The following is a 1118527-nucleotide window of genomic DNA, read 5'->3' as shown; positions in this document are numbered from 1 at the left end:
TGGGTTGCTGACCTGTTTGGTCTCTCTCATTCCCTGCCATAGTCAGCAGGCTGGCAAGGGAGGGGAGCAGGTGTGCTGGCACACGAGACAGGCTCAGGCTTACTGCTTGCAATGGTGGTGGCAGCGTAAACAGTTCACACCAGCATTTTATAAGCTAACCGGGTACTGGGGAGCTCAGCTTTGGGACCCTTCCTGCATGAGGAAGCCACCCAGAATATGACTCTAGCCATTTCAATTGAGTCACTGTTTTTAGAAATGTAAAAATTTTTTTAAAAATCCCACTAAAGTACATTTTCTATCATAAGCCTTGAAAATGTTCATATCCATAATCCAACATTTCTATTTCTAGAATTCATTCTAAAGAAACAATGAGAGATGTTGAAACAGATTTACAAGAATATTTACCCCAGTGTTATTTGCAATGGAAAGAAAAAATGAAAGCCATGTAACTGCAATAGTGGGAGATTAGCTAAATTTTGGAATACATAGCATAGTGTACATTAAAATAGTGGGAAATTATTTATGATATGTTGAGTGAAAGGAGCATTTATGAAACAGTATGTAAAGTATGATATCAATGCAAAAAAATGTGTGTATCTGGAAATACACTAAAAATTATGGGAGCTGTAATTTTTTCTTTGTGTTTTTCTACAGTTCTCAAATTTTCTGCAATAAACATGTATTCCTTTTCTAATTAGAAATAAACATCAATATTTTGTAATTGAAGTATAGTTGATTTACAATGTTGTGTTAATTTCTGCTATACAGCAAAGTGACTCAGTTTCACCTATATGTACATTCTTTTTTATATTATTTTCCATTATGGTTTATCCCAGGACACTGAATATAGTTCCCTATGCTATACAGTAGGATCTTGTCCATCCATTCTATATGTAATAGTTTGCATCTACTAACCCCAAACTCCCAGTCCATCCCTCCCCCACCCTAAATATACATTTGTTAGAAACTGAGGGTTTATCTCTAGTCTCATTTTAACGGCTTGGGTAATTCTTAAAAATATTTTTTTACTAGTAGAAGTGATAGAAAATTAATAACCAAAGAGTTTACTCAGGTAGTTGTTAACTTTCAGAGTACATTTTAAAGTCATTTTATTTAATAGGTTGTCTTTGCTTTGCCTGATTGCTTTAGTACACACAGCATACACATGGGAACCCCACTCAAGTGAGTTAGTCAGTGCTTTTGGTTTTCTCTTAGTATGAATAGAGTCCAGTAAGAATCAAGTAAACAGTTTCAGATTCCTTGCTATTAGCTCAAAATAATTCTGACTGCTTATCAAAATGAAGACTTATGTGTTAATTTTGTGAATGGTTTATTGGCAAGGTTACTGAATAAAAACCTTCATTTTAGACATGTGCTTTTTCAGAGAGTTCTATCATACTGCTAAATAAAATCCTTTTAAAAAGAGTTCAAATGGGGATGTGGACCTTTATAGATCTTTAGACCTTCTTTTGGGCAGCTGACTGATTGTTGATAGATGGTAGAATCATCTTACCAGTATTTTGCCCATGCTGAAAAAAAAAAGGCCCATGAAGCAAGAAAATTTATAGTATTTGATATGATGGCAAAAAAAAGTTGTCAAAATATACAAACAAAAACAAATCCATATACGTATAGCTGATTCACTTTGCTGTACAGCAGAAACTAACACAACATTGTAAAGCAATTATACTCCAATTTAAAAAAAAATCCAAAAAATTCCCATATGAGTGTTTCATCTAATGTGCCTTTCTTTAAAATAGAATTTAGCCTTAAGCAACTGAGCCTTATTTTCAGGGGATGAAATTAGAGTCCATCTCAATGACTTTTGCCTCCTTGCTGGAAGGCACTCTCTGGAAATAGCAAGCAGGGAATCAATGCTGAAAATAAGTAATTTCTTTTCAATATGGATATAGTGAAGTGTAAATTTGAGCTGCCTTCGATAACAGAGTGAGAAAGCCTGGTTTATGCCTAGGCTTTACAAGGGTCAGGGAAATTTGAGGGCCGAGGTGGGGGTCTGTCCATATAGGGCCCACAAGTATGCTCTGGACTATTCTCTATGGGCAATTTGTTTCCTTTAGCTCTCACTCCCAAATAAGCAGGATCTCAGCTTTAGGGCTAAAGAAATTATTTTTGAAATCTAAGACTAGTAGAGGAAATGGCTTCCTTTGATCCTCTGGATGTTATGACACCTATTTAAGAGCTTGCCTGGTTTTTATGATGTCAGCCCAGAAAAAAAAAAAAAGACCTCTGGAGGCTTTAGGGTATTCCCTTTTCTTTTTAATGAGCTGTGGATTTCAGGAGAGAGCTTCAGAAATGTTCTAGGCACTTTACTTTTTGCTCTGGACCTTAAAGATCCGATAAAATATGCAACAACCCCTTGAATACTTGAATTGAATTCAGTTTAACTTGATAAAGATTTATCAGGCTGTTACTGTGTACAAGATATCATGGTAGCAATGGCACAGATAGTAATAATAGCTAATATTTATTTAGTATTTTGTGCTTGGTACTGTTCTAAGCAGTTTCCATACGTAAACATTGTATTGAACAAGCAAAACTTAGGGGTTGTGATCAATAATTTTATTTTTTTCTTCCATCACTCCTTTCTTTTTGTTCAGTGGGACTAGTTCTTCTATGTTCCCAAGTGAAAACTTAGGCAAGCCCTATGACTTCTCTGGTTTCTCATAGGTCATATGCTTGGTGTCAATTTAGTAATAAGAATGTCCAGTGCTAAGTAAAAGTAAAACTCCTGATCTTGATTGAAAATTAAGGTATTTTTTCCTTTCGCGTGTGAATGAAAAATGTTGCCAGCCATATCAGTAAACAAAGAATGTTGCAGCCATCAAGCCGCGATAGCCACCCAGGACAGTGAGCCCTGGGGAGACTCAGGATGGGAAAGAACAGGATAGTGGCCCTAGATAGCTAAGGTGCATATCAAAGGAATGATGTCAATAGGCCCAGACTCTTGCATCTTCCCATACAAAGAAAAGTGCTAAATTCATTTAACTTGAGATATCTAATTTTCTTTAATTAACAGTAATTTTTTGATGTTCTGACTACCTGGTCTTTTTGCAAAACTCCTATATATCCTGGTTCCTCCCTTACCCCTTGGGAGCAGTCTTTTAGAGATATATGAGAGGCTGTTTCCCAGGCTTGAAGTCCTCAGAAAGTCCACCAAATAAAACACAATTCTTGACTTTCAGGTTGTGCATGTTTTTCAGTAGACAGTGCTTAGGGCCAATATGCTTCCTCTGTCAGAGACACAGCGTCCTGGCCATTAGCCATAGCTTTCCAGTTAGCTTGTTGAGCAGCAATGGATTTTATGAGTGTCTCTTGGGAAGAGCACACTGGGTTCATAACGGGACCGTAATGGATATCACAGGCGGATGAACAATTTAGGGGTAACATACCTGTCAGTCTGGAGGTGGCATGATCCATTACCTTATGACTTGGTCTTTCCATCCTTTTCTATCCATAAAACATACTCTTGTTCCATTTTTTAAGAATCATATAATCCACTTATTATCCTTAACATGTCTTCGATGTTACTAATATACTATCTTTTTAACCTCCATCCTATTCATTTTTCTTGTCTTCTATAACAGAATTGCATAGTCTTAAATAATATAATAAGCACATTACAGTCCTTCCAAAATTTAGGGATGCATATTCATCTGTCCAGGTGGTTTCTTCATGACTTGAGATGAAAGTAGGGAGGGCATTCTCCGTAGAGTGGGTGACATTCACAGAATAGCTATCTCCACAGAAGTCTTCTTTTAAAACTTCTCCTCAATCTCTACTTTTGTATCCCCACATGAACAGCTTAAGAGTTAAGAAACTGGTTTCCAGATGGCTACTTTAAGAAAAGATACAGGTTGCTCTAGTTCCTGTTTTAAAATATCAGATCTATTTTATCCAGGTGCCTCAGTCAAGACTTCCATTTTAGCATACTGATACACATGTATTATTCCATTGAACCCTCACACCGACCCTAGGAAGTTGGTATGTTCTTGTCTCCATTTTATATATGAGGAAATTGAGGCTTAGAGACATTTAGTAACTTGTTTACTCTTAACAAATGGTAGAACTGGGATCATAACCCAGGCGGTCTGGCTGCAGAGTCCCTGCCATTAAAGAGTCCCTTTCATTCTCCACAAGAAGGAGGGGGGTTGATGAAAGCACAAATGACTAATATAAGCTTGAGAAAGGTCAAGTGCCCTAAGAGAATGCATAATATAAGATTGAGGAAGGTCAAGTGCCCTAAGAGAATTGCATGCTAAGTGCCCATGGGGTGAGGAGGAGGGAGAGCACGCATTACCTGGAGGGAATCAGAAAAGGATTCCTGAGAAGTGATGGTTGAAGTATATCCTGTGAGGTAAAGAGTATTTTGACAGGAGCAGTAAGGAGCTAGAAATGAAATGAAGGATGTATGATGAGATTGCATCTGTCAATCCAGAAATCCTTTCACTTCAGCTGAATCTCCAAATGATCACATACCTTAAACCTAGTAAGACTTATGATGGAATTAACTTGAATTGGCTGATGTTTTTTTAAGCATGCTGTTTCCATAGTTTATCTTATGAAAGACAATTGTTTTGTCATTGACTCAGATTTGTTGTCTACCTGTTAAAACCCAGCTGGTAGACTCACATTAGAAATGTTCTAACTGGCATCAAGTTGCAGAGGATATTTCCTTGCCTCTTTTGAATGCTTTGTATACTGGCAACATATTATATCTTAAGTCATTTTTGTTCTTCAGAACCAAATGGATAGCTGCACTATACACTGACTAAACTCAAATAAACTTTTGGATTATTGTTCACCGTCATCTCCTATTACCAACAAGCCCTTGAAGCACAATACGGCAGGAGTGGCACACTTGGGTGGGAACTGTGGCAGACAGAGAGTACCTTTCCTCTCTAAAGGGGACAGAAAATTTTCAGCTCTAGCCACTTGTCACCATGTGGGATGGGGATCCATTGTAGCCAGAGCTTCTGATGATTTCAAGAGAAGCTTGAAATCTGGATGATTATCCAAAATGTCCCTGTTTTAAAATGTTAAAATATTAGTAACTAATTCATAGTTTTTAAAAAAACATGATACTGGGGGAGTTTCCTGTTGGCCTAGTGGTTAGGATTCCTGGCTTTCACTGCCGTGGCCTGGGTTCAGTCTCTGGTCAGGGAACTGAGATCTTGTAAGTCATGTGGCGTGGAGAGAAAAAAAAAACACAAAAAACACAAAATCAAACAAATAAACACACAAACAAAACAAACAAAAACCCCCATGATACTAGCCAAACAAAACATGTTTATGGGCCGAATACAGCCCAAGAGTCACCTGTTTGAAACCTTTGCTTACAACATACCCAGTAGAAATTGCTGAAATTCCTTACAGGCCCAGGCTTGAAGAAGGATACATTAAAAACAAAAACAAAAACAAAAACACCAACCCTTTCGATCCCTGGTCCGGGAACTAAGATCCTGCATGCCACACAGTGCGTCCAAAAAAAAAAAAAAAAAAAGAGAGAGAGAGAACAAACCTGTGGTTGCCTAGGGGAGGGTTGGGGAGGGATGGGTTGGGAGTTTGGGATTGGTAGATGCAAGCTATTATATATAGAATGGATAAACAACAAGGTCCTACTGTATAGCACAGGGAACTATATTCAATATCCTATGATAAACCACAATGGAAAAGAATATGAAAAAGAATGTATATATATGTATAACTGAATCACTTTGCTGTACAGTAGAGATTAACACAACTTTGTAAATCAACTATACTTCAATAAAATAAATAATTAAAATTTAAAAAATAATTAAAAAAAAAACACCAACCCTTTTGTTAGGGAAAATTTCAAACATTGAAAAGTAGACTAGTATAATGAACCCTTTTGTACCCTTTATGGAGTTTAGACAGTTAACAACTCATAGCTAGTCTTGTATCATCCATACTGCCCCCCACTTTCCCCCATTTCCACAGACTAGTTTGAAGCAAATCCTAGACACATATAGTTTCATCTATAAATATTTCAGTATGCATCTTTAAAAGACAAAATCTCTCTAAAAATATATAATCTTAAAGCTACTTTCTCATCAATAAAAATTAACAATAATTCCTTAGTATCATTAAGTGTCCAATGTTCAAAACTCCCCTCCTAATTGTCACAAAATATTTTTACAGCTTTTATTTTTCAAATCAAGATTGAAATATACTGCAGTTGGTTGATATGTCTTGATAAATCTCTTTTAATCTGTAGAGGAACACAACATTTTAATAAAAATAAAACTTTTGAATAAAGAAGAGAAAACCAACAAAATTTGTGTCCATGGGAGAGAAATCTACTGTTCTAGTGATGTGATGAATAATAATGTGATATATTTTCTGGTAACTAGGAAAGTACCAAATCATGTAAGTGAAGTACCTTCACCATCATCTTATTACCAGAGTACTTTAAAAAACGTAATTTTTTTTTTAGGTTAAAAAAATCATAAAAATAATACATTAGGAAAACATCAGCAGAAATGGTGGAGTAAGGATCTCCAAAAATTCTTTCCTCCAGAAAAGCAATAAGAATACTGACAAAAAATGTCAGAATCAACTTTTTCAAAACTGTGGAAATTAACCAAAAGCTTACAGCAATCTGGATAGTCTTTATTCAAAAATGGCTGAATATCAGTAAGAATAGCAATCCTTCTGGCATGTTAACTTGACCTATTCCCAGTCCCACCTCTCCAGTTCCGCAGTAGCCTTGAGAGCCAACAGCCTAGCAGAATGGTGTTGGAGTACGTTTAAAGCCTCAGTCACAGAAAACTGTCATTATTTGACCTGTCTGGAGGTTCCCTAGAAGACACCATTTGCAAGGCTAGCAGAACTCACAAAGTGTGGAAAAGATTTTTCCCAGGGGCATTTGTTGAAAACAATGAAAAGCAATTGATTAACTTTTTGACTGCCGAAGACAGGGAATAACAGTTGGGGCCAACAATAGGGTAACCAAAAAACTTAAAAGGAAAAACTTGGCAATGAGCCCATAGGTACTTTGAAAAGCTCTGACAAGTTTCTGGGAATCTAGAAGGCCAACTGTAGGGGTTAGGGTTCTGCACATGCCTAAGGCTGTTTGCGTGCTCAGGAAAGACCTTACAAGGCCCTAAGCTCTCAACCTTGAGAACCTGCACAAGCAGTGAGTGAAGAGTAAGAGAGAATTGCTAACTGCCTGAATGAACATTGAAGGTGTGCCCCAAGACATACAGGGTGCTTCAGCAAAGAGTCAGAAACGTATTGATTCCAGACATTTAAAGGAATCTTTGAGCTGACCACTAAGCTAACTGGGCAGAGACTTCAGGGGCTACAATGGCCTTTACAGAATTAGTTTAGAAAAGTCATTCAACAAACAATAAACAGCAACAATAACAAACTGGAGGAGGAAGAAGAATCTTATTTGTGGAATTTCAACATTATATTCTTTAAAATGTCCAATTTTCAACAAAAAATTATAGGACATACAAAGAAACAAGAAAGTATGACCCATAGGGGAAAAAAAAACAAAAGAAAGAAACTGATCCTGACAAAACCCAAATGTTACACTTACTAGACAAAGACTTTAATAAGCTATTTAAAATATGTTCAAAAAGCTAAAAGTAGCAATGTCAAAAGGACTAAAGGAAAGTATAATGTCTCAACAAACAGAAATATTAATAAAGACATAGAAATTATTTTTAAACAAGATAAAAACAAATCTAAAGGTGAAAATTATGGTCACTGAAATTAAAATTCACTAGAATGTGTGACTCAACAGCAGAGTTGAGCAGGCAGAAGAAAGAATCAATGATAGATTAGTTAAGATGATCCAATCTGAGGAACATAAAGAAAAGAGAATGAAGAACAGTGAACAGAGTTTCAGAGACCTGTGGAACACCATCAATCATACTAACTTATGCATAATGAGAGTTCTAGAAGGAGAGACGAGAGAGAAGCAGAAAGAACATTTGAAAAAAATAATGGCCCTTTAACACACCATTGTAAATCAACTATACATGAATAAAATAAAATTTTTAAAAATTAAAAAAAATAGGGCATCATCAGAAAATCTACAAACAACAAATGCTGGAGAGGGTGTGGAGAAAAGGGAACCCTCTTGCACTGTTGGTGGGAATGTAAATTGATACAGCCACTATGGAGAAAAGTATGGAGGTTCCTTAAAAAGCTAAAAATAGAATTACTATATGACCCAGCAATCCCACTACTGGGCATATACCCAGAGAAAAACATAATTCAAAAAGACACATGCACCCTAATGTTCATTGCAGCACTATTTACAATAGCCAGGTCATGGAAGCAACCTAAATGCCCATCAACTGACGAATGGATAAAGAAGATGTGGTACATATATACAATGGAATATTACTCAGCCATAAAAAGGAACGAAATTGGGTCATTTGTAGAAACGTGAATGGACCTAGAGACTGTCATACAGAGTGAAGTAAGTCAGAAAGCGAAAAACAAATATCGTGTATTAACGCATATATGTGGAATCTAGAAAAATGGTACAGATCAACCAGTTTGCAGGGCAGAAATAGAGACACAGATGTAGAGAACAAACATATGGACACCAAGGGGGGAAAGCAGGGATGGGGGTGGGGGTGGTGGTGGATGAATTGGGAGATTGGGATTGACATATATACACTAATACGTATAAAATAGGTAACTAATAAGAACCTGCTGTATAAAAATAAATAAAGGAAAATATATTTTTTTCAAAAACTTAAAAAAAAATACAGCTGTTCAAGGGAAAAAAATGGCCCCAAACTCCCTAAATTTGATGAAAAATATTAATCTATATATCCAAGAACTAAAATAACTTCAAGTAATATAAAATCAGAGAGATCCACACATAGATATATAATAATTAATCTGGGTGTCAAAATCCAAAGTGAAACAGAGAATCTTAAAACTAGCAAGAGATAAGTTACTTATGTATGAGGAATCCTCAATAAGATTAACACTTGGTTTCTCATTAGAAACCATGGGCGCAGAAGGTAATGGGAAGATATATTCAACATGCTGAAAGAAAAGGATTGTGAACCAAGAGTTGTATATACAGCAAAACTATATTTCGAAAATGAAGGAGAAATTAAGATAATATTTTTAGATAAACAAAACTGAATTTATTGCTATGAAATCTGCCTGACAAGAAATAACGAACATTGCCATTTAGACTGAAGAAGGAGAACCATAGAGAGTAACTCAAATCCATATAAAGAAATAAAGAGCTTGGTATATTAGTTCCTAGGGCTGCTGTAACAAATGACCACAAACTGGGTAGATTAAAACAATAGAAATTTATTCTCTCACATTCTGAAGGCTAGAAAGGCAGAATCTGGAAGACCTTCACTTCAGAGATCCTAGGGCAGAACAAGTCCTTGCCTCTTCTAGTTTCTGACAGTGTAAGGAAGCAAAACTTGCCACCCTAAAATATCTCTCTGGCATGCAGATTGCTTTGCACTGAAAAAAATCAATGTCTAAAAGACTCAGTAAGAAACTTTGGCCTTCCCCACAGCTGCCTAAAGAATGTAGATAGAGAGCCTGTCCCAGGAAGGGAGCTATCACCATAGATAACTAGTGTGAACTAGGTTTGTAAACAGGGAGGAGCCAGCAAAGTTAAAATTCCTCTCTGTGTCCCATTGTCTTTGCCTGTCCCAGCAAACATTTGTTTACCAAACATTTGCTTTTCCTTCTCCATGTCAATTGCCTTCCTCCCTTTTGAAATCCCAGACAGCGACCCCCAGTATCCTCTTTTGTCTTTAGCTGAGTATAGTATTTAAGGTGAGGGTTTCAGTCATTTTGGGAGTTAGTCAGTTTTCCTGGTTCTCTTTCAAGTATATATGTTATCAAGCATTTGATTTTCTCCTGTTAATTTGTCTCATGTCAATTTAATTCTTAGACCAGCCAGAGGAACCTAAAAGTGTAGAGGAAAATTTCTTCCTCCCTGACAGCTTGGCGTCACGATAATCTACATGCCAGAGAGACATTTTTGGGTAGCAAATTTTGCTCTCTTACAGTGGCTGCCCAGTGTTCTTGGGCTTGTAGCCATACCACTTCAATGTCTGCCTCTGTCTTCACATTGCCTTCTCCTCTTTGTCTTCTCTGTGTGTATCATATAAGGACACTTGTCATTAGATTTAGGGCCCACCTGGATAATCAAAGAGGATCACCTCTCCACAGTTTAATAAAGGTAACCACATAGGTAAATATAAAAGACAGTATAAATGTATTTTTGTTGGTAATGAAACAGGAGGGAAGGGGGCAGGGCACAACCTTTGAAAGAATGACATAGCCCAAGAACTTGACATAAACTGATTAGAATCAAATGGGTCCAAGATGGTGGACAAGTCAACTTCCACTAGACCTTGAGCTTCAGTATACACTCGCTGTAACACATAAGCAAGCTAAATGACAAACCCACAGGCACCAAGACAGTTCCAAGGCCAACCATAAGGATCAAAAAGTGGGCAGTGGCCCAGTTACTGGAAATCCCTGCCCCTTCCTAAAATAGCTGGAATACTCCTCCCACTCATTAGCCTATGAAATTACCCACCCCTATAAAAACTGACAATCCTATACCCTGGTGCCTTTCTCACCTTCGGAGATGGCCCACACTGTCTATGAAGTGTGCTTCTCTGTAAATAAATCCACTTCTTACCTATCACTTTGTCTCTCACTGAATTCTTTCTGTGATGAGACATCAAGAACCTAAGCTTCATTAAGTCCTGAAACCAGGTGTGTGATCTCAGTTGGAAGACGGTGGGTTTTGGCAGGGTTCGAGTCCTGGCTGCCTGGGTTCGAGTCCCAATCTGAGTTTTGGCTGGGTTCGAGTCCCAGCCATGGGGGTTCAAGTCCCAAGCAGGGTTAAGGCTGGGTTTGAGTCCCGGCACGTGGGTTTAAGTCCCAATCTGAGGTGCACAGTTTCAGCAACTCTTTTCTTTCTTTCCCCCCACTTATTTAAAAGACAACTGTATTAAGCAATAATTATAAAATCTGTATTGATGGGCAAATAATGAATAAAGATGTAATTTATATGATAATAGCAGCCCAAAGGAAGAGAGGAATGGATCTATATGAGAGCAAAGTTTTCATACACTACTGAAATTAAGATGGTATGAATTCAAACTAGATTGTTAAAAGTTAAGATGTTGATCATAATCCCCATGCCAACCAATTAGAAAATAACTCAAAATATCTGGTAAAAGAAGCAACAATGGAATTAAAATGGTATACCAGAAAGTATCTATTTAACACAAGAGAAGTTATTAATAGAGGAATAGGAAAAAAAAAAACAGGCATAAGACATAGAAAACAAATAATAGAAGTGTAAATCACATTAAGTGTAAATGGATTAAACACTCCAGTTCAAAGGCAAAGATTAGCAGAATGGGTTTTTAAAAAACTCATGATATATGCTATCTATAAAAGACATATTTAGATTTAAATATACAAATAAGTTGAAAGTAGAAGGATGAAAGAGATAAACCGTGCAAACAGTAACCAAAAGATAACTGGAGTGGCTATACTAATATTAGACACAACAGACTTTAAGACAAAATTTGTCACTAGAGAAAAAGGACATTTTATAATGATAACAGTGTCACTACAGCAAGAATATATAACGATTATAAGCATACATGCACCTGACAGAGTCCCAAAATATATTAAGCAAAAACTGGCAAAATGGAAGGAAGAAATAGACAATTCAACAATAATAGTAGGATACTTTAATATCCCAGTTTCAATACTGGCAAGAAGAACTGAACAATCTTCTTGAATTAGTAATAAAAAATATTCCTACAAATAAAAGCCTAGAACCAGGTGGCTTTTCTGGCGAATTCTACCAAACATTTAAAGAATTAATACCAATTCTTCATGACTCTTTCGTAAAACAGAAGAGGGAGAAACACTTCCCAGCTCATACTATGAGATCAGTACTATCCTGATACCAAAATCAGATAAAGGCATCAAAAGAAAAGTACAGACCAATATGCCTGAGGAATAGAGATTAAAAAATCCTCAGCAAATATATTAACAAACTGAACCAGCCACATATTAAAGGATTATACACTATGACAAATTGAAATTTATCCCAGGAATGCAAGTTTGGTTTAACATCTAAAATTAATGTAATACACCATATTAATGGAATAAAGGCAGAAACCATATGTCATCTTAATAGTTGCAGAATATGCATTTGACAAAATCTAAACCTTTCATGATAAAAAGTCAATAAACAAGGAATAGATGTGAACTCCCTCAACCTGATAAAGGGCTCTACAAAACAAAACAGCACAACCAAGATCACATTTAATGGGTGAAAGAATAAATGCTTTCCTCATAAGATCAGCAATAAGACAGAGATGTTCACTCTCACCATTTCTATTAACATTATATTAGAAGATCTAGCCAGGGCAATTAGGCAAGAAAAATAAGTAAAAGGCATTCTTATTGAAAAATAAGAAATAAAACTATCTTAATTTGCAAATGACCTGTTCTTGTATGTAGAAAATCCTAAGGAATACACACTCATGCACATGCATGTACACACACACACATACACACACACACTTAGAGATAATAAATGAGTTCAGCTAGATGGCAAGATTCAAGATTAATATATAAAAATCCACTGTATTTCTATACACTAGAAATGAATGATCCAAAAATGAAGTTATGAAAACAATTTCATTTATCATAGCATCAAAAATAATAAAATAGGAATAAACTTAACAAAAGAAGGGCAAGACTTGTACACTGACAACTCTAAAACATTGCTGGAAGAAATGAAAGGAAACCTAAATAAGTGTAAAGATATCTCGTTCATAGATAGTAAGACTAAATATTAAGATGACAATACTTCCCAAATTGATCTATACATTCAACAAAACCTCTATAAAAATCCCAAATGGTTTTTTATAGAAATTGATGATTTAATACCAAAATTCATATGGAAAGTCAAGGGACCCAAAATAGCCTTTATTCTAGAAAAAGAACAAAGTTGGAGGACTCACACTTCCTGATTTCAAAATTTATTACAAAGCAACAGTAATCAAGATAATGCAGGACTGGCATAAAGATAAACATAGAGATCAATGGAACAGAATTCAGAGTCCAAAAATAAACCCATGTATTTATGGTCAATTGATTTTGACAAGAGTGCCAAAACAATTCAATGCAGAGCAAGAATAGTCTTTCCAATAATGGTACTATATATTCACATGTGAAAGAATGTGTTGGACATATAACTTATACCATATATAAAAATTAACTCAAAATGAATCAAAGGTCTAAATATCTAAGAGCTAAAACTATAAACTCTTAGAAGAAAACATAGGTGTAAATCTTCGTGATTTTGGTTTTGGCAGTGATGTCTTTAGATATGACATCTCAGGAACAGGCAACCAAAGAAAAAACAGGTAAATTGGACTTCATTAAAATTAAAAGCTTTTGTGTATCAAAGGACACTATCAAGAAAATGAAAAGACAGAGAATGGGGAAATTTTTTATAACTCATATATCTGATAAGAGCATCCAGAATATATAAAGAACTCAACAATAAAAAGACAAATAACCCAATTTAAAAATGGGCAAATGATCTGACTAGGCACTTCTTCAAAGAAGATATAAAAATGGCCAATAAGCACATGAAAAGATGCTCAACATCATTTAATAATCAGGGAAATGCAAACCAAAACCACATGAAGTATCTCACATACTAGGTGAGTGATATCACACACTAGGATGACTATAATTAAAAAAAAAGAAAGATCGACAATAACAAGTGTTGATGAGGATGTGGAGAAATTGGAACATTTATCATTGCTGATGAGAATGTAGAATGGTGTAGCCACTCTGTAGAACACTTTCAGTTTCCCAAACAGTTAAACACAGATTAACCATATGACCCAGCAATTTCACTCCTAGGTATATACCCAAGAGAACTGAAAACCTATGTCCATACAAAAAATTGTGCATAAATGTGTATAGTGGCATTATTCATAATAACCAAAAAGGTAAAACAACTCAAATGTCCATCCACTAATGAATGGATACACAAAATGTGGTATATACATACAGTGGAATGAACACACTCAGATTTTGTTTATCTGAAAATGTCTTAGTTTCTCCCTCACTCTTGAAGAGCAGTTTTGCCAGATAATCCTGTATCTGAAGAATCCTGTCTTGGTTAACAGTTTTTCCTTCTAGCACTTTGAATATATGAGTCCACTGCCTTCTGGCCTCCAAATTTTCTTATGAGAAATCTGCTGATAATCTTTCTCAGGATTCCTTGTGCATGACAAGTCACTTCTCTTTTGCTGCTTTCCAAATTCTTTGTTTTTGCCTTTCAAACACTGGATTATGTTTCTTGGTGTGGTTCTCTTTAGTCACTCCAAGTAGTGTCCTACTTGGAGTTCTTTGAGCCTCTTAGATGCTTCTAGTCGTGTCTTTTATCAAGTTTGGGAGGCTTTTGGCCACTACAAAAACTTTCATGGCTCAGTTAATTAGTACCCTCCCCTTCTTCTCCCCTTCCCCCCACCCCTTTCCTTTTTGATGATCAGAAACTCCTTTATGACCAATTGCAGATGCACTGCAATTTTATCGCAAGTTTTTGTTTCTTTTGGTAGACTCAACATAAGTTTCATGGTTTAAGTGGCACCATGCATTTTCAGTGGCAATTAAAAGAACAAAATTTCTCTCTCATCTGGTCTCATTCAATTATCTTGGCAGAAAAAAATTTGGTGATTTATAGCCATATTTAACCGTAAAGCTCTACAGAATAAAGGTTCACAGGCCAATGCATTCAGATAATTTATGTTGTGTCTGAACAGCTGGAGATCTAAAGTGTTTTGTAGTCACTTGGAACCTGCTTGACTCCATGGGATCCAATCACTGTTTGGCAGATTCATTATTAAAGTCCTGAGAGAATCAAATTCAAATCAGGACATTTATTGTACATCTACTATATGTGAGGCACTATTATCTAGCTTGCAACTGTGATTTTGTTGAATCTAATTATGTTTATAAATAGATTCCAAAGGAAAATTTGGAATGTCTTATCATATTCCATTATATTACTAAAGATGAAATGCATTATATCACTAAATGCTATATGCATTATATCACAAAGATAGTTTTAGAACTTTAAATTACTTGTTATGGGTTTAATTGTGTAGCCCCCTCAAATCCACATGTTTAAGTCCTAACCCTAGTATCTCAGAATGTGACCTTATTTGGAGATAGGGTCTTTACAGAGGTAATCAAGTTAAAGTGAGTCATTAGGGTACCTTAATCAAATATGACTGGTGTCTTTATAAAAAGGGAAATTTGGGTACAGAGATACACATAGAAGGAAGATGACATGAAGAGACACAGGAAGAAGACAGCCATCTACAAGTCCAGGAGTAAGGCATGGGACAGATCCTTCTCTCACAGCCCTCAGAAGGAACCAACCCTGCTGACACCTCGAATTTGGATTTTTAGCTTCCAGAACTGTGAGATGATAAACTTCTATTGTTTAAGCCACCCAGTTCGTGATACTTTGTTATGGTGGCCCCAGCAAATGAATACATTACTTGTATGATTTTTTTTTGAAGACAACCAACTCTTTAAAAAAAACTATAGAAGGCTATAGAAATGCGAATATTTTGTGACTGTTTATGTTTTGTGATTTTTAAAGTTTGCAAGAATTTACAGATTATTTTTATGCATGCATTTTTTCTTAGTGGAGATCTAATTTCATGCAATGAGGAAATAAATAGTGCCCTGGTCTCATTTCTTCTCATTATTTAAAAAGAATCCTGTGATGTGATGCTGTCAGCTAAGTTTTCACTTTCATGTATCTTGCTCAAAGGGAAGCTCACTTTTGATGTTGTTCTCATCAAAGGTTTCAGAGGTTTCTGTACTTCATGCTTCTCGGCTGAATCACCTGCAACATAGCCAAGGTCTGTTTTCCTCACAGTGCCTTGCAGACTGATTTGTAGGTTGCTGAATGGAGCTAAATTGGAAACTGCCCTATTTGAAAGGAAATGGATGTCGTCAATCCTTCCAGAATATCAAAAGCTACAGGACAGATAGCCCACAAAATATAATGACTGCCTAGAAAACCACCTGGAGAAGGGCAACAAGTGTAATGTGCTGCATTTTAATCATCTGCTTGGCATATTGGCTATGGAATCATTTAGTTTTGAAAGCCTCATTCTACATTTCAGTGGCCTGTGTGGTAACTCGCATTGACAAAGAAAGAGAGGCCTCCCAGCCTTGAGGAATCCCTTTAGGACACTTTTTAAAAATTGTGGTCTACCTTTTACTAGATTCCTCAGAGCAGAACAGACAGACAGACAGCAGGCCTCAAGAAATTAACTGGTTCCAGCTGATTATATGACTCACCTGGTTGGCTATGGCAGTGAGCTTTCAAGTCTCCTGTATCCAGGCTCTTTGATGGAATTGGGCCTCCAAAATCTCTTGGTATATCTGAGTCTCCTGAATCCCTAAATTAATCCAGAGATATGTGTATTTGTGAGGATGGAGGTGGGTGGGTTTGTCAAATCCTTTCAAACGTATTGAGATGATTACCAAAGCTGTAGAGGAAACTTTATTGTGGGAGGACTTGTTGTTATGCAATGACTAAGACAACTAAGCCTTACATTGAAATGTCCACGATGAGGCCATGGATGTGAAAACCATTTCATAGTTAGTTGAACGACTGGAGGGATACAAATACAGGTTGACATCTTTTGGGAGGACATGGAACAGGAGTAGGAGGCAGTTAGGGGAACTTCCACATTTTATCTTACATGCTTCAATTTAGTTTGAGTTTTTTGAAAATGAGAATATTTGTATTATGTATTCATTTTATGAAGGAAGATAAAAATATAAATCTTGAACTAAACTGAAAGCAAAACCCAAAATACTTGGGTAATTAACACCAAATGTTTTGGATGCTTTTTTGGAAAATGGTAAGTGGGAGTGGACTGATTAACAGAAACATAATTTTCTTGTTTTCTCCTTCTTGCCTCTCATGTTACACTTTTTAAAATGCTGTCCCCACATTCCATAAAAAATAACAGTAGCCTGCATTTCCTGAGCATTTACCTAATGTGTTGGGCACTGTGTTAAGTGTATCACAAATGTCGTCACCTTCAATCCTTACCAGAATCCTAGGGATGAAAAAGGGTGAATGTTAGAGAGTTAACCATGTAGGTATCATCTACAGCTACTGCATCAAGTGCATTATTCTCAGGAATACATTGCAAATACCAAACTCCACAGAACATCATTTGGAGACACTGTCTTTTCATTGGATTTACTATCAATTTGATGAGTTGTTCAAACAGAAATAAATATAAGTCTTTTTCTCTTTGTCATCCTGTTGCCACTAGAAAATAAATTTCTGATGGTCACATTGTGATGTCTATCAATATATCTATAGAGATAGCTGATGTTCTGGAGTTTTAGCCTGAAGATCATATCCCAGGCTAGAAGAAACAAAATGTCAAGATGTATCCAGAAGTGGGCTTCCCTGGTGGCACAGTGGTTAAGAATCCACCTGCCAACGCAGGGGACACGGGTTCGAGCCCTGGTCCGGGAAGATCCCACATGCCACGGAGCAACTAAGCCCGTGTGCCACAACTACTGAGCCTGTGCTCTAGAGCCCGCGAGCCACAACAACTGAAGCCTGAGCGCCTAGAGCCTGTGCTCTGCAACAGGAGAAGCCACCTAATGAGAAGCCCACGCACCGCAACAAAGAGTAGCCCCTTCCTGCCACAACTACAGAAAAGCCCGCGCACAGCAACAAAGACCCAATGCAGCCAAAAATAAAAATAAATTTATTAAAAAAAAAAGTTGTATCCAGAAGTGAATTTACTAATATATGATATTCTGAAATAGACTGAGCTATCCCACAGTAGTAAATTCTTCAGATAACTGATATACAAGCATCAGAGCTTTTAATGACTTATTCGTTCTTTCTTTTTTCTTTGTTTCATAGCTGGTGTATTCTTTTTTTTTAATTTTTATTTGAGTATAGTTAATTTAGCTTGTGTTAGCTTCTGCTGCACAGCAAAGTGAATAAGTTACATATACATATATCCACTCCTTTCTATTTTTTTTAAAATTAATTAATTTATTTATTTTTGGCTGCGTTGGGTGTTCCTTGCTGCACGCAGGCTTTCTCTAGTTGCGGCCAGCGGGGGCTGCACTTCATTGCGGTGTGTGGGCTTCTCATTGTGGTGGCTTCTCTTGTTGCGGAGCAAGGGATCTAGGCACATGGGCTTCAGTAGTTGTGGCATGCGGGCTCTAGAGCACAGGCTCAGCAGTTGTGGTGCACAGGCTTAGTTGCTCCGCGGCATGTGGGATCTTCCTGGACCAGGGCTCGAACCCGTGTCCCCTGCATTGGCAGGCGGATTCTCAACCACTGAGTCACCAGGGAAGCCCCGGTTTTTCATACTCTTATTAGACTGAGAAAATTTCCTTCTATTCCCAATTTTCTGAAAGTTTCAAAAAAAATCATGAATTGGATTTTGCCAAGTGCTTTTTTCTACATATATTCAAATGATTGTATGGATTTTCTTCTTTATTATCTTAACGTTGTGAATTTACACTGATTAATTTTTTAATGGTAAGACAACTTTGCATCTTGAGAAGCCACCCTTGATCATGATGTATTATTCTATTCTATATTTTCTTATTCAAACGTGTCACATAATTCACAAGTCTCTTCTTCAGATTCTGAGGGCAGATTTTTCTCTTTTTATAACAAATTAAAAGGCTCAGTGGAGTAGTTTGGTCCTGGCAAAGTTTAGTGAGGAAGGTTGTTTTTTTTAAAAAAACAAAATACTATCCTGGAGTGCTTAAAGTCAGAACCTTAGCAAGGTGTGAGGGTGTGTGATATAATAAAAAATAACCATTTGATCTTAGTCCCCAATTCCTGTCACACAGCTCCTAAAGTCCTGGGAACCTCAGAAATGATGAGTGCCTTTTGTATGCTAATGAGATGGTTGGTGGCTGGGGGCTCCTAGGATGGACACATAACCACAGTGGAGGGGCCAGGGCATGACTAGAGGGTTGGAACCTTTCAGCCTTACTCCTTACTCACCTGACCTCTGGGCAGGTGAGAGGGGCTGGAGATGGAGTTGAGTCAATAATGGCCAATGATTTAATCAATCATGCCTCTGTAATGCAACCTTCATAAAACTCCCTAAACGGTACAGTTCCGCGAGCCTCTGGATTGGTGAACACATCCACGTGCCAGGAGGGTGACCCACCCCAATCCCAGGAGACAGAAGCTCCTGTGCTCCTGACCCTTCCGGACCTCATGCTATGTACCTCTTCATCTGGCCGTTAATTTGTATCCTTTATAATATCACTTATAATAGCCTGGTAATAGTAAGTAAAGTGATAGTAAGTAAAGTGCTTTCTTGAGTCCTATAAAGCATTCTGGTGAATCATTCAAGTGGGGGTCGTGAGAACCTCCTGAATGTATAGCTGGTCAGTCAGAAGTGTCAGCCTAGGTCTTGGAACTGGCATATGAAGTAGGGGGCAGTCCTGTGGACTGAGCCCTTAACCTGTGGAATCCGATGCTAACTCCAGGTAGAAGGTGTTAGGATTAAAGTGAATTATAGAAAAATAAATAAATAAACTGAATTATAGGACGCTTACCTGGTTTTAAAGAGTTGGAGAAGTGTTGGAAAAGACACCATGCATTTGGTGTGTAAAAAAACCCAAAAATTCAACCAAGTAAATTTGAAGAGCTAACTGGCTTGATTCACAAATCCCTGAATCAAGCAGCACCCTGTCCAGGAAATAGAAGGGTGGTCTGAGGGGGTTGTGCAAAACGGAAGATTTTTATAGGCAGAAGAAGGTTGGGGCAAGGAAGTTATTAGCAAAAGAAAAGAAAGGATTTTTTCAGGCCAGGTCACCTTATTTGGGGGAAATGCCTAGGGTCTATCAGGCAGATTACCTCACTGATGTTGACCAGAAAATCCCAGGCTGGCCGATTAAGATTACATTCCTGGGGAAGGTTAAAGCTGCAATTAGCTCGGGTATTAAACTTAAGTTTGGAATCGTGCACTTCAGCACAAGCGACCCCATTTTGGGCCTGTGGTTTTCCTCTTTATCAGGTGACAGAAGTATCGTGAGTAAAAATGGTTTGGAGGTGACAAAACCATTGCAAGCTCCTCCTTCCTTTCCTCTCCATCCCATCTCTCCCTTCCTAGGCTCTATCCTTCTCCCCACAGCTGCGTCTGCTCCACTTTCGTCAAGATCTAGATCCCAGCTAGTTGCTGTAACCATACAAGGAACTCTCAAGGTCATCTAGTTTGATCCAATATATAAATTCTCCTTCTCATACCTGTTACCGAACCAGGTCCCTTTGCCCAGCATGCAGCCAGCCAAAACGCTGAAACGCCGAGGTTTGCAGCCAAGCGAGGAGATGGGAGAACAAGCCTGGGGTCCATGTCCCTGAAGACAAGAGGGCTTGGGTACTTATGGATAAAGAGGCCGGGCGGTCTGAGGCATGGGGGGTGTGGGGAAAGGTGATTGGAGATAAGAAAAAGGTGAGGCAATCATCGTTCTACGCAGGCGTAACTAAGCTATAGGCTTCTTCCTGGGACGCGTGTTCAGAAAATGGTGGAGTCACGTGTTCTGAGGGTGGAGTTTTTAGCCTTCTGATGTCAAAAGGTCACCGAGTGGACACTTGCACATGCCCAGCTGGAGGGTCAGCAGTCTTACCCAGTCTTAACCAGCTTGAGCTCCAACTAGACACAGCTGACTCCAAATTCTTGGAAAACAAGTTGGGCAAACATCTGATTGTTTAGGTTCCGTGCTGCTGGGAGGACATGCAACTTTTTTTTGTAGCAACAATGAAAGCCAGGTGGATCAGTGAAGGAAGGTTACAGGTGTAATGGATCTAACTGGTGATTACCCATGGCTTCACTCCTTTAGTAAATAGTCAGCTGGTCCCATCTTTAATTTACCTTCCTTCTTCGGAATGTTAGCAAGGCTTAAACTACGACCCACGGCAGAGTTATTAGCTCTTAGTATGTGTTATTAAGGGCTGCAGAAGGTTTTCCAGCACCAAAGGAATGAGCTACAAAGTGATGGAGACCCAGGTATTGATACAGGTGAGGAAGGAAGCATTTGGGAGGCAGAGAAGTCTTTTCAGCTTCCCTAACATCAGACTAACTAGGCTGTCTCCTAGTCTGTCCAAAAGCACAGCCATGGGGCTACTTGCTTTAAGTGACATAGTTATTTCCAGTCTTTGAATGGCTTTCTTCAGGCTTCTCTCAGGCCTAAAACAAGAGTCATTTCTGTAGGAGAAGTGTTTTGGACAGCACAGTGTTTATTAACTTCTCACCTCTCTGCCTTATCAAGTCACAAAGGTTTTAAAAGGATATAAGGCTACACTTGTTATCAGCAATGGAGGAAACACGCAAGAGACTTTTAAGTTGGGCCCTGCCCACCCCAAGTTCTCTAACCTTCACGGAAATAGAGTCACTAAAAATACAATTTTTTTTCAGGCTCCTGCTTGGCCACTCCCCTTTCTCCCACTAGATGTCACCACACTACACAGTAATGAAGGGAAATGACATAAGTGATAGGCTTCTAGACTTTAAAGAAATGGTTAGCAGCAAATTGGGCCTAATTAGTTTATTTAATAAACTGTATCTTTAAGATATAAAAATCACATATAGTCAGCCAGAAAGTAAGTTACCTCGTTCATTCACTCTCTTAAAATGCTGTCAGTCCTGGAAACCCAAGCAGAGAGGAGCTTACAGTCACTCTATCGGTAAAAACCTGGCTGGATTAAATCAGCTGATGACCCTGCAAAGGCTGAGTGGATCTCACCCCTCAGGATATTAAATCTCTTTGTTGAGAGGTTGGATTACTGCTAGATCCCGTTATCACCCAAGCTGAGCTCCTACGGCTGCTGGGGATTAGACATGATCCTTCTCTATCCACAGCACTTTTACATCCTTCCTCCTCCCCGTGCCTCCTCTGTGGTCTCTCTTCTGTGAAGGCGGAAGATAAGATGCCACAGATAAGGGGGGAGTGAACGTGGCAGCCTCTGCAGCATTTCATTCCCAACACCCCAGCTGACAAGCTGTCCCACTGCTAGTATAAAGATTCTCCCTAGTCCCCAACCTCCAACAGCCTCTGCAGGCCAGGCCCGTGATTTTCAGCTTGATCTCAGATCTAATTTAGGATATCAGGATGCTCGGTGGAAAGCAAAGCCCAGCTAATTCGAGGTATCTCCCAGGATGAGTGATAAACACTTGCGAATGTATCTAAATCTAATGACACTTGGCTCCATGAGGCTGACCCCTTCCATCTCCCAGACAGGTCTCCCTGTGTACCACCACCTAACTTCCTATGGATAGTAATTTAACAACCAGGAATCAGGAAGCTGGTGGGTCAGTGATTACTCTGTGTTCTGTTCTTTGACCAAGACAAGTTGCCACTGACATCTGGCCTTCCTTTTGATGCAAGGTTTAAAGTTTCATTTCAGCTAGGTCATCTGAGATTGCTATTAAAATGTCCTGGGGGAAGATTGAGATTCAGCTGCAATCATTAACATCAAGCAGCATTTATAAACTGTGTCAAACTTAGCATGGAGGGGGGAGGTCTCAAATGTGTTTACCTGAAATAGAACACCTTCCCCTCCCCACTTCTCCTAAATGAAATAGGCAAAACCAGAGCCGCCATATACAGTTGTGCACAACTCTAGGGGGTGCCATTTGCGATGCTGTCTCTGTAACCGTAGGTGGTGCCTGGGCAGCACCCCAAAATATAAAGCAAATAAAATCAGTATTTTATTGATATAAAAAATTGTACATTCTACTTTTGAACCTTTATTTAAAAGCCAATCAGTGGGAAATACCCTTTCGATGAAAATTAAGGTCCTAAATTCTGAGTTGTGGTTGAAAGTTGCCCTCAGCGGCATCTCAGATCATGGAGAGAAGCAGTTGAAATCTCAGAAGCATTTTATTTTATTTTTTATTTTTTAACATCTGTATTGGAGTATAATTGCTTTACAATGGTGTGTCAGTTTCTGCTTTATAACAAAGTGCATCAGCTATACATATACATATATCCCCATATCTCCTCCCTCTTGCATCTCCCTCCCTCCGACCCTCCCTATCCCACCCCTCTAGGTGATCACAAAGCACCGAGCTGATCTCCCTGTGCTATGCGGCTGCTTCCCACTAGCTATCTATTTTACATTTGGTAGTGTATATATGTCCATGCCACTCTCTCACTTCGTCCCAGCTTACCCTTCCCCCTCCCCGTGTCCTCAAGTCCATTCTCTACGTCTGCGTCTTTATTCGTGTCCTGCCCCTAGGTTCTTCAGAACCATTTTTTTTTTTTTTTAGATTCCATATATATGTGTTGGCATATGGTATTTGTTTTTCTCTTTCTGACTTACTTCACTCTGTATGACAGTCTCTAGGTCCACCCACCTCACTACAAATAACTCAATTTCGTTTCTTTTTATGGCTGAGTAATATTCCATTGTATATATGTGCCACATCTTCTTTATCCATTCACTCAGAAGCATTTTAAATCAAACAGATCCAGACACTCATAAATAAGAGTGGCAGGAATCACAGATTTTGAAATTTGGGTAATCCCTGTGGAAGAGGAGAAGGGACTATCTATCAAATGGAGGTACTGTTTAACCCAGCAATTCCACTTCTAGGATGTTATCAGATGTACTTTCAAATATGAAAAATGATCTGTAGACAAGAGTTATTCATTGCTGCATTGTTGGTAACAGCAAAAAACTGGAAAAAACCTAAATGTCTGACAGAGGACAAATCACACAATGGAACACTTGGCAGCTTTCACAAGGAATAAGGAAACTCTCTCTGTATAGATGGAATGGTCTGCAGATATAGGGTCCCAGGAAAACAACAAGGTGCAGAAAAGCATGAATAATATGTTACCTTGAGGGAGTGAGTGTGTGTGTGTTTATTTATCTGCTTTTATGTGCATAAGAAATTTCTGGAGAAATACCCAAGAAACTAATATCACTGTTTGCCTCCAGGGCAAGATACTGACTACATGGGCAGGGATAGAGGGCACTTACTCGATATCTTTTGTACCTTCTGAATTTTGAACTACATGAATGTATTACCTAATCTAATAACAAGAAAAATAGTAATATTAATAATAGTCAGATTCCTACTCCCCCCCAACCCCCCCCAAAACATATGATAATCACTGTAGCAGTCTAAAATACAATATTCTCACAGCATAGCCTGACCCACTGCTAATTCACTTTGGTGGTGCAGCTTCACACCAGGATCAGCTCCACTACTGACAAGACAGCATAATTTAGTGCTGAGGTTTAAATCCTGCTTCTATTACTTATTAGTCATGTGACCTACGGCAGGTCTACTTAGCTTCTCTGTGCCTCAGCTCCCTTTTAAATAAGTGATGGTAAATCCTACCTTGAAGGGTTATTGAGAGGACTGGACGAGTTGGTATCTGTTGTGTTCAATGAAATGTTTAAAAAGAACACAGTAGAATAAAGAACCCCACTGTTCCTGGTATCCATTACCGAGGCGTGCAGGGGCCGCAATCGTGTAACTGATAAGAGGGAGCGTATAAGTGTAGCCCTTGACACATAGTAGATGCTTAATAAACATTAATTCCCTCCTCATTCGTACTTAATTGGGCTGCCAGGGGCTTTATAGACTCTTTCTGAGCAGGCTGAGCAGTAATTTCCTACTGGATGTATTTGTGATCTCTCCATTTTAGTCTGCAGATGGACCCTTTGAGCTGTGTTAGACTGGGTTAGGGTGCTTTTAAAATGAAAACAACTATTTGGTTGTATTATTTTCATGTCAGTTTCTTGGGCTTATCTAAGTAAACATTTCCATATTTTTTTTGCCTAAGTTTTATATGGATTAAATTGTTGCAGTGGAAACGTGCCTTGCTGTAAAATGCAAAATCTGTGGCTCTGACTTCAAGCATAAATTGAAGAAAGGTACAAGGCAATTATATGAATAAATCTTAGAAAAGCAGAAATAAAAACAAAAGTAAATAGCCAACATTTTTAGAATATTAGGGGCTGTGCCCAGCACTCTACAAGCTTTATCCTTAACCCTTTGAGTTAGTTATTATGATCAGTCCCAGTTTAGACTTGAGGAAACTGAGGCAACTTATTCAGGGTTACAAGGTAGTAAATGGCAGAGATAGGATTTAAACTCATCTGGATAATTTCAGTTTCCAAATTTTGTGCATATACCTCTTCTTCTGAGGCAAATCATCATGAAACTAAATTTGTAAGCCTTAAACAGAAACTGCTGATTTTAGGATGTAGTTTTCTAAGTAAGGAAGGGATCATCATCTGTTTGATTTCAATGAATTCTTGGGTCCTTGTGTGCTGTGTCTTTTATGTTCTTACAGTTACCGTGTGAGTTAGGGATTGTTCTCATCTTTCAGGCAAGGAAACCAAGACTCAGAGATGTTAGGTAACTTGTCCAAGACAGCATAGCAAGTGGAGGAGAAAGCATTTAAACTGAGGTCTGTCTACTTCCACAGCACTCAGACTTACAGTTCTGAAGAACTTCTAGTCATCTTCAGTCTTGTCTTGTTTTTCCTCAAACCCCCTGCTGGTGCACAGGTTCAAAGGAAATTCCATAGGAGGTCCTCGAAATTTGTCTCATGGAGTTGTTTCTCCTGGTCAAATACCTATGTGACTCAAAGTAAAAAACAAACTTTCACATTAAGATAAGTCTCTGTCTCTCTAGATCTAGATTCCATCTACCCTCTCTTTATCTAATGTAATATTTCTCATTAGAACATACATTTGTGACATGGTTCTTGTAACAATGCAATAGTTTCTGCAATTCTTTATAGTCTGAGTTGTCAGTGCCTTAAATTAGGTGGAACAGAATTCCTTTCAGACTATGAGTCTCTGACAGGGTTTGTTTGGATTCCCTTGACACAGCTGTTTACAGTCAGAGTTTCCATGTCTGAGAGCCCAGAACCTGAGGGGACCGACAAGTGGTAACGGGGAGACCCTCATGCAAAGAATGCTCTGGGGAGAAGTCCCTGAAGGGAGGGAGAAAGGCCAGAACGGTGGCTGGAGCCCTGGGTCCCCCACGGCGCTTTGCCATTGCCACCTCTGGGATTCCGTATCTGTAGAAGGAGGTCGGGTCAGGTGGTCTCCTAACTAGGTATGAAACCAGGAGCTGGATTATGACCTCTGGCAGAAGGTGGAGGTATTTCCCACATATGAGAATTGAGTGCTTATCATGTGCCAAACAATATGCTGAGCACAGTTGAGGGATGATTTGATATCATCCTCACAACAGCCCTGTGAGGAGAGGTTCTGCTAGCACCCTTATTTCACAGATGAAAAATCTGAGACTCTGAGAGCTTCACTCATTTTACCTGAGGTTCCATAGGCAGTAAGTGGCAGAGCAGGGATTCAAACCCAGGCCACCAGGCTCAGGAACTTGCCCCTTAACCACTTAGCTCTCCAGACCTGAAGCTAATAGAATTACCCCTCATTCTGCTGCCCAGAAAGAGCTCATTCTCTATGAAAATGTATTCACGTGCATATTGTACTCAAAACTGGATCCTACTGCATGTACTGCCTGGTAATTTCTTTTTCTCTTAGCAATACACTTGAAAGTTTATCTTCATTTTTAAGATAATCCCTCACTTCCCTCTTGCAGGGGTCTCCCTGTAGAGCCAGGCAGACTGAGGGGTGTGGTGCTAAGAAGAGCACACGAGCAGTGTGGAAGGAATGCACTGTTAAAGGAACGAGCCAGGGCCTTTAAATGACCCTCAAAACAGCCAGATCCTATTCAGCAAAGGGAAAAAAAAAAGAATTTTCTTGGCTGTGTTTTGTAGCTTCCATTACCTTAACTGTCATCAAGAACAGTGCTGAGTCAGGGCTTGAATGATCTTCTTCTCTGCTTGGGTTCTTGTCTTTGGCTTGCTGCCATTCTTTGTGTGCTACAAGGCATGAAGACAGGTCTCCACCTCATCCATCTCTCAAGAAAGGTGGTAGATATTATACATATTTTAATAGGGAGCAACATAGCGTGCGGGTTAGGAGGATGCATTCAATCCTGGCTCCAACCCCGTCGAGCCGTGTGTCCTTGAGCATGTGATTTAATTCAGAGCCTTGGTTTCTTCGTCTGCAAAGCACGGATTCTGAGACGGCCTCCCTCCTAGGGCTGTTGTCGGCTGGAATCTGATGGGCACGAGGATACTCTGCACGGTGCCGACACTCGGGGGGCAATTCCACTCTGTGCTCTTCACGGCCGCCTGGGATCATGTTGCTATTCCAAGGCTCTTGGTGAGGCTACCTGGGACCTCTCTGACTCACCACTTAGGTTCTGGGGAACTCTGGGTCTTGCTACCGACCAGGCTTGCTGCGGACAAGGGCATAGCTCTCCCTTTTTCAAATGTCCAGATCTGTCCTCCTCTTCACCGGGAATTTGGCCCAGAGGGAAGATGTGCAGGGTACCTTCTCAGGGATGCATTAGCGTTATGATTTTCTTTTCTTTTCTTTTTTTGGCTTCCCTTCTTTTCCACTTGCTCCTTCCTACCAAGCAGGGGGAATTATGATCTATCCTGGGGCAGGGGAGGGGGAGTTGTTGGACAGCAAATCTGTCTTCTACCACACTCTCTTGCAAATCTTTTAACTAATTTAAGGAGAGACTTTTAAAACCCAAAAGCCAAGCACTGATCCCTATGTTTGTTAAGTTCCCCTATTTCAGAACAGTATCCTGCTGTGGTAGCATGGCTTTATTTTATGGAGAAAGCTGAGCAACTCAATCTCTTTTGTTGCCTGGCTAATACCTGTACAGGTTGCTGTTTCAGGATTCTCGTGTGAGCACCACCAAGACACCACCAAGAGAAGCCTGTGAGCTTCTCAGTCTCTGGCACCCAGCACGGTGTCTGTCTGGTACACAGTAGGCGTTTCATACATGCCTATTGAATGACATCCTACCTTACCCAAGAGATATTCTGCTCCAAGTTGTTAAATGTGATTTTTAAGGTCCTCAATGGTAGTTTTCGTCCACAACAGAGTTTATTCATAAGTATGAATTTTTTTGACTTTTAAATTAGTCCTTGATTTATTAAAATTAAAAAATTTTAAAAGCCTTGCATTTCATAAGCTTTTAAGTTTAGATTACAAATCTTATTATGTTGTTGATAAGTCCAGCAAGCTCTAACAGTCACTTTTAAGGGGCCTTTGGTTAATGTTTTATCCCATTTACAAACTTGATTGAACTCCTTTTAAACTGCTTTTATAAATTTAATATATTCAATTTCCTTTTAAGTACTATAATAGTCTGACTTAACAACACCTTCCTGAATATTTAAGTAACTCCTGTAAATCTAATACATTAAACTTATAAATATGGTAAACCTTTAGTTCTATTACGTTATTCAGGTCTGTAATATACTTATTAAAATTTGAACTTAAAAATCACAAGTCTAAATCAAGTACATATCTAAAATTAGAATCACAAAGATGACTCCTTGCTTCATAAGGCCAATTCTCTTAAACATCAGAGAAGTATATAAAGTCCATAAATGCCAAAAATGCACTGACTCCTTAACCTGAAAATATTAATACTACACATTTGAGATTCTTAAATATTTCTATACTTATTTTAAAATCATCCTAGTGGTAAAAGATACTGATGCACCAAGAAAATAACTGTGTCATCCCAAACAACCTTCCTTTTCTTTTATTTTTCTCCTCTATACATTTGTTCCCCAACCAACCTGGCTACGTGTCAATGAAGGCCTTGCCATCAACTGCCTTGGAGATCTCGGCAAAAGCTATTGCCCTCATGGGGTTTCTGTTTCTCTAGCCATAAGAAAATGCAAGGGGTTGGGTTAGATGATCTCTAAGGTCTTAACTGTATAATTCTGGAATTCATATTTTTATGTTTATTCACAGTATGGTTTTCCATTTAGGCTAACAGGAATGGACAAAATTACTAAATCAGGGCATCTACTGCTCATGGAAAGCTACCATCTCAGAGAATGCCCACCATTGCACATACTATGTTTGCAATCTGCTCCTACTCAGGGTCACCCATTTGGTTGCATGGACCCTAATGATTTTTAGGCTTTTGACTTCAGAGCACAAGCAGTCAAGAAGTCACATCTGGGGCCATCTAGGAAGAGTTTTAAAACTAGAAGGATTCATTTGCAAAGTATATGTTCCAGTTTATTTTGAATATCATGCCCCTCATTGATGGCTCAGGTCATTGCTACTGCTTCTGAGTACAGTTTGGGGGCTTGAATTAGACATCCTTTTGTTTAAATCCCAGATCCACTCTTTAAAATCATGTGACTTTGCTGACCAATCTTATGCAAACAAACTTGATAATTTAAGATGAAATGAAAATATTCCTGGAAAGCTACAAATCACTGAAACTGATTGAAAAAGTAAAAAATCTAGATAGACCTTTAAGAAGTAAAGGAATAACACCAATACCGCACAAACTCTTCCAAAAAATAGAGGAGAATAAAGCATTCCCAACTCATCTGTGAAACCAGTATGACTCAGATGCTAAAGCCAGAAAAAGACATCATAAGAAAGGAAAACTAAAGACCAATACCCCACATGAACATAGATGTGAAAATCCTCAACAAAACATTAGCAAACCTATCCAAATCCAACAATTTATCTAAAAGATTATACACCATGATCAAATAAGATTTATCCCAGGAATGCAAGGTTGGTTTAACACCCAGAATCAACTAATATAAAACACCAAAAACAACATGATCGTCTCAATAGATACAGAAAAAGCATTTGCCAATATCCAACAACTCTTAACAAACTTTGAATAAAAAGGAACTCCCTCAGTCTGGTAAAGGGTGATATGAAAAGCCTACATTGAATATCATACCTAATGGTGAAAGACTAAATGCTTTTCTCCTAACATTAGGACCAAGGCAAGGATATCTGTTGTCACCTCTTTTATTCAACATTGTATGGGAGATTCTAGACAGTGAAATCAGGCAAGAAAAAGAAATAAAAGGCATAAAGACTAGAAAGGAAAAAGAAAAATTGTTTTTATTCACAGATGATATAATCCCTTATACAGAATATTCTAAGGCAGCGGTCCCCAAGCTTTTTGGCAGCAGGGATGAGTTTCGTGGAAGACAATTTTTCCACGGACCGGGGTGGGGTGGGGGGATGGTTCAGGCGGTAGTGCGAGTGATGGGGAGCCATGGGGAGCGGCAGATGAAGCTTCACTCCCTCACCCGCTGCTCACCTCCTGCTGTGCGGCCCGGTTCCTAACAGGCTGCAGACTGCTACAGGTCCGCGGCCCGGGGATTGGGGACCCCTGTTCTAAGGCATACACAACACACCCACCCACACACACACAGAACTGTTAGAACTAACATACAAGAGAATCTTCAAGATCATGAGTTAGGCAAAGATGCAAAAGAATCAAAATTCAAAACTTTGCATCTCAAAAGATACCATTAAGAAAATGAAAAGACAAGAAACAGACGGACAGATTTCCCCGGCGGTGCAGTGGTTAAGAATCTGCCTGCCAATGCAGGGGACACAGGTTCAAGCCCTGGTCCGGGAAGATCCCACATGCTGCAGAGCAACTAAGCCCGTGTGCCACAACTACTGAGCCTGCACTCTAGACCCTGCAAGCTACAACTACTGAGCCCGCGTGCCACAACTACTGAAGCCCGCGCACCTAGAGCCTGTGCTCTGCAACAAAGAGAAGCCATTGCGATGAGAAGTCTGCGCACCGCAACGAAGCATAGCCTCCGCTTGCGGCAACTGGAGAAACCCCACATGCAGCAACGAAGACCCAACGCAGCCAAAAATAAATAAATAAAATAAATACATTTCTAAAAAAAAAAAAGAAAAGAAACAGATTGGGGGAAAATATTTGTAAAACACACATCCAATCAAGGACTCATATTAAGAATTTACAAACATATAAGTACAACTGAATTATAAGATAAATAACCAAAACATGGGCAAAAGATATAAACAGACATTACACACACACACAAACAGGCTGAGAGGTACATGAAAAAATGCTCAACATTATTAGTCATTAGGGAAATGCAAATTAAAACCATAATAAGATACCATTTCATACTCACTAGAATGGCTATAAGACAGACAATAATAAATGTTGGTGAGAATTTGGAGAAATGGGAACTGCTGAGGGGAAAGTAAAATGGTGCAGTCATTTTGGAAACATTTTGGCAGTTTCTCAAAAAGATAAGCATAAATACTATATAATATGAAATTACATTCTTAGAGAGAAATGAAAGAAAATGAAAACATAAGTCTACCAAAAAATTTGTACACAAATGTTCATAACACTGTAATTCATAATAGCCCCAAACCAGAACAGCCTAAATATCCATCCACTGGTGAGTGGATAGACAAAATATGGTATATTTATACAATGGAGTACTATTCAATAATAAAAAAAGAATGAACTACTGACTCATGTTAATCATGAGTGAACCTCAGAAACATTATGCTAAGTGAAAGAAGCCGGACACAAGACACCACATATAGTGTGATTTCATTTATATGAAATGCTCAGGATATAGAGACAGAAAGTAGATTAGTGGTTGCCTGAAACTCATAATATGAACAGGGATTAACCTTAAATGGGCATGAGGAACCTTATTGGAGGGATGAAAATGTTCTGGAACTGACTTATGTTGATGGTTGTACTATTTGGTAAAGTTACTGAAAATTATTGAATCATACACTTGAATTGAGATGATTTTATGATATGTGAAATATACTTCAATAAAGTTGTTAAAGAAAATCATGTGACTTTGGGCAGGTGGCTAACTTCTCTATGCTTTAGCTTTTCATCTGTAATATGGGGATAATGAAAATATTTACTTTATAGGGTCATTGGACAGATCAAGAGAGAAAACAAATATATAATGTTTAAAGTTAGACTGCCTATCACATGATAAACACTCAATGAAATACTAGTTTCTATGATTATTTTGAAATATCAGAAAAAAGGTCTGAAGGAATAAGAGGTTTGTTTCATTTATAAATGATACTGATATATTAAAAACCACTTGAAAAGACATGAATGCTTATTAAATGTATATTACTAAGTCAAAGAAGCCAATTTGAAAAGGCTACATACCATATGCTTCCAAGTATATGACATTCTGGAAAAGGCAAAACTGTGGAGACAGTAAAAAGATCAGTGGTTGTCAGGGGTCGGGTGTAGGGTGTGGGGTAGGATGAATAGGTGGAGCCCAGAGGATCTTTAGGATAGTAAAAATACCCTGAATGATACCACAACAATGGACACGTCATTATACATTTGTCCAAACCCATAAAAACATAAAACACCAAGAGTGAACTATGGATCTTGGTTGATGTGTCAGTGTAGGTTCATCACTTGTAAAAAATGTACCACTTTGATGGGGATGTTGATAATGCAGGAGGCTATGTATGTGTGAAGGCAAGGTGTGTATATGGGAACTCTCTATACCTTCCTCTCAATTTTGCTGTGAACTTAAATTATTCTAAAAAAGCAAAGTCTTAATAATAATTTTTAAAACCCACTTATCTCTTTTTCAACCCTAAATTTTCTATCTGTAGCATGGAAAAACTGGTAGGAAAGGGGAAAATAACTTGTGGGAAACAAAAAATTGGGCTTAACAGGTCAAATAGGCAAAAAATTCATTTTAAGGGATAATAAAACTAGAAATATTTGTCATTTCTTTTTATGAAATTCCAACTTGGTAGAAGTGAAAGATTTTGTTAGCCAAAGAAAACTTCAATCAAGACCCAGTAAATGTTTTTCTTTTTTATTTAAGATGTTTAAGTATGTGAAACATTTTTACAGTTCCAAAGTCAAAATTACACTATAAAGTACATCAAGAAGTCTAGCTTCTATACTAATTTCCTCTACCCTGTTCCTTCTTCCCTCTATAGGTAATCTTTTTTTTGGGGGGGTGGGGTTTGCAATTAACTCTCAATTTTTTTTTTTAACTATAAAGAAATCCCCTTTCTTACCAAAAGATAACCACAATATAAACCTTCTCCCCCTGCTTCTTGTTTTCACTTAACAATATATCCTCACGATTATGCCATGTGGTAGACATTCCTCTGTTTCAGTGGCATAGTCTTCCATTGTGTAATGCACCATGGTTTACTCAGCCAGTTTCTTGGTGATGATCATTTAGATTGTTTTCAGTTTTTTACTATTATTCATAATGCTGCAATGCATAGCCTTGAAGTTGCTGTAAATTTAAGGTGCAAACTATGAACATTCCTTGGCATCTGAATGAGTTTGTCCTTCGGCAGACCAAGCTAGCTATGGCTTATATAACTGATCCAATACTGTTTGTGATGAAATTCCATTTGGACTACCTGTTAGTTTAAATCACTTTGAAATTATTTATTTTTCTAAGCTAAAATGTTTTGGAAACAAATCCTTGATAGAGATGCCATTTGTTATTGACCATCCTGTCAATATGTAAATCCAATATGTAAATATTGGATTGCTTCCTGCATACAACCAAATTCTTTGACTATCTTTAATTAGTATTTCTGGGACTTTCCATTTCATTGTATCAACTCATTTCATTGTATTAACATTTTCATTATTAAAGTGGGGAAAGCTGGGGTCTAAGAAATTTTATCAAGTCAAATGTCAGGTATCTGGAGTTTGATAGAGCCCTAGATATATTTCGCAAAGACTTTTTTTAAAAAATATTTATTTATTTGGTAGCGCCAAGTCTTAGTTGCAGCTCGCCAGCTCCCTAGTTGTGGCATGTGAATTCCCAGCTGAGGCATGTGTGTGGGATCTAGTTCCCTGACCAGGGATCGAACCCAGGCCCCCTGCATTGGGAGTGCAGAGTCCTAACCACTGTGCCACCAGGGAAGTCCCTGTAAAGACTTTTAAATGTCTTGAGTCTTTACAAACATTTCTATTTTTTAAAATAAATTTATTTATTTATTTATTTATTTATTTATCTTTTTATTTTTGGCTGTGTTGGGTCTTCATTGCTGCGAACGGAATTTCTCTAGCTGTGGTGAGTGGGGGCTACTCTCCGTTGTGATGCGTGGGCTTCTCACTGCGGTGGCTTCTCTTGTTGTGGAGAACAGGCTCTAGGTGCGTGGGCTTCAGTAGTTGTGCTGTGCAGGCTTCAGTAGTTGTAGTGCACGGGCTTAGTTGCTCTGCGGCATGTGGGATCTTCCCGGACCAGGGCTCAAACCCGTGTCCCCTGCATTGGCAGGCAGATTCTTAACCACTGTGCCACCAGGGAAATCCCCAAACATTTCTATTTTTAACTTTTATTGATTTTTTTTTTTATACAAGTCACCTGTATTCACTGGAGAAAAATTAGGAAGTTTAGACAAGCAGACGAACAAAGACTACCTAAAAACCCAAACCCCTATGATAACCAATATTAGCATTTGTCTTTCTAGAATTTTTCAAGGAACATAACAGCTTCTCTACCCCAACACACATGCTTATGTAATTTTCCATCCTTTGTCCTATATGTAGTTTAAAGGAAATCTCATCTTTTCTATTTATTAGGTTTTTTTCCTTTAACTTTGCTGTTTGCTTTGCGTACCATATAGATTTTATTTTTTCTGTTTCCCCATCATTGTTAGCTCTTTGTATTTCTCTCTATAGTGTTTACCTTGGAAATAGAAAATCAGGTTTTCTTTTTTTCTGGATAAATAAATTGAAAGCCCCCAATATTTGTTTCCCATGGTCTTCTAAGTCCTTGAACTGCCCTCTGTGTTTGCGCAAGGGCCATTCACTGATTACTAAAAGGAAGTAAGTATGTGAGACCCAGCGGAGACCTGTTCTTGGAGAGACTGGTTACACAGAAATGTAAGTCAAGCAGATTCTCCATGACCATTACTCTTCTATTCAAAAGATTCACTGGAAAAGAGTTATTCCTGCAGGTGCTTTCTGTGCTCATGATTGCCTATATCTTGTTCTAACTACTAAAACTGAATATCTAATTAAAACCTGAGAAGTTTTATTTACCAAAAATAATTCCCAATAATGAACTGAAGTTTAAATTTTTCTATATGGATGGATTTTGACATTTTGCACACTAGAGTTGTGTACCTAGGGCACAGGTGGGGCATTTTTCCCTGCCATGGGTCATTGGAATCAGGGACCACATGAAAGTATTTTAATTACTGTGTTTTATTACTTTTTTTAAAGGAAGAGATATATATGAACGATAAAACTACCTGATCATTTATTTAACAAGTGGGAACAGAAAACATTAAAAGTTAAATTTTTAAATATGTTTTTATGTCATTTTATAGTCAAACAGGATGGTAAAAACAATGGTGAGATATAAGTAGAGACAAGCAGAGAGTAGACCAGCAAAAGTGAAGAAGACAGATAAGAGGGGTAAAGGGTGGGGAGATGTAGACTAAATACCACTGCCCAAAGCAGGAGAGGAACACATGCAGCGAGAAAGAAGTTGGTTAAGAAAGTCATTTAGAGAGCAATTTCACAGTATCTATCAAATATTTACGTTCCTAACTCTTTAACCCAGCAGTAGTACTTCTGAGTATCTATATGACAGAAATATTCATGTAGGTATACAGGGATGTTTAGTGGAGCATGTTTATATCAGCAAAAAACTATGTACAATTTAAATGTTGGACAGTAAGAAAATGGTTAGATAGATAAAAGTACATTCATTCAGTGGAAATATAGGCAGTCATTGAAAAGAATAAGGTAGAGGGTATGTATACTGATGTGGAAAGATAGGCACATATGCAATAAAGTAAAAAAAGTATGTTGCCAAACATTATGTGTAGTACGATTCCAATTTTGTAAAAGCAAGAAGTGTGTATATATTATATGTGCATACCTCGAAAAATAGTCTAGGTTGATAAACTTAACTGTTGATAGTTTTGGATGGGAAAGTTTAAATTGTTACAATGGTATTTATTAGTCTTTGAGAAGATGAACATAAGAGAATAACTCATGTGTCTGAATGCATTGAGAAGAAATTTCACAACTGGGCTTGAGTTATTCTCTGAATTCTAGCAGGAGCCCAAACAAATTCAGTTTAGAGCTGAGCCAGGCCTGCAGCTCTTTCTCATTTCTAGTGTGCACCATTGAGTCCAGACCTATGTAATTCTGTTCTCAGATATTAATAGACAATTTTCATTACAATTGTGGGATTTTGGGGAAAGCCATTGAAGGAAAGGGGATTTTCTCATCTGTAATTTGGGGATAATAATAATCCTTGCCTTAAATAGTTATTTTGAGTGTTAACTGTAGTAATATATATAAAATGCCTAGCTCAGTGCCTGGTACATGGTCAGGATTCATAATGCAAGCCACTATTGTTATTAATATTTTGGAGAGGTTCAGGATCAAATTCCCATTTTTCTAGGCCTTCATTTTTTAAATTTATGATTCCTTGTAGCATTGAAAGCAATTTGAAATGTGGAATTGGAAGTAGACAAAATTACCTAAGATTTTATTCTAGGCCATCACAGCTTATGCTCTATGCCTGTATGATGAAGAATCTTTTGTTCATTTTGACTCCAATCTCATTACGAGTCAATTATCTGATAATTTGTATTAGTCATTAAGGCGGTCTCCAAAAAGTATCTGTTCATTTCCTGAGTGTAGACTTTTTAACTTTAATAATGTATATAATAACTTATATAATTTTGGACATTTTTATTATTTTTAAATGAAGCAACTTTCAACACATTACATTTATTCCAAGAGATGACATTAGGCTGTGTTCTTATCTGCTTTCTTGAGTAGATTTAATGTACTTCCACATTCTTAAAATGTATTTATAATAGCTTCATAATTACAAGTGATGCTTTTTAAATGTGTTGTCTTCTCAGAAAACAGTGACTCTGACTTGTAGTTTTTATGAATTTTGCTATTTCCTTAATGCTTCAACTTCACCCGCTCATAGGAAGAAAAAGATCAAGTTACACAAACAGCCAGTTCAGATGTAGATGTTAGGAAAGCCAGGCAGTGCTGACTCATGGTTACCATACATGGCGGGAAGGAGGCTGTTGTATTCCTGGTCATATTTATTTAATAATTTAATTTAATAATTGAGAAAACTATGTACTTAGAAAACAATCTGCCCTTTAGTGGAGACATGTAAATAAGACATTTGTATTTAAAAAAAATTTTTTTTATTTTTTAATTTTAATTAAAAAAAAAAATTTTGGCCACACCGTGCGGCACGCGGGATCTTAGTTCTCCGACTGGGGGTTGAAACCACGCCCCCTGCAGTGGAAGCTTGGAGTCTTAACCACTGGACCGCCAGGGAAGTCCCAAGACATTTGCATTTTTGAAACAATTATTTTTTTAATCAAAGGACCAAGGATTCCCTTAAGTGTAATAATAATTCAGTACCCTCTCTCTAATATGCATTATCACGGTTCGATGCCCGTAACAGGGTAATACGACACCATGTATGGTACAAGTGCTGTTCCTCATCTCCTCCAATCCCACTCTCACTCACTCTCTATCCCCTGCCCCCCAGTCCTTCCCCATCCCCCCACCACTGTGCCACACATCTGTGATGGGCATCACTAATCATTTAGCAAATGTTTTTCCATTGACCCTGCATGTGACCTCAGAATCCCTTGAAATACTGAGCCCCAGGTAATCACTTCCAGTTAACTACTACAAAGGAGGAAACCTATCAAAATTCCAAGGTTTAGCAAATATTGACAATATATCTAGTAGTTTAGGCAAGTCAGCTCCCAAAGCAGTTAGTTCAATTTTTTCAAAAGCCAGCCACATTATTTTTGGACATAATGTAAATAAAAATAGTTAATTTTTGGCAGAGATTTTTACTTTTCAAACCACTGTTTCAACACAATACTGGTAAAGTTTGCACAACTAACTCTATAACTACAGTGTGTAAGTAGCATTATCTGAAGAAAAGTTGATTGTGAAACAGCTGACACTTAGTTAGATTCTTATCAGCTAAGTGTGAATGTGTCCGAAACTTCTCCTGCTTTGAAACAGATTTCTCACTGACCTTCCTTCTTTGCTATCCTACCAGCATATAGTATAGATGTTGTTTTCTGCCCCATGAACATTCACCACCATATCCCTACATTGTGGCAGATGGAGAGATGTGTGGCCTGGCAATTTTTTGGAGATCTTCCCTGCCTATTCACTACTGCTGAGTAGTTTTATGACTTGGGTTCATTTAGTATGGAAGGGGAAATAAATCTGACCCTCATGCCATATACCAATCAGAGGCATAAAAAGACCTTTGATCAGTCTCTAACAGCACAGTCAAGGTAAACGGCACGTGGGAGCTGTGGAGGGTTTCTCCTTTCCCCCTATACTCTGTTGACATTAGACAGGATTTGCAACAACTGGCAACCCCCTAGACTGAACACCGAGGGATATAGGACCCCCTCTGTCTCCCCTTTGCTGTGCTTTTCTCAGTCTCCTTTGATACCTACAGAAACTGAGCTGGGGAGAAGCAGGGGTGAGACTCTGTCCTCCCAAGCACAGTCTCTAAGACGTTAGGCTATGGGGAAAAGGCATGAGAGAAAAACAGTGTGAAATCAACACATGAAATGGAGAGAAGATGTTCAAAAAATGGTTCCATTTTTTAATGGCATCTTCCATTTTGGTAAGGCTTGCTGCCTTACAACCAAGGCCCTGTCCCTGTCCCTGTTGGACCCCATCCTGGGCTTAGTCACCTTAGTCTTAGACCCTGGCTAGGCCTCAGATTGGCCTCTGTGTGTGAATGTTCCTGCCCTGCCCACTCGTGAACTTGGGACAAGCTGCCGGTGTGGCCCAGAAGTGTGCATGGATGCACTCAGTATGCTGTCTGTGTTCTTCTGCAAGAGCTGCCAGCTCTTTCTCTCTTGTTCATTGCCCTCTAAGGTGACCCGGCAGCCTGAGGCTTCAAGCCGGAACCACAATTTGGAGTTTTCAGGACAGCTCAATTCCTCAGGCAATAAATGTAATGTAATGACTAATTCATTATCTTTTATTTTGAAAATTAGACAAGTTTTTATTAAAGTAAATTCCTTACAACAGGACTTTTGATCTGAAGTGTCTCTTAAAGTTGTGTCTGGTAAATAATTAATGGCTCACTGCTCACACTAGTCAATAATTATTAATGCCTCATTTGCACGTGAAACTAATATTCCATATGGTTGGTCCTATCATTTAAGCTAAGCCAACAGGAGGAGGCATGTTGACTTGAGCAGAAGTCTGGGTTGCGATGGAATAAATGATTGGGTCGATATCCGTACTTTGATACTCTCATGGCCAGTGCCGGAGGCAGGCAACGAGGGCACATTTTTCATTGTTTGGTGACACTTTTGTAAAGACAGGCTTGTCCTGAATCCCAGGTGCCATGAAGATCATTCTATCATGCCACAAATATTTGTTAGATTCCTACAGTGTATACACAACCCTGCCCAGAGCACCTGTGTTTGGTGCTTCTAATGGTTGTTAGGATTGCAGGAAAGAAAACAAAAACTTTGAACTCTGCTTTAATATGGAATTGGTTTCCAGATCCCAAGCGCAGACTATTGTCAATGCTTTGAAACCCCCCGGTTGCTTGACATTTGTCACCATCTTTCTAACCAAGAGGTCTTTCCCCTGAACCTTTGGTTCATCATCAGTTATGGTTATTAATTATGATTAAGTTCATCATCAATATTCTATTAATAAGCAAAGAATATTTTCTTATATAATGGGAGTACCAAAGCTGATTTCTGTCAACGCAAGAATATAAAGATTAATATTTGTTCCTTACCATATTGTAGTGGACTTTCATAAATACATCAAGAGCAGAATCTGACTGCTTAGGGAGTGCATCACATAAACTCCAGCTTGGGTGTTATGCCGGTGATGTCCTTAAATGATGTTCCCTTCTTTTGGCGGTGGTATTTAAGGAGGATACTTCTATTTCATAGATAGGCCGTGTACCAATCAAGGTAGGCAATATTATGTTATTGTAAGGGAGAAGAAATAATTTTCCCTCCACTCTGGTGAGTTCTTGGCTTAGGCCCCTGTAATAAAAGACAAAGAGAAAAACAAACAGAAGTTTATAAATATGTACACCTCACGTATACATGGGAGATACCCAGGGAAAATGAGGCACTCTGAGGTGGCTTAGAATTCAGGATAAAATGCCATCTTAATAAGGAAAGGGGAGGAGGAATGTAGGACTATTAAGGGAGAGTAAATTATTTTTAGGAAAGTTGAATGGGCCCTTAGAAGAATAGATGGGAGGTATGACAGTTTGTGACAAAATTTGTCTGGGCGTAGTGTTGACTTCTAGTCTTCTCTCCTGTGATAAGAGTCAGTCTTCCCTGGCAGTGGATTTATGACAATTGAGTTTGTTTTGGAGGATTTGTCTTTAGGCAGATAAGGAGATATCAGAGAAACATTCCAGGATGTGTCAATCTTATGCCACGTCCATGCTGCTAACATGCTCTTTCGTGATCACTGTGTCAGGGAAACAGAGGACTGAAGAGTGGAGCAATGACCATTAAATGCTTCCACCAATAAAATGTAGCAGAGGAGATGTGTGCCACTTCCAGGCTCATGGAAGGACTGCAAGGAAGTCACCTGGCCATGTTCATCTTTAAGGAAGTAAGCTCACCCTTCCATGAGCTTGGAAGTAGAGGGTGTCTGAGCATTGATGAAAAGAACGTTTGCCTGTTGGCTGACTTCAGGCCATTAGAAAATCCAGAACTTTTGTCTTTCCTTTGACTAGTAAACTCGAAAAACAAATAAATGTCCCTGAATGAAATTTTCTTTAGTGTGAGGGTGATGAAATAAATGTGGGAAATGCTTCCAGATTACTGAAGTGACTGTGTCACAAAAATTAGAAGTAACTATTAGTAATCTATATATGTTGGTATCTTCAGAAATATGAACTTATTATACTCCTTAAGGGAGATCATATTTGCACTTCTTCTTAGAGGACTCATGTATTGTGGTTGGCAGAATGATGGTGCCCTAAAAATGGTCACGTCCTAATCCCTGGAACCTATGAATACGTTGTGTTACAGGGCAAGGAGGAGTTAAGGTTGAAGACAAAATCTAATCAGCTGACTTTAAGATAAAGAGATTATCCAGGATTACTTGGCTGGGCCCAAAATAATCACTAGCGTCCTTTAAAGTGGAAGAGAAAGGTGGAAGAGGAGGTCAGAACCAAGAGACGGCAGCACAGGAAGACTTGGGCTGATATTGCTAGCTCTGAAGATGGAGGAAGGGGACCATACGCCAAGACTGGGTAGGTTCTAGAAGCTGTAAAAGGCAAGGAAATGGATTCTCCCCTAGAGCCCCCAGAAGGAATGCAGCCCTGCTGACACCTTGATTTACCCTAATGAGACCCATTTCAGACTTCTCACCTCTAGAACTGTAAGATAATAAACTTGTGCTGTTTTAAGCCACTAAGTATAGGTAATGTGTTATAGCAACAGTAGGAAACTAACACATGTTCCATGCCTTCTCTAGAAGAAAGGTTAGGGCAGAACAAGTATTCAGAGGAGTGACTGATGGATGGCTTTGGAACAGGTGACGGCTAGGTTGATATGCTAGAGGATGACTTTGTGCATGATGCTTTATTTGGTTAAGAAAAAGAAGATTGGAATTATGGATAATGTGTACAACGAGACTACCTTGAATCTAGGGTGTAGTCAAGGTGAATAGCAAAGTTCCTCTTTTCCAAGGATTATTGTGCTTGCCATTAAAAAACCTGTTTTTGCATTAATGCATGACTCTACAGGCCCTCTATATAAACATATATATGTGAACATATACATACATATGAATATATATAGCATATATTTCGCTCCCTTGAAGAGACCCCCAAAGAACGTAAAATACAACAAAGTTGTAATTTAGAATAACTGGCAGCTGGAACACATACAGAGAGACAAGAATTTGGCTCAGAATAAAAAACTGTTGAAGACTGTTCAATGAATGGCCCGAAAGATTACCAATGGTAGACACCCAACTAGACAGGTTGTTAACAATCATTATCTTTTACTAGATCCCCGTAGATAAGCATCCTTTTCTATTTTGTTGGCTAAAATTCTGCACTGATCAGAATTAGAAGTACTCCTAAGCTCCTTTCTTTCTCTGCTAACCTATGCCACTTACCATTATTCTCCTCCCCACTTCCTCTCCTAATTACCAGGAGCCGTGTTCTACTAGAGAGTGTTATATTTCGGCCATTAGTAGCTGCTTTACAATAACGATGGCAAAAGATCGCTAATAGTTCTATTATTTATTTATTTCACTCCCACCTTGTTCTAAAAAGAATTTAAGGTGGGTTGCAAAAATGCATGCAATACAGCAAGATGAAACAAAGATTAGTATAGCGAAGAAATTAAGGCAAAAGGAAGATAAAGCTGGGAAGAATAAGAAACTGGGAGTACAAAATATGCTCCGTGAGGCTCTGAGCCCTTGCCAGGCGTGGACCCCAATTTTGGCCCTGGCTTTCTAGCAGTCAACTCAAAAGGGGGAAAACGATCAGTGACATGAGTCACAAGTCAGTTACTTGGTCAGAAGCAGCGCAATAATTCCTGGTATTTAGACAAGAGAGAAATGTCTCTCATAAGGCTCTGAAATGAGGACCTTTGTGGAATTCCCCACCGGGAAGAAACAACAAATTCCTCAGGGCTATGTCTTGGTACAGCCTTCAGTATCGGCCTGTGATGTCATCCCCCAGCAGAATTCATCACAAACTCTCTCCCGGGGCTTCCCTGGTGGCGCAGTGGTTGAGAGTCCGCCTGCCAATGCAGGGGACACGGGTTCGAGCCCTGGTCTGGGAGGATCCCACATGCCGCGGAGCAACTGGGCCCGTGAGCCACAACTACTGAGCCTGCGCGTCTGGAGCCTGTGCTCCGCAACAAGAGAGGCCGCGACAGTGAGAGGCCCGCGCACCGCGATGAAGAGTGGCCCCCGCTCGCCGCAACTAGAGAAAGCCCTCGCACAGAAACGAAGACCCAACACAGCCATAAATAAATAAATAAATAAAAATTTTTAAAAAAGAAAAAAAAAAAAAAGAGGAAAAACTCTCTCCCGGGGATCAAAGGGACGTATTCCAGGTACTCTATGCACTGCTGGTTTAACCACACAGATTAAGAGGGTCTAGAGGAAGAGGGTGAGCACCTTCCATAAACATTTCTTCTCAGCTGGACCCTGCTGGAGTTAAAAGTGTGTGTTCTTTCCTGTGCTTCAGTGAAAGGGTGAACAGCCAAAGCACTTGCAGAGAACTTCAAGGTTTGGGAAAGGGCTTCAGTCTCCCTTTTTTGTGTTTGGGAGATTTAAGAGGGGAACCCCTCAGGCCCAGCAGAGATACCAGGAGGAAGGAAGGGTGTGTGGCTATGTGTGACGTGTTACAAAGGATTGGAGGCGGAGTGGTGGTGGTGTTGGGTCTCAGGCTTCTCTGGGGTGTGACAGTCCTCTCCAGGAGCAGAAGCAGTTCAGCTCTGGGCCTTCCCTGGCGGTCCAGTGGTTAAGACTCCACGCTTCCACTGCCGGGGACATGGGTTCAATCCCTGGTCAGGGAACTAAGATCCCTCATACTGCATGGCTGAAAAAAAAAAGAAGCAGTTCAGCTCTTTATGCTGTTGCCTTCAAGGGTGCCTGGGTCCAGGAGTCACTGGGCAGAGCAAGCTCCCCTCCGTGTGCTGGGGACCCGTAGCCATCGGTGAGGATCTGTCTTCATCTCGGGCTCCCTCCCACATGCAGGCCTCCTCCGGAGCTCTGCGTGTTCATCTGGCACCCTGACATGTTGTAAACAAAGATCACTGATGCTGTCCCCCAGCAGCCCAGCACCTGCCTCTCAAAAACTCCTGAGGCCTCAGTGAGGTTTGGGAACCCCTCCAGGCTCCAGCAGTGGCCACTCACATTTTTCTAGCGGCATTGTCCTTGTACATTTTTGGCAGCAAGAGGAAATAATGAACATGTGTTCTTCCAAAAATACTCCAATTCATTCTTCACACTACAGTCCCCGTGATCTTTCTAAAACATAAATCTCATCATGTCACTTCCCTGATGAAAACCTGCGCATTCTTTCCATGCCCCTCAGGATAAAGCTGCAGGTTTGAGTACGGTCAGCCAGATTCTCAGTTATCTCTAGAGCCTCAACCCTCCCCATTTCTCCTCCTTTCCGCTTGTCACCACTGCTTCTCTACAGTTGTCCACACTTCCATCCTTTCGGCTGACTTACTCCTACTTCTATTTCAGGTGACAGCCCAGAAAATAATTCCTGCGGGGAGTGGTCCTGGAGGTGCCTCTGCTGGGTGCTCCAGCGGCATCCTTTGCCTTCTCCAACACAGCATTGTGTTAGGAAAATGCCAGCTGCAGAGACAAACCCCAACATTTCAGTGGCTTGATGCAATAGAATTTTATTTCTCCCTCATCGAACCATCCAATGCAGGTGCTCCTGGCTGTCAGGTGGTTCTCTCCAGGGTTATTCAAGGTGCCAAGCTCTTTCCATATTGTTGCTTTGCCATCTTCTAGGGCCTCTGAGTCTTCAGCATGCACCTGGGGCAGGAGAGCCGGGGGCTGGAAGGCACACATGCACTTTACTGCTTCGATGTGAGGGCGTCCCTTGTCCCTTCCACGCCGATCCCATTGGCATGAACATGGTGTCATGTCGTTGCCAGGGGCAGCTACTGTCCACTGACAGTGCTATAATATGGAAGGAAGAGCACAAATTTTGGTGGGCACACAGGCTCCTCAAGAGCCTTATTTTAATTGCCCGTGGCTCGACTAGACTCTGAACTCAGTGAGGGGAAAGAAGGTGACACTCACTGTTAGATCCCTTTGCCAGCACCGTCGCTGGCACTTTGGGGCAGAGAGTGACTGATAAGTGCTTGGCTGGAGGAGGGAGTGGGTCATGTAGACAAGTCCTCCTCTTGAATACCCTCCCCCATACTGTGAGCGCTGGGGAGAGAGAGCCAGCAGGCAGACAGGCGCTGCTTGCTGCTTCTGCCAGGCAAGCCCCTCTAAAAAGAGCCAGTTCCCTTCACAGAAAGGCATTCATTGTGAGCGGAGAGGTTCCGTAATCACAGGTGCCCGTCAAGGCATGAGCCTCCTCTTGGATGATGGGGCCTTCTGATTAAAGACTTGTTACTGGTACTTTACGGGGCAGAGAGAAAATGTGCTGCTGTTGCTGTTGCTGTGATGCTGGAATTGCAGCTCCGCAGCACATCTGGCACCTGCCTCTGAGTCCAAGGAGATGGGTGGCGAATGCTTTTTTTCTCCTCTTCTTTATAAGTCAGCTACATCTTTAAAGTGTCTCTTCACAAGCCATTTTTTTTGCATATGTTGTTATGAGCATATAATAGTAAGAAGGCAATCACCTATCATATTGTCTGGGTAGAAAAGAAGTAATCAATAGACATGATGTCTAATTGACTTATGAAATGGGAAAAATAGAATTCACTAATCTCAAGCAGTGAGATTTTTCTGTTTCTGAAAATCCTCAGGTAGGACAGTAGTGCCTCAACTTGTGAAACTGGGACCTTCTGCTCTACAATTTGAGGCCCAAATAGTGACCCAAGGTTATGTCACAAATGAAAACACTGGAGGGTCCTATCCCCACAGTCCCATATGGGGAGGAAGTCTGGTACTCCGCTCTGCAAGGTTCCCTTCTTCTAAGTCAAAAAGCCCAGGGCTGACTCAGTCCAAAGGGTTCAGTATTCATTGCCTTTGGTGTCGCTGCAGAAAGTCCACCGGTCTTGGTGATATAGTTCAGCACATGCTACCCCAAATCTGACACATTGGCATACTGAATATTTCAAGCAGGAAGGTCACTCCGACCTTCTCCCCCCTTGCCCTTCTTCCCTGAAATAGATCATAAAACCTTCCTGTGAGAGGTCCCCTCCCTATATCTGGAGGAAAGGAGCATCCTTATCTCTGAAGACAAAGGGATGCCAAAAAGAACCTGAACAAACAAGGCTTGCTAGGTTTCCCCCAGTTTACTGCACTTATACTCCTTAAGTTATCCTATTCCTGCATGACTGTCCACTTGCCATCAAACCTAGCATAAAAATACACAGGTCCAGCTGTTTTGGGGGGTTTTCATTTCACTGTGAAGGCTCCTGTGTAAAACTTACATTAGGTAAATATGTATGCTTTTCTCCTGTTAATCTGCCTTTGTCAGTTGACTTTTCAGGCCCAGCCAGGTACTCTAAAAGGATGGAGGGAAACTTTCTCTTCCCCAACACCGGGCAGCCCCCATCCAGTGCAGGAGGCATGGTGGAAGTCCAGCAGCATGTTGCTGTCTAGGGTCTTGCCAGTTTTCTCAGGGTTTGGGGGAACGAGAAAGCCTCCTTTCCCCCTTGTCAGTGGTCCTCTCAGCTGTGGGCACTGCAGGCCAAAGGGGCAGTAGGGAGCCAGGTTACAGCTCTCCAGTGAGATGGTCCTGTTCAGGGCAGTGGCGTCTCCATCTCCAGGACAGCCAGGGCAGAGCAGAATGGCCTCATTCGATGCCTCTCTGCTCATGGACGAAGAGCCAGCCCCCTGGACTTGGTTGTGTAGACCCCGAGGGTCAAGCTGGCAGGAATCGCACTGTCCCTCCCTAGCACTCAGTTTTGGCTACAGCCATTCCAGGCCTTAACAGGTGCCTGTGACTCTGAACCGCAGAGATGTTCTTGGTTCTTTTCCTCCAGGAAGGCCCAGGATATCTGACCCCTTCCAGGGACCAACCTTCTCCAAACAGTGAATTCCTATATCCCTTACCGCTAATAAAAATCACTAATATTTACGAGCACTTACTACGTGCAGGCATGGTTTTAAATCTTTTACACGGATTAGCTCATTTAATCTTCACACACACACACACACAAATTAAGTAGGCCTGAATTTCATCCTCATATTATGTAGAAGGAAATTAAGGCGCAAAGAAAGTAATTGCCCCAAATCAGGCAGTGTCCAGTTTGAACCCACACTCCACAGACCAGTTTCTTCATTTGCTCCCTGCTCCCTCATTTACACAACAAAAATCAAATTTTCTCAGAACAGAGATGGGCCCCAGGCCACTGGACTTTCCTGCTATTGTCACCAGCAAAGCTCACTGGGGTCCCCAGGAAAAATCAGATGGAATGTAGGTCATAATGTCTAACCTTTTGGGTTTAGTCTAGTTTCACTTGCCTACAGGGGGCTGTGTACAGAGGCCTTGCACCTAACACATCGGATTAGAGTTCCCAGCACAGAACCCATGCTCCCGACACCCCAAGTTGGCTTTACCATAGGCAGAAGAGCTGCGCAGGAAACCTCCATTCAACATGGCGTTGTCGTCAGCAGAGACGCTGCCCCTGGCGCTGAGATCTGGAGCCGCGAGCAACGCGCCTGCGCCCAACCTGTGAGAACGCTCGCTGCCCCCTTCCCCGCGACCAGACCCTGTAACGCAGCCCTGCCCACAGCTCGTTGGGCAGAGTGTGTGCTCTATAGTGGGAGCCAGCACCTGTCCATTCTTTTATCAAAGACTAAAACTTGACTTTGTGTCTGAACCAAACTCAGTCTCATTCTGTTGGTGCAAGCAATACCAGGCAGGAGGACCCTTCTTGGGGCCCGGACTTGAAAGAGTCAGAACATTAACATTATTAAAAATGTACACAATGAAGAAGTTTAAAAAATACAGAGTAAATCCCTCAACCCCCACTTAATCATCCCTCACCACAGGTGATGGCTTAGAACAGCTGGGTATGCGTCCTTCCAAAACTCCCAGCCTTTGAGAACATGCCCATGTGTTTCTACAAAACTGGAATCATTTCTACAAAGCAAAGAGTGGAATAGCTGGTGGTGTCTTTTGCAGAAAAGTATTTTGCAAGAAACTTCAATCTCTGGGCACTTGGCTGTGCTTATAATTCAGAGAGGTCTTCCTGACCACCTTAGTAAAAGTAGCACCAGTGATATAGACGGAATGCTTGTGTCCTTCCCAAATTCATATGTAGAAACCTAATCCCCAAGGTGATGGTATTAGGAGTTGAGGCCTTTGGGAGACAATTAGGTCACTAGGTATTAGGGTGGAGCCCTCATGAATGGGATTAGTGCCCTTTTAAAAGAGAACCCAGAGAGCTCTCTTACCTCTTCCACCATGGGAGGTTACAGTGAGAAGATGTATGAACCAGGACGCAGGTTCACATCAGACAGCGAATCCACTAGTGCTTTGATCTTAGACTTCCCAGCCTCCAGAACTGTGAAGAATAAATGTTTGTTGTATAAGCCACCCGGTCTCTAGAGTTCTGTGATAACAGCCTGAACAGAACCAGGCACAGTACACACACAGAACTAGATTCCCCATGAGCCCCTAAGTTTATTGCATACTAGAGAAAGAGTTGCTTTGCTTCATGTCTTGTGCTCTGTATGCTAGTGGAGTGAAGCATGTGCTCTCTTAGGCGCTGCATCAGACCAGGATACTGGAGCCATTCTCTTCCCTTTGCCCAGTCTTTCCATCTGAAGTAGGGCAGCGCCTTCTCCCTTGCATGTGGCCAGTCATGCTTTCTCCTGTGAGATGCTCCAGCCAGACCTAAAATGCTTGAAGCCTGGAGACTAAGACCTTCTGCTTTCTGGACTTTAAGACCCTAGGAAGAGTTACCCCAGCCTTGGTAGGCAGCTTTTTGGATTTCAGTTTTCCCTGGGAGGAGTAATGTGGGAGGTCCCGTGTGCTTTTGGAGCACATGGTGGCTGACAGTGTTCTTTTGCAGGCTTCCAGGTGTTCACTGCAGCCTCTGGAGAGAGGGAGGGAGGGAGGGGTCACTGTCAGGAGTGGCACACGCTTTGCTGAAGGTGACTCAATGAGGCGGGGCAGAGCTGGCACTAAGAGCCCTCAGACCCTGTACTGCCTCTCCCTCCTCACATCCATTCAACTGCCTCTTCTAAGTGGTACTTTTAAATGCAGATAAGGGCTTCCCTGGTGGCGCAGTGGTTAAGAATCCGCCTGCCAATACAGGGGACACGGGTTCGAGCCCTGGTTCAGGAAGATCCCACATGCCGCGGAGCAACTAAGCCTGTGTGCCACAACTACTGAGCCCACGTGCTACAACTACTGAAGCCCACACACCTAGAGCCCATGCTCTGCAACAAGAGAAGCCACTGCAGTGAGAAGCCCACACACCACAACAAAGAGTAGCCCCCGCTCGCCGCAACTAGAGAAAAACCATGTGCAGCAATGAAGACCCAATGCAGCCAAAAATAAATAAATAAAATAAATTAATAAATGCAGATAAGGATGCTCCCAAGAGAAAATTCCTCCTCTTAAAGTTTATTGTCCACCCCCCACCCCACCCCCACCCCCACCCCCATCCCCAATTAATGGTCATTCTGGCTCCTTAGACTGTAATATAATTGTGATCTGCTTGGTGGAAAAAGATTATTCTATTTAATTGTCAAATTTACAAAAGTATTAAATTAGGAATTGATTTTTAAAAAACTCACCAAAAGCTTTCTTTAAACAGAGAGGTACCTTGGAGGCATTTCACATTATTTGATTTACAAACACTTGATTGGCACACAAACTTTCATGGAAAATACACTGTGTAGAGAGGAAGGTAGACAAGTGTGATTTGCATGGGCACAACTTGTGTGCTGCTTCCAAACCTTGTACAGATCCTATGATTTGATCTATTGTACTCTATATGTTGTGATCACCTGTTTTCCTGTCTGTTATTGCCATTATAGCGTGAGTCCTTTGCTGGCAGGGAGCACATCTTAATCATCTGTGTATCTCCAATATACAGCAGGGTTGTTGACAGCTGAGTTCATGTCTTATTTTCTTTCTATCCTTGGCACCTGATTTGGGGACTGGCATTTGGGGACACTCAGAAAATATTTATTGAACTGAAATAGCTAAATACAAGTTTCCCTCTTTGGAAGTAGTATGGAATTTTGTACTTGTAAAATTCCTCTCATTAGTATAGCCCATTAAAACAATTATTTCATGTTCCTGGCCATAGGCTATCTGTAGGAACTCTGGCTTCCCACTGATGAATTCATTTATAGAATATCTATCATGTACCAGGCACTGAGCTAGTTCGTAGGGATACAGTGAGCAAGGCACATAGGGTTTCTGCCCCTGTGGAGCTTATGGTCAAGGGGACAAGGCAGAGGGATGAGAAATAACAACAGCATGGTAAGTCCTGGTAAGAGCAGAGGGCAGGAATGGAAGTGATGTTTGCACCAAGACCAGAAGGACAGGGGGGAGTTAGGTAGGCAGTGCAGAAGGGAAAGAGGACCTAGGTGCAAGGAATTGAAATTTGGCAGGGTCAGAGGCTAGAGAGGAAACCTCAGAGAGGGCAGAGACGGTGGGGAGGTTGGCCAGGGTGGGTTGGCAGAGGCTGCGTTACCTACATGCAAGACTTTGGAGTGGATACTGAGGAGGGGGAGGGGAAACATGAAAGGTGACTCTGGCTGCAGAATGGAGGATGAATCTGAGAGACCAATACTTGGATCAGTTTGGATTTTTAATGTCCAAGCGAGCATTTATTGTGGAGATAAATGAAGACCAACCAAATGAGAATAAGCAAAGGTTATTTACTCTGAGCTTGCTATACAAGGGAGTGAGCCACCATCACCTGCATTTTGGTAGAGCCTTGAAGGCAGGTAGAGGAGTGGGAAGGCTTTATAGCTCGGAAAAGGGGAAAGCTTGAGTTTCCTATTATCAACAGGGAGAACTACAGTATTTACAGTTGCAGGTATTTAAATTAGAGTTGCAAATAAGAGCAATCACTTTCATTAATGTGTATTAAACTCCCCTAAATATTTATTCCTAATTATATAATTAGTCAATTAATTGTAATGGTCTAAGACACACTGAAACAGAGCAGGACCCTACGGTCATGTTGCCCCCCATGTCCTCCGCCTGTCTTTTGTCTGTGGAAAAACTTTAGCCAAAGAATAAGTTTAATTAGAGAAGTGAGAAAATGCAAAAACAAAGAAAACAGTCCAACAAGATTAAATAATAATAGTTTAGTCATTAAGCATAATTCAGGACCTTTCGTTCCTCCTCAAGGGCTATAGATAATATTCTGACCCATATCCTGTGAGCTGTCTTGTAGATACTGAAACCCCGACCAGGTGGAAGAAGTCAACTACATGATGACCAGAATGTAGCCATGACATAAGCTGCCACAATTCCACGAATTGGCCTCAAAGAAATGGGAACAAACCGACCCTGGAACTGAAGACTAACTGTACCTAAAACAATTAAGATGACGCTGATCAGACCACCGATGACCAATTTCAAGATGACTGTCAGAGCTGACTGTGCTGTTTCTGCACGTAGCCCCTTCCCCCTCAGCCTGTAAAAGCTCTTGCCCACTGATTGTCAGTGGAGGGAGTCAGTCTTTGGACAGGCGTCTGCCCTGCGGCCCGCCGCACCCCTACTGGTTGCTGGCATCCTAGATGAAGCAAACTCTCCTTTCCACCCACCTGGCCTCTTTCTTGGCTTTTGAGCAGCAAGCAGCCGGACCCCACTTTCGGTTACAACATTATACTATATTTATAGATTTATTTAATATATCTGACTTCTTTAAAGCATTCCACATGTCTGACTGGGAGGACTTACACCTTTAAAAACTTTTTAAAAATCCCACATCTGAAATAAATCACATAGATTCAGCAACATGCCTTATTAACTGTTCCTTTTTTTTTTTTTTTTTTGGCTGTGCCCCGTGGCATGTGGGGTCTTACTTCCCCATCCAGGGATCAAACCTAAGCTCCCTGCAGTGGAAGCACAGAGTCTTAACCAGGGAAGACTGGACTGCCAGGGAAGTCCCAACTGCTCCATTTTTAAATAACAAATGTACACAGGTTGTCCTAAAGATCACAAAACTTAGTTCTCTAATGACCAGTATTAAATTTAGGCTAAGGTACTTATCTGTAAACCATCTCAGTTTGTAAAGTCACTTATGCAAGTAAGAAGAGCAGTTTTGCCACCTCAGGCAGGCCAAGGGTACTAGGTAAAAAAAAAAAATGAGGACCGCAATATTGTTCCTCACCAATCATATTTGAGACTGTGACCTGGGACCTGATACTACATCCTCCTGGATAATTCCACCCATGCCACTGGAAAACATGCCAGGCCCTTGGTTAGCATCAGTTTCTGTCTTCCATTGCTGGCAGATGCCTCCTGGCCATTCCTTGCACTGGGATTTATTGCAGCTCAGTGCATTCTATTTCCCTGGGGAGTCTTTCAGCATCGCTGATGATTTCCCTTAATTTCCTTCAACTCTTGTCACCACTTGATTGGATTAATGTCTTTACCATCCCATTGGATTCCTTATATATTTTGCTTGACAACCTCTCCAGGGACTCAGTTTAAGAGGCTGTCCTGGTGAGAGGCAGAGGGGGTGGTGGCCTGAATGTAGGGATGGAGAAGATTTCAGAGCTACTTAGAGCAGGAGACAGGTAAGATTTAATGACTGATTAGGTGTTGGGCAGAGGGTGTTGAGGGGAGAGGAAGGAGTCAGAGAGACTGCCCAGGTTTTTGGCTTGGACAAATCAGTAGAAATATGTTTTATAAAAAATCACTGACAGGTATAAAACATTAACTCCTTATGTGCGACAGATTTAGTCAGCCAAACATGGGTTGCTTTGTAAACAGGCAGATGCAGCATGCTAGGGGCAATGAGATGGGGCAAAGAGACCCAGGACTAGGAGTCAGGAAACAAGGTTCTTTTCCCAGCTCTGCTAATGACTTTCTAGTTGCCCGCTAGACAGAGCCTGTCTCTTCCCCAGGCCTCCCTTCTCTTGTAAATAAAAACATACACTAAAAGCCTGAGTCCTAGTAGCTCTAAAATACATAAATCTGCCAAATAAGATGGTTGGATTAGACAAAGGTTCACAAGTTTCTCTGATAATCTGATGAACACCAAGTACCCTCTCCCCAGGAAAATGCATGAAACATTTACATACCCTTTCATGGGACTCCTCCTTCCTTCCACCCCCTCCATACTCACAGATTAGATGGTCTCTGAAGCTCTTTCATGCTCTTAAATTCTCTAATTTTATGATTCTTCGAACAAAGACATGCCCTCTTTAGCATTTTAAATTACCTTATCTCTGCCAAAGAAACAAGGATAAAAATGATGCTGACTTTCTTAGTTGCTGTGTTCTTTCTTTTCCCTTTAAATTACCCGGGTCATCTTCCTTTTTTTTGGCCATGCTGTGAGGCATGTGGGATCTCAGTTCCCCGGCCAGGGATGGAACCTGTGCCCCCTGCATTGGAAGCGTGGAGTCTTATCCCCGGGGCCATCTTTTTAGAGTGGACTCCCTGGGGCAAAGGCTGTCTCAGTCTTTGTATTATAATGCAGTTGGATGCTTAACAATGCCTAATTATGATAATATGGATTATGCTATAATGTCACCTGTAAAACTTGAGAAGTTTAGGACACATTCATAATATTTAAAAAATTTGTACCAAATAGATGGACAACATTTAAGGGAACACATAGTGGAACTTGTGCTTTCATGTTACAACAGAGGGTTAATTAAACATCCCCAGGAATTTATCTCTAAGAAGTCACGTCTCACAGAATATATATATAAAATATATATAAATATAAAATATATATATAAAATATGTATATTCTATATATGTATTATGTGTAATATAGCAGTCTTGTATATATATACAACTATGTTATATTGTATGTAATATATATTTAATATATACATTATGTATATTCAAGAATTTTTTGAACCCTTAATGATAATAATAATCTTTAGGCCTAGGTAATCTTATTTGTTTTTTTATAAATTTATTTATTTTATTTTTGGCTGCATTGGGTCTTCGTTGCTGCGTGCAGGCTTTCTCTAGTTGCGGCGAGCAGGGGCTACTCTTCCTTGCGGTGCACGGGCTTCTCATTGCTGTGGCTTCTCTTGTTGTGGAGCGTGCGCTCTAGGTGCGCCGGTTTCAGTAGTTGTGGCATGAGGGCTTAGTTGCTCCGCGGCATGTGGTATCTTCCCATATCAGGGCTCGAACCCATGACCCCTGCATTAGCAGGCATATTCTTAACCACTGCGCCACCAGGGAAGTCCTCTAGGGGATCTTATTGACTATTGAAGTATATGCAGAATTGTTTGCCCTTGGACTACAGAGTTTTGGTTTTATAGAGTTATATAGGCATGTAGTTCAAAGAGACAAGTTCTTCAAGTCTGATTAAGAAAAAGAGTAGTCCCCAGTCTGCCTTGCACCCTTCTTCCCTTCCCCAGAGGAAACCACATTTACATTTTTTAACTGACTTAAAAAATTTTCCTTCCATATCTATGAATAACATGGTCGGGTTGCTCCTTGTTTATTTTTCTCTTTTTGGCTTTATCTATTGACTTCCCACTATGGAAGATGAGGATTTAACTCTTGCTTCTTCCCGTCCCTATAACACATGGTCACTTTCCATACTCCTAAGGTGATTTATCATAATTTTAGTTAAATCAATGTTCAGTGTTTACATACTATGACCCGATATACTATTCAGAGCTCACCATGTAGAAAACAATCACTTTTCTTTTCCTGCACAATTTTGTTTTCTCTCAATAACTGTCTTAAAAAATTTTTTTTTGCTTCAGTTTTCTGTGTATTTATTTCTGCTTCAACCCAGTAGTGCTTCTCAAGCTATCTGTGATGAAGGACTAGCTTTTTTTAAAAAAAAATTTCTAATCTGTTTCAGATAGATGCTTTTCTAAAATATAATAAAAATATATTTTTAGAACAGTTCATGGATAGCCCCAGGAAACCGATTGTATTTACTTCATGTGGCACTGTCAGATTGCCTGTTAATACATCTAAACATATTGAGTATTCTGTCAGTTTTGTCTTCTTGAAGAAGGCTCCTTGGCACTTTCTGAAATGCCACTATGAATTGGTTACCTTCTGTATACCAAGGTATACAGTTGTTTAAGGGGTCTGGATTCTCCTCCTTAAGCCTCAGGCTTCTCTTTGCCCTGCTTTTTTTCTGGTTCCCATGCCCGCCTCATTCTTGATTTACTCCCTTGTTTTTATGGAGCATATCCTGCAATAGCTTCCTGGAAAAAGGTGTTCAGAAAAGAAATTTTTTGAGATCCCAATGTCAAAAAATGAAAACGTTTTCGTGTCACTCTCTTGACTGCTTGTTTGGCTAAGTATAGAATTCTCGGTTGGAACTCATTTCTGTTCAGAAAGCTTTCCTGTTTTCCAGCTTCCAGTGTTGTTGTTAAGAAGTGAAAGACTATTCTGGTGCCAGACCCTTTCTATGGGACCTGTTTTTATTTCTGGAAACTTGTAAGATGTTTTACATGTTGTGGATTGACTTTCATTCATTAGACTGGGCACTTGCGAGCCCTTTCAGTTCTAGGAAATGTTCTTGAATGACTTCTTTTATTCTCCCTCCTTTTCTTCTCTGCTTTTTCTTTCTGGAAACATTATTTGGACATTGGATCTGCTAGACAGGTCTTGCAGGTGAGGATTCTCCGTGTAAATGGACTTGGTTCTCTGCTTTCCTCTCTGTTGACTTAGGAATCAGCATTCTCTCAGCTACTAAGTTACCTGCCTCCTTTCTCCTTCTCCAGATCCTGGTAGTAATTTTTTAATAGTAAATTTAGTAGGGTCTCAGGAGAGAGCAAAAGTAGGTGTGTTCAGCCTGCCATCTTTACCCAGTGTCTGGTGTCTGCTTTCTAAATACTGCTGTCTGCTTTCCATTGTGTTCTGGCTTCCAGCTCTCTCTTCCCTTCTGCCAAGTAACGTATTCGGTGAGGATGTAGTTGTTGGTTTCCAAAGACCTTGGTGCCAGCCCCACTGACATCATTTACCAGCCACGTGATCTTGGACAAATCACTTTTCCTCTCAGAAATTCAGTTTCTTCATCTGTCTAATGGAAGGAATAATAATACATATCCCAAGTGATTGTGGAGAGGTAGCACTCAGTACACAGGGCCGCCATTCCATAAATGGCACCTTGTGTTGCTGCTACTGCTTAGGCTTGACCCTGCCCGCTTCCTCCTCTCTCTCACAGTCTGTTAACTAGAAAGTTGAACTGCCATGGCTGCTAGGCTGAAGTAAGACTCCTAAGTGGGCTCTCCTAACGTTAAGGGGAAACGTTATTTCAGAGACTTGGTGGCGTCAGATTTGGCTGCCCAGAGATTCATCTACTGGTTTTAGCTATTCTCCCAGCTAAAAGAATCTCCCAGGATCCTCTCTCCCAAATGTAGATCTTATCACTGAATCTCTTGAGCCTTCATGATGCAGGCGTGGTCTTTGGACGATGTCCAGGTGTCCTCCTTCATGTCCCGCCACAGGGCCCCACTCACTTGTGGCTCCCAGACCCCACGCTCTTGCCTCCATCCTTGTCCCTCTAGTTCTGTTCTTTCAGCCCTGCAGACCCCAGAGCGAAGCCTGCTTTTCCTGCAGGAATCAGGTCAGTTTTCACCCTTTTCTGGAAGCTTTTCCTGACCTCCCCCACCCTGACCCCTGTCTCTCAGACCCCACTCTGGGTTAGTGTGCCTTATGTGCTTCATTATATCCTCTGGGTGCCCACCTCTGTCATAGCACTTGTGACTCCACTGTAGCTGGTTACTTATCTTTCTCATCTGCAGAACTGTAAGTGCTCTGGGGATAGAGGATGTGACATTCTTATTATCTTATTCTTAGCATCCAATATGGTGCCTGGCGCATCTTAAGTGTGTGCAATTTTTGAAGTAAAATAAAATTTTTGAGTGAATGAATGAAAAGATCTCAAATAGTAGTTTGGTTTGTGCATACTTAAAGAATGAAATCCTTGAGCCAAGGAACTGAAAAATGCAATTCTCTTTGCAAATCTTCATAGTTCAAAACCTTCCCCCAAATAACAATATTTACTTGGCTTTGCCCTACCAGTTTGAGTGGGGAAACTATGATTGAGGTGTTGTAAATGCTCTGATCCTCCTCTTCATGCTTGCCAGCTGCTCAAGGCATCAGCACAAGAGCAATCACTGTATTACAACTGTCCAAAGTACACACAGGCAGCTTTGTAACTTCTCTAATCAGCCCAGCAGTAATATGTCAGTCACATTTCTGGGTGCTCGTTGCCCTTCTTAAAATAAGAACTATCTGCATGGTGTTTCCAGCCAAATGAAGACAGGGCAAGCTTTACATGCCTAATGAAGGAACAGCTCAGAAGCTTAGGGAAAAAAAGGATTTCGGTCACATCAACATGCACGGCAGACATGTGAGGGCAGGGACTCCTGTTCATCTACCAATAGGTTCTGTCAGCCTCAGCTTTTATCCTGGTCACTCCTGAAGGAATCTGGATTAACATAACGAGGGTTCTCGTGAACCAGCTCATTATCATTTTACAAAACTTCAGGGCCGAATAAAACACCAGACTTTATGCTCAAGCAGTAGTACTGACAGACATTTATTTAATGAACTATTTTCTGCTTACAGATGGAGGTTGAAGTTGTATTCACGCGCTCTAAATGTCAGCCTGCCTCTTTAGACTTAGAGAAGGGAAGAAAAGACAAAACATGAAGTGCTGAACCCTGTTATCCCAAACTTGGGCATCCAGCTTCTCGGGATAGTTTCATTCCTCTCTTGGCCTCACTGATGGCGGAGTAGCCAAGACAGGGATTCTGTATACAGAGGAAGTTACTGAAGCAATTCACCAATCAGTGTCTGATTAGTGCTATAGTTTCAAATATAAATAAACAGCCCTCTAGATTTCAGGTGAGAACTGGACTCTTCAAAGATGGTTTCTCTCTGTGGCTGTAATGAGTGAATTGGACACTCTTGAATTGCAGTCAATTTTATATAGTAAGTATATTTTTCATCTCTCAATATGCAATCATGTTTTAACAACAGAAAGTGAAGACCCATCCATAGCAATCTTTTAGGAAAGTCAGAGGAAACTGACAAAGCAAGATCAAAGCTGCAAAACTGACATTGAGGAACAGTGATGGCATTAACAGCTTTATTACTATTAAATGGAATAAAAAGTCACTATACGCATATGAACGCAAAACAAAATTGATCACAAGAGTTAATCACCCTCATCAAGTCACATTTCTGTACCTCTGGGTACAAGTTATCTCTGCTCTTGGACACAGGCTGTTCATCCCTTCAAGGACAACAGACTCAGAGCTGGAAGCAGCCCTGGTTTTTGGTTGGGGCTGAGAGAGAGGAGAGAGAGGAGAATCCTTGACCACATGGATTCCATTTATGTTGCTGAAGACATCAGTGGTTCCACTGACTCCAATGAATTTGGACTCATAGATATATTAAAAAATAATCTCTGTATTTAAAGAGCTTTCATCTCACATGGGGAGATGTAACATGTCTTGTATTCCAGGTAAATTGGATTTAGTTGTTTAGTGCTTTGAGCCACATGTGGTCAAGGAGCTTTATTGAATAACTACATTGATTGATTCACAATCACTTGGCTGTAAGAAAGGCACAAGAGAGAGCTAATAATGGCCAGCCAAGTGTGTCCATCCCACTCATGGCCTCCCTGGATAGGAACCAGTGGACCAGGGATCTCCTCGAGGCATCTAAAGTCCCCAGACTTGATCTGATGTGGCTTTGCTTTTGCTCATCACCTGTAAATTGGACCTAAAGAGGCACTACATTTTACACATAAAAAGTACTGGCTGATTCTTCTGTTTCATAAAACTAAGGAAAACAGTAACTATTTATCCACTGCCCGTTCTGTCCAGGCACATGCTAGTCATTTTGCTCATTTGAAATCAAATCTTCACTTCCTCAAGATACATTTTATGATTCCCATTTTACAGATGAGGAAACTGAAGCTCAGAGAGTTGAAGTGACTTGCCCAAGATCTAGTAAGTTGTGCAGCTGTGGTTTAAACCCAGGTCTATCTGATTCAAAGGGCGTCTTCTTTCCACCCTGAATCAACAAAAGATTGTGTGTGAGTGATATATCAATATTTATCAATATATCTATATAAAGTTGGTACCATAATCTGTAACTGGAGGAAGTCTGGATTTCTAAAAAAAATTAAACATGAAATTACCATAAACCCAGCAATTCCAGTCCTATGTATATATTTAAATAATTGAAAACAAGAACTCAGATATTGGTATACTAATGTTCATTGTAGCATTATGCACAGTGGCCAAAAGGTGAAAACAACCCAAGTGCACATTAACAGATGAATGGATAAACAAAATGTGAGATGTCTCTATCTCTGTCTCTATCACAGATATCATTCAGCCATAAAAAGGAATGAAGTTCTGACATATGCTACTACATGGATGAACCTTGAAGACATTATGCTAAGTGAAAGAAGCCAGTCGCAGAAGGACAAATATTGTATGATTCCAGTTATATGAGGTACCCAGATAGACAAATATACAGAAACACAAAACTTACCGGGCCTGGGGAAAGAGGAATGTGGAGTTATTGGGTTATGGAGTTTCTGTTTTGAGTAATGAAAAAAATTTGGAAATAGTTGTGGTGGTTATACAACATTGTGAATATACTTCCCCCCTCTTTTTTAAAAAAAATTTTGTCTGCACCTGCAGCACGTGGAGTCTTAGTTCCCTGACCAGGGATCAAACCCCTGCCCCCTGCCTTGGAAGGCAGAGTCTTAACCACAGGGCCACTGGGGAAGTCCCTGTGAATATACTTAATGACACGAAATGTACACTTAAAAGTGGTTAAAATGGTAAACTTCATGTTATGTATATTTTACTATAATTTTTTAAAAAATTTATTTATTTATTTTTGGCTGCGTTGGGTCTTCGTTGCTGCGCGTGGGCTTTCTCTAGCTGTGGCGAGCTGGGGCTACTCTTCGTTGCGGTGCACGGGCTTCTCCTGTTGAGGAGCACGGACTCTAGGCACGTGGGTTTCAGTAGTTGTAGCACGCAGGCTCAGTAGTTGTGGCTCGCGGGCTTAGTTGCTCCACGGCATGTGGGATCTTCCCGGACCAGGGCTCAAACCTGTGTCCCCTGCACTGGCAGGCAGATTCTTAATCACTTCACCACCAGGGAAGCCCCTATTTCACTATAATTAAAAAAAAAGTTTGGCATGATGAAAAGAGTCAAGCCGATGTAGGTGTGAATCCCAGATCTGCCTCCTTCCGGTGTGAACAGGGAGAATGACTTAAAGTCTCTGAATCTCCATTTTCTCTTCTTAAAAGTGAAGGTGATACTGCCTAACTCACTAGGTAGGTAGGATGTAAGTCATCGCGCCTGTACTTAGCACCACGTGTAAGCACTCAATAGATGTGGCGGTAACAGTGTGGTAGGAAGTTATTCCTCTTGTTGGCTCTGAAGTGCCCCACCAGAAACTCAAACACACGAAGAATATTTCTCACCACACACACTGAGGGACAGTTAAATGATAACTGAGATTTTGTTCTTGTTTTGGAAGAACTTTTTTTCAACAGAATGCCAATGAAGAACCAGGTGTTTGAAGAACGTGTCTGTGTTAAGTTAAATGAGCCTTTTTTGGACGGCAGATGGGAACATAAAGCTGTTTGAAACCCCACGGGTCTTTTCTGGTTGATTTTCATACGACTGGAAAATTATTTGACCACAGGACAGAGGAGCTGCCCAAGTGTTCTTGCTACCAGTTCCTCGGCTACCATTTAAGGAAAAGAGGAAGTGTTTTAGAGCAAAAACACGTAACCCTTGAAAATAGGAGGCTTGCGCTGGCAGCCTCTGAGGAGGCCTTTAATTACGGCGTTGCTGAGGTGACGTGCCTGTTACAGGGCTCCAGGACAATTCCCTTCAGCTGAGTGTCCTTGTCTGTTGTGTCATGTATGGAGAAATTGAGTTCCATGGTGAGAGCAGTGGAAGAAACCTACCAAGTTGGAAAAGACCTACAGAAAGCATTTAAACACATCTGCTGGACTGTTTGATTTCTGTCTCCCATAAAGCGGATGACCAATCCTTGCTCCCCATACACATGAAATCTGCTTTCAGTGCACGTTAACATTTGCTAGAATAAGTTTATGCCAAATTCTTATGGATATTGACTGTAGCTCCCTAATAAAACAGAGCTATAGACCTGGAAACGTGTCCTTTGAACATTTGGAAGCAACTCTGCAGGCTCCTTTCTTTGCTTGAGACACATGTGGCCACTGAAAAATAATGGGCCTTTGTATTTAACTCTTCGTCTTTCAAGGCACTCTTTTGTGGAGTTGAATTTAATTTATTTAGTGGTTCCCTAATGATCTGCAAGACTGAACACACTTCCTAACAGTCAACCTTAGCTCCGTCCATGTCTCCTGTACATGGTTTCTGGTTGCCTGGAAGTAAATAGATTTTCATGTGGTACTTAGTGTCTCATCCAGGGCTGATGCCTAATACCTGCCCCTTTTATGAAATTAATTAGATACTTTGTATAGAAACACAGACTAATCACCACAGTCCAACTGCTCATAAATAACTATTGTTACATTTAGGCATATAACTCACCAGACTTTTCCATACATGAACATCAATTTTTATCTTTTACAAAAATGAGATTATACTGTACATGCTTTTAAAAACTCTGCTTTGTCAAATACCAATATATAGTGAACATCTATTCATATAGCGTTATTTTAAATGGCTGCTTAGCTTTCATCATGTGGATTCCATATATTTTATTTAACTAGACTTCAACAGTTGGATTTTTAGGTTACTAATTGTATGTATTAGGTAAAATTAGGTTCAGCTTTTTTACAGAAAACTCCAAAGAACCGTGGCTTAAATAAGATGGATGTTTATTTCTCCTTAATGTGAAATAACCCAGAGGTGGGCAGTCCAGGGCTGGTATAGCAGTCATCAAGGACTCAGGCTTCTTCTATATTTTTGCTCTATCATTTTTCTGGATATCTTCCATTCTTAGGGTCACTTGTTGGCCCAAAATGGCTGCAGAAGCTCTACACATCACATCAACGTTCTACACAGTGCACAACAAGGGCTTAATTTCCAAAATATACAAACAGCTCATACCACTCAACAACAAGAAAACAAACAACCCAATCAAAAAGTGGGCAGAAGAGCTAAATAGACATTTCTCCAAAGAAGACATACAGATGGCCAATAGGCACATGAAAAGATGTTCAACATCACTAATTATTAGAGAAATGCAAATCAAAACTACAATGAGGTACCACTTCACACCAGTCAGAATGACCATCATTAAAAAATCTACAAATAACAAATGCTGGAGAGGGTCTGGAGAAAAGGGAAGCCTCCTACACTGTTGGTGGGAATGTAAATATGTAAATTGGCACAGCCACTATGGAAAACAGTATGCAGGTTCCTTAAAAAACTAAAAATAGAGTTGCCATATGATCCAGCAATCCCATTCCTGGGCATATACTGAGACAAAACTATAATTCCAAAAGATACACACACCCCTATGTTCATAGCAGCACTATTTTCAATAGCCAAGACATGGAAACAACCTAATGTCCATCAAGAGATGAATGGATAAAGAAGATGTGCCATATATTTATATATATATATATATATATATATATATATATATATATAAAACTCAGGCATCAAAAAGAATGAAATAATGCCATTTGCAGCATTATCATACTAAGCTAAGTAAGTCAGAAAGAGAAAGACAAATACCATATGATATCATTTATATGTGGAATCTAAAATATGATACAAATCAACATATCTACAAAACAAAAACAGACTCACAGATATAGAGAAGAGACTTGCAGTTGTCAAGAGGGAGGTGGTGTAGGGGAGGGAAGGAATGGGAGTTTGGGATTAGCAGAGGCAAACTATTATATATAGGATGGATAAACAACAAGGTCCTACTGTATAGCGCAGGGAACTATATTCAATATCCTGGGACAAGACAAACCATAATGGAAAAGAATATGAAAAAGAATACATATATATGTATATATATAAAACTGAGTCACTGTTGTACAGAAGAAATTAACACAACATTGTAAATCAAATATACTTCAATAAAATTTAAAAAAACACCCCCCCCTCAAAAAAAATCCCCAAAGTTCTAGGTAATACAGAGGAGAAATGAAGAGTTCAAAAGGCTCCTCCCCAGCCAAATTAGCTGCCTTTAAATAGCCTCCCTGGAAGTCCTGTACAACACTTCTGCTATCTTGTAGTTGGCCATACTCAGCTGCAAGGGAGGCTTTGAAGGGGACTTAAAAGAGTTCTATTGCTAAGAAAAGGGGGAAGAATGGCTATTGGGTAGCAACTAGTGGTTTCTGCCACACCGATTTTTGCCCTTATAATCAATGCTGTCATGTATCTCTTCTAACTAAATACTTTTACACATCCATAATTGTTTCCTTAGAATTTATGTTGCAGAAATAATTGTGCCAGGTGAGCACATTTTAAAATATTATTACTATTTTTTGTTATTGCAAAGGAATGTATGTTTGTTAAAAAAAAATCCAAAATAGTAGAAATGTAAACTGTTTTAATACATATTGCCACTCTGAAATGTGCCAATCCACATTAATTAGCAGTGAACCAAGGGGGCAATTTCCCTATATTCTTATCAGTTCCCTCTGGCCCTGTTGTCTTATCAACTAATCTAATAAGTAAGAAATATATTAATTTGTACTTTGATTACTCACCAATTGCCTTTTGAGATCCTTTGCTTATTTTTCTAAAGGGGTGCTCATTAAAAATAACTTAAAAGGGCTCATATATTTAATAGTTACTTGATAATTACCATATGTTCTAATACTTTTTCAAGTTGTCACTTCCTTTTAAGTTGATTTACAGTGTTTTTGTCATGTAAAAAATTTTAAACTTTATACACTCAAATCTATCTTTTCCTTTAAGGCTTCCCCTTTGGCATAAGTGCTAACACTTAACAGAAATAAACTATTTTTTCTTTTCTCAAATTAACAATTTCCGTGTTGCATTCGGAATTAAAGTCTAAGTACTGAGAGCCAGCCATTAAAATAGGCAGTCAGTGAAGAAGTAACCTCCTTTCTTTTCTCCTGGCACAGAGCCTTGTGCCAATTACCTGAGGGGAAAAATCTGAGTATGAACATCAACAATAAAGCAGCATAGGTGAATCTCACCTGCAGTGGTTATGTTTCTGATGACTGAAATGTAAATGACATATTTGTTTCACTAGAATCCTATTTTTCCTTTTACTTACATTATGCCTAATCTTAGGGAAATATTTCACAAACTAGACACCTAACTATTAATTCAAATGGAGCCTCCCTGCGTCTGAGAAACTATGGAATTGTGGGAAGAACATGAGCCTTGAAGTCAAACAACCTGAGCTGAAATCCTACCAACATTTATTACTTACGGAATTTTAGGCAGGTTACGTGACCTGGAAGGGTCTCAGTGTATTGGGGCATTAAAAGGATTAGAGAAGATAATTAATGCGAAAGCACCTAGCACCATAACTAGTTCATGGTGATGAAGACCATCAACAGATGTTTCCCCAGTCTGCCAAGAAGCTGAAGACTTTAAGTGTATCCGTGCTTGATATTGTCCTTGGTACTAAGAATTCCTTTACAAGGCAAATAATCACCTTCTACTTTTTCTGTTTGGTGGTTCCTATTTTCAAATATTAGGGTAGCCGAAAAATAACAGGACCGCTCTGACCTTCTGTGCTCCTACCCTTCTACCTTGAACCCAGTCTTAGAATACCCTCCCTTCTTCCTTTGCCCTCAAATCTACTCCAGTTAATGGGAGGTTAGGGAGGGGTGGGGGAAATTGGTGAATAGGTGTTACCCAAGGCTGAAGAGCTAGCAGGTCAGTGAGCCAGCAATCAGCCCCACATCTGATTCCTTCTCTTGACTTTTAAGAATTCAAATTGTTCAGATCTCTTTTTTTTTTTTTTTTTTGAGAATTATGTTGTATTCGGAGGGAATTTTTAGGACTTCAACTCCGGGAGGCAGCATCTCAAGTAACCCTGAGAGAACTGCTCCAAGGAGGAGAGGTGTGGAGCTAGGATATATAGGAGTTCTGCAAAAAAGGGCAGATAGTCAGAACATCAAGTTTTTCAGATCTCTTAGACCGAGTGGGATCTTAATATCCTTGAGGAGGGGAGGGCCAGGGGCATTTGTTTATTCTCTGGCTGGACCTGAAGAAACTGAGGCCCAGAGAAAGAACAGACTTGTGTGAAATGCGCAGTCGGTGGTGGAGCTGAAACCAGGGCTGCAGCTTCCGCAGCTCCAGCCCGTGCCCTCCCTCCGAGTCCTTCGGTGCTGATGAGTGGACACGATGGGTCGCTCACAAGTTTGAGCGGCAGAGGTCAAGACATCATTAGTTGCAGCCTGGAAAAGAGCCATTTTGTATCCAAGGGGAATAATATGCCAGATGAATAGGAACATTAGTGATTTTCATTTGCTATGAGCTAACTTCTCTCGAGAAAGGTGAGTGGACTTTTTAAAGCCATATGCTGGCAGATTTCATTCTGTGCTATTTCTGAGGTCTTGGCAGCAGAGCTGACTCTCCATCCCAGATCTCTGAGAACTCCAAAGAATACAGTGCAGGGTGTTCCTGTGAATTCAGATTTTGAAGCATCAACAGAATCTGGGTGCCGTGGAGTGGAATGGGGATGCATGGTGAGCTGCTCAGGCCCCAAAGTCCACATCGGCTTCCAGCAGATGGGCTGATCGCCAGTCTGAGGACTCAGAAAAACCATTCATGGGCCTCTTACTGCCGAGATGGGTGAGGAGGGAGCGTGGAAGTGAGGTTTGCTGGGAGTGGGTGACCAACCATGTGCCAGCCAGATTCCCCCAGCTGTGGGGAATACTATTCATAAACATCAATTATCAATTACCCATCTGGGCCTGGCAGGTTCCATGAGTTTACAAGCAAAATACCCATAATAATTTCATAGCTGGAATTCACTGATCTGGAGCTTTTGTTTACTCTCCAGGAAGTTCATATAATGCGCATTTGTGTGATAAGTGGGTGGGTTGTGGTGCATGCTGGGAAAATAGTTTGACTCACACATTTATTAATAAATTTAGAATTGAAAAAAATTACTCTGGCACTAGCCAAATATGCTCTGGCTCCTTTATCCTCGTGGAATGCTTAAGCAGTTTAATTGGTTCAATTCATCCTGGCTCTAATACCACCCCTCACCTCCACCATCCCTAGCCCCTACCTGGGGACACATAGGGTAAAAAGCTCTTGGTAACAGTCCGGAGTTCATGTTCACTCTCTGTGTTGCAGAAAGGGACCTTGGGAACCACCTTCCCCTTGCATCCCTGTCTTCCACATTTTATCAAAGTGCCTGGCTTCACAGTGATGGTTGTTAACTGAGGAGCAGAAGTCCCAGGCTGGGCCTGTGGTTGGAATTCTGGTGGTTTAGGATGTGTCCGCTGAGTTAGGAGGGCAGGTGGCCAGCCTGTGTCGCTCTGCAAGAATGAATTTATATGGACAAGAGAGACTTGCTCAGAGAGGAAGTTGTATACCGGGGAAGAGATGGGAATGTGGCAGACGGAGAAGAGGATGTTGTATGTTTCATGCATGAGTTATCCCACAGGGACCCCAGACCTCATCTGAGCCCTTTGGAGAGGGCTGTAGGCACAAGCCGAACAGTAGTTTTCATCGGGATGGTGGCTCGTGGCAGCACAGCTGAGGCACTTCAGGGCCTAGGGGACTCAGGACAGCACAGAGCGGGACAGAGGAGTGCCTCAGAGAGTTGCTTTGATAGTGAAAACTTCAGTGAACCTGGCTTGGCCTTGGCACCCAGAGGGCTATCACCACTCAGGGTGGCCAGCAGCAATGATAGGGGTGAATCCAGCCCTCACTTGGCTTTGTAGGGAGCTGACATCAACTAGGGGCTCAAGCAGAACACCAAAGGGATGTCTGTGACTCAAGCAAGGTACCTCAGGTTCTCTCAGAAGTAACTAGATAGGACTTTGCGTGGGACAAGACCCAGTGAATTTGGGCGCTTAATGACTGGCACAGTGCCTGGGGAAGCTCAGGCTGTTTTGAATTCTCTTCCTTCATCAAGAAGAAGAGTAACCATTACATTTAGAATGGATAAACAGCAAGGTCCTAATGTATGGTGCAGGGAACTATATTGAATATCCTGTGATAAACCATAATGGAAAAGAATATAAGAAAAGAATGTATGTATGTGTATAACTGAGTCACTTTGTTGTGCAGCAGAAATTAACACGGCATTGTAAATCAACTATACTTCAATGAAAAAAATTAAACAAAAAAAAGGAGAAGAGTAACCAAGGATTATGGGGTACATGGCAATGATAACAGTCTTTGGTCTTGAGTCCCCATCCACTGTCCTTTCTGGAATCCAGCACCCACTCTGGAATTCTCTTCCAGTTGTCATTAAAGTGTTTCACCTGCCCCTTCAGGGCTGCTCCCTCTTTCTCACTGTCTTCCTTCTTCCTTATACACTGGCTGTTTCACCTAATTGTTCTTTCCCTTTGCACTGACTCCAGTTTCTCACAGCCGTGTTGGTGCTTCTGCCACTGTGGATCCTGATGCCAAACCCATCCCTGCCAAGGTAGGGAGCCCTCTCTCCATCAGAGCTGAACTTTGACTTGGCTCTTCAAAATAGTATCTTTTGCTCCCTAATGTTTTTATAGCCTCCCCATTCAATGAACTTAAGAACAAGTTACTGCCAAGCATGGCTGCAAGACGCGTGAATTACAAATTGTCTCATGGAAAAGTTCTCTGTCCACTCATAGTCAAAGAGGGTCATCTCACATGACACCATAAAACTCCTAGAAGAGAACATAGGCAAAACATTCTCTGACATAAATTGTAGCAATATTTTCTTAGGTCAGTCACCCAAGGCAATAGAAATAAAAGCAAAAATAAACAAATGGGACCTAATCAAACTTACAAACCTTTGCACAGCAGAGGAAACCATAAACAAAATGAAAAAACCTACAGACTGGGAGAAAATATCTGCAAACGATGCAACTGCCAAGGGCTTAATTTCTAAAATACACAAACGGCGCATACAACTCAATAACAAAAAAACAAACAACCCAATCAAAAAATGGGCAGAAGACCTAAATAGACATTTCTCCAAAGAAGACATACAGATGGCCAATAGGCACATGAAAAGATGCTCAACATCGCTAATTATTAGAGAAATGCAAATCAAAACTACAATGAGTTACTACCTCACACCAGCCATCATCAAAAAAATCTACAAATAATAAAAGCTGGAGAGGGTGTGGAGAAAAGGGAACCCTCCCACACTGTTGGTAGGAATGTACATTGGTGCAGCCACTATGGAAAACAGTATGGAGGTTCCTTAAAAAACTAAAAATAGAGTTGCTATATGATCCTGCAATCTCACTCCTGGGCAAATATCTGGACAAAACTCTAATTCAAAAAGATACATGCACCCCTATGTTCATAGCAGCACTATTTTCAAGAGCCAAGACGTGGAAACAACCTAAATGTCCATCAACAGATGAATGGATAAAGAAGATGTGGCATATATATATATATATATATATAATGGTATATTACTCAGACATAAAAAAGAATGAAATAATACCATTTTCAGCAACATGGATGGAACTTAGATTATCATAATAAGTGAAATGTCAGACAGAGAAAGACAAATACCATGTGATACCACATATGTGGAATCTAAAAAAATGATACAAACGAACTTATTTACAAAACAGAAACAGACTCACAGACTTAGAGAATGAATTTATGGTTACCAGGGGGGAAGGGTGGGGGGAAGGGATAGTTAGGGAGTTGGGGATTGACATGTACACACTGCTATATTTAAAATGGATAACCATATACTACTAAATGTAAAATAGATAGCTAGTGGGAAGCAGCCGCATAGCACAGGGAGATCAGCTCAGTGTTTTGTGACCACCTATAGGGGTGGGATAGGGAGGGGGGGAGGGAGACTCAAGAGGGAGGGGATATGGGGATATACGTATATGTATAGCTGATTCACTTTGTTATAAAGCAGAAACTAACACACCATTGTGAAGCAATAATACTCCAATAAGGATGTTTAAAAATATATATAAATAAATAAAATGGATAACCAACAAGGACCTATTGTCCTTGTTGGTTAGCACAGGGAACTCTGCTTAATATTATGTAACAACTAAATGGGAAAAGAATTTGGAAAAGAATAGATACATGTATATGTATAACTGAATCACTTTGCTGTACACCTGAAACTAACACAATATTGTTAATCAACTATATTCCAATATAAAGTAAAAAGTTAAAAAAAAAGAAAACAAATTTATGGTTACATAAAGGGAAAAGGGGTGGAGAAGAGATCAATTAGGAGTTTGGGATTAGCAGATACAAACTACTATATATAAAAGAGATGGACAATAAGATCCTACTGTAAAGCACAGGGAACTATATTCAGTATCTTACAGTAAAACATAATAGAAAAGAATATGAAAAAGAATATACATAGATAGATATAGATATATAAATAACTGAATCACTTTGTTGTACACCAGAAATGAACACAACATTGTAAGTCTATACTTCAGTAAAAAAACAACATCAAAGAGGGTCATCTCAAATATCCTCTGCTATAGGAGAATTCTCTTCTCCATACCCCTCTGCTCATCGATCATTTTCCACACATTTAAAAATTTTATTTTCCTCACTCTTCAGCATTTTCCCTTCTAGAATGGAATGCCATAAAACCATCTAATACTCTCTTTCAGAAGATTTTCTGTATGACATATCTGGCAGTTGCTTCTGTTTGTTTAAACTTAGAAAAATCAATGATTTCAAACTGCAAATTCAGTTAAAATTTACTTTGTGATAATGTTGTAGGATAATATTGCCAGAGTTTGGAAGCAGAAACAAATGAGGCAGGAAAACAAGATAATCAAGAGGATGATAGAACAGGATCTCTGATTAGTCAAGCACAATTACACGGAATAAATACAATATCAACTTTTGTGTAAAAATCACCCACAGAAGGGGAAAAAAAGGAGGGTGCTTTGTCATCTTTCCCTTTCGTTTCTATTTTTAAAGATATTTTCAAGTTCTCTGAACCGTATTAGTTGTTGCTGTTGTTGTTGTTTTTTAAATACAATTCTGACTTAGATGATTGATACTGCTTTAAACGCCTCTGGTATTCCCTCTTTGGAAGTGTTTCTTCTGAACCCCCATAGCTCTGTGTCAGGTCCACTCTTCGGTCATTCCTCATTTTCTACATGGTGTTATCGGTATTTGTATCCATGTCTTCACTCCCTTGTTTCACTGTAAATTTATTGAGAGTAGACCCATACTTGTATATGCGTTATTAACAGTGAATTTGCTGGTGGCATGAGTAGGTGGAGCTCTTATTTCAAGAATATGTTTTTAAAAATTTGAGTTATCAGGGGCTTCCCTGGTGGCGCAGTGGTTGAGAATCCGCCTGCCAATGCAGGGGACACGGGTTCGAGCCCTGGTCTGGGAAGATCCCACGTGTTGCGGAGCAACTACGCCCGTTAGCCACAACTACTGAGCCTGCACATCTGGAGCCTGTGCTCCGCAACAAGAGAGGCCGTGATAGTGAGAGGCCCGCGCACCGCGATGAAGAGTGGCCCCTGCTCGCCGCAACTAGAGAAAGCCCTCGCACAGAAACGAAGACCCAACACAGACATAAATAAATAAATAAATAAATAAATAAAATTAAAAAAAAATATTTGAGTTATCAAATACATTATAATGAGGATTTTTCACATGGAATGGATGTTTTGGTGACCCTGAGATGGAGAATATGTTTATATCTCTAATAATTTGTAAGCAGAAAGGGTGTTTCATCTGTAAACCATTTTTTTTTCTTTTTTTGGTTACTTGTATTTGTTTATGGTTCCCAGGGCACATATAAAATGGAAAGACACACACATATACGCATAAACCCTTGAAAGAAGTGGGGATCCCACGGTGCCCTTGTGGGAGGGGAACATATATTCCCAACACCAGCACGGAGTAGAAGTTTTGATGTTCTCAGAGGGTTGGGGATCGCAGCTCTCAAGGGATGAATTTGGTGCTAGGACCCTGCTGGTACTTAGAGGTACTTAGAGGGAGAAGGGAGGTCTGGCTGTGGCCCTGTTGATCAGTAAACCCTCCCAACTGCCCTTCTCCAAAGGAGAGCACAAGGGAATGCAGAGATGGTTCCTATTCCCTTTCTGTTCTTATTTATCTTTTGGTGTTTGATAAATTTGAATTTATCTGAGGACTCTTTACCTGGTTTTTAGCTTAACCCTTTGGAACTCAAGGATTCTCTGGAAATTTTATTGTGCATGTGACCTTACAGAAAGAATCTTGGATAATCCTTTGGCACTTCATGGAAGACCACTGCTAGAGAAGTAATGCTGAATTGGACTTGCATACTCTATTTTGTGAACTTCTTAGTTAGCATGTAGAGCAGAGGTCAGGTGCTCAGGGCCTGGAGCCAGAACAACTTTGGATTTGGGCTCTATCATGTACTAACTGTGCAGAGGCCAGTTTACCATGAAGCTGACAATTAAATTTCAGATTCGCTTCCTTCCTAGAGGGACCCTAGCCACGTGACCAACATAGTCAATCAGTTAAGACTACTGTCTCTTTCCACTCTGATTTCCTCTTGGTCTCTGTTTACCTTGTGCAGAGTGTCACTGGAATGCCCAAGGGCATCTTGGGGATCTGAGTAAGGGGAAGATGAGTGGAGAATATGCCATTTCAACTACAATTTGGAGAGTCATTTTGGAATGTGTCAATAAAATAAGTGAGAAATTACAGACTCCTGATTTGAATATAAGTGAATGGTACTTTTTTTGTGGCTATCTTTAAATTCACTAGAGAACTGAAAGAAAATTCATTTAAAGATAGAAACATGAAATAGAACTGACACAGATGAGCAATAAAATCAGTAGACACTGAGAAGCAAATTATAACAAAAATTTTCAGATTATATCCAATGCACTCAACAGAAAGAAAAAATGCATTCATTTAGCAAGAAAGAAATAATGAAGAAACACTTGTAGCTTTGATAATCCAATTAACAAAGGCGGGTGAATTATATGAGCACACTGGGAAAAGATTTAAATTACGTGCTAATCTGACTCAGAACAAAGATAACATGAAATTCGTAAGTCACTGTAGTGAAGATGTCTGTTGACAGCAAACAGGTTAATAAGTGTTGTCTAATGTGACGTTGATTCAAGATTAATCACTGACAAGAAAACTTGAAATGCCCTGAAGTCTTAGGGCTCAGATATGAAAGAAACTTGATAGAGCTTGTCCCCACCTTTGACAACCCTAAGGATTTATCTGCTATCATCTCTATTGAGTGGTGAAGCTGAAAGATATTTCCTTAACTAAAAATTTTGATCAACCACAATAAGGAAAGATAAATTATTTTTCTGTTTTCTTTATAGAAAAAAAATGCAGCCAAAAAATATCGGAAAAAAATATAATAGAGGTATGTCAGACAGATGATAAAAATTAGTTATTTTTCCAGATTTTATGATACTTGTAATACTTTTACATTTGTAATTTGTTGCATTTTCTTTCCTCATTCTAAATAAATATTTACTTACATACATAAATTTATATTTGGAGTTATGTATTCTTTTCCTTAAAGCAAGAATCCTCAAGTTTTATAAGTTTCGGGCTCCACAAAACTGGATCTACCCTAGAGCTAGGATGACCCTGAAGAGGTGAAGTGCATGTTCTGAGTCTCAGTTTCCTCACGACAGACTGGCGGTCGTACAGATTCCTGGTGAATAGGTCAAGAGGCTTAAATGAGATCATGAGGATGAAGTATTTAGCACAGAATCTGGGACACGGTAAACACTCCTATGAGTATCATCCATCCATTCATTCAGTAGATGTGTATGAAGTAGATGTGTATGACAAGGCACTGCGGATTCAGCAGGGAACAGGATGGAAAAAAGTCTCTGTTCTTAAGAAGCTTATATTCTAGTTTATTCTAATCATTATTGTTATTTACTATTCTCATTATTGGGTCTCTTTCTACTCCTACGCCTCCTAAAAGGGTTGCCAGCTCCTTACCTTTTCAAATGAAATGAATTAAAGTACAATTTGTTTTGAAAATTATGTGCCATCCTTTAGATATGTGGTTCCCCCCGTGATGGTGCAAAACCAGAGTTGGAAACTGATGACTTGATATCCATTCTAATCCTGAGGTGGGATGAGGTTGGCTTTTACAGCCTGCGACTTGGCATTCTGAGTGGTCAGTGATGGAGATGGCACAGCTCAGCGGAGCTCATCATAGTATCTTGAAAGAGGCCTGTCTAGAGGCTTTCACTCCTAACTTCCCTTGGAACCTCAGGGTAGAAGAGACCTCTTGGAACTAGGACACAGAGCTCACTCACTCCTTTCTGGAGCTACCTATTTTTGTAGGGTTTTTCTGGGGTAACTCATAATTTTGGAAATACTGTTTTCTTCACTAATAGCTTCCCAAAACACAGATTTCTAAAGCTGGCGAGGGGTCAGGAAAGGAGGCAGCACATGTTTCTGAGGACCAGAGGGTTGGCTCTCTACTTGTACTCTTTGAGTTCAGGCATCTGCTGAAATTTATTTATAGGTTTACAGAAAGGGTCTTGGTTATTCTAAAGCAGAAGTCCAGGGTACTGGCTTTGGTCCAGTTTTGGAAAGCTGAAATGTTTAACTCTTTTTGTTTTATTTTAGGAGTGTGCTACACTGGTGGAATCAATTGAGGAAGCAGTGATTTGTGAGCACAATGCTTTTTTTTTAATATGAATGACTTGGTTAGAGGTCTGATAGTATTTGGTCACTTAGTGGCAGCTACATTCAGTTATTAAGATTCCAGATCTAGAGAATCTACTTATTCTCTTCTTGCACTGTGAATCTGTTTTTGACACCCAAAATCCCACTAATAGTCCATGAGTTCTGGATGCCTCATTTTGAACAATCCCAGGTACAGACTGTGAGCTCCTTCAGGGCGGTAACCTCATCAGCTAAGTCCTAGGAATCAGGAGGGTATCTGGTACTTAGTAGGTGCTCAATAAATGTTTCTTGAATGAATGAATGATGAATGAAGGACAACATAAGTTAACAGCATTTCCAAAATGGAGGAGGCCTCCACTACCAAAATAAGTTCATACGGTATTCATTTAAGGCATGCTAAGGAAGACTCTGTTAAATAGGTTTACTTCAAAAGTAAATGTTGTGTTTTGAGAATCATCCAGTTCCTGTGTGGATACAGAATAAAGTGCTTTATAGCTGTAGATGCATTTCTGTAAATGGGAAACATTTAAATAGTGTTAAGGTAATTGAGCTGTTTGTTAAGAGTCAGGATAGGCCCATGACTTAGCCAATGGGATTTAAGTCAAAAAGCCTGGGATCTAAACCCTGCTGGGACACATACTGGTTCAGTGGTCTTGGCTAAGTTACCTAAGCTCTCTGAATATTCTCATCTATATAACGGGAATAATAATAATGGATTTTGCAGGGTTGTGAGGAAGATTGAATGAGATAATGCTTGGCACAAAGCAAGTGCTCAGTAAAAATTTCTCCTCCTCCTCTTCCTTCTCCTCTTTATCCTCCTTTGCCCCCTGCTAACTAACCTGGGCATTGCTGATGTCTCCTGCTCACTTTCTCAGCTGAACTCCCCTGGAAACAAGTTAGAATCCAGGGAAAGTTTCTGGAGGCCACTGTTCAGGCCCACCTGGCAGTAATTTTGCATCACCTTTGAATATTCAGAGAGGAAACAACGATTTCTATCCCTAGATTTTACGAAAGAGTCCAGCACTCACATTTTTGCTCATTTAGTTACTGACTATTCCCCACCTACACCTACCCTCTCCCTAAGTTGGATTTCACAAGTATTCCAAATCCTCTGGGATTGCTCTGAGCTCCCTTTTTTTTTTTTTTTTTTTGGTTGTGCCAGCCATTCCCCAACCAGGGATTGAACCCAGGTCACCAGTGGAAGTGTGGAGTCCTAACCACTGGGCCACCAGGGAATGCCCTCTGAGCTCCTTTTTCTTCTTGGAATGCAAGCCTACTTTTATTTTCCTTTTCAGAGATTTTACTGGGTGAGAAACTGGCACTGAAGGCCGTTTCCTAAGGGCTTGGGCCTTGAAGGTGACTGACTTTTTAAAAGCTATTAGTGACGTAGAGAAGCCAAGCAAAGCTCGTCCTTCTGGAGGGAGCCCACACACAGCTCTCTAAAGCAACCCTTTCTCCTAACTCCTCCATGACTACCCAAGGTCAAGCTCATCCGTGCCAGTGGCTGGATTTTGCTCATTTTGTATATTATTTATGTAACATGCGGGTTGTGAGGGAGTGTGGATGTAGATGATTCATAGGCACAAGCAGTTGGAAACAGATTGCAGAAGCCCAGCTCCGTTACTTGGGTGTCCCCCACGCCCCGCCCCCCAAGATGCTTCATATGCTCCTTCCTGCTATGCCCTGCAGTGCTGTTCCAGCTAAATGCAGTCCTAGGTCCCCCACATCCCTATAGAGGAGGGGCCCACGGACACGCCAGAGGCTCTAAACCTATAACAGATTCCGGAGACAAACCCACCTCCCAAAATGTAATTCTCATTAAAAAAAACCTAAACCATAAAATAGCATAAGGAATTCTGAAAAAATTATGATGACTACTTCAATGCTTATTTTTTGAAATATCAAGTTCTTAAAAAAAAAAGTTTCTCATTTTTGTGTTGCTGCCCTGATTTTCTAGGCTCTGCCTGGCACCTGTGCTTAGCTTGCCTAGTGGGCAGCCCGGTGCCTGGTGGGCATGCCATCCTCACATGGCTGAATTGCAGAGGAACCTCTTCTCCACTTTTTAAAAGTTTTGTCCCACCCAAGAGACCTGCCTTCAGGTGACATCCATCACTGTGTGATGCACTGGGCAGAGTACAGATTGTGAAGGTAGACAGGCTTGGGCAGGTGACTCATGAGTTCTATGTATTAGTTATCTACTGTGAAAATAATTCAATGGAACAAACCCCCCCAAAATCTCCGTGGCCTACAAAGCATTTATTGCTCATGATTCAGGGTGACCACCTAGGCAACTTTGTTGATCTTAATGAGCTTATTTACATATATGGGGGTTAGCTGACCACTAACCTAGGATGGCCTAGGCTGGGGTAATGGTGTCTCGACTCTGAGCCCCATGTCTCCCATCCTCGAGCATGCTAGCTTGCACCTGCTCTCTTGGCAATGGCAGACCAAGAGTGAGAATATCCCTAGTTTATGTTAATCTCATCCAAAAAGCACCCTCACAGAAACATCCAGAATAATGTTTGACCATATATCTGGGCACCAGGGCCCAGCCATGTTGACACGTAAAATTAACCATCACAGGTACCACAGGCATGGGTCTATAATTAATTATGAATTCAACAAATTCAATAAATATTTAATGAATGTTAAATACAGGGCTACTGTGTGCCTGGAACTATGTTTATCCATTGGAATACAGCAGTCAATAAGTCATTAACCCTGCCTTCAAAGAACTGACTATTTATTAAGTGTAATTAAGCAGGTAAGAAAACCAAGCACAGCAAATGCCATGAGTTAGCATTTGTGCAGTGTGGTTATATACTGAATGGAGGTTTTTGCATGTGCATTATCTCATTCAATCCCTGCAACAAACCTGGTAGGCAGGCATTGCTGTCTCTATTGTACAGATGAGGAAAATGAGGTTTGGAGAAATTACATGAGCTGTGTGGAGGTCACAAAGCTAGCAAGTGCAGAGCTCAAATTGAGTTCATCTCTGCCTGGTGCCCAAGCCCAGGCCACTGGTGGCTTCACCGTCTCATTTATGTCCTCGTCCTACGACTTGCCGCAGACGAGAGCACAGAGGGGGAGCGGGACAGTGTGAGCCTGAGGTCAGCCTGGAAGGTTGTTGGGGGGGAGCTCTGCTGCCCTCTGAGACACACGTGCCCTCTCATCCCTGCTGGCTGGTTGGCGTTGCCACTTCCGGAGCCTCTGGGATGTAGGTGGCAAACAGGCCACCAGCGTTATCCTGGAGTCTGCAAGTCCATCCTGGGAAAAAGCCCTCTCAGTATCCTCATCCTTTAAAGGAACAAATGAGCATGTGTCTGTGTGTAGGTAGAGGGATGGAAGATTTGAGCCCTTTCCAGGGAAGCCACCTCTCATCCATTCTGCTCAGGGACATGCTCTGGGTGAGCATGTGTACAGACATACATATGTAATATTTTCAGACTTTACTGCTCGCAGCAGGGGTGCAGATGGAACTATGCTAACGGACATTGGGGAAGCATGCTCCCCACACAGGGATTGCTCCTATGCATGTTTAGAGCAAGCTATCCGCTAAGGGGCTTCTCTCTCTAGCAATTAGCTCTGGGCTGTGCATGGCTATGCACACGTTAGCTGTTGGCCTGGTGCAGCTGGCCAAAAGCCTGACCTGGCCCACAGATGAAGAACCGGCGGAGGCGGGGGAGAAGGGGGCGCTTTATGTAAGTGGTTTTTAGACAGATGGAGGATTTATTTTAACTGCATAAGAAGCAGTCTTTCTTGAATAGAGATGTAGGTCCTTTTGCAAACCTGTGTTAGACAAAATTTGCTGCTGCTGCTGATACTTTCCTAAATGCCCCTCTATTTCCCTGATAATTGCTCATCAGTGTGTCAAGTTGCATCTGAGCCATTTGCTGCTTATACAGACGCTCAGCAATTCTCAGTATATCCCCCACTCACTGCAAGTTTACTCCAGTCCTACTAATGCCACCTGTAGAGCCTTGAGCCAGGTTGTAGCTGATCCAATGGCTTTGAGAATGGACAAGTGGATATTCACAACATGGGGCAGTGAGGAGACTGAACAAAGCAAGTTCAAGTTGTGCCCCATAGACGGTCCAGCTTCAGGGAAAACCCACTGATCTCCATATCTTTGCCCTGTTAGAGTTCACCCTTGAGAGAACCTCCAAGTTCTCCCAAAATAAGAACCCTCAAGACTTAGAGGAACCTGGCTTCCAGCATCTCCATCTTCAGAGCTCATGCTGGGAACCATCTTTAGTGGCCTTTCCCTTGGGAACCTGGAGGAAGGAGAGGCTGGCATCCTGGATATTCTTTGGGTTAAAGAATTCTGACTCTAACAAGGAAAACATCAGCTTGGATCATCTGGTTCCTATGCAGCTATAATCAAGATGAAATCACTTATGCCAGCTGTTAATTTTATCAGTGACAAGCGAGTAAAACCTGATCTCTCCAGCAGGAAGCAGCTTTTTTGAGCTCACAGCTCTGTAGGATGAGATTTTCACAAGAAAGCACAAAGAGGTTTGAGGTGTTACATGCGGAGATCCTTTGTCCTAACTAGTTACGTGCTGGGCGGAAGGAAGTTCACCCCAGGTGTGGGTTTGTGTAGGCACTGTGCCAATTTTGCTAATCTCTGTAAAGTCAGCACCCTTCACTGAGAGGCACACAATACGTGTTTGTTAGAAGGATGAGTATTGAGACCAGCCAGAATGGAGGCAGGCTCAACCAAAATAATCCTAACCAATTTGTAAACAGTACAGTGTGTGAAACCAATTTCTTGTGCAGGTTGCTGGGGACAACATGGCAGGGGACAAGAAGGGGCACAGAGCTTCTCAGCCTCTGTCACTGGCCCCCCTCCACACTGCCAGTCACAGAAATTCCAAGAATTTCTTCTCTGGCCTGTCCACTCTCTGCATCTTGGAACGTTTGCCTTACTCCAAAGGAGCACATTGTTTTTCATCTCTGTGGCTTTGCATGTGTTGTCGCTTCTACCTGGAGTGCTTTCCCCACTTGCCTGGTAGCCTCTCTCCAGAACAAACCTGCTTGGATTTCTGTGCTGGGGTTACTTGTGACCTTGGCAACTTGCCCAAATCATCTAATAATTTTCATCTGGAGAACAGGAATGATAATAATAGTACCCAAATCAGAGGACTGCTATAAGGATTGAATTGGTGAGTACACACAAAGTACCCAGAACAGAGCCCGGAACGTGGCACTTAGGACCCATCAGCCGCCATCTCTCTTGTGATTCCTTCCTCTTCTGCACCCCTGTCAGGGTTGTTTTCTTTTTTGTCTACCGGCACTAGTTTATTCTCTTCTCTTTCCCACTCAGCACCTTGGCTGGCCCACTTCCTTATTCAACAACTCTCAGGGGCTTGCCAATTCCCACCCAATTACATTCAAAGCTCCTTAGCAGAATTCAAGTCTTTCCATTTTCCAGGCCAGCGATTTTGACAAAATATTTCCCCACTCTTTCCTGATCCACACCTGATCTTTCTGCCTAAAGGTGCTCTGTCTTTGTCCCCAAGCAAGTTCTGTGCCCTCTCACCTCCTCGCTCTGGCTGGCCCTGTCCTTCCCCACCTCTGCTTGCCCAGACTTCAGCGCATGCGGAAGGAAGAGCAGCAGCTTGCATGCCAGGGTTGGCCTTCCTTGATCTTCAGGCTTCAGATACTCTGGGCTTGGTTCTGGAGGTCAGATCCTGCACTCACATTCAGAAAGGCAGTACATCCTCTGATCTATTCCGAGGTACATTTGTACGTTGTAGCCAACTGAAACCCATCAGCTTTCAAGCTTATAAAAGGTTAATGCTCTCTCCTCACCCAAAGTGCCCTGATTTGCTCGCCTCCTTGTGACATTTGTTTTATTACACTGAATTTGGTTACTTCAAGGGCCAGTATTGGTCATTCTGAGGGATTTTAATTCAGAAAATATGAAGCAGACCACTTGTGCTATAGACAGTCACTGCATCTTATTGTCCCTGAATACGTATGGCTTTTAAAATCGCCATTTAATGATTCATATATGGCAGAAAGTGCTTATCATATAATGTTAGGTGAAAGAAATCAGAATACAAAATTGCATTTACAATATGATTATAATTATGTATGAATCATGTGGGTTAGGACTAGAAGAGGCCGGAGGCAAATGACAATAGCTTGATTTGTTGGGATGATGGAATTAGAGACAACTTTTTCTTCTTTTTTTACTATTGTGAAAATGCTTTGCCATTATGCAAAATAAAAATATCAATTAGTAATGTTAATAGCCACCATTTCTAATATTATATTCACAACGTACTAATAAACACATGCTCAGTCTGAACTGCTGAGCTCTGTATTATCTCATTTAATCCTCCCCACACGTCTGTAAGGTGGGAATGTTTACCCCTGGTGCACGGGCAAGAGAGGAGGATTCTCTCCAAGTGGCACAGATGCTGAGGGGACAGCCGAGTGGCCTCCCGCACTGTGGCTCCTGTCACTTTAAACCTGTTCTCTTATCTACTGCTTCTTTCTTATCAAAACAAAACCAAACAACTTTTCATGAATCAATCATACAAGCTTATTATAGAACAATTAGAGAATACTAGAAAGAAAAAAACTTTTAAGATAAAAATTAGTCTGAATGACAAAACCTGGGAAATCCGTTGTCAATCTGTGGACATACCTTCCAGGTCATTTCCTTTCACGGCTGCCACTGTGATCCTCCTGCAAATGGCTCACTAGGACCTTTGGTATGTTTTCCCCATCTGGGAGGTAGAGAAGGAGGAGAAATATTTGTTCTTAAACCATAGTCTTTATTTATTTATTTTTTTGATGGCACTTTTTTATTGAAGTGTAGTTGATGTACAATATTATGTTACAGATGTACAGTATAGTGAGTCACAATTTTTAAAGGTTATACTCCGTTTATAGTTATTATAAAATATTGGCTATATTCCCCATGTTGTACAATATACCCTTGTAGCTTATTTTATACCTAATAATTTGTACCTCTTAATCTCTTATCCCGAGGTTGCCCCTTCCCCTTTCCCTCTCCCCACTGGTAACCACTAGTTAGTTCTTTATATCTATGAGTCTGCTTCTTTTTTGTTACATTAATATCTTGTTGTATTTTTTAGGTTCCACATATGAGTGATATCATACATATGTCTTTCTCTGTCTGACTTATTTCACTTAGCATAATGCCCTCCAAGTCCATCCATGTTGTTGCAAATGGAAAAATTTCATTCTTTTTTATGGCTGAGTAGTATTCGATTGTATATATATGTACCACATCTTCTTTATCCATTCATCCATTGATGGACATTTAGGTTGCTTCCATATCTTGGCAATTGCAAATAATGCTGCTATAAACATTGGGGTGCATGTCTTAAGCCTTAGCCTTGGGACTAGGGCCTAGAAAACTCATGAAACTACTGCTGAGGGGCAAAATTTCCTCTCTTGAAATCTAAGATGGGATTGACTGAAGAAATGGAGCTTGGATGGACTGAGTCTACCCCCATGACAGAATTAGGCAGGTGAAGAAAAATGCTATGCTCGCGTGACTGTTCTAACTCTCATACTTCCATGATCTGGGGAGTAGATAGATTTTAGGAACTCTTGCAAATCTTTAACTAAATTTTGATCTTTAAACAACTTATGCATATCTGGAATGAAGAATGGAGACCCCTTTATCCTAAAATCTCTGTAAAATTATAAAGCAATTAGATAGTGCCCAAAGCCTTATGGTTTTCCATTGTTAGTGCTATCAGAAGATAATCCAGAGTTTCCTAATATTTTCATTTGATTAAAATAGTTAGTCGCCAGCAACTCCTCAGCCTGGACAAATAGCTGGGAGGGCGCCGGCCACGCAGAGCCAGTAAATCAACCATTAACTCCCCGGCAAGGCCTGGCCAGGGGAGGGAGCGGCGGCCGGAGCCGAGTCCGCGGGGCTAGAGCGAGGCCCCCAGCCCGGGTTGGGAGCCGTCCACGCACCAGCGGACAGGGTGCGTGAAAGTGGGTCCCCCCGGGGCCTCCAGATCCCCTCCAGAAGCCTCCGCCTGCCGGGCCTTTCAAGCCCGCACCTCGCCTCGCCGGTCAGGTCGGGTTACCGTGCGGCCCCCGGGCAGGCTGGAACATTAACGAGCCGCCCCGGGCCTCGCGGCCTGCTCTCCCCAGGAGAGCCTGCCGCGCTTGGGCAAGCTCCTCGGATCCGGTCGGGCTCCTCCAGACACTGGCTTGCCAAACCAAACCGATGGCCCCCGTGTCGACTAGTCTCCCAGCGGCACCCTCCCCACGGAGCCCACCGTGGGGCGGCACGCAGGGGGTTAAAAGCTCCGGTTCGCCCTGGCTCCTCCGCGGCGCTGAGGAAACGCTGATCAAAGTGCTTACGGGGAAGGAAACGCACACGCACACTTGGGCCTGGGTCGAAGAAGAGCGACTTCGAGAGACGGCTCGGGAGCCGCCTGCCTCGACCCGCTTCCCACACTCCCGGGAACGCGATGGCGGCGGCGGCCCGCGCGATTCTCTCCGCGGAGCTCGGCGCGGCGGGGCCGGGAGGCCGGCGGGGAGGGGGATGGAACGAGGGGGCGGGAGGCGAAAAAAAAAAAAAGAAAATAGTTAATAACTTCCAGTTGAGGGTTTTAAAAAAAATAATAATTTATTAATTTAGCAATGATTTCAATCTTTGGCATTTAGTTCTATCGTACGGACAAAATTTATGAAGGATATGTGGGATAAAAATGCAGATGAGCTGATTTATCTTTTATTCAATTACTTATTTACTTATTAATTAACCTAGTAAATATTTATTGAAAAACAACTATAGGAAAATCCTTCCTCGTGCATTTGCTATAAAATTATAGTCAAGAGCATTGCCTATTTTACATATTAATGTTCTATGTATGAAATTCACATGAAAAGTTTCTTCTAGAATTAAGTTCCAGAAAAATACTTTAGTTCATTTGAGTTATACCAAGCTTTCTCTTTTCTGATAATAGCCATTTATCATTGTGTTTCCCATTTTGTCCTGGCTGCCAGGAAGTTCAGAGATACTCTCTTTTTTTTTTGGCTGCGTTGGGTCTTCGTTGCTGCCTGCGGGCTTTCTCTAGTTGCGCCGAGCGGGGGCTACTCTTTGTTGTGGTACGTGGGCTTCTTATTGTGGTGGCTTCTCTTGTGGAGCATGGGCTCTAGGCGCACAGGCTTCAGTAGTTTCAGCACGTGGGCTCAGTAGTTGTGGCCCATGGGCTCTAGAGTTCAGGCTCAGTAGTTGTGGCACATGGGCTTAGTTGCTCCGCGGCATGTGGGATCTTCCCAGACCAGGGATTGAACCCATGTCCCCTGCATTGGCAGGCGGATTCCTAACCACTGTGCCACAAGGGAAGTCCCCAGAGATACTCTTGATAATCAATCACAAGCATCATATTAACCTCATGGTTGGTATATTTATCCCTTTCTCCTTTTTATGGCCCTGATTTTCTGCTTTATTAACATTGTTATGTGTCTATTCCTTTGACAGGCCACCTCAGTTCTTGTAGACATCCTCATCAGATGCCTATCCGTTGGAACTAGATAGAGGTGATGGTTGCACAACCTTATGAAGGAACTAAATGCCACTTTAAAACGATTAATTTTGTTAGGTGAATTTTATCTCAACAAAAAAATTTTTTTCCTTAAGAAAAGCATATCAGTGACCAAATGACTTTGATGATGATAATGGTGATGGTGATGACTAGGCTCTATTTGAAAACAGAGTGTTTCCCATGGTGGCCAATGGGAACTGTGGGAAAGCCATCCAGGGAACCTGCCTCATTGCTTTAGAAGAGCAATCATTCACACTGGCATGTGTTCAAGGCAGTCACACAGCTGGCTTTGAGAACGAGAACTCTCTCCCCTATCTCCATCCCTTCTCCAGCCAAATTTTAAAAATTAAACAATGACAAAACAACTTTGTTACTTAAATATTACAAAACAGAAATGTTTCTTGTGGGAAAAATCACAAGATAAAAGCTTCCCATACTTCCAACAGCCAGATAGAATCACTGTTAACATTTTGTGTGTATCTTCTAGACTTCTATATTGATTCATTAATGCATACATTCAATTATCCATCTATCCATCTTTCCAAAGTGTGGCTCTCAGCACACCAGTTTCATGATTAAATAAGTTTTAGAAAATGGCTCACATTAGCACCTCCTCTTGGAAATTCATGATGCTCATTGGCATATTCAAAAATTTGAGGAATTTAGTAGCAAAGCTCATTTCACTGTGGTTAATCTAGAGTTCTTCCAATCTACTTGGGCATGGAATCCTTAATTTCTATAACTCAAGGAGCTAATGCAAGTTTTCATGGAAGACAAGAAAGCTGAGGAATACTGAGCTTAAGTCCTAGACCATATTTAATCTATATAGTTGTACTAGAGAGACTGCCTGAATTGATTCTATGGTGTAAATATCTCCCCATGTCAATTACACACTCCTAAACATAATTTTTAATGACTGCATAGAATTCTATTGAATGAAGGTCCCAAGGCTTTCAGAATCAATATCTTATTGCTGGGGGTTTGGATTTTTCCTATTTTTGTCTCTCCTAATGAGCCAACGTTATTATTGCTAACTAAGGCCCACCCCCTAAAACATCCCATCACATGAAGGTCAGTTTTCCTAAAGAGTAATATCTGCACAGATTCTCCATGAGTGTTTTTTAACCTCTTGTAAAAGACCTGTTACTCAGGAACACTCCAGAAAAAGAGAAAGGATAAAAGGATAAACAGAGTAGAAGGGTAGGAAGAAGGGATAGTTTTGCTGCTGAATTGGATTCTTAAAAATTAAAAAAAACGTTATTTTAGATTGTGTATCTGTGGCCAGAATTCTGACCTAGCTCCTGGCCACTCCAAGAGGAGCCTGGTGTTCTAGGACGGCTGAGCTTAAATTTTCTGCGGGTTATGGGTCAGGAGCCTCAGGCAAGGGTTAGGAAACTCATGGAATGTGGGAGCAATTTGTGAGTAGTGTGGAATCAACCCTTCTATGAGTATTTAACCTTATCCTTATTTTTTTTGGCCGCATTGTACGGTATGTGGGATCTTAGTTCCCTGATCTGGGATTGAACCTGTGCCCCACGGAGTCCTAACCACTGCACCACCAGGGGAGTCCCTTAACCTCATCCTTAAATTGTGGGATAAGCCTCACTGGTATATGGAGGGATTCAAGATGGTGCAGGAGACGAGTTTTAAGTGGGTTTCTATGAGCACAGATCACGTGATGAGAAAGACATTCCCTTTTCAATCCTTGTTCAGTCCTCCTCATGTTTTTTAAGGAGCCATTCTCAGTCTGATGCTGGGATACCCTCTAACTTCCCCTGTTGACAAGGAGAGAGACTTCAGGGTTGGATCAGGGTCAGAGCCTTGGCAGTGCCATTGTTTCATTTTCACTGTATTCATTTAAAAAAACTACCTGTTGTAGTTATCTCCTGGTTATGGCAAGAGATCCTTATAAGATTTCTTTAAAAATAAATGTCAGTAAAGAAAGCAGAAAAAGCAAGTAGATAGCAAAGAAAATTATAAGTAAACAGTGATACTCAGATATGGCAAAAAAATCATGACAAGTAACTGAAATTTGGGGAAAAAGTGAGTTAACCGAGGTCTCCTGGCCCCTGGCCAGTGTGAGCTCTTTTCAACTGTATCTTTGTATGATTATCATTCATTGACCCATTTTGGGTCTTCAGTCTGGCTTGCTTTCTTCCTTCTCATCTGCTTTCAACTGCCTGGAGGAGCCAGGAAAGACTTCACATGGTAGGGACATTTAGCTGGGTTTTAAAAGGTGTGAGCATTTGCCACATAATAGAGAGTGGGTATAGAGACGCCTCAAGGGGCCTGACTCTCCTCGTAGGTCACAGTCAGCTTTTCCTTTATTATAAGGGAAATTGCTTGTAATGGGAATAAATAACACTTGGGGCAGTAAATATAGAAGAATTCACTGAAAAACAGTTTGGCCAATAACAGCACTATCTGGGAACTGGAGAAATATTTCTCCTTTCCCCTTTGGTAGCTGGGAGAGCAAACAGCCTTAACAGAGACCAGCAAATAACAGTAATAAAAACTAAAGCCCACGCACAAGACTGAGGGGAGATGTGGGCTTTGAGCAGGGCAAGGGCTAGAAGTGGAGCAGAGCAAAGAAAGGCAGGTAGAAGCCTATGAGGCACAGGTGGGATCTTTTATATTAAGCAAGCAAAAGCTTACAGCAGGAACGAAGTCTGCCTTTATTTTTTTATGACAGAATCAATAGAATCTAATCAAGTTTTGAATGCAATCAGCGTAAGATGAGACATACCAAGTAGGTCCTAGTAGGCAGTAACTAAACATAATTGTGTCCAGAAGGGATTACCAGAGTGATGTTCCACATTTCTCTCCAAGCCCCTCGGGGAGGGAGACTGAAATTGAGAGAGGGTGACACGGTGTGGGTTCACGTCCCCAGAGTTTTGATGCCCTGTTTCATGTTGATTTTTTTCTTCTCTGTAGGAGCTCCTGTGAGACCAGGTTTTCAGCTGAGAAAGGAAATGAAAGAAAGCTGTTCTTCTGGCGGGCGGTAGTGAGGGTTGTCAAAGGTCACTTTCTAGGGCGCACAGACTCAGAAAAGAGAGGCTCGGCTGGAAAGCGCTGAGGACCGGGGGCTCCAAAGGTGGTGGGTGACGGTCAAGCGCCTTCGTAATCTTCATGCACACTCTGCCCAAGTCAACCCGAATACAAAAAACCCAAGCAAAACCAGAGTGCTTACCGTGCTGACGCAGCTTCAAGCTCCCCGGGTGGCCATGCTGGTGCAATCCACTTAAAGCAAGAGCGCGGCTCATCACGTGGGCGGCTCAGCCCCCAGCCAGGTGCCCCTCATAAGCACCTCCCCAGAGAGTGCTCCTGGAGCCAACACTGAAAGGTGATTGTGAGTTGAATTCAGTGATTCTACGAGGTACACGAGAAAAAGAAAAACCACGTTACTGACACAGGCTCTAACATCTTTCATTGTACAGGAGCTGGCTTACAATGATTGGGTGCCAGGCCCTGGGTAGACAGGGCTGGGTTGGAAGCCGATCCTTGCCCTTGAGGAGCCCTCTCCGTCTCAGTGGGTGACCCAGACACATAGTCAATAATGTAACCCCATCAAATTGGGCTGTGATGGGGACCCCAGCATTGGGGTGGGGGGAAGAGACGCAAAGGTAACCAGTGATCATGATTTTGACCTTGATTTTAACCCTTAAGAGTAGTCTAAAGCCACACAAGCCCCTGGGGCGGGGGTGGGGCGGTATCATTCCTCAGGCACATAGTCAGCGTTCAAGAAGCATTTGTGAACATTTGGAGGAAGGAATAAACGAGTGTCTCCGGTGAAGAAACTGGGCCTCAGAAAAGAAAGAACGTGCCTGAGGTCACACAGCTGATACACAGCAAAGCTGGAAATCAGACCTAGGAACCTCAACCTCTTTCTTTCACACACACACAGCATTTGCTGGATGGAGGAGTGGAAAGAGCTAGAAACCCAGACAGTCACAAGGAGAAAATGATAGGAACCAGCCAAGGTTGATTTTTTGAAGAGAGAGAATCAGCCCTTGCTTTTAGATGTCTGTTTCCTTCTCATTCCGACAAGATCACAGCAGCCAGAGAGCACGCTGCTAATCTGTAATCATATTTGTCTTTAAAAACAAAATTAAAAGAAGCTGTGTTGCTCACTCTTCACTCTCTGATACCTTAAAGGGTAGCTCTGCGGCTGTGACCTCAATGAGCCCTCTAAGAACATTCCCTTTTCAGCCCACCTGGTTTGGATATTTGATTTAGAAACAACTGATGAAGTCCATTTGCCATATGGGTAAGGGAACTTTTTTAAGTAGGTGTTCTGCATCCCTCCAGCTCCAGGAACTGTTGTCATAGCAACATTGCCCCCTTCAACTTGCAGAATGCACAGTCCATGGAACCAATGGCAATGTAGGTCACGAGTGAAAAGGGGTTTGGTGGCATCGCCTCGGTGCCCAGTTTGGCATAGCTGGGGGCTCAGAGTGTTCTCTACTAGGACTGACTGCAGAGGAGGGGGTGGGGGAAACAGGAGGTACAGAAACTGTGAGGGGAGGCTGGCAGGAGCTGGGCCCCTGCATGGAGATTCAGAATGTCCTAGAGCCCAGGGTGACCTGTCCGTGGTCACAGCTGAGGGAGGAGGCAGTGGAGCGTTGGCGGCTCATTGTCTCTGCTGCCTGGTGGGAATTGGAGCCCTTGCAGTTCAGAATCCCTTCCGAGTTGGTTCATGAAGGCCCACGTCAATTATCTATACAAAAAGTTTGCCTGCTGGAGACCTCAGTTTCGTATACAGCCTGGAAATGTATTCAAGGATACATTTTATATGCATCCTGCCTCTATCTATCTATCTATCCATCCACCCCCCTTTTGTCAAAAGGAAATTCAAAGAACTTTACTAGATATGGATATTTTATTGAATGAGAAATAAAATGTTCACAAACAAGGAGATGTCAAACCCGAAGATTGTAAGAAGCTCAGAGGCTCATTACAGTATGGTTTACAAAGTGAAAATGAGGATTGCTTAACCTTACAATGACTGGTTGTTTCAATGAGGTTTTCCAGATGGCAGGGGATTGGTTAAAAGTGATTATCTTATATCATTTTAGGAGGATGACAAGTTTTGTTTATGATTATCAGAGGCATTTACAGGAAATATGTGAAGTTTTTCTTTATGTTCATGAAATAAGCTAGAATAAGTTTTGCTTGACTGGTTTCATCTACTTGGGGGATCCTCAAGCCTGGTCTCCATTTTATGATCTTTTAACACCATCCATCCCTCCATCCACCCATCCATCTAATCTATCTATTGTTTGATATTAAGTTGTAGACATGATATAATGACCTTTTGCAGCTAAATACTGGAGTCTATTTCCTAAAAACAAGGTAATTCTCTTATATCACCATAGTATAGTTAACAAAATCAGGAAATTAACATTTACACATGATTATTGTCTATGTACAAATCTTATTCAGATTTTGTGCATTATCCCCATAATGTTCTTGGTAACAAAAGGACATTCTGTATCACATGTTGCATTCACTTGTCTTGTCTATACAATCTCATATAATCTGGAATAGTTCCTAGTCTTTCTTCCTTGACATTGATAGTTTTAAAGAGAGCAGATCAGTTATATTTTAAAAATCAGGTGTATCGAGGTATACTCTTCGTACAGTAAAATTCACCCTTTTTAGACGTACAATTCTCAGGCCAATGATCTTTTTTTTTTTAAATAAATTTATTTATTTATTTTTGGCTGCATTAGGTCTTCGTTGCTGTGCGTGGGCTTTCTATAGTTGCAGAGAGCGGGGGCTACTCTTCGTTGCGGTGCGCGGGCTTCTCATTGTGGTGACTTCTCTTGTTGCGGAGCACGGGCTCTAGGCGCCAGGCTTCAGTAGCTGCGGTGTGTGGGCTCAGTGGTTGTGGCTTGCAGGCTCTAGAAGGCTCTAGAAGGCTCTAGAAGGCAGGCTCAGAAGTTGTGGTGCACGGGCTTCGTTGCTCTATGGCATGTGGGATCTTCCCCGACCAGAGATCGAACCTGTGTCCTCTGCATTGGCAGGCACTGCACCACCAGGGAAGTCCCAGGCCAGTGATGTTATGGAATGGCCCTTACTTTGGATCTGTCTGATGTTTCCCCATGATTAGATTCAGACTCTGATCCTTTAGCAGAAATACCACAGAAGGAATGTTGCATTCTTCTCAGTGCATCATATCAGAAAAGCACATGGTATCAATTCCGCTCATTACTTGATGCTTTCGGAGACGGTGGAAATATTCTGTTACTCCCCAAACTTCCGCCCACTAATATTTTCATCAATGATGATTCTTTCCTGAAAGTTCTTAATATGGTGGTTGCCAAATGGTGATTTTCTAATTCCATCATGCCTTTTATATTTGTTTGTTGTCTTTCTTCTGTCAGGAGGACAACTTCTCCCCCAACTAATTAATCAATTAATTGGCTTATTATCAGCCCTTCCAGCTGGGCCGTATTTTGACATGTCCCCTATCACTTTTTGGGCTCTTCTTTACTTTCTGTCACAACAAGATGTTCCAAATTCCTTTTGTATTTCTGTGCCCCAGATCTGGAGTCCACTGTTTCTTCAAAGAAGGGTGCAGTTTCCTGAAGGTGCACGTTTCCTGAAATCATTTCATTCTTGAGACTCTTTCCAAATTCATGTGGTAGAACCAGAAAGTGGAGACTTTCTAAGTAAAATTTATTCAGGATACGTATCTGGCTCTTTTCCCTCCTTAATTGAATTTGAAGCAACTTACCAAAAAATTTCATACAACAAAATGTATGAACTAGCAATTTTCAAATGGAAAAGTAGTGACTAAGAGGAGGAAAACAGATGTGCTACCCACAAAAGTTGCTGGACTTGCCCAGAAAAACTTGGCATTCAACATTCTGGAAGCCAAATTGAAGGAGGAACTGCATGGGAAGAAGATGCCCAGAGCTCGCGGACACCTTCAGGGACTCTGTCCTGCTGACAAGGGCAGGTGTGGCAGCAAGGAGACGGGCTCACATTGCACTGTGGGAATAAAGAGGCTTTCTGGATGGCGTTCCAACCATGAAGATGTGGAATGAGCCACAGAGAGAAAGCAGCAGGGCCAGGATTTTTTTTTTTCTTGAAAGCATTTGAGGTATGTTCTAGCTTTTGGACCAGCACTCAGTGCAACCCCACAGTTAGAAGAGAACTGGTACTTAGGGTCCCATAATCACTCCTTCATTTCTCAGTCAGTGATGTTCTATTGAATATTTACTAAGAGATGTGCAGCTATCAAGCCCAGGGGAGGTAGAGACGACTAAGATTCCGACCCTTACCACTGGGTCCAATAGCAAAGGAGGCCTGTCCGTGAATAGTTGTATACCAGATTCAACACTAATTGTGCTCCGAGAGGTGCTATAGGAATTGAGAGGAAACTACAAGGCATTTCTTCCAGCCAGAGGAGTGTTTCACGAAGGAGCTGCTATGTTGTGAAAACATGGAACTTCAGATCTGCAAAAGGGTCTTGAAGGGAATCCTGGCCAGTGGCCCAATTAGATGCTTGAATCTCTTCTACCAGTGGACCTTGTGGGTGAATTGTCATTTGATAGAAGTAGGGGTCAAGTAAAAAACTGCCAATGAAGGGAGTTGTCCATGTGTGACCAGGCCTCCTATAGTTCCTTCACTTATTAATTCACTTGATGACTATTTATTGAGGCCCTATTACATTCTTGGCACTGGGGTAGATGCTGGGTGTACAGTGGTGAGCAAAAATGCACTCAATTTCTGCCCTCACAGTGCTTGAGATCTAATAGCAAAGACAGACATTAATCAGATTAATTAAAAAATACATATATTATTAAAAATTGCTCCAAGTGCTATACTGAAAGGTATCTAGCACTTCCAGAGCAGGAGATGGCTGTCTTGAGAAAATGACTGTTAAACCAGGTCACTAACGGGGCAGGACAAGGGCATCCCAGGCAGGAGAAATGGCGTGTATAAGCCTTGAAGGGATTAGAGAACATTTGAAGAGGGACAGACCCATGTGGCTGGAGGAGAGCAGGGGGGATGTGGGCAGCAAAGTATGAGGGACCGAGTGTGCAGGTCCATGGCAAGGGGTCTTCCAGAGGAAGGGGGGAGAGGTGTGGGAGTGAGGAGAGCCAGGCTGATTGGATCACAAAGCAGGGAGTAGAGGAGTGAGCCTAGAGCAACAGTTCTAAGAGATGAAGGAGGTAGGAGGTGAGCTGAGGACAGAATTATAAAATAATTGGCAAACAGGTAATAATAAAAAAATAGCATCTCCTATTAGTGAGTGCCCCATTTGACTAAGAGGAAACAAGTTTCTGAGACTTCAGTGATAGAAAACATGGTACAGGGAGGCAGGGTCTGTATCTATTAACACAGAGCTGAAAATAACCTAGGACTTAACGATTCCATTTCTCACTATCTACCCTATGGAAACACTCTCTCTTGCATGAGGAGATACATCCAAGGATGTTCACCGCAGCAATGATTGTAATCACAAAAGAACTGGAAACAACATAAATGACCATTGTTGTGGGAATGGGTAGATAATCTATAGTAAACCCTTACCATGCTATGCTGTGCAGAAATGGAAGAACAGAATAAATCTCTGTGTGCTACGTGGAAACTCTCCAAGACATACAACTAGGAGAAAGCACAAGGCAGGACATTAAGTCATTGGTGTACATGGAAAAAAATACTATTCCTCCACCCTTGTGAGTATATATATAGTTCTAAGTGCCCAGAAAAATGTATGGAAGGGTTCAGAGCAAACTGGAAACAGTGGTTACCTGAGGAGAATCCTAGGATTAGGGTTAGGACCCCTAGGTGGGGTCAGGGGGGATCTCAGCTTTATCTGTAATATTATAATTTTATTGTGGAAACTTTCAAACATATACAAAAATAGAAAACTATAATAAGCTCCCAAGTACCTGTCAACCACATATTCCCTCCTCCCGAATTACTTTAAAGCACACTCCAGACACTGTATTCCATTCATAAGTATTTCTAACAGATAAGAACCCTTTAAGAAAAACATAACCATAATACCGTGAACACACCTAAAAGTACTAGTAATGATTCCTTAGAATTTATCAAATACCCAACCAGTGTTCACATTTCCTTTTCTTGTTATTACAATTTGTTGTTCAAATCTGGACCGAAATGAGCCCCATACATTGCAATTGGTTGATATGTCTCTTACGTCTTTTTGTGTATTTTTGACAGCATATCTCCAGGATAGATAGCTAGAAGTGACTTTGTTGGGTCAAAGATCAAGGGCATGTGTAATTTTGCTACGGTTGTAGTCATTTACATTCCCACTGGCAATGGGTGAGGGTGGCCATTTCCCCCAGAGCCTCACCACCAGACTATTCTGTCAAACTTTTGGATTTTTGCCAATCTGATAGATGAGAAGTGGTATCTCATTGTACTTTTCATTTCTTTAAATTAGGTTTCAAAAGAAAATGAGCTCAGGGAGAATTCTAAGTCTGTAGAGGAAAGAAGCAGTTTGCATAGAAATAATACTATTGCCAACTACCATTCAGCACATATATTATTTTATTGTACTCAATCCTCCCAACCCTACAAGGAAGGTGGAGTCCAGAAACAGGAACCTACCAAATTCAGACTTCTAAGTGAGCATCCTTCTGTCAAATACCTTTTGATTACTGAAATATTGCTTTGCACAATTCACTGTGAGAACAGACTATCTCATTTTAGCCTTTCAACAAGACCCCAATGAGCAAGGATGTTCGCTCATATTCTAGCCACTCTCCAGAGGAGGAGACTGAGTGACAGGTCATCTCAGGGACTCTCCAAGGCTGTGGAAGAAGCCAGGACCAAGACTGCAGTTCCTTCAGGGAATGTTAGCCAGGATCCTCTACAAAATGGATTTTGGTCAAAGTTTGAACTTTAGGAAGAAATGTCCTCACTTGCTTCCCTTAGCACCCTGAGGGCTGGGACCCCAATTTCTCCATCTTCTGTCCTCTGCACTCCTCAGCACCAGGCTGGGATTGGGGGATACAGTGGGGATCGATGTGCAGGGCCCTCAAGGAGCTGAGAGAGGAAGAGAGGGAGGCATACAATTAGGTGACTAAAAAAGAAAGTCACAAACCAGCACACACGCATATTTACCCAGCACAGTTCAAAAACACTGGACTAGCCTCAGAAGAGGTGGGTTTGAGCTCTGGTGCTGTCACTTCATGGCTGGGTGGTTTGGGGCAAGTCACTTTCCCTCCTTAAGTCTCAGTCTCCCCCTCTGAAAAATGGGGCTGATGATCCTTTTGTCAGGGAGATGCTGTGAAGATAAAGTGAAATGCATATAGCAGGGCCAGATGACATGGTTAGGGCAGTGCCTCGCGCAGAGTATATGTTCAGGAAACGCTGATAGAATCTGATTCAGAAACTGGACAGCTACATGTAAAAGAATGAAATTAGAACACTCCCTAACACCATACACAAAAATAAACTCAAAATGGATTAAATACCTAAATGTAAGGCCAGACACTATCAAACTCTTAGAGGAAAACATAGGCAGAACACTCTATGACATACATCACAGCAAGATCCTTTTTGACCCACCTCCTAGAGAAATGGAAATAAAAACAAAAATAAACAAATGGGACCTAATGAAACTTAAAAGCTTTTGCACAGCAAAGGAAACCATAAACAAGATGAAAAGACAACCCTCAGAATGGGAGAAAATATTTGCAAATGAAGCAACTGACAAAGGATTAATCTCCAAAATTTACAAGCAGCTCATGCAGCTCAATATCAAAAAAACAAACAACCCAATCCAAAAATGGGCAGAAGACCTAAACAGACATTTCTCCAAAGAAGATATACAGATTGTCAACAAACACATGAAAGAATGCTCAACATCATTAATCATTAGAGAAATGCAAATCAAAACTACAATGAGGTATCACCTCACACCAGTCAGAATGGCCATCATCAAAAAATCTAGAAACAATAAATGCTGGAGAGGGTGTGGAGAAAAGGGAACCCTCTTGCACTGTTGGTGGGAATGTAAATTGATACAGCCACTATGGAGAACAGTATGGAGGTTCCTTAAAAAACTAAAAATAGAACTACCATACGACCCGGCAATCCCACTACTGGGCATATACCCTGAGAAAACCATAATTCAAAAAGAGTCATGTACCACAATGTTCATTGCAGCTCTATTTACAATAGCCAGGACATGGAAGCAACCTAAGTGTCCATCAACAGATGAATGGATGAAGAAGATGTGGCACATATATACAATGGAATATTACTCAGCCATAAAAAGAAATGAAATTGAGTTATTTGTAGTGAGGTGGATGGACCTAGAGTCTGTCATACAGAGTGAAGTAAGTCAGAAAGAGAAAAACAAATACCGTATGCTAACACATATATATGGAATCTAAAAAAAAAAAAAGGTTATGAGGAACCTAGGGGCAGGACAGGAATAAAGATGCAGACATAGAGAATGGACTTGAGGACACAGGGAGGGGGAAGGGTAAGCTGGGACGAAGTGAGAGAGTGGCATGGACATATATACACTACCAAATGTAAAATAGATAGCTAGTGGGAAGCAGCCGCATAGCACAGGGAGATCAGCTCGGTGCTTTGTGATCACCTAGAGGGGTGGGATAGGGAGGGTCGGAGGGAGGGAGATGCAAGAGGGAGGAGATATGGGGATATATGTATATGTATAGCTGATGCACTTTGTTATAAAGCAGAAACTAACACACCATTGTAAAGCAATTATACTCCAATAAAGATGTTAAAAAAGAAAAAAAAAAAAAAAAAAAGAATCTGATCCAGTATGCCTCAGGACTGCTAGAAGTGAGAGGATCTTGGAGGGCCAGCATTCATTCTTCTCATTATCCTTGGGAGTTGCGGGTGGTGAGGAGCACTGTGCCTTGCCCTGCTCTGATTAGGGGCAAGGCGTGCCCTGGAACCCAGCCTTCTGACACCTGGTTCAGGCCCTCACTGCCACACTGGACCACACCAGCCTTGGATCCTTCAAGCACATGTGTGTTCGCAGTTCACTCCCATTTCCTTTCCACTAGTGCTTAAGCCCCCAGCCCCACCACACGTACCTTTTAGAAAACGGAAGAAAGAGTTGCATCTGCGCCTTTGTCTTTGAAATAGGTTTTGAATCACTTGCTTTTCTTTACTGGGTGGATTTTTGGTGTTTTGTCCACCTCCCGCTTTCTATCAATTATGAGTGCCTGCAAAGATTCATTTCAGGGTTGTGAAGAGGGGAATCAGTTTAGCAGAAGATCCTCAACCCCTCCATGCACCTCCTGCCCCACAGAAACTCAAAAACAACAACGACCACCCTCCCTCCTTCCCCCAAATCTAAAGACATGGCCTCTTCCCTCTCCAAGGGCTCTGGGACAAAGAGCTGGAGAATTACTCTGGGCTCTGGCAGGACTTCAAATTCTTTTTTTTTCCCATTAGAAGCTCAATAATTCTCAAGATCCAAATTTAGAAGCTTGTATGGAGAGCCCCGAGAAATCAGTAGTAAGACAGCCAGGCTTTCTAACTTTTTTTTTACCCCAAGAAATCTAATAAAGCTATTGCACAGTCATTTACCAAGGTCAATTTTCAGCTTTTAATAGTTTTAATGAGCTGTTTAACTTGTGCTCATCCAAGCTTGCACACGTTTGGGAGCAGAGAGGAAAGGAAAGGAAGAAGGAAGGTGGGAAAGACGGGTTAGTCTTGCTAACATGGGGACAGGAAGGGGACCAGCTCAAGGGTTAGCGGGTTAGCGCCTCTACAGGACGTCCCAGGGATGCTAATGGAACCACTGTTGAACCTTCACAGTCAGATCTAAATAATTCAGGGACCTGAAAGTCAGCCTCTTCTATCTCCACGCAGGACCCATGAGCGCCCCCTAACCCTTGGCCATCTGCAGGGAGGTGGAGGAGGAAGCAGAGTGAGAGAGCGATCATAAAGGCAGTGGGAGAGATGAGAGAGAGGAGCCTCAAGTGTTTAATGAACATGTGAAGGGGCTGAGGAGGAGGAAGGAGAGAGAGAAGAAAAAGAGGGCGGAATTTCATAGGGAGGGGTGCTCCAAACACAGTCGGGGCCTGTGTATTAGGTGGTCTGATGCTAATAATCACAGTCATAACTGTGGTTCGGTAGCGACGCTCAGTACTGTTCATGCGCAGTTACCGTGTTCCAGGCTCGAGGCAAAGCAAGCTGTAGGTCTTCACTCCTTCAATGTTCACAACTACTTGGGGAGTAGGTTCTACTGTTGTTGCCTTGATACTGTTGAGGAAAGCGGAGGGTCATGGAGGAAAAGTCACTGGTCAAAGGTCATCCAGTTAGTAAGGCTGATTTGTATCCAGTTTGGCTCCAGAACCCAAGATTATACCCATGACTGTTAGTTTGTCCTGAGAGCAATATGAAAATTTCAGAAAAATCCAGATACCTATGTAAAGAAGAAGATAAAAATACGCCTAAGCCCACTTCACAGTCATAGTGACGAGAGCATTTTGGTGTTTGCGGCACGTACTGTTGGCTGTCCACCAAAACCCTTCTTTCTTTTTCCACAGGGATGGAATTATAGCCAGGCCTTGGCTGCTGAGCTGGACGGCCTTTCCCGGCCTCCCTGGCAGTTAGATGTGAACAGGTGATGTGGTTGTCATCGTGGAACGTGAGTGGAGCTGAAGTGGACCATCCACATGGCTGTGGTGACGATGGGGGCGAGTCCTCAGTGCTCTTTCTCCTTCCTGATGGCTGGAACCTGCCTGTGCAGCCACCCAGGGTCAACCAGTGCTTGTGATGACAGTGGCAGGAGGTGGGGGGCACATAATGCAAGGAGAGGTGCCCCACTCTTGCACCACCCAGCTTGACACTGTTGTATGAGAAAGAAATACAGCTCTTTGTTTTTCTGGTCACTGTGTTGTTGCACCTCTCTGTTACAGCAGCTTTCCCTGACTATTGCAGTATGCTTTCTTTTAACTTTCCTCCCTATGAATATGTGTATGGTCATTTTTTACACCCTGGCCCTCTGAGGTGTTTGTTCTTTTCCTCACATTTCATGGTCCTCTCTCAGGATCAGTGAGTCCAGACTCTCCATCTAATTCCACAACAATATTCATTAAAAAGGATGATCCAAATTCAAATCACCCATTCCCTACCTCTCCTGTGGTTGGAAAAGACCCTCTGTCTCAGACACTCAGTGGGGCAAAACCCAGTTCCCAGAGTATCATCAAATATGTCCAAGGTTTTTAAGACTGTAGGGTAATGCAATCTCTCTACTTTGTGTAAGCGTGAAAACTTATCCTTGTATCTTGTGCTATGACATGCAAAGCCCAAGCATCGTAGTTTCCTAATTTTGAGACTTTCATCAGTGCTATGTCTTAATTAGGGCCCAGGAGGTCTATTTTATAGATTAAGACACTGCGGGTCAGAGAGGATCTGGTTTTCTGGACTGCAGCCCTGGTTAAGGATGGACTTTGAGGGCCAGAACATGTACTCAGCTCTTTTGATTTCAAAACTAGAAAATTAAAAAAAAAAAATTGAAGGGACTTCCCTTATGGTCCAGTGGTAAAAAATCCACCTTCCAATTCTGGGTATGCGGGTTCGATCCCTGGTTGGGGTACTAAGATCCCACATGCTGCGGGGCAACTAAGCCCGCATGCCACAACTATTGAGCTCGCATGCCTCAACTAGAGAGGCTGCGTGCCACAAACTACAGAGCCCATGTGCCCTGGAGCCCACACGCCACAACTAGAGAAAACCCACACGCCACAACTAGAGAGAAACCTGAGCAGACCACACACAATAACGAAAAGATCCCGCATGCCTCAACAAAGATCCCGTGTGCCACAACTAAGACCTGACACAGCCAAAAAATAAAAGGAAAATAAATAAATAAATAAATATTTTAAAAATAAAAAATTGAAAAATAAAAATTGTCAAAATTAAAAAAAAATTTTTTTAAATTTTCTTACATTTTCAAAAGTAATTTGTGTTCTTTGTACACACTATTTCAACAGTGGTCAGAATAAGCCTTTTATAACATAAGTCATAAAAAGACAAATAACCCCATTTTTTAAATGGGCAATGATTTGAGTAAACATTTCTTCAAAGATATATAAGTGGCAAGTTAGCACTTGAAAAGATGCTTAGCAGGGACTTCCCTTGTGGTGCAGTGGTTAAGAATCCACCTGCCAATGCAGGGGACATGGGTTCTAGCCCAGGTCTGGGAAGATCCCACGTGCTGCAGAGCAGCTAAGCCTGTGCACCACAACTCCTGAGCCTGCGCTCTAGAGCCCGCAAGCCACAACTACTGAGCCCATGTGCCACGACTACCGAAGCCCGTGCGCCTAGAGCCCGGGCTCTGCAACAAGAGAAGCCACCGCAATGAGAAGCCCATGCACTGCAACAAAGAGTAGCCCCTGCTTGCTGCAACTAGAGAAAGCCCGTGCACAGCAATGAAGACCCAGTGCAGCCAAAATTAAATTAATAAATTAATTTTTAAAAATTCTCTTAAAAAAAAAAAGCAAGTACTCATACTTGCTACAACATGTATGAACCTTGGAAACACTATGCTAAATGAAAGAGGCTAGTCACAAAGGGCCACATATTGTATGATTCTAATTATATGGAATGTCCAGAATAAGCAAATCAAAAGAGACAGAAGAGATCAGTGATTGCCTATGGTTGGAGGAAGTGGGGGACTAGAGAGTGACTGCTAATGGGTCTGTGTTTTGGGGAGAAAGGTGCATGAAAATGTTCAGAAATTGGATAATGGCGATGGTTGCACAATCCTGTTAATATACTAAAAATCATTGAATTACATACTTTAAATGGGTGAATTATATTATATGTAAATTATATCTCAATAAAACCATCTAAAAATGCAAATTAAATTATGTCACTTCTTTTCTCTGACCCTCCTTAGCTTAAGACCCACATACATCCTCATGACCCATGTCGCCCTGCAAGGTCCCTAGTAACCTGGCCTTCAGTTTCTTTTCTGACTGTACCTGCACTGTGCCCAAGATGTGCCAGGAACACACCTGCCACAGGGCCTTTGCCCGGGCTGTTCCCTCACCTGGAGAAAACCCTTCCCCATGTGGCCTCCTGAAGAGCTCCCGTTTGTCTGTCGAATCACTTGTCCTGGAGGCTTTCTCTGGCCACTCTGTTTAGAATTACAATCCTGCCCCTCCTGGCACTCTTTACGTTTCTGCTTTATCTAACATACTATATAATTTATTATTTTATCAATATTATATTTATTGCCTGGCTCTCTCCACTAGAATGTAAGCTCTGTGAGATCCAGGATTTTATCTGTGTTAATCACTGCTGTAGCCCATCACCCAGAACAATGCCTGTCCCATAGCAGGTACTCAATAAATACTTGTTGAATAAATGACTGGGAATATATGGGGCAAACATTGCTGATTATTCCCAACTCCCTTCTTCCATACCCACCTCCTGTGACGGAGACTGAAGGACCTAGGTCTTCACTTTCCCAGTTTACCTTCAGCTGTGGGCGCCCAGAGGACCAGGCTGCCAGGGAGTTTCTAAGTAAAACATTTATTCCTCAATTAAAGGAAAGAGGCCTCTTAGGAGAGGAAACCAGGGTCTTGTCTGCATCTACCCTCAGCTTCTCACCTTTAAATGTTGATGTAAGGGCATCTTTCCAGAATTTTTTTTCTTTTCATTTACACACTTTTTATAAAATTAAGAATAGGATTATCCTCTCTACACACCATTTGAAAATCTGCTTTTTCCCACTTACTGTGTCATGGACATCTTGACTTGTGTGTCATTCTGTTCCCCAGAGGGGAGCTCACTTTATCTGTGTTTATTCATCCACTCATCTAGCACTTACTTAGTGAGCACCTACTATAATGAGAGTTGGGCAGCACAGATCAAAAACAATGGCATGTCTAGGTCCAGAGGGGCTGGGATGGAATGACGAAAGGCAGGACCTGCCGTCGAGAAAGGCCGGGATCTGACAGGGGGATGCTGCAGGAAGGGATGCAGGGCCCAGCCTCTTGAAGGAAGGTGGCTCATCAGTAACGGTTGGTCATGAGTCTGCAGAGGCACAGGGGCCCTTTCTGATCAGACTCTCACTGCTTTGATTGCAGACACACTCTAGATGTGCCTCCACCGGGAGCTGTCTTGCTGGAAACAATACATATACCTCCGAATCTGGGAGGAGCAAGCCATGGGGTGGTCTCATCCCTGTGCTCTTTGCATAACGCAAATGTAATTAATCATGTCTACAATGGTTTATAGTTCAGCACTTTTTTTCATTTTGAACAGTCTAATTAAATTCATTTAAACATTATAAGTAGCTATTTTAGAATTTTACTTTGTACCCCCCACTGGTGCAGTGCTGAAAACTCACAATCAATATGTCTCAAGGTAGCTACTGCTGTTTTCAAAATGAATCTTAAAAGCTATTCAAGTGAAAAGTATTATTGGGTTACTACAACTTAAATTAGCCATAGAAACAACTGGAGAACTGTTTCTTGTTCCTTTATCTTAAAAATGACTGTGCTTTAAACAATTAGGATGGGAAATGTCATGAGTTGAGCAAGAGCCACTTGGCAAGGTCTGTACCCAGGATGGGTGGGGATGTGGAGGTTGTGTGTGCTTCTAGGACATAGCTCTGCAGGCAAAGCTCTCTGCTGCCTGATTTGGAAAAGAAACCACATACATCTTCTCTGTCTCTCAGACAAAAGCCCACTTCCTGATATGTTGTGCAGAGCTCATTTTAATGGTGTAGTAATTAAGTTAGAAATACATGGTGCTTATCCCTTTTATGAATGCTCAACTCACCGAGTTTACAAATTCTCTGTGCAAGTCAGAGAAAAATTATTTAAAATGAGGATTAAGAAAAAACTCTATTAATGATGAAAGAAATGCAAAGGAAGGCAACAACAAGATGCCATTTTTCTCCCACCAAATTGTCAAAGATTTATATCAATGATTAATATTCTGGAGTTGGCAGTGGTGCTGGCAGAAGTTTGCACAGGTACAATCTTTGTGGGAATAATTTTAAGTTAGTAACAAGAATCTACATTTTGGATAACTTTTTGATTTTGAGGGCAGTCTTCATGTGAGTTTGAACTAGAAATCCTACCCCTCGGATTACATTTTAAGGCAGTACAGGGTTTAAGCAGATATGCAGATAAGAGGATTTCTATTCATACAGTCATTATTGTATACAGTCGGCCCTCCATATCCATGGATTCTGCATCTGCAGATTCAACCAAACCCAGATGGAAAATATATTTTTTTTAAATTCCAGAAAATTCCTAAGAGCAAAAGTCAGAGTTTAGGAAATGCAAAAGCAGTTATTCTGGTTATTTCTCCAGAATATATTTTTCTTTCCTCTGATTTTTTTCTTTTTTGTTTTTTCCCCTTCTCTTGTCCCCCACATTCTTGGTATTACAGATACCTGCTTTCATCTAGGAGTTTGCTTTACTTCAAATCTGCTTATTATGTCTAGAATAAAAAAATATATTATTAGAATAGCAGGCTATGTATCTTTGCTTTGTTTTGTAAATCACGACTGTGTTCTCTTGTTATGGAACAAACACCTGTGTTCTATAAAATGCAGTCTTTTTAGAGCAAAGCTCTTACATCTCTGGGACTTTTTTCAACTTGTGTTTTGTTGCACATGACCTAACAAGCTGCCATTGTAGGCCATCCAGAATGGAGAGACTGATAACTGTCATAATAATGACCATGGAATCTGTTGACCTCCCGTCACCATTCCTTCCTCAGCACTTTTAGTTCCTGTGGGGTGAATGAAGCCTTCTCCTCCTTCTGCTATATTAATATACCAGAAAAAGTTCAATCCAAATGGGTATCAAGTTGGTGTATTTTTGGAGACACTGGTATGTCTGTTATTATCAGACCAACTGCTAGTATTGTGTTGCATTTAGCCTCTGGTTGCTGTCTTATTCAGTGGATTGTTTTTAGAGCTTTGTGGGTGAGCACATTGATGGCATGCTGATCAGATTTCCAGGCTGCCATGGCTCTGTGATGAGAGCTAATAAAATGGGTGAAAGAATAATGAGCCAAAGCAATGTTGACAGTCTGGAAAGCAACCTGGACCATCACAGAGACCAATGTAAAGTCGAACTCTTGAGTACAAGTGACAACTTGCAGGAGGACAGCAGGTGAGGGACTCAGCCTAATCATCTGGGAAAGAGTCATGCGTTGTAGCAAACGGCAACCTCAAGGTGTGTGATGGCTGCCAAGAAAGTGAAATTGGACATGTTAGGATGGAGAGGGAACAGCTCTGTCCTGGGCAGCTGTCACCGGGGGCTCGTGTTGAGTTTTCTTCCCCACACTTGACAAACAGGGATCATATTGAGGAGACAAGTTAGGGTGGTAGGGCTGAGGTCGGGACTTGAAATGTTATAAGAATCTCCACGGAGGGAGCCTAGAGACCTGAGGCTCTGGTGAGCCATTATTGGTTGAAACATGTTCCTCTGCAACTTAGGGAAAGCTCAGCTAGCAGCGGTTAGGTGATAAAAACGTGATTATCTCACAGAACAAGACAACTGGAAGTTGTGGCTTAATGATAACCACCTGAGGGCCAGGCTCCTAGATTTATGTTTTGCGTCTCTGGCATGTTGGCTTCTTAGGTTTGTCGCCTTACGGTATCAAGATGATCACCATGACTCCAAGCGTCAGGCTTTACACAACCACGTTCAAGGCAAAGGAGAAGTGGGCAGAGGCAGAGCCAGGGAGCTCTTCTCAAACATCTCACCCTTCCATCAGGAAGCAAAAACTTTTCCAGAAGTTCCTTAGCAGGCTTCCCTTATATCTCATTGGCCAGATTGTGTCACGTTGCTGTCCCTTTGGCTCTTTAGTTTCAAAGACTAACTAGACCTGGGGCTGGGGAAGAGATATCTTTCTTCGAGCGTATTTCCGCCCATCTCATAGCCAAACAAAATAGGAATTCTTTTAGCTCAGAAGAAAGAGATGTGAGGAATGGCTGTTGGGTGGGCAACCAAGTGTATCTGCCACTGTTTATAGCTTCCTTTTCAAATTGGAGAAGGTATTTCTTCTTGGTATGCAGAAAATGGTTTATGAGTCTCCAAACACAAAAACTGGGCAAATGTTGTGTCAATTGGTAGAAGTTATAAGAAAGCCAATTTTTAGTTTTACTAGGGTCAAGATTTTCTGATAACTGTAGTTATCCAGAAATATTTAGAAGGTGCTGCTTCTATGGAGATATGAAGCAGAATTAGCATCTACCTGGTAGGGATGTGGTAAGGGGGATTCTTGTACCAGCTGCAGGTTGTGGAAGGTGGGGAGAGAGGGCGGGCATTTACACTGACCTGTGAGAGGGCAGGCATTTACAGAGAGCCTACGATTCTAGTAATTAGTTTTTCCCCTTTGAATGTTCATTAGATAATTATACTAATTGGAGATAATGTTTCTACTAAATGAGGTATAATTTCAAGTTGAAAGGTATTCTTTAGCATCATTTTGTGAGACAGAGTTTGCCTTGGACTTACATCTGTACTTGGTTTGTAACTGTTACTTTTACAAGGACAGAGCAAGGAAGGACACATTCCCTTTGAGTTAGGTTATGGATAACTTGCACCCTGGCCCACTAACTGGCATCGTAAGTACCAACTCCTGTGGTCCCACAAATATTGTTGGAGTTGCCACACTGAGGCAGAATATCAACCAGGCAGAGCCACCCTCTTACACCTTTGATATTTTATGCCTGAGAGAGAAGCAGCAACCTCATATGGATTAGGGTATCAAGGAGAAAAGGGTGAATCCAACCAACTAAAAGAACTTGCTAAATTTCTCTCCAAATGAGAGATTTCTAGTGGTTTCCAGTATTTGAGGCAAACACCATCTCTTGTCTAAAGAGATGACTGGTCATATAAATAGTGTGGGTCACCACCTCCTACCATGAAGAGAGACCACGTGGCCAAAGAGAGAGGCTGAGGCCTTGTCTGCTGTGGCCAGTCATGTTATCTGGCCCGGGTTCCACTTCCTCCAAGGCCCCTGGACGTTTCTTAACCTCCTATTCTGTGCCACAATCCAGAGTCCATCCTGTAACTCCTTCTCCATTTCATTTAAGCTGGTTTGCATGGGTTTTTGTTATTTATAAGAACCTGAGAGAGATCCGATGCTTAGAAAGGCCTAACAGAAAGCTCATATGAATTTTTAAAAGAATTTTTTTTCAAAATACAAAATTATAAATGTTCATTATAAAAAAAATATATATAGAGAGAAAAATCTATGTCTCCAAATGTGAAAATTCCAATATTTCTCCTTAGAGATAACTGCTCTCAATAGTTTAGAGGCGAGGGTATGACCAAGTACAAGCCAGCAAGTATTAACCTTTATTGGCTCTTACCGAACACAGATTGTTTTAACTCATTGAGTCATTTCCACAAAGCCATGGGGTAGGATTACTTCTACCCTCATTCTAAAGATGAGGAAACTTAGACACAGAGAGGTTATGTGGGAAGGCAGGATTTGAACCCAGGCAGTCAAGCTCCAGACCCTGGTCCCTTAATGAAGTTGTTGGGCAGGGACTCCTCTGAGGCTTGACTGGGATGGGATCCACTTCCAAGCTCACATGATTGTGGGCAGGTCCTGTGGGCTCTTGAACTGAGGGTCTCAGATCCTTACTGGTTGTTGGCCAGAGGCCACCCTTCAGTTCCTCACCATGTGGGCCTCACCGTAGGACAGTTCTCAACAAGGTAGCTGGCTTCATCAAAGTCAGCACAGGAGAGAGTCTGCCAGAAAGATGGAGATTACTATCTGATGTAACCTAAACATCTCACCACTCTTGTCATAGTCTGTTGGTTGGAAAAGTCCCCAAACTAGTCTACATCAAGGAGAGGGGATTACACAAGTGTGTGAATTCCAGGAGCCAGAGATCATTGAGGGTCATTCTTAGAGCCTGTCACATTACTCTTATTTTTAACTTTCACATTTTTGACAAACCACTGGTAATGGCTGGATTGGAGCAGTTGGCTTAGGGTAAGGCCAAGAAGGCACCTTGAATTGGAGGCAGCCAGGTTCACAGCTCAGGGCAGGGATGGTCTGATCCCCACTCCCTGTTGCAGGAGAAGGAGCTGGACCAGAGAGGGAAGGCTGGATCTGCTCAGCTCTTCTTGCTTCTCAGCTGCTGCTTTCTCACCTGGGGACAGGAAGCCCAGGGAAGGGCCTGAGAAATGCCATGAGCACCTGCCACACCCAGAAGCAGGCAACTCAAGGTCTAGGAGGCCTTGAGTTCTTCCTCACTTCCCTGCCCTCTAGAAAACATGGCACAAGGGATGGCCCTCCTGGGGAGGCGTGAGTCAGGGATGGAGAAAGAGATGGGAGGTGTTGGCTGCAGGTCTCTTCCACTCATGTGCATAGCGGAGGGAAGGGGGAGAGGTAAGGTTCTCCCTGACCTGTGTCTTACAGAGAATTGCTTTTGTCACTAGACATGCATTTGGACGTCTTCCTGGGCCAGAACACAGGGATCCAATTCATCCTTTTTTCTGGCTGCTTAGTATTCTACTGCGTGGATGGCCTGATAGAACTTGAGCTCTAGGTCTTTGGAGGCCATCCCATCTTTGTTTGAAGGGCATCATTTGTGGAGGACCTTCGGGGTGGGCCCGTTGGGCTGTGCTGTCGTGGAAGTGTGTGCTCTAAATATAAGCCTCCTCAAAATAGTCTTTCCGAGTTTGGTGTATGTATATCCCACAAGGATTCCAAATGAGGCCTCTGAGGCCTTCTGTTAACAAGGATGGCTCCCAGCTGTCTTTGTGGAGGTCCTGGGGCCACTGAAGGAAATGCAGCCAAGCCCCTGCTGCTCCTCGGAGGAAGGAGGAACTCTGCATTTGAAGAGGCAGGTGTGTGAAACCCTGGCTGACATCCCTGTATTAGCTCATCTCCTATCAAATGAAAGGAGGTGTTATTTCCTTTCAAACAGCCTCACCTTTTGCCCCCACACTTGCTTCTGTTTCATGTTCAGCCGGCTCTTTCTCTGTGCATGCTACAATTAGCGATGTCTGTTTGATGTGTGCCACACCAATAAGAGGCTGCAGATATTCTTTCATTTCCCCTTCGCTTTATTTAGTTCTAATAAATAACCTTTTCCCTCATCCTTTTTTCCCCTACAAAATCCAAAATCTTACGGTGTGATTTCTGTATACAGCTCAGTTCCCTTTCACGGCTGTCCTGTTTATTTCAAGAGGTTATAGTTTTAGCTTAATGATTAATAATAATAGCCGTTATTTACTGAGGTTTTTAGTGTGCACCAGGCCCTGTGCTCAATGCCCTGTAGGATAAAGTGCCTGGAAGCTTCATCACAGACAGCCCTATAAGATATTTTTGTCATCCTTGTTTTACAGAGGAGGAAACCCAGGCTGAGAGAGGGCCTCACTCAAGGTCACCTAGAAAGTGCCTGGATCTGAAGTCACCCCTGCTTAGAAATCCCAAACTCATGCAGAATTATTGCCCTAACTCCTCTGAAGGTTCACAATGGGTCCCGCTAAGAACAAGGTTATTCAACTTCTCAGGAGGACAAGGAGAAATTGGAGAGCCTCCAGGGAAGGTCCTGGAAAGTGATTAAGAGGATGAGAGTAAGACTGGTGAGAAGGCTCAGAGGAAAAAGAGTAATTTAATCTGGAGAAATAAATTCTAGAGGCTAAATTAATGGCATACCACTGATGTCTTCATGAGAATCAATTAAAATATTTTAAAAACAGGAACCAGTCTACTAGTTTTATTATGCAATATCGAAGGAAGGATTTAAACATTATTTTATTTAATGAACTCAACAAATATATAGTAAGCAGCTGCAATGGCCCAGATACAGAGGGAGTAGGACCAGCAAGGGCCTTCCTCTGGTAGGATTCACATTTTGGTGGCAGGGATGGGGACAGAGGGAAGAGGGACCAGCTGTGAACAAGGAAACCGTACACATACAGAATCATTCTAGTCAATGATAAATGCTGTGAAGACACCAGGATAGGAGAATGGGAAAGCCAGTGTCTTCAAATGGGCTTCTCTGAGGAGGGGACCTTTGAACTGAGAACTTTAAGCCATGTGAAGCTCAGGGAACAGAGCGGAGGTGGTGGAGAATGATGGACCATCCACTGGGAGATCATGTTGGAGCCTCATCACGCTGAGCCACGGGAAGCGGGGAAGCAGAGGAGTCACATGTGTGAAGGAGCCCTCCCTGGCAGATGGTAGGGAATGGATTGTACGAGGTCAGAGTGAGAGATGCTGTGGCAGCTCAGACCAGGATGGAGTTAGAGGAGGTGGAGAGAAGTGGACCTTTTGGATCCATCTTGCGTTGTTAGCACTGATAGGAAATCATGGTGGATGAGATATAGGGAGGGGGCAGAGGTAAGAGGGAGAGAAGACTCAAGCATGACCATCAGGTTTTTGGAAAGAAGAACAAACTATTAATTTTGTTGTCATTTTACTAGAAGAGAGACCTTTTGAAAGTATCTTGTTTGGGAGTTTTCAGCTGATACTCCTGGGCCATCAATTCTAGGTACCATTTTGTATCTCTGTGTATTTTCTAGGGAGAAGATCCACACCTCTCATCTGTTTCTTGGAGGGGTGAACCTGGCCCTCCCCACCTTCCAACAACAAAAAGGTTGAGTCTGACCCAGGCCAAGCTCTCCCCACCCCCACCTCATTTTGCAAGCAGGGAATCTGAAGCTCAACGTTGTTTGTACGAAATCACACCTCATCTGGTCCTTGGCAGAGTCCAAGGTCTCCTGACTCCTCAGCCAGGGTTTTCTCCACTGTATGGGCTGACCCCAGGCACAGGGGTGCAGAGGTTTGAACAAGCAATGGTTCTAACCCTCCCATCCTGGACCAACACAAGGTCCTTGCTATTTAGAGGTCAGTTCTCAGAATTGGCTGCCTCAGCTCCAGCCATGTCAGTGCCTTCCCTCTGGCCAGCCTAACAGAAATTTAAGGAGGTCTGTTTCTAAGAAACGCCCCCAATATTCAAGTGTCTATGAAATGCAAGTAAGATCCAGGTGTGATTGGAACATAAATTAGGCAGCAGTGAGGTATGTGCATCAGTCTATTTTGGGGTGCAAATCACTAAGGTTTTGGGCCCGTGGGAGGGTGTTAAGCTCCTGTAGGAAGTGTTCCCTAAATATTTTTTCAGTAAGTCCTGAATTATAGTCTATCAGATAGGATCTTGAACAGAAATCTCAGTCATAGTAATACTGCTACATACTTTTTAAAAGCAGGAGTTAAAGTATTAGAGTAACCAAGGTGAAATGGATTCATGTTTCTTCTCAGTTTTGACTTTCTGCAATTCAGGCACACTTTAGGGGTCAGTCTCTGAAGGTCAGCTAAAGGAAACAGAAGAGAAAAAAAGAAGTTCCAAAAAAAAAAAAAGACTTGTACTAGGAAGACAAAACCATGATGTTTCTAAAAGTGTGGATGGATAAAATGGAGACTTCCTCCGGGAGATTTTCAAATGAAATTTTAAAAATCTTTATAATGACCGTTTCTGTAACCTGGAGAGCAAATACACAAAATAATGAAAGTATTACAATTATAATGCTCCTTACCCAGAAGCTTAATGCAATGTGGTGAGAATTTAGACAGTGTCCACAGCCACGTTTCTTATGGAATCGTAACTACCTCAAGACCTTTGGTCGAGTTTTATGGTATGGTCAACTTTTAACCAAAACTGATAAGAATTTCTAGGACAGAGAAATGTCTTCTCAACTAAACTTACTCCACTAGAATATTTAGATGTACTTTTTGTGTTGAGGCAGGTAGTTTGTCTCAAAGAGGCCTCTGCTTAAAGGAGTATATGTTATTTGGGAAATGCTATCACGGTTAACCATGAATTACATGATCAAGCTGGTTGGCTGACGAGTCGTTTTGGCAAAGATCTGGGGGAATGGGACATACGACAAATAAATTTTGACAAGTTAAGGAAGGGAACAAAAATCCTGAGGTTGGGGGGCTGCCTGGGGTGGGGAAGCTCTGCAGTGAGGAACACCGGAGTGGCTATTTGGGGTACTGAAAACCAAGCTAGTCTCCAGGTCTGGCCCTACTGGGACTCGTCAAACTTTTTTTGCCAACAGCTTAGTTTCCTTTGAAAGTACATAGAAGCTTGAAGTTAGTTTTCTTTAAGCTTCAGGCATGATGTTTATGACCCAAGGAGTGTGAGTTAGGCTCTTACTGTTCAAATAGCGAAGTTTGGGTCTCCAGATAGGTGGCATTCTACGAGACAGGGGCTTGCATAGAACCTAGAATTCAGTCACCTCCGAAAATGGAGCCACTTCCTCCCAGGAAGTGATGTTATCCTCATTCGAGTCCTGGAGACGAGCTAGTCTATCTCCATTTCTGCACTTTTATCTTAGCTAGCCAAATTGTAGAACTGTGATCATTAAATCAGCAAAGCACATTCTGGGAGTAAAATGTTTACGACATGAAAGTAAATTCACCTCTAAAAATTTAGGGATAGTTTCTCTAGCTCTTAGAGTTTGTACAGTTTCCCTGGATGTATATTTAGTTTTAGTGCCCTACCCACAAAACTTTGGGAAAACACACTATACACTTGAAACCCTCAGATAATGCTTGTTGAGTATTCGTTTAGGCTGAACAAATGAGTAATGTGCTGCTCAGAGAGCTTAACTGCTTGTCCAAACTAGAAACAAATGAAACTAGGGTTTGAACTCAGGTCTATCTGGCTGTAAAACCAACCACATTTCTACTATCCCATGCTTGATAAGAGCAAACTTCAGTAAGTTGGTAGCTATGGTGGGGGCAGGACAGGAAGATGTTTCTGGCATCTGGGGAGGGAGGAATTCCTTCTCATTCTTTTTTTGTCTCAAAAACCTGTGGTTTACTACATCAGTTTTGAGTGATATGGGAAACGCCCTTTCTATCTCACTGCCCCCATCTGTCCGAGTAGATGGTAGAACCAGATTACCTGTCAGGACCCTGCTGGCCCTGACTTAATGTTTGTTGTACCAGAGGAGAGCCAGTGGGCCATTCTGGCTGTGTGTTAGATACGGGTTGGGTTTGCCTTTGTATCACAGATTGGCCAGGTGGCCACCAAATCTGCTTTCTCTTCTTAGGCACACAGCTGAATTGTATTTCCCAGCCCCCTTGCATCTGTGTGGGGTCATGTGACTAAGTTCTCACCAATGAATGCAAGGGCTGGTTGATGTGCCATTCTGAGGCCAAGGCAGCTGAGAGCAGTTATGCCTTGTCCAGCTCCCCTTTCCCCTTCCACAACAAGCTTGGAGATGATGTGATGTGGATAGCGGCATTCCCAAGATGGAAGAAGACTGGATTCCTGAGTCAGTGCTTGGTGGAGAGCTGCCAAGGGAGCTGCCCAACCAGGACATCTCTGCATTAGACTTTGTATGAGTGGAAAATACAACTTAATGTTAAGGCAAATACAACTTTAGATATCTTAATGTTAAGATATTTGGGATTGCTTGTCATAGCAGCTATTGTTAATCACTTTGACTAATACAGCCATCCAGTGTCCATTTCCCTTTCTGAAGGACATAGCATCATTTTCTGTCCATATGCTCCAGAGAATATGTAAGTAATAGAGGCCTGGTCAATCGGAGCATTGCATCCCCCTAGCCATAGTGATTGGTTTTAAAATGGGCATTTGAGCCAAGCAGAGTCTTTCTACTGGATCTGAAGCTATGATTAGAATGCAAGCTGCTGAGGGCTTCCACATGAGGAGAGAGTAGCCTTAGAAGAGAGCAGAGTCAAGAGACAAGGAGAGTGAGATTGGGGTGACCTACTGGCACTGCCTAAGACCCTGGGTTCAATCACACTTGATCTGCCCAAGGTTATTTCAGTTGCCTAAACCAATAAATTCGATCCCTCTTTTGATTAAGTTATCTTGAGTTGGGTTTTTTGGTCACTTGTGACCAAGAGTATTGACTTATACAGGCAGTAAAGATGAGGAGGGTCAATTTTCTACATTTTCTATGTCATCCATCTTTATCCACTCAATTTCAGAACAAGTGAATGAATGAATGGCCATAGAGGCTGGAGTCATGGGCAGAGTGAACTACGATTCAGCCAAAACACTAGGGCAGTTGGTAAAAGGTCTTAAAGTTACATCACTGAGTTGTTTTCTATATAACATTTGAAAATGGGATGTATTAGAGCAAATGATTATAACTTTAAGTTACATGATGCATATGTATTACAATACAGGATGTACAAATAAACGCAAAACCTGTAAATTATTTGATGGCTTTCTTTGACAATCAGCAGTGGCCTAGCTTGAATTCTTTCTGAATACTGAGGCTCGATTATCATTGCAGAGTGATTGTACCATTATAGTTAGGTTCGGTTTGGAAGCTTTAGTAATTGAGAGAAGAAAGAATGGTCTTTATAAGGCAGAAAATAATACATATATTTCAGTAAGTATTTTCAGTATTGAGTTTTCCTTGGTCCATTTCAAATTCATATGATCTGTGATAGTTCCTTACTCAGCCAAATTCAGAATGAATGAATGAATAGCAAAATTGCAAAATTTAGGGCTGAAAACTCAACTCAAATTGGTTACTAGGAGAGAGTAATAGCCCTACTAAACTGAGAAGTCCAGAAGACCAGATGTGAGGTCAGTACTGATCCAGATAGTAAGATGCAATCCTCCCGGGCCCACTTCTCCCAATTCCTCCAGTTTTTCTCACAGAGCAGCATCTGCAGGCTTCACTCAGCAGTCCTGGCAGGCCAGCTTTCTCTTGGGCAGCAGCAAGTTGGCTAGAGACCACCTCACCAAAAAAGATACATAGATGGCCAATAAGCAGAAAGAAAGATGCTCCACATCATATGTCATCAGGGAAACACAAATTAAAATAACAATGATAGGACTTCCCTGGTGGCGCAGCGGTTAAGAATCCACCTGCCAATGCAGGGGACACAGGTTTGAGCCCTGGTCCAGGAAGAATCCACATGCCACGGAGCAACTAAGCCCATGCGTCACAACTAATGAGCCTGCGCTAGAACCTGTGAGTCACAACTACTGAAGCCCGCGCGCCTAGAGCCCGTGTTCCGCAACAAGAGAAGCCACTGCAATGAGAAGCCCGCGCACTGCAATGAAGGGGAGCCCCCCCCACTCGCCGCAACTAGAGAAAAGCCTGCGTGCAGCAACGAAGACCCAACACAACCAAAAATAAATAAATAAATACATTTATTAAAAAACAAAACAAAACAAAACAATGATATACCACTACACACCTATTAGACTTGCCAAAATCTGGAACACTGACAACACCAAATGCTGCCCAGGATGCAGTAAAACTACTCTGTATGACACTGTAACAGTAGATATATGTCATTGTACATTTGTCCAAACCTATAGAATGTACACCACCAAGAGTGAACCCTCATGTCAACTGTGGACTTTGTGTGATGATGATGTATCAATGTGGGTTCACTGATTGTAATAAATGTACTACTCTGGTGTGGGATGTTGATGGCGAGGGCAACTGTGCATGTATGGGGCAATATGAGAAATCTGTTTCTTCCTCTCAGTTTTGCTGTGAATTGAAAACTGTTCTGAAAAAAAATAATCTTTTTTTAATAAATTTATTTATTTTACTTAGTTATTTTTGGTTGCGTTGGGTCTTTGTTGCTGCACGTGGGCTTTCTCTAGTTGTGATGAGCGGGGGCTACTCTTTGTTGCAGCGCACAGGCTTCTCATTGCAGTGGCTTCTCTTGCTGTGGAGCACTGGCTCTAGGTGCGCGGACTTCAGTAGTTGTGGCGTGCAGGCTCAGTAGTTGTGACGTATGGGCTTAGTTGCTCCGTGGCATGTGGGACCTTCCCAGCCCAGGGCTCGAACCTGTGTCCCCTGCATTGGCAGGCGGATTCTTAACCACTGCGCCACCAGGGAAGTCCTGAAAAAAATAATCTTAAAAAAAAGATAGCTACAGAGTTCCAGACTTTAACATCATTGCAATGTACTCTCAAGTCTGAGAGAGAGGGTCTCTTGGACCAGCTTTTGCAGAAGAAGAGAAATCTCTTCTTTGCTGGAAAGACTCAGAGATTCCTCCTCACGCCCTTGTGTTTCACTGGCTAAGTGCTGTCGGCAGAGGGTCAGGAGTACTTGTTGGCCTAAGCCAATCTGGGGTTTCAGCATCACCTAAATCACATGGCTGGGCAGGAAGGAGGATGGTTTCCCAGGAAGAGGGTGAATGAGTGATGGGTAGTAAATAACAGATGTTCTCTGTAAAGGGAAAGTTTATTTTCTTCCCTGAACCTGAATATCCTCATTTCTCAAAGTTCTGTAGCATTTCTCTGAAGAGCCATTTAATTTTGGTCCACTGAACTTGTCCCTAAGGGACACAGAGACTCCACAATAAATATTACTGAAAGAAAGACCATTGGTAAAAGTAACACTAGTTGTAATGGTAAGTCCCCATATTTCAGCACTGAACACATCAGAAGTTAGTTTTTGCTCCTCTAAAGGGGCTGGATTGGCAGGTGGTTTATCACACTCTGCTTTAGAGATCCAGGTTTCTTCTGTCTTGTGCCTCAGCCAAAGACCTAGAATTCTTCACTTCCAGATAATAGATGGGAAAAAGAGTGGAGCATTGCCTATAGGAGGTTTTTCTATATATCACTTCTCACATTCTGTTGGGCAGAACTCAGTTTCAAGGCTATGCCTTAACTGCGAAGGGAGACTGGGAAATGTAGTCGAGCAGAGTGTCCAGGAAAAAAAAAGCCATAAAAAATGAAAGGAAGGGGCTTCCCTGGTGGCGCAGTGGTTGAGAATCTGCCTGCTAGTGCAGGGGACACGGGTTCGAGCCCTGGTCTGGGAAGATCCCACATGCCGTGGAGCAACTAGGCCTGTGAGCCACAATTACTGAGCCTGCGCGTCTGGAGCCTGTGCTCCGCAACAAGAGAGGCCGCGATAGTGAGAGGCCCGCGCACCGCGATGAAGAGTGGCCCCTGCTTGTCACAACTAGAGAAAGCCCTCACACAGAAATGAAGACCCAACACAGCCAAAAATAAAAATAAATAAATAAATAAATAAAACTGATGTTAGAAAGAATAAAGCTTGATTGTTAAAAAAAAAATGGAAAGGAAGGAAGACAATGAAAGAAATTCCATTCACCTAGTGCATTTGCTGATAAAGAAAATCTTCATCTAAATTAAAATGTATTACTAAAACAATAGGTGAGGATAGCTGCAGATTACATGCTAACATTATTTAAAATTTGTTAAAAGTTGATCCAAAAATAGATAATAAGGACTTACTGTATAACAGGGAACTCTACTCAATACTCTGTAATGGCCTATGTGGGAAAAGAATCTAAAAAAGAGTGGATATATGTATATGTATAACTGATTCACTTTGCTGTACACCTGAAACTAACACATCGTAAATCAACTATACTGCAATAAAAATTTTAAAAATAAAAAAATATTAAAAAAATTAAAGTTGATCCATATGGAGTTGACCTGCATAAATTGCAATTTCACATAGTTCAACTTAATGACAATTCAACATGAAATCTAGGAAATGGTGACGTTGAAAACATATTGGGAGTAACTTCCATTGAGTATTCGGGGATCTTTATTTCTGAAACAACTTTTCTGAGGTATAATTTACACATGATAAAATGCTGGTAATTCAGGTGTATAGTTTGATGGGTTTTAACAACCTTATTACATTTTTTGATGAGGAAAGTGTCCAGGGAAGTAGGTCTATACTACCACTATACCAAGGAGAGTGTTGAGGGAATGTCTGGAAACTTCTGTAAAACAATTTCTCTTTCTTTGAGTTTATTAATAGTGAAGAAGGAATTTTGTCCAAAACCGTTAGATTAATGCTTCAGTTTGCTTAACTAGAACAGATGTGACTTTAGCCTGAGTAGCAAGAGTACTTCCAGGCTCCAGGATGAGCATAAGTACCACATTCCTGGTAAACCACATACACCATGGTTAAGAGCTTAGGCTTTGGCATCAAATAGATCTGGGGTTGAATTCTGGCTCTGCCATTTTCAATCCATGTTAACGTTGGGTATTCTGAGCCTCAGTTTTCTCTTCTGCAAAATGGGACTAATAACAGCACCTACTTGTTAGAGTTAGTATGAACATTAAAAGACATAATGCATGAAAGCTCTTAGTACAATGACCAGCACCTAGTAAGTGCTTAATTTCCATTAGCTGCTATTATTAGTTATTTATCGTCCATTAGCAAAATACCCATTCTTGGAGAATAACTGGTTTTATACACTATATGCCACTGAAAGGCCCCTGAAGAAATCATGCTCAACTTGACTTCTGCAGCCTTTTTTATTCACCGTCTCATTATTTTTTATAAGATATTTTGAATTCCCTGTGGAAGCAAGAACCATAGTAACAAGCTTTCAGCTTCATTTTGCTTCTGAGATGATCATTAATGGAGTTATTTTGATACTTTTTTTTTTTTTTTTTACGAGACAGCCTTAAGCTGTAACTACAAATGCTTTTTCAAAATTCCCTGATTTATTTTTCTGTTCAGCTGAACTTTTGTGTCTTTGTCTTTATATGTTTTTGATGAATGGATGATGTTGTCTTTAGATGTTCTCAACCATCCTGGGCACATTAAAATCCACCCGATGGCTTTCATCAAATGGAGCGCAAGGAGGGGAAATCCAAGAAGGGCTCTGTTTCCTGAGACACACGTGCACCTGCTAAGGGACTGGTGTTAGGGAAATTTACAAAGTCAGCCTCTGATTATAAAGATTCTTCCTTAAGGAGAAAGGAAAAAAAAAAAAAAAGCAAAAGAGAAACACACATTTACTTCAAAGAACTCCTGTCTGAGTGAAGGAAAAGTAGCCTCATTGCTTTGATCCTTTCACTGAGAGAAACAACATGAAAAGAAAAGAGAAAACAAGACTCAAAATATGGGCTTTTGTTGAGAGCATCATTAGGAGTGTTTATTGGCTGCAGCAAACACACATTGCAGCTCTGGAGCATTCAGTGAGGCCTCGCCAGCTTCCGCCTGGAAGGCCAGGCCGTTGATTCTGCGCCGCACTCTTTTTTCTAAGTGAGAGAGCAGGTCTCAAATCTTCTTGACCTCTGGTGAGTTCAGAATTTAGAAATAAACTTGGGTTTTTTTTTTTCAAGACTTTGGTTTGTTTACCTTTGGTAAACACTGTCTGATTCTTTTTTCCCCTTGAAAAGAAAAGCTCTTCAAAAAGCTGATGAAAAGCCTTTTTGCACATCGGCTTCTTCAAAACAACATTGTGATGAGTTAAGTGCAAACAAATCAGGATCAGATGAATTACATTTTCCCTTTAAAATACAGACTTGAAGAGATTTAAGGGGGTGGGGAAGTGTTTTGTAAAAGTGTTCTTCAGATCCAGAGTCCTGAGTGGCAGTCAATATGGACAGAATTTGCCTCTCTATGCTTCTAGGACAGTATTTCTCAACTGGTGTGCATGGCCTCAATTCCTTCTAGGTAAACCTTCAAATTTTGATGAATGTGTAAGGTTAATTTGTCCTGCAATGAGGAAATTCCCAACACAGTGACACTGAAGAGACAGAATAGGAAGCTGATTGCACAGCTACTGCTTGCTGCAAGGAGGTACCAGGTACAATTTAACAGGAAACTGGCACCAAAGGAAGACTGAGTAATTTGGGGACTGTGTGAGATTTTTGCTTCATGAGCATATAAGAGAGTGTGGTCAGGGCAAGACACAGCTCTCCTCAAAGAACCCTGCTGTAATTTCCATGAAGGTTGAAGCTCCAGGGTTCCTCTAGAACTGGGTGCCCATTGCCAGCATGGAGTTAGCCCAATGACAAATCATTAACGGTCACATGAAAGAAAGATTGAATAAACCAGTCATACAGCAGCCAAGGGTGATCACATTAGGCAGGGTCCTCCAGAGAAGCAGAACCAATAGGATATATATTTATATACAAAATATATATCCTATTATACATAATATTATAAAAGATTTATTATGATGAATTGGCTCTGGCAATTATGGAGGCAGAGAAGTCCCATCATCTGCCTTCTGCAAGGTGAAGACCCAGGAAAGCTGGTGGCATAATTCAGTGTGAGACTGAAGGCTTGAGAACCAGGGGAGCTGATGGCATAAGTTCCAGCTCAAGGGCAGGAGATTAGATGAGGTGCCTCATTTCAAGCAGTGAGGCAGAAAAAAAGGGTGTGTGGGGGGGGAAATTCCTCTTTCCTCTGCCTTTTTTTCTATTTAGGTCCTCAACAGGTTACATGATGCCCACCCACACTGGGGAGGGTGATCTACTTACTGAGTCAAATGCTAATCTCATCCAGAAACACCCTCACAGACACACTCAGGTATAGTGTTTAATCCAGACACTCCATGGCCAGTCAAGTTGAAACATAAAATTAACCATCACAGTGACCAAGAGACTAAGCTCTGTCAAGAGGCCTACTTTCAAATTAGGATAGAAAACCAAAAGGCTAAGAACCTTTGCTTTGAGCAAGATCAATCCCTGTCTTTTCTATGGTCTTCTCCTAAAATGTATGTATTTTCTTGCTTTACCTCCTCTCCTGGCCTGGAAGCTTGTTGAAGGCAGAGTACATGTCTAACTTGGGTTTTTCCTCCCCTAGAGTGACTGGTGCATGGCATGTGACACTAAATGATTCTGAACCCATGAAAGAATCTAGGCCATCATCATCTTCGTTACGTTCATCATCACCATTTTTTCTCCTTTATTGCTTTCATTTATGTCAAGATAGTGTCATTCCAATTTCTAAGTACAGTCATGGTGCATGATCCCATTGGAGGTACATGTTTGTGCTCTCCATCTGCTGTGGTTAGAATTTACAGAGTGGTCTGCATTGGCCCTTCTTTTCTTGCCACTCTTCAGTTCTTGCCAACAGCTCCGTTGGTGCTCCAGGCACATCTTCAGGCATGGGCAGCTTTAGATGTAGCTAGGTGACATGTCTCAGGAAACAAAAGCTAGTATTTATTAGTTAAGTCACTTAGCAAAAATAAATAATTCAAACAAAAGCCAATTTTTAAAAAAGGGACTAAACTTACATTGTATTTGGTTGGAATACTGTGCATTGACCCTGTTGTGGTCAATGTTTACAGTGCAGAAATGCCCCAATTGTTAAATGTCATATTCATCCCTTATCACTCTTAACATGGTAACAAAGAACTAATGGTGAAAGCAACCTTCCCATCCCACTGAGGTCAGGGCAAAGAAAGATATATTTTGTTGCAACAGGTCTTGCCTTTGAAAAGAGCCACAAATGCCTCTATTTCATCATTTCTGACTCTTTCCTGGTTTTCAAAGGTCTTAACTCTCTTCTTTCTCTTTGGCTTCTTCCATCAAAAGTATAAAGTAGAGGTTCATGTAGTCCTAGAGCTAGCCCTTTTGTCTTCAGATAACTCATTTGGGTAAACTTGGGTGAGTAAATTCAAATAACTCCTACTCAAAGGAAACTCCTACTCAAAGGAAGAGAGCTGCTTTGAGCCTGTTCTGAAATGAACAATGTTTGTGGCCTTTTTCTTTTAAATATTGAAAAATTATTTTTAAATTTAACTTTTAAACTTCTATTGTTTTTCTTTATGAAGACTTTTTTTTTCTTCTTTTTAGATTTGGAGTTTTCCATACTGTAGTCCTTTTTTTTTTTAATTTATTAATTTATTTTTGGCTGTGTTGGGTCTTTGTTTCTGTGTGAGGGCTTTCTCTAGTTGCGGAAAGCGGGGGCCACTCTTCATCGCGGTGCGCGGGCCTCTCACCATCGCAGCCTCTCTTGTTGCGGAGCACAGGCTCCAGACGCGCAGGCTCAGTAGTTGTGGCTCACGGGCCTAGTTGCTCCGCGGCATGTGGGATCTTCCCAGACCAGGGCTCGAACCCGTGTCCCCTGCATTGGCAGGCAGATTCTCAACCACTGCGCCACCAGGGAAGCCCCTACGGGGACTTTTAAAGGAAAAATGATCCGAGAACCACACTCTTAACACCACCAAAGTGTGGAGTTTTACCATTTGTATTATAATATTACCTAAATGTATATTGCAGAAAAATAGATATAAATTTATGTTTGTAGTTTTTATAAACAATAGAAGAAAAAACAAATTTACAGGTTAAAAACCAATCAATCAAGTGAATAAAACTCTAACAACATTAATGTGAAAGATGATATAGTTTTTCTGGAACTAAATCACTGCTCAAAACAAGATGCTGACCACCTTGGCTTTTTGGGAGCTTTTTTGGCACAAATGCAGCCCTTCAGTGTTATGTCCAACTTGGTTCTTTACTGCCTAGCCCTTGACAAAGTAGTACTATTGGGTACCAAGATAAATGTAACCACAAATGCAAATTTGGGCTTTGGCATTGCCTTGTATAGGTTGGCCATCCAGGTAATACAGAGTATGTTAGTATTAATATTTTTTATCATCAACCTGAAAACCCCAAATTAAAAACTCCCCTTTAGAAAGTTCATAGGTACCTATGAATTCATTCCAGTAACCCAGTAAATATAGGTGTAGAGTTAAACTATTTAACTCAAGCTTAGAATGAAAAGGTTTTGGTTATAACACAATGAACATTTTTAGGATGATTTTGTACTTGTATAAGGACTTCATTCAGCTTACTTATCATTTACCAAATGGGGAATGAGTGTTTCAACAGGAGCATAAAAGGTCTTTGAAGGAATTCAAGCTCTCTTTTCCTTTTTTTCCCTTCTATACAATTAGTATAGGCTTGGTTATGCTGCACTAACAAATAACCCCCAAAGGGCAGTGGCTTAACTTAACAAAATGCATTTCTCCAGTGCTGGTTGGAAGTGGGCCTCTGCTCATTGTTGGTCCCTTAGGGATTCAGGCTGATGGAGGTTTGACCTTGAAATGTGCTTCCACCATCTCCCTGGCTCGGGGATGTGGTGTAATGACTCATGCTTGGTTCTCTAAATTTCAACCTAGAAGTGACACAATTACTTGTATCCATAAACCATTGGCCACAAAGTTACATGGCCATCCTAACTTCAAAGAAGTAGTGTAGTCCTACCACGTGCTCACAGAGGGGAGAACTAGAATGTTTGTGGCCAACCCTAGGGTCCACTACCTCTTCCTTTATCATCTCTCACTCATTACAGAGGCAGGACCTGCAGGACGAGGTATTGCCTCTGATGTATCTGTTAGGCTGTCTGGCTTTGTTATCCAAAAATGCCGCTGCCATCTTAGAAAGTAAATAGTTAGTGTGAAAATAACAAGGTCTATTTATTACTTTTGAAAAAAAAAGAAGTACATAGTTGAGGAAAGGTTGAACAAAAATGCAAATTTTATATTTAAAGAGAATTAATAAACATGATACGATCTTCCCTCCTACAATAGAGCTTATCTCAAATGACTCTGGTAGTAGGAAGGTAAGCTTTGGAATTTGAATCCTGTAGTAGATACTGGTCAACAAACAGGGCTCCAAAATCCTTTGAGGTACATGGATCATTCAGGGGTGCTTGGTAATTATTAATTTTTTGGTAACTATAGTTATGGAGGGAAAGAAACCTCCATGAGTATTTAGTATTTTCAGTTTTGTATTTTATTTTTAAGTGGCAGTGGGGATAAAGGATAATTATGCATGTAGTTTGTATTTAAATAAGGCATGTGAGTGGAAATATTTAATTTTCCTCTCAGAAATCAGTTTCAATCGCAATGTTGAAATGTGCCATTAAGAGTACCTCATGCTATGATAATTAAATATTATGTTTTCCAAAGATGCTAAATGATATCTCCTGAGGGTCTCAAAATTTGCAAGTGTCTCTCTTTTATATAATGGAACTTTGAAATGAGCAAGCATAACTATTTTATAAATTGAGGATTTAAAATGAAAATTGGACATACTCATGCTCTCAAGATATTTTATTCTATTATAAGACCAATGATAAATCCTTAACTGTCTGGATACAGTACATAAAGACTAGAAATGTTTCTCTTTTCCAATATACTATGTTAGATATGCTACTTTTTAGTTTTATTTTGGCCATTATATTTTAAAAAATGAAATTAGCTTCTTTTGTGCTGGGTGATGTAAATTTAGGTGGAAAACGTTGTTCTACTGCCTTTGATGTCTAATTATAAAGAATATTCATTGCAGAAAAATCAGGAAGTACTGAAGAACATAAGAGCCCAGCCGAACAGAATTAAAAACCTAGTAGTAATCTCCCTACCTAGGAGCAAGCATTTAACATAGTATTTTTCTTACCAGTCTTTCCTTTAGTGTGTGTGTTTGTATGTGTATGTTTGTGCGCTCATAGGCGCTTAACTCTATTGGGATCATGTGTGAGGAGTTCTATTTTCTACGTTTTTCATTTAACATTAGAATATTTTGGGTGGTGGTGGTAGTGCAGAATGTATCAGGTTCTGTTCCAAAAACTTTTTCTCAGAATTATGCACTCTGCACCCAAATTTCAGGACACTGTTCTTCTTGGGATAAAGGCAACAATCCTTATGCACAAGGATGTATACAGCATGCTGCTTTTGGGAGGAAGCGTTAGAAAACCTGGCTGAAATTGGCTTGAACAACAAGAATATTTATTATCTTGCATTATAAGAAGTCTAGAGGTAATTCAGCCTTCAGTGTTGCTTGATTTAGCGACACAGCATGGTCAAGGACCAAGGTTCTTCCCATCTCTCCTCTTCGCTGTCCACCCAACTGGCTTTATCCCATGGCTGACAACAGCAATTAGGTCAACAGGCTTCCTGCTTTATGCCTAGAGGGAGAGAGAAAGGCCTCTTCCCCATCAAGGAATGAAATCCTGGGCTTCCCTGGTGGTGCAGTAGTTAAGAATCCGCCTGCCAATGCAGGGGACACGGGTTCGATCCCTGGTCTGGGAAGATCCCACATGCCGTGGAGCAACTAAGTCTGTGTGCTACAACTACTGAGCCTGTGAGCCACAACTACTGAAGCCTGCATGCCTAGAGCCCGTGCTCCGCAACAAGAGAAGCCACCACAATGAGAAGCCCACACACCGCAACGAAGAGTAGCCCCTGCTCACTGCAACTAGAGAAAGCCCACGTGCAGCAACAAAGACCTAACACAGCCAAAAATAAAAATTAATTAATTAATTTTTTAAAAAAGGAATGAAATCCCTCCCATCATTTGGGGGTCCAGTTAGTCCAGTTTAGGTTACCTGGTACCATTAGCAGTTGTCTCATGCAGGGCTTAAACCTGGGATAGGGAAGGATTGACTTAGATCTGCTGGAACCCATCCTTGGAGCTGAGGATGCATCATTTAAGCTGTATGGAGGAGGTCGAATACCTAAAGAAATTTGAATCCTACTGGGAAAGGTAGGATAGATGCTGGATAGGCATCTGAAATTGTTCAGTGAAAAGGCCCCTTATAATGTCTCCCTACCCTAGTCATGTTCTAGTCTTACTTTGCACTATGTTCTCCCACCTCTTTCTTGATTCCAGTTTCTAATGAGGTGGTCATCTTCTCTACCTCGGGGCCTTTGCACATGCTATTTCCTCTTCCTGGGCTGCTCTTCACTTCTCTTTTTTCTTAGTTAACTCCTACTCATTCTTCAAGGGTCAGCTCAGCGCTCACCCTGACTAGGTCAAACCCTTTATTCTTCTCCTTTCTAGCACTTGTTAGTGTTTAGTCTTTAGTGAATAGTGTGGTTTTTTTTTTTTTTTAGGCTAGTATTTATTTTTTCCCACTAACATTAGGCTCCCTCAGGGAAGAGGTGAATGTACCATTTTATTTCCTGGCCCTAACATAGTGCCTGAAATGTGTAAGGTGCTCAATATATAATTTCTAAATAAAAAATGAGCAACCGAAGCTAATTTTAAATAGAGGTTAGATGCCACTATATCAAGATGAAATTTAATGTTCAAAACACCAAGTAAGTGCTTATTCATTTTATTTTTTTAATTTTTTTAATTTTTGGCTGTGTTGGGTCTTCGTTTCTGTGCGAGGGCTTTCTCCAGCTGTGGCAAGCGGGGGTCACTCTTCATCGCGGTGCGCGGGCCTCTCACTATCGCGGCCTCTCTTGTTGCGGAGCACAGGCTCCAGACGCGCAGGCTCAGTAGTTGTGGCTCACGGGCCCAGTTGCTCCGCGGCATGTGGGATCCTCCCAGACCAGGGCTCGAACCCGTGTCCCCTGCATTGGCAGGCAGACTCTCAACCACTGCGCCACCAGGGAAGCCCTATTCATTTTTATTTCAAGTGTTTTCTTACAGAGTAACGGAGATAGTACAATAGGAGGTGTTCAGGATGTGGAGGCTGGGGGTTAGAGAGGATGTACCAACTGTTTGCAATACCAGGTGATTAAATGAAAACTTAACACATTATTGTGGCAGATCTCATGGGATTGCTTAGGACAAAAGATAGTGCCATATCCCCTTTTCCCTTGGTTACTTTGTCACCTGAGGAATCTCCTTTTTTCTATGAGAAAAGAGATAACCACAGATATATAGATTATGATAAGAAATAATACAGTCATGATATGCAGTTTCTTGTGGGTAGTATTTTTCTGTTTCATCTAATGAAAAAAATATAGGTGTTATGTTAAGAAATTAAAGAGTTTGTTTCAAACCTTTAATATTCATGAAGAATACTGTTTACTAGAATGCTAATAACTCACTAGGTTTCAAAGAATTAATATCAAACATCTATCAATAAAAATACTAACACAAATGGTCATAGAGGGAATATATAGAAGAAATCCATTTTGTACAGAAAAACCATTGGTTAGTATTTTCCTATATATTTAAACACTCTTTGTTTATATTATTTTAATGTCTGCCTACTCTCTCATGTCTGAACATATCATATCTAACCTTAAGTTAAGACATTTCATTTTCCCCCCATCTCTTGCTTTGTAAGTAATTCTCAGATGACCATCTCAGCATAAATCCACATTCCAGGTTATGTCCTCCAGACAGATCCTCAGAAATAGCATTACTGGGATCTCTCCTTTTAATGTCCAGCTTTGAAAGCCTTCTGTGAATTCAATGTTCTAAAAGTGAGTTGGCTTACCACCGGTCTGAAATCGGAGAAGAATAAGCAGGGGAGGTGAGGTGTCTAGCTCAGGACATTGCACTGATTCACTGGCGACATTCAATAAAGGAGGACGCTGCAATTATGCCTGGGTTGGGGACATTGGGATCTGCCCAGATATGCCAATTGTCAGAGAGATGGCTGTGTCCGAAAAAACAAGGAAATTTCCTACCCAGGCCCCAGTGTGTGAGAACCCTGAGGGAAACTCAGGTGAAGTCCATGTCAGCATCTTACCTTTAAATATTGGACTTGGAATGTGATCAATCAGCAAGCCACAAGGGAGGAAGTATAAATAAAACATGTCTCTTGCAAAGAGGGCAAAGCTGCAATTTGCCAAGTGCACTGTAATTGTTTCTGGTTAATTATCTCAGTGGTGAGCTGGGAGCACCAAAGGCACACATTCACATCCATATTGTGGATAAAAATAATGCCACTCCTTGGATGATCCTGATTTTGTTGTTGAGATGCGGACAATGCATTCCCATTTCCTTTGGATGGTAAGTGACGGATGGTGACCTCATACAGCTCCACTTTTTAGGTAGTCATTTTTTTTTTTTGGCTGCATTGGGTCTTCGTTGCTGTGCGCGGGCTTTCTCTAGTTGCGGCGAGCGGGGACTACTCTTTGTTGTGGTGCGCGGGCTTCTCATTGTGGTGGCTTCTCTTGTTGTGGAGCACGGGCTCTAGGTGCGCTTGCTTCAGTAGTTGTGGCTCACAGGCTCTAGAGCACAGGCTCTGTAGTTGCGGCGCATGGGCTTAGCTGCTCCGCGGCATGTGGGATCTTCCCAGACCAGGGCTCAAACCCGTGTCTACTGCATTGGCAGGCGAATTCTTAACCACTGCACCACCAGGGAAGTCAATTTTTATCATCACTGTAAGTACTTATAATAATTATGTTACTATAATTATTATATATTTAACATATAATAATTATATTGCTATAATCAATAATAAGTACTAATAATTACAATAATACTAAATGCAGTCACTGGACTAAGTACTTTACACATGCATTAGCTCACTGAATGCTCAAAACAACCCTAAGAGGGAAGATTTTTTTCCCTAATTTTCAGATTTGGCACCTGAAGCTTAGAGAGGTTCAGTGACTTGCTCAAGGTCACACAGCTCACACTGAATCCCACTTGTTATGCTGGGATCCAGAGAATTTTCTCTTAAAGACTGTAGCAGACACCTTGGTGCCCCACCTAGATCTCCTGGGACCCTTTTTACCATTCACTGCACCCATTCCCCAATTGCTGGAGGTGCTTTTGTTAATAGGGCACACCTGATGCCTTTTTGGGAGCATTTCCCTTCAGAGACAAGAGCCAATTTTCCTGGAAGTACCTGAAAATAACGGCTCCCACGTTGGACCAACCCATAGCTAATAACTAGCTGATGTAGAAGTATAAAAGCCCAGCAACCTTGTTTTGAGGTGGTTCAAGTTCTGTAATGCAGTTTGTGGTCTAGAGCTCTCCGCAGGATCAAGCTATGATTAGAGGTCACCTGAAACTACAGTCTTACTTAATTTCTTCTCCTTCCCTATCCTTCTTCCTTCCTTCCCATACAGGTTCTTTGGAGATCACTCCCTTAATAAATGCCTTTTACACAAACCCCTTCTCAGGCTCTGCTTCTAGGAAGCCTGACCAAAGACAGCCACTACACAAAGTTGGCTCCTGGTAAGTCTGCTGATTTGCTGAAGGCATCCTTCCCACTGAAGCAGTATCACCTTGTCTGTATGACCTTGGGTAAGTCCCTTACATCTCAGGGCCTCGTGTCCCTTCTCTGAAAGATGAGAGGAATAAATTGGATGGTCCCCAGAGCCTCTTCTAGTCCTGAGCACCACTGACGTTTCCACTTTCTAAAAATCCATTTGTCTGTAGATAGCTTTATGGCTGTGCCCGAAGAGGGACATTGGTTTGGCAGCTTGCGCCTGGTGGGAAGGCTCCCAGAGAGTGTGAACTTTTTTTTCCCACTGTCTCCATCTCCACCACAGGGGACTCCTGAAGAGACTGGAGCCTACTAGCTGCTTCTGTGTGTGACCCTATGGGCAGGAGTATCCAGTTCTGGAACGTCTGGAACGTCTTTAGGAAGAAATGGTATTCCTAAGTTAGGCAAGAAGGGTGGCATCCCCCAGGGCAGGCAAGTTACTGTTTGGGGTAGGGGTGCCGAGGGGGAATATTCCATGCTTGGAATTGTAAGATGAGCATAGGGAATAGATCATGGGATTTATCAAGATGCAGGTCACCAGTGACTTTGACAAGAGTAGATTCAATGCAATTCACCCTGACTGAAGTGAGTTAGAAAATAATAGGAGGTGAGGAAGTGGAATGAGGGGGACAGGCCACCCCTGGAAGGAGGAGGGCAGTGCACATGGTCCAGCTAACAAGGTTGGTGGACTAGATATAAGGATGACAGTGTCCCGCTCTTCCAAGTGTCCTTCTAAACAATCATAAGCTGCGAAGGAGAAAGGGTAGAAAATGGGATGATTTAAAGGAAAAGGAGAAGTTCTGAAAATGTTGTCTAGGGCTGGGAAGCAGATTTCCTAGTGAAACTGCCAGGCAGTGTGAAGATACAGAGTTATGTAGTAGCAGTGAGACCTGTTAACATGGAATATTTCCCTACAGCCAAATTCAGCTGCTCATGTGCAGAGTTGGGGTGGTTTGGATTTAGCTAGAGTTGGGGTTTTGCTAAAGTGATTTGATAAAAGTGATAGAGAGGTAGGAATCTGAGGACAGAGTGAAGGAATTAATGTAGTGATGGGCTGTGGTACCTAAGCAGAGAAGTAAATACAGAAAGGATATGATGAATAATAAAACAGCAAAAAGGTAAATGGACTTCAGCTTCTGGTGGGTTCAGAGAATGTGGGTATCACTGAGTAAGTGAGGTGGAAACACAGGAAGTGATGTTTAGCAAGTAGGATATTAGGATGTTCAGCAGCTGAGATGTTGAGGCAGTCCAGATATTGGAAATGACAAGGTCTAGGGTGTGTTGAGAGATGGTGTCTGAGGTGGGGTGGAGGAAAAGATCATTGGAAGGAAAGATCAAAGAACAGTGCTAGGGTGCTACATGATCATCTGTGTAGGTGCTGAAGTCGAAAAGAATGGTGAAAAGAGTAGAGGTAGAGACGAAGACAGTGAACAAGGTGCTAAAATCTTTAATGAAGAGTCATAATGGTCTAAACTAATTGTTTTAGTCAAACAATTCTAAAAAAAAAAAGTGTCTAAAAATGGAGGGAGAGGGTGGTCTGGGCACCACAGGAGTTGGGATTTTTGAGAGAGAAAGGAGAAGTGGTCTGGATGTGTCAATGAGGAGCAAAGAGGACACCTACCCCACCGTTGGGACATAAAGCAGTTTCCACCTGAGAGACTTTCAGGAAATCTGTGCTCTCAGTGACAGCCAGCTTTCAGAAGCAGGCAGTACTCAGAGATTCCTTAAGATCCCAGACCAGGCAGGACAGTCACCAGGAGAAGAGCAAGTGAACAGGGAGTCATGCCACAGGATTTCCACCAGGAGATCATTTGTCAGGCTGTTGTGAAAATGGAAGATTGGTGCTTGGCATCAATTCTGACCTCCTTCCAAAGTGCCGTCCTGTCCTGCAAAGGCTGAAACAGGGAAGATGGAATTTCCCAGACTCCTTTGCAGCTAGGTTTCCAGATGTGCTCCAACTTCAGCCAAACATATGTGCTCAGGAGGGAGTCAGGAGACAGAGATGAGACAGAGGCCATGTTTCTACAGCTTCTGCTGACACTAACAGTGATGGGGCTGTGGTTGGAGGTGCTGGGGGGGAAGCAGTGTATAGGGCACCCATTTGGTGGTGCAGATTGTAGCAGGCAGTGAGGTTGTGGAGTTGGCAGCAATAGTGGAGATTTCCTGACTTTGGTGGCTCTCTGACAATGGTAGTAATTGCATGGGTACAGGGCCAACAGTTGTAATAGAAGTTTCTGGATCAGACAGCTCTTCCTTGTCATAGAAGAGGCAGGAGTCTTTTGCGGGGTCCAATTCTGCCAGTCTAGAAAACTTAAGCTAGGGTCATTTTCTTCAAGTCTCTAATGATTCTGTAAGCCACATAATACTTTAAAATAAATTCTTTCTGCTTATATTTACTAGAGTATACTCTACGCTCTACAACCAAACCCTGATGGGTATATGGGCCTAAGTTACACAGTAGAAGTGAAGATGCCCTAAAAACATAAAGTACATAGTGCCCTCAATATAAACCACTGGTTCACTAGGGAATAAGAATGTACCCAGAGCAGCTCTTCTTAAGAACCTGCTCTGTGCAGGTCATCACCTCGAGTCTTCTTATAGCCCTGCAGAGCAGATGTGATCATCCCATTGTGTAAATGAGAGAATTACAGCACAGAGAAGCTGTTTCTTTTCTAAGGTTACACAACCGGGAGGCAGCAGAACCAGGTTTGCTAAACTGTCAGTACACCACGCTGCCTCACTGGGTAGGGACTGGACTGCTCTACCTCAGACACAAGGACCTGGCAAAGTTCTTAAGTACAGAAAAGTGATTTTTGTGCTAAGACATATCTCTGGGGATATTTTCCCTCTTAAAAACTTTAGTAAAGTTGGAGTAACTATTTTATGCAAGACTAGACACGCTTCTGTTTTGGCCATCATACTAACGGACAAAGATTCCTAAATGGTAAGGATTTGAAGCTGAGATAAGAAGGGCTGTTGGAATCCTGTGCTTCCAATGATAGGGAGAGAAAGAGAGGGTCATTGTAGCAAAAGAAAAAGGGCCTGGGAGCTGCCATCAAAGGTGATGAACTCGGTTATATGGAGGGGCGACGAGATGGATGCTCAAATTAGGACTTAAGTTCCAACCAGAAGACAAAGGAGTCCCGTGTTGAGCAAAGAAGTGAGAGATGGAAGGGGAAAAGGGCCAACCTCCCTAGAAGGTGCTCTGTGCAAGAGGCCACCATTCCAGCTCAGAACTGAGGAGAGTCCAGCAGTGTTGGGAGAAGGGCAGGAGAGAAGCCAACAGAGGAAGGAAGGTAGGAAAGTAAAATAATCAAGAAAGAAAGCATGCAAGATGTGGCCGAGCTTTAACTGGCTCCTCAGCTTTTTTCTGTCAGAGAGCGATGCGATTCTGACCTGCCTGGGGTGGCAGCACAGCCTCCTGCTCCCCAGCCATCCCTTGATCTGCCTGTCATCAACCTAATCTGAACACAGCCTCCAGGGCCCCGTGCCTTCCTTGAAGGTAGCACTTCCACGTCGTCCAGCTCTTGCTTTTCCATTTCTTGAGCTGTTAATACTGCAGGGGCTTGGACCCAGGCTAGGTTAGGCTGGACCAGCCGTGCAACGTTGGGAGGGTTACCCAGTCTCTCTGAACCTCGGTTTTCCCGTCAGTAAAATGAGAATGATAATCACGCTTGTTGTATAGCTTAAATGAGATAGTACATGAGAAAGGTCCAACCAAGCGCTTGGCACTCAGGAAGTTCTCAATAAATGCAAACTTTTGCTATCTTTATCTAGCCTCCTGTACTTTCTCTCTATACTTTTAGCTGGTATTGGGCTGCACCCTGTAGGCCTGCAAGCCCTGTACTTGCCCAGCTTCAAGACCAAAGAAAGAGCCCAGAGTCAGAGACATCAATGGTTTAGTGGATGGGGAGATCTTACATATCTGAAGCAAAGTCCTGCAGCGACACCCCACCATGTGCGGCAGACAGCGGGCAGGACAGGGTGGCAGTCTTTGCTCCTGGGGGGAGGGGGAGGTTAGCAGTTATAGGGGGAATTGATGTCAGGTTGGCTCCTCAGTTACCAGGGAAACCAGCAAAGGGGCACACCCCTCATGGGCCCTTTGATAAGCTATCTCAGTGGAGATGCTCTGATCTAAAGCTAGAACAATCACCAGCTGGGGCAGAGGCAAGTATGTAGGAAGGTCAGTCACATGAATAGGGTGTAGGTGAAGCAGGCACTGGAGGAACAGGGGAGGTACAGAGAGCAAGAGAACAGCCATCCTGAGTGGCCTGACCGTACACTTCACCCCTACATATCCTGCACGACCCTTAGAATCTTTGTTTGCCCCTCTTCTGCCATACCCCTGGGGTTAGGTACGTAGAGGGGCATAGCAACCAGAAACCACAAATACAGTATAGACAGCAGCAGCCAGAGAGCATCAAGAGACACCTGGTATGCTCAGAACAGTCATTCACCAGGATGTGGGCAAATTTTGGAGCCAAGCACTTACCAGGTCAATGGAGGGGGGAGTCAATGGCAGCAGCGTCCTGTCCAGTTATAAGGAAGGTAAGGCCATCCCCAGTTTTCACAAACCCAGAGCCCCTCCATGAGGAGGGGGAAGGCCCCAGCTCTAAAAGAAACATTCCAGTGGCCTAGCCAGGAGTCAGAAGTCACAGTACAGGTCTGCCACCCCATGTTACATTGAGTGCCATTAGTGGTGGACCCACTAGGTCTTTCCAAACAAAACCGAGTTAATCCCACTAGTTGGACTCATGTGCCCAAAAGTCAGCCTATTCCATTCCACACAGCATAGCCCAGGGGTGCTCATGGGCAGTCAGCTGTATAGCAATGTTTACCAACAGGGGTCCTTCTGATGTACTGGCATGTGGGACAGGAAGATGGTGAGAGTCTTTTTCCCCCACTGTCAGTCATCCCCACATGGTTGCATTAGTTAGGTCTATTTGTCATGGAAGCCTAGAGGAGGATGACAACGGCATCTCACTGTAGGCCCAGCAATTAGACTCATTTCACAGTGAGGCCATTGTTGCTTCCCACTCCTCAAATAGATTTCCTTCACTCAGGCTAGAGGTGAAATGTAAGACATCTAACAAGCACAACACAGGGAAGATCATGACCATTAAGCAAAATACAAGCAGTAGCCGCATTCTGAGATAACATCACCCCTGCCTGTGGTTTTTTGTCGGGTCTGCAATACAGTTCCATTAACTCAAGTTTTCAGTAATACAGGAATGTGTCTAAAATCACATCTACAATGGCCACCTAGTTTTACCTTGGATGTCTGAACCACAGCTACTCCATTTTGACTTTCAAATGCATTCCCCTCCTCAGTGGCCAAAGCAGATGTACAATGCATGTTCATTGGGCCACAAAACAGGTGACTCTGTCATATGGTTTAAATTAAACCATTTATAAGCCAGAATTACTTCCCCATACCTCCAAATGTGAAGATTTTTCCATCATTTCCCCTTTTGATTGCAAATCTTTCAATAGGCCAAACTATTTGTCCCTCAAAGCCAGGGTCCTGCCCTGGGTCTGGATTGTGTCCCTCCATGCTAAGCCTTCTTTATATTGGCCTAGTTATCTACATTGGGGGAAAACTGATCAGATAAGCTCAGAAGTATGTCAACAGGGAAATATTTTAGAGACTATATATTTTATCAATTATACTGAATTTTTACAAAAACGTTGTATCAGTACATGTGCTGTTAGCAATAGACTTAAAGCAAGTAGTGTTACAGATCATGAGTAGTTACACTCTGTGACTAGAGAATTTTCTTTTCCTCCTGAATATCAGGGCAAAAGTGTGGCCTACACAATAAATTTCATAAGCCTAGACCTCAATTAACAGGACTAGAATTTAATATCCACTGAAACATAATCTTTTTCTCTCTAAAGTTATCCTCATCTCTACCAAACACAGTCAAATCAAGACTAACTTGTCTGCAAAATAAGTCTGGTCAATTGGCCACATAGGCTTCTCCAAACTGGTTGTGGTGGAACTCCTCAGAAGGAATCTCAGACTGAATTTCCGAAAAGCCTCCCAAGGCCAGAAAACCATGCCAAAGGCCTGCCATCAAGCTCTGCCTCAGTAGATTTCTCTCTTCCAGAGGTCCCCAAAATATCGAGATTTCTGCACATGCCAGGAGACAGTCTTTCCCATTCATCTCACAAGGATGCTTGGAACCCAAGCGTCTCCAATTTCTGGAGGGACCAGGCAGCGAGAAAAGAAAAATATTTCAATTTTACCCACAGGTAAAGTTTACCAAATTGCTGTAAGTCATAACTAACTTAAGGGGAAGGGCTTCCCTATATCTGGAAAACAGAAACCAAAACACAAATCAAACCCAGTAATATTCCAGACAAAATCGATAAAAATTATAACCATATTCACCAGTTCACTCAGTAACCAATCCTTCTGTTAACTTTTTATGAAGTCATCAGATTTTCCATTAGGACTCTTTAATTTCCTACCCAGTTCAGCAGTATGATCTGAAATTTATCAGAGACCTGTATATGTCAAAAGTTCTTCCTATGAATCTTCTTGAAGATGAGGAACTTTTGCAAAAGCATCAGAGTACAACAATAACTGTCTATAAATGACAAAAGACTTAAACTGACATGTTAAACACCTGATTACAATGTAATCAATAAAGAAACTTGGTTACAATAACTAGAATTATGACTGATTATAATCTCAACCCTTAAAAACCTTAATCTCTGGCAAAAACCAAGAAGCAAGTAATTGTGCACTGTTTGTCACACCAGCATCTCCTGATTGGAAAACTTATGCTTTAGTCTTCCTCCCCTAAGAAGGCAAAGGTAGGTAAGCTTAGATCTGCCCAGCAATTAATGTTCCAATATTTTATCCTATTTGAAATGACCCAAATAGTCAGTTAATTCTCCTCATTTAACATAGTTTAGTTTCAAGTTACCAAAATCTGGAGAGACTATTTTAGATAGACATTCCCAAAATCTAATTATTCCTATAGAGTTTACCTAAAAGCTCTTACCTTACTTACATTTACTTAAAGTTCCATACTATCGAGTTATTTTCCTTGCTTACAAATTTGCAACAGATATAATGAGGTCTTATTTGATCTCTAGTAAACCTATGTACAATAGCAATATTATACTTAACACTGATGACTCTAAAGACATGTCTACATTAATCAAACCAACAAGCTTAAGCTAGCTTCAATACCAGATATCGATTCAGTACTGAATACTTTCTAGATCATGTGAACCTGAACTTCATTCTGGCCAGTTTCTTTTATATTTCTGAGAATTCACATAAGCAGGTAATTTCTTTTATGCCAATTAAACAGAGCTCATCCACAAACGAATCTTGGCAATGCCATTTGGAGGCAGAGACACCTCATAATTATAAGGTACACATAGACATATATATATCTATATAGACACAGAGACCTCACAGTTTTCCTGCTAGAGTTTAAAAGCCCTCTTTTTTTTTTTCTTCACTCTCAGGGATTAAAGATCCTGAGATCCCAGGTAGATCATTTATATCATATCTCAAAGGTACAGGAAGAGAAATACCAATTCCGTCCAGAAAGCTAACTTCCTCTCATGGCATATGCAAAAAACAGTTTAAGAACGTCAAAAGATTCCCATCTTGGCCATTTTCAGGAACTTTTTTCAGTTTCTAAATAGCAATTCATTTTAAACAAATAATAGTAATAGACAATAATACATATCATTCACTCGTATGCACATGCCTCCCTTTCAGAGGAACGTGAATCAACATTCAACTTAACTTTCACCGCAGCAGTCAGCTCAGCCTCTGTGGACTTTCTTAATATAAAAAGCAATGGTTCAATATCAAAAAATCAAACAACCCAATCAAAAAATGGGCAGAAGACCTAAGTAGCTTTTTCTCCAAAGAAGATGTACAGATGGCCAACAGGCACATGAAAAGATGCTCAAAATTGCTAATTATTAGAGAAATGCAAATCAAAACCACAATGAGGTACCACCTCACACTGGTCAGAATGGCCATCATCAAAAAGTCTACAAATAATAAATGCTGGAGAGGGTGTGGAGAAAAGGGAACCCTCCCACACTCTTGGTGTGAATGTAAATTGGTGCAGCCACTATGGAAAACAGTATGGAGGCTCCTTAAAAAACTAAAAATAGAGTTACCATATGATCCAGCAATCCCACTCCTGGGCGTATATCCAGAGAAAACTCTAATTCGGAAATATACATGCACCCCAATGTTCATAGCAGCTTTATTTACAATAGTCAAGACATGGAAGCACCCTAAATGTCCATTGATAGATAAATGGATAAAGAAGATGTGGTATAATACACAACTCAGCCATAAAAAGTGATGAAATAATGCCATTTGCAGCAACATGGATGGACCTTGAAATGATCATACTAAGTGAAGTAAGTCAAACAGAGAAAGACAAATATCATATGATATCACTTATATGTGGAATCTAATATATGATACAAACGAACTTATTTACAAAAGAGAAACAGACACACACAGAAAACAAACTCGTGGTTACCGAAGGGGAAAGGGGGTGGGGGAGGGATAAATTAGGAGTTTGGGATTGGCAGATAAAAACTACTATATATAAAATTGATAAACAACAAGGTCCTACTATATAGCACAGGGAACTATATTCAATATCTTATAATAACCTATAATGGAAAAGAATATGAAAAAGAATACATACGTGTGTGTGTGTGTATATATATATATATATATAACTGAATCACTTTGCTGTATACCTGAAACGTTTACAAATCAACTATATTTCAATTTGAAAAAATGTTTGAAAAATTCTGAAGAAAAGATGTGTTTAAGAATACTCTCAGATTTAAGAAAAAGGGAAAAATAGACAAGATATTAATAAAATTGTTGCATTTTTATTTTCTGCTTTAAAAAGAAAAAAAAAAAAAAAGCAATGGCCAGCCCACAGCTGCCTTATTGTCTAACTTCTTTTTTCCCATTGTAATTGTGGCCAGTATCTCCACAACAGCCTTAGGGGTGTCTATGAGTCCCCCGTACTCTTTTGGCGGTCCCCATTCATCAGGGTCAGCCACCCCAGGATTTCCCCGCCACCTTAGGGATCACCCTCGCAACGTTTGGGCCACACATGCTAGTGGATGGCCCCCATAACTTCCCCATCCTTATTTCCCAACATCTCTGTGCTCTCTTGGGAGTCTCCTCTGTCTCCTGGCTGCTCCGCCAACTGTTTGGCTGCACCAGGCAGGCCTACAAGCCCTGTAGTTGCCCAGCTTCAAGACGGAAGAAACAGCCCGGAATCGGTGACAGAGACATCAATGGTTTAATGGATGGGGGAGCTTACTTGTGTGAAGCAATGTCCTGGAGCGACACCCCACTGTGAGCGGTGGACGGCGGGCAGGACATGGCGGCAGTCTTCACTCTCGGGGAAAGGGGAGGTTACCAGTTAAAGGCAAAATTGATGTCAGGCTGGCTCATTGGTTGCCAGGGAAACCAGCAGAGGAGCACGCCCCCACGGGCCCATTTGATAAGCTATCATGGTGCAGGTGTTTTGATTTAAAGGTTAGGACAATCACCAGCTGAGGCAGGGGCAAGTATGTAGGAAGGTCAGTCCTATAAGTAGGGTGTAGGTGAAGCAGGGGATTTAAAGAGAGTAAGAGAACACCCATCTTGAGTGGCCTGACCATACAGCTGGTGAGATAGAAAATAATAAGACTTAAAGAATCTGGATTCCTACTTGGCTCTACCACCTACTGTGTGATTTGGGGAAGTCTCTAGACCCTCTGGGCCTCAGTTTTTCCATCTATGAAATGGTGGCACAGATGAAAAATTTCAAATGAATGAGATCTTTGACATAATCATATAATTTCTATTCTGGCAGAGATACTCTTGGAAAGTCAGAGCTAATTCTTCCCATCTTTGCGGGTTGAAGCAGTCTTTATCTTGGACTGTGCACTGATCCAGTGCTGTCACACAAACCATTCACTGAGGACTTCTTTACGCTAAATCCCCATCGCTAGGATAATCCGCATCTGACTCTTCCTTGAAATCTCTACAACTCAAATACAACTGCCTTTCCTCACCTGTTGGTGGGGTGCTAGGCTGGCTCATACTGCCTTGCCAGAGCTGATTTGTTACATTTTGGGGAATTCTATGAGTCACTTATTAAGCACAGCCATTATAAAACTTTAAATTATATGTACTTGCAATTAAATAAGCTATATTAAAAACAAAGATAATAAATACTCAAAACGCATCACTTCCTAGTTATACATTTTACCCATGGTCAAGCTCTTGAGGTTATTTGCATCTATTTTAGCTGTATACTGGTATGCACAGCTCTTCCCAACTCTATGTTCAGTGACTTCATGTTGGTAGCTTGAAATTAGGCATGGCGGGAGTATTTATACCTCGGAAATCAGCAGATGTTACAAATCAAGGCTTCCCCCCCTCCAAGAGCTGGTTGTTAAATATTTGACAGCACCCCACTGCCTTTAGGCACCGGGAGAAGACGGGCTTCCCCAAGATGCGTTATTGGCGAACGTGTAAGCCATACTCAGTTCCACCAGCAAGTCAGTGTGGCCTGCAGGCTGGAAGCTGTTCTGTATTTGTCACCCATTTACTAATATAATTTCCTCCCAGCAAAGGTTTCCCAGCCTGTCCCTAAGAGGCAGATACACTTGATTCACCCACAGGCCTATTATCATTACTGCATTCCTGTCTGACTCTTTACAATTTAATTAATATGGAACAGCCAAGATGCTCCTTTTCTCTCTCTCTCTCCTCGCTCGCCTGAGGCACTGTCTAAGCAAAAACTAGAGAAGTCCTCAGTGCTTGGGCCACTTGCGGCTAAGGGCAGATGGCATGCGGACAAACTGGGCTTCATGGGAAAACAACCCCACACTTCCTCTCACCCCTACCAAGAAGAGAGCGCTGAGACCCTGTCTCTGCCCTGCCAACCGTGAACTGGAGGGATGCCAGGCATTCCACCTGCTGGCCCCTCTACCCGGAGGGATAGGATGGAATTAGTTGCCATATCCTGGAGAATATTCATCAGCTGGCCTATTCCTATCTCCCATATCCATACCTGGGCTGCCAGAGTGGGTAGAGATAGCAAAGTGGGAGGCAGCTTTAAAATAAGACTCCAGTTATCATTGCAGACCAATATCTTCCCCGGAGCAGTGGACAGGGAAGCCTCTGAATGTTGCTGTGTGTCCCCTAACTGGCTGATGTGGACTGAGGAAAGGCACAGACATGGCTTGTAGTAAGGAGCTGGGAGTGGCGGGAGATATTTTTCTGGTGCATTGGGAAGAAATTAGCTTTCATATCTGAAATAAACCCACAGAAGCCAAGTGACTTTGAGGCTTGGGGGTACCATTGGCAAACAGAATGTGCAGTGGAGAAGTCCTGGCTCAAGTGGGAGGGGCCTCAGTGTGCAGACGAGGTCGAGGGGATGGGCTTTGGAGGCCAACATTTAGGTTTGGCGTCCTGGTCTGTCCTTACCATCTAAGCCTCCGTTTCATCATCTTAAATGGAGATAAGAATAATACATTTGCCACTTAGAGTTGTTTTGAGGATTAAATGGAGAATTTAAAAAGCTTAGCAGAGGGCCTGGCACCTTGCAAGGACTAGATAAATACTGGGGCTGGGGCCAGGGATGGGAGAAGGACATTTCACACTAAGATCTTTTGTACTGGTTCCATTTTTTAAGATTGTATGTTTATAGTACCTATTTTTTAAGGTGAAAAAAATAATGCTACATAAGCAGAGTTTTAATGGATTGGGAAAAGGATGAGAAAGGTCCACAAACCTCCCTCCTCTCTAAGTATCATTTTACCTCATCTGTAAAATGGGGTAATAATGGCACTGACATCACAAGGTGATGTGAGGGGATGAGGGCTCAGCCCCGTGCCTGGCATGTGGTTGTTGCTCTGTAAATGTGCATCCCCACCTCCCATTAGTGAAAAGCCTATGGCCTGAGACCCTGCACACAGCCTGCTCTTCCAGTCCCACGTCTGCCATCCTCATAGCCAGCACTGAGGGTGGTCTCTAAGGAAGAGAACCCCTGCAGCTAGTTCCGGCAGGAACCTCAGGGCTCAGTGCTGAGTCTGAGCCTCTTCTGCAGGATGGCTAAATTCCAGTGTCACCAGTGTTCCTGGAAGGTGGTCAGCAGGCAGGTTCCAGATGTGCTGCTGGCTTGTCCTGACTCTAGTTACCTGCAGGCAAGGATGCAGGATTTAGGAAGACAAAGGGAGCTCTGGCAGCTTTTTGTTTGGCAGGGATGAGAGGTTTGGTGGGAAAGTTAGGAGTCACAGACTAAAAGTGGGAGGGAAGATTGAACAGGTGAAAAGCTTTCCATTGCAAGTTATAGGAAACCCACCACAACCTGCCTGAGGTAACTGAAAAATCCAGGGGCACATCAGTTTCAGGCTCCCTTCGATCCAGGGGTTCAAACAATGTTACCATCTCTCAGTTCTGTTCTCCCTATTGGCTTCCTCTGAGACAAGCTGACTGCCCATGGCTCGGGGTCTGAACCCTGGTGGGTTCCAGCCCAGTGGGAAAGCAGAGCCCACTTCTCTCTCAGGCACCACTGAACTCCCACCACATCTCTCTGACTTGATCAGGTCCCAAGCCCACTCCTGAACCAACGATTCCTGCCAGGGGAATTTGATCAGAGACAGATTGAACTCTATGCAAAACACACGGGCTGCATGTGGGAGTGAGGTGAGTTCACCAGAAGGAGATTGAGGCACCGTTCACAGAGGAAGCATAAAGTGGCCAGGACACGGCGGCATCCACTACACTCGCCAGCTCGGAGAGTCCGGAGTTAATGGTGGGTCGTCCTGAATCAAGTCCCAGAGCCTCCTGAGCTTTCCCTCTGTGGGGCTCTTTGATCAGTGGCTTTGGCCTGCCTTCTAACTTCAGGGTCGACCCCAGCCCAGAAGCACCACCCTCCTCCACCAGGCCAAGGCAGCTGGGAAGCTCACCCAGCCTCCAGCCTTTCAGGAACGGTGTCCTCACTATCCGCCCTAATGTGTCAGTGGGAAGCTTGTGCCTGACTCCTGGGGGACATGTGAGATGACAGAGCTGCAGAGGTACACGGCTGCACGGTGGTCCTGGAAGACTGGACTCCCCCAGCCCCGCACACTGTGACTGGACCCCTGGATTGGACACAGGAGCAGAAGAGTCTCTGCCTCCACTGACCATATGCTGGCCTGGCCCTGAGCAGCAGCAGTGACCACGGTGACCGAAGACCAGAGGTCTTCCTGAATGTTCCAGACCCGACATGACCTGAACCTTCGAATAGCACTGGTGGGAGGAGAGGGGTGCTGGGAGGAGGACTCATCCTGAGGAGTGGGAAACTGGAGTGAGATTTAATTTGATTGAGAAAGATAAAGTAGCATGATATTTACTTCAGATTCAGCCTTCCCTGACCAGTATTGATCCAACCCCTCCATTATGCCCAGCACTGGGTCAGATGCTTTTACATAAAGGATCCTATGTAAGGGTCTTCCGTCCTTTACACTCCCTGCAGTTGGGGGTCTGTAAGGCTTATGTAGTTGAGGGCCTTGAACCCCTCTAGGCCTTGAGCTCCTTGGCGGCCCGGCCTCATGCCCTGCTGATCCCGGGGCCCACGCCAAGCATCCGTCCGTGTTCGTGGGATGAGCAAACAGGTGCAGTCTGTAACGCTGAGGTGGTGTCCAAGAGCATTTTTAAGCTGGTTTCCTTGCAGGGGAGAGTGCTCTGAAGTATTCCTCTCAATCTCCTGTCTGTGCAGAAATTAACAAAATGACTACATGCGCGCTCAGCTGTCGGGTCGGCACTTCCTCTTTGAGCAGAAACTCCTTTCATGTATAATCTGCCACAAAAGCCTTCCCTACTTTGTCCCCCACCACCATCTGAGACACGTTCCCCCACCATGGCTCTCTTGCCAATAACGCCGCCAAAGCTATAACTGAAAATCAAAGAACATTTTTAATGAAAAAAGTCCCTTTACACCCCTCTTGCTGCAAATCCACTGCAATAATTTTGAGACCGTTAGTGACATTTAAACCCTTCTAGATACTCCTATGCTAGAGGGAAGCTGTTCTTGTAACACAGTCTCAAATAGTAAAAAAATCTCTTTACATTTCACCTGTGACCTTTCCTTTCATAAAATGTCAACAATATATACAATAAATGTTTGAAATTTCCAAGACAGATTTTGGTGTCTGGGTAAGCCAGCATTCTTGTCATTAGTCACATTCATTATTCAGAAAGTATCTTTGGAGTATCTCTTTTATAAGGTTAATTTGCATATGCATGTCTCTTTTGTACTTCATGCTATCTGAGCATGGCACACACTCACTTTTCAAAAAAAAATATCCTTTCACGTTCTGGTACTATGAAGAGGGATTTCTTAAATTAAGCATCCTGACAAACTGATCTTCCTTGGTGAGGCAAAGAATGAGTGGCTGGCATTTGAAAAACAAGTTAGTTGGGAACAAAGCAAGGTTTGCTTCTGCATGGATGAGTAATAGATGCCCTTTGGCAATCTTGTTTGGAACCTACATCTAAGAATTTTTAAGCACGTATTAGTGCCAGAACTTTGTCTGCCTTATCTTATTTAATCCTCATAGCATCCCTGTAAACTAGGGGTTATCGTTCTGTTAAAAAAAAAAAAAGTCAGGCCCAAAATGGAGTCACTTGTGCTAAGCACCACAACAGCAAACCAAGACTTAACACCTAACCTAACTGAAGGTACATGCTCTCCCAGGAATGTAGTCTTAACCCTCAGTCTGGAATTTTCTGGTCAGCACTAATGAGGTAATCTGCCACATAGCCCCCTTCTGTCCCCCATAGGGTAGGTTCCCTAAGCCCAAAACAATCCACTCTTTTCCTCCTTCTACCTATAAAAGCTTTTCATTTTGTACAGCTCTTCTGAGTGTCTTTTTACTTGCTAGATGGGATGCTGCCCAATTCATGAATCACTCAATAAAGGCAATTAGATCTTTAAAATTTACTTGGTTGAAAGAATTTTTAACAGTTTCCATTTTACAGATAAGGAAAGTGAGGCTCAGAGAGATGGGTTAACTTGTCCACTTATGACTTGGGTCATAGATGGCAGGGCAGGGTCCTGTTCTCCGAGCTATCTAAATGCAAACCCCAGGCTGTCTCTCCTTGGTTGCTCTACAGTTCGCAGGGGAGATGGTGATTGATTGACATCAAGAGCCCGACCCAGTCCACCTGAATCAGAATTGGTGTGGGGGGCACACCCAGGCATCTGCAAAGCCCTCCTCATCCTGGGTGATCCCATGCGCTGCTGGGGTTGGTGGAGAATGACCACCCTGGGAGATGCAAACTCAAATCCAAGGGCAGCACCTGGCTAAAGCGAGGAGGCTTAGTTTGAAACAGTTCTATCTTCCCCGCATAGACTTGGGTATAGTTCTGCTGCTTAGGCAGGGAGAAAAAACAAAGATGTTAATGCTGAAAAGGGAATGGCTTGATTTGGGCTCAAGAAACAGGCAAGATGTGCTTTCTGCTGGGAGGGGAGGATTACATATTTTTTTGTTCCCCGAATTCCCCCTCCCTTCTTCTGGTAACAGTGCAGTGTTTGGGGGAGACAGCCACCCCCACCCCTCACTATGGTGCATGCAGACAGACACGTGACCCAGGCCTGGCAATCAAGACATGATATCCCCCAGCTCAGGGATTGGTCTAGGAAGGAAACATGACCCAAGCCAACCAGTCAAGTTCCATCACCTTATCTGGAGATTTTTGCCTGGGTTTCAAAAGAGATGCACTCTTTCTTTTTTCCTCTTAGACTTGAATCTGTGAGAGCCTGGAGCTGCTAGGAGCCATCTTGGTTTCACAAGGGAAGAGTTTATCTGAGAATGGAGCCAACAAGGAAAAGACAGGGCTGAGAAGTAGAGGGAGACCAAGTCTCTGAGCTTTGGACCCAGCAGAAGCTATGCTTAGAAACTTCATAGTTATAGGAGACAATAAATCCCCCTTTTTGCTTAAGATGATTTGGATTGCATTTTTTTGTCACTTACATCTGAGAAGAGTTCTAAGTGACCCAGGATATCAGACATCAGACTCGCATAAATCTAAATAAAGGAAATATGCTTTTCTGGTAGTAATTATATCTACTTGCATTCCATAAACATTTATTGAGCTTCTGCTATGTGCCATTTAATCTCCTACGTGCTGCAGGAGATTCAGAAGCAGCCCTCAAGGGACAGATGGCCTGATTGAAAGAGGATTTGAAGCAGAAGACAAGGGTAAAACAAGGTGGGCAGGGAAGATGCCCCAAGAGATGCAGATCATATGGTAGAGGGAACCAGGGGGGAATGCTCACAGTGAGGGAAGGCTTCTCTTCTAATCACGGGACTATATCTTCCCGTCTTCTGAATCCCAGATGCTCTGCTCAGCTCAGCTCCTGGCACAGGATGAGCACTCAGTAAATCCTTAAAGGATGAATGGCTTTGTGGAGGGTGTAGCACTGAGAAATAGGGTAGGTGAACCCTTGAGCCAGGCCTCAAGACAGAAAGGTGGGAAATCACAGACCCCTGCCCATAATTCATGCTGGCTGTATGGTCTGGTGGAAGAGGGAATGCTTTACTGTTTAAGAGCAGAGGTGCAAACTCCGTTCAAACTGCATGTTCAGCAGCCAACTGATTTCTATACTTTAGGTTGTATGGGAACTTCCTAGATTGGTCTTTGTCATTAGGTTTCTTGATAAATAGTTCTTTATAAAGAAATAAAATCATTATTGATTCTTTTCCTGATTATAATTTTTCTGTGCTTACAAAATTTATATGGGATACGTAAACATATAAAGAAGAAGCAAACTCTCATAATCCTACCACTAAGAAATAATCACCGCTAACACACGCGCACACACACACACACACACACACACACACACACACACACAGAACCATACTGATTTAACTCACCTTAACATTGTGTCTTATCTTTCCTTGCCAACAAATAGAGCTGTACATTATTGTTTTAATGGCTGCTGAGTATTCCGTTGCAGAGATGAACGAAAATTAATTGAACTAATTTTCTGTTATTGGATATTTAGGTTGATTTGAGTTTTACACTATTACAAAAACACTGAGTGAATGAACATCCTTATAGTTAAAATACTGCACATCTGAAATCATTTCCTTCGGGTAAATTCCTAGAAGTGGAATTGCTGGGTCCAAAGAAATGCATGCTTTTAAAGCTCTGTGACACACATTGCCAGTCTGACTTCTGGTATTTACCCCCAAAAGAGCCCAGCCCTCTGCCCCATCTCCAATACTGAGTGTCATCATTTTTCCTTCTCTTTTGCCCATCTGAAGGGCAGGGAGGTGTAGCCTTGGCAACAGTGTGGGGCAAAGGGCCATGTTCGTCTCTCCTGTCCTTTTGCATAAAGCTCCCTGACAAGGACACTTTTCTCCTGGACATGGGTCTGACCAGAACAGCAAGTTCTCTTGAGGAACCTGGCTCCTAGGATTAGAGAGGCCGGCAACCTCATTTTTCCAGTCTCAGATCCCAGGAGAATTACCTCCTTCTCCCCTTAGTCCCAAGCCAGTGCTCTTCTAACCACTTAGGATGCTGGGTTCCTGGCACAGCGTGGAGACAGAGGGAGTGTGAAAGGGTAGGTCCTGTTAGCAGACTGGAGAGAACTGGGCATTCCCATGTCTCTCAGTGGCAGCTCGGGCTTTCATCATACCACCGTCCAACCCGCCTTCAAAAGATCCAAGGAAATCAGGGATGATTACAGCATGAGTTTTGTTGGAAAAAAGCTTAGTTTATTCTTGCCACAATTACTATTTTCCCCTCTTTCTCCCCATGAAAATTTAATGCATCTTAACTGATGGGCACTCCCGCCACTGTACCACTTCAGGGGAAGCCAAATGATAACCAAGAAAAGACCCAGCCCCCTTAACCAGGAGCTGTGCTCCTGGGAGTCTCTGCAGACTGGATCCAGAACCAGTCTCCCTCCTTCATTTGACAACTAATTACTGAAGACCTGCTCTGAGGCACACTCTGGGCTAGCTCAGAGCTAGTTCAGGAAGATCATTGCTCATGGTCTTCGAAGGGATTTTTCTCTAACTCCTGAAGCTCAGTCAGACTGAAGCCCTATGGTGTAGTAAAAAAAAATCACAGGCTTTGGAGTCATGGGGACCTGGGCTCCATGCTTGTTTGAGTGCTGCTGACAGCCATCATTTCTCCTCTCCAAGCCTCAGTTTCCTCATCCATGAAATGGGGATAGTAATGAGCCCAACTTCGTAGAGCTGTGAGGATTCAGCAAGGGGATCCATACAAAGTGCTTAGCATAGAGCTGGAAGCATAGCAGGCACTCAATAAATCTTAGCTCCATTATGATTATCATCTGTAAAATGGAGAGAATGAGCCAATCATATAGGGCCATTATGAAGATGAAATTGAATAAGACTTGTTAAGTAGCTGGTACCTAGAAAGTTCTCATAACATAGTCTTAGGGTCATTTCTCTATATTAGAAATATCATTCTCAAGGGGTAAGAGATGTGTAGGGGCAGAAAGATTCAGGTCAAATGGAGCTGTTGAATTTTGAAACAGAAGTTGTAGGTTTTGACTTTTAAAGGCAGACTCCTCTTCTTGAAGGGTCTCCAGTAAATGTACAAAGGGGAGGAAATAATTGCTATTTGAAAAGATAAAATGTCTCTAGCTGCTTTTTGAATGATAGGGTAATAGTGGAATTCATCTGGAGAAAAAGAGAGGGAGAAAAGCTCTTGGGAGATGAGAGAAAAGGGACCAGTGACCCAAGGCCCAAAGAGACTACAATAAGTAAAAGACAGTCTTGGCCAGGGGACAGTGGGTGGATTTTTGGGAACTATCCATGCCTAGTGTTCAGCCCCTGCCCTGTGCTGTAATTACCTTCTGTTGACTCCAGATTTTATACGGGTCAGTTACACACAGAGCCTTGATTGGTGGAACTTGGGAAATGAAAGGGAGGTGGTTTTGCTCATGCTTGAGCAGAAGGGGCTGGAGATGTGAGCTCTAAGCAGGAACTCAAGAGCAAGAGGGGACAGGAACGTGTGTCCTTGAGCTATTGGGGAAGATTTTGGAAGTGTGAACAACAGTGCGATGACAATGTAAGCTGTCTTTGTAGGGTATTAAAGCCAAGGGTGACTGTCCCAGAAGGCTGAGGAACTCAAATAAACAAATTCAAATAAAACTTCAGGATGAGTTGCTTATTAAGTAGGTTTCCAGGAAGGTCTCCTGGAATCCAAAGTACTTGAAAACAAAACAAAACAAAATGCAACATATGCATGAGTGTCTGGAGAGTATGTCATGCCAATTTTTTTGAGAAGCCAAGGTTACTGGTGATTTCTGCTACAGTAGAGAGATGAGCTTTGACAGCTCAAAGCTGTGTGTACAGCAGCCTTGAACATGGTTTCCGAAGTGCTTTTCCAGTCCCAGAGGGACCAATTTGGCACTCGGGGCACACAACATTCTCCAAGTGCCACCTCAAGCCTTGGCATGGAAATCAAGGAAGAGGAGCTTAATGATGAATTACAACATTCCCTTTGGGTATAAATTACCTGTCACTTAAAGCCCAAACTAGGAAGTCCTCCTTATTTTGCCAGTTGGTTGTATAAATATACACTAGCCCTGCCCAGATTTGAGCCACCCTTGGAGTGAATGGATGTCTGTTTAAGAGGCAAGAGTATCCTGGATTTTTTCCCCTTTGTAATCTAGCTGGATGATTTCCTCCTTCTGTTTGGCACTGCAAGGAATTGTTAAATACATTATACAACAGAATGAGAAGAAGAAGGAAGAATATGGAAGGTAGAATCCATGACCTTCAAATCAGGAAGAGGAAAATGGGAGAAACAGGAGCAACATTTAGTTTGAAAGGAGGGAAGGAAATTAGAAAGGGGGATGACTAGGCATGAGGATTTGTGACAATAATGTAGAAATAGATGCCGTTTTATGAGAACCTACTATGTGCTAGCCCTGGGCTAGCAAGTATGGCAAGCAAAAGCAGACTTGGTCCCTGTTCTCATGGCTCTCACCCTCTGTGGTCTACAGCACTGGGGAAGAATCCCTGGCACAGGTCATGTCCAATAATAGGCTAGGACCTCTCCAGTGTCACCTGGCACCACTCTCTTCCTTATCCTTCCCCTTCAGTCATTCTGGAATCCTCTGTTTTTCCATCCCACCAGGCTCTCCTGTCTTCTGCTCCTCATACACGCTCTCCATGACTTGGAGTGCTCTTTGCCTGGCTCTCTCCATTTCAACTCAGTGGAGATTCTTCCTTCTTGGGGAAACTTTCCTGACCCCAGATTAGATTTGATTCTCCTGCTATATGTTCCCATATGCCCCTGGATGGTTTAATTAGTAACAATTGGCCTCAGGTCTGTTTGCCCCACTATTATGTGAGTCTATGAAGGCTAGGACTGAGTCTATTTTGGTTTTGGTGCTTAGCCCTGGGCTTGGCGCATGATGGATACTCCATAAAGAGGGGTAGGTGAGAGCTTTATTTCTCACAGCCTAGAAGGTATGGCTCTCAATTTAATTTTTAAACCTTAGGTTGTTGGTTCTTTTTTGTCCTGCTTCTATGACATCTAGGTATTTATTAGTACATTTAGTTTTTGCCCACATCATTAAGGCAAAAAAAAAAAAAAAAAAAGAGAGAGAGAAGTGCAGCTAAAGAAATAGGTGCATTTTCTTCTGACATAATAAGCAGGTCTTAAGAGAATGGAAATTTTTCTTCAAGGGGAAAACGGAATTGGTAAAGATGTTGCTCTAAATCTTGAACTTGGACAGACACTATTTTAAACTGTATAGTATTAATCTATGATAATGGCTTTTCTCATTTCTCACACATGAAAAGGAAATACATATTGTCATTGTGACTTAAGATTACAATGCTTTATGAAGGCTTTAAGCCCAAGGACACTGAAAAAGAGAAAAGTCTGCACCAGAAAATGTAAGCACGGAAATATGCTTTCTTGATGCTAAACCTTCTGTGATTCTGATATTAGTGTGGGCAGATGCATTTTTATGTAAAGTGCACACACGTGAGTGCCAGATTGCACTTAGATTTACTAGCCTGCAGGAAAACTGACAAGTGCCATACCCTCTACTGCCTAGTCGACTAAATGAAATACAGTCTTCTTTGACGTGGACTTCCAGAAGCTGCAACTGCCTGCAAGTGGTCTACAAAGGGTTAACACAGCCACAACCGAAAATGACAGTCACTCTGTATATAGCTGATTTTATTATCTTGAGTGGTGGCTAAAATTGCTGATAACCAGTGAGAATCGTATGGGGCATGAGAAGAGGTTCGAGAGCATTTGAAGAACCACAGACCAGGATTCAGCTTACAAAGGAGGGCACCTTGGGCAAGTCAATCATGCCCAAGCCTCACCTTCTTCTCTGTAAAATGGGTTTAATAACAACCCCTAGGCTTTAGGATGCCCAGCCAGACCTGGGCCTAGTAAATGCTCAACAGGAGGAAGCTGGTTTGCCTCTTCCTTCCGTTTGTGCCGGGTTTTGAGGGCCACAGGTCCCAGGCCTGCGGGCACAGTTATGAGCCAGACGGCCCAAGCCGGCCCTCTAGTTGAGTCTCAGTTTTAAAGACTATTAACAGGGTCAGAAGACTGTTTTCTTCCACTTCAGAGGTTTTGCTTATTAGAAGCAGGGCCCTGAGGGGATTCCTAGTGTCATTAGGAAATTCCATTACTGTCCTGGGTACAATGCAAAGAGACTTCTAGGGGTTAATTTTCCTTCAACTAAAGGCACTTAAGAGAACGTTGGGGCAGGGGTAAAGAAGACTACAACGAGAAAAACAAAGAAAAGAAAGGGGGAGAAAAGCAGTATGCCAGGCTGACTAGCTCTTACAAAAAAAAAAAAGCCGGATCCCCAGCGGCTTTGCCCGCTCGTGCCAGGGGGCTTAGAGATGAAGTGCGTCCACACCGCGGCTCCGAGTCCATCGGGGCGCGCGGGGGTTCCGGGATGGCCGGGTGTGCGCCGAGGGGTGTCCCGGCACAGCCTTTAGATGCCCCCTCGGGTGATCCCTCAGGGCTGCTCGAGCAGCGCTAGTTGACCTGCTGTTTTCTTTATTTCCTTGCTAATAGCTTTTCTTCCCCACACCATCTGGGACCCCAGGAGGAGCGTCCCGTTTCCTCCCTGCAGGGCACGTTCCGACTCTATCCGCCTCTTTCGCATTCGGCCCGAGACCTGGCTTCTAGGACCCGTCCCTACCGTCCCAACCCGCGGAGCAGCGGCTACCGTGTAGGCCGGCCGTAGGACCCCAGAGACGGGGTGCACAGGGCGCCCCCTGATGGCAGCAGCGAGTCTTCCTGGGAGCGCCCCTGGCCCCGCCCCTCGCCCCCGAGTCTGGGGCTCCCGCAGCGGGTGTGTGTGTGAAGTCCCCCAGCAGTTCCAGAAGATTTGAAGCACTATCCCTGGTTTTATTAGAAGGAAGCAGAGCTGTCAACATCCCATAAAGTGCAGAGACAGGCAGTAAGGCGACTTCCGCCAGCGTTGGACTATTCCTGCGTTCTCTGATGGATGGAACGCGTTCTTCCGGAGCACTTAATGGGCGACAGGCTCTGACCAGCTCCGCATTGCTGAGCTATCACTCTTTCTCGGCCATGGGAGTGTGATTTGCCTGTGTCCTCCCCACAGTCCTCCAGGCTGGGTGCATCACACCCTGGGATCAGAGCGAAATGGCTCAGGGAGGTCAGGAGTAGCTCCAGGCTTCCCCGGAGACCATTCCTCGGATTTTTGTCTCTGGGAATTCGCTTCCCTTACTCCCAGCAGGTTTGCATGGGGGTCACCGCGTCCTGACGAGAGGGTGGGGGGGGGGGGGGGACTCAGTTGATCTAAATCCATCAGTCATCCCACCCCTGGCCATGGGGATTGCATCAAGAAAGGAGTGTGAGCAGCACAGGCCAATCAGGGCCGGGTCCAGGGTAATGGCCGCACCGTCCGAGGAGAAAAGGTTCCTTTGACTCAAGGAGAGGTGATTAGGAAATATTGAGACTGGAGGCTGAGGGAAGTGGGGAGAAAGCCAGCCCTGGGTGACAGACTCAAGGCTTAATAATTTTATTTAAAGCTACACACTTTTTTAAACGAAGGGAAACTTAATATCCTTATCATAAATGACAAAATGGTATTGTTTGACATAAATGAGTATATTGAAAGTAAAGCCATATTATTAAATTCTGGTTTGATCCTGTTTCTTGCTACAGCTGTTGAGCCTAAGGCTCCTTCTCTCTTCCTTAAAATCAGATTCTAGCAAGTTATTAGGGAGATGTCAAATGAGCCTTTCTCCCGAAGTAACATGAAGAATTAAAAGACAATCAATTTAATAACATGTCCACCTTCCACTAAAATCACCTCACAGGCTGCCCTTGGTATGTTTCCCACATGTGAAGCAATGTTATCTGTACTCAGTAGAGGTGATAGAAACACATTAAACCTGAGAGGTTCTAGAAATATTGCTTTATGAAGGATCTATTCAAGATAAGAATTTTCCTACGTAAGGCTCAGAGACATTAAGTGACTTGTTCAAGGCCACAGAGCTAGTGCAGAAGCAGGAACAGAATCATGATCCTTAATGCTCTTTTCATTAAACTCTCTCCTCCTGGGAAAAAGAGAGACTCACTGGAATAACAATTGAGTGCCTGGCACTGTGCCTGATATTTAGGGGCATTCGATAAATATTTGAATATACAGTTACTGAGTTTTTTTATGTGCCTGGCAGTATTCTAAGTCTTAGTGCACAAAACAGATAGGCCTTGCCTTGCTGGAACTTAGAGTTTATTGGGAAAGTGATATTAATCAAATATTATATAAATATTAAAAGTAATAAAAATATACATATTTGACAATATTGTATACAATATAATTAGATAGATCTTTGTATATAATCTAAACTTATTTTTTTCATTCATTGAATCTTTAGTAATGTCTGCCAGATGCTAGACATAAATATAGCCCTACCATTAACTTTTTTAGGAAAGTGATTTAGCCCCTTTGTCATAGATTCCTCTTCTGTATATTATAAATTATCGACTAGCAGCCTATGCTAAACATTGTTCTTTATGGGGAAACTTTGTTCAAACCTGTATCTTATATATTTTTGGTGCTCAAAAGTAAAATAAGTAATTCTGTAAAATGGGAATGTGCATTTGCACAAAGACCAATTACACTTGCATTTTAGGTGAATGAACCCATAATCCCACCATGCCCATATGGTGGATATGGAAAACTAGACAAAAATGGGATGACTAACCTTCCTAGGATCTCTCAGCTGGTTGGCTGTGCAGGGGGCTTGGGTGGTCTCACTGTCAAGGGCTCTGCTCTGTCCCCTGGCTGGGGCAGGGGTAGGTGGAGAGAATAAAGGGTGACAGATAGGGAGATGTGCGGCCTAGGACAAATCACTTCTCTTTGGGTTTAGATTCTTTCATTCAAGGACAAGTCACTGAAGGACAGTTCATTCTTCTGAAGTGCAGTTGGCCAAAAGGGTCTGTGTGCAGGCGAAGAGCACACAATTCTTGAATGATGCTGAGTTCCCTGCGCTGCTGCTGGCTGGGCAAGGAATTAACCCTTCAGGACCTCTGCTTCTTCCTCTAACAATACTTGTCTCTACCCAACAGAGTTGTTCCCAGGACTTGGTGAAGTCATCCATAGGAAGCAGGCAGCCCAGTGGCCAGCACGATGCAGTAAGTGCTCAGTGGACATTAGCTATTACTATTGTTTTTCTAAAACTCATTTTCTCTTGAATAAAAGTAGACTTTTGTGCATGGTACTTTGGAGGCTGGAAGCATGGGTCCTTCAGAACACCCACCTGACAGGTGCAGAAGGACACAGCAGACTGTGCACTGCTGTTCTGTACTCTGCATAATTAAGCAACTGGTTGCTGTGTGGTGAAATCCTCTCAGGCTTTCCTTAGTTTTGGCCTTTTAATTGTGGATGATGATTGCATGGTGACTGTTGGGAAGAACTGAGCTCATTGAACCTGCTTTACTCTAGCTAAGGACTGCTGAAGATTTTGTATAAATCTCTCCAGGAGCTGGTAGGGCTTCAGCCCTTGGTTGGTTGCTCGGTCTTTCAGCATAAGAACTGTTATTGGCTGCCCCGCCAGACCCAGCTCCCTGGGGAGCTGTACTGGGTTGTTCCCCATCCCTAGTTGGGCCAGTCTAGCAGTTCAAGAGTCCAGCCTGGCTTCCATTGCCCCAGTCTATCAGTGTTCCCACTCAGGCGCACAGGGTAAAGGGTTGGCTCTGGAATGCAGAGCAAATTCCCTTGGCCTCCTGGGAAGAAGGCTGTGTGGATGGGGAGTGGGGGAGCTCTTGGTGAGAACATGCACCTTGCTGTGGGTGTAGTGTGGTTAGAACTTTCAAATACGTAAACATTTAGTATATGGACTTCCATTTGTACTCTTGGTTCACACCCATACATTTAGAGCCAGGCTGCCTACCACTGCCCCCTTATCCCCTGCCCCCAATAAAATCTATTAGGCCTCTTGAACTGCCAGGGGGGTACAATCTTAAGGTAGAAGAGACAAAGAGGTGGCATTTCCATTGTGCATCTAATGTGATCTCTACCATGGCCTCCCTCTACCCCAGCTCCTGGATTTATCACCATGGTACCAACTGCCTAGACAGTTGACTGGATTAGCATATATATTTTACATGGAGACCGTATCATCTGAAACAATTGTGAGTCACCTGCTAGGCTGAGCCCCGCATTTCAATATGAATGTGTCCATGGGAGAGATGCTCTGCCATGCATGAATTTATTAGTGCATCAGTTATCTATTGCTGTGTAATAAATTACTCCAAAATTAGTGACTTAAAAAAACAACACTTATTGTCTCATCTCATTGTTTCTGTAGGTCAAGAATCTGGGCACAGCTTAGGTCTCTCACAGGCTGCAATCAAAGTACTGGCTGGGGCTGTGGTCATCTTAAGGCTTGACTTCAGAAGGACCCACTTCCCAAACTCTCTCGCATGGTGGTTAAGAGGATTCAGTTTCTTGTGGGCTACCGGATGGAGTCTCAGTTCCTCCCTGACCATCAGCTGGAGGACATCCATAGTTTCTTGCTGTGTGGGCCTCTCCATAGGGCAGCTCAAAACAGCTTGTTTTATCGGAGTCTCAACTGAAAAAAATGCACAATCTAAAAGTCATTTCATTTGGCGGACAAAATTGAGAACTTAAGCCCAGAAGACAGCCTCTCAGATAGCTCTGAGGAACTGCCCTGAAGAGGTAAGGGAGGAGCCAGGATATAGGAGTTTTCAACAAAAAACAGGTAGTCAGAACATCAGAAGATTACTGTTAATTAAAGAAAACCAGACATCTCAAGTTAATGAATTTAGCACTTTTCTATGTATGGGAAGATGTCAGAGTCTGGGTTCATTGAATTCCTTTGATATGCACCTTAACTGTGTAGGGCCAGCATCCTGCTTTTATCCATCCTGAATCCCCTCAGGGTGCACTGTTGGGGGTGGCCACGGGGTGGGGGTGGGGGGCTGCTGGTTTGATGGCTGCAACATCCTTTGTTTACTGATATGGCAGGCAACATTCTTACTCCACAAGAGGGAGAGAGAAGTATGAGCAAAATAGAAGTTGTAGTCTTTTGCAAGCTAGCTGGTCTTGGCAGTGACATGCCATCACTTTTACCACATTCTATGCCTTAGAAGTAAGTCACTAGGTCCAGCCCATATCCAAGGGGAGGAGATTACATAAGAGTATGAATTCCAGAAAGCAGAGATCTCTGGAAACGATATGAGGAAACAATATGCTGCCCATCACAGTTAGTTCTTCTGTCCATTCACTCATTCACCCTAGAGCTTTCTAGGCACTGGGCATTGGCCTTCCTCATAACTAATAACACTAAACTAGTTAATCTCAGTTTCTCAGAACAAAATTTTATGTTACATGAGGAATTTTTAAGGATTAGAAATTCAGATTAGTATTATTGCCACTTTCACAACTTATAAATTCCCACTCTGAGGGACGTCACATTAATTAATTTTCATTTTCATGTATGTAGAAAATTCTCTTCCTGATTGAAAGCAAAAAATGTTTCTGATTCACTCTGTGAAGCTAAGACCTTTACTACAGGAATAAAAAACATAGCTATAAACATGACAGGTGAAGAAGGAGAGAAATCTTTAAATAAATAAGATGACGTAGGTTTATTCTCCTAACCAAATTACGGTTATTTCATTAACTCTTCAATCGAATTCTAAATCCTCATTCTATTTGCCGAAGTAAATTTGTTTAACATGAAGCCTTGACATCCTTTAAAATAATTATGCTTCTAAATGAAAGTTTAATTTTTAATCATTTGCTTTGCTAAAATAGAAGCAAATGAGAGGATAATATGACAATTTAAAGGATTTGCAATAGATCCCTTGGAGCTGGAAGAGACATGAATTTTTCCTGAGTGCTGCTGATTAGCAGAGGAATTTTAAATAATAGAACTACTTCCTCACAATGTTTGTTTCTGTGATGGAAGTAAAACCAGAGGGAATTAGAAGCCAGTAGAGGTGAGGGAGGTCCATGCTCCCTGATCGATCTCTGACCTTAATGGGCATTGCCTTCTCTTCACTATGGCAGGTCCTCCCCTCCAGTGGACCTCCACATTCAAGATTCAGGGCTCTGCAGTGCAAGTCCCATTATGAAAGAGAGCCAATCCCTAGCAAAACAGAACGAAAACCAATTTCATCTTAGGAGGAAAGAGGTAGGTGAGACTTGTGTATTTGCAAATAATGAAGTCTATACAATAGGTGTGGCAGGTTAGTTTGTTTTAACTTTTGGCTAAATGGCATGATTTGGGGTTTGTTTGCTTTTTAAATCACTGGCCAGCTGTTGAATAGAAGGCCTGCCCAGTTCAGGTTAGGAATGCAAATTCATTTAAGAGGTGTTTTTAACCAGAATTCCTAACAGATAAATGAAAAACAAACCATCTCTTAATAACTCTCTAGATGATGGGTCTTTTGTAACACAGTTTTGCAAAGAAACAAGTTTTTTTCTCTCTCTCCAGGAATTGTGAACTGTACTGATTCTCTTTACCTCCTCACATTCCTCATTGCTTCTCGTGGCAGAGGACACAATTTTCAATACCACATGTGCTTTTTTTTTTTTTTCCTTGAAATAAAATGAAAAAGGGATAGAAAGGAAATGTACTTGTATTTCCACGTTGTCGGGCTGCTTCAAGGCATTGAGCTCAGAGGTGAGGGCTCATTTTGCAATGGCCCTGACTTGTAATCTATATTTTCTTTGTTTGATTAACTGTCTCTGGTCCTTTTAAAACCAGTGAGAGTGCAGTGACATTCACGGTAGTCAGAGTCGTTAGGAGTTCATATATGATTTTTTTAAAAAGCTATCATTATTTATTGCACAAACAATCTTATAGCACTGTTCATATAAATCAAAATGAAAGAAAAAGCAAACCTATTCAAAATTTTTTTCATTTTCCAAGTTCCCCCCCAAATCCTGGTTATGCCCAGAAGTATTTTTCCACAGAGTTATAATAGTAGGATAGATAAGGCTTTGTATTTTACTTTTAAACTTAAGGTGTCATATACATTTTATACACATTTTATTTTACTCTTCACAATTAAAATGCTAATATCTGCATAATATTCCTTTGAATATCGTGAGACCACAATTCACCTAATCATTTTTCAATTCTGAACATTTAGATAAAATATACTATAATTTATAGATATTGCTACAAAGTGTATTTTTATTGCATAATTTAAAAAATTCTTTTGGATTATTTCCTTGGTATGAAGTCCCCAAAGTGAGGTCAAAGGGTATGAATATTTTTATCCTTTATAGTATAGTCCAAATTTGTGTTCTTAATGAGTTGTACTCATTTACACTGCAATTTTTGACCATATATCAGTTTTACCAGTTAGCACCGGGAATTCTCATTCAAATCTTTTCCTTCTTGAATGGGTGGAAAGTGGGTGCATTTTGATATCATTATATCATTCTTTGTCAATAGATACATGGAAGTCTTTGCTCTCTGGGGAAAGAAGCAACCCAAGGAAACATTATTTAGACAGCATAATTTAATTTTTCATGTTCCCTCGCTTTCTCTTGTCCAGTGTTAGCTGGGGTGTTGGAAGTAGAGGAGGCCACAGCTGGGACTGAAGTGGGTTTCAGTGTTGCTGTTCCCCAGTTACTTGGTGCCTGTAATTCCTGTGTGTCTGCTTATGCTCTTCATGTAGCCTGGAATGTTCTTTCCTTCTGTCCCCACTTTAATGACTGTGGTAAGAAGAATGCTAAAAAATGGCTCCCAAGATTCCACTGCTCTAATCCCTGGAACCCACTGATACAGTGAGATTTCACTCCCATGACTGTGCTTTGTTACCTGGCACCATTGACTTTGGCAGGCTATTAGGATGGGCCTGGTCTAATTACATGAGCTCTTTGAAAAGCAGAGAGTTTTCTCTTCTGTAGCAGAAGGGGAAGTCATAGATTTGCAGCACAAGGGGAGTTGGACACACCATTCCTGGCCTGAAGCTGGAGGAGGCCACATGCCAAGGAACACGGACAGCCTGTAGTTGCCAAGCATAGTCCCAGCTGAGAGCCAGCAAGGAAATGGGGACTTCAGACCTACAATGGCCAGGAACTGCATCTGGTCAACAACCGGAATGAGTGTGGAAGTGGATTCTTCCCTAGAGCTTCCAGATCGTAGCCCAGCTGGCCAACACTTGGATTTTGGCCTTGTGAGATCCTAAGCAGAGAACCCAGTTTAGCCCACCTGGACTTCTGACCTACAGAACTGTGGGATAAATGAGGGTGTTGTTTTACGCTGATAAATTAGTGGTGATTGTTATAGCAACAACAGAAAACTAGTACAGGGACATAGAAACAGGGTTGTCAGACAGACTAGAAATTACTTTTAACCAACTTGCTGGGCTTGTTGCTTAAAAGATTCAAATTTGTAAGAATTTCTGAATAAAACCTACGACAGCCTGAACTTGAAAGTACTCCTGTCCTCTTCTGCTGGTTGAGTCATTTGCTCTCAAACCTGCTGATGGCTAGCTGTGTTGGCTACTATAATTACATATTTATATATGTTTAAAAGCATTATGTCAATTGGGGATGTAAGAGAGTGAACATGAAGAGGGTCCACCTTTCTATGAAGATAGCATTGAATGCTTTGGAATGATAAACAGTAGTCACTAGGTCCTCCCCTGGCAGTCCAGTGGTTAAGATTCTGCACTCCCACTGCAGGGGGGTGCAGGTTCGATCCCTGGTCGGGCAACTAGGATGCCACATGGCTTGGCCAAAAGAAAACAAATAATAAAGTTAGATAAACAGTAGTCGCTAACAAATGCTATGGAATTAGGTGGATGAAGCAACTAGAAGCCCAGAAAAGAACTGTAAATGTCTAGAAGGTTTTTTCAATGAGCTTGCTCTGCAAGTATCTCTAAATTATTCCTCCATGGTAAAGAGTTTGGAGTTAGAAATTGTATGTAATGCATTAGGAGGACAACTTACATAAGAATGCTGACACGGTGCTGCCCTCGCAGGGTCACACCCTTGGCCCTGCATCAGGGAGGGGTGAATGAAGGCACCTGACTGTTTTCAGTTAAAATAAGACATTTCAGGCATTGGTCTTTATTTATATTTGATGATTCCTCTCATTAATTGATTTTTTTAAACTGACCAACTATCCAGTACTTCTGATTATGTCAGATAAGAGAAACTCTGCTGTAATATTACAATACATACACACGTGCACACACATGCACACATTGCAGGTTAAGTAAGTTACAAATCAAATCATGATGTATCATGATCACATTTTTGTAAAAAACACATATTCCTAGGGGGAAAAATGGGGATACCAATGATAGTTATATTTGAGTGGTAGAATTATGGGGCTTCTGCTTATGTGTATTTTCTACAATAAAAATATATTACTTATGAGGGCTTCCCTGGTGGCGCAGTGGTTGAGAGTCTGCCTGCCAGTGCAGGGGACACGGGTTCGAGCCCTGGTCTGGGAAGATCCTACATGCCACGGAGCAACTGGGCCCGTGAGCCACAATTACTGAGCCTGCGCGTCTGGAGCCTGTGCTCCGCAGCAAGAGAGGCCGCAATAGTGAGAGGCCCGCGCACCGTGATGAAGAGTGGCCCCCGCTTGCCACAACTAGAGAAAGCCCTCGCACAGAAACGAAGACACAACACAGCCATAAATAAATTAAAAAAAAAAAACAAAAAACAAAAACTTGACCTTTAAAAAAATATATTACTTATGAAATAAGGCAATAAAATAAAATAAAAATAATAAATAATAACTTGTAGCTAACCTTCAAAGTCAAGATCCAAAATATCCCCTCCCTGAAGTTTTTCTGGATTCATATGAAGCTTCATAAATCACTTATTTCTTTATGCTCCCATAGATCCTTACTTGTATATCTGGTTTCCCACTTAATTAGTTCTGATATTTAGCATGGTCAATTGTGCCTTTCCCTCTCCTTTGAGAGCAGGGACCATGACTTATGAATATCCATATTCCATAACACTAAGCACAGTTCCCTCCATTGAGGAGGTACTCATTAAATGAGTGAATGAATGAATTGTGTGCTGGTGTAGTCACAAATATATCAGAAACAAACAAACAAACAAAAAAGGCTCTCTCTCTTAGTGTCCTTTGGTAAGCAGTTTTAAAATCATACTCTGGCCTACATGATCCAGATCATCTGTTTTAGCATCTTATATAATCTGAAAGCAAAGGCCATATACCCAGGCCTCGAGCAGAAACTTTCTGGGCAAAATGAGAACAGTTTGATGAAAAACCCAGCACTGGTTGTTTAGGCAGCACACAGATGCTAGCCAGGCTCTGGAAGAATCCACCTATATAGGATGTTCCCTTGACTTTCACCTCCTGTCCGGCATCTAGACTACCCGTGAGAAAGGCCTCTGTGTGTGTAGGGGAACATTTGTCAAGCATTCTTGACTTTGCATCTCCTGCAAGCAGACCAACCTCTGTCCTGATTTTGTTAGTGTGATTACTGAAAATGGAGTAGTCTATTAAAAAGTAATGGTCGCCACCACCTGACAGATCTGCTTCTTGCAACATTTGTGTCATGGTGATGTATTGGCAGAATCTCCAAAGTGGAAAGGCATGTTTCCACAAATATGTTGTGTAAACATAAATTCACTTGCAAACATTACTCATTTTCCTTTTATTTTTTATTTGTTATCCTTTAATATTTGCCATTCACCTTTCAGCACACATGTGGCCCTCACTGGAAGGCTCTGATAAGCAACTCTGGGAAAGAGCCAGAGGAACCTTGGTGTTGTCTTATGCATGTTTATAGTTTTCCCTCTGCTGTTGAGCTGCTTGCAGGAGGGGAAGAGAAAAAAGAAAAAAACCTACAAGGCAGGACTGAGCAAACCTCATTGGGCTAGGAAAGCTCTGAGGGGGATCTCTTTTTACTAGAAAGGTAAGTCTGTGTAGTGATTTGAAAACTTCCTGCCATTGGGGAATTGGGGTAGGGGAGGTAGGAGAGATGAATAGGTAGAACACAGAGAATTTTTAGAGCAGTGAAAATACTCTGTATGACATTATAATGATGGATATACATCACTACGCTTTTGTTCAAACGCATAGAATATACACACCAAGCGTGAACCCTAAGGTAAACTATGGACTTTGGGTGATTATGATGTTTCAATGTAAACATCATTCTTGGTTAAAAAAAAAAAAAAAAAAAAAAAAAAGTATCATTCTAGTGAGTGATGTTGATAATGGAGGAGACTATGCATGTGTGGGTACAGGGGTTACAGGGGAAATCTCTGTACCTTCCTCTCAATTTTGTAGTAAAACTAAAACTGTTCTTAAAAGCAAAGTCTTTACAAAAAAAAGAAAAACACAAAAACAAACAAGCCCTCTGCCTTCACTTAATCTTTCACTGAAAAATTGAATGATTGTTTCTTTTGTTACCTCCCAACATCTAAAAGAACCAAATCGAGAAATGAATGATTTCTCCCACTAAGGCTGGACTCAGAAGCCTAGATAGCTAGCTGGACTATGATGTGTGTCCAGGGATTGGGACCAAAACACTCTTTCCCTTAAGGCCATTCCATTAAGGACTTTATAAAATGCATTTAGCTGGAGATGAGGTTTGTCTGCCTGGGAGAGGAGATTAGCAAGCTTGCCCAATAGGCCAACAAGCCTGGTGGACCCAGAGTCCTAAGAGAATGGGATGCCATTGGGAGAAGGGCCAAGGCTGGTTAGTTCAGAAGTATCAGGGACCTGGGCGTTTGAAAGGAAAGAGGGAACACACACAAGTGAGGACCCCTTCTCTATGTTTGTTGAGCCCTGTTTTCATTTAGTCCTGGGTCTATGGATGCCCATCTGTTGGTTTTGCCTTCCCGGGATCCATTCCATCTTCTGCTGATAGCTGCTCTCTGATTTTCCTTGTGGGAAGCTCTGTTCACCACTCTCAGATTTAGGTTTGGATGAAGTTGACTTCGCCTCTGACCTCAGGTCTGCTTGTGACCCAGACATGGCAAGGAAAGCAGTACACTCTTCCAGGCCAGTATAGAGATGGCTGCATGACCCAGTCAGCAGATGTTCAATTACTATATTTTGGATGAATTAAGAATTCTTCCTTCTATACATGGAGGACTTTCTTGGTTGAATCATGTAAAAATATCCCTAGCAACAACATTTCTTTCATTATGCTTAATATTTGTCTCTTTTGTTGTTCTTTTCAATATTAGAGAATTTGTAATGCAGTTGAATTAACACACACAATACTGTAGCAGCCTGGGGGGTTAAAGATAGTTAAACAGCTGGGAGAAGAATTCGTCGTCTAGCTTAATATTCAGAGAAATGTGAAGGCAGGGTACTTTTGGTGGTTGAGCATTCTAAGATAAATGAACCTTACAAGAAATGAGATTTGTAGACTGGTGTCCAATGGATTGCTTCAACCAAATCTGGTTAGCTGTAAACATCATTAGCTTAAAATGTTTTCTCTTACCCCTGTTGTCTGTGATAAGATGGGCCTCCTAAAAGGGAAAATGCTGTTCTTTTACATTTTCTCCCCTTCTGGGGGTGTTAAAGCTAGCTGAATTCAGGCTTCCTGCAAGCTACATTAAGCTTGTGTTCCTCCAGGCCAGAAGGGAAATTGTAATGTCTCTTCTGGCTTTAGAGGTTCCAATGGCAAGGCAGCTTTCTTCCTAAAATCAGAGTTTAATAAAAAAAAATAAGATCTAGATCAATCGACTTGTATGCTAGTTTTAAGGCATTTTTTTCTAATATTCCCTCTCCCACTTCCCTCCTCAAAGAGCACATTACGTTCTTGATGTCCAAGATCAAGATTTGCAAAATTTAGACGTTAAAATATGAATCTGATGTTGTGTTTAGAGATGACAATTTTTGCAACCAGTTCTTTGGTGGTTTTCTCAAATCTTTCTTTAAATTGCCAGAAAACACTTTTATGGAATAGCTGACCAAGTTTCTTTAAGCAATGACATTATTTTAACAAAGAAAATAGTGGTGGTGATGATGGAAACTGTTCTGGATTTAAAGAAGACTAGATTTTAGAAAAGAAATGGTTGGTTGGACCTTATGTGGATCCTAGTTCAAACAAATATCTGCAAAAATACATTTTGGGGATCAATAGGTGAAATTTGAATATGGTCTGAATATTTGGGACTTCCCTGGTGGTGCAGTAGTTAAGAATCCGCCTGCCAATGCAGGGGACACAGGTTCGAGCCCTGGTCCGGGAGGATCCCACATGCTGCGGAGCAACTAAGCCTGTGCACCACAACTACTGAGCCTGGACTCTAGAGCCCACGAACCACAACTACTGAGCCCACCACATGCCACAACTACTGAAGGCCGCGCGCCTAAAGCCTATGCTCCACAGCAGGAGAAACCACTGCAATGAGAGGCCTGTGCACTGCAGTGAAGAGTAGCCCCCGCTCGCCGCAGCTAGAGAAAGCCCGTGCGCAGCAGTTAGGACCCAGCGCAGCTAACGACAAATAAATAAATAAATAAGTTAAAAAAAATAAATATTAGATGATATAAGAAATTATAGTTAATTTTGTTAGATGTGAAAATGGTTTTGTGGTTATGTAGGATGTCTTTATTTTTTAGAAATGCTTGCTGAAGTATTTAGGGATGAAATGTCACAACGTCTAATTTATTTTTAAAAAGATGAAGCAAATATGGCAAAGATATTTGTTCAATCTAGGTTATGGTTATACAAGGCTCACTAATTAATTCTCTATTTTTTATGCATGTTTGAAATATAATACAAAGGCTTTTTTAAAGGACAAATAACTTGTCAGCAGATTCCTTTCCTACATCTATTTTAAGAAACCAATATGGGCACCATCCCTGATGGAAACTGTAGAAGAAAACTCCAAATATAAGATAGGTAGATTTAAATGAGTTTTAAAAAATATTCTCTGCTGTTGGAATATAAAATTATGCAGCATTTATAAGTAAAAGTTCATGAAGCTCTCTTAATTCATCTATATTCTGTGGGTAGGTGGGGATAAATGAATAATAAAAGCACTGCCTGTTGAAGGAAAAAAATTTCAACTCATAAATTGAGCTCCATGAAAATTATTTAAAGTACTTGTAAGTATAATAGGTTCACCAGAAATAGTTCTCATTTGCAAGATAACATTTCCTATAAATGAACAGAAAGTAATATATGGTCATTGTAAAAAACACAGATAATCCACAAGAAGAAAAAATCTCCAATAGTTTCACTGCCTGTTATTAATATTTTGATATATGTCTCTAGTATATTTTCCAAGCATAGGTATGTATCTATCTTCCATCCTTCCCTCCCATCCTTCCTCCTCTCTTGCTGATCTCTTTCTCACTCCTTCCCTCCCCTTTTCCAAACTACCATTAGACATGGAAGTAAAACCAGAGGAAAAGTGGCTACACCCAAGTGTGGAATCTACTTGTGATGAAAGCACTTCACTCCTAGAATAAAGCCATCTTTACTTTGGCAACTTACAGTATTTTTAAAATAAGTTTTTAAGAATTCTTGTATATAAGGGTGATTAGCCCTTTATCCGAGAGATGAGTTGCAAATACTTCCCTCTGCCAGTTGTCATTTTTCAGTGTTTCATAACTTTATTATTGCAATTGATCATATTTATGAAGATTTCATAAAGTTACAAATAGTTGTAATACAAAAAGGCAGTTATTACAATGCACGGTAGTCCATCAGCATCTCTTGATAACAACAGTATAATTGCTGGGCAACAATATTGCACAGAGAAATCTAATAACCATAAGTTTTTTTTTAAATTGAGGCATAATTTACAAACAATAAAATGCACAGATCTTAAGTGCTCAGTTTTATGAGTTTTGCCGATAGTATTCACCTGTGCAAACATCACCCAAAACAAAATGTGGATCATTTGTTTCAGCCCAGAAAGTGTCTTTGTGCCCTTTCTAGACAGTTACCCAGTGCCTCCCAGCTGGGCAAGCATTTTTTTTAACATCTTTATTGGAGTATAATTGCTTTACAATGGTGTGTTAGTTTCTGCTCTATAACAAAGTGAATCAGCTATACATGTACATATATCCCCATATCTCCTTCCTCTTCCATCTCCCTCCCACCCTCCCTATCCCACCCCTCTAGGTGGTCACAAAGCACCGAGCTGATCTCCCTGTGCTATGCGGGTGCTTCCCACTAGCTAGCTATTTTACATTTGGTAGTGTATGTCCATGCCACTCTCTCACTTTGTCCCAGCTTACCCTTCTCCCTCCCTGTGTCCTCAAGTCCATTCTCTACGCCTGTGTTTTTATTCCTGTCCTGCCCCTAGGTTCTTCAGAACCATTTTTTTTTTTTTAAGATTACATATATATGTGTTAGCATACGGTATTTGTTTTTCTCTTTCTGACTTACTTCACTCTGTATGACAGACTCTAGGTCCATCCACCTCACTACAAATAACTCAATTTCATTTCTTTTTATGGCTGAGTAATATTCCATTGTATATATGTGCCACATCTTCTTTATCCATTCATCTGTCGATGGACATTTAGGTTGCTTCCATGTCCTGGCTATTGTAAATAGAGCTGCAATGAACATTGTGGTACATGACTCTTTCTGAATTATGGTTTTCTCAGGGTATATGCCCAGTAGTGGGATTGCTGGGTCATATGGTAGTTCTATTTTTAGTTTTTTAAGGAACCTCCATACTGTTCTCCATAGTGGCTGTATCAATTTACATTCTCACCAACAGTGCAAGAGGGTTCCCTTTTCTCCACACCATCTCCAGCATTTATTGTTTGTAGATTTTTTGATGATGGCCATTCTGACTGGTGTGAGGTGATACCTCATTGTAGTTTTGATTTGCATTTCTCTAATGATTAGTGATGTTGAGCATCCTTTCATGTGTTTGTTGGCAATCTGTATATCTTCTTTGGAGAAATGTCTCTTTAGGTCTTCTGGGCAAGCATTTTCTGATTTGTCATGGTAGATTAATTTTTGTTTGTTTTTTCCATATTTTATTTTGGAATTATTATAGTATACACTTTTTTTGTATACTATACAAGCATAATGCTTTTGAGGTTCATTCATGTTGTTTGTTGCATGTATTAGTAATTCATTTTTAGTGCTGAGTAGCATTCCATTATATGAATAATCTATTTGTTTACTCACTGACCTGTTAATGGACACTTGGGTTGCTTTCAGTTTGGGGCTAGGAGCATTTGTGTATAATTTGTAGCCATGTGTTTTCATTTTTCTTGAGTAAATACCTAGGAATTTCTGGGTAACAGGAAAGGTCTATGTGTATAAAAAAAGGCCAAGTTTCCCAAAATGATTGTATTCTTTTATATTCCCTCCTATCAGTAATATATGAGAGTTCCAGTCGTTCCACAGCCTCATCAACACTTAGTATTAACTTGCCTTTAAATTTTAACGATTCTAGTGGGTGTGTAGTGGTATCTCGTTCTGGATTTAAATTTGCATTACCCTTTTGATAATGATGATGAGCATCATTTCAGGTGTTTTTTTTTTTTTTTTTTGCCGTCCACAAATCTTCATTTGTGAAGTGTCTGTTCAAATCTTTTGTCCATTTATAAATTGTGTATCTTCTTAATATTGAGTTGTAGAAATTCCTTGTATATTATAGATATGTCTTCTCTTCAATATTGTCTTTGCATTTTTTTAAGGTTTCTTTCAAAGAGCATGTGTTTCTAATTTTGATGAAGTCCAAGCTATCATTTTCTTCTTTTTTGGTTTAGTGTTTATTGTGAGCATAAAGTAATCTTTGACTACACCAGGGTAATAAATGTTTTTCTCTTATATTTTCTTCTAGAAGTTTTGTAGTTTTAGCTTTTAGGCTCATATCTATAATCCATTTGAGTTAATTTTTGTGTACAGTGGATGCAAGGGCTGAGGTTCATGTTTTTCCACATGGATTCCAATTGTACAAAACACTATTCTTTCCCCCATTGAATTAACTTGGAACCTTTGTTGAAAATCAATTGACCTTATAAGTATGGTCTGTGTCTGGGCTCACTATTCATTCTATTTATCTTTATGTCTATACCCACATCGATACAATATTGTCTTAATACTGTACCTTTATAAGTTTCAAAGTTGGTTTGTGTAAGTCTTCCAACTTTGTTTTTCTTTTTCAAGATCATTTTGTCTATTCTAGGTGCTTTTTATTTGCATTTTTAGAATCAGTGTTTCAACTTTCATAAAAATGTCTTCTGGGATTTTTATTGTGTCTATGTTGAATTAAGAGATCAGTTTTGGGAAAATGGACATCTTAATAATATTAATGGTTTAACTCTATTAAGCCTTCTTTAATTTCTCACAAGAATGTTTTGTCATTTTTGATATAAAAGTTTTACATATCTTTTCTTAGACTTGTTCCTATGTGCCTGTGTTATTTTTTAAATTTCATTTTGTTTGTTACTAATATATATAAATGCAGTTGATTTTTATATATTGACTTTGTGACCTTGCTACGTTTACTTATTAGTTTTAGTAGTTTTTATTTTTTAGTATGTTTTAAAAAATAGATTCTATGGGGTCTTTTATGTATACAACCATGTCATATGAAAATCATGAAAATTTTACTTCTTCCTTTCCAATATTTTTCTTTCCTTATTGCACTGTTAAAAATTACAGTACGATATTAAATAGAAGTGGTAAAAGTAGACCTCTTGCCGTATTTCAATTATAGGGGGAAAATGTAGCCCCCGCTACCTTTACAGGGGGAAAGAGTAGCCCCCGCTCACTGAAACTAGAGAAAGCCCACGTGCAGCAACGAAGACCCAGTGCAGCCAAAAATAAATAAATAAAATAAGTAAATTATAAATAAATAAATAAATGAGCTGAGGATCTAGAGTCCTCTTTTCCCAACAGGAAGTTATGCTCAGTGCTTACTGCCAACTCTAGTCCATTCTGAGAGAGAGAGAGAGACAGAGAACTATTGACAACGAGCACTTAAAACAGTGGCTAATCTCATTCACACTTACATCTGCCTTTGGAATATATGTGTTTAAATAGATCACGTACTAACCTAAATGATTTTTACGTATCTTATTTAAAAGTTAGTTTATTTTCCAAAGTGTAGCCTTATTGAATAGTGTGAGGGGTTACTGACTGGCACTGGAGAAGCTGACCTGCAATGAGATGCTGAGGGTGGATCTTCCAAAAACTGGCTTCAAATAGAGTGTTTACCATTTATATTTGAAACCTGATTATTTCATGCAAAATTTTGAATATTATATTTATATTTATTATAAAAGTAATATAGCACAAAATCTACTTTTTGATTATTGATATTCCTGGAGTTTACATACCTTTTGTCCCCCAGACACTGTCATGAAAACAAATGTTTTATTGTATGATAGGTATTTGCAGAACTGCAATTCAACATTTCAAAAAACAGTTGTCATCAGTGAAAACAACTCAATGAGGGGAAAGCCACAAATGCATGCACTATAAGGAGGTCAGGGACCACTATCCAGGCTACATTGCCATCTGGTCCTGCTGACGTGGTCATTTTCTCAACTCAGAAAACATGTATCGGTTCCTCCTGATTTGAAATCCACTCCAGCTCTGAGGAGTGACCTCCCTCCCCGACCTGTCCCCACTAGCCGCTCATTCATTACCACTGATGGACCTTCCTTTCCTACTGTATCATGATTTTGAAAAGAGGTGATAACACATACATCATATTTTTGGAACATCTGTGTTGTTCGGATGTTGCCTTGCTAATACCTCCAGACATACTCCACTTAACTGTCTGTACTCTCCAGCTCATACTTTTACTCTCCATGCTTTTTGCAAGGACTCAAACAATGCCAAAATGCTGAAAGTAAAAAGTGAAATGTTTCACTTCAACTTCCCAACCATTTCTTCTAGAGGTACCCAGCATTGATAGTTTAGCATGTGACTCTCTGGTTTGTTCCATGCTTACACACTCAGAAGATATACAGTATGATACAGCCATACCTATACTTACACCTATACCTATACCTATAGCTACATTTAAAAAAAAACAGAAATGGGTTTATACTACACATATTGTTCTACAACCTGTTGTTTTTTTCCAGTTAACACTTTCACTTGGCACGTGGGCATGTCAGTACACAGAAGTCACCTTATCCTTTTTTAATGGCTTTATGAAATTCCATTATGTGATAAACTGTGATTAATTTAACCAGTTCTCTTTGATGGACACTTAGAAATCTTGTTTTTAAGATTTTCCCAAAGAAATGAGTTCAATTCTGGAAAGACATTTTCTTACATCTCTAACCTCCAGAAGGCAGTCTGCCCTCTACGAAAACAGGCAACTTTAGATTCAGATAACTAGAAGGTGTGCTATGTGTGAACACTTTCTTCTCTTTCTCCACTTGGCTTGATGTTTTGAATGTAAAACAAAACCAGAATAGTAGGCTTGGCATATGTTGCAACTGTTCATTTAAGGGCTTCTCGTTTCACACGAGCATTCTTCTCTTGCCTGGAGAGTGGTTGCTGGGAAGCTGTGTCACCGTGTGTGTGAGTGTGGGTGTGAGGCCACTGTTCTCCAAGGACCAAGGTAGAGCTGGTTTAAAGGAATCTCCTCAACTGAGTGCCAGACCTGCCTTGCCCTAGGACTGATTGCTTTTTGCAGACCAGATAACTGCAATGTTATGATTACTCACAGGCACACATACGCACAGTCACAGACATGCACAAAACATCACATCTATATACTCACGTATACAATCACATACGCGTGCAGGCACTCACACAGTCACATACACAGACTCGCACACCTGCCCACACACACTCATACAGTCATATCGCGATATTCTGCACACATATACATACACATGTGTGGGTACGTGTATAATATACATATGTGTATATATATATATGGTCATAATGTATAATGTATATATGTGCAGAACGTCTCAATATGAGTGTATAATTATATATATATTTACAATATATATAATGTATACTCACATAGACACACAGAGAATCACGTATTCGATAAAAAGTTGTGGGGTAACGCAACACTGTAAATCAACTATACTTCAATTAAAAAATCACTGAATCTAGTGGGAAGCAGCCGCATAGCACAGGGAGATCAGCTCGGTGCTTTGTGACCATCTAGAGGGGTGGGATAAGGAGGGAGGGAGGGAGACGCAAGAGGGAAGAGATATGGGGATATATGTATATGTATAGCTGATTCACTTTGTTATACAGCAGAAACTAACACACCATTGTAAAGCAATTATACTCCAATAAAGATGTAAAAAAAAAAGTGAAAAAAAAATCACTGAATCATTTAAATCATTTAAATACACATTTACCCTGCTTTCCATGAAAAAAAGTTGTGGGGGTTCCCAGCGTGGGTTTGGGGGTGGACAGGGGAGGGCTGGGGGAGCACACAGCCTGGCACACTCAGTCCGCACGCCTGAGTAGTAGGGGGCCGGCCGCCTCTAACATCTCTAGGCTTGGATGAGCTGCTCCAGGGCCAGCTGCTCCTTCCGGTTCCTTCTTCTGGGATAGGCCTGTGCCACTCACCAAGGACAACCTTCTCAGAGGTGGGGACAGCTCTTAGATAGAGGGGACACATCTAGCCCACCCACATGCCCACATGTGGTGGGTAAAGTACCCACATGCCCACCCATTGCCTTTTCCTGTGTTGGGAATTCAAGAGCTCTTTTCAGTCCAGTGGAAGATTCAGAAATGTTTGAAAGGGTCATCTAGTTTGGTGCAATTCAGCTGAAGCTGCCTTAATGCCTGCTCCATGCAAGGAGGTTGGGCACAGTGAACCTGACCCTGTCTTCAGGGCTATCTTTTCCAAGGGCTGCATTTCAGACATCTCCAAAGACCAGAATATATCTTCTAAGAGTGGAACACTTCTGGCTCACAGTGGTCTCCTTGGCACAAGCCTGCACCCTGAACACCACTGAGGACCTGGAAATAATGTCACCATTGTACAATAAATAGAATTCTGAAGATGACAAGTAAATTTCTTTCCTCTGGTAGCTTAAAAAACAGCATTCAGGGCTTCCCTGGTGGCGCAGTGGTTGAGAATCTGAATGCTAATGCAGGGGACATGGGTTCGAGCCCTGGTCCGGGAAGATCCCACATGCCGCGGAGCAACTAAGCCCGCGTGCCACAACTACTGAGCCTGCGCTCTAGAGCCCAAGTGCCTAGAGTCCGTGCTCCGCAACAAGAGAAGCCACCGCAATGAGAAGCCCACACACTGCAACGAAGAGTAGCCCCTGCTCACCGCAACTAGAGAAAGTCCACGTGCAGCAACAAAGACCCAACGTAGCCAAAAAAAACCCCCAGCATTCAGTGAGCCATTCTCATCATGTTTTTAAACTTTTGAGAAGTCTTCCTTGTCTCTCTTTCTTTTCTTCTTCCAACCAGCATCCTCCCACAGAGATGTGACTGAGCATTTCTCCCCAGAAGAACAGTTTCCCTGATTCTCTCCTTCTTGGCAAATCTAGTGCCTATTAAAAGGCTCTGTCTTGTGTGAGATGGATGCTAGAGCCTGAGGAAGACGGAAACAGGCAGGAACTTGGGAGAAAGGAATTTCAAGCTGACACCTGTTCTAGCCATTTAGTTGATGTTTATCGACCCCCCCCCACCCAATATCAAAGGCCTTGCTGAAGTCATTATAGTCTCAATGATGAAGATGGGCACATCCCATCCAATGGGGGAGACACGGTGTAAACAAGTAAATCACTCTATCAGTAGTGATAACTGCTAGGAAGAAAACTGAAGCAAGATAAGAGCACAGAGGTGTATGAGTGTGTGAGTATGGGGGTATGTGTGTGGATGGGTGTGTGTGTATGTGTTTCTCCCTTACTGGGGTTTGGGGGTGGGTCAGGGAAGTTCTCCCCACGAAGGAAACATTTGAGCAGGGACCTGAATACGGTGAGAAACAGTCATCCAGACAGAGGGCACAGCATATGCAAAGGCCCAAATGTGGGAAGGAGCTCAGCGTTTGATGGGAACTCCAAGGAGACTGGCTGGAGCACAGTGAGCAAAGGGGAGAGAGATGGAAATGAGGCTGCGGCGGGGCGGGGGGCGGGAGTCAAGGGCCTTGGGTGCCTTGGTAAGGAGCCTGTATTTTAATTGGAAACAGAAACCCACTGGAGGATTTTGAGCAGGGGAATGACTATGGTCTGATTTTTGTCTTTGAAAAGATGGCTCTAGCTACCATAGGAAGAAAAAGGAATGTATTTGAGAGGGGCGAGGGGAAGGGATGTCTTTATGGAGGATGGGGTAGAGCAGTGTGGGCTGGGCAGTGTGGTGGGGATGGAGAGGTGGGTTCTGTGCGTGTGTGTGTATGTGTGTGCATGGTGATGGTGAAGCAGGAAGCTTTGGCACTCCAAGGCAAAGTGAGCCAGGGCAATAGCCCAGGTGTGGAAATCTTGCTGTATTTGCAGAATGGAAGCAGTAATGAACATTTGTTGAATTATTAGCTGCATCGTCCCATTGCACCCTCTTTATGTCTGTGTGATATCTGCTCTCTGGTCCTGTTGTTATCCATCTTTTGTGGTTGAAAAAGTGTGGCTCAGAAAGGTTGGGTAACTTGCCCAATTCTCACGGCTGATGTGAGGGTGAGCCATGACTTGAATGTATGTTTGTTTGAACCCAAAGTCCATAATGCCACCAGGCTTTACACTACATTTCATGTAAAAGAAACTGCATGCTTGCCCACAGTGGTTCATGGCCACCAGCATCAGAATTCTCTGAGGGGCTTATTAGAAACACAGATGCCCCTCCATCTCTTGACCCAACTTGAACCTACTGAATCAGAACCTCTGAGGGCTTGAGAACCACCTCTGTAGGGGATCTAGGACTCTAAGTGTCTTGCACATTTCATCCCAATGACCACTCCCTTCACTCCAGCTCTGGCCCCAGTGTCTGAACTGTTCCAAGAGCTATGAACATTTGCCTTCTTATTGTTTTGAATAAGTAATAGGTTAACAAGGCTCAAAAATCAAAATGATTTAAAATGATAGATATTGTGAAGTGTCACTCTGAATCCCATCCCCATCTACTTTGTTCCTCCTAATCTCCCAACAGGGAGTAACTATTAGTAGTTTTCTGTGTATCTTCCATTGTTTTCTTAAGCAAATAAAAATATGTAATCTTATTTTCCCCCTTTCTTACAGAAAGGCAATGTGGGGCTTCCCTGGTGGCGCAGTGGTTAAGAATCCTCCTGCCAATGCAGGGGACACAGGTTCTATCCCTGGTCCGGGAAGATCCCACATGCCATGGAGCAACTAAGCCCGTGCGCCACAACTACTGAGCCTGCGCTCTAGAGTCTGTGAGCCACAACTACTGAGCCCACGTGCCACAACTACTGAAGCCTGTGCGCCTAGAGCCCATGCTCCACAACAAGAGAAGTCACTGCAATGAGTGCACCGCAATGCAGAGTAGACCCCGCTCACTGCAACTAGAGAAAGCCTGTGCACAGCAATGAAGACCCAATGCAGCCAAAAATAAATAAATAAATAAATAAATAAATAAATAAATAAATAAAAAAGGCAACGTGCCATATACCCTGCTATGTACCGTGCTTTAAAAAAATTTAAAAAAAATATACTCTAGGAATCTTTTTTATTTTATTTTAATTAATTAATTTTATTTTTGGCTGCGTTGGGTCTTCCTTGCAGTGCACGGGCTTTCTCTAGTTGTGGCGAGTGGGGGCTACTCTTCGTTACGGTACATGGGCTTCTCATTGTGGTGGTTTCTCTTGTTGTGGAGCACGGGCTCTAGGCGCGCGGGCTTTAGAGCAGTGGCTCAGTAGTTGTGGCACACGGGCTTAGTTGCTCCGTGGCATGTGGGATCTTCCTGGACCAGGGATCGAACCCGTGTCCCCTGCATTGGCAGGCGGACTCTTAACCAGTGTGCCACCAGGGAAGTCCCTCTAGAGATCTTTTCACATCCATATATAGAAATCATCCTCATTTTTTAAATAGCTGCATAATATTCCATTGTGTGGATGCACCAGTTTCTTTAACCAATTATGTACTGATAGTCAGTTGGGTTGCTTCCGGTCTTCTGCTCTTAGAGATAATGCGGTAATGAATAACTGCACATGTACATCATTTAGCAACTGTAAGATAAATTTCCAGAAGAGGGATTGCTGGGTCAAAGGTTAAAGCATTTGTCATTTTGCTCCTTCAGGGTGAACCATTTTTTATCCCCACCAGCAACATCACAGCCTTTCACTGGTGTTTCTAATATAGAGCAATAGATATTCACCCCCCATTACCATTCTGATATGAAATTCTGAGACAATATAACCTACTCAAAGTCAGAATTAAAACCAAAAAATCAATATGATGCTTCATCTGGTAATCTCAAAGATAAATAAAAGTAATTTATAATAAAATAAGAAGCATTTCACTATGTGAAGTGCTTGTGTACTTGTGCCTGTAAGCAGACAAACTAGGAATGCCACACCCCCAAATGCAGACTGATACAGAGGTGCTCTGTTGGTGACTCAGGATCCATGAGCACAGCTGCAGTTGGAGAAGTGATTTTCCAAAATGGTAAAACACCAAACAAACAAGCAAACAAAACCTTTTGGTAAGGTTCTGAACAAAACAGAAGACAACTTTCTCTTTATTTACACTGTGGTTGCATTCCTGGAAAATTCAGTGTTTATTAAAACCATGCAAAAACTCCTTTGTACTTATGTATGAAATGGGTTTAAGTTCTAGGTTCAGGTGATTATAAGCAGATTTTTCTCCTACCTGAATGTCCAGTGGGTCCTTTGAAAGTCCAGTGGGACACAGGATGATTCTCCTTTGTGTGGGACTGTCCTCCTCCCATCCATGAAAAGCCAGTAGGATTCCAAGTCGTTGTGTCAAAGAGAGAAGTCCCAATGATTCATTTTGCCCCCAGGGGCAATGCCCTCTCCTGCTCTGAGAATGGCTGCTTTGGGGTCTCCTCTAGAACCCATTCCTTAGACCAGGACCAGGTGAGCATTTCTAAAACACTCACCTCTGTTTCATCATGTTTCACTTCTGCTCAAACCCCTCCAGCAGCTCATTGTTGTGGCAGAACAAGTGCAATATCCTCAGCTGATGGGACAGAGTCTGCAGGTCTGCCAATGAAATGTTCATTGGCTGGATTCAATGCTTCATTGAGAGCTGGGTGTTGAAATATGGGCTTTTGGGTGAAAATGGCAAGCAGGACCAGATGCCTGGGGCTGCACTTGGCAAATCGAAGGCTTTCTTGGTCCCTTGTCCTGATGTGGCTGTACGAACCCCCTGCTTTGGTTTGGAGACCCTCCTTTAAGTGGTTGGGTGTCTTTGGACAACTGGCTAAACCTTTCTGAGCCCCTTCTGTTAAAAAAGAGTATGGCACTAGAAAGCTGAGAGATCCCTTTCAGCACTGATTTTTGTGATTCTGGAAAGGATGATAGAGTTAGTAACCGATAGGACTTCAAATCTGTGACACTTTGAGCTCTGATTTTATTAATATCAGATAGTTAAAATATTTTTTATTTTTGAGAGAGTAGGAAGTGTTTAGTGGGATCTTTCTTAAATGTGTTGTGCATAATGCTCTGTTTAAGATGGTCCATGTATAAGTTATAAATGCTCAAGGTGCTGTGATTTTCTGGGGCTGATTCCCTGTGCCAGGGCTCCTCTCCTGGTTCCTCTCCAGTTGCCCCAAAATGCCTGTGATGTTCACCTGCATAAGGCTGGCAGAGAATAATGACTTCATCATAAAATGTCGTCATGATCTTGATGCCCAAGTGGTCCTCAATATAGTCCAGCAGTCAAGTGGTTGTTTATATATGACTAAGCTGTATTATTTTGCTGTGCCTCAATTTTCTCATCAGTTAATAGGCATAACAATAATATGGACATTACAGGTAATTTTTCTTCATGCATACTATAGTTGACCTCTTGTCAAAGTTTACAATTATGCATTTATCATTATGGCTTTTGGAGTAAAGCCTGTCTCCCTTGATAGTGTATAAACTCCTTGAGGGCAGGTGTCTGATTTGTTCACCAGTGTGTCTCCCGCACACCCTACGGTCCTGTCACAAAGACGCTCGACAGTTATTCACTGGATGAAGGAGGGAACGCATGAAGGCCATTATCATATAGATATTACATTGGTAGTGGATTGTAGGCTTACAGATAAGGACTAGTATGCTTTCACTCACTCACACACTTATTCATTCATTTAAAAAGAAGGCTCCTGGGGTCTGACAGGAAAATTATTTTTCTCCCAGCCCCCAATTTGAGCGGCAAAGCCATCCGGACCCTTTGCCCTGGGGTCAGGCCGCGCTTGTCTCCGTTTGGAACAGCTAGCTTCCATAGATGGAAGGTGTGCACAGAAGCGGAGAATTCATTATAACCGGTTAGTCATCCATGGAGATTGTAGATGCTGCCCGTGGGCGGGAAGCACCTGGCGCTTCCCGGGTGGGGCCTGTTTCCAGAGCTGCGCCCCGAGGTGGGAACACGACCCGCCCACTGGAGCCCGGGCTCTCCCCGCACTCAGCAAAATCACCAAGGGCCCCTGGGCGGTCCTTCTCCCAGCTCAGGCAACTCTGAGATCTAGCCCCACATCTGCTGGGGTAACTTTTTGCAGGGACGCAGGGCAGGAGAGCCGGCCTAGATTCTCGCCCGAAAGCACCAGAAGGAAACTGGAGCCCACCCTTGCTCTCTCCCCTGAAAGCTGAGGGCGTTGAGGCAGAAGGCTGGTGACGGGGAAGGTCCCAAAGCCCTTGTAGGGGAGTCATACAAACCAGGCGAACCCAGGCGGCGGACGCCCCGGGAGACCCCGCGGCATCAGGAGCGCGCGGCTTGCCGGGGGTCAGTCGAGTTGCGCTCGGCGGGTCAAGGATGACTCAGCCTTGCCCGGGTCGGTCTTTACTGCCGGTCGGCGCGAGGGCCCCACAAAGTTCCCAGGCACACCCAGACCTCTCGCAGAGGCCGGGGCTCCGAAGCCGGGTCCCGGGCTGAGGACGGCGGCGAGAGAGGCTGCGGCGAAGCCTGGTTCCCCGGACGCCTAGGGCTTCCCCGACTTCCTTCCTCCTCGCCCCCGCCTAGGCTAGCCGCTCGACCGCGCCTCCTGCCCAGCGGGTGGGGGTCCGAGTGGGGAGCGGGTGGGCCCCCGAGCCTCAGAGGACTCTCTTACTCCCGAAATCCAGGGAGTCCGCCAGTCAGGATAGACTTGGAGCAGCAGTGCTTCCCCTCCAGACCCCGCAACTCGCCGCAGTCGCGCGGACCCCGGGCCCTAGCGGGCCAGAGCGCGAGCTGCTCGGCAGCCCGGCCCGGGTTCAGGCGCGCCAGGGAGGCCCCGCTGCGGCCCGAAACCGGGAGCCCCGCGCTCGTGCGCCAGCGCCGCGCCGGCAGCGCCGCCCTCCGCGCCTTCCCTGGTCGGCGCTGCGGCCGGAGGAGCAGCCGCGGGCGGCCACGCAGAGCGCCCGCGCCAGACAGCCGAGCCCCACTCTCATCCCCACCGCACTCCGCCCCACCCGACCCAGTCCGCCGCCGCGAGCCCCGGCCCCTTCCTCAGACTTTGGCCCCTTCCCTGCACCCCTTGCCCTCCGGGAAACTGCGCGGCGGGGCCGGGGGTCGCGCCACCTCTGTCTCCGCAGGACCCGACCCGCCGCCGCCTGTTACCCGGCCGGGCCCTAGCCTCCCGCCTGCGCCCCGCCTCCCAACCAGCTCGGGGCTGGGGGTTGCGGGGTCCAGCCCGGGGTCAGCACGAGAGTGGCGCCCGCGGCGGCGGACTGCGGAGTTGTAAAGAACTCGGCGGCCGCAGTGGGCCGGGTGGGGCAGGGCGCGCTCAGCCGCGGCCAAGGACACTGGAGTTTGCAAGTCTCCGCCCGCGCGGCGCCTCCCGCCCTCCCGCCGCGGCCGGCCGGACTCCTTGAGCCGCCGAGGCGGGGCCGGGCGGCCGCCGCTGCGAAAGGCGCGTCTCCCTGCTTCCTCCCCCGCCTGTCTCCCTCTCCACCTCTCTCCCTTCCCTCCTCCTCTCCGCCCTCCCCGCCCCGCTCCTTTTTCTGCTCCCCAAGTGCGCCCGGCGCGCGAGAGGCAGGCGGGGCGGCGTGGAGCAGGCAACCCAGCGCGCTCGCCCACCGCCCGCTCGGCGCAGCTCCCCGCGGCCGCTCTCGTCGCCGCCGCCGGCGCGTCTGAGGGAGCCCAGCATGGCCGGGCCGGGCTCGCAGCGGCGCGCGTCCCGGGGGGCCTCGGCGCTCCTGACCGCCGCGCTTCTCTATGCCGCGCTGGGGGACGTGGTGCGCTCGGAGCAGCAGATCCCGCTCTCCGTGTAAGTACCAGGTCCTGCGCCGCCCGGGGAGGGTACCCTGCCGCCCGCGACTCTCTGTGCCCAAGTTTGGGCTCCTGCAGGTGCGGCCGGCAGGACCTGCCGCGGGCGTCGGCCTCGCCTTTAGCACCTGCCGGCGGGGACCCGCGTGGGGCGGCGAGACTGGGGTGGGATCCCCTCGCCCCCTCCCCGGGCTGCGAGTGAGACCTGGAGAGGCTCACCGCCGGCGACAGCACCAACTTTGAAGCCTGTTTACCGCATGCAACTTCCATGGGCCGTTTATTTACCCCTTCTTTGCTACCTTGCCATCTCACTTCTTTTTGGGGAGGGGGGGATGGGTGGATTTCTTTCGACTAATCTTTGCCAGGTGATGCTCAGTTTGGGTGGTCAAGTTCTCAGGCAATTATTCAAATAAAATTCAGTGATCTTTCCGGAGAGCCTGGGACACTTTGCGCGTTTTGAACTATGTGACCCCCCTCAGGCCCCCTCCCGCGCTGCGCTCTGCAGTTTGGTGCTGGCAGTTTCTACCAAGGCGCTTTTTCTGTCTTTTTTTTTTTTCTCCAATGTTATACCGCCTGGCTCCTTCAGCCACAGCCCCGTGTGTGCGTATGCGTGCGTGTTGACTGTGACACGGTGTTACATTTGTTCCTGTGCCCTTTCTCCCTGTAGGGTGAAGCTCTGGGCCTCTGCTTTTGGGGGAGAGATAAAATCTATTGCCGCTAAGTACTCCGGCTCCCAGCTTCTGCAGAAGGTAAGGTTTCTGTGGTGGCAGGAAGCGATGATTTTTCCAGCACAGAAAATGGAGGCAGATTTAGTTTTCCAAACAAACGTGAACCCCGAGCAGCATCAGTTATCAGAGGTGTCTCTGATCCTCCGTTTCTTGGCAATGTACTGTGCAGTGACTTCTCCCTACCAACCGGTTATTTTTAGATGACACTTGATTCTAAACACAAAGAAAAGCAGGATACTCACTGGCACTGTCCTGGCTGGGGCTCGGAAACTGAGTGTTTTTGCATGGCTCTCCTCTCAGTGTCGGTATTGCTGTTTCAGTGTGAGAGCAGATGCTCCTCTGGCCAAAAAACGCTAACTTCATCCAAGGGGCAGAATCAGTGCCTGTTATGATGTCTTTCACCTTGCCTGCGTTGGAGGCTGGGGTTCAGTATATCAGAGAAAGATGCTGCACTATTGTTTGTCATCCCCGCAGTTGTACAATCCCATTATTCCCCAATCATCTAGACTCAGGGCTGGGATGCATTACATCATTACAGATAAGGAGAATGAATGTGGTTATCTTTCCACTCAGCTGCACTGCTGGTAATAACCTATGAGAGTAGTCCACAAACTTAAGAAATTGGTCTGCATCCATATATTCTGGAGAGTAATGAGAATGCAGAATTGATTATTAGGCTTTTATCAGAAGCTGCATCAATTTTAATTCAAACAGGCAGCATTATGCTTAAAATTACATTGTGAGATATATGGTCTTTCGCCCTCCCCTCCAAGAAAAAAAAGGGAAAAAATGGGCTGGGGAGGAGAGATTAGAGGCGTTAAAAGAATTTCAAGTTAACAAATCAACAGGATTAATCCAAGAATTCTCTCAAAGATAGAAAATAAAATTGGCCTTTAGGGGATAATTCTCTGAAAATGGGTACAAAAAGCTTAAATTGTTAAGTTAACTTTTAAGTATTTTAAAATGTGCTTTTTGGGCCAATGTAACATATGTGTCATGCATGCTGCCTGGTAACCAAGTACGTATTTTATTTATGGCATTCTGCTTTAGAGAGTAGCGTTTTTGGGGACATCATATGAAACAGTTTGTCACATGAAATCCAAATATCGTAATGAAGCATCAGCCCACAATGGAATGACAGAGGTTAGCCTGGCTTAAAAATTGCCAATAGCCATATTCTCTGAAACCATGGAAAGATTGTTATCACAACTCTGTTATTTGGGGACGGAGTTCATTGAATTGTAGGCAGTTGATAAAAACTTGAGGTTATGATGTGCCTTTATGGTCAGTGATAATTTACATACCTGTGACCTGCCTCTCAGTTTTTAGGAGTTGCCTTTTTTGCTAGTGTTCTTTTAATCTGGACCAGTCTGTACTCAGCTTTGGCATTTTGCCTGTGTGTCAGATGTTTTATGTGAAGAGTTCTGGCCTATTGCATTGCCTGTGTATTTTGCTTATGCTTTTAAAGAAGAGAACATTTTGTATAACTTTAAAGAAATATTTTTCATCTGCACGTTGTAGTTTAGTTGTAACAACTCTGAAAGTAACCCTTGAGAGCCTGTGAACTTTTTTTTTGCCGAGGGGCTGTGCTTACATATCTCGTATCTCGCATTTTGTAGGAGCACGTGAAATATATTTCATCCTTCTCTCCGAAGTTAACACACAACACACACACACACACACACACACACTGCACAAAATCCCATCAACCATATTATTGGCTACTCTATAATAGCAAATTGGAAAAAGCTAAAATGCTTCTCTTACCTTATCAGCATCCGTTCTGATACTGTATTCACAAGCCTCGATTTGCTTTTGTCATGTTTGCAGCTTGACAATTGGGTAATTATTTCCAGCTGTTTGTGGCTTTGTTACCATTTCTTGCTGTTGCCTGGCATTTTGTAATCTGATGCATAGGGAAGGTGAGGTGTTGGTGGGCGTTAGGTTCTGGGGTGGGCATTTGCTCTTGCATTTGGATTGCAGTCACCTGGCCATGGAGTCCTGCGATACCCATGGCTTTGGCTTGCTAGGCAAGGACTTCCATGAATGATGGGGCAGGGCATGTTAGACAACTTGGGGAGGTACCTTTTGGCTGTCTTGGTCCATTGCCCCCAAATATGATTGTATTTTTATAATCAGCAAAGAAAATTGACTTCGAGAGCTCAGAGTATGAATGAGAAAGGATGTGAGGTGCTCAGAGTTGGGGGAGGCATAACATGATTTGGAAAAGCAAGGAGACAGTTGCCTTTCTCTTGCTTATTTTCAAGTTTCTGGCCATTTGCATGAGGAATTACTCCTCTGAGTCAAAACTCTATGCACCCTTCCATCACATCACTGCATCCTTGACAATTAAGATACTCTCGAAATGAGTTAGAAAACTTGGTTGATACATGCATTAACACTGTAGTAAGGGGACTCAATGGTGTTGCGTAAGAGTCTGTAATCATACTTTTAAGGCATGGACATTTAAACTTGATTTTCAGTTAAGTAAGGTATATTGTATACCACTGTACAAGTTTATGTACTCTATGTAGTTTTTCTAATTGACACTTTATTTTGTGAATTGATGCGGGATGTTCATTTTTAGAATGGGAGTTTAGTAATTTTTGCACTAAGGCAAACACTCTACAAAATAGTAATTGTTAATATAAGTTAAATAGTAATTGGCCACCAATTTTAAAGTGTTTGGAGACTGGGAAAACTGCCATTTTGGTAACAGGTTTTTATTAGGTAATATAATTCGAGGTAGCAGTATTATCACTGATTTCCTCAATGTAAATATAGCTATTTAACAATGTACCTCACTGCCATGGCTTTAGAAAGGAGAAGATTTCATCAGTTGTTTCTTTGTTTAATACCATGGCTTTCATTACTTTAGCTTATGATAATATATTTGGTATCCAGTGCCAGACTTTTCCTATTTTTTTTCTTTGCTGAGCACAGGAATAGCAATCTGTTCCTTATAAAGAGGATATTTTTGATTGTATAAAATGCTGTAGTCCACATTTTGGCAAAGTTTTGTGTTTCCAGTACAGAATGGAAGAACGTAGGACTTGTATATTGGAGTTGGAGTCGATCTTGAGAGGCTTTAGTTGTTATAGGACAGCGGGCCCCTGAAAGCGAAGCACTGGAGTGTGGCTTTCTGCCTGTGTCCTGCCTTCTTAGCTGGCAGATACTGCAGGGGTTTCCATTCACTTCAACTTTTAATTAACTTTCCTATTTGACATATTCATGCCAGTATTCAGCTGCCTCTATCTTGCTTCATTTTCCCCAAAGAATGCGCTTTGTGTGGCTTCTTTTGGGGAGGCATAGTTTCATTACCTCTCTATTTTGGGATTCAGTGAGAAGCATTCTAGTAGGTCCAGTAATCTAGGCTGTTAAACTCATGGGCTCCACACCCCTAACATTCACAATAAAAGGTATTAAACTGGCATGATTCTCATTTCATCCTTCTTAGGGAGAATTTGGTAGGAGCTGGGTTTGTCATTCTGTTTAGTTCTGCATTCAGGGAATGCATGTTCATGGGAATGAAGGGTTCCAATTATATTTTCCAGAATCGTGATGATAAATACACAGCGGAAATACAGGTACTGTGTGTCTCTGCCATTAATGCTAGAAAAGAATTGACATTTACTTTGGATGCCTCATGCAGCACTTATCAAACGTGCTCTCCTTGGAATGCATAACCAGGTTTTTGCGTTATCAACTATTTATTGAGAGAGCGGCTTTAATACATGAATGTGATGTCTCTTTCCACAGGACAGAGTCAGCAAAGTAAAAGGTTGGTTCTTTTAAGCCATTTTGATAATTATGACTTTTTATCAATGTGGAAATTGATAGTCTTTTAAATAATTAAATAGGAGTATTCATTTATCAGGAACTGGGTAGCAGTGCTGTGCTGCCTGTAGGAAGCCTGACACTCTATGGATTGCTTTTACTGGGGAGGCGCTACTAGGCTGAACATTTTTGTTGAATAAACACGGTTATTTGTCATCCCACGAGATTAGTGCATTCAACCTGTGCTGCCAGTGTTTTAATTCACGGCACCACTTCAATTACTGTACTTTTCCCTGGCAGATTATTTTTCAAAGTCTTGGAATCTCGGAAATGACAGTTTTCAATCTTTCTGGGCAGTTCATTGGTCTCATTAGCCCAGTCACCAGGACATCAGCAGAGCAAGATAAACCAGTTAGAATTCATTTCGTGCATCTTACCCACACATATATATCTTATTGCATTTGTACACTCATGCTTGGTCACTTGAGGACCAGATAAAGTTCTTTTTGTATGGCTTTGCTAAGTTTTTGTCTGAGCCTCTTTTGTTCATTTTTTTCTTTCCTTCTTTTTCTCAAAGTTTCTTTTCTGACAGAAATGTTTCTGCTTTGCTTTTTCTCTCATTAGGAACTGCTGCAGCCTGAGTTGCTCCGATTTACAAATGCTAGTCAAATTTAAGGGAGATGAAAACATAGGCATGGTTTTCTTGTTGGAGGCAAATTTCAGACTTTTAATTCCAATGTGGTTATTAATTTTGATCAATTACTCAAGTGATCTCAGGAGGGTTTTATTTTACTTTATCTTATATATTCTAATACCAGTGTGCATTTAGGCAAACACATGAGTACCAAACCACCTAATAATTATAAAGTCTGTCAGGCAAGGGCAAGCACAAATAACGTTTCTAGTTGTGATGAAGACATAGCCGTGTATCATGATGAACAAAAGTGAAAGAAATGTGAAACCATTACCCCAAGTACCTGTGGCCCTGCAAGATGTCCCATTGTCCTGCAGTTTGGATCACATATTTGTGGAAGTCAGGTTTGGGGTTTTAGGCTTTTCAGTCTTTGATCAATCCTCGCCTAGGTGTTTAGTGCTCCCACATACGTGGAGCAATAAATGACTTGGTATATTGGGCTTATCGAAAGAGGCGTACATTCTCACAAGGATCCTTTGTTTCCGGTCTGTCATTAATCCAGATCTGTCATTACAGATACCAACAACTAGGCTTTTTCTTTATCCAAATACACATCCTCTGTCGGAAGTGAGTGGCATTTATATTGGGGGTCCCCCCGTCTTTTGCAGTCACAGTGCGTGTTGAGACCCACAGTGTCTTCTAGACAGAGACTTTTCGCAGATTGCGTGTTCCCTGGGACACTCAGATCGGACTTAGAGGTTTGCTGTGGCTGAGACTGAGAAAAAAGGAAATAGATGTTATAAATGCCAGCCTATGAATTAGTATATGAGATTCTCCCTCCCCCGACCCTGACTCCTCTTTTAATGTAATTTTTATACAAGAGACATAATGGCCTATGCTTCATCTTCAGTGGCTGCAGTGATGCTTTTGTGTATCATGGAACAAGAGGAAAAGTTCCTCATGTCAGGCTCCTGGCAATATCGATAGAATCTTCATCAGCCCTCTTTGGTCCATTAAACAAAAGTGAGCTTCTCCTTCATGAGAAGAAAGTGATGCAGAGGAAGAGGAAGATGCTTGATTTTCCTGAGTATTTACTGACCAGCAAACTGAGGTGATCGTTCCTGAAGTGCACAGTCAGCCTCAGAGACCCCTCTCTGACACAGTCCAGCCTGGACCACAGCTCACCCTCAGCAGATGAGGCAGATCTGTACAGCTGATGTGTTTTAGGGGATTTCTCTTTGCATAGCCAGCATGTCTGCTTTTCAGAAGAAAGTTATTTTACAGGCACAACTTTGAAAAGGGTCCAGGATGTCTTCAATAAATGGTAAACATTTTAATTTCCATTTGCTTTGAACAACACTCATTGTGTGCTCATTCCAAGGCTGTTTAAATAAGGCATTACATTTTTAAGGTGTATTACGGTTGTATGTTGCAGAGCTTCTCGGTTACCCCAGATCAAGATTATGGAAATAAACAACTCAAGAGTCAAACTATTAATGGGCATTTCAAGGCCATATTGGGAAGGAGAGCATTATCTCTTGACAAGAAATAGATGGCTCTTTTGTCACTTTGTGCACTGCCAAGTATTTATCTTGGCACCCGATATTGGAAAACAATACTCTCCCAAGGTTAAAAGAGCTGTTATCCATGTAAACGATCTGGACAGACAAGTTGGGCAGAGCTGCAAATGGCTGTGGGTTCACAAACCAGACCTCTGGTTATCCATTTTAGGTGAAGCAACTGCCAGTCGGTATTTTGGGCTTGCACATGTCATTACCGTTATACTTATTAAGTTTGTGCCTGCATGCGTATGCCAGTAGAAATGAATGCTGCTCATCACAGAATGCACCAGGTGCTGCCTGCTAACGGGGAAGGTTGTTCTTGTCCTCTTGTGCTGCTAGCGAGAGTGGCTTAAGGGAGTGAACCAGGGTGCTAGGACAGAGCCAAATGACCCAGTCCACCAAGCTCGGTTTGTCCGGCTTCTGAGATTTTATAAGCAGCTGCAGCAGAGGGTCTGCTGAGACCAGGAGCAGCTACATAATTTGTGGGGCCCAGTGCGAAAGCAAAACGGGGACCCTTTGTTAAAAAATTCTGAAGAATTTCAAGATGATGATAGCAGAGCATCACAGGGAGCACGGGGCCCGTTGGGCCTGGGTGGAGTCCCCTGAAGGATGGGCCGTGCTCATTTCGGCTTTCTCTTTTCCCTGCTGGGTAGCTCATCCTCTCATTTTATTTTTTATTTAATTTTTATTTTTTTTTAACATCTTTATTGGAGTATAATTGCTTTCTCTCATTTTATTTCAATGTTCTGGCCACAGTCAGTTGGGGAGGCATCCTTTGCCCATCTTGCTTCATCATCATGATAACTGCAGAGCTTGGAACATTTTCAGAGACACATCTTGGGAGATGCAGTGTTGTTAAAGCAAAGAAAAAGGTCACTGGCCTAGGAGCCTAGGAGCCCTGGTGTTTGTCTTCTTATCTTTTCTGTAGGCATTTCCCGAATGGCCTTGGGCAAATGGTCTAATCTAATAGTAAAAACATGTAGCATTCACTCTGGAGTATCCAAGTTCCAGGTACCATGATAAGTACTTTACATATGTCATCCCACTGAATTCTCTGTACTACCTGATGAGTCAGGAACTACCATTCACCCCATTTTTCATATTTAGAAGTTGAGGATTACAGAAGTTAAGCAGCCTCCCCCAGGTGACCAACCTGGGCTTCTGGAGTCCGCTTGCCTGGTCCCTCATCTTTGTGTGACCTTTTTCCATCTCAGTTCTAGTTTGAAAACAATGTGAATAATACCTCTGTTTCCCTACCTCACGGGTGTTTGGGAGGATTAAATGAGATAACATCTGGGGAATTACTTCGGAAACAATCAAAGCCTGGGAAAACAGCTGAGAGGACAGGGTTTGGAGTCCGATGGACTTGGCATTGAGTCCCAGATCTGCGGCGTGACACTTCTGAACCTGCACCCTCCAGTGTGAGAGGAGACCAGTGCCTTCTACCTTACAGGCTGTGGTGAAGGTGAAATGAAATAAAATACGCAAAGCACTTAGCATAGTACCTGGCATGTAGAAGCTTCCTGCCATCGAGCTGTGGAGGTCATTATTGGTGGCGTGAGACAAAGACAAGCTCTTAAGGTAACCTTCACTGAGCATCTGTGGGGCTGGCTCCATAGACTTGAATGAGCGAGTGGGCCCGAGTGCTGGCACGTAGGAAGGTGGTCCCACCTGGCACCTGACAGGGAGGAGCCTGGGGAATCAGGTACTTCGGAGCAGGAGGAGGCTGCAGTGGACCCAGCCTCTGCCTAGACCTTCACTCTTCTCCTAGAGGTCAGCTCCCTTCCCCCAAGCGTCAGGGCGATGCCCACATGAGGAATCGGGGTTGAAGAACCTCCTCAGGGTCTTCCTGTTACCCCCTCCTTGGCTCACCCTGCTGTGCAGGTGGTGGGTCAGCTGAGGAAGGGCCGAGGGTCCCCAGTGCTCGGAGTGAGGCCTGAAGCCGCAGGAGAGACGGCGGACCCAGCGATCCCCTCACTGTGGGAGTGCGTCCAGAAGCCAGCCGCGGACACCTGGTGCTCTCCAGGCATTTCCTCCATGAGAATTCTTCCCTCTAGGTTTGGAGGACTCTAGACTTCTCCTAACAGCTTCCTGGGGGAGTGGTGCTGGAGACCAGACAGGGGATGAGGCACCTCACTGGCAGCGTGTCCTTTCCCCCAGTCAGGTGGCAGGGAGGTGCAGCAGCGCATGGGGACTGCCGTCAGCCACCAAGTCATGGGAGGCACTGAAGGGCATCCTGGGTTACGTGGCCCTTCCTGCTGGCCCCGCGCACCTCCTCTTCAGAGCTTCCTTGGCACAGCCTGTTGTTGTGTTTTGGCCTTTGAGCATCTGCAGTCCTCTGTGATCTCCTTAAAGATGTTGAATGAGTGACACGTGCCGCCCCTCTTTGTGTAGACATTGGTACTGACTCTGGGGGAGATGATGCTATTGTAGTTGCATAACTTTTAGCCATTGTTTATGCATAAACCATATAGTCAGCAGTGAAAGTCACTGAGACATCAGTTATGAAAGTCAATGTGCAAAAGCTTTGGTTGCTCCACTTGGGGCAAATAGTTAAGAAAATCACCGAAGAACCACTTGTACCTGGGACTGTTATGAAACTACAGGGTCTGCACTGGTGGCTTCTCAACATCCACCAAGATCATAACCAGCTCAGGTGAACAGACTGTTCACTGGGACTGGACAGGGAGGCAGTGGACTTGTGGGGGGAGTGATTAATGAGCCAAGCATTCTTCATATTAAAGTAGATAACGCAAGGCATCTGCTGTGGTCCTTAGTTGCACTGGGAGATGGCCCAGGTTATCTACCTCCTACAGGCGGGGCTTGCAGCTCAGGGAGGTGGTGCGCTTGCCACCTGGTAGGGCTGGACTCAGACTGGAGCGTTTTGACCCCCAAGCCTTTGACTTTTCTCTGCAGCGTGAGTCACCCGTGTGAGCTACTCCCACCTGAGCACCAGCTTCAGTCAGGACCTCAGCAGGATGAGAAGGGCCAGGTGGGTGGGGTGCTAGCACCATCTCTGGTTTCTTTCCCCCAGGTGTGCTGTCCTCAGGTGGGGTTTCAAGAGGTGTTCTCTTGGCAGCGAAGGCTTTGTGGGTGTTCGGCCCCTATGAGGCAGGGAAGGACTTCCCTCCCGCTCCAAGGGGGCTTGGAGCCATGATGGGACAGGAATGGTTCCTAAGGGAGAGTGGGCAGGTTGACTGGAGGAGCCCTGGCTGGCAGTGGAGAGGTGTGGGTGTCAGGTACCTTATACCTCTGCTCAGCCTGGAAGGCAGGGCTGCCAAGGAAGAGAACAACCTTGCGAAACTCCTGAGCAGGATTCAGTCTCGGCTTAGACAAGAGGACTCGGCTGATCTGCAAAAAGCAGGGAGCATTTCCCCTCACATTTTCCTCCGAAAGTCAAACGTGCTCTTCATCTGTTTGCTCAGGTCCCTAAGTTTGGCTCGTGAGGGTGTGCCTTTTACACTTGATGGTTTGATGCATTTTCTTGAGACTTTAGTGTTTTGCATTAAAATGGAATCAAAGGTATAATTGGCCCTTGGAATACCCCCAAGTCTAGAACCTCCCATGCTATAAACTTGACCCTGCATTTCCTCCTCCATAACTCTTGGCTCCCAGGAAAGAGCCTGTCTGTTTTAGAAGGATCTAGATTTCTATTACAGTGAGCCATGCACAGCTGAAAAGAGATGTTTAAAAAGAGCATGGGCTTTGGAGTTGAACTCCACTCTGCAAGTCACTAATTTTACCTACCTGGGCCGTGGTTTACTCATTCTATTAGTACAGAATGGACCTAATAATAAAAGCTCCTGTGTCATAGGGCTTTGGAGAGGGCTAAGTGAGAGAACACAGATGAAGTAGTTCAGAACAATACGTGGCACACGGGAAGCCTTAGTTCTCTGGCTACTCTCTTGTTTATAGTGTCTGCTTCATTATTAATGAAGAGCAAGAGAAACTCCTGGAATTTTAGTCACTTTGATCCCACAGTGAGTTCATAAGATTAAGGCAGTATATGTCACACACATTTAATGTGACAGAGGCACAATGGCAAACAGAAGCATTTATTATGTCCCCATGAAGGTATTTTTTTGTTTTTGCTTTCTTTCCCTAATTCTTCCCATCTTGTCCCTCGTACAGTACAGGTGGGGCAGTTGTGGGATTCACGTTTGTTCTTGCTATCATGCTGTACTGTAATTTGCAAAGCAAGGTGAGAGAAATACCAGGCAGGCGTTTGGCTCTTTGTACCTGCGCCATCTGAAATGCCTTTTCCATTGTGCCTTGTTGATACAGAGGCGGAAAAATAGTATAAAAAGAACAATAGGTGGGGGAAGCAGTAAATCCACTGGAGGTAGGTAGTCTTTGGCCACGAGTTATAACATATGGCTTTCCTCCTAGCCTCCTACCAGTTTCCATTATCAGTGAAATTTCTATTAGCACAATATGCTGCATCATGTACAAACAGCTCAACGAGCATAGCTTTTTGCCCCACTGACATAAATGGTGATCGTTTGGCTTCTGGGATGGTAAAGCTCAAGTTTGAATGTTCTTTCTTCTCGGTTTTGGCCTGGGCCCCTGTCAGAAAGCTATGCTTTTGAGGGCACACCTTGAGGGAATCACTGTCAGGCAACCAGTAAAAGGGGTGTGTGTGTGTGTGTGTGTGTGTGTGTGTGTGTGTGTGTGTGTGTGTGTGTGTGTGTGTTTTGATATACATGGACTGTTTCCCTTTGTTAAAAACTAGTAACTACTTTAAAATCCCAGGGTCTGTAGCCAAGTTCCAGTATTTCAGAACATCAGGAGTCATCTGGTCACCCTGAAGTAAGATGTAATCCTCCCAGGAAAGGGCTCACAGCTCACTAATCTTATTATTATTTTTTTAAAATTTATTTTTGGCTGCAATGGGTCTTCGTTGCTGTGCGCGGGCTTTCTCTAGTTGTGGCGAGCGGGGGCTACTCTTCATTGCGGTGCGCAGGCTTCTCATTGCGGTGGCTTCTCTTGTTGCAGAGCGCGGGCTCTAGGCGCGTGGGCTTCAGTAGTTGCAGCACGTGGGCTCAGTAGTTGTGGCTCGTGGGCTCTAGAGTGCAGGCTCAGTAGTTGTGGCGCACGGGCTTAGTTGCTCCGCAGCATGTGGGATCTTCCCAGACCAGGGCTCGAACCTGTGTCCCCTGCATTGGCAGGTGGATTCTTAACCACTGCGCCGCCAGGGAAGTCTGACAGCTCACTAAAATTTTGAAAAAAGCCAACAATACACATTTTCCAGAACAGGAGTTTCAGAATTATGGAACTATAGCTAAACTTCCTACTTAAACAGCAAGATTTTCAGTTTTTTGTCACGAAACAAATGCACAAATGCCCTATGAGTGATATGAAAAACATATAAACTGAGAAAGAAATTAGAGGATTATTGGTTTTTAAAATTTTACTTTAAAAGGAGGCAGTTGGTCTTGGGAAGGTAGAACTGTGTAGAGGTAAGAGTCTGGATCTGAGACAGGCCTCTCCAGGGTAGAATCCAGTGCTACTGCTGACTAGTTTCATGACCCTGACAAGTCAGTTGCTGAACCTCAGTGTTCTTATCTGTCAAATGGGCACAATGGTACTAACTTCTAGAGTGGAGTTGAGGGATGCAAATGAGAAGATACACACAGAATGCTTGGTAATAAGTGGCTCAGAGGAAGTGTTTAGAAAAGGTGGGCTGCTGCTGCTGTTGTGGTTGTTATTATTATTATTATTCCCCAGGAGCTCTCCCACATATCAGGGCAGGTTGGCTGCTGAAGACAGTAGTTTGTGCATGGGGGGAGAGAATATCAGGCCACCCGGAGGTCTTATTTACAGCCCTCCACTAGAGCCGCCCACCACTGAGCCCCAAAAGGTCTTCTTAGGAAGTAATCATAATAATGATGCAGGTACTTTGTTTGCATGTTGTGCCATGTGCTTTATTTGCATTGTTTCATTTAATTTCTCACAAACAATCCTGAGTTTGGTTCTGTCATCATCTCTATTTTAGAGATGCAGAAACAAAGACAGAGAATATATCTTGGCCCAAGGCTACTCAGCTCCAAGTGACAAAGGCAGGCTTGGAACCTGGGTCTTGTGAATCCTGTTCAGCTGCCTGGGCTGGGGTGGGGTCTGAGGAGGGACATTTGGTTATTCCCAGGACCAGCATGTTCCCCATGCTTTGATCTTAGCCTGCTGTTGGCTTATCAGGTTGGTTGGTGGAAACTTCTCTGCCCTTAATCCTTTCCCCAGTGGAATTCTTAGCTTTTGGTGCATTGTCATTTGCTTTCCTAATACAGAATTAAAAAGGAGCAAGAGCTGGAATGAGGGGGGGCGGGCCCTGTATGCCCTCTAGGTTTCTATAGTTTTCCCTTTTATTATAATAAAACGATGCTGCTTGTTTTTTGATTTCCTTTGAGGGTCAGCCAGGCCTCCCCTCATTAGGTCTGACTTTTAAGAAGCCTTTCTGAGAATCTCATTGAATTTGGCTAAATTTCCCTTTGTGTATTTCCCATCATGGTAATGGATGATTGTGTGAAAGAGCCAGCTTGGGCTCTGGGACCCTGGTACAAGACAGATCTGACTTTGAGATCCAGCTTGGCTCTAGTTAGTTTCACTTCCGGGCCTCAGGTTCCTTATCTGTGAAATGGGGTCATGGTGAGGATTAGCTTTGTCAACATGCGGTAACAGTCTTAGCACAGAACTGGATGTCTGGAAAGTGCCCAGTAAATTTTAGCTCCTCGTTTTTTGTTATCCCCACTCTTTGTCTGTCTTTCCTGGATATTTGTTGGTGCTTCCTTTTCCTTTTTTTCCCTCAGGACAGCCACAGTTTGTTTTTCTGCATGATTGACAGCTAGCTTGAAGGCTATAGCCCTTGGACCCACAGGGTCAGTTTTATTTTGCATGGTATGAGTCTGGCAGATCTGTCCGTGCCCAGGCCATTCTGGGGAAGTGTGATATCCTGAGGACGCTTATCTCTTTCAGTGGGGGTGGTGGGTGTGGAGAAGGAGGCAGGTGAGCCAGAGCTGAAATTCCCCGAGGGCAGGCTTGTTCTTTCTGATGGGAGAGGGTCCTCCTTTGGCATTTAGCACAGAGCTACCTTTGGGGTGGGCTTCAAGGGCTGTTTGTGGAATGCATGAATGTATGGATAAACAAAGGAGCCTTTTCCTGGTGTTCACACACTGGTGATGGGAATAACACTCTTGTGCACAGGCCAAAACTAGGTCCTTCACATTCCTTTCTCCCTCTACCCTCCAGTGCTGGGTTTTATGAGCCCCTATTATCAGGTATAGATGCTGCAAAACGTCGGGGCCGCCTTCCAGCTTCAGCAATCCAGCTCTGAAGCCCTGCGGGTGGGTCCTTTGCCCATAGCCTGCTTGGTGCCAGCAGGGACTGCCAGACATCCGAGCCAGCTGGTCCTCGTTTCTCCCAGCCCACGACCCCTCTCCTCGCCTTGGGGAGCATCCCAGCCCATCTCATCAACACCCTGAAAACACAGCCGAGTCTCCCCACTCCGAAGCCTCCGAGCCTGGCAGAGGGGTCCCAGCGCCTCCGCAGCGCCAAGCTGAGCAGCTGTGGCGGGAGCACCGCAGTGCCGGGCGGGCGTGCGAGGAGCACCAAGCGAGACTGATGGGGCCGCTGCAGCCGCCACCATCAACCTGGGGGCGGCAACTCGGCAAAGGCAATTAGGAAGCTGCTGCAGCTAATTCCGTGAAGCGCTCGAACACCACATTCCCAGTGACATTAGGGAGAAACGTGAATTTTAATTTCTATCCCTTTCATCTTCACATGGGGTCATTACCTGGCCTTCTCGGAAGTCCTGCTGGCATCAAGATGCTGCACGGTGTTTGCTGGGCATGATGTCACCTTCTCTGTGCAGCTTCCTTTGATTTTACACTTGTTTGTTTATTTATTTTGTACATCCCTGGGACTGGGTTTCTGAGTCTGTGCATTGCAGGGGTTTGGGAGCCGCGTCTTCGTCTGCTGCAGCGTCCACGGAGCAGCGATACCCATTCCTGGGCAACATTCCAGCTGCACCCTGCATCAGCTGTTTCCAGCACCTCCACACAGCAGGAAAACTTGTGAGAGGGCTTAAAGCAAGTTTGGGTGATTTGCATTTGTATCCTGCAAGTGCAATTGTCCTTTCTCTTCCCCCTGCCTGGCCCACGGATATGCTGAAAGCCTGCACCAAGCACAGCCCCTCTGAGATAAGGGGGAGCAGCTGGCTGGGAAGCGGGAACTAAATTATATGGATTTAATGGGGGGCAGTTGTGCCAAAAGATGTTTAGCTCCAGCCCCTCCCCTCCTCCCAGTATCAGACCCGACAGAGTATGGCATTTTGAGGTTTTTGGAGAGTCTCGAGTCTGGCTCCTCCCTGGCACGTTATTCTATGGAGGCCGTGAAGCTTCCTGCATGATTTTTGCTCTGTGGAGCACTCCGTGTCTTATCATATCCGGAATTTGCTGTGTGGTCCTACAGTCACCGGCATCTGGTGCCCACCTTCTACCTTCCTGCTGAGCCTGATGACTCACCTAGAAGGAAATGAGAAAATCTCTTATTTGGGGCAGATTTTGGGAACCAGCCCTTCCAGCTTGGGGGTGGGTGCTCGGGGTCTGATGGCATGCCCCAGGGGTCACAGGAATGGGCCATGCATGGAACACTGGCGTTTCCCCTCCTAGCCCCTGGCTTGTGCGTTGATCAGGGCACTGAGGCCACAGAGGGGAGGAAGCCTCCTCGTCCCTGAGCAGGCTTCTCCCAGGACAGAGGGAGGCAGCCTCTAGCCCCATGTCCCCCTCCCCCCTGCCCCATGCCTTTGAAACCTCCCCTGCTGCACTCCACAGGAAACCTTCTCTACTCTCCAGGCAAAAAGGCCTTTGCAACATTTCCTCCTATTAAATCACATTTAAGCCTGAATTTCACCTAGAGTAAATGTTCCCCCAATGTCTCTCTTTTTTAACAGCCAAAATATTTTGTCCCAGTGCGTTGTTGGGGAACATCCCCCCTAGGAACATGATCTACATTAGTGAAGTGAGTAGGAGACAGAACAATTAGTCAAGTGTTTATTCATTACTAATAAACCCATCTGAAAACAGGAGGCCTCAACTTTCTCCTTTTCCACAATAGAGTTTCCAAGGACCAAAAGCTTCTTTTTGGGGGAGAATATCACGGTTTAGGAAAACCTTTAGCTGTCCTAACAGACTTACAAGAAGAACACGTTGGCTTTTGACTAAATCTTGGAAATGTTTTCTTCCTTCCTTCCTTCCCTCACTTCCTTCCTTCCTGCTTCAGCAAACACTCGTTGAATACTCAATGAGGCGTGCAGAGCTGTGTTGGGTGCGAAAATCCCTTTGCTGCTGTGGCCACCTTTCGCATCCTCGCCCTGAATGCTTCAGTGACAGCACACTGCTCAGTCCCAAACACATCAGGCTGTGTCACGCCTCTGTGCCTCGGCCGAGGCCATTCTGGCTGTCTACACTGCTGACCCTGTTGCCCTTGTCTGGCTGCTGAGCCCTGACTCTAGAGGATGTCAGACTTCAGCATGCAGAAATATCACCTGGGGAACTGGCTAAGATGCATGATTCCAGGGACCCAGCCCAAGAGATTTGGACTCAGTAAGCTTGACCCAGGGCCCAGAAATCTGCATTCTAACAAATGTCTTAGGTAATTCTGATGTGCTCCAGGGACCATGCTTTGAGAAATGCTATTATATGCCACCTCTGGGAAGGCTGCTGGCTTCCCCTAAAGAGACCCAGTCATTCCCTCTCTTTCCTCCTGGGAAGAAATGTGCACATCTTCCCACCGTGGTTTGCTTCCATAACTGTGTGCGTGAAGTCTGTTCCATCATGGGCCAAGAGCGGTGGCTACTCAGCCTCTGAACCCAGCCTAAAGCTGGCACCGGTGCAGCCTTCCTCAGCGTGCGTGGCGTGACTGCAGATTTTCTCTGCAATAGAAATGGGGGCTTTGGAGCAAGTCAGGCATTTTATCTTTTAAGTCAGAAGGTACCCAGGAGCATGTCTGATTGTTGAAGCAGTTTATTTATAAATCACTGAGCAGAGTTGAAATGGCCATTCTCCAATTTGTAAGATGGAGAGAAATTTGTTGACCTGTCGCCAATGGTTTTTCTTATTACCAAATAGGTTACGGAGACCTGTGGTTACCAGCCCTTTAACAGAAAATTGTTTGGTGAACATCAATATGAAGGACGCCATCTGCTTCCCATAAAGGCTGCTCCTAATCTCCTGGTACAAGAATTGCTCCCCCAGGGGCCTGTTGGGCATAAAACTGAATTTTTTTAAGTCAGTGGCTTTCAAACTTTTTCGACCATGGTCCACAGTGAGGAATACATGGTTCCTGAATGAACCCATTCCACACAACTTCTCATGGGAAACACAAGTTTTATGAAACCACTTAGCTTTATTCCCTCCAATGCAATCTGGTCTATTTGATTCGACAGGACTCTGTCCTACTGTATTCTGTTCTATTCTATTCTATTCTATTTTATTCTATTCTATTCTATTCTATTCTATTCTATTCTATTCTATTCTATTCTATTCTATTCTATTCTATTCTATTCTATTCTACCCTAACCTAGTCTACCCTAACCTAACCTAACCTATTCTACTCTATTCATTTTAGAAAGCTGGCTGTGAACAATAAATTGATTTCACAACCTAATAAATGTGTTAAGAAAAAAAAAAAAAACAGTGCTCTAAATGTTACCAGGGTAAATTATTGGCTAGATTAATTTTATTCTGGAAGGTGTAGTGTTGATCTTTGAGATTAAAGTTGTGTTTTCTCCAATAAAAATGATAGATGGTGATAGTTAATGTCTTTCAGCCAGTTGCAATGCTAAGCTCTCTGTATAAATTTCATTTCACCTTCTCAATAACCCCATGTGTTAGGTGCTCTGATAGCCCCATTTTCTCCATGGGGACACTTAGGTTCAGGGAGGGGAAGTGACTTGCCCAAGGTCACAAAGCTAATACAAGTGGTGGCATTGATTCTTGAACTCAGGGGTGTCTGACCGTGACACCTGTATTCCTACCTGTGTTTGCATTTGCCTCTTCCTATTGCCAGCAGCCACCTTAATTGGTCCCAAGTGTTACCAATGGGCTGCTGTGTGGGAAACCCAGTTAGAGGCAATATGGGGGTGGCATGATGGGGGGCAACAGGGAGGAAATGTGAGGGAAAGGGAGGAGAGTGGGAGAGGGAAGTTTGGGAAGCACAGGTGAACAATGGTCTTCAAAACACCTGATATCTTACTTAGCACTTAGAGAATTTACAAAGAGTTTTTGCATCTGTGTTATATTGGCCTCCTCCTCTTAGAGCATCCATTGCACTGGTATTTGTCATTGTACCCGATGGTCAGTTATTTGTTTTCTCATCTCCTCTCTGACCAGGGGTCATTGTTCAGAGGCCAGGAATGATGCCTTGTCCTTCTTGGCATGCCTAGCACCTGGCCCAAGGAGATGGTGCTTGAGTGTTTGGTGAATGAGCAAGTGCATGAAGAGATCCTTTAACTTAATCCTCACAACTATCCCTGAGTAATTTTCCATCCTTGTATTGCATTTGAGGAGACTGGACCCAAGATCACAAAGCTAGTGCTGGAAGAGCCAGGTGGAAGACCCCCCAACAAATGCAGAAGTGCCTGTTATATTTGTATTTATCTATTTTTTGAAGATTAATTTGGTAATCCTACCTCCTCCCAAGAATTTATCTTCCTACTGTCTCAATCTGGGTTTGCTCACTGTGTTTCCTATTTTTTCCGGTTGTCTGGGTACGATGTGGCTGGACCAGAGGGTCACAAGGCTAGAGAGGTCGGGGCTCTGGCTGGGAGTCTGAGGTCCAAGTTCTAGCTCTGGCTCTGACACTGCTGAGCTCTCAGACCTGGGTCAGCTCACTGCTTCTCCCTGAGCCTGCACTCCATAGAGCTCCAAGGACCCTCGGTGCTGAGACTCAGCAGAGTTCCAAAGGATGGCAGAGCCTACATTTCTTCCCGTCGGCTCCACCATGAGATGGGTGGTACTCTTACCATTTTGCCAGTGTCCATCCATCCTACCGACATCTGTTGCCCTGCCTCTCTCCGAACCAGGCACCTGCTGGGGTAAATGGAGGTAGGGAGATACTGCTGCCCGTACCTCCAGGTGCTTAGATTCTCTTAGGGGCGGTGACTCACACCAGTGCGACTCTTCAGAAGACAAGGCAGACTTGGCCAAATGACCAGGAGAAGACAGAGTCACATCCATGTCGGGGGAGGCAGAAAAGACATCCCATCTTGGTAAATTCTCCTCCACATTTTTGCTAACGTTATTTCCTGGGAGTCTTTGTACCGTAGACTTGTTCTTAGACTTGTGTCAGGGAATGGAGTCATCTTTGAATGTAAAAGGCAAAAATAAAAGGGACTAAAATATTTGACATATGATGAAGTTCTGTGATATTTTAGTCAGTGAGTAAATTGATATTTATATAGCCTGGTATATTCATTTCCCCTGATCCACCCTCCCTTGAATGTTGACTTAATAACATGCCTGTCTAAATGACGTTAATTACTTTAAACTGCCAAATTAAAAAAAATAAGCCAGCGTTCATTCAACAAGTGTGCTGTGATCATTTCTGGCTGGAGCCAGGAAAGAAGAGCTGAAGTGTCTTGTGGGAGAGCAGGCTGAGACGTAACCTGACCAGCTCAGGAAAGGGACTTGTACATCCTGGGAACACCAGCTACTTGGGCCAGACATAAGCAGTGGAGCTTAGGGTTAAGTTTATGGCACTGGAAGCTGGCTGTGAGTTCGAATCCTGACTCCACCTATGACTAGTATATGGCCTTGAGAACTGCTTAGCTTCTTTTTTTTTTTTTTTAATTTTATTTATTTATTTTTGGCTGCGTTGGGTCTTTGTTGCTGCGCGCAGGCTTTCTCTAGTTGTGGCGAGCGGGGCTACTCTTCATTGTGGTGCGTGGGCTTCTCATTGTGGCGGCTTCTCTTGTTGCGGAGCACGGGCTCTAGGCACGCGGGCTTCAGTAGTTGTGGCTCACAGGCTCTAGAGCACAGGCTCAGTAGTTGTGGCTCACGGGCTTAGTTGCTCCGTGGCATGTGGGATCTTCCCAGACCAGGGCTCGAACCGGTATCCCCTGCATTGGCAGGCGGATTCTTAACCACTGCGCCACCAGGGAAGCCCTGCTTAGCTTCTTATTTTACATTTTCCTCTTCTTTAAGTGATCTCTGTCCCACTGGACTGTTGTGAAGATTACATTAGATCATGAATCTAAAATTTAGCTCAGGGTCTGGCAGTCAAAGGAATCCAATGAATGGCAGCTACCATTATTTTAATTCTTACCATCTTGGAGTCATGCACCCACTCGCTGAGGTCACTGGCATTGCCGGATCCAGAGGCCATCAGCTCCCCAGAGCAAGACCTTTGGCTTGTTCATGTCTCTATTTTTGGTTCCCACAATAGTCTTTATCAGTAAATATTTGTGAAGCAAATGAATGAGTGCGGGGAATGAACTTTACAGGCTGAAAAAACTGAGCCTCAGAGAGGCTGACCAGATCATAAAGGACAGAACAGAGATTCCCACCAGGTCTGCTTTGTCGTCAGCCATGACCATCAGCTACTGGGGGCTTGATGGCTCCTCTCTTTAGCGCTAGCTAAATTCCTGGGAGCAATACCATTCGTCCCCTGCGATCTGAAGGTGAAGTGTGTGTGTGTGGGTGTGTGTGCACACACGCACACTTTCCAGGATGGCATCCAAGAAGATAGGTCATATTAGATGTAGCCTCCTGGTTGTTTAGAAACTAATTGGTCAGTTTTCATTCCGGGGCAAAATAGCAGACTGGTAACCCTGCTCTCTTTTGGGAAAAACACCTTAAAAGCTCTTATGTTCTGAAATACTGCAAAGTCCCACTAGGATGTTGAAATAGTTCATATCCATCAGGGCCACATTTGAGGTGCCTTTTCTGGGTCTTGGTAAGGGAAAGCTTTTCCCTTTGAGCTCCATGTGTAGGTGTCATCTTTCTCTTGTATGTTGCAGTGGTGATTTTAAACCTCCCAGCTCACCCCCAAGCCCCTAAGATTCCCATTGCAATGGGCTACGAAGTTTCACTGTTTATCTTCTTTCTCAGATCCGTTTTGTGGGCAAGATTGCTAGGTTAAGAGAAGAAGAGAAGGAGAGACAGAGGGGCTGAAGTGTGAAGAGAAGTACTTGCTGTTCTTTTTAAGAAGTCCTTGAATTCAGCCCTTGAGTAGTGCAGTATAAGTTTGAGAGATGATGGCTGTTAATACTTTGCTTCTTGTGTAGCAGCATGTAGTCCAGGACGTCAAAATACATCAATAACACATTCCTTCTCCATTTCTCCATTTCATGTGTAGGGGGGTGGTACAGAACATCTCCAGAGAGAACATCCCTGCCTTGGACCGTGGCTGGTCCCTAGCAGGAGCAGGAGAAAATCTTAATTTGATGGTTTCTTCTGTTTATTCATTCATTCATCATTCATTCATTCATTCATTTATTCAACAAATGTTTTTACCCCTTGCTACTCTGTCCCAGGTATTGTGTTGGGCTTGGGGTAGAGGACAAGGGAAATAAGACACAGTCTGCCCCCTCGTGGAGATTACCATCTAGTGCAGGAATCAGGCATTACTCAAAGAATTAGTCTAATGTGTGCAAGTGTTCCTGCAGTGCTCTGGAAGCACACTGACAGCATGTGACCGGAGGACTTGCTCTGGTCCGTGTCAGAGGAGGCTTTGCTGAGGGGATGAGCTTCAGAAGAAACCTGAAGGGTGGCAGGAATTAATATGACAGAGAGATAGAAGAAGGGACCCTGGATCCTGGTCCAGCCTCAGCACCTTGCCTGGGCTCATGCTTCAGCGCCTTGCATGGGTTCTTGGTCCCAAAGGTCATTCCCTACTTTCTTCTCAACCTTTGCTTCTTCTTGCTCCCACTGCCCTAAACTCCTGCCCTTGTCCCTAGAGCTTCCTGTTGAGTTTTCAGTCTTCACGGCCTCCTTCTTTAATTTAACCAACAGCTGTTGAGCTCCTGCTCTGCCAGGGGCTCAGTCCTGGGCCCTCAATTGCTACTGCCTTTGGGAAACCTTTTCCAATCTCTACCTTTTTTCCCTTTTATACCTCCGTGTGGTTGTCAGAGTTGACCTTGGTTTCTGATTCCTGTCGTACCATCATTAGGATCTTCCCCTCCTCTCCACAAGCTGTTTGAAGCCCTCTGTCTTTATCATCTTTGTTTTCCTTGTGGCTCCCTTGGACAAAGCCTTGTGATGATGATGATGACGACGACATACAGATACGTGTTGAACGTTTACCAAGAGAGGGACAGATTCAAAACACCTAATACACGTTAACTCATTTAATGCTCACAGCAACCCTGAGAGCAAGTTACTCTATTATTATCCATATTTAACCAATGACAAAACCGAGGCACAGAGACTATTAATGACTTTCACAGAGTCACTTGGCTAGGAAGTGATAGAGTAGCTCAGGCATTTTGACTCCCGTGTCTCTCTCTGTAACCATTGCACCACACTTCCTTCCTAGCATGGCCCGCATTAGTCAAGTAATACATGTGAAATGGTGACAGGTACAATACGTCCCTCTCCCAGAGTGTGCACAAGTACAGCAACCCTGAGTGATGAAGGAGTAACTAGCTAACGCTGGTCCTCCAGGTGCCAGGAGAGGTGGGGTCATGACTAGATTTCTGTGCTTTAGAATTTGTTCCCATTACAGGAAGCAGGGAGCAAGGTTTATGTGCACATTGGTCATGCCAGTATCCCTACTAGGCTCTGAGCAGATTCTTTTTCCCTAATTGCTTTTCTTCCCAGGATTGAAGCAGTCCCTAGAACAGTCCAAGTTGTTGTGTGAATAACTTCCCCTCAACAGAAATGCCAGTTCATTATTACAGGTACAGGTTTTCTGTGTGAACACATGGGCTTCAAATGGTGCTAGAGACAAGAATGTCCTTGCACTGCAGTATTGAAATGTAGATGTTTGTATGACCACCTGGGAAGAAATAATAGCTGTGAGGAAAGTATAGCTTTTTAAATTACAAAGTGTTGTCTATAACACTTTAGAAAATTTTGGAAATATAGAGAAATAAAAAGCAAATGAAGACAAACTGCTATCCCATTATCCTGGCCTGATTATTGTTAATATTTTGGTGTATTTCTTCCTTTGAATATGTGTATGTATATATACACATATGTATATTTATCTTACATAAATGAGATCATATTGTACAAACTATTTTATAATGGCAAGACATCTCTGAGTGGATCCTGGCAGGGTAGGGATAATCCTTTTTCCTATGAAAAATACAATTCATCCTGTTCTTTGAAAAACTGGGAAGTGTTGAATGATATGATAAGAAAAAAATTACTCCTAGTCTTATGATGCAGGAATAACCACATCAAAATTTTGTAGCATTTCCTTTGGACTGCTTGAAATTGGAATCAGACAGTCGATATGAAGTTATTTTGTTTTTCCCCCAACTTTATCTCATGAACGTGTCCCCTTTTCATTTAGTATTCTTCAAAATGATTTGTTTTCTGGGTACAAAACATTTCACCACGTGGGTGTGGCGTAACTTCTGTCACCTTTCTCCCACTGTGGGACACGAAGGTTGAAGCCCAGGTTTTCCCCCGGTGTAAACAGTGCTTTGTTGAACATTCCTGTCTGTCTGTTCCATTCCTGATCATGCCCCTCAGGGACAGTCTTACAGGGGGAGTCCCAGTGCCAGAGGATGCAGGGCTTTGTGAGCACTCTTCTTTCTTGCTGCCATTGCTGCTGCTGTCTGTGTGCGTGAGTGCGTGTGTGCATGTGTGCACGTGAGGTGTGCTCATTTGCCCTCCTTGTTTCTCCCATAGCATCCAGCTCTGTTCCATGGCTCAGGCTTACCTGGGGGACCAAACAACATTGGTTGGACTAAACGGCCTTGACTTTTCCTTACATGTGCAAGACAATTGACGTGGAGCTCAAAACAAGATTCTGGGGTTAGGTGTACCTGGGTTCCAATCCAGGCTCTGCTGCTTACTGGATATGCGGACTGGAGCAAATCATCCAACTTCCCTGAGTTTCAATTGGCCAAGGGAAAAATAATATCCACTTACTGGGGTTGTTAGAAGTATTAAGTCACATGGTATATGTCAAGTGCTTAGTACAGAATTGAACACATAGTAAGGGCTCAATAATGGCAAATGTTATTGTTATTATTTTTACTATTAATTCCAGCTTTCATCCCTTAGGGCTATAGGAATTTGATTCATTTTTAAAACTACTACTGTCCATACCAATAGAGCTTTAAAATATTCTAGAGATCAATTGTGTGTGTGTGTTTTAGCTGCTCTCTGTGTAGTTTAGAGGGAGGTCTTAGGGTGTCAGACGTCTGTTTAAAAGAGTTTGAGGGGCTTCCCTGGTGGCGCAGTGGTTGAGAGTCTGCCTGCCGATGCAGGGGACATGGGTTCGAGCCCTGGTCTGGGAGGATCCCACGTGCCGCGGAGCGGCTGGGCCCGTGAGCCACAATTGCTGAGCCTGCGCGTCTGGAGCCTGCGCGTCTGGAGCCTGTGCTCCGCAGCGGGAGAGGCCGCGATGATGAGAGGCCCGCGCACCGCGATGAGGAGTGGTCCCCGCTTGCCACAGCTGGAGAAAGCCCTCACACAGAAACGAAGACCCAACACAGCCATAAATGAATAAATAAATAAATAAAAATTTAAAAAAAAAAAAAAAAAAAAAAAAAAGAGTTTGAGATTTTGGATTGGCTCCTACTCTAGAAGACTGGCTTTAAAAAGACAGACCAGGATCTGAGTGTTGGCTGGGGGAACACAAGCTGCCTCCTTAGTCTCCCCAGTGCAGTTGTTTTTGCAGTCAAATAAATTAAGGGTAACAGTAATAATAGGAATTACCAACGACTAATTATAAAATGGGGTGTGTTGCCAATTATGTGGTGGTACCTCAACCCCAGAGGAAATGGAGATATTTGCAGATACGACTTGTGCTGCATACAATTCCCAGGAGGCCAGGGGGTAGCATTTTGAAAATGACAGCGTCCAGGATGCGTGTACGTGGACTTCTGCAGCGTGGGTGCCAAACTAGACGCTGTTTACTGCTAGCTTGGAAAACTGGGTCTCTAGACACTGTTAAGAATTGTGTGTTTTCTTTTGGGGAAGTGTCCCCCTATCCATTTAATATCGCTAAAATGTATAAGAAAGAAGAGGAACAATTCCAGGTGCTTTCTGAGTGTGGGTGGTCCTAAACAGCAGACCCTCGTCCTGCCACTGAATGTCCCTGTGTCTCATGGGACTCTCCAGGAAAGAGACTGACGTAATAAAGCAGGAGAATGTCGGTGGGAAGAGAGACTAGACTTCTCTGTGAAGAGGAGGCGGGTGAGGCTGTGGGGAGAGGAAGAGTGGCTGGGTGTGGCCAGGTGATGATGGGGCCCCTTCACATTGTTCCTTTTCATGGTGAGCTCCGTGCACCACAGCGCCCTCCATGTATCCAGCAGGGCCCCAGGGAATGATAAACGATCCTGGAGTGTGGGGCCTATCTTTAGACAAGTCACTGAATCTCTCAGCCTTGTTACCTTGATCTCAGGGAATAAGATGCTGGTTGTACCTGCCTGGCAGGGGGTTGCTGCAAGGATGAAGCGACTCACAGTGGTGCTTTGTAAGATGCCCTGGGGGCTGAGACCTCAGTGGTGGTTGTGCAGATCTGCAGCCATGCTGTCTCTTAGGGACATGAGTGGCCCCACTGCCCTGGGGAGAGGCTCAGAGGTGGCCCCGGGCTCCCCAGAACATGCTCAGAGCCCTTGCCTTTCCTGCAAGCTGGACCTGGCAACACCCACTCTTCAGAGCGTGTGGCTAGTTTTCACGCCACTGCCGTGGATTAAGCAGCAGAAACCAGGAGAGCAGGAGACCGACTGTGTAAAGCCAAACTGGGCCCTTTCTCTTTGGATTCCTGCCCCCCGAGTCCCTTCCAGGTGACTGATGCCCTTTGCTGCCTGGATCAGCTTTTGACTTGTCTCTCTTCCCACTGATGTTCTGCTGCTCTGTTATGTAAATCTCTCCTCTGGAAGGAAATCTGGCTGAGACAGTTTATAGCCTGGCAGGGAGACTGTTCTCATTTCTCCAGCTGAGGACAAATTGAGGACCCCGTTGTCAGCTTGGTGGGAGCCCCTTTGGAGCCGACATGAAGCTGGAGCCCCATTTTCTCCACAGAGGAATTCTGGCTCAAGGCTCTCCTCCACCACCAGCAGGGGCTGCAGCTTGCGCCCCCATCCCTGGTCCCCTCTCCAGCACCCTGCATTTCAGAGGGGGCAGCATTCTCCATCAGAGGTAGCATTTATTGATCATTTTCTCTGGACAGGGCGGTGTGCTCTACCCTGAACTTACACTGTTTAATTTAATCCTCACCACTTCCCTCTGAGAGAGCTGTGCTCCTGTTTTGCTGGTCGTATAGATGGGGAAACCGAGGCACGAGCAGCTAAGTAACTTGATCGAGGTTCTACAGTCAGTAAGTAACTCTGGAGAGGTGGAGGCAAGAGGGTCATGTAATCGGCTTAACCTGGAGCGTGAGGATTGGAGGGAGACACAGGTAACAGCAAGGTAACAGCAAATGGTTTGGAGCCCATAACTGCTCACCACTGCGTAGAAGGACCCACACTCTTCTCACGGAATCCTCCCGAGGACCCCAGGGAGCAGGTGTGATAATCCCCATCATACAGACCAGGAGCTGTACTTAGGGAGGGCCGGCACAGGTCACACGGGGCGTGACCCACAGGAGGAGTTTGTACTCAGATCTGTCCAACTCCAAAGGCCGAACTTCAGCCCCTTGCTATTCTGTGTTGGGTCTGCAGGCGAGATGTTTCCCTGACCCTGAGGGCTCTGGACTCCCTACTCTGGCTCCAAAGGAAACACAGTCTGATTCATCTCGCTGTGAAAACTAAGCTCACAACTCAGAATATGTTTAAGAAAGAGTGTGGTAGGAGAACAGCCTCCAAAAAGCTGAGGGCCCAGCCTGAAACATGTGCTCTGTGCCCACTACCTCCCCTGCAAGGGCGGCGGCGGCCTTCTCGCTCCCCCGGAGGATGAAGACAGCAGGGTCCTGGCGTCTCCAAGCTCTCGGGCACAGTGTCTGGCTGTGCACCCAGGAGCCTGCCCGGGAGCCTTGGGACATCACCCCTTGAGCCTGGATGCCCCAGCAGAGGAGGCGAGGGCTTCCTTGGGGCCTGTCACCCTCTCATCTTCCTGGGTCCCCGCACTGCGCTGGCCACGTGGCTTGTTCACCCACGGCTGGAATCTTCTTCTCTGGGGGCTGGGGACACATTCCACCCACCAGTCTTTTTGAGCTGCCTGAGCCTCTGAATCTCTCAGGGGGCAAGCCCAGTGGATTCTCTCGGGGAATCAGTGTTGGGGCCCCCCCCCCCTCTGTCTTCAACCCGGCTGATGGGGCCCATGTTGCCTGCCTGTGATTGCAGCAGTTCGTCACAGGGTGGCAGCAAGAGTCAGACGCGAGGCTGCAGCTGGGCTCCGTTGTTGCCATGGACAGGGCCACTGGCCATGGGCTCCTCCTCGCTTTGGGGATTCACCGTCCCAGCCATGGCCCAACCATGGCCATGGATGAAGCTTGGCGTCACTCATGGCCTTTTCTTGCCTGCGTTGCAAGTTCAGCGAGGAATGAAAATTTCTCCTCTTTAGTGCATAATGCTAATAATATACTTTGATTTCTAGCTAGTTCTTTATGCATGCAGAACCCACACTTTTCCAGGAGAACCAGTGCATAGCTACCCAAAAAGATGAAAAATAAATGTCAGGGTAAGAGCTTGGGATGAGGGCGCAGCTGTGAATCCCCTCTGCATTGTTCACTGGCTCTGTCGCTTGGGCATGTGGCTTCACTCTTCAGGGGCACAGTGTTTCCATCTGTAAAATGGGGAAATGATAGCTTCAGCGTCATGAGGCTGTTGTGAGGAGCAAGGAACTCATGCATTTAAGGCAATCACCATAGTGTGTGGCACAGAGGAACCATTAGCTCCTCTGATTCTTTAAAAACCAGTATTTGGTGTAGAGAGCATTAGCAGGTGAAAGGCATCAGGGAAGCCCTTGCTTGGAGAATTTCCTGCTAGGTTCTGGTAAAAGAGAGACCAAAACAGACCCTTCCTTCTTTATCCTTCTCTGCTACTGTCGGTGGTGTTATATAGAAGAAAAGACAACAGACTTTGGAGCCAAACTGGGTCAGATCCTGACTCGTCCATACTCTGTGTGATCTTGGGCAAGTTACATAACCTCTCTGTGCCTCTGTTTCCTCATCTGTGAAGTGAAGATTATTGTAAGATTTCGGTGAGGATTACAGTGTTAAGACAGGTACCTCCTGGCACATGGTGAGCACTGTATTGATGTTTGCTTTTGTTGTCCTGCTTGACCGTCTGCTTGACTGAGGGCCAAGGTGAGCTTTTCCAAAGGTTTCACAGGAAGAGTTATGCTTAGACTGTTCTTATACGACTGACTTCTGTGATGCTTCACATATGCTCCTTGGGGTGACCCGGGGCTCTCAGCCTCAGATGTCTCCTCCATTCTCCCTGCCCCTCCGTGTGCTACGCACAGGGCTGGGATGCAGAGACCAAGCTAGGGGCTCACAGTGCCGCGGGACAGGTAGACACAGAACAAGACTTCAGAACAGTCAGAAACCCCTCCTAGTACAGACTGCAGCCCCAGAGAGAGAGCAGCCACTTGGTTCAATCTCCTGGGCTGCAGAGGACCTCAGAAAAGGAGGGGACGGTTGAAAATCAACCAGGACCTGGCGGCTGGAACAGGCTTGTCAAGTAGAGGTTGTTTCCCGGCCTGAAGTGCAGCCTGGCCACCACCATGCTGGGGGGGAGGGCAAGGAGTCTGCTGTGGTCTGAGCCCTGCGTACGGGTGCTCAGGAAGAGAAGGTGGAGCTGGTGAGGTGGGTAGGAGCCCAGGGACGGGTGGACTTGTTTCCATGCTAAGTAGGAGGCTTGAACCATGAGGGGAGTGGAGGATGAGGGCAGGATCGGACCAGTTTTGTGTTTTAGGACAACTCAAACACCAACCGGTATAGGTCACAGGAAGGGATGGGGATCCTGGGTGGAGCTAGGAAGTCTAGTGATGAAGGTTTTATACCAGGGCAGTGAGAACCGGGAGGATGGACACCTGGGAGATGTTTCAGAGGCAGAATCCAGGCCTGTCCCTAACATTTGTGGGTTCAGGGAAGGAGCAAAATTGAGGCCCCCAGCCTGTGGCCTGACTTCTTTCTCTCCCCTCCCACCCCGGCTCTAACTGGGACTGTGCAGGGTCTTGCACACACCTGTGGACAGTCCAGCCTGCACGTCTGTGCCACCTCCACACCCCCTTTCTGCACCCAGCCACCTCTAGGCTACCCTGGGCCTCGGCCTGCACACGCTGGCAGTGTTGTCTGCCCTCAGGGGGGACCACTGGGGAAGGGACCCACACAGGTCCCGGAAGCAGACTTGGGGCAGGCATTTGGGCAGGGAATTTCAGGATTCTAGGTGCTGGAGCAAAGTGTAGATGGGGAAGACTGTTGTTCGTGGGGTGGGGGTCATGTCCCCTTGTGCCTGTAGACCCTTTTCCCCTTTGGGAGGGACATGGCTGGAGGAAAGCCAGAGGGGGCCCTCTGATGCTTGGGGCCCAGGGCAGGGCCTTCAGTGATCAGATGGTTTCCAGAGTCAAGCAAGGGACATAAGAAGAGGACCAGTTTGTAGGGTGAGGGTGACAAATATGGTTCCAGATATGCCTAGTTTCAGGTGCCCACAGGATATCCTAGGGTACCTGCTCATGGTCTGGGGTTTACCACAAGTCCAGGTAAGGGGAAGATAGATTCGGTGCCTGGCTCTTGAATGGGTAATGCACTTCATATTATTTTAGTAACAGAGGGGCTCTCCTGAAGAAACTTCTGTCTGTCTGTTTGTCTGTCTGTCTTATGTGGAGACACATACAAACACATAAAGAATAGAAGCAGATTTGACCTTCCCTGGGAAAGTTCAGTTTTGAAGTGCTGCTTTCCTATGTGGAAAAAATAAGATTTTGGTTTGTTCCTGGGGAGAAAAAACAAAAACACAAAAGTCCCTAAAATTCCAGTGAGTTACGATGCAGCTTGCCTACTGGGAGCTGAATTTGTCATTTTCTAGTTTCCCCCTTTTAGTTTATACTTTAGGTGTTAAAGGTATAAGCTTTGGGAAGTGCTCTGAGGATTTTTTCTTTCTTATTCTTTAGGATTTTTTTTTTTTTTAATTATTTTTGGCTGCGTTGGGTCTTTGTTGCTGCGCGTGGGCTTTCTCTAGTTGTGGCGAGCGGGGGCTACTCTTCGTTGCGGTGCGCGGGCTTCTCAGGGCTTCTCATTGCGGTGGCTTCTCTTGTTGCGGAGCACGGGCTCTAGGTACGCGGGCTTCAGTAGTTGTGGCTCGCGGGCTCTAGAGGGCAGGCTCAGTAGTTGTGGCACACGGGCTTAGTTGCTCCGCGGCGTGTGGGATCTTCCCGGACCAGGGCTCAAACCAGTCTCTCCTGCATTGGCAGGCGGATTCTTAACCACTGCGCCACCAGGGAAGCCCTGCTCTGAGGATTTTAAAGGAAAAATATAATGAAAGTGAAAGACAGATGGGATGGTCTTATTCCAGGGGCAGGAGGAGAATGGGAAAGAATGAAAGCTAGGCATCCCTCCCCAGCCCCCTTCCCTCTCATGAGAACATGGGCAGGGTCTGGACAGGCCTGGGCATCCCATTCTGGCCTTGCTTCTGTAACACAGTGTGCCCATGGTGTATAAGCTGGGGGTGATTCTGGTGTCTCTGGGAGCCATTATGAGGGTTCATCAAATAATCTGGACATAGTAAATTCTCAATAAATGGTAACATCATTATTATTTCTATTATTATAGTTACTATAACTTAATGCTCTTATATGGTAGAGCTATTTCCCAGGGAGAGGCATGAGTCACCTATTAAAATAAAACCATTATAGAGGAATAAACAAAGTGATAATTATAATTCAGCCAGGATTGGGGAGTATTCTGAGAGGAGATAGCTCTTGAAGTAGCTGCAGAATTAGTACTTAATACATGATGGATAGATGGATAAATAGATGGAGAGAGGAAGAGATAGAGGGATGGGTGACTGGATGGATGAATGAATCATTTGGATGAGTGGATGGATGGATGGGTGAATGGATGGATGTAGGGATGAGTGAATGGATTGGATCAGTGGTTGGATGAATGGAGGGAGAGAGGAAGGAAGGGAGGGTTGGATAGAAGGATGGATGGTTGATTGGGTGAAGGACTAGATAGATGTTTGGGTAGATGGATGATTGGGTAGGTAGGTTGATGGATGGAGAAATGGGTGAATGGATGGGTGGTTGGGTGGATGAATGGATGGATTGTTGAATAGGTGATGAATGCATGGATGAATGGGTAAATGGAAGGATGGCTGTGGTTAATATTCCATACTTGAAGCAAATGATATTAAATGAAACATTCTCATCTCAGGAGAGTGGACATTGTTCTGAAGCTGAGTTTATACTAAATGCCACACCTGGGATGTTTTGGCCATTGAGCTGGTGCCTGTTTCTTTAAAAGCTGCATTTCTATTGACAGATCCTCTTATTTGGTAAAACTTTAAAATGGTGCTTATCCTTCCATCCACCCATCCATCCAATTGGTCATTTAACTAAAAAAAAAAAAATCCATGAGAGAGTTTGGCTTCTTTTCAAAACCTTCTCTGATTAAATGCATGTGAACCTAAGTCTCACACAGTCTAGCACATAGTAGGTGCCTCAAATATCTTTTAAAGAATAAATACCTGTTCTCAGAAGTTGGTCATTTGTCCACACTGTGGCCCAAGGAACTGTGGGATGGGAGATGGACAAACTGAGAAAGAAGGGAATCACTCAAGGTTCCAGAAAGTGGAGAGGCAAAGGCAAAATAAAACCTCAGAATGTAATTGTTCCATCTTTCCTTCTTAATTTTTAATAGTGTTTATAGAACAAAAACACATGGGTAAAATATTTTAAGGAGACATTTATGGATACTTTGAAGTGCAACCTGTGATTGATCTTTTTAATACCAGAAGAATTTTTATCTCAGTGTGAGAAAAAAATGTGGGGTTGTGGGACTCCATGCTTATTTATTGTGATCAGATTGCTGAGACAGCCCCTCCTGTTTTACACACTTGCTAGAGAAGCAAAGAGGTCCCCTGGGAAGGAGTTTTATCTAAATTGGACCCGTATAGGTGTTACTAGTGATGTAGCCAGAAATTGAGGGTTGTGGGAGAGCTTCATCACACTCAGTTTCCTAATGAGCTCATTGTATTGTGTAAATGGGCCACAGGTCCACTGTGACCCCAGTCTCCTTTTGGAGGAGAAGGTAGGCAAGTTCCTCTGTACTGAGTAACCATAGACTGTGCAGGGCAAGGGGTATCAGGTTAAAGTGACACATGGTAGCTCTGTGACCTTGGGCAGGTTAAGACACTGCTCTGGGCCTCAGTGTCCCCATTTGTAAAAAGAGGACATTGTTCTTTTGGGGAAGTTTGGGATCATATCTGTAAGCACTGGCCACTGACCACACTTGATAGAGCAACCAGTCAATGCCAGCAGCCTACCTGAATCCCTTAGTTCAAGACAGTGAAAGGAAATAGGAAAGGAGATATGCACATATATATATTTTGGAGTCAAAATAAATATACTTACTGAGAAATCAGTGGACTCTAGGTTTGTGGGGCTTGTGGAATAACTTAAATCTCATTTATCCAATCAACATTATTGAATATGTGCTGTTTGTCAGGCACTGTGCTCGTGTTATTGTTTGTGAACAATGAAGACAAACGCGGTCTCAAGGAATCTGGTTGGGGGTTGCTGGTTGGATAGATGCTAAATAAAGGAGTAGATATAATGACTAATGAAGAGAAAACTTAAAGGGGCTATAGTCCATCTTTTGAACTTTTTAACATGACCCACAGTAAGAAATATATTTACGTGGCAAAGTGGTGTGTCTGTGCATGTGTGTGTGTGTGTGTGTGTGTGTGTGTGTGTCAATTGTTTTTTCTTATGTGTGCATTGCACTGACCCTTTTTATTCTATTTATTTAAAAAATGGTAGTTCTAACCCACTAAATTAATGATATTACCTCTTACTACTGGGTTGCTACTTGCAGCCTGAAAAAGTTCTGTAGAACGATACTTAACTTTTTCTGTTGGGATCTGGCTGGTGCAAGTCCTCATGATAAAGTGAAATGTGATCTAACACCCTTTCAGAACTTCCATTTGGGGCAGCGCGGGCATTCAGCCAACGAAGAACTAGAGGCTAAGTAATGTGGTAGAAGACAATCAAATACTGAATTCTAGACCTAGTCACAGCTTTTTAGCTGCAAACTATGGGGATTTGTATTAGGATATGATTGGAAGGGCATATATATATATATATATATATTTAAATCTCCAGAATAGATGAACAAAATGGCTCTTTTAATCCAACTAGCTAATTTGAATGCTATTTCCCATACAAATCATTATTTTCTTTCATTCAAATTCAAACAATTTTACTAAGGATCTACTATGTACCATTTTTTAAAAAAAGACATAGCTAATACTTCTGTAGCATTTGTTGGGTACAAGGCACTAATCTAAGCACTTATGGGTAATAACTCATTTAATATTCTCAATAACCTGATTAGGGAGGTACTCTTATTATCCACATTTTACAAATAAGCACCAAAACCAGGGAGGTAAAGTAACTTGCCCAAGATCAAGCACTGGAGTCAGATTGGAATCCAGAGCTCTTGGGCTTAGGAACCTGTATTTTTAAACATTGTGCTATTTTGCTAGCGCATTGCAAATAGTATATTCTATGCCTCGAATGCCTCTTACTATTTCTTCCCCCAAATTATTATTGTTTTCCCAACTGCAACCAATATGCCTGTCTAATTTTTCTCTTCTAGAAAGTTGTCCCGAAGTCAGCCATCAACCTCCAAGCACCTCTGCTTTGATCCTCCCTCTGGTCTTGTTTACCCAGCCTCTTTTGTTATGTCTGGCCAAATGAGGCTTTGTCCAACATGATTTTGAGGTAATGCGGTATTATGTCGTACAGTCACATTTAAAAAAATCTATGATCTTGTTGCAGATGGACAGTCCAGTGCTGTCAACAAAAACACATGCCACTGTGGTTTCCCCTCCCTCTGTGAGGTCGATGCCGTGTTTCCTACATTTCAGTCATTTGGTTGTACTTTCATGGCTTTACTGTTTTTCTATAAACGGACTTATTTTTTTTAAAAAGCTTCAATACAATTATTTAAATGGAAATCTTGTATCGGTACTATAAATAAATCACAAACCATTATCACCTGCCACAGTGGAAGTAACTGCTAAGAAAACAAAACAGTTTTATTAAATTCTAGCTGGATAGTTTTGCCTTCTGAAGGCTCTTTGCTTGAAGTCTTAGAAAAAGACTTCGGGGAGGTGGTTTTATTGGTCAGGGCTGTGCTAGGCTATGTTGCACTAATAAATACACCTTGGAATCTCCTGGTTTCCTTCAACAAAGGGACTCGCACAGAGCCTGCTGAGGGAGGACAACATTCTGGGGCAGTGTCTGTCCTGAATCGCCACTCAGGGCTGCAGGCCACTTCCATCCTGGCTCCACCATCACATCACATGCCTGTAGCTTGCTGTGGAATTGGAAGAGAGGGTGAGGATGCACCCTGGCTCTATCTGCCTCGTCTTGGAAGGGACGCACATCACTTCTGCTCAACTCCATCAGCCAGAACCTGATCATGGCCTCAGTCTAGGGACAAGGGACATTGGGAGATAAAGAGGATCACGTTGGTTTTTTTTTTTTTCGCTGGGCCGTGCAGCTTGTTGGGATCTTATTAGTTCCCCAACCAGGGATTGAACCCGGGCCCTCAGCAGTGAAAGCGCGGAGTCCTAACCCCTGGATCACCAGGGAATTCCTGTGGGTATTTTGTTAAAGATAACCTTGAACACAGCATTGGGTTTCTTTTTTTTTTTTTCTTAACATGATCAAAAGAATGGAAAGCAAGCTGTAGAGAGGAGAACTCCCTCACGGTGTGGATGACCGCTATTTCAGGCGGGGCATCCAGTCTGCAGAAAAACCTGTGTTAGCAGGTGCCAGCACCAGAACCATGACTGTAGGGCAAGTGAGGAAGGTCATTCAGGAGCAGGGCTGCTTCCTGGAGCAAATCTTCAACCTGAACACATTTTGTTTGTTTTGGAAATTGATACCTTCCAGAACTTTTATTTACTGTAGTTTAAAAATACATGGAGTGTCACTTTTATTGTTACCCCACTAATCCTCTATTTTTCATGTGATCTTGCCAACTGAAGTTTTGCCAAACATAGTATTTTCTTTAGGAACATAATTGCTGGTATTAGCTTATACCTTGTTTTTTGAGGCTATGAAGCCTGATTTATACGCATCTGTTGTGCCTCGCCAACTCAAAGAAAGCTCCATGAATACAGGAAACTTTTCATTGCCCTCCATGCCTTGGGTTGGGTCCCAGAGGCAGAACCTGAGTTAGTGATCTGAGTGCATATTGTTTATTTATAAGATGAACCCAGGAAACACCAGCTGGGGAGTGGGGAAGTGAGAAAGGGTGCTCTGTTAAGCCAGTCACCACTGTGCAACTGGAGTGTAATTCACTGGGGGTTCCCACTCAAAGGGTGAGGGAGCTGGCACATTTATACACTGATGCACATCAGCCGTTGATTCAGGGCTGCTCCTGGGAGATGGTCAATCCTCAGAACTTCCTGCCCAGTTGGAAGTTGGGTGAATGTGGGTAAGGCATCAATTGCATCTGCTACACCCATGGTGCCTAATGGTCAGTCTCTTTGACTCCCTGGCAGCTAGACTCCAAGATGGCTCCTGTTCTTCATGTTCTTGTACGGTCCTCTCCTTCACTGAATCAGGGCTAGTCCTTCCTGGCAGAACTGATGATTCGTGACTTCCGAGGCTTGGTCTCTGCCCTGGTGTCTAGGATCCCTTGCTCTGGAGGAGCTAGTCACCGTGCCATGAGGGGCCCACATGGACAGAAGCTAAGGCCCTTGACCAGCAGGCAACACTGACTTGCTAGCTAGGAGGGTGAGCCACTTTAAAAATGGATCCTCTAACCTGGTCTCATCTTCAGGTGACACCATCCCCAGCTGAGATCTGACTGCAATCAGTTGTGAGACATCTTATAGGAACCGCTCAGCTGAGCCTTTCCCCAATTCCTGCCCCACAGAAACCATGAGAAATAAGAAATGACCATTAATGTTTTAAGCAACTAGGTTTTGGCGGTGACTTGTTATATAGCGATAGGTAACTAACACACTCACCAAAGTCTTTGAGTGCTTTGCGAGTCAGCAGAGGCCCCCAGCCCCTTTGTTGGAGTGATTTCCTCTTCAAGTGAGGGATGATGGATGTGTTGAACAAAGATGATGACTTGGGTGGGAACAGTAAGAAGAAAGAGGAGAAATTCTCCGTGCAAAGGCTCTTTTCAGTTAGCAACTTCCTTGTAATCATTACATTCAGAAGTTCTTTGAGGTGGGGAGAAGCAACATATAATTTTGAAAGGAGCTGTGCTATTTCAGAAGGAAATTGCCAGCCAGGGTGGGAGGCATACCAGCTCCATGGTGCTGCACCAAGACTGTCCCCTCTGCTGTGTTGTCTATAATCTCTGCTTCCTGCAGTCTGGCTACTTAGAGCTTTGTAATTCTTTGGCAGGGGGTGGGATGGTATCAGAAGACCCCTGGCTCGCTATTTCTGTGGGCTTTTATTTGGCTGTCTAGGGGGTTTATCTTCCAGTGGCAGCTATGAGGTCACCCTGGGTGCAGCTACAAAAATCCCCCTACCTGTTAATTTAGCTCCTTTTGTGAGCTATTTTATTTCAGATGCCTTCTGTGGAAATTTTGCTCCAGACCAACTTGAAAACGTTTTCAGTATCGATTCTGTCTTTGAACAATATAGTGGAGTTCACCGCTTGCCAGGAAAAAAGGAGCCCATCGCTAGCTTCTAGAGCAGTGTGTGCTTGGCCTCCTGCATCTGACCCCTCCCAAGCAGAATCATGTGGTGCGTCTTCTCTCCAGGATAAACTGACTTTTCCTTTTTACAAATCTTTTAAAATATATTTTTATACAATTTTAAAAGGTTACTTTCCATTTATAGTTATCACAAAATATTGGGCTCGATTCCCCGTGTTGTGCAATACATCCTTGAGCCTATCTTACACCCAGTAGTTTGTACCTCCCACTCTCCCACCCCTATCTTGCCCCTCCCTCCATCCCTCTCCCCACTGGTAACCAGTTCATTCTCTATATCTGTGAGTCTGCTTCTTTTTTATTATATTCACCAGTTTGTTTTATTTTTTAGATTCCACATATAAGTGATATCATATTTTTTTGTTTTTCTCTGTCTGACTTATTTCAGTTAGTATATGCCCTCCAAGTCCATCCATGTTGCTGCAAATGGCAAAATTTTGTTCTTTTTTATGGCTGAGTAGTATTCCATTATATATATATATATATATATATATATATATCTCACATCTTTTTTACCCATTCATCTTACATCAAATCTTGAATAACAAGAGTGTTGATGCAGAACTGGCTTCTCAGAATCGGATGGCCATGCTCAGTTTTCAAGGGTTGGTGGTGTTTTTTTCTGTCTTTCCTTTCGAGGATTTGACCTAGGTCCCACATGGTATCACCCACTGTGCTGCTTCTGTGTTGAGGTAGTAGAGACAGGGCAATTCTTCTTGGGGCAATGATTTTGATTTGTTCACCCAGCAAGCACTTCTGGAACTTGTGCTGCTTGGAGCTTTGGGTCAGACTCACTCATCTGCAGAAATGCAAAGGAAATTGGCTGTCTGGATCTTTCCCCCATGATGGTCGCTAGTGATGTTCACAGATATTTCCTTTGTCCTCCCTCAGGGTGCATGTTAAATCACACTTCCCACCCTGTTGAGGTGTGGTCATATAACTTGCTTTTGGCCGATGGAATATGAGTGAAGGTGATGTGTGTCACTTCTGGGAAGAAGCCTGTAAGAGTCGTGTATCTGATCACCCTGCATAGCAACTGCAGTGTTTCAGAGGGTAAAATCTCTGTCAATCTCTCCGTTTTAAATCATCCCTCTTAAGGAAACACTCTGCAAATTATAACAATTTGCCTTTGTCATTTATTTCCTATTGGAGTCCTGGTTGATTCAGTCATCATTAAACTAGTACATGATCAATCATGAAATTTTGGAAAATGGGGACCTAGAGAAAGAAGAGAAAAAATAATCCATAATTTTATATGCAAGTATTACTACTATTAACATGTTGTCATTTTTTTCTTCCAGACTTTTTTCTTGCTCAGTGCAGATTTTTTAACTTGATCTCAGTGATTTGGGATGTACAGTTTTATGTCCTTTATCATTCTTGGTGTTAATACACACTCTTAATAAGAGTCCGTTTTAATGACTGTAATAGGGGATGCAGTTTAAATAAAAAACTTTTAAACTTCAAAATCATAAAAAATTATATTCTGCATAGCCGTAATATATCCAGTAGTCAAGGAGGGAATCAGTAAAAAAAAAAAAAAGTTAACAAATTTCTCACTAGTACCTCCCATGTACCCGGCTTGTGCTGAATATGGAGGCAAATATGACAGAATTATCAAATTCTTATCGGCCTGGTGCTGATGAATGTTGATTCTATATTTAATATTCTTGGATTTGTTACCCATCAAGTTCTTTGCCTTCCTTGGCTAATGGAATCTACCTATTTTGAAAAACAACACACACAAAATTTGCTCTTTTTTCCAGGGGAGAACTCAAGCTTATACAATTTGGGGAGTACACTTTATGAAACAGAACACAAAATTATGAATAGAAAAGAAACCACAACACGTTATTTAATTTAAAAGTTGTGTCATTTATGTAACAAACATACCACAAGCATTGCAAAATCCAGAAAATAACATAAAGTTATCATTACTATTATTATTATTATTTTAATTGATAGCCTGACATGCTCCAAAATCTCCTTTTTTTCCCTACACTTTTTGGTTGAATATATATTGATCCACTCTTCATATGATGATGATTTTGTAATATCGTTTTCTGCGGAGAAAATAGAAAGATGCATTCTTTTTTGGCAGTGGTTCTGCCCCCCGGATGCCCAAGTAGAATAATCTGGGAACTATTAAGAATCCTGAAGCCCAGGATGCTCCTTAGACCAATTAAATCAGAATCGCTGGGACCCAGGCATTAGTCTTTTGTAAAAGCACTGGGTGAGAACCACAGCTCTGGAATGGATGATGGAAATTTGACTTTTATTACTGATGGTTTAGAAAACTTTCAGCTTCACTACTTGTTACTGGTATTGTCATATATATTTTTAGGCATGTCAAATTTGGGAAAACTCCTATGAAACTTCTTTCACTCATGAGCTGTGAGACTTTAGGGCATTTCAAATGTTCTGTGCAGTGACTAATCTTAAATGTCCTTTGAATTGAAGACACTCATTAACCAGTTTGTCATTGGTGTCCTCATTTTCCATGCATTTTAATGAGATTTATGCTGGTTTTCATTAAGATCAGTATTTCGTGTCTAAGGTGTAAGAAATTAAATGGCCTCAAGAAATGTGATTGGATGAGACCATTTTAGACGAAGGAAGCATGTGAGCAAAGGTGCGGTCCAGCAGGCAAGGCCAGTGTGGATGGAGGTCAGTGGCAGGTGGGGCAGCCGTGGTGGAGGTGACTGGAAAGGGACCCTGGGTACAGGTGGGAGAGTGCCACCTACCGGCAAGTGCTGGAGGGTAGACATCTGCTATTAAGGTAGAGGGAACAGTAAGGATATGAAACACAATATCATTCGGTGTTGGGATTATTCCCTTCAGAGGCACGCAAAACTTTGTGTGAATCCCAAATACTACTAATTACTGAACTAGCATTGACTATACAGGGAAATAAGACATACTCAGAGCCCTCTATACCCCAAGTGAATGGACCCCCCCCCACAATTCCTCTTCACTACATTCCCTACAAGCCCCCGGCCACACCATTGTCCCCCGATGGGGAGAGAAGTGTGACAGAGGGCATGCTGGAGTGAAGGAGACAGTGGTCTTAACCAATTGAGGTTAAAATATTTCACTTTTGTTAATTTGACAAAAGCATATGCATGTGAACACAATGCTGGGTCCCCTGGGAGGGGCCCTGAAGCTTGGGTCTCTTTTGCTTCACAGGTCATCAACCTCTGCTTTAGCACAGGAATTAGTAACTGAATGTCATGTGTGCTGGTCAAATTGAAGCTTAAGAGGGAATAAAAGAGCTACTGATGACAAAGTTTCAGCCCCAGGACCTCAAAAAACAGTTCAAGCTTTTGTGCCTTTCCTTCTGTTTTCATTATGAGAAATGACTGTTTGAGGCAGCAGCCTCCCAGCCTTTAGGATATCATGATATGAAAATCATCATTCTTAGGCTGCCATTCTGTTTCCATTGTGTACCTTGACAAGAGAGAGGCTCCTTTAGGAAATACAATAAAGGCTGAACCAAAGCCAGCCGGTGAGGGTTTCTGGGTCTCATCATTCCCTGAGTTTAAGACAGTGACGATTGCTCCTTGGGGAGTAGCCACTTGTGTTTTTATAGCTTCCCAGCCATGGGCAGATGTTCATTGGCTCATAATCTGGGTTCACCTTCATGGTCATGGCCATTTCTGAGGTGTATGGACCCCCAGGAATCCTGGAGGGGCTCACGTCACAGACAGTGCCCTTCCCCAGGACTTGTTGGAGACAAGGCAAAAGATGGATTTTAGCCTCAAATTAAAGACAAGGACACTGGGCCAGAGCCAGTTTTTCACTCAGGATATTTACTGAGTGCCTGCTCTGTGCTGGGTTTGGGTCATGTGCTGGGTGGTCATAGAGATGTTTTAGTCACTGTTGCTGAGTAACAAAACACCCCAGTGCTTCATGGTGAAGAACAACCATTTTGTCCTATTCATGGATTCTGGGGTCTGGGATTTGAACACAACAGGGTGACTTGTTTCTGCTAGGATGTCATCTAAGAAGACTTGGAACCTGGGCTGACCTGGCAGCTGGGAGTTGAAATTGTCTGGAGGCAGCTTCACTCATGTGTATATACTGGGAGCTCAGCTGAGCTATGGGCGGGAGCCCTCCATGTGGCCTCTCTGTATGGTCTCTGTGGCAGGATGGTTTGGACATCCTCCTAATGTGAGAGTTGAGTTCCAAGAGAACAAGGAAGAAGTGAATGGCACTTTGGGACCTAGTCTGAAAAGTCTTGACATCACTTGGTATCATTTCTGTCGCATTGGTTGAATCAGTTAAAGATCCACCCACATTCAAGATGAGGGAGTGGTAAGATGTTTAAAAGAACATGTAGGATGGGAAATGTTGTGGCCATCTTTGGAAAATACCGTCTGTCTCAGAGGGGCCCAGCTGCTGCCCCCATGGACCTTATAACCTAGTGGGTAAGGCAGTCAGGCGTTGAATTATTCAACAAGTATCTATTAAGTGCCTGCAGTGCGCCAGGTTCTGTTCTGAGCTGTGGGGATTCAGAGATAAATACGATGCATGTACTCTCTGACCACAGAGCTTACCTGCTGGTGGTAGAAACTGATGAGAATTAGTTAAAATTAGTATATAATATAATGTCATGTAGCGATAAGTGACATAAAACTTCAGAGGGTAAAGGGATAAGGAACAAGGGAAGGCGCTGTTTTAGACAAGGCTGTTAAAGAAGGCCTCCCTGATTAGGTACATTCCTGGCGGAGGGGAGAGCAAGTGCCAGGTCTGGAGGCAGAAATTTTGTTGGCATGTTCAGAAATGGTCAGAGGCTGGTTTGGCTGGAGCGGAACGAGTGAGGAGGAGAGTGAGGTTGGAGAAGCAGTAAAGGGTCAGATGGTGTAGGCTCCAGGCTGTGGTGATGAGTTTGGATTTGATACTAAGTGCAATGGGAGCTTATAATAGTCAGCTTTTGCTGGGTTATGCTGCAGTAACAGCCACATATCAGTGACCTACAACTGATTGTGATAAGTACTGTGAGGAAAAAATCTCAGGAAAGCCTTAAGGAATGGCTGCAGTCCACCTTTCAAACATGTAACCAAGACCCACATGGTTACTTGACCTTCATGGGTCGACTATGGCTCTGCTCCACATCCTCTGCATCCCAGGATCCAAGCTGAGGGAGTCCCCTTGCTCTGGGAGAGTGCTGTCCTGGTGGCAGAGGGAGAGAGCAATGGTGGAATCCACGACAGCTCCTAAAGCTCCTGCTTTGAAGTGGGCATGTCACTTCTCACATTTCACTGGCCAAAATAATCATACGGCCAAGTCTGATGTTAGTGGGGTAGGAGGGACAGTCCTCCCAGAGGAAGGGGTAGAACAGTTATAAACAAGAAACACACTCTACTTGAGAGTCACTGGAGGTTTTTGAGTGGGTAATGACATCTAGGTTGCTTTTTTAGGAAGATCCCCTGGAGAAGCAAGTGTAATACTGCCACTGAAATCAGACCTGGATAGGAGAGAGCTGTGGTAGTGTGGTCCCCAGAGTGATGGGTGGGCTGAGACTTGCAGGATGAGGAGGTGTCAATGCCTGTCTATATGCAGCATGACAGGCACGATGTCAGGTGCTGCAGGAGATGCTCAGCCCCTTCCTACACAGGCTGCATGATCTAGTTGAGGAAAAGACTAGTGAACACCCAATTTCAGTACCGTGTGGTTGATTCTTGGAGAGAGGTCAGCCCAGAGGGCTAGGGCAGCACCCAGTGGGGTGCCTAACCCAATCAGGAGGTCAGGGAGGAGACGACCCCTTGGTTGAGCCTCAGCATTAAGTTGGAGTTAGCCGGGTGAGGAGGAGATGCTGGGGAGACAGGAATAGGGTGCTCCTGGAAAAGGCACCAGGATGAACAAAGGCCCTCAGGTGAGAAAGATGGCTTCGTGCCACCTTTTCTGTGTATTAGGAGAATGAGCTGAGACCCAGGTGTCCCCTGCCTTTCCTGTGGGACCTGCCCTCCCTCCTCCTTTGTCCTTCCAGGAGTTCCCGTGTCTATATGGTAGGCATGCTGATTCCACACGCATTCAACCTGCAAGTCCCAACCTTAGGAATACTCCCTCCACTACCGAAGTTTGGAACAATCAGTTCCCTGTCATGACAAGGGATTCACGCACCAAGCAAGCAGTTGGAGCTCACCTGAGACTGGGCTTTCTGCCCACCTTCCCCTCCTCCTGCGGAATCGATTGGGATTACTTCTGTCATTCTGCTTTTTTTTTTTTTCTTTTTTCTTTTTTTTAAAAAATTAATTAATTAATTAATTATTTTTATTTATGGCTGTGTTGGGTCTTCGTTTCTGTGCGAGGACTTTCTCTAGTTGCGGCGAGCGGGGGCCACTCTTCATCGCAGTGCATGGGCCTCTCACTATCGCAGCCTCTCTTGTTGCGGAGCACAGGCTGTGGCTCACGGGCCCAGTTGCTCCACGGCATGTGGTATCCTCCCAGAGCAGGGCTCAAACCCGTGTCCCCTGCGTTGGCAGGCAGATTCTCAACCACTGCGCCACCAGGGAAGCCCTCATTCTGCTTTTTTGACTCCAAAGTTTCCTTTCAAATCCATGTATCTGGCCTTTCTGCAGACAGCTCCTAAGGGTTGGAAGGAACTTTTTCCTCTGGGATCAATTTTCCAGTCATTTGAAAGTTCTGGAAGGGGAGGTTTGGTAACCTTCTAGTCCTCGATGCATCTCCCGAAGGCCTTAGGGGGCGGGCACTTTGTGACGAGGGGAGGAGTGGTTTGGTATATCCTCAGTCTCTGCCTGTCATTCCTTTGTGTGGTGTACACGGTAGTGCCCAGCTCTGAGCAGGAGAGGCCTCTCAGTGAGGGCCATAGCCTGCCACTTCCAGGCTGTGTGGCCTCCAACAAGTTAGTTACCCTCTCTGAGACCTAGATTTCAATCAGGGTGCTTGTGCAGATTCCATGAAAGTGTGCAAAGCACTTAACCCAGGCCCGGGACCGTGGTGAAGCCTCAGTAAACAATACCCATCACCTCTGTTCCTGCTGCTTCCACCTTTCCTTACGGCAGAATAGAGAGAAGAAGCCAGAAAGCCCAGGTTTTAGTCCTGGCTCTGCCTCTTAACTAGCTGGGTGACCAAGTGCAGGATGCACCACTTCTCTGAATTTTATCTTTCTTTTCTGTTCAACAAGATGAATGAAGGAAATCGGTCTTTTTAAAAAGAAACTTCAATGGTGTTTGGGGAGGGATAGTTCCTTATCGTGTGGGACAGTTTCTGGTGTGTGTCCACAGTAAATGCCAAGTCCTTCCCATGAATGTCCCTGGGAGTCGGTGATGGTGCTGTCCCCGCTGGAGAATCACTGAACCAGCTTATCCTGAACTTGGATCCCGTCTGACGTCCTGTGGGGGGCGGAGGGAGGATCCAGTGGGGCGGTTAGACAAGGAACAGTTCGCTGGGTCCCTCTGCCCTGGGATTCTGAGATGGCTTCATTTCCTCTGATGCAGAAGCTTCTCGGCTCACCCTCCAGGGATGGTGGAGAGGTGGCCATGTGATCACCAAAAATACATTCGACCTCCAGTGGTGTAACTTGAAGTCTGTTACCCAGAAACAGGAACCACAAAGAGAGGTTGCCTTGAGCGCCCTAAGAGAGGATCCCAGGCACGCAGTGACTGCAGCCCGTCTCCTGAAATTCTTGTCTCCCTGTTTGCCAAGAACCATCCAGGTGGGCAGGGGCTTTGTTTAAACCCTTAAAATTGGCAGCGTGGATCCCTGTGGAGCTGGCTGCATTTCCTTTCAGACTGTCTCCACATTTCAGAGAGGAAGTCCAAGGCTGGAGATTTGACCCTGGTGGACTTGTCTTTTCCAGCTGGTGCTTTGTGGTCCTGAGGACCATTGGCAGCCTGAGTCCATCATGGCCCTTTGCCCATTTATTCTCCGGAGGTTGACAGCCCTAAATTATAATGCTCCTTGCTGAATACCATTAATCTTAAGCACGCAACTTACTGCAAGTTATTAGCTGCTCACCTTGAAATCCTGTGAATAGAGAAGAAAATTACCCTACTGTCCAAGAGCCCCTTATTAATTGAATATGTGGCAGAAGAATACAGTGCCATTAATTTAGAAATATGGGAGTTTGTCTCCCCCACCCCGTTTTATTTTTATTTTATCCCTGGATGTTCATCTAATTAAATTATTTTTTTTTAATTTTATTTATTTATTTATTTATATTTTTTTTATTTTTGGCTGTGTTGGGTCTTCGTTTCTGTGCGAGGGCTTTCTCTAGTTGCGGCGAGCGGGGGCCACTCTTCATTGCGGTGCGCGGGCCTCTCACTATCGCGGCCTCTCTTGTTGCGGAGCACAGGCTCCAGACGCGCAGGCTCAGTAGTTGTGGCTCATGGGCGTAGTTGCTTCGCGGCATGTGGGATCTTCCCAGATCAGGGCTCGAACCCGTGTCCCCTGCATTGGCAGGCAGATTCTCAACCGCTGCGCCACCAGGGAAGCCCCTAATTAAATTATTTAAATCTGGTAATTTGGCGGAAGACGTTCCCTTCTTCTCCTGTACCTTCACTTGTAAGCATCTTAGTTAACAAGATGTTTGTGATGCTTCTCACTCTGTGGTGCTCAGTTTATAGAAGATGAATTTTGAAGAGTTTGTTGCCTTTATCAGATAATTTTATGATGCTTTTGGAACATTTTTAATGAGTTTTTATGAGACTTTCTGTGACAATATTCTGTGCATCTCTTTAGCGCAGAGAGATGAAGATTGCTGACTTGGTGGTCTGAAAAATTCTGACATCTCTATTTACATTTGACTGATGATAGATTTTAGGTCATTTCTCCTATCAAAGATATCCTGATACAAGTTAACACTTTGGGGAAGATTTTAGGAGTTCTAATATTACCTGGATTGCAGTTTTCTTAAAGTTAAAAAAAAAAAAAAAAAAAGAAGTCTAGTGAGATTGTTTTGGGGAAAGGAATTGTGATACAGTCTTTGGGTCTTGGGGGGTGTTTCTCTCATTCCCTATGCATAGAATGAGAATTTCTACTGACACAGTGTGTGCCGGTTCCTGTTTTGCACTTAACTCCCTCTACCTTGTTTTCTTATTGAGTTATTCCATTGTCTCTTTGAGTTATCGGGACAGCTGTGTTCCCCTCTAGGTCATAAGCTCTCCATTGGGTGTTTAGATGTCTCCAAACGGGGCACATAGTTGGCACACAGTAGAATGTTTTCAGTAAAGGTTTGTCAAATGGAAAAATGTATGATTTCCTTAGCCCTGCAAAGGCACTGCTGTGCACCAGCCATCAGAGTGGACCTGATACCCTCCAGCTCTGATTATTCACCCCCAGCTTTCTGCTTTTCTCTCATTAAGACATAGCGTCTTCCAGTGGGTTCCTTACACCCCTGTACGATTTGTTGTTATACGCACCAGCACCTGTGGAAATGTGCAATGACAGCTTAAGCATGGGAGAGAGTGAGTTCAAGACGGTTGGCTCCAGTAGTCTTGGTGAGGTTAAGGAGGACCACGTTCAAATCTGTGGGTTTTTGATTAAGTGAGGACCAACTTTTAGAACTAGAGAGTGTGGGAGGCAGGGGATGGGGCCTTGAGCTCATCTTGTACACCACCTTCATCTGATGCGAGGGAATGGATGCCAGGTGTAGTTAAGATGGACAGGGCTGCCTGGTGGGAGACTGAGCTTCCTGCACTAGAGAGGCTCAGGCAGAGAAGCCCATTTGGTTGGGACTGTTGGGGGAGGCTTCACATCCTGGGGAGAGGCAGTATGGGGGAGCAGGGTTGGAGCAGAGGACCTTAAAGGGCTCCTTTTAGATTCTGAGCGGTTTGCTCAAATCTTGCCTAATTAATGGATGAGTGCCGGGTTTATACATTCTTCATTGCTTTCACTTTTTTCCCTCCCTAAATGGCAGTCTCTTTTTGTCTTCCTTTTTTCCTAGGACCCTCTTCTCCAGTTCTCTCTCTCTCTCCTCATTTTTGCCCTAAGCCCTTTCCTTCACTCCTTTCTTCTTTATTTTTTAATCTATGTTTCTCTTCCTTTCTCTCCTTTCCTTTATTTTGCTTGTTAGTGAGCCCTACAATAGAGCAAATGCAGGACTGCTGTATTTGACTCCTTATGATTGAAAAGAATAGACCGTGAGAAGTGGAAGAGTTAAAGCGAGTGGTGAAAATGAGGTCAGTGGGAGCCTCCTGCACAGAATCTGGGACACTGGAGGTTCTCCATAAATGCCTGTGGAATGAATGAGTTTGTAACTTTCATTCACTTGTGCTAGCCTTATTTCATATTTGCATAATGGTGAGTAAGTTTTGTTTTGTTAATTCATGCAAAAATATCCTTTGAATTTTCTCCCTGATTGAGGTGCTTATCTTTTAAAATGTAAAGATGAGCGAACAACCTAATAAGTCAGGATGATTTTGGGGTGGGAGTTGTTTGCAATTTTAAGTGGAGAGCCCAGGTTTGGAATGCAAGGATGCTCACCTCCCACGTTGCTGTGGGTACTTCCAAAGCTGCCTTAGGAAACCTGGCTTAATTCTGTTTACAATCCAGATGAGATTTCGGGCGTATTTGCCAAGATCTGCAGCCTTCTCAACACTCCTGTCCCTGTTACTGAGGCTGGCCCGGGAGCACCTGGCCCAGGCCTTACTTTAGAGCGTTATTGTTGACTCTCTGGAGTTCTCTTATGCAAATGAAAGCACGAATCGATGCAAATGAAAGCACGAATCGATGCAAATGAAAGGCGGAAGGAAGGCCCCTTCAGGTGGCCTGGCCCAGCGCTGCGAGAAGTCCAAAGGCTCAGGAGAGCACCCTCTGGGGCCTTACCTATTACACTTTACTCAGTGCCAGATAATCTGATGTAAGTACTGCAGCCCAAGGCTTCCATTCTGAGCGCTCACTGTCCTGCTAGGAGGTTCTTCTGTTCACTGGCCTGAAATTCCCTGCCAGTTTGGGTTTGCATTTCATCGTGCCCAAGACCGTGAGATTGAAATGGACGTTTAAGGATGACCAGGAATATGATCAGGAAAGGACTTCAAAACCAGCAGAGGGGGTGTCGCTTATTATAGGAAACTGGGAGCTGTCAGTGTGTTGTGGAAAGAGACACCCCGAGGGGGTCTCAAAAACATAAAACCGAAAAGCTGCAGAACAAAACAAACAAAAACACAGTTCTTCAAAATTCAGCCAGTGTGTCCAGGCTGAAAAATAATCGGTGTCCGAACCTGAACCTGTAAAGAAAATAGCAGTGCCCTCTGGGTGGCAAGGCCACACACACCCGCTCAAGGAAAGGGTATTAATTTTTAGCATATAGAACTTTTTCCTGGACTCCAGATGTTACTGAACCAGGTCCATTTGCAAGACTGAGAATAATGCCTCATGGTCCCTGGAAAGGGATAGGGAACCGAGTTACATTTTGTTGAGTGGGCAGTGTGTCTTTATTAATCCCAAAGTCCTAATTTATTCTTCCCCCGCTTTCCCCTTTGGTAACCATAAGTTTGTTTTCTATGTCTGTGAGTTTATTTCTGTTTTGTAAATATGTTTATTTGTATCATTTTTTAAGATTCCACATAAAAGTGATATCATATATTTGTCTTTCTTTGTCTGACTTGCTTCACTTAGTATGATAATCTTCTAGGTCCATCTGTGTTGCTGCAAATGGCATTATTTCATTCTTTTTTATGGCTGAGTAGTATTCCATTGTGTGTATATGTGTGTGTGTGTGTGTGTATATCTATATCTATATCTATATATATATAAATAATTTTCTTTATCCATTCATCTGTTAATGGACATTTAGGTGTTTCCATGTCTTGGCTATTGTAAATAGTGCTGCTATGAACATTGGGGTGCATGTGTCTTTTCGAATTAGAGTTTTCTCCAGAAATATGCCCAGGAGTGGGATTGCTGGGTCATATGGTAGTTCTATTTTTAGTTTTTTAAGGAACATCCATACTGTTTTCCATAGTGGCTGCACCAATTTACATTCCCACCAACAGTGCAAGAGGGTTCCCTTTTCTCCACACCTTCTCCAGCATTTATTATTTGTAGACTTTTTGATGATGGCCATTCTGACCAGTGTGAGGTGGAACCTCTTTGTGGTTTTGATTTGCATTTCTCTAATAATTAGTGATATTGAGCATGGAAATATTTCTTATATAAGACAATGAAGGAAGACCTCTGTCTGAGGAGGTGACATTTCAGCCAAGAAGTGAATGATGAGAATGAGCTTTTCAGATAAAGAGTCCGGGGAGAAGGTGGCCTGGGAATAAGCCAACTCAGCAACAGGCTTTGCCAATAGACCCAGTGAGAAGGGGACGAGGACAATTCATCGTTTAGGTAGAGGTTTCCTCATCAGGCCCATTAGAAGCAGAAGTTTGCCGATTCCTAGTACAAAATAGATAGAGTAAAATTCAAAGTACAATTAAAAATTAAACAATGTATGTGATAAACATTCCTTATTCAGATAAGTCTTAATGGCCAGCTTTTAGGACACTCTGAGGCGCAGTTTGGAATTTCAAAATATTGCTGTTGTGGACCTCTTCTGTATTGATAATTTTATCTGCGTAGAGTCAAGAAACATCCCTCCCTCCCTCCTTTCAGTTCAGCAATATTACCCAAAGGCAGATCAGTGAGTAAACCTTTCTTTATTGGAATCAACTTTTTCAGTAAAAGCTTTCTATGTGAAATCCAGCAAGTCTACGTTTTAAAGTTTCTATTTAAGAAAGCAAATTTTTGTCAAACTTGAACTCAGCTGGAAAGATGAGTAAATTTTATTTTTGCCATGTCAATAGACTTCAGTCTTTCTATAGGCTTTGTCAGATATTTTAAACGAAAATTACAGGTGGAGTAATTTTTATAAAAAAAGATCTTAGACTGAATAATAGGAGATCTTGTGTGTTGCTGGAAAGACTCTTCTACAGGTGATCTGACAGTGTGGTTGGGGGGAGGGGGCGGTGTGTGGACCAAAAGTTCCTAAAGGACCTTACAGTCTGGAACTTTGAGGCTTCTCTGTTATAGGCATGTTCGTGGAACAGTTTCATGAGCCTTTTTTTTTTTTAACTTTTTAGAGATTATAACCATTTCTTAGGAAAGTGATGTGATGAAGTTACTTGATGAGGGCTTTTCTGAATTCTGTAACTGTACTGTAACAAACACTTCGATGTTTCTCCTGAGATGTCAGTTTGTTTGCTGTGTGGAAATGATCTTTATGAGTTACTGTGAGAGGTGCCCAAGGAAGAGCTCTGGTGATTCTTAAACCGAAGGCTCTGAGGCTCTAGGGTACAATCTGGCAGGCCCTGAAATCTATTTGGTTGCAATTTCTTGGGGGTAGGGCTGACCCCTGGCGGTGGGACATTCATACCAAGATGCCTTCCAAGCCCTCAGAAGCCATTCTGACACATACATTGCTATCGGAGAGAAAGCACAGATTGTTTACAAATCTCCACATTCCAGACATGAAATGTTTTGTGTCCTAAACTATTGAGAAATGATCATCTAGCATAAAGGTTGATTAAAGAAATTCAGATATCTCTTGACATCTGAAGCACAAATGATTAGGGAAGGTGGGACTCAAATAGCTTGAAAACTTAACCCATGCAAGCCACCAGCCAGTTTGAGGAGAGCCATTTCTCTCCAGTTCAGAGTGCTTAGCTGGCACGGCCAAGGACAGTTGGCTGTTGAAGAAATGGCATGTAACTCCCATGGGGTGTCTTTCCATTGAACTTTGAAGTATTCTAGGCTGAAACCCTTGGTTCTATCTCTCCCTCTGCATCTATCTGTCTGCTCCTCCTTCTCTTTTTCTGTCCATCTCCCTCTCTTCTGCTTTTCTTGCCTGCTTTCTTCTCTAACATTCATTTCTGTCTGTCTTTAGTATCCTTCCTCCCTCAGCCAGAGTCCAAAGAAGATCACTCTCTGTCCTTCCTCTTCCCTGTATCCTCTCAATGGTCAACGAGAAAGCTCTCTCTCGCTTTCATGAATGGCCTCTTTTTCGAGAAAACACCATGGGTCCATCAAACATTCCCATTGCCCATGTGCCTTTGTACAGCAAAGTGATCCTGAAATTCTGCCTTCCGGTGTCTCTTTCCAGGCATCTGCTGCCTCCATTCTTCCCTTACAAACACAGCAATGCTGTTTACACTGGGCTGGCAGTGTAAGCCCACGCTGAAAGGTGTTCATTTGATCTGGCAAAAACACTTTACTCATATTGAGTCGATGCAGCCCTGAGAGAAACATAATCCATGAAATGAGGACCGTCTCAGAGGGCGAGAGCGGCCCGGAGAGAGACACGCTCCACACAGTGTGGACTGTCTCCGAAGGCTAGAGCGGCCCCGAGAGAAACGCGTTCCATAGAGTGTGGACTGTCCAGGGGGCGAGAGCGGCCCCAAGGGAGACACACTCCACAGAGTGTGGGCTGTCTCCGAAGGCTAGAGCGGCCCCGAGAGAAACGCGTTCCATAGAATGTGGACTGTCTCAGAGGGCGAGGGCGGCCCCAAGGGAGACACACTCCACAGAGTGTGGACGTCTCCGAAGGCTAGAGCGGCCCTGAGAGTTCCGTAGAGTGTGGACTGTCTCCAAAAGCTAGAGTGGCCCGGAGAGAGACAAGCTCCACAGAGTGTTGACGTCTCCGAAGGCTAGAGCGGCCCTAAGAGAGACACGCTGCACAGAGTGGGGACGTCTCCGAAGGCTGAAGCGGCCCCGAGAGAGACACGCTGCACAGAGTGGGGACGTCTCCGAAGGCTGAAGCGGCCCTGAGAGAGACACGTTACATAGAGTGTGGACTGTCTCAGAGGGCGAGAGTGGACCCGAGAGAGACATGCTTCGCAGAGTGTGGACGTCTCCAAAGGCTAGAGCGGCCCCGAGAGAAACACGCTCCACAGAGTGTGGACGTCTCTGAAGGCTAGAGCGGCCCCAAGAGAGACACGCTCCACAGAGTGTGGACGTCTCTGAGGGCTAGAGCGCCCCGAAAGAGAGAGAGAGAGAGAGAGAGAGAGAGAGAGAGAGACGCTCCACAGAGTGTGGACGTCTCCGAAGGCTGAAGCGGCCCTGAGAGGGAGAGAGAGAGGCGCTCCGCAGACTGTGGACGTCTCCGAAGGCTGAAGCGGCCCCGAGAGAGAGACGCTCTGCAGAGGGTGGACGTCTCCGAAGGCTAGAGCGGCCCTGAGAGAGACACGCTCCACCGAGAGTGGACGTCTCCGGAGGCTGAAGCGGCCCCGAGAGAGACACGCTCCGCAAAGTGTGGACGTCTCCGAAGGCGGAAGCGGCCCTGAGAGAAACACGTTACATAGAGTGTGGACTGTCTCAGAGGGCGAGAGTGGCCCTGAGAGAAACATGTTCCATAGAGTGTAGACCACCTCAGAAGGGGAGAGCGGCCTTGAGAGAAACACGTTTCTTAGACGGGGTGTGGACCGTCTCAGAGGGCGAGAGCGGCCTTGAGAGAGATATGCTCCACGGAAGACTGCGGACCATGTCCGAAGGTGAAAGAAGCCCCAAGGTGTGGGGGGTGGTTAGTTTTCATGGGCTGGGTAATTTTATAAGCTAATGAGTGGGGGGATTTTTCCAACTATTTTGGGCACGGGGCAGGGATTTCCTGGAATTGGGTCACTGCCCACTTTTTGGCCTTTTATGGTCGGCCGTGGAACTGGCCTGGCGCCCGTGGGTGTGTCATTGAGCTAATGTATTACTGTGAGCGTATAATGAGGCTTGAGGTCTACTGGAAGTGGCTCTCCTGCCATCTTGGGCCTAGTGGGTTCTAACCAGTTTATGTGGTACCCCTCAGGGGCTGTGTCATTCTTTTAAAGGTTGTGCCCTGCCCTCTTCCCTCCTATCTCAGAAAGTTGGTCTCACTGTCTGAATGGCCCTTTAAATGTCGGTTAAAGTGATGTAAACATACTTGGGCAAGGTTTTGGGTATCTAATGCTGACCAAGTGGAGAGGGTGGCTGCCAGCTCTCTATTTTGCATATGAAAACCTCATTTCTAGAATAAAAGTATGTAAATTAGGTTGAAACATGAAACTCCCCATATATGACCATTTTTGACCTATAAAAATGGCAATTTCATAGTAGTATTGAATGAATAGGAGGAGTGGGCCTTGTTTAAAAGGACTTTCCATTTTCTATTTTATTAGTTCATTTATTCAAGACACACCTATGGAGCATTTTGGTAGGTGCTGGGGTTACAAAGAGAAATCGAGTCCGTTCTCTGCCCTCTAGACAGGAAGACAGCACTCAGCCAACTCTAATACAAGTGTCAGGTGATCTAAGGAAAGTCAGTGTGCTGAGGGCACGGTGGGGTGACCGTTTGTCGTGGTTTGTCCCAGTTTTACCACTGAAAGTCCTGAGCAAACTGGGACCAGATTACTGTAGGGCACAGGTGGGGGGAGTCAGGAGTGGCAGTTATGGCTCTGTGGGAAAAAAAAGAAAAAAGAAAGAAACTCTGTGACTAAAGAAGTTTAGGACTGGAAATGAAGCCCACTCCTTACTCCTTCGAGAGGCAAGAAGCACATTAGAAAAATAAAGAATCTTGGAAGTCTCAGCAGATAAAGCTGTTTAATTTGTGCAACCAGGATTTTTCTAATTTATTTGACCTGGGAACTCTTTGCACTTAACATCCTGTGAACATCTTTGGGTTCGCCCCTCTTTGTCCTTTGGGGAAAAATTGCATCATTCTCTATCCTAAAATGCACATTATTACCTTATATTATTGGTCTTATCCATGATTCAGGCAATAATTAGTATCAAAATAGCCCTTCACAAGAAAATTTAATAACAATGCAACCTTGGGATTAAAAGTTTTTTCAGAAGCGTTGTTAATGTGCGGTGGAGGGTTGCGAGTACCACAGGGCTATTTTTTCTGGCTGATGTACGCAGAACCAGGCTGGCCGCTCACCTCTTTCTGCAAGTGCTTTTTTTTTTTTTTTTTGCATAGAAGGCTTAACCAAGTTGTTACGGAAACGGAAACGGTCTCCCCTGCCCGAGAACAGTGCCTTGGTAATAATTAGAGAGCATGGCTGAGTAAACTTCAGTGGTAACGATTAATCTTTGCAAAGCACAGGTAAGCCTAAAAGATTGAACAGGTGTTTTTTGGCCTTTGCACTTTCCAGCCCTAGAAAATTTTAATTTGGATAGAGCTGAACAGGCTCAGGCGTGGAGTCTTTCCTTACTTCAGAAGGGAAAGTCATCCTTTAATGTTATGGTAATTGGCTTTTTACATTTAAATGTTTTAAGACGTCTCTTAAGCCTACAGAGTTTCTGAGTGTGGTTTGTGACCCTCTTTGAGCTTGTTAAAATGCAGATTTCAGCCTCTCTACAGATCCCCTGAGACAGACTATCTTAGGCTTGTCTTGGAATTTGATTCTGTAACAAGCACCCCAGCTGAGTTTGATGTTTGCTCACTGGAGTTAGCTTTGCTCTAGGACAGGGCAAACTTTTTAAAGGGCCAGGTAGTAAATAGTTCAGGCTTTTTGACTCTATCATAGTGCGAAAGCAGCCATAAGCAATACGTAAAAAAATGGCCATGGCTATGTTCCAGCAGACTCTCTTTACAGACAGGCAGTGGTTGGATTTGCCTCTTGGGTTGTAATTTGCTGACCCCTGCCCTGGGATCTGCAAAGTGCTGCCCTTTTAATGGAATTCCAGCTTTCAATGGTGTTTGTGCTAAAAGTCACCCATGCTTCTAGTATCTCCTTCAGTCTGGCTTGAACATAGGCAAAAGGAGATTATGCCGTTGCTGGGAGTGGGGAGGGAGTGAGTTTTGAGTGCTTTAATGGTAAATGGTTCTCTTGACAACCATACTTGCTGACATGAGTTTTAAAGTGGGTTGGAATCTCCATCTTTGATTGTGGCTAAGGTGATTTCCTGGTTTGGGAGCTAGGACAGAACTGAATTGATGGACTTGAGACTGTTTTGAGGAAAAGCCTCAGGTTTTTCTTGAAGGAGGAGATGGAAGTTTGGTGGTGATGGGGGGTTGGTTTGAGAGGTGCCGTTTCCCCTCTTTTTTTCTGCCCCACTTGTTGTTTAGGCCCTTTTTGCAGAGTTCCTGCTCTGTCTGGCCTGGCCTTTGGAGTCAGGCAAACCCACCCCTATCCTCAGCGCTGGATTTGCCTCTATGCCCTGACTTCGTAGAACGTTGAACTCTTCTCTCAGAGTCCAAATAAGTTCAGCGACTTGAGTTTTTCTTGCCATTTTGAAATGCCACATTCTGTGTTACATTCTTTGTAGCTAATTTTTTTCATTGCTTTTAAAAGTCTTTTGAAGTGAAAAGGAGCCCAGTTTTCTAAGTGTTGGTACTAAGCATTAGAGAATTTATGCTTCCATGCTGTGTTGTGTTACACTGGGTGTGGGGTTCGATCGTCCTAACTGCGTACATCCCACCAGATCATGAGCTTTTCTGCTTCCCTTGTTCCAATATTCTGTTTTTCCAAATGGTTTGCTCAGTTTGAAATTTTCTTTTTATGTGTTTAAGGAAGAAATAGTTCCTCTGGACCACAGCCATGAATGCACCGACTAACGCTGCTTTCAGATGCTTTCCACATCCTTGAAGCTTTTCTTCTTTGTGTCACAGCAATTCCTTGCTATTATCTTATTTTCTGATTTCTTTTGAAGGGATAATGATGGTGGCCAATTTGTGCATTTTATAATGTTTTAATTTAGTTACGCTCATACTGCAGCTTATGTTGCAAACATAATGGCACATACACCTGAGCTGTTCTCTTTGATTCAGCCTTAAAATCTGTTTCCCACATGGTTCATGTCTGTATATTGTGGTATCATTAGCTTGTGTAGCTTTGCAATGTCATTGTCATCTCACTGTTATCAAATACAAGAACATTTTCTTTTCACATATTTATATCCACTTCCAAAACTACTTTGCATTTATCAAAAGGCAATTTAAAGCCTTCTCTTGTTAATTGTTGTTTATTTTTTAGAAGCCTTGGCTTTTATATATTTTTTAAATATGAAAACTTATGCTTTGCTTGTGTTGTATGTCATTTTCACTCTTGATTTTTCTTTTTTAATTTTTTCTTCCCAATGTATTTTTACCTTTCATCCAGAAAACATTTACCCAGTGCTTTCTGTGGACAACAAATGTCCTTCCACACATTTACATGGACTTTGCTTATTAACCTGCTCCATAGAGATTGTATTTTCTCCTTTGGTTGGAGGTGTTTTCAGGGACCATTTCGGGCAGCCTAGTGAGGGCTTAGCGGGTAGGAGTTAGCAGGGCCTGGATATCCAGAGCAGCCCAGACTCCCTGGCTGGGTGACCCAGAGCCTAAGGCCCCTTCTCTGCAACATGGGGATGATAGTACTTCCCTGGGACGGGGTTGTATCCCATGCATGTAAAATGTCTTGCATATGCCTGCAGGAGAGCCAGTCCCCAAACTCAGGAGCTGTTACCATGATAATCAGAAGGTGGATGAATCTGTTCTTTCTCCTCCACAGCGTGAATCCCTTCCCATCTACTTAAGAAGAAATACCATCTATCTGAATATGCCAGTTCCCATAAGCCCTATTTCCAACCTGAAATGCTGCGATTCGTTATATTTTTCGTCCTGCAAATTCAGGTTCTTTATCTGTGGCTGGCTATTTTGGGTATTGGACCCACAGTTATTTCACAAGAAGGATTTGGCAGGATGTCTTCAGTTTCACTCCTTGTAACAGAAATGGTAGGTGGAACAGTCAGTCACATTTCACAACCGGGTTGCTGCCCTGGTCACCTAGGAGGTGTTTTTTCAATCTTGTTGGACAGTGGAGGTTCCTTGTGCTTTTTTATGCAATAGTTAGCTTTGGAGAATTCTTGGTTTCAGAAAACAATCCTGTCCCTACACTTAATCCTTCTTGTTTTAAAGCTTCCATGAGTGTTTAGTTTTCAGGAAACATCTTTACTTAGTGAAAACCATTATCACATGGTGGTAATCCTATTATAGTAGTTGATGAAGGGCCTGAGACAAAGCTTGTTTGCCGGGTGTGGAATCTTCTACTTCAGGCTCTTGTGATTGCTGCCGAGACAATGTCATCTTAATTTCACCGGTTTCCTGTGTGGTTGGATTCTTGCTTCTTTGTCCCCAACATTTATCTGTAATCTCAAGAGAACGTTGCTGCTTTTGTAGCTCATGAGCAATGTACACTCAAATTTCAGCTCTGTGAAATTGGTGGAAAATTAGGTAAGGTGAACTTTTTTGAAAAAGGATTACCTTATTTAAAAATATTACCTTATTTCCACTGATCTGTCATCTGTTTCCATGGAAATAGAATTAGGAGATAGTTTCTGACGAGCATTTTCAGGGCTGGCTCCTGATTCCCACTCCAGTTTCCATAGAGATGGAAGCACGCTGGTGAAGACAAGGTAAAAAGGATTCCATAAAGTAGTGAGCTGCCATGTGGACTGTGGTCCAGACTCTGATCTGGAGGTTACCTTGTGGTCAGATTGGTTATGAACTCTCTGTGATGCTAGTACTTACTGGAAGCTCAGAGGATAATACTCAGAAAATGACGTTGGCCCTACGATGGGAGGCTCTCTTGTTTCCACACTTAACTTTGTCTTCTAGAACCATCTTCAGAGACAGCGTCAGCCCTCCTGGATACTTACCCCTGCCTCCTTCTTAGCATCGTCTCTAAAGCAGTTGAGACAATCAGGTATTGATTACCTGGCGATTTTGGTAGCCCTGGTCTCCCAAGGTGTGCAGGAAGAGAGAAGCCGGCTTTTGTCTGCCAGGAGTTCAGTCTCCCTGAGTCCATACACTGGCAGAAGCTTTCAGATTTTCTATCTGCTTTTAGTAAGCAGACACAGGAACAAAAAGGCAAGGTTGAGTGGCATTGTCACGAACCACGCTTTGCTGTTTCTGAGGGCTGTCTTGGTTATTTGCCTGGAAATTATGAAATTGGCTTTCTGCTTTTACTTAAATCCAATCAGTCTGACCAACTTTTACCGGAAAAGTTGGTCAGGAGCTGACCCATACCATTAACAGAAATAATCTGTCAAAAAAAAAAATGCTGTCTTTTGAAGAAAGCAGTTTTAAAATAAATGAGAATGAAATGGGATGTTTGAGTGGGTTTCTACGCTTTTGGATCCAGAGCTTTTGGTGCTGGGCTCTGGAAGGGCAGAGTGTGGGACTGAAAGGGTTGAGGCCACCTGGTGAGTGGTTGGTTTCCAGAATCTCCAGATTCCTCTGTTTGGAAGGTACTTTAGGTGCCGGTCTTGAAGCTTCATTGGAATAGCAAACATGTCTCTTTAACTTTAGCACCAGATTGCTTTGAGTTGGTGGCTGATGGTACCTGTAGAGGCTTGAAACTTTACCCTTAGAGGCTGTATGTAGCTCATCAAGAAGTCACTTGACCCTCCTCAGAGGTTCAGCACTTTTTTGATTTCAAAAGAATAAAAAAGGGAATGAGAAATAGCCACGGATTTACTGAGGATTCCACTGTTTGGTCCAAAGTGGGAATGTGACGACTTGCATCTTCTGCCAGCATCTCAGTAGTTGGGTGCGGATTACCGATGTGTAGCAAGATCTGAAAGCCAGGCCTTCAGGCGGCCTTGCTCCCTGGGGTAGCGCCTTTTAGGGGCATACTGCTGCTGCTCTTGGGGTACCTGCCCTCTGTTCTTCAACTCTGACCCAAGTTGCTCTTGACTCTTCAGGGTGCTTGGCTGAGCTGTCTGCATCTCCACACTTCCTGCCTGATGGTGGAGGCACCTCACCTTGGTGGAATTTTGCTGAGATCCTCCAAAATTCTTCAGCTGGGTGTGCAGGCTGGGCTCCTTTATGGCCCGGGCTATCTCTGTCTGTGCCTTGGATGTTCCTAACTTTAGTTTCTGAAAGATATTTTTCCCAGTTCTATGTTTTTACTCATGTTCTTTTTGCTTTTTTTTGTTAAGCCATAACTGGGAAAGGAAAAGGAAAATCTTCCAGAAATGAGTGTAACATGAAGAACAGCCTTAGTTTGACATAGTAACTGCATTTCTGAGACTCTCACCCAACCATGTGGGGAGGTGGATGGAGTTCATGAGATTCTGAGTTTACCAGGTGGGACCACACACAGCCCATTTGCTGCACACTGGCTTTGTGCCCAGTGGGACACCAAGTGACCTTGCTTAGTGGCCATGACCCTGAGTGGGCTTGAGGCAAAGATCTGTCCTGTGAGTGAATAGTGCAGTTACCATCTGCATTTCATAGACAGGGAAACTGAGGCTCATGACTGGTGTCAGCCCTGCGCTATAAACCTCAAAGCCCCACAGCCACTGAAATACTTGAACTCACTGCTGGCCTGGAGTCTCACCCGACTCTTACCTCAGTCCAAGGAGGCCTGGGCCACAGAACTGGGATTAGGAGCCAGGCCTTCTGAGCACCAGCTGCTGCTTCCTTTGTTAGTAGCTCTCTGTGTAGTTACTGTCTTGTCCTTGGAGGCCTAGTTTATGTGTTACTTCCTCTGTGCGTGCTTCCTCACAGAAGAACCATGTCTGCCCTCTTGCCTCAGTAGGCCTGGCTGCTCCCCTGCTGATGTTCTGGGATGTGCTTAGTCAGTGACCCAGAGCTGGGTGTATTACATGCACTAAGCCTGTACTGTGTGTCCAGCCTCCCAGCCTGGGAGGTCCTTGAGGGCAAGGGCTGCCTCTTCCACCCTAACATCCAGCAGGTGCTCAGTAGACGTTTGTGGAAAAAGGGTACCCTCTAGATATTAACTCTGGGTAGATTCTGTGAGCTAGCAGACCATCTGGTTGACCCCGTAGTGATGAATAATAAAGGCTTCCTAGGATCCTAGAGGATGTATAGCTGGAATCCGCTCTCTTCTCTGTGACCAGTGGATGGTTCTAACTTGAGTGGAAACAACAGAACAGCTGACGCTTACAATATTAACTTTTCACTTACTGTGTAAAAGGGTTTGATTGTAGGGTTGTTAATCAAGCTGTCAGGTAAAACATGATGGTCTTATTTATTATATATATAAGGAGGTACTTTATAAAGAAATTGAGACTTGGTGATGAATAGATATTGGACACCAATTACGTTGCTGCTATTAATCAAGACGTTCATATTTAGCAGTAACGGCTACCATGAGGGATTGTAAAAGTAAATAAACTTTCCCAAAGATGAATTATACCATTTGATGATTAACTTCCCATTAAGAACACTGGGTATTTACAATTAGACTTTTTAAAAAGTTAGTAATAACCCTGCATTTAAACAGTAGTTATGGTTAGGCATACCAACAGGAGACACTGCTAATTACTTTCAATTAATTCTAAATAAATTATTGGGTTTAAAATGTATGCTCCTATTAAAATCTGTCCTAATCTAGACCTCTATTAAATAAAGAATGCTTTATTTAATGATATCAGAGAGTCATGTCACTTGCTCCAGGGTCAACAGCTGTTGCGACAGGATTAGGATTTGAACCTATCACCTATACTTCAAAATGCTTTTCAAGTGTTTTGCTATGAATGGTCTCATTTACTATTTAGACAGTTCTTGTGAGCTGGGCCAAGTCCTGCATATGTTTTATTGAAGAGGAAAGGGGTTGTCTGTGGACACAAGTTTTGGAGTGGATTCCCTCTTCTGTCCCAGTGTTCTTGTGATAGGGGCCCCTCTTGGCATGATTGTGGGGGGAAATGCAACAGTGGATGTCCTGGGTGCAGAGTCTGGCACATACTACGCTAATATGTGGGCTATTTTTAAAATGGTATTTTTAGTGGTTTGAAGCAAATATCTAAATTTGGAAGCTGGTTTTGATACCTTAAATAATCTGGTGGGCTTGAAAGGTCGATAAATACACCCTTCTGGAAATGTGTTTCCAGGCAATAATATTCATCAAAGTTAAGCTTTATTTTGCCCCAAAGCTATAGTTATAAAGTAAGTTTAATGCAAATACTTGTGTTTTCTATGCCAAGACTGAGGACAAATGAGGGTGTTTTGGGTAAGCCACTTAGCAGTGCTACCTTTTCCATCACTCACCGAGGAGAACTCATCAGCAGAGTGGAAAAGTCTATTAGCTTTATATGAGATTTTGCTGGATTGCTATTTTTATTTGGAAAATCCACTTTTAGCTTTTTGTCTCACATGATAATGAGTTTTCTGATATTGTCACCCTTTATTAAAAGTCTATAGGAGAGGTGACAAACAGCTTTCTGCAGTGAGATGGTGTAATAAATAAAATCAGATTCTAGAAGTTTGCTTGTCATTGGCATAAACAAGAGCATCCCTTCTTATTGGACAGAGAGGAGGAGGATGTTGATGGTAACTTTGGAGAAATTTGATGCTGCCTTTGAAAATCCAGAGACTGAATTCTGAAATGAATGTTACTACCTTATTTGATTCAGAGTGGCTACGATTAGATAACTTTGACCATTAATTGTGGTTGGGTTTTACTGTGCTACAGCTGAGTGCTTTAGTCATACAGTGGATGATCATTGGGAAAGTGGGCCCTTGGCGATCACTTCCTCACTGTGGGTTTCTTTTGGGATGGCAGAATCTGCTTATCGTGGCACAGGACAGAAAATAAATCCTGGAAGCACCATATAGCTCAAATGACAATTTGAAAATAACAATCAGAGCAGTGACTAGAGGCTGAGACGCAAGATTCGGTTAACAAACAGAAGAACTCGTCTGTCAGGCATTGGATGGAAAGCGCATTTCTGAGTTTATTTCAAGCATATTATGACAACATTTCTTTAAATTACAATTCGTCTCCATTTAAAATGTATAATCTACATGTTCTCCTGGGAAATAATCAGAGACAAAGCTTGACTGTATTTTTCCCCTCCTGAAGTTGACCTTGTGTCCTCAAAGAACATTTTTCACACTGTGAAATGTAATTTACTTGACCCCAACAAAATTGGAATAAAACCCACTATAGGTACCAGTGAGCAAGAAAGTGAATTTGGGTTTGGGAGAATCAGGGATAAAAAAATGAAACTTTTTTTTTTTTGCTATTCAAAGAATAAATATACTGAAGGAGATGATGGCGTACCCCATAATTTCATGGTAGTTTGCACCCATTTCTGTTTCACAGTGCAGTGTGTGTTTGAGAGCGGTGGGTGGTTGTGGGGTTTATGGTGGGCCCACCCCCTGGTTTGGCTGAGAGGAGCCTGGAGCCTGGGAGGGAGAGGCAAACTGTTGAGAGTCACAGGGCTGGTTGAGGGCAGGGTGGGGTCTGCATCCTGGTCCGTGTACCTCAGGGGGCTATTTGCCAAGGTGCCCTTTGCCTCTCTAAAACTTTTCTTTCGTGAAGCCTGTAGATTTTTCTTTTTTATACCTCAGTGTACTGTTTTCTTAGTTTCTAGATTCATATTTGCTTAAGAGGAGCCACAAAATAAATAACTCTCCACCAGAGACTTGAGCAGTGACTGATGGGAGCACTTCTCTCATGTTGAACTCACTTCCTTTCAATTTAGGGAATGTGGAATTGCCTCGACTGCCACCTGCATTTTCCAGGGCATCTGTCCCTGTGCGTTTGTGATGGTCTTTTTAGATGAGACTCAGCTGTCAGAGGTCAAGTTCAAAGGCGGTATAGTTGTCATGAGAAGAAGAACATGTAGTTGTCAGTCTCTTTGAGTGCAGGAAACAAGTGCTCTTATGAAGCTGGGGAAATAAAACGATCAGAGATTTAGGCTGGTAGGGAAAAGCCAGGGCCTTAAAAGTTTCTGTCTGAACATTTGCTGCACACTTGACAAATCCTTGACATGTCAAATCCTTGTCGCTGCCTTGGTCTTCGCCGCGTCCCCAGGATATGATTGGCATTCGTGACCTATTTGAGTGAATACCATCCACTTCTGTGATTGTTGTTTGTGCTAAGGCCTTATGACCTCCCTTCTCTGATTTTAGAGGCATAGAAATGAGGTCTAAGAGCATGTGTCACTTGCCCAAGATCACCAGCCTGGAGTCCCTAAGTCTGGCTTCCATCCTAGGCTCTGCCCAGCACCGGCAATAGGAGCACAGGACATTTGAGCCCCCTGGTGCAGCATCCCCATCCCCCTTCCCCCCCTCCCCCGCCTCATCTTTCCTTTGCCCTCTTGGCTGATGAACCATCACATGTGGAAGCCCTTTATGATTTACACAGGTTATTATTATACCTGATCAACTTGAACTCACTTTGGGAGATGGGCTCCTTTCCTGACCGTGCTGCATGTTCTCATCTCTTCTTGGCTCACATTTCTATTTTTCCTTTGATTCAGAGTAGTGAATGTGGGCAAAATGAAGGTTTTCTATGGAACTGGGGTTCCGGAGTTTTCCAGAGCTAATAGCAGAAGGCTGCAGGGTTTGTCTCTGTCAGCAACATTCTGAGGCAAGAATCCCAACCATGACCGGTTCTGGTGAGGAGAATGACTTCTAAGTTACCGGTGATTGAGGCAGAGAAGCCCTAAATGGAGAGAACTCAGTGGCATTGTGTTATTACCCAAAGGGCCTGAGCAGAGGCCTGCATGCCTTTGGAAGCAGGAGGGGTTTGTCTGCACTTCCCATAGATTCTATTCATAAATGTTGGAATTCTTCTGATGACAGAACATTGATGGACCCATTGGTTTGGAAGGTGAAATCATGGAAAAACCTATTTCAGTACCACAAAGTTGGGATTCTTGTACTTTTCAGATTATAGTTCTAAATGGCTCAGAGTCCAGAGGTTTCCAAGCTCTGCTTTGTCCTAACCTTTTTAGGATACAAAAAGAAATACCTTAGCATTAAATGACTTTCTTGCAGAAGAGAGATTCCTCACAAAAAGAGTCTTTTGAACAAATAACTTTGGGAAACTCTGCTTTCTCAATTTTTACCCACCTTGGCAATTGTACATTTGCATATTAAAGGCTCTGAGAAGTCCTGAGAATGAAGCCTGTTTAATTTTACCAACCTTATTGGCATCTCCAAACCTTATTTAGCACGCCGAATTTTAATCTGCCTGAAGCACATTTCTAGAAATGGGGTTTTAGATACTTAGAGGTCAGTCACACAACATATAAAGGTTAAATTATATTTATTCATGAACAGTCTACAGATTCAAGGCCAAATCCTTTATACCAGGAATCAGTAAACTTTTTCTTTAAAAGGCTAGATAGTAGATATTTGGGGCTTTGCAGGCCATGAGGTCTCTGTTGCAACTACTGTACTCTGCCATTGTTGCGTGAAAGCAGAGGCGATACATAAACAAATGGACACAATTGTGTTCCAATAAAACTTTATTTATTGAAACAGATGGCAGGCTGGATTTGGCCTGTGGGTCGTAGTTTGCCCATCCTGTTTTAGATCCCTGGTCCCCAGATCACTCTGCTGCACATTCTGTGCTGTTGCCTCTGGCTGTAATGCATGTTTTGATTCAACAACTCCTGCTCAGACTCCCTAGAGGCCTTCTTGGACTCCTGGGACAGCTTGAGCACCTGCTCCTATGTCCTCCCATAGCTATTCTCCTCTATCATATCCCTAAGCAATGTGCTGTCATCAGTCACTTCCTTCCCTACCCCTAACCCCACTGTAAGCTCTGCGGGCAGAGACCTCATTACCACTGTGTATCTCCAGCTCTGATAATGAGGATGAACAGTGTACCAGACACACTGCAGGCACTCACTGGGAGCTTGTTGGATGAATATGGTGAATCGATACAGTGTTTTATCTTGTTTTGTTTGGATGAACTTTTAGAGTTAATAGTAAATACAGCAGGAGGAAATGCTCTTTCCAAATGAAAATTTCCAACACCCCCAAAGACGCAGATCATTTGAATGAATCTGGGGATGAATTCTACATCCTCCCAGAATATATGCTTCTCGGGTAAAGGAAGAAATGAGGCTACTGTGAACTGTGGTAAATTATGCATGTGGAACAGAAAAGCCGAGTGAAAAATGATAATTTAGGGGGCAATGGGGGAGTATTTGAAAGATCTGAAGGCGTATTTTTCTCCTTCTTTCTCCATGTATTAGAGATTAAATGATATAGACCTTTTTCTCTTTTCACCCAGGCCTGTAAAATATTTTTTTCTGGTAATTTCTCTTCATATTACATGACTGCTCTAATTACATCTCTAGTTTTAAGATAATAGAACTGCATTTTTAATGTGCTGTCTGCTCTATCTGGATTTATGATATCTCTTCTTCCTTATTCCTGAAAAAAATATAACTGAGTTAATACTAAAATAAAGAGGTGAATTAAAAGGGAATGACCCAGCCATTAAAAGAAACAAAATTGAGTTATTTGTAGTGAGGTGGATGGACCTAGAGTCTGTCATACGGAGTGAAGTAAGTCAGAAAGAGAAAAACAAATACCGTATGCTAACACATATATATGGAATCTAAAAAAAAATAAGTGGTTATGGAGAAGCTAGGGGCAGGACAGGAATAAAGACGTAGGCATAGAGAATGAACTTGAGGACACGGGGAGGGGGAAGGGTAAGCTGGGACGAAGTGAGAGAGTGCATGGACTTATATATACTACCAAATGTGAAATAGATAGCTAGTGGGAAGCAGCCGCATAGCACAGGGAGATCAGCTCGGTGCCTTGTGACCACCTAGAGGGGTGGGATAGGGAGGGTGGGAGGGAGACGGAAGAAGGAGGAGATATGGGGATGTATGTATATGTATAGCTGATTCACTTTGTTATAAAGCAGAAACTGACACACCATTGTAAAGCAATTATACTCCAATAAAGATGTTAAAAAAAAAAAGGGAATGAGACTTTAAAATCTCAGATCCAACCCAAATGCTCATTCAGCAGCTGGGCTCCTCATCTCTGAAGCCAAGAGAGCCCTGTTCTCACCTACCTTTCCTGATGGGAAGCCTCACTCATCTCCAGGGGTGGCCATGTTCCTGAACTGGCCTGATGAGGATGAAAAGAAAGGCTGGCCTGCTGTTTCCTAGGGACTGAAGAAGACCCTAGAAGAGGGTCTTTTCATCTAGAAGAGACATTGTGACCGTCCCAGAGTCCACTGTTGGGCATCCGAGAATCTCTCAGCAATTTATCCCCCTCTGCTGCTGTGCTGGAGACCACCGCAGGATGTCGTGACTTTCAGAGTCTTGTCAGGCAGAGTAGTCCTATCTCAGTGCCATTGCTGATGAGGGGAGTGACGTTGGGAGAGTCACTTGACATCTTGGCCTTCTCCGGATGACTCCATCTGTATCTGATCGATTGGCCTCCTGGGTTGTCTTCGATGTTAGCAAATAAAACTCCATGTACCCAGTTGAATATTAAATACCACCATGCCTGTTTCTCATTTTAATCTTATAGGAACTGGGTAGAAGGAAATGACAGAGATTTCAAAGCCTTAACAATTGAAATAACTGTATACCACATTAGTGTTCCTAATTTTATTAAAACACAGGTCCTTTCTTCTAGGAACTCATATCTAAATAAGGGAAGTGGACACACAAACCCAGAACTGCAGAGTTGGGGGATAACGGCATGTGTAAGGCACTGTGGGGGTGTGGAGGAAGGCATCACTGGTTGTCTGGAGTGGGCACTAGGCAGTCAGGAAGAGTTTCTCAGATGGGGTCATGATCGACTTAGGTGTTTAAGCATGACCTGCTGTTCACCATATAGAGGGGCAGGGTGCTGGGCATTCCTCATAAAGAGAGCAGAACTCCCTGATAATTCTCAGGTCCACAGATATAGCATCAGGGGAATAACAGGGGGTTGTGTTTTTCCAGCCAGCTGCTCAGAACATTTACAGCTGTGGAATATACGTACATGGAACTCATGATGTAGATTGCTAAACATGGGTCATGGTTGTGCTTTTTCCATCTTTTCCATTGCTACACTTGCTTTTATCAAGTATAAAAGATGAACCAAGATAAACTGTGAGTAGCAGGAGAAGCTGTGCAGGAATTACCCTGAACAGATGACGCCGCTGAGGAGAGCAGTGATGATTCAGCACCAAGGACAGTGACAAGCAGCCTGCCCAGCTCTGGGGCCTGGTAATTCCTCTGTTGATGATTCACTGGTGTTGGGTGTGGTAAGGAATGGCATTCTTTACAGAGAGTTTGTGTTCACTGTGCCCTTAGGACTGCACCCAAGCCGAGCTTGTCTGGCTGTCATAGGTTAGGCTATGTTACCCCTCTGTTGGAGGCCAAGTGTCTGAGTCCACATTCCCTTGGTACAGACCCCTTGGAGTTGGGATCAGATCTCGAGGGTCCTGCTCCTGAAACAAGTGGAAGGCCATGCTTGCTGTGTTTTCTGTCAGACAGTTGGCCCAAGGTTATAGTTTTGCTCTCAGTTCCTTTATGCATGAGGAATTTCCATGCCTTTCCCAGGTCATAGGTTTTCTAATAGACCCACAGATCCCACATTTCCAGAATGGCTCGTTTTTCTGTTTATCAGTAGAGTGACATTAGTGGTGATATAAGCTGCGAATTATGTAGCATAGGGAGCGTCACTCATTTAGAACTTGGCAGGCCACTCCAATATCATTTGTGGTGTTTGTCCCACAACAACTCAGGATAGTGGATTTGGCCTTTGACTGACTTTAACAAGTTGATAGAATTTTCTCCACCCCTCCCCCAATACTCCAGCCTCAGCCAGAAGTGAAGCTGAGGTGTCTGAGCCTCCAGCATGACTCTGCATATTTTATTGGGAGCAATAGCTAAAATAACCCCTTTACCTTTGGAAATGATGGCTCAACTTTGTTGAAGGAATTCTTGGGTTTTGTGATCTTAACACTGTGATCTTAACTCCTGATTTTTCCACTCCCACTTAGCCAGGTTGTTGACTGAGAAGCCTTTGTGTGTGGACTTGGCTTCCTGAAGACATGCAGTGGAGAGTCATATTTGTTTGTATAGTCATAGCTAGAAGGATTAAGAAGAGGCTTTCCATGGAACCGGCCCACTGATCATGTGTGTGGTTTCTCTGGTCTGAAAGGGCTGGTGTCTTTTAAAAAATTTTCATATGACTATTTCAAAACAAACTCACTAGAGTTAACTGTGCTCATGGACCTTTGTGGTTTGGCATAATCAGGGCCAGTGTCATGAGTGTGTGTCCTGTTCAGTCACACAGGGTTCTGCACTTAGAAGGCTCCGCATTTGGTTTCATGACCTGTTGCCACCCTCTTGAAATTCTTTATAATTTTTGAACAAAGGGCCCCACATTTTCATTTTGGACTCAGTTCCATAAATTATGTAGCTGGTCCTGGGCATATTCTAGTATGGAAAGAGAATAACAACTAGAGTACAAGGACCTTGTAGAGACTTGAGGAGTTCTAAGTCCATAGAGGGTAGAAGGGACTTTAATAAATGTTCTATTCATTAATAAAGGTCGCATAACTGCCCTCCATGGTAGATAGTTTTAGCATAAGGCCAGTGAGGGACAGAACCAAAGTCAAAGACAAAGGTAGTAAGTTGCCTTGTGTCTCTCCAAGCAGTCTTATCCCTTACTCCCCCAGCACCCAACCTGTCCTTTGTGACTGAGAGTCCAGGAGGCAATGAGGAGGGGTCTTAGCCCTGCTGGGTGGTGCTAGATTAATGTCCCAGTGAGATGGAGCAGCTGGCAGGCTGTGCCTCTGGGCGTAGGATTGGCGAGTTATAGGGATGTGGGTTTATTCTTGCCCAGCTTCAGGAGGAAGTTTTCTGGAGCGGTGAGAGTTTGAAGAGATCTGCTGGAAGGCCTTTCTCACCCCCTTGGGCATGGAGGAGAGGCAGGGTTAGCCAGAGGCCTGGTGCCAGTAGCTGGACCCCACAGGCAGGCCTGTCTGCCCTATCAGCTGATTCTAGGCCCTCTGCGCCTTCACCTTAGATGATTTAAAAAGGAACTTTTAATTCTTATGTCATTAAGGTAAATGAATACACATAATTTTCTCCTTTTTAGTCTTCACGTGTAACAGCCCATCCTCATAAATGCTTTCCCCATTATTCCTCGTTGGAATGTAGGGTTATGACAAAGTGTTAGCAGCGGGGAAGGGGAGGTACCCAGAAAGGGCAAATGTTTCTTAAAACCTCTTCCCTGAATAGAAGGCAAAGAGATAGTGGGAGAATACAGGGTTTAGGACCTACTGCTGACGGTTAAAAGACTATGTTCTAGGCGAGTGACACCTCTCCCTGCCCTGCCATCAGTGCATACACCACTTCCCCCTTGCTGAAATCTAGAGATTTAAAACCTCACATCCCTGTAACCTTTGATTTTTAGCTCCAGCTTAAATCTCTAAGCATGTCACTATCAGAGTTTCTGTCTAGAGAAACCTTTGAATGTGAACCTCAAAGCAATCCCCTGGCGTGCTTTCTCATCTTCTCTTTCACAATGATGACATTGGCAATAAGCCATTTTTCTTCCAGGGAAAGCAGATCTCTTTCTTCTGATTCACCTTGTAAGATTATATAGGATTTTAAGTACAATATTCTAGAAACATTTTCCAACCATCCTGTTGCAGTTGTAGAGCTGTTAAGGTGTTGTGGACAGAACACAGGTTTGGGACCTGTAGAGCTGGATTTGAATCCTGACTCTGCCACTCAGTCGTCATATGATCTTGGACAAAACACTTAACCTCCTTGCACCTCAGTTTTCTCATCCGTAAAATGGGAATCTCTGTCTAAAACACAAAGAAGAAACAACCCTCCAAGGACTGTCACTCGGACCCTAAGGGGGTAAATATCAGAGCCTGGCATGGTGTCTGGTGTGGTTGCTGCTTGATCAATGTTGGTGGAAGCTGAAGAAAACCTTCCCTTTGTTGAGTTGGATTTATTTTAATTAATCTGAGTGAACTTACTCAAAGACAGTTGTGAAGAACTCATATGGAGCCAAAACACATCTGCTCTGGGGAAATGGAGGATAATCCTGAGGCCTTAGATACAGCAGGCTTTTACATTCACTAAAAGAGAAGCAGAACTCAGGCAGCCTCAAGGAGCAGGGGCAGTGTCTGGGGACACACATGTAATCTTGAATATCTTTTTGTAATAGGAGATCACATCAGATTAATGATTTTAAAATGAGCATTTTTCTGCCTTCTGGCCGTATTTAATGTTCTAACGCCTTTAAAAATAATCATCAACAGCATCATCATCATAATACTACTCAGTTTAGTATTTTTGGTTTTATAACCATGCTGAGCAGTCTAAACTGTTAAACGGACTTTGTAATCTGGTATCCAGGGAGCTCCTTGGAAGGGGACAGGCAGTTTTTTGTCTGTGTTTCCACATTAAGCTGACCGAGCACTTGGAACTTGGTGACACGCTCTCTGCTTCTGGGGTGGGTGGGTAGGTGGCGTGTTCACCCCTTCTGTGGACAGTTTGCCTTGGAAGAGCTCAGCTTTGGTGTCAGGCAGAGCTGGGTTTGGGTGTCAGGGCCGTGTAGTTGGGGTAAGTTGTGTAACTTCTCTGGGCTTCCATTTTCTGATACTTGAGGATAATGGTGGATAGTGATACCTACCTCCATAGGGCTGAAGATTGAGAATGTATGAAGAGCACAGAGCCGGCAGGCGAGGAAGGGCTCCATGAATGTTAGTTGCTGCTGTTGCTGATGCTATTATACAGTAATATCTAATCCTCCGTTTCTGTCCTGAACTTAGAGGGTCCTAGGATGCATTGACATTGAGGGGTTTGTCTGGAGGAGGTTTGGATGTTTGGGATCTGCCAGCTGCCTTCTAGTGCATTCATGCTCTCCCTGCGAGTTTTCTTTAGAATGTCTTGTGCCATCTATAATGACAGAACCTGGGATGCAGTGTTTTTTTTGTATTCCCTGTCAGTCAGCAGTGCCAAGTGACTCAAGAGTGGGTGACCCTTTGTCCTTCCACTTCCAGAAAGTTCTTTTAAAGATTGCTTGGGGGTGGAGGGGAACACTTTTCTTTTTAACACAAATGATGTATTTTGACAAAAATATATCACCGTGGTGAGTTTATGCTAAAGGGGAAATGCTTGCTCTTACAAACAGTGCTTATTTTTCCTTCAGCAAACAGGGCATTGACACTTGAGTCCCTCATGCAACCTGTGGAGACAACTCCTGACTGAGGCAGGGCTGGTGTGATAGGTCCATTAATCTTTGGTAAACACATCGAAACCACAGCAATGCTCCAGCAGACTCCTGGGGCATTTAAAAACCAGAGACCTAAAGGAGGGTGCAGCAGCCCACAGAGAGCACATGCTTTTGATTGTCCGAACGTCAGGTCCCAGTGCTGCCATCACTGTGGGGTCTGGGGCAAATGATTCTTCTCCGAGTGTGTTTCTTCCCCAGTAAAGTCACACAAGAGACATGAGGCCACCTCAGCTCCGCACACGCTTGTCCCCACACTCAAGGGCTATGTGTGCATGTGTGTGTGTGCGTGTGTGCGCGCGTGTGTGCACACACTGTGCTAGCTATAGATTGTTCTCTGGGGACCATTGATGCTGCCCTCCAGGTAACTCAGTGGGAGAAAAGGTGTGACAACGGATGCACACTGACGGCTCTGCAGCTGGTGCAAGGGAAAGTGACTTTTAATTGAGCAGGTATTATGGAGCCTCAGAGAAACTCAGAGACTCAGAGAGTCCGTCATTATAGGAGAACCACGATGGGGAGGAGGGATCTAAGAATTATGGGTAGTGAAATAGTATGGTTGTAGCCCTGTTGGACTGGGTAGATTGTCCTTCAAATGTCCTTTCTCCTGTTACTGTGCTGAGGAGGCTATTTGTGATTCTAGTTAACATTTATTCTGCACGTGACCTTGGCAGGCACTGTGCTAAATGATTCATGTTTAATCCTCACAACAACCCTCTGAGGAAGGGGCTGTTATTATGGAATCCATTTTTCAGGTGAGGGCATGAGGCTTGGAGGGGTGAAGTGACACTCCCTGTTATGAGGTAAGTTGGGGAGGCTGGTTCCAGCCCAGGCGGTAGGACTTTGTGATCCTTGCCTTTGGCCTCGTGGCTAGAACTGTGGCTGTGGGACCAGTGAGGCTGCTCTGAATGAGTGTTGCACTGTCCACAATCACACATCTGAAAAAACAGCGAGGAGGGCTCTTGCGCACCTTCTTGCAAATTGCCTGTTGTAGGCAATGCCTTTTCCAAGGTCCAGTTTTTCTGGGATTAACTACAGCTTCTCCTCTGTCCCGGATGGTAGCATCAGATGACATAATGATAATAAACATCTGAACTCTAGTTTCTAGGTAAGAATTTTTCAAACATTGTCTCATTTGATCTATTAGACAGGTACTATGATTAGTCCCATTTTCCAGATGGGGAAACTGAGTCACTTGCCTGCCATCTTGGGACCAGCAGGTGGCCATCTAACCTGCACGGCCTGTCTTTAGAGCTCCTACCCATAAGCACTGGGCTGTGTGCTCTCGAGAGGGACCCCCCCAACCCCAACCTGGAAGATTTTGTTGCAGAAAGAATGTTCCTCAGGGCTGATTTTAGGGTGTGTTGTTGGGAGCACCAGCTCCATGGCCTGAGAGACCTGGGTTCAAATTTGTGTTCCCTCACTTACAGACCATGTGGCCATGGGCAAGTCATTGTTTTCCTGTGCCTTATTCCTTTTATGTAAGACAGGAGAAGAGTACCTCACTGGGATGTTGAGAGCTCAGGGTCTGCCCCATAGTCAGCTCACAGTATTTGGGAGCTAGCATTAAATTCACAATTGAGAAGCAAGGATGTGACGTGGGACCATCCCCCAGTTGCTGAACCCAGAAACCCACACCAGTTCTCCCTGCTGCCTCTTCCATTTCCCCATCTTTCTGACAGTTTTCCTGCAATATTCCTCCTGGCTGTCCTTCCTCTCCACTTGATTACCCCATGATCTCCTTTGAGAGGGCTGCCTCCTGCCTGGCCTCCCAGTCTCCGGCTGTGCCTCTTCAGATCCATTTCCCACATGGCCACCAGGTTGCTCTGCCAGCAAAGCACATCTGACCCGGTCACTTCCCTGCTAAAGAGTCCTGAGTGGTACCCGGTCACTTACAGTCAGCTCTTCTTGAATCCCACAGGGCATTAGAATCACTTGAGGAAGGCACCTAATATGCACATTCTGGGGTCCCATGCCCAAGAGGCCTAGTTCAGTGGGTCTAAGTTAGGCTCAGGAATATGCTGTCCGGCTGTTATGCCAGGCGATTCTGGCATGTGAGATCTGGACTGAAACACTGATCAGTGAGAATCAGTCCAAGTTCCTTTACCTGCCTCCTCAGTCTGGCTTATTTCTGCCGCTGTGTCTCTGCCAGGCTGCCCACTCTGTCCCCTGCCTCTGCTTCCCTTTTGACCTGGCTTCTGTGTTTTAAGATTTAGCTTTGAGAGGGACTGACATGAAGAAGCAACGGCAGAGATAATCATAATATCTAGTATTCACTGAAGGGTCATCATATGCTGGGGGAAGCTTTTACAAGTATTAAGCCTTTAACTCCTCATAGCCCTGTGAGGTCAATACTGATGTTGTCCCCACTTTGGTCGATGTGGAAAGTGAGGTGTGGGAAAGCGGATATAATTTGCTGTGGAGCCGGTGGCCAGTGAGCAGGGGAGGAGCCCAGGTCTTGGCGGGGTGTGTGGGTGGGAGGCACCTTCCCTTGGACTTTTGTGGCACTGGTTTGGGTTGTCCCAACATCACAGTGATTGGAGGAAACTGCTGGTACTCAGTGTGCAGGGCTCGGGAGTCGGACCTGCTTTACTGTGTAGGTTAGCAGCAGATATTTTGCTGGGCTTTCCTGCAGGTAAAAAACCTGACCGTAATGATTTGAGGCAAGAATCTAATCTAAACACACGGTTTTAAAAATTCCATGGTTTTAATAAACACTGGATTTTCCTGGAGCATGACCACTGTAAATCATCAAGAGTTATTCAGTATTTTAGAGGAGTCACATCACCAAGGGCAACGTTAATAGCCATTAAGACATAACCTGTGTGGGGACTTCCCTGGTGGCGCAGTGGTTAAGAATCTGCCTACCAGTGCAGGGGACACGTGTTCGATCCCTGGGCCAGGAAGATCCCACACGCCGCGAAGCAACTAAACCCGTGTGCCACAACTACTGAGCTTGTGCTCTAGAGCCCGCAAGCCACAACTACTGAGCCTGCGTGCCACAACTACTGAAGCCCACATGCCTAGAGCCTGTGCTCCGCAATAAGAGAAGCCACCACAATGAGAAGCCCACGCATTGCAATGAAGAGTAGCTCCTGGTCGCTGCAACTAGAGAAAGCCCGCACGCAGCAACGAAGACCCAAGGCAGCCAAAAATAAAATATAAATATTAAAAAAAAAAAAAAAAGACATACCTGTGTGTATTTGTATTTGTAGCTGTTGAATTTTCGGTGATTCTACATCAAGGTACGAGCGTCTGACTGTTTATGTTTTTAGTGTAGTTGTGCCTAAGTGTTTACCTACTGAAATACATATTACTTTATTATAAACCACCTGCCTTTGATTCTTTTTTATATTATAGGTCAGGCCTACTGATTTTTTTAGTGTTATATGTTGATATTATCTGAGTTTCATTTCAGAGTAATAAAGGAGACTTTGCAAAATGATTGCTTAAAAAGGAGTCTTTGGTCTCATCGATGAAGAACCACTGCTCTACAAAATCAAGCCTCTTAAGGGGTGGGAGGGCAGTGAGTTCTCAGGAGGGAAACCAAGTGGATGGATCTTCAAGGGAAAGTTGTTCAAAGGAAACTTGAGTCTGGAATGCCTTTGCTAGACCTCAGCTTGCCTCCTGCCCACACATCACAGCCCTCCCGGTTCTCTTTGAGATGTTAATTTGTTGCTAGGAAAATTATCTTGTCACTGACAAACGAAATCTGGAAGAATCAGCTCTTCTTATAAAGTGGTTCCTATGGTATCTGCAGGGCTTTGTCGGTTTGCAAGTTATGAATATTTATGTCTCAGGAAAAAAAATTCCTCATTTAAATTGCATTTTCAGTAATTTCCCACTTAATTTCCCACAGAAAATAATGACATTTCCAGCCTTTGCCTAGGTGAATGTCTTCAGAGACAGCAATTTTCGCACATGGACTCAAGGGGCATTGGAATTGACCTGATTCCAAACGCAGAGGCAGGCTTACTGCCCTGTGATTGCTTCCATATAAAATAACGTGTGTGCCCGATACATTATCGAATGAAGATAAAATGCCAGACATGATTATGGTAAATTAGACCTTTTGAATTATTTATGAGAGCCAGTGTAAACTGTGTTTCACTTTTCCCCTCTCATGTTTACATAAAAGCCATTATTGGACTTGTTAGTAAACAGTTTTAAAATTTATTATACAAAGGGCCAACTTTGAAAGGCAATTCTAGCCCAGGTTTCCTCATCTTTATCCATGAGCTCTTTAGGCAGAAAAGCAGATCTGTTCAAAATGTTATTGCACATGTGTCACATGGGCCTGAGCAAATTCCAGGAGAACCTGAACTTGGGGATGGCAGGAAATGTCTTCTCTTTGACCCCATGTCTGCTAGTCCTGGCCATGGTTATTTGAGCATCTACGGGAAGGAGCTGCCTTCTACAGTATGTCCTCATCCCTTCTCAGTTTTCAGGACAGTATGTAATGCCTAACTCCAGTGTGGATCCACCTTCAGCATTTTCTCCTGATCAGAACTTATCAGAGGTGTTTTTGTTTGTTGGTTGGTTTTTTGTTTTTTGTTACCATTTTTTTCCTCCCTCTGGTCTTACACTGATCTCTTGAGGGAAGCAAGGAGGTGAGCCCACAGATAAAATTCCTTCCTTGAGATGTGTGTGTTGCTTTTTCGTGGCAGATCATAATGATAACATCTTACACTTGTTTGCGATCTTGCATTTTAAAACTGCTTCTGTGTGTGAGCATCTTTGATCCGCAGGCTGCAGGGAGGAGTTGACGTGTGGGTGGGTACAGGCCCTGGAGGGAATGGGGCTGAACAGGAGTGGGTCACTGAGCCATCCTTTCCATATTCATTCTTCCATTTCTAGCCATATTCTTTGATGAGCCCTGTCTGCAATTCCTCCTTCCCCATTTCCTCATTATCTCCAACCTGGAGTTAAAAGTTTCTAGCCTTTGGGTGTTAGAGATGCACTTGGGAACCGCGTTTTCTCTGAGGAGAGAAATCTTGGGCTTGGGCTTTGATTAGTGAAGTGATGCTGTGTGTATCTTTGGACACACTCACGATGAAAGAACAGCTTGTGTGAAGTTCCAAGGAAAGAGAGATGTCAGAAGCTAAACTGATGCCTCTTTCTTATCAGACTTTTAATTTTTTAACCTAAAAGAGCTAAAAGGCTGGTTCTGTTCTTTACCTGTGCATAACAAAGAAGAGGGCGAACTACTGTCTTTGTATTTCTTTGTGTCTTTGTCTTTGTAATGTCTAAAAGAGCCTCCATCATAATAGGCTCCTTGTGGCTCTGCCAGTCTGATACCAGAGGTCTGATGCAGTGAACCCACCATTGCCGGAAAGGCCTGACTTCTGTGTGCCGGCTCAGCCTCTCCAAGGGCATTTTAATGTGTCTTGAACTCTTCACGTGAACCACCTAGGGCTAGCAGCCTGGTGTGAGGCCAGAGCCTTTGGCTTCCCGTGGCCCAGGGTATTTCTGTAAACCAGCTGGAAATTGCTGGCCAGGCTCCCTCCATAGAGTATTGATGGGCCAGATGCTCTGTGGGGCTCTATTTGCTAATTTATACGATTTGCCCACTTTTTATGCTTTAGTTCCAGTACATTTGGACAGTGAAATCAAACCGGCCCATTTCTAGCACAGTGAATCGCTTTGTTCTCCTGCTTTGGCACTGAGCCTCATGTGGAATTGTGTAAAAGGAAGACTCTCAGCTTGGGAGCCCAGTGGAATTCAGGGTTTCAGGCCCCGGCTGGTGACGGGCTCTGTGGGTTTACCCGGTAGCATCATCTGCAGCCCCAGGCTTGGTGAGGCCTCCCTGCATCTGGACCCTGAGTGCATAGGTGTGGTTGGCACAGGTCATTCACCAAAGCTTTTGTTCTTCAGCTGATTTTCCTGTGCTGAGTGATGGCTACTGCCATGAGCTTCTTTGTGCCTGGATCCTTACATTTGCTATGGAATAGAAAGCTATTGGCTTCATGAAATTTATTCCATTTCTTTTATTCCTGGTATCCTACTTTTCCCCCCTCTCTTCTTCCCTATTAAGCCCTTATTTCTTATCTTCTCCTTATTTTCCTTCCTCACCCTGTCCTTGACCCCCTCCTTCTTAGGCTAAGGATTATATTCCCTATTTTGATACACTCTTTTTTAAAAAAAACTTTAAAAAATGGACATCTTTAAACATATTCAAAGCACAGAATATTAAGATCATCCAGATTCTACAGTTACCAACTCTTGGCCAAAACTGGTTTCATCTGTACCTCCATTATTCTGCTCCACTGCCCCCTGGATTATTTTGAAGCAGTTCTTATGTATCATATCACCTTATCTCTCAGTATTTCACTGTGTGTCTCTAAGAGAAGGACTCTTTCTTGTTCTCGCTGTTCTTTAGATGAAAGAATCTTAAAGGAGAACATCACAGAAACTTGGTTACTCAGAGGCTGTTAACGGTCATTGACAGCAGCATTTCTCAAAGTGCAGTATACACGGTGATAGAGATGGCATGTAATAGTTAAGAAAATTATTACATATTTGTTTTCCTGAATATACTCTGTTTTATGGCAAGTGATACTGTTACTCCATTTATTATACTAACATTAATTAAGTGAATCAATTTTAAAATAAAAGTATTAGTATAGGAAAGTGGTCAGAAAACTAAGACTTGAGGGCCAAATCTGGCCCACTGCCTGTTTTTTGTAAATAAAGTCTTATTGGACCATGGCCTTTCTCATTTGTTTACATATTATTTATGGCTGCTTTGACAATGGCCGAATTGAGTAGTTGTGACAGATACTGTCTGGCCTACAAAGTTGAAAACATTTACTATCTGGCCCTTCATGGGAACATGTTTGCCGACCCACGGAATAGGAAGTATGTTGATGGAGCATATATCATGACCTTGGCGCATGAATGGCTAAAGTTTGGAAAATACCAGTCAGATCCAGCCTTGTGCTTTGTAGCTGATGGAGCTGAGACCCAGGGAGGGGAGGTTTGCCCTGGGCCACACAGGTGGGAGGAGGGAAATCCATCCTACAGCCAATTCTACTAGCTCCCATCCCTGAGCTTTTCCCTACCATAACACACTGCCCCAGGCCTTGTGCTAATGTCTGTAAGCATTTCACATTGGTTCCAGGCCTTACATTGGGCAGTTGTTCATTCCAGAGCAGAAATAATTTCTAGTTTTTAGTAATTTAGTACAAAATGCTTTGTATTAAGTTTCTGTTTCTGCGGCCCCTCAAACTATTAACTGACTAGGAGACAAATAATTTCAAAGACACAAGAAGGGTATTTTTGAAGTTGAGTAATTTACCACCAAATAAAATAGACTGAAGGTCTCCTAACGTAGAATTCTGGACTGACTTTACTCAGGGATATCAATTTCATCGCTAGCTTTAGTGGCAAATATCTAGCTGGGAGGAAAGCATCAAGGTAAAATAAAATGTAAAAGAGATCTGTAGCAGATACTTGTGATTTTCTCATTTCAGGGTTGATTCCTGCCATAATTATCAGAGTCAGGACAATTTGCAGGCACAAATGTTATTCTGTTTTGTATCATTCACTTACTTAGGGTTGACTATCCATGAGACTATATCGACCCATAGGCTTTCCTGATGTTTCCCATTTTCCTGCATTTTAGGCAAGGGTTTAAGAAAATAGGAAGGTTTTTTTAGTTGAGATTTTCAGATTTTGAGGTGAAAATATTGTTCTTTACCTATTTTTTTAAAAATTTATTTATTTAATTTGTTTATTTTTGGCTGCATTGGGTCTTCGTTGCTGCGCGCGGGCTTTCTCTAGTTGTGAGTGGGGGCTACTCTGTTGCGGTGCGCAGACTCCTCATTGCAGTGGCTTCTTTTGTTGCGGATCACGGGCTCTAGGTGTGTGGGCTCGGTAGTTGTGGCGCATGGGCTTAGTTGCACCGCGGCATGTGGCATCTTCCCGGACCAGGGTTCGAACCCGTGTCCCCTGCATTGGCAGGCTGATTCTTAATCACTGCGCCACCAGGGAAACCCTGTTCTTTACTTATAATTCAAAATTAGTATTATTATATTCTGTGGTATAGGCAACTTGCTAAAATGATTCTGTGGTTTACTTAGAACTTCTCTGTCCAGTTTGATAGCCATTGGGCCACATCTGGTTGTTGAATACTTGAAATATGGCTGGTATCACTGAAGATGCTGTGTTACTGTGAAATAAACACTGGGTTTTGAAAATATAGTACAAGAAAAAGAATGTAAAACATCTCATCATTTAAAAGTATTGAAAACATGTTGAAATGATAATATTTTGGATATATGGGTTAAGCCAACTATATTATTGAAGGTAATTTCACTTGTTTCTTTTTATGTTTTAACGTGGCTACCAGAACATTTAAAATTACACGTGTACTTATATGTTTATTTTGGAAAGTGCTGCATATTAGGATGAGAAAAAGGAAATTTTGAGCAATTAGAGCAATGATGGAGAAGCTTGATTTCTTTGATATTGGAGACTTGCTATAATGTTTGAAGCTACAGTAACAGAAGGAGTGAGCATTGGCTCAAGAATCATAGATTGATGGAACAAAACATCTAGCTTAGAGACCAACTCTAAGGTTTGTATTGAGTAAATGTAAAGGTGGCCTCAGATCTCTAGGGACATGTAAGATTATTTCATAAACAGTCTAGAACTCATTCACTATTTGGTAAAAGATTTGAGTTTGAGCCTTATGTTATATTATACCCCCCAAATAAATTCCAGGTAGATTAAGAAAATAAATGTAGGAAATGAAACTATTGAAAAGAATTAGAACATCATCTAGTCAAATGTGAATTTAATTTCAGAATGAAAGCAGTAGAAGAAATTGTAAAGGAAGCGATTGACAACAGAGAAATCAGGTTTTATTCCTTAAAGAAATCTGATAAAATTAAAAAGTTGAACAAGCCAGATGTAAAAAAAAAGGGAACTCTTCTAAACTTCTGATTCCCTGAAGATGCAGTGTTCAGAAGTTCACATTTAATGGACACTAGAGCTCTGTGAATTCAACTGGCCTTATCCCTGCCAGTTTTCTGTTCATTAATAGGATTGTCAGATTTAACAAATACAAATATGGAACATCCAGTTAAATTTGAATTTCAGATAAACAACAGATAATTTTTAGTATAATCATGCCCCAAACAATATTTGAAACTTACTTTTACTAAAATAAATTTGTTGTTTATCTGAATCCCAACCTCCAGTATGCAGAAGGAGAAGGAAGGAGTAGGAGTTAAGTAGTCACTTGGCTGGGCTTGGTGGAGAAGGAAACTGGGGTTCAACTGCCCTGCAAAAAGGATTTCAACCAATTGCCCCCTTTGAACCCTGCACCTCATCTCTGCCTCCCGGAATATGGGGCCCCTCTGTGTCCTAAGGCTTCCTCATGCTGCAGGCAGTTAACAGAGTGGAGGAATCCAACCCTAGGTCCCAGTTATGACACCTTCTTCATACCATCTTCTAAAATAAATGTATCTTGTTTCTATCATTAATAGAAAGGCAGCCTTAATCAGAACACATATTTTAATTATCCAGTTAATGGACAGATTCATTTTTGTTGAGAGAAAAATAATCTGTACACAGAGTTCTGATTCCTCAGTTCCTGGCAGGCAACCAGGAAGTTGGGGAAAATAGATGTAGGTAAGAAGACTGTATGTCCTAGGACAGTCCCAATTTATGCCTGATGTCTCAATAGTTATTAATAATTATTAATTGTCATTGTTAATAGCGTCCCTCTTCTCTCCCCAAACTTTACTCTCCAAAGGGTCTTTGTTCTGATAGGAAATTAGATGGTCTAGCTAGGCCTAGGGGAGGGTGGTTGTTATGTGCAGAGAGTGAGCACATAGGTAGGAGGTGGGAGAATTGTTCTTTGAAGAAAATGACTGGCTCTGGGGAAAACTGGCAGTGACACACATATAGAGGTTCTAGTCGGCTTTGTGAGCCCAGTCCTATAGGAACAGACACCCAAGGATAACCACACTTAAAGCAAGTCACTAACATGAAAGAGAGAAGCCAACTAATCAGAAAAAAGGAACCCCAGGGAAATGCAGAAATGGAAGACAAGAAAACATTTAAGAAACCTACAGTATCTTCAAAGATAAAAGAATATATTGAAGATGAAAAAAAACAAGAGTAGGAAGCTATAAAAGCTATAAAATATGGAAAAGAAGGAAAAAGTATCTGGAAATGAAAAGTCATAGCCAAAATAAAAAATTCAGTAGATGGTTTGGAAGATAAAATTAAAGACATTCCCCATAAGTAGACTAATAGCAAAGATATAGGATCAGGTTAGAGGAGAGAAAGCCAAGAGATTGATCTGGGTGGTCTGACATCTGACTAACTGCAGCCCCACAATGAAATGAATAGAAGAGAGGAAATCGTCAGAGATATAAAAGGCAGTTTTCCTGAACTGCAGACTGGAGTCTTAAGAAGGGAAACACTCACCTATCCTAGAGGGGGATGGCAATAGATGGGGAGCCCGTACCTTGGCACGTAGGAGTGAGGTTTGGAATACCAGGTACAAGACATTCCTAAAGCATTTAGAGAAAGAATGAGGAATCCAATTGGTGTCAAAGTTCTCAACAGTAATGGTGGCAGCCAGGAGACAATCTAGATGGAAATATAACTTCTGGTCTAGACTTTGGTACCCTGACAAACTCTCAGTCAAGAGCAAGGGTAGAGTAATGATGCTCAGAACTAACTGGAGCATGGGCTCCTCCTTTTTCTTCATCACCAAATGCAGGACACCCAGTGTAGGACACACAAAATCCAGTGTGGACCCCAGGAAAGTCCCAGCATGACAGCTGGTTCGGAGGCTCCATTTTGACTGGAGCAGGAGAAAGGAGGGAACCAGAGTGAGGTCTCCAGGAAAACGGAAATGGCACTGGTAGATCATCTGAGGTCATAGTAGTATAAACAGTCAGCAAATGAAAATATAGGGCAGCTCTTAACACTAGGTAAAACAATGCTCCACGAGAGAGGAAATGTGATAGTGGCATCCTTGGCTTAGCAGTGAACAGTGTGCTCATGGTCAGAGTTTACATCATTGACTGTTTTAAAAATTATGGTGACTCTACTGGGAAGATGGAGGGAGGGAGGGAAAACAGGGGATTGTGGTGAGAGCTAAGTCTTTGTTTGCCACAACAGGGCATCAACTGATAATGTCTAAAATTGATAATATGCCTATATTGCTACTTCTTGATATTTAGCAACACAGAGGAAAATGCCAGAGTAAAAAACTAAAAGAGTCGAAAGTAGTTGTTTCTGGGGCTGGAATGCGGCTGCAGTGGGGCAGAGAATGGGGCAGGAGACAGAAAGTGAGGTAAGGAGGATTGGGGTGGAGTATATCTTTTTTATTAAACAGGCAACATTGTAATGGTAGGGTTCCCAGATAAAATACAGGATGTTCAATTGAGTTTGAATTTCAGATAAACAATGAATGTTTTTAAAGAATAAGTATGCGCATTTAATATTTGGGATGGGCTTATTCTAAACATTTATTCATTGTTTATCGGAAATTCAAATGTATCTAGACAACCTGTATTCTTTGTTGCTTAATCAAGCAACCCTAGGTTATGTGTATGTATTACCTTGATAAAAATAAATAGAATCTATAATTATATATAGATTACAAAAGGTTCAAAGATGATGTATCTAACTTAGTTGTAGGTACCTCTAGGGTGTTTCGTTGAGAAAGGGGAGTGATCTCAATTTCTTCTTTGCATTTCCATATTTGAATTGTTTTACTGCAAGCATGTATTAATTTTGGGAGTAATGAAGGAGTCATAGAAACTCAAGACAATGACAATGCTGACTGGGGTGTACATGCCTTGAGGCATGTTCTGAGAGCTACAGGGCATGAGAAGGGGCGGCTCTGTGTATGCTGGGAGGTGAGGTCAAAGAGGTTTAAGCATGGGGAAAGTTTTAGCTCAGCTCAAGGTAAGGTCACCATGAGGAAGGTGAAAACTGTATCTGTATTGAGGCTGTGTTTGGAGGAGCATTAGAGACTTTATGACCTGTGAGGAAGGTCTCATTCCTACTGGCGTTTCCAAATTGTGATGGCTCTCCTCTCTCTCATTCTTATTCTCCTGAGGTATATTGATTGGCCTTGAAAACAAAATAGTGAAGCTCTGCCATTACCCAGCACAGAGAGAGTATAAAACTAATGCTGAGCTTTGCAGCAACCATGTTGGACGGCGCTACACTGGTTAGGTGTGGGGGTTTGGTTGATTCTGAAAAGCGAAGATCCATGTAGTAGCTGAATTAGGGCAGCTGAAACAAGTAACCCTGAAATTTCAGGACCTTAACATAAAACAAATTTATTTCTTATTCTTTACAGTCTGGTACAGTTCTCTTCCATGGGGTGACTGGGGGACCTGGGCTCCTCTCATCTGGAGGCTCCGCTGCTCCCTCAGTACTCAAAGAGCCCTTGGCAGGACTCATTCTGACAGCCACCTATGAGCAAAGAGTGACTGGATATAGGATAGGAGAGCATGTTTTAGGGGCCAGGCCAGATGTGATGTACATCACTTCTGCTTCCATTCACTGGCCAGAATCCTGTCATGTGACCCCAACGTCACTGCAAGAGAGGCTGGGAAATGTAATCTTCTTGAGTTCCCAGGAAGAAGAATGGGCTTAGGTGAGCCTGAAGGCAATGTCTGCCACAAAAGCTATTGTGTGCTGAACTCACTGTAAGGGTGTCAACATATTAAGCCATTCACATACATACACTGTCTCACAAATCCTGGGAAATGTGTTCTTAGGTCCTCATCTTCTTCACCAGGAAAGTGAAGTTCAGAGACATTGCCATTTGCCAAGGTCACTCAGCTGGCAAGTGGGAGAGTTGGGTTTGCCCATGATCTGGCACCACTGTATCCTGAATGGTCCTCTATTTGCATTTTAATCATTTATTTAAAAAGAAGGAGCATCATGAGCAAATTTAAGATCATGTTTAGAATCTCTCTTGGATCCATTCTTAAGTTCTTTTCCATATTGTGTTTGAGACTTAGAGCTATGCATTTCTCTCCCTTGCACAAACCCACTGCTAACCTTCCTGGATGAATGGAAATTGGTGTAAGATTCCACGCTCTGTGCACATTGTGCCATATGGGGAGTGGGCCAGGGACCATGGTCACTGGACACTGAGGAGAGTGCTGATGGCATGAGGGAAAGTGACAAATCTCTCCTGTCTGTAACTTCATCATGGGAGCCTTGAGATGGAGCTGCTTGACAGAAAGCATTTCCACAAGATTACTTTCGATTAGCTTCCCTGGGTGCATCTGTTCTCAGGACATGATCCATTATCTAGGAAAGGGATCTACAGCCCAGCTGGCCGAATGACTGCCTAGGTGTGAATGCTGCTTCTCATGTCCCCTGTCAGTCCAGTCCAGTGATTCACAGACCCTTTTGAAGTTGGGGTAACTTACTGTTACTGACTTGATTTGGTGATGCATTTCCTCTACTTTTTTCTAAAAAGTCTGAGAATTTAGTGTGTTCTGGATCTTTTTAATTGGTTGATCTTGTTTCCAACTGCCCTTCAACATGTTGGTCTGCTCCAGGGGCCACCTGGGGAGAGCTGGGTCCCCAGCAAGCCCACTTACTGGCTTGAGAAGGCTCCCATTGTGTGTGGGGTGTTGGGCTTTGAGTGGCCTCTTCCTGGGTCCTGGGTAGCTTGCAGTCCTGCCCAGGGACCTCGGTGCCACCTCCACCTCGCCCCAACTCTCTCCAGGTTGGGAGTATCTGGTCCTAGTCCCAGTGTGGCCTTGTGGGTGCCAGGCCCCTGTCACTCACCAGTGCCTCTTCTCTTGGCAATTGGAGTCCCTCCAGTGAGCTCACTGCTTCTTTCATTTTGGACAGGGGTATCCAGTTCTGGCCTCTACAGGTTTCCTTTCCTTGATTTAGAGCATCACTGTGTGGGTGGCAATGAAAAAAAGTTTTTTTTTTCTAATTATCCCAAGATTTGAACTAAGAGTTCACGCAAATTTTAGAGGATTTCAAGACATGCACTGAAATAATTGGAGACCCCTGAGGATGTAACAAAATAAGATTAGGACATAATTTTGGCCCTTGGAAGAGCCCTTTCATAATGTCAGTTGTCCATTATGCCTTGCCCTCCCGTCCCTTTGTTTGCACCTGGTGATCTTGCTGCAGACTAAAGCTCTGACTGGGGTTGTGACTCAAAGGATATGAGAGAACTTTCTACAGAACTTTTAGCTAATGAAAATAGAGGTCAAAAATAATTATTTCTGTATCCATTCTGTACTGAGTGAGGCTGAAAGGAGTTCACCCATTAAATTACATTTTCAGTGTTCTGTTCCAGTGTATGCTCCTTTACAACTTTATTTAAAGAAAGCATAATGTGAAAGGCTTTTAACTCTGATGGAAGAAAGACAGGAGCCTTAGTCAGTAATGGTAGAATCTCTCATCATCTGCTCTAAGAACAAAGATTTTTTAAAATTGGGACTCAAGCATTCTCTTGGATTATATTAATGGAACATAACCTTAATAGACCTCTCCAGAGGTTAATCTAAAGTGTATGTTAGTTCTCTCTAAGTATCTTTGATCTTAAACTTTTAAATTTTGCTGTGTTTTCTGTGCTCTTGCCTGTATCACTTCACTGAATATCTAAGCAGTTTGTTTAAAAAAATCAAAATCCCTTTAGAGATGAATGTCGCATGTATATCTCTTTTACTCTATGGGGATTTTTAATTACTGAATTTGAGATGTACTTAGGAAGTGTTTATTGAGCATCTACTATGCACCATGCACTTTCTAGGCCCTTAGATCCATCAGTCAACAGAAGAGGATCCACGCCCTGGTGGGGCTTATATTCTAGTGAGGGGAAGACAGACAATTAAGATAAACATAATAAATAAGAAAAACACAAAGTTTGTTAGCAGATGATATGGAGAAAAAAAGCAGAGAGGTAAGGAAGATTAGGAGTACCTGGGGATGTAGGGGTGGTGGAGATAGAAATGTACAATCCAGAGGTGGCACCTGTGGCCCATCTTGTCAGTCCTTGATTTTCTATCATGTAAAATTAGGATGTTGAGAACTGACTTCTAAGGTTTTTGAACAAGAGGTAGACTTTTTTTTTTATTGTCCTGTAAGCTTAACTAAACAGCTGCTGTTTCTTAGGTAATAAGACTGTCTAGTGTATTTCTTTGTAGGAAAATTAACAAATATACCTTAAAAATCTATACACTATGCAAAAATATATATCTCATGGTATAAGAAAGCTCCTATTGGCTTTACAAAAAAGATCTGTGTTTTTTATATGACATTATATGTCAACTTGGTAAGGGCATTTGACTTCCATAGACTCAGTTTCCTCCTCTGTCAGACATGGATTGGGTGTTGGAGGAGTAAATGGACATGAAAAGACTTTGTGAAATGCGGTTCATCCTGTCCTGGAGTGAGTCCATGTGGGATTCACAGTAATTCACATCAGCCTCTGGGGGAGGACTTAGTGTATCCTTCAGGTTCCTCTCTCCAGGGCCTTCTCCTGTCCATTGTTCCCATCATGTGCCCTCCTCCCAGGCCTGCCTGCCCCCTGAAGCATCTCCCATCCAGATTTGCCCTCTTGTCTCCACCCTGTGCCAAGGCTATGAGTCAGGCAGAGGAGGGAGGTAGTCAAGTCCACTAGTTCTTGATAGTGTGTAAATGACTGATAGGCTGCATCCTCAGAAAGGGGGCTCTGTACTAATGATTTAATGGAAGGATATGTTAATAGAATTAGGTAGATAACAATGGAGGGATCATTGAATACTATTTAATGTTTAAAATAGGCAACATATTTGTCTTAAGCATCATAAAAGGATTAAAAAAAACACAGAAAAAAATTTCTCTCTCACCTCTATTTTCCATTTGCCCAATTCCCACTCCCTACCCAAACAGGTAATAGCTGGTGTTAGCTTATCTGTCCTTCTAGATCTATGTTTATGCATATAAAAGTCACTCCAAATATATATTCTTGTTTCCCTCTTTTTTATATGTGATAGAATGTTATATATGTTTTTTTAATTGGCGTATAGTTGACTTACAATGTTGTGTTAGTTTCTGCTGTACAGCAAAGCGAGTCAGTTATACATATACATATATCCACTCTTTTTTAGGTTCTATTCTCATATAGGTCATTACAGAATATTGAATAGAGTTCCCTGTGCTATACAGTAGGTTCTTATTAGTTATCTATTTCATATACAGTAGTGTGTATATGTTAATCACAGTCTCCCAGTTTATCCCTCCCCCTACCCTTTCCCCCTTGGTAACCGTAAGTTTGTTTTCTACATCTGTGATTCAGCTTCTGTTTTGTAAATAGGTTCATTTGTACCAGCATGTTATATATGTTGCTACAAGCCCTGCTTTTTTCCATTTAAGAGTACATTTTAGAAGTCTTCCCATATTAGAGCACAAACACTTCCTTGATTCCCTTTACAGCTGCGCAGTAGGGAATTTTATGAATGGATCATTATAATTTTAACCAGTCCCTTTCAGAGACCATTCTTTTTGCTGTTCTTCCTGCATGCCATCATAAAAACCTTGCACAGACATCATTTCACATGTAGGCACCTTTCTTTGAGGATAAATCTCTAGAAGTGGAAATGTAGGGATAAAGGCTGTATGTGTTGGTAGTGTTGGTAGATGTTGCTAAATTAACCCTTAGAGTGGTTGTACCAATTTACACCCTCACCAGCCATGAATGGTAATCCTGTTTCCCCACAGTCTTGCCAGGATGGTGTGCTAGTGAACTTTTAGGCTTTTGCTCATCTGATAGATAAAAAGGGATGCAGTTTTGAGAAGGAGGGATTTCCTGAGTCCCCTTGTACCCCCTGGACTGCCAGCTCCTCTCTGTTCTGCATCCTCCCAGGAGAGCAGGTTATTAGCACCTGGGAACCTCACCCCTGGACAGCATCATAATCTGCTCTTTACTTCATGTATTCCCTATCTTTGTATGTAAAACTCAGACCCATTTATATTTTTTTCAAACCAAATACTTCCCTCCCCCTGTCTAGGTGTTCTTTTTTTTTAAATTTTTTTTTTTTTTTAATTTATTTATGGCTGTGTTGGGTCTTCGTTTCTGTGCGAGGGCTTTCTCTAGTTGTGGCAAGCGGGGGCCACTCCTCATCGCGGTGCGCGGGCCTCTCACTATCGCGGCCTCTCTTGTTGCGGAGCACAGGCTCCAGACGCGCAGGCTCAGTAATTGTGGCTCACGGGCCCAGTTGCTCCGCGGCATGTGGGATCTTCCCAGACCAGGGCCCGAACCCATGTCCCCTGCATTGGCAGGCAGACTCTCAACCACTGCGCCACCAGGGAAGCCCCTGTCTAGGTGTTCTTAAGTGCTGTCTTAGTTGACAACGACTCAGTTCTTTAGTTTTAATTTTCCGTCATTAGCTTCCTTACCACAGTAGATAGTCATCTATGAATTAATGCCTAATTAATGAAAGAGAACCTGTTATTTAAAGATACTTACAAATTGTTTTCTAAAAACTATATTTGGAAGATGTAAATGATTTCATCTTTTATATTTTGTTACATTTTAGGTTTTTAGGTATTAGATTTGTTTAAAAAAAAAAGTGGAAACTGAGGTATGCAATGAAGTAAAGGAACCATCGAAACCAAATGAATTTGTTTATCTAGGAAGGCTGCAGGGGATGCTATAGAAATCGTGACCCCATCCACCTCTGTCTTGCTAAGGCATACCCCAGACACCTTTGAGGCCTTACTTTTCAAGGCTCAGGGAATGAAAAAGAGCCTCACCAGTAGTCATGAGATAGGCGAGCTTCGAGTGTCTGTTCTGTACTCAGACAGGTGTGGAGGGAAGGGAGCTCTTAGCCTCTGGCTCGAGGCTTCAGTTTCTTCACCTGTGAAATGGGCATGATGATACTACCCTCCTCACAGGATATTCCACTCGGATTAATGAGATGGTGCGTGATGTAGTGCATACAGCGCCTGGGCTCTGGAGGCCCTCCACGACTCCTTATTACCCCTCCTTACATGCTGGCTCTTGTATTGTCATGGTTCCTCACAAACAGCCTTTAACCTGTGCACAGAATTGGGGCTCCCACTTTGATGATCCAAGGTCAGAATATCCACTGTCAGCTGTTCCTTGTGGAGGCCTGCAGATCACCTGCTTCGGTGGCCGGGACAAGGGCCCAGAGATAACAAATGCTTCCATAAACTGCTCCTGGTCACTGAAACTAGATAACATTTCCTTCCTTTAGCAAAATGTTCAGGTTATTTGCTTCCTGAAAACCTGATTTTTCACCCTTTTGAAAGGTTGTTCATGGGATAGTTTAAATAGAAATAATAAAACCTCTTTTCTTCTGGTCCTGTCTGGCTGTATTAATTAGTATATTGCTATTATGTTAATGCAGCTATTTACCACTGTGGGTTTGAGCCATTAAAGGCCCCCCTCCTGCCCCAAGCCATGTTGATAATACAGGAACAATTGCCACCTCAGTCTTTTTCCTGGGTCGTAGTTCATTCTTCTTCACTGGATGCCTCCATCAGAGTCTTCTTGAGGAAGATCACAGCACTCTGTCTCTCTTCTGTGGTCCTCGCCCAAAGGATGGTTCATTTCCTTGCACTACTCAGAGGATGGAGGCTGAATTAAGGAATTCCTTGTGACTGCTGCTAACTCTAAGGGGTGGCCTGCTGCCTTCAGGCTGCTGAATGCAGGGATTGGATGCGGAACCCCCAGACTTGTTTTACACCACAAACAGAGTCAATAGCAGATAGAGTCAAATAGCATGTTTTCCTCTAATAATGGGGACATGTGATAGTGGCAGAAGACATTAGGATAGAAGTAAAAATGGTATCAAATTGGGAGATTTATTTATCTTGCTGTCCACTTGGGTTGGGGGGTTTGGATAGGGATAGGAGGCAAAAGAAAGATTAAAGCTTTGATGCCTCTGGCCTTGAATCCCTCTCCAGCACCTGCTATTGATAGAGCTTTTTCAGTACAAGAGTCAGATAAACACCTCGTCCACCACCGGTGCAACACTGCCACGCTGGGGATGCTCAGAGTCTTGGCATTTCAAATGGAAGTACTGGGATGAAGGCATTTGCTGAGATCCCTTGGACCCTGGAGTTGAAACCTTGTTGGAATGGGGCCTTCATGATGACCCATAAAGACTCGAGATGCCTCTGGCGGGAATGAAACTGGCATTCATTAAGTCTCATATTCTCGTATTCCAGAAGACTCTGGCTGAGTTAATCAATTCGTTAGACCCATCACTCACCATGCCTCAAGCATCCAGTATTAACATCTTGTCTAGCAAGTATTTCCAAGTGCCACTGCACTAATATCTTCCAGGCCTTTCTTTTGATGATTAAACACCCAGAGGAGATCTAAAATTCACCTTTACATCACAGCAACTGAGAGAGACAAGTGGGAAGCCCTTCTTCCCTGGTCTCTAAGGGACCAAATCTGGAGCTGAGGGGCAGGGCTGGTCAGTGCCCATTGTGCTGCCACTAAAGGTGGGTTGGAGATGTGAATGGATTTACGTGCTGTGGCTGTGGTCACGGACGAGGCAGTGCTTCCATTTCAGGGCTTACATTGAACTACGCAAGATGCCTGCATTAGAGTTGAAAGGTATGGTTGGCATTCTTGTTCTAAATAGCTCACGGTTCTGTGGCCATGAAGCATCCTAGGGTGTGGAGAGGCTGACCCAGCAGAGTCAGGAAGAAGCAGCTCTCATGGATTCATGTCCCATGCCAGTGTCCGGAGGTGACAAGACCAGACCAAAATGGCAGCACTTGTGTTTTTGTGTTTCATAATACCTAAATATCAGAATCAATGACTGTGTGAGAAGTGGTCTCCATGGTTCTCATCATGCGATACTCAGGTGCTGACATCAAGGAGGGCTGGGGTGCAGGACCCAGATCCTCTGTCCTTTGGCTGGAGTCGTTCCAGCAAGTCTGATGGGAGCATGTCGTCCTGCATTAAACACAGTGCCCTGGAGGAGGGATCCTCAGATGTGATTTCTTGCCAAGGATCCGTCAGCTGAGACACAGCTGTGACCTCATCCTATCTATCCCCTCAGGTCCCCTCCCAGGCATGCTGTATCCTCCCCCTTAGCTGAGGTCAGCTCCTCAGAGCAGCCATGGAGCTCAGAGGCCTTGGGTTGATGGGACAGCAAAAGGTTCTGCCCCACCTTATCTCCCTTCAGATTTTCTTCCATCCATGTGAACTTGACCTTTTGATTTTAGAAGCTAAGATTTATCTTTGTTTGTTGGGTATGTTGTGCTTTGCCTGGGGGGACTTCCTCTTTTCCAAGTGAATAAAGCTGGTCAGGGTGAGAGGTGGGTCAACACATTCTTTTACTTTTCATCTGTCATTTGACCTTTCCCATATAATTTCCAATCTTGGTTCCACAGCCCAGTGCCTGTGGGTGTTAAATTTGTTTCTGCTGATCTCAGTCGACCAAAGAGAAAGAAGAATAATGCCAGGAGGTGTGCAGACATGTAAACATATTCCATTCAAGGACTGTGCTTTTTTATTCTGAGCTTGCGCTTCTTTTTTGATTTATTTATTTTATAAAATATTTATTTATTTATTTGGCTGTGCCGGGTCTTAGTTGCGGCACACGGGATCTTTGTTGCCGCCTGTGGGATCTTTAGTTGTGGCATGTGAACTCTTAGTTGAGGCATGAGGGATCTAGTTCCCTGACCAGGGATTGAACCCGTCCGCCTTCATTGGGAGCATGGAGTTTTATCCACTGGACCACCAGGGAAGTCCCTTCTTTTTTGATTTAAAATATCCTTTATGAAATGACCACGGTAATAGATGGTGGTGTATGTGTGTGTGTGTGTGTGTGCGTGTGTGCGCACATGTGGTTATTCCCTCTTTAATTTCCTTACTTTGTTAAATAAAAACCCGACAGTCTTGGGCCGGTCCCTCAAATTAGGTGGTCCTCTCCTTTTTTGGGTTATGGAGCCCTTTGGGAGATGCTCCCTCTGTTCCTAGGCTCCTACTTTGAGTTTCAGGGAGGTGAGGGTGTGGCACAATTTCAGAAGCCAACAGCCACCCTTTGCAGAAGATATTTTACAACTGATGAAGCAGAGGCTTTGAAAGATGGAATCTTTGTATTCCAAACTAATAGGCTTTTTAATATCATCTTCTTGCAATAATACATTTCTTCACAATTCAGTAATTTTGAAAAATCTATGTTATGGAGATGTTTAAATATTTCAAATATGTATACTTCATATAATAAAAAACAAAAGCTAATATTCATATAATTGTTGAAATATCCTTTAAAGTTTGCATGAACAGGTTGTTATCCAGGTTTTCTCCCAAGTGTGTGGGGGTGGGCTTGCAGCACCAAAGTGCTGGGCCTACAATTAAACTTCTGGATTACTATAAACATTTTAAACTAATTAGGTGAGGAAAAAGCATTTCAAAGAAAATATAATGGTTTCTTGCACTCCAGCTGGAAGACAGAACAATATAATTGTCTGGTTAGAAAATTTTTTTAACATCAGTGATTTAACGGACCACATTTGAAGGCAACCCAGGAAAATGCATTAACTATTTTGTGTTTGTCAAAAATAAGTCCAGGTGGAAGACACCAGTGCCCAGCAGGACTTAAAATCATCCTTGGTGCGAAATGGGGCAAGTGTTCATTTAGCTTTGGTTTTTCCGAGCACCTGCCCGGTGGGCTTTGAGGATGCTGTGGGAATAAGTCCAGCAAAGCTCCCTGCTTTCCTGGAGCTTCTGTTTGGTGGAGGGAGGTGAAGGAGAATGAAACAGAATGAGATTAGTGATTCCAGGAAGTGACAAGGCCAGGAAAAAGGGAAGGTGAGCCAGTGATGGTGTTGGGTTAGGTGATGGAGAAGGCCTTTCCAAGGAGGTCCCATCTGGGCAGGGAGTGGGAGGAGCCTGCCCTGCTGGGGAGTCAGAGGGGGCTGACTGGCTGAAGGGAGTGGGGCACAGGGGGAGGGTGGCCCTGGAGTTTGGAGGGAGGTGGGGTTTTATCTCTGGTGCTATGGGGAAGCAACCAGAGGGTTGTTCAGCGGGGCAGTGGCTAAGAGGGCTGGTGGGGTCTCAGGGCATAAAGAGCGTGGCTTCTGAGTGTCCCGCACCACCTCGTCCCCGCAGGGCAGGGTCCCTTCTCCTTGCTCTGTCTCAGCCGCCCCAGACAGTGCCCTGGGCTAGGGAGGTTGGTGATGGACCTGGAAGTAGATTGAATATTGGCCACCCCAAGAGACCAAGTGCTAATCCCTGGAATTTGTAAACATCACCTTGTTGAGGAAAAGGGTCTTTGCAAGAGTAGGGAAGGATTTCAAGATGAAGAGATTACCCTGGATTATTTGGGTGGGCCCTAAGTGCCATCACAAGTGTCCTTATCAAAGAGAGGCCAAGGGAGGTACAGACTCCCGGAGGAGAAGAGGAGGTGAAGACAGAGCCAAGGAACACAAAGGAATGCCAGTGGCCACCAGAAACTGGAAGAGGCAAGGAATGGATTCTTCCTGAGAGCCATCTTGATTTCAGACTTCTGGCCTCTTGAACTATGACAGAATGAATTTCTGTTGTTTAAAGCCACCAGTTTGTGGTAATTTGCTATGGCAGCCACAGGAAACTAGTACAGGCCCTAAGGAGAAAGGGAGGGATGGAGGGGTGTCAGTCCCTCTCTTCTTTGGACCTCCGAAACCCGCAGCATGGTGGGTGGTGATCGAAGGGGAAGAAGGGTGAGGGTGATGAGAGCCCACCCTCCCTCCCACTCTGTGAGACTGTCTGCTCACATCCCCTGTCTTTACACTACGACCAAGCTCAGTTTAGAGCAGGGGTTGTCCACTCTCATACGTCCAGCGGCCAGACTGTCTATACTTTGTGGATGAGGGTGGTGGCGGGGAAGCTTGGCAGCCTGGACTGGCACATGCCCGGGGCAGCAGCACAGCGCCTCAGCTGATGTTGCCCCATGGGATGTGTGCCAGTGGGGTCAGATGTCCTAGTTTCCCAGACAAACCTGAAAAAAATCTGAATTTAAAAAAAAAAAAACATGGAATTTTCTGATGTTGAAATCTGGCTCAAGCATTTTAGTCTGTAGGTCTGATTTGACTCTGGCGTGAGGTGCAGGGCTCTGTTTTGTAACCTTTGTCTTACAGTTTTTATTTGTCCCAGAGGTTAGCATTTTAACCTCCACCCTCATTTTTAAGGGTCTGATTTGGCTTTTAGTCTGTGTACATTGGTTTCTTATTGCTGCTATGACAAATGACCAAAAACCTAGTTTCTTAAGACAGTACATATTATTTTATGGTTCTAGAGTTCAGAGTTCCAAAATAGACTTTTTAGGGCTAAAATCAAGGTGTTTGCAGAGCTGTGTTCCTGCTGGAGGCTCTAGGGGAGAACCTGTTCCATGCCCTTTCCAGCTTCTGGAGGCCGTCCTTGGCTCATGGCTCCTGTCCATGGCGTGTTCCTACCTCTGCTTCTGTCATTGTATCTCCTTCTCTGACTGTCATCTCTTCTCTCCCTTATAAGGACCCTTGTGACTACCAGATAATACAGGATAATCTCTCCATCTCAAGATCCTTAACCACATCTGTAAAGTCTCTTTTTCCATGTAAGGTAAGGCATTCACAAGTCCTGGGGATTAGGACGTGGGCATCCTTGAGGGGCCATTACAGTGCCTTTCGTAGTCAGTCAGTAACAGTATTTACCTATAGATCTCCATGCCCTGCATGTAAGAAACCCCCCTGGCTGCCTTGTCTCTCTCACCCATTCTAGTTTGTGATAGAGCTGACTGATACCAGCTCTCAAGAGCCAGTATCTCTTCCTGGTTTCATGAGCAGTGACTTTACATAGGTAGCCTGCAATCGGTCAGGGTAGAGTTTACAAGATTACACCGTGGAAATCAGCAATTGCTACAATTCAGGGCTTCCTACCCTCCTCCCCCTATTCTTTTTGCCTATTTCATTTGGGCTGAGATGCCTGTTTTCTAGGACACCCTCTCCATTGTTCTATGGATTGTCATTGTACGTTTGGGGAGATGGATGTGGATGAATAGGAAGAATTATGGAGATCTTGGTACGGAGACCATTATTAACACCTGTTTAAACTTTATAGGTTTGAATAATAAACATGTGCCCTTTGGGTTTTCCTTCTTTCAAAGGAATCTGGGGTTTGTTTGTTTTTTTTTTCTCATTTCTAGCTGGCATTACAATTCTCCTTTTCTTGAACAAGGGAAATAATAAATAATTGTTGGCTTTAAACAGATGACCTCCTCCCTCCATAAGCACTTTGGGCTTATTTCCTGTGAATTCCACTGTTAGGGGACCATATGTATCCCTCCCAGCGTTTTGACATTTGATGGATGTGTGCAGTCCCACTGAAAGCTTGGTGATTATGTTCCTTGGTAATCCCCAGACCCTGGTAGAATACGGCACATCTTGAAGCATGCTGACGAGGTGGTGGCAATTAATTAAGGAATTTGCTTAATGAGATATCTTTACTTACTAACTGAAATATTCTCATAGAGTAAATATTCTAACAAATCCTCAAGACTGTTTTTGCACTTGGCATTTTATCATGTTAACTGTGTCTTTTGAATCTCTGAAATTGTGTTTGCTTATTCTCTTTTCTAATGGAATTTCAAGCAGCTTTTTGATCAAGAACTTCCATACAACGAGCTATCTAAACTATTAAAAAATTACAGTGTTCCCCTTTGATGTCCACATTTAGTTAATTGTTTCCTGGTGACTGCTATGAATGTTTCCTCCAACTTTGTTTTCAGTCAGCCTGCTCTGATAGGAATAGTATTTTCTTCACACAGATTGCAAGCGTGTTTTGGGACATAATTACTCTTATCAGTTAGGTTTTCAGTAAAGCCTCATTAATTAGGCATGTGATTATTGTCTAATATTCCCTTTATAGAGGAAGTTTTAAAATAAGTTTTGTAAAAATGAAGATTGACCAAAATATTGCTAAATTTACAAAAGCTCTGATACTCTTGTAGCCTAAAAAGAATGGCTAATGATTAGCTTAGAAAATCAAGCCATTCTCAGATGTGACAACTGGTTCCAAAAGGGCTCTTTCACTGGTTTGAGTCAATCCCATACACGCATTATTCAGGCTGGAGTTTTACATGGGGGCAAAGCAAAGCCAAACAATTCAGCTATTGCCCAGGACTCTTGGTTAACTCCCCTAGTCCCTTTCACCAATCTTGAGAGAAGTTGTTTTTCTGAACCAGAAGCTTGGATGAAGTGGAACTGACTTGAATGCTCTTGGTCCCACTTTGTTCCAGGAACTATTTGTGGGAGCTCTTTTATTTCAACTTAAAATTTCTGTGATCAGAGGATGTCATGTGAACCAGACCTAATTTCTACTTTGTAGCTCAGACACCAGGGACAAATAGTGGACTTTCAGAATTTCCATGGTGCAAAGAGACTTGGCTTATTCTCCTAACTTTATAGATTAGACAACTGAGACCTGTTCAAAAGTCTACATCTTGAGCCTTAATTGATCTTCAGTTTGGTTTCCTTAGCAGGTTGGAGTGGCAGAAACCTGGGTTCATAACCTAGCTCTGGCCCTTAACTGGGTGTGATCCTATGGAGAGATCTGACCTCTTTGAGTTTCGATTTCATCACCTGTACAATGGGAATAACATTTGCCTTACAGTGAGAATTAGACTTAATGTATATGAATCACCTAGCCCTGGATACCACTGAGTGTTGTTAAAACGATTGAACTAATATTTGTTGACTTTGACCAGACTCCTTGGTGGGAGCATGGGCCCTGTCTTTGAGGAGGTGGCCACAGTCTAGCAGTGATCTCTTTAGCAAGTTCATAGGGACTCTAGTCTTTTATTTCAAGTCCTTTTATTTCGAAGTCAGAACCCTGAGAACAAGGACCTGTGACCTATTTTACCTGCAACTTTATTCTGCCCCCATTATTGCTCTCAGTAGGTCCCTACCAATCTTTATTAAGATGTTCACTGTGTTGACCAGATAATATCCTCACTGTCTGAATTGAGAGATGACAGAATCACTTTCACAGATAAGGGACGGAGGTGCCACATTATTGCCTGTTTTCATGAGTGGAGTTTGGGTTTTCAGTTTGGGTTTTCGTGTATGGGTTTCAGACATGCCAAGAGTGTGTTGTTTTAGGTACATGTGCTCTGATTCTGTTCTCTCCACTGGGAGCTCATGTTTGTTTTCATGGAAGACCCTTAGATCTTTCTGGAGGCCAGGTGCACCTGCAGACTTGTATGTCAGGGACACCTCCAAGGTGTTGCTCCCACTGTGTCAGAGCTTCCTTTGTGTTGTCTTGAAGCATCAGGAATGAATCAGACATTTCTTAAACTAGCAACATTGCTGACATCCAGTCTGGGGAGACTTGATTCTGTCTTGTTTGGGGCTTTTGTTCTGTAACAGATGATTCTGTTTTATCTGATCTCTGTAAGGCCTGAAGGGCCAGTGATTTCTATTCAGGATTTGAAAATTAGTGATAAGTTAAGGAAGTTTGAAGCCTTCATGGAGTTTGCTAGATTCATTTCTGCTTTTTTCTTTCTTTGCTCTGTTTTGCTCACGTGGCATTTACCCAGTTATAAAAATTCCTATTTTCCCCCTGAGTATCAGTTGCCTTGGCAGGCTTTTCATGTAATGCACCAAATTTACTGTTCTGGGATCCATTTTCTTATATCTTATTCAGAGCACTTGTTTCAAGAGAGAGGGAAATTTTAATCTTTTGGATGGGTACAGATTACAGAGGCCTTGCTTCCCATGTCATTTTGATATAACTTCTTGTCATCTATTCTTTGCCACTTCAACTTACAATGCTTCTAAATAACCTGGGATAGAAGAAACATCAGTCATGACAAAGTATTATGCAAGTTGGAAACTTTGCCAAAGGTAAGTTTAATTTTAAGCAAAAGAGTTAAAAAATAAATAAGTAAAGTCAGGCCTACTCACAGTGTTGACTATAAGAATTTTTAATTGTTTTGCCTTGTGGTTTAAAGTATTTTCAACTTATTAGTGTTTGTAGTTTCTGGTTCTAAAAACAGACATGAATTTAAAAGATAGTATAGTTTTATTGTAGGGAAAATATGCCAGATTTCATTTTTTTTTCTCCATTCTTCTCAGTGGAGTATTTTCTGGCCTCTTTGGCATCACAAAAGTTGAAGATTCAAGAGTTTATAAAATTCTCCTTTTTGACTGCTATGGCCTGAATTATGTGTTCCCTGGAAATTCATATGTCAAAGCCCTAAACCCCAATGTGATAGATCTTTGGGAAGTAATTAGGTTTAGATGAGGTCATGAGGGTGGAGTCCTCGTGATGGGGTCTGTGCACTTATATAAAGAGACCAGCTTTGTGGTGTCTCTCTCCCCCTTTCTCTCTCTTCCCCCCCCACCCCCCTCTGCTGTGTGAGAATACAGCAAAAAAGTGCTGCCTGCAAACTAGAAAGAGGGCCCTTACCAGACACCGACTGTGTTGGCACTTTGATCTTGGACTCCCCAGCCTCCAGAACTGTCAGAAATAAATATCTGTTGTTTAAGCCACCCAGTTTATGCCAGATTTTATTATAGCAGCCCAAACTGACTGAGACTTACCATTCTCATATTCAAGAAAATGTTTCTCAAATCTCATAAGAATTACCTAAGCCAACACATGTTTAAATTAGTAAATTGTGAGGGTCATTAATTTCTGAAAAGGCATAATAATTTTTATAGATAATTCCAAAGAATATGTCCTATCATCTATGAATGAGCTCATCTTAGCTTGTAAATAGTCTCTGAGCCACAGTTAGACACAGGAGATTCTAGAGGCAAACTCTGCTGGACTCTGTGGGAGACGCTGCAAACGTTGAGCTTCATGAAACATGTTATACTTACAGCTCAAGAAATTCAATAAATTTGTATGAGAGATTATTCAGGCCACATGTCACTGCCACAGTCTTATAAAATTCCTTCTATCTTGCCAAAGAATCTAGATTTGACGTTTTTATTTCAACAGTATTTTATATAGCTAGATATAGATAATCTCTCTGCAAAAAGAATTATAAATGCTAATTTGTTCAATTGAGCTGTCAACATTTTCTCTGCTGCTTAATAGGACAAAATACATAAAGATTAATTAAATGATCTAAAATTTCCAAGCTTCTTTTTAATTGTGTAAATTGAATCTGTTGCCAAAAGACATCCAGCTCTGGTAAACATGATAGATGGTGATGGGGACACATGGTGACTTGGATAGACTCCATCTCTGGGTTCTGCCTGAGTGTGTTGGCCACAGGCTGTGGTTTACAAAAAATATCCATTCTTCCAACATATAAGCCAGGGCTTAGTGGTCAGTGGTTTTGCGTGGTGTCTTTAGGGTGCCACCACATTGAGATGACAGAGGGGAATGCTTAGTGGTTGGCGTTTTGGCTCTTTAGAAAATGGGTGGCTAAACTGTCGTAGCTTCCAAATATCTGGGTTTCTGTTTGTTGAAATCCAATGTTGTACCTTGGTTGGGTAGACAAAGTTCTTAAGCAGGAAGTAGAAAGCCTACCTTCTGGTCCTTACTCTGACGGCTAACCACATGGAACTATAGATCCACCATCTGTAAGATAGGGGCAATATTACTCGTCTCTACCTTGCAGGATAAATATAGGGAGCCCTTAGAAGTGATGATTGTCAAGGTTTGAAAAATCGAAAGCAGTATATTAGTTAATATGTTAGTTGATTCATCAAATACCCTGTAAGCATCTGCTGGAGAACAGGCCCTGTCCTGTCCTGGGCCAACCTTATGAGCAGGAGGCTTATATATTCATGTAACTAACATGTAGTCATGTTGTAAGAATGCTTTTAGATGCTGCCAAATAAAGTACCTGGCATGTGCTGGTGATTCCATAAAATTGGTTGAATGAATGAATGAATGGATAGTTTGCACAGGTGTTATAGTTAGTAGTACATGGTTTTGTCAAGGTCAAGATTATAGGTTTCACAGTTGTAGAGGCATATTTGCTGTATTCTATTCCACAGAGACAGGCAGCTGCCTAAAGTGAAGCAGCTGCGTGATGAATGGAAGGGATGGTCCTGAGGCAGGGTGGGAGGGGAGTTCATGAGAACTCAGGTAGTAGTGCCAAGGCTGTGCACTGGATGTGAACCCTTGCCCTTGGCGCACCTGGGGTTGCTTGTACCCACGTGGCATGACTTGGTGCAGACCCCAGCTTTTGGGTCCACTGCTTCGTTATCCAAACACAGGCATGTTTCACTGGAATGACCTCCTCTGTACTGTGGTGGGGGTGGCCTCCATTGTGCAGACACATGCGTGTGTGTGTATATACCAGATATACCAAGTGTGCTGTGTGTGTCTGTCTGACATGAAGAACTTAGCTATAGAGTCAAACAGTTCGACGGTTCCAATCCTGGGCCAGCCATTGGGTTTTCAGCTACAGGGAGGGTGTGATAGCACCTGGTTCAAAGGGTTACTGTGAGCAGTAAATGAGTCAGTGCCCACAAGCTTTTAGCGAATTGAGTGGTTGAATGTGCAAGAGAGTGAGTGTTGTTTGTTGCTGCTCTCATATCAATATCACTGACTGTGGGATTACTGGGAGCTGGGTCCTGGACTAAGACTCTTATGCACATAATCTTTCTTAATTTTCATAACAATACTGTGAGGTGGAAAGGAAAGACCAAAAGGAAACCTGTCACAAGTGGTGATTTGCATGAGGATTTGTGTTTCTTGGTTTTGACCAAAAGAACTTTCTTTTAAGAAATCTCATCTTAGACAATCTCTGACCCCCACCCCCATGTTGTATATATTCTGCCTCCCCACCATGCTTTCAAGGTCTGTTCCTTTTACCTCTGTTGTTTGGATTTTTCCCTGCGTGGCTCTTCATAAGTCTTTTCCTAATACTGAATAGCTATTCCTCAAAATGCAGATGTAGAACACATGGGCACTTTGATTTATGATAGCACAAGAGGCAGACTTCAAGTTATGTAATTAGGGTACAAAGCCATGTTGCAATCCATGCCCCTGTTGTTTGCAGGATCTCATGACAATCAGTTGCCTTGGAGTTTGATGGATCCTGTCTGGGTGCTGGCTCTCTGTAAAAGGCTGTACTGATGAGGAAAACCTAACCCATCCCTGCTCTCAAGGAGTTATCAGTCTACTGGGGGAGACAGACAGACAGACAAATAGTTATATTCAATGTAGTGAATGATCTGATAGTGCTAGAAAGACGTATATAGTGGCTAAGGAGGGGGAGAGTGGTAGTGGCGTGCTCAGGAAGATCCCTCTGATAAGGTGGCATTTACATAGAGACTAGGTGTCCACTTCCTTATTCACTCCACTTTTCTTCTCAGCACTTGCCACCGTCTGACATTTTTCTGTCCCCCTTGCACTCCCCTGGAATATCTACTCTGTAGAACAGGGCCTTAGTCTTTCGGCATTCATTCTTGTATCCCAGGTCCTAGGGCCTGGACTAGCCTGGCACAGCGTGGAATGGATGAATGATAGATGGAGCCTCAGAGCAATCATCCATAGCTGTGGATACTACATGAGAGGTTACTGGTTAGACAAGGGTGAGCCCCACACAGGGGCGGGGAGAGCCATTGTCAGGCCATAGGAGCAGGTAATGCAAAGGCACAATGTCTCAGGATCCATAGATGGATGTATCCTGACTGTGTATTTTTAAAGAGACTACTACCTTGCCTTCTTGGCCTCTGTGGCCGTCTATACCTTCGGAAACACATCCAGTGACACAGCACTGGTAAAGCAGATCAGTGGCTCTTTGTGCTCCGTTTTCTGAAAGAGTGTAGGAGCATTCATTTTGGGGACAAAATTCTTATAACGTTGGGAAAATAAGCAATCTGGACACAATGAACTACTTGACAGTCTAATCCGAGGAGGATTCGTCTGCCAGCAATAGCTCTGGACCCCTTCTCAGCTCAAAGGGAAGTTGGGAATCATTAGGCACGGAGGACTTAAATTCTCTGTTTGATCATCATACAGTTTGTTTTCAGTCGTCTTGTATGGCCACATTAGACAGGAATTGATTCTATTTAAAAAGACTAAAGATGGGTTGACTGTTGGTAAAAACAGAACCAAGCAGGTTTTTATAAAACATACTTTTCCAGATCTTGGTTTCTAATACCATTTTCCAATGAAAGGAACCAAGGCTCCTTGGAGAAATGGCAGATTTTAGGACTGGGGCAGGAAATTTCTAAGATGAGCCTAGAGCATTTGTAGTGTCAGAAAGTAATAAGGAAGTGCTCCAAAAACCAAACAATAGACACAGAATGATGAGTATATGCCAAAGAGATGCAGGAATCAACTGGCTATTGGCTCCCAATGGCCAACCTGGAATAATTTGAATAACAAAATAAATAAAGTAATATTGGATTGCAACCCAAAGTATGAAGTAGATATCCACGATATATGTAAACGGCAGCGGGTGGTAGGGGGAGAGTAGACAAATCTCCCATGCAGAAGAATTCCAAATAATGTATGTAGCTACTGTGCCCTAAAGGAGGTGGAGCGTAACTCCTCCTGCTTAGCTGTGGGCTGTGGGCTGTGTGACTTCCTTCCAAAGAATACAGTATGGAAAGCGAGGAAAAAAAAAGAGTAATTTTACAGTGGGGAAGCTTGACAGTTATCACCTCAGCCAGGTGATCAAGGTTAGCGGCAACAGTGATTAAGTCATGTGATATGATGAGAATGGCACTTCCTCCTCAAAACCCATAAATCCCACTCTAATCATGAGAAGATATCTGTTGTCAACACCTATATTTCCCCTCGGGAGAATTAATTGTGTTAAATAATTTGTGTTAAACATTACCATGTCTCTTTCAAGCTGCTCATGTCCCTAGGAGGAATAACACATCTGGTGTGAAAGGTCTTACGAGGTTTGCTATGCAGGGGAAACAGAGCACACCAGAGCCTTGGAACCTTTGTGGCAAAGGTTTGGAGGGGGAGAAAAGTGTTCCTAGAGGAGGGTGAGTCCCCACTGCTTACTTCCCAAATCCACCTACATCTGCCAAGGGATGGCCCTGTGCTGTTTATCGAGGAAGTTAGTATTCTATATCCCCTGCTAATCTAAGTATCCATGCAGTTTGGATTTATCTAAGTTGTACAAATGCAATCTAGGTCAAAAGCATTTTTACAGATTTTCAGGATACAGACTAATCTTTACCCAAGCAGCTAGGTCTCTGGAACTTGACTGTTATGAAGAGGAATGCTAGCTGACCTACCAAGACTTCATCTAATGGATTCAACTTTTTAATTCCTTTTTTTTCCTGCCTCTCAGGAATTACTACCTCAACATCTTTTACGCCGACTGAAAACCCCAGTGTTTCTGCAGTTGGCATGTGCTGCAGCAGAGCGTGAGGGCTTTGGCTCAATCCCCCCTCCGCTGCATTTCCCAGTTTTTTTTCCTTTCCAGTGCAGGATTTCCCCAAAGCTATTTGAGTTCAGCTAGTTTTAATAGGTGTTAAGTGGGGAAAAAAAATGGCTTCATGCACAGATGGGTTTAGGAAATAAACCCTCGGTATCTGCGGCTTCCACATCTGCATATTCAGCCAACCATGGATCGAAAATAATCAAAAAAATTTCAGAAAGTTTCGAAAAGCAAAACTTGAATTTGCTGCACACTGGCAACTATTTACATAGCATTTACATTGTATAAGGTATTATAAATAATCTAAAGATGATTTGAAGTGTATGGGAGGATATGCTGTAGGTTATATGCAAATACTATGCCATTTTATGTCAAGGACTTGAGCATCTGTGGATTTTGATATCCACACGTGTCCTGGAACCAATCCTCTGTGGGTACTGAGGGATAGCTGTACAGAGTTAAGCCAAGTTAAGCAAGTTTCTTTACTACAGGACTTTTCAGAGGCTTGACTTCCCTGATGTGCACTGTGAGTCTCTTAAGACTGTGTATGGTATGGCTCATCTCCAAACCCCTGTGAAACCTGCCTCCTTGTAGTGTCTCTGGAGCCTGATGCTCAGGGATCAGTGCTTGGAGGTGCATACTTGAAAAACACTGTTTTACACTATTTTTTTTCAATTGCTTTGCCCTCATCAGACTTGTGTCCATAAGTCATCTGTACCATAATTTACACACTATTAAATTTTTCCTCCATATGATTCCCCCCCTCCCAATATATATACGTTTGTAATTTTTTTTTTTTTAAGTTTTCTTCCTTTCTTTCTTTCTTTATTTTTGGCTGTGTTGGGTCTTCGTTTCTGTGTGAGGGCTTTCTCTAGTTGCGGCAAGCGGGGGCCACTCTTCATTGCGGTGCGCGGGCCTCTCACTATCGTGGCCTCTCTTGTTGCGGAGCACAGGCTCCAGACACGCAGGCTCAGTAGTTGTGGCTCACGGGCCTAGTTGCTCTGCGGCATGTGGGATCTTCCCAGACCAGGGCTCGAACCCATGTCCCCTGCATTAGCAGGCAGATTCTCAACCACTGCGCCACCAGGGAAGCCCTGTAATTTTTTAAATAGCATAGTTGAACCTCTGTAGAAATTCGGGTTTTATTTCAGTCACATCGTCTCCTGTATTGGCATTGGTGAGTTGTCACTCACCTATGCATATTAAGAGGCATAAGCAAATTGCTGCTGAATCCAGAGGTAGAGCAAATCACCTCAAATGGTTATGCAAAAAATCCAATTTGGGTCTTACTTTTTAAAAAAAAAAATTTATTTATTTATTTGGTTGCACCAGGTCTTAGTTGTGGCAGGCAGGCTCCTTAGTTGCAGCACACCGGCTCCTTAGTTGTGGCATGCCAACTTTTAGTTGCAGCATGCATGTGGGGTCCAGTTCCCCAGCGAGGGATCGAACCCAGGCCCCCTGCATTGGGATCGAGGAGTCCCATCCACTGCGCCACCAGGGAGGTCCCCTAATTTGAGTCTTATAATTGCTTTCTTGTGGCAGTCCCACTATGTGGACTTACTTTAATAGGAAAAAAAAAAACCTTCAAAAGATTAATGCACTTGCTAAGATATTTACTTTCTATCATCATAGAGCTTCTTACTGTTGAGGAGAAAACAGTAAATTTCAAGTCACCTAGTTTTTATGGTGTCAGTTTTTATATGTAACAGTACCTGGTAGAGAAGTAGATACAATTAAGCAAAATATCCTGCTTCTCCTAAGAAGGAAAAACACTAGAGATCATTTCCAATTTAAGTCTAAATAATGTAAAAAGAGGTTTTGCAAGAGCTGCTGAGAAGACCCTGAAACACATGGCAGTTACCTCTCTACTGTGGTCTAAGCTGCCCATGATAGGGTCAACTGGGACATGGTACAAATCAATTCTCTTCCTGTGGTTCAAGGGTATTAATTTTCTTATGCCTTCAAAATGTTGTTTACCAAAAATATAAGCCACAGCACTAATAAACTCATTTGAGGTCTTTAGATTGTTTTGAATATTTTATTTATTAGCAACATAAACCAACAGATGTGTTTATTGTTGTAAAGTGTAAACATATTAGGGATGTGATGCTCATAAATGCATTATCAGTCATTCTTTCTAATGTTTGTCAAAATGTTATTATTTGTTATGCAAAAAGGAGTGGGTGTCTGGCCCTGTTGCTAAAGTATAGGACACAAGGCAGTATTGGACAATAATTATTAAGTCAGTTAAGTAAATAAAGTGTAAAATCCCCTTACACTTTGGCTCTGGGGGAGGGACTTGTCTTGGAGTGGGATCAAGACCTTTCAAAGGCTCCTGAAGAACAGGAAAGTGTAGGGATTGAATTTTTGAGATGCTTTGCTTTCAACCTTGTAAGCCAGAATGCAGTTACTATATTAGTTAAATGTGGAAATAAATCAGTAGGTATTTATAGGGTAACCACTATGCCAAAGGACAGATGCAGAGCAATAAACCCAACTCTTCTAGTCTTCAGTGATTTTACAATTCATTTAGAGAGATGAGATGTAAACTCAGTGACAAAGTTCATTGCCAATGCTAGAATCAAAGACTGCTGAAGCACCCTGAGGTTTTCTTTCAGTAACTGCCTTTGAAAAGCATTATTGTTTCTGTTTTGATCCCAGTTGCTAAATCAGTAGTCCAAGCCAAAGGGCTGGGTCAGAAGAAGAAAGATCATGTGTGGAAGAGTTTTGGGGAGGACAAATGTGATTCTACTAGCTGCCATAGTTTAGAATCATACCATTACTTCCTGAAAAAGCTGAAAATTTGAACCTTGCTCAATATATCAGCATAGGAGGTAATAAAATATAGTGGGTAAATATCAGGCCTTCAAGTCTAACTTAGGTGGCATTTGGGGCAGGTTATTTGAGTCTCTGATCTTCACTTTATTCATCATTAAAATAGGGATAGTGAAAATATAACACAACTATAATAACTACCAATGGAGTTTCTCTAAGAATACAATCAGATAACACTTTAAAACTAAGACCACTTTACACTATGCTAGTATGTACTTGGTAAAGTCTCACTAAACATCACCTGCTATAAAAATTACTGTAACAACACCTGTGGAATCTTATTTGGGGCCAGGAATAAAGTTTACAGAATAGGGAATAGAAACATATAGTTAAAGGACCTAATTTCTAATTTTTAAATATGAAATATTCTTTTGGCATTTATGCTAACTATGCACAACTACCTAGGGTGTTCCAAGATGTTAGAGGAGCTCTCTAAGTAAGAGGGAATTTGGAATATTCAACGCATCAAGATATGAGAGAGGAATTAACTGGTGATGGTCTTATTAGGTGGCCCCAGACAGGGGCCACAAAGGGGACTGGCAGATTCTGTTGGTTGGTTGGTGCACGTCAGAAGCCCAGCAGCTTGGGTTGAAAGATCAGCGATGATAAGCAAGTCTGTTTTGTTCCATCCTACCCACAAGGACAGTCATTACCAGACATAATCATGCTTGTCAAAAGCAGTTACTGAAAACCCTCTGCTGCTTCAGCATAATCAGAACGACAGAAGTTGCAGGATGGTTTTCCTTGTGAGAGGCATCCATGCAGAATGCTAATTAGGTGAAGTAAGAGGAATATGGATCAACAGCTGAGAGATGCATTTCCTTCTAGTGAGCGAACATGAGACAGGAAATAGGAAGAGGAAGAATGTGACTTACCTGTGTTATGGTTCATGATGTGATTCTCCATGTTGATTTCAGGCTTTTAGTTCTTCTCATCTGCTGGTTTTGTAAAGAGATGCTGGGAAGAACCACAGCAGAGAGAAAGCTGGGTTTTCCCTCTGAAATGTTAGAGGTGCTGTCATTTGGAAATATCTTAGTACAAAGGAAAAATGAACTTAGAACCCAGTGCCAGTTGTTATCATACAACTCCTGGAAAGAAAGCTATCTAAAAATAAAGTTTGGAGTCTTTATTTTTTTGCCCACTTCTGCTTTCTTTTGGGTGACCTCAAATGGAACTTGAATCCAGTGGCAAATCGTCCCAACAACTAAGATCCAGCCTCCTTGGAGTCACTCTATCTTTGCTTTTATTTCCTTCCAAACATTCAGTTTGTAAGAGAAATCTCAACATTTATTCAGAAAATCTCACATGGCTGTTGTCTAGGTGACCATGACAGACGGCTTCCTGCCTGTAAGGCACAAATGTAAACTCTTCACAAGCAGAGCTTCATATAATTCTCATAGCATGCTGAGAGGTCAGTCTTATTACTCTCATGAGTACCTATGTGAGAGATGAGAAAAAGTAGCACAGTGAGGCCGTGTGTGTGGCCCGAGGCCACACAGCTCCTAAGTGGTAGAGCCAGGTTTCAACCCTCGGCCATGGGTCTCCAGAGTCTATAGTCTAAGGAAGCATATTAACCACAAAGGGGCCTTGGGACAGCTTTGAGATGAAGACATGGCCTGCAGGACAAGGTCTGAGCCAACTGGGCATTATGGAGACCCAGCTGGCATGCCCGACTCTTAATTACTTGTGAGATACCGTAGGCTGATATACCACCTGTGTGCTGCTCGAGTGGCTATTTTGGAGGTGGGAGGTGGATGGAGTGGATGGCAGGTGGCAATATCTAGAAAGCTCCTGTGTGGGCCAGTGATTAAGAGGTTGGCCTCTGGAGACCGTGCAGCCAGCTTCTAATGCTCAGTGTTGGTGGTGGTAGCTGGTCAGCAATTCCAACACTTGCTTCCAGTGTGACCTTGGGGAAGTTACGTCAACTTCCTAAGCCTCAGTTTCTCCATCTAAAATATGATGATGATAAGAATACCTATGAATAGGAATTCCCTGGCGGTCCAATGGTTAGGAGTCCATGCTCTCACTGCCGAGGGCCCGGGTTCAATCCCTCGTCAGGGTACTAAAATATCAGAAGCTGTGTGGCGTCGCCAAAAAAAAAAAAAAAAAAAAAAACCCTATGAAATAGGGCTGCCGTGAGGATTAGTGAGAGAACAATAAGTAAAAGCTTTAACACAGGGCCTGGAACATGATAAATTTGCAATCCATGGTGGAGGTGATTGCTTTTGTTTGGTTGTTGTTCCTGGGGCAAGGGGAGGAGTTCTGAAGATAACTGACAGTAAATAAAGCACCTTCCACCAACTGTCAAAATATGGAACTGCTCTGTGGAAAATATTTTTTCCTAACATCAGAGATACTGGAGGAGATTGGGGTCTGGGTGAATTGCAGTCAAAGTTAGTCTGAACCCCAATTTCAGATCGTAAACCAGGTGCCCTCTGTTTCCAAATCTTCCCCAAGATTGTGCCTTCTGCCTCCACTTCCTCTGTTCTATAGCTCAGCAGTGCTTTTCCCTTCATCCCGTACCCTTGTCGACACCTGGAAACCCAAGGCTGCTGAGAGCGTGGGTTCCCTACTGGGGAGACTTGAGACCTAGGGAGCCGTCAGGTGCTTGACAAATGCCAGGTGATGCCAGAAGAATCTGGTCCAAAAATGGAATGGGTTCTCTTGATTATATTCAGTGTTTAGTCTTCTATTGTAAGTTCACATGGTTCTACCTTATTTTCAGCACTCTTCTTTTTTTTTTTGAGTCCTTGATTTTTCACTGCTTTCTTGTTCCTAAAGCCAAGGTGTTGACCCATCTCCACAGCCTGGAAGCCATGTTTGGGTTAGAACAAAATGGAAGGCTTGGGGATTGTTCGTATTGCCCAAGGAGCTTGTGTATGTCTTTTATGTTGCTGTGCAAATGATAGTATTTTCTTCACTACACTCATGCCTCAGGTCAGAGAAGCAATTGATAGTTCTCCCTAAAAATGATTAATAAATTAGAATCAAAAGGGGAAAAACAAACAAAACCAAAACAAAACATCTCCTCCCACACACATAAAGCACCCCTTGGGGAGGTGGGGCCTTAGAAGTTGTAGATTACCTGGCAGAAAGTTCTTGAGCTCTGACTCGGCTTTGCCACCTTTTAGCAGTGTGACTGTGGACAAGTCACTGATCCTCTGAGCCGCATTTTCCTTAGCTCTAAGTATGGATCATAATGCCTGCCCAGCCTTCCTCCCTGCATTCATAAAGAGACTGAAACAGGCATGTATCTGAAGGCATATATATATATATATATATATATATATATATATGATACTTTATGATTTCATATTTATACTTTCAATTAAAATATGGGACCATAGCGTTTTTAGCTTCTGATATATCATATCTGTATCTCTGTCTTTCATATCAAGAAACTTAGTTCTAAGGACTTAGGGATGATAGAATTAGAATATCTCATAACTCATAATAAGTCATTTGCTTGGTCTCATATTATATATAAAACATCTCAGACTGATATTATCACCATGAGTATGATTATTCAAAATACTTAAAACACTTATTTTGCATTTGTTTTTCCCATTCTCTCTATTAAAGTTTTTTTTTTTTATCATATCTACATTTGGAAGCATGTAGCCATTATATACTATTACTTTTAATCTTAATTTAGTCTTTTTTTAAAAATAAATAAATTTATTTATTTATTTATCTTTGGCTGTGTTGGGTCTTCGTTGCTGCACGCAGACCATCTCTCTAGTTGCGGCGAGCCAGGTCTGCTCTTCGCTGCGGTGCGCGGGCTTCTCATTGCGGTGGCCTCTCCCATTGCGGAGCGCGGGCTCTAGGCGCACGGGCCTCAGCAGTTGTGGCATGCGAGCTCAGTAGGCGCTCTAGGCGCATGGGCCTCAGTAGTTGTGGCTCACGGGCCCTAGAGCACAGGCTCAGTAGTTGTGGCGCATGGGCCCAGTTGCTCTGCAGCATGTGGGATCTTCCCAGACCAGGCCTCGAACCCGTGTCCCCTACATTGGCAGGTGGGTTCTTAACCACTGCGCCACCAGGGAAGTCCCTGTATTTCTTAAATAATAAGATTTGAAAGTCAAAATTACTCCTTTGTTCATGGACTGGATGTTGTATTAGCAGGCATGAAAACAACATTAATCTCAAGGCGGATTCCCAACCACTGCGCCACCAGGGAAGCCCTTAATTTAGTCTTAATTTCTCAAAAACCTATTTAATCTTCACCACCAGTCCTGATCTCTGCTCAATAGCCATTTGATTGTCTGAAGCTTATTCTCTAGTATATTCCCCAGAAATGCCTCAGGGGAACCATATTCCCTGAGTTCCTATGTATTGCCTGGGTCCTTTATACTTGAAAATAATTTTGCTGAGTATAAAATCCTTTAGCTCATATTTTAGTTCTTTGAGTAGTTTAAATATGTTCCTCTATTTTCTTTTGCAAAAATTGTTACTTTCAAAGTCTGATTATAATATTTTTTTCCCTTATAAGTCACTGGGTTTTGTTTCTCAGATGCTCAGAGAATTTTTTTTTTTTTTTTTCTCCTTAAGGTTTAGTGATAAAAGTGGATGCTGGGGTAGAAATAGAGCGAGAATATCTCAGAAAGCAACCGATATATTTTTAAACACTACATGAAAACAACAGAAGAGGGAGCTCTGAAGTTAGAAAAGCTATTGTGAACTATACTTTCCCCTAAAAGTTTAGGGGAAATTTAATTTCATATAAATATAAGACATAGAAAAGGATGGAGGTAAAATCCTGTACAGAGACAAAATAAGATAAGAAGAATAAGGAGCAGAATAACACCTCTACACACAACACACCAAATAGACATGCTCACAAAACAGACTAGAACTGTATCTTATTATTGTTAGAATGAACCAAAATGCATTAAGAAAGAGATAAAAGATATGAGAGAACAATGTAACCAAAATAGAAAAATCTATGAAATGAAGTGACAGAAATGAGGAAAGCATTGGAAATAAAAAAAGAAATGTATTAGAAGTAAAGATTAAACTAGAAGGAACACAAGAGCAAACAGTCACGACTGATAATGCCTTAAAAGAAATAGAAGGTGAAAATTAGGAACATTTAAAACAGAAAAAATAGAAAAAAGAATTCAAGAGGAAGGGACAAGTATTAAAGAGAAGCAAAGGAGATCTAACATATAACTAAGAGGAACCCCTGAAAAAACTAGAGCAAGGAACAGAACTAACACTAAATCTATAATTCAAGAAAAATTACCTGAAATGAGAAGGATTTGAAATTCCACATTGGGACCTCATATCTGCAAAGAGTGGCCTGCTATGACCAGCACCCAAGACAGACTCTGGTGTGTTGTTCGATCATTGCTTATATCTGCCATGCCCAGAACTATGCCTGGTGCGTAGTTGGTGCTCAAACTGTTGGCCAAATGCATTCATGTTTGGTGAATACAGATTCTCTAAAATGCCTAGAAAATGTAATGATCTTATTTTCCTTAACTATTACTTGCTGAATATTACCCTGGATGAGACTGAGAATATTATCACAAGCTGTTACACACTGAATTGTGTCCCCCCTCCAATCCACAGGTTGAACCCCTAAGCCTCAATGTGACTGTATTTTGAGGTAGGGCCTTTAAGGAGGTAATTAAGATTAAATGAGGCCATCAGTCCTAATCCAGTAGGACCGATATCCTTATAAGGAGAGGAAAAGACACCAGGGATGCACAGGCACAGAGAAAACGCCACGTGAGGACACAGTGAGAAGTGGCCATAAGTAAGCCAAAGAGAGAGCCTCACTAGAAACCCACTCTGCTGGCACCTTGATCTTGGACTTCCAGCCTCCAGAACTGTTAGAAAATAAATTCCTGTTGTTTAAGCCAGTCAGTCTGTGGTATTTTTTTTAGGACAACCCTAGCTGACTAATACAGATTTTAAGGTTTGTGTCACCCCATCAAGTAAAGAAACACCACCAGCTAAGGTGTTTGCTGAAGGTGAAATAGATACAGCATAGGTAGTGGAGGAAGGTAGTTGTAAATACCAACTATGACCCTGTGACTGGTTACAGAAATGAGGACCATAATTGTCCTGAGAATTTCCTCCCTATTTTGTTATGAATGTGTGTGTGTATAGCAAATATCTTTGTTTTCTTCCCTCTGTTTTCCCCTTGTCATGTTGCGTAAGATGTATTGGCATTTATATCATAGTATTGTTAACTGTACATCATGGTACAACTCTTCAATGCAAGTCAGTATTCTTGTATTTTGGAGTTAACAGATAACAAGTATATTTGCATAATCAACTTAATTTGAAACCATAGATTATTTAGGATGGAATAAGGTGACCAATCCGGGATTTTTTGTGGAAGCATTATTACTGCTATCTGCCACTGTTTATTTAGAATCTGTAGACTGTGGCATTCTCACTCACTAGTGAGAATGAGTGTAAATCTCAAATGTTAACCTATTTTGGTCCTCTCTACACTGATCCCATCTGGTCCAGATCTGATGGCAATTTCAGAAATGGAGTAGCGATATTGCCTCTCTGAGCAATGTTTGACTTGCGTCCGCTCTGGCCCTTGAAATCTCTATCTTTCTCTTAAATCCAAGTGAATGCTATTTCTTTGCAACATAGGTATGGCACTGACATGGAGCAGAATTAGTATTAAGTGACCTGGCTCCAAGGAGCTAGTTAGATAAATATCAAAATGATATTGTCATAAAATAATTTCATTTATAAGGCAGAACAATAGTGTGAAATTTGAGGACCCACTGAGTTATAGCGAGGCCCTGGTGTTTTACTGTTCAAGCTCTCCTGTTGAACTCTGCTTGGTTCCAGTATTTATGTACTGTCTATTAGCAGCTTTTGAAATTTTTTATTCATGCAGTAATCTCTCCAGAGATTCTCCTTAATTGGGATCCCAAGATACATCTATGTAAAGTGCCTGGATCCCAGTATTTCGATTTCTGTTTTTGCAAAGCTGCCTTTTGGGCATGATCATTTCATTTCTTGAAAAGAATTCCCTTTTGCTAAAGGACAAGCAGATCCTTGCAGAAAAATCCTCTGCTTTTTTGCAGGATGGTCTGGTGATGAGATTGTCGGAAAACTAGCCCTGGATTTAGGTTGAGCCTCTGGTATTGGATACCACACTAAAAATTATTTGAGAATAACTTAATCATAATATGGGTATACATAGACTTACTAGTAGATAACGTCAGCCCCACCTATTACAGAAATGTGATGGGAGCACGGGATCAGCTCTGTGGTCAAGGGCAGTGGTGGGCTGGTATCTTGGCTGTCTCATGTCTGCTAGGTTTTAATTTTACTCTTTCTTTCCTTTGTCTTAGAAGTGTTTTAGGGGCTTCTGTAAAGACTTACCTGGCTAGAGACTATGTCATTAGGACTTGGCTACAATTCCTTAAAGTTAACCATTTTTCTCTCTGGGAGTCCTGCACACTCTGCACCAGGAGTTTTATTGTCTCTCTACTCTTTCTGGTGTTTTCTGTGCAGGCTGCCCAGCGTGGGGCACAGAGCTGCCTTTCTCTGTTCTCTGCTCCGATCTCATGGGACCAGGCATTTGCCTCCTGTCCCCTGCTATATGTCAATGGCCCCCCAGCTCATTTATGCCAGGGATGTGAGTGACACTTCCTGTATCTCCCATCCTAGAGCCTGCTATTGACCCAGGGCTCCATGAGAGGGCTGTTGAGTTGGAGAAATCTGGGGGTAACCGGGAGAGCAGAGCCAACAGGAGGACTAGGACCTAAGAAAACACAGTGGATTAATTCCAGGCAGCCTGGTTCTTATGTTAAATCCTTTCCTGGCTTCAGCAACCTGTCCACATTTCCTGAGACTTGGTTGGCTATTCTAGAGTCACACAACTTTTGCCTTTTCTATGAGCCTGTGTTTTCCGCTGGTCTTTGAAGGTCAGGACTTGATTTAATACTCTCACTGAATCATTTTGTGCCCCTCTTGTTTATACGCGGCTCTGGTATCGGACCTTTAATATGAAAGATTCAAACTGCCCTGAGTTTGACCAGCTCTCTCAGGTACTCTTGCTCAGAGAATCTTCGTGTTGGTATGACATTTTGAAATACAATAACTCTGTGTTCTTAAGGTGTTTCTTTGCTCCGCTCAACAAGCCTTGTGTGTTAATTCTTTTGAGAGTAAGAGGTTATGGCTGCGTTTCTTTATTCCTGTTATCCCATGTTTTGATTTGGAGGAAATATTTGTGAGTTTGTGTATGTGTGTGGCTTTTGAGAGGATTCCATGGGTAGCAAGATGGGGATAACTTCAGTCTCTAATCCAGGGATTCTACGTAAAATCACACAGAGATCTTGTTTAAATGTACTTTCTCATGCTTCCTCACAGTGAGTCACTGGGCTTGGTCTGGGCTGGGCTCAGAAATATGAATTTTTCCATTTTCCTAGACAATGCTGGTGGAGTCACTTGAGAGGTACTTCTCTGAGGAGGGGTCCTTGCCCATTAAATGACGGGTTTGGGTTTGCCAGGGATGTGTCCAATCTCTCGAGGGTCATTTTCCACTTCCAGATAGGAAACTGGGGTTAATGGCATCTCCATCTCAAAATTCACTTCTTCCTACCTACCCATTTCCCCTTCTAGGGGCTGACTTAGGGACCACTGAGAATTGTCAGTTAGCTTCTAATAAACTACTGTTGATTTTTGGAACAACACAGTATACTTACAGGAGTGTAATGATGTATCCACCAAATACAGTCTTCTGGTAGCTTCTTGGTGGTGATGTGTGCGTGTGCCTGTGTGTTAAAGGGGGAAGATAAGACTTGGGCAAATTACTTGACCTCTTTGACCCTCAGTTCCCCTCTGTCAAAATGGAGATGATAATGGTACCTACTGAACAGATTGTTACAAAGATTAAATGCTAAGAATAGAGCCTAGTATATGTAGTAAGTACTACATAAGAGTTAGTTGCTGTTAGTATTATTGTTTTTGTTACTATCTTATTTGAATTAAAGTGAAAAATCTTCTTTGTCAGAAATTCATAGGTGTCAATAACAAAGATTTGGGAGAACCCTATACCTGCGGCTTGCGTGCTTTAAGGGAGTCAGTGCAACGTTTGGGATGATCGTGGTCCTTATCTGTAATGTGGAGGCTTTATCAATGCATCTACTATGGAGAGCATTACCAGGACATTTTCCTGTACTCCAGGCCCAGCTCAAAGGTGCTGCCAGTTGCAGATAAAAGCACCAGAGTGTCAGTGACTACTGTCTGCCTCTTTAATCTCATCATCAGGGAAATTAATATTTGGTTGCTGAAGGAAGACAAACATCTGTACCTTTTCCCTTCTAGAATAGCTCTTTGGTTTCTATTGCCCACATTTTTCTCTGAGGTTAAAAACTGTCTAAACTCGATGTTCCTCTTTAAAAAAGGAATCATGTTTGATTTAATGGTAGTGTTTATAGCGCTATGGAGAGTTAAGAGTCATTCTGGCGTTAAAACCTTCTAAGCCTTTAAATAAATATATTTTTGTTATCTTGAAACTTTCCAAACTGAACTCGGAATTCACTCAGGCATCTTATAGAGCTTTGATATATAAGAGAAGGACAAATAATGACTTTGTAAATTCCTAATAACGTTGTGGCCACTCTTGCAGCTTGCAAATAACACAACGAAACTCAGCGTAAGGATGTACGTCGGCAAATGTCCACGTGAGTATTAATCAACCTGCTGTTTGAAATAATGTCCCAATTACAGAAGACTTATTTGGGAAGAATTTGGTGTTTTGTCATCATCTCTCCTCTGAATGATTGCGGCAACCTCCTAAATGGGCTCCATACTCCTTTTCCCTTTTTACTTCAGTTCATCTTGTACAATGATTCCTGGGATACCTTTTCTAAAATGGTGTTTCCATCAGCTCACTCCCTTGCTTAGAAGCCCAGGGTAGCTCCCACTGCCTCTAGCTAAAGCACAGTCCTTGGAGCTCTGTGTTCCATGCCCTTCCCTATCTGCTTTCCACCTTACTTGGCCATCTCTCTCCTAACACTCCTGTGCTATAAATAACACTGTATACCCCCTGTTCATCTCTCACAGCCTTTGCTGAAGTTGTTTACTCTGCCTGAGGATGCCTTCCCCACCTCCACTGCCAAGGACTCTGGCACTTGGGGAATCCCTCAGGTCCCCTCAAATGTCTTTCAGTAAAGCCTTTTCCAGTCACTCTACCCTCAGAATTAATCATTTCCTCCTCCTTTACTGGGTGATACATGGAAGCACAGAGAGGTTAAGTAACTTACCCAAGGTTACACATCTTTTAAGTGTCAGAGCTGGGGTGGGAAATGAACTACTTCCTGAAAAAAAAATGAAAATGCAAAAGCAGAGTTGGGAGGAGAAGGTCAGTGTCAAATATAGGGACAAAAAATAGGATTTGTGAGACCTCATCAGTGGACTGTACGCTGAAAGAAGGTTGTATTCTCTGTATTCTCTGAGTCCTAGAAAGGGAAGTCCCTAAGCCTGAGGTTTGGTGTCACTAGTAGGTGTGCATTCCCTGCTGTTTGTGGTAGGAAGTGCTTTGCTGAGTCCTAAGGATTGAACAACCACCCTTTCTCTAATCAAGCGACCATCTGATGAGGCATGTGGCAGCTTCTGAGGTCTTCCTAGTCCATGTAGGGGCTGCCCTAAATATAGAGCCTGATTGTGAATCAATAGGCATTTGAGTGAGGGAAAAGAGAGTAGGTTTGTTAGGCTTATGTGCTATTGTGGGTCTTCCCAAGTTTCTGCTTCCCAGAGTCCAAATTTCCCCACATAAGCTAGAATATGGTGAATGACACATACATGAGAATTTCAAATTAATGACATTGTACTCTTTGTTACTGATGCCATCAACATTGAAATGCAGAATTTTCTTCTCATCAGGCATCCCTGTAAGAGCATCATCTATTAAATAAGTTGTTTTCTTCTCAGTGCACTTTCTCACCCAGAAACTCTATTAAAAAAAATAATAATGGGCTTCTCTGATTAACAGGACAGAATAAAATTATCAGAGGTAGTTGGGGACTTCCCTGTGGTCCAGTGGTTAAGACTGTGCACTCCCAGTGCAGGGGCACTGGTTGGATCCCTGGTCGGGGAACTAAGATCCTGCATGCTGCATGGTGCGGCCAAAAAAAAAAAAAAAAAGCAAAAGGTAGCTTTCCACATTATTTATTCTACTCTTTTTGGCCTATGCTGGCACTTTATAAATCTGTGTTTGGCCCTTTCTTCATCCACTTGGACTGACTTTCAGGCTACACTAAGCAGGGTCTAGTTATGACCACCGAAGCAGAAATGCAGATTCAATGAGTAATTATTAAGAACTTTCCAGAATATTAGCTGTTTCAGTTGCTGCAGTGACTAGTGATGGAATAGTCCATTAGACATTTCTGTTCCCAGGAACTCCTGAAAACTGATTCTAATCTGAAGCAGCCAACCGCTTTGATCAATACCATAATTACTCTTACTGATGGATTGTTTTACAATGGTAGCCATCAAGGCAGTCCGTCAGTTCAGGAGGCACCAGAACTGTCCCCTGCAAGCTGTAATGTACCGCAAATATCTGATTCAAATCAACTTAGTATTGAGGCCAGGATGACAAGCGTGAAATTAATTGTTCCACTTCATGTAAGACCTGCATTCTTCTTTTGAGAGAGTAATTGGTTGCCGCATGTAGCATGAGAGCTGGGGGAGCCTTGCCTCTCTGCAGTGTTTATGGACTTAGTTTTTTCCCCCACCAGCTATTTTTTTCCCCTACTCTTTTAGATGTCAGCAATGTTGTATAGCTGCTGTTCCTGCCGTTGTTGTTTTTTAGTGGGTCTTGTCATGTCAGAGAGAATGGTTTCCTTCTAGAAAGGTTGATGGCATCTAGAGTAAATGTCTTATATGAAAAGTTTGTTTACAAAAAGAGGGGCTTTGTTGGCCAACATGAAAGCAAGAAGACCTCAAAAACATTTCAATGACTGTATAAGAATAATTAGGCAAATGACAGTGGATCCCGTGTTCTTCCATGGTTGCAATAGGCTAATTAAAGCAGCAGGACCATTTTGCTGAGATTCTTCTGAATACATTTGACTTCAAAAGCTTGTAACTGGAGAAATGACTAGAGCAATTCAGATAGGAAGTCAAGGACAACTGAGGAAATTAGAAGATGAGGATAGTCCCAACAGTGGCTGGTCATTCAGTCCTCATCAACCAGCTGACCAGTAGTTGGATAAAAGCAAGATCTCAGTGGAACTTGAGAGAAGTGTTATAAAATATTTTTATGAGAAAATCAAGTGCATACGTTTAAAACAGGTACAGGAAGGTAAAATGTCTGTAGAAACAGGAGCATCAAAGCACAGTAACCTTCATGGCCTCAAGGGCTTTCTGAAACCCTGGTTAGTTGGATATCCTACTAGAGGTGGGAATCTCTTAGATTCTAGGGATAAATCAGAAGCTAATACTTCTAGGCAGGCAATGCTTTTTAATTTAAGAGTTGTTTATTGTAGCATTCCAATATGGAGCCTATGGGAATTGATAACAGAAAAAGGGATTCTATAAACAACTAATCCTATAGCCGAACCATATATAGTGAGTGCTTGCAATATGTAAGCATTATTTAAGACTGGGATTACCCAAGTGCATGAAACCCTGGACCCCTGAAGCTTATACTCTCGTGGGAAGTTTGGGAAGACAGACAGTAATGTACACTCAAATATGTCAGGTAATGTTAGACAGTGTTTGAGATGGTGGATGACAGAAGGCAGCAACTCTGATGTTGGTTAACAAAGGTCAAGAAAGAGTAAGTAAGGTAGGTTTGACTCTAACCCAGCTCATGGCTTGAATCCTCTTTCACCATTAAACTTGGTTTGCCTTTGAGATAGTCTAGTAGCAGAACTTTCCTTTTACACTTTGGATTTTATGCTATCAGCATTCAGTGCAGGGGACAGAGCCAATATAAAATACCTGATTGAGAATGTTGAGGATGGCTCTAGAGGTAAGTGGTTCTGTTTCTGCTCAGTCATGTAAGGGTTTGAAAGTATTGATTGAAAACGTTCCTAACACCTGAAGGGACCAGGAGTGAGTAATAATAAATAACCTACAAAAGCAAGACTCAAGAGAATTGCAAAGTTCCAGGCAAGGCTGGCTAGGGAGGAGGATTCCACAGTACTTAGTTGCATATGATTAGATACAGCATGTAACCTTGTTAACTCACATCTCCACCATAGTGGACTGAAGTGGCTAAAGTATTAATCTGATTATTATGCTTTTCTGCCTCCTAGTTTTGTATTTCTTTGGGAATCATCTCCTTCCTTTTGATGCTGGAGCCCTATAAGCTCCAACCACAAGGTGGGAAGAATGCCCAGGCTTGGTTTACCAAGGCCCTGGATCTCCCTGGACACAGGAATTGCCTCAAAAAAGGGCTTGTGACTCAGACTAGGCCAATCAGAGCGTTCCCTGGCTTTCTGTCCAGGAAGCAGTGAGAAAGATGTTCTTTCTACCATGTGGCTAAGCTGATGGGGTAGAGTCTGGCATGGTAACATGGATCTAACAGGCCACTGGAATGGCCTGCTTATCTGGAAGGAGGTCAGGCGGAGCTGAAAGCTATAATGGAGAGAGAAACAAACAGTATATGTAGACACAATCCATAGTTGTGAGTTCTTGATTCTTTAGGTTATCTTGTTTAAACCAGTATACGTATTTAATAGGGGAAGAAAATCACCTGAAAACAAAAAAAAATTGAAATGTGCTTCCACTTAATTAAGCCACATCAGTGAGATTTCATCTCTCCTGTATGGAGAGCTGGCTTTTACTGTGCAGTGGGATTGCAAGACCTCCTCCAGGAGGGAACAGCTGAGCTGAAACCCTGCCGCTTGTTTTCAGGTCTTGTGAGGTCTGTGCCGTCGCCTCTGTGTCGTCTTTTACGGTGACTGTAAGAGTTCTCTCAAGTAACTTTTATAATGCCAGCATCATGAGTATATATCATAAAGGCTTTCTGTGGAGGAAACATACAAAATTATAAGTCCATTTAGTAAAACAGAAGCCTGCCAATACACTGATGTAGCTGGAAAATAGGGTCTTCTGAGAAAAGACAAAATTTGCAGCTGCTTAAGCGAAGTTCTACTTTCTAGCCACTCAGCTTTTGCAATGCTCAGGAATTTTCATTTGTGTTTATGGACCAGCTGCTCTGCTAAGATTCAGTAATATATGGGCAGAGGGGTCTTGAATAAATGTGTTTTCTCCTTCTCCTCCTTGGGGATCCTGGGTCTTTAGCCTTAACTTCTTCCAAGAATTGAATCCAGTAGTGTTTGATGTTTGTAAACGATGTGTTAGCTGTTAGTTACTTGAGCCATTTCTTATATGGAATTGGCATGTGATAAACTTGTCTGTCTTCTAACGGAAACTATATTTATTGTATCTCTGCTGAGATGTCACTCCTTGGACCCTCTCATATTGATACCTTTTTTCCTCTGGGGACCAGACCCCTAGAATTGAGTGCCTTAAATTCCTCCCTTGGTTTACAAAGCCCTCAGGATGTGTCTCTTTTCCCACTATGTCTCCTGCTCACTCTCCCCCTTGCTCAACAAGGCTTTGGCCACACTAGCCTTTTTGTTCCTTAAACATGTTAACCTCTTCCTGCTCAGGACCTTGACTCTCACATTCCCTCTGTCTTGAACACTCTTCTCCCCGACCTGGCTCATACTCAGGTCTTAGCTCATATGTCATCGCCGTAAAGGAGCTCACACTGACCAGGCCATCTAGTGTCCTTTGCCTAGTGACTAACTCTGTATCATACAACCCTGCCTCCTTTTCTTCATAGTAGCTTTATCTGAAATCTGAACTCATGTCCTGTGTGTTCTTTCTCGCCACTAGAATATAAGCATCATGAGAGTGAGTGAGGGCGTAATCCATTTTATCCCCCATGGCATTTTTGTCACCTGTGTCCTGGCACATAGTAGATGCTCAATTCTATTTCTAGAAAGAATAAATTGCTGAGTAGTTTACCCATTCCCCTGAACAGTGAGCTCATTCAAGTAAGTTAAGCAATTTATTTCAGCATCTCTCTCCAGCTCTCTGATATAGAGGGGGAGGTAGAATGAGATATTCAAGTTTGAGACTCCACATTAAGCTGGATGCTTTAATGATTTCATTTAATTTTTACAGAAGTCTTAGGAACCAACAAGACTCAAGCTTATCTTCTTACCATTGCTGGAGTCTGGTTTCATTTTTTGGCACCTAGATTTCTTCCAGACACTTGCTACCATGGGGATTAGCTGAATTTTTTTTTTTTTTTTTAATTTTATTTATTTATTTATTTATTTATTTATGGCTGTGTTGGGTCTTCGTTTCTGTGCGAGGGCTTTCTCTAGTTGCGGCAAGTGGGGGCCACTCTTCATCGCGGTGCGCGGGCCTCTCACATATCGCGGCCTCTCTTGTTGGAGAGCACAGGCTCCAGACGCGCAGGCTCAGCAATTATGGCTCACGGGCCTAGTTGCTCCGCGGCATGTGGGATCTTCCCAGACCAGGGTGCGAACCCATGTCCCCTGCATCGGCAGGCAGATTCTCAACCACTGCGCCACCAGGGAAGCCCCCGAATTTTTAATTTTATGTATACGATCTTCTTCCCCTGCTGGAGCCTTAAGCCCATTCTAGGACTGCTGTGTTCGCTGCTGAATCCTCTGAGTCTTGGGGAGGTCTTGGCACATAGTGGACGCTCAAGGCACATAGTGGGGCTAATGATAGGAGTAGAGGAAAGTTCCTGGCTGAACCCCTTACTCTGCCTGGTCTGGACACAGGAGTTTTCAACCACAACTCCTTCTGAACAAATTCTGTTTCTTTATGGCTGAAAGAACATTTGAAAACTCCTTGTTCACCTGTTCTTCTGCAGGAGTTGAAAGAAATGTAAAGTCTTTCTCACCAGCACAGGCTGCCTGAGTTCAGAAAGCTCCGTGGTCTTGTGTGTTTAGTGATACTGGGTCTTAGATTCTACCCCACACTACCCTGGGTTTTAGAAGGGGGAAAGTTGGGTACATGGTCGAAAATGCACACATGTGCTTTAAGGGGCAACATGCAGGAATGTTTGAAATGTCCTGTTCTTACCCCATAGGCATTGCACAAATGCCTCATGGTGCTAGAATATGACCCACCCCAATAAGCCAGTTAAGGTGGGTGGCTCTTTATAGCCCCACAGGGGTCTCCTTGGGGGCTGTGACCTTAGTCCAGGAGAGGGGGTTGGGGTAAGGGAGCAGGAGTTTCGATTTTTTGCTGCTGCTCTCTAAGGAATTCTTCTGTGTGTCACTTTAGCGTGTTCCCAGAACCCGCGACAGCCTGTATAATTGCTGGACCGACATAAATCTATAGCAACGATGGGCAGATTTTGCTGACGTGTTTGCTTCAGCCTGCAAGACTCGGTTGACCATGTCTGCATATCATATCACCATCTCAGGCCTCAGTAGGAAGGAGGCGGGAAGGAAGGCTATTTATTGTGCCTCTAAGGTCACAGTGTGAGATGGGAGGGGTGCATAATAAAAGGAGCACTATTTTGGCAAGGAGTGTTCCCAGATATCTGTGATTTAAATGCACTGGCTAAAACCCCGACTAATCAGAAGTCCTTCCTCAGAGTTTGAAAGTTAAATAATTAAAAGTGCTTACTGTCAAAAAAGATACCGAAAAATGAAAGACCTTATCAAATTGCTGAAAGGATTTTGGAATCTTTTTCTTAAACGCATTCATTCAGTCTGCAGATACATGCTGAGCACCTACTGTGTGCCTTGCTTTGTGATCAGTGCTGGGGACACAAGAATAATGACAAGGCAGGTGGATTCTTTGCCAGGTGGAGCCTGTGATCCAGCCAAGAAGAAGCCATTATCCAAGTAATTACAGCTCCCTCCTCCAGCAGCCACACGGAGAGCTCCCTCATAGTGGTGTTGCCAGAGGAAACCATTTTTCTTTTTTTGTTTCATTTTTATTTTTGGTATACATTTTAAAAGTTTGTTTTAAATTTTTAATGATAATTTAAGAAAATAATTCAGGAATTCACTCTCTTTATACTTAGAATATTACAGATAAAGCTTAAGTTCCTTTAGACCTCCCCCACCCCAGTGACCACTGTGATAGATTTGACTTTGCAGACATTTTCTCGTACTTCCACGTGTGTGTACCCCACGTGTATGTGCTACTACTGTTGTTCTGACGTGATTGCAACACATGCTGTGCATATATCTTCATGCACCTTGCTTCTTTTATTCCATAGGCTGTTTTTACATTAGTTCATGTTGATACCTGGAAATGTGGTTGGTTAATTTTAATTACTGAGAGTTGTGCTTCTTCTTGGAAGCTTGTATGTTGGTGACTGTCTACTGACCCAGAGTACTAAAAGAAATAGAAATAGTTTGCATGTATTGAGTGCTTAATGTTTGCCAGACTGTTCTAAGTCTCTTGCATGGATTATCTCATTTATTCATGAGAGCAACTCAGTGGGCTAAGTGCTGTTTTTATCATCATTTCACAGGAGAGGGAAGGTGAGACATGGAGAGAGAAGGTAATTTGTCCACGGTCACACAGTTAGGAAGTGATGCCAAGATTTGAAGCCAGGTAGTGCAATGCCAGAGCCTGAGATTTCTTGGTTCTCTCGAGCACCTATGGTTTCTGGGACTTTAGATGCTAAATGCAACCTATGAAGCAGGGTGTGACAGGATGGTGCATGACTCACTCGGGGGCTGAGTGGGTGGTTTTCACATTTATCAGTTCATAGATTGAGCAAACACCTGTTGAGTATTTCTATGCGAGTCCCCAGCAACACAGCACAGAGAAGACACAACCCTGCCCCACGAAGCTCACAGAGATCTAGGATGATGCTGAGTGACCACCTGTGTAAGGCATGTATGATGTCTGTACCTGGTAGAGCAGGAATATTGTCCCCTCTGGGGTTACATGGTCTGTGCCCTGTGTTTTGTTTAATTTTCTTCCATTTTAGATGGCGTTTGTTAAACTGTGCTATTAACGTGGATCCATTGGCGTATTTGGAGGAGACTAGCCTTTCTGTAGTGACATCACTGCCTTCCTTCTGTGTTACGTCTGTGCAGTCAGAAGGAAAGGACCCAGCAGCATGTTTTGGTTGCTGGTGTTTCTTCCCCACTTGCTGCCCAGCCACAATATGACAGATTTGCTATTCATCCAGCTCAATCGTAATTAGCATAATCGGCTCTGGTGCCTACGCAGATGTGGTGGGTGGTGTCCTCAGCTGATTACAAAGATTGCAGCTCAGGCTTTTCGGGAAACTGGTCTTATTTCCTGTCCTCCTATCACTTCTGGGGGTAGCTTTTTTTTGTGCTTGTGTTGAAAAAAGAAGTAAGGGAAGGGTTCTCTTATATTTAACATGTCGTGTGTAATGATGAAAGATGATCACAGTGCCTGTGATTTTTTTTCTTTGAAAATCAGGAGAACAGTTAAGGACAGAAGGAAGAGTAAGCCACTTGGCTTTGAACTCTAAGATGCATTAATTGTTCTGAAGGCTCAGATGAAGGGGGCATGCTCATCTTTTTCTCTTTATTTGGACCTAGAATTAATCTTTCAGTTTAGGAGTGGAAAAGGTTTAATGTCTCATCCTTTTCTTTTTCTTGATTTTTTTTTTTTTTTTCCTATCAACAGTGAAATGGAAGAGGAGCCCGTAGGTGATGTTGACCAGAGTTTTTATCCAGTATTTTCGTTTGTAATGGGCTCAATGTGCTAGTGGATTTATACCAGCTGCTGTGAGAGATATATGACTCTTATTTATATCTTTATTTATTTGGGAACACTTGGGAAAATTAAATTATGGCCTTCTACTTTTTAGTCTTTTGAAGCTTTCATTGCTTAAGGAGCACATTTTTTAAGAGCTGCGTCTTTCTCAATAACATCTTTCTCATTTTGATATGCATATGAGGGACAAATGGAAGAAATATATACGTAAGAGAAGAAAGCATAGTTTTTCTCTTCGGTTAGAACCCACTTGTACTTTGAGGGGGTTTAAATTTCAGACTGACCTAAAACCTTTTGAGGTTCAAGTTTGGTTTGTTCTTAGCAAAAAAGGCAGCTTCCTAGTTCAAAGAGAGGGGAAAATTTAAAGACTTATAAAATACTCAAAAGCCTTCTTGGATATCAAATAGCTCTCAGAGAAGGCATTTGATGAATGAAGGACAGAGGAATTAGAAAAATATGAGCCATTTTTTTCTTACATATAATCATGTTTAAAAGCAGTGGAAAAAGTTCTTAAGTCTAGAGAATTGGAGCTTAAATCAGTGACTCTTGGAAAATTTTGGTTGTTGCCAAATCCAGAAAATGGTTGGGTTTGGCCTGAGCCTTGTAGAAGTGGAAAGTTCTTTAGCCATTGCTGTGATATATGAAATGAATATGAGAGATGTTGGAACATGAGATCTCAGTAATACTTCTTATAATAGGAATTGGATAGCCTGCTAGCTGCTGTCAATAATGTATCTAATGATATTTTTCTGGCTGTTATTCCAGATAACTGAAATGGAAAATAAGGTTGAGAGAGAGGAGATGGGACATCAAGGAGGCCTCTAACCTTTCCTAAGAACGCCAATTTCCTGAATTCACATGTTTTGGATTTTGGGGTTTAATGTTGCTTGAAGTTACTCTGCCTTCTGGCTAAAGGTGTTGGATTATAGTTGTGGAGAACAGAAGGCACTGTTGTTGTATTGCCGGCTCAAAGTGGGCCGTCTCTTTAGGAACCCAAACACGAGGGCCCAGTGAAACATCTTACTCATGCACCTCGCAGGGCTTTATGGCCAGTTCGTTTGCCATCAAGGTCTCCATTTTCACACAGAGGCCTTTTATGTAATAATGCTATTTGCTGAATGAGTGAGTGGATGACTGCAGTAGTTCCTAGTCCATGTGTAAGGAGCAGAATTCAAGGCTGGAGGGAGTGACGTTGGCAGAGTCAGTGCGTGCCCTTCTTACCTTAGATTCCAATTTGGGAAGGGCCACCACTGGCAAAAGGATAAGGTGGTGACACAGGTGACATGCAGCCTGACCAGGCCTCCTGCTAGTTCTCAGTTACCATGGGTCTGTGCCTGGCTTGTTTCACTGTCATGTCAGTGGCCATTAGCACCAAGTGACCCAATCAGCAGACACTTGGGCACATTTCAATCGTTTACAAGAGCAGGCAGAGCAGCCCTTGTAAGAACAGCATGGAGGGGGTCCACAGCTTCATTTTCAGCGGCTCTGCCTGGTCCTTTTATACACTTCATCTCAGCCTTGCCCTGAGCGTGGACCACAGACGGCTTACATTTCAGTCGTTTGTATTTATCTTAATGTGAAATGGGGGGGAAACTGTAACTAGCACAACCATGACATCATTGTCATTTGGGCTTAAGGGTAAGGCTGAAGTAGCCAGTAAGAAGAAAATGTGAGTTTATTAAAAAACAAACACCACAGGTGGTGTTCAGACATTTCAATGGTGACAGTGCAACTGAAATAGTGGAAGTTGGGAAGCACTGTCTTTGCGTACTCACTCATAATCAATTGTGTATTTTTACCTCTCACAGCTTGGGTCTTGCAAAGTGATATTTTTGGTGCAGAATGTATACTCAGCCTCCTTAAATAACCCTCCGTGAATACTCTTTAATGACAGTGACTTATTGGAGTTATAATGGAGGCAATGACAAGCCAGGACCTCCTGTTTTGGGTTACTCAGGCCAATTTAAATACGTGGTTTTAGGACTTCCCTGGCAGTCCAGTGGTTAAGACTCTGTGCTTCCACTGCAGGGGGCAAAGGTTCGATCCCTGGTCAGGGAACTAAGATCCCACATGTCACCCGGCCAAACAAAACAAAACAAAACAAAACCTGGTTTTAGGGTGTTCATAAGTCTCCATTGAAGGTGCAGGGTGGACCCTCTCCCCTAGTCACTGGGATGAGAACTTGTCAAGTTTCAGAAACATTGCTAGCATATAGGAGATACTCAATACTTTATTTTTTAAAAGAGAATTGAAAGAATCCTTTCTGAACCAGACAGAATTTAGTCACTGTTTTCAGGAGCTCAAAGTTGGATGTGAGTCTAAAATCATTTGATGCTTTTTACACTGAAGACTGATGTTCAGGGAAAAGAACACCCAGTATCTCACTGTTTCAAGCTTTTCTTAAACCTGAGAAAGTATATCCTAAATGAAATACAGAAGATGAGGTAACATGTAATGTTTTGGTGTCAATGGGGCAAGGTATTCTAAGTGATTATTCCAGAGCCCAGGGCTCTGAGTTATTTTTTCCATCCCAAACAGGTATGATTTTCAGGGGTTTGCAAGTCATTCATATAATGATTTTTTGGGCTTAAGCTAAGGGCACAAAAAGGTTTCAGCCTGGGAGAAGGGTGTTTTGGGGATATTTTTATAATGTTTAAAATATAAATCTCTTTGCTTGCTCCAAGTTAGAAATAACATAAAAAGAAGGAAAAGGAAGGAAGTTAATGGTCTGAAACCTGGGGTTGGTATTAGTTTATATTCAGAATCAGAACAGGGTGATGGCTTCGGCAGTCAGGAACTATTAGTATTCTGATATTCTGAGTCGTGGCATGGGAATTTGGAAAAGAAGTTTAAAGAAAGAGCTCATAGGACAAATTTTTAGTAGGAAAGAAGCTGCTGCCTGTGGATAAGAAATATTGCTCGTCTGTTCTGAGTGGCACAGCCTTCTTATAGTGGCCACTCGAGGGGTCATGCCACCTCAGCTGATGTCATGGCCAATGGCTGCCATTACTGAGCTGTGACCACCTGCTGGTTGCTGCACTGAGATGTGTGCCTGATCTCACTTTGCCCTCACAGTGGCCTCGTGAATGAGGGACAACTATTGTCAGTGTTTTAGAGATGAGAAAACTGAGGTTTGGAGAAGGAAAAAAGAACCTGTCTAAGGTCACTCAGCTGGTGAGCGTCAAAGCTAGGACTTGAACCCAGGCCTCTCTTTGTATTCTAACCATTACGTAATAGGATACAAGAAGCAAAGCACTTGGGAACGGTAACCTTGGAGGCACTGGTTCTGAAATCATTTTAGGTTTCATGAGTTTGATTGATGAAAGACACTTAAAACTATGTCAAATATTTAGGAAAGTGCCTGGCACGTGAGGAAGGACCTCAATACATGGTATCTGTTGCGTTGTCTTAGTTTAGTAATTATAATATTATTATTGATTAGATTTTGGTCCCAGGGAACAGACAAGTAAAAGCTTTCCTCGGCTTGTTATACCAGACCAGAAGCAGCTAGTCTGAGTTGGAGGGTTGACAAAGTCATAGGTGGACACCATTTAATTCAGACCATGTGATCCTGAGCTTGCAACCACCTTATTCTACCTGTATCTAGCATTCTCCTCAAGCATACTGCAGATTTAGTTTTTAAAGCAGCCTTTAGCAAACTTTCCCGTGCTGAATTTGCAAATATGAATGAGAAAAAGAATTTCTTTTCTCTGCCTTGTTTAGCCTCCACTTTGGAGGTGATTTTGTTTTCACTGTTGTTGTTACCATACAAACCTTGTTTCATTTAAATATAAAACAGAAATATTGTATAGTGAGTGTTGCAGGAATTCATTGACCTGGTCCAGTCATTACCTTGATGCCTTCCTTGAGTTTACCATGTAAATCTCTTTCCACCATTGCCACCCCTCCACAAGATGCTGACAGTCCTCATTCTTCAAACGTGGCTTTGCCAGTCATCCACAGGAGACACGTTTCAGCTGCCAACTCTGCTGGCTTTCTATTCCTGCATAACAGTTTGCCCAAAACCTGGCAACTTAAACCACTTCCATTGATGATTGGACAGTTCATAGGTTGGCAGTCCAGATGTGTCTGTGAGTTCTACGCTCAGTGTTTCACTGACCGAAATCAAGGTGCCATCTTGGTTAGGCTGTGATCTGCAGGTTTGGAGAAGAATACTCTTCTGTGCTCAATCAGGTTGTCCACTGGGCTCTGTTCCTCAGTGGTAGGACTGAGGTCTCTATTTCTTGGCTAGCTCTGAGTCATGGATGTTTTTCAGCACGTTAAGGCTGCTCATCTTCAAAGATAGCAGTAGTCCCTTGAGGCCCTCTCAAGTTACCAGTCTCTGACTTTCCCTTTTGTCACCAGTTGGAGAAAGTTCTCCGCCTTTAAGAGGTTACTTAGTTTTATGTTTAACATCAGGAACACCGGGACTGCCAAGAGACATTGGAAAAAGGCAGGAGGGCTTCATCTCATTCGCATTTTTAGAAGCAACCTTTCTCAGCCACAGCTGGTGGTAATAGAATGACAAAAAATAGGAATTGAGAGATGAGGATTCAAGTCTTGGTTCTGGGACCATGTGTCCAGAGAGTTTTGGGCCTTGATTTCCCATCAGTAAAATGAGATAGCTGGGCTCTTAGGGTCAGCTCAGTTTTCTTTTTCCTTTTTTTTTTGGCCTGCTCACATGCTCTTATTGTGCCTTCCCCTGGCAGCCCTCGCTAATCATCCACCCTTACTCTTCCCCACTGAGCCTGGACACAGTCCTAGAATCCTTTTGACATGGCCCTCCAGGAAGTCACCAGCAATCCACTGGAGCTGGCACTGGAGGTGAAACCTGTGTTTCATCCTAGCACTTGGAGGTCCCGTTTCATCCCGAAATGCTGCGATTCTCTGAAATGAGAAATGATCAACTCCCTTGGCCAAGTTGCAGACAGCCAGAGAAGAGCCAGTTGGCCTTGGCTTTGCTTGTCATACAGACATCTGGGGAGCGGGTTCAGTTTTCAAACCACAAATTGAGGTGTGCAGGAAAAGCCACTTTCTTTCCCTCTAATTGAACTTCATTTCTAGTTTGAGCCCCTGTTCTGCCAAGTTGTTGAAGCGAAATCTCAGTCAATTCGTGGTACTCCCTCTGGCTCTCCTTGGCATCGTGTCCAAGTTCTGTGGACCCATGTAGGGCCCAGGCATGGAGGTGGAGGGCTGCTGGTACTTTGCTGTCACCTGTCTGTGATGGCATCTATGGAGACATCCTTGCTAATGGTTGTCTTTGATTTTGTTCAAGAGAGGCTGAGTTAACAAATAAACCTCCAAAGCTCAGCCACACATAAGTTATTTTCTGGTCAGGCAAAATCCTCCAGGACTTGGGCAATTATCCAGGACATCTTTCATCCATACAGTGGTCAAGGAACTAGCTGTTCCTGTCTTGTTTCAGTGTTAAGCTTCTAGTCACCCAGGCAGGGAGAAGAGAGCTGGAAGGTCACTGGGTGGCTCTTAAATGCATTGGTCAGGATGTGACCCATGCTTCTCCATATCCGTTGGCCAGGGCTGGACACATGAACCCACCCAACCATAGGGAGGCTGGATAATGTGAATGTGTGTGGGCTGACAAATGGATGTCAGGCAAGCATTACCAGTAGCGACCACAGTTGTTTATTCCTTTTGAGTTGCTTCTGCATTTTCTCATCCTACCTGCAAGTCCTAAGCAGGTTGTCAACTCTCCATGCTCCGCTCAAGCTGCTCTCAGCCAGTGAGGGAAGCTTTGTATTCTTCCTGTCCCTCGCTGGGCTTGGGGCTGTCTTTGATCTTCTACCCACCTGTACCATATACCTATGCCTTTTGCCCACTTTCTTGGCGACAGGGGTGTTCAGTACGTTACGCCAAGCTGGTTTTGAAGCCTATGACATTCTCAGGGAGCTTGGGCATGCTGGGAAAATCAGCCAGATGCTGGTGATTTTGAAATCTTTACATTTTGGTGGAGACCCAGTTCAAAAGCAGCCTTCATGCCAGAGATCTTGGTTATTTGAACCTTTCCTACTAGTGATTTCATGACTGGTCTACCTGCAGCACCTGGCAGTGAGATCCGTGTAGGGGTGGTGTCAAAGAAGATCACTGAGATTAGGAGGATTCCTGCTATTTCATGAATTATGGATGACTTAACATCGAAGCCCCTAAGAACTACTCAGTGGGAGTAATAAACTTGTTCTACTAAAAAAAAGTGCTGGTTGTAGGAGAACCGGGGGACTCTGCTGGCTTCCTACACTGCTTCTGTGGGAGCAGAAGGTGCAAGGGTCCTATTTTTAGGTTCCCTAAACCTACATGGGGCCTCTTTTGTTCCCCCCTGCCATCCCTGACTTGACAAAGGCGGGGTGGTGGACACTCAGGCCTCCTTACCACACACTCTTCTTCGGGGCACTCCCTGGCTTCTCCTGAGGACTCACCAGCATTTCCAGTCTAGGTGGACTGGCCCTCGTCATGGGCACCGGTAAGCCCATGGGTGAGTACAATGCACAGGAAGAAGTGGCTCCAGCTGCCTCTGACCCTGTTGTTCCCAGGCTTTGTTCATCCTGAGCTCTATGTTTGAGAAGTTAAAGCCAGGCCTTGGACTCCCTTGTTCTGGGTCCTGCTGCGGCTGTGAGCAGAGCCAGCCTCTCCTCCTGGTTAATACATTAGCATATGACTCTCTTCATCATGTGTTCAGTTCTTATCCTGTCTCATTCATTGTAAACATGTCACTAGAGAAGGGAGAGCAGGTTTTTGTGGTTGTGCATGCACAACACAGGGATATCTTTTGGTGAGGAAGCTTGTTGTGGAATTTGTGAAGGTCTCAGGTTTGTTCTTTTCTCTCATCCAGCAGTGCTTATTGGCTGGAAAGAAGGGTTTGGATCCGTCTCATTACTTTTGGCTGCTGGGCCCTTCTTCCTTTCTCAACTGTTCATAAGTTGAAAAAGATCTTTCTCTCTCTCTCTCTCTGACACACACACACACACACACACACACACACACACACACACACTCATCTATCCTCCAATCCCATTCTTGCCTCCTTGATTTATTTCCCACTGCTTTCTTTAACCTACCTATCATCCACATAAATTAAATCACATTCTGTGCCTTCTGTGTTCCTCTCTTTGTGGTATTTAGTCTACTGGGAAAGATCTTCTCTTACAACATCTAAGTCTAAAATCTTCCCCATTCTTTAAAAAACATTTTGTATAAAGCAGCATGTATAAATTCTAGAAAGTCTGGAAAATATACAGAGATACATTTCTATATTTATAGATTTATTTCTATTTATATAAAAACATCTAGGAAATATAGAAAAGTGTAAGGTAGAAAGCAAAAACCCATAAGTTTATCCCTTGACTATAACTATTTTGATTCATTTTCTCTTGACTTATTTATTTTTATTTTTTTTAGCTCTGATGAATTTGAGTGTCTGTGTGATATCCTCATTTTTGAGGCCACTTCAAGTGCAAGTATCCTCAGATAGCTTTTTGTGCAGTCACTCCTAGCTAAAAGAGATGAAGTCTTCCTCAGCATCCCTAGAATGTTAACGTTCTTGCTCATCACTGGGTGTGGTCTGAGTCATCATATAACAGATTACCCCAAAATATGGTGGCTTAAAACAACAAACGTTGGTTATCTCACTGTGTGCCAGGAATTGGAGCACAGCTTAACTGAGTCCTCTGCCTCAGGATCTCCTACAGGTTTCAGTCAAATATCAGCCTGGCCGTAGTCTCATCTGATGGCTCGACTAGGGGAGGGCCCACTTCCAAGTTCACTCCTGTGGATGTTGGATTGAGGGCTTCAGTTCCTTGCTGGCTCTTGGCCGTAGGCTTCCCTTGGGTCTTTGCCATGTGAGCCTCTCTGTAGAGTGGCTTACCACACGGCAAGCAAGAGAGGAGCCAGAGTCTTTTTATGATCTAATTTTGGAAGTGGCATCACATCACTTTTGTCATATTTTATTCATAGAAAGAAGTCACCTGGTCCAGCCGCACTCATGGGAAGGGGATTACACAAAGGCACACATACGAGGAAGCAGGATGGGACCACTGGGGGGCCATCCTGGAAGCCGCCTACCACAGACAGGCTTATTTATGAACCTGCTGTCTCCAGCACACTGGACTGAGTGGCATCCTGGGCAGAGTCCCACCCAATCACCTTTATATCTCTGATCTCCACAGTTTAGTCAGATAATGCATCTTGCACTTGAGGCAGGCATGCAGAGACCTGCCTTGCTGTGCAGTAAAATAAGGTCTGTACTGTGGTTATTTATGTGGGCCAGTGCTGATGTACCATGGCCAGTGGGCCAAAGCTGGCCTGCCACCTGTTTCTGTACAGCTCCAGTTTTCAGAGTTGGGGCACAGCGCTCTTCTGGATGCTGCATTGCTTGAGCTCTGCTCCACAGCTTGGGGGCAGTGCTTAAAGACAAAGACCAAAGTGGGTGTCCTTGGGGAACTTCCTGCACCTGCTGTCTTCCAGGTCCTCATGCCCTAGCACAAATCTGCCCTGCAGGGCTGTGCCACTGCCATTTTAACAAACATTGGCACTTTCCTTACCTCTTTCAAACATGCTGGTATCGACAGCCTAGCTACAGAGCTGACAGAATCAAATTAGCATTCTTTAATGTACATGGATCCTGAAAAGATATCTAATTCACCGCCATAAATGAACTTGTTTCCTCATTACCCAAAGCTTCGTCCCCTCCTCCCTGGAGAGGCTCCAGCGATGAAGAGATTGGCTGTGTCACCTTGATGACTCACTTAATTTCCAGGGACAGGGGTGGAATGCAAAAGTCCAAGGCAAGGGCGAGGTGTGAATTGTGATTAAGGAAACATCACAGGCCATTTCAGCAGCTCCTCTCAGCCGAGGCTGCGGGCAGGTAGCGATGACCTTCCCTGTGTGTTCACAAGGGTGGACCAAATGGGACGGCTGACTATTATGGGTTATCCTGGGGACAGTGGATTTATTAAATACTGGAATCTCGACAAGCTCTGTCCCCGCCTCTCTCTGACAGTGTGTCCTGCCCAGAGATGACCTGGGCTGTGCTGAGACTGTGCTCAGCTCACACCTGGCAAGTGGGCCTTTCCCAGAGAGGCCTTGTCTGCATGTGACATGAGGATGTTTGATTTTCTAGAACTTTCCTTCTCCATCCTACTGTCTTAGCTACTGGAGAACACTACACCTACAGGCACGAAACTCTGGGTTAGTGCTAATAACTGAAACTCTTTTGAGCCCTAGTGTCTTGTGCATAGAACTGTCTCTGCCCTCAAATCGAGGACTGAGGACCCTGGCTGGCGGGCTGGTGCTCTGAGTAGCTGCCTTGACTACTCACAGTGGTCAGGAGGCTGTGATCAGCATATGACCGAGTTATTTGTTTAGTTTTTGGATTTGGTGCAGCCTGCAGTGTCATTTTTACAAGAAGCAAAGGTTTCCCACATTCCATTTCATATCCTCAGTGCTCAGTAGTAGATGCAATGCAAGGTTGCCTCCACCTGCAGAGAATTTTAACAATGATTTCCTTAATAGAACAACTAGGCATAAATGAAACCAACAAAGATGACTCGCATATACATTTAACACGTTTGTTGAGCACCTAGGCCTCTTGAGACCCAGGCTGGGTGCTGGTGTGCAGTGGGGAGAAACACAAAAATTCTAGTGTTCATGAAAGTTATAATCTAGTGATGGGGGGCACCAGTAAATAGGTAAATACCAAGTGTGGGGTGCTATGAAGTCCATGAACATTGCACTAAGAGAATGAAGAAGGGGGGTAGTCAGGGCGGGCCTCACAGAGGAGGTGACATAGAATAACTGTTTATGAGTTTATGTTTATGAGTCCCCTTCTGGGCTGTGCCTTCCTTGCAACTTCACACTGCCCGTTTCCCCCTTGAGCTCAAGAGATAACTGTCCTCCCAGACTTTCTGTCTTGTGCCCTTCAATCTCTGGCCTGTTAGCCTTTGCACTGCTGTTCCCTGTGCATCTTTCTCTCATTCCCTCTCACCTCATCTTTCTTAACCAACTGCTTGCTACTCATCCTCTGGGTCTCAGCTTAGGCCCCGTTCTTTAGAACAGCCCGTTGTGACCCTCTAGTCTGCAGTGGGTGCCACTCCCAGAGATTGTACATCCCGTACTTCCCTCATCGTGGTGCTGAGCGCTCTGCTTTCTTGTTTTCCTCCTTGATGAGGCTGTGAGCTCCCAAAGGATGAGGATTGTGGGTATCTCATTCATTCTTATATCTCCAGCGGCCACCCTGAGTGTCTGGCGCGCTCAGTCTGTGGCTCTTGAAATATGTGGAGTTGAAAGGAGAAAGGTAGCTTCCCAGGGGGTGGCAGGAAGTCTGACAGTGCATGCACATAGCTCCCCAATCTCAGTTAGGTTGGGAAAGGCACTGTAGAATAAAACAGCATCAAAAACAGTGCCCTTCCCTCTGGCTTGGATCTTGTAGGAATGTTTCACAATTTCTGAAACAGGAAGGCATCACCCTTTTTGTGTAGATTCTCACACATTTTGTGACTCCTCAGCTTTTCCACTGTGCATGCAGGTAGCCAAAAAGCACACGGCAACCTAACTGTGTGTGACCAGGCAGGGATGCATAGGGAGACCTGGCCAACCCGCCCCTCTCCCCACCCCATGTTGTGATGGACCCTGAGAGGAAGGGATGGCCAAGCTCTGAGGCAGGAAAGCAGACCCCAGACCCCGGAGCTCACTCAGACATGGCAGCTGTGTAATGAGGTGATTCTTCATTCCTTAAACTGCTGAGGGAGAACAACACAGATGTGTGCCCATGGTGGTCACGTGGCGCCTCACGCACTCGGAGAACCTACGGAACATCCAGTTGGTGAGGTTGTGTTTTATTGATGTTTTCCTTCCTCTGCAGATTCTTGCTGGGAATAAATTAATTCTATTTTGTTGTGTAGAATAAAGCTCCAAGTGAAGAGCTTAAGCTCTGTATTAGTACAGGTATTAGGAGGTGAAGCAGCTCTGAATCAATAGAACCTCCTGGCACTTAGGAATGGATATTTGCCTCTGGAGGGCATTCAGTCCCAGTGGGTCTGATGTGACTGTTTGACAGGAGGTTTTTACTATGTCGTCCTGAACTGAGTTAACACTGCTCACCAAATAGCACTGGGTGGAGGCTTGCTTACATGTGTTAATGTCAGCCAGTCACTCTCTCTCTCAACATTTATAATATTAAACAGAAAAGATTGATTCCTTAGGTGGTCTCAGCAAACCAAACTATGATTAACTATAACAATGGTGACAACAAAAGTGCTTATTGACATAGAAAGCTTTTCATCACATAATGCATTAAAAACTTCCATAAAATGGCATATATGGTACAATTCCAATTTGTTAAAATATGTGTTCAGCGTAGAGAAAAATTAAGGCCACACATCAAAATATTAAGTTTTTTTTTTTCTTTTTTGGTGTGGTGGGTAGTGGGTTGATGGAATTATTACTGGATTTTCTATTTTGATTACCTGTGATTTTTTTCAATAAACATTTATTAGTTTAGAAGTAAACTAAGGTATAGAGAAGTCGATTTTGGAATTAAGTATGAACTCTTTAGGTCACCTTCTAAGACTAAGTTCACTTGCTAATCTCCCTTCTGGATAGTAGCCATTGGTTAAGTAATAAACCTTTAGGTGTGAAGAAAAGAAATATCAGTGTAGGGACACAGCAGTATTGCGTGGGGCATTCTGGGGCTTTACCACCCTCATGGTAAGTGGTCATATCTGCCGGTGGAGCGTCACCATCTTCATGTTAACATCATGTGCATTTCTAGATGTCTAAAGTGATCTAGGAAAAGAGTGAGTGTGTGGAGGATGTACTGCCCTCACGACTCTGAAGTCACCAACCTATGCCCTGGGCTCTGAGGATGCAGTGGTCATTTATAACTTCATGAGCGTACAGTGTTAAGATTTAAAAGACATTAAACAAATAAATACGTAAACATTACAAATTGTGATAAGTGTTATGAAAAAGAAAACAGGTTGCAAGGTGATAGAATAAGAGGCATCACTTTTTCTAGGAATTAGCCCTCTAAGATGAGTGCAAATTTTCAGTTTTGGCTTTTTGCAATCAAATACAGTTATTATTAGCTGGATCACAAACCATATCGTGATAGTTAGCATTGTTTGTGCTTGTAGATTAAAGTCTTATTATCAAACAGGGAGCCATGTATGTGAGAAATAGGTCTTTATTTCTGAAGGCAAATTTACCTTGTGATGAAGTAGTTTTGTGCTGAAGGCTGTGGCTTTATGTGACACTAAGGTTATTTTTTACCTTAAAAAAATGAAGAGAGAGTGATTTGGACTTAGACATGTGATTATAATTATAGGATACAAATTGCACAGTTTTAGTGAGAAAAAATCTTGTCCAAAGAGAATTAATAGGGAAGGCAGAGTTGTGTAGATGAAAAGATAATAGTCCAGCTGTCGCAAGTTCTGGGTCCTAATTCTCGCAGGAATATCAGCTGTTGACCTCCCTGGAGCAAATCCCTCCCTTTCTGGGGTCAGAAGTCTCCTTCTGAACAGGAAGAGATAGACCCTTAAAGTTCATTGTACCACTGTTAATTTTTTTAATTTTGATAAATGTGCCACAGTTAGGTATTATGTTCCATTAGGGAAAGTTGGGTGAAGGGTATATGGGAACTCTACTTCCTTTGCAGCTTTTCTGTAAATCTAGAACTATTTCAAAATAAACCTACTTCAGTAAAAAATTTTATTAAAGTGTTTTAATTGTAAGGTTGATATCTAATATACCCTGAGTAGTAAACATCTCAGTCTTGATAAACAAATTCAGTGTGAGAATAAAGTGTAAAATATCAGTTTGGTTGGAAGAAAGCTCCTTCAATACCAGAGCTTATTAATAAAAACAATCATCAGATTACCTGCCTCAGCAGTTTTCCTAAAGTCAGAATCAGAGGAGGATGTTCATTGCAGCATTATTTATACAAGTAAAAGATATTCCCAAATAAGGGATTGGTTAAATAAATAAAGGCCCTTCAATAAACTGGAATGCTTTGCAGCAATAAAAATGATAGTGTCAAATGTATTTGACATTAATAATGTTCTTGATATGTGGAAAAAGGAGATCATAATGGAGTATGTGAATAAAACATGTACTACATACCCAGGAGGACAGAAAACATTCTGACAGGCTGTGTGCCAGATACAAACTTTTGTTTACAATTAGCTTGTTGGGAAGCTACCTGGGGCATTGAGGTAGTGAGATGGGTGTGAATTGGACTTGGTGGTTGGGATGGTTAGAAGTGAACAGATTTCAGCAAAATCCAGGGGGAAGATCCAACCAGATCTTTCTCAGAGGATTTCTTTTGCTTTCTTTTTTCCCCTCCTTTTCCTTTTTCCCGTTCCCCACCACAGCAGTTTCAAAGGAAGGTCTGATCCGTCTTGCTGCTTTCTTATTTCTCACCCTGGGCACCCATCGCACGGACCCAGGTCTGCTGGAGAGGGAATCTTACTAACATAAGATGGATGAGTTTGGACACAGAGAGGTCTACATTTCCCAGGATAACATTTGTCTTTATTTTAAATCATCAAAACAGCATTTAAGTGAGAACAGGGATCCATGCATGCTTTTATTTGGCGTGTTTTCCAATCACTGGCATTACCCTCTAATAATAGGATGTGTACGCGATATGATATAGAGGCCACTGGGCTGCGTAGCAGTCATTAGCTTTCCCTCAAAAACAAAAGGAGAGGCTGCCATTTGAATAATGATCCCTGGCTGTTTTCTTTGTACATGGGCCATTTCCTTAATTAGGTTTCAAGCTTCATCTCTCTTGTTTTTAACTAAAAAGCCCAGTGAGAGAGAGACAAATTGTATTGTGGGGAAAAGGGAGAGGAATGTGTTTCATGCAGAATAAAGGGCAGATGAGTAAAATGGGAGATCAGTGGATGCCCGACAATCAGGCCAACTTCGGCAGAGCCGAGCTTGTGTCTGGGCTGAGTTCAGCATCTTTCGAGGTCAGGGGGACCTTTCTGCACACCCAAAGGAATATCTCTCCTGCTTCCTATCTAGAGTTTGTGATCCAGGTCTCAGAATTTGTCTTTAGGGTCACTTTTTCCTTCACTGTACCTTGAAATGACCTTGGTAGCATATCTCTCAGACACCATGCTTAGGAGTCAGCCTGGGTTCGAATCCTACCCTGCTGTGAACTGGCTCCGTGACCTTGGGCAAACCATGTCATTCCTCATAACCTGAGGTTGTTCTTTGGTAAAATGGAGGTGATAATAGTAGCTACCTGTTGTGGGGTTAAACTACTTACTTTTTATATGAAGCACTTAGTGCATGGGACAGGGTGAATGCTCAGTTAAGTTTGGGGTGCTACAGCTGCTGTGGTTATTATTGTTATTATTATTAGCCTCTGAGGGAGAGTCCTAGCAGAGGGTTTAGGACAGATGCAGTATTATTTCATAACCCAGTCTGTAGTGAGGAAAAGGGAGCCGGCATGTTGGAGCCATAAATTACAAAGAACATTGACAACCTCATTTATTTTCTCTCAGAGTGTTGTGTTTTCTCACCTGTTGTTTTTAACTTCTGAACTCCCTGAGTTGCTGAAGATGGTGTCATATTTTGAATCTACGGAATACGGTAGGAAATAACTTTGAAGTTAAACTGGGGCCTTGGTTTATAAGTTCCATGTTCTCAAATCAGTGTACTTTGTGTATTAATGCTGAATGTTTCAAAAAAAAAAACTGAACAAACAGCAGCAACACAGCTTTCCTGACATACCCATGTAGGAATTCTTTATTTCCTCAGTGAGCCTCCCTCCTCACCTCCTCTCCTGCAGCTCTGTGCATGGAGATATGGAGGTGAAACCCACAATCTCTTTCCTTTAGACCTCAGTTTGTGGTCCTGGGACCAATAGCACCTGCATCATCAGGGGACTTGTTAGAAATACAGAATCTCCAGCCCCACTCCAGATCTGAATCAGAATCTGCATTTTAATAACCCCCCTCCGGAGATTCATATGCATATTGAACTATGTAAAGTGTTGTGGTATCTCACTCTCATTTGGAGGAGGGATCAGTAAGTTAGTTGGACCAAAGTCTTACCCTGGGGAATGAAGGGACTTCCTACAGATGGTGACCCTTGATCAGGGTATTGACTGTGGAGCAGGAGTTGGCTGGGGAGAGGGAAGGGTGGGAGCAAATAGAGGGAGGGAGGAGCTTCTAAAAAAAAATTGGATGTACAAAGCCCATTATGGCAAGATCATTTGAACTGCCGCCGTTACTTTTTTTTTTTAATGATTTTTTTTCTTTTTTTAATTTATATATTTATTTATGGCTGTGTTGGGTCTTCGTTTCTGTGTGAGGGCTTTCTCCAGTTGCGGCAAGCGGGGGCCACTCTTCATCGCCGTGCGCGGGCCTCTCACTATCGCGGCCTCTCTTGTTGCAGAGCACAGGCTCCAGACGCGCAGGCTCAGTAATTGTGGCTCTCGGGCCCAGTTGCTCCGCGGCACGTGGGATCTTCCCAGACCAGGGCTCGAACTCGTGTCCCCTGCATTGGCAGGCAGATTCTCAACCACTGCGCCACCAGGGAAGGCCCGCCGTTGCTTTTTGTTTCCTGGATCCTTTTTAGCACTCACACAGGGCGTGTGCTTGGGTCATGTGAAATAATTTTTGGACGGGACAGAAGCACTTTGCTTCCCGAACTCTGATATATGAAATGGGGATTCATAAAACAGACAGATGGAGAGGTATTACCACTCTGCAAGGAGATGACTCAACTTTCAGATTGATTCCTTGGGAGTAAGAAGGGAAGTGTATGAGTGGACTTTGAAGTCCTCCATCTGGGACTGGATCCAGACTTTGCCACTTGTGGGAAGAAACTTGGGCCAGTTGGTAGCCTCTGTGAGTCTCGGAGTCTTCATTTGTGACATGTGCTTTTGGATACTTCACTGGGAAGTTCATGCTTCTTGACCTTCAGATATGGGGTTCCATATTTTTTCAAGTAGTCAGTGCTTTATAGCCTAACTGAAACATCATAATAATGAGGACAAGGCTAAAGGGACATGCACCACACTCCTGGTCCAGGGCTGTGGGATAACTGCCCCCCATTCTGTTTGCAAGGAGAATGTTGGCCCAAGTAAGTGCCTTCATTGGGTGCTTCTTCAACTAATGTGTACTTCGTGTTTTTAAAGTTAATTCTCACTTTCTGTTTTTGGTTGATGTTCCAATTTTTTCCTTTTCCTTTCCTTATTCTGGTTAACCTTTTGTAGCCTACCACTGTATTTAATGAAAGATGAATGAATTAAGGGAAACATGGTGATAACAAGGAAATGGAACAGCTAAAAAAAGATTTCAATTACTGAGAGAGACCATGGAACACAAAATGCAGGCAAAAAACGGCATGTAAGTAAATTCAGGGCTCGTATATTAAGTACAATTCACCTTGAATTCAGAAAAGGGAACTTTTTCAGTAAAGAGTAAGTGACAAGATTTGAAAAGAGTCCCCCCAGGGAAAGAGGATTAACAAAAGGAGACATTATAGAATGAAATAGAAGTGAATTAACAAATCGATTTTCTGTAAGGGTTAGAAGACACAAGATTTATTTGGAAGATAAATATTTGGTAATTCAAACCTGTAAGTGTTTTTGTTGCTGGTTTTTACCCAGTGAAGCTGTGCCCGCAGTGAAACTCTCATGGTTGATGAACGTGGAATGGTGTAGATCCTGTAAAAGGCTGCCAGACCTCTTTCTTCCCTTGGCATTTATTTTGGTGGTCTAAAGGATGAACTGGTTTGTTTTTTTTTTTTAATTAATTAATTAATTAATTAATTTTTTGGCTGCGTTGGGTCTTTGTTGCTGTGCGTGGGCTTTCTCCAGTTGCGGCGAGTGGGGGCTACTCTTCGCTGTGGTACGTGGGCTTCTCATTGCGGTGGCTTTTCTCTGTTGCGGAGCACAGGCTCTAGGCACACGGGCTGCGGTAGCTGTGGCTCGCGGGCTCTAGAGTGCAGGCTCAGTAGTTGTGGCGCATGGGCTTAGTTGCTCCGCGGCATGTGGGATCTTCCTGGACCAGGGATCGAACCCGTGTCCCCTGCATTGGCAGGCGGATTCTTAATCACTGTGCCACCAGGGAAGTCCGGATGAACTGTTTTGTACTTACACTTCCTGGGGACATAATTTGAAAATATACCCCATAGGTATGTATAGGATTATTTCACTTTGATTATAAAGAAACAACTACACTTATGATCTTACATTTCAAAAATGGAAAATATCTGTAAGGATCTTAATCACAGGGTAGCCCCTTGTATTTTGGGGAAGTGAGATTAGGGTTTTTTGTTTTCTTTTATTTGCTTACATCCACCTTCTGGTTGTTCTTCCTGCAGTGAGAACATTTTGCTTTTAGAATAAGAAAAAAGTCTCATTTTACCTTCAACTATCTTAGGAGAGTTATTAGGGGAAGTCAGAGCATGGGATCTGGAGCCAGCCTGCTTGCACTTGAATTTCACCCTTACTGTTCTATTTTTCTCCATCTTAGACTTTACTTTTCCCATTTGAAAAGCAATATTGCAAAATACATTTAGAAAACTGGAAAAATTCATCCAAAATTCTGCCACCCTAACCCAGCCATGGTTAGAATTTTGTCGTGGTCCCTCCCAGTGTCTTTTGCTTTGTGTTTTTACATGGCTTTACTTATAGACGTAATGTACGTCACTTAGCAGTTATCTCATGAGCAGAGTTCTATGATGGTATGCAGTTGCACATGCATCGGGTGAAATTCTTTTTTGACACAGTCGTCTAGTAGCTGTGGACAAAGGTCAGGCTTGTTCAATGGGTTGTTTAATTCATGTCTCAAGTGTAGGCTTTCTGAGCCAGTCACATTCCTCTTTTCAGATTATGAGGCATTTATTATATTTTTATACCAATGATTACTAAATTTCTTTGAACTTGACACTTTATGTATTTTTAATCACACAAATAATACATGAATGTATACTCTTTGTGAAGAATTCTAATAACCCAGTGGTTACGTAAGGAAAAAATTATAGTTCTCTTCAGCTCTGCTTGAAGACCCTGGCCTGAGATAAATATTGTTTCCAGTTTGGTGTTTACCCTTTTCCCTGATCCATTTGAGAAATCATCATTTATTTACAGAGCACCCAGGGAAACTCGTAATCTACACTTATAAAGACAGCAAAGCCATCTGCCAGAATTAATTGTTGCAGGAAATGTCCATAATTTGGTGTGTATGTTTAATATACATAAACCTTAAATTGGATTGTAAATATATGCTAATGATCAGACAGTGCATGTGACATATACCAGTGGTCAAAAACAGGCATTGTATATCCTGATGCTGCATGTGAATCAGGGGCAGATGCCCTGTCACTATTCACACATAGGGTGACCTTTTCTGGGACCTCTTGCTGTTCTTGGGGAGTGCATAGGGGTGCTTAACCTGTGTCCCCGCCATGGAGGGAATTCAGGGGGCTATGAACTTGGGTGGGAAAAAAGCAACACCTTTTATTTTCACCAGCCTCTAACTGAAATTTATTACTTTAGCTTACAAATGTAGGTAACAAGCCACAGCAGTTCCTATGACTTTGTCACCAACAGAAATCACAAATCTTCTCATGGCATATCGTAGCTGATGCAGATATCTCTTTGCTATTGATGCTTATCCTTGACATCCATGGCTGTGGCAGTATAGTCTTACCACTAGTTCTTGTTATTTAATGCGCTGATGAAGAAACATCTACATTACTGCATCACAAATTGATGGTTTAAACATTTTGAAAACTGAATTTCAATATAATTGGTTTCCTTCCTATGTGTTTCCTCTTTTGCATTTGAAAATATTCCTAGAAGGGGTCCATGGGCTTCACCAGATGCCAGAGCAGCCACTCCCCCAACTCCCCCACCCACAAATTACCATCTTAAAGGCATACCATAGTATAGTAATAAGAATAAGGTGGATGTATTGATTAATTTCCTTCTTTTTTCCTAAATACGTTCTAGGAGAAAAAATATTGGTAGCATAATGATTGTGTGTGTGTGTGTGTGTGTGTGTGTGTGTGTGTGTGTGTGAGAGAGAGAGAGAGAGAGAGAGAGAGAGCAGAACATTAGTTAACATATCCTAGAACTCTAGAATTCTTCAAAGCGCTGTAGAAAAGTCCCCATTTCAAGAGGAATGTGTGGGCTTCTCTCAACATGCCTATATAGATTCCTCGACTTCAGGGTCTTATTTCCATGCCTAGCAACCCCCAATGCATGAGGAATCAAAGTGCTTTTGGTCATACATGGGGGTCTCTAAGGGAGGGCAGCCTCAGGTCCTGAGCCCCTGCATGGCCAGGGAACCCCAAATGGTGAAAAGGACCCGGGCTCTTTCCGCACTGGCTGGGACCCTGGTGAGCCAGGTGGGCATCTGTCCCTTATTGGCCTGGGCTGGCTGCTGCCCACTAGATACCTTAGACTCGGTGATGCTCATAGCAGTGCCTGCTTCAAGGATTAGCGGTAGATGCCAGAAGCCATCCACACACTGTCCAGCACATCACTGCCCTGTGGGAGATGTGAGCCCATGTTATTCTGTCTCAGGCTCCTCATGTGAAGATGAATGAGGAGGAAGATGTTTAGAGACATTCTGTATCTGGGCCCCAGAGTGTTCAAAGAAATGGACTCAGTGGGAGATTTCACAGAAAAACATAGATTTCTGGCTTCTCTTAACAAATGGAAGATTGGGTAACCACAGTGTGCCCCTCACCCTACAGAGATCAGCAGAAGCTAAAAAGTGGCCACCATTTAGGATGAGACAGAAGCTCTGCTGTTTTTTGCAGGCCCCAGACTGGCCCAAGTCTGTCGCCTGATATGACCCATCTGGCCTCTGGAGGCGTTTGAATTATGGCTTCTGAAATGGATTATTCCTAAGTCCCTTTTGGATTCTAACACTGTGACTTTAAAGATATTGGGGGAAAGTCCTGTGTGCTGGGCTTTGTGAAGGATGTCAGAAAATCATTTGATTCTGAAGTTGGTGACATTTAAATTTTTAGAGGGCTCAGATTATGTTTTTGCATCTCGGCATAGGGGAGGCGCTGTATAATGTCTGCACTTTTGTTGATGGTGGGTGAAATGGGAGGGGGTCACCTGCTGCAAACTCCTCAAGCACCTGTGGACAGGTGGAAGGAAGGCAGTATTTCTGTGAAGGATGCTGATGCTACGGATCATTTTTCTTAGTCTCTGATATCAGCAGCAGGGAATTCTATACCAGAATCTTTTTTACAAAGGAAGCTTTAAACACGAGAAGGGAGACCTAGTCTTCATCTCTTCCTTTCAACAGGAGGGAGGGTGGGTTGATAACTATTAAGCACCATCTCACCATGGTTCTCTACACTCACCAAAGAAAAGCTAGGGGTTAGCTGTGCCGTAAATCTCCGTATTCAGTTTGTAGTTGATGGAGTTAGTTTGGAGTTGATGGAGTTAAAGATTCATTCAGATGCAGGGTCATAACACTCATTTCCAGCTTTTGGCTCTGTAAGTACAGAAACCACTTGAGCAGCTGCAAATAGTATTAGCTCTAAGCTTGTTACGGTCTTCCAGACTTATTCATTGATTGCCTTCGATTTCCAGGACATCTCAGATGTAGAATTAAAAAGACTTTAGTTAAGCCAATTACCTTTGTGGCACCTGGGCAACGAATATCCTATGCTAAAGAAGGTCATTGATGTTATTGAAAAAGCAGTTTTATTTGAGCTGGGATTAAAGAAATTGGACAAAAGGTCTAAGAATTGTTTATAATGTGTTCCTTTCTGTGTTGCAAGATCTTGGCCTTTACCATCGGCACCTGACCATGATTACACATACAAGTGGTTGGGTAGATTGTGACTTGATTGCACCAGCTCTAAAGTATCCATCATGCAGATGGTTCCCAGCCAAGTTTTAATCTGAGGTTTCATCTAGCAACAGTTTATATCAGGTGTTTAAAGTGTGGTGGTTACAAGCATGGACTCTGGGGCCATGCTGCCTGGATTCAAATCCAGACAGCTAACACACACCCCTGATGATTTAAGTTCCCATTTCCACGGTGTTGACTTAGAGCCTGGAAATGGCTCTCCAACCACCTGTTCTATTTCCAGGGCCCTCTTACTTTGGGTTGGGCTGGTGGCTGGTTACTACCAGTGGAATGTGAACAGAGCTGATGCATGTCACTTCCAGGCTAAGGAGTTCGAGAAGCAAGTTCATCTTCTCCATCCCTTCCCCCTGCATGTCCTGGCTGAATGCAAAAGGCTCTAGTGCCTGAGGGGAGAGCAGAGACACCTGATGGAAGGATCCTGGGTCCCTGAATCACTATGTGAAAGACTGGAGACAAAGAACCCCCTCAGGGGAGGGTTACATGAACAAGAAGTAAACCTCTATTGTGTTAAGCCACTGAGGTTTTGGGATATTTTTTTATTATAGTAGCTAGTGTCTCCTGAATTAATACAACAACTTACTAGCGGTCCAACCTTAGCTAAATTACCTTATTTCTCTGTGCCTCAGTTCCCTAACCTGTAAAATGGGGGGAAATAATATCTACCTGACCCAAAGTAAGTAATAAATGCTGGTTGCTATTATTAATAATAAATGATTATTGTTGTTATTATTGTTCCCGCTGATCCTTGGGGAGTAGGAAGAATGAATTATTTTAAATTGGAACATCAGAAAAATGTGTTTGAAAAAAGTAAGCCACAAGAAATAATCTATACAAGTAGTCCAGGCTTTGTAAAGTAATGGCTTATTATTTGCAGTTTGGCTGTAGTTAAATTTGTTGGTATACGTAAAACACACTCATAAATGCATACAATGAGATTTGTCTTCTCTAACACGCATGGTCCTGTAATCATTATTTTGGCTTTTCGTGTTGTGAGGATGTATGTACAGCATAAATATTCATATTTCAGAACCTCAGATCCCCATGCAGTAATCCAGAAAATATCCAGGAACTGGAGTTTTTTTTTTTTTTTTTTTTTTTAATAAGCATTGAGACCATTTGATTTTGTTCAGTAGACAGATGAATTTCCCAATTTTGAAGCAGTATGTTACACTGCCATGCTAGGGCAAAGATGGTTGTATCAACAGCAGGTTTAGTAGCTTGCCTCTGACTTAATTTCCCTTGTATAAAACAGGAATCTAATGCAGCATTCACACTCAGTTTTATCACCACAGAGCTAAAATTTATCAGTGGCATTTGTCCAGTTGACTACGTGAAACAGTAAAAGCTTATGAGACTTATTTGGACTTAAAAAACAAAAAGAGTATAGACAGTAAAACAGGGAGAGGAGAGATATCCATCTTTTAATTCAGGACCTGACAGTCTGAAAGTAGTAGAAATCTGTCAGAGACCACCCACAGCAGAGCCACCTGCTCTGAAGAGCAGTCTCTCTGGAACTGTTGATTTAGTAGGGCATTCCACACAGCTCGCTGGGAACAAAGGCTCCAGGGGCACTGGGGCTGGGGACCCCAATACTTCTTGTGACAATGCTTTCTTGAGGTGAGTATCAGAAAGCACCTTGAGAAGTAATTTAGATCACACCACTCCTTCCCCTGACAGCCTTCCCCACCCCGCCCCCACCACCCCACTCAAGCTGGAAGTTCTTAAAAACATGCTGAGGAAAACTACCGCCTTCAATGGTGGTTCATTCCCATGCTTCTCACCCCACAGAACAAGAACTGCCTATAGGTGATGTTCCAGATTCCTCAAGTGGTCCACGTTTGCCGCAGCCCTGCAGAAGTCATGGTCCAGCTGCTGCCTGCCTCCTCTCTGCTTATTCTTTGGTGGTAGTTTAGTGCCCTGTCCTCCTCTCTCTTCTGTCGTTCCTAAACAGGGTCCCTCATTCTTATGCAAATTATCTCTTGTTCTGATGGCTTTGACAGAGAAAAACTGCATTCTTCAAGGATGTTCCTCAGACTTAACTAGATCTGGAAGAGCACTGCATTAATAATGGGTGGGGTTTTGTTTTGACCCTGGAGACACTTGATTGGAATATCTCTGTGAAACAGAATGATTTGTACAAAATGGCATTTTCCATTTTCGAATAGAAAAATATTCTTCTGTGACCTAGAGTTCCATGAATTCAGCTAGGTTTGTTGTTGTTATGGTTAAAAAGAAGTGTTTCTAACATCAGGTTAAAGGATTTAGAAATATATTTACTTGGAAACATAATTGCTTTGGAGTGTTGTATTTTGAAGTGACACTTCCACATGCGATAATTGATTGGAGAGGAATACTAAGTACATTTATGTCATAATAAAAAAATGACACTGCCTATAAGGAGAGAATCCAGAAATTGTAGATGATTAGTTTTTTTATTGCAACATCTTTAGTAACATATCTGAAAACTGTCATCCACCCTTACACAAATACAGACTTCTAGCATCCAGTTTCTGCCAGAAGGGAGCCATCCCCACAGTTACTGTTGAAGACCCCCTCAGTGCCTTGGGAATGTATGTGAAAAATGCCATTGCCCACAGCAACATTCAGAGGTAGTTCATCTGTTAGGTTATGACCTTGGCTGAGAGTTTTTTCTTGTTGAGGCAAGAGAATTTCCTTTTTCAGAACTTATAGAACAAGTGTTGGCATGTGTTACCACTTCTGCCATCATCATCAACATTTTTTGAGTGCTTTACTTTGTGTCCAGGGTGCTGCCAGGGGCTTTACACACTCAACCTCATTTGATCATCCTGGGAACAGTAGGAGGTCTGGTATAACCCACTCTACTATTGAAGGAAAGGAGGCCGATGGAGACTGAGCAACTTGTCACATTGCTAGGACTTGAATTTAGTACATCTGAATGGAGAGTCCTTGTTCTTAGCATCACACCAAATGGCCTAGCAAGTGGGATGCACATTGTTGATTTTCCTCAGACTTGAATCCTGGCCAGTGATTCTAAGCCAAGCAGGATGCTGCCACCAGGCTCCAAATCAATAGCATGCCAGCAAAATCCATTCAGATGCTTTCCCACCCATCTGATCATTGTCAGTCCCCTTTGCTACAAATAAGACAGAGGAGACAGAACAGGAACTGCATCACTTTCTCCCCACTGGAGGGACATATGATGAGCTTACATGCAATCTAAAGAGACTACCTTTCCCACTCTCCCCTGTCCCCCACCTCCCCCACCTCCCCTTGTTCCCACTGTTCATCAGACCTTGACCATAGATGTCCTGCCTCTGTTGACCAACCACCTTGTGATGGCTCATGACTGTCTCATTACACTGATAGGGTACTTTGTAAATTTCATCTCCCAGGAGGCAGGGAATGATATATGCTGTACAGTCATCTCCTTTTCTGCAACCCATGGCTAATTCATTGTTTTACATTCCTCCCTGGGACCCTCTTCCTACCTGCTGACCATCCTGTCATTCTTGTTCCTGGCCAATTTTTCATTGTTTACAAATCAGTTTGGGTTGCCCAAATTTCCTGCTACTCACCCCTCCCTACTCAGGGAGAAATATATGTCTGTGCTTTATAGACAGTTCTGCACTTAGTAGAAGACACACAACACTCTCCCACATCTGGCAGAAGTGACATACCTGCACTGCAGACAGGTGTGACCCTGAGAGGAGACACACACAGAACGGCTGTGTGGGATATCAGGGCTCAGGTTTCAATTGAAATAACCCGTGTGGCTCTGCTCCAACTTATTTATTATTTATTTTTAATAAAAAGAACCAAAAAATTAGCCTCCTTATATCCCAAGAGAACATGTATATTTGTCATTGTTCCCCCCACCTGCCTACACATGGTAGGCAGTTTGTACATATTTGTTAAATGAATGAAAATAGCAGTGATTTCAGTTTAGGTTCCTTTTTTGTATTGGTGTGATCCTTACTTCAGTAGTTGGTTTAATGATTTTACCTCTGGTACTGTGGCTATTTCAGAACTTGAAGGAATGAGAATAAGACCAAAAATTGAATCTTAAGGTAGGAACATGAGGCATTTTCCACTTTTATGTAACAAGCCACCTTTAAGGGTTCTGGGCTTAGCCTGTATGGGTTGCTTTCCCAGTAACAGGGTTTACTGGGAAACGGGGTCAGGGGCTTTTAAGGGAAGTGCTGGAGGCTTAGGGGTGGGATGGGGAAGCAGGCCAGTTTCTTTCAAGTCGTGAGCTTTGAGGCAAGCTCTCCAGATTCTCACTTGGGGACAAGCAGGTCTTTGCTTTATCATCTCCTCCCCTGGACCTTCTGTCAATCCTCATTGAGTGATTTAATTATACTGACTCTAGAGATGTAATTTCAGTTTGTGATGAGAAAATTTGGCCAAGAGACCATGCTCAGATGTTCCAGCTCTTTGGCTAATGGTACTCCTGCATCCATCCTCTGCAAGAGGGTATTTTTTGCTGGTGCTGAGCACACTCAGAGCACCTCTTCTTTGTTGGGCTTCTATACTAATTAATTGTGATTGATCAGAAGCCTCCTGACTGGAGCCCCCTCTCTGGGGACTGTTCCAGGTGACTCACTCCTAGATATGCAGTTAGCCTGTAGGAAAAAAATAACCCAAAGGTATGAACAACATTAAGTGTTCTGACAGTGAAGTAGTGCTTTTCTCTTCCTGGTGTTTGTGTGAAATGATCTGGCAAAATAGATGCTACAGAAATAATGCATTTCTCTGTCTCCCTTCTCAAATGATAAATGTTCTTGGCTCATCACAAGATTTCTTGCCAAATGCTGATTCTGCTAACAGAAGGAATGGAAGCTTCAGATGTTCCCCTGTGACAGAGGGAATAAAAAGTTTCTAAGGCTGCCTTCCTTCTGTGTCATGAACGCTGAGAGGTGCTCTTGCGAAGGGCTGTGTTCTGCCTCGACCCTGGTCTTGGCTAAAGCCACAGGCTGTGTTACTCAGGTGTCACTAGCTACTGCCCCAATCCAGGGGGAGGCCCAGAGGATGGATGGGGGTGGCAGAGTGAAGAACATCAGCGTCATCAACCACCTTGTTGGAATTTGTCTGCTCCATTAAAAGCTTCAGTTCAGGAAGGCATTGGTATGAAAATACAACATGTACTAGAATCCTCTGTAGCAGAAATTCCAGGAGGGAAAAACAGGGGAGCACGAAGGTTTAGAGTGGCCCGTTTTGTGCGGGCACTGTGCTGGGAGCTTTCATAGACGTCCTCCCAGTAACCCTCCAGAGCAGCCCTGGAAGATGGGCATCATTATCTCTGGTATTCTGATCGAGGACCCTGAGACCCAGGAGGCTAAGCAATTTCCTTAAAGTGGCATGGCCAACCAGCCCAAACAGCTGCCGTGTCTGACCATCAGACCTGTTGATGTCTCCCAGGGAGCCCACCTCTCATTCTCTGACTCTCCTAACTTTTTTTCCAGTGCTGTCTCCCAAGTCCTAGCTACCCTAGCCTCCCAATTTCTTGTCTCCATCCAGTTTTATGTCCCTCCTTCCCACTCTGCACACTGAGATTTTTCAAAACCACAAATCCAGTCATTGGGTCCTTCCTCCCCTTAAATCCTTCAGTGACTCTGGTTGTTGTCTGTCTCCACACCCTCAGCCTCCTACCCAAGTCAGGATAAAGTCCAAACTCTTCATCCTAGCACACTACCCTTGATGGCCTGGCCCTGCTCACTTCTTTGGCCTCGTCTCTCACCAGAGTCCCTCGTCCTGGCCATCCGTGCACCAGTGAAGTGGAACAGGGGTAGTTCCCTGAGCTCCAGGCAGCCTCTTGCCCTGAACTCCACACCTACCGCTCCCTCTGCTCATCCCCTGTTGTATCTACCCTCTTCCCAGCCTAATCATCCTGTAGGGTTCCAGCAAGACTGAGTGACTGCCTTGACCACCCCATAAGTGTACTTACCACGATGTTGTATCTTCTTTGCCAGTTTACTCATCAGATCATTAGACCATGAGCTTTCTTCGACTTTGCATTACTTATCATGTTGTGCTTGGTGCCTCGTCCCCTGCCTAGCAGACCATAGACACAAAATAGACATTTGTGGAACAAATAAATGGAGTGTTGGAGACAGAGGTCAAATGCAGACCGGCCTGAATCTTTAATTAGGTGGCATAGTGTCTCTTCCATGTTGGTCTTCCCCACTACCTTCATTTTGTGTGTTGGCAGAAACCCGCTGATACTTTCTGAATTCCTTTTCCCAGCTGAAGGATGCCTGTTTTTTTTTTTTTGTTTGTTTGTTTTGTTTTACTGTTTTTACACAAAACAAAGTAATTGCCAGAGCAGTCCTTGAGGCTGTAGAAAATAAAGCTTTACTGTTGTCATAGCTGTGTGCAGAGGCAAACCCCAGAGGAGGAGGAGTTTGGGGTATTTTGCCTCCAGGTCGTTCTTGGTACCTTGGAGAACAGACGGTTTGTAGCCCAAACACAGCCACGGTATTAATATATAATTAAGTCCCCTGGGCCGCTTTCAGGGGTCAAGAGCTGCGTCTGCTCCTCTGGGGTCAGGCTCCAAGCTTGCGCCCTCAGAGGCCCAGTGGAGGGATAGCGTCCCCACCTGTGACATCCATTGTGCCCTACCGCATGGCTTTTGCTCACTTGGATCAGCCTCGTAAGCAGCTGCCGCCCTTGTTAACTGACGATGTCTCTGGTTTTAGGTATTTGACTCTCTCTTGGTGAGTCCAAGCCACTGTTGGCTACAAGATCAATGAAATAGGCATTGTGATGGCAGTGAAATGGGCCCTCTGAAACAAGTTCACAAATATTTAGACTGTCAGTCCTTCACTCCCTACTCCCTAAGTTCAAAAGACCAAGCAATTCAAAGTCAGACCTTGCTAGGTTTAAAACTCACTCTCTAACCATTTGACTTTAAACAACTGACTAAACCTCTCTGTGCCTCAGTTCCCCATCTGCAACACGGGGATGACACGTGCCCCCCAGGGTAGCTGTGAGGATTAGACAAATTAATATGTGAAAATCTTCTGGCGCCGTGCTGGGCCTTTGACACACGCAGGACTAATTTTGCTGACTTCCTTAGGCTCTGCTAATGAAGACATCCTGCTTAACTACACAGATTCTAATTGGGGCCACATTTCCCCAACAGAACTTTGTTTTTAAGTGCCCATATTCTATTCTACATATAACTACACCTCTTATATTTTCTAATTTCCAAAAAAAAGTATGTTTATTATAAAAATGAGAAAATACAGGTAAGCAGAAAGAAGAAAAATCATTTGCAGTAGCACAGCCAACTGTGAGCATTTGGCATCCGTCCTCACAGTGTGTTTGTGTGTATGTTTGTGTGTGTGTGTGTGTGTGTGTGTGTGTACGTGTAGGCAGATTAGTAATTTAAAACAAATTACTAATCACCCATTACTGTCTGTAACCTATTGCAACATTCTATATGCTAGTTTCCTGCATTCTTTTGCACAATTTGGGATGGCTGTGTGGAACTTGTACCGTTGTAGCTTACTCTATCCAGTTGCTGGAGGTCATATTGCTTGGTTTCGTACAGTAAGTACGTTTTTCATGCTTTTGGTGTATATCACCATTCTAAGCCGCTAAGCGTTTGCAATTGATTAATGACTATCAGTTGGTTACTCTCTCTGTTCTTCAAAATCCTTTGATTCTAGCAAAGAGTAATGTTTCCTGGTAAGAGTAAGACATTACGTCATTCTGACCCAATTCCAACAGCCACTAACACATCTTGAAAAGCAGAGTGTTTTTTGCTTATGGGATAACTTCCCCAGGGTGGTGAGAAAGTAGTATGCGGCTTAGCTCATTGGCAAAGAGGACCCATTGTCACATGTCCTAAAGGGAGAGGGCTGAGGCTGGAAGAGGAATAGAACCAGTGAACTACTGAGTTTGTCCCAGATCTGGAATCCTTGGCTTGGCACAGAGCTTCGTGTTGAGCTTACTTAGCTAGGTCACCAGGTACAAGGAGGCCTGGGAGACGCACAGCCCTCCATAAAATCGGTGGCTCCTTTTCACAGAGCAGACTCGGAAGAAGAGAGGATGTGGGAAGGTCTCATTGAGAAGTCGGTGGATAGTCAGAGTTGAATAAATTGATTCCCTTCTAGAAGTCTACTGGGAGAAAAAAACATGTAAATAATAGATATGACCAGAATAATGGGGCCCAATATAAAGATCAAAAGATTTAGGTAAAGGCTAATTGCGAAATACATTTTCTTTTTCTTTATCTTAAGCCTCTAGATCACCTTTAGTTTCACAATTACTTAAGACAGAGATTTATTTCACTGACTGTAAATATTAGACTAACATTAGCTTTGTTTTGTTTTACTCACTTCTTGAACTATGTATTTTTGGTAGTGAATCAACCTTGCGTATAAGCTGGCCTTGGCTCTTGGCTTTTGGAGCACATCTGGCAGGCAGCAGAGAACCCCCAGAATTTTTGGCTTCAAAGAGATCATTGGCTTGCATTTGAACTTAGGGAAAGTTTCCAGTGACTGTTATTGAAGTTTTATTCATACACCAGAGGACACTGTTAGCCTGAGCCAGGCTTGGGCTGGCTGGAGTCCCACATCCTGGGCCAAGCCCATCAACCTCCCAAGGAGTGGGGAGGTCACGCTTACAGGACCATCAGACAGTGCAGCTGCATCCTTACTTGCGTCTTCCTTGTATTGTAGCATTGCAGTTGTTCTGCAACAAGCTTCATCCAGAGAAGTTCTGTGAGTGTCTGCTGTGGGCTGGGGGGTGACCATGAGGACCTCAGCTCCTGGACCATGCAAGCTGTGATGCCAGGAGATATGAGCACAGAATGCTCTGGGAGCTTGGAGGGAGGGTGCAGCCTCCTCACCTTGGGGAACCAGGACAGCCTTGTCAAAGAGGAGGGGAAGGCTAGAAGAAGGAAGAGAAAGACTCTCAACATAAACACATAAGATTTTTATGGACATTTTCAGGGAGCAGAGAGAAGCATGTCACTTACGACTCATGGTCCATTATAGGACCATGCAGAGCCTTTCCGAGCATCTTTTAAACCATGTAGCAGATGTCTGTCTTGGTCCAGACTCAGGTGCTCCAGGATAGCACTTCTTAAAATTTCTTCAGGATCACTTTAATTCTGAGAAACTCCAAGCTCTGCACCTGACATCCAGGTTTGAGGCCCCAATGCCCAGTCCAAGGGTCTCTTCCTGCTTTTCTGACCTCCTGCTCTGCCAGTGCCCAATGGGCACTGGGAGCTCTCTGTGGCCAGATGCCTCCAGGCTCTAGGGATTTCATTTTAGTCTTAGGGATTGAAAGAATCCTCTCTCTACATTTGTTTCCTTAGAGTCACTCTCTCTGTGCTTAAACTCTAATCTTGTCCTTTTAGGACACCCAGTGTTATTGCCTCAAAGGACTTGGAAATCTAAGCTAAGAAGGGAAGCGTTTTATGTCATACACACATGCGCGCACGCGCGCGCGCACACACACACAAAGACTCACACACTCCCTTCCTTGGGACAAGGAAAGACTGAGCCTCCTCCCGGTTTATATATTTGAAGGAGAAGTAGAGGAAATGGGGAGAAAATATAAATTTATATGTTAAAAATTTAAAAAGTTGTTATATTAAAAACAACTGCCATTAAAAAATTGTTATATTTTCCATTTCAGAAATTGCTCTCAAGGTCTCTAGAGCCCAGATAACATGTGGAGCCTTTTGTTTTTCCTAAGTAGGAGCTTGGGGTAAGGGGTTAGTGACCGATTCAGGTTTTCCGTCCAAATGAGGGTAAATATAAGGCCCCCAATATTTTTAGTTCTCCAGACTTTTCATAGCTACATAAATGTAAAGGATTCCTCTTGACATTAAAGGTATTTTGAGCTCCATTTGGAACATTTTTTTAATTACTAAGCAATATTTCTTTCCAGTGGAAACAAAATTAAATGTTTAGTTATATCAAACGTTTTGGCTTTAGGACTCCTTCATACACTTACACAATATTGAGGACTCCCAAGAGCTTATGCGAGTTGTATGTATAAATATTTGCCACATTTGAAATTAAAACCAAGAATTCATTAATTTAAAAATTAACAAATTCAAAACATAAAAACTCATTGCATGTTAACATATTGTACATAACATATTTTATTAAAAATAACTATATTTTAAAAAACAAGTTAGAGGAGTGGCTTTTTTTTCTTTTTTGCAAATCTTTTCAAGGTTTGATTTAAGAGAAGACAGGTAGATTCTCATATCTTTTTTTGTGGTCAGTCTGTTGTGATTTGTTAAAATCAAGTAAGAAGACATGCCTTCATATAAATAAGCTGTTGGAAAAAAGGAGGACTTCATCGACCCTTGAAAGGGTCTCAGGGACCCTGCAGAGGTTCTTGGGCCACTTTGAGAACTGCCGATTTAGACAGGTAAATTACCAGGGTATGTGATAGGTTTTAAATGAAAACTTGTCTTTGAGAATTTGAGTATACTGTGGGTCAGATTAGTCGCTTATGAACAGACTAACAAATTATGAAATCTTATATAATGGTTATTTTTATATAAGAAATGTTGCTGTTTTAATGTTGTTTGTACTTAGTGTACATGCTTCTTTTTGCAAGTTCCTTGAGGATATATAGGAAGTCCTCAGTAATTGAAATGAATTGAATTGAATTACTAAAATTGACAGCAAGGACTTTAACATTATAAAATGTCTGTAAGATGCTGTGCCTTGATTGCTTTAGGGTTTATTTTTTTCCTGGGTGCTAGCTAAGCTTCAAGAGAACCAGAGCCAGTTTTCACATTTCTCTCTAGTTGGTTTAATAATTTTGAAATACAGTCCAATCTCCCCAAATCCAACAGAGACAGCCATATTGTAACTTTATTTTTACTTATTCCTTTTAAATGTGCTCTGACATTGTAGGCATGATGTTTTATGGTATCATGTGCCATGTTAATGTTGTCCTCCCTCCTTCCAGAAATACAAAGAGTATGAGAAAGACGTTTCCATAGAAGAAATCGACGGTCTCCAACTGGTGAAAAAGCTGGCAAAGAACATGGAAGAGATGTTTCACAAGAAGTCTGAAGCAGTGCGGGTAAGTGCCTCTGGTTTCTGCTCTGTACTGCCCGAAGACACAAAGGCAGCTGCAGGCAACTGGCATTGATGAACCCAACTCTCAGAAATCAAAGTTGACTCAGCCATGATGTACACACTTTCTTAAGTCTGGTTAACTAGGATAAGCAGTTACTAGGGGCACAATTACCCTTTCTCCACGTAAGGTTTAGGTGCCAGTTTTCGTCTTATGATCGTATGCCTTCAGTGGAGGTGTCCCTAATTGCACATCCACAGAGGATGGCCTCTGGCTGTGTAATGCATTCATTAATTGCCAAAGTACATTCAAGGGTACGTTGTGGTTGAACTAAGGACTTGTAAAAAAATTTAAGCAGTGTTTGCCAAAATATGGAATTGAAAATTTCTGTGGGGTAAATGAGTCTAGATGAAGTTGGAAGTTCTTTTTATCTCTCTTGGAATATTACTGTTATTATAATGTTTATCTTGACTGGCAAGAGCTCCCTGAAAAATTTTTAAAAAATTTTTATTGGAGTATAGTTGATTTATAATGTTGTTTTAGTTTCAGATGTATAGCAAAGTGAATCAGTTATACATATACATATATCCACAACTCTTGTTTAGATTCTTTACCCATATAGGCCATTACTCCTGAAATTTTATAGTAGCAGGAAGAACGGAACTGCAGTGCACATGTGCATCGTCTTGGATTTCCAAGATGACCTCCAACTTTATTCCTTGTTGCTGACAAAACAGGGCATCTGAATTCTTGATTTAGGACATGTGACTGTTGCAATATCCTATGTTAATACCATATTGGCACAGGATTATGGGAAAGAATTGCAATCTGAAGAGTTCTTTATTTCTAAAGTATAGTTTACTTACCTTTTAGTTTTATTATTTCCAGAATGAGTTTATTATAAAAGTCCATTTCCTATTTTAGTTTTTCTCATCCTTAATTGGTCAAACCAAATTTCCACAAGATATTTCTGCTTTAGACCTTATAATCCCACACATTTTCTTGTTTCTAAAACATTTTTGTACTGTTTTGATTTAAGGAAGGAGGGGCTGTAGTTTAGGTAAGAGCATGAGCTTGAACCTGGGTTCAGTATCTGCCTTTGTCACTTACTAAACTTCAACCTTCTGTAAAACAGCGTTCATGAGCCTCGATTTCCTCATCTTTAAAATGGGGAAAACTCTCACAGGGAGTGTGAAGATCAAACACAGTTGTGGTTTTGAGCCATTTAGCACAGAACCTGGCACATGAGCAGTGCTAAGTGAATAGTAACTTCTGCTCTTACTGTGATTATTAATTTAAATAAGATGAGACTTCTTGGTGGAAACTCTGAAGTGCCTTAAAAGAAAAAAAGTGCTTTTATCTGCCACAGAAATACTGCACTGACAGCCATTCCGGGGAGCTGCATGGTGGCCTCTGGTGTGTCTCTATATCACTCCCTTGAGGCAAGTGGTATTCTTCACAGACAGGGCAGCATGGTAGGCATTTGAATATAACAGTCAGAGAACCCTGAGATAAAAATTTTAAAAAAACCCCACACAATTACTATTTTCTATTTATAAAATGAACACCCCCTTTGTTGGAACTTTTAGAATATACTGAAAAGTATCAGAGAAAAAAAATCACTTAGAAGTCCCACCACCCAGCAGGAAACCAAGGCTTGTTTTCTTCCTTCTAGCCTTTTCTCTTTACACTTCTGTGCATGTCCTTGTATGTGTTTTTCTTTTATCAAATTAGCAATAGTATTGCCTGTTTGCTTTTGTTGTATCCAGCTTTTTTCCACTTCTTTATCCCATTATAGTGTGAGCATTTTCTTGTGTCACTGTGTTTCGAGATTTTCTTAAATGGCTACATAACATTCCAATCTATGGGCGCGTGTGTCATAATTGATTTGACGTTCCTCTGTATTTGGATATTTAAGTTGTTTGTAAGCTTTGATATAAATAATGCTGAAGTAAATCTTCTTGTATGTTAACAGCAGATCAGTAGACAGCACCGACTACGTATTGGGTGCTTCTCTAAGGACTTTATATACATAAAGTATATATAGGCCTTATCCTGATAACGGCCCTGTGATGGAAGTTACTATTATTATCCTCATTTTACAAAAGAGGAGACTCAGAGCAGAAGTTAAGTCACTTCCCTGAGGTTACTTGGGGAGTGGGGTATGGACCCCAGGCACAGGGACCCCAGAGTCCACCTCCTTCATCACTTCCATGCCCTCAGCATTGCATCCTTCAGTGTATGCTGATTTCCTTAAGATGAATTCTCAAACACAGAGACAGTTCCAAGGCTCTGAACCCATCTTTAAGGCTCTTTATGCATATGAAAATATTTCTGTCCAAATAAGGTCATGCCAATCCACAGTCCTTCTAGCAGGAGTGGTGTGTGAATGCACGTTTTCCTGAATCCTCAAAAAATGAATACAAATGTTTTGTTTTGTTTTAAATACTAGTAACAACATCGTCAATTGAGAGAAGGAAATGCTATTATTGTCCCAAATTGGATTTCTTCGTGAATCACAGAATTTTGGAGTAGAAAGGGACATAAATATCCTTAGGTTCTGCCTCTGCAATTGACAGACAAGGAAGGCCTGGTGTCTGGAATTCATGGGGGCTTGTGCATCATGCTACCGTCATGCAGAGTTCTAATCGGCAGCAGACCCTGGACCTGGGCACTCAGAGGCAGGGGCCCATGTGGTGGGTGAGACATGGGCTCTGGAATAGAGAGAACTGTTCCGAATCTCAGTTCTGCCCCAAGGTGTGAGGCTGGTGAGAAAAGCTGAATAAGCCCATTGGACCTCTTCTCCTCACTCAGCTCCCTTGAGACGTTAGGACTCGATGACTTACTAATCCTTAGCTATGTTTATTGAGTTCACTAGGCACCAGGTCCTGTGCCAAGTACTTTGCACATGCCATCTTGTTTCATTCTTGCATCAGCCCTGGGAATGAGACACGTTACTATCATTGGTTTAGAGATGAGCAAACAGGCTTGGCCCCGGTTACTTGGGCAGGCTCAGTGGAGTTCCGTTGGCACCCAGGCTGTAGGATTATAGTGGCTCTGTGTGTATCTGTGTCAAGTGTTTAGCACAGGCCTGGCAAACAGTAAAGATTCAGTAAATGTTTGCTCTTAATGCTGGTTACAGGACCTCCCAGTTTGTGAATATGTAATAGTGAGAGAGTCTTGAAGCCTCAGGAAGTCCCTGGATGATGACAGGAGAGAACCTAATTTTGAAAGCTTTTTGCTTTAAATTAGTGAGGTGAAAATAAAAAAGACTGATATGGTTGATGTGGTTCCTTGGAGATGGAAAAATGTTTTTTTTGCTCTATTTGAATTGAAATGTTCCCAGAGTAAAGCTATCCAAGATTCTCAGAATTATATATTTTATGTATTTTAAAATAGAGTTCAAGGCCCTTTGTAAGCACACTTGATGCCATAAAATTTAGGGTAACTGGTCCAGCAATATGTGGTTCTCCCCTGCTCCCAATCTTTAAAAAGGAAAGAGGGCTTGTATATCAAGTTGGGGTTTTGTCTGGAGACAGTTTCGTCATTGAGATCGACCTGGTCCCTGTGTGGACTGTGCGTCTCCATTGGCAACAGTCACAGACCATGTGGCATTTGGAGTGAGACGAGGTGGCCACTGACAGGCCTCCTGGATGTTGGCTTATATTAAGGCCAGCGGAGCAGTGGGTGTGACTGTTTTTCATACTACAATTACACCTCACTTCTCCAATAGGAAAGGTTGCTATCGCCCATGGGACTTGTGATATTTTGAAGTGCAAAGACCTCAAATTCCAATTTGCCCGTGCGTTTGCGGTGGAGTCTTCACTTGCCACGTTGCAGTAGAATGCTCCACTGTGCACCAGGCCCTGCCTTTCCAGTCCATGCCACACAATGAGCAGCGACCCCCTTCTCAAATGTCCCAGGAAAACACCGGATCTTAGAATTTGCTCCATCCCTGTCATGCACTGTGCCTAGCAACCTCCCCTTTCCGAGCCCCCATCCTCATCCCCGTCCCCAGCAATCCGAGTCAGGTCAGAGGCCCTGGTGCCTCCCCTAGTGCCTTCCTGCCAATAACTGACTTAGCACCAAGTGCTCATTGATGGTGGATGGCTGGGAGGACTCAAGAACACAGAGGAAAAAACTAGCTCACCAAAAATGCTGATTATTAAAATTTCCATTGATGTATATAAAATATTTATGAGACTGGCAGTAGCAGTTTAGAAAACTGCAGTAACACCTTTAGTCTGGTAGAGGGAGGTTCAGTTAGTGCTATGGGAAAAAAAAAAGAGTATTAGGGTAACGCAGTCCTTTAACATGCCTGTCACCTCTTGGCTGTTAAACAGTGTTGATCTTTTTCTCTGTCTCTTCGGGCTTGATTTCATCATTTCCCCCCATCACTTTTCCCAGTGATTAGTTGAATCAGAGTGATTTTTATCATACTCATCCCCTATTTGAATTACTCTCCACTATGCAATTATCCTATCACAGAAAATCCTATTTTTCTCCCCATCAGATGTCTGAAGTAAATGTGAAAGCCAGAGTGGCCTGCCCATTACATAACCTCTGCCATCTGATGGATAATGGACTATATGTAACTTTTATTTTTCCGGCTAGCAAATTACAAATAACCTTAGCTTCAGTAATTGCCATTAACATAATGGTGCCATCATTATGGTAGCATTTCTTAACTAATATTTTCTAGCACTTTTTAATGCCACTGGTTTAAATAATTTTTTTCAATTCCACTCGGAGACTTGATGTAGGTTGTTTTAATATTAAACCACATCAGGTTTGATGCAGCAGTGCTGCTCTTTGCTTTTGTGTATAAAGATTGCAACCAAAGCATCATCTCCCAACTTCTTTGTTCAAACATATTCATGCTACCAAGCCCTCGATTAATGTTGCTGAGCAATTTATCAAGTATTAAGTCCCTGTGAATGGACAGGAAATGGAATCAATTTGTTTTCAGTTCATTAACATTTCAAGGGAGATATTTCATATGCTGGACATGGAGGAAGTGATATGTTCTCTGCCAGCTGTGCACTCCCGTTGGGCCGTGTCTAAGTGACACCTGGAAGTGCTCGGCTGTGTTACAAGTCAGAGCTCATCTGAAATATTGATAGGAGGCAAATTTGACACAGCTTCCCTTTTTTCTGCTGATGGTGACAAACTCTTTTCCCTGATTGAGGGAAGGGAGAAGGCAAAGGATGTGCATTCCGTGGCAGTGGTGATAGGGACAGGCTGCCACTGCCTTTCCTTTGTCTTTAAAATCTGAGCCTTCAGTAGAAGTAGCACAAACCATCACACAGATGGAAGGATCATCTGAGGCTCCAGGGAATTCCAAGCAGGCACAACTAACCGTGCAGTTGGAGGAGAATCTGTAGGAAGTAGATCTGGATAACTGCGGGCATCTCTGGTTATAGAGGTAGACTTTTAGGACAGATTCCAACACAGCCAGTGGGAAGTAATGATCCTCTGATTTCCGTGTGGTCCATATAACCCAGATTAGCAGCACACCCTGAAAAAAGTAGATAAACCAAGGAAATGACAAACAGAATGACTTCTTAGAGAATTTATGAATTTATACTAGTGTTCTCCAGAATGGTTTTCTAAGGGTGAGTTCCCCAGCATGGTTTTTTGCCTTTGATTGTGTGGAGCAACTTTGGGGTTATCACACTAATCTGCTTCAGAACTGTAACATCCTTCTGACTTCCCTGGTGTTCCTGGGTTCGGGCCAGGCACTGGTCCACACAACTTTCTCTGCTGGGCTGTACCGAGTGCAGGCCTCCACAAACTTAAACACTTTTCAAAGAGACAGAAAGGATTCTAGGATGGTATCTCTTTTGGTAGCATATTAGGCAAAACATTAAGTATTTTATTTGCTGTTCAAATTTATTTTCTCCCCCAAACAATTAATTAGAAGTGGCTAAACAAACTTCACTGGGGACTATGAAAAGACATAGCAAGCAAGTTGCAGTGAAACTCACTAAGTGAAGAGTCTAGTCTGTTGTTTCCAAACTTTGGGTAAGATATTTCATAAATTTTAAAAGCACTCTGAAGCTCATACCTGCAAATAAACTTAATCCCGTTTCACTTATTTTCTGATTTATATTGATAAAATGATAAATTGAGCCCTTGAAAAAGACTGTTTTGCTTAAAAATAAACATCTGTGCTTCTTGGGAAAAGCTAAAAGAGACTAGATTATATATTAAGGTTTTTCCCCTTCCTATAGCTACCTGCTGTTCATTGCGGAACTGATTCCCATTATAGCTGTACTGTGGAAAGTAATTGCTGTTGTACAGTAATTCAATTTCAGTGTATTCACGCATCAGTTCACCGATACGGGCTTATCTGGAGAAACCTGGGACTTCAAAGCTTTTTATCGAGAAATTCCACATGCAGCAAGACATTTTTCCTAGGTAACGAATATCAGTTTTTGCATTTAATAAACATTTACCTTACCAGAAAAATGAATTTTTTTCCCCCTGCAGAAGAGATTTACGCCAAACTTCCAAAAAGCCAGAGGGTACTATTAAAATGACTTCCTCTAGCTGTTTTTTTGACTGGTACGTGTCTACATATGTATGACTATAAAACACATCTATGTTTTTATGTAAATATATACACTGAGGCATGAAAAGCAGGATGCACCCAAGGAAGGCATGCTCTGACCAAAAATATGTGCTGCAGAAGCGTTTCATATCTACAGGGACTATGCAAACACTTGTGGTATAAAAACTCATCTATATCGGTAGGCATTGTGAAACTTGTTGGTGAGGCTGCTTTCAAAAGCATACCCATTAAGTTGGAAATGAAATCAACCATTTTGTTTACAGATTTCTGAATTAAGGAAAGATTCTTAAGATGGAACTGATTCTCCCTGTATAAAATGCCTCTTAGGTTATAAGGACTCTTTTAATACTAAGTCCACAATAAACTGAGGTCTTGGGAGTTGAGTATACTGAACATTGCTAGGATGGACTTTAGTTATCAACCAATGGAGGTAGCTGTACTTATCTAAAAATATTTTTCTGCCTTGTGTACATTTCTGATCTTATCTCAAAATTTCAAAACTTGTTCCTTGAGAAAGGAGTGAATTTGTTTCAGAAAAAAATATGTTTTCAGTCACAAATGGAGAAGGAAAAGACTATTATTTTTTTGTATTGCTGTATCTTGTGACCTATTTGCCCTATTTCCTTCCTCCCTCTTTCCCTCCCTTCCTCTCTTCATTCTTTTTTTGTTTGTTTGTTTTTGGCAAACTGCTTTGCAAAATTCCATACATATGTGTAAGGAAATTTAGAGCAGAAACCTCAAACCAGAAGAAACAAAAAATAGCGACAATCTGGATTCACCAGTTTTGATGAGGTCAGCAAACCATCCTTGGTTAATGGTTGAGGGCAAAACCACATGGATCCACGTGGTCTTCGTGGGTTTCACCCCAAATGGAGTTGGGGTTTCCTCTAACATACTTCAGATTGTATCAACCTGAGCCTCACAGCGAGGCCCAGAAGGCTGCTTTCCTGCCCACATTGAGAGTAAGCAACCAGCCCATCTCCTGAGGGAGATGCGCTTCCTGTAAAGAGATGGAAGGAGAAAGGCCAGGCGTTTTGTATCCATTTCATCTCCAGTCTCCTCAAGCCCTTCGTTTTCCATCAAGCCTGTATGGGGAGTTGGGTTGGCTTGGTGAACTGCATCCTAGCTTTCCTGCCTATTCTGGGGCTGTTGGCCTGTAGAAAGAGTTCTTTGTGGGTAGAACCACTATACCAAACCCTCCCCAACTTCATGGTTATTTGTCCCATTCCCAAATATTTGACCTAAAACCTCCTTTTGCAAAGCTATGGAAGACTTTGTTTTGGGGTTTCTATGTAGCTCACCTTATCCATGTTGGTTTTCTTATGTTTTTTGCTTTGTTTTTAATGATTATACTATACAGGTTCACTGTAAAAGAAAAAAGAATGTGCAGAAAAATATAAAGGAAAAATTAGATACCACAGCCCCAGGAGGTATTGAAAGGCACGTGACATCTTTCAATACCTTTTGTTTTTAAATATCTTAATTTTTATGCTTCCAGATGGTTTCTTTCTATTTGTATATGTGTATATGCATATACATGTATATATGTAAACTTCCAAAACATTGGCTTATTCTTTCTTGTAACCAGATTTTTAAAAAATTTTATGTGTTGTGGACATCTTTCCACATTAATGAATATATATTTTTATTCCTTTTCATGACTGCATAATAATCTGCTTTCTAGATGTTTCAATCAAGGAGTTCTCTCTTGGCGAACATTGATGTCATTTAGTGTTTCAGTATTATAAGCAATAATATGATAAACTCTCTTGCAGAGAAACTTTTTTCCATTTATTTGATGCTTTTATTAGGATGTATTCCTAGAAGTAAAATCAAGGCTTTTGTTATACCTTGCCAGCTTGTCCTCCAGATACCACCCACCTGCTTGTGCTCCCACCTGTGTGGTTGGAGAGGTACTATTACTCCACTTTCTTCCCTCACATTTCACTATTATTAGTCTTTTGGTCTTGGTCAATCTTACAACAAAAAGCAGCATCTCATTTTACTTTATTTTCTGTAACTACTCACTGTTTGGCATGGTGGGTCCTTTCTGGCTCCCTACCTGCCCTACACCAGGGTTTGAGGCAAATTACACAATGTCACAGAGCATGGGTGCAGTGCCACAACATAAAGAAGGTGGCCTGGGTGCTGGTCCCTCATCATCTCATAGAGAGGTGTGCCCAGGCACTTGCTTGGTATATCTTCCCATTTGTTTATGTTGTTTTCAGTTTCTTGCATCAATGTCTTATGATTTTCAGAGTACAGAGGAAATACTTTCAGCTTTTCACCACTGAATATGATGTTGCCTGTATGTTTGTTATATATGACCTTTATTATGCTGAGGTATGTTTCCTCTATACCCACTTTGTTTTTATCATAAATAGATGTTGAGTTTTGCCAGATGCTTTTTCTGCGTCTATTGAGATGATCATATGATTTTTATTCTTCAATTTGCTAATATGGTATATCACATTGATTGATTTGTAGATATTGAACCAGGTGGTTCTGACCCCGGCTTCTTTCAAACTACTGCTGCTGTGCTGAGACTCAGAGCATGTGAGATTTTGCATGTGCCCCTTAGGAGCAGAGTCTCTGTTTCCTATAGCCCTCTGACCCTTCTGTACACAAGTCCCACTGGGCTTCAAAGTCAGTAGTTCTGAGGGGTCATCTTCCTGGTGCAGGACTCCTGGCCTGGGGATCCCAATGTGGGGTTCAGACCTCACTCCTTTGGAAGAACCTCTGCAGTTACGATTATCCACCTGTTTGTGGATAACCTATCTGGGGGTGTGAGTCTGAACTATATACTGTGTCTCTACCTCTCCTACCCGTCTCGTTGTGGTTCCTTCTTTGTATCTTGAGTTGTGGAAAGTCTTTTCTGCTAGTCTTCAGATCATTGTAGGTAGTTGCTCTATAAGTGGTTGTAATTTTGGTGTGCCCATAGGAGGAGGTGAGCTCAGGGTCTTCCTACTCTGCCATCTTGGCTACACACCTCTCCCTCCCTCCCCTCCTTCCTATTTGGTTGGATCTGATGAAGGAAGACTTGATTTCTGGACAGGGCAAGGAGGAAATGAGTGTTGTGAAGCCATGACTTAGCAGAAAAACCATGACTTTCCCCAGTGTTCTCTGTGCCTGGCTGAAGGAGCTTTTGGTTGTAACGCACAGGCTCAATGCTAGAACTAGGGTGTGTGCCTCCAGGCCTGGCACATGTTTCTCTTCATGTGGCAGATGGTAAACATGGGCAGCTCACCACCCCCAAGAAATGGAACAAACTGATGTTATGAGCAAGTTCAAGAGGCTTTTCGTAAATTAGGGAGTGATGTCATGAAGGAGAATTTGGAGTGATGCTGAGAGCAGTTGCCAAACCCTTTCCCCCCATCTGGGTTTGGTGTTGTCCCAGCTGTAGTCTGTCTGGGTCAGGGCACCCATCTAGAGCCCTGCCCCACCCCTGCCAGCATTAGCTGTCACAGCATCCTGCTTATTTCTTTAGACATGTTTTGAAAGTTGTACTTTGTTTATCTCAGTTTTGACTTGCATATTGTCAGTCTCCACCCTAGAACTCCACTGTCATGAGGGCGGGGACCTTGATGGTCATGCTTCCTTTTATATCTTCAGGACCCAGGCAGGGCACTTGGGTGTCTGTGAATGAATGAACTGGCCACACTGGTAGTGATGCTGTCATGCTCCTGCTTGGGATGAGTGTCTAAGCACCAGAACACGGGGCTGGTTAAGGTCTCAGGCATTTCCTGTGTGTTTCTGCCTGCCCTGCCCTCTGCTCCCCACCAAATGATCCATTTCTCCTCTGCCTCACATGTGAAGTTTGGATTTGGTTTATCTTGTTCATGGTTTATATTATGTTTCTTTATAACAAAGAAAAAGAAAAACAATTTCCTTTCGCATCCAAAGTGAAATGTCACTTAAAATCGTATTTCCTGTTTTCATTGCCTATTTTTATTCTCCATTTACAAAATTGGTTTTGAAAGATTTCCTGTCACTTAGGTCAAGACCCAGTGGACCAAGCAGCCTGGAGAAGAGGGGCTCATGGCCACGGAGACCCTGTGTGAAATTACAGTGCTGGCCCCTGCTGTTAGCCAAGTAACAATTACACCCCATCTGGGAGCCCATGTGGAGATGCTGGGCTCGCCTTGTGGTGCTCTGACTGCCTTGCTCACTGCAACTAGAAGAACAAGGTGTCATGTGCAAGTAGATGACATGCATGACACTTTGAAGCAAAGTGGATGGGTCAGGGAGAGCTGAACACAGCAGAATCGCATCAAAAATCTTCTGATCGTCCAGATTATTACATGGTTGTTCCAACAAAACAGACCACGTAGAAAATAATGCCACTTAATTGATACCTAGGCAAGGTGAAAGAAATCTTGAAAGGTTTGTGGGTGGGAGGAAATTATGGTGAATCACTGAAGTGTCACCATCAATATATCCAAATGACAGAATAAAGCAATAATAATAATGATGATGATAATAATAATAATAATAAAAACCCACTAGCTATAATTGTATAAATTACTGGCAATGAATGAAAGGTTTTCAGAAATGTTTTGTATGTGTATTTAGGATGTTTAACTGGGGATGTGTTGCCGGCATCCGTTGTCTTTTTTTGGTCTTTGCTCAGTTTCCCACATGGAGGTAAGGAGCAGCTGGTCCTGCAACACAGCGAGGTTGTGTATGTTTTCTAAATTAGGTTATGGGGGGAAAATGAAAAGGTAGTTAGGAATTCAATGGCGTTTCATTTATACTGCATTCAGGGGAAGGTTGACAGCCCTTTTGAATAATCAGAGTCTTTGTTAAAAATCAGCTGGGATATCCTTGATTGCCTATCCCAAGCTGTACAGGCTGCTTGAACAGACAAATAGAGCTTTGTACAATCGAGGGCAAATGGGGATTTTTTGTGTGTGTGTGGTTTTTAATTGATATTTTTATGTGTCAGTTGGGGAGGAAAATCATATCCTTGGGAATATACTTAGAAAGCCTCCCTCACTGTGCACTTGGTGATTCCCAAGCATCCATCTCATCAGGTGTTTGATGGTTTTGCAGAGAGGGACTTCTTCAGGGGCCCTAGAAGTCCGTGGTGGCATCAGCAAGTAAATCCCCATCTAAGTCACGGTGCGAAGTTGCTTATCAACATGCCAACACCAGCCGTCTCCTTCCCCCAAGCAGTTGTCTCTGGACTAGGCAAAGGTACTGGCAGTGCTTTTACCAAGAGGTGAGCAGACAGGTGCCAGCTGCCGAGGGACGATGGAAGCAGCCCCAGGCAGAAGCACAAGCAGACTTGCAGGGGGCGAAGCCTGTAGGCAGCTGTTTGGCCGGCTACATGGTGGCCTCTGTTATGGGGCTTTTGTAGCCATTCAGCCTATCTTCTTGAGAACTTTCCCCAAAGGGCTCAGTGAACCTCTTCCGTTGCTGTGCTGGGAGTCTGTCACTACAGTCTCGGTGGCCATGGTCTGTGGTCCACGTGGGGAAATCAGACATGGTAGAGATGAATTGACTCTAGGGAAGTGTATTTAGCCTTCTTCTCTTGGCAAAATGAACATAGAGTGGGGTGGGTAGTGGTTCACACTCACAGGAATTGCTTCAGTGGTGATGGGGAAAGTCATAGGCAGGTTTTACTTGATCTCCGTGGGCTTTGAGAAAAAAATGAAATCACATATGCAAATATGAAGTGATGTAAAAATGTCCAGATTTAAAGCTTGAAAAATTGAGAGGTGCAGCCACCCGAGACCCCCATTCCCACATAGTGACAGTCCAAGTGAACTGCCCAGGTGGTTGATTTCCATGCTGCTTCCCTGACATTTATGTTGCCACTCTGTGCCCCCGAAGTGCTGAGTTGGCAATCCTTGGATTAGTTAGATTAGGGCCACAGCCTCTTTTAGTGAACATAGCAGAGTGTTTTGGTGTATGAGGTCTGAAAGCTCATAGGCAGGATATTCGCAGCATTTACAATTTACTCTGCAGAAAGTGAGCAGTAGTCATTGTCATTGTCACAGTATGGAGGGCTTCTCTTTTGCTAAGCCACTATGCTATGCTCTACATCTGTTATCTCATTTAAATGTTACCATCCTGTTTTGGATTAAAAACTTCTTGGCTGGAGGCGAGGATTGTTTCACAGGACACAGGATAAGAAAGCATTATAAGGAGACAAGGATTTCTTTTTCTTTCAAGTTTGTGATCCACCGGATGGGACTGTTTCTGAGATTTTTCTTCACCTTTAACATTTTAGAATTTTAGCCTTTGTTTTGGTCTCTTACCCATAAGTCCTATTTGTTTCATTGTGCCTTTTCTCCCAGCTCAAAGAAGACCTGAGCCATGTAAATAATTCCCGATCTGGTATCATTCACAGAATCAAGAAACAGAAATCAGAGTGATCCCCTCTCTCCCTAAATCCCCCTCCCCCCAGCACACACTTTCCTATTAGAATGATGACTGGGACAATATCACACATGAAGAAGGGTATGAAAAATGTTCAGAGTGGTTACATTTGAATATGGGGCACTTATCTCTCTGTGCAGGCACCTGATAGAAAAAAATAATTCATCAAACTTTGTTCAAGAAAAAAGAGCATTAAGCCTTCATCAACAACAATATCAAGAGCTCACCATGGCAGGAATGGGACAATAAAGGAGTTATTTTACCAGAATTAACAGGAAGAAATTAGCCCCATGTATCCTTCCTTTTTATCACAGTGTGGTACATTTGCATATTTTGAAATTTCACATTTGCATAGTCAGTGATTTTAAATTAGATTCTCACATTTCCTCTCTGATGTTTGTCATGTGTATAACTTGTCTTAATAACTGAGTTGTTAGCATTTCAAAAACAGTTATCTAATCATTGGCTCAACCCTGAAAACACAGCGCCCAGTTTACCTTTACAATTTTTTAACAGCTTTACTGACATATAACTCACATATGATACAGTTAACTCACTTAAAGTGTAGAATTCAATGTTTTTTAGTATATCCACAGAATCTGTACATCCATCACCCCAAGATTTTCATCAACCCAAAGAGAAAACCCTGTGCCCGTTATCAGTCCTCTTTGTTCCTCCTTTCCGTGCCTCCTTTCTGTATCTATAGATTTACCTATTCTGGACATTTCATATAAATGGAATCATACAGTGTGTGGTCTTTTGTGACTGGTTTCTTTCACTGAGCATGATGTTTTCAAGGTTTACCCATATTGCAACAAGTATCAACAGTTCATTCTTTGTTATGGTCAAATATTATCCCACCATATAGATATACCACATCCATTTATTGTTTATCCATTCGTCAGTTGATAGTCATTTGAGTTGCTTCGACTTTTTAGCTATAATGACTAGTACTGTCATGAACATTTGGGTACACGTTTTTACATGGACATATGTTTTCATTTCTTTTGGGTATATATAGGAATGGGTTTGCTGGGTCACATGGTAACTCTGTGTTTAACCTTTTGAAGAACTGTCATACTTTTTCTAAAGTAGCCGTATAATTTTACATTGCTACCAGAAGTATGTGAGAGTTCTGACTTCCCCATATCCTTGCCAACACTTGTTATTTGTCATTTTGATTATAGCCATCCTGGTGAGTGTAAAGTGGTATCTCATTGTGTTTTTGACTTGCATTTCCCTAATGACTAATAATGTTGAGCATCTTTCATGTGCTTATTGTATATCTTATTTGTGTTTCTTCCTTGGAGAAATTTCTATTCAAATCCTTTGCCCATTCAAAAATTGTGTTATTTGTCTTTTTATGAGTTATTTATGTATTCTAGATACTAGTCCCTTATAAGATATACAATTTGAACATATTTTTTTCCTATTCTGTGGGTTGTCTTTTTAACTTTCATGATGATAGTCCTTTGTAGTGCAAAAGTTTTTAACTTTGACAAAGTCTAATTTATTTATTTTTCCTATTTTGTTGCTTGTATTTTTGGTATCATATCTAAGAAACCATTGCCTAATTCCAAGGTCTGTCTTTGTTCTTTTCTAAGAGTTTTATAGTTTTAGCTCTTACATTTAGGTCTTTGATCCATTCTGAGTTAACTTTTGGATTTGGTGTGAGGTGGTGGTGCAACTTCATGTTTTCCATGTGGATATCAGTTGTCGCAGCATCATTTGTTGAAAAGTACCCTTGCAATTTAAGGTGAGTTTCTTTCAGCTCTGACATTTAATCGACCCAGTACTATTACCTAAAGAGCTGGATCCCTACAGCTGTAATCACAACAGCGCTCTTGGGCTGACTCTGACAAGCACGTAGTAAGCACTTTACGTGTTGTCTGATTTTATACTCACAAACCCCTCTGAGACGGGTCGAGTTATTACCAGTTATTAACCCATGTGTCAGGTGAAGCAATTGAGGCCCAATTTCTTATTATTATAAGAAAACTATTATACTATAGGTTGTAGGTAGTTGAGATTTCAACCCAGGCAGACTTCTTTCAACCTCTGTGCTGTACTGCCTGTCCTTAGGTTCTTAATAAGATCCCATAAACAGTGGCTGCCTGGGACCAGGAGCTATGCTAAGCACTTAAGGTGAATGATCTCAGTACTTTTCAGAGCACAAAGTTCATCAGAATAGCCCAGGAAGGTTGTTATAAAGAAGATGCCATTTCACACTTCTAAATTTAAAAAATTTATGTATATCTATTATGACAACAAAAGGGGTATAATTTGTGCCATGGAAAACTTTAGTGGTGCAAGATCCTATCAACAGCATATACCCACCACCTCCACGTTAGCTGTTTTTTCTTTTCAATCTGACTTGCTGGAATAAACTATGGTCCAACAAAAAAAAAAAAAAAAAAAAAGAAGATGCCATTTCAGTCATCTAAGAGTTTGCAGTTCCTATGAACTCATCTAAGAGTTTGCTACGGCTGGTCAAGAGACCACATTCCAGGCAGAAAGGGATTCGCCTATTGGTTCTCAAGTTTGGCTACACACTGGAATCACTTGGAGGCTTGAAAAAATACTTATGCCCAACCCCTCCATCAGGGATTCTAATTGACTTGGTCTGGGGTGTAGCCTTGGCAGGGAGAATTTTCAAAAACTCCCCAGGAGGTTCTAATGTGCAACCAAGTCTGAACAGTGCCATCTCATCCTGCACTGAGCTCCAGGGGTAGCCATTTGAGTCTACTTTTAGAGGTGACTTCCAGAGGCTAACTAATTTGTCCAGGGTTACACGGCTACTAAGTGGAAGAGCTGGGATTTCAGTCCAGGCCTATCTGATTCCAAGTCCAGCTCCTAACCCTTACATCGCACCCTACAGTGGCTTCCCTTCTGAAGGCAATTTGAAAGGGAGCCTGAATGAAGTGGATGACGTCCCCTGGTCTCAGTGAGCCTTTGGAGAGGGTCATCCGACACCTGTGCCCCTGGGCTGCTAAGCCCCCCCACCCCCATGCCCTCCCCATGCAGGGGCTGTGTTCTCATGTGGTGTGCCTGTGGGACCTGGGTACAGGTATTCACTTCTTGCCACTTTAAGAGGATCTGGATGTGGTGTCCCAGTCTCTCTAAATCAAGTTTGCGTTCTCTCATTTATCAGGTTACTTGGTGAGGGAATTGGGCAGGGTGAGCAATGCTTTCAACTAAAGCCTGTTGGGAGTGGGACAAAATGCTTATTTCTTTGAGAATCCCTATGGTTTCAAGGAGGAGAAAATAAAGGTTTGAGAGTAGGGGTGCAATTTATTTGTCTTCTCTTCTTCCCCTAAGCCACCTCCATCCCTATAAGGCCTGCGTGTGGGTCTGAGTACTCACCTCACCTGCCCTGTCCGTCCTCAGCCCTGGATGCTTTACCATCCTATGTCCTTTGTGGACTGTGAGCTGTATCCCATGACGTGGACAGCCTGGGACCTTGGGTTGGCTCCTGTGGGAACTAGATTTACAGCCTAATTAGGAAATGCTGGCTGCCTCCCTAGAAGGAGTTGAAGGCTACTGGGGGAGACAGATACTGAGTTAGAAGCTGGAGGAGTGGGGAAGGCTTGGAGGCGAGAAGTCCAGGCTGCTCAGGTGGTGCCCACCCAGGGAGCTGAGGAGGGATGAGGAAAATACCCCAGGACCTAGGAGATGGCAAAGGGAAGGGGCTGTGGGAAGGAGGAGCAGCACATGTGAACCTGGAGAGGGGGCAGAGCACAGGGCAAGTTGATGAAGTTGAAAGGACGGTGGAATGGGGGATGGGGTTGGAGAGAGCAAGACAGGGGGGCGCTGGGAGGTCTGTGAGTTGATGGGACCACTTGGGGCCTGCTGCAGTGGGATAAACGAGATCTATTTGTGTGGTTATTTGAATGCCTCCCTTGACCCCCCCTCCCCCACCCCCCACCGAGGCAGTGGCTGGGTCCATCTTGCTCCCTGCGTCACCCCAGCACCTCACTACCAGGCTTGGGGAGCCAGTAGGTGTTCACTGAAGAGTTGTGGTGTCTTGCTGAGGATGCAGGAAGCTGCGGGAGGGTTTGCATTTCTGTCTCTGCATCGCTCATTGGCTGTCTAACTTTCCCTTTGTGGCGAGGGCAACACTGCTGTCTTCCCCACTTTTCTCTCTGCTTTTGATTTATGTTCACCCACCCCTCCCCTCAAAAAAGTTATCTGCCCTTTCAGTAATCAGAAGCGGTGCTGTGAGAGGGCTCCTCCGAATCTCAGTGGGAGACTTGGCTTCATTGTCCTCTGTCCCTCTCCTCTGGCTGAGTACACTTTGGTGGCTGGAGAGAACTAAGCCAAGAGCCCAGCTTTATTTTCACCTACATTTAGCAGATCAGTTCAGATTGTCTGACTTTGGGGAGTCTGACCCACCCCTCTGAGGTGTCAGCTCCTTGCAGTAGAAAGGTGATGTGGATCTTCCTGGCATTGCAGTGTTTTCCCAGGGGCCAGGGGGCGATGCTCCAAGGCTTCGCTTGGTTTTCCTGCAGCCCTGGCTTGTCTGAGGGAAGGCAAAGATGCAGATTAGAGAGAACATTTGGGGAAGAAAACTCTGTTGGTAACCTGAGCTCATCAGCCCCAGACTTTCAGTAGGGTGTAGGCTGGTGTCCAGTGTGGGCAGCCTTAGGCCAGCCTCTAATGAAGTGACGTGGGTGGGAAGCCCAGGGGTCACACAGACATAGCTGCCAGACAATTTTAATAGTTATATGTATATTTTAATCCTTCATAGAACAGATATAACTGCCCTTTAAAACAAATTTATCTAAGCTATGTGAGTTGATTTAAAGAAATGTAGTCAGGAAAAGTGAGATGAGGAGACTGGTTGGGGCATGGTTTTTGGGGTGGTTGTAGACTCTCTAGGACTCTGTCATTAGGGAAGGGGACAGGTGAGATGTACTGGATGTAAACAAAGCAACCCATGCTGATCTGGAGTGAAACAATGCATAAGAAACAGAGCAAGACTTATAGCATAGTAGTATCTATAGAAATTAAAAGCATGTAAAACAGCGTGCATTTTGCATAAACACACATACAGTTCAGGATGTCTATCATATTCATTAGAGTTGGTGTCTGTGGGGGCAGGGGATAAGCATGTGGGTCAGGGCTGGAGGGGGAAGTATGAATCAAGAGGGGGCTTTGCATGATGATAATACGCTAGGTGTATGAGTAACTCAACCTTCAGTATAAGTTGTAGGTACACACACACATACACACACACAGTGAGCTATAGATAGACATAGATCTGTCCACAGGGTGGTAGACTGAGAAGGTGAATAGTATGGTGGTATGCTAACGTATGAAGTTTGAGCAGTAGTGTAAAGGTAGAATGATAACCTTTATAATGAACGTTTCTTACTTTTTTCGTATCTGGCCCCACCTTGTGCTTTACACAGTATTGCATTTCGTTTTCTCAACAACCTTATGAAGTAGGTAGTATTTTTACCCTTTTCACAGATGAGTAAACTATGGTGGATCCAGGGTCATGGAGGGAAAGCATGGCAGAGCAGACGCAGACCTAGTCCATCTGACTCCAAAGCCCCTGTCCATCATTTCTGTAGCTGCACAACCCCCTTTAGCTTAAGAATTCCTTTTAAATGGGTGCACCTTTAACAACCTGGCTAATTAATGCCTGCATTGCTTGACTTCTGCTGTCTCTACATTAGCTGAAACCAGAGTCGTCCCACAGTAGTTGAAGGCCCTGTGGGGAATACTAGGTTAGATCTTTTGGATGGAGGAAGATTTGTTGCTGCAGCCCTTTGCTACTCCTGGTAACTTGATTTCATGCCTCTGAAGCCCCAAGTCTTATTGTCTTTTCCCGTTTTTGTTTGTCATTTGCAGTAGTGCCCCAATGTCATTCCCTGTACCACCACCCCCTCCCTCTGCCCCATGAGCCAGCCAGGCAAATAATTATATAACATTGGGCTTCTGTATGTGTGTCTTCCAAGTGATTTACCAGGAAGATGCACAACTCAACTGTGGAAAGCCGAATCACCTGGAATGCTTTATAGTTTATTTCACTGCCCACATGAGTACATCAAGCCATGAAGCCCGTCCTGGTCATTAAGATGTATAGTCTTGCATCCAAAGGGTTTGGGTGCCTTAAGTGAGAGCCTTGTCTGACCTGGTGGCTGTTGGCAGGGCTCTGGGGGTGCACCCCGAGGGCAGACAATGCCAGTAAATCGTAATCACAATGGAGCACTAGTGAAGAAGAAAACAGTTCTGAAACTGTGCTATAAATTTTCATCCAGTGATGATTCTGTTTTTTTATGGAGGTTAAATTACAGCAATCACCAGTGCACAAAGACGCTGCAGTAAGAAAACATTTGGGAACAATGTTTTTCTTCTAAGGCTTGGCTGATGGGTGTGCAGGAATAAAACATCATAACCTGTTTACTGTGGGCCAGAAAGGAAAATATGAACTATAGCCCACTGCATGGGAGCACTCTCTTTTTCTTTTATGTATCAGGCAGGCTGTGAGTGTGTTGCTGTTGCTACAAGGAAAGATGATAAACCTGCCTGGAAGACAACTTCCAACTATGTTTTTCTTCTTTCTATATTCTCTCCATCTCCCTTCCTCTCACCACCCCTGTGTGTGTGTGTGTGTGTGTGTGTGTGTGTGTGTGTGTGTGTGTGTGTGGTTATATCTATTTGGGCTAGGATAAAATGAACCAGAGAGCAGTGCCATCTCAGTGATGACCAGCTTACAGATGCTGTCTTTCTCAAGTTCCTCAGCAAGCCATCAAAAGGGCTTATATATGATGGGTCACTTGATTCAGTGGTGAAGAAGAGCTCCCTGAATTCAGGTTGAAACCCTGACTGCCTCTTGACAGCTGTGTGATCTAGGGAAGGTCATTTCTCTCTCTGAGCCTCGGGATTGTCGACTGCAAAATGACAGCAGTGACTTAACCTCACTTGTGGGGGCCTATAAAACACGTGTACCAATTCTGGAGACACAGGAAGTGCCTAGTAATTGTTTCTTTTCATTATTATTGTCTAGCAGCAGCAGCAGCAGCGATTAGCAGTATCACCACAGATCCTCAGGCATCCCTTTGTAGTAGCTGTGCTATTTTCACTAACCTTGGCATTATGTTGCAGTCTTCAGAATTTATGCATAAAGGCAACTGTGTTAACTGTGGAAGTTCATTTTGTTATTGCAGAGAGCTTATCGCCCTCCATTATTCCTCATTTCATTTACAATGAAATCAAAACCCATTCATTGGCAAGGCTGTTGCAAGATTCTGGCCCTGCCCCCCTCTCCTGGCCCCTTCCTGCTGAGTTCCCATGTGGACCTTCTGCTTGTTCCTTGAACTCGCCAAGCCCAGTACTCTCTGCAGTGCCCTTGCATGTGGGGTTCTCTCTGAGTGGAATCTTCCTTGCCGGATCTGGTTCCTCCTTGTTACTCAGGGTTCAGCTCAGCTTCTCCTTTTCTTAAGGTGGCCCTCCTTGGCGAGCTTGCCTAAGATAGAACCTCCTCCTACCCTACCCAAAACACCCCACCCTCACTCTCCTCCCCTACCCATCATCCTCTCATTGCTTGTTTATGCCTCTTCTTATGAAATTCATCAGTATCTGAAATTACCTTTTAATGTATCTGGCTTTTATTTCCTTCCCCACTAGAATTTAAGCCCTAGAATTTAAATTCTAGGAGGACTGTGTAACCTGTTCCCCTAGGACAGTGCCTTCTATAGGGCAGATACCCAAAAACTATTCCTTGAATGAGGAACAAGTGTTTTGCTGATGTGCAGTAGATCAGATCAGAACATTTTACCTATGAAAATATTGGAAACTCAGTTTAAATAAATCCTCATTAACAGCCTTTTAAAGTAGGATACACAACACTTTTTTTTGGCAAGTGAGTTGTAAGATGCACTCTAGTGGGTAGAATTAAGACTACTAATGACACTACTGGTTCCTGGTAATCACAGGGTGGAAAGTAATATGCGATTTAATCGTCAAACCCTAATTTTCTCATGGCTTTAAAGAGTATAATTTGTGATGACCTGTAAATATTTATTGAATAATTAATTATGAATTTTACATGCATGTATTTAATGATACTGTAGGGTTATTTTTTGGAGGAAAGATTTCCCCAAGGGTGATGAGTAACAGTGCTTAACTCATTTTGATTGTGACAAAGGACAAAGAAAAGTGACAATATTGCAAGAGAAATGATTTTAGAAAAGTTAGGTTATAGACAAGTAAAATCCTATTGACTTTTAAAAAACACTTAGAAATATTACTTCCACCAATGTTATTCTTTAGATTTGAGCTGATAGTGTACCCCTCCCCAACATTTTATTATGAAAAAGTTCAAACATACAGCAAAATTGAAATAGTTTTACCACGAACATCTGTATGCTCATCACCCATATCTGTCCATCTACCCATCCCTCTGACCATCTATTAAAACATCTTATTTTTGGTGCAGTTCAAAGCAAATTGCAGACTCCTTGATAGTATTTTTAACAATCCATTTTTCATTGGAAAAGAAACATGTTTTGTGGAGGTTGGGTTGATATATAAGTCTAATATATTGCATGCAAAAGTTTGAAGTGGAGTTAGTGAAATTTTCAGCCTAATTAAACAGGACCCAAAGTCTTCCCGGGCTCTGTCCTTAGATTTGAAATATGTTATTATCACGTGCACTATCTTAGATACACTTCTGACACATCTTAAACTTTTGAAAGTGTAAAGAAAGACACAGAAATCCCTCCAGGTATTTCAAACAGGAAGAGCTTGAACACGGAGAATTCAAGGCTGAGGGAACAAATATCAGAGAAAGCCAACTCTAATTTTTAGGAAACCAGGAAGTGTGGGGATCCCAGGGGATGTGCCACCTATGATTTCAGCTGCCTGAAGTACTGAGATGGATGATTTGCTGGAACATGCTGGAAGCTGCTGGCAATGCCTCCTGCTGCCCTCAGCTGAAGCCCTAATACCTGTGGCTCATTGCTTTAGAGTCAATACGACTGCTCTGCTTCTCCTGCTCTCCCGTGTCTCCCAGGAGGCCTCTCATTGGCTGAATCTAACCTAGACCCTTCCTGGAGGATTCTGGGAAATGTAGCTCCTGGGCTACAAGCCTCTGCTATACAGGGCCAAGGGCATTACCAACAATAAGCACAAGGGTATTTACCAGTAGGAAACTTTATATATATAATTCTATATCTAGCATGTTGAGAAAAGTAGTTAGCCACTTCCATAGTTTTTCATGGAATATATACAGTATTCTAGTGTCATTTGGTGATACAAATGATAGTATTTTGCTATTGCAAATGTTCAGAATTAAAATCCATGACTTGTATCCTGTCCTATTAAACTTTAATAAATTCTCACTGACCAAACAAATGTGTTTGGGCGGATGGACACATGACTGGAGGAAAAAGAGCTTATATAATGATGCATCCCCAAAATATATGTTTTCAAATCATCTCTTAAGGGGCCAGGGGTGGGAATCTTTCCAAAGTGCAAAGGAGAACAGGGAAATGATGGACTGACACAACATGGAGTTGTGTTTACTGGGAAGGACTGTCTGGCCTGGAGCCCTGTGGAATCATTTATGGCCCTGCTCCTGCCCCCAGGGCTCTCCAGGATTCCATGTAAGAACTGCATAATCAGGTTAATACACATTTTGGACAGATTTGAGCTCAAAGGACACCTGACCCTTCTGGCATGGATGTCTGCTGTGTTCTGCCTTCCAAGTATCCAACCCCCTGGCTCGGGCAGCTGCACCCTGACTTTCTTTCCTCATTCTAGTCAATGGTGAGGGTGGGGTGATGGGTGACACATGGCCCAGGCCTGGGCAGTCTGTGTATTTCTCTCTCAGACAGTCATTTATCTCAGGATGGGTGCTTGACTTGGGTCAGCCTGAAGAAACCCCACTAGGGACTTTATTTGGAAAGATGCGGACAGAGATGCTCTCTTCACTAGTGTGGCTCAGCTGCTGGGATATACTGTAGAGGTGCCACAGCTATGTTCCCTTAAGCCCTATAAGGGGAGTGCTTGCTGAGAACAAAGCCCCGCAGTGATACAGGCTGTGTGTGCAGGCTCACACATGCAGGCATGGAGCTATATGGTGATAGGGTTTATACTCTGAATCCAGCTGTGGCTACAGCTGGCATTAGGCTGGGCATTTTGCTTTTATGAGCCAATTAGTCCCCCCCCCCCCACTTTTTTTTTTTTTTCAGCTGAGTCAGTTTGCTGTATCTGTCACTTGCAACTAAATGCGTCTTACACACCACTCATTTAAAAAACCAAAAACCTGAGTCCATTATATAATTTTACCATAGGGCACCTCTTTTGGACTTAGATGTTTCTGCATTGAGGCACTGCCACCCCACCTCCCTTTTTGGTGTCCACCTGGGCTGTAACCCCCTAAAAGCAGACTTGGCACCCTTTTCTTCAGTACCTTACAGAACTGTAAGCTCTCCATAGCAGGAATCGAGTCTACTTTAAATGAATAAATAGCTCCTCTCTCTGCTTTCCGGATTTACTTCTGGGCTGTGACTAATTGAAGCTCCGCAGAAGTTAGGGGTCCCCGACCCTCACCTGCACGATGTCCTCAGCACAGGTCACCTCGGCCTCAGAACTTGCTTAAGGTTCCTATACCTCCTGGCTACATTGTGAACACCAAGCTAATGTGACTCTTGACCAACCTACTCCTGTTTGATGCCTCTGGCTCAGATCACACACAAACAAAATCCCTTTTTAATTTTCAATCTCCAGTGTGAAGATTGGCCACCATCAGATCATGTAATAAGTGCCCAAATTGAAACAGATATAAATATGTGTTGCTTCCAGTCCTTTATAAGGGGGTTGCAAAGTAATTACAAGCATGCAAGAACAAAGCCATGAGAGAATCACTGTGTGGTCTTATTAATGTCTCTTTCATCAAGTCATTTTTGTCAGACTCTGTGTGTGTGTGTGTGTGTGTGTTTTCCATTTTGGGCATTGGAGTCGGTTCATTCAGATTTGCATTACATAGAGGGAGAGCTGTGTTAGCGTTATGATTCCAAGACCCCCACATCATCACCAGGCTGTGCAATTGTAAAATGTGATGTGATTGGGAAAGTGGAGCTTGTTCCAGCTGAACTTGGCTTTGGATTCCTATGATTTTCTGGTAATAGATGCTGTGCTTCCTCCCCCTGCACTCCCACGCCCTTTCTTTTCTAGGCAACATCCATTACTCTACTTCCTGGTACTCTACTTTTCTGATTTTCCATGGAATCTGCCTCTTCCTAACTCCCAGTCCACAAGGTTTGGATGGAGCAGATTCCATTTACCTGGTCTGCTCTTTCCTCAGACAGCCACATGGTTTGCCCTGCACTTCATTCTGGTCTCTGTTCAAATGTCAGTTCTCAAAGAGACATTCCCTGGTCACCCTCACTAAGATAGCATCTCTGGCCCTTTTAGTCACACGAGCTAATACATCCTACCTTGTGTAAGCACCTTTGAGTTAGGTTTCTGTTCCTCACTGGTAAAGAAGTCCAGATGGGAATGCTGCTTTTGTTCAAGTTCCTTCAGTGTTTGTTCTCGCTCTGCTCCAAGGTCGTAGCACTCTGACCTCACCAGGGGCTGGTCCAGCATCCCCACAGTAGAGCCCTTGGGTAGTTCCCTGACCTAGGCCTGAGTTGGAGCTACAGTGCCTGTCTGCTCTCTGCCAGGTAACTTAACGGAGATTTAGTGGGAGGCTATGCAGCGAGATGATGTGCCTGGATGTGTAAAGTAGAGACAAATTCCAAGTGGGGGTACCCAAACTTCCCTCTGACCTGAAGGGGCCAGGAAGGTTCACTCACCCTGTCATTTGGTATACACACATGGGGTAACGTGGCAGGGATATAAAGTGTAGGAAAGGGGCCCTGGTGTTATTACCACTAAAATCCATTCTCCAGAAGCTCAAAGCCCTGAGAGGCTGGATATGTTAGGAACCTCTCCAGCAACTGATAGCAGATAGGTACTGAGAGCTTTCTCCATTCATCCATCTGCCGATACTTCTGATAAATGCAAATCTTTACATTGTCTTAGCTCTTGAAATGGCACTTGTGTAATGTATTTAATTCCCTGTACTCCCTCTGTCTTCCAAGCTACAATGAGGCCTTCTTTGTTTTGTTTTTTATTTTTCTGTTTTTTTATAGTCTAAATATGTAGCATAGGGCCTCAGTCAATAATAATAGTTGATAACTGTTAAGTTAATAGAATAATAAGTAACAATTATTGACTGTCTACAATGGCCAGGCATGGTTCTAATCCCGTTACATATATAAATTTATTTAATCTTCATAACAATATTAAGGGGTAGTTAGTACTATTTCTTTGTTTTGTAGATGAAGAAACTGGCTCACAGAACTATTTAGTGACTTGCCAGAAATCACACAGCTGGCAAGTGGAAGAGCTTGGACTTGGGCCTATATGTATCTATGCAGTATTCACTTTAATAATGTGCAAAAATAATACAGTAGTCGTATATTTTTACTGTGTCACCTAAACATATATTAGAATGTTTGTAACAGAGTGTCATAGGCTGCTTATCTACTGCATATTTACTGAACCATGCTTATGTGTAAATGATTAAGTATTAGAGAGATTTAAAGATGGGTAAGTTAGCTTCAGGATCTGAGAAGCTTACAGTCTAGAGTTAGCGATAGAAATCTATTCACAAAGAGGTCCTATGAGGCGATGGGACTGAGTATTATAGTAGAGATACAGTTCTGTTGAAATGTACAGGACATGGTGGTTGATGCCGGTTTCTGCCAAGAGAGGGCTCTGAGAAGAGGTGGAAAGGGCAGGCAAGTGAGAGGGAGAACCATGTGATCATTGACCTAGGAGTAGGGCATCTTCCTGTGTGAAGCTGATGCTTCACAACCTGAGGCCTTGTGTTCCCTCCAAGCCAGTAGATTAGATGATAAATCATTGATAAGAACAGCATTGAACAAATTACTGACCAGCTTAAACTTTGAAAACACCTCCTGGATCCCAGGAGGTAAAACTGACATCAATAAAGAGAGTGTCTAAGGTGATTGGCCAGGACTGGTTTGAGGTTGACAAGGTGGATAACTGGCTCCCGGCAAACATGGAGATGTGCCTCGGAAGCCTAATCTGGGCTGGAGCTGCCTGGAAGGGGAGCCACCAGACCTTGGCTCTCTGGTTGTCTGGGACTCTGAGCAGGAAGCCACGGGGCCCAGAGAGGAGTGTGTCTGGGGAGGCCGCCTCTGTGCAGCTGTGTGTGCACAGACACCCCCACACATCAAAACAATTTGCTGTCCATACTTTTTGGAGTGAACCCTTCTTGGATAGTGAGCACTTTAAACAGATTTATTGCATTAAAGAAGTTCTTAAGCTGTTTTTTCCTCTTGGGAAAATGTGTTTAATCCAAAGAAGTACTTCTGTATCTTCAGTGAATTTAAGGCTCACGTGAGAAGCTTTAAATGCAGATTCGAGGGCCCCACTCAGAGGGTTGATTCAGTAAACTTGGAGGAGGACTGGGGTGCCGAAATTTTAAAACTATCCAAATCTCTTCCCCACCTCCACCTGCCAGACAGTTTCTAGCCAGGGAGATCGTAGAATCTCATTTTGAGAAGCCATGAGCCAGAGCACAAATTTCTGAATGAGGGTATATAAGATATACCTCTACTGAGCAGGAAGAAAATATTAGAATGTGTCTTTTAAAATATCTATCTTTGTGTATGTTTTATAATATATCAATTCATAGTAGAGGAATAGTACATCAAGATAATGTACACAATAGTGATATTTATATAATTTGTATATAAATGTACCGGTTTGCAGGCATATGCTAACTTTTTTTTTTTTTTAAGTTTTGGTTATACTTTTTTTTTTAAAAGTTATTTTAATTAATTAATTATTTATTTATTTTTTATTTTTGACTGTGTTGGGTCTTCGTTTCTGTGCAAGGGCTTTCTCTAGTTGCGGCAAGTGGGGGCCACTCTTCATTGCGGTGCGCGGACCTCTCACTATCGCGGTCTCTCTTGTTGCGGAGCACAGGCTCCAGACGCGCAGGCTCAGTAATTGTGGCTCACAGGCCTAGTTGCTCCACGGCATGTGGGATCTTCCCAGACCAGGGCTCGAACCTGTGTCCCCTGCATTGGCAGGCAGATTCTCAACCGCTGCGCCACCAGGGAAGCCCCTATGCTAACTTTTTTACTAATAAGAATGTGCATTTAAAAACATTCAGACAGTTTAAAGGAAATTTTTGGGATTTATATTGCTGAAGTAGGCCAAGCATATTGTGTCACAGATAATTAGAGGAAGTAGTAGCAGGTATTACACTTCACTTATAATTAGTGAATACCAAGCGTTATTATTAAGGTGCACTGCTGAGTTATGCTTGCATTGCCCGTCTCTCACCTCTCTGTTTCCAGGAGCCCATCTCCCTGTGATTACAGCAGGGAGTGCTTCATTACTTGGTAGCTGGACCTCTGATTAGACTGAGTTCCTCCGAGGCAGAGCCAGTGTGTCCTTATTCAGCTTTGTGTCTCTATCCCCACCACAGTGTCTGGGTCCTCCAATGTTTGGTAACTAAATGAAGGAGAGAGGGAGGGAAGGACTCTAACATTTGCTTTCCATCATTGTCCTTGGCATAATGGGAGGCATAAACAAGAACAAATTGTGTTTTGGCAAAGATAAATGGTTTTTCTCTATACAGTTCTTTTCAGTCTAATATGCCATCTGACCAGAAGGTCTCTGTTCCCTAGGGAACTTCTATTTGGATGGAGACATAGACTCACAGGACCTGGTTTGGGTTCCAGCTCTGCTGTGACCTTCATATAATTTGCTCCTCCTCTGGGGTTGGGGTGGGTATCTCAGTTTCCCCATCGGTGAAATAAGGGAGTTGGAGCGTCCCAAACTCCAGGGATTCCTGTTTTGCCTTCATAATTTTTCTATCACCTATTGAAATGTTGAAGAGGATTTTTTCTTTACTACAATGAATTCCTTAAGTTTATTTTAAAAGCAGCCTTTTTAAAATCACTAGCATTGGAGGAAAACCAGCTGGCCGTAAAAGAAGACACGTAAGGCAGTAGAGTGAACCCGCAACAGCCTTGCTCAGTTCTAGCCCACTGCCATGGCCCGCAGGGCTTGGAGCCAAGGGCCCGTGGGGAGAGGGGGATGAGTCCAGATTGGAAAGGCCTTAGAGGTCCAGAACACTGGGCTGAGACTTTCCTTCTCCTTGTCTCAGTCATGAAGCTGGAAGGGGAGGTACAAAAGAAATACTTTTCTCTCTCTGAGGTTCAGTATTATTTAATACGTTGTCTAGTGACTACCTACTGTAACTTCCCAAAGTACCTGAATCCCTACATGGTCCCCACTGACCTCAGCCTCTGACCCTGGAGGATTCCAGGAGTCCAGGCTTTTTTTTACCTTAGCTAGGACATGATTATTTACTGGGTCTCTCATGTTACCCTTTTTTTTTTTTTTTTTTTTTTTTTTTGCAAAATTGCATGTTTAGTGTTTGAATCACAGCTTCCCAGGAAACCAGGTGTCTCTTACAGCTGTTTTCAGCTTAAGTAAATATAGGGGTTTGGAAAGATCCCACTCGTATCATGACATCTGTCCTCCCATGCCAGGATTTATAGGATGCTGCCTTGTATCTATGGACTGAGTGTACTTCCTGCCTTAGACCCTTGCTGGGGGCTAAGGAGGGTTAAAATAAATGTTCCCACCCTGGAGGAGGGGGAAGCCATATCCTTGCTCAAGAGGTTTGATGACCCTGCCTTGAAGTTGGACTGTTGTTAGTTTAGGCCTGATTTATAGTGATCCTTTTGTAAGTGTCACTTCTTGAGAAGTGCATGGCAGTGGGGAGAGATGACAGGACACAGAGGGCTCCCTGAGTTACAGGTATCATGTGTCTCATCCAGCATCTGGTCCAGCCTAACACCAGGGAGGACAGAAGTCTGAAGAGATCCTTTGGGGCTGTCAGAATAGCCTGCATCAAGGAGCATAACATGGAATTGACTTCTCCTTTAGAATACTAAATGGCCTTTGCCATAGTTTTGTTTCATGTTCATAATATTTAGATGTTAATTGTATTTGGGATCTCTGTGAACTGGTTTGCCATCACATAACTGTTACCTGTTGTTCTTCTCATGCATCTTTTTAAATTAAGAAACTTTACTTTTAAGAACAGTGTTACAGTTTTAGAAAAATTTAGCAGAAAATACAGAGTATTCCCATATGCCTCTTCCCTCCTCCCACTGCATCCGGTGTCTCCTTTTATTAACATTTCGCATTAGTGTGGTACATTTGTTAAAATCAATGAATGAAGGTTCATATGATATTATTAACTAAAGTCCATAGTTTACATTGGAGTGCACTATTTGTGTTGTACAGGGTCTTAGTCAGTTTGGGCTGCTATAACAAGGTACTGTAGATTAGCAGCCATGTAAACAACGGGAGTTTTATTTCTCCCAGTTCTGGAGGCTGGATATCCAAGATCAGGGTGCCAGCATGCTCAGGTTCTGGTGAGTGCCCTCTTTCTGGCTGCAGACAGCTGATGTTTCATTGCATCCTCACATGGTGGAAAGAGAGAAAGCTAGCCCTCTGTCCTCTTCTTATAAAGACACTGATCCCATTCATGAGGGCTGCACCCTCATGATCACTCCCCAAAGCCCCACTTCTAAACACCATCACATTGGGGATTAGATTTCAACATATAAATTTTGCAGAGATACAAACATTTCGTTCTATGGGCTTTAACAAATGTGTAATGTCATGTATCTACCATTTCAGTATCATACAGAATAGTTTCACTGCTCTCAAAATCTGCTATGCTCCTGGCAACCAGTGATCTTTTTACTGTCTCTATAGTTTCGTCTTTTCATATAATTTTTTTTGGAACTGTGGTTAGATCTACTTGACTTTGTGTCTCTGAAGTCCTGTGCCTTCTTGTCTTATGTGGAGTGTTGGTAGAGCCTTTACCCCATGTGGAGAGCCCTGCTGTATATTTTCCATGTGGGGTCACCCTGAGCCCCCCACCCCCACCCCCACCTCTCCTAATCACTCACATAAGGAGGGAGAGATAGGGAGGCCAGTAGCTGGGCCTGCAAGTAGCAAAGATTGGATTAAATCCCCATCTGCTCAACCCCAGATCTCCCTCTCTTCATCAGTGTACTTTCCTGCTGGTGTGGGCTCTTGATGAAGAAGTGATTTAAATGCTCTTCTTAGGCTTATAATACTTACTCCCTTTCATTTTGGAGATCAGCTGAAATAGAGATCTTTATTCTGCCTTATTAATTATAAGTCCTTTAGATGATAACTTAAGATGATAACTTCAGTTTTTCTGCTGCTCATGTTTCTATCAGATTTGATAGATGCCTTGTAATAAACACCCTTAACACAGAACCTGCTTATTTCTGTGTTAAACATCAGAAGTTTGGGGGGCACAGATAAAGAATCAGAAATAACTTGTTTTGGCTGAGTTTTTAAAATCACCAACTCCTTCTTCATTGAAGGCTCTTTTGGGGTCTGTTTACCAGGTGACCCCATGGATCTAGTAAGATGACTCAAGGCTTCCCTCTGCCCCATCCAAGGTAGAACCTCTGCGTCATTGCCTGGGGACCACTGTGCACACACAGACTGCCTCAGGGCCCTTCCGTGAACTGACTGTGGGCCCACCTTCCTCTCCCAGACTTTCAGCCCCTAGAAGGCAGGAACCTCTCTCAGGGCCTGGTACACTGTGGGCACTTAATAAATGTATATTCAATAAATGTAATTATATAGGGCTATTGGCTTTTCACAGCAGGCCTGTATATAGAAAGTTGCATCTTACATTTATTCAACTCTCATATGTCAATACAAAGAAGTTAATGTTTCTTGAAAGAAAATTCCTAGATTGTTCTGCTCTTGGGTTCATTAGAGTGATAAGCTGATTGCAGCACAAGACTTGATTGATCAAGAACACCCAGTGTGCCAGCCAGGATATGCACCTGGACCATAGCTCAGTTCTCTAACCATTCACAGGCCCCTTTTGCTGCCTGTGAATGGGCTCAACATAGACAATTATTGTTCTTTTTGGAATTTGGCCTTCACTGTTCTCAACCTGAGTACGTATTGACACGTTTCGGTGGAGTTCTTTTTTATTTCACTGGCTGGCATTGTGGCCAAAAGAACTGTGATCGTGATTCATTGAAACATTTTAACTGCAAGATAAAATATTTTTAAATTGACAGAATCTCGATATTCAGGTCAAAATGGGTAATTTTCTGGTAATTTTATTGCCAGTCCTCTGATATCTACAATATTATGTTTTAGTTAGAAAATGCTTGATTCTCTGAACTCCCAGACATTTATTTCCTTTTAAATGGAAATTCAAGGCACATTATCAGGAGTCTCTTGTTCACAGAAGAAACGCTGCTATTTCTTTACCCGTAACTCAAGTTTTTCTCATTCTGTGGATATTGCAAATGGCATGAAAATTATTTGCTCATCCTTTTTTTCTGTCAAGAAGAGATATTTTTGTGTTAGAAAGACACCTAATTGCCACTGTGGCTTTTTCGATTAGCATCTTGCAGTAGGAAGTAAGAGGCTCCTGGCTCTGTCCCAGGGAGGGAGAGAGAAAATGGATCTGGGGTGGTGATGAGGATGGTGGTGACGGGCCGGGGAAGGGCAAAAAGGCATTTCAGGGAGCAGGGGGCTGAGTTTCTGAGCTGTTTTGCAGTTGGCACTCTTATTTCCACAATCACACTGCAGGATTAAAGAAGAGGGACCGAGGAGTATGGTATGAAACAGAGCAAAAAGCGCCCACACCCTGAGCCCACTGAGCCTGTGGATTGAATCTGTCCAGGACTGGCCTCTCACAACCATTCGTTCTGAACATTGTGCTTTCTCATTAGGAATCTCTCATTAAGAGACATTCCTAAGAGGCAGCTCCTTTTAGGAATTCTAAAGCAAAGACTTCCTGGAGCCCATCAGCAGTACCAGCCCATCTGTCACTCCTCCTCCCCACTACCCCTAATGGCTCCCCTGACTCTGCACCAAGCTGTTTGCTCCTTATCTTTCCAGAGCATTGCTGTGTTTATCTTTATTTCACTATGCTCCTTTAATTTTTGTCTGTCTGACTTCTCATTATTCGCTTCCTTATCTTTAAAATCATCAATGAGCTTCTTTTTTCTTTTTAATTAGATTTAAGCCTCTTTTGTCCACAAAGCTTCCTGGAAAATCACACCACCCAGGTGCCCATCATGGCAGCCCGTAGCCTGGCTTTGTTAGGGGACCTTCTGCCCTGTCCTGGAGTCTCTTCTTTGTTAATTGGATGTCTCTCTCTCTGTTTAATCGTGGCTTCCTTAAATTCTTACCTCCATTTCCAACGTCAGTACACCTCCTGCATCTGAGCATCAGGAATCTCTGTTCTTTACCCTGCTGTTCAGGTGCTTGCCTTCAGAGACGTGTCTGTGAGTGCTGGCCACCATGATGTACTGGACAGAGAGCCCTTGGGTTTGGAAATTGCCTGTGCAGTTGTCTTGTGTTTTGGCTCTTGATGCAGCTTTTGATGTCTTATGATCAAAGTAGTTGAATTCAGTTGTACCTTCAGCTCTGACTGCGCATCAGGGTAGAGTTAACAGTTCTGCCCAGTGAGCAGGGGTCCCTTCCCCATGCCTGTTCAAGCTTCACAACTTTATGGTGAGAGAGTAAAGAGAAAGGCCTTTGAAAGGGAAGTGGACTGCCCCCCTCCCCCCTTTTAAAAAAAGGTGTTCAAATAACTGCACTCTTGCTAGAAACTCCAACTGGGTTTCCAGTTGCCCAATTTAACTTTAGTTCTTATTTTATTTGTTTAAATGGATAGTTCTAATGAGTGTATTATTTTCCTGATTGAGGCTAATCACTTTTCTGTTCATTTTTTTATTAATCCAACCTTTATTAAACATCTGTTATACTTCAGGTGCTGTGCCAGGCCGTGAGATAGAGAAATGAACATGATAGACATGGCCTTTCCCTCATTGAGCTTAAGCTCTGGGTATCTGGGGACTCAATGTAATTTATGACATTAGGATAAGTGTACAGAGACTGTACCACAGAGGGGTAGAGCATTTTATTGTTTTTTTTTATTATTAATTTGTACTGGAGTATAGTCGCTTTACAACGTTGTGTTAGTTTCTGCTGTACAGCAAAGTGAATCAGTTATACGTGCACATATATCCCATCTTTTTTAGATTTCCTTCCTATTTAGGTCACCATGGAGCACTGAGTACTATACAGTACTGTATAGTACTCAGTGCTATACAGTTCCCTGTGCTATACAGTAGGTTCTCATTAGTTATCTTTTTTTAAATTTATTTTTTGGCTGCGTCGGGTCTTAGTTGCAGCGCACGGGATCTTTCATTGCAGCGGGTGGCCTTCTCATCTTTCGTTGCGGCGCACAGGCTTCTCTCTAGTTGTGGTGTGCGGGCTTCTCTCTAGTTGTGGCATGCATGTTCCAGATCGCATGAGCTCTGTAGTTGTGGCATGCGGGCTTAGTTGCCCTGCAGCATGTGGGATCTTAGTTCTCTGACCAGGGATCAAACTGGCGTCTCCTGCATTGCAAGACGGATTCTTAACCACTGGGCCACCAGGGAAGTCCCTCATTAGTTATCTATTTTATACATAGTAGTGTATACATGTCAATCACAATCTCCCAATTCATCCCACCCCCCTGCCCCCTTGGTATCCATAAGTTTGTTCTCTACATCTGTGTCTCTATTTCTGCCCTGCAAATAAATTCATCTGTATCATTTTTCTAGATTCTACATATAAGCATTAACATATGATACTTGTTTTTCTCTTTCTGACTTACTTCACTCTGTATGACAATCTCTAGGTCTGTCCATGTTTCTGCAAATGGCACTGTTTCGTTCCTTTTTATGGCTGAGTAATATTCCATTGTATATATGTACCACATCTTCTTTATCCATTCCTCTGTTGATGGACATTTAGGCTGCTGCCATGTCCTGGCTATTGTAAATAGTGCTGCAATGAACATTGGGATGCATGTATCTTTTTGAATTATGGTTTTCTCTGGGTGAATTATGGTTTGCTCAGGAGTGGGATTGCTGGGTCATATGGTAGTTCTATTTTTAGTTTTTTGAGGAACCTCCATACTTTCCTCCATAGTGGCTGTACCAATTTACATTCCCACCAACAGTGTAGGAGGGTTCCCTTTTCTGCACACCCTCTCCAGCGTTTATTGTTTGTAGATTTTTTGATGATGGCCATTCTGACTGGTGTAAGATGACACCTCACTGTAGTTTTGATTTGCATTTCTCTAATAATTAGTGATGTTGAGCAGCTTTTCATGTGTTTGTTGGCCATCTGTATGTCATCTTTGGAGAAATGTCTATTTAGATCTTCCCAAGGGGTAGAGCATTTTAGGTTCTTGTAATCTAAGCTGCAAAATAATTCACACTTTCACAATTTGTGCATGCTTTCCTGGAGCACAGTCAGAGACATCTAGAAGTTTCAGGATGACTGACTCAACACTTCTGTTTTCAGCGTAGCCTGTTGTATCCTCTTGCTCACATCCCAGGTAGATGATCCGCAGGAGAGAGCTTTCCAGTTCCTTGAAACATCAAGTCTTGTAAAATATTGTGAATTTTGTGGGACCTCTGTCTTGAAGGTATTCTCTACCTGTCTGCCTACCTGCAGACAGGTAGAGAATGGTAACGTAATTTAATATTTCCTTTGTAGTCTCATCAGTGACTTTTAGCATCCATTGGTTGTGACACAATCATTTAGTAAGGCAAACAGAGGTGGTTTGCTTCTGGGTCAGAGGTTGCCAGACCGGTATGGATTTTGAGTTCTTGAGTTTGATTTTTAAACATTTTCTGTCTCCCTTTTTCTTGTCATAGAGTCATTGGTGGCTTCTTGCTGCTGCTTGCTGCCATTTTCTATTTTGTTAGAATGGTGTTCAAACCAAAAGTCAAAAGACCTTCACACATTTATGTTCCCTGCTGTGTACAACCCTTTAGTTCTCAGCTTTGTCTCCATTTTGAACATTCTAGGTAACCAAGGGTAGTTGGGATGTAATAACTTTAAAGAGTGATTAATCCCAACAATTTGTGTGGGTTTACCTTGTGTTACAAGGTAAGAAACTCTTTCAACAAGCCAGTTTGTAGCCTCCTTTTTAGACTCACTCTCACCACCAAGCATATTAATTTTTGTGGAGACAGTTCTTGGAAACAGAGCACTGGCCCCCCTGCCTACCACCCTGTATTCAAAGCCATGCCTGCTGCCAGGTGACTTTTGCAAAGCACATCCCAGTTACATCATCCTTTGCTCAGCTCCCTCTTGGCTTCCCACAGTATGGTCTTCAGCTACTCATCCTATTCACCTTAACTCATGCTGGATGTTTCCTCTTCAAAGTCTGATTTCCCCTTTGCTGCACTTCTCTTGGAGCCTGGAGCGAAGTCTCCTTCCTCCTGGTCCTCATGGCTCTTGGCACTTTGCTTTTGATGACCTGTACTGCATTGATACATGGATATATGTGCTGTTTTTATTTCCCCAGTTGAGGACAGGCCCTTTATGAGCCCAGGGCATTCTCCTTTATTCTCGTAATGCCCTTGCACTTGGTATAATGGAAGGTCATACAGCACAGGGGTTAGAGCATAGCAGGGACACCTGATTTCTGGTTCTGCCTCTGCCTCTTTGCCCCTTATTCTGCAAGTTATTTCTTTTCCATGAGCTGCTATTGAGCCATTTGCAAGATAGAGGTGAGAGTATCACCTACCTAATAGGATGGTTGTGATGATAGAGCCCAGGGTCCAGTACAATTAAAGACAGTGGTGTGGTGTTGTTGGTTGTATGATTACTCCTAGTATTAGTATTACTATTACTTCTACAAGATATTCAGTCAATACTTGTTAAAGTGATTTGAATCTGAACAAATTGGTCTGTGTCAATCACAGACATAAACCCGGGGAATGTCGATTGTAACTCATGGGGTCACCAACACGTAAGCCAACGTGCGGAAAGGTCACAAACAAAAAATTGGTGACTACTAAGGTTTTTAAAGGTTCCTCCCAACCAGATCAGGCATGTCCTTGTCCCTGGGGCAACAGTAGAGGACACCCTGGATGGGATGGCACACAGCTCCAGCAATTTGGGGTTATTCCAGAAATTACCATGTGTCTCCCGAATATGTCACTTTCAAATGTGAGTGGGAGAGAAAGCAGTGGTGCTTTACTCAAAGGTATCCATAAACGTTAGAAACAGCCAGTTCCAGAAGTTTGGAATACGGCTGTGGTAGTAAATCCTAATAAAATTCTGGCCAATAAATCTGGTGGTTTTCTAGTCACCTCATTTAAGTCATGTGGTTAACTTACTGATATAGCTGCTTCCTCAAAGCCAGAAACAGCAGGACAATGAGGGCAGCAGAATTTCTGTGACGCTCTGAAAGAAACTCAGAGATGGAAATTTGAAGTTGTTAGGCAAGGTAGCTGTCCCCTCCTGGCCGGTGACCAGCAGCTGCATGCAGAGTCTTGGAGCCAGGCTGACGTAGGTCTGACTCCTGCCTCTGCCCCTACCAGTGGTGTGGCCCTGGCTCAGCAGGTGTGGGTGGGTGGAGGTTCAGGAACGGTGTTTTATAAAGCCACCACCCTGCCCCCACTTCCCAGTTGTTTTTGATTATCAGCTAAGATTGGGAACCACAGCTCTAACAAAGGTGATGTAAGTGGCAGGGCATTTTGGTGAGTAACCTAGCACACTGTCTCCCCCAGCATTGCAGTAGACCAGAGTGATGTCTGAAGACGCCAGCCTGAGCTCTGGAATCTGAAATGACCCCTTGGAAATGTCCACCTCTCCCTGGCAGGCTTCAGGGAGGGCAGTGGAGTGGGGTGATGAGATTCTGGAGCTTTGGCCAAGCTGCCTCCCTGCAGACTTGGGCTTTTTGCCATCTTGTCCTGGTAGAAAAGTCAGGCCAACTAGCCTTACTCCAGGTGAGGTGGGGGAGCCCCAGAAAAGGCCCCTCCAGGTAGTGCTCCAACCTTGAATAAGGAGAACTATTCTTCCATCTAGAAGTCTTCCTGCCAGGGTGCTTTTTATCATGTTGGTCCAAGTTTCCCATTACCCCTAATTGCCTCCTTTGTCTAGCTTAGGCCATTATTTTCTTTCCCCTCTGATGTTTACTCTGTCAAATACTTAAGGGCAGTTATCATGTCTCTTTAGCCAAGCTACACACATTCAGGATCTTTTCATCTTTGCAAGTAAATCTTAGCCTTCCAGCCCCTCAACACCTACTCATATGTGCTATGCAGTGTTTGCTTTGGATTGGATCGTGGAAATAGAGGAATTTTTCCCTTTGGAATTATTGGCCACAAGCACACTAACACAGGGAATTAAGGAGACATGATCCAGTTCACTGTTGTTTTAAGTACAGCACAGGGCCTTTTAGTTCCCCTGATGATCTCTCTTTAAATTGAATTTAAGGCATAGGCAAAAGTCAACAATGACTAGTGTTCCCATTCCTTTAAAGCTTATAAACTATGAAGGATATTTTTAAGGCCTAAAACCAAAAAAGAAAAAAAATGCAAGTGTAATAAAACATGACAAACAGTGCTGTGGTGAGCTGCAAGTTTAATGGGGTTCCAGTGGTTTCTATCCATGTGCCCCTCCTGAGTGTCTTCGAGTCTCTTTATTGTGCATTTAGGGTTTCCGTCAATGCTTTTACTTCTCAACAAAGTCAGTTTAACTCATGCAAAATCAGCCAAAAGAAAAAAAAAATGGGCAAAAGTTTTAAATATTATACTTAATTCCACTTGTCATTCTCCTCAGTGGCTAGAGTGTGAGATCTAAGACCTATGTCCTCGGGCTACTGGGTTCTCACATGCCTCTCCCTGAGCTTGAGTGGGATTCCAGTGTTTAATGATACATATCTTTTGTACAACATGGTCCACAAATGTAAGCCAATTACTTTATCTTTTACTCAACAATAACACAAACAAAAATCATTTGCAAAAGCAGAGAGGAAAATGACTCTGTTGGACTTACTGAGTGATGGCTTATCAGTTTCCATCTCTTCAACAATATTTATTGAGGACATTCTCTGACCTGCATATACTTCTGGACAGTGGAGATACTGTTGTAAACAAACTTTATAGGTGTGTGTGTGTGCGTGCATGCACGTGTACGAAAAATAATAAGGATGCTTCAGAGAATGAAAATAACAACATATAAGAGAGTGATTGGGTGGTGGTCTCCTTAGAGTGGGGATCAGGGACAGTCTCTGCAGATGTGACAATGAGACACTGGGATCAATATGAAGGATGAGGTTGAGGAGATGGACAAAGCTTGGGTTACAAACAGCTTTGCAGGCCAGGGCTAGAAGGATGGATTTTACTTGAAGTACAAATGGAGGCCATTGAAAGATTTCAAGCAGTAAGAGATATGATCTGATTTACATTCCGGTTACTCCAGCCGCTGTGGGGAGACTAGTCTGCAGCGGGTGAGAGTGGAAACTAGGCTAGCTAGGGGGCGCCTACATTCATCAGTTTTTAATGGGTTGAAAACTTATGTCTACATTCATAAATGAAGAGTTCTGGGAATGGGGTAGTATCAGTAGAGATGGAGAGAGGTACAGTCAGGGTACATTTTAAGTTGGAGTCATTGGAAATTGCTCATAGATTGGCCCTGGGGGTTGTGTGTGGGAAGGTTGAGGGAAGGAGAGAAACAAATGATAACTCCTAGTCTTTGCTTTACATCCTCTGTTCTGCTCTGGCCAACCAAATTTGAGATATATTTTAGACATGTAAGTGGAGAAGTAAAAGATGCCATTGGCTCTATGAGGATTAAGCCAGGGCAGAAGTCTGGGCTGGTCATGGAGGCTTGGGAGGATTGGCATATAGGTGGTATATTAAATCATTGTTACTGAGAAGAGTCTGCAGGTGGAGGAAAGGGGAAAAGAGCCCAGTTGCCCTATGTATCTTTTTTACCTCATTCACTCTGGTTAGACTGGAAACTCCATTTTACAAGTATACATATAGCCAAACTCTTCACTGCCCTGCTCCCATTGACTGCTCTGAAGGCTGGGGCCAGTGACTGTGGAATTGCTTAGCTCTTGGTCAGTAGGATATTTGGAGGTCCACAAGGGCTGGCTGGATCATCCTGGTATGATTTCATTACAAATTGCAGAGGTCCCTTCTGATGTGCTCTGTGATGGCAATCCCCCAATGTCCAGATCTGGAGGGCAGGTCCCAGAATGAAATCTGGACAGCTCGTTGCAAGGTTAGGATCAACGCAATGTAGGTTAGTTGTCCCCAGAGAGAGAGCTCATAGAAGGAAGATGAGCTGAGCTAATGGTGTTTCCTAAAATAATTTTCATTTTCTTTTTTGGTCATCTGTGTTTAGGCTGCTGTTCCCTACCTTTGTTGCATTGTATAAGAATGAAAAACTGTCTTTTAGTCTCACTTTTTCTCTTTGCTGAGAACTTCCAGAACTCTGTGCCAACATGAATGCTCAGGTCACTGCAAAGACGCTGCTGATTCAGTTTTTTGAACGTAATAAATCTTTATTGGCACTGAGGTCTAACTTTGACACAGCGTGGTGAGTTATTCCTTGGCAGCCACTCTTAGGCACTGCATTCCTGTCCCTGTGAAACCCTTTGTAAATAATGTGGGCTGGCTCAGAGATGCTACCAGCACAGCAGCAGTCTGTGAGTAGTGTTAAAGGATAAGGTGTGGATGGGATGGTAGCCTTAAAATATAAGGAGTATTCAGTACTAAATGTCAATGAGTATCCTCCCAAAAATATTGAACAATTTTTGTTGGTGCTATTTATTGAAAGTGGACCATATGAATCTAAAAAATCTTTAACAGTGGTATTAATTTTTAAAAATTGCATTCCGGCAGCGTTAGTGTTAGTCAAAACACTTTCAGGGATGATATACACTCTTGATTTAGAAATCTCCACCAGCACTTCCTTATTTTAGCTTTTGTGTCACTTTTCTCTCTGGGTTTTCTGGCAGACCAAATTCTTCCTGGCAACTTTCCAAAAACACAGTTGCAGAAAGTTTAGGCCCTTTGTTTTGTCATCCTAGAGATGTATGTAGGACCCCCTCCTTGTGGGCTGCCATGATTGAGGGCTCACCATGAAAGATGACCACAGTTGCCTCCTCCCTTACCTAAGCGTATTCTCTCCATACAATCCAGAAATTATGCTCCTTGGTATTTAATCAAATGACTTAAAACTTATGTCTACACAAAAACCTGCACATAATTATTTATAGTATCTTTCTTCATAACTGCCCAAACTTGGAAGCAGTGAAGATTCTTCAGTAGGAGAATGGATAAACTGTGGTACATCCATACAATGGAATATTATTTAGTGATAAAAAATGAGCTGTCAAGCTATTTATGCTAAGTGAAAGAAGCCAGTGTGAAAAGGCTATATATTGCATGATTCCAGATATATGACATTCCGGAAAAATCTAAACTATAGAGACATTAAAATGATCATTGATTACTAGGGCTTTGGAGAGAGGGAGGGATGAATAGATGGAGTGCAGGGAATTTTTGGAGTGGTGAAACTATTCTGTATGATACTATATGGTAGATGTATGTCATTACATATTTGTCCAAACCCATAAAATATACAACACAAAGAATGAACCCTAATGTAAACTATGAACTTTAGTTAATAATAATGTATTGGCCTATTAGTTGTAACATATGTACCATACTAATGCAAGCTGTTAATAATAGGGGAAATTGGGCAGGGGGTGGGGGTTGAGGTGGTAGATGCGAGTTCCCTGTACTTTCCCCTCAATTTTTCTACAAACCTAAAGCTTCTCTAAAAGTAAAATTTATTTTTAAAAAAGTAAAATGCTGTAGAAACATAAGAGGTTGCAAGGAGAGGAGTGATCATGTCTTTTTGTCACTGGATTTTTTTTAAAGTATTATTTATGTCTGAGCCAGAATTCATTAAATTATTTCTTTGTGAAGAAGAATATGTGGTTTCATTTAAGTAACAAAAATGTTCTCCCTCTGAGGCCACAGCTGCAAGAAGGACAGACTGAGACATTTTGGCATTAACATTCAGTGTCCAAGTGAGCTGCTTGGGCAGGCCACTCAATTTCTCCTTGCCCTGGTTTCATCATCTTTAAAATTAGGACAGTAATGCCTGAGGATACTTAAAATCAGAGGCCTGTGGAAGCGTAAGAGGGGTGCCTCATGGCCCTTGAACAATCTCCTGAAATGTGAGGCATCCATGGGAGAGCTGCTGGGGCGAGGCACCTCCCTGCTGGCCCTTGGTTTCCTTATTGAAAAATGATCCTGTTGTTCCGTCCAGCCCTGGTGTTCAGTAATTCCTATGCTGATACTTAGTGTGTGAAATTGCATATGAATCAACACCACGACAAATTGGATATCAACCAGAAGCAAGTAAGAGGACCAGTATTCAGTTATTAAAAGTCAAAAGGTAGAGGGAAAAATCTGGGAAGCAAATAAGATAATTAATTTTAATGGTTTATACTTGGTATTGGTGGGATATGTTTTAGGATAATTTCCTTCCCTGCTTCCCTCTTTTGTGTCCTCCCATAAACATTCCCCATATCCTTCCACTCAGTCATCCCTTTATGTTGTCTGAAGAGTCCCCAGTAAATAATATGGGGTGGAGAGAGAGATAGGGAAGTATATTTAGTATCTTCATGATATATGCATTATGGGAGAAATAGCCTCGTATTAAATGGAATGTATTGCACCAGATTTGAGAAACTAATAGGAAAGGATTCAGAGTCTGTCCTCAAATTAGTCATCCAAGGTCATGAATTCAAACGGGAAGTCTAGCTTCCTCCAGGATTATGTTGCTTAGCACCAGGTTTAGAATAAATCAAACTGTATGGGATGATTGAGTTATTATTTCAAATATTCTCTGGGCACAAAGGCCTGGGGGATAAACTTTATGGGAGAGGCTGCTTAAACACTGAGCTGGTCCTGGCAGTATAGAATTTGTCAGGCATGGGGGTGTTTCGGCATGTTTTGCGATGTAGAAATATAAAAAACCCTGATGTGCAGCTCAAGGGAGTGGGGTGGAGGATACACTGAAAGGGTTCTGGCAAGTGCCAAATGGGAACTCTGTATAGCTTTGGGCTAGATTATCAAAGATAACTTGTGTCATGCTAAGGAATGTATCACGGAGTATTTCCCAAGGTACATCCCCTGGGATGCAAGTTCCAAGTGATACTCTGTGGGAATGGAGGGTTCTGTGGTCAAACATGTTTGGGAAATGATTCTTGCTCCTTGATAGCTGCCTGGTACCATTAGTGTACGGTCCTCAGAAGTCCTGTGGTAAAGGATTCCTTAACTTTGTCAAAGCTGAAGTGGGCATTTCTCAAACAACTGGTATTGAAGATAGTAGTACCCTTCTGTGCATAACTCACTCCTGGGTATCTGGGCTAATACCAGAGTATCCTGGGTGTAGATTTGGGGTGCTGCTCTAGCCAGTGGGGGCACATAAAGTTTGACAGGAGAGGGGCCTGCTCAGATCTCTGGGGTAAGGATCTGGAGGCAGGTGGAGGATGGAGTGAGAAGAAGGACATGTTTTGGAACACCATCCTGAGAACCATAGGCTGTGCCAGTGCAAACATTATGAGGGTCCTGGCCATGTTTTCTGAGACCTAGGTCAGGAGTCTGCAAACGACAGCCCATGGGCCCAATCTGGCTGGTCTACCACCTGTTTTTATAAGTAAGGTTGTGTCGGAGCACAGCCATGCCTGCTCCCTCACATGTTGTCTTTGCACTGTAACGACAGAGTTGAGGAGTTGAGCAGAGAGCATGTGGCCTGCAAAGCCAAAAATACTGACCATCTGGCCCTTTCTAGGAACACTTGTTGACTCCTGATCTGGGTGGTTAGTTGGATTGGTTTCGGTTTTGCCAGCGTAAGTGAACTATCTGGGTTTTTTCAGTTCCAGTTTCTTCAAACAGATGAATGAAAAAAATATATATATATTTATAGACTCAAAATCCCAAATACCAAATTCTAGGAATTAGCCCTAACTTGAATGTTGAATACAAGTGGCAGAGACTGGGATTGTCCTCTGCCTTTTCAGCTCTGAAGGTCCAAGAGAACTGAAGACCTACCTTCATGTCTGGTAGGCTCTGTTACTGCTCCCATGGTGGGACCCAGGCTGCAGGGGCATCAAGAGGCCACTTGTGTCTTTGAATTTTGAGCCCTGTAAGCTATCAGTCATTACCTTTGGCACTGCCTCGGACTATGTCACACCTCCCTAGGAATCCAGCTGCAGTTTCTGGTTCCTCTGAGCCCAGTTTCCTCCACATGCTGTTGATACTGGCAGACATTGTCTCCTCTCTCCCTTGGGGAGCAACTTTCTACACATATTTCTTGGGACATATATATTTATACACCATGTGTAATGTAAAGTCTTGTGATGATAAAGTGTGTGGTTGTCCCAAAAGGTAGAGTGGAGCCATTTAACTCCACTACTCCCACAGGACAGACGTATGTGGTCCGTGCAAGGCCTGGGCTGCCCAACACCCAGTATTTGTTTTATTTTATTTTTGTCTCATCTGTGCAGCTGTCCAAAAATCTGAAAATGTTTTATTTCAGTGGTATTGATGCCTTTGAGAGTCTACTAAAGTTAGGGGGAAAAACGGGAAGATGTATAAGCATTGCTAATATCTGTCACTTTATTTGTGGTAGCAAGTGTTTAACAGAATCCCATATTTTCAGAGAGCTGCATACAAAACATAAAAAATGTAATGTTTCTTAGCTGTGAAACATGCCAGTGAAAAAGTTCACCCCAATCATGATTTGAATATTCGCTTTTATAGAAAGTTAATTACCAGAAAAGAATTCCACAGCTTATAAAATAGGGGGTCATAAATGAAGTGCAAAAGTTGATGTGGACCCTGTGAAGTGGATTGAAAACATTGCATACCTGGCTAGGAGCTCTGAAGTCATGTGCAGGTCAAACAGAGCAGGTCTGGCCAGTGCACTGTGTATCTTCATATCCCCAACACAGTTGGTCTGGTTTTTAATTCTCATTGCAAAGGGCAATGTCTAAAAATTATGAATTTTAGGCCCAATTCAATTTCTAGGATTTTGCTTATGGGAATATCTACTTTTTTTTTTTTCCAAACTAGAAAATACAATTTACTCTGTGATTTTAGGCAGGACAGAGACCTATGTTATAATTAGTAACATCTATGATGTTTGCAAAAATCTTTTTTGAAACCGTAGGAGGCAGCTTATTGCAGTGAAAGAAATCTTTACATTTAAAAATGAGACTACTATAGATTATTTTGAAAAGATAGACTATGGTCTGGTTCTGCTATGAGCCAACTGGCTATGTGACCTTGGGTGGAGTCTGAGCCTCAGGTTTTTCTCTGGTGTAATGAAAATGGTAGTGTTGCCTTACTGACCTCCCAGGCTTATGACAGTTATCAAAAGAGAGAGACATGAGAGGCATTCAAGAGATATAAGCCAGTTTTTGAAAATGATAGGCAGATTGTTCTCTGTAGGGAGACTCATGAAGTCTGTTAGAATTTTATGTGTGCGAATATGTGTGTTTGTACATGCATATACTTTATTCACCATATAAATAGGCCTATATGAGTCATGAGAACTAATTATCAATGTGGGCATAACAGCTACTGTGAGCTGAACAATTTTGGCATACTCAGCACTTCCCATAAATGACTTCTTATCCTTGCAGCAGCCCCAGCGTTAGTAGGTATGGCACTCTGTGTTAGTTTTCTATTGCTGCATAACAAAGCAACAACCAGTTAGTATTATTGTCTATAGCTCAGAGGTCTGGGCACAGCAGAGCTGAGTTCTCTGGTCAGGACTCACCAGGCTAAAACCAAAGTGTTGGCAGGGGCTACATGCTCATCTGAGGCTTGGGGCTCTATTCCAAGCTCATTTAGGTTGTTGATAGAACTCAGTCCCCTGAGGGGATAGGACTGAGGTCCCTGTTTCTTGCTGGCTATTGGCCAGGGGTTGTTTTCAGCTTCTTTAGGCCACCCACAGGTCCTAGGCACGTGGCCTTCTCACAGTGTGACAGCTTACTTCTTCAAAACCAACAGTGAATCAGTCTCTCCCATTTCTACTTATAAAACATCTTATATAATGTAATTTCATTGAGGCAGTGGCTATCCCATCATATTCATAAGCCCTACCCACACTCAAGGGAAAGGGATTTTGTAGGGTATATTGCCCGAGAATGGAGGCACTTGGGGAACAATCTTAGAATTCTGCCTACCATACACCCCCATTTTGCAGTTGGGGAGGAATTCTCAGAGAGGTTACATTCCTAGCCCAGAATCACAAAGCCAGTAATTACAAAGCAGGAATTTGACTACTACCAGCCTTCCAGGCAGGATGAACCTCCATTTTGTACCAGGTGGGCTGTCACAATGTCTTCAACAAAGCCCTGGGTGGGGACAACTGAACAGCCATGTATATTGAGCACTAAGACAGCTGCAGTGTAGACCAGAGCTCCTCAAAGTGTGGACCACAGGCTGGCGTGGTTTAGGAACTGTTTATTATTGCAGTGAGATAAGAACAGAAATTGAGAGCAAGTGTTGAGAAATATTTATAACAATATGACATTGGTGTGACATCAAACACACTATACTTTTGTGTTTTATGAAAGTATTACACTGCAGTGAATTGGAAAACACACACACAACAAAATAAAAACAAAACCAATAAACCAAAAGCTGGCCCTTCACCCTTTACAGTGTGAGGAGCCCTGGTGTAGAACACAGTTTGTCAATCTTACTGTCATCGAATGGGGCCCAGTGCTTCTTGCTCTAGAGCTAAGAATAGAATCCACCTGGGGAGTATGACCACATTGGCCTCCTGGGCTAAAATAGTAGCTGAGATCTTTGACAACTTTTTCTGGTCAGTTGCTCTTGCACGTTGTTTCTTGTGAAGCCAAGCCTAAAAATGAATTTCCAAGGATTTTGCAGTGCCTTCTAAATCAGAATGTTCAGAAGCCCCTGATGGTCATTACTGTGTCATTGTTTTTAGAGGTTATAGAGAAGTTGTCTTGCTGGCCTGCCAAGCAGTCAAGGTTGGTTGACAAAGTTGTCTCAAGCTTCTTTTGGTTGCAAGTCACCAAAACCCACAGGAAACTGAGCTGGTGAAAACGAGGATTTGATGGTGAAGCATCAGAGGTGTGTGATGGAGCCTGACAGAGAGGTTGGGGCCTGGCAGTGAGTAGGAGCTGAGGCAGCTGCCCTTGTCTCTCCCCTCTGCTGCTCCACCTCCTGTTCCATTCTCCTGTCAGCACCTGGCTTTCTCTGGGTCTCTGTGTACTGTTGTTGATGGCGGCTACCACTTCTTTCCCAAGCTCACATGCCTTACTTCTAATGTCCCATAGAGGCTGATGAACGTCTTCAACCTCCAATTCCAAATTCTCAGGGAGGAGTATCTGAGGAGCCCAGTTTGTTCAGATGTCCACTCTTGAGACAAGCTTGAGTCGTACAAAGTGGCATCTGGGTCCCCTCAGCTGGGTTTTCGGCAGTTCTCAGAGAGGGGGATTGTGGGCTGGAGAGACACTGCAGAATGCCTTTTAAACTGACCCATGTGTAGACCTCAAAGGGATACATTAACATTCTTCACATGTACCCTATGTTGATTAGCTTCCTAAAAAAAATAATTAGTGAAGACCTTTTTGACACTTTGTAGCTCGGTCATTGTCTGAAACATGGCTCTGTTTTCATTAAGGCTAAATATCAAAACAATAGGGACACACAATTTTATCTTCCTGAAAAATCTCTCCCTTCAGAATAGAAAGACCTTGGGCAATGTCTAATTATTTCTGTGCCTCTTATTTGATAGCTTGAAAAATGTTTGTAGTGTTTAAGAATGTCTATGGAAATTTCCTATCCCTGCCACAGATCAAATTGTTTAAATGATGGACGGCAATTTTTTATTGAACTGTGATAATAGTATCTCATTTGCTGCTACTTAAGTGATTTCTTTTCCTCTTAACATATGTAGGTCAAGTTACTCCTTCAGTTGAAAAAAATTGTGAACAAAAAGGATAGCAAATGGAAGAAAGCCAATTATGCAACAATTTCAGACTTTTGAAGTAAGACCATTGGATTTCCCAATATTGATTATTTTTTGCTTGATTACAGTGACTCTCTTCAGCTGTTTATTACAATATAGATCATAATTCACAGACTGAATTTGTTCTAAACTAAAAATAAGTGTGAGGGAGTGAAATGAGGAGGGAGGTGAATGAAAAGTAGCATTTTTGACATCAGTGAATAAGCATTGAGTAAATAATCATATTTAGCTTTTCTAAGCATTGTATTTGACTAATAACCTATTGAACTCTTCTTGTCAGAGAAACTTAGATTTCTTCATATGCACCATCTCATCTATTTTCCCTTTATTTTCTATAGAAGGTTGAAGACAAATTTTATGTCATTTCTGTCTGATAGGGGAGAAATGGGACAATGAAATGGCTGGCAGTACTCACTAAGGTTTGTGGTCTGGTATTAGATAGTAAAACTTGTGTTTCTGAAACCTGAACTCAACTCACCAACTTATGTTATTGAAACTTTGACGAGGCTCAGAAAAAGGACCTTCTTCTTTGAGTGAAGTACAGCCACCTCAGATGTCCTGTAATCCCATGTAATCTTTGCTGACTATTTAGGCAACAGACATTTGAGTGACTTCTGGGCTCAGTAAGCTCCACTGTGTGCACTGAACAATTGAGCAAGTTCTGGACGTCAGGGGGCTTCCATTCCAGGAGATAAGATGTGTCTATAAACCTGTAAAATACAAGGTAGAAAATGTGGAGTGACAGGAGGGATACACAGATAAGGAAGTTCTAAGGAGGGAACCATTAATTCAACAACTGTGTTGAATGCTTGAAGGAGACTGGGCAGTGTTTGCTTTTCTTTTGTTCATTCATTCATTCACTCATACATTCAGCTCATATTTACTGAGCAATGACTGTGCTAGAGGTTGGAGAAAGCTAGGTAGATAAGACAGTCACCATCCTCAAGTTCAGCCTTATGGGAGAGGGATGGGCCAGGGAAATACGGGAAGTATCCCTACTTGTTCAACAGATGCTGATGGAGCACCACTGTGGGAGGGGTACTCACCTAAGCCCTAAGCATACAACTGTGGACAAGCCCAAGGTAGCCAGGGATAGAAGGAGGGAAGGGTCAGCACTGTGGGTGATGTTTATAATACAGTGCAGATGAAGCAGACCTCTCTGCTTAATACAGGTTTGTCAGATTTTGCAGTGAAAGGGGTCTGGGACCGCCCAGAGTAAGGAGTCATTTATTCTGCTTTGGAGTGTTCAGCAAAGGTTTCCCAGAACAGGGGGTATTTGATTAGGGTGCTGAAGGAGGAATAGGAGCTTGCTGGGCAGGGATGAGATGAGTCTAGCCAGAGACACCACATATAGAAAAGACACACCTGCCTGTTGTTGGTTTAAATAATGTGTAATGTTCAATTTTTATGGCATGGGAATTACTTTTGCCACTACTCTGTACTTTATCTAGAAGACTTCTGGAAATAAAAGAGGAGTTAGGCTTACTTTTGAGAATAGCCCTAGGGCTAGAAAATAGTTTGCTCTGAAACTTGGAAAGCAAATGTTAAATACATTTTTCCCTAGGTCAGAAAATGTTTAAATCCATTAGGATGCAAAGATTAGGGATTTAAATTGGATTCACAGGAGATATGCAAGCTCCACATGTGTACTAGATTATTTTTTTTGGAAATGATGTAGACACTTTGCTCATAAAGTAGAGTAAGTCTTCTTAATACAGCTGAAAAACTAAGAAATCTTTGAGAAGGGCCTATGTATTTCACCTTGGAAACTACTAGCTTAACTAATCAATAGACATGGTTCCTGCATTTTGGACTAAGCTTTTCTTAACTTTCCTTCCTTTTCCTTCTTTTCCCAGATGTCTCCATGTGAAAAAGGCAGCTGTTTAACTCCATACATATTTACATTATTGCAGGTGATCTTACAATTATGGTTAAGATTCTTAGAAGATACTACAATGGTTATAAAGAGAAAAGCAACCTCAAAACAGAAGGGTGCTACAAATTCAAAGCAGAGAGCAAATAAAACAGGGACAACAAAGCAAACGTATTTTGCAAGTAAATGTTGTGGCAGAAATCCAGGCACCTGCCAGATGGAAGTTGTTAGGAGTGACCATAATGGTTATTGACTTAGAATTCATCCATCCTCTCCAGTTCACATTTGATAAACTGCCAAGTCTAATTCTCTTAGTACCAACTTACCTTTTCTAATACGTTTCCACTCCAACAGCTGTCCAGTCATATTGCTTAGAGTTTTTTAAATGATAGGACTAACCAATGTTTCTGTGCACTAAGTTTCATTCAGTGGACTCACTTGATCCTCACCAAGGAAGACGTTTCTTTACAATCAATTAGCAAAGGCAGACAACTCCTGTGAATGTCAGCTCTGCTGCCAACCCGCTGTGGGTCCTGGGATTCTCTGGCCATCAGTACTCAAATGCCCCTGTCTTCTTTGAGGTGCTCCTACGTTATTGTCTCCAGGGATGTTGTTCCCAGCCCTGAGTGGCCTCCCTGAGAGCCAGCATTTAGAAAAAGGGAAGCTGAATAGTTGATTTCTGACCACTCATAACATAATTACAAGAAGCCTCTGTCAAATGCTGCTAGTTCACGGGAAGTGCAGGGATCATGGGGAATGGTGGCAAAACACCATCCCAGGGGAATAAGTCAAGAGAGAAGTACAGTTTTAGAGGGTTTTGAAAGAGCCCTGACCACACACTCTGCCCCCTAACCTGGTACCTGGAAGAGCTCATCCCTGTTTTTTAGTAGTCTCTTTTTAAGCCTTGCTAACTTGCCTTCCCAATAAACTTACCTTAATTGAGCCAGGATCTTCATCATGTTTTCCCAGAGTGTCCTGGGTTATGTGCCCACTGGCCCCTTTGGTCTTTGTAACACTCTTTTGCTCCTTCCTTGTCCCTGACCCTGTGGAACATAACCTACCATCTGCATGGTCTAGATGCCTGCCCACCTTGACCTCTGGTAGTTGTCTATCCTATGATTCACCACCCATTGTCTGACTGTTGCTTATAAGGTTAGTTATCAGCAAAGTGAAAAGCATTATTGATGGTTTTCATTGAGTACCTGCATGTTAAGAACTATAATGTATTAAACAGCATAAACTAAGTGGTTTGTCTTAACGAAATATTGGTAAATGAGGGAAATTATATAAAGAGCACGATTTTATTAGAATACATGGGCACAAGTTGGTATTCTTGTTTTGCCTTATTTTATTAACAGTTATTATTTTAATGCTTATTTTAAAGGTACCACGTCTGAGATACCTATCACGTTCATCATATCAAATAGTAGTTATTTGATTACATATTTGTCTCCTTTCCTATTTTGTGCAATCTTTAAGAGGAGGACTGTGTCTTATTAATCTTTGCTTACCAAATAATACTTGAACTTCTTCTGAGAGAGAGAGAGAGAGACAGAGAGGGAGGGAAAACCCAGGTGAGTCACTGATCTCTTCTGGTTCATATAAGCTTTAATTTTCAACATATAACCAGCATATCTGCTGTAATCAGTTTAATAATCATCATATGTGTCCTGAAGCTAATATTTGGGGGTGTGTTCCCCTTTTAACCTGTTTCACTTGCTATGCTAATCACCCTGCTTACTTCACCCTCCGCCCCCCAGTGAAAGCTTAATTAACATAATAGAAATAATCACAGATATGTATACATATGATGTATCAATATTCAAGGACTATGGCAGGTCACTGAAAGAGTTGTCTTTGTTTTTCCCCTAGGCCTAAGACTTTACAAAAGAACATTTTTCTTTTAAAAAAAGCTATAAAATAAGTTAATGACACAAACCTTTTTAAAAAATAGTGGTATAGAATAGGACTAAGTTCTATTGTTAGGTGTGATTAGACTTGGCAGTGATAGAGCCATGGCTGTACTGGGGACCATCTGCATGGTGTTCAGTGCTGTACACACTGCTCCAAGCAGCTGACATGGGCAAGCTGAGGCCTTGTGCTTTCTCATAACTTCTTTCCCTGCGTGCCGTCGCCGTCCCCAGTGGACCCTGGCCCCTGATCGTCTTGGCTCACTTTTCCTCCAGCATCTTTCTGAACTCATTTAGGATGAAGTTCAGTGCTTACACGAATTAGTCCAGGTTCCTACCCAACACTGGCCCCAGCTCTGCTCAGTGGCCTTGTCTAACTGCCCAGACTGGTGTGCCCTCCATTCCCAAAACCGCGCCTTGGCCTTTCACAGCTTTTCCCACTTGGGATATCTGCCTTCTTTTCTTGGAACCTGCCTAAATCCTAGGCACCTCTTAAAGTTAGTTTAGAATTCATCTCCAATCTCTCCCTGGCCGCAGTATTGGAGAGTCATCACTCCATTCCTCTCTTACACCTCCTATTAGCTGGACCCCTTGTTTGAAATGAAATCCAGCCGATAGCATCAGGGATAGTTATTTATTATTGTGAGATATGACTACAAATTCCTAGAGAGCAGAGACTGCCATAAGTATTTTGCAGCTCCTTTCAGTGCCTGGCCATGTTCTTTGTATATAGTAGATGCTTAATAAACATTTGTTGACCAGTTGGTTTCATGTTCCTTAAAATCAGATGTTCTTAGTTAATTTAACAATAGAGGTTTTATTTTATTTTTTCTTCTTGATGTATCATACAAAAGATGGGAAAAATCTATTTGGAATGTGTTGAGATATAAATAAACAATAATAAGTTAATTATTATAAGCCTTCCAAAATGTTGTTGCTACTCTATGCGCTTTTCCTCCATTTGGTGTTTACTTTCTCAAGAATCAAGAAAAATCTTAATTAGCACTGTTTGTATGTTAGCTCTGGATTGACCTAGAATTATGCTAGATACCATTAGTTATAATTCTTAGACTCCTGTGGTTGAGTGTTCACGCTACAACACACTTCTGAGGATCATTTTAATATACTTACTTTTATCTCAATAATATTTATTTAGTGTTTCTTGTCACAGTTATTGCAAATGACAGTAATTTAGCTAGTTAATCTGAAATGTGTTGTGCTAAAAGTACATCAGATATCCTAGTTAAGGATCAAGTAAATAAGTAAGTCTTTAGAGGAGATTTAAATCTCTTCACAGACTTGCCCAGTGTCACAGTTGGTGGACAAGAACTTTCCCTCTGTTGATGGTGATTGGCCATCACCAGGTTATGTTCTATGAAGACAGGTTGTACTCGCTAAGCTGGCAGATGTCAAGGAGTCATTTGTGCTTTGAGGAACATCAAACAACAATACATATTTAATTCCATCCTAATATACCAAAGACACTCTTTTTTGGTGACAGTTTTATTGAAATATAATTTACATACCGTACAATTTACCTATATAAAGTGTAAATTCACTCTAAGTTTTAGTGTATGTATATTTATATATTATATTTAGTATATATATTATGTACATTTAGTATATATATTAAATCTTAGTATATTTACAGTTGTACAGCCATTACCACAATTAAATTTAGAACATTTTCATTACCCCAGAAAGAAACCCAATAACTTTAGCTATTGTCCTTCAATCTTACCATTCTCCCCAGCCCTCCATCTGCTAATCTGCTTTCTGTTTCTATGAATTTCCCTTTTTTTGGACATTTCATATACATGAAATCATATAATATGTGATCTTTTGTGACTGACTGCTTTCACTTAGCATACTGTTTTCAGGTTCCATCCATGTCGTGGTGTATTAATGTACATCATTACTTTTTATTGCCGACTTATATTCCATTGTATGGATATACCACATTTGTTTATCCATTCATCAGCTGTTGGACATTAGGGCTGTTCCCACTTTTGGGCCATTATGAAAAGCACAGTTATGAACATTTGTGTAGAAGTTTTTGTGTCAACTTAGTTTTTCATTTTTCTTGAGTGTTTACCTAGGAGTGGAATTCTGGGTTGTATGTTGAGTCTGTGTTTAACCTTTTGAGGAACTGCCAGATTGTTTTCCAAAGTGGCTGTATCATTTTACATTACTGGGAACACTTTTACTGTGAGAAAATGGATCACATTATAGATAAAAGGGTTTCTACATTTGCAGACTTGTGAGTACATTAATTCACATTTCTGAGTTTCTCCCATTGATATTTTTTCTAACAACTTTATTGAGGCATAATTTATATCCAATACGATTCACCTCTTCTAAGTGTAGACTTCAGTGATTTTAGTAGGTTTACCAAGTTGTGAGTGCATCACAATAATGTGACAATCGATGCACATCACATTGTACATTTTCATCACTCCGATAAGATCCCTCCTCCCATTCCCATTTATTTGACTTATCCTTACTCATTTAATTTTGTGATTTGTTGGTGCATGTGGTAGCTGAGCCAAAGGGCTGAGTAAACTTTGTGGCTAACAAACATAAAGTTGAGAAATGTTTATCAACTTAATTTTTTTTTAAGTTTGAGTAGGTTCACAAACTCATACTACAATTTTGTAATCCAGATAACCCTGAAAATTGAAACTTTTTTCATAACTCATTTGGTAGAAACTTGATCTGAATTGACAGGTGGATATGTATAATATTTATTTGTTCCACTTAATGTGAATAATCATATACCTTACTACAGAAATATTAATATTTGACTATGGGGTGCTGCCTTAGCCCTCACTGGGGGTGATTTGTAACAAATATGTGATACACATGTATCATTTTACCTTTGTAAAATCATTTTACCTTTCTAAAACCCAAATAATACTGAACTAGTGTAGCATACTTGGCGCCAAAGTTTTCAGGTATGATCTTGTGGACCTGTGTTTGGTTTTAGCAGTCAGCACCTCAGGGCCTTTGCACTTGCTGTTCTTCTTCCTGGGAAGCTCTTCCTCCAGATAGCCTCTGGGCTCCTTCTTTTTATTCAGGTACATGTTGATTTTGCAGGAATCTCTTTCCTGACCATCACAAATGTTTGTGCCCCTGTCACTTTCTACCATGTCACCTTGTTTTGTAATCTTCATGGCACTCATTCTGATGTGATCTAATGCATTTGTTCCTTTGCTTGCTGTCTTTGTCTCTTCCAACATAAGCCCGTGAAGGCTAGGTTCCTGGCTGTTGTTTCACTGTGGAGATGCTCAGGAGGCACTGAGCAGTGCAGTGTGAAGACCATGCCTCCTGGCTATGGCAGCTTGTCCTTGCTCAGTGTCCTGCTGCTACTGAGCTGATTCTGCTCGGTTCCCCATGGGGATCGAGTGGAACTTGACCTAAAGGACACTTCTGAGCAGCTGATATCAGACCACATAAGGCTGTTGCCTCTCCCAGCACAGAGAAAACTGGATGTTTGGTCTTGACTCTTGTGCTAACCCCTTGTCACCATGGAGAAAGTTCTTTGAAAGGTCTCCAGGCCTGAAAGGGAGGATAGCTCAACTGTGAGAGATATCAGGTAGTCGTCAGCCTCCAGATTGTTTTTTTTTTTTTTTTCTTCAATGATAGATTTGCATCCATGTTTTGGGGACATGAAGAAAGCTGTGACCAGAACATCAGTCTCCTTTTCTCTCACCAGATAAATAGGTGATAGGCACGGTTTCTGATATAATGCAAAAGATACAAGGGTGTATCATTTCCTCCAATCTAGCTCTTATGCCCCTCTCTTTATACCTGGTTTTGAAGCTTAATACTCATGGTAGTCAGGATCTAATCAAGACATCATGTCGTCAGTTTATTTGCTTGTTAGACTTAAGTCTTTGCTTAAGGACCAGTTGAGCCAGCTGCTAGTGACCACGGTTCCAAGGGCCTATGTCACACCAGAGGGCATCCACGTTGGCATCGATGGTCCGAGTCTTTATAGCAGTTTAGCCAACTGGGAGCGTCATGAGTTTCATTCTTAACCCCATAACTCATTCTCTGGTCACTTTGGGGTGGTCCCTTCACCCTTCTAAGACTGTTTCTCATCTGTGTGATGAGGATGTGATAGCTCCCTAGGGACTTATTGTAGACCTTAAATAGGCAAACATTTGTAAAGTGTTGGCATAAAGAAGGGCCTTGATTGTGTTCATTTCCATTTTCTATGTCTTCCTTGGACTTAATTTGCTCAAAATAATTTAGCTCCTTTAGAATGTTAAAGGGAATTTAAAACCCACCAAAGTCCAAATGTATTTTATGAATTTACTGAAACTGCATAGACTTGCTGAGATTCAACTGCTTTGATTCACAAAGTGGACATTTTATATGGTTGAACTTACTACTTCTCTGTGTGTCTATTTTACAGTACAAGAAGGGGCTGGGTATTTGGAGAAAGGCAAACATAGAGTGTCAGTGTGTTGTCCATTTTGTTTGGTCCTGTAAGAGCATCAGAAAATTACAAGAGTCCAGACTGCAGGGCATGGCCGATGAGGAGGGAGCATGTGTGAGCAAAGCATGATGAATGTCAAAAGCAAGCCTGGTATACAAATGAATTGCATAGACATTTGAGAGAATTTAAGTTTTTGGTCTTAGTTTACTTTTATGTAAAATGGATTTAGTCCTTCATTAGTTCTGTCTTTTCTTCATTAAAAAAAATCCTCGAATCTTTTACCACTAGCATGTGTTCATATATCTGCTTACTTGATTGTCATTTTGAAATAAAGTTATAATTAAAGGTTGACAGAGCAGAAAGAGAGTTGAAGCAGAGAGAATAAAGTATATGAATAACTTTCCAAAAATTCAAACCTTCTGTGTAATTTCAGTTCATTACCTGGGCATTAAAAAAGGGAGAACCAGCTTATCGTTTAAGCTGGCTTCTCATCCTTGGAAATTTTAAAATGGTAAGTCTAGTTCCAAAGAGTGAAAATGTCATTCCTTGAATGCAAAAGGAACATATATAAAGTAGAAGGAAAAATAACAAAAAATGAGTTGAAGACACACACACTTCATTCAGAACCAGCCCCTTGGTTTACTCAGCTCCCCATGGACTTAAAAGCTCATATATACACAGAAATCTGCCCCCAGGGTTGGTCCCCTTGCTGCACAGTGTCTTAAGTTGAAGCAGTCATTTTCTTGAAAGTATTGGGCAGGGTTGAGAGTGCTGGCTTCAGGATCTTATTTCTATTGCTGGAGGAGGGCCTTTTCTGAGCACTCTGAAGCAAGGGACTTGCATAAAATGTTTGGGGACCAAGATCATGGGAAGAGTCTTTATTTTTCATCATTCATTCTTGATTTCATTTGAAATCAGCTTCACACATATGTATAAGCGGTTAACTTTACCTTAGAGGAGTAAAAAGCCAGCTTGGTCTGATATCCCCGGGTTCTTCAAAAGTCAGGAGGGACCCAGGCCATTTTCATTTTTCAAGGTTCCCAGTCTGTTATGAAATGAAGAAATGACAAAACATAGTTGAAAATTGTGTTATATTTTAAATATTTACATTTAACACATTACTGTTTGTTTGTTTGTTTTAACAAAGAGTGCTTATACAGTGTAACTGAGCTCTCCTCAAGAAGTAAAGGATACAGTAAAGAAAAATTATAATGCACCATAGGCTGTATGGTCCAGGAAAGAGATGCAACTTAAAAGAACTTCTCCTTCCAGTGCTATGGTTCTCTGTGACTGTACGTGTGATCTTTTTAGGAAGTTAGTGTAGAAAGTCTAAGTTTAAGGCTCTTTGAATTGGAGGCCTGGGCCCAATGGCTTTCTGGCCCATGGGAAGTATCCCAAAGCTACCCTGAACTGAGTCTGCAGGGAGCTTCCCATGGCAGTTCTTACTACTGCTTTTTGCTTATTACTGCTCACATACTGTGAGCATGTTTTCATCTTAAAACCTTCCTTCACTCTGCATTCCCTTCCTGCTACGCCCTAAGCCTCTCCCTCCCTCCCTCCCTCCTCCCTTCCTTCCTTCCAGTCTAGATATAGTAATCTAATCTATTTTTTTCAATACTGCTACCAGATTAATTGAAAGATGACTTAAATTTCAGAACTGATTATTTTGCTTTTATGCCCAGTTAGACCTCTTCAGCTCCTTACCCCCACTGCAGTGCACAGAGCATAGTATTCCTTGGCCTTGCTCATTTGGACCCTGCTTGCCTGCCTCTTTGCACCCTTCTCCCCACATCACTGACCTCCCCATTCCAAACTACCTACAGCTTTGCAGACACATGAGGCGTCTTCCTTGGAGCCTTTCCTGCTCCTTCTCCCATCATTTCTCTTGGCCACTTGGCTGACTTCCACTCATCCTTTAACTTAGACTTACTGTCACATCATTTATGAAACCTTCCCCACACATAACTCTGCCAGGGAATGGTGCCGCATTCCCTGGCGGAGTTATCTGCTCCCTGCTTTGAGTTGTCATAACACCTTAAACCTCTCTGCTTTTGGTTTCACCATGTGTAAAGTTGGGATACTGTATGTGCTTTCCTTTATAGGATGGTTGTGAGGATTAACTGGATTAATTGATTAAAGCACTTAGAACAGTTTGGCACTGGGATAGGAAGTGTGAAACTAAATAATTTGCTGTTATCACCTTGTGGGACCTCCTGTAATAGCCCACACTACACTGTCTAATTACTTGCTTCTCCTCCCAGCTGAACTATGAACGTGTTGGTCATCTTCATGGCCCAAGCCTCTAACATAATTCTTCTCATATACTTAATTATCATCAGCATTGTCTTGTCATCATCATCATCAACAATAATAAGAGCTAACATTAATGGACATTCACTGTGTACCAAGAACTTTTGCCCAGAGTACTCTCATGAAGTAGCTGGAGCCAGGATTCAAAGTCAGATTGTCTGACCCCAGAGCCTGCTCTTGGACCAACATGATATGTTCCCTTCCAAACTGAAGTTGCCTGGTAAACATCTGGATGGATGGATACAAGGAGAGAATAGCAATGGAATTGAAATAGCTTTTCCCCTGCGTCATATTTACATAAAAATCCATCTTAAGTAAGTAATAATCTGACTAGACATGGAAATTGTTACATATCTCTCTATTTTCTTTTCTTCTTCTTTTTAAAATTTACTTGTTTTAGTTATTTATTTTTGGCTGCATTGGGTCTTCATTGCTGCATGCAGGCTTTCTCTAGTTATGGAGAGGGGGGGGCTACACTTCGTGTTGGTGTGCGGGCTTCTCATTGCAGTGGTTTCTCTTGTTGAAGAGCACAAGCTCTAAGTGTGCGGGCTTCAGTAGTTGTGGCATGCAGGCTCAGTAGTTGCGGCTTGCGGGCTCCAGAGCGCAGGCTCAGTAGTTGTGGTGCATGGGTGTAGTTGCTCTGCAGCATGTGGGATCTTCCCGGACCGGGGATCAAACCTGTGTCCCCTGCATTGGCAGGTGGATTCTTAACCACTGCACCACCAGGAAAACCCTATCTCTCTATTTTCAAGGAGAAAGAGAATTTTCCTTCCCTGGCTACGGTTGGGGCCCAGGGGCTGGGAGCTGCCACACTCGCTGTCCAGTTCCATGTCTCACAGGTACCATCCATCAGAAGAGCTTGCTTTGGCAAACAGCTTAATTTCTGTATTTGTGCCATTCTGAGGACATCGGTCAAACCTTTGATAAAGGCGCTTGCCTCATTCCATTTTCAGCCTGACTGATCACAGATTTTGCTGCTGAAGCTAAAAAAGAGAGTGGTGGATTCTGAAAGCCAGTCCTTAAGGAACAGGTGCACAGCCTTGTGTTTGAGAACACAAGGTTTGGAGTCCTTTCGTTGGCAGCAGAATTACTCTCACATAACCTCCATGTAACCGTGAACTTGAGGATTTGTTCCAAGTTCTCCCCACATGCGAGCCAACTGTGGGTGGCACAGACTCTGTGGTCTTTTCCTGTTCCAGTCAAGCTGTGTTATGCCTGAAAATCTTGTCTCCTCCTCTGCCCCTTCATCATGATATCTTATATTTGTGTGGAATCCTTCAGGAAATGTTTTTTGTGTACATGCTCATCAAATTCACACATGGAGATACAGACTAAAGATCGGATAAGAAAACCAAGACTCAGAGAAGTAAAGATTTTCCCAGAGTCAAGTAGCTACTGAGTAGGAAGATCTGGATTCAAACCCTTGTTCCTGGGCTCTGAGACTATTCTGATTCTACCGGGCCATAATGTTTAAAAGACCAAAAGCTTCTTGAGAGCCAAGACTAAGTCATCTCCTCCTTAGTGTCACACTCAGTTCTTGTTGCTGTTCTGATCACTGAATGGGTTCTCAACAAATACTTGTTAAACTAAATTGAACAGAATTGATGGAAACTTGTTGCTACAACCAGGATTGGAAACTCTCTGTAGGGTAGACATCCTCTCCAGTACTATCACCTTCTTAACTTGGTTGCACCTTATCTTTCTTCTTCTTTTTTAAAAATATTTATTTATTTATTTTGCTGCGCTGGGTCTTAGTTGCGGCACGCGGGATCTTTGTTGCGGCATGCGGGATCTTTGTTGCGGTATGCGGGATCGTTAGTTGCGGCATGCGGAGTCTTTAGTTGCAGCGTGTGGGATCTTTGTTGCGGTATGCGGGATCGTTAGTTGCGGCATGCGGAGTCTTTAGTTGCGGCGTGTGGGATCTTTAATTGGGACATGTGGGATTTTTAGTTGGCGGCATGCAAACTCTTAGTTACGGCAGGCATGTGTGATCTAGTTCCCTGACCAGGGATCGAACCCGGGCCCCCTGCATTGGGAGCGCAGAGTCTTAGCCACTGGACCACCAGGGAAGTCCCCTTATCTTTCTTATTTTAGGCAGATGTTTACATCTTCCTTAGCTAGTTGGACAGTACCTTCAGTGCTCTGCCATTGTGGGTTGCAGTCAAAACCTCTGAGTCAGCTCTGGAAAGATGTAACTAAGGGCTGGAACAGAATTTCATTCACCACTGTCAGAGCCCTCAGTGATGGGTGACTTCCATTGTGTAAAACAAATGTTCATCCTCAAACTGACATAATGTCATAGTTCTTTTCATCTTGGACTTGTCCTCTCAGGAAGTTAATGGGAGTACCATTGCCCACAAAGAAAAGTGTTCAGTTATCTTGGAACTGAAGTGTTTGGAGGGGACTTTACAGGGTTTATGGTTAAATAGCCTTGATTTTGGTAATTCAACTCTAAACCACTCCCAGGAGGACTACATAAGCAGAAGACCATGTTTTAAAATGCTGGATCATTTGGAAACGTTTACTTGGGCTGAAAGATAAGGTTGTCTTTTCTTCCTGTCTCTTCCCCAGCTGCCTTGGCCCTTGGGTAGCCTTTTGAGCAAAGTTTGGCTGTTTCCATCTTCAATAGCTTTGCAAATGTTACATTTTGGCAAATGTAGCCTTAGATGTAGAATGAGATGACTTTGGTTTGGAAATTGGCCACTCATGTTGATAATAGCTATTAATTTAATCAGCCTCAAATTGATAACAGGTATCTCCTGTGGAAACAAAGATAATTTTTTCTTGATTGTGATCAAGTCTTCTGATGTAAACTCTAGGCTTATTTTGTCTGTAAAAGGCTGGTGTAGTCTTATGCAATCTGAAAGAGACAGGAAGAGGGAGGTAGAGGAAGGGAAGAGAACTCTCCCCACATATACAAGACGTGTTTTGCTCTATTGTTCCGTTACCTGTTTTCTCTGGAAACTTTATAGATTAGCTTTTATAATCCACTTTGAAATGTTTGTTGTTTTTAAAGCAGAAGCAATCTTTGCAGCTTTCAAGCAGAAGGTCATTTTATACAAAATGTTCATTCTTGTGCAACAAAGCTTATTTCTTCTACAGGATCAAAGAAATAATGAAGGCTCCTTAAAAGTTGTTTTTCTCTAAAGAAATGATCATCTTGATAGGTGGTGATTTATATGTGCCTTTCCTATTGGAATTGAAAAGCGAAAACATTTGTATCAGTAAGGATTACTGAATATTATTAAGCTCTCAGATATTACTGTAACTGCAGTTTCAGCGTTTCAGAGTGTAGGGAAAGATGTCTTGGATTTCTTCTTGTCTAGTTGATGTCTATCTCTCCAGGTTATTCCTTTGCCCTGGTTTATTGCCTGATGGTCATCCAGCCATTGATGTGGTCTCTGTGTAGGTCTCTGAGATACAGCTGTTTCTAGAACAAAGTCCTGGAAGTTTTCTTGTCTCCAAAACTTTGTTTACAGTGTTTTCTTGGGCTGGAACACTGTTTTAGCAATGTCCTGTTTTCCTTTAGGGCTCAGCTTAAATGTGCCTTTTTCTGGGAAGCTTTGTGGCCTATTTTTACCATAATTTATCACTTAGCCCTTTATATTGAAATAGCTATTTTCCTGTGCATGTCCTCCATCCTTCTGTAGACCACCTCATGACGTGCGGTGGCTCATTGGTGATACAAGTCCTTCAATTACTCTAGCTACAAAAGCATCAAAGATTAATCTACACTGTTACGGAGTGATAAAAACTCTATCCGGATTACAGAAGGGAAGGGATTAAAACACCAGATGGAATGAAAATGTAAATTTAAATATCTTACTTTTTTCCCCCAGTGTAATGATTCTTAAACTGTTGGTTTCTGACTGTTCATACAAGAAAGGAGTGTTTGAATTTAGTCCTGGGACAAATCTCATTTTGTCCATATTTCTGGACACATCTTTTGATGCAGTGATGGCATTTAATGAGAGAAGAGATTTTTCATTTTTATTTCTAGAATCAGTTGAGTTTGAAATCTGTGACTGTAGAGAGGACCTGGGTTTCCTCTGTCCTTACCTCTTCAGATGGTCAGCATGTCAGGTTCAAGTCCTGCCCTGTAACATGATGCTAGGATAGTATTCACCCAATATACACACTGATTGGCAAAAGGTATAACTCTTACTCCATCAAACTCTAGTCATTAAAACAAAAGCCACTAACCCTTGTGTAAGGAAAAGATGAACCATGCCACACTGGGTGTGTTTGTGACAGTAATTATTACTTCTGCTTGATCGCTCCATTTGGCTGCTTTTCTACATGTTTAGTTCTTATTGATTTGAAGGAAGACTCATGTGATCTCTCATTCTGGTATTAATGACAATTTGATAACTAGCTCTAATTTAATCATTGATGCAGCCCAAATCCATGTTAATGATTACACATTTTCCTTAGAATCCCTTCAGTTGAATTTAAGCATTATTTGAGAAAGAGTACTCTTTTGAGTAAAAAATGGCAATAAAAGCCTGGTATGAGTATTAAATGTGTTCCTGCAAAACACAAAATGAAAATCACTGAACATATTAAGTGCTTTGAAATCTTTGTTAAATTCCAGCATCCCATGATCACAGAATTTACAAGCAAAAGCTTTTTAGCTTTAACATGAGAAATAAAAATAACTTTTTTTCTTTGCTTTTCATATGGTTTTTATATTTCTGTTTTAAGGATTTTTGGCCATAGTTGCCCCTGCTCCAGTTTTAGGGATTTTTATTAAAATTTTTTTCACTTGTACACAATTTGTTCATCTGATAGAATCAGTAGGAGTCCAGTAATAAGTTACTCTGGTTGTGGAACCATATTTTCCATTACGCTTCCCACTTTTCATCGCACATTTCTTTCTCTCTTTTCTCCTGTTAAGCCAAAATGATCAGGAACCAAAAAATGAAATACATGTAGAACAAAAAATCATTTTCTTCTTCTGATCCAATTTTTACTTTGACTTGGTGTCCTATTTTCCCCCTTCTGGAGCATGACAGAGATTTAAGTGTTTCAGGGGAGGAGATGGGAGACTGTGCCTTCTGTATTGTTGCATGGATATACGTGGGGTCATTGTAACAAGAAATAAGAGGTGATTTTAAATGAAATGTTTTAATATCCCCACTATTACCCACAGCTATAAATACTATCCATGGTCCATGGCTTCTAGCGTTTCTTATATATAAAGATAGCTTTTGTTTGTATTGATTCCACTAAAAAGGAAGAGTTATTTAGAAATCTTAAAAGTCAATGTAATGTGTATCAATTGATGAATTACAGCTTTTTAGCTTGTAGGTGCTTTGTTCCAAGGCCAGGATGTATATATTCCGCTATATTGTTACCATTTTTACTGAGTAAGGAAATGTTTGGTCATTAAGGGGGAAGGAATATCTGTGGACAAAACTGCTGCTTTCCCTGACCTCAAAGCTCAGTTTTGAATATTAGTCTTCAAAGCCGTTTTTACTTCCAGTGTTCAGTCCTAATTAAAAGCCACATTCACAGTTCTGTAATCCAATCTGCAGATCCAAAAGGGGAATTCATACAAGAGAAAATTAACTTACTATTATTAAAAGAACACTGCCTCTCTAATGGATATAATAGAGTAACAGTTCTCCTCAGGCTCAGTGGCAGTTCCTTATATAATAACTAAAATATTAGCACATTTAAATTGATTTTTCATGCCTGCAAATAATGATCAAACTTATTTTAAAAATGTACTTAATTTGACTTAGATGATAAGGATATTTGCTCAGAAAGAGACATTCTGGGCTGTTATTTTCTACTGGCAAGCATCAGAGCTGGAAGTTGAGTGGTTTTGATTTTGTTAATGATGATTCAATTTATTTTTAATTTATTAACAATAGGAACTCTGTCCCCAGGACTACTCTGTTTTAGGTAAATTTATGGCGCATGATTTCCTTATTAAATAACATTTCTTTTAATTCATTTATCTTTATAAGAGTGTTTCAAGAAGATCGACTATGCTTTGTTCTTTCCAAAAGGTACCTAGTTCTTGATGTTCTGTTTGTCATCATTGTGCATAGCAGCTGAGCCTGTTCTCGGTGTGTGTGTGGGGGGTTCCCCCTGAATTCTCCCATAGAATGTAGGCCTGTCTCCTGCTGGCATCAAGAGAGCAGATTGGGATAACCCCATGGCAAGAAGGGTATGTCCTTTCAAAGAGTCCTGTTCCAAAGTACTTCTGTGCTTCACATGTGGCAGTATTATGTGTGGCTGCCAGTTGACTATCATTTTATGAATCATATCTCCTAAAGCTCTGTAGTGAGCATGATGGGAAAATATCTTTATGAAAACAACAAATATGTGAGATAAATTAAGTTAAAAAAAGGCATGTAGCAAATTTAACTAGAAAATGAACGTAAAAACTGGCCAGCAGGATTAAAATTCTCATGGGCTCACAGCTCCACACAAAGAACAGTGTTCTGGCTGATGTCAGTGGTTTGTACAATATTACAGAATTGTTTCCAATGTGTTATCTTCTTGTGCCCCATGGCTCGTATTGCAATATTTGTAGTTGAAATACATTTCATGTTATATTACACACAAATTTGTTATTGGCATGTATGTGTGATATACATGTACATACATATAAATGTAAATAAAACGTTATATATGAAATGAATTTCATGCTATGTTCTTTCATGATAACTTTAACTTGCTTATTATTTCTGTCTTGTTCTCTTATTTGCTGGTCCTATACAGCTTTCTTTTTCTTTTTTTTGCATTTCCAATTTTTCACTTTTTTCAATATTATCTGTCTTGATAATTGAGAAATTTTATTTTGTTCTTATCTTTCGGTCATTTGTCCATTTCATCGACATTTCTTCTCTGGGTTCTCAGAGTGCTTAGACACCATGAGAAAATAACTTCTATGAGTTTAAGTAAATACAGTAAGAATGAATGGGTTTTTCTGATATGTAAGTGTTAAGAGGTGCATACTATTTGTTATACACACTCTGTAAAGCTCAATATGTAAATGTAATTTAGAATGTTTATGCATGATACATGCATATACATTCTAAATCTGTTACGATGATTAAGAAAATAAGCTCTCACATAGATTTCTTAAATCACTGTCAGTCATTTATTTTTCAGGGTCCACATTGATACATTTGCAAATTGTGTCAAGTAATCACAGGACACTAACAAGCTTCATTGACTAGGATGGTTCCAAGAAGACCACAACCCATTGAAAGTTTGGGGCCAGTGTGTCCTGTCTACACAGATAGTGTCTCTCCTTTTGCTTTTTCTCTGTTTCCCATCCTCTCTGTTTTATGCCTCTCTTCTATAAAGTATTTTATGTCTTATAGTGGAAATACATATATATATATATATATATATATATATATATACACAGATTTTAGAGATAAATGAGATTTAGGAAACCTTGGAGGGTTGGTGGTGCTCATAAATCAAGGGGGTCTGGGGTGAGTGCTATTTGTAGTCAGTGGCTCTCAAACTTCAGCAGCTTCTGAATAACCCAGAGAGCTTGTTAAAACAGATTCCTTGGCTCAGCCCCAGAGCTTCTGATTCTGTAGGACTGGGATGGGGCTTGAAAATGTGAGTTTCTAACAGGTTCTCAGGTGAACCTGATGCTGTTGGTGGGGGACTGCACTTTGAGAACCACTGATCAGGGATCGCCTTTTCATGTGTTTGGGATGAGGAAACTGAGAATCAGAGAGAGGAAGGGCTCGCCCAAATTTTGCAGTGGTAGGGAGTTGCATCTTCACTAGAATTAGAACTGGATCTTCTGGCTCTGGCCCTGTAATGTTCTCCTGGGGTCTGTTCTTTGATTGACCAGAGGAGAAGCCTCTTCCTGACTATCTGAAGAGAATGTGGGAAACCAGATTGGCCACCTCTCCCAGATTCCAGTCTATGGGCAACGCTGGTGGAGAGAGAGGGCTTTAGTGCTCGTACTGGTGCCTAACTTACCCAAATAAATTTCACTCTCTTTATTTCCATGTCCAATTTAATATTATAATTATTCATGGAACATTTGTCTGTTGATTTGTGATCATTTAGAAATTAATACTAATGTCATCATTTTTGAAACAGGGTCTGTTAAACTCAGTTCTATAATATGTCAAGAAAAAGCAAGCTAAAGACAGCATAGGCTACAAGAATAACTGTGGAAAAAATAGAAATGGTTGAATTTTTTACTTGGATCTAAGGTTTTGCTTTCAGTTCAATAAAATTTCAGTGAAATATTATTTCACCAAACGAGTTTTCTGCAATATCCTGTAGCATACATTTTCATGGTGGGAAATAACTTATTGTTGGAAAGTTCAAATTAAAGAATAAATGATTTTATAGTTGACTCATTTGATGATAAATGGAATTTTATGAAATTATTTTCATAATAATATGAATTGGTTGAATTTACTTAGCTAAGAAGAATAACAAGAGTTGTGTACTTACAGGTGTTGCATATTGATTTAATTTTAGTGATTTTCTTATTGGGATGCAGATTGTCAAAGTGGCATTGAGGTACCATTAAATTCAAATAACTGTCACCTGATAATTATGTACCAGAGCTGGGTGCAGAAAGAATTGACCTTAAATAATTGAGGGAATTAAGTACTATTTCTAAACCTTTGGGGAAGAAAGCCCACTTAGAGTTAGACTGGATTCAATTCAATAAATCTTGACTAAGGGCCTTCTATGCTTAAGGAATGCACTTTTCTAGGTAGGTTTTGGAGTCCATATCTGGCCTCAAGGGCCAGTGTCTTTGAATTTTTACGAAAGTGGATGCAGAACATATGTGTATTTATATACACATATGATTGGATGATGAAAGCAAAAACTAGACTTTGACACTGATGTTATTTTCAGTTTCATGGAAGCAACGGCACCAGGTCACAGTTCACATGCCATGATATGATCTGTCATTTTTGGGCAATGGAGAAACTTCGGTCTTTTCATGTTGTTGAAATGGGGTCGAGGCTACAGTTCTGATCCTTTGTGTTGCTTTCTGTCTTGCCAGCGTCTGGTGGAGGCTGCAGAGGAAGCACACCTGAAACATGAATTTGATGCAGACTTGCAGGTAACTGATTATAGTTTGAGTTAAATTGTTTTGTGTGTTTGTTGCCAAAGGAGAAACACTAGCTATACTGGGAACACCAGAGTTCAGAGGTTTGGAGAGAAGGCTCTTGAGAGAATGGTACAGGGTTGAAATAAATGTGCCTATTTTTTGACAAGACAGGACAGTGATCCTCAACCATTTTCCACTATGCAAGTTACAATAGGTGATAACACACACTTACATGCATGTAACCAGGTTTCCTCTCTAATTCTGGGGGAGTTAATCAGTCAACTGTGACAATAATCACCAGAGATTTTAATGGTAAATTGATAAGATAGATGGCAGAATATATCCAAATCCCTCTTCCATAGCTGCATTTTAAGTGACTGAAAGCAATGTTGTTATGTATAGATCTAACCTTGAATTGACTGTTAATTATATTTAAAAATTAAATCATTCACAGACCTGGGATTTGAACATCTGCTTAATAACTTTTTGTTGTGGATCTCATATCTAATCATGGCACACCTGTGTCGGGTTGAGAAGGATTTTGATGCTGTCATGTATATATAAAACATAGTTAAAGTCAAGAAGTGAATTGAATAATACTTGGAGGTTCCTTTGGGTCCCTCCAGAAGGAAATTTCATCTGTATTGTCATTTTAGGTTTGTGAATTTTTCTCACTGCTAGCAAAACAGGGGTGAATCTTAATTCCTTAAGTCTGTGCCTTGCTAGAACATATCTCTTTTAGTGCCATGTGGTCACAATTAGGAAGTAGTGTTTATTTTGCTGTTTTCATTTATATGGAAAAGATAAATCTTCAAGCACAGAAAAAGATGGTGATACCAGAGATAGCCTTTGGCTGTGTCTCTGTCCCATGGTTGTACCTCTTGTAAAAGAATGCACACTCAAATGGGGTAATGGAGGAAAGTTTAATAAAGAAAATATTTACAGATGTATGGTAAGAGAAACCAACAAGCAATGGTGTTGTACCCCCGGGCAAGCCACACTCCTGGTCTGAAGGAGCAAGAGGAAGGAGTGGTTTCTAGAACCCAGGGAGAGTAGCTGTATGGAAAGGGTAATTGATAGAGAGATGGTGAGCTAGTAAGTGTAGAATCTGGGGAAAAAGATGCACCGATAACTGTCTCTAGCCTTCTGATCTCTTGCTGGTACCCACCATTGGCTGAACCCAACTGTTGGTGTAGTTGATTTGGTTCAGACTTTCTGAGGCTTTGGGTGGAAAAGGGTGAAAAATGGGTCTGGAGGGGAAACAGAAAATATCAAGCCCACCATTGGGCTCATTTTCAGTCATAACACCCAACGTGTGAAGCAAATAGAACCAAGAATGTAGCCAAGCATGAGAGGCTCCAGGGGGAGGCGGAGAAGCCCTGGGGACTGTTGGTAATACCTGGAGAGGAGTGGGGAAGCCAGCCCCGCTCTTAGAGCAGAGCTACAGAGAAGGAGCAGAGGAGTCAGCTGAAAATAGCAAGAAGCACCTTGCCTTCCTATAGCCACACCAGGGTCCATTTGTTGGTCACATTTGTCTTAAGTGTGCCTCCCCTTCAGAGGGTTTGGACTTCTTAGAGTGGACCAGAAGGGATTTGATGAAAGCATCAGGAACCACCTTTTAGGTCTGAAGATTGTAAGGATCTCTTGAATGCATTGCCAAGGGAAACTATGTCTCCTTGGGAGTTCCAGAAGCCTTTTCAGGAATATTCTGGTTGTAAATGACAGAAATTCAACTCAAATCAACTTAAATTTGATAAGAATCTGTGAGTCCAGTCTGATAGTAAATAAATAGATAAATACATAAATAAAAGAGAAGGAAACACTCTTACAGTAGAATGCCAACTACTAAATGTAGAAGAAATGATGGAGTTATAAAATTATGGTAATAATTGATTCAGGCAAGAATCTTCAATAGATGCTAAAACTAGCAGGTGAAAGTTTGATGAAGAACAGGACATTGACAATCTCAAAGTATCTGCCCACAAATTGCTTATTAATTACAAAGGGACTTACAGCAGCTTTATTATGGATAAACCATTTTAAATAGGTAATCAAAGGTAATATCATCAATAATGACACAAGGAAACAAAGTGCCTTCAGATGTTTATGACCAGAAAAAATACAACAAAGATTTCCAAAGGACTCTTTTGGAAAATCTGGTGTTTATGTTCATATAATCAATTTTATTTTGAGATCAGTTGTCTACAAAAAGTAACTGGGTGAGGGAGGGAATGACTAATTGACTTGCAGGATTATTTATCCTTCAGGAGAGAAAACGTGTTCTGTGGTTTAGCTTAACTAACTTTAGAGCGCTCTTTTTTTGTCCCTCTGAAGCAATTGTTATTTTCTAAGAGTGCTCTGACTTCCTTCCTATGATTGATCCTTTACAATAAAATTCTGGTGCAGCACACTGATTCCCTTGTCAAATGTGGTGATGGAAACACAAATGCAGCATGAGTATCCCTCTCAAAAAAAATAGTGACTGAGAGAATGGGTCTCTGGAGTCTTACAGTTTTTGTTCTCTTGGGAACAAAGAAGATGGGCCCAGTTTTTCCTCCCCCATTGTCATCTGTTCTGTATAAGTACAAAACGAATATCAGAGGCTACAGCTGTGGTCTGAGCACAGAGTAGATGTTGAAATAATCTGTCAGTATTACAGAGTGTCATTCACTATCTGGACCATGACAGAATGTTCTCTGGGTCAGAGTAAACCATGTGCACTTTTGTGGAAACCTGGAAAATAGATGATTTGGAGAAAATGGATATGCATCAAAGAATATATGTCTGCTTAGATGAAGGTTTTGAAGCTGTGAAACATTGATGCTGTTACGCGCCAGTCTGTTAACAGCTTGGGTGTCAGCCCCGTTGCTCTTCCTGGGGTAGCAGGTCTGTGTACAGGCTCTGAGTTTATTGCTACGACAGTCCATTAGAACTGATCAATTGTTAATCTGGGTTCCACTGACCTCTCTACAACACCTGCCAGTGGATTGTTTTTATCAAAAAAATTTCAGAGTACCATCTGCTCACCATGAAGTAATGTTGAGGAGGTTCCCGTGCTATTAGCTCGGGAAGAGCAGAGGGAGCTGGGAGTCTGTTTTCCTACAGAAACAAAAATGTTTTTGTGACGTTTCCTAAACTGTACAGCTTCAAGTTACATAGTCTTAGCCCCCACTCCACCATCCCATTTCCAAAATAAAAAAGAAATGCTGGATCTGCCTCTTCTTTCACTTTAGATTGGAGTCTTCGTGTCTTTGCATCATAATGTGCTTTAAAAGTGAAGAATTTGTTTTTCATTGTTAGAATCATAAAAAAATTACCAAAAGAAAGTCATGCCTCCTTATTGTCAGGATTTTATTTATCATTTAAATTTCCTCTTACAGTTTCTCCAGAGGTTTAGCCTTTTCCTTATGAGCTTATAGCCTTGACATTGGTAGTCCCTTCTGTAGGTCCTTAAATATGGCACTAGGTTGTTAGTTCTTAACAAAAACTATGTTGGGGCAAGAGGCAAAATACAGCCTTTGAAGGGTAGCATATGTGAACTACCCACAATGCAGTGTCCTGCACACAAACCAGAGCTGCGTGGGTTCATTGGCTGGAAAACTTTCTTGTGGACACTGGTGTCGGTTTAGCCCCTGTATGGTGTCCTATGGATTCCAGACTGGCCTCTTGGTTTTGTTCTTTGTTCCCTGATATTTCCATTAGGGCACTTTTCAGTTAGAACTGATGCAAACACAGGCCTTGTTAAAATGGCATCTTCCCTTTTTTAACCGCATGCTTTGAATTAACATAGGTTTTTAATGTAAAGCACATATGAGATTGATAATTATAAGAAAAGAGTTTAAAAACTGTCTGAATTATCACATATGATCATTTGAGCATTTCATTCTCGTTATGTTGATGGAGCAAGGCTGGGGTGGTGGGGGCAGCCCCTAGCCCTGATTATCCTAGCTATTGATGAATTTCCAGAAAACTAGGTCTGCGCATGTAGTATAATTCAGAGAGAAGCCTCCTCCTCTTACTTATTCTTTCTTTTGGGGTTTTTCTACCGGCAGCGAAGAAGAAAAAAGTCCTTTTGACTGTTTACTAAAAACCTGCTTATCTTTGAACTGTAAACATATTTTCTTTGAAAGCTGTCTTAAATAAGTGCCAATTGCACAGAGCTGGTGCACAGTGGGGGAAAAAAAAGAATTGTGGTTTTGAATTGTGTATCCTACGGAAGGAAAGCTTTTTGATTACAAAGTTTTCTACAATAATTTTTCTTTGTTGCTTTGTAAGTAGTAGGGGGAAAAAGCCTGATGACATTCAGAGGGATAACAAAGTGTGAGTGGAAGGGAACTGGGGGGGTCGCAGTGTCCTGAACATCCCCTCCTGGTCACTGCCGAGCTGCTGTCACCTATTTTGCACACACAATGTCCTGATTTCAGACTTGGGGTGAGAGGTTTGGATTGGAAGTGATGTAGAGACCACTGATGGGAAATCTCGGGGTGGGACGGCTTGTGATACTTGCTAGAGCATCTTCCTCCACCTCGTTGCCACTGCCTGTTGCATTGGGAGGCTGTGTTGAAGGAGAACCCAGGGAGGAGAGAGGGGTGGCTCTGGAGCTCCAACATTCCCTTTAGAACATCCAACATTAGCCACTGGGAGAAGGAAGCCTTTCTCAGAAGGCTTAGGAAGGGCATCTAGCAAACAGCGGAGTAGAGCTGTCCTTTTCCTGACAGCGTCTCGTTGCTGGCTAGTGAGGCTTTGCCCTGGGGAAAAACTGTAAGCTGTGAAGGAGAGCAAAGGTCAGGTTTAGCAGAAGTACTTGCTGGGTGGAGGAGATGACTGTCCTCATGGGGTTTCTCATGTATTTCTGTTAAGCCCCAATCCATCCTTGCTCTCTTGGACTGAGTGAGGTGTTGAACTCCTTGCTGAGGGAGGAGGTGGAACACGGAAGACCCAGACCCCAAAACTGGAAATAGATTTTTTTATAGAGATAGCTCATTGACTTTTGTGCACTAAACAAGAAAGATAGGGTTCACGTCTATAGGAGAAAGAAATGAAAAGAGAAGGAAATTTTCACACTTTTTGTATTAAAATAAGGCCCTCTTTTCTGATGTAATTTATCAGGGGATGCTTTTTTTTTTTCTTTTCTCCTCCTTTTTCTTTTTATCAGCTTGGCCAGGGTTCACAGTCTTCTGCATTTTAAGATCTTACATTAGATGTTTCTTAGTTAGGACTTGCCATATGTCATTTATTCACAAGACTGATATGTAAATAGTTTCTGAGGAATCTTTAAGTGTGAGCATTTAAAAGTCAAAGTAATTTCTTCGTTGTTACATGCACACACACTGTCATTTTCGTGCATTTGGCTAGAACGTTATAACTTTTACAGAGAGAGCTTTGGTCTAGAGGTCTGAAAATGCAGGTTCTGATAGTTCTGGTCCCAACTGGACCATTTACTTGCTCAAGGAACTGATTGCTCATCCATAAAAAGACAGATTGTGATATCTAGATGATTTCTAAGAACTCATTCATCTCTCATGTGCCAAGATTCATTCAACAAATAGTTATCAGTGATATCCTGTGGGTCAGGCACTGGGTTTTGGATATGGCCAAGAGCTAGACAGATGCTGTCTTTGTTCTCATGGAGCTCACGCTCTAATGCGAGTGACAGATTTTAAAGACATGATGACAGAAATAATTTTAAAATTTTGATCATGATGAATGACATGAAACATAAGCAGGGACTTCCCTGGTGGTCCAGTGTTAAAGGATCCGCCTTCCAATGCAGGGGACACAGGTTCGATCCCTGATTGGGGAACTAAGATCCGAAATGCTGTGGGGCAACTAAGCCCGTGCGCCACAACTACTAAGCTAGCGCATCTCAACTAGAGAGCCTGCGTGCTGCAAACTACAGAGCCCACGTGCTCTGGAGCCTGCACGCCACAACTAAAGAAGAGAAAACCCATGTGCCACAACTAGAGAGAAGCCCACGCGCCACACCTAAGACCCGATGCAGCCATAAAAAGAAAGGCAGGGAGGGAGGCAGGAAGGAAGGAAGAAAAGAAACATAAGCACAGGGCATAATTACAGCACAGGACAGGAGACCTTGCCTGGTCTGGGAGTTCAAGGGACCTTGGTGCAAATCCCTGAAGAGTGAGTCTTGACTGAGTGGTGATTCTAGATTTACCTCCTCCAGGGCTAGAAGAAATCTCCCTGCAAAGTTATAAGTTCTAGCCAGGGGAACAAAGACAATAGTGTTTGCATCTCCAGTGCATCTATGTGTGTGTGTAACAACAGAGAACCCATAATACCTGTATTTTCCATAAATGCAAAATTAAAATTATTTTATCTGCTTTCCATATAGTAGTCTTTCTCACCTAGTGATACTTTATTGTTGTTGCCTCTTTAATGATGCTTATCGTTTCTTATCCTGTTAGTTTTATTCATATGTGTCCATTTTTTGCTTAATTTAAATTTATTCAGAACTCAGCACCTGATAGGCCCTGTTCTAGGTTGTGGGACTTCCATAAACTGAGATGTGACCCTCTTCCTCCAGGAAAGTTCTAATCTCCCTTTTTAAGATATGTTTCGTTAGTTGTTACTTTAAGGATTACAATAGGCATCTTTAACTTAAGTGCACAGTGTATCTTGAGTTAATTTACTGTGCGAAGTACCACTCCATCTGAAACAAGAATAGTGTACTTCTACCTACCACTTTCCTTCGTGTAGTCATATATTTTACTATTATATGTGTTATAAACACTGTAAGATGTTATTTTGTTTTAGTTTTGCTTTAAACAGCTGTTTTCTAAAAAATTAAATAAGAAATAAGGTAATATGTATTGATATTTACCTACACATTTATAATTTCTGGCACTCTTCATTTCATTGAGTTTCCTTCTGTTATCATATCTCATCAGCCTGAAGAACATCTTTTAGCTTTTTTTTTTTCTTTTTCATTTTTGCATTGAAGGTCTGGTAGCAACAACTTCCCTCAGCTTTTGTGTAGCTAAAAATATCTGTATTTTGCCCTCATTTTTGAAGGATAATTTTGCTGGATACAGAATTTTTACTTGACAGTTTATATTTTTCTTTTACCACTTTGAAGATATCATCCCATTCTCTTCTGATCTTTAATGTTTCTGATGAAATGTCATCCATCATTTTTATCTTTGTTCCTCTGGATACACTGAGTCATTTTTCTCTCCTGCTTTCAAGATTTTTTCTCCTTATCTTTGATTTTCAGTATACTATACAGTGTGATAGGTTAAGGGTGTTACTAGATGTGATTTTCTTTATATTAATTCTGCTTGGAGCTTGCTGAGATTCTTGTATATTCTCACCATATTTGGAAAATCTTTAACAATTATTTCTTCAAAATTTTACCTGCCCCATTCTTGTTACATTTTCTTCTGGAACTTAAGTCACATCTATGTTTGATTGCTTAATATCATCCCACAGATCAGTGTGGCTCTTTTTTTAGTTTGTTTCCAATCTATTTTCTATTAATTGGTCTCCTAGTTTACTAGCCCTTTTTTTTCTCTGGTCTCCAATCTACTGTTAAACTCATCCAGGGAATATTTTATTTCATGTATTGTACTCTTAGTTCTAGAATTTTCAATAAATCTTTTTTTTAGTTGAAGTATAGTTGATTTACAATGTTGTATTAGTTTCTAGTGTACAGCAAAGTAATTCAGATATATATATATATATATATATATTCTTTTTCACATTCTTTTCCATTATAGGTTATTACAAGATAATGAATATAGTTCCCTGTGCTATACAGTAGGACCTTGTTGTTTATCAAATCTTTTAAAATTGTTTTTATTTCCTGCTGAAATTCCCCATCTATGCACCAATTATGTTCATGATTTCTTTTAAGTCCTCAGACATATCTACAATAGCTGTTTTAAATTCCTTCTCTGCTAATTCCAGCATCTGGGTCATTTCTGTTTCTATTGAGTGCTGTTTTCTTTTGAAGCCCCATTTTTTTTGCTTCTTCACATGTCTAGTAATTTTTGTTGTAGGTTAGGCATTGTGTTATGTCTTTGAATGATTTTTGTAAATTTCCTCATTGTAACTTAGTATAGTTCCATTCATGTTGTAGATGTCCTAAAAATACCAAATTTATTGAATCCAATTAAGTTGGATTTAGGAAACAGTTATTAAAGAGATGAAGAGAAGAGAATGATCAACTATACATAATAGGGAAGACTCCAGTGGTTTAATCTTCTGCACTCTAACAATGTAAGTAGTGAATACAACATAGACTTCTTTGTTCCAGAAATACCACAAGGCCATCTTCTAGCTGAAAGAAAGAGAAAAATGCATTTCTGTTATAGAATCTTGGACCACAAACATTGTTTCTCAAAAGTTTATAATTTCTGTAGCTTAATTATATTGCTACCATCCCCTGTTCTAAATCCAGATAAAAATATTAACAAATTTAAAGACAAAAAGTACAACTTTATAGCAATGGTAATTGATTTGGTTTTGTTTGAACAGTCACCTTACTTAATAGTTCAGAGGGGAAAAAATGACATTATTTGCTCCTCCCAAAGTTATCATTTATTTGTCTGTGGAATGTTTTCACATTAGTGACTCTCTTTTTTATTTGCTACTTGGGTGTTTAGAAACCTAGGTCTTTTATCTTTAATTTTATCAATAATGAATAATCTAATAAAACCCCTATGTGTTTCCCCTTTGTCCTAGTCTTTCTTGTTACAACATTCTTTTTTCTATCATGACCATGTATACCTTAATTTGTAGGTAATAGTGTTTAGAGAAGTCTGAAATGTTGCTTTAGAAAGCCCTTTCTTTTCCTATCAAGTCATTGGTTCTTTTGTGATTCCTTTTTATCTTGGGTTTTCTCAATTGGGCTTTCTCAAAACTGGGAATGTTTATTTAAAATAAATATTTGTTTAAAACATATTTGTTTTAAATATATGTTAAACATAGTAAAACACCACCAATTCAGACTTTATTAAACATTTCAATTAAACAAACACTTTTAAAGCACAGTTTTATTGTTTCCACATACACAGTGTGATTGTGATGTTTCAGATATCAGCCAGTTTGGAAAGGGGACATTTTGGGACATCGAGGCCCTCTTGGCATATCTATAGTTATAATTAGATAAACACTTAGTGGTGCTGTTAATCATAATATCAGAGTCCCACAGTACATTGCCAGAAACCTTAGTGTCTTTCGTTAAGATGGCTGACTGCAGAGGTCATTGGCAGATCCCAGAAGTTACCTTGGGGTCTTTCTCCAGCAAATTCTTTGGCAGCCCTTAGGGATGCTGGAATGCCCTTAGGTTGCTGATTTCATCAAGGGTCTTGTGGTCTAGGAATTTGCCAACTGCTATCGAATTTTTAAAGTAAAACTTGAATCTGGTGGCAATGTAGAAAGTAGACACCTCAACAGAAATTTTGTAATCTCATTTAAGCCTGTTTGTTAATAAAGCACCTGATATGTACATAGATGAATTAATTCTCATGTTTTCTACTTTCAGTTTAGTTTGAGAGGTAGGTCTTTATAATATAAATAACTCCAAGTACGTGCCTTTGGTATAGTAATCCTAATTCTTCAAATTAAAAAAATTTCATGACTGACATTTTTAGGATAGTTCTCTTTGCTGGTTAATTAATACTAATAGAATATAGGAACAATGATAAGAGTAATAGGTGCCATTATTTAAAATGTATTAGGTATAGGCAGTGGCTTAAATGCTTTCCAGGCGTTATCTCATTTAATTCTTCTCCCCACAGTCATGTGAGAGAGATACTGTTATTATCTCCATTTTACATAAGGAGAAACTAAGATTGAGAGGCCACACGTTGGGCCCAAGGTTATACCACAGTGGGTGGACCAGCCAGAATCCACACCTGAGACTGTCTGGCTCCAAAGACCAATCAGTTATGTTGCCTCATGGAATCACAAATTTTAACACTGGCTTTAAATTGCACTGGACAAAATCTTATAAAGAAATAAATTTAAGAAGAAAGTTATAGTGGGTTATTTAATAGGTCTATCAAAAAAAAGAAGGTCTATCAAATACATCAAAAAGAAATTTTCTAGAATGGTAAATTCTGACCCATGAACCTATGTAATAAAAAAATCTCTTAATAAGATATAATGATTTAGTAAAAATGATTAAGCATCACTTTACTGATATTATTAGAAACGGACATAAGGGAGACATCCCTCATTTGGTAATTGGATCTATTATCTACATAGTAACCACTGTGACTTTTTAAAAATACAAGTTACTTATTACTTACACTTTGCTTATACTAAGAACAAAGTCTGGATGTCCCACATACCTTACAGAGCGCCACACAACTTTCTCAAGATTGCAGGTGGATTAGCAGCTACTTCCCTTTCCTTCGTGTCTGCTATGTTCCTGCCTTACTCCTTCTGTTCTTTGAGCTCGCCTATACGATTTGTTTGTTTATTTTCTGTCTCCTCCAGCAAAACATGAGCTCCATGAGAGCAGGCACCTGACATCTAGTCATATGTCCACAAATATTTGTTAGAATTAATTGAAATTCATAACGGTGATACAATCACTAAAATCTGCAGCTGACTGGTAATCACCAGCATCATTGGTAATTCATGAAGTTGTCATCTGTTTATTTCAATTAGAAAAAGCTAATTCTTTCTTAAAATAAATACTTATGGCGTGACCAGAAGTGATTAAATTATTGCTGTAATATTCAAAGACATTTTCATATATTAATGGCAGCTTTTATTGAAGCAGTTGGCTTTTGTTGTTACTTATAATAAATTCATGAAATGGCTAATTTTCTTAATCTAAATGAGATTTTTCTGCCATTTAATATGTAGTTACAAATATATGAGTATACTAATTATGAAGAAGATAACTGATTAATTTAATGAATATTATGTTAAATGAGTATCAAGTTATTTTATTAAAGAGTTATGTTCTTATAGAGAAAACATCTTTAAAATTGGAAAGGAGAAAAATTAGAAGGGAAACATGCTCTTACAACTCAAGTTTCCTCTCTTGGGCAGGTCCCCACCCACCTTTCTAGCTCCCATAATCAGCGCTACAGACACCATATGTCTGTGGCAGGAGTAGCCTCTTACAACACAAGTAGGAATTCAGAGGAGACATAATCAGCCTTTAAGAATGAGTATTTGACAGCAATAATGGGTGTGACTTGAGGTCGTATGTGAAATCTTTGTCTACCAGATATCAAACATCTAACATTATAATCTCCTTAGAATACCTTTAAAAGCCATAAAAGTCAGCCCCTTACAGAAAATCCTTGATCTGACATTTCACTTGTCCATAGCAAAATAAAACAACAACAAAATAAATAAACAGACTTCAAAACAAAAACAGCTTTTCTCATGCTGGTAGTCATTAATAGAGGGGGAAAAAAGTAATTTTTTTCCCTTGGAGTATTGCATTAGTAGCTAGGGGCCTTGAAGTTTTGCTAATCAGCTATGTGACCTTGGTTAAATCACATTTCCTTTCAGACTTCATGTTACCTCTGGTAAATGAGGGCATGAGACTGGTTTGATTTTCCTGCCTGGTCTAGAACTGCCTAAGTCTGTGAGGTTGTGATTTTTTACAGGGAAAGGATAGCAATTACTTTTCCGTAGAGTGAGGGTATTCTTTTAGGAAATCCAGCAATGTCTACAGACATAGCATTGTCCTAAGGGAAACACCTCTGAGAAGAAAATCTCTCAATTCTTTCCTCCCCACAAATAGATATAAACTTCCTACTTTAAAGCTGGAACAGAGAAATTTCAAGGGAAGATTGCTTGATTGGATCATTCACAGACCGCCCCCGCCCCCGTAAATTATTTTATCATTTTAGATTTAAAGGGGTTCTTTTGAATAATATAAAGGACACTTTTTTTTTTTTTTTTTTTTGGTGTGTGATTTTAAGAACTTAACTCTGGAATATAAATGACTTGACCCCAAACCGTAGTTTCTGTATGGTTAAAGAAATTCAGAACCAAATTAAACCTTTGCTTTTGCCTTATTTAGCAGTGATTATGTCGTGCATGTGAATGTATTCGTAATTGATCCTTCTTCCTAAAAGTTTTCAGGTGGCTGAGACCATGTAAACACCATGAAAAAAATTTTTTTCTAGGTTTTAAAGCCTTTTGTCCTCTCATTCTACATGAGATTGGCTGAAATGTAGAAGTTGTTCTGATTAAAAGGAGCAAGATTGGAGAGCTGGAGGAGGAATTACAGCTTATTAGTAATATTTTCTGAAACCCAGGTCAGAAGAACAATGGGCCACAAACAGCTTTTGTCTGGTCAAAATGCCGTTTTGATTACAAGAAGATACAAAAGGATTCATTATGTCTGCTTATATTTGCTGATTAATATTCTGGGTGAGGTAGATATTAGCTGTCTTCTGAAGAGAGAAAGACACACATTTGAATCCTGGCTTGTTTTTTCTTGCTGGTAGTGAGACCCACGGCAAATTTCCTAGCCTGTTGGAGTCTCAGTTTCTTCTGTATATTTAGGGTGATGATACTCTCCCTGTAATGGTGTCAGGTTTCCACGGGCTTATTGATCTACATGAAGTATTGAGCACACTGTCTGGTACAGAACATGATCCCAGTTCAGGGTAACCATTATCATTACTATGATCATGATTTTGACCAATACTCTTGAAATACAAAGAAGTTGATTACATTCATAATTGCTTATTTAGTCTCTGCCTCCTTTGAGGGCTGTGAGTTCTGTGGGGCAGGGACCACATCTGTTTCTCAGTTTGTGATCAGAGCTTAGGCACACAGCTGGCACTCAAGAAATATCTGAAGAAGGGGTGAATGACTGATGGAAAAAAATGGAGGATCATCTCAAGAGTGAGATCCCCACTAGGAAGACGGTTAAAAGCATCATTTGTTCAAGAGAAAAAAATGCGATGCTCCTAGCAGAATTGGGAGCAGCAGCGGGGCTGTGCATGCTCAGAGCCTGAGCCATTTCTAGCCTTTTTGGGACTTTGGTGGGTGACAGGATTGGGTGTTTTGTGTCCATGGAGGGACTGAACTCAGACTCTCTTTGGTCACACCTGTGCCTTCCTGGGTGTGTGAGGCAGATGGTGGGAGGCCCCTATCTAAGTAGGCAGAGAGAGCAAAAGACCTGGAACAATTTCCCTTCATAATCATCAGCCAATTTTGGAGCACTGGGTTAGCTAATTGTTCACTTTTGCTTTCATTGTTGTTTTAAAAAGGGTCCTTTATCTGTCTGAAGAGAAACACAAACAAGAGACTGGTGTTAGGACATATTTTATATTCCTCTTACAATTTCATTAATGGTTTTAAAGGAAATCTCTCTTGTAATTGCCTTAAGCATTCTGTCTTTATTATTAAATACCAGCCATTTATTATGTTCTACACTTCTTTTTGGCTCTGTGTGCCATATTTTCTGGGACCTTCTGAATTTAAAATGATTGAACTGTAGGGCACGTGGTTCTGGGAGCATGCCCTCTCATTTAAATTTCCAGGAGCACCACCATGCTCTTAGAATGTCTTAGCAGAAACAGATGTCTGGAGTCTGGGCCTTTATTCATTTCACTTTCAAAGACAACATAACTATCAGATTAAAAATCAGCAAAATTCTGTTTGCTTTGGAGCCAGCTATATTCCACTTTTTAGGTCTCATACGCCCCAAACCCAACTCTGGGTTCTGATCTTGAATCTCGGTCACATCTCAGCTGGGTCCACATCCAGTCTCAGGTTATTTGAGAGGAGTTGCAAGACCTTGACTCAGAATCACAAGGTACGCCTTAAACTTTAGACTGTCAGGTGAAATAGCATTTGGGGGGCTATGACTATCGTATTTAATCTTCATACCAATCTGGTGAGGGTAGGTACTATGATAACCTCACTTCATGAATGATAAAACTGGCATTCAGAGAAGTTAAAAAGTTACGCACAGTCACACGGTACAGCATGGTGAACCCTTGGATCAGAAACTAACTGGTTTTGATTCCATGAACAATGCTTTAAATATTACGCTTTTCAGAAAGCACTTGTTTATGAATATTTATTTTCTAGGTCTTTCTTTGGTCTGGTGTGGGTGGGTGATGGGAAATTGTAAGGAATTTGGAAAGCAGACTACCAAAGGTACAGGTTGAATTCAGTTGAGTCAGTAGCTGTTGTTTTTATTTTCTTGCCTCATTGGACTACAGAATTGTCTCCTTCGGTATTTGATGCTATTGTTATATATTTTCTGAAGTCACCGTTTATAAGCCACATGATACTCTTTCCAGGGTGGGGGCTTGGCTCCCAGATGAAGAAAGAAGCACCTCTGGCAAGATGATTCTGCAGTGAGCTTGGTGGTAGTATGGGAACATCTGTCATCTGCAGTATTTCTATACCAAAGGCCCTGAGTATTCATTCATTCATTAGTTCATTTGTTCATTACTTTCTTGGATCTACCTGCAAAGGAAAAGATTCTAGAATATTTTCCCTGGGACTTGGGACAGCAGCCAGGGTGCCAGCAACAATTGGAGGTGCCTGATACAGTGAGTCAGACATAATGTGCTCTCTTTGTTTGCTTCCTCTGCCTTTTTTCTATTCTCTTTAAGTTTAATAGACAAAAGATGGGGAAACGGCAGAGCAGGTGACATCCGCTCTTGAGCAAGGAGGGCCTTAGGGGTCGGTCCCTTGGGAGTGTCTGCAGATGGGATTTAAGTTATTGATGTATATTCTTCCAGTGTGGCAGAAACCAACTCTGGATTTGAAAAGTTCACCTGGACTCCACAGGGGGAGGGCTGTTGTTGGCAGATTTGCTTTTCTGAGAGAGGCAACCATTTCCTGCTGCATGGTTATCATGTCAAGGGTTGGGAACCAGGGCATGTTGGCAATAAGGATTTAATGAATACATATGAGAAGAGGAGATTCAAGCCACTGAGCAGCATATTGCCCTAGGCCACTTCCCATTTCAGGATGGTGAGATATTTAGGGGAGTAAATTTCAGGTGATCATGGAAGAAAAAATGTTCGAGGGGCATTGGGATGAGATATGTCCTAACTTGTGTTTCCCACAGCAGGGGGGTGGTCCACCTCGCTTGGAGCCTTATAATCACCTCTCAGGTTTGTCCATTGTCTTTGTTTTTATAATTCACATATAGCTTTAAAAAATACAATTAGGCCTGCCCTTGTGTGCATTATCCCACATGACAGAAAGGATGTGTTTTTAATTTATTCTTTGCTTCTAATTGTGGTGTCGGCATGTCAGGGTTCACTGGTTAGAGAGAGAATGTGCCTGCTTTTGTAAAGCAGTTAATTGGACCTGGTAACGATTATTGTCAGAAATACCTGGGGGTGGTGCTGGTCCCAGGGCGTTGTCCTTCATGGCGATTTCCAGCATCTAGCGTGCTGGGACACTGAGGATTTTCCAGAAGGAAACAGCAGATTGGAGTTCTTGTACTGCAGACCCAAATTGCAGTCCTGTTGGTGACCTTTTCTGAGTGTGTACTGCTTTCTGGTGCTAGGGACTTCTGAAGAGAATGTTTTCAATTTTGAGGTGTTTAAGAAAATATTTACAATACAGGCAACAAAGGACTAGTATCTAGGCTAGAGGCAGAACTCATCCATAGCAGTCACCAAAATATCACAGTAAAAACTCCTCCATATCAATCTACTGCAAAGAAGCAGCAGAAAAATGGGCAATGGATATGAGCAGTCAGTCGACAGGAGTAGAATTATATGGACGAAGAAAAGATACTCAATCTCACTAGTTATCAAGGAAAAGTAAATTAAAGCAGTGAAGTACAATTTTTACTGATCAGGTGGCAAAATCATAATAATGATGATGAAGATGATGATATCAAATGTTGGTAAGGCCTGGGGAGATGGGACTCCGCTGGTCCAGCCACACTTCAGGTCAGCTTTGCAGAAGCTTGTAAAACTGAAAAGGCACAGACCCTGGGAACCATCAACTCCATATCTTGCATCTGCTTACAGAAACACTGGCACCTGTACACCAGAATACAGCATTGACCATAGGTGCGTGGGTTTAGCTCTGTGCTTTCTATCCTGTTCCACTGATCTATATTTCTGTTTTTGTGCCAGTACCATACTGTCTTGATGACTGTAGCTTTGTAATATAGTCTGAAGTCAGGGAGTCTGATTCCTCCAGCTCTGTTTTTTTCCTCAAGACTGCTTTGGCTATTTGGGGTCTTTTGTGTCTCCATACACATTTTAAGACTTTTTGTTCTAGTTCTGTAAAAAATACCATTGGTAATTTGATAGGGATTGCATTGAATCTGTAGATTGCTTTGGGTAGTATAGTCATTTTCACAATATTGATTCTTCCAATCCAAGAACATGTTATGGCTCTCCATCTGTTTGGATCATCTTTAATTTCTTTCATCAGTGTCTTATAGTTTTCTGCATACAGGTCTTTTGTCTCCTTAGGTAGGTTTATACCTAGGTATTGTATTCTTTTTGTTGCAATGGTAAATGGGAGTGTTTCCTTAATTTCTCTTTCAGATTTTTCATCATTAATGTATAGGAATGCAAGAGATTTCTGTGCATTAATTTTGTATCCTGCAACTTTACCAAATTCACTGATTAGCTCTAGTAGTTTTCTTGTGGCATCTTTAGGATTCTCTATGTATAGTATCATGTCATCTGCAAACAGTGACACTTTTACTTCTTCTTTTCCAATTTGTATTCCTTTTATTTCTTTTTTTTCTTTGATTGCCGTGGCTAGGACTTCCAAACTGTGTTGAATAATAGAGGTGAGAGTGGACATCCTTGTCTTGTTCCTGATCTTAGAGGAAATGCTTTCAGTTTTTCACCATAGAGAATGATGTTTGCTGTGGGTTTGTTGTATATGGCCTTTATTATGTTGAGGTAGGTTCCCTCTATGCCCATTTTCTGAAGAGTTTTTATCATAAATGGGTATTGAATTTTGTAAAAAGCTTTTTCTGCATCTATTGAGATGATCATATGGTTTTTCTTCTTCAATTTGTTAATATGGTGTATCACATTGATTGATTTGCATACATTGAAGAATCCTTGCATTCCTGGGATAAACCCCACTTGATCATGGTGTATGATCCTTTTAATGTGCTGTTGGATTCTGTTTGCTAGTATTTTGTTGAGGATTTTTGCATCTATATTCATCAGTGATAATGGTCTCTAATTTTCTTTTTTGTAGTATCTTTGTCTGGTTTTGGTATCAGAGTGATAGTGGCCTCATAGAATGAGTTTGTGAGTGTTCCTTCCTCTGCAATTTTTGGGAAGAGTTTGAGAAGGATGGGTGTTAACTCTTCTCTAAATGTTTGATAGAATTCACCTGTGAAGCCATCTGGTCCTGGACTTTTGTTTGTTGGAAGATTTTTAATCACAGTTTCAATTTCATTACTTGTGATTGGTCTGTTCATATTTTCTGTTTCTTCCTGGTCAGTCTTGGCAGGTTATACCTTTCTAAGAATTTGTCCATTTCTTCCAGGTTGTCTGTTTTATTGGCATAGAGTTGCTTGTAGTAGTCTCTTAGGATGCTTTGTATTTCTGCGGTGTCTGTTGTAACTTTTCCTTTTTCATTTCTAATTTTATTGATTTGAGTCCTTTCCCTCTTTTTCTTGATGAGTCTGGCTAATGGTTTTTCAATCTTGTTTATCTTTTCAAAGAACCAGATTTTAGTTTTATTGATCTGTGCTATTGTTTTCTTTGTTTCTATTTCATTTATTTCTACTCTGATCTTTATGATTTCTTTCCTTCTGCTAACTTTGGGTTTTGTTTGTTCTTCTTTCTCTAGTTCCTTTAGGTGTAAGTTTAGATTGTTTATTTGAGATTTTTCTTGCTTCTTGAGGTAGGCTTGTATTGCTATAAACTTCCCTCTTAGAACTGCTTTTTCTGCATCCCATAGGCTTTGGATAATCGTGTTTTCATTGTCATTTGTGTCTAGGTATTTTTTGGTTTCCTCTTTGATGTCTTCAGTGATTGGTCATTTAGTAATGTATTGTTTAGCCTCCATGTGTTTGTGTTTTTTACGTTTTTTTCCCTGTAATTGATTTCTAATCTCATAGCATTGTGGTTAGAAAAGATGCTTGTTGTAATTTCAATTTTCTTAAATTTACTGAGGCTTGAGTTGTGACCCAGGATGTGATCTATCCTGGAGAACGTTCTGTGTGCACTTGAGAAGAAAGTGTAATTGTGGATGGAATGTCCTATAAATATCAATTAAATCTATCTGGTCTATTGTGTCATTTAAAGCTTGTGTTTCCTTATTAATTTTCATTTTGGATGATCTGTCCATTGGTGTAAGTGAGGTGTTAAAGTCCCCCACTATTATTGTGTTACTGTCAATTTCCTCTTTTATAGCTGTTAGCAGTTGCCTTATGTATTGAGGTGCTCCTATGTTGGGTGCATATATATTTATAACTGTTACTTCTTCTTCTTGGATTGATCCCTTGATCATTATGTAGTGTCCTTCCTTGTCTCTTGTAACATTCTTTATTTTAAAGTCTATTTTATCTGATATGAGTATTGCTAGTCCAGCTTTCTTTTGAATTCCATTTGTATGGAATATCTTTTTCCATCCCCTCACTTTCAGTCTGTATGTGTCCCTAGGTCTGAAGTGGATCTCTTGTAGACAGCATATATATGGGTCTTGTTTTTGTATCCATTCAGCAAGCCTGTGTCTTTTGGTTGGAGCATTTAATCCATTCACGTTTAAGGTAATTATCGATATGTATGTTCCTATTACCATTTTCTTTTCTTTTTTTTTCTTTTTATATTTTTTAACATTTTTACTGGAGTATAATTGCTTTGCAGTGGTGTGTTAGTTTCTGCTTTATAACAAAGTAAATCAGTTATACATATACATATATCCCCATATCTCTTCCCTCTTGCATCTCCCTGCCTCCCACCCTCCCTATCCCACCTTTCTAGCTGGTCACAAAGCTCCGAGCTGATCTCCCTGTGCTATGCGACTGCTTCCCACTAGCTATCTGTTTTACATTTGGTAGTGTATATATGTCCATATATACACTATCACTCTCTCACTTTGTCCCAGCTTACCCTTCCCCCTCCCCATGTCCTCAAGTCCATTCTCTAGTAGGTCTGCGTCTTTATTCCCATCTTGCCCTTAGGTTCTTCATGACCATTTAAATTTTTTTTTAGATTCCATATGTATGTGTTAGCATATGGTATTTGTTTTCTCTTTCTGACTTCACTCTGTATGACAGACTCTAGGTCCATCCACCTCACTACAAATAACTCAATTTTGTTTCTTTTTATGGCTGAGTAATATTCCATTGTATATATGTGCCACATCTTCTTTATCCATTCATCTGTCAATGGACACTTAGGTTGCTTTCATGTTCTGGCAATTGTAAATAGAGCTGCAATGAACATTGTCCTATTACCATTTTCTTAATTGTTATGGATTTGTTTTTGTAGTTCCTTTTCTTCTCTTGTGTTTCCCACTTAGAGAAGTTCCTTTAGCATTTGTTGTAGAGCTGGTTTGGGGGTGCTGAATTCTCTTAGCTTTTGCTTGTCTGTAAAGCTTTTGATTTCTCCCTCGAATCTGAATGAGATCCTTGCCGAGTAGAGTAAGCTGGGTTGTACGTTCTTCCCTTTCATCACTTTAAATGTGTCATGCCACTCCCTTCTGGCTTGTAGAGTTTCTGCTGAGAAATCAGCTGTTAACCTTATGGGAGTTCCCGTGTATGTTATTTGTCGTTTTTCCCTTGTTGCTTTCAATAACTTTTCTTTGTCTTTAAATTTTACCAATTTGATTACTATGTATCTCGGCGTGTTTCTCCTTGGGTTTATCCTGTATGGGACTCTCTGCACTTCCTGGGCTTGGGTGGCCATTTCCTTTCCCATGTTAGGGGAGTTCTCGACTATAATCTCTTCAAATATTTTCTCGGGTCCTTTCTCTCTGTCTTCTCCTTCTGGGACCCCTAAAATGCGCATGTTGTTGCATTTAATGTTGTCCCAGAGGTCTCCTAGGCTGTCTTCATTTCTTTTCATTCTTTTTTCTTTATTCTGATCCACAGCAGTGAATTCCACCATTCTGTCTTACAGGTCACTTATCTGTTCTTCTGCCTCGGTTATTCTGCTATTGATTCCTTCTAGTGTATTTTTCATTTCAGTTATTGTATTGTTCATCTCTGTTTGTTTGTTCTTTAATTCTTCTAGGTGTTTGTCCTTTAATTCTTCTAGGTCCTTGTTAAACATTTCTTGCATCTTCTTGATCTTTGCCTCCATTCTTTTTCCGAGGTCCTGGATCATCTTCACTCTCATTATTCTGTATTCTTTTTCTGGAAGGTTGCCTATCTCCATTTCTTTTAGCTGTTTTTCTTCAGTTTTATCTTGTTCCTTCATCTGGTACATAGCCCTCTGCCTTTTCACCTTGTCTGTCTTTCTGTGAATGTGATTTTTTGTTCCACAGGCTGCAGGATTGCAGTTCTTCTTGCTTCTGCTGTCTTCTCTCTGGTGGATGAGGCTACCTAAGAGGCTTGTGCAAGTTTCCTGATGGGAGGGACTGGTGGTGGTTAGAGCTGGCTGCTGCTTTTGTGGCAGAGGTCAGTAAAACTTTAATCCACTTGTCTGCTGATGGGTGGGGCTGGGTTCCCTCTCTGTTGGTTGTTTGGCCTGAGGCGACCCAACACTGGAGCCTACCCGCGCTAATGGCGGACTCTGGGAGGGCTCACGCCAAGGAGTACTTCCTATAACTTCTGCTGCCAGTGTCCTTGTCCTCATGGTGAGACACAACCACCCCCTGCCTCTGCAGGAGACCCTCCAACACTAGCAGGTAGGTCTGATTCAGTCTCCTGTGGGGTCACTGCTCCTTCCCCTGGGTCCTGATGTGCACACTACTTTGTATTTGCCCTCCAAGAGCGGAGTCTCTGTTTCCCCCAGTCCTGTCGAAGTCCTGCAGTCAAATCCCGCTAGCCTTCAAAGTCTGATTCTCTAGGAATTCCTCCTCCCATTGTCAGACCCACAGGTTGGGAAACCTGATGTGGGGCTTAGAACCTTCACTCCAGTGGGTGGACTTCTGTGGTATAAGTGTTCTCCAGTCTGTGAGTCACCCACCCAGCAGTTATGGGATTTGACTTAACTGTGATTGCGCCCCTCCTACCGTCTCATTGTGGATTCTCCTTTGTCTTTGGATATGGGGTATCTTTTTTTGGTGAATTCCAGTGTCTTCCTGTCGATGATTGTTCAGCAGTTAGTTGTGATTCTGGTGCTCTTGCAAGAGGGAGTGAGAGCATGTCCTTCTACTCTGCCATCTTGAACCAATCTCTCCGCCTTCTTGATATTCTTAATGATTTTTGAAAAAGGGGCCCTGCATCTTCCTTTGCACTGGGCCCTGCAAGTTATGTAGCCAGCCACGGTTAGAGTGATTTTTGAGGCCTGCCCTGGACCAGGCTGTGAGGAGAGCTGGTGAGGACCCTGGAGCCTGGTTGGAGGAGAAGATCCTGGCTTGTGTCTCCATGAAAAGCAGATGGTTCTGACATTGAAGCTACAGAAGCAGCTCTTTATAACAGTGTGGACTTTCAAGTTCCTCAAAGGAGGCCATGGAATCTGTTTGTTTTTGCCCTGAAGGCAGCAACTACTTCTTCCTTTTGTGCCTGAATGCACATTAGACCAGAGTTCCTGATGGGCCCGCAGTCTGTGAAGGAAGCATTACCACTGACTGCTGAAGATGATGAGGCATTCATCCTACCCATAGATGACTGTTTTGTATTTCAGTCAGTCAGCTCCTGAGCGCAGATGGAGCCAGGACCTCTGGTGGGCTCTGCTTTCTTGGTGATGGAGCAAGTAGCCAGGAGGCAGCCTTCATCACATCTCCAGCAGCTTCTTGTGTGCTGTGGTCCATAGCACTTGGATTTGTCTACACTGCTCTCCTCATCATTTCCATCCTCTCCCCACATACCTCCATCCTCCATGCCTTACACATCCCTGCATCTCTGCATCTATGTATCCCTACATCCCTTCATCCCTCCCATCCCTGCATCTCTGCATCCCCACTTTCCTACATCACCCACATCTCTGTATCCTCCATACCTCACAAATAACTTGAATCTCTACATCTTTGTATCTCTGCATTCCTTCGTCCCTGCATCTCTGCATGCCCCACACCCCTGCACTTCTGCATCCCATTTGTCCTGTTCCCAGAGCTGGTCCTGGGGATACAGGAGGAGAAGATGAGAAGTACCCACAGCTGTTTATTCTCCTCCTTAAAGCAGTTTAGCTAATAAAGGAATATGGATTTAGGAGTAAGATATAATTTCAAAGCCCAGTGTGGCCATTTAATAGCTGGGTAAGTTCTTAGGCAAGTTACTTAGCTCTTTTGAGGCACAATTTGAGGATTATATGAGAAACAGATCTAAGGCACTAGACTCAGGGTTGTTTAAGCACCTTCGCACTCGGCTGCTCATCTTCTTTTCTAGAATTTTCTGCTAGTATCCCTGTTGTCCCCTCTCCCACTGTCAGCTCTACCCAATCTGAACATCTCTGGGGATACCAGAAATGGCCAAAGAAGAGTGGGCTTGGATTTTCCTCTGAAGTTCAGATAAGTTGATGCACTTACACATCTTTCATTATCACTCATGGGGAGCCTCAGTATTCCCTGTGGTTTCAGTGAGTGAGTGCTGAGCTGCAAGCACCTCTGAGGTACCTGGCCAGTGTCAGGCACTGAGGATGCAGGGAAGGGCCAGTTACCAGTTCTTGAGCATCTCACAGCTCTGCCTTGTTAACTAGCAGAGAGTAAAGCCTTTGGGAGACCTGGTTTACTGAGTGATCTTGATGTCCTTCCATGGATGTACATTGGAGATGGACACATGGGGTCTTTGGGAGCCCAGCTTTCATCCAGCATATTCCTAGCCTTGGAGACTTCAGCCACCTTAGAGCACAGTGGAAGTTGGTTGGCTTGAATTAAAGCTGAGTTTCTTCTCCTACTCAGACAATTCAATTTAATGATTATTAAATTTAATGATTTAAATTTAATGATTATTAGGTGTGTATCCTGGATAACTTTTCAGACAGATGTTGATTTCTGGCTTATAGTGGGCAAGAGAAGAGCCCAAGAACATGTCTGTATCATAGATTTGATAGTTGGAGAGAGCTGGTAGACACATTTTTATTTGTATTCTAAAGATACAGGATGTGTGCAAAGTTTAGTTCAGGCACCAAACTCATATAAAACATACTTATGTTTCAAGAATGCCATAAAAGAACAATAATTTTTATAGCTTCAAATTATTTTGATCTTTTCCAGCTTTCCATCTTTGTTATCAACTGTACTTTACATGTCTGTCATAATATTTGTCTTTCCATTCCTTTTTAATGGGTCAGGATATTTTGGAATCAATTACAGAATGCTTTTGTTTCTCACATTAAACGTACCATCAATTCTTTTCTTAAATATTCTGAATATTGAAAATAATTTCTTAGGTGACATTAATTATGATGCACATCTCTGCTGAGCTATTCTTCCCTAGTGATATTAATGATAGTGTTTCAGCTTTCCTGACTGTCTCTGTTATTAACCCATCATAAATACCAGCCCCAATTAGTGTGCAGAAATGAAATCAGTTGAGGAGTGGAATGTATGTGCAGCAAATAAAGAGTCGATGCTGTGTCTTTCTCCGAGGAACAACTGAATTTTTTTCAACTGTCAAATCTGAATTCTTAATAGTTCTTTTTGTGTAAAAATGCATTCTTTGATTTTTCCCCCATTTTACAGAATAATTTGTAACCACAGTTGGTGGTGATGTCTGTTTGCAAAATCTTATCCTTTGATTTCATTGCATTCCGTTAAGTCAGAAAATCCTTTTTTTGATTCAAAGATATTATGCTGTGTAGCTTCTTATTAATGTCTGGTTGTACTGTCTCTACTTTTGTGTCTTTCTTTACTCTTGATTTTTTTCCTTTTTTTTCTCTCTCTCTCCCCACCAAGGCTTTATCTTTCCCTGCCTCCCTTCTCCCCTCTCTAACTCCCTCTTTCCTTCCCTCCCTCCCTCCCTCTCCCCTTCTCTCCTTCCCTCCCTCTCCCCTTCCCTCCCTTCCTCCCTCTCCCCTTCCCTCCCTCCCTCCCTCCCTCTCCCATTCCCTCCCTCCCTCCCTCCCTCTCCCCTTCCCTCCTTTCTGTTCTCTTGTTCCTTTCTTTGTTTTGGATTGTGTTAGCAGAAGTCAGAACTGAGACTGTTGACTTGTGTGTATGCTCTACTCAGCCCAGGATGAACCGGAAATGCTTTCTGCTTGGTCATTTGGCTTTGTAGAGTGTTGGAGAGTCCTGACACTTTCGGATTATCAATACGTATCTATAGACTAATAAAATTTTTCATAAAACAGATTTTTCCAAGTTTGTAACAGAGAGAAGCTTTTAAATCAGCAAACATCTTGGACACATGTGCTTCCCTTGGGTCTCCTTTCCAGAAAATAGCTGTTCCTTTGGTTGTTTAAGATGCGCATCAGAGGGCCTCTTAACATCCATGGCATTGTGCTTGGCGTAGGCTTGGAGTTAGGGATCCAAAAGTAGTTTTCTTCAAATCAGGATACTTTTAAAAGTGGAAGAGGGGCTATTGATAATTACTCTTGGACAACAGTTATAAACCAGGATTACCCTAGGCAAAAGGTAGGATTGCCAGGTAAAATATAGGACACCTTGTTGAATTTGAAATTTAAATGTACCTGAGAGTCCTGTGTTTTTATTTGTTATCCTGGCAACCCTATTTGTAGTCATAAACACGTGGGACGTGCTCCCTGCCTGCAGGGTGCTTCTGGTCCAGTAATCATAACCAGGTTATCAGTCTCAGGCACCAGGCTGATTACTTAACAAATCACAACCCTGGGAGGTGGGCGGTGCTTTCCCACTTCACAGGGGATGATTAACAGGTTAATAACATCCCCAAGGTCAGACAGCTAGGACCTGCAGGGTGGGATAAGGAACGGTGAGTCAGGGCCAGGACCTCAGATCCTTCTACCTGCAAAGCCTGTGCCCACTCCACCCCATGCCCTCCTCCCTTCCAACCAGCATGTGACAACAGTGAGCTCCTTTTGCAAGGTTTAAAAGAGGTCCTGCAGGAAAGTGAAGAGGCTTCAAGGCTGCTTCTCCACTGCTGGATCTTCCAGGCAGCAGGAGGCAACCAGCTGTTTTCACTGTATCAAACCTGAAACATGTCACGCAGAAAAAATGTCAAGTCATTTTGAAAAATGTCTGAAGCATAATGTGCTTGACAGGGGTGAAATAGCATCGGCCATAGTCACGTAATTACTACCTCAGTGTTTGTTTACCGTGCAGCCCTCTTTTTCTTCTACGCTAATTAAATCAATCTGAGCAACAACACAGCCTTATAAAACCCAGATCTCAGCCTGTACAGCAGTCAGCTTTTCTCAGGTTCTTTCTAAGCATGATCCTTGCCAGGTTGACTAAGCAACTTAACAGTTTCTTCCACGTTCCTATCTTCAGACTAAACTCAGACAGACTTATTGAATTAAAGTAAATGGAGGTCACCTATATATTTTTTTTTCTGCCAACGAAAAATGTTAAGATAGGGTGAGGTACTGAGGTCCGAGATATGATTTGAATTTAAGCTGCCGCCAGACACCGTAATATTGTCATCCACTAGATGTCGCTGATGATTCACACCAGTGCAACTGTGAGCCCATTTCGGGATGTTAAAAGTCCTTAAAAATGTCAAGCGAGAGCTAAAAACCTGGAACTTCCAAGTATTTCTTTCTTTACCTTTTGCTTTTTAATATTTTCTTTGTGTTCATCCAAATAGACCTTCTTTTCTTTTCAATGATCTCTCTCTACCTTTGTAAACTGAGCAAACGACATGTTGAATAGGTTAAGATAGGTTCTTTTATTTAAACCATCTCACTTTTTGTGTATGTTGTTTTTTTTGAATTTTTTGGAAACTTCTCAGACTTCATTTCCTTGATGAATTTGGTTAGTGTATATTAACATAACTTATCTAGTTACTGTAGATTTCCTGCACCCAGTAAAGTTGGTTTGCCTTTTACAGGTCTATGCTTGGTTTACTTTGAGAAAGGAGTAATATTTCTTTACCATTGGGGGTTTGCCCCTGACAATAGGAGGGATCAGATGCTTCTTGTAGTCCAAGGAGGCTAAGTCTTTCGTCAGCCATTCTGGCTTAAAGACTCAAGCTGGAGGGATGCTCCTGGAGGAAGATGGGATGGTTGGATGTGGAGGGAATGAAGCCAGTCCCTCTGGTATACAGAGTAAGTTCTAGGCTGGACAATAACAGCAAAAGCAGAAAGACCGGCAGCTGCTATAGATTTCCAGTCCTAATGAGCTACATTTTTTCCCCCAGAGCATGGCTAATAGGGGACGAGATCATCAAATTTAAAAAAGGAATGTTAAAAGGAAGTAAGGATAGCTTTAATCAAACAACAACAACAAAAATTCATAAAACTGATTTTCAGAAAAGCTTGAGACTCATGGAAAGTTATTTTATAAGTATCATAACGGCAAGCTGTTTTTCCTTTCTTCCTTTTCTTTTTCTTTTTTTTTGTTTTGTTTTGTTAAAGAGAAAAGAAAATCCCTATTTTTTAAACAACAAACCACCTGGTGTGGGTGTGTGTGTTGGGGGGTTGTTAGAGCCCTGTATTAGAATGAGAATTTGGTCTAGATCCTGTCTTCAACACAGAGGAGCCCTGGTGGTGTAGTACTTTCTGCAAGATGGTCTTATGCTTCTCAGCTGTAGTTGGGATTTCAGTGAGAGCTGAAAGGAACTAGTAGATTTCCGGGGACTTATACCATGGTGGTGCTTTATGGACAACAGTAGAGTGAATGGAATGGCCCTTTGCCAAGCTCTCCTTCTCATCTCCCATGCCTACCTTGGTACCCAGCAAGATGAAGCATCCTAAAATATGAAGTGGTTGGTTTTTCTGCCATGGACTTTTCTTGGAATGAAGCACTTGCTTGAGTTAATTTTTAAAATAATCTTCTATGGATTTCATTATATTGCAGAAAATGTAACATCCATGAAGTAAGAATAATGTAATCATAAGAAGGTTAGATTTCCCAGCCTCTGGAAGAAAAGACCCAAGTTCCCAGGTTATAATCTGACATTCTGTTTAGAATTTCAGGGAATGAATGCTCTGTAAATGTCTGCTTGACTGTCCTGTGGATGGAGATTGGGGAAAAAGAAGCCTCAATGCAGTATCAAAACACAAAACACTTCCTGAATTTCCCCACAGTATGAATTAATCATATTTGATACTAATTGTGTCCTTGCTATACATTAACTTCCTGTGTAAATTGTGGGAAAATGTGAAAACATTTCCAATCCCCAAGCAAGTTTTACAATGAGCTTGTATATGTGATTTGTTATTCGCTAGGTATCCTTTTCGATACAAATTATTCTCTGCAGATTTACCAAGATGCAGTATTGCTATTTTTCACTTTTGGAAAAATTACTGATATTTCCCCTCCCCTTCAATCAAAATGTTAAAAGTATTGGGGGTTGGGTCAGTTATATAACTTTGATTGAGTTGTTGGGCTCGTTTAGAATTATTTGTGCGTATATTATTAAGATCCCCAGTGAATTGTTTGAGTTTTGTAATTTATAACTCTTTGTCCCAGAGCCAGCATTTAGAATTTAAACTACCAAGTAACCATTTTTTATATCTTTGATTAAAGCTCCTCTTCCAACTCAACATACCGGGAAGTTGGCCTAGTTCTGAACATGGTTTGGTTTCCTGATGGATCTTGGGTGTTCTGGGTCCCTCAGATATGTTCAGGGTCTACCCTGCAGTAAAGTCCAAAACCAGCTAGACTGTTGAGTTTCCTCCAGACCTATAATGACTTCAGCAACCAGCACTTTCAGAGTAGAGTGAATACCTTAAATCTATGAAGACACTGTCAGTGGAGGGTTTCTCTACATTTATTTGATTATTGTGGAAATTTGCTTGAGAACTAATTCTTTCACACAATAACATATATATATATATATATATATATATATATAAAATATTGTACTATGTGTTGTACTATATGTAGTACAATATTATATATATTTAAATTTATGTCCTTCAAATAAACCTAAACTTGTAGCTTTATCAAAATATGTACTTATGAAATGTATTGATAAAGTTAGTTGTTCAGACCTAATGTCCATCGTTAAGGGGTTGAGATAAGTTATAGCCATAAAAACTATGTTGAAAGTCTATGTTCATTAATGTGAAAAGATGGCCATGCTACATTCTCAGGCAAAACAAAATAAAAGAGAAACTAAGATGCTTTTGTACTGTTGTGGTCCCATTTTTACAAACGTGGGTGTTCATAGACATACATCTAAAAGACTATTTATGACTATTTATCACTAGAATAGTAGAATTATAGCTATTTAAAAATTTTTGATCCTTCTGTGCCTTCTAATTTTCATGATGGAATAGATAGAGTAACCTCATTATACCCAGATCCTCCTACGTACAACTAAAAACCTCTAGATATCACATAAAGAATGAACATAGGAAGACTTTGAAAGGTAGAAAGAAGAAGACAGATGGCCTAAGGACCTTCAGAAATGAGGAACCACATGGCTGTGGATCCCCTGGGTTTCCTTATTACTTCTCATACATCGTGAACAGAGCATGCCAGAAGCCTCCCACTTGGACTGCCAATAAGCAGAGACTACCAGAAAATACTGTTCCCCTAGACAGGGGACAGGATAAAGAATGACCTAAGAGCAGAAAACCTTTTAGGCAATATTCACCCTACACCAGCCAAATACCAATGAAAAAAATAGTCCCTCACCACCCCTATGGTTTCAGCAGAGCCAAGTAGAGAGCTGATTTTCCACCCCATGCTTCCAACCTGTACAGTCAAGCAGCAGCGCTTCAATTCCCCCACCTGGTGGTGTGAGCAGGACTGAGCAAGAGGCTGGTCTCCCATTCCCTGCCTGACTGAAGTAGGCAGTGGCAGCCGCTCCCACTGTGTGGTATTTGTGTGGCTGAGTGGGAACCTGAGCTTCCAGCCCCTGCTAGGGGGACACAGGCAGTGCTCCTATTCAAGAGCGAGCTGAGTCTCCACCAGTGCCCTGTGTCAACAAGACTAAATGAGGCAGTGCAAGTTGGGGCTCATCAGTGTTCTCCTTTCTCCCACCTGGTGGGAGGCTGACCCTCTACTTCCCCACCCACACAGCAGCAATGAGACTGAAGGACATGGTGTAAAGCAGAGCTAGTTGGCCCTCTGGTTTTGGCTTACCCTGGTACCCCTCCAGTGCTGGTGGGGTCCCATATGGCATCAGTGAGACTGATGAGGATGGTGTGAGGTGGAGATATCAGTACTCCAGTCTCTCCAACCCATGTGAGAGTATACCCAGTGGGCAGCTGAGCCTCCACCTCCACTGACATCAACAAAGTGGAATGAGGGTGTGGTAGGTGGGCTAGTTAGCACTCTGCTCTCTCCTCCCTTGAGGTAGTAGGACCCAGTGGGGAGCTGGGCTTCCTTGTCCATTCTGCAGCAATAAAATAGTATGTCACATCTCCCATCTACTCCTCCAGTGGCAGTGGAGTTCAACAGGAAGCTAAGCTTACACATCTGCACAGAGCTAAAAAGGTGGTGTGAGTTGGAGCCCCAGTTTCACTGGGAAGATATCAGCAGGGCCGAGGGGAGAGCTGAACTGCCACCCCACCTGAATGCAATAAGCTGATGTGACTCAGTGTGCCACTTTTGCTGAGATAGTGTTGACAGGGCCCAGTGGGAAGCTACATACTCACTCACCCAGCCCTCCAGCTACAACCCAACAGGGAGAGAGACTGCTAAAGGAGAAGGATGAATAGGGTTTGGAGTCTCATAATATCCAAAATGTCCAGTGATACAACTGAAAATCACTCATCATACCAAGAACCAAGAAAAATCACAAGTTGAATGAGAAAACAACTAACATGAATCAAGAGTGAATCAGAGGTTGGATTTTATCTAAAATATCAAACAGTGATTTTAAAGAAGGCCTCATAAAAATACTTCAACAAGCAATTACTTATTTTCTTGAAACAAACGAAAATTGGAAAATCTCAACTAAGAAATAGAAGTTATAAAAAATCAAACGGAAATTATGGAACTGAAAAATACAACCACCAAAATAAAAGAAAAACTCACTGGATGGGCTCAATAGTAGAGTGGAGATGATAGAGCGTAGAATCAGTGAACTTGAGGACAGATCAGTAGAAATTATCCTCGAATTTACCCAGGCTGAAAAACAGAGAAATAGATTGTTAAAAAAAGAATAGAGCCAGGACAGGGTTGTAGTCTGTGGGATAATTAAAAAAAGAACTAATTTTCATATCATCAGAGACCAAGAAGGAGAGGAGAAAGTGAGACTGAAAAAGTATTCAAAGAAATAATGGCTGAAAAATTCCTAAATTTGGTGAAAGATGGAAACCTGCAGATCCAAGAAGCTGAAGCTGAATAAACTCCAAATAGGATAAACCCAAAGAAATTTACATGAAGATACATCAGAACTAAACTTCTGAAAACTAAAAGCAAAGAAAAAATTGACTTATTACTTCTAAGGGAACACCTACTTGAAATACAACAGATTTTTTTATCTGAAGCCATGGAGCCCAGAGGAAGTAGTAGAATATTTTTTCAGTACTGAAATTGTAGCAAGAATATCCCTCAGGAATAAAGGGTAATAAAGACATTCTCAGGCTAAGGAATGCTAAGAGAATTTTTTGGTACCTTTAAAGAGTGGCTAAAGGATGTTCTCTAAACAGAAGGGAAATTATAGCAGAAGGCTTAGAGCTTCAGAAAGGAAAGAATATTGGAATGGGTGAAAATAGAAATGAATATAATAGACTGTCCTTCTCATAAGTTTCTTAAATCATGTTTTATCGTTGAAGCAAAAATTTTAAAACCTAATGTGGTGCTCAGTGTATGTAGAGAAAACAAGACAATTATAGTTACAAACTGGGGAGTGTAAAGGGAGTTAAATACGTGTAAACTTTCTACATGTCACTAGAAACATCTCTATTAGTAGACTGTGATAAATTATGCATGTATATACCTAGAACAACCAGTATTTCAAATTGGTGATTCTCCTTCCTGACATTTTTTCAAAACATGATTACATACCTGTACACATACCTTACAAAATGCAGAGTGTTGACTTACGAGGATTTTACATAAATGCTTTCATATTTTACATGGCATTCTGTAATTTGCTTTTTTATTCAATATTTTTTTTACAATGATTTCTCATAACCACCGTGTTAGATGTGAATGCACCACTTTAATTTTCTATTCCTTTATTGAGACACATTTTTTCCTGGCTTTAGCCACTACAAGCAATGCATAATGGGCATGCTTGTTGGAGGTTCCTTGAGTGTGTGTGTGCTTGGTTTTGAATTTTTCTAATTGAAATAAAACCCCTTGGGTATTTTCCCCTGTATTGTTTCCTTGGCTCATTCTGGCCCATGTGCTAAATCAGATTCTTGGAGATCCCACTTAGCAGGGGATAGCTTTCCTGGAAATGCAAGCTCTAAGAGAGTCAGAAGATGTGCTCCTGTACATCATGGTAGACCTTCAGCCAAGGGGTTCAGACATTGCTGGTCACTGACTCCTCCCTGACCGCAAGGATCTTTAAGAAATCTTTTCATTATATTCAAGGATCCCTGATTGCCTACAGGTCCATTTCCTTGAGGATTCCTGGGGCCACTAGAAAACTCGCTCCATTCTTTTCTTCCTTGATTTTTTACAGCGTGGATGGACATGAATTCCCTGCATGTCTCTGGTCAGTTAAGATGGTTAAACACAGCTAGTCAGGAGGTCCAGTGAATGGCAACAGAGGTGCCAACACTGCACTCAGGTAGCAAGGGAGACAGATGCTCTTTGGCTAAGGGTGTTTGCAGGTTGCTACACTGTCACTCACTGGCCAGAAGTGGACAGACATTATGGATGCTTGACAGTACATTGGTGGGGTGTGGGGAAGAGACATATATATAGATGTACACGCACTGTATATATGAGTTCTGTAGCGGTCATGTTAAGGAAAATATTAGAGACAAATGGAATCAAGGTAAATTAGTGATGATCAAATGGCTAACTAAAGTTTCTCTGAGGACAAGAAAGGCTTTGTTAACTCCATGGGAAGGGTAGTAGGAAGAGGGGCAGAGTCACTCCTTTATTGCTACTAATGCTATTTGAATATGGAAAATCTGTTGGTTTCTAAGTAAATCTTTTTTCCCCTTAACTTTCTTGTGGGTTACTTCCAAAATATGGTGGAAAAATAATTTGGAAGCTGACATGTAGGGGATTTTAGTTACTAATTTCTGTTTTATGATATTCCTCAGGATGGGTGATTTGTCTTTATCAGTCTCCAAATAAGGGGCATGAAGACTTACAAACAATTTTCAGTTGTGAAAATCTTCCTAAATAAATGTTGCTTTAGGAAATCAGGATGACCTTTTGCCACTGATTTTCAGAGCAACTCCCTGGGAGATGGAAAAAGTCTTTGAGAAGTCAGTGCATATTTATTTCTTTGTTTAAAAGAAAGATTGAATTATTACTAAAAGCATTTAAGGTGACCTGTCTTTTGTAGCAAGGGCATTTAGATGGCTAAATTATGATAAAGGGAGTATTGTGTTTGTCAGCTATTATCATTCTAAATTTGCATAAAAGTAATCATAATAGTAAGAGACATTAAATGCATTAATTATCCATTAAAGCGGTAATTTAACAATCATTAAGAGAGGCACTAGTGTATTGGTGATCATTTTTACAAATGATATACTTGATCTAAGCTTTATATAACATCAAAAAGATTAATCTGCCATTTTTACTTTGGTAAAATATACATTTTGTTTTAGTTTTCTGGTGTTCTCACGAGAGGAGGTGAGCTTAAGGTCTTTTTTCTCTGCCATCTTGTCTCCAATCCATATGTCGGGGGCGGCTGTCCTGTCAGGGGCTCCTCAGGGTCATGGAGTTGCCTGAGGGGCAGATCTCAAGTCTGAGGCACCCAGGGCGCTGTGTGCTGGGGGCCTGGCGGCACCGTCTCTGCTCTGAAGTATCGGGGGACTGGACCTGTGTCTAGGGCCTGGGTTACATCTCCGACCGGGGTTTATGTCTGATTTACTAAATCCTTTTTGCAAGGCGAGGCCTTCTCATGCTAAGAACTGCTTCCTTCCGTGCTCATTATCTTGAGCTTTTCACTGAGGAGTTTAGAAGCTGGTAAAATGAGGATATGTAAGTGGATTGCTGGTTTATTATTAAAGGATATATAACTTAGGAGCAGCCAGATGGAAGAGATGTGTAGGGCAAGATGTGGGGAAAGGACTCAGAGCTTCCATGCTCTCCTCTTGTAGTTTTCTGGTAGCTTCTGTTAAGAATTGAATATTGGAATGAAGGAGCAAGCATACATCTTGTGCCTGTCCTATAACTTTGCACAAGATACGTGGGGATACCAGTACCCAATCTTTGACTAGGTATGGGTTGGCCACTTTGGCTGGCTGGGTCCATATTTCCAGCTGGCATGGGTGAGAAACCTTGCCATTGTCTCAGGATCACTAGCTGTAAAGCAGCCTCATCACTCTCTCCAGTGCCTCCTATCATATTGATCGTATGGCAACTGGAGGTGCCCACCTCCTATCTTCTGGATATCACAGCCAGCAGCCTGGAGTCACCTTTGTCCAGCCCATCTCTCACCTTTGTCCAGCCCACCTCGTGTCTTATTTTGAAATGTCTTTGTCTCCATTGGAGTTACTGTGCTTGTAAGTGAAGGAAACCCCCTCAAGCTAGCCTGCATAAAGGAGTTTTGTGTGTGTGTGTGTGTGTGTGTGTAAATCAGGGTAGAGAGTTAGCTTTTGGAACCCAAGGGCAACAGAATAGCCAGGCCTCCTGAAGGTCTGCGGTCAGGAAGGGGAGAGTTCTTAGCAAACAAGGCAGTCTCTCTCCTACCCACTGGCGTCTGCTGCTTTCTTTTCAGCCTTGTTGCAGACCTGGTTTCTCTGCTTTGCCAGGGATGTGGGCCCCAGCCCTGAACTGATGTGCCTTTCTGAGGCCAGTGCTGGCAGTTGATGGACTAGAGAGTTTGAGTCCTGATCCCACGTTCCTAGGAGCGAGAAACCGAGGCTGTGTTTTCATCGTGTACCCACCCCTGGTTCAACAAGCCATGATCAGGGGACAGGTTTGTGTCATAAAACATGCCCCAGGGGAGGCAGTTAGAGAAGACTGCTGACTGGCAAACTCCCTAAGTCAGTGTGCCTTTACCCTTGGGACATATGCTCTCCTCACCATGGGAGACCAAGTCCTCCTCTCACATCAGGAAGGGTGGAACCAGCTCTCACTGTTTTCCTCCCCTCCTACCTGCCCCTTTCCCTCTTCCCTGCTACATAGCTGTCCAGATGTGCTTCTCCAATGTAACATTTACATCATGTCACTGTTACACTTAATAACTACAGTCTTTCTGATACTCTGATACTGGCAAATCCAGTATCAGACTGGCAAGTCTTGCATTCAGAGGGCCCTTGGATCTTCCCAGGCCGGCCTTGTCTTCACTCCCCTGTAGACTTTACCAGCACCCAGCCGGGCTGGCTTGTGACCCACCCTTTTCTTACCCATACCCTAGATGTGTGCTCCTGCTGTGCTCCTTGTCTGAAGTGCTCCCCACCTCTCTCCTCTCCAGTTCCAGAGATTCAGCTCAGCTCAGGTGGACCTGGGTTTAGGCGTCTAGACTGGGAGCGGTCATACCTGCCTTGCGGGATTGGTGTGAAGAGCAGCCAGCTCTGAGCCCTGCTCCTGGGGCTGACAGTGGTGTTAGGAGTGATGTCAGCAGCTGGAGATGTTTTTCTTTAAGGTCCAGCAATCTCCATCCTCCCCAGGAAGTTCACCCTAACCGTGCTCCTCCTTCCTGTCTTCAAGCTGCCTCTATCTCATTGCCAAAGTCTAGCAAGTAACTATTCTGTAGTATGTACTGGTGTTCCTGGTCCCCCTTGCTGAACTGCAAAGTTCTTAAGGGTAGGAATGGTGTCTTCTAATTTTTTTTTAGTCTATGGCACTCGGCACTTAGTACTTGCTTTTCTTCTTCATTATTAGATAAAGGAGATCTAGTTTAGCTCAGTGAACATTTTTAAGTGCCTCTTATGTGCCAGATATCATTCACTGAAAAAATTATCCTTGACCCAACAAGGGCCCATGGGGTGAATAAGTTATGAAGGATGATATATTTGATTGGCATGGTAGGACACAAACACTTTTACTTTCAAGTTTCTAATTATGCATGGTTTTATACTGGCTCTTGAACAAGGAAAATCACAAAGAACCATTCTTTTTGCTTGAATCTGCTTAAATTATTGATAATGGCTTATGTAATGAATCCATTATGGTAGACTCTAGAGGATAACTTGCAGAGCCTATTTTAACCCCGTTCTCCCTTGCCTTCCTCTCCTTGATCTCCCAGACTCCCTTTCATCTGTGAAGGCCCATGTGACCTAGTTCTGGCCAATGAGATATTGGAAGACATTCCTAGAGAAGATTTCTCCCATCACTTAAAAACAAAGATGGGTGAAGAGAAAACTTTTCCCTTTTTGCCTTCTCCTACTTGTAACACAGATGCTATGCCTAGAGTTGCAGTAGCCATTTTGCTACCATGAAGATGAAAGCCATAGGCTAAGGATGGTAGACTAGCAAGATGGGAGAAGCTGATACCTCAGAGAATGTTCTTGAACAGCTGCACCTGCCCTTAACTGCCCACTGCTGGACATAAACCTCTTACTTGTTTAAGCAGTTGTTGGGTGGCCTTTTTGTTCCTTGAGTTGAATGCAGTGTCATGGACTGAGATTCACACAGCAGCACCAAATCTTTAGCTGAAGAGTGTTAAGAATCATGCCCCTTGGTTGAAATAGCTTAATTCATTTGCTCCCTAAGTCAGCATTTATTCACCCATGAATCCATCCTTCATTAATCCAGTCAACCATGTCTATATCCATTTGATATATATGGACAGGGCAAGGGCCTACTGTATGTACAGCACTGGGCCAGATCCCCTGAGAAACAGAGTTCCCATCTTACTTGTGGTCAGCGACTTCATGAGTTGCTGAGATGAAGGTCAGAGACAGAACAGAGAAAGAGCTTGGGCTTTTGGTGGATGTGAAACCATCCCTCTATTTGCTGACTGCTTGGGAACTTGAACATGATCCATTTTTCTCTAACTCTGCCTTGTCTCAGAAATGGCTATTAATACCTACCTATAGAGAAGGGCTGCTTGGGACATTTAAAGATGGAATATTTGTCCTGGCACACAGAAGTGCTGAATGAAAGTCCATGGGGAAGGAAGCAAAGGGGAACTGTTGATGAAGAAAAGCACCTTGAATAAATTCCTCTTACTTTATTGGTGAAAGAGACTACATATAGTGAGGGGGATAAGTGGCATCTTTATACACCAGAACCAGTCTCTGGGGAATTCAGGCTACACCAGGAATTCTTCTCTACCACCAGCCATCTGCCTTTTCTCTGGGTTGTTTAGTTTTGTCGCCTTAGTGTATGTGTGTCTGTGTGGTGAATGGCCATGATAATGAGGCACAGTTCCCTTTAGGCAGTGCCTTAGGTTGTGGTTAATTTGTTGCAAAACTCATGACTGGCAGGCTCCAGTTTCCATATACTGGATTGCCATATAGGGAATGCACAACTACGGCTTTTAATTCTTTGAGGCTTCTTTGCTAGGAAGAATTAGAAAGGTGGAGGGGGAAGGACCAGCATGGGGGATGCTTTCCTCCCCTCACCTGGCATGTCCACCCAGTGTTTACCAGGAGGAGCAGACACATCTTGCACAGATGGCTTGGTCCTGGGGTCTGCTCTCCATATACAGCATCCTTTCCTTATAGGGTCAGTAGGATTGTGTTCAGCCTTCATGTTTGTCTCTTGCCACGTCTTGTCTTTAACACAGGCAGATAGAAGAGATTGGGAAGGAAAAGGACTTTCATGGTTTCTTCCTTTGATCTGAGTCATGGGTCACAGATCAAAATGGCTACAAAGTCATCTTTGCTTTACAAAGTTCTATTGCAAAACATGCTGCTGTTTTGTTTTGTTAGGGGGAGAGCAGGCTGACGAATTGGTTTTTATGTACTCTAATTCTCTTTGCTTCTGGATGTCCTCATTGTGTTATTTAACATTGGCAATGAACTTGAAACTACCAATTTATCCCAGCAAGGCAAGGAAAGAGTGGAGGCTTGGCCACATAGAATGTCACAAAGATGATGAGTATGGCACACTGTTTCCCCCTTATCATCGGTTCCCACCTTCATTTGGATGCTTCCTCAATGAATGTCCTTGTTTGAATATATTAACCAAGGTGCCTAGTTTTCCCCCCAGCCAGAGGGAAACCCCTGTCCCAAACCTGGCCTGTTAGACTTTCCCAGGACTTCAAATTAAGCAGAGTGTCCCAGATGCTCTTTCTCTGGCATTTTCCTGACCATGATATTGAATAATTCTTGCCACTTGGAACTCCACGGTGGTCCTCGTTCCTTCTTTTTCGAGTCTTGCTCTCCAGTCTTGTTGATTCTGTGAGGTCTCTGAGTGCTTTCCAAACATTCCCTCTTGGTTTAAATTGCCATAGTGAATATACTTTGCTTACGACCAAAGAACCCTGGCTGATGCAGTGGGCCTCTTCATAAACTAACCTGTTCCTTTTCTTGTACTTTTCTATCTGACTTTGTCCATGAGCAGCTATCCTGAGATGATAGACAAATCAAGGAGGCCAAGTAACATGAGTTAGGGCCTGGTGGAGCTGAACCTCTCTTCCCCAGGGGGCACTCAGAGCTGCCAGGAGCACATAGTTCTCACTTTTGTTGGTTTTAAGCTAATGGTTGACCTGAATGTTGAGACCCTAAGAGCTATATATTTCTGAATAACGTGACCATAGAGTCCTTACTCAGAACCTTGCTTACTACTCAGTACTGCTTTTAGGATTTCCTTATTAGAAAGAACTGAATTCCTTTTATTAACGCTTTAGAGATAGATATTCTCTTTCTTGAGGAATAGTCTACCTAAGCTCATTCCTCCATGAAATCATCCTCTCCTCACCCCTCCCCTCCCCCTTGAACAAAGTGAGCCTGTGCCGACCATGAATGAGTTAGAACTAAATGTGCCAGAGGCTGCAAACTCCAGAACCCATCTGAGCCAGGCAGGTAGCAGATAGGAGTCCAGTCAGCCAGGTGTCAGATGATAAGCAGTAGTGATTCTGAGCCTCAGGTCAGGGATACAATGGCAGGGGAAGAGAGTGGGATAAGCATAACACACGGCCCCTCCAAGTTAGTTCACCACTGCTCATCTCCAGCTGCTGCTGCCATGTGCAAAGGTAGGCCCACTGTTGTCAGAGCTGGAAATTGTATTTTGAAGTGAACCATCCCATTTAAAAAAAGTGTTGGCAGCAAACTGAAATTTAAAACATCGTGCATCCCTCATTACTTGGGCCAAACAAAACATGCCTACAGACGATCTTAGCCTGGGGTCTCAAGAATCCTTGACCTGTAAACTCTGAGCTATAGTAATTCATAGAGAAAAACAGCTTACAGAAGATCATGCTTAGAATGTATCTCCATCTATCTGTATATAGATATAGATACAGATACAGCTATAGTTATCTATATATGTGTGTATGTATATATACACATACAGTATATACATGCATACACACACACACATTCATATATGAATGGGGGAGAAAGTGGAGAATCCACATCATTATTGCCAGTAATTATCTCTTAGAGGGAAGGAGGTGGGGAGCATTGGGGCATGTACAATTTTCATGTCCCATTTCTGTAATGTGTATGTTTTTAGTGACAAACATCTAACTTTGGTAGTCAGAAAAAAAAAAGGGGATACAACTAAAATGGGAGGAGAGGAGTTGGGGCCTGATAGTGCTGTGTTTGTACGGTTATCCCAGCAACTCCCTTGTTTTATAGGGATGGGTGTTTACAAGTCCTCTCATCCCTTATCGCAGAGCTCCTTGAAGGCAGGAACCACTTCATTTTTGTTGCATCTCCAGTGCCTGTCTTAGAAGCTGCCCCAGTGTGTAGGTGACCGTTGGTGTATTTGCCCTGCGAGGACTGAATGAGTGGTGAAGTAGGTTGATAGAAGCAGCTCTAGTAATAAAGAAACTTCAGAGCAGGTTTGGACTTCCTGTATTAATTGTATAATCGCCTCAGTGCTGGGTTTCATGTACCTATGTTCACGGAAAGGGGACATTTTTATGTCTTGCTTTGCCAATCTGCAGTTTTACAAGATGCTTCAAGTTTACACCCTCCATGTCTCCTGATTAACCTACTGTCTATCTTCTTTTGACATCCACACACGCTCAGAATCAATGCCCTTACCTGTTCAGGTTCTCAGTTTCTAAACTTTGGCCAATTTGGTCAAAAAGTTTCATGGGGGACAAATCCATAGAGCATAGAGAAGAAAGACCTCTCTCTACACAGATGGAAAAGTGAGGCCTCAAAAGGGAGCTGCTTTAGGTGAGGCCCCACAGGTGGTGAGGGGGAGGGAAGAGGTGAGAGGCAGATGTCTGGGCCCACAAGTCAGGCCTCTTCCATACTGTGCTATTGCTTTGTCTTTAAAAAACACATGAAAGAATGCTCAACATCATTAATCATTAGAGAAATGCAAATCAAAACTACAATGCGGTATCATCTCACACCGGTCAGAATGGCCATCATCAAAAAATCTAGAAACAATAAATGCTGGAGAGGGTGTGGAGAAAAGGGAACCCTCATACACTGTTGGTGGGAATGTAAATTGATACAGCCACTATGGAGAACAGTATGGAGGTTCCTTAAAAAGCTAAAAATAGAACTACCATGTGACCCAGCAATCCCACTACTGGGCATATACCCTGAGAAAACCATAATTCAAAAAGAGTCATGTACCACAATGTTCATTGCAGATCTATTTATAATAGCCAGGACATGGAAGCAACCTAAGTGTCCATCGACAGATGAATGAATAAAGAAGATGTGGCACATATATACAATGGAATATTACTTGGCCATAAAAAGAAACGAAATTGAGTTATTTGTAGTGAGGTGGATGGACCTAGAGACTGTCGTACAGAGTGAAGTAAGTCGGAAAGAGAAAAACAAATACCGTATGCTAACACATATGTATGGAATCTAAAAAAATAAAAAAAAAAGGTCATGAAGAACCTAGGGGCAAGACGGGAATAAAGATGCAGACCTACTAGAGAATGGACTTGAGGACACAGGGAGGGGGAAGGGTAAGCTGGGACAAAGTGAGAGAGTGGTAGTGTATATATGGACATATATATACACTACCAAATGTAAAATAGATAGCTAGTGGGAAGCAGTTGTATAGCACAGGGAGATCAGCTCGGTGCTTTGTGACCAGCTAGAAGGGTGGGATAGGGAGGGTGGGAGGGAGGGAGATGCAAGAGGGAAGAGATATGGGGATATATGTATATGTATAACTGATTCACTTTGTTATAAAGCAGAAACTAACACACCATTGTAAAGCAATTATATTCCAATAAAAATGTTAAGGAAAAAAAAAACTTTCAGGAAAGGACAATGAGTAATATAACAAACACCAAGATTATCACTCAGAATTAATGGATGTTCACCTTTTGTCATTCTTCACATTTTGGGGTGTCCTTTTGTTTCCTATCCTTAAGGAGTACTGCTTCTTTTTGATCAAATCATATTTGCATTTCATCCTAATGATGGGATTCCTAAATGATGATATTTAAGGAAGCATCATGGTGGTGATGTCCAAGCCATCTCAGAATTCAGGCTGCAGATGACTTTTCCATCTCTCCTGCAGAGCTGGGGCTCCTGCAGTGTGTGGGGTCTGGCACACCTGCCCTGGCATTCCATCCCCAGCCCCCTACGAGGGTTCTCTGCATCTTCCACTCCCCTGGAACAGAGTGTCTCTGAACTGTCTGCTCCACAGATGAGGCTTCTTCCACATTCCAGATTCTTCAAGGTGGGATCTGGGAGGAGGACGCCCCAGGAAGAACGTTTTTCAAGCCCAGTACTGACATCTCGCTTAATTACACAATAGACACTTTTTTCAGCCAACAAGACTGTCCTTGTTTTCCAATGTTGTGAACCAGACGTTCTGAGCTCATTTTCCTTTGATCAGTGTTACACAACTTTTCTGAGTGCTAATCTGTTCCAATTCAAAATAGATTAAAACCACCACATGAATGGCAGCTGTAGGTTTTGTTTTTCTTAAAAATTATCTAGCGGGGGGGGGAGAAATCTGAGAAATTGTATTATGCTGGGTGAAAGTATTAACAATGTATTCTTTGCCAAGATGATTAAAATTGGGGAAGTATGAAAAGAAAATAGAAGAGAAATCCTGGAAAAGCAACTTGTCTGAGGAGCACATCAGTAGCTTCAAAGGCTGTATTTCAGGAGGGGTCCTGACTGGTTCAAGCCTAAGAACCTCAAATGGCTTTAAGAAGAAGTTTCCAGAAAATGAACTATTTCCAGTGTTTTGTTTTCATGTCAGTCAAACGTAGAATACACAAGGCTCGTAAGCCAGACCACAGAAGTGAAGGCTCTCCATCTCATGTGGTATGCTGGGGCCTTTGTGGCTGGCGAGCAATATAGAGCTTTTGTTTGTTTAGATTCTTCTTGGCCTTGAACAATGACAGGAGGGCACCCATCTGTTGCTTCTACTGACACCCAGGCAAGACACTGCTTGGTTCTTACTAAGTTATAATTAGATACCAGGGCAAATATGGGCCAGAGAGCCCAACTTCCTTATTCTTTTACAAGTGGTGCTTTGGCAGTGGTGGAAGAAAGCTATGAGGATGTCTTTCTTATAATGACACACATTCCTGTGAACCAACCTTTGAGCTATTTTAGATGGCATTTCCGGTCATGCCAGGATGGATCATTCTATTCTTGGAGTCCTTGGTAAATGGATTCAAGTCCTTCAGTAATACCTCTGGGAGAGGTTCTGGAAAGAACCAGCTCATGTTGAATTTAACAATAGAAAAGACTTTGTTTATTTATTATATCTATTTTAGTTATGACAGAAAACTCAACCCAAAGTAGCATAGCAACAAGGACATTTACAAACAGGTTCAAGGGGAGATCTGGCTTCAAGCAAGGATGAATACAGGGGCTCAGATGATGTTAAAGAACACCTGAATCCTGCTTCCCTGTGTTCATGATTCAGTCCCATAGTCCTAGGCCAGTCTATTCTCAAGTGGGCTGAGGTACCACAGCACCAACTTCACTTACCAGGCCCAAAGACAATTGAAAAAGAAGTATCTGCTTCCCTGGAAGCTCAACACAAGGGTCTTAGAACTGAGACTCGTTGCCCCTGGATTGGCCTGACAAATTTAGCCTAAGTCACATGGCCAGTCTGAGCTGATCACTGCGCACTGGTTGCTGAGGCCTGGACTGGGAGCCTCTCACTGGGAAGAGGAGGAACCATCTCCTCCAGACCCATAGTCTAGACCTTGTTCCATCCAGGGGTACAAACAATGTCATCAAGACTTGTGCACTTTTCCTATGTTTCAGTTTCTTCTTCCTGTGTGTTGTCTTCACTCTCAGATAAGTTATGTCCCCACCAGGTCCCCAGCGGAAAGTATGAGATGTCTGGTTCCACCACAAAATTGCAGGGTGAAACAAGAGGTAAGACCAGGGCTGCTGAAAGGCCCACACTTCCCAACGTCCCTTATAGAGAAGTGCCAGTGAACTAACAAGTCCTCATGCTCTTCACCTCTGTGGTCACCACTGAACCATGTATCAAACCACCCCAGACCTCTAGTATGTTTGTGAACCATATGGACTCAGCTGTTTCTCTTGCCCAGAACTCAGTCTTTGTATCAGGTGCTTCACTTCTGCATTATTTCATCAGTACAGTGTCTTAGTTTTCCAACTGCAAGGCGACCTATGTCCTTCTATTTGTCAGAGGAGCCATACATCATCTCTGCAGAAATGGATTCATCTTTAGTTATTTTGTGTCTCTTCATGTCTCAGTTTGACTCAAAATGAATTTAATAATGGGTTCTTTGGAACCATATGAGATGCTATCTTGTATTTATTTATTTTAGAGTGGTTGATATCAGTCAATCAACCCTTCAGTGAAAAATAAGAAAAAGAAAACTACTTTTTAATGTCGTAGTTGAATTGTATTTTTGAATCCTTAACTTTTGCGTGCTATGTTGGAATAATGTGGAGCAGAGGAATTGGATCCAAGAATCAGTACATGTTCTGTTATTAATCACACTCAGTGAATATTTGTTATAGAGTGGATTGTGCAAAACACAGGAGAGAGAGCTCTGGCTTTGATATAAACAGTATAAAAGGAAAGAATTGCTCTTGTTGGCTAATATTGAAGAATTGGCTAAATATAGGAATTTGTCCCTCTGTGTAGCTGAATATATGGGGCAAGTCAGATTCACTGCATTTAATGAATATAACGTGTTCATGTTTTCAGTGAAAAAGATTTACTAATTTTGCATTTTAAGTTATGTTTCAAATTTGCTTTTCTTTATATTAAGGAAAAGTAATAACCTCAGTGCCAATTTTATGTCAGTCTGTATCTAGATAAATATACACCCACAAACTCTACTAATTGTCCTCTCTCTTAGGCATTCTATCTATAAATGCAATAATTGGAACAACCACTTGTTTGTGGAAGAAATAGTTATTAAATTGTTTACTTATGTAATTTCTGGGTTTTTTTCCCTTTGTTAGCTAAATCAATTTGTAAAGCAGGTTCACAGTTCACAGTTTTGCCACTGCTTGGCTCTGGGGAGCTAGATGAGTCTTTACCTGTATTAATTTCTGAGGACTGCTATAACAAAGTACAACAAACTGGCTTAAAACAACAGGAATTTATTATCTCATGGTATTGGAGGATGGAAGTCACATTCACAGGTGCCTGGCATTAGGACTTCAACACACCTTTTGAGGGGACACAATTCAACTCACATAAGTCTGCCCTTCCCCCTCCACCCCAGCCAAATTCATATCCTCCTCATGTACAAAATGTATTCAACTCCATCTCAACATCCCCCAAATCTTAACCCATTCCAGCATCAACTCTAAGTCAAAAATCTCACCTAAATATAATTAGCTCAAAAGGTCCCAAATCTCATCTTCTAAACCATCTAAATCAGGCATGGGTGAGATTCTAGGTATGTTCCATCCTGGGGCAAAATTCCTCTCCACCTGTGGACCTATAAAACAAGTTATCGGTTTCTAACAATACTATGGTGGGACAGGCATAGGATAAGATATTCTCATTCCATATGGGAGAAATTGGAAGGAATAAAAGGGTCATGAGTCCCAAGCAAGTTTGCAACCCAGCAAGGCAAGTTCCATAGATTTCAAGGCCTGCGAATAATACTCTGTGGCTTGAGGTTCCACCCTCTGGGCCCCAGGTAGCAACCCCACCTGATTGGTCCCACCTTCTTTGGCCTCAAGCTGTGGCTCAGAGTCATTTTTCCTTCATTTCATCCCATCTGTCTCTTTTCATCTGAAAACAGATATGTCTACTGATACAGCAGTCTTCAAAACCTTGTCAGTCTTACGTGAATGTCAAGAGGATCCACAGCAATAGACAGGATGGTTCTCCACAGATTCCTCGTGGATAATCCCATCTTTATTCCTGCTTCTGTTTAGATGGTTGATTAGATGCATGAGTCACACACCTAATCTCTCCAGCTACAGTTTGTCCAGCCCACACTCTTGGTGTTCCCTCTAGAGCCTGCTTTCTCTGATTTTGTTATCTGGATAGCTTAAAATTTTCCCAAATCAGCAAGTGCTAGTTCCTTCTTGTTTAACAATTCCGTTCTCATTTTCTCTCTTTCCTCTTGAATTTTACTATTAGCAGCAAGGAGAAACCAGGTCACACCCTCCACACCTTGCTTTGAAGTCTCCTCAGGTAAATATCCAAGTTCATAATTTATGAATTCTACTTTCCACCCAGCGGTAGAACATAGCTCAGCCAAGTTTTTTGCTGTTTTATAACAAGGATCACCTTTCCTCCAGTATCCATAACATGTTCATCATTTCCTCTTTTTTTTTGTTAACGTTTTTATTGGAGTATAATTGCTTTACAGTGGTGTGCATAATTTCCTCTTAAGCCCTCACCAAGACTCCCTTTAACATTCCTATTTCTAGCAACATTCCGTTGATGATGCTATATGTATTCTCTAAGATGATAGGAGCTTTTTCTATACTGCTCTCTTCTTTCTGATCCCACTCACCAGAATTGCTTTTCATGTTTCCACTAACAGTCACGTCAGGGCAATCTAGGCTTTTTCTATCATGTGCCTTGAATTCTCCCACCCTCACCCCATTACCCAGTAACAAAGCCACTTCCACCATTTTAGGTATTTGTGACAGCTGTACTCCTCTTCCTGGTACCAGAATCTGTGTTAGTTTCCTAGGGCTGCCATAACAAAGTACTGCAAACTGGTTGCTTAAAACAATAGGAACTTATTGTCTCATGGTTCTGGGGGCTAGATGTCTGAAATCAAGATGTTGGCAAAGCTTTACTTCTTCTGAAGGCTCTAGGAAAGGGTTCCTCCTTGCCTCTTCTAGCTTCTGGTGGTTGCCAGAAATCCTTGGTATCCCTTGGCTTGCAGCTACATTATTCCAATTTTGGCCTCTGTCTTCACATGGTCACTTTACCTCTGTGTTGGTCCACATCTCTGTGTCTTCTCTTCTTCTTGTAAGGACACAAGTTATGTTGGATTTAGGTCTCACCCTAAGCCAGCATGACCTCATCTTATTACATCTGCAAAGACCCTATTTTCAAATCAGGCCATATTCACACGTACCTGAGGTTAGAACTTCAACATATCTTTTGAGGGGACATGCTACAACTCACAACGCCATCCTTCTGAGACTTCTCAGTTTCCACATTTGTACAAACAGGACCTTTTTAATTGCAAATGACAGAAAACACAAACTGACTTAGGCAAAATGAGCCCATTTGGCTCTCATAACTGATGTATAGTTATGGCTACTTCAGATTTCAGGCATGGCCTCATCCAGGGATTCAAACAGTGTCATGAGGACCTGCACCCTCTTACTCCCTGTCAATTCCTTATTCCTCCATGTTGTCTTCACTCTCAGGTAGGTTATGCTGGATTTGCCTCCACTGGGTTCCCAACTGCTTATATCTCAGAGAAAAGGACATCTCTTATCATAATACTTGGGCTGAGATCATGGAAATCCATCTGTTGTTACCAAAAGGTGGGAGGGAGTGGGTGGTGAGTACCTACCCGGCTAACACAGGTAGATGTCCATCTCAGTACACGAAGGGGCTTAACTAGCATGTCTTTAAGGGCCCTTTAGCTCTAACTTTGCTATGAATCTTACTACACACCCTCCACTGATTCTTGGCCAAATAGTTATATAGGATGGCTTTAGTTTCTTTGTCAATAAAACATGACTTCATAAGGTTTTTTTTTTTAATTTAATTTTTTGGATGATCAACTTCGGTGAAGTATAAATTATGTACAATAAAATCCACTGATTTTAAGTGCACGATTTGATGAATTTTGACAAATGCATTCAGTTGTGTAATGACCACCATAATGACTGTATAGAACATTTCCTTCATCCCCAAAGTTCACTTGTACCCCTTGATATTCAGTTTCCTCACCCTAGTCCCTCACCCTGTTAACTGCTGATCTGTTTTCTAATATTATAGCTCTGCATAGGGATTTTTTAAAAAATAATTCATTAAAATATTTATAGGGCTAGAGTTAAAGGCACAATTCTAGGTAAACATTAGCTTTTATTAATATGGATGGGTTTGGTGAAATTAGGCAGAAGCCATTCCTCATTTTAGGATGAACCATATGAAATTGCCAACGTTCAATAGTTTTTAACTTATGAAAAATGACAGCTTTTCAAGGTTCAATCTGATAAGACTAGAATAAAAAAAAAAAAACCCTCAAACTACTCCTAATGGTTGGTGCATAGGGAATTTGGTGTGGAACCTCTTTGTCCCTTGTCTTTTACTCATTTGATAAATATGGCCTCGTGCTTGGTGATGGCACTTTGGGTTGCCATCCAGGCTCACAGTGATCTGATGAGGAGTGGGTTATCACTGTAGGAAGGAAGCTCTCATTTTGAGGGTGGTTTGCTTGCCCAGCCTGCATTCCTTCCTCTTTTAGTAATATCCCCCAGATCTTCCTTGGGGACCCATTGGTCCCCAACTCAGCCCACAGAGTTCACATGCTTTGATCTGTTTGGTCAATCAAAGTGTGATATATAGAACCCTGTTAGAGCTAATCAGAGCCCAACCCTGGGACTTTGCTGGAGCTATCAGGGAGGACATGCTGTCTTCTGCAGCAAAGGTGTCAGCCCAGGGCTGTGAGAGCCATCTGCTGCTGTGTGGAGAAAGCCTGACAAAGCCTCACATAGAAGGAAGTAGAGCTATGAGACAGAGTGAGGTAGAATCCAGATGACATTGTTCGAGTCTCTGTCGTATCCAGCTGTGCCTCGGGTGAGACCTATTTCTGGATTCCTCAGTTACATGAGCCAGTGCATTCCTGTTCTTTGCCTAAACCAATTGGACTTTTTTTTTTCTGTCACATACAACTGCATCATTCCTGTCTGTTACAGCATGCCATCCCAAGGAGATATGTGTATGATCCTGTCTCCGGAAATTAGTTATTTAAAATATGTACTCAATAGACATCAAAACCAAAAATGTTGTAAGAATGCATTCCTTTTAATCCAAACAAAAAGGAAATCTTCTATCTTGGTTGAGCCTGATAATGAAGAGAAAATCTAGCACTTTCTAAGATAAGACACAAGCATTTTAAAGAAAAACAAAATCCTTTCGCTTCAATCTATAGTTTAAGCTATAATAATGCTTTGAAGAAACACTGAAACATCAGTGGTACTATGGACTTTGTATTTCCTATTTTATGAGGGCAAGATGGGGTCAAGGAAGTAGTCTAAGGAAGCCCTAGGGTTCCACTTGGGAGTGATTTGTGCCCACAAAGGTTGACTTTTCCCCTTCAGTCTGTTTTAGTACTCTCTTCTCCTGATGAAGCTGGACATATGTCATGGGTTCTCAGGAATGATCTGTCCCCACTTAGTAGTCCTAATTCTCATTTGGATTTATGTCACAGTCACCCAACCTCATTGAAAGAGGCTAGAAAAATGTACACTAGACTCTTGGAGCTATAGTTTTTCAGCAGAGCAAACACTTTTTCTGAATTAGTGTCCATTGGACCTGGATCTGAATCCTGGTTCTGCTGCATATTAGAAGTGTTTCCTTGAATGAGTAACTTCATCCCTTTGAACCTTGGTTTATTTATCTTTAATATTTTCAATAATAATAAATAACATAATAACAACAACTCTCCTTTAGAATCACTGTGAGGATTAAGTGAGATAAGGCATAAGTAATGAACATTACAACCAACATTCAAGTGTGTATTTTGTGCCAGACCTGGAGCTTCTACATGAGATACTCGGTTGCCCACCCAGCATTCTTACCCCTCTGTTTCATCCTAATGGAAACCTGATTTGGCTCAGGAATCTATTCCTTCTCCAGGAAGCCCTGTATGCATTCCCAGGCATCTCTTCCCTTTGGGAGAAGCTTATCCTTGTTTTCCCTCCTTTGCATATGTGGTCCAGGCTTGGGCATGAGACCAGACTCTGGCCAGTGATATTTGAGAGGAAATCTACTAGGAGGTGACTGGGAAAATATTCCCTTGATTTTAATCTTCTTCTTCTAGACGGCATCATTTCTGAATGCAAAGGGCAAAGCATCTGTAGCCATCTTACTACCAACTGGAGAACAAAATCAACACAGACTGGCAGAGCAGAGAGATGGAAAGAAGCTGGGTTACTGACGGAACCAGCTTGGCCTGCCCTAACTTGGGACGTCCTGTTATGTCACATAATACATTTTTCTATCATTTAAGCCAATTAGACCCAAGAGTTCTGATTCTAATTACTGATACAGCTTTATTTATTTTCATTTAATCCTTAAAATAGATCTGTAAGCTTAATTCTCAAGCCCAGGGCCTGACTAATCCTGGTTGTTCAATAAACATTTACTTTCCAGCATATTCTGTCATCCTTCAATCTGTAGCATCCTAGAGGGATTTCAGTATGCTTCTTGTCATCTAAATGAACCCTTTTGTTTTGTCCATTTGCTTTTGGCCTTTCTCATAACGCTTCACTAAAGGACTTTATGTCACATGGCTCTTTAGATTTGTAGAAGGAAGGGATGCTCTTAGTTTATGTTCTGAGAGGAAAACTGCTTGGTTACTAACCACATCAAAATGTGTACACTTCATCTTGAACCCTCTAGCACAGAGCCATGCACATGGTAGGTGCGTTACTATTCTATTGCTGCATAATAAATTGTCACAAATCTAGCAGCTTAGAATAATATCACTTTATTATCTCATAGTTCTGTAGGTCAGCAATCTGGGTAGACTTGGCTGGTTTTCTAGGTCTCACGAGGCTGAAATCAAGGTACTAGCTGAGCTGGTTGTCATCTGGAGGCTCTGGGAAGAATCCACTTACCAGCTCATTCAAGTTGTTGGCAGAATTCAGTTCCATATGGTTGTAGGACTGTGGTCCCCACTGCCTAGCTGGCTGTCCCTGAGGGCTGCTCTCAGCTTTTAGAGGCTGCTCTCTGGCCCTTCCATGTGGCCCCTCCTTTTTCAAAGCCATCAAGGGCTTGCCTCCTTCTTCTGCTTTGAATCTGACTGACTTCCCCTTCTGCCAATAGCTGGAAAAAACTCTGCTTTCAAAGAGTTTGCCTGTCTGGGTCAGGCCCCCATGTCATATGTTAAGGTCATCTGACTTGAGACTTCAATTCCATCTGCAAAATACATCCAGATTAATGTTTGATTGAATAATCAGGGAACAGGAATTTTGGATGGGGCTATCTTTAGAATTCTGATTACCATAGTGTGTGCATTACTACTACTACTACTATTATTAATTTGGTATTGAATCAAGGAAAGAATAGTAAGAAGTTTTTAAGTAAAGCATTAAATTAATTGAGTTTTACTCTGCTAATTCCTTCAATATTCTATCAGTGTTACTCTGGTTAAACTGCCCATTGTTGTAAATAAGACAATCAGAATCTAACAGAGAAAAAAAACAACAACGAGTAATTATGCTGATGTTGTTGCCTTTTTTATTTTTGAAAGGAAGAGAAATTTGCTGATCTGGGCCAACTCTTTCCCCTCAATGGCTGGCACTGCTCAGTAACATTACAAGTGTTATTTATATATAGTGTTCATTTCTTTTGGGGTCCTGGGCAACAAAGTTACTTTAAAAAAATGTATTTAAACATGTGGAAAAATTTAAAAGAAGAAGGGAAGTACAATCGATATAAAATAGTTGTAAAAAGTGACCCACTTCATTATAATGTTGTGATTCTGAACCATGTTCAGTTTCATTAGTTGCCCAACACTATAATTATAACTGGAAAAGTGGGTGCTCTTTAAAAGTTTGGGACAGTTGCTTGGGGTTTTGTAGGCAATCCAGTGTTGAAAGGTTTGCTTCATCATTTTGTGGTGTTATCTTTGGGTTAAGAAACAGGATCGTCTAAAAAGAAAAGTTTGTATAGTCCTGGTGGATTTGCCACACTGTGGCGTGTAGCCTATTTGCTGGAAGCACCATAAAGTTCTCAGTAGAAAAAAATCAACCTTAATTAGGTTTTAAATTGAAAAGCAAATATATTTTTTTTGTGCTGTCTTAGAATGAGAGGTCCAGGGTGGGATTTTCCCTATATCAAATAAATAACAATAGGAGTCCTGGCTGGCAAAAGGACATAGACCACTGCCGCAGTTGATCTGTCTCCAAGAAAATGAGTTCAAAACAAAGTACCAAATGGCATCTGAACAGGGGTCTAACCAATTGGAACTGGCAAGAGGCACCAACTCTGTGGGCTGACAACCCGTGTGGGCTCCCTTCTGTGCTGTTAATTGTAAACCTGGGAGGAGGCTTGGTAATACATCAGTGCTGCCTGAACCCATGTAGGCTTGTGGAAGGCGAGAAGGAGGAGGTAAAGAAGAGAGAGGTTAGTGGTTGAGAAGAGTAGTTATGGAGTCAGCTATACTAGGCTTCAAGTCTTAGCTTGAACAAGACTTGGCAAGTTATTGTGAGACTTTGGGCAAGTTGCCTTATCTCTTAAACTCTAGTGTCCTCATCTGCAAAATAGAGATAATAATAATAACAACAACAACAATAATCTCTGATACGGACTGAATATTTGTGACCACCCTGGATTCATCTGTTGGAACCTAATTCCCAATGTGATGGTATTTGGAGGTGGGGCCTTTGGGAGGTGATTAGGTCATGAGGGTGGAGCGCTTATGAATGGGATTATAAAAAAGACCGCAGAGAGCTCCCTTGCCCCTTCCACCATGTGAGGGTACAGCAGAATGAGAGTCACTTAGGAAGTGTGTTCTCACCAGACATTGAATCTGCTGGCACCTTGACCGTGTACTTCCCAGCCTTCAGAACTGTGAGAAATAAATTTCTATTGTTTATAAGCCACCCAGTGTTATAAAAGGTATTTTGTTACAGCAACCCAAATGGACCAAGACAATACCTTTATCTTTGGATGATTATATCAAGTGATGCAATAAAAGCATTTAGCAGAGCACCTGGCATACAAGTACTTAGCAAATGTTGGCTGTAATTGAAGGAAGCAGGAAAGAGAGAGGGAGACAGGGAGAGAGAGAGACAGAAAAAGAAATAATAGAAGGATGAAAGGGAAGAGGGGAAAAGGAGACTACTAGAGGCAGACAGAAGCAGGAGGGTGGTCTAGGTCACCAGGATTCAGTGCACTTAGAAGAATAATTTAAGTTTGAATTGAATTATTTCACTTTCTGAGTGAAGTTGAGTTCCAGGATGAAGACTGTCTATTGCTTACATCTCTTTGAGATGCTAGGTTTCTCTATCCTTTGATTGAAGCTTTAAGGGACTGATTAAGGTAGCCCACAGGATGTCTCTGTAATCCAGTGTTAATACTAGTAGAGACTAGGAAGTATCTTGTAACCAGCAGTCTTTTTGTTTGCAAAGTTACTTGACACTGAAGATGTTGGCATCAAACTTTTCACTCTGAGCACCAGCTTTCGGGAGAACTGAAATCTAAGTAAAATATTCCCTCGCATAGCATGGCAAGTTGGGAATGAATGAAGCGACTTGGGGGATAGAGAGTGTCCCACTGGAGCCTGAAGCCCAAGGGTGTGCTCCTCTCCCAGTGCTCCTAGATTCAGGAGCAACTGTCCCCTTTGTCATTTACAAAGAAAGGAACACATTTTCATGATCAACAGAGTCCTGATTTAATCTGAGGCAGGATATCTCAAGGTTTGCCAGTGATTTTGCTTTTTGGAGAATAAAATAATTGAATTACCTTCCTCTGCGAAATTGCAAATGGTGTGGAAAGTTTCAGTTACAGCAAGGGGAAAAACAGGAATAAAGGACTTTTTGCTTTGTTTTGCTTTGAGATTTTAGTACTGAAATCATTTAGAACAAAGAAGAAATCTCCTTTCAAGAAAGTTGGCCAACATGCTGGAGTGGTCTCATTGGTTTCCTTGGGCTCCTCTTGGGGTCATGGGGGAGATGCAGAGGCTCCAGCCTCACCAAGATCAACTAAAGAATACTAAAAGAATTTTTTGAGATGGGGAAACTGAGGCACAAATTAATTAGTAGCTTGACCAAGACCATCACAAAAATACCTAGTAAGTGGCAAAGCAGGGATTTGAGGCCATGCATACGGACTCTTGGGCCTACATGGTTATCCACCATGCCAGACTGTCTCCCATTATACTATATTTAATACCAAACATTGGTCCTTTCCTCCATCCCAACCTGCTTCTCTTCTTGTGTTTCCTCTCTCTGAGAACAGCTCCTCCATCCATTCATTTATATAAACCAGAAATCTGAGGCTCACCCTTGACTTGCTTCCTCCCATGCTCCCTACATCAACCAGTAATCAAATTTTGTCAAACTTCACACCCCCACTATCTCTCTCACCTATCTTTTTCTCTCCATCCAAATGGCCACTCTCTTAGTTTAAGTCATCATTGTCTCTTGCCTGGATTTCTGTCTGCTAGCTGGCCTTGTAGTTGTCTCTCTTCCAATCTGATCTCCACATAGTCTCTTGAGATTTTTGGATTTCAGATATGACCCTTTCTGAGGTTAAAACTCCTCAGTGTATTCTCCATTCCATGACACAGAGTGGTCTTTCTTATGGTGTCCCTTCTTATGTGTGATCACTTAACGGGTGGGACCCGAGAGGATTTTGGGTGGACTTTCACAGGGAAGGACATTGGCCTAACAGGCATAGAGTTATTGTTTTTCAAGTAATCCCCCTGACAACCTCAGGAAGAAAGTCTCAATTTAGTATTAATATATGTTCAACATCTTTCTAATTCTTCATTATCTCAATTTTTAACCTAGAGAGAGCAAGCCGTTATAGTTAGCTAAAATTTAATACCCCTGCTTGTTTTTATTGTATTTTTATGGCTTGTGATATGTTTCCCCAGTTATAGCAGTGTTACAGAGTTACCTTTTAGAATGAGTATATTTAAATTTTAAAATAACAGCATAATACAAATTATTTTTTAAAAATATTTTAATGGAGGTATAATTGAGTATAACATTATATTAGTTTCACATGTACAGCATAATGATTTGATATTTATTCATTGTAGTTTTGTATTTATTTATTTATTTATTTATTCATTCATTCATTCATTCATTCAGGCTGTGCCAGGTCTTAGTTGCAGCACTCCGGGCTCTTAGCTGTGGCATGCGGGCTTCTTAGTTGCGGTATGTGGACTTCTTAGTTGTGGCATGCAGACTCTTAGTTATGGCATGTGAACTCTTAGTTGTGGCACGCATGCGGGATCTAGTTCCCTGACCAGGGATCGAACCCGGGCCCCCTGCGTTGAGAGCCCTGCGTCTTACCAATCGGACCACCAGGGAAGTGCCCATAATACAAATGATTAATTAGTGAACATAACAGGTGCTATAGCATAGCAAAAATTGATCATGGCACAAAAAAGAGTGGAGTTCGGGAAACCTTAATTATAGAACTTTCTGGAACCTACTCCCTACCTGTGTTGCCAGCCTCAGTTCTCCCATATTCCCCCCATTTTGGATTTTGTTTCTTGAAACTGACAGAGTCCTGAGCTGTGCGGTGGCTCCAACCTCTCTCTCCCTCCATTCTTGGAGACGTCATAACTCAGTAGCAGAAAATGCTTCCTATTACTCCATGCGTCCTGTAGCCACAGAACTGTCGTTGAGAGACATTGTCTTACTAAAGAATTTCATTAAAAGAAGAAATTGTTTGAACAGTGTTGTAAAACATGTGTCCAGACACTTAAAAGCAAATGGTTAGATGATGTATTTTAAGATCTTATAGTAATACATGCTCAGTGGGCAAGCTGTTAAGCTTTCTATAGCTATTTATTCATTTGAACATCATACCATCTTTAGCAGGCTGTCTTATCGTTTTGGGGTTAATTCTATAAAAATCCAGGAGAATTTTTTCTCCTCTCAATTGTTTCTCAGAATCTGAAAGTCACAGGAAACTGTTCATTCCCAAACTTTGCATACCTGCACAGATTCACACAAGTAGCGTCTATAATAGGGCTTAGAACTTCCTGCTAAACCCTAAAGTTATAATACAAGTGCTTCTCCTGAAACACTTGCACTGAGAATTTCTGACTCGGAACATGCATTTTTAAAAAATTTCTCATCCTTCCTCTTCTTGGAGTTTTGAAGATAAAATGCTTTTTCTGAGATTGTTGCTCGATACAGAGCCATGTGGATTTGCAGTCATGGAGCCTGCATCTCACAATCAAAAATGTTTTTCTACTGCTTGGATCACCTCATTATGCTTTCTCCTCCTATTTTACTACCTTGGCCCACTACCAGCGTTGTTTTCAGTTCACGGGTGGTGGTAAATCCATGTTCCTGTTGCTAAAATGGGGGGTCTTATAGTAAGAAAAAATCATAAATGCAGGGTCACAAATAAATGAGTTATAGAATATAAAATGTGCCTGGAAAATTTAAGCTTAAACATGGCACTTTCAGTAATTTAATGATTATGACTGGTCGACTTGGGCTGCCTCCTGATTTCCAGGGATATTTTAATTTCTTCTCCATTTCGGACCCTTCAGTGGAAAATGTGGACTTGTGCTTCCATATCCAGTGTGATGGATGGTGTTAAATGCCTGAAAAGCCTGGGAACAACCTCCAGAATCTGAAGCTCATGGAAGCTGGTTGGGAACCCTTTGGGTCATCTGGTGGAAATCCCTTGTTGACAGATGGCGAGACAGAGGCTCTGAGAGTTGGAGACTTGTCCAGGTGAGAAAACAATCCAGAGAAGAGAATCCAAGCCTTCTGACTCATAGGCCTGAGATCATTCCTCTCTGTGATGACCACAGGAGTCCCTAGGTCCTCGGACACTGTCTGATTCTGTGTGTTGCTTTGTTGCGGAGAACCAGCAAGGTCTGGAGATGCTCATTTCCTGATGGCCTCCTGGAATCCAGGTTCCCTGGAGATGGACAGCACTTCTGCCATTGCTTCTAGGAAGAGAATGTAGGGTTCAAACATGAAAGGGTGGCCTCTGGCCAGGCTGCCCTTGGGTAATGAAACAGGAAGAACATTTGATGAGAAGCCACACATGTATTTTTTCTTTCAAAGCTTTGGGATAATCCTCAACTTCCCCCAAACTTTCACTCCCTTCTGGTGTTTCAGATGCACAGCCAAAGTGGAGTTGTGTTTTCAGTGTGTTCCGAGGATGCCTGCAGGATTTCTTGGAAACCTCAAGCAGATGGATAAGTGGTGTGATCTCTATTACCACCCTCTGGAAAACCTGGGGCTAATATTTCACAATGGCCCTGGAATTTGGGGTGGCTTCTTGGTGACCTGGCTTCTGTGGCTTCTCTGGGGGAGATCAAAGACTTCAAAACAGCCCAAGCCTGTTAAATGATTGGTAATTGTGCTTGATTCTTCCACAGTGATTTGTTCTTGCAAGCCCAGCCTTACATCTTTTTCCAAAAATTGTACACAGCATTCATTCTCCGGAGCGGTTGAAAAGCTAATAGACATTCTCGTCTTATTCCACCCCCGACTACAGGCAACTCTATCAGTAGATGATTTTATCTGAATTCCATTTGTCTAGGCCTTAAGAAGTGAATAAATTTGAATTAATGTGTAGCTTTCTGAGGAGAGACAGGTTACGCTTTGAGGGGTTAAGCAACGTCTGTGTTAGTTTCTATAAGTGGATCTTTATGGGAACAAACATACTCACAGCACGTTACCACATCGCCTCTATTAGTTTATACAAAATTTTCATTAAGTGATGCTAAAATATATACATGGGGATTTCTAAAACGAGTTTTTCCTTTTGAACAGTAAGACATTTGTGTTTCTTTGGGTTGTGTTGGCAGATAAATATATTTTCCCTTTTAAGGGTAACACTTGGGAGAAATTTATATCAATAGCATGTAAGTTACAATTCCAGTTCCCAACAAATTGCATTTGCTGTGTTTGGTAACCCTCTAATAGTATTTCTTCCCATAATAATTAGAGCAGAATTGAGATGTTATAAAAGAAACTGTTATTCCAGACTTAGTTGTCTTTTGGGGGCCGAGTGGGGAGGGGAAGGGGGGAAGCATTTGGCTTCTTTGTAAGTTGAAATTTTTATTATTGTATTTGTATTTCTAAATTGACTGAATGGAACTGTGGTGGGTAAACTCATGAATGTTAATATGGCTATAGCTTCCGCTTACATAACACTTAGTTATTTTGTCCTTTATTACACTCTTATAGATGTTGATGGTTCAACAATTGGAGCTTTTAAACTAATGGAAGGCTTTCAACCAAATAGAATGCCTTCATTACTAGTGAGCAGGGAGATGTGAATGTGCATTGAGGTGGTTTAATCTAAGAAAACATTTTTATAAAAGACTAATAACCATAATTTACGTTTATTTTCCGTTTTCTTTGATTTCAGTAAATTAGGGTGGGGATTTATACTATTTCTCTTCTTTTCACATGCCTAGCCCAGTGCTCAACTGCATTAGTCAGTATAACAAACAAACCTGAAACCTCAGGGAATTAACACGTAGTTTTATTTCTTGCTTATATAAATGCGACTGTGGGACCAGGAGCTTTCCTGGGCATTTATCTTTCAGTGGGTGACTCAGGGACCCAGGCATCTTCCATCCTGTCATCTGGAATATGACAAGGGGAAAGACAGTGCAGGGTATTCATAGCCCCTCTTCAAAGACTTTAGATAGAAAGTGACACGTATCACATCTGCTCACATCCCATTGACCAAACTAGTTACTCGCCCCACACCAGCTATAAGGGATGCTAAAAAATGTAGATTACATGGGATACTTAGTGGGCACTACTGCTTTGACCACCCAATATATGACAGGAGCCTAGCAAATACTGAGGATGAATGAATGGATGAAATGTGTGATGAATCCTGTTAAACAGTTTGGCACTCAGAGAATGCTATTACTATTTTAAATTGGTAGAAGAAGGATTGAAATGGCTTTAAAATATTAACCTTAGAGGGTTTTGTGTGTATATTTACATCATTGACAGCTCTAAGAGCTTGTTGCTAGTTTAAGTCTAGATATCTCTGCTATGCCACACAATGATTTTTTTTTCAATGTCCTGACACATGGAGCCTAAAAAATTCCATTTTCTGATCTTAAAGGCCTCTAAAGCAAATAACACGGTGCAGTTGATTAGGTGAAGTGTTGCAGAGCCTTCACAGTGTGCATGGTGGGAATGGACCGTGTTAAGGTTACAGAGAAGGTTAACCTCCATTGACAAGACGAAATTGAAGTCATTTCCTCTTGCCACAGAGTAGTTCCCAGTCTGTATTGTCAGCATAGGGGAGTTTATCCATTTTCTCCAGAGCATTATCTCAAATAAGGTGTCAGGGCACTAAATGGATTTACTATCTTGTATTATTTTTTATTTTGATGTTTAATTTTTTTTTATCCCACTTACTTATTGTCATATGAAGTGAAAACAATAACGCAAAAGTAAACAGGGAAAGCTGAGTGAGAAAAAGATCACAGTCTCTCAATCTTCCATCTTATTCCTGAGTAGTTGGTGCAGAATCCTATGGAGTATCATTGCATTTAATCTCTAGTTTTTGTTTTCTTGACTCATGACATCTCATTTCTGTACTCTGTTATGATTCAGATAATAGGTTAGTCCACTCAAACATAATCAGAACACTCACTAAATACAAGAAAATATATTATATGCTGTAATAGGTGACTGCTTTTCCATGATATCTTGTGAAGCTGCAGTTCTGGAAAGCAGCCCAGAACAACCAAAAATGCAGTAGGTGTTGGAGTTGGTCACATCAGGTTTCCAGTGTGGATTCTGCCACCTCCTCGCTGTAGGACCTTCAGACAATTCCTTAATCATGCTGAGCTGCAGTGTCCCCATGGAGTAAGATGGGAAGGAGAGTTGGAGTAAGACCGTAAGAGATCCTAAGCAAGGAAACAGTACGGTACCTGGGCACATCTCCCTCCATGTGCCTTCAAATAACACTGGCATTTTATGAAATGATACAGAACTTTCTGTGTGCTGAAAATTAAATACCATTTTTCTAGATTTTGTAAAATTCTAGATATTCTTGATATATCTAGAAAAGCTTATATTTCTTCTCTGTTCCATTCTCTAACCTGTCCCTGTCTAACCTCCCCTGCATGTAATCCCCACCTCAAGCATATACTAAGTTAGTCTTTGGGAAACCCAGCACTGCACAGTAGGCACAATACTGGTAACAACACTTGTTCACTTATCACTTTTTTTTTTCTTTATCAGAGAAGCAGTTCTGTGTTTAAGATGCTAGGTAGTGATGGAAAAGACATTAGTATAATTTGTTACCTTGGTAACTGGAGATGGATGTCACCTCCTTTTGTGTGGTGTATGCTGTGGCCTTTATGTCTCTTCCCCTAATTAACATCCTGTGAGAAATGAAGAAGTAAATCACCAGAGCAACTGGACCACTGCAGTATTAAGTGCTAGAACATTCTAAATTGCAGTAATAATCATGATAATGAGTCCGAGTAGTCTGTGTCTCTCTTTTAATTGCTTCTTAACTCTTCTAAGTGGGAATGGCAAAGTTATTATGATGTAGAAACTAGGGGGTGATTTATTTCTTACTTAAATTGGGCTTTGTGAAGAAACTTTTTTTTTTAGTCTATTGGGAACTGTGAGAGTTCCTTTGAAGAACGACTTGGGCAGATTATTTTAAATATAGTTTAATACTACTAATATGTAGCACCCAAAATCTGGATTTGCCTTAGGGTCAGGGGCATTGTCATGCATAAAGCATTATGCTCTAAAACCCAGTGCCCTAGTTGAGTCTTGTTCTTTCACATTTTGCTACTTATTTATGGATTCAAATTCATAGGGGAATTTGTTTACTTGAACCAAGGAAGTCTCATTATTGGACACTAAAGGAGCTTATTATAGGATGATTAGTCTTATAAGCTGGCTTTCTCATTTGGACCTAGAGGCCACATGTTCAGATTCAACTTATAGTTCTTGAGTGTGAGCCATGTAACCATTCACTATTTCTTACTGATGATTTCATATACAGTATGTTAGCTCAGTAAGTCCATATAAAATGCTCTACAGCCCCTTCATTCATGAGGGTGAGCCCAAGAACAGTATCTGTACAACTGGACCCCATTACCCTTCCACCTGCCCCATTATTGTTGTTTGGATCATTAGTGGTCTTCTGACAAAGGGTGGACCAATTAGATTCCCTCTCCTAGGATCTGGGAATTGGATCAAAAATTTCAGTGTATTTTGGCCCAATGTCTGAATAGAAAGGTGTAAACACGGAGAAGCTATGGGTATTTCTCTTTGTTCTGTGAACCAGTGGGCCAAGAAAGCCAGTCTGTATAGAGGAGACTGGTGCAAACACCAGAAAGGAGCAGAAAGAAGTGAGGGAACTTGGCCCAGGAGCCTGATGGCTTGATTGTGGTACCAGGCCTTTCCTGAGGCCTGGCTTCCTTCGGTCCTTTGAATTCCATCAAGCACTTCCATATTTTAGGATAAATTTCATCACTTCTAAAAGAATAACTAACAAAGTGGAAGTTTTTGTCCCTCTTTCACATGTGAAGAAAACTGAGGTTCAGGGAAGCCAATCTTACTGCAGATGTTGATGACAGCGTCTGATCTCTTGGTCAGGACTTCAGCTACCCAGGCAAATTAGAATAAAAAACAAAAGGGCATTACTTTCGACTTACTACTTGGCATTCCAATGTGTGACTCTGCCTCTAAGCATGACTAGAGTCAAGGATTTGACCAGAATCATTTGATCAAAGTTCATTCTTCCTTATCAGCTCTTGGCTCTGTTTGTTTCTATGAGGTTTTGTTCTCAGAAGAGTGATCTCTGTGTTGGGGGCAAGATGGCCATTGGCAGCCCAAAGCAGGAACATTGTAACTTGTGATCCTTTACCAAAAGTGCAGGAATCTCTCCCAACATTCACAGCATTGCCTGACAAAGGACTCTGATTGGCCAGCCTGGGTCACATGCTGGAGTGTGGCTGACAGGGCTGCCTTGATTGACAGCCCCCCCACCTTGATTGACATCTTCCCCTGTATGGGAGTGTTGGGGTTCCATTACCAAACAAGGAAGAAGAGATGCTGAGCAGACCAAAGCAATATTATTCACCAATATTTGCTGCTTTTTTTCTTGAGTGGAAATGACTGATGATGCTCATATGTGTGACAGACTCCCATATGCAATTTTTCTCTTCCAGCTGTTAGTCACCTACTCTCCCTCCCACTCAAGAAAATCAGTCTGGATACAAATGATTAGGTATGAGCTTATTATTCAGATAACCTTAAATCTACTCGTAACGAATTAGAAAAATACAGTCCTTTGCAAATGTGAGTACTTCCACTATTAGCAGTAACAAGTGTGACACATCTCACAATTGCTTGGGGCACAGATGCTGGGGTGAAAACCCCTGCTCTTGGATGGATGTTATGAGGATAATTGTATCAACACCTTTTTGGGTACAAGCATACTTATATAAAGCACATTTGTGTGACTCCCAACAGCCAGGCACTCTTGTAGGCACTGGGGTTCCAGCTATGAAGACAGCAAAAGTGTCTGTCTTATATGAAGCTCAAATTCTAATGGGAGAAGATTGGCATAAATTTATGAACAAAAGAGTTCAGATATTGAGTACAATAAAGAAAATACAACAGGGTATTGGGCCTGGTGTCCAGTATGGTAGCCACTAGCCATGTGTGGTTATTTAAATTTAAATTTATTAAAATGAAATCAAATTAAAAAGTCAGTCACTCTAGTGACATTTCATGTGCTCAATAAACACGAGTGGCTGGTGGCTACTGCATTAGGCAGTGCAGACATAGAAGATGACTATCATTGCACAAAGTTCTGTTATACTGGGCTTGACAGTGACTGAGAAGGATATATCTGGGGGTGTTTAGAGCAGGCTTGTGGCAAAGCTGGTGTTTATGCTCAGACCTAAAGCCACCATGTAAAGTTCTTGAGGAATAACATTCCAGGCAGAGTGAACAGTAAATACAAAGACCCTGAGATGGAAATGAGCTTGGCCTGTGTGAAGATCCAAAGATGGCCCGTGTGTCTGATTGAGTTGGAGAGGCAAGAAAAAACTAGATCAGGTATGGCCTTGAGGTTTATTGTATGCCAATGAGAAGCCATTGTCTAAGCAAGGTAGTGACAGCTTTATTTAATTTCCGAAGAATCATTTCGGCTGCAGGTGGGGATGTTGGGTGGCAAGGTTAGAAGTAGCACTTAGAAGGCCTTCAGAAATCATTTGATTAATGAAAAGACTGATGGAAGACCCAGGCAGGCTGGGGTGTCCATGTGTCTGGGGACTACAGAGGGGTTCCCAGCTGCCTTGAGAGGTCCCCTATCCTAGTGGTAGACTGAGCAGTCAACCAGATAAGCCACAGAAGAGCCTGGACCCTCAGACCCCTCTCTCTGGGCCACAGCTTGGCTCACTGTTGGCTGCCCTCAGCCCCTCTGAGTTCCCACCGTGTCTTGGGAACCAGTGCCAGGCACTGCTGCAGTGAGATATCTTTCCCTTCATATTCCTTCATTTATCTTTATTGAATACCTGTTCTGTGCTAGGTATTGTATTAGGTGCTGGGATTACATTGGCACAAGAAGAAACAGCTATGATCCTTGAAAACATATGTCACACTGTAGAGTGGAGGCCGTGTCAATCAAATAATCAGATAAGTGTATGATGACCCCTGCAATTAAGTGCTCCGCACCAGAGTCCCGTGAGACTTCAAGAGCGCCTGATAGGGATGTCCCCAGTCCAGAAAGTCAGAGGTGGCTGCCCTGAGGTTGTGATAATTGGGCTAGATTTAAGGAGGAATGCGGATTCTGTAGGTGACAGGTGGAGAAAGTGTTCTGGCCTGAGGGAGCAGCGTGGGCGGAGGTCACAAGGACTGAGGATCAAGGAGCAGTGGAGGGAATAACAGAGACCAGTGAGACTGGGTGGAGGGAATGGAGGTGACATGGTGCTAGGTGGGGGGTGGGCAAAGTGGGTGCTGAGGAAGCCCCCACTGGTGAGTGGGAGATGACGGTATTCTTGCTTTGTCTTTTGAAACGTTTCCCTCTGCCATCTGTATGCCAGTCAGCTCCACCTCAGTAGTGACCACCTCAGTAGTAACCACCACTTCCTTCTTTCTTTCTTTTTCTTTCTTTCTTTCTTTTCTTTCTTTTTCTTTCTTTCTTTCTCTTTCTTTCTTTCTTCCTTCCTTCCTTCCTTCCTTCCTTCCTTCCTTCCTTCCTTCCTTCCTTCCTTCCTTTCTTTCTTTCTTTCTTTCTTTCTTTCTTTCTTTCTTTCTTTCTTTCTCTCTCTCTCTCTCTCTCTCCCTCCCCCTCTCTCTCCCTCTCCCTCTCTCTCTCTCTCTTTCTTCCGCCCTCCCCTCCCTCCCAACCTCCCTCCCTTCCTCCCTCCCTTCCTTTCTTTCTTTCTTTTCTCTTTCCCTTATCTATTTATTCCTCATGATGACTCCACTGTTATGGGGGGTGGTTGTGATACCATTTTATGGATTTGAACCCAGCATGCTGGAGTTAAACACTCCACTCCACAGCTCTTAAAATGAAATGCCAGTGGCTAGCTAGCCTTGCAGTGAGCTGCAGTCCGAGGCCTACATAAGTAGCTTGTTAAGTAGGCCTTTAATACTCGTACTTGAGTATTCTCAGAGGCCAGAGATTCCAGATGGCTGGGAGAGGGATATTCATTATCTGGTTTTTTAAAGGAACTGTGACACTTGGGGAATTATAAATGAGTTAATGTAACATTAATACCTAGAGATATTCTGGAACAGATCATTAAAAAATCAATTTTCACATATGAGGGGAAAATGTGATTACTAAGTAGTAACCGGATAGCACTAGACCTTTGGAGAGGGGCTTGGATATGTAGCAGTCTATGTCACTTCCCCACAGGATACACATGCATAGGGAGTTTGGTATTGCTTGGCTCATTTGGAACTAATATTCCTATTAATTTTATTTTTTAATCTAAGTTGTAAAAAGCTGGCCATCATCCCAGAGCAGGGAAGGAGAAAAAACAAGGAAAAGAAGAAAGAACCAGAACATATTAAGAGACTGCTCTGGGCACTATGCTTACAAAACGTACTTTTGTACGTTTACCCCATTCAGTTCTCCAAAAGACCTAGAAAGGTAGGCATCTCCATCCCCTTTTCACAGAGAAAGAAACTGAGTCACAGACACGTGAGGGTGCCATTAGGAGGCAAGCATAGTTTCCACCCTTGGCATCGGGCTCCAAAACCCCTCCTCTTGTTGCCATACTGACTGGCTTTTTGCTTCATGAATGGAACCCTGTTCAGGGTGAAACCCAGGCAGAGGGAGGCACCGTGATGGAAATCAGGAGGCCCACCCAGGTTCCTCCCTTGGCTTGGAACTAACTTCTGGGCAAGGAGTGGGAAGACTCTTCCCAGCTGGTGGTGAAACATGAAAATGTCTCCCTAAGTGGTACAGACAAGGAGTCATGTATCCATTCATTCGTCCCATCACCTGACAAAGACCTCCAGGCACTGTGCTTGGTGCCAGGGATGTGGAGATGAGAGAGGCGTGGTGTCTCTGGGATAGACCAATGCTCCTGAAATCCAGGGACATGTGGGTGCCTTCTTGTCGTAGAGGGCTCACCATCCAAAACAAACCCTCTAAGGTTCCAGGGGAACGAATACCATGATGAAAAGGGCCAAAAAACCAACTGATTTCCTGAGGGGAGAGGAGATCAGAGAAAGCAGGATAACAGGGAAGGAGAAAGGCTTCTGGGAGATGGGAGAGCCCTGGGCCTTGCAGCTGAGATTGAGCCCTTAACCTGCCCTTTATTGAGTTCCTACCTGCGCTGGACACTGTGAGGGGAGCTTAACATGCAGCAGTGAAGAATTCATAGTTGCTTCACTTTATAGGTGAGGAAATTGAGGCACAAAAAGGTCAGGAAGAGAAATATGGGTGATAATTGGTCCAAAGGACTGGGTTGGTAGAGATTGAAGCCAGTAATAGGGCCAGGTGGGGATGTTCTTAAGGACAAGGACCCACTTAGGCTGGAGGCACGTGCCCACATGGGGCCTGGGATGCTGAAGGCATGTCTTCCCGAGAGGTTCCTGGAGGTCCTTCACCATCAGGATGTGATGAGTGTACTGGTTAGGACTCAGTGCTCGCCAGTGACAGAAACCTACTTGGGCCAATAGCAGAGTTTGTTATAAAGACTGAGGGAGTGACTGCCTCAGGCAATCCCAGGGCACTGGTCTAGACTGCCTGGAAGGGTTGGAGACTGGGGCAAAGTAGAAACAAGCTTGTTGTTCAGATAGTAACAAGAGAGCAGTGGGGCTGGAGTAGAGTGAGAGGCTGGTCAGTGGAGGAGACCAACTGGGCAAGGTGGGCCACAGCCGGACCACAGAGTCTTTCAAAGCCTGGGGAAGGGTTTATTCTGAGGGTGGCAGGAAACTACTGGGGAATGACACAGTCCATTTCATGTTTCTAAACCATCACTCTGGCTGCTGCCTGGGTAGATGGCAGAGGATGAGGAGACGGCCTGAGCCCAATGGCAGGCCACAGTCCACTGAGAGGGGACAGTCACTGTGATGGTCAATTTTATGTGTCGGCTTGATGACGCCATGGTGCCCAGTTGTTTGGTCAAACACCAGTTTTGATGTAGCCATGTAAAGGTATTTTTTAGATGTGATTAACATTTGCAAGCAGTAGACTTTGAGTAAAGTAGATCATTCTCCATAATGAGGGGATGCCTCGTCCAGTCAGCTGAAGGCCTTACGAGCAAAGACAGATTCCCTGAGGAAGAAGCAATTCTGTCTTGAGATTGTAGCATGAAAACCCTGCCTGAGTTTCCAGCCTGCCTGAGTTTCCAGCCTGCCTGGCCTGCCTTGTGGAATTGGACTCAAGACTGCCATGTTATCTTCTACCTGAATTTTCAGTCTGCCAGCTTACCCTACAGATTTGGACTTTGGCAGTCCCCGAAATCAAATGAGCCAGTTCCTCTAATCAATAATCAATACCTCTCTCTTTCCCTGCCTCCCTGTTCTGTTTCTCTGGAGAACCTTGACCAATCTAGTTACTTACTGAATGGGTGCTCAGTAAGTGTCTTTGTGTTCTGGGTCCAACCCTTGGGCTGTATTTTCCAAGTCAGAGTTGTCTTTGGGTTCCGTGGGGAGTAAGTGAGCAGAGAAGCACAGGCCCACCTCCTGGGGATTTCACAGTTGGTTGGTTCCACCGCACACACACACAGGAAAACAGTTAGATAACTTTACAGGCAGGATTTCGTTAAAGCCAAAATGTGTGGAGCAGTTACTTTCCACCCATGAAGCAGGCCCTCTGTGGTGGCGCCTTGCAGTTCTGTTCTGCAGCTTACCCGGCAGGAAGGGGAAGCAGAAGTTGCCCTTGGAAATAGTGCCTCTGGCCTGGGCTGCACGTTGGAATAACTGGGGGAGGCTGAAAAAATACCACCTTGGGATTCGGATTTAATTGTTCTGAGGTTTGGCTTGGGCATCTGGATGTTGAAGAGCTCTGAAGCCTGCGTTGAGAAGTACTGCCTGAAGACATTGTGATTAGGTGCCTCTCACCTGGAAAGAGTTAGAGAGAATTAGGACAGGATTCAGGAAACAAAGGTCTGCAGGCATTTTCTGCCAGCTCCCTGTTTTTGTAAATAAAGTTTTATTAGAACACAGCCACACCCATTTTTTTATGTTTTGGCTACTTTTGCTAAAACAGCAGAATAGAATGTTGCGAAAGAAAGTGTCTCACCTGCAAAACCTAAAATATTTACTATCTAGCTCTTTACAGAAACAGTTTGCCAACCGCTAAACCAGCCAGTAATGAGTTTTCAAGGATGTGGATGGTGTGGGAGAGGCTGAGTCACCATTAAAAGGAAAGCAGGGCTTCCCTGGTGGTGCAGTGGTTGAGAATCTGCCTGCCAATGCAGGGGACACGGGTTCGAGCCCTGGTCTGGGAAGATCCCACATGCCGCGGAGCAACTGGGCCCGTGAGCCACAATTACTGAGCCTGCGCGTCTGGAGCCTGTGCTCCGCAACAAGAGAGGCCGCGATGGTGAGAGGCCCGTGCACCGCGATGAAGAGTGGTCCCCACTTGCCGCAACTAGAGAAAGCCCTCGCACAGAAACGAAGACTCAACACAGTCATAAATAAATAAATAAAAAAGAACGTGAATTTCTTTAAAAAAAAAAAAAAAGGAAAGCATACATTCATTCCTTGGGTTGAGATACTACCTCAGAAGCCTTCTTAACACATATAGGCAGTCACACCAATCAGTTAGAGAGGGCACACAGACTGAAGCCTTTTTGTCATCTCTCGATATTTCCTGTTGAATCTGAAGCTTTGCCCTAGTTGGTGACAGGAGTCTTAGCTGAGTCAATGAGAAGACCTGAGCAGTTGGATTCTACAGTTGGTGGAGGGGTGGAGCAATGAATTCTTTTCCTTGATGGCATCCCTATCAAAACTGAAGACTGGGACTTCCCTGGTGGCGCAGTGGTTAGGAATCTGCCTGCCAATGCAGGGGACACGGGTTCAAGCCCTGGTCGGGGAAGATCCCACATGCTGCGGAGCAACTAAGCCCGTGCGCCACAACTACTGAGCCTGTGCTCTAGAGCCTGTGAGCCACAACTACTGAGCCCACACGCCACAACTACTGAAGTCCATGCTCTGCAACAAGAGAAGCCACCGCAAAGAGAAGCCTGCACACTGCAACAAAGAGTAGCCCCTGCTCGCCGCAACTAGAGGAAGCCCGCGCGCAGCAACGAAGACCCAACGCAGCCAAAAAAAGAAAGAAAGAAAGAAAGAAAAGAAGAAAGGAAGGAAGGAAGGGAGGGAGGAAGGAAGGAAGGAAGAACTGAAGACTGACATGTTCTGTGACAGTTGTGTTGAAGGAGAGGGAGTCCATGGCAGGGGGATGACCAGGTGGCTCTTGGGGGAGCTGCAGGGTCATGGAGGTATCACAGAGCTCCTGCCTTGTATTCTTCATCTTAAGGTGATTAGCACAGACCAGCAATTCCAGCAGCTTCTGGAGTCACCTTTACCCCATACTCTGGATACAGTCTTCTGTCTGGATTTGTGACAGAGGCCATACAGCAGTATGACCTTGGTCTCCTACAGCTTCCCTTCTCCAGGCCATAGGAGACACTGCTTACAGCATGATCTTCCTAACCTGCTGAGAACTTTCCTTGCTGCCATAGGACCTTGAAGAGTTGATTCTGAATACAGGTCTGTGGAAATGCAGCTCAGGTGAGAGACCTGGTAACCACAAGGATTTGGACATTGGTCCTTTCATCAGTTAGGCAACCAATAAATGCCAGGGGCTGGGGATACAACAGTGAGTAAAGAGAGACACAATTCTTGTAGTTGCAGAACCAGTCTCATGGGGGAGTTGCATTGATAAAACAATCACGAGAGTATTTGTCAAGTGACCCCTATGGTAAATGCTGAGAAGGACAACTGCATGATCAGCTATATTTGAGGAAGGGTGTATACAACACCCCTCCCCCAAGATATTCAAAGTGCACATAGAGTACTCTCTAAATGAATTAAAGGCCTTGAGAATTCCTGAAATGAAAAATCTCTTTACCTTTTCTAAAACCCCAGCTTTTTCCCCAAACTTTGTTCACCATGGCACACATTCAGGAAAATTATTCCTTATCAGTATTTCATGGAATGGCTTTCTCTTACACAGATCATACTTTGGAAATGCTGCTTTGGGACACTGCAGAGAAGTGCTGCACCCAGGGGTACACAAAATGAGCCATTGGGATGCCCAAGAAGAATACATTGCTTTTATTTCTACTCACTGTAGTTTCTATTATAATTTTTATAGTATAATGTGCACAAGTTAGTATAATAGTTGGTAGGTAGTACACATGAGTTATAAATAAATATGTAGGGAGATGCTACTCAAAAACTTTTTTTAAAGAGACTTTATTTTTTTTTAGAGCAATTTTAGGTTTACAACAAAATTCAGAGGAAGATAGAGTTTTCCCATATGCTTCTACACATGCATAGCCTCCTATATTATCAACATCACTCACCAGAATTGTACTTTTTTTTATATCAAGGATGAACCTACATTGACACATAATCACCCGAAGTCCATAATTTACCTTAGGGTTCACTCTTGGTGTTTTATATTCTGTGGGTTTGGACAAATATATAATGACAAGTATTCATCATTATAATCAATATCATTATCAATAATATACAGACTATTTTCATGGTTCTAAAAAAATAAAACCTCTCTGCTCTGCCAATTTATTCCTCTCCCCACCACCTCTGGCAAACACTGATCTTTTTATTGTCTCCACGGTTTTGCCTTTTCCAGAGTGTCATATAGTTGGAATCATACAGTAGCCTTCTCAGATTGGCTTCTTTCACTTAGTAATATGCATTTAGGTTCCTCCATGTCTTTTCATGGCTTGATAGATAATTTTTTGTTTTTTAGCACTGAGTAATATTCCGTTGTCTGTCTCTACCACAGTTTATTTACACATTCACCTATTGAAGGACATCTTGGTTGCTTCCAAGTTTTGGCAATTATGAATAAAGCTGCTATAAACATCTGTTTTCAGGTTTTTGTATGGACATAAGTTTTCAACTCTAAATGCCAAGGAGTATGATTGCTGGATTGTTTGGTAAAAGTATGTTTAGTTTTATAAAAAACCACCAAACTGTCTTCCAAAGTGACTGTACCATTTTGCATACCCACCAGCAATGAATGAGAATTCCTATTGCTCTAAGTCTTTGCCAGCATTTGGTGTTGTCAGTGTTCCAGATTTCAGCCATTCTAATCGGTGGTATTTCATTGTTGTTTTAATTTGCATTTCCCTAATGACATATGATGTGGAGCATCTTTTCTTATGCTTACTTGCCGTCTGTATAACTTCTTTGGTGAGATGTCTGTTCAGGTCTTTTTAGCCCATTGTTTAATCAAGTCGTTATTTTTCTTGTTAAGTTTTAAGAGTTCTTTGCATATTTTGGATCACAGTCCTTTATCACATGTGTCTTTTACAAATGGTTCCTCCCAGTCTGTGGCTTCTCTTTTAATTCTCTTGGTATTATCTTTCACAGAGCAGAAGTTTTTAATTTTAATGAAACCCAGTTTATCAGTTATTTCTTTCATGAATCATGTCTTTGGTGTTGTATCTAAAAAGGCATCACCATACCCAAGGTCATCTAAGTTTTCTCCCATGTTATCTTCTAGGAGTTTTATAGTTTAGCATTTTATATTTAGGTCTATGATCCATTTTGAGTTAAATTTGAAGGGTATAAGGTTTTTGTTTAGATTCATTTTTTTGCATGTGGATGTCCAGTTGTTCCAGCACCATTTGTTAAAAAGACTATCTGCTCCCTTGTCCAAGATAAGTTGACTGTATCAATATTTATGGGAGTGTCTATTTCTGGGCTCTATTCTGTTCCACTGATCTGTTTATTCCTTCACCGGTACAGCACTGTCATGATTGCTGTAGCTTTACAGGTAGTCTTGAAGTCCTCCAACTTTGTTCTTCTTGTTTAGTATTGTGTTCAAATACTTTTTAATGAAAGTAATGCTTGATTCCTTCCAGCCAGAGGTTTTTTTTTTTATTTCTGTCTCTTGAAAATCTCATAACACACTCCTTCAGGGGTTGGCAAACTACAGCCCACAGGCCAAATCCTTTTTGTAATTATGTAAATCTTTGGTAAATAAAGTTTGACTGGAGCACACCCAGACCCATTATTTTATGTACTGTCTGGCCACTGTCGTGCTACAACAGTAATGTAGAAGAGTTGTGACAAAGACTGTATAACATGCAAAGCCTAAAGTATGACTGTCTGACCCTTCACACAAAACATGTTCCTACCCCTGCCCCACTGAGTCACTTTTAGATGCTTACTCATTGGACTACTTCATCCTGAGTTGGTGCCAAGCCAGGTTTGGGGAAACAGCACACCTACCATTTTGTTCCTGGTGTTTTCTTTGCCACATTTCGTCCCTTGGATTAGTTTCCTTTGTGCCCCATCACACTTGGTAGGTGATCAGATATACTCACAAAAGAACTAATTTACTCCTACCTCCTGGGTGACAGGGACTCAGAAATACTGAGGTGACTTAGGCTTAACACATCTCTTCCTCTCTCCTATGGACAAAGCCCCTGAGCTTCATAATTCCAGCAATGAATTCCAAGGACGGAGAAGTGATTCTTCTCGTTTGCACTGAGTCAGCCTTTTCAAAATCAATACAGAATGGACAAATGGATTTAGGGAGGAGCAGAACACACAGTCGTCTGCGGTGAAGGATGGGCACCACTGAGCAAAATCCTGCTTATGTTTTCATCCTTCCTTCAGTTTCATTCTGGGTTGTGCAGGTTATTCAATTAAATGGCAGTTTTGAAGCTGTCTCTGGAGAGCCTATGAGTGAACCATAATGGCACTGGCCTTAACCAAGCAGGCTGGGCTCTTTTGTTAATTTATATGTTTTCATTTCTCTTAAATAAATACCTAGGAGTAGAATTTGCTGGATCATATGGTAGATACATGTTTAACCTTACAAGAAGCTGTGAATGGTTTTCCGAAGGGTTTGAAAGGTTTTATATTTCCACGAGCAATGCATGGGATTTCTGGTTATTCCACATCCTTGCCAACATTTAGTATTTTCAGAAAATTTAATATTAGCTAGTGGGTGTAAAATTGCATTTTGGAGCAATGACAGAGTTTTATTTTGCACTTCTGTGATTAATGATGTTGAACACTTTTTGGTTTGTATATTGGCCATTTGTATACTTTCCTTTGTAAGGTGTCTGTTCAAATCTTTTGCCTATATTTTAATTGGTGTTTTAAGTTGTGTTACAGGAGTTCTTTTTTTAAAAAAATTTATTTATGTATTTATTTATTTTTGGCTGTGTTGGGTCTTCATTTCTGTGCGAGGGCTTTCTCCAGTTGCGGCAAGCGGGGGCCACTCTTCATCGCGGTGCACGGGCCTCTCACTATTGCGGCCTCCCTTGTTGCGGAGCACAGGCTCCAGACGCGCAGGCTCAGTAGCTGTGGCTCACGGGCCCAGTTGCTCCGCGGCATGTGGGATCTTCCCAGACCAGGGCTCGAACCCGTGTCCCCTGCATTGGCAGGCGGATTCTCAACCACTGCACCACCAGGGGAAGCCCCAGGAGTTCTTTACATATTCTGGTACAAGTTATTTGTCAGATGTATGTATTATGAATACTTTTTCCTCAATGATGGCTTTACTATTTGTTTTATTAATAGTGAATTTGATGATCAGAAGTTTTCAGTTTTCATAAAGTCCAAATTACCAGTTTTAAAAATTGTAAGTGCTTTCTAAAACCTAAGAAATCATTGCTTACCTGAAGGCAGTAGAAGTTACTCATCGTTTTTTTGTTTTTGTTTTTTCAAATATTATAGATTTAGCTTTTTCATTTTAAGTCTTTCAGCCATCTTGAATGAATATGTGTATGTTGTGAATTAGGGGTTGAGGATGTTGTTTTCATATGGTTAGTCATATGTTCCACCACAATTTGTTGAAAATACTTTCCCCATTGAATTTTCTAAGCACCTTTATTGAAAATTGGTTGACTGTATCTGTGCGGCTTTATTTCTGGACTCTCTTCAGTTCCATTGATCTGTTTGTCTGCTCTAATGTCAATACCGCACCATTTTGATTAGTTAAGTTTAGAGTAAGACTTAAATTCAGGAAATGTGAGTCATTGGACCTTTTTCTTCTTTTTAAAAATTGTTTTTGATATTCTAGATCCTTTTCATTTCTCTATAAAATTACAGTTAACTCAGCAATTCCTACAAACAGCCTGTTGAGATTTTGATTGAGATTTCTTTGGAGTTTTAGATCAATTTGGGAAGAATTAACATGTTAATACTGAGTTTTCCAATCCTTAAGCACAAGGTATATCTCTCTATTTATTTAAGGCTTCTTTAATTTCTCCCAGAAATATTTTGTAGTTTTCAGCATACAGGTATCACACATGTTTTTAAAAATTCATACCTAAGTATGTCAAGCTTTTTATGCTATTGTAAATGCTATCGTTCTTCCAGTTGTTCTTTGTTAGTACAACGAAATATAATTGATTTTGGTGTACTGATCTTATATCCTGTGACCTTGCTAAACTCAATAGTTACAGTAGATTATGTGCATTCTTTAGGGTTTTCTACATAGAAAGTCATGTTGTCTGCAGAAAAAGATAGCTTTTTCCCTTTCCAATATGTATGGCATTCATTCACTCATTCACTCATTCATTCATGCAATTTACTGCATTTGCCAGAACCACCTGTACAATGTTGAATTGAAGTGATAAGACATACTTGCCACGTTACTGATCTTAGGAGAAAAATATTCAGTGTTTTTTCATGAATATAATGTTAGCTGTAGGTTTTACATAGTTGCTCTTTATCAGGTTGAGGACTTTTTATCTTATTTTAAATTTCCTGATAGTTTTTATGATGAACAAAAGTTAGATTCTTTCAAATGTTTTTTTCTGCATTTATTTGGTCATATGATTTTTTAAAAAAAATTCTGTTAACATGGTGAACTGTGTTGATTGATTTTTCAAATGTTAAACCAACCTTGAATTCCTGGGATAAATACAACTTGGTCATGATGGATTGTCCTTTTAATGACAGGGGATTTGATGTGATATTTTGTTAAGATTTTTGATCTAGATTAATGAATGATAATAGCATGTAATTTTTCCAAAAATTGTTCTTGTTTGGTTTTGGTGTCAGTGTTATGCTGCCCTCATAAAATAAGTTGGGACATATTCCTTCCTCTAATTTTTTGTAAGAGATTATGTAAGATAGTTTGTATTTTTTCCTTATGTATTTGATAGCATTCATTATTTAAGCCATCTGAACCTGGAGTTTTTTGTTTTATCATGGCTATTAATTGTGAATTCAATTTCTCTTGTATACATAGGGCCAGTCATATTTTATATTTCTTTTTGTGTCAATTTTGGTAATTTCAGTTATTCAAGGAATTTGACGTTTAACTCAAATTGTCAAATATTGGTATAAAGTTGTTTATATTATTCTCTTATCTTTTCATTATCTGTCAGCTCTTTAATAATGTTTTCTCTTTCATTTCTGACTCGTATTTTGTGCTTTCTTACTTTTTTAGTCATCAGTCTAGCTAGGGTTTTATACTTTTGATATCATTGATTTTTTTCCCTGTTATTTGTTTTGTTTTATTGGTTTCTGCTTTTATCTCTATTATTATTATTATTATTATTATTTTTGACTGCATTTGGTCTTCATTGCTGCACGTGGGCTTTCTCTAGTTGCAGCAAGCGAGGGCTACTCTTCATTGCGGTGTATAGGCTTCTCATGCGGTAGCTTCTCTTGTGGCGGAGCACGGGCTCTAGATGTGCGGGCTTCAGTAGTTGCAGCACGTGGGCTCAGTAGTTGTGGCTCGGGGGCTCTAGAGTGCAGGCTCAGTAGCTGTGGCACACAGGCTTAGGTACTCCATGGCATGTGAGATCTTCCCGGACCAGGGATCGAACCTGTGTCCCCTGCATTGGCAAGCAGATTCTTAACCACTGCACCACCAGGGAAGTCCCTATCTTGATTACTTTATTCCTTCTTTTAACATTCAGTTTTATTTGTTCTTGTTTTCTGTCTTCTTAAGGTAGTATCTTAGACTATTCATCTTAAAAATTTCTCCTTTTCTATGCTAAGCTTTAAAATCTATAAATTTTTCTCTCATTTCTGTTTCAGTTACATCTTACAAATATATTTTTTTATTATCATTTATTTCAAAATATTTTACAACTTTTTCTGTCATTTTCTTCCATGGTACATGTATTATTAAGGAGTGTGTTGGTTAATTTCAAAATCTTTAAGATTCTTCTAGATATCATCTTTTCTTAGATGTTATTGATATTTTTTGTATCATTATCATATATTGAATTCCCACTGTTATGATCTGGAAGAGAATGTGTGCTCTATAGTTGCTAGGTGTGGAATTCCTTAAAATCAATTAGCTTAAGTTGGTAACTAGTGTTGCTACGTGACCAACACCCAATAAAAATCCTTAGCACTGAGTCCTTTTTTTTTTTTTTTAATAAATTTATTTTATTTATTTATTTTTGGCTGCATTGGGTCTTCGTTGCTGTGCGTGGGCTTTCTCTCGTTGCGGCGAGTGGGGACTACTCTTTGTTGCAGTGCATGGGCTTCTCATTGCAGTGGCTTCTGTTGTTGGGTGCAGAGCACGGGCTGTAGGCGCGCAGGCTTCAGTAGTTTTGGCTTGCGGGCTCTAGAGCACGGGCTCAGTAGTTGTGGCACATGGGCTTAGTTGCTCCGCGGCATGTGGGATCTTCCTGGACCAGGGCTTGAACCTGTGTCCCCTGCACTAGCAGGCAGATTCTTAAGCACTGCACCACCAGGGAAGCCCCAGCACTGAGTTTTTGTTGAGCCTCTCTGGTAGGCAGCCTTTCGAATGTGTTGTCATCCATTCATTGCTGGAAGAATTTGTACATCTTATGTAATTGTGCTGGGAGAGAAATCTTGGAAGCTCACATCTGGATTGCTCTGGACTTCAGCACATGCGTCTCTTTTCCTTTGATGATTTTGCTTTATATCTTTTCACTGTAATGAATCTTTTCAAAGAACCAACTTTTAGTTTCATTGATTTCCTGATTTCAATTTCATTGATTTCTGTTCAGCAAAATTTTTTAAAAAGTGTTTTTTTCCCCTTCTGCTTACTTTGGATTTAATTTTCTCTTCTTTTTCTAGTTTCCTAAAATAGAAGCTTAGGCGATTAACTTTAGATCTTTTTTTCTTTTCCAATACATCCATTGAATGCTGTACATTTCCCTGTAAGCACTGCTTTTGCTGCATCTTGCAAATTTTGACAAGTTATTTTTTGATTTTAATTTAGTTTAAAATTTCTCTTGAGACTTATTCTTTGACCCATGTGTTATTTAGAAATACGTTGTTTAATCTCCAAATATTTTGGGATTTGTCCATCTGTCTTTCTGTTATAGATTTCTAGTTTAATTTCAATGTGGTCTGAGAGCACATTTTGTATGATTTCTATTCTTTTAAATTTGTTAAGGTGTGTTTTATGGCCCAGAATGTGGTCTGTCATTTTGATTGTTCCATGTGAGCTTGAGAAAAATGTATATTCTGCTGTTGTTGGATGAATTAGTCTATAGTCAATTAGATTCAATTGCTGTGCTGTTCAGTTCAAACTGTATCCTTACCAGTATTCTGCCTGATGGATTTATCAGTTACTGATAGAGGTACTGAAGTCTTCAACTTTAGTAGTGTGTTATCTGTTTCTCCTTGTAATTCTATCATTTTTTTCCCTCACATACTTTAATATTCTGTTGTTAGGTGCATACACATTAAAGATTGTTATGTCTTCTTGGAGAATTAACCCCTTTATCATTATGTAATGGCAATCTTTTTTGCTGATAATTTTCCTCGCTTTGAAGTCTGCTTTGTCTGAAATTAATATGGCCACTCTGGCTTTCTTTTGATTAATGTTAGCATAGTATATCTTTTTCTATCACTTTACTTTTAATCGACCTGTTCTTTATATTTAAGGTGAGTTTCTTGTAGACAGCATATAGTTGGTTCTTCTTTTTTATCCACTGTGACCATCTCTATCTTTTAATTAATCTATTTAGACCCTTCACATTTAAAGTGAGCATTGATATAGTTGGATTAATATGTACCATACTTGTAACTGTTTTCTATTCATTGCCCTTGTGTTTTTTTTTTTTTTTTTTAGTCTTCTACTCTTTTTATGCCTTCTCTGGTTTTAATTGAGCATATTATATAACGTAGTATTTTCTCCTTCCTTGGCATTTATACTTCTTTTAAAAATTGTTTTAGTGGTTGTTTTATAGTTTGCAATATACATTTACAACTAATTCACGTCCACTGTCAATCTTGTACCACTTCATGGGTAGTATAACACTGTGCTATTCATTTCACTTATCCATAACTATAATAATCCAATTTGTTGCTATTATTATTTTGATAAAACTATTTGTCAGGTCAGTTAAGAATAAGAAAATTAAATATTTTACTTTCATTTATTCCTGTTGTAACACTCTTTTCTGGGTTTCTGACCTGTGTAGTTTCCCCTCCCTTTAATGAAATTTTAACATTTTTTGCAAGGCAGGTCTATTTGCAACAAATTTCTTTAATTTTTGTCTGAAGAAGTCTTCATTTCTTTTTCACTTTTGAAGGATAATTTTTCTGGATTCTAGAATTCTAGGTTGGTAGGCCTTTTCTTTGAACATTAAGTATTTCGGGCTACTCTCTTTTTGCTTGTATGTTTTCTGAACAGAAGTCTGATGGTAATCCTTGTCCTTGTTCCTCTGTAGGTAAGGTTTTTTCCTCTTTTTGGCTTCCTTTAAGATTTTCTCTTTGTCTTTGATTTTTGCACTTTGGATAGGACATGCCTAGGTGTAGATTTTTTTTTTTTTTTTAATATTCATGTGCTTGATTTTCCCTGGACTTCTTGGATCTGTGGTTTGGTGTTTGTCATTAATTTTGGAAATATTACTTCAAATATTTCTTCTGTTCCCTTTTCTCTTTCTTCTCTGGTATTCCCATTACACTACACATCTGTTACACTTTTTGTAATTGTTCTATGGTTTTGAATATTCTATTCCTTTTTTCCCATTCATTTTTTTCTTTGCTTTTCAGTTTGGGAAGTTTCTACTGACATAGCTTCTGGCTCACTGATTATTTCCTCAGCTGTATCCAGGCCGGCGATGACCCGTTGGCATTCTTCATTTCTATTACAGTGTTTTTGATTTCTAGCATTTCTTTTTGATTATTTCTCTTAGAATATTTGTCAATCTACTTATCTGTCTGTTCTTACCTGTTTTCTACTTTTTCCTTTAGTGCCCTTAGTATATTAATTACAGTTGTTTTAAATTCCTGCTCTGATAATTCCAACCACACCTGCCATCTACCATCTTGCAATACTGCACAGCAGTTAAGTGCACAGGCTCTGGAAATAGACTGTCTGTGTTTTAATTCTGGTTCTGCTTATCGGTGGTGTAATCTTTGACAGCGTACATAAATTCTCTCTACCTCAATTTCCTCATTTGTGAAGTTAGAATACTCATAAAACCTACTTCATAGAGTCGTTAGGAGAATTGAATAAGTTAACATATGGAAAGCACTTAGAACAACAAGTATGACTCTCTAATATATTATATATTTACTTAATTTTTGTTGTTTTCCAGTCTCCTTCTACTTAAAGGTAGGCTGAATAAAGGCAGGGTCTGTCTTCAAACTTCAAAGAATTAAAATGTTTTGGGGCAGTTTTCTCTATATTCACATAAGGAAGTACTAAGCAACTTCTTAAATTTATGTTTTTCAAGAGTACTTAATGACATTGGGAAATAGTTATATGGTGCTATCACACCTGTGCAAAAGCAGCCATAGACGGTGTGAAAGACTTACAGATTACGTGACTAGAACAGAATCCACAAGTGTAGGGGACAGCCCGCCCGCAGCCGTACCCAGGTCCATCTGAGTTCACAGCCTTCTTCCCTAAGCCACATGTCATGTTTTTTGACTTTCTCTTTCAGTATGAATACTTCAATGCTGTGCTGATAAATGAAAGGGACAAAGATGGGAATTTTTTGGAGCTGGGGAAGGAATTCATCTTAGCCCCAAATGACCATTTTAATAATTTGCCTGTGAACATCAGCCTGAGCGACGTTCAAGTGCCAACGAACATGTACAACAAAGGTAAGGCTCACTGCTGCTGCTCCTTTTGGAGGGTAGAGAGGGCAGGACGTGAGGGGCAGGGCTGGCTGGTTTGGGATATCATGCTTTTTTGAAAAACAATTATAAGCTGGGTGTGTCAGGCACCAGCTGGATAGGTGAAGTGTGTGCCTGTTCCGCCTGGACACTCTGGGCTTGCTGTTTTCCTGGCTCCTGTTTGCATCAGGCCCTCTAACTTGTAGTCCAGGGGTTGGCAAACTTTTTCTTTAAAGGACCAGATAGTAAATATCTTAATTAGGCTTTGTGGGCCACAAAGTCTCTGTTGCAACTACTCAGCTCTGCTGTTCTGGCACAGAAGCAACCATACATAGGTAATATGTAAATCAGCAGATACTATGTAAATTGGCTGGTTCCAAGAAAACATTTAATCTACAAAAACAGATAGCTGCATTGGACCTGCAGGCGCTAGTGTACAGAGCCTTCTCTCTTCTTCCTCCATTCCTTGTGATGGTATTTGAGGGTTCTGGAGCTCCTAGGGTTACCATGGAATCACTTGTGGTCTTAGAGTACAAAGCAGCATGAATCTTAATGAGGCTCCCTGTTTTCAGGCTTGTGTTCCTCAAATCCAGTCTTCTCATAGATTCTAGAGTTCTTTTCCCCAAATTCCCATCTGCCCCTTTGAATTGGGATTATGATAGCCAAGGACTGGGCTCTGGCAGCAGACGGCCTCTGATTAGATCCTGAGTTCTATTTCTTACTGGCTGTGACCTTGAAAGGCTGAGACCACCTTGTCTCTTTAGACCTTAGTTTCCTTATATCTAGGATGTGGATAATAATCGCATCTACCTCACGGGGTAGTTGTGAGGATGAAACAGATAATGAGTACAAAGGGTTTAATTAAGGATGTTACCTTCCTCATCCTCACCATTACGGAGTAGGATTTTGCTCTGCTTTGTCATACCTGGGAGGATCCTAAACAAAGAGCTGTCTTCCCCAAAAAATAAATTAGAAAGCCATGGCATCTTCAAAGTAAAAATCTACTCTGTTATAAGCTATTGATGTTTTAGAAATATCGGGGGCCAGTTTCAGTATCACAGGCAGGAAAGCAGTGGTCACGAGACGGGCTCTGGCTTGAATCCTGCTCATCCTTTTGCTGGCTCTGTAATCCTAAGCAAGTAACTTTTCCTCCCCGAGCCTCAGTTTCCTTCTTTGTAAAATAGGGATAAGAATACTGCCTCCGTCAGGGGGTTATTGTGAGGATATGAAATGATGCCTAAGCATCTTCAGCACAACTGTTGCTCGTGGAAACTGCCTAGTGCATCTTAGTTGTCATCATTATTATCGGGAAATAACATGAATATAAATTGCATTTCTAAATTGTTCTAGGTTACTGTTTAAAGAGCTTGGTCAGTGATTAAAGAGCTTCCAACTCACCATCTCTATAGTGTTCTTCTCGTGCCTGTCCTTTGGGTCTGGATATCTAATGTCTCCCTTTCCTGGTTGACCTGTTACCCGTCCTTAATGTTCTGTGAGGCAGTACCCCATCCATTAATTATTCTGATGGTTATTGGGGCCCCTGTGGTGAACCAGATGCAGCCCCTTCCTTGAGAGGTTCATAGTAAACTTAGGGACCAGACAGGTAAAAGAGATCATAGGATACCGTGTGTCACCTGCTGGCCACAGTTACTGAAAGACCGGGCAGTGGGAGCTCTAGGGAGGGGACCTGACCACTTGCTCCTGTGAGCTGCCACATGTTTTTCTTTTCTCTCTCTCAGAGAAAGAGATGTCAGTCCGAGTTGCCCCTAGTGGGCTCTCGATTGGACTGTATCCTGTGACCTAATCTTCACTTTGGACTCTTCCTCAGAAAGCAAATTCCTAAGAACCCAAGCCTTAGAGGGCTGAACTCAGCTTTGTCCGGTGGAGTTTAGTCCTCCGGGGGATCCTGCCAGATGAGAAGGAAACCCCCTTTTGTGCAGTGTGGCTGCAAGAAGACCATTCCCTCAGCATTAAATACATTCTCAACGGAAGATGAAAAGTTCAGATTTTACAGAGCAATTCCAGACAAAGAACAATTCAGAATGATCTTTTAAAATATGGCAACTGCTTCAAGGTTGCTTGAACCATTAGCCCCATTATAGAGATTTAATTGCACCTTGAGCTTTAAAGGCATAATTGTACCTTTCCATGGTGGCAGCACTAGGGGACCAGCACTGCCATTGATCACACAGACTGCAAGTCTCTCTAGGCAGAATCATAATAGATAGTCAGATTTCTTGAGCCATAGAGGTACATAATTTTATTTAACGTCATCCTCAGCACCCCTCATGAGGTCTGCCTACCACCCCTACTCAGACACAGTGGTCCCCCAGCCAGGCAGTGGGTCATGGGCTAAAGTCCCCCAGGCACTGTGTCTTGTTTCTGCCAGGCAGTGAGTAGCTGCCCAAGGAAGAGAGCAGGGGACTTCAGGAAAATTCCTGTCTCATTCTACCTAATTCAAACCAGCCCCGAATAGTCTTTTTTCTTTTCATGTTGCAGAAATGTATTTCATGTTTAGAGTGCTCTCCAGCTCAGATCTAGTTATTGATGACATGTACTCAAAACACATGCTCAGAGATTGGTCACTAGCTGAGATGTTCCTGGGTTAGAAATCTTGCCCCCAACAAAGGAAACCAGTATAGGGGGCCATGCTCCCCTGGCAGCTTGAACCCCCATGGGCACATAGCAGAGTGGTTTGATACTTGCTTAGGAGCTGCTGTGTGCTGTGCTCTTGGGCATAACTTCTAGGCATAGATGAAACTTGCTGATAAAATCTACCTCTTTTCTGCAATCTGCTTTTCTTTTGCTTCCTCGGCAGGGCCTTGCAACCAGGCTGTTCAGCCAGGTCAGCGCTCACCTCTGTGCTTGAGGTGCCTTTCTCGAAGACACTGACAGAAATTGCAGGTTCAGAGTTGGTGACATGAGGGCAAACTGACCTATTGGCCACGAGAATTCAAAGAGTCATATTTCTGGAGTCTTTAGAAATGTGTCTTAGGGTCCTCATGGTGCCTGATGTAGCAGCTTCTTTCTGAAGCCAGCAGATGTTTGCTGAGCGGCTGCTCTGGCATCCCCGGCCCGCGAGTCTTACCATCTGTTGAGACAACTTTGGAGACTAGCTGCCCTTGCCTTAGAAGCTGTGAACAATCCATTTCCTCTAGGAGTAAAGCATGGGGCAGGATGCTTTTGTGAGACCTGAGGATGGTCTGACAGTGGATTCAGATGAAGCTGAACTCTTTTAAGTAATTTCTAGACTGAAGTGGTATAAAATTTACACAGGCGCATATGTAGGTACATGTACACACCTACACACACAATGTGTGTGTGTGTGTGTGTATCTGGGTATGTGTGTGTTTGTATATGTGTGTATGAAAGAAATATGCTCTGCCCTCAACCTACCCCTTCATCCCTGCCGCTCACCTCCATCTACCCAGGTGAGACCCCCTTCTGTTCACTGAGTACGCCTTTCTCTTTCCTCCATAGTATCTTGTTCATTTCTTTTATCCCTGCCTCCCTGTTTATTGCTTATCCAAATGCTCATTCTTAAAAACCAGCTCAGTACAACCTCTTCAATTCCTTTACGCTTTTGTTTTGTAAGTGACTCTGGTCCTTTGTTCTGGTATCACTTTGTTCTAGAAGTACATTACATGCATTCTTTTCCTTCTCTGAGGGCAGGTGCTCTGCTGATTCAGCCTGCTTGGTGCCCTCCTTTGCCCCGAGCACCATGCTCTTTACATAACGGGTTTTCTACAGTGGATGAGGTAGGGAATGCCACCTGGGCTTTTTCCATGGTGCCTGCAAGCAGCAGAAACCTACCCTGGCTGACTTAAATGGAAAAGATACTTTTTGAAAGGACATTGGTTGGCTCACAGACTCTCCCAGAAAGTTAGAGAATAAGGCTTAGAAAATGGTCGTGAGAGAGGACAGCCAGGGGCCAGAGCCACAATCAGAGCCAGCCTGGTAAGGACCGCCTGCCACCATGGCTGACCCCAGCCATGCATCTGTGACTGCATGAAACAGCTGTGCCTCATTTTCCTCATTCAGAAACTGGAGATAATAATCCCAGTCACCTTCTCAGGGGATTTTGGTGAGGATTAAACATTGAGAAGGCCACGCAGTACACAAGCTTAGGCAAGTTTTTCTTTCCTTCCATTCCTCAGCATCCTTAGCTGTCAAATGGGTATGGCAGTACTGACCTTATAGGATTATCATGAGCACAGCAAGAATAATGCTCGTGTGGGTAGGGGTGCAGTGGCTAGCCCACTGACCTTGTCTCTTGTCACCTGCTGGAGGGGAAATAAGGCCCATGTCATGGGGTTGCAGTTAGATAGCACAGGTAGCCTGTCAGAGAGTCTGGTACTCAATGAAGACCAACGCATTCTGTTGTGATTATGACTATATTAACTTGTTCGATTCTCACAGGCAATTATGTTTAAGACAGGAAGAACTTGAAATCAGAGGGAGTAACAACAGGTCACAGGTTCCCCAGCTGGTAGAGGCAGGATTAGAACCCAGCATTTTCATTAATTGTGTCCTCTCTGGACCACACGCCACCCCAGTGCTGGTTTGTGAGCCATTATTCTCAAGGGTGTATATAAGGGAAAAGACAATACTTTGGCTCCCAAATATTTTTGTTTTAAAGTGGTTGAAATCCAAGAACTGGAAATTGGCCAGAGTTTGACCCTAAACTTCTGCTTCTTTTGTCTCATGTGGTTGCTAAAGAACACAAAAGGGCAGTTTCGGTGATTCTGTGTTGTTTTGGGGTTTTTCCCCTTTCTCCTTATCCCATTTTGCTTCCCTGCCCTCCTCCTCCCCATAACTGTGCTGTAACCATGGTGCTGTCGAGACAGAGGAAAGACATGATAAAAGTGGAAGAAAAAAGGTGGTGGCTTAAAAATGTGCCCATAGATAACATTAAACACAAATGATTCTATAGTTTGGCTGGGGGAGAGAGGGGAGGGAAAGAATCCTGTAGCATGTCAGTGTTTTAGACCCAAGCAGAAAAGAGGCAAAAGTAGTAGCTTTATTCTCCAGTAGTTTTAGGCTGGATAAAGGAAAATGTGAATTTTAGAAGTTAACCAGTTTAAACTCTGGTATCATTTTACCACTGTGGCCTCATTTTATTTCCCTCTGCAGCCCCTTGAGGGAGGTTAGGCAATATTCTCATCTCCCTTTTTCAGATGAAGAAACTAAATGTCAGGGAGGCCAAGTCACATAGGTAGGAAGGTCCATGGCAAGCGGACCTGGATTTTCTGATGAGTCCAGCTTACTTGGCTGCCTCTCTGACCATGAGCTCTGAGAGGATGGGTACCTATTCCCGCAAGTGTCTGGGGCTCAGTTACTTCTGGGTCACCTTGGGATCTCAGAACTTTTGCCCAGGCTGAGAACCCCAGCCCTGGGCCCATCCATCACCAGCCTTCCTTCTGAAGCTCCAACTCTTCCTGGGCCCTGCTCCCTGTAGTGAGACCCCCAGACCCTTCTCTGGCCGTGCCTCCTCTTCCCTCCGTGATACCCAGTGTCATAACTCCAATGAGTTGAGGTTCCCATGTGAGCTTGGAAGAGGTGCTGACTCATGTAGCGTCTGCATATCAGCCCTGCAAACATTCTTGATGTGACTCTGCTTGGGACAGAAAGTGGGACATAGCAGGGAGGACAAGCAGAATATTGCCTCTATAAAGTATTCGCTCATCTATTCGTTCATTCCTTCCTTCCTTCCTTCATTCATCAAATGTTGACTGTGCCGAGCTCTAGAGATACGCCCACAACTAGGAAAGACGTGGGCCCTGCTCCTTGAGCAGAGTGGGAAGACAGATGCTGAACAAGTCATGATCAGGTGGCAGGAAGGCAGAGTATGGTGCTAAGGGGCATGTAGCAGGGGGCCGGGCCTGGTCCTGGGGCTCCAAGAAAGCCCTCCCTGAGAGGAGGTGGAGAGGAGGGAGTTAGATGGGAAGGGAGTGGTTGGGAGCGAAGCATGTCCAGCAGAAGGACTAAACAGTGAGCAGGTGTCAGGGGAGCGGGCATGGGGCTGGGACGCTAACAATGAGGGAGTGTGGTGTCCAAGGGGACTTGGGGTGGGGAGGAGTCAGAAAGGTTAGGCTATGGGGCCTCCAAGGGCTGGCCAGGTGGTGAGAGGCTGTGAAGGCCATCAGAAGCTCATGGAAACCATGGAGACAGGTAAAATATGGTTGAGAGCTTTGCTGGGAAGAGGTCTGCAGAGGAACACTGGGGCCAGACACTGAGGAAGAGGGAAGAAGGGAGAGGAGGAGGAGTCCAGGGCCTGGTGCGGAGAAGACCCAGTGGAGAGGAATGGTGTGTGGCCCAGACTGGATGGTGAAGGTGCAAGCCCTTGGGCCTCGGGCCCCAGAGAGTGAGCTCCAGCAGGAACATCAGCTCCACCAGGGCAGGGACCTCCTCTGTGTTCTTCTCTGATGACTTGCCAGCCTCAACATGGTACTTGCACGTAGTAGGTGCTCAATAAATACTTGTTGCCAGGTGAGCAAATGAATGAAGGGAGCAATTTAGAAAAACTTCTCACTTGGTTCTCGTACAGGTGAAGAAAAGACTCTGGAAATAGCTCTCAGTCTCGATTCCCTTTCCTCCACCAGTAATGGAGGGCCTGGGAGAGGTTCACTGCTTGGCAGAGGTGGAGTGAGGTGTGAATTGCAGGGCATGACCGAGGCCACCCCTTCATCTTCTAGACATCCCAGGAAGGTGCCCAGTCAGGCCAGCATGGGCTGCAAGCTCTCCTGTGTATGGGGGCCCAGCCCCTGAAGATGAACACAGGTCCAGGAAAAGGGAGACCCGTAACCACCACTGTAGAGCCTGAGGAACCAACCTGTGTGTTACAGTCCATTAGGTTCTTCTGAAAAGCCCAAGGAAGGGGAAGGTCTAGCCTGGCGGACTTGGGTCCTGGGCTGCCGTAGGGATGGGCAGAATTGCTGGGTTTGGATTTGTCAGATGTCTCAACCTATTTTTCCAATGCTGGGTTTGATAAAATGCAAAATGCATTTTGCCAAGCACTTTTCCCCTTAATTACATGTGTATATTTTAAGGGAAATTTAATCCATATGTTTCTGATTCATTTACATGGAAATCATTAAGAGGTTGTTTTCTAGGAGCCATTTGATGTGCAAGAAGGCTCATGAACCTTTTTAAAAGCTGTGTTTAAAAATTGTTTCTTTCTTTTCCCTTTGCTTGGGGGTGTGTGTGTGCACGTACGTGTGTGTGAGAGAGAGTGAGAGTGAGAGAGAAGGGGGGGTGGAGAGAAAGAAGGATAGAAAGAAAGAAACTGACTCCAGGATGTCAAAAACAAATATGGACTCTAAATGGTTTGTTTTCTCCTTAGAATTCTGAGCTACACGTTTGGAGTAGGATAGACTCTTGCTTTTACGTCTGTTTTCGGCACTAACTGAAGGTGATGGTGCTATGGCCATAAGTTGGAATCTTGAGTAAGGATCAGAGGATCAGGCCTGTACACACTGCTTCGCTTCTAGAGAAGGGCATTCAGGACCCTCCCCATCACATGGCCCTTTGGCACCTGCAGGCCCCCCACGGCCAGATGAATGTCCCCAACCCTGTTTCATCAGTGAGAGCACGATAGGACAAGAGTGTTTGGCCAGATACACAGATGATAGTGCCACTGAAGTGACCCCACCGTCGTTATCCCAAAGTACTCATCATTTTTCTCTTTTAGTTTGGAAATTATATTTTTATGTCCTAGAGTGACTATCTCTGTCTTAAAATTCACCATTTGAGTGGCTGAGTTCAAGTTCTTTTGGCAGTTCCTTCACATTTCTGACTGTGTGTGTGGGCATAACACAAACATAGGTCTGCGAAGATGTGTATGTGTGTACGCGTAGGTTTGGGTCTCTATTATCTCTATTATCTCATCAGAGGTGGTGTTAGTGGAAGGAGGATGTCCTGTGGCTCGCTGTGGCCTCTGCTTAGGCTTATGTTTAACCCAGATGTTTAACTTGTTTAATGAGTGAGTGAATGAGCTGATTACTTACTGAGAGGCATGCTCTGTACTGAGCACCTTCGCTGCAGTATCTCACTTACCACTACCCGGTGTGTTGCAGGCAGCAGGTAGGGACTGCCATCCTCCACAACCTACTGTGAGAGAATTCCAAACCAACCTCCCACACTCGGTTCTAGGGTCAGGTCTGGCGTGTTAAATGGGGTGAAACTCAAATACATGACTTTAGGTGCTGGTGGATGGTTTCCTGAAAAGCAAGTGAGAAGGGAGTTCCCACTAAGGCTCCCACCTAAGGCTCTGTGAAACACTTTCCTGTCCCTCTGGTCCCCTTTCGCCCTGGTACTGACCTGTACATTCCCCATTGTCCCTGTCCTGAATCATTTCCAGGCTCGTTTCAGAACCATTGGGGAACCTCTGGAGTGTGGCAGGCCTGGACTTGCCTCGAACTTCTGTGAGCGCCAGCTCAGTGGTCTGGGGAAAAGCGTTTCATGCTCTGAGTCTCAGTCTCCCCGTCTGTAAGGTGTGAAGGGTCATTTTGGGCATTAGCAGAGGTAAGGGTGTGGGCCCGGCGCAGCATCCATACCTTGGGACAGTTGATTGGTACGTGCTGACTTCTCATGCCAAACTGTCTCCAGCTCCTGCTCCTGGGTGCGGGGGTGGGGGTTCCATGTGACCCTGCCCAAGCCCAGCACACACTTGCCCTTCCCTTCAGCACTGTTTGCAGGATGACGTGCAAATCATCACAAACCGACACCGGCTCCTGCCCTCTTTCACTGGCCTCCCCTTTCCACCTCCTCCGGGTCATGAGACCAGGACTCTGACTCCCTGAATGCCTACCCCTGGGCTCTGCCCTCCCCCCAGCCTGCTGTCCTCTTGCAGAGCTAGGCTTCCGCTTTCCTGACAGCGCAGCTTCCTAGAGCCTGGTCTTGCCCTCTGGCCTCAGCCCTCCTCTCCAGAACAGTCACCTGTCCTTCTTTTATGTCCCCATGGTTTGCTGCTTTCCTTTTCACTGGGCTCTCTCCCCCTTGAACTTGGAGGCAGGGGCTGTGTTTTCTTCATCCCCTTTGGAACTTAGCAGAAGGGCTGGAATAGAAAAGATCTTCCACAGATGTTTCTTGAACCTGCGTCACTATATGAGTACTTTAGTCCTACGCTACTATAGGTCATGACAAACAGATTGCTGGGTTTCTTTTTTCTGCTTTTGGTTTGTCAATTCTACTTCTCTGTGCATTTGATTTTTTGAGGGTGGGGTTCCCTTTGAAGACAATAGTCTTAGATGTCTGTCTAATGAGATAATACTACTTTCAGGGTCTTTTAATATGCTTGCATTTTTTATTATCTCTTTTTCCAGAGTAATAGAAATCAGGATGGAGGCTTGCGATTGGTAGGAGCTGAATCTAGGCTAGAGGAATTCTAAAAGGAGGGGCCAGGGCAGTAAAGGACAATGCAGGAGCAGAAATGATATACTAACAGTGTTTTCTTTTTTCACCTGGTGTCTTGACATTTGTGAAATGTCACAGTAAATAGTAGAGAGTCAGAGTTTGTAGGTGATTTGTTTTTCTTTTCTTTTCTTTTTTTTTTGATGACTTAGAGGGAATTGAAGGTCATTCCTATGCTAACATGACACTTAGGTGCTTACTTTCCGATCTGTATTTTGATTGGGAGGGAGGGACCATCTTCAGCACTCTGGAAATGACAGCAGTGAATGTTGCAGCCTGGGCTCATGGTCAGATGTGTTCCAGTGGGGAAAATAGTTAAGAACCACTATCCCTGGGCTGACTCAATCAGCCATGCTATGCCACAGGTCCCCAAGAATGAGGAAGAGATTGCTTTGCTGAGGAAATGCAGGTAGGGCCTTCAGGATTTTGGGAAAACAGGGGAGACACACAGAGAGTCCTGCGGTCGGCCCTGGGCTCCTCAGCAGCCCTCCCCGGCATGCGTTGGGTTGGTCAGGGGCTTGTTCAGGGGCGTGGGGTCTGGGTGTGAGTGTGATGTGTGGCTGCTGCCTTGATGCTGACCCTTGCCACCACAAGGGCTCAGGCTATGCTGTTTGCTCATCTGTTAAGTACTCATTATGGTAACACCTATTTCATAGGGCTTGTGAGGATTAAATGAAAACAATATATATTATATCTTTAGCCCTGTGGCTAGTGGGTGGTAAGAGCTTACTAAGAGTGACTTTTGTTAGTACTGTTATAAGAGTGATGGTAGTGTAAAGCCCACAATGGCATGGCCTATGCTTGGGGGTATCTATGACACTGAACAAATTGACATTCTTTTTCCTCCTGCACCTTGGAAACCCTTTTATCACTGGAGTTGTACATCAAGAAATTCAATGAACAGAAAACAGTGTGGAGCCAGAGTTGCTTGGGGTTGGGAAGCCCATGAGTATCTTCTGCATACGGCCAGTCCCTGATACTTGCGCCCATCTTCCCCCTGCTCATCGTGCTTGGATTGGGGGGGGGGGCGGGGGCAGCTCTTTGTGTTCATGTCCTTCTGCTCAGCTGCCAAGAACCTTGGTGTCATTGTCAGTTAAATGCCGTAGGGTTTGAGATAACACTCTTTGCTTTCCTTTTGTATGGGACCCTGGGCTCTCAGAAGTCTCTGGGGGCCTCAGCTGTTTGGTGAGCCTCCTCTTGCAGGGGAGAGAGGGAGTAAAGGAAATCTTCCTGTTCACTTCTCACTTTCTTTCCCTTCTTCCCAGCTCCAAGCTTAGGGACTCTTCTGTCCAGAACACACTAGCCATTGTCCTTGGAGACACTCACCTGTGCATTAGTCCACCCATGTCCCCGTGTCTCAGTTTCCTTCCTCTAGGTAACATTTATGTGGTTTTTATGACGTGCAGGCACAAGCATGATCTAATATAATACAATTCTACCCACAACTTAGTGAAGTAGAAACAATTATTATTCCCATTTTCCAGATGAGAAAACTGAGGCTTAGAGATTGGTCAGCATGACTCAGCTAGTAAAATGGGCAAGTCAGCATTGCATCCCCAACACTGCCTTCAGCACCTCCTGGATACCCTGCCTCTTTAGACTCTGTCCTACATGCCACTATATCCACCGCCCTGTGGCTGTGCCCACATGTTCAGTTAGCTGTGTCCTACCTGTTTATGTGCACACTTCACGTGTGAGGCAAATGGAAGACCCTTTTTTTGTCAAATCGTGCTATTTTCTTCCCACCGTATGGAAATCTATCATAAATGAAAACACGTCTTATTTTGCATAAACACTCACAGTCTCTTCCCCTGATCAAAATAAATGTTGCAGCAGAAAGTTGTTTTAAAAATGTAAAGCAAATTCTGTATCAGAATGTCAGTATGTCCCAGTGGTTCACGTGTTGAGGATATTTCTGTCAGAGATGAGGCGGTTCCACATTTAATCCTGCAAACCTGCCGTACCAAAGTGCACATGAGACCAGTGAGTAAGGAAGCAGTGATTCAACATGCAAAAAGGCTCTTTGCCTCACCAGAAACGTCACTGTAGTAGGTTTAGGAGAAGTGAATTCTTCCTCTGTAGGGACTGGAGTGGCGTTTGCAGAGTTGGGTTCTGGGGACACCACTATCATGTATTTATTTTTATTTTTATTTCTTAAATTTATTTTTGGTTGCGTTGGGTCTTCGTTGCTGCACGCGGGCTTTCTCTAGTTGCGGTGAGGGGGCTACTCTTTGTTGTGGTGCGCAGGCTTCTCACTGCGGTGGCTTCTCTTGTTGCAGAGCACGGACTCTAGGCACGTGGGCTTCAGTAGTTGTGGCATGCGGGCTCAGTAGTTGTGGCTCATGGGCTTGGTTGCTCCACGGCATGTGGGATCTCCCTGGACCAGGGCTCCAACCCGTGTCCCCGGCATTGGCAGGCGGATTCTTAACCACTGCACCACCAGGGAAGGGAAGCCCCTCATGTATTTATTTAATAGATGTTCACAGAGCTCCTGTGGTGTGGCAGACATTAGGCATTAGGGGTGGTGATGAATGAGCAGACGCTGCCTGTGCTCTCGTGACATTTCTAGGCCAGCAGGGAGACAGATGGGGAGTAATCACATCACTGAGCATTTAATGCAACCAGAAGGAGTGCAGTGGAGGGAGCTTTGGTCCAGCGAGAGTGTGTCCCAGAGCATCTCAGCCTGGACCAGGGGTGAACCAGGGGTGAGGGACAGCCATGGTCTGAGGACGTTTTCCTGAAGAAGATGAGCTTGCCTGACGCTTGAAGGGCGGGTAGGAAATAATTTAGCTAAAGGCTGGGGCAGGGCTGGGAGTATCCCAAAGAGAAATCGTGTTGCACAAGATGTCGGTAAGCAGTCCTTGAAAGAATGTTTTGGGATGAAATAAGGGAAGGAGGTGCCATGTAAAGTCTGTCACTCTTGGCAGTCCATTGTGTCCATGAGATATTCAAGGAATTGGAGTTTCTATCAGACAGAAAGACATTTAATTATATGAGGCAGCTTTCCCCAAACTTATTTGATTAGGGCGTCCTTTTATCCTGGAACAACCACTAACATCTCAGAAAGAGTTGGTGTTCCTGGGACTCGGAGACTCAGAACTGTAGCTCCATGTGTTCAGGTGATAGGTCTCAAGGGTACGCCAATAAGTGACCAAGATGTAGAGGAAAAGATAAGGATGTAGAAGAAAATGCATAGTACAATGCATGAGAGAGAGAGAGTGTGTGTGTGTGTGTGTGTGTGTGTGTATTTGAAGGATATACATAAATGGTTGAATATACTGAACACTTCTAGAGGGATGTATAGGAAATTAAAGTACCTACCTTCCACTTTCTACCCTTCTGTTCAGTTCGAATGTGTTACCAGGGACATGTGTTGCTTTTTTAGGAATTAAAAACAAAAGAACAAAAGAACTTGATTTACAAAAGCTACTCAACTACAAGTAATTTTCAGGTACACATCTATTTGATGAAAGGAAACACATCTGTGTGTACACTGCTAACGGCTTTCCACTTGCTAATCCTTTCAGCTTGTGGTGGATGTGGCTGACAGTGGTTTTGTTGGAGGTAGGAGGACCATGGAGTAAGTCGTTCATCTGCAGACACTGCCTTTGCTGGAGTTGGTATTTAGTGTCATCTTGTGTCCCTATGGTGGCAGCAGTTATTTTCATACAAACGATGTTGGCCTGGGGAAAGAGAATTGGTTTCCTTCTAAAGTGATTCCATGATGCTTCAGTCACCCACTGATGGGTATCACATACATGGGGAAGCCCTGCCTCAAATATGAAGAACATTCTGCACTTGGGAAAGAATATCTCAGTGTTTCCAAGAGTCACACTGATAGAAGTGAGGTTTTCTATTCTCCAGCCAAAGGCAGGCAGCTGAGCAGTCTTGCTGTGCTCTCATCGGCACTGTCTCAGGTACCTTGCAAGAGGGCTTTTTATGAAGCAGCTGTTCCTGAGCCTCATTGGACCCTCTGGAGGTGAGGGGTTGTCTGACGGAGGCCCAGGACTAAGATATCTGGTCCCTTCTGCTCTACCCCCTGTCTCAGGCCCCCTCCTCATGCCTGGCCTGCATCTTCACTACCTGAAGAGTGTTGGCAGCACAGGTGGGCTGTGAGGATAGGACACCAGCTCTCAGGTGTATCTCTGTTCAGTGCTTACCAGTTCCTCCAAATGCCTGCTTGTGAATCCTGTGACACCCAAAAATTCATGCCTCATATATTTCAGGTAGAGTTCTAGTAAGAACAGTGTGGTTGCCTTATTTTCCAAGATGTCATTCTCTGCACAATGTGGGCAGCTCCATTTTGTTATCTCTAAAGGGCCACCATCATGTATTCTCTCTCCATTCTGAAGTGAGAGAGTCACTTTTGAACATTGCTGATCTTTTCTCTTTTTCTCCCTCTTACTCTGTGGCAGTAGGACAGCCCCTGAGTGGTCTCTGCCTCAGTAGCTGCTCCTGCACTGTCTCATACCTACGTTGGTAGGTATTTTCCTAGCCCCGTACTCAGATAAATGCAATACACTGCGACTTTATCTTTTGGCAGGTGGATTGATCCACATCTTAGAGAGACTGAAGGCATAGAACTCTACATGATGGAACTCAGACTGGAGTTAAAAGTCTTCTGGCTCCAAATCTGTGGTTTTCCCACTAGAGCTTTGAAGCAGAGCCTCTGCAGTTGAGTCCATGTGGGCTTGTCCTCCCTTGGGTCTGCTTTATTCAAAGGCCAGTGATGGGTGCTGGGAAGTTGGACCGTTCTTGTCCTTCAGAGACTTTTCTGGGCTGGGTTTTCATGTATTCACTGCCATCAAAGGCAGAGTGAAAGAGGGGAAATAGCAGAACCGAGTGCCTTGGGAGCCCAGATGAAGAGGTGCCTGCGATGGGCCATCAATGGGAAGATAGTGGGGAGGTTTCCTCAGCTGGTGCGGGAGCCCTGAGAAAAGGCAGACCTGGCCGAGCCCTCCCTCCTAAGGTGCGCACACAATTGGGTGGCAGTGGTTTGCTTTTTCCTAAACCAGACTTTAAAGGCTGACTAGAGGCTCTTTGCTTAGTAAGTTTTTACAGTGTTCTGGAATATGCTCTTGGATTTCAAGAATAGGTTGTCATACTCTCTGCTCTTATCTCTGTTGTTAAGATCTTAAGTTCGTTGTTAACACCTGTCTCAGGATCCTTCCCCACACGTCACTCATCAGTGGAATATCTCCCTTTTGAGACAGAATATCCCAGTGTCTTAAATGCATCCATTTATAAGGATTTTATTCTTTTCCTATTTGCCAGTTTACTCTCCTTGAAGACTTGAAGCGGGTGTACTGAAAGTGGCCAGATCAACTTTGTTCCCATCCCCACACCAGGCCAAATGGTCTTCTTTTGTCCTTCTTGCTCTACCGTCTCTTGAACTGAGTCCAGCAAACAGCTGAGTGATATTCATATTCATTCATCCCAAAGGCACTGTTTTTTAAGTACAGTTTGGGGCTACTGTGTTGAATGAAAAGAAGGATACTAAAGAACAGAACTGTCAGTTTTGTGAGTAAGAAACACTGAACTCACAGAGAAGCTTCATTTTGTTCACTCTTTTTGAGGGAAAAATCCAGCAGGTATCAACACAAAATCCACCGAGACGCTCCTGTCTCCTAAGGGATAACAATAGATAATCAAGACAGCAGCCGCCCCATGTGGGCTGACCGTGGGGAGGTGTCGTGGTGAGTGCTTCATCTACACCGTCTCCCTGGATGCCCTCAGCACCCCCATGAGCAGGAGGTAATCAGATCTGGTGGGTCAGTGGATGGGCTCTGAAGCCAGACAGCCTGAGTTGGAATCAAGGCACCACCACTCAGCCGTGTGTGATTTCAGGCAAAATACTTAGCCACTCTGTGTCTCAGGGGAGAATAACTGTACCCAACTCAACTTGTGCAGTTTTTTTGTGGACTAGATGAGAGAGAGACAGAGACAGATAGACAGACACTCTGGCATATCAGAAGGCTCATAAAGTCTTCGCCACCATTATTGCCATTGCGCACCCATTTTATGGATGAGAAGACTGAGTCTCAGGGAGGTTAAGTTACTTGTCCAAGTCTGAATTCAGATGCAGGTCTGCCTGACTGCCAAGTCAGTTGCCTTATCTGCCATGCTTTAATGAGCAACGAGAGCCTCCCAGGAGAGGGAACCTCAGAGAAGCCTGGCACCCTGGCAGTTCCTCACTCACAATGAGGGTCAGCTGGTTATAACCAGATCAGAGTGTCGCCATGGCTAGTTCTTAATGACAGTTCCTGCTGCCACGACCACCCTCCAGCCAGGAAACATTGGTGTGGCTGAGTCAGTGGCTCGAATATTGAAACAATGTGTGTCCTTGGTGAATAGCCACTGCTCCAAGGCCCCCTCCCCAGTGCCCCTTGTCCACCCCAGTATCTCCTTACAACTAAGGGCTTGGCATCGCAGGTTGGGCCCTGCTGCAGGGCTGAGGCTGATGTGCATTATAGTTGCTTAGCACCTGCCATACGGGTTGCAGACACAGTATTGCCCAGGTGTAGCGGTGCTGCATTTTGTTGGCTACAATTTAACAAGGTGCATTGGCAGTGACCTCAGAGTGGGTAAATGTGTCTGCTCTCTGCTCCTGGGGCTCTGACCCTTCTCTGAGCAGAATCCTGAGAACCTCGCAGTGGGCCCAGGCCTTCTGCCTCCTCTCTCCTGGCTCTCCACGCACTCCATGGCTTCCTGGCCTTGGTCTCGCATTCCTGCAGCTCTGCCACTCTGCTGGGTCCACACGCCTTCGGAGCTGGCCGAGGAGACTTCTGGGGCTTTCTCATGGCTAGTGGGCCAGGACCCAACTCGGCCCAGGAATGGGCCTAGGGTTGCCCCAGGCGTCCTGGCAGCACGAGGATCGCTATGTACAACCCAGCTTTGTATCCCTCACAATCGCTGGAGTTCTCATATGGAGGTTAGAAAGGCCTGGCATCCTTCTAACAAAACACAGCAGGCTTCCATAAATGTCCTGGGTGGAATCTTTCCAGGAAGTGACTGGGTCTGTGGAGACTTCTTTGTTTTAAACCAAGGTGGGTCGGGTGGGGGGTAGACTCTCTCACTGCCCAGTGTAGAGCCAGCACTAAGGCTGCTGTGTATCCTGGGGGGTTTTGAGTGAAGGCCTGGGGTCCAGTCCCCACTCCTCCACCTGCTGGCTGTCAGACTGATCAAGTTGTTAACCTCTGTGAGAGTTAGTCATCTTCTGTCAGGCCTGGGATCCCAGTGGCAGGATGGGGGAGGCTATCTGGGAGAACGGTAGGATGGAGCAAGGAAAAGAGTGATAGAGGGAGAGAGAGAGAGAGAGTGAATGCGGACAAAGGAGGGAGGGCAGGGAGGGGGAAAGGGGAAGAGGGGAGGGAGGGGCTCCTCTGGGCCTCAGCCACTGGCTAGTTCCTTCTGTGACTGGTATTATTGATCATCTGACTCCAGAAACACTCTCCACTTATCCTGACACATTTCATTCTAGAGTTTTGGATTTCTTTCCCTCTGTAGCTCATTCTAAGGAGTTCACTGAAGAAGATTTGACTAGAAGTTATTTCAGCTGCCAAGCTAGGAAATATCTTTTGATACTTTTTCACCTTTTTATTATTCCCTCCCAAGTCTCACTTGAGTTACTAAAAAAGGAAGCAGGACGGGGGGGTTGGTGGTTATTTTTTACTTATACAGGAAAAGCCATCTTCATCCGTCAAATTCAGAGTCACATAAAATATTTGAAAATGACATTTATTAGCTGATGTTAGGAATTAACAAGTACATTGTCACTTGAGTAAAGAAAAGGACTCGGGGGTTGAGGGTGGAAAATTAATGAACCTTCCTGGGTGCAGGGCCCTAATGCCGCCTGCACAGAAGACAGGGTGATGAGTGGCTCCCCATGGGTCTGCAGGCAGGGACCTCTGCATGCTAGCTTTCATCGCGGGACGGGTGGTGAGAAAGGAGACACCGGCACACATCTGCGATGTGTCTATTGTGACGATGAGTTGTTCCACACGTGCCAAGTTCATCACTAAAGAAAGATGCTCCTCAGGGACCGGGTAATAAATTAGAGGTCCGTCTCCAGGTGCTAACAGCAGTGACTCTTGCCAAGGAAGGAGCACTCTTCACAGAGGTGGGACTGGACCTGGATCGCCTTCAGCCCAGATGCAGTCAGGTGCACACTCCCCTTCACCTGCCAGGATCTCACTGTGTTCTTGGTCATACATAACAGCATTTGAAAGGCAGGCATGGCCATGGAATCAAAATCTTCATGGAACCAAAATCTAAAGACCAGCAGACCCACACCAGAGCAAATTCCAGATGAAGAAGTCAGACCTTTGAACAGTGGGAGTCTGCTCTGAGCTTTGGCCCCTTTTCAGACAACTCGGCAGCAGAGATAATATGCTTTTCCCATTTTAAGCAGCCCCCTTTTCTTAATAAATAGCTTAGTCATAGGAAGCACGTAATGCACTTTCAGGTTGTGCCAGAAAGAGCTTTATCTTCCATTTCCAGGCCTGTGGCATATATTTCTGTATAATGAATGACCAAGTTAGGAGGAATTGTTTCAGAGATTCTCTATCTCTGCAAGGATGTGGTTTATATTAGCTCAGCTGACAGAAATCTAAGTCAAATATTCTGCTGACAAAGGATGGCGACCAAGATCCGATTTTAAATGGTGAGTGATTATTAACTTGGTTGGTGAGAAGTACAACCATGTGCTGGCACTGAATGGCTTAAGTCAAGGCTACTAGGGGCTTGTCCAGCCTCAGATGGAGGTGGGGAGATACCTGGGGCCAAGGCAATGCCAGCCAAAAAGCAAAGCAAGGTGTTTGAACAAATCTGTAATGTTTTGGTGTGTCTGAGTTGAAAATAAAAACACTAAGATGTGGGACTGCAGTACTGTGGAAGTGGAGATGATGAAGTGGTGAGGAGGCTGGGTTCTTAAAAGTATAGTTGAAATTCTTAATGATTCCAGTAACTCTCCACATAGATATTTAAGAGGACTGGGATTGTTTACATGTGCAACAGCTGATATTTCACAAGTGCCTTAGTGCAGTCTGCCCACCTTTTCTCACATGGTAACACGCTAGGATACCAAGAAGAGGCCCTTCTCCGTCCTGAGAGCTTGAAAGGTCTGGCCCAGCAGTGGAGGGCTGGCCTTAGTGTTTAGTCTTGGAGGCAGATGAGGCAGGGGCTTCACACAGCTAACTTGTCAGTGTATTTGGCCCAAATACAGCAGTTCACAAAGTCCAGAACTGATTCATTTCATAGCCAGCATCATGAAGATGTAAAGGAACCAGAGTAACTATTTGCGCTGTAGAGAGAGAGCGTGGGGAGAGTCCAGGCAGCAGAGGGTGGGGAAATGGTTTTCATCTCAGTCTACTTACTGATTAAAATCACTCAGAGCTTCTTTTTTTAAAACAGGTATGTTAAGATATAATTCACATACAATACAATTTGCTTAGAGTATATAATTCAGTGGGTTTTAGTATATTCACAGATATGTGCAGCCATCCCCACAGTCAATTTTAGGACATTTCATCACCTCAGAAAGAAATCCTGTACCCTTTAGGGATCACCCACCTAGCCCCCCATTCCTCCCAGCCCTAAGCAACCAATAGTCTACCTTCTGTCTCCATAGATTTGCCTTTTTTAGATATTTCATATAAATGTAATATAATATGTCATCTTTTGTGACTGGCTTATTTTACTTAGCATAATGTTTTCAAGATTCAACCACGTTGTAGCATGTATCAGTATTCATTCCTTTTATGGCTGAATAATATTCCATTGTAGGAATATACTACATTTTATTTATGCATTCATGAGTTGATGGACATTTAGGTTGTTTTCACCTTTTACTATTATGAATAATACTGCTCGAAATATTCATGTACAAGTTTTTTGTGGACGTATGTTTTGATTTCTCTTGGGTGTATACCTAGGAGTGGAATTGCTAGATCATATGGTAACTCTGTGCTTAACCATTTGAGGAACTGCCAGATTATTTTACAAAGTGGTTGCACCATTTTCCATTCCCACAGCAATGGATGAGGGTTCTGATTTCTCCACATTCTTGCTAACATTTGTTATTATCTGTTTTTTTTTGGTTATAGCCATCCTAGTGTGTGAGAAATGATATCTCATTGTGGTTTTTTTTTTTAACATCTTTATTAGAGTATAATTGCTTTACAATGGTGGGTCAGTTTCTGCTTTATAACAAAGTGAATCAGTTATACATATACATATGTCCCCATACCTCTTCCCTCTTGCATCTCCCTCTCTCCCACCCTCCCTATCCCACACCTCTAGGTGGTCACAAAGCATCGAGCTGATCTCCCTGTGCTATGCAACTGCTTCCCACTAGCTGTCTATTTTACGTTTGGTACTGTATATATGTCTATGCCACTCTCTCACTTCGTCCCAGCTTACCCTTCCCCCTCCCCGTATCCTCAAGTCCATTCTCTAGTAGGTCTGCATCTTTATTCCCATCTTGCCCCTAAGTTCTTCTGACCATTTTCTTTTTTTTTTAGATTCCATATATATGTGTTAGCATACGGTGATTTTCTCCTTCTGACTTACTTCACTCTGTATGACAGTCTCTGGGTCCATCCACCTCACTACAGATAACTCAGTTTCGTTCCTTTTTATGGCTGAGTAATATTCCATTGTATATATGTGCCACATCTTCTTTATCCATTCATCTGTCAATGGACACTTAGGTTGCTTCCATGTCCTAGCTATTGTAAATAGAACTGCAATGAACATTTTGGTACATGACTCTTTTTGAATTATGGTTTTCTCAGGGTATATGCCCAGTAGTGGGATTGCTGGGTCGTATGGTAGTTCTATTTTTAGTTTTTTAAGGACCCTCCATACTGTTCTCCATAGTGGCTGTATCAATTTACATTGCCACCAACAGTGCAAGAGGGTTCCCTTTTCTCCACACCCTCTCCAGCATTTATTGTTTCTAGATTTTTTGATGATGGCCATTCTGACCGGTGTGAGATGATATCTCATTGTAGTTTTGATTTGCATTTCTCTAATGATTAATGATGTTGAGCATTCTTTCATGTGTTTGCTGGGAATCTGTATATCTTCTTCGGAGAAATGTCTATTTAGGTCTTCTGCCCATTTTTGGATTGGGTTGTTTGTTCTTTTGATATTGAGCTGCATGAGTTGCTTGTATGTTTTGGAGATTAATCCTTTGTCAGTTGCTTCATTTGCAAATATTTTCTCCCATTCTGAAGGTTGTCTTTTCATCTTGTTTATGGTTTCCTTTGCTGTGCAAAAGCTTTTAAGTTTCATGAGGTCCCATTTGTTTATTTTTGTTTTTATTTCCATTTCTCTAGGAGGTGGGTCATAAAGGATCTTGCTGTGATGTATGTCATAGAGTGTTCTGCCTATGTTTTCCTCTAAGAGTTTGATAGTGTCTGGCCTTACATTTGGGTCTTTAATCCATTTTGAGTTTATTTTTGTGTATGGTGTTAGGGAGTGTTCTAATTTCATTCTTTTACATGTAGCTGTCCAGTTTTCCCAGCACCATTTATTGAAGAGACGTCTTTTCTCCATTGTATATTCTTGCCTCCTTTATCAAAGATAAGGTGACCGTATGTGTGTGGGTTTATCTCTGGGCTTTCTATCCTGTTCCATTGATCTATATTTCTGTTTTTCTGCCAGTACCATACTGTCTTGATTACTGTAGCTTTGTAGTATAGTCTGAAGCCAGGGAGCCTGATTCCTCCAGCTCCGTTTTTCTTTCTCAAGATTGCTTTGGCTATTTGGGATCTTTTGTGTTTCCATACAAATTGTGAAATTTTTTGTTCTAGTTCTGTGAAAAATGCCAGTGGTAGTTTGATAGGAATTGCATTGAATCTGTAGATTGCTTTGGATAGTAGAGTCATTTTCACAATGTTGATTCTTCCAATTCAAGAACATGGTCTATCTCTCCAACTATTTGTATCATCTTTAATTTCCTTCATCAGTGTCTTATAATTTTCTACATACAGGTCTTTTGTCTCTTTAGGTAGGTTTATTCCTAGATATTTTATTCTTTTTGTTGCAGTGGTAAATGGGAGTGTTTCCTTAATTTCTCTTTCAGATTTTTCATCATTAGTGTATAGGAATGCAAGAGATTGCTATGCATTAATTTTGTATCCTGCTACTTTACCAAATTCATTGATTGGCTCTAGTAGTTTTCTGGTGGCATCTTTAGGATTCTCTATGTATAGTATCATGTCATCTGCAAACAGTGACAGCTTTACTTCTTCTTTTCCAATTTGGATTCCTTTTATTTCTTTTTCTTCTCTGATTGCTGTGGCTAAAACTTCCAAAACTATGTTGAATAATAGTGGTAAAAGTGGGCAACCTTGTTTTGTTCCTGATCTTAGTGGAAATGGTTTCAGTTTTTCACCATTGAGGACGATGTTGACTGTGGGTTTGTCATATATGGCCTTTATTATGTTGAGGAAAGTTCCCTCTCTGCCTACTTTCGGGAGGGTTTTTATCATAAATGGGTGTTGAATTTTGTCAAAAGCTTTCTCTGCATCTATTGAGATGATCATATGGTTTTTCTCCTTCAATTTGTTAATATGGTGTATCACGTTGTTTGATTTGCATATATTGAAGAATCCTTGCATTCCTGGGATAAATCCCACTTGATCATGGTGTATGATCCTTTTAATGTGCTGTTGGATTCTGTTTGCTAGTATTTTGTTGAGGATTTTTGCATCTATGTTCATCAGTGATATTGGCCTGTAGTTTTCTTTCTTTGTGACATCTTTGTCTGGTTTTGGTATCAGAGTGATGGCGGCCTTGTAGAATGAGTTTGGGAGTGTTCCTCCCTCTGCTATGTTTTGGAAGAGTTTGAGAAGGATAGGTGTTAGCTCTTCTCTAAATGTTTGATACGATTCGCCTGTGAAGCCATCTCGTCCTGGGCTTTTGTTTGTTGGAAGATTTTTAATCACAGTTTCAATTTCAGTGCTTGTGATTGGTCTGTTCATATTTTCTATTTCTTCCTGGTTCAGTCTCGGAAGGTTGTGCATTTCTAAGAATTTGTCCATTTCTTCCAGGTTGTCCATTTTATTGGCATAGAGTTGCTTGTAGTAATCTCTCATGATCCTTTGTATTTCTGCAGTGTCAGTTGTTACTTCTCCTTTTTCATTTCTAATTCTATAGATTTGAGTCTTCTCCCTTTTTTTCTTGATAAGTCTGGCTAATTGTTTATCAATTTTGTTTATGTTCTCAAAGAACCAGCTTTTAGTTTTATTGATCTTTGCTATTGTTTCCTTCATTTCTTTTTCATTTATTTCTCATCTGATCTTTATGATTTCTTTCCTTCTGCTAACTTTGAGGGTTTTTTTGTTCTTCTTTCTCTAATTGCTTTAGGTGTAAGGTAAGGTTGTTTATTTGAGATGTTTCTTGTTTCTTAAGGTAGGCTTGTATAGCTATAAACTTCCCTCTTAGAACTGCTTTTGCTGCATCCCATAGGTTTTGGGTCGTTGTGTTTTCATTGTCATTTGTTTCTAGGTATTTTTTGGTTTCCTCTTTGATTTCTTCAGTGATCTCTTGGTTATTATGTAGTGTGTTGTTTAGCCTCCATGTGTTTGTATTTCTTACACATTTTTTCCTGTAATTGATATCTAGTCTCACAGCGTTGTGGTCAGAAAAGATACTTGATATGATTTCAATTTTCTTAAAATTTGCCAAAGCTTGATTTGTGACCCAAGATATGATCTATCCTGGAGAATGTTCCATGAGCCCTTGAGAAGAATGTGTATTCTGCTCATTGTGGTTTTGATGTAAATTTCCCTGATTACTAAGAATTTCAAGCATCTTTTCATGTGCTTATTGGCCATTTGTATATCTTCTTAAGAGAAATGTATACTTAGATACTTTGTCCATGTTTTATTTTGTTATTATATTTTTTATTACTGAGTTGTAAGAGTTCTTCATATGTTCTAGGTACAAGTTACATGATTTGTTTATTATATATCAGACATATGATCTACAAATATTTTATTCTGTTCTGTGTGTTGTCTTTTCATTTTTTTGAAGGTGTTCTTTGAAGCACAAAAGGAATTTTATTTTGTTGAAGTCCAATTTGTCCATTTTAAAAACTTTGTTTATGACAACTTTGTTGTCATAGCTGAGAATTCATTGCTTAATCTAAGTTCATGAAGATTTAGCCGTATGTTTTCTTCTAAGAGTTTTATGGTTTTAGCTCTGACACTGAGGTCTTTGATCCAGTTGTAGTTCATTTTTTTTATGGTTTGTGGTAATGGTCCAACTTCATTCTTTCTCATGTGACTATCCAGTTGTCTCAGCACAATTTGTTTCAAAAGACTATTCTTTCGGCTATTGAATGGTCATGTATCCTTGTGAAAAATCATTTCACCATAGACCCACAGGTTTATTTCTGGACTCTCAATCCTATTCCGTTGATCTATATGTCTCTCCTTATGCTAGTCTTGATTACTGTTGCTTTGTAGTAAGTTTTGAAATTGGCAAATGTGAGTCCTGCAACTTTGTCCTTTTTTAAGATTGTTTTGGCTATTCTGGGTTTCTTGCACTTCTAAATGAATTTCAGAATCAGCATATCAATTTCTACAAAGAAGTCAGCTGAGATTTTTATAGAAATCTGTTGATTGCCATGGAACGTATTGTAATTTTGACAATATTAAGTCTTCTAGTCCGTGAGCATGAGATATTTTCCCATTTATTTGGATCTTTAATTTCTTTCAGTGAAGTTTTGTAGTTTTCACAGTATAGGTTTTGCATTTCTTTGTTAAATTTATTCCAAAGTATTTATTATTTTTGATGCTATTGTAAATGAAATTATTTTCCTAATTCATTTTTGGGTTGCTTATTGCAGGTGTATAGAAATACAGTTGATTTTTATATACTGATCTCATATTCTGCAATATTGCTGAAGTTGTTTATTAGTTCTAATAGTTTTTTTTTTTTTTTAGTGGATTTTTTAGGATTTTCTGTGTACAAGCTCACGTCATCAACGACGAGATAATTTTACTTTGACCTTTACAGTCTGGATTCTTCCTCTCTCTCTCTCTCTCTCTCTCTCTTTCTTTCTTATCACCCTGGCTAGAACCTTTACTACAATGCTGAATAAAAGTGGTGAAAGCAGACATTCTTGTCTTGTTCCTGATTTTAAGGGAAAGCATTCAGTATTTCACCATTAGATATGATGTTAGCTATAGGTTTTTTGTAGAAGGCCTTCATTAAGTTGAGAAAGTTCTCTTCTATTCCTGTTTATTTAGTGTTATTTTTTTATTATTATTAATTTTTAAATCATGGGAAGTCCTTCCTTCCCTTCCTCACCTCCTCACAAAAGGAGTCCAGACCAGGCTTCCTGTGTCTTCAAAGTAAAATAGGAAAGTTGAACGCAATTAATATAATATTAACATTTTAGAAGCATTTACTTACTATGTGTCAGGCAAAGTGTTTTAAATATACATCCCCTTTAGTCTTCACAGCAACCCTATGAAGATCAGCTCTGTTTTTATCCCCATTTTATAGGTGAAGAATCCGGAGAGGGTGTGGAGAAAAGGGAACTGTCATACACTGTTGGTAGGAATGTAAATTGGTACAGCCATTTATGGAAAACAGTATGGAGGGTCCTTAAAAAACTAAAAATAGAGCTACCATATGATCCAGCAATCCCACTTCTGGAAGAAATGAAAACTCTAATTTGAAAAGATACATGCTCCCCCAATGTTCATAGCAACACTATTCACAATAGCCAAGACATGGAAACAACCCAAGTACCCATCAACAGACGATTGGCTTAAGATGTATATGTATATACACAATGGGATATTACTCAGCCATGAGAAGGAATGAAATATTGCCATTTGCAGCAACGTGGATGGCCCTAGAAAATATTATATTTAGTGCATTAAGTCAGAGAAAGACAAATGTTATATGATATCACTTTTATGTGGAATCTAAAAATAATACAAATGAATGTATATACAAAACAGAAACAAACTCACAGAAAACAAACTTATGGCTGCCAAGGGGAGAAGATGGGAGGGAGGGACAAATTAGGAGTATAGGATTAAGAGATATAAACTACTATACATAAAATAGATAAGCAACAGAGGTTTACTGTATAGCACAGGGAATCATATTCAATATCTTATAATAACCTATAATGGAATATAATCGGAAAAAAAAACTCTGAATCACAAAATAAAAAAAGAATGAAGCTCAGCAACATAGAAAAACTCTCCCAATGTCATACAGCCCCTTGATATACTCAACCTATGCAATATTGCCTGAATGTGAAATTCTTTGTGGGAAATGGACACCTGGAAGATTGTGCTGTGTTGGCTGGCCTGTGAAAAGAATAGATGTGTCCTTTTGTGGTCCATTCCCCAGACACGTACTCTAGCACTGCCTAGATGGGCCCAGGTAGGTTTAACCAGCCAGAGAATACTTTGCTCCTGTGTGTAATCCTGAGGGGATAGATTCCCTTTTGCTTCATATAACACAGAATTCAGTATACCAGAATTAAAGCCCTTTAAAAGCCTATAGAACAGAGGCTGGCAGCTGCAGTGGTGTTCAAGATGTTTGCTCTGCCTTGTGTTCTGGTCGAGGATGGATTATCAAAAGCTGTGGGAACAGGTGACATGCTCTAGTAGTTGGTCTGTTTCTGATTTCTGCATTCTGTACCTTCCAGAAGAGGATTTTTACATACCTGCTTGTGGTAGATTATCATCTCTGCATACCCGTTGGGGATAAACTTGGAGTGGGAGTTCCAGTGCTTCAGAATTACAGGTATACTTGGCCCAACTGCCTCTTGGATGAAGTTGATAGGGGGGTATGATAGAAGGATATTCAAAGCTCCCTTTAAGTGGCAAATTGAAAAACCCTACTTAATAAAAAAAAATGGAGGTGGTTCATCACATTTCAGTCTCATTTTGAGCTGCTTCTAGACCCTCAGAAGATTTTTTTCCCCTGTGCAAGCAAAACTTTTGATTACTGTGGGCATTTATCAACTTTGAGTGAATAAGCTTGTCTCTGAGCATGGCAGTGAGAGCCAGCCTCTGGAAATGTCATTTAGAGGAGGACAGCATTGCTTGCTGTTCCGCAGAGCTCAAGAGAAGCAAAGTTAAGTGCATTTCAGTGAAGTCGAAAGTTGGAATGTCAGAAGTCATCATTCAAATGCAGGCAGAAGGGTTGGCTAGTCACTGAGAAACTTGAATTGCTGGGGTGGGACCCTGTCCAAGAGGACTTTGAGGCAAAGGAGGTAATGTTAGAAATTTGCAACATTGGCAAATGTAGGAAAGGGAATTTTGGTCCACTTGTTTGATTGTCTCTGTCAATTTTCCTGTTCAAAACTTAAAATCTTTCGACAGGTGATCAGAGTGCATGGAACTAGCAGACCCCGAGCTGCCTCCTTTGTCAGTCCGTCCTCAGGCTGTCAGTGCCTTTTCTCTCTGAGGTGCCCATTCTGCCTTTCTGACCTCATTTTCTACCCGTGCCGTCGTGTTCCCCCCAGTGCAGGGTGGCCCTGTTCTGTCACTTGTGCGAAGATACCCATTTTCTCCTCATAGTCTCTGCAGATTGCCCTCCCCCTCCTGGCAGCTCCTCCATGCTTTCTCCTGTCTGTCTACATCCCATCTACTTTCAAAGCCACCTAGCCTCCTCTCGGGCTCAGCCATGTTCCTGCAAGCCTCCCGTATCCTGATGACCTTCTCCTCAGAGCACTTGCACGGCTTGTTGGTGGAATCATGCAATCCAGGGCTTACTTACTTTTTTTTTTCTAATTTTTTAAAATTGTGGTAAATATAAACATAACATGAAGTATATTATCTGAACTGTTTTAAGTGTACAGCTCAGTGGTTAAATATATTCATATTTTTGTGCAACCCTATCACCACTATCCACCTTCAGAATGCTTTTCATCTTGCAAAACTGAAACTCTCTACCCATGAAGCAGTAACTCCTCATCTCTCCTCCTCCAAGACTGGCAACCACCTTTTAAAAAATTTTTCTAAGGTTTTGACTACACTAAGTACCTCATCTAGGTGGAATTGTACAGTATTTGTCTTTTAGTGATGGACTATTTCACTTAGCGTAATGTCCTCAGGGTTCATCCATGTTGTAGCATAATTCATAATTTCCTTCCTTTTTAAGGCTGAATAATATTCCACTGTATTTATAGACCACATTTGCATCATTCTGATGGTGCTGGTTCCTAGCCAGGTTGTGTCATGGGCTGATGCTGTGTTTTCTGTTGAGCTCAGTGTCATGACCACGAAAAGGAGATGCTACGTTAAGTATGAGCGGACGTATCAGGCTCAGAACATCGTAGTTCTAAGTTACTTAGAAAAGAAGGACCATGGCGTATGTTGCTTGTCCTCAAGTGGTTTGGAAAGGAAAATCATGTGTTTGTATGTGTGTTGTGTTTTGTATGTATCTCTCTAGGGAAAGTGTGCAAATGTTAAAGCAAATGGGATAAAGTGTTAGCAGTGGGAGAATCTAGAAGGGAATACAGGTATTCTTCATGCTATTTTTATTCCTGCAACTTTTCTGTAGGCTTGAGAATGTTTCCAAATAAATGGACTGTGTCCTGAGCTGGTAAACTGGCCCGAGTCAACATTCATATCAGGCCTCAATGCCCAGCTAACAGTAGAGGCTTCCAGGTGGACAGGTTACCTGTCAGGATGTTGAGTAATGTCTGGTGAGACCAGAACCTCCGCTGATCAGTTTGTCATTGTCAGATCTGAACTCATTCTTGACTGGAGAGCAGATGAAGTGGCCACCAGGCAGAATGGCCAAAGCAAAGGGGACTAAACAGTTATTTGTTGGAAAATTAGAAGTTTCAACTTACAGAGACTCTCTTGGAGATTTCATTGCTGAGAGCTATTTACACATGAGTATTTATGGTTGTACTTTATGTATTCCATCTAAAAATGTGGGCTTTCCACTGAATTACCATAGAGCAGAAAAAAAAATTATTAAAAACATCCAGTTTTCCAAATCTACTCTAATCCTATAGCACAAAGCTAATAAAAACTTGCCAAGCTGATGCTGGCATGTTGCGTGCACTAACTTCATTGCTGAATGTGGTGGGGTTGGGGAGCCGATGGGAGAGATGGGCAGTTCCCAGTGTTACAGATGATGACCCTGAGCCTTCAGACTATGTGTGAGTTGCTTTATTTTCTTCTCTGCCCTTTTCTGTACTTTCTGGATTTTCTACAGTGAACACTTTTTAAAGATCATGTGGGTGTGTTTGGGAAAATTATCTGGTTAGGCCAGGCCACTTTCCATTTGTGTGTGAGATATGCAGAGAGTGAGCAGGACAATCTCAAGGACAGTTTGGACTCACCCCACCGTAGATCATCCAAGCTCCTGTGATTGAAACTCCTTCAGAAACCAGCCATGCCAGCAGACTGGTAATGAATGAGTGTGTTCTCCACAGGTAGCCGAATGTCCTGATGTCACTTTCGTTTCCATGGCTCACTTTACTGCTGCTTTGTGAGCCAGTTTAGGGTAGATGGCCAGTGTATAGGCTGACCCTGGGCCAGCACAGAATGCCACATGTGTGGGAGGGGAGACCCTGGGAGGGAACCGGAGGAGATGAGGACCCTGGGCATTTCTGGAAAGGACCTTTCCCTGTCTCTTTCTCTCATTTGCTTTTTTCTTACTCTGGTAGAACACTGACGCCTTTTCTGTTATTGTTATTATCAATATTACAAGAGCAGCTGCCATGCATTGGGTGTTCACAGGTGCCCTGCATCGTGTTAACTCTGTGGAAGCACGTAAGCTCACTCGCCTGTGAAATGGGGCTGTTACTGCCACACCTCCGTGAGAGAGTTTCTAGGCATTCATAGCTGTTCCCTCTAGGGAAGACTGGCTTTATTCTAACACACTTAGCCAGTGTGCTGAGGAATTGGCTGTCATTCTGCACTGTTTTGTTTTCATTCCCCTTGGCCATCATACAAAGATGCACAGGATTCTCAGGGTCCTCAATCTGGTTCTGTTCAAGGCACACCCATGTGTGTACGAGATCCCAGGCACACCTCTCTTAAAGCTGGCCCTTTATTTGTGCCGTGGGACCTGAAGTGCCCACGTTCTGCCTGTATGACTTTTTAAATTTTGCACTTTTGGAAATGTGACCCCAATAATTTACTTATTCTCTTTTTGGATTGGTTTGTGTCAATAAAATGTGGTCTAGAAGACGTACCTAGTGGCTCTGCTACTAACAGTGCGAACTTGGGCTTATTACTCAGCAACTTAAGCTCAGTTTCCCCGTCTGTAAAGTACAAATTACACTAGCACCCACCCTAGAGTTGTTTTGAGGATCAAATCTCTTACTATACGTAGATGTCTTAGAGGAGTTCCTGCTACATCCTGAGTGCTCACTACTGCTGACTTTGTTCATGGCCCACTAGCTTTTAAAGGTGTCGCTTTGGGCATATTACTTAAGGTCTCTAGTGCCCCAGGCTCCTCATTTGTAAATGGGCACAGAGGACCTATATCACAGAAGATTAAGTGACCCAAAGCATGAAAAGTGCTTATTCGGCAAGTGGAAAGAGCATATATGTGGCCAGTGTCATTATTTTTAGGGAGATGTGTTTTTAAAATTGAATTCATCTTTCTCTTTTCCTGTGTTAATTTCTTCTCAAATAAAGCCTAGTGAACAGTTTATGGTGCCTTTTCCAGGGCCATCAATATTGCTTATATTATGTTGTATTGTGTGTGTGTGTGTGTGTGTGTGTGTGTGTGTGTGTGTGTGTATGATGTGAGTGCATGTGGAATGGTTTCTTTTGCTTGGGTATTTGTGTGGTTTGCACCCTGTTTCCATCTCAAAACTGACATCTCTTTGCCCTCCTTTTCTTTGCCTTCCCTGACCAAAGACGTCTCAATCCAAGTTAACTTCCACACGGACACACATGTAGGATGGTGCTTACATGGGTTAAGCGTGTGTGCATGCTTTAGATATTTAGTTCTCTTTCCAAAGTTTTGAAATTGGTTAACTCGAGACTGGAGCAGGCAGCTCACAGAGTGTGAGCATGAGGGGTCTCCTCCTTTTGTTTAAGTAAATTGTGAAGAAAGAAATACATTAAACTCTGAGACCGGTGAGATGAGATGAGATGTGTTAGCAAACATTCTCAGAGTCCACCAGTTTGTGGCCGGGCATCTCAGGACCAGGCATGACAACCTGCCGGGAGCCAGCTCTGCTGCTGGGCTGGAAGAGATGAACCCCCATCAGTGTAACTCAGAAGAAGAAAAAGAGGTGAGCCTGGAAACCCTCTGGGTAACAGTGAAATTACCACTGACTCAATTTGCAGTCATCTTGGAAAGGACAAGCTGCTGTCTCTCCCCTGGTGAATTTCTGCAGAGCACAAATTCTGCAAGTGAACCTCATCTCTGTCCCTAATCAAGTGGCGGCTGGGCTATTGAACATGGTGATTGTCCCAATTGTCCTTTTCACTTGGCTTGTGAGGCAGAGCTGGAGTCTTGGCAGTTCTTGGAAATAATGACCTCATACAAGAACATCCAATTTAGTAGCAGCTTCAGGCTCCCGGTGCCTTATTCATAAGCAGAAGTGTTTGCATTTCTCCCCTAGTCAACAGATGGTTTACGGGTACATTTTCACCTAGAGTAACAAACAGTAGTGAACTGTGAAGCTGCTGCTGAGTTTTATCTATAATTGAAATACTAAAGGTAAGACAAAATATAATTTGCAGTTATCTCCCCTAAGATACCAAGGGTGTTTTGAGTTTGTTCAATGCTATTTTAAGAAATTAAATGATCCTGGCATTTCCCTGGTTGCCTAGTGGTTAGGATTCTGGGCTTTCACTGCCGTGACCCGGGTTCAATCCCTGGTCAAGATACTGAGATCCTGCAAGCTGTGTGGTGCGTCTCCCCCCGCCAAAAAAAAAAAAAAAAGAAAAAGAAGTTAAATGATCCTTTTCACCTACTCATGCTGTCTCATAAAAAGATGAAAAATTATCTAACAGGACTCCTAACCTTGTCATTGTCCAAAAACATACATTTTAAAACAACTGAATTGAAGAACATTTTAGTGGGTTGAATGATGTTCCCCTCAAAAATTCATGTCCACTTGGAACCTCAGACTATGACTTCATTTGGAAATAGGGTCTTTGCAGATATTATCGGTTAAGGATCTGGAGATGAGATTGTACTGGATTTTGGGGTGGGCCCTAAATCCAAAGACCAGTATCCTTAAGAAGAGAGGAAGACACACAGAGACAAACGTAGAGGAGGGCCATGTAAATATCGAGGTAGAGACTGGAGTTATGCTTAGACAAGCCAAGGAATGCCAGGGATTGCCAACAACCACCAGAAGGTAGAAGAGAGGCATGGGACAGTTTCTCCCTTGGAGCCTCCAAAAGAAACCAGCCTTGCTGACACCTTGATTTTAGACTTCTGGCCCCCAGAAGTGTGAGAGAAGAGATTTCTGCTGGGTTAAGCCACCCAGTTGGAGGAGTTTGTTATGGCTGCCCAACACACCAGCCAGGGTTCCTCTGAGTCCCAGCAGACAGTTTCATATAGGACTGCGGGGGGAGGTGAAGGCATCCAGGTCATGAAAAACAGAGAAAGGCTGAGGAACTGTCCTGATTTAGAGGAGACTAAAGAGACAGGACAACTGTTGTAATGTGTGGTTCTGGATCGGATCTGGGCCTGTGGATGAAATTTGAATAAGATTTGTAGATTAGGTGCTAATATTGTATGAGGTGTGGTTTTGATTATTGGACTGTGGTTAAGTAAGAGGTTAACATTTGGGGAAACTGGGTGAAGGGTATATGGGATTCTTTTTTTTTTTTTTTTTTTTTTTACAATTTTTGCAAATGTTTTGAAGTCTGAAAGTATTTCATAATGAAAATTTGAAACAGAGATACTGTTTGTTTATAGGAGAAAGATGAGAGAGAAAGGTTTGGGGGGATCATTTGTGCATGCCAAGAACGGCGAGCTGGTGAACTGGCTAATGTGTATACATTTCTGTAGTGAAAACACAGGCTTTGTTTCTCTGTTCACCAACACTTTTCTCCTTACACTTGTGAGGAAGTTATATTCATTTATTTTAAAGCGAATCCCTCCAAATACTCTGAGTACTGAAAATGTCACTCATGAAAACAGACTCCTTTACTTCTCCCCATTTTCAACGGAATGCTGTATTGCGGTTACAGATGAGGGTGATGTATATGTCTTGGGAAACTGATAAATGGAACAAAAAGGAAGGGTGTTAAGTTGTAAAGGAGTGCATACTGCACAATTCCATTTTATACAAATAAAATGTATGGAGACGGGAATAGATGGCTTTAACATCAGGATGTAAACATGGTTATCAACAGGATTAGGGTGGTTTTAATTTTCTCCCTGATCATTTGATTTTTTCAAATATTGAGGATATTTTTATTAATTATGAAAAGTTATTTTTTAAGGGAAAGAATAAGACTATTTTTAGAGGGTGATTTCCACTCTCTCCCCCAGAAAAGAGCTCTATGTTTGGTCTAAGATAAAAAGCCCCAAGTGGAATCTTCTTGCAGAATTCATTTATTATTCCACTCTCTCACAATGTAGGACCAAAGCTTGAGCTATGTTACTGTTCTCAAAGGTGGCCAGCGTGACAGCAGAGCCTGTTTTGGTGGTCTAGTCAGAGTCTGAAATATCCAGCTGAGGAATAGTCCTTGGCTCAAGATGTCAAGATTTTTTTTTTTTGAAACACTGTCTGCATTTTGTTTATCAAAAGGTCTTTCGTATGTTTCTCTTTGGCACAATTAAGTAGATTTTAGAATTTGCAGTTGTGGGTCCATAATATATTCATCCCAAGACGCCTTTGTGCATCTGTTATGTATTTCCATATTGTTTTTGCTAATAGTTTTGGAGAGATTTTAAGCATTTGAACCTTTTTTCCCCCTTGCTTTAAAGACAATGGCTGGAGAAAGTTAAGGACTCAGAAAGTTATTAATTTTTTTGTACGCCTATGTGCACTGTAGTCTACTACTTTTAAGACGAAAGGGCCCATTTTTTCTTGTCCTTCTTCTCTTTCCTTTTCTTCTTATATAGTCTGTGTTGCTCAGAAGGATTGGATTGACCCTCTGCTATGAATTTGTACTGATCCCATATGCTAATTAACTATGTCTTATCCTAATTCAATTGTAAGAGGAAAGATCTCCATATATACGTGGTAAATACATAATATGTTTTAGAGAACAAGTATTGAACAACTTTAAATTAAATTAAATATTTGTTTTAAGTAACATGTTTTCTCTTAAACAATTCTACCTTTGATGATGAACAATAGTTCTGAAACAAACTTTATTATCCTCTCTTCACATCTTTTCTTGTTCTTGCTGTGGAGTCCACCCGTCTCCTGACCTCACAGTGACCAAGCTAGCCTTTTTTATTTTGACCTTGTAAACTTTGACTTGGCATCATGGATGGTCCTTGCTTTGGGACATTCCATGAGTAACATAGCTTTCATTTCTTACACACACACTTTGTTATATTCTAATCATGTAAATGCTATTGAAATAGCAGCAACTTTAAATTTACGTGCCCTTTAATTCACATACAAAATAGAACCAAGCTATTTAAAAATAATCAAACAGACCAAGGGGTGAAATCATGGCAGATTAAATAAGGAAGCTGAATTCGATAGTATCTGCATAGATGGCTTGTCTTCTTTCTAGTTAACTGCTGAAATAAAATTAGTCATCAAATGTGTTAGGACTTCAAAATGTTACTGGAGTTTTGATTTACTCTACTTCTGGCCGTTTAAAATATGTTTGAAACTGTTTAATCAAACTGATTAAATAAACCACCATCACTATATAAAAGTTTTAGCATCTTTATTGCTAGAAGACCTTTCTGAATAAATGTTTCCACAAATAAGAAAATAATAAAGTTTGGACTACTAAAATTTTTAAGAAAAGATTTGTCAAGCCTTGACTTAAAAGCATGCTCTTATTAAAACAATTCCAGCTAAAATCTCTAAGTAGCTCTGTCCTTGAAAGTTTTGGAGATCAGCTTCCGTTTCTGAAGGTCCATCCTTGTCATACATCATTTTCGTAGCAGCTGGCTTCTTGCTTGGTGAAGTTCCTGTTAAATATGTATGGCCTTGTTGGTTTTATTTTAGTAGCAATAACATTTTTTTTTTCTTTTTCATTGTTATTTGTAGCATGTAATCTTCTGAACTTGCAGCATTATTTCCCACAAAGCACTTTTCTCTCTTCTTTGAATTTTTTGCTTTGCATCCCAAGAGATCTATCTTCTGCATTAAACTTTCCTTGATAAACTTTCTTCTATCTGCCATGCACTTTTAGAACACTGAACAGACTTCTTGTACACCGGTGTGGTGTGGAAATGCTTCACTTGGAAAATGATCCTGCCAGATTTAAATTATTTAGCGGAATTAGTGCTTGGTGAAATCCCGAGTCACGTGGGTTTTGTGGCCTCTGAGATGACTCTTTGGGTGTTTGTGACCATATTGGAAACTTGGAGGAGATGTTTCTGGTTTGGCACCCTCTCTTTCCTCTTCCCGCCAGTGCCACTCTGAATTTCTTTCAGAAACCCATCTTTCATGGCTGCTGGGCTTGAAATCAGACCCAAGACTTAGCATGTTTAAGCCAATCAGTCAGCATGCCTCATTCCACTCTTGTTTTGGTTAGCTCAGGGATGGGTGTACAATGCTCAAAGTCAATAAAAGTAAGGAGACATCTGAAGGTCTCACATTCTACCCGTGAGTATGGTGGGAAAAAGTTTGATGACTGTAAGTGCTGCAGCAATCCTGTGGCCCCATAAGGGGAAACGTTGGAGATGCTGGGGCAAGGGTTGTAGGGTGAAAGGCCGGGATGTGTGAGAGGAAGGGTCTGAGGATGGAGCCAGCTCAGTCGGACACAGAATAGAAAGACAGAGACCACAGCCTTGGTGAAACCGTTGGCAATCTCTGGACCAACCTACCCTTGAAGCCGTTTCTACCCCTAATCTTTTTAGTTCTATGGGCCAGTATTTTTAAAGGTATTTTAATTTGGCTCTTTGGTTCCTTAAATTGGAAAGATTCCCAGCTTGAAGAAGTAGAGGGTGTATTGACATAATTACAGTAGCAACAGTCTTAAGTAGCATCCAGTTAAGCAATTTAGTGGATTAATTAATGTTTTCCATTTCTTCTCCCATCAATAAAACACTTTGGCTGATGTCTGGAGCATGCTGAATGTCCATAGCTAGCCAACTGCCCCCAGTACTTAAAAGGCCATGGCCTTACATACACTGATTGGCGAAGTGTTAAAAGAAGGTGTTATGTATTATTATAAAAATGATTCCTTGCTCTAATTCTTTTTGGTTATACACATCGTGATCACATCAGAGATCTCTCTCTCTCTCTCTCTCTCTCTCACACACACACACACACACACACACACACACACACACACACACACACACAGAGTCATTCGGTTCCATTCCCTGTGGAATGGGGTGAGTTATAAATGGAGTGTCTGTCCATTCTGTTCTGCCAACAATATACCTACTTACACTAATTATCTCTATGTATTAATAAAAATACCCCCCCTCAAAAGTGATCCAGTTTGGATAATAAATTATATGCTCATCTAGTTACAAATCATGGAATAGAATTAAACCTATGCCGTTTGATTTTTCACGAGCTTATTTGACAAGAGGAGGGGACCATCAAATACCCATCCTTGCCACTCAGGATCTAGTGTGCATTAGCCGCTGAAGGTCCATAAACTCAATCATTTGGTCTCAATTAATTGGGCCCAACTGCTGTTGTTCAACAAGCCAAAAAAATAGTTGATATAAGCATTTGTGGGGTGAATGAGGTCTGGTGGAAAGATGGCTGGAACATCCTTGTTAATAATTCTTGGCCAACATTATTGGAAGCTGGTATTATTCCTAGTGGATATCATGCTCTTTGGGAGCAGTTTGAACTTGCCGTGGTACAGTTGGGCTGGGGGTGGGGAGAGCTTACGACCAGAGGATCTTCGCATGAAAATGAGCATCAAAAGCAAATTCCTATAATGTTCTAGCCATGTGAACCCAGTCCCCTGGTGCCATATCCATCAAAACCACCTTGGCATGAAATTGGTTTCCTCCACAGAGCTCCGTGAGGGGGTGGATCTTCCCCACAGAGAACATTGTCTGCTTCTTAGAGCATCTTTCTGCCCTTTCTCAGGCCTACTTCTGACTCCTCTGTACATGTTTCTAGCGGTGTCAAGCTAGAAATGCCCTTGGCTATGTGACCACAACTACATTTTCTTATTCTTGGGGCTGCATGCCTTCAGGAGTTTGTCAGTTTCAGAGCTGGAAGACATAGAGGATATATCATTTATATTTTATTAAAGAAAAACCACAGTTTTCTTTATACAAGGAATGTGTTCACATTTCACCTGCCATCCTACACCCTGGTGTAGATGCTGTTAAGGTTGAGATGTGAGTTACTTAGGCAGGAAACTGGGAAGAGGTGATGAGCGTGGCAGCTTTGAGCCACTGGAGCCACATTTCCCCAGCCCCAGTCATTCATGGGCCACACTCATGTCTTCATCTGTTTCTGCCCAATGCCTATTTGATTACTTGATGTTTTTCTTTAAACTGACTCACTCTTTATTTTCACCTAAATAAATTTAGCCTCGTTCTGAGCAATAATCTGCGTACCCATGGGTTTGATGTGTTGCTTAAAATTACTCTAACATAATGAAGTACACAAAGGCTAAAGTCTTTAAAAGTTCCTTTGTGTTCTACCTGAAAGTACTTACCTAGGATGGCATGTGGTGTGTGTGTGTGTGTGTGTGTGTGTGTGTGTGTTCTGAGAAGGGAGTGAGGGCAGGGCATAAGCCCCTTTCCATCCATGGTTCAAGAAATAAGAGATTAAAATTTTATTCTGCTATTTCAATGGCTACTTGTAGCTCATATATCTGGCAGCAGCATTCCAAATTTGGAAAAGGGTGCTTCTTTTCTGGGAACTTAAAAGTAAATTAAGGCATAAAAGACCCATTACTAGACCTGGTCATTCTGATCCCCAAACCCAGGCCATTCGCTAGACAATTGCCTTTCCTCACCCCACTGCACCCACTTACAAAGACCAAGGCTTCTAGCATCTCAAAGGATGACGAGATCCTGGTACAAAGAGGAGAACGTGTCTACACCTCCATCACCATGACCATACCCATCCTGCCACCACTGAGTGGCCTGTTAAATCGATGACAGTGTAGGTATGGGCAGGACTTGCACTGAAACGCAGATCAGGAGTTCTGTGGTCCTCCTCAAGGCTCAGCTCAAATCTTCCTTCTGCTGTGCCTCTTCTTCCAGCTGGCTCATATTTCCTTCTTCCTCACTCAGAACTCACCTTTCATCCATATCCACCCCATCTTTCCTACCCACAAGCCAATTTTTCAGGCTGGTACCCTGTGACATCTCTTAAAAGCAGTGCAGAATACTAATTCCCTTCCGTGCCCCAACCCGGGCCTCTCTCAGAAGCCAGACTCAAGGCTGCATGTCGTCTCTCCATATAAATCTCAGAGCAAATGCAGGAGAGTCAGCTCTCTGCCTTTGGGTGTTAAAAACAAACAGCGAAGTTACACTTAGCTCTGTTTCCCTTTTTGAATGTCCACAATCCACTTATCTCCCTGTCTGTGGCTTCTGGGCCCGCTGATGGTGATACGCTACCCTGTTTCCTCTGCAGCCCTCTGCTCCCTCGGCCTCCGATTCAGCTCCTTCCTTTGTCCAGCCGCAGTTCTGTGTCTTCACACCGACAGTATCCCTGACAGCTCCTTAATTGCTACACGCGTTTGTACAGTTCCCTAGCAATTATATTTCAGACCCTGTCAGGGTACCTGCTAGCCTCGGAGCTGTGTTTATATTAAATATCAATAAAAAGCTGATAGCATCAGTGCAGACGGCAGGCTCACAAAATCATATTTTACTGGGAGCCACAAGATGGAAGGGAGGAATGTTTAAATTCCTTTCTCTCTTCTGAAAGTTTGGAATGAGAGGAGACTTTCTGAGTGAATATCAGGAATGGGTTCTTACCAAATAATGACAGCTATAGGTTCTATACTCTAGCTGGGAGTTGTCTTTTTGTGTGTGTGACTTGTCATAACATCAGTTTTCTCCAGAATTGTTTCTTTGTGCGCTTCCCCCATGCCCCCCGCCATGGAACACAGGACAAGCCTTCACATACCCTAGGTAATTTTAAATGCTTGTTGACTGAATGCGTACGTTTATTTGGCTTTACTTTGAGTGGGGTGGGTGTGTGTGTGTTTAGGACAGAGGCCTGGGACTAAGTGTCTCTGAGCCCCACCCCACTCTCTCCCCATGCCCCCTGCTCTGCCTCTTCTGAGGGACACTTTCACTTTAGGCGGAAGGACAGCCTAGCCCATCTCAGGCTGTGTAGCTTTTCCCCAACAGGACCTCGGTTCTCCCACCCTTCAGAAATAGTGTGCGCCTTCCCAGGAGCTGTGAGCATGACGGTGAATGAGGCATGTAGGGCAGCTGGCACCGTGTGAGCCCATAGCAGTGCCCAGAAAAAGTCATGCTGAAGGTTTCCAACACCCAAATGTGTGGTCAAGGATTTCTTTTTCTTATGGTTCCCACTCTTTCATGCTGCTTATGAATAACTTCTATCAATTAGGGACACACTGCAAGAACAGCTGGCTGGGATGTACATTCTGAGGACTGTTGCAACAGAGAAATTGGTGTTTGCAAATCTGTGACAATCCAGCTGTTGGAGGACAAACTCTTCCCTGTTTCCATCAGTAGATTTTCCCATTTGTGTGCCATCTAAGAAGCATGCCAGCTCCCCTTGGGTGAACTCCCCTAGGATGCAGTACTCTGAAGCACTGTCCTCCAGGCTTCCTACTGTGGAGGACGCCCTGCTTGGATGCTGGGACGATGCAGAAGAGAGCTTCTACCTCTGGAATAAACACCTGCCTTCAGAGTGCAAAACTTGTTTGGTGAGCTTGTCCTCTCTACACCAGTGGCTCCTCTCACTCTGCCACCCTGCCACCCTAGTGCAGGCACCATCCTGTCCCCCTGGAAGGACAGTAGGAGCCTCTAAACAGTCCCTCCACCCCCACTCTCCTGCCTCTGCTTGGTTGCTCTCCAAATGGCAGGAGTGTGTACCTGCCCTCTCTTCAAACCATCCAGGGGCCTCCATTGTTCCTGAGATTGCCAGCAGACTGCAGCCCAGCGTCTTCAAGGTCCTGCTAAGTTCTCATCCCCGATCCCTCCCACCCAAGCTTTTTGTCCTCTGAATTCCAGGTATTTAAACTTGCAGTTGGCAATGCCAGGACCACTCTGCACCCACACCCCCGGCCCCACTTTTAATGCCTATTCATTCCTCAAATTCCAGCTTGATCAATAATGTGTTAGGAAGACCTTGCTTAAGAACATGTTCCCCAACATCATGTTTTGCCCCTTCTGATACTAATCATAACTGTAATCTTACATTTAATTCGATAATTATTGGGTTTTCTGCTTTCCCCAATGGATTATACATGCCTTTGAGTTAAAGGCTTTGCCTGGTTTTCCCCACTGCTTTGTCCCCAAATCCTAACACAGTGCCTGGCACACAGTAGTCATTCAGCAGGTATTTTCTGAATGAATGAATAAATACATACTACATCCGGTACAGGGGCTAAATGCTTTGGAGAATGTTAGAAAATATGACATGATTTACACACTTTAAATGGGTTGTACAATGGCAGTAGGAACAGCTACTATAAATGAAACAAGAAAAGAAAAGCCTCAATAAGATTGTCCAGGGTGGGGATGTGGGTGTAAGTTGGGAATTGGAGGAGAAGCAGATTTGAAAATGGATCCTGGGCCAGACCAGAGCATCTTAGAGCACTGGGCAGTGAGATGTAGTCTCTGAGTGATGGGTTAGCAGAAACTACTGAAACTTCTGGGTCAGGGTGTACGATCTTGCCTTGGAATTCAGCACAGATTTGCAATCAGGATGCCAGGTTCCAGAGAGCCGCAGCAAGGGTCTTGCAAGGCTGGTGTTATTCTAGTACTTGTTGGTGGGAAAGGGGGGGCTGTGCTCACCGCATCTCTGAACCTGTCCAAGGTGAGTTTTATTCCCTTTCTAACCAGAGCAAAACCTCAGGGAGGAAGTAGGCTTTGATTCTTCAGCTCTTTGTTAGAGACCTCAAGGGAGACTCAGTTAATGGGACAAGATCACATATCAAATGAGGTGTTTTAAATTAGTGATACCAGCTTAACTACAGTTTATCAGATGCCACTTTAGAATCCAAAGCCCCATGAGATATGCTTATCTTCACTCTAGAGTGTCTTATCCAAGATTTTATGCCTTGTAAATGTCCCCTCTGCAAGCAGCCCCCAAATCCAAATGCTGATGGTGATGAGAGAGCTTCACTGTGGCTCTGCAGCAGAGACCCCAAGGGGGATGCATTAGGGGACCCTTGCAGACAGGCTCTACCTTATCTTTATCCACCATGTCCTCTTCAACTTACACACATGCCTGGAGCATTAGGTGTGAAGATGCTGTCAGGGTCTCCAAGAAAGCTTGATCCCAGCCCCCTCCTCCAGGGACCACCCACTTCATTTATTTGTTGACAGCTGGGGGCAGACAGACTGCTCTGAGCCACGTGTTACCTTGACTGCACCTCCCATGCCACCTTTTTCCCCCCACCCCTTACTATCTGGTGAGTAATAGAGTTCGAGGCCTCCATTCCAGTCTTCTTCCATCTAATAGCTTGGACGCAACATGCAATTTAGCTAATCTCTACCTTGGTCAGGTGATGTACTGGGGCAATGGACTTCAATGCTCTGAGGATCAGTTTCCTCATCTGTCAAATAGGGCTAGGAAGAGTAGTTTGTAACTGTCCTGCATAGTACATGGCACATTATAAATGTGCCAGAAATGGCAATCTCTGCTGCTATCAGTATCATTATTATTTTGATTTCTATCACATAATTTTCTTTTTCTTAGTATCTCTGACAAAGACTTAGGAATGGTTTATTCCAGGGGGATAAAGAATGACAAGGAGGAAGAAATGCAAGTTTCTCCACAAAAATTTAAATATGTTAAGGGAGGAGGACTATTTAAAGTTGATATATTTAAGGCAAAAAATCCGAACAAACAAGTTCCGTCATTGACCGGAAATCCCACTGGGGAATGAGCTCCTGAAGTCTAGCACATCGAGGCAATGGGCTGAGAGTCTAAGGTACCCTCTAGGTTTTGCCAAACTGGTAACTGGGTTCCCCACTCACTTTGCTTCCCAGCTCCATCCAGAGTGGTTCAGCACTGGGCCATGAGTATTCCTCATCCCTCTCTTCCCAGGACTGCCAGAAAACGCCTCCAGATTTGGGAAAAGCAAGCTGCATTTAATATCTAGCACATCACTAAGTTTAGAGGAAGGGTAAATGTTTTGCTAATAAATCTATTTTATAATTCAACACACATTAAGGGCTATTTTCCAATACATATTAAGTGCTTGATAATTAGCATCAAAAGTATTCATTATTTAATCTATGATCTATTTAGAATGAACGAGAGACGTCATTTGCTTGCTGAAATGGGAGACATGAAACCTCTCCAGCCATTCTCCTCTTGAATCTGGTCCAGCATGCGGGGCTGAGGAAAACTGCGTGGACTCAGTGCCCCCAGTAATCCCTGTGCTGGTGTAATTTTATATCCAGGAGACACACACCTTCAAAGACCTTTAGGAAAGCCCAAGATCCTTCCTCCAGCTTGTTCAAGGCAGGAAATAAATACCTTCTTTACAAGGGCCATACTTCAAAACCCAGTTGAACATGAATTCAGCCCCTTCCCTTCAAACAATGGCTTTTGGGTAACAGTAGTTTGTAATTCAATATTAGCCTATAATTGTTCATGTATGCTCAGATTTTCTAGAAATGGACCCATATTTTGTGGTAGAAAATGGCAAGTTTAAATTAATACAGTGCTGCTAATTCACTGGAGAATAAATGATATTGAGAAAAAAGATGAAGGGAGTATCAGGTAACTTTGAGGTCTGGAGAGGAAACTCAAATACTAAGGCATCCATAAAGATCCTGATTGTTTGAAGGGTGTGTCCTGGAAAAAGGAAGTAGGCTATGCTGGCTATAGATTTCAGAAGAAAAGAAATTTGATTTTTGAACCATGAATAAAAGCGTGATGGGCCTTGGCACTGGTGGAGCACAGATTACGTCTGTTAGAAAATGTATACTTGGCAGGAAACTTTGCTGATCTGCTAAAATCCTCACCATGGCCTGCCCACCTCTCCAGCCCCATCCTGTAACTCTCTCCTTTGCTCACAAGGCTCCAGTAATACTTGTGGCTTTGTTGTTTTGTTCCCTAAGACATGGGTTTCTTCCCAGCTCCAGACTTTAGAACTTGCTGTTCTCTTTGCCTAGAAAGTTTTTGCTGGCCAAGGGGTTTTTGAGCTGATGCCTTCTTAGCATTCAGGGCTCTCCTCAAAGAGGTCATCTTTGACCGCCCAATTTGAGTAACTCCCCTTTCCCCAACTAATCACACAGGGTAACTCTCAAGCCTACCATCCCTTTTACTTGTCTTCATCACACCCATTTCTATTTGGAATTCTCATTTCTTTTCCCTTGTCTCCCCTCCTCAGACTGAAATGTCAGCTTCACAATCTATCTGGTTCAGTGCTGAATGCCTGAGATAGTAGGTGCTCAATAAATATTAATCGAATGAACAAATGGAAGAATCATCAAGAGTGCCTGACCCTGATAATTTGAGGAAGGGAGGAAGACACATAGGTAGAGCCTTACCTGGATGGTCCTAGGACAGCTGGACTGCCCTGGCTGGGGAGTCGGAGGCTCACCATAGAGCTGCAACTGGTGATGTACCCTCCTGGTGGAGCCCTCCTGCTGCTGGGCACCTATGTGCCTTGTACCACCAACTTTTGAGGGAGGGCTGCTCTCATTTGCCTTCCACAGATGGAGACATTGGGACACAGGAAAGTTAAGTCACAAGTCCAAGGCCATTAGCTAACAAGTGTTGAGTGAGGTCTCAAACCTGGGATTCCAGCTCCAGAGCCCAAGTTCCAGACTGGTGACTGCAATGTTGGGGTGCTGCCCAGAGAGAACGCAGCAGAGAACAGGGAGGAAAGTTGGGGGTCTTCTTGGAACCTTATTTATTTGCTAAGACATGGAGCAAATAATGGCCAGTATGTATGGAGTGTTTTGTATGTGCCAGTTGCTGTGCTAAGTGCTCTACATACATTAATTTGCTTGAGGCTGATCATCTCAGATAGGTCACAGGAGGATGGAACTCAGGACTGAAATGCGATGGCTACTCATTCACAGAAATAGAACTAAAAGGAAATGTGTGTGCATGTGTGTAAGGGGGAGTGTGCAGAGAGAACATTAGCCATCTGCAACATCAGGTGACCCCTGTGTAGCAAAGTGCAAGCTTCAGAGGAAAGCACAGATGAGAGCAGTTACTGGGTGGAAATAAAAAAGGAAGCTACAAATGTGATTTTTTGATGGATTGTATGATGTATTATAAAGACAGAGCAGGAATGTGTGAGTGCTTTTCAGATACAAATTGCAAATTGATCAGAAAGGTGGTGTGGGACTCTTACTCTCTAAACCTCTGCTAGTAGTCTGTTTTACTAAAAGCTGAACGTCTGATAGATTTTTGACTGGCATTGGAGGTAATTTAATCTCTCAGAAGGTAGAGGAAACAGGAGGAAGAATTGCTATTCCTGGACTTGATATTGACCAATATGAATCATAAGTTGATGCATAATGGACAGGAACATTGGGAAAATGACCATGTTACGTGGAGTTCACTTTATTGAGCAGAGAGGCTGGGCATTGACACAACACTAAACATTAAGGGAAATGATTTTAGTCCAGTTTGTTGCACTACAGGTAGGACCCATTGAAAGAGGTCAGGAAGAATTGTAAGCTCATAAAATTACAATGCAGATGTGAAAATCTGAATTGTTCCCATAAAGAAGAAAAGGGAGAAGGCCTTTAAACGTCCTTCACTAGGAAAAAGGCCTGCATCTATTAAACTGAGATTTTAAAAACAGTACATTAACAACCATAGAATATGGGTATATTGTATAGGATAATTAAGAGAGTATGAGTACATGTAATGGGTTGAATAGTGGCCTCTAAAGGATATGTCCAAGTCCTAACCTCCAGTACATCCTTCAAATGTGACCTTATTTGGAAATCGAGTCTTTGCAGATGTAATTAAGCTAAAGATTTTGAGATGAGCTCATCTTGAATTTAGGGTGGACCCAAGTCCAGTGACTGGTTTTCTTAAAGAAAAAAGAGAGGGAGATTTGACACAGAGACCCACAGAGGCCAAGTGAAGATGGAGGCAGAAATCGGAATGATGTGTTTATAAGGCAAGAAACGTCAAGGGTTGCTGGCGACCACCGGAAGCTAGGAGAGAGACATGGAACAGATTCTCCCTCAGAGCCTCCAGAAGGAACAAATCTTGCTAACACCTTGATTTTGAACTTTTGGCCTCTGGAATAAATTTCTGTTATTTTAAGCCCCCACCCCCACCCCAATTTGTGGTAATTTCTTACAGCAGCCACAGGAAGCTAATACAGTCCATTAAACCCCTTAGATTATTTTAACTAGACCATATTTTTTAGTGATTCTACTTCGCTTATTCATCATACCCTGGGAAAACCGAAGCCCTCTTTTCTTAAAGAGACATAATTTCAGAGCAAGATGTGGTATCCAAATGAAGTGGATGAAATGATCCTCAGGCACTACAGTTCTTTCTCATTTCTGAAGGTGCTCACAGTTCCCAGAGGGAGGAACAATCTTAGGTTACTAGGGCCATCTGGAGATATGGGCAGGCTTTTACTACCCCCAGAGAAATCATGCTCAAGAAAAAAGAATTGTCTAACTGGAAACTGGTGAACTCCTTAACATGTTGAGACAGAGAGCCAGTGAAATGGAATTTTCGCTTCTAATTGTGGAAGGTTTTTATAATTGAAGTTATTGATGGAAGAGGCAAGAACCATGGATTTTTCACTGTCATTATTGTATTTGCACCTTCGTGGATTAATTTAAGTGGCTTTCGTAGCAAAGAGTGAGTCACAGTAATTATTGTTAAGCTTGGACAGGAACAATAAAGAACTCCATTTTCCAGGATGGTGAGGATAGTCTTACTCAAAATTACTTTACAGGAAAAAGTTGACTTGATCATTTTCACTCTCCCAGTCTATGATGTGGTTTATTATAGTTTACAAGAGTTAGAGCATTTGCCCTTGAGATGAGAGTTAGAATCCCAATTGCCTGTTGAATCTGGGTAAGTGGTCTGAAAGAATGAGACAGGCTGGAGCTAAGACAGTAAGACAAGGCGCCATGTCTGTCCACTGGGTCAGGCGTCATATCGTGGCTCTGTCTCATCCTCCACATCTTGTGGGCAGCCAGCTGGCAAAGGGCAGGCAGCTGGGGAGGAGTAGTGGCTAGCACAGTGCCAACAGTGAGTTTCCTTGCAGTGTACCTAATTTACATAAGCATTTCTAGAGTTACTTTTTTCGGTGGCTTGCTGTGCAACTTATGGGCTGGACTGATGGAAACTGTCCCCATACCCCCTGTCTGCGTAGTATGGAGGGATCTTTGGAATGAGGACGCCACAGTGGGGTTACTGTGATTCACAGTTCCACAGGGAATTCTGGTGAGGGTGCTGGACTCCAGGGGAATGGACTAGCTCCATTGATGACTTTGTGAATGCCTATGGCCATTAGTCCCTTTCTGTCAATGTGTTTTACCTTCCAAACAGGCCAAACAATTGGGTATTATTATCCCTATTTTACAAATAAGGAAATCACAGATAAGAGGCTTTGCCATTTGATAGTTGGGTGTTTTAGGAAAGAACCTGACCTCCTGGTGCTCCGTTTCCACTTGTATAGCATGGAGAACATCAGTGGACCTGCTATGGAGGGCTGTGGTGGGGTGACAGGAGTGAAGATGAGCACAGTGCCTGCCTTGCAGGAAGGACTCAGCAAAGGTTTCTCCTCCTCCTCCTCTTCCTGATTATTAACATGCTCATCCTGTTGTCATCCTTACCCTCATCATACTGGGACTGGACAATTATCTATACTCTTGCAACAAAATTTTGCTGAGTGTTGCATTATTTTGAAACAGGATCTTCCAAGGTTAAAAAAAAGTGGACAGTTAAAGAGTATCCTCAGTGATCCACCATGCTTTGATCAGTCTGCAAGAAATATATATTTTCTGTCTTCGTCTTCACTCTTAATTCTCATCTGTGGACAAAAGACAAGGGGTTATCTTTGGGCTCCCAAGGGTGAGGAAAAGACATTTGCTCATGGGATGACAAGGCAGAGAGTAGATAGTTGTCTGGAATTGGAGAACAATCTTTTATTCATCAATCCATCCATCCATCAATTCATCCATTCATCTCTTTATCCATCCATACATTTTTGGAGTTTCTGCCACGTGCTGGTCAAAGGTGTGCAGCAGGAGATCAAAGCAAGATTGTTCCTGCCCTTATGGAGCTCTTAATCTGCTGAACAAAAGAGGTAGAGAGATTTAGTTATGATGTAATTCCAATTTACTTATTTATTTATTTTTAAAGCATACTTTTAAGTTAGAGGTGGAGAGAATTGGAACAGGACTGCGTTGGCTGAGGTGACTGCAGTGACAGAAAACACATTTTTCCTGTTTTCAATGCTGAGTTCTGACTCAGGGGCCGAAAAGTAGAACAGAATGCTAAGAAGGTCTCTCTTTGCTTTCTCAGGATCTATTTGCTCAGCCAGATTGAAAGTTACCCAAAAGGGGATGGGCCTTTCAAATAAGGAGTCATCAGTAGAGGCTCCTGGGTGGCTTAGAGGGCTCAGGCGGGATGGGGAAGCTCTAATGTATGGAATTCCCAGGAGCTAAACATTTCGGGAGCTATTACTTTCTTCACAGCTTCCTGCAGGACGGGCCCCATGGTGATATCTGCCAGCTACGTGGGATGCCAGCTGGGGTTCTGTTTCACTTTGGTTTGTAACATTCCTCTTCTCTCCCCCCCCCCCCCCACTTTTTTCCCCAGATCCAGCAATTGTCAATGGGGTTTATTGGTCCGAATCCCTAAACAAAGTTTTTGTAGATAACTTTGATCGTGACCCGAGTCTCATATGGCAGTACTTTGGAAGTGCAAAGGGCTTTTTTAGGCAGTATCCAGGTGAGTATCCCTGCATTGAGAATTATGATTCAAGTTACTGATCCTGTGATATTTTCCTTTAGGGTTCAGGGTTAACAATTTTTTCCCTTCCCTTAGAAGAAAATGAAAGATTAAGTCCAAATCTATTAAATCTGTTGTCAGGGTACAGGACAGGAATGCAGTGTGGCATCTGCATACGTGTGCACACCCACATTTGGATCTACATGTGGTTTCAGCATCTTCCTCAATAGAGTAAGTCATAGAGCTGCCACCTAAAGTGAGGAATTGGAGTGTGAAAAGTATCATATTTCATCTTTCTGGACAAGAGGTTGCTTTTATTACTATTACTACTATTACTATTATTGTTGTTATTATTACCAGGGAAAGGAGCAATCCATAATCGGCTGAATTAAATTCTGACTGAAAAATGTAAGAAATGGAAACATTTGAGCTTAGGTTTCCCTACTCTAAAGCTGACTGCTCCTAGAGGGAGAGGTTGAAATGGCCAAAGCACTACTGACATCAGTGCCACCAAGAGCACCTTCAAATGAATGTGTTAGTCAGAGTTTGTCCATCATGACTTTGGAACAAGTGTTCCTTCTAGGGTCTTCCCAGGCCTCTGCTTTGCAACAGGAATTTAATTCTGGCTTGGTTTGAATTGTAATTAAAAAAGGAAGTTTTAATTTTGCTTACAAGTTGTGAAAACAGGACTGGAGGCTGCAATTGTGCCAATATCACAGCTGTAGAAATTAACAAGCTCAACCTAAAAGAAGGAAAAAAACACCCTGCATAATCTTGGAGCAATTAAGTGGAGTCTTTTATGTTTTCATTAAGTAAGGCTAGGCACCTGATGTCTTCCCACTTTGAGGCACAGAGACTGCCAGCCTCTGCCTTCAGGAGTTGTTTGCCCTGCACTTAGCATCTGTCCCCTGAGACTTGCCTGCCAAGTGCCTGCTTTGCCAGATTATTCAACATTTCCCAAGAGCTGTGTTCAGCAGGGCATGCATGACTCCTCCTGGAGCTCACAGAAATTTAAACAATAAGCATTCTATTAAAGATAACATTATAATAAACAGTGGTCTATTAAAGTTCCAGTGTCACCAAATTGTAATCTGCTTTGATACACTCAACAGAGAGTAAATTTAATGCAGATGTTGTGAAAATAGAGCATGGTGGGGGGCTGATCCATCAGGGAAGCCACAAGGACATCTTACCACGTGGCATTTGGATGAAGGTGGAGCAAATAAGAAGAAACCACAGATCATCTGTTGTCTCCACCAGCAGGAAGTCTTCAAACTAAATTGAAAATTTCAAATTTGAAATCTGATAATAGAGATGTATTAGTCATCTCGGGCTGCCGTAACAAAACACCACAGACTAGGTGGTTTAAACAACAGACATTTATTTCTCATTGTTCTGGAGGCTGGGAAGACCAAGATCAAGGTGCTGGCAGATTTGCTTCTTGGTGAGACTCCTTTTCCTGGCTTGCAGACGGCTGCCTTCTTCCTGTGTCCTCACATGGGAGAGAGAGGAAGCTCTGGTGTTTCTTACTCTTCCTGGAAGGGCACTAATCCCATCATGGGGGTTCCACTCTCATGACCTCATCTAAACCTAATTGCCTCCCAAAGAAAATTACCTCTCAGTACCAGAACATAGGGGTTCTTCAACCTATGAATGTTGGTGGGACACAAACATTCAGTCCATAACAAAAGAAAATCCTCATAAAGGGTTTCTCTAATTGGAGAGATTAATTTATGTGCAAGATTTTTATCAGTCAGAATCAGAATAGTTGACTCAGAAATGCTTACAGTTCTTTTATGATATTGGTGGCAGAGTTCTGACTTTGTAAAATTTCTGCATATTTTCTTTGTGAATAAAGACATAGGTCACAGTCCTCCAAAGGGCTTCACTGCCCTGATACATGTCAGTGCTCACTCAGTGCTTGGTTCTGAACAGAGAGTACGCCTCTTGTTTCTTGGACATAAAATGATTGTTAGATGAGGGATCCATGGGCTTTTATTGCTAGGATTTCTTTTTTTTTTCTTTTTAGGATGCTTCTTTTCATGTTTAGAGTGGTACAATAGTATGAATCAGTGGTAAGTGTAAATGTTGTAAGCAGAAGGGACGTTCCTTCATTCTTACGTAAGTGTGTCCTGAGTTCTTGCTTTGTTCCAAGCCCTGTGTGAGGCCCTGAGGATAAAATGGTGAGCTAAGCAGAAAAGGTCACTGCCCTCACGAAGCTTCCTCTTGTGGGGAAGTGCATTCATCAGAGATTTTGGTTGCCAGTGGCAGAAACCCAGTTCCAACCAGCTCTAGCAAGGAACACATTCATTGAATCACCTGACTTTCAGGTGATGCTGAGTTAGGCCCTGCTCTGTTGGCCCTACTCTTCATTTTCATGTACCGAGAAGATTATGAAGACATATGTTGCCTTAGATGAAATTAATTTCCCTCCAATATTAGTTTATAATGCCTTTGGGAGAGAAACAATAGTATATAGGAATATTGCACAATATTTTACATTTAATCAGATTTGAGCATTTGAGTCTGCAGTAGAGATTTTGACAATTGTTTTCAGTTTCACCTTTGGATATGCTGAATGTTCTAGGGACCTTGTCCTATGAAAGCTGAGGAAGGCAGGCTAGGCATCACTGATGCGGGTCATGAAGTCTGGAGTGCCGCCGAGAGAAGGCTGAATGGCAGTGAAAGCTGCTGCTGAACTGCATTGTTCCTTTTATCTTGAGATTCATGCCCCAGCCAGCCTGGGTGGGATCCCATGAGGCATTTGACACTTCCGGAAATGATACGGCTCCTGAGGGTACTCCTTGGTTAAGTGACAGTTCCTTGGATCTCAGAGATTTAAGATGAACCAACTATTATTTCTCTGGGATTTGATTACTTGAACATTTTCAAAATATCTGTGTGTATAAAAAATTACATACTAAAATGCTGAAATGTCCTAGGAGAGATAGTACCATCTGGGACAGGGTTTCCTGAAGTTTGTCTCCTAAATCATTTTGTTGTGAGATTCTTGGGAAAGGAAAGGCTCAATGGTCAGATTAGTTTGGTAAATGCTGCCTCTTGCTGCCCCAGCAGCAAAGGTTCAAGATGAACATAAGCAGATTAAAGGCCCTCAGATGTTCCTCCCATGGCATGGAAACCAATTTTACTTTTTACACACTTAACTCACACTAACATACAGAAAATTCTCATGGAACCTCCTTATACTGCCTGTGTAAGGAAGAGAATGGTGGCATGGGATTTGGGAGATCAAGTCCCAGTCCTAACTAGGAATCTCAGGAAAATCTGTTGAACTTTCAGGGCCTTGGAGTCCCTGCTATGAAATGAAGATTTGGGCCCAAAGGTTAGGTGTGGGTGAGATGATCCTCCGGGGCCCATACAGCCCTGTCTTTGAGTCAAAGTGTGACCTTTAGTGTTATATCCAGGGCAGCTGTGCCTAGAACTGTGTTGAGGTACTGTCTTCATCCCCTTAGTGTGTACCTCCTGTCCTGACCAGGAAGGGCGTGGGCCTCCTGGTTCCTGCTGTCACCCAGGCTCTTTCTTTGGTATAGACATCCTCTCTGCACAGCCACACCAGCCTTCCTTCAGCTCCTTGAACTTGACATGCTCTTCTCATAACCTTGGCAGACATGGTTCTCTGTGCCCGGGGGTTGTCTTCTTTACCCTGTGGCCACCCCTCATTTTTGTTTTACAAGTCCTACGTGTTTTACATGTAGTGGGTTGAATAGCGTCACTCCAAATTCATGTCCACATGGAGCCTCAGATGTGACCTTTCATGGAAATAGATCTAATATAGCTGGGATGTGATCATACTGGATTAGGATTAAATCCAATGTAACTGGTATCCTTATGAGAAGGGAGGACATACAGACACAGAGGGAAGACAGCCACGTGAAGACGGAGTAGGAAATTGGAAAGATGAGCTACAAGTCAAGGAACACCAAGCATTGCTGGGAGCCACCAGAAGCTAAGAAGAGGCAAGGAAGGATTCTTTCCCTAGAGCCTTTTTGAAAAGCACCAAGTTTCAGCAGTGCATGGGTGGAGTTACAAGCCCATTTGCAGGGAAAGGACCTCAATCCAAAAGGAGAGCATTGAGTGTCATTAATTCCTTCTTCCTAGGCCCTGGCCTAAATGCTAGGACAGTAAAACAGAATTGCATGTTTTCTCCCCCAGTGGAGCACTTGGTGATAAGGCTGTGATGGAGGAAGGGTGGCAGAGTAGGGGTGAGGTGGAGGATGATCAGATATGGTTGTGGTCTAAGAACACTGGCCACAATTCAACTCAAGGAATGTCCACTGAATGTCTACCATGCGTCAACACATTAAAAAAAATTCTCTTCATTTGGACTCAAACCAGTTCTTTGTGGAATTACACATTGGAACATTACCTAGCCTCACTATATATATAATTTCATTATGTGTGAAGACTGTCATCCTAGCTGTACTTGGCTTTATACAAATGTAGTATGTCAGATGTTTTTAAAATAAATTGCATTCTTCTCCTTTAGTGTACAATATATTATGTCACTTTTATTTTATCTTCATTACCTAATAACCTTCAATTGGCAATGGCTTCTCATACTTCTGTTTTCCGATTTGTTACAGAGAACCTTTAAATTAGGTCCATTTGCACGTGGGAAATGTAGGTACAAGGAGGACAAAACAAAATGACTCTTTGGTTTACAAGCTGCCATCTCATGATTATCTCTGGAATAATTTAGTGATGTTATCTTAAGCACGTGCCTATTATTAGCCCAGTGTGGTCCAGAAAACTGGCCCTTATTAATTGGAAAGGAGAATCTCAGTGCTACAATCAAAGTCAGGATTTTCTCCTGTGAAAATAATTTTTCTGTTTTATTTTCTTAACTCCAAAATCTGTGTTTCTAATCCTCCATCCCTGAGCAGTACTGATGGTTGAAAACAATGATTTTCTATCTTATTTTTAGGCAGCAAACACTTTCTTTTTAAATGAAAGTTTATTCATAAAGATTAAGTTGTAAATAGAGAATGTGAACCTTGGACATATCCTGACCAGTCTGCAAGCCATAAAACTAAGGATGTTGGATCCCATTTTACGTAAGGAGAAAACCCCCCAGGCTTCAAAGACTGAAATTCAAATTTTATTATGCAGTATAGTTAGGGCCATTTTATTTCATTTCAGTGTAGAAGGCCAAGACAAAACAGAACTGAAAAGAGAACAGACTTGTGTATATTCTGAGATGGAAACATATTGAATGCTTTCTACCCCCCGTGCCCTAGACATTACCTATCTGGGTCCAGGGACGGGGCCTGACTCTGCCCAGAGATCCATGAATGATGCAGCTAGGTCCAGCAACTTGAAGGACAGTGAGAAATGACCTTGGCTAACTTTATCATTAGCCATGGGAAGGGGCTGGAGTCATGTCCTTTCTTGATGGACAGTGGGTTACTAAAGATGTCACCACTCTTCTAGCAGATCTTGGAGTGCCTGAGCTAAGGCCGTGTTTGCTATGGCGTTCCAGCCCTAAAGCACCTTCCCAGAGTTGGTGATGGAGCATGTGATGAGCTCCAGGGTCGGTGTTTGCATGTGATTTTTCACCCTGTTCATTCAGTCAGCAAAGCAGAGCAGCCTTGAAATGCTGTGAATAAATATTTGAAGTTTCTGGGTTTCTTATAACTCCATTTTTCTTCTAGGGATTAAATGGGAACCAGATGAGAATGGAGTCATTGCCTTTGACTGCAGGAACCGAAAATGGTAGGAAACGGTCAAACCTCTTAGTTATTTTTTAAAAGAGAAAACTTGCAGAGATTCAGGATTCATTTTTACTTAATTTTCCTCTGATCTAGGTACATCCAGGCAGCGACTTCTCCAAAAGACGTGGTCATTTTAGTGGATGTCAGTGGCAGCATGAAAGGGCTCCGTCTGACGATCGCAAAGCAAACAGTCTCATCTATTTTGGATACGCTGGGGGATGACGACTTCTTCAACATAATTGCCGTAATTGCAGCTGTTTTGTGCTTTCTTTGCACTTTGAGTTCATGTGATCTTTTATCAGCAAGCAGTTAACATTCTTACTGCTTTTGTATACATAGCATTAGATGCCCTAGGATGAGGTCTCATTAGTCCCATGTGAGTTCACTGAATCGTGGTATTGGAGGGGTTTCGGGGACTGGGAAAGCAGTTGAGCACATTTTTTCTCACCTAGCACTCAGGCACTATGATCTGGAAGAGTAGCACCAGATTTAGTTTTCCTGGAGAACCAGCCCTTTCGGAACCTTGGGGAATTAGACCTAGCAAGATTTTCCTTAAACTACTAGATTTTCTCATGTGGAAATTAATTTTAAGCTAAGTTAGTCTGATGGCAATGATAGTAATAGTAATCATGATGGTAAGACAACGAAAATGTAGAGAGCAGTTTAAGGCTCATAGAGTACTTTATCTCAGCTTCAGAAACAAAAGTGGCATTTATTAAGTGCCTACTGTGTGCCATTTGCTTACTCTTCATATTGGTATTATCTTCATTCCTCACAGCAGCTGTAGCGTGTTTGGGGTGGTTTTGGCATTTTCTCAAGTGAGGTTGCAGGGATTGAGAGTGTCAGTAACTTGCGGAGGTCACAGAGCTGGGAAGTGGGAGATCCGGGAACCAAGCCGGGCATGAACACACTGCCTGGGCAGGAGCACTAATTCAGGAGTCCATCTCCAGTTCTTTTTCCTCTTCTCCCCCGTTCTCTGGTATGAGTCTCATCATGTTCCTTATTTCCGTCCCACTCTTTTCCAAAGATGATAGCCGCAATGAGCCTGGTTGTCTTCCTTGAATACTTAGCTGGGTGCTCCTGTGTGACGGTCACCTGTGCTTTTCCACATCACCTCTATCTGGGACACAGAGTGGCTGCAGCAGGCCAGTGGAGGCAGTGTGGTGAGAGGACAGAGCTTGGCTTCAGGGATGGGACTTAGTTTTGAATCCTAATTTGGCCACATACAATGCCGCGTCTTGGGGTGAACCACTTGAGTCTGTGCCTCAGCCTGCAGCTGTGATGCAGGTGCAGTCACATCGCCCCCAGGGTCCCTGCCAGGATAACCCAAGCTGGTACACAGGAGGCCAGTGTTAGGGTATGAAAGACGGGCTGCTATTTGAAGAATGAGTGGCATGGACATGCTCCAAGAATGCTGTTCCTGTGTCTGCATGGCTTCTCCGGGCCCCTGAGCAGAGTGTGTCATCATGGAACCCTATTTCTGGGCAGCCTTCTGCATGGGCATAACATCCACTTTTATTCACTGGGCAGAGGGCATGGGTATTGAAGTGACACTGGGCTTGCAGAGGGGATTGCTTCAATTAGTGTCCTGCCAGCTTCTGATGAGACTTGGAGCAAAAAGGCACAACAGCAGGGCACCATGATTTAATAGCTTCAGATTTTAAAAAGCCCTAAAGAAGAAAAGGAAGAGAATAATAAATTCCGTGGGAACAGAGGTTGATCTTGTTTATTCACTGAACTATCCCCAGTGCCTAGGACAGTACCTGGCAAATAGTAATTTAAATCCTTGTTGAATGAGTTATACCAGCAGCTGCTTTCCATGGAGCACCACTGCCAAGTGTCCCAGTGTAGATGATCTCATTGGATCTTCACCCGAGCTCTGTACCGCGTAGCCTGGAGACAGAGGCGCCAGGAGGTAGCAGCTACTGCCTTTAGGTCACACACTCAGAAGAAGTGGCACAGTGAGGACTCAGAAACTGTCTAGGTTCCCCTTGTCCTGTTTCCTGAGCAGAAGTGAAGAAAATGTAGTTGAACCACTCAACCATCTTACTGTGAAACTGTATGGCCTCAGGCATAGCTCTTTGAAGGAGATTTTTCAGACAGAACTTTGGGTTTCCAAATCAAGAAAAGTTACTTTAGTTACCAGGCTCACTGTGAGTATGTGAAGAACGTGGGCTGATCCCCACACATCCTGAAGCATTTACAGATAAGAAGCAGCTAATTTGGGACTATCTTTCTTATTAATCTTTAATTACTCATTACAGAAGTATCAGAAATTTGCATAATAAGAAGAGCTAGCTAATTACATTGTGAATCCTTTATCAGTCAGGGTTTATTGTTCTGTTAACAAAACCAATCGATTGAAATAATCTCTGTAAATTCATTAAGATATACAAACAGTGTCAACTCAATAATGAAGAGAGGGTGATTAAGATAATTAAAAGTAGACATGCCAGTTATTATAGAACAGTTAAGGAAAAAACATTTTTTTTTACCCCAAATTGGCCCCTTATATAAAGAAACCCATTAGAGGGCCCATTAACCCTCACTGTACATCTGTTTGTTAGTTTTCAACATAAATGATCAGCTTCAAGACTATTTACATAATTATTTCGACAACTAGAAAGATACTCTGAACTTTTTCATTTGAAGCCTCTATAGTAAAATCATGAACTCTATTCCCTTAATGGGATCAAATATGTTTGAATTTATATTAAAAGCCTGAGGTCATAAAAGGAACCACTAATTAGCAGTAACTCTAATGTATTGATTGCTTTTAATATAGGCAACATATGTAAAAATTTTAAACAACTCAGAAATGTTTCCATTCCCTTTCCATTTGGCACATATTCTTCCAAATTTTTCTGTATATATATGAACACATATTTTTCCCACAAAAATAGAATCCTATTTTACAGACTATTCAGCAACTTGCTTCTATACTTGTATCAAGTGTATCTGAAGAACAGAGCATTCCATCCTCTATAGTTGGCATTAATTTTTTAACCAGTCCCCCTTTGCTGGACACTATGCTGTTACTAATCTCTTTTCTACTCAAGAGTGCTACAGTGAATGGACTCGTACATATATTTTTGCAGGATTGGGTGTGCTTCTGTTGAATAAACTCTAGAAGTGAAATTGTTGCACCGAAGGAGGGTCTGCACAGAGTTAGGTATTATCAGAATGTCCACTAAGCAGGGTACAATGTTTGCATACTTAGAAACTGTATTAGTCAGCTCCATCTGCCATAACTAAATACCACAGACTGAGTGGCTTAAGCAACAGAAATTTATTTTATCCCAGTTCTAGAGGCTGGAAAGTCCAAAGTCAAGGTCTGGCAGGACTTGGTTTCTGGTGAGAATTCTCTTCCTTGCTTGCACATAGCCACTTTCTTGCTGTCTGCTCACGTGGCCTTTTCTCCCTGTGCTTACGCAGAAAGAAAGAGAAAGAGGGCAAGCTCTCTCACGTCTCCTCTTATCAGGATACAATCCCATCACAAGAGCCCTACCTTCATGACCTCATCTAACCGTAATTACCTCCCAAAGGCCCCATCTCCAAATACCACCACACTGGGGGTTAAGGGCTTCAACATATAAATTAAGGGGAGGACACAAACATTCAATCCATAACAACAATATTTTGAGGGTCCTAAATAATAGATTTGTAATTGACAAGTCTTCATTTACATTCCCTTGAATTGTCTTTTCCAACCCTAAGTGTGTTTCACCAGTTTTGCCTTGCCAAATTGTGGTGGTGGTTTTTTCCTCCATCTCCTTTTCCTATTTCCACAGTGGCAAAATTGCTGTAGTAATGTGATGTACATTTTTCCTCCATCTGTCTAAAATGGTCACTTGCCCCCGTCTAGAGGGAGACCCCACTGCAGGCTCTTGTAAGTGCAGGGGGCTGGGATATTTGAAACTCCATTCAGAATGCCCTGCAAATCTGTTTGAATGCATTGTTCTAGTTGGCTGGATTCCATTTACGGGAGAGGACATTATCATTTCACCCTTCATTACACTGTCAGTTTTCTCTTGCTTGCTGGGTAGATGTTTGAGGAGACATTTCAGTGTTTTAGAGAGAAAGTAAAAAATACAATCTTTATTTTTAATGTTGGAAGCTCTTGTACATTGTAGGTTTTTTGTTTGTACAAATCTAATTCATCGTTGCCATTTGATTTTCAGTGCCATAATGGGGAAGGGAGGAAAAGAATTTAAATGGTGGAAAAGACTTTCCTTGCCCATTCTAGCCATTTTTGCATGTTTGTATTAACTTCATTGCTAAGTGCATCTTATAGTGTATTCTGAAAAGTGTCCAATCCATATCTTTCCAGAGAATAAACATGAAAAGATAATGTTAAAACTTGTTTTAGTTTTCCTGAGCAGGATATTGCAAAATCAATCTAAGACCAATGAACTAAATGATTGAATTATGAAAGAATAGTTGAAATATGAGAGTGATTTTGTGCAGTTGAAGTTAAAATTTAAGATCAGACCACTGGTGCATGAAGAGAGATGTCTCTGACAAGAGAAAAGCCATATTTTTCTGATTCACTTTGAAGTCTAACTCCAAGCCATGCATTAAATTAACAATATTATCATAAAAATGAGGGTGCTAATTCTGTTCCATGCTGAAGTTAGAAAAATGATTTTACAGAAGCCTAAGCCATGCATTAAATGAACACAGTATTAACTGGGCTGATATTGTTAAATCAATTTAAATGCCTCCTGTAGCCCGTGTTTGTGCAGAGTTGAATAGAGAAGAGCATCATTTGTTAGTTCAACCCAGAACTTTCTGGTGCCCTGGTTTTAATTTGCAGAATTTTCTTTAGAACCGTTTCTCCAGTGCTTTGCCTGCTATGGATTTGCTTTTTAAAGTAATCGATTCCGTATTAAAAGTATGAGGATGGTATTTTCTTTCGGTGCTCATTTTTTCTGTACTGCTAATTACGTCCAGTCGTGTTTCAAATTACACAAGAAGCTTTTGTAATGCAAAAGATCCCTGGGATGCCTTGTGTTGGTGAAAATATTGTGGATTCATCTGCTTCATTACATAAACTCTACCCATTTTCATTCTAAAGGTTATTTAATCAAAAGTGCACCAATAAAACCATAAAAATATTTAATGGAGTTCCAGCAATTCTACATCAGATTCTTGTATGAGCATGCCAGTATTTTAATTCTATATATATATGTGTGTATATATATATATATATATATATATATATATTTTGTGGAACTTAGGCTTCTCTAAAACTTATGCATTTACTTCCTTTACTTTTTGTTTATTACCTGTTTTACAGAGAGGCTAGAGATTCTTATCATATTAGTTTATTTATTTTTTTGTCTTTGTGTCAACTATTTTTTTTCTTCTCTTGGCTTTGTTTCTAATCTTTGCCATCAGTGATCTTCAGTTTTGCCTTTCATTTCTTTGTTCTGGTTATTTATTTATTCAACAAATACTATTGAGAGCTAAGAGTTAAGTACTGAGGCTGCTTTTGTAGATCAGGAAGACAGGTTGTCTTCCCGCATGGACTTTGAGGTTTTGTGTGTATGTGTGTGCTCTGGATGTGGATGCAACCAGGAAGCAGGTGCTCACGGTCGAGTGTGGACAGAGCAGTCTCAGAGAGGGTTGGGTCGGGGCGGGGAGGCTTAGAGAGCACAAAGCTGGAACATGCAGCCAATGGGGGGCTCAGTGATGGCTTCTTGGAAGAAGCGATGACGAAGTGAACACTTTAAGATAAGTAGGCATTAGCCAGGCATATGCAATGAGGTAGGGCAGGAAAAAGGAGAATAACAGTTGAGGAGGAAAGTGCTATTTTCAGGTTGTAGTAAGTTCAATCCCACCCCCAGGAAGTACAGGCCTGGCTGGCTTGACCGAAAGGAGTTCAGTGACTGGACATAGTGGAGTGGGGGTGAATATGGGAGGCAGAGAGAGTGGGTAGGTGGGGGTGATGGGGAAAAGAATGGTACTGGATTGAGAGGGGCGGTCCAGATCAAGCAAGTCTGGTCAGCCACATAGAGGAACTGGTACATCCCCTGAAGGCAGTGGAAGACATGGAAGGAGTCTCTGCTGCAGGGTGACGTGTCCACATGTTCCCTAAAGTCTCTCCCTTCTTCATGAGGTCTTTCCTCATTATCCTTAAAGGCAACTGTTGATCTTCTTTTGTTAGGCCTGAAAGCTGCATTGCTTTCATTAATCATGTCCAGCTTCCAACGTTAAGGAGGGTTCAGAATCCCCAGTATCACCCAGAGCCCAGTCAGCTGTCCTTTGCTCTCCAGTCTCTGGGCTGAGATTTACATGAACCAACATGTGACGCTGTTCTACACCAATGCCGAAGCTTGCATGAATCTTGGTGGGTGAGCCCAGCCCATTTGTTCTTTGTTTTTAGATTCTTCTCCCAAAAGTTCTGGCCATTCATTGAATGAAACTTGGCTTTCCTCATTAAAATTCCCATTGAGGATTTTGCTGTGTCTTTAAAATGCGAGATGTTGGGAGTACTTCCAGAGATTGGGCAAAAGGAAAGAAAAGGCAGATGGTGATGTATTCTTTGCTGTCGGAGCCTAGAGTTTGGTGGTTGGCCTGAATAGCATGGGTTTCTCTTGAGGCTTTTTTTTTTTTTTTTTGGATGGACCATGGCAACATCACAAATAAGCACTTTTTTGTCATGAAAAGGAAAAGCAAACATTATTGAGCACATTCTTTTACTAATAAAAGTAAGAAAAAGTGGTCCATGATCACTCCACAGTGATGATCATGTGCAAATTTAGCCAGTGTTTGATATCCCTGACACATGGCAGGTGCTTAGTTAATATTCAGGGAGCAAATGAACAAAGGGTTTCATGGCAGATACCTTCCCGGCTGGTATTTGGCAGTAGGCTGGCAGCTCTGTCTTGGCTCCCTGTCTGCCAAAGACCCAGGTGATTGGGAGGGTTCAGAGTGTGGCCTGGGGTGGGGCAGTGTACAGCCACACAATGTGGTGGTTTCTGTCTCAGGTATTTAGAAAGTCACATGTGCCTATTGAAGCAGCGCTTCTCTCCAACGAATGCAGTCTGTGCTCTCTGCAGAGGTCAGGGGTACGTGAGCCCTGTTCCCAAGAGTAAGTCATGGCCATCGCCCCAACACCCCCTTCCTACTTAGCAAGTACCAGCTGTCAGTCTTTCTGTGTAGCACACAGCACACTCACATAAATATTTTCTTTCATGTGCTCGTACACCCAGACACTTTCTTACATGCGGCTTCTCTGTTGACTCTTTACTGAACCATCTCATTTCATCCTCATGGTGAGTTCGTTAGAAAGATGCAGTTACAATCCCCATCCCCCCAATACGAACACTGACACCAAAGAGTGGAGATGCTTTGGCCAAGGTCACCCAGCTAGTGTGTGTCTGAGCCCAGATTTGAACCCACCCTGTTTGCCGCAGTTGCTTTAGCTCTACTGCTCTACCCTTGTGTGAATCAGAGGAGAAGAGCCAACCAGCCAGGAGAAAGGGAGAAGAAAACTGACAGTGACTGAGGCCCTGAGTCTATGTGGTAGATTCTAAGCTCTTTAAAGGGTGAAAGTTCTTTGTCCATCTCCTCACCACATGTTTAGTGGGCTGGCTAGACCATCTCTAGGGCTGCCTGGGCTCTCTCCTATCCTGCTAAGATACTCCTCTCATTTCCCAGAAACTTGCAGGAAGGACTAAAATGTTTGGGGAGAGTAGGGGGTGGTTGAGTGCCTCCCTGGGGTTCACTCTTGGTAGTGGGAGGGAGCAAAAACAAATGGCAGAAGAACATTGCATCTGGCTAATGATGATGTGCATTGCATCCTTTTCTATTAGACCATTGATATCTGATTGTTTAAGTAGGGATGAAGGAGAGCTGAAGGAGGCCATTGTATCTTAGCACTAGAGGTGACCAGATCTTCAGTTGTAAATTGACTTGGCCATCTCACATTGTTTCACAAAGTGGAAATCTAGGGGCCATCCATTAAAATGCAGAAATGGAAAGGTTTCCAAAAGGAGAACTGCTGGGAGCCTGGGAGCAGTTCTACATGCAGGGCACCCTTGGTGTCCCCCTCTGGAGGAATGCTGGGTAGCGTGGTGAGCATACACAGCCCATGGGCCTCTTTGGCACAGCTGCTTGGTGTGCACCATTCCCTCACACAGACGGCTGAGCCCCGTTCCCTTTGGTGATACAGTCCAGATTGCTCAGCATAGTTTTGTCCTGATGCAGTCAAGGGAAATTAGTTAACTGCAAGCTTGGATGATGCCACTAACAAGCTGGCGGGGGTTCAGAAGAGCAGATTCCTCCACTGTGGCCAGGGCTTGCACAGTGACGGCGAGCATGGTTTTGATTACTGCACATGTTCCTCCCTGATGAGGGCAAGAACTTCTTGGTCTTCTTTACTTGTAAGCCCCTCTCTGGTCCCCCACATATACAGGCCTTTATATAACAAAGCAGTTTCAGGTATTTTGCCTCATTGGATCCTCACAGGGGCCCATGGAGGGTAAACAGAAGATGAATTAGCACCTTATGCATAAGACCTGGGATCAGAGAGGTTTAGTGACTTCCCCAAGGTCACACACTGAGTGTATGGCAGGGGCGGGACTTGGACCCAAGTGTCCTGACTCCTACCTCAGAGTATAGAACCCCAGGAATCAACATTGTGAATGTGTATCCGGTAGAATGTAGATAAAGTTTTAAAATTTACCTGGAAAATGGAGTTGGAAAGTTTTGGGCTGCAAGTTACAGAACAATTGAATAAAAGTTGCTTCAGTATATAGGTGTTTCATAATCTCATGGAAGAAGCCTCAAGGAGGGCAGCTGCAGTTTGGTACAGTGGTTCAGCAGTGTCAACAAGACCCCACATTGGCTCTATCTTCCTGCTGTCTTCCTTGAGCCTTGCTCTCCATTCTTAACCTTGTCAACCTTTGCAACCTCATGGTTGCAAAATGGCTGCTGCAGCTCCACAATAGCATCTCAAGAGGGAAGGAAGGCAGTGGATGTAGAAGTGTTTTCCTTTAATGGCAAGAAAAAAAATTTCATTGAAACTGCCCAGAAAACTACTCCTTATGTTTCATTGGCTGCGAATGGATTACTTGACCACCCGCAGCTGCAAGACATGCTATGAAAGCCTGTATCCAACAGAGCGGGACCAAATAGCTGTGATTGCCTAAGACTGATTATGCTTCAGGAATGAAAGGAATTAAGCTTTAGGAATGGGCATATTATCACCCTGAACCAAATCAGTCAGTGAGGGAGGTGGAGGAGGGGAAAAATGGCTGGGTTTTTTTTGTTTTTTTTTTCCCCAGCAACTTCCAGTGTCAGTTTTATATGCACTGAGAGTTTTGTTTATTTTATTTTATTTTGGCCACACTGTGCGGCTTGCAGGATCTTAGTTCCCCAACCAGGGTTTGAACCCAGGCCCTCAGCAGTGAAAGTGTGGAGTCCTAACCACTGGACTGCCAGGGAATTCCCTGGACTGAGAATTTTGGAGAAGCATTTCTTCAGGTTAGACTGTGCAGTTGCTTCCTGGATCCTGAGATGACATTCCATTTGTCAACAGCTGATTTCAGAATTGCATAAATCTATTTTTTCTCCATGCCTCATCTCAGCTCTAAGTCCACTGAGCTATAATTTTTCTGATGGTTTTATGTGACTAAAAACAAAGATGAAAGAGGGAGGAAAAGTCAGATTGATAGGAAACATAGGCTTAGGGGCCAGAGAGGAGAAATTGGGGGCTCTGAGGTCCTGGGGTCAGTGGTTGGGAGGTCAAACTGCTTGGGTTTGAATCTGGACTCCACCCCATGTACTCCTCAGTGACTTTGGGCAAGTTGATCATCCTTACTCGGCCTCTGTTTTCCCATCTGTAAAGGGGGAGTGATTGGAAGTACTTAACTACCTGAGGTTGAGGTATCCTGTGAATGAAGTCTAGCCTGTGTCTAGATAAAGGAAATGCTCACTGACAGTTAGTTGTAAATATTAGTGTCATCACTACCCGTACTTGCTATTAAACATCTTGGTAGGTGAAACCTGATACATCTTAGTCACTGTTGCAGCAGCTGCCAGTCTGGTCCTCTGCAGTCTGTCCCTGCAGTGTGTCTAGAGTAGTTGTCCCAAGCTGATCTCTTTATTTCACCCACTCCCCTGCCCACAGCCTATGGTTCTCACTGCCTCTAGGCTTAAAGTCCAAACTTCTTAGCCAGACTTTGCTCGCAGGCTGGCCCTGTGAGAGATGGTTTTGGTCCCTTCCCTCTGGAGCTCTGGGCTGGGCCTTTGGTCGCTAAAGTGGAAATGCCATGATACTCTCATTGAACAAATTGTTCCCCAGTACCTACTCTGGGTCCAGACCTGTGCTTGTCACAGGGAATACACTGAGGAACCAGACATAGACCCTACTGATGTGGTCCCACATTGTGATGAAGGATCCAGGCACCAGGCAATTAAAATTTTGGAGTAGATAGGAGCGGAGCCTCTCTTGCAACAGAGGCAGCTTCCCAGAGGAGGCAGGAGTGAGGTGGCCCAGAGGATGAACAGGCATCAGCTGGGAGATGCCAAAGGAGGGCTTGAGGCAGAAGGCCCAGTTGTGGAAGGCCTGAAGGAAAAGATGGGTCATCTCAGAGGACAGAAAGGGAATTAGGGCTGGCTGGTGCCGAGTTTATGGGGAGGGCTAATGAGTGAAGATGCTAGAAAGGTCAACAGGGCCGAGTGGCCAGAGCCCTGCCAAGCCCTGGGAAGGTTCCTCTGCAGAGCAGTGGGGAGCTCTGAATGGCATTGACAAGAGGGGGCATGATTAGATCTGTGTTTGGGAATGTCCCAACCTAGCTACAGTGCAGAGAACCATGCTTGATGAGAGAAATTAAAATAAGACCATTCAAATTTTCTCTTCCTAGCTGTGAGCTTTGGACAAAAACAAGCTTTCATAATCTGGGTATTCTGGAATCAAAAATGATGGGAAGGCTGGCATTGACCTGTGTGGACAGTGGTGTCACTGGGCATGTGCAGTGCTCTGACCAACACCTGCAAAGCCTCTTATAGGGGAACATCCAGGCCCCTCCTTTCCAACATTCTGTACTCACTCACATGTGACCCGCACATGGGTTCCGTAGCTCCATGAAACCAAAGGCAGAGCTGGAGCCCTATCCGCCCAAGTTTGGAGTGCTCTTTATTTATTTATTTTGCCTCACCATGCGGCTTATGGGATCTTAGTTCCCTGACCTGGGATCGAACCTGTGCTCCCTGCAGTGGAAGCACAGAGTCCTAACCACTGGACCTCCAGGGAATTCTGTGGAATGCTCTTTAGATCTCAGCTGGACCATGCACTGTTAACCATGCCCCGGGAGCCCCTATGTTTGGAGTCACCCCTGAAGGATTATCAGTTAACTGTGTACACCCTGAACACTGCCATCTACCAATATGTGCTCTACACGTTTCCCCCTCAAACAAGAAATGAATAAAGTGTGTCTTTGCACTTAAGCACAATTTTTTTGTAGGGGCACTGATTGAGAAAGTCACCTTATGTAAATGAAATGAGCCTGTGATCGTGCTGCTTTTTTGTTTGTGTGTGTGTGTATCCTTAAATTATTGTGTACCCTTTAAATGCTTAATTAAGTGTTTCCTCTTGGCTGTTTTTCCCTTTTCAGTATAACGAGGAGCTTCACTACGTGGAACCTTGCCTGAATGGAACGTTGGTGCAAGCTGACAGGACAAACAAGGAGGTAGGGCCTGCCGCTGGACGGGTGCATCAGGGGTCATGGCACACCCATCTCCCTCACAGTGATCAATTACAGTAATTCTGTCCTAGTATTTAGAAACTCACCAAATGTACTGCCCTTTCATTTAGGGCCTTGGAACCCCAGTGTGCAGAACATTTATGAAGAGGCCCAAATAAAATCATGAAAGTAAAATACTTATATTGAGTTCAGATGCTCGCTAGTTCTGAAACAATCACATTGATTTTCTTTTTCTTTGCTCTAAGCACATCCTGTGTTGTGCTTTTCACCCATATTGACACCATTGAAAGAATATGGCTCTTGCTGTAATTTCAAAGAAAGTTGAACCCACTTGTTATATCTCTTCTTGCACTTAATAAAATTGATTAAATAACTGTTGGGGTAGATATTGGGGTAACTTGACTCCTGGATTAGAAGGTAAGCTTTACAAGGATAGGGACAGTGTCACTCTCTGCTGTATCCTTAATGCTCCGAGCATTGCCTGCTTCATAAATATATTGCCTGGAACAAAAGGAAGATATGTTAATGGAGGAACTTAGGAAATGGGATACAAGTTTCCTTTCCAGTTGGAGCATTCTTGGAAAATTTGCACAGTGGATTTCTATAAAATTCTGTTTTCCTTTGGCCACCCTTAAATCTGTCAGTACAACCATCACAGCCACCACCAATCACCCCTACAGGGCCAAATGACAATTTAGGTTGAAAGTGTAGCTGTGGCTGCGACAATGTCACACGTCCTGGGACTCATAGCTATCATTACTCACATTGTTTTGTTGTACCTGCCATGTGGGTACAATAAAATAATGCTCCTCCCCTGGAGAGCAGATCCCCATGAGGTGACTGAGGACAATGGCCAAGGTAGCTCTCTGTGATGTACTGTGCATGTGCTGGGAAGAACCTCTGGCCCAAATGGGCAGGGAGTGCCATTGGTGCTATCCTAGATGCAGGTGGTAGAAGTTTGGGCACCTCTGAGGGAGTGAACAATAGAGGATTGGGAGAAATGCACTAGAACTGGAACACGGGGTGAGAAGGACAAATTATACCAGAGTTAATGTCCAAACTTCAATCTGAGGGGGAAGCACCACTATAATCAGCTTTGCTTTTAGGAGAGAGAAACAAGTACATTATAGTTCAAAGAACAAGTGTATCCAGGGAATGTTTGTTCATGGTCATTTTTTCGGCCACGGTAGGAAGAAAATAACAAACTTACAGCCAGATTTCTCTAGAGACTTTCTCTTTGTTTGGCCATTGCCTGGCTCTAGAGTTCACCCCCTTCCCAATTTTGTAGCATTGGAATATCTCCCAGAACCTTAAATAGGTGTCCACTGATGGTGCTTACAACATTAAATAGAAAAGATGCTTAAAATGCTTCCTTCAAGTGGCTTCCCCGATGAACAAGGGCAGTGTGGTATTTGGAGGTATGAAGTCTAATGAATGAAAAAATTGTTAGAGAAAGTGAGCTAAGAATTTATTTAAAATCTCCTTTGAACTTATGAATGTTGAAGATTGAAGTCATTTGTATTAAAACTAATCCAGACTTTTTATTCTGCCAGTATGGAGTAGCCATATTTTAATCAGATCCCTCCCCTTACAACTGAAAAATCCTGGACGTAACCCCACAAACGAGTATAGGAAGACCTGCAAGGTAGAAAGAAGGGGAACTGCCTAGACTTAAAGACATGGAAGTGAGTTCCCTGGGTTTTTTATTGATTCCCATAGAATCAATATCTGTTTTATAATAGAATCTGTTCCCAAATAGAGCACTCCAGAAGCTTCCCACCTGGGCCAACAACAGGCATAGACAAAAACAAACAAACAGAAAAACAAACTTCCAAGAAAAGCCTGTTTCCTTTAGTCAAAGGACCAGGGAAAGAATGGCCTAACAATAAAATCCTTTTGTGACAGTACCTTTCCTATTCCAGCCAAACACCAGTGGAGCAACCAATAGACCAACTGTCCACAGTTTCAGCAGGGCTAAACAGGAAGTTGGTCTTCCACCCCACCCACAACCACTTGGCCCTTGTGCCACACCTCAGCAGAGAGATTGACTGCCAAGAAAACTGATTAAATAGGACCCAGAGTCTCACTGTATATAATCCAAAATGCCCAGAATGCAATTAAAAATTCCTTGTCATCCCAAGAACAAGAAAAGTCACAACATAAATGTAAAAGACAATCAACAGACGCCAATATTGACAGGAATCAGATGTTGAAATTAAAATTAAATTTAAAATTAAATTAAAAAAAATTTTTTAATTAAATTGTTTCAAAAGCAATTAAGAATTCTCTTTTTCATTTATTTTTCAAATAAATGAAAAAATATAAAATCTCAGTAAAGAAATAGAAGTTATAAAAAAGAGCCAAGTGGAAATTATAGAACTGAAAAATACAGTCACCAAAATAAAAAGCTCACTGGATCAGCTCAATTGTAGAGTGGAGATGACAGCAGATAGAATTAGTAAACTTCAGGACAGATCAATAGAAATTATCCAGCCTGAGCAACAGAGAGAAAATAGATTGGAACAAAATGAATAGAGTCTCAGGGACATGTGGGACAGCAAAAGGGCTAGCATTCATGTCATAAAAGTCTCAGGAGATGAGAGTGGGACTGAATAAATATTTGAAGATATATTGGCTGAAAACCTCCCCAAATTAGTGAAAGGCATAAACATGCATGTTCAAGAGGCTGAGTAAATTCCAAATAGGATAAATCCAAGTAAATCCATGGGAAGACATTATAATTAAATATAATTACACAAGGAAAAAAAAGTGATATCCACCAGAGAGAAATGACACATTATTTAAATTACCAATTTGAATAACAGCAGATTTCTCATATGAAACAATGGAGACCAGAAGGAAGTGGCGTTGCATTTTTCAAGTACTGAAAGAAATGAACTGTCAACCTAGGATTCTATATTCAGTGAAAATACTCTTCATGAATGAAGGAGGAATAAAGACATGCTCAGAAGGAAAACTCTGAGAATTTGTTGCCAGCAAACCTACCCTTAAAGAATGGTTAGAGAATTTCTCCAAACATAAGGGAAATAACAGAAAAAGGCTTGACACTTCAGAAAGGAAAGAATATAGGGACTTCCCTGGTGGTCCAGCAGTTAAGACTCCACCCTCCCAGTGCTGGGGGCCCGGGTTCTATCCCTGGTCAGGGAACTAGATACAGCGTGTGCATGCCGCAACTAAGAGCCCGCACGTGGCAACGAATATCCCATGTGCTGCAACTAAGACCCGGTGCAGCCAAATAAATTAAAAAAAAAAAGGAAAGAATATAGAAATGGTTAAATATAGAAGTAAGTATGATATAGTATCTTAACTCTCAGGAGATTTTTAAAAAATTTTATTGACGTATGGCTGAATTACGATGTTGTGTTAATTTCTGCTGTACAGCAAAGCGACTCATTTATACATATCAATATATTCTTTTTCATATTCTTTTTCTTTTTCATACTCTTTTCCACTATGGTTTATCACAAGATATTAAATTATAGTTCCTTGTGGTATACAGTAGGACCTTGCTGTTTATCCTTCCTATATATCATAGTTTGCATCTACTAATCCCAAATTCCCCATCCTTCCCTCTCCCATTCCTCCCCTCTTTGGTAACCACAAGTGTGTTCTCTATGTCTGTGAGCCTGTTTTTGTTTCATAGATAAGTTCATTTGTGTCGTATTTTAGATTTCAAATACAAGTGGTATCATATGCTATTTGTCTTTCTCTTTCTGACTTACTTCACTTATTATGATAATCTCTAGGTCCATCCATGTTGCTGCAAATGCCATTATTTCATTCTTTTTAATGGCTGAGTAATATTCCACTGTGTGTGTGTGTGTGTGTGTGTGTGTGTGTGTGTGTGTGTGTATGTGTGTATGTGTGTGTGTGTACCACATATATACCACATCTTTTTGTTTTGAATTTTATTTTATGCTATTTTTTTATACAGCAGGTTCTTATTAGTTATCTATTTCATACGTATTAGTGTATATATGTCAATCCCAATCTCCCAATTCATCCCACCACCACCACCCCCTGCTTTCCCCGCTTGGTATCCATATGTTTGTTCTCTACATCTGTGTCTCTATTTCTGCCTTGCAAACCAGTTCATCTGTACCATTTTTCTAGATTCCACATATATGTGGTAATATATGATATTTGTTCTTCTCTTTCTGACTTACTTCACTCTGTATGACAGACTCTAGGTCTATCCACGTCTCTGCAAGTGACCCAATTTCATTCCTTTTTATGGCTGGGTAATATTCCATTGTATATATGTATCACATCTTCTTTATCCATTTGTCTGTCGATGGGCATTTAGGTTGCTTCCATGACCTGGCTATTGTAAATAGTGCTGCAATGAACATTGTGGTGCATGTGTCTTTTTTAATTATGGTTCTCTCTGGGTATATGTCCAGTAGTGGGATTGCTGGGTCATATGGTAATTCTATTTTTAGTTTTTTTAAGGAACCTCCATACTGTTCTCCATAGTGGCTGTATCAGTTTACATTCCCACCGACAGTGCAAGAGGTATACCACATCTTCTTTATCCATTCATCTGTCAATGGACATTTAGGTTGTTTCCATGTCTTGGCTATTGTAAATAGTGCTGCTATGAACATAGGGGTGCATGTATCTTTTCAAATTATAGTTTTGTCTGGGATATGTCCAGGAGTGGGACTGCTGGATCATATGGCAACTCTACTTTTAGTTTTTTGAGGAACCTCCATACTATTTTACATAGTGGCTGCACCAGTTTACATTCCCACCAGCAGTGTAAGAAGGTTCCCTTTTCTCCACACCTCAGGAGATTCTTAAATCATATTTGATAGTTGAAACAAAAATTATAGCATCATCTGATGGTGCCCAATGTTTGTTGAGGAAATTCTTAAGACAATTATATTTGAAAGTGTGGAAGGTAAAGGGACCTAATTAGAAGTAAGATTTCTACATTTCACTGTAAGTGATAAATGCTAATACCAATAGACTGTGATAAATTACATATTTATATTATAGTACCTAGAGCAACCATTAAGAAAACAATAAAAAGAGGAATACTTAAAAAGTAACTCACAGAAATGTAAGAAAAGAGAAATAGAAATGAGAAACAGAGGAAATGAACAGGAAAAAGAGATAAAGTGGCAGACTTAATCCCTAACATATCACTAATTATCTTAAACATAAATGATCTAGGCACACCAATTGAAAGATAGAGATTGGCCAAGTAGATTTTAAAAAAATGACCCAACCATATGCTTACTACAAGAAATTTGCTTCTAATACAGTGACATAGTTATGTTGAAAGTAAAAGTATGGGAAAAGATATACTATGCAAACATTAAAAAATAGAAGTGACTATATTAATATGAGGTAAAGTCATCTTCAGAGCAAAGAAAGATACTAGAGACAAAGAGGGACAGTACATAATGATAAAATGGTCAATCCACCAGGAAGAAATAACAATTCTAAATATGTTTGGACCAAACTACAGATCTTCAAAACACATGAAGCAAAAATTAAAAGAGTTGAGAGTAGAAATAGAAGAACTTACAGTTATAGTTGGGGACTTGTACACTTCACAGTCATGAATGCTAGACAAACTGAAAATCGGCAGGGATATGGAGGAACTGAACAACACCATCAACCAATAAGATACAGATACCATTCATAGAAGGCTTTACCCAACAACAGCAGAATATACATTCTTTTCAAGTACCCATGGAACATTAGCCAAGATAAAACAGATCCTGGGTCATAATACAAACCTCAACAACTTTGAAAGAGTTAAAATGATAGAGTATTTTTTATAATTATAATGGAATCAAATTAGAAATCATTAACATCAGAAGAATCTCTAAACATTTCGAAATTAAACAATATACTACTAAATAATTCATGGGTTAAAGAGGAAGTCTTAAAGGAAATTTTAAAAATATAAAAGTGAATGAAAATGAAAAGACAATGTATCAAAATATGTGGGACAAAGCTATTACAGCATCCAGAGGGAAATTTATAACACTAAATTCTTATATTAAAGAGGAAAGCCTCAAATTAATAATCTAACTTCCTAACAAAAGAAACTAGAAAAAGGAGAGCAAAATAAACCCAAAGCAAACAGAAGGAAGGAAATAATAAAGAGCAGAAATTAATTACAGGCATACCTCATTTTATTTTGCTTCAGTTTATTTCACTTTGCAATAATATTGTGTTTTTCACAAACGGAAGGTTTGTAGCAACCCTGCGTCAAGAAATTCTATTGCCACCATTTCCTCAACAGCATGTGCTCACTTCATGCCTCTGTGTCACATTTTGGTAATTCTCACAATATTTCATACTTTTCCATTATTACTATATTTGTTATGGTGATCTGTGATCAGTCATCTTTGATGTTACTATTGTAATTGCTTTGGGATGCTACAACCTGGGCCCATGTAAGATGGCGAACTTAATCAATAAATGTTTTGTGATTTAATGCAATTCCTGTCAATTACAGCAAGGTTTTTATAGACATAGACAAGAGTATTCTAAAGTTTACATAGAAAGGCACAGGGCCTAGAATATTAAACAATCTTGAAAAAGAAGGAAGTAGGAGGAATCAATTTACCCAATGTTAAGGCCTATTACATAGTTACAGTAATTAAGACAGTGTGGTATTGATGGAGGAGTAGACGTATAGATCAATGGAATAGAAGAAAGAACACGGAAATATACCCACACAAATATGCTCAACTGATTTTTTATAAGAGTGCAAAGACAATTCAATGGAGGACAATATCCTTTTCAACATATAGTGCCAAAGCAATTGAACATCCATAAGGAAGAGGAAACAAACAAACAAAAATTTAACCTTGGCTGAAACACTGAAACTTAAACAGAATTTAACTCAAATGGATCAAAAACTTAAATGTAAAATGTACAGCTATGACACCCTTTGAAAAAAAAAGAGAAAGTCTTCAGAAAATCTAGGGCTAGACAAAGAGTTCTTAGGCTTGACACCAAAAGCTCAATCCATAAAAGGAAAATTTGATAAAATGGATCTCATTGAAATTAGAAAAAAACGCTTTTCTATGTGAAAGACCCTGCTGAAAGGATGAAAAAATGTGTGGTTTGCAGATACCTTCTCCCAAGATATAGTTTGGAACTAGCAATCTATATGAATATACTAACTATATGTAAACCACGTATAGATAGAGTACAAGTATATAAAAATACATAAATAATGCCAACTCAAGAGTCCAAGCATAATTAGAAAATGGGCAAAAGACATGAAGAGACATTTTGTTGAAGAGGATATACAGGTGACAAGTGAGTTCATGAAAAGATATTCAACATCATTAGCTAGGGAAATTGAAACCCCAATGAGGTATCACTACACACCTATTGGAATGGCTAGAATAAAATAAATGAATAAATAATAAAAAACACCAAATGCTGGCTAGGATGTGGAAAAACTTAATCACTCATACCATACACTGCTGAAAGGAACATAAAATGATACAACCACTTTGGGAAACATTTGGCTCTTTCTTATAAAACTAAACATGCAATTACGATGTGACCCAGCAGTTGCACTCTTGGGCATTTATCTCAGATAGATGAAAACTTGTGTTCACACAAAAACCTGTACACAGATGTTCATAGCAGCTTTATTTGTAGAAGCTAAAAACTGGAAACAACCCGGATATCCTTCAGTAGGTGAATAGTTAACAAGCTATGATATATCCATATCATGAAATACTACTTAGCAATTTAAAAAAAAGAGAACTATTCATACCCACAATAACTTGGACAAATCTTTGAATATTTGGGGAATTATCCTGAGTGGAAAAAGCCAATCCCTAAATAATATATACTGCATGATTCCATTTTTATAACATTCTTGAAATGACAAAATTATGGAAGTGGAGAACAAATTAGTGGTTGCCAGGGGTTTGGGTTGGGAGTGGGGAGAGGTCAGTGGTTATAAAAGGGCAGCATGAGGGAACCTTGTTGTGATGGGATTGTTATGTATCTTGACTTTATCAGTGTCAATACCCTGATTGTGATATTCTATCACTATATACTATATAGATAGTATATATATATATATATCACTATATCCTGTAGTTTTGTATCATGTCAGTGGAAGAATACTAGGTAAAAGGTATAAGGCATTTCTCTGTGTTATTTCTGACAATTGCATGTGGATCTATACTTACCTCAAAATAAAGAGTTTAATTAAAAATATTATGAAGTATACAAGTTGATCTTAAAAAGGGGCTTTATCAAATTAGTGCAAGCAGTTGAACAATGTGTGTTAGGTTGCTTTAGTTGTCTTAAAAAAAGGTGCTGATTGTAGCTCAGTTTCTAATGGCAAGGGATTTCAGTGTTCTTACCTCAAATCTCAGAAGACAAAGCATTTATTTTTCATTGGAATCTTGGGATATTTTAAGCAAAGATGAGCTCTTTTGGCTAATTTCAACCAATTTCCATTTCTATCATCAAATAGATGTTAGGCCACATACATTAAGGACTCGCATTGTGGATGTGACACAGACTAGCAAATTCATAAAAAGCAAAATGACAGTTTACATCACCTCACCTAACTGCAAAGTCCTGGGGCGGAAAAGTCTGCACCCAAGGCCTTGAACATGGTGTCAGGAGTCATCCCCGCTCCCTCCAGTGCCTCCCCTATGTGTCTTCTTATGGACTCTGATTCTGCAAGGTTAGGTGCACATTCTGGATCCATAATTGCATCTCCAGTGGCTGGAGCAGCCCAGCCAGCAGCCTGGTCCCAGTGTCTACAGCTGTGGCAAGGAGGCAGGCCTGTGTTGGACAGACCTGCTTGGTTTTCCAGAAGGAAAAGACTGGGCAACTAGGTCAGTACCTATGAGGTTGATGCTCAGTAGAACCACGAATGAATGAATGAATGAATAGATAAGCCACCTGGGAGAGGATTCTGGTTGAAAAAAATTTTTTTTTCATTTCAGTAGAAGACCCACAAAACACTGAAAACAAAAGCATGAAATGCATTACATTTTAATATAATCAGGATAACCTGAACTCGATTGTGAGTGAAATTATCTGATTCCAGGGTTGATATTCCTCACTACTCTGTCTAGTTCAGTCCAAATCCCTTGAATGGCAGCTTTGAAGCCATTTTCTCATGTTCTTTGTGAAATAGGAATGGGGATTATGACCTTCTGTATAAACCTGTGTACAACGGGCAATGTGCCTGCACGTTGATGCCAGCCTTCCATCCTGTGAGTTAAATAATTCTGACTAAAATATGCCAAATCCTTTGGGATGTTTCATTCTTCACTCAAAATATCCATATATATCCTGACAAGTTCTCTTAACAGCCAAATATCATGTCTTTCTTACCTTTTCATCTTATGACGATTTCCCTGGTGGCCACTGTAATGCTACTTGCAGTTAATGAAAGGGTATGAAAGGGCTTCTAGAAGGTGACATCTGGGATTATTATGTCATGTACCTTCAGTCCAATGACAGTTAACTCTGGTTTCCCAATATTTAGGTGACCTCCTGAAAAATCAAAACTGGATAATTTTAATTAAAACAGAGTTTGATAAAAATTCATCTTAAAAATTTGAAAGAGGAGTGAGAGAATCTTGATGTCTTGAAATAAAAGAAAATGTTAGGGCAAAAACACTGGCCTTGGACAGACTAAATAGTCCTGTTTCACAGATTTCCTGTGATTTTGCTTGACATGGCCCATGATACATCATCTCTGAACAAGTGATCTTGAGATTCTATTAAGTTTTTGTTTTTGTCTTTCAAAGTATTGTTTACTGTCTAGAGAGAATTTTGCTTTGCTGCTTTATGTACCAAATAACGGAAATATTCTTTCTTTAAAGAAAGAGTAACCATGACAAATTGGTTGAGCCTGGAGTTTAAATATAGAATTCAAATGAGTAAACTCTCGTCCTAATCTACTTCAGACCTCCTGAACCGTTCATCAGACCTTAAAATGAACCTCCTGTGGTCTCTCTTGGGGGAGGGAGGAAGATTAGTGATATGGTTTTTCTCTGGTTTTATAATGAAGATGTTCTGAAATCCACTGAATTTCATGGCTCTGTTCAAGATTCATTTGTATTTGCTGCAAAATCAACCAATCTTAGAAACCCATGTCACTCTCATCTTCCTCCACAGTTTTGATCTTTTCCCACGGGAACAGGAGACACTGAACTTCCATGAATTAACAAAAATACACATCAGAGTTGCTGGATTTTCCCCAGTATTGTTTCTTCCAGCCTGAACTTTGTCAAAAGAGTCATCCTGGATTCTAACACTTCCCACTTCCCATGGCTTTATGGGCATCCAATGTACAGATGGGTATACATTGTACAGATTTGCCAGTGTTTCGGGAGTGAGGGCTATGTTATGAACTGTAAGCAGAAAGTAGCCCTCTGCACACTGGTGAATGTTGCCTGCCCAAACACCAAGGGAGACAAAATTGCACAGAGAACAAACACTAACCCATTTTTATTCAATTCAGAATTAATAAAAATGTAGTAAGAATTGCATTGCTTTAAAAAATGTCACAGTACATTTAAAAGTACAGAGAAAAATTTGGAATAACTTAAATGTAAATAAATTTTTCTGGATCCAAAATAACACAATGAGCTCTAAACAAGAATAAGGTGGGTTTACGTATATTACCACAAAAGAGTGACGATGGTCTATAGTTAGGTGAACTAAAAGCATGACGTTGTACAGCAGATCTCTAGAACTTATCTTGGAATGTTGAATTATTGGGCCCCTCCTCATTAAGTCTTCCATCATATGCCTCCTGTTTGCCTATCCATTCTCCTCTTTTGCTATTATGACATTTCCCCCCAGCCCTGCCCTCCATCATCTTTCTCTCTCTCCCTCCTTCCTTCCCTCTTTCTTTCCTATTCCAGCCATATTAAAATTCCTATAGCCTAGAAGTCATTGTGCACCCTCTTGAAACCTTCCATGTGTTCTGTTTTCCCTGTTTGGAACATACGACTTTTTTCCTTCCTATTCTCCCACATCTCTTTTGCCCAATTAACTTTTTCATCCTCTGAGCTCAGATAGAATAACAGTGCCCTCTGTGGTTTCCCCATGATGCCACGTGGCGATCTGGTTTCTCTCTGCCCTTCCCACTAGCCAGGGCCTCCTGGCTGATTTTGTATTCACCACTGTTTCTACTGCATCCAGCATAGGGCCGAGCTGTGCATAAAGAGCACTGAATGGAGGAAGGAAGGAGCACATCGGATCAAGTCAGTCTCCTAATCAAAGCCCTCCCAAGGTTTCCCATTCCACCTAGAATGAAACCTAACCTTCTTTTCAGTGAGGGCAATGCCTGCCGACCACTCTACGCTCTTTCTTCATCCACTCTGGGCATGGAGTTCATTTCTTTGTCATCCCGCTCTACGCCATGCCCACTCCCACCTCCTAAGGGCCTCAGCACTAACTCCTCCTCCTGAAAGAAGTAGAAGCTTTCCTTTTTGGTTAGATCTCAGCCCAGAGGTCACCTTCCCTGACCCTTGCTCCATGTTACCCTGCTCTGACTCATGTGAGCCCTTGTGACAGATGTTCCTTTCTTTTTATTTACTTGTTCATTTGTCTGTCTCTCACCCACAACCTGAAAGATCTCTCTGTGGACACTCATACTCTGTGTTTTGTCACTGCTGCCTCTCTTAGAAGGAGACCTTGCCCATCAAAAGCGCTCAGATATTACTGACTAAATAGGTGAATGAATGGAGAAAGGAATATTCATTTTCTCATCCTGCTATAGTTTAACATGAAGTCTTAGGTCTTGAGAGTAAAAGAAAAAGCTAGAGTTAGGGAAACTGACAGTTGAAAAATGGGAGCTGATAGTCTAATTTTGTGGGGGGGGGGAAAGACCAAAACCGGTTTAGATAAAATAACTGGGAGTACATAAGCTACGTCAAGGATTTTGATAAAAGTTACAGCAATATATCTATATCCACCAGAGTTACTGTTCAGCATGACAATTTTGAGTTATTGGGTGAATTTAATTTCAGATCAATAGTCTCTATTTTGGAGAGAGAAGAGTAATATTAGAGGTGGAAATGCCTAACGGTTAAGAACCAAATTAACATGGCTGTGAGTTTGGCCAAGGTGACCAGCTGTGGAGCAGTGTGTGTGTCACCTCACCTCTGTAAGCTGCCTTTTCCTTCCCATCCACAGGTGAGCATCCACTGTCCCCTTCCTTCCTGTACTATCACATAGGACTCTGGGAAAGTTTAACGGGAGAATGGCATTAGGGCGTTTTGCAGGGCCAGCATCTTAACAAATTTGAGTAATTGATTATTCACTTAAGTAATAATGATAATTAATGATATCTTAAGAAGTTTTTCTGCCCCAAATGTTAACATGTAGAAAGATAGAGAATTTGAAGGATAAACTGCACTTCTCAGAACAAGCCACTTCCCAGAGCATCTCTCCTAGAGAGACCAGCCCTTCTGCATGAAGTTCTCATGTGCATATATACCACCAAGCTATCCACCTTTTGACATTTTTAATGGAAATACTCAAACCATTAAGCTAGAATGTGCTGTCCATGATTTCACAAATATTTAGTTAACAATCATGGGAATTGTACCTTGCAACGTGGCACAGAAACAGTTCAGCACTTGGATGCACACATGTCCTGGGCCATCAGTAAATATAACAATCTGTGAGTAAAATGTGACTGACCCGGAGCATCTGGGCTACCCTAGAGACCACTTCAGGCACTTATAAAAATAATACTGTCCGTGACTGTAGTCTAGGTTTTTGACCACCATCTAATGTCCAAGAAACCCCTATCTTACACTAAAACCCAAGTTTTTTGGTTTTTTTTTAAAAATTTATTTATTTATGGTTGCGTGTGTCTTCGTTTCTGCGTGCAGGCTTTCTCTAGTTGTGGCGAGTGGGGGCTACTCTTCGTTGCTGTGTGCAGGCTTCTCATTGCGGTGGCTTCTCTTGTTGTGGAGCACAGGCTCTTGGCACGCAGGCTTCAGTAGTTGTGGCACGCGGGCTCAGTAGTTGTGGCTCATGGGCTCTAGAGTGCAGGCTCAGTAGTTGTGGCTCATGGGCTTAGTTGCTCTGTGGCACGTGGGATCATCCCAGACCGGGGCTCGAACCCGTGTCCCCTGCATTGGCAGGCAGATTCTTAACCACTGTGCCACCAGGGAAGTCCCAAAACCCAAGTTATTTTTATGGCAGGTGTCACTGATGGGAAGATAGAAAAGAAAGTAAAAATGGCAAGAGGTCCTGCAGCACATTGTAAAATCCTGCCTTGTTGAGTGGCAGGTGCAGCCACCTTAGCTATTCTGCTGTAACCTTCTAGAACACTGTGAATGTCAGGGTAATGGGAACCCAGTCATGCCTCCCTCACACCTCGGTTGTGACTCCTTACTTTCTAAAGCCTCATCTTCTCTCTCCTTTCATTGGATCATCACTAACTCTGGGAGAGGAAGTCACACCCTGCAATCTCATATTTTATATTGGATGAAATGAATCTAGGGCGACTTGATCAGAATAAAAAACTATTAGGAGCAGCCTTATTAAATTGCTATTTTTGTAGGTTAAAAAATGGTCTGATAGTTCAGCATTTCTCTTAGGTGTTACGGCCAGTCCCTGTTAATTGGGAGGCGACCTCAGGTGTAACACATTAGCCTGTATGCTCCCAATAGGTTGTACAGCTGATTCAATTAATCACTATTAAATGTATAAATTAACTGTACAGGAGCCTAAAAGCAAATAAAGTAACTAATTAATAAGAAAAAAACCAAAAACAACCTGGTCATCAGAACAATGGACTTTCATATGCAGATTACCGCAGCAGTGTGGGAAAGCAGCCCTTAGGTCTGCCCTCTAACTTCAATTATTTCTGAGGGATTAAACCTGTTACTTTTGCCAAACATGGTTAAAATGAGCTATGAGAAACCCCCTGAAGCTTTTAATGCCACGTGACTTCACTCTGTGCTCGTTCCTTAGGTCTGGGCCTGGATGCCAGACCATCTGAGGATTAATTAGCACACTGGCCACAGGGGCAGAGCCTGGGGACAGTAGGGAGCTGCCAGGGTCTCTGCCTCAGCTGCATCACTGAGCCTGGGGAGGATCATCCAGATGCCAGGCCCAGACCCTCTGCTCTGCCTGCCAAGGCCCTGGTGGTGTAAGCCAGCTGGCACAGAGTGCGCACAACCCTCGAGTTTGTGGCCAGTTAGTTGCGCGAAACACTTTAGAATCAGGGGTTGGCACGGAAGGCATTTCTCAGGAAGGAGCTGTTGTCTGACCTGAACCTTGCCAGTTCTGCATTCTCAAGCAGTGTCCGATACAGCCTGTCCCCTCCCTGGGGGAGTGAGGTACAATGGCACACTTGGGTAGAAGACCCAAAAACTAACAGAAGGAAGCTCCTGCAGCCTTGCTCCGTTTACACATTGTTTGTGCCCTGTTGCTAATTGAAGATCAGTCTCCTCTCCATTAAACGCGTTCAGTGCACAAAGCAGAAGGTGTTTTCGCTTGTGTAGCTGCCTCTTCTTATCTTTAGAGAGAGAAGATGTTCTTCTATCTGTAATACTTAAAAGACTTGCTTTATGTCTAGCAGCTTTCTAGGGTATTTGCCTCAAACTCTTGCTGGGTTGAGCTGGACTGACCTCATTTAGCAGCTAGCTGGGTCTTGGAGGAGAGCATCTAGCACAAATCGGTGTGCCTTGGTTGAAACTGATATCTCATGATCATTCCACTAGGGTAGTTAGAAAGTTGCATTCCTGGCTTTTTCTCAAGGACTGGTTTGGTTTTGGGAACTACAGACTGCCGAGTACCCAAGATAATGGGGTATGTATGCTGTGAGGCACTGAGGGAGCTGCCTCATAAATGGAGCCTCCTGCTGTACTTGTTTTTGGCTTTCCTTCCTTGCCAGCTGTATGAGCCTCCCACACCGTGGCTTCATCGTGTGTACATCTAATGAGCCGTGCATGGAAGCTGCAGGTCTTAGAAGGGGCAGTTCACTGAGTGCAGCTCTGACCCAATGTCTGGAGCCCTCCCTGTCATTCTGCTCCCAGGATGCTGCACTGGACCTCCTTGCCCAGAGGTTTCTTCACTCAATTTTGTTGATAATCAAATGTTTATCTATCTATCTATATTTTTTGATGATGCCCAGATCGTGTACCCAGTGTCTTACACTTGGATTTGTGTGATCCAGAGTAGCCAAGACCACTCACTCACATTTTCATCATGGACATATCATGTTGGATGAGACTGGTCACAGTTGGCTAAAAGCATTTTGACTTAAATAATTTCTAAATTCCCATTCTGGTCATCAGGTGGTGAATGATTAAAACTTGGCATCTGGGCCTAAGAATCCCAAGAACAATATTAAACAATGTGTAGATTCCTAAGCCCGTTGGAGATCTACTGGATTAGAATCTGTCAGCCTGGAGCCCCAGAATGTTTTTTAACAAGTTTCCAGGTACTTCTGTTGTGGTCCGTCCATGAACCTACTATTAGACATCACTGGGATCTAGTACACCCCAAAACTTTTGCTCCAGTCACCCCGCAGAAATTAGCAATTCTCCTTGGATTTTTTTGGATGTGGAAGCTTCATGAGCATGTACCTTCTGATCTCTCATTACTGTTTCCATTCCAAGCCTTGGGAGCCTGACTTAAATGTATGAGTTATTTTTGGAGTTAAAATATTAAATATTTTTATGGTTAGGAGATGCCTTCTAAAACTCTTCATTTTTCCTGATATTTGACACCAGCTAATTTTAATAGCTGGCTTATCAAACTAATAGCTGTGAAGGACTCTATGTACAGTTCCCAGTTAAGGATAAAATGCTGTGTTCTTGTTTTAGCCTTTTAGGACACTGGGAAATAAAACCAGACATTGATGAACAGGAGTAGACATTTATGTAGAGACAAAAGTCTGTGAATGGAGACAGTCTTCTAATACAATGCCAAGTTCCTGTCCCTATGTCTGCCCCAAGCCAAGCTGGCATCAGGACTGGCTAAATAATTTGCAGGGCCTAGTGGGAAATGAAAATGAGGGGCCGCTTGTCCAAAAATTAAGAATTGCAAGGTGGTGGCCGCAGATCATTAAACCTGGGCCCTTCTAAACATGGGTTCCTGTGCGAAGCCAACCCTGGAATTGGTCTCATATATTAGCTCTGAGAATAAATATTTCCTCTTTTTTTACCTGTTTATAAGATGGCTTCAAAAGAACATCTACATAATAATAAGAAGAAAAGAGTTCTGAACTACTGTACAAAGTTTTGAGGTAGGTAGACTGAGTTTTAGGGTTCTGTCTTTTTTTTTTTTGAACCAGTGTTAAATTTGTTTCTACTTCACTTGTGGTGATGTGAAAGTTTATCTGACCACTAGAGGAGGTATATCTCTTCTTTACTACCACCCCAGAAGGAGCTTCCATTGGGATCTTTTAAAAAACGCCAGCCGCATAATCTGAGATTTCAAACTGGAGTTGAAGCAGTGCAGTGCCTGCTGTTGTTTAGACATTTCCATTGTCTGAAGTTGAAGGTTTTTGTGGGTGGTCCCCCTCTGTTCGGTGTCACTATCAACAAACGTGTGGAAAGAAGAAATAACCACAGATGAGGACAAGCTTCAATCAGCTCTGCCTTAATTAGCGAGTCGGTTGCATTTGTAGCACAGGCAGAATCAATTAGGGAGCTGGGCTAGGAGACAGCACTGGCCCTGCCATCCGCCCAGCCCGGAGAATGTAGGTAGGTGGCTCCACCGAAGAGGAAGAGAGGCTGTCCCTGGCCTCCTCCTAAACGAGGCTCCAAGACTGCTTATTTCACCCAACTGTTTTCAGTTCTTTTATCTTCCAAGAATTCCTCCTATCTGCCAGGCTCTCTCTGCCTCATCTATCCACTCTCTTCCTTTCTTTCAAGGGCCTGCCCCTCTGAGGTGTCATTGTGTGGGTTTTTCTGGTTCCCTTGAAGGCAGGGACCATCTCTTCCACTGTCCCTACTGCTCCAGGTCAAGAGTCAAGCACCTGATAGCATGTCTGTCTGTCGTATGGAGCAACCTGGTATTTCTGCAAATTGAAAGGTGGCTTCAAGGCTGATTCCAAAATTTGGAATTCTTCCACAAATGTGGACATGCTAGGAAGAGGGAGCTCATCTACAGCATTGAGGCTTTGTCTGTGTAATGATGCTTTCATTTTTAACATTTCTTATTATACAAAATAATAAAGAATGTTGATAGGCAAAAGGAAGAAAATTTTAAAAGTCACGTGTAATCTTACCAAAAGAACCCACTATAATGCCATTGTGTTTATCCTGAAGGCCGTGATATCAGATATATGTGCTTTAAAAAATGGTGGATTGTAACTTCTTTAAATGTCTTTTTTTTTTTTTTTTAAAGATTTATTTATTGATTGATTGATTGCTATGTTGGGTCTTCGTTTCTGTGCTAGGGCTTTCTGTAGTTGCGGCAAGGGGGGGCCACTCTTCATCGTGATGCGCGGGCCTCTCACAATTGTGGCCTCTCTTGTTGCGGAGCACAGGCTCCAGACGCACAGGCTCAGTAGTTGTGGCTCACGGGCCTAGTTGTTCCGCGGCATGTGGGATCTTCCCAGACCAGGGCGCGAACCCGTGTCCCCTGCATTAGCAGGCAGATTCTCAACCACTGCGCCACCAGGGAAGCCCCGTGTCTTTTAAAATTAATAGCAAGTTGTGATAACCCTTGTAGTCCCTGAAATATTCTTCTACAATATTTTAGATGGCTACAGAGCATTTCAACCTCCTTATTGTTGAAAATATAGTTTGCTTTCCTTTTTTTTGCTTTTATAAATAATGCTGTAATGAGCATCTGTATATAAATATTTGCGTATTTGCTTGATTAATTCCCTATAATAAATTCATAGAATTGAACTTGGGTCCAATCATATTTAACTTTTGCATTCATATAAGGCTTTTTGTATATTTTAGTTTGTCCATTGATTCAACAAGTATCTGAGTGTCTGCCTTGGGCTAGCTAGGCACCGTAAGGGTGTTGGGGCCATAATGTGAGCAAGACAAATGAAGTCCTTTCTCTCATGGAGATGCCAACTATAAATATACATCTCTTCATAGCTGAAGTTTCCAGAGCTTGGCATTGTGTTTGGAATGAACTAAAGCTGTGACTTCTGTCTGGTCTCGTATACTACAGTTGATGAAAGCCTCCTTCCTCCAAGAAGCAAACTTGAATCAAATCAAGGTTTTTATAAAGTTTATGAACTTGGACCTTCAGAAATGTCAGAAAGGTGTGAAGAGTGAGGCCTGCCTGTTTACACACACACAACGGCATCTTGCCAAGCGAGACACAAAGCGAGTGCTTCTGTCCAAGTAGCATTTGGACTGTGGCTTTCCTCAGTCTCTGGAAGGTTCTCAGAGTTGGCTCCCTCAGAGGCCTCACAAGGAGGATGATGAACTGATACGGCAGGGAGTCCTCCTGGACCCCGCCTTGCCCTGCTGTGCAAAGCTTCTGTGGAGGCACCGGTTCCACTTCAGGTATTTCCAGATTGCAGAGAATATCCAATTCTGGGCTCATCATCATCATCTTAACATGGGCTAGTTAGTGCTTCTGCCATTGAAATGAGGTTGTAGCTCAACTGACTACCTGGTATGAATTAATACTCATTGTTCATATCCAGGAGATCCATCTTGTCTCTAATTTGGCGCTAGTATTAAACAGCTGCTACCTCCAGACACTTCAATTTGTAATATACACCGTTAAGGAGAAACGGGGACTGACTCAGACACAGTTCTATCAGGTCTGTACTTTCTCCCCCAAATTGCAAACATCTGGACCTGCCTCTTTAAAACCAGCTTTATTGGGCTATTGTGTTTTCACATTTGAGAAACACAATCTCACAGTCTGCCTTCCCAACCGGAATCTAATGACAGTCTAATTCACTTTGAGGTAGTGGTGTCACAAGATATGTACAAGTGCTTCTCTCTGCAGCATGTAGAGGGGGAGCACATGTAGCGAGGAGATAAGAAACAAAGGGTAGCTTTCCCCAGAAAAAAAAAATCACAACATGTCCCTAAAGAGTTAGAGAAAAGGGTTTCTGGAAAATAGGTGGTCCAGGGGATGGTTTGAGACCTAGCAGAAAGAGTGTACCCAAGACAGAAGAGAAGGTAATACTGATGACCATAGTATTTATTGGGTGCTTTATATACATCAGCCTCAGCTTAAGTACTCATGCCCTAGGTCCGTGACATATGTGCCCAAAAGATGGTGTAAAATTAAGCCAGGGGATTTCTCAGACTCCACTGGAGCATGGGAGAATTATCCCAGGGTTGGGGATGAAGGAGGGTTTGTTGTCAGGAGGAATTACATCATGATGAAGAGTCCATATTTATATGAAATCATCTCGTGGGCTAGTATCAGTCAGGTTGGAAGGCAGGAATGGAGATCCTCTGGGTCTCTGACAAACAACCTGCTGCAGTTTGGGTTTGGAGCTTGTTGGTGATGCGACCATTGCAATGTGTGAAGGCTTTTTTGGAAATTTCCATGAGGAGTTTGGCGTCAGAATGAGACAGACATGATCACTGGGACACTGCTCCTCTATTCAGTCTGATTTTATATTGACATGAGCAGTATCCCTATTTTAGGAGAAGGCGAGTGGCACCATGTCTGTTACTCATACAGCTGAAGATTGGAGAGCTTCCACAGAGCACTCATACCTTTAGCTCCTTAATTTTAGTTTGTCACCTGGTGGCCACAATACAAAGTAACCTAACAAAGCCAAGCATGTTTGATGAACACCTGCTCTCTAGCTATCTATCAGAATTCTGCACTCCCTGGGCACTGACAGATGCTAGGTGTGACCCAGGCAGCAAGAAGCAGGGACCTGCACACTTCCCATATCTCCTTCGCTCACATGCACAATCTTGTTCCATTGGATCTCATCAAAAAACATAGATTCAACAGTAAAATTATTAAGAATTTCAAGATAGTGACAGCGTAGCATTAAACCAAGCATGGGCCCTTTGAGCATGGGGCGCTGTGTGGCTGCAAACGTCATGTACCCATGAAACCAGCCCTGCGTGAGATCCCTAGGGCTCTGTATGCTGCATCTTGTCAGGGACGTCGAGAGCTGCACCCTGTGTATTGGAAGGGGCCGATTGCGTATGGGTTTAGATATGGGGCTCTGCACTTTGAAACCCACCTTCCTCTTACTTGCTCTGCCATCCTGGGCAAGTATTTCACCATTCTAAGTCTCCATTTGCCTACGTGTAAAATAGAAACCTAATAGTACATTTCAGGGGTGTTTAGGGGGATCAAGTGAGGTTATGGGTGAAAAATACCCAGTGCCCAGCAGACAGTTATCATCCGGCCAGTGCTGGCTGCCATTGGAGGAACTGGGTGAGGCAATTTCTGAAAGCCTTCCCGTGGCTGCAGCAACCCTTGTCCAGATGTAATGGGCACAAAATTTGGGTCTGCTGAACTCAAGTGACCTGGATGGGCATCATTGATAGGTGGTTGTTAGCCTTTCCCCCAAGTAACCCCAGCCAGGACCACTGGCTCTCAGTGACTCTGCGGATGGGGAATTGCTTTGTCTCCCGATGGCCACTTTTTATATTAATCCCCTGCTTTTAATTGGGAGGACTCAAACATTCCATTATAATTACATAGGAAAAAACATGATTGCTATTATCACAGAGAGAGTTATCAGTAGTGATTCAACTAAATCAAATGCTGGTGGAGGGAGGGGGTTGTTTCGCCAGGACCCTCCACTGGCCTGGATGTTGTGACTGTTTCTCAGAGATAAGCGGCCTCGCCGTGCCTGCTGGCATCGGGCATAGGCAGCCGTGGCGCTCGTGCTGGTTCATCTCCCCAGGCTTTAAGCTGCACTAATTGCTTTGGAAGCGAGGCCTTCTCCTGAGCAGCAGCATATGCTGCATGAGTGCCTAAAGCAAAGATAAAAAGCCAGCCGCCTCCTCCTTTATTGAAGTTTAATAATAAAATGGAACTGTCACCATTCCCAATAAATTGTTTATTTTAATTTAGAAAAATAATGGAAACTGGCCACCTGCTGGCACACAGTTGTTGAGGACTGTTTTCCTGGCTCGGCTAATTCTGAACCTCCTGTTCTTTGGTAGCTTGCTCTGAAAGACACTGAGACCTTGGTGTCAGTAAAATCAACCACGCGTCTCTCCATTTAATAAAACCTGGCCCTTAAAGAGTGAAATAAGTCATTTTTCAAGGTGGATTAGACTGTAAAGTTGTAAACCAAGAAGTTGGCATAGGTGTTTCAGGTGTAAAGTTTTGCAGGATTTTTTTTCAAATATTTCTTTTAGCAAATATGAAATTAAAGTAGTCTCACATGTTTCTGTCATTGCAGTTCTTTCAGATGACTTTTTCTGTAATAATAGTGAGAGGTCAGCTTGATACCTCTTGCATTAAGAGGGTAAAGAAGGCATAGATGAAGGAAGTATCTTTACTAAGGCTTGTAGAGGGGGTGAGTGGCAGAGTGGGGATTGGAATTTAAGACACCTGGCTCCTGCTTGCTGCTTCTAAGGCTCTGATGCTCTCACTTTTCTACCCAGTACACAGAAGCTTTCCCATCCCCATTTCCTAGGGAGCAAAACTGAGGCCTGAAAGCCAAAGATTCTTGCCTCGGGGTGTCATAGCCGGTAAGTGGACTAGCCAGAACTAGGACTCAGTCTCTTGAATCCCAGTTCAGTTTCATTCTTGCAGAGTCCATGGGGTCTAACATATAAGTTGCTAACATACAAGTATAATATGATTGCATTAAACAAACATTTTTGCTCTCACAGTAAGTAGCCACACCTGAGAATAGGAAAAGACATCTGTATTGATAAGAAGGCTGCAGGGCCGTCAGCCAGGCCCCTTCGTTCCCTTTCAGACACTACCCTTGGAGTGCACGCAATTAGAGTTCCTCTTCAGCAAGTTACTCCAGGCCATGGGGGGCAAAAGCCATGGCTGTTCCATCCATGTGCCCCACGAGTGTGCTGTGTAGGAAGTGGCTGTCTTTGTCTGGCCTGGGCACTCAGACAATGTGCAAGCCAGGCAATGCAATGACAGTGATTAAGAAGGGGAGGAGGGGGGCATAGATGAGATGAGAAGGATCATTGTAATGCAAGGGGGTCTTTGGGGAGGTATTGTCTCAGCCAGGGTTATTGTGATGGGCTTGGTCATCAAGGTCCTTTGGATTGAGTGGCCTGAATACAGCTAAATCTGGTCAGGCAAAGAAGCAAATTTATTGACTCGCTTACCTGAGAAAACTAAGCATGGCTGGATCTAGGGGCTCAAGCCATGCTGTCGTGACTCTATCTTACCCCCTTCCACTGTGGGCTCTGTTCTCCTTGGCTGTTACCTTTATTCAGATGAGCTCTTCCTGTGCAGTGGCTTCATGGCTGCTGGCAGGACCAGCCTGCCTCCCTGACCTCTCAGTAATCTCAATGGAGAGAGAGTCTTCTTCCTCACGTTCCAGTAGAAGCCCAACTGTGGCCTCTGGGATGGAATTCACAGACTGGACAGGGCTGATCAAAGGGCCCACCCCTTGATCTGGGAAGGAGAGAGAGAGAGATGTTATCCTCATCCAATTTATATAAATTATGGGGTGGTGGGGAAGAAGGAAAATCAGAAGAAGGGGAAAGGATGCTGGACAGGCAAAATCACACATAGCCACTGGCCTTAGAGTTTCCTCTGACTCACCATTAGTCAAGAGGAAGGACCAGACTAGCCCTTGTGTCTCCAGGTCAGTATTATCCAATAGAACTTTATGTGATGATGGAGATATTCTTTAATCTTCACAGTCCAATGCAGTGACCACCAACCATATGGGGCTGTTGAGCGTTTGAAATGTGGCTTGTGTGATCAAGGAACTGAGTTTTTAATTTTAGGTAATTTTAATTAAATTTAATGTAAATAGCTACACGTAGCTCATGGCTACCGTAATGGACAGAGCAGCTCTTAGTGGAGGTCATATTGCAGGAGATGGTTCCCTGGAAGGCAAGACCCCCTGTCCCTGCTTTGGAGGAGAGTTGGGCTGAGGGTTAAATGCAGAGCGTGGAAGACCAGGATGATGAAGTTGAGTTGGTTTAGGTTGTGGAGTAGGAGGAAAGGGAGTTTGGTCATGAGGGAGGGACAGGGAGGAAGAAATAAAGAGAGAAACTTTCATCTGGATGACATCATTTGGAAACCTTTAACTTGAGGAAATATTTTTTCTGTCTCATATATGAACCCAATTTCTACCAGGAAGAAACAAAATCACAATTGACCTTGTTATAATAGCAAATTGAGGGGAATTCCATGACATGTTATTGCATTTTACTCTAAATGTCCAACAATAAAAGCAACCATTGCCTGAAGCATCGTTCTGCACATGACATGCAGCTACACGTGGAGTAAAAGAAAAATTAGTGTGTTATTAAAAAAAACTGTGTAAACTTGTGTGACTGAGCACAATTAAATGCAGTTGACAGAAATGACATCAAATGAATAGAACGAACTTGTCAAGGCAGCGTCTGGTCACTGGGATGTGAATCTGGGGCCAGTTAAAGACCAGACTCTCTGATGGGCCTGTCATCCTGCTCTGTGTCCTGTAGGGTGTGTTGGGGCCACCCTGAGGTGGTGCTCGCCAAGCCTAAGTCCTCTTGGTGGTCACCACTCACCCACAAGTCAGGTTTCCAAGGGTGGAGGTTCTTGGAGAAGGCAGACTGATTTGCTCTGATCCCCTCTTGCCCACCTGCAGCGGGATGCATGGGCTTCCTCAGATTCAGTCAACTTCCTAGGTTTGTCCACCGAGTGCTCATGGAGAACATGCCATGAGCTCAGCATCCTGCTGGGGCCTTAGGCATCGAGCAAGAAGAACAGAGAAGCAGGAAACTTGGTTCCTGGATGTGTGGCTTGCCTGGGTCCCTGGTCCTCAGCATGCCACTTGATAATCACCTGTAGACTCAGCTGCAGCCCAAGTGCAGGGATTAAGAGCAACCATACTGGAGACAAACTGGCCAGGTGTATGTCAAGCTCATAGCCAGTGCCTGGCATGCAGGCTATCTCCCCGACCCCCCACCAAAAAAAAAGAGCAGCAGGTGTGTAGTGGAAAGAAGGAGGGCATTAGAGCAGCTGAAGCCAACCTGGGTAGAACCTGGGCCAGGCAGCTTGGAGGTATGTGAATTTAGGCACAGTACTGGACCTCAGTCTTAGCATCTGCAGAGTGGGATGATGGAACTTCACAGGGTTGTTGTGATCCAGTTGACTGGTGTTTGTTAAGGACCTAACACAGAGCAGGCTTCCAGAACCAGGGCTGCTCTGGTAAGCATGACAGCATGGTTGCTGGAAGGGTTGGACCAGGGAAGAGGTCTTGTGGGTGGTATGAGTATCCCCAGGGTGATTTGCCAACTTCACATCCAGCCTTGATTCATGTTAGGCTTAGGTGTCATTAAAGCTGATCACCAGGGCTTCCCTGGTGGTGCAGTGGTTAAGAATCCACCTGCCAATGCAGGGGACACGGGTTCGAGCCCTGGTCCGGGAAGATCCCACATGTCGTGGAGCAACTAAGCCCGTGCACCACAACTACCGAGCCTGTGCTCTAGAGCCCACGCGCCACAACTACTGAAGCCCGCGCACCTAGAGCCCATGCTCTGCAACAAGAGAAGCCACTGCAATGAGAAGCCCGTGCACCACAACAAACAGTAGCCCCTGCTTGCCGCAACTAGAGAAAGCCCGTGTGCAACAACGAAGACCCAACACAGCCAAAAATAATAAATAAAATAAATAAATATATTTTTTAAAAAATAAATAAAGCTGATCACCATAAGGATCCCACTCAAGCTTTCCTGTCCAGTTTGCCAGCAAAGCTGCAGTCCATCCTTATGACCAGAAACCCCAGGCAGAACAGCATCTTAGAACCATCAGTCATGTCCTAGGATCAGTCTCTATGATGCTTCAATCACTTTTGGAGTCCTCAGGCAGAGACATTATGAGTGGGTGTCACCATGTGGATGCTGATGGCACACTTTGAGCACTGTTGGGTCTCAGGCACAGTAGGAGAAAGGAAGCCACTCCTAGGCCAGGAAGTCACTGGCAAACCTTTACCACTAACCCAGCCCTCTTGCCCCTCTCCCTCCTAGTGACTTTTCCAGCCATTTCCCCAGTAGACAAGGGTATAGATGCCTTTGGAAAGAGAATAATTCATTTCAATAGAAAAGATACGGTTTTGGAATGGGTCAGTTGGAAAGTGATGCCAGGTGCTGTGTTGCTGTGGACATAGGCTTTGGGCCAGTGACCATCATGTACATTCCCGTGTACCTGGGCATGCGCCTGGGCCCGCTCTTGCCTCTTTGTTGGGAAGCAGAAATGTTTGGGTTTCACAGTCACTTTCTTTGTCCCCTTTACTTTCCAGCTGATGCTGGGCTTCTGTGGAACCGACATAGCAGGAGGGCCTGGGGCTGCTCCTGAAGAGGCTTCTTCCCATCTGCCTGTTCCTCGAAGCCCTCTCTATTTGTAGCCTGGATTTCCTTTCCATAGGCACAGTTCTCATGTTGTGATCCAGTCTTTAGCCTCACTCTTTGGCTCTTTGGGGGTGGCTATTGAGCACCTTCTGTGTATCAGAAACGTGGTAGATGTGGGGGGCGATAGACAACCAGACATGCCATGTCTTAGGAACATCACAGTCTTGAGTGGGGAGAGAATCTAATCAGGCGATTACACACCTGAAGTGCTAAGTGCATGGTGGATCTGAGCCTGATGTGCCAGCCTGGGCTTGCAAGGAAGCATTCCAAGCTCTCAGGTGGGTGTTCTGGGAAGATTCCCAGGGCAGGAGGGAGTGATGTTCAAACTGAGACCCCAAAAGTAGGTAAGAGAGACCATCACGATGGGGAGGGGAGGGCAGAAAAATGGATGGAGAGTGTGTTCCCAGTGGAGGGAGGGCATGCATGGAGTCTTAAAAAATCATCAAGAGTGGGAAAATAGAGGGTGGGAGAGTGGAGAGTCATGGGAGATGAAACTGGAGAGGAAAGCAGGAATTTTCAGCAAATTACATACTTTTCACCAAAATCTGAACTTCTTTTCCCCTAAAATGTAATCAAAACTAAAAAAATACACATGGAAGGTAAATTTTATATTGAATAAGTTCTTATGTTTTGAATTTGAAAGGCAGAAGCCAAATTATGACCATTTGGGTCTGAGAATCATTGGTTTTGCCTTGGCATGTGCTTGTTCATTCAAGGTTGGTGTTTCATATAACAGGACAGATGCTAATGGGTTTTTTTGCTTTGTTGTTTCAGCACTTCAGGGAGCATCTGGACAAACTTTTTGCCAAAGGAATCGGAATGCTGGATATAGCTCTGAATGAAGCCTTCAGCATTCTCAGTGATGTAAGCTCCTCTTTGATTCGCCTTTCTCTTCTCCAGGAGAATAGATGGGATTTTTTTTTTTAAGTTGTGGACCAGCATTATTGTTAGCCCTGGCCGTCACTGAGCAGTATCCACAGGCATAGAATGGGGGAGGGTAAGGCTGGCCATATGAGTGATCTGGGGAACCAGGCCCACCTGGCGAAGCCATACCAGCCGCCTGCTGGGCAGAGTTGATGGTGCAGTCTGGTCAGGGGACTCACCTGACACACTCATTGACTCTGGGGCCGTCAGTGTCTCAACACTAGAGCACCATCTAATGCAGATTTCTTTTCACCTGAAGAACTCTCAGTTTCTTCATGGAGTAGACTCACTTCTTACTGTGTCACACTGAGTCCCTGCCTGTGGCGCTGTTCAGAGGGAGAAGGGCTTCTCTGTGTGGTGTGTTTAGGGAGTGCTAGAAGCTCTACCTATCCCTCCCTCCAGCCCCCTGGAGATTCACAGTACGCAGTGCACACTCAAGGCTTCGGTAAGTACTGCAAAAAAGAATCCCGCTTCACCTGCTGTTTCTCCCACTTCTTTGAACAAAGAATCCTTTTTTCAAGTAGCACCTGTTAACATCCTGTGAAGTATGTTGGGGAAGCTTGGGTTGGTTATTCTGCCCCTTGAATGCAATTGTGTTAGGCTAGAACAACATGCAACTTTTGTGATCTTTTTACTCTGGGAGGGCAGTAGGAAAAGAAATGACTATATTAATGCAGGTTCTGTATCATTTATTTAACTACTATATATTGCGTGCTTTTTAGTGTCAGACACTGGGAATAATACACCAGTGAACAGAATAGACAAAGGGTTTGCCTTAATGGACCTAACATCCTAGTGAAAAGGTCAGCAACCTATGGCCCAGGAGACAAATCAGCCTGCATCTTGTTTTTGTAAGTAATGTCTTACTGGAGCACAGCCATGCCCACCTGATTATGTATAGACTATGGCTGTTCTTGCACTACAATGGCAGAGTTGATTAGTTTCAATAGATACCATGTGGCCTGTAAAACCTAAAACATTTACTATGTCGCCCTTTACAGAGGTTTGCTGACCCCAGTTCTAATGGGAAGAGACATATGAAGTGAGTAGTCTTATGGAGAACAATAGCACCACTGTTTCAGTGTGATAGGACTTGCTTCTTTACACAGTGAGGTCAGGGAAGAGCTCTCTGATTATGTGATGTTGGAGTAGAGACCTGAAGGAAGTGAAGGAGCAGCCATATGGATATCTTGAAGAAATTTCCAACAAGAGGAACAGCAAATGAAAAGGCCCTGAGGCAGGGATGTTTGACATATTTACAATACAGCAAGGAGACCAGTGTGACAAGAGCAAAGTGGGGAAGAAAGAGTGTACTAAGAAATGAGATCACGGAGGTAACTGGATCATGTGGCGCCTAATAGACACTAGTGAGGACTTTGGCTCTTGCTCTGTATAGGATGGAAAGTCATTGGAGTCTGAGCAGAGAATGACACAATCCAACTTGGATTTTAACAGTATCCGCTGGCTACTGTATTGATAAACAACGACAATAGCCGGAAGGACATTATCTAAGTGACATATAATGGTGGCTTTGGACGAGGGAGGTAGCGGTTAAGATGTGAAGAAGCAGAAAAATAGAAACCACTCAAGGTATTTCAAACAGCAGAAGTTGAACTCAGAAAGTTGGTTGCACCGGGGATGGAAAAGCTGAGAAATCAAACGAAGAATGAAACAATCCATGGATTAGCACCAGCAGGAGGTAGCTCCCCTCTAGGGCAGGAAGGACAACAGGATGGAGGGATGCCATCAGAGCCTCCTCATTGTGGCTGTCCAGATGGGAATAAAACCATGGAGGGGGCCGCCCCGCACAAGCTGGAATCCTGGGGAGAAGGGCCTGTCCTGTGGAAGCTAGTGCCTTGGAGGGGATGCTGCTATTGCTGGAAAATGCCCAGGCCCCCAAAGCAGAGAGAAAGGGAGAAATGACTTAGAAATACCTTGGCTTCTCCCTTGTGTCCTTCAGTGTTTGTTCTCCTTAAGACGAAACTTGTCAAAACTGTTGGAGAGCCTGGGAAATGTGGTTTTCAGGAAAAACACATGGGGTGGAGCTGAAAGCAAACAAGTGACAGCTATGTTGAGGTGTCGCAGGAGATGGGAGACCAGCTGGAGGCTCAGAGGCCTCACCTCCAGGTAGCTCTGTGGGTGGCCTGCTGTCAGTTTCCAGGTGGGCATTCACCCAGCACTGCACTTGTTTTGGTGGTCAGTTATGCCTGACTCCATAACTTGAGTTTTTCCCACTCGGCTACAATGGCCTCTCAAGCCAAGGGTAGGCCCTAATTCTAGACTCTTTTACCAATAATATCTACTCACACATAGAAGGCCATTTACATCTCAGTCCTGAGCCAGTATCATGTACAACTGCAGAGGAGAGAAAAATAAGGAGGGAGGGTGTCATTTCAGCTTCCTTCATACAAATTGGAGGCCCTTCCTTCTCACCTCGCTCCAAAGGGCCGTTGGCTACAGACAATTAGCATTTACGTACAACTCGGTGTTTGAGACAGCACATGCCTATTAACAGCATGTTAATAATTAATAAACATACCTGGCCAGAATCGAGGACCAAGTTACATCTTTAAATTCTGCTTTGAATCCTGGGCAGGCACCTTCTCAGGGCTGGGAGATGCCGAGCTCTTCATCTCAGCAGGCTTTTTCTAGGGGGTGATATTGAAAGGACTTGCCACATTTGGGAAACTGGCTCTCTTTATTTCAAAAACCTGGTATCTAGTGCAGGGAGGCGGCTACTCTGAGCTGGGGAGTCCCTTGCTTGGAAATGTGCCCTGCAGATTTCTGTTTTTCCTGCTCTTTGGCAGAAGTGGTAAAGGAGTGAAGAGTTAGGAGATGCTTCTTGTGTTTAAATTTGTGGCTTCTGGAGTCAGGCAGGCTGGGCTGAGAAGCCTGACTCAGAGCTTGCTGTGTGACCTTGAAAAAAACTCTGCTCGGTTTTACCTTTCTTTTCCTCATCTGTAAAATGGGGATAGGAATAGACCCAGCACTGGCCACTTAATTTGTGAAGCCCAGTGCAAAATGAAAATGCAGGCCCTTGTTCAAAAGTTAAAAAGAATTTTAGGAGAGTGACAGCAGAGTGTTCAACCAAGTGTGGGGCCCTGTACAGCTATGCACATCACATGCCATGAAGCTGGCCCTGCTGGATGGGGGCTGAGGATTCAGCATGAGGAAGTGGTGCCCTGCTCCCTTTCAGCAGTGCTGGGTTGGGTGGGAAGTGCCATCTCCGTGACCACAGAGACATTAGGCAGCCTCAGCTTTTGCCAGGTTGCCTGTGGTTTCTAGAAGCAGCTCCCACTCTTGATGCTTTGGTACTACTCCCTGACCAAATCCTCAGGAATATCTGCTTCTCTTCATCTGACCTTTTCTTCTTTTCCTTGCCCTGGCACCTTTCCTCTCCCCATCCCTTTCACTTATCAGTTTTGTTTTAAGACACTCTTAAATAAAGAAGATGTGGTACATATATACAATGGAATATTACTCAGCCATAAAAAGGAATGAAATTGGGTCATTTGTAGAGACGTGGATGGATCTAGAGACTGTCAAACAGAGTGAAGTAAGTCAGAGAAAAACAAATATCGTATATTAACGCGTGTATGTGGAACCTAGAAAAATGGTACAGATGAACCGGTTTGCAGGGCAGAAATAGAGACACAGATGTAGAGAACAAACGTATGGACACCAAGGGGGGAAAGTGGCAGGGAGGGGTTGGTGTGATGAATTGGGAGATTGGGATTGACATATATACACTAATATGTATAAAATGGATAGCTAAAAGAACCTGCTGTATAAAATAAATAAATAAAATTAAATTAAAAAATTCAACAAAAAAAAGAGAAACTCCTAAGTCAGTGATCCCACTGCATGCCCAGTGGAATGCTGGTCTGCCACAAGGCTCCGACATAGGTGTTGTGGTCAAGGTGCAGGATGCCATCCTCCTTTTGGAGACTCACAATACTCTTGTGCTACTAGAGGCCTTAGAAGTCCCACAGTGATCAGACCTTTTAAAGTGTGTCTATACCAGCACTCAAACTTATTGACCCAGGAACTCTTTACATCATATTACAACCTCAGGATAGAATCTTGTAGAAGTCACAGCTTACCAAGCACACCTTCAGGCATAATATCTTTTTGTCCTTTAAGAGGGTGTATTGCACTCCCAACACCTCTAATAGCCAGAGAAATCTCCAACACGTGGTGGATGTTTTCCCTTGAAACCTGGTGAGAGAAGTATTTTTGAACCAGGGAAACCTTCCACACACCTGCTTGCTCTGTCTTCACCTGTAAAACTCCTCAGGAGTCTGGCCAGTCAGAAAGTCTGAGGGGTCGAGTGTAAATTCCAGAAAGCGAGAAATGGAAGGAACAAAAATGTTACAAAATGTCCCTGCTTGAGATTCGTTGACAGTTGGCACCATATTCTTTTGAGTGTACATTTATCCCAGAGAGAGAAACATTTCCATCCCATCCCTTGCCATTGGGCTTTTAAATAGCCAAACACTTTGAAAAACAGAAATGGTTAATCTCCCGTGAAAATGAAGCTTTAGCTGTTTTCCACTTCATCAATATGACCTTTAGTGATATAATTCTCTTCCTGTGTATTATGCCTGCCTTTGCAAGTCAGTATGAAATAAAAAGCTGTTTTCTTGAACACACAAATACACATTCTCTCTCTCTCTCTCTTTCTCTTACACACACACAATTTGAAATGACGATTATGGTTAGAGCTTAGAATGGTTCAGAGGTTACTATAACTAAATGAAGTTAATTCTGTTTTGCAATTACCTGCATTTCAGTTTCAGTATTTGCTCAGATGACTTAAAGGCTTTGAAAGGCGCATTCAAATAAACTTCCGAGACCCTCCTAGCTATTGATCTCTGCTGCATTCATTAGATTCCCTAAGAACACAGAGCCGGTTTGCTACAGTACTTAGCATCTACCTTGTCATGTGACAACTGCAATTATCTTTTTTGGCGATGAATACAATCTTTGCAGTGATTACCTTTTAAAAATTTTTCTTAGCCAATTAAATAAAATTTGGTGACATTTCAAAGACTGTTAATCACAACCAAATGCTCTAAATGTCAGGATGCATTGAAATTTTCGCTGCTAACTGATGAATCACTGAGCTAATTGTAGTTCATCATCAGGCCCTTGTCATTGTTATTATTATGGAAAACACTTCCATCGCTCTCGCTATTCAATAAAAATAAGTTCTAGACAAATATGAAGAGAAGAGATATTACTCATCAAAGCATTTGAATTTAATTGCATTCTTCAAAATTCTCCAACTGCAGATTGCTGCAGAGAAAACCAGGAACTCAGCCACGAAGGAAAGTAGTGGTTTTGAGTAAATAGCTCCGGGCAGCCCCTTCTTCCAGTCTGCAGTATTCAGATATCTTTATTTCCCTCTCTTTCTTGCCTTTTGTTTGGGAGAGTTTTTCCAGGATGTTTTCAAATGAGTTATATGAACAACAGTCCCGGGGTGTCCTGATTTTTTTCCGTTCTGCAGCCTCTGTGACCAAATGCATACATCACTTGTATTCAGTGGCACGTCACTGGGTTTATCCAATGCCGTGAAGGCTGTGTTGTATTGCAGGCTCTCCAAAACATCTCCAGAACAACCTGTTGTTAAGACAAGGCTGCAAAGCTGTTCTTTCTTATTACACTATGTTGGTAGAATCTTAGTAGCATCTCAGAGAGGAAAGGACAAAGTCATTTATTGAGACTATGAAAGCCTAGTTGAGGTGGGTCTTCAAAGTGGAGGAGAGGGAAGAGGCTTCGTTGAGACCAGGTACGAATCCTAAATTATAGTTTAGGATTGGTGGATGCAGCAAGGGGAAGATTTTGAGGTCAGGGTTTCAAAGAGTTTTAGGGTATAAATTGTCCTTTGATGCTTTCTGTTGAAGAGTTGATGGGTCTCTCAGGAAGTTCCTGGAATAAGCAATAAAGTTATTTGCAGTTTTCATCTTCCTGAGCAACAGTTTTCTAGAATAGTAAGTTATGTCAATAAAGACAGTAGAATAGGAGTTATGTGGAAAGCTTTGTGGTCCGATGGCCTTAGTTCTCAGGTATTTCTACCTACTGATACTGTATCATGGGCCCTGTCTGCTCATTAATTTAAGGGCACCTGTCCAGTCTGAGTTGCAGGGATGGCTGTCAGGGCCAAGACTAAAGTGAGGCACATTCCAAGGGCACAGAATTTAAGGAGCACTCACTCACTCTCAGGGTAGTGGCCTTGGTGACTGCCGTGCCACCCTGGAACACTGGAAAGGATAAAGGGAGGAAGAGCAGGAGAAGGAAATGAACATTTGTGGAGCCATTGGATTGAGGAATGTCATCTCATCATTGGGACGCCATAGGTAGAATGTACCGAATCTGGGAGTAGATTCTGGAGCCAGACTGCCTGGGTTCAAATCTCAGCTATGACAGATATTAGCTGTGTGATCTTGGGCAAGTTAGCTAATCTCTCTGTGCCTCTGTTCCTCACCTGTCAAATGGGGATAATGATAGTACTTATCTCAGAGGGTAGTAAAGATTAAGTAGGTTAATACTTGTAGCCCAGCATATAATGAACATATAACCTGTGTTGTAACAACCATATAAGCATGTTATTGCCATCTTATAAATGGAGAAAAGGATATTCTGAAAAGAGACCTTATCCTAGGCACCAATTTGTGGTGCTGAGATGGGTTTGAGTATTTTCTGCTATACTATGGTATTCCATGCATGTTCTGAGTTGGTTTTGCTTTGTCCTAATACAGCCATGAGGCAATTCATTCCATCCATCCATCCATCCATCCATCCATCCATCCATCCATCCATCCATTCATCCAATCTTCTTTCAAGTTACTGCAACTTCAGACTCTTCATTAGAATTCTAAGTCCATGGAGACTGGGCATTACTCTTCAATGTGAGTGCTTTTTTAGCTCTGGTTCATCAGGAGCCAGCAGCAAATCCAAGGGCTGCCTCCATCCTTCCCCCGTGTCATGGTCAACAGATTTAATGTGCCTGTATGTTGTCACTCCATGCCTTTGTACATGCTCTTTGCTGTCTCTGAAAAGCCCTTACCCCAGATGCTCACCTCCTTCAGGTATTACTCAAATGCCACCTTCTCATTGAGATCTTCCCGGACTGTTTTTTTCTAAAGTTGGCCCTCTGCATTTTCTATCCCCTTTCTTGCTTTATTTTTTTTACCTTAGCGTCACCATTATCCAACATACAACATAATTTACTTACAACATAGTTTACTTACTTACTTTGGTATCTCATCAAATAGAATACAAACTACACAAGCAAAGAGATTTTTGTGTTTCATCCTCAGCGCTGTGTGGGCACTTAAGAAATAATTTTAGAATAAATGAATAAACTTCACAGATTGTAGTGGTGGGAGTTTTCACTACTGAAGGTTAAAGTCATTTTGTGTGTTCCCCATTGTCATATAATTGTAGGGTTTTTAAAGGCCATTGCTTTGAATTGTAGCATTAATAGCATTCATTAAGGGGATTCATCACCAGATTCAGGGGAAGGACAGGAGTCTCTGACAACCATAGTCTGGTCACCCAAGCTACCGCGCACAAAGGCTGGGGACTTTTGAAATGCTATGTAAAACTGAAAGTTGAAATTTAGAGTTTTGTACCCCAGTGGGCACAATCTTGGAATTTCAGCATGCTGTACATACTAACATACATAACAAATATATAATGTTACATGTTAACAAATATATGTTTAAAACAAACCCTAAAAATGGGGTTCTTACAGTGTAGTCTGAATTGGCATGTTCCTGACTTTATTCTCTGTGTGTACAAAACCTCCTTGATTTTATTACATAGCACAGTCTGCATCCATCAGACTCATTCAAACTAGACTCATTTAGATTTTAAAAGAGATGTTACCTGTCACATATTCTGCTGCCAGTAAATGTGTTTCTAAAGGGTTGTTGTGCCAACTCCTTTGGACTTGTATTCTGAAGTGTTATCCATGCTTGAAGATAAGAGAGGTTAACTGTCCTAGAATCTCACTTCCTGCCTTGTGTGTGTTTTTAGGAAATCTCTTCTGTGGTTCATATTTAGTTCCAGTTTTTCAGAGCAAATACGGAAATCCATAAGTGGGGAAAGGCTTATCCTGTAGGTTCTTTCTGGTGATGCAGAATGAGCTCTCATTTTAAGAGGCTTCCTAAGCCCAAGATCTCATGCTTCTGAAGTCTCATGGATATACAGAGCCCTCTGATGAGTTTTTCAGTTTGAACTCATTTCTTTCCACAGTTCAACCACACTGGACAAGGAAGCATCTGCAGCCAGGCCATTATGCTCATCACTGATGGGGCAGTGGACACCTATGATACTATCTTTGCAAAATACAATTGGCCAGATCGAAAGGTAAGTCGATGTTGATGGCGTCCATGCAGTGCCATGTGTGGAGAATCTATATTGCATTGTAACCTCCAGATTGTCCATGGATAGGTACCCCATGTAGCCTTAATCTCATCATGACCTGTGGTTTCTCAGCCTTGTGTTTTCTGGTTGACCAAAACTGAATACTATGGCTTTTCTTGTTTTCAAAGTGAAACTTCTTTGGAAGAGAAAAGAAACCCATGAAGACAGGTTCAGTGTGTTCAGTGAAAAGATTCGCTGTGAAGTATGCTTTTGTCCTTAATGGACAGTGCTTCTCTTTGTTTTTGTTTTCCATGGAGCCAGAGCCGCTTGCTGGACCCAGCATCTACAGAATGGTGAAGGCAGCCATGGTGGCCCTGTAGCCATCTCCTTTATGTTTCCGTGTTCCTATAGTTCCTTCCTGGGCCCTCATTACCATCCAGAATCTCCTTTCCATCCCCCCAGTGCTGTTCCTCTCTCTTGTCAAAGCTTGTTTGTTCTCTATTCAAATTCTTTCTTTGGTTTCCAAGCTAACATTTATTTATCTGATAAACGCATATGTTAGGGTATCAGTGACAGATATCAAGGTTTTTGGTGTCTTTTGAGTCCCTTAATCCAGAGTTCCTCAAGCTGTTAGCCAGTTTGAATTCCCTATGGAGATCTTTTAAATTGTGGATCCTATTGTACACTTAAACAGAATCAAAATCTCTGAGGGTGTGGCCCAGGATTCTGTGTTTTTAATAAGTTCCTCAAATGGACACCAATCGGCAGATTGGCAGTTGTTGATCACTATCTCAACTAAATGGTGAAATTTGAGCAAGAAAAAGAGGTGCGTCAGAGAGGGTGTTATCCTGGGGGTATCACAAAGGCGCTTTCCTATCCTATGTGCCAGTGGCATTACTCTGACTGTCTCTGTTGGGGCATGAGGCTATCGAGACCAAGTCCGTTCTGCTTCTTCAACTCTGTATGTTTAATTTCTGGGAATTGAACTAACCACACCCATGGCAAAAAGAAACAGAAGACAAACGACAGATGTGCACTCAGCTGTATCCAGAAAGCATGTACCCTTGAGGCAGCGTGAGCTGTCATTGCACATTCTTTCAGTCATTCTTGATCCCCACGTGTCTCTGTTAACACAGGCATCTCACCTCACCAAGCATGATTCTGGTGCTTAAAGATATATGTATAGTTTGTACAACATGGTCCCCAAATGGATGCCTCCCCTATTGCTCAACCTTAGAGAAAGCCACCATTTCTGAAGCTGGAAGGAAAACTAGCTGTGCTGAGCTTGCTGAGAGTAGGTGGGACTCTGGCATGGCACTTGCCTGAGGGAGATCCAGGAATAAGTTTGGCTGAATGCAGCTCCCACAATAAGCACTGACTTTAGAATCCAACCCTTGAGTAAGCTGGAAGTTCACTGTTGGACAAGGTGATTTTAAATGAGATATTTCAGGTGATGATTTCCCAGGACACGTAGAGGCCAGAGTTAATTCCTGGTAAATGTACGTGATGCAGAGTGAGGAGCATGCTGTCTGTACTTGCACCCCCGCGGCACACAGCACAGTGCTGGGCACATGGCCACTACCTAAGGCACAACCCTGAGGCGTGGCTGAGTGACTGAGGGGCCTGGGGGGGAGGCCACAGCACTAGTCAACATGGGTAGGGCCATGGACGTTTTGTGGTCAAATAAGATGTTCACAGATGCTGTGACATCTCACAGCATGTTGAAGGATATTTTACATTATTTAGGACCATCTTAAATAAAAGAAGGAAGTAAAAGGGGCTTTTAATAAGCAGCTACATTAATACCAAATGTATTATCTTGTGAGACTCATGTGCTGAATCATCTGAATCCCTCTTGCTTGGTGATACTTGATGGATAGCTGTAGACCAGGAATATTGGAATTTAAACATCCTATCCTTACTTGCTGGGAGAGGCATAGGATGAAGGCTGCAAAGTCATAACTCTAAAGACAAAACACAAATTTCAACATATCTTTCCAAAGGAACAATATTGACTTCAGGCCAGGTGCTTTCTTGGATTAATTGGAACCAGAGTCCTGGAAATTTCAACATTACATGAAGCAGTTTGATCTACTTATAAAGTATTATCAAGCAGAAGCAGACTTTCTTTCTGTAGCAAGAGGGCCTTTATCTATGATTAGAAATTAATAGCAGGATCCCGCCCCTCCTGCTCCATTCTGGAGAGTTCCATGACATTCATATGCATATACATTCTCTTCTTGAGGACTTCTCTGTGAAGGTGCGGGTAATGAATTTACATAAAACCCCAATGTGATTTAGCACTGTGTTAAAGAGAGATGCTGTGTCATGTCTAAGCTGTCATTTTTCTCTATTGTTTTGAATGTTACTTAGTAGAGGGTTGGGTCATGCTGTCGTTGGCTATCTTCATGATTATAGAAACAGGAAATGGAGAGAGTAAAATGATCTTAAGGCTGGAACCTGATTCCTATAAAACAGTGATTCTCAAACTTGAGTGAGGATGAGAATCATCTGGAGGGCTTGTTCCAACACAGATTGCTCACTCCACCTCCAGAGATTCAGATTCATTAGGGCTGGTGGGGCCTGAGAATGTCCGTTTCTAACAAGTTCCCAGGTGACGTGGATGCTACTGGTGGGCGAACTGCACTTGGGAGCCACTGCCACAGAAACAGCCCAAGGAATAGGGTTTGGTTACTTGGTGGGCTCTGCCACTTCTGCTTCCCTCTGTTTACCTTTACGAGGGCCTGTTCCCTCAGTCAAATTCAGTGCACAGGTATGTGTTTCTTGGCTCATACTTTGTTTAAAAAATTGTCAATTACTGATCATGATTTTAAAATCTGGAGATAGAATATAAAATTTTAAAGTTTTAGTTTCATAAAGGGGTACACATGGCGCTTTGGAGCCAGCATTCTCATATGGCAAAAAACGGCTGGAGCTGAGGAATGGCTGCTCCCTTAGATGGCAAATGCCTGCTCCTTTTGGCCGTGGCCTCCATCACGCTCCATTATTTCCTCTCAGCCCACTTCACTTAAATTCTTTACATACCCATAGGTGTAGGGTTCTGGACCACTGCTCCAGGTTAACCCAGGCTCTAGGTATTTGTTCCTTTCTCTTAGGTCTGCCATAAGCTTTCCCTCTTCTTCTCCAGCCAGATGCCATCTTGTCTTTACCTGAGCCCTACACTTTACACTCCCTCAGAGCTGTATAAGAGAAGTGTATACCTTAATGTCCAGTACTGTAATCACTTCTGGGCCTATTTTTCATCTTCACTGGTTTGGTGAGTTCTTGAGGACAGGTTCTGAACCTCTGACCAGTCCCACCACCATGCACTCTGTCATGTCCCTGCTGAGAAGTATAGCATTGAGTCCTTAGGGCAGTCTCATGATTCCTGGCCACTGGTGTTTACACCCTGTATAAGCTCCTCACCTTGAGTGTAGTTTGCACCTGTGACTTGTTTCTAACCAATAGAATATGGTAAAGGTTAGGGAATCTTGCAGATGTAATCAAGGTCTCAAGTCAGCTGATTTTTAGCTAACTAAAAGGATATTATCAGGAGTGGGCTTTACTTAATTGAAAGCCCTTGAAAGAGGGATTAGACACTCCCTGAAGCCAGGAGACTCTCCTTGCTGGTTTGATGAAGTTAGCAGCTGTTTGGAGAATTCCATGTGGCAAGGAACTGGGGGCAGCCTGCCTCCAGCCAACAGCCAGAAAAAAGCTGGGCCCTCCGTCTTATAGCCACAGGGAAATGAATCCTGTGAACGGCCTGAATGAGCTTGGAGGCAGATTCTTCCCCCGTTGAGCCTCCAGTTGAAAACACAACCCAGTCAACACCTTGATTGCAGCTTTGTGAGACAATGAACAGAAGATTCAGTTAAGCTGTGCCCAGACTTCTGACCCACAGAAACTGTAAGATAACAAACGTGTGCTATTTTAAGCCACTGCATTTGTGGTCACTTTTTATGCAGCAATAGAAAACTATCAATATTGGAAGAAACAAGGTGAAGGGAGAAAGGAAAGAGAATCATTTCATGGTAGCAATACTATGAAACATCTCCAAACTTAGTGGTTTAAAATAACAATCTATTATTTCTTGCAGTTCTGTGGGTTAACTGGGTGGTTGGTTCTGCTCCCTGTGGTGTCCAGTGGGGTCACTGAGGAAGCTGTGTTCATCTGTGAGCTTGGCGGAGCTGCCTTGGTTCTCTTCCCTGAGGGCTCTCTTTCCATGCTGTGTCTAATCCTCCAGGTGACCCTGTGAGTCCTGTCTCTTCAGTACAGTAGCCTGGACTTCCTTACAGTATGGCAGTTGGGGTCCAAGAAAGGAAAGCAGAAGGAAATGGGGAGCAGGCCAGGGGAGCACTTGTGGGTGTCATGTTTTAATGCTACCTAATCAGGGCCTTGTGTGAGGCAACTGCTTGATAAAACATAGAATGAGTTGGAAGAAGGAAGCCATTACTGGTGATTTAACTATGAGTCTGTGAAGGCGACATCATGATCGCCTATGCAGTGTGTCCCTTGCCAGCATGTTATTGCTGGGAACAGAAATGAGGAGCTATTTATTCGTTTATTGGATGCCATTTACTTTTGCCTAATATACATTGGTTAGTGGCTTCATGGCAGCTTTACACACTTGGAATAAAATATGAACTCCTCAGTATGAAAGGGACTCATTCCAGGATCTGCTTAAGAAATAAAGCTGCCTACATTTCTACATTTAAATTAGAAAAATGGGACTTCCCTGGTGGTTCAGTGGTTAAGAATCCACCTGCCAATGCAGGGGACACGGGTTCGAGCCCTGGTCCGGGAAGATCCCATGTGCTGTGGAGCAACTAAGCCCGTGTGCCACAGCTACTGAGCCCATGCGCCTAGAGCCTGTGCTCTGCAACAAGAGAAGCCACCACAATGAGAAGCCCCCGCTCACTGCAACTAGAGAAAGCCCGCACGCAGCAACGAAGACCCAACGCAGCCAAATAAATAAATAAATGAATTTATATTAAAAAAAAAAGAAAAATGGCTATACCTGCCATTTATATAGTTACTCTTTCAAGTGAACTTAAAAAAAAAAAAAAGAAAAAGGTCTTGGAATTATTAATCATTACCTCCCTTGATGTGTAAGACAGAGTGGATAGGTAAGAAAATGATAAGTTAGAGATTTTAAAAAGAGGTTGGCACACTATGGCCTACTGCCTGCTTTGGGCAGTCCTTGAGCTAGGAATAATTTTTACATTTTTAAATGGGGGGAAAAAAAACTAAAGGAGAAGAATATTTCATGACTTGTGAAAATTATATGACATTAAAATTTTACTGTCTGTAAACAAAGTATTATTGTAACACAGTTATACCCATTTGATTATATGTCGTCTGTTGCTAAATAGTTGAATAGCTGTGACAGAGACCATCTGGCCCGCAAAGCCTGAAATATTCATTTTCTGGCCCTTTAAGAATATGTTTGCCACCCCCTGATCTAAAGGAATCTTTGAAGAAATTTAGAACAACCAGGGTATAGTTGAGAGTCATTGCGATGCCTTTAGAAATTTATGCATTGGCTGAATTCAACAGAAGATGGTAATGGTGAGTTCTTCCTGCCTTTCCATTGCTTTTGTTCTACTCAAAGAGACGAACCACATGACGGGAGACTTGATGGCAAATACTTCTCCATGCTGTAGGTGTCTCTCCCCCATATGTTGCGCGACCCTTTCTTTTTCTGTCATGAGTGAGTTCTGTCCTTCTGTGCGCCTGCCTGCTCCTTCAGGGCTGCCCAGGGCTGGGGCACAGTACCTGGTGACCTGGTGGTCCAGAAGGAGAGCCAGCAACAGGTACCCAGCCTGGGACTGCACCCCGTGCCCGGAATGTCGGGTCTTCATAAACGTGAGATGTAACTGCCCCTGGAACCCCGTTTTGGTGGTGACACGGCACGTGGCAGAGTGTCACAGCTTTTTGTTCTCTGGAGCAAGAGGGAACACCCTGGAGAGAATCAGATTCCCTTTTTTTGCCAAGACCCAGGAAACCAGAGACTCCCTGAATCCAAACGAAATGGAATTCCTGGAATCCCTGTCACTGTGGGGTCAGAATCCACCCACTCATGGCTTCCTGCCTCTTATTTTGCTCTGCGTTATTCTTCAGGGAGAGAGATTTGACTGCAGCTGTCACATAACTGACCACGTCTTAACTCACTTCTGCTGTAGGTAAACTGTGAAACCCTGCCTGGGTATGCAGTGTGGGTAATGACCCTTCTGTACCTGTTAGATGCCACTGTGTCTGTGCTTCATGTGGGTCTGTGATGAGAAACACAGGTTGGATTAGAACGCTCAGTTTACTCCCCCTCCCCAGGTCTCCATCAATAAGAGAAAGTTTTAAACCAATTTCTTGTACTTAAATATATAAAACAAAACTAATTCTTACTGAATGCTGACTGTCAGGCACCATTCTGAATGTTTCTTTTGTATTTATTCTCACAGAAACCCCATAAGGCAGGTACTATTATTATCCCTTTTTCACAATTGAGAGAAACTGAGGCAGCAAGGAGCTACATAATTGACTGAGGGTTCCATAACAGTGTTTGGTGGAGTCAGAATGAGAACCCAGCAGTTGAATGCTCAGGCTGTGCCCTTAACCAGGATGCACACTTCTTAAGGGCAAAAGCAAAACAAAATGGCCCTAGGTCAGAGAAAGAGCTGTCCATACTGAGAATGCTGTCATCAGGACAATGAGTTTGTTTTCTTGGCCTTCCCACTTCCAAGTGCAAGAGAATCTTCAGTGTCAGAGATTTGGGGATCTCAGAACCCACTGGGGCTGCACGCAAAGAGTAAGAGGAAAGCCAGTTGTGCAGCCTTAGGACGAGGCTGTCTGGGTGCACCTAAATGATTTTCCTCTTCTAAAAGCACAGGGCAACCTCAAAGGTGAATGCAATTTCAGTTGAGTGTTGTCTTTATCTGTTACCTCCCAAACAAAAGTGGAGGTGGTAGCTGTGAGGCCCCTCAAGAGACAACCAGGACTCAGGGGCCTTGGAAGACGCCTGGTGGGGCTGCAAGGAGGGGTGGACACAAGCAGCTCTTGGTGTGGGGGTAAAGGGAAGCCCTTGATCATAGAATGGTTTGGGGACCTGGCTTTGGAGCACTTTTGGGAACTGTTGGAAATCTGTGTCCTTTGAACTGGTAGCACATCGATCTCTAAGAAGGGGCTCTCTTGGGAGTTTTGCCCAGGCCTTCCTCCCTTGGCACAATTTGGAAGCTAAAGCCTCAATCCCACCGTGTCCTAGTGGCCTCAGAGGGACTGAAAGACTTAGCTCTGCCTCGGTAGCTCTGGGGTGATTTTGGAAAGCCCAGGAATCCCTCTCTCCTCATCTTTCTGGGGACAGGTGCCACTCTGGAGAGCAAAATTCCTGAGCTGAGTGAGTGAGGAGTGAGGGCTTATCTTTTTAAGAGTGCAACCTTTAAATAATCTTAAGTGATTTGGAAGGAATTTTTTGTTCTTTCTTTTTTCCTAAACTACATTATTCCCTTTGACATTCAAATGATTTTACAAAACCTTTTTTTTTTTAGCCTTCCTTTGAGCCGGTTGAGAGGAGAGGGATTTTTCCCAAGACCACAGGCAACTGGGAAAGGAGTTAAGTCCCACTGCTCATAGAGGAGGGATCTCGACATTCTCCTCCCACCCACCTGCACTCTGGCTCTGTCATTCCTCATCCCATAGAACCAGATTAAGGTGGGGGCTGAGGGTGGCAGAGGCTGTTGGAAGGGGGTATAACGGGGAGTAGCCAAACAGGGGGGCAGTAATTCATTCATTCAACAGATTTTTATTGAAGGCCCTCTGTGTCCCAGGCCACTGTACCAGAGCCAAGGCGTATGGGGCTGACGTGGTGGCTTCAAGGAGATCTCACAGAGCAGATAACATCACAGATAACAAGTGAGAAGACCAATAATTAGAAACTACGATAAATCTTCTGAAGGAGACAAGCAAGGGCCAGAGACAGAGTAATGGGGTGGCCAGGGGAGCCCTCTCCAAGCAGAGTGCATGCGGGGAAAGGAGCTGAGCATGGAAGGGTGAAGGGAACAGTATTTTCAAAGGCCCTGAGGAGCAGAAGTTGGGTGTGTGTGAGGAGCTGGGTAAAGAGCCGCTGGCTGAGCCTGGTGTGCCGGGGGTAGTGACATGGGCGGTGGGGTACTGGTAGGACAGGCAGGGCCAGCTCCTCTGGCCTTTGATGGGCACAGAAGGAGTTAGGATTGTGCTGCAAGGCTAGTGGGGAGCCATGGCAGGCTCTTGAGCAGAGGAGAGGCACGAGCGGGTTGTCGTCAGAACCTTTCTCTGGCTGATGTACAGGAGTCAGCCTATGAGGCATGGCCCTGGGCTGGGCATGTGGTTTGGGTACTGGCTCTCCTCATCGTAAATAATTTCAATAGAGGGTGGTCTAGGTAGTAGACTTTTTAAACTTCCTATGAAAGTTCCCAGATGCGCCTATTTCTTACTGCTGTTTTACTTCAGGGCTCAGTCTGGTGGTTACATTTCTCTGTCCCCTTCCTCCCTCCCTCCCTCCCTCCCTCTCCCTCCCTAACTGAAGTCACCTTTGGTCTGAAAGTTTTGCGTGAGTTTGTGTCGTTGCTGTATTTTCTCAAGGGTGATCAGTCCTACAGCTGTCTTAGGAAAATAGCAGGAACATTCATTTCTTGTGGTCAGTCAGTGGTATGACAGGAAAAGACATTTCCAGTCACCGTGGTAAGAGCTCACGCAGGCCCTCCTCACCGCTGAAGGGAGAGTCGAAACGGTTCGCTGTCTCCCGGTTTATTTTTAATTACTTCTGCTGCTATTAGACATCTTGTGACTCCAGCAAGAAGAACATGACGAGACAAGTTAGGAACGAAGCCTATTGATGCGTGCCTGCTGCCAGCCATCGAAAAAGCACTTCTTGTCAGGGGCTCAGAACAACTGCGTGGGCACCTGCCCCGCTGCCACCGGTGCTGTTCCTCTTGGTGGGCTCAGCGTGGGGGCCTTGGCCTCCACCCAGGCTCCGCTGTCTTCCAAAGGCAGGCGGGGGACAGTGCACATTCCCAAGTAACCGCCACATCCTCCTGGAAATGGCTGTCCCTCCCTGCTCCCCGTGCTGGGTGCAGAGTCACACACTTCACTTGCTTTTCTCATTTAATTCTTAGTTCTGCCCTATGGGTAGACACTCTTTATTACCACTCTCATGTCATAGCTGAGGGAACTCAGGCTCAGAGGGATTAAGCCACTAGCCCAGGAGCCCACCACTCTGAAGCTGTGGGGTCTTTGATCGTCATCCACATCAGACCGTTCACACCTGTGCTCAAAAACTGAGGGGTGCGTGGTTGGGGGGACTTGCTAAAAATGTTTCCTAGGTTCCATTCTCTGCAGGCCTAGCCCTAGAATTGGCATTTTGATAGGTGGCTCCTAGACCCTCCTCTGCTCAGGGAAGCTGGGGCCACTGAGAAATGCCAGTTGCCTGGGTTATGTGCCCCGTGGATCGGGCAGGGTCCAATCAGGAACAGAAATCCGCTAGTTATTTTAGCAAAGAGTGTTTAATATTAAGAATCATTAAGCAGAAAGGGCAAACAGTCTAAGATATCATGGCAGTAGCAACTGCAGGAAAAAGCTGCCACCCCTGTGGCTGGTGGGGGAGGGCAGAAGAGGGGAGGGGAAGAGAAGGTCATTATTAAAACTTAGAAGCTGGGAGGAGAGGACTCAAAGGGCTAGGACCCAGACCTCTGAGGAGGACACACCGGCTCGAAGGTGCCGGGGTCTCTGAACCCAGAGGAGGGTCCTGTGCGGCCAGGATCCAGACTCTTGAGGAGGGGGTTCTGGGGTCTCTGAGGGGGATGCAATAAAATGGATTCTGTGAGTGTTGGGAACGCTGCAAACTGGATTCATTCACTGCTGCTGGAATGAACTGCCCCTGCTGGGGTGAAGAGGCCTCACTGGAGTGATGGCACTGGGGCCAGGAAGCCAAGAGGGAGCACTCGGAGGGAGCAAGTCCCTTCTCTTTCCTTCATCCTTGCGGCCTCCCCAACACTGACCCTTTTGGCAGAGCCTCACTGGAAACAGCTGCCAAAGCGGAAATGTGGTTTGCAGAGCTCCAGCCCCAGTCTCACAGAGCCCAGAGAACTTGGTGGCGAGACACATTAGCTTATTAACTGGCACACCCAGCAATAAGTGGAAGCTTGATGAATAAGTTCAACATCATTTGCAGGCTATTGACATGTCAAGTTCTTATTTTCTGCATTTTTGTTTCTCTTAGACTATTGAATAGGGCCCTTGGGGAGTAGGCAGGGGTAGGGAAGCGGTGCTGCCTAAAGGAAAGAGGGTGGTATCTGGATGCTGACAAATCTGTTTCCCCCCATCTGTGTAAAGTGGAGGTAATTTCATGTGTCAATTCCTTGTCGTGTTGTTCAGAATTAAAGATGATGTGCTACTAAGCTCAGTGCTGGGCACAGAGTGGGAAGACTGCATGATGCTATATCATCATTGTCACCATGATTGACAACCATTCACATTGTTAAAATCCCTCTGTTACAGCCAAAATGTAGTTGTACTGGATGAATTCAAGATGGTATAGCAATAATTTTTCAGATGTGGAAAATAGAAAGTATTCTTTTATCCTTGAATATGGATCACTCCTATGTGGTGTGTTGGTTGACTTATAAGAAGATTAAACTATTCAGCTGCATTTAAAAAAACATTTCCAGGCCTTTCATTTTACCTGTTTCCTGAATAAATATATATATGCAGTATCCTTTTTACCTAAACTTCTGACACTTATGAAAATATACTGAGATATATTTGACTGTTCAGTATCATTAATTAATGATATACAATAGCTAATATTCTTCAGTACAGATGAGCAGGCTGTCTTGGTGAAACATAAAAAGGAGATTTGAAAAGTAGTGTTGTTTTATATTATTTGTCCCTTTTCTAGAGTGGCAGTGAAGGCCTAGACAGCCTGGGCAGGTGTCCAGGATATACTGTTTCTGAGCTGGGTGACTTTGGGCAAGTGATTGACTCTCCTTGTGCTTAGTTTCCTCATCTAGGAAATAGGGGGCAAGCACCATGCCGCCCTCACAGGGTTGTTGTGGGGGCCAGATGAGTAGCGCCAGAGGCTAGCAAGTCCTCATTTGCCCCCTTCGTAAAACTCCCCTCTAGGTGGTTTGGTGGGAAGGCCCCTGACAGCCAGTCCATGAGGCACTGAGGACTGTGAACTTGTTGGCCAGGTAAACAAAAGTCTCTTCCAACAGAGCCTCCTCACCCCAGGTAGCCAGAAGCTGGCCTCCTGGGGGAGCCTTGCTCAGGCTGAGCCCATCTTGCATGTTCATCGTCTCACCAGTGAGCTGTTGCCCCCTTTTCTGCATTTCCTTTGTAGGATGGGCCAAGGAGGGGGCTTAGCAGGGTTGAGAAGAGGGAAAGATGCCCTGGCGTGCTGGGAGTTAGGAGCACCCAGGTATGGAGGCCAGCATGCTTCTCCACCCCTGCCACTCTCATACATGCACATAAATTGCAGTCAAACCACATCTCTTCTTAATTCTCAGGTAGATTGGTTTCATTGGAAGTAGGCATTCCAGAGCCTGTTATCCACACAGCAGCCAGACACTTTGGAAACCGGAGGCAGATTGTGCCAGTGAGCCTCCAAACCTCCACTAGCTCCCCACTTTGTGCCACGTTTAAGCCAAAGTCCCAAGAGAGTACCTCAAGGCCTGGTTTGATGGGTGCCCATTCATTCTGACCTCTGTTCCACTCTCTCCTCTCAGAGCCCACTACTCTCAGGCCTTTGGACGTCTGCAATTCCTGTGCCCTCCACCTGGGGCACTCTGCCCCCAGCTTTCCACATTGGCTCACTCCTCACTCTCATCATGTCCTTGCCCAGACACACCTTTTCAATGAGATCCACCCTGACTACTTGATTTAAAGTTACCCCCTGACAGACCTGACCTCCAGCAATCTTAGTTACTGCTTTCCTTTTGGTGATAGCCTTTTCATCTTGTAATGTATTAGATAAACATCACAAGAAAGTAACTGTGTTCATTGTCCCATCCATCAGAAGCAGAACTTGATCCCAAAAGCCCAACAGGAAGAATCCCCAGTCCCATACCTGACCCTGAGCCTTGCACCTTCTGGTACGTTTTGCTTGTTTCATGTTGATAGGTCTTCATCCCAGAGGAGCCCTTTGCGTTTTTAGCTAACTTTATTGGTAGAGAAATCACCCTTATGCCTCATAAATGAAGCTCCTTCTTCCAGTAGATTTCGGGAAATCCGGTATTCTCCATAGGCTGACCCTTGCATTACCCCTTCAAACATCTGGGGATAAAACCTGAGGCTCCCAATGCCAAATAATTTTGGCCATCGACCTGTTATCCATCCGACTACCCTTACCTTAATGATTTACATTAAAAGTACCACGGGAGGAGATTTATAGGGCTTAGCGAATATGTTCCGTCACTGCAGCCCTGCACTTTAGAAACTTCTCTCGGCTCAGAGCCTCCCATAGGAGCCTTTCCACTCCCTCCCAGGATCTTCACATTAAAGCTGCCTTTGGTTCGTTGTTCACTGTTCCATATGTAATAACCGATTTGGTCCTATCCTCTTCACTCCTTGGAGATTCCCATCTACAAAACAAAACAGCTGGTGGTGGTGACTGATGGGGGAGACTTGTGTGAACTGCATGTTAACTGTCCAGCAGGAAGCCTGCTGCCTGATGTGCCTTATTAGAAAGCAAAGAGGCCCAAGTGGAGGCCCAGTCACATTGGAATGCCAGCTGAACTGGAGACGTACAGGGAGGATTAGCTGCGTGGCCCCACAGCCTCCTGGGGCTACATTAGGTCCTGGAACAGATTTCCAAGGTGCCCTCTGTTTTGGAGAGGGTTAACCTGGCTATGGGCAGGGATTTGGAGCCTTTTGGGTTGGAGCCTGAATTTTTGGCACTCTCATCCTTGGTTCTATGAATCTGATCCTCAGAACTCATGGAAATGTTAGGGCTTTTAAGATTTGGATCATATTAATTTGCCTTCACATGATTTGTTTCTGTGCCTCAGTGGGACAGAGACAAGAAGTGATGGTTTTGGAATTTTGAAGAAGACTTTTCCGGTTTATGCTCCAAACGGAAGGATGTCTGTGCGAGCCAAAGAGATACTTAACTGAAATGTGGTTATTTTCCCCCACAGAATAATTGTCTCAACCCTCCTAAAAATACTGATCCTTTCTCTTCCTCTGGACTTAGGAAATGGCCTGTTATGTGCTTTTATCATAAAAAAAAAGAAAAAAAAAAAGGACCAAAAAAGGGGAACTAACCCTTCCAAAAAAAAAAAAAAAATCCAGCGAGAGTAATCTTAAGGGATGGACAATTGGCCCCCTGACATCAGGAGAAAGAGGTGGAGCTCTCTGAGCTAATTTATAAAACAGCCTTGTAGCTGTTGTAGCTTGTTGTAGCTCCTTCCCAGTTTTCTTGCAAGAACCATTAGAAAAGCCATGTGGTGGTACCTTGTGGTTATCAGAGGGAAATAGGACAAACTTCTCCAGGAAGGCAACAGTGTGAACGAGACAGAATCCCTGAAAAGACCTATATGGGACCTGAGATGTGAGAATGCAAGTGTTTGAGAGGAGTCCTCCAGACCTTTCTGGAAGAATCCCTTTCTGTCCTTGCTGTGGCCATTGTCTTCACTGACTTAATTTTAAAACTGTTGCTGCAACCAACCACCTTCTGTTCTCCCATTGACTTTGCAACCTACCAGTTCATGGTGGGGAGCTCTGCGGGCCTCAGGGTCGTGAGCCCAAGAGGGGGTTAGGGACAGTGCAGGGCCTCCTGTTGTCCTCAGCCCAGCTGGGCCTAAGGGGCGATGGTGAATTGTCTACCCCTCCCATCACCCAGCTTCTCTGCATTCTCTGTTTGGTGACTTGGCCTTCGAGGTGCCAGGACTTTGATCAACCTGTGGCAGAAGGTTTGTGTGAAACCCTTCCTGGCTTCCTTTTTTTACAAACACAAACGGGATCTGGAATTGATCCCAGATAATACATCTGCCTCTTAATTTCACTTCAGAAGGGCAGGATGACAAGAAAGGCGATGAAGACAACTAAATGCATTTATGATTTATGCCCCCTGTGATAAATCAATGGATGATTTCTCCCCAAAATGTGAACACTGCCTGGCTAACTCATACCAGCTGATGCATCTGTGAGACGCATAAGGTGATGGTGGCTGAGCCCCCTCCTTCCCACGTGCACGCCAGGCCTCGAACTCCGTACCCCAAGGATGGGGATGTGGACGTGTGAGGGGGGGTCGTCTATATGCAGTTAGGAAGGTGCTGCTTCGCTGCCACCTTTTTTTCTCCCTGGGTCTGTGTTTCCCTTTCTTGTGGCCCTAATGGTACAGCTCTGTTCAGCCCGTCCTTGGTTCATCTCCAGCATTCCTTTCTGCACTGGCCTTTCTCTGTGGTGAGTTAGATTTTTCCATTTCCTAAAGGTGATTTGATCAGGCCAGTTCTCACTAGAGTCCCTCAGAGTGAGTAGGGAGAGTGGAAAATCGCATTAACTCTTTCACTAACTCCAGCTGCCTGCACTGAATCCCAGATGGCAAGGAGGTTCTGTGTTGAGGGCCAGTTCCAGGCCTTTGTAGGCAGCTCTTTGGAGTGCTAGCTTGGGAAGGGTTGCAAGCGCCCATCTGGCTGGAAAAGGGGCAGGGCCATGACCAGTGGCAGTCTGCTGTGCACAAGAAGGCCAGTGGTGGCCCTCATGCGCCATGTCTGCCATCCCTTTCCTCTGTGGTTTCTTCATATCCCAAAGGCCTCACCTTGCCTTTCTGGACTTGGAAAGCCACATCTACATGTTCCAAAATAGACTGTCATTAGAAATTTTTAAGTCTATTGAACCATCTTAGGCTGCTTGGCAGTCACATAGCAGCTGGACGACTTACTTTGCCACCTTTTTTTTTTTTTTTTTAAAACATCATCTGAAGCTAATTTATCCAGGAGTAACTTGGGCTTTGGGGGGAAAAGTCACATTCGTTTTATAAGTTACGTGCAAATGAAAGGAGAGGTTGTGCCTCTCATTTTCCTCTTGTTGAAAATGTCTTTGTTACTCCATTTTTGCCTTTCTTGAGAAACACTCAGGATTACCATTTAAAGAGTTAAGTAACGTTATTTTCCTTACCTTGCTTTCTGGAAAAAAAGTGCCAAAGCCATTTCCTGGGCCTAGACTGGGAGATGAGATCCCCTTTAGATGGGCAAAAGCAGAGCAAGAGGGTCCAGAGACTGGCGCTTTCTCCCGGAGGCCAGCAAGGTTGCTGAAGTTCCTTGTTGGAGTGAAAGCTCAGCATGGAGAGATGGCTGGAGATGGAGGTGCAGGCTGTGGGCTGGGAATTGTGAGGCTTCAGCTGTAGGCTCTGATGCTGGGACCAGATCTCCCTGCTTCATACAGGCTGTGTATAGAAAGGGGAAAAAAGTGAGCCAGCTAGTACAGGTTATTCATTTGATGTCTCTCCTTATACCTCACATTAGCATTGCCCCAGCCAGAAATAATATACCTGCAGCTGTGTTTCTGTAGGACAACAGGGATGTCTAATAATATATCGGGCTAATCTAAGCTGCCTTTTCTCCAGCGATGCCCCAAGGGGGAGATATATACTGTACCTTTATGTTATCCAGTGGTACTAATCAGAAACTATTGCTGTGGAAGCAGCTTGTCCTGTTCGGTCCTCTTCTAATAGGAAATCATAAATTAAAACAGAGTTTGATAGATTCTGCTTAATGCCAAAATGAAATCCTCACATATTTTGTTGGCTGTTACATAATCAGTTGACTTCTCAAAGGAGTTCTAATTATGCCTATGGAATAAGCTCAAGATAATGAAATGCATTCACCTCTCTGGCAAGCCATCTGTCTCTTAGTACTGAGCTCTGAGTCAGTCCTCTGGGGTTCTCCTTCTAGCTTGACCAATGAAGCTTTATTTACAGCCACAGAACTTGGAAGTGACATACAAACTTATTTTATATGTACCTCTTTTTTATTCCCTCTAAGAAAATCAGTTTTCCTTAGCTTCATATACTGCGTAAAGAGCCGTGTGTAAAGTAGCTGTACTAATCCCAGAACATTAAGATTTTCCCCCCCGCCCCAATGCCTTACTAAGGCTCATAATCTCACAAAACTGCCAGAGATAGGAAGAGAATAATGACAAAGCCAAAGGGAATAAGTTCTTTGACTCTGAATTTCATTATCTGTGACATTAATACTTAGTAAAAGAGTTGGAGAGATGGATGGATAGATGGGTGTGTGGATGAGTGGATGGTTGGATGAGAGGGCAGATGTGTACTTGAACAGATGCATGAATTTTTAATCAGAAAGGGATATAGATGGAAAAGAACTAACTCAGAAAGGTCTGCCTTTGGATATATTATTGTGGATTTGATTGTTAGAGAAAATTATGAGGAAAAAGAGGGAATTTATTATTAATAATAAATTAGGTCTAATTAAAAACTAAAGTGGGTCAATCAAACATAGAGTACCTTGAATTCCTATGCTTTTTTCATGCTGTGTCATTAGCATGTGACTGAGAGGGAAAAGACCCTAGTCTTTATTTTTCCTTCACAGAACAATATTAATAGTAATATTTAATCAAGTGTGAACAGCCTGCAGAGTCCACGAGGCCGGGATCTACCAGCAGGAGTGCTTCTCGGGTGATTGGTCCAACACTGGGGATGGAGAACCATGAAGTCAGAGTGTGGATTTGGCTCCGCCATTGTTCAAGCAGGCATCCTTGGCCTTTTGCTGTGTTTAATTATAGTGACAAAACCTCAGTCACTGTTTACACAGGCTTATTCCTCAGGTGTAGAAATGTACTCTGAGCTCACTCCTGGCATTTGCTTTGCAGCAAGGGGAGTTCTTTGTCTTTTAGATTAAAAACAAAATCATTCTGTTTCTTCTGATGTTACAAAAGTAAATATCTTCCCCAAAGCTTCACAGATTGCTGTGGTGGTAAATCAGTTTGCCACTTAAGCCACTTGACACAGGTGACGAGGACCCTACCATTGATAAGCAACCACTCAGTTGTGTGCTTGCTCTTAGCGTTCCTTCAAGACTGCCGTCCTCACGGGGCCTGCAAGGCCCTGCCGGGGTCTGGCGTTTAACCTCTCCCAGGCTTCACTGCAAACCTGGCCTTTTTCTGTGCCAGGATACCTCTCTCCCTCCCCCAGAGGGCATCTGCAGGTGCTGCTTCACCCGTGGAGATCCTCCTGTTCGTTACTCAAAAGAACACACACTTTTCAGATTTTAACTCTTGTCCCCTGTGCCCCCGCCTAGATCATATTCTTTTGTCCTGCTTTCACGTGGGGCAGTACTCCTTTCCTTCTGAGCATTGATGTCTACTTCTTACATTCTCATCAGTGGAATTGTCTTACTGTCCGACTCCTTCATTAAACCGTATGCTCCACACAGTAGAGCAGGACCATCTTCATGGGCTTGCTACTGGCAGCTGCTCAGGGCTCCTCATTCAGAAGGGCTCTGTGCTTGGCTTTAATGCTCTGCTATTGCCATCTTGAAATCCTTTATACTTTTTTGAACAATGGCCCTCACAATTTAATTTTGCAAATCATATGGTAGGTCCTGGGTTGGAGCCATGTGTTTCTATCAGATTTCCAGCATGTGGTATATGCTCAAGACATATTTTGTAAAGGAATGTTTCAGTGACAAAAGATGGTCTCCTCTCATTAAGGCCTGCAGTATAAAATGCTTAATACCTCATATCAAGTCAGGATGCTATATATTTCCTTGGCAGCTCACTACTTAATCTTATTCTTTTCATAAGTTTGGCAAATGCAACCAAAATTGAATTAAAAAGACATGCATATTTTGCTCTAAGAAAAAAATAATTGATTGTATAAAAGGAAGTATAAAAATGGGCTGGCCTGTTGTTAATTTTTTGTTCTATATTTAGAACTGAAAGGGTAATGTTTAGAGAGCCAAAATGCTAATTGTCTTGCAAAGAGTGCTGTAATAAGCTGGGGCAAACACTGCATTGGAGAAAATATCTTTCAAATGGTAGAGGAAGTTGAAACAGTGACTGGGGCTCCTCTGAAGTAAATATAACGCTTTCCCCTGTGCAAGGCCAAGGAAATCCTGAAATAACAAAATGTCCAGTTTGATCTTTGCATCATGTAGTTGGGGAAACCTTGCTGTCTCATACAGCAAGCTTGGCCAAATATCTGCTGAGGAGTTCATGGAGAAATGACAGGTGTCACCATTTTATACAGTGTGCCCATAAGTTTTCTGTCACTTGTCTGAGTTGGACACGTTTTCCCCATTCTCCCTTGCCCACCCCAAAGGTGACTGCTGCAGGTTGCGGAGTTGGCAGGATTTTCCAGGCTGTGCCGGCACAAGCTGTTAATAAATTAGGGGCACAGAAGTGTGATGGCAAGGCGTTTCCTCCTGGAGTTCATAGGCCTTCCAGAACATTTATGTCTCATTACAGCCCGTACAGTAGTTTATGCCCTAATAAATCAGAGAGGCTTTGCAGAGATGGGCTGGACTGTAATGAATCTTTCTGTTGGCATTTTCCCTTTACAGAAGTAAATAATGGAGCAAAACCGCCCCATCTGGCCACTCTGTAAGAGAGAACTCACAGCAGGAGCTGTTTGCTCAAGCATGACAAAGGTCACTGCAGGTAGCAAGAGCAAGGGGTGGCAGCTAGGGCTGTGAGTGACAAGGTGGAATGAAGCCATTTATGAGCCTTTATCACTGTGATTATAGGCATTAGCTGGACTGCCAGGGTCCTGTTCTCCCTTCCTGTGATGGGCCTTGGGTCTTCACTGATTTTTCACATTTAATTTCCAGACCTGTTGGATGTTTTGCAAGCAGTACAAGTAGACACACACCTGCAGCATGGCGTGTGGACCCATTCACTTTGATTTACATTCTGTTATCTTAATAAGGTACGCTTTCAGCTAACTGGAAATTGTTGCCAAGCAGAGGAAGGGGAGATCACCTTCTCTCTGCTTTCCTTCACCAGTGCAAAGAGATGTGTGACGAAAGCCAAGTAAATATGGAAATTATTATTAATTATGTGGTGATGGACAGAAATGCATTATTCTGGCTAGGAAATCAACTTGTCTCTAGTAGAGGTTTACCAGATGTATTTAAAAAAAAAAAAAGGGTATGAGTCACATTAAAAACAGTGCCTAGAAATAAGTGATGAATTTGTTTTTGATGTTTGTGCATTTTTACAAGGGAACCCATCCTCCATTTTGGAAGTTAACAAATATTGATCATTTCCTTTGTTTCTAGTAACTGGAATCTGTTTTCATTGGAGGAAAATTTACATCTAGCTAAGTCAAAGACTTAACTTGTTTTTCCCTGCTTTTTTCCACCCTAGTTGGTCTGAGTTCCTGCCCTTTGCAGGGCTGTGGAGAAACTTTGGATGTGCCTGGGCTGCTTATTTGTGTTTACAGAGAGGTTTCTGGGAGCCCTTGGAGGGGAGAGTATATCCAGCAATTTCTATTCCATAAAGACTTGCCTGGTGCCTCTTCAGTAACCACTTTGCTACTGGGAAGGCAGAGGAGAAGCAAGTGAGGGAGCATGCGATTTATCAAAAGTGACAAAGAGAACAGAGCTCTTCCATCAGCCTCAGCTCTCCTCATATTTACATAACACCTTCCTTCCAGTGTTTTCCCCAGCAGATGGCCAGGTGAGGTTCACAGACTCTGCACAGAAATACAGCTGCAAGGGGCAGGCACAGGGAATATTTTGGGCTCTCTCCCAGCAGAATTACGCAACAGTCCATGGAGGAGGAGGCAAGGAGGCAAGGTCACTCCCTAGCTAAAGAAGTTCTGGAAATGTAGACTCAATGCCAAGTGCGGCTTGCAAATTGGGAGGTTGCCAAGGCCCAGCACCCCAAGACTCGGGGAGGAAGTCAAATCCTCGAGGAGTCAGTAATTGACCATGAGTGGGTCTGCCCATCTGCTCTGCTGTCATGGGAAAGTTAGTGAGACTTGATGGGGTCACAGAAGGACATTAATGCATTGACTGAGATGATTGGGCTCTGCCAAGGGCAAAAAGAGTCTACCCTTCAAAGGGAGCCTCCAGGTAAGCTGGAAGTTCTCTCATCGTCCTGCTTTATCAAGATCCCAGAAGCAAATGAGGCACCTGCTCTGTCTTCAGCTTGGCTCTGGGGCTGCTGAGTCTGTATCAGGAGACCACATTTGGTATAGGATGTTAAACACACACAACTGTTTTGTTTTTGTTTTTGTTTTTAATATATATGTTTACCTACTTTTTAAAAATAATTAATTAATTAATTTATTTATTTTTGGCTGTGTTGGGTCTTCGTTTCTGTGCGAGGGCTTTCTCTAGTTGCGGCGAGTGGGGGCCACTCTTCATCGCGGTGCGCGGGCCTCTCACTGTCGCGGCCTCTCTTGTTGCGGAGCACAGGCTCCAGACACGCAGGCTCAGTAGTTGTGGCTCACGGGCCTAGTTGCTCCGCGGCATGTGGGATCTTCCCAGACCAGGGCTCGAACCCGTGTCCCCTGCGTTGGCAGGCAGATTCTCAACCACTGCGCCACCAGGGAAGCCCTGTTTTTTTTTTTTAAGGTTTCCATTTGAAACCGGCTGAGCCATAGCAGGTAATTAGCACCTTTGCTGTTGGAACAAGTGGCACTTTTATTGGTTGGTTTCTTAATCAGGTTGACCAGTTGGTAGTTCTTGGTAAAAGAGTCTACAGAGAGAGAAGGGGATGCTGTGTGTCCCTTGGGATGAGGCCAAGCTGAGAAAACACCCTGAGGGTCTTAGTTCAGTGCCCCACCCTTACTGCCATGTTCTAACTCTACCATGCAAGTTCTAACCCTGCAAAGGGCTTTTTCTTCCCCTGAGATCCTGGGCAGATCCCAAAACTTGATCATAGATCACATTTCTAGTCTCTAAAATGCACTGATGTGGACTCTGACCTCATCTTAGAATAAAAATGAAAGATAAAAAGGGTTTGTTGGGAATAGTCTGTGCTATCCCAGACCTGAATATGTTGGTTTTGTAACTCAGCATCACATTTATGGCTCGGACAGGACTGTGGAGGTGTCCTGGAGGTGACAGCTTGGCATAGCCAAGATGCCAGCTAAGCCACTTTCAAACTGGGTGACCTTGTGCAAATGCGTAAGGCATTTGCGCCTTGGTCTCTTGTGTGTGAATAAGGATGTTTGTGTTAACTCTCCCAGGGTTATTGTGAGGGTTAAAGCAGATGATGCATGTAAAGGCCATAGCACGGTGGCCTGCATGAAGTAACTACTCAATAGATGATAACTGTGGTGATGAGGAAAATGATGGCAACATTGTTACTTTGGAAACCCAGAGTCCAAAGACCTGGACGCTAGTTTACAGGTGACAAATAGATTTAATTTCAGATGCCATCTTCCGTGGTGTTGAGCAAGATTCCGAGACTACCTATGGGCTCAGTGAGAGAACACTGAAATCAGTTAGGGATATCTGCCTAATGAGAGATAGAATCAAGGGTGATGGTGCTATCTCTGATGTTTCACTGCTGCCTTAAATAGCTGTGTAATTTGGGAATAAATTCACCTCTTTTGAATCTATTTTTTTAACCTATAACATGGGAAGGTTAGGCCAGACCAGTTTTCTTGGAAGTGTTCAGCTGAATGTTAGAAGATGTTGGGGGTAAAGGTAGAAAATATTCTTAGGGTAGGTTTTGGAAATGCTGTGTATAACTTAACAAATTGAGGCAGGTTTCTTTATTGCAGGACTTCTCAGAACCCTTAATCTGCTTGAAAACTCCAAGAAGGGACGTTCTTCCCAAACTTGCTGATCATGAATACATTTATTTTCATAGCCTCAGCAACTTGTGAGACTAGTGTTGCACAGAATGGACTTTGAGAAATTAGATCATTCCCAAGGTCCATTCTTTCTCTCCAAAGTCTTGAAATCTGTCTCAAAAGCTTAGATAATTTAATGACTCCCTTTCCCCACCATGAACTTTTCACCTCTCATCGAAATGCAACTTTTTCTGAAGAGCCACATTTAAATGATTGGCTTCACACATCATTTAAATGTATGGAACACATTGGTTGGAACAACTTTGAAAAATACCAAAGGTAATGTTTGGTAAAACATTAATCCTTAATGTTTATAAACTCTTCATTCGGAATCTCAGCTTCAGTTGCAAATCATTCTGATGGATTTGGCTCACTCTTTGGCTAAAACACTTCTTTCTCAATGTTTAACCTTCCTGTTTGGACTGGTGTGCTCTGAGGACCTGTCCTCTGAGAGACATTGCACTCTCTCCTCTCCACCTTATACTCCATTTGCCTCCTCAATCTGTCTAGCCTGCCTAAGAGGCAAAGGAAAGCCCCAGTCTGTCGTTACACTTGACAGGCCAGCATCTATGTCTTCCATGGTAGGTGAGGAATAGCAACAGAAGTGGCCAGGATGACACTGGAAATCTAAAGGTTTGTGTTGATTTCTCATTAATAAATAACTTTCACTTTTGTGTCATCCCCAAAGGTTGTTGAAACAATTTTTTGGTAGCGATAATGCCATGTGGTGACTTTGGGTAATTGGTCTCTTTTAGCAAGCAAAAGCTTAGAATGTGCTTGGAACATAGATATGGCCCCCAGTGTTCATTTATTCTGCTGCATTATTTCCCCAAAGGGGTCTCACAGAGAACAGGGCCCTTTCATTCATTCATTCCTTTGTTCACAAGTGAGTAAGTAAAAGAGGAGAAGGGAATGTTGGAGGTTAGGAGTGAGAAAGTTAGGGGGATGGAATTTTGATGAAAGAAATGGGGGAGCTCTTGTCTCTGGAAAGTTGGGCAAAGAACTGACCAGGAGAAAAGTAGGATACCCATCAATGGGGAGGACCTACTTGAGATTCTTAATGATCAATTTAAAGTGGAACCGGTCAACACAGTTATGTGTTTTTCTGCAGATGTGTTTAGCTGCTTGCTTAGCAACACAGAGGAGGTAGAAATTTGGATTTAATCAGGGTCGGGGTGCAAGTTGGATGGAAGGAGAGTTAATGGAACTGAGAGTGGATTCAAAGGGAATGAGCCTTGGAATCTCAGGTGGGTTAAGGAAGGAAGTGAGGGTAACAGGCAGGTGCTAGACAATGGAGGATCAGCTATTTTGAGGTCCCAATGGAAGGAGGTGAGCTGGTGGTCTGACAATTGAGTACAGAAAATTGAGATTTTGGAGGTAACTTGGTATTGACAATAAGAAAGTATGGACAGTGGCAATGATTTTTCATCAGACTGGATAGACCATTCATGTGCCCTCTTGTGGATGCCATCTCCTGACCTCCTGATCATTCATGAATACTTTAGCATTGGGCTCACTGCCTCTCTCTCCACCATCTTGTTGTCATTCTTTGACATTAACATTGACACAGGTGGATCATCTGCCTTCTAAATTCCTTAACACCATCCCTCCCAAAGGTAGTCTCCTCTACCCACTTCAAACACCTACTTCCGTGTTTTATATCCTAGACTTTGAATCATTTTTTCTTTCTTCCTTAGAACCCATTTAAAGGAACTGTGTTCCTTACACATAACAGAGCTGTTTGAAGGAAAAGTAAATGGGGGTTTGGAACGGATGCATTGGTTTCATTGGCAACTTGTGCCTGAGTCTTGGTAGGACCTTGATAGATACCGACTCTATACCTAGGCACTGTTGGGCTGCTCTGTACCTCCTGAAGCAGGGTGTATGTTGTAGGGTGGTGAACAGGGGTGTGTGCTGCTCCCTACATGCTGGACTGTTTGCAGAACAGAGGAGTTCAGATAAATGAGCCAGATGGATGGAATCTGGGAAAATGACTTGCTGCTTCATCTTGGTATCTAGGTCATTGGGATGGCCGTTCCCATGGGCTGGAAGGAATTCCAGTGAGCACAGACCCAACCTTCTTTCTCCAAGGAGAACTCCTGACATTCTGTTAGCCAAAGAAGGTCAGAGGAGCGCTGCCAGCTGCCTGCCAAGGAGAGGGCAGAGTGGATTAACTGAAACTAAAAATAAACCTTGACTGGAATTGCTCTTGTAGGTGGAGGGAAGATAGACTCGCCAGAGCTAAGAATTTTGAGGCCATCTCCCTTGCATTTAACTTTGACCCCTAAAATGACTGAGGTAGAGAATTGTTTTTGGCATCAGGTAGGTAGTCTGATGTCCATACTGCGTTAGTGCTAGTTCAGCACATTTAGGGAGGTGGTACTTATGGAATTTTTTTTTCTTTTTTAAACTCAAATGATGTGTGGTATTTGAGAGTCAGAAAGGAGTTGATATATGCATATATCATATATATATATACATTATATATATATATATGTATATGCCCTTGAGCGCAGCCCCCTGGTTAAATAAATAGATGTGGTCCCAAGAACATAACTTACCCAATTTACTTTAGAAGCTTGTGTTTTCCTTTTTGTACCCCAACTTGTATAACTTTACATGCTAAACTTAAAACTGTTGAAATTTTGGATGCTCTTGAATGGAAAATAGTAACAGTACTTGTTATCATGAGCCTTACGGCCATTTGCTAGAAGGTAAACTCAGCTGGCTTATTTTATACAAGGAAGCCTAGGTTTGGTAGTTCTACAAGAGGGAAAAATAAAAAGGAAAGGCAGACCTGAGCATATGTGATATCTTCCAAGTTTTTTCTTTTTCATGGCCAAGAGCTGTAAATGGCAAGATTAATTTGACATTTGAACTAAGAAAAAAAAATTAGGTCTCATCACCTGAGGTTACAAATGGTTATCTTCAATAAAAAGTATTGGCCTCTATTTCAAGACAAATGTAAATTGACAAACGTAAATTCTCTTCAAATAAGCATCAGGGTTTAACATAACTTCAAAAGTGATGTGTTCATTATGGATTGTGTAGTGTGACTAGATGAAAATTCAATTAATGGTTGAAACAATTATAGTAATGGTATTTGAAGAATTGTCTTTTGTAGCCAAAGTATTTTCTCTTATACTCTTCTGTCCCAGGAATATGTTGCAAATGATGTTTTATTTTATGAAATACTATAGTTTTTATCCCAGTCGATTCATTATTTGGGTGGGAAAAAAGTCAAATCTCTGAACCAAAGAGAATATTGGAATTGTGTTGTATTGTCCATAGGGGTAGAGCTTGATTGATTAAGCCTTGGAGGAGGCGGGAGAAAAGAGAGGAATTTTAGTCTTAAAAATATATGTTCAAAAAAAAATGAAGGCCAAGGTTCAACTCCTCCACAGTTTTAGCAACTTAGGAAGTTTTGTTTTATCTGTATCAATTTAAATCACTTGATTTTATAACTCAAATTCTTAGACTGGAAAGTTGTATGCTTTGATATTTTTATTTCAACTAATAGTAAGGGGCTTTTAAAGCAACATTTTCATGGTTAATCAAAATGACTCTTAACTTTGGAGTTACAACTATAGAGTGGTGAGAAAGAGATAAGAGCTAGGAAAGGGAGCAACAGCCACTTTTTAAAATTTTCACATACACAAAAAAATAAAAATAAAGAAAAGTTTGTCATAACAACAAAACAAATACATGTTCATCAGAGACAGAGAAAGAGCAGTGGGCCACAGTATTTAAAAGTGAAAGTTGAGTTACCTTTAGAATCTTCACTGATAAATTTGTGATGAGAGAAAGAAATGAAGCAAGAGGTGAAAATTTCGCAGAATTTTTCAGAAAAATGATGATTTAAAAAAAAGAAGGAGTAGATGCAGGTGGCTATAGATAGGCCTTATTTTTGAAGACTTCTACTGAATATGATAATCGGAATCTGAGGGATCTGAAAAAAGGTCTAGGCACTTAGATCAGTGGGAAGGGAGGGGCCCAAGTGGGGAGGGAGGGACCTAGGACTGTAGGTTTTCTCCCATTTTAGACGAGCCCTTCTAATTTGGCTAAAGGTTTCTAAGAGTGAAGTGGTCTGGTCATGTCAGAAGTTAAAGTGCCTTCTCTAAGATTCAGTGACTGTGTGATTTCAAGTTTGCTGTTTGTGTGAATAAGGAGGCAAGAAGGGAGACTGCCAGTTGAAGAATTCAAGAGGAAGAGATTTTAATAAGAGAGGAGGGACATAGAGGAAATCCCAGAACTGCAATGGAGGGAAAAGAACAAAATTAAAAGTAGATGAACAAGTTAATTAACTGCATAGACGTTTCTGCATTTGGGAAAATTTGCTTTTTCTTCACATTTAAAATTATAAATGATGATGTTTCCCACAGTCCACAGAGAATTGAAGGCAAAGACACTGACATTACGATCAGATGGGGAAAACATACAGTGGCAGCTCAAGTAAGGGGCTGTATTGGAATCCTGAGGAAACTGGTTCTTAAACATAGGTATTCAAAATTCAAGTGTAAGTCTCTTCTTAGTGGAGAGTGGCACAAGTCAGGATGAAAGATGCTTACATTTGGCCAGCCAGAAACACTAAGAGTTGAGAAGATGGGTAAAACGGCTCAAGACTTACCTGCCAGTCATTCTCTGTAGAGAACCTCCTCAAGCTCTGTAGGGAAGTCCCTTTGTCTGTGGGGTCCCCTGCACTTGAGCCCCATAGGTCCTTTTCTTAGCCTCCTTAATGCTCCCTTAAACTCCACAATGGAAGTGGAGGGGTTTGAGGCCCTTTGAATCCTCGAATATAAATATAAAAACTGCAAAATAATCAGACCTGCAAGGCTGCCAGAACTGGCCTGCTCTCAGCATATTCCTGGGTATTGTTACATTCAGAGAGGCTTGTCTCTGCCTAGACCTTTTTAAAGTGCACTCTTCTTATCCTGCCTTAGATGCCAGGGAGAGAGGCTGAGGGAATAGGAAGTTCAGGGACTGTCGAGGCGGAGACTGAGGACTCCAAATCTGGAATGAGGAGCCTCTTTACATGCATCAATCCCAAGAGAGTTGGAGCAGCAAAGAGTCCAAGCCATGGTCAAGTCCCCTGTGGTTTCTCAAAACGTGTACCTCCAAATATTTGTTCAATGCCATACCCTCTGCCTAGGATGACCCCTAATCTCTCTCTCAAACCCCTACTCATCCTACAAGTCCGCACTTAGAAAACTCTTGTTGCTGGCAGTTTGCTGACTTAAGAAATGGATTCAGGAGTCCATGTAAACCATTCCTTGAAAGTGTGCTTCATGGTGGGTTCAAGGTCAACAAAATGGGAGACCTGCTCAGCATTGAGAAAGTAAGTTGGACTCAAAGGAGAAACCATTTCTCATTTTTAAATAAAATGGCAAATCTAATCTAACTACTTCCTGTAGTGAATAAAACGACCTTTTTGGCAATTGCCAAATTTGCAAGTTATTAGTTTTTATAATGCCCTGGGGAAATAATTGCTTGTCAGTCTGACCCAATTAAATTCTGGCCCCTTTATAGGGATAGTCCTAATTTAAATTTTGAAACTTTAAAAATGCAGAATCAAATCTTTTATTGCCTGTCTGACCCTGAATCAGTGTGATAGATATGAGTGAAATTTTTTGTTGCTGTTAATTTAAATTCTAAAACCTATACCTTATGAATGCTTATAACGGTAGGAAGAGATATTTTAGTTCTTCATCTTTCATGTAGGAACAAAAGATACTTTTATCATGCAAATCACTTTTGTAAGGGTGGGTTGTAGGGCATGATTGGGGCAGGCTGGAATTGTAATATAGCCTCCAAATTCACTTAGATGATAAAAAATTGTTTACCAGGAGAAAAAGATCACCAGCTATATCCCTGGATCAAATGTGTAGATATCTTTCACAAAGGTATGCCTTCACACAACTGTGGAAAAGGAGAAGCTGATAATCTTGCCCAGCTCAACAAAGTTTCTCTTCATCTTAAGGTTTTGTTCTGTTGGCTACACAGATGTTATTAATTTTTCGGGTGTGTTTATATGTTTGCAAGTTTCTGAGGCTGTGCTGATGAATAGAGTTTTTATTGAATTTATAAGTAGCTTTCAGATAGTAAAAATGTGCTTAGGCTTCTTCAATTTGCCCCCTACCCCAATCTGGGTCTTACCTGAGGAAACTTATTCTACTGTCCTAGTATCCTTAGCATTTTCCTGATCTGTGCCTGTATATGCTACTATAATTAAAACATTTGAAAAGGGAAAAATGACATTTGTGAGTTTAGTGGCAGGACCACGGGATGCTGGATTCACTCTTCATGGTTTTCCTCTTGGTTGGCAAAAACTGACCCAACAGAGTGGTCCTCAATGTGCATCTCATTATGCCATCTTCTACAGAAAAGAACATTTACTTCAAAATTGCAGTAAGGACCTTTGAATGCTTTGGACATTTGGGGGAGTTATAGCCATTTTGTTAAATCTTAAAAATGGAATTATAATCAACAGGAGGTAGAGGTGAGAGAGCCCTTCCTCTGGGTCAGTTACTCCCTCAGTGTGTAGTGAGCACTCCCTCCCTGTGTGCCAAAAGCTGTGGTGGCCACGAGGGGCATAGGGCAACAGCCTAGGGGAGGTATAGGTGCCTCCAAGGGGGAGAGCTCTGAAGTCAAGAGAGAGAACATATCTTTTTTGTTTGCTTGTTTGATTATTATCTAATGGCTTCCCTCCCCCCCCAAACCTTATAGCTATATGAAGTTCTTATTTGTAAATTTACCCTTTGTGTTCTAGTTTATAAGACTATAGGGTCCTAGAAACTAAGTGACTAGTCCAGGGTTACAGCACTAACATATGGGGACTCAGAATTGAATCCACGTGAGCATGATTGCAAAGTGTTATGTTTCTACTGTGTTGTGCTGCCTCCTTTTTGTCTTGTTTATACAGAACAACAACAACAACAACAACAAAACAGCACACACACACACACACACACACACATCCATCCCCAAACCCTAATCATATAATAATGACAAAGAAGCATATTTCAATATAAGATGAGAAGACAGTGGAGAAGCATAATTATATGTGTGGACCAGAAGTTCTTCTATGTTTTATGTTGTTAGAACTCTGAGAATGAAATCAATAAGGAATAAAATTAAAGAATTTTAAGTTCAAAAACCAAATGTTGTTAATGCACTCAGAACGGCCTTTAAATATGCCCTTTTTTATAAACATGTCTGGAAACCTGAAAAGCTAGATCTTCTTCTCACAAGGCTGTCAGTAGCAATTCCGAAGCAGCAGGATTAGGGTGACCAGCTGTGTTGTACACTGCTTGGGGAGACCAAGTTGAGACTAAATGTGTACTTACCGCCCCAAGACCTGCACAGCTTGGGGTCAACCCTGGTGACATCTTTGAAGCTGAGCTATTAATTTTAGCTTCCAAGTAGATTAAATTTATGACAAAACATGCAGTGAAAATATGAAAAGCGAAAATTGAATCCTGGTTACCTTGCAAAGGCAACTAGATAAAGGTTCTTGCAAACAAACCAATATAGATTGTATCCTCTTCAGTCTCACTCTTTTCTGGAAAGTTTCTCTCTGACATGAATAAAAAGGAAAAAGAGAGAATTGGCAGTTCATTTCTGAAATGGAATACTCAGCATCAGATTTCTCCATGAGTTTCCTAGATGCCACCCACCTTCTCCTGCCTAAAGTTGCTGGACGATGACTTGTGTGAGAGGGGGGCTCCCCACAAGGAGGAGTTCTGAACCCTCTGTTCCGCTGGGTAAGGGCTCTTGGAAAGAGCTTCTCTGTGTCGACCAGCTTGCTAGGTCCCAAAATAAAAAAACATAGAAACAGACACACAAACCAAAACCCTCCAGGTGGACGTGGACAGCAGTATGAAGTACTGGTTATGAGCTTGGATTCAGAGTTCAGTGACCAGCATTCGAATCCAGACCTTGCTGCTCACTAGCCCTGAGACCGTGGACAAGCTCTCCAAGAGGAATTTCTTCAACTGGAATGTGGAAATAACCAATACTTATCTCAAAAGTGGTGAGGACTAAAATAATGCACACAATGCACCTAGCATGGTGTTTGGGACATGGAAAGCTCTCCCTCAGTGATTGCTGACATTCTTCCTCTTCTCCCAATTTTATGACTACCACTACCATCAACATTTATTAGTTTCCTAGGCTGCTGTAACAAAATACCACAAACTAGGTGGCCTTAGACAACAGGAATTTATTCTCTCAGGTCTGGGGTCTAGAAGTCCCAAATCAAGGTATCAGCAAGACCATGCTGTCTCCAAAGGCTCTAGAGAAGACTCTGTTCCATACCTCCCTCCTAGCTTCTGGAAACTGCCAGCAATGCTTGGTGTTCTTGGGCTTGTGACAGTGTAACTCCAACCTCCACCTCTGTCTTTACACGGCTATCTTTCTTGTGTACGTCTGTGCCCAAATTTCCCTTTTCATTCACCTGTCATTGGACTAGGGGCCACCTTACTCCAGTGTGAATGCATCTTAACTTGATTACATCTGCAAAGACCCTGTTTCCAACAAAGGCCAGGACTACAGGTACCAGGGTTTAGGACTTTAACATACCTTTTTGGGATATATAATTCAAAATACAACAAAGCATCTTTATCTTAGGCTTCATCCTGGATCTGGCACATCCTCAAAAAGTCACCTGCTTTGCGAGCTGTTGTACCTTCTTCTCCTTGCCCATGAGTGGACCTTGCTGACGGTGTTAACATTTGCTTAGCAATTGCTTCATGAGACTTGCTCTGTCTTGTTTTCCCTTGATGCATTTTGTGGTTTGAGTAGATATTGTAGATATCTGATAAAACAGCAGGAGATACTGTTACCTTCCTCATTTCCTGTGAGGCCCAGGAGACATCATGGAAAATTAAAAACTGTTATTAAATGTTTGTCATGTTCAAAAAAATTTCCTCTGTGTTGAGAAGCTCTCAGCTGATTACAGAAATGGTGAGAGCAGTCCAGTGAGCCCAGTATGATAAGGGTGAGCATTAGCTGGATGGAGTGAATCTCAGCCAGATAAGAGGAGGGTCTGCAAAGTCGCTTCATCCTTCAATCCCTTCTGTTTGCTGGCTGTGATGCATGCTCCCCATCTGCTTGGAGCACAGGAATCTGCAGCGATATCTACTCACCTTCAAATTCAGCAAGACAGGAAAGCCCTGATTTTGATTAAATGTCACCTTACGATTTATCAGCTCCTGCATGTGAGTCTGGGCAGCTGGGCCAAATGTGGAAAATGACAGTGTTCTGGAGCACAGAGGCGTGTGGACCGCTCAGCAGCTGGCAGTGCAGAGGGATGGACCCCAGGAGGCTGAGAGGTCATGGACTGGCTCCAAAAAAAGAGAAGAACTGAAACAACCAAAGTGAACAAACAAGCAAGCAAGCAAGCAAGCAAACAAACAAACTCCTTGAATTGAATGAATGAATCAGAGGTCCTCAAAGTTTTTCTGCAAAATGCCAGATAGTAAATGTTTTATGCTTTCCCACCCATTACAGTCTGTGCTGCAGCTACTGAGCTCTGCTATTTTATTCAATAGCATGAAAGCAGCCATAGATAATATATAAAGAAAAGGGTGTGGGTGTGGTAGTGTTCCAAGGAAACTTTATTTGCAAAAACAGGCAGTGGGCCAGATTTGGCTTAAGGGCCATAGTTTGCCAACCCCTGGAATGAGTCAGTCAATTTGATTATTTGCCTTCTGATTTCTAGAAGCTATTTCCTATATTTTCTTCTGTTGCCTAGAAACTTATTTCCTTCCTTTTTCTAGAAGCTATACAGCACAGGGATTAAGAGCTGAATTCTAGAGAAAGAACACCAGGCTTCAAATCCCACTGTTGCTGTTAACTAGAAAAGTAATTGTAAGCTCTGTTTTCTCCTCTGGTAAAATAATATAATACATATAAAATGCTTAGCGTGGTGGCTGACCTGTAACAACTCCCTAATAATTGTTGGCAGTTAGCTGTGACTACAAACAATTGCAGAATGACTTCTTGTTTGTCAAGGCCACCCCTTTGGATTATTTTGTGTTTTGTGGGGTTGTTTCAGTTTCTGTCACCTGATTATTTCCTCCAGCCCCTCAGGTGAAAATCACCACACTCTCTTCTGTGCTTTCATGCTATAATTATCAGCTTACCTGGGCATCCTTGTAGTCTGTGGGATGCTGGAGGGCAAGGTGAGCTCTCGTGTCTCTGTGTCCCACTGCAGCACCTGCCCCAAGTAGTGTTCAGCAGGTACTTGCTGAATGACCTGTCTGTTACAGAAACACTTCTTACTAAGGTTGTGAATTGGTTCTATTTCTCATAGCAGGGCTATATTAATTCACATCAGGAAATACAGCAATCTCCCTATCTAGCTAGACAGGGTTTGCCAAAATACAACCTATGGGCCAAATTTGGCCTGCCACCTGTTCTTGAGAATAAAAATTTTATTAGAATACAGCCATCCTCATTCATTTACACATTGTCTATGGTTGCTTTTTCACAAAGCAGCTTAGTGAAGTAGTTGGGCCATATATGGCCCAATAGGCCTAAAATATTTACAGAGAAAGTTCGTTGACTTCAGGCTAACCCTTCCTTAGTACCCTAACACTTGCCATTAAACTGTAGGTGATTCAGACCTAGTACTTCAGACTCTGTGCACAGAGATATAAAGTTGTCTGCCTATCTCAAGATTCATGGTCAAGTGTTAAAGTAATAGTCAGACCGAATCTACAGACCAACAGGGGATAGAAGAAAGATTTAATTACTGGGTTTGGGTTTAAATGTCTTCCCAATTTACATTGTATTGGGTTTTGGACACACTAAAATTTAAGCTTAATATTTGGCTGCCGTTCCCAAATTGTATGCCAGGGCACCCGAGGGCATGGCAGCAAAGTCCCAGGAGCTCTGCCGGATATTTTAAATTTCCAAGGGAAGCACAGTAACATTCAACACTGACATTGCATGAATTACTAGCTTCAGTGGATCACACTACTTTCCTTTCAGTGATGTGACATCTTTGTGAGGATGGGTTTTTGGCAGTTGCTGTGGCTGAAAAAGCAAGTACCACGTGAAAATCAATGTGGAACAGGAAATGAGGGTGTTAATACCCACCCCGTCTGATTTCAAGACTTGCAAATTTGTGCCTGGTCCATCAGGTGTAAATGCATAGTTGTTGAAGAATGATATAAAATATTATTATTTTTTCAAATGTCTATTAAGTTGTTAGGACATAACTACTTAATAAATGAAAATATTAGAATTTTTTTCTGGCGTAGGCTCATGGTGAATTGAGAAAGTTTTGGAACCTCTGATCTATGGTCTTTATAGATGCCAGGAAGAAACACTCAATATATTCTGATATTCAAGTGGGACTTTTCTTTTTCTTGGGAAAACAACTTCCAAGTTTTTTCCTTTAAGGAAATGGAAACTCTGGTAGATAGAAGGGAAAACAGGAAAGAAACCATCTTAAAACTAGCTGGTAACTATATCCAAAAATTTTGGAAAGAATTATTTAAACCAAAAGGAATCACTTTGATTCAGCTTCTTCAGTAAATAATAATTTAATGCTTAGTATGTGTTGGAGACATGACACTGAGCAGAAAGATGTGTGCTTGCAGGAGTCATTGTAGGAATCATTTTCACAAAGCAACTTGGCTTCCTAAGCGCTATGAGTCTCTCCCATACCCCATACCTGGCTGAATTTGATTTTCAAGGAGATATTTGGAGCAGTGCTTTGCAATCTGCTCCTCTGTAGAGATCATACTGGTGTTAGATACACACAATCACTAGAAAAACTTCATTACTGAGAACGATTCTTCTGTCTACAGGCACCCTTTTTCTCTACACCTTGTCCAACAGCTATTTTTTTAATCCATGAGAAAAACTCTGTGAATTTTTTGTCTTTGCATTGCCATTAACTAGAATGTTCTCACTTAATGATATGCGTGGATTTCCCTCCTAGTTTTATTATCTTTCATGTTGTATAAGCAAATTCTGATGTTTCATATTTTCTTATTATTTATAAGAATCACCCTGGCCTTTAAAAACAGAAGACAAGGGCTAGCGGATAAATCCTTATTAATGGCAGACATGGCTCTTTGTCCCCAAGCACTGAGTTCTTATTCCTTACCTTCTATTAATTGGTCAGATATTCATTATAAATATCCTACGTCTTCCAAATAGCCTGCTGAGGTTAAGCCCAAATAGAAGCCATTTGTAACCATCAAGAGCCCTTCATTTATTTCCTTCTTTCCTCCCTCTTTTACACACTCATTTTTTATTTGTTACCTATTTCACTTTCTCCTTTCCTTCTTCCCTTTTGCTTCTTTCCTGTGGATGTTGAGGAAAGACAGGAAGGAGAGAGGGAGGAGATATGGGAAGAAGGAAAGAGGAAGAAGGAAGGCAGTTTTTGCACAGCTGTTAAGAGCACCAAGGTTGGATTCAGTGAGGTTTATATTTGTATCTATTTTCTCCCACTTGGCTGCATACACTGTACTTCTCTAGACCTCAATTTTCAGCCTGCATTATATTGACAGTAGAATGGGCTCTAAGGATTGTTGTAAAGACTGAATGAGGTAATAGACATAAAACACGTGACATGGCTCCTGACACAGAGAAGGCACTCAGAAGTTATAGCTGCTCTTACTCATGCTAATAATTGTAGTGATAGTTGCTAAACCATGCAGCCAATTTGCTGTCTTTCTCTTGCTTCTCTTAGCAGCAGCATTTGACACGGTTGCTCTCTCCCCCTCCTTGAAGTATTTTCTTTACTTGGCTGCCAGGACACTCAGGTCTCTTGGTTTTCCTCCTCTCCTCAGCCTCTCCTTCTCAGTCCCCTTTTCTGGTGCATTATTTATCAGGGCATGATGGAACAATTTTGTGTCGTTTGACTCTTTTGTTTTGCTTTTTCATTTACACTGTGTCTAGAATAGAATCCCTGGAAGGATTTTGGCTAGTCTTCTGGAGAAAGCTACCTTTTAGGAGTAATATAGCAAAGCCCAACTCATTTGAGGACCTGTCCTTCTTTCTCACCCTGTGATTGATTCTATTTCATGGTATTGTGTTGCCTACAAATGACAAGAAAGTATGAAGTTTGTGAATTAAGCTTTTCCCTATTTTTGTGATGTGTTTAAAGATGACTTTACAAGTACTGTAACCCTCTACCCTAATGGGTTGGGCTGTGCCAGTTCTTAGGAAGAGAGACTGGATTCCAGCCATGCAAAGCCCTCTGCAGCCCTGTGATGGCTTCCCCCGAAGGAAAGAAAATGAAGCCACATCAAGGAGCGTTACAAGGCTTTGAAATACTCATGAATAAACGTCAGGCCACAGATATGGCCTCCCTCTCAGCTAAAAGTGTGGTCCCACCTTGGGCTGACTCTTCTGCCCTCCTCCCTGGGGTATCCTGTCCAGATTTCAGCGCTGCTGGGTGACTTCCCGAGGGCTCTAAGATGCCACACATGTAGTGCGACGGTATAATCAGCAAAAGAGCATATTTGGGGGGTTCACTAATTAGCTTCCAGTCACACACGACAGGATTGTTCAGTGAGAAGGGGAAGAAAGAGGGGCGTGTGATGGAGGCCTGGCCGCGTTCCGCCTGCCTGGCCAGGAAGAGGTTATCAGAACCCCAAAGGAAGGTGCTGAAAGTACATTCCCAGCAGAGGGCTTAGAAAGAAAAGTAATTATACTAATCTCTAGCTCAAAGTCCTTCGTTTATTCACATGAAAGTGAGCGAATGGTGAATTCCTTCAGATCCCTGTGGCATGGAGAAGGGGCAGCTCTAGGGTGTGTGGGAGTGGGGGTGGGGTGTTGCTGTCTTTGTGTGTAGGACAGTTTTAAATTTATTCACCGTGTGCTTAGTAAAATGGTCATGTGAGCGGGAGTTTCTTTTAAGCCTCAAGAGCTGATGCTTGGGTGAGACTTCAGTAGAGGTCTCTATCAATCTTTCTGTATCTTTTAATTTTGACTCTGAATAGCCAGCCCACAAGCTGCCACCATGCCGTTCATCACAAGCAGCTGATAACTCGTTAAATTAGTAACATTAAGTTCTATCAATCCTGTGGTCAGATTTGTTTTCCTTCTCTCCCTTTAAGAATTTCTTCTAAGCCAGGTCCATCTGGTGAGAGCGTTTCAGGAGAGCGTTTCAGGAGAGGACCACCTCACTTGTCTGCTCTTCCTTGTCCTGCTGCACCGGCACTGCCAGCACCACCTGTACACGGAGCAGGGGGCATGAACAGCCGTGTCGGTGGCAGGCCCGGGGGCGGGGCTGCAGGCTCATAAGCTCCCTGCTTTCTTTCTACCTTGGTCAGGGTCAGATGACTCTCCAGATAGTAGTTAGAACTGAGCTTGCATTTCAGCTGTGCATCCTACCAGAATTTCTTAGAAACTCCCAGGTCTCAGCTCTCTGAATACAACCCATCAACAAGCAAGATGGAGTTTAGCTCAGTTACCTGTTTCATATCACCAACAAGCAGGATGGACTACAGCCCAATTACCAGGTTCTTTCATTCTGCAGGCAGATTTGCGTGTCTCTAGCAGCCCTTTTGGAAAGAGTTACTCTTATTCCACAGATGTCTCTGCTTGGCCAAACCTGTTCAACGCTAAGGCAGTTATCTATCATCCTCTGCTGAGACTTTACCCAGCAAGGGCCTGAAGGACAAAGCCATTGAAGTTTTGCTCCCACAAATGAAATTGCCAACTCTTTTAAATTAGGGCTTATAGGTTGGACCGTTGTCTACTAGATATCTGGATTTCATAGACCAGTAAAATGTGAAGAGAAAAATTGGCAGTGTTTTATTTTGCTTGGTCAGAATGTTAAGGAAAACAAAACAGAACAACCATTGTCTATTATCTATCATCTCATAGAAGAATGGACGTTTTAGCACTAAAATGTAGGCAGGACATTGTCTCAGAATAAAAGACAGTTCTTTGAATGAAATACATTCAACCTTATGGAAAACTCTGTACGCTCTTGCTATTTTCCTCCCTTCCCTTGGAATGGTGAAGATGTCTTCTCGTAGACTGGCTGCCCTGTCTGTTGCCGTTTGGTGACTGCAGGACCGGTTAGGAGAGGATTCTGTCGGCCTACTGCTCAGATCCTATGACGAGGCTGCTGGGCCATGCTTTACACTCAAAGTGCCAAAACTCACAGACTCAAAGAGCTACTTTAAGAAAGAATCCAAGGTTCTGCTGGCTGGGATGGGTCCCTTCCCTCTGAGAGGATCCATTCTGCCCACATGCTCCTCTGCTTGCTCCCTTATTAATTAGCCAAAATCCTGATGTAGTTTTCCCAGCCTTTTTCCTATGCACATCTTCCCATTACCCACTAGCTGTTCCTAGAGACGAAACCTCAGCTTTGAAAAAACCTTAACTGTTGGATTTGTCTGTTAACCTTGATCATGGGGATAGTATCATGGCTGTTTGCATATGTCCAGGCTCATCAAATTTTACATATTAAATATATACAGTTCTTTGTATATCAGTATCTCAATAAAGCTGTTAAAATAAACTAAATAAAATCCCTTAGCCAATTCAATTGCAGAATAAGTGGAACCTCCTCTTAATTTGCAATTCTTTTATTACTAATATGTTTTCATACAGTCATGTGTGTTCCCTTCTCTGTGAATGATTTATCAAGCCCTTTGCCTCCTTTTGTTTTAAATCAAGGAATTAAACCAGGAAATTCATCTTTCTCCTTATCAGTTTGTAAGAGACCTTTTTTATATGACAATACTAACCTTTGTCATCAGCCACAAGTATTTTTCTCGCTTTTTTGTTTGCCTTCTGATTTTTATGGTGGCTTTTGCCATGTCAAAATTTAAAAATTTTGTGGAGTCAGATAATCAATTATTTCCTTTATGGCTTCTGCTTTGGCTAAAGTTCCTGAAAAGGACTTTGCTTTCTTGTTTCCTCTTCTTTCTGCCTCTCGTTCTCTTTTCTCTCCTCACTTCTGGGGAGAGAGGAGGAAGGCATGGCCAAGTCCAGGAGCAGGTGCATTTCCTGTTTGTCATTTTTCTCTCTGGTTTGACTCCTCCACTGCTTTGAGATTTGCTCCTTTTCAAATCTCTGTGCTTCTGGCTTCTAGTGACTCCATCATTATATACAGATAAAAATCTTCTTAGAAGCGTCAATGATAGCTGTTGACAGCTGTAACTTTACAAATAATTACTAGTGTTATCTGTGCTTTGGGCCAGTGCCTCCACAAGTCAGCAGACTCTGGGGACTCCTGCAGCCTTCATGTTTCATCTTGAGATGGTTGGTGAGAAGGTCCCCATTCTGAGAGCAGTGACGTTCTTCATGGCAGGGGAGGAGGCTACTTCCTGCTACACTGACATTCAGAAACTATTTCCAAGTGCCTGTGAGGCTTGATGCTATCTGCAGAGCATAGAAACGCATTTGCCGTCCTTCATCAGCTCATTTTATAATTCACGTTGTTTGCTTTTCCTTGTCATAGGATGTTTCCTTCAGAGATGGTTTTGTTTCTCTGGTTGAATTTATCCAGGCTGTACCTATCATCACCACATCACTTGTATACCCAGTCTCTCTGTGGTTCCACTTCATGAAAGACCCTAGTTCTCTGCCCCAGGACTAAACTCTCCAGGCAACATTTTAAAGGAATAAAGACACAGACATAGAAAATGGACTTGAGGACACGGGGAGGGGGAAGGGTGAGCTGGGACCAAGTGGGAGAGTGACATTGACATATATGCACTACCAAATGTAAAATAGATAGCTAGGGGGAAACAGCTGCATAGCACAGGGAAATCAGCTCCGTGCTTTGTGACCACCTAGAGGGTTGGGATAGGGAAGGCGGGAGGGAGGGAGGCACAAAAGGGAAGGAATATGGGGATATATGTATACATATAGCTGATTCACTTGGTTATACAGCAGAAACTAACACAACATTGTAAAGCAATTATACTCCAATAAAGATGTTTAAAAAAAAAATCAGATTCCAAGCCCCAGCCTCAAAGTTTCTAACTCTGTGTCTGGGGTCAGTCCCAGGTATCTGCATTTTAACAGGCACCCAAGGTGATAATTATCCACAATAAAGGGTGAGACCCACTGCTTTAGAGAAGCCCCTTCATTTGCATACAGAGCCAGCCAGCCCCTCCCTCCCCAGCCTACCACTGCAGGGTTAGCTGTGCCAACTCCAGGGGATGGTTTTCCTCACTGTCATTTCCTCATGAGGATTATGTGGGTAAGAACAGGACCACACCCCCTTCCGGGGTCACCCCACCAGCCCCTTCAGACTCAGGTCCATCCTACTGTGAAGCTGGTGTGTGGCCCTACTGCTTTTCCCTTAACAAAGCCCTCCTGGGGAAGATGTATGGGTGATGAGGGTTTGGGGCACTTTTGAGGTCATGTGGCTCTTCTCTCATGCCTCCTTTTCAGTATTTACAGGTATGTGGAACCATAAAAGAAGTCAAGGGACCAATTCTTGGGCATGGTGCCTAAGTGGATAAGCTTAATTGGTCAATGCAGTTCCTTTCTCACATACTCCACCTGGACTGGACTTAGGACGTTGGACTTGGGGCCTCACAGGAGAGAGAAGCTCCAGTTTTAACAAGCGATGGAGACACCTCCTGTGGGGAGCCTGACCCCTGGCATCTTCTATGAAATCCCCCCATGAGACTCGAAGAGTCTTTGTGCTTCCAGGGAGGATCTTAACAACCTCAGTTGAATTTCCTCCAAGCAGGTTTGGGAAAAACAGCCTTCTCTTCCAAGCTGGACTCTTGGTAGCAGTAGCATCAGCTCTTCCTAATCCCACCAGTTTCAGGGGACAAGTAAAGATTCTGGTTTGTGGGGAAAAATCCCCCTCCGACCACTTGTATGGAGACCTTGCTCTCAGTTATACATGTGCATTACCCTTTCTTGGACTCTTCTCCTCTTTCCTTTTCCTTCCCTCTACCTGGCTACAAGGTGCCCCACTCTCCCATGTCCTGGAAAGGAATGGAGCACTTCTCACGCTTAACTTATTTTTCATGCATTCCAGAGAGAGGGAGTTGCAGCAAGAGTGCTGTAGGCAAGATACTTCTAGGCCATTCCTAACTACCTTCCATGAATTCAAATCATCCATTTTAATGGATGCCAAAGCCACTGCTGAGAAGGGAGTGAGGGAGGGATGAAGGAAGGATATTTGCTAAATATCTTTAAGCTGGAGCAGTTAATTCATTTAGCCTTTTTCCCTTAGCCAGACTTATTTTTTTTTCTTCCAGAGTCTCATTTGGCTGGTAGGCATGGTGATCTGCATTGTTGGCCTGTCATTCATTCTTATTTTTTAAATTATGCACAATCAGTATGTTATCTTAGCAACACTTTCCACAAACAGTAAATCATGTTTGCCCTTTTTGACTCTATACTGTCATGTTTGCTGCTCTCTCCTTACCTTCATTTAAAACAATCAACTGCAAACAATCCAAATAATATTTTCAAGCTATTGTCAGATCATAGTGACAATTGATTACTCACGGTGCTTCCCAGGAAACTGCCTTGTGGATATAGAATTAAATAGCAACAATAGGAGGTTTGTAACCAAGGAGCAGTCTCAGGAATGTGAATAGCAAATTGGGGGCTAAGTTTGGACATCAGGAGCTGGGGGGACGTTTAACTTACTGACATACCGGGATGGTGCTGTTTGTTTGGAAGATGAGTCACAATTCTGTTTTCCTTTGAACTCTTTCAAAAGAGCTGGCTTCCAGACAAAGGGAAATAGAATACAGCGAGAGTTGTCCGTTTTCATAAACTTTCAACTTGCTTTGTTGCCAGTCCTGTTTTTAAAAGTTGTCTTAGAAAAACAGAAGACATGTTTAATATTCTACTCTGAACTATCTGATATTCATTTTGATATGTTTTCGGTCCCTATTGATTTTTAAAATGCTGAACACAAATACTTGACATTCGGGAGGGCAAGCAAAAGATTAAAACAGAACCTCTGCCTCCTGCTTGCCATCGTCTTTGAAGAGATGAAAACCTTCAAGTAAGCAGAATTCTTATAGTCAGAATAAAACATGATTAGAACATTCGGGGAAGGAGATGCGATGTGACTGGGAAAAATGTTAACAGCATAGAAATAATAAAAACATTTGCCTAACACTTTCCATCTCTTATGATGCATTTTATAAATTGATACATGGGCAATAGCCATCATATATTCCTCTCCCACCCTGTGTTTTTTCCGCAAAATGTAACCATTTATACAAGTATGAGGATGTGTGGGAGAGAGAGTGAAAGCTTATACAAATCACCAAAAACCACGTAAATGCAGGCAGTTCAGCAAGACTGGAATGGAAGATTATTGAGACCATAGGAAGGCATTTAGGGTGTAATTACTGTTATCATTTAACAATTACTGAATGTGACAGTGTGTTTCATTAGAAACATAAAAGATGCTGAACTTGCCCAAAAGACTTAAGATGAATATAAGACAGAAGCGTCTGGAAAATGACAAAATCAAAGGGTGTAAAAAAGTAGCTCAAGTCATAGGTAGCTGGTGGTTCCTAGTTACCAGTTTTACAGTTTTGCTTTTTCCTTTTGACCCCGTGACGGCCAGTCTCTGATACAGCAAGACAGTGATAGGATGCTTGGGAGAAGCAGCAGTCAGGAGAGGACCAGAAGGAGAGGAAGACTGGGCACGATGCTGGAGGAGCGAGGGAGGATGGGGCTGACACGGGTTAAATAGGCTAGAGAGTGTCCCATTCTTGTCGTTATGAACCACAGCCATTCCCTCCTTTGGAAAACAACCTGCTTGCTCACTTGGCCACTGGTTCCATATCCAAATTGCCCAGAAGCCAGCATTTCCTTGTGGCCTCTTTTCCTTTCCCCTGTGTCTTGTGTTTGTTTTACCCTTACTAGACTAGCAGCATTTTATTATATGGGCATACTCCATATATTGTTGTACTTCTCAGCAGTGGTTCTTTTGAACTGAAACTTTATCAAACTGGCTTTGAGTCCCTGCTCTGCTGTGTGCCTTTGGATAAGCTGTTTAACTGCTGCATACCTCAGTTTGTTGTCTATGTAAAGTGAAGTTTACAACATTGACTTCATCCTGGGTATGTACTTAGCATGTGCTAAGTAATGTTAGTTGAACTTTCCCTCTATCCCTGTAGTTCCCACCCCCTAGCAAGGGTGCTTATTAGACAGTTTAGACTCTTGGTAAATGAATGACCAAAAATATGCAAACCATCCTGTTAAGCATGATGTTACATTGTGTGTTTGCATGAGTGCATGTGTGTTTGTAACCTGTGTGTAACACAGGCACACACAAGGTTGTCACTGATTGGTTTCCCAATGTAGCAAAACCCATTTCTAGCCTTTATTTTCTACTCCCAACACCTAATCACAGCCGGGGGGGGAACCAAGGCTCAGAGAAGCTGACAGATCTGACCAGGCTCATACAAGTTGTAAGTGGTGGATCCAGAATTTGAACTCCCAGCTCACCCTCACCTGCCCAAACCCATACGATCCCTCAGATGTTTGCTGGGTAAGTGCTAAGTAATCATTCTCATCCAAATGTGGCTTTTCCCACTGATAGGTATTTCTTTGTCTATTTATGTTCTTCAGCCTATTTTCTCTTACTCCAGGGATGAGTGTGCTATCCAATATGGTGGCCGTAAGCCACACATGACTATTCAATTCACATTTAAGTTAATTAAAATTAAATAAAATTCAAAGTATAGTTTCTGGATCTCACTAGCCACATTTCAAGGTTCCAATAGTTACGTTTAGCTCATGGCAACCATATTGGCACAGATGTATAATATTTTCATCGTGGTAGAAAATTCTATTGGACGATGCTGCTCCATGGTCTACCTTCAATAAATAACAGTCAAGTTGCTGAGGTTTTTTTTTTTTTTTCTGACATACATGGTTATAGCCTTAGTTTTTATAATTTATGAGACATTGGATAAGCAGTTGGTAGAAGAATAGTAGTTACACTATAAAAAGTTTAAAGTTTGATTTAATTGACTTTATACTACGTGTTGGGCTGCATTAAAAGTGTTTTCTAGGAGTTGTCGCATGTAATTCTCATAGCAGCCCATTGAGATAGAAGTTATCACTTGTCCCTTTTTATAGGGTTGGAACATCACCTGCTCTTAGTCCAGTGGAGAAACATGGACCTACCTAACACCAGTCCTTTGCACTGCCTCCCTCAAAAGTCATAGCAAGTTTTCAAAAAGTATGAGTTGTCAGTAATTATTCTGAAGGCAGAGCCTGCAGAATTCTCTGTTCGAAATTTAAATGGAACTGAGCCATAGTGGATGAAAGAAGTCAGGTCCTTTTCATAGTGCCTAAGTGCCTCTGGTTCTTAAAAGAAACCAGCTTGGCAACTGAGCTGAAATTTTCTTCTAGGTTTTAAAAATCATCTCTGGTCCTATCACTACCATTGAAAATGTGGACAGCCCACCAAAAAAGATCATCTGATGTTCAAAAGCAGGTCAGAAACAAATTATAGGAAAAACTGCTTGTATCATCAAGGTTTTTAAAACTACTGATCTTAATGAAAATAAAATGAGCCCTACTTTGTGCAAGAAGCCTAACAACTGTTTGCAAAAATATTGCAGGGATTTTGCTGGGTTTCCCTCCCCATTCTCTCCATACCCTAGTGTACCTAGCTTAAGGATGGGCTTAAAGGATGGGATTATATGTCGTAAACATTTATTCCCTGTAAAAGTCATTTAAAAGTTTTAGGGTGGACAAGGTGCCATGAAGTTTGCATTATTCTTACTAACCTACACAAGATTCATGTCAGCCATTTGGGGCTAGAATTTACCTTTAAGAATTTTACAGGCTTAATCCTACGCCAACAAAATAAATATAAAAATAGTTCCTAGATTCTTAGGTGGTGTTAAATTTTCTTCAGAATAACTAGTGTCCGTACAATTGGAATGGTGACCAGTTACTCAGGTGTTTTGTTTTAGACAAAATTATTCCTGAAAGTGTGCAGCTCAGTGCTGGGCATATAGCAGGGATTTAATAAACATTTGTTATCCTCTGACCAGGTTTTGATTGGAATTACCTAGAACTCCTATATGAATTCCCCATCACTGCAAGGGTCTCTTTTTCTTGTCAACATTTAGGAAGAAGGTGCCACATGAAAAGCAGTAGAGTTTACACATTGTTCACATCTCTGAAGTTTTGTCCTGAGTGTCACTCACACTCGAAGTCGGAAAATGTTCAACTCAGAGAGCTCAGGATGGACCCCAAAGGAAAGCGATGGTTTGATAAGAAAACACGGGCTTTGGGATGTAGAAAGAGATATTAATCAAAAGTCACATTTGTTTGCAGCACTTTTAACTACTCAAGGAATCCTGAAGTGACTTAATTCCTGGTTCAAACCCCTGCCTCAACCCCCAGGTAATCACAAGAGTGATGAAAAATACGACATGCTCCCTTTCTTTTCCTAAGCTCACTTTAATCTTGATCTTTGAAAAGCAAGTGGTTTTCTTGTGCAAACAGCTTCATAGCAATGTCAAATCTGGCACCCACCGTCTCTGCTGAAGGGGGAGACTTGGTACAAAAGGCTCAGTGCTCAGGGCCTGGGCTTTGAAATGACTCCAGCTGTATTGCCAATGCAAATGCAGGAGGAGAAAAAATTACTGGAACAAATTGAAAGGTTATTCAGACTGGAATTTAGAATCTCAATAAAAAAGGCTTTTATAAGCCAAAGCCCTCAGAGTAACCAGATCATTTAAAAATACATCTTTTCTGCATTAAGTGTAGTGTGACAGCTGCATTAGAAATGCTGCAGTCCAAGTATGTTTCTTAAACATTTTTAACTGACTTGAAAGGACAGCTAAAATCTTCTACTGGGGGGCTGCTGGATCCCCAGTCCATAAATAGTTTCCATTTCTTTATTTTTTCCTACTTTTTGATACCTGGTAAATGGGTTTTTGCCCTTCCCCTCTATCTGTTGCTTGCTGCAGGCTCAGTGATGTCCATGGGCTATGTGTCTTGATAATAAATGTTTAAGCGAGTTTTTTTTTTGTTTTTTTTTTTTTGACTTGGTAGAGGACAGTCTGCTGATCACCCACTTGTTGTTGATCAGAAATATCGCACAGCTGTACTGAGGTGGAATCCCTTTAACAAGAAGCGTTTAGGCCAGAAGACACAAAAAAAACTCACCCAGTGCAGGGCAGTGACCCAACCGTGAGACTCCCTTCCCATTGTTTAAAATCTCTTATTATATTATCTTGAGAAAGAAATGACCCAAGTCCGGTTGTTACTGATGTGAATGGCAGTCCCCTCCAAACCCCACCCCAGAAAGTTCTATTTTCTTGAGCCAAGTGGAAGATGTTTTTCAAGGGAAACATCCCTGAGAGAGTGGAGAGTGAATTGAAGTCAAGGCAACATGCATTTCCTATGGGCTTCCAGTGTTTTTCGTACTCTGCTAGGCACAGGGCTACCATGGACCCTGGCACAGCCCCTGCACTGTCACCTGTACAGTGTACAGGTCTTCCTACCTGTTCCTTTCTAAATATGGATCAGTCTACAAAAGATTGGGTCACTGTTTTTAATTTGTGAAATATTTCAAAGGTACTGAATACCCACTACCTGGAATTAGCAAATAATCACATTTTGCCTTATTTATTTCAACTCTTTGGCCTTATTTTAAGTCCTCACTTCCTTTCTCCTTTTCCAGGGGTCATGTTATTTCCTTTCCCAGGCAAAGTTAGCTCTTATTGCTGCCAAATTTTATTGTTTGTATCAGTGTCTTAGGAATCATATTATTGAAATAGAGTTATAAGGTAGCCCTTTCCAGATTCCACACTCCTTGAGAACAAAAATTTGACCTTTTTCAGCTTATTGTCTCCCCACCCCCTGGTGACATGGCTAGCACTGTAGTTGGTCATTGTGAGTTTTTTGTTGTTATTGTTTGTTTGTTGTTTTGAATGAGTGAATGACTCCATAGTTGAAAAATCAGTGAAATTATGAGCTTCAGAGAACACGCAGGCAGTCTCTCTTCTCATTGATGGCCAATACTTTTAATGAGTGTTTTAGCACAGGATCATAGATTTATTTAATTCAACAGTCTGAGCCTTCCAAGTAATGTTTCTATAACTAAAACCTTTGAATTAACCCTGTTTGGATTATCTAATATAATTATAAAATAATCGGACATCTTCCTGGGTACAAGTATATAAGTTGCTTCAAGTAATGTGCTGATCCTAACTTAATGAGTTTGCTATTTGGTATGAGGATTTGTGTCTAACAACTATGGTCTTGCTCAAACCTGACAATGACGTTGTCCTAAACAAGCACTTCAGTGATAATAAAGCTCACCCTTAATAAAGTGATGATGAGATGATGACCACAGCCCCTTTTCTCATCATCTAGTTCTCATGCCTCTTTCAAGACAGCATTGCTAGCTCATTCATTTGTTTTAAGCACCATCCTGTTCACACACTATAAAGCCAAATCAACTAGAACCTCATTTGCACATTTAAGTCCAGTTCTTCCATGGATCCAGTGTTCCTTTGACTAGTAGCATTGCCTTCAAGACCCAGGACTAAATAAATCAGCTTAGCATTTAAGTACCAAATTCCATCTACCTTGCTAGTTTTATTCACATTTCTATGCATCTCGTCATAAGGTCACTGGTCCCCTATCTTCCAGACTCTTCTCCACACATTTACTTATACACTCTGTTCCTCTGACAGGAAGGCCCTTCTTAGGAGATATTTCATTTCTGTAACAAAGAGACCCCAAAAGCACCATGGCTCAATCAAGGTAGACATTTATTTCTCTTTTACACAATAGTCTCGAGGTAGTAGGTAGTCCGTGGTGGATATGCTGCCCTGCCCCATGAGATTGTCCAGGGACTACGATTCTTCCTCTCTTTCTACTTTACCATCTCCTAGGATGTTTTCCTTAAATGCCTGGGAGAAGATGGGCTGAGAAGGGAGAAAGAGACAGGGCTGTCGAGAATGTATGTTGAATCATTTTACAGGCAAGATCCCCAAATTGTACGTATCATTCCCATTCCCATCCTATTGGCAAGGACTGTGTCACATGGCCATAACTCACTGCCAGGGAGGCTGGGAAATGTAGCCTCCAGGCTGGGAGCCATGTGCCCTGTTAAAACCTGCAGATACGTGGGATGGCAGAACGGGTTCTATTACTAAAAGAAAGAAGAGGAGTCGGGAGCCTGGATTCAATTCTTAGTCTCTGTATTATCTTTCTACCGTTTTTGACTCTAGAAACCCCCATGTACTTTACAAAGCTAAACTCAAATATCACTTTCTTCTCGCCAGTCTTCTCTGATCTTATCACATCTGCTTATTCCATAGTCCTCCGAATGGAATATCAACTCTCCCTTCTCTGAAATTTCGAAGTTCTTGTACCTATTATGGAGTTTGGCACATTTTAGCTATATACATATTAAAGATAGTTTGTCAGGAAATATAATGTGACCAAAAAGGAAAAGATAAATGTATGCTATTGATTAATCTTCCTTCATTGTTTTATTTCATATACAAAGATTGTAGAAGACACAGTCTTTATTCTGTATTTCTAGAAGTGGTGTATGCAGAAGACAGCATTCAATAATGCTAGTAATGATAACATTGCTTTATTCGATTCACTGATAAATAATAATTTAAGGAATTACTTAGAAACAAAATTATTGTAAAAGATTTTCAAGTAAACAAAGTATGTCCTAAATTTCTACTGAAAAAATTTTAATAATGATGTTTAAACAAAACAAAAAAAGACCTAGGACTGCATTATTTCATTGTATCCAAGTTAAGCTGTGTTTTAACACACAGAGATCACTCCCCCCATTTTCTTCAGCTAACATGGAGGTTGAGTAAAACCGTGCACTTGCTCTGTTTCTGGGACTGACATTTCAGCAGAAGGTTTGCACAGGGTGCTTCACCCCCGACATCTTCAACCGTGAAATAAGTAACGCATGACGTTGCCATATTTGACAGGTGCCAGTGCTTGCCTAAAGTTATATATCGGTCACCTCTTTTCCTTCCAGAACGCTCTTTGGAATGCAAGTGGGTGGGCTGACATTATTAGTAGTATGATTAAAATCTGTCTGTCTATTAAAATGTTATCTATTTACAAACTTTGGTGCTTGGACTTTTGTTAGTTTCTAATCACCCATGACCCTTGGCAGGTTGCCATTGAGACCAGCTTCCCTTGAGTGACAATACCTCTGGAGACTGAACCTTTTCCTGAAGTGCTATGTGTTTGGTTCCCTTAGAAAGTGTTCTGGTAACTGATTTCCAGGGGCATGGTGGGAACTGACGCTCTCCAGTTTTAGACCCTTACTCTCAGGGTGAGGAGCAGTAGGAGGCTTTGATAACTTTTAAAGCTTACAGAGGGAAACATTTTGCACTGACTATGCCAGAATCCCATGCTCTGTGGGCAACATAATGGATTTCATTCAGAGCCCTGCACAGGCCAACTGTCATGATATGGTTGGGAAGCTTTCCATCAGCTACTGTGAGCTCCATCACTCTGTTCTCTACCTCCGTTTTTGGCTTCTCCATTCTTGGTAGCATTTTATGAAGCAGCCAACCATCCAGATTGGGATTTCATGCTCTGCTGCACTGTTGCCCGAGTTATTTCTCTCACAAAGGCCTCCTTTACAAAGTTCTTAATCTAAGTAATACACAGAAGGTGTATTATGGGGTAACAGGTGAAAGGAGGCAAAAGCCAGCAACTTCCTGAAAATTGATGTCATTAGAGCATTTCCATGAAGACCCAGTGATTCATTAGGGTGAGTCCAGGCAAAAGCCCCATTCCCAAAACATGTATAATGAATTCAGACCTAACTGGCCGTGGTCCAGTCCAGTTCTAAGGGGGACATTCTTGGCATTTTGGAGGTCATAGGAGAGATTTTATTTGAAGCTTGTCATGTGTGTTTCCCACATGTTCTATTTAAGTTTGTTTATTACATTCACTGGATGTGCCCATTGACTTTTTTGTAAAAATAAATTTATTTATTTATTTATTTTTGGCTGCGTTGGGTCTTCGTTGCTGCACGCAGGCTTTCTCTAGTTGTGGTGAGTGGGGGCTACTTTTCGTTGTGGTGTGTGGGCTTCTCATGGCGGTGGCTTCTCTTATTGTGGAGCACGGGCTCTAGGCACGCAGGCTTCAGTAGTTATGGTTTGCTGGCTCTAGAGCACAGGCTCAGTAGCTGTGGCACACAAGCTTAGTTGCTCCACAGCATGTGGGATCTTCCCAGACCAGGGCTCGAACCCATGTCCCTTGCATTGGCAGGTGGAAGCTTTTTTTTTTTTTTAAATGGGTATGTATAAAATTCAGTATTATTTTATTACTGACTTGTAACTTTTCTTTTTTTTTAAACATCTTTATTGGATTATAATTGCTTTACAATAGTGTCTTAGTTTCTGCTTTATAACAAAGTGAATCAGCTATACATATACATATATCCCCTTATCTCCTCCCTCTTGCGTCTCCCTCTCACCCTCCCTATCCCACCCCTCTAGGTAGACACAAAGCACCGAGCTGATCTACCTGTGCTATGCGGCTGCTTCCCACTAGCTATCTATTTTACATTTGGTAGTGTATATATGTCCATGCCACTCTTTCACTTGGTCCCAGCTTACCCTTCCCCCTCCCCATGTCCTCAAGTCCATTCTCTACATCTGCATCTTTATTACTGTCCTGCCCCTTCAGAACCAATTTTTCTTTTAGATTCCATATATATGTGTTAGCATATGGTATTTGTTTTTCTCTTTCTGACTTACTTCACTCTGTATGACAGACTCTAGGTCCATCCATCTCACTACAAATAACTCAATTTCATTTCTTTTTATGGCTGAGTAATATTCCATTGTATATATGTGCCACATCTTCTTTATCCATTTGTCTCTTGATGGACACTTAGGTTGCTTCCATGTCCTGACTATTGTAAATAGAGCTGCAATGAACATTGTGGTACATGACTCTTTTTGAATTATGGTTTTCTCTGGGTATATGCCCAGTAGTGGGATTGCTGGGTCATATGGTAGTTCTATTTTTAGTTTTTTAAGGAACCTCCATACTGTTCTCCATAGTGGCTGTATCAATTTACATTCCCACCAACAATGCAACAGGGTTCCCTTTTCTCCACACCCTCTCCAGCATTTATTGTTTGTAGATTTTTTGATGATGGCCATTCTGACTGGTGTGAGGTGATGCCTCATTGTAGTTTTGACTTGCATTTCTCTAATGATTAGTGATGTTGAGCATCCTTTCATGTGTTTGTTGGCAATCTGTATATCTTCTTTGGGGAAATATCTATTTAGGTCTTCTGCCCATTTTTGGATTGGGTCGATTGTGTTTTTGATATTGAGCTGCATGAGCTGCTTGTAAATTTTGGAGATTAATCCTTTGTCAGTTGCTTCATTTGCAAATATTTTCTCCCATTCTGAGGGCTGTCTTTTCATCTTGTTTATGTTTTCATTTGCTGTGCAAAAGCCTTTAAGTTTCATTAGGTCCCATTTGTTTATTTTTGTTTTTATTTCCATTTCTCTAGGAAGTGGGTCAAAAAGGGTCTTGCTGTGATGTATGTCATAGAGTGTTCTGCCTATGTTTTCCTCTAAGAGTTTGATAGTGTCTGCCCTTACATTTAGGTCTTTAATCCATTTTAAGTTTATTTTTGTGTATGGTGTTAGGGAGTGTTCTAATTTCATTCTTTTACATGTAGCTGTACAGTTTTCCCAGCACCACTTATTGAAGAGGCTGTATTTTCTCCATTGTATATTCTTGCCTGCTTTATCAAGGATAAGGTGACCATATGTGCGTGGGTTATCTCTGGGCTTTGTATCCTGTTCCATTGATCTATATTTCTGTTTTTATGCCAGTACCATACTGTCTTGATTACTGTAGCTTTGTAGTATAGTCTGAAGTCAGGGAGCCTGATTCCTCCAGCTCTGTTTTTCTTTCTCAAGATTGCTTTGGCTCTTCAGGGTCTTTTGTGTTTCCGTGCAAATTGTGAAATTTTTTGTTCTAGGTCTGTGAAAAATGCCGTTGGTAGTTTGAGAGAGATTGCATTGAATCTGTAGATTGCTTTGGGTAATATAGTCATTTTCACAATGTTGATTCTTCCAATCCAAGAACATGGTATATCTGTCCATCTCTTTGTATTATCTTTAATTTCTTTCATCAGTGTCTTATAGTTTTCTGGATACAGGTCTTTTGTCTTCTTAGGTAGGTTTATTCCTAGGTATTTTATTCTTTTTGTTGCATTGGTAAATGGGAGTGTTTCCTCAATTTCTCTTTCAGATTTTTCATCATTAGTGTATAGGAATGCAAGAGATTTCTGTGCATTAATTTTGTATCCTGCTACTTTACCAAATTCATTGTTTAGCTCTAGTAGTTTTCTGGTAGCATCTTTAGGATTCTCTATGTATAGTATCATGTCATCTGCAAACAGTGACAGTAGTACTTCTTCTTTTCTGATTTGGATTCCTTTTATTTCTTTTTCTCCTCTGATTGCTGTGGCTAAAACGTCCAAAACTATGTTGTATAATAGTGGTGAGAGTGGGCAACCTTGTTTTGTTCCTGATCTTAGTGGAAATGGTTTCAGTTTTTCATCATTGAGGACGATGTTGGCTGTGGGTTTGTCATATATGGCCTTTATTATGTTGAGGAAAGTTCCCTCTGTGCCTACTTTTGGGAGGGTTTTTATCATAAATGGGTATTGAATTTTGTCAAAAGCTTTCTCTGCATCTATTGAGATGATCATATGGGTTTTCTCCTTCAATTTGTTAATATGGTGTATCACGTTGATTGATTTACATATATTGAAGAATCCTTGCATTCCTGGGATAAACCCCACTTGATCATGGTGTATGATCCTTTTAATGTGCTGTTGGATTCTGTGTGCTAGTGTTTTGTTGAGGCTTTTTGCATCTCTGTTCATCAGTGATGTTGGCCCGTAGTTTTCTTTTTTTGTGACATTTTTGTCTGGGTTTGGTATCATGGTGATGGTGGCCTTGTAGAATGAGTTTGGGAGAGTTCCTCCCTCTGCTATATTTTGGAAGAGTTTGAGAAGGATAGGTGTTAGTTCTTCTCTAAATGTTTGATAGAATTTGCTTGTGAAGCCGTCTGGTCCTGAGCTTTTGTTTGTTGGAAGATTTTAAATCACAGTTTCAATTTCAGTGCTTGTGATTGGTGTGTTTATATTTTCTATTTCTTTCTGGTTCAGTCTCGGAAGGTTGAGCTTTTCTAAGAATATGGCCATTTCTTCCAGGTTGTCCATTTTATTGGCATATAGTTGCTTGTAGTAATTTCTCATGATCCTTTGCATTTCTACACTGTCAGGTGTTACTTCTCCTTTTTCATTTCTCATTCTATTGATTTGGGTCTTCTCCCTTTTTTTCTCGATGAGTCTGGCTAATGGTTTATCAATTTTGTTTATCTTCTCAAAGAACCAGCTTTTAGTTTTATTGATCTTTTCTATTGTTTCCTTCCTTTCTTTTTTTGTTTGTTTGTTTGTTTGTTTTTGTTTTTTTTCACACACACACACTGTATTTTATTTTACGAGAGATAAATAGACTGACACCAAGCATTGTACATGGATGACCACAACAAAAGCAACAATGTCCTTCATTTCTTTTTCATTTATTTCTGATCTGATCTTTATGATTTCTTTCCTTCTGCCAACTTTGGAGGTTTTTTGTTCTTCTTTCTCTAATTGCTTTAGGTGTAAGGTTAGGTTGTTTATTTGAGATGTTTCTTGTTTCTTGAGGTAGGATTGTATTGCTATAAACTTCCCTCTTAGAACTTCTTTTGCTGCATCCCATAGGTTTTGGGTCATCGTGTTTTCATTGTCATTTGTTTCTAGGTATTTTTTGATTTCCTCTTTGATTTCTTCAGTGATCTCTTGGTTATTTAGTAGTGTATTGTTTAGCCTCCATGTGTTTGTATTTTTTACAGATTTTTTTCCTGTAATTGATATCTAGTCTTATAGCATTGTGGTTGGAAAAGATACTTGATACAATTTCAATTTTCTTAAAGTTACCGAGGCTTGATTTGGCAGGTGGATTCTTAACCACTGTGCCACCAGGGAAGTCCCCCCATTGCTTTTTTAATTTCTGGATGAAGGTCAGATAAAGTGGTCAACTCAGGCTCATTATACCATCAATCCAGTGCCTCAATGCAAAAGACGTGTACACCCTCGTCCCTATATATGAAAAGGATTCACAGAGCAGCCTAGGGTTTGAATGGGAAAGAGACCCTGGTTAAGATTGGCACTGGTTTTTTGGCCAGAGAAGAACCTTGACTCGGTCTTTCAACTGGAGAATTTTCTTTGTAGTCCTAGTATCAGGGTGTGGCTAATATTTCCAAAGTTTACATGGAAGCTGTATTATAAAAAAGCCTTTGAGTAAAGGCATTTCTCCATAGGATTCTTGCAGACGTATTAATTTCCATGGTCCACTCATCTCAGAATTTCACCATGTGGGGTAGCTGGAGTGGATGGGAAATTCAGGGGCACACTGCTACCTGAATTTTAATATGCTTTTCTGACTTCAGCAGGGAAGTGAGAAACAGTGAGTAGCATGTTCTATTTGTCTATCAGAGGAAGCATTCATCTGATGGAAAGGCTCTTCCAAATCCTGTTTTCATTTCCTTTTTTCTGTTGCAGTCAGATCCCAGCTATAGTAATCAAGGCTTTGGTGTGTGACTTCAAGTCCACCTGTATCCACAGAGAGGCTATAGATATACATTGTTTAAAGCTTTGAAGTACTGTTCATGTTAACAATGAACAAGATTTATGGCCTGAAAGCTAATTGTTTATTTGAAGACAAAAGTCAGAGACGTGGGAGACATAACCTAAGGAGCTCAGGGGCCTTATCTTCTTTGCCTCAATTCAATTGAAGAACATATAAAACAATCAAGTGAAACTTTTCTGGGTTTGCGACACGATAATTCATTGCAATTCACTGATCTATAACCTCTGAGTGTAAGAAGTAATTGTATGGTATCACGTTATATATGCAAAGGTCCTATCTAATTTGATGGCAGCCCACCACTGTTTTGCCTATGTGTTCTAGTAAAAAATGGAAATTTCAATTCAGTGAGATAAGTTTTAAGGTTTAGATTAGTAACAGTCTATAGAGCTACCAAAGACAAAGTGACAGAAAAATAACCCAAATAAACACTTCTTCGAAAGGATGGAATTGAATAGGATTCTTTTGATTGGAAACCTTGGGATTACTGCCAAAGTGGACTTTGGGTTGTTTATAATAGATATGTGTTGAATGAGCAGAGACACGTGAAAGCTGAATACCCCCCGCCTTGTCCCAAGTATGTGGGAGGTAGAGGGCTGGGGCTAAAAAGACAGATAACTATGGCTTTTTTTTTTTTTTTTTAGAGAGAAAAATGCTTTCAAATGCACATTTATAAGTTAGACCATAATTTAAATGCCCACATCCCGGGAGACCCTAGAATTTCCTCTAACACCTGAGCTCATGGTGGAGGAGTAAGGTCCTAACAAGCTTACACAGGCTTTTAGTTACTCATTTAATTTCCACCAGCCCAGTTTGGTTTTGACTTAAATCTTGGGTCTTAAGTTTCCCTCTTTTTTTGGTAACTCCATCAGTTAAAAAGACATGTTGTTATTTGAAATACCAAATGTATCTCTTTACTTAGGTATATTTCTGTATTTTATGGATGTTACATTTAAAATTCCCAAAGAAAATGTGGTTTAGAAGAGTTCCTTTCTACAATAAACAAAGTAGAATAAATGCTTGTAAATTAATTTTTTTAAAAAATGCCACAAAGATTTAAAAGTGAAGAATAAAATATCTTTAAAAAAAAAAAGACATGTTTTCTTTTAGTTTTCCACTAATCCTGCTATAATAAGATGAGACTAATTTTAAATAACTACTGTTTATATCTATTTAAATTAGCTGGGACATCCAAAACTATGTTGAATAAAAGTCGCAAGAGTGGACATCCTTGTCTTGAAATGCTTTCAGATTTTCACCATTGAGTATGATGTTAGCTGTAGGTTTGTCATATATGGCCTTTATCATGTTGAGATATGTTCCCTCTGTGCCCACTTTCTGGAGAATTTTTATCATAAATCGGTGTTGAATCTTGTCAAAAGCTTTTTCTGCATCTATTTAGATAATCATTTGGTTTTTATTCTTCAGTTTGTTGATGTGGTATCACAGTGATTGATTTGCAAATATTGAAAATTCCTTGCATCCCTGGGGTAAATTCCACTTGATCATGGTGTGTGATACTTTTAATGTATTGTTGGATTCGGATTGCTATTATTTTGTTGAGGATTTTTGAGTCTATGTTCAACAGTGATATTGGCCAGTAAGTTTCTTTTTTTGTGGTATCCTTGTCTGGTTTGGTATCAGGGTGATGGCGGCCTCATAGAAAGTGTTTGCCAGTGTTCCTTCCTCTGCAATTTTTGGGAACAGTTTCAGAAGGATAGGTGTTAGCTCTTCTCTAAATGTTTGATAGAATTTGCCTGGGAAACCATCTGGTCCTGGACTTTTGTTAGTTGGGAGTTTTTAAATCACAGTTTCAATTTCAGTGCTTGTGATTGGTCTGTTTATATTCTCTATTTCTTCCCAGTTCAGTCTTAGGAGATTGTAGCTTTCTAAGAATTTGTCCAATTCTCCCAGGTTGTCCATTTTATTGGCATACAGTTGCTTGTAGTAATCTCTTATGATCCTTTGTATTTCTGTGGTGTCAATTGTAACTTCTTTTTCATTTCTGATTTTATTGAGTCCTTTCCCTTTTTTCTTGATTAGTCTGGCTAAAGGTTTATCAATTTTGTTTATATTTTCAAAGAGCCAGTTTTCAGTTTCAGTGATCTTTGCTATTGTCTTCTTCATCTCTATTTCATTTATTTCTGCTCTGATCTTTTATTTCTTTCCTTCTACTATCGTTAGGTTTTGTTTGTTCTTCTTTCTCTAGTTGCTTTAGCTGTGAGGTTAGGTTGTGTATTTGACATTTTTCTTGTTTCCTGAGGTAAGATTATATTGCTATAAACTTCCCTCTTCAAACTACTTTTGCTGCGTCCCATAGGTTTTGGATCATTGTGCTTTTGTTTTCATTTGTCTCTAGGTAGTTTCTGATTTCCTCTTTGATTTCTTTAGTGATCCATTGGTTGTTTAGCAGCATATTGTTTAGCCTCCATGTGTTTGTGTTTTTTACAGGGGTTTTTTCTTTTAGTATATTTCTAATCTCATAAAGGTGTGGTCAGAAAAGATGCTTGATGTGATTTCAATTTTCTTAAATTTATCGAGGCACACTTTTTGGCCCAGCATGTGGTCAATCCTGGAGATTGTTTCATGTGCACGTGAGAGGAATGTGTGTTCTGCTGCTTTTGGATGGAATGCTTTTTAAATATCAATTAAGTCCATCTGGACTAATGTGTCATTTAAGGCCTGTATTTCCTTATTGATTTTCTGTCTGGATGATGTGTCCATTGATGAAAATGCAGTGTTAAAATCCCCCACTATTACTGTGTTACTGTCAATTTCTCCCTTTATGGCTGTTAGTATTTGCCTTATATATTGAGGTGCTTTTATGTTGGGTGCATATATATTTATAATTGTTTTATCTTCTTCTTGGATTGATCACTTGATCATTATGTATGCCCTTCTTTGTCTCTTATAACAGTCTTTATTTTAAAGTCTATTTGTCTGAAATGAGTACTGCTACTGCAGCTTTCTTTTGATTTTCATTTGCATGTATACCTTCTTCTATCCCCTCACTTTCAGTCTGTATGTGTCCCTAGGTCTGAAGTGGGTCTCTTGTAGACAGCATATATATGGGTCTTGTTTTTGTATCCATTCAGCCAGTCTGTGTCTTTTGGTTGGAGCATTTAATCCATTTACATTTAAGGTAATTATCCATATGTATGTTCCTATTGCCATTTTCTTAATTGTTTTTGGGTTTTTTTTTTTTTGTAGGTCTTTTTTCTTCTCTTCCTCTTTTGTTTTCTTCTCTTGTGGTTTGATGACCATCTTTAGCGTTGTGTTTGGATTGCTTTTTCTTTTGTGTGTGTGTATCTGTTGTAGTTTTGGGGTTTGCTGTTCCCATGAGGTTTTGATATAGCAGTCTATATATGTACAAGGTTGTTTTATGTTGCTGTTCTCTTTCCCGCCTAGAGAAGTTCCTTTAGCATTTGTTGCAAAGCTGTTCTGGTGGTGCTGAATTCTCTTAGCTTTTGATTTCTCCATCAAATCTGAATGAGAACCTTACTGGGTAGCATATTCTTGGTTGTAGGCTCTTTGCTTTCATCACTTTAAATGTATCATGCCACTCCCTTCTGGCCTGCAGAGTTTTTGCTGAGAAATCAGCTGATAACCTTATGGGAGTTCCCTTGTATGTTATTTGTCATTTTTACCTTGTTGCTTTTAATATTTTTTCTGTGTCTTTAATTTTTGTCAGTTTGATTACTGTGTGTCTCAGCATGTTCCTCCTTGGGTTTATCCTGCCTAGGACTCTGTGCTTCCTGGACTTGGGTGACTGTTTCCTTTCCCATGTTAGGGAAGTTGTCAGCTATTATCTCTTGAAGTATTTTCTCAGATCCTTTCTCTCTCTCTTCTCCTTCTGGGATTCCTGTAATGCGAGTGTTGGTGTGTTTAATGTTGTCCCAGAGGTCTCTTAGACAACACAGTCCTTCTGAGTGCCCAGAGAAAGGAAATGGGACTGGTGAGCATCTTGCTTTAAGTGGAATACATCATTTAGACTAGAGTTTCCAGGAAAATCTCTCTATAGGAGTGATTTTAAACTAGTAATTAGAATATTCAGTATAGCCACGTTAGCAGAACATACATTCTTCTCAAATGCACGTGGAACATTCTCCAGGAGATCACATGCTAGGTCTCAAGACAAGTCTTAACAAATTTAAGAAGATTGAAATCATACTAAGTATCTTTTCCAACCAGATTGCAATGGAACTAGAAATAAATAGCAGAAGGAAAACTGAAAAATTTACAAATATGTGAAAACTAAACAACACACTTTTGAACAGCCAGTGGGTTCAAATAAAAAAGTCAACAAGAAAATTAGAAAAAAACTAGAGTAAGGGGCTTCCCTGGTCGCTCAGTGGTTAAGAATCTGCCTGCCAATGCAGGGGACACAGGTTTGAGCCCTGGTCCGGGAAGATCCCACATGCCGCGGAGCAACTAAGCCCATGCGCCACGACTACTGAGCCTGTGCTCTAGAGCCCATGAGCCACAACTACTGAGCCTGCATGCCACAACTACTGAAGCCTGCGTGCCTAGAGCCCATGCTCCACAACAAGAGAAGCCACTGCAGTGAGAAGCCCACACACTGCAATGAAGAGTAGCCCCTGCTTACCACAACTAGAGAAAGCACACACACAGCAACAAAGACCCAACGCGGCCATAAATAAGTAAGTAAGTAAATAAATAAATAAATAAATAAAATTTAAAAAAAAAGAAAATATCTAGAGTCAAACAAAAATGAAAATACAACATGCCAAAACTTATGGGATGCAGCAAAAGCAGAACTAAAAGAGAAGTTGATAGTGCTAAATGCTTATATTTAAAAAGAAGAAAGATGTCAAATAAATAATAGCAGAACTAAGAGGGAAGTTGATAGTGCTAAATGCCTATATTTAAAAAGAAGAAAGATGTCAAATAAATAATTTAACTTTACACCTCAAGGAACTAGAGAAAAAAGAAAAGAAGCTAAGCTGAAAGTTAGCAGAAGAAAGGGCAGAAATAAAAGAACTATAGAATATAAAAAAAATCAATAAAGCTGTTTTTTGGAAACTGTTTTTAAGAGCTGTTTTTTCAAAAAGATAAACAGAATTGACTTTTAGCTAGACTAGGAAAAGAAGAGAGAAGACTTAAGTAAAAACAGAAATGAAAGAGGAGACCTTACAACTGATGCCTCAGAAATAAAAAGGATCATAAGAGACTACTATGAACAGTGCCATCAAACTGAATAACCTAGTAGAAATGAGTGAAGTCCTGGAAACATACAACCTACGGGACTGAATCATGAATAAAAAGTCTGAACAGACCAAAAACTAGTAACGAGATTGAATCAGTAATCAAAAACTTCCCAACAAAGAAAGACCAGGATCAGGTAGGTTCACTAGTGAATTCTACCAAATATTTAAAGAGGAATTAATGTTAGTCCTTCTCAAACTCCTCCCCAAAAATGAAGAGGAATGTACACTTCCAAACTAATTTTATGAGGCCAGCATTGCCCTGATTCCAAAACCAGACAAAGATTCCACAAGGAAAGAAAACAGCAGGCCAGTATTCCTAATGAACATGGATTAAAAATCCTCAACAAAATACTAGCAAACCAAATTCAACAGCACAGTAAGAGAATTATATACCATGATCAGGTAAAATTTAGCCCTGGCATGAAAGGATGAGTCAACTTATGCAGATCAATTAATGTGATACGCCACATTAACAGAATGAAGGATAAAAATCACATGATCATCTCAATAAATATAGAAAAGACATTTGTCAAAATTTAACTCCCTGTCATGATAAAAAAATTGTCAACAAATTGGGTATAGAACATAAGTCAACATAATGACGTACTTATATGACAAACCCAAAGCTAACATCGTACTCAATGGTGAATAAACGAACGCTTCTCTTCTAAGATCAGGAAACAGGTTAGGATGCACATTCTCACCAATTCTGTTCAACATGGATCTATCAATAGATGTCCTAGCCAGAGTAATTAGGCAAGGAAAAGAAATAAAAGGCACTGAAATCAGAAAGGAAGAAATGTAATTATCTCTGTTTGCAGATGACATGATCTCATATGAAGAAAACCCTAAAGACTTCAAAAAAAAAAGAAAACTATTAGAAGCAACAAACAAATTCAATAAAGTTGCAGGATATAGAATCAATACACAAAAATCAGTTGCATTTCTGTACACTAACAATGTGCTAACAATCTGAAAAGGAAATTAGGAAAACGATCCTTAGCAATAAATTTAACTAAGGAGGTGAAAGACTTAGGTTATTTCTCTCTCCTCCTTTCCCTTTCAGATGCTACACAAGGAATTGTAAACTTGTTAAACAGAGCCTCTGTTTTAATGAAAGAAATAATAGGGAAAATTTTGGTAGTAAGAGGAGCTGCCTTGGAGGGAAGCCATAGTATAAAAAGAGTGAGGGTTCTGGACAGTTTGGCTCAGATCCTGACTCTATTACTTACTAGTTGGATGCCCACAGGCAAGATTCTAAAACTCTCAGTGCCTGTTTCTTCATCTGTAAAATAGAGATCATCATCATAATAAAATCTACCTTTATTAGGTGGGTTTTTTTCTCCTGTTGTAACAAATTACCGTTACTGCAAATGTAGTGACTTAAAACATCTCAAATTTATTAATTTACAGTTCAAGGTCAGAAATCTGACATGGGTCTCTCTGGGCTAAATTCAGTTTCACCAGGGCTGTATTCCTTTCTGGAGACTCTAAGAGATAATTTGTTTTCTTGCCTTTTCCAGTTTCTAGAGACTTCTCCATTTCTTGGCTCATGGCCCCTTTTCATCTGCAAAGCCTGCAACGGCCAAATGAGTCTTTTTCAGATCACAGCAGTGTGACTCTGACACCCTCTTCCGCTTTAAAGAACCCTTGTGATTACATTGGCCCAGGGGGATAATACAGGATAGTCTCTCTATTTTGAAATCAGCAGACTAGCAATCTTAGTTCTATCTGCAACTTTAAGTCTCCTGTGTCCTGTAACATCATAATCACAAATTCCAGGGATTAGAATGTAGACATGATGTGGGGGTGGGCCAGCAGCATTATTCTGCCTCCCACACTATCCCATAGGAATGTTGCAGTGATTAAATGAGATGACTCTTATAGTGGCTTAGAACAGTGCCAGTCACATAAGCAAATGCTCAGTAAATGTCAGACCTGACCCCATTATGTCAGCCTGTTTAATGAATTCGTTTTGCAGAGGGGCAGACTGTCTTGAGGAAGAATCTGATGCTACCCTTGTTCACTGCTGGAAGGGATGATAAAAGGATGTAGATAAGAATAAGAGCCAGTTCCTCCTTGAGTCCTGCACTTTGCTTTCCAAAGCCAACGCTAAGGTCTGAAATCCCTTTGGGATTATTTGACTCTACAGAAAGCATGTGGTTTGTACAAAGCCAATTTTATGAGTCACAAGAATGAAACAAACTGGGCAAGATCCAAATAGATAGTGTTATTCTCACAGCAAAGTGGCCAATAGAAAGGTGAAGAGCTACTCTGCCTGGAATCACATTTTATGAGCCTGTGAAGGAGCTGGAGTCCAGCGTGTAGTTAAGTTAATGGACACTGGAGTTGGAATTTTTTCTCTTCTGTTCTCACTAGTTGGGAGACCTCAAGCCTTTGTTTCCTCATTTGGAAGATGTGGAGAAAAGTAGTGCCTACCTTAATATGAGATGAATTAACACAGCTGAAATGCTTGGCACAGGGAAGGCCTGGCAGTAAATGCTAGATGTGAATAGCTCTGGGATGTTTTATATGCACTAAGGACCTCATTGAAAGTAATTAGAGTTGAGACAGCCATTCTCTCGCTAATCTGGGGCCAAACTAGAGGGATTCTGAGCGTTATCTTAAAAATCCTATTCTCATGTAGTTAAACCTTAGAGTGAATATTTATTCCATTAAATGTCCCTCCCCAGATTGCATGATATGTAATTAGGAGATGAAAACATTGTCTGGAGAATGAACATAGCCATTGCTCAAGTTTTACACATGCGTTGATGGTTTTTGAATCTTCCTTGTGGGGTGGAGGCTGGATTTGTTGCTTGAAGTGTATTATGACAATTTGGCCAAGGGACAGACAGCAGAAAGCCATGATTTCTTGGTTGGAAAGAGATATGTTGCAGGACCTGGATGCAGCAAAAGTAATCCCTTGTCTTGGGCTGTTTTCATCCCACAGTGGGAATAACTGAAGATAAAGACAAAAATGATGAAAGACAAGATGATATTTTAATGTCTCCAGGCCTAGATACAGGAGTGCTATTGTTTGCAGACAGCCTTTGTTCATACATGTGAGATTAGCAGTGGCATTAATTTATTCAAGATTACAGTTCAGAAGGAAAGTCTTCAGAGCTGAAGCTCTTTCATTCATGGAGCACGTTGTACTGACTCTGGGACGGAGGTGGAATGGTGCTGTGCTCTGTGAACAAGGCATCTCTCCGAGCGAGCTGTCTTAACAGGATGGCTTAGAGAACAAGCCTTAGAGTCCACCTTTTTTCTGCTTCTTAGCTACACTCAGGATTCCTTCATAGGCTTGGTGCACCCCAAGATTCTTTAGATTTCTAATGGTGAGAGCAGTGGCCATGCTTGGAAGGTGGAAATTGGACAGGTTAGTAGGTTTCACCTAGAGCTACTGTGATTCGGTCCCACTCTTCCAGGTACCCAGATATGTTCACACTTTTAGCAGAAATATTGCAACCATAGCTTCTTTCCTCACTAGGCCAGCTTTTTACCTGTGGATCATTTATACTTGTTGTCATGGGGATGATGGTAGCACTGGATTATCACAAATACTGTTAACTTTAAAAATAAAAAGCAAAAAAACCTTTATTTTGAAATAATTTTGGATTCACAAAAATGCAAAAATAGTGTTGAGTGTTCCCATGTACCTTTTCCCAACTTCCCCTAGTGATACAATCTTACATAGGCATAGTCAGCTAACTTTTTAAAGACCTCATCTATTGAAGGTTTCAAAATATTTGTAATAAGGTACAGAAAATTTGTGTTCAGTTCTGTGATTTTTTTGCCAAGTGACCACTCCCATGTGAGTGGAAGAGAGAGAGATCAAATAGATCAAGTAGAACCTACCAGCACCTTGAGAGCCTCCCTTGTCATGCCTCTGTCCAGTCACTGTGTCCCCCAAACATAATTGCTTTTCTGATTTCTATCACCATGGATTAGTTTTACCTATTATTGAACTTTATATTAATGGAACCATCTGGTATATACTCTTTCATGTTTGGCTTCTTTTGCTCGAGGTTATGTCTGTGAGATTCAATGGGAGTTGTAGTTCCTGTGTGTCAACACTTGATATTCTCAATGTTTTTAATTTTAACCATTCTGGTGTGTGTGTGTGTGTGTGTGTGTGTGTGTGTGTGTGTGTGTGTATGTCATTTTAATTTGCATTTACCTGATGACTAATATTGATCAGCTCTTCATAACGTTTATTATCTATTTGGATATCCTCTTTTGTGAAGTGCCTAATATTTTTTGCCCATTTAAAAATTAGTCATTTTTAATTGATTTTTAACAGTTGTTTATACATTTTAGATGCTAGTCTTTTATTGGATATATATATATACACTGCAAATATTTTCTCCCACTATGTGGCTTCCTTTATCTCTCTTATGATGCTGTCTTTTGATAAAGTTTACTGTATCAATCTTTTCCTCTATGGATAGTACTTTTTAATGAACAGTTTAAGACATATTTTCCTATGACAAAGGTGGATGATATTCTCCATGTTATCTTCTAGAAGCTTTATTATTAAGCTTCATTTTAAAACTCTGTTAGAAGTTTAATTAAGGTTTATTTTTCCCCACATAGTCAGTTGATCCAGCAACATTTATGAAATAAGCCTTTCCTCATTGTATTGTAATAGCACTTTTTTAAAAGTAGGGTTTTTTTCTAGATACTCTGATTTTATGCTCTTGGTCTATCTGTTTAAGCTTGTACCAATTCCACTCTATTTTAATTACTTGAGCTTTATAAGTCTTGATGTTTGGTAGTGTTAAGTCCTCTAGTATTATTTTGGTTCTTGAAAATTGTCTTTTCTCTTGTTGGTTGTTTAGAATTCCATAAAACTTTTAGAATCAATCTGTTGATTTCTACAAAATAACTTGCTGGTACTTTGATTGGGCTTGAGTTGAGTGTAAAAATCAACCAAAGGAGAATTGACACATCTTTACAATATTGAGTCTTCCAGTCCATGAACTGGGTCCTTCCCTTCACTTATTTTCTTTCCTTAATAATTTTCAGTTTTTTGTGTCAGAAGTCCTACACATATCTTTTTAGAATTATTAACAGGTATTTGAGGGCTTTGCTGCAATTATAAATGATACAGTTTATGATATAGCTTTTAATTTTCATTTGCTAACATATGAAAACAAAATTGTTTTATATTGACCTTGTGTCCAGTGACTTCACTTAAGTTCACTTATTAACTCTGTTAATAATCTATATATCCTTTTTGATTTTCTGTGTGCAAAATCTTTTTTTTTGTTTGAATAATGACTTGTTTTATTTCCTCCTTTCTAATCTGTATGCCTTTTACTTCTTTTATCTTATTGCCTGGCTAGGACCACCAGTACAATTGCAAGGATAAGGATTAGCAGATAAACTTATCTATGATTTCAGGATAAACACTTTTAATGTTTTTACCATTAAGTATTATGTTGCTGGTGGTTTTTATACATATTCTCTTTAAGGTTAAGGAAGTGCTATTCTGTTTGTAGCTTGGTAAGAATTTAGCTGAATGGGTGTTGAATTTTATCAAGTGCTTATTTTGCATCTATTGAGATCATCATATATTTTCTTCTTTAGTTTTTTTTGATGCTGTGAATTACATTGTTCAATTTTCAAATGTTAAACTAACCTTACATTCATGGCATAAAAACAACTTTGTCATAATATGCTAAGCATTCACATTTCACTGAATTTGATTTGCTGTGATCTTAATATCTTTGAGTCTTTGTTCAAGAAAGAGACTTCTTTTTTTGTAATGCCTTTTTCCTTTTTTGTAATGCCTTTCTCAACTTATGATCAGTAAGCTGGCCTCAAATTGAGTTGGGCAGTATTTTTTCTTTTTCTGTTCTCTGGAAGGATTTGTCTAAGATTGCTATCTCTTCCTTAATTGTATGTAAGAATTCAATGTTGAAGCCACAAGGAAGTGTAGTTTACTTTGAGGGGAGATTTTTCATTATAGATTCAATGACTTTAATATATGTAAGGCTATTCCTATTTTAAAATTTCTTTTTAGATCAGCTTTGGTAAGTTGTGCTTTTCAAGGAATGTATCCATATCTCTCAAATTCTCATATTTATTGGCTTAAAGTTGTTTATAAAATCCCTTCATTTTAAAAAATATATAATAGATCTTTAGGTCTTTCCATTTTCTATTCCTAATATGGTAAACTGGTAATTTTCCCTCATTTTTCCTTAATCTGTCTTTTTAAGGATTTATCAATCTTATTGGATTTTTAGGAAGCAACTTTTGGCATGGTATATCTGTTTTCTGTGTCATTGATTTCTATTCTTATTTTATAGTTCCTTCCTTCCACTTTCTTTGGCATATATATTTGACATTTTTAAAGCTTGTTAAAGTGGAACCTTAGATAACTGATTTTTCAGCTATCCTTCTTTTTTATTATATGCATTTAGAGTTATCAATTTCCCTTCAGTTGCTTTAGTGATATCCTGCATGCTTTTAAATATCATATTTTCATTATTATTGAATGAAAACTATTTTCTAATTTTTATTGTAACTCTTCTTTGTCCCATGGAATATTTAAAGTATATTATTTAATTTTGAAGTAATTTGGATTCCAAATTTCCTAGTTAATATTTTACTATTTTTGGCCCATTCCACTGAGATATTGAATAGCTTCTGTATGATTTCCATTCTTGCAGATACATTTAGACTTACTTTATAGACAAGTACATGATGTATTTTTGTTAATGATCCTTGAGCACTTGTAAACAAAACGCATTCTGCAGTTGATGGATACAGTGTTCTACATATGTCAGTTAGGTCAAACTGACTAATTGTAATATTCAGATGTCCTTTGTCTCTACTTCTTGCTTTGTTTGCTTATTCTATCAGTTACAGGGAGGTGTGTTAAAATACCCCACTGTGATGTTGTACTCTTCTGTTTCTCCTTTTAGTTCAGTCAGTTTTTATTTTATATATTGTTATGTCTTTGTTATTATCAGTATACATATTTAGGGTTGGCATTTTTCCTGTTAAATCAGCCTTTTTATTATTACATCTATTAAAGACAGTGTTATTTATAATTACATTGTACTTACAAAGCTTGAAAGTAAAAAGATAGGGCAAAATGTACTAAAAAATAGTCAATATTCAATGTAATTATTAATATATTTGAGCTTACCTACCATCTTGCTATTTGCCCCATCTATTCTTTGTTTTTTTTTTCTTTAGTTGATTAATCTGAAAAAAGACAAAAATGTTTTATTACCCAATTTTCTCCTCTGTTAGCTTGCTAGTAGTAAATTATTGTATTATTTATTGGAGTTGTTACCCTAGAAATTATATTTCCTTAGTTTATTAGAATCTACCTTAAATTATTACTTGTCACTTTCCAGATAATGCACATACCTTGAAACAGTTTAGCTCTGTTTAACCTCTCGTGTCCTTCATGCTATTTTAACCCCCAAACCATGATTATTGTAATGTTAAACAGATAATATTTACTTAGATTTGCTCATACAGTTTTTCTTTTTCTGTGTTATAATTCCTCCCTGCATTATCATGCTTCCTATTGGGATAATTTTCCTTCTGCTTGGAGTATTTCTTTGAATTCTGCTGATAACAAATTTTCTGAAAGCGTTTTGATTTTGTTGTCATTTTAGAAGATACTTTTTCTCAACATAAAATTCCAGTTTGAGACTTAGGTTCTTTCGGCCCTTTAAAGATGTGTGTGTCTGCCTTTTACTTCTATTGAAAAGGCAGTTGTAAGTTTTATTATTGTTCTTCAGGGAGCAGTGTCTTTTTCTTTTTCTTTAGCTGACTTAATGATATGTATCTTTAGTTTTTACAATTTTCACTATGATATGTCTAAATATGTTTTTATTTTGTATTCATCCCACTTGGAAAGCATTTATCTTCTTGAATCTATGACTAGATTTGTATCATCAGTTTTGTAAAATGTTTGTCTTAGTTTCTTTTCAAATATTGTCATTGTCCCATTCCTTCTCAATTTCTTTGGCATTCCAATTGCATGTCAGACCTTTTGACCAGACTGCATATTTATTCTTTACCTTTTAAAAAATTTTCCATGATCTTTTTCTCTGTAGTTCAATCTGGTTGTTTTCTACTGATTTATTTTCCAGTTCATTAATATTCTCTTGTACAGTGTCTAATCTTCTATTAAACCATATGTTGAATTCTTAATTTTAGTCACTGTTTTCAGTTCTAGGAGTTCCATTTGATCCTTTTTTTAATGCTTCATCTTTTCATTTATTTTCTTTAACATTTTAGTCATTGTTATTTTAGAGTCCATGCATGATAACTATAATGTCTGGATCACCTGTAATTCTTTTTTTTTTCATTTTTAGTTATTTGACTCTGTTTCTTGGCATGCTTAGCAATTCTTGATTGCTTGCCTGATGGTGTATATGAAAAATTGTTGAGGCTTTGGAGACTCTTCCTCTTGAGAGGAATAAATTTTTTGGCAGGCAGAGAAAATGCAGGCAGAGTATCTTGAACCAATTACAACTTATTCATGATTTGTCTTTACTTTGGGGGCATAGCCCTTTCAGAGGTTTCAACTGAAAGTCTGTGCTTTCTATCTGTACCCCATCCTCCTTGGTGAACCCTTAACTTCAATTTTTGTTTTCCTAGCATTTTGCAACTGTGAAATTCTCTACTTAATGTTTCAATCTCTTATCAGCTGCTCTTTGCTTAGTTTCATGGAGTCTTATCTAACACGTGCACAACTTAGAGATTAGCAAATGCCTTAAATTAAGGAGAAATTTCCTGCTGAATATGGAATTACTTCTCTAGGGTCCCCTTTTCTTTGGGATATTTTTCCCTTGTGTTATGGCTTTCTCTGTAGACCTGAACCCAATTTTGCCTCCTTATCTTAGTGAGGCTGCCCCTAACTCTACGTTTCTGTTTTATGTTTGGCTTACATGCCCTGCTCCATGAATTGGCAAATGCCATGATGAGGCAAATGGTGGTGAATATAGAGCTTTTTTCCATGCAATTCTCTTCACTCTAGGATCTAGTACATTCAAGTCCTGGTTTCCACAGTTGTTCTCTGATGCCTCCAAATAGCTGTTTGTTTGTAATTTATCCAATCTTAATAGATGTTCTCAGGGTTAGGATTCATCTGACAGTAGCTAGTTTATCATAGCTAGAAGTAGAATTTCCAGTTAACACTTTCTTTTTAATTTAGTTGTAAAAATTCTTTCATTCAGGAAGCTGGACTCAATCTGCTGTTGCTATTTGATTGTGTGCAGAGTCACCAGGTAGTGGTGGGCATCCAGATGCAGCTTTCTTGATGAAATGCTTAGTACAGAAACGCCAGCTTCTTCCATTCATATGTTATGGGTAGGAGTATTGCCTTTATCTCAATACAGTCATGAAGTACTTCTTCATAAAATATGAATCTCTATGAATGCTAATTTTAAAGGTGCTCTACGTTTTCAAAATTAGTGTTCATAGAGGCTTTTTTTTTTAGAAAAGCTTTAAAAGCCCCAGTTTTGACTTGGAAAAAAATACACTCCATAGTATTAGCATATTAAAGGCATAGACCAGCATCTTTCACACTTATGTGTTCAACTTTTCTGTTCTAGATGTTGAGAATACAGTAATGAACAAGACAGAAAACAGCCTTTGGGGGGATTGAAATTTCCTGTGGAATCCACAATAGGAGCACCATCACCATCACGGAACACATGTTTGTGAAACACTGTGTTAGACCAGTCTCTATGGACATCCATTGGGCCTTATTTCTGCTTCCAGTGGTTACTGACTATTTTCAAATGCTAGCTAGTGCATGTAGATATGAAAGAGTATCTAATGGACATGGTCATTTTGAAGTGTTTTGCTTCCTCTAGGGAATATATCAGATTGAAACAGAATATTTAACTTACCACAGTGAGTCTGACTCTTAGCAGTGCATTGTCACATTTTTCAACAAGCATTGCTGCATTACTGAAATAAAATTAATTTAAATTCTCTTTAAACATATCTTTTGGTTTGATTTTCTAAATTGAAACTGTCAAGAGATCAAGTAACGGTGTCATTACATCAAAAGATAGGGAACTATGTTTTAAACACTATCAGCCCATTTGATCTACCATACAGAACTAGGTTGGCAATTATCCTAAAAGAGTCCACTCAGCAAAAAATAAAAGAATCTGAAGAGTCAGTTAGTTATTGCATGTAAATCTGTCTTGTGGTTTTATGTGGTTATACATATAAATGACTGCCTATATAGACATACATACACCTGTGTATACATACTTTTTTCCACATTCCTAGACTGACTGTTAGATAATTAGGAAAGGTATACTTTTATGCAGTCATACTGCTTTTGGAAACGGACACTTAGAACGTCTGACACTTAATATTATCCATGACTCTCTTCATGTTATCAGTGTGGATAATTGACACTTTATTCCATCTTTCTAATTTAACAGGTATGCCTGACCCCATATATCAGAGCTATTAATTAAGACTCTGTATAACCCCCAAAGTTGTTGAGGATCACTTTTGTGTTTACACTGTAAGGTGTCAAAGGCAAGATGAAATGTAAACATGCTTTTCCAAGTCACGGTCATTTACATCTTCTGCTCTTTCTTCAGGGTCACACCTGTGTGCTGATTTTTCATGTCCTCCAGAACTTGTCCAGAGCTCACAGTGGCCCTAGAAGAGTCAGAAGTGTCATGATGAGAATGACAGTGAAGAATTTGAGAGAATTCTGTCTTTTGAGGGGGAGTGTGACTGTCATCCTAGGGAAATAACTGCAAAGCCCACATCTCCAAAATTTTTGGTTTTCAGCAGGATCCAGAACTCTGTGACTGTGTAAAAATGTCTGAGTCCTCAGATTCTAGATGAGACAGAACTATTCGAAGGCAGGTAATGTCTTCTGTGGAGACACTCATGTATATAGGGGAACACTTTTTTTTTTTCTTATAGGGAAACACTTTGGTATAAGTAAAAGTATGCATGGCAGTGGCATGGATCAAAACATTGCTGTGTAATTGCAGCTGACTTTGTATTGGGTTCTTTCAGTGTCAAGGCTCGTTCTTTTTCTTTCTGAGAACAGCATTTTCCTTCTTATCTTCACTTAGGTCTGTGTTTCCTTAATCATCTTCAAATGTTTGTCAAATGTCCCCACTCTGTTTTTTAAATCTCATTTGTTGCCATTTTTCTCTTGTAGAGAGAGGAAGTATTCTGTTTAGGTTATGTGTTTAAGGGTGAAAAGTGTTTATAAAATCTTCATCTGTTTCCTCTGAGCCTGATCTAATTGATGACATCATTCTATAATTTTACATGATTTGGACAATGCAGAGTGCACAGGGCAGAATGTTCAGGACGATAAACAGAACATGTTTTTGTCATTAGCCAGAGAACCCAGACTATAACTTGTAACCCACTTACAAATTCAACCAGAGAAGATGGTCCTAGCTGATAAATTTTTTGAGGGGTGTTTGGTTGCTTGAATGCTGTGTATGGTTGAGACATGGGTCTGCATAGGGGTTCAGCCTTTGAACTCTGTGTTAACAATTTTGATCTGGACTAGGTCATTGCTAGTATCAATGATCAGGGATTTTGGAGACATTTGAATAAAATCCCTTAGTGACTGGAATTTTGAGACAGTAATAGATGGTCGTATTAATTTCATATTAATAAGTGATGAATATTTGCTTGGATCATTTCCCCTCATGCTTTGTTCTTGTTTTTTATTGTTCTCCCATGGTGTCACATTCTGTGTAAATTGGTTATTCAGGGGCCTCCTTAAGAACTCCCCCGAATGGCTGAGTACTTCAATTTGAGATACGATTCATTGCTGCAGTTGGGGCATCATTTCCTAAAACCTACATGTCTTGGTCATCTGAACTTGATTGGACCCTTTAAACAATAAAGAGATCAGAGCAGAGAAGAGAGAATCTTATTGAGGATTTATGAAACGTCAAAATTTAACAAATATATGATCTGTTTAATTTTAGTAAGAATAAAAGTTTGGATTAGCTTGTATGAAGACATCAAAGGAAGTAAAACTGATTAGAACTTCCAAAAGCAGGAACTCACTGGTTCTCCCACTGTAATGCTTAGGGATCCATCCTGGGGGAAAAAATGTCATCTGGTAAAAACTTCCTATGTCTGCCCTACTAGGTGGCACACTTGCACCTTGAGGGTCCTGGACCAATAAAAGAGTTAACCCAAGTGCTGAACACTGTTTAGCTGCCTTGGGACATTTGTCCTCTGTTCATGGATTTAGTAATTTTAATGTAAATAGGCACCCCAGCAGCTGTGTCCCCTTAAGCATATTTTATTTAGCAGCTGAGTTATCCACATCACTTGGCAGCTATAGATTTTCAACTTTTCCTTGTGCCAAGAGGGCAGCTGGAATAATTTGAGTACTCATTAATTTGGGAGAAGTATGAGCTGTGTACGGCAGACAACATGAGTCTTCTGTATGGTGTTGTACCAGGATAAGCAGATCAGAGTAGAAGCAATTTGCCCTATCCCAAAGGGGCCCTAGGATTTTAATAAGCTGGTTATGAAAATTCTATTTCTTTGTAATTTGAAGCATCTAATTAGAGCCTGTAATTTCTCTCCTATAACGAGAGTGGATGAAGGTTAACGTTAGGCCTCCCGGGCCCTTTCACATTCATTTACAGAGAGAAATCAGGTAACAGTTGTAGCTAATTAGAACAGGGTATTAAATATTTAGTCCATCTTGATTTAACTTGGAGAACACATGCATGTTGTTGGGGTATGGAAAATGATAAAGGGAAGTTTAATTTAATTTTTAATCAAAGATAAACTTAAAGGCAGTATAATAATTTTAACACTGACGGTCCTAACCCGACAGCCAGAGCGGCAATTGCCTCTAACCATCTGAACTGCCAAGATAAAGGAAGATGATGTCGATTTAATTTCATTACTGAATACGTTTCCCAAGTTCAAACAGCTGGGATTTATGCAGTCTGCATAAAGTACAAATAATTCGATGATTTTTATCATAGCAGTGACATAACAAAACCACCTTTTGGATGTTTCAGAATTTGGATTTCGAGATTAGATAACATGAGTGTGTTTTTGGGAACCATCCTAAGGAGATATATCATTCATAGGCATTTCTTTTAAGAAAGGACTCCTGTCTAATGAAACCTCTCCCTGAAAGGTAATCTTCCATGAGGCAGGGCCCCTATGATAATGGGGAAGCCTTGTGCGGAATAAAGTCTGACTTTGCCATAAACTGATACTTAAACTCCTGCATGCTGAGGACAATAAGTCATTCTTCTCTTGTCATAACCCAATCCAAATTATCTTCCTAAAGTGAGATTCAATTAAGTCAGGATGTACATATCAGAAAGAAATCCCTCAGATCCAGTCCCATGACTGATCTTTTCTCCAGGGCCTGACACAAGGGCAAAGTATCTTCAGAGTGCAATCAGTTCATAAGATAGCTCCCAGGACTCCTGTAACTTACCCGGAAGCAGGCTGTTAGGATGCCAGAATATTGTAAAAGGGCAAAGATGAGGGGAAATGGTGAAAAGTCAGAAAAATAGAAAGATTCCAAAGAGTAACTCTAAGGCATACATTTCTCTAACTTTTCTGAGGAGGTGATTTATCGTGGCTGGTGAATCCCATCACAACTGCAGTTATTTCATTTGGGGGATGCTTGAAACGTCTTTACAGATCTGTACAACTCTCAGACTGTCTTACTTTGCTACATTGGCTTCCAGTTGCCAGTTATTACAGAATGGTTTCTGACGGCAATAATCCTTTGAAAATCGCCTGTTATTGGGGATAATAACTGATTGTCAGAGCATTAACCACCCTCGACTTCACTTTGGGCTATTACATAACAAAAGAATGAACTGGTGGTGAGTCTGCCAGGTGTATTAAATTATATTATGCATTATAGAAGTTCTGTGATGAGGATTAGCATCCAGAAAAGACTGTCAGAAATTGCCAAACTCATTATCTGCTGAGGCAGGAGGCTGGCCTCAGGCCTGGGGATGCAAGGCTTGGGTTGTAACTATTAAGCCACTACGTCCAGTCCTTCTCTACTCTAGCAGGGAGACAGACAAGCAGCCTACCAGCATTTCTCCTCTATTTTCCACCTCTAAAGAAAATCAAAGTATACTGCATTAACCTATGGTCAGCTACAAAGCTGTATTGACTTATTTATTCATTTGTCTGGTTTCTTAATGGCAGGCCTACCTCTTGGGCAGTCTTCAGTAGTCATAGAATTTGGTGGACCTTCCCAACACCTCTTGGCAGACTAGATTTTTTTTTTTAACTTTTTATTTTATATTGGAGTAGAGTTGATTAACAATGTTGTGACAGTTTCAGGTGTACAGTGAAGTGATTCAGTTATACAATACATTTTCCCATTTAGGTTGTTACATAATATTGAGCAGAGTTCCCTGTGCTATACAGTAGGTCCTTGTTGGTTATCCATTTTAAATATAGCAGTGTGTACATGTCAATCCCAAACTCCCTAACTATCCCTTCCTCCCACCCTTCCCCCCTGGTAACAGTAAGTTCATTTTCTAAGTCTGTGAGTCTGTTTCTATTTTGTAAATAAGTTCATTTGTATCATTTCTTTTTAGATTCAAGAAATGTAGAGGGTGGGCCTTCAGAGGGCATGATCTCTGGGAGGCTCTGCTGTAGTGTCTCAAGCACTTACAGTTTCCAAAAGGGAGAAACATAAAATGAAATGATGGTTGAATACCCATGGAAATAAGCTTTGGACTGCAAATATACAGATGAATCAGGGCTTGCCTTTTCTCAACAGCTCTGGGTGATCCTTCATGTAGCTATTGGTCCAGACCATTTCTGATGACCTGTGGAATGGTGCTGCTTCCAATTTTCAGTGGAACATACTTATGAGACCTATTTAATAGCATATCATCTCTAACACATAAGCCCTAAACTGTGCATTTTCCTACTTGAGTGTCATCTGTATGGAGTCAGGTCTTGTGGCAACATTGAAACCCTAGTGCCTTGCACAAAGCCTGACACATAGTAGACGCTTGGTAAATATCCACTGAATGGAAATGAATGGAAATTTCTGACTGTCTTTTTCTGAAAAGTATTTTCCTTATAACGAAAGTATTACATGTTCACAGTAGAAAATTTGTAAAAAAGCACTGCCAGAGATTATGATATTAGATACTTTTCACATATATCTTCCCATTATTTTTTCTATGTATGTGTATTTTTAATTTTTTATAGATTGGATAAGACTGTCCATGGCATTTTGGAACCTATTTTGTTCGGTTATTGATGTCTTTCCAACTCATTAAGCCATCAACTTTACCATTATTTGTAATGGCTTCATTAAAGGCCATTGAACGAATGTATGGTAATCTCCTTCTGTGGGCACATTTAGATTGTAATTTTTCTCTAATATGAACAGTGCTGCAACATACATCCTTTATGTTAAGTCTTTGCTTCACTCTCTGATGGTGTCCTTGGGCAACATGGAGAGACAAACAAAGAAAATATCCAGCAAGACTTCTGAAAAGACAAATTAATTTGGTGGGCAGAAAGGAAGGCAAATCAGGCTTTCACAGAATATAAGGCATCTGAACTTTTTCTAAAATAGGAAGGACAACATCATCTTATGGAAATCATCATTGGCTAAGTGTTTAAAAGCCATAAAATGTGGACTGTTACATTAATTCTATTTGTACATTTTAGCAAAATAAAAAATTTCAACTTGGTGGTAAAAAAAGAAATTCCTAGAAGTGATTTCTGAGAAATGGAATTGCCATGTCAAAGGTTATATGCATTTTACATTTTTGAAACATATGGCCAAGTTATTTTCAGAAAGCTACAATAATTTATATTCCCATCAGTAGAAAGACTATTTCCTAATATTTTTATTGTCATTAACAAATCATTTTCAATTTAATAGCAAAAACAAACCAGAATAACACCTCAAAACTCTTATTTTTATTTTAATTTATATTTGTATTTATGCTTAAAAGTGGGTTTAAACACTTTGTTCTATGTTTTTTTGTTTGTTTTGTTGCCATGAGTGTTTCTTCTTCTGTGACCTGACAGTTCATGTCCTTTGCTCTATTACTGTGTTCTCATATCACAGTGTTGCAATTAAGAAAATGAGCTTTGGAGTCCCACGTGCCTTAAAAGGGTCCAGTAGCTGTCACTTATCTGCTCTGTGACCTGGGACAGTTTCCTACCCTTTCTAGGTCTCAGTTTGCTCATCTGCTAAATGAGAATAATGATAGTGCCCTCCCATTGCAATCCTACCATGTATGGTATCTGGCAAAGGGCCAGTGCTCAACATCCTCAGTTTTTATGCGTCAATACTCATTTAATCCCTCTATTTCTCTTGGCACATTCCTACTCCGTATGTCATGATAGGTTATCCCCGTTTAACCTGTGTTTATACCTTTTAATTGCTTGCAATAACCACATTACTTCATTTATCTGACAAATATTTGGGGGTATCTGCTATGGGTCAGGTGCTGGATTAAGAGTTCAACAATGGTGAAACAAAACATACTGTATTTCCATCATGAAGCGTATACTCTTCTCTCTCTCTCTGCGTGTGTGTGTGTGTATGTGTGTGTGTGTGTGTGTGCAGGGAACAGAACATAGCTAAATGACAGACAAATAAATGTAATTGTACTGAATGCTATGCAGAAAACCGATAGGAGCTGAGACAGAATAAAAGGGGGACTTATTTTAGATAACATTAAGAGGGAGAGACTTTCAGGGGTAGAAAGTTTTATGGTAAGACATCTGTTAGAATGGTAATTATCAAAAAGACAAGAGATAACAAGTGTTGGCAAGGGTATGGATAAGAGGAACCCTTGTGCACTATTGGCAGGAATGTAAATTAGTGCAGCCACAATGGAAAACAGTATGGAGATTCCTCAAAAAATTAAAAGTACACTACCATGTGATCCAGCAATCTGGCAATATGTACCCACTCTGTAGGAAGGAATTTTTCTGAAGGAAATGAAATCACTATCTCGAAGAGATATCTGCACCGCCATGTTCATTGCAGCATCATTCGCAATAGCCAAGACATAGTAACAACATAAATGGCCATCTATAGATGAATGGATAAATGTGATATATATATAAAATGCAGTCATAAAAAAAGGAAATCCTGCCATTTGTGACAACATGGATGGATCTTGAGGGTATTATGATAAGTGAAATAAGTTGGACAGAGAAAGGCAAATATCAATACTACATGATCTCACTTATATGTGGAATCTAAAAAAAACAAAAACAAATAACAAAACTGATATAAACAGAGAGTAGAATGGTGTTGCCAGGGGCTGTGGAGAGAGGAGTGAGGGGAATGGGGAAGATGCTGGTCAAAGGCTGCAAACTTCCAGTTACAATATAAATAAATTCTGGGGATCTAATATACAGCATGGTGACTATAGTTAACAATACTATATCATATACTTGAAAGTTGCAGAGACTAAATCATAAATGTTCTTACTAGAAAAAAAAAAGTAGTAATTGTGTGAGGTGATGAATGTGTTAACTAACCTTATGGCCATCATGTTGCAATATATCCACTTATCAAATCATCATATTATAGACCTTAAACTTATACAATGGTATACATCAATTATATCTCAATGAAGCAGGGGGAAAAACAATTAAATTTTTAAAAAATGCTTAGTTTATCAATTTAAATAATAAATAAATGTACATTTCTTTGTACAATGCATAAAGTAATAAACTACAGGTAAAAGACTGAAGAAACCCCACAAGTTCCTCCTTATCTACTGGCATTTGGGCTACAGGGCTCAAGATGGCCTGTTTCCTATTCAGGAAACTAAGCTGTTTAGGGGGATAAGTGCAGAAGTGATGCAGTTCTGAAAGAAGATGATGCTTTTTAGGGCTCTACCATGGTCCCCTTAACCAGAGAGAAAAACAAACCCGTGTCCTCAGTGTTGCTCACAAAGTTAGGATAGAGATAGTGTAAAAAATTGAGGAGGGTCTTCAACCAGCAACTTTTGAGAAGTCGGCAGTAGTGAGTAACAGAACAACAGGCCCATCTCCTCTCTCTCTATTTTTCTTTATATCTCTTTGCCTTCCTCTTTCTATAAAATGTATTTTCAAAACTTACAACTTCAGTGAGGGTGGAGACCATATGGTTTTTTCCTCCCCATAGTGTCTCCAGCATTGAGCAGAGGGTTTAGTACTATGATGGGTACCCCATTAATACCTGATGGATGGAAGAGTAGATAGGAGGGTGGGTAGATAGGAAACAGAAAACAGAAAAGGTAAAACAGATTAGAGGTCAGTAGGAAAGAAAAAGGGACACCAAAGTCAGGGGTATAAAAGTAGAGCCAAAAACAACTTATCTCAGAGGGGTTGTAGCCCTCTGCTTGAGGCAGCCAATGCAGAACAGGAACCCAGGACAGCTGTAAGACTCACAGTCTGTAAGAATAAAACATAACAATTGCTTAGGATAAAATACAACTTTTACTGATTGAAGACAATAAATTTTCCCCTGGAGTTTCTCAAAAAGAAGACAATGGCTCCCCAATCCCTATGGAACTTTCATTTACTTTCCTGTCCCGTCCACCTGAGGCCTCTACTCATTTATGTCAATTTAGTGGCTCTCTAGAGTAGGATCCTCAAAGAACTTGGGGGCTTGCTCTCACAATGGAAGTTCTAGGTTTAGGGTGCACTATCCAAATCATGCTACTGCTTCTGTGGGCTTTGGCTACAAATCCCAGTGAGAACACACAAGGACCACACTTGTGCCCAAGGCCAAGTGGGCCTTGGTCCTGTACCCTGATCTGGGCCCTTGGAGTCTCCCCAGTCCAGAGGTAGAGGAAGGCAAAGAGAGACAAACTTGTGGGGAGGAACATTAAGGAAAAAGGAGCTTTTCTCTAAGGTCCAGAGAGGCAGGCCCAAGTCAAGTCTTCAATCTTTGCACTCCTAGGCTTTTCCCCAATCGATACTCTCTTTAGGGTCCAGGCAAGAAGGACCATTGGAGGTCTCCTCTTAGAAAGAATCCCCCGCCACACACACTCTTTTGCACCCCAGCCCCTACCATTTTACTTTGTTTCATTTAACAGCAATCCTGCCATGTGGGTCCTATTATGTTAACCATAGTATCTTACAAGTAAGGGAAGGAGGCTTAGACGGTCTTCAGCTCCTTCAGAGAAGACCCAGATTCTAAGACTAGGTGTGCCCAATTCCTAATTCTTAACCCTGTCTTGTACCCAATGCATTCTGCTAACCTGCCCACCCAGTCATCTCTGTTTTCCATGAAATGATGCCATCTGTCCAAACTGTCACAAACTATGGGGGAAAAGGAGAGAATTCCACTGAAAGTTGCTTGGAATAGCAAGGGTCACATCACTATTTTAAGATGTAGTCTTTTCCCTGCTAGGTAATCTCTGAAGCAGGCAGTAATTTAAAATACAGTTGGCTCCAATCTTTGCATGGTTTTCATCTAGAATCAAGGGGCAGAACCTAGGAAGAAACATATTATAAACCTGATCATCCACCCATGGACGGCCTTAAATAAGACACCATTTTATGGCCCCTAAAGCTGAGACTGTAATAACAAAGACCAGAGCTTTTTCATTTCTCCATTTCTTCCTGTTTTATCACTGAGCTTCAGTGTAAAAAGAAACCAAGGGAACTGAGCAGAGGGAAAGTAAAAACTTCAGCTGATTGATAGCAGTCCAGTCTGGAAAAACAGGAAAGTATTTAAAATGGAGTTAGTAATGAAGGAAAGGGCTCTAACTCTGATAAAGTCTAGTATATCCCATGCTGACTTCTTTTGACTTCCAAAATTTGTGAAAAGAAATGAAGAGAAAGTGAGTGACTGATATAGATTGAGAATCTACCATATGCTGGATGCTCAGTTGGGCACAGTTGCCTCATTCTGCCCTCACAACATCTATATTTCTGTTTGGAGGGAGAAATAGATGTAAATCAAATAAACAAACAAATCGTAAAGATAACTGCAAAATGTATCAAACACCATGGAGGAGACAAATGGAGTGATCCAAAGGAGGGGAACTGGGGTCAGAGGGAGTTAGTCATGAAAAGTGGGAGGAGAAGAGTATTCCAGGCAGTGGGAAAGGTGGAGACGAAGACTAAAGCTAAAACGGTTTTGTCATATTTCCACATCCTCCAGGGCATCTAGCCGTGATAAGGAGTTTGCAGTATATCCTAAGTGCAATGGGAAGACATCAGAGGGTTCTAACCCAGGGAGTCACACGATCCCATGGTGTTTCATGAGCAAAAATACTGCCATCCCAATTTGTGGAACAATTAGCTTCTCTTTCCATAAGTGGATTTTCTGATCTGTTTTGCTTAATTTAACAACTTTACATACATGAGTTTCTTTTTGTTTATTGTATTGAATCTGTAAGCCTTCTTGGAAGATGGGGCATACTTGTTAACAAATAACTGTCACCACCTGATCTCTCCAGGTCTAAGAGGGCAAGAGAGGCAGAGAGGGACCTCCCAGCTGACCTCACCTCACCCATGGGAGTTGAGTTTTTTTTCAAGAGTCTTCCTATCAGCAGAAGGGGACTTTTATGGCATTGCCAATCAACAAGTGTTTGAGTGCTGGCTCTTTGCCAAGCATTGTGCTGGATTCTATGGATTCAAAAATGAATGAGACAGGAGTCATGTCTGTCTGTCCATTCCATCCCTGCTCCTTTAAATGTGCTTCTTCAAAGGTTCCATGACTTGATGTCATCATACAAACTCAGGGTTTACAGTGGTGCCCATTCTGTCTCAGGGCTCTTGACATCTTATTCCTCCATGTTGAGGACTTATTCCCCATGTGACTTTTCTGGATCTGACCATGGATATCCAGTATCTAGTACTCACTGAATCATCAAAGAATAAGCACGCAAATGAGTGAATGAACTTCTCTCTCAATTTGGCAAGCACTTAAGATGAAAGTGCCCATCTTGTTTGTCCAAAGAACACAATCTACTTTTGAGAAATTTATAGTGCAGAATACAAGAATTATATAAGACAGTAGTTTTTAACCTGGAATCCAGAGGGTTCTTAGAGAATCCCAGTTTGGACTTTGGTGGAGGAGATACCTCAGACCTCATGAATCTGAAATTGTGAATGTACATCCTTCAGCCTTTTTTGTGGGGAGAAGGTCCATAGCGCTTGTCAAATTCTTGGTGGATCTCATGACTTTGCAAAGGTTAATAGAAGGTTTCATGTTATACCTCTGATGTTACTCTGATTGTGTTAGGAACTCTCAATCTCATTATCCTTAGCTTGTCAAAACCCTTCTCTTAGAAAAATCCTCTTCTTTACTCACAAAAGTCAGTTTCCTCTTCAATCAAACCTCTGGGTACGGTTAGGGAGGCATCCATGAATAGGAGATTTGGCTTTCCTGGGCTCACCTTGTTTGGTTTTACTGCAACAAACTGTCTGAAACACAAGTGGAATGCAACCCTACCTGACTGGAACTCATTGCTTCCAACCTGTCTTTTCATTTATTATCTCATTTACCGTTGATCACAGTAAATGGATGAATGAATGATCCATGTGTAGGTGGAGAAAGCACAGTTCAGAGGGTTTCACTAACTTAGTCAAGATTGCCAAGACAGTAAGTATGGATTTGGACTCACCTGGAACCCAATTCTCCTGATTCCCAACTGTTTTAAGGGTACTCAGTATTCGTTTTAATCAAATATAGTTAGGCACATAGACATGGAAATGACTGTCATGAAGGAAGAAGTTTATTATACTCATAGACCCCTGGAAGCAAGAGGCATGTCATACTATGCAGGGCCACACGGGGAAGCACAAATACAAGATGAGTGACAGTGGGGAGGGGAACTGATGGGCTGAAGCCTTTATTGTGTTTTTTGTGGGAAGAAAGAGGCAAAGCAGGATAAGCAGGCTTAGAATTGAATAATTTCAGTGGGCTCAGGGATGTAGGGGCTGTCCCTAGCTGTCTGATACCTATCTGGCCCTGAAGTGATTAGGGCAGGTGGATAATGGCCCTGGGTGTGCACACCTGATAAAAGGAGATAGTTGGGGACATGGGGTCTGGATTGGTTGGTTTACATATCAAAAGTGCACTTGAAGGCAAATTGTTTACTATCTCCAAAATTGGCTAACCAATTGGGATGGGCAGTTTCTCCAGGACAGTAAGTCCCCAGATATCAGAGCATCAAAAATACCCCCTGAATGAAGTTAATGGAGCTGGATAGTCTAATGAGTTGTATCACCCACCTTTGAGGATATTTGTAGCTTGACTTCTTACTCCTCCTTGAAGTGGTGTGTAATCTCTATTCCACAGTGCTAACCTAAGTTAACAGTCTCTGGGTGACCCAGAGACATCCATCTCCTTCACTTGGAAAAATACATGGCCATAAAACTGGACTTCCACCCCTGGCCAGAAGATTACAAATGGCAATTTTTTCTGAATTAGGATATTTTCAGTACCACACATGAGATATCAGGCACTGTGCTTGAGAGGAAGGAGATTATACAGACTCTTAGAGCATCCCCAAAATGACAGTCCATTTTTCATAATGGTCTATGATATTCATTTGTTGAAATTTTATTACTTTTGTAAGTTAATTCAATTTATCCCATTTTATTGCTGCTCAGGGCACTGTTACCTTATTTGCCTCTCTTGTCCTTCTGGATAAAGATGTTTCTTCTTTTATTATGAGCATGATGGCTTCTAGATTAAAGCAGCCTGCTCAATAAAACTGTTTTTATTGGCATCCACCTTCTCTGAGCCCACCTCTACTCTTGCAGCATTTTCATGAAGACAAATATTGGCAGTGATTTATGAAGCATTTTTGTGGTTAATCAAGTTCCAGCTCTCATTTTCTGCTTAGAGATTAAAGATTTTATTCAGAAATGCTTCCCGCGTCAGAAATCATAGAAATGAGCAAATAACAATAGAAGTTGGTTAGGAATATTTTTTGTGAAGATACAGGTTAAGAACATAGTAACAATTGACTTTAAAACACAAAGACATCAGAAGACTTCTTTCTAAAGCTGAAGTTGTATACCATTTTTGAGAAATCCTGGGTATATTTTAGGGAATAATTGAGTTGGACAGTGAGTCAAAAGGGACAGAAGTAGGTGAGAAGATGTGAAGGTGAGTCTACATGCTTGTTTGCAGAGGCCTGCAACTTAGCTGAATTGAAATATGGAACACATGGGTGTGGGCAACCATATGTAACTGGATGATTCTTTTAGCAAATTTTATTTATACTTATAATCCATAAATTGCATGTTTTTAAAGGTAGAGATACTGAATTTATAGTTAAATGTTATTTTAAAGTAAAAGATTGCCTTCGTTTTTAAAAACAAAAGTAAAGACTGTATATTTGGAGGCTCCTCAGTGCCCTGTCCCCAGCCCTTTCCTCTGTATCGGGACCCAGTAGTGGGGCTATTGTAATTTCAAGAAGCAATACTTTGGGTGTGAATACCCAGCTCAGCAGCTACAGACATCTGGGTACAGATCTGCCCTTTCTTGGGGAAAGAAGAAAGTGCAGTTGGCTGATCCTGCTTGCCCAGTCTAGCTGGTGTCTGATATTCCTGCCTTGTTGGATTGACACAGCCTTCTTTAAAAATGTCCTCTTGATCCAGCTCCTCTGTTTCTTTTTTTAACCACCCAATGGATTGTAAACTCCTTGAAGTTTAGCCTCAATCCTTTGCAATCTATAGAATCACTTTATTGGAAATGGCTTCAAATATTTCTTAATTCCCAGTGCCACTTCTTTTTGTTCAGGCCTTATCTTTTTGGTGATATGTTTGTTTGTTTTTTTAACATTTATTTTATTTTATTTTATTTATTTATTTATGGCTGCGCTGGGTCTTCGTTTCTGTGCAAGGGCTTTCTCTAGTTGTGGCAAGCGGGGGCCACTCTTCATCGCGGTGCACAGACCTCTCACTATCGCGGCCTCTCTTGTTGCGGAGCACAGGCTCCAGACGCGCAGGCTCAGCAGTTGTGGCTCACGGGCCTAGTTGTATGGCATGTGAGATCTTCCCAGACCAGGGCTCGAACCCGTATCCCCTGCATTGGCAGGCAGATTCTCAACCACTGCGCCACCAGGGGAGCCCTGGTGATATGTTTTTAAAGTGTTGGACTCCAACCACCTGTTTCAGACCCACCATGGGTGCTTCCAAAAAATGTAGATCCCTGGGCCTACTTAATCTGAATCTCTGGAGGATGGGTGCTGGGGACTGGTTATTCCGATGCCCAGTGAAGTCTGAGACCTCTCACCCACCTGGCCAGAGCCACTGTCATCTCACCTGCAGTGTTTCAGTGGCCTCCTACTTAGTGTCTGTGCTTCTATTCTTATCTCCCTATCGCTGTGGTCCTCAAACTTGGATGCAAATTGGGCTCTCCATGGGGAGAATAAAAGTTGGGCCCTGCCCAAATCAGAGGTTCTGATTTGATTGTCTTGGTTGGGCCCCGGGCATTCAAAACTGTAAGAACATCACAGGAAAGCTGAATGGGCAGCCAGGATGAGCACAACTCTCTAAGGCCTGTTCTCCACACTGCAGACAGAATGATCCTTTCACAGGATTATGTGTCAATCCACATCAGGCTTCTACTCAGTTCCTCCTCTGGCTTCTGTTCTTGCTACGGAAAAAGCCCAGGCTCTAACAGAGGCTGCAAGGCCCACATGATTAGGCACCTGTTGTCTGTCCAGGTTCATCCTGTACAATCTCTCCTACCTGACTCCACGTCATCCATACTGGTCTTGTCAATATCCCTTGCGTATTCCTATCTCAAGGCTTTGTACCTTCTGCTCCCTTCACCTGGAACATTCTTCCCCAATAGCCATACGCCTTGCTCCCCAGCTCCACCCATGTTCTGTCCAGATCCCTGCTCAAGCGTCACCTTATTGGGGAGGCCTTCCCTTCCTCCCTTTCTAAAATAGCAGCCCCCATCATTCTCCATTGCATAACCCTGCTTTATTTTCTTTATAAGCTTTTAATCCAACAAATACATAATCGTTTTATGAATCTGCCATTTATCATCTGTTTTACTCTCATGAAAATGTAGGCTCCCTGAGGACAGAGAGTTTGTTCTCTTTACCCGTCGTATCCCCAACACCAAGAATGGTCCCTGGCACATACTTGGTGCTCAGAAGTTACTTGTGACAGATGATGAATGCTACCCTTGGACTGTCTCAAAAGCATGGGCGTTGGTTATTTCTCCTTCAACGCTGAAGGGAGTTGTGAAGGCAGCAGCAGCCTGTTTCCTGGCTGTACAGTTGCCCCATTATAGTTCTGCTGGCAGCCACTCTCCTTCCCCTGTTTAATGGCTGTAGAAAGGAGAGAATTTGATTGATTATTTTTGCAAACTCAAACTACCCTATGTGCACTAAAGGTTGAGAGGAATAGTGCTCCTCTAAGTTTCTGGAGGGAATTGTATCTAAATGAGTAAGAAGCATAATCTGTGTTTTGGAAAAACTGGATTGAGTTCTTTGTGTCATCTGGGAAGTTTTATACTAAGTTAAATTAAGTGACTTTGAACTTTGAAATGTCCACATCCTAACATTTTATTAAGCTTAATTGGGTTTGTAGAATATTTAAAGACCATCCAAACTCAAATGGGAGATCAAAATGAACTAATAGGTTGATGTAGACTTCCCCCCGCCTCCTGCCTTTGTGCTGCAGTAATGAAAGTGATGCATTCATACCTGGGGATGATGAGCACAAAAGCCTGGCTTTCTGGGGAGTTTTGGTGTGTCCTGATGACTGCCCTGGTCTGCACTGTGCCATGGCCCCTTCCCATGATCATCTGTGCTCTGAACCTGGCTTTCAGAACCATCCCCATCTGTCTCTGCTAAGGAGGCTTGCCATATAGTAAAAGTAGTTGGGCTCTAGGCAGACTTGTCAAAGTTTGTTTGATGGAGCTTCTTAGGGAAGAAATCTCCAATTATTGGCCATAAAATCCAAAAGGTTACAGAATCTGTCAGAGATGGAAATGAGGAGCAGTTTGACTCTATTACTCATAGAGGTTTTGCACTCATTTCATTGAGCAGTGGAGTAAGGCAGCCCACCCTACAAGATGCAAGGCCAGAACTTAATTTCCACAGGTCATCTCTTCTCCTATTTGATTTTCACTGATACATTTACTTTTCCTATGTCCTTGGAGAATGGTTCAGGAAGTAGCAGTGTCATTACTTTCTTTTCATTTAAAATGATCCTTAATTATTAAAGCAATATTTGTTCATTTGTAAAAACATTCAAAGGATATAGAAATTTACAGAGTAAAACGTGTAAGTCCCCTTTTAGAAAAAAATAGGATTCTGTGCTACACAGTATCCCACAACTTGCTTTCCCCCTTGCTAAGTTATAATGGATGTCTTTCTCATGAGTACATAGCTGCATGGTATTCCACTACATGAATGTCCCATGAGTTTTTTAGCCAATCAGCTATCAAGAGAAACTTGGAATTTAACAGGTTTTAACCATTACAAATAATAAAGGTGAAGGTCCTTGTTTTTTACATATTTGTGTATTTGTGAAAATGTCTAAAACCGAATTATAGGGCTTTAAGAAGATATGCACTCTACAATTCTCCATACATCTATGACTTCGTGTCATCTCTGTTACCTGCTTGGCCCCCACAGACATTTTATTTGTTATCCTGGCTATAGATAAATGCCTAGAGCTAGAATTACTGAGTCTGAAAAAATTACAAATATAAAATGCTGTTGTTAAATGGATCTCCAGAATATTTATTTTGGAGTAAAGTCCCTTCATTTTGTTGCCAGTTGAAAGGCATTATTGTGAGAAATCCAGGGCATGAACCCAGTATTGTTTGATTATGTTTATTTTATACGCAGAGAGGCAACGAGTCATTTCCATGCCATTTCTACTCAAATAAGGGGGCCAATTCACTGGGAGCCAAGGGCTGCACATAAATGGAAATATTTAACATGATTCTGATTTTCTTTCATAAGCAATAAAATAAAATACAAACCAACAAAACGAGTATAATGCTATAAATATCTTTGCACATACCTGACCCAGGGGATGGTGCTGACTGAAGAAGCCACAGTAGTGTTGTCAGTAGGGGCAGCGGTGCTGGTGGAGGGCGTCGTGGTGCTGGTTTTCATGATTGTGGTTACTGTTAGCACATTATTCCTGTGTAATCATGTCTGGTCTGAAGTTTGGTGCAATCCTACTGGTTTTCCAAACGGGTTGCCATCTTTTAAAATCAGAAATTGTGTAAGTTTTCCTGAATGGTTCACAGCACTGTTCTGGGGTTTTAACTATGCCTCCAAGAGAGAACTCAGTTTATCCTCAGGTTCATCACCTGGATGGCAGAGTAGGTTTGGCACCTGCAGGTACCTTTGCTCAGAACAAATAGGCTGTTTTGCGTCAGGTCTTTTCCTCTTTGCCTGCAAAGATAGACTCACAGCTTCACTTCCTAAGAGCTATCTTTTATGCTTTCTGCTTCGTTAAGAACTTGCTTTGTGCAGGTTTTTATTAATCTGATGTTTTCCTTTTAAATAAATTGAATTTGAAATGAAAGGTAAAGATCTTTGAAGAAAAAAGCCTGAGGCTGGTCTGGCTCCCGTGAGGGCTGGCTCAGGGCCTTGTAGCCGGCTGGGTTGACAGAACCGGCATCTCCAGGAAATTGAGGGGAGACCCCAGTGTTATCCTGAGGTCATGGAAGACCTCTCTCATTAGATCAGTACTTGATGAAACTAAGCAAATCCCTTTACTTAACCGAGCCTCAGTTTCCGCCTAAATCAGACATTTTCAGCTAAAAGCCAACAGTGGCCAGGCAGGAAAAGTGAACAGGGGACAGCTCTGTGTAGGAAGGTCAGTGGTGACCACTTTGGGCCTATGAGGTTGCATCTTCTATTTTTTTTCCCCAAGAGAGTCAGAATCTCCCAATTAAAAAAAAAAAAAAAAAAATCCCTCCTCCCAATGTGATTCCAGTGGGAATAGTGTGGAAAAGAGCTGGGGGAATGAAAGAGGCAAAGGCCTCTGTGTCTGCTCATCTGCCCCGGAAGCCCCCTTGCAGGAGCTGTTGATGGATGAAATAACTGCCTTACTGAACACAAATGAGGACAGACTAAGGCTACACAATGATAACGTATATTTAAACATCTCTTTAAGTTGGAAATGAACCATCACGTAAGAACTAGTCTTCCAGTTATATGTCTCAGTTAAGAGGATACTCGTAACTAAAGCAAAATCTTAATTTTCAGCCAGCTATGTGCATTTACATTTTTATCCATTCATTTATTGAGTTGTAATGTTCCAAGCACTGTGCCCCATCAAAGCACAGCCATCCTTTCCCTTGTCAGGTGGATGGTCTAGTGGAGATCAACCTCACAGATATAACCACCAAGATACTAGTTAACAACAGTCTCAATAAAGGCTCTGAAGGAGCCGTAGGGGTGCTTGACCCAGTCTGGCTGAGTGGAGGAGACATCAGCTGGAAAGACTTTGGGACCACATGTTTAATGTAATTCATCTAATACCATGTCTGCATTTAACTCAGTCATAAATTGGTGGCCGAAGTACTGACTTCACCTGCCAGAAGAATTTTGTTTGGACTGTGCGGTATTGACCCACATGCCATTTAAAATGTGAACCAAAGGATTTTAACCCTTTTAATTTCTTGTTTTTCTTCCATCTAACCCTCAAGTACAACTCTGGGAGGTGGGTTGTACTTTATTTCAAAGAATTCTGGCCTCATAATAGAGATTTGAGAAGGCTAATAGAGAGTGAGAGATCCAAGGTTTTATATGTGTTCTCTGCTCTTTAGGAGCCAAAGTTTAGGAAAGCTAGAGAGGGTTCCCTTTGGTCTCCTGGCTATAGGCTGTGCCTCTCATCCCAATTAATTACCACCACAGACAGTAAGAGAGTGTCTGCAGCCTGTTCTCACCATTGGGTGGGTGGGGGGCATGCTGAAGTTCTTTCGGTGGCGTTTTTATTCCCAAGAAGAGCACACTCTGTACTTCCTGTGCGGATGAGGAAAATGGTTGCCAATTTGGTCCAGACCTGGATGATCTTTGTCCATATATGTGTAGCAAACCCAGGCCCACGATGCTGCCAGTCTCCCGTTTCAAGTTATTCTCCTCTGTCGCAAGTTGCACACAGAAAAACAACCACCACCAGTGCCATATGGGTTAAAAGATCAAAGGCCCCAGTTTTGAATATATTTCTAGCTGACTTTACTTCAAATGTCTTAAATATGTTTCTAAGGATGGGAAGCATGGAGCATTAAAGAGGTAAACCACATGTGTGTGAGCCATGCTTGTGGTCTGGGCAGGAGGGTGAAAAGTGAAAACCACTGATCCGGGTGTTCCTCTTCCTCTCAGGTTCGCATCTTCACGTACCTCATTGGAAGAGAGGCTGCTTTTGCAGACAATCTCAAGTGGATGGCCTGTGCCAATAAAGGTAGGTCCCTGGATGGGTTCAGTTCTGAATAAGTTCTCCGTGGATGTGTAGAAACAGAGACAGTCACGAGAAAGTGAAGAGTTCTACCAGAAGGCTGTGAATTCTAAGATAAGGTCTGCATGTTTCTAAATGATTATGACTGACTTGTAACAACTTCTCCCAAAATGTGTTTATAAACTTTGAGGACATAGTCAAGTGGAGTGGTTAAGCCTCTCCACTCTATTGCTTAGTAGCTGAGTGACCTTGGAAGAATTACTGTGGCAGAGCCATTTACCATGCACCAAATATACATGTGCTCACTCACCATTCCCAGCCCCCTTGCACTGGTTCTGGCCAACAGGCTTTAAGCAGAACCAACCTGGGTCATTTATGGGCTAAAGCATTTAAGAGCTGGTTTGGTGGTATCTATATTCTTTTCTGCTCCTGTGAACTCTGAAGCTACATGATGGAATAGATGAAATAGCCTGGGTTCCTGAGTGGCCGCATGGAGCAGATGCCTTTCCATTCAGCCTGTCTTCTGCCATCTGCCAGCCGATGATGGATATATAGTCTGTGTGATAAACCTTTGTGTTAAGCCAGTGAGATTTCCAGTTTGATATGTTCCCATAGCATAACTTAACCTACATAACTAATTAACTTAGTTAACTTTAACCTGCTTCAGTGTTCTAATTTTCAAAGTGGAGAGGGTGATAATAGCTTTTCTTTTTGATTTTTATTGAATATAGGGTTAAAAAAGGAAATAGTACAGATTAGGTGCCTAGTTCAGTGCTGAGACCTAGTAAGCGCTCAATAATTGTTGGCTTTTCTGCATTCACAGGTTAATTTTCTACATTCACAGGCCCTGATGTGTGTTGGAAACAATGCTTTAGGGAAGGCACAGGGAGGGAAGGAACAGGGCCTCCAGTCTTATGAAGGGCTTCTTTTCAGTCTACACACAACCAAGAAGGCAAAGCATAGGAGGCAAATAGGTGGTATATTCTAGATTCCTTGAGTCTTAACCCAAACTCCTTGAGTTCAAATCCAGCCTCTACCAAATACCAATCACGGTGGTAGATGTTACCTGGGTCTGAGTTATATCACCTACAGAATAGAGATAGTGATGATACCTGCCCCCAGACAGATGCTGTGAGCACGAATGAGGCCATGCAGGTAAAGCTGGCAGCTCAGTGCCTGGCACAGAAATGCCCCATATGATTTCCTAGTGTTATATTGATCTGTGGTTATGTCTTATCTCTGCTCAGAGGCTATACAGTCCCTGAGAGCAGCCTGTCACTCTGATTTCCTCTTGAGCACTCAGCCCAACCTCCTACTCTATGTAGAGTGGCTGCTTCTTTAAGGTTTGAAAAATGAGCAAATTGACTATAAATACTAATAAAGGAAGATATGTCCTGTTGCACAGTAAATTGGTATTGGTGGATGAAGGTGGTCTATTTCTACATTGCCTGTTATGCCGTCCTTTATAAAAGTTCCAATATATGTATGTTAGTGGAGGAAAGAGAACTCAGGGAAGGGTTGGCAGGTCTCAGCTTTAGTTTTGGTGACTTAAGACAAAGTTATTTTAGTTGCAAGCAACCAAAGTTGCTCCCTGAAATTAAAAAGAAGAGTGTTTTGGAGAGAGAGGAGAGTGAGTCAGAACCCAGAGTGGGAAGGGAAGCTTATGTCTCATGAGGGACCAGGGGCTGTGTTTTTGTTTTTCTTTTCCTTCTTGGTTTCTTTCTACATTCCGTGGCATTCTTCTTCTCTGTAGATAGACCTTCTCTGCTAGGGCATGTGCATGTCAAAAATGGCTACCCCACGCTGTGCATACCCATCTATCCACATAACACCTATTGTGGAGAAAGGAGAGTTTATATCTTCTCCCAAAAATGATTCTGACACCCAGCTTGGGACAGGTCTTCCCCTGCCGAATTGCATGTAGGCAGCGGTAAGCCCACAAAGAAAAATATATGTGCTCTGCAGGTGGATAGACACGGGAAGTTCTCAGGGAATAGGTGCCTAGCCAAGCAAGTAAACCTCTGCCTCACTTTCCCTTCGTTTGGCATTGTCTTTTATTATCTGCTTCTACTTGGAGAAATCTTTGAAGCAAGTCTCAATTTCCTCATCTAATAATGGAGAACTGCATGAAAGGTTTGAACATTTCCTTGAAGCTCTAAAATAACATGTTCTGCAATTATTTTAGTTTATTGGATGGCTCACCTCACTCAAAAGTATCAGTAATTCTGATTGTCTCAGAGTAATGCATTTGGCTTCATTTGAAGGGGGAATATAGAAGGAAAGTAGGCATGAGGAGATGGAGGCTGAATGGATCCTAGGTTGCCTCTGAGAAAAGAGACCATTGAGATAATTTTTGGAACTTCACTGGCATTTGAGTGAGCTACACTTTCTCAATTTTTTCCTTGATTCTGTGGTCTTGAAAGAAAGAGTTCCTTTCCATTTTTTAATTTTTAAAAGTTTTCATGTTATTCCTGCCACATCAGACTGCAATTCTTCCCATCAGCGAGTATGCATTTAGTCATGGGTTATTGTTTTTACCACTGTCTGTGTCCAGCTGATGAAAATTACTCAAATTGAAGTCTTGTCTTAATCAACTAATATTACACCATAATTTAGTTTTAGTCATTGTTTATAAGAATCTTTGAAGAATCCTTTTGAAGACAATTTAGTCAACTCAGAGTATTTCGGGGCCTGGCCATAGAATATAGCCCTTTAGATTTATAAGTTCTGAGCGCAGCAACTTGGAAAATCCAAGGAGGTAATAGTAGCTGCTTAGCTGGCCCAGCCGCTGGATTCCGCAGTGATTCTCCTTCTCTTCCTGTCCAAATCCAGTTGTTTCCTTCCCTGCCAGAGTCAGTCCCTCACAATAGTTTCACCTTCCTCCTCTGCTTCTCTTCCAAAGGGCCTTGGGAATAAAATGTCATTGTTTGCCACTCTTCAAAGTAGCAGTTGCCATCAAAATGTCAGGTTCCAGTCATCTGTGCCCATATAAACATCGGCTTCATGTTGCGTCAGTTATGGGGTTTAGACCAACGTAACGTCGGTGAGCAAGTATTCTTCTATGGTCATTAATTAAATCATTGTTTATACTCTCAGATTGTTATAGTATGGAGGCAGCGTAACATTTTTCATCTCAAGTGACATGAGGTCCAGGGAGGGCCCGCCCCCCTCCTTACATATTTTTGCCCTGACTCAGCCAAGTTCTTCAGTGAAATGAAGCATTAGCATTCAGGGACCAGAGCAGACCCAGGGAAGCCCAGGGAGAAGCCTGTTGGCTGACTGACCAGAGTGACCCTAGGGAGGAGCAGGAGTTGTCAGGACCAGCTCATTGTCCCTGGGTCAGTGGTCAAGGACCTGCTATCGGTGTGAAACTTCTTGTTTGGAAGCCTGGTAGCCATGGAGACAGTTCTCAGTCAGTGGACCTCTGACACTGCCCTCTGGAAATGGATGTCTGGGCATATTCATAGCCCTCACAGGAGTTCTCTGCCTCCTCCAATCCACTAGCAAAATCCAGAGAGGCCTGGAGCTCATTGGTTTGTCTCATTTTATGCATAACTAGGTCCTATCTTGAGGCAACCAGCCCTAATGAGGCAAAGCAGCAAACCATTTAAAATACATTAAAACAATTATTGCCACTGTAGAATGGCTTATAGAACTTAAAATTCTGCATTCACACTGCTGGTTAAACAAGTGAACTGGGAAAACTGAAAAGAGGGGCCAACTAGCCCAGAGACTCCATAAAGCCTTGATGACCTTCTGTAATGTTCAGTGTGCCAAGATTTTAAATAAGCACTGCCTGATTCTCCTTCAAAAATCACGGTGAATGGAGTGTTTTCCAGCTGTGCAAATAAAGAAGGGTCTCTGTGTTTGGTTCTCAACCTATCTGTCTTCATTAGATCGAATGGAAACGCCACATGAGTCTCTCTTGGTTATCTGCTCAGCCTGTCCCTCTTTGATAGGCTAATGGTCAGTCTCTCCTTGTTTGAAAGAGAACTGGCGGCCTGAGACCTCCTTGGAAGTTCAGACCCACAGCCTTTTCCCACTAGAAATCTCTTAACCTCACTATACCTTTCCAAGTGTCAAATTTATGAGGCCAGAATGGTTGTTTGGAGTAGGGGAAAACTGGCAATTAAAATTTTTTGCTGTTTCAGAAAAGGTGGAAGAAGGCAAAAATGACAGTTATTCAGATACCTTTGTATAATTCTTTTTTTGTACTCTTCAACCAATAGCTCTCCAATTCCCCAACCCCCAGCCCCTGGTAATCCCCTTTCAACTCTGTTGCTATGATTTTCACTTTTCTAGATTCCACATACCAGTGATATACAGTATTTGTCTTTCTCTGTCTGACTTATCTTATTTAGCAAGATGTACTCAAGGTCCATACATGTTTTTGCAAATGGCAGGATTTCCTTGTTTCTCATGCTGAATAATATTCCTTTGTGTGTGTGTGTGTATACACTGTATCTTTTTAATCCATTTTTCCATTAATGGAGACTTAAGTTGTATACATTCTTTGTGTAGATTCCATAGAACTTGAGAATTTGAGTGGAAAGGGTAATAGTTGTGAAGATGAAGATGGTGCTACTGTTGTTAATAGCAACTAAGGATGACAAACTTCTTACTAAGTGCCAGGTAAAGTGCAAAGTACTTTTATGTATTATCTCTTTTGACCCTATTAAAGCTGTATAAAGTGCATGAGAAGGAAACTGAGACTCAGAGAGACTAGCAGCTCGCCCCAGGTTACCAGCTAGCAGGTGGCAGAGCCAGGATTCAGGCCCAGTTGATCCAAAGCCTGAGCCTAACTCTTCACCAGGGTGTGAGGTTGCTTCGCTTTGGGGAGAAGAAAGTCATGGTTCATAGAGGAATATTTCCCATGATTTGAGAGAATCTAGGAAAAGGAATCTAGATGTTGAGAAAGGACTTTAATGGTCTATAGTTAATAAAGACTGGAGCTGGGATTTATACCCAGCCTATGTGTTCCAGAAATTGTCCTGCTTCAGCTTGTGTAGGCATGTGGTCCAGTTTCTGACATTTTACAAATGGAGATATTAAGGCTCTCCGAGGAGACGAGGCAGGGTGGAATGGGGCACAGCGACAGAGCTGCAGGCAAGCCAGCATTCCTAGCTCCACAGTGTGATCCTTTAAATTAGAGCTTCCCAACCTTTTTGGCACCAGGGACCAGTTTCATGGAAGGCAATTTTTCCACAGACTGGGTGGGGGAGGATGGTTCAGGCGGTAACGCGAGCGATGGGGGGGATGGTCAGGCGGTGAAGAGAGCAATGGGGAGCGATAAGGAGCGGCAGATGAAGCATCACTAGCTTGCCCGCTGCTCACCTCCTGCTGTTCGGCCTGGTTCCTAACAGGCCGAGGACCAGTAGCCATGGTCCCCAGGGATTGGGGACCCCTGCTTTAAATTATTTTTTCTAGCATGAAATTTGAAATTAAAAATATAATATTATAGACTTGAGGACACGGGGAGGGGGAAGGGTGGGCTGGGACAAAGTGAGAGGGTGACATGGACCTATATATACTACTGGGTGTAGGGTAGATGGCTGGTGGGAAGCAGCCACGTGGCACAGGGAGATCAGCTTGGTGCTTTGTGACCGCCTGGAGGGGTGGGATGGGGAGGGTGGGAAGGAAATGCGGGAGGGAGGAGATGTGGGGATGTATGAATGTGTGTGGCTGATTCACTTTGTTATGAAGTAGAGACTAACACACCATTATAAAGCAATTATACTCTAATAAAGATGTTAAAAAAAAAGAGAAAAATGTAATATTATTCACACACAAAAGACTTGCTCCTAAATCAGAGGTTCTGGCTGATTCTGATAGTTTCACACTTGGGAGCCCCCTTCTCCAGGTGGCACATGCCCACTGAGGCCCCTGGGCTCCCTGCCCTAGTGGTCATTCTCTCCTTGGTCTTCTCTTTCCAACTCATTGGACATGTGCCCTTCAGCTCTCAGAGCCCAACAGACCTCTTACTTGTTCTTTGTAATGGTCCAAAGAGATATGGAGGTAGAAAGTTGTTTATCAATTCTGCATTTTTCTATAGAAAAAAGTGATTTTCAGTAGTGTGTGATGTTGATGGGGAGGACGAAGATGGGACAGAATATTGTGAGGGTCTTCCAAGAACACTGTTGTTCCGTAAGAGGATGCCCACCAGGTCACACCAGCAACATCACTGCCTACCTTATTGCCTTGAGAAGACTGGGACCTGATCACTGGCTTTCTTGTTTTCAGCCTGCCTTATGTCAGAGGGGAAAAGAGTCTTTGAAAAGACTCAAGGAGCAGTGCTCATCACACCAAAAGTAGAACGAGGACCTTACCCAGACCTTACTGGTGAGGTAGACAGTCATGGTCTCCCACTGAGGAGCAGACTCCGGGGTCCCTCAGATCTGGTGTCATTGCAAAGTGGAGTGTTGAATGATGTACTGATGGAGCATCTCATGCAGAGGCACCACTTAGACAAGGGACTCTTAAGAAATCTCTAAGTAAGGGTAGTAAAGTATCAGAAATACAAAGCACCAGGCTGCATGTGGTTTATCACACTGAGTAGTTGTAACTCAGAGTTCACAGGAGACTCTGTAAGGGAATAGGTAAATAAATTGATGTTATGGAGAAAAATGAGCAGATCATTTATAATAGGTGGCTAATTTCAGCATTAATTACTCCTTGATAATTACCAAAAGATTGCTGATTCTGTTTTCTTACATGATATATGAAGTCCAAAAATGCACATTAAAGAAGAGAATAAACATTCAAGAGCTAGAATTTAAAAGAAATAAAAAGAAGTGAGGGAAGGGGAGGGAAAGTGGCCAGTTCAAAGGATGCAGAGGGAGAAGGAGGGAAGCATCTATGGTTACAGCCAAAGAGTCCAGCCCTCAGCGACTTCCTGTTATCCATCAAAAGGTACATTTGTTAACTAAAACTTATATGAAAAACATTTAAAAACAAAAAGAGACTCTTTCAGAAAAGTTTTACAGTTTAACGGGTTGGGGTTAGACGATCTGATTTGCATGATTTGCATTAAGCTTTGCAGTGTACATTATTAATATTATCTTTGTAATTCTAGCTTTTCTTACCTTTTATACATCTGCATTTCTGGTCTATATATTAAAATATAAGTTAGAACTGTGGTATAGGTTTTGAGTAGACCTTTGGTGCTAACTACTGTGCATTTGCCAGGAACCTCATAGGGCAACCACATATTTCCCCACCCCAGCCTCAAACTTTCCCAGCCGCAGAGATTCAAACAGCCCATTAGGGGTGTCCTTACAGAGGAGGACCATGGTCTGAGCAGCCGCCATGCTGTCCTTTGCCATTACAGGAAGAGGCAGTGTCTTCAGTGGTTAAGAGCAAAGGTTTCGGAATCAAATGAATCTGTATTCGAATTGATCCAAGACAAATTACTAAACTCTGTTGTTTCTGTTTCCTCCCTATACAACGAGCACACGCACATGTAGAGCTGTTGTGTTACCCAAGTGTAGAGCAACAATGTGAATCACAGTAAGACTTTGGTGAATGTCCTTGCTTCAGTAATGGCTCTCACAGAGCCATGTGCTGGTTCTGGGAATATCACTCTGGACAAGACAGGCACCAGCTTTTTGTAACATTTCATGGAGCCAATATTCCATTGACAGAGAACAAAGTAAACAAGTAAATCAGAATTCAGCATTGATGAATCTTCAGAAGAAAGTGAAAGCAAGGTGAAGCAAGAGGAAATGAGTTCAGACAGCTAACCCCTGAATGATCCAAAGGAACCATCCGTAGAAAACTGGATAAATGGTGTGCCAGGCAGAGGGTATAGTAGGTGCAAGCTCCTGGGGAGGGTCAGGTGGATGAGCTTGGTGGGAGGATGGAAGGGGATGAGTTCATCCAGGGAGGCAGGGGCCTAGTGAGGGAGAGTCTTAGAGGTCAGGTAAGGAATTTGGATTTTATTCTAACCCTAAATAGAAGCTGTTTTAGGATTTTAGGCAGGGAGATGATGGTCTGCTTTATACTTTAGATGGTCTGCTTTATACTTTCCTTTGACTGCTGTCAGGAGTCTAGTTAACAAGGAGGGGGATTTGTGGGGCAAGGGTGGTTGTTGCTGTACCCTGGGGGAGAGACAGTGGAGTCTGGAGTAGGGTGGGAGCAGTGGAAATGCGGGATTGGACTTGAGACATATTTTAGAGATAGGGCCAGAAGAACATGCTGGTGGATTAGCTATGGGGTGGGGTGAGGAAATGATGGCTATCAAGGATAATTCTTAAGTGTTTGGCCTAGTTTGGCAGTGGCGTCATTTGCTGAGATGGGAAAGACCCAATGTGGGAGGAATAGGTTTGGCCAGGGAAATCAGGAGTTGGCTTTGGACGAGTTCAGTCTGAGAATCCTGTTAGTCATCCTTATGGAGGTGTCAGGTATACTGTTGGCTATGGGTCTGTAGCCAGCTTTTTGTAACTTTTCAGAACTTTGGTTATGATAAGCAAGGCCAAGTGAGGATGATCCCTCAGCTCCATCCCCTTCCAAATGTGTGATTGTTTTTCCTTCCCACTCCCCTTGAATGCTGAGAATCTATCTCTCCCATCTCCCTCCTTCTATTTATTCCCTCCCTTCTCTTGGCCCTATTTTGGAAAAGCCAAATCAGGGATTTTTACTGTTGGCTTTGAGGATTAGAATGAAAACACAGACAACCAAGAAAAACTCCTCCCAAGAGAGGCTGTGTTTACTGCACATTTGGTACAGGAACCCACAGTACGAATAGTGCTATACTGTGAATTGCTCACCCAGGTATCCTCACGGTTCAGGACCATGGAGTTCTCTCCTCCTCTTATCAACATGGCAACACCTCTCTTGGTGTGTCCTCTGTGTCATGTTTGTCTCTCTAAGACCCTTCATGCAGAGCCAAAGGTTTACCTACTAGAGAAGAGCTGAAATGTTTTCTTTCTTATTCAAACACTGATTGCAGTCGTGGTTTGTGGAGGGATTATAACTATGATGCTTGCTGTCATCCAGCAATCTTCTTTAAAACTTGTCTTTCCCACTATGCCTCTAAGAGGGGCCACCTGGAAGCCTTGCGTGAGCAGTGACCCAGATGGACATCCCTAACTGTAGTGCCTGGCCTCTGAGGGAGTGCCAAGGTACACATGGGCCCTGCTCCAGAGCCCTGAGCTAGAGCAGGGTCTCACAGGCCTTTGGGGCTCAGTTTCTACTGGGATGGGCGAGGCTCTGGCCCTGGCCAGGAGGGTGGAGTGGACAGGAGTGACAGTGCATGTTAATTAGCACTGTGCAGAGCTGTCACCGGGAAGCCAGAAGCCACATGGTCCCAACCTGGTTTGGGGTTGGTATACCAAATTCAAACCAGCTGGCTTTTGTTTGGAAATGCCCTGGGAGGGTCCTGGTCCTTTCTGGACAACAAAAGGGCTGGCGTTTCCTTACCCTGAGCCCTGTATTAAACACTAAGAGGTTCTATAAACACTACAGGAAGTGCTGTGACAGATCTGGCTTCAGAGGCACACATATCCTCTCTCATTTGTTGGCAAGTAGGAGCTGGCATAAACTTAGTTATAAAGGTCCTTATTTAGAGGCATGGGGAGGAAACATGAATCTGTGTCCATCCAGTGTCCCCCTGCTTAAAATGCTTCCATGACTACTTGCCTGTAGGATAAAGTCTAAACTCCTTCCCAAGATCTTATGTGATAGTCTCTCTGCTAATTCCTCTGATCTTATAGCACCCTACTTCTACTCACTCTCCCCCAGCTTTTCACTCCAGCCATTCTGAGTTTTTTTCAGTTCCTAGAATGGGTCTAATTCTGACCTTGGGCCTTTACTTACAGTCCTTGCTTGGCCGGACATAGTCTTTAACCCCCCTTCCTCTAGCTAACTGGTCCTCATCCTTCAGGGTTCAGCTGTACTGACCCTTCTTCAGAGTAGCCAAGTGATTGGCTGTCCATGCTGTGTGTTTCTCTATAGTGTTGACTGTGCTATTTTGTAGTTGTCAGCTTACTCAGACCTCCCAGGCCTCCAGGAAGCAGGGGTCATGCTCATCTAGTTAACTCCTGCTGCTCCAGTGGTAGGCACCAAGAAAGCCTTCCATAAATGTTTGAATGAAGGGCCCCCTCCTGGGGATCCAGACCCGTGCTCAGTTCAGCCCTTCTCTTCTAACATCTCCTAACTCCCAGCAAAGCCAACAGGACCCCAAGCTGAAGAGGAGCATAGCAGTACCTGAACTCGAGATCAAAATGGCCTCTCCACCCACAAGATGATAGCATGTTTAGAACTTTTTATGTTACTGAGAAACCACGTCTACCCAGCATATTCAAAAGGCAGGTCTGGTAACTACATGAGGGTCTGAGCTGGAGTTTCAGCCTTAAACACACAAAGAGCAAAATTCTGTAGAAGCAAAAGGCATAGATTAAGATACTCAAGCCTCATTTCACCTTCTGTATTTGCCACTTGATACCAGTGAGAACACGGCCAAAACACATATGCTCGGTCTGCCTCAGTCATCTTATCTGTAAAGTGGGCAAGTTATCCCCACTTCATCATGTTGTCAGGAGTAAATGAGGCAAATCTTATCGGGTGTTTAGCAAATTTTGTGCCCCTTATTAAGCACTCAAAAATTAATTATAGGGGGGAGGGATAAATTGGGAGATTGGGATTGACATATACACACAACTATATATAAAATAGCACAGGGAACTCTACTCAGTACTCTGTAATGACCCATATGGGAAAAGAATCTAAAAAAGAGTGGATATATGTATATGTATAACTGATTGACTTTGCTGTACACCTGAAACTAGCACAACCTTGTAAATCAACTATACGCCAATAAAAATTTTTTAAAAAAGAAAAAATTATTATAACTATTATAGTTATAAAAATAGGACAGCCTTTAAATTTTGTGCTTTTTAGTTTTCCCATTGGAAATAAATACACTAAAATGAAAAAAAAGGGGGGGGGGTTACAAAATGGCATGTAGAGAGGACTCCCATATCTACCAGAGAAAGTCTATATGTATATGTATAGAAAACATCTGGAGAGAGATTCTCCAAAGGATTAACAGGGACTTCTTCTGGGAGGTGGGTTTGTGGTTGATCTTCATTTTATTCTTTTTGCTTGACTCTGTTTTCTAACATGAACACATTGCTCATTAAGTGGGTGATGGTAGAGAGGAGACAATGTTTAAAAAGGAAAAGGGAAGAAAGAAATTAGCTAGAGGCTAAGAAGGCATAGCGTAGGTCTGCTCGCCAGTTGTAGTTGTTCCTGTCTTTACTAAATGTGGTTCTCCCTTGGCAGGATTTTTCACCCAGATCTCCACCTTGGCTGATGTGCAGGAAAATGTCATGGAATACCTCCACGTACTCAGCCGGCCCAAAGTCATCGACCAGGAGCACGACGTGGTGTGGACTGAAGCGTACATCGACAGCACTGTGAGTCCCCAGAGCCCCAGGGGAGAGCCTGAGGGTTCCTCCTACCATGGGAGAGTTTCCCTGGGTTTATTCCAGAAGATGGTGGTTGTAGCATTCCTTCTCAGTAACGAGGTTCACTGACATCTTCTATATTTGTATGGTTTGCGTTGGTCTCTTAGCAAGCAAGGTTAGTGACAACTCCTAATATCAGAGAATGTAACAGGTTCTTCTGGAAGGTGTCTGGTCAGCACAGAAAACTCACTTTTGTTTCTGTCTTCTCTACCTTTTTTTCCTTCTCACAAGTGTACAAGTTCTGTCAGTGTGGCAATGATGACAGGTGTGTAAGATTTGGTCCTTGCCATCATCGGAGAGGCCCAGTCCTGGGGGTGAATCTTGGGTCTCAGCTTGGGAAGGTGGGACCACCTTCAGTTCTGACAGTGAACTGGAGCCACCATAGAGGCCACAGCTGTCTTTTCTTCCCTTGAACAAGTGAGAAAATGCTTCAGTGGTGGTTATATAGGCACTGATTGTTGTTGCAACTCTGGCCATGGGCTCATTCTAAAGCCAAATTCCAAGGAAAAAAGATTCTGGTGCCGAATTACCTTAAAAGGAGGAGTGTTGCCAATCATCAAATAATGGCTCAATGGCCAGGTTTCTTGTGTAGTTGCTGGGTGATTTTTCATAGTGATAATGAATCTGATGGGAGTGGCATTTTTCATTTATTGATTGTAAATGTTCTCAGAGGGCCCCTCTCCTATCATTTGTGTCGGGATTAACATCACATTAATCGCTGTAACCCAGACCAGCCATCCTCCAGAGTGATCTCAATGGCTGCCATGGGCCAGCTTTTCTCTCCACGAGCTCTCTCATTCCTGCTGCTCTTCTGGCAGCTGCAGGCAGATACAGGGCAGGAGCAGCATGTGGGAACCCATCTTGGGGGCCAGCAAAGCAGCCTGCACCCCCCACACACAGCCTTAAAGTACACAGTGGGACCATGGAAATACAGACTTGTCAGGAACGGGTAGCCCGTCCCCAGGAGAAATCACCCTGAGTGGAGATGGGTGTTAAGCTGAAGAACCATCTCTGGTTGCCAGGGAGACCTTGGGCTTTTATCACGTTCAGAGTCTGACCCAGTTTGGTTTAGAATCATGGAAGTGAAATAACTAAGCCACCCCATTTGTGTCGGCACCATACTAACAGTAATAACAGAGCAACAACAGTGATGGTTTCATCTCTTCCTCGTATGTGTGGTTGAGTAAGGCCAGGGAAGAGGAGAGGAGGAGGGCAGCCAGCCAGGAACGGACTGATCCAGACACCCAGTGGTTCTGTGTACAAACCCTGAACAGCCAGTTGGGCCTGTCATCTTATTTGTTTCATCAATGTAAAAAATATAAAACAGAGTCTCTATGGGACTAGTACCTGGATAAACAGACAGATCAATAGAGTAGAAGGTCCAAAAAAAAAAGACCCACATACGTATGGAAATTTAGTTTGTGATAAAGGTGGCATCTCAAATCAGTAAGGCTAGGATGGGCTTTGTAATAAATGCTTTTGGGAAAACTAGATAGCTATTTAGGAGAAGATAAAATTAGTTATTTTCTTCACATCACACCGGAGAAAAATATCCAAGGGGATCAGAGAGCTAAACTGTAAAAAATGAAACCACATAAGCACTAGAACAAAATCTAGTGAATTCCTCTCTAACCTGAGTCCAGAGAATGGCTTTCTAACAATGACTCCAAAATCCAGATGCAATATAAACAAAAATAGGTTTGACTACTTAAAATATAAACAAAACAAAACCCAACTTTTATAAGTAAAAAAATCAAGCACAGTCAAAAAGAAGCAAAATCAAAAAGCAAATGGTAAAATAGGAGAAAATATGCAGCATATAGCACACATAAAGAACTAATAATCCTAATATATAAAGAACTTTCAAAAATTAAGGGGGAGACCCCAAAATTCCTATAGAAAAAAATGAGCAAAAGACATGAGCAGACAATTCACACAAAAATAATAAAAATGGTTTCTAAACATATGGAATATGTACAACTTCACACATTGTAAGAAAAATGCAAATTAAAGTATGGTTTGAGATACCATTTCTCTCATCTATTAGAGTGGCAGAAATGAAAAGCTTAACTTTGTTGGTGAGGCTGTGGGAAAGGGACGCTTGTACATGCTTGTGGGAAGACAGAATTGGGGTATAGGAAGGGGAAATGTGCATTTACCCTTTGACCCAGAAATTCTACTTCTAGGAATTAACCCTGAAGATAAACCTCCAACAATCCAAAAATACATATGCATAAGTTTGTTCACTGCAGAATTGCTTGTCATTTCAAAATATTGAAAGTTACCTAAATCCCCAACCATAAGAGATCAATTGGATAAACTGTGGTACATGGATGTAATGGAGTCTTAATGTTAAAAACAAACAAACAAACAAAAAGCCTGGCATATTTTGTGCCAGACAGTAACGAAGCACTCAAAACCACGAGGTCACATCAAAAGGCCCAAGAATCAACGTGAAGGGGCTCTCACTGGTCAACTCTGGGATTATTTGAGCCTCAAAATTAAATAGAAGAGTAATGGACTATAACTTGAATAAAACAAATCAATGTGTTCTAAATAAGTAAACAAATCTCAAACAGATGGACTAAATAGATGATGAAACGGATGGGAGGGAGTGCGGTGTGCAGTGGGCAATGGGATGCTGCCTGGTGGGTGTGGAGGGAGGGAGTCCTGAGATGGAAAATCACCAGTGGGCAACGATTTTAGTAAAGATTGATTAGGGTGAAGGTCATCCATGGATGCTAAATCTAGGGGGGGATTTTGATGATGAGCAGGATATTTTCATGGTCTCAAAGTGCTTCCCTAGAGATTTTTGACTAGTTAGGAGGAAAAAATAAAAAAAGATAGTATCTATCCAGTGGGAGACCCAGCAGCAACAAATATAATAATATAATTGATTTAATACTTAACTGAATAGCTTGTAATGACCTAAGAGTATAGTACTTTCCCTCTTTATTAATTATACATTAATTCATACAGTTCTGGGTCTGGACAAGATCAAGATAAAAGTTTGTGAACAGAAGCTGAGTTAGGATTTTTGCACATGAGAGTCCAGGGTTGTGTTTAATCCAGCCTGACCTAGAATCAAGACAGACAGAATTTTCCTTTCAGGGTCCATCCTCCCTGACTATTACTACCAGTCTGATTAAATATTCTGTTTCCTGCCTGGCTGTTCTATTCAATTTGCTCTCCTGGTGAAGCCCAAATAAATGAATTAATGTTAACAGCATTAATTATGTTTAATCTAATAAGATTTCATGTATTAATTGACAAAACAGCGAACACCAGAATTCTGAAATTCATGGGCTTCTCATCTGAATACAAGTTGTGCTGCACAGTCATTATCTCTTAGGTGCGGAGCAAAAAATCATTAACAATGGAATTTGTTCTATTTTGTAAGCAAATGACTTACGTTTTCCAGTTGGGTCCTAATCATCTTGGGAATGCTACCCAACTTGGTATGCAGAGTAGAACATGCATCAGACTGTAGAAGCATCAGCATCCCTGATCAATCCCTCCAGGGGAGTTTGCACAGACCACAGTGACACGTAGAAGGGAAGCAAAGAAATCTTTTAGAAACAGCAGGAATGTGACCATTTAAAATAACGAGAATTCATTACCAAGCTCCCCTGCCCCTCCCCTCTGCTGGTAATACAATTCAGTACGAAATTTGTAGGAACTTTCAAACCAATTTAGTTGCATTTGCAAATTGGACGTGTATCCCTCCTCCTCACCCCCCACTAAGTCCAACTCAGAGAAAATGCTTTGCATATGATAAATTGCACATTTGTTTTGGTTTCCCATCTCAGAATGGCACCTAGGACATTTAGGAGTCGTTTGGGTGATTGCTTTAGGCTACAACATCTTACTGCCTAGAAGCAATTACTCAGGGGGTTGAAGCCATCATAAGGAAGTTGTTGGGGCTTGGAAGCTGAATTTACAGTATTTTCCCCAAGACACCACTGCATATCAAAGAAGTTCAAATCGTCAAAACAAAAAGACACTCTTAAAGAGAAACATAAACCATCCTGCTGGGTTGTGGAACAGAGAATGCCATCTGCATTACATGGCATAGAGGAAACTGATTATGTTGGGACCTCTATTTCATAGCAGATGGGTTCATTAAATTTAATAGCCTCCAGAGCCTTTAGAAACCGTGTTAAGAACATGCGGAGCATGCTGTGACACTTCACTTCTGGCCCTGCAGTCATTATAACTCTGGCATAGACCATAAATATTCCAGTACTTTATTTCCATTGAAACAGATTACTATTATAATTATTTTTTTGCCAGGAGATGGTGATGTTAAAAATTGGTGCATTCTTGATTTCAGGTGCTATTTCTATTCATCCAAATATTTTCCTCTTCCATTTGATTCTAGATTTCAGTATTAAATAGGATTTTTTTTTTAGCACCATTTTTTTTTCTACTTTGAGTTGGTGTTACAAAACTATGAATCAAAGGTATAAAATTATTTTCTTTAGGAAAGATGAGCTGTTCTAACACCCTGTATCGATGACTGTCAACTAGTAGAAAAGTTTAGGGCTGAAAATGAAAAAAATTTTTTTAGATTTCAAGTGGTTCTTTTTTTAGATTTTTAGATTTATTGTTGTTTCTGCTATTATGGTATAGTAATTTCCAACTATCTATAATAAAAGGGCAGCTTCTAGAAATAGATAAGCCCTTAAAAAATAAATAAAATCACTAAGCCTGAATAATAATTTAGCATGATAGATTGTTCAGCAGTCTTTGTTTACAAGTGACAGTACCCAACTCAAAGTAGCAAAGGTCAGAAAGGGAATTTGTTGACCTGCAAGCAAGATATCTGTGTAGTTCTCTCTTGAGGCATGACTAGATTTAGGGATCAATCCCATTTGTTTTGATTTGTTCCTTGATTCTTATATGCTTATTCCCAGCAGACTGTCTCTACTGAGTAGCAAAGATGGTCTCTACCATCCACTAACTTTCATTATCTTTATAGCCCTTTATAGCCCTTTCCCTTCCAGCATCTATGTCAAGTCTATGATAGGCTGTTTGAGTCACAACCCCATACTGAGAGGTGAGATGGAGCTGCTAACTAATGGTCTGAATCTCACAAAGTGGGGAAGAAACCAGTCCCAAAGGGAACTGATACTGGAAGGACTGAGAAGTAACAGAGTCCTGCATACAACTTGTTTGTAGAAGCCAAAACTAATCCATGCCCAAGATCGTGTTTCCCATCGGTATGGTATTCATTATGGTACCATGCTTTTAGGCACTGGAGCTTTTTATCTAGTCAAATGTTTCCATGGATGGTTGAAGAAACAAACATATAGAAGCAGAGTACTCTTGTAGACTTTGGGGGATGGAGGCATGGAACCCTGGTTGCTTGGCCATCTCCTGAATGCCTAGGGAAGCTCAGAAGCACTTTTTTGCTCCTCCCTGACCCTGCAGAGCCTAAGTAGTATACCGAGTTATTGTTGAGTCAATGTCTGAGAATGGCAAAATGGGATTCTCTGCTGTGGATTATGTACTGTGCCTTTACAACAAGATACCGGGTTGGGTTCGGTTAGGAAAGATTGGGAGGTTGTGTCTGTGGTTGTATTAGAAAACCAAATTGTCTGTGCTTTTTTTCCTCAAATGCCTGCTGTATTTTTCATATTTTCTGGAGACCAGTTCTCCTGTCAATTCTCATTCATGGGTGAAACATGGTCTCCTCCAAGTCCTACTTTACATATGTCCCAGTTCAAACCCAACAGAGAACAACTCAGTGTTTGTGTATCTGAGTTCATTTCTGAGCAAAGTACATAACTTTCTAGTCCATGGTTCCTCTGAGGTCAGATGTCTACCCGTTATCCAATCAGCCAGGGCTGGGGAAAGGACATGTGATAGAAACAGGTCAGCCAAGGCTGTGAATAGCAGATTCTGTAGGAACGAGGTGTGGGTAGGAGGAAATGACTGGAGTCTCAAGGAGCTGGCATTTCTAGATTTCTGTCTTTCCATCTAAGGCTTCTGTAAGTTGCATCCCCAGCTGGGCTCTAATACTAACTCTTGGGAGCATGTCTTCTTTCCTCTTTTATTCCTAGGCTCATGGCTTCCTTTTAGCCCAATATGCCCAAACAAGTGTCCCCCAGTCCTCTCCTTGCCTCCCACATCTTTGACCCTGCCCTTCCTCCACCCACCATCCTGCTATGTGGGTGGTAGGAAGCCCTCTCCCTTGTGCCTTCTGAGAGCTAAGGGAGGTATTTTGGCCACCACAACCAAATCCGTACTGCTTTTTTCCCCCTTCATGACCCAGATATTTAGGCAACTTAGATTCTCAGAGCTGATTCTCATGCTTTGACATGGTTTAAACTAAAATGAACACATTCCTCTTATTACCAGCATGAAGAACAATTAAAATAATCCCAGAGAATCAGCCTGTGGTTTGATACCAGCTGCCAGTTTCTCCTGCTGTGCACAGGATTTTCCCCCTGTAAAAGATTTAATTCTTTCACTCTTAAAACTTAAGGTTTGTTGTGCCAAATATAAATGTATTGTCTATGAGGCCATGCCTCAAAGATACTGTAGATAAGGGTATCTCAACGGACTTGGGCTCTTAAACTGCTGCTATTGAACAGTGGCAGACAACCACTCTTTTGCTTCCTCTTGCCATTAAAAATTATTCCTTCATGGCCTTTCACACCTGCTTGTGAGTGATATGGCAACTGGGGGCTCCTTCAATCTTATTCTGCTGATGATATGCACTCCCGTTAGATGTCCAGACCAAGCATGAGGCTCTGTGCCAGTTCCTAAGGGGAAATTCTCTCTTATTCTGAACAAAGAAAGGAAAAGCAAAGACAATAGTTTATTCAGGCAAAAGGAACATGTTTTCAAATCAATTCCTAATATGTTTAATCAAAAAATCTGGAACATCACCATCTTTGCTGGTGGATGGAAACAACTGTGAAGCACTCTTATAATTGATTTCTCTTCTGAAGTGATCAAATTAAAGGTGGCCTGAGATGAAGCAAAGCTGAGTACTCATCCCACAGTCCCTTTCTCTCCCACGGTTAAGGAGCACATGTTTCCATGGGAAGGATCCTTCCTTTGAGAAGGACAGGATTCAAATGCCCTGCTTGTTCATCAGTTGACCTCTCGTGGTGTTCCAATGGGAGAGATCAGTGGGCAGGACTGTCCTCACACCTTACCCACTACTAAAATACAAAGGAACTTTTAAAAAAGGTTTTGGCACTGTCAGAATTATATTTGGCTGTGGGTATATAATGAGTATTCAGGAAGTCCTTAAAAATAATCCCTTATACTTGTTTTGCATTTCCTGGCTTTCAGTGTGCTTTCCTGTATGTTGCCTCCAAGTGTCTCATCAACAGAGCCCCACCATCGCCGACCTCTCTCCCTCCCTCTCAAAACATCAGCCATGCTCGTAGCCTTTTTGTTGCTTGAACACCCCCAAACTTTCTCCCTCCTCTGGGCTTTTGAACAATCTTCTTCTGAACTGGAAAGACTGCCCTCCCATTCTGCTCCTTTACTGGGGGGAGAATTATTCCCGTTCACTATGTCTCAGCTAAAATGTCACCCCTCACATGCCTATTGACTTTCTATTTCAGATCCTTATTTCCTTCATAGAAAGTATGATCATTTATAATTATTATAATTATTTCAATTAAGTACTTAGATATTTTTTCCCTCTTTAAAAATCTTTTTTTTTTTTTTTTTTTTTTTGGTTTGTCCCAATGACAATGTAAGGAACGGGGCAAAGTCTGTCTTGTATCCCTACAATCTAGCACTCTGCCTGGCACACAGTACCACACACTCAATATTAGTTCAGGGAAGCTAAGTGGTTTGTTTTTAGTCATATCACCAATCTCTTTTTACTACTCACTGGAGTTTGTTTCTTCCATTCTGCACTACATGTCTCCTTAAAAAGTACAATGAGACGCCAAGAATTAGGGAAGAAATAATAAAGAATATTGACTGCAAAGTAGATGGTGGTACCAAGATAGAGTTTAAAATATTGTTCCCGAAATGCAACTGTAATATTTGTCTTTCCTTTTGAATACCTAGCTGAATGATGAAGTTTAAGTCTCAAGCAACTGGTTTTTCTGAATGCCAACTTCAACTACTCAGTGGCAGTCACTGATTTCAGACGGAAGAACAGGGAACTTCCGGGAGTGAACCAGATTTCTGCAGTGCTCCCTTTTTATGCATGTTGTTAAAAGCGATATGTTGGGGAAAGGGCTGATTGCTTGAGGCATATTGTTTATACTACATTACTTAGGTCTGATGGAAAAGTTCCTAACGGTGGTTTTCTTGCTAAAGATATGGTTTATGGATGAAGAGTGGAATGTGATTTTTTTGGTAGGGCATCATAATAATTTAGGTGGACTCCAAGGAAACTTGATATTGGGAGAGGTTGGGAAAAATATTCACGTCCATGGAAATTCTTTAGCATTAGCACTCAATTCTCCATCAAAATATAAATGCTGTCTGCTTTAAATTACTGTCCTGATTCAGGCCAAGGTAATTACTCTGGCCCAGACTGGAAAGGAAAATTCCCAGAAAGTCTGATATGATAGAATGGTAGTGTGTTTTCTGAAGATGCTGAGAAATGCTTAATGAATTAGTGTTTCAATATAACTTTTGCAACAGGATACTAAGGGAATGAGAGGGAAAAAAAAATCATAGATTTTTGGCAGCTGTTCACCATCATAGCACTTGACAATCTGCTTCTTATTTAGTTTTCTGTTATGTGAAAGCATGGAATTCTCAAGTTAAGAAATATTGATCACTGCATGACAATACGTATGTAAAAAACGGTATTGTGTTGAAAAAGCTCTCCTTTTAAAGTGAGATTACTGACTCTATTTTGTTATTAAAATGTGTGGGTCATTTTACTTCGAAAATAGTGTTGTTTTGTTAAACATAAGTTATTTAAAGGTTAAAATAATCTTAATTTTAACTATTAATATTATTAAGAACAGATTTTTCAACCAAGTATAACTGAATGCAAACAAGAACAAACTTGGAGAAGAAAATTGGTGGCTGGGAATGCAGAAATGTGTTGAGGGTTGTATCTTGGCCACAATATATAGGTTCACAGCGGCCCTTTGCTATATTGGCAGAACCATACATTTTTGAAGGTCTGTTGATTTCCCCAGACTTCATGGAATCTAGACCAAGTTTGTCAATTCCCCATTTTTCTTGCCATGATAAGCCAACCTAGGGGCTGTATTAGGAGCACTCAGAGTGTATGGACTTTATGGCCCTTGTTGGGGAGGGATACATTTTCCTTCTTTAGGTTCTTCTGGCTGGTCTAAGAATTAAATTGACATGAGACAGATTAACAGGAGAAAGTCAAACAAAAGTTTAATAACAGGGATACATGGGAGAGGAAAACTGAATAACTTACCAAAATGGCCGAAATCCTCACCTTAAATATCATCTTCAGCTAAAGACAAAAGAGGATGTTGGGAGTAGTAGTTTGGGATTTCAAAGGGGAGGAAAGCAAGTGACATGGAGTTGGAAAAACAAACAAATGTTAAATGTTAGCTGGGCCACGCAGAGACAATGGGACACAGAATAGACTCCGATCTCTTAAGAGTTTCCCTTACCACACCTAGTCCATATCTTTGCAAGTATCTCCAGTGATAGCTCTCTTCTGGGAACAGGTCCTCTATCTAAATTCTTTTAGGCAGTTAGGGCGAAAGTCAGAGTTTCTTTCTGAGTCATTTGGGACTTGAGGTTTTTCAGCTCAAAATAATCCACATGCCAAAGAGACATTTTAGCCTGGCAAGTTTTGCTCCCCTACACCCTCTTATGCAGCTGTATTGCTCCTTCTCTGTAGTTGTCAGCAAATAGGATCATCTACTCTGACCATATTTGTTCTAGGGATACCTGTGGAACCAGATGTTTGGTTACCTAGTTCATTGACTAGACACCTCCTAAGCTGAGGGTCAGTCCCTATACTGGGCACTAGGGTGTCATAGCTTTCATTTTTAGGAAATACGGTTTAAGACCCTTCAGTGAACAATCCAAGCCAATTAGGTAATTTAAAATTATTAGATTATTTTTGGTAGGGATTGGCAGCCTCCAACATTTAGGGGCAAGGGCTATCCATCCTTTCACTCACAGTCTACCAGGCTATGGTGAACACAAGTCTCAGACAAATTCTGCCATCCATGGGAACATTTATTGGAAGCATGCACAAAAGCCAACCAACTTCTGAAAGTTCAAGCCCCAGCTCTCTATCCTTTTAGGTGGTCTGATGGCATCTTGCATCAGAACAAATGCATTATTTGCAGGAGTCAGTTTAACATTCTATTTGGAGTCAGGTGACCAAGAAGCAGGAGTCAGCAATTGGAGGCGAGACTGTTTAACAATCAGGCCTGGGGCACTATTCCTAAAGACAGAGGCCGCTGAGCTCCCAAAGCCTTTATGTGGGTTCATGCAGAGAAAGGTGGGGCCTCTGCAGTCTATGGAACCAATCCACAAAGAATGGATACCTCCAATTCACCAATGAAAATCATTTCTAATGCCCATTATGGTAATTGACAAAACCTCTGGTGTTAGTCAGAGATAAATAACTGTAGCATATGTTGCCTTTTGCTTACATACTAGCTGGAATATGTATTCCTGATTAGGGCAGTTGACTACCTCTGAGATATAGATTGCAATGAGCATACACATCTATATCACACCATCTGTGCTGAAGTATTCTACAGTAAATTATACACCACATAACAATTGTATATTATATACAATCAGGGTTTCTTCTTTGTGAAATGGGAATAATAATGGTGCTGATCTCACAGAGTGAAGATTAAAAATGATAAGACTGCTTAGTACCATGTCAGGCACATAGCAAGTATTCCATAAATGCTCATCATTATTATCTAGAAATTCCAAATAACATTATTTATTGTTCCATACATAGAGTCTTATGGAATGAACTCTGCCTTAGTTTTATTTTAGACTTGCCAAATTCTGACATTCTCCAAAAGAAAGGGGGAGACAGTTGGTCATGCATTTATTTCCTTTCCCAGCAGAACGGCATCCTCGAGTTGCCTTTGCTCTTTGCAGCCACATGCCTACTCTGAGTGGTGTGTCCAGCTTGTCCTGCCTGGAAGCTCCATTCCATGCTTGGGAATGAGAGAGAAAAAAAAAAAACGTGGTCTACATGCCATTGCCCCTCATTGTCTCAGAAGTCTTTATGACTGTGTCGTTTAGAAACAACTAGAGTAAGAAGTAATTACAGTGCCAGAATCTCATGCTATGGCCGGCAGGTATGAATCAAGAAGCTTAGGAGGAAAAGCTGAGCTGAGAAAACTAATGGTGATCTTCAGAAGCATCCTTCCCAACAGTGCAGTTAGCTAGGCCTCCTTTGAGCAGCACAGTAAAAATATCCGGAATGCTAGAGCCATCGGTTTAGGGCAGTTAAAATGCACCCCAGACCCTGTATTAAGTGCTTTTGCATCCCTGTCAGGTGGGCCTTATCTCCATTCTCCAGATGAGGAAGCCTAGGCTTAGGGAGATTGAGGAATGTGCCCAAGGAGGTGGGATAATTAGTGGAACAAATACGATTCAACCCTAGGTTGCCTGCTTGGGTGTGAGGCCTGTTCTCTCCCATGGGGCATGGGAGGGTGTCTCACATTTATGTATGTGCTGTCATGAGGAGCTAGCCCCACTGGCTACATTACAGATGCCAAAGTCTTTAAAATGCCTAATGTGAGCTTAGAAATGTCCTTCCCATTCCCACAAGCCTGAGTTACATTGCTTCTACTGAATTTTGAAAAACTCACGGAACTGCTTTGGGATATGAAGACAGGGAGCCTGACTTATCCTGAATTAGGTTCCGCATAGCATTGGCAACCCAAGATAGGAAACTTTAAATTTTGTAACATGCATCTCTCACATGGAGAGTTCTCTGTGCTGTATTAAATGACAGAAGGAAAACTCAGCTCATCACACTTGTAAAAGAAACCGCAGCATTCCTGGGTTTAAATCTGGAGTCATAACAATTCTATCTGATGGGCTTTTAAATATCCTGGAATTTGCATTTTGAATGTGTTATACATCACAAAAGGATTTTGATGGTGTTATCACAGCAAAGGCTGTAATCACATCCTGTAATTTATATAATGCCAACTGCTGTCACTATGTCAAAAATCATGATATGCTCTTCCTGATCTATATAGCTTCTCTCCTGAAGGAAATTGAGGGTCCTGAATCAGACTCCTTAGAGGCATTACTAATGACTTTGAATGGAAAGTCTGGCCACCTTGATGGGTAGTCAGGCAAGCCAAGCAGTGAGTTAATAAGTAGATCAAAACTTCAGATACAAAATTGAACTAGACAGGGTGTCCTGAAGGCAGGCCATAGCAGGGTGTTTGAACCTTGGGATTTAGGAAGCTGAGCAATCTAGGAGACCCTACGTTGCCCAGAGCAACAGGATCTGTGGTTCATGCTGGAGGCCTTCCAGGAGGCTGTCTAATTAACCTTGGGGCTAAGAGTTCGTCTCTCTCAGACCTTGCCTCTGGTCTGAATCTTTGCTCACAGACTGCTTTGGATGGGCCAGGAGGCGAAGCAGTGACCTCATCAGGCATTTCTTTTCAGAACTCTGCCTTTTCTAACCCCCTCAAATCAACTTTAAGTTCTTTTTCTTTTTTAAGACAAGATGACCACATTTAACCTCTTCCCTCCATGCCCAATCACTGCCAAATGTTCCCCTCCAAATCAAAACTCCTCAGGAAAGATTTGGGACCATTAGGAAATGAAAGAGAGGCCCCAGGGCAGAGCCTGGGATGAAAGAGTGCGGAACAAAATTGTTCTGTATAAGAAAATAGGACAAATGAAAAAGCAGACGTGCTTCCTGAGAGAAGAGGGAGGACAGCAGCCTTAGCAAGAGGGTAGGGGCCTGACCTCAGAAGTGCAAAGGAATTTAAGGTCTTTTCAAGGGCAGGGATAACTCTTATTTAATTTTATGTTATTTTCTCTGATGCAGTGTAACGTCCCGTGTTTTACCAAAAGTCCATTACATTTTCTCAGGCCTCAGAGAAATTTTGAAGGGAAACTGTGGGAATTTTTCAGTTTTCTACATCTGTTTACTCCCGGGAAGGGAATGAGGGGTTGTGCACGTAGGATGGTGAGGTAGTCCACAAATAGAACGAATCCAGCAGGAGCAGGAGCTCAGAACAAGGGTGGCTGGAATCCAGAAGCACTATCTTCCCCTAGGACTCCAGCAGCACCATGCAGCTTCCCTCAATATGAGATGGGTCTGGGTCAGGTGTATCTAAGTCCCACCGTTAGAATATCTTGGCTGAAATGTATGTTTCTACCAGAAGTTCAGTAGGTTACAAAATGTAGAGAAAGGGTCAGGAGATACTACTTTAAGTTTTCTATCTCCTACCATGTTATATAACATCTGCTCCTCAGTTTCTCCAACTGAGAAATGGGGAGATTGTTCGAGATCAGGACATCTCAAAATCTGACATCCAGCCATGAGTGAATTTCAAGCAGTCTGAGATCCCTCCCGTCAAAACCTGTCCACAAACATGTATAATTTCTCCATCATTTCCTCACAGTGTTAAGAACCACTGGACTAGATCTCTAAGACTTATTAGTCTAGCTATATAGGCCTGTTTTTGTCTTGTTTTGTTGTAAATTGTTTCACGTTATCTACTTAAATGGCAAGTAAAACACATTAATCATTTGCTGTAAGGATGTGCAGAAGCCAGCAAGCCCAAATGCAGATCCTGCATTGCATGTCTTATTATACAACGATGTCATTGACAGGAGATAGGCCCACTGAAGACAGCCCTGGTTGATACCAAAGAACAGTGGCCCAGAATATCTAGTGAACCCTGTGATTCCTTATTCTTGGCAAGTGAGGCAAACACCTATGTCACTGGGTTTGAGATACAAGTCCTTTTGATTCCGCTCCCAAAGTATATCTCAAATCTTCTCCCTTCTCGCCATTTGTAATGTGCCATCCACCCTCTACCCTGACTAGACCATGGCTGTAGACTCCTAATTGGTCTTCTGGTTTCACTATTATACCTCTGGGTTTCTCCCTGTCTTTCTTTCAGTTCCTTGGAGGTGAGCACCCAGCCAACATCTGCCATTGGGGCCCTCACTTGTTTCCTGGCTGACTCTTATTTAATCTTTGGGTCTTAAATTACAAACCCCTTCCATGACTTCCCAGATAGAAAGAGGCCACCTACTACTCTCTCATAGAATCGGTTCTTGTGCTAGGTAGCACTTAGCCAGCTTATTGTTGCATATTGCTTGGGCTAATTTTACGATTATGTCTCTCTGGCTTACTCTAACTTATACATGGTAGTGACTTTTTTTTTTTTTTTTTTTTTTTGCCATTGTATTCACCATATCCAACACAGTACCACACAAATAGTATGATGGGTAAATTAATGGTATATAGGAAAGAAAACTTATTCCTCTGCTCTCTTAAGTTTAATGATATAGGCCCTGCAAATTAAACTGACAAAAAATGAACTAACAGGAAAAAAGGTTTACTATGCGTGCATATGGAGGTCTTCATAGAAAAGAAGTAAAGAATCAAAGAGGCAGTTAGATCTGGGGATGGGAGAATGGGATGGGATTTGTATATACCATTTTAACAGAAAGAGATAAATTTGTGGAGAAGTGACAAGACAAAGGAAAATGTGTTTGGGCTTCTAGGGGTGGTAAAGTATGGGAGGGTAAATATACAGGGGAAAACTAATGGAATGGAAGGGTTACTTTAGTAAGGATTACTTTGCAGACTCAATCTCATGCAGTCTCTGAGGTGATAAGAGCATTTACCATGATTAAGAGTTGTTTTCCTATTCCTGGTATGGGAGAGGGAATGGGGGGGACACGTCCACAAAAGGAAATTTATACCCTGCCTTTAGACAGAAAGAGGGAGGGTACAGAGTTTTTCCTGCATCTCATCTGCCGTTTCTCAATTGCCTTCAGCTCAAGATAATCCATATGCCAAAGTGTCATATTCCAGGGTGGTATACTCTGATCCCCTTGATAAAATAGGTAAAATAGTCTCCACTTGAAGGAATGTGATTTGATTCTTGTTGTAGTTGAATCTATTTGCCTAACACTTATTCATTCTTAAAGTCTCTTTTTAAGTACTGCCTCCTCTGGGGACTCATTCCTGCTCTGAGTTCATGGCCCAGTTATACAGTATGGTTATCTTTAGTTTATTCCTATGTCTCCCCAATTTGTAGCATCCCAGCACAGAGTAATAATTAAATCTCTTATGTCTACCACTCTTCCATGGCCTAAGGGCTGATGCTTAATAGATATTTAGTAGGTAAATAAAAAGCAAAGAACTACATTATTTGTTCTGATAGGTTTAAAAGTAAAAAAATTGTAATGATTTTATCACTTAATTATAACCCAGTGGATAAACAGTTTGCAATTTCACATCCATCTGATCTATGCATGGTTAAAAAAAAGCACAACTGATTGATTTTACATACGGGATATTGAAACTGGGGACAATGTGGTGATACCTCAATGAGCCTGCATATTCCTTATCTTTGCATGTGGCCTGCATACCCATTACTCATGAATGTTCATTGTGTGATTGAGTTCATAAATATATGACTTAAACTTGCTTTTATGATATAGATTTTCAAATTTTCTAATATGGAGCTGTGGAAGCCATTGTTATTTGAAAGGACTCTACGGGTTTTATTCCTTGCCTGCTTATTCAGGAAGGTCCCATCTCCACTCCAGTACTCAGTGTCTAAGTATGGGGGAACATCTGTCGGGGGGCCCAGTTACCTCACTGCCCTCAAGACTCCTGATGTCTCTGTAGTGACTGCCTTACTCTTAGTATCCATTGGGGAGTCAGGTGTGTCTCAAAAAAAAAAAGCACTTGAAATTCCTCAAATGAGAAGGAATGGGAAACCTGGGGTTACTGAGGAACTGACCTTTGTCCTTCTCAACACTGTGCTGTCAGTAACCACTCCGAAGAATTTCTGAGACTCTTGACAACTGAATGGAAATTGGGGAAAAAAATCACTGAATTTTGAGTTTGAAGACTGAGGGTTAAGTTTTTGCTCTGCTCTTCATTGGCCATGTGCCCTTATGTAAATCACTTCCCTTTTCTGAGCCTCAGTTTCCTATAACCATGTATGGTGACTGATATTAACCAGATTTATTGTGGTGATCATTTCACAATGTATACAAATATCAAATCATTATGTTGTACACCTGGAACTAATATAATGTTATGTGTCAGTTATTCCTCAGTAAAAACAACAACAAAGCACAGATTGCTGGGACCTATCACCAGAATTTCTGATTCAGTAGATGTGAGGTGGGGCTCAGAATTTGCATTTCTAACACATCTAATATTTCTCACAGGTGATGCTGGTAGTGCTGGTCTGGGGACCACATTTTGAAAACCACTGTTAGATTAAAAAGACCTATGAAGTGCCATGAAAAATGACCCATGCTGATATATTGTGATGTTTTTAGTATATCAGGGATAACAGAGAAAGTCCTAAAAGTAGGGTTGGGGGAAAGTGAATTCAAAATGTTGGGAATCAAAATAGCATGAGACTTCTCAACTCCAAAATCAGAATCAGGCATTCTTTCTCAGGAAGCTACTGGAGGATGTTCTTCATCCAAACAAGGAAGTAAACCGAGGAAGAGGAAGACACTGGGTCCTTCCCTGTCCATTTTGCAGAGATTCTAGCCCTTCGGCCTGGCATGCCTTGGTGACTCCCAGCCAGTGTCTTCCAATGGGAAAAGTGTGAGGACCCTGCCTGGGTACAGGGAGGCCTGGAGGCAAGTAGCATGAGTGCTCAGCATGGGCCAGGCACACAGTAGGGACTGGAGGGTAAAAGTCCTCCTGCATCACTCCCAGAATGAAGCTAGCCTCCACGAGGTCTGGGGAGAAGACACCAGAATCTGCTTCACTGGAAAGCCTCTAGGTTGCCAGCCTGGGTCAGGGGCATCCTGCTGCCCCACCCCCATCGCACCACATGAGATACTTGTTTTAAAAAATAACAACATCTGTCCTTTCTTCAGTAGAATATAATATTTTAAAATAAAACCAGTGACTTATTTGATGGTTAAGAGACTTGCCGTGTGCCTGAACCCCTTGGGTTGCTCTCTACGTAAGCATTGAGTGGTGTGATGGAATTCCTTTATGATAACCAAGTGGAGATTTCTGACACTGTAAAGTTATCATCATACGCTTGATTCTGAATAAAGTTTGTGAGTATACCTAAGGCCTGAGTTCTCCTGGATCTGGGTGCACTGCCGTTCAGGAAATAGGCTGGGAAAATCCATGTGGCTATGACCAAAATCAAACTGTTTTGCCAAGCATGCTTTCTCCCCTCTTAATTGAGAAACCTATGGTTATTTGGATGACAATTTAATCTGTGCCTCTGATTCATTTACTCATTGCTCATTAACTTGCTACTTAGTTCTAGCTACATGAGCTGTTAGAGCTTTCTCTAAAGCTCCTCTAAACCAAAAGTGGGTTATGGCCACCTTCAGTGAGGCCAATTTGAGTCAGGACTAAAGTGAGCCCTAGCTGGGGCTTGAGGGTTCCATTAGGCTGAGAAAGTGAAGGCACAAAGACTGTGTCAGGCACCATGGCCTATTGCTCTGCATTTTGAGATCCACCCCCTTTGTTCTCCCAAAGAATTGCAAAATGGAGTTTTCGGAGAAAGAATCAAAATTCTTGTATGCAGTTGGCCCTCATCTTTGAACTCTGCATCCATGGATTCAACCAACCTTGAATTGAAAATATTGGAAAAAATTTTTTTCCAGAAAGTTTCAAAAAGCAAAACTTGAATTTACTGTGCCAGCACCTCTTTATATAGCATTTAGATTTGTCTGACGTATTATCAGCAATCTAGAGATGTTTCACAGTGTAGGGAAGGATGTATGTAGGTTATACACGAATACTATGCCATTTTACATAAGGGACTTGAGCATCCTCGGAGTTTGTTATTGGGGGTCCAGGGGCTGGAACCAATTCCCCGCAGATACTGAGGGATGACTGTAATGAGGAATGTCTTCTTTTTCTTTCCTAATAAACTGCATATGTCACTTATGGAGGTGGCAGGGGTTTGCCATGCTGGTTGAAGACACAGTGGTGGAGTGAGGGGCTGCTTCAAATCCTCTCTGCCACTTAGCAGATGTGTCATCTGGGACTGTTTACTTAACCCTTTTGTGCCTCCAGTTTTATCATATGTAACAGAAGGATAATTATAGACTCTACCCCATTGCGATGTTGTAGGGATAACTGATACAGTGTCCTCTCCAGGGGCCTGCCTACTCCCCTCTCATGGGTGGTTTTGTGGCAGCTGAGGCAGGGTTGTCCACTGCTACTGCAAGCCAACACTTTTAACATCCATGTGCTGTTGATCATCCACGCCAGGAGGTGCAACCATAAATGTTCTCAGGAGCCAGGCTGGTGAACTAAGTGCGTGGAGAACTCTGGGTAGAAGAAAATGGTGGTTGGGATGGGGGGAGTGTGGTGAACTAGAGCATGCACGCACCACCTAAATGTATTCATTTCAAAACTTTGAAAACAGCCAATGGTCAAATGAAGCTCTACGGGCATAATCTGCTAGGAGCTGGAAATTCCTTATGCCTGACTATGTCATTCACAACTTTTGCTTTGCCCCCCTTCACCTCCTGCCTTCCAGAATCTGCTTCTATCTTCCTCAAATTATTGAAGATAATTATTGAAGGCACCTCCCTTCCTGTACACAAGACCACTGGCAGCGAGCATGGTGGCAGAACACAGCTCAGTCTTTGCACTTAGAGCTCACCCTTCATGTCCCTCAGTGCTCACACCTCTGGCGCCTGTTCTTGCCTGCCACTGTGCTCCCTTTGCCACGTTGAGGTGGCACTGCTCTGTGTGTCCTGTGGTCCTGTGGCAGCAGCCTATTGTCTAAAAGGACCTTCTCTTACTTGGCTTGCTCAGGGGTGTCTCTGTTGCTAGGCAGTGGCAGACAAGGTGAAAGGAACTGTGGAATCTCAGATTGTCTGACCTGAAAACCCCCACTCAGTGCTCAGAATCCTGGCTTCTATGGTGTCTCCCACTGTGCACTGTTAACCAGCCACTGCCTCTGGGCACTTGAAGATTTTACTGTCTAGTCTTTATCCTTGTATTTTTATTTCACTTGCTCTTATGGATAGTCTATGAAGTTAATTCCTCTGAGCTCTGCTCACTCAGCAGAATGCCTGTACAGGATAGATGCTTAGGAAACATGTTCTGATCAATTGATTCTGTCTTCCCTTCATTATCAAGAATTTGCTACTGTTCACATGCACATGGCATTATTTGGGGCATGACCCAAAGCTGTTCACACCCATTTCTTGGTCTCACTCAGTGTTCAGTAGGAACATAAAGAATTAGCAGAGGGCGTAGGAACCACCCTAGACCATGGGCAGGGCAGCGTGAGGGCAGGCATTGTTTGTGTTCAGAGCAGGTACAAAGACAGAAACATGGAGGAGAGGTAGCAAGGAAGAGAAATGCAAGCTCAGTTCACATGTGATTAGACACTTTCCATTTTTAGCCTTCTGGCTTAAATTTGCATAATTCTTTTAAAAAGAAAAATTAATTATTTATGACTGTAGCTTTTAACCAAACTGTGCATTTAAATAGTAATCACTCTGGGTAATTTAAATAAAATCTTTTCTGTAAACAGTTTATGCATATTAGAATGAAAAAACTGTTGGTTTATTCAATTAAAAGGACATTATTGTTTGGATTCTCTCTCTCTCTCTCTCTCTCTCTCTTTTTTCCAATTCAAAATAGAGGACAGCCACATTGAGACAGATGGGAATTAATTGACTTGTCTCAAAAGTGACCAGATTTTGCTTTTTCTTTTTAATTTTAAAGAAGATAGATTCCAAAAGCCTTTTCAAAAACCAAACCATCATTTCAGAATACTGAAAAGAAATTCTACCCTTTACTCTGACAGGCAGTGGGTACAGAAATAAATTTGTTCCCTGGCAAACATGTGGGACTTCCTCACAAGCCCAGCACAAGTCAAAGAAGGTGGTTCTAAACAAAGCTCTCCAATACTGTGATCTTTAAAAATACCAGTTTGTACAAAAATACCAAACATTGTACATGCTTGGTGCTTTTCTAGGAGACACCATTCACTGTAGTTAAAGAGGCTCTTTCAATGAAGCCTACCATGATTTCAGGATGTTATTGTCCTTTACTCACTGGTTAGTTCCCTGAATGTCTATGGTCCCATTATACACTCTGGGAAGGGTGACACCTGGACTGTTTGCTCAGAGCATGGCAGGTATTCAGCTCTGTTCTTAAGGTGTACAGGTACCGAGTGCCAGAAGTCCATGTCGGACCCTCCCATGTATTGGGGTGAAGTGCCTGGGAGCCATAGACCTGCTTCCATCCCAGAAGCAAAACCCAAAACTGATGTGAGCAGTACTGGCGTTTGGGGATAATGGGTTGTGTGCTGGGTGGATTGGTACAGACCAGGCCTATTCCTGTCACAAACTTGCTTTTCTGGACCTCTAAAATAAGGTGGTTGAACTGAATAGCCATCTTTTTTTTCTTCCTAATTAGCAAAGCTATTTTATTCAAGTAAAATCATATGTAAAATAAGAGCAGCTTGATTAAATTGGGGTCAGGGCCTCTGGTTCACAGAATTTGGGGGTTCCACAAAGCAGCGTTCATGAACCACTGGTATAGATAGTTGATAATATGTTGTCTTAGTGAATGAGGTCTCTTTGGCTATGACAGAAATGCAGCTCAGTCAGACTTATGTGATTAAGGAGAAACTGAAATGTCAAAGTGTAGATCTCTTCAGGCATGGCTGGATCTATATGCCCAAATGCAGTCAGGAATCTGCCTCTTGCCATCTCTTGGCTCTGCTTTCCTCTGTATATCTTTATTCTCAGGTGAGACTCTCCTCCCCTTGTGGTGTCATGACTGCCATCAGCAGCTCTAGGTTTATACCCTACTATTGGAGCCCCTTGCCCCCAGAAGAAAGAAATCTCTTTCCCTATGGTTCTAGCTAAGACCCTGGTGCTGACTCTCATGGCTTCAGCCATGTGTTATCTCTTTCTGAACCAATCGCAGTGGTCAATAGGATGGAGAGTTCTGATTCACCATGCGTGAGTCACATGTCTACCCTTGGATTTGGAGGAGGGTGGAGTCAGCCCCATTCTTATGACAAGACCTGAGTGTAGGGGATGGGTTTTGTCTCACAGGCAAATAAAGTGCTATTACCAAAAGAAGGGACAAATTCTGTTCAGGCAAAAAGCTGTTCTGTCCATCTCCCTTCCAGATCTAATGACCTATGAATCTAAGCAAATCCTACTACTTTTCTTCTGCATCTGTGAAGATTGTGTTCAGGTCTGGTGATAGGACTTACACCTCCACAGAGAATAAACTCGTGTTGTATAAAGGGAAAAAGGACTGGTGAGAGTCTGGGGGGAACAGAGGACAAGATGACAGCAAATAGAAAATGCCAACCCATCTCAACCATCCTGAGATCAGTCATCTTTCTAGGAGGGAAATGAATCAATTATTTTTGTCCTGTTATCATAAATACTTGTTGGTTCAACCCCTGATACCTCCTGTGCTGCACCAAAGTGGGAGCCAAGACTCTAATCAGTTTTAGTCCTTTACTTCCTGTGCTCTTTGCAGCTGTTTGGCTAGAGTCTTCTTAAGCTCGTGTTTCAACCAACTCTTGTATAAATGCCCAGAATTCATGGCTGATTGAGCTACTTGAGCTTTGTAAATGTAGACATTGGGTATATATCTTTGCTAAAGGTTTAATAGTGAATGGTTTTGGCTGTGTAACCCATGCATACCAAACCCTGACTTCAAGTGTCTTTCTGAGAGAAGCAGCGTTACCGGGGCCAGATCATTATTTTGGTGATGAAGGGGCCAAAGCCTCTTACAGCCCTGAGCCTAGAACCCTGGTGAATGAGGTGCTATCACACTTGGGACTTCTGTCTAGGTCAGGGTGTGCAGTGACTTTGCAGAGAAAGATGGGTTGATACCCCAGCTCTGCCACTGCCACCCACCCTAATCTGTTTAAGTCACTCTCATGAGGTAGTTTTCTCCTTTGTAAAACAGGGATCATGATATTTACCATCTGTTAACTATTGTTACTTACTGAACACCCCCAAACATAGTGATGTGAAACAGTAATTTTCATATGCTCACAAATGCTGTGGCAGGAATCTGGACAGGAAATATCAAAGCTGGTTTACCTCTACTCCAGGACATCTAGTGTCCTAGCTGTAAAGAGTCAAATTCAAGTGACTCAATGGCTGGGGAATGAATCACCTGGAGGCATCTTTATTCACCTGTCAGGTTCTTAGTACTGGCTGTTGACTAGGACGTCAGGTGAGCTATCGGCAGGATACCTACACTGGCAGCATCTACATTATCTTTCCATGTGGTCTCTATGCATAGGGTAGTTTGAGCTTCTTCACAGCATGGTAGCCAGGTTTCCAGAGCAAGGCAGAACTGCATGACGTGTTTATAATCTGTCCCTGGAAGTCACATGGTGCCATTTCCCCCATACTCTCTAGACTGAAGCAATCACAAAGGTCTTCCTAGTTTCAAAGTGAGGGGACATAGACTCCAACTCTTCATAGGAAGAATGTCAACATTGCATTGTAAATAGAGCATGGCATGGGAGATACTGTTATGCCCACTTTGGAAAATATTCCATATGTGGCAAATTGTACTGATTGATATCAATTATAAGAATATCATAATAACTTAGCATTCATTTTGGTCATAATTTATTATATATATTGCTGGATTTAGCTTGCTAACATTTTATTAAGGATCTTTCTTTTTATGTTCACCAGGGATATCAGTCTGTAGTTTTTCTTCTTGTAATTTGTTAAGTTATGATAATGTCCATCTAAAATAATGAGTTCAGAAGAATTTCCTTCTTTATCTTCTGAAAAAGTTGGTGTAAGATTGCTGTATTTTCCATGAATATTGTTAGACTTCACTAATGAAATCATTTGGGCCTGGAGATTTTTTGGTGGTGGGGGGGTCAGTTTTTAATTCCAAATTAATTTTCTTTATAGATGTAGGGCTTTAAAGATTTTTATATTTCTATATGAATTTTGCTCATTTGTCTTTTTAGGAATTTGTCCACTTAATCTAAGTTGTTGAATTTATTGGCATAAATATGTTCATAATATTCTCTTATCCTTTTAATGTATTTAGGATCCTTGATGATAGCTCCTCTTTCATTCCTGATATTGGCAATTTGTTATCAATCTAGCTATATGTTTTTCAATTTTTTTGATATATTCAAAGAACTAGCCTTTGCTTTTTACCAATTTTACTCTTCTGTCTGTTTTTGGTTGCATTGCTTTTTGCTCTTGTTTTTAGTTTTTAAACTTTCTTCTCATTATATTGTGTTTAATTTGGTCTTTTTTTCTAGCTCCTTTCTAGGTGAAGCGCTTTTTTTTTTTAAATTAATTAATTTATTTATTTTTGGCTGTGTTGGGTCTTCGTTTCTGTGCGAGGGCTTTCTCTAGTTGTGGCGAGCGGGGGCCACTCTTCATTGCGGTGCACGGGCCTCTCACCGTCGCGGCCTCTCTTGTTGTGGAGCACAGTCTCCAGACGCGCAGGCTTCAGTAGTTGTGGCTCACGGGCCCAGTTGCTCCGCAGCATGTGGGATCTTCCCAGACCAGGGCTCGAACCCGTGTCCCCTGCATTGGCAGGCAGATTCTCAACCACTGCGCCACCAGGGAAGCCCTAGGTGAAGCTTTGACCATTCAACTGTTCTCCTTTTCTACTATAAGCTTTTAAAGCTGTATGTTTCTTTCTAAGGACTACTTTAGCCACATGTCACAACTTTTGATATGTTGTGTTTTCATTTTAATTCAGTTCAGAATATTTTCTAATGCCACTTGTGATTTAGGGATCTAGTGACTTCTGGGTTATAGTAATGTGTTATTTTCAAATAACTCCAGATTTTACTAGATACATTATTGTTATAAATTCCAATTCTAATTTAATTATTGTTACGAATTCTCTTGTGTTCAGAGAATATATCCTATGATTTCAATAATTTTGTTTCTTGACACTTGTTTTATAGCCCAGCATATGGACTTTCTTGGTGAATATTTCATATGTACTTGTAAAGAATGTGTATTCTGCAGTTATTGTACATATTGTTCAAGAACAATCAGTTAGATGAAATTGGTTGAAATAGTGTTGGTCAAGTGTTCTATATATTTACTTATTTTCTTTACAACTAGAAAGCAACTACTTTATGAATTACTGAGAAAGGATTATTGAAATCACCAATGAAAATTCTAAATTTATGTTTCATTTTTTGATTCTGCTAATTTTTGTGTCATATTTTGAAGCTTTAATATTAGGAATATACACAATGTCTTCTCAATGAATTGACCATTTTGTTATTGTGAAATATTTTTGTTTATCTCCCATATTTCTTGTTCTGAAGTCTATTTTGTTTGATATTAATATAGCTACCCCAACTTTCTTATGATTATTGTTTCGTGGTATGTATTTTCTATTCTTTTACCTTTAACATACATATCTTTTTATTGAAAGTGTACTTTTTGTACATAAAATATAGTTGTATGTTTTTCCCTTTTTATCCAGCCTGACCATCTCTACTTTTTAACTGGTGCATTTAATCATTTACATTTAATGTAATTATCTGTATTTTTTGGCTTAAATATACCATATTGTTGTAAATATGTATCTACTCTGTTGTTTTATTTTTCTTCTTTATTTAACTCTACCATTTGTTATAAACAAATATACTGTATTTATGTATACTATGCTATACATTCTTATATTTTTCTTCTTTTTTTGGTCTCCTTTTGAATTAATTTAGTGTTTCAAATGCCATTTTATCTCTACTATTGGCCTATTAGCTATACCTCTTAGTTGTGTCTTTTGAGTGGTTGCTCTAGTGTAACAATTTCCGTCTTCAGCTTCTCAGAGTCTAACTTCCCTATAATGGAAGCAACTTACAACAGTATACTGCCATGCACCCCTTCCATTCTATGTGCTATTATTAGCATACTGTTTACTCCCACGTATATTATAAACCCCACACAATACATTATTTTTATTTTGCTTAAATTAAAAAGTGAGGAAAAAATCTCATACTTACCCACATATTTTTCATTTCTGATGCTACTTATTTTTTGTATAGATTCAGACTTCCATCTAGAATCATTTTACTTCACCTGAACTTCCTTTAATCTTCTCTAAAGTGCAACTCTGCTGGCAATGAATTCTCTTAAAATTTTTTTGTTGTTATTCGAAAACATTTTATTTCACTGTCTTTTCAAGAGGTATTTTCACTGGATAAAGAATTCTAAGTTTACCTTTTTTTTTCTTACAGTACTTTGAAGCAGTTGTTCCATTATCATCTAGCTTGTATTGTTTCTGATGAGAAGTCAGTGATAAATCTTATCTTTGATGCCCTTTACCTATGTCCTTTTATTTTGTTGGTTGCTTTTATGATTTTGTTGTTATAATTGCAATTTTATTATAATGTGCTCTGGTATTTTCTGTGTATGTGTGTGTGTTTATCTTGCTTCAGGTTCATTGAGCTTTCTTGGGTTGGTGTGTTTATAAATTTTATCAAATTTGAGATATTTAGCCATTTTTAATGGGTTTTGGCATTGTTTTTAGTTTTATTTCTCCCTTCATAATGTTTAAGTTTCCTTTAAATTCTTGATTATATTTGTAGTAGCTAATTTAAAGTTTATATTTTCCAATTATATGATTTCTGGGTATATTTTCTTTCTTTATAAATCATTTTCTTCTTCTGGGTATGATTGATTGTTTTTCCTCTTATAAGTCACTTTTTTTTGGTTTCTATGTTAGTAAATTTTTATTAGGCATTAAGCATAATGACACATGATAGTGGGCATTATGTTGTTGCGTGTCTGGATTCTGTTGTCTTCCTTTAAGGAGTGTTGAGTTATGTCCTGACAGTTAATTTACTTATGTATCAGCTTAGCCCTTTAAACACTTGTTTTTAAACTTTGGTTGGCACATATGGTGTACCTTTCACTCTAGGTCTAGTTTAGCTCTAATGCTAGGCACAATCTTTCTGGGATTCCTACTGAATGGCCCAGGTGTTTAACAAGGTGTTCTATTCTGACTGGTTGGAACTTGTAAATACTCAGCCTTGTTTGAGGCCCAATAGATTTTTTTAGCTTACAACTTCACTGTAGTTCCCCTCTCCTACCCCCTGTAATTGTGCTTTTCTCAGCCTCATGGAGTCTTCCCCTAGCTCATTTTAGTATTAAATCAAAGACCTAAGAGACCCTCTCTGTAGATTTCTGGAGCTCTTTCTCTGTATAGCTTTCTCTCTCCAGTGCTCTACCTTGCAAATTCCAGCCACCTCAGCATCTATAAACTTTGATTCATTCCTTGTCAATTCAGTGCAATTTCCAGTTTCTACTTGGCATTACTTTCCCTGCTCTGGGGTCTCATAAATGCCTCCGGGTAGAGTATTAGAGTGATCTTGAGTCTCACTTTATTGTTTTGCCTTCTTTCAGGAAGCAAAGTCAGTGCTGATTATTGACCAATATCAAAGGACATTTGTTTCTTTTTTGTACTATATCCAGTTATCTAGTTGTTTGTGTCAGGAGGGATAATGCAGTACTAGTTATTCCATTGTGACCACAGTAGAAATAGAAATAAAAGATGACATGAATATTAGTTTGTTTTATCTTCAAGATTATTTACTTAAATTGTTCTATTTGTTTATTCATATTCAAGATTTAAAACATGTTAGCTTTAGATTAATTTTACCAAAAGGTAATACGTATCTTATAAATGTTAAGACAATGACAATTTATTGGATATGACAGTGAGATAATTTTTATTTAAATATGATACTATACTAAGTCAGTTTAATTGTGAGATAGCCCTTTTTTATGCTTCTCTTTTGATTTCTTGATCCTCTTACGTAACTCATATATTCAGTATGAATGGCAGAATTTTATAGTTCAGCTTTTGGCATTTGGATTCCTCTAGTGGTTGTTTTGTTCTATTTTTTAATAAATTTATTTAATTAATTAGTTTATTTATTTTGGCTGCGTTGGGTCTTCATTGCTGCGTACAGGCTTTTTCTAGTTGCAGCGAGCAGGGGCTACTCTTCGTTGCGGTGCGCAGGCTTCTCATTGCGGTGGCTTCTCTTTGTTGCAGAGCACAGGCTCTAGGCACATGGGCTTCAGTAGTTGTGGCATGTGGGCTCAGTAGTTGTGGCTCGTGGGCTCTAGAGCACAGGCTCAGTAGTTGTGGCACACGGGCTTCGTTGCTCCACGGCATGTGGGATCTTCCTGGACCAGGGCTCGAACCCATATCCCCTGCATTGGCAGGCAGATTCTTAACCACTGCACCACCAGGGAAGTCCCCTCTCTGGTTTTTAAAGGTGAGCTTCAGAAGCACATTGGCCTCTTTGAGATTTGAACTGAAGTGGCACTGATAGCACTTGACTTTCTTAACTAAGACAAAGAAAAAAAAACTGTAAAACTGTCATTCTGTAAGATGACAAGAAAAAAAGGCCCTAGGAAATACACATGGACTTCAATATTATAGGAACATGGACTTCAATATTATAGGAACATGTGTTTGGCAAAATGTGGAAAAACATGTGTTTGGCAAAAAAAAAAAAAAAAAACCAAATGTGTTTGGCAAAAAAAATCTGGGGTTTGGCAAAAAAAGATAGCCAAATCCCAGATTTGGTGGGGTGGGGAGCAAGTGTATTTTGAGAGATTAGCAGTCCCAGCATATTAATAGATCTCCTTTCTAGACATGAGAAAAATAAGCCTGAAGTTATATGGTACTCAGTGTGTCAGCAGGCTTGAGTGTAGGACAAAGCTCTCTTCTACCCTATTGGCAAGCAGACTGTTTCATTTTTATTTTTACTTCATATTCCCTTAATTATGCACTAATAGATTATTCTAAGTTTTTAGAGAAAGACTAATAGGATTATTTGACTTATTAATCCTATTGGGTCAAAAAACAGGGTTTGGGGTCAGACTCAGTTTTCCTGTCTTTAGAATGTAAATGACTGTATTTGGCCCCTACAGTTGTCTTGAGAATTTTTCATGAGGACACATTCAGAGCCCTTAGCTCCTGGCCTGGTTTAGCATGAGCACTCAGCCTGTGCAAGCTCTCATCATTAGTAAATTGGATCCAGTCTTGACTTGAGAAGTGCTTAGATGCAAAAAGAGAACCAATATCATTCAACACATGGCTTTGGCCATTCCTTCTCTGTTCAGGTGAAAAATACATGCACTGATGGGCCAAGGTGAAAATAATATGTAAGAGAAGGAAATTTTCATGGATTTTTCGTAGAAATGAACTTCTCATAGACTAGAATCACAGAGCTGGGGGTTTCCTAAAGGGTCCCCTAATTGAGAATGTCATCAGAGATCATCTGTCACCCACAGCTCATACCTTTACCCTTGACTCTCTATTTAATGTGTCCACTTCTGTGAGATACAGGCTTGATGGATGAAAGAACTGTATAGTCTCTTGCTTTTACTTAACAGCTTATTAAGCTTTTCATAGGTAACAGGAAATGGACAGACCAAGATGAAACTTTGAGATAGAGATAGAAATAAAGATAGAAATAAATCTATCAATGAAATGTGTAACTTACCAGATTGGCCACTAAAAATATAGCATTGACATGGCCCATCCTTTGTGAGTATGCAGACCACTAATTTACCTTTATTTCTGGCTGCATCGATTTCTTTTTTTATGTCAAACACTGTCTATATACTCTTTCCACTGCAGACATGGAGGTTGACTGCACATCATTCATTTTGCCATTAATAAAGGATGTGTGTTGAGGGGAAGTTGTCTTTCTTGGGGGCCCAATATTTCTAGTTAAGTTGCCACACGGATTTCTTTGTGGTTCAACAGTTTGGCAGATCCCTGCAAATTCTCTTGAAGACATCTGTTGAGTGAAGTAACGGTTTCATTGCAGACTCTTGAGTTTTCATTAATTTTCCTCTGAGGGTTTTTTGTTTTGTTTTGTTTTGTTTTTTGTCTCCTTCTGTGGGGAGGGTAGGAACACATTCATCTATTTTGGAGGGTTTCAAGTTCTTAGGCTCACCATTTCCCCTGGTAAGGCCTTTCTCGGAGGGCCATTCTGGTCATTTCTGACCCTTCTGGTTCTCTGAATCTATGACCTGCCAAATGGCTCCCTGCTTTTAGATATCACAGCCCATGTCTCTCCCAGGTGTCTGCAGCTCCAAGTGGTGGGAGGCTGAAACAAAGTATCAGGACCTTCCTCTGTTGAGCCAGTTGGTACTTCTCTTCCTACATCCCTTTCCTCCCCCATCCTTCTCAGTATAGTGTCTCCTTATATGGCCCTGAGTTGGCTCCAAGTTCATCTCAGAGGAATTACATGACATGCATAAATTATGAAACATTTTTGCAAATTAAGTTTTAATTAAAACCAGCAGCTTAGAGTATCCAACTGGAAGCAGTCACAATGTTGAAAAGTGACACTGGTAGGGTGGGAGTTCAGGAGAAGGTCTGAGTGGGTTTGCATCCTGTTCAGATATTTCCAAAATGAATCCTGCAGAAAAGAGCTTCCTTCCCTATCAGATCCTCCTTAATCTACACTGATCCCTGGCCTGCCGTGTGGAACAATGTGGTTTCCAAGCAGGAAATACATACACATCATGGTGGTGGTTTTATCTGAACTTTGCCAAATTTCTTTTTGATTCTACCAACTCCATGTTCTCACAGGGAACTGTCAGGACCTTGGGCTCTCCCACATTGCCAGAACTCCAGATAATTTTTCAGCAAGATGGCCACCCAAAATAAGGCTGAAGAATGACAATTTTAATTGGAAATGTATTTTTCTGATACAGTGCAGAGTTCATGCCTGATGAGAAATAACTTCTTATTGTGAGAATTTTCAGACCTTTATAACAAGCAAAAATGTCTGGGGCTTTCCCCCAGCCAATAGTCCTCAGCTATATGTAATGTGAGAATTGTTCTGGTCTGCCCATTAATAATCCACATTTTCCATGTCCCCAAAAATGTCTGCCATCAAGTGAATAATTTATGCGGGCTTGCCTTTCATCTAGGCAGGGCTCTACTGCTGCAAAAAAAGACACTGGATTTTTTCATTCAGAGTTCAGTTTGAAAAACCTGACCCTTAGTTATCAGTCTACATCTTTTCTACTAAATAACCTGAGGATGCTAGTTTGCAGTGGCCAGGACAGTGTTCTCTGGAGACCTGAAACAGAGGGAGCCCTCGCCCTTTAGGCATTTTGAAGTTTAATATTTTCTCTGCTTTAAACTCATTTGGAACATGGAAAAGACTCATCCATATAATCTGTATTTTTAAATTCCTGGGAGGTTTTTTAAGATGATAATACTTAGTGTTGGTTTGGAGTGTTGAAACTGACATTGGAAAGAGAGAATCCTGGTCAGAGTGTAAATCAGGACAACTTTCCTTGAGAACACTTGCACTGAAATACGCAATGCCCTTTGATCAATTATTCAACTTCTTGAAAAGTTGATAGTGTATGCAAAAATTTCACTACAAGGATGTTTATTACAGTGTCATCCATTTAGTGACAAGGTGAATACAGCCTAGATAGCTAATAATAAGGAATTCAATAAGTAATATTTTTATATTCAAATAATTGAATAATTGGCATTAACTGAAATCAACAATGGATGTTAGCATCATCAGTGGCTTTAAATTTCTTCTTTTGCTTATCTTTGATATCTAATTTTCTATAAGAAACATGCATTGCTTGTGTGATTTTTTTTAAAAAAAACATTTTAAACAACATGTGTATTACAGAGATGGGGCTTTCTGTCTGTATTTTTCTTGACTTTAAATATGATGTTGGAAAAAGAAGTTAAAGTTCCATCTGTATCCCAAACTAGATGTTGAGAAATCACTATTAAATTATATATGGTTAGGCAAGATAATACCCAAACCAATAAAAGTAAGACAATTTGGAATACATACATACCATTCTCTTCATGATCTTTCCAACAAGGTTTGAAAAACTTACAGGGTATGAAGGGAAAATTGGAATGGGTACTTAAATTACTTCAAAGTAGAAAAGTCAGTTATATTTATCTTCTTTTATTGACCCTGTTTTTGTTCTTGTCTTCCACTCTGCAGGGTTATCTATCTCTACCTCTACTCCTACTGTTTCCTCCTCATCCTTCTTCACCACCGCCATGACAAGGGACTAGATAAAGCCACGGGACTAGGGATTGTAGAGGGAGCAGCCTGGCGTCCTCATTTAAGGAGCTAGAGAAAGAATATGGGGCAGTGGGAGTAAATTGACACTCATGAAAAAGCCCAGGGAGGAGGAGATTCTAAGAAGGAAAATGACACAGAGACATACCCTTTTATCTCCTGACTTACCTAATATTCTCAGAGAGGCCAAAATAGCTTCTGTTTTTTGGAGAAATATGATGCCCTGTGTGTCTGTAAGGAAATTTCACACATACCCTTGGAAATCTTTTGAGGAAATTACTGCTGAGTATTTTTGAAGCTGAGCAAACGGTACAGAAATATTTTGATAAGTCTCTTGATCTGTATGAGTAAAATCTAGCTCTGAGTAGCCATGGTCTGTACCTAGAGATGGCCAGCTACAAGTATCTGTGGAAATAATGAGAAAAACTCAGTTCACTCAGGATGTCCCCATGCCTCGTACTGAGCTGGAAGCCTCTAGAAGCTAAGTCTCATGGATGGACATGGGCTCCAGTGACACCACTGGTGCTGAGTTCTATCTGTCTCACTGCCCTGCTTTCCATGGTGCTGGCTTCACTCTCAGGTCCCATTTGATGATCTGTCCCCAGCAGCACATCCTCTCAGACTCTAGTGGAGAGAGAGGAAAGGGAGGAGGAGAGAAAGGAGGATGGGGGATTGATATTTGGTTACTTCTGTAAAAGTCCTGAGTAGACTAGGTGAGGTCACATGTCCACCCTGAGCCAATTGTTGGGGCCAGTGATGAATTGATTGACTGAGGTCTGGGCACTGCCCACATCATGGGGCTTGGAGTAGAGCCTTACCCTACTACAGGGGTCCCCAACCCCCGTGTCGCAGACCGATACCAGTCTGTGGCCTGTTAGGAACCAGGCCGCGTAGCAGGAGATGAGCAGTGGGCGAGCAAGTGAAGCTTCATCTGCCGCTCCCCATCCCTCGCATTACCGCCTGAACCATCCCTGCCCCCCATCGCTCACATTACCACCTGAACCACCCCACCGCCCCCGTCCATGGAAAAATTGTCTTCCACATAACCGGTCCCTGGCGCCAAAAAGGTTGGGGACCACTGCCCTACTACTAGGGCCACTACTAGGAAAGAAGGGAGTTGATGGTGAGAACAAAGAGACACATGTCCACTGTAAAGAGTAAGCACGTTATTCAGCCCTTATCACTTCTTCACATAACCCACTGTGAAGAAGTGATGGCCCATTGAGAATGTTTGTGATCTTAGGTCTGTGGGTTTATCTGTGGACCATGAGGCCCTTGCTTATTAGTATACTTCTCACACAACACCAGGTTGGGGCACCCCTGAAAACTGTAGAGGTTACAAGGTCATGGGGTAAAAACAGCAGCCATTATGGGCCAGTGGCTTTCACAGGGGCTCAACATGTATTTATCTCATGTAATCCTTACATTAATTCCATGAAATAGTATTATTACTATAATATTACAGATGAGAAATCCAGAGCTCAGAGATGATATATTGTTGCCTAAGTCCTTACAGCTCATAAGAGATAGAGGTGGGATTGGAAACCTGTTCTACTAAACTCAAAGGCCCTCCTTCCTCCCTCCCTTTCTCCCCCCCCCCCTCCCTCCCTTCCTTCCTTCCTTTCTCTTTCCTTGTTCCCTCCCTCTCTTTCTCCAACAAATACTCCTTCGTGAATTCTTACCAAGGGCCAGGTACAGTATAGGTCTAGTTCCTGGTGATACAGCAATGAATAAATTGTTCATTCATGTGGCCCCTAGATGGATCTTCAGTTCTTATGTGGAGAAGTAGTAAAAATATAAACAAGATTACAGAATGCAATAAATGTTAAGACAGGAATAAACAAGATGATGTCATAGAAAGGTACTTGGGGTTGAGATAGGAACTGCTGTCAGAGGAGGTGCCTTCAGAGCTGACATCTGACAGATGGGTAGGAATCAGTGAGGCGGGGGTCGTGGGGGGTGTCAGGGAATTGACATGGTGGGAAAGCATCAGCCAGTCAGAAGAATAGCCACATGAAGGCTTTGAGGCAAGCGAGGCTTGGACAACAGGGCCAGCAAAGCACCAGGCTTATACTTTTAGATTGTTCTGGATGCAGTATAGAGGAAGGACCAGGGGGAGGAGTGAAACCGAGGAGATGGATGAGCAGCAATGGTGGCTTGGTGCGGGGTGGCAGAAGTGGATGGATGTGGGCAGAACCTCTACCACTGGATCCTAGCTCATCAGAGGCCTTCTCCGCCTGGTGTAGGTTTTGGAGTTTGAAACAATGAACAGAACTTCCTCTGATACATATAGGAGTAGGAATCTTTATCCACATTGCTTAATGAAGAAGAATGGAAGATTATAAATGTAAACATGCACAGGAAAAAAGGAAAAGAAAAAAAAAATGAACACAGGGAACCTTTGCAGCAAACAGGGATTTATCACTCATTCATAAGGGCCAAGGCAAAGGGCCAGTTTTACAAATGGAATAAACATATGTAGACCCGGCTTTTTTTGTTTTGTTTTGTTTTATACAGTTGGCAGGAAAATACTTTATGTCCCATTTGGTCTTTACATATTTCAGAGTGAATGTGTTGTTTTGATCAATAGATCTTTAATTGAGTTTTATTTTTGAAAAAGAGTCCACTCAACTCCAGAAGTTCATTGAGCTGGAGTGATGGATGTCCCCTCACTTGCCCCTTTGGCTCTCTATGGGACTCTGAGATAGAAATGAAGTAAACGAGGAAAGTTAAAACAAAAACATTCCCTTCCCCTCGGTGCAGAAAATGTCTTGCGTTTTGAAACGCCTTTACTTACCATCAGGGACTCCAATCACACTCGGATCTCTTCTGCCTCCCCTGTGGCTCCTCACAGCTCTTTTCCCTGGCCCACCCTAGCACACAGGCCTCTAACTGGTGCCCCACAATTACCCCATGATTCAGTCCCTGTACTCACTCCCTGGGTGACCTTGTCTGCATGCTCACGGTGACCAAGCTGCCTACCCTACACCTCTGCCTGCAAGACTAGGGGACGTGCTCAAATTGTCCGTTTTAGACAAAACTGAACTCTGTGGGGTTTTTTTCCTCAAAAATGCTTCTCCCATAGTCTTCTTCTCAGTAAACAGAGGCTCCATTTTTGCATTTACCTGGGCCAAAAGCCTTAGATGCAGACTTGATATGTGTCCTTCTCTCATATTATCTATCATCCAGTCCATCATCTCTTCTCTCAAGTAGATCTAGGGTCAGACCACTGCCTGCTACCTGCACTACCAGCACTGTCTCTTTCATCTCTCATTCAGATTATTCAATAGTCTTCTTACTGGTCTCCCTTCTCAAACACTATCTTTGCTGCTCTCTGGCTATGTGACCTTGTAGTTTCATGGAAAATTGAGGTAATAATAGAACTTACCTAATAAAGTTTCTGTGACTTTTCAATAAATTAATATAGGTAAAGCACTTAGAATGGTGGATAGTATGTCATAGCTATTATAACTGCCTGTCATTACTGCTGTCGTCAACATCGCAGCATGTGGTTTCCATCCAAGACAACCTCATAGTCCAGGATGACTGCTAAAGCACCAGCCATCACATCTACCTTCCTGGCAGCAGGATGGAAGGAGTCCTTTCAAGGGTACTATCTGGAAAAACCACATCCATGGATATCTCATTGACCACAACTGAATCACTTAGCCACACCAAGTTCTAATAGGGTCGTTTAGCTGAGCCTGGCTAAAAGGTGGGTTTCTGTTACCAAAAAAGGGCAGAATGGCAGTTACTGCAACTAGCAGTAACTATGCTATGAATAGGCAATAGGTGATATTATGAGGGCATGTGATGAGGACATTTGATATGAGACGTCAGACAGGGCTTTGTTAAGACAGTGACAACTGACCAGTGAAGTAGGTGTTTGCTGGACAAGGGGGGAGGGTAGGAGGGAGCATTCCAAGATGAGGGAAGAACAAGTGTGTCTGTGACAGGAGAAGACATGGTAACTATTTGTGCTACACCATACATCATACACTACATGCTGAGAAGCGTGGGAGGCTAGATCCTCCATCCAGACTCTTCTGTAAGGGGTGGTGCCAGTATTCCTCATTCCCCCTTCCTCATATGGGGGACTCGTGGATGGAATGGCCTGAGAGGCCCCCAAAACCTTGGGTTGGTGCTAGCGCCCTTGGTCTGCATGAGAAGCAGAACCTTGAGCCTGACAGTTAAAGCAGAGGTGAGGGCTGCAGAGAGACGTGACTCTGACTTGACTTTCAGCTCCAGCATTTCCTGACTGGGTGACCTTGGCGAGGTTCTTAGCCATTTTAAATAGTCTCTATTTCCTCATCCATAAACTGAGGATGATGCTAATATATAACCCAGAGGTCTGCTGTGAGGACCAAAATTGCTCAAGATGGTAAAGCACTTAGGCAAGTTCCTGGTCTATTGAGAGCAGTCACTCAAGAGTGGTTGCTTCTGTTACTACTGTGCCCTTCATCCCTGTCACTCTCTTGGATGACATATTCTTAGTCTTTCCAGGTTTGAATGTGAAGTGTCCCATGAATGCATTCTACACCGTTGGAATTTTCCCTAGGAATGTACAAGCCCATCACATACTACAACTTCTTTCTTTCTTTATCCTTCCTTTTAAAAAGTGACTAGAGGATGTGAATAGTTGGATATAGAGTCATACAATCAGGGGGCATTTGGCCTGAAGGAATCTGAAGCTGCCTGTGCAGACCCTGTTGTAGTAAGTAAGGAAACAGACCCAGAGAGGTGGAGCCCAGTTGACAATGCCTGACAAGGTGGTTTTGAAGAAGAAGAGGTCTTCAAGGAAGAGAAGTTGCCTTGCCTCAGGCTGAGTGATGATGGGAAGTTCCCAGGCTGGTTTTATGCACATCCATGGGTCAGTGAGACAATCTGCACATCTGCAGAAGTCTGTACCAAGCATATTGAAATCTGAGTTTCATATCCATCCTTCTGGCAGAGATATTTCTTTTTCTCTTGAAAGCCATTATCTTGGGTTATCAACATGGTCTTTGTGTTTCGGGGGGGTGTAGACTGCAGTCAGTTACCCCAGTTGTCTTTCCCTGGCATGCACCCTAGGTGTATCCTAATAATAAGTTACCTTCTTTAACCAGGTGAGCACCATATCACAGTCACAAATAGAGAACTTAATAGAGACTTTCATACAGAGCAGGTACCCTCATGCCCTCATGGAGCTTGTGACCTAGCAGGGGAGAGACATTAAACTAACTTACATACAAATTATAGATGTGCTCAGAACTACAAAGAAAAAGTACAATGAGACCTTTAGGGATCATCGTGTCCAGGGATATGTTTTGCCACTCCTTATTTTGAGCCCACAGCAGACATTGCTAATTGGTTATAATATTCTTTACAGCAAAACTCAGATATAACTTCAGAATCCTTCTCAACACAACCCTATAGAAATCTATTACCAATCAGTTAGACTTGGCTCTTGAGGCTAACCTTTCTTGCCATACAAGTACTGGCCCATTCCCAAGCCCTCCCTCCCTCATCTTTTTTTAAGGATAAGCACTCTGGCTAAAGGCTGGAAGGCACGTGCCTCAAGGCTCTAGTCAGAGGCCAGGGTGGATCTAACGTCCAGCTGGTCTGGCTCCCAGTTCAGGACTCTACACACTGTGAATATTCGGTGACCATGTGTCATCTGAAGAGCCTACTCCCGAGCAGTAGAGTCTGTGGCTGCCAGTGAGCCCATCTTAATTTGTTACGTTCTATTCTGAGGCTCCTTCTCTGAGGTGCAACCTGTATAGGGCATTGCAAGCTGTAATTTATGTTATTTAAAAGCTCTGGTAGGAAAGTTGCTCTTTGTTCTCATGAGTTATTTCTTGAGGAAAATATATGTTTTGTGGAGAACTTGAGGGCAGTCTTAAACTGAGGACATTACCACAAAGGCCTGGTCTCTCATTTTCCTTCCCAGGATTTCTTCTCATGTGCTTAAACGGGTGAGTCAAAAAGAGGTGTTTCCTTCTCCACCAAGATAAAACTGAGAGAGAGAGAGAGAGGGCAGGCAGCTCTCCTTTTTAAGAGGCCTGTCAAGTCCCACAATTTGTGCAGGACTTAACTTTGGTATTTATTTTAATTCATCAAACAATTGTAATTCTCATGGCTCCCCAATGCATTTCATATGACATAAGCTGTGATTCAACACAAATGCTTTCCTAAGGAAACATACATTTATCATTCTATTAATGTTCATATCTCCAAGGTTTCTTTTCCGTTGTGTGAAAAGATGTTTAATATTTAAGAGACCCTTCTTTAAGTGATTCTTCATTTTAGGCTCAATTTCTCACCTCTTGATACATTTCTGCACTCTTGAGAAGTGCTAGAGAAACATGTGAGCTTCCTTTTTAATAGTGGCAGCTTTAAGTAGGAGCAAAGAATCAGAAAAACATGATTGCATTCCTGTCTTCTTAAATTGGGAGACCTTTCGGCATAAAAGAGCTTAGAAATGTATTGTTGGGAGGTTGGGGTCCGCCCTTTGTGGACATTCTCTGTACCATTCTGGAGAAGTCTCTGAGATCCAAGACACCTTGTTGGTTTGCGTTTATCCCTTCTAGCCTTTGTTGGGCTCCATCCACAGCGCAGGGCCTTACGATGGGTTCAAGAAAGCCCCGGTCTTAGTGTCTGTGAAGAGAGAGCATTGTTCACAGGGAGAAAAGAATAGAAAAGGCAGAAGATTCAAATGAAGACCATAGGATATCTCGTTTAGTTATCTTGCATCTTCTGGCACTTGCAGGGTTATAAACTCTAGAGAGACAGAGAGAGTTTGTCATCACGATTCCCAGCTGTTTGTGGCCTTTATTAACGTGTGAGTTGAATTGATTTTGTACGTTCTAAAATCAGGAAACCCCACTCTCTAATTTATTATCTATGGAACATCGTATAATTACATAACCTCTAAATGCCATTTTATTTCTCATCTGTAAAATGGGGATAATAAGAGTACCTAGTATTGGGTTGTTGTGATTTAGTGGGGTGATGCAAATAAAGGGCTTAACAAAGTGCCTAGTGACAAGTTCACACTCAATAACTGTTAGTCTCTATGAAAAGTAAGTCTTGAAAATGATGTAATTCTTAGATTTGGTATTTAATATATGGATAATGTTATTTCCATTCCAGATTAGAAAATGCTTTTCGAAACACTGCACGCTGTAATGGCAATCACAAACACCGTGACATTAAACCGCAGCCTAATAGACTCAATGTAGAAAAATAGATAAATATATCTCATAAATATTCAATCTTTCTCCACATACCTATAATTTCAATTCCTTGCCTGTGCCATTGGGAAAGCTATTATATCTTATTTTATGGATTGACTGACTGCCTTTCTGTTGTTCTTAGAATATCAGCCTTACTTCAAATGCATAAATCCTTGTTCATGCTTCCTTAACCACCAATAAAGGGAACAGTTACTGTGCTGCAAAGCAAGAAAAATTGACTTTAAAAACAACATTCTTCTAATGGTCTTACCTTTATGTACAGTACAGTTTCTCAACTTCGGCACAGTTGACAGATGGGCAGGATAATTCTTGGTAGTGGGGGCTGTCCTGTGCATTGTAAGATGTTTAGCAGCTTCCCTGGCCTCCACCTGCTAGAGGCCAATAGCTTTTGCTCCCTCCACTGCCCCCAGTTTTGGCAGCCCCACATGTCTTCAGACAGTCCTCCGCATTGGGGAACTGTTGGCATACAGGAAGAAAGAACTCGGCCTTCATAGTATGTGCTTTGGGCCACTGGACAGAATAAGCTCAGGTCCAGCTTTGCAGGTCCAGAACTACCCAAAACACGCACTGTCAAACTCACAGATTATCTGTTGACTCTACAGATTCAGCAGATTCAGATAGCAGGTGGAATAATCAGCACCATAACTTTTTTTCTTTAAGATTTATTTTTTATTTATTTATTTATTTTTGGCTGTGTTGTGTCTTAGTTGTGGCACACGGGATCTTTGTTTAGGCATGTGGGATCTTTTGTTGCTGTGCACAGGCTCTCCGTTGTGGTGCACGGGCTTCTCTCTAGTTGTGGCGTGTGGGTTTTCTCTTCTCTAGTTGTGGTGTGCAGGCTCCAGGGCACATGGGCTCTGTAGTTGTGGCGCACAGATTCCAGAGCGCATGGGCTCTGTAGTTTGCAGCACGTGGGCTCTAGTTGAGGTGCGCAAGCTCAGTAGTTGTGGCGTGCGGGCTTAGTTACCCCTCGGCATTTGGCACCTTAGTTCCCTGACCAGGGATCAAACCCGAGTCCCTTGCATTGTAAGGCAGATTCTTTACCACTGGACCACCAGGGAAGTCCCAGCACCATAGCTTTATATGGGGAAGTGACTAGGCTTTAGTTTTTATTTTCCTCTTTCTCTCCCCGTTTTGGTCTTTCCATTTGCCAATGACAGCCAAATGAAGTTTTACAGTTAATCTTGACTTCTTATATAATGATTGTTTTTTCTTCTTTTTTCCCCCTTATTTTTCAGCTCCCTCAGGCACAAAAGGTAAACTCTTTTCCATCACATTCCAGTCATCCCCAGAACTCACGAATTGTGCATGCCTCCATGGTCTTGTGCATTCGGCACTGTTCATGACCAGTGAAATGGTTTTCCTCTTAGGACTTCGGGAGCCTGAAGTTGGGCAGGAACAGAAAGGCCAACAGACTTAGCTGTCCACTAGCCCCTTGCCAACTTAGTCCCACCAGAGAGCCGTATGGTGGCCAGTGGTTTGGGGATGAATCTATGCCCAACCATTTTGCTAAGAATTCTCAAATAATAGGTCAAGTGTAAGTTTGGCACATTCCTTCCAACATAGCATTCCAGATCTTCCCTGGGATACTTTCCTGGGGAGACAGATAATATGAATAATTAATTAAGCCCAGTAACCATGTTTAGATTCTGGTCTCTTAATCCAAATCCCTGAAACTCACCTTGGGTTTCATTAATTGCAAAATCAACAGCTGCTTTGCTTGTCTCAACACCCATACCACCCAGAGAGCATTAAAGCAGAGTTCTTGCCAATGGTCAGACCCTTTCACTGGTCCTCATTATCTGTCTGAGATGATCTGATGCCACCATCTAGAATGTTCTCTGTCCAGAAAGATTCCATGTGGTTGCAGTGCTGGCTTTGCTGTATCATTCCCATGGCATGTCACTGCATCCTAAGGACAGTTATGGCAGAAAACATGTCACGTGATGCCTGCTGCATTGTTCTTGTGTATTTCACAAACACAAGCAAGATTTTCAGAAGATAAGAGTAATTTCTGGGGCCCAGATGTGAGTTGGTTTCATTTCAAGAGTTGAGGTAGGGCGCCACCCTGAAATTTAAGCAGTACCTCCTAAGCTCTCCAAATCAGAGATGATTTGGTTTTTTCTCACTAAGAGAGATATCACAACTGCTCTACAAAAGACAGTCTGTTCAGACCATATGGACAACCAGAGGCCCAGAAATCATTACACAATTACTCAAATATATTTGAGATATTTAAACAAGGCAAGACATGCTAGTGTGTGACTTGGCTTGTGGTAATGTTTGATTACACTTCAGTGCCATCACAAAAGGACTGAACACTTCATTAAAAGTTAAAGTATTTGAGTAGAGCAACAGCTTCCAGGGTAAATATATGGTCAGAATTCCACATTATCTGGAAGGCTCGGCATCTTTGATAGGTCATGCTTGCTTAATTGCCCACATTTGAAATTTCTTTGCAAAGCGACTTAAACTCAGTGCCTAAAAATGGACTGGCCTCAACTTACTAGTATTTATTCATCAAATTTCCACTGATCCATAGACAAAAGCATTCGCTTGTAAAAGATTCCTCATGAATTTGAGGTGCCATCAGCCATGGAATTTAAAACAAATTTCAAAACAAACCAACACAGAATATGGTAAGAACAAATGTTGCTGGGCCGTATGATTCTTCAATAGCACTTAGCTCATCACACTCTTTTCTTCTATCATCATATCTTATCTTGACTCACATCACATGCCCTGAAAAGTGAAGCTTATTATTATGATCATTGAAAGTTCAGAAGTGAGGAAGATGCTCCAGGGGCTTTTCCTGTGTCCCAAAGATGTTTGACTGCCCAGCAGATTTGTTCTGCAACCCTAGGTGACAAAGAATCACCCTGCCTCCCATTCCTCACTATGGCTACAAATGGTCTTCTGTTATAATAGAGAAAGGTATTTACCTTAAACAAAAAATTAAGAGCCGTGTGTGAAATGATTTCAGAATTCTTTGGATAGTTTCTGGGAAATTCAGCTCTTTGGAGAAGGAGTTTGACTATAAACCTCGGGTATCCGGGCTGGAAGATGAGGAGGGTTGAGGAGAGACATTGCTGATTGAAGGCATTCTCCCTCAGGACCACTAGTCTCAATTGTTGATGTATGAGCATCCCTGCCCCTCATGTTCCTTCCCTTCCCCTCCCCAGTGTTACCAAAGGCTTTTGCTACAAGGTTAAGGTTCTTACAATCATCAATTCCCCTCAAATATATTGTCTTGCTGCTTGACCAGCAAAAGAAGATGGTGGGTTCCATTCTAGCCTTTATCTGTTTGTGACCATGAGCAAGTCACTTAACATCTCTAAGTCACTTAACCTCTCGTTATTCAACAAGAACGAGAGACTAACTTTGTAGTTTTGTCATGAGAGTTATTTCTCTTACTTGCACCTACCACAGAGCCTGACATATGCTGGAACTCACAAAATTTAGAGTTCCTATTACCATTTGCTCAGCTTGGCCCCCAGTGCTTTAGAGCAGATGAAGAGTGCAGTCAGACGTGATGCGGTGGTCTGGGACCTCCATAGTGTTTTGTGGTCCTGACTCAAGCCTAATGAATAATCAGGAGATGTCAAAAGAGCCTAGAAGGAATGTGATGCTTCTCTTGGTTCATTAAAAACTCTGTGTATCACCTGCCTGTACCTCCTACATGGAGTCAGAAAGAAATGGAGACTGGACTTGAAATCCCAACAAAGCAAAGGCTTTCAGAAACAATTGTTTTGAGAGATTTCTTCCCAAAGCCTTTGACATTACCCATAGATTTCACCCATCCATGGCCATGATTATAATGAGTCCCTTCCAAACCCAAGAGTTTGTTGTTCTGGGGGTAAAAGGGAGGTAGCTCCAGCTGCTCTGTCTTTGGCCAGCTTTTCACATGAGGTCATGAGTGCATACATTGCACCATATGGTGTCTGCATTTGTGCTGTGTTTTTGTTGGAATCTCTCTTTGTATCATCTGCAACTGTTTTCTCTATAAATATTTTAAATAGTTATGTCTCTGTAAACATGCTTATTTTAATCTCTTGGCTGATCTACCACTAAAAATGTCCCATTTGGGTATCCCTCTTATGTGTAGCAGTCATTAATGATTGTTGTCTATAAATTATCATTTTCGTGATGCTAATAATTTGAGGGTTTTCCAAAACTTCTCTTTTAGCCCTTTTGGCTATTTTCTAGAACAATGGTTTGCACAAAAAAAAAAAAAAAAAGTTTTGTTTTTCCTGTGATTCTTAAGCACCTCTGAGATAATTTCTAGACTCTATAAATTTCAACCCTTAATACAAAATAGGGGTAGTACTAACTGGTTATACACTTGACCAATAAATATTTTCACCAAATACATAGGCAGTGTCCTGAATCTTGGTTAAAAAAAACATGTAGCAATACAGACCTGATGCCTTCAGGCCATCACAAAACTGTTCTTTTTAGTGAAAATTGAACCACTTTCTCCATTGGATTGATTGTTCTTGAGTTCAACAATGAAGAGAGGTCCATATGTAAGAAAGGTTTGCCTTTTTTCCCTTACGTGGTACTTGACTTCTACAAAAATGGCTGGGAGATTCCATTTTATAATAATAACAGAATTACCCAAAGCCTTTGCAAATGTATGTTCAGTAGTCACAAAAATAGTCCAGTTTTCGTACTACGTATTCATCCATGTAGGTTCTGTCTATGGGAACTAAACATCAGTTGTTCACTGTGTGATTAATCACTATAGCATGGAGCCTTGAATACTTAAAGGAAAAAATACTCTTTGGGGTATTCCAAATTTGGCTGTTCACATGGTTAACTTTTCCACACACAGGTTTTCCCCTCCCCTTCATTTTGTGCTGTCTTCAAACAGCTTTGGAATTTGTCAAAGACAGTGTCTTGAAAGTTTTGAAGGTACTCTGTGTCTTGCCTGGCACTATATTAGTTAATATCAGCCCGAAAATTCTGAGCAGGCATAAGCATTTTTCTCAAAACCATAGTTAAAGAAAACCACATCTCTAATCCTGTTTGGAACAGCAATTGATGGATTCAGGGCTGCACAGTATGGCAAAACGATCCCTGTTTAATAGCCAGACCGTGTGTTTTGTTTCCTGTTAGGAATAGCTTAACTTGCCTTCTTGAACAAACACAGCAGGGCTTGAGATCTGTTGTTCTATGCCTGCTGTGATATTCTGTGCTGCTTAACTTGTATGAGGACTCAGGAGTGCATAAATTAGCTTCTTAAAAAAGTGTCGATTTTTGGTTTTTCTTTCAGGATGGAACTGTTTTATTAATTTCTCCCCCTAAGTGTAAATGGGATCCTGAATCCATTTGCATTTTCTTTGTTTCCTTGTTTATATTATATTTAGGAGGAATAAATGGAAGCAGTCATTTATCTAAAGACTTTTCTTTTCTTTTCTTTTTCTTTTTCTTTAGGTATAGACTCATGCAAGCAGAATTTGGCCAGCTCTTATCTCACTGTAATCAGATTTCAGCAATTGTGGGGCATCATTTATCATTCCTTGTCTCTTTTAACTTCTGCACTTTGAAATGTTGACTTGTCATTGAAAACAGAAATTTGAAAGTTTGCAAAGCTGCTGATTTCAGAGAACTGTAGGTCTAGTGATTTTAGTGTTTCATTACAGTTATATAACCAGCTAAATCGATGCAAATGAAGTGCAAAATGGGGAGGTGATAACTATTTACGTTTGGATCTGGTTTATGACTCATTTGCTTTTACCTTGACTGGCTTTCTGTGTAAATTATTATATTTTGTTTTGATACTCCTGTTTTCTTCCTCATCATTTACTGTTTTATAGGAACCCATACAGACATCTTTTATATGTGTTCCCAAGCTGGGGCTGTTAAGATTGACTATCCTCAGAGTCCAAAAGATGATAACTACATCTTAAATTAGTAGATTTATTTTGTGAATCAGGCAAGGGAAATAGAAAGCGGAGCAAGTCCAGTCACTTTAGCTCCCCCCATGGTCAGTGTGATGGATTCTGTGGAAATCTGAGTTACAACATATTGGTCCACCATAATGATGATTACAGAACCAAACGTTTTATTCTTTGCAGTAGTTCCATATGAGTGTATCTGTGGCATTCCAGACAAGCTGCCCTGCTGCTGAGAAAGGAGGTGAACTTTGCAAGGTTCACAGCCGTGTGAATCTTGGCCAGTCCCTTTCCCATTGACCCTGTTCAACTGTGTGAGACCATAAATAAATGAATGCAAGACCCTCAGATTCAAAGCGTATGGCTTCCTGATGGCGGGATGACCAGCAGAACAGTGCACAGGGGCTCTGGCTGAACCCCTATATGGGCTGATGGGGGACCAGGGAGCTCCATTTTGGAAGCAGGATGCTATTTGCATTTCTTATTTAAGAGAAAAAATTTGTTAATTTTAAACAACCTCATAATGTGTGTCTACTTGTGTATCTGGAAAAAAATGTTCAATTTGTACCCATTTTCATATGTATTTGAACTTCTGTAGCATTATGTACTATTTCTTTTTTAATTTATTTATTTATTTTTGGCTGCATCGGATCTTTGTTGCTGCGCGTGGGCTTTCCTCTAGTTGCGGTGAGCGGGGGCTACTCTTCGTTGCGGTGCACGGGCTTCTCATTGCGGTGGCTTCTCTTGTTGCGGAGCACGGGCTCTAGGCGCGTGGGCTTCAGTAGTTGTGGCTCGTGGGCTCTAGAGCGCAGGCTCAGTAGTTGTGGCGCACGGGCTTAGTTGCTCCACGGCATGTGGGATCTTCCCAGACCAGGGCTCGAACCTGTGTCCCCTGCATTGGCAGGCGGATTCTTAACCACTGCGCCACCAGGGAAGTCCTGTACTATTTTATAATAAGGAAAAGAGCAAGGTGACAACCGAGAAGTACATGAGCAGCACTTGCCAAGCCCCACCCACGATGAATGCTTAACTCAACGAAATAGTACTGATCATGCTAGTCCATTGTACCTTAAAAGAGACACATTTGATACAAATAAAGCAGAAATGGTTTTGAAACACTGGTATAATGTGTTCTTTAAAAAAAAAGGCTAGACGTTGTAAAGTCAAAAACTAAGAATTGATTTAAAAATCCCTAATATATCAATGCTTTCTAGTCCCAGACTTACTTTTTAGTGTCTTAGAAATTTAAAGTCTTCTTTCAAAAAATTCTCATTTAGTTAAGATATGTGAATGTCTTCTACTATTTATTTAAATTAAGCACAACTATAAAATATGACTCTCTTGAGGTGTTAAAACAATACAAACTCTACTCATAATATTGCTAAAATGAAATTGCCTTTTCTTTTGAAAGTCAAAAAAAATCTAAATAAAAACAGTGGAACTTTAAAACTTAAATTGTTCTTACATCTCCCCACCCCCCACCCGCACCAAAGAAATTTATATACCCTTCTTCCTTCCGTATAGAAGGGAAGGCAGAGGATTGAGAAAAGTTCTTTCAAAAAGCCCAATGAATGGGGGTATTGTGGCATTAATGTCAGCATAACCCATATTAAGCCTGGGACAGTCTTGAAGAGGGTATTACAGGACACCCGATGTTCTGATTTCCTTGCTTCTAGATGCAATTCTGTAGGTCATTCTTATTGATCCTCAGGCAATATTGAACTCAAAGAACTGGATTGCTATTTTGAGGCCCCCCCTCTGTATTTACTGATAGATTTAGAACACCTGTATCCATCACTTGACACACTAGATGTGTTTCCTGAAAAAGCAGTATATGAATCTACAGTTTATTGGTCAAGACCCTGGAAAAGAGTACTGTTTAAAGGACAGCTGCATGGAATAGCTTAATGAAGTAAAGAATTAAGCAACCTAGAATGTGTGAACTTGAGCCAGAAATACAATTTTTTCTGACTGTGTTACTATGTTTCCACTAGCTCAAAGGAGAGAGGGAGAGAGAATACACAATGAACAACATTTCAACACAGGACTAAGTAAAATCAATATAATTCAGTGACTAATTTGAAAACTAAATCTCTGTCAAAATATAAGTCAAATCTATATCAAATCAATGGCAAATAACCATCAGTGATTTTAATCTGACTATATAGGTCCTCACAGGAGGGAATTTCCTGAGTGGCAGATGTAGTGGGTAACTCTCATGAATTACTCAAGAGAAAACATACACTTGCACTATATACTCATAGGCATTGCCTTTCCTTTCTTCACTTTTTTTGGCATAATTTTTTTGATACAAACAATTCTAATTTTCATCAACAGAATTTGTCTACTTTTATTGTGTCTGCACATTAAAATTGGAAAATTGGTCTGCCTTTTCAGTTTTTTGTACTAACGTCATGTATTTGTTGATCTGGTCATAGCTCAGCTGCCTGATCTTTTTTCCAGTCACATTATTCCCAGATCAGACCCCCAATTAATGGTTATATATTGATTACAAACCCAAATGTAGCCCAGTTCCATGAGAACTGGAGGCACGGCTCTGTGCAAGCTTCCAGGCATCACATGCCAAAGGATTCAACTGAAATGACCCTCTGGGGCAAACTGGAGCAGTTGTGCAATCGTGTACAGCAACACTACTGAGAAGTCCAAAAGCAGAAAGTTAGATGTTTATCCCTTCAGATTAACTGGAAGGGTTTTGGAAAACCTAGCCTAGTTTCATGAGGTAGAAAAATGTCAGGCAAAGGACTAATGCCATGGTATGGACTTTCTTTTTCCAGAAATGACTCATGGAATTGAACCACTTGCTGAATCATGAGCCCTGTGTGCTTGGATTGGACCCATCCATGTTTGCCCAGGCCTGGGACACATTAGATGATTTGGCCGGGTGCTTCTGAAGCATCTGTCCTTTCTTTTCTGACCCCCTTCCTCTCCAACAATTTCCTTCCCAACGTGCATCCTTCCCAACTTTCTTTAATATTTACAATTACCACCACCCCCAACTGCTTTCTAAAGCATATTGTCTATATCATGGAATAAAGGAGAAGTATTTTTTTATTTTGTATATGTAATTTGAATGCAGAGATGGATGAAGTTCAAATTTGGTAGAGCAGTGGATGGATTTCAGAGAAGCTTAGCCTAGAATGGTCTTTATGAGAACAGCTGCACTTGTTGGATGTGTCAGGCACTGTATTAGATGCTTTGCATCTACAATTCTATTTAATCCTCCCCAAAACTCTTGGAGATATTCCTATTTTAGGGATGCTTTGCTTGGTTGCCTCTTTTACTTCATTCCAAGATCCTTAAGGCAAAACATGACATTTGTCTTTGTACCCCTAAAACAGGAGGCTGAGGGCAGAATGATTTGGACAGGGGCTCTAGTGTCAGGTAGGCCAAGGCTCAAACCCCCCACCCTGCTGCCCTCTGTGACCTAGAGCAAGGTACTTTGCTCCTTTATCTTTAATTGATTCATCTGTAAGATGGGTATAGACATTTTACAGGGTTAAATTTAAAGCTATATAGATGTTAAATGTTTAAAGCAATGTTTGGTAATAGCAAAACATGTTTGGAAATAGAATATGGCTGAGTGGATGGGTGGATGGACAGATAGAAGAATGAATGAATGGAAGGATGGATAAATACAAATGACTCAAGAAGTGAGTAACCTGTTCAGGAATATTTCAGGTCTCTTTGCTTCTGTAGCTCATTTCTTCTCTCTGTGCTGCTTTCCAAGGAAATCATAGTGTTCAACTAAGCAGTTTTTGTTTTAAGTCCTTTTCCTTTACCTCTGTGACATCATAAACCTTTTGCCCCTATCAGCAGCAGCTGCACGTTAAGTACCAGCCTCCCAGACTCTCGTTACAGTCTACGTTTGACCTCACTGGCACAGGCAAGATACACAAAGAAAGATACTAAGAGAAGGAGCCAAGAGCAAGCAGAGGATGCACAACATAAAATGGACAGCGGTAGCCCTGGAGTCTTGTCCAGATTCTGGTACCAGTTCTCTGTGACTCCTCTTCCTCTCTGAGCCTCATTTATAAAGTAAATAAAAGGACAGGATTAGAATAAATTCATTCAAGGATCATTTGCTGAGTGCTTCTTATGTACCAGGCTCTGTGCTAAATGCTATGGATAAAAGGAGGAACCATTCCCACTTCTGCCCTTGGAGTTCACAGGCTCTACAGAATCCCCAGCTTTTCTTCCAGCCACAGTGTTCAGTGACTTAGCTGTATTAACAGTTCGCACAAATTTGGTCCTAGATTGTATCTTAGGTTGTAGAGTAAATATGATTATCTTTGTAGTGAAGTTTGAGAACATCTGGTTCCCATTTCCACTTTGTTAGGGAAGGTTTTATGGAGGAAGCAGCATTTCAGGGGGTCTTTAAACAAGGGAAAGGTTTCGTCCAAGGGCCCCGAAGCCCTGACTGTTGGCACTGTTTTCAGGCATCTATTTGGGAGGCGTCTAAACCATAGTTTGTGAAAATATAAATCTTTGGCCACAATGGGGGGTCAGTTATGTGTCATAGCTGATCATGAATATTGGCCAAAATCCAGTGCCCCATAATAATTCCTATTGTCCTTATTTTGGGGCATTCCTGAAGTAAGCATGTTGTACACTAATAAAGCAGTTCCCTAAGACAACTTTCAGATATGTTAATCTGTAATATTCTCTCGTCCATGGGTTTGCTTATATATGTGTCCCTGGTCAAAGACAGCATCCTCCCTCTGTCTAGATATTTACCCATAAAATGTATTCCCTGCTTAATGACTTAGATCTTTGAAACACTGGGAGAAAAAGAAACAACATAAAAATTTTCCTGAATAATAACAACTTTATTAGAAGAAAGTTATTTTGAGATTCTCATCCAGATGATCTAACATTATCTAGCAGTATCATTCACAAAGTTGTCTTTAGGTTGTTAAAAAGAGAAAGAGAGAACAAACAAATACAACAATTTAGTTCATACAAGATGCAGTTAAAGTTCAAAGAGGGAAATCTGATTACTTTTATATTTAGACAACCTAAAATACAGTGAATCTCATAAGAATTCAGGATTTCCAAATCTCAGATGCAAGTAATAATGATTCAATAAAAAGAGGAAAAGTTTTGGCTAAAAGCAAAGTGTCATTTATGTAGCATTCTCAAGGACTGAGTGATGACACTTTACCAAGACAGTCAAATGCAAAGCAAGGGAGAAATGTTACTTGGAAGGTTTACTTCTTCTTTATTATTCTTATTCTCTACTGCTACTTTCTTTTTTTTATAAATTTATTTTATTTATTTATTTTTGGCTGTGTTGGGTCTTTGTTGGCGCGTGCGGGCTTTCTCTAGTTGCGGCAAGCAAGGGCTACTCTTCGTTGAGGTGCGCGGGCTTCTCACTGCGGTGGCTTCTCTTGTTGCGGAGCACGGGCTCCAGGCGCGCGGGCTTCGGTAGTTGTGGCACTCAGGCTCAGTAGTTGTGGCTCACGGGCTTAGTTGCTCCGTGGCATGTGGGATCTTCCTGGACCAGGGCTCGAACCCGTGTCCCCTACATTGGCAGGTGGATTCTTAACCACTGTGCCACCAGGGAAGTCCCCCCACTGCTACTTTCTTAATGCCTTAAATTATTCAGGGTTCAGGCATCTTGCAAAAATATTGAAAAATGCCAGTACAAAATGGGAATCTAAACAATGGTTGGTGTTCTTAATCTGTCTAGATTTTAAAAAGGAAAGCAGTTCATCTGAGTAGTATCATAAAAGACAGGTAATTCATATTGCTTACATTGAAAGAATCAACTCCTCAATTAAAAATAATAATGCCTGCTTTTTCTAAATCTCTTGTTATGAAGAACATCCAAAATACTGATAATCAAATATAATATGTTTAACCCAGAATACAAAAACTTTATTCTGATAGCATTTCCATGTCAAAGTGTTACCATGGTTTGTTTAAAGGACTTTTTGATCTTTATGCAAAAAGGGATTTTAAAAATAGGATTACTGTTATATATTTGTTTGTTTATATTTATTTATTTTTAAGGCATTAATATTCATTGCAAGCATATGTTACTGGGTGGTTTTATTTATGTTTTCTGTAAGTGAGAATTTATGGGATGTTTTTATTATTAAAATAATCATACAGAAAAGAGACAAATTTTTTAAAAACACTTAATCAAAGATACACATACACACAAAGAGCCAATAGTGATTTAGGAATCTTTTGGCTTTATCACCAAAGCAAGCTATTCTTGCTTTCCCTTCTCATTTCAAAATGACTTCTTAGATTATTGAGAAAATGAATTTTTAAATGTGCCTGTGTATGTAAATCCTCTCATTTAAAACTAACCACTATTGAAATAGCCAGCAAATTTCATGATCATCACTAATAGCTGTGGCAGTCTAAGTAATGTGAGAGTAAAATTCACAGCCAGAGTCAGATAACATTAACATTAGCCAAGCAGACAGTGTTGATACTGTGCTCCCTCTTCAGGCATAAAATGCACCAATAGGATTTAGTTTCCATGTCTCAGTGGGTCTCACTTGTTTTCTACCTCTGAAGTGTGTCTATATGTGTCTCCAGAGAAAAGGTCCTTCTGCATATACCCAGTACAAAAAGTTAAAACAGATCATTGAGTATGGTTCTTACTATATTCTTGCCCTGATACTTCTGTCCAGTACTGAGGATAAGGGATGTTGTAATGGTAGAAGGAGAGGGAGATTTGGGGGAGGGGAAGTAGGCAGACATTGAAAAGGAGTAGGTACAGAGCACTTTTTTTGATCTGGGAATAGGTGGAAAGGTCCAGGGATCTTTTCTGTGTCTTTTCTGTGTGTGTGACCAGAGGGTTGGGGTGGGGGTGGGGGGTGATCTCTACATAGCCACATACTCTGCACATGCCCTCTTTTCTAGATCTGTGTTTCCCTGCTATTCTCCTTAGTGCTGTCTCACCAACTAATTTGTACAGAGTGTTATTCTGATGACTTTCTACTCTCCAGCTCTCCCCTCACCATGGAGTGTGAAAACTGGAGAACGTGGGTGCCATCTGTCCCACCCACATTGCCCCTCATCATGTGTTAGCCAGAGAATGGCCCCTGGGGGATTCCGAGGTCATTTGTAAACTTGAGCTCATGTAGAAAGGAGAGAATGCCAAGGAGTTGGCTTCCCTTCTGTTAAATCTGTGTTTGAGAAAGTAGGTGTGAAAGAACCCCCCTTTTCCTGCATGCCCTCATCACATTCTAAGATCCTGAACACTTTAAAGAAACAGTGGTTCTCCTTTCAAAATGTTTCATCTGATATTTAAAGATGTACACAGCTGCATCTTTCCACCAAAGGTTATTGACAGAAGGAATAGTTGATATCGCCTATCTGTGTTTCAGTTCAGTGGGGAACTAAGTGACATTGGTTACAGTTTAAATACATTTTTATTGGTAAGGCCCATACTCTGGAAATGGCTTATCACCCAGGACCTCGTGCCTGCAATTCACCCCGACTGCCTCTAGATGGTGGTAGTGTCTTTTCCTGGAGTGCGATTTAGTGTTCATACCAGGTGTTGGAAGGAAGACACAGAAGAAATGCAGCTGTGTACTCACAAATTACATAAACATATATAAAATACTTATGTACTGTTATATATTTATATGATATACTCTATTAATGTAGTCAATATGCTGATCGACTTTAATAAGAAAAGAAAAACATACAAACATAGGAGGAGCAAAGTATAGAAGAAATATGATATTTGCAGAGAGTTAGTGAGTTGGCCTTTGTTCTTGGCTTAGAGCCATTCTCTTCCTAAGCTGAGTTCCCCATTTGTGCACAACCTTCTTATTGAGTCCCAGCCTCCAGGGCTGAGCACATCTGGCAGGAGGCTCTGCTGAAAACTACCTGGCAGCCCTCAAACAGGCTTCCAAGCCTGCTGCCCTTAACTCACTCAGATGCCTCCTCAGGGCCAGGAGTCCTGCTTGCCTCCTTTCTCTGGGGCTTGGCACTCACCACCAGGGGTCTCCAGCTGTAGAATAAACAGAGCATTCTGCCACTGGCCCTGGCAAACTTCCCCTGATTGGAGATATGAAAGAAGGCAACATAGCAGATGTCCTCCAAAAGTCACAAATCCAATCCATGTTCATTTGGGCAAAGAGAAAAAACTTACTGCCTCAACTAACCCCATAGAAGAAAGCATGGATGGAGTTGATCTTAGGGATGAAGGCATTCAGGACTGGTACCTTCCCTCCCTCTCCCCGTTCCTCCCTCCTTCTCCTTCTGCTTTTCCCTCATCACACACACACACACACACACACACACACACACACAGACACACTCACACTCTCTCATCTCTCCTCATCTCTCTGGGTTGACTTTATTTTCTCAATTGCTTCTCTGTGAGGAGGGGACATAGTTGTCAGGCTTACATTCCTAAAACCACACACAAACGAGTATAGAGAGTTTTTCCTATTTGCTCCAGATGGAAAAAAGGAAAAATCCCCAAATAGCCCATTTTGAATCATGTGTCTAATTAATAAACCAATCATTGTGGCCTGGGCAGAGTTTGTGTGTATTTTTGTGTGTATGTATATATGTATATGTATGTGTGTGTGTGTGTGTGTGTGTGTGTGTGTGTGTGTGTGTAGTGCTGTGGTTGACACAGCCTGGGTCGGATACCCAGCCACACATGCAGGATGGGAGAGGTTAACTGTCAAGAAAACCTTGTGAATGGAAGGGGTGAAGAAGATTTCCCTAAAGGAAGGGGTTGATATTTGCAAAAGAAGGAAAAGAAAAGTGCCGGGCAATTTTTTAAAAAGGTCTCCCCTGCATTGTTCCATTTGTAAATATTTTTAAGTATAGAGTAAGTGATGAAATTGCTGTGCGGCAGGGAACTTGTTCCTAGTGCTGTTAAACTGGTTCTCAGAAAGCTTCTGCATTTGTCCTATAAGCCCTGAAAGATATCAGTAAATGCTGGACATTTTTATTTTAGTTAAGGCTGGTCATAAAGAAGATCGCCTTCTGCTCACGTATCGAGAGCTAGTGTACCCGCCCCAGCCAGCTCTTCCCCATTTGCCTCATTAGCTTTCCTGTCCCCACTAAGACCTATGTCTTATTCCTGGTTGTCTTCCCAGCACATGGCATGGAACTTGGCACATAGCTGATGCTCAAGGAATGTTTATCAAGGGAATCAATGAATAATAATGACTAGACCTGCAGCAAAATTGATAGACCACAAATCTGGTTCTGTTATCGTATCTGGGGCCACACCCTAGAGCTGCGTGCATCGAGCTAGTGCCACTGGTGGGAAACTAATCAGGCATTAGGAGGAGAGGCCTGGCATCACTGCATGTACCTCACAAATGCATATTCATATGAGCCCACATGCATGATTAACTTGGGAAGCTGACAGGAAGCAGTCAATCTGTTGAGCAAGTTTGTGTTTTATAAACCAGATGTTTGGTATTATTATTCATCATTTCCTTTGATACCAGAATGGTCTCCATTATGTAGCATAGGAAATGAAGGATATGGAATAATATACACTTATTATACAGCAGAACACCACAACCAAGCATTTCAGAGGCCTGTTCAAAGCCTGGGCAAGTGTAATTGAATGGCAGTTCATTTTAGGATTCCCACTTGGACTTAAGTTAATGGGATTTTGCCCAGATGGACCATCGTGACCACCCCCCCCCCCCAACTCCTACCCTTGGAAAATGAATGTTGACTCTATTTCTGAGTTTTTCTTGGAAGCCATGTCTATGAATCATAAGCAGTGCTCTTGCCTCAGTGGCTACTACAGGTTAGGGAGCCACAGGAAAGCAGGGACCCCCTACTGTAGTGTGGGGACAGAGGGTGTCTGGCTGTGGTTTGCTGCATAACTCCTGCTTGGTGGTCTTAAAAAAAAAAAAAACCTTTTGCCACCAGCTGCTATTTCCTATGGCAGGAGTACAGAATGCCTTTCAATCGTAAAGTGCTTACTGTGCAAATTAACTTTCAATTTGATGTTCACTCTCCACAAAATGTTTAAGATTCACAGAACCCAGACCCAGTGGAAAGTGGGAAAGATGGATCTGGTGGGTGCAGAAGAGCATCTTCATGTTGTGCAAGTCATATTTCCAGAGTGCTGCCAGCCCTCATGGCCATACTGATGAGCTGGTATAACATCAGAAAGGCTACAGGTTAGGGTTCTGGCCAAGCCAGTGCAAATCTGGGCCAGAATTGTCCCTGAAAGAGGAACATGTGAGCTCATAGCAGTGGCTAGACTGAGTTCACTGCATTTCCCTTGTTTACCTGGGGCTGGTTAGAAATGAGTGGTTTCTGTACAAATGTAATATTATGGGTTTTTTGAAAATTTTAAGTAACGATGCAGTAATTATATTTGGAATTAGCCCCTGAGTGAAGTTGTTACTATATTCTGGCCTTAATATTTGGAAGTTAGTTTCCCGTGATCTTGTATTTATGCCAGGACAAGTACCAGTGATTTATAACTGATTTTTACTGTTTACAGGAAAAAAGCTTCATTTCTCATTATTGTCAATGGTATGTTTTGATTTTATCTGTAATACATGTTGGCATTGCTTGAAATTTTGATTTGAGTTGCAAAGTGGAAGTTGCCCAGGGTTATGGATCAGCTCAACTCAGTTTTCTTTGTAGCATTAAGGATTAATCAGGGAGTCAGAATATGGGAAGATTTCTGATTCTGAGGGAGATGTTTATCGTGGGTTGGTTCTGCCTTTGAAAATGGCCTTGCATGCCCCCATTGATGGCCATAGTATACTTTAAGTATTTTTAGCAAGATGTTGGAACCATGGTTCCACAAACTGTTATATACCAGTTGGTTTGGTTCCTGGCAACAATAACTGTCAGCATCATCTCATAGTTAATATTATTTGGTTCTTAATATGATACATCAAGTTTGTTTATTTATACTAACACCAAAATAAGGCTGTCCCAAATAATAGATTACATGATTACAATGTGTATTACTCAGGATTCTCCAGAGAAAGAGAACCATATGAGATATATATGTATTTTTTTTCTTAAATGTAAGGTAAGTATACACACATCCACACACACACAGAGGGAGGGAGGGAGAGAGGGAGGCTGTGCTACGTGACTTGTGGGATCTTAGTTCCCAGATCAGGGACTATACCTGAGCCCTCAGCCGTGAAAGCATGGAGTCCTAATCACTGGACCACTAGGGAATTCCCGGCAGTTCTATTTTTATTTTTTTGATGAGCCTCCATACTGTTTTTCACAGTGGCTGCACCAACTTACAACCCCAACAGTGCACAAGGCTTCCCTTTTCTTCACATCCTCACCAACACTTGTTATTTGTTATCTTTTTGATAATAACCATTCACTAACAGGGATGAGGTGATACCTCATTGTGGTTTTGATTTACATTTCTGTAATAGCGATGCTGAGCATCTTTTCATGTGCCTGTTGTCCATCTGTTTGTCTAATTTGGGAAAACGTCTATTCAGGTCCTGTGCCCATTCTTCAGTCTGGTTGTTTGTTTATTTGATGTTGAGTGTATGTGTTATTTGTATATTTTGGAAATTAATGCCTTATCGGATATATAATTTGCAAGTATCTCCTCCCATTCAGTAGGCTGCCTTTTCTTTTTTGTTGATAGTTTATTTTGCTCTGTAAAAGCTTTTTAGTTTGATGAGTCCCATTTGTTTATTTTTGCTTTTGTTTTTCTTGCCTGAGGAAACACATCCAAAAAAAATTGCTAAGACCAATGTCAAAAACCATACTGCCTGTTTTTTGTCTAGGAGTTTTATGATTTCAGGTCTTACATTTAAGTCTTTAACTCATTTTTAGTCTACTTTTGTATATGATGTGAGACTGTCCAGTTTGATTCTTTTGCATGTAGCTGTCCAGTTTCCCTAATACCATTTATTGAAAAGGCTGTCTTTTCCCCATTGTATAGTCTTGCCTCCTTTGTCATAGATTAATTGCCCATATAATTATTCATATAATGAACCCATATAAGTGTGGTTTCATTTCTGGGCTCTCTATTCTGTTCCATTGATCTATGTGTCTTTTTTCGTGTGCCGGTACCATAATATTTTCATGACTGTACCTTTTGTAGTATAGTTTGAAATGAGGGAGCATGATCCCTCCAGCGCTATCCCTGCATGTGGCTCTCTGCACAGCCCCAAGGTGCTCAGGGTGCTACCAGCCCACTGTTGGGTGGGGCTGGGTCCCTGTTGCTCTAGGCTAGAGGGAGGATTCCAAAACGGGGCTTGCCAGTGCCAGTGTTGTTGTGGAACAAGCTCCTGAAAATGGTTGCTGCCAGCATCTCTATGTGCAGGGGGAGTCCCAATTGCCTGCTGCCTCTCCAGGAAGCTCTCCAAGGTCAGCAAATGGGTCTGACCTAGGCTTCTTTTAAACTACTGCCTCTGTGCTGGGACCTGGAAAGTGTGAGATTTTGCGAGCACTCTTTAAGAGCAGAGCCTCCATGTCCTGTAACTCTACGGCTCCCCTAAACATAAGCCCTGCTGGTTTTCAAAGCCAGACGTTCTGGGGTCTTGTCTTCCCAGTGTAGGATCCCTGGGATGAGGAGCCTGCTGTGGAGCTCAGACCACTGGCTCCTTGGGGAGGACCTCTGCGATTGTGATACTCCTCCTGTTTGTAGGTTGCTGACCTGGAGGTATGGGTCTTGACTTTTACCACGTCTCCGCCCTTCCTATCCATCTCGTTGTGGTTCCTCCTTTATGTCTTTCGTTGTGGAAAATCTTTTCTGCTATCTTTAGTTTGTTCTCATAGATAGTTGCTCTGTAAGTAGTTGTAATTTTGGTGTGTCCTTTTGGAGGAGGCGAGCTCTGGGTCTTCCTACTCCACCATTTTGGCCATCTCTAAAACCAACTGATTTAAATGTTAATCGCATCTAAAAAATACATTCACAACAACATCTAGACTGGTGTTTGATCAAACAGCTGGCACCGTTGCCTAACCAAGTTGCCACATAAAATTAACCATCACATCATGAATTCCCAGTCTTTGAGGGATCTTGAGATTCTTGTGTTGTTTTGCTTGTCATGGAGGAATATAGGCCCATCTTGATATAGAGGTAAAACTAATAAAAACATGGCCTCCTCTATCCCTGTTAGGAGTTTTCCCAACGCATATAAGTTTCTCTTTAACTATCATGGTTATTGATGGTGGAGAGCATTGCCTTTTAACAGTGCTTCTTGGATTTTAATATGCATACTAACTATTGAAATGAAGATTCAGATTCAGAGAATCGAGAGAGGGCTTGGGATTATGCATTTCTAGGGCACTCAGGTGCCAGAGGTACTGCCATTCTGTGTACCATATTACAAGTAATGAGGTCCTATTGCTTAAATAACCTATTGGAAGAACAAGACTGGTAGAAGATTGACTGAGTTTAATGACCTTTTCTCAGGAGGCCAGTCAGTCCGTGGGGACCTCAGTCCATGGGGACCTCTAAATTTTAGGATCTTCTCTTTATAATGCCTTTTCCCAAGAAGACTGAGGGAGCAACATCTGCTTTTTCTTTGGAATTAAAGTGACAGAGAAGTGCCCAAACATCAGAAAACACTCTAGACTGAAGATAGTGGATTCTTATTCACAGATTGCTTCATTTGAAGCTTGAATGGGCTGTGAAACCAGGAAGTAAACCTCTCCCACCAGACTTGCCAATTTTGGTCTCTATCCGCAGTGCCACATGCCTTGATCTTACTGGAGACTCTGCTACTTGCTAGCCATGTGACCTTGAAGGCAGGGAAAGGAAACTAGCATCTTTTGAGCACCTGCAGATGCCAGGTACCTTGCTGGGCAGTTTCACATTTTATCTTCATGGCAACAATGCTGGGGAATAGTTGGCATTATTTCATATGAGGACATGAAGGCTTAGATAATGCAGTTCATAAAGATTCAAAGCTGAGAATTAGAGCGAGGTTTGTCTTGGACCAAAGCCTACTGTGGTCCAGGACTCAGTTTCCCCATTTGTTAATGGGGCAGAGTAGGGGTTCCTGCCTTTCCCCTAACACTGTTGTGAAGGACGGATGTGATGGTGGTCTCAATGCATTTGTATGCAATTCAGTGAGTTACAGAAGTGTATTATGTGCCAAATTTCAAGGGTTGTTCTTCTGGGAGGGATATTCAGCTTCTTACCAGTGATTTAAAGATGAGCTGATCAAATTATTTTTTTATTTTGTTTGTTTTCCATCTGGGACTGGCATACAGAGATATGCAGAAGTTCAAAAAGGCCATGACTCAGCTACCTTGGGGAGAATAAATGCTTCCAGATTCCATTGTTTCCAGCAGGGGCAACTCATAAAACCCCTTATGCTCATGCTTTCTGATCCTCAATTTCCAGATTAAGGAGAAGCATTAATATTGCACATATTGAACATAAAAGTCTGCAAAGTAAAACAGTAAAATCAGTCTGTAGTAATAAAATAAAATGAATCACTGAGATTAAAACAGGGCTTTATTTGAACTCAAATAGCTGAATGCAGTAAACAGATCAGCTGGAGTGACTGATGGTAACTGACATTGTTTCCCCTGCTGGGGAGGAGGGGCTGGGATCTTCACCTATAAGTCAGGGTGGAGGAATGTTGCACTCCCACCTACGCTATAAAGGCTCAAGTGGACCCTGGTCCATTCCCAACAGCCCCTGGTCAGGAAAGGATGAGATAGTCAAAGGGTATGGCCTCCAGCACTATTTATCCCAGATCATTCTCAGGTAACTGGCTTTTCTGTCTCCATCCAGCTTGCCAATGATCAGGGCCCCGTCCTGATGACCACGGTCGCCATGCCTGTGTTTAGTAAGCAGAACGAAACTGTGAGTACAGTGACTGGATTTCCTACTTGATGCTAGGAGCGTTGTTATCTCAGACCCCCTCTGACTCAAGCTTTGGTGCTCTTTATTTACTCATTTAATTTAAGGATGGAGGGTGTATAATTTTTCCTCACTTTTAATCCTGCTGGTAGCATCATGAAATCAAGAATAGATGAGAGATGAGACTTCCCTGGTGGTCCAGTGGTTAGCGGTCTGTGCTCCCAATGCAGGGGCCCCAGGTTTGATCCCTGATCAGGGAACTAGATCCTTCATGCCGCAACTAAGAGCCAGCACAGCCAGAAAAAAAAGAATAGATGAGAGGAATTCAAGCAGGCATCATTTTACAGTTTGTAGCACTCTTCCAAAATTTAAGTGTTTAAATGACCAGGGGAAGGAAACCCCCAGAAAGAATCCTTGATTGTGGTGGGTTAACCTCTCTCTGATTTACAGGTACCAGCCTTGAATTAGATTCCCAGGGCTGTGGCAACAAAGTGCCCCAAACGGGATGGCTTACAACAATAGAAATGTATTCTCACAATTCCAGAGGCTAGAAGTCCAAAATCAAGGAGTCAGTTCTAGGGAAAACTCCTTCCTTGCCTCTTCCAGTGGCCCCAGAACTTCCTTGGTTTGTGGCAGCATAACTCCAATCTCCACCTCTGTCTTCACGTGGCCTTCTTCTCTCCTTATCTCTCTGTCCTCTCTTCTTCTTATAACGACACAAATCATTGGATATAAGCCCCATCCTACATCCAGGATGATTTTACCTTGAGATCCTTAATTAGTTACATCTACAAAGGCCCTATTTCCAAATAACACAGCCTGAGGTTCTGGGGACACTTGAATTGGGGGGAAACAACAGACAACAACGATGTGTATTTTCTTCTAGAAGGCCCTTTCTGACATTAGAAAGTTTAGTACACCACATTGACCTTGGGACCTGGGACCCTGGAGGCCTATTCCTTCCCCTTAGTCCTTGATTCCAACTTGCTGCTAAATATGTGTTAGGGTTATTGCATCTTTCTCTGGCTATTTAGTCTCTCTCTCATGGGCACCAGATGGCAGTGTAAATTGAGAAAGTAGTTAACATGTTAAGTGTTTCCTATAAAAAGTTTCCATAAGAGAAGCTGATTAATGATCATAAGTCCTTAGCTTCTTAAGATTCTTGATTTTCAGGAGAGAGAAGAAAATAGTTTTCAGGGTGTCTTGGTATGGGTGTGTGTTGAGGGATATATAGTAGGTAATGTTTGGCCTGAGAAGCTACCATTCTTGCCTAGGAATATTTTGGGTAGCGGATGGGGAATAGAAGAGGTTCCCTCATAGAGATCCAGGTTAATCTTCAATCTCTCTCAGTTTGAAGAAGGCACCAGACAGTGATACATGGTGTGTGGCTTTTCAGGAGGTTCTATTTCTTCTACCAAATTAACATACTATTGTTGGTATTGTTTAATGTTTCGTTTCAACAGAGATCGAAAGGCATTCTTCTGGGTGTGGTCGGCACAGATGTCCCAGTGAAAGAACTTCTGAAGACCATCCCCAAATACAAGGTAATGCATCACGTAATTAATAGTCAAGGGCCAAATGCACAAGATAATTTCACAACCTGCCATAGTGACAAGGAAAACACGAAGGAAAGAGGCCCTTCTACTGTCTTTCTAGAGGGCTCTGCTTTGTTTTGTTTTGTTTTGTTTTGTTAGAATAATAATAGTCCAGGCAGGTCTGATTAGGTCTACATGTGCCTACCCAGGTTTGTGTGAGTCTGTGGAAATCTACACAAGTCTGTGCAGTTCTCCACAGGTCTTACATCTCTGATGGTTTTCTAAGCCAATCTTGACTCACCCCAATCTGAGGACCCTCTAAAATCTGTTACTTCTTAACAGGAACCCAGTGAGGCACAAAGAAAAGGGGTCTCTGACTCTCGACTATGTATTCCCTTTATCTTGGAAGGTGATGGGGTACAAATTAATATTCCTTTCCTAATGCTGCATTAAACCTATGGCACTAAGGGAATTGTAAGTTTGTTTTAAATTCTGGGGATAGTTGAGAGGGTGGAGTAGGTAATTTTGGAACAAAGAGATTAGGGCAGGCCTTGGTAGGCCACTGCCTTGGGAGTTCAGAACAACATGGAAAAGAAACACTAGATGGAAAGGGCTCAGAAAAGGGTGGGGCGGGGGGTGGATATGCTAGAACCAGCTCTGCGTGTGAGGCCAGCCCTGCCTCGGGAGAGAGGGTCATGCTTTCCCCCTTACCTGGCTGTATTCCCAGCACTCTGTTCCCAGAACTACTCTTTGGTTTATCTCGTTCTTCCACATTTGGGGAAAGAGGGGCTCTAATGGGTCATCCCAGTGCCACCCGCAGCCCAACGTCTTTCCATGAGAACACGCACCCCAAGCTCCACATGATTTCCCAGAGGTCCGCGGATTGGATCTGCCCTGTCTGGGGCAGGCAGGCACACACAGTGACAGACTGCACTGCCACCTAGGCTGGGTGCAGGAGGTGGCAAGTTGCTATGAAGGGGACATGGTGGCAGTAACCATTTTGTGGTCCATAGGGATGATATTACTTGGTATTTATGTTCTTTGGCTGCTATGGTTAAATAAGCACTTTAACGAAATTAGAGCAACGGACATGCCAGGAGCCTGGTTTCCATCCAAGTCAAGTTCACACTCCACTACCTTTAGAGCAGTGTTGTCCCAGCTTCAGCCTTTTGCTTCCCACCATCGTAACACATTGTCTTTTCTTTATACCACCTGCACAATTACTGAACAGATCTTTTTAAATTTCATTTGACTGGCACTCTTTCTTAATTATCTCTTCTAACCTCAGCCTGAACAGCCACATGTGAAGTCGTAAATTGAGATACGGTCGTTATATTTTTCTGGTACATAGGTTAGCCAGGGGAGTAACATGACCAGGTTTTCCTTTTAAAAAGATGGCCCAGAGAGTCCTTGAACCCCATGCAGAAAACTCTCACCTGTTCCCTAGTGGGGGCTCCCCAGAAAAGCAAATCAAGAGGTGAGAAGAGGAAGGTCCCCTGAAGCCCTTTCCCAGTGCTATGGAACCGCCCAAGAGCCGTCTCTGTGTATGCATGCATGGGAGTGCGGGGGGGCAGAAAGCAGCCCCTGCTCCTTGTCCTAGGAGGAGTTCATGGACTGACATGGTTCCCCTGACTGCACAAGGGTCGAAACCATACCTGTCCCCTCTTCCCCCAACACGAAGCAGACCAGCTCGCCCATCTCCATCTCTGGCCCACTCACAGACTGACGAGGGTTCTTTTTGTTCCCATCTGGAGGGAGGCAAGCTCCTTTGGGCTGGGAATCTGAGATTCTTGGCTAACTGGCAGGGCCCCCTCCCTTACCACCTCATTCCCTGATGTGCTGAGCCTGCCTCACCACAGTTGTGAGAGGCCTTTCTTCCTGGGCCTTGGCAGGAAGAGGCAGTGGTTAGTGCTCTGGAAGCAGATACATGTGGAGTTCAGCTCCATCACTGAGGAGCTGGGTATGGACAACTCTCTCAAATCCTTAGTTCCTCTCTGTCCAATGGTGATAACAATAGAACCTGCTTGTAGACTTGTGTGAAGCATTGACCACTGTCATCAGTCAGGAGCAATGGTAACACACTAGTCAAGAGGACAGGTTTGACCCCCAGCCCCTGGTACCTGCAGCCCTCTTCCACAGGGGGTACTGCTTGCAGAGAGCTATTGACACCTTTCCTACCCCAGATTCTGACACCTGTGGCTTCACATCCACTGGTCCTTTGCTAACCCAGAATGCCCAACAGAACGATGGGTTAACTGAACAATGGGCTAGGCAGCCACATGCTGGGATCCTCAGCCACCTTTGAAAGTGGGGTTTTCCAAGAATTTTGAAAGACACGGGGAAAGGCTTATGATACAAGGTCATGTGTGTTAGGCAAGATTCTTAAGTTTGACGACAAGGATAGGTCCACCTTTTGACAGAGGGCCAGGGTAAGAGCAAGAGAACAGATCACCAGGCATCACAGGAAACCCTTATCCAAGCAAGTCAGCTAAATGGATGACTGCAGCCAAATTGATCAGGTCACCCCTCAGAGGGCTGGATGCAAAGTGACAGGTGCAGAAAACACCTATTTAAAAAAACACCATTTTGTGGTACAAAATGGGATGTCTCAAGGTATAATATTAGCAGATAACATTTGCCCAGTACTCGGTGCTGTGCAAAGAACATTACCCCCATCATGTTGTGAAACCTTCCTCAGGTAAGTGCAGTGCTGTTGTATCCATTCTACTCATAAGGAAACTCAGGTTTGCAGGGCTTATGTTCACAGAGCTCAGGGCTACATAAGTAGGAAGTGGTGAGTGTGATTTGAGCCTAGACCCACATTCTTAGAGCAGATCTAAGCCATTCACATACTACTTCATATACTCTCTGCACCATTATTTACTTAATACTTGACTTGTAAATCAGCCTGAAACTTTCTTCACTTAACTAAATTTTGATAGGAAACACATCATTTCTAAAAAGAAAAGCTAATGTCAATTTGCATTATAGAAGATAATTGTAAAAAAAATTATAAAAACAAAATAATAGTATTAAATAATTGATTGATTCCAAGGTTCTGAACTTGAAGTCTGTTCTCTCTTTTTCTTTGAAGTTAGTATTAAAGGCAAATGTTAAAGATGTACTAATGGAAAGGTTTTTTTTGATATAATTAGAAGGATGGAAGAAATTTTTAAAAGGGCTGACTCTTACTAGTGGTTCTGGCTATAAAGTTTAACACAGGCCCTGTATGCCACCTAAAATCATCTCGCTCTACACTGTTTTTCCTAAGGAAGCAAAATAGGCCATGGGAAAATGATGGAGGGCTGAGGAGTGAGGACCATAGGGGATTGTTCAGACTTGGGGTATGTATCCCTGCCTCCTAGGGCTCCCCTTAGCCCTGGACATCAGCGCCATCACCACCCTCCATAAACCCATGCTGCACCCTCACCTGTTGGCCCAGGCTTCTCAGAGAACCCAGAAGGTTAAGTTCTTCCCAGCGCTTCCTAGCTGGTCCTTAGCAATGCTCCACTCCTAGAAGAGGAAACTTCTTTAAACAAGCAAGGCATGTCTGTTCCCATATGCTAATTCCATTTAGGTGATCAAATTAGAAAGCTACCTTCATGATAAGAGGAAATGAACTCTAATCTAAAATCAGGCTTACAAAAGGTGGCCTCCTTAACAAAAGAACTTTCCTGATTGGGTTTACTGAGATGACAAAAGTCTTCCTACTGTCACCCTGGAGCCCTGACAACCAGGTTCATTCAACAACAAGGCTTTTACAGTTGAAGTTAAGTTTCCAGAGCATGATAGGACATCTGGTTGATCCAAACTCACATAAGCACATGTTGGAAACAGTATAGCTGCCCGAGATGGAAACTCAGGGGATTAGGGAGGTATTTGAGGTCCCTAAAGATAGTGGACTTTACTTTTATTGAAATCCCCAGACTTAGGTGCCCAGAATTGCTGGCTTACTGTTTAAAGAAGGGCATCCCACCTTCCTTACCACTCTTAATCCTCTTGCACCATATAAGAAGATGTAGAAGCCCATATATAGGGCCACTATTTAATATATGCCCAGTAAATCAAGAAAGTGTGAACATATAGGAACTGATAACAATTACGCTGTGAATCTGTTTCTCAAAGCTTCCTCTACTAGGCAATGTACTAAGCTCTTTATAGCATATCTCACTTAATAATAGGTAGACACTGCTATTACCCTTGGCTAAAGAAACAGAGGCTCAGAAGGTTTAAATATCTCACCAAGTGTCACAACTAGCAATCCAAACTTTTAGCCTTTATTACCCTAGAGCCATTAGGAACAATAAAGGACAATAATAGTAATAGTTTAAATAATAGTTAAAATATTAAAAATAATATTAGTAGCTAAAATAATACAATAAAGCATTCATTGAACTTTTTACTATGTGTTTGGTATGGTAAAAGTGCTTTATACCCACTATTCCCACTGAATCCTTATTACACTCCCATGAAGTGGGTACCACTTGGCCCCGTTTTTAGATGAGGATATGTGAAATAACTTTCTCAGTATAACTCAGCTAGTAAAAGATAAATGAAACAAAGTATAATAAGGGGATAGAGGAAGATCAGCTACAGAAAATTAACCAGCAGTGTCTGAAATACAGGCACTTCTGTTTTAGGCTTTTCCTAAGGTCTGGGAACGAGAGACCCAGCTATGACATACCTTAATCTAAGTTATCCTTCCTCTGGTTCCCCCAAGAGCCTTGGGAAAAAGGTGTGCATGGCAGGCAGAGTGAGCCGTGGTTGAACATGGCTCTCTCATCTAGGAGAGGAGAGCTCCAGGGAGCAGAGTGCAAATTACACCTTTTTCTCTTGATTAACACCTTGTAAAGACGAGTCTGCTCTTGGGGTTTTCCCAGAAGATAGAATTCTTTTTTTTCCCTTAGCTTCATAGATTTTCCCACAAGCAATCGGACTTCCTGTACTTTTTATTAAGAATTCCAGACATCCCAGCAATAATTTCCAGACACCACAGCCCCTGTTAATGTAATGAGCCATTTTATAATTGGGTTCACTTCATTAGCCCAAAGTCTCTGCACTTGGAAGGGAAGCACCTCCTTCCCCAGGCTGTTGGATCTTGAGGCTCCTGGCCTCCAGAAGAGTATGATTCGGGACGAGGGCCCCTTTGGCAGCCCCAAGTGCTGGAAGGCCTTGTGTCCCATCTGTTCTCTTATTACTCCACGGGACTGCACATTAGAATGGACAGGAAGACTGGTTCTATTTCAGATGAAACAAAAATTAGAGATTTCATCTGTATATTGATTTGGGGCCCAAAACAAATTTTGGACATTGCCATACACAAGTTTAAGGTTTCTGAGAGACTCATCCACAGAATGTGTTTTGAGATTTGCTCAGTTTCTGTTCTTACATCTACATTAGGTTATATCCATATGCCATCAACCAACCAACAAAACATTCTGATGTTGTTTTCTCAGACTCTTCTCCTGGGAAGGATGTTAACCAGATAGTTTCTGAATGTCAGAAGACTTTCTCAGGTACAGGCTTGAGGAGGACTGACTATGTACCTCCGATAGCAAATCAGCTTCTACTTTTCAGCTCATGTTCAATATTTACTTTAGCTCAAACTTTAAAGATGAACTAGGTAATATTTGGGTAAAGTAGTGAATGTCTTAAATACATGCAAACCTTAACTGGAGCACCTGTCATGTGTTAGACATTATGCTAGAGACTGGAGAAGTCAGAAATGAGTGAGATGATTCCTTCCCCACAAAGAGCCCATTCTTATGGGGGAGGCGCTGCCTTATCTAGAACAAGGCAGAGGAAAGAAAGACAACCAGCTAGGGTTGAGAAGCAGGCAGAAAAGTAAGTGTAGCATTTTCATGTATTAGGGTGAAGGTAATAATGGAAAAAATTCTCAGGGTTTTATGGAGACATGGTATGGAAAGGACGGTGCAACAGGAGAGACCTTTTATAAGAGAAGATCCTGAGGCTGAGCTCATAGCATGGGTGAGAATTAGCTCAGGGGAGGTGGGAAGGAGCAGTGCTCTGGGCAGCTCACACTGTGTGAGTAAAAGTCTGAGTGGGAGAAAACAACTGCAGGGGTGGTGGTGTCGCTGCCGTGTGCCCTTGAGAGGCAATGAGTGAAAGAAGGCAGTGCTGGGTAACTAGGTAGGGGCCAGACCCCAGAGAGACTTGATGGCTGGGCCCATGGATTTTATCTTATACATGAAAGAGGTCTTTAGTGGGTTTTACAAAGGGGAGCAACAGAGTCAGAGTTACCTTTGACTTTGATTAATCTGAAGGATGACTTTGTTGGGGCCAAGCTTTGAGGCAGGAAGAGCAGGTAGGACCATTATGGCAATCTGTTATATTAAATCTACATGAATGGTAGGGTGGGGAAGCAGAGTTGAATCTGAGTGATTTCTGGAGGAAAAATTAGTAATTACTTAGGTCAAGAAGTTGGGGATGAAACAGAAAAAGGAGTTTGCAGCTTGGGAGTCTGGGTGGTTGGTGGTGCCACCGACTGAGAGAGAAGAGCAGGAAGAGCAGCGCTAAGGGAAAGAGCCACCATGCTGGACTGGGTGAGTCTGGGGCGCCCGTGGGATGTCCAGGCAGAGATGGCCGACACACACTTGGATACTGGGATCTGCCGCTGAGGGGAGAGGCCAAGGCTGGAGCACAGATCTGGAGATCAACAGCATCCAGGTGGTTAATGAATCGTGTTGGGGGAGAGAGAGCTAAAGCAGACAAGGGACACTGGGGACAGAAACTTAGGGAAAATGAATGCTTCCAGGGTGGGTGGAGGATGAGGGTCCTGTGAAAGGGAGGAGACCCGGGAATGTGGGTCCTGGCAGCTGAGGGACTAGAGAGTGTCAAGGAGGAGGGGGCAGTTGGCTAATACAACCAGGAAGAGAGAGAGCTTTCTATGGGGTTTGGCAGTTAGGAGGCCACTGGCAACTGTAAAGAAAGGAGTTCTGGTGGCATCTTGGTAGGCGAGGCCTCGGTCACAGCAGAGGCAGACTCTAGTAGGGTCGGGCATGAGTGAGCAACAAGGAAGTAGAGATGGCAGTTAAACAGTGAGTAGAGGACATTGTGTGGGAAGGTCAGCTCAGTCTCTGCATCCCAGGGAGGAAGTGGAGAGTTTAGGATAGCTTTGTAGGATCTGCACTCAATTCAGTTTCTTTTGTTTCCCTCCTTCCTCCTTTTCTGCTTTCTCCTTTCTCTACCCCTCTTCCCTCCATCCCAGCCACCCCTCCATAACCACATGGTATGACCTTGGCTGTCACAGAACTTATATTCTGGCAGGGAGACAGGCATTAAATAATTAAAGGCCTTGACCGATGCCTTGATTACTTATAGTCAACCTCACAAATAATTGATTATTATCATTTTGACACAAGAAAAGTAGAGGGCATTAGGGGGGCATATGCATGGAGTTTTACCTTCTTTTGAGTATTACTTCCTACAAGCAAACCAAGAAGTGAAGGAATGTAAATTAGAAGGCACTGAATGTATTAGTTGACTATAAAATATTATTTGTTTGTTCTCATTGTGAGTTTGAATTTCCAACCAAATACCACTTTTGCCTTTAATGGAAAAAGTCAAACTCTCTGAGTCTTTTTTGACCCCTGCAGTCCATATTAAACTGGGACATAAATAAAGGTAATTAATGCAGTGTTGACTGTGTCTGACATTTTTTCCAAGAGACAAGATGAAAGAGATGATCTACATCTCAGAGGATAGCTGGTTTATCTTTCACAGCATAATGAAATACACTTTTATCATTAGAATCAAGTAGAATCTTATTAAGACTTGCTTTGCAAGGTAACTCCAGAAGAAAATGCCTGTTGCCCTTGACTACCATGTGCATATTTACTTTATGTAATGCAAGGAAAACTTTTAATTTCTGGTGTTAAATTCTCTGAAGTTAATTTCACATCACCTTGACGTTAAGCTAACAAGCAGACAGGGTCATTCTTGGTTTGTAAACTCTGTTGTCTGGATCATTTAATAGTATCATATTCAAGAATGTGAGCAGCAGAGAATTTCCAAGAAAAGTAACAGCGAGGGCTCAGAACTATGAAATAACTCGTTGGAAAAAAACAGAGGATTTCTTTTTCTTCTCCCCTTTCACTGCTCTGGCAAAAGTGGGTTACATTTTCTTTCTTCAGAGAGAGAGATCAGTATGGGTTCTATGCCAGAGGCCATTTTAATACATGAATGATTTGTAGGTAAATTTATTGTAGCCAATGGGTGCAGTCAACTGTGTAATAGAAATATTGTCAAAAAGCTGGGATTATTATTTAAATAAGTGCAGTGTTAAATTTGATTACATACTTTTTAAAGCTAGTAAAACATTTCATTGCTCTCAAACTATTTCCCATAGTCCCATTTAGTCAGAAAACATAAATTAAGTGAGGCTCTGCATAGAAAATTACCCAGGCTTTGTGTCGATGGAAGCATGCATGGAAAAGCTTGGCAGCCTCACAATTTAAAGACGAAAGGATATAAAAAGGGTTGGCAGGCTCCTATATAGGCTGGTGGGGACACTTTTATCCTTGAAGAATTATGGAAAACGACTGCCTAGGAGAGTGCATGCTTGCGATGGCCCCTAGGGGTGTGGAATTGTAGGGAGCCTAGATGTGCCTCAGAGGGAGGCCCCTCTTGCCTTATCTCAGGTAGAGAGAAGACACCCAGGTTGACAGAATTCTGTTCACTTGGACATAGGGTCTCCAGAAACATTAGCCACTTGCTTTTTAAAAACTATAATTGTTTTTGTTTTAAATAAATCAGAGTAAGGGTTTTGGATGGCAGCATGGGTCTGTGACATTTTAAATTGTGCTATTTGCTGAGCTTATCCTGTGACAGGTCTTCATTTCCACCAAATGTCAAGGATCAGCACCTTGCATTCATTTTAATGAAATATTGTGCTGATAAGGGTTATGAATGCCAAGTTTAAGCTGCAAATTACTAAATGTCGGGCTGCTTTCTGCTTTGTGAATTCACCAGGGAGCAAGCTAATGAAGGTTTCTTTCTCACTTCTTCTTACAGTTAGGGATTCACGGCTATGCCTTTGCAATCACAAATAATGGATATATCCTGACGCATCCAGAACTCAGACCACTGGTAAGAGACATACTTATTTCTGTGTTTATCCCTTTATGATTTTAAAAGATTTTCTTCCGTTCTACAGTAATTACACTTTGCAGTTTTCACTTGAAACGCTCAATTCATAATACCGTCTCTAAAATGTTGTTTTAATAGTTTATAACTAGCATTTTGACATAAAATATGTAAATAATGTAGGGTAAATATATTTACTATCATGGTTTTGTATATAAATCCATATATATCTATATGTACTTATATATTTATTTCACATCTGCCAATATATGGAAAAATTTTAAACTCTGGACAGCTTGAAACCTATCATAATAGATACCTTTATATAGCAAATGGTCTCTAACACTTCAGTCTGAGACCAACTTATTGAAAGTTACATTTGATACAACAGATTAGATCCAAGATCCCTGGAAATTTATTCTGATGGGATTTGCCCCCAAACTACATTACCCAAGCCCAGTGCCTGCTGCCTTGAAGGTATTCAACAGTACCTTTTGTGTTTAATTGAAACAGTTGAGATTTTCTCCTTGTCCTGCCTAAGCTGTATCCAGTAGCATAGTTTGGTGAGCTGACGTGTAAACCATTTTCTTTCAGCATCGTTTTCACTCTCTCTGAAGTGAGTGGGGTTAGGTCAAACCCAGGACAGCCCAGAATACCACGGTCCATTCTGATCCCTGGGGAGAGGCTGCCTGCAGTGCTGTGTTGAGGGGGATTCTGAAGGGCAGCCACGCTTGTCAGATGGGAGGCCCTGGTCCCCTGTGGACCCTGGAGGGGCACAGGCAGTGAGTGCACCGCATGTTTGCCATCCCTGGACTACTTATAATGTGTTGAAAAAAGGACATCCCTTTCGGTCTGCGGTTAGCTAATTTTAAAGATATAAAAGTATAAAGAGTAACATAGTAAACTCTGCTTTTGAATGTTAAGAAAGTGTAGTTCATTTCCTATAGCTATACACACACACACGCACGCACGCACGCACATCCACCCCACATGTCTTTTTCCCTTTCATCAAAATTAGAAAATAGCAGCAGTGCCTGCTATGCAAATGTTTATTGGTGAAACATCGTGGGGACCAGTTTGCTCCTCGCTTGAATCATTGTTTAGAAAAAGTCCATGTTTTAGCTCCATCATCACCCAACTTCGCTCTAATTGCCCTGGTATTAATGGAGTCATGGCCACATCATGTGGATCCCATATGCATGCTTCAGGATGGGACTTAAGGTAATACCTGACTTCAACAATCTTTTTATCAAAAAAGGGTTGAGTTAACTGGTTAGCTAATTCCAAACATAACTCAGAATCATTGAAAAGTCTGATTGAAAAAGCTACTAACTTTTTGAGGATATTTAAGTCTAAAAACATATTTAAGTTTAAAAAGCTTAACACATTACCCATTTCTAAGCCTTCCAGTTGGGGTTGCCTGTTGGTGGGTGGTAGGAGTTACGTATTTGGTGTGGCTGAGTATGGGCTCCCAGTGCTTATTTATTCCAAGTTGGAGTGGATCAGAGTAAATGAAACAATCAAACCTGGATCTTCCGCTAGTTAATGAATTAACTTTCCATGTATCAGCTTTTAAAGAAGGAACAAAATGGAACCAGATGTCAGAAGTCATCAAGGTACCTTTCCTTTCTCTATAGCAATGGAAATGAGCAGCTCCCATCTGCACAGTCAACTCACAAAGTCTTTCTGGTCTTTTATATCTCCTGGTCATGCAGCAAATGGTCTGTTTGCAAATAATCCATCTCATGCACTTTCCAGAGCTGTGGCCACTGAGAGGGCAGCCAAAAGGCTCTTATAAAAACAGGCCAACCAGTCAACACTGATCATCTCCTGACAGTGCAAATACTCACAAATACAAGTCATTTCTGTTCTTCTCACTGTTGAAACATTGCACTGAATGATTTCACTGGAAATGGTAGCTAGGGTCAAATTCCCATAAATGGGGTGACCCAAGCAAATGCTGCACATCTCACTTGTGAGAACCCAAGCCCAAACCAGATGAAGCATTTTGCAATTGATCCATGATAAGAACATAAGGAGTGGCCAGGTCAGTGAGCCATCTATCCCATCTATCAGTCTGTGACCCTGAGGCCCTGACATATTTAGAAGAGGTTTGGCGTGATGCCCACCATTGAGGATTACATGAACTAACCCATATGAATGTGATCAGTAGTGAGTGTTGACCCTGCCTTGAGTTTTGCATTTTCTTACTGGGAAAAAGACAGCGGTGAAGTGGAAGGAATTCCACTTCAGCAGTACACAAGTTGTCCTTGATTCCTGGTCCTGCCATATCCCAGCTGTGTGACTTTGGGCAAGTCACACAGCCTCTCTGAGCATCATTTTCTCTTGTAATCTTGCCATAACCAATGTATATAATATTACTGGTTGTCAGTGTAAATGGGATAATGCAAGTAAAGAGCCTTGTGTGACAAAGCAGGCCCCAGGACATTTTGCGGACAGTGGCGGTTATACGGCACCCTGTTTGTGTTTTATTGATTTTATTGAACTATGCCTGGCTGCTGTAAGGGTTGGGAGGACATGGTGGTGGTGGATGCTTGGGGGTGGGGGTGGATTTAAAGAACACTTTTTATTATTCAATTGGTTCAGATTATTATGATAAACATTGGTGAGGGATTGTATACACACACAAACAAGTGAATAGGTACAGAGTCCTTGGAATCATGCAGTCTGCATGCAGTTCTACTTTGAACCTGGTATCAACTTAGTCTGTGCAACCTCAGCTAAGCCTGTTTATGCCTGCTGTCTCTCCCCCTCCCTCTGTCTCTCTGTATCTGTCTGTCTCTCTCTCTCTCTCTCTCTCACACACACACACACACACACACACACACCCTCAATTTTCTGGGCCAACTCTGAGCTAGAAGACAAGCAGACAGTAGCTACACTGGGATGTTCTGTGTGAGCCCTACTACGTGAGGAAACTGAAGGGTTTTGTTGTTGTTGCTATTGTTGTCTGTTTGTTTTCAGAGTAGCAATAAGGATATACTAGCAGCTGCAGTAACTGAAGAATGACAGTTAAGAATCAATCCATATGGGGGGAATAACCCCAGCTCTGGCACATACAAGTGGTTTGTTTCTCTCTGTCTTGTTCACGTGAGCAACAAAAGCAGAAAGCTTCATCCCTCCTTCTCCCTCACCACCAGCCACTCAGCACAGAGGAGGAACTCAGGAGGGGAATGGATGAAGGGATCCTCCAAAGCCACTGTTCGCTTTTCTCTTACTTTGGGTCCTTCGGGATAATGTAATTGGCGTGCTTCCCCGAGAAACCCGGTGTCTGCACCAGATGTAAATGCACCGGGTCAGACCCTCACGCACGGCTGGGGAGAGCCAGCCGCCAGCAGCTTCCTTGGCCAGCTCGGGCAGGGAATCCTCACTCCAACCTGATTGGCCTTCTCCAAGCCCAGCCATATAATCGAATCCTTGTTACAAATGGATGCTCCCCTCGGTTCTGGCCAAGGCTGCTAGCTTAGCACGGTGGGTGCGAGTGGGAGGTTGTGGCCAGTGCAGAGGATGGAGCAGACTCACTTAAAATAACTCCTATTCCCTCTCCATCTGCCACTGAGATTGTTTCTGCCCCTGCAGGCAAAGGAAAGAAGTGGGTTTCATGAAGCACAATACCAATATTTTTCTTATTTGTCCAATAAAATTTTCCCCCCAAACTTAACATTTGGCTTGATTTTATCCAGTATTTTCTTTCATCTTGTATGATTTGGGTGTGAATCATGAAGTATCTCCAAAAACAGCTCAGATGTAGGAGCCTTACTCAGCAGACTGGCTTTGGTTTAATTGGCAAAGCTGCTCAAGTAAGACTTTTCTGTTGATACGTGGGCTCTCTGTAGTCTTTGTCCAAGTGTTTCTCAGCCACTCTGTCCTTGCCACCTGCTTGTGACTTCTGGTAGACTAACTGATGTTGATTCAACAAACATTAACCCGGTTCCCAGTGTGCTGGGTCCCGTGTGTTAGACTGGGGGCTGATGGAGCTATCTTAACGTGGGCTGGGGGCCATATCACGGGTGGGGAATAGGACAGTAGCACAGCAAAAAGGATTCAAGTCAGACCTTGAGGAACGCTTTTTTAGTAGTTATTAAACATCTGGAAATTTTTTCTTGTTCTCTGCCCCTCTTTAACATTCAGGTTAAAACTATTTCAAAGCATAGTTACTTAGAGTTACTGTCTAAATTGATTCTTCTTGCACTTTATTCTTCCCATGTCTCTGAGAGCTTTATGGATTTTTCTTAAAATGTGGAGCCCCTAATATCTCTTTTTCTTTTGCCCTACAGAGCATTGAGGGAGATAAGACTAGGAAGGGACCACCTTTGCCATGATCTTATTTTCTTTGAGATTTTGGTAATCCATGTGCCCCTCGGTTTTAGAAGAAAGGGACATCTGAGTTGATTGCCTTTCCCAAGGAGGCCTGGAATGTGGGCCTAGTCAAACCACCAAGAGAACACAAAGAAGGCTCCCTTCCAGCAGCCACAGCACAGGCAAGCCTCCACAGAGGAGCCTGGGGCAGGCAAAATCTAGGACTCACTTCCACGAAACCCACGTTGACATTTGCCAAAAGCTGTTTGCTCTGTATCTTCAAGCCCAGAAGATGAGGAAGGATGCTGAAGGGTTTCTATTCTGGATGAAAATTAGCCAGTCACATGGGCCACTGGGTGTAGTGGTGGATGAGATGGAAGTTGGGAACGATGGAGAGAAATCTTCATTCCTTCCCTCAACGTTTGCTAGATGGCCACCATGTTCTAGGGCTGAGCAAGCTGCTTGGAGTGGTTGCAGAGAAGTGCCCCACCTCAGAGAACTCAAAATCAAATAGAATGGATGCGATTTTATATGTAGGGTGTAAGAGTAACCATAGACACAACTAGGGAAGATGCATTTTGTATTTGTTATTGTTGTTGTTGGTCTTAGTCATATTTTTCACATTCGTTGATTCCTTTTTGTGTGGCAGACACTGTTCGAAGTGTTTTAAGTTCTTAAGGCTTTTAATCATTAACTAATTTAATAGCAAGCCTAGGATGCTGGAGTAGTAGAAAGGCCCAGAGGCTCAAGGGAGGGGTGTGCATGACGGCAGGCCTGGGTGGAAGGTGGGTCTAGAAGGCAGCCTGAAGTCAGATTGTAGACAACTGGGGGTGCCAGGCTGAGGAGCTGGGGTTCTCCATGAGGCAGTGCATATCCCCATGTTACAAACAAGAAGGTGAGACACCAAGTGATAAGGTGGTAAAATGACTAGAAAGAGCCAGAACCAGGAGCCCCCAGATCAGTTTGGATGTGCTAAATTCACTGTGCTACGTTGGTTGGTTCTTCAAGAAATGGGAGGCAGAGTGGCTGGAGGATGGAGTGACCGAGAAGCCTGGTCTTTGCAGCCACATGGATGAATAACAGGGTCATCATCAGGCGATTATAGTGAGAATCTGTCTAGACGAGCGCTGTCCAGGAAGAATGTAATGCAAGCCACAAACATGAGCTGCCTGTGTAAGTTAACATTTTCTAGTAGCTACATCTAAAAAGGAAATAGGTGAAATTAAGTTTAAGGCTATATTTTATTTAACCCAGTATATCCCAAATCACATTATTTCAACTTACAATCAATATAAAAATTATTAATGAGCTATTGGCCATTTTTTTCATAGTAATCTTTGAAAGCTGGCATATATTTTACACCCACAGCACATCTCAATTCCGACATTTGAGGAGCTCAAGAGCCACATGTGGCTTGAGGCTGCCCTATGGAACAAAACAAGTCTAGAGTGTAGCCAGACGTTTTGAACCAGATGTTTTAAACCCAGTCTAGAGTGTAAACAGATGGTAGCACCTCCTCTTTCCTTAAAGTGGATTAGAACAAGCTCCACCACTACCACCAGTCTTTCATCCTGGGAGTCTGTGCAAACAGTCAGGGGCTACGTAGTCTCCTCCATTGTGGCCTCCCAGGCTGTCGGGAGTTGTCTGGAATTCAAGGTCATCGAGTTGATAGTCAGGACAGATTGGCTCTGCCTGTTTCAGCCCCACGGGTTCCCACCTAACCCATGTAGATGCCTTAAACCAAACTGTGCTGCCCAGGCCAGGGGGTGGGAAGACTGAGCTGTCAGGTTATCTACATCAGAATACTCAGACACCAAACCGTTTCTGTTGTCCTGTCAAACTCAGCTTAACTCTTTAACGAGCCCAAGTTCTGCAGATAACAGTCATCTTCCCATTACAGAATTGCCCCACTCCCTCTGGAAGTTAATGTTGTTGCTTTTCCCACAGCCTGAGTTCTGCCTGATGTCACCAGCAAGTCCCTGTGTTACTCCTTGACTGTCCCCCCCCCCACTCCAAATGTTGATTCTGTTTCTTTGTTCTCATGGACGCCCAGGCAGTTCATTTTTCTGTGCCCTTTTGCTTTTGCACATGGGTTATAGATGGACCCTGGCAGAAGGTCATTGATAACACAGATTGACACGTGAACATGCTAATAAATGTAAATATTCTTATGCCAAAGTCCTCTCATAAGGAATGAAAAGAACATGCCTATGGACACATGTAAATATGTTAAAAGCTAAGCAGACAGCGCATATCAAACGCCAGTTTAAATGCGAGCTTGCAAGGAAGGACCGCTATCAGAATCTTTGTTGAAATCCACTGACTTAGTTCAAGCAGTGGGCCATGTGAGGAGATTCTGTATCATTCCCAAAAAGTTCAATGTGACGTTTAAATATGATTTTTATATCATGATGCAGATCCTCAATCATGCAAGGACTAGCTTCTATCCCACACATCTAATCGTTTTCTTTTTGTGTAATTTTTGGACCAGGAATGCCTCAACTAATCTTCCTTCATTTCTTCTTCCCATCCACACCCACTCATTGCAAATGCTATGGGTTCTTTTTAGTTCAACAGGTGTGGGTGTGGCCTCCAGCACTGACTTTTTCTGGACCCCTCCCCATGCCATCCACCCTCATGTCCTATTGGTTCCAAAATGCACCCCAAGTCCACTCCCCTCTGTCACTCTTGACAGGGCCTCTGTCCTGTCTTTCCTGGATGACTTCAGTTCCCTTTGAGCTCTGCTCTGGACACCTATTTTTGTACCCCCCTCACCCCATCCCCCACCCCAGCATTATTCACTCAGCAGTCAGCAGGGGCTTTCACAGGCATCACTCAGATGGTCTGGCTTCCCTTGGCATTTACAGTAAAACCCAAACTCCAGGCCATGATCCCAGCACCCTGCCAGATCTGGCTTCGCCTCTGACCTGCCAGAGTTGTGTGGCTACCCACCGTGCTCCAGGTGTCCTCCGGCCCTTCTGTCCATTCCTCAGAAACACCAAGCTCCTTTCTGTTCCAAATCCTTGTGCCTGCTCTTCCCTTTACCTGGAATCTTGTCCCGGATACACCTGTGACTGCCTTGTTCTCAGCTTGCATGTCTCATCTCAGATGTCACCCCCACAGAGAGGCATCCTTGCTCTCTGACCGAAGGAGCCACACATCTCCTCCATCACTCCCCATCACATCCCCTGTTTTAGTTTCCTCAGGATCACTTATCACTCTTGGGAAAGGTCTGTATGTTCAGCCTCTCCTGCCCCATCCCTTGTGACTTCCTGTGACTTTGCTGCTGTATCGAGGGCATGGTTGGTAAATATTTATTGAGTGATTTTGACGATGTTTGAAGGATGCTGGTGACTAAATATCTGGGTACCAATTTCCTACAATAAATGAGAAGTGCAGGTGTCACATGTTTACTCATCAAACGTTTACTGAGTCCTTGCTACATTGGACGCAAAACTTGAAGCTCATGTGATTGGTCAAGCCCTCCTTTCTTTCCGCCCCTGCCTCTGCCCTCCTGCTGGCCTGCAAACATTCATCAGATGTTCCTCAAGTCAGGCACTGTGCTAGCTGATGGAGACATAGAAGCAGGTAGAAGAATGTCTCTGCCCACAGGGAACTCATTGAGCAAAGCAAGAGTTCTTGATAGCGAGAGAGGCCAAGAAGAGCTATGTGCTCGCAGGGGAAGCATCTGCTTTTCTTGAGAAAGGGTGCCCTGAGATGCTGGAGGGCTTCCCAGAGGAGGTGATATGCACACCAACTGCATCCACAGTCCACTTTGGAGGCCATTTCTTCCTACTCAGTGGGGGGTCCCACACGCTTCCCGGGATCTCTGTCCTCAGGCTGGACCAGGCACTTTTCTCTCTGGTCTCAGAACCATGCATTATGCTGGCCCCAGCCTGTCGTGGTGTAGTGGGTAGGGACCTAGCCTCATTTATAGTCCTTTCTATGGCTCCCAAAGGCTGGAATCCCATCTCAGGCCACTCTCTGTTCAGACTGCTGTGAACTGAACAAGACTGGCCAGTAGGTGGCGCGCGGGCACCGCAATGTGCCTGGTCCCTGAGCACATTCTCAAAACACAGCCCAGGAGACTCCTCTTAACGCCAGGTCTGAATCCATCCCATTTAGTTTAAAAGAAAGAATGAACAGATGCTTAGTAAGTGTGTCTGCTCAGAGGAGTGTGTGCTCGGAGAAAAAATAAACAAGACTGCGTGACCCCCACGTAGCGAGCCTGTTCTTTTTGAAATACATCATTTGGCAAAGGAGAAAACAGAGCCTTGCGTGCTTTCCACTTGATGAAATTGTTGAGGGCAACGGTTGGAACTGCCTGGGTCTGGACACTTGATTGGAAGCATTGCAGCCCTGAGCAGGGAATGCTTACACCTCGTGAGCTTCAGAATTAAGTAGATTAGAGGGGTGCCTGGCTTTCTGTTCTGCAAACCTCAAGAACTCAACAACCTCTTGGTCCCCAAGTTCTGTGGCTGGGTGTGTACATGGACACATAGGGCATAGATGGGGTTTAGCAGAGAGGGGACTAACAGTGACAGTGCAGTTGTTACTTAGAGTGTCAAGAACCAGGGTCTGTGCCTACCCCCTTTGTATGTTTTGCCTCTTTAAGTCCTCACAGCATCCTGTGCATTAGTGCTTATTTCAGAGAGATTAACTGATGCCTAGGCCAAGGACTCTGTCAGTCAGAAAGCAAATTTGGCTCAAGAAAGGAAAAAGAAGAAAGGAAAGAGGAAGAATTAAAAGGAAAGAGAGAGGAAGGAAGGAAGGAAATAAGGAAGGAAAAGAAAAGACAAGAGCAAAAGGCCCTCTATCAGGTCCTTTATTTATTTATTCATTCATATTAGTTAATTCATTAATCTCTCATTGTGGTAGGAGCAGAGAGCTTCCATATACACTTCTAGTAAATTCCTCTTTTGCTCACGTGATAAAGAATTGGTATCTGTTGCTTACAACCAGAGCAGCCTGGTTGATATAGTTGTGAAATCCCCAAGTCTGGGAACCATTGCTGGGTGTGGCTCTGACCCCTGCTGTCTACTGCCTCCCTCTCTCCCACTCCCACCCCGCAAAACTTTCCTCTCCACACCACCCTACCCCTTCATCCCACCAGGCTTCTTGCACAGGCCTTTGAGTTTAGGCTCCACACTACATTATAGAAATCCCTTGACACATCTGTCCCCTCACTGCACTGCAAGTAACCTGAAGACACTAATCAGATAGCATTTTATTCACCCTCGCACATCCAGGGCCTGGAGAGATACCTAGCAGGTGAAGTGGAATAATAAATAAACAGGAGAGAAGACCCATGTATAGGAAATTGATTACACAATGACACCATATATTATTAAGTACCAGGGTGGGAATACTGACAAGAAGGAGAATTTATAAAAGGACTTGGTGTCTAGCTGTGGAAGGGGCGGCTAGAGAAGTCTGCAGGGAGTTAGTCTGCATCCTGTAAGCTTCAGTTCACAGTTGGTGATCCAGTCCGGCACATTAGGGAGCAACCACAGGCTCTTCAGACACCTAGATGTGTAGCTTGCTCCTCCTTGTGTTGCTGTAGCCCACCTTCCCTCTGACTGCTCCTTCCCTCATCTGGCACGTATTTATCGAACACCTCTCCTGTGCCAGGCACTCTTTTAGATGCTGGGGATCAAGTAATAAGACAGACATAATTCCTCCCTCATTTGGTCATGGAGAAGATATGTCTTTTTTAAGCTCATAAGTAAGCAAATTAAAAGTATTACACATTTTGGATAACCTCTCCAAAGGAAACAAGGACCTGAGAAAAAAAAGTAGGGACATGCCCTACCTTTATTTGGATGGTCAAGGAGAACCCTTGTTAGGGATGACATTTTAAGCTGAGCCCTGTAGCCCTGAGGGGGAGAAGAAATTGCTGTGCCAAGAGAGTGGAGACTAATTCAGGCTGAGGGAACCGAGTATGCAAAGAGCCTGAGGCATGGGGAGATTTAAGATGTTGTGTATGCAATCTGGGTAGATTTAGGACAGACTTCCAAAGGACAAGGGAAAGTGCCTTGAGGTTTTATTGATAAATTCCTATTGGAGAACATGCTTAGTGGAGTAGTTCTGTGGATGCCCCACCCATGTCCCCTCGGCCCTCACCTCCGTGGGGGCCAGCCTAGCTTGCGGCTGCCAAAACCCTAGTGAAGACTTTCTCTGACTTCTGGAATTCACTCCTCTCCTGCACGCAGCTGACGAGATGTGCCAGGGAATTAGCATCCTTCCACCAAAGACTGGTGAGCACTCCCACCTCCCAGGTGGGCTCCACACCTGTACCACACTCCTACTCCACACTGGCTCCCAGACCCCTGCAGTGGGATTCAGCTTGGGGTGCCCAGAGCGCTAACATGCTCGATGATGCAACTTGTGTTGGCTGCCTGCCCATCATCTCTGTCTCTGAGTCACTTTGCCATGTCTCTACAGGCATTTCCTGGGAACCCATCCCAAGTAAAAACCTTGCCCTTGAATCCTGGTCTTAGGGTCTGCTTCAGAGGGGACTCAAGCCAAGACACCAGTGGACTGATATGTCTCTGCAAAAACTGATTGCTCTAGACTAGAGCTTCAAATACAGTTCTGTGTGCGTACATACCTTAGCTTTAAAGTGACGGTGTCAGGCACGTTTCCCATTTCTGTTTCAGGGCGCTGCATGTGTATTCGCCTCACATTGGCCTGCTTGCGCCGAGAAGCACCAGGGAGTGTTAGCTTTATGCTGTTAATAATGGAGAAGGCACTTTAAGGAAATATGGTTTAGAGATAGGATTCTCTGCTGCTTTATTGTTTGGCAAAAGGATTTGATGAGGACAAAGCTTTTCTTTTCACTGGACACACTCTGACCTTTGTTTTACTAGATTAATTTCATATCTAGAGTGCCCCATCTTGGATGATGAATTAGCAATAAAAGGCTCATCAAAATGTAATTACAGGCAATGTGTTGAATAATGATCTGTTAAAAATTCCTATAGATTTGTCTGCACCTCCTTCCCCTTGTGGGGGAAATGAGCCTCAGCTGCTAGCTACTAGCCTGGGCTCAGGAATGCAAAGCCTAGCCACATTGTGAGACTGAGATGCGAGAGCTGGCTTCCATCATTGTCCAATGTCATCTAATTGATCAATTGCTTTTCTCCATGTGATGCACATCTTTATATAATTTAAAGGACCATCTCAACGGGGGTAGGAATACACAGGAAGTGGAAGCTCAAGGCAAAGAGAAACCCTCACCTCCTCCATCTGCAGCAGTCTGTTGTAGGGAGAGTTATTAATTAAAATGTTAACTGCCCAGACAATAGCAGGCAGACCAGCATGAAGAATGCTGGGAAGCAAGCATTAAAGCTTTCATAACTATGAATTCCAGGAAAGGTTGTTCCTCCTTAAAATAGGAAAACAGAGTCATCTTCATCTAAGAAGAGGCCAGACTGGCCTGTGAGACTGAGGTTAGGTTTCCTCGAGGAGGAGCTGGACTTGTTTCTCTCCAGAGAGTTGGGAGAAATCTAGCCTCACCCTCAGTGTATTGAGGACCCCTGTAAAACCTATAGCTGGGGCTGACAGCAGAATATTCAAATGATTCAACAGTGTAAACGCCCACCCTCATTTGAATAACTGAAGAATTCAGTCATTTGAATGCCAATGATGATTCCTCTGTGAGTTTACATTTTAGAAAGACAGTGCATCTGAATCCCCATGAGAGCATTAAATTGCTATCTAATTAGCAGTCCCAAATTATATATATTTCAGAGATAATTAAAGGTTTGAAGGCTGTTGGAATAACTGGTTATACATTTAAATGAATCACTAGAAATTTGTTAGTAATGTGTGGAGTTTTCTTTTATTTTTTGCTTCCCTCTTTGAAGTTCAATAGACCCAACCTCGAGGGGTTAAGTCTGGTAGCGGTAAGATAAAGGCAGATGTTTTTAATTATTGCAACTCAAACCTCCAAATAATTATAAGCAGCTGTCATTTTTACATAATCCTAAATGATAAGACGCAAAGAATGCAAATAAAAAGGTTGAGAACATGGGCTTTAGGGCACAATCTTTTAATCCCCACCACACCCCTGAACTGACCGTTGCCCTTCATTAAGGAGGTGCCCAAACGATTATGATCTTCACTCAACTTTTGTAATCAGGTGACAGGCCACATGTATTTCTGAACACCTCCCAGGTGCCATTTCCACATTCTCCATGGATATTTTCATAGCAAAGGGAATCACGAATGGATTTGGGATATTGAGGCCAGAAAGCAGTTTGCCTAAGCCAGGCAGGGCTTTTGCTGAAAGCTTTTCTCAGCCTCACTTGCCCCTTTCTCTTTGGGACAGGACCCGGGTGACCACCGCCCCCCCCTCACCCCCCCAGTAGCTGGCATTTCTTTGGTTTGTGGCTGGGGATTTCATAGGATGGAGTGCTTTTGTGCCCCAGCTGGCCAGGGCCAGAAATCCCAAATGACAGGCTGGCCTGCCAGCCTCACCCCAGGGATCTCTGGGTTCAAGTCTGAAATTCGATGCTTTGTGTGCCTGTCTCTCCCTGGAAGGACTGAGACCACCTGAGGAGCAAGTCAAGGGGCATTTAGCATTGTCACAATGGCCTCTTTTTGGACCCAATGACTACAAAACCGAAGTCCCACAGATAAATGCACGCAATTCAACCCATGCAGAGTGGTGGCCAGACTCTGCAGGAAACAAATCTAGAACATCCTCTAAAAGGAACACACATACACACATACAGACACTCCAAATTAAATCAAAAGCCCAAGAACCCTTCTGCTAAGGAATGCTCAAGGCAGATTTAAATAGACAAGGACCCTGCTTGGCAGAGATGTGCCCAAGTAGAAAGACGTGCCCAGTGAGCTAAGCTTAATTTCTTGGGATTGGGAAGGATAAACAGAGGAAAGAGGAGAAAAAATCCTGTGGAGAGTTTATCTGGGACATTCAGAAGCTGACAGGCATCAAGGGGTGCTGTTACCTCTCCCCAGTGAAGAAACGTAAGGATTTCAGAAGTGTATCCTGGGTATTAGAATCAGTTAAAATTTTCTAATTCTCCCAGATGCCTGCTTCTCCCCCCACTCTCCCCCAAAAAACCTCCTCTGGAGTTTCTAAGTTTCTAGCTACACTCCAGGAAGAGGGTTTGCGTGTGACTGGGACAGGTAAAGACATTTGTCTGACTCCCAGTACTGCAGCAGGTTTGAAAGTGCTATGGGCTGGATGCCCTTAACTGATGCCTATTTCATCCAGGTTCAAATATAAGTATAAATAGTACATTCATATATATTTCATGGAAAGATTCCTTTGAGAGTTAATAATTTGAAACTCAGCTCTGCTCAAGGTGGAATTCTAGGCAGCTGGTTGATGATGACTACAGGTCACTTTGCCATGATCCCCTTGCTGTGTCCTCGAAGGACACATCTTAGGCAGGCACCGGGCAGCAAACTCAGGTCCACCTACGGGAGGTTCACCAGTACATGTTTCTCCATGGAGCAGAGCAGTCTCTGAGGCCACATGTCTAGGGTCACCCTCAGCTCTGCTACTATCAGCTGTGTGACCTTGGACAAGTTACTCAACCTCCTTCTAGTCAGTTTCCTCCATTGAAAAATGAGGACAAAAATAGTGCCTACTGCGTGGGATTGTTATGAAGATTAAGTGGGTTCATGTTCACGAAATGCCTAGAATAGGCCAGGCATGTGATTGGTGTTATAACGTGTACTTATTAAGTAAGGACCCATCCTAATTTGTTCATTCACTCTGTTTACTCATTCATCAAATATTCATGAAGAAACTACTCTTTGCCAGGCACTCTCCTGGCAATGTAGGTTCAATGCTGAACAAGAAGTAGCCTCTTTCCCAAAGATGCTTGGGACATAGTGGAGGAGATGGGCAAGGAAGCAATGACTTTGCAGTACTGTGTGTTAGTCATGGAGATAGAGCTACCACGGGACGCTGAAGGGGATACAGGAAGGACCTGAACTGACTGGGGACAGGCCAATGCAGACTTCCCAGAGAAGCTGATGTCTTGGCTGAGTGCTGAGTGGCCGCTTGACTCTGAGTCGGGTTGAAGGGTGTTGGGAGCAGATGGAGTGGCATGTGCAGAGACCTGATGGCAAGAATGACAATGACCCTTCTAGCAGTCAGCGCAGTCTAGCTGGGGAGTATGGCGTGAGAGGCAGGAAGTGGTGAGAGGCCAGAGCAGCAAGCAGAGGCAGGGTGATGGGGATGTGTGGCATTCGGGAACATTGGACATCATCCTATGAGAAGTAACAGGGATTTCAGACTGAGTGGTGATGTGTAATCCGAGTAGGGTTGCAGAAGAATCCCCCTGGCTGGACTTGGGAAAATGGATTGGAGGGTGGAGTCCAGGCATGGGTGCTTAGGGGACATGCGCCCTCATCAACACCAGTATCATGGTGGCCAACACTAAGGTGATGGCAAGAGGGATGGAGAGATGCAATTCAATTCTAGGAGACACTTAGTAGAAGCAATGGATGTGATAGTTTGATGAGCCTGGCTACTTTGCCTGGCCCATTGGCCTCTTTCTTTATTATAGTCACCTGTTCCAGCCTTTGCCCATATCTCCATTGTCACAGGCAAATATAAGAAAACTCAGTCAGCCTTGCAGGAGACCTTTGGTTTTCCTATAAGTTATGAATGATATCAGAAGTCTCTTGGGCTTATTCAGACCAGCATGCATTCAGAAACACTCTTTTAAAGATATATCAGTAGAATTGAGAATCATATATAAAAAAAAAATCAAAACTAAACATTTTGCCCAGTCACCAGTCCAGAGGGCTGGGTGGACCAATGGTTGATGAGACCATTGTGTTTGGTGGTCAGGACATGGTTAGAGCAGAGATCAGGTCAGTGGGAAAAATAGCCACATGCATGTTTATGCTGCAAAGCCCTGTGTCCTCAGGGGAGTGGAGAACGAGGGCTACCTTGAGTAAGAAGGGAAAGAGACTCTAGCTGGGAGGATCAGAGAAACTTCCATGGAAGAGGTGGCCACAAAGATGGATCTCTACATGCCTTTTCCTCCTTCACAAGTATCTTTAAAAATTTTATCAGGAAAAAAGCAAAACAAAATAAAGCTATCCTGCCAAGCAGCTCCCAAAATTGCACACATACACTCATGCATGCACGGGTGATGAAGGCTCAGCAGTGTGATGCAGGATGATACCATTACTGGCATAAGGCATACACCTGAGTCCAGGGTTATGGCAGCTGGCTTGGAAGGAATGGTTCCTTTCCTTCTTTTCTGCATCCCTCTGTTTACTTCACTTGCAAAATCATTGCCAGCTTCCTGCCCTTCATGTCCGTAAGCACAAGGACCTTGAAGTTGAGAGATCTCTCTGTTCCGACTGCCATCCCTCCAATGAGGGATGAGACTAGAGTCCTTTTCCCAGTGATTGAGCTGGGCAGAGGCACTGGGAATGTTACTGAGGGCAGGAGAAAAGCCAGCACCACAGAGAACTCACCCTACAGTGAATAGTTAGCTGCAGCATCATTTGAAGGCTGACACATTACTGTGTTACAGTGCAGGTTGATACTAATTTGTGATTTTACTTGAGTGAATAAGGAAATTCATTGTCTTTGCCATTTCAAAACTGGAATCAGGGCTTCCCTGGCGGCGCAGTGGTTGAGAGTCTGCCTGCCAATGCAGGCGACACGGGTTCGAGCCCTGGTCTGGGAAGATCCCACATGCCGCGGAGCAACTAGGCCCGTGCGCCACAATTACTGAGCCTGCGCGTCTGGAGCCTGTGCTCTGCAACAAGAGAGGCCGCGATAGTGAGAGGCCCGCGCACCGCGATGAAGAGTGGCCCCCGCTTGCCACAACTAGAGAAAGCCCTCGCACAGAAACGAAGACCCAACACAGCCATAAATAAATAAATAAATAAATAAAAATTAAAAAACAAAACAAAACTGGAATCAATTTGTGGTGCCTAATTGTACCCCGTGTTCAAAATGGTCTGACAGGTTCCACATACCCAAGAGTCTTTTGATATATAATTAACTTCTCAAAGGAATAATACCAGATAAAGTTCTGTAAATGCAAAAAAAAAAAAAAAAAAAAAAGTGGCTTGTCAAAAGTCACAGACATACTCTCAAATTATAAAGGTCCTCTTTTTACCCTAGATATTATCTCCTAATGACTCAAGTGGTCTCTGAAATCTTTCTATCAAATCAGCTTTGGAACATGGCACATTTCCATGCTAAAGAATTTGATGCAACTTTTTGAAACTTTGAAATTCATTCTGAATGCTGTCTTGCGTCTAACCCTTGCCCAGGAAGCTTTGAAGAGCATTCTGTCTCAAAAGTGTTGTAACCTATTAGAGTAGCTGTCTCCCAGGCGCCCACATGCATTTTTATTTTGTATGTAGCCTTCATGTACCCTCTTCTTTCTTCTCTGTGGAGAGGCGGTCTTTCCTTAGCATCACTCTTGCACCTTAGTCAGCAGGTCTGAAGGTGCCTCTCTCCTGTCCCATCAGAGTCCCCGTCCCCTGTCCCTTTGCTAGTGCAGCAAGTTCTTCCCACCCCAGCCACTCAGCGTGATGTTCATGTTTATGACGAGCTTGCTATTACAAGACAGACTGGCTTTTTGAGAAGGAGAATTTAAATCCAACCTCTGTGTAGTAAACCACATTTGACCTGCAAAAACGATGGTGGTGGGGCTGGCCACCTCCTCCCCACTCACAGCGTGTGTGACTCATTTCCAGCAACTCAGAGGACACTGTTTAAGATAAAGGTCATTCGGATTTTCAAAGTGGCCAGTTAATTGTTTTAAAAAAAACCCACCAGAGCTGTTATAGTTTTACAGCAATCAAAAGGATTTTGTAATCACACTAAGAGAGCATGTAGAACTTTTCGTCTTCGAGACACTTAAAAACATTCATTAATAAGAGCACAGTGCCTTTTAGAAAAAGGGAAAAGCTTGTTGTCTCGGCATGCCCTTGTTGCCTCTCTCCCACCTTCTGACTGCCTTTATACACACCCTCGTGGCCCTGTTTCCCTCTGGTGTATCTGGGCGTCTCATCTTCCCATGAATGCAAAGGATTTCAGCTCTGAATACAGATTCATCAGAATTTCTCTCCTGCCGTAGTGCCTATGACATCCAACCATGTGCTTATCTGAGCTGTGGTGGGGTCACACAACCAGAGGGTCACACTTTTGCTGGAAATCCTTTATCAGTGATACCATCAGGTGCTACCAGGCTTCTCTGAGGCCTTGAGTTGGATATTGGTTATTGGGTATCGTGTAAATACATATTGTATGTTAGACATGTGGCATGATCCTTAGCTTACTGTACTCACTCAGTAGTGTACTTATTCTTAACCTAGAGCTGATTCTTGCACCCCTGGCCATCAAGGTTAGTTTCAAGGCAGCCCCAGTGAGCTGGCTGTTAACAGAGACATGAATGGCTGGTGGGATTTGGTTTCCAAGGCGGTTCTGCCACCATTAACATGCTGGCTACTTGAAGTGCTATCAGTGATTGCCCTGAGTTAGTGAGTTATGAGAAGGGACCAGCTAAGGGAGGCAGTGCAGAGGGTGGTGAAGACTGGAGGCTCAGAAAGCAGGCAGAAGGAAGGAATCAGACTCCAGTGCCTGCTAGCCATGCCACTGCGTGGCCGACATCCCTGGGTTCTGCGTCTTTCCCGTCTGTGAAGAATTACTCCTCTCTTGGAGTTGTGAGAATTGCAGGAGATACACACACAGCGCTTAGCACCGTGCCTGGCACAAGAAATACCCTCTTCAAGAAGAATGATAGGGAGTTGAGGGGGAAGCTAGCCAGCAGAAAAAAAACAAATTTGCTTTTTTTTTTTTTTTTTAAAGCAGTCAGTTGGAAAGCAGAACAGATTGGTTGCTACATTTTATAAATTCCTTGCTGGAGAAACAATGAGCTTAGAAAACTGAAAACAGTAACCACTTCAAAATACTTGCCCTTTGGGAAAGATAGCAGAATGTCGGGTGGCGATCCCTGGGTTGTGGTAGCGAGGGCAATATTTTTTCCATTTCTTGCACTTTTCATTATTTTTCAAATTTCCTAAAATGAGCAGTTGTTACATGTATAACCGGGGTGGGGGGGATCTTAAAAAACTGTAAAGGCTTAAACCATTTAGACCATAGCCAGTAGAGCAGGGGCTGATACCACTGAGACTCCCTTTCCCTACGGCCATCCCCTCTGGGGCAGGACATGCTGTGACAGTCAGAGACCTTGATTTGCAAATTCTAGGGGAAGAGACCATCAGTCTGTCACAGGCCCATCTGGCCACCTGGCCTTGGGACCACGTCCTTGTTTGAGACCCTTCCCTTTGACTTTGAGAAGAATGGGCCCCCGAGCCAAGCTGAACTGCCTCTTTAAGGGACTAGAAGTATGAATAAACAGCTGTACTGTTAAGAACCATTTTACCCCATGAACGTCGTCTCTAGGCATGAGCATGCTGACGTGCACTGCCCTGTCTCATCAGTTGGGGCAACATCAGCGCTTACTCGCGCTGTCTGGGTGGCAGGTTGCCCCAGCCCTGTTTGTCAGGACATCTGCTTTGCTCAACCATTTCTGTGCCCATTTGCTCCTCGTGGCGGCCCTGTGAGTTGAGTGCTCTTACCTCCATCCTGCAGAGGAGCAAGGCAGGCTCAGAGAAGTGCAGGTGAGCCCTGGGCACACAGCCTGTAGGTATAGACCTGATTTGAACCAGAGTTTCCCTCTGGGGCCCTGGCTTTTCCCTGCTCTCCTAACTGGCCTGGTGAATCGTGATCTGCAATTGGAGGGCGGAAGATGATCCTTCTCAAACAGCTTCTCCATGCTTTCCCGAGGCTCACCTGGGCCTTGCTCAAGGCCTGATAAATAATCGGTGTCCAACAGTATTTTTGGATATGCGTACGGACAAATGATTGAATGAAAGAGTGAAGGGATGAAGAGCCCAGTGGCCATTAGGTCCTCCTCTTTTGTACATGGAGGAAAGAAGATGTGCCTCCCTTCCTTCTTCTGAAATGGCCACTTCAGCCTCTGAGACAAGAGGAGACTCGGGGCCTCGGAGGAGGTGGTGAAGGTATTCACCAGCTGAGGACCGTGACTGCCTCCCAAGAGAAACATCTGCCCAGACAAAGGCTGGCTCCCAGCCCCTGGCCACACCCCTTCTCCAGATGGCATTGGCTTTGGGCAAGGCCTCTTCCTCTCCAGTTGTGGGCCTCCCACCCCCAACTCCTTCCTTCCTGTTGGCAGCATGGAACAGCACGTACTGTTTATCAATTATTAGCACACATAATATTTGTTTCACAGAGGCTGCAGGGATGTGTGTAGCTGACTTCCTTTAGTCCTTCCCAAAGGAACACAGAGAAAGCAAAGGCATTTTTGTTTTGTTCAAACCCACATGAACATGGCCATCACCTTAGCCCATCCCATTCCGCTTCCACAGTCAGTCTGTAGGTAACACAAAGGGGCACTCACATCCAGACAATTCAACACTGCCAGAAAGGTTTTGGCACTTAACGGCAGACCCCCGATGGTTCTGCTGGCTCCTCAGATAGGTGTCCTTCTTGCCCCATCCTCCTAGGCCACAGGCTGGTTTGTGTGTTCACCACATCTGGCCTTTATTTGAAACTCCACCTCAAAGTATTTCATAGCACAGAATATCTTTCCTTATTAAATTCTCCCCCACATATTTTTTTCATAAAACAGGCACCAAAAACTACAAACCTACCCGTGGCTCTCAAAGTATCTGTTTATAAACCTTTGGAAACCGTTTGCAATTCGTTAATCATATTTTCAAAGGAAGTTACAGTTTATAGATACACTAACAAATGCCATATCCGATGCCTCAGCCCCAGTAACGAGATCCTCACGAAGGGGAAGAGGGAGTGGGGCTGGGGGACCTGGGATTCGTCCCACTCCAGATCCCATGGGAGAGGGGCAATCTGGCCTGGGAGTCAGAGGTTCGAGGGTTTAGTTATTTTTCTGTCACTCTCTGACACTGTGGCCACACCTATGTCCTCCCAGGGGGAATGCAGGTACAGAGGATAAGCCATGCTCAAACACAGTGGACTACCTTGATTAGCAGTGAGGTATTTTGCAAATCACTTGTTTCTAAATAATCATTAAAGTACCAGAGTTTGTGAATACTTCATTTAAAATGTATTTTAAAAATGGTTCATTTAAAAAGAAAAAAATAAAGATACTAAATATATACAAGTTGGAACTCTGATGAATACTTACACTTGAAACCCAAGCCAGCTTTAAAAAAATCTGTAAAAAGGGAAGGTGGGTAATGTGGAGAGAATGTGTTGGTATGTGAAACACCCAAGGGTATAAAGATTTCAGGCATAGCTTGATCCAGGGACACACACGGTGCTTTCAGGACTCTCTTCATGTACTTTCTCTGCCTTCTCTGCACTGGTTTCATTCTCAGGAAGGCTCTCTCCAAGTAGTGGCAGAGATGGCCACGAGGAGCTCAAGTTCACATCCTACTGCCTTAGTGATGCTAGTAGATGGAGAGCTACTTTTTCTGGATAAATCCAGGAAAGCATACCAGACTGAGTCTCATTTGGGTTGGTATGAGTTACATCCCCAATCCTGAACCAATCACTGTGTCCTGGAGAGTTGTGGGTGTCCCTCACGTACTCAGGTCACTGGCTTCCTTCTGAACCAGGATGGTCTTGCCTTCGCTAGAACTATATTTACTGAGTGTGGGGTCCAAGGGGATTCCCTGTAGGAAAGCCAAGGTGATTACCCTGGAAAATGTGGGGGTTGGGTAGTGGTGGTCCACAGCCCATGTGTCTTCCGAGTGGAGGTCTAGTCTCTAGCCATCTAGTAAGTTTTCTTAACGGGAGAAAAGATTAGGTGGATTTAGGGTCATCATGCTGGAGTTTCCTCATTGTCCTTGACCTGTTTTATCTGTGCAACAGCCTACTGAGTTTTTCTTCTCTTACTCAGAGTAGTCACTCTGCGACACTACTGTTTATATTTTAAAGGAGCTCACTCATTAATAAAGACCCAAATAGAAAGTATTTCATACCTATTTCACTGGTTAAGCAGACATCGTAGAGGGGCATTCCTAAAGTAGAGTTCCAGAGGGGTTATCCCCAGTCCCGTGTGTTTCTTTCAATGCAGTTAAATTAGAGACTTACTGGAATATGGTGACTTACAGACCGATGTGCTGGGAAATCTTCCTTCCCCTCACTCTCTAATCTCTGCCAGTTTCTTGAATACCAGTAGTGCAGTGTACTGAATTTCTTGAGTGGTTATTACCAACAATGAAGAAAGATATCTAGGAATGGTCAAAAGTCAAGGGATCTATCTCTGTGGATTCCACTTTTGCCACCTGTCATCTAAAAGGACTTGGGCTTTTTAGCACAGTTATGAAGTTTTCTGCCAGGAGAGTCTTGAGTCCCAACCTGATGTTTACTACACAAGTATCTTATGTACCAAGAGGAGGCATATGAGTGTGACTGTCTGGCACCATCATCTTCAACAAACATCTTCTGCCTCCCTATGGCTTGTGCAACAGTGACCCAACAAATTATTGAATGGGTCTCCTTCATGTCAAGGAAATGACATAGTAGCCAATTGTATACAGTGAGCCTGTGTCTTCATCAAGAAGGTTATGACTTTTTCAGGACTCACATTAGCTACATGCATATTAAGGGTTTATTACATGCTGTGCCGGGAATGTGCTTGCCATTTTACATACAGTACCTAGTTAATTGTCTCAACCTACCTTGACTATGGAGGTATTTCTCAATTTTGCAGTTGAGAAAAAGGAAGCTCGGAGCAGCTGGGTGCCTTGCTCAGTGTCACATGCCCAGTAAGTGGCAGAACCACTGTGCTCTCCTCTTTTAACAAAGACAGGGGGACACCTTCTCTGAGGATGAAGGACCTTGGGGGTCTTTTTTAATTTCTTCAGCAGCGGTTGAAATGACATGAGGCTTAGCCATGAAAATTTGGTCAGGGGCTGTGGGTAGGTCGGGGTGTCCTCCTCCATACTGGCTCTGTGATCTTATTTTACTTGCTGTTTAGTTTGATATTTAACTTGCTACAGGCATCATGGGCAATAAATTGACTGTAGGTAGGCAGAATTAAGAGTGATAAACGACAAACAAGTCCTTGGGAAAGAATGAAGCACCGTTTAATTGACTTTACTTATCTCCTTAGGACCTTGTGCTTGCTAGGTGTCCAATAAATGTACGTTGAATAAGTGAATAAAGGAGGATTTTGAAGTGACCAATGGAAGAACTTCCTCCAAAAGACAGTATATACCTAGCACTAGGCTATCCAAGAAACTGTGAAAGTTCTGCCTTTAATGGTCAGAAGCTGGGCTGTAGGAACTTCTGGGGTGCCTAGTGGCTCCCAGGAATGGTTCTTACCAATATGGGACTTGGGGGCCATTAGCACAGATAACAGAGGTCCAAGAATATCCAACTCTAGCTCCTCGGGGGACAAGTGGGCTTCTCAGCATCATGTGCCCCTCCCCCATCACACTTCCTCACCTTGAGAAGAGGGTGACAGCCCTGCTGACCTCTTTCCTGTCCCACAGGCTCAGCCCCAGCCTGACTCTCTCGAGGACCAAAGCTTCTATGCACAGCGAACTTTCCATAACAGGATCCAACTGTGAATCCGCTATCGTTTACAGCGGCTTCTGAGGGAACCACTTCGCTTCCCCTTCATCTGGAGTGGATCTGATGTCATAAAACTGACCGTGACTGTCTGTTAATTGGAAACCTGAGAGAAGGGAGTGGAAGGGCAGTGGACCAAGGTGGTCAGAGCCCACTGCCCCTTCGAGGCAAGGCAGCCTTCCTGGGTGGTGAGGGTGGGTGCTCTCCAAGGACATCTCAGGGTTCCTGAAATGCAGCCCTGAGGGAAGACAAGACGGCAGGAAAACCACGGGGCCCTGTTTGGCCTCGCAGTGACGGGAGATCTACCCTGTCTGGCCACTCTCCCCTAGATTCCACTGGGGGCCAGTTTGGACCTGTTTGGTTCAGTACACCAGCAGTGATTTTCTCTTTCACACCATGTGCCTTCAGCACCTGTCTCCATGGTAGCCAAGCAGTGTCCAAAATGGTAACCTGTGGATTGGGGTTCTTAAAACACCTAGAGTGATGCTGCGTCTCACTTAGAATCCTACGAATCAAATCAGAAGATGACTAATTTAGAAATAAAAGGAAAAGAGAAAAAAACTATACATACATATGTATTTTTTCCAATATGCCATCAGCCATGTCTTATGAACTGGCAAAGGGGTTGCTTATCCTGAGCCTGCAGCAGAGGGCAGACTTTCCTACATTATAAACACAGCATTAAAGGCCCTAGATACAGGAACATCCAGACGCAGGAGTGTCCAGTTGATAAAATGTAGGCTTTCCAGGTGACTAACACCAGTGATTTAGGGGGAAAAAAACTAAAACCACTTTCTCTGTTATTAATGCACTCATCAGCTTCTCCAGAGAAATGCCCTAATGGCCATTAAATCTGGTAGTGATTCCCAGTACCCACATGTACTCCAGGTAAAGTAGCTGTGTTTAGCTCAGCACTCCTGTGGCCAGTGTGATAGCAAGTAGAAGATTCTGTGTGTCTGTGAAATGTTACCAGTATGTTGAGCCCAAATGTGGAGATCAGTACCTTTGTTTCCTGGCCAAGGAGTATGAGGTAGGTATGAGGCAGGAGGTAGGGATGGGAGAACTATAAAACACAGAGGAATATAACTAGATTTTTTGTAAACTATGTAAGATGCCCTTGCCTGTGTCTTGAAGGGGTGGGCTTTAAAAGCGTTGGAGTCGAGGAGGAAGGTTGCATTCCACACATAGGATGTCCAAGGAGGGGAAAAGCTTTGCTTTGCATCTGGCATGTTTAGAGGTAAGGAGTCCGCTAGGTAAATTCATAGGGAGAAAAGAATTGGCTTGTATACTCCCCCTAGCTGGGAGCAAATGTTTACAGGTGACTGGCTTTGGTTTTCCTGCCACGGAAACCCCAGGACCGCCCCCACTGCTGGGCTTCTCACCAGTACACTCCACTCACAGTCCTCAGGCGTGAACCACGACTTCAGATGGTGAAGGTTGCCCTGGCCAGTGATCTCACGGAAATGTTTTCTTTGTTTGTCATTTGTTTTCTTTCTCTTCCCCTCCTGCCAGTATGAAGAAGGGAAGAAGCGGAGGAAACCTAACTACAGTAGTGTTGACCTTTCCGAGGTGGAGTGGGAGGACCGCGATGATGTGGTAAGTGATTTGTTTTCAAGCCTGGTGAGGAGGGAGCTCCACTGTACCCTCCTCTGTACCTAGAGGCTGCCTGGGAGCCAGCCGAGAGTCCCACCAGAGGGACACCTGGCCGCCAGAGGGTCGCGGAGAGCACGGGCCCTTGTACCCGTTTGGAGTTTTGTAATGCTCCCACCCATAGGGCCACTTGCAAACGGGCCAGCCACCTTGCCTGCTTTGTGCAGTCTGCTAAAACCATCCCTTTGCAGGCTCTAGTCTCTTCTGCAGCCGATTAATCCAGACTCCTCCTCAGTGCCATTAATGGGATCTGTCTCCCTCAGGGGAGCCTGGCCGAGCCTCGCCGGGCAGCTGCACAGTCAGGGCCAGAATTCACCTGTCAGGGTGACAGCCCAGGGCTTGGCAGAGCCACTCTCCTCCTGCTTGGTTGGCCGCCCTGTTTCCAGGGCTGCCCCAGCCTTTCCCCTTTCCAGGCCACACTGCAGTAACACATGCTTGTTTCCTACACAGATTCAGTCTGTGGGACTGTATCAAAGGCTTTCCTTATGCCCACGACTTAGCCCCGTCAGTCTTCTTGTTCCTGCCTCAATAGATCAGATTTGTTAGACATGCCACCTTTTGTGAATGCAGGCAGACTGTCCTTAATTAAATCCTAACTTACCAGGTGTTCCTATCTGGACACTCGCTCTTCCCTTTCTCTATGGATTCTTCATGCCCAGGCTATGTTTCTCTGCCTGCATCTCCCTGATTTGTCTGGAGTCCTTTCTTGAGCTTCATCATTGAGTCAGCAGTGTTTCTATCCCTCCCTCTGTCTTGCTTTCCAAAGGGATATTGAGGGGAACCATTTGAAACTTGCAGGCTGGGCTCTCGTGCTTTCAGAAATATGTCTGGCATCACAGTCCTCTTGCTGCTTGCTTTTCTTCTCTTCACATCCTCTGCAACCTGGATGTCTCAGCTAGCATAAATCTCTGAGTTTTTTCCTTGCCTATAAAATGCAAGAGTCATATCTGTTTTAGAAATTTAACTTATTTCCTTCTTCATCTGGACTCAGTCTTTTTTAAACCCCATTCAGATAGAGTAACTTCGCTGTTTGATAAAAAGTTACTTCCTCATCCATTCTCTTTTCCCAGATGCCAGTGACCTGACGTTGTGTCAGCTCAGTGACCTGGTAGAGTTTTATATCTTCTTGTTCTTTAAACATTGTCATCAGGATTCACATCTGGGTCTTTGAATTGTACTGCACCTAATGTACATGTCCTACCCTTTCAACCTGCTTCTACCAAGAAGCAAGCTAGCACAGTCCTGAGGAATGCAGTTCAGGTATTAGCCTGCCTTGGTTCAGACCCCACCTCTGCTATTTGCTGGCTGTTGGTCTCAGGTAAGCAATTATCTTCTCTACATCTCAATTTTGGTTTATTTCCTTTTTTTCCCTCAGTAAAATGAGTATGATGGCAATAGTACCTACCTCACAGAGCTGTTGTGAGTACTAAATGTGTTACTATAGTGAAAAGTGTCAACATCAACATCGTTGCATGGACACAGTGAGCATTCTGAGTGGTAACTGTTATTAGTATTATTCTCAGCATCGTCAACCCTCATTCTCATTAATGAATGTCAGTTGCTAAACTGTATCATGAAACTTTAAAGGGTGCATTCCATTGTTTTCCTTTCTCTTTCCTCTTCACTTTATCAGCTGCTTTATTTTGACTTCACTGGATCTTTTTGTTTTCTTTCCCAGAAGGTTTGAACCCTGTCATCAACATGCTTCTCCATCCTTTCATCTTTTACATTTTAATTGATATGGGAGGCAAGCTTGATGTTCATTCATACTTGGGAGTCCCTGCATCCAGGAAGCAGGCCCTCTGCTAGTTAACACTAGGCTGACACTCGCACTTCTCCTTTGCAAGTTACTTGAAGAGATTTATTACTTGGCTCATCTGTACCCCAGTTGTCTAGTCATCATCACCTGTGCCCAAGTTAAATTTCCATGAGCTGGTATCTCCTTTTACTAACAATGATTTGACAAATGCTTTCTGTTTCCTTGCCCTTTTCTTCCTTTGTCATCGGATTCCCAGCCTGTGCCATGTTCTTTACCTTCATCTGATTCCCAGGACTGGGTTCTGAGTGTCTACCTTCAGAGTTCCCACACCTCCAGAAAGTTCATTGCTCTTATTCTTCACCTGTTGGCCTTTGGTTGTCTCTTTGGTTTCGGTCTCTTGTCTCCTTGGAAATAAGGTACATTTGAGACATGAATTCCTTCACTACCAACGTGCTTGATTGGGAAAACCCAAGTCACCATTTCTCTCCTAGGGATTTGCACTACCTTGATTAGAGAATTCTGGAACCTATACAAAGCATCTCTGTGAAGGCTACACAAGATCCCACATGCCCATGTGTCCACCAGTGGGGTTTGCATGTAAGTAGCAGAGGGCAGACTTTAGGTCAAGATCTGGGAAAGACCAGACAAGCAGAGCCCGCTGAGGAAGAAGCAGCATTGAGTCTGCCCAGCTGCAGAGAAGTTCTTGGAAGGACCATCCTACTTCTCTTGGCAGCTAGGATCTTGTTGAATTTAATGACCACATTTATAACATAGACCCTGTGTACTTCCAAAAAAGATGTGAGGTCATATCTGTGTCAAACAAACTGGAGTTTGAATCCTAATATTTTGAGCTATTGAAAGGGGTCTGACATTAAAGAAAAGGGAGGAGGATGATAATGAAGATGATGATGATGCTGGTGAGGATGATGATACAGGACAGGTAACATCTATTGAATGCTCAGGGGTTACCAGGCACTCTTCTACATATGAGCTCATCTAGTTCCCACTACAACTTTATGAGACAGTCTGTGCTGTCATTAGTTCCAGTTTGCAGGAAGAGAATCTGAGGCACAGAGAGGGTAAGTGATTTGTTCAAGATCATAAACCTCTGGCCCCAGAGTCCATTTCTGAACTCCAGGGCTATCCTGCCTCAGTGTTCAATAAGTGTAATCTATTTCCATTATAACTGAAGAAAAGGGAAAGACTAGACTAATCATCTAAGCATCTGCCTCCAGAAAGCATTAGTGACCCTGGCCTTGGACCCTCCCAGGTCCTGACGCTGATTGTTCTGTGCTACTGGGAGTTGGGGGTGGGGTGGCACTGAGGCATGGAGAAGCTTACCTAATCTCTGACTTGCCTGGGGAATGTGAGAGGGGAAGGTCCCAAATGGCTTTAGGCAGGCACCAGAAAGAGGAAAAATGAAAACCATGTCAAAGATAAATCGAGCCGTTCTTAAGAGTTAGAAAGTAGACTTAATTAGGACCAGCTCTCCCCATCCAAAACCACAAAAGTTAAAATGGGAAAATATTTCCAGAAATGCCCATTATGTGTTGTTAAAAAATATCTAGAGTAAAATATATGTTTTATTTTATACATGCCTCCAGCTAAAAATTATGCTTTTACCCTCTCTCACAGAAGATGAGAATATGAACCCAAATCTAGACAGCCCCACATCAAATTTAGGTTGCTTGCAAGCACTGTAGTTCTCTATCAGCCAGATCTTATTCAAGCTCCTCAAAGGAGAAAAAGAAGGGAAAGAATTAAAAAATAAAAATAAGAAAATAAAAACAAGCCGTGGGGCTGGGAAAGAGCCTTTCCTGACAGGCTGTGGCATGTCAGCATTTGCTCCTATTTCATTAAATGGCTTTCCCGTCGTCTCCTATTGGTGCCCATGACGGCACATCTTTCATCACTGTGTCTGCTGTCCTTCTCTGAACTCACGGAAGGGCCACAAGTAATTAGCAGAGATCAGCCAGGGGTGGGGGAAGGGAGGGAGGCTCACCGTTCCCAGATGGGACCTCCAAAAATCAAATACAGGGTCGCCCTATTCACTGCCCATCAGCCTCAGCCAGGCCTTTCACTGGCCCAGGTTTCTCAGAGTATTTGAAGATGATTCATGCTGTGAAAAACTAATCCCTGTCTTCCAAATGGTTGGCTTTTTAAAAAAAACAAAACAAAACAAAAAAACTACTGTGTAGGAAAATATCTTTAACTTGATTATGTTTTGAAAAATGATTTCTCCATGACAAACCAATACCCTTTTTGAAAAAGTAACTCGTCTCCCTTGCTTCTTTTTTTTTTTTTTTTTTTCCCCTTGCTTCTTGAGTGTTTTAGCATTTGCTGGGGGTCCGTTCTCTGACTCTCAGGATTTGTCAACATTATACAGGCTTTTTTGGTCATTGTTGCCCAGAGGTTTACACGAGCACCCCAAATTGAAGTTGATGGTCATTTATTTATTGTTGTTAACCTCTCTCCCCCTGGACAAGAGCGGTTGGGTGTTTATTCTTCTGAAGCCCCATTTCAGAGGTCTGAGTGTAGTATGCAGACTTACTGCAAAAGTACCCCAAGAGTCAATGGGGAAACAGCCCAGCTCTGTCATACACAAGCCACCAAATGTGCTCCCAAGCTGGAGGGTGGAAGGTGTCCAAGACAGTATGGTAACCCTGGGAAGAACTAACTCCAATTTTCTTTTATCGTTTTAGTTAAGAAATGCCATGGTGAATAGGAAGACGGGGAAGTTTTCCATGGAGGTGAAGAAGACAGTGGACAAAGGGGTACATTTTTCTCAAACATTCTTGCCGCTTAATTTAAAACAAACCACTGTGAAAAATTAGCTTTGAAAGCTCTATCTGGAGTAAATATCTTTCGCTGAGATCATTTTTCTCTTGTCTTTACTTATCTCAAACAAGATTCATGTAGTACTGTTAACCTGATCATAGTGTGTCCATTTATTTTTATTTATTTCTGAAAACTTCACCTAGCAGACTAACCATGTTTTCTTTTCTCTACGACTTTTTTTTTTTCAATCTAGAAACGGGTTTTGGTGATGACAAATGACTACTATTATACAGACATCAAGGGTACTCCTTTCAGGTAGAGCTGACCATAATACATGGACATTCCATCAGACCCATCAGTTGTGTTTGTACAAAACCTGCTGACGCTTTCAGAGCTCATCATCTGAAGATAACCAAACACCCTGCCGAAAGGCCGGAAAGAGTGAGGAAGGGGCTTTTCCCAGGCTGCTTTTGCTTTTGTTTTCCAGAAGGGGGAAGATGGTTCAGGCTCACCTAGGAGAACTCACTCAATTTGTCATGGCTTTGCATCTCATTATCAAGCAAATAAGCTTCTGGGGTTCTAACTAAGGGTAGATAGATAAATTCAGAGGGTTACCAGGGTCCTTAACCATCTAACTTGCTGCCTTTTATTTCCATGATCCTTCACACTTGGAGGTAGCATATTCATCCCTACATGTTGTGCTTCCGTTTTAGTTTCTCTGAACTGTTCTGTGCTTGTCTGCCTTTGAATCCTGTTATTTCTCTTTGTAACAATCCTGAAAAATGCATTTGCCCCCTTGCCTGCTTTCAGAAGTGTATGTGGCATTCTAAAGTTTCCTGCTATTAACTTAGTGTGATAACACTTTTTGTAAAAAGTTATGTTGGTAGGGCTTCTTTGTGTTCCTGAACTGGTGCCTTGCAGAGCTAAGGAGAGAAAGAATTTACTAACTACAGATTAATCTTTAAAAAAAAAAAAAAAATGTGGCATTGTTGTCGTATACGGCCAGGGATCATGGGTGGATTCCATTTGGAGCCAGAACAGTTGATGGAACACATGACTGCTAAGTGGGTTTACCAAACGAAGAGACTGTGTTATCAAAACATACTCTCTGACTTTAGGCAATGAAGGAAGGAGCTTAAATCAAGACTTCTGAGAGTGTGAGAGTGTGAAAAATCTATCAGACAAGGGAGAAGGTTGGGCAGAGAAGCCCACCATACAGTCATGTAGCTACGTTCAAGTGGCAGTGGAAGTGTTCATTTTTGCCATTGAGAAGGGGTTAATTTTCCCTCGTCCCAAACTCTACAGTCTGGAAAGAGCCGTGTGTGGCTGAATGTAGGGCAGGGGTGCATAAGGTGGTAGTGAAGAGCAGGACACGTAGCTCTTGCAAGAGCATCCAGAAGAAGGGCTTGCTAGAAGGGCTTGTAGGAGTTGCCACACCTCTTTAAACACACGCGGGAGCCGCCCATTGCTGTTGCACTTCCAATCAGAAATTACACTGAAGCAGCTGATTGAATCTAAGAAACACCAACACCAACTATAATCAGTGGGGTTTTGAAAGTAAACTTGAAAAAAATTGTTTACAGAACATGAAATGGAAATGTGAAAACGGAAAATAAAGTTCACCTGCAAGTCTATTCCAGTCAATGTCATGGATTTCAAGGTCTGCTTTGTTTCTCTGCACAGTTTAGGTGTGGCGCTCTCTAGAGGCCATGGGAAATATTTCTTCCGAGGGAATGTAACCATTGAAGAAGGTGAGATGCTGCCTTCATCCATCTTATCCTTTTGTGTGGGAAGAAAGCCCTGAAGCCAGCTATTGGGTTAGCTGAAGAATTTGCTCATCTATCCAACCCTTATTCCAATCCCTGGACATGTGACTCAACCATTTACCCACCTGATGTTACCTTGCTCTCCTAGACTGATTCAGAATGGTGGGACTCCCAACTAGTGGTGGCCTTCCTTATGATTCCATTTATTTATGTTCTGCTTTCATCCACAAAGTTGTTGAGGCAACTCATAGGAATCATCCATCCACCAACTGTATTCTTCTCATACATAAAAATTAGTACCAAGAAAAATACGAATTAGTGTAAAAACTCAAGCCCAGGAAAAGAAAAAGAAAAGAGAGGTGTGCGAGCCCTAGTCTTCTACACAGTTGAGCCACAAATTTCACTTGTGTTTCAAGGCAGCCTGGGTCCAAGGGAAACGTGATCATTCAAATGATTTAGTAAGTCAGAAACCCGCACTTCCTGCAGTGGAAGTGTGGAGTCTTAACCACTGGACTGCCGGGGAAGTCCCTCTTCTTGTCTTCATAAAGCACCAGTGCACTGGAAACTCCCAGTAAATGGTAGCAGTTGTTACAGCCCTTTAAACTTTAAAACTGCTCTCACCCCCATACTGTCCTTTTCATCTCCCAACAACCTAGTAGCTCAGAGAAGTTATCTTTCCCAGTATCACCAGCTCACAAGGAGGAGTAGGACTGACCTCTGAAAGGCTTCACTCCCAGAGTGGCCTTGAGTTAGTCACTTGCCCAACCTAGGTGTTCTGTTTTGCATCTTGACAGAGAAGGAGTTGGACCAGACCCGTGCTCTTTGTGGGTATTCTCAGGGAGTGTGGCCAAGAGTGGGAAGGTCAGTTACAAGCTGGGTTTTAATGTGTTAGAGCTGGTTACAAATGAGTTTGGTGAACTTCCAGAAGCTAGACCGCCTTGTGGCGCATTCTGATGATGCAGTGGAGAATGAAGAAGGAGATTGGAAGTCCCTGAGATGCCAGGTTTCATAGATGGCCTTCTGGTCTACTCCTGAGTGTCCCTGCATTGTTTCATGGGTTTTGGGTTTTGTCTCCCAACTGACTGTGAGATCTTAAGGAACAGGAAGGAGAGTGAAGAGGTCATCTTGACCGGGGCAGAACCCAGAGTATGCCCACTGCAGAGATAATCAATCATGTGCTCCCTCTTCCTAGAGACAGGCAAGAAAAAACAGGCAACGTTGTGATTTGGGCAAGATACTCAACAGGACGTATTCTCAGGGATCATTTTTTTTTTTAACTTCTTTAATTTTCTGGCTCCATGAGCCATGTGTGGCTCTGTGGATGTCACTGCTCATGAAGACGGAAAATTCACATCTAAGCCATCTGAGGTCAAGATGAGGAAATAGCTCATGGTCAGAACAGTAAAAGGAGAGATTGTTAATGGATTGTTTGCTTCTCTTGTGTTCATTCCCTTAGTCAATGGACCTGACCCTCCATCTTCTCTCTCTCTCTCTCTCTCACACACACACACACACACACACACACACACACACAGAGTTGTTTTGCATTGTTTTTTGGATCATTTCTTTAGCCACTATCATCTTCTGTTAGGCTAAGAGCTCACACAGAGAGAATTTCAGAGCCAACTGCAACCATCATGCAAGAAATTAGTTTGAATCCTAGGCAAGGGGAAGAGTGTCTGGTTATCCACACAAATGAGGTCAGATCTTCCTTTCTCTGTTGGTCCTCTGTAAATAGGAGGGCTTCCAATCCTGCCAGCTTTGCTGAGTGACAGAGCCTGAGAAAGCTGCTTCCCCTGGGCTAACTAGTAGAGGGGCTTGTCATCCGTAAAGGCCATGGCTTGATTACCATTCTGCTCTGTTCTTAAAGAAGGCAGGAGTTTCTTGGGGATGGCGACCGCTTCTGAAGGTTGTCCCATAAAGAATGCTCTCCCATAGACAGTAGGAATTTTCAACCTGCTTTGACAATGGCAGGTATTACAAAGATGGTGAACAGGCTGATTTTGCTCAAAATGTAAGGAGTTGCTACTGAGGTTGAAGGTATAGTCTGTAGTTCTACCTGCTGAAATCGTTTCTCTTCTGAATCTCCTTGACACTTTGTCTTTATATATATGTAGTACACAGTACTTGTTCAATAAATTAGAGCTTATGTCATTATTGTCAGCATTATCAATCAAACAGTAGGTGTGATTTTGTCAGGAGGATCAAAATCGGAGGTGAGAGAGTTAGAGAACAGTCATATTTCCTTGGTGGCCTAGGAACTCAGAGAGGAAGCAATCAAAAAGATCTTCCCTTCAGGGTCTCATTGATAGGTCCTGTGAAATATAGGCAGAGAGGGCTTTGCAGATGAAGGTTGATGAGAACAGAAACTAGAAATATATTATATATAGAATTGATATCATTAACCCAGTATTCCAGGAAGGTGAGATCCCAGCTCAGGGCCTCTTCACCTGTGGTTTCTTCTGCTACAAGCACTTCAGTTACTACGTGGTTCTCTCCTCACCTCCTCCAGGTCTTTGCTTAAAGTCACTGTCTCAGTGAAGCATCCTGACTCCCACAGTTAACAATGAAACTCTTTCCCTCATCCCTCCCCATCTCTTGGTACCCCCTCTCCTTGCTTCATTCTCTTTCTTAACTTCATAGCCCTCACTACTGATAGGCTATGTATTTTAACTTTATTTACTTATCTCTTTTCTGCCACTAGAAAGTAAATACCATGAGAGCAGCAGTGATTTTTGTATTGGTCACTGCTATGTTCTCAGGACCTAGAATAGTACCTGGCACATAGTGCATGCTCAGTAAATATATGGAAGGAAGAATGGGAGGGAGGGAGGGAGGAGTGGAGGGAGCAAGAAAGGGAAGAAAGGATGGATGGATGCATAGATTGTCCTAGGGACTAATCACTATTCCATTCAACCCTCTCATGCAGTCTGTGAGTTAGGCACTATTACCCACATCTTCTGACTGGTATAAGTCAAAGAGTTGAAGTGACATTCCCAACATCATTCAACCAGAAGGTGTTGGAGCCAGGATATGGCCACTTGGGTCATATAGTATGATATTCTATATAATTCATTGCCTACTTCCTATAAAATCAAACAGGAGTGTGTGATGATAGTTCTAGTATTTTGCTATTTATTTTGTACATTTGTATTTGAGGAGGAAACTGGAATCCTGAGTGCAGTAAGATACTGTTGGTCACTTGGGAAACTGACATTCTCAAAAATTGGAGTTCCTGAGGTTGTCACTCAGAAGTGTTTGTCTGCTGATGACCCATCAAAATGAAGTCACATGAAGACACAAGGAAAAAGAGTGATTTCACAGAGTTAGGGTGTCTCGGGTATTCTATATATAAAAACTCCCCAATTCGCTGCAGGCCTCAGTTCTCCTAGCTATCTCTCCAGACTGATGATTCATTTTAACTTAGCATCCTGTATCAACTAGCAATTTTTGCTGGTCAAAAACAGTTGAGTATTGGCAATCTCATATCATTCAACCTATAATTTCACCCTCACAACCACCTGTCAGTTAGGGACTATTATTATTACTGTTTTGCACATGAAGAAAGAGTAAATCAACCTGCTAACATCACACAGGAGTTTAGTGGCCCACCCAATTTCCCAACTCAGGCTGTACTGTACGGGCCTCCAAAGTTGGTGTCTCCACCATCTTGCTAAGCTTCTCTCCCAGGACTCACTGGTGCATCATTTATCTTCAGGGAGCTAAGGCTTTCCTGGGAGACTGCCAGGGAAAGTTGCAGTGGTGGCTGAGTGAGGCGGACATGGGGGGAAGTTTCTGCCTGGGAAGAGAACTTGTTTCCTATGTGCAAAGTCCCTTTTCTCAGGCAGATTTCTTTGGGGTTGATGTCTACCCTTAACCCCCACCCCCCATGGCCTTGCCCATTTGAAGCACAGGAGAGGATGAGGGGGGTGGTCAGTGCCCCACACAGATGGTACTTACTCATGATTCCCTTCTCCTTGACCTCCAGGCCTGCATGACTTAGAACACCCTGATGTGTCCTTGGCAGACGAATGGTAAGAGTGGAACAATTCTTCCTCAGCATTGGTGTTTATCGCCCTCTTTGATTTCAAGTTGTCTGTACTCCCTTGCCCAGTTCTCCTGGTTCAAAGGCAAAGGAAAGTGATGCCATAAATATGTACATGTTCTTGTTTTGGGCCATGTCACATTCCTAGGTCCTACTGCAACACTGACCTACACCCAGAGCACCGTCATCTGTCTCAACTAGAAGCTATTAAGCTCTACCTCAAAGGCAAAGAACCTCTGCTCCAATGTGAGTGTGCTTCCAGATGCATGTGTGTGTGCCTATGGCGGTCAGACGGTGGTGGGGGGTGTGTGCGTGAACTCAAGACCATATTTCCCCTCAGTTTTCATGGGAAGCTTTGCTTTGGCAGAGATGATCAGTCACATTAAATCCAGCCAAATGTCTGCTTCCTGTAGGAACAGGAAAAGGAATGTGGGTTACCAAGAGTCATGCAGAATCCCCAATCCCAGTTTAACTCTTCACATTGGATTTGTCCCCTTACCAAACCATTTAGTCAAGCACCTGAGTAACATGAAAATGTTTCAACTGGGAGGGGACTGTCAATATCTGCTTTTTTATTTTACAAAGAGAAACAAGGGCTGGAAACAGGACTTGTCTCATCCAAGGCCATAATCTAGGCCTCCTGGTTCTGTCCGGTGTGGGATTGCCACTGTGACATGTTGCTTCTTGCACTGTATATTCTGCTGCCCCTCCTCCTACAGAGTGCCCTCTGAGGGAGCTCAGTGAGTCAGAAATGGCCAGTAGCTGGTGAGGGGGGCAGGGAAAGTGGGGCAGGGAGAGACCAGCAGCAGGCCTGATGCTCACCGAGTGCAAGAACAGTCCCTGAACGAGCATAAATTAGTTCCAGTAGCTAATATATGGATATATGTATATATATCCATATACAGTATGTGCCATTATTTTCATTACTTTGTATATTAAGATTTATATATATGGTATAATATATATTATTCTACAACTTGTGTTTCACTCATTATATATTATATTTTTTAGATATATTTGTGTTGATCATTTAGCTCTGATGCATTTATTTGAATTACTATGTAGTATTCTACTATGTAACTATATCTCAGTTTATTCATTGTCTTTTTGTTGGTGAGTTGTTTCCAGTTTTTGCTTTTACAACAAAGCTGCACTGTCTTCTTGGCCACCAGCTAAGGTGATGACTGGCCTGCTGTAGGTGATAAAGCTGTAGGGCTTTAGGACGCCTCTGCTAGACTCATGATACCCTCCTGATTCCTTGGCCTCTTCCACAGAGCTCTATCAAGAATTCATTTGGATAAGGGCAGATGTCCTACTATAAAATGAAAAAAAAAAATCTTAGATGGAAGGAATGACAAAATAAGAGTCCCCGAAGTTCTTAAGCTATCATATCCCTTTCCCTTACAACCAAGATCAGGGCCCTGAAGAATTGCAAATTTTGATAGAGGACAGAAATGGGGATGAAAAGAGCAAACTGAGGAGTGCTGCCTTCTGATCTCCGAATCCCAGAGTTGGCGTGCTGGTCTATGGCATGAACTACTAGATGGGGAGGGAAAGTAGAAAACTGAAGCGTGAGACACCCAAGACTCTCAATTTACTATCGTCTCATCCAAATGCTTTGGGGGCCCTTGTATTGCAGCATATCAGGTGTCAGAACTGTTTCATATTTTCAGCTGGTGGAAGGTTAACGCAGGAACACACCGTAGGAGAAAGTAGCCTGTAGATACTGTAAAATGAGCCCAGTGAGCACTTCTCATGCTACAATTTGGGGTCTAGCCAAAGCCATCTTCTCAAGTCTATCCCTCCCAACAGGTGATAAAGAATTGATACAAGAAGTCCTTTTTGATGCTGTGGTGAGTGCTCCCATTGAAGCCTATTGGACCAGCCTTGCCCTCAACAAATCTGAGTAAGTGGTTGCACGTGTCCCCCTTTCATGGCCATTTCCCCACAAGCCGTCCGAAATATGGTTATGGTTTAAAGAACTAAACTGTTTTAGGAGGCTGGTGTTAAAGTTCTTTAATTTTCCCCAAAGCTCCAAACCACAAGAGCTAGAGCAGATTAGCGGCTCTGGCTTGGATGGCAAGCTCCTGGGTTTGACATATAATTTGTTTGAGTTTTAACATTACATGAAATTTGGTATGCTGAGGTAGGGTGACACTTCCGAGAGAGAGGGAGGCGGAAGGAGCATTTTGCTTCCTGCCCTGCCGTGGCTCTCTCACCTTCACCATCTAGAGGGAACTTGGGATCTGGGCCAGGCTAGGTTGCGAGGAGGACAGGGAAGTGAGAGCTCTATTTCATTAGGGTGTCAGATATAACCCTGCAGTTTTATTTCTGAAGTGGAGGATGTAGGGGGAGGAGGGCAGGCAACGGTAGTTGTTGTCAAAGACTAGGGTGAGAACTGCTTCAGCAGCTTATTTTTAATATTAATACTAGTATTTTACTATTTTAAGTAGGCTGTTAACAATCAAAAATAAGAAAAAAAAAATTCCTTTTACCTTATACCTTCATTTCATACATTATTCAGTTCTCTCTCCTTTTTTATTCTTTATTAGCTCCTTTCCTTTTTTTATCTTCCCTTTTGTATATTTTCCTATATCAGGTCTATTATTCATTCTGTTCTCATTTTCATTCATTCATTCATCAGATATTGACTGCACGTCTGTTATGTTCCAGGCACTGGGCTAGGTATTGGTGAAATCGAGGTAACTCAATCAAACACAGTCCTCACCATCATGGTACCTGTGATATATAGTGTGCTATATGATTAAGAATTGTGATAACTATGAAGGAAAATTAGACATGTAGACAGTAACAAGAACTAGAGTGGAGATAGAAGACAGGAAAGGCTTTTCTGAGCAGGAACTAGTTCAAGGGTTCCCTGGGAGCATTCCGGGGAATTGGAACAGTATGTGCAAAGGCCCTGAGGTGAGAGAGTATTTGACATGGTTGAGGAATTTAAAGAAGGCCAACAGAACTGAAATGTAGAGGGTAGGCTGGAAGATGTCAAGAGACAGGGGTACAGTAGGGCCTGGTGGTTCAGGACCTTGGGAATCAGATTACGGATTTTGGCTTTTATACTCAGAATACTGAAAAATCATTGAAGAATTTTAAGAACGACATTTTAAGATTTTAAGAAGGAGGTGATCATATTTGCATTTTTAAAAAAGACCCTTCTACTGCTATGTGGATAATAGAATGTAATGGGGGTAAGAAAAATAGTAAAGGCTGCTACAGCAGTTCAAGGGATTTGCCACTTGGACCAAGGCAGTGGCAGTGGGCACAGAGAGAAGGGATGTACTTGTGGCATGCTTTGGAAGTAAGACCCCCAGGACTTGGTGACGGGTTCATGGTGTGAGGGGAGGGAGGCTGAGCTGTCAAGGATCATTCTCAGGTTAATGACATCAATACCTGGGTAGATAGTGGTGCCATTTCCTAGGACAGGAGACAATGAAGGAAGAGCAGGTTTGGGACTGGACATGGCCAGAATTCTTTTCTAGACATTTTATAGTTAAAATGACTCCTAAGCATAGATGTAAGGTAGGTAGTTTAACACATGAGTCTGGACTCCCAAAGATATAACCACTCTCATTATATTTGGGGGTATCCTTGGACTGCTTACCTGCATGGATCTTATTCTCTGGGAGGTTTGGAAAGAGTCAAAGCCTTTCCTGTGATTGCATTCTCTAGTGGAAATGTTTCTTTTACGTTCTCATGAAACACAAAATCCTCTGGAAAGATTGCTGATTCACCCCTAACAGATGCTAAAGATTTCCAAAATGGTAGCTTGCTTTGTAGTCCACATCTGTAACTGATTGGGCAGCCTGGCTTTCCAATTTGGTGTAGGCTACAAGCAGAAACAAATGCATAATGTTTGTTTTGATTCATCCCTTAAATACTTAAAGGTAGTATTGACCACTTTGACAACCATCAGAGATCAAGTAACTAAATTATCTTATACTGAAGACGACATGGATAAAGCTTTGAATCAAATTGCTACTAGCATCTAGGGCAGGGAAGCAAACTCAGCAATCAGTATTCTCTTCATATTTTTTTGTAGAATAAAATTGTATATTTGTGGAGAAAGACCATTTGCTGTTTTTTTGAAGAAGTATCCACTGAGAAAACCCTGAAGAACATGTTCAAACATATAAAATTTGCCTTGAATGTTGGAATAAAATCTTTGGTGAATTTTCAAATGAGTTTTCTTTGCTAAGGCTGTCCTTAGAGTTCCTATGTGTGGCATCCTGTAGGGCTATTTACAGAAGTCATTTCTTTACTCATCCCTCTGGCGTTGGTGGTGAGGATAAGGCCTATTCTTTAGTAGAAGTTACCAGTTGGTGCCCCCAGAATGGTGTAGAATTCAAGTGCTAAACATTTCCAGGCTGTGGGATACTACAGACTTGAGTCAGTGACTCAGTTGCTTCTTTTCGCTAATGGCAGATTCCACTAACGGTCTCAGAACCAAGAAGAGACTTGGTAGCATCAGTGCAAAAAGCTAGCTCTAAGGCTTTTTTTCCTCTCCTTAAAGTTGGCCTGCTCTGTCTGAACTTGCACCCAGAACCTTGAGATAAAGGTGTGTTTATTTAGCGTTCGGGATGCATTTATTTCCTCATGCTGCTTTTTTGGTCATGGACTTCTTACTTTTTCTGGCAAGAATTACCACGAAAACTTTTGTAAGGAATAAAGAGTTTGCATCCTGTGTGTGCATGTGTGCGTATGTTTCTATCATTTCTCCCAAAATTTCAGGCTTCAAGACTGTTATTTCGTAAAACATTCCATGAGTCTTAAAATGCAGAAGCCATTATCTGCTTACTGTCTGGCAGAATCCCCCTGATTCCTTCTGCTCTGTTTCAGGAATTCTGACAAGGGTGTGGAGGTGGCCTTCCTCGGCACTCGCACGGGCCTCTCAAGAATCAACCTGTTTGTTGGGGCCGAGCAGCTCACCAATCAGTAAGTAGGGAGCTCCTGAAGTGGGACATTGAAAGGGAAGCTTCTACCATTTATTGATTCCACCAGCAGTAGAAACAAAATTCAGGCCACCCCAGGCCTGTTGACATTTTTCCTCTCCGTTCTACCTCGGGGGCCGTAGTGTGTGTGTTCACCTGCCCATTGTTGGCCCTTCCACGACTTTGTGTTTTTCACGCTTGTTGGCTTCTGTCCACTGTCCTGGAGTCCTCTCCTGCCCTGGTGAGTCATTTCGCTCAGCTCTGGAGATGGTGTGGCTGGTAAGGGAGCAGCCAGTGGGAGGACTCACTCACCTCCTGACAAATGACTGGAGGGCATTCAGCTGTCCCGCAGGTCTGCTGAGGAATTCCTGCCTGTCCCGAGAAGCAGTGTTTCAAGTCTGGTGTTTATTTGTTTGTGTACGTTTTAGTAAATCTCTGTGCCTCAGCTCGGAGCCTGAGGGCCTGTAGAGCCCCACACTCGGGAGCAGGCATTCTGGTGGCTCTCGGGTTTGACAATGTTTCCTTGTTCTTCTAAAGAGACCCAGATGGACAGTGGGCAGAGTGTCACCAGGTTCAGTACCCAGATGCCTTTTTAAATTATTTATTTATTTATTTATTTTTTTTGGCTGCGTTGGGTCTTTGTTGCTGCATGCGAGCTTTTCTCTAGTTGCGGCGAGCGGGGGCTACTCTTCATTGCAGTGTGCAGGCTTATTGCAGTGGCTTCTCTTGTTGTGGAGCACAGGCTCTAGGTGCACGGGCTTCAGTAATTGTGGCACACGGGCTCAGTAGTTGTGGCTCGCGGGCTCTAGAGCGCAGTCTCAGTAGTTGTGGCGCATGGGCCTAGTTGCTCCGCGGCATGTGGGATCCTCCCGGACCAGGGCTTGAGCCCATGTCCCCTGCATTGGCAGGTGGACTCTTAACCACTGCGCCACCAGGGAAGCCCTCAGATGCCCTTTTAAACCACTGCTCGGCCCCTGTGTCTGTCTTCAGAGAGCCACAGGGTCTTAATTCTTCAAATTGGTGTTTGACCAGAGCTGGTGTGAGCCTGCGAAGTCTTTCCTGAGCCCATTAATATGTTTTCTCAATGTCTTTTCTCTGAAGTAAGAGACATTATTAGGCCAGGGATGAATGGAGCCTGAGATTCAGAGAGTTTGCAAAGTGTGTGTTTGTGATTCCAGAGGTTACCATGGAACCTCACAAATCCTGACCTTCAGGGTCCCTGGTGGGGGGGAGGTGGGAATAACCAAGGCACAGGGTGGCCACCAATTTGAGAGGGCTTGGCCCATCAGGAGCCCAATGAGGAAACACTCCTGTCCCATTAAGCCCAGCTTAGCTGTGCTTTTGTGTCTCTTAGATGAGGCCCGGACACCCACCATATGATCTTTTAAGACCAGGTCTGGTAAGTGGCAGATCCATAGATTTTTGGATGTTTTATGAACTGGCTTTTAATTCCCATCTGAGGACTCTTTCTTCATCAGCTTCTCAAATTTGTCATTTATGAAGTTGACTATAGTTGTGACTTGATTCTTTTCAAGTCCTCTTTACCCCTGTACCCCCAAACAATTACTTTAACAGAAGGCAAGTTCCTAGGAAGGACTACAAGTGTTGGGATACACATCGCCTTCTCCTTTTAGGACCCAGAGAGGCAAAGGGAGACACAGGAATAGACTTTCTAATGCTCAGAGAGAATAACTGTTGTATGTTTTGAGATTAAGACAAACAAACAAGAAAAGTACTAACAGCAACAAAACATAACACCTTGCTAGTCTGATATACAGGTGATTGTGATGGATTTGGAATATGGCAGGACCACACTCAGGACTGCTGGGATGTGTACCTGGTTCACCTCACTTGTTACATCTGAAAAATGGGTTAATGATCTCCCTGGTTTACTGTGAGGATCAGAAAACCTTCGGATGTGAAACTGCTTTGGGAAGCTAAAAATATCTACAACTATGAGTTCTATTCCTTGTGACATTATTGTGACTCAAAGTGAATACTCATTGGTTATCTGGTTGGATGAAACAATTCTTGTCTTCAGGAAAATCCTATCATTGATTCATGTAGAGGCACCTTGACTTCCATTGTCTTAGGTTCTTATACCTGCCTACCCACTCCAATCAAATGATATTTGTTGATACCCAACTATTGGGATGCACTCTATTAGCCAGGGCTAGAAAGGTTTTAGAATTTCTATGTTTTTTTTTAAAGAGAGCATACAAGGAAGAGTTCAAAGTATTGGTGATAGGTCTGGATAATATAAAGTTCCCATCCTAGAGCTATACTATCATCAGGCTCCTACACTGAGGTTCTATCTCCTGTCCCCACCACCTGCTTTTGGAATTAGATCCATTATAGTTCATGGCCTCTGTAACCTGCCACCATCTCCAATATTAATATATCCTGTGCTTTCAGTGTGGCCTTTTGGAGCCCGTGTAGTAGTACACATATAGCAACCTGTGATGTCAGCCTCCACTGTATGGTTACTGCACTCCCCCTGAGTCCTAAGTCAGTCCTAAGACAGTCCTAAGTCTAAGAAATTACCACTTCACAGCTTCCATTTAAACCATAGAGAATGAAAGAAACTCTTGGGCTTTAAGAATCCCGTATGTTTGTGTGAGCCACTTTCAGTTTACTTAGCCCCTTCACACATGGTGTTATGTTATTCTGATAGTATCGTGGTAAGTGTAATATTATTATTCCCACTTTGTAGGTGAACAAATGGGGCTCAGAGCCTCAGTAACTAACCGAAGTAACTCACCCAAGATCATTCAGCTCTGCCTAAAACCTAGACCTGTCTCACCCATCACCACAACAGCCCCTAGTATCCAGAAGTAAGAACAGTCCTGTTTGGCTGGAGGGTAGGGAGGGAAGGAAAGAAGCAAAGATCCCCATGTGGACCCATTTTACCTCCTTTACCCTTTTTATAAGAAGAGAGAGCTCTACCTAAGATGTTGATCCTCTCAAGGATATGTATCTATGTGTTTGGATTTTAAGGCAAGACAAAGCTTTCTGACTACCTTTGGTCTTCTGGTGTGATTTCTGGAGGCTTTGCTTGCTTCAGATGCTAAGACTATTAGTTCACTAGATATCCTAGGAAAAATCATTTCACCCACTGGAGTCTGACTGCCAGGACTCTACAAGACATTTCTGAGTAATCTGGGCTGCACAATGTTACACAGGTCCTCTCTGTACTGAGAAAAGCAGGTTGGGGTTCTAAAAGCCAACACTGTTTTTACCCAACAAAAGCTGCTGGCATGCACTCATGTCTGGCTTTTCCTTGCTGAGTGGTGCCATGCTCTTCTTCTTCTTTTCTATTTCAAGGGACTTCCTGAAAGCTGGAGACAAGGAGAACATCTTTAATGCAGACCATTTCCCTCTCTGGTACCGAAGAGCCGCTGAGCAGATTCCAGGGAGCTTTGTCTATTCGATCCCATTCAGCACAGGTGGGTGCCCTTGTTGGAGGCCGGCTCTGTCCCTTTGGTCCTGCTGGCCTGGGCATTGCATGCAGAGTATGAGGGAGCAGCCTGGATGCTAAGGGAGCCAAATTCAGTCTTGAGAGCCAATGTTGAATATTGGCCTAGCTCTGAACCAGTGACCAGTTCCATAAGTGCTGCTGCTCCAAATAAAAGGAAGCTTTAACTTACCCAGATTGTGTAAAAAGCATGTCAGGAAGCAGGACTGTTATTTTGTACCATGTGGAATTTGAATACAAACTTCTTAATAGATTTTTGTTTATCTAAAATGTGATCATGGCCCTACTTAGAGAAAATTCATGCAGCCATAACATCCTTTGCCAGAACCTTCAGCAAGTCAGATCACTCTGAAGGCCCACAATTCCCCATCAGAACTGATTTAAATCAACACACAAGAGTAAGGACTAAGATTTTGTATAGCCTCGTGCTCTCCTGACAGGGAGCTGCAGTGACCAACGAGAGGCACGTAGCCAATGATTCTTCCAGTCTTAAGGTTTTACGATATTACCAAAAAAACTAAGGTCACCTCCCTCCAAAAAAGAACTGAACATTACCTTATTTCAACCAGTTTTAGAAGCAAGACAAACTGGAAAATCTTTTCAATTGTCCTTGGCTTTTTCTTGTCTCATGCATCTGATATTTTTGGTGCTCATTCTGTGTAAGGCTCTTTACCGTGCATTGTAGAAACTTCAGAGATGAATAAGACATAGTTCTATAAACTTGGATTGCTCTGGACAGTTCAATATATACTTATGTTTTATATTAGGGCCTTTTGTATTAATCTCTTGCAAGCATTCCCAAGTCAACCCTAATGGAGACTCTCTAACGCTTAGTGTCAAAGCCCCTCCCTGAGTTTTGGCACTTGCTCATTTCCGTGAATGAAAACATCTTTAGAAATAAGGCTTTCAAAATTTGTGGAAGAAATGTTGACAAGAGTTGTCTAATAATTATTTAAATGGACTCCTTAGGAAGAGGGTCCCTCATTAATGAAGATATTCAAGGAAAGGCCAAGTGTTATTGTAGAAATTCCCACCCTAGGTGGGATTTTAGAGGGGATTATCAATTAGGTTCCTTTAAGGACCAAGATTCTTGGAGTCTGTGCTCCTGTGGTGACAGGCCTGTGTTTACCCACGGCCATGCACATACATATGTTCTCAAATATAAATTTCCAGGTACTAAGGCTCTTTCTTTATATGTTTATCTGTATCACATTTCATTGCTGAAAATATCAACTAAGAGACAGTGGACTTTCTGATTCTACTGCAAACCTGTCAATAATAATGTCTTCTTTTATCGTGCAGTCTCATGATACTTTCTTTTTCGTAGTCTTCTAAAGAAAAAAATAGAACTTAGCTCGCTAGATCTGGACAGGAGCCATCAGGTTATCCAGAAGGGCTTTTTCCCAAAACTGGACAGAGAGGAGGAGCTATGGGTAATGAGAGCATCTCCCAGAAGTGCTGTATGTGTGTGTGTGTGTCTGTGTGTGTGTGAGATGGCTCCTCGTGTCAGTTTGCTTTGTTATTATTCACCATTTTTCCTACAAAGAATTATGTCTGGAAAAAAATTCTGATTAATTAAGGTTGTTGTCTAATTGGTTTTTGGCAGGTGGGGTTTTTTACTGAACTTTCAATGAAATCGCATAATAAAAAAGGAATTTACCTTGTTCATGGTAAAGTTATGGATGACATAATATCTTAGGAGATTTCGTGGCCCCTTTAGATTTGGAGAAAATGTTAAAAATCACCACATGCAGGTGTTGTGGTGGAGCTCTCCCTCGTTTTTTTCTCCTGTGTGTTGAATACCTGTACACACTGGAAAAGAAGCCGGTTTTTATTACAGCTTAGACTCGGGCCAGAGAATTCTTAATTGCTTTGGTCATAAGTGTATTCAGATTCAGATCTGCCTTCTGCCTGATTCTAAATTCAGTTGGATTCCATTCAGCTCACATTCATTGAACCTTTTAAAAGGCAGGCACTGGACTAACAATTATTAACTACGGGCATTAGGAATTTGTGCTCAGCGTCTTTTAATTCATGAGTATTAGAAACATTGTTAGTAATTAAAAATCTCTTTATACTAATACCATATTGTTATCACATTAATAAGAGTTTGGGGTAAGGATTGCATTCCAGCTCTATCCCTGTTTAGAATGGTTTTGTTCAGAAAAACCTGGCTTGAAATTAGAATTTTATAGATCAGTAAAGTTTTAACCAACAAATCAGAGCTAAAGTTCTCAACTCACTGTAAAATAATTTCAAAACTTTATCTCAAGCAGCTCTCCATGGCTATATTTAGAAAGGCAATATAAATATGAAAACTGACACAAGTAAACACTGATATTAGTAACCACAAATTTTTTAAAATGTGGTCCCTCCATGGTGGTTAATAATTTTGATGTGAAGTGGCTGGACATTCCCCATTGGGGGTGGTCATAACTCGGTGCAGTGAGTCCTTCAGCTGAGAGGACCGCCCACCCAGCACCTATCGCCTAACAGGGCCGACCAGCTCCGAGTTCTGGGAAGCAAGCCCCAGCACAGTCTGCAGAACTGGTGACTGCAAACCAATACCATCACTCTCTTAACATAAGCTCTATGACTATCTTCATTTTGTCATTGTGTTTTGTTTTGTTTCTTCTTACAGGAACAGTCAACAAAAGCAACGTGGTGACAGCAAGTACCTCCATCCAGCTCCTGGATGAACGGAAGTCTCCCGTGGTGGCAGGTAAATGATGGTTTTCTTTTTTTTTTTTTTTTATAAATTTATTTATTTATTTTTGGCTATGTTGGGTCTTCGTTTCTGTGCGAGGACTTTCTCCAGTTGCGGAGAGCGGGGGCCACTCTTCATCGCCGTGCGCGGGCCTCTCCCTGTCGCGGCCTCTCCTGTTGCGGAGCACAGGCTCCAGACGCGCAGGCTCAGTGGCTGTGGCTTACGGGCTTAGCTGCTCCGCAGCATGTGGGATCTTCCCAGACCAGGGTTCGAACCCATGTCCCCTGCATTGGCAGGCAGATTCTTAACCACTGCGCCACCAGGGAAGCCCCAGATGGTTTTCAATCAATGAATATAAAGTAAGCATGGTGTCCATTCATCATTTGTCAACTACTTCCATGTATCAGAAACTTGGCTTTGAAAGGTAAAAAACATTAAAAACTACTTCCTCTTCATCTTAGCATCATCTCCTCCAATTGAGGGCTCTGACAGCTGGTTGAATTTGATGTGAAAGCAGAAATATTTCCCAGGATTTTATTCTTAAACTCTGAGCCAGTAAGAAATTGTTGGTATGTGCAGAAGATCATTTCTTGACAGTAGGTGCCATGAACACTTAAAGTAAGCTCCACATCTTCCACTTCTATGTCATTAGGATAACAGGGGCCATACAAGGAAATTGTGGGTTTGTTTTAGGCAAATACAAGCTGAAATGTGCACTTCTCTGGAGAGCGTGAGATTTTCATCGCCCTAATCCCCCTGAGTGACTAGAGTTAGATGTATCTACAGGTGCTGGGTTTGGGACCAGGAGAAAGCCAAAACATTTTATGATTGAGTCTTGAATTGTCAAAGAAACCCTGTCTCTGGCTTTTCCCATCTCTCTCACTCTCAGGAGTGTCAGTAGATTTTTGTGGCTGGCTGGTGGCTTTCATTGGTGGTATTTGGCCTAAAGGACCAGAAACTGCCACAAGCCCTCTTTTGAGGACAGCTGCTGAGAAAATGGAGCCTAAGAGCGTGTCTGGCACATTGTCTATTTCTGATAAATAATTGTTGGAGCCTTTGGTTGACGAATAGGTGAGACACTCCAAGTGTCATCCTGATATTGGCTAGATTTACCAAAGGGAGTCATTTTGTTTTCAGTAGCCTCTCTCAGTAAGTTGTACCGTAGGGTGGTTTTGAACATCAGCTTCTGCGGTGGCTCCACACACTGTGAATATTTGTGGGAAGGAATTCAGATGGATCAGACATGTTTGAAGTGGTTGTTCTTTGGCTAGGAAATATTCTTTTCCCCCCCCACTTTATTTCTGACATAGCCTATACATCATAATTGTATTCTCATAGATTAGCAGGGATTGAAAGATTTGGGGACAGTTGTGCCCTGGTTATTCCTGGGTTATTGGGTATAGCAAGGAAGACAGTCTTATGTATCCGGCCTGTAAGCTCATCTTGAACTATGCAGACCTATAACTAATCAGCCAGGAGATAAGGACTGTGAAAATTCAGGGCTGCTGTTCTTACTGTCTCATGTTCCTTGAGGAAAATAGGAGACAGGATCATTTAACTCAGCAAGATTTATTTTTGCTTAAAGGTCAGCCTTACTCACCTCCAGGCTGACCCAGCCAGCTAGTTCTGGAGGCATGTTATCTCCCTGGAGTTGGGGCCACAGGCAACAGCTGATAACGACATGGTCTGAACCAAACTATCTGTCTGTCTGTTTGAAATTTCTTTCTAAAACCTTTTCCTTGAATTTCTCATTAAGTCATCATGAAGGATGCTCTGTTTTGGCCCTAAGATCACTGTGCCCATCCCAGCCACATCTGTCCAAGTTTACAAACTGTGTGCTCAAATGTTTCCAAATGGCTTATATTTCATAAATGTCTATTTGGCTGAGTATGGGCAAAACATGGACTCAGCCTGGGCACTGTGTATCCAGTGTGGAGAAGACCATGACTTTTCCAAATGGCGTGCTTGCCTACTGTTGAGTTATACAGTTGGCCAGAGACCACAGGCAAGTCATGAGACATGGCTGGCCCACCCTGAGTGGGTGGAAGAGACATATTCCTGTTTACTACGACTCAATATGTGTCAACTGGTGCCCATTTTCAGAAGATAATTACAGAGCAAGACAAAGAAACAAGGTTATCCAAGGAACTGTATTTAGTCCTTACCTTTTAAATCTGGTGATTATTAATCTTCTTTTTTAAACTGGGTCTTATAGACATAAGACAAAACAGAATTGCTCAATTTTGATCTTGAAGGCTGACATGGATGCAGCACCGTGAAGGCAATGACTTCAAAAGGTCCTTTATGTCTCCAAAAGCAGAGGGTCCTCTTCAGCACTTCCCCCAAATTTCATTGACTCTGACTCACCCATCATGGGTAATTAGGTTTGGTCACTTTCTTCTGTGTATTCTCCGCAAATTAAGTAGACATTGTTTACTACTCTAAAATTTAAAAGCCCATTTTAATTGGGGAAGAAACCTTGTTTTGGCAGGTGAAGATGAATAGGTGAGCAGGCTTGTCCCCCACCAGTGTATTTCCAACAGCAGATGGGATACAGCCAACTGGCAGTAATTTGGGGTTTCAATGAAATCCTTGTGTTAAATTGAAATTTATCTGAAAGGAAAGGTGTACAATTTTGCAGTTTATTATCAAGGACTACTTTGAAAAGCCTGCACTGCTCCCAGATCTGATCTGGTGTTCTCATGTTCATTGGCTACCTATGTCTGTTTGGGATAGAAAGAGTTTCTTGTTTTGGTTTTGTGTGTGTATCTGTGTGTGTGTGTGTGTTATACTCTTCTTTCTCTTTTTTTTTTTTTTTTCCAAACAAAAACATTTAGATAATCATCTGTCAATGACATCTTTGAAGAAAGGGCAGTCAGTCAGACTGGGCCGGATTCCATTTATACGTCAGCCTCTGTGCATAAATGGGCCCCATCCATCTTCTTGGCCTATGACATTGCTTACAGTCCTTCTCTTGAGGAACTTGCCAACTCTCCAGCTGCCACTAGCATGCTAAATTTGCTTAATTGCTTTCCCACTGCAAAGGAAGAAGTGGTATGACTTTCTCTTTGGCCTACCAAGTCTCTCCAGAGCCCTGGAACCTGCTGTGTGTGTCAGGCCCCTAATCCATTTTTCTTTTGTTATTGGAGATGCAAGCCTGGGACTGTAAGGTCCACGTAGGTTTGTCACTTACTCTATAACTTGCTAAATGTGTGGCCTTGGGTCCCTGAAGTTCTATCTAAAATAGGGTTGGGATTATTATTTCCCTCACCTTACTCTGGGTTGATTTGGGGATAAAATGAGAAAACAAACAAGAAAATATCCAGATATGCGGAAGTATAAAATTGCTAGGATTTGAGGTGGCCCATTTTTATCTTCAAGTTGGCAGTATACCTATGCATTCATTCACTCATTTATTCAATAAATATTTCCTGACCTCGTGCTTTTGCCAGCACTCTAGATACAAGTGAATAATAACCGGGCCCTGTAATTGACAGCTCCTCCCACAGCCCCCTGTCCCTCCCCACCAGAGAACTTTAAAATAGCAGCTATTTTTAAAGCTATGTCTACCCAGGACAAGTGAATTGAAAAGCTGAATAGTCATCTAGAAGCTCCTAGAGCTCAAAGACTTCGTAATTTTCATCTTCTGTCCTTCACAGCATTACCCCGATGGAGTCCCTGGAGCATAGTGGACCCTCAGTGAGGATTCTATAAATTGAATTGAACTTGCAGAAACCTATTTGCCCTTACTTAGTTGTTATTGACTTGAGTTCCATAAATTACCTAGATCATGGTGTTAATTCTCCACTCCACTCTCAATGGAGAGACCAGGCCCAGTAGAACAAGAGTCATAGACACTGTTTCCATCATGCTAGGGTGGAAATGACCTGGAGAAGAAAAGAAATGCATTGAGGGGAGGAATTGAGCCACGTTGGAAGGTATAACCTTGCAGGGAATTTCTTCCCCTCCTTGGGGTGTTTGTCTGACCTTCTGTATTCTCCTTCTAGACTCTCGCTCTGACAAATACAAAATACTTAATCTCAATTTTTGATAAGAAGTTCATATTTCTGAATTTTTTAAGTACTAGGTAATAAATTCTGAATTATTTGCATTTGCTTTAAAATGTAAATTTTAGCATATCAAAATCTAAAATCTATTCTAAGATGTTCTAGTTTCATTTCTTGAATAAATTGTAAACTCTCCAGAAGCAAGGACCATCCCAATTACCTTTTTATTCCTAGTGCCAAGTGTGAGGGCTGATGTGGTAAATATGTCAAAATACTGACTAAGTGACTTGAGAAAGATGGGTTTCAATTTTACTTGCTCTCCGTAGGTACATACACTTGCACAGTTTACTGACCAAACAATAGGAACACAGTACTTGACCAAAACTCTAAGAGAGTCACTCAGCAGCTAAAACTGTAATCCACACCATAGCAAAATGATACAGACCAATATGGATATTTTAAGGAGTAGAAAAACTGTTTAGTGTCCATTCCTAATGGCAACTGTTAGCCCAGTAGTTGTCCCTGCATCAGCAGATGTCTTTTCTGAGGTCCAAGCATCTAACCTGATGCTTAGAATAGCTAATCTGATCAGCAACAGAGATTATAGGCATTACAGGCATTGGTTATAGAAATTAATATTTTTAACAGATTTATTGAGATATGATTTACATACCAAAAATTCACCTGTTTTAAGTATAAAATTTAATGATTACTAGTAAATTTGGGGGGGCTCCGATCTGACGGTCTATTCCTTTGCAAGGAACACACACCACATTAGATTCATTCACTGGGGGAAATTGGAAAATGTGGGTTAAATGGTCTCATTTGCATAATTCTGGGCAGTGTAATGAAGGGGGATGCTTGATATTAGGACAAAGAATCTCATTTTAACCAGATGATTAAGAAAGAGATTGCTTAACATCAGTGACCATTAGCTATTGTCAGGTACGTGCTGTTTAAACTGAGTGTACTATTTAATATTCAGCTTTCCTTAGAATTGGGTAAATAATGTTGCCAAAATGTTACAGGCAAATATTCAGCTTATCAACATTCCTTTGGTGGGATTTCATATATTTGGTATATATGAGTTAACTAGTATTTAGGAATTATGTGTCAAGTCTACATGGATAAACTTCTAGTTTGTAGATCTGAGCAAAAGGAATGTTTTATCATAGCAGAAATTAATACTTACTGATTAGTTGTTCTCAACCAGGAGCAGTTTTGACCCCCAGGAGACATTTGACAACATCTGGAAACATTTTTGATTGTCACGACTGGTTAGGAGGGGAGCTACTGGCATCCAGTGGGTAGAGGCCAGGGATGCTGCCAAACACCCTACAAGGCACAGGACAGCCCCCAACGACAAAGGATTGTCCAGTCCAAAATGTCAGTAGAGGTGAGGCTGAGAAATGCTGGATTAAACTGACAGACAAACTTCAATTCTTGGTGCTTTCAAATTCAGTGTTTTCCCTTATAGGCTCATTTACAAAAAGATGTTTCATTTCTTCATTTTTTAATTAAAGAATTCAATGAATATATATATATATCTAGCATCGACTACGTACCTAATGCTGAGGATACAACTGAGAACAAGCATCCCAGAGGGCATTTTGGGGCGAGTCAGGGGATGATGATTCATACAGTGAGAGGGCGCTGTTGGCATCCCCGTCCTGAGGCTGGGGTGGCAGCTGCCCAGTGAAGACCCATTCCGACTAAGTTGCTGCCAGTGGAGGGGAGCCTCCACTTGTGTGGGAGGTACAGACAACAGACAAGTGTGGCACGAATGGGAGGAAGAAAGGCAGAAGGGAGGGAGGGAGGGAGGGGGAATTTCCGGCAGTGGCTAATGCTCTGTAGAAAATGAAGTGTGGTTGGGAGTAGCAAAGGCAGGGAAGAACACTCATGTTCATACTTGCATGTGACAGAGGCAATGCTTCTCCAGATTGGGGGAGGATGGGGGCTCAGAGAAGGCCTCCCTGAGAAGGTGACATGAGCAGAGACCAGAATGATGAGATACAGCCATTATGCAAAGATCTGTGGGAAGAGCATTCCAGGCAGAGGGAACAAGATTCCAGGAATCTTGAATGAGATCCCCCATACATGTTGTGTCTAGATGGGTCCTGTGAGACCCAAATGAGTTTCTCAGGTTTGGGTGGTATTTACTAGGATCTAAACGCACAACTGATGGGCAGATGGGCAGATGCCCCAGGGGGAGGTGCGGAACCCAAGGCAAGTCTTTGCTCTAAATGTCAGCTATGAGGTGGGGCTTTTTATATATTTGACATTTGCTTTTTTAAGTTGACTGGTGGGTGCAGTGAAGGGACAAAAGGAGGTCAGGGCCGGTAGGAATGACAACAGCAAACTTCATAGAAATGGATTAGTGACGTAGCTACCAATTATGCTGTATTTCAAGTCTGCAACAGAATCTGAGTTAGGGTTGGCCACGTAGAACAGCTGCTCTGCATACTGCGGTAGCCAGCAACAGAGCACGCTGAGGATCGTTGCTCCAGAAATAAGAATAGCCCAGAGTTTTGAGAAACTGGATCCTCTGTGCTAACTCTCCAGGACACTCACTCCCATGAGCCACTGTCCTTTTATAAACCTTATCAAAAGCCCCAACACATTCTCCACCCCAAAATCAGCCGCAGAAGTTTGGAGTTACAGGTCCTTATACCCGGTTTTCGAGTTCTGTATCGGCAAGACTCCTCTTTGAGGTCATAGTAGGATTTGGACATTAACCCTAATGTAAGCCAAGGATTTAGGAGTGAGGGCCATTTCTCCCCTCTTGCTCTGGGATTGAGTTTTCACATTTGTAAAACAAGGTTGATTGGTGCTTTGGTTGGATTTCTAACAGCCTAGTTTTTAAAGACAGAGATTTGTTTCATCACCACAGAAAAGGAGAAGAATTAACCAATAATGGAGTATGTCTTGCACCCAGATTCAGTCTGACTTTGGGGGGACCCCTCTGGTTCCTTTTGAGAGAAATAAATGAATTCATATAAATAAAGTGCTTGGTGAATGCGTATAGTTGAGTGCTCAGTAATGGTTAACTGCTAAATTATTATTGCAGCTGTTACCGTTGGTAAGAATGATTTATGTTACACCCACCACCTCTCATTAGTCAGTGCTTATTGCCATGTGCCATCCCCTGTGAAAAACTTGCATAGGGAATGTCATTATAGTATCTTGAAATGTTTCATAGTAAAACCTTGAAGCTCACACTTTCATGTAGCTATTCCTCAGAACAGAGGTTGACAAACTGTCGCCCATAGGAGCAAATCTAGGATGCTACCTGTGTCCTTCTTTTAGAGTTTTATTGAGATATATTTCACATACTATTAAATTCACCATTTCAAGTGTACAGTTTATTGGGTTTTGGTATTTTGCAGGTTGTGCAACAATCTCTACAATGTAATTTTCGAACAATGTCACATCCCCCCCAAAACCCCCCATACACACACACACACACACACACACACACACACACACACACACACACGCACACTCCTTCATTCTTGATATCCCACTCCCCTCTCCAGCCCCAGGAAACCCACTAATCTACTTTCTGTCTCTGTGGATTTGCCTATTCTGGACATTGCAGATAAATGGAATCATACAACATGTGGCCTTTTGTGATTCGCTTCTTTCACTGAGCTTAATGTTTTCAAGATTCTTCCATGTTGTAGCAAGGATCAGTCCTCTAGCTGTTTTTAAAATTCTATTTTATTTATTTATTTGGCCATGAGGGCAGCATGTGGGATCTCTGACCAGGGATCGAACCCGCACCCCCTGCATTGGAAGGGCGGTCTTAACCACTGGACCACGAGGAAAGTCACTACTCTGGCTTTTTAAACTGCCAAATGATATCCCATTGTATGTATGTATAGCATCCTATTTATCCATTTATCAGTTAATGGACGTTTGGGTTTTTCCCACTTTTTAACTATTATTAATAATGCTGATATGAACATTCATGTACAAGTTTTTGTGCAGATATATGTCTTAATTTCTCCTGGGTAGAAATTGGAATAGAATTGTTGGGTCATATGGTAACTCTAGGTTTGATAGTTTGTAGAACAGACAAGCTGTTTTCCAAAGTGGCAGCACCCTTTTTATAATCCCACCAGCAACATATGAGGCTTCCAATTTTTCCACATCCTTACCAATGCTTACTATTGTCTATCTTTTTTATTTTAACCATCCTAGTAGGCGTGAAGTGATTTGTATTTCCCTAATAACTAACCACACTGAGCATCTTCTCATGTGCTTGTCAGCTACTTGCATATCTTCACTGGGGAAATGTCTATTCAGATCTTTTGCCTATAATTAGGTTATTTGTCTTTTTATTGTTGAGATATAAGTTCTTTATATAAGCTGGATACAAGTACCTTGTCAGATATCTACCAGCTGTTTTTGTAAATAATGTTGGATAGAGAGCACATGGACTAAAAAGCCAAAAATATTTACTGCCTGACTCTTTACAGAAAACGTTTGCCAACTCCTGCTTTAGATAAAAATATGTCACAGTCCATTTTTTAAAAAAAACACCTAAAATGCTAATTTTTTCACTCACTTATTTCACCATCTTTTTATCTTATGAAAATGAAGGGAATATTTAAATCAGAGGCTGTGTAAGTAGATGTTAAAGACAGAGCTTCCTGTATCAAAAGGTATCCATCATTGTGCCTAATGTTTTTATATATGTGGTTACAGAGAAATTCCAATCAAAGATCCTGAGCTTTCTAAAATATATGCTCTCACTGTCAGTCAAGAGAGTGATTTACTTAATCTTCGCTCTAGTTTATAAACCTCTGAACAGTGTAATCAGCATAATGCTTGTTAGAACATTGGAAATGCCCTCACATACTTTGGTGGAAAACAGTTTCTGGGATACTTTTTTTCCCCCAACATGGCTCATGAGAGATTTGGGGATTTATTTAGCCACCCTTATCCAGGCAAATCTCCTAGTGACCCTAGTGGGATTTTGATCTCGGTGAAGATTAGAATATATATGACTCAGGCTAAGTGAAGGGCCAGAGAGGATAAATATCTGACGTACATTTCCCCTCCCTGGGAAGAGAGGGCATGACCAGAGGCTGCAGCATAAATGCTTTGACAGTCAGTCAGTGGACTCTTGCTCATGGAAAATGCTTTTGCCAGTCTGTGGTGGGAAAGGGACAGGGCTGATCAAAGGCTCTTGATTCCCATGGCCTCACACAGTTTGCACTCACCAAGAGCTCCCACGTTCTATTCTGGGTGAAAAGATCTGCACGAGGTCAAGATCAGTGTCTGAATGCCATTCCTACTTCAAGGCCAAATTATATGTGACCAGGCTCAGGCAGACTGGAGTGTACAATTGTCTTAAGACATAAAAAGAAAGTTCAGAGTGAAAACATAGTGCATGGGCATTTTATATGCTTTTACTTCACTAGCCTTCGTCTATCAACTTCCAGATTTTTGCTGATATAGTCAGGTTTTTTAAGCCAAAATTATTTTTGTTATCAAATTATTTTATTTGTGTTATTCCTCATTTTTTATGCTCTTCTCACTTCCTCTCTTTCATGCTTTCCGGAGCCCACTCCAGCCAGGTTTCATCCACAATGAATCATTTCTCATCAAGGTTACCTGTAGCTCCTACATTACCAAATCCAAAATTGAACTTCAGATGTTCATTTTTCTTGGTCTGTGAGCAGCACGTGACCAAGCTGATTACGTTCTCCTTGCAAACCTCTTTACTTGATTCTTTGCCTACCTCACTGACCACCCTCCTAGGCCTCCTTTGCTGATTTTGTTCATCTCCTGATTGTACATGTCAGAGGGCCCCAGGGTTCCTGTCCACTCTCAAGGCTTTAAACATCATTCGTGAGCTGGTGATTCCCAAGCCAGACCTCTCTCCCTTGACTCTCCCTTGACTACTCAGTGTCCCTGCCTCTCAAATAGGCCCATCAAATGCAATCGATTCCACACTTAAGTCATTCTAGTTATCTGGTTATTCAGTCTAAAAACTTCAGAGTCATTCTTTTTTTTTAAACATTTATTATGTATAATATTGAATATACTAAAAAGTAGATAGAAGCATAAGAAGAAACCCATGTATCCTTCATTCAAATTCCTACTCCACTAATTAATTTTTTTTTTTTTTTTTTTTTTTTTTTTTTTTGGCTGTGTTGGGTGTTCGTTTCTGTGCGAGGGCTTTCTATAGTTGCGGCAAGCGGGGACGACTCTTAATCGCGATGCGCGGGCCTCTCACTATCGCGGCCTCTCTTGTTGTGGAGCACAGGCTCCAGACGCGCAGGCTCAGTAGTTGTGGCTCACGGGCCTAGTTGCTCCACGGCATGTGGGATCTTCCCAGACCAGGGCTCGAACCCGTGTCCCCTGCATTGTCAGGCAGATTCTCAACCGCTGCGCCACCAGGGAAGCCCCTACTCCACTAATTAATGATATGACCTTGAACAAGCGACCCAAACCCAATGATTATGTATCTTCATCTGTCCTGTGGCAGTAAAATGCTCACATTTTTGGTTAATTTGAGACTTAGAGGAAAATGAAAATACTACACTGAAAACAACTGGCACAAAACTGGGTGTTCAATAAATGTTGATGGTGGTATTATAATTGTTCTTTTCCAAATAATTAATATAATAATTCCATAGTCTTCATATTGTGGTTCACCAGAATGAATGAAGAATGGCAGGGGTTGGGTTGTATTATACATTTTAACCCCATGCTCCTGCAAACTGCAATTAATTATCTGTGCGACTTTGGGATAATTCCTTTCCTTTTCCATGCTTCCAATTCCTATTTGTAAAATAAGAATATGGAACTATATGAGGGTAGAAATAGGTTTAGTCTCATAAGTCGACTCCAGTTGATCAGGAGTAGGTACCTAGAAAACAGATTAAAAAGGATTCTGAGGCCAGCTGCCTCAGTAGATAAGTTTGCCATGATCTATTAGCAATGTCTGAAACAGGTAGGGAGGCTGGTCACAGCTATTCTGAAATTTGCCAGACCTAGACTAAATGCTCTCCAAGGACCTTCCCAACTCCCAATCCTTTTTCTTTTTTCTGGCTCTTCTTGATAAGTCTTTGAAACTGGGTCACATCCTATCCATCCAAATGAATACTCAGTGTCATTGGAGTGAAAAGTAGGTGTGGATACTCCAGTCAAGAATCTGAAAAGAAAGTGAGGGATTACAAAGCTGCTTCTCCCAATGGGAGGGAGGTTTCTTTGAGATTTTATTGCATTTTGAGCATAAAAAAATAAATAAATAAAACATTTTCATCACAAGGGAAAACAGGATAGTTCCCTGAAGTTGTGCATATAAACCACACCCCAGTGATGCCATGTGAGGTTGGAATATCATTTGCCTGGTAGGTTTCTGTCTAATAGCATTTAGCAATGGATACACTGGTGGGTTTGACCCAAGTGAAAACAGTTATTTCCTGATCTGTGATAGAAAGTTATAGGTTTCTAACAGTTGTATAATTATGATAATGGGTGCTATGGATAGATCATTTTAGAAATTGAGCCACTTCCTTTGATATTTTGGATCTAAGACGAGTGTGATATTTCTGGGGTAACTTGGTTAACTTGAGTAATGATATTTGATTTTCATGAACCTTCAGGAGGAAATCCTGTGATTCACTTTTCAGTCTTCCATTTTTGTAAGAAAAAAATGAAATACCCAGTTGCCTGTGGGCATATGATCATCTGAAGCATGAGATTGTTCCCCCAGGGTCAAGGATTTTTGCCTTAATTTTAAAAGCTTTCCAGGTATAGATTTGACACTAGGTCTTTCTCCACGATCTCTGTGGCAGAAATTCCTCCTACGCCCTCTTTATATGCCTCATGTCTGTTGGGTCCTGCTATTGTGAATTTGTGATCTCTGGCAAAGCAAAAATAGTGATACTGTTCCGCTAAATATAATGAAGAAACTATATTTTACATGATTTTCTCAGAAACAATCAACACTAAACGTGATATTTGTTCACAGTATTCCTTCAGTAAGGCTCTATGACTCTTTGATGGAAGGGCATTTTTATAGGGGAATTTATAAATATGACAGCAGCAATAAACAGCTGAAAATAATCTATGAGGCGTTTGCAAATTACCCCTCATGAGCTGTAGTGGATGTGAAAGATAATTTGTGGTTCTCACAGAATACCCTGCAAATTGGGTCTTTCATCCGTGATGTTTTTAACAGAGAAAACATTTCATTTCTCGTATTAACAAATGATAACACTGAATTGTTAATCTAAACAATTTGATTTATATTTTTCTGTGCTGAGAGAATTGTTGATATTTTAGGGTAATTATTTTCATCGTTAACTGCTCTTTGTGGTGACTATAGGCAAAAGGTAGAAATCTGAATACATGAAGGCATCATTTTAATCATTCTCCTTAAAGGCTTCTCATAAAGCAGGAATCTGTTTGCCTGAGTTATCATCTGTGCTTAGAAATCTAATAGGACGTGGGTGTTGAGGAGTGAGGGTTCTAGCCACATTCAGGATTTTCAGCGGTGGATTGGAAGCTCTGTCATGTAATCACTGTGGCCAGGGGGACGGGATTGACCTGTACAGTCACCAGGCCTCCGGCAGAGCACAGTGCACTGCATGTCTTAAATCACAGCAATGAGAAGAGGCTCTTGTGGTTGGCCTCAGTAGTTCCCAGCTTATGTAATATCTGTTCAAGGATCTCACAGCATGGTTGCCAAGATTACATGAATGTTCACGAGAACACCTCTCACCATGCCTGGTACGTAGTACGAACTCCAGAAACATTTGGTGAAATGAGGACGACATATAAAAAGATCTTCTCGATTTCCTTTCTCATAGTGCTTTCTTGGCCAAGGACTCATGGTCCAGGGCAAGGGAAAGAAAGATTTTTTTTCCACCTGGAAAGTAATCCCTACAACCTTAGACCAGATGCTCAGTCTCACCCACTGAAGTGGTGCACGAAGCAGAGCAGAAAGGAGGCACCAGGCTTGGGATGGAGCTGATGCAGCAACTGACTTTCTCTGGAATCTCTTTTTGATCTTAAAATCCATGCTAATTTTTCAAACTACTCTTTAACGTACCCAGGTTTATTTTAATACTCAGAAAAAATTAACATCAAATTTATACTTTTTTCCCCAGAAGAATCATTTAGCAAAGTTGTTGCTCCAAAGAGATGGCCCATCTTTAACTTGTGGGTGTGGGCAGCCCACACTAGTTGTGAAGCACTGTGAGCAGGTATAGATGGCCTCTGTGTCCTGCAGGGTAGGCTAGGGTAGGTTCATCCGTCTTTCCCTTGGCCTCTTTATACTGTTGGGCAAGGCTTTGGCCACATCAGACAGGGAAACAATATTCCAGGCTGAATGGACCGCCCATTCACATGCCAGGTTATGGAATGGACTGCTGATTTAGGATCCAAGCAACTTTTACATGGCCTGCAAGAGTGAATATAGGGCCAGTACCCTGAATGACAAATATGTTTTATCCTTTGAACCAATTCCAGTTGATTAGTTCTGGTTGCCTTCCAGTGCTGTCTTAAGAAGGCATCTGTGGTGCATCAGGGCTCAGGGAGGAGTGCTGGGATTGATTAGTGATGTCTGTCAAGGCCTCTGGAGGGACAGCTTGCCCTGTATTTGCTATTCTTTGCTTTTGCCAAGTCCTTAACTCCTCTGTGTAAATGATTTTAATACTAACAGGTGACTAAGTATGAGATGGGACATCATGAGAGAGAGAGAGAGAGCAGGTAGATTCTACTTTAAGAAATCCTAGCATGAGAAAATGCAAATTTACAAAATACATAAATCTGGAGCCAATTATTGCCATTACAGAAAGATTCCATGAAAGGTTCCTTTAAATAGCGAGCTCCCCTACTGCATTAAAATGATGATTCAATTTACAAAAATTTCCTTTGCATGCAGCTCTTCAGGACCATGTCTGTGGAGTCAAGCAAGCCACACCTGATTTTTTCAAACCCCAGCCTAAATAATGTTCAGGACGGCTGCTGCCACGTATCTCCAGCCTCTTGATAATTCCCACTCTCTTCAGACTTCCTCTGACTTCCTATCCCAGAGTGTTGAGTAGACAATCTGGGTGGTGGTCAACAGCTGCTGGCTTCCACCCTGCCGCGGCTGCATTTCATTAGTGGGTAAACTGATTGCTCTGAGTATGTTTATGTGTGGGTGTGGTTGAACAAGCCTATGCACTCTGCACACTATGTACGTAGATACAGATACACATAAGCCATTATCTCGCTCTCAGCCCACCCTAAATTCATTCCTGCTGTGAGAGTTATAAATGGAAGGTTCCAATCGCCTGGTGGATATGGCCTTTGGGTAATATGTGCCTTGAATTCCGCCACCCCATCCTCTTTGTGTTTGTTTATATGTTATTTACCCTTGCATCAGAAAACTTCCCCAGACCCTGGGCCTGAGTCCTATTATCCAGTCGTGGAGCCCTCTTCTTCTTCTGTGGCCTGGAAAGCCCCAAATGGTTTTCTGATTTAGAAAATTAAATATAATCTGACTCTTGTGGCAAGCTACAAAATTCCCAACCAACAGACGCTTTCGCTAAATATATAACATACCTAACATCTAAAAGTATCACCGGTCTAGCATGAACTTGGACTATAGAAGTACTCAGTGCCCATTGGGTAAGATTGCCAACTTCTTCCCAGGCACTCAAAATTGGGCAGTTTTCCAGTGGACCATAAAGCTGCCAGGAATGCTGGCGCGCGTGTTTGTATTTCTGCTGCCCTGTAAAGGCAACTTAATGCAGGGAAGAGTACCTTGAAAGAGATGAATCTTCCCTTTCTCTGTGGACAGCCTTCCCCACGTAGAATATTGTCATAACTTCTCAGGCGCAGAGCACAAGTTATCATCTCTGTTTCAACTATGGCATTTAAAAAAAATCTCAACATAAATTTCTTCCCAGGAATATTGTCTTTTTTTACAGACACATCTTCTTTTTTTTTTTCTTTTTTTTTTTCCTTTTGGAAAAAGAAAATGAGGCAGTAACAGTGAACGTGATATCAGCCCTACTCAGAAACTTTCTTCTGGCCTATAATGATTATTTCTATTTGAGATGAAAGCTCTCAGGCCGTTGAGCTGTCAAACAGCTCTTTTCCTCCTGTCTTCGCAGGCTCATTGATCTGAGCCAAGCGTCCCCCATGGTACTGGGCGGTAATAGCTGCATAGGTGCAGCCATAAATGGCAGCCGCCAACATCATGAGACACACGATCCCACACACCACCCCTGCGATGACGATGGTGGCCACGGCGTGGCGCAGATTGGCTGGCCTCGGCTTGGGTTTGATCTCACACCCCCAGTGGTCTTGCTCCCCTGAGCTGTGGCTCTCAGGGGGCCTGGGGACAGCCCGGTGGGCAGCACCTAGCTGCTGCACCTGTGAAGACTGCAGGTCTGGAGAAGGAAAAAGGCAGGGCTGGTACAGCTCGTGAGGGATTTTAAGGAGGTCCTTTCCCTTCCAGGTGTCCGGTGAGGTACAGATGATGCTGTCTGTTATTCCCCCTTTGAGAAACAAAAGCAAAGAATGATAACAGAGCCTGATACAACCAAACTCCCAAATCCTCAACCTGTAAACACTTAGGCAGATGGAATTTATAAAACACCTTTTTTTTTTTTCCTGGAGTCAAAGAATTTAACAACCGTATTTTATGATTTTAGGATTTCTAAATTGGCTAAATGCTAAAAATGCCACACACTAAATGGACAATTATGTATGACCAAGAATTCATTAGAGGCCAAGTCACCTTTACCTTATAAATGCCAAGGGAGTAACAATGCAAAAGCTGACAGGAAGGGGCGCTGGAGGCCAGCCTGAGGGCACTGTTGCATGCCCTAATGAGTCCTGCCACACAAGAAATCTATTATGCCAAATTCCCACCGGAGATCTAAAAAATAAATAAATAAAACAAATGTCTTTCGTTGTGATGTTATGTGTTAATTACAAAGACCCTCTGTCTCTACCAACACTCTTCAGTGATACCAAACCAGGAGGTCAGTGGTCCTGTGGGTGCTTTGTGTATCTGAAGGTTTGACGGGAATATGAGTTACGTTCATGGGATTAAATACAATTAACGTGTCTCCTCAGACCTCGAAACATTTAGTACTTCAAGTACCAAACTTTCTCAATTTTTTTTTTTTTTTTGGCCTTGCCGTGCGGCATGCGGGATCATAGGTCCCTGACCAGGGATGGAACCTGAGCCCCCTGCATTGGGAGCGTGGCGTCTCAACCACTGGACCACCAAGGAAGTCCCAAGTATCGAACTTTCTAATGGGTTATTAGACTCAATTTCCATTCTCTCTAAGGGGATTAATTTCCTCAGGTGTGTGGACTACTATTGTTCAGGGAGAATTTGAGTGCCTAGAAGTTCTTTTCTAGAAAGAACACTGAGCTAACAGATTTCATCCTAGCCAAATTTGACCACCAATTTACTATTTGACCTCAGGCAGATAAACTTCTCTGACTAAATTTTTTGCCATGAAAACATCCTATTTGTATCTGACTTGATAGTTTATAAAGCACTGTTAGATAAGTCCTCACAACTCTGCTCTAATGGGTAATTCTTATCCAAGGTCATTCAGGTCATAAGTGGAGATAGATCAACACCGAAACCCAGCCCTCTCCTGTGATCCCAGTTTTCCCCCGCTACACTTACCGCCTCTCTCTACTTCCTCCTCTCTGGAGCATCCTGAGGTCAGTGGAGTTAACACATGACCCTCAGTAGAATCTCACCCCCATGAAGCCTGGCACCAATCTTAGCCAAGTTAGACTGGAGATTCTTTGTACACATCGTAGGTGAATTATGAAACTATACCAGAAGTTCCCGTGCAGGAGCTTGTCACTTCAATGTTATTAGAACCTTCCTTTGTATAACACTTCAGAGTTTTGGGAATGCCTTCACATCCATTCTGTCTGAGCCTTACAAGCCGAGTCTTACCATGGCCGTATTAGTAGATGGGGCCATTCTGCAGTTCAAGGGTTATTGTGGCCCAGGTCACACTGGGGTTAGTGGCCATGACAAAATTCAACTCATACCTTTTTTTGCTCTTACTGCTTGAACTGAGTCACCTATTGCCAGAGTCTCTTGGGCCCGTCCTGGCTTCTTCAGTGATCCCCTGAGGCAAGAGCCTCAACTCTAAAGTGAAAAAGATAACAGGAATTTTCTCCTTTCCTGAGCTGAGGTGCAGGAGGCCAGAGGTGCGGGGTGCCTGTTCTGGATGAGCCCAAGGCGCCATCAGGCTGCACTGTGATTAAGGATCCCTGTCTCAGAGACCGTTTCAATACTCTGCCTGGAAGCTGGTTGTAAAGCAGAAGGCCAGAGAGCAGAAAAGAAGTGTGGGGGCTTGAGAAGAAGTAACCATATTTAACCCAGCCAAAGAGCACTGAGACTTTAATCAGGGGAAGAAAGGCCACCTGCCATGGGACCAGCAATTCCACCAGCTGACCTAGACCTAGACTGGGGCGGTTCACCCAGTAACTTCAGGGGTAAGCTCTGTCTTTCTCCAGTTCCAGGCTTCCTGCTGTTCAATATTAGGGTGGGAGGCATGGCCTCAGGACACAGAGCCAGGAGAATACACAAACTAGAGTCTGGGATATTGCTGGAAGGCAGGGGTTATGGCCACCAAGAGCTCTGTGGCCTCCTGTGTCCTTAGCCAGGACTCACTTCCCAGCCTTCCACCACCATCTCCTCAGCCATGACCCCAGGAAGCAAATCTGCAGATGATAGCTTGAGGGTCTCAGTCTCTTCTGGATTCAGAGAAGCTGACAGTGCAAGAAGCTCCAGCTTTCCAAGCGCTCTCATTATTCATCATCTGTCCACTAGCAGCTCTTAACCCCTGTCTTGGGAAGAAATGGGATTCAAATCTTGAGTCTGACCATTACTTTGCTGTGCAACCTTAAGCAAGTTACTTGACCATTCTGTGCCTCTGCTTGCTTATCTGGAAAGTGGGAGACTGGGGTAATAATGAAATCCACCTCACAAGATTGCTTTGAGGACTCAGTTGGATAAAGTATATCAAGTATTTAGCACAATTCCTAGCCCAGAATAAATGTTTAATACAGTTAGCTGTCCGCATAAAGATGATTTGTTTAGTTATGAACGGAGAGAGAGGAATGCTAATTACGAAATCTATGTGCATGTTTTTGTGGAGGAGACATTATTAGGTATTCATCAAAGCATGTTTTTTGGCTGTTGGGTCCACAGGAAGATGAAATTTCCCCACCCTTTGTGGTCAGATTGGGGCCACGTGATTGAGTTCTGGCCAATGGAACCAATGAATGACACTTCCAGGCCACAAAACCCCCTGCTTCATCCTCCATATACTTTGTTCCCCCGTCATGGGAACTAAGGTCCTGACCAATACCTATTCCCTTATTTTGCCTTTATTCAATGCATCAGTAGTCAGATTGTCTCCTACATTCACTCGGGGGTTTTATTTAGTTATTTTGGGACACCCAAGTCTTGTTATCCCAAGTAAATTTTGCCTTCCTCCAGAGAAAGACTGTCATCTGGACGGGGCAGCTCCGCCATGAGGGAGCGTTGAACTGCACTGTGGAATCTGAGGACCAGAACGGGCCTTAGGAACTCCCTGGCTTAACACTGTCAGTTTCCATCTGGTGACACTGGGGGCTAGTGAGGGGCATTAATTTGCCTGAAGATCACCAGTGAGTTTGTGGCTGAGTAGGGGGAGCTATATCACACCCTATGTTGCTTCTAATATCCTAGACCTGAGAAATATTTTTTGTCAAGAAATATTTTTAATTGATGAAAACCATCTTTCTCTGATGCTTTGGCTTATGCTTACCATTTAGTCTAGAACACAATAGCTGAAGCCACTTCACCTCTAGATGTAAACACTTTTATTTGCAACCTCCTATAAGAAAGATTTTTGTCACATTATATGGCCTCTGTTGTAGGTCAGCTTGAAGATCAGCTGGGTAATGATAACCTGTTGGCTATTATACTGTTGAGAGAGATTCTTAATTCAATATTATTTATTTGAACTCATGTGCTCTCTCCCGCTTCCTTCTGTGTAACTGCTGCAACCATCTAGACCCTGTTGATTCCCTAATTCATGTCTGGAGCTCTGATATCTTCCCAAATTATAGGCTCAAATATATAGCCACCAACTCAACAGCACTCCTTGGCTATGTAATGGGCATCTCAAACTTGACACGCCCCACATTGAGTTCTTGATTTACCACCTCCTACACATACTTGCCCATTTCCCCTATTCCCCAGCCTGCCCCTTATCAGCTACTGGCATCACCATTTATCTGGTTACTTCTGAAGGACAAAACAAAATTGAATTTCCTATAATATACTCTCTTTTCTTTATCTCCCATGCCAACCCATTAGTAATTTCTATCAGTTCAATATTCTAAATATCTCCCAAATTTGATAATTTCTCATCATTCTGGTTTGGGCCACCGTCATCTTTTCCCTGCATGACTGAAATCACTTTCTCCCTCATCCCCCTGCTTCTTCTTCTGTAGCTTTTGGTCTACTCGCCCTAGAGTCACCAGAGTGACCTTTTAAAATGTAATCAGATCATATTGTTCCCCTGACTAAAATTCTTCAAGAGATTTCCATCTCGCCTAAAATAAAATCCAAATGTCTCAGCCTGCTCTCTACATTCCAACATGACCCAACTCCTGGGTACTTGTGCTGCCGTATCCTCTCTCACTCCCTTCCTCTGTTCTAGCCACTCATTTGTCCCTCTTTCTGTCCCTCAGTGGAGCCATGCTTACTTTCCCGTCAGGGCCTTCCACTGCTGTTCTTTCCCCCAGTTATCTCATGGTTCATTTCCCCTCATTGTTCCAGTTCTCCCCCATGTCACCTCCTTGGAGGGGCCTTCCCTGTCCTTCCCATCTGAAGTGGAACCCCCATCCCATTACTCTCTCCCCTTACCCCACCTCTAGCACTAACTGCTATCTGAACATGGTATATATTTGTCTTTTTTAACATGTTTCTACTGTCAGAATGTAATGCCCATGATGGTGGGGATTTTCTTGTTCACTGACCTTTTCTCAGTGCCTAGAAATGTCCCTGGCACATAAGATTCACTCAAGTATAGGATGAATGAATGAATGAATGATACTTAAAAGTTAGGAGGAAAGAAACACTGTGATGTAGAGGAAAGAATGCAGAGCCAAGACTTAAAGCCACTCATTCTACTCTTGTCTGTGCTTCTACTCTGTGACCTTGGTCAAGTCACTGAACATCTCTGAGCCTCCATTTCCCATTGATAATAGGCTAGCATTGAGTTAGAAGGGGTTGGCAAACTTTTCTATAAAGAGCCAGAAATAGTTCACATTTTAAGCCTTGCCATAGTCTCTGTCCCAACTATTCAACTTTGCCCTTATAATGCAAAACAGCCACAGACAGTAGATAATAAATGGGTGTGGATGTGTTCCAACAAAACTTTATTTACAAAAATAGGAGGTGGGGCAAATTTGGCTCTTGGGCTATGGTTTGCTGACCCCTGAGTGATTTCTAGATCCCCTCATCTTTTATATTCTGGGATCTCTTGCTTTGCTTTTGATACCTGGTTAAAGAAAGAGTAGTTCCCTTTGGAGAGGGTACCCTACTGTATCCAGTGTCAGTAACAGTGGTGTTTGCTAAAGCAGAATGGATAATCTCAGGGAAGATTCACAGCTGTCAAATGGTCAGAAGCAGACAAAGAAGGGGGGAAAGTCCTAAGGAGAGATAACATGCCCAGTTGGATCACACTTGAAAATCAAAATTTGGTGTCACTTCAGAGTTGAGTAATTATTTAGGTGATGATTGAAATTCCCTCTTTCTTAAGGGCCTACATTTCCCAGATAAATAACTTAATGGTGTTGTTAATCAAAAAGTGGAAAGTTGGGGTGGGGAGAAAAAAAAAGTGGAAAGTTATCTCCATGAATCGTATCTGTAGATGAATTTAAATACCTGAATTTAAACACCCTCTAATGACTCACTTGCCTCTTTTGCCATACCATGAAATGACATCAGTGTGAAAAAGCTTACATGGATCCCTCAAACACTCCTCAACATCCCTTCTAATGCAGAGAACAGATGAGGTTCATCGTAGGCTGGTAACACACAGATAGGTGTTACTGACCTTTATAGATAAACGTCTCCAGCCAGAGTTTAAGACTGAGCAAGTGGCAGTTGCATTTCCAGAGGTTGTCCTTGAGAAATAAATGCCTCACTCTGGGCATGGATTCTAGGAGAGCTCGGTCGAGCTGCTGAAGCTGGTTTTGTTGGATCGCAAATACAGTTAGGTTCTCCCAGGGCTCACCCAGGGATGTGGGAAGGTGGCTTATGTTGTTTGATGATAAATCAAGTTCCCTCAGCTGTGGGAGGGAATGGAAAAGTCTGCTTTCCAGGGAATGCAGGGAGTTCTGGGTTAGGTTTAAGACCCGCAAGTGCTGAAGTCCATGGAAAACTCCGGAGGTCAGATTTGAAAGAGAATTGTTGTACAGGTTCAAGGTTGTGAGCTGTGGCACTGACTTAAATGCAGAAGCCGGAAGCTGACGTATCTGGTTATCTTGTAAGTGCAGGGTTAGAGTCTGCGGAGGCAGATCGGAAGGGACTTCAGCCAGACCCTGCCGGCTGCAGTCTACAAAATTCGAAGGTGAGTGACAGCGGCACCTCTCTGGGCAGCCGCACACCACTGGGAGCAGGAAAATCATACTTGAGAGCAGGAGCAGTTCACCTACAACAAACAGAAAGAAACTGGGATAGGAACCAGTTTGTAAGTGGTGTCAGCATTTGCTTCCCTTTAAATTCACAGGTAACTGGAAGGTAGATGAAACAGGATATCAAGTAGAAATGTGAAAAAATAATTTGGGGGGGGCACATGCCCTGTGTACAATGCAGCAGAATTATCTGGGACCAGAAGCTTAGAAGAATGATAAGGAGTTCAGATATTCACATTTCTTACAAGTATGCCACAGGTCAGTGCTGTCCAACAGAACTTTCTATGCTGATTGGAATGATCTATATCTACTGTTTAATATGGTAGCCATTAGCTACATGTGGCTGCTGAGCTCTTGAAATGTAACTACTGCAACCAAGGAACTGAATTTTTATTTGCATTTAATTTTAATCAGTTAAAATTTAAATAGCCATATGGTGCTAGTGGTCCATATTGGATAGGGCAGGTCTGAAGCATTCTTACAAATTGATGTTCATCTTTGCAGGTATAATAATTCTATGAATGATGACCGTCTCTACTCCTTTTTTATTCAAGAGATTTTAAAAACAAAGAAAAGCATTAAAAATAATATAATAAACACCCATGTTCCTATAACAAAGTTCTGTCGGTTATCCATAGGTTGCCATATTTCTTTCATCTCTTTTTTCTTTAACTCAGAGAAACAGTGCATTACTGATACCGTTGAACTCCCTTTGATTAGCACCCACATCGTGTTTTCCAACAGGAAGCCCCTCTTCCCTACCATTTACTAGTGTATCCCTCCAGGCCTTTTAAAGACAATGCAGTCCCACTACAGGGCATATACCCTAAGAAAACCATAATTCAAAAGAGTCATGTAGGGTGGGGCTAATGGCAGACTCTGAGAGGGCTCATGCCAAGGAGTAATTCCCAGAACTTCTGCTGCCAGTGTCCTTGTCCCCGTGGTGAGCCACAGCCACCCCCACCTTTGCAGGAGACCCTCCAACACTGGCAGCCAAGTGGCTGATAGGGTCTTGGTGCTCCAGCCGGGTGTCAGGCCTGAGCCTCTGAGGTGGGAGAGCCGAGTTCAGGACACTGGTCCACCAGAGACCTCCCAGCCCCACATAATATCAAACGGTGAAGGCTCTCCCAGAGGTCTCCATCTCAATGCTAAGACCCAGCTCCACTCAACAACCAGCAAGCTACAGTGCTGGACACCCTATGCCAAACAACTAGCAAGACAGGAACACAACCCCACCCATTAGCAGAGAGGCTGCCTAAAATCATAATAAGGTCACAGACACCCCAAAACACACCACCAGACGTGGACCTGCCCACCAGAAAGACAAGATCCAGTCTCATCCACCAGAACACAGGCACCAGTCCCCTCCACCAGGAAGCCTACACAACCCACTGAACCAACCTTACCCACTGGGGGCAGACACCAAAAACAACGGGAACTATGAACCTGCAGCCTGTGAAAAGGAGACCCCAAACACAGTAAGTTAAGCAAAATGAGAAGACAGAGAAACACACAGCAGATGAAGGAGCAAGGTAAAAACCCACCAGACCCAACAAATGAAGAGGAAATAGGCAGCCTACCTGAAAAAGAATTCAGAGTAATGATAGTAAAGATGATCCAAAATCTTGGAAATAGAATGGAGAAAATACAAGAAACGTTTAACAAGGACCTAGAAGAACTAAAGAGCAAACAAACAATGATGAACAACACAATAAATGAAATTAAAACTTCTCTAGAAGGAATCAGTAGCAGAATAACTGAGGAAGAAGAATTGATAAGTGACCTGGAAGATAAAATAATGGAAATAACTACTGCAGAGCACAATAAAGAAAAAAGAATGAAAAGAATTGAGGGCAGTCTCAGAGACCTTTGGGACAACATTAAATGCACCAACATTCGAATTATAGGGGTCCCAGAAGAAGAAGAGGGAAAAAAAGGGACTGAGAAAATATTTGAAGAGATTATAGTTGAAAATTTCCCTAATATGGGAAAGGAAATAGTCAGTCAATTCCAGGAAGCACAGAGAGTCCCATACAGGATAAATCCAAGGAGAAAAACGCCAAGGCACATATTAATCAAACTATCAATAATTAAATACAAAGGAAAAATATTAAAAGCAGCAAGGGAAAAGCAACAAATAACATACAGGGGAATCTCCATAAGGTTAACAGCTGATCTTTCAGCAGAAACTCTGCAAGCCAGAAGGGAGTGGCAGGACATATTTAAAGTGATGAAAGGGAAAAACCTACAACCAAGATTACTCTACCCAGCAAGGATCTCATTCAGATTTGACGGAGAAATTAAAACTTTTACAGACAAGCAAAAACTAAGAGAATTCAGCACCACCAAACCAGCTTTACAACAAATGCTAAAGGAACTTCTCTAGGCAGGAAACACAAGAGATGGAAAAGACCTACAATAACAAACCCAAAACAATTAAGAAAATGGTCATAGGAACATACATATCAATAACTACCTTAAATGTAAATGGATAAAATGCTCTAACCAAAAGACATAGACAGGCTGAACGGATACAAAAACAAGACCCGTATATATGCTGTCTACTAGGAACCCACTTCAGACCTAAGGACACATACAGACTGAAAGCGAGGGGATGGAAAAAGATACTCCATGAAAGGGAATCAAAAGAAAGCTGGTGTAGCAATTCTCATATCAGACAAAATAGACTTTAAAATAAAGACTATTACAAGAGACAAAGAAGGACACTACATAATGATCAAGGGATCAATCCAAGAAGAAGATATAACAATTGTAAATATTTATGCACCCAACATAGGAGCACTTCAATACATAAGGCAAATGCTAACAGCCATAAAAGGGGAAATTGACAGTTACACAGTAATAGTAGGGGACTTTAACACCCCATTTTCACCAATGGACAGATGATACAAAATGAAAATAAATAAGGAAACACAAGCTTTAAATGACACATTAAACATGATGGACTTAACTGATATTTATAGGACATTCCATCCAAAAACAACAGAATACACTTTCTTCTCAAGTGCTTGTGGAACATTCTCCAGGATACATCATATCTTGGGTCACAAATCAAGCCTTGGTAAATGTAAGAAAATTGAAATCGTATCAGTATCTTTTCCAACCACAGCTCTATGAGACTAGATGTCAATTACAGGAAAAAATCTGTAAAATATACAAACACATGGAGACTAAACAATACACTACTAAATAACCAAGAGATCACTGAAGAAATCAAAAAGTACCTAGAAACAAATGACAATGAAAACACAGTGACCCAAAACCTATGGGGTGCCGCAAAGGCAGTTCTAAGAGGGAAGTTTATAGCAATACAATCCTACCTCAAGAAACAAGAAACATCTCAAATAAACAACCTAACCTTACACCTAAAGCAGTTAGAGAGAGAAGAACAAAAAAACCCCAAAATTAGCAGAAGGAAAAAAATCATAAAAATCAGATCAGAAATAAATGAAAAAGAAAGAAATGATAGCAAAGATCAATAAAACTAAAAGCTGGTTCTTTGAGAAGATAAACAAAATTGATAAACCATTAGCCAGACTCATAAAGAAAAGGGAGAAGACTCAAATCAATAGAATTATAAATGAAAATGGAGAAGTAACAACTGACACTGCAGAAATACAAAGGATCATAAGAGATTACTACAAGCAACTCTATGCCAATAAAATGGACAAATTCTTAGAAAAGTACAACCTTCCGAGACTGAACCAGGAAGAAATAGAAAATATAATCAGACCAATCACAAGCACTGAAATTGAAACTGTGATTAAAAATCTTCCAACAAACAAATGTCCAGGACCAGATGGCTTCACAGGTGAATTCTTTCAAACATTTAGAGAAGAACTAACACCTATCCTTCTCAAACTCTTCCAAAATATAGCAGAGGGAGGAACACTGCCAAACTTATTCTACGAGGCTACCATCACCCTGATACCAAAACCAGACAAAGATGTCGCAAAAAAAACTACAGGCCAATATCACTAATGAACATAGATGCAAAAATTCTCAACAAAATACTAGCAAACAGAATCCAACAGCACATTAAAGGGATCATACACCGTGATCAAGTGGGGCTTATCCCAGAAATGTAAGGATTCTTCAATATACACAAATCAATCAATGTGATACACCATCTTAACAAACTGAAGGATAAAAACCGTATGGTCATCTCAATAGATGCAGAAAACGCTTTCAACAAAATTCAACACCCATTTATGATAAAAAACCGTCCAGAAAGTAGGCATAGAGGGAACTTACCTCAACATAATAAAGGCCATATATGACAAACCCACAGCCAAGATCGTTCTCAATGGTGAAAAACTGAAACCATTTCCATTAAGATCAGAAAGAAGACAAGGTCACCCACTCTCGCCACTATTATTCAACATAGTATTGGAAGTTCTAGCCACAGCAATCAGAGAAGAAAAAGAAATAAAAGGAATACAAATCAGAAAAGAAGAAGTAAAACTGTCACTGTTTGCAGATGACATGACACTACATAGAGAATCCAAAGATGCTACCAGAAAAGTACTTGAGCTAATCAATGAATCTGGTAAATTTGCAGGATACAAAATTAATGCACAGAAATCTCTTGCATTCCTATACACTAATGATGAAAAATCTGACAGAGAAATTAAGGAAACACTCCCATTTACCATTGCAACAAAAAAAATAAAATACCTAGGAACAAACCTACCTAAGGAGACAAAAGACCTGTATGCAGAAAACTATAAGACACTGATGAAAGAAATTAAAGACGATACAAACAGATGGAGAGATATACCATGTTCTTGCATTGGAAGAATCAACATTGTGAAAATGACTATACTACCCAAAGAAATCTACAAATTCAATGCACTCCCTATCAACATACCAATAGCATTTTTCACAGAACTAGAACAAAATATTTCACAATTTGTATGGAAACACAAAAGACCCCGAAGAGCCAAAGCAATCTTGAGAAAGAAAAACGGAGCTGGAGGAATCAGGCTCCTGGACTTCAGACTATATTACAAAGCTACAGTAATCAAGACAGTATGGTACTAGCAGAAAAACAGAAATATAGATAAATGGAACAGGATAGAAAGCCCAGAGACAGACCCACGCACCTATGGTCACTTAATCTATGACAAAGGAGGCAAGAATATACAATGGAGAAAAGACAGCCTCTTAAATAAGTGGTGCTGGGAAAACTGAACAGCTACATGTAAAAGAATGAAATTAGAACACTCCCTAACACCATACACAAAAATAAACTCAAAATGGATGAAAGACCTAAATGTAAGGCCAGACACTCTAAAAGTCGTAGAGGAAAACATAGGCAGAACACTGTATGACATAAATCACAGCAAGATCCTTTTTGACCCACCTTCTAGAGAAATGGAAATAAAAACAAAAATTAACAACTGGGACCTAATGAAACTTAAAAGCTTTTGCACAGCAAAGGAAACTATAAACAAGATGAAAAGACAATCCTCAGGATGGGAGAAAATTTTTGCAAATGAAGCAACTGACAAAGGATTAATCTCCAAAATATACAAGCAGCTCATGCAGCTCAATATCAAAAAAACAAACAACCCAATCCAAAAATGGGCAGAAGACCTAAATAGACATTTCTCCAAAGAAGATATACAGATTGCCAACAAACACATGAAAGGATGCTCAACATCACTAATCATTAGAGAAATGCAAATCAAAACTACAATGAGGTATCACCTCACACTGGTCAGAATGGCCATCATCAAAAAATCTAGAAACAATAAATGCTGGAGAGGGTGTGGAGAAAAGGGAACCCTCTTGCACTGTTGGTGGGAATGTAAATTGATACAGCCACAATGGAGAACAGTATGGAGGTTCCTTAAAAAACTAAAACTAGAACTACCATATGACTCAGCAATCCCACTGCTGGGCATATACCCTGAGAAAACCATAATTCAAAAAGAGTCATGTACCACAATGTTCATTGCAGCTCTATTTACAATAGCCAGGTCATGGAAGCAACCTAAGTGTCCATCGACAGATGAATGAATAAAGAAGACGTGGCACATATATACAATGGAATATTACTGAACCATAAAAAGAAACGAAATTGAGTTATTTGTAGTGAGGTGGATGGACCTAGAGACTGTCATACAGAGTGAAGTAAGTCAGAAAGAGAAAAACAAATACCGTATGCTAACACATATATATGGATTTTTTTTTAAAAAATGCTTCTGATGAACCTAGGGGCAGGACAGGAATAAAGATGCAGATGTAGAGAATGGTCTTGAGGACACAGGAAGTGGGAAGGGTAAGCTGGGACGAAGTGGGAGAGTGGCATGGACATATATACACTACCAAATGTAAAATAGATAGCTAGTGGGAAGCAGCTGCAAAGCACAGGGAGATCAGCTCGGTGCTTTGTGACCATCCAGAGGGGTAGGATAGGGAGGGTGGGAGGGAGACGCAAGAGGGAGGAGATATGGGGATATATGTATATGTATAGCTGATTCACTTTGTTATAAAGCAGAAACTAACACACCATTATAAAGCAATTATACTCCAATAAAGATGTTAAAAAAAAACAATACTTAAGAGGAACAACAATTGGAAATAGCCTTATAGCTCATGTTTTGATCCAGGCACTATTGAATGTTCTTTATATATATTAATTTAGTCCTTCTAATCTTGTAATTTGGGGTCTATTATTATGCCTCTATTCAAGGTGATGAAACTTAGGCACAGAGAAGCTAAATCACTTGCCCAAGGTCACACAGAAGTAGTAGAATCATTATTTGAACCCAGCAGTCTGCTTCCAGGGTCTGTCAGGGTCCTTACCTGCTGTGCTTTACTGCCTGTAAATACTTTTACATACACACACATACATACACGTACTACATAATGTTTTGCATAGTGTTTTTTTTAAAACTACATAAATATAATCATAGGCATGTTTAATTTTCAGTTTAATCTAGTCACTCAAAACTGATCCATCCACATGGTTATATAGAGAGCTCATTAATTCCTTCTAACTTCTGTGGAGTATTCCATGGTGAGACCATGCCAGATTTAATATTTAGCCACTCCCATACTGACGAGCATTTGAGTTGTTGCAGTTTCTTTCATGACAAATGATGCTGCAGAAGACATCCTTACTCAGAGCTCTTTGGCCATGTGGAAATGTGTACGGGGTCTCTAGAATCAACAGGAACCTCCTTGCCAAGTTCAGAGAGGATGCTGAGTTGACATTTTCCTAGGTGCTTCTAGGTCAATCTCCAGTGTAGCTCTATCACTCCCTTCTTTTTTCCTAACACTTGAATTTCAAAATATGGCAAACATCCATCAAGGACATTTTGTTAAATTGGTAGAGGAATTCACAGAGCCAGACAATAATATTTAAAACTCAAGATGGTTATCTACTCATAGAGAAAGCTCTTGAGAGAGGTTTTTTGGTTTATTTGTTTGTCTGATTTTGGCCTTAACTGGGGAAATGTACAGTGTGGCTGTCAAATGCATGGAGCCTTTTCCCCTTTGTCCTTTCAATTCTCCGCTGCTGCGAACAATTCTTTAGGGCAAGAGGGAAGATGTTTGGAGAGCCTTCCGAAGGAGATTCTGCTCAGTTTAGTCTAGCTCAAGGGATGCAAAGCATCATAGTCCCATTCCCTCTTCCAGCATATCAAAGAGCAAAACCCTTGCTTTCCTTTCTATAATGTAAATAAATATAAATCTCAGTGCCAAAGCATCTTCCGGTTAGAGGAGAGTTACCACCCCTCAATTTAGCTGTGGGTCTCAAGCATTAATTAGTTTCAGAAAGTCTTCCCACTCCCACCCACCCCCTCCAAGTGGATGATATATGAACTCCAACCTGAAGGACTGTGTTTTCTATGAAATGGCCCATGACAGGCCAACTGCATACCCATTCATGACTGTGTACATTGGTCCCCTCCCCCTTCCTCTGACCCAGCATGGCACAAACATAAATCCTTCTATCAGAGACAATTTTTAACATCTGTTTGGTCTTTTGAGAAAGACAACTTGAAAACAGGCTTCCCACAGATACTTTCCTGAGGGGCGTCCCACTTTCTAAGGCGTGAGGGAATTAATCATGGCTCACCTTCCATGACTGAGTCTCCACCAGCTTACCCGTTGAACCCGAAGCCCACCTTTATTAATCTGCAGATCAACACTCCGAGGGCATGGCAAACTCCAAGTCCAGCTTTTCATTCACTTTTTTTCTGAATCCTACTAGTGCTTTTCTTCAATGTAGAGGACAGTTGTCGCTTTCCGGACAACCCCTTCCTTGTCTCCATCTGGCTGGGATTGTTTTCCATAAGAGGATCTTTTGATTGTGCTCCCCGCTTCTTTCTCAAAGCGTCGCCCTCCCCAGGATCATCGCTGCCTTTCCCATTGAGTCGACGAGCCAGAGAAAAAATGTTTGTCAAACCTCGGTGAACAGCTGTAGCATTCAAACATGACCCCAGTGGCTCAGGCTTTTTGATTATTTAATCTGCTTGAAGTCCAGGGCACCAAAATAAAACTATCTATTTAATCCGGTCCTGCTTTCTGAATTCTGTTGACTTACTAACCACACTGTGTCAACCCTCATTGAGTTGGGGGACACTCACTGTGGATCCTCGATCTGGGGGTCTAGCAACAGAGCCAGCAGAGTGTGTAATATGAGGACAAATTGGCCTGCTGGAGGCTGACACGGTTTCCACAGTGCACTGTTTGGTCACTGAAGGCTTATTCAGCCAACATCCGCAGGGATTAGCTGTGTTGACAGGGTCTTGATGCCCTGAAATTCATAGCCATGGTTTCCTTTCGTGGACATCACTGCCTCTTCTCCCTGGGGCCACAAAGACTTCTCAGCTGCTTCTTTGCTTGCTCCCCCCCACCCCACCGCCCTCACCCCCTCATTGAATTGACCTTTCGGTTTGCACGCCTTTGGAAATACTTCTCAATCTTTCATCGTTTCCCTGATGCTGAGGTTCTGGCTCTTTCCTCATTTTTCACATATAAAACAATAAAGCCGCCCCCCATGAGCATCAGGCGTCAATGAACTGTGACTGTTCTCTAATTGAAGCCATTGGAAGCTTTCCCACCAGGGACTGGAACATTTCATTGAATGTGCAAATGCCCCGCCATTTGCTGAGGTAGGATTTCAATGTCAAAGCTGCCCTTCAACATGCCACAATGTTCCACATGCCTATGGTGAAAAAAACCATGCTTTTCTTTTCTTTTTTTAATTATTAGCACCTTCATTATTTATTTATTTATTTATTTATTTTGGCTGCGTTGGGTCTTCGCCTCTGTGCGAGGGCTTCCTCTAGTTGCGGCAAGCGGGGGCCACTCTTCATCGCGGTGCGCGGGCCTCTCACTGTCGCGGCCTCTCTTGTTGCGGAGCACAGGCTCCAGACGCGCAGGCTCAGTATTTGTGGCTCACGGGCCTAGTTGCTCCGCGGCATGCGAGATCCTCCCAGACCAGGGCCCGAACCCGTGTCCCCTGCATTAGCAGGCAGATTCTCAACCACTGCGCCCCAGGGAAGCCCCCATGCTTTTCTTGAGGCAGTGTGAAGTGGGATCCCTGGCCCCAGGCAGTGTAATAGAGCAGTTGAGTTTGGGGTTTGGAATCAGCTGGGTCTGGATTTGAATTCGGCTTCACCATTTACCAGCTCGATGTCTCTGGGCAAGTAACTTGCCCACTGAAAACCCCTTGTCCTCATCTCTGACATGGGGTAACAGTTGTTTTTGCTTCATAAGATTGTTCCCAGGATTACGTGAAGCAATAACATGTCATGGCCCAGAGTGCCTTAATAAATGGTCACAATTACCCAGGAGAGTGCTTTCCAAGGCTTCTGTGCTGCTAGCATTCGACTCAACCTTGACTCACAGGCAGGAGGGGGTCCTGACAAAAGACCAGGAGGCCTGGCCCCTCGTGCCACGCTGGCGGCACCCTTGGGCATGAAGTTGAACATTTGGATTGTGACTATCCTTAACGGCCTGCTCTTTGGGATCCCTTTCCTCCTTTGGACAAGCCCCGTCCAGCCTCACAGAACCCAGGACACTCATCCTGCCTCCTTCCTGAAAAATCTGCTTCACTCAGCCTGTCATCCTTCGTCCTTCTCTCCAACATTCTTTGAGCGTCTGATAATACAGTGGGGAAAAGTGAGGTGTAGACAACAAAGAGCCATTTAAATCTTAATAAGGGCTAAATGGTTCCTTTCTTCCTCCCTTCCTTCCCTCCCTTTTTCCTATCTGTCTACTTTCAGGTGCACAGAATTTAATAATAATTATTCGTGTGTGATACATGACCATCAACGGCTTGTATGTAGCATTCAGTCATCAATGGGTCATAATATGACAAACACCTGTGAATCTAACACTCATTCTAAGAACTGGAAAGCTTCCAGTAACTTGTATCAACCTGCATGCCTCTGTGTTTCCCAGGGACCAGCAAACTTCTTTTGTAAAGAGCCAGGTAGTAAATATTTTAGATGTTGAGGGCCATGCGATGTCTGTTGCAACTACTCAACTCTGATGTTATAGCACGCAGCCAACCACAGACAATCTGTAAACAAGTGGTGTGCCTGAGCCCCAGTAAAACTTTATTTACAGAGACAAAACAGGTAGAGGACTAGATCGGCCCACAGGCCATAGCTTGCAAACCCTGCTCCATCCTGCTGTCTAGCCACTACTGTCACTGCTCCACCACGGCCAGCTGTCACCCACCCCAACTGCCACTGCCCCACTGGACATATCCACCACCCTGTCTCCTTATCTGTAAAATGAGAGGGCTTGAGAGGATGATCTTTAGGCCCCTCTTATATCTAAAACCTTGTCATTCTGGTCAGAATGCTTGAGTGGGCTTGAAAGGCTTTGTACTTACAGACTTTAGGGGAGCTTGGACAAAAAATTTGAGTGTCTCTTTGGGTTACAGCAGAGCTATTTAGCCGTGTCCTGCAGGGCCCAGCTAGGGTCCTGGACTCAGAGGCCTGAAAAAGATGTACCTGTTGACAGCATAGCTGGTCGTAGGAGGCCAGGACACCTAAAGGAAAACTGCAGGCAGTCGAGGATACCTGCAGTTAAAGCCAGGCCCTGTGGCTGAAGGAGGAAGTGTACTTTCGTGGTGCTTATACTCTGAGGTTGTGTGGTCTTGGGCAAACCGTTCACTTTCTCTGAGCCTCAGCTTCCTCATCTGTGGAATGCCTACCTCACAGGAGGCAGGGAGGATCAAGGGGTACATGTTAAGTGCACGGTACAGGTCTGGTAGAGCAGATAATCAGACGTGGCATCTCCTGTAAGCAGTACGTCTTCTCGGCCCTCAAAGAGTCTTGACTGACGGCTCCCAGCTAATCTGTGAGCACCCTGGGAATACGCAGAGAGCCCCCACCACTGCTGGGCTCCTGGGAGCAGTGGCCTACTGCCCAAAGGGGCTCTTTGGTTCAGTTGACTCTAATGGTGATTCAAAATGGGCAGTGCACACTTGGAGTGGAAGGCTCCTGGACCTAGAAAGACTTTAGATGCAGGGGCTGATTGATTTATTCCATCTGACCTCAGCCCAGAGAACAAAGGGAGGCTGTGTGATCTGCATGCTAATACCTGCAGCGCCTGCCTTCTGTCCCTCCCTCCCTCGGTGAGCCAGAGCCCAGAAGTGGCAAGACAACTGTGCATGCAAAAGAATCACCTAGGAGTGACACCACACGTCAGGTGAGGTCAAGCGACTCCCGTGAGGGGCTCCTGTACCAAGATTTAGTCAAGAGCCCAGTTCCCCACACAGACCTTGCTTCAGACACACCCTCAAAGGAATATGGTGGCTATCGTTACACTGCAGTTTCAAGAATTTCCTAGTTTCTGTATATTTTTATATAAATATATTTCCTATGTGCTTTTGCCCGTTTTAAGTCAGAAAGTTTCCCTATATTCTTTTGCTCATTTTAAATCAGAAAATTTCCTCACATAAATTGGTCTATTTAACATTTCACCTCCCTCCAAAAAAAAAAATCAACAATTATTAACATTTAAAATGGATGGTGTCTTAAAATCCAGCAAATATGTAATAGCTCTTTCTCCCAGGTGATATTATACAGCTATTTTAAAAGAGTAAGTTGGAGCTAAATATATCCACCTGGGAGGATATTCATAATAAATTGTTAGGTTAAATAAAGCAATCTGAATAGGAATGAACATTGTATAGTCCCATTTATGTTGAAACAAACAAAAAAAAAAGCCAAAGGTGGAAGGATTAACTCTAAAATGTGCATTGGTTTGTCTGAAGATGGACTAAGTGGGGAAGGATAGACACTAAATTGATAATACTGCTTATCTAGAGGACAGCAGTAATTTAAGAAGAAAGAGAGGAAAATTAACTTTTTTCTGTTTATACCTCTGCATATTCAACTTGCTACAACAAACATGTATTACATCTGTAATTTTAAAAATACAAAGGAAATGAGCTGACTTTTGTTAAAGAGCAAAAAGAGCTTCCTTTTGTTTACTGGAATATTTGAGATGGCTTATCCTCTAGTGACTAGCTGTGTTATATGTGTAAATAACATCCTTAGAGTTCAGCTCCTCTCACTCTAGGAAGATTAGCCCCAAAAGTGACATCTGTCTTTCTCTGCCAAATGATCTCCACATGTGACCAGACCTTATAACTCATAGGAGCACTTCTCCCAGTTTTAATGTCTCCTTTGGTGAAATCTTGGCAAAGTGCTCTCCCCATCCCCATCAGTGGGCCCCATCCAAAGCAGGTGCTGTGGTCATCTGACGTGGGGTAGGCAGCCAGGCCGAGTGACAGCTGCAGCCCAGGATAGCCTGGAAGAGGCCCTTGGTACCACAGAGCCATGCAGAAATTTCATTTAATTATGAAGAGAGATTTGGCACTTGGAAAATATTTCCCTAGGGTTGTGGATGACCAAACGGCACCTAGGTATAAAATTTATACAGAGCTTTTTAAAAGACCTCAGTATTATTTTCTCCTTTCTTCCTTCCTTCCTTCCTTCCCTCCTTCCTTGTTTCTTTTTTTCTTTTTCTTTTTGGTCTTATGAAACATATAGCACGAGAACTAGAAATATATATTTTAAATGGCTATCATATCATTCGTTCAGTGCTTACAATGGGCCAGATATTGCTAGGGATTTATATTAGGTAAATTATAAATCCTTAATGTAATGCAACTGCTGTAACAAATAAACCTCCAGATGTCAGTGGCTCCACACAACAACTTATTTATTGTTCTTATCACAGTCTAGCTCAGATTGACAGGGGCCAGGCTCCCGTACAGTCATTCAGGGACTCAGGCTCCTTCCATCTTGCCACTGTGCTTTCCTCTTAGTTCTCAGCGTTCTCACCATTAGCTGACTGATGGTGGAAGAAGATGAGGACCCGGCATTGGCCAGGCCTGGAAATGGTACTTATCAGTGCACTTACATTCCACTGGCCAGAATAAAATCACATGATCGTATCTAACAGCAAGGGAGGCTGGGAAATGTAGTCTAGCTGTGTGTTTTGGAAGAAGAGGAGTCACAGGTGTTGGAGAGCATTAGCAGTCTCTGCCTCCACATTTTATTCGCATTATATCACTTAAAGTTGACAATAACTCACTAGTCTATAAGCTTAAGATGATTTCTTTGATTTCTTCCCATAGTTTCTACAATACCATGTAGTATGCACATTAAATTAATGTAGAATGAATGAATGACAAAACTAAGGCACAGAAAAGTTAAGCAACTTGCTCAAAGTCTCCAGTGTATTTATTGTAAACACATGGATTGTGAGCATCCATATTAGGTAAAATATTCAGGGAACCTATAGTTTTATGTATTTTATGGCTTAAGATCTCTTTAAAAAAATACAATCCATTCTTTTTTATGGTAAGCTACAAATTTTATTATCTGGAAGTTCTAACTAGCTCAGAAGATAAAAACACGGTTCCTTTTGAGCCATTCGGTCGAAAATCAAGGCTGCCATATGGTTTCTCTAGTAAGAAGGTAGAAAGGATATGTGTACCTCCTCATTCTTTTTTTTTTTTTTTTTTTTTAATTTTTGGCTGTGTTGGGTCTTTTTTTTTTTTTTTAATTTTATTTATTTATTTATTTTTGGTTGTGTTGCCGCCTCATTCTTTCTTGCCTTTTGGATAAGGTAAAAATTCAGGTTCAAGGACTTCCTAGGGTCATTCAGTTTACTTCATATGACTATCCATAGAGTTTAAATTCCTTTTATCTGGCCTTGAGATGTTTGATAAAATGAGTGGACTAGTGGATATGAAATGTGAGCCTCCAAGCGCCCTAAAGCTAAGGAAGACAGTGGCCAGAATGCGTGAGACTACTTCTTAGCACCCACTTGTCTAGTGAGCCCATGTCTGAGCTAGGGGCCGTGGGAACTAGGAAAGACACAGCACGCTGGCTCTTGGCCTTCAAAGAACTTACCAGTTTGGAGGGTGCTGTTGAGCGATTCTTACTTATTTTATCAGTCAATGCTGATCATCTCATCACCTTGCACCTGTTAACCCATGTGAAAACTGTACATGACTTGCTTGGACACCGACACTGTCCAACTCTCTGAGAACCAAGTCTCGGAAGTCCTTTGGCTGGTAGCGGAGGCAGACCTAGATGCTTTTTTGTTTTTGGTCCATCCACTATGTCAAGGTTAGAGGAAGTAGACTTCCCATTCCAATGTCTTCCCAGCCTCAGCCTCCCGGCACTTGGTTTGCCTGCATACTGGATGTATGTGAAGATAAAGATGCATTTCAGATAAGTATGATTAAAGGTAATTAGTGAGCTCATACAGCTGGTGGAATAAACACAGGCAGATGCTGGTTGATATAAAGCTAATGAAAGAAACAAAAGGATCAAGAAATATGGCAGCTTAGGAAGCCTGGCCAAGGACTCACACTGACACATTGTTTTACTTAGATCTTTTGATTGGCTACTTTTGTCCTTGCCCCAAGAATATAAATTGGAATCAAATTCATGTTCATGTTTGATTGTTTACTTATGTTACACATAAAATGAGTGTTTTGTGCAGCTCTTCTTGGTAATTTTTTATTTGCTTTTGTACTTTTATTATAACATGATAAAAGTCCAGTTTTTGAAATAGATGACAATGTGTTTTTCATATTTTCAAGTTATAGCAGTATATGTATATTGTGATGAAATAATGAATCTGTGTTGTGCCATTTTCTCTTTAAAGTTTGCTCTATGTTGGCTCTTTGCTACATGTAGCTTGAAAATGTTCTGGAAAACACAGTCGTCTCAGGCAGGATTTACATTGTAACTCACCAATTATAGATTCCAAACTTTAGGAATCCTTTTCATTATTCCAGGCTTCATCTGCCCCATTATTTCATTTTAGAACAGTATCCCTGTTAAAAGCATGGAATCTGGAGTGAAACCATCTAGATTCAAATGCTGTCTCCAACATTAACGGGCTCCATGACCTTGAATGAGTTATTTAATTTCTCTGATCTTCAAATTCATCGTCTGTACAAAGGAACCCAACTGGCAGATTTGCAAGGAGGGTTAAATAATATTTTAATGTAAGAATCTTAACAAAAAATGCCTTTGCACCTAACAATACATTCTCTATTAATGTGTCTGTATGACATGTATCAACTAGGCACTTAGGCTGTATCTACTCGCACTAATCTGTTTGGAACAAAAACAAGCAAATTAAATGCAAAGGAGCATTTTACCTGTGTGACAGAGTTCTCCATCTTTTAGGATTATAAAGCATGCATGTATGTGTATGTGTATTTGCCTGGAATCATCGTCTGAGTGAATTTGTGCTCTACATATCTCTGCTTGTCATCAAAATAGTTCCACAAACAAAAGAAAGTTGGTTGTTGGTGTTGTGCGACTGCAACCTTCATGTGGGACTTTTGTTAACAAGATAAAGGTCCTGCATTGACGTTGATGCACCTTTCATCCAGGTTTATAACAGTCAGCTTCCCATTCCGGTGCAACAGTAATGGTCTCATCCTTTCATTTCATCCAGGAAGCCCATATTGGGTCACCTACTATGTGCACATGCTGTTATTTTTTTTAAGGTTTACCTACCAATCTTTCCTCTAGTTAGTCCGTCCTTGGTAGGAGGCCCTTTTCCCCATCCTTGAGTAATTAGAGAAAACATGTAGTCATCTCCCCAGGGCTGTTTAGCTTTCATGATGAAGCATGACTATCAGAGTTTCGAGGTTGATAGGAGTGGAAACATTTGTGTTCAACAAGCAGGCTCCTCCATGTGTTGTCAACATTTCATTTGTGATTCTAATTAGGGCCGAGGAGAAAATAAACTCAGCGTACTGCTCTCCACTGCTGTAGCTGATGTTTATAAGTTTCTATCCATGGCCCTGAGTTGCTCCTACCATGAAGGCATTTGGAAATACAGCTGCATGCTGCTGCTGTGTGTGATGAAGAGCTAAGATGGGTAAATCTACTGGGACATTACTAAGAATGAGCAATGTAGGTGTTTACTTCTTAGAGATTGGAGTTTCTTTATTTTTTGACACTCTAAATGTTCCTGAAAGTGAAAACACCCTTATATAAAAATAGGGTATGTTTGAGGGACTCTCATTGTGACCCCTATCTCATCTCATCTTCTCTGAAAGTCTGCTATAAATTTCGTTGTGTATTATTTCTTTATTAAGGAGACATCTATTGAGTGTTCCTGACCTGTTAATCTCTGTGTTTGAGGATATTATGGGCATGAAAATAAGGCAGCAAAATAGATGGACCTACAGTCCAAATGGCCCCTACAGTCTCACAAGGAGACATACATATTTTCAAATATATGAAAAACTACAGCCATGAAAAGTGCTAGGAAGAGGAGGTACATGGCATTGTAAGAGAATATAGTCAGGGAATCTGACTTGGGAGGTTGGGGCAGCCATCCCTATGGATGTTTTAACCAGCTGAAATCTGAAGGATGGGCTAGACTTCAATGCAGAAAAGAGAAGCGATGATGAGGTAAAGTCATTCCAGGTGAAGACATGGCATGTGTAAGGCTGACAGGCCAGAGAGATGGCACAGTGCCCTAGAGCTACTGGGAGGCCAGTGTGACTACAGCATAGAGGGTGAAGGGAGAGCTCAGGCAGGCAGATCCTGGAGAAGAGGTGAAGAAGCTGGTTGTGGAGCCCCATGCCCCCCTCTTCCACTATAACTGTGTTATTGATTTTGAAAAGCTCTCTCTCCCTCTCCCCACCACCCTCACACACACACCCACACACACACCCACACACACACCCACACCCCTCTGCAAGAATGCTGCTTTCTGTTGTGCGGGTCGGGATTACAGTCCTGCACTGAGCCCTATACTGTATGTTGGGAGGTGCTGTCACTTCACAGGCAGTGTCCTTTGTCAACTCCACCATCTCACCGTAACTAAAGAGATGCATCTTGCTGTCCTTCATATGCTTCTTGGGAGAGGTAGAGAGGATTGCAATTTTGCAAGCATTATGAAATCTCAGTACACATATCTCAAACCCTGAGCTTTTCCTTATAGATTGTGGCTATGGGCGAATCCATTCCGCGCATGCCTGAGGGGCTGCAGGATGGAGTCGTCAGCCTCCCCACACAGGGAGTCAAGGAGGAGTCGGCCCCGCTGGGGCACTGAGGCTACTTTGATGGAACAGAACTTTCCCTGCTGGGTAATCCTGTGCATGTAAGTGTGGATGTGATACCTAGCAGTCCAGGGGTGGCAAATAGGTGCTTGAGGTAACATTTGTGGGCCCAGGTGGTCCCACGCAGCAACCCCATGGAGCCCAGCATGGCCTTAGAATCCTTTCCAGCCCAGTAGTCGAGACAGACAACAAACAGCAGACAACTGGTGGCATCCTGCTGACATAGTCCTAGTTGCTGTTCCTGAAGCAGATCCTTGCCATTCTCAGAAGTGACTGATAAGTCTGGAATACAAAGCCAAGGGCCAATTTGCTGAGGGGAGAATTTGAATCACGCCCTAGGAAGCTACTGACTGAGCCCACCTACCCCTCCAGCTTTTACATCTTGATGTAAACTTGGTATTTTCTCCTTGTCCTTGTGAACATGGTAATTTTTCTACAGTGATAAAAATAAGCTCTTTATTTTTTAAAATGGACTTCAAAAATGACAGACAAATTATTAGGACACACTCAAACAGAATTTAGGTTTGTGGTCTGTGCATTTGCACAGGAAACCCCTGGCATGCACTAGAAATATGATTAAGTCAGGGGATGGCACAGACATTTTGTGTTTCTCAATTTGGGGATGTGGGTGATCCCCAGGTAGAGCTCCTTGTGATTGCCAGGTGTCTGCTGGGAGTGGCAGGTCAGCAGTGAGCTCATGTGGGTTATCTTGCTGAAACTTCCCCAGCAGAGCAGGTCCACTGGCTTAAGAAAATGAAGTACCTGGTCCAGAAGAAGTCCATCTGAAAGGGTAACAAAGGTTGGACCACACACTGGGACCAAGAGGAAACTGAATCTAATTTCCCGGTTTTTTCTCTACTCTTCCATCACATTAGAGGCGGCAGAGTGTTATTATTAGCAGCTTATTCTTTGTTTAGTTCCTCCTCTATCTTGAAGTTCAATTGCTCTGACTGACACAGTAAGTCCCTAAATTCTCAGGGCTGAATTGAAACATCTAAAACTCATAGAAGACTCAGAAAGTCTCTGGCACATGGTGCTTTACCTGGAGACCATCATGAGTTCCTCCTCCATTCCAGGAGTGAAACTATTATTTTCTACATCTTACTGAAGGAAAACCTGAATCTTAGCCAGGGTGTCACTTGCCAGAGATCAGTTTGTGAGTAGTAGAGTGGGGACTTGAGGCTGCATTGCCTGATTTCAAAGCCTTTTAACTCCTGTGTTCTTTTATTGCATCTTATTCTTCCCAGCCCCTCACCCTTCATCAGCAAAGGAAGGGCCCTAAAAGAGACTTAGCTCAGACACAACGGACTTGGTAGAATAATCCACTCACCCCTACCCAGCAAGACCTCTGCCTTTGTAGGTCTCCATTTCCCATTGCTTCTCGGGGCCAAGGGCCACCAAGAGAAGAGGACAGCTTGCCGCCTGTCTGTTCTGGGAAAGCGTCCTGGGGCCAGAGGTGAAGACAGCAGGGCACATTGTGCATGGAGCTAGCGTTAATCTGGTCCATCCCCTGAATGGCACTATCAGTCAGATCTCGGCCGTATTTGTCATGGCTGCTCCCCTGTTCAGAAGCTGCCCCCACAGGCCCCACCCTCTCTTCATCGCTGGGCAGCTAGGGGAGAACTCCCTTTGATCTCTAGACTGGTAGCAGGAAAAGCATGACATTTCGTGGGCTTCCTCCTGCCCCTCTGCCAGGCGGTTGTTTGGACAGCCACATGAACAGAGCCCCTTGGTCACGCTGGCTTTAAAACATCCAGACTCAAGACAGAGGAGCATGGCATGGGAGAAAGTAGAAGTGTCACGGACACTGCCTTCACACTGAGGGATTCTCGGTCATAATGCAGAGGAGAGGATACTGGGACTCAGATCTGAGCAGATAAGCAGCTCTAAAAAAGGAAGAAGATGGAGAGGATGGCAGTGACCTGACCGCCATCCCACTGGACAGCTGGCCTTCCAGGGTCAAGAAAGACCCACACACTTGCCACGTTGGTTTATAGCCTTGATCTGCAACTCCACGCCCTGAATAAAAGGTGTCGGCCTGGAAACAGATCAGCTAGCTTTTGAGATATGTCCATAGTTTAAAAAGTAAGACAGGTGGCTCTTGGGAGACTGTGACTCTTTTCTACTTATCCTCCTTCACAAAGGAAAGTTTTCGAGTCAAGTAATTCTGAATAGGGAACATTTGTCTTTTAAAAATATATTCGACTTCCTTGTAGTATAGTATACTTTGATGTATTAAAATACAGCTCGCCCCACTCAAATTACTGCTTCGGTGCCTATTGCTATAAAATTAAACTATTCCTCGCTGATATTTTATTAAGCTCCACCAGCATTTCACATGCAGACATCTCACAGAGCTTCGGGCCATATGTTTTATATGCTGTCAGGGTGAACTCTGACTTTAGTCCGTAAAGCCCCCTTCCCCTGTATCTTTATATAGTGCAGCATTTTCAAAAACTTTGCTATAGGCTACACCCAAATTGTGGACTGATGGAAGTAAACGTCTCTGATTGTGTGGATGTGAATACCTAAGAAGGCAAAAAAAAAAAGATTGTTTTATGAAAAGTTCTTGTTTCCTGGACATCACTTTTACATTTATTCTGTATTTGATATTATTATTTTTTCACCATTTTTGGGGGGAGATGGAATTTTTTTGAAACCATATGCAAAAAAGTGTATGCATTTATGCACAATGAGATCAGCTCTCTAGCAGGGAGCTAAAGGTATCTGTATGTTTGCATTTTGAAAAATCGATGGGTATAGCCATAAATGCCGATCCTTTTAACAAGACTAACTTTGTCATTTAATAAGGGAGATTATTTCATAGATTTAAAACCAGTTAACACATTTAAAACTTGATAAGACAAGGCAATCCTGGTATGTTTCCTGTTCTCCAGTGATTAAAGCAAATCGAACGCTGAGACTAGGGGAGGTTTTCTCATGGTAAGAGTAATGCCATGAATGTTTCTCCTGGTAATGCAATTAGGAAATATTGGCCCCAGTTAATGTAACTTAAACAAAACATGTTGTCCTCGTCAAACTTGTTCAAGTTGTTAAACAGGCAAAGCCTTGTCCAAAAAGTTAAAAAACAGGGGCATATAGTGTTTCCATGGAAACTCTGTTAAAATACTGATTTGTGGATATGATCATAATCAGCCCCATAATCTAATATGACTGAATTAAATGAAAAAGAATCTCAGTTATGAAGTAAGCCCCCTGTGCAAGAGTGTTCTTACACATGCAGAAAACATATGGATCCTGAAGGACGTTATTTTCAAACTACTTATTGGCGCAGGGATGGACCGTTAAGACTTTGGTTTTGTCTGTCGCGTTTCTCCCCCTTCATTCATTGTTCCTCTTTTTATAATGCTGGAATTATGCGGGGGAGCAGTAAATAAAGTCTTGATGACATTTGGATTTTTTAATATCATTGCTCCCCACACAACACTCCATATTGTTTTCATTGTCTTTTTTGACAAAAGAAGATAACCCATATTATTTAACCACTTGTGGGACGTTACGAGATTAGGTTTTATTAAGGTAATAATTTCTTCCCACTAGTGGGATCTTGGTGGAAGATCTATTCCAACCGAATTTTAAGGATTCAGCTTCAAATGAATGGCTTTGACCTCTAGGGGAAAGGGCCCATGCCGAGGGTTGGGGTGAGTGTCCCTGGGACTCTGGGCAGAGACTTCAAGGACATGCGCTGGCCTCCCCGCCACACAGTTCCACGGCTCAGTTTGCACCTGTCTGGGCTGTAGTAAAAATGGAGACTGCTCACCATGGGATAAACTTCAGCCTGGTACCATAGCAAAGACAGCTGTCTTTCAGCAAACTTACTTGATTTATTTGGCAGTTGTTCCACCCAGAGACAGTCACGGGTGGTATTGGTGGGATCAGTTTCCTTCTCGAAAAACTATGTCCTTGGTCATGTACGAACTTCAAATGGGGTGTACCGTGTGATTATTAGCAAGAGCCCGGCAATCATTTGCACCTTAGCTTCACATCCTAGAGCATCTGTAGAAAGGCTCTGTGATAGGGCAGTGACTTGCGAATGCATCCCCGAACAGGTGTGTCCGTACATCTCACACCAGTGTAGTCCCTGGATGTGTGCGTCATGGGTTCTAAGGTCACAGCATGTCTGAGATTTACTTTTTGGACAGAGATGTGCTAAGCAGAGTCAGACAAAGCTCAGAGATTCAGACCCTGACCCAAGGAGCAGAGACTGACTTCTCCCTATGTTCTCCCATCCACCTCCCAGAGCGGTTTTGCCTTCCAGGTGTGCACACCTCTTCTTATTTGGGCACAGAGAGGAATAAACAATGAGAAAAGTAAGTCAGGCCTGAGAATTGCGCCAGGAGCTTGAATCTGTTGATTATTTACTCCCCTTAACGTTTCACTCTTATTTCGAATTAACTTGGGTTTATAGCAAAATAATGTATGAACACAGTTTTTAAAAATTAAATAGTACTAAAAAGAAGCTTACAAAGAGAAAAAGCAGGCCCTTGACCCACCACTCCCCCTCCACTCCCAACCCCTAGCCCCACTTCCTAGAGACAACAGCTTCCACCTCTCTTAGCAGCTCTATTTCTCATTAGCAAATTGAAATTACTGGGTTTTATTTAATATCAGAGATTACTCATTTACTTCCTTTAATACCGGGTACTTTGGACTTCTTAGACCAGCTCTTCTTACCTTCTCACTATTCCACCAACACAGCTGCATACCTATCTCATAGTTTCTGATTAATTAGATAGTGATTATATTATTAAGCCCATGTATGTATATTCCCTACTGTGTTAAATTGTATGCTATTGTGTGTTTTCTTTTTTATGATATTTTTCCCTGGACTGAAAAATCTGTGTGCCTTTTTATTTGCTTAGTTTTCCTTCAACCCATCCCTATTTTTCCCCGACGTGTATCATCAGATATCTCAAATGCCTATTATGACTATCTCCTAGATATTCAGTTTTCTGCTTATTTCATCATTCTTTGGAGAGACCTTGCTCCCTGCACCTGCTGCCATCCTGTTCCAGTCTGGATAGTTGCTCCCCAGTCCTGCTGGGCAGCTGGGTTCCTAAGTTTTCCCTTCACCATTTTCCTCTGCTGTAACCCTCTTTATCCTAGAGCCATGTCTTTCTTTTTTTCTGACTTAATTACTCATTTTGCTCACATTCTCCAGTAGTTTTCTTAGAAAGGGAGAGAAAATGTTTTCAGCCCTTATAGCATTAAAAACACCCTAATTCTGCTCCTATACATAATTATCATGTGGCTGGGTATAAGATTCTGCACTGGAGATCATTTTCCCTCAGAATTGTGAAGGCATTGCTCCATTTTCTTTTGACTTCCAGTGTTATTGTTAAGAAGTCTGATGCCATTCTGATTCCTTTGATATGACCAAGTTTGCCCAACCTCCATCCCAGAAGCTTTCAGAATGTACTCTGGGTCTCTAGTGTCCCGAAATACCGTGTTGTTGTGGGTCCCCCTCACTCATTGTGCTGGGCATTTTGCAAGCTCTTATGATTTAGAAATGAATATTCTTCAGTTCTAGGAAGTCTTCTTATGTTATTTTTCCAAGTCTGTTTGTTTTATTTATTTTTCTGAGAGATTTTCTTTTTCCAACTTTTTTTTTGCTCTTAAACATGTTTGACACTTTTCTTTTAAATTTCCAAGAGTTCTTTTTTACAGCAGACTTTTGTTGTTCCAAGGACACAATGCCATCTTTGATCTCTCAGAATGTATTTTCTAAAGTTGTTGGGTTGTTTTCCTGCTGTTTGTGCTATTAACTTGAACTCATTTTTTTCCTGCTGGTTTCTGTCTTTCTTTTTCGTGTTAAAGTCTCCCCACAAATATGTGTGGCCTAAGTTCTTATTTAGCAGTGAGGCACCAAAATGCTGATTGAAAATTTCCCCACCAGTGGGCTTTACTGTTGGGTGAATCAATGGGAACCCAGCCAATTTGGGGAATGGGAATATGCTAGCAACTCTAAGACTCACTGTTGAATGAAAAGAGGTCCAGAAGGGGAAAAGTAGAAGCGATGTGAGGGACAGAAGCAGTGTGAGGGATAGAAGCAATGTGAGGAACCATTAACAGCAGGAAAGAAGATGAATATAACCATTCCAGTGGATAAGAAGAATTAGAAGTGTAATTTAACAAAGAAGAAAAGCAGGTTCACATGCACTAATGCCTTGCTCCAGAATACCAAAAAATAATGACAGCAGCTATGTGACTTCAGGGAAACTGGCTCCAGACCTAGGAGGAACAAGGGTTTTGCCCAACATTGGAAAAACACCTTGCTTTGCTCTCTTCTCCAATGAATGCGAAGAATCCAATCCTTTCTTAAACACTTGAAACAAAGGAACAGATAAAAGGTAAGAAATGCAGCTTTGGAAGCAGATGCGGTTTATTAAAAAAAATCCCTGGGACTGCTTAGTCCCCAACTGAGATTACTCTTAAGGAACAGAGCTCTAGGATGAATGATCTTCAGCTGTAATTGTAATACTCTGTGGATAAAAATAGTTAAGCATTGTGAAAAATTAATCTGCCTGTGACAGTAGTGCATTTAAGATGATTAGAGTTATCTGGAGAGCCTTAGGCAGGGAATCGGCAGCTCTTTGCTCTTGCCTGCTCTAAGCAGTGACAATTCAAGGAGGATTTCAATGTTTTGTTATAGGATCAATTGGTGAGAGGGGGAGGGGGGATAGTGAGATAGTTCCAAGGGGACCTTATGGATCTGAGAACCTGTTGCTGGGGAGGGGACAGTAAATTGCTGGCAGAAGGGTCATCATTAATCCTTTCTGGAGCCCCATAAGGAAAGTGATCTTCCATTCTCGGGGTTATTATCAGACCAAAAGCTAACAATTCTTGCATTCTCACTATGTGCCAGACGCTGTGCTCTATCTGACTTTATCATCCCAGCTTTTACAACCAAGCAGAGGGAGGTTAGACGCTGGATTCTAACCCTGAGCCCACCATTAGTCTGTGCTGCCTCTTGACTCTTTCAGTAGACTAAAGGAACAGGAAAAGGGTAGAGTAATCTTTCAAGCAGTACTAAGGCAAACCTAAGAGACACAAAACAAGGAGCACAAAATGCTGTAGCTGGGACTTGCTGGACAGGGAGAAAGGAAAGGAGTTGCAGAGTCAGGCTGGGCTACCCATACAGAGTAGGGCTTTGCAGGAGTCACTGGGGCATTTTTGCCCGAAAACCTGCAGGAGAATATTGTGTCTACGGTATAGCAGCATGGATCCACAGCCTCCTGAGTGCTAGATATCCCCCCAGATTGCCTGGTGCCCTGGGGAAGGGCCCTACTCACAGTGTGGAGATGGTGGAGACCTAACAGTATGTAAAAGGAGTCCTCGCTCTGACTGTACCCCATGAAAATAGGAGGTCCTCAATCTATCAGCCAGGACTTGGTCCTAGGAACAGAAGCTACTCTAAGTATTCCAAGTATAAAGGACTTGAATACAGGGAATAAGAAGCTTTTACGATCACTGAAGGGTGGAGAGATGTGGGTCAAGAAGCATCCATGCAGATGGCTCTTAAGAATTCACATGGGAGCTGCTTCAAACTTCACATCTGCCAGCACATCTGCCTGCAACTGCCTCCAAAGCCACATGGCATCTGTCTCTTTGCTGCCTCTAAAACTAGTTGACAACTCTCTAGTTGACAAACCCTAATCCAGAGCCACAAATGGAGGAGATTCTGGGAAATACAGTCCTAGCTTTTCTTCTTCAGTGCAGGACAGGCCTCCTAAGGAGGAGGTGGTGATGTCAACTTGAATATCACCCACCAATACCCTGGAACTTCCTATGACCTCAAGTTACAATGGCATTCTATTTGTACCACTATCCCCCTCCCAGGCCACCCCCTCCTGCCACCGACATGCCCACTGTTTTTTGGTTGTCTTGGTGATGGGTAAGATAAGAAACTTTTAACCTGGGAAAGTTTAGGTATGTGTGAGCCTAGGGTCCATTCCAGGTGACCTCCTGAGATCCCAGCAAGCTAAGTGGTTCTCTCACTGTATCAACTCATACCCTGGCTCAGTAAAAACTGTAAGATTCTTGATAATTGCCCATGACAAGAAATGAGAATACTCCTGAAAGGTTAGCAACCAGGCCCTTCATGCAGATGCACGTATTTGCCTTCTTCATTATCCAGTGTGGTTACTGAGAGCAGTTAAAGGGCTTTGAGTGTTCAACTGGTCTAGGAAAAGGTACCGTGTTTCCTGTAAAGGTTCTACTATGAGCCCCAGCATGGTCATGCTGACCTGGCACCACTCAACGATGGCCATGGTTGCGTGGGGAGCTGCACTGGGTAGATGGTGAGGCTCCCTAGGAAGGAGTACCGGGATTCATTAGTTATTCTTGACATGAAGTCAGGAAGGGCAGCATGTATGCCACAGATTTGCCCTCCACGTCAGTGATTGTATTTGTCTGCAAGGAGGTGCTTATGCGATGAATCTCTGTACATGAAGATAAGTTGCCCATCTCCCATCAGAAGGAAACACCAAGCTAGACTCCAGCTGCATTTGTCAGGCTGCCATCCATTGCAAGCAACAAAAATCAAACTCGAAGTCGCTTTAAGCAAAATCAGTAAATTAAAGGAAGTTAATTATTTGATTGGTTGGGGTGGGTGGAAGTTCATTGTTTCTTAACTAAAAAGTCCAAAGCTATATCTGGCTTCAGATACAGTTGGCTCCAGGGCTCAGCTGAAGTCACCAGGGTTCTTAGTTTCTTGCTTCACTTGTCTTTGTGTCAGCCCAGTTCTCAAGCAGACCCTCTTCATGCTCTGCCTCCAGCACTCATCTGATCACCTTGGCAGACTCGGTGGAGAAAAGCCTCCTCTTTCCTGAAAGTTTCAGTTCAAAGTTCTGGGGCTGGCTCTCACTGGCAAAGCGTGGGTAGATGGCCATCACTATGACGGAGGAGGGGAGGATGCATTCCTGTGCCTGTGGGGGGGTGGGGCAAACCCTATGCAAACCATATGGACTGAAATTGGAGGCAGGACATGTCCCTAAAGGAAACAGTGTGGGTGTGGGTAAGGGGAGTGGGGCTCTTCAACCCCTCCCCCAAAAAAGGGACATGCATGCCCAGCTGGCAGAAGCAACAGCTGTATGTTATTCCAGCCCAGCTGGAGTTAGAATCAGTCTGGGCCATCTCTGAATCCTCTCAGTCAAGTTGCTAGCTTCTTTGGACTTCTAGTCACTCATTTGTGTAATAAGTAGGTTGGTTTCAATGGTCCACTCCACCATTCCAGCTCTAAACTTGTGCTAATCTGTCCATCTATGCCACAACCAAATGGACTGCACTGGGATAAGGGTCCATTAGCAACATTCTCAGCAAGCGGATGGGTTACTTATTTCAGGCCTCCTTGTGCTGTAAAGCAGCAAAAAGCAGCCTGAAAAATCTCCCAATGTTTTTGGTCGGGGCCTGAGAAAAGTTCAGAGTGGGTTTTGAAGGGACACACTCCACAGAAGCAACCATGGTCTCTGCCACAGACAGATCCATCCTACTGGACCCTAGATAGAAGATTTCTTTTGCCTGCAATTCCCTTGGAAAAAGGGCCCCCGCCAAACTCACCTGGTGTGCTGTGCTCTGGGTAGAAGTAATTGCTTTTATGGGGCATTATTCATGTCTAGTCTACCTGAGGGCCACCTCAGATGGTGTTTCTCTAGCTATTAAAGGCTTTATCACGCATGAAGCCTCTCTAGTATTTTCCTTTAGAGGAAAAGAAAAAGATTCCCCTTGAAGTTTACCACCTCCAGCGGCAATTTGCTGCCCATTTCAGGGCCATGTTAAGTGGTTGGCACCTGAAAAAAGGGCAGTCTTTTTCTTTTAAGTGCAGCCGGAAACTGGGAGTCATAAGTGAAAGTAGGGAACCAGGAGAAGTATTTCCATGCGGCCGAGGTAGCTTTCTTGTTTTGTTGTGAGCTGGCAAACTTCAACATGCTCAAGCAGTGTTTTGTCAAATTTCTTAAATGCTGAATGTGGCACTGTCCCAAATGAATGTAGATGTTATTATAGTGCTAGGAGAGATTTATTTTAATGTACAGATGCAGCCACTACAAAGGCCCCTTTTAATCTACTGGGAGCTCTGTTCCTTGCTCTTTTTTACTCTCTGCAACCCTCCTCCGCATTCTAGGGAAAACTGGTATATGCTGTGAAATTGCAGAGTATTCCCTCCTTCCCTCTTCATCTCCCAAGGCAGTGACATAAGTGCTGACAATAATTATAATTAAAATGCTTTGTGAAAGAAAAAGCAATTTGCAAGGCTTCATTCCCTTGCACAGCCTGCCTGGAATTCAGAGACAACACTGCTTGATAAAAGAAAACGTACCAGCAACAGAGCCCACTTGCCCAGCTCCAGACTCAAGCAGAGCAGCCCCAAGAGAAGCATTTCCTTATCTAGGAAATGCTTCCTAGATAGAAAGGAAGCACAGAAGGAGCTGTTCCTTTACTGCTCACCTCCAAGATGGGAAATCCATCCATTGAGCTGAGCCTCAGGTACCAATATCTTGCACCTTGGTGGAGGCGAAAATAAACGGGAAGGGAAGCACAGAGGAAGCCATGGCGACATGTGAGGTTTGGCCCAGCCAAATCTATGCTTTCAAGGCAAGACGAGAGAGGGGAGCCACAGACAAAAGCAAGGAGTTTGGGGGTGGGGGATGGGGGGGCGTATGTGGTTGAGGGGTGCTCACCAGACTCACTGGCAAAGGAAAAACTGAAGCCAGGACAGTTTTCAGTCCTATCTTACCCAAGGATTCCTCTTCATAATAATTTGGAATATTCCCTTTACTATCCCAAAATGAGATGCATAGAAAATATAACCTGTTTCCCTACGTGCTGCCAAAAAAAAAAAAAAAACTATAGAATGCTCTCACTATAATATCAAGAAATAAAAGGAGAGTAGTTTATAAGAGGATAATATATATTTTAGTGTGTAAATGTTTGGGCAGAACTAAAAGAAGAGACAGAAGGAAGAGGCCAGAAGCTTGCACGGAATCTCTGTAAATGCAATGGCTGCTGTATGGGCCTCTCAACCACAAACCATGCCTCCTTGCTGATGGGATTCTCTGAAATAGTCAAGTTTCAGGCAAAACAGAGTGTATTTGTCTCTCTCTTTAACAGGACTGAGGTTACATTTTCAGAAATTTTCATGTGCAAGACATACTTTGTATTTAGATGTAGAACAGAATTCAGTTCAAGGCCCAGCTATGGATCATGCTTTCCAAGCACAGTAATACCAGGCAGAGCACTTGAAGCCCTGAGGGACATGGAACCATGCTTTGTTGGGGTCTGTCTTGTGAATTGTAGGCCTTCCAGTTACTGTGACAATCAAACTACAAACTTCCAAAACAGTCCCCTAGGGGGTGATGCAGCCCCATGAAGAAGCATGTAGGAAAATGGGCAGCAGGCTCCTGAGTCAGGCTTGTGGTCTCTAATCCCAATTCCATCAAGTTCTAGCAGTTGCGTGGCCCTAGTTAAGTCACTTGACCGCCTGCAGCTTATCTTTAAAATGGAAAGAACATTGTCTCCCTGAGATTGCTGAAAAGTTAAGTGGGATAATGTTAGTTGGGTGCCTGGCCCACAGTGTGTGCCCTGTGTGTCCTCTGTTATTGGGACCAGCTCCTGCAGCCCTTCATGTCCTGGGCCATTTCTTCTCTCTGTTTTCTGCTTCCTTAGAGACAAAGGCTGTTGTCTCTGCTCTGAGGTGGGTACAGGTTTCCTTTGGGCCACTGCCTTGTTTCCAAGGAGGCTTCTCTCCTGTCTTCTTTCTTCAGAGAGGGGCAGCAAGCACGAAGGCCTGGAGGCATTGAAAGATGCCAGGAGCCTCTGAGGAACTCTTTTTGGCCTGCAGGAAACTGATCGGTTCACAGGAATTGGAAAGAAAAATTAAAACATAAAGCAAAATGTATGAGAAATTATGTAGATTTACCAATCTCATATTAAGCAAAGTGTTAGTCTTTTCTACAGGGATAGGCTCATTAAATACATATTCTTTCTGAGTAATTTTAGGTGACTCCCTTTAGTTCATTCATTTAGATATTTGTTTTTTAACGTCTCTGGAGTCATGAAGATCTGGATTCAAATCCTAGTTCCTCCAGAGTCCCTCCCAGGTTCTAAAGCATGTGGTTGACCTCTAGGTTGACCACTCAGAAACCTTTGTATCCTCAGAATTAAAACAGAGGTGATAGTGACAGTATCTACCTGTGAGGATTTTATCGAATCTTCAGATTTTACAAACTCTCAGCAGAGCTGCAGATGTTCTGGGTAGTTGTGATTACACCAGGTCCAACTTGTTTAACTTTTAGCAAAAAAGATGAAACATTCCACAGTGGTTTGAAACCCAAGGTCCTTGCAGGTAACGTGGAATCTACAAGGAGTCCAGGCCAGGAAATGAAATGAATCTGAGGCCTGTGATGGAGGGTTGGCAACACCTTAGATTGGTGAGTGATGCACAGTATATCAGTCTTGGAAAAACTATGTGGAGACTCAGCTACAGGTCAGTGCCGTGCACGGCGTCCTCATTCCAGCCCAAGGTGGCCCTAGAGTCAGTCAGCAGCCCCCTGGGCCTTATTGACAAGCCAGCAGGGAGCCTTGGGCTGCGCCGTCTGTCTGCAGCCTCTGGCAGCAGTAGCAGGGCTAGCAGAAGCCAAGTTCCAATGTCCCAGGGTAGGAGCAGGGAAGGCTGACACCTACGAGGACGTCCTGGTGCAGGTCTTTCCTCCGGCTGCCACATCTCTGGCTTCCCTTTCCAGTCAGATCTTCTTTCCCATGCAGTCAGGTTAGGGGCTGGAGTCAGGGTGGAGAGGGGAGGAACTGGCCCGGGCAGTTGCCACATTGTCCTTCCAGCCCTGAGATTCCTCTGGGCCTCAGCTTTGGAGACTCGAGTTCCTCTGTGCTTCCCTTCCCCAAGGCCCTAAGCATGGAATGCTTTAGCTGAGGGAATGGAGAAGAGCCAGGGTGTGCCAGGAAACTCTGGGAAGAACGTTGGTAACAACTGTCTTTCAAAGTGTTATCCCGCAAAGAAAGCACAAGAGGCAACTGATTAACTGACTAGTGCCTGGAATATAGTGCATTTGCTTGTTCATTCATTCAGTCAGTCAGTCAGCCTTTACTGAAGGCTACTGGGCGCCAAGGAACCTTTGGAGAAAGAATAATTGCCTGAGTTGAGGGGCATTGAGGTCAGGCAGCCTTACTTACCACTGAGGCCTGTCTACAGTGGTCTCTACCCTGCTGAGAAGGATTTGGATTTCCTACGAAATCAGAGAAGGAAGCACCCACCCTGTCTCCACAGCCCACCCTGGCCCCGCACAGTAACATGACCAGTGCAGTCTGTTCTGAAAGCCAGTTCAGGAACCCAAATGAGAGACTCAAGTATTGCCAAGTATGTGTCTGGGAGCAATTGTTTAATGACAGAAAATGGTTTTTCCATCCTCAACATCTGCCTAGTTAAATTATGGGACAAAACTGGTATCCTTCACCCCATGGCTAATTCCCAAATATTCCAAGCTCTTGAGATTCCAAGAGGTTGGAGGGGAAAAAAAGGCTAGATTACTCCAAAATGCTGTTCACCCCTCTTGTACTTCTCATTCCCTTCTGCCTCCCTGCTCAAAAACACCTTGTATGCAGCTATTGTGAGAGGACCTAGTCCAGGTTTGCCATAGCCGAACACGTTACCACCCAGGTATTTGACTTTAGAATGGGGGTCTAGATGGTGAGAGGGAACCAGGCCCAATGGTGTGCTGGTCTTGTCTTTGCAGGCTGCCTTCCCGCATGAGCACATTCATAAGCACATGTTCTTCCCGTGGCTGTTTCTGCTGTTGTCGATAGAGACTGAGATAATGGTCTTGTTGACCCACCATCAAGAGGGCAATTCTGCTTCTGAGGAGCTATCCCCAGAATGCTCACCAGATTTTGTCTGAACCTCCCTGTTAGGCCCTGCTTGTTGTCTGATAGAGACTAGGGAAGTGTACCTTCTTCACTTGCACTGGCCATGCAGATGGTCTTGGAGTTTTCTCAGACACTTCAAGCTTATTCCCAGCTTGGGGTTTTGCATGTGGCCTAAAATGCTGTTTCCACCCTCCCTCTTCACCAGGTCACTAGGTCCTCATGAATTCCTACTCATCTTATAGGTTCTCCCTCTTTATTGACTACTTCCCTAATACTATCTTAAGAGAACAGTAATTCCAAGACATGCCTGGTGAGCAGACAAACATGTTTCATGAAATAATTCATTTACAAGCAAAATCAAAACATGCTGAAATTTACCAAGCTAAAATGATGGGCCCTTGGGGTGGAAAAGGTGGACAGTGTCTGGCAAGACGCAGATGAGATTGATGTGCCAGTGGAAAAACTCAGGGTTCCAGGCTTCACTCAGCCAGGAGGGATTAGAAACAAGACTACACCTCACCATCCAATCCCAAGTGCCCTCTGCTGGGTGGAAGTCCATCATCTCTCACCTGATTCGATGAATGCTACCAAATCCTAACCAGCCCCTCACACAAACTATACAGCCCACTACCTCCACCTGCAGATATTTCCAAAGCACGGATCTGTTCACATCTCACATCCATCCCTTGCTGAGAACCTTTTCATGGCTCTTCATTTCCCTCAGGACAGAGCCCAAGATACCTGGATGGCAAAGGTAGGTCTCCTGAGAGAGAAAACAGTCTGAGAATAGTTGACATCACCATCAGCACAGCATCAAACTGCCTGGTCATTCCTTTGACCTGTATCATAAGTACCTACCTGGGCCGGGCACTTCTCTAGGTACAGAGAATATAGGTGTAAACAAACAGCCTCTGCCCTCCAGGAGCTTAACGCTAGCCAGGTAGGAATAAAACACAATAAATACTACATAATATAATTTAATGCCAAATACAGATTAATGCTTTGATAAAAATAAAGCCGGTTTGACTATTGACAAGAAGACCATCAGAAGAGTCAGTAGACCAAGCAAAATCAGGTTTATTCCCTATCTCAGTGAGGGAGAACACCGCCCTGACAGGGTCTCATGAGTGTCCAAGAAAGGGCAGTCAGGCAGGTGTTGTTAGGGTTCTGGGGTCTGGGTGGGTCTCTCAGTGTGGGGATCTGATCGGGATTGGGTTCCTTTAAGAATACCTCTTGAGTCTTGATAAATCCAGAGTTGTTTGATAAGTGAGCAGTTTCTCTAGTTGAGCCCTCTCTTGTTCTTGATCAGTCTGCTGTTCAGATAAGTTGATTTAGGGGAAGTTTCTCAAGTAAATCATAAAGTATTTTTACTGGTTTATAGCCTTATCTTTCTGGGCAAGAATTTTCTGTAGTAAACAGTAAAATCACGAAAGTCATGCTGATGGAGGCGACCTTGGTTTCCAATCCTGATATTTCACTGCAGAACACAAGCTATCTCAGTGCTCTCAGGGCTAAACATGCAACAGAGGTCACCCCAGGTTATTGCCTGGGATGTGCCATGTGACCCTCAGTGTAGGATTGCCAGATTTAGTAAATCAGAAATCTTTTATCTGGCAACCCTATCGGAGTGCTGTGAATTTTTCAGTGAATTGTCTGTATATTAATTCTAGATTTTCAGCTTCTCCTGCAGCATCAGAATAACTTGCAGGATCCAGAAGATATTCCCACAAGGCATCAGCTGAGCGGAGATGCTCCCTTGACACCAGCACAGGGTGGTCTCTCGTTCACCACAGTTCCCACCCAGTCCTGGGTTTTGGGGGGTCTGAATGGACTCAGAATTCCTAGGATGAGCTGGGTGTGCTTGGACAAGTCCCTTTCCTTCTCTGTGCCCTGGAACATAAGCTGGAGAATCAGAGTAACTGGACACCCTCCTCCAGCTCCGTGAGCTGTCCATGTGAATTTTTTTTTATTGACGTATATTTGACTTACAATATTGTGTGAGTTTCAGGTGAATAGCAAAGTGATTCAGTTATACATATATATTTTTTTTCAGATTATTATTATTTTTTCAGATTATTTTTTTTTCAGATTATTTTCCATTGTAGGTTATTACAAGATATTGAATATACTTCCCTGTGCTAAACAGTAAATCCTTGTTGCTTATCTGTTTTATGTATAGTAGTTTGTATCTGTTAATCCCATACTCCTATTTTATCCCTTCCCTTCCTCCCTTTCCCCTTTGGTAACCATAAGTTTATTTCCTAGGTCTGTGAGTCTGTTTCTGTTTTGTATATAGATTCATTTGTATTATTTTTTAGATTCCACATATAAGTGATATCATATAATATTTGTCTTTCACTGTTTGACTTACTTCACTTCATATGATATTCTCTAGGTCCATCTCTGTTGCTGCAGATGGCAATATTTCATTCTTTTTTATGGCTGAATAATAGTCCATTGTGTGTGTGTGTGTGTGTGTGTGTGTGTGTGTGTGTGTGTGTATGCCACATCATCTTAAACCAGATCGTATGTAGATGGGTACTGGGTTGTTTCTATGTCTTGACTATTCTAAATAGTGCAGTTATGAACATTGGGGTGTGTGTATCTTTTCAAATTAGTGTTTTCTTTTTTTCTAAGTATATACCCAGGAGTGGAATTGCTGGATCATATAGTAGTTCTAATTTTAGTTTTTTAAAGAACCTCCATACTGTTCTCCATAGTGGTTGCACCAATTTACATTCTGATGTGGATATTTTAATGCTGCTTTGCATTGAATACAGTCATCAACATCCAGCTCAGAGGTGTTTGGCAAATATATGTGACCATTCTATTATGGGTTTTGAAATGTTTGGAAATGTGACCCCTGATTTTGTTATAATCTCTTTGGTAACTGTTATTAGGTGGTGACCTAATAAGAAATTATTAACTGGGGAGCTATAATTTGGAAACTTATAATATTCTTAATGGACATTGATTTGCGTAACCCTGATTAAAATACAATGAAGCCTGAGGCTTAAATGTTTTATTCTGAAAGTTTGAAAGGATGGGAATTGACTCTAAAAATGTATTGGCTTGAAAACCTTATTGAAATAATATTATTTGAAGAGTTTTGTGAGCATAAAATGATCTGACAAAAACTATTCGATGCCAGCTCCAGTGGCCTCAGAAAGCTGAGGGAATATAGGTTTCTTCAGATGAAGTCTGGAAAAATGCTTCCAGATTACCTCAGGGGTGAAAAGAAAATTATTATTCCATTCCACAGCCCTGCTAATTCTTTTCAACATTGATTCTGTCAAGTAATTAGAATCTAAATGGAGGAAACATTCATAATTGTCATTTATTATACTTTACCAAAGGTGACTGCTCCCAAGAAGCTCTGACAGGACAAAAACAAAGTGACTACAAAAGAAATGTGTAGGGATCAGGACTTCCTACACACATTCCCGGAAGCCAGTCCCAGATTAAAACAGGCCTCTGCAGCTATGAGTCTTCAAAGAAAATCTTCTGCTATCGCATTGTCAATCGAGTGATAATGAGTCCTGTTTCCCTCCCTCTCTCTCACCACAGACATATATCATGTAGCTCTTTGTTACTTAAAAGCATGTATAAGAAAGATTACCCCCCCTCCACCCCAATACCACAGGGTATACTTCAGAAGTGAAATATGCAATCGGTGAGGGGTTTATATTTAAAATACCTCCTCCCCTTTTATCATTGTATTTCTTCACTCGGCGTAGGCTAAAATATGAGGTGTGTCTGCTCCTGTGAGAATGGTTTTTTTCCCCCTGATTTCTGAAATAATACCATACCTTGGAGATTAATGTTGAGGCTTTACCAAGATTATAATAAACAAATATGGCTTTGATCTAAATATTTTTCAAAAGGTTGTTGCTGATCATTCTCCTGTCCCTATAATCTTTTAAGAAAGCCTTTGGACTTGCCAGTCTGACACCCAGGGGGGCATAAATGCAGCTGCCTTTTCTTCCCCCTCATCTCCATGAGGATACTCTGTTCTCAGTTTCGCCCAAATTAGTCCCAGGATTTCAGTTGTGTTTTTTGTCCAACATTCCATCATGCAAATCATTAAAATCTTCACATGAAATATTTAACAGATGAGTTATGTCATAATTCACATTACAGTTTTAAACTGTTATTCATGTGGTAAGTCATTTATCCTGGACATTAGCAGACCCCTGGAATGGGCTTGTATTTGATGTAAGGAAGGTTAGAGTTCTTTTCCTCAGCGCTCCAGGACAGTGGCCTTTTCCCAAACCCCCAGTTAATCATGAAATATTCCAAAAAAGTGACATTGAGATTCATTGTTAGTTCTACTTGCAATTAACTATTTTGAAAACAAACAGAAGAAAACATTTAAACAAATGTGGCTTGGCTAGCAGCTATTACAGTTGACCGTTAATTAAGGCAAGTTGTAATCCAAATGTGCCATGCCTTGTTACTGTCACTGCAAGCCATCATTGCTGTTGGGCACAAAGGAATGAAAATTCAGGGACTCTGTCAGAGGGGGGCTGAGGACAAGGTGGGAGATATTAACCCAGCTGTGTAAAAAGAGCCACTACCCTGCTTGAGAAATATGACCAGAAAGGAGCTCATTTTCTAGTTGAGAAAATGTATGGCCAGCATGAAGTTGTAGAATTTGGATTTTAAGAAAACTTGTTCCACTCCTAAGTGATGAGATACAAAGGAAATCCTTAGCATGTATTTTATTTATTAACTTATTAGAGTTTTATTTTCTCTAATAAGGATACGGTTTTCTACCATATTCCTACCCATGAATTGGAATCTATTAGAAGAAAACACTCCTGTTTGTGGGCCAAGCCAGCCCAGGGGAGCTCTGGGATCTGATTTTCTGCCTGAGCACTGGAATGAAATAATTGTCCCCATGCTGCCAGCAGTAGCCAGTCAGTTGAGAAGCTTTGTGACCAGGTAGCCTGGCTGATGAGCACATGGAGCTGATGGTGAGAGTATCAGGGACAAAACCCTCTTGGATTCTATATGCTGGCCTATCTAACCTTGTCCTGAGTGTGCATGGATAATCACAATTCCAGAGGGGTGAGTGATGGCATTTGAAGAGTGGCACACCTTTCATTAATCCTGAAGGGAAAAAAATCCATTTCAAGCTTGCTCAGCTGGAAAGGAATCTTTGCCTTCTGTTTTCTGCTTCATTTTGCCAGTGCTCACGTGGCCTTTCCCCCCTTCTAAGGTATTATAATTTTGTAGAGTGTTTACCCACCAACATTACATCCTAAGGGACCTTGGTAGCAGTGGACAATATGGATTTATCGTGGATGAATCTTCTGTTCAGTGTCAATATATTGGCACAAAAGGTGTACTTGGTTGTGAAATACAAGCAAAAAGGATTGAAAACTAGGAACAAATCATCACATGAATGTTGACAGCACTGTCAACCCTTTAGAGTGTTCTGATACACATCCTTTTATTTTGTGTCATTTATCCCCATCCCACGAAAGTGCTGTTCAGAAGCTAGAGCCAGTGTGACTCTCTTTGTAGAGACAGAGAAGTGAAATGATGTACCCATGGGCACTCAGCTGTCTTAGAAACAGTGTTCACAACCAGAGCTCTTGGTAAACACTTTCCTGGTTATAATTTGTTGATGGCGGCAGGGTTGTTTTTCTGTCTCCTGGATGAGCTCTCTATGTGTATGTGAATATATTGCATGGCTGGAGAACTGGGCAAATGGAGGTAGGGGTGTTTTGTGTGAGCTTGCGTGCCAGGCGTGGTGAGCACTGTTTTACAAACCGGATTTGTGCTCCTAGGGGTAAGTTGCCAGTTGAGGCCAAGCCCACAGAAAATTATTTCTAAATGAATACAATATGAAAAAGTTATTTTATTTCTAATTTTACATGTAACATTGTTCTTTGGTGAGTCTCGGATTACACTTGAATGCATGTCTATTAACCTGATATGAGATGCATGCATGATTTCATCTTGAATGCATTTGAATATAATAGCACTGGAAATGTAATTTGTATTTTCAAATTTTATAAAGCAAAATAAATAAATCTTGAGGGTGGTAGCCACATTGAGCATATTGCATTGATTTCTTTGGGTTTCTCTCAAACTAATTACCATCTTCCCCTTGCAAATCCAGGTCTTCTCACACGGGCAGGTCTATCTGCTCTAGATCCTCCATACCTAAGTCATCCTCATTTCTTTCACCTCCAGGTAGTGGGTAGCATGGACGGGTCTGTGGGGAACGTTAACTTTCATCCTCAAGGGACACCAGTCTCCAGTTCCTCTCTGTGTTCCTTCCTGTTATCAGTGATGACTGTCCAATTAAACTCTCTGCGATGATGAAAATGTTCTGGATCTGTTGGGTCCAGTATAGTAGCCACTAGCCTCATGTGGCTATTGAGCAGTTAAAATGTGGCTAGTGCAACTTAGGAACTAAATTATTAATTTTATTTAATTTTGATTTAAATAGCTACCTGTAGCTAGTGGCCACCAATTTGGACAACATAGGACTGCAGCATTTGAGGTCAGCTGTTGGTCCCAATTCCAGTGCACTAATCACTGACATTCTGCAAATGAAGTGCCGTTATGTTTTGGTGCTTGGATGATGCTCGACTCCGTCAGCTCTGAATATCCTGAAGTGTGATCCTCTCTTCAGTGATTTGACTGCCTTCCCAGGCCTCCATCCATGACTGTTGCATCCCTTAAGTCTTCATTTCAGTACATTCACCACCTGTCACGTATCTGGTTTCTGATAAACATGGGACGAAGAGAGGGAGGGGAAAAGTAGGTAGGAAGGAAGTTAGAGAGTTGGGGAAAGGGGAAGACTGGAAGGAAGATATTTCATGGAAGCTCTGTGGTCTGTATTGCTGAGCTGAAAATCTGCACTCAGGCATACTTTAGAGTATTGAGGTGTGTTATGGCAGCAGTAACCTGACTAATTCAAAGCAAATTATGAGGTGTCAGTGCTCCAGATGCATGAATATTTCATATGACAGGCTCTGGGGCTCTTTGGGATGGCAATTCTCATAACGATGATTTTGCTGTTTTGTTGGTTTCCAAAGACCATCCTAGTATCTTAAGGTCATTGTCCTAGGAGGCTCACACGATATTGGAGTGCTGGGAAGGGTCCCCAGAGTTACTTTCTTCTGGGTCAGTTCTGCTCCTGGGAGGTGAGTAAGGAACCACCAGATGCAGTCATGGAAAAGGGACTCTGTCTCCATCCTTGTGTTGAAAGTTCCTAGCAGGGAGCCGGGGAGCCTTTATAATCAAATGGAAGTGAGGAGCACCGTGAACTCCAGGAGAAATATGTTGATGATTTTCTGGACTGTCTAAAAAATTTCAAACCCCAGGAATGGTGTTTTAATTTTCTGCATTCTCTTTGGGACTTGGGTTTCGCTAAAGCATTTTCAGTCCTTGTTTTTCTTATTAAATTAGCAGGATTGACTTGAATCAGAATATACCGTTATGGCTTGAAATGTTGAAAGAACAAAGTAGACAGGCATGACAAATATCTCAGGTTCCATTTGGGATGTGTGGGGGATGGGAGAAGAGAGGAGGAGTTGTTGAAGTAATGATGATCTTTTTTCTGATAAAAGTTGAAAAAAGGAAAAATAAAACTGGAATAAAACAAAGGAAAATAGCAAGAGGAAGCTAAATTTCTGTTTGTGGAAGCTTGTATTTGTTTTTCTGAATAGAATTAGCCATAGGAATGCCCTTAAGCATTTTTGTTTGTTTGTGGAGGGGAATTTTTATTCTGGTTTTTTGAGGGTTTTTTGCTGTTTGCTTGTTTGTTTGTTTTTTGCTTTAAATCAATTTGTACTTAAGAGATAATTAGCCAAACGCACCCAGTGGCTGTGGCTGCCTGACTCACCTCACTCTCCTATTTCCCACTGTCTGGGCCATTTCCCTAGTCCTTCCTTCTCAGGGCTTTCATTGTGGACTTTCTAAAATATAGATCTGAAGTCCTTTGACTTTTCTACTTAAATATCTTAAATGGCTCCTCAGACCCTAAAGCAGGTGTCAGCAAACTTTTTCTGTAAATGGCCAAACAGTAAGTATTTTAGTGTCTGTGGGCCATTCAGCCTCTGTTGCAACTACTCAGCGCTGCTGTTGTACCAGACAGTACGTAAACACATAAGGGTGCCTGTGTTCCAGTAAAACTTTATTGATAAAAAGAGGCTAAATTTAGCTCTTGGGCCAACTCCTGGCCTACAGGATACTCTTCAGGTGTGTTGGCCTGACATTCAAGACCATTTGCCATTTGACCTCAGCCCCCACAACCATCTCCCCCACTCACATTCTTTCAAGCCTCAGAAGACAGTATGGTCTTTGAAAAGGCTCCATCCTTTTGCCTGTGCTGTTTCTGCACTTGATTCTCATCTTTCCTCTGTTCTTACTTTTTCTATGAGTCAGATCTCCATGCTTTATCTTACACAAAGTTCTTACCGATTCCCCCAGGCCAAGTCTGCCCCATCCTCTGTGCTCCACAGTTCTCTGTTTAAGCCTCTGATGTTGCTTTTACCACGTGGCCACTCCCCACATAGACTCTGAGGGAGCATGTGGTCTCATTCCCCTTAGCACCCAGCTTTAGAGCCCGGCATAGAAAGCACCACTGAACAAATGGTCATGAAATTGACCCACCAATGGGCCTGTGAATCTCTTAATCATAGAGAAGTATATTAACTTGTAGGTGAACATACTACAAACCCAGAAGTGGGAAACCATGGGCCAGAGTTGCTGGAAGGGGTGTGGGCAACAAAAAACACAGCCAGGGCAAAATGGAGCAGATCCATTATAATCAAGACTGTCTGGGAGTCCTTTGGCATCGACCTCATGGCCCAGACAGGGAGTGAGTGAGGAGTGAGGGAAGTAGTGTCTAGTTTAGGGCATCAGGACCAGGGAGAGGATGCAGCCTGCTGGAGGGAGATCAGAGAGAAGCAGCCTGCATGATTAATGGGATGGAGGGACTGACTCATGAAGCAAGATTAAAGCACTCTGAGGAGCTGGGATACAGACCGAAAGGGGCAGATGATAGCAGGCTGCAAGTATGTGAGATGGATAAACACCCAGGAGGGAGCAGCTAGCTTCATTAGAGAGGTGGAAACGGGGCCTCCATCAGAGAATGGGAAGGGTGCTCAGAAAGGGCATGGGTGACTGACGGGGGAACTAAGTAGACGATGGGTGGGCCAGGGGCAGCTCTGGGTTGCTGGGAATAGAAACACCATAGAAAGGTCACCGTGGGGTGACTCTCTCAAGGAACCCTCTGCTTTTATCCTGTTGTGTCTCGAAGCCTGCCGTGGCTGTTGACCTTGGCCTGCAGAGATACACACGGAGGAAGAGAGAAAACTCGTTTTCCTCCCTCCCCTTAGATACCAGTGATTGAATGTCACAACAGTTTTAAGGCCTTCTGCTCTGAGGTCAGCTTTCTGCCATCCCTCCCTGTGTTTGGTAGAACCAGAGATACTTGCTTCAAGACCCTTCTTAAGTCCAGGTCAGGCTCTTACCTCTTCCTGCTGGTGGATCTGACTAAAAACCCAGCCAGCACTTTGGTTTACAGCTTCCTCAGTTGGTTCCTCTCCAATAGGGATATGGCTCGTCAGGCATTTTGGAAGACAAGATTCATTTGAAACTGCAGTGAATAGCCTTCAGGCTTCAATATCAGCTTCCTTCAGGTATTCTCTGAAATTTTCTCCAGGGCTAGGAAGAGCAGTTTATGCTATAGTCTGACCAAATGGCCCATATCGTGGTAGGTCCTCCATAGCCAACTTACTGTCTACAGTAAGGCCTGTGGAGTAGCCTAGCTCAACCCCGGCTGCACATTTAGATCACCTGAGGTGTTTTTAAACATACCCATGCCTAGGCTCCACTCCCAGAAATTCTGATTTAAATGGTCTTAGTGTGGAGGGGGAAGGCACCAGGCATCAGAATGTTTTTTTGAAGTCCCCCAGATGGTTCTAATGTGTTGAGAACTGCCACTGAAAAACCTTTATTCGGTATGATTATAATTCACGCTGATGTTTATCTATCTATCTATCCATCCATCCATCTACTAACTATACTATCACCTGAACAGTTTTTCTAAAAAAGCAAGCATTTACCAGTGAGTCATCTATGTGCTTGGCACCTTGCTGGAGGCAGGGATCCAGTGGGGAGCAAGAACATGTCCCTGTCCCTGGGGAGCTTATGCTCCAGAAGATGGAAGACACTTTGGGCAAAGCGGGATGAACCCAGAGTGCTGAAATGGTGCATTGCAGAGTCTTCCGTTCTGCATGTTGCAGCCATGCTTAGCTCTAGTCTTACCCTAGAGTCTGACGTTCTAAGTGCAAAGATAGAGGATGAGTCTCTCTAAGTGTACATATCCCAGTTAACTTTGACTCTCAGGTCTTGCTCCAAAAATTTGTTTAGGAAGTAGAAATGCACTTGGTACTTATAAGGGTAACAGCCCAAGACCTTCATAAATCTTCAAGTTCCTGAAGCCAGCAGAAGAATGTTTACCCAGGGTGGGAGTTGGTGGGGGGCATCTAACATGGTGGCCACATAAAAGTATATGAGTGAACTTAGTTTTTTTTTGTTGGGTTTTTTTTTTGGTAATTGTGTACTTCTTTTGATAGGTATTATTATGTAGATTGAAGTTACTGTAGGTATTTCAGCAAAAGAAAAAACATGTGGAAAGATAAATAACAATACTGGTGGTATAAGGATATGGCAAAAATTGGGGAAGTTGTGTGCAATGGACTGAAGTTTGCAAAACTGCCCAGGGGTAAATGGTGTCCCCTTGGGGAGGGCAGTGTTTCCAGCACAGAGTCTCATTCTTTCTTTCCATCTCCTCTAAAGTTTTCTCACCATCTGATGAGCTTTTTCCCCTGACTTGAGTACTTTCGAAAACAGTTTCAAGAGTTACTTTGTCTTGACTTCATAGAGAGAAATATTCTGAGCTTGTTCATTGCCTAGTTCTGAGGTTCCACCGAATTCTTCTTTCCAGAGTTTCAAATCACTTTCTTAACCTCTTCCATTTCTGTACATTTCTCTTACTAGAAGTAGCATTCACTGTTGCCCTAGGGAACTTTCCACAGACAAGCAAAGATCTATATAATTCCACCAGAGTTCCTGGGGAGAGAAGATCACTGAGATGTGGATGCTGGGGGACAGTTCAACAAAGTCATGTCATGGCCCAGTGACTCGCTTCCAAACACCAGCCTCAGGACAAGTACTTTTCAAGTTTCATATCTCAAAAATATATGCAGAGTACACATTTTAGGCATGCAAGTTCATGCAATAATAACAGAAGTGGGAACCCTGAAGAAACCATGATCTTCTGAATATCCTTCTTATTTCCATTCCTGTCTTCAGCTGTGCTGGGGAGGGTGGTGACCACAAGTACATGAATTTTAGAAACACTCAAGTAACATCTCTCCAAAGAGCCATCTGCACTGTGCTCAGTTTGTTCTGTCAAGAGTTCTATGAGTACAGGTAACCTTGAAAATTCCTTACCTGAAAGATAAAATGTTTTAGTTGTATGCTTCACCGTAAATTTTGTTTTTAAGTGTTTTTATCTGATGTGCTTACATCAGCATCTTACCTTGACAGATAATTTTCAATGATAATCTTAAATAATTGTGTAAAGAGATCTCTAATGCCATGTTTTATTTATAATTTGTCCAAGCTGTAGGCATTCAGATGAAACTTGAATTTTTCCAAAGGAAGTTCTGGACTGCCAGCAGACAGGTAAGTTATAATCAGCATGTTGAAGCATTAGCGACACTGTTATTATACAGGTGTTCACATTTGAGTACCCGGAGCCTAAAAGTACCAGATTTCCGATGAATGTTTGTAAAATGAACTGCTGGGCTGCTCAGATTACCTTTCATTTCACTGCAAAATAAAGGGCTGACAGCGTGTTAGACACCACATGCTGGGAAAGCAGGGAATTTGCTCCTGCAAACAGTAGTAATTGTAATTGTGAGATCAAACTAGTGCCCTTCTAAAAGAGAAGTGTTTCTTCTAAGTATTGGGGACTTTTGCAGATTTTCATAGTGACTTTTTTTTAATCTTGTGGTGCCCAAATACTTATTTGTGAATCTCTTTTGAAGGCTTTTGCATAACTAGGTTAGACTAAGCATGCCTTCTTTGGCCAAGGGCTCTTCTGCCTTGGATAATCTGGGAACATTCTTTACTTGCACTATACATTCTGTACTAAGTAATCTCAGTGGTATTTGTTCAGTGATTCAGCAGAAATGGCAACACATAAGTTGCCTCCATCTGTCCAATTCTAAATGTTGAAATGATATATCATTTCTTAAATGAAGATACTTTAGGAAACTATGTACCAAGAACACAGACAGGAGTTTTAAAAAAAAGTCACTGGGGGTTAATTTAAAATTAAATGGATACATAATTATATTTCTTGTTACTCAAAGATTTGAGGTCTTAAAAAGACATCAATATTGAATGAAGCATAAATTAAAATGGACAACATAAATTAAAATGAAAAAGGGCCCTGTTACCCCCAAATTGTCTTTTTTTTAAAATAAATTTATTTATTTTTGGCTGCGTTGGGTCTTTGTTGCACGGGCTTTCTCTAATTGCAGTGAGCGGGCTGGCTTCTCATTGCAGTGGCTTCTCTTGTTGCGGAGCACGGGCTCTAGGCACGTGGACTTCAGTAGTTGTGGCACGCGGGTTCAGCAGTTGTGGCTCACGGGCTCTAGAATGCAGGCTTGGTAGTTGTGGCGCACGGGCTTAGTTGCTCCGGGGCATGTGGGATCATCCTGGACCAGGGCTTGAACCCATGTCCCCTGCATTGGCAGGCGGATTCTTAACCACTGTGCCACCAGGAAGTCCCCAAATTGTCTTTTATATTACTGTTTGGAGCTGGTACTCATCCTAGAGAGAATGGGCCAATTCATCCTGGAGCATTCCCTTTGGATGAAATTTGGTATTTACATAACAGGCTAGGACTTTGATAGGCTGTCCTTGAGTAACTATGTGGCAGCCATAGCAGACGCTGGTGTGTCCAAATGACACGTTTCCTTTTGTTTCCCCCTCACCCCACAGTGCGCCTCTCTGGATGGCAAATGCTCTATCAGCTGCGATGATGAGGTATGAGGGCCTCCTGGCCCTGTGTCTGCCCTAATCAAGTTGGGGGTGGCAGGGGCGGAGGCGGGTGGTGGTGGAGTGGTTGGATGACTACGGGTGTTTTCTCACAGGGGGAATGCCTCACAGAGCCAGGTCTAACAGATTGCTCTGGACCAATTTCCAAAAACCCAAGGACATTTGCTTTGTTTCTTTCTTTTTCTTTCTTCTCCCAATCAGATAGTTTATGAGAGCTAGAGAAATGTGATATAAATGTTCCACGAACAGCACTACTGGGACTTTGGCATTTTATAAAAAAATGATACAAATTACTGCCATTTGAAACTCATGTTACAACTCTCAAAGTTTTCTCCCCATGTGGTACCTCTTTTCATCTTCTTAACCACCCGGTGAAATGGATAGGAATATATGACCCACTCTGCAGAGGGAGAAACTGAGGATCAGAGAAATAAAATGACTTGCTTAATTTCATGTAATAAGCCAAAAATCTAAGAGTTGAAAACTCAGAATGTTTCATTCTAGCATAATGCTTCCCTCCTACAACTCCCTTTCCCTCCCTTCTTTCTTTCTCTTTATCTCTCTCCCTCTCCCTCAGTCTTGGGAGGAGGAATTTGAATTCCACACATGAGCAATAGAAGAAAAAAGATGTACCACTGTCCTAAGTCTGTCCATCAGATTTAAGTTTTTACAGCATCCAATCCCATGTATCTTCTGCCCCACATTTTGGATCAAGCAGGTGTGAAGTGGCCTTTCACTTTGGCTTAGGCAGCCTTCCTCTCTCTGAGTCAGCCAAACCATTAGTCAATACATAAACTGGAACTTATAAATGATCACACATTCATATTCCTTCTGGTTACCACAGGGATTAAAGAAATCCTAACCAAACGTAATTCTAACGCAGAAAACATAGATTAGAAGTATATTTCCAAAAAGTAGGTGAAGCAAAGACAAGTAGAGAAATATGAAAGGGAGTCCAGGGTGAAGCTAAAGTACAAAATGCTCAGTCCCCAAAGATCTGGCTGCCAGTTTAAATAAAAAAAAAAAAAAACATAATTGCTGTATGAGTTACTATCCAAAGAGTAAAAACTAATCAATCAGCTTTTCAGCAAAACCCCAACTTTTCCTGACCATCAGATCAAAATTAATTTTCCTGTAGGAAAGAGTACCCTATGATGTTTTATGATCAACACCCTTTCAGTAAGTTTGGGGATGCCATTCATAGGATAGTCAAGTGGCTTCAAACCTCTCCTCTGTCTTTGAGGCATTAATTGTCTTACTGGAGTGTTCAACTCAAGACAACTCAGCTCAACAATAATATCGATTAATCAGTGTCACAAGGCCCTATGTTAAGCCCTTTACTTGTACAATTACTAATCCCTATTTGTGGTAAAAGAACTGAGGACAGTTGGTTGGTTAGTTGGGTGACTGGATGGATGGTTGGTTGGCTAGTGTGATTGATGGTGTTTTGGATAGTTGGGTTGGTTGATTGATTGGTTTCTAGTTGATTGGTTGGATGGATGGATGAATAGTTGGTTGAATAATCTGATGAATAAAGTTAGAGGCAGTGTTCCTACAACCCACACTGCCTCTGTGCATTCTCATATATAAAAATAAGTGGAAATGGATTCCCACTTAGACTTCGAAACATACAATATATATTAGTTGTTCAGTAACTGATTTCACAGGTGGTCTAGCATAGTGGTTAAAGGCACAGGCTATGGAGTTAGAATAGCTTCAAACTGTGACTCTGACAGTAATAAGCCTTGCCTTTGTTTCCTCAACTATACAATGGGGGTAGAAACACCTACCTCACAGAGTAATGATGAGGATGAATGAGATAATATATGAAAACTTTATAGCACAGCTCCTGGCGAATGGTAAGCACTCAATAAACATTAGCTATCAAACAAAAACGTCTGCAGACATGTTCTTCCCTTAGAGTAGTGGCTCACCTGAACCTAAAACCTCAGATGGCAACCACATACACACTTCAGGCAATGACAGTTTCCACTGGGCATGCCTTCCTCACTACTAATGATCTCCTTTGGCAGCCATTGGGATGGACCCCCATTCAAATATCATTTTAAAAGTTCACACACTTTGAAAATTAAGCATGGAATTTGCTGGATTGCTGAACTTGATCTGATGCTCATTTTGCACTTTGAAACTATCATCCATTTCCCATTTTGACTCTAAATTTTGGCTTCAGGCAAGCAGTTGACATCGTTTTAAATGGAAAAGCCAGGCCCCTTTCCATCCTTTCAGCAGACTCTTTCCACGTGTCATTCCCCTTTCATAGCTTTTAATTAAGTCTTTGAGGCCATGTCCCTCCACTCCCCGAACTGCCCTCGAGTGATCAGGTCCCCATTAAAAACAGCTGTGGGGGCTCATTAAGTTCACATGCTTCTGGCTTCTCCTCTGTACTGAAGACCTGGCCCAACTCCCACAGACTTATCAGACATGCTTTGCCTTGGATCCACACCAGCCCCTCTGTCTCTCCCAACAATGGCCTCCCTGGGCCTTGGCTAGAGTGCCCTGGGCCGGTGGGTGGAGTCGGTATGGCCAGATGTCTTCCTGGCTTGTAGATACATCTTCATGGAGGGCCTGGCCATGGGCCTGACTGACGACTTTAAGGAGCTCCATTCCACACAAAGCAAATGTTAACTTCAGAACCTGAGAGGCAACCTCTCACACACTCACTCATTCCTTCAAGACACGTTTACTGAGCCCTCCTTACGTGCCTGGTACCTCCAACACCCGGGGAGTCAATGGGAAGCAGAGTCAGAAATGGCCCCTGTCCTCCAGGAGCTAACTGGTTAGCAGGGGAGATGAGCGCACACGCTTATCAGCTGACTTGCCTCCCCAGCCTCTTGCTATAAACTATGTAACAACTTCCCTTTCTGAGAAACTCAATTTGCAGCAGTAGGATACTTATAAAGAGGGCACATAGTAGGTGACCAATAAACATCATTTGCTGAATAGACACAAGCACAGGTCCTTCAGGTACTCACTATGCACCTTGCTCTGTGCTCAGCATTTTGTACTCACTGGCCTACTTAATCTTCTCACCACTCCTCTGAAATAGTTGTTGCCGTCTCCATCATTCAGATAAGGAAACTGAGACTGGGAGTGTTATAAGGCTTTGCTCAAGGTCACACTGACAGCAAGTGTCAAAGTCTCCGATTCTCAAGCTAGTATCTTAGCCTCAGGTAACACAGGTAACCTTCCAGGTAACACAGGCGTGGTGCTGTGCTTCTCACCCCCAAGTACCCTTTCTCCCCAGCTTTCCTTACTATCTGTGACTGCCCAATTCCCATGGCCTGGTTTGGGGCTCTGAACCTCAGATATCTACCTGACCTGCCTTTGTGGCCTGGAATAGGACTTCTCTGAGCAATACTGAGTCATCAAGTAGTTGAAGAAAGATGCCTTTTTAAAAAAAGACAACTTCTCTCACCCACTCTGTCTTTGTCTCTGCATTTTTCAAACAGCCTCATCTTTACATGTTTTGTCACAGGTGGCTGTGGAGTGGTTGCTTACAATATCTGTCAAAACTTAGAGCTCCTGGTTTCCCCAAGCCCTTCAGCCTGTCAGCCTACCCTTGGGACAGGGCTCTGGGCAGACTCCTTCTGAGAGGTTTGGCTTAATTTGGGGCAGAAGTAGCACAGTGAGGGAAAGCTGAGAAAATATCTCCTCTCTTTCTTTTTACTGGAGGAGGGAGTATGGAGAAGGTGATTGGCTATTTATTGTAAAGAGACATAGAGAAAACAATTTATCGACTGGAATCTGGCTAATTCTGTCCTGTTTCATAACCCAGTACCCTGCTCACTTTACTCCAGTGGCCTTACTCCATTCCACCATACTTCCCAATAATTTAATCAAGAAAGGTCTGTTTATGAAGTCTTCACAGAGACTAAATATACCTAACATAGCAATACTGCCTATAATGAAAACTAAATGACACCTTTCAGATTAAGGGGCCCAGTTCTACATCAATGACACAGCATCCTTGCTTCTGACCTGTGATTTTCTCAGTGATTTGTCACTCACAGTGTTGGCAATATCTGTTTCTTACTTTCCCCTCTGTGCCTTCCACACCAGAAGAGAGTGGGAGCAAAGGTGGATGCCTGAGAAGTGAGTCTCCTAATGGCCAATCCAACCTTGATTCCACCCAGTGCTGGCCATTATAAGGAGCACAGAGGTCCTCATTTCCAAGAAATGAGAAAGAACCAAACACTTATGGCAAATGATGAAACATTTCATTGAAGCTTTGTCTCTAAATAAAGTGGGAATGGTGAAAATACATTTATTTTATTTAACAAATTTAAATTATAATTGCAGTCATACTCTAATTCTATAAACAAAGGACACATTTGGTTTGGGAGTAGGGAGTATAACATTTCTGATAAAATTATAAAAATCACAATATAGAATCCTTCACTTTATATTTGATTTTCACAGAATGATCACAAGGAAGGTCAAATGTAGTGGAGCTTGATCAGTTTCCCCAGGAGCTTCTCTTAGTCCCTTGCTTTTGAAATCATTCTCTTTGGAAGCATCTTTCATGTTATCTGTGGTGATGTTTTCTTTCTTCATGTGTTACCTATGACAGATACTAATGTGCCCACGGCTTCCTGTGTGATTGGAGCTGATCTCCAATATCACTTTCATGGGCTTCATGAAATATTGCCTCTTTCCGAAGATTTTCAGTTGACTTTATGATCTATTTGCTTTGTACTGTCTAATATTTACAACATTAGACGAACAGAGATTGACCAAAGATATAGGTCTAATAGCAGCAATACCAGTTGGCTAGGGATGTTTGAGTAGGAACTCACTTTATAATTAGGGATAGAGGGTGAGTTATGATGACTTTGGATCTCTATGCAACTGCAAGGATTTGGAGAGTCAGTATTTTAATATGGAGGCCACTCCTATGCTCAACATGTATGACTGAAAGGAGGTTAACCTCCCTTTGCATCAGGGTCTATATCTGCAAAATGACAATCAGGATCCTCAAATAAACAAGGGTATAGATTTGTCTAATATGACCCAATTAACTTAAAATTAAGTTTAACTCTGCACGTAGCTCGTGGCTGCCATATTGGACAGTAGAACTCTATGAGTACTTTCATAGTGCTGTGTCCTAAAAAAGGAGAAAGTTTGTCAAGACTCCCACCAGGGACAAAGTAGTCTCCTTACAGCTAAGAGCTTCTTTGAACAGCAAGAGTGTGACCAAGTCATTCATCTGGCCCCTTGGGATAACCAAGAGAAACCCTTGGTCACCAAAGCAGCTGACTCGTTTCTAAAAGATGCTAGCAGGCTTTTAATTTTCTGCCGATTCTCCACCATTGCCTACTAATAAAGGATGCATCTTTCTGACCAACTTACTGCTATACTTTTGTGCCTCACTAAAATCGACTACACAGATAGGTAAATGTCCCAGAAAACACCAGCCCTGCAGTGGTCTGGAGCTAGGGGAATTTAGCTCAGGGTAAAGATATGTTACAAATTAAATGTTGCAGTCGGTATGTAAAGCCGCAATAAATAGAAACTGAGTTACATCAAGGACGGAATAAAACCTTAAATTTAAACTCCACAGCACTGTAATTAAGACTTAGCCTGTAGCAAATCATTCACTTGAGATTAAAGTAGCATGGGGGAAGCAGAGGTTTGGGCTTACCTTGCTACAATTTATAAATCTGAGCTACCAAAAGCTAACAGCCCTGCCCCCAAATCCAGCTCCCAATTAAAAACACAGTTTGAAAACCTTTAGGAGGCCTGAGGGGACCCTTTAACAGAAGTTCTGCCCCTTCCCTCCTGCCTAAGTCTATGAACAAATTAAAAAATATTACCTGGTCCCCTGATGGTCTTCTGAGCTGACACGGTGTTTTCATTAATACATCATTAGAGTAATGGCATTGTGCTGGCGTTTTGCTTTCAAAACAGGCTGCACTTCAACCACCATGAATACAGGCTCGGGGGCCTCTGGACACTTTGTTCCTGGGAAATATTACTCAGGTCATAAAAATTTTTAAAAAGGAAGATAAACTGTAATGCATAACTTTAAAATGTGTATTCTTTTTATCCTAATCTGGGATGTTCAAGGCTTGCTTCGTGTTTTATTTTTGTTCATTAGTTTTGCAGAGTAAATGCTCGGGTTAGCTTAACCATAGCCTTAACTCCTAGAGCCAGCAGGCATTTCCAGTTCTCCCAAAACAGCCTAAAATAGGTGTCTCTCAGGTTGGAAGTATGTCATTTCGTGTAAAAGCAGCCTGAGGACCCAAAGTTGAGACTGTGGTGTTTTTATTTTCTAGACTGTGAACTGTTACCTCATAGACAATAATGGATTTATTCTGGTGTCTGAAGACTACACACAAGTGAGTGAGAAATTTCTACCTACTCAAAGTAAGGATCCCAGACTGTGCTTGGGTCAGGGGGAACAAATTATGGTGTTGAAACTTTGAGACATGATCTGTATTTAAGAGGTAATAGCAGGAGATTATAAAACCTTATTTCCATCCCTTTAAGAATGTCACAGCCTACTTCTCAGCAGGCCCCAAAGAGATTTTACCTCCGGAGAGGAGAGGTGGGGAGGGGTGCAGAGCCCAGGGTCTGCTCCCTCACTCATAAAATGTTCAATTTATGGAGCTCTTTGCCTTGAGCATGGTGGTGCCTGAAAGAGTTTGGGCAATTTTAAGGAGGTTTCCTCCTTTTAATATTTTGATATTTTATCTTTATATATATATAATTTATATATACACACAAATATATGTATGTATTTATGTATGTCAAAGTAATTATTCTTTATGGCTTTCTTTCTGGTTTTTACTTTTTAAAAATTAGTTATCTGAGCTCAGGGATTAACTTGGGTTCTCAACACAGAGGGACAAGAATCCACATATAGAGGAAGAATGTTTTTCATTTGATCGAGCTGTGTGCAGTACAGGGGCAGGAGGGAGAGATGGAAAGAAACCAAGCTAGGGTGCTCAGCCAAGAAAGCTCCACTGATATTTGGAAATCAAAATAAGAGTTAAAATCAATAGCATTGTAATAGAGAAACACGGGTTCCTCCTTTAAAACGTGGTGACTGACAACTTTTTCTGCAATTAGAAATGAAATTGGCATGTTAAAAGAAAGTCAAATCAAGACAAGTTTAGCAGTGTGGTGTAGTAAAGTAACACCAGAGGTGGAGGCAGATGGTTTCTGATGCAAGCTCTCTTCCTCAACTAGTTTTGGGACCTTGGGTGCATCACTTAACCTGCCAGGGACTCCTGGCGGGCTCTGTAAAAGGAGGATGGTTGACTAAACAAGGCTTCTCCTAACTCTTAATATTTGAGGATACTAGCATTTTATAATGAAGTGTCATTTAAATCATTTAAAATGTTTTAATAGTCAACAGTGCGATAGACCCATTAATGCCTAATAAATTAATTAATTGTCTTTAAGTATGACTCCTTAGTGTCTAAGCTCAAATGGCTTGTTACTTTGTGAACACTGGCTCCAGGTAACATGTGGAACTGTGCTTCAGTTTCCCCCCTTATCTATGAGAACACTGTGGGATTTTTTTTTTGTCTATTTATTTTATTATTTTATTTTATTTATTTATTGTTTCTGGCTGCATTGGGTCTTCGTTGCTGCGTGCAGGCTTTCTCCGGTTGCGGCGAGCAGGGGCTACTCTTCGTGGCGGTGTGCGGGCTTCTCATTGTGGTGGCTTCTCTTGTTACAGAGCATGGGCTCTAGGCGTGCAGGCTTCAGTAGTTGTGGCACGTGGGCTCAGTAGTTGTGGCTCATGGGCTCTAGAGCGCAGGCTCAGTAGTTGTGGCGCAGGGGCTTAGCTGCTCCGCGACATGCGGGATCTTCCCGGACCAGGGATCAAACCCGTGTCCCCTGCACTGGCAGGCGGATTCTCAACCACTGCACCACCAGAGAAGCCCATGTTGTGGGATTTTAAATGCACCTTTGGTGGGTGACAGTTACACAGTTGAGACTCAAGCTGCCCATACATGGTCTCCTCAGATGCTGGACATCACTGGATGTTGGACAGTTGATGGACGTTAGATAGGAAAGGTGAGCCCATGAAACAAGGCCAGTCTCTTGGGAGCAGGACTGGCCATAGGCCTATGGTAATATGCCCGTGTGTCTGGGAGGAGTGAGAAACCAAATCAATCCCCTGTGAGGAGGAGCTCTGTCATCCTGCCATAATCATGGAGGGCTGAGGGTGGGAACCTGATCCTGGGGGAGGAAGGACGTGACCATGTCTTCCAGTGGTGAGTCTTGGACCAACCAACAAAGTGAACCAGTGAAATAGTGACCCTTTCCCAAGCCATGGCCACTACATGTGGGCTCTGATCCATGCTTTATTTCTGGATAGAATAGCCCAGGGAGCCTGCGGGCCTGCCCTGCCTCAGCTTGTTTGATGTCTTGTTTCCTGTACTCCAGTTAGGCTAATTCTTCTTCATCAACAACCAGTTCCATTGATACTGGCATATTTACACACCAGAAATGCAAATGTCCTCCTTGCTCCCAGCAGCAGCACATACCCACAGAGTTTGCCAAATGTTCAAGTGTCCCTGGAGTGAAAAAGGCAATGCTTGACCTTCAGTCAGTGAAATGTCATTTCTTTCTTTCCTCCTCTCTTTTCTGACTTTTTGGCGAAGTCTGTATGTGCCTTTCTGCCTGAAAACTCCTAGGAGCCTTGTTGAGGTCACTGCGTTGTAATGGAATCAGGATTTAGTTAATATCATACAAAGCCTATGGAATTTATATAATTTGGGCTCTGAGTGTAATGCCGTCCACCCACCTCCACATAAGCTATAAATCCTCAGAGCACCCACAGTACAGATGGGGGTTCTCTACTGACCTACACTAGCCCCTTCCAGGGTGTTGGCAGAGGAAGGCTGTTGCTCCAAGCTCTGTTCTGCTGTATTGGATACACCCTCGCCCTTGGGACACTGATGATAGTGGCTCCAGGAATCTGGAGGGATGCCCGAGGATGTTAATCCTTCATTCCACCATTCAGAGTTGGCAAATCTTGGCCAGCACCAAGAACTGGACTTGCAGAAGCGTCAGCCTGGCGCTGGGGAAGGACTGCTAGGCCTCCAGTGCCCTGAAGACAGCCCCAGAGCTGGGGTCGGCCATTGGAAGTCTGATTGGCCGAGCCTTCTTTTCGCAGGGCTGGACAGCTTCATTCTTGGTCAACATATTAACTGCCTATGGACAAAATGAGGGTGTTCCTCAGAAAGTAATTTAGAGAAAGGACATATTCTCTGCTGTAGGAAATTTATAGAACCGATGAAGAAGACTGCTATATATCCCTAAACAGGTCATTTAGGAATTATAAACAATTCTTTTTATTACTGCTTAGGAAGCCCTTTCACAGCCTGTTTCTGTCTGTATGAAGTAGTGTTTTAATCACAAGGGATTGAGAGCAGATTAATGCCTACTCCCTCTATCCAAGAGTAATGGTGCATGCGTGTGTGCTTGTGCGCATGTGTGTGCACACGTGTGCATGTGTGTTTTAATTACAACACTCAGCACGTGTTATGCAATGTCACCCTTACCCCGCCCCACCGCCCCTGCCATGTATTTGGAATATTCACATCTGCTTATTAGTTTGCTCTGTAATCCCATAACTTCTCATGGCTATTAAGACCTTTTCCGCTGTTATGTAACAGTAGTCCTGAAAACCTGCTTTTTTGCCCCTGTCAGCTCCAGGACACAGAGTGTGTCCATTTTTATTTCTTCTCTGGTGTTTGGGCACATTATTTATCTACACTTCCTCATGGGTCTTCTTTTCTTCCCTGCAGACTGGAGACTTTTTTGGTGAGGTGGAGGGAGCTGTGATGAACAAATTGTTAACAATGGGCTCCTTTAAAAGGTAAGGGATTTTATGGTTCCTTGCGTCCCCCGAGAAAGTTTGCCTAAATAAAATAAAACAAACCAAGGTCAAATAAAGCAAGCCCAGACTTGACCCCATGGCTGTGTTCATGCTCCAGAAGATCTTCTGAAATTCGATGCCTTTTGCATGAGTGTTAAGAGTCTCAGAAACTCAGCTCACAATGCATTCCCTGTTCCCTTAGCATAGCATTTATTAGAGGCTGGTCCTGAAGTCGGAGCCTGCACTGGGAGGTGATTATGTTGGTCTGAAACAAGTGATTGCAGAGAAGCAGGAAGCATTTTCACCTGGTCAAAAGGAGGAGGGAGTCTTGTCTCACACTGACAAGCTGGGGCAGCTTGCTAGAAATCTGGAACTCAGGGATGGGAAGTGATGTTTAGAGACTCGATATAATTTTAGAAAATCATGTAAAAGTTCACAAAACCTGCTCCCAGATGGAGGTGAGTTTAAATCTGTTGCTAGAATTGCTAAAATTGGTGGTAGTGACCACTCAATTGAGTTGTGAGGGCTCTTGTTGACCCTAAGTGAAGCTCGTATAGGATGATTTCCTCGCAGCCCCGCATCCCCCGTGGGCAAGCCAGCCATGCTCTTGGGAACACCAAAGCCAATGAGAAAGATCATCACCCTGCGAGATCAGGATGCCAGTTTTTTCCCCCCAGGAGTCAACCTGTCTCCCTTCCCTTGTCCTCCCAGGGAGAATGGTGGCCCATTAGTGGTGCTTTCCTGGACATATATGATGCTGTTAAATATATGATACCAGGAAATACAAGGATGGACCTAGGCTCGCCTGTGAGAACTATTGCACATTGGTTGCCAGTGGGAGAGACAGTCCCCCCAATTTATTACTCCCCCGCAGCTGAATGGCCAGGAAGTGTTAGCTCAGGAAATCAGACTTTTAAGCTAGTCAATACGACCAACTGAGTGCTGTGCTGAAAGCAGGGAATTCAAAAATGATGACCCAATTTTTGAGATTCCGTAGCTTGTTTGTGCCAGAAGCAAGGAAACAAGAAATGATATTTTTAAATGGCATGACTCCAGCACTTCTGCAATCTCTGACACACTTGCTCTCCATCCTGCCTGAGTATTCACCTCTGCTCGAGTCCCTCTTTAAAATTCAAGTACATTTTTTTCCTTCTTTTGCCAGGAGTCGTTGTACATAAGCTTGAAAACTGGGCTTGGAGCTGGGCTCGGGTTGCTCTGCTGGATTGTCTGCCATCCAGGGCACCACTGGTTTCTTGTATCTTTATGTGGATATGTACATTTGTATTGTGTTAGCTTGTTTTCAACTTGGTGGGGGTAGGGAGAGACAAAAGAGGAAGAATAAGTACACACATGTTTCTCATTTGAAAGCATATTTTTCAACTTTTTTAACAAAATGACTTTTTTTTTCCTCTTCCCTCTTAGATATTCCTTTCAAACAGTTTGGTGGGAGAAAGAAAAAGGTTGTAGCAGAATTTTAAATTCCTAGACTTCTCCTTAACGTGGGTGAAATATAGTTGACATGAATTTAGAACTTTCACGAGAGTAGCTAGCATATTTGAGAAAAGAGAAGTGCTGGGACTCTCTACTAAATTTTAACAGCGACTGCTGTCATTTGGGAATTACTTGACAAACCTCCTAGGCTTCTTTGAAAGGCCCCCTCATGAGGCCAGGACAGCAATGAGAGTTTGGGTTTTGGAGTCAGATGGACTGGCTTCGAATCTAGCTGCATGACTTAGAATAAGTCATGTTACCTCCCCAAGCTTTGGTTTCCTTACGTGGAAAATGAAGATGATAACAATAATTACTTGCAAAGGTTGCTGTCAGAGTTAATGAGATAATAATAAGCATAAAGTTCTGACACGGTGCCTGGCATATATAAGGGCTCAGTAATTGCTAGCTGCTGCTATGATTTTTGTTGTTGTGGGTCTTTGACTTAGCTTTTTACTTGGCACCAGGTGATGCTTTTGTTTTTATTTTACATTCACACATTTCTCAATGGGCTTCCCATGACACCTGGTGATGGGGTCTCCATCCAGTGTTGGGGTACTGAGGTCCTCCTGGAACTCAGACGTTCAAGCCCTTGCCCTTTCCAGCATGTTTACTCAGAAAATAAGGTTGACAGTCCTTTTATTCAGAGAAGATCTGTATTTCAGAAGCACTGAAAGGATGTAGCCAAAAGTAACAGTGCCCTGGGACAGATGTCAGGCACCATGTTAAACTGTACCCCACCCCCAAACACAGGATACATGGAGGTTAAGTTGCTTTGGTGACATGGCCGAGCCCTGGTAAAGCTCAGGATCCATTCACGTAGCAGACATCTCATCTCAGCATCTTGGACAGTGCACCCTGGCACAAAGTTTCTTAATTTGGTCTGCTTACACCCATTTCTAAAGAAACATCTTTCATATGCAAGAGCCCTACAAACCATCTTCTTCAGAAAGACAGAGCTCAAAGTAAAGAACGCCATCTCCCTTTATCAACCTCCCTTTTATCTCTCTCTCCAGTGGTCCATAGTCACTGCCTCTCTCTCTAAAGCAAGGCGATGCTTGCCTACTTGGCATGGACTCTTTCCTTGATTGTTTGGCCACTTACCTGGTGACCCGATGGCCATTCTACTTAGGTGCCATCAGAGGGAAAGAACATCCACTTCTGCATCTACAGTGCCATGTGGGAGGAAGGGAAGTCACTGATTTGTGTGAACAAATTACCAACTAGAGGGAGCTTTGAGAAAGTTCTTCAGCAGCATGTGCAAACCATCTAAGAGGTAAAGTGGTCACTCTTGGTCACTTAGGCTGAGTCTCTGACTTGACTCTGTCCACCCCACTTACAGATGACATAGTGCCCAGGGCCAAATAACATACCAATAGCCTCAGCAATGTGAAAATAATGAAGGTAGCAGTGGCTACCTTCCCAGAGCACCTACCAACATACCAGGCCGAGGTTGCAACTGACAGATCTTACTTCCTGCAGCCCTTTCCAACAACTTGTGAGACAGGTATAAACAGGACCAGTGCAAAATGAAAATGTGGTGCCCCTTGCTCAAAAATTATTGAGAGTTTCAAGATGGCAACAGCAGAGCATTAAACAAAGCACGCAGCCCTTCTAAGTGCAGGGTTCTGTCCAGTTACACAGGCCACGTGCCCATGAAGCTGGATCTGGGTATATATATACGTATTTGATAGATGGAAATAATGGGGCTTGGAAAGGTTAAGAACTTGTCTCTGTGTAATGGAGCTGGATTCAAACATCCTGCAGTCTAAACACAGGGAGAATTTTCTAGCCTCTCCCCTTTACCTGGTTCTATGTACAGTAACATTGTGTAGTGCATGGAACTTCCTTCAGTTTTGTTGGAGACAAAGTGAAGGATAGCCAAGGAGGATGTTGGCCCAGCAGTGACTTATCTGGGCAAGCAGAACTTTCAGGATGGGAGGCCAGCCGAGTGATAAGATCACCCAGATTTCTTTTAACTAAAGTTGATAAATTGTTAAACCAAGCCATGTCCCAGGCTTCACATATTTTCTCATAAGATACCATATTCCAGGTCAGCTTTTTGTGTTTCAAACGGAGGACTTGAAATACTTTTTTATTCTTACCATGGAAAGTAAATGGACTCCCTAAGTGGCCCTGACTCATTTAGGGCTTTTCATTTTAGCTGCTTTTCTCTTTTAGCTCAAGTTCATGTCCAGTAAGAGCCTTGTATTCATATTTCTCAAAAGCCACAGTCCATGGCTCTCCTTGCTGGCCTTGGCAGTGACTTTGCCCTTCTCACAATACTAAGAGAAAATCTAGTTTCAAAATATTTTTTATTATACAGTAATTCATTTATTTCCCCACCCCTTCTTGCCCCCAGTGATGGGACTCAATGTCAAATATCCAGGGAAAAGTGAGAAAAAATATATATAGCTGGTCATAGCAGAGTCCAAGATTCCTGATAGGGCCTCTTTGATATACTGGATTTGAAATATGAAGACTTCAGGTTGAGCCTCAGAATGACCACTGTGTGGCCGTGGACAGATTCCTCAGTTTCTCTGGGTCTCAGTTTCTTGGCCACCAAAATAGGAATTTTGGTGAGATGGGATTTTGTGAGAATCACCTGAAATAAGAGAAGTGAAAATGCTTTGCAAATTGCAACGCTACTACAAATAGGAGGTAAGATTAGCTCTTGGATAAGAGCTCCAAATGTCTGAAATCTTTTTTTTTTTTTTAATTTTCTTCTCTTCTTTTTTAAATCACTAATGACGCCCGAAAGGTAGTTACTGCACAGCAGTCACAGTGTTGGGGGTGGGCCTGTGGGCCTGGACTCAGCTAGCACCCCTGGAGAGCTCTTAAAACACACCCACGCTCCAGCTGTACCCCAAGAGATTCATATTAGATTTGTCTGGGGACGGAGCCCAGGCATTTATGCTTTTTAAAAGCATCCATGTGATTCTCAGGTGCAGTCAGGGTCAAGAAATACTAAGTTAAATGCACCGGGTGCCAGTCTAGGTGCTGCCCAACTTCGAAGTTGCCTGACTTTTGGCAACTTTAACTCCATAATTTCGGTTTTCTCTGCAGCGAAATGAAATTGAAGGAGTGATTTTCATACCTGCAGTGAGGGTTAAATGGAATAATGCATGCTTTTACCAAACATCCTTGTGGTTTCTGCCAAAGGGTCTTCCCTTGTTCTTTGTGTATTTAAGTAAGCTCGAGGAAGGAATGACCCATGGGGCACACCTGGCCCTTGACTTGCAGAGAAAAGAACTGCTTGCTAATAATTTGTTTTTGCTTTGGGGGCTACTGAGAATTCCTATCCCTCTTGGTTGTGTCTTTTCTGTTTTGTTCTGTTCTGTTTGCTTTGTGTGCATGGCGCAGCATGCCTGAGCTTTCATCCCTCCAAGGCCATTCGTATTTTCCCTGCGGGGCCTGGTGAACGTCCTCCTCACCTCACCCCTACACATTCATTAACATAGTCAACTCGTGTAGAATTCCCTGTGGCGGCTCCTTCTAAATTGCCTTTCTAAAACGGTGACTCGTCAGGTAGGATTCAAGACTTGGACCATTTCTACCCCTGTCTGCGTATGATGGACCTGCCCTGGCTCCATGGCGGGTGACTGGAGCTTTCCCTGTCTTTGGTGATCGCGTTACATTTCAGCGAATGCCCTGGCCTTGCAATCCAGAGAGTGTTAGAGGAGAAGTCTGTGATGTTTGGATGGCTGCTCTCTAATACTGACTGCTCCACCAGTGTCTAATACTCAACAACTCATGTAAGGAATGTAATGGCTTCTTGGCTTCCTGTTGACCTGACTGTGTCCACTGAAGTATGCTTTGTCAGAGGTGGCATTGAAGGGAACAAGAAGACGGATTGGCTTGGACAAGTGTGTTTCTGGGCCAAACTTTCTGGAATGCAGAAACATGGGGATTCCAATGGACTGCTCTTTAAAACCCGAAAGCTGCTGCTTGAGGATTCCCAATTACAACAATAACAATAGCCACCGTCATCTACATCATAATAGCAGCAGGCCTCATTTATTGAATACTAATTGCAGTTGACCCTTGAACAACACAGGTTTGAACTGTGGGGGTCCACTTATATACACGGATTTTTTAAATAGTAAATACTGGAGTACTACACAGTCTGTGGTTGGTTGAATCTGTGGATACAGAACCGTGGATATGAAGAAACTGTGTTTACAGAGGGCAAATTGTACTCGGATTTTCGACTGCACAGAGGGTCAGCTCCCTAACCCCTACATTGTTCAAGGGTCAGCTGTACAGGCAAGGCATTATTCCAAGCAGCTTACATGCATTACCTTAATTAATCCTCATGGCAAATCCATGAAATACCTACTATCATTATTGCCATTTGACAAAAGAGGAACTGGAAGTGGAGGCTTTAAGCGTTTTAGTAACTTGTTCAAATTCACCCACAGTAGTGTGTGGGAAGATGGAATTTGAACTCGTGTCTCTTGGATTCTAGATTCTAGACCATGTTTTCCTGGTCACCACTCATCTTTTCCCATAGTTGGAGAAGACTAAAGTATTCTCTGCAGGGATATTTGTTCATATTCATGCTTGTTTTGCTTTGAGAGAAAGTAAAAGTCTTTCAAACTTGAAGTCCAGTGTATTGGTTAATAGTTGGTTCTACTAGAAATAATAGGAAGTTCCAAAATAACAAAACGTGAAAGAACATAGGAGTCTTTTTCTCTTTTATGTGAAGGAAGTCTGAAAATACTAATTTGGGGGCCTCATGTTGTCATCATGGACGCATGACCACATCTTTTTTTTTCTTTACCTCCTTCTAAGTTGGCTTTTAAACTCAAGATTACCTCATGATCCAAGATAGCTGCTGAGCTGCAGCCATTAATTCTGCAATCTAGGCTGGCAGGAGGATTCTAGGAGCTCCAAAAGGCCAAGAAAAGTTTCTTCTTAAAATTTCTTTCTTTATTTAAGTACTTAGTCCCATACAATACTTTTGCTTCCATATAATACTTCTGCTTAATCACATGGCCTCACCTACCTACAAAAGGACCTGGGAAACGTGCATATCAGAAAGTCGGTGTTCTGCTCATTGCGAGAGGAGAATGGCTGTCGGGAGACTGTGACAGCCTCTGCCACATCCAACATGCCCCAGTTTGCTTCAGACCACCCAAGTCTTCTAACTATTGAATCCTGCTTCCTGTGACATCCACTTTGAAACCCTTCCAGAGATGAGGCTATATTCCTAACTCCTAGTTTTCTCCACACCCCACATGCCCGTGCAGTCCTGAACACAGATGGTCATAGCCACCATCTAATGCATCTGTCAATGATGTCTGACCCCAGGCAATGACAGCAGGAGCACTCGATAACACCTGTTGGGTTTGACTAATAGTAATGACACTGGCAACACCAACATCCCTAGGTTCTAACATCCTGAGCCTCAGTTGCGTGCCCCACACTGTGCTAAGTGCAACTCAGGCATTACCATGGTACAGTTGTTGTGAAATGTACACATGGCGCCAGGCATTTGGCAGAGCCCAAGGATGCTCCTCTAGCATCCAAGTTTCCTGCCTCAAGTGGGTTTTGCATTCACTCATTCCCCAAGCAGAATTTAGCTGTTTCCTTCTATTTCTTACTCAAAGAAGCAAAAGAAATTTAGCCTTTTCTATGTGGGATTAATCATAATTGCATTTTCCCCTTCAGTTTAACAAGGAAAGCTAATATTCATGGAAGGGGCAGTTGAATGGGCAGACAAGCCACTGGCTAGGTGCACCTACTAGGCACCTGTGCATGTTATCCTGTGCCCCAGGATTGAAGCAAATTTGGCTGGGAGAGCCACAGTGACTTCACCTTCTGAGCCTTAGTTTCCTCTCCATGCCCTTGACATCAGAGATAATACTTGACTGGCAGAAAGTAATTGATTATTTCTTATTGTTACTGCTTTTATTACCTGGGTGAGATGTTGATGTGGTCAGTATCTGCGACTTTGTTTCTTTTTATAGTCTCAGCACCTGTTGATGAAAAGCATTTGGGGCTGATAGACCCTCTGCTTAATCTATAGAATGAGTGAGGCTCCCCTCTCAGGGTTCTGCACTGGACCCTGAGTGGCCCCAATACCCTATGTGCTGGGCTTTCAGCTGGTGCAGCCTTATGGCACTTATTCTCTTCTAATGATGGGTGCTCATAAACTAGATTTGTTTTAGCGATTTTCCATCAGAGCGTTCAAAGGCAGCTTCAACTCACCACCTCTGCTGTGTTAGATGCGCTGTGTTGATCATAAAGAACAGTACAATCTCTGTAAGAAGATGCTGTGGGATGAGATGGCCACCAAGGCAAAAAGGAGAGACGGGAAAGCTCCTTCTGGATCTACTATTAGTGTTCAGATGGAACAGACTGACTGAGCTTTCCATTCTCCTGGCTGTCTAAGATGTATGAATGAGTAAACTTCCCATGGTGACAATCCCTTTGTTTAGAATTTCCTATGTTCCTGCTCCATGCCCTGACACTTGCAAGTTGAAAACTGCCCCAGAGAACACATTTTATAGCCCAACAAAGGATACATATTTTTACATGCTACCCTAGTGAGTCACTTTTGCTTCTCATACTTTTTGATTCAAAATTGCTTAAACATGTCCCTCGGCGGGTCTCTATGTCAGATGCCTCCCTGTCCTGTTTTAGGGCCATATCTGCAAACATTAAGCTGTTTCAAGACTGGTTTTGAGGCAAATTTTTAGCCAAAGTGAGTTAGAGTTGTTGCAAGTAATGTACCGGGCCTCATGGGCACAAAGTAGGTGTTTAATAAATGCTGGTCCCCACCGTCACTAATGAGCTTAAATTAGCTGAACTCATGCCTTTGAAATTCAACCTTCTAATTTTTAGGAGAAATCTTTTTCTCGGTCGTGATTTTTGTCTAGTTGGAAAAGAGCAGAATCAGCAAAATGGATTTAAGCAATTCCTAATGTCATGAGCCTGACACCCAAGACTCTACCTAGTACAGGATACACAGGGTTGCCCATGCTTGGTTTGCATTGCTTTGAGTTTCTTCTTCAGAGACTGTATCTGCCTTCTGTCAAAGTTTCAAGGAGACCCATCTGGGGAGCACAGAGATGTTAATGATAAGGTCTCCCCAGCAGCCCGCGGTTGCCGTGGCCTGGTGGTGATGTCATGGGGATTAAGGCATGTTATCTGTAATAAGAATAAACTCCTGCTGCTGAGTGCAGCAGTACAGCACCAATCTTGGGCTGGGCACGACGCTCAGGGCTTATTTTAGACCCGAAAGAAAGCAGGCAATTATCATGTTCTTTAACTATAATCAGCCGAACAGGATACAGGTAGCCACAAAATTGAGTTATTTAAAACAGTAACAAAATCACTTCAAAAAGGGCAACAATCTGGAAGTCTCTCTTTCTGCAACATCTAGTTAAAGCTGTCTAAGCATGGAGAAGAGAGAGAAGCTTTGTTTTGTAACCTCCTCAGTGGCAATCAGATCAGGAAAGCTTATTTGTGAAATGAAAGGCAGGAGCCCTGGCCTGGAAGCTGCCCTAGAGCAATTGAGTTTGGACCCAACAAGTAAACTGGAGCCTTTAAAAATGATCCCAGGAGAATCCTGAGCTTCTAGCCATCTGTTTGTCATGGTGGTTACCGTGGCAAGGGGCTCTCACTAGCCTGGCCAGCTACTCCAGCCTGGTCTGGTGACCCCATCACAGCACCTCAGCTTGGGTTGGAAGTTGATTCTGGATATTGATTATGAGACCTTATCTTGGGTAGCATTCCCTGTGACATTCCAATAAGACTCTGGGATGGGGCACAGGGCTGAATTCTAAGCATTTCCTAGGACCTGTCAGAACCTGCTGCTGAGCGGAAGGCAGAGTGAGGTGGGTTCAGCATGGCCCCCATCTAGTTCTGGCTCTGCCACTTGTTAGGTGTGTGAACTTGGGCACATTTTTAGGCTAGCCGAGACTTGGTTTGCCCCTGTGTGAAATGGGGATGATTAGAATCTCTCCTGTAGGGACATGCTTAGAAGACTACCTTGCTCACAGTTGCTAAATAGACTTCAGTAGACATTAGCTGTTGTTACCTTGTCCTCAGCTATGAAGCTCATGGACAGAAGTTGCCGCATCATCTGTTGATAACCCCAGCATGACTTCTGAAGGTGTCTGTTACTTCAGTAAGAAGTGTGAATTTTACATTGCATCATATATGCCAATGAGCTAAGAAAACCAGGAGGCCTACCCATCCTCCAGCCAGCTGGGTAAAGCCTGAGTCAATTCCCAATGCATTTAACACCACCCCCATTAATTAATAATGGCAGTGAAAACCAGACTAATAAGTTATAACAGCAGCTGCAGCCCTGCCTTCTGTTGAATGCTTCCTCTGTACTAGGCCCTGTGCTAAAGGCAGTACATGTGTATAATCTCATTTAATCCTCACGACCACCCTATAAGGCAGCCATTATTCTCACTATTTTACAGATGAGGAAACTGAGGCACAAAGAGGGTTAAAAAGAATTGTAATAAGTGGGTGAGTTAGGATTTGAGCTCAGGTCACTGACTTCAAAGCTAGCTTGCTAATCATTAAGTCACACTACCAGTCACTTGGGCCTTTGGGAATAGCGTAGCTTTAAGAGTCCAAAATCTAGGGCTTCCCTGGTGGCGCAGTGGTTAAGAATCTGCCTGCCAATGCAGAGGACACGGGTTCAAGCCCTGGTCTGGGAAGATCCCACATGCCGCAGAACAACTAAGCCCGTGAGCCACAACTACTGAGCCTGCGCGTGTAGAGCCTGTGCTCCACAACAAGAGAGGCCACGACAATGAGAAGCCCGCGCACCGCAATGAAGAGTAGCCCCCGCTCGCTGCAACTAGAGAAAGCCTGAGCACAGAAACGAAGCCCCAACACAGACAAAAATAAAAAAAAAATAAAATAAATATATTTAAAAAAAAAAAAAAAAGAGTCCAAAATCTAGCAAAGAACAAAATTAGGCCTTCTGTCATAACAAGGCCAGCACATTGCATAGTATATTTCAGTATACGTCCACATGCCTGATTAGTTAAATCTGAGAACATCTCTGGAAGTCACTTTATAAATGAAAAAATAAAGCCTCAGAAGTAAGCAACCTGCTATCATAAATGGCAGAACCAAACTTTTAAGCCAAGGCCACACTGCATCCATGTCTACAAGACCCCAAACACACTCAAGTTCCACTCAACCCATGCTGCCTCTCACCAGCTCTGACCCAAATTCCAGCTGCAGAGATAGAGTTGGGCAGTAGGAAAAGGATAAAGCTAATAATAATTCTTGCCAAATCCTAGAAAGCCCTTCCAGGGGCACCTGCCGAAATCCCCTGTTGAGGATGCAGACTGTGGCATGGTAGGCCAGTCAGGGGCCAGTTAGACTTGTCCATCCTGGCCTGCAGTTGATTTTGTGGCTGAATTCGCGTCAGGGCTGCATCAACGATGAGCGTTTCTGTGAGAAGTTTGTTCAGGGAGTTCCCTGAGCCAGACACTTGGCTGCTTCACAGGCTTCATTTCTGTCTCAGTATACACTGGTTCTGCTTGCATCTGCTGGGAGGAAAAAAGCCAGAGGACAGTCAGCAAGACTAGAAATGTCCTGAAGAGGAAGGGGCTTTGGGGGACTTGCCAGGAGATTGTGTGACACTGGTACCCTCTTGGGCTTTGCTGCCTATGATGCCTGTGTGGTGCTGGTCAGGAGCTGGTTTCCATTTCAATTTGGTCAAGTGGCCAGTTTTCTACTTGGTGCCCATAGATGCTCTTTGGTTTAATCCGTGTGTGTGATATCTCTAATTTATTGTCTAGGGGAGAAAGCCTTCACATCACATTTTGCAGTTGACCTCTTCGGTCTCAGCTGTGTCATCGACTATTCAAGATTCATGCAATCAGGCAATCATTCATGCATTCAACCTTTTAAATTGGACCACCTTCTCCATACTGGGTGCTGTGCTAGGTGTGAAACAGATCCAACCCCAGTCCTGCAGCATGGAACTTCTATTCTAGTGTACATTTCCAGCACAGTGTTAAGTATGCTTCACATTACGCACTGTATTATTTCAGAAAGATATTCCTGTAGGGAGAATTCCTTCCAGTCATTTAGAAGTTCATGTATTACAGTATTAACATGTCATCTGGCAGCTGTTAACATAACTCAGGCTGGACTTTTAAGTGTCTCTCCTTTGGGGGGCCAGGAATAGTGGGAAGAGGAGCTTGGGGGAGGGACGAAATGCATGTCTCCTTTGGGCTAAGGTGTTCGCTCCATCTAAAAGCTCTTAACTTGCTGCTGGAAATTGCCATTCTTTTTTACTTTGTTAAGAGGAAACTAAAATATCTGTAAAAATGATAAAGTAAAACATCTTTGCAAATGAGTAAAGATCATAACTGGGATGAGAGCTGTATTTTTATCACCAAGGGAGAAAAAGATGTCCATTTTCCTGTTTCATAAACTGCACTGTTTTCGAAAGCATACTTAGTAGTGAGTATACATATATATTCACTACCATGGTAGTGGTAATGGAAGGGGGGTTAACAACCAATGAGCCAGCTGGTTTCCAACAAAGTGTGAAAGTCCTGGCTTTATCTTGGTCCAAGCCTATTTCCTAGTGCTTAAAAGAGACAGAGGATCCTGCCGTTTCTTAACTCAAAGTGGCCCTTCCCAGCTCTCCTTGACCTTGGAGACATGGTCCATGTGGATTTCATCAGGGGCCCAGAATTCAGTTTAAAAGAGCATATTTCTTTGGAGTATCCTGGTCCATGCAAGTCATCGTTGTTCAAACCAAAATGACTATTTGGTCAAGTTGGGGGGTTTCTTCTCCCAACTCTCCATCCCAACGATACCTTTATTCTCTTTATTCTTTAAGTTCCAAGTGTGACATGACTGTGTCTCCAGTCCTGGACTTGGCTGTGTCCCTTGCTTGTCACCTTTGTTAGGCCTGCCTTGATTTGTGTTTGTCACTGCTGCACTGGCTGGTGGTGTTAGTGACTGTTCACCTTGCTGGTTGGTCCACAGCATCATTTGGTTCTCGTGTTTTCCCATTTAGTGAAGCTCCTTTCCATTCTCTTCTATAGAATTACCCTTTATGACTATCAAGCCATGTGCAGGGCCAACAAGGAGAGCAGCGATGGTGCCCATGGTCTACTGGATGTAAGTACAGTGCAGTCACTCAGAAAACAGCTGCATGTTTTTGTCTGTCCCTGCATGTGAGCACATCTTTTTCTTTGGAGTCATCAAGTTTATCTATTTCAAAACCATGAATATTTAAATGTGTCAAGTCAAGAAAATCACTTCTGTTTTAACCGAAATCCAGTGATTGTGTGAATGATAAACAGGTCTAAAGTATTTGATGGATTAATGCAGCAACCCCCCCCTCCTTTTGATGGATAGAAAAGGGGAGAAGTTTTGTCAGTTCCCTCATTCTCAAATAAAAGAGAATTTGGTTTGGTTCAACAGAAACCTTCCTTTTAGTTTGTAATAGAGCTGTTAGCCTATGCCCAAATTCACATTTTGATCAGAGATTCTCTACTCTAATCATGCTGCTGATTTTAACATCATTTTCCCTGGAGCTGATTCCATCCATGATGTCACAGTTGAGGATCAATCAACATAGCTTTGTATCATTAGAAACTGGCTTTCAGATCACCAGAAATTAACTGTTACAATTTATCCCCAGTTTAAAAATATAATTTACAATGTGCAAGCAATATAAATTTGGTCACCAATAACTTGAAAACACAGAAAAAACAGATACAGATACTTCAACATAGTCTGGCATATGGGTATAAATATAACCCTTACATGTTATCATTTTGTAAATTCCAAAAAATCAACCTAAAATTTGGTTTGAAACACAAAATTTAAGAGTCATTTTGGTTTTAAAATATAAATATACACCTTCTCATTTGCAGATGTAAGATCTTGCAAGGGGACTATTTAAAAACCAAATATTTAACACGGTTCTCCTACACTAAGGGAGCAAGAAATGATTCTGAGCTGGGACATTTCTGAGAGGCAACTAGGAACTAAAAATGGGACGATTTGAAAAATACCACTTTTTAGTGAGAATCAACACATATTTCCAAACGCAGCTTCCCTATCCTTAGCATGAGTATTTCCAGACTTAAAATGTTCCCAAGATATGTTTTTATCATTAGGCTTAAGAGCTCAATGGTTTTACCCTTCTGAATGCTAATGTGCATTAACATTTTTTAATCCCGTATTTACATAATCCCTTTGTTTACCCTGTATTGAGCCAGCATCTGGCAGGGAATGCTTGAGTATCCTCCTCCCACTGCCGCCCCCCCCCCCCCCCCCCCGCCCCACCCCGGCCCCTCCCCGGGCCTCAGGGTGAGCTGCCCTTGTGCCTCCCCCTCTTCCTTCCTTAATCCCTTTATTCATTCTCTCCTCCCACACTATGGAGGACCACTGAAATGTCAGTACCCATCCTGGCAGGTACAAAGACACAAAACTGTCCTGTGGTCTGACCTCCCTTGGTCCTTTTGAAAGAAAGATGGTTATTTTTCAAGCCATAAGAAGTGTAATGGCAGAACCACAGGATCGCATGGCTGCATTTGGTTTTAGGAAATAGTTAAAAGTTCACATCCTTATCTGACCCTGAAAGCCCTGTGATTCAGGGAATGATGAGGACACACTCAATCAGAGCAAGAGATTTAGTCTGAAATCTGGGTGGGCTGGGAGTAACCCCAGTGGATTGTTGTTGTGTTCTGTACAGTTGCTTACTGGCTTGACTAGGCAAGTTTTAAGAATGGTCAGGGGTATATAAATTTGTCCTTGTTTTATTTGAAACTGGATGATCCTCCCATTCCTAGCTCTAGTCCTTATCATCCAAATGCTTAGAAGGTAGGATTAAGCAGCCATCACGTCAGAAACCAGGATTGGGCATTTCAGTTCCCTGCTACCTAAAGACAACCACAGAAGGTTCTGAGATTTTTCTGGACCTGCAACTTGGGGCTCGGGCTTTGCCAACGTCATTACCTGTCTCTCAGGTCCACCCACCGCTCACATATCTAGCATACCTAGATACAAAGAACCGACTGAGGGGAAGACTTGGTATTTTCCAGAATTCAGGAAATTGAATTATCCACATAGGAAATATCACAGAGTAAACAATCCCACTGCTTTTTTTAATTAAAATATTCTGAAATAAAGATTAGCCCGTCAATGCCTTCTCTTATAGAGTGAAGGGGATTTTCTGCAAGAATAAAATCACATATTTATATGGTTATCATTTTTTTCAAGTCTGAATTTGTAAGTGTGAGAAAACGCAGCTAAAATCCTACATAATTAATGGGCGGCATTAAAATCAAGCACGTGCAATTTTTGCTTATTTCAATGAATGACATACAGTGATGGAGAACAGGGAATCACCTTTCCAAGAGGCAGCCCTGTGAATTACCATTTGAAATTAGTTATATGATTCCAACCGCTCAGCATTAGGCTGCAAAATATTAGCCCCCAGAGAGTAAAGGTTTAAGCATCCTTTGGTGAACTTCCTTTTTCCTCCCAGAGATAACCCCTGTATTAGATCATGTTTATTTTACTTGTAAATCACATCTCACTACAGGGGAGTTCAAAGTTTTAAAATGTTAGTTTTGGGATACAGTATCCAACCATTTTCTTCTTTAAGCTAGAGCTTCACTGTTTTTTTGACATGATATCAATCTCTCTAGAAAAATAACATTGTCTTTTTGTAAAGCCTTAGGTTAAACTACAAATTTTGTGTGTGATACATTGTTTTTAATGTACTGAATTCTTCTCTTCAGCCTTATAATGCCTTCCTTGCTGCAATAAAATGGATAATGACAGAACTTGTCTTGTAAGTACAATTTGCTGCATTTTTTAAAAAAGTATTATTGCTTTTCTGTGTTAAAAAGTGAATTGGGAGACTGTGCTTCCAATAACCATTACATTCATAATACTCTGCGATAACCTGATTGAACATCTCAAAATATTAAACGTTGAGTCCAAAAAAGTATCTTTTATTAAGTTATTCATGGTCACTGCTCATGCCTTTATGTCACCATTTAGCAGACTAACAGCTTGCAATACACAAACCAAATTTATTTATTGTGGTTACTGTTAAATGTAACATAGATGTCTGGCTGTTTTTAATACAGCCTGGGTGGGCTGTGGTCAGAAGAACAAATTGCCAGGCTGTCCACTGTGCTACTTTGGATGTCTTGGCATGTGCAGGCGTGGGGGCCTGTGCAGTCATGGGTCAGGGGCTTTCTCAGGTGTGATTTAATTGTTTACCCTGTCAAATTACAGTCCTGCTGGATGCATCTGTGACTTAGGTCAGACTTGAAATGGCACAAAGATGAAAGGCTTGACTTCCAGATGAGATATTGGACACATTACAGAAACACTGTGTCACACAGAAAGGAGGAATTCCATGGACCAGCATGGAAACCAGATCATTCAAGCTGCACCAAACTCTCTTATTCTTATTTTCCCCATTAAGTTTCCAGTTCTGTGAGTTTACGGCAGATTTCTTGCTATTTGATGAACAGACATTGTCTTCCTTATTGCTTCAATGTAACCTATGTAACAAAGTTATAACTTCAAGTGGGGAGTAAGTTCTAAATGTACATAAGAGACAGAAAGTACAGGTAATAGTGAGATTTTGATTGTGAGCTGCTAGAGGATAGCAGCCATGAGCCTGAGAAGGAAATGACTGAATTTTGATCTATTTCCATTTATTTAGAGGATGATTTATATTACTTTTGCATTCTTTACTAGCAGTTGAGAAATTATGATTTTTGTGGAGTTGCATTGTGATATAATTTCATAAAAAGGAGTTTGTCCTCTCTGTCCCCACCACCCTGCCCTACACACACACACACACACACACACACACACACACACACACACAACTGAATACATTTGTGTTACAGTGTAAATTTTGAAAACATCCTTTATAGTGTAGATCATAGTCTAAGTAGAGAATATTCCATTTGTATTTCTGAACCAAGGCAGGGGAAGCCCTTTGAATGTTGACTTTTTACTATAGACTCAGACTATAACAAGAAAACAATTTCTGCCTATAAAGCAGATATTTCTCAAAAGAGTCCCTGAGTCTAGGTGAACCTGATTTCAGGGTTTGGCTGGCCTTTGTGATAAAATAGTCTTTCACAAGTAAGACAAAACCTAGTGAAAATTCAGTGGTAACTGAACCAACCACCTTGATATTTCCAGATGATGATGTTATTCTTTCAAATGAGGTGAGTGATGCTGAATAACACAGAATGTCACTTCAATTCAGGGTGTGGGTGACCAAGTAACGTTGGGCTTTTCCATCTCCTGTTTAGGTTCCTGGTGGAATTTAACCTCTGCAGTTGGTGGCACTCAGATATGACAGCTAAAGGTAAGCAGCAACTGGCTTCTCTTTCCTTGCTCAGAGTGATGAACCTGGGGTTCACTGGCTACTTTTCACCAGGGATGTGCTCACGTAAGACTACCCAGGACAAAGAAGTGATGATTTCTCCTCTCTGTCAGCAAAAGGCATCCTTTGTGCTAAGGGTAGCGCTGTTCAGTCTAACAAAAATTCCACTGGCTTCATTCAGCCCATGTTGAATGTACACTTTGACCTGTTTCCTTAACTAAGGCTTTGAGGTCATACACTGCACAGGAGAATTATTCAAAAGCTAGTGGGCAGTGCTAAAATCTAAGGGTCACAGACACATTGCCTTTCTCAGGCTGAATGAATGGATAACCATTACCTTTTTACCATTACCTTCATAAAATATAAATCTGATCATATTACTTTCCCTGCTCAAAACTATCAATGATTTGAGCAGTAATTAGTAGAAACTATTAGAGGCCTGAGTTGTGGAGTTAGATTAGTATGGATTTGAATTCTGGCTCTGAGGTTGGCCTTTGTCAAGTTAGCTGATCTCCTCAAGGCTCAGTTTCCCCACAATAAGCGAAGTAGAGAAAATAATAAAAAATATTTATCTCATCATTTGTGTGTATGTGTACATTTAATGGTAAGATAAATCATGATATATGCTGAGCATAGAACTGGAATATAGTAAGCCCTCAAAAATGGTAGCTGTAATTAATTCATGATAATGGTGATGATGATGTTGACTGTAAAAAAATGAAATATTGCCATTTGCAGCAGTATGGGTGGACCTAGATAATATTATACTTAGTAAAGTAAGTCAGACAGAGAAAGACAAATACTATACGCTATCACTTATATGTGGAGTCTAAAAATAATACAAATGAATCTATATACAAAACAGAAAAAGACTCACAGACATAGGAAACAAACTTATGGTTACCTCAAAAAAATGACAGCCCATTCACAGAAAGGCATAGAAAATACCTATGAAATTTAGTAATATAGCAAGAAAAACAATATGCAAAGTTGTATATACCCGCCAAAACCCCCCAATGGTTGGGGAGAAGGAGGATGTAGAGTTAAATCAGATCAGCAGTGAGGCCAATGGGAAGTCAATAGGCAGGAACCAAAATAGGAAATAGGAAAACTTTCATGCACCCCAAATAAAATTTTACCTATAACATGAACCTGCTTTTGTTTAAAATTGTACATGATTTGAAAAAGAAAGATGAGAAGGAACTTACATAATGGGTGCTTGTTATCTTTTTCTAGTCATTTTTCTTATTTGGCTAGCAAGTCCACAATTTTACTATTAGAGGTGAAAAAAAGGTACATGAGATTAAGTGAGAGAAAAGGAAGAAAGGTGATCAATAGAGGCCAAGAGAATGGATGGCAAGTTGGTTAGATGGCTGCTCTCTGCAGCACCAGTGCCTGGGGACAAATCACCACTCCTTGCCAGTCAGGCTTTGAACTCTGTTTCACCTAGAGATGAAGTACCCTGACCTTGGAGTCAGGCAGCCTTCCTCTGCCACTTGCTAGCTGTGCGGTTCTGGACAAGTCGCTTGGTCTCTCTGGGCTTTGGTTTCCTTGCTTGTCAACAGAGATAACAATAGACGTGATGTGGTTGTGAGCAGTGGATTAAACCGTGCATGCAAAGCCCACGTGCAAGATGGGGCACAGAGCGAGTCTCCAGCTTGGTGGGCGGGGCTCCAGTTTTGGGTGGTGGTGTCTCTTTTGGCTAAGACATCTGGCTCTCTCTGAGGCGTGTGCTCAGTGCTGGGGCAGCAGGCTGGTGGTCTTCAGTGGTTCACTTTCTGGCATTCCTCTCATTTCTCTTCATATCCGCATGCCTGCCCACCCTGGCTGAGGGGCTTTGGTGGTGAGCATGAGAGTGCGCCCTCTTCACGCCAACCTCCATTGCTGCTCCCCCCATTCTCACCTTGGCCTGCTTCCCTTCCCTGCTGCCACAGGCACCTGCCCTCACTCTTGTTCTGGTCCTTGACATGGACAATTAGTTGTAGAGTTTCTTTTGAGTGCCCACCCCTGTGATCTCCACTTAGACCAGTGGTTTTCAACCTGGGGGTGATTTTGCCTCCCAGGGGTCACTGCAGTGTCTGGAGACATTTTTGGTTGTCACAACTGGGGATGGGAGAGAGCTATTGGCATCCAGTGGTTAGAGGTCAGAGATGCTGCTAAACATCTTACAACACGCAGGACAGCCCCTCACAACAAAGAATTATCTGACTCAAAATGTCAATAGTGCCACTCTTGAGAAACCCTGGTGTAGGGCAGGAGAGATGAATTAGGAAGGGGGATACGGTCTTGGCACTCATGACAGTTACAGAAACTTGTGAAGGTTCCCATTCTGAAATTTCACATCCCTTCTCCCTTCTTCCCCCTCCACCTTAGCTGAGAGGAATGATGTGATGCTTCAGGTCTCTGTTTTCTGTCTTAGGAAGCTTTTTAAACAACCCTTAGTAGGTAATTCCAAGTCCTCTCACTCCATCGACAGGGTGCACAAAGACCTTGTCAAATAGTTACATCATCTGCAAGTTGTGTGCTAATATATAGTGCTTTTTCTTTCCCAGAGAGCTGGCACTAGGTTCTCTTCAGATCCCTTCAACATACCTGAGAGGTGGGGACTGCTAGAATGTGTCACTAAGCCTCTCTGAGGCACGTAAGTCAGACAGCTAATAGGAATTGGACTCAACTCCAAACCAAGGCCAGCCACCTCCGCTGGAGGACGGCGAGAGACGCACCTGGCTTTCTGTGAGTCCCAAGTTAAGCAAGCTGCCGCACGTGGATTGTCTCATTCAGACCTGCAGCCCTCTGCTGGGCATGGCTATGACTTTTTCTATTTTATAGATGAAGAAACTGGTTCAGGTGGTGAATGCACTCGCCCACAGAGCTGCAGTCATCTGAATCTTTGTTAGAGGTAAATGTGAATCTCAGACCCAGTGTAAGCAGGGAAAATTCCAAGCACCATAACAATATTGCCTTGAGAGGTTTCTTCATTCTAAATTTACCCTTCCCTCACTGGATAAAGACCCTGAGCTGAGACATACATCTTTGTTTAACTAAAAATGGAATCCATAATTACACTGTTTATCTGCTTCATTTCCTTAATGAAGGGGACTGTGGAAGGCCATTTCTGCTTGATTATCACAAAGGTATCATTTTGGCGAAGCTGCACAAAGAGAATGGAGCTTGCTGGCACCCGGTTATGAAGGGGGTGCATTCACAGAGACAAAAGAAGAGGAAAGCTTTTCAAATGGCAACTCTATTCATTCCTGATTGTCTGCACATAATTACTGTGAACCCAAGTCAGTTATTCACATCAGGGACATTTGTTGCTAAGGGAAAATTAAAGAAATCCAATTGTGTGTATGCTCCATTGGGTGCTTCACTGTGAGTGAGTGATAGGTTCTGGCGGCTTCAGCCTGAGACGTCCAGTATAACTGGGGTGGGAGGCAGACAGGGTGATGGCCAAGAGCGGAGGCTCCGGGATGTGACCGTGTGCATGTGCATTTGGGCTCCATAACATAGTGGTGTGACTGTAGGCAAGCAGTTAACTTCACTTCTCTGAGTTTTAGTCTCTTCATCAGTAAAACAGGATAGCAACAGGGCCTTGCTCACCGTGTGATGGTGAGGATTCCATCCATCAAAGGGTCTCGCACGGTGTTTGGCATGTAGTAAGCGCTTAGTGAGTATTGGCTGCAAAGGTGGTGGCGGTTGTTTTGCTATTTAGGTAATGATCGTGATGAGTCACTTTCTGTGGGACTCAAGGCAGGCTATGTCTGCTTTCTGAACTTCAGTTTTCCCTTCTGAGAAAATAAGGAATCAGTCTATCTGAGCTCCATGATGCTTGTGTACCTACATCTTTGTAAGATAATGAGTTTTAAATGCCTGAGAGTTAAAACAGTACCCATCAGGTGACTGGCAGCCTTAGTTATTGGTTTGAAATTCCATAGATAAACAGTAATGGCCAACAAATATATGTGGTGTTTTCCATAGCGCTCCAGACAAAAAAAGGTCTTTATAATAAACCATGTTATTTAGATTAAATGTGGCCATGGTTTTATATGATAATTTGTGTGTTTCCCAAAAGTACCAAGCAACTTCCAGCCAATCTATAGTCATACTGCAGATAGACTCAATGGCTTATCACCACATCAGTACGGGTGCCCTACAGTTGTCAGAGGAATAAGAATTTCATCTCTAGAAAGGATCAGAGCCAAATGAGTCTCTCCATTGAGAGCGCTGGACTCATTCCATTGTAACTGGGCCCAGACAATTAGAATTAGAGATGGTGCAATTATCAGGGTTATTTAAATCACGTGTGCTGCCTATCTCAGCCTGCCCCAAAGACCTTTCTTCCTTTCTCTCATTGGCCAAACTTCATAAAGCAGTTAAATATATATACATGTGCTGGAGCCAGACGGCTCAAGTTCAAATTTTGGCTCTGCCACATACTCACTGGATGAATTTGGACAATTCACTTCATCCTCTCCTCCATTCACTAATCTCCAAAACAGAGATAACAATTGTTCTTACCTCACAGTTTGATTTTTTTAAATTTTGTCATGTTGTACTATTAAATAAATAAATACATGTAAAGCAGAACAACATCTGGCATATAAATTTCTTAATGAATTTATCCGTTACCATCATTGGGTTATTATATGCCATCTGCATGCTGTGCCATATCCACTTACAGTCTATGCTTTTGTTTACTTAATCTTTATTTCATTTCAACTGACTGACTTTTTGAAAGTTAAATAAATTAAATATTAAAGGGAAGCTTCCCAAATTAAAAGTCAGTTTTGTTTGCCATATAGAGAAATCAATTGTAAAAATAAGAACCCTGAAAATAAACCATGTGATCATATTGTAGTCAGGTCCTCTGAGCTTCATGTTTGGCCTCTCTAGGGTAACGGGGAAAAAAGCAAATGAAAGAAAGATGGAAGAAGCTCCCTAGTATCAAACAAAGACATCTTCCTGACAAAAATCGAGGACACTGACAAAGAAATGGGAAGAGAATGATGTTCCCACCCAGCGCCTCTGTGTTGTTACTGTTGGACCTCAGCCGCCTGAAATCCCCTTGCCTTCCACCCAAGGCAGGCAATTTGCCATTAGGGACTGAGAGTCTCCCATTTCCTTTGTCTGTGTTATTTGCCTGAAAAACACCATTCAAGAGAATTATTCATTTACTCAGCAAGCATGTAATGACACTTCCTATGAGCTAGCACTGAAGGCTCAGGGGATAGACAGTGTTTGGGGCCTGGCCCTTTGCGGGCATGACGACTGCCCACGTGGTACCCTCGGTGGAGTCAGGATCAGGGAGGCAGCCATCTGCTTGCCATTCTAACCAAACAGCAGTGGCTCAAAAAGGCTGACAGTCTGAGGATTCAATGAAGTAACCTTCACAGTAGAAGTGGTGCTGGCAGTAGGCACAAACACTTAAGCAGCACTAGCAACGTACCAGCCACTTTTAGTGGATGAATTCATTTGATCTTCAAACGACCATGCGGAGTTGGTTCCCATTTTGCAGATGAGAACACTACAGTGTGGAGAAATTAAAAACCCACCTGATGTCATACAGCAGTGGCAGAATTCACAACACCCAGAATTGCTCTTAGCTGTCAATACTACACAATTAGCCCAACTCCTGGCTTGTAGATGGTAACATGAAGGCTGCTGGGGAGGGGTGGCACACATGTGTGTCAAAATATGCGTGTGTGTCACTCTGTTAAGAGTTGTACATGCATTAGTCTATTTATTCCTCAGAGCAACCCTGTGAGTTAGCATGGGAATCTCCCCTTAATGTCGGTGAGCAGTTCCTGAAAATCACGTTATGCATAAAAAGCTGACTGAGTCTACTTCCATTCGTTTTAAATAAGAAAAATTACAAGGTGTTATTCTTCAACCCGAAACCCCCAACCAATTTCCTCAAAATAATTAAAGCTCAGTAAAAAGGCCTGTATATAAAAGAGTCACGTTAGGATGCAAATGCTTAAAACATGGCTTCCTGATCACCCAACAATTATCTGGTTGTTACCAAACAGTTGTTTTGCATTCAGTAACCCTCTGGTGGCTCACTTAGTGCCGGCAGCCTCCCAGATGGACTTTCTACAAAACATCTACTGGTGGTTCTGACATCCAAACCAGTTGCATTTGGAATGTAACTGGAGACTTTGTTACAAGTATGTATTTATATTTCTATATAAACATCAGCCAAAAACTTTATACAAAGTTTAGGTATTGGAAACCTATAAGCAAGCATTCTACCGGGAAAATGTTCATGAGTAGATCTCCTGTGAAGAGTACCTGTACTACTAGCATCTCCATTTTACAGATGAGAATACTGAGGATTAGCTAAAAGCAGTGAAGCAGGAATCTGTACTCCAAACTGCTCTGACTTTACCTTTAACCACTATGCTATAGTATCTGTCATCATTATCGTCATCCCTAATGGCTTCATTAGAATGCTAGCTTTATTTTTGTTGTTGTTGTTGCTATTACTATTATTATTAATTGACATTAGCACTCACTATGTTCCAAGTACTGCACTAAGTACTCAACATATATTATTTCATTGAAATCTCACATCAGCCTCTAATAAAAGAACTATATTATCCCAATTTACAAATTTAAAAAAATTGAGACTTAGGTTTTGGAATTTGCCCACTGGACATAACTTGTTTAAACTAATTAATCCACCACCAAGCCCTTACCAAGTACGTACTGTGTACTCATCCACGTGTCAGGGTTATTTAGTACTATCTTACTGGACAAGGAACTTCATAATAGTAGGATTAGGTTCGTGGCTGTGTTTCAAAGACATTATGTATTTTACTATTCCATATTTCAATTTTGTTTCTGTAATAAAACCATGCAATTGTATCATGACCCTAAATAATGTGGTGGAACTTGTATTTTATACATTTATTCAGATGTATATACGTGTGTGTGTGTGTGTTGTTGTCACTGCTAAGTTCAAGTAAGTATGAGGTCAGAGACCAAGTGACTGATGTTGTCCCAGAAAGTAGAATTCTTGTGATGCATAAATGATAGTTGATCACGCCAGCAGAACTGCTTGAGGAATTATAGCTTATAGAGTTGCTTGGCAGATGAAATCACTTGACTAATTAGAAAATAATGCATTATGCTGTGCCTAGAAAAATCACAGAGCAGCAGGAGCGGAACTGCGTTCTGAGTTACTGTGGGCTGCCAGTCACAACAAAGCCTGTGCCTTGTATGCTTTATCATTTTTTTTTTTTTCCTTACTCCTACAGCCCAGAAATTGAAACAGACCCTGGAGCCTTGTGATACTGAATATCCAGCGTTCGTCTCTGAGCGCACCATCAAGGAAACCTCAGGGAACATTGCTTGTGAAGACTGCTCCAAGTAAGCCCCCCCTGCCCCTTTCTGCTCAGTATAGAACTTTTCCAGACAGGCCAGTGCGGCTGGCATGCGTAGGATTACATTGAGAGCTGGAAACATGGCTGCCCTCTTGTGTGAGGAAGTATTTCCATCAGCTTGGAAGACACATCATTTGGCTTTGCTAGAGAGATCATTTAGAGTTTGGGAAACATTCAAATGTATGAAAATATATCCTAGAATATAAGAGATTTTTAGTCCAGTTTGTAGATGGGTGGAAAAAGTCCTGATTGGTTTTTTTTTCCCAATTGACAGTAGGCAATTTCAGCTATTTGGGGAAATTTCTCAGGTGTTTTTATTGAAGGCGCCAACCCTTCAGGATTCACCCAAATCTGACATATTGGAAATGATTTCTTGGAGGCTTAATATGAGTGTCCCTGATTACTGATGAGGTCAGGCCTCTTTCACTGGTTTTATTGGTCATTTGGGGTCTCTGGCCTCTTCATTCCTGTTGGCAGTTCTCTACTGGGTGGTGGATCTATTCTTACTGATTTGGGCATTCTTTCGTTTCAGGTATGATTTCTTTGCAGTTCTCTGCTCTGTATATGTGTCTTATTCCTTGGTCTATCTCTTCACTTTTTATAGAAGTCTATAGATGCACATAAAATTTTTTTTGATTTGATTTTAATGTAGTCTAATTTATTCTTATTTTCTTCTTCAATTTGTGCATGTTGTGCTTCAGAAAGTAGTCTCTGCCCTAATGTAATAAATACATTCTCATATATTTTTATTCTGAACACTTTAAAGGGTTGCCTTTCACATTAGAACTTTAATCCCTCTGGAATTTACTTGTGTGAGTGTCATGAGGTAAGGTCTAATTTGGTCCTTTTTCATATAGTTGGCCTGTTAACCAGCACTTTATATTGAGTACTTTTTATTTTCCAATACATATATTATGACACCTGTGTCATGGGCTGAATTCCCATCTATTTGCAGATCTGTTTTCAGGTTTTATGGTTTGCCAAAACCTGTGTCAACACCGTATCTCTTTAATTATTATATCTTTGTAATGTGACTTGATAGCCAGGAGAACAAATCTCTTTTTCTTATTCTTCTTCTAAATCAACTTGACTATTCTTGCCTGTTTACTCTTTTGTATTAATTTTAGAATCAGCTTATTAATTTTGATGAATTATGCTAGGGTTTTGATTAAGATTGCTGTAAGTTATAGATTAATTTGAAGATAAGTGCTATTTTTAATGATACTGGACCTTCCCACTTATAAGCTGAATATCTCTCTTTATTTACATACCTATCAATACAGTTTTATAATTTTATGTTAGATTTATACCTAAGCAGCTTATGGTTTTTTGCTATCAGAAATGGCATATGTTTAAAACTACATTATCTGATCGGTAATTGCTAACATATGAGAAGCTCACTGATTTCTGTATGTTAAATATCCTGCATCCAAATGCTAACTGCTCTTTTAGATCTAATAGTTTGTGTATGGGTTCTCTTGGACTTTTTTTCGTACAGAGTAATACCATTTTCCTTTCTAATCTCTACACTTAATTATTGTTTTATTGAACTGGACTTCTGATACATTTGTTGAATAGAAGCTGTGAGAGCAGACAACTGTGTCTTGTTCCTAATTAAAGGAATTGCTTGTAATAATTCCATGTTAAGTATGATGTTTGATATAGGGTTTTTAAATTGTAGGAAAATATAAATAATATAAAATTTACCATTATAACTATTTTTAAGTGTACAATTCAAGGGCATCAAGCACATTCCAGTGTTGTGCAACCTTAATTATTATCCATTTCCTAAATTGCTATGAGTTTTTGGTAACCATTTATTAGGTTAAAGAAAACCTCTTCAAGTGTACTTGTTGCTGTGGTTGTTACTGTTTGAAACTTGAATGGATGTTAAAATTTATCAAAAACTTTTTCTACATCCATTATTAAAATAATTTTAATTTTTAAATATGTTGTTACATTAATATAATTTAAAATTTTTTAAATCATGAACTATATCATATATATTATAAATATCTTTAATAGTAGATGGGTTATCTAATATGAAAACATACTTGCTTTCCCAGGATGGACTTTCCTTGTCATGATCACAAAAAACGGAAAACAAAAACCATATTACTAGATTCATTTGGTCATATTATATTGTGAACATTTGCATCTGTGCTCAAAAAAGAGAGTGGACTATGCTTTCCCTTACTTGTCCTGTCGTTTGGCTTTGCTGTTAAGGTCATTTTATTGTCACAGAATTACCTGAAGAGTCTTCTTTCTTTCTCTAATATCTTTAACATTTTGTGTAAGATTAAATTATCTTTCTTGTAGATTTAGTAAAACTACCTATAAAACTGTCAGTGACTGATGGGTTTTTGCTTATTTGTTTGTTTTTGTATGTGAGTAAATTTTCAGTCACTCAGTTTCCTTAGTGGTTAGGTAATATCTCTTTGGAATTTCCACTTCTTTTTTAAATGATTTTGGTGATTATATTTCTGAGAAAATTGCCTGTTTCATCTCACTTTTCAAGTTTATTGCATACATTTGTAAATAGTGTTCTCTCTTCATAAAAAATGTTACCATATTTGTGATTTTGCCCCTTTTAAATCACTCTCTCCTTCTTCCCCTGTCTCCCTCCTTCGCACCCTCTTGTCTTTCCTCCTTTCCTCTCTCCCTCCCTCTCCATACTGGCACAGATAGGTTTGTTTTGTTTTTCTTTCCAAAGAACCATCATTTAGTTTGTTTCATTCTCTCTGTTTCTTTTGACTTTCTATTTCATTTATTTTGCTTCTTATCTGTATCATTACCTTTCTTCTATGTTTTTGGGATTTACCCTGTTTTTTATTTTCTATGATTTTGTGTTTGATGCTTAACTTTTTCAATTTCATTTTTCAGCTTCATTTATATATATATATATATATATAAATATATAAACTGTCTCTCTACATTCCAGTTTATCTTTGTAAATTTAATATAGACAGTTTCATTGTTATTCAGCTCTAACAATTTTCTAACTTTCACCATTTTTTTGATCTGTAAATTTTTAAATAGTGTTTTAAGATTTCCTAGTATATGGGTTTTGAGGCTATCTTTTTTTTTATTATTGATATCTAATTAAATGACATCATGGTCTGTATAACACATGTGTTTTAGTATGTGTGGAGACTTGCTTTGTATTCTAGCATTTGTCCCCATGTTTTTGAAAGCAAGTTTTATTCTCTAAAAGCTGAGTACAGGGATTAATATGTATTCATTGGATCAGGTGTGTTTATGTGTTTCAAACTTTTTTTTTCTTGGTCTGTTTTAGATGTCAAGCTCTCACCAGGCTTATGGATTTTTCCATTTCTTCATGTCATTCACTTTGTTTTGCTTTCTATATTGTGAAGCTATATTACCATGGATATTTCTGTTCAAGACTGGTGTAGCTTCCTAATAAATCATTCCTTTTATCATTGTGTAATAACCCTCTTTATATGAAAGTCTTTATGCTTTAATGCCTGTTTTGTTTGATAATAGCATAGGATTAGTAGTTCTTCTTTAGGTAATATTTTCTAGGCACATTTACCCCTTTCCCTCCATTTTCAAGTATTTTTTTTTCTTTTTTGTCATTTTGCATTAGGATTTTGTATTATAAATAGAATATAGCTGGATTTGAAATTTTATTATCTCTATTATTGCAGATTTAATCTTTTAAAATTTATTTTGCTTATCAATAAGTTTGTATTTATTTCTGTTGTCATTTTATGTTTTCTCTTCCCCATGCTTTTTCTTTTCTTTTCTTTCTTTCTCCCTCTTTCCTTTCTTTTCTTTTCTTTCTTTTTTGCCTTCTGTTGTATTCATTCTGTCTTCTCCATTCCCTTTTTTCCCTTACCAGTATACTAGTGTATACTAGCAAAGTATACACTCTGTTCTTTTGCTAGTTACCCTTAACCTTTTAAACATATTTCAGTTGGTCAGGATCTCTTCCTTCCTCCAGAACAAACAAAACCTTAGAACCTCTAACTTGGATTACATCTCATCTCTTTCATGTAGTATTTTCTAACATTTTAGTTCTACTGTGTTCTCAACCTACCAAATATTTTATTACTGTTATTGCTGCCTATAGTAAATGAGATGTTTACCAAGTTGTTTACTTACCACTGCCTTTGTTTTTAACCATTGTTTTTGGTTCTACAGTACATTAGAAGTTATTTTCAGGAATGATCTGGGAGTGATAAATTATCTCATTCTTTATTTGAAATTTCTTATTTAATATGTACTCTGCAGTGATAATTTAACTTCATACTATCTAAATTGATACTTTGAAGATCCTATTCCATTGTCTTATGACTTTTAGGTTTGCACCTTTATAAGTACTCTGGCTTTTCATTCCCCTCTCATGGCTTTTAAAGTGTGTCTCTTTAATGTTCTGAAGTATCACTGAAGTGTATTTAGATTTAAATATATTTCTGTTTGTGTACTTTATTCTACATAATTTCCTTAAGCATATTAGAGTTCACTAATTTCCTTTTGATTGAATCTAGTCTGCTGCTTAAAGAGTCCATTGAGATTTTTTAAAAATACTGCATTCTCTTTTTAAATTGAAGTATAGTTGATTTACAATACTATGTTAGTTTCAGGTGTGCAAAGAATCCATTGAGATTTTAATAAGCTTGTCTTTTTTATTTCTAGAAGTTTTATTTGCTTATTTTAAAAATCTGTATATTTTTTACATAAAGTCTTATTCTTAAGTTTCTATAACCAATAATAAAGGCCTTTTAAGATTATTTTAATAGTTTAAATTTTGAAGGAACCAATCCTGTTGTTTCTTGTGTCTACTTTCTTTCCTGGTTGATTATTTTCTCATGTGTTTTGTCATTTTTGACTGTGAGCTGATCTTTGCTATTGATTATTTTTGTGAGAACAGAATAGAGACCGAGTTTCTCTTCACAGTAGATTTACATTTGGGCTTCAGTCATGTATCCTATTGCTATTGACTGCCCAGAAGTAATTGTTATGTAAGTTTTTGTAATTAGGAGTCCCTTTATCATATAATTACAGTAAATATTTTTCCTAAGCAGCATGTTGTTTATGCTTAAATTGCGATTTCTCACACTAACATTGTTTTACCCATTCAGAGCCCCAGACAGTACCAGATTATCAGGTTTTTACACTTAGTTATAAATGTACAAGTTGGCTTTTAGCGTCTTTTCTTGTAAGTTCCTTTGCATTTAAACACACTTGTTTTGTTTTACTATTTCATCCAGCATGTCTAAGTGTTTAGAGCAGAATAGCTTCTGTATTTGCCCAGTCCACCGTGTCATAGTTTACTACATCAGCTGAGGACTTTAGAGCCACCAGAGGAAAGCACTGAAGTATAGTGGTTTAGTGCTGGGGCTATGGAGTCAGAGGGTTCAGAGTGTGAGTCCTAACTCCATTAATTGCTAATTGTGTAACCCTGAGTAAAAACCTAAGTTCTCTGAAACTCAACTTCTTCCTGAGTAATTTGGGGGATAATAATGGTAAGCATATCATAGACTTTTTATGAGAATTAAGTGGGAAAATTTATGTTGTGAATTTAGCATAATGCTTGGAAGAGAGTAAGTACTCAATAAATGGCCACACTTAACACAAACATAATACCATACCAACTTAATGTAAAAAGTTTTTAACATCCATAAGCCATTCTGTTGAAATGTAAATGTTCCTTTTCAAAGTCTAACATCACTTCACTACTATAGAATTCCCTGGAGAAAGAGGTAATTCAGATGACCAAAGTTCATGTATGACTTAAGGATTGTTGACTATTCATGGCTCTGTGAAGCGGACGCTACTGGTTTTATAATGATCATGAACCTTTTTTTTTTTAACTATTTATTTATTTATTTGGCTGCACTGGGTCTTAGTTGCGGCGTGCGGGATCTTTTAGTTGCAGTATGCGGGATCTTTAGTTGCGGCGTGTGAGATCTTCAGTTGCGGCATGCAGGATCTAGTTCCCTGACCAGGGATCAAACCCAGGTCCCCTACATTGGGAGCACAGAGTCTTAACTGCTGGACCACCAAGGAAGTCCTGATTATGAACCTTTTTGAGCAGAGGGATATTATCTCCCCATTTATCATAACTACAAACTCCATGAGGTGGCCAATATCTCTTAGCAAATGATAGGCAATCATATTTAGTAGAGTAAGTTAGGTTTCTCATTTCCATTCTAAGTGAGAAAACAAATAGAACCAAGATGGACAACTGCTAGGGCAAGCAGTATTTTTCCTTGTTGACTTGTAGTTAGAAACCAAAGATATGAATGCTGCTTGATAAAAATAAGTGACCTAAAGGTTTCAAACTAAAGAGAAGACTACCTTTCATTCAATGGGAGGTTAATGTGTTCTTGCTACAGCCCGGAAACGGTGTAAGTGCTTTGGGGAAGCCAAGGATGAATAAGATAATGAAGTTGATGCTGAAGGTATTTGTACCCCCCATGACTAGTCTTTTTCAGAATTGAAATTCCACACTGGGTTGAAGACCCACAAGAGGTTGGAAAGTTGAGTAAGGCCATATACAATTTGCAGGCAGCAGTGAAAAGATACCATAGCCTTGGGAAGATTTTACTTTCAAAGCTTTATTTTAAGACCACCACCCAGCAGCTCCGTCATAAACTGTGGAGGCAAACAGTAAAGGCTCTGGGGTCTGAGTGAGGAGAGGAACAGGGGCTTGTGCTTTTCCTTTCTTTTTTAGTAAATTTTTTATTGACATATAACGTATACAGAAAAGTGTACAAATCGTAAGTTTGTCGCTTGATTAGTTTTCTCACAAAGAGGACACCTCTATGTAACCAGCACGCAGGTTAAGAAGTGAAAGAACATCATCAGCCCTCTAAGAAGCCCCCCACCTACCCCCTTCTGGGTGCAACCCCACTTACCATAAGATAACCACTCTCTTGTTTTCTAACATCACAGATTGGCTTCGCCTGTTTCTAATGTCTAATTTGTGAGATGACAATTTAGTTTTTAAGATATGAGGGCTGATACATAAATTACCTTGAAGGATGTTTCTAAGGAATTTGCCTGGAAAGCAAAATAGGTCTTTAGGAAAAAAAATTAAAGATAGCTTAGGACATCAGTGAACATTTCTTGATTGTGAATTATATCCTAGACACTGGGCTACACTGTGGGGAGACAGCAGTGAATGAGGCACACATGGTTCCTTCCTCATGGAGTTTACAAGGAAGTAACTAAGCAATGTCAACACTCCCTGCTTCATGCCAGGATTAGAGAGTAAATGTCACACAGGAGCACAGAAGGGAGGCTTGGAGTGATCAAGAGAGTCTTCCTGGAAGAAGTAGCATCCAATATAAGACCACCAAGTATGGAGGAGTTAACAGGTAGGAGTATCCAGGCAGGGGGCAGAGCCTTGTGGAGGCAAAAGAAGTTGTGGTTTGTTCCACGAATGGTTGGAAGTTCAGGGAAGCTGGAACACAGAGGTGGGGGTGAGGCAAGATGAGGAGGAGGCAAAGAATGAGTAAGGCCCCAGTCGTATTGGCCCTTTGATCCTGTTGCAGAGTACTAGTGCTTTGAAGGACTTCACACGCTACCCTGACACCCATATGGAACAACTGAGAAGTTTTAAGGAAGGGAGAAAAAATGATCAGATTCCAGATGATGGGAGAAATGACAGCAATAATGGTGACATGGGACCGACCTTTGAAGCAGAAACTCCTGATTCAGACAGCCCATTTGCTGCACCTCTGAATGTACCCCTCCCAGTACGCACACCCTGATCCTAACAGAGCAAACTCATCTGTTTCTTCTTCTTCCTCCTCCTCCTCCTCTTCTCCTCCTCCTCCTCTTTTTAGGGATTAGAAATTGACAGGTTGGCTGGGGTGAGTAGTTAAATGCGAAGTCGATTCATGACTATTTTTTTTTTCCTAATCCGAAAATTTTTTTGAGGCTTTGTTATAAAATTATGATATGATGCTCATATCAATCTAAATAGACTCATAAAGAATAGTCTCATTGAAGGCTTTTGAAGGATTGAACTCTTTTATTCTTGTCTTTTGCATATCCCATTCTCTCTGGCTTTCCTTTCTCCATTTTATGAAATAAAATTTATTAGAATATATATGTGAGTATTTATCAAAGAATGAAGATAACATTTTGTATGAGCTTTGTATTCTCGGAATGCAATATGTTAATGAGGAAAATAATGTTATTTGACTTTTGTCCGCTTTCCCTTCTTGCTGGCAGGTGGATTTTTCAGTACAGTGGCCAACAGGTTTGGTGGCAGCCAGGCAGCTATATTTGCCTATCTGCTTTACATTCAATGCATGTAGAAATTTGTCAACCTTTACCTGGAAAGAATGAGATTTTGCAGGACTAGTTCTCTAAGACAGTTACTAATTTTTGACCAGCTTTGTAGGTAACTTCAGGTCAGGGGCAGTGACATTCAAAAATAACACAATTCTACAGTATTTGGCGATGAGTGAGTTGGAAACTGAGTTTGGTGAAAATTACAGTATTTCAGAAATTACGCACTAAGATCTTTTTCAAAGAAAAACATCTCGCCTCCCGCAATGGAACATATAAAGCTGTGTCCTTTACAAACCATTTTCAAGGCAGCGATTACTTTCCTCCACAAGCAATGGCAAACCATAGAGCAACAATCCCAAAGGACTGTGCACTTCCCACGGGAACGTGCTCCGTGGGGCAGTTTGCTCGTGGACTGTCATGAACAATCTTCCCATCTCTCAGAAGACATCAGGTGACCTTGGTGCCTAAACATCTTGCTAGAACTCAGGAAACTATGTCAGGTGGTTCTAGCCATATTGTAAAAGTCTTTTTGGTCTCCAGCAATCTTTGAAGACTGGCTGCTCCCAGCTCCATCTCTGTGTCCTGTTTCCAGAATCCCTTGTTGGCTTTATATGGAAAAAACATCAAGAGGTGACTCAGTTGCTCTAAATAGAAACCTTCACAGTGGCAACTCCAAAAGTGGACATTTATCTGTCTATATCATAGACAGATACATTATAACAGAGGGACAGTATGCAATGTTTAAAAAAGGATTTTCAAAAATATAGGGTTTATTAAGAATGCAGGAGCCTAAAAGAAAATAAGAATTTACATAAGAATGTCATTAGGGTTGGTGGTTTGGCTGTGTTAACCAATAATTTTCGTCATTCAATATCCCACTGATTATTAAATTAATCTGTTATTCAAACAGCAGTCTAAAACAACTCAGCCCATATTTTCTGGGCATTTGTGACTGTCAACAAGCTTAACAAAATTGGATATCTAAAAAGAATGCAATGTTTTAACTACTTTCCAGTACATTGCTTTTTTTCTTGTTACCCCCCTCGCCCTTTGCTGAGAAAGAGATCCACAAAGGTTCCCTTGGAATGAGAATCAATTGCTGAGTTAAACACTTATAACCAATTTAAAAAATTATTAATCAAGAATGAAATTAAACATGTGTCACATTTTTAATGCCAGAGCTTTAAAATTCTTGTCACATGTCAGTGCTGGCAAGATATTAATTTCTAAGTCAAATTAGATTAGATTTTTATGTTGTTGTTTTGTGTGTCTATGTGTGTGTCCTTTTTTTTTTTTTTTTTTTTTTTTTGGTAGTATTACTCATCACTTTTCATAAGAATTATGTTGCCATCAATTTCACTTTGGGATCTGCACACAAGTTTTGCTCATCTTCCTGGAAGCCCCAAAAGCTGTGGCTACACTTTTCTTCTCTCATCACTTCTCCCCACGCGCCTTTCATTTATCCACTAAACTGAAAGAAAGTAATTGGTCTCGAAGCTGTGTTGACATGTTTCGTGGGCTACAGTTCAGAGAACCATGGTTCAGGGATTCCATTTTCCTACAAACGACTCCAATTTCCTGTTGAGGGCTTATGCTGGGTGGGTGATTTACCACAAATTCTTCAGACTGTTCTCAGTGAATGCCCTGCAGGTGTTCTTACCAAGTGGATCTTACCAAGTGTACCACCTGTACAGTGGACCCACTGCATAAAGGGGACATGGTGTCTTCCTGGAGTAAAGACTAAGAGGATGGGCTCTGGGATTGGGCTGCAGTCTGGGCTACAGCACTTAACCATGCAAAGATTTTAACCAGTTATTTAAATATTGTAGGTTTCAGTCTGCTCATCTCTGAAAGGGGTATAATACCTGTCTCACAGGATCTGTATGTGGGATTAAAAAAAACTACAGCCCTCATATTTCTCACAGTGCCCAGCACAGAGTAAATGCTTTATAAACTGGAGATATTTTTATAGAGCACAGTCCACAACCCCATCTGTGTTGACAGTGTTGTAGGAAAACCACAGAACTCCAGTCAGTCCCCTCTTCCAGATTTCTTAGCCTGGAAGGTAAAACTAATAGTTTCAATCAGAAAAAGTAGTTGGTGAGGTTTTTGCTCCAATGAGATTGTTCTAGATAATATAAATCTTGGAGTTTTGCCACTTTCTGGATCTACTTGAGCTCTTGGTTCATGAAAAATTTGGAATTCTGAGTTAGGGACTACACATATTCAATAGCGATCAGATACTTCATTACACAAATTAGATACAGACTTTGCCAGCGGGAATACATTAGTGTCATGAATAATATAATTTGTAGGTGTTAAAATGTAACAGTTTTTAACCACTTAATTTGCAAGCATACACTAATTTGTTGAAATACTTTTGTATCTCCTGCTCTGTAGATTCTTGCCAAACTACTGTACTCAATCTTGTTTTAAACGTGTAAATAAATGTGATTCAATTTCCCATGAAATAATCATTGGCCCTTTTATACGTTCTTAGTTTAGTTCTAAACAAGACAATCTTCCTACTCTGCAGTGAAATTAGCACCAAGGGTCAAGCTCTTCCCTTTGGAGATTGAGGGTTGTGCGCCTTATTTTTCTCCAGGTTTTCCCTTGGTGTCGTTTACTCTCTTAGATCTAGCCATGTTGGCTGGTAATGAGCAGAACATAGATCACCGAAATCAAAATAGTTCCTATACCTTTGAATTTTTATTTATTTATTTATTTTTGGCTACGCTGGGTCTTCGTTGCTGCACACAGGCTTTCTCTAGTTGTGGCAAGTGGGGGCTACTCTTCGTTGCAGTACACAGGCTTCTCATCGTGGTGGCTTCTCTTGTTGTGGAGCACGAGCTCAGTAGTTGTGGCTTGCAGGCTCTAGAGCACAAACTCGGTAGTTGTGGCACACGGGCTTAGTTGCTCCACGGCATGTGGGATCTTCCCGGACCAGGGCTCGAACCCGTGTCCCCTGCATTGGCAGGCGGATTCTTAACCACTGCACCACATGGGAAGTCCTCCCTTTGAATTTTACAGTGTCAAGCCCATGCATCTCAGATGGTGGTATAGGAATAAATTTTGGATTCTAAAAGCAATTTCTTTCCATCGCAAAATATTTAAAATATGATTCTATCAAATATAAAAGTTTTTCAACAATTTGTCATATAATGTTAATGACCTGCCACTCATTCCTTAATAAAGAGCTACCTTCTTTTTATATTATGGTATGGAGCTAGGCTTGAATAATTTAATATTAGCTCTTACAATGAACAACCTAGTTAGTGCTGTATGTTTGTGTTTACTAAAAACATCTTGGCTTTAAACTTTAAAAAGGAGGAGGGGGAAGTAAATGCTTATCTTGGGAGCTTTATTTTGGATTGTTGCAGCATCGCCAGAAGATGAAAATGTGGCCCATAAACATTAGAATAATTGGGATTAAAACCTCTGATTGATTTTTGTACCAATTCTTCTGAGTCTCAATTCAGTGAAGCACTTTACTGGAGACAGGATTTCACTGATTCTCTTTCTCAGTTGCTTAAAGGAAAAAAGTGCCCTATTTCCAGAAGCAGCCATGATTACAACTTTGAGGCTCCAGATAGAACGGCCATTGTTGTGTAGATGTTACTATCTTTACTTGCTCTTTGATAAGCCATATTTGGAGAGGTTTTAGTACAGGAAATGTTGTAAATTACCGTTTTTCCTCGAGAATCCATGATGCAAAATGAGAGGGGCACATGTCTGTAATGACTAGGCAGATCTCTACCTGACATGAATTAGTCTCACAACAATTTCCCATTTGTACATTTCTTAATGTGTGGGAAACCTGGGCGGGAGCACATGTAACTTTGGCTGGGCTCACGACACAGTGAGGCTTTCCTCTTCCATGCCGGAGGGGAGGAGACCAGCAGAGCCAAGGAGTATTTTTAGAATGTTTATTTGCATGCGGAATGGAGGAGTGCAGAGATGTATCCACACTATTGACGTTTGCGAGCGGCCTTTCTGCAGTGCATTGTCTCCATCCTGATGGCTCTTTGCTGTGTGACGCCCACCACCCCTACCTCAAAGAGCAGTCTGTGTTCCTCCCTTGGGCTTCCCAGTGCTGCACCTGAAGTGGCTTAGCAAGTTGCCAAAACTATAGTTGTGTGTTTATTAATTCTCCAGCTTACCCTCCATTTGTTTAGCTTGGAAAGAGTTTATATATTCCTGTGGGTATTAAAAACCCATCTGATGTATTAAAGGAGCTCAAAGGATCGAAGAAGAAATGCTGCTTGAAATGCAGCATGTTGAATGTAGACATAAAACTTCTAGACACAAACCACTTTTTCAAGAGACATTTTGCACACTGAAGAAAGAAATTCATTTTTTAATCATCAGCTTTTCTTTGGGACTTGGATTTTCTCTTTTTCTTCAGGTGACCTTCACTCCCCCTCCTTTTAGGATTGCTCATGATTTTGACAAGAAGACCCCTTGGCAACATAAGGTTGAGAAAGGCACTCATCTCCGTACAGTTTTCATGCCTAGGAAGATGTCACCCAAGACCCTTAGCAAACACAGCAGCCCCAGACACCTCTGTGCATTTGGAAGAAAAATGGGTGGAGAGGGACGGTACAAGATGAGACTAAGAATCACACATGATCCACAGTAATTAGAGGTGTGGATGATCAAAGTCAGAAGGAAGTGGGAGAAATTCTTAGGCTAGAATCTTTATGTCAGATGCTTCTCAAACAAAACACTACTATACTGACTTTTGGAAAACAAATTATGTATTTCGCAAATGATTCCATTTCTATTGAAGTACTTGCCCTGCAATCTTGGATTATTTTGGTAGATCCAAGCCTATATGAGAATTCACATGTGATTACTGTTTATTGAATGCCTACTTTATACCAAGAGCTTCATGTTCATTTCCACTTTTTCATTCCATTGTTTCATTTCATCTGCATCTCACCAAGTAGGAACCTGAGGCTCAGAGGAGTTAAGTCTCCTAACTGGTGTTATAAAGCTACTGAGTGCCAGATCTGAATTGAGTCAAGGTCTGCCTGACTCTGAAGCCTGAGAGAGAATTCCTGTGGCATCCAGGTGAATGCCTCCCTGTCATGGTACCAAGTCACCTGTGTAGCCCACATGTCAGACTGAGTTCATCTCATGGTCAATGTTTGCTTTGAAAACTGACAATTTCACCATTCACTTGACCTACGGGAAGAAGTCTACGAACATCCACTTGGACAAGAGCCATATGCTTCCTGAATGCCAGTTTCATGCAAATCTCCATCGGACCTACTTGGAGGTTCTCTCAGAGCACTTACCCCATTACTGGTCAAGCATCTGTTTGTCTTCCTCCCCCACCAAATGAGGCGCCATGGGCTGGAATAATGGTAAAAAGTAGTTCAGGCTTTGGTGTCATGTAGAGCTGGGTTTGAGTTCTCAGTGCCATCACTTCCTAATTGGGTGACCTTTGCCAGCAAGTAACTTACCCCTCTTAGTTGCCACCTGCTCATTTGTAAAATGAAGATATTAATAGAGCCTACCAGGTACTGGGTTGATGTGAACATCACAAAGTACAATTATAAAAAACACTTCATCCAGCACCTGACATTCAGTTGGCACTCAATAGCTGGGAGGTCTTATACTCTTATATTCCTAGCACTTAGCATAGGGCCTTGTGTGTAAAATAGTGCTCAGAAAATTGTTGCTTGAGACAAAGTTTCCCAAGATAATAACTTTGTAAAGAGTGAACAACAGGGCAGGGGATGTGTGTAATTCTAGTAGCTGAGACACCTGTTACTTTGTGTGATATTTGAAAACAAGTATGTGCTTTGAAAACAGCTAGAAGCTCAGATTCCCAAGAGGGAAAAGAGAACTTTATTATTTTCCTTAGGGAAAGAGAAGGTGGTCCAGGGTAAGGAGGAGGCTTTCCTGACATCCCACAGGGAAGGAGCAGCTGATGCCAGACTCAAAGCCCCATACTCCTTTTAGGAATCTTTCTCTGCATCAGTGCTTCTTCTTCATATCTGATAATTTAAAAATAACTATTAACTAGCTAAATACATATGTAAATAAAATCAATAATAATACAAAATATCATACACAAACTTGGTAAATAATTCAAATACCACATACAGATGTGCAGTGAGAATTAAGTCTTCCCCCACCAGTGACCCCTTGCAACCTTTCTAGGGGACAATAGTTTCCAGGTACTAATGTATCCCTCCAGGGATGTCTTATGCAAATACAAAAACACAGGTATATTATATGTTTCACCACTCATTTCTTACAGGAATGACAGTGTACTATACATATGATACTTCACCTTTTTTCACTTGATAGATCTGAAACTATCTTCATGTCATTATATAGGTTTGTCTTTTTTTTTTTTTAATGGTTACCTGAGGTTCCATTTTGGAGGATGTTTTCATTTAACTATAACTGGACTTTTGGGTTGTTCCAAAATGTTGGCTACTTGAAACAAAGTAGAAAGGAATATCCTTGGGTAATATGTAATTTATTTGTCTGTATGATAAATTACTAGAAGAATCAGTGGGACAAAGGGTATGTAATTTTGATAGATCCTGCAAAAATGCACTCTGGAGATGTTAAACCAATTTGCACTTCTACCAATTTAGGAGAATATATGTTAGTTATACTCTTACCAACACAGTGCCTTATCAAAATGTTTCACCCTTTGCCAGTCTGTTACATGAAAAATGGAATATCGTTGTGGCTTTTCTTTTAATGACGGAGGTTGAATATATTTCATATGTCTTAAAGCCATTTATAGTTCCCTTTGCTTATATTCTTACCTCTGTTGGGAATTCCCTGGCAGTCCAGTGGTTAGGACTCCATGCTCTCACTGCCAAGGGCCCAGGTTCAATCCCTGGTTGGGGAACTAAGATCCCACAAGTCATGTGGTGTGGCTATATATATATATATATATATATATATATATACACACACACACACACATATATATATTCTTACCTCTATTTTTCTCAAGTTGTTAGGTTGTTAGTCCTATGTTGTTAGTCTCTTCTCTTAAGATATTAGACTTTTAGATTGAGCTTATGTAGTAAGAAAATTAACTATCCTATGTATTGCATTAAAAACATAGCTCATCATAATTATTTTCTCATCACAAAAGTAATATGTGATTTTTATGGAAATGGTCGAAAATTATCTACAGTTTCATTGTCCAAAAGTAAAACTACTGGGCTTCTGTGGTGGCGCAGTGGTTAAAAATCCACCTGCCAATGCAGGGGACACGTGTTCGAGCTCTGGTCCGGGAAGATCCCACATGCCATGGAGCAACTAAGCCCGTGCGCCACAACTACTGAGCCTGAGCTCTAGAGCCCGCAAGCCACAACTACTGAAGCCCGTGTGCCACAACTACTGAAGGCCACACGCCACAACTACTGAAGCCTGCGTGCCTAGGGCCCACGCTCCACAACAAGCGAAGCCACCGCAATGAGGAGGCCGCGCACCACAACAAAGAATAGCTCCTTCTCGCCACAGCTAGAGAAAGCCCGCTGGCAACAACAAAGACCCAATGCAGCCAAAAATAAATAAATAACTAAATAAATTTATATATTTAAAAAAAAAGTAAAACTACTGATAAAATTTTGGTATATTTACTTCCACTCATGTTTTCTGTAGGTTTTTGTTTGTTTGTTTGTCTTTGTTTTTGTTTTTGGCCACGCTGTGCGGCATGTGGGATCTTAGTTCCCCGACCAGGGATCAAACCCACGTCTGCTACACTGGAAGTACAGCATCTTAACCACTGGACTGCCAGGGAAGTCCCTGTAGTTTTTTTTTTTTTTTTTTTCCCAAAAATGGGATGATATTATAAACACTGTTTGATAACATGCCTTTTTTTTTTTACTAGAAATGTCATAAGCATATTTCCTTGCCCTTAAATATTTCTGCAACACAATTTTTAAATACAGCCACACCGCAGATAGACTTTACTAGTTTTTTTAACCAGCCCCACTTAGGCTGTTTGTAATATTTGCTATATAAGCAATGCCACCATACATGACTATCTTTACTCCTAAAACTCTGTGTATCTATGTAATGATTTATTCTAGTATCTATTCCTACAAGTAAAATAGTTGGGAACCATTCCGTTTTAAGATAAATCTTGATAAGAATCAGGTTCATAGTATAGGTAAAAATGTTTATTTTTCTTTTGATTCCTTTTTCTCTTACTTATTTTTGGACATAAGCTATAACTTTTATAAAGAACAGATAATAGGTAGAAGTTATTTTCCAAAAAACCTTCTTCATGAAGATATGACACCAACTGAGAGTAGAAACTTTAGTGGTATAAGTTTTTATTTCTCATATTCAGGTGATAGGATAAGCCGGTTTGTAATTTAGCCTAAGATGTAAGAAAAATAGAAAATACAGTAGTGATAGACAGGTTTACACATTTAGTGCTTTTGTTAGTAGTTATTTATAAACGTCCCTACATTACTTTTAAAAGTCCAGTTTTAACAAAAGGTATTGACTTCTAGCAGGGTGCCAAGTTCAGTTAATTATTTCAACTTAATAATAAGCAACACTGAAATGATATTACACAGGCTTGTTGAGGGGTCAGAGAAAAATGAGCTTCAGAAACACTTTTTGAATGTGTGAGCATGGCTATAATTATTCAGGAAAATTAAAACAACATGAAAAATTATTGAGATTGCTGACCGCTAATTAAAACAGGGTAAAGTGCTGTGGGTCTATAAAGTCACACAGTTCTCTGAGCAGGCCTGTGTGTTCCAGAATGCTTATTTCAGTCTATAGTAAATCTCTCAAATGAATTATGCTAACGCTATTGATTCCAAACGTTTCCTGACTAGCCTAATCATCTAATTTTTTTAACATTTTTATTGGAGTATAATTGCTTTACAATGTTGTGTTAGTTTCTGCTGTATAACAAAGTGAATCAGCGATACATATACATGTATCCCCATATCTCCTCCGTCTTGCGTCTCCCTCCCACCCTCCCTATCCCACCCCTCTAGGTGGTCACAAAGCACCAAGCTGATCTTCCTGTGCTATGCAGCTGCTTCCCACTAACTATCTATTTTACATTTGGTAGTGTGTATATGTCTGTGCTACTCTCTCACTTCATCCCAGCTTACCCTTCCCACTCCCCGTGTCCTCAAGTCCATTCTCTACGTCTGCGTCCTTATTCCTGGTTCTTCAGAACCTTTTTTTTTTTAGATTCTATATATATGTGTTAGCATATGGTATTTGTTTTTCTCTTTCTGACTTACTTCACTCTGTATGACAGTCTCTAGGTCCGTCCACCTCGCTACAAATAACTCAATTTCGTTTCTTTTTTATGGCTGAGTAATATTCCATTGTATATATGTGCCACATCTTCTTTATCCATTTGTCTCTTGATGGACACTTAGGTTGCTTCCATGTCCTGGCTATTGTAAATAGAGCTGCAATGAACATTGTGGTACATGACTCTTTTTGAATTACGGTTTCTTCAGGGTAGATGCCTAGTAGTGGGATTGCTGGGTCATATGGTAGTTCTATTTTTAGTTTTTTAAGGAACCTCCATACTGTTCTCCATAGTGGCTGTATCAATTTACATTCTCACCAACAATGCAAGAGGGTTCCCTTTTCTCCACAACCTCTCCAGCATTTATTGTTTGTAGATTTTTTGATGATGGCCATTCTGACCGGTGTGAGGTGATACTTCATTGTAGTTTTTTGTTTGTTTGCTTTTTGATTTTTGCCATTTTGGTTTTCATTGGTGTTATACTTTTTGAAAGAAGTTGAAGTTGAAGTTGGATTTCTATTTTAAGTAATTTGTCCTTTTCTTAATCTTCCTAGCCTCCACCGGGCAATGAGAAAATGCCTAACGTACCCAGTACACAACCAGCACTCATTGTAGTTTTGATTTGCATTTCTCTAATGATTAGTGATGTTGAGCATCCTTTCATGTGTTTGTTGGCAATCTGTATATCTTCTTTGGAGAAATGTCTATTTAGGTCTTCTGCCCATTTTTGGATTGGGTTGTTTGTTTTTTTGATATCGAGCTGCGTGAGCTGCTTGTGAATTTTGGAGATTAATCCTTTGTCAGTTGCTTCATTTGCAAATATTTTCTCGCATTCTGAGGGTTGTCTTTTCGTCTTGTTTATGGTTTCCTTTGCTGTGCAAAAGCTTTTAAGTTTCATTAGGTCCCATTTGATTATTTTTGTTTTTATTTCCATTTCTCTAGGAAGTGGGTCAAAAAGGATCTTTCTGTGATTTATGTCATACAGTGTTCTGCCTATGTTTTCCTCTAAGAGTTTGATAGTGTCTGGCCTTACATTTAGGTCTTTAAACTCATTTTGAGTTTATTTTTGTGTATGGTGTTAGGGAGTGTTCTAATTTCATTCTTTTACATGTAGCTGTCCAGTTTTCCCAGCACCACTTATTGAAGAGACTGTCTTTTCTCCATTGTATATTCTTGCCTCCTTTATCAAAGATAAGGTGACCATATGTGTGTGGGTTTATCTCTGGGCTTTCTATCCTGTTCCATTGATCTATATTTCTGTTTTTGTGCCAGTACCATACTGTCTTGATTACTGTAGCTTTGTAGTATAGTCCGAAGTCAGGGAGCCTGATTCCTCCAGCTCTGTTTTTCTTTCTCAAGATTGCTTTGGCTAGTCAGGGTCTATTGTGTTTCCATACAAATTGTGAAATTTTTTGTTCTAGTTCTGTGAAAAATGCCACTGGTAGTTTGATAAGGACTGCATTGAATCTGTAGATTGCTTTGGGTAGTATAGTTATTTTCACAATGTTGATTCTTCCAATCCAAAAACATGGTATATCTCTCCATCTCTTTGTATCATCTCTAATTTCTTTCATCAGTGTCTTATAGTTGTCTGCATACAGGTCTTTTGTCTCCTTAGGTAGGTTTATTCCTAGGTATTTTATTCTTTTGTGGCAATGGTAAATGCGAGTGTTTCCTTAATTTCTCTTTCACATTTTTCATCATTAGTGTATAGGAATGCAAGAGATTTCTGTGCATTACTTTTGTATCCTGCAACTTTACCAAATTCATTGATTAGCTCTAGGAGTTTTCTGGTAGCATCTTTAGGATTCTCTATGTATAATATCATGTCATCTGCAAACAGCAACACTTTTACTTCTTCTTTTATACTTTGGATTCCTTTTATTTCTTTTTTGTCTCTGATTGCTTTGGCTGCAACTTCCAAAACTATGTTGAATAATAGTGGTGAGAGTGGGCAACCTTGTCTTGTTCCTGATCTTAGTGGAAATGGTTTCAGTTTTTCACCTTCGAGAATGATCTTGGCTGTGGGTTTGTCATATATGGCCTTTATTATGTTGAGGTAAGTTCCCTCTGTGCCTACTTTTTGGAGGGTTTTATCATAAATGGGTGTTGAATTTTGTCAAAAGCTTTTTCTGCACCTATTGAGATGATCATATGGTTTTTCTCCTTCAATTTGTTAATATGGTTTATCACATTGTTTGATTTGCATATATTGGAGAATTCTTGCATTCCTGGGATAAACCCCACTTGATCATGGTGTATGATCCTTTTAATGTGCTGTTGGATTCTGTTTGCTAGTATTTTGTTGAGGATTTTTGCATCTATGTTCATCAGTGATATTGGACTGTAATTTTATTTTTCTGGTGGTGTCTTTGTTTGGTTTGGGTATCAGGGTGATGGTGGCCTCATAGAATGAGTTTGGGAGTGTTCCCCCTCTGCTATATTTTGGAAGAATTTGAGAAGGATAGGTGTTAGCTCTTCTCTAAATGTTTGAAAGAATTCACCTGTGAAGCCATCTGGTCCTGGGCTTTTGTTTGTTGGAAGATTTTTAATCACAGTTTCAATTTCAGTGTTTGTGATTTGTCTGTTTATATTTTCTATTTCTTCCTGGTTCAGTCTTGGAAGGTAGTGCTTTTCTAAGAATTTGTCCATTTCTTCCAGGTTATCCATTTTGTTGGCATATAGTTGCTTGTAGTAATCTCTCATGATTCTTTGTATTTCTGCAATGTCAGTTGTTACTGTCAGTTGTTATTGCCGGGGGCAGGGAGGGTGACGGAATGTGGGGCGAGCCTGCGGCAGCAGAAGCCAGCATGACATTGCAACAGCCTGAGGCGCGCCGTGTGTTCTCCTGGGAATGTTGTCCCTGGATCACGGGACTCTGGCACTAGCGGGCTGCACAGGCTCTGGGAGGGGAGGTGTGGATAGTGACCTGTGCTTGCACACAGGCTTCTTGGTGGCTACAGCAGCAGCGTTAGAGTTTCATGCCCGTCTCTGGTGTCCGTGCTGATAGCCGTGGCTTGCGCCTGTCTCTGGAGCTCGTTTAGGCAGTGCTCTAAATCCCCTCTCCTCACGCACCCTGAAACAATGGTCTCTTGCCTCTTAGGCAGTTCCAGACTTTCTCCCGGACTCCCTCCCAGCTAGCTGTGGCGCACTAGCCCCCTTCAGGCTGTGGTCACACCGCCAACCCCAGTCCTGTCCCTGGGATCCGACCTCCGAAGCCGGAACCTCAGCTCCCAGCCCCCACCCACCCCCGCGGGTGAGCAGACAAGCCTCTCGGGCTGGTGAGTGCTGGTCGGCAGCCATCCTCTGTGCGGGACTCTCTCCACTTTGCCCTCCGCACCCCTGTTTCTGCGCTGTCCTTCGTGGCTCCAAAGCTTCCCTCCGCCAACCCCCTGTCTCCGCCAGTGAAGGGGCTTCCTAGTGTGTGGAAACTTTTCCTCCTTCACAGCTCCCTCCCACCGGTGCAGGTCCCATCCCTATTCTTTTGTCTCTATTTTTCCTTTTTTCTTTTGCCCTACCCAGGTACGTGGGGAGTTTCTTGCCTTTTGGGAAGTCTGAGGTCTTCTGCCAGCGTTCAGTAGGTGTTCTGTAGGAGTTGTTCCATATGTAGATGTATTTTTGATGTATTTGTGAGGAGGAAGATGATCTCCACATCTTTCTCCTCTGCCATCTTGAAGGTTTCTCCCATTTATCTATTCTTTTATTTATTTATTTATTTATTTATTTATTTATTTATTTATTTATTTATTTATTTATGGCTGTGTTGGGTCTTCGTTTCTGTGCGAGGGCTTTCTCTAGTTGTGGCAAGCGGGGGCCACTCTTCATCGCGGTGCGCGGGCCTCTCACTATCGTGGCCTCTCTTGTTGCGAAGCACAGGCTCCAGACGCGCAGGCTCAGCAGCTGTGGCTCACGGGCCTAGTTGCTCGGTGGCATGTGGGATCTTCCCAGACCAGGCCTCGAACCCGTGTCCCCTGCATTAGCAGGCAGATTCTCAACCACTGCGCCACCAGGGAAGCCCATTTATCTATTCTTATGTCATGTCTCCATTATAAAGGACTTGGGCTTCAGATGCATGCCTCTCAAGCTCTGAAAATTGAATTGTTTTTTAAGAAAGGAGGCAAAACAAATAATATACAACCTTGTTTTCTATGTTTGGAAACTGCACAGGCTAGAAAAGAGTTGTACAGTTAGGGTACTTAGGATAATTCTAACAATACTTTCAATCTAAGTCTCTACATGTTACGTGAAATGGTGAATTCAGATAACCATCTACTAAAGCATGGGCTAGGGTCGAGGTTAAAATATGTTAGCTCCAGTGATGAAGCTGACTCAAGAGAAAGTTCTTGAATACACATCAGCTTGAATTCTCCACTTAACCTTGCTGTGTAGATACAACATCAGTCTCAGGTGTTTCCTGAACAGTGGTCTAAAGTTATTTAAAAAGTGAATTAGGTTCAAGGTGATGGCTGTTCTTCTGGGGGCACCTGTGCTTGTGGGCAGTTTCATTAAACCATTTGACTTAGGCAATTAACCATATAGTAATCCAGCTAGCCATATTGCAATTATCTCCCATCTTACATTATTAGAACATCCCTTGTGATTTATTTTTAAGTCAACATGAGCACAGGAATTTTATTTTTTACTTTTTAAAATGATGTCATTTTTCTACTTTGTTTTCTCTGTCAGAATATTTAGCAGTTGTTTTTAAACACAGGATGAGGCCCATCAGAATCATCTGGTGGTACTTGTGGAAATATATGTTCCTGTGCTTCACCCTGTACTTACTGATTCCCAATCTACAGGAGGTGGGTCTGGGAATCTATATTTTGGCTAGGTTCTCCAGATGAGGGATACTTTCCTGGACTTCACTGCCAAAAGTTTGATTCTTTCTCCTAACTAAGAGTTTGCATGCCACAACTAAGGAGCCCTTGAGCCACAACTAAGGAGGCCGCCTGCGGCAACTGAGACCCAGCACAACCAAAGAAATAAATAAATTTTTTTTTAAAAAAAAAGAAAAATTTGATTCTCTTTAGAGTTGGCAGTGGAGGGAGCTAAACAAAAGAGAAGATGATAGTGACAACTAATCAAAGTCTGTTGTATCAACCTAGAATTTTGTGCAAGGAGGAAACAATGATGTGAAAGCCAAGTACTTTATGATGTTAGATTGGGGAGGTACCTTAGAAATCACTTTTGAGGTAGGAAAACTAAGGCTGAGAGAGGGAATGGGATAATTCCCAAGGTGGTTTGCCTATTAATTTCAAACTGGGAGCTTGATTCAACTCCACTGACTTTTGAACCAGTGAACTTTCTGGTATCCCCTGCTATTCCCACCTCCTTCATTTTATTCCTCATATCTACTCCACATTGATATTGTCTATGTGGATATAGGAGAATAGTTTTCATTTTTGTTCTGGGACACTTTTTTTTCTTCTGTGTTGGAGTATATCACCAATAGTCACAAAAATCTGTGTGAACACTAATCTTTAAAACCTACAACATTGCCTTAGATACAATGTTTCTGGAATGCATCTGTCTCTCTTGAAATTTCCCTATGGCTCTGGGTCTCTACCTCAGTACTTAACACTCTTCAAAACGAATAACTATGCTGTTTTGTGATAAGAAACTATTTAATAGTGGTGGGAATTATTAGCAACATTGGTTTAAGAAGTCAGATCTCAAAATATACCAAACTACATGATTTGTCTGACTCTCTCCCTGGGAGATTGATTCAAAGCTACAAGATATATTATTCAGAAAGCATCAAAGTAAAAAAGTATGGGTTCTGCCTTTATTTCAGTCAGTGAAAATATATTGAGTTTCAACTGTAGATCAGGCAGAGTTAAAGATGATATTATAGAGAAACTCAGAGAGGGCTCCTGATGGGGACTTACCCCAAGGATATATAGTCAAATTGGTCACATGGAAGAGGGCAGCAAAACCACTAAGGAGGTACTTCCTTTTTCTTTCAATTAATGATCTTGGAGAAATTTCACGTGATTTTAGTTTTTCTGTTAGCAACTGAAATTGTAAAGCAAATGCTGATCACTGAGATTTAGTTTTCTACATATGTATGTCTATAGTCTAAAAAATAGAAAGCTATTTTTCCATGGTTCTGGTTCCTATTAAATGTAATTTCTACTCATTGTAGAAAACTGAACAGTAGATAAATATATAAGAATAAAGTAAAAATCACATGCAATCTCACCACTCAGAACTGAGGCAGAGAAATTACATGCTTACACTCTAAAGCCAAGTAGTCTGGATCTGAATCCCAGCTCCATGTCTTATTAGCTCAGTAACTTCAGGCAAGTTACCTAGTTTCTTCATCTATAAACTGTGGATAAGTAAAAGTATTTAAATGGTGCTATATTTCCTTCTAGGCTTTTTTTCCTATGCAAAACTTATACTTAGTCTAATTGGTTTTTTGCTCTTAACAAAGTGTGGTAGACAAAATGCCTTTTTCATATAATGCAAGATGTCCAACCTTTTAGAAGGAAATTATTGATGGTAGAATGTGACTTTTCCAGTTAAAATTAGATGTTCAACTCCCCAGTGAATTCTTTTTAGTTTTGCGTCTGTTTAGACCTCCCAATGGTTCATTATGATGTTGTTCTATTTTGCTAAATGAACCCAACAATTCACTTGGAGATTGTAGAAGACATTGTAAAGCTAGAAAGTGGGAGATTATAACTGTGAATCCAAAGTAATGTCAATGTGAACCCTCCAATCAAGGGACAGGTTCTCTGGTGTCAGTTTATCACTGAAATTTGCCCCAAACACTTTTCCATCTGATATTTTGATTTTTATGGGGTAAGATGGAAGGAGTAAAGTCTGACAGCTTAAATCCAGAACTTGTCTCTGATACCTATTACCTGTGCTATCTTAAACCAAGATGGGACCAAATTACTTACATTCTCTAAATCTCAGGTGCTTTTTCTATAACTTGGGAATAATATGACCTGCCTCGAAGAGTTGTTGGGAAATAAACCAGTTTTAGGTAAAAGACCTTCACACAATGACTGCTACGGTAAGGGCTCAGTAAGTGGTAGATGGTGATGACTGTGATGATGGTGATTAGAGTGTAATCATTAAAATGAAGACTTAGATTTTTATAGAGCTTTTTTTACTTTGATATTTGATGGGTTTTAGGATTTGGAAAAGTTGTTTAACTTATCAAAGCATATATATTTTCATCCTTAAAATGAAGATGATAATTCTTTGAGTTGGTGTGAAGATTAAAGGGGGAAGTGCTTAGAAAAGTGCTTGGCCCTAGGTAAATACTCCATAAATGTTAGCTCTTATTCTCATTATTTATAAGAAAAGACACTAATAGTTCCAGTGAAAATATTTAACAAATTCCTTACTCTTCTTAAGGGATTAGAAGAAAATGTTTCATGTCATAATTAAGAGGATTTACTGAAGACTCTAGTACCAAAAAAATAAATGAATAAATAAAAGATTGAAAAGCTAAAGTAACAGCCAAGTTTTAAAAGTATCTTTTGTTGTCAGCTCTTTTGAGATTTTCTTCTTCTGAGATGAGAAAAGAAAATTGGATCCTTTTTGCATTTCATTCTATGGGGCTCTTTCCCCCATATTTCAAACACAAAATAGCTTTCCTTGCCACCTGCCTTGGGCTGATAATGCCAAAGAACTTCCTGCCCAAGTGGTTTTTAAGCTCTGGGTTGGCACCATAAATCTCAACAAATCCTTGGCGGGGCTGAGGATGAGTGAAAGTCATTATTATGGGTCTTTTGGACTCATTCTTTCTGCAGTATAATAAATACCACCGTGGGACACTGTGCCCTGCAGACAAAGCATCACTTGGGCTCTTTGTGTGCACTTCCCATCAGCAAGTCACAAGTGGAATGTCATAATGTGTCCATTGTATATACATTTTTGAATAAATAAGTATAACAAAGACAATATGCTCATCTCATTTAATCTCAGCTCTTAACTGTGAAAACACAACACATTTCCCACTCTAGTGAAATGGAGCAGGAAAGGCCTGTACCAGTCTGGTTCCTGGCATGCCATCAGAGGAATACCTGGTGGGAGCCATGATGATGGTTTCTAGGGCTCAACTCCCTAACGCCTAAGTTTTCCAATTGTAATTTGATCACTTGTTTTCAGGGATGGGATTTTTGTCAGATGTCTTGTAGGCACCTATTGGACAGGTCCCACAGCCCTGGCTCTTTTCCAACTCTGGATAGGGTCTCTTACACAGATAGATTTACTGGAAGAATGTCAACAGGATGTCAAGTGAGGCTTTCCTTGTAGCCCCAGACTGAGGACCTGAGCACCAGAGGTTCTAAAGAGAACAGCCATTTAGCTGGCACTGATTTAGAATTGGAAACCCTCCCCCCGACCCCCACCTTCAAGTTTATTTGAGGGCTGACAACTGGCCCACCTTTAATCTACCACAAGAAGACTGATGAGGAGCCTAACAAGGAAGAGATCAAGGTTCATGGAAAGAGGCGTTTTCCTCCAAGGAGTACTTTTTCCTGCTGGGATCCAGATGGGTGGTGGGGAATTCTCCAAGACTCTAATATATTTTGGGGGTATCTGAAAGAAGGGAGGTCCAGCACTGGCCAAATGTCTGCTGGGTGGCAGGTGTGCTGACGTGTCCTATCCAAGCAGGGGAAAGAGATCTAGAGGGAGAGGGCTAGGCTTGGAGAAGGAGCAGCACTGAAGTGGCCTATGGCTGGGCCAGCAAAGATGCCTGTTTCCCAGGGGGCAGATAGACAATATGGAAGATTGCTATCATCTTGCTTAAACTCAGCAAGGGCGTTGCTCTCCAGGAGAGGTCCACACTAAGGGCAAGATGCTGATGGCAAGAGCTGTGTGGGTGGTCACACTGGGGCCACGTTGAGGGGCTCTTGGTTCTTAGGAGAATCCACGGTAACCTCACAAAAAAGCCACATTGGGGTGCTGGATCCACACAGAGGACACCAAAGGCCAAGCTGTTACAAGCTGTGGTGAGAGATTGCACCATGGCCTGGTGAGTAGGAAATGCTTGCCTCTTTGCTGCTCCATTTTCCCCACCCCAAATGACTGAAGAAGCTAGAAAATAGAAGCTTGAAGGAATGACAGTGTAGAGCTTCAAACTAGATATGAAATTAAAGTATTAAACTAGATTGGACTAATTTTATTAACCTCAAGTTTTCAGAAAGTTAGGGAATCTATACAAGATATCATTTAGAGATGAGAAAGCAGGAATTCAGTACAGTAGGGTTGAAAATAGAGACTTAAAAAAAATTGTTTCGGGAATTCCCTGGTGGTCCAGTGGTTAGGACTCTGCACTTTCCCTGCTGAGGGCCCGAGTTCCATCCCTGGTCAGGGAACTAGGATCCCACAAGCTGCGCCACATGGCCAAAAAAAAAAAAAAATTGTTTCATGTTTCTATCTCTATTAAGCTGAGACAACTCAATAAGCTTGTTCATTTGCATTCCCAGGTTAATCCTTACTGCTGCATGCTGTATTTCAGTGTCCTACTGAATTCTATTTGCTGCATTTCATTTAAGATCTTTGCATCAATATTCACAAAAAGAGATTATTCCGTAGCTCTTCTTTCCTCCCTCCCTCCCTTCCTCCCTCCCTCCCTCTCTCTCTTTCTCTCTTTCTTTCTTTCTTTCTTTCTTTCTTTCTTTTCTTCTTTCTTTCTTTTTGTATAATCTTGGTCAGGTTTTATATCAAGGTCCTTGATAAAAGAAATCTGAAGTATTTCCTTCTTTCCCTGTGCTCTGAAGCAGCTTAAATATTTTAGAACTACATGTGCCTTGACATGCTAACATGATTCACCTGTGAAATTTCCTGGGCCTGACACTTTTGGGGGTGAGCAGGGGAGGCCCTGCTGTTTATTCTTTCACCTTGTTTGAACTGAGCCATGAGTAGGTGCTAGTGTTCCCCGTTTACCTCCCCCATGCCACAGGGTACCACAACTATGGGTTAGAACATGGCCTCAGTATTTAATTTCTAGTTTAAATTTAAGCAGTCCATCACCAAATGCTTGCTCTCCACAACTTATGGGCCTGGGTCACTGCAGGGCATTTTGGGGCACATTGGGGGAAGACAGGCGTCTCCCCACCTCCAAAGAGAATAGGGTCCTTTGGAGATCCACATACCCAGTCCACCTGGAGAGTAGTACAACCTAGAACACAATCAGTGCCAAATTCAAATTGGTTCCCTGTGACTTACTCATTGTCTTTTATTTTATCTTTAGAAAAAATATGGACAATTTGTAAAGGTTGAAAATCTATAAAAGGTGAAAGACTTTAAAATGTTTTAAGATTCTGTCCTGCCCGATTATTTTTTGAGCCATGGTTTTGTACCCAATTAATGAAAAGCAAGCCAACCAAGCTCTTCAAATGTTCACCCTGGGGTCCTCTGGGAATCTTAGCCATGGGTTCCCCCCACCACACACACTGGTCCAGGCAGCATTAGGGGAGCAGTGTGACCGCCTTCCTCATCTGGGTAGCAAAGCCCCCTCAGTCCCTCTTGTCAAGGGAGGCTGTCTTGAAATTGCATCATCTTTTTTCCTCTAGTTCTTTCTCAGTCTGTTGTGAATGGAAAAGGGAGGGCTGGGTTATTTCAGTTCCGGCAATGGACAGATCAAAATTGCTTCCCTCTCTCCTACTCTGTTTCCCTTGAGGACCTAATTTATTTCATGCATTTTGACCTATCCCTACTTAGAAATGGCTGCTGTGATTCTCTGTTGAGGCATTTCCCTTCCGCCTTGTTTGGCCCCCAGGCCAACCCCACAGGCCACGGTCCCTCTACACAGCGAAGTCAGTCTGGCTGCTGGGCCCAGCTGGATGGAGGTGTGTTTTATGAAGTTCAACCCTGCACCCTGGGCCATAAATACACATTGTGCACATAAATGAACAGCTAACATTGGCCAGACCCCTCCAAAAAAACATGTTAATAAGCAGACAGTAAGTCTTTAAAATATGGAAAAGCAGTTAATCTTTCCGCTGGCAAATCCTTGGTAGGGGGTGTTTTCCTCCACTGTAGTAATAGCTGCCTGCAGAGATTTCCATCTCCTAGGACTGGGGGTAAAAGGGGGGGAGTTTGCTCTACCCCCCTTGGGGCTTCATGAGAACACTTGGGGAGCCTTCACCTTGGAGGGTGAATGTGTTAAAATGAATAATATCTTGCACTGGTTGTCATTAACCATTCATATCAAGTGATCACTGGGTCTGCCCTCGAGGAGCTTGAGCACTAATAATTCCAGTACAAGACAGAAAGTCGGCTGCCTATGGTAGCAGCCCCGTAACAGGCCTGGGCTCCAGAGGCTTGCAGCTCTGCCCCTGTTACTCTAGGAAGTCAGTTAATCTCTTGTTTCCTGATCTCTAATATGGGCACAATTATGTCTCATTCGTACAACTTCTGTAGGAGTTGAGTTACGTTCTCTGAGTCCCAGTTTTCTCTTTTCTGAAATGAGAAAATCAATACTCTTTGCCCCTAGCATAACATTCCATTTTATAAATGTTTTAAGAATACACGTACACATTCTCCTTGTAAAGAACTCCAATGTTACAGATTAAGTTTAAGTCTCCCCGGACAATTATTCCCAGTCTTCTCTTGTCCACCACTGCCATCCTGTTCCCTCCCCTCCATCCCCTCCTCCCTTGCTCTCTCTCTCACTGATGATGTGGTAGGAGGACCAGACTTGAGGGTAGGGATGGGGGCTCAGTAGACAGAAGGTGCCTGGAGCCAATACATGCTTGCTTTATTGGAGAGATGGAAGGTCAAGTTTGCAAATTGCCTCTAATCTGTTGAGCAGCCATGACTTTTATCTACATGTCTCAGGCAGAGCATGGGAGTTGCCAGTGGGTTGACTTAAGGAGGATATAGGTGACAACTGTCAATCTGGAGATGACATGATCTGTGCCTTATAAATACTTAATTTCACTTGGTCCTTTCATTCCTTTTTATCACTAGGAAGACACTTCATATGTTCTGTCCTTTTTTGTGTTCTACCCACATGTGCTCCACTTGTTCATTTATTCCTTCTATGTTAACATGAGTCATGGATCACTTACTGATACTATCTATTCCTAACCTAACTGATAAGTCTTATCCATCCCATTTATTTTTCTTGTTCTCTGTAGCAGAATCAAATACTCTTAGATGAGAATATTAAATATTCTTAAATATTTATACTTTATGTATAGTTTTGCAACGTTATTTTCCCACTTACTATGTTTTGGGTAATCTTTCATGATGGTAAATGGACACCTTTTACCCTTTCATCTGGTGCCAAGTAGACCATAGAACAGACACACTGTTGCTTATTTAATCATTCCTCTGTTGATGGACTTTCAGGTGGGTTTTGTTTTTTCCTCCTCTCAATGAACAATGTTACCAAGAGCATCTTTATGTATGTCTTCTTGGGTTCTTGAACAATAGTTCCTCTTACTGAGAAGTAAAACTACTGGAAAAATAGGATCTAAATGATTTTTCACTGTAACGGTAACGAATTGTTCTCATAGGGGCTGTAAAATTCACTTTCCCACCAGCAGTGTAGAATAATATTCACTTCTTCAGACTCTCCATCATTTGATACTACCATAGACTTAAAATTTTTCCATTCTGCTGGTGAAAAATGCATTTCATTATTTTAATTTCATTTTAATTTATATTTACCTAATTTGTAGTGAGATCGAACCCCTTTTACATATCAGCTGTCTATCTGTGTTTCCCCTTCTGTAAATTATCTTATGGGTTTTGATACTGATTAGGGGCAAGCATCTTCCCTTCTCTCTCTGTCTCTCTCTCTTTTTTTTTTTTTTATAAAACTCAATTTTATACAATTGTCCAGACTGTTCTTTGTATTTAATCTTATGAATGAATCTTAGGATCATCACCTCAAATTCCATCAAAATTCCTGTTGGGATTTTTATTGAGATTACTTTGAATTAAAAGGTTAATTGAAGGAGAAATGACACCTTTAATATATAACTGTTCCCTTCCACAACGACTGTGGATTTCTTAGGGTTGTTTTTTTTCTTTTATGTTCAGTAAAGTTTGATCATTTTCTTCATAAAGAAACATCTTTTACTAGGTTTATCCTTGGGCATTTCATAGTAATTATTGACAATATCAATGGTTCTTTATTTCATAAATATTTTTTCATTGGTTATTGCCAGTGTCAGGGAAAGGCTGTGGTTTTATATGCTGATTATGTAACTGGGCAGCTTGCTTAGTTCTTTTCTTGGTTCTAACAGTTGGTCAGTGGGTTCACATGGATTTTCTATGAACACAGTGTTATCTGTTCTTTGGGTGACTTGGTAGTATTCACTTGGGGTTAGATTCTCAATGTGCATTTCAGGTTTTTTTCATGCAGTTGGTTTGCTGGTGTTTTTTATAGCTTGGCCAAATGTTGATAATTTATACTTTATCCCCCAAAGTGTGTTTGCTCTAAGTTTTCAAATTGTTTGTAATGATATTCGTAATACTCACTTAAAATGTTTAAAATGCCTCTGTATCTTTTAGGTTTTAATGTAACTTTGTGACTTCTTTTTCTTGATCAGGAGTGCCATAAGTGGACTTATGTCCTTGTTCTTTTAAGCCAGAGTTTGATTCTTTTAGTTATCTTCACGTTTTCGTCTGCATCTTATTCTTCTGCTTTTATCTTTATAAGTTCATCCTGTCATTGATTCAGTGAATGTTTACTGAGCATCTGCTTTGTCCCAGGCGTAACTCTGGCTGCTGGGGATAAAAGATAACCAGGGGCAGACGCATGTGACCTTCCTCCTGTGGAAACCACAGTTTGTTGTGAGGGACAGACAGTGAGCAAGGAAGGAGGAAGTGGAGGCAAAGGAGATTGAGAAGAAAGGCAGTGAGGTCGTTGGTGTCCTTGACAAGAACCGATCCAAGGGTGTGGTAAGGACTACAGCCTTATTGGAGTAGATTTGTGAAAGAAGAGAAGTGAGGAAGTAGAGAGAAAGGAAGAGAGAGAGAGGAGAGAGAGAGGGATTGTGTATAATTCTTTTTAGGAGTTGTACTATAAATGAGGACGGGGAAGCAGGGTGGTAGGTGGAGGTAAAGTTAAGGGAGAGTTTTGTGTAAGCTGAAGAAAATGGCTAGTAAACAAGAGAAACTATTTGTACAATGATCACCTCTCTCCTCTTCCATCAGTCACATCCTTGCAGAAGCCTGAGGGCTGGGCTTTGGAGAGGGGCATCAATTCTCAGCCCAGTGTACCACAGGGGAGAATGAGTGTAGGGCACAGGTGCAGGTTTATGTTCTTATTTTTCCAGTTTCTTGATTCAAAAACACAGTTCGTTTATTTGCAGATTTTTTTCCCAGTAAAAATATTTAAGCAGCCCAGACTCAAATCTGCACAGATTTGAGTCTGGGCTGCTCTCAAATTCTCAAGGATTAATTGGATGTGTTTTTAACCTTTTATTTCCACTGCTTATATCTTTTTGCTATTAATTTCTAATTTTACCCAAATGTAAAAGAAGAACATGTAATTGATACTTTCTGCTCTTTGGAATGTGTTGCAGTTCCCTGCGTTTGAAAATGACATATTCTGTTATTGCTTAGATCTGAAGAGTTTTTGCTCTATATTTTAAACAAGTCATGCATTCATCATACCATTTTGGTATTTCTATCAGTTTGTATACTATGATCATAAAAATTCATGTCATATCTTGTTATACTAGATACACTCTAGAGAACAGAACAAATTTTTTGAGAGAAAGATGAATGAAGATGACTTACAGAGAAATTGACCATTTTTTAATGTTATAGTCTAGTTCATCTGACTAAACTGAATTTGGTAAAATATCATGAAAATTTATGTGACAGGGATTCTGGGCCTGGGGCTACATATTTAGCTAATCTGTTGGCTATAGAAGAATACGGGATTTGTTCTCTAATTTGTTCCTCCAAAGAGTCACTGGTATTTCTGGTTCAAGGAGTATTTTTATGGTGACATTACTTTGTCATTTCATTGTATTGGGTAAGGTGAGAAAGAGGTGTCATTAGGCTTACTTATGTTGGACTAGCTGTACAGATAGACCCAGAATGTCAGAAGTGCCATATGGCCTTAGTACCAGCTTAACTTGGTCTCTGAGAAGGATGGATCTCCTTAAACAACTAGCACTAATTTCATCCAAAAAATACCTCTATTATGGGCAGACATTGTGCAAAGTGGTTCAGGGAAAGGTCTAGGAAGTTCACTTCATCTTTTATCATTAATATGACATAGCTTCAATCTATCCTTGATGGAGGGAGAAGGAAAAATACACCTCAAAGAACATCAGATGCAACTTGGGGTGATGTTTAGGCCCTGGGAGAAGAAAATGAGTCTTGGAAAAGCCTAACCTCTTAGACCCTGGAAACTGAGGTGATTTAGCCAACTCTGACTCTCCTGTTTCATACACGTAAAAGTCCAGTCTTTCCAAGGTGAGTTTTATGAGCTTTATATGGACATAGATGTAGGTTATAGGCTACTGTCTTCTTAGTGAAACTTCATGTTTGAAAGTGAAGAGCCTCATGGAAGGAGGCAACTTGACTAGTAAAGCAGTCTCTGAAACTTGTTTTCCAAAACATTACAGTAGTTCCCCCACCCCAGGGAAAGTTTTCCTCACGGCTATTAAGTTGAGGGATGGTAAATGACCACTCACTGTCTCTCTGCCTCTTGTTCCAACAGGTCCTTTGTCATCCAGCAAATCCCAAGCAGCAATCTGTTCATGGTGGTGGTGGACAGTAGCTGCCTCTGTGAGTCTGTGGCCCCCATCACCATGGCACCCATTGAAATCAGGTATATCCTTTTGTGTGTAGGTCCAGCCACTACTGATGAAGCTGGTAAGGGGTATCGACAGTAAGGAAACCTAGGGGAGAATTCTTAGAGAGGAGGAGATGATATCCTTTCCACTATTAGAGAGAGAGAAGTTGTCAAGGGAGTTTAGTGCCAAGTTTTGAGCTCTGAAATTCAGAGTAAGGAAAAGGAGCATCTTGGAAATATGCCTTAACAACAGTCAACATAACGAATCCCTTAAGTGTGAACGTTTAAAGGCTCAGAAGATCAGAAGGCGTCCGGAATCTTGTCATGGCTTCCATCCTGAGGTAATCTGAGAACGCTTCCTACTCTTTTCCCATCAGATTCACCATGAGAATCTCACAGTAGTCAAAGAACTATAGCTCAAAAGTTTACTCTTGAGAAAGCAGTCCCTTTCAGGCAAACCAAAGAAGAATATACAGGAAGGCTAATGGTACTCTACTTTCAACCTCTCACTGCCTTCTTATTTAGTCTGTGCTTAATAGTCTTATTATATCCATGTATATTTTTTAAAAGCCTCTTTACTATCTTCCCCATTACAAATGTGCTATAATTTTACCACTTTCCACTATTACACATAAAGTGGCTCTTACCATCTTGTTTTACTTCTTTCAAATTGTAGTTAAAATTATTTTCCTGCTTACTTTTAGACAGCCTTTTATTTATAAGAAATTCATGTAATGCAAAAGTGGCAATACTAATGTCAGATCAAGAGTCACAATATATAAGTGTGGAATGATAAGCCTTTAAACTCCCCTAACCACACGAAGTCACAACTCTAAAGGCACTACATTTACACCAAAAGTGATGATCAGAGAAAAATTAAACCTAGTACTAAGAAAGGTAAACTTATCACCCATGTAGGTGAATTATGTCCTTCAATGTTGTAGGCAAAAAAAATTAAATATGGCAAGAAAAGTTACAATTTAAAAATTAAGTCCATCCCCCACCTTGAAAAATAGAAAACTTGCCTAGACCAATTACTATAGGGAGACTGGGAAGATATTCATTTTTTAAAATGCCACCAGAGCCAGCTGAGTGTTAATCTCACCTGTAAATAGCAAATAATTTTAATGTTATTTAAACTATCCAAGTCCTAGAAAATATTTTAAAGTCAGTATAGTATTAAAAAGAATTTGGCATTTATTGAGAATGTTTCCTTCTGTATTTGAGGGAGAGTTCAATAACAACATAAGTTGAAAGGGCCTTTGATAAAATTGAGTGATCACCTCTAATAAAAGCTCTATGAACTTTCTATTTTCTATGAAAATAGAAATATGAACAATAGTCCAAAAACAATAATACCACTTCAATTAAAACCAGAACTGCATACATAGCACTAAAGTCACTAGAGTAAAAATCTTCTCGAGTTAATAAGATAATTTGCTTTGGTAACTAGATACATGATAAACACTAAAAAAAAATCAGTATTTTTTTACTTTAAGTTTCTAGACCCACTGAGATGAGGTCAGTGGAAAAGAATAGTAATTCTTATGTATGACAAAGGTTCAATTCAAAGGGGAGAGTATAGAATGGACTTGCATGGTAAATGATGGTCTCATAAGAAATTCTAGGGATTGGACTCATGCTCTTGGATTGGAAGAATTAATGTTGTTAAAATGGCCATACTACCCAAAGCAATCTACAGATTTCATGTGATCTCTATCAAATTACCCATGACATTTTTCACAGAACTAGAACAAATAATCCTAAAACTTATATGGAAACATAAAAGACGCAGAATCGCCAAAGCCATTCTGAGAAAAAAGAACAAAGCAGGAGACATAACCCTCTCAGGCTTCAGACAATACTACAAAGCTACAGTAATCAAAACAGCATGGTACTGGCACAGAAACAGACATATGGATCAGTGGAACAGAATAGAGGGCCAAGAAATAAACCCACACACCTATGGTCAATTAATCTTCAAGAAAGGAGGCAAGAATATACAATGGGGAAAAGACAGTCTCTTCAGCAAATGGCGTTGGGAAAGCTGGACAGTCACATGCAAATCAATGAAGTTAGAACACACCCTCACACCATACACAAAAATAAATTCAAAATGCCTTAAAGACTTAAATACAAGACATGACACCATAAAACTCCTAGAAGAGAACATAGGCAAGACATTCTCTGACATAAATTGTACCAGTGTTTTCTTAGGTCAGTCTCCCAAGGCAATAGAAATAAAAGCAAGATAAACAAATACTGTATGCTAACACATATATATGGAATCTAAAAAAAAAGAAAAAAGGTTCTGAAGAACCTAGGGGCAGGACAGGAATAAAGACACAGACATAGAGAATGGACTTGAGGACACAGGGAGGGGGAAGGGTAAGCTGGGAAGAAGTGAGAGAGTGGCATGGACATATATACACGACCAAATGTAAAATAAATAACTAGTGGGAAGCAGCTGCATAGCACAGGGAGATCAGCTCGGTGCTTTGTGACCACCTAGAGGGGTGGGATAGGGAGGGTGGGAGGGAAACACAAGAGGGAGGGTATATGGGGATACATGTATACATAGAGCTGATTCACTTTGTTATACAGCAGAAACTAAAACACAATTGTAAAGCAATTATACTCCAATAAAGATGTTTAAAAAAAAATGGGACCTAATCAAACTTATAAGCTTTTATACAGCAAAGGAAACCATAAACAAAACAAAAGGGCATCCTACAGGCTGGGAGAAGATATTTGCAAATGATGCAACTGAAAGGGCTTAATTTCCAAAATATACAAACAACTCATACAACTCAATAACAAAAATCAAACAGCCCAGTTGAAAAATGGGCAGAAAACCTAAATAGACATTTCTCCAAAGAAGAAATACAGATGGCCAATAGGCACATGAAAAGATGCTCGTCATCACTAATTATTAGAGAAATGCAAATCAAAACTACATTGAGGTACCACCTCACACCAGTCAGAATGGCCATCATCAAAAAGTCTACGGATAACAAATGCTGGAGAGGGTGTGGAGAAAAGGGAACCCTCCTACACTGTTGGTGGGAATATAAATTGGTGCAGCCACTATGGAAAACAGTACAGAGGTTCCTGATAAAAGTAAAAATAGAGTTGCCATATGATCCAGCAATCTCACTCCTGGGCATATATCCAGGTAAAACTATAATTCAAAAAGATACATGCAACCCTATGTTCATAGCAGCACTATTTACAATAGCCAAGACATAGAAATAACCTAAATGTCCATCAGCAGATGAATGGATAAAGACAATGTGATGTATATATATAATGGAATATTACTCAGCCATAAAAAAGAATGAAATAATGCCATTTGCAGCAACATGGATGAACCCAGAGGTTATCATACTAAGCAAAGTAAATCAGAAAGAGAAAGACAAATACCATATGATATCATTTATATGTGGAACCTATCAAGTATAAGTGGAATCTAAAATACGACACAAATGAACATATCTATGAAACGGAAACAGACTCACAGATGTAGAGACAGACTTGTGGTTGCTAAGGGTGTGGGGGAAGGATTGGGAGTTTGGGATTAACAGATGCAAACTATTATGTCTAGAATGGATAAATAACAAGGTCCTACTGTATAGCACAGGGAACTATATTCAATATCCTGAGATGAACCATAATGGAAAAGAAAATGGAAAAATATATATATATTATATATATAATATATTATGTATATATATAAAATATATTATATATATAATATATAATATATATGTATCTGAATCATTTTGCTGTACAACAGAAATTTACACAACATTGTAAATCAATTATACTTCAATACAATTTTAAAAATAAATAAATAAAAAAGAAATTCTAGGGATTGGAGAGACCTTCTTATCCAAGACCAAAGAGTTATAGAAGAAAAACAGATTTATTTAACTATATAAAAATTATAACTTTTTGATGGAAAAACATAACTAAGTCAGTATCCAATTTATAGAACTTGAAAAAATATTTATAAATCAAAGCATAAAGAGCTCTTTAAATTGATAAGTCAAACAACTACATATAAAAATAAGCCGAGGACATGAAATATACAATTTACTGGGTGATCAGAAAATACAGGTACCAATGAAATATCTAGCAATAGCCATCAAAAGCAAAAATACTCTTTAGCTCTGCACTGTCACTCCTGGGCATCTTTACCTAAGGCCAGGGCAGGAGCAAGTATCATTGTTTGGTAAGGACCTATATTCAGCACTCTTTGTAGCAGTAGAGAACAGATGAGAAGATGAATGACCATCAATAACAAAAAAAAAGAACTGAATAAAATAGACCTAGAATAATGGAGATAGAGAAATTTCCATCAATTAGTAGATAAAAATCACGGTACAGAAAGGAATAAATAATATGATTTGAGTTTTGTAAAACAGAGCCTCCCTTCCTCCAAATTAAAAAGAAGACACACACAAAACCTTCCATAGCCAAGTATCTGAAATGATCAGCCCCCTGAGATGTGATCTTTTACTAAGAAGGTCAGTATTTTGCTTTTATAAAATAATCACAAGAGACTTCTCTACCAACAGCCCTTTGCCTCTTGAATGTTCTTCATAATAGTATACAAAGAGTCATTTTGAATACTTTATGCATTGACAAGTGAAATCAGAGATTCTCATTACTAACGTGATGAAATGTAGACAAGTCCATTTCCTGGCATTCTCTAGGTTCCAAATTATTTTGTTCATACCCTGGAGAGCAGGGAGGGATCTGGGGACTCCACATACCTTGGGAAGTTTAAGGCATCTTGGGATCCACCTCGGCTCTAACCAACCCTGCCTTTCCCTGTAGGAGAATGCGAGGGAGTGTGGGGGTGCGCTGAATCTCCAGGCCAAGATGGTCCTTATCCTGCTCCCTCTGCTTTTGATGCTCTTCTCAAGGTGACACTGATGGAGATGTTCTCTTGGCATGCTAAAGTATGGAAAAACTGTGAGCCAAAATATGGTGCGACATAGGAGACATGAAATGTAGTCCAACCATCAGCATCTCATGATATTAAACTGTGCGTGATATAAACTCTTAGAGATATGTTGACAAAAAAGTTATCTTTTTACTTTGCCAGTTATGCAAATGTGAGTTTGCTACGTTATTATCATCCTTCATCAGAAACGGGACTGCAAGTGGGCAGTGTCCCTTCTGCTTGAAACCCATTGAAACCAATTTAAAACTGTGTACTTTTTAAATAAAGTATATTAAAATCATAATCTCCTGGTTTGGGTTTTATTATCATTTTACTGCTGAGAATACAGAATGGAAACTACATGAAAATGTCACCCATTCCAGACAGCAAGAAAGGATGGTTGTTGGCAGAGACTTTACTCTAAAGCAGATTCTAGACAAGTATTTAACAACTGTTTAGATGCTCCACTCTCAGTTATAAAAATATTTACAGAAGTAAATCAAAATATCATCTACATCAGAAGAATTTATTACACAGAGCTCTGAATTTTGTTGAACAGAACTTCAATAGAAATCATAATTTGGATGAGAACACAAGCTTCCATAATATTAAAGTGTTGAACTATTTGGGAATAGAAATAAAGTCATAAATCCTAGGAATTCGTTCTGAGAAGACTTGAAGGAGGAAAAGAACAATGACTACAAATGACTCTCAACCTTATTGCTTGAGAATATGGCTTCTGGCTCTCCCCATAAACAAGAGATGAAATTCGGTCTTATACATAACAGAATATGAAACTACCCAGACCTGTAAGCATTTCTAAATTTCTGAACCAAAGAAAACATCTTCCATTGGATCATGACTACCAAATAACCATTCCAAGTGGAATAATTTCTATGCCTAGGTAGAAATGAGAATGCTTTTCTTTAGAGGACAGACATCTAAAAGTCATGTGGAGAAATCAACTTAAACTCTTTAAAAAAAGGCCACATTATCCTGTTGATATTTTAGAAAAACTGATGTGATACTACTTTATACTAAAATGATTCCAGCATTTATAGGAATAACAATACTACATTGTTATTCTTCTTTAAATTACTATTCCTCCAACCCACAAGGTCTTCCTGCTCCTCAAGCATGCTAAGTGGGCACCTGCCTCAGGGCCTTTTCACTTGCTGTTCCTTCTTTGTGAGATACTTTTTCCCCCAGATATCTGCATGCCTTCCTCCCTTACCTGCTTCAGGTCCTTCCTTCTTTGGCAGTCCACCCTGACCTCCTTGTTTGCAGTTGTAACTTCCACACCCCTCCACCCTTCTCTCTTCCCTGCTTGGTATTCTGCCATAGCAGTTATCACCATTGGATTTGTTTATTGTTTGTCTCTCCCCAGGTGAATATAAACACCAAGAAGGCAAGGATTTTGTTTGCTGTTTTTTTATTTTCTCACTGCTATATTCTCATCTCCAAGGAGAGAAGAGTAGAGTGTCCGGCTCAGAGCAGACCCTCAATAAACATTTAAGCAAGTAAGCAAGAGATAGTAGTAGTAAGAGCTGCGCTACCAACGTAGGGGGTGACTGTGTATACATACCCCTGTGGTATAGTGCCATGTGGGAGTATCCGCGTTACTGCAGAGAGCAAGGAGTAATACCATATTCTCTATTATCCTGCCATTGCTAATTTTTGAAGACTTCTATTTGCAGTATTAATGATTGATGCCAATCCTATCCAAAGGTATCCTATCACAACATTTTATTAAAATGTTTGGTTTGCTGCTTATAATTAAGATAAAGTGATACAGTTTAACATAGCATTATATGGCACAATTAGTTATTAAAATTATAAGCTTTGACATTTAATATAATTGGTAACAGATTCAGAAGGCATCTAGAGCTAATCATAGTGTAGCAATCTAGCAATAGTCTTCCTAAAATGTAGAAAGCTTTCATATATGTGAAAATTCATAAAAATATAGAACAATTGCAATATTTATTGAAGGTAGATTAATAAAAAACACAGCATAGACAAGAATAAAGGTGTGATACCTTTATCTGTCCTAAAATTAACAACAGGGCAACTCCATATGCTATACATTGATTGGATTAAGACGACATAGGACACTAAAATAAGATAGTAATGGCAGTGGTAAAAACTACTATATAATGTCTGAAGTGGTTTTAAAATAAGGAAATGTAGCATTATTATTCAAATTATGAGCAGTACAGCACTACAGGGGATAATACTTCTCTTGTTATAAGAGACTGTATAGTTTAGTAAAATATTAAAATCATAGGCAGAAGAACACAGTTTTATTACTATCAATATTGGAGGTCGTTATAATTTAGCAGACCCTTGAGGGCCATTTGCAGTGTCTGCAATTTGGGAGCTTTGTGAAGATGCCTCTAATTGGCACATATATGCTGGGGAGCCTGTTGGGGGCATTTCTACTCATGTGACTTTGTCTTATATACCCAGCTTGTAGCAGCTGTAATTCCTGCTGGGGACTTTGCAGGCATCATTTCCCCGAATCCAGTGATTACAAATCCTGGGCAACTTTGCCCACTCGGGAACATTTGGCACTATCTGGAAACATTTTTTGGTTGTCACAATTTGAGACAAGAGGAGGTGCTACTGGCATCTAGTGGGTAGAGGCCAGGGATGCTGTTAAACATCCTCCAAATCCCGGGACAGACCACACAACAAAGAATTATTTAGCCAAGCATTTCAATAGAGCTAAAGTTGAGAAACCCTGCTCTAATCCTTTAACAATCGATAAGCTTTTGTCTTTACAAATAGATGCCACGGACCTTCTGGATCCCCACGTGGCATCTAAATTGTGCACGCTTGCTCCACCGATGCTAGGAATTCTTTACATAGTGTAAGATACTAAAGTACAGATTCAATTCAGTAGCAATCCAGGTATATCATATGTTAAAATACTCAGATGATGGGGTCCTTCTTGTCCTCCAGGCCTCAGCAGTCTGCCACTGAACACCTGGGAATCCTCGGTCACTGCCTGCTGTTTGCTTCAGAGCAAGGTACTCATGGGACGCTGGCATTTTCCCATTCACTCTCAGTCTCCCCTCCCCACACCTGCAGGAGGGAGCTCAAATGTCTTGTTCACTTCTGGATTCCCGATGCTGAGAATTGCTCCTCAACTTCAGTGACACCCAGGAAGTGTTTGCTTAATGAATAAATAAACCACCCCCATGATACCATTTATCAAAACCTTCTATTTACAAGTTACTATGCAGAGGACTTTCTGTCATCATTTCCTACATCTGCTACTATTCCCATTTCACTGATGAGGAAACTGAGGCTCAATAAGCAAGTTACCCAAATTGCTAGAGCCAGTAAGAGGCAGGGCCTTATGCCACACCTTTCCTCCTTAACCATTACAATACTATATACCATATGCATATGTATCAGTACAATGTACTATAGTCCCACATGGCAGCAGACCCCGGTCCCCTTGGATAGGTAGGAAGTCAGGATGGCAATACTTTCTAGTTTAGGATACTCTAATTCAGCAGCATTTGGATACACTGAAGGCAATATACAATAGTAGATTATAGTGATATTTTTGTAAAATATGGTTAGAAACAGCAGAATAATATGACACTGTGGCTATATCTGTAGTATATTCAAAATACAGTCCTTCCTACTCATATGCACATTATAGGAAATGCAGGATGGTTTAAACCAGGAGTCAGCAAGCTTTTTCTATAAAGGGCCAGAGTGAATATTTTAGACATTGTGGGCCGTGTCATCTGCCTCTGTTGCAACTATTGAACTCTGCCACCGTAGCACGAGAGCCCCTGTGTTCCATTAAAACTTTCTTTAAGTGCACTGAAGTTTGAATTTCATATATTTTCACATGTTGCAAAATATTATTTAGAGGTTTATTCAGGTATTTAAAAATGTAAACACCACTCTTAGCCTGAAAACTGTAGACAGGGGGCCAGATTTGACACATGGGCCATGTTGGTCAACCGCTTGATTTAGAAGATTGCGGGTGACAATTCTTAAGGCTCTCATTACGTGATAAATTAGGAATATCCTTGCAACTTACAGGCATGCATGCTAGAATTGTGTCAGCACTAACAGTATGGGAGCTTCTACAGTACAAATATGACCACACAATTTTTACTTTAACATCACACAAACTAGTACTGTTTGAGACACTGTAAGTACCCTAGTATAATCTAATGCCTTTATATGCATGTAACTACAAACATAAATAAAGAGCATAGCTCACTATAGAGTGCTAGCATTACTGCTACTCGAATTGTAAGGTGAGGGTGTAGGCTGACATAATGTAGTTCAGCACAGTACATTATCATTTCTGTCCCCACAATTAAATGTAATAAAGTGAAACATAAAATCACATTGCTGCTGCCAGCATTGGCTGTCTTAAAGCAGTTACTTCCCTCAGCCTATGCTGTACTGTGTGGCCCTAAACTATAATATTGTGTGTCATACTGCTATATCCCATGATGTTAGGCTACCAAGAATCTTGTTAACAAAAATCCTACCACAAAATCCTATACCAAATGACACCATATTGTAATTACCCTGGCTCTTAATGGCTAACAGTAAACCAGTGATTAGAGATAAATATTTGAGTGGCACCTTTTCAGTAAGATATTGTCACAGCGACATGATATGCACTACTAACTGTAGCATCAAGAAGAGTCCTAAATTACAGTCATACTCTTCTTATATTTATCAGTAACTCTATATTGTCCTTGAATGTGCTATTGCATTATGCTATCACATACTCTCCAAGCTATAGCAATAAACTTGGGGTAGAGAGGGGAGCATTTATTGAGTGCTGACTGTGAAAAGCACTTCACAATAATTATGTCACATAATCCTCACAGTAAGAGTGCACACAAGCCATGAGAAGGGGCATGTTGGAGACGACAGGTGTGAGGTTCAGAGATTACAGGACTTGACCAAGTCACACAGGCAGTGATGGACAAAGCCCTATTTACTTTGCCACCTTGTCAACGTTACTTGTCAATTACACTGTCAGTCATGCTGGCACCAGCATTGCTACTGTATTATCCCATGTACTGTCTTAACAGAAAATTTGGCAATATTATTATTCCACAGTATGGTGCACCAAAGACCACTCTACTATCATTTCAGTCGCAATAACACAATTACACTCTACATATTGTACTTTTTCTAACAATAACGCTGCCCTCCCTTGTTCGTAGTCCTACCTTGCTTCTAGTTATGAGAACAATACAGCTACCGTGCTAGTGCAGCCTGCAGTTTTAGTCGAAACAGCAAAAGTGCTAATAGGGAGCCCAGTGGTCTATACAGTACTATATCCTATGCCTAGAAAACCACCATTGCGACTGCAAGTTTTCAGTGAAATAGTTAAAGAAGCATCACTGCTCCTCAAAGGCAGGACTATGGTCTGTGACTTCCTCATTTCACATCACTAAAAGCTTGCAATTTGCCCAACACACTTAGGAATCACTTGGGTTCTATGCCAGCTCTGATATTGAAAGTAATCCCTTTGCTGCACTACTCCACATGATAGTCCTGTAATTTTAGCATTGTTATGATATTATTGCTAAGCCATGTCACACTGGCTTCCGACTTGGAAGCAATTCTGCCACTACAATAACTAGTGTGTGGTATCTATAATTTTAGCAGAAGTACACAACCGGTCTGACACTTAAATAGTAAGTATTCACAGAATTGATATACCATAATGCATTTTGGTTTAACACAGTAATAAAACAGAATTCTGAAAGACCACACATATCATGAGAGTCCTAATATTTGTAATTTGTAGTTTTATATGAGTATCATATATTATTTTAGCTTTCATTAGTATTATTTTTAGTTTTAGTGTTGCTGTAACTACAGTATGTCGCATTTAACATACTACTCTGACGCTACCGAGAGGAATACATGACTATTACATAAGGCACGATCTTTGAAGTCAGACAGAGTCAAACATAAGTTTGAGTCACAGCTTCACAGCTTAATCCTTACGTAATTTTGCTCTAAGTACCTGGTAGTTGTAAGTCTCAAGTTTCTCAACTATATGATGGAGCTAATCACAGAACCCAACTCACAGTATTGTCCTGAGGATTAAATGAGACATATCTAAATGAGAAATGCTTCTAATTGCACAAGATGTGGTGATTTCAATAATTATTAGTTACTACTATTTTAATTAGTTTTACTATTATGTTAATACCGCATACTCATTCTGGTAATAATACTACTACTAAGCTACTTAGAAATAATATTAGTATATAATATGCCATCAACTATTTGAACCAATTTTCTAAAAGCAAAGCTACCATCTTATCCTATGCTGCATTGATCTCCGCTACTTTCTTCTGTTTTAATACTATTAATGGTAATTTTAACTCTTTTGTTTTGTCCACAACTTTATACCATTCTATCCTAAATTATACCTTACCTCTAATGTTGGTAGTTCTCAGACATTACTACTTACGATAGGCTCTCTGTGATTGAGTCATTTTGTACTGGCTGTAAACTTGACAAAAAATGGTATTTGTATAGCTTAACCTACAGACTGTTCTATTTTAATTTTACATCCCACTTGGATGTAGTAGAGGCATCTCAACCTTGATATGCCCCAAATAGATCTCTGTATTTTATCCTCAAGTCCTGCTACTCCCTCTTTTCTCATCTTGGTAAACAGCCTCACTGTCCCCACCACCATGGCCCAGTGGCATAGTCCAAATGCTTGTGAACCACCTTTGACTCCTCTCTTCCAATCCCCCAGGAAGTCCTGTTGACTATACCTTCAAAGCATACTCAAAACCTTTCAACAATATTTTATCTTTACCACTAACCTTAGTACAAGCCATGAGACTCTCTTCATAGAACAAATGAAGTAGCCTACTCAGAGGTCTCTGTGCTGCTCTTCACTGCCCACCTCCTACCCCTGGATCCATTTTCCTCAGAGAAGACAGGTCAAGTTGTGTCACTTTGCTTATTTTTTTCACTGGAGGCGCACTGATATCACCAACTTACTTCAAAGTGCATAAAAATATAAGATGACTTGATGGGTGAATAGAAAGATAGTAAACTGGGTAGCTTTGAGTCAGTTTCTTAACCTGTCTGAAATGTAATCTTCTCACCTGTAAACAGGGAAATAAAAGGCCTCCTTACAAGATAATTATTGGGAGTAAATGTTTTCATGTAGGTCAAGTGTAAAGATGGTTCCTGGCACACAGGAAGCACACACTAATATCATTCGTTATTCAGAGTCATGGTATAGATCTTATACAATCAAAATGAATTTTACTAACAACCAGAACCAGCTCTTGTGCTTCCCATCCAGGCTACCCACAGACACAAGTACAAGCTGAGAGGGCCTTGTCTGAACCTCTCATTGCTCCCTTTTCAAATCTCAAATAAAAATTCCCAACCATGTGGTAGACATCTTAAGTGAATGCAGACCATTGCCCCATGGAAGCATATGAAACCCATTTGGGTGAAAGCAAGTGGCACAAAGCCTGACAAACACCATGGACCCTCCCCTAATGAATTGCAGTTTGGAACTAGAACTGCTTTTGGTTTTAGAAAGAATGAAATTATTCTAAGATCTGATGATAGAAAATCAGCTGGTGTGGGGAAGGTGAAAGGTGCTGCTATTCTTGAAAGGACAAGGCCTTTGGAAGAAAATGTCTAAACACACCAGAATTAAAGTGCAACCTTTGTTTGTAAACTCATAAGATTATGGGTTTAGAATTAATTCGAGTTGAGTCCTTTCCAGTTACCAGTAACCTAACACTTGGGTCCATTATGCAATCATGATTCAGTAAGTCCTTCAGAACACCACTTTCAGACACGATGGGAATTAGACGGACTTTGTAAATATTTGAAGTTGCCAGTTTAAAATTAATTTGACTTATTTGCTTTCTGGTTGCCAGCAACTTACGACAGTTGGAGCTTTTTCTATAATCATACGTATCATTCATGAATCTTTTAAAGAATTTATTTGGAAAAACTCTAGGGTAGAACTCAGCATACCCATTGCTGAAAATGAAACATTGGTGGTAGGTGATAATAGAGAAAGGGGGAAAAAAAGATGAAATAAAATTTGCCCTTGATGTGTCAATTAAACTTCTAAGTCTAAACACCATAATTCAGTTGGAGATGTAGATGCTGTATTTAGTTCTATTGTTGGACCCAATTAATTTTTGTAAACAACTTCATTGAAATATAATGCACATACTATACAATTCACCCATTTGAAGTGTACAGTTCAATAGTTTTTTGTATATTCACAGTGTTGTGCAATCATCACTACAATCAAATCACCCCAAAGGAAATCCCAGATTCATTAGCAGTCACTTCCATTTTCTCCTCTTTCTGACCCCATCCCTAGGCACCCACTAGTCTACTTTTTGTCTCTATAGATTTGTCTATTCTGATCATCTCATATAAATGGAATCATATGTGATCTTTTGTGTCTGGCTTCTTTCACTTAGCATAAAGTTTCTGAGGTTCATTAATGTCATAGCCTGTGTCAGTACTTCTTTCCTTTTTATTGGTGAATAATATTCCAAATGTGACTTGGCCACATTTATTTATTCATCTGTTCATGGACATTTGGGTCTTTTCTGCATTTTGGCTATTATGAACAGTGCTGCTATGGACATTTGTATATAGTTTTTGTGTGGACATATATTTTCATTTTCCTTGGGTAGATACTTACGAGTGGAATTGCTAGATCATATAGTAACACCACATTTAACATTTTGAGGGACTGCCACAGTCCCTCAGTTTTGAGGAAACTGTTTTTCAAAGTGGCTGCACTATTTTGCATTCCCACCAGCATTGTATGAGTAATCCAATTTCTCCATATCCTTGCCAATACTTATTATTATCTTTTTTTATTATTATTGTAGCCATTCTAGTAGATGTGAAATAGTATCTCATGGTGGCTTTGATTTGCAGTTCCCTGATGGCTAATGATGTTGAGCATCTTTTCATGTGTTTATTGGCCATTTGTATATTTTCTTTGGAGAAATGTCTATTCAGATCCTTTGCTCATTTTTTAAATTGTACTATTTTTCTTTTCGTTGTTGAATTGTAGCAGTACTTTATATATGCTGGATACAAATCCCTTCTCAGATACATCATTTGCAAATATTTTCTCACAATCTCTGGGTTGTCTTGATTTTTTTTTTAATGGTAAACTATGTTGCTTCCTCTCTTAAATTTCTGGAATCTGTCTGGCTTACAAAATGCTTCCACGTTTCTCTGTGGATGTTTCCAAGAATTTCAGACCTCTTGTGTGCTGTCCATAACTGAACTTTGTATCCTCTTTTCTCTTATCCCAGATCTACTTCTTTGTAAGTCTTTTCTGTTCAGCCAACTGGTCAACCAAGACAGAAAGTAACTTCTTAAATCTTCTTTCTTATCACCCACCTCAGGTCCTCTCATGCACCAAGTAATGTTTCATTTCTGCTTGCAGCCAGGTGTTTGAAATCCTGATCATCTACTACCAAAGTCTGGATCATGTTTTCATCATGTCTCTTCTGGACTCTTTCAGTAGCCAAATCCATGTCCTTGCCTTCCAATTTGGCCCTTCTAAATGCAAAAACAATGATGACACTCCCATGGGATACTAATGGTTACAATCACTGTCTCTGAAATCATACTTTCTTAGTTCAAATCCTGGCTCTTCCATTTAACCTCTGTTTCTCAGTTTCTCATATGTAAAATAGGGAATGATAATAGTCCCTGCTTCATAGGGTTGTGTGAGAATTAAATGAATTATTATCTGTGAAATGCTATAAACAGTGGCTGGGATATAATAAGCATTCAGTAAATGTTAGCTAATCTTATTATTATAATTAGTTCCTTTTTTTTTTTTTTTACCATTAATGAAAACTTTTCCAAGGCTTTTCTAACCTATGGGATAAAGTTGAAATGCATTGCTTTGGTACATAACGTGCTCCATGGTCTGCAATATAAGCTGAGAAGGAGCTACCGTGAGCACAAAATCCTTACAGGGGTTTTATACCTTCACTTTTCAAAATGTGATACTGAGTTTAGAATTATCAGGTGTAACTTCTTTCCAGGTATTGTTGCTTTACTACCACTAGAGAACATGTATTGTGAACTTACCCCGACCAGGCAGAAGCACTCTAAGCACTCTATGCACTGTCCACCTTAATTCTTACGTCTGCCTTATAAGGGGGTTAGTGTTGCTATGCCCAGCTTCCTAGCTGAGATAAATGAGATGGTGAGTCTATTCGTCCAAGATCACACAAGTAGGAAGGAGAGAAACCTGGATATGGTCTCAAGTCTCTTGGACATCATGTTCTAAGCTCTTGGCTCTGCCTGTGGAAGGTTCTGAAGAGGTATCCACAGACATTCTCAAAGGCAGTGTGGGAAGGAATTTCAAGTACTTGTATCATACTTGTCATTCCTGAATGGGGCATATATTCTATCTGAGAAGTCTTTACAATGTTATGCAGACATCTGAAAATTCCTAGGACAAGGACATTTTAAATGTAGTTTCTGAAAGCTCTTGCTAAGCAGAAATATCGCTCCCTTGGGGGTAAGTGCTTTCCTTTGCTGGTTGGACTATGGCGGATTAACTCACTTGGCTGAAGCCAGTGGATCTTAGACCCAGCTTTCTTCCTTTCCCAGACAGCTCCTCACACAGGGTGAAGGATCAGAGGAGAATATGAATATTTAGGAAAGTCATCTCCTTCTTCAAGAAGTAACTCAAGGTACTCGGGCATTGGTGAGTGACTCAGAGCTGTCATCTTAATATGCAGAGACAGCACATTCCTAACTGTGTGCACAGGAGGTCTTCATTATCTGAAGATAATTGGTGCTGGAAAAATACTACTTAACATAAATCCATCAAAAATGGGGACTAAATTTGGAAAATAAACTGTAAAAAAACAGTTACTTGAGGCTTTGAAACAAAGATAGCAGTCATGAAAAGAAGCTTATTTTATTTCATGTTTAACAAAGTAGATCAAAATAGAGGGCAAGATTAAAACTCCACCCTCTTAGAAAATATATAATATGAATTGAGTATTTTTTTTTTCAGTTGTTCTGACGGAATTGTATAATAGAAAAATTCAACTTTTCTTGAACTTGTGTAACACTGTCATAAAGTGTCTATCTCTGCCTTTCAAAATTATTCAAGGGTTTTACAAATTTTCTGATTTCTCTTACTGTTTGATATTCAAATCATTCTCATTTAATGCTCCAATTACATCCTCAATGTGGTTGATTTTCTCTTTTGGTTTAACTCTGCCCAATCCTCCTTGGTCCACGGCTTTGGGTATAGCTAACTTGATTCTTCAACTTCCCAGGACTTCAAGAAATTTTGCATCCTTTGCAAAGTTTGAAATTTCATTTTGCAGTCAATTTGCCTTGTATTTGCTTTATGTTGTCCAGTGTTTACATTACACAATCAACATGAGACAGACCAACAATGATGTTGACTCATTGGGTTGGGACAGGAGCTGATATTTAACAGAGAGAGCTGTATAAGAGGGGACAATTTTAAATGGTATTTTTGTGCTATGCCTTTGCTTCCTTATGCAAACTCATAATTTTGACACCTCTCATGATGCAAATTTCCATTATTGGCATCTGATTTTCCAAATCTCAGACACAAAGATCCATTCTGGGCTCAGGTACCTTGAATCCTTTAATATTATCTAGAGTTTGCTCCCATGGCTAACTCATTTTTCAGGTGTCAGTTCAGTATGGCTTCTGGAAGGGACCTCCACTGACCACTCCACTTCACCCTTTAATCACCCTTTTACACAACCTTCTGTTTATCTCCTTAATAGCACTTAACAAAGGAGATAGAGATCTGACTTGTCTACTTTCTGATTTCTGTCTCTGAGTCCAGGACATAAGTTTCAGGAGAACAAGGACTTTGTCGATTCTCCTTTACACACACAAAAACTGTCTTAGTCTTTGTTAGGTGGAAAGCAGCACTTTACAATGTGCAAAGAGGTATACGGAGAGAGCTTGGAGGCACTCCGTGTGCCCAGTTTCCCCCATCTGAAGAACTTAAACCTCTTCCTTGGGGCCACTGAAGGAACTTTTGCTTCTTTCTAAGATACAGAAGCCAACTGAGACATTTTAGATTGTGGGGAAGCCTTCATGAGGAATTTTCCAGGATTAAGAATTAGATACAAAGGAAGTTATTAATTTATGTACATTCCCCCTACCTAAGGATTTTTGCCTTATTGTCAAATTAATCACTTCATTTTCCCACTGAAGGAGAAAAGAGACATGGGAAGCCAGATAAACGGTTCATTTGCTCATGAATTTTCATCAGTCTTTCTCCCAGGGCTCTAAGGTTTACATAAAACAGCAATTTTCTCTACATTTTAAAGGCTAACTAAAATTGGGAATATCATGAGAAAAATGCTTCCTTGTAACTCACGGACCATTACTGGATGATCCAGATCAGATTCTGCTTGGTGCCAAAGGGAGATAGTCCCCAAGTCCTTGAAACAAAGGAATGGTAAAACTAAACAAGATACAGAAAGATCAGGAATCCGTTTTCCATTGCTAAGACCTCAGAAACCTATAAAAGCCATTGTTTTATGGGAACACTTAGCAAAGTACTGCCCAAGTCCATTTTAAAGGCTTGAAATCCTTTGACATATGGCAATCATTATGTGTGCTCAGCTGTCTATCTTGCACAACACTTTTTTCTTCCCTCCCCCAAGGAAAGCATTTCTGAGGCCCTACATTTACCATATTTTACAAGAAGCACTTAGTGGCAAGCAAGGCTCAGAAGCAGTCTCAGGAAGAACAGTCCTGGCTAAGAGCTCCAGGAGCACCAAAGCATTTTGTCTCAAGTGGAAGCCTTGAGATGAAGCTGTTTCAGATTAGAAGGGGGCATACATTGCTAGTTGGGTTTTACTTTAGAAAAAGGTCTAATGACTCAGACGTCCTAGGCAGCAAAATGGAGCATATTGTCTTGCTTGGCCTTTTCCCGAAACAGGAGGATATGTGGGTGTCATTGGGCTTTTGGGGTGTGTTGGGGTTTCCCAGAGAGCAGGTGATGGAAATGATAGAAAAACAAGTCAAGGCAAACTCTTTCAAGATACCTCTGTGGCTCCCTTTGTTTCAGAGCATGTGCTGTATTCCTCATCACGAGCACGCTCGGGGTAAGATGTTCCTGAGCTCTTGGAAGAGCAGGTAGAGACTTTCCCCATAGCCCTCCTCCTCCATCCTTACTGTGGGAACAGTAGGTAGAATATATCTGTATTGTATTCTTGGAGAAGTCTCTGCAAAGCTGCCTTGATGTGGTTCTTCTTACCAAAACCATCCAGACTGTCCCCAGGATGTAAAAATAGTTGAACCCAAGTATGTAAGGCAGTGCAGTCCAGGTTCAGATCAACTATGGAAGCCATAATATGTTCTCGACATTCCTTCTTGATCTTGGCCCAAACCAGGATGAGCGAGACCTACAAGAAACAAACGATGCCCTAGTTTAGAGTTTGCCACCCGTCAATAAAATCCATCCTCCACACCAGAATGCCTGGAAAGAAATTCACATGGACGTTTGCTTTCCCAAAATGTTAAGAGTTTTTATCAAAAGAGCACACAACACACTTTTATTTTCTGCCAGCGGGAGACCCTTCTTCACCCTTCCTGCAATACCAAACTGAAATCAGACTAAAAATGGTGGGTCCAGAGAGGGTGATTTCTCATCTTTTACTCATCCCCAGTCAAATTCAGGCTTCCAAAAGAAAAATAAGCTCAACTCCAGAAACACTGAGTTGTCGTGTGTTGCTTTTTTGAAGCCTTTTGGAGAGATGGCAAAGGGGAAATTGTACTATGCAATACGCGACAAAACTATGAATCCTCTTTGGGCATCCATCTTCTAAAGTCTTATGCATCACCTTAGCTGCTCACACCCAAATCTTCTCTAAAAACCAATGTCTCCATTCTTCAGCCAGCTCTTCCCAACTTTCCCTCTTGAGTAGCCACTTGTCTTTTTTTTAGGTTAATTTTTACAGAAGTTAAATTTTTAAAAAATTAATTTAGCTCTTTTCTCTTCTTCCAATTCTTTTCTCTATCCATTATCCTCACAAGCAAAGTAAATCAAACAGCGAAAACCTTAGAATTCACGGTGAAGGCAAGACTGTGAGTGCTCACAAAAAAGTATACCTATTACTCATCATTTCTTAAACACACACACACACAGATTTAGTAGGTATGTGTTCTTTGCAGCATTATTTATCATAGCGAAACTTTAGAAACAAACTAAATACCTCTTAGTCAAATATTGTTTAAATAAATTACACAAAATCCTTACGATTGAATGTTACACGGTTGTTAAATATTGTGTTTTCAAGTGATTTTCATCACTTGAGATATGTATATGGTATAATATTAAGTGGAAAAATAAAAGCAAGGTAAAAAGTATGAGTAAACATTATATTGCCAAGTATAAATAACTATAAGCACCTTTACATAGGAAGAAAAAAAAAGAAGGTATGATCCCAACATTTTAAGAGTAAGATTATCTTTGGACTATGGAATTATGAACACTTTTTTGATATATATGTATTTTTTTTGTAATTTCCTAGTCTTCTAATTCTTCCATCATTTTTATTGAAGACCTTCTAGGTGCTGGAGCTACAGCCATTAACAAGCTAGACACAGTCCATGCTCTTTGTCATTAAAGCTTTTTTTTAACACCATAAGCTCCTTGAGAGTAGTATCTCTATCTATCCTAATGTAACATACCCCTAGTTTATCTTTTTGTTCAATATTCATTCACCTTTTTCTATTAAAACAATATCCTAATTTCTCCTTGGGAAACCACTTCTTTCCCATTGTCAGCCAAGTAACTCATAGGGAATTGACGCAACTCTAAACTCCAGGAGCAAGCCATGATTGGTTTAAACTATCAATCTCTCCTACTCACATAGCCATGGAAAAAGGAAAAGCATTTCACAATATGAAATTAATTAAATTAGATATAAATAAGGTATAAAATCTTTGGTCATGGTGTTTGCCAAATCTCTTACTGGTCTTCCTATTCCCCTCTTGCCTGCCTAGAGCCATAATACCTACTGAGATTAGCATGATCTCTTTAGAACAAGAGATAAATCTTCCACCCCAAACCCTGAGATGGTGTCCTATCCCACTCAGAAGAGGATGCAAGCACCTTATTGTAGATGGCAAGAGCATGGTGGGGCCCCTGCTCACCTTTCCAAATATAGCTTCCCACTGGGGCCCTGCTTACCATGGCTGTCCCACATACCTTCTTTCTGCTCCTGTCCATCCTCAGAGCCTCGGCGCTTGCTGGGCTTTTTCTGCAGACGATGGCATGGCTGACATCTCACCCTTGTGCTCGGATCTCTGTTCCCTCTCAGGGGCACCTTTGACCACCTTGGCTGAAGGGGTTGCTCCACACTGCCATTCTTTCCTATCAGATCGCCTCACTGTAGAGGCCTTGAAGTCCCAGCCAGCACCTGGAATTGTCTGCATGTGTCGTCGCTTGTTCATTTCTGCAGGAACCTGGTCTCTTTTGTTCAGCACTGTACATACCCCAGGAGGTGGAAGTGCGCCAGCATAGAGTGCTCAGTGGCTGTGAACTAACTGAATAAATGAACAGCCCAGCAATATCTGTGAGCTGTACAGGGTAGAGGTTGTGAGGCACTGCCCATCTGTTTTTGATTTCTTGGCTGTGTGTTCTTAGGTGAATTGCTTCACTTCTCTGGGCTTTAACCTCCCCACCTTAAAAGTGGGATGGAGAGTGCCCACTGGGTAGGGTAATTGTGAAGATGATAAGCATGAATTAGCATAACTTGGCACCTAGTAGGAAGATAATAAATCTCCCCTCCTACATGGGACCTGGAATTGCAAGGTCAGCATGGAGCTTTTCAGGTTCCTGATGTCATGAGCTGTATGGTCCTTGTTCCGGCATACTTGGGTTTCTGAATATGGTGCCACCAGAGGTTCCATGGCTGACCATCCCTTTTGTTCAAATCCTGTGTTTTTATTTGAGAGTCACAGGCAGCCATGTCAATGAAAGAAAAGCTTTCTGTGAGCCACACCACATGCAAAACAAAGCTTCAAAATGAGCGATAAAGGAAAATGCATTCCCTGGCCCGCATGGGGAAGAACATTTCAGGGCCGAGAGGTGCCTACGTTTGAGGCTTAAGGGTCCAGCCCAAGTAGAGATCATAGCCCAAGAGAACAGAACAGAGAAAGGGGAAGGAAGGCCTAAAATTGGCCTGTCACTCCTGGATGAAAGGCTATTTTCTCTGCTACCATGCAGCCTGTGGTGAGAGTCCTGGTTAGCTACAAATCGAAGCTGTAGACAGGGAAGGTGACCTCACTGGAAAAGCAAATGGGAACCCTCACTTGTGTTCGGGAATATGTGCACTAGAGAGATGATTCCAACAGCTAAGCTAACTTGTGGATGATATAAGCCCAATTAATTCTCCACTCTTCATGCTGATAGAGGCAGAGTCAGCCTGGGAAAGGGAGGCAGAGGAGGGTGGCTGCTGTCTAAGACCCCTTCAGAAGATCCCATTAGCCAGCAAAATGTCTCTGTAAAGATTTCCCTGTCCCAGAGGAGCAGCCGGCTTTTGTGGACCTGACCAATAGTTACTGCAACAAAACGCTAGGTCATCCAACAAGGCACATTGTCCTAGGAGTTTGCTGCTTTGGAAAGCGAATGATGACTTCGAACAACGGGTGGGACTTAGGTTTACAGTATACTCAGAGACATTTCTTGAGGGCTCCCAGCCTCAGCTCTGAGCATCCATGTGATGCATTCATGGCTACTCTCCAGTCTCTGAGACTTGAAGCTACCTGACTGCATAAGAAGCTGGCAAAACAACAGAACTGGGCACTATCGTCATGATACATAGCTTTTTACAGTTCACAAAGTATTTCCACATTCATGATCTCATTTGTCTCCACTCTGTGACGTAGGCTGGGTGAGTAGTCCCATCTCCCTCCCCTCAGAGATTAGGAAATTGAGGCTTGGAGAGGCTAAGCTACTTGTCCCAGACTAGGTAATGGGAGTGCTGGGATTTACAGCCAGAGCTATGACCAGAGCCCATGCCTACTGAACCACATGTGATATATCTGTTGGCGAGGTTTATGCCATGAAATTATTATTATTTTTATTTATTTATTTATTTATTTATTTATTTTTGCTGTGTTGGGTCTTAGTTTCTGTGCGAGGGCTTTCTCTAGCTGCGGCAAGCGGGGGCCACTCCCCACCGCGGTGCGCGGGCCTCCCACCACCGCGGCCTCTCCCGCTGCGGAGCACAGGCTCCAGATGCGCAGGCCCAGCAGCTGTGGCTCACGGGCCCAGCCGCTCCGCGGCATGTGGGATCCTCCCAGACCAGAGCTCGAACCCGTGACCCCTGCACTGGCAGGCAGGCCCCCAACCACTGCGCCACCAGGGAAGCCCCATGAAATTATTTTAAAGAATTGAATCCTGACTATCATCTGAGATCCCAGATATGAAAATTATGAAAGCAAGCATCCTGGTTTAAGAATCAAATGTCAGTTCCCTGGAGCAAGCCAGTTGACAACTTGAGGGCCATCAGTTGCCCTATACCCTTGGCTCACCAAAAGCAGCCTCAGCATGACCACTGCCTAGAAATTTAAAAGGAGGAAGATGAGCTCTTCTAGAAATATGGAAATCCAGTGGGAGACAATCAGCTAGGTGTGCTATTCCCCTTACACCCCTTTGTTGCTGGAACTACCCACCCTTCAGTATGTTGGCAGGACCCCCCAGGCAGTACATTCAACACATTAATTATCATATGGGAAAGATGCATGTTTGTTTAAACCGGCAGGTTCTTTAACTTCTATGACTCTTACAACTTCCTAAAGACCCCCAGGCTCTTTGTTGAACTGAAGAACCAAATTAGGCTTAATATGATTTAATGTAAAGGTCTGAATTATGCCTTGCATATACTTTCTGGGAGATGAAAGGACCAATATGCTTATAAAGTTCTATTACTCTTTATAAAAGACTTTTAAAATGTTGGAAGTACCTCCTGGCTAGGGAAAGGATTAGATGCCCGGCTTTCAGTTCGTTACTCCTAATATAAACACACGGTATCCCCAGTGCTCAGCATCACTTGACTGTCTTTATACAAACTAAACAGATGGAAGGCCTTGGGCCTTTGTCTCTGAAGTCAGTTTAATGACTAGGGCAAAGTGAGATGTTTTGTCTGATTAAAGGCTCCGCTCTTCAAAGCCATACCTTCTTCCATTTGGGAAATGACAGTGTTTATGGTGCCTGTGCCCAGTTGGTGAATGGACGGAGTAGGTAGTAAACAAATCTCTCTTTGTGCCGAAAAATACCAGTGCTGGTAAAAAAGAAGAGGCCCAAGTGGTCCATGTGCTGGCACATGATGCAAACCCAATGGCATGTAGATCCTTTTGGGATGCTATCTGTCAGATGCCGGCATCAGATGCCTTGGTGAAGATAAGTGTAAAGGCATGCTGCTTACAAATAAAAAAATATTTCTAATTTTTAAAAGTGACATATTTGTTACAGAAATTTGGAAAATATAGAAGAGAAAAAAAAATCACCCCCATGATCTTGCAATCCAGAGATCAACACTATTATCATCTTGTTACCTATGTTGCCATTATTCTCCAAATACTTAATACAAAGCTTTTTTTCTTTGAGATCCTGCAGATTTGGGGGATTTCTTTTTTTCACTCATCAATATATTGTGAACATTTTTCTAAATCAATGAATATAGATCTCTTTCATCACCTTCGATAATTGTATCTATCATGTGGATGTACCATTTATCATGACTTAATTAACCAATGTGCAATTGGTAGACTTTTAAGTTATTTTCCATTTTTCGGTATTATGAAGGGCTGAGATAAGGAAAGTAAAGTTCCCCTGCGGGAATCTTTTCTGATTATTTTCTCAGGATAAATTCCTGCAGGATTATAGGCTCAAAGGGAATGCACATTTTTTATCTTGACATTTACTGTTAAATCACCCTTCACAGTTTGTACCAGGAACATATTTGTGGGTTCATTCCTTAGTATTCATACAAGATATTATTTTAGTATATTTTTCTCAATTTCAGAGGCAAAAAAAAATGACTACACATTGTCTTTCTGATTGGCTCACTGGCGTCCATGTGGAGATGAACGTGTTTTGACTACATGTGCTGGCCATCAATAGACCCCCTTTATTGTAAATTTTATTTTCAAGTTTTTTCTTCACTTCTTATTGGTTAAAGAACTTACTGCTTGGAAAGTTATAATCTTCACCTTTCACATATGTTTGTCATTGTCATTTACTTCTGCTTATAGTGTTGTGTTTTTTTTTCTGTTTTGTTCTATTTTGTTTTTACTGAGTTCATATACATATCTTTTTATAACTCAACATTTCTCTGTGGTTTCTATATTTGTCTCTGTGCTGAGGAAAGCCTGCTTAGTTCTGAGGTTAGAGGGTCATCATTATCTCTTCCATCTTTGAAAATAGTTTATTTTTATACTTCAATTCACTTGGGTCTTTTTTTGCCATTAATATTTTTTAAAGTGCAAGTATGGCAAGATACTTTGAATTTCCGTAGAAATTCAAGGTCCAAAAGGCAAGACAGAGTCCAGTCGTTTCTTTCTCTGGCAGCAGAAAGGGAACATAGCATGACCCACAGTGGGAAAGAGGTCAGGCTGACTATGCCTCTCCTACTGTACTAAGGTTTTGTGCTCTTCATGAATTAAATTTTAATCAACTCTTCATGCTAAGAATCACTTTAACATTGGTGACTGACTCATTTAGATCCATCAGCAAGAAATGGTGCCCAGTGTGAACATGAGGAGCAAGAATTACAGTGCTCAAATTTCCTTTATACGTCTGAGCAACTCAGGCCATCTCCTTGAGACACCAAGAGTTCAAAACAGGTCAAGGAGAAAGCTGTGCATTTGTGGGAAAGGCAGATCTACGTGAGACACATCGTGAGGCAAAGTCAGTGAGGACATCCTGAGAGAATGGGACTTGAGCTGAACTTAGACAATTGGGTGGATTTAATTAGGTGGAACAAAGGGAGAAGGAAAGCAAGATGGGGGGGGGCCAGAGTGAGCAGAGGTGCAGGGAGGAAAAGGGGGCCTGGCCATACAGGCAGTTTTTATTATATAGTCTGTTATTATGCAGACACTTTACATTTCACCACGTGCTTAGATACATGTCACTGCTTCTCGCCTCTTAACCTCATTTCATCATCTCTAAAATGGATGTTTTACATCCATCCAAACAATACAACATTTCCTTTAAAATTTTCAACTAGCACTACTTAGTTGAAAAAGTGCATTTACTGGCTTAAATAATGGAAAAGTCCACATACAGCCTTCAGGTGTTGCTTAATACAGGAATTTAAATAATGTCAGTGGGACCTGGTGCCATCCATTTTCAAGTTCTCTGTCATCTCCACCATGACAGGGTCCATATGATCACAAGATGGCAGACAGCAGCTCCCCACCTACATCCGTCTGAGTCCAAGTCCAGGATTCACTTTGATTATACTTGGTCACAAGCCTGTCTATGAAGAAATCACTTTAGAGTGTGGTCAGGCTGATGGGATTTTCTGATTGGCCAGGCCTGAACCATATGTTCTATTCCTGGAGCCATGGATGGAGGCCAACCTGAAACCCATAGCCTGAGTGTCAGGGAATAGTGTTTCTCCCAAGGAAACATGGGGCACTGTTCCCTGGAGAAGAGGGAATTGATGCTGGTCAGGCTAAAACAACAATCCTTTAGACTGAGAACTTTAATGTTTTATGATTCTGTAAATTAACCCTCGGAAGTTGATGGATTAGGCATCAACCATCCCCATGTTACAGTTGACAACATGGAGGCTCAGATTAAGTAACTTTCCCCAAGGTCTCCCAGCTGGTAAAAGGTATGGCCACAACTCACACTTGGTCTTTTGACTCCAAAGCCAAACCTCAGTGAAAGAATGTTTCAGTCAAGGCAGCTTTACGATCAAGCCTGGCCAGGCAGCTGCTCTGTCAACTTCTGACTGGCCAACCGGGCCACACTGTGGCCATCCTCGCCTTGTCCCCCACTGACTTTATCCTGTGAACAGGCTGAGTGAGCAGTCAGCTCTGTGCCTGCCATGGGTTGGTAGGGATTAATGACCCTGAGAAACTGACCTGACAGGTGTGAAAGGGAAATTTCTGAATGTAAACTGCCCCTGCCACATGCAATCATTCGTGAGTCAAAAAGAAGAAAGAGATGACAAATTGGCCATTTTCTGCCCCCTGTGACACAAAGGTAATAAATCTGGTTTATCTCCTAGCTGGTATTGCCTACTAAAAACAAAATGAAGCGTTTAAAGGGCTTGTGTAATGGTTGTTAGGCCAGCAGCGGTTCAAATGTCTTATCTCTCATAAAGATCCAATTCCAACTCACAAATGAGCCTAATATGAAAATGCCCGCCCTGAACAGCGGGCCTTCTTACCAAATACATAACCTTTGAAGTGCTGTCATGGCAGCAGGGGGCAGTGGCCAAGAGCACCGATTTTACAATCCAGCAGATTGCAGAGCTATGACTGACCAGCTCTGTAATCTCCCTGGGCCTCAGTTTTGTCCTCTGAAAAATGGGAATACATAATGGTACCTTCCTCCCATGGTTGGCCGTACATCCATTTTTATTTTTCACTCCATTGATATTTATTATACATTTAGCATGTCATGTGCTGATTTAGAAGGGGATACAGTGTGGGCTACACAGTCCAGCTGCTGCCTTCTTAATCCTTGTGGCTTATTAAAAATGCTATTGATGCGTAAAGGTGGTGCCGAAAATGTATATTAATCAATAAAACCTCCATATAAGTCTAAAATTTATAATAGTGATTAAGTGCTACAAAGGATGGATAAGTGGTGATATGAGAGTGGACAATAGAGAAATGTGACCCAGTCCTGATATGAGTGGGAAGTAGCCAGACAAGATTAATTCTCACTCATTTTAGGAACTGGGAATTAATCTGTCAAAATGTAAATGGATTGTACCTTTCCTGTGTCCTTGTCCTTTGCAGTGTCCTGGTCAGTGCAAAGGGGCAAGATAAATAACTAAAATATGTAATGAATGAAAAAAAAAAGCTATTATTTCCAGATAAAATATGTATACATGTATAGAATCCAATAGAACCTACAAACCATTAGAATGAATTTATCAAGATTACTAGATACAAGGATAACATGAAAGAGAAACATTGTTTTTCTATCTAAAATTATTGAAATAATAATTTAAAACTTTTAAAAAGTAATTTTAAAAATTACAAAAAAGAATTTAAAACTTTAGAAAAAATTTTAACGCTTTATATTTGTAGTGGCTTTAAGTAACGTCCGATAGCCAGGGGAAATAAACAATGGGCAAGACATCCACATGGAAAATCGTAAAATATTATGGAAGTTAAAGGAGATCTAAATAACTTGAGGGATACATGTTTTATAGATCAGAAGGCTCAATATTTACAGAGGTTAATATTAATGATCTATATAGTCAGTGCAGCCCCGATCAAAATTCATTGCCAGTGTTCTAAGCCAAGTATTCTCTTTTATAAATATACCACCATCTATTTATCCATCTTAGTGGTTTAGACACTTGGATTATTTTCAGATATCTTTGCCTCCATTTTCTTTCATAAGCCTGAATGAACATATGTTCAAACGCTTCAGTGCAGATAGGTATGAGAGATCATACCGGTTCGGAAGGTACAGAGTTTTCTGCCTCCATAATCGTGACTTTGGTTCAACATGGGATGGTTCTTTATCCCACCAACAAGATGATACCACCATTCTGTTTGAAGAAACCATTGCCATGTCCCAGGTATAAATCAAAACATACACCTTGAACTTTTGAGTGATGTCTTTCTGGGAATGGGCAATTGCTAACTCCATGGGACAGAAACAGATACAGACCATACAGCATAACATAACAACATACAACATAGCAACACCATACAACAAAACCATTCTTTCTGTCTGCATATGAATAAAGCTCCAAATTAGCCCACCCTAGATGTTTACTGAAGTGACTTCTAAGTCTCTGTACCACCAGCCCCCGCATAAAGATTGTCACATGGTATATGCTTGATAAATATTTGTTGAATTAAAGAGCCATGGAGTATTTCCCCAGTTTTGATTGTAGCTGTCTGTTGATACACCCCAGAATTTTCTTCAATTCTAAATAGTGGGGGTTTTTTTACTTTGTCTTTCTTTTTTTAATTATAATTATTATTTTTTTATACAGCAGGTTCTTATTAGTCATCAATTTTATACACATCAGTGTATACATGTCAATCCCAATCACCCAATTCAGCACACCACCATCCCCAACCCCCTGCAGTTTTCCCCCCTTGGTGTCCATACGTTTGTTCTCTACATCTGTGTCTCAACTTCTGCCCTGCAAACCGGTTCATCTGTACCATTTTTCTAGGTTCCAAATACATGCGTTAATATACGATATTTGTTTTTCTCTTTCTGACTTACTTCACTCTGTATGACAGTCTCTAGATCCATCCACTTCTCAACAAATGACTCAGTTTTGTTCCTTTTTATGGCTGAGTAATATTCCATTGTATATATGTACCACATCTTCTTTATCCATTTGTCTGCCGATGGGCATTTAGGTTGCTTCCATGACCTGGCTATTGTAAATAGTGCTGCAATGAACATTGGGGTGCATGTGTCTTTTTCAGTTATGGTTTTCTCTGGGTATATGCCCAGTAGTGGGATTGCTGGATCATATGGTAATTCTATTTTTAGTTTTTTAAAGAACCTCCATACTGTTCTCCATAGTGGCTGTATCAATTTACATTCCCACCAACAGTGCAAGAGGGTTCCCTTTTCTCCACACCCTCTCCAGCATTTGTTGTTTGTAGATTATCTGATGATGCCCATTCTAACTGGTGTAAGGTGATACCTCATTGTAGTTTTGATTTGCATTTCTCTAATTATTAGTGATGTTGAGCAGCTTTTCATGTGCTTCTTGGCCATCTGTATGTCTTCTTTGGAGAAATGTCTATTTAGGTCTTCTGCCCATTTTTTGATTGGGTTGTTTGTTTCTTTAATATTGAGCTGCATGAGCTGTTTATATATTTTGGAGATTAATCCTTTGTCCGTTGATTTGTTTGCAAATATTTTCTCCCATTCTGAGGGTTGTCTTTTCGTCTTGTTTATGGTTTCAGGCTGTGCAAAAGCTTTTAAGTTTCATTAGGTCCCATTTGTTTATTTTTCTTTTTATTTCCATTACTCTAAGAGGTGGATCAAAAAAGATCTTTCTGTGATTTATGTCAAAGAGTGTTCTTCCTATGTTTTCCTCTAAGAGTTTTATAGTGTCCAGTCTTACATTTAGGTCTCGAATCCATTTTGAGTTTATTTTTGTGTATGGTGTTAGGGAGTGTTGTAATTTCATTCTTTTACATGTAGCTGTCCAGTTTTCCCAGCACCACTTATTGAAGAGACTGTCTTTTCTCCATTGTATATCTTTGCCTCCTTTGTCATAAATTAGTTGACCATAGGTGCGTGGGTTTATCTCTGGGCTTTCTATCTTGTTCCATTGATCTATGTTTCTGTTTTTGTGCCAGTACCATATTGTCTTGATTACTGTAGCTTTGTAGTATAGTCTGAAGTCAGGTAGTCTGATTCCTCCAGCTCCATTTTTTTCCCTCAAGACTGCTTTGGCTATTCGGGGTCTTTTGTGTCTCCATACAAATTTTAAGATTATTTGTTCTAGTTCTGTAAAAAATGCCATTGTTAATTTGATAGGAATTGCATTGAATCTGTAGATTGCTTTGGGTAGTAGAGTCATTTTCACAATGTTGATTCTTCCAATCCGAGAACATGGTATATCTCTCCATCTGTTGGTATCTTTAATTTCTTTCATCAGTGTCTTACAGTTTTCTGCATACAGGTCTTTTGTCTCCCTAGGTAGGTTTATTCCTAGGTATTTTATTCTTTTTGTTGCAATGGTAAATGGGAGTGTTTCCTTAACTTCTCTTTCAGGTTTTTCATCATTAGTGTATAGGAATGCAAGAGATTTCTGTGCATTAATTTTGTATCCTGCAACTTTCCCAAATTCATTGATTAGCTCTAGCAGTTTTCTGGTGACATTTTTAGGATTCTCTATGTATAGTATCATGTCATCTGCAAACAGTGACAGTTTTAGTTCTTCTTTTCCAATTTTTATTCCTTTTATTTCTTTTTCTTCTCTGATTGCCATGGCTAGGACTTCCAAGACTGTGTTGAATAATAGTGGTGAGAGTGGACATCCTTGTCTTCTTCCTGATCTTAGAGGAAATGCTTTCAGTTTTCCACCACTGAGAATGATGTTTGCTGTGAGTTTGTCGTATATGGCCTTTATTATGTTTAGGTAGGTTCCCTCTATGCCCAGTTTCTGGAGAGCTTTTATCATAAATGGGTGTTGAATTTTGTCAAAAGCTTTTTCTGCATCTATTGAGATGATCATATGGTTTTTCTTCTTCAGTTTGTTAATAATCACATTGATTGATTTGCATACATTGAAGAATCCTTGCATCCCTGGGATAAATCCCACTTGATCATGGTGTATGATCCTTTTAATGTGCTGTTGGATTCTGTTTGCTAGTATTTTGTTGAGGATTTTTGCATCTGTATTCATCAGTGATATTGGTCTGTAATTTTCTTTTTTTGTAGTATCTTTGTCTGGTTTTGGTCTCAGGGTGATGGTGGCCTCGTAGAATGAGTTTGGGAGTGTTCCTTCCTCTGCAATTTTTTGGAAGAGTTTGAGAAGGACAGGTGTTAGCTCTTCTCTGAATGTTTGATAGAATTCCCCTGTGAAGCCATCTTGTCCTGGACTTCTGTTTGTTGGAAGATTTTTAATCACAGTTTCAGTTTCATTACTTGTGATTTGTCTGTTCATATTTTCTATTTCTTCCTGGTTCAGTCTTGTAAGGTTATACCTTTCTAAGAATTTGTCCATTTCTTCCAGGTTGTCCATTTTATTGGCATAGAGTTGCTTGTAGTAGTCTCTTAGGATGCTTTGTATTTCTGCAGTATCTGTTGTAACTTCTCCTTTTTCATTTCTAATTTTATTGATTTGAGTCCTCTCCCTCTTTTTCTTCATGAGTCTGGCTAATGGTTTATCAATTTTGTTTATCTTCTCAAAGAACCAGCTTTTAATTTTATTGATCTGTGCTATTGTTTTCTTTGTTTCTATTTCATTTATTTCTGCTCTGATCTTTGTGATTTCTTTCCTTCTGCTAACTTTGGGTTTCGTTTGTTCTTCTTTCTCTAGTTCCTTTAGGTGTAAGGTTAGATTTTTTATTTGAGATATTTCTTGTTTCTTGAGGTAGGCTTGTATAGCTATAAACTTTCCTCTTAGAACTGCTTTTGCTGCATCCCATAGGTTTTGGATCATCGTGTTTTCATTGTCATTTGTCTCTAGGTATTTTTTTATTTCCTCTTTGATTTCTTCAGTGATCTCTTGGTTATTTAGTAATGTATTGTTTAGCCTCCATGTGTTTGTGTCTTTTATGTTTTTTTCCCTGTAATTCATTTCTAATCTCATAGGGTTGTGGTCAGAAAAGATACTTGACATGATTTCAGTTTTCTTAAATTTACTGAGTCTTGATTTGTGACCCAAGATGTGATCTATCCTGGAGAATGTTCCGTGCGCACTGGAGAAGAAAGTGTAATCTGCTGTTTTGGGATGGAATGTCCTATAAATATCAATTTATAGGATATCTATTTGGTCTATTGTGTCATTTAAAGCTTCTGTTTCCTTATTAATTTCATTTGAGATGATCTGTCCATTGGTGTAAGTGAGGTGTTTAAGTCCCCCGCTATTATTGTGTTACTGTCGATTTCCTCTTTTTTTTTTAAGTTATTTTAATTAATTAGTTATTTATTTATTTATTTTTGGCTATGTTGGGTCTTCGTTTCTGTGCGAGGGCTTTCTCTAGTTGCGGCAAGCGGGGGCCACTCTTCATCGTGGTCCGCGGGCCTCTCACTATCACGGCCTCTCTTGTTGTGGAGCACAGGCTCCAGACATGCAGGCTCAGTAATTGTGGCTCACGGGCCTAGTTGCTCCGTGGCATGTGGGATCTTCCCAGACCAGGGCTCGAACCTGTGTCCCCTGCATTGGCAGGCAGATTCTCAACCACCGCGCCACCAGGGAAGCCCTCGATTTCCTCTTTTATAGCTGTTAGCAGTTTCCTTATGTATTGAGGTGCTCCTATGTTGGGTGCATATATATTTATAATTGTTATATCTTCTTCTTGGATTGATCCCTTGATCATTATGTAGTGTCCTTCCTTGTCTCTTGTAACATTCTTTATTTTAAAGTCTATTTTATCTGATATGAATATTGCTACTCCAGCTTTCTTTTGATTTCCATTTGCATGGAATATCTTTTTCCATCCCCTCACTTTCAGTCTGTATGTGTCCCTAGGTCTGAAGTGGGTCTCTTGTAGACAGCATATATATGGGTGTTGTTTTTATATCCGTTCAGGAAGCCTGTGTCTTTTGGTTGGAGCATTTAATCCATTCATGTTTAAAGTAATTATCGATATGTATGTTCCTATGACCATTTTCTTAATTGTTTTGAGTTTATTTTTGTAGGTCCTTTTCTTCTCTTGTGTTTCCCACTTAGAGAAGTTCCTTTAGCATTTGTTGTAGAGCTGGTTTGGTGGTGCTGAATTCTCTTAGCTTTTGCTTGTCTGTAAAGCTTTTGGTTTCTCCATCGAATCTGAATGAAATCCTTGCCGGGTAGAGTAATCTTGGTTGTAGGTTCTTCCCTTTCATCACTTTAAGTATATCATGCCAGTCCCTTCTGGCTTGTAGAGTTTCTGCTGAGAAATCAGCTTTTAACCTTATGCGAGTTCCCTTGTGTGTTATTTGTCGTTTTTCCCTTGTTGCTTTCAATAATTTTTCTTTGTCTTTAATTTTTGCCAATTTGATTAGTATGTGTCTCGGCGTGTTTCTCCTTGGGTTTATCCTGTATGGGACTCTCTGCGCTTCCTGGACTTGGGTGGCTATTTCCTTTCCCATGTTAGGGAAGTTTTCGACTATAATCTCTTCAAATATTTTCTCTGGTCCTTTCTCTGTCTCTTCTCCTTCTGGGACCCCTATAATGTGAATGTTGGTGCGTTTAATGTTGTCCCAGAGGTCTCTTAGGCTGTCTTCATTTCTTTTCATTCTTTTTTCTTTATTGTGTTCCGCAGCAGTGAATTCCACCATTCTGTCTTCCAGGTCACTTATCCGTTCTTCTGCCTCAGTTTTTCTGCTACTGATTCTTTCTAGTGTCGTTTTCATTTCAGTTATTGTATTGTTCATCTCTGTTTGTTTGTTCTTTAATTCTTCTAGGTCTTTGTTAAACATTTCTTGCATCTTCTCGATCTTTGCCTCCATTCTTTTTCCGAGGTCCTAGATCATCTTCACTCTCATTATTCTGAATTCTTTTTCTGGAAGGTTACCTATCTCCACTTCATTTAGTTGTTTTTCTGGGGTTTTATCTTGTTCCTTCATCTGGTACATAGCCCTCTGCCTTTTCATCTTGTCTATTTTTCTGTGAATGTGGTTTTTGTTCCACAGGCTGCAGGATTGTAGTTCTTCTTGCTTCTGCTGTCTGCCCTCTGGTGGATGAGGCTATCTAAGAGGCTTGTGTAAGTTTCCTGATGGGAGGGACTGGTGGTGGGTAGAGCTGACTGTTGCTCTGGTGGGCAGAGCTCAGTAAAACTTTAGTCCGCTTGACTGTTGATGGGTGGGGCTGGGTTCCCTCCCTGTTGGTTGTTTGGCCTGAGGCAACCCAACACTGGAGCCTACCTGGGCTCTTTGGTGGGGCTAATGACAGACTCTGGGAGGGCTCACGCCAAGGATTACTTCCCAGAACTTCTGCTGCCAGTGTCCTTGTCCCCACGGTGAGCCACAGCCACCCCCCGCCTCTGTGGGAGACCCTCCAACACTAGCACGTAGGTCTGGTTCAGTCTCCCCTGGGGTCACTGCTCCTTCCCATGGGTCCTGATGTGCACACTACTTTTTGTGTGCCCTCCAAGAGTGGAGTCTCTGTTTCCCCCAGTCCTGTCGAAGTCCTGCAATCAATTCCCACTAGGCTTCAAAGTCTGATTCTCTAGGAATTCCTCCTCCCGTTGCCGGACCCCCAGGTTGGGAAGCCTGACGTGGGGCTCAGAACCTTCACTCCAGTGGGTGGACTTCTGTGGTATAAGTGTTCTCCAGTCTGTGAGTCACCCACCCAGCAGTTAAGGGATTTGATTTTACTGTGATTGCACCCCTCCTACCATCTCATTGTGGCTTCTCCTTTGTCTTTGGATGTGGGGTATCTTTTTTGGTGAGTTCCAGTGTCTTCCTGTCAATGATTGTCCAGCAGCTAGTTGTGATTCTGGTGTTCTCACAAGAGGGAGTGAGAGCACGTCCTTCTACTCTGCTGTCTTGGTTCCTCTCCTCTTTCTTTTTTTTTTTTAATTGAAGTATAGTTGATTTACAATGTTGTGCTAATTTCTGCTGTACAGCCAAGTGACTCAGTTATACACATATATACATTCTTTTTTTATATTCTTTTCCAGTATGGTTTATCCCAGGAGACTGGATATAGTTCTCTGTGCTATACAGTAGGACCTTGTTGTTTATCCATTCTAAATGTAATAGTTTGCATCTACTAACCCCAAACTCCCAGTCCATCCCTCTCTCTCTCCGTCTCCCTCTCCCTCATGGCAACCACAAGTCTGTTCTCTATGTCTGTGAGTCTGCTTCTGTTTTGTAGATAGGTTCATTTGTGCCCTATTTTAGATTCCACATATAAGTGATATCATATGGTATTTGTCTTTCTCTTTCTGACTTACTTCACTTAGTATGATAATCTCTAGTTACATCCATGTTGCTGCAAATGACATTATTTTGTTCTTTTTTGTGGCTGAGTAGTATTCCATTGTATATATGTACCACATCTTCTTTATCTATTCATCTGTCACTGGACATTTAAGTTGTTTCCATGTTTTGGCTATGGTGAATAGTGCTGCTGTGAACATAGGGGGGCATGTATATTTTTAAATTTTATTTTATTTACTTATTTATTTATTTTATACACATGTTTCTTTTTGAATTACAGTTTTGTCCGGGTATATGCCCAGGAGTGGGATTGCTAGATCACATGGTAGTTCTGTTTTTAATTTTCTGAGGAACCTCCATACTGTTTTCTGTAGTGGCTGCACCAACTTACATTTCCACCAACAGCGTAGGAGAGCTCTCTTTTCTCCACACCCTCTCCAGCATTTCTAACTAGTGGTTTTGATCTTTCTTAGACGAGGGATCTTACTGAGAGTCTGATGAAAGGCATGTACTGTCTCCCCAGAGAATAAACACATCTGTACAAGTGCATATTCTTATCGTGTTCTCTAAACATGAACCCAGGAAATCCTTGGACCTCGGGTGAAGAACTTCTGTCGATCCTAGGATAACATAACTTCTGATTGGCACTGACAGTCTGGAGGCAAGTTTTGAGAGGGGGTCTAGGGCTGATGCATTTCCAGAAGGAAGAGCTCCGTGTGCCCTGGAGGGGGCTGTGGCAGCCCAATGCCAGGTGTTTGCCATCCTTTTCTTTTTTTTTTTTTTTGCCATCCTTTTCTAGATTTACAGGTCTATCTTCCAAACATACTTTGTATCCCCCATCTCTATTACCTTCCCTCCAGGTGCTGACTTTACCTGGAATGCCATGGGCTTTCATGGGAGGCAGTAGAGATCTCAGAGTAGGAGATAAGAATGCAGGCTCCAGAGCCCAGTGCTGGCTTACAATATAATTTATGCCTACTCATGCCTTGACCCATCATTGGGGCAGAACTTCTTTCAACAGAGTCGGGGTGGAGGCAGCAACTGTGAGAATAACACAAAAGGGTTTAATTAAGTTCTCCCAGGACACAGGGTCTCTGAGAGCTGATGAAGGGAAAGGGACCTCACCTGGCTGTTTTCTTTCCTGGGTGCTCACAACCTTCATAATATCGTTTAAAGTTAAAACAAAATACAGAAGCTTAGTTAATTTATGTCCACTTCCGACACTCTGTTTAATACATTAACTGTTTCCTTAACTTATTGGGTGATTTTGAAGACTGGTCAAAGAGTTTGTTGTCCGGATGACATTTCAGCTTTTTATTACCAGTTTTACTTTGAAAAAAGGAAGAAAAAAATTGCAATATTAAACTGATCACAGATGAAAACTTTTATTAGCGGAAAAGGGTTAAAGAAAGCCACATAAGCATCTTCTCAACTTTTCAGTACTCAGGGACCGGTGCCCATTTCAAACGTTAATTATATATGAACAGTTGGATCAAAGTTGCTCTAAATGAGCCTTGAAGTTCATTACATTCTATGAAATTTAAAGTCCTGAGAAATAGTTGTGCATAAGTTCTCTACCCAATGCAATAGACAACATTTCATGAGCATATGGCTCAGAGTCAGCTAGTTTAGTATCTTTAGCTGAGAAGGGTGATAGCCCTCAAGATTAAAGAGAGGGTAAAGAGCCATTTCTATGAGTTTCAGGAAGGAAGGAGGGCGGGGAAGTCAGGAATATGTGAGAACAATATGACTGCCTTAATCATACAGGTTAATCCATGGAAGGTCCAGATTCAGTTGTAATGCCTTGTGAATTGCTGTTGTTTCCATAACAACTAAATACAACACTAATTCTGTGATCTTGAGAAAATCACTTCACCTCTTCATTACTTTCACTCCCCCTTAGGCAAACGGGATGCAGTTGTGGTACACATACTTCATAGGACTGCTATGAAAAACACAAACATGAATGTAACATGTATATGTATAGGAAGGGCAGGTCACAAGCTCTCCCTTAACAGGAGCTCCTTTTATTCTTATTATTGAAAATAATAGAATTGGTCTAAAAGTTAAGAAGACTTAAAGCTTAAGCATAGATGACACATACCCAATTCAGATCCAAATTAGATCAGCATGTGCCAGACACTACTGAAGGTGTCTCATTCATTCAGTCCTAAAGCAAGCTCTTTCTATATCAGGTAGCAAGTAAAAGTTCATACAAAAGAGATTGTTCAGATTAGAGTCAGGCCCGGAGCAGATGGCTACATGCAAGTCACGTCACTGGGGAAGAGCGAGTGTGCTCTCACTAAGCAGTAGTGATTGATCTGTCCCATGGAAATAGGTAGGTTGGGTCCAATGATGCTACACAATGCAGAAGCTCAGTTGATTAATGATCTACCAAAAACCATGAAGGGACCAATGATTAATCTTTATTGTTTTCATTGACGATAAGAACATTGCCAATTCAGTTGGAAAAGATTACTGCAAAGGGGTGTGAAACCTTGAAACAGAGACAAATGCTACATGCCCAGAAGCTAGTTTCCTTCAGCAAAAGGAAGATATTCATCATAGGATTACCGTCACTGAAAGAGAAAGACTCCAAAATAAAGGTAAAGAGAAAACTAGCTTTCTCACAAGTGTATAAAGCCATGCCTAAACGGACAATGGAGGCAACACTGTTCACTGAAAAGAGAGGCCCCAGAATTAATGAGAGACTCAGTGAGGGCCATTGGGTCAAAAATGACACAGGGGACCATGGCAGTTAATCGCCATTAACAATGCCTGAGAAAGCAACCCTGGAATTATCAAGATACAAACCAAGAGGAAACCTGAAACAGCACTATTCAGGTCCAGGCATGGGGACATCACAAAAAACTCGGGGGATGTGATAAAATAACCATCTTTACTGTGCTAAGGGCAAGAGTCAGAGGCAGTCTAGATTTCAAATCTGGAAAATAAATATTACATGAGAGCTAATGGTTGAGCCAGCTGGCTAGGAGAAAAGACCAGATTTAGGGATGCTCACTTCTTCCCAGCTGGAGAAGACCAAAGCCTATTTGCTACTTGTTAAGACGTGTGACTATGAAACAGTGAACATCTAGTGTAAGGTCAGTGTTGTACTGGGGTCTAGGTACGAGCTCTGAGGAAGGGCAGTGCAAGTCAGCGAACATATTTGAAATTCTCGACAAGTGTATGGATTACCTTTCTAATCGAGCCATGGATTCTTAGGAAAAACACTTCTTACTGGAATATTCAGGTAGACTCAGGACTACACAGTTACCTGGGGATGGGGGCAAAAATTTCTTCAAAGCTGTAGGGTTATAAATTAAGTGTTTTCTTTCATGGAAGATATAGGCAAGTTAGATCCTCATTAACAAGCAATAACTTAAGCAAAAAAAAAAAAAAATCTGCATTTATATATTTTTATACATCCCCCTCCCTGATTTTTTTTTGAATTTTATTTTATTTATATTTTATACAGCAGGTTCTTATTAGTTATCCATTTTATGCATATTAGTGTATACATGTCAATCCCAATCTCCCAATTCATCCCACCACCACCACCCCCCCACCGCCACTTTCCCCTCTTGGTCCCTGATTTTTAATTTGGCTTTGGGACTCGAAAAATTTGCCACTCATGTTGAAGATCTTGGAAACAGCATCTATTGCCAAATTGAACATGAGGATATAGGCAAAGTGCACCAATCTTTATGTTTGCAATTTCATTTGAAAATCTGGGTACTTAAAATTATACCCAATATTTCCTCACAAATTCATATTGTTGCTGTATCTAAAATGAATTGTAAAGAACAAACATCAAGGCAATGAAGAGTTTTGTTCATTAAACTTGGCTGCATTACATTTAATATATATAATATGGGCTGAAGATGAAGAACTCAGAGTCCAAATGTCTGGGGCGGCTTCCCTGGTGGGGCGGTTGGTTGGCTAATGGGACAGGAGTGGATGCTTCTTCCACAGCCTCATCCACATCAACACCAGCTAACTCCTTTCTCAGCTAGTGTCCATCAGAGTTGTCTGGTGAGTATTCCTGACATTTTCTTTATTAATTTCCAAGACATTTTCTTGGAAACATAAGGAAAGAAATTGCAGGAGTATGATTCCCCTAAAGAAATGTTTTGTTTTTATCCTTGAGAAAAAGTTTCTGAATATCCTCTGTGTATGCAAAAATGTTTCAAGTTACTATTGACACAATTAGGTACTTTTATTTCCTTTGCTTTTTCATTGCTATACTACAAATGTTTGTATATAGACGAGAATGCTGTGAGTTGAAGTAACAACAGGAATAGCACAGCCAGGGTCATGGGGGTGTAGTAGAAGACGGGTCAGGGACTAGGTCATTCAGGGTCTCAAGGGCACATGAGGAGCCATCAAGACTTAATCCAACTTACGTTTTAAAAAGATGGCTCAGGGGTCAAGACACATAAGAGGCTCTTAACCCTGGAGAGATTTTTAAAAATACCGATGCCTGGGCCCTACCCTAGACCAATTAAAGTAGGATCTCTGTGACGGGGTGAGTGTTTTGGGGGCACTCTGCAGGTGATTCTCATGTGTAGCCAGAGCTGGGATCCATTGAGAAAAATGGAGCTCTCACAGCATGGGGCCTGGGTAGGCTTTTTTTCCCTGCTGGTTGGGGGGCATTTAATACAAAGGAAAATAATTAACTGAAACCTCTCACACCGGTGCAGGTGTTAGGTTTACTCTCAGAAACTCAAGCACAAAGGCATTCTAATCAAGAGCCTAAGATGCGGTATCACCTAAGTTTGATAGCCGTCAAAGGCCGGAAAAAGCCTAAGGAATAGAAGGAGCCTGTGATATTAATTATGTATCAGCCAAAAACAACACCATTCAGCATACCATGCCTCCGCTGTGTACTCCTGCTTCAAAATACATCATTTGCCATGCACACATCAAACTATTCCTGCTAAGGCCCTATTAGGGAACTATTTGGGGCCATGTGGAATCAGTTAAGTCCCACAGTGCTGTGAACTACTGTGCTGTGAAGCTGCCTGAGTCGTTCTCCAACTAATGAACCATATCATTAATTACAGTCACCTCAAATAAAAACGCCTGAAAGGCAAGCATGATATACACAATAAATAAAAAGGTCGTGATTTGCAAAGGGGCCAGCTCATTCTGAAGCAATTGTCTCTTGTTTTCCTGGGCTGTAATTGGAGACATTAATTTGATTTATCACACTGGGCTGGGAAAGATCTTGCAGTTCCAGTAGATTAGAGAGTTGTGAAATCTGTGGCCCCGCAAAGTGCTTTCACCAAGTGCAGACAACGCATTTCAGATCGGGTTTATTATTGAAGTGACTCCTTCCAAAGAGAAAGATAAATTGCAGAGAATAATGCTCTCAAAAACCTTGTCCATCCATTTTTAAAAATGACACTTCTGGTTTTAAAAGGTAAGAGTAAATTAAGCAGCTTCAGATACTACTAACAAAAACAGATGAAAATCCTTGAATTATTTTATTCGATGATAGTGATTGTGAAGTTCTTTAAGTAACTGTAACGTTCTTTAAGAGAAACAAGCCTCTGTTGTTAATATTCCTTACGAAAATGTTGTGTGGGTGTCTGTCTCCTTCTTTTCTATTGTTTCGTGTGTGTGTGTGTCTTTGTAGTTGATTTTTTTATATAAATTGAAGGAAATTCCTTAATGCCTAATTTATCTGTCTAAATATTCACAGGATGGAAATTAGCCTGTTAAATACATTATTGTAGCAATAGCAAAAACAATTCTTTGTAATTCTGTGATGATTCTCGTTTAAAAGGTAGAACATCAGCAATTAAATATCAGTTATTTATTGGTCATAAAAATAAAAGAAACAATATTAGCCTGTTTATTCACAGCAAAGAGCCAGTCTGCTAACTTCAGGACCACATACTAATAATAATGACCATTTACTGAGTGCCTACAGTGTGCTGGGAACTTGGCATCAGGTGGCACCTCTTTACACCCTTCACAAGTACAAGCCATGAGTTCTGGGAGGGTGGGGGGACTCACATCTGTTTTGCTCACAATGTAGTCCCAGTGTCTGGTACATCATAAGTGCTTAATAATATTTGTTGAGTGACTAAGTGAAATATCTCGGGTCTCGGGCTTTCCAGAGGTTGAGCATGACCTGGGATGTTTTCATTTTTTTCAGATTCCTTTTATATTGAAAATGTTGGGGACTTCCCTGGTGGTCCAGTGGTTAAGACTTTGCCTTCCAATGCAGGGAGCGTGGGTTCAATCTCTGGTCGGGGAGCTAAGATCCCACATGCCTCTGGGCCAAAAAACCAAAACATAAAACAGGAGCAATATTGTAACAAATTCAATAAAGACTTTAAAAATGGTCCACATCAAAAAATCTTAAGAAAAAGAAAAGAAAATGTTGTAAAAAGGTGTCATGGTACCTGAGAAATTTTCATAGTCTTTTTTTTTCTTTTTTTTTAAATTAATTTTTATTGGAGTATAGCTGATTTATAATGTTGTATTAGTTTCTGTTGTACAGCAAAGTGAATCAGTTATACACATATCCACTCTCTTTTAGATTCTTTTCCTATGTAGGTCGTTATAGAGTACTGAGTAGAGTTCCTTGTGCTATACAGTAGGTCCTTGGTGATTTATCTATTTTATATATGGCAGTGTGTATATGTCAATCCCAATCTCCCAATTTATCCCTCCCCCCCTTCCCCCTTGGTAACCATAAGTTTGTTTTCTACATCTGTGAGTCTATTTCTGTTTTGTAAATAAGTTCATTTGTACCGTTTTTTTAGATTCCACATATAAGCAATATCATATGATATTTGTCTTTCTCTGTCTGACTTACTTCACTCAGTATGACAATCTCTAGGTCCATCCATGTCGCTGCAAATGGCATTATTTCACATTCTTTTTATGGCTGAGTAATATTCCATTGTATATGTGTACCACATCTTCTTTATCCCTTCCTCTGTTGATGGACATTTCGGTTGCTTCCATGTCCTGGCTACTGTAAGTAGTGCTGCAGTGAACACTGGGGTGCATGTATCTTTTCGAGTTATGGTTTTCTCCAGATATATGCCCAGGAGTGGGATTGCTGGATCATATGGTAGCTCTATTTTTAGTTTTTCAAGGAACCTCCATACTGTTCTCCGTAGTGGCTGTACCAATTTACATCCCCACCAACAGTGTAGGAAGGTTCCCTTTTCTCCACACCCTCTTCAGCATTTATTGTTTGTAGATTTTTTGATGATGGCTTTCTGACCAGTGTGAGGTGATACCTCATTGTAGTTTTGATTTGCATTTCTCTAATAATTAGTGATGTTGAGCATCTTTTCATGTGCTTTTTGGCCATCTGTTTGTCTTCTTTGGAGAAATGTCTATTTAGATCTTCTGCCCATTTTTTGATTGGGTTTTTTTTTTCGATATTGAGCTGTTTGTATATTTTGGAGGTTAATCCCTTGTTGGTTGCTTCATTTGCAAATATTTTCTCCCATTCTGTGGGTTGTCTTTTTGTTTAAAGAATGAAATTAGAACATTCTCTAACACCATACACAAAAATAAACTCAAAATGCATTAAAGACGTAAATGTAAGACTGGATACTATAAAACTCTTAGAGGAAAACATAGGCAGACACTCTTTCACATAAATCACAGCAAGATCTTTTTTTTTTTTTTTTTTTGGCCTCACCGCACAGCTTGTGGAATTTTAGTTCTCCCTGACCAGGGATCAAGCCCAGGCCCTCTCAGCATTGAGAGCATGGAGTCCTAACCACTGGACCACCAGGGTATTCCCAGCAAGATCTTTTTTGATCCACCTCCTAGAGTAATGAAAATAAAAACAAAAATAAACGAATGGGACCTAATTAAACTTAAAAGCTTTTGCACAGCAAAGGAAATTGTAGAGTCTCTTGCATTTCCCTTCTGGCCCCCAGGGTTGTTTCTAAGGTCTAAATGTACCACCTTTTGTGAATAGAAGACCTGTTCAAGGTCCTCATTCTCCTCTGTCCTCTCCCTGCCCCTCACCTGCCCCATGACAGGCCTGACCTGCACCCACGCAAGAGGGTTTCTGGGCAGGACAACATTATACAACAGTCTTCCTGTAGCCCCGTCTGTGCCCCCAGGTCCTGAGCCCAACTCACCCTGCAGGATTTTATGATCTGATAATCTGGAACATTATTACTATTTCGAGGACAATTTTAGCCAAAGAGACAGGATCTGGGTTTAGTTGAAAGTCCCATTAGCAGATGTACTGGGAAAAGGATGGTGTCAGCAATTTGCAGAGGGGTGGGAACCTTAGCCCAACAGAGTGGGGACCAGGGTTCTCGATAGGGAGACCATCCCAAGGAGGACTCTTTGGAAAGTGAGAGGAGAGGTTACTCGTGATGCCGGGGCAGCTCTCTAAACCTGGGCTGTGTCTGAGGAGGTCACATGGTGGAGCTTACTTTTTTCTTTAGTTCCTTCCCATTTCCTGTGTCTTTTTGAGCACTGAAAATCACATTAGTTTGTTGGATCTTGAACCCCTCCAGGGATCTGGTGAAAGTCATGACCGTTCTTCTCGGGAAAATGCACAAGTGCAAAGACCCACAAAACTGTGCTTATGAGGTCTAGGGGTTTGTAAGTCATCTGACCCCTGTTCGTGGGTCTGAAATCAAAGACCTCCTGAACCTTGATGTGTCTTTTTTTTTTTCTTTTTTTTAAATTTTTTTATTGAAGTATAGTTGATTTACAGTATCATGTAGGTTTCAGGTGTACAGCACAGCAATTCAGTTATACATATATATATTCTTTTTCAGATTCTTTTCCCTTACAGGTTATTACATAATACTGAGTATGGTAATCACAGATATTTTCATTTCTTACTACAGTAGTTGTAGATATCTCCAAATATCATTTACTCTCCTTTAGATTTACAGTAGTTATGAGACTTGTGGCTGGATTTTGTTGTTTCTTTTTTTAATTTAGTTTTATTTTTTTTATACAGCAGGTTCTTATTAGTTATCTATTTTATATGTATAAGTGTATATATGTCAATCCCAGTCTGAGTTTCAAAACAAGTCTTTTACACTATAGTGTGGCATTCCACTTCCCCTGTATTTTTTTTTCTTCCCTTTGCTAAACCACAATGTTACCTTAGCAGACAGAATATTAGACCAACATGCTGAGCCAATGGATGCCAAGCCAGTGGTTTTCCAGAGAAAAGAGCCACATAAAAGCCCCCTGAGCTGCATCCGTGTATTTGTAACTGTTTAGTGGTTGGGGGACTAGAGAAAATAACAGCCAATAGGTATAACATCTAAATTCACAGAGAGGATAAAAGCAGCCAAAACTATAAAATGTCTCCACTTTTGGAAATGAGCAAATACTTGAATCCACTGAGGAACCCAATTATTTTCATTTCAGTTTTATTAGAGGACTGTATAATATCCAAATGTATAAGGAAGGTTAAAAAAGTCAAAACAAAAAAAGATTGGGGGAAAAGGCTGGAATCTCAGGGACATCTCCCAGGAATGTGGGGACATTTCCACTGGGTTGAATGGAGATCAATAATTGCCTAGAAAATGTCTCCCGGAAGCACAGTGGTATTTAATTAACAGAGTCTCCATTCACAAGAAAAGTGCTGGGCAGCTCTGCCAAGAGCCTGTGTCATGGAGGAGAAGGCAGGGACATTGACTAGGTGAGGAGTCCATTAAGAGGAGGAACCATCTATCAGTTCTATTTTCTTTGCCTTTCAATGGAAATATTTCTAGTTGTCATGAGAAATGTCTGGAGTCCCAAATTAGGACGTCCTTCCTTGCTATAACCTTGGGGCTGAATGAATCTCCTACCACCATTCCTCCTCGGCTGGGTGATCCCCATAAAACAAACAAGAGATGGGCAATTGACTGCCCTCGTGACAGAGCCATGCATGCAAGAGGAGGCCCTGTGGGGGCCCCGTGCTTCCTGCCGCCTCGGACACCTTCTGTTCTTGGAAGTTGGCTGTCTGGTGGCAATTCTGTCAATAATTGAAAGACAGCCTCACTTGTCGGCTAGGTGAGTGTGTGTATGCATGGGCTGCAGGGAGGGACATGAGGCCTGACAACCTTGAACATGGCCCTTCCAGATGACACTCAGAGATGCAGAACTGTAAGAAAGGAAAGTGGGGGACGCTAGAAGTTTTCCACATTCGTTGATCCAAGCAAAAGAATTTGATCGTTCTCATGGTTTAGCCCACCTCTGTATCAAAAAGCAACTGACCATTTTGCAATGCCTATGAAATAACCCTGTTTAAGTAAAAATTAAGAATAGATACAAAAATCTTTAGGCAAACCACTGATGGAGAACTAGATATACACGTGACAGTAATGTATGATCCTACAGGTACTTGTATCTCATAAGAGGAAAACCTATCACTGTCATGACCTTAAGTAGAGATTGATCTTGACATATGTGGTGGTGGAGGCACCAGGCATGATGTGCCCCTAATGGAAGGCAGTGGGAAGTACCTAGCATTGCTTACGAAGTATTCATGCCAAAAACACTAATGGGATTCTAAAACCAGGTTACAGGAAACGGGGGAGAGGGGATAGAGGAACAAGTTTATCAACACCATGAGGAACCAATTAAACAAATCTAGAAGTGGGGCATTCTACAGGACAAGTTGGCCTGATTTCTTTAACTAGTTTAAATGTCTTAGGAAAATAAAGTAAGGATGGTGGTGAGGGCCTGTTCTAATGAAAAGAGACTCAGTAGAAATAATAATCTAATAAAATGTATGACTTTTCATCTTAGACTGAACAAAAAAGTTTTAAAAGATATTTGGGGACAGTGAGGGAAATGGGAACATAGACTGGGCTTAGATGGTATCAGGTGATTATTAACCTTGTTAGGAGTGATGCTGACTTGTGGTTGTGTAGAATAATGGCCTTCTTCAGGGATTCATACTGAACTATTTTAGGATAAAACATCTTGATGTCTGTAATTTACTTTAACATCAGAAAAAAAAAAAACAAAAACAGATGACTCAAAATGGCAAAATGTTAACATTACTAAATATAGAAAATGGGTTTCTGGATGGTCATTATTTCATGCTCTACTTTTCTGTTTGTCTGAAAAGTCTTAAAATAAAAAGTCCAAAAAGTAGGAAACAATTTAAGTGCATTTGCTAGAAGAGGGTCAAGACGCAAAGGGGAAAGGGGCAGCTAATGGGAACATCCATGTTACAACTGGGAAGTAATGCCAGAGGGGACACAGTTAAGTGTGCAGCTCCCATTACATAAGCCTCCCCTCCCCTCCCCTCACTGCTTGAACCTGGCACGGCTTCCCACTATCTGTAGGGTGAAGTCCAAACTCCCAGCACAGCCCCCAAGGGCTACACCAACAAGCCCTGCCTGCTTCCCCAGGCGCCTTGTGCCCCCTTTGCCCCATCACTGCCCCAGACACTATGGTCTCCACTCAGACCCTCTGTGCCCCTGACTTGTGTCTTTACCACTGAACTTGGCACGTGTCGTTCCTTTCTCGCGGAACACACCATCAACGCGCCTCCATGCAACTCTGTTCAACCCTGCATCCTTTCCCATGCCTCAGACTCATTCACTTCAATGTCAGGAGGAGCCACACCTCCCCAGTGGATGCCAAGAGATGAAGAGAGAGGCTCAGACCATGCTCTCTGACATCTGCAATATATCAAAAAAAAAAAAAAAGAAGAAGAATTGCTTCAAAAGGGTAACACAATCATTTATTTAAATTGTTTAAATTTAACAAATTGGTTTATTTAATACACACAAATATACTCATAAGACAATGGCCATATGTATCTGTATCATCATTTGGGCAACAAAGCCAAATTTAGATTTGAGTGTGGAGCCAGGGCCAAAACATTTGCGCCCCATAAGCTATACCTTGCTGTATTGTCACTGCCAATTTACATTCTTCTTCCCCCCTTTAGACTGCAAGGTACATGAGGGCAGTGCATTAGTTTTCTACTGCTGTTGTAACAAATTACCACAAACTTAGTGGCTTAAAAGAACACAAATCTTATTATCTTGCGGGTCTGTGGGTCAGAAGTCCAGTATGAGTCTCACTGGGCTAATGTCAAGTTTAGGCAGGTCTGCCTTACTCTGGAGACTCCAGGGAAGAACCTGTTCCTTGCTTGTTTGGGTTGCTGGCAGAATTCAGTTCCTTGAGGTCCTACAGCTAGTGGTTATCTCTAGATTGATGACCTTCTCAGCTTCTAGAGACTTCCAAATTCATTGGCTAGTGGTCTCCTTACTCCATCTCAATGCCAGTCCTTCTCATGTCTCATCTCTCTGTCTGAAGCTGGAAAAGGCTCTCCACTTTTACAGACTCATGTGATTAGACTGAGCCCACCTGGAGAATCCAGGATAATTTCCCTGACTCAAGGTCTAAAACCTTAATCGCATCCCCAAAGTCCTTTCTGCCATGTAAGGTAGCATATTCACAGGTTCTGGGGATTAGGATGTGGACATCTTTGGGGGAGCAATATTCTGCCTACCACAGGCAGTGACCAAGATTTTCTTGTTCCTGATATTAAATGGTTTTGATATTATTATTATTATTCTACATTACTCTTATTATGATCCAGCAAATTGCAAATCAGCTGCTCACTTATGTAAACTGGACAAACAAAACCATGACAATGATGGTTCTGAATGGGGACACATCCCATCCTATGTGCACTGGGGCATCTGGTGTATGCAGATAGTTATCTGTGATGGTTCTGGAATTAACTCTGTGTTAACCACTGAGTATCTTTATTCCTGATGGTAGCCAAGAGACTCTGAAAGCCAGAGCAGGGGGTGTATAAAGTTAAGTGTTTGAGATAATTAAGTGAAATAACCCAACCCTTTGGTCTCATTTATCACAGTCCAGAAACAGTCCAGGAACAAATTCCTTTCTTCTTGCAGGTGCAGCTAAAGTCTGTCCAATAGGTCCAGATGAAAGCAGATTTTAGCCTTGAATTAATGGGACCATAGTTGTTCATTGCATTAGATTTGGTTTCTGAGGCCAGAACAGTGATAGGAGCTTCTGTAATGAGTGTCCAGGCACAGAAATTGCAGGGTTCTCACCCCTGGATCTCTGGGAGCCAGAGGTATAAGGGATGCTGGCTGTTCATGTTCTACACAAACATATTCGTGCCTGCTCTCCCCAGGCTGGGGTGGCAGGTACCAGCTTCCACCAGTCCTGCTGGACAGCCAAACACATTTCTCCCCCTCCCCCTTCCAAAACTTCTAAATACAAGTCCAATTTTTACTGGACCTGTATCCATAATCAAATGATTAACACAGAATAGGGGAGACATAGAAAAGGAAATACCTTTCATCTACATAGTGTGTCTGAACATTCCATCTTACATACCCATGTAGTCAGGGTTTCTCTCCTGGATGGCGTGACTGATTATGGGTGTGCCTTCTTAGGAAATTAGATTCAGAGGGAGCTTTAGAGATCAATCTTTTGTCTCCTCAGCTAGATTCTGCCAAAAGGCTAAGATTGCATTAAAATACTTCTCAAAATCTTCAAATTATGTGCTTTGCCCATGGACATCAAACTAAATAATGGAAGCAATTATCCAGGTAATTTGATGTGAAAGTATTTTTACTCTTCCCTGCTGTGTAGATGTGGTTATTACATTACCCCTTACCCTCTAACCTAATGTCTTCAGCCCGTAAATCACAAGTTTCCCACTTTATCTGAAGGTGCTCTGAGGAAATTCAGGAGGGTGAGAATCAAAATACCACCTGGGTCAAGATCCACTCTCCATAACCAGAATAGATCTCCTCCTAGATTTAATATCTCCTCAATTTCCATTGCTTTGGCAAGATGTGTATAAATACGACCCACCATGGTATTAGATCTTGGATGAAGCATTGTGGGTCAAATGACTCATCCAAGAGCCTTCTGAAGGCTAAATGTTTAAACAATGAGGAACAGTAGAGGAAATTGGGGTTGGTCTTGGGCATGAGTCAACTTTGTGGTGATCTAATTGGTGTTTCTAGGGGTATGAGGCAGTCTGACCAAATTGATCTAGACAGCCTTTTCCCACTGGCAACAACACAAAAACTAGATGACATAATTCACAGTATAGGAAATTAGGAGCAGATAGGAAATGCACACAAGACTACTGTATTTCTTCCAAAGGGAATGCACATATTGAGTAGATTACTAACGAGGATCCTCGAAGTTGGCAAAATCAATTCATTCAAGAGATAGCGGCCGAGTACTGGAGAAGATGAAGGCCAGAATATAAAAGCAAGGAACTTAAAGAGTGAAATATGACAGGGGCTTATTGGTCATCCCATTCCTAGAATTTCGTTCACTCCTTTAAGGTCAACAATACTGTAATTCAACATTGACATGTAAGCTAATGGATCTTTGCTGTCGAACATTCAACAGTGAGCTGATGTCTTAATTATTTTCCATTGCCTATACCAGACATTTTTTTCCATAAATTTGAATGAAAGAAATCAAGTTGAAGCAAATTACTTGTAACCACCCAGAAATTTGGGCTTATGGAAATACTTTAGAGCAAAGCACAAGAATAGGTTTCTCCTTTGTCAAGTCCAGCACATCTTTAGCAGAGTGGTAGAACTATCTCCTTCTCCCTTGAACCAGAAAAAAAATATTTTTGGAGCTTCATGACTATGCTAAACTGGCCAAAATTTACTCAGCAGTGTCCACAGGCAGCCATGTCTTTCAACACATCCCCTTTTGCCTTCTTTGAGAAAACATTGGAAAACTATAGATAGCCTTGTAATGGAGACATTTTTTTCCCTTGAAAGTAAGGATGACGAGTGTAGCATTTCCTCAGCTATCCCGCACCAGTGGAAGACAAAGTGAGAATGACATCCGTTACACAGCTGAAATTACAAGTGCTTGAATTTCCCACAAGTACCCAAGCGTTGCCTGCCTCTAAGAGGACCAGGCAATCATGAGCAACCCCCCCCCCCAACCCCCTGTTGTCCCCTTTGGGAATAGCTCAAGTGAGGATGCAGTAGAAGCTTAATTTAATTTGTCTGGGTGAAAAATGGTGCCAGGGGCCACTTTTCCCTAATAGAGTTGTACCTGCTCTCTGGTCTTGTTCCTAAGTAGCACATCACTGTCGAAGAGGGGAAGCAAATAAACGAATGTCCAAGTCCTTTAATTGTTCAATAAACCATGCTGGGTTGATTGCAGTTGCTCCGTGACTCCTCTCTTACTTCCTGAAATGCCTTCAGAGCATGGCACAGAGGAGAGGATTATGGCTCAGATCTGGAATGGTAACATATTAAGAAAATGGACTCAACCAATAGATTAATACCGGTTCTATTGGAGAGAGTGACTTTTTTATTTAAGTTGAGATATTGACATATAACATTGTATTAGTTTTAGGTATATAACATAATGATTTGATATATGTATATACTGCAGAATTATTACCAAAATAAATTTAGTTAACATCCATCACCACACATAGTTACATTTTTTTTCTTGTGATGAGAACTTTGAAGATCTACTGTCTTACCAACTTTATTAAATATACAGTACACTATTGTTATACCGTGCTGTACACATTGTATACCCAAGAATTATTTATCTTATAATTGGAAGTTTGTACCTTTTGACCACTTTCACACATTTTCCCCCGCCCTCCAACTTCTGCCTCTGAGAACCACCAATCTGTTCTCTGTATCTATGATTTTTAGTTTTTTGGTTTGTTTGGTTTTTTTTTAGATTCCACATATAAGTGATATCATACAGTATTTGTCCTTCTCTGGCTTATTTCACTGAGCATAATGCCTTCAAGTTCCATCCATGTTGTTACAAATGACAAGATTTCCTTCTTTTTTTGTGGCTGAATAATATGCCATTGTGTATATGTATGTATGTGTATATATGTAATGTTTTCTTTATCCATCCATCCATTAGTGGACACTCAGGTTGTTTCCATGTCTTGGCTGTTGTAAATAATGCTGCAGTGACCATGGGGGTGCAGATATCTTTTCCAGTTAGTAATTTCTTTTCCTTTGGATAAATACCCAGAAGTGGAATTGCTGTATTATATGGTAGTTCTATTTTTAATTTTTTGATGAAACTTCATACTGTTATCCTTAGTGGCTGCACCAATTTGCATTTCCACCAACAGTGCACAAGTGTTCCCTTTTCTCCACATCCTTGCCAACACTTGTTATTTCTTGTCTTTTTGGTAATAGTCATTCTAACATGTCTGAAGTAGTATCTCAGTGGTTTTGATTTGCATTTCCCTAATGATTATGATGTTGTGCACCATTTCATGTGTCTGTTGGCCATTTTTATGTCATCTTTGGAGAAACGTCTATTCAGCTTCTCTGCCCACTTTTTAATCAGATTTTTTTTCTACTGAGTTTTATAAGTTCTCTAAGTATTTTGACCATAACATTATCAGATATGTGATTTGCAAATATTTTCTCCCATTAAGTAGGTTGCCTTTTCATTTTGTTGATGGTTTCCTTTGGTGTACGGAAGCTTTTTAGTTTGATGTAGTCCCAGTTGTTTACTTTTACTTTTGTTGTTTTTGCTTTTGGTGTCAAATCTGAAAAATCATTGCCAACACCAATGTCAAGGAGCTTACCCCTTATGTTTTCTTCTGGGAGTCTTATGGTTTTAGGCCTTACATTCAAGTCTTAATCCATTTTGAGTTGACTTTTGTTTATGGGTTTAAGATAGAGATCCAGTTTCATTCTTTTGCATGTTGCTGTCCAGTTTTCCTAACACCATTTATTGAAGAGACTATCCTTTACCCATTGTATATTCTTGTCTCCTTGGTTGTGAATTAATTGACCATATGTGTGGGTTTATATTTGGGATTTCTATTCTGTTCCTTTGATCTGTGTCTGTTTTTATGCCAATGCCATGCTGTTTTGATTATTATAGCTTTGTAATATAGTTTTAAATCAGGACGTGAGATGCCTTCAACTTTGCTCTTTGTTCTCACGATTGCTTTGACTATTCATGTTCTTTTGTAGTTCCATACAAATTTAGGATTGCTTATTCTATTTCTGTGAAAAATGCTATTGGAAAAGTGCTCTTTTTTGACTCACTGGAGTCAGAGGGCTCACTTGAGAGTGGGGCATGATAGAGGAGGGGCTCTGCCATTCATTTCTCTTTGGGGCTGACGCCTAACCTGAGAGGTAGTATTATTTAGTAGTTAAAAATGTGCTAGAGTCAAGCCAACTAGGATTATTGTGTGCTTAGGAGAAATGGAACCCTGGACAAATACTTAATCACTCTGATTGTTTTCCGATTTACAAAATGAGGGTATTAACTACCTTGTAGGATTGGTCTGAGCATAAAAGAGATAATTGAAATGCCTAATTCACTACCTGGCACACCATAATCTCTCAAAAATTCTCTTGGTCACCACTTATCCAGAACACTGGAGAAGCCATTGGGCTTTTGGGTGAGCAACTCTTTGCATTGCTCCCACCTATGGGAATCAGATATTTTAAACACAGAAGGGATGCCCATGTTATGATACTGGGAAGATTTTCAGAAATCAGGACAAACTGTACATGATGGGTTCCACAATTACAGCCCAACATTTGGAGGCATGGTGCGTACGAGTAGCCGGTGATAATTCTCAAAGGCAGCAGCAGTGCAGTTCAGGGCACGATTTGCCTGTCAGTTGTAAGAAGCTACAGGGCCTCCCGAGTGGAGTCTCTGATAAGAGAGTAGTTACAGGTTCATGAACATGATTAAGTACCTTCCACTTACTCTCAATAGAGAGTTAATTAAATACAGTGTATATTTCCTTGACTGTCTTTGCCAAAGCTGCAGAGATTCTGAATGGTTATAGCTGCAGTTATTAACATGAATAAATGATTCTAGGGATGATATTAGGAATTATAATGGCACTTGGAGTGGCTAAGAGAAAACAGTTACAATGCAGACAATATTAGGCTTTTTCCCTTCTTCCTAAAACTGGTAGTGGCATCTAGCTCTTAACAGCTATATCCTAGACTGTTTAAAAAATTCCCACTTTCTTCTACTGACTCTGTAAAAGGGGTCATCTTACAATGTCAGAGCAGTATCACGAGAATGAACAGCATTATGTTAATGGAGAGGTGACAGATTAAGGGTGATTGCTATTTTCTTCTTTATCTCTTTTCAAATTTTCTGCAATGAACTCATCGAGAGCTTTTTTGTTTGGACCAGAAGCTCTGAATCACAAAGATATGGATTTAAACGCTAGCTGTGCTGGGTTTTTTTTGGTTTTTTTTTTCTTAACCTTTGGTTCTCAGTTTTTGCATCTATGTAATGGAGGAAATGACACTCCCACTTGTGAGGATTATATGAGACCATAAAGATATAGGAAGTGCTTGGCACAACGCCTGGCACACAGGAAAATGGTCAGTCAATGGTAATCATTATTATGTTTTGGTTTATTGCTATTATAATAATAATTATTATTTTTTTTACTTGAAGAAACAAACGTAAATGAAGACAAAAATGAAAATGAATATACTTTAAAATGTCAAATAAGAATACATTAGCAGGTAAAAAGGGAAAACGTTTTATTCCCTGAAATGTAAATGGGACACGGCTTATTTAATAAGGAGAATTTTATTCCTGCGTGATGACTGGCAGCTAAGCCAGCCTTTCCCCACAAGTAAGCTCAATTGATCTCTGTACGGTAGGTCTGAGTGGTCACTGCCTTCTCACTTTGCAGAAGAAACTGAGCTCAGAGAGGTAAAGTTTAGCCTAGAAACTAAAACAGACTATGACCCAGTGTCTTTTCCCCAGGCATTTTACACAGAATGCTGCTGGGCAGGTAGGGTCAGCTGTCAATGTATGCACTGCTATGAGGGGGCTGGGGGCTGAAATTCAGTCCCTGAGTGAGACTGCATTCTTTGGAGGCCAGGCACCTTTTCTAGCACAAGGGCTCTTCACATGCCAGGTCATGTGTTCAAAATGCTGTATCCACCCAGAGGGGGCGCCTTTTGCTTACTCAAACAAAGGAACACTACTGGCTAGCTTGGCACTCAGCCAGGCTGTAGCTCCATTTCTATAGTTCCTCTTTGTGGTGGGTGGGGGAGGTGGGGGTGTTACTTTTTCTTGTAGCAATGCAACTGTCTTTCCCATTTGCTTTTTTTCTTCCTTTTTTCTCTCAGGATACAGAATGGTGGTGCAGGTTTTGTGATTTTGTGTGTGTGTGCGTGTGATTTTTACATCCTGTCTTTGAATCTTTTTATTGGGTTTTATCTAATATGAAATGCTTTTCCTATCAATTAGACAGGGTATTTAAAAGATTTATTTTTCATCCACATGGTTCTTCATTATTTACAATTCTCTGTGACTTGAGTTTATTTGAAAACTTGGGTATCTCACTTCTCAGACCAACATCCAAGTTGTTTCTATAAATAAAAAGCCTGGAGTCACTTAACCTAATTTCAAAGACTCCCCTACACGAAGTTAAATGGAATAGTCTGGAGTTTTCTGGTATTAATCTATGATTTTATTTTAAATAGTAGTATTACGTTGCCATCTTATTTTATCATAATTTTTTTATGTTCTGGGATCACTATTGAAATGAGCAAGGTTATAATAATAAATGATAATTCTTAAGGATGCTAAGGCTTCTCTAATTTCTGCTTATTTTTATGGACACTCAGGACAATATTGTTTGGTTTTCTAACCTTATCACTTCAGGCCAGCTAAAGCTGCAACACGCTATTTGCAATCCTGGGCATTGAGGCTATCCATCACATAGCCTGGTCGGTCTTGACTTGGCCAGGAATGGGGTCATTCTGCACTGGGCTTTGCTCTTGATCAAGTATGTTGATGTGAGTCAGACTTCTCTTAGAAAAGGCATGAAGTCATGTCCCCCTCTCTGAAAATGTACTTCCTCCTTTAAAGAGCTGAGAGCCTGGCAGGGGAACTCATGTGAATCTGAGTTCATTTCACAAACAGTTTCTGTTATTTGTGTGATTGTGAACAACTAGGGGCTGGGGCTGGGCTAGGTCTTACCCATTGTTGTATTCCCCACCCTACTTGGCACTGAGCTTTGTGATAGGAAGAACTCAGTGTTTTCTGAATGGAAATGAAATAGCTACCAACCTCCAGTAGAATATAACAACCACAATAAATGCAATGGAAAGAAAGAAGGAATGGAGCATTACTTTTAGGGGAAGATATCATTTGTTCATTTATTCATGTATGCATGCATGCATTCATTCATTCATTCCTTTCTTGCCTCATATCTGAAAGATTCTAAGGCAATGACGTAGGAAGACTTGAAGGCTACAGCATACGAGCTAGGACCTGCAGAGTAGGTAAATTTGGGGTACAGAGGTCAGGAAGAAAAGGCAGGAGGAATAGCTTTTGCAAAGGCACAGAGGTTGGATGTTGAAGGTGTGGCTTGGGGAGGTGTGAGAAGTGTCCTCTGGCTGGAGCTTAGGAGTCATAGAAGGAAGCAGTTGAACAGAGTCTGGAAAAGGAGCTGGAGTCTAGTCATGGGATTGTTGTTCACTGTCCTGCCCCAAGGAAACTGATAACGAATGAAGGGTACAGCACAGTTTACCAGAGAGAACCCCACTCTGCAGTCAGGCAGTCCTGGGCACGTGATTTCACCTTTCTAACTCTTTATGCATTTGTAAAATAGAGTGCTAATGATGGTACAAGAGTGCAAGAGCATCGTGCAGGTTAAAGGTGGCTGGCATAGACAGGGACTGGCATATAATAGATGCTCAATAAGGGTAGGTTACCCCTTGTCCTCATTTCTAAGCAACTCTGATCAATATAATTGTCTTCTGACAAAGTACAAGTTAAAGACTATATCTTAGATATATTTTCATAATAGCAAAATATCTGATTTAATTTTTAAGAACCACAACATTTGGTTGGTCATTCCTGGAGTAATCTGGTTATTTTTTGATTAATGGTGTCCTATTTCTTTTCTTAGCAAATTCCTGGCCTCTCTGGTATTTTTCCTACACTTATGTCCTTTGAAATCTATCAGTCTGATCCACCTGAGCCCACCCTTTCCAATGCCCTCCACATGGCCTCCCTTAACATGCAGAAATTTTTACTCACAACGGAGTTGCATTTTTTTTTTTTTTAGAAGGAGGGACCTAGTATTTTTTTTTTTAATAAAGTCTCTTTATTCTTTTTTTTTTTTTAATTAATTAATTAATTAATTTATGGTTGTGTTGGGTCTTCGTTTCTGTGCGAGGGCTTTCTCTAGTTGCGGCGAGTGGGGGCCACTCTTCATCGCGGTGCGCGGGCCTCTCACTATCGCGGCCTCTCTTGCTGGGGAGCACAGGCTCCAGACGCGCAGGCTCAGCAATTGTGGCTCACGGGCCTAGTCGCTCCACGGCATGTGGGATCTTCCCAGACCAGGGCTCGAACCCGTGTCCCCTGCATTGGCAGGCAGATTCTCAACCACTGCGCCACCAGGGAAGCCCCTGAGTTGCATTTTAAATTGGCCATTTGTACCTTCAGATTGAAAAGTTAAAGGTCATTTGCAAGCACTGCTTCCATCAAAATTTAATAGGCAGTTATTTTCCACATACACTTGGAAGTAAAAACAAAAGCCAAAGAGAAATAGTTTTTGTTACATGGGTGCATTTAAAATTATATTTTAGCATTTTAATTATCCTTTTCAGAAAGCTCTCACTTTTTCTAAACAGTGAAACTCAGGCCCAATACAAAATTTTATCCACAATGAACAGTATAATATTCATATCTGCATTTCCTATATTAGATTTATCATTAAGTGGGAGACCCTTGTTTCCTTGGTCACATGATGATGAGGTAAATGTAAAATGCTTTGTGAATATTTTAACCATTTAGATAATCTTAAGCAACAGCTGTGATCATTAGTGCTGTCACCAATATTTTGACTCTCCTTTTTCCACACATACGGCAAAACTGAATTTCCCTACTTCCGGGAAGCTAGGAGAGCCAAAGGACTTGCTTTGGCCAGTGAAACATGAGTGGAAATGATGTGTCGCTTCCAGGTGGAAACCTTTAAGAGCCAGGGAGTAACTTGCTATGTTCCCTTCCCTCGATGAGGTGACTGGTGATGTTCCAGATGGTGGAGGCTCTAATAGCCTGTGCCACCCACATGGACTAAAATCCCCAGCCGTGCCAAGTAGGACATGTGGCACAAGTGAGAAATAACCCTTTGTTGTTGTTGTGTAACTTTTTATTATGAGATAATTGTATATTCACATGCAGTTGTAAGAAATAGTACAGAGATCCCACATACCTCCCATCCAGTTTCCCCCAATGGTAACATTTTACATAACTACAGACCAATACCACAACCAGGAAACAGACGTTGATAAAATCCACTGATTTGATTCAGATTTCACCAGTTTTACGTGCACTCATTTGTGCGTGCTTGTGCATGTGTTACTTAGTTCTATGAAATTTTATCACTTGTGAGATTTGTATGGCCACCACACCAGAGTCGAGATACAGAACAGTTGCATCACAAGAATCCCTAGTGCTACACTTTCATAGCCACAGCCACCTCCCTCCTTTCTTCCTTTTCCCTAACTCCTGGCAACCACTAATCTTTTCTCCATATCTACAAATTTGCCGTCTTAAGAATATGTAAATGGAATCATACAATATGTAACCTTTAATCATTTTTATTGTGGTAAAGTATAGAAAACATAAAATGTGCCACCTTAACCATTTTTTAGTAAGTGTACAATTCAGTGGCATTAATTATATTCACAGTGTTGTGCAACCAAATGTGTAACCTTTTAAGGTTGGCTTTTTTTTTCACTCGGCAAAATTCCCTTGCAATCCATCCAGGTTGTTCAGGAAAGATACTGGGATGATAACACCCAATGCTCAGGTATATTAAGAGGAAGAAGAGGAAGAGGAAGGACAGGAAGGAGAAGAGGAAGGAGAGGGAGAAGAAGAGGAAGAGGAGGAGGAGGAGGAGGAGAGGGAGGAGGCGGAGAAAAAAAGGAAAGAAGCAGCAGCAGGCACCATGGAAGTTTTCCACCTGAGGTTTGGCTATTCCTCATCTTGAAATTTGGCTGCTGAGTGCCTCTGATGCTAATGGGAAGCTTATGAGAAGACGCTCATCCTGAATGAATTTAAAGTTCTTTGAGTTCAGCGGGTATTACTTAATCAAGATCCCTATACAAGACTATAGCCAATTAATGGAACTGTAGGTACTAAAACAGATGGTCCCTCTTTTCAAAAATGGAAAACACTCCTTTATGCCCCCCAAAGGTAAGCATCCTTTTACCATCATGACCCTTGTAGATTTGGAAGCCCATCCCAGCTCCCAGCATGCTCTTCATCAAGCATCAGGAGCAAGAGAGGATAACCACTTGCCAGGAACTGTGCCAGGCTGTAAGTCTCTCTTCAGGGAACCGCTTGCCAGGAGAGCTGCCCATGCTGGTCATATTTTATTAGCTTCCACTCACCAAGCAGCTATTTGTGACAAAAAAAGTCTCCCCATCCTTAATTGGATTTGGTTTCAAGCAAATGAAATGGTGCCTTGCCACTCTCTGGCAGACAGAGTGGTTTCTCAGGGCAGAGATTCGAGCTATAGAAAGGGAATTTAGAGAACCAGAGGGTGTAGGGCTTTGAGTCTGAGATGCAGCATGATGGGTGTAAGGATGTGCTCCCCTCGGGCTGTTAAAGCCACTTGGAGCTGTGAGGCTGGGAGCCTGAGTATCCTGATTCCAAGAGCATCTGTTTTTTCTCACCCACTCATTCAACACTGAGTGCCCACTCTGTGAACCAGACCTTTCCAAACTACAGAGGCAAAAATTGTACCCTCATGTGGCTTGCATTATACAAGGGAAAGAAAGAAAGATAACCAAGTCATATATAAGCAACTTTATATGGTATGTTAGAAGGTGAGAGGCACCATGGACAAAAACAAGGTAGAACAGAATGAGGGGAATTGGGATTGTTGGGGGTGAGCAAGTGGTGGCATTAAGAAGGTGGTTTGGGCAAACCTAAGTGAGACTTGAAAGGGGCGAGGGGTTAGCCAAGAGTAGCTGCAGGAAGAACACTTGAGGCAGAGGGAATTGCTAGAGCAAAGCCCGGAGGCAGGAGCTGCTGGCACATTCATGAAAGAGCAAGGAACACAATGTGGCAGGAGTCAGGAGAGCAATGGGGGAGTGTTTGGACATGGGGTCAGAGGACAGATGGACCCTAAAGCATGCCAGACATTGGGAAGACTCTGGCCTTTCCTCTGAGTGAAAGGGAGAGTCATTGAAATGTGACAAAATGTGTACTGCTTTGGTTGCTTTGCTGGGACCAATGGCTTAGGGCACAAGGGTAGAAGAAGGGACTAGAACAGAGGGGAAGTGTTAGAAGTGTCAGAATTCTGGATCTATCTTGAAGAGAGAGTCAGCAGAATTTACTTTCCCGTGCATTGGATGTGAGAAACAAGAGAAGGAGTAGAATTTAGATGACTCTAAGGATTTTGGCCTGAGCAACTGGAAGGCTGAGCTGGGGAAGGCAGTAGGTAGAGCAGCTTTTGCAGGGGGATCAGGAGTGAGTTTTGGATGTGCTGAATTTGTGACATCCAAGTGAAGGCAGTGGATAGATGAGTTTGGGGTTTGGAAGAGAAATCTGGTCTGGAGGAGTTGGGAGTTAGTGGCATATAGTTGACACGTGGGATCACCAAGGAGAGTGCAGATGGAGAAGAGGTGAAGATTGAGCCCAGGACGGTCCAGCGTGAAGAGCCAAATGAGATAACATATGGCAGAACACACATTGCACATGTGTGACCCATAGTAAATGTTCAATGAATGTTACCTGTGATGGCTATATTTATGATTTTATTTATTGTATCCATAGTGCCTGCTTGCTTTTTGTATCAATCTAAGAAGCGATGACCTTGAATTTATCTTTTTTCTGGCCCTTCAAGAGTGACAATTCAGTTCCCCAAAAGTCCTTGCTGTGGCATAAATAGATACTTGTTAAAATTAGGAGGAAGTCTGAGACTACCCGTAGCGATCACTAACCATTTTCAAATATTTAAAGTGCAGCAGGCCCTGCATTAGGCCTGAGGAAGAGCACAGAGATGACTAGGAGGACACAACTGCTATCCTTAGGGTGTGTACAGTCTGGTGGGGAGCCACGGAACTATGTATTAAGTGTTACGGGGCTACAACTAAGTACAGAATAAAAAGAAGGAAAGTTTAATTATGAGTTCAGGGTTTAAGATAAGATGGTTAGTAAGTGTGGGTGAACATGGACATTTATTCACACATATAGATCAGTACATATGTATGTTTATTGGCTTTTGGAACATGCAAACACCTAAGAAGTGTAAGCATCAGATGATTGAACTAATGGGCAGTTGTAGAGACTAGGTGTGGGAGCAGAGAGGCAAGTTCAAAGATGCGTCAAACTGAAAAATCTGGGAAACAATGGAAAAGAGTTTTCAAAGAAAGGATTCAGGTCCCACCCAACCTTCTTTGATGTTCTGCCAGCTCCCTTCAGAATCCCACACTCATTCACCTTGACCTGGGCCTCTGACTTTCACCAGTCTGAGGAAAGTACTTTGATCTGCTTAAAAACAGGGTCTTGGAAAGGTGATGCGTTTCCAAAGGGGTTCTTGGCAGACAGTCCTTGCAGGCTGCCAGCCTCCAAGGCAGTTAGGGGTCCTGCTGCTGCTGGCTCCAGCAGTGGCTCCTTGGTGAGGTCTGGAGAAGACTGTGCATCATTCTTAAATCCTGAATCAAGGGGGGAATTGGATCTCAGGGTGGAAAGTCGGGTTCCCGTTGGAAACTCTGATGTCACAGTCAAATTCGCTACTGTTCACAGTTGGGTTCCCCATTTGACAGCTGAGGCTTGAAACAGAATCCTTTTTGAAATCAGAAAAAAGGAACACATTGGGCTGAATTTCAGGAAATGCCCTAATGATGAAATCTGGGAAATGGTAAACATGCATAGCAAGGGAAGTGGTAGAAGTCCCAAAGCTTGAGTCATTCAAAACCATGTTGGAGACATCACTGGAAAAAAGTTGGGGGAGAAGGGGCCTTTCTTAGTGGCAAGTCCGTGACGCACCCCCAGTGTTATAGTGGCACATTTCTAAGAGCACTTGACAGAGACACCTCCAGATACGTGCTCTTTTCTTCTGCATCACACACTATCTACTTACAGCACAAATAAAGCACAGCACAAACTTTCCATTTTCTCATGTCCTAGTCATCGTTATCTCTTCAAGTCAAAGTTCCAAAAACAGCTTCAGGAACAAATATGATAAAGAAAAATAACAAACTCTAGTTAATTACCAATCAGGTCCATAGATTATCTCATTGGAACCCCAGTCTGTCCCCTGGGTGGGCATTCTCTTTTTGTAGGTTAGATTATTGAAATTTAATGAGGTTATGATTAGCCTGGACTTCTGACTTCAAATCAACTCTTGTGGTTATTCCTGCTTCCCTTCTCTGCCTCTCAAGAGAATTCAGGGGACAAATCCCACCCCACGTTGTTGTTGTGTGTGTGTTTTTAACTTATGAAAATTCATTATATTAAAGGAAAACATACAGTTTATTAGAAGATAAAAGTACTCCAAACCAGTTACCCAAATAAAATTTTCCTTTGCCTTAAAACATGGCCTTTCTCCCATGCTCTGGCATTTACATAAGATGTGGTCCTGGTTTGCTCCAAAAAACATCCCGCCTGAGTCGGTGATTGACACACTTTTCTGCCTCGCCTTACATCATCAATAACCTCTTTCCTCTTGTGCATCTTCAGTTTTTCTCCACTCAGTATTTCTCTACTCTACAAACCTGTTCAAATAGTTTCCACCCCAAACTCACTCCTGCCTTGTGCTAGATTGGTTTTAACCTCCTTCCCACTCTCTCTCACATTCCTTTAACTTCTGAACTTCTTTATAAATGAAACATACACCATGTTCCTCCCTTTGTTTTCTCCTTAATGCCTTACAGGCTAGCTTCTTCCCTAGCCTCTTTTGAGATGCTCGTGGAGGGCATCATTAAACTAGTGGCCTCATTTCTGTCTGAAGAGCTGATCACCACAGCCGTTTTGAAACCCCCATCAAATGATGTTTCTGGAACACAGTAACTGCTTAGTTCTTCTGTTTCCCTTTTTCTATCCTCTTTTATAAATACACATTTCAAAGTGTCTATTTCCCAGCAACTCTATTGCTTATAAATATCCTTAGAAGACCATCCTGTCATTCCAAAGGCTTGACTTTTACTTCTATATACATAATCCCCTAATCTGAGTCTTTTATCCTAAAAATTCTACTGAAATGTAGATCTTTGCATATGAAATTCCTATGAAAAAGAACAACCTAAAGAATTTACCAGCCACGTTTAATTTCACTACACCCCCAACGAAGATCATTTTCCATGACCCCACCTTGGTAACACCATCCCAAACTCCTCTCCTGGGCTTGAATCCTTGAGGCATCGCTGACTCCTCCTCTCTTGCTCCTTATACCCAGTAGCCTGTTAACTTCCCTATTCTGCCTCTTAAAGGTACACGCATCCCTTCCTTTTGTTTTCCACTGTGCTAGTTCAGATGCTCATCATTTCTCGCTAAGCTATTGTCACAGCTTCCTGATTGCTGACAGTGATAAAACTAGCTAATTTTTTATGAGAGCCTACTGTGTTGCGGCACTGTGCTGAGCAGCCTGTGAATATCCACGACACTGTGAATTAGCCACTGCCGTGATCCCCACTTTACAGTGGGGAGCCAGCGGTTCAGAGGCAAAGTACTTTTCCAAGGTCACATCGTGTACATGAGGGAGAGCCATGACTCAAATTCATTTGAGTGTCAATGCCTGAGTTTATATTCCCAGTGCATATTGCTTCCCAACATAAATTTCAGCCTGATAGTCAAAACTCTACAAAAGGTGGTCTTTTCCCAATTTTCCAACTTCCCAGTTTCCAGTTGATCCATTCCTTCCACTCTAGGCTACTGCTTTTGCAAAAGATGGTCTCTTTCTCTATACTGCTTTCCTTCCCATCACATCAACCTTTGAGACTTATCTAAAAACATACACCTTCCCAAGAAGACACCGCAGGTATCCCCACTTGGCATCAATCTTTCCCCCGTGTGCCCTACATGTAGTTTGTCTCAGCACCAGAGCAATGATTTGCCTGCCCTAGTATTAGTTGTGTGCACACATGTCTGTGTCTCTCACTCATGTCTCAAAAACAGGGGCCGTTGTTAACTCTTCCCACCCCCCACCTCAGTGCCTAGTGCAGTGTCTGGCACGTGACAAGTCTTCAATAGGTTTTGGCAGAACTGAATAGCAGGCGTGTGTGTTTGGGGTTTGGATGACTAATGAAGGTGCCAGGTGGGGAGTGAGATGGTAACTGTGGTCAGTCTACTTCTTCTGAGGTACATGCAGATCCCAAAGGGTCTTTAGGCTTCATCGTCTACACAATGCACCCTGTACCACCAACTTATAACTGGAGCCCAATGTTCAACTTCCATAAAGCTTTCTACTCAATAAGGGGCATTAATTCCCTCTGAAACAACTCTTTCTGTTCTTCAGCTCCACCAGCAATAGTAGCAGGAATAATAACAATGATAAAAGCTAACATCTACCAAACTTTGCATTTATAATTTCCGTTTCATCTTCAGAACCATTGGATGAGGTGGGTACTACTATTTTCCCTCTTTTTCTGGATGAGAATATTAAGGTTCAGAGGACTGAGCCACTTCCCAGGATCACTCAGCTAGTACGTGGTGAAGCCAGATGCAATCTGACGCCCGCCCACACTCTTAACCACCCAACCGCACCATCTCTCTAGAGGCCTGACGTTAATAAATGTTAGTTTCTCTTCCTCCCCCTCGCCCCCCCGACTCAACCAGCAGAGTTGAGAAACAGCAGCCTTAGCTCGGCACAGCTGATGGTTCCTGGCGCTCCGCTTGTCCTCACGTGCCTGGGCAGGGCGCTTTTACAGCCCGCTGCTCCTGTGAAGTCGCCCACTCACATCCTGGTCATCGTTAATCCCCTCATTAAGCTCCTCACGGGGAGGAAACAGTGGGAACGGCCATGGCTCTGCGCAGGTTGGGCTCCCTCGGAGATGGGACGTGAAGTCTTGGCACACCATTGGCCATGAGTCACTGGGAGCCCAAGCTGTGTACCAGGGAGGACGGCAGGAAACCACAGGCCCTGGTTGCGCTCTTGTGGCCACAGTCTTTCGAGAGGCTGCATGACTGTGGTGGTTCAGCTGCTCCGCGATGGCCGCCCCCGACCCCCGGCAGCGCTGGGCCGTGTTTATCTTGGCCTGTTGGCACATGGAACCCTTCCTGGCTCCGTCGGTGCTGCTGAGGGAGGCGCATCCGCTTCCTGAGGCTCTGCTCCCTGCTCTGGTAGCCACAGCCATTTTGTGCAGCTCCTTCCTGCTGTTGGGAGACATGTTTATGGGCAGTTGGGACATAGGGACTCTTCACCTCGGCAACAGTTTCTCACCAAGCCAACAAATGGTCTTTGAAGTGGTCTTCTTTCCTGAGTGAACAGAACATTTATCCTCCAGCAACAAATGCCCTTTGTTTGGCTCCCAGGTTCACCCTATCTTGATACGAGAAGGTGCCTCCAACCTCAGCCCCACCCAGGAGTCTTCCACTCTCCTGCTGACATACCTCGTCTCTTAATTCATTCCTGTTGGACTCAGTGCATGAAAAATTCAGTATCTGAAAAATTCTGTATCTGTCTTTTTCGTTAAAAAAAAAAAGTTTCCTCAACTTATTTAGCTGTTCGTATGTACACTGCACTTTGTGATGCCCACAAGAGGGTGAAACCCAGTTCTAGTCATCAAGAACCTAGGGGAGACTTGAATAACTATGAAAAGTTGGGTAGTGTTGCACTATCATCAGAGCAAGAGTGGAGTTGGGTGTGAAAGGAAGCCCACAAGTAAGTCTCGTCTCTATGGTGAAATGACCAGACAAGTTTCGTTATCCTCAACCATAGAGCAGTTGAACATGCACGTCTCTCTCAGGGCTGCTTGCAAAGATTAAATGAGACAGTGTCATATCAAGCAGTGGCAGAGTCTCTTACACCTAACACCCCGTAACTGGAAGCAATTATTGTTTCTCACATTTAGGATGTGGAAACGTGCACAGGGCATTACCCTAATTTATAAAAGCTTCTTCTTCCAAAATGAAACTGGACAAAATCAAGGTAGAAAACAGCTTCAGGGGTCCACCCAAAGCAAGAAAACTAAAGCAGTTTTTGCTGAGATAGATATAGAAAACTTAAATCATCGAGTTCTTTGTAGAAGCTCATCTGAACTTATCCCTTTGGGATCAAAGACAGATGGCAGAAAGTTTCCGCTTAATCCAGCTTCCAAACCTTCCTTCTGCTGCCAATCATGGAACCAGTCAACCTCTCCACATTGAGAACACCCCAAGAGAGGGCCCTGGGCTGCTCTCCCATCACAGCCTGACCTGCAATTACTTGATAGTTGGGCATGGCTACCCCAAAGAGGTTCCAACCATGAATGCAGCTTCAAAGCATTTAGGCCTTGTAGACCATGATATTGTATTTTTTTTTTAACATCTTTATTGGAGTTGTAATTGCTTTACAATGATGTGTTAGTTTCTGCTTTATAACAAAGTGAATCAGCTATACATATACATACATCCCCATATCTCCTCCCTCTTACGTCTCGCAGCTCTGTTTACAATAGCCAGGACATGGAAGCAACCTAAGTGTCCATTGACAGATGAATGGATAAAGAAGATGTGGCACATATATACAATGGAATATTACTCAGCCATAAAAAGAAATGAAATTGAGTTATTTGTAGTGAGGTGGATGGACCTAGAGTCTGTCATACAGAGTGAAGTAAGTCAGAAAAGGAAAAACAAATACCGCATGAGATTGTATTTTAACATGTCACCCAGAATTCTGATTCTATTCTATCCCTACCTGGAAACTCACTTTTTCCTCTCAGGTTGCATCCTACAGACTTTGAAAATACTGAATGATAGCTACCCTGGTTCATATGCTCTGAGGAAAGGCTTGCACTCTGGCCAGGCCAGTTTGAACGCAGAGCCACAAGTACTGACTTCTGAACCTCCCCTAATGTGTCTGTTTGGCACCTTATATATTTTTGCCCAAGGCTAAGATCTGTTCTCATTTTCTCTAGATCTTTTTATGCATCCCTAATAACTGCAAGTTGATGTAGTCTAAACACTTGAATTTGTAGCAGCTGCAAGCTTACCTATTTGAAGTCTGTGGGTGAGACTTCATCCTTGGAGGACATATCAAAAAGCAAGGCACTGAAGTCATGAGAAGTACCTAAGGTTTTTTTTTTTTTAAGTGAAAAGACTGAACTCAGAGAGCATATACCTTCATTCTTCAAGGTTATGACCTGGTCCAGATGTTTTCTACTTTGTCCAACATTTTCAGGCTTCTTTTCTGTGGCCATAGGTGTACAGAGTATGGATTTGACTTTCCTTTGAATTTCCTACCATTAATAAGGCACAGGGTCAATATAAAATATGTATTGAATATCTAGGTACATTTTTCAGAAAGCACTAACATTATTCTTTATGAAACACAATGTTTGGTGTACTTGGAAAAGGTTAGCTTGTTTAGAATATGCACCTTTAAGGAAGCTGAATATTTCTTCCTTCATTCCTTCCCTCCCTCCCTCCCTCCCTCCCTCCTTCCATCCATCCATCCATCTATCCATTTCTCCATTCAACACATGTATACACATTTATGTTAAGCATCTTGGCTCACATTTATGTGAGCCAAGCAGTGGGCTAAGTATTAGAGATTTAAAACAGAATAACACACAACCTGAGTTTTAATCTAGTAGGGACGAAAAAGATGTAAAGTTAAACTGGGAAAATGATGTAAACAAAGCATGAGTTCATTGGAAGAGTTGTACTGACAGATGGGGAAGGGCTTGCTTATAGAATCAGACAGATCTGGACTTGAAATTAGCCCTACCACTAGCTAGCTCTGTGTCCTTGGGCAGGTTATTTAACTCTAGTAAGACTTGCTTTCCTAGTCTTAAAATGGGGATCACAATAGTATCTACTTCATGGAATTGTAGTGAGGATTTCTGAATGAAATGAGATCATCACACAAAGCATTGAGCACAGTTCTCAGCACTTAGTAGGTACTCAACTTTTCTATCATTAGAATTAGTGATAATGTCTGAGAAAACCTTACTGGAGAGTTAACATTGGCCTTGACCTTGAATAATGAGTAGAGATTTGCCAGGCAGAAAAGGGGGAAAGATACTGCAAGCAGAAGGAATAGCATGAATGGCCTGGAGTCATGAATGTGTGTGACATGGTAGGCGACAGTCAGTGTGGTCAGACAGAGAGTATATGTGGGTGAGAGTCAGACTGGATGAACAGGGCAGAAGAGTTGGAGAAGAACCTTGTATTCCATGGTAAACGTCATGCTTTATACAGTAAACAATGGAATGTAGCAGGGTAGTACTCACTCCAGAAATAAGGGGATGGAATCCTGGAGGTGGGGGAGAGGAATAAGAGGCAGTTTCTTAGCTGTCAGTTAGCCTCCTAAGCTCCTAAGCTTTAAGTTTTGTTGTCCACCCTCAAAACCTCAACGACTATCAGATATTTTCCAAAGTAGACCAAGGTATTTGGCAAAAGATTCAGTAGGCCTCCTGCCTTTCCTCTTCCTCTGCCACTGCAGACACACCTTCATGGTCTTCTCTGATGCAAGTAATGAAGGGCTGAGAATTGGGGATTCTGGAGTCTCTGGGTAAGACTAGTGGGATAATGGTTGAACAAGATGGTCTCCAGGGTTCTTCCAGTTCTGAGTCACAATTCCAAGCCACAAAGATTCACCAAACACCTAAATTATGTAATAGGTTCAAGGTCACACAGTGAGCAAATAGCAGAGCCATCATTTCAACCCAAGTCATCTAGTCCTAGACTCTGCTCTTATTTCTTTCAAACCTTATTCTGTCTCTATGCTATTATGCCCAACAATTCTGTTCAGGACGAGGATAATGTTCCCTGCTTGTTGTCATTTGTATTTTAAGGACTGCAGTTGTTCTCAAATTCAGACTTAGAATTCAATTTGAGAGCAAGTGGGTTTTGTGGTCTGTTTAGTTAAAACTCTAGAACACAGAGTCTTCAGCTTTTCTTCCTTAAGGACTAGGGCTTGCTCTGAAAAGCATCATGGCGCTGAACCCCATTCAAAATATGGGAGTGTTTACAGTAAATCTTCCCCTGTACTGTGGGTGGGCTTCTAGGCAGGAGGCCCCTGGGGAGGAAATTCATTAGTCTCATTGATCCTCTTGCCACGCTCAGGGTGGCCAGATTCCATTATTTTGCAGCGCAGGTGAGGAGGAGAGAGACAGTGAGAGGGGGTGGGGAGAGAGAGAGAGTGTGTGTGTGTGCGTGTGTGTGTGTGTGTGTGTGTGTGTGTGTGTATGTATGTGTGTCTGCCTGTAATAAAGTGCATCAGCTTCAAGCAAGGCTTCTTTTCCTCTTGGAAGTTCAAAGTGCAGAGGTGACATATCCTGTTTTAAATTGAGGATGGTATTTTCAAATACGTTAAAATAGCGCTTATTATCAAAGGGTAAAAAGGAATATGCTTAAAGGTAATAATACCTTATTGGCTTAGAGGCACCTCACTGGCTTTAAAATGCTTTTTTGGCATGGAGTGTAAATGTTATTGGCTTTGAACTCACCCCTGAATTATGCAAAGCTTTTGTCCCTCTCTTGACTGCCAAATGTTTCTGAGCCCCCCTCAGCAGTGTCTCACTGACAGGCCACACTGCCCTGGCGGAGACCATCGGGCGGCTGTAAAATCTGACAGCCTGAGTGAGGGAATCCAAATCTGTTTCTTATTGAGTAGCCAAGATGCTTGGGTAACTCCACAGCCAGCCGTAGATCGCTTTAATGGACGGCAAGGGACATGTCATCTCGGTAGCATCTGCATGGAGTATCTTCCTGGACCAGTCTAGGCTGAGGAAGGTCCAGGTGTGGCTGTGCATTTTTGTAACACACCTCAGATGGGAGCAAAGCCCACCACCCCACAAATCCTGGGCTTTTCTAGGACCTCTTCTATCATGAACTTGGTATCTCAATCTTTGAAATTCAAGAATTGACTTAAAAGGTAACTTTCTGGTACCAAGCACTCTGCTCTCCTTCTAATGCTGAATTCACTTCATTATCCAAACTCTTTAGTCTCTAACTTACAGTAAATAATTGTCCACAGCTGTTGCGACTTGGTTTATCCTCCAATAAAGGTCAGGATGGCTGACTAGACATCAGAGGAAAAACTTCTAAAATTTGGTGTTTAGACTAACTTACATCTATGTTTATCTCTTTTGTGTTTGTTGTAACTAAATAGGCAAGTGTGGCTTGTGGTTAAAACATGACCAGGCAACCTGGATGTCATGGTTTTCTTTCTCGTTCTAGTTCATTCTGATTCATGTGAAATTCTCTCCCTCGTCCTATGCCTCAGTTTCCCCAGCTGTCACACGTAGATCAGTAGTCACCGGTTTCTTTCGCAGACTTCCTCAGGGAGGTTAATGGGGATCCACTTGTCCATAAGCTGTGAAAGCAAATACTGGAGACCAGTTTTCTTTACAAGACGGAAGGAGGGCCAATCCATCTCCATTGCTTGACAGGCTTCACCTAAAGCCGAATCAGTCACAAACTCAGGACTGCTGGAGCTCACAATGAAGACAGAACTGCTCCACGTGAAAGTTTACCTTTAACATCAGGAGGCCAAAGAAGCAAAAAGAAACCCTGTCCCAGCAGGAAGTGGGATCCTTCGGTGCATTCCATTTCCCGGGGAACTGGGAGATGAGGGAAGGCTTCTGCCACGTACGTTTCCAGATGGGATTTCTGGTCTTGGCTTGTGGTGGGGCCCACACAGGCTCTCCAGCTGTGTCCTGGGATCTCTAGCGGGAGGCCTAGCAGCAAGATGAAGCAGGAGATAGCCTCCCAGGGATAAAAATTTATTAGGTTAAAACCTAATGCAAACACAAGTTTCTCTGGAAACACCAACACAAGGAGCAAAAGGATAAGCAAAGATGATTCCAAAGAAAATGTGGCCCATTGCGATGAATGGTTAGGGAGGAGGGGAAGCAAACCGTGGCAAACTGTAGGCTGGGAACAAAGAACAAGAATCTGAAGGTTTCTACAAAGGAAGCTCCTGACCCCCCCAGTTGGAGACATTATCATCTCATGCCTAGAATATTTCTAAGGCTGCTGAATAGGCCTCTGTGACCTCAGTCTCTGATCTGTTGAATAGTTCACTCTCATCATCAGGCTAATTTGGATATAGACTAGGAGGAGCATGGTATAGAGTAGAACATCTTGGAGTCAGACAGACCTGGAACTATAAGAGTTATCTAAGGGGACTTCCCTGGCGGTCCAGCAGTTGAGACTTCGCCTTCCAATGGAGGGGGTGCGGGTTCGCTCCCTGGTCGGGTAGTTAAGATCCCACATGCCTCTCGGCCAAAAAAACAAAACATAAAACAGAAGCGATATTGTAACAAATTCAATCAAGACTTTAAAAAATGGCCCACATCAAAAAAAATCTAAAAAAACAGTTATTTAACCTCACTGGACCTCAATTTTCTTACCTATAAAATGGGGATAATAATAATACTATCCCCTTGTAGGACTCTTATGAAGATTGAATGAGATATTGCCCGAAAGGTACTTAGTACACTACCAGGCACATCAGAATTCTTCAAAAAATTGTAATTGTTACTCCTCCCAGCACCATCACTTCCCAGCTTACAACCCTTTCATCATTCCCCATGGCATAAAGGCTGAGCTCCTTTTTTACAAACTGTGGCTCCAGCTGGCTTTCTAGACCAATGCTGTGCAGTAATGGAAATGTTCTCTCTCTGCGCTGTCCAGTATGGTAGCCACTGGCTACATGTGGCCACTGAGCACTTGAAAAGAGTATGACTGAGAAACAGAATGCTAAATTTTATTTAATTTTAACTTACTTAGTTTTAAATAGTCACGGGCAGCTACTATATTAGACAGGGCAAGTCTTAGACTTTTGCATTTCCCTCGGAAAGCATCCATTCTAGCCAAATGGATTTTTTCACCTCTTGCTTTTTTCTTCTAAACCTTCAAGTCTACAGGGTGCTGCATACAGCTGTGTGGTTTGTGCACCACAGAAAGATGCCTAGCTGAGGGGAAAGTAGGACCTGAAGCTGAGCCAGTGCTTGGCTTATCAACATGCTTGTCCTGATGTGGGGCTATGTCTGCAGGGAGGATGGGCCATTTTTTCTAATTCACCTACCCAGAAGGGGAGCCTTTCTCAAAGGTGCCTTTATGCCAGCAGTGTCCCTGTGTACCTGTCCTCCTGCTTATTACCTCTCTGGCCAAAACTATCTTGTCTTATGAGACTAGCCCAAACTCCTGCTCACTCACTAAGCTTCTTCCTCCTCTAACCTTCCAGAAGTTTCTTCATCTGTGAGACAAGGTGGAGGCCAGTGACTAAGAGTTCAGTTTCTGAAGTTATGTGCCTAGTTGGAATCCCTACTTTGTCACCTATATGTGACTTTGGCCATGTTATTTTCTCTCTCTAAATATGTATTCCAACTATACAGTGGGACAACAACAATAGCACTTCTCTCGTAGGATGGTTTTAAGAAGTAAGTGACAAAGTGGTTAGGTTCGTAACATGGTGCCTAGCTCAAAGTGAGTGTGGATCCCATGTATATACTCATTCTTTCAATAAATATTTATTGAGCATCTACCACATACCAGCCACCTTGTCAAGCTCTGGAAATCCAATGGTGAGTAAACACAGATAAAACCCTTGGCCACCTAGAGGTATGTGGGGATACAGGTGATATTTCAAATGATTACACAAATAACTGTGGTACTTCAGTGGGGACAAGTCCAAAGGAAAGATTCCTGGTGCTGTGAGAGCCTGTGGTAGGTTTTCTCCTACTCAAGGAGGTCAGAAAAGAGTTTTCTGAGGACAGGATTCTTGAGCTGAAATTGGAAGGAGGGTGAGTAGGTGTTGGCTAGTTGAAGAGGAGAGGGAAGGGTGTTCTGGACATGGGGAACAGCATATGCAAAGACCTGTGTGGGGTGGGACTGAAGAGCCCCCAGAGGGAGAGAAACAGAAAGGACAAGATGGGGCATGGTATGAGTCCAGGCTGCAGAGGTCAGAGGGGCAGCCTGGGCAGGGTCTTATAGGCATTGGAGGGAGATCAGAGGAATGTCATCGTCTGTTTTTCTTCTCCACGAGACCTCTCTGGCTTCAATGTGGAGAATTGATCAGATGTTACACAGGGTAGAAGTCGGTAGATGTGGAAACTACTGCAGCCCTCCAGGCCAAAGGTGGTGGTGGGGAAAGAGACCCCGAAAATGTTTGGATTTGAGAGCTATTATTATGTTCCTCTCATCGAAGAATTAATGACATACTATTTTTTGATGGTTAACACAGTTTAGTGTTTCTATTTTTTCAAGTCTCCTCTTACTGTCTGAAATGCTCTGCTCTGTCATTCCAATTAGAGGATAAGATCTTTGTAGGCAAGAGTTATTTTATATTGATATTTTATTTGTATAACTTGCGTGGCACCCTGCTTACAGTAACTGTAAAAGGAATATTTGCTAAGGTGTTTTCTGAATTTCATGTACTAGTGAGAAAGGCAATAGTATGAATGGCTGAAAATTTGGGAGGGTTGTGGAGTATGAGATGACAGAAATCTCTTTTTATCTGTGTTACCAGAGGAACCATGCAAAACCACTAAGGAAAACAAAGTACACAGTTACCCCAACTGGAGGAGGACTTCTTTTCCAGATGGGCAAGCCTTACCTGAGGAAGTAAGTAAAACCAGCATGACAATACTTACCCCCCAATGTACTTGCAATGAAAGACAAGACCTAAAAGTGATCTTCACATGTGCTCTACATGCAGCGGTTGGTGTTATTACTGAAACAATACAAAACAGCTCATTCTTCTTTCTTATTCTCTTCTCAACTTCAAACTTTTAAATATTTTAGTTTTTTGTTTTCAGGGGAAAGCAGTAGAAATCCCAACTCAGGGTGACTTAAGTTAGAAAGAAATTACTCTCTCAAATAATAGGTGGTCCAGAATCTGGGTGTTCTCCAGGAAGGTCCATGAGCTCAACTCTGTGGTCAAGGATGAGATGCTTGCCCATTCTGTCCTGTAGAGCATCAGCCTCGAACCAAAGCTGATTCCCTTCAAAGTCATAAGGTAAGTAGGGTAGCCCAGACAGGGTCTTGTTGGCATGGAAGGGAAAACTCTAGGGCAGCGGGTACAATAACACGCATCCTTTCCCATCTCTACTGGAAGGAATGGAAAGTTTATCCCCATGCCACAAACTTAAACTCATCCCCTTCAGTCTGATTGGGTCAAAAAAGGCCATGTGCCTGTTCCCAGACTAGTCACAATCTCCATGAGAAGTCCCATTCTCTGACTGTCTTAGAATAAGATTGATTTACCCCTGGGGCTGAGGTTAGAGAGGTTTCATGAGCAAAACTGAGCATGCATTCACAAGTGAAAAAGGGGAAAAGGTGTTGGAAAGGCGACAGCTTCCTAGGATGAGCTGCTCTCTAGTGAAACGAGATGATTTTTTTTTTTTTTTTTAATTTGGGGGTGTGTTGGGTCTTCATTTCTGCGCGAGGGCTTTCTCTAGTTGCGGCGAGTGGGGGCCACTCTTCATCGTGGTGCGCGGGCCTCTCACTGTCGCGGCCTCTCTTGTTGTGGAGCACAGGCTCCAGACGCGCAGGCTCAGTAGTTGTGGCTCACGGGCCTAAGTTGCTCCGCGGCATGTGGGATCTTCCCAGACCAGGGCTCGAACCCGTGTCCCCTGCATTGGCAGGCGGATTCTCAACCACTGCGCCACCAGGGAAGCCCCACGAGATGATTTTATAACTCGCTCCAGTTCCACTTCATTCATCCATCCATTCGTCCACTCGCTCATGAATATTTATTGGGTGCTTACTCTGCACTGGCTCTAGGCAAGCTTATTGAGGCATCTCAAGAATTTTTCAACTACCTCTGCATATATTTTTTCATTCACTTGCCACATATGGAGGCAAGTAGCCATATAAGAGACCAGCCTATTCATGTGGCACATTTTTAAAAACCCATGCTTCTAACACTCAGTTTGTACATTCAGATCTTCATAAATCTGGATTCCAACAGGACCAGGTCACGATATCATTTTGGGCCATTGTCAAGGAGGATTTATGATGGTTGTGTGCATGACCCAGCCATATGCTGTGTCTGTGGAAACACTTGGGTTAGCCTGCTTTAATGTATGTATTGATGACAAAGAAAGTTACACCATACCCCAGGAAAAACAACATGAAAACATTCCCCAGTTTATCAGTGAACTGCCCATAGAAATAATGGCCTTCTTGGTAAAATCAAGACATGATGAAAAATAATTAATAGATACTTCTTGAAAAAGACATAACAATCAGAGGATCTGGAAGCCAGCTGTCGTAACATTTCTTGAGAAGAAGGTGCATTTTATTGGCTCTGTGAAACCTGTGCCTTTAGCCCCTTAGCAAAAGGCCAGGAAATGCAGACCCGACCCACAGATAATGCTGGGTTTTTTGTTCTTATATCCTTTCAGCACAGAACCTGAGTCTTGGGAAACAAGGTATGATTTTCTGAACTGAATTGATCTTTTCCTGTGCCTGATCTGAGAAATCTGCGTGTCTTTCATGGTGATCTGAGAGAATGGGCTCCCTTATCTTCACACACATAAATCACTCAACTTCCTGGATGAAGCTGGGAAAGAAGCCTACGTGATATATATATATCATGTAGGTAGGTACAAAGATTAAAAAAATACTGCGTATAGAGAATACCAGTAAGGGAAGGGGATGGGGAGAGGGGTTGACTACAGAATGGCAGCATGAGGAGATTTTTTAGAAAGGTGAATCTGCTCTGTATCTTGGCAGTGGTGGTGGACACACAGCTGTGTGCACTTGTCAGAAGTCATAGCTCTATACGTCAAGAAGAGTTACCTTTAATATATATTAATAAAAAGTAAATAAAATGCCCACGCACAATTTTTAATTAATAAATCCCCAAGTGCCAAGCTAGATTTTCATAATAATAATTTTAAAATACAGCCCCCAACTTCAAGGAGGTAATCGTTTTGGGCGACAGACATGTAAAATGTTACCTTCCTCACCATCTCCATAAAAGGTCTCTTCACATACACTCAGCTCTCTGATTCTCAGTTTTGTCACTCTCCTGGCCCCTCTGCACCGGCTATTCCCATTGTCTGGAATATTCTTCTTTTTCTCTGCAGTTGGTTAGTTCCTCTTGATCTCTTGGATCTCAGCTTAGTCACCTCCTCCAGGAAGCATTTCTGGAAGGCCTCTTCCCCAGGCTCAGGTGTGTGTTCCTTTTGGGTGCTCCTCAGCACCTCCCGCCTGTAACTCTGCTTACATGCCTGGTGCTTCCATGGATTGCGGGTTGGTGAGGGTGGGAACTCTGAGTCTTGTTTGCTTGTGTAGCCTAGCACCCAGGACAGTGCCTGGATGGTAAATGCATGATAAAGTTGACAGTGCGTAATGAAAAGTACAGAAATAATTTTTAGTGGATGGCAGGTTAATGGCAGGATGATAGAGAGATTCTAAGTGAAGAATAAATAAGGCCCATCCTGACATCTCTACTTAGTTGTGGTTCTTGACCTTGGCAAGTAACAGGAGCCAACTTGAGCAAACTTACACAAAATAGAGACTTTATGGACAGGATATCAAAAGAACTCTGAAACTCAAAAATCATTGAGTTACACGAAAAAATAGAACCAGCAACCTAATAGCTTTTGGAGACTGAGACAGCGTTTTTTCTCCACCTCTAATCTCCATTTTTTTTTTTTTCCTATGACTCAATTTCATTCCTCCCTCTGATCCAACTTCATTCTCCTCTGTCCCTGGTGCATATGTTGGAAAAAGCCCACCCAAGAACTCGATGTCCCTTTTCCTTGAAAGGAAGTAGTCCAGACTAATTGCTATCTGTAAATCCCAATGTCAAAATCCTGGAAGGAAGTATCCGGTTGTTTCACTTGGGGCCGGATCTCTACCTACACTTCAGACAATGCTGTCAGGGTGTGGATTCCCATGGCACACACATGTCTGCCAAGTTGACTCTGTTCTTAGAGAAGGAGTGTTATTTTGGGCTTGAGCAGACATGCCAATTGGCCACCACTGTTATGACAGACAGACTTATTAGGTGACCCCATGATCTTCATCTCCTGGTGTTTGTGACCTTGAGTGTGGGCAAGGCCTGTGACATGCTTTTATCCAGTAGAATGTGACAAAGGTGATGTATGTGATTACAGGTATATGATTTTGTAACATAAGATTGTAGCATCCATCTTGCTGCAGTCTTCCCCCCCCTTAATTCGAGGTGGTAGGTGATCATGTTGGGAGACCCTATGTGCTAGGAACCGAGGATGGCCTCTGGTCAACAGCCATCAAGAAACATAAGTCCTCAACGCTATGGCCACGAGAAACTAAATTCTGTCAACAACCTGAATGAGCTGGGGAAACGATCAAGTCTCAGATGAGATCACAGCTCAGCCAATACTTTGCCTGCAGCCTCGTGAGATCTTACTTGGAGGACCCATCTAAGCCATGCCTGGAAATTCTGACCCACAGAAACTGTGAGATAATTAAATGTAAGCTGTGTGGAGCTGCTAAGTTTGTGGTGATATTGTTGCACAGCAGTCAAAAACTAATAAAACCACATAATATTTTTCAATTAAAGGTACATAAAAAGGGTCACAATTTCTCAGTAAAAACCTATAAGGTAACCTTCAAACTAAGGCCACACTGTTCTGGGTGGTCAAAGAATGGCACAAGAGCCACACCTGATGGTCCATTGCAGAGGTGCTCTGAGCCTTCAGCAGGAAGTCACACAGTAGAGGAGGTTTCATGTTGATCCCCCAGCCCCTGCCAGGATGCAGATGTTTTCTGTTGGGAAATTTGTTCTCAGGACATGGAGTGGTGAGCTCACATGGGGGCTCTGAGGTATCATATTTAGGGTGCCAGCCTCAGGAGTTCACAGCGGTAGGGAGCCCAGAGGCAGCAGGTAGGTGGCCCAGGGAGAAGTGTGAGGTGGAGCAGCAGGAAGGCCGAGGCAGCCAGAAGCTTCTGTTCTGGAGTGGTGTCTGTGGTGTAGCTTTACTCTGCCTCAACTAATGGGGGGCTCACAGATACTGATTTCTGACGCTGCTAAGTTGGGAGTGCGGGGAGGGTTTCGGTGTTGCACACGCCTGCTTCAGGGCACAGGTCTTCATCTCTCAGCTCCAACTTTAGTTACCACATGAAAGAGAGCTAGTTTCTTCTCTTCCCACGGAGTAGGGAGTGACTGTAATGCTGGAAATATCCACGGGATTGTCCCAGACTTTACTGATAAAAATGGCCTATGATGCTTGTTAAAACTCCAGATTTCCAGAACTCTCCCTTGGAATTCCTGCTTCAGTTGATCTAGGCTGGGCCCAGGAATCAGGTCTTTCATCAAGCCCTCATGTGACTTGTGTCATCAGGGCAGTTTGGGAAACTTCTGTACATGACTGTTTGTGGAGTTTGTCCAGCATGATGTCAATGGTTCTTACCCTATGTTGGAGAGGTGGCTGCATTCCAAGATTAGAATATGATGCCCATTTGAGACCACCCCCCTCCCCCAATCCTGAGTACTGCATAGAAAGTTCAGAGAAGCCCTACAGCAAAGGATCCATAGATACACTTCCCAAAGGGACTGGGTCAGGAGCCTGCCCTAACTATCCCCATTGCCCACCCACACACCCGAGGAAGGTACCCTCCAGGAGGGCATCTACTGCTAAGACTCTTAGGGAAATAAAACACATGCACCAAAATCGATGTTCACAGACAGGATGCACCTGAGTCTTCATGGTGTGGGGGAAGTCAGCCAAAGCCCCTCACCCTTCCTGCCCTGTTTGTCCTTGTTCCCTCTGGACCAGGCAACCCAGTCAGGCTGGCTCCTGTCTTGGCTTTAGTCTCTCTTTCTTCCTCATCAACCCGCTATCCTCCCCACTAAAATGCCATCCTTAATAAGCCCATCTGCTCACATGCTCCAATTCTGAATGACACCTCTGCTGGAAAGGGTCGGCAGAAGCAGCCTCACTTCCCCTTGGTGTACACCAGAACTGTGAACAGGGGAGGGAGCCCAGTGTGATCTCGTAAGGCAGCGGATGATGAAGCCTGACTTTCAGAAAAAGCTCTTTTGGCTTCTGAGCTCTCTTCTGTCTGGCTTTGCCCCGCCTTCTCTGGCCAGTCCTTCTGGCTGCTGGCTGTGGCCTCCCTGAGACCAGGCCAGCCAGCCCTGAAATATTTGCTAAAAGGGCATGTCCAAGGACAGGCAGGAATTGACAGCCTCTATTCAACAAATGGACCCAGCACAGCCCCTGGCAAATAGAGGTGCTCCAGACCCCATAAAACCACATGGCTATTTGGTCTCCAAGAGGCATGGCTTGCATAAACACAATTAATGAGTCAAAAGTAATAAAAAGGAACAGAGTTCCTTTACTCCTGTATTTTGAAAATAAGAAAGAAGATGCAAATCCTTGCAATACTTACTACAATCCCATTTCTTGTCTTCTACCTTCCCCAGACCCTGCAGCTACACTAGAACCACCGCAGCCCCCAACAAACACAGAAACACACACTCACAACACATACACATGCATGTGGACACAGCATACACATCCAACATGTACACGTGAACATACCCCTGCCGTGCTCTGAGGATGGCACCTTTCTTCCCTCCTCTCCCCCTACACTGGGTGCTTTATTGTGGAGACTAACTCAGCCTCTCCCACCCTCTAAGTCAGATTCTGTTCTCTCACAGGGGATGCCTGAGGGAGAGAAACGGAGGACCCACTGTAGGATTCTCTCCACCGGGCTGGGACAGAAGATGGACCTATGAATGCTTTTCAGCCCATTTATCCCATTACGTGCGCCATTATTACAGGCAAGTGAGAAATCAGGTATAGCCAGCTGCTTAAAGACAGAACATTCTGATACCTGGAGGTGAGAAAACTAAACTTTGCTTCCACTAGACTGTGAGCTCTCTGGTAGGTGGCCCTGTGCCCTATGGTCTTCACCTCTCTCTAGCGCCTAAATCATGTGTCACACTTGGCACTAAATCTCCTGGAAGGAATCATGTATTGGGTGGTTATTATATACAGGCAGGTAATTTACACATATTATTTAATCTTTGCTCCAATCTACATCATTGAAGAGTATGAGTTCTAATATAATAATACTAGCACTTAAGTACCGATCTAGTCCTTACCAAGCAATGTTCAGAGTTTTTAACAAACATTAACTCATTTAACCTTCACAAGAATGCCAGGAGGCAGATGCCATTATTATTACCTGTTTACACGGAGGGGATGTAAGGCACAGTGAGGCTCTGCACTTTGGCAAGGTGATGGTAAGTGATGGAGGACTGATGGGCACCCCGTCCCGTCCTTAGCTGAAGCTTGCCTGCCTCTCACAGTGTTGTGGGTCAGAGCACAGTTTCTGGATCTGGGCAGCTTGATCTGGAGGTTGACCCTGCACTTTCTAGCTATATGAGCTGAAGTCACTTACTTAACCCATTCAAGCCTGTTTCCCCAACTGGACAAAAAAGATAATAGAGATTTTAAACTCAGAAACTTTCTGTGAGGACTGAGTTAATACATCTTTCTAGAACCCTGCTTAGCATATATTAAACCTTTCATGAAAAAAAAGCCATTATTATTAATAATAGCACCAAGTTGTAGTTGAGAAAACAGAGGACCAGAGAAATTAAATCACTTGCTCAAGGTCACACAGCTAGTCAGTGGTAGATATAAGGTGGAAACCTAGGTTGACTTGCCTTTTAGCCTTGTGTTCTTTTATCTAGCAAACTTGCCACTACATTTTCATTGAGATCCAGGATATGAAAGTACAGCGAATTGTTTTGATAGCTCATCTCTTCTACGCGAGTACCACTCTTGCGTACAGCCAGCTCCCAGTGACACTGGACACTCTAGGATGCATGTTCCCAACGCTGTGGATCGTCAACAGAATTAAATCTAAATGTCAAATTACATCCTGTCTGTTTGGCCTTTCCTAAACACACATAAAACTAAAATCTTTGTAGACTGCTTTGCTATTTTCCAAAGCATTTTCCAGATGCGTTATTCTCCCCAGCCTTCAAAGTCCTATACTAGCCCCTCTCCCTCAAGGGCACGTTGGCCTGGACTGTGGTTCAACACATGTGGTCTCTATCCCACCTTTGCTGCACAAGGTCCCTCAGGCATTGTCTGCAACATATGAATCTCCAAAGGGTTGCAACTCAAGTTTGGAAAACAGGCTCTGAGTGTCATGTACAGTTCCGGAAGGAGTGGCTACTGTGAGCAAAGGTGTGTTCTCCAAACCCCAGGTCACTATTGGAGAGAGGTAAGCTGAGCCCAAATTAAAGGAAGCCTTATTTGCATTTTGGGGAGTAAATTCATTTAACTCGTACCTCCCTACCCCTGAAAGTGATACAGGTTAAATGCTCAGTTGCTTCAAATTAAACTCTAAATTGTTTCAAGAATATGTTTTATAACTAACAAATTCTTAGTGAGTTACATCCAAAGGAAGAGGTGCTAAAAATCAAACTGGCATATTTGTATATCTTTGACTTTTTTGATTGATGTCAAAAGAATAGCCATATTTTCCAGCAAATTTATCAGACGTGATTTTGGTAAAAGTTTTCTGGTTTGAAGAATTATCTTCCCATTAAGTAAAAGTTTAGTACTGCTTTATTTGCATTTAACTAATTGATAAATACCATCTGCTCATAAATTAAAATGAAAAATACTATTGTTAGTAAATCAGAGTGGTTGATAAAACGTATTATATATATGAATAGACTGGGGGCTGGAATAGATCTATATAACATTTGCACTCAGAAATAAGGGCCATCATAAGCAAGAGAGCTCCAGCAAGCTTTAAAGCATGGTTTTTATTAGGATTGCCCATGTCTCTGGTGTAGGAGGAAAATATAACTATGCATGCAAAGCACATGGCATTGACTTAAAATCTCACTTGCTTATAGAAAAGTCCAAATTAAAACCAAACCAAACAAAAATGGATTAACAGATAATTTTCTTAGCCAGAGATGGATTCTACCCTATATTTATTAGTTGACAAGTGTTTTAACAAAGTATCTTAAATTACCAGGACTATTAAGATGTCCTGTTACATCCCTGCAACATAACCTAATATTTTATGATTCAAAGATCCTAAGTACAAATTTTTTTCCTAAACACAACTGAAAAAAAGTAAAGACTTTAAAAAAGTTAAATAAAAATATAAGGGCATCAGTGGGATATTATATTTTAAAGCAACCCTTGGAAGATCTTTCTGTGATGTCAATAATCAGTTCCTGATGTATCTGCTTTCTTAAAAAACTCATCTTCCTGTATCTAAAATAAATTTAATAAAAAAAAAATAGAAGTCCTTCTTAATCTTTCATAATTCAGACATTTTGGATCCATTGCACTAGGAAATGCTACTTTTTAAAAACATATTTGATAGTACAGTCTATTAAAACATTGCTTTCATTGTCTCAGGGAGAAAACTTTCTCCTTTATTCCAATGATCAGTCTGTTAAAGCTCAGTGCTTGTTGGAGAAACGATAAGGATTTTCAAAAACTCTGCCCAGGAGGACCTTCAAGATGGCGGAGGAGTAAGACGTAGAGATCACCTTCCTCCCCATGGATACATCAAAAATACATCTACATGTGGAACAACTCCTACAGAACACCTACTTGAACGTTGGCAGAAGACCTCAGACTTCCCAAAAGGCAAGAAACACCCCCACGTACCTGACCGTGTGGCAGACAGGGTCTTGGTGCTCCAGCTGGGTGTCGGGCCTGAGCCTTGGAGGTGGGAGAGCTGAGCTCAGGACATTGGACCACCAGAGACCTCCTGGCCCCACATAATATCAGTTGGAGAGAGCTCTCCCAGAGATCTCCATCTCAACGCTAAGACGCAGCTCCACTCAATGACCGGGAAACTCCAGTGCTGGACACCCATGCCAAACAACTAGCAAGACAGGAACACAACCCCACCCATTAGCAGAGAGGCTGCCTAAAATCATAATAAGTTCACAGACACACCAAAACACCACCAGACGTGGACCTGCCCACCAGAGAAACAAGATCCAGCCATATCCACCAGAACACAGGCACCAGTCCCCTCCACCAGGAAGCCTACACAACCCACTAAACCAGGCTTACACACTGGGGGCAAACACCAAAAGCAACAGGAACTATGAACGTGCAGCCTGAAAAGGAGACCCCAAACATAGTAAGTTAAGCAAAATGAGAAGACAAAGAAATACTCAGCAGATGAAGGAGCAAGGTAAAAACCCACCAGACCAAACAAATGAAGAGGAAATAGGCAGTCTACCTGAAAAAGAATTCAGAGTAATGATAGCACAGATGATCCAAAATCTTGGAAATAGAATGGAGAAAATACAAGAATCGCTTAACAAGGACCTAGAAGAACTAAAGAGCAAACAAACAATGATGAACACACAATAAATGAAATTAAAACTTCTCTAGAAGGAATCAATAGCAGAATAACTGAGGCAGAAGTACGGATAAGTGACCTGGAAGATAAAATAGTGGAAATAGCTACCACAGAGCAGAATAAAGAAAAAAGAATGAAAAGAATTGAGGACAGTGTCAGAGACTTCTGGGACAACATTAAACACACCAACATTCGAATTATAGGGGTCGCAGAAGAAGAAGAAAAAAAGAAAGGGACTGAGAAAATATTTGAAGAGATTATAGTTGAAAACTTCCCTAATATGGGAAAGGAAATACTCAAGTCCTGGAAGCGCAGAGAGTCCCATACAGGATAAATCCAAGGAGAAACACACCAAGACACATATTAATCAAACTATCAATAATTAAATACAAAGAAAAAATACTGAAAGTAGCAAGGGAAAAGCAACAAATAACATACAAGGGAATCCCCATAAGGTTAACAGCTGATCTTTCAGCAGAAACTCTGCAAGCCATAGGGAGTGGCAGGACATATTTAAAGTGATGAAAGGGAAAAACCTACAACCAATATCACTCTACCGAGCAAGGTCCTCATTCAGATTCGATGGAGAAATTAACACCTTTACAGACAAGCAAAAGCTAAGAGAATTCAGCACCACCAAACCAGCTTTACAACAAATGCTAAAGGTACTTCTCTAGGCAGGAAACACAAGAGAAAGAAAAGACCTACAATAACAAACCCAAAACAATTAAGAAAATGGTAATAGGAACATACATATCGATAACTACCTTAAATGTAAATGGATTAAATGCTCCAACCAAAAGACATAGACTGGCTGAATGGATACAAAAACAAGACCCGTATATATGCTGTCTAGAAGAGACCCACTTCAGACCTAGGGACACATACAGACTGAAAGTGAGGGGATGGAAAAAGATATTCCATGCAAATGGAAATCAAAAGAAAGCTGGAATAGCAATTCTCATATCAGACAAAATAGACTTTAAAATAAAGACTATTATAAGAGACAAAGAAGGACACTACATAATGATCAAGGGATCAATCCAAGAAGAAGATTAACAGTTGTAAATATTTATGCACCCAACATAGGAGCACCTCTATACGTAAGGCAAATGCTAACAGCCATAAAAGGGGAAATCGACAGTAACACAATCATAGTAGGGGACTTTAACACCCCACTTTCACCAATGGAGAGATCAACCAAAATGAAAATAAATAAGGAAACACAAGCTTTAAATGACACAGTAAACAAGATGGACTTAACTGATATTTATAGGACATTCCATCCAAAAACAACAGAATACACTTTCTTCTCAAGGGCACATGGAACATTCTTCAGGAGAGATCATATCTTGGCTCACAAATCAAGCCTTGGTAAATTTAAGAAAATTGAAATCGTATCAAGTATCTTTTCCAACCACAACGCTGTGAGACTAGGTAGCAATTACAGGGAAAAAAACTGTAAAAAATACAAACACATGGAGGCTAAACAATACGCCACTAAATAACCAAGAGATCACTGAGGAAATCAAAAAATACCTAGAGACAAATGACAACGAAACACAATGATCCAAAACCTATGGGATGCAGCAAAAACAGTTCTAAGAGGGAAGTTTATAGCAATACAGTCCTACCTCAGGAAACAAGAAAAGTATCAAATAAACAACCTAACCTTACACCTAAAGCAATTAGAGAAAGAAGAACAAAAAAAACCCCAAAGTTAGCAGAAGGAAAGAAATCATAAAGATCAGATCCAAAATAAATGAAAAAGAAATGAAGGAAATGAAAGCAAAGATCAATAAAATTAAAAGCTGGTTCTTTGAAAAGATAAACAAAATTGATAAACCACTAGCCAGACTCATCAAGAAAAAAAGGGAGAAGATCAAATCAACAGAATTAGAAATGAAAAAGGAGAAGTAACAACTGACACTGCAGAAATACAAAGGATCATGAGAGATTACTACAAGCAACTATATGCCAATAAAATGGACAACCTGGAAGAAACGGACAAATTCTTAGAAAAGCACAACATTACGAGACTGAACTGGGAAGAAATAGAAAATATAAACAGAGCAATCACAAGCACTGGAATTGAAACTGTGATTAAAGAACTTCCAACAAACGAAAGTCCAGGACCAGATGGATTCACAGGTGAATTCTATCAAACATTTAGAGAAGAGCTAACACCTATCCTTCTCAAACTCTTCCAAAATATAGCAGAGAGAGGAACACTCACAAAATCATTCCACGAGACCACCATCATCCTATACCAAAATCAGACAAAGATGTCACAAAAAAAGCAAACTACAGGCCAATATCACTGATGAACATAGATGCAAAAATCCTCAACAAAATACTAGCAAACAGAATCCAGCAGCACATTAGAAGGATCATACACCATGATCAAGTAGGGTTTATCCCAGGAATGCAAGGATTCTTCAATATACGCAAATCAATCAATGTGATATACCATATTAACAAACTGAAGGATAAAAACCATATGATCATCTCAATTGATGCAGAAAGAGCTATTCAACGCGCTTACAACAGTGCGATCTCTGGGAAGAGGATAAAATGCAGGGAAGAAACCTGACATTCTCTGACATATTTGTATTTTTAACAACCAAGGAATTATTTCAGTACTTGTGTTCTCAAAAATAAGCAAAAAAGTAAAAGGTCAAAGAAATTTCAAGCCATCCAGGGAATTGAATTCAAACAGAGAAAATGAGTAGTAGATCAAAGTTGCATGGCTTATGAAAGCAAGGTGGAAGTGCACAAAATGCCTCTTAAAACAAGATCAGAGAGATGTGGAGAGGGTACAGTTGGGGGCACTTTTCAAATGTACTCTGGAATGTGATATAAATTAGCAGAAGTCACCCTAAGTGCACCAAATCCAATGTGGAAGCAGAGTCATTTGGAAGAGCTACCTATTCTAAATACAAATCTTAAAGGAACATGCTTTAACATGGATGTCAACAAATATATATATTTAAATTGAAAATAACTCATTATTTTTATAAATTTCCCTTTTGGGATGAATAGACAGTGAAAGATATTTATGTTATAAAAGGATAATTCCATATAAATCTTTTAAATATTTTGATACTAATTTTTTCTGATTTATAAATTATCTAAAAATTTTAATGAAAGTCTCTTCATATAAATGTTTAACAAAATATTTACAAGGAAAAATTTCATCATGGCTGAAAATGGAATTTTTTCACCAGCCTAGCAATATCTCTTTTTCTCTACTATTTTGTTTAATTAATACAATATTATTTTATTGTAAAATATTTCAGAGTCACTGAAGAAAACCAGAAGTTACAGAAAGTAAGAAAGTTAGGAAAAAAATTAAAATACTCATAATTTAAACAGCAATATCAACCTTGGATTATATCTTTGCCAACCCTCTTATGCATGTATGTATCCATATTACAATAAAAGATACTGTTTTACAAAAATCTTTTTAACTTAATATACTGAAATATTTTTTCAGGCTAATAAATCATTAGATATTTTAAAACCTGGGGACAAAGAATGCCTCCTATCCATCAAAGTACTCTAGTCAAGAATTCAGTCAATAGAAATCTTTGGTTGTTTTGAGCAATCACATAACTTTTGAATGTCCCTTTATAAAGCATTCTCAAATAAATCACTTCATTTGATCCTCCCAGAATCTGGTGAAGGAGGGGGAGCAGGCACTGTTAACATCCACGCATTACAAATGACACAGCAAACTCTGAGCATGATAAAACAACTCTTATTTGAACTGGAAAACAAAACAAACAAACAAACCAAAACCCAGCAGTTGATTAAAAAAAAAAAAAGTTCTGTTCAGTGAAGGGGAAAATCAATCAATAGTTTCATATTATGTGAATGGCCATATGACAGGATTTTTTTTTGACTTCCCAACCAGCTATTTCTATGTGTATTATAGAAAATACTGGTGGTACATCCTGCAGCGTTTTTTTTTTTTTTTTTTAATTTTTTATTAATTACTTTCCCTGTTTTAAAGAAGGACCAATAGGAAGGCCCCCTAGTGGCCAGTTACCGATTCTGTCTCTCCTTGGTCAGCACATCCAAAATGCTTAACTAGAAACAGTCCTGCACAGGATGCATCTCTATTTAAGCACTATTATCAGTCAGAAGGACTTTTAAAAACCAGCTTTTCTCACAAATGGCTAAAACTTCTACAGTTGAAACATGTATTCTCTTTTAATAATTCTTTGTCTTTTCTATGTTTACAAACATAAGAACTCCTACATAAAGCTAAGGGAGAACAAAAGCGTATTTCTGTTTCTCTCTTTACTACTCTATTTGAAGGTTTTGCTTTTTCCTGACCTTTTTTTTTTTTTCTCCAGGAACACTCACCCAAAGAACCTGTCATGAGATACTACTACATATTTCACACTGGAAAGTCTTTATTATCCATTTTTTCTCCAATCTGAGTTTGCCTCAGGGGATAGTAGCATAGTTTTAAGTTGATGTATTTGGAAATAATCTATTTTTGAAGTATAAGATTATTTAAAAGAATAACAGACTTCATTTTCAAAAATACTAAAACATTATTTGAGGAGCATTGAGGTGAATGTGATATCACCAGGAATTATAACACTGAAAAACGTTAGATCTCCAATCGTCATAACAAAGCAACAATAACAATTTATATTTTTTTGAAAATAAGGCTTTTTCATCTGGGAAAAATGATGTCAAATTGTACATATTTTAAATATCTTTCATTAATATTTATTCTCCTAAAACCCATTCCCTTAAAAATAAAATTAAATATCTGAAGCCTTTCCTGTGATGATAGAATATTGCGTTTTCTGCATTAAATGGAAACGTCTTAATCATCCTTTAAAAGGAAGCAGTAAAACCAAAAACATACAACCCTCAGTCAATTATACCTTTGGATAAAGAAACTCTTCTTTCAAGTTTCACATTTCCTCTATGTGCTAATTCAGGTCCATGGCATTTCAGTGCATGTAAAGGCAAATGAAAGGCAGTGATGATGGACTAGTGATGGGTGAGTTTGATTTTGTGATTCTAGCACTCTCCCCTTGGTTTATACAGTTTCTTCTCACTAATCTGTATTATCTCATTTCATTGTACTCCTTTCAATAGGTGAGTGACTTTGATCATTTTTCAAAGATGAAAACACACGTGAGCTGTGTGTGTTAGTGTTTTTCTGAACCCCTTTATACAGAATTATGCAAAACAAAAGAAGACACATCTTTCCATTTCCAAAACATAGCTCGTGTTTCATCACTAAGTTTGTATACATCATCATTTCTAGAAGCTCCTTCTTGTGTTATCATTGGTGGAACAGTGGGATAGAAAGGTAATTCTGGCCATGGAAATTATTGCTAGCATGATTATTCATGTACACAAAAAGTAGAGACTTCCTATTCAGGTATTTTGATTATTTTCCAAGTGACGGCTGATATTATACACTTTAAATGGGAGCAATTTAGAGATCATTTGTGTCTCAATTAAGGAAAGAGCCAAAAATATCTCCTTAAATGTCCTTTGAACTCAATTAGGAGTCCCCCACCTCCCTTTGTGCATTTGTAGGGGATAACATTAATATGAAATATTGCTACTTTATTTTGGGCTTCAGCTGTGGAGGAAGTGGAAAATTTTAGACATGTTAACCCAACGGACTAAAGAGATGGTCTCTGTGCTTCTTTTGTGTGGGATGAACGATCAGCCCTTACACACTTTCAGGTTCCTACTTTCCCCAACCAGCTAGTAGCCACTGCGCCATGCTGCACGTACAGACAACAGGCCTTGACATCTTTGCTGTTAGAATATATAATCTCCCAGAGTTAGAAGTGGAAAATGGGAGCCTCCAATCATAAGCTCATAAAAGGCAATTTCAGTGTCAGAGTGGTGGACTGAGTAAATATAGAAAGGATTTACTGTGAAGTTCTGTAGTGATGTTGGCACCAGCACACTGCTGGGCAACATTCTGTCGCCCAAATCCAGGAACTAGCACAAACATTGAACCACTGCATTCTCAGTGACAATAACAAGAGTGGCTTGATGATTGGCTGGCATGGCCACAAAAGACACATGCTGGCATATTTTGGAACATAAATGATAGATCTGCTGCTGGGAGTTTATAATTATTTAATCAAACCCAGACTGTAGGACCTGGAGGGACATTTTGTGTCCTCCCAAGAGCGGAAAAAGGACAGACCTCAAATGCTGACAGACTCCAGGGGGACCATGAGAGGCAAGGGGCCATGTGGGTGTGTGCTTTCTCTAGCCAGCCAGGACCCATCCCTGGCCTGGTGAAGGGTCCCTTCCCCTGGGTCGCATCATCCCCCAGTTGGGGCCATCCTCTTGATATGCTGATGGAAGTGGAATCAATTATACTTCCTTTCATGGAATGAAATTTTTGTCCTGCTCTGAACAGGAAATCACTCATTTGATCCAACTCTTTCTCCTAACACACACACGCACACAAAAGACTTGTGCCAGCTGCTTGCTTATGTATACATAATTTTCAAACTCAGAAGTAATGGGGTGGAGCAGAATAAAAAGCTCCACCCAATTAAACCTCCACAGCCCATGTTTGGAAAATAAAATGATGGTTACACCATGGTCATGAAATATCCCTTGACCCTGGATGTTTGGAGACCAGGGTCTGGGATGCCACTGGACTTTGCTCTTCAAATCAGCTTTTAGTTCCATCACAGCCTGATGAAAAACGAAAGGAAGGGATGAGGCTTTCACAAGCAATGATTGTGTGTTTTGGTGGAAAGAGAACAAATTATTTTTTTTTTTTAATTTTATTTTATTTTATTTATTTATTTTTGGCTGTGTTGGGTCTTTGTTGCTGTGCGCGGGCTTTCTCTAGTTGCAGCGAGCGGGGGATACTCTTCGTTGTGGTGCAGGGGCTTCTCTTGTTGCGGAGCATGGGCTCTAGGTACGTGGGCTTCAGTAGTTGTGGCTTGCGGGCTCAGTAGTTGTGGCTCGCGGGCTCTAGAGCACAGGCTCAGTAGTTGTAGCGCACGGGCTTAGTTGCTTCACGGCATGTGGGATCTTCCCGGACCAGGGCTCGAACCCTTGTCCCCCATTGGCAGGCAGATTCTTAACCACTGCGCCACCAGGGAAGTCCCGAGAACAAATTATTAAATTAAATTAGCATTACATTTCATTCCTAACTCCTAAGAGAATTGAGAATTTAAATAAGGTACTCTAGAATTTGGTTGTGGCATGTAAACTTTGTTTCTGTTTTAAAGCTCCAAGAAATGGAATGATGATGTCATAAAGGCATAGTTGTTGGGTTTTTTTGTTTTTAAGGATATTGAGTTAAAGCAAACCAGCATCAGGGAAAATGAATTCAATGTGATCTCCATATAACTAATCAACGTGTTAATTCCTGAAGCTTTCCCCAACAGAAACCTTCCATTCTGGATATCAGATTCTTCATTCTGCTTCTGCCTGCTCCCCCTTCCCTATTTTTATTTAATCTTTATATACAGAAATGTTTTAGAGGGTGGATGCTACCAGCAGAGCAGACAGTAATTCCTCTCTGCTCTTCCATCCTGGAACCCTACATACAGTGTTCAAACCAGGGATAGCATATCACTTTTTAAATTAGCCATATAGGTATTTTTTCTAAATACAAGGTTTTCTTCTTTATTAAGAGCCATAGAGGTTATACAAGTGACCCAAGTGTACATTTTCACTGTAAATAAAATAGAGAAAGAGGTGAGAACCCTCCTTTATTGTCCCCAAACCCAATCCTACTCCCCAACCCTAAGGGAAATCATCAGTAATAGATTGGGTGTGTAAATTTTTTCCCCCATATGCTCTTTGTAAGGAATAAATTTCAGAAACAAAGTATGGAAAATATTTAACCTTCCACCACTATTATTAAGTTTTGATGTTTAAGAGGGAAAAATGCCCAAACACATAAAAGTGGAAAATCCCCAAACAGTTTGGTAAGATATGTATTTATAGGTTTCTTCGCTCTGGTGGAGAAGTCTTCCAAAGGTTTGACAGACATACTTTCAAACACATGTAAAGACATCTCTGCTTCTAGAAAATAAACTAAAAATGAGGTTGATTTCTTTAGAAAATACAAAATCTTTTATCAGTTTACAAAGGGAGGAAAAGGGGCTAGAAGGAAAAAAAAATTAAACTATATTTCAACCACTCAAATATTATGTTCAACCAGTTTTGTCTTTTTCTTTCTGCAGTGCAGTGGCATCGTTCTTAAAACTCATTTTGTGAGTTTGGGCGATTTTAACCCAGTCTCTTCCCATGATATAAATGTACATTTAAAAAAAATGTTTTTTTAATCGGCATTTTAATAAGATAATAATCTTTTATCCCTTCTTTATATACCTCCAGTAATGCTAGAATAGTTTATGTAGAATCTATAATTAAACAAAAATGTGGACCAAATTTAAAGGTTGCAGTCAACACTCCAATTTTGTTTTATAAATGAATTGAGGAATTCAAGCTGGCAGAAGAGATGGGGGTGATGGGATGAACAGTCTGCTTGTGTATAAAATGATTAAGCAAAAATGATAATGAAATTATCCAGAGAGTCTTGCATTTTCCCTTTCCTGCCCTATGAAGATACATAAGAATTTCATGCTCATGTTGTAAGCATATTCCCTGACTAATAACTTATTGTTTACATTTGCTAGCCTGTGCTGAATTTCTTTAAGGGCATTAATTATCAAGGGTACCATTTTCTATTGCCTGTCTGAGTAAGCTCAGGAACAGGATGACATTTTAAGTACACCTTTAGGCTATGCTCTGTCTTCACATGATGCTAAATTCAGAGAACAAAAGACAAAACCAATCTGAAAAGCCACCAAGCTATTTTCCTGGCACCACAAGTCAACAGGTCCAGCCAAAGGATTGAATGCTCACATTTCATTTGCTTTTTAACTGAGATCCTTGTGCAGACAGGGAGAGAGAGAGACTCAAGAACTCTGTAGCAAAAGACATGTGATCATTCCACTTCAGAGGGTGCTGTGAGTGAAATGAAATATCCAGTCCCCAACATTGAGGAACACACAACCTGCTACAGAAGACCAGACAAACTGCATAAGATTAAAGGATAATTCTGACCAAGGGTGATAAGAAAAGATTCAGGTTGTAAAGTTGCAAAAAAACTTCACGTTAAGAAGTATTTATATGTTTGTGTTTTTTTTTTTTTTCTGTACTGTGTTCTTTGTCTTTCTTTTGCAGAGAGATGTAATTGAATGATAGTTCAATGATTTGCAGTTCAGCTAATATTTTCCCCCTGAAGTTCAAGTTTTCTCTAAATAGCTTCATTCAAATCATTCACCCAATTCAATTCACCCAGCAGCAATTTATTTATCGAGCAATTACAATGTATCAGCAGCAACATATTAGTGATGTAGTGACAACGGTCAGCAGGACAGGTGCTGGGACAGGTGCTATTTCAAGGAGAGCAGAGGAGTTTGGAAATAAGGGGTAAGTATAGAGACGGAGAGAGCTCACCAGTTTGGGGAAGCAGGAAGTAACAGAGGAGGTGACATGGAGATGGTACACAGGGCAGTGACTCTTAGAACGGGAGCGAGCAAGGGAAAGGGAAGGGAGAAGCCAAGCAGGGTGCGTGCAGAGGAGGTCCTATATTCACCTCAATGGGAAGCAATATTGCAGTGGTGTTAGAAGCCCTAGATCTTTGTCCTTTTCTGGAAATCCTGAATGTGAATGTCACTAGCTCATGCATTGATTCCATGAACCATGATTGGTTCTCCATGGACAGGGATTTCTCTGGGGCAAATCATCGCCATATTTCCAAGCACATAAGCCTCGTCTGGCTCTGAATGGATCAACTAGTGTGAATCAACATAGTGTTTATCAACAGAGTATGATTCATGGTTGTCAGGTTTGCCAAAACAAAGGGAAACAATTTTCTAGAATCCTCTATGCCCAGTACCACAGGACATGGTTGAAAATCTGTATTTGGTGGAATAGCTCTTTCTGGCCTTGCTCATGCCATGTTACTTGAAAGAGCTTGGCTTCATGGAGACTTTCAGAGACAACAGCCAGTGAGTGCGCCCAGCCCTCCCAGCGGCTCTGATTTGCAGGGCTGAGCACACCTCGGAGGTATCACTGGCTCCTTCATAGCCCTGGGCTTTTCCACACCTGGAGGTAGAATTTTCAGAAAAGATAAGGAACGTTTTTGTAAAATTCTTCTAAACTGGATTCCTTCCTCTATTAGAAACCTGGTAGTTTCATACCCAGGGAGAAAACTTCTTTGCTGCCTAATCTTCAGTGTTTTAAGAGTTAAGGTGGCATTTATGGGCTCAAGTCAATCTTATAAAGTTGAAAATGAGCCCACACCACCTCGTTTTAGCCTCATTAATGAAGAAAATTGGCTGAACTAGACTCTGAGCTGAGTTTTCTTTGAGTTAAAGGAGAACCAGGTGCATCATCTCAATAGAAGAAAGTCAGCCTTCTGTCGAAACTCCAATCTATTTAGTTACTGAAGGCTTCCAAAGGAGAAGGGAAAACTTCAACTGTTGCAGCATGGACCTTTCCCAAGGGCCTCCAGTAGAAGTTCTGTGCAATGCCAGCCATAAAGGGGAAGGGGATGGAAACTAGAACGTGAGGGCTGAGGACTAGAGAAGGGATGGCAAATGGATATCAGTTCTGATTGATGAGCGGCTGCTGCTTGAGCACTGGGTTGGAAGGATAGGAAAGTTGCATCTGGGGTCATTGGAAAGGGCACCATGATTGATTATCAGTGTCTGCCTTGGGTACAGAGAGGGATGTAGCTCCAGATGCAATCACCTACACTCGCTGAGTATTGCTAACATCCCTCTTGCTTAAACCTTCTATGGGTCTGTGGAGGCAAAAATATTATTTGGAAACAATTGATAACTTTTTCAAAGACATAAAGATATAAAAGGCTACAGACTTTAGATACTTAAGTAGTACAAGAGACTAGAAATAAATTAAGTGACATGATATTTAGCAAATGGCCCATATGGGGACATTTAGGGGGTCATTTGCACACTTTCTAATTGAGTATTATAACTATCCATGCTACGATAGTCATGTATGTATGGAGCATTAGTTTAGAGTGAGCTGAAAATATTAGTAATGATGATGGCTATAATAAATAATAACAGTAACAACAGCTAGTATTTACTGAGCATCAATTAGATGGCAAGCCCTCTTCTGTGTTTTATGTATACATGATATCATTATTCCTCGGAAAAGCCCTCGAAGGAAATACTATTATAGCCCCATTTTAAAAATGAGGAGACAGGCTCGTAGAGGTAAAATAAGTTTACCAAGTTTGCAGAGCTAGAAAGTGTTGGCGGAGCTGTGATTCATAGTGAGGCAGTCTTGCTGGGAATGACCAAGGTTTCAGTATTCACCACAGTATTTCACTACCCTCATGTCTCATGTAGAGTCAAAGGTCAATGTTTTGATAATAAACAATAATACATAAATAATAATACATAAAGCCTTTTTCATGCTAGACAGAAGTTATCCAGAGGTAATTTCTACACAACAGAGAAATTTTCTTTTCATAATCTCAGAGATTCTGCCTAACCATGGTTGAATACCTCTAAACAGCCATCAGGACTGCATTAATGATTTGATTTCAATATTCAACACGAGTGATGTCTAGAAGATCATGAGAAGTAATTGAAATCTGTGCAGGCATGTAAGAATAATTTCTATGGAGCAGGTACAAGGCTTATGTGCCTCCATAGATTTACTGTGAGCATTTTGTGTGCTAGATTTGCTGAGAAATGACCCAGACAAGGCCCTTTCCTTAAGACTACAGAGTCTATGGGGGAGGCCAGACAAGTACATATATAAGCAGAATAGAAGGCCGAAAGTGACTAATTCTAAATGGGTGGCATGGGGAAAATGTTCTGGAGAAGAGGGAATCTGAACTTACCTTCGAAGTTTGAACAGTGGTCCAAAGGCACAAAGGACAGAATTCCTGGATCTTGTTCTGAAGGCAATGGGGAGCCATGGACAGCTTTGGAGTAGAGGAGTATATTATTCAGAACTGTACCATTAAAATGCAGCAGGGCAGAAGCTGGATTGTAAGAGAAAACACTGGAGGCAAAGACACCTAATCGAAAGGCTACTTCAAAAGCCTGGGCAAGAGTTAATGAAGGCTTGACCAAGGTCAGGGGCAGGGGCCTGGAAGGAGGAGATGTGCAGGAGTCTCTGTGGGAGTTGAAGCCAACAGGTGGCAGGTGCTGCCAGCATCTCTCATGGTCAACGCCAGCATGGCCTCTCTCTGAGTCTCAGACTCACACTGTGTTTAGGTAGGGGCAGGAGGGCAGGGGCCTTGCTCTGGGGGAATGGGTCAGCAAGCTTCTGTTCTGGGAAAACTGTAATGACCTCCAGCATTCTTCTAGGGCCTTGACATTGACTTGACCCAGACCAACATTTTCCTCTCAGTCATGCTTGTACTTTTCCACTTAAATGCAACGGAAGCCTAGTTCCACAGGGATTCCAGGGAGACCAGAAGGGTGAAATCATCTCCTGTCTTGGGATATAGCAGGCACGTTATAGCTCTGATTTCAGTCGGGAAGGACCTTAACCATCCCATCTGACTCCCCTTGGGCAAGAGAGAAAGGTATGCAAACAGATCATCAACAATACCAGGGAGCTTGTGACAGTGATGCAGACACAGAATGTTTGATCAGTGAGGGACCAAGACTTTATCCTCTGTCTGTCCAATGGCTGCCCTGAATCCACGGCAGGAAACAAAGCCCATGTTTATTAGGGTGTATTTTGGGACAGAAGCACATTGGTACTGCCTTCATTGTTTCAGACCAATAAAATACTAAGTTGCTATAGAAATATACCTTACCTTGAAAGGACTCCCCTGAGTTAATACTTCTGTATTAAATTAGGATAGTGCTATAATAGACTAATATGATACTGTGCTAACCTGGATAGTGAATGAACTTAGATATGCATATTAATACTTAGTTGGATTAAAACAACCCATAGCCAAACGCTCCACCACGAGCTTGAGGTTGCTAACATAGTTGTAATTTATTGCAATGTCTTCTCCTAGACACCATCCTCCTCATCAATTTTTATTGTCATAGTCTTTTGGTGGCAATTCGTTGTGTTGTTGACTTAAGGACATTTTACTTATATTCAAATTCAAAATAAAACTCATTTTGCACCATGCTCAGATTACTCCGATGCTCCAGAAGGAAATATCTTCATTCCTACGAGGCGGCTGGAGCCGGCCACCAGTACATGTGGTCAATCCCTTTCTTGCCCCGTTCAGATGTTCTGCCTTTAAGAATGTTCTTGTGTCTGCAGCACACCAGCCCAACTCAGGAGTCAGACTGTGGAAGGAGTCAAAAGGGCTCTTTTCACAGATCTGCCGTTCAGTTCACCTCCCTTTCACAACGAGCAGGCAAAGGATTGTGAGCGGGTGGAATGACGGAGTCTTTCTCCCTTTCTTGCTCACAGCTGTGGCTATCCATCCAGACTTTCCTTTCTAAGACCTCCACAATCCATCCTGGGGTGGGAGTATTTGTAGTACAAGGACATTATTCTGAAATCTGTCAGTCTTCATGTTAAGTGGATTCTTGCATGTTTGCGCCTGTGCTTATTTTTAAGTAAATTTATGTGTGGTTGTAAGATCATTCTGAGACGGGGGATTACTCAAGGGGCCATTGCACTCACTCAGGATAAATGGAAAGGGAGAAGTTTGGGCTTGGCTATTTCTGGGATAAGGGAGTTCCTTGGGGGTAGGGGCCATTAGCCAGCTGTCCAGGTAGAGAAAGGGTCTGAGGCTGATTAGAATGGCCCTAGTAGCTGTGACCATCTGCAGGATTCACCTGGGATGGTCCTCTCCAAGGTACAGCCTATGGACCGACAGCATCATCATTCACTAGGTCTGGGTTAGAACCTAACTTTCTCCATCCTCATCCCAGACCCACTGAATTAGTCTCCAGGCATCGGGCCCAGGAATCTATGTTTCAACAAGTTCTCCAGATGGTTTTCATGCGTGTTGAAGTGTGAGAAGCATTGATCTAAGGTGTGGGGTGTGCCATCCCCTCAAACTATAGTTAAAGCCAAGCTTGCCCACTGACGGGGCACCATCTTTCCCATGATAACCTCTTTTCCCTTCAACGCTTGTGTTCTGGAAGCTTAACCATAAATGGAGCCCAAGTTTACATCCTTTCTCAGTTCCTGATAGTCTTTAACAAGTTGCTGGGATACTTTGAAATTATTTGTTTTAAATATAGGGCTGGAAATGTGATATGAAGTTAAACATAGATGAGCTCCATGTTCAAAGACTGAAACCTACAAATGTGCTGGAAAAGACTAGTATTAAGCCAATGATCTTTTTTGTTTTGAAAATCTGTTTGAAAAATGTTTCCAAAGCCCGTTTTAAGAGATCATTTCACTTTAGAGGAGTAAAGGGCAGAGCTGACTTTATTATTCCTATTTGGTAAGTAAGGAATCTGAGGCCCAGTAGAATATGTTCTGAGAGTGCCTTTAACATGGAAGTCTAGCTCTGCTTCATCATGTTTCAAAACTTTTCTGGTGGAGCACGTTGCAAAGGTCCACAGTCAGAAGGAAGGTTGAGCTACTGAATCAGATTAGTCTCTCTTCTGGCATTCCTTCTGTAGGAATCTTCAACCCCAAATGAAGGGGGAAGCCCAAATCCCACCCGGGCAACAGCGACAAAAGGGATGCATTCCTTGTCTGCTGGAGCTCTGTGGCCCCAGGCTCCAGGGCCATCATTCAGTGGGCAGATCACCCAGTACCCAGCAGAGGGCCAACAGCATTTTGATTTTAATAACTCCTAAGCTGAAGATGTCCTAGTTAAACTGAGGCTGGGCAACGACTTAGCAGTTTGTTAATATTTAGACTATTTAGTCATTCGAAACAATGCAATTAAGGATGAATCATGGCTCAGTAACCTAAACAAAATCAAATTAACAAATGGGCGGCCCTTCCTTTGGTCTGGGAGGCTAATTCATAACCTCCCGCCTCGAAATTCCCTGAAATCTTTTTGTGCAGATTTCAGGGCATCCAGACTCTCAATTCCTTCCCATGTTGGTACAGACCCAGTTGTGGTCCTCGGGTGTACAGCTGGGTACTAAAAGGAAAGGGCATTTTGAAGAGGTTTGCCATGTAGAATCTCTGGGTGCTGACATGACAGGGTAGTTGGTATGAGTACAGACTTTAGGATCAAATAGACCACAACCTGAATCCTAGCTTTACCCCTTACTAGCTGAGTGACTATGGGCAAGTTATTTATCATTTTCCTATCTAAAATACGGAAATAAGAACAGAATCATATATATATATATATATATATATATATATATATATATGTAATATGTATGTATCCAACAAGGATAATTATTAATGAATTTAAATTTTGAATCAAGTCTATAATACTAGCATAACTCATTACCAGGAAGTTTTCTACATTATATCTTACATTCTGATTTTCTTTATGTAAACCTATGATGATTAATATCTTTGGAACTCTGAAGATTTTCATGGGATCATAGACACTTGGAGTGTGAAAGAATTCTACCAGTTTTTGAGAAGTGGGTCCATGGAAGCGTGGTGTCTTTCCCAAGGTCGTGCCACTTGAGACAAAGGTGTGAGTGGAATCTATCCCTGTCAAGGGGTCAACTTCTCTTTGAGACAGAGAGAAGCCAGCTTTCCTCACCTGAAAAGTGAGATGTATTCTCTACAACAGTACTGCTCAATAGAATTATAATAGGAGTCACATAAGTAATTTTAAATTTTCTAGTAGTCACATTTTAAAAAGTAAAATGAAACAGATTAAAATAATTGTAATACTATATTCCATTTAACCCAATATATCCAAGACATCATCTCAACATAGAATCAACGTGAAAATTTATTAATGACATATTGTACATCTTGCACCATATCTTTGAAATCTAGGGTGTGTCTTACTCTTATAACACATCTCAATTCAGAGGCTAAATTTTTATCAGTCATATTTATATGTATTTAATTTCATAATGTTTATGGGTGAAAAAGTAGATTCCCATACCCAAGTTATTCTGAACATACTTAAATGTTTTCCAATATCTGAATTGAATGTTTTTAAACTAAAACTTACTAAAATGAAATAAAATTCAGCTCATCAGTTGCACTAGCCACATGGCCACGTTCAAGTGCTCCATAGTCACATGTACCTAGTTAGCCATCCTATTGGATAGCGCAGTCCTGCGCTCTTCTAGCCCTAAAATTCTAAGTCTTGAGAAACCTTGCTACCATCTCCTACACAAAGATGATATAAAAATGATGACAGAGGGGGTAGGTGGCTTGCCTGAAAGGATGACAGATTTGTGGTTGAGAGAACAGGCATAGATTCAGATGCTCTTGATTGGGTGAATTGGGCAATGGTTTAACCTGCCTGAACTCCACTTTGCTCACACATGAAATGGGGATTATAACACTTACTTCAGAAAGTTATCAGAATGGTGCAACGTGAAGGTGTTTGTAGAGTACTAACTCCAGGACAGGAATAACAAGTGCAGAATAAAATGTGGTCTAAAAGCTTCTGAACAGGTGGCCCCAAATTTCTGCTTATCTCCATTTGACAAATATAAGCCTTTCACAAAGAGCTCATCTTTGATCATGGCGACACTGTAATTGCCTAATAGGCCTCTAGTCATGCCTTTGGGACTGTTGGAAAAAGTCCACTGATACTCTGCAGTTAGAAGTGGTTGCCACTTGGTGATATAATGAGGCAGAACGCTCTTTTTTGATACTAGGCTTTTGTACATGATGTTCCCTTTTTCTGGAATGCTCTCTCTGGTTCCCTCCTTTCTGCCTGGCAAATTCTTACTTATTTTTCAGAACCTAGTTCAAGTGTTTCCTTGGGTCTCTTGCAAACAGAATTACTCAGTGTCTCCAAGCATTCTCTACTGTTTTATTCTGAAAGTCATGACGGCTAAGAGGTTATGTGGTGACAGTATGGTTTCCTTCTTAGGTAAGTTCACAGGAGGGCTATTATGGAATCAGGCAATTTACCTCAAAGAAAAATGTAATTTTTGAGGTCAGGAGGATAGTAGCAATACAACTGATAATGACAATAATGTTTGGTACTTTACATGAATTGTTTTATCTAATCCTAAGAACAACCCTGTAGAGATACTATGACTCCCCTTCCGAAATGAGGAAACCTGGCTGAGAAAAACTGATTTTAGAGGCCTGCTCTTAGCGACTGTGCAGCCCAGACTTGCCATTTTGGAGAACATGACAGACACTGCTATCGTCTCTCCCAAATTCACCCATCTTTTCTCCTCACTAGGAAAACCCCAGATTTGTTTGAGGTATCAGTGTACCCAGCTAAAAACACTCACTGCTTCAGACTCCCTTGTCACATGCCTAAGGCTCCTCGGACAGACAATTCTGACAGGCCTTTGCTCCTTGCTTCTTCTTCCTTTCTCTAGCCTAAAATTTGCAGTTGACGCCTGGAGGCACAGCAGCCTTCTTGTGACTATGAAGTCAAGAGCCATTATTCTAAGGATCACAGGACAGGAAGCTAGGAGGAGACAAGATATTTGAAACTTTGACCAGCTATACCTCCCTGGGCTGCTGCATCCAGACTTCCCATTAGGTTATCAATATTAAATCTCCATTTAATTCAGCTGCTATAGTCAGATTTCAGCTACAAGCAGCCAAATGCAACCCTCGTTAATGGAGAGAATTTAGAGCCAGCCAAGAAACCCAGCAAGCTACGTTAGAATTCTTCCTCTTCACAAACGGCTACTTGTTAGAGTCTCTTCTAATTTGGCCTTTGCTGTAGGCCCTTATCCTTATCATTTCAACTGACTGGACAAATTTCCTGTCCTCCTTCCAGAAACTGGTTTTGTTGCCTCCATGATATGTCCCAAGAAGGGTATTTTCTTGGCTGACTGGAGTCATTCTTCCTGGACTATCTGCAAGGTTTCCCACAAATAGCACAGAGATTCATCCGGTAAAACTGAAGATTGCATGATCATGGTGACAAGGATTCCTGCCTCCCCTCAGGCCAGAAGTCAAGTGGTGCAGAAGCCTGGAGTCCAATTTCCAAAGTAATCAAATAAGCAGCTACAAGTGATGTCCTAGGACAGGTATTGGCAAACTACAACCTGTAGACCAAATTCCACCTGAACCTGCTTCTGTAAATAAAGTTTTACTGAAACATAGACATGGCCATTTGTTTATGTGTTGTCCTTGGAAGTCTTTGCTATAATGGCTGAGTTGAGTAGTTTTAACAGAGACGGTATAGCCTGTAAAGCCTAAAATATTTACTATCCCTATACCTCCACAGAAAGTTTGTTCACTCCTCTCAGAGAACAACTAGCTATGGAAGAAAGACTTACCAGAGATCAAACAGTAGAAGAAGAAACAGTAGAAGAAACAACAGCAGCTCCAGCCCCCTTTTATCCTACCAAGCACAGTGCCAATTAGGTCTTTGCCCCAGTTCTGAAAGGTGCATTTGAACTATTCATTTTATGTGTAAGGATTCTGAGGCTTGTAGGAGGTTAAATACCTCCCCTGAGGTCACATCTCATGATTGATGAAGCCAGAATTCTAACCCAATTCTGTCTGGATCTAAAGATCACAATTTTAGTCATGAATCATTAACTATCACACTACATTCCTCCTCTTCGGCTTAATCCAATTCCTATGGTAAATACTAAAGACAACACAGAGAGCATTTTAAATTAAAAAATGACTATGTGGAAGGAGAAAATCTACTTAGTTCAGAAAGGTCCAGAACAAGGAGGTCAGGATATATGCCCCAAGATAGGCGGCAGAAAAGGAGATCCAGGACCTAAAATGGGTGGAATGAAAGTGCCAGTGAGAATGGATGGACATTGTTTCTCTGCTCAAACTGGGCCCCGTCACTGTCAGTCTACGTAGGGGGTCTGCCCAAATAGCTCTCCTTTCATCAGATGACATAACACCTGAAACGCCACCATTAGCCCTCCACTGAAAGAGGAGCTATCGCTGAAGAATGGTGCTAATCTAGTGGGAGGCCCCTGAGGACCTGGGTCACAGGGCCCAGTGCTCACTCCTCAACATACTTCTGTGCAAGTTATCAGTGACTCCATTAGGTGTGAGCCATGACTTCATGCTTGAAAAAAAGAGAAGTGGATGACAGATATTGAGATGGAGGACATGTGCTGAGGCCTGTGGATTTGCGGCGTATGTTTAGCCTGGGAACATCATACCACAGGAGAACACCTATGGAAAGAACAGGGTGTGTCTAAAGACTTAATGTAAGTCTGATGTGAGTCCAAGTTTGGAGGTGGCCACTGGAAAAGCTAATTTGGTCTTTGGCTTTACAGTAGTTGAAGTATGATATCCAGGGTATGGAAGGTGACAGTTCCATTTAACCCACCCAGGCAGAACACACCAGGATCTGAGAAGATGGAAGTGAAGGATATGAAAGGTCTGGAGATCAACAGCTGTACATCTATCCAAAAATTTTGAGACCCTACCATATGCAAGGCACAATGGTCTTTGTTGGATATGCAAATGATTTTACCTTTGAGCAGGGTATACAGACATTAAATCAATGATTACACAAACATAGAATTAGGAAACATGGGCTGTGCCATGAGGGGAAAGTACACAGTGATGATGTAGGTTATAACAGGATCCTTAGGTTAGACTGGGTCTCTGGGAAGACCTGTAAGAACATGACATTTAAACTGAGACCTAAGAAGAGGTCAGTGGGTGGCAGCCTCTCAACCAGTGATGAAGAGCAATGCAGGCAGAGGGAACAGCAAGCGCAAAGGCCTGGAGGTGAGAAGGAGGAAGATGTCTCAGGGCATTTAGGCCATTTTAGAGAGCTGGATTTCAATCCAAGTTCAATGAAGAGCTATTGGAGGGTTTTAAGCAGAGACAAGATAGGACCATTCTGTATCTTTGCTTTGGCTGCTGTGGGATTAGAGGAGGCACAAGATTAGAAGGTGAAAGGCCAGCTCTAAGGCTACTGCAACAGTCCAGCCTAAAGGGGATGACAATAGAGCCATGGAGGAATGTCTGGAAGCCCTGGGAATTGAACCCTGGAGAAACAAATCTTTGTAGGGAATGTAGTGTTTGTCTTCCAATCTCCGAATAGCGAGGATGTGGAAGAGGGACTGGCGTCCCTCAGTCCTGCCAAAGAAAGAATAAGTAGCAATGTCAGACAGCTATTGAGGAGGAGGTTTGCACTCAGCATAGAACACCTCCAAGGAAGCAGCCACCTGGATGCTGCTTTCCAAAGCATACTGTAGAGCGGGGCTTCTGGATTCTCGTTCTGTGGCCCTTTAGATCCAAGAAATGCTCCATGAGAAAATAATTCTGTAATTAATTGAATGAGACATGCCGTGCACACTCTCCTTGGAGAGTCGCCTTGTACCTGACTGGATTCTGTAGCAGTACTAAGTCCTGGTGCTAAGAAACTAATTTGGCAAGATTTAAGCCACCATTTTCCAAACTTATCTGCCCCAGAACTCTATAATAAAACTGCCTATTAATGTTCTGTGAAACCAGTGGTCGATGGGACACACTTTGGAGGACACTGCTGTAAAGAACTTATACATAAGTCCAAGGGTGAGTTCTAAAGTTTCTTCCAAGTCTCTAATCTGATGTTCTGTGTTAGGCTTTACTTTATTCTTGCAGTTCCCTTTTACAAGGCGGATATTTCTGAGGCGACAGGAGTTCCAGTGTTGAGAGGATCATAATGCATGCAAAGAGTGTTATGAGATAGATGTGGATTTAAAACTTGACCCTCCCACTTACTAGCTGAGTGATCTTGAGTCATCTCTTTAACCTCTGTGATGTCAGTTTCCTCATTTGTAAAATGGGAAAAATGTTAGCACCAACCACAAAAGTTGTAGAAAGAACTCAATGAAATGCGTAAAGGCTAGTAAGCAATCCATAAACGGATGCATAGGATCAGTCAGCAATGGCCCTTGTGGTTACCATTACCCAAGGACCCAGGCCAGTGTTTCTCAAACTTCAGTGACATCAGCATCATCAACATAATCTGGAGGGCTTGTTGCAACACTGATGTGGAGCCCCACCCAAGAGTATGATTCAGTAAGTCTGACGCCCACCTGTTTTCTATTTCTAACAAACTCCCAGATGATGTCAGTGCTGCTGGTCCAGCAACCACACTGTGAGAACCACTGAACTAGGTTGGTGTTCAAAGTCTCCCCCCCCAGTTTTTCTCCATTCTGGAAGACAGGATCAGGCTTAATTTGCAGGTTCTTAATGAGACAAGCCCAGAGTGACTTTCTTCTTACACAATTTCCTTCTTGGGGCCAAAACTAGGCTCTGAAAGGGAACCCCCTACCCCACTCCACAGGTGTATTAGAGTGGGGGTGAGGAGGGCAGGAGACACAGGAAGCGAAAACACCTTCCAGGAGGGGAGAGGATCAGACTAGTTCACACATCTTGAGAGGCCTTTGGTATAGATGCTCGGATTCAAAGACTGTCTCCCATTTATCCTCCAGGCCTGGCTTGGCTCCTGGAGAAGCAGTTAACCTTTGGTTTCATTTTCAACCATTTTTCTCCCATTTCAGAGCCCCTGTGGAGGATTCTCCTTCTCACTGGAAGCTCCTAAAAAGACAAGTCCATTTTTTGGGCTCGTCTCCATGGTTCTCAGGAGTTTTTAGGTTGGTTAAAAAAAATACCCATACTTTATTCTTCATTCGAAGTGCTTTTGCAAGTTCTGACACGTTTCCTGGTACCATGTTAAAGGCATGGGGTGAGTAGGAGATGATCTCAATGGAAAGAATATTTATGAACTATTATATTTATAAACACCTGGCATTTACATAAACAAGGGAACTGGGATTTTTAACAAGGTAACCTCTCCAGTTTGGCATTCAAATAGAAAACATGCTTGTTGTGTTTTTGCTGTGCATAGGGAATCTCATTGAAAGTACATGGCACCCAGAGAGTATTTTAGTAAACAGTGGTTTTAGTCTCTGGTGAGTTCTAAATTAGACACAACATATGTGATATTGCAATAGTTAATAATTCTCCCTGGTTTCTTTTCATTTAAGGAGTGATGAATGTCATCTTTATGATGATAAGTCCCCTTGAAGGCTTTGCTGTGGCAGTTGCAGTGCTGAGCCCAGAAAGGTGGAGGGACAACATGCCCAGAGCAGACTGCTGATAGCAGGATCCTCACCATAGGTGCGCCCCTCCCCCATCTGTCTACCCCCTCCCCCACCTGCCACCCCCCAGCTGCCCAAGTGGCACCAGCCCCTCCTTTCCATGTATGAAGAGACTGAGCTTCATGAGGGTCAACTGTCTTACCCAAGGTCACAGAACTCCTAAGCAGCCCAACCAGAACTGAACCAAAGTCTGCCTTAGTCTAGAGCATCTTCCACCCAGACTACGGTCAAAATATTTTGTAGAGTTATAAGTTCCCATTTCTCTTGTTTTTATTTCTTGGCCTTAAAAAACTCCAGTAATTTTTTTTTTCTTCAGTATAGCACCAGATGGTGGAAAGACGCATATATTAAGCTTCAGACCCTGATCTCAAATCTAGCCATCACCACCTACCAACTGTGAATATAACTTGGACAAGTTGTTTAGACTCCCAATCTCAGTTTCCTCATTTGTGAAATTGGTGGTGGTAGTCTCTCTTCCTGCGGGACCTCTTGAGATAATGAAATGAGATGCTGTTTGTGATGTGCCTGGCACACAGTGGAAGCTCAGAAAATGTTAACTTCTTTCCTTTGCTAACCATTTGGTTTCTCACTATTCTTCACCATCTTCTCCTATGCTCCTTAATGAAGGCTGGACTTTTCATAAATGTTTTGCCCCATTCTTCAGGAAAGGCTTCTTTTCCAAGCTATGAGACTCCCAGGAGGTACACGGTCCTGCAGCCAAGCACACTTGCTAAGACTCATCCATGTGAGTCATGGATTTTCTCTCTAGGACCTGCGCCTGGTGAGTTCATTTCCACATCTTCTTAATCCCATGTCACCAACAACAGTAGAATCAATAAAACCCACGTGTGATGCGAGACCACAAATCTATTTACCTGTTTGAATCAGGCAAGTACCTACTCTGTTGGCTCTGTCATTAAACTTCTGGGAAAATACTTTCCACACCTGGAAATATGAACTGGAAATCTCATCATGAGAGATTTTCCTGATAATTCCCAGGCTTCACTACATTGTGATGCTCAGGAAATTTTGACCTTGCTTTGTTTTGATCTGGACTAGAGTCAAAAGCATCTCTTAAATGAAAAATCATTTTCAGAAGGGCTAAAAATGTGGGGCCATTCATTTTGATTGCCACTGGATGCTTTTCATTCTGTTCAGCCTCTTTATCCCTAGCATCAAAAAAAAAAAAAAAAAAAAAAAATCAACGTCGAATTGACTAGAGGCCAAGTTGGGTGACTTTGGTGAGAAAAAGTGTATGAAATAAGAGGTTATAGTCATCGAGAGCCTAAAAAGAGTGTAGGAGGTGAAAAAGAAAAAAAAAAATGACCTGGAAATTATACTTGTCTATTTCTTTTTTTTTTGGACAGAACTGAATACATTTTCCAGGCTCTTGAGTTTAATTAAAGTCAAAGGAACATCTCAAAGGCAAGTGAAAAAAACAGAACAGGCAAGACATTGAGGTGGCTGGAATAAGAAACTGTGTAGAATGTTACGGAAAGACAAAACCAAAAGCAAAGAAAGGAAAGATGATGGGAGAGGAGAGGTGGGGGAGGGGAGGCAGGAGGGGCAGTGAGGAGGGGAGAGGTTGGGGAGGGGAGGGCAGAGAAGGGAGGGAAATATGAATTTGCTAAACCCGACCAGACGAAACAAACTTGTTTTCTGCCAGCAATACTCACAGCTCTCTTTCAAGCACTGGTACTTTGCTTAATTTCTAGATAGGTCACAGAAGCTAGATTATCTGTCTCATCTAGGGACACACTAGCAAATGGCAGAGTCAAGACCAAACCATTGCTGATTCCAAAGCCCATGTTCTTTCTAATCTACCCCACTACCTCGGCTTACCATTTATGCATTTCATTTTTTGGTGCTGGAGAAAGGGGTTAAAAATAGCTTTATTTCTATTTCTCCCTATAAGAGCAAAGTCAATACATACGCTGGTGCAATAATAATAACGGAACTCACAGGGGTTGTGCTCCTACTTTGTGCCAGGCCTGGGCCACATGCCTTGGAGGAGTTATCTCATTTCGTCTTTACAGCTCCATGGAGTAGGTACAATCATTTGGGACCTCCTTTTACACGTGAGGACACTGGGGCCCTCCCAGGTTATGTATACGTACTCGAGGCCACGCAGTTGGAGAGGGGAGCTGGGCTCGGAAGCCGGCAGTGTGACTCCCCCGCCTGCCTCAGTCATTGTCCCATCCAGGCGGTTCTTACTGGGAAGTCATTAGGAGAACACTCTGAGAGTGTCTGACAGCAATTTTGCTAAGAGATATTGATTTGTTAACTATTTTAACTCGCTCTTTGTTTTCTCTTTTTACTTACTCTTGTCCTCAACCATCGTATCTGTGAAACCATTGTTTTAATGTGCTAGTTTCAGATTTTCTAATATACATGAAACTAAACACACATTAAACTAAATGAAAAAATGGATAAAATAAAATTTAAAAATTCATCTGTATACCACCTACCAGTAACTTTTTTTTTTTAACCAGTCACTTGTATGCTCCACCAGTGGTAAGAATATTTTCCTCCATCACTGCTCAGAAGTATCACTTGTTAATGAGGTAGAAAAAGGTCAGATCATACCCAACACTTCTGAATGGGGAAGAAAGAGGCAGGACCCAGACTCAAGGATTCGACTCCAGACCTTTCCCTCTGCACCACCAGCCTCCCTCCTGTGCCTCCTCTATGTTCCCTGGAATCCCGAGGATGCAGCTGGGGGCTTCAGAAAGCTGTAAGGTACGGCTGATCCTGTCTTTATTTAAAATGTTTGTATTTTGTTCATTGTGGATGTTGTTGCATTCATCTTGATTCTTTAACAAATACTGCATAAATTATTATGTGTTTCGATTACTGAGTTTATTTAAATGTTTTAATATATAATACATTTAATATGTTGTCTTTATACCAACATAATCAAAAACATACTTTTTAATATTTTTTTAACAGAGAAGGGGGGCCCACAAAGATCACGACATGGCCCTTACGAAGCTGATTACTTCCTACCTCCGACACATCCCCACTCCTCCCTCAGGACCTGGGACCCCATGAGAGACCAAAAGTGTACCAAGCAGTGTGCCCCACAGTGGCTAAGAGCCACTTGGCCCTTCAACTGCAAAACACGAATGCGTTTTAAAAGCTTTACCTTGGTGCATACTGTTTCTGAGAAACTCCATAATATGTAATTTTAAATTTCCATTCACTTACTGACGCTTATAACCCTTCTTGCAATGTCCTCAGCTTCTCTCTCTGGGGCACTTTAGCCTCCAACATTTTATCCATGGTAAATTATCCATTTAATCAAACTATCTAGCTTAAGCATTTTTGGTTACTGCTTTATTTTTTTAAAACGGGAGGAGGGCATCCAACAAACCAGATGTGACTGTCTCCAGTTTCGTTTCTTAATGTACAAGTTGCAGGTTCCTTATAGATCCTCCGGGGTAAATCACAAACAAGAATTAGCACATCACCAGCCTAACTTCCTCTTCTCAGCATGTCTGTTTCAAATTAAAGTGAACGACAGACTCAAATATCAAAGGCATATTGCCCCTAAATTAGCCAATCAGCTCCACATACAGCTGGAAACAAGAGCAGGGGATAATGTTTTTCAATCAGCGGACAACCCTTTGAAAGTTTAATTATAAATGGTAACCGTTTATTTCAAGCTAAATGAAACTTGCCACTTCTATATAGGCAATACACACTGTATGTCACCCCAGCCCAGTCTCTTATCTCTTACTGCCTACAACAGGGGGAGCAAAAATTATGTAGATCCCCATTCTCTGACTTCTATTATTGCATTATTCTTTGAAGGGAATGGAAAATGCTTGCTATACAATTGTTAGAAGAAATCAATTTTCTGAGCAGCTTTTTTTTTTTAACAAAGAAATCGGTCTGGGTTAAACTGACAAGGCAGATTAGAATCAGTGTCCTTGGAATTGGCAATCCCGTTATCCATCAATGAGGACTGTTTTCCAGGTCAGGGGAAGGAAGGGGTGGTCAGTTTGAGATTGGTCTCAGGTGTCAGGTCTGGAGAGAAACGAGGTTGTTATCTGTTCCTGTCAAGGAGACGATGACCTCCATCTCAGGGGTTCGCGTTCTGGAGATAATTGCAATGAATCATTTGCAAGGCAAGCCTTCAGAACCTTCTGCGTGGGCACAATGCAATCTTCCTCACCCATATGACCCCCACAGCCCCAAATTACATGTCACTTCTCCTCAGGTAGGAAGATACAGTGGACAGGTATGGATTTGTCTGCCCAGAGCATCACCACCCTTAGGAAACTCCTCCTCCCCCACGTCATGCAAGTGCTCCTCTCCTTAGCCCTGCAGGATGAAGTGTGATAACTGGCCAGCCTGAGTCAAGAGCCATCCCTCAGGTGAATCTAAGTGAGATTCAAAATGTGACATGCCCATTGATTTGCAGGATTCCCGTGTTCCTTGGAATCAAGCCCAGAAATGGAAATCTGGTATAGAGCTAGTGAGGCAGTGAAGCCCAGCCTTTGAAAACGGACAGACCTGCCATGTAAGTAGCTGAGTGACCTCACGCAAACTGCTTAAACACTCTGAGCCTCCATAGTCCTATATGTAAAATGGGGACAATATCTGTCCTACAAAGTTTTTGTAAGGATTATAGTTATTGCTTGCAAAGTTCTGGAACTACTGTAGCTACTAAAAAAATAATAAACATATGTAGTCATATACCAAATTATCAAACCTCATCAGCCAGTGATGATAAAATGGGGTCATATTTGTGTTTAACTCCCAAATGACTGTGATCCTGACTCCAGATGGTGCACTCCCGGGTACCAGTTCTGCCCCTCCAAAACACCCTGAAGTACCTCCCAAGTACTTCATCCTGAAGTACTGTCTGCCATGTTGGCCTTTTCTAGTCACACCCATGCTTTTGCCATCCACTGTGCCTTTCTTAATCTCCGGCAACTGTTAATCTGTTCTCCATTTCTATTACTTTCTCGTTTTAAGAATTTTATATAAATGAAATCACACAATATATAACCCTTTGAAACTATTTCCATTCAGCATAATTCTCTGGAGATTCATTCAAGTTGTAGCATGTACCGAGAGTTCATTCAGGATTCCTCAATATGGAGATTCCACCATTTGTTTAATCCATTGGGACATCTGGGTCGTGATATGCTTTTAAATATTGTACAAATTGCTTGATACTAATAAGCAGTTGTGAGAACACTTACTGGAATCCAGGAGTTGTTTTAAATAATTTATACCAATTTTCTTACTTTACTCTCGCAACAAATTTGATTAAGCAGATGTAATGCATGGTTAAACTATAAGGGAAGATTAAAGAGAAGATATCTTCTCCTATGGACTTAGATGAATCTAAAGGGAACTATAGTATAATTCAAAATTAATGAAATTCTTCAGTTGCAGTTCCCTGTAGGGGTGATATAAAATGGGAATTGAGAGAGACTAAAGTAGATGACACGGGACTAGTCACTTGTAAAAGGAAAATATATAAATATCACTTCAAGCATTGTTTTAAAAAAATTAAGTATGAGGCTTAGAAAGTTTGGAGCAAAATAAAATTGAATAACTAAAAAAAAAACTGTCTAATGAAAACTGGGAAAAAATCTTGAAAGTAAAAATAAAGAATGTTAAATAAAAAATTATAGTGTTAAACAGCAAAAATTTCTTAATGTATTCAACATTACACTAAGTAAAAATAGAATAAATTAAACACACTGATTAAAAGACAGAAACTCCCAGATTGAATTAAAATGAAAACAAAAATAAGACCAAGCTCTACAATATTTAAAAAAGATACACTTCAGATAACAGGGTGGAGAATCGAGGAAAATAAAGGATAGAAAAAAATGTACCACACAAATAAGAGTCAAAAGGAAATGTAATATATGTAAGATTTATTTAAATTTTAATTTTCTTTAATTTAAAAAATTTTATTGAAATATAGTTGATTTAAAATGTGTTAGTTTCAGCTGTACAGCAAAGTGATTCAATTATACACACACATATAATATATATTATATATATAATATATATAATCTTTTTTTACATTCTCTTCCATTATACATTATTAAAAGATATTGTAATAGTATAGTTCCCTGTGCTATACAGTCGGTCCTTGTTGGTTATCTATTTTATATATAGTAGTGTATATATTTTAATCCCCAACTCCTAATTTACCCTTCCCCCCTTCCCCTTTGGTAACCATAAGTTTGTTTTCTATGTCTGTGAGTCTATTTCTGTTTTGTAAATAAATTCATTTGTATCATTTTTTTAGATATCACATATAAGCAATATCATATATTTGTCTTTCTCTGTCTGGCTTCACTTAGTATGATAATCTCTAGATCCATCCATGTTGCTGCAAATAGCATTATTTCATTCTTTTTTATGGGTGAGTAATATTCCACTATATAAATATTATATATATATATATATATATATATATATATATATATATATATATATGACATCTTCTTAATCCATTCATCTGCCAGTGGACACTTAGGTTGCTTCCAGGTCTTGGCTGTTATAAATCCTGCTACTATGAACACCGGGGTGCATGTATCCTTTCGAATTATGTTTTCCTCCAGATATATGCCCAGGAGTGGGATTGCTGGATCATATGGTAGCTCTATTTTTAGTTTTTTAAGGAAACTCCATACTGTTCTACATAGCGGTTTTACCAATTTACATTCCCACCAACAGTGTAGGAGGGTTCCTTTTTCTCCACACCCTCTCCAGCATTTATTATTTGTAGACTTTTTGATGTTGGCCATTCTAACTGGTGTGAGGTGATACCTCGTTGTAGTTTTGATTTGAATTTCTCTAATAATTAGTGATGTTGAATATCTTTTCATGTGCCTTTTGGCCATCTGTATGTCTTCTTTGGAGAAATGTCTATTTAGATCTTCTGCCCACTTTTTGCTTGTTTTCTTGATATTGAGCTGTATGAGCTGTTTATATATTTTGGAGATTAATCCCTTGTCAGTTGCATCATTTGCAAATATTCTCTCCCATTTTTTTTTTTTAATTAATAGCTACTTTATTTATTTATTTATTTTTGGCTGTGTTGGATCTTTGTTTCGTGCGAGGGCTTTCTCTAGTTGCGGCAAGCGGGGGCCACTCTTCAACGCAGTGCGCGGGCCTTTCACTATCGCGGCCCCTTCCGTTGCGGGGCACAGGCTCCAGACGCGCAGGCTCAGTAGTTGTGGCTCACGGGCCCAGTTGCTCTGCGGCATGTGGGGTCTTCCCAGACCAGGGCTCGAACCCATGTCCCCTGCATTAGCAGGCAGATTCTCAACCACTGTGCCACCGGGGAAGCCCCTCTCTCCCATTTTGTAGGTTGTCTTTTTGTTTTGTTTATGGTTTCTTTTGCTGAGTGAAAGCTTTTAAATTTAATTAGGTCCCATTATGATAAAAACTCTCTCAATAGTGGGCATAGAGGGAACCTACTTCAGCATAAAAATATATGACAAACCCACAGTGAACATCATACTCAGTGGTGAAAACCTGAAAGCATTTTCTCTAAGATCAGGAAAAGACAAGGATATCCACTCTCACCACTTTTATTCAACATAGTTTTGCAAGTCCTAGTCACAGAAATCAGAGAAGAAAAAGAAATAAAAGGAATCCAAATTGGAAAATAAGAAGTAAAAATGTCACTGTCGCAGACATAGAGAATGGACTTGAGGACATGTAGAGGGGGAAGGGTAAGCTGGGATGAAGTGAGAGAGTGGCATGGACTTCTATATACTACCAAATGTAAAATAGCTAGCTAGTGGGAAGCAGCAGCATAACACAGGGAAATCAGCTTGGTGCTTTGTGACCATCTAGAACGGTGGGATAGGGAGGGTGGGAGGGAGATGCAAGAGGGAGGAGATATGGGGATATATGTATATGTGTAGCTGATTCACTTTGTTATAAAGTAGAAACTAACACACGATGGTAAAGCAATTATACTCCAATAAAGATGTTTAAAAAAAAAAAACAACTGTCACTGTTTGCAGATGACATGAGACTATGCATAGAAAATCCTAAAGATTCCACCAGAAAACTACTAGAGCTCATCAATGAATTCAGCAAAGTTGCAGGATACAAAATTAATACACAGAAATCTGTTGCATTTCTATATACTAACAATGAAAGTTCAGAAAGAGAAATGAAGGAAACAACCCCATTTACCATTGCATCAAAAAGAATAAAATACCTGGCAATAAATCTACCTAAGGAGACAAAAGACCTGTACTCAGAAAACTATAAGACACTGATGAAAGAAATCGAAGATAACACAAATGGAAAGATATACCATGTTCTTGGATTGGAAGAATCAATATTGTCAAAATTACTACACTACCCAAGGCAATCCACAGATTCAGTGTGATTCCCATCAAATCATCAATGGCATTTTTCACAGAAATTGAACAAAAAATTTTTTAATTTATATGGAAACACAAAAGACCCCAAATAGCCAAAGCAATCTTGAGAAAGAAAAACAGAGCTGGAGGAATTTGGCTCCCTGACTTAAGACGGTACAAAGCTACAGTAATCAAAACAGTATGGTACTGGCACAGAAACAGAAATGTAGATCAATGGAACAGGATAAAAAGCCCAGAAATAAACCCATGCACCGACAGTCAATTAATCTATGACAAAGGAGGCAAGAACATACAATGGAGAAAATACAGTCTGTTCAATAAATGGTGCTGGGAAAACTGAACAGCTACATGTTAAAAAATGAAATTAGAACATTCTTTAACACCATACACAAAAATAAACTCAAAATGGATTAAAGACCTAAATGTAAGACCAGATACTATAAAACTCTTAGCAGAAAACATAGGCAGAACACTCTTTGACACAAATCACAGCAATATCTTTTTGCATCTGTCTCCTAGAGTAATGGAAATAATACATGTAAGATTTTTTAAATCATAAAGAACAGAAAGAGATGTTGCATTTATATATAGATATAGATATAGATATATATCCAGAAGCAATGATAATAATAAGAGCAAAATACATAAAGCAACAGATGAAATAAATGGGAGAAAGAGAGAGGTAAAAAGCTATTGGAGATTTAAAATCACTGCTCTCAGAAGCTAATGTACCTAATCCAATAAAAATAGACTAGAATATAGAAGACATTAATAAAATAATTAAGAAGTTATGCATATAACTTTATATTAAAATTTGCATCCAGACATAGACTACACACTTTTTTTTCTAGAATAGATTGGTCATTAAAAGAAATCATATACTACAGACAAAAAGAAAATATCAATATATTTCTAAGTCTCAAGCAGAAAATGTTCTCTAACTTCAATGTAATAAAATTTAAAATTAATAAAACTGAGTTAGCTAAAAATAAAAATCAATTTATTTATAAACTAAGAAAAAATGAAACAAAAAAATTTACTATCAGGTAGAACTTGGGGAAACTAGAAAACAAAAGGGGAAATTCTACAGCTTAAAGATGACAAAAGTAGTACATGTCAACATTTGCTTGATGTTGCTAATGCAGTTCCTAGAGTGCAATTTATAGCTATGAATACATTCTAAAAATAAAAAATTTGAAAAATAAATAAGCTAAATGATCATCTAAAGATGAGAGGGAAAAGACAACAGAGCAGATCCAAAGAAACAAGAAAGATGGCAATATAAACATAAATGACAGCTGCAGAAGGTTTTACAGATGAGGGAAGGAATACACAATTCCTAACTTATATACATTGTCTTAGAAAGTTGAAAATGGGGGCAAGTCTGGGCAGCTCATTTCATGAGGCAAGTATAATTTTAATAGCTAAACCAGATGAAAAGAGTTCAAGACAAAAAAAGTGCTATAATTTGAGTTCTGAAGTTAGTTTTTAAAATATTAAATAAAATATTACCTATTTATTTCCAAAAGTATATTAAAATGATTCAAGGATGGCCCGACATTAGAAAAACTAGCAATATAATTCACCTTAAAAAAATAGAATAAAAGACTGGAGGGTCACAATAGAAATAGAGAAAAGCAGATGATAAAGATCAATATCCACGTCTGAAAGAAAAATAAATCTTAGAAAAGTAGAAATAATCTGATAAAGTTTATCATCCAAAATTCACTGAAAACATCATTTTCATAAAGAAATTTTATAAGCATTTTTTTGAGGTCAGGAACAAGACAAAACTTACCACTGTAACAACTGCTATTCCAAATATTTGGAAAAGCAATAAGATCACAAAAATAAATAATTTCCTTTGAATTGGAAAGGACAAGACAAAATATTCATTACATAGAAATCCACGAGAATCAGGAGAAAACCATTAGAATTTGTAAGAGAGTTCAGCAAGTTTTCCAGAAACAAGGTTAAGTTATAAAAACCAGTAGTGGGCACCTGCTAAAGCAAGTTCCTATTAGAAAGTATGATAAAAAAATGTACAATAACAACTAAAACTACGAATTATCTATTAGCTAATTTTAAAAAGATTGCACAGGATCTTTGTGGAAAATTTTTAAATTTTATTCTAGGACATGAATAATGATGTGCATAAATATTCTGCCTAAGGTTTGGGTCAATTAAACACTGAAATGATATCGATCAATATACCCTGAATTCATTGAAAATAAATGCAGTTCCAAGAAAAAATTCAAGCATGAATTTTTTTTTTGGAAAATGTTTTCTAAAATATATGTGGGTGAATAAAAGTTAATGAATGGCAAAGAGTATTTTGAAATAGAAGAGTAGGGAGATCCTTCTTGCCAGGTATTGACATATTAAAAAGCAGTAGTAATTAAGACAGTACAGCAATAAAATAGGAGCAGGACAGTAGACCAAGGGAGCAGATTAGAGCACCCCCATCGACTCCTGGTGCCTCTGGGACCTGGCATGTTACAGAGAAGGCATCAAAAAATAGTGGGAGAAAAGAGTGATTATTCGGTAAATAGCATGGGAAAAATAGCCTCACTCTACGGAAAGTTTAAATTAAATCATTACCTCATACCAAATAAAATAAACTCTATATGGAGTAAGAACTAAACTGAAAGTTAAAAGAATAGAATTAATGAAGGAAATGTAGACAAAATCTTTATGACCTTGGGATATGAGAAGCTTCTTAATCCAGACTCCAACACATAAACCCCAAAGAGATAAATTAATGGGTGTGGTATCAAAATGAAAGATTTCCCCTCAAAATTACACCATAGACAAAGTTATCAGCAGGGATCAGGCTTTCAGGCTTACTCTTGACACTGCAATGTCATCAGTTTACCAATGAGACTGTTAATTGAGCAGTTACTATGTATCAGGCACTGTTCTGAGTACTTTATATATGTTGAATCATTCACTCTTCTTGAGTACTATTGTTACCCCCATTTTAGGGATGAGGACAATGGGTTAATAAACTTGTCTAAAGTCACGTAGCTGGTGAACGGTAGAGCTGGGATTCGAACCCTGATAACCTGGCCAAATCCAGAATCTGTTCCCATAATTGTGGTTACACAGCTGTTCAGGATTTTCCATGCTGATGCCAAGGGGAGCAAGATAGGGAAGAGAAGAGCCAAGGATGTCAAGTACTGCAAGGATGCTGAGGAGAGACCACTGAATGTGTCCCTCCAGAGACTTCTGCAAGTACTATTTCAGGCGGAGGTGTGCTGACTTGTGGAGAAGTGACCAACAAGCAGACAGCTCAGTTCTTTAAACTACAACTCTAGAGAGTTTGAGAAGGACTCATCCTTTCTCTTAATTCTAGGCACATTAGCGTTTTGTGGTTTGCATTTTAAGAATGTATTTTTAAAAATTCTTTGGAGAATGCTGCCGATGATGAAAAACATGACAGCTATAAACTTGCATGATTCTTACTCTCCAGAACAGACTCTCCACAAATTCAGGGTGTCTGGCAAATTATAGCCGAAGACTCTGAACAAACTGGTTTTCAAACCAGCATCTCCAACTAATATTTTCCACAACACGCAATCCCATTCTTGTTTGCAGTAAAACATTGGAATGAAACCATACTCTGTTTGTTCTCCAGCTCACATTATGGCCTGCTATAAAATGAATTAATATTCATAAATCTTTTTTACTGCACTAATCTCAATGTTTTAAAGTGGTGATTACCACCTGACATGGGGCAGGCCAACAACTAAAGGAATCTTCAAACAGCATAAGATCCTATTCCCACATGGGTGTTTGAAGAGGAAAGCAAAGGAAAAGGTTCACATGTTGAATTTGGGCATAAACACGAACATTCTGAGAAGATTTTCCATAAGGACTCCAGATACTTTGGGGTAAAAATGTCCTGAACATTTTTTCTGTAGAGTGTCTGGGAACATGAGCAAGGGTGCTGGGCATGGGTTATGTAACATGGAATATACCACATGGACAACCTTTTTGAAATTTTCCAGATGAGACCTATAGTTTGAAAAGCTTAGAAACATCTTCTGTGATATTCACGTTTTCTGTAATTAAAGTTCCTTCAGGCTCTGACAACTGAGCAGTGGATTAGCGTTGACTATCCATATCCAAAGCTACTGAGAAAGCCTACAGGCTTCATAAGGCTACCTGAGGAGAGGTAGGCCTCCGAGCTGCCCAACAGGAAACTCGTAACACATTGGAAACCAAGAATGCCACGGCACATACAACCGAACAGAGAAACCGGGAAGAGAAGTAGTAGATGCTTTTGGTATGATTTTAATTAGAAGAATAAGGAAGCAGGATGGTTTATACTGTTGAGAATCTTTATTCTTAGTCTGGGACCTAAGTTTTCAAGAGTAGAGAAGGAACGAGGAGAGACTCATTCATTCAATAAATAGTTATGGAATTTCTACCATGCCAGAAAGCACCATGCAAGGCCCTGGGGATTTGATGGTGAGCAAAAGCAGAGCTTAAAATTTAGTAGGCAAGATGGCCAAGTAATGAGATGAAGGAGAGTATAATTATAAGCTGAGATCAATGATTTTAAGAAAAGTAATAGAGCTCCAAGATAGTAACGAAAGACGTTAACCAGGTCTTGAGAGTCACAGAGCTACTAAAGAATTTGAAAGTGTTCACTACATGAAAGGAAACAGTACCTGAGCTCTCCGCCAGAGAGACCCAAGAAGGGCCATTCTCCCCAGCGGTGTCAGGGGAAAAGTGGTGGTGGGAGAAGTTGGGGAGCAGGGAGAGCAGTAGCCGCCTCCTCCCCCTTCCCTGAGCACATTTTCCCAAAGGGATGCCTTGTCGTCAATATTTTTTAAATACTCCATTGCCAGGAGCATTAAGATTGTGGAAGAACTTTGGAGGGAGCAATGTAGAGCAGATGTAGAGCAATGTCCAGGCTCTCAGCTACAGAGATGGTAGCCAGAGGTGTCTGGCAGTCATGTTCATCCCTCAGGTCCCACTGTGGGCCAGGCTGCACCACAGGTTTGCTCCTCCACGGGGGTAGGTCCTACCTAGCTCAGACTCTTTTCAGAACTCCAATGTGTAGCTTTACCAAGTTGCCTTTCCTGAGCTGCAGACCCCCAGAGCCATCTGCCTAATGACAGTTTTATTTGCCTGTCTCTCATATATTTCAAGTAAAAAGGGCCCCGAACTGTTCTTCTCTTTCAGTACTAAACCTCCTCCTCTGGTTTTCCATCCTAGTGAATGTCACCACCATCTCCTCATTGGCTCAAGTGGAAAACATGGCAGCTGGGGCATCGTCCTCAGTGCTTCCTGTCTGTTTCATCTCTTCCTATCCAACCGATCAGTGAATAACTTTGAAGTCTACCCACGTGACCCTCTTCTTCCCACCTCTGCCTGTGTTGAGACCACATCGCCTCTTCCCTGAAAGACTCCAACTACCTCCAGCTCCAACCTGGTCCCCCTGCTGCACTTCTTGCCCAGCCCCACGCCCCCACCTCCAGCTCAGTTTTTACCAGAGACCTAGAGAGAATCTAGTGTGTGAAGCTTCAGAGAGAGAGAGAAAGCATGACTGCTTCCATCCTTGGTGCATCTCAAGGCAGCCCTCCTGATGCCCTGGGGGACCGGGAAATCCTTGAACTTCTGTTGACAGATGGCAGGAGGCCCATGGCAGAAGGCTGGGACTTCAGAGGAGAGGCCATTACTGTGTGAACTTTAGGGAAGATGAGTTCCAGGAAGGAAGGGCCTGAGGGAAACTGGTGCTTCATGTGCTCTAAAGCGTGGCTTTTCTGTTATTCCAGAAGGCTTTTCTTTAAAAAACAAAAGTATAATAACCCTAACACCACCACCACTAGTATGCTCTGGCTCACATGGTCAGTGTCTGCCGTATTTCCTTGGATCCATTATCATTTCCTTCCTTTATTCCTTTTTTGCACACAGTGTCCAGTGTGCCTCCCAAAGCCTGTGCCCACGTCTCTTTCTCAGCGCTGCCCTTAGCCTACTGGAGTCCACATGTTTGATCACGTGCAGTGAGGTGCCGCCTCCCTCTGAGGTGTGTCCACATTGTCTCCAAAGCTCCTTAGGGATTTAGCCAGTATTACCCTTGATGTAACTGCTCGATATCCTTGCTTAGCTTCCTTCCCCTCCCTCTCCCACTTTCCTCTGGTTTTTCCTGGGATGGCCTCCCAATAATCACTTTCCCATGAATCCTGGTCTCAGGTTCTGCTTCTGGAGAACCTAGCTCTCTGCACCAGGCACAGGCTAAGTACTTTCTGTGCATTCTTTCCTCCAATCTTCAAAAAAACCGCATGAGGTCAGGACTATCCATAGCCCCATTTTCCTGGTGGCGAAACACAGGGTCAGGGACATTTGGTTTCTGTCACACAGCCAGTGCTGGGAGAGCCAGGTCTGATCCAACCCATGTCTGATCCAACTTTTGACCATTTTGCTACACCATGAAGTCACACCCACTCCCCTCCACCTTCCTCCACAGAAAGCAGAGTCTGAGAAAGGGGGCTCATTCTGGAGAGTGGTCCCAGGGAACAGGTGGGAGGAGCGGGAAGAGTACAGCAGGACAGGGGGAAAGCAAATACGAGGGTGTGTTCCAGCTGCCTCCATGGTGGGGTTGATCCCACCCAGCCAGACCCTTGGAGTTGCCTGTGGAACACACCTCAGTATTGCTCACCTGAAGGATGGAAGGGGGAGTGTTTCTCCACCAGCTCTGTCCCCTGCTGGTCGAGGGTCCCCAAAGGTTTTAAGTCTCTCCCACTACCACCCCTACCTTGTCAGGGGAGCCCCCGGGGCAGAATGTGGGAGAAGCGCCGTCAGGTGCGGCCGGGTTGAGCAGCTGCCACAGCAGTGACTGGGGGCGTGAGGCGGGGCCCCAAGGGCTTCCAGAGCACACCTCCTTCTGCCACCTTGTGCAGTCCTTGCCCCTTAGTAGGAAACCACATGTGTTGAGCATACTATGCGCCGGCCCTGGGCTAAACACCTTCCATGCCTCAGTTTATCCATACCTGGCCGCACCTGACTGGGCAAGTCCTGGTGTTATTCCCAGATTACACTGTGAAAACCGAGGTCCGGGGTGGTGAGATGACTCGCTCCTGGTGTGTGGCGTGGTGGGGACAGGGACTCCTCAGCCCGCTGTTCCCAGCTTCTGCTCTTACCCAGCCCTGGGGGCTGCTCCTTGGGGCAGCCCGCCTCACACACCGTGGCAGCTTTCCACGGGCTGGGCAGGCCCCAGCTGCGGGCCTGGTTCTTATTCGGGGAACCCGGCCAGAAATCCAGCCAGGGACCGGATGGCGTCTTATAATTTCTCTGTATCCCCCAAGCTGCCTAGCACTAAATAAATACTTGCTGACTGATTGACTCATACTGGCCTTGCTTCCAAGTTTCCCTGGGCCCCTTCTCTAGGCAGCCGTCTCCCTCCCTGGCCTTTTGGACTCCCCCATTTTCACCAGCTCCCAAAGCCTGAATTTGAAAATGTAGGGAGTGTTGTGTTTCCAGAGATACGAGCTGATGACAGAAGGGGCTTAGCAGTGAGGGTGGGTGGCAGTGGAGCCATGAGAGGAAAAGGTCGGGATGGGATGGGAGGGGTCTTCACACTCCTTGTGCCAGAGGGGCCCCCAAACAACTTGAAACCAAGAAGAACGTGCACTGACCACTCTGAGGAGATATTCCTGGGAGACCCCATAGTTGGGTGGATAAGGACACAGGCTCCAGCCCAGGCCTCCTGGGTTCAAATCCTGGCTGCAGCTGTCACCTTACCTCTCTGTGCCTGAGGAATTTCAGCTGTATACTGTGATGATGATAATAATAATAACCACCTCAGGGTTGTTGCTTGGGTTAAAATGAATTAATACAGCGCCTGGCTAGTGCTAAGTGCTCTGTGAGTATTAACTGTCGTGATTGCTGTTCTTATGCAGCCAGGGGTTATAACCCTGCAGGCTCAGTCTGCTACTATCTTTCTATTGATGTGCAAACAAGGGTCAGGGAAGGCAAATGTTGTGCAAAAGTAACGAGAGTTTAAATTCAAAAGCAGGTCAGGTTAACTCTGAAGTCCATGGGCTTCTGCTACAATCAGCGTTTACACACTTCAGTTGTTTATCTGTTTGGTTATTATTCCAGTATTTATGAGAACTATTTATCATTATTGCCCAGCATACTTTGAAAATATCTACCAGGAGAAAGTTGCTTGAGGGGAAGAAGATTTGAGCAGTGAGCAAGGGAGAAGAAGCTCAGCTTTCATAATTGAATGGAAGGACAGTCTGGCTCAAAGTGGCCTCAGTTAAACTCAGCTCAAATATCAGGTTTTCTTAAAAACCTGTTCAGATGTTCCAGTATAGTCATTTTATAAACCTGCAGGACTTGGTACTGGTTTTTAAGATCTCATTCATAACAGTAAAATGGTTTAGGCCTGAAGTTCTATCAACATATAATCTTTGAGTTCTAGATTTAGCTAAGAGGTGTGTCATGTCTATGTCAAAAGTAGCCTGGTTAAATCAGCTGCCCCATTGCCTATAAGGCAGTTGACCCAAGAAATGGCATCTTGGCAACAAAAGGAGTATATTATGATTTACAGTCATAAGCCGTCTGCTTGTACTTCTACCCGTAATACTGTTACTACCCCATACCTGCTCTTATTCCTACTTACTCATATTCACAGAACACCCACTATTTTCTAAGTGTGTTACTCACTTCATCTTCAAAACAATCCTATGAAGTAGGGAATTTTATCTCCATTTTACAGATCAGGAAACCAAGGCCCGGAGAAGCATAGTAACTTTCCAATGACCACCAGTCAGTGAGGTGTGCAGTCACCCCAAGAAATCTGACTGGACTTTCTGTGCTCTCAGCCACTATCCTGAACTCTACTACTCATTCAGAGCATAAAAATGAGCCTCCCTGTGGTCCCCACCAGCAAAATGCACAGGGAGAGTGTCCTAAGGGGGGCAGTGTTTATAAAACTTGAGCAAGAAAGAACAAGATTCTTGAGGGAATAATAACAGATTCAATTCTGTTCCTATCACGTGCCTGTGTCTTTCATGTATGCAAACCTGTGTGACCTTTATAAAAATCTAGCAAAATGGGAATTGTCCAGGTTGATGAAAGTGGAAACTGAACCTTAGCCAGGTCAAATGGCTTGGCCCAAACCACTCAGTTATGCATATGATGTAGCCAGGACTAGGTTTCTTGACCTCTGATTTCAGGGCTATTTCCATTCTACCAGAACTTCTTTGAGGCTCTGAAGGAAACTATATGTATTTATCCCACCTGTTTGGAAATGTAGGTTTCATTATTATTCAGGTATGATGAAGCAAACAGATCAGGACACAACTGCCATTGAAAAGATAGTTTGTTACTTGTAGTTCCCAAGAGGAGGGGATATGCCATACCATGCAGGGCTACACAGGGAAGCACCAGGGTCAGTCAGGAGGCAGAGGGAGTGAGGGGAAAAGTGGGCAAGAAACTTTATTGGTGTTTCCATGGGAAGGAATGGGTGAAGCAGGGTAAGGAAGCTAAGTGGGTTTTGGATTGGCTAGTTTGAATAATCTTGGTGAACTCTGGGGCACTGGGGCTGTCCTTAGTTGTCTGATACTTGGCCCCTGGGGTGATTAGGGCAGGAGGATAGTGGCCCCAGTGTGAGAAGTGGTTGAGGTATGGGCTTCACACTGGTTGATTTGCATGTAAAGGTGCATTCTCTGATGAGTTGTTTGCCATAGCTAGGAATTAGCTAACCCGTGGAGGAGCAGTCCCTTCCAGTGCCAACAAGGCCCCAAGATGTCAAAGAATCAAAATAAAAAGACATGCCTAATACACCACCCTAGAAGAGAGTAGGCTTAAGGCTGTCCTTATAAGAAGAAACTGAGCAAACAGGACACAATTAGGTTGAATGGGTGGATGGATGGATGGATAGATGGACCAATAGATATGTAAGGTTTATTCTCCCTGACGTCCATAGCTCTAGTCTAACACGAATGGTTGTTTCAGTGGAAACTTCCCTATTTGAAGATCAAGGATAAAGCACAGTCACAAAGTGGCATTCATGCAACCCCTGGATAGATATTTCTTCCATTGCTTCAAAATGAAGGCCCTGCTAAATGATGTGGAGGGAGATTGTAGGAACATAGCTGGCCATCTGGGATTTCACATTAGCTGTTATTCCCCATAACTCTGCTGCCGAGACATCAAATCATGGCTGGTTAGAAACATGAAGTCAGTTCCCTTCCAAAATCAATAAGAAACTTCTGACTGGGCTATCTGCATCGACTCGGAAAGAAGAATAAGGATGCAAAGTTAGGAAACCAAAGCTAGAGAATAAAAATTTCTGAATGGGTGCTTTCATTGGTTTGTTGGCAAGAAACACATTCAAGGAAACCAGGCTGATTTTCAATTCCCTTTTTCATAAATTAAAAATAGCTTCTTCTGATAGTTAGACACGTGGGTCCCAAATGGGCCAGGTAATTCATTAGCTCAGATGGAGAAAGCTTTTTTCTCCATCAGTGAGTTGGACTCATCTCACTATGACACCCCAAGCTCGTAACGACACTGGAAAGAGAGCCGCGTTTCAGCCCAGTTCAGCTGAATTCAGAATTTGACTGTCTGCAACTGGTGCTTTTCCTTGCAGGACATTTCTCCAGAAACTCATCCCCGAGACTAGCTATTAATTGGAGAAGGTTTATTTATCCTATAGGTTTGATAATCAATCATCGGATTTCAGCACTTGTTTTGTGGGATTCCATTTCATCACTTGCTACAGTATATATTATTATTCATTATAGAAGTTTGTTAACGGTGTATTTATTTGAGTGACTCTCCCTCTAAATAAAGGGGCCTTATAAAGTTTTTTTTTAAATAAAGGTTTATTTTTACATCAGCTATTTGCTTTCCTATGCTAAACCTCAGCTGAAGGCTCTGAGCAGCATGCAAACCGAATTCCTGCATTTCAGGCCGGGCTGGGGCTGTTGGAAGGGTGATAAAAGCAGCTGCCCAGGCCCTTCAGCAGATTTGGTTTTTTCAGCCCTGTCAGTCACTTTCCCTCTGAGAAGGGAACAAGACGGCTGGTAGAGATTAGGGATGGTAATGTAAAAGTTTCTACCTACTGCATAAAATTCTTTCAAATTAATGCAAGCATTAAATTGTCAATGATTTTTCACATAAAGTAGATATTAAACTGTGCATGCCCGCTGGTGTTGGTATAAATTTTTGTCAACATTTTTGGCACACGGGGGCTGAGCCTGGGGGGTCAAGAAATGTTTTTAACCAAATTTTGTTGTTTCAGTTGCTCTTTTTACACTCGTGTGTTGTAACTCAAACGTAGAATCTTTTCCCAAAAATGAAATTTGGCAGGCCATTAGTCCGTAATGTGGTCTAATGCCTGTGGGTATTTTTTAAACATGTAAATGGCCAAGATATTTAGGTTTTTGAGGTTGAAAAACTGTGCACGCACTCTTAGCAACTTCTTTTTCAGCTGTATTTAGTATGCATATTTATTGCACATGTGTATTATGAAGCACGCCGATTAGACTGGAGATTAGTTGGGAAAATATACAAATGCCTCTTCACGGGGGGAATGTCTTACAGTGCGTGAGTTGATTTGTCTCCTCTTTTTACTAGGGAGTAAGAGGTAGCCCTGGGGCAAACCCTGCTCCCCACGGCCCACTCCCAGAGTGAGGAGACTTCAGGCCATTCCCACTCATCCACGGGGCTAGAAGACTGAATGTGGCAGCCATCCCCAAGCCTGCTGACCAGCTCCATAACAGAGTAACATCCGAAGAAAGAGGGTGAGCATCTGTATCTCATGACCCGTCTCCGGTCTCATTGCCCTAACCTGTACCAATGCCCTGTGGACGTGAATCCTGGGCTTTTCCCAACACTCAAGGATCCACACACAGAATCCAAAACAAATACTCTGTGCATAAAGAAAACATATTATAGCCTGATCCACTGTCCAGATCATTGAAAAGTAACAGTTATTACCTCATTTGAAAGTAATCTTTAACAATTAGCTTAGGAAAGTATTTCATAATTTTTTGCTAGCCTTACACAAACTAAAAATTTTTCATGTAATCAATTAAATCTGGCAGCATAGCATCAGGCACTCATTAAGCTGGGCTGCTTGAAATTCATGTACAATTTCTTCCTTATGCTGATCCGCAGGAGCTTTTAAACTTGCACTGGGATGCTGGCAACATCCCCCAAACATCTCAGACACATTGTCTCTCTGAACCTGAACTTTTTTAATGGTGGTTAAACATGTTGTCTGCTTTAGTTTCCTGTCTATCTTCATCATGAGCTAGCACCTGTTTCCAATAAATTATACTGAGCTGTATCAGCAACACCTTGGCAACAGCTGCCACCCTTAAAGGCGGAGTGCCCTTGAGGACAATACACCTGTGAACACATAGAGTGTTTATTTAGCTGAAAGCCAAAACTCTAAGTTACATAAAGCAATTATCTAAAGCCTAATGTATGCCCATTATTAACACAAAATAACCCTGTTCTTAAAAACCAATAAAAATCTATTTAAAGGATTTTTCCAAATCCTGCTGAAATTTGTACTCAACTAGAGAGCTAGTCTTCACCTGGGACTTAAAATTCTAATGGTGGGCAAGGGAGAGGTTTGTATGTGAGTTATAATATTCTTAGCTCACGCCTGGAATTTAGGGCATGAGCATGAATGGGTGGTACAGCCAAAGCTTTCGACTGTTGAGCAAGGACATGCTTATTTAAAATAATCTTTGTTACAAGTCACTTTTTAAAAAAAACATTTGACTGTGGTCTAGAGGTTGGAAAAAGGAGTGGATTGTTTCAGTTTATATTTAAATGTAGTAATAGTTCATCCCAGGATACCTTTCTTTATTTGTACAACCCACCTTTCCCTTATGGTTCATTACCTAATAGCATTACTCTTAGGTAATGGGGTTAGCAGTATACTAATAATGAAAATGGAACCAACGTCAGGTAAAGAGCTTCAAACTTCCATCCTGACACATGAAATATATTAATAATGAAAATTCCAGCCAATTATAGTATCTACTGCATAGGGTTCAGTTTCTAGAGCATTTGACCTGAGGCCCTTTCAAGAAATGGCATCACATATTACATATTCTTGAGCCATAAATAATAATAGAGAATAGCTATTGTTTCTCCCACCTTGAAGTCCCATGAAATCTGAGTGATTTTTTGCTTAGAGTTTGTAATATGTTAATCCCTGTCTGATACTTCCTGTTGACATTTAACTGGTGGACCTATAGTCACTTAGGTGCGAATGTGTTTTAGCACTTCTGTTTGGCTGAATGCAAATGGCTGTTGGAAGTAAGTGCTGATGAGAATTACAGCTCCCAGCTTGGTCCATGTCAGTGTCACTGATGGTTCACATGCAGTACGCATGAGTGAGCGCCTGAAGCCTGAGAATTGGACATTGGAAGACAGTTTAGAAACAGCAGGTCTGTGTTTTATGACAAAGTCCACAACACACCAGGCCAGTCATGCTTTCCTTAAACTAGCCATGTGAGTGACGATGAGTTAGGCTGCAGTAGATGGAGGAGAGGCTTAAGAACGTGGCACACCATGGCCATAATTGCTTTTTTCTCCTCTTTGCAAATTGCTGCTTCTTTCATTTATTAGCAACTGTTTTCTGAGCACTTATTCCAGTCTACAAGCTGGGGATACTAAGATGCATTAGACAGATGGTTGTTCCTTTTTGCTGGATTGCAAAGACCTCCTCTGTGTGTTTGAGACATCTGTGATAAGAGACCAAGGTTCTAACTGTGATTCTGTCACCACTGGTAGAGTTGGTCTGGAACAAGCCGCTGGTCCCCTTTCAGCCAGTTTCCTCCCTTGTAAAACATGAAAAACAATTCTTGCAGCATCTACATCAGAGAAGTGACATAAAACTCAAATAAACAACGAATGCAAATATATCCTGCAAATTTCAAGCTCTGAGTCCTTTTGAGGGTCCTTTGGTTCTTGAGCTTTACTAGCCCTCAAATTATTTCTTTAGGTGACTTCCTGTGTGTTTGAAGACCCAACAGGAAACTCACAAAATGCAGCCACAGCAGCAGTTTCATTATCAAAACTCCAGCAAGCACTCCAGCCAGACTAATTCCCCACTGGATTCACTTAATGTGTAAGGAGATCTTTCAGCCAGACTTCACTGGGGGGGGGGGGGGGGGGGTGGCAGGGAATATATATATATAGAGAGAGAGAGAGAGAGAGAGAGAGAGAAAATTAAGAAAAATATGTTTTCCTTTTCTAATCAGTATAGCATTATGCTAATTCAAGGCTCTCTCTATAAAGATATAGGACTTCCTCCTTTGATTTATTTTCATGATTAGGGGCCCTCACAAACAACTGCATGTAAATGTGAGAGGCACCCAGTTTGCATTCCAGGCCAGAAGAAACCCAGGAATGGATTTTCAAAGGAGAGCTCATTCCTGTCCCACTGGAGAATTTATCTTTATTAAAGGTCAGCAAATGTAGAGCATGCTTTGCTAATTTACCACGCGTATGGGAAATAAGTCATGAGTACAAGTTTGTGCAGAAGATAAGATTTACTATGTTTTAGATAAACTGTTTTTTGAATATTGAAAGGGTACTTCAAAAAACATTTTAAAATACTATTGGTTTCTCTGCCTGCTTGTCAGATTTCCCATTGGTGATGAAACCCTGCCAAGTATAGATTTAGTACTGGTCATGAAACCAGAACTGGGCTTGTGGTTGCTTGATAATAACTGTGATAATAAATTCATCCATCGATTTATTTCCTGTTTCCCTACGTGGGTAACATTAAACCAAGATATTATGCTATTGGATGGAGAAAATCATTTTCATTCACACACACACACACACACACACACACACACACTTTGGAATTCTATTAGGCTGCTAATTCCCAAAGACTACAGATGTCCCTCCTATGCCGTGTTGGAAGGATAATGCAAAAATTGGAAACAAGGTGCCCTGTGACCTGGGACTATTAAAGGCTATTAGACACAGTGACAGGCTCCATGGAGATGGACAAGTGTATTAAAACTGGATTCGTAAAGAAAATAATAAATACAGTAACCTGTATATGATTAACGGGGCAAAACTTGCCCTTGTTCAAACTGTCCCATAGATAAATGGAGCCGGGACTAACAAGTGAACTACTGCGAGGTTTTGTTTTGTTTTGTTTTGTTTTGTTTTGTTTTTTGGTGGTGGGTGGGGGTCAGTTAGGCTAGACCCATATACAAGGGAAAAAATTAGATCTTTCTAACACACTCTTACTTTTGGCGTCAGAGAATTTATGCACTTCTGGGGGCATCTCGATGGACTGTGTTTTCCTCACATACAGATGGGCTTATGAGTGCCATTTTATCAGATTTAAGATTAGGCTTCAGATTTAATTCTGTCCCACACTTGGCAATGGGAGGAGTCTGACTTTTCTGCTTACATGCCTTGAAATGAATCAATGATGATTTGTTTCCCCTCCTTTTCTCCCCCTCTTTACCTTGAAAGCCAGGTAATGGATGAAGCGGAGCCAGAGTGATCTTCGAGTGTCATCCTTTTGTGTGAGGGTGACTTATGGAAACCCCCCAGGCTTGAGGTTCTGAATGCCTCTACGCAAAGCAGAGAGGACAAACAACAGAATGATCTCAAGGTGTAAAACTGTGCTTGCTTGTGTGGGATTTGATTTAAGCTATTTTTGAACTGCCAGTTCATTGTTTAAAAAGGCATACCTGCACAGAACCACTTGTGGTCAAGAAGTTGATTAGCAAAAGAATGTTCTTCAGTTCCTGGAAATCCTATATAAAGAACCATCATGGTTTTTGTTAAGAATAAGATTACCCATGAGTTACCAAAACCCATCCTGCTTTAGTGAAGAGAAGATTTGGAGGAGAAATAACTCAAGGATGGGAAAAGGATCTAGGAAGAAACCTAGAAAAATAGAGATCCTGAGAGAAATATGTCTCTTAAGCAGAACTTAGAAAGAGATGAGAATCCCTAAGATTAAGAGAATCCTTATAATTTTAGTATTGAAGAGAAACGGGATCTCTGAGACAGGCGAATCAGGTGGTCATTACAGGCATAAACTGAAAGCACATTTCCTGGCATCTCTACTTGCTACCTGTGTGTCTGTGGCCAACTTATTCAACCTCTCTATAACCCATTTTCTGCATCTGTTAAAATGAAGATAAAGTACCTTTCTCAAGGGGCTTAGATGAGGATTACATGAAATAATGTATAAGTAGACAAAGTACTTGGCATAGTGTCTGAAATATTATAAATGCTCAATAAATGACAGCTTTTATTAGTTTATAAACTAGAATTTCAATCTTTATCACTGCAGTAGAAATAGGCGTGACTGTGGATTTGAGAGAGTCAGGGAGGGGAATGTACCATGGACAAGGGTCTCCCAACCCCATGTGCAATACCTGACGCATAAGAGGTATTCAATAAATTTCTCTCAAGGGATGAATCACATAGATCAGGTCTTTCAGTACATTGAGTTGGGACTGAGCTTCACTTGGCAAATGTTTTTTGACTACTTTCTGAAATACCCAGTAGAAAAAGGAAGGTCATCCCACTGGTCTTGTTAAGCCAAGAAACACAGATGAACAGATAGACATTCTGGAACACAGGGTATGATCAAGTCAGTTCTAGGTTGTCACTATGCACCCATCCTCACCATGTATCCTGACCTATGATCTTGCCTAAAGCTCCTGTGGGAATTGCTCTGGTTTGGCCTGTTTATATCAGACTTCCTCAGCATAAGGATAAGTCACTAATGAAGGTTGTAACGTGGGACTGGGTATCTGGCTTCTTTGCCAGACTCTGTATGGACATTCTGGGGTGGCAAGGTCAAGGGAAAGATATAGAGACATGAGCAGTAAACAGGCAAGATGCCACCATACTCTCTCCACTTTATCCCTTGCCACTGGCATGGATAGAGAGCTAGAGGCAAAGCAAGGGATGCATGCCATTCAATAGCATAAGGAGGGGAAGGAAGGAAGAAAGGGTCAGGAAGGGGAAGGAAAGGAAACTTACTTTTACAAACTCAGGCTCAAATCCCATGTGCTCAAGAAATAATTGTTACCTGAGTTGTGATATAATCAAATAAGCAAAAATCATTTAATTCATTGTCACTTTATGCCAGGAAGCTTCATAAAAATGGATTGGATAATGAGACAGGAAAAGGAATTATGGAATAGAAGCTGTTCTCCCTGACTATGAGCCCCTGTTCTGGCTCAAAAATATACGGAGGTCCATCAGGGTAGAAAAGGAACAATCCCAAACCCCTCCAGGGACTAGGAGGGTGCTAGGACATACAAAGTGGGTTGTCCACTCTAAAGGGACTTGTCCAGGCTCTACTTCTTGGGACGGGGTTTGGAGTAGTAGATGACCTTCAAGGAATATCTGGATTTTGACATGTAGACTTGGGTCTTGTTGGAGTCATTGCAGATTCCTGTTGTAGTTATGTTGTGGATTTAAGTTGCATCTCTAAACACAGGTGCTAATTCCATTGCCTCTAAATGCATAGAATTGATAATTAAGGAGAGGGAGTTAATATTTTTCAGTATCTTTTGTGTGCTTGGCACTGTGCTAGATGCATCTCATTTAATCCTTCAATAGCACTGGGAAATAGATATTATTTCCATTTTACACATGAAGAAACTGAGGCTCAGAGAGGGCCTTGCTGAGAGTCGTGCAGCTAAGGAGTGGTAGAGCTAGGATTATGAACTAGCTCTACCTGCTCTTTCCTCTGTAAAAGAGAGATTCAGAAACTGGCTGGCGGAGGTTGTCAAAAATGAAGTTGTGAGCATTATAAAAAGCAAAATATGATACTGTCATGTGGACGTATTGTAATTAAGCACTGAAAAAATTATCTAATTATGTTGAGGATTTTTTTTCCATATTGGAAGCGTGCATTTCCTGCATAAACTTTGAAAATATATATATTCTATAATGTAGAAATTTTACTTTGTATCTCAGTATTTACTGTACAGCAAAATTTACCAGTGAGCACAAGGAAGTATGCCCGAGGTTGTTCATTGCAGAATTTCTATAAGAGTAAAAACAAAGCTAAATCAAACGAAACCAACAAACAAAAACCCTGAAGGCCTGTTAATGAAAGAAGTAAGAAGAGAAAATTTTCAAAACAGTGTGAAAATTTTCTTAGATCTGTATAAGTTTTCAGATTGAAAGGGACATCTAGTGTTGAACAAAATGAATACAAAATGACTCACAACAAGGTAGATTATTGTGAAGTTTGAAGCATCACAATAAAGAAAACATCCTAAAAGCTTCTGGACAGAATAATGAGTCTTGCATAAAGAATCAGCAGTCAGAATGGCGTTAGTCTTCTAAAAGCAGCACTGGAGGATTAGGCATCAATTTAGCTGATGTGCATGGCCATGTTGAGAGAAGGTAAAGAGTTCTTTTAGAGAGTGTGAGGATGAATTATTGCTAGGTAGATAGAAAACAAAAGATAGGGAAAAGTGAGGCAATTATCAATTCCAAGAAAAACAGAGAGTTCTATAGAAAAAAAATCACATAATCATAGTACCATATATGCTATCAATGAACAGCACTTACAATAATAATAATTATTATTATTATATTTAATCATGCATAAATATATTACTTATTGGGGATTTGGAGAGAAGAGAAATCTATGCATATAAGCGGTGAATGGGGAAGGAGAACTAAATCTTCATCTTTCTAACAAGTCAGTGGATAATATCTAAAACTGAAAAAAAGAAAAAAAAAAAGAAACAGCATTATATTTATCTTATTTAGTGCACCAGAAGAAATTCTTTTTCTGGGAAGTGGGATTTGGAGATGAGATGGGGAGCTGCAGAAGACTGCTGCTTTTATCTTAAAGCCTTGGGGTGATATTTTACTTTTTAAAATATATGCTTCTATTAGTTTGAATGTTAAACTAAAATCAAAGCTCTTGCATGCTTATTGGAAACACTGGAATGTAAAAATGTGTAAAAATGTAAACAAGATTACTCATAACTTATCACCCAGATATACCCACTGTTAGCACTCAAAAGTATGATCTTCTAGTCTTATTTTCTTTCTGCTGAAACACACTTTATGGGATCATAAAGCATTTGAGTTTTATAGGCTTCTGTTACTATACAGCTCATTTCTCCCCTCCCTCCCCCTCCCTCCCCCCCTTCCTCCCTACCTTCCTCTCTCTCTCTCTCACTCTCTCTCTCTCTGCCTCACTAGCTTTGAGGTGTTAAGAGGCCATGCTGGGGAACCCCATGTGGCAAGGAGCTGTGAGCAGCCTCTTGGAGCTGATGACATCCTTAACTGACAGCCAGCAAGAAGCTCTCGGTCCTACTAGAGGAAGGAATTGAATTCTGCCAACAACTTAAGTGAGCTTAGAAGTGAGTCCTTACCCACACAAGTCCCAGGTGAGACCACAGCCCCTGCCAAAACTCTGAAGTCTTTTGAGACTAATCAGAAGATCCAGCTAAAGTCATGCCCGAAGTCCTGGCATACAGAAACTGTGAGATAATAAACGTTTGTTGCTTTGAGCCATTAAGTCTGTAGTAGTATAATTACATCACAATAGAAGACTAACACTTGTTCTGTTGGAGGAATTCACAATTTGAGGCACATCTTTGGGAGCAGACTATGTATAAGAATGTATAAAATTGGAATATCCAGCATCATATTGCTCACGCTGGGGATGAAGGTCAAGGTACGCCATGCACCAGCCCCAGGAGAATAGCCCTGACCTTTCTGAACCAGGATCCTTTTGTTTTCACTCTATGGAAGTGCTGACATGTCAGCTGTTTTTACATGTGTGAAAGGATCTTACACAGAGGGCTCATGTCTTAGAACATGCACGTGGTGTTTGTACAGCAAAAATAATGTTGGTTTGCAGGACCTACGTATGTAGGATTTTACTAGAGCAGAGAGGCCTTGAAAAAACCTCCCAAGCCAGCAAGCTTGTGTTTTCTTTTCAAAGAAATACCAACCAAGCTTAATTTAAATCAAAAGAGAAGGTAACGGTGAAAAAAAGGGGGAAAAATTACATAAGCACGAGATAACAAAAAGGAAAGTGGCAGGCAACATATATGAAACTGGAGGAGTGAAAATTCAACGAAAATGTAAGTGTAACTAATTGTTTCTCAGAAATGTGACTGATTTACCTCCCTATTAGCAGGAGGCCCTAGCTGAGTGCCTTTTAATTGAAAGGAAAGAATGTACCTTGTATACGTCACAGTCACTTGCTTACTAAAAGTTCCTGTTCTCTTCCCAGCACGTGTGGCAAGAATGGGGATATGCTGAATTGGAAGAAGAAGGAAAAAGAGTAAAAATATTAGCAAAATAATTTAAAGGAAAAGCTATAAGAGAAGATGGAAACAACTGACAATGATCCAAAAGGGAGACATTAAGGTAAGAGGAAATGTTAATGTAGGCTAAAAACACTTCTGCCTGGGAAGAAAATGACAAATTCCCCTAAAGGGCGATTCACACGCAATAATAAGCATAGTAAGAGTTGAATGCACACCTATTGAATTAAACAACAAGAATATTGAAAATGATTAGTTAGTATATGGAGTCTTCATTGTGCCAAACTTTTATTCATTCAGCAAATATTAGCATGCAGTAACTCTTTTATAGTTCACGGCAACTCCATGAGGTAAATAATGTTGTTATTCTCCGTTTTACAGACAAGGAGGCTGGAAAAGCTTATGGAACTTGCCCAAATCACATGTCTAGAAAGTAAAAGAGCTGGGTTTTGAATTCAGGACTCTCTGATCCTAATTTTCTCGCATTTAATATAAGAAATCTCAAGGGCTATGGTGGTAATAGAAAGGAAACGCAGGGCACAGCCTATGTTAAGAAATGCCCATGTGCAGATGGGAGGAAAGACAATGAGCTATTCCTGGGGGTTGAGGAGCACAGCAGTTGCAGAAAATACCCCAGAGGGATGAGACACCAAGATAGAGTGTGAGAACTGCTCTCAGAATAAAACAGTAAGAATTGTGGATCCCCTGTTCTTTGATTTTTAAAACCACTATGCCAATATTGGGGCAAATTAAAGAGATTACCTGCATCAGAATCACCTGGGAATCCTGTTAAAGTCCAGATCCCTGCACCAGACTTCAGACCATTTTTAACAAGCCACCGTTGACTGGGATGCATACCAAAGCTAGAGAAAGATTGGGCACTAAGATGTGGGTAGAGCACGGTCCTCACTTACGGTAACGGCCATAGCGACGGAATATGTTTGAGTAACACTGACAAGAAGGTTAGCTCACTGGGGAGCCCAAATCACATATTTATCCAGCCCAAATCCATGGCATGGGTAAAAAAATTTTTAAAGCCCATGAATAAGGTGATCCCCTCACTCCACCCTAAACAACCCAAGCGAACGAATGAATAAATAAGACATGATATAAGCTGAAACATGTGCCCCTGGGCTGGTCCCCCTGGATGAAGCTGCAGTGAATGGAGGTGAGCGTCCACACCTGGATCACAAAATTAGAGGGTGGTGCATGTCCTGTCAGCAGTAGCCAAGCCACAGGGAAGGCTGGGTGGACTGTCGATTTCAGAAACGCCAGAAAGATGCCTGAAATTTGAGAATTTCTAGAACAAAAAAGATTCTATGCTTTTTTTATCTCTACATGTTGGATGTGTGTTTTATTCATATTATTCTACCTACAGCATGACTTTTGGTACAGGGTATCAAAGAAGTGGCAAGCTGCTCATGAGATTGTGGCCAGCCCTCTTGCCTCTTCTAGCTAGATAAAGGCTGTGGAACATTGGATTTCACCTTCTTCACTTAAAATATTTTTCCAGCTTTATTGAGATGTAACTGACATACAACATTGTATACAATGTTTAAGATTACAATGTGTTGATTTGATTTAATTAATATGTTGCAAAATGATTACCACTGTAGTGTTAGCTGACACTTCCATCATGTCACATAATTGCCATTTCTCTTCTGTGGTAAAGACATTTCAGGTCTACTCAGTTAACAACTTTCAGGTATATAATACATTATTGTTAACTATAATCACCATGCTGAATGTTAGATTTCCAGAACTTCGTCTTCTAACTAGAAGCTTGTATCCTCACCTTCTTTGATTGTATACTTCCTGGTAAAAGGGTGAAATGCAGACTGTAGATGAACCAGAGAGATGACTTGTTAAGGAATCTAATGGACCCTTTCCTCTCTGCCATTTCTGTAGAAAGGTTTTATTCCAGCATCTGTATTTTATCCCAGCTTCTTACAAGTCTCTCTTAATACAGACCATTGCCTGAATCCCTGGAGCCCGTGTACTTCTAAGGCATCCCTGCGGTGTGTTTACTGTTACTACTCTAGCCAACAGACATGAAACTGAGATGGTATTTCTAGAAATAAAATGGCTCCTCATTTCCCTACCTGTCTCAGAATCACACTGGATCCTGAAACAAAGCCGGGAACACCACTCATAGTAACTCCCTAGCTGCAAGGAGATTTGTTTTCAAAGCACCTGACAAGCTACATCTGATTCATCCTCAGAACCGACTTGTCAGGGGAATAAACACCAAGTGTCAGAACTTTCCAAGAAATCTAGTGATGAAAAGCCCTTTAACAATGAACAAATTAAATTCAGTTCTAACGCCAGGAACAGAAAGAAAGCGAAACGAAGAGGCACAGAAGAGCAAGCCCAGGTATGATTTTAGATAAGGCTGGAGATGAGTTAGACCATTAACAAGAAACAGATACTCGAAGACCTTTCACGACAGCAGACGCTCGGGAGAAGGAGGCTGATCTGGGAATGTCTTGCAGCCAGAAGAGGTACTTTGGTGCTGGCAATTAGCTAATTTTTTATGAAAATATCCCATCCATGGACATCCACCAGACAATCATGTTTGCACCTGCTTTTGCCACTCATGTCCTTGCATTTTTTTTCCAGACCTTCTATCCCAAGGCTGATATGTACACATCGTGATTTCTTTGTCTTGTTTCCACCTCCGCATTCCTCTCTAGTGCTGTCAAATCAAATAAACATGCTCTAAGTGACCACTCAATACTTCAGGCTTGAGGCTTCTCAAAGCCAACATGTTAGATGAGCTCTAACAGTCTAATGGTGTGATGGTTTCCATTAAGTACTGAATCTTGCCCTGTAGGGATGGAGCTAAGAAATGCACAAATTATTTAATGTAAGGGCTTTGCTGATGACTGATAAAATCAAATTAGCTGCTTTGGGCTAAGGATGAATTTGAAACAGAATTCCCTCCTTTGAAGAGACAGTGACAAATCTATTTGATAGGTCTGCATGTCAAGTTTCTTTGGTAGAAAATTTAGCAGAATCCTTTGCTAGGCCAAGTGAATGAGATTGGCTTAGGTTATGGACTAGTTTTTTTTTCCTAAAATGTTTATTTTTGTCACATTATTAAACCCATACCCACCCATACACATTTTATTTTAAAAAGCAGAAAAAAAACCCCTCATTCCTAATTCTAACAGTCCAATAAAACTTGACATTTGGAGTATTTCCTTCTAGCCTTTTGTCTATGTGGGTTTATAGTATAGATATTTTTACAAAATAGAAGTCATTTTATATATATGGATATTTACTTTTTTACATATTTATTAAAACCTGATTTCAACTGGTATATAATAGGCCATATTCTGACTCCATTTTTGATTATTGTTTCAGGTTCCACTGAAGGTGGAACTAAAGGTTCCAAATTCCACTAAAGGTTACAAATAGTTTTAAGTCTCTTAATATATGCTGCCATATTATTTTCCAAAAACTCTGACTCAACTTGTAACCCCAACAAGTAATATATGGTTTTTTAAGTTTTGGGAGGGTTGGATATTAAAAACTTAGAATTCACTTCCTATGTGTAGATACTTTCCAAAATATTTGCTAGGTGAAAATACTATCTCATCGCTTTTTTTTTTTTTTTTTTAATTAATTTTATTTTTGGCTGTGTTGGGTCTTCGTTTCTGTGCGACGGCTTTCTCTAGTTGCGGCAAGCGGGGGCCACTCTTCATCGCGGTGCGCGGGCCTCTCACTATCGCGGCCTCTCTTGTTGCGGAGCGCAGGCTCCAGACGCGCCGGCTCAGTAGTTGTGGCGCACGGCCCCGTTGCCCCGCGGCATGTGGGATCTTCCCAGACCAGGGCTCGAACCCGTGTCCCCTGCATTGGCAGGCAGATTCTCAACCACTGCGCCACCCGGGAAGCCCTATTTCATCGCTTTTTGAATTGACTAATGAAATGTATTACTTTTTAGGCTTTTAAGTTACTTTTACAAAAAATTAATGTGTGAAGAGTTTTGCTTTGTTCTACTCCTTCCTGGCTACATGATTCCCTAAATCACTAAATGTGTAATTATGACTTGGTGTAACCAAGAGTGTGTGTTTTTAAGTAAAAATGCATCACTTTTGTAACCTGAGTAGTTCCTTGGTCACATGTGATCTAGTCCTAGTGTGATTTCTTGTTTGAACAAACATGATACAGGAGCCAAAATTAACAACAATTTTAAAAATATATATCTAACTTTGTCTCTCTTAAAGAACATTTTTAAGATCTAATTTATAATCCATGCTAATACTTTTTAAATTATCCTGCTTATTCCTTTCTTTTTTACCCTATGGCTGCTTGAAAGCTCCCACCCCGCCACCGCACCCAATCCATACTCTCCATCAAAAACTGTGTCCAGAAACCCATACCTCTTAGTCTTTGCCTTTTATATCACATCCGTCTTCCTCCTGACACTCTGATCTTAATTTCCTCTACCCAGACTCCAAATTTGGTATCACAAAAGTCTCGAATCATGTTGCCAAAGAACTCTGTTTGATGGAATGATAAGACGCACAGGTGCACGTTGACTTATCTTTTCTTTATGCTGGCTTTCTGGACGCTACTAGCTGTCAATATGTAACTGTCAATAGGGCTTCGCAGAAAATCATCACTGTTTGCACAGCAGAGCCCCATCTCAAACCGAGTTACCACTTGTTGATGGTCAATAAAATAAAATAAATTTCTTTTTGAATTTTATTTTATTTATTTTTTTATACAGCAGGTTATTAGTCATCTATTTTATACATATTAGTATATACATGTCAATCCCAATCTCCCAATTCATCACACCACCACCCACCCCCCGCCACTTTCCCCCCTTGCTGTCCATACGTTTGTTCTCTACATCTGTGTCTGTATTTCTGCCCTGCAAACCGGTTCATCTGTACCATTTTTCTAGGTTCCACATATATGTGTTAATATACGGTATTTGTTTTCCTCTTTCTGACTTACTTCACTCTGTATGACAGACTCTAGATCCATCCACATATCTACAAATGACCCAATTTCATTCCTTTTTATGGCTGAGTAATATTCCATTATATATGTGTACCACATCTTCTTTATCCATTTGTCTGTCGATGGGCATTTAGGTTACTTCCATGACCTGGCTATTGTAAATAGTGCTGCAATGAACATTGTGGTACATGACTCTTTTTGAATTATGGTTTTCTCTGGGTATATGCCCAGTAGTGGGATTGCTGGGTCATATGGTAATTCTATTTTTAGTTTTTTAAGGAACCTCCATACTGTTCTCCATAGTGGCTGTATCAATTTACATTCCCACCAACAGTGCAAGAGGGTTCCCTTTCCTCCACACCCTCTCCAGCATTTGTTGTTTGTAGATTTTCTAATGATGCCCATTCTAACTGGTGTGAGGTGATACCTCATTGTAGTTTTGATTTGCATTTCTCTAATAATTAGGGATGTTGAGCAGCTTTTCATGTGCTTCTTGGCCATCTGTTTGTCTTCTTTGGAGAAATGTCTATTTAGGTCTTCTGCCCATTTTTTGATTGGGTTGTTTGTTTTTTTAATATTGTGCTGCATGAGCTGTTTATATATTTTGGAGATTAATCCTTTGTCCGTTGATTCGTTTGCAAATATTTTCTCCCATTCTAAGGGTTGTCTTTTCGTCTTGTTTATGGTTTCCTTTGCTGTGCAAAAGCTTTTAAGTTTCATTAGATCCCATTTGTTTATTTTTGTTTTTATTTCCATTACTCTAGGAGGTGGATCAAAAAGGATCTTGCTGTGATTTATGTCAAAGAGTGTTCTTCCCATGTTTTCCTCTAAGAGTTTTATAGTGTCCGGTCTTACATTTAGGTCTTTAATCCATTTTGAGTTTATTTTTGTGTAGGGTGTTAGGGAGTGTTGTAATTTCATTCTTTTACATGTAGCTGTCCAGTTTTCCCAGCATCACTTTTTGAAGAGACTGTCTTTTCTCCATTGTGTATCCTTGCCTCCTTTGTCATAGATTAGTTGACCATAGGTGTGTGGGTTTATCTCTGGGCTTTCTATCATGTTCCATTGATCTATATTTCTGTTTTTGTGCCAGTACCATATTGCCTTGATTACTATAGCTTTGTAGTATAGCCTGAAGTCAGAGAGTCTAATTCCTCCAGCTCCATTTTTTTCCCTCAAGACTGCTTTGGCTATTCGGGGTCTTTTGTGTCTCCATACAAATTTTAAGATTTTTTTGTTCTAGTTCTGTAAAAAATGCCATTGGTAATTTGATAGGGATTGCATTGAATCTGTAGATTGCTTTGGGTAGTATAGTCATTTTCACAATATTGATTCTTCCAATCCAAGAACATGGTCTATCTCTCAATCTGTTTGTATCATCTTTCATTTCTTTCATCAGTATCTTATAGTTTTCTGCATTCAGGTCTTTTGTCTCCCTAGGTAAGTTTATTCCTAGGTATTTTATTCTCTTTGTTGCAATGGTAAATGGGAGTGTTTCCTTAGTTTCTCTTTCAGATTTTTCATCATTAGTGTATAGGAATGCAAGAGATTTCTGTGCATTAATTTTGTATCCTGCAACTTTACCAAATTCATTGATGAGCTCTAGTAGTTTTCTGGTGGCATCTTTAAGATTCTCTATGTATAGTATTATGTCATCTGCAAACAGTGACACTTTTACTTCTTCTTTTCCAATTTGTATTCCTTTTATTTCTTTTTCTTCTCTGATTGCCATGGCTAGGACTTCCAAAACTATGTTGAATAATAGTGGTGAGAGTGGACATCCTTGTCTTGTTCCTGATCTTAGAGGAAATGCTTTCAGTTTTTCACCATTGAGAATGATGTTTGCTGTGGGTTTGTCATATATGGGCTTTATTCTGTTTAGGTAGGTTGCCTCTATGCCTTCTTTCTGGAGAGTTTTTATCATAAATAGGTGTTGAATTTTGTCAAAAGCTTTTTCTGCATCTACTGAGATGATCATATGGTTTTTATTCTTCAGTTTGTTAGTATGGTGTATCACATTGATCGATTTGCATATATTGAAGAATCCTTGCATCCCTGGGATAAATGCCACTTGATCACGGTGTATGATCCTTTTAATGTGCTGTTGGATTCTGTTTGCTAGTATTCTGTTGAGGATTTTTGCATCTATATTCATCAGTGATACTGGTCTGTAATTTTCTTTTTTTTGTAGTATCTTTGTCTGGTTTTGGTCTCAGGGTGATGGTGGCCTCGTAGAATGAGTTTGGGAGTGTTCCTTCCTCTGCAATTTTTTGGAAGAGTTTGAGAAGGACGGGTGTTAGCTGTACTCTAAATGTATGATAGAATTCACCTGTGAAGCCATCTGGTCCTGGACTTTTGTTTGTTGGAAGATTTTTAATCACAGTTTCAATTTCATTACTTGTGATTGATCTGTTCATATTTTCCATTTCTTCCTGGTTCAGTCTTGGAAGTTTATACCTTTCTAAGAATTTGTCCATTTCTTCCAGGTTGTCCATTTTATTGGCATAAAGTTTCTTGTAGTAGTCCCTTAGGATGCTTTGTATTTCTGCGGTGTCTGTTGTAACTTCTCCTTTTTCATTTCTAATTTTATTGATTTGAGTCCTCTCCCTCTTTTTCTTCATGAGTCTGGCTAATGGTTTATTAATTTTGTTTACCTTCTCAAAGAACCAGCTTTTAGTTTTATTGATCTGTGCTACTGTTTTCTTTGTTTCTATTTCATTTATTTCTGCTCTGATCTTTATGATTTCTTTCCTTCTACTACCTTTGGGTTTTGTTTGTTCTTCTTTCTCTAGTTCCTTTAGGTGTAAGGTTAGATTGTTTATTTGAGATTTTTCTTGTTTCTTGAGGTAGGCTTGTATTGCTATAAACTTCCCTCTTAGAACTGCTTTTGCTGCATCCCATAGGTTTTGGATCATCGTGTTTTCATTGTCATTTGTGTCTAGGTATTTTTGGTTTCCTCTTTGATTTCTTCAGTGATCTCTTGGTTATTTAGTAATGTATTGTTTAGCCTCCATGTGTTTGTGTTTTTTACATTTCTTTCCCCTGTAATTGATTTCTAATCTCATAGCATGTGGTCAGAAAAGATGCTTGATATGATTTCAATTTTCTTAAATTTACTGAGGCTTGATTTGTGACCCAGGATGTGATCTATCCTGGAAAATGTTCCGTGCACACTTGAGAAGAAAGTGTAATCTGCTGTTTTTGCATGGAATGTCCTATAAATATCAATTAAATCTATCTGGTCTATTATGTAATTTAAAGCTTGTGTTTCCTTATTAATTTTCTGTTTGGATGATCTGTCCATTGGTGTAAGTGAGGTGTTAAAGTCCTCCACTATCATTGTGTTACTGTCAATTTCCTCTTTTTTAGCTGTTAGCAGTTGCCTTACGTATTGAGGTGCTCCTATGTTGGGTGCGTATATATTTGTAATTGTTATATCTTCTTCTTGGATTGATCCCCTGATCATTATGTACTGTCCTTCCTTGTCTCTTGTAACATTCTTTATTTTAAAGTCTATTTTATCTGATATGAGTATTGCTACTCCAGCTTTCTTTTGATTTCCATTTGCGTGGAATATCTTTTTCCATCCCCTCACTTTCAGTCTGTATGTGTCCCTAGGTCTGAAGTGGGTCTCCTGTAGACAGCATATATATGGGTCTTCTTTTTGTCTCCATTCAGTGAGCCTGTGTCTTTTGGTTGGAGCATTTAATCCATTCACACTTAAGGTAATTATCCATATGTATGTTCCTATGACCATTTTCTTAATTGTTTTGGGTTTGTTTTTGTAGGTCCTTTTCTTCTCTTGTGTTTCCCACTTAGAGAAGTTCCTTTAGCATTTGTTGTAGAGCTGGTTTGGTGGTGCTGAATTCTCTTAGCTTTTGCTTGTCTGTAAAGCTTTTGATTTCTCCATCGAATCTGAATGAGATCCTTGCTCGGTAGAGTAATCTTGGTTGTAGGTTCTTCCCTTTCATCACTTTAAATATATCATGCCACTCCCTTCTGGCTTGTAGAGTTTCTGCTGAGAAATCAGCTGTTAGCCTTATGGGAGTTCCCTTGTATGTTATTTGTCATTTTGCCCTTGTTGCTTTCAATAATTTTTCTTTGTCTTTAATTCTTGCCAATTTGATTACTATGTGTCTCAGCATGTTTCTCCTTGGGTTTATCCTGCCTGGGTCTCTCTGTGCTTCCTGGACTTGGGTGGCTATTTCCTTTCCCATGTTAGGAAAGTTTTTGACTATAATCTCTTCAAATATTTTCTCGGGTCCTTTCTCTCTCTCTTCTCCTTCTGGGACCCCTATAATGCGAATGTTGTTGCGTTTCACGTTGTCCCATAGGTCTCTTAGGCTGTCTTCATTTCTTTTCGTTCTTTTTTCTGTATTCTGTTGCATGGCAGTGAATTCCACCATTCTGTCTTCCAGGTCACTTATCTGTTCTTCTGTCTCAGTTATTCTGCTATTGATACCTTCTAGTGTATTTTTCATTGCAGTTATTGTATTGTTCATCTCTGTTTGTTTGTCCTTTAATTCTTCTAGGTGTTTGTCCTTTAATTCTTCTAGGTCCTTGTTAAACATTTCTTGCATCTTCTCGATCTTTGCCTCCATTCTTTTTCCGAGGTCCTGGATCATCTTCACTCTCATTATTCTGTATTCTTTTTCTGGAAGGTTGCCTATCTCCATTTCATTTAGTTGTTTTTCTTCAGTTTTATCTTGTTCCTTCATCTGGTACATAGCCCTCTGCCTTTTCACCTTGTCTATCTTTCTGTGAATGTGATTTTTGTTCCACAGGCTGCAGGATTGCAGTTCTTCTTGCTTCTGCTGTCTGCCCTCTGGTGGATGAGGCTACCTAAGAGGCTTGTGCAAGTTTCCTGATGGGAGGGACTGGTGGTGGGTAGAGCTGGGTCTTGCTCTGGTGGGCAGAGCTCAGTAAAACTTTAATCAGCTTGTCTGCTAATGGGTGGGGCTTGGTTCCCTCCCTGTTGGTTGTTTGGCCTGAGGCGACCCTACACTGGAGCCTATGTGGGCTCTTTGGTAGGCCTAATGGCGGACTCTGGGAGGGCTCACGCCACGGAGTACTTCCCAGAACTTCTGCTGCCAGTGTCCTTGTCCTCACGGTGAGCCACAGCCACCCCCCACCTCTGCAGGAGACCCTCCAACACTAGCAGGTTGGTCTTGTTCAGTCTCCTGTGGGGTCAATGCTCCTTCCCGTGGGTCCCGATGTGCACACTACTTTGTGTGTGCCCTCCAAGAGTGGAGTCTCTGTTTCCCCCAGTACTGTTGAAGTCCTGCAACCAAATCCCGCTAGCCTTCAAAGTCTGATTCTCTAGGAATTCCTCCTCCCATTGCCGGACCCCCTGGGTTCGGAAGCCTGATGTAGGGCTCAGAACCTTCACTCTGGTCGGTGGACTTCCATGGTATAAGTGTTCTCCAGTTTGTGTGTCACCCACCCAGCAGTTATGGGATTTGATTTTATTGTGATTACGCCACTTCTCCCATCTCACTGTGGCTTCTCCTTTGTCTTTGGATGTGGGGTGTCTTTTTTGGTGAGTTCCAGTGTCTTCCTGTCGATTGTTCAGCAGTTAATTGTGATTCCGGTGCTCTCGCAAGAGGGAGTGAGTGCATGTCCTTCTACTCTGCCATCTTGAAGCAATCCTCATTCAAAATAAAAAAAAATTTAAAGTCATTATTAGATAGCTACTACATTCAAGGTATTGCACTATATGCTCAAGAAACAGGGAAATTTGCATAGATGAAGACTATCTGTTTCCTCTTCTCTAGGTGTCTTCAGTTGGGAAGAAGAAAGCCATAAACATGGAGAAAAAACCCTATCTATCAAAATAAAATGTAATAATTATGCATTCCAAGAGAAATGCTTTAGAAAGGTCATAGCCACTAGACCAGTGCAATAAGACTATAAAACATATTCCTCCAGCCTCTTTCTTCAAACAAGACACATTCATCCCAGATTGAAAGATATGGCAGCAGGGTCTCCAGCTTCAAACTTTTCAGTGTAGTCTGGTCCAGAGAAGGTGGTCTCAAATTTTGGATTCTCCAAATGTGGTTTTGGTGTAGTTAATAGAGGTGCTACAAAAAAACCTAAAATGGAAGACATGCCCATTGTATCCTTTGTTTATTGAATATCTACTATGTGCCATGTACTGTGCAATTCGCTGGGAATATCTTTGTGCACACAGCAGAGATGGCTATTGCTTTTCTGCAGTTTCCAGGGGGTATATTCTGTAAATTGGCCTCCATTTTGTCACTAGTTAACGTTGTTTTCCATTTCCCTGATCTTTCATACTCGTGTTTTCTTTTTTTTTTTTCCGTATTATATGTTTCTTTGTAGGATGCCATAAATTCCTAACACAAGCTGGTTATAAACAACAAAGAATGTTTCTAGTTAGTCATGTGCCAGCATTTTTTGCCTTGTACTTGATTAGCTACTTGAGGACAGGGTTTCTGTCTCCCTAATTAGAACATGGTATTTGTTTCTGTATTTGTCTTAATACTCAGCGTTGTATGCAATACACTTCCCAGTAAATGTTTGTAGATATAATTTGTCCCACTAAAATAGTTTCTATGAGCACTGCCCCTGATTAAAACAGCAGTTCTGCAATCACTCAGGCAAGAGGCTTTGAAATATCCAAAACAATGTATTTGCACAGGAAATCTTGGGTTTAAAAAATCTGCTGGATTGTGAATAGATAAGAGTCACCCAAACCAGCTAGCTTTATTTTCAGGGAACAAACAGATGGTTAATAGTTTATTACAATTACAGAGAACCAAGAAGAAAATGGTCTCACTCAAAGAAGAAATTTTACAGACTTCAGCTGAAGTTCAGGATTGAGAGGAAAAGTAGGGCTGTTGAAGGAGTGAACTGGATGATATATCTTGCCCAGTTTCCATTTGACACCCAAAGGGAAGGAAATTAGAAATGAAAAGGTTTGGCTTTTCTTTGGAAATGATCCTTCCCTGGTTGGACTTTGCAGGGAGTGTTAATGAAGTGATTCCAAGTGGAAAACACAGGCGGCTGACCCAAGACCTGATCAACACAGTATCCATTCAGTTTGATGCAGTGAGCATTTCCCCCGTCTGTTCTGTATAAGACAGTGCCCCAGGCAAGATGAGAATGTGAGGGAGATAGAAGAATGTGGGGGAGGCAAAAATGAACAAATGCACAAAAGAGATGTATTCTGGCCCTAGGAATTGGGGAGGAGCTCGTGGAGAAGGCTTTGGAGGAGGGGTGAGTCAGAGAGCCAGGCAGAAATGGAAGGATGGGCATTATTCCAGGAGGAGGAAACCTTGAGTACAAAGGCATGGTGATGGAAAATGTGTTCTGTGTTTGGTAAGGGGGGTTGTATGGCTGGACCATTGGGGTGATGTCAAATTACCAAAGTATTAAAATATTTGGAGACATATGGGTGACTGAATTACATGCTCTGGTTCCACATAGATGTTTGGAGTGCTGATACAGCCTGATCCAGACCAGGGAACCTTCTCTCATGCATTACATGTGGGTACTAGGGGACCACATGGAAGTTCATCCGTCTCCACTTCCTCCCTCTACCCTCAGCTAAGCCAAGACTGTTTCTACAAACCTCCTGGGAAGGAGAGAACTAAAACTGTGATGTCATCCATATGGATGAGTGGTTCTTAAGATACATTCAGCGAAATCCTAAGGTTCCTTTGGAAACATCTCAGGGTTCCCCTGGAATGCAGAGACATAAATAATCAAAATGGGGGTGAAGTACGAGCAAGCACTTATCCCATTTCAAAGAGAGCAGATCTGCGTTGGTCTATTTTATATATTAGCCCTCTGCATAAGACTTTATTTGGAAAAAAAAGAATTCCATGCCAACAAAACAAACAACAACAATAAAATACTTTTATATCTGAATAATCAGAAAACTACAGCAAACCTGTGGAAATGGGAGGAGGCATGGTAGGTGTCAAGGGTGATGGACATAGAAAGGCAGGCAGTGATATTAATTATCAGAATAATCGCTTTTTAAAAATATTAGGCTTTAGGCAATATTAGGATTTGAATTTGCTTGGAGGGGAGAAATTTCAAATCTATAGCTAAGTATAACTGGGAATTGTATGATTTTACCTTTCTGAAAGAAATGAAAGAGCCCACTGCATGGAGAGAGAAGATGTATTTCTCTTGGCATGGGCAAGCCATTATAGGCAAACTTCAGTAATAATATCTATATATATTGAGAGCTTACTCAATGCCAGCCACTATGCGAAGCATTTTTATGTCCATTCATATCTAGTCTTTACATCAAATCTATAAAGTTGTTATTGTTTTTATCTATATTTCTTCATAATAAGGAAACAAGGCTCAGAAACTTCAGTAACATCCCTCAAATCGCACAGTTAATAATAATTAATAATGGGGTAATTAATAACAATAGGAATAGCTGATGGAGACCATGTAAGAAGTTTCCAACTCATCCAAGTCCAATTTCAAAAGCAAACACTGACTATGGGACCCAAGATCACTTGGTTACACTGGAAAATTCCACAGGAAGAGATTCATCCATGTGCCACAGCTACTGCAATCTTTGGATCTTTTGTTTTATGACTCTTTCTTATCTCTTGTCTCCTTTCCCCTCATGGACTATAATATAGTTTTTTAAGCAATGAGATGGATGAGATATACCAAGCTTTTATATGCAAAATATGTGATTTATGGGGTTGTAATTATATTTTAATTATCATCAAAATTTTCTCTTTCTTTATGACAATCACCCTCAAACCTGCAAATAAATATATTAAAGTTTTTTATCTTAATTCTATTACAAATCAGATATTCCATTCCAGATGTTTCAGGGCCAATATCTCTTTCTTTCTTTCTTGTGACTAATCTCTTAGCTTCAGTAACTCATTGTTAAATGGAAATAATCAGGCCTGTCTTAAAGAGTGGCATGACAATGAAAGATAATGTCTATAAAATGTCTCCTTTAGGGCCTGGGCCATGATAGGCACTTTGTGTTACAATGTTGATAATAATATGAATGCACATGTCTTTCCTTTACTTGGAGAAGCTGTCCTGTTTAATTGATAATTATTTCACTGGATTGTGTCTGTTACTTTGCAGGTACTATATACATTTGATGATCTAGGATTTAAGTCCATGGCACTTCCATTACCGAGAAGTAGAACGGAGGAGGCATGGGGCTTGCTGGTGCAGACATCTCATAATTCCGAGCAGTGGTAGTCAACAAGAAGAAAGGATATGAGAAGGCGAAGCAAAAAGGAGGGAGGACGGGAAAGAGGAAAGGTACAGATATACAAGAAGCTAAAGGGAAGCGCAGAGCCAATGAGGGCTTTCCACTCTTCACTGTCAATGGCAAAATGCCTTCTCGTCTGAATGGCTCCTGTGCTTCATTCCATTGGAGAACTTCCCTCCTCTCACCCCTTCAGTCTACACTCGGGCTCTTTGCAGGCACCTCTTCTCCCACCTCCTCCGTCTGCCCCAGGCTGAGCAGAGTGCCCCTCCTGTGCATTGTGCATTCTGCCATGCTTTGTTCCGCCCACTAGGCTGGATCACGTGGCAGAAGCCCCATCAGTGTCTGCTGAGCTGGACTGCTAAAAGGTTCTGCACCTCTCATAGATCCAGGGTGTAAACTGAAGAGTATATACTTCCTGGGGATGAGTTCACATCACCCAAGTCTATGCAACTGACACAAGCACACTGGTTGAAATACATATTGGTGATATCTTTGTCATTGCTCAGAACAGCTACAGCAGTTGTTAAAAACCGTCTTTTGCTTGTTGTGTTGTGAATCGGTTCGGTCAGGGCAGAACTGAAGCACACATCCCAGAGATGGTTGTGGAAAGCACCAAATCTCCTTGTGAAAATCACCTTCTAGCTCCCAGGGCCCTTGTCCAACTGATCTGCCAGGTCAGGAATTCTGCAAGTTGGCAAAAGTGAAACCTCAGTGGCCTGGAGCTGCAGTGCAATAGAATCCCTGGGTAGTAATCCCTTGTCAAAAGGCGGCAAGGTGGGCGGCGAGGGGAGCTAAGCACTGTTGGTGAAGTGGACAGGCTTCTCATACAATGTACCTGCTGCCCTCTCACTGTCTGCCTTACCTCCACACCTTCCAGAGTAGGGACCAATCAGATCACGGCTCTCATTACCGCCCCAGTCTCAAGTGCTTTACACTGTGGCAATGTCCCAGGCTCAGCAACGTCTAAGCAGTTAGCAGCATTAGGGCAGGGGACATAAAGAACTTGGCCTGAGCCTGCTTTGTTTATCGAGGAGGGGCTTATAATCTGCGTCCTGCAAATCTGCATGTACAGCAACAATATATATTTCAAAGGTCCACGGGTCGTCTGACCACATAGGTAATTGAGTCCAAAGGGTCTTTGAGCTGATAACTGTCAAAGGAAAGCCTCTAGGAATAACTTCTCTAGAGCTGCCCTTTAAATTAGGAAATCTGTCTATAGCAGGTTTTCTCAAACTCTCAGATAATGCTTTGTCACGGGAGCTGCCCCATGCGTTGTAGGGTGTTCGGCAGCCTCCCTGGCTTTTACCCACTAGATGCCAGTAGCATCGCCGTCTTCCTCCCAGCAGTGACAACCAAAAATGTCTCCAGACACTGCCAAATGTTCCGTGGGGAACAAGATTGCCCCCGGTGAAGAACCACTGGTGGTAACTCACATGTCTAGCTATGAAATGAAACCTCACTCAAGTAGTCTGAGCTACCCTGATAATCCTGAATCTAGCTGTGCTTTCAAACGACTTCAGGGTGGTTACCCTTCTCCCCAAGCCTGGTGCCAGTGCAGCAACTCATTCTAAGCTATCCAAGCTCATTGAATCCAACCAGCCCAAGCTCTCCCTCGAGCCAATGTTGACATACATGAGAACAGCTTCTTCAGGTTCATTCATTAAATCAGCAAATATTTATCAAACAATATGCCAGGTTATAGAGTTTTGAAAAGATCCACCTGAAGTTTCTCATGCGGTAAAGTCCCTTTCCCGTCTCAAAGGAAAGAAAAACCATAACAATATTTTTAAACTGCCAACTTCTGTGCTTCTGTACTGTTTCTGGACAATCTGATCACTTTTTATTCTTGGGCCCAATGATCCCTCTGCCTGTTTATGGCTTTGCTTCCTCATCTCTGCAGTAACAGGAGCTCACCATGATGCTTTGCAGTTATTATCACTGACAGCCTTTCTCCAGATAGCGGCATCCAGAAAACCAGAAACAAGGGCAAACCAGTGATGGAAGGCCTATGGCTTGCCAGATGCTACTCTTCTGCAAGAGCAACACACCAGCAATGATTTTGATCCAAAGGTAGCATTAGACATAGACAAAGAAACTGTAAATGTAATCATGCGAAACAGGAGAAAAATATATGCAGAACGAGATGGCCGCCTGGGAAGGCAAAGGACGGAAGTTAAATAGTCAAGGGAGGTCAATAGATAAAATATTTAGAGGACACGCCTACAATTTAGGGTGACAGTGTATTTCAATAATCTGGGAAGTGACCCTTTGCCCTTAGAAGTTACTCTTTCCTTCTGCTGCATCATCTTAGCACGTTAGGCACAAGTCTGCTATGGCCTTTACACATATTGCCTTACCTTACCAAGAGCTTTTCTTTGTGTTTTTCTTCCCCACCAGTCCAGAGCGGACCCTTGCTTATCCATCTCTGCATGTCCCCAGGAGGCAGTTCTGCTCTCTGCACACCTCTGACACTTGGGGCTAGAGCTGGGCTCCATTTGGCCGGTAGGTAAGACACATTTCACTCATCCTACTCACTGTGATTTCCCCACTGATAGTGTTTGACTCTCAGCTTCCATCCTAACTAGGGCTGGTTCCTCAACCATTCTCTCCAAATTGGTAAATCTGTGCCCTGGAGAGGAATACATTAGAATATATAAGCTTGACCATTATTTCTTAGTTCAGGGCCGGTATTAATCCTAATAGGCATTTCATCATGACATGCTTCTCAAGCAGAGAGTCTGTTGGTGTGACTGGGAATCAGAGGGTCCTCACAAAGTCCTCAAGAGAAAGATGATAAATAAAGTGATGGACAGAAGACAGAACGCTCACACCTGGTCCAGGCACCAGTCCGGTTAATATCCTGCCTCGTCTTTCACACCATGATTTGTACTCCCTGTAGAGACATGAAACAGCATATGAGGGAAAATACCTTGGGTCAAATAAAACAGCATGGATAAAAAGTCCTCCTGTGTGTAGAGCCATTCTTCTCTGAGCCTTGACTATAAATCCAAATAACAGCACCTGCATCTTTCCAATGCAAAAGGAAGTTGTGACGGTCAGGAATCTACTTAAGAGGTTTGACCTCAAGAGGCGAAAGTGTTACTACTTGGAGTATTATTGTCTTACTCATATAGTCAACAGTTATTTCTCAGTAGATGCTATTCTGGGGGCATAGTGCTAGGTGGGCATTAAGGAGGACATACAGGTTAACGAGACCCTGCCCCTACTCCCGAAGGGCTTACCGTGAAGCTACTCAGAGGGGGCTGCATGGACTGTGCCTGGCCTGGGGGTTGTTTGTGACCCTCCACAATGGATAAGAAGAAAAACGGAGAGTAAGCATTTCGAAACTGGTACAGCAAGTAATATCATGTGTGTTGAATCTGATAACAAAAATTCAGATTTGCATTTTATGTCTCATTTTTAATTCATTTTCAGTACTGATTATGTTTTATAAAGGTAAGAGTCTACAACAGATTGGAAACTGAAAAACAACTTGTCCTTAACTATTTCCTGTTTGAGAAGCACTGGTCAAATACACACATGACTAAACTATAAAACAGGCAAGGATAAATGTATAATATTAAAAAGCTGAAATAGTTTAATGTTACAGAGGGGGAGGAAGATTCTGAAAGAGATGGGTGCAAAGGTATAGGAAGCCTAGGAAGTCACAAACTTTCCCTTTCCAAGCTGAACAAAAATTAATTTTAAAAAAATTATTATTGACACTAGTAGGAAAAATAATCTCCTTATGATGAATGATATGATGAACTAAACTTTATGACACTTTAAATATACAGAAATATCATTTAGATGTGAAACTATTGGTACCAAATGTAAAGAAGATCCTGGAAATCTAAACAGAGTTTTTTTCTGGAAGAAATGAACAGAATGGTTGAAAACAAGCAAGGGGATTCTCAAAAATACCAGTGTCTCAAGCTAGAGAAGGATTGGATCCGGGGACATGGGAGACCCCAGAGTAAGTTCCTCAGTGTGCCTTCTAGAGCCGCCTTTCTCCGCTCCATAAACAGTATTCTGAGGCCACAGGAGTGGACTTGGGGCAGATAAACTTAGTAATAATTTTCTCTAGTCTAGCGGATGGCAGAAGGCAAGGAAGTAATAATATCCCAGCAGCAAGTGTTTCAACAAAGGCCTGGCAGCAAAAGAGGTGGATTCAAAGGAGGAACATGCCTGTGGCCACACCAAATCAAATGCTTGCTAGCTACAGGGCTTCTCTGCAACTTTAACTCTGTAAAGGAGTCTGCTCACACCACAGATGGGAAAAATTGAAATCTGAGGGATACCCACCCTTTGGGATGGAATCCACTGCCTCTTCAGTGAGGTGTTTTCTGGTGTAGAAGTTCCAACAAAACTGGAGATTAATCAAACAGAAGCAAAATGACCAACAGCCTTGGCTGCCTTTCCTGGGAAGCTGAGAGATTATCAACATCTCACTCCGAATCTCATTATATAAGAGTTCACACATTTGGAGTAAACATTATTTTTCTGGCAAACAGGAAGACAGACTACCTGCCTTTTAAAAAGTGAACAAGAAAAAAAAAAAAAGCAAGAAAAATTGGCATGTTTCCAAAATGAAAGTTCTGTCCCCAGTCCTCCCTTCCCCCACCACAAGAAGAAAAACATGAGGGAGAGGCTGAACAGGTATGGAAAAGAGGGAAAGAGGAGGGCTTCATTTTAGAAGAATTTCAATTGAAAACAAACAACTATGACAACTTGTACTGAATTCTCAAATAAATTTTAAAGTACATGGATAAAAAAAGTGGCCAAAATATGGTAAGAAAACATGATACAAGGAATAGGAATGTAGCAGAACTTAGGAAAGAAATTGAGGAGAAAAGCAATGCTTTAAGACATAAAACTGCAATGATCGAAGCAGGGAGCAGAACCATTGCCACAGAAAACAGGATTTGGAAAATACAGGAAATGTAGCATATCACGACAAACTAAAAATGTTAAAAGCAAGAATGGTAGGTGTGGAGGGAAAGACAATATATATAGATATGTGTATTCTGTATAGTAAGTATATATGATAATAATTTAATATGTTATATATATATACTTACAATCTGACAAATGGATAATTGGTGATCATAAAGAAAAGTAAGAGTTCTACTAGAATAAAACAAATATTTGGATAAGGAAGACCTGAGTCTACACACTGAAAGGGCTCAGAGAGCCTGGAAAAATCGGTAAACATCAACCAATGCTGAGAAAAAATTCAGTAAAATTATTGTACTACAATGATGAAGAAACCATTCTGCAAGCATCTATGTAGAATAAGCAAGTTACTTTAGAAAATAAAAGAGACCAGGTAGTTTTCTCACAGAATTAGATACAAGAACATAATGATAGCAGCAGGTTAAGGCCATGGGCTTTGGGGACAGACACACATGGCTTGTCCATTCACCTGCTGTGTGACTTTGCACTTGTACCAGTTATTTAAGGTTTCTGATTCTCAGTTTCCTCATTTGTATGGAAAGATGACCCAATCATATAAAATTAGCCATTGCATGCTTTGCTAGCTCCAGAGAGGTCATGAAGAGGAACAAGACAGACCATCTATCAAAATATAAAAGTCAAAGAAATCATCTCCAAGGCACCACAATATACAGAGTGAGAACTACTGGAGCTATAAGAAGAAATTCTGAGAAGCGTAATAGGGAGGGTGACTTTATAAATGTTTCTAGTCCTCATTAGGTCAAATAGAAAACAAATCAATAAAGCAGAAGGGCTTTAAATTGTATAATCAGTTAAGTAAATATCTGTTTTATGTCTTACAACCAAGAATATAAGTGAATTCAAGAGGCATTTACAAAAATGTTCCAAACTACTTCCAAAATTATTCCAAAAATATATATATATAAATAGTATAGGCTGAATGCTTTAATCACATGCAACATAACACAAAATATATAAAAGAACAAACACTGGGACTTGCTTAGTGGTCCAGTGGTAAAGAATCTGCCTTACAATGCAGGAGACATGGATTCGATCCCTGGTCAGGGAACTAGGATCCCACATGCCGCGGGGCAACTAAGCCCGCACACCACAAATACTGAGCCCGCACGCCACAACTAGAGCGCCTGTGTGCCGCAAACTACAGAGCCCACGCGCTAGAGAAGTGCCACAAGGAGAGAAGAGAAAACCCACAGCCACAACTAGAAAGAAGCCTGTGCGCCACAAGGAAGAGCCTGCGCCACAATGAAAGATCCCATATGCCACAACCAAGACCCGACACAGCCAAAAATAAATAATAAATAAATCTTTTTTTAAAAAAAGAACAAACACTACCAACAAACTCCCTGCCCAACAAATGACAATTTTTAAAAAATCTCTACAACCTCTCTAATGTTAAAGAGAACATCAAAACCGTGAATGCAAAACATGGAAAACTAAGTGAGAATATTTCACCCAAAAATCTCTAGGATATAGCAAAAACTAACAAGGTAAAGATTCACCCTCGCACACATTTGTTATTAAAATGAAAGTGTAGAAATAGTAAGATGAACATTATCTTCAAAAAATACAGCAAAAACACTACAAAAATAAATAAAAAGCAGAAGGGAGTCATAAAGGTGAAATAGAGATTGATATAGTAGAAAACAGAAAAAAAACCGAGGGACTTGCTAAAGCCAAGAACTGGTTCTTTGAAAACCCAGTAAAACAGATAAATCAGTAGCTAGTCTAATCCATGACCAAAAGCGAGACTGCTCAATACTCAAAATTAGTAATGGGAAATAGAAATTGAACACAAATTTAGACTATTAAGAACCAATAAGTACATGAAAAGCTGTTCATGCTCACAAATAATTACATTAATACAAATCAAAGCAACATTGCGATAACATTTTTAGCCAAGAGATTGGCAAAGATATGTCACCATCCAGCTTAGGGGAGGATGGTGGGTAATGATCCTTCTTTTGGAATTGATGAGTGTGAAACTTCATACATACTTCCTGGAGAGCCCTTTGGTAATCTTTGTCAAACCTGTGAATGTGTATAGCCTTTGACCGAATAACTTCACTCACGGCGATATGTTCTAAGAAGATAATCAGACACACACATGCACACATGTGTGGCACAAACAGCAAAACAGTATTCTATGTCCAATAAAATGCATGCCTTTAAAAACTTATGTTATAGATTTACATTGATTGACTTGAAAAGATGTCTACAATATGTTAAGCAAAAAGAAGCATGTTAATGGGAAATTATAAATTCAAAATCAAATATTTTGAATACCTACTCTATGCCAGACACTCACCTAGGCAATGTGGTAAGCAACAGTAAATAAGATAGAAAAAGTTCCTGCCCTCATAGAGGTTAGAACAAAAGATAAACCAACACTATTAGGTAACACACATCTGAGGAAAATGGTCACCATGTATGAACAGTAGTTATCTATATTTAATGGGATTTAGGGTAATTTCTACTTTCTTCTTCATTTCTCTGTACTGTTTGAAAATCTTTAAATGAACATATCTGATTATTTTAATCAGGAAAAATTATTTTCTGAGAGGTGTAGAAATTATTTGTGGTTGAGGGCATGGTATATTTGGCGTTTAGGGGGTGCTAGAAAATAAAGGTAGCATTTGCATTATTCAGATTGCAGTGGTATTTCCCATTATGATCAATATATATCATTATTTATCAAATTTAAAAATAAGAACATATGCCTGTTCATATAAACACACAAAGTCTCTCACACAAAATGACATGTCCAGATTTAACAAATCCAGAAGTCTTCTGAGTCCTCATCATCCAAAGATGAATACAAAAATCAATTAACTACAGCTCTTGTGAAGTATGAAATGGTCCAAATTTCTCTGAGATGAAAGAGCCAATGGGAAACTCCTGTGTGGCTCCAGGTGGTGGTAACTCTACCACAATATTGGTAATTTCTCAGATTTTCCTAACCTCTTCCCATTTGAAAAAGTGGTAAAATATTTGAACAAGAAAAGAATGCATGCTTTAGTTCAACTTATTTTTCATGTTTGACTTTAATTTGGGGACTACACACTCAGTATTTTGATATTGACATCTGTTTTATGTTTTGATTATTCTTAAATGTGCACTTCAGTTGATGTGAACTCCTCAAATTTGGGTGACGTCTGTCATTTGAATTGCAAAACTGTCTGTGGCTTCCCCAGGAGCCCATCACGGGAATAACAGGGTTCACTGCCTTCCTTGGTACCACATTCATTTGTCTTCTTTATAAGGTTGACATTAGTGTTGGAATGCCCTGCCCGCTACTGTCTTCTGGAAACCATCTGAATCTATTTGGCCTGGGTCTGCAGTTTAGCTCAGGGCAGATGAGTCTCAATGGCACCCATGTCCCTGTGCCCCACCAGAGCACCTCTGTTCTACCATTTGAAAGCAAGGGGCTCACGTTCAACCCATCTGTCTGTTATGATAGAGCTTCCCCCATTCAGCCTTAGAAATAAAAGAGTGTGTGTAGGAGGGATGCATCTCATAGATGCTTTGGAGTAAACTTTGAGAGAGGCATGAAGACACAAGCTTTACAAACAATGAATTGTATTCTAATATAACAGTGAAGCTTGACTAAAAGGAGCTTAAAAAGAAGGACGTTTTATTTTCAAATAGATAAGAAATTGGAAGCTAGAGAGTCTAGGCACCTGGACAAAGTCATCAGGCAATATTTCATCATTCCTAGGGTGGGCCCTTGTCCTCATGGTACAAGAGGGCTTCTGGAGTTCTAACCATCTCATTAGCTTTCCAAACAGCATTAAAAGAAGGAGTAGAAAGAGACCTTTTCTCCCTTTTTTGGAGACTTCCTACAAATCCCACACAATACTGCTGTCTAAATCCCAGGTTAGTTGCTTGGCTGCCAATAGCTACAAGGTAAACTAGAGGAAGCAGGTTTGGTTTTTTGTTTGTTTGTTTTTTACCAGGTGGTAATGAGCAAGCTAAAACTCACGGTCCTTATTAATAGGAAGAATGGGAGAATAGATAGGATATTAGAAGGAAACATGTAAGCACACACCAGGACACGTGTACATAATTTTTATAACTGTTACCAAGATTCTTCTTAGAGAAGGGGCTGTTACTACTAAGTACCATGAGGTATTACTTGGGTATGAGAAGATAGAGCTTAAGTCAGGATCTGGAGAAAGAGGGCAGGTCTGAAGTAGGACTGAATTTCAAATGGGAAGATTCTGACTTTTGTAGTTGTGCCCAAGAAAGGAGTGAGACAGTTAAGTGGAGAGAAGAGAAGGCACAAAGGATATGTGAAGGGGCCAGAGAACTTGGAGAGGTGGTGCAGTGAGTTTTTAAAAAAGAAATGAAGGAAGGAGGTGATGGAGGGGAGGGGATGGAAGGATAGAAAAAATACATAAATGGTAGCCATAAAGTAGCCAAATGGATTTCTAGAACAGGAGTGGCCAACATCCAAACCCACCTCCATCTGCCCAAACTTACTACATTCACAAAGGCCGTGTGCTGTGGGAGGAGAGTATAAGTCTAGAAAAAAGGCTGGGAAGGATCCTTAGCCAGTCAGTGTACCCAACACGGGGCAGTGGACATGAGATAACATTAAGTAGAAGCAGCAGTTTTGAGACAAATGTGATTGAGAACAAGAGACTTGCCCTGGAATTCACAAACATTTTGGGGCTCTGAAGAACAGACATATAAGTCATACGGTGGATGTTGAGCCAGTTCTCTCTAGAGCTTAAAGGACACTTCCATGAGAGTTAAGTTGCTATAAAACTTTGTTCCTTCGTGTCACTCTCCCAGTGTAAGGAGGATGGAAAAATGTTTATTTGAGCTTTAGTAAAACATAAGCTTTATAATATAGAAAAATGAAGTTAAATGCCATGTAGCTGGTAAGTGGTTCAACCAGAACCAGAGCCTGTGCTTCTCATGGCCTCCTTCCTTAGGAAGGAAACATGTGTCATTATCTAGTCAGCTGAGAGGGAGTCTGGAGTGATGTGCTCAGATGCATGACTGAGTCTAGCCTTGGCAGAACTGGTGCCCTGATTCATTAGTAACGTCTGCTCTGTGCTTTGGATGTGGGGCATCAGCTGCCATGCACTAGATCTGTTGTCCTCCTTTTAGACCATGATGACACTCTAAATTGCTGAGATTTGCAGTAAGGCCATTTGGTGTAATAGATGTAAGAAGTCATGACTGTTCAGACTTGCCAGGAAAAGGAATTTTTAAGTTGCATAATTTTTAGTTAAATTGTGACTAAAGTGAGACAGAAAAACCAAAGAGACATAGACTCTATGGGTTGAAGATACCCTAGTTTATCTAGTTCATCCTACGATGTGATACTTCAGCTTCTTCTAAAACAGTCTGTATAAAATCCAGCCATCCTTGGGATTCCTCATGGAGCTGGAGTAATAATAAATATGGCAACAGTAAATAACATGGGCAAGTCTCCTACTATGTGCTGCACGTTATGCTAAGCCCTTCACAGAGCACTATCTTACCTAATTCTCTCAGCAACCTACAAGGTTCAAAGCTACCACTATCCTCATTTTCTAGATGAGAAAACTGACATCATAGGTTAAGAATTCTGCCCAAGGTCCTGCAGCTGGTATGTGTTGAAATTCCTCCAGCCAGGAGGCCTCCTGCCATGGATTGAGCTGGTAACCCACATCTAGGAATGAGCACAGCGAGGCCAAGCAGAGCCTCACCAACTCCCAGGAACAAGAAAAGGTTTTCATTCCACGTCTGAGTCCCAGAAACCAGATCAGCGCCGGGATGAATTAATATCCTTAGAAGCAGCTGGGAGAGTAGTGAAATGTTTGTTCTCAGGCATCTTATTGATTTGGTTCCTATTAAGAAGGAAATCTCATAAGTGAAATCTGGAAGAACAAATATTTTTCTGAAAATATTTCCTTCCCCACAGCACTCCAAGAAAGAGACCCAATGTCCTTAGACTAGAATTGGATTACAGTAATAAAGGCCTCTAAACAAACAACCAAGGTACTTTCTCTCTGAGGGACAAATTAGGAATTTACTGATGCTTCCCCCTCACCAGTGTTTCAGTCAATGGAACACCATTTTGTCACTGGTGGAAATTTTCCAGAGTGATTAGCGCAGACAAATCCATGGACCCCAGTCAATGGGAGGTGAATGCTCTTGGCCAAGGGGAGGCATGAAGTCTTAGGGTACATCCCTCTTCAACTCTAGACACAGTGGTGTAGGTAGATAGGAAGTGCCTGTCATCTATCCCCTACCACTATGCACTCACTCCCTCATTCATTCCTTCTGCCTCTCCCCTAATATGACAGATGGCGTGTGATGTGCCAAGCTCTGTTTTAGGCACTGGGGAGGCATCAGTGGGTGAGCCAAGCTATCAGAGGCTCGCACAGGTTCATTGAAGGAGATGCAGACAGTACACACTGACTAACATCACTAAAAATAATTTCAGATGGTGAAATAGCCACAAAGTGGTAAAGTGACTCTCCGAGGAGCTCGGAGTACCTCTGCAACAATCTATCCTCCCAGCTGGAGCATTCCTCAGCGTAAACTCCAACAAGGTCATGCAAAGCCCGTGAATTGTGACACAACCCTCTTCCTCTTAAAAGTGAGTCGCATGCTATAGGATCCATGATCCACAGTTTCACACAGTCTCTTTTCAACCCCTGACCCAAAAGGAAGAAAGCCTCCATCTGGCCTGGCATTTTTAAAAAATGATGCAGTCATGAAGAATGAGAAGACAAAAAATAATAAACTCCAGAGCCTGCCTTGAGAATAACGTTTTACCAACAGGATGTGTCATAAATATGAAATGGCAAAGAAAGATGTTCCAGGATTTGTCCTTTGTCCTTTGTTAGCCAGACAGATAATGAGTTACCATCATGGAATTTTTTTTCTCATTTGAACATGAGCTACATATAACTTCCATACTTCTGTAAAAAGGGAACCCATAAATCACAAGTTATTGTTTCCTAGAAACTGGGATTATACAAGGGAGAGCCAAACAAAAGCCTTTGTTTCATGAGCTTGCAACTTTTTAATTAAATACCGCTTTAAACTCACACATGCATAAGCCAAATGTTCCCAATCCATTCTGCTTTCGAGCCTGGTGTCCAAGCTCCCCCTTCCATCACCGTCGCTGTGGTGGGAGTAGGATTCCTGCATTTATTGGTTTCTAATTTTTCCCTTTATCAATTTAGGTGGAATGAGAAACAGGGATCACAGGACAAGGACTAGTTCTTTACATTTCTTTTGTAGACATCATGACCAAGGACTGCGCTATACACGTAAGACTATAAACAAATAATAAAGGGAGGGAAGTAGGGAGGGAAGGAGGAAAAGCAGGGAGGGAGGAAAGGAGAAAGGATGGAGACTCTGTAGCCCAGGAGCTTGTAAACTTAAAACACTTTATCTGATCCCTATAGATCATGAGGCAGAATCTCGTTAGTTCTTCACAATATCCCTCTTTCCTTCATCTTTGGTATGCTTCTAAAGTGCATTTCCCAGTTTCACAGAATGTGGGCAGAAGGGATGTGTGTCACTTCCAAAAATGCCCCCTAAAATCTCCTGCTCTGTTCCCCACGTTTTCTCCTCTCCTTCCTGCTGGCTGCCTGCGTAGGACCCAGTCGAGGTCTCTGAGGCCCTGGAGGATGGTAGTGCCACATGATGAAAGCGACTAGGTCCATGCATGACTCTGTGGGGCATAGTGCTGCCCCCATACTGGCCTGTGACGTGAGAAAGAAAGGTAAGAACCGATATATACGGGTTGTTTCTATACAGTTAACCAGCCCTGAATGACACACGCCTGTCTTGGTCTCTCCGGGCTGCTGTAACAAGATACCATAGACTGCGTGGATTAAACAACAAACATTTATTTCTCAAAGTTCTGGAGGCTGGGAAGTCCAAGGTCAAACTATGGCAGATTTAGTGTCTGGTGAGAGCCCACTTGTTGGTTCATTGACGGCAGTCTTCTCACTGTGTCCTCACGTGGCAGAGGGAGCTCTCTGGGGTCTCTTTTATAAAGGCACCGATCCCATTCATGCGGGCTCCTCTCTTGTGCCCTAATCACCTCCTAAAGGCCTTGCCTCCAAACGCCATCACACGGGGCATTAGGATTTCAACCTATGGATATCGTCGGGGATGCAAACAGTCTATAGCAACAACTTTGCTCCACTGTTCCATCCATGGCAGGTGACACTAGTAGATACCTTGTGGATAAATTCTCTCTTATGCTGTCCTCAGACGTGTATGTGGTGCCCCAGATATCCCTCACTTCATGTTCAGAGGACATCCAGAGATCTTATCCAAGTACTTTAGATACTAAATTTATATTTTTGGCCAGTATGTAATCTACCCCTCACTGTAATTCCTATTTTAAAAAGCCTTTAAAAAATGAGTCCATGATTCAAGTCAAGATGAGAAAAGTTTTCTAAATCAGGGGTCAGCAGTTTTTCTTCTGTAAAGGGCCAGATAGTAAACATTTTAGGCTGCTTGGGTCTCTGTTGCAACTACTCAGTTCTGACACTGAAGCACAAAAGCAGCTGTAGACACTACAAACGAATGGGCGTGGCTCTGTTCCAATAAGCTATGATTTATAAAAACAGGCAGGAGGCCAGATTTGGCCCATGGGCTGTAGTTTGCTGACCCCTGTTCTAAATCATTCTCGGATTTTCACTAAACGTGAAAGAGGCCACATGTTAATTCCAGTATCCATTTCAATCCCCGTGACACTGGTTTATATTTATTTGTTTGTTTGTTTTAAACATCATGCCTTAAGTAGCATCAGCTATGACAAGTGAAGTTGTAAGCAATATTTAATTCTTTTCTAAACCCCAGGACTGCACTGTGCTGGCACAAGGTAAAATGCAATAAATTTTTGTTCCTTTCTACTTTCCTTAAAGCTTGCCCTTGAAGGTTAGACTTGAAGTCAGACCTGAATTTAAGTCCCATTTCTTAGTCTGTAGCTTTGGTCAAGTCATTTTCTTTTTGTAAGCCTGGGTCTCCAAAACTGTAAAATGAGGATAACATTATATAACACACAATATTTCTTGGAGGGGGAACCAAATAGAATAATGTATATATTTTGTGAACTGTAGAGCCCAGTACAGAGATAAGAGACTATTACTCTAAGCTGCCTCTCCCTTCCTTGATTCTGGATCTATTTCTTCCCACTCCAAGAGTGGATTTTTTTTTCCCTGAAAGTTCCCAAGGAGGTCCACTAGATCCCTATTTAGCCCAGGCCAGGAGGCTGCTGGTGTCCACAGGCCAGCCCCACCTGTGTTCCGATTGACCAGAAACATGAGCCTCCTTTATAGCCACTACCCGGATCCAGAGAAGGCAGCTCCAGCTGCCAAAAAGGGTTGCTGCTTTAAAGAGATAAAATGCAATAAAGATCGTTCTGTAATGGGCACTCTCAGTTTGGTTTGACCAGCCAGTGACACAAGGCACTTGGCCTTGGACCCGATGTTATTTGAAATGAACTCTGGAATTGAGGTCCTGTTCTCATCAAAAGAGCCATACCCTTAGTAGTCCACAGCTAAGACCTTCAAAGTATAAAAATCAAGACTTTTTTTTTTAGTCATGTATTAAAATGGTGAAAAAAATTTGTGGGTAGAATATTTATCCTCTTGTTGCAAATTTTCATGGCTGTCCCATTCAACTAGAAGTAGCCATGTGTATAAAACTTCAGATTCTAGAGTAAACCCTAGTCTTCCCACCTGAGGACATCTGTGTAGCACCTAAGAAGAGTAGACATGCACTACTCTAAAAGAAACAAAATCCTTTTTTCTCCATTGAGGATGCTTGCATGAAAACTTGAAGGAAGACATTGCAATTGGTTCTTGTCAATCAGTCATTCAACATGCCTTGACAGTGTCTAGAACAGTACCTGGCAAGGGCTTCAACACAGATCTGCCAATAGGCCAAGCCCTGTGAGCTGGACATTGTCCTATAACTGGTAAGACAAGAATGGCAAATATCTAAAAACTGTGCCATAACTTCCCCACCTGTGGTCATGGCAGGCATCAATAATCACTCAGGGTGGAATTTTCCTGATGACCCAAAACAGAGCAACAGTAACATCTTGGCGAGGGCAGCTTTTCTGCATTTCTGCATAGTCATACCTCCAGGATGATGGTTCCTCAGTTATTATTTTGCCTCTCCCCCCCAAAAACGAGGTCCTCCTGCAATCTTAGCTAACCTTAGTTAATTGATCCACATATCCACTCAAGACCTCAAGCTAAAAACCTGGTAACATCCTTGAAAAATCCACTAATATCTAACCAGTCAACAAACTCTATGAACTCTAATGCCCAGAATTGCTTCTCTTCAGCTCCATCATTATGGACCTGGGCCATCTTTGGTCTCAGCCCTTTCAGCAGCTTTTGAAGTGCTCCCTAAGCTCTGTCATACAACCACCAGAGGGCTGCTGTTAAAACTTAAAACAAGTCAAGTCAATGTCTCACTGAAGGGCCACATAACCTGCGTGATCTAGCCCTTCCCTTCCTTTCCAAAACCAGCTCAGTTCATTCCCCTCTCTGTCCCTGCAATGCACTGCAGCTTCACTGACCTTCTTTCAGTTCTTGGAAAACATCCAGGTCTTGGCCCCATTTAAGGCCTTCACACATTTTGTTGTCGACCTGTGAGTCTGCTGCCCATGACCCTCCTGACTAAGACCTGATTCTTCAGGTCACAACCAAACTGCCACCTCTTCAGAGAGATCGTCCTGGATCACTCACTGAGCTACCTTCTTTTCTGTCAAACTGATGCCCCTATTTCTATGAGCTTATTCTTTCTCTGAAGACTTGGACTTATTGGGAATTTTACATACACGGAAGTTGCAACTTTCAGTAAAAAAGGAAACATCCATGAAAACAGTATCATGGTCATTTCCTAGAAATTAGCACATTTCACAATGTTATTTTTTGTTTTTATGCCACTTCTCTTACCTAATGTGATATAAGCTCTACTGGGAGTAGGAACAATGTCTTGTCACTGCTAGAGAAAAAAAAAGACACACACACAATGCTTTCTTTGTGGTGAGAAATTCTAAACCATATTCTTAGACACCTTTTGTGGCATCTACCTTGTCCCAGTAACTCCCTTTTCCAGGAAATCCATGTACATGCAGAATGAACCCCCGTACACAAGGGTAGACCAGATACCCATGTTTGAACCGTGGGGCACCGTCCATCCTCACTGTCCATCAACTGTCTTATCCAAGATACCTTGAGGGCAGGGATCCCACTGGACTTGCCCATTTTCGAATCCAGCAACTGTGACTAGTGACTGTTTTAAGTCTGTGAAAGTGCAGAGCCAGAAAGTGACCCAGGCATCCAAGTTTTGTTCTTTGGGTGGCCTGGGTTTGGTTTAGTCTCCAGGAATCTAATAAGGGGACACCCAGAAAGATGAAACTATATCCCTAAATGCCTATTCATTCAATAATCCTAAGATAATTTATAATAAAATTAGAAACAAAGGGCAATTGTGAAGGGTCTTTGTCTGTCTACCCCCCTCCTCAGACAACCTCCAGGGGCAGTTTTCAGAGCTTTGGATGAGGTTTGGCCTGTGTAAATCCCATTGTCTGTGGTTCCACTGAGAGAGTGACTTTCTTCCTCCAGCCCCATGCAACTCTTTGAAAATGGCACTCAATGAAGAGTGTTCCTTGCTGAGGAACTTTGCCCTTAGGGGAAAGTTCCAGATGACAGATCATAAATTTGGAATGCCCTGGTCTCAGAAGGTACTCTGAATGATTTCAATAAAGTGCAGAAGAAGAGGGTTATTTTTAAAATGTTCTGCCAGAGATTTCAGAAAGCAGAGGTCTGTGCAGGAATACAGACCAATTTACTTTCTAAAACACCCGTAAATTGTCTGGTCACCCAAGTCGTATATTTTTTGCATCAGTAAAGAAGATATTTACCTACCTACTTGCCAGCTGGGCAAACTGAGTCTGGGGGTTGCTGAATACAATGCTAGAAGAGTACCTTGCAGGGGAGATGCCCAATAAGCCAGGCTCCATGTACCCCAATATCTGTTCTTTCTCTTCATGCTTAGATTCTGAGCCTGGCCTGGCCAACATCAAAGGTGCTCAGCCCAACAAATGGAGACCTCTTGTCTTAGATAAAGTAGATGCATTCAGGGTGACAGCAGATTAAGTTATGGCCACCATAATAAAGGGAAATAGTGAAACAGTGCAAGTACTTTGGGTAATTTGCATGAATCCTGCTCTAGCTGACATTTGCATCCATCAGCTCAAACTTTAAGGCAGAGAAGTTATTTGACTTCCTTTTGGATCCAGGGCTGCCTGAAATCATCTTACTTGTTAAACTTTTTCCTCTTTGTGCCTCACCTCTATTCATAGCATTCAGGATAGTTTCTGACACATAGTAAACACTCATTAAATACAGTCATCCCTTGTATCCATGGGGGATTTCTTCCAGGACCCGCCCTGGATACCAAAGTCCAGGGATGCTGAATCCCAGAGTCTGCCCTCTGTATCCGTAGGTCCCGCATCTGTGGATATGGAGAGCTGTCTGTATTCGCTAAATTGCTGTTAATGAATATACCACTCCACTTTGGCCTCAGACACTCTCTGACTTTCTGGGATTCAAATCACTGTTCTAAAATAGCTTATTTTTCTTAAGCAATAAGTCAACCGTCATTTCTACCACTGAAGGAACGTGTTATGTGAGACCACCCTTGGTCCCAACCTGGAGATGTCTCTTGGTCTCTCTGAGGTGTATGGTGCAGAGACTGGACATCACAAGCTTCCCCCACCCCAGGTCTAAAGGATGAAGGTACAAACAGCTGAGAATACACCCCATGGACCAGAGCCCAGTGAAGTCACTACTTTGGGGGCCCAGAACTGTCATCACTGTCCTCACAAGTCCACGCTTCTGGACGCTTGTGTGGATTCTGCACACCTGCAGCATCTGGCTCATGGCTGAGCACTTTGACTACAACGGGCCAGATTCAAATCCAGCTTGACCCCGGGACTGTGGGCAGTGTGCTGAACTCCTCTGAAGCTCAGTTCCTTTGACTATGAAGCGGGAGAGGCTATAACCACCTCAGGAGGTAGCAGACAGCAAACTTAGATGTGCACACAAATTGCCTGGGATCTTGTTATGATGTGAGTTCAGACTTGGTAAGTCTGGGATGAGGCCTGAGATCCTGCATTTCTGACAAGCTACCAGGTGACACGATGCTGCTGTCTGGGGGCCACACTCAGAGCAGCAAGGTCATGGGGCATTACATGAGAGAACAGTAGAAATAAAAGATGATTATTAACATTAATAAGCACTATAAAGAAAATTATTAATAATTATTAACAGCAGGAGCATTTCAATTAAAACTCATGAAATTACCACCAACTAGATTTGAATTAGACTGTTTCTGGCCCTGAATCCTTTTAGGCAAGGTTTGTGATTACATCTGAAACCTCCTTCAGATGTAATCTGTAATCTGTAAACCTCATAAGCCCTGACGTAACTACAGAAGTCAAGGGCACAGTGAGAAGGTATTTTATTACCGATGTATTTATATATGGGTTTTTGGGGTTTTAAAACTGGCAATTAAAACCTTGTAAATTTGTATTATCAACAAAATAAATGTAGACGGGTTAGTTACTCATTGCTAATAAATTTGATCATTCATTTATAAAACGAATGTTCGCCCAAGATTCACAGAGCACTCTATAAATATCGCTTCACTAAGCCACAAACCGCCTCGACAAGGAAGGCACACAGCACCCCTGAGGGGTTAAACAAACCGTCTCAGGCCTGGGGGATGGGAGAACAGCCTGAGTTCCAGCCCTCTCGTCCCCTTCCCTCACTCAGGTTCAGCTCCTGCCCCACAGGGGCCAACTCTTTGAAGCATGATATCTGCTTGGAAGCATTTCAAATCAGCCTGCCTGGAGGCTCCATCCCCAGATAGCCCCAGGAACCTGTCTGTGTGTGTCAGGAAAAACCATCTTTCTCTCATCTGGGAGGTTGAGGAGGACTTGCCTCCCTGCTTCCTCTTTCCCTATCATGTACTCTGGGCAGTTCAGCCAGCGTGAAAGAAGGAACTCTCAAAAGCCACTGGCCCAGCTATGGAACTCAAGCATGGAATAAATAAAACAAAATTACTTTACTGCAGATTTCCCATCCCAATATGCCCTCCTCAAGCCCTTCCCAGCTGAGGGTCCCCTTCACTTCTCCAGTATCAAAGAACTCAGTAAACCCTTCTGTCACCATGTCCTGGTGCCCTGGATGGAGTGGGGTTTTGGTGTCTGGCATCGCTGGGTGTGAATTCCAACCCATGGCTGTGGGAGACCAGGGATCTCATGTTTCTTAGTTGTGAATTGGGTTTTTCACAGCCGGCCTCAGCTGCTGGCTGTGAGGGTGCTCAGAGATGATGTGTGGGAGGCACCGGGCTTGGGTGGCCCATTAGTGGAAGTTATCACTGTTAGCGGCGGGAGAGGCGGTTGTGATGTTGGTCACAGACGCAGCACCAGCAGCAGAATCTCCAGCCACATCGCGCTTCTTAGAAAGCCTAAGCGATAAAAAGGATATGATGGTGTTCCGCTGACACCCTCCACACGCACACACGCACACGTCCTACACCTACACACGTGCTCACGTACACCTCTGCTCCCACAAAGACTGACTGGAAGAGGCCGTGTTTTTTTGTTCTCAGCCTCCGCCTACGTGTCCCACTGCCCTCGCTCCACCTTTGCCTGCGCTCCTAGAACATCCACGTGCCCTTCTGCCTGGAGACCCCATGAGACCTCAAGGATTGCAGGTTGGAGGTTTATTATCATTCATTATCTCTTCAGCTATCTTCCAATTTCTTTTAAACCTCTGGCTCTATCTGTGTTCTCTCTCTGGATTCAGTCTCTGAAAGAGCGGGACTCATCCTTACTTAATTCCTACTTTAATGAAAGCCTTAATTTATTCTTGTCTTATGTAGAGGTAGGAATTCAATGAGAATATGAGATATATTCCTCATTGCTGCCTTTAGTGAATCAACATAGAGACCCATACGGTTTTTGAGCAGAGAACCAAAAGCAGAAAACGTATAGGACATTAGGCTTGCTGATACATGTCTGTAGAGAAGAGGGGATCTAGAAAGCTGTTTAATTTATCTCTCTATAAAAGGGTGTCTGGTTTGCCCTGGGCTTGAAATGAAGGCTTGAAATGCCCTGGGCTCTCCACCGAAGGCTCTAAGACAGTCATGGTTCCAGGTACCTGCCGTGTGGAGGTTCTCCTCTGAGAGCGTGAATGTCTACTACTAGAAACACTACCTGCCATTTTATTGATCTGAGTCCGGCTGGCTTGTGACCACCCTGTACCAGCCATCCAACCAAAGAGAGAGACCAGATGATTGCTGAAAACGGGTGTGCTAGGATTAAATTTTCAGTTAATGTTTAAAAAAAAGTGTTACTAGCATCTCCGGATCCATGTTTAATTTCTTAATGGAAGCCATCCATGATCAATAGATTTTGCTTGCAAGAATAAAGGTTGCCGATCAACGTATCTTATAAAGTGAACCTCAATGAACTGTTTTGTATTTTTTCTTTTCACTTCCAATATAACAGTTATCCAAAAATTATTTATATCTGTATTTGTTAGTATGGTTAAAAAAATACAGTATGTTTTCTTTGTTTAATTCAAACAATGTTGGTCAGTGTTTCCCGTTCCTGCCTTTTCAACTCTAGAGCTTGGCTCACACTGTTCCTTTCATCTAGAATAATAACCTTCCTACATATGCCGAGTCTACTTCATTTCTTAAGGCACAGTTGAAGGCTCTCAACCTTTCAGGCTCAAATGCCTCATTCTCTAGTCTTTACTGATTTCTCCACTGGAGGTCATCCCCCAGTTCTGCACACTTTCACGTGAGAAATAGCAAATTTCCGGTGTTGGTTCATTTAGTTTTCAAAATCAGGGCATCTTGGCAGTCAGGCTTGCATTCTTTTCTTTTTTAACAGTTTTATTAAGATGTGGTTCACATACCATAAAATTTACCCTTTTTAAATGAATAATTCAGTACTTTTTAGTGCATTCATGGTTGTCCAACCATCATCATAATATAATTTTAGAAGATTTCCATAACCCCGCAAAGAAACCCCATACACAGTACACATGAGCAGTCATGCCCATCCCACCCATCCCCAAACCCTAGATAACCACAAATCTACTTTCAATCTCTATGGATCTGCCTATTCTGGACATTTCACAGAAATATTATTGTACAATATGTGACCTTTTATGACTGGCTTCTTTTACTTAGCATTGTACTTTCAAGTTCATCTATTTTGTAGCATGTATCAGTACTTCATTCCTTTTTATCCATCGTATGGATATACCTCCTTTTGTTTATCCATTTATCAGTTGTTGGACATTTGGGTTGTTTCTTTTTTTGACTATTATGAATAATGCTACTGTGAACATTCATGTACAAGTGTTTGCACAGTTGTGTGTTTTCATTTCTCTTGGGTACCTAGGAGTGGAATTTCTGGGTCATATGGTAACTAACATTTTGAGGAACTGCCAAACTGTTTCCCAAAATGGCTGCACCATTACCACCAACAATGTAAAAAGGTTTCAATTTCTGCATATGCCTGCCAACCCTTGTCATTGTCTGTCTTTCTGATTTTCAGGCTTTCATCCTTAGTCTGAAGCTTTATTTCAGAAAACAAGTTGGAAGAAAAGAAGGGTATCTGGAAAACTTACCTCAAGAAACTTTTTTTCCATGAAACTCTCATTGAACCTCGGAGTCCTGAACAGGCATAGCACCTTGGAGGGCAGAAGTTGCTGTGCCTGAGAACAAGAAAGCCCCTCTGGTTTCCTTCTCAGCTCCATGCTTTACAAATGATGCACCTTTGGTAGGTTATTGTCTGACCCTTGGTTGCCTCACAGGTAAAATGAAGACGGTATTTTCTTTATTCATTCAAATGAAATGAGGCATGTGTATGTGAACATGTCTGGGGGCTCACATGGAATTAAGGCAACAGACTTTCTAGAAAGTTCTTTTTAAATGGTTCTCCCAGAAGTCTTGTACTTTTGTGGCAGTGCCTCTAGGTCCACCAACAGATAAAAGTGAAATCTTGGTTAATTTTTGTAAATATTCCATGCGTGTGACAAGAATGGGGGTACTCTGTTGAGTACAAGAATTTATATATCATGCACATCAAGCATGTTAAATATATGTCAAATCCAATTTATCTTCACCTATTTATTTTTTGGTCTCCTTGGTTGGTGGTTTCTGAGGAAGTTGCAGACACTTTCCCACACTGACTGTTTATTCATCCATTTTTGCAGTGTCTTTACAGCAGAGACTACGGTCTGGTCCTCTCCTGGGTGCTCTGGTCCATTGCCAAGTCCTCTAAAGCCTGATGGCACTTTCCTCACAGCCTGAGAGCAAAATAACGTGGTGTTAAGGCCCAGGAAGCAAGTGAGTATTGTTGTTAAGTGTGTAAGCTTCAGAGACAAACAAACCTGAGTTCAAATCTCAGCACCATCGCTTCCCAGTTTATGAACTTGGAGAGCTAACTTAACTTCTCTGAGCCTCAGAGTTCCCGTCCATGAAATGGGAAGATTAAGAGTAGCTTCCACTCTGGAAGGTTGAGCAAATTCAATGAGATCATGTATCTAAAGCACTTATCACAGAGCCAGGATCAGGAAACTGGTAAGGGTTTAGTAAATGCCAACTTTTGTGGATAACACTAAAGAACATCAACAACGGCAGTAGCTGCTCACCTCCTGGAGTGCTTAATATGTTCTGGGCGCTAAGCCAAGTGCCTCAGATGTATCAGCTCATTTAAACCGTGATCACCACCACCATTTTATAGATGAGGCCACTGGGGTACAGAGCGATGAGGCAGCTGGCCCAACGTCACCAGCAAGCGGTGGATCTTGAACTGCACCTCCAGCCACGAGAGCCTGGGTTCATCTTTTGATTATAAAGTGGGTCATGCAACCAACAAAAAGACACACTACAAAAGGGCCTATTTGTCCCACATCCCTTGCTGTGGCCTCCCAGAAGTGCCCTGCAGTACCAGGCTCCACTCTGGGTGGCTACTGTGGTTCTCCTTTTGTGTCTGAGAAAGATGAACATTCGATAGGATCCAGCTGCCAGCTCCCTGCAGCCCTACTTGTGTGTTTCCACAGCAGCTCCTGGGTCTGGGACAACAGAGCACTTACAGCCTCCTTGTTCCAAGCATAGTCACAAACATTTGAGAAAAAATTGGGATGGAAAACCAAGCAAACCTTTAAAATGTGGACAATGAGAAGGCACTGTTGGGACATATTTATGGATAACATGCTACACTTTCAAAGCTAACACTCTTGGACACAGCCCTGGTTTCCCAGTTCAAGTCCTATTTTAAAAACAAATGTACAATACACAAATATATTCCCACTGTAAAAAAAAAAAAAAAAGGATAAGTATGATGAATAAAATAGAAAGTTATCTTTATTCTCCACCTCCACCCTGAACCCACATCTCTTTCCAGTGGTAACGACCATCAATGGGTTGGATGTGTCTCTTCCCAAGTCTTTTCCTTTGTATTTGAATGCATATATATATATAGACATAAACATGTTTCATTTTGGAAAAATATTCTATTACTATACAAATGGTGTCACATTTGTTTGCAGAATAACCTTGTTTGCTTTATTCACTTAACAATAGGTTTGAGAAATGGCTCCAAGTCCGTGCACACACACATATCCACATCTTTCTTTATTAACTGCTGAGATGTTTCCCATGTGTGGTGATACCATAAATTATACATTTGGGTCACCATGGCTGGCTGGCTCTAAGATGGTCCCCAGTGATCTCTATCTCCTGGTATTTGTGCCCCTGTGTAATTGCCTCCCCTTCATCGTGGGCTGGCTTATGATTCGCTTCTAATCAAAAGAATAAAGCAAAGGGGATGAGATGTCACTTCTGTGATTAGCTTCAAGAGAGTGTGACTTGCCTCTTGCTAGCAGATTCTGTCTCTGGCTGGTTTATAGAAAGGCTCACGTGTCAAAGAACTAAGGGCAGCATCTGACCAACAGCCCACAATTAATGGAATCCTGACAATAACCATGTGAGTTTGGAAGTGGATCCTTCTCCACTGGAGAGTCTCAGATGAGCCTCCAGTCTTGGCCAACACCTTAACTGCAGCTCATGAGAGACCCTGAAACAGAGGGCCCAGCTAAGCTGTGCCTCGATTCCAGATCCGCAGAAATAAGCTGCTACATTTACAGTAATTTGATATGCAGAAAAAGATAACCAGTTGTTAAGATAAGCAGTTGTTAATTGCTTTCTATCCTAAGCATCACTGGAACAAATATTCTTCTGCATATGATTAGTGGAGTATTCTAGGATCAAGTCCTAGATCTGAGATTGCTCAGTCTAAAGGTAAGGATATTTAACATAGATAAATAACACTAAATTAACCCCTAAAAATATGTAGCAAGTTTACATATGCATGCAAACAGTATGAAAGTTTCTACTTCTCTAATGCCCTTGGCAAAGCATTGATCATTTAAATAATATCAGTCTGATAAAATCAATACTGCTTTGCTTTGATTCCATTTTCCTGATTGATAGGGTGAGTTTTTTTTTTTTTATAAATCCACTGGCCATTTTATCCCTCTTCATCTGAGACTTACCTCTTGGTATCCTTTGCTTTCATCCTATTTCAATTCAACAACTGGAAGTACGGATATGAATATTACATCTGGAGACATACAATGGCCATCCTCCCCATTGGTGATGCTGATGTTAATCACCCAAAGTGTTACCCAGTTTCTCCACTGTTTAGTTACTACTTTGTCCCCTGCAACTAATAGGCAATTTATGGGATCATTCTCTGAGATCATTCAAATATCCTGCTCCTCATTAAACTATCCCCATGGATTTAGCTGGGATTTAGAACATATTATAATGTTTTATAATACTGTATCATATTTTATATTAATATTTATATTATTATTAATAATATTGTCCACCATTTATTATGGTGGATGCAAAATGATAATTTTCCAAAATGATAGTTTTCCAAGTGTGTAGCACTCCCTCCACATTTACCAGTCCACATTCAGCCTTCTTTTATAGAAGAAGGAAGATCTCCACTCCTCCCCCATTTAGGTATTTATTATTAGTATAAACTCATAATTTCTTGTTTTTCCTCAATGATTTATAATTTCTTACTGTCTTTTTGGTACCCCAATTTTCCCAGATCTGGCCAATGGGAGCCCCTTCGAGTTGGCTATCATTTCCTTGTGATATGCTTGTCTTTTTGTAAAATTATTATTCTTTTCTTTATTCATGTTTACATTTCTTATTAATATTTTCTTCTTTTTTTTCTGGCCCAACAAAATGTTCCAGGCTCATCTTGTACAAACCTGCTCCAGCCCCAGAAGGAACCATTTCTTTGAGGAGCCCTAGTTCTTTTTGGTGGGCAAAGGTACTAGAGATTAAGATCTGGGCACCAGGTATGCTCATTAAAATGGACCCATTTTAAATGCAATTTGGTGAGTTTTGATGAATGTATGAACTGTTTTAACTACAAGTACAATCAAGATATAGAGTTTCCTTCACCCGGCAAAGTCCTCTTATCTTGCTCACTCTTATACAACTTCCTCTGTCCAAAATGTCACTATTTCCTGTGCCCCACACATTCTGCAAAACCCAGATCAAATTTTCTTTCCTTCTTAGAATTACGTTCAGTTTCCTCAACCAAGGTTTCTGGTTCCTTCTTTGTTCTCCTAAAACAGAGGGTAAAAGTGCTGGCTGAGCACTCAAAGTGCTCTAAGGAAGACGGCTTCTCCTACCAGCCGTGAGTCCTTGGGAGAGTTACTCAACTTCTCTCTGACCATTGTTTTTCCATCTGTAAAAGGGGGCACCCTTGAACCATTCCCATATCCACCACATGCAATTCTGTCAGCTTAACCCCTGAAGTAGCTCTTGATCATTGCCTTTCTGTGTATCTCCACAGCCACCCCTCTAGTATCTCCCTCCTGGAAATCTACTCTTTCACCTTCCACCTTTGGGCCCATTATAATGTATTCCCTACAAAGCAGCCCAAGTCATCTTAAGAAATGCCAATCAGCACCATGACCCACCAGGTGCTGCACACTCCGGTAGCTTCTCAGTGTCATGATGAGGATGGCCTTCCTCCCCACATGGTCTGTAAGGACCTTCTGGGTCTGACCTCTCCTTGCTCATATCACACTGCATTCTCCTGACTTCCTTTCAGTGAGTTCATCCAATTCTCCACACACCATCCTGCTGCCTTTTGCTGGAGTACTTTCCCTATCTTACCCGCTTAATTCTGCTTCATCCTCATGGGGCTACATCCTCGAGAAGCCTCTCCTGACTTCCTCGATGAGGTCAGATCCCCTCACTGTTCACTCCTCTAGCTCTGTGTCACTTTTTAAAACCGCTTACCATAGTTGCACCATCTCACCCATATTTTGTGATAGTTTTAATGAATGTCAGCCTCATTGAATCTAATCTCATAACAGTGGGCACTGTACCTCTCCTAGGATTGACACTCAGTGGGTATTAGCTGAAGAAATGAATACACCACAGGATTGGTGTCTGAGTGAAATGAGATAATGCTGTGTGAGAGAGGGCTATTTATACGTAGTTTTATCACTCTACTTACCATTTTCTATTGTGGGTTCTTATTTAGATGTCTGTCTTCTCGACCATTCCAAAAACGCCTTGAAGGTGGGGACTAGGCACAGTCCTCTTGTGCCTCCAGCTTCTGGGACAGTGTCTGTACTTAATAAGGGCTTGATATAAGTGTGTGGTGAGTCAGTGAAAAGTTAAATGGATGAACGAAGTTGTCTCACCTCCAGATGCTTCTAGTTCCCCATGTGAAAAGGAAAAACTATGAGGGTCTAACTCATGGGCTAGTCATGAGGGTTTAGCTGGATTGATATTTGCAAAGTGCTTAGAATAGTATCTGGCAAATCGTTTAAGTTCTCTGACTGTTAAATGAATATATACAAATGTGCAATGTGCTAGACAAATGTAAAGAATCTGAGTTATCAGGTTCATCACTGAAAGTTTGCATGTAGGGTACAGGGAAATTGTCGAGGGGTCATATCTCTCTCCACACACACAAGACATCATCTGTCTCTGTTTTAAAAAACTCTGAAGTGTTCATCATCAACCTCTTTCTTAAGTTCACATCACGCTTTCCTGATCACCCTTTATGCATTTTTTAAAAATCCAATAGTTAACTGTGGGATAAAATGGATTTTTCCTTAAACTGCTCTCCACTGTTCTTTAAAGCCATTGCTATGCGCTCTTGTTCATCTAACCAAACCTAAATTGGGTTATGCAATATTCAAAGCAAACCAGATCAGAAAATGATCAATTTGGACCTTTTTTTCCAATTATTCATGATTATTCGTTCTAACCACATGTGTAGATTTTAAAAATTCCTCCTAAAAGAACTCCACAGCCCTGATACATCCTCTTCTTAAAACTTCGACTTACGTGAAGACAAAACCCTGTTGATTTTTTGACTTCTAATAGAAGTCTGACAGGTGCCACATTTTCCCAACAAATCCAGTGAACAACTTAGTTGCCCTGGTCATTTTGCACCGTGACAGCCAGAGTGCCTGAGTCCCTTGTGTCCAAGAGGCTTGCCTGTGAAGATACGGTGCTCTTAAATGAGTCAGGACAGGACAATAAGACCCTCTCAGAGACTTATCTGCTTGAGGCGACCTTTCCAGTTCAGAATGAGAAACCGAAAGGTGGCAGCTGTCTCTTTAATATTCAGTTCTTAGTTATGAAGTTCTTGACATTTTCCATTTAAACTTTGTTGGTGTGAATCTCCTTTAGGACACTGAATCAGGCTTTCTATTACTTACACCCCAGAACATAATCTTTTTTTTCTTCAGAAGTAAGAAGGGCATTATCTTGGGCTTTTTCTGAACGTCTTGTCAAAGCACAAAACCTTTTCTTTAGGGCCAGCATTCATCAGCTGTGCCTGTCTTTTACTCTGACTGAAAAAGAAAATTGTCCAGTCTTCCAACTGGCTATTCTCTTGTTGCCTTAATTCATGGGAAGCCAAGAAGGGAAAAATTGGTAGGTTCAACAGTGTTGGACAAGGATAAACAGAATCATATCACATTAACTGTAATTTACAACATTTCAACACATCCCTGCTTCTGCCAAAGCCAGCAAGATCAGCCCCCACTGGAAAAAAAGGGAGAATGGGGTGGGGTTGGGAGGTGGAATAGGAAATTCAAATTTCTATTTTCTAAGCTGGAGTTTGAGAATTAGAGACCCATCAGCACTTTCTTGAATGTTTTGCTCATTCATGCTATAAAAATAAATATCACAAAATATTTTCTGGACTCAGCCTCGTCTGTTGCTAAAACCAAAGCCAGTGTGCTTCCAAACACACTCATGAGGCTAGTTTCACAAGGACGGACATTGTCAGGCTGGCAGGCGGCCACTGGAGGAGTTACTGAAATTCAATTCAAAATGATGTATTCTGCATGAAAATGCCCATTTATGAGCATTCAAAAGGATGAAGAATTTCACAGGAAGATGACAGCAATGACAACTTCTATGACCGACCGGGGTTGCCTGGAGATGATTACCCTGAAATACACACGCACTTGCAGAGCTTTGCTGGAGAGTCTTCTAAAGACTGGGACTGTTTGTGTTCAGATGGAATCTCTGTATATGAAGCTATTTATTACAGGCTGAGTAAACAAATATATGCAACAGGGGGTTGGTGGAATTTGTAGCTAAAATATCCACAGCAGGGTAGACATCATGGATCCCAACCACCAGGCTCAGAATGGAGCCCAGGGCTTAGGGGACCCCCTTTTCTAACATGAGTGCTCCCCAACACGCTCAGCGAAAGAACATCTGGAAGTTATGTTCTCTCTGGAGAACCCCAGGAAACACTGATATCGTTTTCTCCAGCACATGACCTAGGAACAATTTTTCTAGCTAAAACTATGGCTGTGTAAGGATATGAGATTTAACAACTCAACCCTAAATATTATCTTCTTTTTTAAACTTTTTCTCAAACAAGATTGAAGCCATCTCTGCAAGGGCAGGGACTTGATCTTATTCATGGCTGCCTTCCCAGGACCTGAACAAACATCCTCAGAAACATCAGGTAGTCAAAATGCATGTGCCTGGTCACTTCAGAGTTCTTCCAGCAAATTCCTTTGCTACTATTGAATCTGTTAGTGAGATAGGCAGCACCACAGATTTTAAAAGGAAATTCTGGGAGAGGGGAATGCACAGCACAGCAGTTAAGAAAAGTCTATTTAGCAGTATCATTTAATCCTCTGTGTTGGAAGAAGACCACCAATGTAGCGTTTTAGAGGTAGTCATTTCTTAGGCATTTCCTAGGTCTACCTCTAACACCAGCAATTGTTAGAAGCAAAGTTTGAGAACCATCAGCATAACCTATCCTGACATTGCTGAGAACAGATGTTTAGAATGCAAGTCAGAGTAGGGACCTGATCCTCAGCTTGACTAGCAAATTTTCAACGAATGACCACAGTATAAAGTTACTGCATGAAGTGATTCTTTATGGTTGTGCAATGCCCTGTGTCTGTGCATGGAGTTTCTGCATTCTCAAAGAAAACCAACTCCAACTAACTGGTGACAGCTCCAACCCAAATTAGTGACATTAGAATCCACAGATTATTTTGAGAAGCTTAACCTTTCATAATGTGTAAACCAACCTTCTAATTAAAATGAAAACAACCTAGTACTGCCTAGAAAGGATGAACTTAATTCGTTCATATAAATGGATGTAAAACAATTATTTTTGTTCAGTTAAACATTCATCCACTCTGCATCCATCTATACATCTATCCAACCAAGAGATACTTACTGAGTGTTTTCTGTGTTCCAGGCACTGGTTTACCTGGTTGGGATTCAGCAATAAACCAGACCAAGTGGGTGCTGACTTCGTGGAACCCATATTCCAGTGCAGAAGACAGATAAACACAATTAATGAATGAATTTATGAGTAATTTGAGGTATTGGCCAGTACTGTGAAGTCATTTTATTCAGGAGAAGTGGAGAACAAGTGATAGCACAGTGGAGGTAAGATGGGGTATTAAATAGGGTGGTCATGACCGCCTCTCTGAGGAGGTGACGTGTGAATCAAGATGAAAGGAAAGAGTGGGTTGTGTAAAGATCTGGAAGAAGAGCTTTCTAGGCAGAGGGATCAGCAGGTTCTAGGACGCCGAGGCAAGAATGAACTAGACGCTTTCCAATCATAATGAGAGGGCGGTTGTAGCTGGAGCAGTGGGCAAGGGGGAGAGTGGTAGGAAATGAGATTCAAGAGGGGGCAGGGCCAGATCACCAAGGGCCTCATAGATCATAGTAAGGATTTTATAATATATTCTAAGTATGAGAGAAAGCCTTTGAATTTTGCTTGTTTCTTCATAAGGAAATGATTTGATCTGCTTTTTTTTAATGACTCTAATTTTTGTGAGAGAGACAAAATCTGTGTGCCCTGTTGCAGGAGATGGCAGGGTCTCGAGATGGAGAAGGGAGAGGAGGGAAAAAAAGGAAAACCAGACAGATCCATTAGGAAGTTACTACAGTAATACCCTTGAAAGAAATGGCAGGGTCTTAGACCAGAGAAGTAGTAGGGGGGATGTGAGAAGCAGTCAGATTAGGACATATTTTAAAATAGAGGGAACAGAACCTCCGGGTGAAAAATATGTGAGTATGAGGAAAAGAGAGAAATGGGGGGCAACTTCTAATATTTTCAGCATGAGCACTGGGGTGCACTTACTGAGATGAAGGGATGGAAAAAGGAACAGATTTGAAGGGGGAAATCAGGAGTTCCTTTCAGGGCATATTAATTTGAAATACTCCTTACACATCCAGATAGAGATGCTGAGTAGTCAGATAGAAGTGAGACAGATACTCATAATTCTTTGCTGAGGGGTTAAATGTCAAAATTCCAGGAGTGAGCACTTAGTAAATGTGGTTCTCTTACCCCTTAAACTTTGGAAAGTACTTCATTTTTTTCTCTGAAGAACTGATTTCTTACTAACATGACTGATTGAACATATCTAGAATTCTACACTCCATACTTACTGAATACAGATCTTTTTTAATGTATATGTGGAACATTTACCAAAATAGACCATGTGCTAGACCAATAAGCAAACCTCAACAAATTTTAAAGGAGTCTGTTTTTCAACTCAGTGGAATCAAAGTAGAAATCAATAATAGAAAAATAACTAGAAAATGAAATGCTTGGAAATTAAACAACCCACTTCTACATAACCTATGAGTTTAAGAAGTAATTAAGTGGAAAATATAAAATATTTTGAACCGAACAAAAAATGAGATATGACATATCAAAATGTGTGGGATGCAGCTCAACCAGTTTTGGAGGCAAATTTGTAGCTTTAAATACATATGTGAGAAGAGGAGAAAGAGTAGAAAAAATATTTAAAATTCCACTTAATAAACTATAGATTAGCAAATTAAACTTAAAGAAAGTAAAAGAAAGGAAATGATACAGGTTAGCATAGAAAGCAAAGAAATAGACAGCAGAAATAAAATGGGGAAAGGTAACAAAGCCAAAAGTTGATTCTTTGAAAAGATGAATAAATTGACAAACCCTTAGCAAAACTGATCAAGAAGAAAAGAAGAGAGAGAACATAAATTACCAATATCATGATTTTAACAGGCCGTATCACTGTAGATTATATAGACATTAAAAGAATCACAATGGAGAAAACAAAATAAATTTTTAAAAAACTAAAAATTAAAAAAAATTTTAAATAGAATCACAATGGGTTATATTCAATATCTTTATGCAATAAATTAAACCAAATAAATTTTTTAGAAATTGAAAAATTTTAAAGAGAATCACAATGGGTTATATTGAATATCTTTCAGCAATAAATTAATAAATTAAATAATGAATATCTTTATGCAATAAATTAAACTGAGATGAAATGGATAAATCCCTTGTAAAAGACAACTTATTAAAACGAACACAAGAAGAAATAAGAAATCTGTTTAAAAAATGAAATCTTTAACTAAAAACCTTCCCACAAAGAAAACTCATCTCAAATGGTTTCATAGGTGAAGTCTTCTAAACATTTAAGAAGAAATAATAGCAACTTTACATAAACTCTTTCAGAGCTTAAAGAAAGAGAAAATTTTTAAACTCATTTTATGAGGTCAGCATAACCCTGACACCAAAACACGACAAAGCCGCTATGAGAAAAGAAAACTACAGGCCAATTTCTCTCATAAACAAAAAATGTAATTATTATTTCTTTAAAAAAACAAACTTTTCTTAAGATATTTCTTGGCTTTCCTTCTATTTTGTTCAGTTAGACTAACTTGTAAGTATATTTTATGACTCTAAGAAATATTTCAGTTTTTTAAACTGAAATCTTGCATATGAAAAGTAGGTGTCTACAGTTTACCCGATACCACCAAAGAATATATTTGTGACCCTAAAACAAAATTAATCATAATTCCTCTTTGTGGAGCAAACCCATCTTTTGGTCCATTTAAAGAAAATAATTAAAATTAAGAGAGTAAAATGACATCAGCCCAGCTCACCGAAACTCATTTGCATGACAAACATCTGCTGACATAAATGATGATGACATTGAGATCATTCCTCATTGTATTCTTGTGATGAGCTGCAGGTGAAAGCAAGCATGCAATCACTTATTGGGGCATGCTCATATCACTCGGCAACACATTATAGTGATGAAGGGCTGTGATGTTTTTAGACAACAAATAATAACACACCACCTCAAGTTATTTTTATGTAAGAAGTTATTAAATAAAAAGATTGTAGTTTAGTATTTTCTTGCTTGTAAAAGCTTTGGAATATTTTTGTGTGCCATTTTATTAATCTCAGTGCCCCTGAAATATGCTCACCTTGATTTGGCCATTTTGGAACATAGAGCACTCAGGCTAATCTATCAGCAGTGTAACTAAATCATCAAATTGGGTTGATTTAGTTTACAGAATTGACTGAATGCTTCACAGGTGCTTACAAACCAGTTGGCTGCAATGGTTCAAAGTGAGGCACCGAGACCAGAACATGAACATCACCTGTGAGCTTGTTAGAAATGCACATTCTCTCGTTCAGACCCATTGAATCAGAAACCAAATCAGAAACAGCAATCTGGGCTTTACCAAGCTCTCCAGGTGGCTTCGATGCCCCCTCCAGTCTGAGGACCACTGAGAGAGCCCCTAAGGATCCACGGGTTATCAATTTCATTCATTCATTCATTTATTTTTGCTCTTCTTGCAATATATATGCCATATGGTCCTCACTTGTACAACACGTTCCCCTAAGACACAAGTTTCAAGGAAACGAAGGAAAAATTATGGGGAAATAAAGGGCTACAATAATTTGAAATGTAACCATTAGAGGAGATCAGCAATTGTCACTCTGTTTTGGCTGTGGCGTGAATAAAATTGTTTATAGACTTAGGCATAAACTCTAAACACATTGGCTTTAACTCTACTTTCTCACCCAAGAACATTTATCAGAATCACAGCTTGGTGGGAGTGATGGTGCTCTCTACCATCATGATTCGCATACAGGAAGAATAAGGGGTCATTAAAAGACTGGGCTCTGGGGCCTGGGTGCAGCTGTGAGATTTTGGACAAGTCTCTTTATCTTTCTGTGCCTCAATTTTCTTATCTGTAAAGCGGGAACAATAATTGCTCCTATCTCATGGGGTTGTGAGGATTAAATGAAAGAAACTATATACAGAACATTCTTAGGATAGGGCATGGCACATAGTAAGTCCTAAATAAATGTTATCAATTGTTATTATTAGCATCAATACCGTTAGATCAAACAAAAGTAAACCTTTTATAAATTTCATTTTATGATTGATGTATCAGACTGAGCCCTTTTGATAGCAAGTGACAGAAACTCACGGACACATTAGGCAAAAAGAGAGAAATTACTGGTCTGTGGAACCAAACTGTGGAAAAGATGGCATGAATTGGCTTTGAGAATGATAGCAACCAGGGACTCAAATGCACTCAGGACCCTCTCTCTCTCTCTCTCCCCCCCACCGCCCGCATCACCTGCATTCTCTTAGCCAAGAAGATGAGCTTCTTTCATTGGTCAGGGAACACAGTCACCAAGTGTTTCTAGTTTTACAGCCTCACCACTTTGTAACCAGAGAGATGATTCGCTTAAAATACTCCACGGATAGCCAAGGCCCAGCGTGCGTCGTTGCCTTTCTTGGGACCAATTTCTCTGGCCAGAGAAGGACTCCTTCCCACTCTACCCAGCACACTTGGCCGCAGCACCAATCCACCACGAGTTTTGCTGAGGATTTGTTTCCCTTTAAGGTAAGCCTTGAGCAGACTCCTTGAGCCATCTGGTTTGAGAGAAGTAACCAACCATTTTATTCCCTCTTCCTGTTGTTGCTGTCATCCTGACCATTTCACAACCTGGTTCTTGATGAGTGTCCCATCTTTCATGGCTTTTGTTGAGTTTGACCCAGGCTGAAAACGGGACGTGTGTTTATTTTACCTGACAAAGTACCCATGGCTGAAAGGTTTGGAGCTCTCACGAACTGTACTTTCTCCCCCTCCAGATGGGGCTGTAATTATAATTTAACTGTCTGGGTCCAGCTTAAGGTGAGGAAAAGATATATTAAGTTTGCACACATGTTATTCTCCTACCCTCACCCACATCCCTTCGGCTCTCCACATTTCACATGCAACCACCTCTGGGGGGAGGTGCGTGTGTATGTGTGTGTGTACAGACAGTCGTGTTACAAGTCTCATTTTGCAAAGTTTATGCAAAAACCAAACACCTAGGTTCAGAGTTTCCTAAAGGAGTCATCTGAAGTAGGTGCTTTATGCCAAAATGTCACAAAGATTTATGTGCTTTCATTTGTGCATTAAATTGAGGACAGGTGGGAGAATGCTCAAGCCTGAGAAAAACTGATAGCTCATTTCTCCCTTAGAGGAGAGAGATGGCTGTTATGATTACTGCTGGTTCAGATACGATAGATACAGAGTTTGTTTTAAAAAAAAAGGGGGGGGGGGAGGGCTTGTGTTTGAAAAGCAATATTTCAGCAGTCAAATCATTACCACTGCAATCGTGTTTCTCACAAATGGGAACCCTGGACTGAGATCCCAAGGTGAGTCCTGCCCCCAGTTCAAACAGAGCAGGCAATACCCTACCCAAACAGCCAGGAAAATGGCCCGGCCTCCATTCAAGCTTGCAGAGAAAGGGTCTCTGGAATTGAGGGAAATGGCGTCCTCGACACATTCCACATTAATGGCTTGCAACAGGGTCGGTTACACATATGTAACCACTCATTTTTTAATTTGATTCTTGTTTCAAACACCTTTTCAGGACCCAATACATCTAAAAAATGTCATCACTTGTCGCTACTCTATGCCTGGCCTTGAAACCAGCGATTCGATGTGCTGAGTATTCACCTGGATTTGAAATAGTGTGAATTTGCATTTCAGAATAGAAATACTATGTGGCAAACACAGGCAAGCCAGATTTTTCACAAAGAGAAATGAGAGCTGCACTTGGAAAGCCTGGTGGTCAGCCTCCCGTGGGAGGGACACTGCTTGTCCCTGGGGTGACCTGGAGGCATACTGGGTAAATCAAAATTATTCGGTACACTCAATCCCTTTGAGGTTCAAGCTGAGCTTCTGAATCAAATATTTATCAAACCATTGACTTGCTTCTGAAGCAAGAATTTTCTATTTGGAAACCAGAGCTGTGTTCACACTGAGGGGCAAAGGACATACAATTAGTCTCTGTTTTTGTATGACTTCACTCAGTTACATGGATACAAATGAAATTTGAAACCTCCTAATGATTTCTGATTTTTTTCTTGTGTAGGCAATTACTACAATTCTAGTGATCTGTCATTTTAGACGACCACTAAATATAATCACCAGATAGTAAGAAATGCTCAACAAGCAATAGGGAAAGTGTTCAGATAAAATACCCTATAACTTCCAGACATTTTTGTCTCACTGTATTTAGCAGCTCAGCTTGTGATATGTATGTGTTTGTGGGGTGATAACTATGACTGTTAAAGGGAAGTAGATAAAGGAAGACATTTGGAGATATATGGTGTTAATAGTTCAATAAGATAAATGCTTGTCTTTTAAAGCTGAATTCCAGAAGAAATTGCAATGAAGGAACTGACATGACATTTTTTTCTATGCCAGAAAAACATACTATCTTGCACCTAGATTGAAGACTGGTGTATGATATGCTGAACAATATTGGGATGACACTGTTTAATTTCTAAAATATGCACATTTTTTTCTTGTATCACTTTTTAGCAAAAAATGTGGGACTCTGGGAAGTTTTGGGGTTTTTAAAATTTTTATTGAAATATAGTTGATTTACAATGTGTTAGTTTCAGGTATACAGCAAAGTGATTCAGCTATACATATATATATATGTAAGATTATATATATTCTTTTTTTACATTCTCTTCCATTATAGGTTATTATAAGATATTGAGTATAGTTCCCTGTGCTACACAGAAGGTCCTTGTTGGTTATCTATTTTGTCAATATATATAATAGTGTGTATATTTTAATCCCCAACTCCTAATTTATCCCTTCCCCCCCCCCAACCCTTTGGTAACCATAAGTTTGTTTTCTATGTCTGTGAGTCTATTTCTGTTTTGTAAATAAGTTCATTTGTATCCTTCCTTTAGATTCCAAATATAAGTGATATCCCATGATATTTGTCTTTCTCTGTCTGGCTTATTTCACTTAGTATGATCATCTCTAGGTCCATCCATGTTCCTGCAAATGGCATTACTTCATTCTTTTCTATGGCTGAGTAGTATTCCATTGTATATATGTACCACATCTTCTTTATCCATTCATCTGTCGATGGACATTTAGGTTGTTTCCATGTTTTGGCTATTGTGAATAGTGCTGCTATGAACATTGGGGTGCATGTATCTTTTCAAATTATGGTTTTCTCCGGATATATGCCCAGGAGTGGGATTGCTGGATCATTTGGTAATTCTATTTTTACTTTTTTAAGGAACCTCCATACTGTTCTCCCTAGTGGCTGTACCAATTTACATTCCCACCAACAGTGTAGGAGGCTTCCTTTTTCTCCACACCCTCTCCAGCATTTATTGTTTGTAGACTTTTTGACGTTGGCCATTCTGACAGGTGTGAGGTGACACTTCATTGCAGTTTTTTTTTTTTTTTTTCATTTTTTTTTTTTTTCATTGCAGTTTTGATTTGCATTTCTCTAATATTTAGCAACACTTAGCATCTTTTATGTGCCTTTTGGCCATCTGTATGTCTTCTTTGGAGAAATGTCTTTTTAGATCTTCTTCCCATTTTTTGATTGGGTTGTTTGTTTTTTTGCTATTGAGCTGAATGAGCTGTTTGTATATTTTGGAGATTAATCCTTTGGCAGTAGCTTAGTTTGCAAATATTTTCTCCCATTCTGAGGGTTGTCTTTTCATCTTGTTTATGGTTTCCTTTGCTGTGCAAAAGCTTTTAAGTTTAATTAGGTCCCATTTGTTTATTTTTGTTTTTATTTTCATTGCTCTAGGAGATGGATCCAACAAGATATTGCTGCAATTTATGTCAGAGAGTGTTCTGCCTATGGTTTCCTCTAAGAGTTTTATAGTATCCGGCCTTACATTTAGGACTTTAATGCATTTTGAGTTTATCTTTGTGTATGGTGTTAAAGAATGTTCTACTTTCATTCTTTTATATGTAGCTGTCCAGTTTTCCCAGTGCCACATATTGAATAGACTTTTCTCCATTGTATATTCTTGCCTCCTTTGTCATAGATTAATTGACCATATGTGTGTGGGTTTATTTCTGGGCTTTCTATCCTGTTCCATTGATCTATATTTCTGTTTTTGTGCCAGTACCATACTGTTTTGATTATTGTAACTTTGTAGTGTAGTCTGAAGTCAGGGAGCCTGATTGCTCCAGCTCCATTTTTCTTTCTCAAGATTGCTTTGGCTATTCAGTGTCTTTTGTGTTTCCATGCAAAATTTAAAATTTCACTGCTTGTTGAAAATATTCCAAGGTATTTTATAATTTAAGAATAAAGAAACAAATTCTAGTCTCTATGATTTAAAAAGCATGCCTTGAAAGAGAGCCCTACCTTAAATTTGCAGTTTTTCATAACAGTGGATCTTAACCATTTTTGAGATACACAACCCAAGCATACAAATAAGTTGCTTACAATGTCAGTGAATCCACAGACTGTCTAATGCCCATTCCAGGTGCTGTACAGGGCTATGGAGTCAGATTACCATCCCCAGCTCTGTGCTTGGCACTTTCATCAACTGTCTCTCACTTGATCCAAATAATAGTCCTCAGAGAGTCCTATCCCTCTGTCCAGGTCATGCTCACCTCAAGCCAGGGTCTCTGGCCGGGCCTGAGAACCCAGATCTGACCACTGCCAACTCATACAGAAGATCTTACTTTCTTTACTTCCTCCACCCTGATCTGGGTCTCTAGAAACAACTTCCCAGGTAGGATCATAGTTAAGGTTACACTATGTCTTCCTTGGTAGGCTGATCGGGCAGAGTGTGAAATACATTTTTCCAGGAAAAATGGCCAGGGTTGTTTGGGTTCCCAGTCTATATCCCCACAAAGTCTGGTGGGTGGAGAGTGCTAGCACTTAACCTCCATGCATCACAAGGTCTCCATGAGAAAATTCACTGTGGCTTCTTTGGAGTGACTTTCTCCTTGTCACAACAATACCAGAAACATGCTGTCCCAAACCTCTGGCACAAATGACTCCCCTATTTCCCAGTCATTGGCAATGAACCCCACCATGACTTAAAATAATAAAAACAAGAGCTAATTGTCAGCACTGGCTTTGTACCAGGTACTTCATACATAGTAATTTATTTAATCCATATAACAATCCTATTAGGTAGGTACTATAATTCTACACTTTTCATCATTGAGGAACCTGGGACACAGAGAAGTTTTTTTTTAGTTTGCTTGTGATCACAGCCAGTAAAGGTTGGAACCAGGACTCAAATCCCAGCTCTAAGTCCAAGCTCTTACCACTTGACTCCACTTAGCAATGAAAAAAGAAATGCACACACTTACAAACAAAAAAATGTACATATGTTGGGCGTCTTGACCAATATTTTAAATTTCTTTTACTGATGTAAATATGCAATCAAGATGGTTGGGAATACCCCATTCAGTTGATGGGATGTGGAGTTTGAGAAGGCAGCTATAAGGTGTAGAAGTGAGGCAAGCTGTGAACTCAGCCCTGAAGGAAAACCATAGAAGGTCATCTTCTCCTCTTTGTCCACCACCAACATGGCAAGGTATTGTGGAGTCACAGAAGGAGGAAGGTCTGGGTAGAAGTGAAGGTGCAGTTCCAGGGGGTAAGGAATAAGAAGACAAAAGGGAAACACCATGTGATTCCACTCAGCTGAAGCCAGTGTCCAGAATGGCTCACAACCAATGGGGGACATAAGTTGGAGATTGTTCCTTTGTACATACTCATGACCTCTTGTTATTCTACCCGCATGCCTGTGTGTGACCATGTACAGTAAAGCTTACATCAGGGGGGCTTATTTCTAAAGTCACAAGGCAAAACTTGACAAGACTTGACCTTTCCCTGTACATCCCTGAAACTGTCTGTGAAGTATACATAGACGTACCTCTGTCAGTGAGGGAAATGCAGCCAATCTGTCCACCAGCAAGGAAAGAAATGTCCGTTCCTTCAGTGGAGCACCCCAGCAGGTAGTTTGAGTTGAAGGGCCATGTTATTCAAACGATACAGATTTTTAAATAGCAGAATTGCCCTATTTTTAAATAGGCGGATGCTTGTGCTAGGAGATACACTAGGGAACCAGGACAGAAAAAGGAAACACCAGATTCCTATTTCCCAACTCATGACCATCCTAGGCATAACCCAGTTGAAGGAAATGATGCCCAGAATTGATCTGGGTGATCATGGTTCCATTTGACTAAGTTGAGCATGTACAAGGGGGATCCCACTGATATTCTCATAGGCAAGGCTGGTGCTTAGTCATTACACATTGGTGTTCTGGACTGGCCAGTGAAAGTTCTAATTGGTCAATGCCCAAAGTGCCTTGCTGTACCAGTTTAGAGTTTTGACTGTTACTCTCTCTGAATGCACATGTGAACCTGTGCGTGCACACATGCCTTCCCATGCTTATCTCTCCATCACAGCAGCATCGGTATTATGTCTGGACTCCTTAGCTTTAAGGGTGTGTTTTATTTACCTTCCAAAGCCTGGCTCAAATGCTACCTCCTCTGGGCAGCCTTCCTTGCTTCTCTACAACTGGGCAGGATCTCTCCTTCCTTTTACTTCTTTTGCCATTTCTTCCACTCTGCCTTTTAGTACAGTGATTGGAGGTCTGACGTCCCGTTTAGGACATGAGCTCATGGATCCTTAGTGACCCCCTTTTCAAGAACATTAGAAGATTGCCTTTTACAAAGTCAGTGTTCAGCAAATCTTTCATAGAAAATAAAATAACAAGTGAATGAATGAGTGATTTCATTTATGTGATTGAACCAGAGATCCATGAGAAAAAATAAATAAGTGTGAAAACACTAGTTATATTAGCATGAAATACATTACCTTTTGTGGGTTTAATGTGACCAAACCATTGTTGTCTGTGTCCCCCAGTCTCTCCTTTCGATCTCCTAATTCCAGCTGCCACTAAGACAAAGGTAGAATAGAAAACCACTGAATGACAAAGGAATTATGAAACTTGGAATTTGGAATCTATCCTGGTAGAGGTGGGAGGTGTTGAGTCAAGACAACTTCTACCTATTAGTTTTTCTCTTTATAGAAAAGACTGTACAGAAGGTCTCTCTCTCTCTCTCTCTCTCTCTCTCTCTCTCTCTCACTCTCTCTTTGCCTGCTTACTCACCATCTGTTTTCTCCCTAATTTACAAATTACCCTAATGTCCTACCAGGAAGTAACTTCACCCCATGGCCCCATCATGGTACCTAGAAGTGAGTGAAATTCCAGTACCACCTTCCTCCGTGGAAGTCAAAGTCTGCAAGAGCCAGCCCCACCTTTCACAGATCCAGCATAGACAGGGCAGGTCTGTCTCCTGGGACCTTGAACCTTGGTCTCAGAACTCAAGGGCAAGAGGTCAAGACCCAGGCTAGCAACCCTGTTTGAGCAGGCTGACCTGGCTGTGGCTTTGCTTCCCTTCCTGCTCGCATCTCCCTGGCCCTCCCACCAGCCCTTGGTGCCTGCCCACCTTTACAGCTCTCCGTCTTCTCTCTGTGAGTCCCCAGGAGCCTCCAAATAAATTCCCCAAGGTTTCAATTAGCCAAAACCAGTTTACATTGCTAGCAACCAGTACTTCTAACCAAGAGGCTTCAGGAAGAAATGTTCTGTACATGCTCGGATTCCACATGCACTGAGAGTTTCAACCATTGCAGACAGAGCATGGAGCTGATAATTAGTCTTGTCAGTGGCAGAAAACATGATGGGTTGTGCCTTTTAGGAAAACTTGCCCTCCTGCCAGCCTGAATCTAGTTGCCCCTCAACATCACCTACCTGTTTTGTGGGATGTCTCCTTGCAAACAGTTTAAAAAGATGACTCAAATGAAAATATCCCCCTATGCAACCCCCCAACACACACACACAGCAGTTACTTCTGCTGTTGTATCAAAAATGAAAGTTTTTTGAGTCATTCTGTCATGGACCAATCCATTCACCAAAGATAATGAGTTTGTTTTCTTAATGAACTCACTCTCTCACTAGATCCCCTTGGGAAAGCCCCATTACTATTACTTAACTACCTTTAGGGGGATATTGAAAATGACTCCCTTCAATTGGATCTAACTGGTTAAAGTAGCCAAATCAAAGCTTCAGAGTTCCAACCCAAATATTTCTTTTTTAGTTCTTATACACATAATTACATATGATTTACAGTGACGCACAAAATTTCCGGAAATAAAAGCAGGAATCTTTGTTCAAAATTTTATCCAATCCAGAAAAAATATACCCAGGCAACAGAAGACAGATGTCACGATCATGGGACATGTGAGGCTGGAAAATGTTTGCTGAATGCATCTTCACTACCCCCTGAAATCCAATAAAGGCAGGAAAGCAAGATCTTGGCAGTACCCAGGGGAAAACTGAAGTTCTCAGAAGCTCTGAAACCTTTTGTGTTGCTCTGAAAACTTCCCTCCAAGTGATCCAGTGATTAGAAACATTTCCCTACAGCATGAAGCTACCTGTGGAAGAGCAAGCTCAGAGGGAGGGGTGTGTGTTTGGGTGGCAGGGAGAGGACCAAACCATGCGGGGTCTTAGAGAAGCGCTCATGGTAAACAACGCAGTGGAAAACATACTACAGCTATGCAGTGAAACTCCAGTGGCCACATCAATGTCCAGATGCCCGGGGATTTGCAGCTCAGACCCTGGCCTCTAGGGAAGGTGGGAAGGTATCATGTTGACTCATGAGGGAAGGTTAAGCAACCAACTATTAAACTGCTTATCTGAGCTGAACTTGTGAACTACAAAGGTTTCCCTATCCTGGGTAATAATTAGCTGTGCACAATTATCAGCTCTAAATAATAGCCGTTGTTGAAAGGCAACTGGGCCAAAACACCGACTGGGGTTTTGCAAGGATTTATCGGTGAAATCAACTGCATGTAGTTGACCCTGGGCCTCCTCTTCCCCATCATCCCCCTCTCAAAAAGTAAAGGAGATGCCCCTCCAACCACAGACAGACAGACTGGCTTCTTTGGGTCATGTGTGACCCCCGGTCTAGAAGGAGATGTTCATACCCCATCTCCCAATCTACATAGACAGATGAGAGGTCTCTGCCTTTGATGTAGGGCCTGTTCTTGGGTCCTTGCATGTCTCTTCAGTCACTTCACACCTCTCTTCCTCTCACGCCTGTGGTACGCCTCTTGCTCAGCCTTTAGTCACTCTCTAGACCTTTTTCCCTTTCCCACCTCAGCATCTTTGTGTTTGCTGTTCCTCTGCCTGGAATGTTCTCTCTCATGACCAGCTTCACTCTTAGCGCTCCATTTAAATGGCAACCTCCACAGAGAAGACCTCCCTGGAGACTGCCTTGAGTAGTGCCCACCTTGCTATCTTCTAGAGTAGGGTCAGCAAATCATGGCCTGAGGGTCAAATCTGGTGGGCCACCTGCTTTTGTAAACAAAGTTTTATTGGAACACAGCCATGCCTATTATACATAGTCTGGGGTTGCTTTCACCCGACAGTGGCAGAGCTGAGTGGTTGTGACAGAGACCATATGACCTCCAAAGTCAAAAATATTTACTACCTGGCCCTTTACAGGAGAAGTTTGCTGCCCCCTATTCCATAGATTGAATACATTCTATAATTATTTTCTCTACTACTCACTTATTATTATTTTCACTCAAAGCTGTAAGTCCAGATACTCAGGATCTTGTCTGTTTTATCCCCAGCACCCAGCACGTTGCCTGGCACAAAGATGATGTACAACGCTCAAACTAAGCAGGGATTACTACTCCTGTTTTCAAGATGGAAATGTTGAGGGTGAAAGTGAGGAAATGTATCTTGCACTGGAGTGGTTTCACTGGAAGTGGCTAGTGTCCTTTTACTTTAGTTTTCTTTATGGCCCTTTTCTATATTGGTTGGTTTAGAGTCTGTTCCCCCGACTAGAACATGAGCCCCAAGAGGCCAGTTGCCATTTTTTCCTATCTTGATTACCATGGTGTCAACAGCACCCTAAGCAATGCCTGGCACTTAATGAGAGTTCAAGAAAATGTGTTGAGTGACTGAGTGAATGGATACCCTTGGCCTTAGAAGGAGGTGTTTCTGACTCTGCTCCAGAGCTGGAGGAACAGTGATGTGCATTCTGAACATGGCTACAGTCATAAGGAACCAACATGCGTATTATTTCTCAAAACCATATGGCCACATTCCAATTATTCTCGTCAGTGGAGGGCTGCCCTTGCTCTGGAAATCCTGAATGCAGATAGTTCAGACCCCCGTTCTGCTTGGATGAAAAGCACCTCCTCTTATGTAGCTGTGACCATTGAACTTTCCCAGTGTGGGTGGGTTTCATTTTTACTAAATCAGTCAATTTTCCCTTTTTTTTTTTAATAATGAAACTCTCTAGGAGTTAAGCCAGCATTTTTTTGTTTTGTTTTTGTTTTTGTTTATTTTTGGCTGTGCTGGGTCTTCGTTTCTGTGCGAGGGCTTTCTCTAGTTGTGGCAAGCGGGGCCACTCTTCATCGCGGTGCGCGGGCCTTTCACCATCGCGGCCTCTCTTGTTGCGGGGCACAGGCTCCAGTCGCGCAGGCTCAGTAGTTGTGGCTCACGGGCCCAGTTGCTCCGCGGCATATGGGATCCTCCCAGACCAGGGCGCAAACCCGCGTCCCCTGCATTGGCAGGCAGACTCTCAACCACTGCGCCACCAGGGAAGCCCTAATTTTCCCTTTTAAAGGAGAGGGGAGGAAGTAGGCATGGTAAGGGGAAAATTATGCACATTGTGAATCTCAGACCCAGGCTTGAACCTACCACTTATTGCTTATATAACCTGGGAATAAATCCAGTAATTTCCCCAAGCCTAAGTGTGCCCATTCATTAAAAAGCGACACAAATATCAACCTTCCTGGATTGTTTTGAGACTACCATGAGATAATGTGTGCCAAAATGTGTAGAGTATGATACACTGTAGGTCCATAAGGAGCTGTTTATATCATCATTAGCATCATCAATAATAATAACTTCAGAACAGAGTTGGTGTTCAAATAACTAGCAGGACGTAGTACTAGTATAGAATAGTAGTTAAGAGTGTGAACTTTGGAGCTAAACTACCAAAGCACAAATCCCAGTTCTGCCATTTACTAGCTATCTGACCTTATGTAAGTTGTTATTGTTATTATTATTGTCAATAGTTTTACTCCTCAAAAATCCCTCCAGCCCCTGAGAGCTTTCTCTGCAAATTCCACGCATAACCTCATAGCTGAAATGGGGATGCTACTGGGAATGAAATATGGGTCAGACTCTCATTAAATATCTCAGGACCTTTTCTCTAAACCATCCTCAACCTGGAGTTGGTTCTCTATCACTTTCTGCACAGCTGTTTTTTTCAATGATTGTTAAGAATATGACCAAAACCTATGAAAAGAACTTAAGTACAGAATGAGCTTGAAGCATCAGCAGTTGGTCTGTGAGAAGCATAGAGAAGGTAGTCAAAGGATAGAAACCTTTTTTTTTTTTTTAAACTCCCCAAAGGGATTCAGCAAAGCATTTTTTTAAAAAATAAATTTATTTATTTATTTATTTTTATTTATTTATGGCTGTGTTGGGTCTTCGTTTCTGTGCGAGGGCTTTCTCTAGTTGCGGCAAGGGGAGGGGGGCCACTCTTCATCGCGGTGCACGGGCCTCTCACTATCGTGGCCTCTCTTGTTGCGGAGCACAGGCTCCAGACGCGCAGGCTCAGTAATTGCGGCTCACGGGCCCAGCCGCTCTGCGGCACGTGGGATCCTCCCAGACCAGGGCACGAACCCGTGTCCCCTGCATTGGCAGGCAGGCTCTCAACCACTGCGCCACCAGGGAAGCCCTAGAAA

General features: G+C 41.9%; 2 protein-coding genes and 2 long non-coding RNA genes across 12 annotated transcripts; 2 read left to right on the top strand and 2 right to left on the bottom strand.

The window, feature by feature from the left end:
* Positions 1-14451: 14451 nt before the first annotated feature.
* Positions 14452-86904, bottom strand: LOC309608308. Of its 2 annotated transcripts, XR_014232798.1 has the most exons (3): positions 80308-86904; positions 39823-40078; positions 14452-25737 (listed from the first exon to the last, which is right to left on the bottom strand). It is a non-coding gene; the product is annotated as an uncharacterized lncRNA (long non-coding RNA). The 2 variants fall into 2 exon arrangements; XR_014232799.1 differs by lacking the exon at positions 14452-25737 and having other exon boundaries at positions 33774-40078.
* An 88300-nt stretch (positions 86905-175204) lies between these two features.
* CACNA2D3 (calcium voltage-gated channel auxiliary subunit alpha2delta 3) lies at positions 175205-1007526 on the top strand. Its single transcript, XM_082346809.1, has 40 exons — positions 175205-175621; positions 176288-176369; positions 331878-331994; positions 398529-398588; positions 476662-476824; positions 524274-524405; positions 530078-530138; positions 530231-530381; positions 541762-541836; positions 568098-568187; positions 576510-576623; positions 664630-664708; positions 675983-676116; positions 715870-715887; positions 735254-735325; positions 736786-736866; positions 745891-745965; positions 770399-770482; positions 774998-775069; positions 775327-775388; positions 776757-776824; positions 780828-780873; positions 781033-781130; positions 782697-782790; positions 785739-785834; positions 789155-789276; positions 791947-792027; positions 856874-856935; positions 858262-858306; positions 864615-864677; positions 868107-868177; positions 880711-880786; positions 883423-883475; positions 884968-885023; positions 892301-892412; positions 925633-925755; positions 925961-926048; positions 930550-933690; positions 941324-941420; positions 998128-1007526. The coding sequence occupies exons 1-38, from the start codon at positions 175500-175502 to the stop codon at positions 930640-930642; spliced, it is 3291 nt and encodes a 1096-aa protein (XP_082202935.1). The 5' UTR covers positions 175205-175499; the 3' UTR covers positions 930643-933690; positions 941324-941420; positions 998128-1007526.
* Positions 797863-821900, bottom strand: LRTM1 (leucine rich repeats and transmembrane domains 1). The gene is made up of 3 exons (XM_082346634.1): positions 821824-821900; positions 813134-813730; positions 797863-807532 (listed from the first exon to the last, which is right to left on the bottom strand). The coding sequence occupies exons 1-3, from the start codon at positions 821828-821830 to the stop codon at positions 807099-807101; spliced, it is 1038 nt and encodes a 345-aa protein (XP_082202760.1). The 5' UTR covers positions 821831-821900; the 3' UTR covers positions 797863-807098.
* A 45175-nt stretch (positions 1007527-1052701) lies between the features above and the next one.
* Positions 1052702-1118156, top strand: LOC309607819. 8 transcript variants are annotated; one of them, XR_014232557.1, is made up of 4 exons: positions 1052702-1058904; positions 1072875-1073057; positions 1075405-1103043; positions 1107118-1118156. It is a non-coding gene; the product is annotated as an uncharacterized lncRNA (long non-coding RNA). The 8 variants fall into 8 exon arrangements; XR_014232558.1 differs by having other exon boundaries at positions 1072875-1085258; positions 1085591-1103043; XR_014232559.1 differs by having other exon boundaries at positions 1072875-1085716; positions 1092646-1103043.
* The last annotated feature ends 371 nt before the right edge of the window (positions 1118157-1118527 follow it).

The sequence above is a fragment of the Balaenoptera borealis genome (genome assembly GCF_965194805.1).
Source record: "Balaenoptera borealis genome assembly, chromosome: 12".
NCBI classification, from domain to species: Eukaryota; Metazoa; Chordata; class Mammalia; order Artiodactyla; family Balaenopteridae; genus Balaenoptera; species Balaenoptera borealis.
The sequence above is the reverse complement of the archived record's forward strand: the minus strand, read 5'-3'. Positions and strand labels throughout refer to the sequence as shown.

Bases quoted from the DNA above. Each gene is read 5' to 3' on its own strand.
- CACNA2D3 (XM_082346809.1), top strand. From the start codon at position 175,500: ATGGCCGGGCCGGGCTCGCAGCGGCGCGCGTCCCGGGGGGCCTCGGCG. The intron at 576,624-664,629 runs GTAAGTCGATGT...TCTTCCTCTCAG, and splicing joins ACAATTGGCCAGATCGAAAG to GTTCGCATCTTCACGTACCT. The intron at 858,307-864,614 runs GTATGAGGGCCT...TTTATTTTCTAG, and splicing joins CTATCAGCTGCGATGATGAG to ACTGTGAACTGTTACCTCAT.
- LRTM1 (XM_082346634.1), bottom strand. The intron at 807,533-813,133 runs GTCAGTAACACC...TGTTTCTCAAAG, and splicing joins GGAGACGTTTATCTATAAAG to GGGGAATAACAGACAGCATC.